Raw genomic sequence first — 1,153,433 nt, 5'->3', positions numbered from 1 at the left:
GAGTTATGTGACAGGAATACAAAGCAAGCAAATCAGCAATGCATTCAAGATCAAACATTTTCTTCAAAGCAGCCCTAGATAAGGATGAGCCGAAGGACAGCGCAGAGCAAAACCGCACTAATTTGTTCAACTGGAAAACACCTATACACCTTCTAGGTATATTTTCGATTGATAACAATGTTACCGGATGTTGACATGAAGCCCCATCCCAGATTTGCAGTCATGAGTGATCACAAATTTAATGTACTGCTCCATTTTTCCATTCTGCAGAGATTGTATCCCGTCTGACACACAGAACGAGAAAATATGATACACACCACAAAAAGCAGCACTCTACTCTAATTTTATACGTTTATAACGGAACCCGAAGGATATTTCCTGAGGGATATTACTGTTTCGTTTTGGCATGTCTTTGATGCCCATGGTGATCTGTCACACATTATGTCTTGAATATCGTGATTCATCCGCAAGGGCAAATACTAGTAAGTGAGAGATAGTGGAGCAGCCATTGTGTGAAGGGATCAATTGTAGACTTTGGCTCAACAGTCTTTGGAGAAGTAAGTTTCTGGTAATGTTAAACTTCTTCACTCTTCAGATGTTAATGCAGTGAAAATGGCTCCAGCGCTGTATTGTCTTGTTTGTGTGAGATGTAGGATCTCTGGGAGACCTCCAGCCTCCAGGATAACCAGATTTGCATCCTGTGCACCGAACGTCAGATCTTCAAATAAAGTGCTAAGTAAATGGAACTTCAGCTTGATGATTGTCGGCTCATTCGGGAATCTGAGAAGATTATCGATAGAAACTACAAGGAGGTAGCTACCTGAGTGATTGTCAGGAATGGAAAATAAAATGGTGATCAGTGCAGAGCACTCCTTCGGTAGTTCTACTCAATAATCAATATACGGCTATGGATAATGCTGTAATGTTCTGAGGGACGATCTACCAAGGGGGTGCCACAGCGAGCGGGTCTCTGGCACTGAATCTGCAACTGTTGGCCAGAAGGTCATGGACAGAAAAGGAGTGCAGTAGTGAAAGGTGACTCCATATTTAAAGGGTAAACACAGGACTTTGCGGATGTCGAAGAGATAGTATGTTGCATCCCAGCTGCCAGGGTCTGGGAAGTCTCAGATCAGGTCCACGACACTCGAAAGGGTAAGAACCCGCATAGAGAAATTCTGATACATATAGGAACCAATTACATACGTGGGAAAACTGGGAGGCTATGAAGAGAAAAATTAGGGAATAACGTAGAAAGCTGAAAAGCGGGACCTCGAGCGCAGTTTACTGTGGACTGCTGCCTCTGTCACTTGTCAGTCAGGGCAAGATTAGGATGATTTGACCGATGAATGTGCTGAAGAAATGGTGCACGGTGCAAGTGTTCATATTTGTGGATCATCGGAATCCATTCTTGGAAAGGTATTATCTATACGAAAGGGATATATCTATATCTATCTATACGTAAACTCAAGGGATATCAATATCTTTCCGGGCAGATCTGCTAGAGCTGCTGGTGAGTGTTTAAACTAATTTGGCAGTGGGGCGGGAACCATAGAGATAGGGCTGAGGATGGAGCAGTGTGCATACGACTAGATTCAGTGTGCAGTGAGATTTCCAGAAAAACAGGCAGATGACAGGGGGAGATTGCATTTAGCTGTATGAGTTGCAGTGTAAGATGAGGTCAAATTCGAAAGGGTTATGAATGCTGGACTGAAGGTATTATATGTGATGTGTTTGGAGCTTAGCGTGTATGATGCTGTGACCATGTCAGTCGTGGATGAAAGCAGTTCACAGTTTTCAACGTAATATCCAAGTATATACAATGTGACGAAACGATGGGCAGGTGGGCAGACAGGATGCCATAACTCTGTGGGAAAAAACTGAAATCAAAACATCAGAAGGATATAACATACGATCAGAAGATGTAGAATCCTTGCGCCTAGATTTAAAAAACTGCAAGTATAAAAAGACTCATATGTGAGTTATATACAACCATCGGAACAGTAGCCAAGATATGGCTACAAATTACCACGGAAGTTAAAAACTCATGTCAAATGGGTAATGTTATATTAGTCATGGGGGATTTCATTGTGCAAGTAGATTTTAGATTTGCATTAGATTAGCTACATACCAAAACCTTAAGCAAGGCTGCCTAAAAGATAACAGATGCATTTGTCATGATCTTTCAAGACTCGCTTGATTGTGGCATGATTAAGGTGGACTAGAAATTTGCAAATGTCACTACAATCCTTAAGAAGGGAGGAAGTCAAAGAAAGGAGATTATAGGCCTGTTATCCTAACCTCATTATTTGGGAGAGTGTTGGAGCCTATTGGTAAAGATGAGGTTTCAGGGTATTTGAAGACTAATGATAAAATAAGCCTAAATCAACAAGGTTTCAGTGATTACCTGACAAAGCTGTCAGAGTTCTTCGAAGTAACAAGCAGGGTGGCAAAGGAAAGGCAGTGGATGTCATTTAGATTTTCAGAAAGCGTTTGATAAGGTGCCGCACATGAGTCTGCTTAACAAGATAAAATTATATGACATTACAGCAAAGATAATGGCATGGATAGCGCAGTAGCTGACACACAGCAAACAGCGTGTTGAAATAAAAGAGGCCTGCTCTTGTTGGCTGCCAGTTACTTCTGGTGTTCTGGAGTGGTCAGACTTGATACTGCTAGTTTTCACATTGTTTGTCAACAACGTGAATTTTATAAAACCATATAACAATTACAGCACGGAAACAGGCCATCTCGGCCCTTCTATTCCGTGCCGAACGCTTACTCCTACCTAGTCCCTCTTACCTGTACTCAGCCCATAACACACCATTCCTTTCCTGTCAATATACCTATCCATTTTTTAAATGACAATATCGAACCTGCCTCTATCACTTCTACTGGAAGCTCGTTCCAGACAGCTACCACTCTCTAAGTAAAGAAGTTAGCCCTCGTGTTACCCCTAAACTTTTGCCCCTTAATTCTCAACTCATGTCCTCTTGTTTGAATCTTCTCTACTTTCAATGGAAAAAGCCAATCCACGTTAACTCTATCTATCCCCCCATAATTTTAAATACCTCTATCAAGTCCCCCCTCAACTTTCTGCGCTCCAAAGAATAAAGACCTAACTTGTTCTACTTTTCTCTGTGTTAGGTGCTGAAACCCAGGTAACATTCTGGTAAATCTCTTCGATACTCTCTCTATTTTGTTGACACCTTTCCTATAATTCGGTGACCAGAACTGTACACAATACTCCAAATTTGGCCTCACCAATGCCTTGTACAATTTTATCTAAAGGTCACGAATGTTCTATGGTTTTGTGGAAAAGTTTGCGGATGATACAAAGAAAGGGAAGGTTATTTATGATATATTCGTGATAAACTTTATTTTTTTCAATCTCTGTTTCAGCTAATGTTCCGATATGTCTGTAAAACTAAGAATGATGACAAATAAGTGAAAGCTAATCGGAGAACCTGATGGCAAGTTTTGTCCTACTGACAGAAACAACATTCAATTAACAACCGTTCCCTCATCTGTTGTTTCAGTTTTCCATGACTAATGTTTAACGTTCGGCAATCTAATTGGCTCTCTGGAGATATCCCTCTGATATAAAAATAAGATTGTATTGAAATGTTTTTACCTACATATGAATGTGACCCTCAGCCTCCACTAGAACTGTGTCACTCAGAGATGGATGGAACAACACTGAGCTACATTAAAGCGGTTTACTATCCTATTCTTGCCACGTTTGGGATTCCTGGTGAGTTATTATGATGGCTACTTTCAGTTTCTCCGCTACAGTTCATTCACTGTCTATTTTGATAGAGTTGTTAACAGTCACCGATATTATTTGCATTAATTAGTCATTCTGTTCTAATTTAATGAGCGAATTGCTGAGATAAATACTATTAGCTCTACGACATTGTACGACACTAATAACTTCAACGTCTTTGATTAACGTTTGCTGCATTGGAGTGAAATGTTTGTCGACCTTTGGCATGCAACCGACTCATGGAGAGATGGTCCTCGACTCGTAGATTTTCTAATGTTGTTTACAGCAACAATAAAGCGAGTAGACCATCGCGATTCACAGATTCTATTTTATTGCACTCTGTTCCTGTTTGTAGCATAAGATCATAAGATTTAGCAGCAGAACTAGATCTTTTGAGGTATCGAATCTCCTCCTTGGTTGATCAAATTTTTCCTCTCTGCCTCAATCTACTGCCTTCTACGTGTAGTACTTCATGACCTCAATTATACATACAGAGTTGGTCTCCACAGCTAACTGTGTCAGAGATTCCACAGATTCTTCACTCTACTTTGAGACTGTGTCCTATGTTCTTAGACCTTCCCACGAGACGAAACATCCTCTCCACATCCATTCTACCAAAGCCTTCTACCATTCGATAGGTAGTACTAGTGAATAGCCAACGAACGTTCTTCATATAACATCTGCAATCCTGGAATCCTTTTAGGAAGCTCCTTTGAAACCTCTAGACTTTCAGCAAATCATTTCAAAGATAGGGGGCCCAATACTGCTCACAATACATCAGGTGAGGTATCACCAGTGTTATATAAAGTCTTACTTTTATATTCTAGTCCTCTTGCAACGAACGCTAATATTCCATTTGTCATCTTGTAAAACAAACCCATCCTGCAAATCACCTTTAGAATCCCAAGTCCCCTTATCCATCAATTTTTAAAAAAAATCTTCTCTCCATTTAGAAAATAGTTAACCAATTCAGTTCTTCTATCAGACGTCATAACCATACACTTCCCAACACTGTATTCCATCCGCCGGTACTTTGTCAATTTTCCTGATCTGTAGCTTTTATTTCTCTAAAAGACCTGGCCCTCCGTCTGTCAGTACATAGTCTGCAACCCTTACAGCAAAGGCATCAATTTCTTCACCGAAATCGTTGACATATGATGTAAAAGAATCGGTTTCAACACAAACCCTTACCGGCTTCAATCCAGAAAAGGTTCTTTTATTCCCACTCTTTGCCTTCTGCCAAGCAGACACTGCTTTGTCCATGCTAGAACCTTTCATGTAATACAGTAGTTTCGAGGCTTGTTAACCATCCTCGTGTGTGGCACCTTGTTAAATGCCTTCTGAAAATCCAAGAATACAAAATCAACTTGTTCGCCTTTGTCTATCCTGCTTGTTATTTACTCGAAGAATTCCGGCAGAATTTCCCTTGATGAAACCATTCCGTCAACGGCCTATTGTATCACGTGCCTTCAAGAACCCTGAGACCACATCCTTAATAATCGACACCAAAATCGTTACAACCACCGAGGTCAGACTAACTAGCCAATAATTTCATTCCTTCTGCCTCTCTCCCTTCTTGAAGAGTCGAATGATATTTGCAATAATCTAATCGTCCGGAAACATTCCAGAACGCAGTGATTCTTTAAAGAACATTAGTTATGCCATCACAATCTCTTCAGCCACCTCCTTCAGAACACTGATGTGTACACCATCTGGTCCAGGTCACTTATCCACCTTATTTCAATCTTTCAGTTTCCCAAGAAACCCCTGTCAAGTTTTGGTAACTTTACAGACTCAATGTATCACTAATCTGAGGGACAAATGGTGATAGATACTGAGAGAAATGTTGAGACCAGCTGAAAACGGCACAATAGGTTAATGATGGCTTTAATCTAAGTGGCTGGAGTGCCTATGAAGAAGTGAGTCATGGACCGACTGATCGCACAAGTGAAGGCCGGAGAATCATGTTTTTTCAACAGAGTAGACGGGCTTCCATTGCATTAAATATTTATTTATTCTTACACGTGATGTGGTTTTGACGTTACTTACCTCTAAAAGCTAACTGCTGGCTAACTATATCAAAGCCAAACAGCTCAAAACACACACAGACAATGCAAATAACGTCACAACCCCGCAAAAAAAAAGGACCAAAACTAGTGTCATCAATCCACAGTCACCACAATAGAGGCCATATCCCGCCGAACTGACATCGGGCAGGCAGCACTCCAGCTTGGACGCCGGACCACAAAACCCCGGGAGGAGCACAGTGGCACCGCACTCCCCCAGGCAACACCGCCGCTTAAATTTCAGTCTTCGCACATGCAAGACAACAAACCCATATAGAATAGCAGGAAAAAAACAACCACACAAATATACATAGTGACTATAACATGTATTCACTCCCATTGGGTGTTTGCATGATATATTGCTTAAAACAGTGAATCACAGTGGCATTTTTGACACTGCTCAACAGAAAAATACACTTCCATGTCAACATGAAAACAGGTTTCAACAATGTGATCTAAATTACTTGCACATACTAACACAAAACAGTTGATTCCATAAATATTCAGCTGTTTCAAGTCAGTATTTAGTGGATGCACCTTTGGCAGCAACTACAGTCTTGAGTCAGCGTGGATACGTCTGTGTCAGCGTTACACAAAAGGACACTGCACTTTTACGCAATTCTTCTTTACAGAACTGTTCAAGCTCTATCAGATTACCTATGGAAATGCGTGAACAGCCGTTTGCAAGTCCAGACACAAACATACAATTTGACTGAGTTTTGGCGTCTGATATGGACACTCCAGGGCATTAATCCGTTGTTTTTAAGAAATTCCTGCGTAGCTTTGGCTTTATGCTTGGTGTCATTGTCTAAATGGAAAATAAATCTTCTCGCAAATCGCAGTTCTCTTGCAAATTGCATTAGGATTTCCTTCTAGATTTCCCTGTATTTCGCTCCATTCATTTTACCGTGTACTTTCACAAGCCTCCCAGGGCCTGCTGCAGTTACACATCTTTACCGCATGATGCCGTCACCATCATGCTGCCAGTACGGCGTTACTGGCCCCACTAACGTGGAATCATTTTCCGATTTTCTATTTCTTCCTTCCAGCTAATTTACTGACAATCGTGACTCTGACACGGGGAAAGTGCGGTCTCTCAAAGTGTATCGCCCGCTACCTGTTGGCCATGGCAATCGCCGATCTCATGGTCCTGATCGCTATCATCATTTTCACTGAGATAAAGGATATGTATTTCCCAGTTCCATTCCTGGATTACACTCCAGTCTGCAGCTTCATTTTCGTCCTGAGCGTTGACGCCATTGACTGTTCTGTGTGGTTAACTGTCGCCTTCACCGTTGATCGGTTTATCGCTATTTGTTTGCAGAAGCTGGGTGCTAAGTATTGCACCGAGAAAACAGCGATGGCGGTGATAATGTTTGTGTATATTTTCTCCTTTACTCTGAACACTGGGTTTTATTTTATATTTGAACCCGCAGAAACAATTGATGATATACAATTGTCCTGTATTATAAAATCCACCTTCTATACATCGCCAGCTTGGATGGCTTACGATTGGCTTCGGACGATATTAACACCGATTTTACCATTTGTGCTGATTTCGCTGCTCAACACGTTGACCATCAGGCACATCGCCCGGGCGACGAGAATCAGGAGGCAACTTCTCGGGAGCAGAAAGTGCGGGTGTCCTTGTGACCCAGAGACGAAGAAACGACGGAAGTCTATCATTTTACTGTTCACCATCTCGGGCAGTTTTATCCTGTTGTGGGTGGTAAATTTGCTCTATAAGGTGTTTGTCATATTTACCGATGGCATGTTGTTTCAGGGAGACTACTCCAATCCTTTAACCATCCTGGGCGAATCCGGATTCATGCTTCAGTGCTTGAGTTCCTGCACGAACACCGTGATTTACGCAGTGGCGCAGAATAAGTTCAGAGCTGAGATAGCGATTCTACTTAAGTCTCCATTTGTTCTGGCAAGTGCCTTCATCAAAATTTGTTTTAAAAGCGTTTGAAATTTAACTGTGCCTCTCTACCACCATTTCAGGAAGTTAAGGGAGGGAGCTGAATCATTAAACCTGGTCCTGTCCCTCCTGGCAGCAACATTACTGCTTCTGCGGAGTTGCTGACACGTTTGTAGAGGAGAAGCACCCCCTGCATGTAGAAGATAATATCCAGCCCTCCCCTCATAAAGGGCTCACCTAGCAGCGTTCCAAATACAGCTGTTTTTATCTGTACTCGCCATCTTAACCCTCTTGCCAAGCCTCCCCCCACTGCACCCCATGATGACAAAGATGTTTTTCTTATTTTGTTGCAATTTCGTCCTGAATCTCACCCTTCCACACATTGCGGGCTCTACAAACCACTCACCAGCGCAACAATGAGTTCCTCCTCAACTGCTTTACTGACGCATTACATTGATGTCGACATCACAGTTCAGTACACAGGAGCCAAAAGTACTCTGATAAAAGGCCACTTCCGGAGCTCTCTTCTGTGAGGTTTGTTTTCTGCATGTTACAAGCAAACTCATCAACATCTCATTGAAAGGAACATCATGACTCATATTACCTCATGTAACCCTGAACACTCAGCACGCTTAAAAATTCCCAGGCTCGCTCATCGTCATGTTTTGTTTTTGCTCTTCTCCCATTCTTCGTTACCTTTCTGCAATGTTTTGCCTCGCTCTTTCATTGCTCAAGTTATTTAATTACCCCTCTAAAACGCGTTGCTAGCTACTGTTCCTTACTTCCTCTGACATAAAACACTGCTTAGATATCACTCTCTGTTTCTATCAGATCGTATTTCGTCTTAATTATTGACACACCCACCTCAACGGTCCGCTTTCTATCAACAGAGAAATAATTTGCAATACTTTTCGTTGTATTTGCATTTCAACATTTATAGCACCTGCAGTATTTTGATATTTTATATTTCATAAGGTCATTTCTGTCACGGTGCCTGATCCCAGCGGTCTGCACCATGACCATAGCCGTCCATTCTCCGGCCATCCGCTTCCCGATTTTTAAAAAAGAATCTCCTAATAGTTTAAATCAAGCCCTCATTTTCCACTTCCAGTTCGGTCACATTTTCACTAGCCTGTCAGTGAAGAGATTTATCTTTATGTTTCCCTTCAACTTTCGTATCACATGACATTTATTTCTGGTCCTACTCAACCTCAATATAAATAAAAATTGTTTGCATTTATGCATCAGTATGCCACATAATTCTGCCTACCTTCATTAAATCTCCCGTCATCCTCCTATGCTCCAGGAAACAAAGCCTCAGCTTGTTCAAGCTTTCCATGTAATTTACGACCTGAAGATCCGGCAACATCCTTTACACATTTCTTTCTGCAGTTTGTCCATCTTAAGTCGTTGAAGCAAAGTCTTAGCAGCATCTTGAACAGATTTTCACCACAGCATCCTAACTCTTGTATTCAATATATTTTATCGATGAAGGCCAGTATGCCAATAACTCTCCTTACCACCCATTCTACCTCTGACGCCACTTTCAAGGATTTATATATCTGCATTCCCAAATCCCGCTGTTCTAACGAACATCTTGGGTCCCACTGTACGCCGTGTAAGTCCTGCCATCTTCTGTCCTCCCAAACTGCAACACTTCACATCGTGTGCATTCAATTTCATCTGCGATTATCAGTCAATTTTCTAGTTGATCTGGATCCCTCTGGACACTTTGATAGCCTACCTCGCCGACTACTAGACCTCCAATCTTAGTGTCATCACACATTTTCGAATCCAGTGGTAGCATTACCATCCGGATTGTTGAAAGGGGTGACAAACAACAATGCACATATCACACACAAAGGCCTCCCATCAGGAAAAAAACCATCTGCTACCATTTTTGGGTTTCTGCCTCGAAGTCAAGATCTAATCGATTTTGCTACACATCCCGAATGCTAATCAACTGTAACTTCTTGTCGAAATCCCCAAGATGGACCTTGTCAAAGGCATGGCTAACCTCCATGTAGGCGATATCCACTGTCTTGCTTTCATCAACATTGCTGGTAATCTCCACGAATTAAACTGTAGGACTGTTTAGACACGACAGATCAGCCACAAAGCCATCTTGACTACACCTAATCAGTCCCTGCCTATCCAAATATTTATATATCCAATACACTTAACTTCCCATAAACTACCCAGAGAATTATGTCAGGTTATGTCATCTAAAATTTCCCGTATTACTTTTCAGAGCCTCTGTTACCAAAGGAACACTATTTGCCGGCCTCCAATCCTTCGCCACATGACACGTGGTTAAGGACGTTTTACGTATTGCTGCTTAAGGCCCCTGCAATCTCTGCAGTAGCCTTCTGCAAAGTCCGAGTGAACAACTTATCAAGTCCTGAGGAATAATCCAGTTGAATATGCCTCCCGACGGCGAATATCTCCTCCAAAATAGGTATAACGTTCATGACCTCATTGCTGTTATTGTTTTTTCAGAACTATATATTCCCCATTTCAAGTCTATTCAAAACTGCAATCTCGTCTGGCCCCATGTATAGATGACCTCTCTGACCATCAGTACAACCAATTTTGTTGCCTTACTATCGCTTTGCTCTTGGTACTGCATATATGAAGACCTTAGGAATCTGATCTAGCTTCTCTGCTTTCATAACATCATCCCTTCTTCTAGCCATCGTGATTTCTTTCCAAAGTGTTTTTTTTTTTGCATTTGTTATACTTCCCAGGTACATCGGGTGTTCCTGCCTGTGACTGCTATTCACCTCCTTCATCTTAGTCAGGGCCTCTCTATCTGTAGACAAGAATAGATAAACTATGTGCTGTCAAATGTTCACCGATGAAGTCCTCCCACTGACTAGCATATCTTTGCCACGGCATAACCAGCGCTAATACTCTTTACCACACCCTTTCTGATACTATCAAAATTGCCCTTGCTCCAATATATGATTTCAACTCGAGTACCAACACTATTTTTCTCTATGGTTATCTTGAAAACAATAGCATTTCCATGACTAGATTCAAAGTGTTCCCCAAACATACAGCTATCATCTGTCCTGTCTCATTCCATAATAGGGGATTCATCAGCGCGAGCTGCTCTGTACTTATTAAGGAAGCTTTCCGAAACACATTTAACAAACTCTTCGATCCATCCCTTTATCAGGAACGGGGACAGGATTGGACCCAAATGCAGGACGCAGACACTGAATTACTAGCAGAAGGACAGGATATCGATGCCATGGCATGCAAGGCGTAATGCAGGTCGGGCAGGATCCCGGAGGTCAGGCGAGGCAGGAGGATCCCAGAGTTCAGACGAGGCTGGAGGATCCCAGAGTTCAGATGAGGCGGGAGAATCCCAGAGTTCAGATGAGGCGAGAGGATCCCAGAGTTCGTGGCAGACAGGAGGATCCCAGTGTTCAGGTAGGGCAGGAATATTCCTCTTGGCGGGCCGCATGGATCCCGGACAGGGCCGCCTCACAGGCGGAAAACACGGCCTGGGCAAGGCTCGGACACCTGGACAGGTGCGGGGCACAACCCTTAGGGAGCAATGGGTGGAAAGGGCAGAACCCCCGCCGGGCAGCGGCAGTCTGGCCAGAACCGCCCGACGTACTCAACGGGTAGGAAGGAGAAGAACCCCCGCCAGGCAGCGGCAGTCCGGCCGGTTCTGCCCGACGGAGGCAAGGGATCAGAAGGAAGCTGGGTCCAGGGTGAGCCGCAGGACTACCGTGATACACCAGTAATTTGGGAAAGGCAACCGACAGCGTGACAGCGCGGGCAAGGCGAATAAGGCGGAACAGCGGGACCAGCGCATATGAGAGAAGCAGGGGAACAAGACCAACCGGACAGAACAGGCCAGCATCCAGGGCAGAACAGGATTCCGAGGAGGCCGGCAACCAAGGCAGAACAAGATACAGAGCAGGCCAGCAACCAGAGCCGGATACGGAGCAGGCTGGCAACCAGGGCAGAACCGGATCCGGAACGGATGAAACAGGTACAGAACAGGATTCAGAGCCGGCGGTCCAGGTACAGAGCGGATTAAACTGGTTTCGGAGCAGGACGACCCCACAACTTGGCTCAGTCCCCGAGCCCCTTATAAACACCTGCCCCTACTGTAAAAGGTTGTTAGGGTCCGGTCCGTAGACTGCCTTCCGGGTCTTGCTCCGGTCCGCGGACTACAGACTCCGGGCCTTGCAGCCAGCCCTCCTGTCACCTGGAGACATTGGATGATCTTGGTTTAAGGGGATACACCTGTCGCCTATTAGTGATACACGTTAGAATATTGAACTTGAAGATGGAGTACAAGTTTTTTGTCAAGATTGTTAGCAATGAGCAGAAACATAGAAACTATGATGTCCAAGTCAAAGTTGCAGTACAATTGTACTGGGTGATGAAGAGGGCTCATGCTGTGCGAGCCGTCATTACTCAAGGAATTAAGTTCAAAATCCATGACATAATGTTGACGCTGTATAGAATGCAGTGGCTAATACTAGAGGGCACGTGGTTATGGTGAGAAAATGGAGAAAATTGATTATTTCGTTTTAGACTACAGCACGGTAACTGGTCCTTCCCACTGACCTTCTGTTATCTAGAAGTAACCCACAGAGTCAACAGGAGAACATACAGTACAAAGTCATTGCACACAGTTCCAGAAATTGAACCTGTGTCATTGGTGCTGTAAATCACTGAACTAACAGATACACTGTTGTGCTATTCTCTGTTGGAGTTATTATCCCTGGAGCAAAGAAGAATTCAGGACTGATTGAATTAAGGTGACTTAAGTGAAGACAGGGCTGGATAGAACAACCATTAAGTATTTGTATTCTTCATTACAGGGATCAATAACAGGAGGGCATCGGGTGAGGTTAGTTGGCAGATGTACCTGGGAAATTTGAGAAGGCATATTATTTTGCTTATTGAGTGGTAGGAGTCTAGAGAAAGTTACTTACAAGTGGAATAGAAGCTGAAAGTGCTAGAAGATCTCTGGGAAGGTGAGTGGTCCAGGATGAAATTTTAACTTTTTCTCTCTACAGATTCTGCATGAACTGCTGAGCCTTTCAAGTATTTTCTGCAGCTAGTTCATATTATCAGGCTACTAGAGGCTTTCTGAAAATGTGACTAACCTAATTAACTTGTGGGAGGCGTAGCCTGCAAAACCATGGTCAATGAGGAAGGAAATTAGTTTAACCTGAGGTCCATTCCTTATGGAAGAGATGCACACAATGGACCAAATAGAGTTTTGGCTTAGATTTTCAATTATTTTCCGATCCTTAAATCAATAAATAATTAATATTTCACTCCCCCTCCCACTGTTAACAGATCTCTCACTATTATTCATTCCTCCGGATCAGTGCATAGCTTTAGCCAACCTCCTTAATGCAAGAATTATACGTTTTTCTCCAAGGCGCTAAATAATATACATTGATACAATCCCCTTTTAAGAGCTTTGAAACTAAGTGTTCTTGCTCGCCATCTTGTGGACAGATGTATTGCTATGCAGTGCGCTGCCAAACGAAAGCAAATGAAATGTGAATTAGATTAGAACAATTGATTATTATGTATACCAGAGTGCAATACAATGTCAGGATGCGGGGTGATTTTATGTCATTAAATGGCTGAAGTACGGCTTTTTGTTATCTGGAAAAACGCATCTCAGAGTTGCTTACTGTCCACATACTTTGCTAATAATTGTACTTTGAACGAGTTTTATAAGGAGGTGACAAAACAAATTGATGAACGTAGAGCCGTTGGTATGCCTATATGGATTTTGGTAAAGTTACCCACGTTAGACTCATCAACAGAGTCATGACGTATCGGATCCATGGAAATTAGGTTGCATGAATTCAGAATTGGCTTGCCCGTGGAAAGCACAGCATATTAGTAAATGGTGCATATTATGCCTGGAGATTTTCGCCAGTGTTGCTTTACAAGAACCAATTTTGGGATCGCTACTCGTTATGCTTTTAATAAAAATGAGGAATTGGTGGGTAGGTTAATAAGACTGCAGGTGACACAGAGATTGTTTGATTTGTAGATAGTGTAAAAAGATGCTGTATGTTTTGATGGCGGAAGTAGCAGATGGAAGACAATCAGGAAAAATTTGAAGTGATACACGTTGGAATATTGAACTTGAAGATGGAGTACAAGTTTTTTTTATCAGGATTGTTAGCAATGAGCAGAAACATAGAAACTATGACGTCCAAGTCAAAGTTGCAGTACAATTGTATTGGGTGATGAAGAAGACTCATGCTGTGCGAGCCTTCATTACTCAAGGAATTAAGTTCAAAATCCATGACGTAATGTTGACGATCTATAAATTAAAACTCTACTTAAACCACATTTAGAGTATTGCGTTCATTAGAGGAAGGATGTGGAAGTTTTAGAGATGGTACAGAGATTTACAAGAAATTTGCTTAGATCATAGAACATTTTGAAAGGTGGTATGAGCTAGCGCTCTTCATTTTTGAGTGAAGAAGCATGACTGATGACTTCCTAGAGATGTACTAGGTGATAAAAGACATGAGTGGACAGCCAACATATTCTTCTCAATGCAGCAATGGGCAATCCATTTGACTGTTCAGAGGCGATGTCAGGGGTAGTATTTTTCTTAGTTTGTTTTTATTTTATTACACAGAGAGGGCTGGGTGTGTGCAGCGGACTGTTGGGGTCGAGGAAGAGTCCAGTACAATAGGGATATCTTCAAAAAAGCATAGGAACGTAAGAGAAATGGAGGGCTATGGACAGGAAGGAAGTATTGGAGTCATTGTCGAGTAGGATTATATGCTGCTGCACAATACAGACTATATCCAGCTGTACCGTTCAGTGATCCATGTTCTATTTTCAGGAAGGGGACGTGCACTTTACTCCAGTCTACATCAGCCGCGCTGAGATTCGGAAATTCAAATTCATATGCGTGTACGTGAACAAGTTTGCACTGGTCCAAACATTTGAGCACCATGCCAAAAAAGGACTGCAGCACGGCTACTTCTCAGGATTTTAAAAAAATCTGACATGACCTTTTGACATATCCCCACTATTTTTATTGATGCGTTATAGAAAGCAAAGGGTAGCAGTGAATGGGTGTTTCTCGGACTGGTTGGAGGTGACTAGTGGGGTCCACAGGGCTCTGTATTGGGACCACAGTCCTTTACGATTTATGTCAACGATTTAGATGAGGGCATTGAAAACTATATCAGCAAGTTTGCTGACGATACTAAACTGGGTGGCAGTGTGACATGCGAAGAGGATGTTAGGAGAATACAGGGAGACTTGGATAGGCTGGGTGAGTAGGCAGATACTTGGCAGATGTCATTCAATGTGAATAAATGTGACGTTATCCACTTCGGAAGCAGGAACAAGAGGGCAGAGTATTGTCTGAACGGTGTAGAGATAGGTAAGGGAGAAATGCAAAGAGACCTAGGAGTCCTAGTTCATCAGTCAATGAAGGTGAATGAGCAAGTGCAACAGGCAGGGAAGAGGGAAAATGGAATGTTGGCCTTTATTACAAGGGGAATTGAGTACAAGAGCAAGGATGTCCTTTTGCATTTGTACAGGGCCCTGGTGAGACCACACCTGGAATATTGTGTACAGTTTTGGTCTCCAGGTTTAAGGAAGGACATTCTGGCAATTGAGGAAGTGCAGCGTAGATTCACTAGGTTGATTCCTGGGATGGCAGGGCTGTCTTACGCAGAGAGATTGGAGAGATTGGGCTTGTACGTGCTGGAATTGAGGAGATTGAGAGGGGATCTGATTGAAACGTTTAAGATAATTAAAGGATTTGATAGGATTGAGGCAGAAAATATGTTCCAGATGTTGGGAGAGTCCAGTACCAGAGGGCATGGATTGAGAATAAGAGGTCAGTTATTTAAAACAGAGTTGAGGAAGAGCTTCTTCTCCCAGAGAGTTGTGGAGGTGTGGAATGCACTGCCTCGGAAGACGGTGGAGGCCAATTCTCTGGATGCTTTCAAGAAGGAGCTAGATAGATATCTGATGGATAGGGGAATCAAGGGATATGGGGTCAAGGCAGGGACTGGGTATTGATAGTGAATGATCAGCCATGATCTCAGAATGGCGGTGCAGACTCGCGGGGCCGAATGGTCTACTTCTGCACCTATTGTCTATTGTCTATATAGTATGACAGGTGTTCTGCCAAAAGCACATAAACTAAGGAGTTGTGAATTCTCTGCCCTGGTAGTTAATTGAGGCTGGCTGGGAGAGGGTTCGCTGAAGATTCATGAGAATGATTCCAGGAATGAAAGGTTACCGTATGAGGAACGTCTGGCACCACTTGGGCTGTATTCCCTGGAGTTCAGGAGATTGAGGGTAGAAACATTCAAAATGTTAAAAGGCCTGAAGAGATTAGATATGGCAAAGTTACTTCCCACGGTAGGGGATTCTAAGGCAAGAGGGCAGGACTTCAACGTTGAAGGGGGTCCTTTTAAAACAGATGCGGAGAAATTACTTTAGTCAGAGAGTTTTAAATCTGCGGAATTTGTTGCCACGAGTGGGTGTTGAGATCAAGTCTTTGGGTGTATTTAAGGCAGAGATAGATAGTTTCCGGCCTAGTTTCGGGCATCAAAGGGTATGGGGTGAAAGCAGGGAAGTAGGAATGACTGGATGAATTGGATCAGCCCACGTTTAAATCGCGGAGCAGACTCGATGGGCCGAATGTCCTATTTCTGCTCCTATATCTTATGGTCTTATGGCCTCACCATCACACTCAGACAACTTCATCTCAGACACAGCCCTCCTGGATATCATGGGCATCTTCAAATCCAGCAAAGATAATGAATACATAATAGTGGCAAATATTTTATTGTGGATTGATTGAATCTCAGGATTGTATCTGGTGACATAAATGTATTTTGATAATAAATTTACTTTGGACTTTGAGCTTTTAGAAATAGTGGAGCCTCAAGAAGGTAGGATCTGTCTTACATGACCTCTTTTGACTGCTACCTTCGGGGACGAGGTGCAAGATTCGTAGGGTGCACACTCAACGCCTTAAGAAGAGATTTTCTCCCTCCCTGATCAGATTTCTGACCAGTCCATGAACTCATGAAGACTACCTTTATATTCTTATTTCTTACAATGTATTTATTTTTGTAGCTTATAGGAATTCTTCTTCATGCATTGCACTGCTGCCATGAAAGCAACACATTTCGCTATGCAAGTGTGTGATAATAAAACTGGTTCTGATTCTGATTCTGAGCGTTGGAAATATTTCAAGTGACCAGGATAAAGATTTGCTGGATTGAGGAACAAAGTGTTTGTTGTGGAACGGGCAGAGAAGAGGATTTGAAGCCAATGAAGATCAGCTATGAGACCAAGGCAGTTTTAAGAGCCGAGTAGCTGACTCATGTTGATTTTCTTGTGTTTTTCTGTGATTACTCTTTATTGGGTGTTTTCATATCCCCTTTTAAAGCTTCTATACATCACACATATCCCTCACTGACAACCGGATTTGAATAACATGCAAACTTGGAATTTTTATCCATGATCCACTGTCTAGTTCCCGAGATTTTCTAATCCCATGGACACCCTACCATTAGCCGAGGGATCTATGGACCTCATGATGGGAAAGCCTGATATAGATTGTGAAGCAGTTGAGGACCCACACCATGACTGCGGAACCCCATGATGTACACCTGAAATGACCCATTTAATGCTCCACTGTTCTTTCGCTACTCACTGATGCACAAACCATACTGGAAAGTTACTCCCAGCACTGCACGCCCTTCCTTCTCGAGTGCCATTATTGAAAGGCTTTGTAAAGTATAAACAGACCACAACCCTTATTTGCTCTCATCTATTCTGCAGGCTGTATTTCCATCAAGAACGTGATATATCCTTCACTATTCAAGACCGCAGGAACAGGCTCTCTGGGCCAACTCATCCATACCGACTAAGACGCAGATCTCATAGCTTATCCCATTTCTGCCCCGCCTGATGTTGACTGGAGGATAAGTGTAGACTCGCAGTGCAGAAATATATAAATACGAAAACTGGATGGTCATTATGTAAGAAGTGGCTTGAACCCTCAATTGTGTTTTCAAGAGCATCACTCCAGACCAGAGGTTATACAGGCAAGATGCATGCAATTTGATCCTTCCCAATATCGCACGTCTCCAACTATAGAACCACAAAAAGCAGAGAACCACTTCCTTGAGCCCACAGTAACAGCTTTATTTTTGCACTAATCGAGACCCAGGAAAATGCAGATGCGGATGGAACTCGGTGCGTCCGCAGAGTTGATGGACAGTAACGGACAATCGACGTTTCAGGGTAAGGCAAGAAAGCCTGGGCTTTAATCTCACACTAATCTTGTCCTAACACAATTTGCTCTCCATATTTCCGTCAGTCCTCACTTTCTCAAGTTCTGCCACTCACTCACACAGGAGGAGCAATTAATCCACGGACACGTATTCTAAGGCAGCGGGAGGGCCCATGCAAGGGGACCGTGAAAATATCAAATAGACAATGTCGTGGATCGGAATGAGCGCAGGTTTATAACCGCTGTGAAGCAATGAGACTAACACGCTTTTGCCTGCGCCATCCTAAACAATTCAACGTAAGGCGGCTGCTATTGCGTTATTGTAGACAAGGCGATTAAAAAAAGGTTGCAAGTGGGTGTGATTTTCCAACAAAGATATTTGAATATTGAGAGGGATTTATATGAAATAAAACATGACGCCGTGGTAAAAACGTAATTCTGTAGAAACATTAGTTTAGAAACCAAAATAAGGAAGTAACTATTAAAACCGTATTAAACCATCGACTACTATTGTGGTTCTTAACGAGTGTATACTCAGTGTTCTTGGGAGAGATCCAACCAAGGCATCCTCCGATCACGTCTATCACCGTGTGCCTACTTGTTCTGAAGAAAGACCCGTTACGTCTGAAGTAAGGTAGTCCATTGATGGTAGGAACAGTAGAAAATGAAAATGGCTGCAGAAATGCAAAACCTAAATTAAACTGGAGACACGAGACTGCAGAGAGTTTCCACTCCTCCACAGAAGCTGCCAGACCCATTGAGATCCCAGCTCATTTGTTTGGAAATAAATTATTATATTGTATTATTTTTTAACCAAGAAAGAGATGTCGGAATATTCATGTGAGGCAGAGACAACGAAAATAAACAGGATGCAAACTGAAAAAAAATTAGCAATTTTGATGATTCTTACAGCGAAAAGATGGTGAGTCCGAAATTGTAATATTAAGCTGAGTTGTGTTGACACTGTTATTGGAACGATGCCATTAAACTGCAAAAAGAGCAAATGGGATTTACAATGGTGATAACAGGGATAGACGGTCTGCATTGTAGAAAGGGATTAAGCAGCCTTGGCCTTAATACATTGAAGCATAGAAAATTGAGGTGTGACCTTACAGTGGTGTATAAAATTATGGGAAGTACAGACCCCGTGAATGTGCACAGTCCTTCCCCAGAATGAGATTTAATATTTAAGGTAAGAGGGGAGGAACCTAGGGGACAAACATGAAACCAGTGTAACCAATCCCATTGTGGGTGCACATGGCCCATGTGTCTCCGTTATCTGCCTGTCCCAATGCCTCATCAACGTTGTATCATATTAACTGTGCCGTCTTCAAAGTCAAAGTAAATTTACTATCAAAGTATATATATATGCGATACACTATCTTGAAATTCATGTTCTTGCAGGAGTTCGAAGTAACCTATTGGACAAGTTACAGAAAAAGACGCTGAACAACCAATGCGCCAAAAGACAACAAATTATACATGTACAAAAAGAAAAAGAAGATATTCATTTCTGCCCATAAAAAAGTAATAAACAGTTGATCGCTATACATATCATAATGCAATAGTCTTTGCGTTATTATTTTGTACATTATTACTGCACGTTATTGCATATTGATACATATTATTGTGTATATTACTGTTCTCTATGTTATTATTAGATAAGTCTGCACAATGCTAAGTATTTTTTTAAATGATGCTGGTGTTACGAACGAGTTTCCCACTCGGGAGCAATAAAGATATTATTATTAGTAGTAGTAGTAGTAGTAGTAGTAGTAGTAGTAGTAGTAGTAGTAGTAGTAGTAGCAGTAGTAGTAGTAGTAGCAGTAGTAGTAGTATTAAATAATATTGAGATCATGAATCATAAATTGTAACTCTTTGAAAGTGAGGCTATAGTTTGTGAAATTAAACCCAGTGCTGTGGGAGTTCAGGAGCCGGCTGGCTTATAGGTACTAACTGTTCCTAGACGGCTGTTGTGGGATGTAAGTCTCCTGTACCTTCGGCCTGAATGGCAGCGGTGAGAACACTGGACAGTGGATGTCCTTGGTACACATATTGGTTTCATGTAACAATGGTCCTAATAGATGCATTAAATGGTCAAGCGTGCTTTACCTGTGATGGACTGGGCTGTGCCTACTGCCTGTTGTAAGGTTTTCCGTTCACGATTATTGGTGATTCCATATCAGAACATCGCATAATCAGTCAGTATGCTCCATATCACGCAACTATTTTAAAAAATGGCGAAGTTGTAGATTTCATGCCAAAACTGCGCAAACTTCTAAGAAATTCCTGGCGTTGCTGTGACTTAGTTGTAATGGCATGTACCTTCTACACCAAGCACAGATCCTCAGAAATGATTTTAAAAGATTCAAATGTTCATTTTATTATCAGACTATGCATGCATTATACAACTCTAAAATGTATATTCGAAGCATAGTGGAATTTGAAGTTAATGGCCCTCCCCACCTTTGATCCCCGGATGGGTACTGACATGGACATGGACCTCGGTTTTCATCCTTCCATAATCAATATCACTTCTCTGACTTTGCTGACGTTTAGTGACAGGTAATTTGTTCTGACACCATTCAGTTAGATTTTCGATCTACCTCCTGTATGCTGATTCGGCACCAGTTTTGATTCAGCCAAAATAATGATGTCGTCAGCAAACGTAAATATGGTATTAGAGCTGTGCTTAGCCTCACAGACATTAGGAATAAAAAGGGTAGAGTAGAGCTATAATCACATAGCTTTGTGGCGCACCTGTGCAGATGTTGATTGTTGACGAGATGTTAATACCAGTCCTTAATGAATGGGTTCCGTAAATAAAAACATCGAGTACCTATTTGCACAAATAGGCTCTGAGGCATAGATCTTGGAGTTTGTTAATTGATATTGAGAAGATGATAGTGTTAGTGTTCCGAGATTTATTCAATAAGAGCATCCTGATGTATCCATCTTCACCGCCCAAATGTTCCAGGGACGATCAAGTTCTTCTTTAAAATGCTGGTGTATCATTTCTGCACAATCTACAATGCCTCCACATACTTTTTGTGGTGTGGCCTGACCAGAACTAGAGACATTTCAACGAAAACTTCACACAATACATTACTGTGCATCTCATCGTTCACGTGCATAAAACTTTAAAACGTGACTGCGAGAGTGCAAAAGGAGAGAAGGAGTCACACTGGTGAGCATATTTAAAGAGGATGTGCTAAACGACCAATAATTCTCTATGTATTTAATTTAGGAAAAAGTTAGGGGAGATCACTATGCTGCTATTCTACTATAGGGCACCCAATAATCAATAGTAATTCTTAGAAGATCTTTGTAAGCAATTCTTAACAAAGTATAAGGGGGGTTATATTTGTGGGGATTTTCGAAATTTGAAGAATTTAGTGAGATTTTCTTAGTGAAAGCAACTAGTTTTAGCGAAGTTTGCTGGGCATCCGAGGTAGCTTCGAGACATCATGTCGATAGTTCCACGAGAGAGTGGGTGAAATTAATGTCGCCATTGGAAATGAAATATGAGGTGATGGAAATATCGGCTGGAATACACTTCGACACCAATTATCATAAAATTGAAGGGCTAAAGATGTTTGTCGAAAGGGATGTTGTTGGTTTTCTTATCCAGCTCCTAAGGTAGGGGAAAGCTAATTTCAATTGACAAAGTAGAGATCCAGTGAATGGAGGTTGAGACCAAAGCTTGTTCTCAATAATGTTAACGGGTGAAACTCCTTTGGCAGAGCGACTAGAACGAGTATGACAGAGTTCAGGATGAGCCAGCAGGTTTACAAATAGATTACGGCTCTAACATGAATGTAAGGAAAGGCAAGTCAATGATTTGGTTTGATCGAGGGACGTCAGAGAGTTAGACCAGTGCAAAGAGTTGAAAGGGAGAAAACCTTATAGAGCGGCTGATAGAGGAGCGGGCGATGAAGTAGAGGGAGTCAGAGTTGGAAGGCTTTGGTTCAGCAGGGCTTCGGCAACAACAGGTCGATGTGAAGTAGGTTACCTGTGAATAATAGAAACAGGAAGTATGTGAGGCCGGTGTTCTGTACTGGATGTCAGATGTGGGAAGTCTGGGAGACTACCAGCCTCACGTAAGACGACACCTACGCCAGGTGCGTCGAGCTGCAGCTCCTTAGAGACCAAGGTAGAGAAATAAAGCTGCAGCTTGATGAATTTCGTCAGATCAGGGCAAGTGAGGAAATGATAGAAAGGAGCTATAGGTAAGTCGTCACATCGGGGGCTCGAGAGACAGATAACTGGGTAACAGTCAGGAGAGGGAAGGGCAAGAGACAGATTCTAGAGTGTACCACTGTGGCTGCCCCCGTTAACAATAAGTACTCCTGTTTGAGTACAGTTGGGGGCGATAGCTTACCCGGGGGAAGTAACAGTGGCCGTGCTTCTGGCACAGAATCTGGCCCTGTGGCTCAGCAGGGTATGGAAAAGAAGAAGGCAGCAGTAATAGGAGACTATCTAGTTAAGGGAGCAGGCAGGCGAATCTGTGGACGCAGGAAAGAAACGCGGATATTAGATTCCCTTCCAGATGTCAGGGTCCAGGATGTTTCTAATCGCGTCCAAGGTATCCTGAAGTGGGGAAGAGAACAGACGGAAGTCGTGGTACATATTGGTCACAACGACATAAGTAGGAAAAGAGAGGAGGTTCTGAAAACAGACTACAGTGAGTTAGGAAGGAAGTTAAGAAGCAGGACTTCAAAGGTAGTAATCTCGGGATTACTGCCTGTGCCACGCGACGGGAAGTATAGGAATAGAGTGAGGTGGGCGATAAAAGCGTGGCTGAGGGATTGGAGCAGGTGGCAGCGATACAGATTTCTGGATCATTGGGACCTCTTTTGGGGCAGGCGTGGCCTGTACAAAAAGAATGGGTTGCACTTGAATCCGAGCGGGATTAATATCCTGGGAGGGAGTTTTGCTGAAGCCATTGAGGAGAGTTTAAGGTAGAATTGTTGGGGAGTGGGAACCGAACTGAAGAGACGGAGGAAGAGTCGGTTGTCTCACAAATACAGAAAGCTTGGAGACAGTGTCAGAGAAAGTGTGACAGAAAAGGGATACACTCATACTCATGATTTGAGATGTGTCTATTTTAATCCAAGAAGCATCATGAACAAATCGAATGAGCTTAGTATTTGGAGCTATGATGTTATGGTCATTGCCGAGACATGGATGGATCAGGGGCAGAAATGGTTACTCAGAGTACCAGCTTTAGACGTATCGGAAAGGACAGGGATGGAGACAAAAGAGGTGGGGAGTGGCACTACTGATCCAGAGATTCCGTCACGGCTGCACAAAAGGAGGAATTCATGGAGGGATTGTTTACTGAGATTCTGTAGTTGGAGGTTAGGAATAGAAAGCTGTCAATAACTCTACTGGGTGTTTTTATAGACCTCCCAATAGAATCAGGGACATCAAAGAGCAGAAAGGGGGACAGATTATCGAAAGGTATAATAATAACAAGGTTGTCGTGGTGAGAGATTTTAAATTTCCAAATATTGATTGGCATCTCCCTAGAACAAGGAGTTCAGATGGGGATGAGTTTCTTAGGTGTGTTCAGGAAGGTTGCCTGACACAATATGTCGATAAGCCTACAAGAGGAGAGGCTGTACTTCATCTGGTATTGGGAAATGAACCTGGTCAGTTGTCAGATCTCTCAGTGGGAGAGCGTTTTGGAGATAGTGATAACAATTCTATCTATTTTACAATAGCATTGAAGAGGGAAAGGAACAGACAAGCGTTTAATTGGACTAAGCAGAAATATGAACCTATCAGGCAGAAACTTGGAAAGATAAATTGAGAACAGATGTTCTCAGGGAAACATATGACAGAAATGTGCCAAACGTTCGTGGGATATTTGCGTGGGGTTCTGCATAGCTACGTTCCAATGAGACAGGAAAAGATACGGCCGGGTACAGGAACAGCGGTGTGCAACGGCTATTGTAAATCTAATCAAGAAGAAAAGAAAAGCTTACGAAATGTTCAAATAAACAAGTAATGATAGAGATCTAGAAGGTTCTAGATCTGCTCGGGAATGTAACAATGTGGAGGCTGAGGGTGATCAGTCTTTTGGGATCATTTAGTTGGTTGGAAAACTTATGATTTTGGAGACAAATGTAAAACATGTGTAGGGAGGAGGGTAGTTGAGGCGGTGGGATATTCCTCTTGTAACATGCGAGATTGCAGTTTATCTGACGGTCTCTCTAATGACTACATCCGCAGGAAGTGCAACCAATATCAAGGATCACAAGTTCAAGGTACTGAAGCTAAAGCTGGAGCTGAATATATTCAGGACCATCCCAGATGCTACAAACCACATAGTTTAATTGTTCACAGTCAGAGTACAGGCTTCAGATTGTAGATGCGTATCTAGCAGGAAAACTACCGGGAGTAAGCAATCGATGCACTGGATACTGCTGTGGTAATGGTGGTGCAACGGACGCAGGGGCTTCTACTGGGCAAACTAAAGTTGCTCTTGTCTATTTAAACGGATATCTTACGCACACCCTGCTGGACATTAAGAATTTAAAGTACTGCAGATATATCCTATCAACGAGTTACTACTTAGGGAAGAAGCTGAAGTTCGTGTGGATCGTGGTGCTGCCTGCATCAGAGAGGCGTTGGCGGAGTCGGAGCGCCAAAACTGTTTAGTCTAACATTCGGTGATCGTCTCAGTCGCTTAACATGTGACTGCAAGACGTTGTTGGAACTTGTTAATGTGGAATGCTGAAAGTGCGATACACTGAATTATTAGCAGATGTCTGGGAGGACGGCTGGGGAGCTGTGTGGTTTCGGTGGTAACGAAGGCGAGGCTTCAAGCCGCGTTGTCACCTGTTTACAGCCGGTCAGAAGAGAGCTGTTGGAGTCAGTGCGCTCCTGAGTCGGTGCTCTCAGCGTACAAACTTGAGTAAATGCTGCCCCTAGTGTTCGCTCAACAGAAGACAAGCCTTTTCGTGTTTGACTGGATTCTGCTACAATGGTCATAGTCTCATAGCCGTTGGAGTATATGTTTTGCATGATCTTCATTTCAATGATATTTTATATGTGCTTGCTATCTTATATCTGCGTAGTGTCTGTTGGTACGGTGCTTTGCACTTTGGCCCCGCAGCGACGCTGTTTATTTTGGATGTGCTCCTGGGTGTTCAGGCATTGCTGAATGATAATTGATCTTGAATTTGAACTATCAGCCCACTGAACGGCAGCCTTGTTAGTGGCAAGTGTGGCCGGCTCTAGGGCTCGCCAGGGAAGGGTAAATCAGTGATAGTCATGTGAGTCTCGCTAGTTAGGGGTACGGACAGGAGATTCTATGGACACGAAAGGCACGCCAGGATAATGTGTGGTCTCCCGTGTGCTAGGGCCGAGGATGTCTCAGAGCGGCTGCACAATATTATCGATAGGAAAAGTGAGCATCCAGAGGTCATGGTACACCTTGGCAAAAAGGTAGAAATCGTTAAGAAGTACTGCCCTTTAAGTTATTTAAGACTCTGAAGAGCAGAGCCTCCAAGGTCGCAATCTCTGGACTATTGTCATGTACGAATCGTGGCAGAGATATAACGCATGTGCAGCTGAATAAGTGATTGAGTAATTGTTGCAGGAAGTGGGGCTTCGGATTCTTGGATGATTGGATCTTATTCTGGGGCAGGGTTGATTTATAGAAGAGGAACAGTTTGCACCTGAAATGGAGGGGATCCTATATCCTGGTGGGTGGTTTGCTAGTTCTACTTCGGAGTTTTAAACCAGTTTGGCAAGAGGCGATCAGCTTTTATGCTAACCCCACCAGCTCCCAATACTTGGGCACTGAGGAACAGATTTTCAGGCATAGTCAGGACAGGTGTATGACGATGGAGCTGTTGACATGGGGGACTTTAACTTCCTAATGTAAACTGAGAACTTCTGATTGTCAGAGATTTAGATGGGACGGAATTTCTTATGTGCATCGAGGAGTGTTTCTTAAATCAATATATAGATAATCCAACAAAATCAGGAACTGTATTTCACCTGACGTTGGATCACGAGCTTGGCCAGGTGACCGACGTTTCAGTGCGTGGCCAGTTTGGGAACAGTAACCATAACTCCTACAGATAAGGATTCTTATGGACCCTATGGGAGAATATTAAATTGGAGAGAGGCAAAGTATGGTAGCATTATGCAGAAAATAGTGAGTATTAATAGGAACAACTGTATTTTAATTAAAGTCCATATCCGACATGTTCAAGATGAATAAAGACGAATTGCACAGAGTGCAGGACAAATATGTATGTTCTAGTCATAAGGAAAATAAGAGAACCTTGATCAATTTAGTGAGGAAGAAAATAAAATGTGTATAAAGCTAATGAAGCTAAGAAACTGAGCAAACATTGTTCTATTATTCAGGAAGGGAACCACAGATAATCCTGGGAACGATAGAAAATTTACTGGACAGAATTCTTAGAGACAGGATCTATAAGCATTTGGAAAACTATGGCCTAATTAGAGAGAGCCAGAATGGTTTTGAGCGAGGTAAGTCGTGTTTTACTAATCTGACTGTATGTTTCTTTTTTCTGACGGAAGCAATTGGTGGATGTAGAACTTTGGATGTTGACTGCATGCATTTTAGTAAGATTTTTGACAAGATTCCTCATGTAAGGCTCATCTAAAAGATGTACATGCATGATGTCCATGGTGAATTGGACGTTTAGATTTAGAACTGGCTTTCTCGTAGAAGACAAGGTGTAGCTGTCGAAGGGAAATTCTACATGGCCGTCTATGAGTAGTAGTGTTCCGAGGGAATCTGTACTGGAAACTGTAGTGTTTGTGATGTATAACTTGGAAATGGACTGGATGAAAACTTAGATGGATAAGTTTGGACATGTGTGGATTATTCAAAAATTGCGAAGATTGGTGAAGTTATTGATTGCTAGAGGACAGACAAAGTATACAGCAGGGTTAAGATCAGCCGCAGGAGAAATAGCAGATAGAGTATAACCCGTCCAAATGAGCGTTTTGCATTTGAGAAGTTTGATTGCATTTAATGAATTGGTAAGTCAAATGTACATTGCCAAGGGAAGGGGCCGTAACAGTTCTGATGAACAAAGGGATCTTGGGCGTCAATTCACTGAAAGTGGCTACACTGGTTGACAGAAAATTTTAGAATGTATATGACATACTTGCCCTTATTAGTACAGGCACTGGATTCGAAAGCCAGGAAAGTATGTTCCAACTTGATAAAGCTCTACATAAGCCCAAATGGAGTGTTGCACACAGATCTCGTCTAAAGTCTGAAGAAATTTGGTTTGCTTTCGTTTTCTCTGGAGAGATCTGATACAGGTTCATAAGAGACATACATAAAGTAAATAAAGTACACCGACACTTTTCCCAAGTGTTGAAATACCTAATGCCAGAGGTCATGCAGCTGTGTGGAGATAATTTCTATGCAGATTTGATGGATGGCAGATTTTTTCTTAAAGAAAGCGCTGTCTGGGTTGTGGGAGAGACAGTACCATTCGAGACTTTTGTCAGGCGTATGAATGTGGGGAACATGGAAAGATTTGGGCATAGTGTAGACAGAGGAAGTTAGCTTAGTTAATGTAATTTCTATGGCACATCTTTATAGGACAAAATGTCTCTTCCAGTGCTGTATTGTTCCGTGCTGCATGTTTTAGATAGCCATGCACATCAAGGCCATGGACGTAACAGCAAATAATTTTTCTTGGCGGAGATTAAGGAATTCGACAGTGGATTGTTGCTTTGAAAGCACGAGGAGGGAACGTTATGCAGACTAAAGCAATTCGACAAATTCAATGCACAATTTGTGTTTCCTCTGTTGCGTTCTCTTGAGCCAGGGAGTCATCTTTTGACTGGAGGGTAATATCCGAGACGGAGTTTGAACACAAATAACTGCACAGAATCGCCTTTACTCTGATGGGCACTGTGGTCACATTACAGTTTTCCTTCGTGGAAACCAGAAGATCACAACCTCAGCAGAAATGCTTTCGACGGAGCTTGGAAGTCGTTTCCTTATCCACGGACACGATTATCTGAGTGCATATTCAATGAAAGAGTGAACCGCGGGAAACTTCCGACAATAACAGCTATCCTTTTCAGCAATAGAGGTGAAGGCCGAAAATTCTCCAAGGTAACAGCAGCCCTGCATCCACATCCCTGTAACGTGTGATCCGATACTCCAATCTCATGTTTGGATGAAAAGCGCAACTTCTTCTTGACTGTTGTCGCAGGCACGCCGAGACACCTGTCAATATCTTCACCAATGCTCCTGTTTATCGCGCGGGGTGCATTAATAAAACCATAACTCCAGCGACCGTAGTGATCCCGACCTCTGGTGTTGTCCTTGTGGAGATTTCACATTCTGCCCAAGACCGTCTGAGCTTTCCCCATATGCCTTGATCTTTCTGGGCGACGGAAATTGTCGCTTGTGCAGGCAAGCGGTGAATTTACGATTACCCTATAGGCCATACCTGGGTAATGAGTGCGAGTATAAAAAGAGCAGACTCAGGTGTAGCCAGTTTTCTTTCGGCGTCTCAAGCGAAGCGTGATCGGATTAGATCCCTACAGAAACCTACAGAAAGGATAAAAGGAGCACATTATGGCGATCCCGGTCTTTTTGGAATGCGCAGACGCAGAAAGTGTCGGAGTCAGAGGGCGAATTACAGCTGCAAATAAAAGGAGTGTCGGATCAAGTGGAGACGCCGCGGCTCGAGTGTGCCAGTGACAGAGTTTGCAGACTTTGCCGTAATTGGCTTTGGCGTGAATAGGCGACAGCACAGTTAAGTAGAGGCAGCTCTTTTTTCCCCTTTTTGGTGTAGCATAGTTATGTTGGAATTCTCCTCCTGCCAGATATGGGAATTCGGGATACCTAACGGTTTCCCTGACGAATACACCTGCGGGAAGTTTACCCAATTTCAACGTCCGACTGGCCGGTTCAAGGATTTGGAGGTTGAGTTGGAGGTGCTTATGATCATTCGGAAGGCCAAAGATATTACACACGAAACTTTGAAGAGCAAGTCACAAGCTACAGCCTAGGGACAGGTGGGTGACTACCAAGGAGATGTAAAGGGATTAAGAAGTCATTGCAGGTTCACGCTGTTCGCATCAGCATCAGGTGTAGGCCTGTGGATACTGCTGGGGTAGGGGAATGACCCATCTGATCACGGCAGCAGCAGCCAGACTGCCGGCACTCTGCCCGTTTCTGAGTGTTGACAGGGAAGGAGAAAGTTAGAGAATGGATTATTTATAGTTAGGAGGCAGGAAAGAGATGCTTCTGACCTCAGAGGTGAAACCACGTTGGAGTGTTGCCTCCCGAGTGCGCCGGAGTCCATGATGTAAAGTAACATCTGCAGGATATATCACAAGGAGGAGGGGGGAGAAGTACACACCGTGGGGTCGTGGTGCATATCAGAACAAATGACATGGGCAAAAAGAGCGAGAGGTCCTATGCAGTGAGTACATAGAGGGTTAGGAAAGAGGCTGAAGAGAAGAAAATTCCAAGGTTGTAATGTTTGGATTATTCCCTGTGCCACGGGCAAGCACCGGTTGTAATGGGGCGACAGCACGCACGAATGAGTGGTTGCGGAGATTGAACTATTGGCAGGTCAGGGTCTATTGAAGTGCAGGAGAACTATAAGGAAGCCATAAAAGAACTAAAAGAAGGAATGAGGAAAGCCGAAAGCACATGAAACTCCTTGACAAGTACGATTCGTGTCAACCCCAAGGGATTCCATAGATATATCAAGAGCTAGAGGATGCCTAGGAAGAGAATGGGCCACACAGGGATGAAGAGGAGAGCATTTCCTTGAATGTAGAGAATGTGAGTGACCTATGTAATGGGCACTTTGATTCAGTATTTACCAAGGGGAAGTATATGGAGGTCCGGAAGACCAGTGCTGAGTATATAACTCCGTTGGGGTGTTTAGTGGTCAAGGAGGAGGAAGTGCTGGGCATCGGAAAGAGTGTTCATACCAGAAGACCGTGACAACATAAGGCATAGGAGCAGAATAAGGCTATTTGGTCCATCGAATCTGCTCCGCCAATCGATCATGCCTGATCCTTTTCCCCCTCCTCATCCCTATTCCTCTGCCTTTGCACCATAACCATTAATACCGTGTCCAGTCAAGAACTTAACAATCTTTGCCTGAAATACACCCAACCACCTGGCCTCCACAGCTTCCTTTGGTAACAGATTCTACAAAATCACCACCCTCTTTTGTATTCACCACAAATATACATGAACGAACGGGCCCAGAACCATCAAACTGTCATCATATGATAACTTTTTCATTCCAAGAATCATCCTTCTGAACCGCCTCGCGAACTCTAGCACATACTTATTAGATGAAGAGCACAGAAGAGTTCACAAAGTTCAAGGCAGGCATCACAGGTGCCTTAGAAAGCCTCAACATCACATCCCTACTCTTATATTCCGTACCTCTTGAAATGATTGAGAACATTGCTTTTGCATTCTTCACCACCGACTCAACCTCCAAGTTAATCCTTAGGGTGTTCTGCACAAGGACTTCCCAGCCCCTTTGCATCTCACATATTTGGATTTTCTGCCTCTTTATTTATTTCTACTATCAAAGTGCATCACCATGCCTTTTCCAACATTGTATTTCGTTTGCTATTTTCTTGACCATTCTCCTAATCTCAGTCCGTCTGCAGCCTACTTGTTCGCTCATCACCACCATCGCATCCGCCAATCCTCGCATCATCTGCAAACGTGGCAACAAAGACATCTGTTCCATCATCCAAATCATTAATATACAGCATCAAAAGATGCAGTCCCAACATGGGGCACCAGTAGTCACTGGCAGTCAACAATACAAGGTTCCCCTTATTCCTAGTTTCTACCTCCTAACAATTACCCAATGTTGTAACCATTTTAGCCCTTATTTTGGTAAGCAGCCTCATGTGTGGCTCCTTTTCAAAGGCCTTCTGAAAGTTCAAATATACAGCACCCTCTGCATTCTCTTTAACTCCCTTACTTGTAAACAGCCCAAAGAATTCCAACAGGCTCATCAGGCAAGATTTTCCTTTCCGAAAACCATGCTGTCTTATCTTACCCTGTGTCATCGGGTACTCCATAGCCTCAGCATTAAAAAATGACTCCAACATCTCCAACTGAAGTCGGGTTAATTGGTCTAAAATTTCATTCCAGCTGCATTCTTCTTTTCTCTGAAGTAGAGTAATATTTTCAGTTCCCCATTCCTGCGGCACCATGCCAGAGTCCAATGATTTTATGAAACATTGCTGCTAATGACTCCACCATCTCTACCGCTAACTCTTAGGCTGCAGTTTATCGGATGGCCTATGAGCCCTTAGATCTTTCAGCTTTTTGAGCACCTGTTCGCTGATAATAGTAACATCACTCACTTCCCTTCCTTCACATACTACAATATTTGGCACAGTTTATTCCACAGTGAAGACCGATGCAAAACATTCATTTAGTTCATCTGCCATCTCCTTGCCATCCGATATTATTTCTCTGGCCTTATGTTCCAACGGTCCTATATCCAATCTAATATCTCTTTTGTTATTTACATGCTTGAAATAAAGCTTTTATTTGATACTGTTTGCAAGCTTACTTCCATATTTCATATTTTCCCTTTTAATGACTCTTTTAGTTGCTCTCTGTAGGTCTTTAAAAGATTCCCAATGAGATATCTTCCCCCAAATGTTTCCTTTGTTTTATGCCCTCTCTTTGTTTTTAGCTTTTCAACCACGGTTGTTCTATTTTGCCATTTGAATATATCTTCGTTTTTGGAATGCATCTGTCCTGTACCTTCCTCAGTTTTCCTGGAAGCTCAAGCCATTGCTGTTCTGCTGTCATCCTTGCCAGCAGCTTCGTCTGATTTACTTCGGCTAGCTCCTCCCTCATACGACTGTAATTTCCTTTATTTCACTGCTACATCAAACTTTACTTTCTCCCTATCAAATTTCAAGTTGAACACAATCACCTTAAGCTTCCTAATTGCCTCTCGTTCGTTACATAATACTGTTACGTATTCAAGCAACAATATATATATATATGAGTTAGGCAGGGGTTAGTATAACAAATAACACGTTTATTAAACACTGAAAACAAGCCCCCCAAAAGTAAACAAACCACTCACGTAACCGGAAATCAGCTGCTGTGTGGCAGCGTAAACAGTTCTTGAAGCAAAGAAGCTTAAACAGTTCTTAAGGCGATGTTGCAAAAACAGTTCTTCAAAGTAGTATTGCAAAAGTTCAAAATACTCACAGTCCATTTAAGGGAGAGACTTTTTAAGACGATTTAAATTCTCTTTCACGTCGTGTTGTTGCAATTCTCACTCGAACTACTTTTCCCACAAAGAATTTTACGAAGATGATATGTAGCAGCTTAAAGGCACTGACCTTTCCTTTACAAAACTGTTCCCAACCCTCCTTTTATACCCTATAAAAAAAACCTGTCACATGACCTCTACTGGCGGGGAAAACGACGTCACTCCACTATCACAAGACCATTACCTCAAGTCCAGTATAGCTTCAACACCTGTCACGTGACAAGCACACCACTGTCACATCACGGGTACGTAACACCTCCCTCCAAAAAAATCATTTCTGGTCTGACAAGAACAAGAATTTTAACAATTATTTAGAAGAAAAATAACTGTATAAATTTTATAACATACACAATATACAATACAGTATCATCATATAACATCTTACAATACAGTAGGAGTGTTACAATTATAAAAAAAACCACTCCATAAAAAATTACATTGTACATTCAACATCGAGATAGACAATCAGCAACCACATTATCTTTACCTTTAATATGAGTTATCACAATATTGTACTCTTGTAACATCAAACTCCAATTTAATAATCTTCTGTTTTTGTTTATCATCTTACTCAGAAAAACCAGCGGATTATGATCAGTGTAAACAATAAGTGGTTTTTGAGTTGTACCAACATATACCTCAAAATATTCTAAAGCTAAAACAAGAGATAACAATTCCTTCTCTATTGTCGAATAGTTTCTTTGATGCTTATTAAATTTCTTAGAAAAGTAAGCTACTGGGTGATCAACCTCATCACACTTATTCCTTTGCATTGATACTGCTCCTGCACCCTCATCACTCGCATCTACAGCTAATAAAAAAGGTTTTTCAAAGTCAGGTGACTTGAGCACAGGTTGTTGACATATCATTGTTTTCAATTTTTCAAATACTTCTTGACAAGGCACTGTCCATACAAACTTCACATTCTTCTGCAAAAAGTTAGTTAATGGAAGGGCAACCTTAGCAAAATTCTTATAAACTTGTCGATAATATCCTACCATTCCCAAGAATCTTCTGAGAGTTTTTTTCCCCGTTGGAGTGGGAATCTCTAAAATTAGACAATAGACAATAGGTGCAGAAGTAGAGCATTCGCCCTTCGAGCCTGCACCGCCATTTTGAGATCATGGCTGATCAATTACTATCAATATCCAGTTCCTGCCTTGTCCCCATATCCCTTGATTCCCCTATCCATAAGATACCTATCTAGCTCCTGCTTGAAAGCATCCAGAGAATTGGCCTCCACTACCTTCCGAGGCAGTGCATTCCAGACCCCCACAACTCTCTGGGAGAAGAGGTTTTCCTTAACTCTGTCCTAAATGACCTACCCCTTATTCTCAAACCATGTCCTCTGATACTGGACGCTCCCAGCATCTGGAACATATTCCTGCCTCTATCTTTTCCAATCCCTTAATAATCTTATATGTTTCAATCAGATCCCCTCTCAATCTCCTTAATTCCAGCGTGTACAAGCCCAGTCTCTCTAACCTCTCTGCGTAAGACAGTCCAGACATCCCAGGAATTAACCTCGTGAATCTACGCTGTACTTCCTCTACAGCCAGGATGTCCTTCCTTAACCCTGGAGACCAAAACTGTACACAATACTCCAAGTGTGGTCTCACCAGGGTTCTGTACAGATGCAATAGGATTTCCTTGCTCTTGTACTCAATTCCCTTTTTTAATAAAGGCCAACATTCCATTAGCCTTCTTCACTGGCTGCTGCACTTGCTTATTCACCTTCAGTGTCTGATGAACAAGGACTCCGAGATCTCTTTGTATTTCTCCCTTACCCAACTCTACACCGTTCAGGTAATAATCTGCCTTCCTGTTCTTACTCCCAAAGTGGATAAACTCACACTTATTCACATTAAACGCCATCTGCCAAGTATCTGCCCACTCACCCAGCCTATCCAAGTCACCCTGAATTCTCCTAACATCCTCATCACATGTCACACTGCCACCCAGCTTAGTATCAACAGCAAATTTGCTGATGTTATTTCCTATGCCTTCATCCAAATCGTTAACGTATATGGTAAACAGCTGTGGTCCCAATACCGAGCCCTGTGGGACCCCACTAGTCACCACCTGCCATTCCGAGAAACACCCATTCACCGATACCCTTTGCTTTCTATTTGCCAACCAGCTTTCTATCCATGTCAATGCCTTCCCCCCGATGCCCTGAGCTTTGATTTTACCCACCAATCTTCTATGTGGGATCTCATCAAATGCCTTCTGAAAATCGAGGTACACTGCATCCACTGGATCTCCCCCGTCTAACTTCCTGGTTACATCCTCGGAAAACTCCAACAGGTTAGTCAAGCATGATTTACCCTTGGTAATTCCATGCTGGCTCAGCCCAATCCTATCACTGCTATCTAGATATGCCACTATTTCATCCTTAATAATGGACTCTAGCATCTTTCCCACCACCGATGTCAGGCTGACAGGTCGATAGTTCTCTGTTTTCTCCCTCCCTCCGTTCTTAAAATGTGGGATAACATTAGCCATTCTCCAATCCTCAGGAACTGATCCTGAATCTAAGGAACATTGGAAAATGATTACCAATGCATCCGCAATTTCCAGGGCCACCTCCTTTAGTACCCTAGGGTGCAGACCATCTGGACCTGGGGATTTGTCAGCCTTCAGTCCCATCAGTCTTCTCATCACCGTTTCCTTCCGAATGTCAATCTGTTTCATTTCCTCTGTTACCCTATGTCCTTGGCCCATCCATACATCTGGGAGTTTGCTTGTATCTTCCTTAGTGAAAACAGATCCAAAGTACTCATTAAATTCTTCTACCATTTCTCTGTTTCCCATAACAATTCCACCGAATTCTTTCTTCAAGGGACCAACATTGTTCTTAACTATCTTCTTTCTCTTCACATATCTAAAAAAGCTTTTGCTATCTTCCTTTATATTCCTGGCTAGCTTCCGTTCGTACCTCATTTTTTGTCTCCGTATTGTCTTTTTAGTTATGTTTTGTTGTTCCCAAAAAACTTCCCAGTCATTTGTCCTCCCACTCACCTTAGCTCTGTCATATTTCCTTTTTTTAATGCTATGCTATCTCTGACTTCCTTTGTCAACCACTGTGGCCCCTTTCCCCCCTTTGAATCCTTACTTCTCTGGGGTTGAACTGATTTTGGACCTAACTCTCTGAACTCCCTACGGAGGACTCCCTCACTCATCCGACCCACGTTGTTAGTCCCTACATGGACCACAATATCTGGATTCCTGCCCTCCCTCTCGAGAATAACTCGAAAATTGCCCGAACTTTTGGCTGTACAGGAGCTGCCTTACCTTCACCCAGAACATAACAAAGCTGTCACAGTGGCATGTCCAAATTCACTCTTAGCTAAATTAATAGTTAAGTTAGCTTTTGAAAGCCTTTCAAACAATTTCTCCACCGCAATAATGTGTGCTTCCCAGGTATCATTTCCTGTCACTAAATCATCAATATAAGCATCAGTATCTTTCAATCCATGAATCACAGAGTTAATCATCCTCTGGAAAGTACCTGGGGCATTCTTCATCCCAAATGGAAGAGCATTATATTCATATAACCCAGATGGAGTTACAAATGCAGAAATCTCTCTACCTCTGTCTGTTAATGGAACACACCAATACCCTTTCAATAAATCAATCTTTGTAAGGACCTTTGCTTTTCCAACTTTATCTGCACAATCAACTACTCTAGGAATTGGATATGCATCTGTTTTCGTTACAGCATTCACCTTCCTATAGTCCGTACAAAACCTAATACTACCATCTGGTTTTGGCACTATAACACAGGGTGAACACCAATTCGAGTTAGAATGTCTAATAATATTATTTTCTAATATTTTCTAAAGAAATTTAATTTCTTTCTTAGCAAGTTCACATTTTTCTATGTTCATCCTATATGGGTGTTGTTTTATAGGTTTGGCATCTCCAACATCTACATCATGTGAAGCTATAGTAGTCCTTCTCAGTACATCTGGAAACAAATCCTTATATTTAAAAATTAATTCCTTCATCTGCTGTTTCTGCTCTAGCTGTAAATGTGCTAGTTTCTCATCAATATTTTCCAGAATGGTTGAATTTGTTAACCTGACAGAAAAAATGTTGGATTTAGAATGAAATTCAGATGAATCATCTATCATGTTTCTCGTTAAATCAAACTCATTCTCACTAACCACAAAGTCACAGTATCAGATTGTTTCCCAAAATATGGTTTTATCATATTTATATGGCAAAGTTGCGTTGACCTTCTACGATCTGGAGTTTTTTATCACGTAATCCACAACATTGATTTTAGACACAATTTCATAAGGACCATGAAATCTAGCTTGCAAAGGATTCGTTTGCACTGGGAAAAGAACCAACACCTTATCTCCAGGCTTAAACATCCTCATCCTAGCTTCTTTATCATAGCAAGTTTTCATTTTCTCCTGAGCCACTTTTAAATTTTCCTTGGCTAAGCTACAAGCTTTATGTAAACTGTCTTTAAATTTCAAAACATAGTCCAACAAATTAGTGTTTATTTCCTCACTAATCCACTGTCCTTTTAATAAAGCTAAAGGTCCTCTAACACTATGCCCAAACACAAGTTCAAATGGACTAAAACCTAACGATTATTGTACCGATTCCGTTACTGCAAATAAAAGTAAGATTATACCCTCATCCCAATCACTTTCATTTTCCACACAATATGTCCTAATCATATTCTTGAGGCTAGAATGAAACCTCTCCAAGGCACCTTGACTCGCTGGATGGTATGCAGACGAAGTGATTTGCTTAGCTCCCAATTTATAAACTATCTGTTGAAACAATCCAGACATAAAATTACTGCCTTGATCAGTTTGTATTTCCTTAGGTAATCCAAAATAGGTAAAGAATTTTATAAGGGCCTTTGTCACAGTTTTAGCTGTTATATTCCTAAGTGGTACTGCCTCTGGAAACCCAGACGAAGTACACATGATAGTCAACTAGTACTCATAATGAATTTTTGTCTTTGGTACTGGACCAACACAATCTATAATACCTTTAGAAAACGGTTCACCAAATGCTGGAATAGGTTGTAATGGAGCCACTGGTGTAACTTGATTTGGTTTACCCACAACTTGATAAGTATGGCACGTTTTACAAAACATCGCCACATCTTTTCTTAGACCAGGCCATTAAAAATGTTTTAAAATCTTGTCCACAGTTTTCCTTACCGCTTGATGTCCACCTAAAGGCACACTATGAGTTAAAGTCAAAATCTCATTTCGATAAACTTTAGGGACAACTACCTGGTCAACAATATTCTATTCCTCACTTTCAGGAATTACAGGTGATCTCCACTTCCTCATCAACACTCCTTTTTCCAAGTAATATCCTACTGGCACCTTCTCAATTTCACTATCTAGTAGAGCTTGTTCTTTTAATTTTATAATCTCAGGCTCTCTATTCTGTTCTGCTACCATCTCCTTCCGAGACAGAGATAAATCTTCATAGTCAGACTTACTCCAAGAATCTTGTTCAAACAACGAAGGTAAGAAAGTCTCTGACTCGTCCTCAAAACTCGAATCCTGAGTTGAACAGTCATGAGTAACAACCTCATTCTGCGCATCAATCTTTTTAGCCATAGCTCTAGTCACAACACAGGAAGAATCTGTGTTAGAATTCATCTCTGGTTCCTCAGACTCCATTGTCAAATGCACTTCAGGAAAAACTTTTCCACCTGCCAAGTCATTACCTAACAATAAAGAAATACCCTTCACAGGTAAGCTATGCTGTAACCCTACTTTAACAAATCCTGTAACTAACCCTGACTTTAAATTTACATTATGCAAATACACAGGCATAAAATCACTCCCAACACCTCTTATATAATTTACCTCACCAGAATCAGACTCTTCATTAAACTTCAATACACTGTCTAACATCAGTGATTGAGAAGTTCCAGTATCCCTAAGGATTTTTATTGGCACCAGAATAGATCCTTCTTTCAAGGATACAAACCCTTCAGTTATAAAATCATCATATTCCTTTCTAACTTGGTCAGACTCTAACAACACCTCATTTGTGTTTATCGAACCCTGTAATTTTACAGGTGCTTCAGGTTGTTGCACACAAGCATCTGGAACTGCTTCCTTCTCTTTCTTTTTCAATCTAAAACAGTTAGCTATTACATGGCCAGATTTCTTACAATAGTTACAAATAATACCAAACTGTCTTTCCTTCACAGGTTTTCCTTCCTCCTTACCTTTCTCATTAAATTCTGATTTAATTTCTGATTTACCTTGAGTCTCCGTGTTATTTTTCCTCTTAAAAATTCTGCCCTGAGGAAATTTATCCTTATGGATTAAAACATACTCATCTAGCGGAGTCCTGCAATCTATCAGTATCCCTCATTTAAGTAGGTCTTTACTTCAACAGGGATGCTTATTTTAAATTCCTCCATTAAAATCAGCTCTTTCAATGTATCATAGTCCTCATTTACATTTTTAGAAGAAACCCATCTCTCAAAACACACAGCTTTATCATAGGCAAATTCCATAAAAGTTTTTTCCACAGACATCTTCAAACTTCTGAATCTTTCTCTTTCTGAATCTTCTGGGACTAATTCGTATGCTTTTAAAATATACTTATTCACAATATCATAATCAGGTGCTTGCACAGTAGTTAAAGCTGTATAAACTTGTTGTGCTCTGCCTGTAATTACACTCTGTAACAACACTGACCATTTATCTTTTGGCCACTCTGAAATCTGAGCAATCGTTTCAAAATGTTGGAAATATCTTTCCACTTCTGTTTCACTAAATGGTGGGACCAATTTAATTTCTTGACTACCAACAAACGGTTTTCTAGAACCAGAAGACTGATTCCCAGACCTTAATTCTGTCATCGCATATTCAAATTCCCTTTGTTTCTGATCAGATTCTAAACCTACAAAGCTCCAACTTCTTTTATTCGATTTGCAGCTGCATCTCCAGATTACTTATTGGAAACGACTCGAAAGTCAATTCATCAAAATCACCCGAATCCACATAGTGTGGTGCAACTTTTCTCTTTATTACAGCCTTTGATGTAGTCTTCAAAATACCTTTAAGTTGCAATGTACTAACTATCTCAGACACCTCAGTTTTGTTTCACCTTCGCTAACAACTCCGTGTCTGGAGAAGCCAGAAACTCATCAATATTCATTGTTGCCGAATACCACTCACAATCCAATCAAACAAAAGAATCAAGTATTCCCCGTTTCCAAAACACCGATTCAATATTTAACAAGCATGTAAACCCAAATGATGCAATCCGGACGAGCCCCCATATGTATGTTACGGATTCAAGCAACAATAAATATATGAGTTAGGCAGGGGTTTGTATAACAAATAAAACGTTTATTAGACACTGAAAACAAACACCCTAAAAGTAAACAAACCACTCGCGTAACCGGAAATCAGCTGCTGTGTGGCAGCTTAAACAGTTCTTAAAGCAAGGAAGCTTAAACAGTTCTTAAGGCAATGGCACAAAAACAGTTCTTCAAAGTAGTATTGCAAAAGTTCAAAATGCTCACAGTCCATTTAAGGGAGAGACTTTTTAAGACGATTTAAATTCTCTTTCACGTCGTGTTGTTGCAATTCCCAGTCGAACTACTTTTCCCACGAAGAATTTTAAGAAGATGATATGTAGCGGCTTAAAGGGACTGACCTTTCCTTTACGAAACTGTTCCCAATCCTTTCTGCTATTATTCACAGGGATTAATACGAGAACAGTCAACGAAATCCTTCCGAATGAGGATCAAACATGGTCGAACCTGTTTCACCGTCGAAATCGAGTCTCTTCGATCTTCTAATTCCCGAACTCCGATCTTCACTCTCCACTGATTCTCAACTAGCAGTGTTATAAAGAAATTGCTGGCAAATACCTTTTAAACTTTAGGCATTAAATAGAACTTCATCTTTCAACTAAACTGCGTCATAACATTAAATCACGCAGTGGCATGAAGTCAACATGGCAAATCCAGCCACGAACTGTCCCTCCTCACAGGGAGGGGTCCTCCTTTTATACTCTGTAAAAAAAAACCTGTCACATGACCTCTACTGGCGGGGAAAATGACGTCACTCCACCATCACAAGACCATTACCTCAATTCCAGTATAGCTTCAACACCTGTCACGTGACAAGTAAACCACTGTCACGTCACGGGTACGTAACAATAACCAATCCGGTATAGCTGATCCCCTAGTTAGCTCAAAGACAAACTGCTCTTAAAATCCATCTCGTACACCTTCAATGAACTCACTCTCTTGAAATGCATTACCAACCTGACTTTCCTTATCGGCGTGCATGTTAACATCTCCCAGGACAATCATAACCCTGAACTTTTGGCATACCTTTTCAATTTCCTGGTGTAATCTGTGGTTCACATCACAGTTAGTTTTGGTAGGCGGGTATATAACCGCTATCAGTGTCCTTCTAATTTGCAGTTTCTTAACTCAACCCACAAGGATTCAACTTCTTCCGATCCTGTCACATATTCCTACTGAGTTGATGTCAACAGAGCCACGCTGCCTATCTTCCTATCCCCCCGATGCACCGTGCAACCATTGACATTGAGCTCCCAACTATAACTATCCTTCAGCCATGATTCAGTGATAGCCACAACATCATAATGACAATCTGTCATATTGCAAAAAGATCATCCACGTTTATTCTTATTAAGGTGGATCAGGCCACAGGACATGATCAAGTCAAGTCAAGTCGCTTTTTATTGTCATTTTGAGCATAAACTGCTGGTAGAGTACACAACGAAAACGAAACAACTCAAGTTTGCACTGGACTATGTAAAACAACACAAAACCTACACGAGACTACAGACCTACACCGGACTACATAAAGTGCTCAAAACTGTGCAGGGCAGTATAATATTCAATTAATAAATAATTAATTACTAAGCAGGACAATAGGCACAGTATAGGACAAATTTCAATATAATAATAAGCTATATAAATGTCAGTCTAGACTCTGAGTATTGAGGAGTCTGATGGCTTGGGGGAAGAAACTCTTGCACAGTCTGGTCGTGAGAGCCTGAATGCTTCGGTACCTTTTGCCAGATGGCAGGAGGGAGAACAGTTTGCATGAGGGGTGCGTGTGGTCCTTCACAATGCTGTTACTTTTGTGGTTGCAGCGTGCGATGTAAATGGGATTTGCCCCAGTTTATTGAAGAAGGCAAGAGATGATTGCGGGACTCTTCATCAGTATCGTTGTGTCCTCTCACGGCAGACTCGTGGTACCTGAGGTGGTGTGGCTACTGCTGTATCTCTACTAAGAACAAAACACAGAAAAATCATAGGAACTACAGGCCGATGAGTCTCAGGTCAGTTGTAGTACAATTGCAAGAGGAAATTCTTAGGGATAGGATATGTGAGCATTCGGAAATCTAGTCATAATTAAGGAGAGCCAGCATGACTTTGTGTCCAGCGGATCATACCTAATTAACTTGAGTGAGTTTTTTGATAAGCTGACGAGAGTGCTTCATGACGGGAGGGCGATGGATGTTCTCTACGTGGAATTTAGTCAATGTACTTCATAGAAGGCTAATCCAGAAGGTTAAGATGCTTCGGACCAGCAATGAACTGGCTATGTGGATTCAGTACTGACTTGTGCAGACGACAACAGGTAATGCTTAACGGGATGCATTCGAACTGGAGATCTGTAATTAGTTCCGCATGGATCCGTGTTTGTAATGGATATAAATGACTAGGATGAAAATGTGATAGGTTAGTCAATAAATTCGCGATGATACCAAGATTATGGATAGTGTAAAAAACGTGCAAAGAATACACACGATACAGATCAGTTGCCGAAATAGGCTGAAAAATGGTTTAACCCAAGTAAATGTGAGGTGGTTCACCTCGTAAATGCAATGAGACAATACACTGTTCAGAGAAAGGTCCTTAGCAGTGCTGATGGACAGAAAGGTCTTACGATCAAAGTTCATTGCTCTTTGAGAGACCGTTGTTAAGTTGTTAATGTGGTTAAGAATGCTTATGGCATGCTTGATATTATTAGTTTGAACACTGACCTCAAAAATCAGGAGGTTATTTTGCAACTTTATAAACCTCTGTTTAGGCCATGTCTGGAGTACTGCGTACTGTTCTATCCGCCCCACTGTTGGAAAGATGTTGAACATTTACAGAGTGCGCAGGGGACGTTCACCAGGACGCTGCTGGGTTTAGAGTGTACGCGTTATCACAACAGGCTGGATTTGGGCTACTCTGTCTGGAACACCGGAGATTGAATGGGATATGATAGAGGATTATGAAATTCACAGATATAGTGGACAGTGATTAGAGGTTTCCCGACGCTGATATCTCTAAAACCAGAGGGCATGCATTGGAGATGAGAGAGTGTAGGTTTAAGGGGGAAATGAAGGGTGTTTTTTTGATGCAGAGAGATGTGGATGTCTAAAATGCAATGCCTGGTATGATGGTAGAGGCGTATGCATTAGAGGATTTTAACAGACTATGGGTAGGCAGATTGATATAAGGTCAATGGAGGGATATGGGCGTGGTTGTTTTTAACTGGTTCGGCATAACATTGTGGGCCGAATGACCTCTTCTGTGCTCTTCTATATTTAATCTTCTATGTTCTATGATAATAGAAAAACACGTCTGAGCAAAGGTACAAGACCATCTCAAAGGCATTGAACATAACGTACCACAATGGTCAGTGCAGTCTATCGTGAAAAAGTCGAAAATAATGAAACCACAGTCACATTGCATCTGTAAGACCACCGCTCTAAACTAAGTCGCCAGGGAAGAATAGCTTTATCAAAGAGGCGGCTCGGACGCCAATAGTTCTTCGGGTGAGCAACAGAAGTCCGTGGCTGAAACTGGAGATGAATTTCATTGCTCCACTATCTTTATGGTCTTGCAAAAAAAGGGGTATTAATGGAAGAGTGGGCAGTAAGTAGTCCTGGTTGAAGAAAAGACATGTGATTTCCCATAAAGGCTTTGAAAAGCCTCGCTTATAATATGCTGTAAAGATGCAAAAGGAGGTCTTGTGGTTGGATTGAGACTAGGTGAAACGTTTTTCACATCAGGTCTATGCAGTACCTGTGACATTATCCTAATAATGCGCAACGGCCAGTTAGCTCCATCCCTACTGTAAAGTAATGTGGAGGTTACATCATGCTATCAGCAGCAGACACTGGAATCGGGCCAGCATTGATGGGAAGATTGATGTTGCTAATTGCTGGGAGATTCTTAACACTGCTAGATCGCTTGAACTAGAAAGAATGTCCGTCTTTCAGCAGCTCAACGACCTGACGCACACTGCCATACAAATCATGGAGTAGCTTGAAATGAAGTAAATTGATTACCTTGAGTGGCCAAGTTAGAGTTCTACCCTGAACCCGATGTAACATCTCTGACAAGAACTCAAGATTGCTGTCCATCGCCACTTCCCAAATAACGTGGCACAGGTTAAAATATTGCAAGGAGAAATGGGCAAGAACAGAGTATTCCAATAAATCCCAGTTGAAAAATAAGACCTGCAAACATCCAATGTGCAGCAAAAACAATAAATCTTGCAAACAATAAAAGAAAGCAAATGGCACTCAGAATTGAGAATCGCGACAGGCAGTCCACAGGATCGAAACTCGTCATAGTCAATCCAGGAGCCTGTCAGTTGCAGGCCACAGCCTCAGTTCAGCGCGGGGAAGTGAGCTGAACATCAGCCCATCATTCCACTGGGGTCCCGACATCTCCAGCCCGTCACTCAACTCCGGCGAGTGTTTAACTCATCCAAACCTTGTTTCGCTCCTCGCTGTCCTTCCCCTTCGATGAGCACTCGGGCCGGTCCCAGCCGCCTTGATTCGGCCTATACCCGAGCTTTCTAATCTGGCCGGCTGCTTCGCTCGGCGAAACAGAGGGTCGCTCCTCGCTCTCGTGCCCCGATCCCGCAGCATTGACTCTACCTAGCCTCCGATCTGCCGCTTCGAATCGCCTCCAGGTTCGCTCCAGCAATGATGAGAGTTTGTCTTGTTCCCGCTCTCGAGCCTGAGACCCGCGGCCTCGATTCGGTCCATATACATTTCGCCTCCAAGTCATCCAGGTCCTCCAAGTCATTGTTGTAATCGTGTGTCATTAGTAAAAATTTGGTACTAATCATTAGTACCAGATTTCGTTAACGCCACAATTTTGCAAATTACTACGTTAAAAATATGTAATGGCAAGTACAAACTATCCCCATCTTCTCGCCGTAGCACTCTCTTGTTTTTCCTACAGCCTACAGAAGGGAATACGGAGTTATGGAGCACTTGGTGGGGGGTGAACGAGCGAAAGTAGGATGTGGTTGGACTGGAGGTTTTCTTTGATCTATAAATCTCAAGTACTTTTGCCAATCCTGAGAAATAAGGACAAAAATTATCAACCGCAAGACCTGTTTGTTTCTAATAAGTGCAATGCGAATATATTTTATTATATATTTGCGGTGAACTCACTTTAACATCTCTGTTTGAGACAAAGAACTAACTGCCTTCAAACTTACTTGAAAAAAGAACTCACAGGTTAACAATAATCTGAAAGTCTTAGATGATGATTTCCACCCTCCTTTTCCATTGGGTTAATAAAATGCCTCATCTGTTTGTTTAAAATTCCCAATTAAAGTTGCAGATCAGGAAAGTAAATCATTCACTGGGGATTTCCGTCAGGTATAAACAATGAATTGGATTAAAGTTGCTTGATCTGTTTGTGAACAGCCTCAGCCTCCAACAGAACCTAAGCAGTCAGTGAGATGGATGAAACAATCCTGGCCCAAGTTAACGCTGTTTACTATCCTATTCTCGTGGCAGTTGGGATTCCTGGTGAGTTGTTATGAACTCTTGTCAACAGCACTCGGTATATTTAAGTTCCCCGCTATTGCTCATTCACGGTCTGTTTGATTTGATAGAGATCGTAACAAAGCCTGTAATATTGGCATGATTTTCTATTCTGTTCAAACTTTATGAGTGAAATTCCAAGTCATTTAGTTTTATTTCTCTATAAATAGCACTCGCAACTATAGATTCTTTAATGGCCGTTTAGCTGCATGGTATCTAATCTATTGCTGCCTTTAGCGAGTAACCACATCACGTCACAGTAACTCACAGTACGTTCACACCGGTTTGAATTGTATGTGCATCTACAAATTTAAGAAGCTTGACAGGAATCTCAGCTTCAAATTTCCTGCTTTTCGTTGGGGGTCCGACCATAGAACTCTGTTGTCACATAAAAAACGTTCTATACTAGAAGGAAAGACTGGGGTTCAAGTGAGAAACATTCTTTAAGTTCAGGAAGGGTGTGAGTTTAGTAATCTAAAGAAGCCAGGGATCGAAAACTAACTCTGATCAAGTGTTTGTACTCGGTCACCCTGGCTGTCCTCCTGTCTCGTGGGCACTAGGCTTCCAGATAAGGTGGTAAGGTGTTGTTCCTCCAACCTGAGTCTGGTCTAATCACGACAACAGAGAAGGTCATGGATTGATGGAATGGGAATGGGAAGTGGAATTAAAATGGATGGCCACTGGGAGATCCCGTTTCTTCCAGCATAAGTGCTCGGCGAAACGCTTTCTCAACCTTGGTCGGCACTTACTGATGTACAGGAGACACCGGACACAGTATCTGACCCCAGCAGACTCAAAGATGAACTGTCGCCTCACCTGGAAGGACTGTTTGGGTCCGTGAATGGCAGTGAAGGAGCAGGTGTAGGGATAGGTGTAGTACGGAGTCATAAGGAGCGATCCCTGTGGAAAGCAGAAAATGCGGGTGGAGGACGGAAAGATGTGTTTAGTGGTGGGATCCAGTTGGAGGAGGCAGAAGTTTCGGGGAATTATATGCTGGCCACGGAAGCTGGCAAGATGGTAGATGAGGACAAGAGGAACCCTTTCCCTGGCGAGAGGATGGGATAAGGCAGACGTGTGTGGCTGAGGGCAACGTTGGTGACAGAGGAAGGGAAGCCTTTTTCTTTGAAAAAGGAGAACATCTTCGTTCTACAGTAAAGAAGCCTCATCCTGAGAACAGATGCGTTGGAGACGGAGGAATTGAGAGAAAGGATGGTGTTTTTACAAGTAGCAGGGTGGGTCAAGGTATTGTTTTGGACGGGCTATAGTCCAGGTGGCTGTGACAGTCCGTGGATTTATCATAGACATCAGAAGATAAGCCAACTCCAAAGATAGAGACAGGGAAATCGGGAAAGTGGGGGGGGGGGGGGGGTTCTGGGTCGGAAATGGACCAGACCAGGTGAATTTGAAGGTAGGGAGGAAGTTGAAGGCAAAGTTCATGAATTTGACGAGCTCCGCACGGATACAGGAAGCAGCAAAAACCGCAGTCGTCGAGGTAGCGAGGGAAACGTTGTTGGGGTAGGGACTCCATTGTCGTCCTGGGACATGGACTGTTCCACGTAGCCGACAAAAAGGCAGGCATAGCTGGCCAAAGATGCTAAACGCTGGGAAATGGGAACATTGAATAACAATTATTTAGGAAACATACCATTCATCCCAAAATCTCCTTTGGCACAGTACCGTTAGAAAGGAGATACATAACTATCTGGACTGCGACTGCAAGACTAGGGAACAGATTCTTCGCACAGGCTGTAAGACTAATGACGATACTGTCCCACCACTACTGGGACAGCGAAATATTCACTGCTGAATATTCACTTTTAACGCTTTACCTGTGTTGCATATTATATGCACGCTGAAGTATATTTTTCTTTTGCCTTCTTTGTGGTAACATTTTATTTTATGCGTTGTGTGTGTTCAATTTTATGGGCTTACCATGCTCCACAGGAATTTGTTTCATTTCTTTGTATATAAGACCAACAGTTGATAATAATAAACTGGACTTGAACTTGAAAGAGATGACGGAAAACATAAGCTCAATGACTGGGATGGTCATGAATCAGAGTGGTGCGGCAAGGGAGGGAAGGGGACAGCGAACTTAGAACTGTAACTTTAGTTTCATTTATTCCATCTAAAAGCGTGCAGATTCCCGGCAAAGTAGCTGTGTCATGAACCTTTTAAACCGAACGACTGGCAGCGCTATCTGCGGAGACAATTAAGTCCAACATAGAGTCACGTGCATCGCAGACAGGGCTCGAATAAGAAGTTTCAGCCGATTAAATATATCAGTGAGTCAGAGGAGATCTGGTGACCGTTAGGTGCTTCCATGTTCAAAGTCACTTGCACCGACTTCTGACATTAAACAGTCAGTTTTTTTTTAAACACTACTGCCTTAGTGGGTCTTACACATATCGATCTTGATGGATTTTTTAGCCTTCTAGGTGCTATTCCGGCGTTGGCAGAAATACATTATTATATGTTTTTTCCCTCTCCTGTCGCCCGGAGGAAAATGGTTTTAACATTTCTATTTTTCTTCTTACAGCTAATTTGCTCACAATCGTGACTCTGACCCGGGGAAGGTGTGGTCTCTCTAAGTGTATCTCCCGCTACCTGTTGGCCATGGCAGTCGCCGATCTCATGGTCCTGATCGTTAACATTATATTCTCTCAGATCAAGGACATGTATTTTCCAGTTTCACCCCTGGACTACACTCCAGTCTGCAGTCTCATTTTCTACCTGAGCGTGGTCGCTATTGACTGTTCTGTGTGGTTAACTGTCGTCTTCACTTGTGATCGGTTTATCGCCATTTGCTTCGAGAAACTGAGAGCTAAATATTGCACCGAGAGAACGGCAGCGGTTGTTATAACATTAGTCTGTGTGTTCAGTTTTTTCCTCAACATTGGGTTTTATTTTATGTTTGAACCCGCAAAAACAATTGATAATATACCATTATTCTGCTTTGTAAAATCCACCTTCTACACATCGCCAATGTGGGTGGCTTACTATTGGCTTCGGACGATATTAACGCCGTTTATTCCATTTCTGCTGATTGCGCTTTTCAACGCCGTGACCATCAGACACATCACCCGAGCCACTACCGTGAGGAGGGAGCTCCTGGCGAGCAAGAAGGGCGGGAATCAAAGTGACCCGGAAACGGAGAACCGACGGAAATCCATCGTTTTACTGCTCACCATATCGGGCAGTTTTATCCTGCTGTGGATGGTAAATTTGCTACATAAAATCCTTGTCACTTTTACCGATGCTATTTTGCTTCAGACCGACTACAGCTCTCATTTTACCATCCTACGTGTAGTCGGATTGATGCTCCAGTCTTTCAGCTCCTGCACCAATACGGTAATTTATGCAGTGGCGCAGAATAAGTTCAGAGCTGAGATGGTGATTCTGATTAAGTCTCCCTTTGTTGTGATAAATACTCAGGTCCAGCTCTGCTTAAAGAAATAAATTATAAATATAAATATATCGCTTTCATGGCGCATCATTGGAAAAGGCTGCAGCTCCTAATTCTGGCATTGGTGGGTACTGGGGAACAGGATTCCGGCTTTTTACGTAATTGTTACTAACTTCCGGGGTAGAGGTTCGGCACGGCATTTGGAAGTCCAGACTGCACACCAACTTCGGACATGCCTCACCTAGTCGCATTCCAAATGCACCGTTCATGTGTGAAATCTATTAAACATAAAATGTAGGAACAAAATTAGGCTATTTGACCCAACGAGTCCGCTCTGTACAGTAATAAACCACGTGCCTTGGTTGGTCACCTCATCCCATCCCAAAATTAAACCAATGACTACTTTTTCAATCATGATGTAATTTGATTTTTAACCTCTTCGCAAATTCCTGGTTTTTATAAAAGACTTTACAGCAAGATAGTGCGTACCGCATCTGCTTCTCCTGATGTGCCGCGTTAATGTCAATGAATTCGTTCAGCGCCCAACAGGGGTCCCGAGCACTCCAGCTATGGCTCCTACCTGCACTGACCCTGTCCTCTCCTCTGTATGGACGTTTTCAATCTCTCATGCAAGAGGGAGATCGAAAACTTGGTAGAGTGGAGTTATAACCGCAACCTCTCACTCGATGTCAAGAAGACCAACGAACTGATTGTTCACTTTCAGAGAGACAATTCAGAGGTCCATGATCCAGTAATCGTCGGCGGATCAGAGATGCGGAGCGTCACCAAGGCCATGCTATTTTCTCGCTGCTGCCATCAGGTAGAAGGTACACGTGCCTCAGGACTCGCACCACCAGTTTCAAGGACATTTATTACCCCTTAACCATCAAGCACGTCAACAAAAAGAGACAGTTACACAATTTAAGGACTTATTTAAATACCCTGTTATATTGTTATTTCATGCTCGCCAGTTACTGCCGTGGATCTATATCTGCGTTTGCTCAGATTGTTTGCAGTTAACAGCTCCTGATGGTCAGTTACTGGTTGCCAGTTACTAGTTATAGATTTGCTAGGTTGGGACGCAGAAAAAGAATTTCATGGTTGTATGTGATGGCATGTATGTACTCTGATAACAAAATGAACTTTGAACTTTGAAACTTGATTCCTGAACTGCTCCAGCCAAACTCAATAGCTTCTCAAAGAACGGCATAATCATTCATACAAGCGCATGCAGATTTGCACACTCAACGATCAGTCGAACAATGCTCAATTTTTCTCGTTATCGTTTGTTCTTCCTCTTCTCCAACAATGGCTACTTTATGGATTCATTTTGTTTTGCGCAGCCAGTCTTTATTTAATTCCTAATCTGTCATTCCCGATGCAAGCTGCTGCTCCTTCTTTCCTCCCTACCGAAAACTCTGATTTACTCTCAGTTCAGTTCATTTTACTGTCCTTTTATGTGTTGATAGTGCAGATCAACACATGGCTCAACATGGTGCAGGAGGGAGGGCTTCAGATTTATAGAAAATTAGGCAGTTTTCCAGGGAAAGTGGGACCTGTTCCAGCGGGACGGTTTACATCTGAACTGGAGGAGGACAAATATTCTTGCAGATAAGTTTGCTAGAAATGCTCCAGTGGATTAAACTAGATACAAGGGGGGAGAGGATCTAGAGTGTAGGAAAAGATGTATGGGAGAAGGAAGAAAAAGAAGATAGTAAAGTTGTTTGCACCGTTAGTAATAACCAGAGAATAAGAGAAGGAGAATTTCTTAAATCCATTTAATTTAATGCTAGGAGCATTGACAGAAAGGTGGATGAGCTTAGAGCATGTATTGATAACTGGAAATAAGATGTTGTAGCTGTTAGTGAAACATGGTTGCAGGAGGGCTGTGATTGGCAACTAAATTTTCCTGGATTTCGTTGCTTCAGAGTGATAGAATCAGAGGGACAAGAGGGGGAGATGTTGCATTGCTTGTCAGAGAAAATATTACAGCGCTGCTCTGGCACAATAGATTAGAGGGCTGCTCTAGGGAGACTATTTGGGTGGAATTGAGGAATGGGAAATGTGTAGTAATATTTATAGGGGTGTATTATAGACCACCTAATGGGGAGCGCGAATTGGTGGAGCAAATTTGTAAGGAGATAGCTGATATTTGTAGTAAGCACAGGATTATGATTGTGGGAGATTTTAATTTTCTAAAAGGGCTGGATGGTTTGGAGTTTGTAAAATGTGTGCAGGATAATTTTTTGCAGCAATACATAGAGGTACCGACTTAAGAAGGGGCAGTGTTGGATCTCCTGTTAGGGAATGAGATAGGCCAGATGACGGAGGTATGTGTTGGGGACCACTTCGGGTCCAGTGATCACAATGCCATTAGTTTCAGTATAATTATGGAGAAGGATAGGACTGGACCCAGGGTTGAGATGTTTTATTGGAGAAAGTCTAACGTTGAGGAGATGCGAAAGGATTTAAAAGGAGTGAATTGGGACAATTTGTTTTATTGGAAGAATGTAATAGAGAAATAGAGGTGATTTAATGGTGAAATTTTGAGGGTACACAATCTTTATGTTCCTGTTAAGGTGAAAGGAAACGTTAAATGTTTAAGAGAGCCAAAGTTTTCGAGGGATATTGGAAACTTGGTTTGGAAAAAGAGAGATATATACAATAAATATAGGCAGCGTGGAGTAAATGAGAAATATAAAGAATGTAAAAAGAATCTTAAGGAAGAAATTAGAAAAGCTAAAAGAAGATAAGAGGTTGCTTTGAGGTAAAAATAAATCCGAAGGGTTTCTACAGTTATATTAATAGCAAAAGGATAGTGAGGGATAAAATTTGTCCCTTAGAAGATCAGAGTGGACAACAATGTGTGGAGCCAAAAGAGATGGGGGAGATTTTTAACAATTTATTTTCAACGGTATGCACTAAGGAGAAGGATATTGAATTGTGTAAGGTAAGGGAAACAGGTAGGGTAGCTATGGAAACTATGATGATTTAAGAAATGTAAGTCCTGGCGCTTTTAAGGAATATAAATTGGGTAAGTCTCAGGGTGCGGACAGGATATTCTCTAGGACCTTGAGGGAAGTTAGTGGAGAAATAGCAGGGGCTCAGACAGAAATATTTCACATGTCATTAGAAACGGGGATGGTGCTGGAGGATTGGCATATTGCTCATGTGGTTCCATTGTTTAAAAAGGGTTCTAAGAGTACACATAGCAATTATAGGCCTGTACGTTTGACGGCAGTGGTGGGTAAATTAATGGAAAGTGTTTTTAGAGATGATACATATAATTATCTGGATAGACAGGGTCTGGTTAGGAACAGTCAACATGGATTTGTGCGCGGAAGCCCATATTTGATTAATCTTATTGAAGTTTTAGAAGAGGTTATTAGGAAAGTTGACGGGGGTAAAGCAGTGGATGTTGTCTATATGGACTTCAGTAAGGCTGTTGACAAGGTCCCACATGGAAGGTTAGTTAGGAAGGTTCAATCGTCAGGTATGAATATTGAAGTAGTAAAATGGATTCAACAGTGGCTGGATGGAAGATGCCAGAGAGTAGTGGTGGATAACTGTTTGTCAGGTTGAAGGCCGGTGACTAGTGGTGTGCCTCAGGGATCTGTACTGGGCCCAGTGTTGCTTGTCATATGCATAATAATCTGGATGATGGCGTGTTAAATTGGGTTAGTATGTATGCAGATTATACTAAGATAGGTGGAGTTGTGGATAATGAAGTAGGTTTTCAAAGCTTGCACAGAGATTTAGGCCAGTTAGAAGAGTGAGATGAAAGATGGCAGATGGAGTATAATGCCGATAAGTGTGAGGTGCTACATTTTGGTAGGACTACTCAAAATAGGACATTCATGGTAAATGGTAGGGCATTGAAGAATGAAGTAGAACAGAGTGATCTAGGAATAACGGTGCATAGTTCCCTGAAGGGGGAATCTCATGTGGATAGGGTGGTGAGGAAAGCTTTTGGTATGCTGACCTTTATAAATCAGAGCATTGAGTATCGGAGTTGGGATGTAATGATAAAATTGTTCAAGACATTAATAAAGCCAAATTTGGTGTATTGTGTACAGTTCTTGTCACCGAATTATAGAAAAGATGTCAACAGATTAGAGAGAGTACAGAGAAGATTTACTAGAATGTTACGTGGGTTTCAGAGAAAGGTTGAACAAGTTGGCTCTTTATTCTTTGGAGCGTAGAAGGTTGAGGGAGGATTTGATAGAGGTATTTAAAATTATGAGGGGGAATAGATCGAGTTGACATGGATAGGCATTTTCCATTGAGAGTAGGGGACATTCAAACAAGAGGACATGAGTTGAGAGTTAGGGGGCAAAAGTTTACGGGTAACACGAGTGGGAGCTTCTTTACTCAGAGAGTGGTAGCAGTGTGAAACGAGCTTCCAGCAGAAATGGTAGAGGCAGGTTTGCTATTGTAATTTTTAAAAATGGATATGTATATGGACAGGAAAGGATATGGGCTGAATGCAGGTCGGTGGGACTAGATGAGAGTAAGCTTTCGGCTCAGACTAGAAGGGCCGAGATGACCTGTTTCGGTGCTGTAATTGTTATATGGTTATAAGCCTTCTTAACCACCTTATCGAACCGTGTAGCCACTTTCGATGAGCTATGAATTTCCATTCCAAGATCTCTCTACACAGCAACATTGTTAAGGATTTTGCTCTTAAAAGTGTATCGTCTCCTTAAATTTTCTGTACCGAGGCGCAGCCTGGGTTCAGCATCATCTGCCATTTCTCAGCCCATATCTGTGACTGGTCGATATCGTGCTGCGTTCTCTGCCATTCTTCTACAGTATCTACCACTGTAGAAGACTGGCAGAGAACACAGGAGGAGGCGGAGCGGAGTAACGATGGTACTAAACGGCAACTCCTTTGCTTGCGTCTTTATTTTCATCTTTAATATCTTTATTTTTCCCTTTCAGGGTTCTTTGGAAGACCCTGTCTGGAGTTACACGCTGTCTTCGGTTCTTTGTGGGAATGGGACTCGTTTTGGGGGGTTCATAAATGGCCGTTGTTCGGCACGCCAAGGGCTCGGCCTAAGGCTATGTCCACACTGGACCGGATAATTTTGAAAAAGCCGGTTTCGCATAAAAGCGATAGGCGTCCACACTAAGCGTCTTTGAAAATACTTCTGTCCACATTAAAACGGTTATTTCCGGAAACTGCTCCTACTGTGCATGCGCAGGGTACATCTGCAGAAAACAAGCGACATGTTTGGTGTGGAATCTCGCCGTGAAAGACTTGGTGCACGTTTGTTCAGTTACAGACTAGAAAAAATTAAATGACGGACAGCTGCTGGCTCTCGTGCAGGAGGACTTAAAACTAAAAAAAAAGCAAATAGTGGAGTGTATGGAGGCAATTGACAAGGAGGTCATGGACAGTATGACCCGGCTGATGACAAACTTTGAAAACTGTCTAACTTGGTTGCACTAATAAAGCCCCTTGTTAAATGTATAAAACATGTCTGCATCGGTATTACCTTGTATTTCCATGCAATGTTACATTAGGCTTTTACACATCTATTGTCAGAGAAGTTCCAGCATAATTAGGTAAACCACCTTCATACGAGCAAGAGCAGAAAACAGGGCAAAGTGAGTATACTTATTTATTCAGTAAGTTATGGGTCAAAGTATTTGGCGAGTACATTTCTAATTCTTCTGGCTTCAGTCTCGTTGCTGTCTGTTCTGAAATTGTCAGCTTGCGTTCAAGAAAAAAATTGAAATAGAGCGCTGCCGTCACCATGTGATCCGGCACGACATGACAGCATTTTTAGATTTCTCCGGTTACCCTGTTCACACTGCTCCGGCCAATCCGGCGTTTTCAGATTTACACACTCTGGAGGGCGTTTTAGAACAGTTCCGTTTTCTTAAGAGGAAAACGCCGTTTTAGTGTGGACGGAGGGTGAAAATGAAGAGAAAAAGCTTCGGTTATGGATTTATCCGGTCTAGTGTGGACGTAGCCTAAGAGTCCCGCTCGGATTTAGAAGCATAGGATCTCGGGGCTCTAGATACGGGTGGATTGTGGCTCGGTGTCACGGCAGGAGACCCGTGAGTCGTAGGGGTATGCGAAATATCTACGGCTATGTGCCCAGAGACCCGAGATCTTTGACGTCTTCAGGCAAAGTGCTCATTAAAAAGCGACGTAACGGACTTTTAACATCGTAAACCACCGAGTTGATTGTTATGCCTCCCCGCTCGCTGGGAAAACGGAGACAACTTCTTTTCCTTTATTAGGGAGAGAGAGAACCTGCAGAATGTCATATACCGGGTAAAAGGCGAAGTCTTTGGGGTGACTGCAAGTCTGTGTCTTTGCTGATGCTTTCCTCACGCCTGAGTGCTCGGTGACGGTTGCCTATGCTTACTTTTTGGTCGGTGGGGAGAGGGAGGGATTTTGCTTGCTGCCATTTACACGTGTGAGGGAGAAGGGCTGGGAGGACTTGGGGGTTCTAACCATTAACTGTCGTTCATTCTTTGGGGCACTCCTCTGTTGTCATGGATGGTTGAGAAGAAAAAGCATTTCAGGATGTATATTGTATTCATTTCTCTGACCTTTGAAATTGGACCATTGAACTCCACCAATCTTGGTATCAGCCGTAAATACTAACCTATCATTCTACATTTTCATCCAGGTCATTTCTGTACCGTACATTGCAAACAGAAAAGGTCCCAGTACAGATCCCTGCGGAAATCTATTAATTACAGGTCTCCAGCTCGAATAAGAGCCTTCAACCACTACCCCCTGTCTTCTATGTGCAAGCGTGGTCTGAATCCAAACATCCAATTCTCCGTGGAGTCCGTGCATCTTAATTTTCTGGATTAGCTTCCCATGCGGGAGTTTGTCAATGGCTTAGTAAAATACAAGTAGAGAATATTCACTACCACCCTCAACAATCTTTCTCGTCACCTTGTCAAAAAACTGAATCCAGTTACTAAACCATGACCTGCCATGTAGAAAGCCGAACTGCCTTTGTCTGATTAGGCAGTGGGTTTCCAAAACTCATATGTATTCTATCCTATAGAATTCTCTCCAGTAATTTACCTAAAACTGACCTTAGCCAAGCTGATCTATGGTTCCCAGAATTTTCCCTTGATCCCTTCTAAAATAGAGGTACAACTCGCCAGTCCTCCAGGACCGCACAATTACCTATTGTTGGCAGGATTTCAGATAGCGACGAGAAAGGCGTAGTGGAGCGAGACGTATCAGACATTTGAATGGTGTAGCAACCACCTTGCACACAACGTCAGTTATACTGAAGATTTGATTGTGGACTTCAGAAAGCGATGGACGAGAACATACACACACGCCCTCTTGGAGGGATCAGAAGTGGTAAGCGTGAGTAATTTAAACTTCCTGATGTCAACGTCTCTGAAGATCTCTTCTGAGCAGGGAATATCGATGCAATGACAAAGAAAACATGACAGCAGCTAAATTTCATTAGGAGTATGATTTTATCTGTCACCAAAGACACCAGCAAACCTCTATAGATGTACCGTGAAGGGTATTCTAACTGACTGCATTAACGTCTGCTATGGGGTGTGGCACTGCAGGGGGTCGAAATAAAGTTGTGAACTCAGTTAGTTCGATGATGATGCTTCGAAGAAGCGCCATTCATCATTAAAGGCATACACTCTTCTTAATGCTACCATCAGAGAGGAGATACAGGAGACATAAGGCACACACTCAATGTTTCAGGAATATCTTCTTTCTTTCTGTCATTACAAGTCTGAATGGACATTAAACCCATGAATGCTAACTCCCTACCCTTTCTCCCCTCTCTTTGAACTATTTATCAGATTTAAAATATATGTGTATACATATTGCAGCTTATAGCATTTTATTATTATATATTCCAACATACCGCTGCCGCAAAACCACAAAATTTACGATTTTTAACAGTGATATTAAACATAATTCTAATACTAATTCCGATAGCGATGTTGCCTCTGGGTGTGTTCTGTTCCCCATTCTCCGCAGCCCTCCCACTATTGTTGTTTATAGATATAATTATCTCTCGCCCCTGCCTGTTTCCTGCTTGCACCATCCCCAAAATGTCTTTCCTCCTTGAATTATTCCTCTTTCTTTCGGTTCTTGCTCCTTCTCCCTCTCGACCAGTCTCCATTTGCGACCCGCTTCATTTAGATCGTCGCTCACTACTTTCACTTCAATATTATATTGTTCTAGTCCTAATCCCATAGTCGAATTCTCCACTCTCCATATCTTTCTTCCACCGGTCCCTTCTTCAGTTATTGCACTGTACCGCTCGTCGTTTACCACTTTAATCGATAATTCCTTACTCTCACATTATTCTTACCCCTTGTACCTGTCCCTCCTGGAGGACGTCCATATTTGGGGGGGACTCGACCTCAATGAACACGTCAGATCTTGTCTTTGCTTCTTCGCTTTTTCAAACTGCAATCAGGCGTGTTTCCCTGTATTCTCCAGTTCCCTCCCATATGTAAAGTTGAGCCGGTTAGCAGATAAAGTAGTGATTGCAATTTACCCGACTGCAGAAATATGTTCTTCTGGGTGGGAGGAAGTCATCGTATATCAGTCATATTCTGACTTTCTCCTTATTTCCCCGTTCTGAGCCACCGCATTTTCCCTCTGCTGAACAACCCATAATTTTGTTTCGCTTAAAGCTGTCTGGGTAAATGGACATCCCTCTACCCTGAGACTGCGCATTATTTTCCTAGACAGGAATTACTAGACCTATGCGCACTATTTTCCTAGACCTTCAGGAATTGGGCCTTTCGCTTTAGGGAGTTCCTTGGAACATTGCTGGGAACGTGTTACCCCAGAGACACCAGGCCATTCCCTCACTGTATGCTCTATGTTTTCCCAACGACTCTCTCAGCTTAGGTACCCGGGGGCTCACTCTCCTTCTGGCGTAAAACTTATTTCTAGCAGCCCTCCGCTTTGTCCGTCCCCTTAGGGGGTCCGCCCACCTCCCAACCACCATACTCAGTTCCATCATCTAGGCTAGGGGGTCACCCCGCAGATAAAAGTTGAATCATCTCCTTTCTCAACTCTGCTACAATCTCCTCTACCGCTCCCTGGGGTAGGCTATTTGTGGTCACTTCACTACAGGGGACCACTAGCGAGTAATGTACCCTGCTGACGGAGTCCTCCCGCGCCGCCGACGCGTTTTTCTCTTCCCGTACCTCTCTGATCAGCACAACAAAAGATAGAGGGAGCGTGTCTTACGAGCCTCTCGGTGACCCCAAGCAATCAGGTCATGCGCCCAGCCCCTGACTATCTGATCCACCTCAGTCGCCTGAATGATCCCTCTGCACTTGAAGCATTTTAACTGCCCGTCTAGCCGGAAAATACAAGAAGAAAGCTTCACCCCCTACTCCTAATGCAGATTCTACAACCCCACCATGAGCTCCATTGCGCTTCCTATCGGGCCAAAAGCATTGTCCAGAGCTTGTAGCTACGGGATACTTTAACCTGATAGCTCTGACAATATCAGCGGTCTGCCTATTCAAATTTTCAACCAATCTCTGTCGCCTTACATCATCAGAGCACTGCCACTCATGTAACAACTGAGAACGCCGCTCCGCCCAAGTCTCATACTCCTCCTCCCCTTTAGGAGTGGGCATTATTCCAGAGAAAAGGCGAAGCCTACCATGGCTGTGACTTTGAATCTGATTTTTCAATTTATTCGCCAGAGGCGTAAGGGCGGATACTAAATCAGAATTTTCACTCTTCATTGGAGGACATGAAGTAATTAGACATTCCAACTCCGACCACTCCTTCCCCTCACTCCTCAGAAACGATAGAACCCTGTCCTTGAAATCTCCGCCCCCAGCTACCATTTGAATAGGGAGCAAGTTACAGCTTGTGATTCAGCTGGGAGCTCAGAGAATCCGACCGTGTAGATAGGATTTAAGCCTACCTGGTCAATACCTGTGGAGGAGGGGGAACTGCGCAGGCGCGAGTGACGACAGCGTAGAGCGCGCACTTTAAAAGGCAGGACTTCTTTTCAGAGTGGTCATTTGAATCGGGAGCAAGTTACAGCTTGTGATTCAGCTGGGAGCTCAGAGAATTCGACCGTGGAGGTAGGATTTAAGCCTACCTGGTCAATACCTGTGGAGGAAGGGGAACTGCGCAGGCGCGAGTGACGACAGCGTCGAGCGCGCACTTTAAAAGGCAGGACTTCTTTTCAGAGCGGGCAGCGGAGTCCGTGGAAGCAGAGTCCTGGGCTTTGGCTAAGTGGATGGAAGCAGAGTCCTGGGCTTTGGCTAAATGGGCTTCGGCGTAAGGGGACTTCGGTAAGCCTGTGTGATTGCTCGCTGAGGGGTAGAAGGTAAGGTCGCTAGGTGCTTTTTAGACTTATTCTATTAATCCAGTTCAGGTATGGGGGAGACAGTCAGAGCAGTGGTGTGCTCCGTATGCAGTATGTGGGAAGTCAGGGTCAACACAGTTGTCCCTGATGACCACACCTGCAAGAGGTGCGTCCAGCTGCAGCTCCTATCAGCCCGAGGGAGTTGGAGCTGGAGCTGGATGAACTACGGATCATTCGGGAGGCAGAGGCAGAGATAGATAGGAGTTATCAGGAGGTAGTCACACATAGATAGATGGGTGACGGTCCAGAGAGGCAGGGGGAGCAGGCAGAGAGAGCGGAGCACCCCTACAGCCATTCCCATTAACAATAAGTATACCGTACTGGATACTGTTGATGGGGATGACCTACCAGGAATGAGTTGTAGTGGTCCTGCCTCTGGCACAGAGCTTGAACCCTCAACTAGAAAGGGGAGGAGGGAAGAGAAGAGAGCGATAGTTTTAGGGGATTCTATAGTCAGGGGGGCAGATAGGAGATATTGTGGGGCAGATCGGGAGTCTCGGATGGTATGTTGCCTCCCTGGTGCCAGGGTCCGGGACATCTCAGATCGGGTGCAGGCTATTCTTGAGAACGAGGGCGTGAACCCAGATGTAGCGGTCCATGTAGGGACCAACGATGTAGGTAAGGTGAGTGAGGGGGTCCTGCTTAGAGAGTTCAGGGAGTTAGGAGTGAAGCTGAAAGGCAGGACCTCCAGGGTGACAATCTCGGGTTTGCTACCTGTGCCACGTGCGAGTGAGGCGAAGAATAGAATGATTATGCACACTAATACGAGGCTGAGAGCATGGTGCAGGAAGGAAGGGTTCAGGTTTTTGGATAATTGGTCTTTGTTCCAGGGACATTGGGATCTGTTTCGAAGGGACGGTCCACATCTGAACCGGAGGGATACTAACATTCTTGCAGGTGTGTTTGCCAGTGCTGCTCGGGGGGGGGGGGGGGTTAAACTAGATGTGCAGGGGGCAGGGATCCAGATCCAGAGGGTTGGTCAGAAGGAGCATGGGGTTAAATGTGTAGAAGGTTTGGTTGATCTTGAGAAGGTCATCAAAATTCAGGGTGCAATTAGCCCGATGGAAGTTCAAGGAGCTGGGTTAGGTACAGTAGACAGTGTTTTAAGCAAAGAGAGGAGGAATGGGCTAAGAATTCTATACTTGAATGCGCGTAGTGTCAGAAATAAGACAGATGAGCTTGAAGCTCAGATGAAAATGGGGAACTACGATATTGTTGGGATAACGGAGACATGGCTGCAAGGGGATCAGGCCTGGGAATTGAGTGTACCAGGGTATACGTGCTATCGTAGAGACAGAAATATGGGAAGAGGGGGTGGGGTGGCCCTGTTGGTGAGGAATGAGATTCAGTCCTTAGCAAGAGGTGACTTGGGAACAGGGGAAGTAGAGACTGTGTGGATTGAGCTGAGGAACAGTAAGGGTAAAAAGACCCTAATGGGTGTTGAGTACAGGCCCCCAAACAGTAGCGTGGATATTGGGTACAAGTTGATTAGGGAGTTAACATTGGCATGTGCTAAAGGTAATGCAGTCGTTATGGGAGATTTCAACATGCAGGTGAACTGGGAGAGTCAGGTAGGTACTGGACCCCAGGAGAGGGAGTTTGTGGAGTGTCTAAGGCGGGGGTCGGCAACCCGCGGCTCCGGAGCCACATGCGCCTCTTTTACGACTGTGCTGCGGCTCCCTGTTGCTTTGGGAAATAATTGGTTAGTATTTAATTAAAATGTATTTTATGTTAGTTTGTTAGTTTTTGAAATGTAATTCTAAATTTGAAGATTATGGTGATCTTGTACAATCTAAATAAGACGTTGTGGCGACCCATTTCCTGGCACATTGGAACCGGCTCACAATTAGCCAGCGTTCAGGCTAAGGGAGATAGCCTACGGGGGTATGGGACTACGAGTCTTTTGCAGCATCCGCGCCCATGGGGGGCGGGTTGAGGGAGGCTTAAAAGCAAGGCTGTTTAGTTCGAATAAAGCTATCTTTGACTGCAGTATACTGACTGCGTGTAGCACACCGCTACAACGTGTTTTTATCGGTGGCTGTCCAGAGGGGAGATGCTGAAACGCTTTGTCGCGTGTCTGGAAGAAGTGAAAACTTTCCTGGGCAGCAAAGGGCTCACCTTTCCTGAGCTGGAACAGCCCGAGTGGCTGGAAAAGCTACACTTCATGGTAGACATGACAGCGCACCTGAACACGCTGAACACAGCTCTTCAGGGGTAAGGACGTACAGCCCTGCACATGTTGGAGGACGTTTTGGCATTCGAGCGCAAGTTGACAGTGCTTGCCAGAGGTTTACAGAAAGGCACATTGTCTCACTTCCCCAATTTGAGAGAGTTCAAACAAGGTCACGACATGATAAATTCGGAGTATTTACATTCTGCAATCATCGCAATGCAAACATCGTTTGGGAAACGCTTCTGTGAGTTCAGAGAGGAAAAAAACACATTATCCTTCCCGGTCACTCCCCTAAGCATCGATCCATCCCTACTGAATACGACTGCATTGTCAGGTGTGAGTCAACCTGACCAAGTATGATAAATATTTTAATTGCCTATTATTTTACGTATATTCATATGTTTTCATTGTTCAGTGAAATAGTACTTTTATTTTTCAGCTTGACAGCTGGCTGACGTTATTTTTGGTTTGCTGCTGGCGGCAAATTTAAGTTCGGCGTTTTTCATAAATACAAGAAGGACTCGAATAGACATTGAGTATTTTACTTAAAAGTAACCTTCAACCCAACGTCTTTTTTTCGGAGTTCAAAATGTTTTTCTTGCATGCAGAAAAGTAATTTCGTTTTCTCTGCAGGAGTTCATCAATTTCATAAATGCAACACAATATAGTTTGTTTATACATAGCATAAAGGCAAAAAAAACGTTGTATGCAGTGTTATTTCATTTTTAAGGTCAAACGGGTTTTGCGGCTCACAGTGTTTTCTTTTCTGTGGGAAACGGGTCTATATTGGCTCTTTCAGTGGTAAAGGAACAGCTTGTGGTTGAGCCAACCAGGAACGAGGCTATTTTGGACTTGGTGATGTGTAATGAACAGGAATTGATAAGTGATCTTGAAGTAAAGGAGCCATTAGGAAGTAGTGATCATAACATGATAAGTTTTCATCTACAATTTGAGAGGGATAAGGGCAGATCAGAGGTGTCAATGTTGCAATTAAATAAAGGAGACTCCGGAGCCATGAGGGAAGAGCTGGCCAAAGTTAAATGGGCGGATGCCCTGGCAGGAAAGACAGTGGATCAGCAGTGGCAGATATTCTTGGGGATAATACAAAAGATGCAAAAGCAGTTCATTCCAATGAGAAGGAAAGATTCAAAGAGGGGGAAGGGGCCACAGTGGTTGACAAAAGAAGTCAGAGATTGTATAGCATTAAAGAACAAGAAGTATGACAGGGCTAAGATGAGTGGGAATACAGATGATTGGGAAAGTTTTAAGGAACAGCAGATCTTAACTAAAAAAGCAATACAGAGAGAAAAAAATCAGGTATGAGCTCAGACTAGCCAGGAATATAAAAGGGGATAGCAAAAGCTCTTTTAGCTATGTGAAGAGAAAGAAGATAGTTAAGAACAATGTTGGCCCCTTGAAGAATGAATTGGGAGAAATTGTTATGGGAAACAGGGAAATGGCAACAGAATTTAATGCGTACTTTAGATCTGTCTTCACCAGGGAGGACACAAGCAATCTCCCAGATATATGGATGGGCCAGGATCATACGATATCAGAGGAATTGAGACAGATTGACATTAGGAAAGAAAATGTGATTAGTAGACTGGTAGGACTGAAGGCTAATAAATCCCCGGGTCCAGATGGCCTGCATCCGAGGGTTCTAAAAGAGGTGGCTCAGGAAATTGCGGATGCATTGGTAATCATTTTCCAATGTTCCTTAGATTCAGGATCAGTTCCTGAAGATTGGAGAGTGGCTAATGCTATCGCACTTTTCAAGAAGGGAGGGAAGGAGAAAACGGAGAACTATCGCCCTCTTAGCCTAACGTCAGTTGTGGGGAAGATGCTTGAGTCCATTATTAAGGACGAAATAGTGGCACATCTTGATGGCAGAAATAGGATTAGGCCGAGCCAGCATGGATTTACCAAGGGCAAATCATGCTTGACTAATCTGTTGGAGTTTTTTGAAGGTGTAACAAGGATGTTAGACGAGGGTAAGCCAGTGGATGTTGTGTACCTAGATTTTCAGAAGGCATTCGATAAGGTGCCACATAGGAGATTGGTGAGTAAAATCAGAGCTCATGACATTGGGGGCAGGGTTTCAACATGGATAGAAAACTGGTTGGCAGATAGAAAGCAAAGGGTAGCAGTGAATGGGTGTTTCTCGGACTGGCTGGAGGTGACTAGTGGGGTACCACAGGGCTCTGTATTGGGACCACAGCTCTTTTCGATTTATGTGAACGATTTAGATGAGGGCATTGAAAACTATATCAGCAAGTTTGCTGACGATACTAAACTGGGAGGCAGTGTGACATGCGAAGAGGACGTTAGGAGAATACAGGGAGACTTGGATAGGCTGGGTGAGTGGGCAGATACTTGGCAGATGTCATTCAATGTGAATAAATGTGAAGTTATCCACTTTGGAAGCAGGAACAAGAGGGCAGAGTATTGTCTGAACGGTGTAGAGTTAGGTAAGGGAGAAATGCAAAGAGACCTAGGAGTCCTAGTTCACCAGTCAATGAAGGTGAATGAGCAAGTGCAACAGGCAGTGAAGAGGGCAAATGGAATGTTGGCCTTTGTTACAAGGGGAATTAAGTACAAGAGCAAGGATGTCCTTTTGCATTTGTACAGGGCCCTGGTGAGACCACACCTGGAATATTGTGTACAGTTTTGGTCTCCAGGTTTAAGGAAGGACATTCTGGCAATTGAGGAAGTGCAGCGTAGATTCACTAGGTTGATTCCTGGGATGGCAGGGCTGTCTTACGCAGAGAGATTGGAGAGATTGGGCATGTACACGCTGGAATTGAGGAGATTGAGAGGGGATCTGATTGAAACGTTTAAGATAATTAAAGGATTTGATAGGATTGAGGCAGGAAATATGTTCCAGATGTTGGGAGAGTCCAGTACCAGAGGGCATGGATTGAGAATAAGAGGTCAGTTATTTAAAACAGAGTTGAGGAAAAACTTCTTCTCACAGAGAGTTGCGGAGGTGTGGAATGCACTGCCTTGGAAGACGGTGGAGGCCAATTCTCTGGATGCTTTCAAGAAGGAGCTGGATAGATATCTGATGGATAGGGGAATCAAGGGATATGGGGACAAGGCAGGGACTGGGTATTGATAGTGAATGATCAGCCATGATCTCAGAATGGCGGTGCAGACTGGAGGGGCCGAATGGTCTACTTCTGCACCTATTGTCTATTGTCTAATGTCTATTGTCTATTATGTCAGCGCTGGTCTGCATTAAAACGAGAGCAGCGCCAGCTATTTTATCAAACCCCGCCCCGCAATCTCAACATTAACAGTACTTTACAGGAGAATTATAAATTCACCCCGAGTAAGAATATGTACCCCACTGGTTCAATGCTCAGGGTAATCACACAGTATCCAACGGAATCAGTCCCGTAGACCCTGCAATTATAATCCACGCTTCGGCTAGTGGCTTAATATAGGATATGATTGCCCCCGGTCCAGCTAGACTTAAGAAATCTCATTTGGGAGAATGCTGCGAGATGTGGCCCCTGTTACAAATCAATACCACGGAATAGCAAACAGTACACAATATGCGATTAAACGATTGAGCTTTATAATTCTTAATTTGACTATATGGTTTGTAAAGAAACAGAAAAAAGAAATGGACCAGTTCTCATGAAACAGTCTAATGCGCACCGTTGGAACTCACTGATAAGGCCGTTCGTCCACCATCGACCTCCTCTGATCGTCGCTGCCCTTCAGACCTTCGCTCCAAGCCCTCGTTCTCCCACGGTCTACCAACTCGCTCCATTCGCGTATTCTCTCCTCATCTCTCCCCGGCAAAAGACCACGAATTCCCGGCTCCCAGACACACAAGAAAGAACAACATCCCGCTCATTGGCTAGCATGCCCCGTTAGATCTAGTCAAAACCCAAACATTGCTGCTACAGAGAAACCATTACCTTAGCAGTGGAACATTACAGAGAAGCCATTACATTAGCACTGAAATCTCACAGCGTGTTCCACTCAGTCATATTGTAATCATTGCCTCCCCGGGGTTATTTTACTTTTAGCTCCCTCATCACCTTCCGTTCATGGCATAGCACCCAATCCATTATAGCCGACCCTCTAGAAGGTTCAACAACAAACTGTTCTGAAAAGCCGTCTCGTCGGTTTCATCACTCTCACTCTCATGGGATCCATTTCCAACCTAATTTTCCCAATCGCCCTGCGTGTTGAACTCTCCCATGGCTATCATAACATTGCACTTTTGGTGCGCCTTTTCTATTTCCTCTTGCAATCTGCGGTCCACATCCCAGCTACTGTTGGGAGGTGTGTATATAACTACTATCAGGGCCATTTTGCTCTGACAGCTTCTTAACTCAAACCACAAAGACTTAAGGTCTTCTGATCCTATGCCATATATTTCTACTGATTTAATGCCATTCTTTACCAACAGAGCCACGCCACTCTCTATGCTTACGTTCCTATCCCTCTGAAACAACGTGTAACCTTGGACATACAGCTCCCAACTACAACCATCATTCGGCCTTGAATCGGTGATAGCCGCAACTTCATAACCAATTATCTGTAAATGTGCAAGAAGATCATCCACCTTATTCCATGCATTGAAATGCAACACTTTGAGTACGGTGTTTGCTGCCCGTTTTGATTCTGCATCCTTAATTCACTGATACTCACCCTGCTGGCTGCAATTTCGTCCTGTAATCTGTCTGCTCTTCCTGACAGTCCGATTGTTCCCTATATTTGATTTTTTACCATCCGTCCTGCCCGGAGTTCCTTCACTTCTGTCCCCACCATCCTGCCAAGTTAATACTGTGATCTATGATAATTTCCCGCGTTCACAAGTGAGGAATTCAAACTATCTTACACAACAGCTGAGTTCGATTTCGACATACCACCTTATTACCAGTCATTTAATGGTATGGCTGAAAGAGATATTCGGACTATCAAGCAGGAGTTACAAAAGCTGAATGGAGGACATACACAGCAGGAGAAACCGGGTGAGATTTCCATCACTGCTACCATGTGCCTGGGCAGCAAGACTAGAAATGTTCCTGCACTGATACCTGTTTATTATACTTGGCTATGTTGAGAAGTGGAGGAGAGTGGTGTGACTGAATGCTGCATTCCTGCTATTTCTTGTGTGCCTACGGAGGAGATACGGCCTGGGCACCTATCTGTCAAAAGAGATTCGCCAAAAGTGTAAAGAGAAGAAAGGAGTCACATTATATGAGCATCGAAAATCCATGTGGAAATAGCAATTTATCTTCGTTTACCCAGCTCTCATCGACAAATGCGGTGTTCTGGAGGGAGATGGACGGTATGAAAGTGAGAGATGTGTCGAAAGACACTTCATGATAATTTTGGTACATTCTGATCATTTTACTCCCTCCCTGGACAAGAATAATATCAATCTGTAGTACGTCTTTCGGTCTTTCGAGCCATTTTGGAAATAATTATAGGATCTTCGCGGTAAACTTACATTGTCATCTCTGATTGTGTTAATGTGTCACGTTTGCTTCAGTATTCACTAGTGAAAAGGATCTCAGTGATTGGAGTGATGACTTGCAACAGACTGAAAACCTTGAGCATGTAGATATTAAGGAAGTGGATGTGCTGGAGCTTTTGGAAAGCATCAAGTTGGATAAGTCACTGAGACTAGACGAAATGTACTCCAGGATACGGTGGGAAGCGAGTGAGGAAATTGCTGAGCGTCTGGCGATGATATTTGCATTATCAATGAGGACAGGAGAGGTTCCAGAAGATTGGAGTGTTGCAGATTTTGTTCCATTATTCCAGAAAGGGAGTAGGGATAGCCCTGGAAATTATAGACCAGTGATTCTTCCTTCAGTGGTTGGTAAGTTGATGGAGAAGATCCTGAGAGACAAGCTTTATGAACATTTGGAGAGGTATAAGCTGATTAGGAATAGTAAGCATTTCTTTGTCAAAGGCAGGTCGTGTCTTACGAGCCTGATTGAACTTTTTTGCGGATGTGACTAAACACATTGGTGAAGCTAGAGCCGTAGATGTAGTATAACAGCAAGGCATTTGATAAGGTACCCTATTCAAGGCTTACTGAGCAATTAAGGAGGCATGGGATCCAAGGAGACATTGCTTTGTGGATCCAGAACTGGCATGCTCATAGAAAGCGAAGATTGGCTCTGGATAGGTCATATTCTGCGTGGAGGTCGGTGCCTCATGGATCTGTTCTCAGACAGATACTCTTCGTGATTTTTATAAATGACCTGGATGAGCAGGTGGAGGGTTGGGTTAGTAAATTTGCTGATTATACAAAGGTTGGGCGTGTTGTGTATAGTCTGGAGGGGTGTCAGAGGTTACAGCGGGACATTGACAGGATACAAACTGGGCTGAGAAGTGGCAAATGGAGTTCACCCCAGATAAGTATGAGGTGGTTCATCAGATTTGATGGCGGAATATAGCATTAATGGTAAGACTTTTGGCGGTGTGAAGGATCAGAGGGATCTTAGGGTCCGAGTCCATAGGACTCTCAAAGGTGCTAAGCTGGTAGACTATGTGGTTAAGAAGGAATAGGGTGGGATTGAATTTAAGAGCCGAGAGGTAATGTTGCAGCTACATAGGACCCTGGTCAGACCCCAATTGGAGTACTGTGCAAAGTTCTGGTCGTCTCTCTACAGGAAGGACGTGGAAACGATAGACGGGTGCAGAGCAGATTTACAAGGATATTGACTGGATTACAGAGCATGCCTTATGAGAATAGGTAGAGTAAACCCGACCTTTTCTCATTGGAGCGACGGAGAATGAGAGGTGACCTGATGGAGGTGTACAAGATAATGAGAGGCATTGATTCGTGTGGGTATTCAGATGCTTTAGCCTATGGCTGAAATGGCTAGCACGTGAGGGCATAGTTTTAAGGTGCGTGGAAGTAGGTACAGATGAGATGTCAGGGGCATGATTTTTTACGCTGAGAGAGTTAGGTGCGTGGAATGGGCTGCTGGCGGCGGTGGTGGAGGCGGAAACGATAGGGTATTTTAAGAGACTTCTGCACGGGTACATGGAGATTAGAAAAATAGAGGACTATTGGTAAGCCTACGTAGTTCTAAGGTAAGGACATGTTCGGCACCGCTTTGTGGGACAAAGGACCTGTATTGTGCTGTAGGTTTTCTATGTTTCTATCTGTCTGTATGCTAAGCATATTCAGAAGAAAGTGAAAGTTAATCAGAGTCTCACTGAAGGGACGATCCACGCTCCTGACCGAAAAAGCTTCATTTGATTAACAAGGCTCGAGTCATCTGTTTGTTTAAAGTTCCATAATTAATGTTAAATGTTGGGCAACCTAATCATCTCACTGGAGAGTTCCATCAGGTATAAATATGAGATTGAATTCAAGTGTCGTTATCTACTTATGAATGTGTGCCTCATTCTCTCTTAGAACCTTCACTAAGAGATGGACAGAACAATCCTGGGGTATATTAAAACGGTTTACTACCCTATTCTTGCTGCATGCGGGATTCCAGGTGAGTTATTATCATCTCTTGTTAACGGCAGTCTCAACTTTAGCTTTCTCTGCTATTATTCATTAGCGGACTTCACAGTGTTTTTAACAGTTACTCTAATTATTGGCATCAATCTCCCTTGCCATTATGCTTTAATGAACGAATTCCCAAAATAACTGCTATTACCTCTCTTCTTACAGCACTAACATCTGCAGAGTCCTAAACAATCGTACAGCTGTAGAGTCTTTAATTACAATTTCGCTGCATTGGGCTGATGAGTACGGCAACCTTTATCGTGTAACCGACTTAAGTTGAAGTTCTCCTCGACGGTTTTCCATGCTGTTTACCGCTGCAGTGAGGAGAGCTAATTGACACGAATCACGTTCAGAATTACTGCATCTTGTTAATGTTTTTACCGCAGCATCACTGATGTGAGGAAAACCAAATAGGGACAGATACCAGGAAGAACGTGTAGGTCCAACAGTGAAAAATTCCGTGAATTAAAGAGGGGCGTAAGAGTGTCTGGAGCGACCATGAAGGATTGAGTCATGAGCCAAGCGTGGGACGGGGATCAACTAGTTTTGTAAGGATTAAGATGAGCTGCTATCTTAGTATATATTTATTTTTTCAATCACAGGATGTGGTCGCTGTTGGTTTTATCCTCCAGTAGCGAACGGCTAGCTAAATATGACTGAGGGCAGTAAGTCTATAATAGAGTTACTTGTAGCGAAGACAAGATATGAAAGAGGCATTTCATCCCCTGGAACAGGGCAGTGTGTCTGGAGTATTTATTACCATTCAGTAATTTTGTCCTATTGTTGCTAATAACAACTGCTGATGATTCGTTGCCTTTAAGTCTGCCACTGTAGAAGTTCGATTTAAACGAATATATCTGGATCAGTTGGGTTCCCTTTCAAGTGCTATTCCTGTGATAGAACCATACCATACATAGAACATAGAATTGTACAGCACATTACAGGCCCTTCGGCCCACAATGTTGTGCCAACCCTCAAACCATGACTCCCATATAACCCCCCAATTTAAATTCCTCCATATACCTGTCTAGTAGTCTCTTAATCTTCACTAGTGCCTCCACCACTGACTCAGGCAGTGCATTCCACACACCAACCACTCTCTGAGTAAAAAGCCTTCCTCTAATATCCCCCGTGAACTTCCCTCCCCTTACCTAAAAGCCACGTCCTCTTGTACTGAGCAGTGGTGCCCTGGGGAAGAGGCGCTGGCTGTCCACTTTGTCTATTCCTCTTAATATCTTGTACTCCTCTATCAAGTCTTCTCTCATTCTCCTTCTCCCCAAAGAGTAAAGCCCTAGCTCCCTTCACATCTGACCATAATGCATGCTCGCTAAACCAGGCAGCATCCTGATAAATCTCCTCTGTGCCCTTTCCAATGCTTCCACATCCTTCCTATACTGAGGCGACCAGAACTGGACACAGTACGTCAGGTGTGGCCTAACTAGAGTTTTATAGAGCTGCATCATTACATCGCGTCTCGTAAACACTATCCCTCGACTTATGAAAGCTAACACCCCATAAGCTTTCTTAACTACCCTAACTACCTGTGAGGCAACTTTCAGGGATCTGTGGACATGTACCCCCAGATTCTTCTGCTCCTCTGCACTACCAAGTATCCTGCTATTTACTTTGTACTCTACCTTGGAGCTTGTCCTTTCAAAGTGTACCACCTCACACTTCTCCGGGTTGAACTCTATCTGCCACTTCTCAGCCCACTTCTGCATCCTATCAATGTCTCTCTGCAATCTTTGACAATCCGCTACACTATCTACAACACCACCAATCTTTGTGTTGTCTGCAAACTTGTCAACCTACCCTTCTACCCCAACATCCGGGGTGTTAATAAAAATCACAAAAATTAGATATCCCAGAACAGATCCTTGTGGGACACCACTAGTCACAACCCTCCAGTCGGAATGTACTCCCTCCACCTCGACCCTCTGCCTTCTGCAGGCAAGCTAATTCTGAATCCACCTGGCCAAACTTCACTGCCTTCGGACTTTCTGAATAAGCCTACCATGTGGAACCTTGTCAAATGCTTTACTAAAATCCATGTAGATCACATCCACTACACTACCCTCATCTATATGTCTGGTCACCTCCTCAAAGAACTCTATCAGGCTTGTTAGGTTCGATCTGCCATTCAAAAAGCCATGTTGACTGTCCCTGATCAGACCATTATTCTCTAAGTGCCCATAGATCCTATCTCTAAGAATCTTTTCCAACAGCTTTCCCACCACAGACGTAAGGCTCACTGGTCTATAATTACCTGGAGTATCCCTACTACCTTTATTGAACAAGGGGACAACAATTACCTCCCTCCAATCCCCGGTACCATTCCCGTGGACAACGAGGACATAAAGATCCTAGCCAGAGGTTCAGCAATCTCTTCCCTTGCCTCGTGGAGCAGCCTGGGGAATTTTCCGTCAGGCCCCGGGGACTTATCTGTCCTAATGTATTTTAACAACTCCAACACCTCCTCTCCCTTAATATCAACATGCTCCAGAACATCAACCTCACTCATATTGTCCTCACCGTCATCAAGTTCCCTCTCAGTGGTGAATACCAAAGAGAAGTATTCATTGAGGACCTCGCTCACTTCCACAGCCTCCAGGCACATCTTCCCACTTTTATCTCTAATCGTTCCTACCTTCACTCCTGTCATCCTTTTGTTCTTCACATAATTGAAGAATGCCTTGGGGTTTTCCTTTACCCTTTTCGCCAAGGCCTTCTCATGCTCCCTTCTTGCTCTTCTCAGCCCCTTCTTAAGCTCCTTTTTTGCTACCCTGTATTCCTCAATAGACCCATCTGATCCTTGCTTCCTAAACCTCATGAATGCTGCCTTCTTCCACCTGACTAGATTTTCCACTTCATTTGTCACCCATGGTTCCTTCACCCTTCCATTCTTTATCTTCCTCACCGGGACAAATTTATCCCTAACATCCTGCAAGAGATCCTTAAACATCGACCACATGTCCATAGTACATTTCCCCGCAAAAACATCATCCCAATTCACACTCGCAAGTTCTAGCCTTATAGCCTCATAATTTCCCCTCCCCAATTAAAAATTTTCCTGTCTTGTCTCATTCTATCCTCTTCCATGACAATGCTAAAGGTCAGGGAGTGGTGATCACTTTCCCGCAGATGCTCACACACTGACAGATCTGTGACCTGACCCGGTTCGTTACCTAATACTAGGTCTAGTATGGCATTCCCCCTAATCGGCCTGTCAACATACTGTCAACATATGTGTGTCAACATACGTTTTCTTCGTCACTCGCCCCGCCAATCTGAAATGTTTTTCACGTTTCCACTTCATCTTTGCAGCGAATACACTGACGATCGTGGTTCTGACCCGCGGAAGATGCGGTCTCTCCAAGTGTATCTCCCGATACCTGCTGGCCATGGCTGTCGCCGATCTAATAGTCTTGATCGTGAACATTATTCTCACTCAGATCAAGGACATGCATTTCCCCGCTTCAATCCTGGACTACACACCAGTCTGCAGCCTCATTTTCCTGCTGAGCGTGGACGCCATTGACTGTTCTGTGTGGTTAACTGTCGCCTTCACCATCGATCGGTTCGTCGCCATTTGTTTGCGGAAACTGAGAGATAAGTATTGTAAAGAGAGTATTGCGGCGATGGTTGTAACGTTAGTGTGTGTGCTTACGTTTTTGCTGAACATTGGGTTTTACTTTATATTTGAACCCGCAGAAACAATAGATAACCAACAAATGTTTTGTATTATAAAATCTGCTTTCTACACATCGCCACTTTGGGTGGCTTACTATTGGCTTCGGACAATATTAACGCCGTTTACCCCATTTGTGCTGATTTCGCTGCTCAACACTTTGACCATCAGACACATCATCCGGGCCACAAGAGTCAGGAGGGAGCTCCTGGGGAGCGGAAATGGCGGGAGTCTGAAAGATCAGGAGACAGCGAATCGACGGAAATCTATCGTTTTATTGCTCACCATCTCGGGCAGTTTTATCCTGCTCTGGGTGGTAAATTTGTTCTATAAGATTTTTGTTATTTTAACGGATGGGAGGTTGTTTCCCGGAGACTACACCAACCCTTTAACTATCCTAGGTGAAGCCGGATTCATGCTTCAGTCTTTGAATTCGTGCACGAACACCGTGATTTATGCAGTGGCGCAGAAAAAATTCAGAGCTGAGATAGCGATGCTAGTTAAATCTCCCTTTATTCTTACGAAGATTATAATTAATCAAAAAGTATTAAAAAGATCATTGGAAATTTAAGTGTTTCTCTCCATCAGTATTTTCTGGATGGTAACGGATAGGGCTGAATCACAAGTCTGTCCTTCGATAAGTCCAGGTACAAAATTCCTGCTTCTGTGGAGTTGCAGACGTGTTTGTGGAACAGATGATCCACATTGCTAGTAGACGATCCTTGCACACTCCACCCTCATACAAGTCTAACTTGCAACATTCCAGGTACACCGGTTCTACCTGTACACCTCAGATTATCTCCCGCACTATGCCATCCCATGATGATAATGATCTCTTGCTCAATGTTGGTAACATTTGACCTTTAATCTCCTCCCTTCGCAAAGTATGGGGCTCTTTCAAACACTTTCCAGGGGATCCATGAGTTTCTCATTAGCTTTTAACGACGCATTGCATTGATGTCGAAAACTCAGCTCAGCCCACAGCAGGGCTCGAGAGCACTCGAACAAAAGGCCATGATGCTGCATATCACCTCCTGCAACCCTTAACACTCAACAAGTCCAAGACCGTTTCGACATAGAAAAGTACAGAACAGAAACAGGCCCATCGGCTTATTTAAACTGGCTATTCCCAAGAGCTGCACCAGGATCATTGCCCTCCATAATACGACCATCCAAGCACTTATCCAAAAATCCTTTAGAAGTTGAAATCGCCTTCGCATGGACGACTTCTGCTGGCAGCTCGTTTCACACTCTGACGACCCTCTGAGTGAAGAAGATTCCCCTCATTTTCTCGTTAAACTTTCACATTTGCTCTCAACCCATGACCTCCTTCCCAGTCTTAGTTACCTTACTACAATATTTCTCTCACTGTCGCTTCCCCTCCATCACACTCGTTGCAAGCTGTTGTTTCTATCTTCCTACTGACATAAAACACTGCCGAACATGTTATGTTTCTCTCAATTGGGTCTTCATCTCAAATTCTGAAACAAGGCCTTTCCGGTATTTTACTATTTTACTTTTCACAAGTTCACTGCTGATAATGTGTATATTTCCAAACGTTTCTTTCAATAAAGCGACAGCTGCAAATACATAAGAGTCTCCTTTTCGGCTTGACCTAACTATTTTTAGTTCCGTAGTGTCAGTGACTTGCGATCATTGCCGAATGTTATTGACTAAAAGTAGAAATATTTTCTTTTTGAACTTGACACGTTAAAATTTTACTGGGCCTAAACAACATGTGCCATAATATGGCAAAAGTGAGTTCGGAAAACAGGGAGAAGATTGGTCGGAGTCGGTGATATAGCCTTGAAAACCCAGAGAAGGTGGTGCAGGACCAGGAAGGCAAGGCAGTACATGTCATCTAATCTAACCTAAGTCTTCCATTCTTGCAGCTTCTCCAGTATATCTCCGCTGGAACTGCCCTACCCATTGGCTTGAGCGCAGTGTTCCGGAGGATCACCACAGGGAGGCACATGCGAGACTGCAACTTCCCAACAAAATCAAATCGTTATCTGGTCATCGAAGATGCTCCCACTACACACTGCATCAGTTAGGAACAATGGAAATTACAACAGCCTTCTTACGGACTAAATCAATGAATTAAATAAATTGACTTAAATCGCAGGAAGAGGCGGAGAGGGAAGAGGTAAAAGAAGCTCGAAGGGTATCCGTTATTTTTTAACTGATCGGGGCAAAGAGGCTAGTCTGCGCAGTCGCGTAACGTAGCGCCCCAAAGATTTAAAAAGAAAGGCAGGCATATACAGCGGCCATCGTCGTAGCGGCCAGTGTCGGAGTAGACTGAGGCAGAGTTGGTCGGCTTTGGCTCAATCAGGCTTCGGAGAGAACAGGCAGAGGCGAGCTCTAAACGGGACACAACTGCGCAAGCGCCTGGAAGTCGGCCTCCAAGATAACCGGGGGAATTTAAAAAGCCAGCAGAGGCTGAGTACGAGCTTCACTCCAAGTGAGAAAAGGCTGGGTAAGCTTCTTTAATTAATTTAATTACCTTGGGAGTAGGTAATGGAGGCAGCTGGGTTAGTTGAGTGCTACGTTTGCAGATGTGGGAAGTCAAGGCGAGCACAGCTGTCCTTAATGACTACACCTGGAAAAGGTGCATCCAGCTGCAGATCCTGACAAACCGGGTTAGGGAACTGGAGCTGGAGCTGGTTGAACTTCGGATCATTCGGGAGGCAAAGGCAGAAGTAGACAGGTGTTTCAGGGAGATAGTCACCCCTAGGAGTTAGCAGACAAGTAGTTGGGTGACTGTCAGGAGACGGAATGGGAAAAGTCTGGAAGAGCAGAGCACCCCTGGGGCCGTTCCCATCAACAATAAATACACCGTTTTGGAGACTGTTGGTGGGGACGACCTACCAGGGACAAGTTGCGGTGGTTGTGTCTCTGGCACCGAGACTGGACCCTCAGCTCAGAAGGGAAGGAGGGAAAAGAGAAGAGCAGTAGTGATAGGGAATTCGATAGTTGGGGGACAGATAGGAGGTTCTGTGGAAGAGATCAAGAATCCCGGATGGCCTGTTGCCTCTCTGGTGCCAGGGTCTGCGATATCTCGGATCGAGTTCTCAGTATTCTCAAGAGGGAGGGTGAGCAGGCGGATGTCGTGGTCCATGTAGCAACCAATGACGTGGGTAGCAAGAGTGAGGAGGTCCTGAATGGGGAGGTTAGGGGGCTAGGTGCCAAGTTAAAGGACAGGATCTCCAGGATAGCAATCTCAGGATTGCTACCAGTGCCACGGTGCAGGTGGGTTTAGAAAGAGTAAGATAGCGCAGATCAACACGTAGCAGAAGACATGGTGCAGGAGGGAGGGCTTCAGATTTATAGATAATTGGGCAGTTTTCCAGGGAAGGTGGGATCTGTTCCGGCAGGACAGTTTACATCTGAACTGGAGGGGGACAAGTATTCTTGCAGGTAGGTTTGCTAGAGAGGCTCCAGTGGATTTAAACTAGATACGAGTAGGAGGGAAACCAGAGTGTAGGAACAGATGTATAGGAGAAGGAAGAAAAAGAAGACAGTAAAGTTCTTTGTACTGTGACAGAAAAACAGAGAGGAAGAGGTGGAGAATTTCTTAAATGCATTTATTTTAATGCTAGGAGCATTGTAAGAAAGATGGACGAGCTTAGAGAATAGATTGATACCTGGAAATATGATGTTGTAGCTATTAGTGAAACATGGTTGCTGGAGGAGTGTGATTGGCAACTAAATATTCCTGGATTTTGTTGCTTCAGTTGTGATAGAATTGGAGGGACAAGAGGGGGAGATGTTGCATTGCTTGTCAAAGGAAATATTACTGCAGTGCTCTGGCAGGATAGATTAGAGGGCTCGTCTTGGGAGGCTATTTGGTGGAATTGAGGTATGGGAAAGGTGTAGTAACACTTATAGGGTGTATTATAGACCACCTAATGGGGAGCGAGAATTGGAGGAGAAAATTTGCATGGATATAGCAGTTATTTGTAGTAAGCACAGGGTTGTGATTGTGGGAGATTTTAATTTTCCACACATAGATTGGGAAGCCCATACTGTAAAAGGGATGGATGGGTTGGAGTTTGTAAAATGTGTGCAGGATAGTTTTTTGCAATACATAGAGGAACCGACTAGAGAAGGGGCAGTGTTGGATCTTCTGCTAGGGAATAAAATAGGTCAAGTGACGGAGGTATGTGTTTGGGAGCACTTCGGGTCCAGTGATCACAATGCCATTAGTTTCGATATAATTATGGAGAAGGATACGACTGGACCCAGGTTTTGATTGGAGAAAGGCAAACTTTGAGGAGAGGCGAAAGGATTTAGAAGGAGTGGATTGGGACAATTTGTTTTATGGGAACGATGTAATAGAGAAATGGAAGTCATTTAAAGGTGAACTTTTGAGGGTACAGAATATTTATGTTCCTGTTTGGTTGAAAGGAAAGGTTAAAAGTTAGAGAGAGCCATGCTTTTCAAGGAATATTGGAAACTTGGTTAGGAAAAAGAGAGATATCTACAATAAATATAGACAGCATGGGGTAAATGAGGTGCTCGAGGAATATAAAGAATATAAGAAGAACCTTAAGAAAAACATTAGGAAAGCTTAAAGAAGCTACGAGGTTGCTTTGGCAAGTAAGGTGAAAATAAATCCGAAGGGTTTCTACAATTATATTAATAGCAAAAGGATAGTGAGGGATAAAATTGGTCCCTTAGAGAATCAGAGTGGACAGCTATGTGTGGAGCCAAAAGAGATTGGAGGAGATTTTGAACAATTTCTTTTCTTCGGTATTCACTAAGGAGAAGGATATTGAATTGTGCAAGGTAAGGGAAACAAGTAGGGAAGTTATGGAAACTACGACGATTAAAGTGGAGGAAGTACTGGAGCTTTTAAGGAATACAAAAGTGGATAAGTCTCCAGGTCCTGACAGGATATTCCCTAGGACTTTGAGGGAAGTCACTAGAAATAGCAGGGGCTCTGACCGAAATATTTCAAATATTATTAGAAACGGGGATGGTGCAGGAGGAATGGCGTATTGCTCATGTGGTTCCATTGTTTAAAAAGGGTTCTAAGAGTAAACCTAGCAATTATACGTCAGTGCTGGGTAAATTAATGGAAAGTATTCTTAGAGATGGTATACTTAACTATCTGGATAGACAGGGTCTGATTAGGAACAGTCAACATAGATTTGTGCATGGAAGGTCATGTTTGACAAATCTTCTTGAATTCTTTGAAGGGATTACGAGGAAAGATGACGAAGGTAAAGCAGTGGATGTTGTCTGTATGGACTTCAGTAAGGTCTTTGACAAGGTTCCACACGGAAGGTTAGTTAGGAAGGTTCAATCGTCAGGTATTAATATTGAAGTAGTAAAATGGATTCAACAGTGGCCGGATGGAAGATGCCAGAGAGTGATGGTGAGTAACTGTTTGTCAGGTTGGAGGTCGGTGACTAGTGGTATGCCTCAGGGGTCTGTACTACGTCCAATGTTGTTTGTCATATACATTAATCATCTGGATGATGGGGTGGTAAATTGGATTATTAAGTATGCAGATGATACCAGGGTGGGGGGCGTTGTCGATAGTGACGTAGGTTTTCAAAGCTTGCAGAGAGATTTAGGCCAGTTAGAAGAATGGGCTGAACGATGGCAGATGGAGTTTAATGCCGATAAGTGTGAGGTGCTATACTTTGGTAGGAATAATCTAAATAGGACATACATGGTAAATGGTAGGGCATTGAAGAATGCAGTAGAACAGAGTGATCTAGGAATAATGGTGCATAGTTCCTAAAAGGTGGAATCTCATGTGGATAGCGTTGGGAAGAAAGCTTTTGGTATGTTGGCCTTTATAAATCAGAGCATTGAGTATAGGAGTTGGGATTTAATGTTAAAATTGTACAAGGCATTGGTAAGGCCGAATTTGGAGTATTGTGTACAATTCTTGTCACCGAATTATAGGAAAGATGTCTACAAAATAGATAGAATACAGAGAAGATTTACTAGAATGTTACCTGTGTTTCAGTACCTGAGTTACAGGGAAATTTTGTACAAGTTAGGTCTTTATTATTTGGAGCATAGAAGGTTGAGGGGGGACTTCATAGTGGTATTTAAAATTATGAGGGGGATAGATAGAGTTGACGTGGACAGGCTGTTTCCATTGAGAGTAAGGGAGATTCAAACAAGAGGACATCAGTTGAGAGTTGGGGGCAAAAGTTTAAGGGTAACATGTGGGGAATAATTATTGCAAAGTACTTCCTGCATTTTTCATAGAAACATAGAAAACCTACAGCACAATACAGGCCCTTCGGCCCACAGTTGTGCCGAACATGTCCGTAACTCAGAAGTTACTAGGCTTACCTACAGCCCTCTATTTCTCTAAGCCCCATGTACCTATCTCAAACTCTCTTAGAAGATACTATGGTATCCACCTCCGCCAACGTTGCCGGCAGCCCATTCCATGCACTCACCACTCTCTGAGTAAAAAACTTCCCCCCCCCCCCGACATCTCCTCTGAAAATACTCCCAAGCGCCTTAAACTTGCCCCCTCTTGTGGCAGCCATTTCGGCCCTGGGAAATAGCCTCTGACTATCCACACAATCAACGCCTCTCATCATTTTATACACCTCTATCAGGTCAGCTCTCATCCTCCGTCGCCTCAAGGAAAAAAAGGTCGAGTTCACTCAACCGGTTTTCATAAGGCATGCACCCCAATCCAGGCAAAATCCTTGTAAATCTCCTCTGCACCTTTTCTATGGTTTCCACATCCTTTCTGTAGTGAGGCGAACAGAACTGAGCACAGTACTCCAAGTGGGGTCTGAACAGAGTCCTATATAGCTGCAACGTTACCTCCCTGGCCTAGATTCAATTCCACAATTGATGAAGGCCAATATACCAATATCTTCTTAACCACAGAGTCAACCTTTGGCAGCTGCTTTGAGCGTCCCCCAAGACTCGGACCCCAAGATCCCTCTGATCTTCCACACTGCCAAGTGTCTTACCATTAATACTATATTCTGCCATCATATTTAACCAACCAAAATGAACCACTTCACACTTAAGTGAGTTGAACTCATCTGCCACTTCTCAGCCAGGTTTTGCGCTCTGACAGCTCTCCACACTATCCACAACACCTCCAACCTTTGTGTCATCAGCAAACTTACTAACCCATCCCTCTACTTCCTCATCCAGGTCATTTACAAAAATCACGAAGATTAAGGGTCCTAGAACAGATCCCTGAGGCACTCCACTGGTGACCAACCTCCATGCAGAATATGACCCTTCTACAACCACTCTTTGCCTTCTGTGGGCAAACCAGTTCTGGATCACAATGCATTGTCCCCTCGAATCTCATGCCTTCTTACTTTCTCAATAAACCTTGCATGGGGTACCTTATCAAATGCCTTGCTGAAATCCGTATACACTACATCTACTGCTCTTCCTTCATCAATGTGTTTAGTCACATCCTCAGAAAATTCAATCAGGCTCGTAAGGCACGATCTGCCCTTGACAGAGCCATGCTGACTATTCCTAATCATATTATACCAATCTTTCCAAATGTTCATAAAGCCTGCCATTCAGCATCTTCTCCATCAACTTACCAACCACTGAAGTAAGACTCACTGAGCTATAATTTCCTGGGCTATCTCCGTTCACTTTCTTGAATAAGGGAACAACATTGCATTCCTCCAGAACCTCTCCCGTCCCGATTGATGATGCAAAGATCATCGCCACCGACTTAGCAATCTCCTCCTTCACCTCCCACAGTAGCCTGGGGTACACCTCATCTGGTCCTGGCGACTTATCCAACTTGATGCTTTCCAAAACCTCCAGAAAATCCTATTTCTTAATATATACATGCTCAAGCATTTCAGTCGCTGCAAGTCATCACTACAATCACCAATATCCTTTTCCATAGTGAATTCTAAATTATTCATTAAGTACCGCTGCTGATTCCTCCGGTTCCATACACACTTCCCCACTGTCACACTTGATAGGTCCTATTCTTTCATGTCTTATCCTTTTGCTCTTCACATAGTTTTAGAACGCCTTGGGGTTTTCCTTAATCCTGCCTGCCAAGGCCTTCTCATGGCCCCTTCTTGCTCTCCTAATTTCCTTCTTAAGCTCCTTCCTGTTAGCCTTATAATCTTCCGGATCTCTGACATCTCCTAGCTTTCTGAACCTTTTGTAAGTTTTTCTTTTCTTCTTGACTAGATTTACTACAGCCTTTGTACAGCTCGGTTCCTGTACCCTACCATAACTTCCCTGTCTCATTGGAACGTACCAATGCAGAAATACACACAAGTATCCCCTGAACATTTGCCACATTTCTTCCGTACCTTTCCCTGAGAACATCTGTTCCCAATTGAAGCTTCCAGGTTCCTGCATGATAGCCTCATAATCACCTTACTCCAATTAAGCGCTTTTCTAACTTGTTTTTTCCTATCTCTCTCCAATGCTATTGTAAAGCAGATAGAATTATGATCAATATCTCCAAAATGCTCTCCCACTGAGAGATCTGACTCCTGATCAGGTTCATTTCCCAATACCAAATCAAGTACAGCTTATCTACATATCTTGGAGGCTTATCTACATATCTTGGCTTATCTACATATTGCGTCAAGAAACCTTCCTGAGCACACTTAACAAACTCCACCCCATCTGACCCCTTTTCTCTAAGGAGATACCAATCAATATTTGGGAAATTAAAATCTCCTACCTCAACTCTGTTATTATTACACCTTTCGAGGATCTGTTTCACTGTCTGCTCCTCGATATCCTTGTTACTATTGGGCGGCCTATAAAAAACACCCTGTAGAGTTATTGACCCCTTCCTGTTCTTAACCTCCACCCATTTGACTTTGAGCATGGATTAATACATGGAAATACGATGCTGTAGCCATTAATGGAACCATGTTTAGAGAGGGGCAGGAATGGATGATTAACGTACCTGGTTTTTGAAGTGTTAGAAAAGATATTGGAGGAATTAAAATGGCGGGTGAAGTTGCAATATTAATCAGGAACAATAGTACATCTGCATTCAGAGGAGACATAATGTAGGGGTCAGACATTGAGTCGATTTAGGTGGAACTCGGGAATAGGAAGGTTGCATTCACAATGATGGGATTGTACTACAGACTACCGGAACATTGCGAAACAGATACGCAAATCAGATTCAGGAAGAATGTAAAAATAATAGGGTTATTGTCACAGGGAATTTCAAATTAAACTGGCACCTTCTTATTGTGAGGATTTTGAACGGAACTGAATTTGTTAAATGTATTGGGGAAGGTTTCTTGAATCAGTATGTGGACGGTCCAGCGAGAGGAGGAGGTCATTCTGGAGTTGGTGTTCGGTCGTGAGCTTGGCCAGATGACTGACCTTTCACCGGATGAACAGTTAAGGGACAGTGACAACTCTGGATCGGGTGTTGTGTAATGAAACATATTCGATCAGGGAGCTTACGGCAAAGGGATGTTTCGGGGTCACTGATTATAATATGATAGACATAAGGTTTTATGGACTTCATGCAATTTGAGATGTGAGAAGCTAAAGTCAGTTGTATCAGTATTACATTAGAGGAAATGGAATTATAGAAGCATGAGAGAGGAGCTGGCTAATGTTGACTGGAAGGGGGCACTAGCAGGAGTGACGTTAATGGCTATATTCTAAGAGGCATTCTAAAGACGGGCTGGCGGCGCTGTGGCTGACAGGGGAATTCGAAGACAGCATAAAAGCAAAAGAGACGGCAGTTAATGGACCAAAAATAGTGAGACTGCAGACTATTCTTGCAGAGGAAGCCTTTAAAGCCCAACAGAACGCAAATAAAAAAGGCCAGAAGAGGGAAAGATTAAATATGAAGGCAAGCCATCCAATAATATCAAAGAGGACACCAAACTATTTTTTTTTCAGATATACGAAGAGTAAAAGAGAGGCGATTATAGACATCAGGCCTTTTGGAAACGATGCTATAAGGGAAGTAAAAGAGAAAGGTAAAATAGAGGGCGAATTAAATAAGTATTTTGCTTCTGTCTTCACTGTGGAAGACACCGATGGTGTGCCAGAAGTTCAAGAATGCCAGGGGCAGCAGTGAGTGCAACTTGTACTGAGGAGAAGATGCTTGGGCAGCTGAAAACTCTGGAGTTATATAAGTTACCTGGTCCAGATGAAGTACACTGCAGGTTTCTGAACGAGGTAGCTGAAGAGATTGTGAAGGCATCAGTAATGACCTTTGAAGATTCCTAGATTATGGCATGGTCTCTGACACTGGAAAATTTCAAATGCCACTCACTGTTGAAAAAGGGAGAAAGGCCGAAGAAAGGAAATTACAGGTCAGTCAGCCTGATCTCAATTGTTGCAAAGACGTTGGAGGTGATGTTTAAGGATGACTTTTCAGGGTATATGAAGTTTCATGATAAAACAGGCCAAGTTCAGCATGGTTCCCTTATGAGAAAATCTTGTCTTACAAAGTTGTTGGAGTTGTTTGAAGATCTAACATGCAGGATAGTAAAAGGAGAAACGGTCGATTTTGTGGGCTTGTATTTTCAGGTTTTTACAACGTTGCGCATAGGAGGCTGCTGAACAGCATAAGAACACGTGGTGTGCAGAAAAGATACTCGCATATACAGAGGATGGGTTTATTGGCTGGAGTCCGTTGGAAAAACTTGAAATCGAAGACTGCGCCTGTCTATGAATGGAGTTAAAGCAGCTTCTGTGCTGCTCTTAGTTTTATTCATTTCTTGCTAGTTTAAACTTCGAATTTAAAATCTTTATTTGCTGAACCTTGAAGGGGAACAATATGACTTTGAGGAGTGGGAAGAACTTGTCTGAACCTAGTGATAAAGGCAATGGGAAAGGAAAGATCTGATGAAATGCCACCCTGAGCTGAAGATATGGTTCGAACAATGAATTCAATTAAATATCAGAATGGTTCAATTAAAAACCAACTGGAAAAGAATAGTAATCAAATGATGTCATTTCTGAGAAAATTTAAAGACCTGGAAGCTCAAGTTATTGCACACGAAGAGGAATGAAGACAACTAAGCAAAAACTTGCTTGAAACTACAACTCGTTCGGAAAGATATCGAAATAAGAGTATAGACCTTGAAACTAGGTCTTGCTGAAAGAATATACGGATTGTGGGGCTGCAAGAAGGAGCTGAAAATGCAGATTTACTGCTTACTTTGGCAAGCTTTTTCATTCTTTATTTCCTATTATATTATCACAGCCGCCTACTATAGAACGAGCGCACAGAGCTTTCACTTCGAGATCTCAAGAGCCAAATAAACCAAGGTCTGTTCTGGTTTGTTTTCATCGTTTTAAGATTAAAGATCAAATAATGCGACAGGCAAGAAAACGGAGAGTTTTTAGATTTGAGGAATCTGAGCTCCGTTTTTATGAAGATTATCCGACGGAAGTAATGGGATCAAAATTTGCTCTGGTCACGAAACAGGCATATGATGAGCTGTTTCCTTCCTTTCGTCACCCAACAAGAATTAAAGTTTTTCCTCCTGATTCTCCTCCTCGTACGTTTCTTGATCCTAAAGTTGCACCAGCGTTCGTTCAAACTATACCTGCTGCAAGAGCCGATTGAACTGTCTGGAAGTTTGCTTGGTTATCTGCATATTTGCATTTCGGAAAGAAGATTTATGAAGGCTACTTCGACATTTCATTCAGAGACTATTAAAAGAAGATTAGGGGACGTTCATTATTGCATATTATTAGCTTTTTTTGGAAGGAAGATTTATGGGTCAAGTATAACTGTTTAAATGATTATTCGGACATTAGAACTGAGTAAAAGAAGATAAAGGGACTTCTTCCTTTAACTTAATATCTAGTTTGGAGTTTTCTTTTTGTTTCTTTCTTAATTAACTAACTCTACTAATGGGATTATTATATATATATATATATACACACACACACTTAGGGAAAGGTTTCAATTACATATATAATATTACTAGCTGGTACTTTTGAAAATTTAGTTGGGTTAACACTGCTTGGTTTTTCTAGGTAATATATTTTAGATCTTAATAACTTTATATTTTAATTTCTTTTCAATATATGTCTTATATAATAGAATATTATAGCGTCTTGTAACTGAATTTAAAGCTTTTTTTAGGTATTTAATGTTAAATTTAAGATGGCCCTGATTTTTCTTTTTAAGAGATAATAATTTTTCTGTTCTCTCTTTCTTTAAAGAAAGATTAAATATAAACACGGGATAGTTTGTAGATGCTGGAATGTAAACACTTCCCTTTGTTGAGACTTTGCCGTACCTCCCACAAGGTCAGTAGGTTTCCTTTTTTTAACTGGGGGAGGGATAGAGAAACTTTTTAAACTTTTTTTTTGTACAAACAGAGAAGTCTTTGGCTTCGTATTCTATCGTAGGGTGCCTGTTTTTTTCTGGGCTATGGGGAGGGGGTGGGGTTAGAGTTAGGGGTGTTTTCCCATTGGGTAGTTCCGGAGCATGCATGATTTGTATATGGTTGTATTCTTCATCACCGCCAGTTTTGATCATCCCGTATTGGTATTTGCTCTGCGCATGTGTAAAGTAGAATAAAATTATAGTATGGTATTTAAACGGATTAATGTAGTAAGTTGGAATGCACGTGGTTGTAATCACCCTATCAAACGAAAAAAGACTTTTAAAATCATTAACCGATTCTAACTGATATAATTTTTGCCCAAGAGACACATATCAAGGCGGGAGATCAAACTCGACTGTTTGGATGGTGAAAGGGTTTGCAATTTCACTCCACTTCTCAAAGTAAAACTAAGAGAGCTTTTCTTAAATCCAACATTTCATTCATTCAAGAGGATATTAAGTCAGATTTTAATGGTAGATTTTTAATTGTTAAAGGAGCAATGTGTAAGAGAAAAGTTGTTTTGCTCAATTTGTATGGTCCTAAATTAAATGATCATTCTTTTTTAAAAAATGCATTTGCATTTCAAAAATGAATATATGTTAAGAATGGGCGAGGATTTTAATTGTTGCTTAAATCCTTTGATTGACAAGAGCTCAACCAACCAACGACTTCCAAACTGCTCAGTTTCACTTCTTAATTCCTTTTTGACCGATTTTGGATTGATTGAACTATGGAGATATTTACACCACCATGATAGAGAATATTCTTTTTTCACATGTTTGTAGAAAATATTCGAGGATCGATTATATTATAGTCGACCCTCGCCTCTTGCCTAGTGTTAAGAATTGTGAATATGACGCTATTGCTGTATCTGATCATGTGCCTTTGAGTTTGTCTTTCGAGTACGATTATGGCATTCTTGCCGCCCACCTTGGCCTCTGTCTCAGACATTATTGCAGAATTTTGACTATGTTAGCTTCAGTGAAAACCAGATTTTAAAAAATTTCTTTTCAATGACATAGGGGGTACGTCTAAATTAATCATATGGGATGCATTTAAAGCATTTTTACGTGGTCAGATTTCTTATTTAGCTAAGCTTAAAAACAGATTAAATTAGTTAGATAAGATTTCAAAACAAATTAAAGATTTAGATAATATTTATGCAATCTCCCCTAATACTGATTTATTTCAACAAAAGGTAGAACTTCAATCACAATATAATTTATTATTAACTCATCCTATTGAAGGCTACTTGCTTAAGCTAAAGAGACAATTTTATATGTTTGGAGATAAAAATAATGAACTTATCTCAATTTTAAATGGCCAGAGCTAAAATGCAAATTTTGAAAATCCGTACGAAAGATGGTATCCTGGTTTGGGACTATGAAGAAATTAATAAGATTTTTCAAGATTTTTGTGCAGAACTTTCTAAAGCTCAATTTCCAGTATATTCTTCTAAAATGCATGCTTTTTTTATGAAAGATTGCTTTTCCACAAATCTCTGTTGAGGATCAAAAAACTATTGATGCCCAAATTACTGAAGCCGAAATTCATAAACCTTTTTTTTTCAATGCAACTTCGTAAGGCCACTGGACTTGATGGCTAACCTGTAGAATTGTATATAAAATTTGGAAAATTGCTCTCTCCGTACATGTTGGAAATGTTTAAGGACTCTTTTCTGAAAGGTGATTTACCCTCTACCTTTTATGAGGTTTCTATTTATTCAATTCTTAAAAAGGATAAAGATCCTACTGATTGTGCCTCACATAGACCTATTTCATTACCGAATGTTGATGCTAAGATCCTGTCAAAGATAATAGCCAATCGGTTGTGAAAGTTTTTTGGGTAAAATTATTTTTAAAGATCAAATAGGCTTTATAAACGGTCGTCATTCTTTTTCAAATGTTTGGAGAATATTTAACATATATATTCGTCTTCTTTTAAAACTCCTCAATGTGTCGTCTCTTTGGATTGATTCAAATAGAAATATTTATTTAATGTTTTAGATAAATTTGGATTTGGTGTTAATTTTAATAGTTGTATTAGAATGATATATAAAACTATTGTTACTGTTATTACTAATAACTGTAGATCCCCTTTTTTCAGCTATCTCGGGGGACAAGACAAAGTTGTCCATTAAGTCCTTTGTTATTTAACTTAATATTAGCACCCCTCGCATTGAAATAGACACATCTCAGAAGGTCATTACCACCACACAGAACCCTTCAATTTGTGACTTTGCATGAAACATTAACATCAGTTATTTTCACCCCCGCTCGACTATATATAATATCTACTCTGTCACTTTGGCTCCAATTACCCTGCAAATCTAGTTCAACCGCCCCCCGCCCCGGGCATAGTACTAACAAACTCTACCCCGTACACCAGTTCTTCAGCCACGTGTTCATCCTCCAGAGCATCCTATTCTTACCCTCACTGGCACATGGCACAGGTAGCAATCCTGAGATAACTACCCTCGAGGTGCTGCTTTTTAACTTCCTACCAAGCTCTCTATGCTCACTTTTCAGGACCTCCTCACTATTTCTTCCTATGTCATTGGTACCAATGAGTACCATGAGATCTGGCTGATCACCCTCCCATTTTAGAATGCTGTGTACGCGATCAGAGACATCCCTGACGCTGACACCCGGGAGTCAATAAACCATCCGGGACTCTCTGACACGACAACAGAACGTTCTGTCTGTACCTCTAACTATCGAGTCCCCTATCACCACTGCTCTCCTCTTCTTCCCCCTCTCTTGTGCACTGCAGAACTGGACTCAGTGCCAGAGATCTAGCTTCCGCAGGTTATCCAAGGTAAGTCATCCACCCCCCCCCCCAACAGTATTGATGGGAATGGCCACAGGGGAGCCCTGCTCAGTCTGCCCTTTCCCCTTACGTCGCCTGATGGTAAACGAAATACCTGTGCACTGCTCCTTTGGCGTAACTGCCTCCCTCTAGCTACTATCTATAAACTTCTCAGTCTCCCGAATGTTCCGGAGGTCATCCAGCTCCTGTTCCAGTTCCCTAACGCGGTCTGTTAGGAGCTGCAGCTGGATGCACTTCTTGCAGGTGTCGTTGTCAGGGACACTGAAGGTCTCCCTGACTTCCCACATCCTGCAAGAGGAGCATTCCAACATCCTGCCTGGCATTCTCTCTGTTCTAAACAAACAAAACAAAACTTACCAGAACCTACCCTCGCCTCTGCCTGTTCACGCCGAAGCCTGTTGAGCCAAAGCCGTCTCACTCTGATTCAGTCCACTCTGACAATGGCCGCTATGACAATGGCCGTTCAGTGGTGCAATTTTTTTACTTTAGAAAAAGAAAGGTATTAATTCCTTTTTGGATCTATTTAAAGAAGATAGACTGATGTCTTTTGAACAATTAGTTGGTAAGTATTTTCTTTTATACTCACACTTTTTTACAATACCTTCAAGTTAGACATTTCTTATATCAATATTTAAGTAATTTTCCTTACATATTGGATGCCGATCGGTTAGATACTGTTACGAGTATGAACCCTTTGTTGAAAGGATCCATTGGAAGAATTTATAATGTACTACTAAGTGTCCTTTATTTAAGATTAAACAACAGTGGAAAAAGGAACTTAATTTGACTTTTACAACGGAGGACTGGACATGGATTTTGAAGTTGGTTAACTCTTCGTCAATTTGTGCTAGTCATTCACTGATTCAATTTAAAATTGTACATCGTTTTTATTTGATAAAGGAGAGATTGGCTAAAATGTTTCCTAATGTTGATAGTTATTGTGATAGATGTAAAACTGAGACCGCTACACTGACACACATGTTTTCGACATAGAATAGAACACAGACATAAAACAATACAGCACAGTACAGGCCTTTCGACCCACAATGTTGTGCCGACCCTTAAACAGTGCCGCCCATATAACTCCCCACCTTAAATTCCTTCAGATACCTGTCTAGTAGTTTCTTAAATTTTACTAGTCTGCCTGCCTCCACCACTGATTCAGGCAGTGCATTCCATGCACCAACCACTCTGTGAGTGAAAAACCTTCCTCTAATATCCGCTTTCAAATTTCCACTCCTTACCTTAAAGCCATGTCCTCTTGTATTGAACAGTGATGCCCTGGGGAAGAGGCGCTGGCTGTCCACTCTATCTATTCCTCCTAATATCTTGTATATCTCGATCATGTCTCCTCTCATCCTCCTTCTCTCCAGAGAGTAAAGCCCTAGCTCCCTTAATCTCTGATCATAATCCATACTCTCTTAACCAGGCAGCATCCTGGTAAATCTCCTCTGTACCCTTTCCAATGTTTCCACATTCTTCCAACACTCTGGTACCATACCCGTGGACAACGAGGACATAAAGATCCTAGCCAGAGGCTCAGAAATCTCTTCCCTCGCCTCGTGGAGCAGCCTGGGGAATATTCCGTCAGGCCCCGGGCACTTATCCGTCCTAATGTATTTTAACAACTCCAACACCTCCTCTCCCTTAATATCAACATGCTCCAGAACATCAACCTTACTCATATTGTTCTCACCGTCATCAAGTTCCCTCTCAATTGTGAATACCGAAGGGAAATATGCATTGAGGACCTCGCTCACTTCCACAGCTTCCAGGCATATCTTTCCACCTTTATCTCTAATCGGTCCTGTCTCAACTCCCGTTAACTCTTTGTTCTTCGCATAATTGATGAATGCTTTGGGGTTTTCCTTTACCCTACATGCCAAGGCCTCCTCATTCCCCCTTTTTGCTCTCCTCAGCCCCTTCTTAAGCTCCTTTCTTGCTATCCTATATTCCTCAATAGACCCATCTGATCCTTGCTTCCTAAACCTCATGTATGCTGCCTTCTTCTGCCTGACAAGATTCTCTACCTCACTTGTCACTCATGGTTCCTTCACCCTACCATTCTTTACCTTCCTCACCGGAACAAAATTTATTCCTAACATCCTGCAAGATATCCCTAAACATCAACCACATGTCTATAGTACATGCAAGAAGATCATCCCAATTCATACCCGCAAGTTCTAGCGTTATAGCCTCATAATTTGCCCTTCGCCAATTAAAATTTTTCCTGTCCTCTCTGATTCTACCCTTTTCCATGATAATGTTAAAGGCCAGGGTGTGGTGGTCACTGTCACCCAGATGCTCACCCACTGAGAGATCTGTGACCTGACCCGGTTCGTTACCTAATACTAGATCTAGTATGGCATTCCTTCTAGTCGGCCTGTCAACATACTGTGACAGGAATTCGCCCTGGACACACATAAGAAACTCTGCCACGTCTAAACCATTGGTAGTAATCAGGTGCCAATCAATATTCGGGAAGTTAAAGTCAGCCATGATAACAAAAAAATTATTTTTTCACCTTTCCAAAATCTGCCTCCTAATCTGCTCCTCGGCATCTCTGCTGCTACCAGGGGGACTATAGAATACACACAATAGAGTAACTGCTCCCTTCCTGTTCCTGACTTCTACCCATACTGACTCAAAAAAGGATCCTGCTACATTACCCACCCTTTTTGCAGCTGTAATGGTACCCCTAATCAGTTCCATTCCTTCCCTGGTGTCAGCCAAGTCTCTGTAATGGCCACTGCATCATAATTCCATGTATGTATCCAAGCTCTCAGTTCATCTCCTTTGTTCCTGATGCTTCTTGCTTTTGAAGTACACGCACGTTAGCCCTTCTACCTTACCACCTTTACACCCTTTATTCTGTTTCTCTTTCCTCCAAGCCTCTTTGTATGTTAGATCTGGCTCTACTCCATGCACTATACTTGCAGCTCTCGCATGACCTTTATCCTCCTCCACCTCACTATCTGCTGTAATACTCTGGTTCCCCTCCCTCTGCAAATCTAGTTTAAATCCCCCGGAGCGGCACTAGCAAACCTTCCCGCAAGGATGTTAGTTCCTCCTCCAGTTCAATTGCAACCTGTCCCGCCGGAACAAGTCCCACCTTCCCTGGAACAAGGCCCAATGGTCCAGAAACTGCATTATCTTCCTATTTGTAGCCTCACTAGCACGTGGCACGGGTAGTAATCCTGAGATTACAACCCTGGAGGTCCTTTCCTTTAATTTTGCGCCTAACTCCCTAAATTCTCTTTGCAGGACCTCCTCCTTTTTACTATCCACGTCATTGGTCCCTACATGGACAACGACATCCGGCTGCTCACCCTCCCTCCTGAGAATACTGAGAACTCGATCCGCGATATCGCGGACCCTGGCACCAGGGAGGCAACAGAGCATCCGGGATTCTCGATCTCTCCACAGAACCTCCTATCTGTCCACCTAGCTATCGAATCCCCTATCACAACTGCTCTCCTCTTTTCCCTCCTTCCCTTCTGAGCTGAGGGTCCAGTCTCGGTGCCAGAGACGCAACCGCTGCAACTTGTCCCTGGTAGTTCGTCCCCACTAACAGTATCCAAAACGGTATACTTATTATTGATAGGAACGGCCACAGGGGTGCTCTGCTCATTCTGTCTACTCCCCATCCCTTTCATGACAGTCACCCAGCTACCTGTCTCCTGACTCATAGGGATGACTATCTCCCCGTAACCCCTGTTTATTTCTGCCTCTGCCTCCCGAATGATCCGAAGTTCATCCAGCTTCAGCTCCAGTTCCCTAACTCGGTTTGTCAGGAGCTGCAGCTGGATGCACCTTTTTCAGGTGTAGTCATCAGAGACAATTGTGCTCGCCCTGACTTCCCACATACTGCAAACGGAGCACTCGACTGCCCTAACTGCTGCCTCCATTACCTACTCCTAAGTTATTTAAATTAATTGAAGGAACTTACCCAGCCTTACCTGACTGGGAGCAAGCTCGTCCTCAATCTCTGGTCGCCGAAGCCTCTGGAGCCAAAGCCTTCCTACTCTGTCTCCCTCTACTCCGTCGCCCGCTCCGTTAATCTGCTTGCTTTTTAAAATCCCCCGCTGCCTCACGGGCCGGGTTTCACGCGCTTGCGCAATCGTGCCCCATTCAAACTGCCGAAAAAAAATATTTTGGTCTTGTCCTTTTCTGGAACAATGTTGGAAGTCAGTTTTTTCTACAATTTCTAAAGCACTTAAAATTAATTTACAACCTAACAAATTAACTGTGTTTTTTGGAAAAAAATCCTCATAATATTCGCGGTTTTGCTTTGTCTGACCAACATGTTATTGCGTTTGTTACATTGATAGCTAGGAGGGCCATTTTGTTGAAGTGGAAGGACACGTTGGCTCCCACTCTATCACAATGGTTCTCTCAAGTGATGTTATGTCTTAGCTTGGAGAAAATTAGAAGTCGAACCTCTGAACCTATGTTTGTTTTTGTGAAAAGGTAGGGTTCATTTGATCTTTACTATCATTTGAGTTAATTGATAAACTTCCTCTACAATCTAATTGTAAATATTGGTACATTTTTTTTCTTGCTGGCGGCTTGATGTTTATCTTTAGAAGCTGTTTTGTATGACGCATGGCTCCAGGGTTGGACACCTAATGGGTATTTTTTCTCACATTTCTTTGCTTTAGTAGGGTTTTTTCCCTTTTTTGTCACCAAATTGTTTAATCTTTAAAACAATGTTTTTTCTCCCCTTGAGACATTATAAGTGTTACCTACTTCGACGTACTCTTGTTAATTTTGTATAATAATAATAAAACGATTTGAAAATAGAGCAAATAGAGAAAGAAAGAAAACTTGAAGTCAAATCATTAGAAAGAGCTGATATAGGGTCGGAAGGTGTTGAATCATTCTGCATAAAACTAAGGAACTGCAAGGGTAAAAATGCTTTGAAGGGAGTTGTATACAGTTGTAAGGATTTGATCTACAAATTGCAAAGGGATTAGATTAGATTAGATCATGAGGACACTCAGTCCTCGTTTATTGTCATTTAGAAATGATACAATGTTCCTCCAGAGTAATATCACAAAAAAACAGGACAAACCAAAGACTCACACTGACAAAGCCACATAATCCTAGCATATAGCTAAAGCAGTGCAAAGCAATAACATAATTTGATGAAAACAGACCATGGGAACGGTTTTAAACAAGTCTCAAGTCCCGATCGCCTCCAATAGTCCCGATATCAGGCAGCAAAAGGCAGGAACTCTCCTTGCCATAAACTTCCAGGCCCTGACAACTAATGCCTTGGAAGCACCCGACGACAGCAGACTGAGTCCGTCCGAAAACTGCAAGCCTCTGTCCAGCCCCTCCGATACAGCCTCCCGAGGGCCATCCTCTACCGAGAGCCTTCGACCTCGCCCCGGCCGCCGAAAAGAAGCAAAGCCGAGGTGTCGGAGGTCTTCTCCTCCGGAGATTCCGGGCCACACAGTAACAGCGGCAGCGAAGCGGGCATTTCAGAAGTTTCTCCAGATGTTCCTCCACGCTCTCACGTCTATCTCCATCAAATCAGGATTTTTCACGGATCCCTACTCCAGAGAGGCCGCGCGCGCTGCGTCGCGCCGCCATTTTCTCCTCCTCATCATATAAATATGATAACATATTCATATTAAAAGGATAATGTTACAACAGCAATGGGGGACTTCAGTATGTATGTTGATTTGGGAAAAACTTGCTGATGGTGGATTGAAAGAAGGGGAATTTCTAGAATGCCTACGACATTGCTTTTTTAGAGCAGTTTGTGGTTCAGCGTACCAGTAGATCAGCTATTTTAGATTGAGTGTTGTGCAATGATTGGAATTGATTCGAGAGCTTAAGGTAACTGAGTCCTATTTGGGGGGGGAGGAGTAATCGTAATATGACAGAATTCACCACGAAATTGAGAAGGTGTAGCTAAATTCAGATCTATCAGTATTACAGTGTAGTAAAGGGAATTAAAGAGACATGAGAAACAAGTGTGCCACAAGTAATTGGTAAAGAATGCTTTCAAGAATACCGGCAGAGCATCAATGGTTGGAATTTCTAGAAGCAATCCCGAAGAATAGAATATATGCATTCCAAAGAGGAAGAAGTATTCTACAGTAAGGATGTCACACCGTGACTATCAAGAGAAGTCAAAGCCCTCATAAAAGCAAAAGAGAGGGCATATAATAGAGCACAAATTAGTGCGAAGTTTAAGAATTAGAAAGCTTTTAAAAACCAGCGGAATGCAACCAGCAGCCATTCAGAACGTAGAGATGGAATATGAAAGTACACTCGCCAATAATATTTAAGGGCATACAAACAGTTTCTTCAGATACACAAAATGTAAAGAAGAGACGAGAATGAATATCGGACCACAGGATAAGTATGCTAGAGAGGGAGTAATAGGGGACAACGAAATGTCAGATGAAGTGAATGAGTATTTTACATCAGTCCTCACTATGGAAGACACTAAGAGTATGGTGGAAGTTCCAGTTGTCAGCGGTCATCGAGTGTGTGGAGTTACCAATACTGGAGGAAAGGCTCTTGGGGAACAGAATGGCATAAGGGTAGATTGATCATCTGGACCAGATGGTATACACCCCATGGTTCTGAAAGAGCTGGCTGAAGAGGTTGTGGACCCAATAATAATGATCTTTCAAGAATCACTAGAATTGTTCCGGAAGACCAGAAAATTGCAAATAGCAGTCCACTCTGCAAGAAGAGAGAAAGGCAGAAGAAAGCAAACTATCGGCCAGTCACTCTGACCTCAGTGGTTGGGAAGATGTTGCAGTCGATTATTAAGGATCAGGTCTCAGGGTACTTAGAGACACATGATAAATTACACAGAAGTTAGCATGATTTCGTCAAGGGAAAATCTCGCCTAACAAATCTGTTGGAATCCTTTGAAGAAATAACAAGCAGGATAGACAAAAGAGAATCAATTGATGTTGTGTACTTGCAATTGCAGAGGTCCTTTGACAAGGTGCCACACATGAGCCTTCTTAACAAATTACGAGTCCATGGTATAACAGGAAAGATTCCCGCATGGATAATGCAGGGGCCGATTGGAAGGAGGCAAATAGTGGGGAAAAGGAGCCCTTCCTGGTTGCCTGCCTGGGACTAGAAGTGTTCCACTGGGGTCTGTATTGGGACCATGTCATAGCGGGGGGGGGCGTTGGGAACAGACCCAAATGCAAGACACGGACACTGAAGTACTAGGGAGAGGACTAGGTGTCAAGAAAGCAAGATAAGTGGGGAAGAAACGACGCAGGACAAGACACAGGCCCTGGACAAGACTAGGAGACAGGGCATGTGCTAGGACTAGAGTAGGAAAGTGGGACCTGGACGAGGAACTAGGAACTGGGAACTAGGAACTAGGAACCTGGACAAGGACTCCGAGCCAGAGACTGGACAGGGACCCGGAACCTGGGTCTTGACTCGGGCTCGGACTCCGGATCCAGGCGACGACTGGACGTGGGGGCAGGGTGCGGGACTCCAGGGCTGGACGAGGACATGAAGCTCAGACTTGGTCTTGATCGAGTGAGAGCATGAACGCAGAGCCTAGGTCGAAGGAGAACAGGATTACAGAGCCCAGGTCGAGGGAGAGCAAAGCAGAAGCGGCGAGAGGCGTAGCTGGACATGGACACTAGCCATGGACGAGACCAGGACTCAGGGCCAAGGCTACGACTTGGACACGGACTGGAACCTCCTCGACGAAATCTGCAGATGCTGGAAATTCAGGCAACACACACAAAATGCTGGTGGAACGCAGCAGCCAGCCGGTATCTATAGGGAGAAGCACTGTCGACGTTTCGGGCCGAGACCCTTCGTCAGGACTAACTGAAAGGAAAGATAGTAAGAGATTTGAAAGTAGGAGGGGGAGGGAGGGGGAAACAAAAATTGATAGGAGAAGACCGGAGGGTTGGGGTGAAGCTGAGAGGCGGAAAGGTGATTAGCAAAAGGGATACAGAGCTGGAGAAGGGAAAGGATTACAGGACGGGAGGACTAGGGAGAAAGAAAGGAGGAGAGGAGCACCAGAGGGAGATGAAGAACAGGCAGAGAAAGAGAAAGAGAGAATAAAAGAGGGGGGGCTAATTATATCAGGGATGGGGTAAGAAGGGGAGGAGGGGCATTAACAAAAGTTAGAGAAGTCAATGCTCATGCCATCAGGTTGGAGGCTACCCAGCTGGTACATAATGTGTTGTTCCTCCAACCTGAGTGTGGCTTCACCTTGTCAGTAGAGAAGGCCATGGATAGACATATCAGAATGGGAATGGGACGTGGAATTAAAACGTGTGGTCACTGGGAGATCCTGCTTTCTCTGGCAGACAGAGCATAGGTGTTCACCGAAACGGTTTCCAGACCGCGTCGGATCTCACCAATATATAAAAGGCCACACCGGGAGCATCCGACGCAGTATACCACACCAGCTGACTCACGGGTGAAGTGTCTCCTCACCTGGAAGGACTGTCTGGGGCCGTGAATGGTGGAGGGGGAGAAAGCGTAAGGGCAGGTGTAGCTTACAAGGGTAAGTGCCAGGAGGGAGATTGGTAGGAAGGGATGGGGGGACAAATGGACAAGTGAGTCACGTAGGGAGCAATCCCTGTGGAAAGCAAAAGGGGCAAAGGGAAAGATGAGCTTGGTAGTGGGATCCCGTTGGAAGTGGCAGAAGTTACGGAGAATAATACGTTGAACCCGGAAGCTGGTAGGGTGGTAGGTGGTTTGCGTTTCCCCCTCCCCCTCCTACTTTCAAATCTCTTACTAGCTTTCCTTTCATTTAGTCCTGACAAAGGGTCTCGGCCAGAAACGTCGACAGTGCTTCTCCCTATAGATGCTGCCTGGCCTGCTGCATTCCACCAGCATTTTGAGCATGGAACCTCCATGGAGTCTTGGACTTGAGCACAGGAACACAGAACACTGTGCCAGGACCCCTCCTTGGGGACAGGACATAGGGCCGGAGCTTTACACAGAGTAAGGACCCCTCCTTGGGGACAGGACATAGGGCCGGAGCTTTACACAGAGTCAGGACTCCTCTTTGGGGACAGGACATAGGGCCGGGGCTTTACAAAGAGTCAGGACTCCTCTTTGGGGACAGGACATAGGGCCGGGGCTTTACACAGAGTCAGGACTCCTCTTTGGGGACAGGACATAGGGCCGGGACTCATACATGGACACTAAACATGGGGACACAAAGAGCCAGTTCCAAGCTCAACGATAGAGGGCTCCTTCTGTTGGCGTGGCAAGGCTCCGGTCTCACTCCAGTGGCTGAACTTGACGGCAATACAGGCAGGGACACAGGCAAGGTTGCCAGCAAGGCTTCAAGCATGAGTAGCTGGGAGGGCTTCAGGCGTGGGTAGCCAGCAGGGCTTCAGAGGAGAGGACGGGATACCGACAAGACAAACTAGCAATTGCACCCAAACCCAGGGCCACTTATATTCCAGCCCCAGTATGAGACTCAGGTGCCTGTGATTAAGCCCAACTGAAACAAGGGACAGGCAGAGGACCTAGAGTCTGGAGGCCATAGACCGGACTGTGAACCAGAATGCGGATGTCATGGACCGGACTATACCAGACCAATTATTTTTAAGTAAAAATTTGGACGATGAAGTTGGTGGTTTTATTTCAAGGTTTGCAGATGATATGAAGATTGGTGGAGAAGCAGATAATCTGGAGAATGTAGTGAGGCTGCATAAGGACTTAGACAGATTAGAAGAATGGGCAAAGCAATGGAGGTTGGGAAGCGTATCGTCATGCACTTCTGAAAAAGAACTGAAAGGGTTCACTATTTTCTAAATGGAGAGAAAATACAGAAACTGGGGCAAAAAGAGCCTTGGGAGTCCTTATGTATGATTCCCTGAAGGTTCATTTGCAGGTTAACTTTTTGGTAAGGAAGGCAAATGTAAGGTTAGCATTGATTTTATGAGGTCAAGAATATAAAAGCAGATGTAAGGTTCAGACTTTATAATGCACTGGTGAGGCCCCATGGAGTATTGTGAGAAGTTTTGGAACCCCCATCTTAGAAGATATGTGCTGAAACTGGAGAGGGTTTAGCTGTGTTTCACAAAAATTATTCCAGGTTTGACTGGCTTGTCATATAAAGAGTGTTTGATGGCTCTGGGCCTGTATTCAGTGGAATTCAGAAAAATGAGTAGTGACCTCGTTGAAGTGTATCGACTGGTGAAAGGCCTTAATAGAGTGGATGTGGAGAGGATGGTTCCTATGCTGGGAGAGTCTAAGACGAAATGACACAGCCTCAGAATATAGGGGGAGCCTTTTAGAAAGGAGATACAGAGGAATTTCTTTAGCCAGAGAGCGGTGCATCAGTGAAATTCATTACTATAGGCAGCTATGCCGGCGATGCCTTTATGTATATTTAAGGCAGAGGTTGATAGATTATTGACTGGTCAGGGCATGAAGGGATATGAAGAGAAGCCAGAAGATTGAAGCAGAGAGGAAAATTGGATCAGCCATGATGAAATGTCGGAGCAGACTCGATGGACCAAATAGTTGAATTCTGCTTCTATAACTTATGGTCTTAAAAATACATAAAGCTGAGGCACCCACACTGCTCATGAACTGCTTGTTCCATTCTCATCAGGGAGGAGGCTTTGTAGTTTCCATACCAGAACCACCCCACTCTAAAACAGTTATTTTCCCCAAGCAGTAATAATGATAAACCCCTCCACCCACTACCCACCGCCTGTACTTCATCACTTCCTATCAGTCGCTTTATGTACAGACTTTCCTGAATCTGGCTTCAATTTATATACATGTAATGGATGTAGATCAGGTATGTTATGCATTTATATTTATTGTATTTTTGTGCTCCATCAGATGTAGACAATTATTTCGTTCTGAATATTGAATCAAATTGGCTGCCCATATCTGGCAGAAACATTGCTGGAGCCTCAATTGTTTACGATCTCCATTGGCGTGCAGCTTAGGACAGCGCCAGAGGGCAACTTCTCCCAGTTCAGCAGCAAAATGGTTAAATTCGTCCTAATCTAAAGCCTCTATTAAATATTTCAGGGTGGCTAGGGTCCTGTGAGAATTTTGATCTACAGCGGAACTCAAACTGCAGGTTTGCACGTGTCAGGAACTCGAAGTAAAAGACAATTTTCAGACTGACTGTAAATCGAAACAGTGACTGTTATCTGTCCTCTCACAGTGGCAGGAGCGATAGCTGTCTCTCCCTTGTTAGTTGGAGGGATTGCCTGTGGGATATTGAATGTTGGAGTGAATAGTTTTCGATTATCATTGTCTCCCGTTGGAAGTTTGTTGTTGCTTATATGGTGGGTAGTCGGAATGCTGGTACTTATGCTTGAATCAGAGGGGCAGTTTGGAACATTGACGATCCTTAGTGCTGTTTTTGCGTCGGAGTGTACGGGGTCTTTGGGGATCTGATGTTTTTTTTTCTGTCATTCATTCTCTGGGGTTTGATTCTATTTCCAGGATGTCTGCAGAGAATAAAAAATTCAGATTGCATATTTTTTACATTCTCTGATTAAATGGTACTATTGAATGGAACTACTGATTGATGAATTGGATTGATCGTAGAGTAAGCCAAAAGTCGACACAACATCGTGGGCCGAAGAGCCTGTACTGGCCCATAACGTTCTATGTTCCAGTTCAATGTTCAACGCTGAACAGTGAAGGGCATCAGGATTTACATTTAAACTTGTATTTCTTTAAATGTAGTTTAACTAAGTTAATCATCAGAACAAAGGGGGATTTAATCAGAATTACCATCTCAACTCTGAAATTTGCTTGCGCCACCCCATAAATCACCGTGTTCATGCAGGCGCTTAAACACTGCAGCATGTACCCGGTTCTTTCCAAAATGGTGAAAGAGTCGGAGTAATCTACCTGAAGCAGAGAGGTGCCCGTGATTTTGACGAGCATTTCATACAAAAAGTTCACCATCCACAGCAGCAGAAAACAGCCCGATATTGTGAGCAGTAAAACGATAGATTTCCGACGGTTCTCCATCTCTGGGTCTCTCTGACTCTCGCCGTTCCCACTTCCCAGTAGTTCCCTCCTGACTCTTGTGGACCGGATGATGTGTCTGATGGTCAACACGTTGAAACCCACTATCAACAGAAACGGTGCGAACGGCGTTAATATCGACCGAAACCAATAATAGGCCACCCAAAGTGCTGACGTGTAGAAGGTGGACTTCACAATGCAGAACAATGGGGTATTATTAATTACTTCCGCAGGTTCAAATATAAAGTAATATCCAATATTCAATGAACAACTCAGTACACACACTAGCATTATAACCATCGATGCTATTCTCTCGGTGCAATATTTAACTCTCAGTTTCGGGAAACAAATGGCGATAAACCGATCGAAAGTAAAAGCGACAGTTAACCAGACAGAACAGTCAATGGCGTCCGTACTTAGAAGCATAATAAGACTGCAGACTGGAGTGTAGTCCAGGAATGAACCCGAGAAATACAGATCCTTGATCTGAGAGAGAATGATGTTAACGATCAGGACCATGAGATCGGCGACTGCCATGGCCAACATGTAGCGACGGATACACTTGGAGAGACCGCACCTTCCCCGGGTCAGAGTCACGATTGTCAGTAGGTTCGCTGCAAAGAACAAACGGACTCATGAGAACCATTACCTTCAGGTTGGGCAGGTGAGCAAGACAAGGTGCGGCCGTATGATGGCGCTATTTCCTCAATACTAGTCAAGAAGCTGACAGATTCGTCCAGCTAGACGTGCTCACATCCCACTATGACAACTGGGGGTTAAATACAACTGATAATAAATAAATAATGTTCATATCAGTAGCGGTAGGCACGGTATTACTGAATCTCTAACACATCCTCGGAGACTAACTGGAATCTTTCAGGGGCGGTAAATCTCATTCTTTTCTGGCCGCACTGGAGACTGAACCACTCTGAGATAACATCATCAGGGTACTACTTCAGCAAGAATACGTGTAAGCGAAAATATTTGGAACACCCACATACTACGGTGGAATAAATAAGACAAATTGGAACATCTCATTTACACCTGTTAAAAAAACTCCTCGTCGACCATCGCCGATTTTTTATCGATGCACTGTAGAAAGTTCCTATCTCGACACATAACGGCTTGTTATGGCAAACGCTCTGCATATGACCGCAGGGAATTGCAGAAAATTGAGGACTCCACTAATCCAACCTAGTATCCTCTCTGTGGATTCTGTCTATACATCCTGATGTCTCAGTAAAGCAGCCAACGTTATGAAAGACTCACCCATCCAGGACGTTTTAAGTCTCCTCTCTCTTTCATTTGGGAAGAAGGTCCAAAAGTCTGACATAACTTATCACCAGGGTAACACACCAGTGGAACTCGGCATGTCGGGTAGCCACTATGGAGAAGAATAAAGAGCTGACGTTGCGGACTGTGGCCCTTCATCAGAACTCCTTATTCCTCTTCAGATGGTAGCTGACCTGCTAAGTTTCTCCAGCATTTTGTGTGTGTGTGCTATTTTAGATTTCTGGCAAATGCAGAATCCCGTGTTTAAGACTTAACGCCAGACTCACGGACAGCTTTATCCCGCTGTTACCAGACTCTTGAACGGACCTCTTGTACGATAGGATGGAATCTTCATCTCACAATCTGTTTTGTAACAATCTATCCCCTTACGTTTTTACCTGCATTACACGTCCTCTGCAGCTTTATTCAGCATTATTATCGTCTTATCTTGTTCTACATCAGTACGCTTCTCAGTTACTTGATCTGTGTCAACAGTATGCCAGCAAGCTTCTCACGGTATCGCGACAATGTGACAATAATAACCCAATACCAATGCTTAGATGATTCCTAAAGTTGTCATAGCCAGTGTGGTAGTGGGGGTGAGCTCCCACTACCCATACACTGCTCCAAATGGCATGCATTCCAAACAGCTTCTGGCAACCAAGTCCAACTCTTGGTCTTCACGTGTAACTTAACTAACTACCGGACACGGCGGAGCTGACAAGAGACGGGGCCAAGACGGACCACTGACGCCTCAAAACTCGGGTAGGTGGGGCTCGTTAGCTTTGGACGGCAGTCCGCCTAGGAGAAGGAAAACTCTGATTTCAAGCCTCTTCTGCCTTGCGGCTATACCCACCCACGGTAAAGGCTTGGGAGTGAACCCCGAGGAATAAATCCGGAGTCTGGGTCCATGAGGGAGTTTCACGTTGTTTATAACTTCACTCAGGCAACCTCTGCAACCACTGGTGCCAAACAGTATCGGCGCTTGCCCTTCCCTTAGACTACAATGACGTGGAGAGGGGGATCCTGCTGCATGGGCAACAGCGGGTGCTACAAATCCTCCCGCCCAGGCTTGCGCCCTGGGGAGGACACCGTCCCACCAGAGCCGCAAACCCATGATCCCTTGGGCCGACGGCTGCCTACTACTACCAATACCAACACCACCCTGCGTGCACTTCTCTCTACTTCACGGGCTGTCCTGTCACTTCGTTTTTGTTTCCAGTCTCCGATTCCAGATCGATTTTTGTTTTAACCTAAAATTTTTGGTTTCAGGTTCACTATGGCGTTGCATATTATTTTGGCTGTCGGGCTTAGAAAGAAGGTGGAGTAAGCGAGGCTGGTCACGAAATGTCATGAGACCACATGGCTATTTGTGAAAATATACTTACTTCGTGTTGTTAACTTTGTGTGTCCTCTTCGCTTAGAATACTTTATCAGCCACTTGCTGGCGGGATAGAAAATAGACATCGAGAAAAATCCCTTCAGACGACAATAACAAATGTTGCTGTTGTGCTTGAATCAGTTTTGGGTCCTCTGTTGCTGAGTTATATACCAATTTCGATGAAAGTTTAAGTGATAATTTCGCGGATGGTGCGAAAAAAGGCGGAGTTACGGATGGCAAAGTAGGACATGGCAAATCTTATAGCAGGATATAGACCAATAGGAAATTTAGGCGGAGAAATGCCGGATGCAATTTAGTCATGACAAGCGTGAAGTGTTGCATTTTGAGAGACCGTTTTCAAGGGGAACTATATAGTAAATGACAGGATCTTTAGCAGCACTGTTGTACAGAGGTATCATGTGCATAGTTTCCGGAAAGTGGCAAAACACGTGGATAGTTTTGTAAGGAGGCTCGCTTTCGTATGTCTGGATATCGAAAATAAAAAATGGAAGGAACCCCTACAACTGTAAGAAACTTTGGTTAAGTCACTTTCGAAGTATTTTGTCCATTTTTGGATGCCACACTAATGACATGATGTAGAGGCTTTTGAGACGGTACAGAAGAAGAACGCCAGTATGTTCCCCTAGATTAGAGCACGAATTATAAAGACAGCTGGACAAACATAAATTGCAGCGTTGGAGAACAAGATGTCGATCTGATTATGAGAGTGATAGATAAAGTGCATAGTCAGATTTGATTTCGCATGGTGGAAATAGCATAGCTCTAACGTGAAAGGTTTCCATGCGATTTTTGATACACGCAGAGAACGGTGCAGGTTTCCTGCAAGGTTCTGCCAGGGGGGATAATAGAAGTAGATAAGATTAAGAAGCATTTGGATAAACGTGTGAATGGAGGAATATAGACCTGCGTGCAAAAGGCATTAGATTAGTTCGACAATATACTCGACCATTCCCAGACAGTAGTATTCTATGGTATATGCTCTAGTATTAAGAAGAAATAGTATCGGACCTTAGTGAAAATTCTGGTAAAATTCTCTACCTTAGAGAAACTGGAAACATTTTCAAAGGTACAAGAGCTCAATTTCGGTTAAACGCCACAACAAATAGTACTAGAGTTCTCACTATGTCTTCCAACCTGATTCTATTGTCAGACCACCAATGAAGGGGTTGAGGTCCCGGCTCCTTATCCAATTTAAGTCAAGTCGATGCTTTGAGCAGCATCACAGGCACGGAGATGCAGGGAATAAGCAGAATACAATTTAGACATAAAATATACATACACTATTATAAGAAAAGAAGAAGAAAAGACGGTGTGGAAACAGGACATCATTAACCTATCTGTTTTATCAAAGTACTCCAATGCCCGACTTTCATCTCGTGCAGGGAAACGACTGCGGTAAAATCCCGAGCACAGGTTACACCATAAGATGTAAGAGCAGAAAGTGGCCATTCGACCCATCGAGTCTGCTCCACCATTCAATCGTGGGCTGATCCAATTCTTTCAATGCTTTCACCCCATACCGTTTGATGCCCAGGCTAATCAAGAACCTATCTATCTCTGCCTTAAATACACCCAATGACTTGGTCTCCACAGCCGCTTGTGACAACAAATTCCACAGATTTACCGCTCTCTGACTAAAGACTGAGGCTTCACTTGGAGTATCTTAGAAAGGATTTGCTGAAACTGGAGAGGCTTCAAAGGAGGATCATAAAATTGATTTTAGGCTTGAATGGCTTGTCATGTGAAGAGCGTTTGATGGCTCTGGGCCTGTATTCAATAGAAATCAGAAAAATGAGGGGTGAGCACATTGAAACCTATCGAATGGTGAAAGGACTTGGTAGAGTGGATTTGGAGAGGATGTTTCCAATGGGAGGAGAGACTAAAACCAGATGACACAGCGGCAGAGTGGGGTATCCTTTTAGACCGGAGATGGGGAGGTATTTCTTCAGCCCGAGAGTGATGAATCTGTGGAACTCCTCGCCGCAGACAGCTGTAGAGGCCGAGTCTTCATGTAAATTTAAGGCAGAGGTTGATAGATTCTTGACAGGTCAGGGCACGAAGGAATACAGAGAGAAGACAGGAGACTGGGCCTGAGAGGAGAAATGGATCAGCCATGCTGAAATGACGGAGCAGACGCGATGGGCCAGATGGCCTAATTCTGCTCCTATATCGTATGGTCTTATGGTCTTCTGGTCCTCTATCGACAGTTGCTGGTTTTCGCAGTTGGACTTGGGAGGAGGTGCACCACAACCGACGAAAACTAATGTTTCCTTTACTGTTTCTTTTCTACTGCCTCGTTGCTCAATTGTCATGAACGGGTCTACATAGATGTAATGCAAAGAATGTTTGTCACTCTGCAATGATTTATCTGACAGCCATCAGTAATATTTCTAATTAACCAATGAATTAACCGCCGTTTCTACTTGCACAGCCAGTCTGTGGGCATATCTCGGTGCGAAAATTCAGCTCCAGTTTCTTCTCTTTGTTTATCGGGACCGAAAGTGTGGGATCGGGAGCCGCAGTCCCTCTCCTCCCCTGAACTATTTCCTTTACTGATTCGGTAACTGCAAAGCGGAGTGCACTGCCTGTCAGGCAGGCAGAGAGCGGGCGACCGCCGGGCAATGCGCACCTTTTCAGAGTTAACATGTAATTCAGGATCTCTCTTGGTTACTAACCTCAGAACCCTCCTTAACTCACTGAATGCTTCTCAGTAGGATCCTAACTTTTGTGCCGGTGTCACTCTTTCTCAGACACCAGGAATTCTCTAATAAAGAACCAAATGCAAACCGCTGTTCCTGGTATTTTCATCACCTTAACGATGGTATTAATAATATTGAGAACGGAGTTAGTCGAGCATCTTTCATCTCCGATATAGCACGTCGCTGATTAGAGACTTTGATGCTATCAGGAGAAAGGGAACTAAAATTGCCATGGGCATTTTTGCACTGATTCCACAGAATGATAAAACAGATTGCCAATAGTTACGAATGTGTTAACAAAGCTGACAAAATAAGCAAACGGCGAGTAAACGAGAGCCGTGAAATCTCAAAGCTCCGCCCGATGACAAGCGCTGTTACTGACTCACCGGGAACTCCGAAAGCAGCCAGAATAGAATAAAAAGCCTGTTCAATTCGGGCAAAGATCGGTTTGTCCATCTCTTTGAGCTACTCGATGCTGCAGGTAACAGAGTTTCAGCTTCACAGTGAAATAAAGACAGTTCAACCCAGTCCCTTATTTATACATGAGCGAATTTTCCTATGAGACAATTTGATTGCCTGACAATGTCTGGCATTAGTTAGACAACTTCAGAAAACAGATGAGGTAATGGGTGTTGTTCTTATGAAATCTTTCTGTTGGGAAGGTGGAACTCGTTGTCAGTGAGACTCTCCAACTAACTTCAACCAGTGTGATCCCTATATCACACCCATTCGTTAAGCAACCACTAAGTCTCGCTAAGCATACCATGAACGTTTGATTAAACAGTTTCATTAAATTATCAAATGCAAAGGGATTCCGACAGGTTGATATTGCCGTTCTCCATTTTCTCAACTATTATTTTCCATCTTCAACTTACACACCATCTCAGCCCCTTCCCCACCCCATTCGCTATTAGAGGATGGGGAAAGAAAGTTAGCTTTAGATCTCGGGTACTCCTTTATCGGCAAAGTATTTCAAGTATTATAAGTAGTGAATCCGTCCTGCTCTTAACTTTTATTATTTAAATCTTTCTTCAAACATGTCTGCTTCACAATCTAAATTTTATTAATCTTTTACCTTCATGTTTAACTGTACTGCACCTTCTCTCTACTTGTAACATTTTATTCTGCATTCAGTCATCGTTCATAGGTTATTTTACCTTGTTCTTACTCAATGCACTGTGCATGATTTGATCAGTCTCACCCTTAAGCAACAAGCTTTTCGCTGTATCTCAGTACATGTGAATATCAATCAGGTCCTTATTCCATGGTGACCTTCCTTCCTATGAACATTAAGAAATAGCAGGTGTTTATTCTTTTCCATAGATGTTGCGTGACATACTTAGTTCATCCAGCATTTTGTATGTGTTATTCTGTGCATTCGTCAGCACGTGGAACTACATAGACTTGGCTCTCACAAAAGCAGGAATAGGGTTTAGATTCCAAACTGGACACAAAGCGGCGTAAAACAGATGGAACAATGGGATTGTTAAAGAGGGATGCGATTGTAGCTGCAGAAAGGAAAGACACAGCGGATGGGCTTGTCTACTGAGTCATTTTGGATGGAAGTCAGTAACAGGAAAGCAGCAATCACAGTATTGGGAGCATATTTATAGAATCCCAACAGCAACAGACACATCGAAGTGCAGATCGTGGAGCAAGGCTTGGAAAGGAGCAGGAATAACAAGGCTGTTTTCAAGGGTGACTTCAACTTTCCTAATATCGATTTATTTGCTGTTGCGAAAGTTTTAGCGAGGGCATTTGTTGGATGTGACCTTGTTGAAAGATTCCTGACACAATTGGTAGACAGACCGAATAAAGGAGAGGCTACTCTGAAATTGATACTGAGCAAGGAACCTGGTCAGATATAATCTCTGTGGGTGGGTGACCATTTCGCAGACAGTAACTGCACCTTCCTAGCCGTTACTATAGCGTTCGATAAGGATAAGAACGATGGTAAGGGAAGGTATTTAATTGGGAGAGGAGGACAATGATGCTGTTAGGCAGGAACCTTGGAGAGTAAATCGGGAACTGATGTGCTCAGAGTAATGCTCCACAGAAATGTGCTGATTGTTTAAGATATATGTACATTTGAGTTCTGGATAGATTTGCCCAATGAAGCAAGGAAAAGATGGTAGAGTGACTTTCTGAGGGACAGGTCATGCCTATGATCCTGATTGAATACACTCTCAATATTACCATAGGAAAGCAAGATATAGGAGCTGAATTAAGCCTTCTAGCCCAGGGAGTCTGCTTCGCCATTCAAACATGGCTGATCCTTTTTTTTCTCCTCTTCACCCAGTTCCCAGCTTTCTCACCATAACCTTTGATGCCATGTCCAATCAAGAACTTATCAATCTCTGCCTTAAATGCATCTAACGACCTGACCTCCACAGCTGCATGTGGCAACAAATTCCACAAATTCACCGCCCTTTAGCTAAAGAAATTTCTCCGCATCTCTGTTTTGAAAGGGCACCCCTCTATCCTGTGGCTGTGTCCTAGACCCTCCCACTATGGGAAACATCTTTTCCACATCTACTCTATCTAATCCTTTCACCATTTGAAAGGTCTCAATGAGATCCCCCCCACCTCCCCACCATTCCTTCTGAATTCCAGCCACTACAGAACCAGAGCCATCAACCGTTCCTCGTGTGATAACACTTTCAAACCTGGAATCACCCTTGTCGACCTCCTCTGAACCCTCTCCAATGCCAGCACACCTGTTCTAAGATGAAGGACCTAAACTGTTCACAGTACTCAGGGGAGGCCTCACCAGTGCCTTATAAAACCTCACCATCACATCCCTGCTCTTGTATTGTAGACCTCTTGAAATGAATGCTAACATAGCATTTCCCTTCCACACCACCGACTCAACCTGCAAGTTAACCTTCAGGGTGTTCTGCACAAGGACTTCCACGTCACTCTGCAGATTTCAGGATTTTCTCGTCGCTTAGAAAATAGTCTGCACATATATCTCTACTACCAAAGTGCATGACCATGTATTTTCCAACATTGTATTTCATTTGTCACTATCTTGCCCATTCTTCTAATCTCAGTCCTTCTGCATCCTACCTGTTTCCTCAACACTACCTGCCCCTCCAGCAATTTTCATATCATCCGCAAGTTTGGCAACAAAGCCATCTATTCCATTATCTAAATCATTTATATACAGAATAAGAAAAAGTGGTCCCAATAACGACCCCTGCAGAACATCACTAGTCGCTGACAGCCAACCGGAGTCGCTGCTTCCTATCAATCAGCGAATGCTCTAACTGTATTAGTAACTTTCCTGTAATACCATGACCTCTTAACTTGGTAAACAGACTATTGTGTGACACTTTGTCAAAGGCCTGCTGAAAGTCCAAATATACAACATCCACTGCATCCCTTTTGCCTATCCTACAGTTTAGTTGGGCAAGATTTTCCATGAAGGAAAGCATGCTGAATTTGGACTATCTTGTCCTGTGTCACGAAGTACTCCATTGCCTCATCCTTAACAATTGACACGAACATCTTCCCAGTCACTGAGATCCAGCTAACTGGTCTATAATTTCCTTCCTGCTGCCTTCCTCCTTTCTTAAAGAGTGGAGTGACATTTGCAATTTTCCAGTCTTCTAGCACCATGCCAGATTCCAATCATTTTTGAAAGATCATTTCTAAAGCTACCACAATCTCTAACGCTACCTCTTTCAGAACCCTAGGGTGCAGTTCGTCCAGTACGGGTGACTTACGTACCTTTAGGTCTTTCAACTTTTTGATCACCTTCTATCTTGTAACAGACACTGGACCCACTTCTCTTCCTTCACACACTACAACATCAAGCATACTGCTAGTGTCTTCCACAGTGAAGAATGACGCAAAATACTCATTTAGTTCATCTGCTATCTCCTTGTCCCCAGTTATTATTTCTCTTGCCTCATTTACTAGCGGTCCTATATCCACTCTCATTTCTCTTTTATTTTTAACATACTTTAAAAAAACTTTTACTACCCACTTTGATATTATTTGCTAGCTTGCTTTCATATTTCATCTTTTCCCTTCTAATGATTTTCAGTTGTTCTCTGTAATTTTTTAAAAGCTTACCAATCCTCAATCTTTCCACTATTTTTTGCTTTATTGTATGATCTTTCTTTTGTTTGTACAATAGCTTGTCAGCCACGGTTGTACTATTTTACCATTTGGCATTTCTTCATTTTTGGAATAAACATGCTTTGTCCCTTCCTCATTTTTCCCAGAAACGCACACTATTGCTGCTCTTCTGCCAGGAGCTCCTTCCGATTTACTTTGGCCAACTCCTCTCTCATACCACTGTAATTTCCCTTACTCTACTGAAATACTGCTACGTCAAATTCGCCCTATCAAATTTCAAGTTGAACACAATCATATTGTTATCACTGGTTCCTAAGGGTTCTTTTACCTTAAACTCCCTAATCGCCTCTGATTCATTACATAACACCCAATCCAGTATAGCTGATCCCCTAGTAGGCTCAACGACAAACTTCTCTAAAAACCTATTTTTAGGCATTCTTAAGCACCTTGAGATCCATTACCAGTCTGATTTTCCCAATCAGCCTGCATGTTAAAATCTCCCACGACTACACTTTTAACTCTCTTTTTCTATTTCCTGTTGTAATATGTGGTCCACCTCCTAGCCACTGTTGGGAGGCCTGAATATAACTGCTATCAACGTCCTTTTAACCTTGCAGTTTCTTAACTCAACCCACAAGGATTCAACATCTTCTGATCCTATGTCACATCTTTCTACCGATTTGATGTCATTCTTTACCAGTACAACCTCACCATTCCCTCTACCTACCTTCCTATTCCTCCGAAATAACGTGTAACTTTGAACATTCAAATCCCAACTACAACTATCATTCAGCCTCGAATCAGTGATGGCCACAACATACCAATCAATCTGTAATATTGCAACAGGATCATCCACCTTATTTCTTATACTGTGTGCATTTAGATACAACACCTTGAGTACTTTATTTGCTGTCCTTTTTGACTCTGCATCCCTAAAGATTTGATACTCAGCCTGTTGGCTGCAACTAGGTCCCATCACCTGCCTGCCCTTCCTGACAATCTGTCTGCACGCTGTCTTTACATTTTTACCATCCGTCCTTTGCTCAGTCCCTCCATTCAGGTTCCCACCCCCTGCCAAGTCAGTTAAACCCTCCCAACAGCTCAAACAAAACTGCCCGCCAGAACATTTGGCCCCCTTGGGTTTAGGTGAAACCCGTCACTTTTGAACAGGTCGTATCTCCCCTAGATGAGATCCCACTTATCCAAGAACTTGAAGCCCTGCCGCCTACACCAGCTTCTCAGCCACGCATTTATCAGTCAAATCATCCTGTTTCTACCCTCACTGGCACGTGGCACGGGTAGTAATCCAGATATTACCCCCATCAGCCTTCTGAATTCCAGCGAATACAGACCCAGAGCCACCAAACTTTCCTCGTATGATAACCCTTTCATTCCCGAAATAAAAAATTAAATGTAAGTTTTTTCCCCCTTTTTGTACTGGTAAAGCTGTTAACCGTAGGTAACGGTGGGGCATTCAGAGCATTAGACAATCAAGTTAAGTCAACTTAGTTGCGGAGGGCTAATATCATGGTCCCATATAACATCCTACACAATCATATAAAGCTCAAAAACGCCTCTACTTTCTAAGGAGACTGAAGAGATCTGGACTCTGTAGATCAATACTTATGGCCCTGTACAATACACAGTAGGAACGTATTCTCACACGTTGCATCTCTACAGGGCATTGAAACAGCACTGGGCGGACAGGAAGTTTGTACCATGTGTAGTCATATCTGCCCAACGCATCACCGACACTAACTCACCCACCATCAAAAGCGTAAGTACAGAAAAGTTCCGGAAAAATTTCCGACCCACCCTGCTCATGGACTGTTCGTTCCACTCCCATCAAAGAGAAGAGTGCGGAGTGTCGATAACTGAAACACCAGACTCAAAGAAGTTACTTTCCACAAGCAGTAACGCTGATCAACACCTCCAAGCCACTAATCTAACCACACACCCACCCAGACCCGGCCCACCACTACTTTATCGTTAATCCTGGATCCTAAATTCTAAAAAATCTTGAATCAGATTGGCAGTCGGTAACAGGCAGGAACCTTGCTGATATTTCGCTTGTTTACAGTCTACGTTAATGACTTGTGGGTTGAAGAGCCTGTACTGCGCCGTAATGTTCCACGCACTCATGCAATATTCTATGAATTCGACGCTTGGCGTAGATGAGCATTGGAATTTGCTTTTAAATGTATTTATTTACATATGGTTGAATTAAATTGAACATGAGAACAAAGGGAGATTTAATTAGAATCGCCATCTGAACTCTGAATTTAGCTTGCGCCACTGCATAAATCATCGTGTTCGTGCAGGTGCTTAAACACTGGAGCATGTATCCGGTCTTTTCAGTACTGGCGAAAGGGTCTGAGTAATCGGTCTGAAGCAGAGGGGCGTCAGTGATTCTGACAAGGATTTCATACACAACGTTCACCATACAGAGTAACAGAAAACTGCCGGAGATGGTTAGCAGTAAAACGATGGATTTCCGTCTGTTCTCCGACTCTGGGTCTCTCTGACGCCCGACTTTTCCGTTCCTGAGGTGTTCCCTCCTGATTTTCGTGGCCCGGGAGATTTGGCTTATGGTCTGAGCGTTGAAAAGTACTATCAGCAGAAACGGAGCGAAAGGCGTTAATATCGACCGAAACCAATAATAAGCCACCCAAGGTGGCGACGTGTAGAAGGTGGATTTTACAATGCAGAACAATGGTATATTATCAATTATTTCTGCAGGTTGAAATATAAAATAATATCCAATGTTCAGTGAACAACTTAGAACACACACTAACATTATAATCATTGACGCTATTCTCTCGGTACAAAATCTGTCAGTCAGATTCGGGAAACAAATGGCGATAAACCGATCAAAAGTAAAGGCGACAGTTAACTAGACAGAACAGTCAATGGCGACCACCCTCAGGAGTAATGTCAGTCTGCAGACTGGAGTGTAGTCCAAGAACGAAAACGAGAAATACGTGTTCTTGACCAGAGTGAGAACGACGTTAAAGGTCAAAACCATCAGATCAGCGACTGCCATGGCCAACAGGTGCGGGAGATACATTTGGAGAGTCCGCACCTTCTCCGTGTCAGAATCACAATCGTCAGTAGATTCGCTGCAAGGGAAAAAACGGAAACTTGAGAACCATTGTCCTCGGTTTGAGCAGGTGAGCAAGAAACCCCGCGGTAGTGTGGTAGCGCTATCCCCAGAATACTACCCAGGATGATGAAGAATCCGTCCAGATAAACGCAATCAAATCCTATCATGACAACTGAGGGATTTAAAGACAACTGATAAATAAATAAATAAATAAATAAATAAATAGATAGATAGATAGATAGATAGATAGATAGATAGATAGATAGATAGATAGATAGATAGATAGATAGATAGATAGATAGATAGATAGATAGATAGATAGATAACTATTCATTTCCATGAAGGTAGGCACTGATTTGTCTCACCCAGTTCTCAGAAACTAAGTTGTATTCTTCAGGAGTGGTATGTCTCATTCTTTTCGGGTCCGTACTACAGGTGACTCTGGTTGTTTGGAGAAATATGTATACCTAGCGGTGTTAACTTTGTATGGCCTCTTCCCTTAGAACACGCTCCCTGACACTTGCTGACGGAATACAAATTAGCAATCGAGAGAGCCCCTTCAGAGGACAATGACGCTGTTGCTGTTGCATCTGGATCAGTGTTGGGATCCCCGTTGTTTGTGATATATACGGATTTTGATGAAGGTTTAAGTGGTAAGGGCGCAGATGGTAGGGATAGAAGTGGAGTTAGAAACATAGAAACATAGAAAACCTACAGCACAATACAGGCCCTTCGGCCCACAAAGCTGTGCCGAACATGTCCCTATCTTAGAACTACCTGGGCCTTACACATAGCCCTCCATTTTTCTAAGCTCCATGTAGACATCCAGGAGTCTCTTAATAGACCCTATCGTTTCCACCTCCAACACCGCAGCCCATTCCACGCACCCACCACTCTCTGTGCAAAAAGATTACCCCTGACATCTCCTCTGTATCTAATTCCAAGCACCTTAAAACTATGCACTCTCGTGCTAGCCATTTCAGCCCTAGGAAAAACCTCTGGCTATTCACACGATCAATGCCTCTCAATATTTTATACATCTCGATCAGGTCACCTCTCATCCTCCGTCCTTCTAAGGAGAAAAGGCCGAGTTCGCTCAACTTATTCCCATAAAGCATGCTCCCCAATCCAGGCAACATCCTTGCAAATCTCTTTTGCACCATTTCTATGGTTTCCACAGCCTTCCTGTAGTGTGGCGGCCAGAAATGAGCATAGTACTCCAAGTGGGCTCTAACCGGGGTCCTATACATCTGCAACATTACCTCTCAGCTCTTAAACTTAATCCCACGATTGATGAAAACCAAAGCACCGTATGCCTTCTTAACCACAGAGTGAACCTGTGTAGCAGCTTTGAGTGTCCTATGGACTCGAACCCCACAATCCCTCTGATCGTCCACACTGCTAAGAGTCATGCTACAGTCTGCCATCATATATGACCTGCCAAAGTGAACCACCTCACACTTAACTGGGTTGAAATCAATCTGCCAATTCTCAGCTCAGTTTTGCATCTTATCAATGTCCCGTTGTAACCTCTGACAGCCCTCCACACTATCCACAATACCCCCAGCCTTTGTATTATCAGCAAATTTACTAATCCATCCCTCCACTTCCTCATCCAGGTCATTTATAAAAATCACAAAGAGTAGGGGCCCCAGAACAGATCCCTGAGGCACACCACTGGTTACCGGCCTAGATGTAGAATATGACCCGTCTACAACCACACTTTCCGTTCTGTGGGCAAGCCACTTCTGGATCCACAAAGCAATGTCCCCTTGGATCCCATGCCTCCTTACTTTCTCAATAAGCCTGGCATGAGGTACCATATCAAATGCCTTGCTAAAATCTATACACACTAGAGGCACGACCAGAGTTCTCGATGCCGGGGCAGGATACAACAAATATTACAGCAGGATACAGGCCAATTGAAAGTGTGGGCGGGGAAATGCCGTACTTATTCAGGACAAGTGTGAGGAGCTGCATTTTGAGCAAGGAGGGTGTATATAGTAGATGACAGGACCCGTTGCAGATATGTAAGGAGGAAACATGGGGTTAATGTCCTTCGTTTCCTGGAAGTGACAATACACGTGGATAGTCTGATAAAGACGTCCTACAGCGTGGTCGATTTCAATGGTCAGACCATCAATCCTATAATTGTAGAAAGCTTTGGTTCAGCCAATTTCGAGATAATGTGTGCTTTTCTGGATGCCAGACAAAATAATGCAGAGGATTTTGAGAATATACAGGAGAAGACCGCCAGGATGTTGCTTGGATTAGAGTGTATCAGTTACAAACAGAGGCTGGACAAACGTGAATTAATTTCTATGCAGCGTCGGAGGATGAGGTACCGACCTAATTATGAGAGGCATAGATAAAGCTCATAATCAGATTCAATTCTGCATGGTGAATATGCCCAGTACTAGTACAAGTACAAGTACTGGCACAGCTGTAACATAAGGGGCTTCAATGAAAGTAACGAGTCAGCTTGTCACGCAGAAAGCAGTGGGTACCTGGTACATTCTGCCGGGATGGGAGGTTGCTGAAGCAGATAAGATAGCAACATTTAAGAAGCATTCGGGTAAACAGGTAAATGGAGGGATACAGACGTGTGCGTCAGTTGGGATACGCTTAGTTCGGCAATATTCTCGACATTGACATGTTGGCCATTTCCGGGCAGTAGTGTCTATGGCATATGTTTTAATAGTAACAAGTACTAGTATCGGATCTCAGGTTCGCCTTTCGAAAATTTCAACATGATTCTATTCTTCAGAGAATCCGGAAACATTTTCAACAGTGCAACATCCATTCTGGGTTAAATGCCACACCAAATGGTACTAGAACTCTCATTATGCTCGCCAACGGGATTCTAGTTTTCAGGCCATCGATGAAGGGTTTGAGGTCCCGACTCGTAATCTATTAATCCAGTCCAGTCGAGTTCAAGTCAATTCAAGTCGAGTCGATATTACTAAAATGCATGCTACTATATTAACACGAAAGTACAATGAAAATCGCGTTTGCAAAAGCATCATAGGCACGTAAATTCAGACAATATCCAGAATGCAAATTATACATAAATTATTTTAAAAACTGTATTACAAAGAAAAGAAGATTTATAAAAAGACTGTGTGATAACAGGACATTATTCGCCTAGTTGTTTAATCATAGTTCCTTCACTGTCCTCCCGCCATCATCTACAGGGAACCAACCGCGGTAAAATCACGACCACGGATTTCTCGGGGTCTTCCTTTCATCAAAATTTGCCGATTGTCACAGTAGGACATGGGAGGAGGTACAACACTTACGAAGTAAACCGATTTTTTTATCTGCGAAGTAAACTCACGAAGTAAACAATGCCTTCACCATTCCCCATTCCCAATTCCCTCTCTCACCTTATCTCCTTACCTGCCCATTTGCTCTCTTTTGTGTTCCTCGCCCTTTCTTTCTCCCATGGCCCTCTCGTCTTTCCTATCAGATCCCCGCTTCTCCAGTCCTGTATCTCTTCCACCAAGGAACTTCCCAGCTCTTTACTTCACCCCTTCCCCCGTCCCCCTTTCACCTATCACCTTGTGGTTCTTCCTCACACCCGCTGCTTTCTTAGTCTGACTCCTCGTTTTTTTTCCAGTCTTGATGAAGGATCTCGGCCAGAAACGTCGGTAAATGCTACCTAGCCTGCTGAACTCCTCCAGCATTTTGTGCGTTGCTTGGATTTCCAGCATCTGCAGATTGTCTCTTGTCTGTGTTTCTTACAGATGCAATGCAAAACAATGTTTTTTTAATTGTACCCCTGCTGGATTTTACCTATTTTCCTAATTTATCAATGAATTAATTGCCGTTTGTACCTGCACAGTCAGTCTGTGGAGTCTACTATCTCGGTGAGAAAATCCAGCTCCTGTTGTTCCTTTTTGTTTACGCGGCCTGTCGGCGGGGTTGGCGGGTTGGGGGGGGGTGGTGGTCGGAAGTCATAGAAACATAGAAAGCCCACAGCACAATACAGGCCCTTACTTTAGAAGTTACCTAGGGTTACCCATAGCCCTCTATTTTTCTAAGTTCCATGTACCTATCCAGGAGTATCTTAAAAGACTCTACCGTATCTATTTCTTTGCCGGCAGCGAATTCCACGCACTTACTACTCACTGCGTAAAAACTACTTACCCTGACATCTCCTCTGTACCTACTTCCAAGCAGCTTAAAACTGTGCCCTCTCGTGTTAGCCATAAATCGCAGCCCCTCCCTTGCTCTGAACTGTTTCCTTACTGATCACTTAATTGCAAAGCGGAGCGCAATGCCTGTCAGCCAAGCCGAGAGCGGGCGAGCAACGGGCTACGCGCATTTGTTTAGAGGGGCTGGTGAAGACACGGCAGGGATCACAGAGGGGAAGAGAAGTGAGGTGTCAGAGGAACGGACGGTTAGGGTGTTCAGGGTGTTTATCCCTCTCTCTTGCTTACTGACCTCAAACCCATCCTTAACTCACTGAATGCTTCTCAGATCGACCCCAACTTACTGTGCTGGTGTCACTCTTTCTCTCACATCTGTGATCCTTCAGTAAATACCAGTAGAACAGTGGAAATTTCAAGCTGCGGTAGGCGGTTCCTGATCTTTTCTTCACTTCATTGCATGTATAAATGACTTGAAAACGGAGTGAATCGGGCAAATTACAACCCCGATACCGCAAGTCGGATATTAGAGACTTACCGCTATTGATGCTATGAGGAGAAAGGGAATTCCTATTGTAATGGGCATTTCTGCACTGGTTCCACAAAAAGACAAACTGATGCTAATAGTTACGGTTGAGTTAACAAAGCTGACAAAGTAAGGAGACGGCTAGTGAACGAGAGCGCTGAAATTTGAAAACACCATCCTATGACATGTGAAGATAATGACTCACCGGGAACCCCAAAAGCAGCCAGAATAGAATAGAAAGCCTGCTCAATCTGGGCAAAGATTGGTTGGTCCATGCATTCGGGTTGCTGATCACAGTCAAATGAAGTTCAATCCAATCGCTTATTTATGCGAGGGAAATGACCTCTGAGACAACTAGATTGACTAACAACAACTGGCAATAGTTATGGAACTTTAAAGAAACAGATGAGGTAATGGTTGTTATTCTTATGAAATATTTCTGTCCGGAGGGTGTAACTTCTCGTCAGCGAGAGTCGCTAACTAACCTAAGCTAACTCCCGTTGGTTATGCTAACCTGTTCACGCATTGACTCTCATGTCAGAGTGAGTTTACCAAGAAAGTTTAATTGAACTGTTTCATTAAGTTTATCACGGCAACGGGATTCCGACGGGTTGATATTGCTGTTGTCCATTTCTCCCATGTCCATTTTCACACTTTCCCGCCCCAACCCGCAACACCGCGTTTCCTTCTGCAGGATGTGGAGAGGAAGTAGTCTTTACGTCTCAGCACTCCTTCCTCGGATGGTATTCCAAGAATAATATTTAGTAATTCTGACTTGCTCTTAAGGTTTTTTAAATATCTTTCTAAACATGTCTGCCTCAAAATCTAATCTTTTATCATTTTGGTCCTTATTGTTAATGTGCATTGCACGATATTCTGCATTTTGTTATTGGTCACGAGTTGTTTTAACTTGTTTAATCGCAATCCAATGATTTGATCAGTATGAACAGCATGCAAGACAAGCTTTTCGCTCTATCTCAGTACATCCCGATTTTCCTTCATAAGGATATTAAGGAATAGCAGATGTTGCCCAGATAGGCACTCGCTCTTGCTCCGCCGATATTCTATGTCACGGCGGATATTCCATGGCAGCTCAACTTTCATGAATCATGAATTCCTTAATATTGAAAACACCAGTTTCTGTCTTTTTATTTATTTTAATAATCGTTTTTGTATTCTCTTTTCCGTTATATTCTGATTCCGACCTCCAACGGAACAGGGTTGCCGCTGAGCCTCCGGGCTCTCCCTCCCGCACCGCTACTTACCACCAACCCGGGACTCTCAAACTTCCCCGTCATCCTCTTCATTCCTCGGAGCTTCCATCTTCCTCACACTCTGAACACCCTAACCGTCCATTCCGCTGACGCCTCACCTCTCTTCCCCTCTCTGATCCCTGCTGTGTCTTAACCATCCCCTCCGACATTCCGCTTTCAGAGGCGGAAAATTCTGCCCTTGCCCTTGTTCTCCTTCACCCGCTCTTCAGTGAGTTCCGTGATGACGCAAACCTCTTCCTTCGTCACCTCTATTTCTCCCGCACTAATGACCCCTTCTCTCGTCTCCAACCCTCCTCCTCTTCTTTGACGTCCAGCTCTGGCCTTCTGTTTGCGCTGGGTCGTTTCATCTAATTTGCAGACGAGACATCGACTGTCTCGACTTAAGCATTCCTCTCTCCTTTTCAGATATTACCCCTCTGAACTCAATGCCCTCCACGTTCTCCGCACAAATTCCTAACCTCCCCATCAAACCTGCAGACAAAGGGACTATTTTGTCGTCCAGCGGACTGACCTCTACCTTGCCAATGCCAGTCGGCATCTCTTGGACACAAGCTCTTATTTATCCTTTGAAAAGGGACCCATTCAGGACTATCAGCCCATTGTCTCGTGCACATCACCCAGCTTATCAACTCTGGAGATCTTTTATTCATAGACAGCAGAGAGGAAACCAACTACTGCTACTCTCTGGCTTCTCGCGCAAAGTCAATGCGTAATCCAATGTACTACCTCATTGCGAATGCCAAGCGACTGAACATTCTTGACCAATCACTCGTGCGGGACTATGTCCAAAGCCCCGCTAAATTCGATGAAAACACAACCTACTGCTTTGCTCTCGTTATCTTTCCTGGTAAGTTCATCAAAAAACTGTAAGATTGGTTAGGCATGACTTCTATACACAAAGCCATTTTGGCTATCCCTAATAAGTCCCCGTCTAACCAAATACTTATATATCCAGTCCCTTATAATTTCTTCTACTTACTCACAACTGATGCCAATCTCAACGGCCTATATTTCTTATTCTCAGAGCCAATGGAACAAAATTATCTAGCCTCCAATTCTCTGGTACCTCACTCGTGGCGAAGGGCCCACACAACTTCTGCATTAACCTTATACAGGGTCGGACAGAACACCTTCTCAGGCCCTGCCCTAAGACAGCAAATAACTCCTTCCCTGTAATCAGAATACGGCCTATGATCGCACTGCTTCTTTGCCTCACTTCTCTAAATCCACTCTACTAAATTCAGTTACAAACAAAAACTCCAATTAAGAATTCCCCATCTCTTTCGGTTCCATGCATAGATGAACACTCTCATCTTCCAGAAGACAAATTTTATCCCTGCTTTCCTTTTACTCTTAATAAACAGTATCTGAAGAAGTGTTTTGGGATTCTCATTCGCCCTGTCTGCTATAGCGATGCCGTGCCCTCTTTTAACTCTCCTGATTTTCTTTTTAAGTGTTCTCTTGCATTTCTTATACACCTCAAGTAGCTCACTTGCTCTTCACTGTTATGTACCTCCCTCTTGTTCTTAACCAGGTCCTCAATGTCTCTTGAAACTCTAAGTTCCCTAAACCTTATATCGTTGTTTATTCCGACAAAAACATACAATGTCGATAATTTAAAATTTAACTTTTGAATGCCTGCCACTTAGGAAGTACACCTTTGCTAGCGCACACTTGTCATATCATTTCTGATTATTCAAAGTTGGCCTTTCTCCAATTTAGAATCTCAGTCGGTGACCAAACCTAACCTACTACATAAATATCTTCAAACTAATGGTATTGTGATCACCAGAGGCAGTGGTTTCCCTACACAAACGTCCGTTACGGTGGTCTGTGTCAATCACTAATAGGATATCTAGTATCACACTTTCCCTAGTTGTGACCTCTCTGAACTGTTTAAAGAATTTTTTTTCTGAACATATTTGACAAACTCTATCCCATTCAGCACTTTTACAGTGCAGGAGTCCCAATCAATGCGTAAAGTTAAAATCGCCTATTATCACAACCTTATGTTTCTTGCAACAGTCTACGATCGCTCTACAAATTTGCTCCTCAAAATCCTGCGGACATTTGGGTGGTCCATGAATATAATCCCATTAACGTGATCGTCTCTTTCTTGGTGCTCAGTTCTATCTATAAAGCCTCAATAGACCAGCTCTCTAATCTGACCCGTCTGAGCACAGCCGTTACAGTTTCGCTGACAAGTAATGGCAACCCTCGCTCGCTCTTTAATTCCTCCCGCTCTATCAGATCTAAAACAATGAAAGCCTGGAACACTGAGCTGACAGTCCTTTCTCTCCTGCAATCAAATCTCACTACTGTCACCACTTGCTGATCTAAGCCCTAAACTCAACTGCCTTCACTACAATAATTGCACTGAAATATACAGAACTCGGAACATTAGTCTCATCATGCTCGACCATTTCGATTTCTGGCTTTGTACGTAGGCTTTACAACATCCTTCCCCACAACCACTCCACTACATTATCTGGCACTTTGGATCCCATCCCCTGCAGTCTGCATCTCCAATTTAAATCCCACCCGTGCAGCACTAGCAAATTTTCCCTTAACGATATTAGTACCCCTCCAGTTCAGTTGTAAACCGTCCCTTCTGTGCAAATCCCAGCTTCCCTGCAAAAGACGCCAATAATCCGAAAATATGTGCACTGCGCACTGCATTATCTCCTTAGCCACATTTTAAACTTCCTATTTCTGCCTACACTAGCACGTGGCACGGGTAGCAATCCTGAGATCACAACACTGGTGTTCCCTTCCTTTACCTTAGCGTCTAACTCCCTGAACTCACTTTGCAAGAGCTCTTCACCCTTCATCCCTCTGTTACTAGTACCAACCTAGAGCACGACCTCTGTCTGCCCATTCTCCCTCTTAAGAACTGTAACCTCGATCCGATATGTCCATGACCCTGGCAGCTGGGAGGCAACATGCCCCCCGGTATCTGGTTCTCTTCCACAGAACCTCCCATCTGCTCCCCCACCTAATGAATCTCCTATCTACTACTAGAGTTGTGTAAGCGGCGAAGCAGTTTCACGATACTGACGGGGTTGTGAACTGCTTTCAGTAGCTGCGGGGTCTCGGCGGTTATGTGAAATGGGCGGAACTGTAGCAAGACACCAAGGACCCTCTTGGAGTCTTGCAGAAACACGGACTGCCTCACTCAAGACAGCACACTAATGCACACAAATACACATAAACGTGGCAACTCCACCCTCTCTCTCCAGCTTCTGTGTTGTTCTCGCGCGCGCACACAGACGAATAGACACACAATCACTGCAGCCTTATAACGCGATGCGCCATGGCGATCCTGTACTTTACAGCTGCTACCCCACAGCGCTAGAGGTGAGGTGCAGTCAGTATGGAGTTTGAACGCTCATTTTTCAACCTCCTCTTCTTCCCCACTCCCTGCTGCTACAGTTCCTTCCCGCATCCCAAAGGTGTCCAGGTTGTAGGACAACTGGCGTCTGTATATTGCCCTTGTGTACAGACGAGAGCTTGCATCTGATCGTGGCAGTGGTGGTAAGGGAAGGGGTTAGTTAATGAGAATGTGGGGAGAGTTAAGTGTAAGATGAGTGCAGATGTGTGCTTGATGGTTGGAAAAATGTAGTGGGCCGAATGACCTGTTTCCTTTCTCTGGTGCCATATATTACTTTATCTATGACTTGCCTTGCTCAACGGGCAATGAAGCATAAAAAGACATATAATCTCTTCATTTTCGGTATAATTAACATTGAACACAATATTACCTGAACTACTTCTCTTTTAGAGCCCAGTACTCACTGGTATTAAGGGTTAAATTCAATCCCAGTCACACCAAAGCATGATCAAAGTCTTTAAAATACTAGCCACTTAAACAGTCCCTTTTGAATTTCTGCATTAAGGTCAGAAATCATGGTAAATTGATAGCAGTAATTACGGACTGTGTAAACAGCCCTATCATAACAAACAGACAGATGAACAGTCAGCAGTGAAACCTCCAAGCACCGAGTGCTGTTGATAAGCGATGACAAAGGCTCATGGGGAACACCAAGCCCAGTGAGAATAGGGTAGGGACGATTAGTTGGTTCATTTCTCTGTGTGACTCCGTCCTACTAGAGAAAGAGGCTCAGGTTTACAATTAGATAAAGAAACTTCAATCCAATCCCAGATCGCACTCTCTCTACCTGAGGAAAATCTCTAGTGAGATCATTAAATTTCACAATGACTGACATTAGTTACGATCTTTTATAGAAACAGATGAAGCAGGAGTTTGTAACATCATTAATCTATTCTAACAAGAGGGAATAGGGTAATAAACGGTAAAATTATCCAACGAATTTAATTTATATCTCCATCATTTCGGTCGCCCCGTGTTTTAGCAGGCTGTTGACAATTTCACCCAAACGGGATGTCAATGTTAAAGTGTCGGGTCTTCCTCGTGCAGCCACTTGAACATAGGTCGGGTAGGTAGGATTGTTTCTGACTAGCCTCATCTCGCAGATGAAAATCGCTCTGGGATAGAGATGTCAATAGTACCTTTGTCTTATGACTCAAGCAACATCTCAGGCAATCCTGCCCAACAAAATCAAAAATCTCAGCTCCTTTGGGGAGTGACATTCGGATTGTATCTCTGTGCATACCATCATCTGGTGTGGAAATCCAGAAGTTTAGATTTTATGATTTTATATAACAAGGATTCTATTTACATAAGTAAATGAGAAATAAGAACAAGAGTAGTCATCTGCCCCGTCGAGCCTGCTCCGGCATTCAATAAGATCGTGGCTGATCTGGCCATGGACTCATCTCCACCTACTTGCCTTTTCCCCATAACTCCTAAATCCCCTACTACGTGAAAACTGTCCAATCTTGTCTTAAATATATTTACAGAGGTAGTCTCCACTGCTTCTTTGAGCAGAGAATTCTACAGATTCACCATTCACTGGGAAAGACAGTTCCTCCGCAATTCCGTTCTGAATCTACTCCGCTGAATCTTGAGGCTAAGCCCCCTAGCTCTATCCTCACCTATCAATGGAAACAACTTTTCTGCCTCTACCTTTTCTAACCCTTTCATAATTTTGAATGTCTCCATTCTATTTTTTCCATTCTAATGTTTCCTCTAATTCTTCTGAATCTCAACGAGTACACTCCCAGTTGACTCAATCTCTCCTCATAGTCTAACACGCTCATCTCTGGAATCAACCTGGTGAACCTCCTCTGCAACATCTCCAAAGCCAGTATATCATTCCCAAAGTAAGGAGAACAGAACTGCACGCAGTACTGCTGGTGTGGCCTCACCAGTACTCTGAACAGTTGCAAAATAATCTCCCTGCTCTTAAGACAGACAGACAGATCCCGAGGGAAACTGAGTTTCGTTACAGTCGCACCAACCAAGAATAGTGCAGAAATACAGCAATATAAAACCATAAATAATTAAATAATAATAAGTAAATTCAATCATAATAATAATAAATTCAATCACTCTAGCAATGGAGGCTATCATCCCGTTTGACTTTTTGATAGCTTGCTGTACTTGCAAACCAACCTTTTGTGATTCATGCACAAGAACTCCTATGTCCCTCTGTCCTGCAGCGTACTGCAATTTTTTACCATTTAAATAATAATAATCTGCTCTTCCATTTTGCCTTCAAAAGTGATTGACCGCACTTACCAACATTAGAATTACAAAGGGTTCCATTTGCGAAACCTTTGCCCATTCACTTAACCTATCTCTCTCTCCGCATCTTCTGCATGGTTTGTTTTTCCACTCAATTTAGTACTATCAGCAAACTTAGATCCACTACATTCGGTTCCCTCTTCCAGATTGTGAATGTATACTGTGAAAAATTGTTTGTTCTACACCAACGACTGAGGCATACCACTCTCCACTGATTGCCAACCAAAGTAACACCAATGTGTCCCAACTCTCTGCTTTCTATTAGTTAACCAATCTTCTATCAATGCTAATACATTACCCAAACTCTATGCAACCTTATCTTATGGATAAGTGTTTTATGTGGCACCTTATCAAATACCTTCTGGAAATCCAATACATAACGTCCATCTGTTTCCCTTCCATCCACTGCACTCGTTATATCGTCAAAGGAACATAAGTAAGTTTTTCAAACAGGGCCTACCTTTGCTGCATCCATGCTGCGTCTGGTTACTAGATCCATTTCTTTCCAGATACCTCACTATTTATTCATTAATGATAGCTTCAAGCATTTTCTCAACTATAGATGTTAAACTAACTAGCCTATAGTTACCTACCTATTGCCTACATCCCGTTTTGAATGTCTTCCACTGTTCCTCAACCATTCCACCATAAAGCCTGGGTTCCCAGTCTATAATAACCATAACCTCCCTCATCCCATTGACGTTTCCATTGTTTTGGCACTGGTTTCCAATTGAACTATTGCACCCTCTATTTGTATGGGAAACTCAATCGTGCTGTGATCACACTTTCCAGGAGGATCCCTAACTGCCATTTCTGACATTATAAATAGTATACCTTTCGTTCAACCTACAACCTCGGAATGTAACCATCGTAATCATGGAGTCCTCCCACTGTAGCTATTCTCTCATCTACACACTTCCATTGGGCAGAAGATACAAAAGCCTGAAAGGGCATACCACAAGGTCAGCTTCTACTGCATTGTTATAAAGTTATTGACTGACCTCTCATGCACGAAAAACGAACTCAATTTCCCAATCTACCTCGTCATGGCACTTACTCCTTATTGTCCACTTGCAATATACTCTCTTTGCAACGGTTATTCTTTATTTTGCATTCTGCTTTTTTTTTGCCTTTTTGCTACCTCGATGTACTAATTAGTAAATAGTACTAATATGGATGGGCAAGTAAAGCATAGCTTTTCATTCCATATACGTACAAGTGACAACAATAAACCAATTATCAATTAAATAAGCCCTTTTTAACTGTTTCTATGTGGGGTTTTTTGCCTATTGATTGTCATAAGAGCAAATGAAATGGTAAGAGTGACCAATCAGCCACTCTGGTCTGTTCCATTGTCCAATCTGATTGTGGCTGAAATGTCTTATCTCCATTGCTTTACTTCAGTCATTGATAATCAAGTATTGAAGATTCTGAGCTTTTGGTAGATTTTTCTCTGCATTTAGAACCTTTCTATTTCCTTTGGATATTTTGACCCAAATTCCCAGTGGAAATAGAATTCACCGTCTCGGGATCATTCCAAACACATACAGTCACAGACGGATTGAGATTGACACAGAAAAACACATAAAGATTGAGACCTGACATTGTGATATTGCTTATGGGAGATCTGCCATGCTTCGATCTGATCAGCAGGGGGTGCGAGAGTCCCCCACTCCCCGAGGTTCTTCCTCTGCTGATTATTAGTTGATTGTTTTCACTGTCTAGTTTCAGTCAACAATGCACCGGAGCCTTGTTTTGGTTATCGTTGATCAGTTTTGAGATTTACCTACCCTGGGTGTAGAGATTCCCGAGTATTTTTTACAAATCTATTCACAAGATGTTTCCTCCCACAGTGCAATGGTGTATCATTTGCTAGGATTATTGGTCTCTGTAAATTGTCCCGTGATCAAGCTAGGGTTAAACCTGAGGTTGCACATCGGCATATCGCGCTGTATCTCCTTAAATAAATATTCTTTATTCAATCCCATCCTCTTCTCTGGTGTTCTCTGCATTTGGTTCCACCTGGGCTGTGTCTCTGCTGGGAGATCAAGGGTTAAAGAAATACAATTTCGCCATAATAACCTTGGTTTAACCCAGCCTGGCAACACCATCGTTACAGGGTCGATGAGAGTCAGGAGATACACAGCAAAACTCCGAAGGTGTGCAGAAGAGTTGGTGAACTAGCTGGAGAGCCTATCTACCGAAATGGAGTAAAAGTCCAACCCAATCCTCAGCACTGATGTAGGAGGTACAGAATCAGGACCTTAGAGATTTGAATAAAACATTAAAGTCTCACTCTTTTTTTCCTCTTTATCATGGCCTCCCTCCATGTTCCCTCACTCATCTAAGTTTTCATATCTCCACCACTTTCTCACATACTGATTTCGAAGTTTCAACATAAAATCTACTGTAACCTTGGTACTCCTGCACTTTTAATAAATGTTCTTTGGTCTTACACATTTCAGTTCTTGTGGAAAGTTTCCTATCATCGTGTATGTTGTGCATTCATACTCACAAATGTCTCCTGCATTCTACTGAAAACCATCCTCAGGCTTTCAAACCTCTCCTTATAGCTGAAGCATTCTATACTAGGTAAAATCTTGTTGAATCTCCACTGCACCCTTTCCATTACATTCACGACTTTCCTATTGTGTTTGGACAGAACATTACACTATAGCTGTGGTCAATCCAATGCTTTTACATACATGTTTCACACCCTTGCATTCTTAAAGTTAGTGGGGTCTGGTAGAACTGACCCAACATTAGATATATCATTCTCTGGCACAGTGGATCTATGCTGAGATACTTGTGAAGAAGATTACACCTAAAACAAGGACTTGTTGGTCATGCACTGGAGACATCTTCAGGTGGACGCTGTAGGGAAGTGAAGACAGCTTCCACAGGAAGCAATGGGACTTCAGCACAATGAACCTTTAAAAGTCTCTTTGAATCTGGAATCTGGTTAAAACTGTCTCAAGTGAATAAACTATTGTTAAATTATGAGCAAACATGAGGAAATCTGCAGATGCTGGAAATTCAAACAACACACACAAAATGCTGGTGGAACACAGGAGGCCAGGCAGCATCTATAAGGAGAAGCACTGTCGACGTTTCGTGAGCATATATTTTATTCCTGAAGATCTACTCTCATTTAATTACATCAGCTATGCATAATATCATAACTCCAGTGTAGTCTCTAACAGTGGTGTTTATTTCATTTCTCTATATGTGAGGGAAAATCAGTGCTCAACCTTTAATAGTTTATAATGATATTCAGAATAGAAAGAAGTTGAAGAGCACATCTATCTTAATGGAATATCACATCGACTCTTCTTACTGGACGCAATAGGCATTTCTGGCACCTCATGGCATCAGCAAACTAGATTAAATTCTATCTATCTGGCGTTTGCATATTCTCCCTGTGATGGTGCAGATTTTCCCTCGGGTCCTCTAGATTACCACCATAGATAACATCTACACGAGGCACTGGCAAAGATCCCTGGAATCAGGGTTATTTTATTCGACAGGACCCACACATGCCTGAAGACCCACACCACCAGATTCCCTTCTTCCCTACTACCCTACTTTCCTTCAATGAGCCTGACGTCAGTCGCGGGTATTGTAGTCGCGTCTGTAGGTATTGTAATGGTGAAGATACAGATGAGTATTTTGATCGACAGGGCCAAATTAGGCATTGTCAACACAGTTTGTGCATAGCAGTTTGTGTGTGACTAATCTTAGAGATTTTTGAGGAGGTTACAGAAATTAAATGAAGAAAATACCGGATTCAACATTAACTTACTGGTAGTAGATGGTTGGCTGTCTGACTGGAAGACTGAGATTAATAGTGTGCCCCGGGGATAGATGCTGGGCCTATTGTTGTTATCACTATTAATGACCAAGATGTCAGCAAATTTGCGGATGATACCAAGACTGGAGGCAGAGTGGGGAGTAAAGAAATCAGTCCAGTGTGATCTGGAACGGCTGGGACAATGGGCTGAAAATGGTAGATGAGATTTAATGCAGACGGGTTTGAGGTCTTGCACTTTGGCAGGAGAACACAGGGAAGGATTCAGAATAAAGGATAAGGAATTGAAGTATGTGGTAGAACAGAAGTATCTGGAACACAGTTCCATAATTCCTTGCAACTATTGATGCTGGTAAAAAGAGTTGCAATAAAAGCATTTGGCACATTGGTCTTCAAAAATCAGAATACTAAGTACAAGAGTTGGGATGTCCTGTTGAAAATTTTATAAGACATTGGTGAGGTGGAGTATTGTATATAGTTCTCGTCATCTACCTACAGGAAAGGTATCAATAAGCTTGATAAACAGAAAAAAATTGCGGGGATGTTGCAGCAACTTGATTACCTCAGTTATAGGGAAAGGTGGAATAGGTCAGGATGTTATTCCCTGGAGAATGAAAGTAGATTTTATCGAGGTATACAAAATTCTGAGGGGTATTGCTAGAGTAAATTCATACAGGCATGATTTGTTTTTTTTTTACCCTGAGGTTCGGTAAGGCTATAACTAGAAGTCGTTGGTTAAGAGTGAAATGTGAAATGTTTAAGGAGAACATAAAGGGGAAATTCTCCACCAAGAGGGTGATGCGAATGTGGAACCAGCTGCTAGCTCATATAGTGAACTCGGATTTAGTTGTAACATGTAGTAGAAGTTTGAATATGTACAGTACATAGATATGGAGGTCCTCTTGCGAGTAGATGGGGCTACACAGTAGAAATCAGGCTGGCACGAACGAGATGGGATAAAGAGATTGTTTAGCTTCTGTGTTGCGTGCTCTATAATTCTGACTCCAACCATTCCGTATTTGAAGCAACCTACACAACTTCATTCACAGCAATTTAACAACACTATGATCATTTTGTATTAAAATCGACTTTGTTTTTATGTTCTAATTGTTTCTTCGCTTATAAAAAAATACCTATAATTTATGTTTAATTTGTTTCTTGTGGCCGTTGTGTCACTGACACCATGTGTTTGCGATGATTCTGCAGATTTTTCGTTGTCCTTCACCAGGCATTTACCTGTCCATATGACAACAAGAAAGACTTCCTCCCTCATCCTAAAAGATGTCCTGGTAGGTTAATTGTCCAGATTTATTCCCTAATGCCAGCCTGTGACAAAAATAGAATAAAAGGCAAGTTGGACGGCAAACAAAAGAGGGCATGTTATAGGAGCTGATGAACTTCTCTTCTGGGAACTAGCATGGAGTCCAATAGCCACCGTCAACATCATAATGAACCAATAAAGAATATATTCCTTTTATATGATCCATGGAGATATAGAGTATTCGGTACATTTTCACGCACAAATTACAGAAAATGGTGCAAAAGAAAAACAAAAACAAACATCGGGAGAGCAGTCGTACGACTTGTTTAATGAGAGAGATGGGAAGAAAATGGACATACTGGTTCAAGCTGACGGGAAGGCGAGGGTAACTCAAATAACCAAGCTTTGCAACAGCGACGTGAGGAGCACGTCGAAGCCTGAAGTGGATGGTCTACACCACGAACATATATTCAGTGGCCTGTTAAAGTGGCCTTGAGTGAATAACAAGTCATTGGGGAGTAGCGTCAGGATTGTTTGCTTTTTAATGGAATGGGAAGTGTGTTGACATTGACCGAATCTTCTTATTTCGACAGGGCCAATCTAAAAAGACTAGATCTGTTTTTTCTTTGGGAGAGGGGTGGTTGAAAAAGAATTGTTATGAAAGTTATTGTGACCCGCCTCCAGCGGTCAGACGAAGAAAACGAAAGCAAGAAGAAGGAAGTGCCGTTGTGTGCTCGCCCCAATGGCGTCGGTGAACCCTTTCTTAAATCTAACCAAAGATCTTTCGTGTTCTATTTGCCTCGAGTTTTACGAAGATCCCGTGTTTCTGGAATGTGGCCACAACTTCTGCGAAGCCTGTATCTCATCCTTTTGGGAAAACGGGGAATGTTCGTGTCCAGAATGCCGACGGTTCCTTCCACAGAAAGTGCTCAAACCTAACAGACAGCTAGCAAGTATCGTTGAGAACGTCCGGACCCTCGTAGCCGGTTCCGAGGACAGGGATTGGGGAGGAACACTGCGTAGGTTTCGTGGCACGGGACAGAACCAGCTTGCCGGTGCCCAACGCCTCCCTCCCAGCGCTGCAGATCTCAAGGTGCGGGATATGTCCTTCTTACCCCCCTCGGTTACTAAACACCTACCTGCTCCCGCTTCAGTTTCGATAAGTGTTTAATAACTGCGCAGTCCGGCTGTGGTGGATCCCTTACTCTACACCTTAAAAATTCTTTTCCTCCTTCAGTAGCCCAGTTCATTATTTTTAGGCCGATCCCGAGTCCCAGTCACTCTCTGCACGCTGTTTCCTCCAGTTATGTTACTATTGTGACCTCGCGCCTTCGACCCATCCTCAAAGAGAACATTCGTCCATTATCCGCTCACCATTCTATAACCTTCTAATAAATCTCACTTCTTTAAAAGAAAACAGCCGCAGCCTCTCTAACGTCACTCCCAATTCTATTGATAAGAATCTTTAGTTAATGGTGGAAATAATACTCCAAAAGAGACTAGATAGGTCTTTTATAAAGGTTCGGTGTAACCTCCCTTCTTTTATATCTTGTGCCCCCACTGAAGGAGCCGCGAGCTGTGCATTCTTTACTAACTGCTTACTCAACACACCCTGATACTTTCAATAACTTCCCTCCATACCAAGGTACCTCTGTCCCTGCAAAACTTTTACATAACTATAAATAATCAGAGGGGTCTTGGTCCTCAGTTTAATCACCTCTGGAGGGGTAAAGATGGTCCAAGACCAAAAGGCATAAGAGAGGAATTGGACTATGAGGCCCATTGTGTCTACTCTGCCTTGCAATCATGGCTGATTTATTATTCCTTTCAAACTCATCCTCTTGCCTTCGCCCGCAACCTTTGATATCATCACTAATCAAGAACCAATCAGTCTGTGCTTTAAATATACCTAATGACTTGCCCTCCACAGCTGTCTCTGGCAATGAATTCATTACCCTCTGGCTAAAGAAATTTCTCCTGATCTTTGAAGGGACATCCCTCTATTCTGAGGTTGTATATGGCATGCTTGCGATCAAAGGTCCCGGCATAATTAAGTTGGTTCATTATGCTGCAACTACAGAACAGAGCTTATTCCACATGAGGATTATTGTACATATTTCTGGTCTTCACACTGTAGGAAGGATGTGATTGCACTGGAGAGAGTACAGAGGATATTTATCAGAAAATTGTGGGTTTGGAAAACTTTAGTTATGAGGAGAGATCGGACTTGTAGGAAGTTAAGGGTTGACCTTATGAGAATTTAAGACATAAGACCACAAACTGGCCGTTCTTCACAATGAATGTGCTTCACTATTCAATCATGGCTGCTTTAGTTCCCCTCTCAAACCCATTCTCCTGTTTCCGCCTATAGCCTTTGATGCCGTTATTAATCAAGAACCTGTCAACCTCTGCTTTAGCTTTTTTCAATGGCTTGGCCTCCACAGCCATCTATGGAAATGGATTCCACACAATTATAAAGGAATTTAAAATTGTAAGAGACACATAGCTGAAGCATGTAGCTGATTTCCTTCTCTTGTGGAAATGGTATGAAAACTAAGAGAAAGTTTAAGGTTAGTTATGTCTTTTTTTTTACTGTCTCACTGTAGGAAGGATGTGATTGTGCTGAAGAGAGTGCAAAAGATATTACCATAAGACTAAGATATAGGTGCAGAGTCGGCCATTTGGCCCATCATGTCTGCTCTGCCAATCAATCATGGGCTGATCCAATTCTTCCAGTCATCCCCACACTTCTTGATGCCCGGTCTTATCAAGAACCTATCTACCTGCCTTAAACCAATGAATTGGTCTCCAGACTTACCACCCTCTGACTAAAGTAATTTCTCTGCATTTCTGTTCTAAATGGACATCCTTCAATCCTGAGGTCATGCCCCCTTGTCCTAGACTCTCCTACCATGGGAAATAACTTTATCATATCTAATCTGTTCAGGCCTTTTAAATTTAATGTTTCTATGAAATCGCCCCTCGCTCTCCTGAACTCCAGGGAATACAGTCCAAATGCTGCCAGATGTTCCTCATATGGTAACCCTTTCATTCCTGGAATCATTCTCGTGAATCTTCTCTGAACCCTCTCCAATGTCAGTATATCCTTTCTAAAATGAACCCAAAACTGCACACAACACTCCAAGTGTGTACTCACAAGTGCCTTATAGTGCCTCAACATCACATCTCTGAAGGGTCTCGGCCCGAAACGTTGACTGCTCGTTTCCACGGATGCTACCCAACCTGCTGAGTTCCTCCGGCTTGTTGTACGTGTTGCTTTGACCTCAGCATCTGCAGTGTACTTTGTGTTTTATATTCTATACCTCTAGAAATGAATGCCAACGTTGCATTCGTCTTCTTCACCACCGACTCAACATGGAGGGTAACCATTAGGGTATCCAAAGTCCCTTTGAATCTCTACATTTTGAATTCTCTCCCTATCTAAATAATATTCTGCCTGTTTATTTCTTCCAATAAAGTGCATGACCAGACACTTTCTAACATTGTATTTCATTTGACACTTCTTTGCCCATTCCCCTAAACCATCTAAGTCTCTTTGCAGGCTCTCTATTTCCTAAACACTACACGCTCTCCACCTGTCTTTGTATCATTGGCAAATTTAGCCACAAATCCATTAATCTCATAGTCCAAATCATTGACATGCATCATAAAAAGCAGCAGTCCCAATACTGACCCCTGGTAGCTGACACCCAGACGGAATAGGATCCCTTTATTCCCACTCTGTTTTCTGTCGATCAGCCAATGCTCTGCCCATGCTCATAACTTACCTGTAATTCCATGGGCTCTTATCTTGCTAAGCAGCCTCGTGTGCGGCACCTTGTCAATGACCTTCCGAAAATCCAAGTACACCACATATATGACATCTCCTTTGTCTACCCTGCTTGTAATTTCCTCAAAAAATTGCAGGAGGTTGGTCAGCAGCATTTTCCTTTCAGGAAACTATGCTGGCTTTAGCCTATCTTGTCATGTACCTCCAGATACTCTGGAATCTCATCCCTAACAATCGATTCCAACAACTACCCAACCACCGATGTCAGTCTAACTGGTCTCTAGTTTCTGCTGCCTGCCACCTTTCTTAAATAGTGGAGTAACATTTGCAATTTTCCTGTCATCCGGTACAAAGCCAAAATCTATCAATTCTTGAAAGATCATTGTTAATGCCTCAGCAGTCTTTCCAGCTACTTCCTTCAGAACCCGAGGGTGTATTCCATCAGGTCCAGGAGATTTATCCACCCTCAAACCATTAAGCTTCCTGAACACCTTCTCAGTCGTAATTTTCACTGTACATACTTCATTTCTCTGGCACTCTTGAATGTCCACTATAATGCAGATGTATTCCACTGTGAAGACTGCTGCAAAATAAGCATTCATTTCCTCTGCAATCTGTGTCTCTTATTACAATATCTCCAGCATAATTTTCTATTCATTGTATATCTACTCTCAACCCTTTTTCCCTCTATATACTTAAAAAAAAAGCTTTTAGCATCTTCTTTGATAGTAGTCGCCAGCTTCCTTTCATAATTCTTCTTTTCCTTCCTAATGACTTCTTAGTTTCCTTGTGCAAGTTTTTAAAAGCTTCCCAATCCTCTATCTTCCCACTCACTTTGGATTTCTTGTATGGTCTCTCTTTTGCTTTTACTTCGGCTCTGACTTCACTTGTCAGCCACGGTACTGTCCTTCTTCCATTCAAAAATTTCTTCTTACTTGGAATATATCTGTCTTGCGCTTCCCTCATTTTTCACAGAAACTCCAGCCATCGCTGTTCTGCTGTCCTTCATGCTAGTGTCCCTTTCCAGTCAACCTTAGCTAGTTCCCCCTCATACCATTATAATTTCCTTTATTTCACCGAAATACCAACACATTGTAATTTAGTTTCTCCTTCTCAAATTTCAAAGTGAGCTTGATCATATTGAGATCACTGTTCCCTCAGAGTTCCTTAACATTCAACTCTCTTATCACTTCTGGATCACTACACAACACCCAATCCAGCACAGCCAATTCCCTAGTGGTTTTAACAAAAAGCTGTTCCATAAAGCTATCCCTTAGACATTCTACAAATTCTCTGTCTTGAGGTCCAATACTGGCCTGGTTTTCCCAACCCCCAATGATTATCGTGACATTGCCCTTCTGACCCACCTTTTCTATCTCCTGCTGTAAACTGCAATCCACATCCTGGCTGCTGTTTGGAGGCCTGTATACAACTCACATTAGGGCCCTTTTACCCTTGCCATTTCTTAACTCAACCCATAGAGACTCTATACCTTCCCTTTCTAATAACTTAATATTATTTCTTATACACAGGGCCACACCACCCTCTCTGCCCACTAACCTATTTTTCCAAAGCATATATCCTTGGACATACAACTCCCAATGGTAGCAATCCTTTACAAGTTTCATAGATGGCTACAACATTATACTTGCCAATCTGTACCTTAATTTCAAGATCGTCATCTTATGCTGTATGCATTCAAATACAACACTTTAGGACCAGTATTTGTTGCTTTTCAAAGTATTTGTTTCAACGTACCACACCTCTATTACACTTTAACTCATCCCACTGGCTGTGATTATGCTTCAGCTCCTACCTGTCCTTTCTATCATCTCTTGCTCGCTATCTTTGACTTATTTTTGTTTTCCCTTTTCTCAGCCCTATCACTCCAGTTCCCATCCCCCTGCCAAATTAGTTTAAACCCTCCCTAACAGCTCTATTGAACCTGCCTGCTAGTATATTGGACCCCTTTGGGTTCAGGTGTAATGCATCCTTTTTGTACAGGTCGTACCTCCCCCAGACGATGCCACAATGATTCAGAAACTTACCCTGCCCCTAACACCAATCTCTCAGCCATGCATAAATATACCTGATAATGCTATTCTTGCGCTCATTAGTACGTGGCACAGGCAGCAATCCTGAGATTACTACTCTGGAGGTCCTGCTTTTCAGCTTCCTACCTAACTCCCTGAATTCTCAGTTCAGGACCTCTTCTCTTTTTCTATCTATGTCATAGATACCAACATGTACCAAGACTTCTAGCTGTTCACCCTCTCCCTTCTGAATACTCTACACCCGATCTGAGACATTCCATACCCTGGCACCTGGAAGGCAACACAGCATGCAGTTATCTCTATCCGACTGACAGAACCCCCTATCTGTTCCCATCCCCATGACTACCGCATTCCTCATCATCTTCTCTCCCTTCTGCACCATGGAACCAGGCTCAGTGCCAGAGACCCAATCACCATGGTCGTCCTCTGTCAGGTCATCCCCCTCAACAGCATCCAAAACGAGATAATGATTACTGAGGGTGGATGGCCACAGGAATGATCTCTACTATCTGGGCTCTTGCCATTCCTTCCCCAATAGTCACCCACTGATCTAACTCCTGCAGCCTTGGGGTGACTAACTCCTTGTAGCTTGTATCTATCTCCTGCTCACTTTCCCTAATAAGCTGTAGGTCATCAAGCCACAGATTTAGATCCCTAACACGATCTCTCAGAAGCTGCATCTCGGTGCACCTGGCACAGATGTGGCCATCTGTGAGACTGGAAGATACCCAGGATTCCAACATGTAACACTCAGAGCTAAGTACTAACCCTATAGATGTGCTCTTTATTCCTCTTGAAAAAAAGGAAACAAAAAAAATTGAAGTCCGCTTCCCCACTTACCTCATTAAAGCCCAAATGAGTCAAAGCCCTACCACTTTGCCTCAGATCACTCTGTCAATGACCACTCCTTTACGTAGGATTAACTTAGATAAACTAGAATGTTACCTGGATTGAAGGACCATAATTATAAAGAGGAATTGGACAGGGTGGGCTTTGACCACTGTCTAATAAAATGAATTGTTTTTTTTTTAATTTTTTGTTCTGACTTTTTTTATTTTCTTCTAAAATTGTGTACAACTTGTTTTTCTTGTTAATGTTGCTTAATTGATGTGGTGTCTGCAACACTCTAGCGTGCAAGTGTTTTTTTTTCATTTTACCTGTGCATACATGTACTTGACTATATCAGAATCAGAATCAGACTTTAATCACCAAGTACCTGTGCACATACAAGGAATTTACTTCCGGCAGATGTTGTCTCTCTGCTCATAACAGATGATAAATATAAATGAAAATATAGATTATACATACAAGTAGTGCAATCCAAGTAATAGTTAGCCGACAGTTATCCGGCAGTTAACTGTTCAGCAAAGTGACCGCAGTAGGGAGAAAAACTTCTCCAGTGCCTATTAGTCTTAGCCTGGAGGGATCTGAAGCACCTACCAGACAGAAGCAGTTCAAACAGTCCGTGAGAAGGCTGGGAGGAGTCCTTTATGATGTTCCCCGCCCTCTTCTTCAACCTGGAAGAGAACAGGTCCACAATAGAGGGCAGGGAGGCTCCAATGATGCGCTCGGCAGTCCTCACTGTGCGCTGTAGTCTGGTTCTATCCTGCTTGGTGGCGGCTCCAAACCACACAGTGATTGAGGTGCACAGGACAGACTCCATGACTGCAGTATAGAACTGCAGCAGCAATTTGGCAGACCATATTTCCTCAAGAGCCGCAGGAAGTACATCCGCTGCTGGGCCTTCCTCAGGACAATAAACCTGACACGGACTTTATTTTCCTAAAATGAAGGAAGATGAGGAGTAATTTGATAGAAACATAAAACTATGAGTGGATTGAAGAGAGTAAATCTTGTTTCCTGTAGTAAGTATTTAAGATGAGATGAAGGAATTTTAATGAAGTAAGTTTTGTTTTTAAAACAGAGTGATCAAGACAGGCTGCCAGATAGAATGATGTGGGAAAATGGGATTAGTTACTCACAGTAGGTATGAGACTCCTGTATCTACTGCCTTGATACTACCGTCAGGAAGTAGGTACAGGCACCTTATGTCCCATGCTATCAGGTTCAGGACAGTCATCACTTACAACCATCAGGCTCCTGAAATGGCATGGATAACTTCATTCACCTCAACTTTGAACAACTTCACAACTCACTGCCAAGGACTCTGTAACTCATGTTCTTGGTATTCATTTTTTTTTTATTTCCACAATTTGTCCTTTGCACATTGTTTAGTTATCAGTCTTTGTTTATGTATAGTTTTTCCCATGAATTCTAGTGTATTTCTTTATTTTCCTGAAATGTCTGCAACAAAATGAATCTCATTTTAGTATATGGTAACATACACATACTATAACTATTGTTGGCAGAATTTCAGATGTTAATGGGGAGGCATACAGGAGTGTGATAGACCAGCTAGTTGAGTGGCGTCACAACAACAGCCTTGCGCTCAATGTCAGTAAGACCAAGGAATTGACTTCAGGAAAGGAAACTCGGGGGAACACACACCAGTCCACATCGAGAGATCAGCAGTTGAAAAAGTAAGCAGTTTCAAGTTCCTGGGTGTTAACATCTCTGAAGTCTGACCTGAGTCCAGCATACAGATGCAAGTACAAAGCAGACACAACATGATATGTCACCAAAGATACTTCCAAATTTCTACTGTTGTATCATGGAGATCAATCTAACTGGTTATATCAATGTCTAGTCCAGAGGGGCCACTACACAGGATCAGAAAAAACTGCAGAAGGTTGTAAACTCAGCCAGCTCCATCATGTACACTAGCCTTTCCAGCTTCAAAGACACTTTTAAAAGACAATACATCAAGAAGACAGCAACCATCACCTAGGACAAACACAATGTTTCAGGAACAGCTTCTTCCCCTCTGCCATCAGAGTTCTGAATGAACAATGAATCCATGATCACTACCTTACTATTTTTCCTCTCTTTTCGCACTACTTATTTAATATATTTTATATACTTATTGCAATTTATAATATTTTTTATTATGTATTGTAGTGTACTGGTGCCCCAAATTATAAATTTCATGACAAAGTATGATTAAGGTAAAACTGGTGTTTGATGATCAGCACAGACTCAGTAAGCTGAGAGGCCTGTTTCTCTGCAGTACTTCTTTGGGACTGAACAACAAAAATACTTGTTGACAATCCTCAGAATATCTCATCAGAAAGACATGCATCAACTGAAGGTCTTTGCATTTCTTATTATGAATACTGTATGTCATTATGTTTACAGAGAAAGGTAGATGAGCTCATGTCCCAGTTTGAAGGGGAGTTCGCTGAACTGCACCGGATTCTTGACAGGGAAGAACAGGAAATGAAACAAAGACTCAGCCAGAAAGGAAAGGAGTTGCAGCGCAGGCTGGTGAACAGCAGCAGGCAAAACAATGATAATGATCCTTCTCTCCTGCAAATGATCTGGAGTTTACTGAAGGTACTCACTTAACTATTGCTGTTACTGTTTAACCCGCAACAAAACTAGGCAGTGGAAAATCTTCGCCCTTATAAAGGAAACAATCCACATGTTCAAGTTCATGATTTTTTTTAATTTATGTATGCTAAGCAACACACTCAAAATGTTGGAGGAACTTAGGCCAGGCAGCACCTATGGAAAAAAGTATAGTCGACGTTACGAATCACATTTCTATATTTCAATCTAAGGCCTCCTCTCCTCATGGTGATGAGGTCACATACAGGTTGGAGGATCGCCTTATATTCTGTCTGGGTAGCCTTCAATCTTCAATTTTGCAAACTTCCTGTAATGCCTTCCCCCTCACCATTCTCCATCCCCTATCCCTCTCTCACCTTATCTCCTTGCCTCCCCATCGCCTCCCTCCTCCCACCTTTTCTTTCTTCCATGGTCTTTCTTCTCAGACTCCTCCTTCTCCATCCTCCTTCTCAGACTCCTCCTTCTCCATCCCTATATCTCTTACACCAACTTCCCAGCTCTTTACTCATCCTTCCCCCTCCCCCTCCCATTTTCACCCATCACCTTGTGTTTCTCTCTCCCCTCCTCTACCGTTTAATTCTACCTCTCATCCTTTTTTCTCCAGGCGGCATGAAGTGTCTCTGCCTCTAACATTTGTTCTTCCATCATTTTGTGTTTGCTCCTTGAATTTTCATCATCCACAGATTTTCTCTTCTTTGGGTTATGTATGATAGTTTAAGTTTACATTAATTAATGTTTGACTGTGCAATGCACTTTTCTACCTCTGTAAAAAACTAGTTTCAAGGCATTTATACCCTGCGTTGCCTATGGCAACACAGAACTCGTTTCCCTTTTTTAGACCAATTTCACTTGGGTGTTGGATTAGGCTCAGGAGTAGACTAGTTTGCTCATTAAACCTGTTCCACTGTTCAAAAAGATCACAGCTAACTTGATCATAACTTCAGAGCTACAGTCTCACCTACCCCCGGTAACTTTTCATCCCCTTGCTTATCAAGAATCTGTCTACCACATTGTCAGAAGCATTCAAGGACTCTGCTTCCATCACCATTTCAGAAAGAGAGTTCCAAAGTTCATGGCCCTTCAAAAGAAAAAAAATGTTTCATTTGTCTTACAGGGGAAACATATTGTAATTTTTTTTTAAATTTAGAGATACAGCACAAACAGGCCCTGCCAGCCAAATAAACTGTGCCACCATTCAATCCATCTATATAACACAAGCTTCATCACAGGTCAATTTACAATGACCAATTAGCCTAACTGGTAAATCCTTGGACTGTTGGAGAAAACCAGAGCACCCAGAATTAGTCCACATGGTCACGAGGAGAATGTACAGATGGCACCAGAATTGAACTCTGAACCTCAACACCCCAAACTATAACAGCACCGCACTAACCATTACACTATCATGATGTCCTATTTTAAGTAGGCACCCTTGGTTCCAGATTATCCTACAAGAGGGAACACCCTCTCCACATTCACCCTGCCAACACTTGAGTGTGGAAAGTACACAGTCAGAAATATTGCTGGTCAACATTTGACATCAAAGTAGTTATTTAGAATATTTAACTGGGGTGGCTTTTTATGCATCCGGTGATTGGCAATGACATGTGGCTTGTTTCTGAACTACAGCAAAGAGTGGTCAAACAGATAAGATGAAGGAAAGGAGGACTGGGCGCCTGGGCTTTACAATGACTTCTTGCTTTTCAGTTATATGCAATAACTGAAGTTATATTACATTACTGTAAAACAACTGCCTTCATCACTTAGAAACATCCACCATAGGTGCATAGTTGTCGTCGCTTCAATCAGGACCCAGCAGAGGTTGAAAGACAACTTGATCTCAGAGATGCTGTAGCCCATCCACTTCAAGGTTCAATGTGCTGTGAGTTAAGAGATGTTTTTCTGCACACCACTGTTGAAATACTTGGCTGGTTGAGTTACTGTCACTTGCCTGTCAGCTTGAACCAGTCTGGCCATTTCTCCTCTGATCTCCATCATTAACAAGGCCTCTTTTCCCACATAACTGTCAGTCACTGGATATTTTTCTTTGTTTTTCACTATCTGTAAACTCTAGAGACGGTTTTGCATGAAAATCCCAGGAGATCAATTTCTGAAATACTCAACAACCCCATTTGACACCAACAATCATTTCATGGTCAAACTCACTTAAATCACATTTCTTCCCCATTCTGATATTTGTTCTGAACAACAGCTAAATCAGTTCACCATGTCTACAAGCTTACTTACATTAAGTTGCTGCCATGTGATTGGCTGATTAGATATTTTCAAAAAGTTAGGGGACACAGTCCAATATATCACGAGTGAAACCCTCCCAAGCATTGAGCACATCTGCACGGAACATTGCCATAGAAAAGCAGCATCCATCATGAAAGATCCTGAACAGCCAGACCATGCACTTCTCTCACTGCTGCCATCAGGTAGAAGATACAGGTGCCTCAGGACTCACACAACCAGGTTCAAGAACGGTACTGCCCCTCAACCATCAGGCACTTGAACAGGGGGGGGATAGAATCACTACACTCATTTAAGAAGTCATTTTAGGACTCTGTTATATAGTTAAATTGTGCTCGGCATCTGTTGCTATTTACTTACATGTGCATTGCACTATTTGTTTAGTTTATACCTCCTGCTGTTTACATTTTGTAGTTACTGCTCTACAGACTTGTTAAGTATGCCCACAGAACAGGAGTCTCATGGTTATATGTGATGACATGTATATACTCTGATAATAAATTTTACTTGGTGCTTAACAAGCAGGTGTACTTAATAAAGTGGCCACTGAGTGTAGATTGCCTTGACAGTGATTGGGAGAAAAACAATTTAAACTCTAGAATACCAAAACATTTATTAGACTGAAGGCAGCCTCAGATGATTAAATATTAAGAAATAAGTCATTACAGATTAAATGAAGTATAGATTTTCTTAAAATTATCAAGTAAAATATTATGTACTGAACCAGAGGCGATTAGGGAGCTCAAGGTAAAAGAAACCTTATGAAACAGTGATCACAATATAATTCGGTTCCACTCAAAATTTGGTAGGGAGAAAGTAAAGTCTGATGTAGCAGTATATCAGTGGAGTAAGTTAAATTACAGTAGTATGAAAGAGGAGTTGGCCAAAGTAAACTGGAAGGAGCTGCTGGCAGGGTTGTCAGCAGAGCAGCAATGATGTGCATTTATGGGAAAAATGAGGAAGTTGTAGGACATATGGTATTCCAAAAAATGAAGAAATACTCAAATGGTAAAATAGTACAATCATTGCTGAGAAGTCAAAGCTATTGTAAAAGCAAAAGAGGGCATACAACAAAACAAAAATTTTGGGGAAAATAAAGGATTAGGAAGTTTTTAAAAACCTATAGAGACCAACTAAAATTAAGAAATGACAGTGGATATAAGACCGCCAGAAAATGAGGCAGGGGAAATAATAATGGTGGATGAGAAGATGGTGATGAACTAAATGAGTATTTTGCATCAGTCTTCACTGTGTAAGACACTAGCAATATGCCTAATGTTGTAGTGTGTGAAGGAAGAGAAGTGGGTGCAGTTGCTATACAAGAGAAAAGGTGCTCAAAGCTGAAAAACCTAAAGATACATAAGTCACCCAGACCAGATGAACTGCATGCTGGGGTTCTGAAAAAGGTATCAATAGAGATTGTGGTGGCATTAGAAAAGATCTTTCAGAAGTCATTGGACTCTGGCATGGTGCCAGAGGACAGGAAAATTGCAAATGTCACTCCACTCTTTAAGAAAGGAGGTCAGCAGAGAGGAAATTATAGACCAGTTAGCCTGACCTCAGTGGTTGGGAAGATGTTAGAGTCAATTGTTAAGGATGGGGTGATGGAGTACTTGGTGACACAGGACAAGATAGTACAAAGTCAGCATGGTTTCCTTCAGGGAAAACCCTGCCCGACTCACCTGTTGGAATTCTTTGAAGAGATTATAAGTAGTATAGATAATGGGGATGCAATGGATGTTGTGTATTTGGACTTCCAGAAGGCCTTTGACAAGGTGCCGCACGAGGATGCTTAACAACCTAAGAGCCCATGGTATTACAGGAAAGTTACTAACATGGTTAAAATATTGGCTGATTGATAGGAAGTAGCGAGTGGGAATAAAAGGATCCTTTTCTGGTTGCTGCCAACAACTAGTGGTGTTCCACAGAGGTCGGTGTTGGAACCACTTCTTTTTATGCTGTATATAAATGATTTAGATAATGGAATCAAGTTTGCAGATGATACAAAGATTGGTGGAGGGGCAGATATTTTGAGGAAACAGGTAGAATGCAGAAGGACTTGGATAGATTAGGAGAATCAGCAAGAAAGTGGCAAATGAAATACAATGTTGGAAATAGAAATAAATGTGCGGACTATTTTCTAAAGGGTGAGAAAAAACAAAAATCTGAGATGCAAAGGGATTTGTGAGTCCTTGTGCAGAACACCCTAAAGGTTAACTTGCAGGTCGAGTCAGTGGTGAGGAAGGCAAATGCCATGTTAGCATTCATTTCAAGAGATCTACAATACAAGAGCAGGGATGTGATGCTGAGGCTTTATAAGGCACTGGTGAGGCCTCCCCTGAGTATTGTGAACAGTTTTGAGTCCCTCATCTTCAAAAAGATGAGCTGGCATTGGAGAGGGTCCAGAGGAGGTTCACAAGGATGATTCCAGGAAAGAAAGGGTGGTCATACAAGGACATTTGATGGTTCTGCGTCTGTACCCACTGGAATTCAGAAGGATGGGGGGGTGGTAATCACAATGAAACCTTTTGAAGGTTGAAAGGCCTAGACAGTAGATGTTAAAAGGATGTTTCCCAAGGAGGGAGAGTCTGGGACAAGAGGGAGCAGTCTCAGGATAGATGGTTGCCCTTTCTAAACAGAGATGTGGAGAAAATTCTTTAGCCAGAGGGTGGTGAATTTGTGGAACCTTTTGCCATATGCAGCTGTGGAGGCAAGGTCGTTGGCAGTAAGGCTGAGATTGATAGGCTCTTGATTGGACATGGAATCAAAGGTTACAGGAAGAAGGCCAGGAAATGGGGTTGAGGAGGAGAAAAAATAAGCTCAGCCATGATTGAATGGCAGAGCAGACTCCATGGGCCAGATGGCTCCTATGTCTTATAGTCTTATTAAATTTGTATTTTTTTCTTATTTTAGGAGATCACAACACCACCAGCTGCGTAAGTACTTATATTTTCTTTCTTGGTTACTTTTATGCTGCTCTCTGAGACCTGTGCAAAGTATCAAAATGGCTAATAACAAGATTTTCCAATTCTTCTGAAAATGCAGTGGTGAAACCAGGAAAGAAAACAAAGTTTTTAATGACATATTGATTGGTGAGTTTGGGGGACCTCTACAGCACATGGTGTGGAGACAGATGAGAAAATTGATAAAACCAGGTAAGCAGCTCTGTTTTTGAGATGAACAAAATTAATTGTTGTATTAACAACATTGACTTTCCAGTCATTTCTAGTTGCTCAGCTATTGAGAAGTTGGACTGGACATCAAAATCTTTATTGCCTAATTATTGGTTTCTTTTATCACATGAGAGTTCTTTCAGCACTGTCTATACAACTATCAAAGATATCTTCAAGGAGTAGTACCTCAAGAAGGCAGAATTAGCATTAAGCACCAACCAGACCATGCCTTCCTCCCATAATTACTATTAGGGATAAGTACAGGAACTTGAAGACCCCATTCAATGATTCAGACAGTTTCCTCCAGTCCACTGTCAGATTTCTGCATGGTCCATGAACATTTCCTCATTATTCCGTTTCTTTCACTATTATGTAATATATAGTTATTTTGCCAAACACACACAAGTATTTTGTAGTGGAAAATTAACCTACTCATATTTGGGATGTGGAAGATGTCTAGAGCATCCAGAGAAGACCCATCATTCAAAGGCAGAGGTTAGGTTCTAAGTTAGGTCCCTGGAGCTGTGTGACCAGGGCTCCATCAGCTGCCCTCACTTGGATTAATTATAACCAATATCACCTGGAAAGGAGCAAAATAAAGAACTTTCCTCAGTAATAGTTATACAATCAAAGTTGCCGCCAGCCATCACCAGAGATCTGGGTTTGATCCCAACCCAAGGTGGTGTCTGAGTGGAATTTGCACACTTGTCCACGTTTCCTCATACACTTTAAAGATTTGCAGGCTGGTAGGTTAACTGGTTGCTGCTATTTACTCAATTGTTCATTTATTATCAAAGTATACAAGTCTGAAATAATTCTTCTCCAGATAGCCATGAAACCAAGAAAGAAAAGAATGACAGTACAAACATTCAACCCCAAATCTTTTCTTCCTGCACAAGAACAACAAAAACTGAACAGGTATATTGACCCCCAAGTTTCCCATCCGATCACACAAAATACTGAGAAATATCACACAAAATACAGAATCCAAAAATCAATGAGACTGAAAAAAAATTATAGTCCAAGGCCATATTAAAAATGCAGAAACCTGGGCAATATTTTCCAGGCACTGCAACAGGTCTTTCCTCTCCAGCAGCAAACGATCATCCTAGTGATAAAAAGGCAGTCTTCCTTCTCCGTAGAAATACAATCTCACCAGCGATCAAAAGGCAGTATTCACTCTCTGGCAGCAGAGTGATCTAACCAGCGATAAAAATGTAGGCAGTCTGCACTCACCTTCTGCATTTGTCTCAATGTTTTAATCTCCCTTGTCACTTTAACTGGTGAACAATGGAAGTTTTATTCAGTGAAATGGAGTCAAACATCAGGTCACACCCCATCCCACAGACTTCTCACCACAAAATTCCCACATGCTGCCTCTGCGAATCCTTTCCAGGACTACAGAGCATTGAAACACCCAAACAATCTCCAAACTGCAAATCATAGTCTCCAACAATTCAAGAATGACATACAAGATGAATATCAAATGTAAAAGACATTAAAGGAATGAAATGTGTGTTTTCATGATGTGTCCAGAAGATTTGACTGAAGGGGCATTGTATGCAGGCACCATCTCAACTGGACCAGAATACTTCTAGTGTAGGTGCCAGTTATGAGAATTGAAGGACACACTGATAAGACAAGTGAGGGAGAACAGGCAACAGAGAAGTAAGTGCATGAATAAGGATAATAGAAATAGTCAGGGGGCAGTGTGACTCAATGGGCTGAATGGCCTCTAAATTACAAAATGAGAAATATAATTAATGGTAATTTTTAGGATATCTTTGCATGCAAATCATTTAATTTTAGTGTGTAAATAATTAACAAAAACAATTCAATTCTCGCCAGGGAAAGCATTAACAAAAGCTCCAATGTTGCACCTCGCCTGAATTTAAGTAAACACTAAAAGCAGCTGAGCCCTCATGGTTCAAATGTCCCCCCCCCCCCCCCACCCCCACAGTATAGGAGGCGGTCAGATAGCAAGGTGGTTTCCCTTTTTCTGGGCACAGTTGCAGGAGCATCTGATCGATATGCTGCACTGTTACATATTAACTAAGAAACCTAATCTCTATAAGTTTAGTCATGCTTACATCTTACAATCAGTGGCAACTTTACTAGATACCTCCTGTACCTAATAATGTAGGTACTGCATGTATGTTTGTGTTTTCTGCTGTAGCCCAACCACTTCAACGTTCGAGGTGTTGAGTTTTTAAGAGTAATCTTCGGAACACCATTGCTGTAACACCAGATTATTTAAGTTATGTTGCCTTCCTGTCATTTTGAACCAGTCTTGCCATTCTCCTTTGACCTATAACCTATCATTAATAAGGCATTTTTGCCAGAACTGCTGCTCACTAGATTTTGTTTTTTTTGTTTATATTTTGCACCATTTTTCAAACTCTGAAGACTGTTGTGCATGATAATCCACTCACCATCCAGCACCAACAGCCACTCCACAGTCAGTCAATTAGATCATATTCTGATATTTGGGCTGAAAAAAAGCTGAACCTCTTGACCACGCCTGAACGTTTTTATACATTGAGTTGCTGCCCCATGATTGGCTGTTTAGATACTTGCATTAACAAGGTTTACAAACGTACCTAATTAAGTGGCTACCAAGCATATAACGAACTGTTCTCCTCTAAAACACATTCAAATTAACATTCAGGAATTTGTATATTCAAATCACTTGAGATTTTCTAGGTAATCTAGTAACAGAGAATTTATTACCTGTAAGTTTACTTATGTATTCCTATCAATGCAGTTTAAGACTGAATCACATTATTGATAGTAATGTGATAATCTCTGACTTACAGCATTCGCTCGATTGGCCCTAGCTCCGAATTCAGCTCACCCAAGGCTCATTTTATGTCCAAGTATGACCACGGCATTAGTTGGATACCTGCCACAGCAGTTACCGGAGAATCCAAAACGATTTCGGAAACTTATCTGTGTGTTGGGATCAAAACAATTTACATCAGGGAAACACTACTGGGAGGTCACAGTTGACCAGGGGGCGAAGTGGATGGTTGGAGTTGTGAAGGAGTCTGTAAGCAGATACGAACTTGAAGAAATGACTGTACAGAACGGTTACTGGGTAATAAGTCCTTATGTAACCAATTGGATCCAATCACTCTGCGATTTCTTTGCACAGACATACAGAAATCCAAAACACACCGAGCATCTTAAGCTCCAAATTAATCCAACAAAGGTTGGTGTTTATCTGGACTACGAGGGAGGGCAGGTGTCATTTTACAATGCTGGTAACATGTCTCACCTCTACACACATAGTGGGCCAATGTCTGGTGCAGTCTTACCTTTCTTTGGACCTGGAAATTCAGCAAATGATCGAATCAGGCTGGTTCAGCCCTGGTGGTAAATTTGATGTATCTTGTCAGTTACATGAAAATGTTGTAAGAATGAATTATTAAATAAGCAGTTAGATCAAGACCTGTTTACAATTTAAGTTTGCTGTAATAACTAGAAAGAAGGCAAACTTTGATGTAATAACTTATTTCCCTGCAGCTTAACCTATTCTAAAGGATATGGTGGAAGTTTGCCGTAGTCATCAGCTCCCTTCCCCCTTCTACCACTCACACATATACAACGGGTAACTTAGTGATGATTAACATACCTGCACATCTTTGTGTGGAAAAAGGGTGTACTCAGAAAATTCACACTTATTCCTCAATCATACTTTATTTACCTGTGTGCAAAGAAAACAGCATGGCCCCTGTCACCACACTGTTCTGAAGTTTGACATGTTTAGAAAGAGTTGACTAGCAGTTAAGGATATAGACCATTTGATAAACTGTGCATATTCAATGTCAGGTGTTTAAAATCACCAGAAACTACAAGCTAACAATCAATGATATTTTGTAGTAAAGTAATTATTCCCTAGTTGGTGTGTCCTTTGAATCCTTCTGTTACATACTTGTCTCAGTATCCCAAATGGCTCCACTACCTTGCTGTGCATAAGGAAAACATGTTTCAAAGGTCTCTCTTCAAATGCTTCCCTTGCCTGGGTTGTCCTCACACTATGGGTAACCTACTCTTGCCCGGACATTACTTTAACCCTTAATTTGCTGCAACTACCACATGGGATATATTGGGGAAATGCATGTTCGCAGACAGAACATGCAGGCTGCACACAGACATCACAGTTCATGACACTTCATAGGTGATTAGTCCCCTAGAGACGTTGTATTTCTTCAAGTACCCCAGTAAATCTATAGGCAAGATGGCACCAGCAATATTTTGAAAACAGCTCACAAAATTACTGGATGCTCTGGTAATTATACTTCTTCTGAACTGCGATCGTTGCAGTCTGCAGCCTGTAATTTCCCCTTCAAAGGTGTACTTTCAAACTGACAAAATGATCTGGCACATTTGCAATCTCCTGGGAGATTCAGCAAACTAGACTCCCAAGAGTGCAGGTAGAACCAGGGCGACTATCACCAGGGTCAGACACTGCAGCGAGGTCTGACAGTAGGAGACAAACCTGTGATCAGCTCCATTACATCATGACAATAACAAACAAGAAGAGCCAAAAAGGAATAGGTGCTTGGTGATGTCTGCCTGTGTTTGACCAGTCTCCCTTTTAAAGAGAATCGCTATTGCCATCAGACAGGAGGTGCAGAAGTCTTGGGTCCCATGCCACCAGGTTCAGAAGTTGATGCAATGGAGCCTTCGGGCTCCTGAGCCTCAGCACTGAACGGGGTCCACGGTTGTTGGGAACTCCGCAGTTCATGTAGCATGTGTTTTTATTGTCTGTCATTTACTATTTGCGTGATTTGTTCTCTTTTTGCAAATTGGATATGTGGTCGTTGTGTTTTATTTAGTGAATTCAGTTGCATTTCTTTGTTTTGTGACTACTGTACCTGCAAGAAGATGAATCTCAATGCTGTATATAATAAATTTCGATAATAAATTTGAACTTTGGTGAAGTTCCCACAGTGGCACTGGACTTCAGTCAGTGATCCAAACCAATTATGCACCACTTGGAGGGAATCTGCTAATGTCACAGATCCCCACATCCTGAGGCCTTTGCCATTGGTGGTGGTTGAGGTCTTCGATTTGAGAAGTCCTGCCGAATTTGTAGAGATGGAGGTGTGGAGAGAACAAAGGTTTGCAGATGATACACACTGCAGCCATTATGCAAAGGCAATGGAGGGAATGAATGGCAGCAGTGGTGAATAGGAGTAAAATAGGAGTTTATAGAAATCCATTTGATTGTATCCTCAGTTTCTCTTGGTCTTCACCCTATCACAAATCATTCCCTTTGTTTTCTTCACGTCACTCCCTTCTCTGCTTCTGAAAACACACCTGATTTTTTACTTACTAATTTTGATACAAGATCAGAATTTTTTTTTATTCTCCACAGATGCTACTTCAGTAAAATGGACTAATTCTGCCCCATGTCTTGTTGCCACTGACATTTAGAGCCGCAATGAAAGTCCTCTATCTTCAGGGCTTCCTTCATCATGTCAGTAGCTTCTTCTTGGTTTTCACTACTGTCAGTCATGCAAGTCCTAGGTGGGGATTCAGGAATACCATTGCACTCAAATGTAGAAAGAATTCTGTTTTGCCAGTCAGAGTTCTCAGCTGGGAACCCCCAAAACTGGAGGACCAGTGGACTACTCTTATTTTAGCCTCTACCCTTTTGGCATGGGTGACCCTACCAAGAGCCAAAGCATAAAGCCCTGACTCCAGTCAACATAGCTCTCTAGAACATTGAAGCATGCAAGTCTCCAAACAACGACAAGGTTGTGGTCCTCTTGGTGGGCTGTGCCTTATGACCCTAATAATTGCCTGGTACACCCATCAATCTATAGTTGTGTTTTCTGTAGTAATAAAGAGCAGACCAATCCACATTCAAACTTTTCTTGAACCTGTTGCGTGATTCACACACATTCACCCTCTGTCTACATAAGCAGAGTACTGCAAACACTGAAAATTCTTTGCTGGTTATAATTAAGACGTATTGGTGTGAGATACTACACTTTATCAACAACATGATGTATAATGATGAACCACCTTCACAGAAACATTGAACTTCACAAGGCAATTTCACTGGTAATTTGGGTTTAATTAAGAACTTGGATTCAACACTACACATCACAATTGCAGTTTAGCTGTCCAAATAAGCTACTTCTCCCAAGACACAAATTCACAAAAGCAAAAATGCAAAATGTAAACACGAGTTAAGCTTTGTGTAGCCTCAGGTGACTATCCAGACCACTTAAAGCAGGGAACATCAGAGCTATGAGTGACAGCTCAACTTAGCAGCTAAATCTTATCACAGTGTTTCAAGCCCCCAACCAATCCACACTCCAGAGATTTCCTAGTTTGTTTCACTTTGAAGACCATCTTACAATTTCCCACCAAAGTCTATAAACATTGTGGAATGAACAGAGATTTTGTGCAAAGCAACTTCATAGTGGTTATAACCCCAAGAGTACAGTAACATCTTTTCTAAATACATACTGATCCAAAAAAAGGTGAACTCTTCCTGTATTCAGGAACTATTTCTTAAATAAGACAGTTATAACAAAGAGGGAGTTTGTGCAAATGTTCACCAGCCCTAAGTGAATAACTTACTCATTGCTTTGCCCAGTTTTTCATTTTGGGCTCTGATTTGTTGGGTAACAATTCGCAGTTGTTGCACAGCGGCAGTGTTCCCTGGCTCCAGTTTCAGCACCCTCTGCAAGTCTCTTCGGGCTTTGTCAACCTCGTTAATGGAAGTATAGGCCTGACTCCGACGGTACAGGCACTTCACAGAGTCGGGCTCGAGCTCCAGTGCCTTTGAGCAGTTCTGGATGACGTTCCTATATTGACCTCGCTTCAGCTGGCAGGCAGCCAGGTTTGAGTACAACGCACACCTGACTTTAGCGTACTCCTCACCTTTCTCAGGAGGGACTTCATATTTCACTGACACCAGCAGCCTCAGCGATTTTGCGTAACGTCGTGTGGCACCAAAGAGATTCCCGTTTTTAAAATGCTCGGTACCTTTAGTTTTGTGGCACATCGCCGCCAGCCATTTTTCTTCAAAGGACATCTCCCAGGAGTCTTTATAGATGGTGAACTTCTCCAATTTCACAGTGAACCTCAGCCTGTCTGCAAGGTCTTCACCTGCCTCACTCAAACCTGGAGCCAGAAGGACTTCACACTGCTCTCCCAGGAGCATCGTCTCAACACATTTATCAATTACTTCCCCGAACCACATATCACTTTCACCAAGAATCACTTCCACGGACTCATTGATCCCAACTGGAAAATGCTTCCTTGAATCAAAACTGCTTGTGGGGTCCACCCCAATGTATATACGACACCAGGACCCTTCTTTGGGTTTATCTAGTCCACTGCCAACCTGTAAAGTCTTCTTCACAAAGGAACCATCTGGGCACATCCACGTGAAAGGTTCCAGAAGAATCTCATGATCTGACAGATTTCTTGTCTTTTCCTGCCCATTGCTGTTGTTGGTGGCCTCTGATGTCTTACTCAACAGGCTGGATGCCATTATCCTTCAGACTGCAGGACCAAAGCCATCATATCTCAAGGTACTTGGTGCCATGAATGTGGCAGTGATGATTATCCAAGTAACGATGGCTCTGTCATTCAGTACAGCTTCTGCAAAGTATTTTTTATATCAAGAGGTTAAAATGTGAGCATTCTAAAATAAAAACATTACCTCAATCTCTCTGGTGACGCCAAATCCCACTGACATTTGCTTTCTAATTTACTAACTTGCACAATGCATTCTGAACACATGTGCATTTGCAAACACGCAGGGACAACCCAAAATGCAAAGCACCACACACAAAAAAGCAGCCTGTAACAAGCATTCTGTAATTATAACCCGACCTCCTCTCTGCTCACCCATCCAGGTCACCTCACATCATACGCAGCACTTCGTAGTCACAAACACTCAAGAAAGGCCAATATACCACCTTGATGCCCTCTTTCTGATGACCCCATTAACACTCTGCCTCTCAAAGTCCAAACCCTTCTTCCCCATCATGAGAGATGGAAAAGGGCAAGGCTAGCCAAGAAGGCTCTGGTGAAGCTGTATAGGCCAACCTTCTGTACAGTAGATGCAATGGACTGCAGAAGCATAGATGAACTCAACTATATCATCAACCTCATAGGACGATGGAGGCAAAAAGTATTTGATGGCATATGCTTCACTTAGGAGCTGAAGTCCCAAGTATTAACAGACCCTCACCCACTCTATCTTCCTTCAACTCCCGTTCGAGCTCATCATTCACCCTCAACCTCCCACACAATTCCCCAACACCAACCAACATTTCCTTATCTACACCACCCCCATCTGTCGTCTTCCATTGCCGCCTACAGCCTATGCCCCCACCATTCTTGCCCTGCAAAAAACTCTGCACCTTCATACGACCCGATAAACTGCACTCACCCCGCACTCCCTCTCTATGCTGCCGCACCTGCAACAACCACTCACCCACCCACCCTTCCTCCTGAGGTCCCCTCAACCCCCTCCCACCCTACTTCCCCTCACCCTTCCCTCTCTTTTGACATCCCCTCCCTCCCTCTTGACACCCTTCATCCCCTCCCTCCCTCTTGACCTCCCCTCGCCCCCTCTCCCCTATGATGTCCCATCAACCCCTCCCTCCCATGACGTCCCCCGGCCCTCCCCGCTGTCCCCTCACCGTCTCTCTCCCCTCCGACGACCCTCACCCACTCTCCAGAGTTCCCTCATCCCCCACTTTTTCCACCGTACCCTAACCCTCTCTCCAACGTTCGCTCATAATCATCCCGTGCCTACACCCCTTACCCCACCTATCGTCCCCCAACGACACCGCACCAGCAATTGCCTTGCCCCACACCCGGTCCTTTCAAACCCCATCCTGAACCGTCCACTCCTTCCCCGTCCCTCCTCCCTGTCTTCCACTCCTCCGTAGTCTGGCGCGGTGCTGCACTCACAGAATGCGGGAGACGACAGGCCCCGATGCCTCCCCGTCCCTCGCTCGGTCTCCCTGCCAATCAATAGCTCCTCTTCCACCACCGCCAGCCATGCATTGCTGCTCTCCCCGCCCCTCATCCGTCTGCCGAGCCAGCCTTCCGGCGTGGTCACGTCACTTCCTTGACAACCACTCGCCCGGAGCTGTAATGTTGTAACTGCAACCGTAAATGAGGGAAGGAGCCGATTTTTTTTCCTTTCATGTTGTTGTAAAGTGTAATGGCGGTTGGCTGATCAACATAAGACGCATTAGGCAGACAAACCAAATGTTTTTGTTTCAGTACTGCGGAAGGGTCTCGGCCCGAAACGTCGACCGTTCCCCTTTTCCGAGATACTGCTTGGCTTGCAGAGTTCCTCCAGCATATTGTGTGTGGTGTTTGAATTTCCAGCATCTGCAGATTTTTTTTTAGTTTGTCTTTGTTTGCCCCCATTTTGTTATTCTGAGCTGATTCTTGCTCTAGGATAATCTGATCAGAGCAATTGAATGTGGACTCAAGAAGCTTCAGGAGATGACCTGCTAAAGCCGAGACCATTCGCAGACGAGTAGATATTTATTATGTAAAGTGCCAGACCACCCAAAGAAGCAAACTGTAGTCTCGATAAACTCAAGTGTCTGGATCCCCTACTTTTGCTGGTCTGGACCAGTCAGAATTGAGAGACACAAATACCGGGGGGGGGGGGGGGGTCAGAGCCATGAAACAACCTTGGTTGTAACCCTGGCCTAGAACATGTAACAAGGTGACCCAGACACTTCCAATGGGATGGAGATCCACTGATGAGGAAAACTGTAAGGGTCAGGAGCTCCACATACATAGCGGCGATAATTCTCAACAATCAGAGACCATCGCAGATGAAGAGCACCCCACGGACACCTGGAGATCGAGACATGAGGAACACCTGTCCAGTGGAGACTACTTTCTTGGGTGATACCTATTCTCTTCATTAACTGTTCATGGAGCGTCAGGGAATTCTAGTCGGTGTACACACAAGTTTGTGAACCCACATGCCTTTTAGTTGAGACAATAAAGGTAAATTGTCGGTAACTACAGATTCTCTCTGATAATTATTAGAACGGATGATTCCTATAACAAGTGGTGTTCAAGGGTGGGAGAAATATTTGTGTAAAGCGAGTAAAAACTATCTCTACATTTGCTGATGACATAATGTACCAAGGAAGTAGACATGAGTGTCAAAGTATGATAGCAAATGGACCCAAAGGACAACTTGTATCAAAACAAAAAGTAAGTGGGTTGGAAGCAGATTAAATAGAGTAATGCCTGAGAACAAAGACACAAAGGGAAAAGAAAAACCCTATTTAAATTTTTTTGTAAGTGGCTCCTCATCAGTACAGGATGGTGAGAGGACAACTGGTTGTGGCCTATATGTAGAGGATGAACATGGCCAGAAATTATATAACCATATAACAATCACAGCACGGAAACAGGCCATCTCGGCCCTCCTAGTCCGTGCCGAACTCTTAATCTCACCTAGTCCCACATACCCGCACTCAGCCCATAACCCTCCACTCCTTTCCTGTCCATATACCTATCCAATTTTACTTTAAATGACACAACTGAACTGACCTCTACTACTTCTACAGGAAGCTCATTCCACACAGCTATCACTCTGAGTAAAGAAATACCCCCTCGTGTTTCCCTTAAACTTCTGCCCCCTAATTCTCAAATCATGTCCTCTCGTTTGAATTTCCCCTACTCTTAATGGAAACAGCCTATTCACGTCAACTCTATCTATCCCTCTCAAAATTTTAAATACCTTGATCAAATCCCCCCTCAGCCTTCTACGCTCCAATGAATAGAGACCTAACTTGTTCAACCTTTCTCTGTAACTTAAGTGCTGAAACCCAGGTAACATCCTAGTAAATCGTCTCTGCACTCTCTCTAATTTATTGATATCTTTCCTATAATTCTGTGACCAGAACTGTACACAATATTCCAAATTTGGCCTTACCAATGCCTTGTACAATTTTAACATTACATTAGTATAGCTTTAAAGTTATCCAAGACCATGCGTGTACAGGCAACAAAATTGGCAGCTATAGTGTATGTGGTTTGCCACTGAGAACGTTTATCACCCGGGTTAGTCATACACTCAGATAGTATGTACATTTGTAACAGCCTTACAGAACATTTGTCTCCATGGGATGCCAGAGGATTTGTTTCAGCTGACGGGAAGCCCCTCAAGTGTATATTTGAGGAAGCAAAGAGAAAAAAACATGGAGCCATAAAGGTGAAAGCCCACTCTAGATTATCTCCTGAGGGAAATAGAAAGGCTAACAAATTGGCGAAGAAAGTGTGGCAACCACAGATTGGGGAGATTGAGAAGCAGAAGGAAAAATAGATTACGTTTCTGGATTTAACAGAGGAGCAGAAAAAAGATAAAGAATTTTTTAAAAATTAATAGAAGAAGCAGGATCTGAAATATACAAAGAGCTTAAGGCAGTGTTTGTAAAAGATGGAGTTGTCCTTTATGAAGGAAAGCTTGTTGTTCCGCACAGAGGAAGAAACCAGATGATCCATTGGTACCATATGGGGACACCAAAGGGCCGAAAACACCCTGGAAAAGATAAAGGCAGTGTGCTGGTGGCCTAAGATGAAAGACAACATGGAGTTTATGTCGCTTGATACATGAAATAAATGTTAGTAGGGAAGTGGTGTTAGGTAAATTGAAGGGATTAAAGGCAGATAAATCCCCAGGGCCTGGTGGTCTGCATCCCAGAGTGCTTAAGGAAGTAGCCCAAGAAGTAGTGGATGCATTAGTGATAATTTTTCAGAACTCCTTAGATTCTGGATTAGTTCCTGAGGATTGGAGGGTGGCTAATGTAACCCCACTTTTTAAAAAAGGAGGGAGAGAAAAACCGGGGAATTATAGACCGGTTAGTCTGACATCGGTGGTGGGGAAAATACTAGAGTCGGTTATCAAAGATGTGATAACAGCACATTTGGAAAGAGGTGAAATCATTGGACAAAGTCAGCATGGATTTGTGACAGGAAAATCATGTCTGACGAATCTTATAGAATTTTTTGAAGATGTAACTGGTAGAGTGGATAGGGGAGAGCCAGTGGATGTGGTATATTTAGATTTTCAAAAGGCTTTTGACAAGGTCCCACACAGATTAGTGTACAAACTTAAAGCACACAGTATTGGGGGTATGGTATTGATGTGGATAGAGAATTGGTTGGCAGGCAGGAAACAAATAGTGGGAGTAAACGGGACCTTTTCAGAATGGCAGGCAGTGACTAGTGGGGTACCGCAAGGCTCAGTGCTGGGACCCCAGTTGTTTACAGTATAAATGATTTAGACAAGGGAATTAAATGCAGCAACTCCAAGTTTGCGGATGACACAAAGCTGGGCGGTGGTGTTAGCTGTGAGGAGGATGCTCAGAGGATGCAGGGTGACTTGGATAGGTTAGGTGAGTGGGCAAATTCATGGCAGATGCAGTTTAATGTGGATAAGTGTGAGGTTATCCACTTTGGTTGCAAGAACAGAAAACAGATTATTATCTGAATGGTGGCCGATTAGGAAAAGGGGAGGTGCAATGAGATCAGGGAGTATGGAGAGAAAGTAGGTACAGAGTTCTGAGTTGGATGATCAGCTATGATCATACTGAATGGCGGTGCAGGCTTGAAGGACCGAATGGCCTACCCCTGCACCTATTTTCTATGTTTCTATGTTTGGTCTCTGCACAGTATAATCCTGACAGAAATGTAAAGAAAGGAGCCCTTCAACATGCCAAACCAACGGAAGGGCCTTGGACTAATTTGCGGATACATTATGTTGGTCCCTTACCACCCAACCCATGAGTGGACAAATATATTCTGGTAGTAATAGATAACTTTACAGAGTGGAATCTTTCCTGGCTAAGACAAACGAAGCAAAGGCCACTGCAAAAATCTTACTGGAATGAATGTTCCCTTGCTGGGGACTATCCTGGAGTATCAAATCGGATCAAGCCATAAATTTCACAACCCAGATAATGCAAGATGTTCTGGTACATTAGAGATCAGGCAGAGATTTCATATACCCTATAGACCACAGTCTTGTGGAATTGTGGAAAGGATGAATCAAACACTAAAATGTATGATTGCGAACAATGTGCAACAATATGGCAAGTAGTTTTGCGTTATGCCCTGATGATAATAAGGAATACAGTGGCATCTTCACTAGGTTACACTCCTTATAAATTCATGACAGGAAGGGACAAGAGAGAATTAGAGGAGTTGGTCAGATTAGATATGTCAGAACAGGAAATTGATGGGGACAACAACACGTAGAGACCCTGAAAAAGGCCAATTATGCGGCAGTCCACCAAATAAGAAAGAAGAAACAACAGCATAAAGCCTACTTTGGCCCAGAGCAAAGAGTGGGTATGATGGGAATACATTTTTGCAGGACCCTATGAAATTATAGACAAAGCAGGTCCTCCAGATAAAAGCGGATCGTACCATATGAACCAGCTGAAATTTGGAAAGTTGTGAAGATTTGGAATAATGGAAAGTTATCACCATTGACACATAACAATTGTCGTACATGATGGTCCTGATTTGGGAGACTTGAGGATGGAACAACTGTTCCAAAAGGATAGGGACAGGTCCTATCAAGGGGGTGCTTTTCAGTTCCCTCATCCTGAGAACCTGGGGAGTTTTGTCAAAATATCAAAGGAGAAAGTAATTATGCCAATGCTTCTCTCTCCTAGCCTGAAATGAAATTGGGTAAAGGAAAATGGACACCTTGAGTCCAAAGAAAATTGGGAGGTGACCCCCAAGTCTCGTTCACTTCACAGAGAAAACCCCAGCCGATCCAATCTCTTCTTAAACGTAAAGCTGTCTGTTCCAGGCCACATTTTTTGTTCTAATTGTTCATTTTGTGAATATTTTTCTTGAGAATGCTGTGTATCTAATGCCATGTACCTTTGATACTGCTGCAAATAAATTTTTTCATAGCACTTATGCATACATACACATGCATATCTCAATAGACTTTGACGTTCTGCTGAATCTCTTCTGCACTCTCTCTATTACTGTCTTTCTTGTAGTGCAGCAACCAGAACAATACACAAAGTATGGTCTGACCAATGTTTTGTACAGGTACAAGGTGATATCCCAATTCTTTTATTTCAGCCAATGAAGGCAAGCATGCCAAAGGCCTTAGGCTATTAAAAATGTCGCCATTTTTAGGGACCTGTCAACTGTACCCCTGCGTCCTTCTGCACATCAACAATCCGTACCAAATACTGTTTATGTCCTGTTAGTATTTGACATGTGATAATGCATTACCTCACAGTGGTCCTAGCCTGATTCAGAGCTCCATCGCAACTGATTCTCCCCAAAATTATTAAAAACCTCATTCTCTTATTTTTCTCAGATCCTAACAACATCAGAAACTAGTTGCAATTTTATTGTGGCACGAAGACAACGTGATCTGTATATATTAGACCATAAGACGTAAGAGTAAAATTAGGCCATTCACCCATTGAGGTTGCTCCGCCATTCAATGATGCCTGATCGGGATCCCATTCTACCCCATACACCTGCCTTCTCGCAATATCTTTTGATGCTCTGAATTACAGTAGACTTCCGCCTCGACTATATGCACAGGCTTGGCCTCCTCCACTGTCTGTGACAGAGCATTCCACAAATTCACTACTGCCTGGCTTAAAAAAAAATCCTCCTTATCTCTGTTCTGAAGGGTCATCCCTCAGTTTTAAGGTTCTGTCCTTTAGTTCTGGATACCCTGACTTTAGGAAACATTCTTCCCATATCCATCTTTTCTAGTCCTTTCAACATTCAGTAGGTTTCAATGAGATTCCCCTATATCCTTCTAAATTCCAGTGAGTATAAGCCCAAAGCTGCCAAATACTCCTCATATGTCAACCCCTTTATTCCAGGAATCATCTTCGTGAACCTCCTCTGGACTCACTCCAGTGACAACACATCCTTTCTGAGATAAGGGGCCCAAAACTGTTGACAATATTCCAAGTGCGGTCTAATTCGTGTCTTATGAAGGCTCATCATTATCTCCTTGCTTTTATATTCTATTCCCCTTAAAATAAATGCCAACATTGCAATTGCCTTCTTTACCAGATTAAACCTGGAAATTAACCTTCTGCAAGCCTTGGAGGAGGACTCTGAAGTCCCTCTGCATTTCAGATGTTTAAACCTTCTCCCCATTTAGATAATAGCCCACACTATTGTTTTTACCAAAATACATTATCATACATTTCCCAACACTGTATTCCATCTTCCATTTTTTGCCCAATCATCCAATTTTTCAAAAAATGAAATAACATGTGTGCAGTTTTGGGATTCTTATTTTAGAAAAGATATACTTATATTGGAGAGGGTTCAGAGAAGATTCACAAGAATGATTCCAGGAATGAAAGTGTTACCATATGAAAAATGTCTGGCAGCTCTTGAGCTGTATTCCCTTGAGGTCAGGAGAATGAGGGGGGATCTTATAGGAACATTCTGAATGTTAAAAAGTCTAAACAGATTAGATACGGTGAAGTTATTTCCCATGGTAAAGGAGTTTCGGATAAGAGGGTACAACTTCAGGATTGAAGGGCGTCCATTTAGAACAGAAATGCTGAGAAATTACTTTCATCAGGGGGTGGTAAATCTGCAGAATTTGTTGCCATGAGAGGCTGTGGAGACCAAGTCAATGGGTGTATTTAAGGCAGAGATCAATAGTTTTTGATTAGCCAGACCATCAAAGGATATGGGGAGATGTGGGGATGACTGGAAGAATTGGGTCAGCCCATGATTCAATGGCAAAGCAGACACGATGGGTGAATGGCCTACTGCTCCTATATTTTATGGTCTTCGTCAGCACTACTTATCCCCTCCACCTACCTTCATGTCATCCGCAAACTTTGCCACAAAGCCATGAATTCCATTTAACTCACTGGCAAATAGTGTGATAAGCAGAGGTCCCAATACTGACACCCCCCTGCACTGCCCATTTTTTAAAGACAATTGAAGTAAATATCAGGCATGCACATAACAGGGAACTGATCTGATAGCACATGACTAGTGCCAGAGCAAGGGGTGGAGATTGTGAAGCAGGACAATTAGGATCTTCAACACCCCTCTACTCAGAATGACAAGGGAGCTCTTCTGTTAAGGGTTGTTTCAGGGTCCCACTTGAGAGAGTTACCTCATTTACAATATGTTAAACTCATAGACTCATAAAGCATGGAAAAAAAGCCTTTTAACCAAACACTTCCATACTGATCATCAGGCAACCATTTACATGTTTTTCCTCTCCAATCCCAACAACTCCTTCCAATTGTACATTTATGGAGGGAAATAGGTGCCAATGTTTTGGGGTCAAAGTCCAAATGAAGGGTCTTGACCCAAAAAATATCAGCAGTCAATTTCCCCCATAGATGTTGCCTGACCCACTGAGTTCCACTGGCATCTTGTTTGTGGTTCCAGATTCCAGCATCTGCAGTCTGCATCTCGTCTTCAAGGTCATTTCTGCTCCCTCTACTGTGCCTGTGCAGTACTGCAGCTGGAACGGCTTTAACCAGTTTAAAATCTAAAGATTTTACAGAATAATTCAAACTCTTGTGTATGCACAAGCACGTCGGGTAGTTGGGGCGGGGAGAGGATGGGGTGCTGACAGGCTCAGATACTCCCCCAAAGGAAGCATTTGTGCAAGCCTTTGTTATTCTATTATTCAATTAGGGATAATCCTGGAAACTATAGACTTGTGAATCTCACGTCAGTGATAGGGTGCCTGGAGTGGTGATCGAGGCAGACACATTAAGAACTTTTAAGAGACATTTAGATAGGCACATGAATGTGAAGAAAATGGAAGGATATGAATATTGTGTGTAACCCCCTGGGTCGCCTCAGGCTCGCTCAGCTCGTTTCGTCTAGGGGGAGCAGCCTTCGGCCCCGCCAAACTGGGTAATCAGCTGGTGTGGATGCTGTGTGATGTCCCCGCCTCGCCCAAAAACAGACAGTACACCATATGCGATTAAATGAGTACAATTTATAAAGGTTACTATAACTAAGTGATTAATAACGATACAGTATATATGAAGAGAAAATTAAAGAAAAGGCGCCAAACTTATCAAAGTCCAAACCACTTCGCGCACAACCGTTGGAGCTCAATTTCTGAAGTCTTCTGGCCACCATTCGATCCCCTCCGAACTCCTCGACTCGCAGCTCAGGACCCTCCAAACTCCTCGACTCGCAGCTCAGGACCCTCCAAACTCCTCGACTCTCCAAACAGCTTAGGACCCTCCGAGTGGTCAACCAAGCACATCTAGCTTCTTCCCCCCCCCCCTCCTCGGAGAATCTCCCGGCCTCGGACCCCCCTTTGGGGTCCGATCCTCGCCCAGCTTAGAGCATTGCGTCCTCTCTCTCGACCCCCTCGCGCCGATCGGCCCAAAAGCCCGTCAACAAAAGCTTACAGACTCAGAAGAAAGAACATTAATCCCCATTTGGTTTACAAAGGAATACCATTCTCGGTATCAGTAAATTAGCATTCCTGCTAGTTAACAAAAAGAAACCCTTTCCCAACAGTAACAAAGAAAAAAGAAGAAACCCCCTTTACATGTGTAAAGAGAAATTAATTTTATTGGCTATTTGATTACTAATATTCAGTAATTGTTCTTCACAACATTGTGTGCCAAAGGGCCTGTTCCTGTACCTCACTTTTTTTTTAATATATAGTATTTCTGTTTTTGCATGTTTTTTAATCTATTCAATATATGTAATTACTTACTTGTTTATTTATTATTATTTTTTTCTCTGCTAGATTATGTATTATATTGAACCACTGCCACTAAGTTAACAAATTTCACATCACATTCTGGTGATAATAAACCTGATTCTGATTCTGTTCTATATTCTAGGTTCTAAATACCTCATGCTTAATTAACTCTTCATCCCATTGCAGCTTTCAAAACGTTGCTTGCAGGGACAAGAGCCACATCGGGGCTTAACTGCAATGAAACTGAACCCCACTGTGAGGGAAGCTTCACTGGTCTCTGCAGGGACACCTGTTCTATTTGCATACCATCATTTAAGTCATTTGATCTATTTTGTTTTCTTCCCCTCCCCACCCACTCTCCAGCCCATCACAGATATTCACTTTGTTTTCTCCAGCCCCCCTCTTGCCTACAGCAAACTTGTTGTTTGCTAGTTGCAGAATTTGTGTAAAGAAAGATTGATGAGAGTGTTTTGTGATCACATAGTTTTGCTTTACACCATTCTGCACTTAGTTGTAGATGTTTTGCTTAGGCTAGAATATAAAAGCAAGGATGTAATGTTGAGACTGTCTAAAGCACTCGTGAGGCCTCACTTGGAGTATTGTACACAGTCTTGGGCCCATTATCAAAAAAGGATGTGCTGACATTGAAGAGGGTTCAAAGGAGGTTCACAAAGATGATTCCAGGATTGAAAGGATTGTCTCATGAAGAGCACTGATGGCTCCCGCCCTCTCCTCACTGGAATTCGAAAGAATGGTGTGACCTCATTGAAACCTATTGAATTTGAAAGGCTTCGATAGAGTGCAGAGGATGTTTCCCATGCTGGGGGAAGTCTAAGACCAAAGGACACAGCCTCAGAGTAGAGGGCCATCCTTTTAGAATGAAGATGAGGAGGGATTTCTTTTGCCAGAATGGTGATCTGGAAAATTCTTCGCCACAAGCTACTGTGGAGGCGAAGTCATTAGGTATATTTAAGGCAGAGGTTGATAAGAGTCTTGATTGGTCAGGGCATGAAGGGTCACGGGGAGAAGGCAGGAGATTGGGGCTGACAAGGAAAATGGATCAGCCATGATGAAATGGCAGAGCTGACTCAATGGGCTAAATGGCATGCTTCTGCTCCTATATCTTATGCTGTGCCTCAAGAAAGATGGAATGGAGAGCAACACACAAAATGCTGGAGGAACTCAGCAAGTCATGCAGAAGAGTAAACAGTTAGCTTTTCTGGCCAAGACCCTTCATCAGGACATAAAGTGGTTGCTAGTTTCTGTGGACAGTCACTTCTGAGGCAGCATCACCATCTTTCTTTATCGAGAGTAAAAGGTTTTTGGTGGAGTTAAAAAAGCCAAGAGTGGTTGATACTGCTCCCTGCATTCCTCATGTGGGCATTTAGTTAGGATTAATTATTAGCTTTACTTGTCACATGTACATCAAACATTACACTTTTGCATCAATGACCAACACAGTCCAAGACCGAGGAGTGCTCGGGGCAGCCTGCAAGTGCTGCCATGCTGCAGGTGCCAATATAGCATGCCCCAACTTATTAACCTTAATTTTAACCATATGTCTTTGAACAAGGATGGAAACTAAAGCACTCAGAGGAAACCCAGATGGTCACACAGAGAACGTAGAAACTCCTTACAGTGATGGGAATTGTACCTCGATCTTCTGATCACCGGTTCTGTAAGGCATTAATGCTAGCATCTATATTGCCGTGACACCCTAATGTCCATCACACCTATAGATGGAGAGCATCCTCACTGCCATTCAGAATGTAACTCCTCTAAAATTGGCCAGAGGTAGCTGAGGTCCTTGACAATATTTCTCTACCCCAGACCACAAATAAGCCTCACAACAGTTACAGTAATTGGATTTTTGTCCTCCTCTCGAAGTTGCATGTGATTAGAAGATCGTCATGTTTTCCTGTAACTCTCTGACTAGGTTTAGAATTTCAGCAGCTGAGGAAGAATAAGTGAAGATCAGGACATAAAGCTCATGGTCTACTCAGCCCACCTTGCTACACACATCTATACACAGTCTACACCTCAATGAGGGATACCACCATGGATTTTCGTAAAATTCTCCCAAACCAAATTGAAGATCCTAATTACACGGTTGGATCAAATGAGTAGCCCCCAACGTACAGATACTTATATAATTACAAAACAGATGCATTATTCTGTCATTGTGTAAGGTCATTTTGGAATGGGAATGCTTGATTCTTGACCACTTAAAATTCAGCATTTGAGATGGCATTTAGAACATCTTGTACTTTCATTGGGAACATACAGAGACCCAATGCAGGTGGAAGGCCATTGTGGAACTTGTGACAAGGGTTAAGATAATGTCAATTCTGTGCAATCCACCAGGGTAAGGAAGAGCAGACCTTCCCTTAGTATAGCAGAAGTCTGCAACTATTTGACGTAGTGAGACAAGATAACGATGCAAACAAAGGATTCCAGGGTAACATTTATCGGACTGCTACTTTGCCAGTACTTTAGTATCATTGTCTTTAATGTGTAAATTCTATTGGCTAGTAATACCTGTATTATTGTAGAGTGATTGGTGATCAATTATACACATGAGAAAATTTGTTTTCGACTTTCAGTTGATTTGAGATTATTGAGACTATAGCTCCTGTATATTGTATTCCATCTCACCTCATTTGGCCTATCTGTTGCTGAGTGTGTGAATAACAAATTTGGCATGTCCCCATCAACCCTTACCAACTTTTATTGATGCACCACAGCAGGCATCCCATCCAGATAAATCACAGCTCAATAAGGCAACTGCTCTGCCCATGAGCACAAGAAACTGCAGTTTCATAAAGCTGTCCACACTTTACACATTGGAGTTCCTTTTAATTCTGTCCATTAGCTTGTGCCAGGAAACTGGAGCAAGCCACAGTTGCAGGAAAAATTTGCAAATTCAAACATACAGCAGAGGCCAGCACCAAACCCAAGTCTCTGAATTTGTGACGTACCACAAAGTGCTGCGGTTCTGTGCTTCCCACGTTTATGACCTGAAGCCCTCATTTGGTTGGGCTTGATCATGGCTGCTACACCCCAGCTGATATGTAACCCAGGACAGTACAAGATGGAGAGCAAGCTGTTGACCATCTAGCAGGTTCCCCCTCTCCTCACAACTGATGAATCCAAATGAGTGGCAATTTGGACCAGTGGCATTGCAGAAGTTGCCAGTAGCATTGAATTCAACATACGACTGTCTTATGGACTCCAGCTCCAGATTATTCCTTAGGATTTACTCCTATAGTCTTCAGTGGGTATAGATGCAAGGCAGCGCAGGTTTGAGGTCAGTTTTCCTTTACCCAAATGAGCTGACAGCCACGGTTGATGAGCCCCATCTGCCCAAAAGAAACTGATTTTAAGGCGTTAGTAACCCGCCTTTGCCCTTTCTCCTACCAGTAGAAACGGTTCTACTGGGTTTAATAGCTCAGCCACACATGAAGGCCAGGAGCTGAATTTGGTTGTCAGAGGGTATTTGAGACATGCCATTGGGAGCCCATTATTCCCCCCCCCCCCCCCCACCAGGCTATAACCTTAAGGATCAACATTTATGACTACCCCATACAAATAATAGAATACCTGTTAAATAGAAACTTAATCACTTTTCACTGCAGATTTATAACTGATCTACAAACTAAGTAGATTTTGTTTAAGTAGAGTAACAATTTCAGAACAAATTCCTGATTGCCCATTGTGTCCAAAGCTATCCATCCATAAGTAAAAATAAACAAATAGATCCGAGTCGTTTGTGTTGAAAGATTCATCTCACATTCCATCGTCTTGGTTTGTAGGAGGGAGCAGCTGCCCCCTGTGCTTAGTAATCTGTTCCTATTGCTCATCAGCACAGCTCAAAGATCCAGTAACTCCGGCTCGCTCATGAGCTCCTGCTCCCCCTGTGACCACGTCGGTGCTAAATGTGTACACTGTAAATTATCCTTGTTTACAGTAACTGACACCAAAATCTCAAAAGGCAGCTAATGTGCATATGAAAGAATAATATGCAGCAAATTAGGGAAATGAGAGGGGCAATGGGATTAGCAAACAAGTTGCTGGAGAAACTCAGCATTTCAGGCACCATCTGAAGAGGGAAATGGCCAGTCACCGCTTCAGGTAGAAACCCTTCATTTTCTGAGAGGTGGGAAATGGAGCCAGATGAGGTCTGGAACCCGGACTATTCCACATAACTAGAGAAAAGAAAAAGAATTGGGAATGGATCGAACCTGCCTCTTTAGGTCATTATAAGTAAATTTATACTGAAGATGGCAGAAAAATTCCTGTTAAATAGTGCCCCAAAAGCAGTTACTGAACTGCCACCTGACATACAGTAGAACCCCAGTAATTCAGCACCCTAAGGACACTGATTCTTCAGACTATTAGATGTTACTGCTGTTAATAACCAGATATACTATTATTTCATTGTATTTACATTGCACAATGGGACAATAAGTTCTCCAATGCAGCTGGAAAGTTCAAAAGGGAGCTGGAAATAGATAAGCAGTCTGTACTCTGGACCAAATTCAGCCATGCTCCTGACCACAACACCAGCCCTACAGCCCAGACTCTGAACCCCTCACCCGTGTTCTGGACCTCCAGCATTATATTCCCGACCACGAGGTGAACCCTGCCGGATTATCGACATGTCACTGTCGCTGAACAGTTACAGACCAACTTTGCAAGAGATAGGGCAAACAGACTGAGACTACAGAGGGCATATAACAACTTACATTTTTAATCAGAAATCAGCAGCGACAACTACAGAAGGGTGCGTTAGTGAGGCTCTTGTGCTCAATGACAAGGGAGCATCACCATTTAGGCAAAAGTGTAATGCTGCTCAATCACTATCAAGCTCCAAACACCTCACTGTCTGCAGCTCAGCAGCTGAAAATTCAACAATGATTAGAAGACAGGTGTTCCTTCATGGCCAAGGACATAATTGCGGCTTTGCATGCTGAAAAAACACTTGAAGCATGAATCTTTCTGAAACAGGAAGAATTGTAAGGCAGCCTTCGGGGGAAAGTGAGGAAGAGACTGTCCCCTACACAACATGGGCATTAGCAATGATGCTTTGCTTGGCCGACAATCTTCACCCATTGGGGAACCTATTCCGGGACCACCTCGCCAAGCCACTTCATATAAGGTGGGTTTCCCTGGTCGATTGGCAAGCTGATAACCTCTGCCACGTCATACGGATGAACTGACCTAACAGGATGGAAACAAAGGAGAGAATCATCATTGTCATTGCAAACTATGACCAACTTGCTCTAAGATGGACACCTTATTTTGTTCAAATAATGTTCTTTCTTGTAAGAATTGTGTATAATTTACATTTATGTTTTTCTTGTGAATGCTGCTTATATGATGCTGTATGGGTCTGTGATGCTGCTGCAACTAAGTTTTTCACTGTATCTGTAAGGCTGTAAGACATAGGAGCAGAATTCTGTCCTCTGGCCCATTTCATCTGCTCTGCCACTTCAGCGTAGTGGATTTATTATCTCTCTCATCCGAATCACCTGCCTTCACCACATAGCCTTTGACACACTTGTTAATCATGAACCTATCAGCCTCCAGTTTACATATCCCCAATGACTTGGCCATCACAGCCATCTGTGGCAATGAATTCCACAGATTCACCATCCTCTGGCTAAAAATCTTCCTCATCTCTGTTCTTAAGGGACGTCCTAGTATTCTGAGGCTGCGCCCTCTGGTCCGAGACTCCCCCACTGCAGGATACATCCTCTCCACATCAATTTTGTCCAGGCCTTTCAATATTCAATAGGTTTCAATGAGATTCCCCTCATTGCATGTAATTTTGACAATAGACTTCACTTTACCAAGTACAGACACACACAAACCTCCCTCCATTCCCTGCAAAGGAATCTAAAACGCTTCCTCACTCACCGTACATATGCTGCCAAATCATTGACTTTAGCGGTTCGTGTTTTAATCATCTGTTTAAAAAAACAAAAAAGCTAATTATGCAGAAGAAATACATGCACACTTTATCGAATGTCATTCAGAGTTTTGCTGACTTTGCGTCAAGTAATGAAATGCAGGTAGGGAGAGACCATTGATGCAGCAAACAACTTATTTAGAAAAGAGTCTACTTAGGAGCAGATTTGACAGATCTGAGGTGCCAAGTCAGAAAGCTACAGGTTCAAGTTCCACACTGGAAATTTCAACAGATATTGCTCACGGACCCACCTCCCTGTTTAATTGGGCAGGGTCAACTCAGAACAAAGTTGGAAGGTCTAGTAATACAGCCACTGCAGCTGAATTCCAAAAATCAGGCACTTGCAGGACTTTGGTAGTACCAAGGTAGCATATTTAGTCCAGACAATTAGATGGTATTCTTATCAATATCTCAATGCTCCTTTAATTCTTTGTCTTTTATATCTGTTAGGAACTGGGTCTCTGGTGAGTGGGAAGGGAGTGTGGGAACTGGGACAGGTGAGTGGGAAGGGAGTGTGGGAACTGGGACTCTAGGGAGTGGGAAGGGAATGTAAGAACTTGGATCCTGGTGAGTGGGAAAGGAGTGTGGGAACTGGGACCCTAATGAATGGGGAATTGTTTGAAATGGGTCACTGGGGGGTGGGAATAGTGTGTGGAAACTGGGTCCCTGGTGAGTGGGAAGGGAGTGTGGGAACTGGGTCTCTGGTGAGTGGGAAGGGAGTGTGGGAACTGGGTCTCTGGTGAGTGGGAAGGGAGTGTGGGAACTGGGTCTCTGGTGAGTGGTGAAGGAGTTTGGGATCTGGGGCCCTGGTGTATGGGAAGCAATTGTGTGAACTGTGGCTGAGATGAGTGGGAAGGGAGGGTGGGGACTGGGGCTCTGGTGTGTGGAAAGAGAATGGGAACTGGGCCTGAGGCAAGAGGGAAGGGATTGTGTGAACTATGGCTGAGGTATGTTGGAAGAGAGTGAGTGGACTGGGGACCTGGTGCATGGGGAGGATGGAAACAGGATTTCCAAAACATTGAAAGGCAGATTATTGGAGTTTTACTGCATCTGCATCTCACCAAATTTCAAACTCCCATGCCTCAGAAAATTCTGGATACGAGTTATTTGGTGCTGCTGGATTAGCATATTTTCCAGAATATTGGATCCACACACAAAAAAGGCGAGAGGAACTTAGCAGGTCAGGCAGCATGTAGAAGAATAAACAGATGACATTTTGGACCAAGACTCTTCATCAGGTCTGGAAAGGGAAAGATGCCGAAATAAGTAGCCGGGGGAGGAGGAGGAGGATGACAAACTAGGATTCCCATGATTCCCTTGTCCTTTCGTCCCTCCCCACTTATCTCCCTCATGGCACACTCCTGAAAGCATCAGAAGTGCTATACCTGCCCATTCACCTCGTCCCTCACCTCCATTCCAGACCCTAAACAGCCCTTCCAGTTGAGGCAACACTTCACATACGAATCTGCTGGGGTTGTCTACTGTATCTTGTACTCCCAATGTGACCTTCTCTACCATTGATGGGACCTGTCATAGATAGGGAGAACCACTTTGTCGAGCACCTCCACTCACTCCTTAAAATACTGGATTTCTCAGTGGCCAAGCATTTTAATTCCTAGTCCCATTCCCATCCTGACACGTCAATCCATGGCCTTCCTTTCTGCCACAATGAGGCCACTCTCAAGGTGGAGGAAAAACCCCTCATCTTCTGTCTAGGAAAGAACATCAATGGCTCCAGCTTCAGATAATTTTCCCCCTCCTCCTTCCCTCTACTTCTATTCCCCATTCTGGCCTCTTACCTCTTCTCTTCACCTGCCTATCACATCTTGTTGATTCACCTGATCCTTCAGTTCCTCCCACATGCCACACTGCTCTCCTATCAGATTCTTTCTTCTCTAGCCCTTTAACTTTTTCGCCTGTCAGCTTCAAATTTCTTACTTCTCCACCCCATCCCCCACCCACCTGGCTTCACCTATCACCTTCTAGCTTGTCCTCCTTCCCCTCTGCACACACCGTCTTCTGACATCCTCCCCCTTTCTGACAAGGCCTGATGAAGGGTTTCAGCTCAAAACGCCAACTGTTTGCTCATTTCCATAGATGCTGCCTGACCTGCTGAGTTCCTCCAGCATTTTGTACGTGTGTGTTGCTCTGGATTTCCAGCATCTGCAGAATCTCTTATGTTCCAGAATATTGGATGTTGTTTATTTAACAATACCTTTCAATCACAGTTTTAAATAATACACTTGGACCACACTTTATGCTGAGGATCCGATCCTTGAAGGTGGAGCACTACGTAAATCAGCGCTATGAGGGATCATAATAATACTTAAATGGATGTGTGCCTAATAAAAATAAATCAAACCTGAGATATATGATGTATTACTTTATGTATGCACAGTAATTCATGGAGTAACAAACACGTAAATAGGCCCAATCTACACATCAGTGGGGCAGCAACACATCGCAGAAGCAGAGGAGGGAACCAGGTGGTAGTTACATCTCAGAGGAGGGACTAGGCTATGGGTCCTCCTCTAACTTTGGCTTTTCTTCAAGCAGGCATCAAGATTTAACTGCCTTTTAAGTTTGCTCTCATGAAGCAGTTCTTGGTAGCAGGAGATCATGTTGCGAACACCGCTCTTTGCCTTATTGCTTCACTCCCAGTCAGGGTCATTATCAATGAACTGGTCCATGATTTGTGTGATCATGGTAATAGCAGTGCTGAGGAATTTTGTGGTGAGGGTTTCTTGCTGGTGTTTCCTCTTCTCCATCCATGTCCTCAGATCCACCCAGAGGATGCATTTCTCTTGTCAATTCTCAAAGCTCTTCGTTATTAAGGCTCTCACCATGAGATTGCAGTAACTCTTCCACATCACCATCATTAACATCCTCTAATCCCGCTTCAATAGCCAGTTCAACGATATTTTGGATGACCAGTTCTGCCTAAAATCCTAGGATGTTACTGCATGCTTCTGGCCATAACTTCTTCAACACTCTTTTCATGCAGTTTGACTTACTTCATCCCAGGCTCCTCTGATATTGGCTGTGGATTTCATGTCATTGTAGTTTTTCCAAAATTGCCTGATGGGTTGTCTTGTATCCTCTACAAGTTGCTTGAATATGCAACAAATGTCGTAGGCTTAAAAATCCGATATTACTTCTTGATTCATTGGTTGGAGTAATGAAGTGGTGTTGGATGGAAGGTCAAACCACTTCTACAGGAACACAGGTCCGAAGCATGTCAAGATTCTCAGGGTGGCCTGGGGCATTACCAAGCACCAACAATGCTTTATGTTCAAGGCCATGCTCCTCACAATACCGCGTCACTACTGAACAAAAATGTGAAACAAACCAATTTTGGAAAACATCAATCATCACCCAGGCTTTCGTGTTTGATTTATAAATCACTGGCAGATTTGGCTTTAAAATGCCTTTCATTAGTCGTGGTGTTTCAGAGTGATACAGAATCATAGGCTTTAACTTAAAGTCCCCTTTAACATTGCCTCCTAACAAGAGAGTTAACTGGTCCTTTGCAGCCTTGAATCCACATGCATGTTTCTCTTCTCTGGAGATGAAAGTACAAGAAGGCATTCTTTTCCAAAATAGGCCCATTTCAGCCACAGTGAAGACAAACTCGGAAGAATAATCGCCCTTGTTGATTATGGCCTTCAGTGTTGCAGGAAAATCCTGGGTTGCCTTGCTGTCTGCACTAGCCACTTCACCACAGATAGAAATACTACAGAGGTTACTGTGCTGTTTAAATCTATCCAACCAACCTCTGCTGGCTATGAATGTGACAGAATATGCTTCTTGCTTTTTCCATTATTATCAGCAGAATTAGGGACTTGTTTCATTGTGTTTTGTCATCCACCGATATATTTAGTCTGTTTTCCATTTTATCAAGCAAATAGCTCCTTGAACGAGTCACCTTTGTTGATGATAATTTAAGGACATCACTGCAGAAGCTCTCATCTTGTCTGCAATTTTTATAATTGTTCTGATAGTCAATGTAGCCAGTTTAAAAGACGTGCCAACATCAACCTGATGCTCACCAGCTTCTAAACGCCATATCACTTGCAGTTTCACATCCATGCTAATACTTTCCCTAAACATCTTAGATGTACTACCCTCACTGGAGGTTGTAGGCTGTTTTCGAGACATTATGGGTGAAAAAAAATTGAATAAATTGCCAAGGGAACAAGAATATTTACACATGCAGGGGAGGCACAGTGTGAGCTAATACGTGATTGGCTGCGAGTGGCTCAGAGCATATGGAAAGTGCTCTCATTGGCTGCTTGAATGTTTACTATAATGGCAGCTGCTCGAGAAGTTTTAAGTGTTGTTTAGAATGAATTTTTGTCGTTTAAAAAGATTTCAATAAAGAATTGAATAACCACGTTGCAAAGAATCAGTGCTATGCGCATTATGCAGGGTCCAAGTGTAATGAATTGTCCAGTGAACTAGGTATCTTCAGGGAAGGCAGAATAGTTTGGGTGACCTTGTGAGCCAGATTTCCAAATTAGCCACACTCACGTTGTAGAAATTTTACTCTAAAAATGGGGTAACCTGCTTATAGTGATGACACAAGAGACCATAATTAATGGAATCCAGAGCAAAAATCTGCTGGAGGAAATCAGTGGAGTGGGGGGAGGGGATAGATAGAGCAAACAGAAATTATTCCAATAGTGGGAGGGTCTAGGACCAGAGGACATTGTCTCCAAATAGAAGGATGTTCCTTTAGAACTGAGATGAGAAAGAATTTCTTTGTTCATTGGGCGGCAGATCTGTGGAATCCATTGACTCAGATGGCTGTGGAGGCCAAGTCCCTGGATATATTTAAAGCAGAACTTGTTAGGTACTTAAGTTGTAAGGGCATCACAGGTTATGGGGAAAAGGCAGGAAAATGGGTTTATGACAGAAAATAAGTCAGTCATGACTGAATAGTGGAGCAGACTCTATGGGCCAAATTGTCTAATTCTGCTCCTATGTCTTATGGAATTGCTGAAGTTTCAAGTTCAAATCCTGTATCAGGACTGAGAGCAGAGAGGGAAGATGGCCAGAAGAGAGAGAGGTGGAGTGGTGAGTGGAGGTTTGTGGACCAAGGAGGGGTGAAAGATGATGGATCTCCTTCCTCTACTATTTCCCTTAAATCTTTGCTCTACCATCCTCTCCTACTAGATTCCTTCTTCTTCAGAGCTTTGCCCTTCAGCTATCACTCCCAGCTTCTCACATCGTTCCCTCTCCCCCATCCACGCAATTTCCCCCTCATCTGGTTTCACATATCACCTGCTAGCTTGTAATCCCACGTCATTTAATGCCCACACTATTAATCTGCTTGCTAACTGATCTCTGTCCATCCAACTCACTGTTGAGCCCACCCTCCATTTCCAAACTCCACTGATCCATTCCAGTCCAACACACCCAGCTTTTCCCATTCTCCCTTCCAGCAGCTCAGACTGCAGCATGGTACACAAAGCAGCAGCTCAGAGTAGAATGGATTTTGGTGATCCAGGGCAAATTCCTTTAATGATTTTCCAATTATTATTCCCACGATATCTTAAAACGCACATGTGGCTTCACAAGACACCTGCACGCAGTAATCATATCAGGAACCCTTCTCTACCAGTGGGCGACAACTGTGCGATCTGTTAGAGCAGGGATTCCCAACCCTTTTTATGCCATGGACCCCTACAACTAACTGAGGGGTCCATGAACCCCAGTTTGGGAACCTGAGGGTCGTACCATCTAAGGCAATAAGACCACTCACCTATCTCATAGTATTCCACCAGATCTCATCACTGTATTCCATCCTTCAAAGTCTCCCTTAGAACTAACTCTTCATTTCCCCTTCACCATTTCCCAGATGCAGCTGAGGATGGTTTACTCCAGACATTATACGTAAATATAAACATAAAAAGAAATACACTGAATGCTGTCATCTGAAAACTCACAAGTAAAACTTCACTGTCCTCTTCAATGTTTCCTTTCCATTCGTATCTAGAGGGTAAAAACAAGGAAATTTATAAAATACATCTACACATACACCATCATACATCATTCTGAAACTAAGGGCCCAGATCATGTGTTTGTATTGTCCTTGAGTCCATCGAAACATCCATTTCCTCTCAACTACTTAAGAGAGCCAACCCATGAAGCCTTTCAGGTAAGCAGTGACCCCTGAGGAACCCACTCTAAAGAATACACTGGTCGCCGCAGAGATCACAACTTTCAGGACAGGCATTCAATGGAGACATGTCTATCTGCCTGTGAGATGAAATTCCTAAACTCACCACCCAGATAGACAAGGACTGTAAGAACTTGCCCCTGCATATTATACCACCCTATTGGTCACCCATTCGTCAGTGGTTGGAGCCCACATACCCTGCAGCAGTTTAATAAGGGAGCTCCATAGACAGTTAAGGATGAGCACAAACTGGCCTTGCTAGTAACACATACATACAATGGAACTATCCCACAACAGTAACTCCTGGAGATGTGATCAAAAACTATCTGTAAACTAAAACTGTGATATCTGATTCGCTCAACATTTTTCTTCTTTCAGATCAATAAGTCATATCGTAGGGAAACAAGCCTTTCAGCCCAACTCATCCACACTGGTTGCGTTGCCCAGCAAGTTAGTCCCATGCGTTTGGCCCAGTCCTCCAAACCTCTCCACTCCACGCGCTCATCTTGATGGCTTTTAAATGCAGTAATGCGCCTGCCTCAAGCACAACTTCAGACAGCTCATTCCAAATACACACCACCCTCTGTATGAAGGGGCTACAGTCACAAAAACTCCTTTAGTTGCATTAAAAAAAAAGATTTATCAGGTAAGTCCAAAGAAATTGATGAAAAACTGTATTTATCTACCTGCCTCTTTATCTATATATCTGTCTATCATAATATACATCTGCATTTCTATCAGTCTAACTATGCACAGATCTGTTTGCTATACTGCAAGAAGAAAAGGTTAAGAAGGATATGGGCCAAACGCAGAGGAGGGCTAGCTCTTCATTGGCATGGACCCACTGGGTTGAAGAGCCATTAAGCAGATATCTACCAATCCATCATTAAGGACCCTGGTCATTCAGCTCATACCTTCTTATCGTTTCTACCAACAAGCAGGAGGTACAGGAGCCTGAAGACCCACACTCAATGATTTAGGAAAAGTTTCTTCCCCCTTGTCATTAGATTTAGATTGGTTCATAAACCCACGAGCATTACCTCTTTATTTTCTCTTTGCATTAAATTCAGTTATTTTGTAATTTATCTCTACTCTATACTGCTGCCACAAAGCAACAAATTTTACGTCATATGTCTGATAATACACCTGTGCTGTATGACTTAAGATGGTGTCCTATGTATCTGTTAGCATAATCAGTGCAAAGACTCACGTACACGGATGTTATCTGTGGCACAATGTTCACACAGGCAGCCAGCTTCTTCTCAACAGCACCTCTGGAGGGTTTAAACACAGCAGGAAACTCAATGTCAAAACACACATCACAATGCAGGAACTATTCATTTCACTTGCCTGACGCTCAATTCGAGCTGGGGCCTAGCTGCTATACTTGGCAGGCTATCTGTGATTGAAACAACTGTTCTTGATGTGCACTTGTTCAGGAAAGTAGCACATTCAAGTTCAAGTGAACCACCCACACAAAGTGATGGAGCAACTCAGCAGGCCAGGTAGCATCTATGATAGGAAACGAGCCAAGACCCTTCATCGGGACAGGAAAGAAAGAGATCAGAAGCCAAATTAAAAGGGTTGGGTAGGGGCAAACAGGGGAAAGTAAGTAGATGGGGGTGGGCTGATAGGTGGAAGAAGCAGAGGTGAAGAAGATGGAATATGCTAGGAGACAAAAGATAACCATGGAATAAAGGAAAGGAGACAGGTAATAAGGAAGGGAGAGGTATAAGTGATTAACAGGTGATGGAAAAGGAAAGGGGTAATGGGACCGAAGGATAAGAAAAAGAAATAGGAGTTAACAGAAGGGATTGGTTATTGGAACATAGAGAAATCGATGTTGACATCGTCAGGCCATGCACTACTAAGTAGAAATGTCGGTGCTCTAAATCTGTGTTTAGCATCAGCTTGGCAGTCAAAGAGACCATAGACAGAAGTAGTAGAAGTGTTGATGCTCCAATCTGTGTTGGCCTCCACTTGGCAGTTGAGGAGACCATAGGCAGATATGTCAGTGTGGAAATGGGAAGTGGAATTAAAATGGCTGGCCAGAAGGAGATCTGGTCTGCTAAGGTGGACAGGGAGAGAAGGTGCAGACAAAGTGAGACCCCAATCCACATTGGCCTCAGCGATGCAAAGGAGGCTGCACCAGGAGTACCGGATCCAGTAAGTGAGACCTGTACCTCTCCCTCTGTTACTGTGTAAGCTTCCATTACATCTAAGAAGGAAGGAAGGAATCTATTGCACCTATTGTCTATCTAACCAGAAGGATATCTGCCCACTATAAATAGCCTCTACTGAATGGGTAAGTGATAGAATCTCATGGATTTGATGGGGATGTGGAAGAATAAAGCAGGATCAGAGTAAATGGTTAGCAGAGACAGGGTGGGCCAAAGGGCCCATTTCTGTGTTGTATTATTCTGTGATTCTATGAATGGGTTTCAATGATATGTCATATGAAATGCCTAAGTTATGTAAAGGTAACACTGTTACAGTGTGTGTGGCCACACTGAGGAAGGACTGATGGACCAGCGTGGTGGGGCAACAGATTTCCCAGAACACTGACTGGGTGAGAAAACAAGACAGAAAACTTGCAGCTTCAGGTTCTTAAAGCTGCTTCCCTGATTGAAAAGATCTGGAACAATCCTTGCAGATCTAAGGTGAATTTAGTCATAAAGATTGGCCCTTCGATGCCACAGTCCTTGCCAACCATCAACTACCCACTTACAAAAATCCTGTTGTTTACTCCCCACATTCCCATTAACTCACACCCCTGCTACACCCCAGGGGCAATTTAGAGCAGCCAATTGCTCTGCTGTCCTGCACAAAGCTGGCGTGTGGAAGAAAAACAGAGCACTTAGGGGAAACCCACTCGGTCAATCTCCACACATACACACAGACATTAGAACTTCCGAAAGAACACACACACACAGTGCTAGTGGAACTTAGCAAGGTCAGGCAGCATCAACAGAGAGAAATGAACCCATAATGGTTCAGGAAGAGTCTCAGCCCAAAATGTCGACTGTTTCTTCCCCTCCACTGATGCCGCCTCAGCTGCTTCGTCCAGGATCATGTGTGTTTATTGCTCAAGATTTCTGGCATCTGCAGAACCTCTTGTGTCTCTGTGAAGGTATGGCAGGGTACTCAAATGAGCAGTACTTTTAAAATGGCTGTGTACACTGACGATATACACCAATTTAAGTATAAAGGGGGTTTCTTTTTTTCTTTGTTACTGTTGGGAAAGGGTTTCCTTTTGTTAACTAGCAGGAATGCTAATTTACGGATAACGAGAATGGTATTCCTTTGTAAATCAAATGGGGATTAATGTTCTTTCTTCTGAGTCTGTAAGCTTTTGTTGACGGGCTTTTGGGCAGATCGGCGCGAGGGGGTCGAGAGAGAGGACGCAATGCTCTAAGCTGGGCGAGGATCGGACCCCAAAGGGGGGGCCGAGGCCGGGAGATTCTCCTAGGAGGGGAGGGGGATGAAGCTAGATGTGCTTGGTTGACCACTCGGAGGGTCCTGAGCTGTTTGGAGAGTCGAGGAGTTCGGGGGGTCCTGAGCTGCGAGTCGAGGAGTTCGGAGGGGATCGAATGGTGGCCAGAAGACTTCAGTAATTGAGCTCCAACGGCTGTGCACGAAGTGGTTTGGACTTTGATAAGTTTGGCGCCTTTTCTTTAATTTTCTCTTCATATATACTGTATCGTTATTAATCACTTAGTTATAGTAACCTTTATAAATTGCACTCATTTAATCGCATATGGTGTACTGTCTGGTTTTGTGCGAGGCGGGGACATCACACAGCATCCACACCAGCTGATTACCCAGTTTGGCGGGGCCGAAGGCTGCTCCCCCTAGACAAGAACGAGCTGAGCGAGCCTGAGGCGACCCAGGGGGTTACATAAGTAAGTAGATAGGAGTCTTGTTTTAAGGCTTTATAAACATATCACCAATTACTCCTGGAAGCTTGGTGTAATTTCTGTGCTACACCTGCCACTAATAATTTGAATCCAAAACAAAGATGCCACTAAAATTAAACATGTTTATCTGGTATTTTCCATAATGAACAAAGTTAGAATTTCAACAGTTAGCTAAAGCCCAAGGTACAATATGAAGAACTGCAGAGACAATGAAGAGAATGGGATTGCTTTCCTTTGAGCAGGGAAGATTAGGACAGATTAATAATCAGCAATGAGGATTCCTCTTCAGATTAAGATCCATTTACTTATCACATTTACATCGAAACACACAGTAAAGTGTGTTGGTTGCATTGACAATGAACAGAACCTAGTAGTGTGCCGGGGCAGCCTGCAAGTGTCGACACACTTTCTGGAGTCAACACAGCAAACCCACAAAGATCATCAGAACGTGACAAAACAGAACACATCAAGTACAAAACAACAGCAAATCAGCCCTGACCTTGCCTACAAACACACACGACACCCACCCAGAGTCCTCCAACACCAAGACAGGCTGTCAGTATACCCATGGATTCGCAGACATCGGGCTTCGACTTCCCCAGTGGATTGCAGACTCAGAGTCATGGTCTACAAGTCTTAAAAACAGGTACTACTAATTCTACAGGAAGGATGTTCAATGACAAACACTAATTAACAAATGGAAAAACATAATTCTTTGCACATCCACATTAGTCTGTTAAGGGCAGTTCAACTTTAACTCTCAAGAGGGAATGGGATTAATCTTTGATCTGTAGGACCCTGGGGAAATGGGATTATTTGGTTAGCTTGACTAAAGAGCTGGCACTAGCATGGGTGGTCAGACAGCCTCCTTTCCTAATGAACTGGATCCAGTGTGTTGGAGGCAATGACGTAGCACTGCCTCATCCGCTCACACCCAACGAACAAACACACAGAGAAAGAGCGCCTGAGTCACCTGGCGATGGTTTTGGCCACCTCCAAACTGGGGCAGGTTACGAAGGCAGCAGAGTGTGTGCCGGATACGTAGGAAGCCGCTTCCATGGAAAAGAGTCTTAATCCCACACTTCTCAGGCCAGAAAACATCAACAACGTGAAAAGCAGAGCCTGTGAATAAAGAAGAGATACAGTGTATGAGGAGAGCCAGCAGGCGATTTTCATGAGTAAAACTGTGAGAGAGACTGGTTACAGGGATTTACAAGCTGTTCCTGTGGACTATTTCACACTGGAGACACAGGAGGAGGAGTTGCTGGAACCTGAAGCAAGAAACACAAGAGCACTGTAGATCAATTAGCAACTGTGGAAGGAAAAACCGTCGATGTTCTGCATCCCACCAGGACTGAGGGTGCAGAGAGGAGAAATCCAGGAGGTGAGAGAGAGGAGCAGGACACAGGCCTGGTAGGTGGCAGGTGGAACTGGATCAGGCGAAGGATGGTGGACAGATGGGTGTACTCTGGAACCCTCTGTCCCTTGAGAGAGTGGAATGTCAGATCATTAAAACCTACACTTACTGGGTCTGTATTCCCTGCCCTATTTCCACTCACCGGAACCCCACTTTCAGTGCACCATTTAAATGTCCCTGGCTGCGTGGTATTTTGTTTAAGACTATGTGACATCCAAATAAAAGTCAATTTAAAGTGCATTAGGGTTTTATTTTAAATTATATCCAATTATCCACAAAATCTACCAACCTGTCACTGAAATCCTAAGCCCGTTGGATTATTATTTTATTGCACTTGTAAAACCATGAGTGCAAATTGGCTGCACTTCAAAGGTACTTTATAGATTACAAACACTTTGCATAACACTGTGATCACAAAAGGATATGTATAATTACAAGGTTCTGTTTCTACTGTGTTCCTTTGCAACATCAGGCTCTCCCGGTCAAACTCCCTCCTGTATACTACCCGCCTCTCTTCAAAAACACAGTAAAAGGTCTTCAAAATGTATCCACCCAACCTCGATTCCAAGCTCGCCCCCGTCGGGCGCATACTCATTTCTGCTCGAGACAGGCAGAAAATGCTACGTGATTCAGGGACAATATCTCGTATTCCCTGATGGTCTCGGCCCGAAACGTCGACAGTGCTTCTCCTTACAAATGCTGCCTGGCCTGCTGTGTTCCACTAGCATTTTGTGTGTGTTGTTTGAATTTCCAGCATCTGCAGATTTCCTCATGTTTACTCTCGTATTCCCTTACCACTTGGTACCAGGCTGGTTGGCCCATCAACTCTATACAGATTCTTGGGGTAATCCCTATTCCCCGATCATTTCTCTCTAGCTTATTATCGCTGACATGCCCACTAACATAACCTTCAAAACCTCCTCCTACTCACCTACAGTACTGTTAGGTTTCTATATATATATATGTATGTGTGTGTGTGTGTGTGTGTGTGTGCATGCGTGCGTGCGTGTGTGTATGTATATATGTGTATATATATGTGTATAGAGCTAAGGTACCTAACATCTTTGCACAGTACTGTATTTGTCAACATGGACAACAGAGTGAGTTTGCAAATCTGGTGGGGCAAAGTCTGTTAGCAATTGTGAGGGTGGGGCAGCAGGGGATAGGTATGGAACTGTTGGCAAAGAAGGAGTGCCAGGAGTGGGGGAGTTTGGCGCAGGGACACACATGCCCAGTCCTGACACAGTAGGCAAAGTCATTTGATTTCAAACAATTGGGTTTATTGATCATTACAGAATGCCTCTCTGGTGCTTTCTGCCCCTCCGCTCTCCATTCCCCTTTTCCCAGCCATGATTCCCCTCTCCCTGCCCCCTTCCCACTCTCAGTCCACAATAGAATCCCATATCAGAATAATCCCTCACATATGTCATGAAAATTGCTTTTTTTGTGGTAGCATTACAGTGCAATAGATAAAATTACTACAGTACTGGGAAAAAGTATTAGGCACCGGAGCTAGATGTGACTACTTTATCTCAGCAGAGAGAGAACAGGGATGAATGACATACCAACAAGGTGGTAGGAAGAGCTGGTGGAATGAATACACACTAGAGCTTAGCAACTGGAACAGTAAGGTTAGTCTCTCTAAGCAGAAAAATGCAAAGTTTACAGAATGAGATCATGCAGCTGAGTTGGTCAATTCTGGCACTCTCACCCCAGTAAGACTCCCTCTACTCCAGTTCATCGAACTCCAATCATCCCACCCACAGGTTTATCCAACTTTCAGTTAAAACATCTATCCTATTCACCTCCTTCCACTGCCTCACTTCCATTATTCTGCATTGAGCATCTGCTCCAAAATTCCTCACTGGTCATCGCCTTGCATTGATCTAATGGGACACAGGCCAGTGCCTCTACTGAACATGACGCCAAATTAAACCAAATCTTCTCTGCCTACAATTAACAATCAAGCAGCAGGCCTTCGGGATATGGGTGTGGCCTATTACTCTATTTCCTGCAAATTCAAGTGTTTAAAAGCCCTTAAACTACACTATCATCTCTGCTTACACTACCATCCCTGGCACCCATAACTCTCTATGTGAGAATAACTAGCCCCATACATTTCCTTTGAACTTTTTCTCCCTCACCTTAAATCGGGGGTTCCCAAGTCGGTTAATGGTCGGGGTCCACAGCATAAAAAATGAACATCCCCTAATATTTGACATTTCTACCCTGAGAAAATGTTTCTTTTCATATGAGTTAATTTGACCTCTCCCGGACCTTTTCTCTTTTTATCCTTGTTCTGGTATGGAGTTCCGGAGTTCTTGACACTATCATGTACACATAAACTATTATTATTGCCCATGTTAGTCTAGGTTTATTTTTTTTCCAATATATATTTTTTGTTGTATTTTTTAATTTTTTTTCTTTTCTCTCTTTTAGTGATTATCCTTTTTCATGTATAGGTTTGACTGATTATTGTATGATGTTTTTTTTGCTGATATTTTAATAAGATATTGATATCTTATTACTAATTTAACTTCAAGCCTAGTGTATTTACAACCTATTCAATATTATATTATGTTATTTTTTTTATATATGAAACTCAATAAAAAGATTGAAAAAGAAAGAAAGAAAATGTTTCTGACTGCTTACCCTATCTGTGCCTCTCTTAACATTGTGAGTCTCTACCAGGCAGGTCTCCTCCACTAGTATAAGCAAATAAAGCACCTTCCTTCCATCATTCTCTGTCAGACAGGCTGCCTGCTCCTCTCGAGATCAGAGACATCATTAGATACTGCTTCTTCAATTTAACACAGCACGTAAGGAACAAGAACATGGACTTACAAAGATGGTTGCTTTGCAGGGGCTGTTTGTGAGGGCTAGCATCAGGCTGCTCAGAGCCTGCCTGAGGACTTGCATTCCCCTGTGCGGGACACCATAGAAAAGTTAATGGAAACAGGTTTGTACATTCAAGACTAAATACTACTAAAAGTAACACTCCCTGTCCATGGTGGGAGATATTAATCTGAGCTGTACAGACATACAGTATGGAAGTGGGCTCTTTGGCCTTCTGAGACCATGATCCACTCATTTACACCAATCCTACTTTCCTTAGTCACATTGACTGCTTCCCCACCCACAAGATTCTACTACTCACCAACCATTTCAACCGTCACTTAACCTGCCAATACACACACACACACACACACACACACATACACACATCTTTGGCACGTGTGTGAGTGGGTGCTGAACTCACATCACAGGAGCCGTGGGGCAGCAGCTCTTCTGTCTCACTGGTGAGAGTAGACAAGGACAAAGGGCAAACTGATCTCCCCCACACTTCAATTTTCTTCTCTTCAATTGCAAACATAAGTGTTGAGCAGAGCCAGGCGAATTGGTGGTGGTGGGGGGGGGGGGGGGGGGCGGGGGGCGGAGAAGCTGAATAGTGAACACAGCAAGGAGGGTTTGCAACAATCTCTATGACCGGTTAATCAGTTGGATGTGAGCGAGGGGGCTAATATTTTTGGATGATTGACCAGGAGATCCAAACATCCATCACTGAAATCTTTTACAAGTACCCACAACCTCAGTTTCAAAGTTCAAAGAAAATTTATTATCAAACTACATATATGTCACCTCATACAACCCTGAGATTCATTTTCTCATGGGGATATACAGTATTTTTTTAAATTTTCAGGCAGGTGGAGCTCATCAGCCTGCCTAGGGGAAGGAAAACTGATTTTAAACCTCCGCTGCCTTGCAGCCTTACCCACCCATGGGAAAGGCTTCAGGAGTAAACTCCGAAGAAGAAATCCAGAGCTGGGGTTCCTAAGGCAGTTTGATGTCGTTTACAACTTCACTCTGGCAATCTCTGTGACAACACTGGTGCCAAGCTGTATCAGCGCTTGCCCTTCCCTTGGATACATCAGTGACGTGGAGAGGGGAACCCACTGCATGGGCAACAGCTGGTTCTTCAAATCATACCGCCCAGACTTGTGCCCTGGAGAGGACACAGCCCACCACAGGCGCAAACTCGTGAACCCCTGGGATCGACAGCTGCCTACTACTACTCAGTAAATTCAAGAATACGATCATTGAAAGACCACACCAACAGGACAGACAAGGAACTAATGTGCAATATAAGAACACAGAACCTCAGGCATCGCAGGACAATGGGCTATTTGCTGGTTTGCCATTAACCCCAGTCTGCAGCTCCAGGAAACCAATTGTTCTGAGCTGCATCCTTAAATTCAATCTACAGTCTACATTCCATTCCATTCCGAAAACACACACAAAATGCTGGTGTAATTCGTCAGGTCTCGGCCTGAAATGTCAACAGAACTTCTCCTATAGATGCTGCCTCGCCTGCTGTGTTCCACCAGCATTTTGTGTGTGCTGTTGTTTGAATTTCCAGCATCTGCAGATTTCCTCAGGATTGCTCTTTAAATTCCATTCTGAAGACTGGTTTCAATTGGTTAATATATGGAGTTCAATCCAGATAAGTGTGAAGTGGTTCATTTTGGTAGGTCAAATATGATGGCAGAATATAGTATTAATGGTAAGACTCTAGGCAGTGTGGAGGATCAAAGAGATCCTGGGGTCCGAGTCCAGAGGACGCTCAAAGCAGCTGCGCAGGTTGACTCTGTGGTTAAGAAGGCATACGGTGTATTGGCCTTCATCAATCATGGAATTGAACTGAGGAGCCGAGGTAATGTTGCAGCTATATAGGACCCTGCTCAGACCCCACTTGGAGTACTGTGCTCGTTTCTGGTTGCCTCACTACAGGAAGAATGTGGAAGCCATAGAAAGGGTGCAGAGGAGATTTACAAGGATGTTGCCTGGATTGGGGAGCATGCCTTATGAGAATAGGTTGAGTGAACTCGGCCTTTTCTCTTTGGAGTGACGGAGGGTGAGAAGTGACCTAATACAGGTGTATAAGATGATGAGAAGGATTGATCGTGTGGATAGTCAGAGCCTTTTCCCAGGGCTGAAATGGTACAGAGGAGATGTCAGGGGTAAGTATTTTACACAGAGAGTGGAGAGCGCACGAAATAGGCTGCCAGCAGATACGATTGGGTCTTTTAAGAAATTTTTAGATAGGTACATGGAGCTTAGTAAAATAGAGGGCTATAGGTAAGCCTAGTATTTTCTAAGGTAGGGGCATGTTCCGCACAACTTTGTGGGCCAAAGGGCCTGTATTGTGCTGTAGGTTTTCTGTGTTTCTATGTTTATGCCATATTCTATATCTTCAGAATATGCCCTAATACATGCTTTCAGGCTTTTTTTAATCTCCTGCCCGATGTGAGTGGAGAGTCCAGAGTAGGTGGGGTCTTTGATTATGTTGGCTGCTTTACTAAGGCAACAAGAAGTGCAGACAGAGTCCGTGGAGGGGAAGCTGGTTCCTGTGATATTCTGAGTTGGGTACACAATTTCTCTGCAGCTTCTGGTTGTAGTGGGCAGATCGCAATACTGTACTTGGTGTGTGATTTCTGATCCTATGTGCCTGTGACACTGCTGCAAATCAACTTTTCACTGCACACACTTGCACGTGTGCCAATAAACTGGGCTTTGACCAGCACTGCCAGGAATTCACACTACTGCTCCTCACTTCCCTAGCTCTCAGGCAAGGTTGGCTCTGGCCTGCTCTTGATTTCACTTTTTTATTGGTAAACTCCTGAAAAGTAACTGTTGACACAAAACAAGGAGGTTTAGTCAGACTGTGTGGGGGCCCCCATGCTATTTTCAGCTGGGTAAAAGGCACCCTCCCTAGTTAGATCTGCCCCTCTGATTACAATCTTCTCTGGCTTAATTACAGTATCATCTCCTTCATTCGATATGACAGACGTTTGTTGGTCAATTGCTCCTTCAGGTACATTGGTTCAGCTGTGCAGCATCCGATGTAATGCATTTGATAAATTCAGACAACTTTCTTTCTATGTCTGTACCACAACCGGCTAGTTCCTCCAAGAGCTTATCTTACTGCAGTACTTCCTCCGTGTGTCCTGTCTCCACAGAAACTGATGCACTGGAATTTCCAACAAACCCATTTTGCTTTCATGAACTTTTAGTTGTACTTTACAGCTTGCATGTGCTATGTCCTCCTTTTCCCTCTCTCCGAGTATTGACTTAACAACCAACAAACCTCACTAGATCAGATATTCTCTTCATCCCCATCCTCTGTGCGATTTAAAACTTCCTCTCAACTCTGAGCCAGATCTTCAATCAGTTCTGCTGCTCCCTCCCAGAGTGTTTACAGCATTTAGATTGAAAAATCTCCTATTCCTCTCCGCAGATGCCAAATGATCCATTACAGTGTTTTTATTCCAGATTTCCAGCTAGGAGATCACGGCGGACACAGAGGAAGAAAACTTTAACAGTACTTTGGATTGTATTTTCTCTGTCTCAAAATCTTTCGCTAGTGCCAATGTTTGACATGTAAGTTATGTAAAGTTTACGTAACCTGTCTGTCCTCGTCTTGTAATATACTGCGCTGCGGCATATATGTATGAAACGCGATCACAACCTTAAACATGAACGCCAGTATCAGACCCAAGGAAGCACATGCAAGCACGTCCTCTATTTCCGGTTGTCGCTCTCTACCTCTCGGGGTGTAAACCGTGCCAACCCGCCCAGGGCCTGTTACACTCACGCCCGCCCTGGTTTGTACGAGCACCTGCCTCCCCTTGCAGGTCTGATCTGCCCACCTCTCTCCCCAGCAGCAATGTGGACACCTGCCCTCCCTCCGGTTCCAGGGCGGAGTCCCTCCCCGGGGCCACCCTCCCTCCCTCCCGTTCCCCGGTTCCAGGGCGGTCCCTCCCCGGGGCCACCCTCCCTCCCGCCCGCTCCCCGGGTCCAGCCTCCCTCCCTCCCTCCGGCCCGTTCCCCGGGGCCAGCCTCCCTCCCTCCCTCCCGCCCGTTCCTCGGTTCCAGGCCGGTCCCGCCCCGGGTCCAGCCTCCCTCCCTCCCTCCGGCCCGTTCCCCGGGGCCAGCCTCCCTCCCTCCCTCCGGCCCGTTCCCCGGGGCCAGCCTCCCTCCCTCCCTCCCGCCCGTTCCTCGGTTCCAGGCCGGTCCCGCCCCGGGTCCAGCCTCCCTCCCTCCCTCCGGCCCGTTCCCCGGGGCCAGCCTCCCTCCCTCCCTCCCGCCCGTTCCTCGGTTCCAGGCCGGTCCCGCCCCGGGTCCAGCCTCCCTCCCTCTCTCCCGCCCGTTCCCCGGGTCCAGCCTCCCTCCCCGGGGCCACCCTCCCTCCCGCCCGCCCGCTCCTCGGTTCCAGTGCGGTCCCTCCCCGGGGCCACCCACCCTCCCTCCCGCCCGTTCCCCGGGTCCAGCCTCCCTCCCGCCCGCTCCTCGGTTCCAGTGCGGTCCCTCCCCGGGGCCACCCTCCCTCCGGCCCGTTCCCCGGTTCCCCGGTTCCCGGAAGGATTCCTCCCGCAGCCCCAGCCAGGACCTCACTCACCTTGCGCCGCCTTCGCAGTTCTTACGTGATTGCGTCACCACGCAGAGCGCACGTACGGGGCAGGACTGACTGTAATATCATTTCCAGTTTACAGGAAAACGAAATTCTTGTTACTCGGAATCCGATACAGCATAAAAGAACACAATAAAAAAACACATTAAATATAAATACTAAGATAGCTTGATAGACTGTATGCCCATAAAGTTACACTATTCTCTCAGGAAGTGATAAAGTGGTGGTCTGGGCTGGAAGTTGTCAGTTGTGGAGGTGTTGATCAGCCTCATTGGGGAAAGTAACAGTTTTTCAGTCTAGTAGTCCTGTTGTGGATGGTACACGCCCATCTCTTCCCGGATGGGAGTGGTCCTTCATGACGTTCTTTTTGTGTGCCAAACTCTGCCAGAGCCTCAGTGACCACTTTTACACTCAACTGGGCACGGACAGAAAGCATGTCCGGGAGTGGCCTGACTGGATTCGAACTCGGGAACCTTCACTCCGGAGTCCGGCACTGATGTCACTGTGCCACCAGCCGGGCTTTTTGAAGTCACTGCCCCTTTTCCAACACATTTCTGTATATATGATGGCAGATAGGCTAATGCCAAAGACACATTTGGCAGTTCTGACTACCCGTTGCACTGCAGTGCAGTTTCCATATAAAGCAGTTAAGCAGCGTGTTCTGATGCTCTGCACTGTGCTTCTGTAGAATGGCATGAACGTAGATGTGCATCATCCTGCTCTCAAAAGCATCGTCAGAAAGTTGAGGTATTGGTAAGCTCTGAGACCCTGAGAGGCTGTGTGTGAAGTGCACCCTCATGAGATTAAAACTATTTGCAGCTTCTGCTGCTGTGCCACTGATGGTGTGTGTTCTCCTGACGTGGATAACCATCTCCTTTGCAAAATACACTGAATGTTGGGGGAACAGCAGGCCAGGCAGCACCTATGGAAACAAGTAAACAGTCGACATTTCAGGCCGAGGCCTTTCATCAGGACTGGACTGAAAAGAAGTCTCTCCTTCTCCACTTCATTTCCAGAGGGGAAGGGGAGAGGGGGATGCAGGGAAGGTAGATGGAGAGGGGGAGTTAAGCAGGAGGGAAGTGGAGGGGGGATACAGAGAGAAAGCAGGGGGAGACAAGAGGACATGGAGAGGGGAATTGGGAGGGTGACACAGGTTTGGTGCACAATGGGATGAAGGGACATGGGGAGCAGTGGGGGAGAGGGGGAGCAGTGGGGGAAGAGGGGGACACAGTGAGAGGAGTGGGAAATGAGGATGCAGGGAAGAGAAAGTGGAGAATGGAATGCAAGCAGAGGGGAGAAGGAAACAGGGGGAGACTAGGGTTGGGAGACGGGACATAGGGAGGGGAGAAAAGGAGGGAGCGAAGGGGAACGGGATGTGTGGTGGTGCAAGAAAAATAGGAGAGTGCAGAGAGGAGAGGATGGAGTCAGGGGAATAGGGGAGGGGGAGATGGGACATGGGGAGGGGAAGGCAAGGTGGTCACAGAGAGTGGGAGAAAGGGGGAAATATTGAGGAGAGGCGGGGATGACAGAGGGGTAGGGGAAGGAGAGGGGTTTGGGGAGGTGGAGGGGAAGGGAAGAGGGTCATGAAGAGCAGAAGGGGAGTGGGAGACGTGGGGAGGGGAGGGGCAGGGGGATGTGGTAAGGGAAGGGAAAGAGATAGACACATGGAGATGAGAGGAAGAGGGGTACGCAGGGAAGGGAGGGCAAGAGAGAGGACAATGGGAGGGAAGGGGGAGGGGTGGGTAGAGCAGGAAAGGAAAGTGAAGTGTGGAACACTGTGATAAACTATGTATACCCAACTGGACACGCCCCTCTGCTGACTGCTCCTGTGGCTCCTCCCACAGACCCCTGTATAAAGGCGATTGGAGGCACTGCTCCTCCCTCAGTCTCCGAGATGCTGTGCTCCATTTGCTGCTAATAAAAGCCTTTCGTTCACCTCCCATCTCCGAGAGTTATTATGATGCATCAAACACAAAGAGGGGAGGGGGATGCAGAGAGGGGAGGAAGGAGAGGGGATGGCAGAGGGGGACATGGAGCGGGGAGGAAGGCAGGGTTAGCAGAGAGGGTACACAGGGAGTGGTGGGGGAAGAAGGGAAGAGGGAGACGGTGGAGAATGCCAGGAAGGGAGGGAGGAAAGAGGAACAAGGGGACCGATGTTCGGAGAGGGCAGTTGAGGAGGGGTGAAGGGAACACAGGGTGGGGAGAGGTCTGGGTGATTTGCAGAGGGGAAGGGTAGATGGTGAGATGGGAAAAGGAAGGGGAGGGGTGACAGGAGGAGAGAGGGGTACACATGGAGGGAAGGATATGGGGAGAAGGGAAGACGGAGGCAGAATATTAGGGAAGGACAGTGGGAAAATGAACAGGGAAGGCAAGGGGAAGAGGGGGACATGGGGTGGGCAGGGAGAGAGGTGCGATTCAGGGAGAGGAGGCACAGGGAAGGGAGAGGGTGACACCAGAAGGGGAGGGGAGAGGGGGTACACAGAGAGTGGAGGAGCAGAGGGGGATACATGGAGGGGAGGAGAGGAGGGCCATGGAGTGGGGATGAGAGGGACAAGAAAGGCGAGAGGGGGACAGGGCGAGAGATAGGAGGGGGGTTACAGGTAGGGGAGTGAGAGAGGAGGATGGGCGGAGATTCAGACACAGGTAGGGGGAGTGGGGGATATGGGGAGGGAAGAGTGATAGAGCACCCAGAAGAGAGGGGGAGGGGGACACAGGGAGGGGAGTTGATATGGGGAGAGGAAGAAGGAGAACGGGGTAGGGAGGAGAGAGAAGGGGATACTGGAAGGGGATGGGGAGACATAGGGAGGAGGAATGAATGGGGAGGGGAGAGGGACAGCGGTGACACTGGGAGGGGATGGGGAGTCAGGGGACACAGTGGGGAAGGGGAGGGAGACACAGAGATGGGCAAAGGGAGGAAAGAGGGGACATGGGGGGAGGTGGAGAAGGGTGACATGGGGAGGGGAGGGGGAAATGGGGATGCAGGGAGTGGAGGGGAGAGGTTCGACACAGGGAGGAGGAAAGAAGAGACATGGGGATGGGAAGGGAGAGGGGTGACGGTGGGGAAGGGAGAGGTGAACAGGGAGGAGAGGGGAGAGGCGGGACACGGGGAAGGGTGGGGAGGTGGGGAGAAGATGGACAACGATAGGAGGGGGAGTGAAGGAACACAGGGAGGAGAATGAGAGATGGGGGAAATGAGACATGGGAGAGGGGTGACACGGGGAAAGGAGAGAGTGGTCTTTGGGATGGGAGGGGACAAAGCATGACACAGGGAGTGGAAGTGGAGAGGGGGACACGGAGTGAGTGTGAGAGGGGGCAGGGATGGGTACGTGGAGGAGGAACTCAGTGGGTTGCAAAGCGTTTATTGTTTGGAGAGGAATAAACAGTTAACACTTTGGGCCGATGATGATTCTGGATCAGAAACATCAGCTGCTTATTCGTGGGTAGATGCTGCGCAACCTGCTGTGTTCCATCAGCATTTTGTGTTTGACATTGTTTGAAGTCATGATTGGCACTGAGCTTCAGAGAGAATGAAAGTTCATGTTCCAGAAGAGGAGCTATGGGATCATTGGGAGAAGACGGGATCACTGTTCCCTGGACTCGATGAGGGGTTCAGGAACTGAAGTTACATCTGGAGACGATAAGGCACGGCCAAGGCTCCTGAATGTGACATCTCGCTGACACATGTCCTGCCAGTTCAGTTAAATCACCACTGCAATGATAGTTGTCAGAGGATTCTGCCGCTCTTAATGATGATCATAGACAGTTTCTATTTTTCACTTTTGTGTGACAGGCTGCAGAGCTTTTCATTGACGGCCATTGTTACTGTTACAGGGCTCAACTGACATTAACAGCTGCCCTAAACAGGCTTCCCACAGGCTGGGCAAATGTGCTCAATTCAAGGCCCTGGGATATGAATTGGTACCCTGACTATGGATGATATAATTGCCTTCCAAATAGAACCTCCCGCAGATGCAGTATTCACTAATTTGACTAGCTTCACTCAGCTCTGGATATATTTGCCTGACAATTTACATCTTGGGTGCGTTCAAATGAAACGGCGTCACATTGTGGTGACAGGTGTGAGCCTCTGAGAAAGTGCTTTGTATCTGTCTTGTCGCTGTCCAGGGAGCATGTGATGGGACAATGTGGAGGGAGCTTTACTCTCTCTGACCCAGTATGGCAGCAATCGTAATCAAAGACCTCGGACATTCTCAGAATCAGAAACAGATTTATTATCACTGACATCTACTGTGAAAGGTGCTGTTTTGCAGCAGCAGTACAGTGCAATGCATAAAATACACTTAAATTACAAAAACTAATTTTAAAATATATATTAAAATAACAAATTAAGCATGTGGTGCAATACGGCAGCAAAAGTAGTGAGGTAGTATTCATGGGTTCATTGTTTGTTCAGATATCTGATGGCAGAGGAGAAGAACATAAGGACATAAGAAATAGCAGCCGGAATAGGCCATCCGGCCCATCGAGCCTATTCCATCATTCAATAAGATCATGGTTGATCCGGCCATGGACTCAGCTCCATGCACCTGCTTTTCTCCCATAACCTTTAATTCTCCCACCACTCTTTTGGAAAAATTCTTCCTCCTCATCTCTGTCCTAAATCTACTCCCCCCAATCTTGAGGCTGTGTCCCCTAGTTCTAGTCTCACCTATCAATGGAAACAACTTTCCTGCCTCTATCTTCTCTATACCTTTCATAATTTTATGTTTCCATAACATCTCCTTTCATTCTTTGAATTCCAGCATGTGCAGTCACAGGCGATTCAATCTCTCCTTATCATCTGTTCTCCTCATCTCTGGAATCAGTCTGGTGAACCTCCTCTGCACTGCCTCCAAAGCCAGTATATCCCTCCTCAAGTAAGGAAACCAGAACTGCACACAGTACTCGAGGTGCGGCCTGAGCTGTACCCAGCACAGTTGCAGCATAACCTCCCTGCTCTTAAATTCAATCCCTCCAGCAATGAAGGCCAACATCCTGTTTGCCTTCTTGATAACCTGCTGCACCTGCAAACCAACCTTTGTGATTCGTGCACAAGCACTCGCAAGTCCCTCTGCACAGCAGCAGGCTGCATTTTTTACTATTTAAATAATAATCTGCTTTTCCATTTTTCCTTCCAAGGTGGATGGCCTTGCATTTACCAACATTGCATTCCATGGGTCAGACCCTTGCCGACTCACTTAACCTATCAATATTTCTCTGCAGACTCTCTGTACGTTCTGCACAATCTGCTTTTCCACTCAATTTAGTATCATCAGCAAACTTAGATACACTACACCCGGTAAAATGTTTCTAAAATGTTGACTGTGTGTCTTCATGCTCCTGTACCTCCTTCTCCAATGGTAGCAGTCCCCTCTGTGCACGGACATACCCTGGGAAAATTGCCAGGCAGTCAGCCTGGGCAAAGCCCCTCACAGCTTACCTCCAGGACCCACAGAGGGCTAACTGCACCAGCACTAAGGGCAAGTATACTTCCTTCTTACCCGCTTGCTGACCCTACCTTGAGTCTGTGTATGGGTCAAGGTAGAGAGAGCTTTGCTCACTATAAAATATATATAATTTATGTGTCTGATAGTTAAGGGTTATGCAGAAAATGTAGGGAGATGGAGCTGAGTCCATGGGCAGAACAGCCATGATCATATTCAATGGTGGTGCAGCCCCAATGGGTGACTCCTGCTCTATGTTTTATGTTCTTAAATAGTTCTCAATTTAAAATATTATCATCTATGTTCTGTCCTGCAGTGACCTCTAACCCCAGGAGGCCAGTAGAAAGCCAGTGGACAACATGTACTCCCCTTCCAGAGGTACCTGAGTGTGAATCTTCCCTTGGAAGTGAAACTAGCAACTGGGACAGATTCTCGGGAAACGTCACTTGCTGAGAGAATGTATCATATACGGTAACTGCAGAGTCGAAACGAGCAATCATCTCACCCGACCTAATCTGGCTGCATGTCTTTCTTGCTGGCTTTGTGATTACAGCAACCAACCACTAAGTGTCCACTGTGACCCAGCGCTATCACCACCAATTTTATCATTTTCACTAAGTGCCATGTTGTATGACGTGGGCGATTATGGTCTGCTTGACCCTGATTTTACTTGGCAAATTTTTATACAGAAGTGGTTTGCCATTGCCTTCTTCTGAGCAGAGTCTTTATGAGACAGGTGACCCCAGCTGCTATCAGTATTCTTCAGAATTGTCTGCATGGCATCAGTGGTCACATAACCAGGACTTGCGATATGCACCAGCTGCTGATACGACCATTGACCACTACTCCCCATGGCTTCACTTGAGCCTGGTGGGGTGGGGTAAACAGGTGCTACACCTTGCCCAAGGATGACCTGCAGACTAGAGAGAGTGCCTTATATCTCCTTTGGTAGAGACGCATCTCCACCCTGCCACCCGGAATATAAACAAAACTAAAACTTCACACCATCTTAAAAGTTTCTTCCCCCAGTCACTTCATCTGATCAACCATTCTAGTTATCCCACCCGCAATCCCCAAACCCTGCCCCCAATACACTCTATCTATTACCTCTGTCACTGCTCTGCAGTGTAAACTCTCCAGATCACTTTTTACATTGTAATACTTGCTGGTATTTATGCACTATGCACATTTTATTCCATAACCACATTTCTAACATGAGTTTTAAGTAATTCCTTATTCTGTACAGTTGTTGCATGTTGTCTCCAAATATATGTGAACGTATATGGTGAATTAAGTTGATCCTCGATCCCTGACCCGTGGTTGGAATATTGAGGAGACTTCACAGAAGGGGCCGGGGGTGGAAAGTGCTGAACTGTGCAGTCCCATGAAGTGGGTCTTCAGCCTAGTTTACCAAGTCCCCAGCCGACTACGATCTGGAATATCGAGTATGTATGCAGTGTGAGAAACAGCAGCCCCTGACGGGTTGTTTCATGGATCATGTGATACTGAACGTTGGGGACCCAGTGTGGGGCGAGCAGGGATTTGGGCGGGGGATGTCTCGGTGTATCTGCTTCCTGATGTGCGTTCACAGGTCCGGGTGTCATTACTGGATCATGGTCAGCTGAGTGCCAAGGTCACTTCTGTGCCCAGGTGTCCCTGGAGGAGCATGTGCAGCCCACAGCCCTCCGGAGCTTTCCCAGGACTGCGGGGCTCGGGAGTATATCCTGAACATGGAGCAGGTTGTTTTATAGAGTCATGTAGCACTACAGATCAAAAACAAACCCTTTGGCCCATCCAGACTGTGCTGACCAATCTACCTGCACCCAGACCAGAGCCCTCTCTACCTCTCTCGTCCATGCACCCATGCAAACGAGCCTTAAATGCTACAAATGAGCCCACACCCGCCCCCCACTTCCACTGGCAGCTCTTTCCACACCCACTGCACCTTCTGAGTGACGTTTTCCACTCAAATTCTCCATAAATATTTCACCTTTCACCCTAAACCTATGACCTCTGATCTAACCTCTCCTAATCATAGGAGCAAAAGCCTGCAGGGTTCACCCAATCTATAGCCTCATAATTTTCTACACCCAATGTCTAATTTAATTTTTGTTGCTGTAAATTTATCTTAAAAGTAAACAAGTAAGTAAATAAGTAAGTAAGTAAGGCATGCAGCACACACAAAATGCTGGAGGAACTCAGCAGGACAGGTAGCATCTATGGAAAAGAGTACAGTCGACATTTCAGGCCGAGACCCTTCAGCAGGACTACTCGGAGTCTCCCCAGCAGTTTGTGTCTGTTGCTTGGATTTCCAGCATCTGTAGATTTTCTCATGTTGTAAGGCATGGTCAAGGTGAACAATGGCCAATTTTAAGAGAGCATCTAGTGACCCCTCACAGCCCCAGAGACTGGGGTTCGATCTTGACCCCTGACACTATCTGTAGGGGAGCTTGTCCATTCTCCCTGTGACTGCATTTGTCCTTGTGACATTTGTCCTTGCTTCTATTTCCTCATATATCCCAAAGGCATGCCAGCTGGTTAATAAATCGGCCATGATGGAATGGCATTGCAGCCTTGATGGGCTGAATGGCCTAATTCTTCTCCTATATCTTATGGTGTTATGGCAGGTTAATTGGCTACTGTATATTTGTGTGTGTGTGTGTAAGTGTGTGTGTGTGTGTGTGGGGGGTTGAGCGTGGGGTAAACAAGATAGGATTAGTGTGAATGAGTTCTTGGTGGCTGGCATGGACTGAGTGGGCTGAAAGGCCTGTTTCACGCTGTATCTGTGACCTTTTTGCCTCTCTGCAAGGCTGAATATTCCAGGTCCGCAGGCTGTTCTTATTCAAATGCTGCCAAATTGTGTTTGTTGGCTCTGCTGTCAAAGTGACAGGAAAAGTTAATGCTAATGTATGGAAATATTTGCAAATATGTGCAGAAATGTGGCCCTTATTGTGTTTTTTTCTCATTCTCTATTCAGGCCTGCATTTGCTTTGAAATCATTCAGCATTGTGAGAGCAACTCAGGCAGCTCCATCAGGCTGTGCGGCTCAGCCTAGCTGCAGAAGCAGCAGGAAGAATGGGCGTGGTATGTTTATTCAGCTTGGTTTTGAAAGTGCAGCTCCAAGTATTATAGTGAGAGGGATTTCAAGGGTAAGAGAGAGTCTGAGGACAGATGGCTTATTAAGCCGCAACCTTGCTGTGTCAGCTGCTGTTACAAGCCCGTTCTGCACTGGGTTATCCCTGTGCCCCTGGGGCTCGACAATCACAAACTATTGTGTGGAATTTACAGCACAAAATCAAACCATTTGGTCCACGTTGGGGTTCCTGCTTACCTGGCGCTTTTTCCCAGCTGCCTTCCTCCTTCCCCTGCCCTCGCGCTCCTTGTCAGTTATCAGCTCGTTCCTGAGTTTGCTTTTGCCTGCACCATTTGCTGAGGAGTTACAAATGGGATTGGAGTGTCAAAGTCACGTTTAATGTCATCTGCGCAAATACGTCTACGTGCAGGTGCAATGAGAAACTTACTGCTGCAGCATCACAGGCACAGAGCATCAAACAAACCGCATTCACAAGGAAAATATTAATTAAACGTAAGCACTATTTTTCACAATCAGGTTTATTATCACTGGCGTAGCTGGAGTATAGCAGAATGAGGAGGATTTCACTGAAACCTATGAAATATTGAAAGGCCTTAATAGAGTAGATATGCATTAGAGAAGATATTTCCGAGAGTATAAGAGTCTAGGACCAGAGGGCACAGCCTCAGAATAGAATAACATCCCTTTGGAAGAGGCACGGAGGAATTTCTTTAGCTAGAGTGTGCTGAGTTTGTGGGGTTCGTTGCCACGATGCCTGTGGAAGCCAAGCCCTTGGGCAGTAATACATAAGAAATATTATGCAACCAAAGTAATATAAAAATATAAATTAGTGCAGTAATACATAAGAAATATTATGCAACCAAAGCAATATAAAAAATATAAATTAGTGCAGAAACAGAGCAAAAGGTGATGTAATGTTCATGAGTTCACAGAACATTCAGTGATCTGATGGTGGAGGGGAAGAAGCTGTTCCTAGCACATTGAGGGATATGAATGGACAATAAACTGGACTGATCAAAGAACACTGAGGCCATCTACAAGAAGGGTCAGAGCCGTCTCTTCGTCTCTATTTCCTGAGGAGACTGAGGTCCTTTAACATCTGCTGGACAATGCTGAGGATGTTCTATGAGTCTGTGGTGGCCAATGCTATCATGTTTGCTGTTGTGTGCTGGGGCAGCAGGCTGAGGGTAGCAGACACCAACAGAATCAACAAACTCATTCGTAAGGCCAGTGACGTTGTTGGGGGGTGGAACTAGATTCTCAGACGGTGGTGTCTGAAAAGAGGATGCTGTCCAAGTTGCATGCCATCTTGGACAACAACTCCATCCACTCCACAATGTACTGGTTAGGCACAGGAGTACATTCAGCCAGAGACTCATTCCACCGAGATTTAACACTGAGCGTCATAGAAAGTCATTCCTACCTGTGGCCATCAAACTTTACAACTCCTCCCTCGGAGTGTCAGACACCCTGAGCCAATAGGCTGGTCCTGGACTTATTTCCACTTAGCATGATTAACTTTTTATTTAATTATTTATGGTTTTATATTGCTATATTTCTTCACTATTCTTGGTTGGTGTACCAGTAACAAAACCCAATTTCCCTGGAAATCAATAAAGTATGTCTGTCTGTCTGTCTGGCTGGCTGAGTGTGGGTACTCCGACTCCTGTACCTCCTCTCTGATCATAGTCATGAGAAGAGGGCATGTCCTGGGCGATGAGGGCCCTTTATGATGGATGCTGTCTTCAGGAGCCATCGCCAGTTGAAGATGTCCTCAGTGATGGGGAGGCTAGTGCCCATGATGGAGCTGGCTGAGTTTATAACCCTCAGCAGATCTTCTCCAATTCTGTGCGGGAGGAGGGGTACGCTTTACAGTCAACAATGCTTGGTGCAACCCACAGAATGTGCATGCCCTCAAATCCTTGCATTCCCCCACCTGGAATACCTGGTGCCGCTGTGCAGACCCTGCTGGCTGCCCAGAGAGTTTACGGCTGTTATCATCAGAGCAGTGTACATTCCTCCGCAGTCTGATACTGTCCTGGCTCTCAAGGAACTGTACGAGACCATCAACACGCTGGAAACTACACACCCAGAGGCTGTCTTCATCATCGATGCCGCTAACTCTGAGCCTCTGAGGAAAGCCACCGCTACAACCTGCAACCTGGTCTCTGAGGCTGAGGTGTGCAAATGCTTCCAATGAGTGGACAGTCGCAAGGCTGCGGGACCAGGCGGCATCCCAGGATGAGTACTCAGGATGTGCACAGCACAACTGGCAGGTGTTTACAGACTTTTTTAATCTCTCCCTCTCTCAGTGTAGAGTGCCCTCCTGCTTCAAATTATCCACCATTGTCCCTGTACCAAAAAAGACAAGGTAACATGTCTGAACGACTGGCACTCACCTCAATAATAAGCAAATGCCTTCAGAGGCCAATCGAGGATTACATCCGCAGCTTGCTACCACTCAAACTGGACCCCCTACAATTCGCCTACTGACATAACTGATCGCCAGACAGCACAATAGCCTCTGCTCTATATACCATCCTTACACATCTGGAGAAGAAGGATACCTATGTGAGAATGCTGTTTTTGGATTACAGTTCTGCATTCAACACCATAATTCCATCCAGGCTTGACAAGAAGCTCAGAGACCTCGGCCTTCATCCTGCCTTGTGCAGCTGGACTTCCTGTCAGGTGGTAAGAGTGGGCTCCCTATCCTCCACCCCTCTGCCTCTCAACACAGGAGTCAGTCAGGGCTGTGTACTAAGTCGCCTCCTTTACTCCCTGTATACCCATGACTGTGTCGTCAACCACGGTTCTAATCTGCTAACTAAATTTGCCAATAATACCATACTGAATGGCCTGATCTCAAACAATAAAGAGGTGGCCTACAGGGAAGAAGTCATCTCTCTGACACTGTGGTGTCAAGAAAACAACCTCTCCCTCAATGTCGCAAAAACAAAGGAGCTGGTTGTGGATTACAGGCGGAATGGAGACAGCCTAACCCCGATTGACATCAATGGATCTGGGGTTGAGAGGGTGAACAGCTTTAAGTTCCTCAGCATAAACACATCACTGAGGATCTCACGTGGTCTGTACACACCAGCTGTGTGGTGAAAAAGGCACAGCAATGCCTATTTCACCTCAGGTGGTTGAAGAAGTTTGGTGTGGGTCCCCAAAGCCTCAGAACTTTCTACAGGGGCACAACTGAGAACATCCTGACTGGCTGCATCACTGCCTGGTATGGGAACTGTACCTCCCAGCACAGCCCAGCTCATCTGTAGTTGTGAACTTCCCACTCTCCAGGACATCTACAAAGACAGGTGTGAGAAAGTGATCACTGGGGACTTGAGTCACCCAACCACAATCTATTCCAGCTGCTACTATGCAGGAAGCGGTAGCACAGCATAAAAGCCAGAACCAACAGGCTCCGGGTCAGCTTCTTCCACCAGGCCAGCAGACTGATGAACTTAAGCTGATTTGAGTGTACTCTGTATTACATTGACTGTTCGATTTATTATAGATTATTAAATTACTATGATTGCACATTGCACATTTAGATGAGGATGTAACATAAAGATTTTTACTCTTCATGTATGTGATGGATGTAAGTAATAAAGTCAATTCATTGACAACTCCATACCAGACCCTGGTACAATGAGTCAGAATGCTCTCCATGGAACATCTGTAGAAATTTGCAGGAATCTTTGTGATGTAGCAAATTTCCTCAAACTCCTAATGAAAATTAGCTGCTGGTGTGCCTTCTTCAGACTTGATTCAATATGTTGGCCTCAGAATAGATCTTCAGAGATGTTGACACACAGGAACTTGAAACTGCTGACCCCTCGATGAGTACTAGTATGCGTTGTCCCAACCTCCCCCTCCTGATGTCCACAATCAGTTCCTTGGTCATACTGGCATTGTTGCTACACTACTCAACCAGCAGATCTATCTCATTTCATAAGGCCATAAGATCTTAAGGCCTAGGAGCAGAATTAGGCCATTCCATCCATTGAGTCTGCTCTGCCATTCCATCATGGCTAATATATTATCCCTCTCAACCGCATTTTCCTGCCTTCTTCCTGTGACTTTTTACACCCTTACTAATTAAGAACATATCATCCTGGTCTTTAAGAACACTCAATGACGGCTTCCACAGCCATCTATGGCAATGAATTCCACAGATTCACCACCATCTGGCTAAAGAAATTGATCCTCATCTCCGTTCTAAATGAACATCCCTCTATTCTGATGCTGCCCACTCTGCTCTCTCACAATAAGAAACATCCTCACCATGTCCACTCTTTCTGGGCCTTTCAGTATCCAATTGGATTCAATGAGATCCCCCTCTCAATTTTTCTAAACTCCATCCAGTATATGATGAGAGCCCTCAAATGCTCCTCATGCATTAACCTTTTCACTCCCGGAATCATTCTCATGATCTTCCTGAAGACCTTCTCAAATAACAGATAAAGTGTCCAAAGCTGTTCACAATATTTCAAGTGCATCTCTGCCTAATATAAAGCCTCAGCATTACATCCTTGTTTTTATATTCTCATCCTCTCAAAATGGATGCTAAATTGCATTTGCCTTCCTTACCACCAACTCAACCTGAAAGTTAACCTTTCAGGAATCCTGCACACAGTCTCCAAGGTCCATTTGCACCACTGCCTTCTAACTTTTCTCCCTGTTTAGTAAGTAGTCTCTGCCTTTATTTTTTCTACCAATGTTCATGACCATACACCTCCCTATACTATATTCCATCTGTCGCTACTTTGCCCAATCTCCTAATCTTTTGAAGTCTTTCTACCTCCCTGCTTCTTCAACAGAACTTGCTTTTCCACCTATTGTATTTCCACAAACTTAGCACAAAGGCGTCAATAACATCATTGTGACATATAACGTAAAAGAAGTGATTCCCTACACTGTCCCACGTGGTACCCAACCAGAAATGGTCCCCTTTATTCCCAATCGCTTGCTTTGCCAGTTTTCCAATCCTCTGTCCATGCTGGTATCTTTCCTGCAATACCATGGGCTCTAATTTTGTTTCGTAGTATCACGTTCAGCACCTTGTCTGAAAATCCAGGTAAACAACATCCACTGACTCTCCTTTGCCAATCCTGCCTTCCCCTTAAAGTAGCCATATTGACTTTGGCCGACTTTATCATGTGCCTCCTGTATTTCAGATTCTGCCAACAACAGTTGGGCCATTGTGTGATTAGGGTTATGCAGGCTGGTGGAAGAGAAGCAGATGTTCTTGAACCCGGTTGTATGAGACTTCAGGATCCTATACCTCCCTCCTCATGGTAGCTGCGATAAGATGGCAAGAACAAGGTAATGGGGATCTTTGATGATGGATGTTGCCATCTTGAGGCTGTGCCTCATATGGACATGACTGATGGTGGAGATGGACATGCCTGTGATGGACTATACAATACAGGGCATATCTTTCATATTTCTTTACCACATAGAAACCTGCCATGTGACCTATTTGGTCCATATGAACTCCCTGTGCAAATCCACTCCTCATATATTTCTATTTCACGACATATGCCGGTGATGTTAGAGCTGATTCTGATTCTATTTTCTCTCCCATACCCCAATCAACTCACCCTAGAGTTTATATCAAAATACACATGGAATAATTTACATTCAGAAGTGAACCAACGTACTTGTCATGCCTTTGTCTTTGGGACGTCGGAGAAAGTGGGCGCACTAAGGGAAACCATGGGGGTCACAGGGAAAGCATGCAAGATCGTCACACACAGAGCACGCGGTCAGTCAGGATTAAAGGATTGTGGGGAACTGGGGAAAAAAATCACTCTCCATGTGACAGTCCTTTGGAAACATTACACTGGGTTCTTGGACTATGCTAGAACAAAAATGAGGAAATGTTTCTTTAGCCAGAGGAGGCTGAATCTGTGGAATTTATTGCCACAGATGGTTATAAAGGCCAATTCATGGGATGTATTTAAAGCAGATTGATAGATTCTTGATTAAGAGTATCAAAGGTTATGGGGAGAAGAATGCAGGAAAACAGGGTTAAGAGAGATAATAAATCAGCCATGACGAAACAGTGAGTAGACTTAATGGGCCAAATAGCCTAATTCTGTTCCGATGTCCTATAGTTAGTTTTATGGTCTTCTGATGTGGCGATTGTCAGCAGTCCCAGTCTCAGTCACCAGGTGGCAATCTTTACTTCATTTTTCCCCAGATTTCTTGGCTACAGCTTTCTTCCACTTCCTGCTGCCCTTGGCAAGCATGTGATGAGATGACACCTGGTATAGTCAAAGTCCAGCGCCAGATTTGGAGATCCCACAGTCAAGAGATGGAGTCCAGAAGTAAATGAGATTTACCTGGTGCACAGTTGGACTTGAGAAGTGAGGGGCAGCTCAGCCAATAAGCTGGAGAAAGGGGAAGCAGCAGAAGTCAGCAATGGCAGATCAGGGCATCGTACTGGGACAGCGAGGACAGGGAGGAGAGGGGGAAGAATTAAAAGGGACCAGAGGGGCAACTTTTCACACAGAGAGTGATGGGTATATGAAAGGAGCTGCCAGAAGAAGTGGTTGAGGTGCCTAAAGGTACAATAGTATCATTTTGGAAACACTTGTATGGATGGGACTGAGAGGGATGAGGGCAGGAAATGTGTACCAGCTGGATGGGCACTGTGACTCGCTGGGTCAAAGGACCTGCATCTGGAATGTATTACTTTATGATGGCTCACCTTGCCCTGACGATAGTGGGTGTGGGGACAATGTCTTCTCTTGTAGAAGAACTTCATAACTGAGGCCACCATTTTTTTAAAATGAGACCTCCCACTTTAAAGAGACTGTAGTTGCTGGAATCTGGAGCAACTCACAAAGTGTGTCCCAAATAACTGCAGTCCTCTGTGGTGACATAGCAGTACTTTGAAAATAAATTTACTTTGAACTCTGGTCTCCTATCTAGTTAAGGAGTAAGGTGAATACTTCTCTCTGAGGGTTTTCAATCCTTGGAGATCTTTTACCCAGAGGACTGTCGAAGTGGAATCTGATTTTTTTTCAAAGCAGAAAGAAGTATATCCCTCCAACAGCAAGCAGGTGTAATGAAAGGTAAATGAATGCAAAAGAATAGGCTGCTGGAAGAACTTAGCGGGTCAGGCAGCATCTGTGGAAGCAGAGAAATGGCTGACCTTTTGGACAGAAATCCAAAGAGATTGCGTTCCAGATGAGAACCAGTTTGGCTGGAAGAAAGTTGATAGGGAAGAGCTGGTTGGATCTATGTTCCTGAAAGAAACAGATCCTTAATAAAGGGGAATGGAGGTGTGTGGAGAGCAGGCTCAATGTACACACAGTGGCCACTTTACTAGATATTACTGCTTGGTTATGCAGACATCTAATCAGCCAATCATGTGGCAGCAACTTATGCAGGTATGGTCAAGAAGTACAGTTGTCATTTGGACCAAACGGCAGAATGGGGAAGAAATGTGATCAAATTGACTTCAATTGTGGAACAATTTTTGGTGCCAGACAGGGTGATTTGAGTATCTCAGAAACTGCTGATCTTCTCTGATTTTCCTGAGCCTGTAGAGTTTACAGAAAATGATCCATAAAAATTAAATCAAGTGAGTGGCAGTTCTGTGGTGAAAATGCCTTGTTAATGAAAGAGATGAGAGGAGAATGGCCAGACTGGCTCATGTTGTCAGGAAGGAACTGTAATTCAGATAACCACATGTTTCAATGGTGTTGTGCGGAAGAACATTTCTGAATGTGCACTCATCGAATCTTGAAGTGGATGGGCTACAGTAACAGGAAGTATCTAATAAAGTGGCCGCTGAGTATGTTCCTGAAAGAAACCGAGCTTTCACGATGGGGAAAGGAGGTGTGTAGCAACAGAGCTCAATGTAGGTTTGTTTATTTGATGTTATAATCAGTCGTGACTTAATGGAGCAGGATTGATGGTCTGGGAGCTCTATGGTCTGTCTAGTCCTGCTCCTCACTCACACGTTCCCACCAGAAGAAGCCTTCTCAAATGAGAACTAAGGACATTGCTTGACTGGCGGTGAGCTGGGCCTTCCTTCTCAGATCCTGCATACACAGCATGCCTCCTTCCTAACATATGCTTCCTTCGAGGTGGATGTGGTGCAGATGAGTCAATCAGCCACCTCTTTTGTGATTGCCAAGGAGGTGTGGAATGGAACGCAAAGGTCCTCGTCAAGTTTCTCCTTGCATCTGAGATCTATGGGCTATTGCCAGGAAGACAGGTTGATGGAGGTTTTGCTGCTGGAGGGCAATCAGCATGGTGAAAGTTGTACTTTAATCGGCCTGTACAAGTTAAGTACACAGTCTTTTTCTTAAGGATAGGGCTACTAAAAACAAGAGGGCATAAGTTTACAATCAACAGTGAAATATTTAACAGGGACATCAGGAGCAGCTTCTTCATGCAAAGGGTGGTGTGTATCTGGAATGAGGAGCCAGAACCGGAAACATTAGTTCATCTAAAAGCCATCTAGAGAACTACATAGACAGGAGAGCTTTAGTGAGCTAGGGGCCAAATATGGGCGGATGGGACTCACTCACTGGGCAACAGAGTTGGGCTGAAGGGCCTGTGGCTGTACTGTATGGCTTTGAGAACCACAAGTGAATGCTGCTGGTGAACAGCTTCATTGTGCTGCAGTATGTTTGCACATTTCCAAGCTGAGCACCAATGAATCGTCAACTGTAATGGGTCCAGCTAAATGCATAGCCGTATACACCTGTATCGCTGAATGACAACTAAAGGAGTCATGAGGAACAAAATTCCTCAGATGACGCCAGATTAGTGAGAAAGGGGATGATTTCATAGGGACATACTGAACCTCAGTGCAGCCAGAGCCAAGAACCTTGAACCAATCTTAGTGAACATCAGTGTCAAACACGATTGCCTCATTCCTCTGACACATGCCTCAAATGTTCTTGCTACAGTGATCTTTAACAAACTTCCTGTGGGTCCAGAGTTGACCTTCAGAGCTAATGGGAAACTGTTAAACCGACGGTGACTGCACTCCAGAAACATAAGAAGTAGGAGCAGGAGTAGGTGTCATAAGGGAGGTGATGGGAACGGACCCAAATGCAAGACACAGACACTGAAGTACCAGGAACAGGACTAGGCATGAGAAGGAAGCAAGGAAAGTGGGGAAGAAAGGACACTGGACGTGATACAGGCCCTGGACGAGACAAGGATTCCAGGCCTGGGGTAGGACCTGACTAGGATAGGGAACCAGGACATGGAACTGGGAACCAGGAGCCTGGGCTTGGGCTCCGAGCCAGACACTGGACAAGGACCCAGAACCTGGGTCTTGACTCAGGCTCGGACTCCAGAACCAGGCGAGGACAAGACTAGGCTACAGGACAAGGAGAGGCACATGGACATGACGAAAACTCAGAGCCTTGGTCGAGGGAGGGACAGCAGGACTGGATGTGAGACTCCTGGACAAGGAACCCCAGCACAGGACGAGGGAGTCCCAGCACCAAGCTGGGCAAGGTACTCCTGTGCTGGGCGAGGCACAAGGTCATGACAAGGACACAGAGCCTACGGAGAGACAGGGGCATGGAACACCAAGCCAGGACCCCTCCTTGGGTACAGGAAGTAGGGCGGGGACTCATTACACAGAAAACCAAACACGACAAGACAGTTCCCAATGCTAGGTAGTGGCAAGATGGCCGGACCTTCCTAGCGAAGGCGTGGAGACACAGTTCCAACAGGGCAGGGCCTCCAGACACAGGCAAGGCAAGTTGAGGCGAGGCGAGGCAAGGCAAGGCTCCGGGTAGAGGCAAGGCGAGGCGAGGCACCAAGAGGAAGGTGAAGGGAAGGAATACAGACAGGGGGTTTGGACAAGAATGATCCAGCAGCCCAAGGCTGAATCCTGAAGCTATTTATGAGGCCAGCCCAAACAAGAATCAAACACAAAGTACGCTGCAGATGCTGTGGTCAAATCAAGATGTACAAAAAGGCTGGATGAACTCAGCAGGTTGGGCAGCATCCATTGAAAGGAGCAGTCAACATTTCGGGCCTTTGTCAGCTGCCTCAACAGAGACTGGGGAAACCTGGAAAACCTGGAATAAGGAGCATAGATCGGACCGCAAACCGGAATGCAGATTTCATGGACCGGACCATGACAGCAGGCCATCCAGCCCATCGAGCCTGCCCTGCCATTCAGTAAGATCATGGCTGATCTGTCCGTAAACTCAGCTCCATCTATCTGCCTTTTCCCCATAACCCTTAATATGTAAAAATCTATCTAACTGTATCTTAAATATATTTAGTTTAGTGGTCAGCACACATCTAGAGCCAAAATACAATGTGCAGACAATCTGCTTTTGCATGCCTCAGAAATTGAACACCAATGTATCTTGAAAAAGCAAGAAAAGGTTAGAGACGGCAACTTGCAAAGGCCAAGAAGAGTGGACTTTGTCAATCGAATCCTGATGATAGGGTAGAGAGATGGGCAGAGTAATGGCAGATGGATCCTGAAAAATGAAAGGTAATGTACTTTTGAAGGACTAATCGAAGATGCACAATTAATTGTTCAAAGTGAAAGGTTGCCTGTTTAATGCAGGAATTAAATGAACTTCTTTTTTATTTGAGCCTTTGAAACTCTCTCCCTCAAAGAGCATGGAAAACAGAGTCTTCAATTTTTTTTCTGAAGGTGAGGTAGAAGGATTCTTGCTAACTAAGGGGTGAGAGTTTACCAGGAGATAGGCAGGAACCCAAAATTGAGAGTCATGTTCAGTTTTGATTCTAATGAATAATGTGGCAGGTTCAGTGGGTTGAGTGGCCTGGTCCGGCCTCAAACTCGTATGTACTTTTTTAAATTGTATTTCAAGTAGTTACAAAATAAAAGTATGGAAAAAAATGTATATTACCCATCCCCCTCCCTTAACCCCTCCCCCCTAGCATCCCTATAGAAAAAAAAAGAGAAAGAAAGAAAGAAAAAAAAGAAAGAAAGAATGCCTGGATATTGGAAGATCCCCACATGCTCCATGGAGTTCATAATAACTTTAGTATATATATTTATTTCTTTCCCCAAATAACCAATTATTTCATCTTCAGAGCACCTATATGTTTAATTCTGTCTTTTGTAAAATAAGGGTGCCAAATTTTCAAAAATGTTTTATATTTATCTCTTAAATTATAAGTAATTTTTTCAAGTGGAATACAGCTATAAATTTCTTTCTTCCAACGATCTATACTTGAATCTGTATCCGATTTCCAAGTAACTGCAATAGCCTTTTTGGCTACTGTCAATGCAATTTTTATAAATTCTTTCTGATATTTATTCAATTTGGGTATCGGTTTTATCCCTTCAATATCACCTAGTAAAAATAATATCGGATTATGTGGAAGTTGTATTCCAATAATTTGTTGCAATAAAACTCTTAAATTTGTCCAAAAAGGTTGAATTTTAGAACAAGACCAAGTAGAATGTAAAAAAGTACCAATTTCTTGGTTACATCGGAAACATTGATCGGATAAATTTGGGTTTAATTTATTTACTTTTTGTGGTGTAATATATAATTGATGTAAAAAATTATATTGCACTAATCTTAACCATACATTTATTGTATTTGTCATTCTCTCAAGACATAGTCTTGACCAATTTTTTTCTTCAATTTTAATATTCAAGTCACTTTCCCATTTTTGTCTTGACTTATGGACTCCTTGTTTAATTGCCTGTTTTTGAATCAAATTATACATACAAGAAATGAATTTTTTAATCTTTCCTTTATGAATTAAAATTTCTATTTCATTAGATTTCAGCAATAACATTGTTTGACCTAATTTTTCTCTTAAATAAGCCCTTAGTTGAAAGTAACAAAAAAGTGTTGTTTGATACTTTATATTTATTCTTTAATTGATCAAATGACATTAATATACCTCCTTCAAAACAATCACCTATATGTCTAATCCCTTTTTGAAACCAATTATATAAAAGTTGATTACCATTGTAAAAGGAATAAGTCTATTTTGAATTAAAGATCTCTTTGCTAATAAGGATTTCTTTATCTCATCGTCAACATTTATCTTATTCCATAAGTCAATCAAATGTTTTAATATAGGAGATTCTTTCTTTTCCCGTATCCATTTAGGTTCCCATTTATATATAAAATCTTCTGGTATATTTTCTCCTATTTTATCTAGTTCTATTCTAATCCATGCCAGTTTGTCTTTCTCAAAAAAAGATGCAATAAATCTAAGTTGATTTGCTTTATAATAATTCTTAAAATTTGGAAGTTGTAACCCTCCTAGATCAAATTTCCATGTCAATTTTTCCAACGATATTCTTGACATCTTACCTTTCCAAAGAATCTTCCTCACATATTTATTTAACTCTTGAAAAAACTTCTGGGGTATTTGTATTGGTAATGATTGAAATAAGTATTGTAATCTAGGAAATATATTCATTTTTATAATATTTACTCTACCTACTAATGTTATTGGTAATACCATCCATTTATCAAGATCTTCTTGAATTTTTTTCAATAGTGGTAAGTAATTTAATTTATATAAATTCTTTATATCATTATCAACTCTTATATCTAAATATTTTATACCATTTGCCGGCCATCTAAATTGGGTTATTAATCGACATTGACTATAATCTCCTTTAGTAAGAGGTAAAATTTCACTTTTATCCCAATTTATTTTATAACCTGATATTTTCCCACATTCTTCTAATCTATAGGATAATTTACGCAGCAAGTGTAATGGGTTTTTTAGATAAAGCAGAACATCATCAGCAAATAAGTTAATCTTGTATTCTTCCTGATTAACTCTAAAACCCTTAATATCTGGGTCCATTCTAATTAATTCAGCTAATGGCTCTATCGCCAACACAGATAAAACAGGTGATAATGGACAACCTTGCCTAGTTGACCTTGTTAACTGAAATGGTGTTGAAATTTGACCATTTGTCACTACTTTAGCTTTGGGATTAGTATTTAAGGTTTTAATCCATTTTATAAAAGATACTCCTAATCCATATTTTTCCAATACCTTAAATAAAAAATCCCATTCCAATCTATCAAATGCTTTTTCTGCATCTAAAGCAACTGCCACGCTCATTTCTTCCCTCTTTTGCGCTAAATGAATTATACTAAATAACCGAGTTACATTATCTGCCGATTGTCTGTTTTTAATAAATCCTGTTTGATCCATATGTACAAATTTTGGTAAGTATTTAGATAATCTGTTAGATAAGATTTTTGCTATTATTTTATAATCAGTGTTTAATAAAGAAATAGGTCTATATGATGCTGGCTTTAAAAGATCTCTATCTTTTTTTGGCAATACTATTAGAATAGCTGTCGAAAAAGATTCTGGAAGTTTATGCGTTCTTTCCGCTTGATGTATTAACTCCATAAAAGGAGGAATTAATAAATTTTTAAACTTTTTATAAAATTCAGGCGGAAAACCATCTTCTCCTGGAGATTTATTACTTTGAAGTGATCCTAGGGTTTCTTCGACCTCTTTCAATGTAAACGGCATATCTAATCCCTTCTGTTCTTCTGTATTCTCGTATGTACTTTTGAAGTAATGAAGTTATCTCCTTTCTTTCTAATCTGGCATTATCTAAGGGCTATTGTTGGTCATGACTCCAAGTTCAAGTTTAATTGTCATTCAACTATACAGATGTATATGGATATGCATTTATGCAGACCCATTGCAAAGCTTTTCACTTCAAAATTATCATTTTGACTATGAGCAAGTAGGTATGAAACAGTCAACTAAGTTCTTGGTCAAGAAGGAGGTGGTAAGATATCTTCTAAAGTTTAACGTACAGTGTGGGATCCAGTAATCCCCTACAGTGGTGCAGTGTGCAATGCAGTGATCCCTCACAGTAATTCAATATGTGATGTAGTGGTCCCTCATAGTGATTCAATAAAAAATCCAGTGATTCCTTGCAGTGATGCAATATGCAATTCAGTGATCTCTCGCAGTATATAGTATGCAATCCAGTGATGCTTCACAGTGATATAGTATGCAGTCCAGTGATTCTTCACAGTAATTCAGTGATTTCTTGTAGTGATGCATTTTGTAATCCTGTGATTCTCTGAAGTGATAGCCTCTGTAATTCAACAATCTCTCCACTGATTCTCCACAGCAGTTCTCTGCAGTGATGCAGTCTGCAATCCAGAGATTCTCCACAGTGATACAGCCACAATCTAAATGCTCCTGAGTGTTCACGGTAGGCGGTTCCTACAGTGCATTTGAGCACAGCAATGAGTGGACTTGAACGGACAGAGTTGTGTTCCAGATCAAGGAAGGAAACAGAGGGTTAACAGGTCGAGATACATCTTGTGCTGAGAGAACGGTTGCCAAGGCAATGAGATTCAGGAGTTAAATGGTGGAAAACAACACCAGATGGAGAAAAACTGTGGTGAGACTGGAAAAGTAAAATAGGAAATAACAGAGTGATTGGCTGCACGAGTGACAAGTTATGAGTGTCGGCTGGGGAATGACCAGGGCTTGTTTGATATCCTCCCCAGTCTGATGTAGTGTGGGCTCCACTGTACCGCAGCTTCCTTATCAAAGGGAAAGTGAAATGGCTGTAACCTGTTGTGAAGAACGCTGCTGAAAGCGTAACAAAAATATATCACCGGAAGTGCTGGAAAGACTCAGCAAGTCGGGAGGCACCTGTGTGAAGGAGCATTTTCTGCTTTTGGAACTTCGAACAGTATAGCTCCTGACAGAACATTCAGTCCAGAATGTTCTAACAATTTATACTAAATATCCTCCTGCTATGTATCATCCTCATCCCTCCAATCCCCTCATGTCTATCTAAACTCCTCAAACTCCACCAAACTATCTGCTTTCACCACTTCCCCTGAAAACCCATTTCAGGCAATCGCAACTCTCTGAGAGAAAGAACTTGCCCACATAAAGTTTTAAACTTGTGGTCCCCACCCTTAGTCCCCACCTCCTTAAAAGCCTGCACTCTGGGTTTTGACATTTCTACCCTGGAGAAAATATTTTGACTGTCTACACTATGCATTCCTCCAACCATGTTAAAAACCTTTATCAGGTATTCCCTCAGCCTCTGTGCATGCTCCTGTTTATCCAACCTTTCCATATAGCTTATCTCTAATCCAGGGAAACATTTCCTGCATCCTTTCCAAAGTCTGCACATCCTTCCTTTAATAGGACAACTAGACTTGCACGCAATACCCTCTGTAGTGTGACTAAAGTTTTATATAGCCTCAGTATGACTTCCTTACTTTTATACCTCTTGTACTCCACCATCCAATCAATGTAGGCAAGCTAGGCATGTGTCTTCTTTCCCACCTGATCCACATACATGGCCATTTTCAGTGAACTATGGACCTGGACCCCATGATCCCTCTGTAACTCAATGTATTTAAGGGCCCTTTAGCTGTACATTTAACTGTGTACTTTCTGCTTTCATCTGACCTCCCAAAGTGCAGCACCTGATACTTGCCTGTATTAAATGTTATCTGCCACTTCTCTGCCCATATTTGTAAACTCGTCTTTATACCGCTGTATTGTTTGATAGTCCTTACACAGACCACAGATCTACCAATCTTAGATTCTCCTGCAAACCTGTTAATCCACCCATCTACATTTTCATCCAAACGATCGATGTCCACTCCATGATCTCACTATTAGGAACACCCGCACACTGGCCTGTTAATGCAAATATCTAATCAGTCAGTATGTTGCAGCAACAATGCACAAAAAGCATGCAGCCACGGTCAAGTTGTTCAGAGTAAACATCAGAATGGGGAAGAAATGTGATCTAAGTGACTTTGACTGAGGAACGATTGTTGGTGGCAGATGGGGTAACTTGAGTATCTCAGTAACTGCTGATATCCTGGGTTTTCATGCACAACAGTCGCAGGGGAACAGAAGGTCAAAATCGAGCCCCAGTTGTGGAGTATTGAGCTGTAATGATGAACAATAATACACACAGTCAGTGTCCACTTTATTGGGGACATATGCTCGTTAATGCAAATTTCCAATTGACCATGGAATGATTGTTGGTGCCAGACAGGGTGATCTGAGTATCTCAGAAACTTATGATATCCTGAGATTTTCATGCACAACAGTCTTTAGAGTTTGCAGAGAATGGTGCAAAGAAACAAAAAAATACACAGTGAGCGGCAGTTCAGTGGGCAAAAATGAAAACACCTTGTGAATGAGGAAGATCAGAGGAGAATGGCCGGAATGATTCAATAAGGCAACAGTAACTCAAATAGTCATGTGTCACAACAGTGGTATGCTGAACAGAATCTTGCACAACATGTTGAACCTTAAAGTGGATGGACCAGATCTGCAGAAGACCACAAACAAACACTCAGTGGCTACTTTATTAGCTACAGAAGTTAGCCAATAAAGTGGATACTGAGTGTACATCACAAATAACAGAGGTCCCAGCACCAATCCTCGCAGAACACGACGGGTCAAGGACCTCCCCAGTCAGAGTAATAACGTTCCACCCTTACTCTCTGTCTTCTATGGGTAATCCAGTTCCCAAACCAAACTTTCAATTCGCCTTGGATCTCATGCATCTTTATCTTCTGAATTAACCTTTGCATGATGGAAAGCCAGTGGGCATTACCTACATGGACTTTAGTAAAGCATTTGCTAATTTGTCTTTCCATCTTGAATTGCTTTTGTCACCTCCTCAAAAATCTTAATCAAGATTATGAGGCATGACCTATCCTACACAAGGCCACGCTGACTGCCATGTCTATATCTTCTGCAGCAGCTTCCCTGTTATTCTGTGAGGCTCACTGGGTTACTCCTATGTCCCTCCCTTCTTGAACAAAGACACAACTATAGCAACTCTCCAGTTCTCTGCGACCTTGCCTGCTGCTAGTGAGGACACAAAGTTTCTCATCAAAGCCACTGCAATCTTCTCACTCGCTACTTTCAATATTCCGGAATATATTCCATCAGACCCTAGGGATATATCTACCTTAAAGCCACTCAGAACAACCAGTGCTACTTCCTCTTTAATCTCAAATTGTTCCATCACATGAAAAATCCCCACTCTGTTTTCACTAGTATTCAAATATTTCTTCTTCGTAAATATTGGTGTAAATTCATTGCTCCTTTAGTACCTCAGCTACTTGATTCCAAAGACAAATTCCTTCCTGGAGTGGACCCACCCTCTCCTTACATATGGTATTTCCTTATAATGCATGAAATGCTTTGGAATTCTTCTTGATCCTGCTCGCCCTGTTTGATCTTTCTAATCATCTGCTTGAGCATCTTCCTGCTACCTTTATATTCCACAAGTACCCAGTCTGATTTTAGTTTCCTAAACTTGAAGTGACACTCACAGATAACAGACAACCCCTAGACAGAGACACCCAAGCGCACAGGCACCAAGAGCCACCCAAGTATATATTCAGGACACTCCTAGACAGATGCACCAACCAACACCCACAGCATAGAAATCTGCTGAGATTTGAAGAACATGGTTACGTTTTCATTCCTCTCTAGTTTCATCCACCAGTTATTTTACAGCTTGAGGGTTACATGAAGTTAACGGGAGAGATTGTCAGTGATGCCAGTGACATTTTTTCTTACTGCATTGCATTGGTTTGTGCAATCTGCCCTTTTGATTTTGGGCACTCATGAGCTCATTCCCATGTGGACTGTATTTAGTCGATGTGACTGAACCCAGAGTTTGATGCAAGGGGAAAGATATAGCAGTACCTCGCCTTTGAAGCATGTAACCCTGGCCTTGCATGTAGACAAGTCCGAGAGGCGAGATGTATTCATGGATGTGCTATATGCCGATGTTACAGCATATAACCTGTTGCAGCAGAGGTCCAACACACCAGACCACCTTTATACTAAGGTAAGGAATGCCAACCTTCCATGCCCAGACCGCATTTCAGTAAATCGGGTCACTTGCCTGTCCTTCTCCTAGCAGAGGCTAAACAGCAAAGCTCCAGAGGTGGCCACGGAAGGCAGAAGAGCGGCTACAGGATTGCTTTGTGTCAATGCACTGGGCCATGTTCAAAGACTAATCTGTGGATCTGAATTGAATGGAATTGACTTTATTTCTTACATCCTTCACATACATGAGGAGTAAAAATCTTTATGTTATGTCTCCATCTCAATGTGCAACGAGCGGTCATAGTAATTTATAATAATTTTTAATAAATAGAACAGTAAATGTAATATAGAGTGCTCTGAAGTCAGCATGAGTTCATCAGTCTGATGGTCTGGTGCAAGAAGCTGTCCCGGAGCCTACTGGTCCTGGCTTTTATGCTGTGGTACCACTTCCCAGATGGTAGCAGCTGGAATAGATCGTGGTTGGGATGGCTTGGGTCCCCAATGATCCTACGGGCTATTTTTACACACCTATTCCTGTAAATGTACTGAATCATGGGAAGTTCACAACTACAGATGTGCTGGGTTGCGCACCATGTTTATAATGGAGTTTATTAAAACAGTTGTAGAGTGTCCCCAAAAAATCATTCAACATCTTCCCTGATCAGAAGCCCTGGATGAACCATGAGATCAGCAATCTGCTGAGAGCCAGATTAGAGACATTCGTGTCTGGTGACCAAGAACGTTATAAGAAGTCCAGGTGCGATCTCCAGGAAACTATTTCACATGCAAAGTGGGAATTCCAGACTAAATTTGACTCAACAAAGAATGCTCGACAGCTGTGGCAGGGTTTAATAGTGTCACCTCTTATAAAGTGAAATCAAGCAACATTGGTGACAGCAGGGCTTCGCTTCCAGGTGGGTTCAATGCCTTCTGTGCTCATTTTGACCAGTAAAGCATGGAGAGACCTTCACGGGCTCCCACTGCCCATGATGATCCTGTGATTTCAGTCACAGACGTGGCAGACGTGTGAGCAGCCTTCAGGAGGGTGAATCCAGAAAAAGCATTTGGCTCAGACAGGGCACCTGGCCAAGTATTAATGACCTCTGCTGATCAGCTGTCTGGAGTGTTCACTCTGATCTTGAAACTCTGGCTTCGGCAGTCTGAGGTACCCACCTGCTTCAAGCAGGCTTCAATTTTACCAAGAAGAACCTCAATGACTATCATCCAGGAGCATTTACATCCACAGTGATGAAGTGTTTTGAGATGATGGTGATGAAACATATCAAATCCTGCCTGAGGAGCAACTTGGATCCTCTCCAGTTTACCCACCCGAGGCACAGGTTGACAACAGATGCCACCTCATTGGCTCTTCACTCAACCTTGGAACATTTGAACAGTAAAAATGCCCCCATCAAGCTGCTCTTATCAACTTCAGCTCACCATCATCCCCTCAAAACTAATCAATAAGCTCTTAGACCTTGGCCTCAATACCTCCTTATGCAATTGGATCCTAAATTTCCTCACTTGCAGACATCAGTCAGTTTGGATTGGAAACAACATCTCCTCCATGATCTCCATCAGCACAAGTGTGTGCTCAGCCTTCCCACTCTATTCGCCATACACTAATGACTGTGTGGCTAAGCGCAGCTCCAAAGCAATATTTGCTGAAGACACCACTGTCAAAGGCCAAATCAAAGGTGGTGATGAATTAGCATATAGGAGAGAGATTGAAAATCTAGCTGAGAGGACCACAACAATAACCTCTCATTCAATGTCATCAAGACCAAAGAGCTGATGATTGACTTCAGAAGCAAATGGCCCATGAACCAGTCATCATTGGAAGATCAGAGATGGAAAGGGTCAGCATCTTAAAATTCCTTGAGGATTATCAACATGTAAGTGCAATTATGAAGAAAACATGGCTGTGCCTTCCTTCCTTGGGAGTTTGTGAAGATTCGGCATGACATCTAAAACTCTGACAAACCTCTATAGATGTGTAGTGGAGAGTATATGGACTAGCTGCATCACAGCCTGGCATTGAAATCTCAATGCCCTTGAATGGAAAGTCCTACAAAAAAATTGTAGATACAGTCCAGTCCATCATGGTGAAGCCCGTCCCAACACTGAGTACATCTACGTGAAACGTTGTCGCAGGAAGGCATCATCAGGGACCCCACCACTCAGTACATGCTCTCTTCTCACTTCCGCCATCAGCAAGAAGGTACAGCAGCCTCACGACTCACAGCACCAGGTCCAGGAACAGATATTACCCCTCAACCATCAGGTTCCTGAACAACTTCACTTTGCATCGTCATTGAAATATTTCCATTACCAATGGACTCACTTTCAAGAACTCTTCATCTCATATTCTCAATATTTACTGCTTATTTATTTCTTCTTATTATCACTTCTTCGTGTGCTTGCACAGTTGGTTGTCTTTTGCACACTAGTTGAACCCCTAAGATGGTGCAATCTTTCATTGATTCTGTTATACTTAATATTCTATACATTTATTATGCCTGCAAAAAAATGAAGCTCATATGTGGTGACATACTTGTATTTTGATATGTTCCTTCAAATTAATTTGAACTTTGAACTCTTCTGTAACTTATTCTATAACTCTTCTACCCCTGTGGCTGTACCCCTTGACAATAAGTACTCTTGTTTGAGTACTGCTGGGGGAGACAGCCTACCTGGGGGGAGTGACAGTGGCCATGCCTCTGGCACAGAGTCTGACCCTGTGGCTCAGAAGGGTAGGGAAAGGAAGAGGAAGGCAGTAGTGATAGGGGACTCTATAGTCAGGGGTTCAGACAGGCGGATCTGTGGATGCAAGAAAGAAACTCAGATGGTATTTTGCCTCCCAGGTGCCAGGATGTTTCTGATCACGTCCAAGATATCCTGCAGTGGGAGGGAGAACAGCCAGAGGTCGCGGTACATATTGGTACCAATGATATAGGTAGGAAAAGGGAAGAGGTCCTGAAAGAAGACTACAGGGAGTTAGGAAGGAAGTTGAAAAGCAGGACCTCAACGATAGTAATCTCAGGATTACCACGCGACAGTGAGAATAGGAATAGAATGAGGTGGAGGATAAATGCATGGCTGAGGAATTGGAGCAGGGGGCAGGGATTCAGATTTCTGGATCATTGGGACCTCTTTTGGGGTGGGTGTGACCTGTAGAAAAAGGACGGGTTGCACTTGAATTCCAGGGGGACCAATATCCTGGCAGGCAGTTTTGATAGAGCTGTTGGGGAGGGTTTAAACAGTTTGGCAGGGTGGTGGGAATCAGAATGTGAGTGCAGGGATTAAGGTAGAAGGACAAGGGCAAGATGCTAAGAGTTCGGAGTTGATGAGGAAGGACAGACAGGGGACAGAACATGATTGTAGCCAGTTAGAGGGGTTAAAATGTGTTTATTTCAATGCTAGGAGTATTAGGAACAAGGAGGATGAACTTAGAGCATGGATTAATACGTGGAACTACGATGTTGTGGCCATTACTGAAACTTGGGTGGAGGAAGGGCAGGATTGGATGATGCAGGTCCCGGGATTCAGGTGTTTTAAAAGGAATAGGATGGGAGGTAGAAAAGGGGGGGGCAGTGGCATTGCTGGACAGGGATAGTATCACGGCTAAAGAAAGGGAGGACGCTGCAGAAGGAGTGTCCACGGAGTCAGTCTGTGTGGAAGTCAGAAATAGGAAGGGATCAATCACTGTGCTGGGAGTAATCTATAGGCCCCCAAATAGCCCTCGGGACACCGAGGAGCAGATAAGCAGGCAGATTTTAGAATGGTGCAGGAAATACAGGGTAGTAGTTATGGGTGATTTCAACTTCCCTCAAATTGACTGGCACCTCCTGAGTGTGAGGGGGATAGATGGGGCTGAATTTGGCAGGTGTGTTCAAGAAGGATTCCTGACACAGTATGTGGACCGGCTGACAAGAGGAGAGGATCTAGTTCTGGGTGATGAACCTGGTCAGGTGACAGACCTCTTGGTTGGGGAGCATTTTGGTGAGAGTGACCACAACTCCCTTTGCTTCAGCATAGCTATGGAAAGGGATAAAATCAGACAAAATGTTAAAGTGCTTAACTGGGGAAGGGCTAACTTTGAAGGGATGAGGCAGGAACTAGCGAGAGTAAATTGAAAACAGATGTTCAAAGGGGAAAGCACAGAAGTAATGTGGGAGAAGTTTAGGGACCACTTGAGCTGGGTTCAGGATAGGTTTGTCCCACTGAGGCAAGGAAAAAATGGTAGGAAAAGGGAACCGTGGCTGATGAAACATGTGAGGCAACTCGTCAAGAGGAAAAAGGAAGCATATGTTAGATATAAGAAGCAGGAAGTAGGAGGGGCTTATGAGAAATATAAGGTAGTCAGGAAGGAGCTAAAGAAAGGACTTAGGAGAGCTTGAAGGGGGCATGAGAAGGCCTTGGCATGTAGGATTAAGGAGAAATCCAAGGCGTTCTATGCATATGTGAAGAATAGGAGGATGGCAAGAATGAAGGTGGGACCGCTAAAGGATAAAAAGGGCAACATGTGCATGGAGGCGGAGGAGGTTGGGGAGGTCCTAAATTAATACTTTGCTTCAGTATTCACAATTGAATAGGATCTTGATCAGGGTGAGGTCGAAGTAGAGCGGGCCTGTGTGCTGGACAATGTGGAGATTAAGAAAGAAGAAGTGCTGGATCTTCTTAAAAACATTAAGATTGATAAATCCCCAGGGCTGGATATGATACACCTCAGGTTGTTGTGGGAATTGAGAGAAGAGATTGCAGGAGCATTAGCTATGATCTCTGAATCCTCTTTGGCTGCAGGGGAACTGCTAGAGGACTGGAGAATGGCAAATGTAGTTCCCTTGTTTAAAAAAGGTAATAGGCAGAAACCTGGGAACTATAGACCGATGAGTCTTACATCAGTGGTATGCAAACTACTGGAAAGGATTCTTAAGGATAGGATCTACGAGCATTTGGAGAAGTACAGTCAACATGGATGGTCAACATGGCTTTGTGAAGGGAAGATCGTCCCTCATGAGCCTGATTGAGTTTTCTGAAGAGGTAACAAAAGAAGTTGATGAGGGTAGGGCAGTGGATGTGGTCTACTTGGACCTTAGCAAAGCATCTGACAAGGTCCCTCATGAGAGACTCATCCAGAAAGTCATGAGGCATGCGTTAAGTGGAACCTTGGCTGTTTGGATAAAACATTGGCTTAAAGGAAGAAAGCAGAAGGTAGTTGTGGAAGGAAAGTATTCTGCTTGGAGATCGGTGACTAATGGAGTGCCACAGGGATCTGTCCTGAGACCCCTGCTATTTGTGATTTTTATAAACGACCTGGATGTAGAGGTGGAAGGATGGGTGAGTAAGTTTGCGGATGACACAAAGATTGGAGGAGTTGTGGATGGAGCTGTATGTTGTCGAAGGTTATAAGAGGAGATAGGCAGGCTACAGATTTGGGCAGAAAAATAGCAGATGGAGTTCAATCCATACAAGTGTGAGGTGATGCATTTTGGAAGGACAAACCAGAAGACTGAGTACAGGATTAATGCTCAGTTACTTAAGAGTGTGGATGAACAAAGGGACATTGGGGTTCAAATCCATACATCCCTCAAGGTCGCTGCACAGATTGATAGGGTAGTTAAGAAGGCCTATGGGATGCTAGGCTTTATTAACAGGGGGATTGAGTTCAAGAGTAGAGAGGTCATGTTGCAACTCTACAAATCTCTGGTGAGACCACACTTAGAGTATTTTGTTCAATTCTGGTCACCTCATTATAGGAAGGATGTGGAAGCTATAGAGAGGGTGCAGAGGAGATTTACCAGGATGTTGTCTGGTTTGGAGAACAAGTGATATGAAGCAAGGTTAGCAGAGCTGGGACTTTTCTCTTTGGAGTGTAGAAGAATGAGAGGGGACTTGATAGAGGTCTACAAGATTATGAGAGGCATAGATAGGGTGGATAGTCAGTACTTGTCTCCCAGGGCACCAATAGCAAACACCAGAGGGCATATGTACAAAATTAAGGGAGGGAAGTTTAAGGGAGACATCAGGGGTAAGTTTTTTTACACAGAGGGTTGTGAGTGCCTGGAATGACTTGCCAGGGATGGTGGTGGAGGCTAAAACATTAGGGGTATTTAAGAGCCTCTTGGACAGGATGAAAGAAAAATGGAGGGTTATGGGGTAGTGTGGGTTTAGTACTTTTTTTTAAGGATTATATGGGTCGGCACAACATGGAGGGCTGAAGGGCCTGTACTGTGCTGTAGTGTTCTATGGTTCTATAAAGAACATTGATGTATTGACAGTCAATCCCAAAGTGCAGTTTAACACAGAGAGAGGGAAATTGGAAGTGCTCCTCCCTTAGGCAGCATTCCCCCACTGGCTCTCCCGATTGTTGTCCAAAATTTCCCACTTGTACCAATTTCAAAAGTCAAAGTTAAAGTAAATCTATTATTTTGACCTACGTGGCTCCATATATTAGCTTGAGATTCATTTTCTTGCAGGCAGTTACAGAGACAATAAAGAAATGCAGTGGAATTTATAAAAAAAAAACTCTACAGCAGCAAAGACTAACAAGAAGCTAAAGTGCAAAAGAAGACAAATAGTGAAAATTTAAAAAATAATAATAATACTGAGAATCACACACACACACAAAATGCTGCCTATTGGCAGTGTCGTTGTGACTGAAGGGAGTGCAGGCAATGGGATCTGGGGCTACAAACAAACTTTTGGAGTATCAGGCAGCATCTGTGGAAGGAGAGGAATGGCCAATGCTTTAGTTCAACCCCTTGTATCAGAATGGAGGGGGAAGATAGCTAGTATAACCTGGAGAGAGGGAGGACTGTTGTCAAGGCCAGATGGGAGACTGATAGACTGAAGAGGGGTGAAGAATGAAAGGCAGATTGAGCCGGGGGAGGGGGAGGAGTGGAGTTGTGAACCTGAGGACAGCCCTCAGGTTTCTCAATGTGTTACACAAGGTACAAAATGGGCAGGTGGAGTGAGGTGGGTAAAGGTGCCTTCCATCATGCTGTTCTAAGACTATTCAATGGTCCCTACCATGATAAGTTAGACTCTTGCCATCACAGACTACTTCAATATAGTCTTGTACATTATTGTCTGCCTTCAATGCATGTTCTCGGTGGCTGTTAAACTTTGTTCACCAGTCAGTTATTGCTTTACCTTTCTCTACCTCAATGCACTGTGTAATGAATTGATCTGTTCACTGTATCTTAGTACATGGAGCAAAAATAGATTAATTCCTATTCCGATATTCCAATTTCATTTCTGGTGGTGGGGGATAAGAGAAACACAGAAAATCTACAGCACAATACAGGCCCTTTGGCCCACAAAGCTGTGCTGAACATGTCCTTGCCTTAGAAAGGTTGGTGCTGGCTGCTGGAAGCTGATAAGCAGGAACAAGGACTACCATTGCTGGAACCTGATAGGTAAAGGAGGTGAGAATGGGAAACATTAAAAAAGGGAATCTAAGGGCAGATGGAAGAAGATGAGGTGTGGTCAATCCATGGGTGAGATGTGAGGATGGAATCAGAAGGGAGGAGGACATGGAGAGAGTGGGAAAGGGAGAGGCAAAGGGGAATGAGAAGGAGAGGTGGAGGGGAAGGGCAAGGGTGGGAGAGGAGAGAGACAGGGAGAGTGAAGGATGGAAAGGGTAACAGGAAGAGAGAGAGAGAGAGAGAGAGATGAACCACAAGGTGCATAAGATAATGAGAGGCAATGAATGTCTGGCGTTTTCCCAGGGCTGAAATGGCTACCACGAGAGGGCACAGTTTTAAGGTGCTTGGAAGTAGATACAGAGGGGATGTCAGGGGCAGAGAGTGGTGAGTGCATGGAATGGGCTGCCGGCAACGGTGGTGGAGGCAGATACAATAGGGTCTTTTAAGAGACTCCTAGATAGGTGCATGGAGCTTAGAAAAATAGAGGGCTATGGGTAACCCTAGGTAATTTCTAAAATAAGTACATGTTCGGCACAGCTTTGTGGGCCGAAGGGCCTGTATTGTGCTGTAGGCTTTCTATGTTTCTACATGGCTGCAGGTTTATCCCCCTGCTCTATTTGCTTTATACTTATGACTGTGAAGCTAAACACAGCTCGAATACCATACTTAAGTTTGTTGATGACGCCACTGTCATTAGCCAGATCAAGGGAGGTGATGAGTCAGCATATTGGAGGGAGATTGAAATTCTGGTTGAGTGATGCTACAACAACATTCTCTCACTCAATATCTCCAATTCCAAGGATCTGATTATTGACTTCAGGAAGAGGCAAATGGAGATTCATGATCCAGTCCACATCGGGGGATCAGAGGTGCAGAGAGTCAGTAACTTTAAATGCCTTGGTGTTATAATTTCAGATAATTCCTCCTGGGCCCAGCACTTAAGTGCCATTATAAGAAAGCATGGCAGAGCCTTTACTTACTTAGACATTTGCAAAGATTTGGCATGACATCTAAAACTTTGACAAACTTTCATAACTGTGAGGTGGGGTGTATAACTGACTGGTCGCATCATGGCCTGGTATGGAAACGCCAATGTAATCTGGCAAAGAGTAGTGGATATGGTCCACTCCATCATAACTAAAGCTTTCCACACCATGGAGCATATCTACACCGAGTACTTTCAGGAAAGCAGCAGACATTATCGAGGACCCCCACCAGCCAGGTCATGGTCTCTACTCATTGCTGCCATCAGGAAGAAGGTCTGGGAGCCTCAGATCCCACGCCAACAGGTTCAAGAACAGTTACTGCCCCTCTTTGGACTGTGGGAGATACCAGAGCACCCAGAGGAAACTCACGCAGTCACAGGGACAATGTACAAGCTCCTTCCAGGCAGCGGCGGATATTGAACCCAGTTTGCTGGTACTGTAAAGCATTGCGCTAACCCCTACACTACTGTGTTGCCCCAAATTCTATTATGTTTCTTAGATATACTGAGTAAGCCCGCCTGTAAGAAAATGAATCTCAAGGTTGTATATAGTGACATATATGTACTTTGATAATTAATTTACTTTGGACTTTGAGGGAGAGGTAATTGTAAGAGAGAGGGAGAGAAGAGAGGAGAGGGGGAGATCGGGGAGTTGGGGAAGTGAAGGACAGTGAGGAAGAGAGATAGAGGGGAGAGGGAGACAGATAGGAAGAGGAAGAGGGAAAGGGATAGGTACACAGTAATCGAAAGAGATAGAGAGTGAAAGATATTTTATCAAATCACTTTGCCAATTGAAGAAGATTGTCTTCTGACCTTTCCGACAGGGTAACAGTTTCAGAGATAATTGTCTGCAAAGTGCGTCAAGGATGTACTTTCCTTGTGAAAGTGTTGCTGAACAAAGGAACCTTTGTTTTTTTTCTTTAACAACTCAAGAGGCGAAGTCCAGTTTCTCTGCACCTGCAGGCATCTCATAGACACAGGATCTTACTTACCAAAGCGAAATACTAAAGACAGTGGAAGTGTGATGTGAATACGCAAACTGCTGTTGCCACGAGTCAGATAGGCTGCACCTGCAAAGAGGGTAAAACGGTCAATGAGCTGCAACTGGAAGGGAAAAGTGGAGCTCGGTTTGGCCAGTGAACAGGTGGAATGAGCTGCCACAGAATGGCAGAAGTGGGTCCTTCATAGCATTTGATAAAAGTGTTTGGACAGGTGCATGGATAGGAAAGCTTTCGAGGTATATGGCAAAACACAGGTAAACAAGACCTGCTCAGGTGGGCATCTTGATCAGCATGACTGACTTGGGCCGAAAGGCCCGTTTCTGTCTTGGATGTATTACTGTACGAATATTGGAACCTAGTGGGAAGAGGATAAAGATGAACACGTGCACTGGACTGCTCTGGAATTCCTGTTCAGGGAGATCTTTCGTCCTGACTTTCCTTGCAGTTCTCAAGTTAAAAATAAGGCTCAAATTGAGACCCACAATAAACTCATTCATTGCAGGGCAGCTCCCTGACATCACCCAGATTTTCCACTTCCCCTCATTTAAACAGAAGAAGATATTGAAGGTAGCAATTTAGAAGTCTGAGGGAGACCATTCAGCCCATCACCCCCTGTTCTGGCTCTATTGTATTTCCTTGTTTTCAAGATCTGAATGTCATTCCTTAGGGCTTGCAAACTCGCAACTGCTCCCAGCTAGATCAAAGGCAGCAAAAGCATAGGAGACACAGCCACCCAGAGGCAAAACCGCTAATCAGACTCTCTTCTGCTAATAATACCTCTCAACTCAAATCTATTACTTACAAAAGAACTTAAGAAAACAGGAAATGGAGTAGGCTACTCGGCCTCTCAAGCTTGCCCTGCCTCTTATCATAATCATGGCTAACCACATAGTCACAGAAGGAATGTGCAAACTCCACACAGACAGTATCCAAGGTCAAGATTAGAATCAGAATCTGGTTTATTGTTACTGACATATATCGTGAAATATGTTGTGATGTGGCATCAGTACAGTGCAAGATAAGAAAAAGTTGTTATTAGTTGGAATAGAAAAGTAAATAAATAGTGTAAAAGTCGAATTGCGAGGTGGGTTTATGAGTTCAGTGTCCATTCAGGAATCTGATGGCAAAGGGGAAGAATCTGTTCCTAAAGTATTGAATGTGGATCTTCAGGCCCCTGTACCTCCTTGCCAATGGTAGTAGTGCAAAGAGGGTATGTCCCAGGTGATGAGAGTCCTTAATGATGCCTGCCACCTTGCTGAGGCTCCACCTTTTGAAGATTACCTCAGTGGTGGGGGAGGCCTGTGCCCATGATGGAGCTCAGTTGAGTCTACAGCCCTCGGCTGTGATCGGGTCAGGACTGAACCATTTCACTGGCGCTGTGAGAAGGTGACCAGAGTACCTGTGCCAGTGTGACAATGAGGCAAAGAGCTGAGCTTCAGGTATTTTACACTGCTTTGATTTTTATTGAGTTGGGAGGTGTGGTAGTGAGAAGCAGAAGGTCATCGAATTACTAAAGCAGAATGTTTCTCAAGGGAGTTGATGGCCTCCACTGATTGAAGGATTAGATGTATGTTCAGTACTGGGTTTTATAGAATCAAGTAGTATGGAAACAGGCCCTTCAGCCCACCGACCATGCTGGAAATCTAGTATACATCTCAACCAATCTCATTTCTAGCACTTAGGGTATAGCCTTCGATGCAATGGTATTTCTCGTATTCACCTAAATTAATTGCTTGGAGGATATTCCTGGATTTTCTCCAGTCGGTATGGATACTTGAAATACCCTTAATCCATAGCCTTAACCATTCAGCCCCTCCACACCAGCAGCACACAGAGTCTGCAGTGTGCTCTGTCCAAAAAATACCCAGGCTCCTGCTTCAGCACCTGCCAAACCTGCAACCTCCACAAAGCCAGCAGAGGGGAACAGCAGGCCGCACACTTCCCCTCCTAGTCATTCGCCACCCTGGCATGGAAATCCACAGCCGTTCCTTCATCCTCATCAGGTCCCAGAAATCCAGCCCCAGTAGCACCATGGAGGCACGTTCACCTGAAGGGCAGCTGTCGCTCAGGTCATCAGCTCGCTCCCCACCTTCTTGAGGGCAACAAGGAGTGGGCAATAGATGCTGGCCCTTTCATTCATTCAAGGGATGTGGGCTTCACAGGCTGAGCCAGCATTTAATTGCCCCTCCCTAGCTGCCCTTATGTAGGTGGCAGTGTGGTGCTCTTTGAAGCAACGCAGTCCTCGAGGTGTGGGTCCACCCAAAGTATTGAGAGGGAAGGAGTTCCAGGGACCCGGTGAGCGTGAAGGAGCACCGACATATTTCCAGGCCAACCTGGCCCGTGGCTAGGAGGACAACTCATGGGTTGCTGTGTCCGCTCTGCTTTCACTGTCCTTGATCTAGCTGGTAATCGGTCGTGGGTTTGGAAACCCTTACCAGTGACATTCAGATCTCGAAAACGAGGAACTACAATAGTGCCAGAACAGCGGATGATGGGCTGAAGGGCCTCCCTCAGAGTTCTAAATTTCTGTCTCCAATGTCCTCGTCTGTTTAAATGAGGGGAAATGGAAGATCTGGGCGATGTCGGGTAACGGCCCTACAATGAATGAGTCAATTGTTGAAGGTTTTGATTTGAGCTTTATTTTTAACTTGAGAACCGCAAGGAAAGCAAGTGGGGTCAGGACTAAAGGTCTCCCTGAACAGGAAGCCCGGAGCGGACCCGCGCATCTGTTTATCTGTATCTAGGAGCAGCTGCCGCCCGTGTCTCTCACATAGAATCTCGGGCCAGTCACCAGCCACAGGCAGCCCTGCTAACACACAGATATATATAGATCTCTTGCAGGGGATGAGAACGCTCAGTGCTGGGCTGAATTGAAAAGCAAACCTTTTACTCCAATGTGTTCTCATCTCATCTCAGCTTAGAAACAAAGGCAAGACTTATTTCCTGGAGAAAGACACTGGCACTTGACGAGACTGGAGTATATCCAACGTCCTACACTCCACTGAGGCTGTGGGCTGAGTTTTAGCTCCCCTATTCCCAGCAGCCAGGGTGGGGGGAGCTCATCGGACAGGATCTCCCCTTCCCCTGGGACTGGTTTCCTCTGGGAATTTTCTGCAGTGGGACAAATCACTCCATCCTTTACGGACATGGAACACGTGGAGAGCAGAGAGGCCAAGGAGGTCGGATCGCCGGGGTGTCTGGTCACCTGCCTGAACAAGGGCTGGAGGCGAGTCTGTGGTGAGTGAATGTTGCACCAAAATGTGAGCCCATAACCACCCCCCCCGACCCCCACTCCATCCTACAACCCTTCCTCACTTACCCAACCCTGTCTCGAGTTGAAGAATTTAGAAGCAAGTTGTGCTGGTGATGGCTCAGTGTGACACAGTGACATAATTTTAGCTCTTATCAGCTCCCTCTGGTGCCTCTCCTCTTTCCCTTTCTTCCATGGACCACTGTCCTCTCCTATCAGATTCCTTCTTCTTCAGTTTACCTCATCCACCTATCACCTCCCAACTCCCTATTGCTCCCACCCACCTACATGTGCCTACCTTCCCCTCACGTGGCCTCACCTATCACCTACCTGCTTGTACTCCTTCCACGTCCCAGAGATGCAGAGATGGTGGGGAATTGGCCGCCGTATCTTGCTACTGATGTGCAGGTGAGGGATAGAATCTGCAGGGAGAATTGTTGGGAATGTCTGGAGAATAAAATGGGATTAGGGTTAGAGGTGAGTGCATGGGTACTTTGTGGAGCGGGCGCGGTGGTTTGGACAGACAGGCTAGGCCAAAGGGCTGTGACCATGCTGTAGACCCTCCCAAATGCTGCCAGTGAGCTTTCTCATTGGCAAGATTCCAGGATAATGGTGATGATAAGGAATTCACTCTGCATTGGAGTGGTGGAGAGGAAATTAAAGCTTGCAAGAGGGACGAAGAGCACGGGCAGTGGGGCTGATTGAGGGGGGGCAGGTATGATGGACTGAGTGGCCTCATTCTGAGCCCTACCGAGTGCCTGTTTGAACCCCAAGCTTCATCCTGAGGACGCAAGGGATTGGCTGGTCCTGTTTGTGGGATTGAGCTGTCAAAGGGTTACACAGCACACACCCAGGGGGAGTCAACACTGCCATTCAACACAGGCTGTGGTGGAAGGAGATGGCTCCCCCCCTCCCATTCCACCTGCCAGCACTATCACCGCTCCCACAATTAACCACTGGGGTATGTGATCGGGTGAGATAGGTAGTGCAGCATCCCACCCTATCCCACCTCAGTATTAGTTTGATTTGCACAGTTTGTATCCTTTAGCACATTGGATGCTTCTCAGTCTTTGTTTATGCACACTTTTTCATTAAATTCTATTGTATTTAGTTTTTTCCTGTAAATGCCTGCAAGAAAGAGGAAATTTAAGAGAAATTTGGATGTCCAAGAATGGGAGGAGTATGGAGGGCAATGGTCCAGGTGTGGGTTGATGGGACCAGGAATAACAACAGTTCAACATGGTCTAGATGGGCCGAAGGGACTGTTTCTGTTCTGTGGTGCTCTATGTCTAAAATAATTCTCAAGGTAGTAAAAGTTAACATATAACGTATGTATTGTAGTTTGACAATAAATTTACTTTTAGCTTTGAACTTTGATGTACGTGAGCGAGGAACAGATCCCTGGGGATGGGACACTCCTGATCAGCGCCCCTGCACCGGCTTTCCTTGGTGTGATTTACAATGGAGACACATTGCAGAGATGAAGATCAAACACACTGAAGTATACTAATATATTGTTCAGCTAAGAAGCTGATCATTGACTCCTGTGATATATGGAGAACCCTGACTCACTGTTCATCTTTGAATGGAATTGCTCCACTCAGCTACTCTCCTCCCTGCCGTCTCCCCTCAATCACCCCAACATCAGACCAGTTTTGCCTGCTGGCTCCTCCTGTTGCCTAGGTGTTGCTGAGCAGTGGAGACCATGGAGACAGTCTTTGAGGAACAGGAGGAAGATGGTGAGGCTGGAGCCAAGCTCTACCTTGAAATCAGAGACAGAGTCAGACTTGTTCCTCAGTTGGAAAGAGGGGAAGTTTTTTCTAGTTGATGAAAATATCAAGGTTTCACAGAATCCCAGGACAGAGACTGACACAATGTGGGCCTCCCTCTACATTTTCCCATCACACACACCCCATGGCAAGGACAGTACAAGTTAGATACAAAGTGAAGCTCCCTCTAGACACTTCACTCACCCATCACACACTGCCAGAGCAGGGACTGTACAGATTAGACAGAGTAAAACTCCTTCAACACTGTCCTGACATCCAGTCCCAGGATGGGGCAGCACCATAACACATCCAGTAAAACTCCCTCTACACTGTCCCGTCACACACTCCCAGAGCAGGTTAGACACGATTAGCAGGCTTGCTAGTCCATACCTTGCTGGTGTTTCAACTGTATGTTGAAATTACATCCCATAGCCTGTGGCTCAGGAGCTAATTCTGGAAATGAGCTCCACAACTCTGTGTGGGGAATTCTCTCTCACTGTTCCAGATCCCTGAACCAAGGTGACCGTGCAATCGGTAGAACTGATTCTCACCTGATGAATTCTGTTCCTTGATAGAGGTAACCTTCCCTGCCAGAAATAATGTTTCTTCTGGGAAATTAGATGAGAAAAAAAGGTCTGTCATTACCTCTCTTCCTTCCTGGTGGAGTTGTTGGCTGGAATCGAGACCTAAGGTCAATACAAGATGAGGTTCACAAGAACAATCCAATGAAAGAAAGGCTTCATGTATGAGAAGTATTTCATACCCTGCCTCTCTACTCAATGGAGCTCAAAAAGATGGGGTGAGTGGAGAGTTCTCATTGAAAACTATGGATACTGAAAGGCATGGATAGAGTGGATGTGAAATAGATTTTTCCATTAGTGGGAGTGTCTAGGATCTGAGGTCACAGACTCAGAACAAATGGACACCCTTATAGAGATGAGATGAGGAGGAATGTAGTTAGCCAAAGGGCAGTGGATTTGTGGAATTTGATGACAGAGGGGGATGGAGGCAAAATCATTGGGTGTACTTAAGGCAGAGATCAATAGGTTTTTCATTGGTAAGAGAGTTAATGGTTACAGGGAGAAAAGGTGGAGCGATGAGGTAGGAAAAGATCAACCAGGAATGAATGGCAGAACAGATCAGATGGGCTGAATGGCCTGATTCTGCTCTTACATTTTACAATTACAGTTGTAAGATCTCCATATATCTTGAGATTTACCAAACCCAAAGGATTAGAAGAATGAGAGTAGTTGGAGTCTGGATACAGTTTAAACAACTGTCTCTTACAAAGGCCAGCAGCTTGGGACTTGTGCGCTAAGAAAGCAACAGTGAACATCCAAATTGCTTTCCTGGGCACCAAGATTCTTTGCTTTTCATAAGACCATAAGATATTGAAATACAATTTGACCATTAAACCTAGCAAGTCTGCTCTGCTATTTTATCATGGCTGATTTACTATCCCTCTCAACTCCATCTCCCTGCCTTCTCCCCATAACCTTTGACATCCTTACTAATTAAGAACCTGTCAGCTTCTGTTTCAAACATATCAAATGAAGTGGTCTCCACAGTAATCTGTGGCAATGATCGCCACTGCTGGCTAATGAAATTCCTCTCCATCTCTGTTCTGAAGCATTGACTTTCTATCCAGAAATTGTGCCATCTATCCCCGGACTCTCCACTATAGGAACCATCCTCTCCATGTCCACTCTATCTAGGCCTTTCAATATTTGATAGGTCTCAATGAGATCACCCCTCATTCTTTAGAACTCCAGTAACTATAGGCCTAGAGCTACTAAACACTCCTCATTCATTAACTTTCTGTTCCCAGGATCATTCTCGTGAACCACCTCTGGAGCCTTTCCAAAGCCAGCACATCCTTTCTTAGGTCAGGAGCCAAAAACTGTTCATAATTCTCCAAGTGTGGTCTCAGTAAAACGTGATAAAGAATTTGTCTTCCTTCAACTGGATGGGGTGTGTGTGTGTTATCTGGCAGAGGAAACTGAATCTGAACTGGCCTTTAATATCACTGGCATGTCATGAAATTTGTTATTTTGCAGCAGCGATACATAATAATAAACTATATATTACAACAAGAAATATATATTAAAAATTAAATTAAATTAATAGTGTAAAAGAAGAGGAAAAAAGAAAGAACAAAATAGTAAGGTAGTGTACATGGTTCCATTGTCTATTCAGAAACGTCACGGCGGAGGGAAGAGGCTGTTCATAAAACATTGAGTGTGTGTCTTCAGGCTCCTGTACCTCCTTCTTGATGGCAGCATTGAAAAGAGTGCATTTCCTGGGTAATTGGAGTCCATAATGATGGATTCCACCTTCTTGAGGCATCGCCTTTTGAAAAGGTCCCCGATGCTGAGGAGGTTAGAGCCCATAGTGGAGCTGGCTGAGTTTACAACTTTCTGCAGCTTTTCCTGACCCTGTGCAGAGGCCCCACCATACCAGATGGTGATCCAACCAGTTAGAATGCTTGCCACGGTACATCTGTGGAAATTTGAGTGAGACTTTGGTGACGCACTAGGTATACTCAAGCGCTTATACAGCCACTGTTGTGCCTTCTTTGTAATTGCATCAATATGTTGGATCCAGGATGCAGACGGTCTTCAGGGATGTTGACATCTAGGAACGTGAAGTTGCTCACCCTTTCCATGGGCTGTTGTTGAGTTGTAGGCTCTGTGGAGGGGGATGCACTAGTGACAGATCCTTCCTGTTGCAGCAATGATTCTTCCCGGCTGCATGAAAATAAAACAGCAGAGGTGGAACTGGCTAATTGGAATGCACTGCCCGAGGGCATTGTTGAAGCAGACATTCTCACAGCTGCCCCCAGGCGCTATGCGGTAAATTAATTGCCCCCCCCCCCCCCCAAATCAATCCTAACATTTAAGTGAGTGGTAGAATCCAGCAAGGATACAATTGTATAGAAGACTGCAGACCCAGCACTGGTAGAAAGGGTTGAGCCCTGTGCCTGAGGAAGGATTGCTGGCCCTGGAGAGGGTCCAGGGGAAGTCAGCAAGAAAGATTCCAGCAATGACAGGCTTAACATCTGAGGAGCATTTGATGTCTCTGGGCTTGTACTCGATGGAGTTCAGGATGGGATCTCATTGAAACCTATATGATACTGAGAGGCCTGGATTCAGCAGACGTGGAGAGGATGTTTCTATCAGCAGGAGAGTCAAGGATCCAAGGGCACAGCCTCAAAATAAAGAGACATCCCTTTAGAACTGAGATGAGGAGAGATTTCTTTAATTAGGGGGTGGTGAATCTGTGGAATTCATTGTTTCAGAGGGCCATGGAGGCCAAGTCACTCGGTGTATTTAAGACAGAGAATAATTAGTTCTTGATTGGTGGGGGTTTGATGGGAGAAAGAGAAAGGATAGAGTTAAAATCACCTATGATGGGATGGTGAAACAGTCTTAATGGCCTGAAATGCCTGATTCTGCTCCTATATCAAGCTACAACACTACACTTGGGTGAATACCCACAGCAACTGGCAACTATGATCTCAACGATGTTGAAACATTATCAAGAATGTGAATCCCTGTAAGGCATCAGGCCCTGACAATGTACCTAGCAGGGTCTGGAAAACCTGTGCCAGGCAGCTGGTGGGAGTGCTAAAGGACATCTTCAATCTCTCACTGCTGTAGGCAGAGGTTCCCTTCTACTTCAAAAGGGCATCAGTCATACTGATGCCCAAGAAGAGCAGGGTGAGCTGCCTCAATGACGATCACCCAGTAGCAGTGAAGTGCTTTGAGAGTTTGTTCATGGATAAACTAAGCAAGGACCTGGAACCACTGCAGTTGGCTTGTGACCTCAACAGGCCTACAATAGATGTAATCTCACTAGCTCTTCTCCACTCAGCCTTGGACCACCAGGGCAACGACAAAATGTACGTCAGGCTGCTGTTTATCAATTAGAGCTCGATATTTAATGCTGTCATCCTCTCAATACTAATCGACATGCTCCAGAACCTGGGCCTTCTCTCTCCCCCGTTACTGGATCTTTAACTTCCTCATTCAGTGATAACTTCTCAACCTCAGTGGCAATCAACACTGGCATGCCTCTCGGGTGTGTGTTTAGCCGACTGTTCTGCTCTCTCTGCACTCTGGCACAGGCTCAAATGCCATCTATAAATTCACAGGTAACACTGTAGTTGTTGGCAGAATCTCAGGTAGTGACTGGGTAGTGTACAGAAGTGAGATAGATTAGCTGGTTGAATGTGTCACAGCAACATCATTCTCAACATCAGCAAGATTGTGGACTTGAGGAAGGAGAGGTTGAGTGAACACACGCCATTCCTAATTAAGGGGACAGCGGTGGAATTGGTGTGCACCTTCAAGTTCCTGGGCGTCAATATCCAAGAGGATCTGTCCTGGGCCCAACACATTGATGCAATCTCAAAGAAGGCATGCTGGTGGCTCTACTTCGTTCCGGTTTCGAGGAGATTTGATACATCACCAATGTCTGTAGATGTACGGTGGAGAGTATTCTGACTGGTTACATCAAAGTCTGGAATTGAGGCTCCAGTGCTCAAGATCATGAGAAGATACAGAGGTTTATAACCAGCTCTATCATGGGTACAAGCCTCTTCACCATTGAGGACATCTTCAGGGAGTGACGCTTTAAGACGTCAACTCTCATTAAGAATTTAGAAGAATTTATTTGAATGTTACACCCACCCCACAATGTGAAGGAGTAAAAACCTTTTTGTTCACCCTCCCTGCTTGGGACATGTCTTCTTGTTATTAACATCTGGGAGGAGCTACAAGACACTGAAGACCCCACTCAATGATACAGAAGCAGCTCTTTGCTCTCCCTGTCAGATGTCAGGAACCCATGAACTCTGCCTTGTGATTCCTCTTTTTGCACTATTTATTCACAATTTCACAACTTTTAGTAATTTCATGCTTTCGAATTCCATTTCCATTTCCAATGCCACAAAGCAATAAATGCCACACCATGTAAGACAACGTTAATGCACCTGATTCTGGTTCTTATGGATTAGTGTAAATGGTTGCTTGATGGCCAGGATGAGGATGGTGGGCCAAAGGGCCTGTTTCTGTGCTGGATATCTCCACAACTCTAAATATGTCACGTTGAAGTGCAAGGTTAAGGCCTCATGGTTTAGATGTGGAAGTGCACAGAGACTGCATCCTTAACTACACAGTGGAGGGGGTTGCTGGTGCAATTGCCCATACTGCGAAACTTCCCGGGCTACTTTTGCTCCATCTTGGAATTTATTGTTTCCTTTCCTACGGTTGCCATGGCAGAATGTAAACAATCAACAAAACTGAGGCTGCTCATTTGGTGAAGGTCTGGCAGATAAATAAAGTAACTGCTGAGTTTTTCAGAGGGATCTATCCCTGGAAAACAGACTGCTCAGCAAAATTTAATAAGTTTAAAAGGCTGGATGAAATGTGTTCTTGGAATTTTAAGTGCATTTCATTTGGGTCAAATGATGTGGAAACAGGCCTTTCGGCCCACCAATAACAACTTTTTATACTGAGCCCATAATGTTAATCCCACGCACCCATCAACTCCCCCCCCCCCACCCCCAACACTCTGGGGACAAGTTATAGAAGCCAATTAATCCACCAACCAACATGTCATTGGAATCTGGGAGGAAACTGGAGTACATGAGGGATCTCCTTGCAGTTACAGGGAGAACGTGCAAAGTAAAAGACAGAGTCAGAGTTTGGGATCGAACCAGGGTCTCTGGAGTGTGAGACAGTGGCTCTACCCACTATGTAACTAGCCTAGGGTAGAGAGTGACTGAGTATTACTGACACCCAAAAGGTAGCTTTGTGAGTCAAAGGCATATATCCCAATGGTGCTTTGTGAAAACTCATAAAGATGTTTGGAAGTTAAGGAATATAGAAGCTGGCTACTGGTTTTGGAAAACCTTTAAGCTGATGTATGTGTTTGAGAGTGTGTTTATGTTCGATTATGCATATATACATGTATGACATGTGCATGTGTGTGTCTATGTGTGCGTGCATGCCTGCCTGTGCGTCCATGAGTGCAAATGTACATTATGTGTGTATGTGTATGTGCACATTTGTGCATGCCTGCACCCACGCATATGTGTCTGTGAGTTTGTGTGTCTCTATTCAACCAAGTCAGATCTCCAGTCCTTGTGGATTCCATTTCCATTGGACCAACACCTCACTCTGGATGGTAGCTGTCAGTGTGAGAAAAATCACATTCAAAAGATTCCCACTCTATCAACCCCCGATCCTCAAAATCGGACACATCTATTACCAAAGGACCACTTGAGAAGAGAAGGGCTGCCGTACACTGGTGCTCTGTCCGGATATGTAAGATCCTGAGGGACCTTGACAGGGTCGATGTGGAGGTGGTGTTTCCATGTATGGGAGTATCTAGAAGTAGGGTGTCTCTGTTTAAAAATAAGCAGTTGTCCATTTTACAGAGCAGGAGCAATTTTTTTCTCAGAAGGAGATGAGTCATTGGAAATCTCTTCCTCCATGGAAGCAGACTTGTTGAAAATGGAAGTATATTGGTTGTTGATGAGCAAGTAGATGGAGGTTGTTAATGGTGGGGGAGCACAGAGTTGTAGTTACAGTCATTATCTTCACCACCAACACACAGTAGCTTCAGTGGTCACCAACCACAAAATGGGCTACTTCGACAGCACTTCCGAGACCCACTATCTCTACCATCTAGTGCAACAAGGACAGCAGGCAAATGGAGGCTGCACACCTCTGCACAATGCCCTCCAAGTCGTACACATCTACCTGAGAAATCTATCCTCATACCACCAACATCACTGGGTCCAAATCCTGGAACTCCTGTCCCACCACACTCACCCCACAGAAGGCATCTCAACACCCCCATGCTGTCTTCTCAGGGAAAATTAGGGTTGAGCAATAAATGCTGGTCTTGCTGTTGATGCCCAGATCACAAACTTGAATTAAAACACATCCATCAGATCAGCTGTCTTCACTAAACAGCAAACAAGCTTAAGGGTTGAGTGGCCTTCGACTGCTCTTAATTTAGAGTCACAGAGTTGTAGAAAACTACAGCACAGAACCGGGCCCTTTGGCCTATCTTGCCTGTGTCAAACTATTTAAACAGTCTACTCATATCAACTTGAACCTGGACCATACCACTTCGTACCCTCCTATCCAGGTGCCTATCCAAACTCATTGTTCTAACTTCCAGTGAGCCCAGTTCAAGACAACCATCAAAGAAGTTGTGGTCATCTTACTCTAAAAGCTATCTCAAACTAGAAAGATAACAAGACATCCCAGTGATAACAATAATCTCTGGAATAGCCAGATTCAACTAGTGTGACACCGGCTGCAGAAAAACTTAAGCTTCTAGAAAAATACAGAATCAGCTATACTACAAATACCAGAACATTCACTGAAAAGTTACACCTATATGTGTGATTATATAAAAATACAGGAATTAAAATTACAGAAGTTAAACTTCAAGAAAAATAACAATTTTACACTCTAATCCATCAGTAGTGAGGAACTGGTCTTTCCTAATCTCATATTGAAAGGGTTAATGCAGTGACTGTAGTCTGTGCTTGGCACTATGGACCTGGAATATTCTGATCTTCTACTGAAAGGGTTAATGCAGTGTCTAGGGCCTGTGCCCGGCACCAAAGAACTAGCATAATATGTTCTTGTACTAATAGGGTTAATGCTTCACCTTCAGTTTGTGTCTCTGAGGAGCTGGTGCCTTCTGATTGGGTTTTGAAGTGTTTAATCTTGTCTGAGGTCTGTGTCTAGCACTGAAGAATTGGTGTTTTCTAATCTGATGCTGAATGGGTTAATCTTATAAGCACAAGCAATTATACAGACGTTGCAAATCTTGAGCAACACACACACACAATACTGGAGAAACTCAGCAAGTCAGGCAGCATCTATGGAGGAATAAATCAGTCCTGGTGAAGGGTCTCAGCTCAAAATATTAAGGGTTAATATTGTACTGGGGTCTATGCCTGGCTCTGAAGAACTGGTACTTTCTAAACTGATGCTAAAAGGGTTAATCTTGTACTGGGAACTGCCTGGCACCAAGGAACAGGAACTTTCTAATTTTGTGCCGAAGGGGTTAATCTTGTACTGGGGTCTTAGTTTGATCCTGAGTGCTTCTCCTCTGATCCTGACTGGCTGTTTGTGAAAGATCGTGATTTTTGTGACGAGAGAGTTAACCTACCAACCCACTGCTCATTGCCTTGCACTCATTACAATATGAGGCGCACTGACTCAGTGAATGCAGCCGCATCAGAAATAGCTATGCCAATCTATATATAGGCACACACAATCCTATAGGCACTTAGCTCAGCTCTAAGTATAGAGCAGTGCCAATTACTCGATGTTGTGTCCATGATGTTCAGGCAATTTCACACTGGAACCTCACACCAGGAGCTAAGTGGTTCTGGGGTTCAAGGGCAAAAATGTTGATTTGAATCCCCTACGCTCAATGGCAATGTACTTGCCAGGATCCCAGTGCCCTTCGTTCAGATTATGTGTGGGTGCCCTCTGCATCGCCAACCTCATCAGCCACTCTAGTCAACACCCGGTTCACCGAAGTGCAGACCGCTGACCGCTGTCATCATTTCCAAACTGAAAATGGAGGCATGGGTAGGTGCAGAGGCTGGGTGAGGTTGCTGGAAGAGCAGGGAATGATCTCACAGTGAGGCAGAGGATACAGGAAGCAAAGGGAGAAATAGAAGGAGGCTGGAGGGAATAGTAGACAGAGATGGAGGGGCAGGAAAAGAGGAAGACTGAAGGCCTCAAGACCCAAACACTCCGAGTGGATTGGTTGACAGTTCACCAGAACATAAAATCAGAAACAACAAAAAAAAAACAGAAAATGCTAGAAATACTCGGCAGGTCAGGTAGCCTGAGAGAGAAACAGTGATAATGTATCAGGTCAAAGATGAAAGAACTCAGTGGGTCAGACAGAGGCAGCATCTGTGGAGTGAGGAAGCGTTAATGTGTCAGGTCAAAGATGAATAACTTCAATGGGTTAATAGCATCTGCAAAGAGAGAAAAGTTATGCTATTAGGTCAGGTCAAAGATAGAAAAACTCAATGCATCAGGCAGCATCTGTTGAAAGTAACAGTGTTAATGTTGGAAATTCTCAGCAGGCCAGGCAGCATTTGTGAAGACAGAAACAAAGTTCACATTTTAGGTGAAGACCATAGAAAGAAATTGGAAAGCTAGTGGGTTGTAGAGAGGGTGGGAGAAGGGTGAAAGGACATTGGCCTGAAACATTACCTCTGTTTCTCTCTCCACAGTTGCTGTCAGATTTGCTGAACTTTTCCTCAGGATTAGGTTTCTGTTGTAGATTTATGCAGGTTTCTTTGATTTTCAGTTCCTGATAACTTGGATGTACTTGAGTCAGTTTTATTTTCTTCAGATGATGATAAATGTTTTAGCTTCTATCCCAACCTCAACCTTGCTGTTTTATGAATAATCCAGTCCTATTGGCTTCATGTTATTTGAATTGCCAGTGATTGACATATAGTGCTGCAGCTAATGGAGCCACTGCTATGTAGTATAAGTGACCTGGGCTCCATCAGGTGCTATTTTTGTGGAGTCTGCATGCTCTCCCTGTGACTGTGAGGATTTCCCCTGGGTGTCCCAGTTCCCCCACATCTCTGAGGGATGCAGGTTGATGGGTGAATTGTCCAATACAACTTGCATCTGGTGTGCCAGAGAGTGGTAGAGTCCGAGATAAGCTGATGGGAATGTGGGGAGAGTGGATCGCAAGGAAATTTAGTCAGGAATTGTGTTTGTTCAGAGAGTGGCATAGACCTGATGGGCTGAATGGTCTCCTCCTGTGTTGTAAGGAAATGTGGTAATATCCCAGGCATACTTGCTGTCAAAGGAGATGTTTCTTGGAGTTTCATCCAGTTCTTTGATGGGTGTTTTCTTGGGAAATAGCTCAACCCTCAGAGCTCTTCTGATGTTGCTGTCGAGCTGGCTCTGGCAGAGCTGGTCACACACCCTGCAAGAGTGGCTGTTCCAGGTCCACCCAATTCCCTAGCATGTTTCCCTCCTAAACAAATCCTCCCACACCCCATCTCACACCAGGTTCAACCATCACTAGCTTCCCTTTCTCTTACTTTCGCTATTTTGGTATTCCCATCTCTTCCCTCATCCTTGTCTCCGTGACGTCCCATTCTGAAACCTGCCAAACTTCCAACATGCTTCAGTTCTGGGCACCAGCATGTTCAGTGGGTGAACCGCTCCAAAACCCACCTTTCCGTCCTCTGCTTCCTGGCTCGGATTAGTTTATTGTCACACGTGAAATCAAATTCCTTGCTCGGGTGAGGCTCACAGAGCAGACAGTTAATATACACTCGGTGGCAACTTCATTACATACCTCCTGTACCTAATAAAGTGGCCACTGAGAGTGGGTTTATTGTCTTCTGCTTCTCTGGTACATCCACTCTAAAGTTCGATGTGTGCATTCAGAGATGCTCTTCTGAACACTACCTTATCTGATTTATTGTCATCCTGAGCCAGTCTGGCTGTTCTCCACTGATCTCTCTCATTCACAAGCTGTTTCTGTCCACACAAGTGTCACTCACTGGATTTAGTTTCACACCATTCCCTGTGAAATCTAGAGAATATTGAATGTGAAAATTCCAGGAGATCAGCAGTTTCTGAAATACTCAAACTACCCCATCCGGCAGCAACAATAAACCTACGGTAAAGTTACTTAGATCACATTTCTCCCCTATTCTGATGTTTGATCTGAACAACAACTGAACTTCCCGAGCAGGTCTGCATACTTTTATGCATTGAGTTGCTGCCACATGATTAGAATTTTGCATTAAAAAGCAGGTGTACAGTTGTTCCTAATAAAGTGGCCAGTCAGTGTAAGTACAACAATAAAGACAGTGACAAGTGCAAAACCGCAGGACAGTCCACAGTGTAGTAGTGCACTCTGCAGCAGTGATAAAAGAAATGCTGAAATGACAGTAATAGAAGAAATAGAATTAACAGTCTGAGAACGTGGCAGCACCACTGAGAAGAGGATGGGGAAGGTGTTGTTGGTTCAAGACTGTTCTCAAGTTGTAGCATTGCGGTTAACATAACACTTCATAGTGGCAGCATCCTGGATTCAATTCCCATCACTGCCTGTAAGGAGTTCAGCACAACGCTATTGGAATCTCCATGCTTGGCTCGGTACTAAATTTAGTGTGATAACTGCTCCAAGATACGCAACGGGACATTAACGCAACGTATGAGTCTGGTGCATGGGCCACAGTGGTTAACCAGAGTCCTGTACTGATGCTGAGACACAAATTCACATCCGTCCTGGCAGCTGTGGAACTTAAATCTACTGAATCATCTGGAAGCGTGCACCTTGCACTTTATATCAACCCATCAACCTTCAGGCCAGGCCACTCAGGGACTGGTACTAACATTATTTTGTGACTGTATGCAATGGATCATAACTAAATGTGCTGTGTGTAACTATATGTATTGTGTTTTGCACCTTTGACCCAGGGAGAACGGCTTTGTTTAGGAGTATAGATATGTATGGTTTAATAACAATGAAGTTGAACTTGAATTTGAAGTTAAAAAGCAACATTGGAAGTGGAAGCTGTTGCCCTGAAGTAAGAACCCATGAGGTTCAGGAGAATAAGTCTGCCATCCTGCACCAGTTTTGACTGGAGTCATACAGAGACGCAGCATGGAACCAGGCCCTTCGCCAATCAGGTCCATAGTGGTTGGTAACCACCTACTTCCATTAATTAATTAATTATTTGGTGATACGATGTGGAACCAATGAGCCTCGCTGCCTAGCAGCCTGCCTAGTTTGCCCTAGCCCAACCACAGGACAATTTATAATGACCGATGAACCTACTAATTGGTGCATCTTTCGATTGTGGGAGGAAACCAGAGCACCTGAAGGAAACGGTCAAGCTCACAGACGGTGCTGGAATTGAACTCTGACTTCAACTCCCCGAGATGTAATAACTTCACACTAACCATTATGTTACCATGGGTTAATCTTACAGTAATCACAGTTATTATCCTCTCCGCACTTCCATGAACTTTCCCCAGGTTCCATCACTCACTTACACACGGGACAACCTACAGTGAAAAATTAACTGCTAGCCAGAAAGCCTTTGGAATATGGGAGGAAACCAAAGCACTTGTGGAATATCTAGGTGTTTAGAGGAAGATCATGCAGATTCCACATAGACAGAGCTGAGGATCATCAGGCCGACAAGCTCGTATTAAGAGCCATGGGACGTCATGGTAGCGTAGTGATTAGTGCAATACTATTGAAGCTTCTGGCATCAGATGTTAGAGTTCAATCCTGGCGTCCTCTGTAGGAACTGTGGAATGCATGGGTTTTCTCCAGATGCTCTGGTTTCCTCCCACAGTCCAAAGACCTACTGGTTAGTAGGTTCATTGGTCATTGTAACTTGTTGTGTAATTAGGCTAGGGTTAAATCGCTGGAGGTTGCTGGAGACACACTCAAAGTGGCAGAAGGGCCTATTCTGTACTGTTTACAAATAAATAAATAAATGCACTGATCACTGATGCAATCATACCAGATCACAAGGGAACCTGCGTGAACCTGGATTCAAATTTATTGATCACACGTACATCGAAACATTCAGTGAAGTGCGCTGCTTGCATTAACAACCAATTAAGGATGTGATGGGTGCTGCCTGCAAGTATCGCTCCACATTCCAGCATAGACATAGCATACCCACAATGCTTGGCAGAACAACACTGAACTCAACAAAACAACAACAAGCAAATCAAGCCCACTTATTCCCTCGCAGCCACACTAACGAACAGTCCGCCAACTCCAGAGGAGTTCTCCAGGCCTCCAGTCTCCAGCCATCTCATGCTACATCATTTATAAATAAGACAAAACATTTTTGATGGATTTCCTTCATAATTTTCCAAACCACTGGACAAAAAAGTAAACTAAACGAGAGAGATGACAGGACACAGGAGGGTCAGTAAAGTTAAGGGAACACCTGGAGAATGGGACAATGACAATAACCTACTCTCCAACTTTTTGAAAAACTGACAACTCAGTATCTGATTCACCAGGTGATGGTTTCCATGCTCCCTTCGAACTCACTGGAGCCACACATGTTGCAATCCCTGCAAAGTCCACAGCTCTCCTTTCCCTTGTTCCCTTATAATTCACCAAAACCATTTTCCCCACCCTCTCTTTAAACTGACTGGCTCACTGGAAAATTTATTTCACTACTCCTTGACATCTAAACAAGTCAATTATACAGTGCCTATAAAAAGTATTCACCCCACCCCTCCCACCATTCCCTTGGAAGATTTCATTTTTTATTGTTTGACAACATTGAATCACAGTGGATTTAATTTGACTTTTTTTGAATCAACAGAAAAAGATTATTTTGTGTCAAAGTGAAAATTGATCTCTACTAAGTGGTTTAAATTAATTGCAAATATAAAACACAAAATATTTCATTGTTTCAGTATTCACCCCATTTAACATGAAACAACAAATCATCACAGGTGCAGCCAATTGGTTTTTGAAGTCACATAATTAGTTAAATGAGGATCACCTGTGTAGTCAAAGTGTTTCAATTGATTGTAGTGAAAATACACCTGTATGTGGAAGGCTGGTGAGTCAGTATCCTGGCAAAAACTATCCCAAAGGCTATTGAAGTCTGGAGATGGATACAAGAAATTTATAAGTCACTAAATATCTCTTGGAGTGCAGTTAAGTCAATCATCAAGAAATGGAAAGAATGTGATACACTTGTAAATCTGCCTGGAGCAGACTGCCCCTAAAACCTGAGTGACCGTGCAAGAATAGGCCTAGTGAGGGAGGCCACCAAGAGATCTATGACAACTCCAGAGGAGTTACAAGCTTTAAGTAGCTGAGATGGAAGAGTCTGCATGTATAACAACTGTTGACCAGGTGCTTTACCAGTCACAGTTTTATGGGAGAGGGGCAAAGAGAAAGCCACTGCTGGGGAAAAAACCTTCATGTAATCTCAGCTAGAGTTTGCTAGAAGACATGCAGGAGACTCTGAAGACAGCTGGAAGAATGTTCTATGGTCTGATGAAACCAAAATTGAGCTTTTTGGCCATAAGCCAAACACTGCACATCATCAAAAGCACACCATCCCTACCATGAAGCATGGTGGTGTCTGCATCATGCTGTGGGGTTGCTTCACTGCAGCAAAATACAAGGAAATCCTGATACAGTCTAATAGAGAACTGCAACTTGGGAAAAGATTTATTTTCCAGTGAGACGATGACTCCGAGCATTAAGCCAAAGCTACACAGGAATGGCTTAAAAACAACAACGTTAATGTCCCAGATTGGCCAGGTCAGATCCCTGACCTCAATCCAATTGAGAGTTGGTAGCTGGATTGTAAAAGGGCTGTTCACTCATGATCCCCATGCAATCTGACAGAGCTTGAACAGTTTTATTAAGAAGAATGGGGAAAAATTGCAGTGTCCAGATGTGCAAAGCTGTCGGAGATCCGGCCAAACTCAATGCAGACTCAAGGCTGTAATTACAGCCAGAGGTACATCTACTAAATACAGACTTGAAGGAGGTGAGTAATTATGCAATCAGTTATGTTGTGCTTAATAACTGCAATAAATTTAGACCAATTTGTAGAAATTTGTTTTCACTTTGACATGAGTATTTTCTGTTGATCAGTGTCAAAAAAGCCAAATTAAATCCACTGTGATTCAATGTTGTAAAACAATAAAACACAGACTTCCAAGGTGGGTGAATACATTTTACAGGCACTGCATGTGTTGTTGGAGTATTATGGTTTCTTAAGTTTGCTCTAGCTGGGAGGGGTTAGTAGGAGTAACCTCCCACTATGTATTAAATGCTTCCATTGGTGTGTATCTCAAATAGCCTCTGATGACCAAGTCTAGCTCATAGCCTTCACATATGCCTTGCCGACTAAGACAATGGAACTGTTTCTACTGCTAAGAGAAGGACCAAAGGTAGGTTACTGGTGCCTTAAAACCATTTGCTTAGGGCAGAAGTGGCTCATCAGCCGTAGTAGGCAGCTCATCAAGGAGAAGGAAATCTCTGATCTGCTCTGCTGTTCCTAAAATGTTAAGTGTGGGTCTTCAGACTCCTGTATGGCCAATCTGTTATAAGCAAGAATAATAAATAAACTAGATAAGAATACAGATTTACCAGGATGTTTCCTGGACTTGTGTGTTGGGGGGTGGGGGTATCTGAGTTACATTATTTAGACTGGGCTTTATTCCTGGAACATGGGGGATGAAGGGGTTACCTGAAGTATATAAGATCATGAGAGACATGAAAGCACATAATGCTTTTCCTAGGGAGGGTTGCATAAGACAACATGACACAGGTTTAAGATCAGGTGTGCGAGATTTAAAAGGAACATAATTGGCAGCTTCTTCAGGCAAAGTGTGATATGTATTTGGAATGAGTTTCCAGAAATACTGGGTGAGGAGGGCACTTTGACAGCATTTTAAAACCCATCTAGATAAGTACATAGAATGGAGTAGTTTACAGGGTTGAGGGCCAAAGGTGGAAAGATAGGACTAGTTTGCTGGACAACACTCAGTATGGATGAGTTGGATCAAAGGGCCTGCTTCTGTGACTAAAATCTGCAGTTCAGCACCATTAATATCCCAGGAGGATCAGAATGTTGGAGTTTTATTTCAGTGGATTCCAGAGCTTGCGGGATAAGGGGTACAACAGGAAATGGAGGTGAAGCATCCTGATGCATGCGGCCCCAGTTTAGAGCTACAGACAGAACCTTGGTCCAATGGAAGAGACAAAGGAGGTGACAAAGTCCCAGACACTGGGGTGTCGGCAAAGTCTGCCAGGCAGATGGTGGGAACATAGCGGGTGGACTCATTGCTCCAGTCAAGCCTGGAGTGTGTTCTCGGCAGGGGGAGGGTGAAATTAAACCTGCCCCGTGAAGTCGCACAGTGGATGGAGCCGCTGTCTCACGTCTGCAGAGACCTGGGTTTGATCCTGACCTCCACTGTTGTGGGTGGCACTACACCAAAGGCTATGAGTGGTGTGTAGTGGGAGTGGTAGAATCTGGGAGGAAATGGATGTGCGTGTGGGAAAGAATTGGTGTAAATATGTGGTTGATGGTTAGCGTGGACTTGGTGAGCCAACGGGCCTGTTTCCCTGCTGATTCCTTCTTTGTCTCCAAAAGGCTCTAACACTACATTGCAGGAGGACCTGAAGAGGCTCCAAAGCCCATTGTTTCAGTCATGATGCTGGCAGTGACTGGAGTGGTTGTATCTGAGAGGAGCTGGGAGGGCTTCCTGGGCTTTGTCAGCCAGGGTTGTCATCCCACCTTTGGAATGTGTCTCCATCTTTGGGATGTATCTATCCTCCACCTTCAAAATCGCTCACAGGGATGCTGGACTTTGCTGTTCCTCAATAATTCCTGTTAGTGTCCCCTTCCAATCAACTTTGACCAGCTCCTCTTTCATGCCTCTATAATTCTCTTTACTCTGATGTAATACTGGTAGATCTGACTTCAGCTTTTCTCTGTCAAACTGGAGGGTAAAATCTATCATGTTATGATCACTGCTTCCTAACGGTTCCTTTCCATTAAGCTCCTTAATCAAATCTGGTTCATTACACAACACCCAATCCAGAATACCCTGTCTTTTTCTGGGCTCAAACACACAAGCTGCTCTAAAAAGCCACTTTGTTGGCATTCTACCAATTTGCACTCAAGGGATCCAGCACAAACCTGATTTTTCCCAATCTTGCCCGCATATTGAAATCTCCCATGACTATCATAATGTTGCCCTTTTGACATGCCTTTTCTATCTCCCATTGTAATTTGTAGTCCATATCTTGTCTGCTGTTTCGAGGCCTGTATATAACTCCCATCAACGTCTCCTTACCCTGGCAGATTCTTAACTCTATCTACAAGGACTCTACATCTTCTGATTCTATATCACTTCTTGCTAAGGATTTGAGAAGATATTTCTTGGTATTTTTATGTATTTCATGACAACAGTAGAGTGAAAGCATCACAGTAGTGTAATGGTTAGCACAAACTTTACACTACGAGCAACTTGGTTCAATTCTCACCACTGTCTGTAAGAAGTTTGTATGTTCTCCCTTGCGACTTTGTGGGTTTCCTTTGAGTGCTCTGTTTTCATCCCGTAGTCCAAAGATGTGCCGGTTGGTACATTAATTGGTCATTGTAGATTGCCCCATGATTAGGTGAGGTTTGAAAGGGGGTTGTTGAGCTGCACAGCTCAGAGAGTTGGCAGGGCCTATTCCATGTTGTACCTCAACAAATAAACAAAAATGTCACAGCACATGCCAGAGTTATATAAATCTGATTCTATTGTAACTTCGAAAACCACTGGTCAGACTGCATCGGAATATGTGCAGTTCTAGTCCTTTTGCTGTTCAGATTTGTGTTCAGAATCATTTGTTTATCTCATGCTTTGAAGCACACAGAGGAATACGTCCTTTGCATTTATGTCTACAGAACCTAAGGAGGTGCTATGGGCACATTTAGTCGCCATGCTATTGGAAACATGTGGTTGCTCTAAAGAGAGTGCATAGGAGACAATGTCACTGGGATTGGAGGACTATAGTCAATGGAAAAGATTGAATACACTGGTTTTTCCTGAAGGAAAGGAGACTCGGGGTGATCTGAGGAATATATTAGATTAAGGGAGGCATAGTCAAAATCTTATCACCTTTTCCTGGACACTTTTTATTCCCCACAACCCATTTGAAGCGAGAGAGGAGGTTACACGGAAGCTGTGGTGAGAGATCTTAAAATGTAATAGAACAAGAATTAATGGGAAGTTGGATGATTGGGAAAGTTTTTAAAAAAACTAACGGAATGCAATTGGAGGAAAAAAGCCATATGGAGGGTGAAGATGAAATGTGAAGGTAAGCCATCCAATAATATCTGCTCTTGTATAATGACAAGGAAATGGCAGATGAGCTTGAGTACCTTGCATTTGTCTTCACTGTGAAAGACATTAGTATACCGAAATTTCGAGAGTGTCGGGGGTGGTGGGGGGGGAAGTGGGTGCAGTTTCTATTGGTAGGGAGAAGATGGTTGGGAAAGGTTTTAAGGTGGATAAATCACCTGGACCAGATGATCTACAAGATGGGGTTCTGAAAGAAGTGAGACCTAATGTAGATTGGGAGACTGCTTTGTTCAGCACCTGTGCTCCATCCACAAAAGGCAGTATTTCCTGGTAGCCAACCACTTTAATCCCAGTTCGCATTCCCATTTTGACACGTCAGTCCATGGCCGTCTCTATTACCATGATGAGGCAACTGTCAGAATGGAGGAGCAATGCCTCATTCCGTCTGGGTAGCCTCTAAGATTCTGGCATGAATATCGATTTCTCTAACTTCCGGTAATTGTTCCCTTCCCTTTTTCTATTCCCCACCCTGACTCCACTCTTCTCTTCACCTGCCTATCACCTCACCCTGTTCCCCCTCCTCTTTCCTTTTCTTCAATGGTTCATTCTCCTCTCGGATTCCTTCTTCTCCAGCTCTTTACCTTTTAGAGTCTATCATCTCCCAGCTGCTTACTTTGTCTACCCTCACCCAATGTCCTGACATTACTTATCACCTTCGACCTTGTACTCCTTTCCCTCTCCTGATCTTCTTACTCGGGCTTCATCCCTTTTCCTTTCCAGTCCCGATGAAGGGTCTTGGCTCAAAACATCAACTCTTTATTCACTTTCATAGATGCGCCCTGATCTGCTGAGTTCCTCCAGCATTTTGTATGTGGTACCATTATCAAAATCTTTATCACCAGGCCAGGGGATCAAAAACAAGAAGATGTAGGTTAATGAGTGAGAATAGTTCTCAAGCAGATGAGAGGGGCAAGTAAGTCAGCACCTGATAACTTGCACACACCAGGATGGAATCAGACACCATCACTACATTTAAGTGACATTTGGACACCCATATTAATAGAGGCGCAAAAGACCACAAATGCTGGAATCTGGAGCAACATGTCCTCTGCTGGAGGAACTCCACAGATGGAGAAGAGGAACTGTTGAAATTTCTGCATCAGGACGCATGTGGTCAAGGCCTGGAAGTGTACCATCCTAATGCGGGAAACTGGGATTAGTGTATGTGGGCAAACAGTCACAGATGTGATGGGCTGAAGGGCCTGTTTCTGTGCTGTACAACTCCAAGTATCTATTGAGTGGGCTGGCAGACAGAAAGGTGTGGCTCTTGTCATCAGAGACCTACCACCTCTTAGAGAAAGCAGGCATGTTGCCCCAACGGCTGCTGTGTCCCCAGTCTGAGACTGAAGGTCATTGTCTCTTCCCACTGGGTAACAAAGCCTGTCTGCAAGGCTCTGTTTCCCTCTGACAATGAGGGCAGCTTTGTCCTTCACACTGCTTGTGCTTCGTGTCTACTGCCCAGCTATCGGCAGCAGTGACGAGATTAGAGCATAGCACTGGCACTGTATCAAATCAGGACAAATAAAGTGTAAGTTACTGGTGTGGCTTGTTCCTTCTCATGCAGTGTGGGCTGGCAGGAATGGGTGGGTCGGAGGGTATGTGTGTTCAGGTCTGAAACTGATTACTGTGCTTGGTAGTGATTGTGCTTACTTAATTCAATTTTATATAACTACTTGTAACATAGAATTTTTTATATATTGCACTATGTACTGATGCTTTAAAACAACATGTTTTTTGATGTACATCAGTAATAATAAATCTGATTGATACCCATGGGCTATAGTCAATCACCTGCTCTCACCCCTGCTCACCTGTACACAAGCTGACACACACACACGGGGTCCTCAAGGTACAATGGAGGACTAAATCCTTCCCTTGTTCCCATTGTAAATACTCACCTCTCTCCCATGAATGATAAATCTCAAAGTAGCACATGGTGACATATACACACTCTAACAAACCTACTTTGAACTTTGTACAGGAGATGAGAGGCAGCAGGTGCCTGTCCCACTACACAGGAGTAAACATTTCCTTCTCGCCCTTTGTCGATATACATTCACTTCCAGAAATCATACGGCCTATGGTCATGAAATTTGTTATTCTGTGGCAGCAGTACAAGAGATACAAATCATAAATTGCAAAAATACACAAGTAGTGCAATAGTCAAATAATTTTCAAATCACAAACAAGAGAAAATCTGCAGATGCTGGAAATCCAAGCAACACACAGAATGCTGGAGGAACTCAGCAGGCCAGGAAGCATCTATGGAATTTTTTAAAGAAAGTATGGCAGATGTTTTGGCCTAAGACTCTTCAGCAGGGCTGGAAGGTGAAGGACAAACTACCCTTGTGGTCGGAGGAAAGCAAAACCTTGCAGGCAGGCCGCTGTTAGCAAGTGAGAAGAGACAGTGACCTTTGACCGCAGACTGGGGACGGAGTCCTGCTGAAGGGTCTCAACCTGAAATATCGACTGGACTTTCGTTCCATCGATGCTGCCTAGCCTGCTGAGTCCTCCAGCATTTTGTGTGTGTTAGGCAGATAGTGTCTAGATGGTGGAGGAAAATTGCTAATGGTTTTTTAACATTGCAGGTATTGTGGCCTGTCCTGGATGCTGTTCATACAGATCAAATTATTACGCAGTGCACCGAGGTAGAACAAGATCAAACAATAACAGTGCAGAATGAAGTGTAACCACTACAAAGAAAGTGCAGATAAACAATAAGGTGCAAGATCATAACAGGGTAGACTGTGAGGCCAAGAGTGTTTCTCATTGTAGAAGGAGACCATTCAAGAGTCTGCAAACAGTGGGATAGAAGTTGTCCTTGAGCATGATGCTACATACTTTCAGGTTTTCGTACCCTCTACCTGTTGGAAGGTGGTGGGGGAGGGAGGGAGTGTCTGGGCTGGGTGGGGTCTTTGATTATGCTGACTGCTTTACTGAGGCAACAAGAACTGCGGAGTACATGGAGGGGAGGCTGGTTTCTGTGGTGTGCTGAGCTGTGTCCACAGCCCGATGTGGTTTATTGTGGTCGCGTGCAGAGCAGTTGCTGTACTATCAATAGGGTGAACAGTCTTTTTCCCAGCAAAGAAATGAGACTGTATGGGTTTAATGTGAGAGGTGGAAGACAAAAGAGACCTGAAGAACAACTTCATGCACAGGTGTGTGTCCCCAAGATAGTGGTAAAATTTAAGACATTCAGAACAATATGTTCTGATATCAATAACAATATCAGATTTCTGAACGGACCATGAGCACCAACTTATTTTATTTAATACATTTTTTATTGTAACTTAGTTTTTTTTAAATGCCTTGCACTGTAGTGCTGCCATCAACAACAAATTCCATGACACGTTAGTGATAATAAACCTGATTCTGATTCCAAAATGCAGGCAAATGGACACTGCAGTCAGCATGGGCAAGCTGGACTGAAGGGCCTGTTTCTGTGTTGTATACCTCTTGTGAATCTCCTGATGCTGTGAGAGGGGTGCACAGTGAACAGTGGTGGATCAGGCACCCACTTCAGAATGAAGGAAGAAACCGAGGGTTCTGAGTTTGGCCACGGCTCAGTTGAATTGCTCAAAACTCCTGCAAAATGAAATGCCATACAGACCAGGCAAAGACCAATTGATTCCAGGGCTGTGGAGCATTCCTGGCACAGTGTGGCTGTCATATTTTGTGACAGAGCCCTAATCACTGGCCTTCAAAGCAATGCATTGTATGAAGCACTCAGAGAGATCTCAGTGTGAGCGAGCGCGATATAAATACACTCATCTTATTCACAGTTCACACAAACAAAAGGAAGCCTGGTGAGACTCTCAAAGTCAACAGAGGCTAGCTTTTTCTCACTGTGGTATTCCAACATTCGCGCCCACCCTTCAGAAGCTGCCAGTGTAACTCCTCATTACAGGGGCAACATGGGGCCGCAGTGGGTAGAGTTGCCGCCTCAGAGCACTGGAGACCCTGCTTCTGGTGCTGACGGTGTGTGCGGAGACGATGCATTCTCCCTGTGAGCCCTTTGGATCTCCTCCAAATGCTCCAGTTTCCACATGCAGGTCTGCAGATTAATTGACTATTGCAAATTGCCCCTCATGTAGGTGTGTGGTGGAACCTGGAGGTGGTGGGGGGTGTAGTTGACGGGAAATTTAGGAGAATAAAATGGGTCAGTTCATGACCACGAGCATCAACTGTCCATTTCCCTCCACAGCCGCTGCCTGACCCATTGAGTTCCACCAGGGCCTTTGCTGTGTGACTCTTAACCCTAATAATCTGGAAAGCTGAGTTCAAATCCCAGAAAGGCAGATGCAGGACTAAATCTAGAATTAGTCCAGGTATCTAAAGTAACGGTCTTGGTAATAATTTCCCATTTAAAACTATCCTATTCAATAATCCTCTTTAGAGGAGGAAATGTGCCATTCTTACCCAGTCTGTCCTGCACGTGAACCAGAATCAGCTTTATTATCATTGGCATGCATCGTGCAACTTTTTTTTGTGGCAGCAGTACTGTATAAGACACAACATTTGCTGCAAGTTCAAAAAAAGGTAAGAGGAATAGTGAGGTAGTGTTCATGGACCGTTCAGAAATCTGGTGGCAGAAGGGAAGAAGCTGTTCATGAAGCATTGAATGGGAGGCTCATGTAGCTCCTCCCTGGTTGTAACAATGAGAAGAGGGCATACAATGGATGGTGAGGGTCATTAATGATGGATTCTACTTCCCTGAGGCACCATCTCTTTGAAAATGTCTTTGATAGTGGGAAGAGTTTTTCTCGTGATGGAGCTGGCTGAGTCTACAACCTTAAATGAGGCTGCAGAAGGTTGTAGGTTGTAGGTTCCTGCACACCAGAGCCCCAGTACCAGGAGGTAATGCACCAGTCAGAATGTTCCCTATGGTACATCTGTAGAACCCTGTTGGAGTCTTTGGTGACATGCTAATCTCCTCAAACTCCTGATGAAGCAGTGTGACCCCAGATGCAAAATGACATTGAACCTGCCAAAGTATTCTGGTCAAGGGCAGTCAGGGTTTGTCTTGCCCAAGAAGTGAGTAAATCAAGAGAGGGATGTCCCTTTAGAATAGATGAGGGGGGAATTTTCTCTCTTTATTTTTTTGCCAGTGATGAATCTGTGGAATTTATTGGCACAAACGGTTAAACCTAAACTGTTCATGGGGAGGATGTACAAGCTTCTTACAGACAGCATTGGAATTGAACTCCAAACTCTGATGCCCGAGCTGTAATATCATCACTCTAGCCACTACACTAGCCATGCCTCTCCAGTTTTAATTAGAAAATAGTTTATTGTTGTCACATCTACTAAGAGACTGTGAAAAGAATTTGCTTGCCATTCAGTCAGATCTTTACATGCAGGTAGTACAAAAGGAAAACGATTACAGAATGCAGAATAGTCTTACCATCGCAGAGGAAGAACAGTGCAGGTAGATGAGGTCCAAGGACCATGATGATGTAAACTGAGAGATCAATAGATCGTATCTTTTGAACAAATGTCTGTTCAAGAGTCTTAAAAGTAGCAGATAGTCTCCAGTAAGATGGTGCCAATAAGTGGCAACTCTGTGTCCAGCTTTGAAGGGAATGATCAAATATTCCCATTTAGGACAACTATAATCACTGCAGTGAGAACTTCAGTAAGCAGTATTGCTTTATGACATTTAGAAAAAATCTATTGATACTCAAAATCAATTATCTTTAGACAGCAGACTCAGATCGCAAGTGTAGTTCCCCCTTAAGACAGAAAATGGGACAGCACAGCAGACTGCAGGTATGATTGAAGGCATTAGACTCCGATTCTCAACTATCCTACTGGCGAATGTACAGACCCTGGAAAATAAAACTGAAGACTTCAGAGTAAGATTGCTGTTCCAGATAGACATTCGGGACTGAGTTGAACTTTGCTTCATGGAAACATGGCTATTGTCCACCGTTTCAGATGCAGCACTGCAGCTGGATGGCTTTACCATTCTCCACAAAGCCAGATCAGCTGATCTTTTAAAGGGAGAGGAGGTGGAGTATGCTTTAGGATGAACTCATTGTGCTGCACAGAACTGGTGGTTCTGTTTCAGTGCTGCTCTGCCAATGTGGAACATTTAACAGTTAAATGCCATCCTTTTTATCTGCTGAGGGAGATTTCCATCATCCTGGTAGCAGTGTACATTTCACTTCAGACCATCATCTGGTAAGCATAGGAGAAGCTGAGCATTGCAATCAAAATGCGTGACATAATGCACCTTGAAGCCTTCCCAATTATTGAGGGATTTCAACTAGGCCAGCTTGAAATCTCTGAATAACAACCACCAACATATCACCTGGAACCAGAGATGCCATCAAACTTGACCACCATTATGCCACCATCAAGAACACATACCCTCCCATCCAAACTTTAGAAAATCTGATCACTGGCTGTACTTCTACTCCCAGTGTGTAGGTAGAGACTATAGACTGTAGAGCCAGTCATGAAGACCATAAAGGTATGGCCAAGGGATGCTGAGGAGCGCTGAAAAGACTGCCTTGAGTTGTTGGACTGGACAATATTTAAGGATTCGTGTTTGAATCAAACTGAATATACCACAGTTCTCACTAGAAGAGTGTGTGTATGTCTGGTACATTCTCAAAGGCCCAAAGACATACACATGGTGTACAAAGGCTGTTAGAAATCAGGTCAAGAAGAAAAGAAGAGTTTATGAAAGGTTCAAAAAACCAGGTAGTTGATAGAGAGCTAGAAAATTAGAAGGCTAGCAGGAAGGAGCTTAAAAATGAAATTAGGAGAGCCAGAAGGAGCCATGAGAAGGCCTTAGTGGACAGGATTAAAGAAAACCCCAAGATATTCTACAAGTATGTGAAGAGCAAGAGGAAAAGATGTGAGGAAATAGTACCAATCAAGTGTGACAGTGGAAAAGTGTGTATGGAACAGGACGAAATAGAAGAGGTACTTAATGAATACTTTGCTTCAGTATTCACTACAGAAAAGGATCTTGGCGATAGCTGGGATGACTTGCAGCAGACTGAAAAGCTTGAGCATGTAGATATTAAGAAAGAGGATGTGCTGGAGCTTTGGAAAGGATCAAGTTGGATAGATCACCGGGACCAGATGAGATGTACCCCAGGCTACTGTGGTAGGTGAGGGAGGAGATTGCTGAGCCTCTGGCAATGATCTTTGTATCATCAATGGGAACAGGAGAGGTTCCAGAGGGTTGGAGTGTTGCTGATGTTGTTCACTTATTCAAGAAAGGGAGTAGAGATAGCCCAGGAAATTCTAGACCAGTGAGTCTTACTTCAGTCATTGGTAAGTTGATGGAGAAGATCCTGAGAGGCAGGATTAATAATCATTTGGAGAGGCATAATATGATTAGAACAGTCAGCATAGCTTTGTTAAGGGCAGGTCGTCTCTTGTGAGCCTGATTGAATTTTGAGGATGTGACTAAACACATTGATGAAGGTAGAGCCGTGGATATAGTGCATATGGATTTCAGCAAGGCATTTGATGAGGTACCCCATGCAAGGCTTATTGAGAAAGTAAGGAGGCCTGGGATCCAAGGAGACCTTGCTTTGTGGATCCAGAACTGGCTTGCCCACAGAAGGCAAAGAGTGATTGTAGACGGGTCATATCCTGCATGGAGGTCGGTGACCAGTGGGGTGCCTCAGGGATCTGTTCTGGAACACTTACTCTTCATGATTTTTATAAATGACCTGGATGAGTAAGTGGAGAGATGGGTTGGTAAATTTGCTGATGACACAAAAGTTGAATGTGTTGTGGATTGTATGGAGGGCTGTCAGGGGTTACAGCGGGACATTGATAAGATGCAAAACTGGGCTGAGAAGTGGCAGATGGAGTTGAACTCAGATAACTCAGATTTTGGCAGGTCAAATATGATGGCAGAATATAGTACTAATGGTAAGATTCTTGGCAGTGTGGAGAATCAGTGGGATCTTGGGGTCCAAGTCCAGAGGACACTCAAAGCTGCTACACACGTTGACTGTATGGTTAAGAAGGCATACAGTGCATCGGCTTTCATCAATTGTGGGATTGAGTTTAAGAGCCGAGAGGTAATGTTGCAGCTATATTGGTCCCTGGTCAGACCCCACTTGGAGTACTGTGCTCAGTTCTGGTCACCTCACTACAGGAAGGATGTGGAATCCATGGAAAGGTGCAGAGATTTACAAGGATGTTGCCTGGATTGGGGAGCATGGCTTATGTAAATAGGTTGAGTGAACTCAGCCTTTTCTCTTTGAAGCGACAGAGGATGAAATGAGACCTGTTAGAGGTGTACAAGACAATGAGAGGCATTGATCATGTGGATAGTCAGAGGCTTTTTCCCAGGGTTGAAATGGCTAACATGAGAGGGCATAATTTTAAGGTGCTTGGAAATAGGTACAGAGGAGATGTCAGGATTAAGTTTTTTTTTAAGTAGGCAGTGGTGAGTGCATGGAATGTACTGCCAGCAGCAGTGGTGGAGGTGGAAACAATAGGGTCTTTTAGGAGACTCCTGAATGGATACATGGATCTTAGGAAAATAGAGGGATATGGGTAAGCCCAGGTAGGTCTAATGTAAGGACATGTTCAACACAGCTTTGTGGGCCGAAGGGCCTGTATTGTAGTGTAGGTTTTCTGTTTTCTATGTTTTTCTGTTTTTTAAACCAGAAGTCATAGATGAACCGGGAAATTCATAGTCTACTGAGGGCTAGACCTGTGGCGTTCAAGACCGATAAGATAGAACTATACAAGAAATCCAGTTATGACCTATGGAAGAATATAAACTAGAGGGAGATATTGCAATTCTCAAATGGTGTGCATATGACTTAGATTTTACACTGAATAAACTGGATGCTACATTTAAGGACTGGACAGCTAAAGGAATAACAGTTCTTTGCAATATAATGAAAGAAGGAATGATGTTTTGAAATGCTTAAAGAGAAACACTTATTAGAAAAACAGGACTTTTATTGGTACTTACAGATGCGACAATATGTTAAAAATGTAACCAAGGCAAGTACATGTTTGATAGAGCTATTTAGAAAAGCATATAATTCAGATAATGGTAGTAGAATAATTTCAAGCCTGTATAAGGGGTTGTCAAATCTTAAAACACATTCAACTTCATACATTAAAACAAAATCGGAGAAGGAAGGAGGGATAATTATATCTGAGAAAGAATGGACAATAATATGGAGGTTTCAATGGAAGTGTACCAGTTCACAGAAATAGAGGGAGTTCGGATGGAAAAACTTGATAAGATATTTTATTACACCCTCTCAGAAATGACATAATGATAGTTTGCTCCAGAAATTGTGGAATTGTGGAATTGTGGAAATCAAAATGAAAACCATTATCATATTTTCTGGGAATGCCCCGTTATCAAAGACTATTGGAATGAGATATACAATGTCCTACAAGACATCTTTAAATGCTAAATACCCTTAGAAAGTAAGACCGTATATTTTGGGTATCTACCTCAAGAATGGTCAAAAAGAGAAATATTTAATATTATCACTTAATGAATATACTGTTGGTGGCTGGTAAAAAGACTCTTACTAGGAAATGGTTATCACAGGAAAGCCCAACTTTAAATGCATGGATGGAAATTACAATGGACACTTACAAAATGGAGAAGATAACAGAGTCTGTTAATCATCAATTGGAACAATTTGATTCATACTGGGAAAAATGTTTTAACTACATAACACCTCATAGGCCTGATTTTATTCTCACTAATCAATGAATATGTTGTAAAAAAAAGATCACTCCCTACTTGTACATAGTTTTCTCCTCTCGCTTGCTCTTTCTTTCCTCTCTTTTCTATTAGTGTATACCTCAGATAAATATTTGGAGATTTGTGGTACCTATGACTATATGATATATCTGTACAATATCTGAAATACATCTTATGGAAATGTTTGTTTGATGAACTTCAATAAAAATAAATTACAAAAAAAAATTGAGTGAGAAAACAATTCTGATTGAGTTTAGAGAGAAAATCAGATGCACAAGGCCATTACTTCTCACAAGTAAAACCTAACATCATGAATGGCAGTGATACTTCACTCCTTGATGAACTCGAAACCTTTTAGACACAATTTGAAAGGGCGACTGTGTGAATCCCTGCAACATCCGGTGACCCTAAGATTTCTGTCTCGGAGGCTGATGTCAGAACACCCTCGCAAGGCATCAGGCCTGAATTGTGTAGCTGCTAGGGCTCAGGAAACCTGCACCATCCAACTGGCAGGAACATTCAAGGACATCTTCAATCTGTCACTGCTGCAGTCCAATGTTCCTGCCTGCTTCAAAAGGGTGACAATCATACCAGTGCCCAAGATGTGCAGAGTGAGCTGTCTGAACGACTATAGCCCTGTGTAACTCACATCAGTTATGATGAAATGCTTTGAGAAGTTGGTCATGGTTAAAATCAACTCCTTTCTTAGCAAGGACTTGGAGCCACTGCAATTTGTCTATTGCCACAATAGGTCTACAGAGGATGCAATCTCACTGGATCACCTGGACAATAGTAATACTGACTGTATGTCAGGCTGCTGGTTATCGATTTCAGCTCAGCATTCAAAGCAATTATTCCATCAGTTCTAATCAACAACCTCCAAAACCTAAGCCTCTGTTCCACCCTCTGCAACTAGATCTTTGACTTCCTCACTGGGAGTCTGTGCAAATCAGAAACAGCACCTCCTCTGCACTGACAATCAGCACTGGCACACCTCAGGATGTATGCTTAGCCCTTGCTCTACTCTCTCTCTACACAGAACTTTGTGGATAGGCACAGCTCAAACATCAGCTATAAATTTGTTAATGACACCACCATTGTAGGCAGAATTTGAGATGGTGATGAGGAGGCATACAGGAGAAAGATAGAACAGCTCGTTGAGTTGTGTCACAATAAAACCTGTACCCAATGTCATTGAGACCAAGGAATTGATTCAAGACTTCAGAAAAGGGAAGTCAAGGGAACACACACCAGTCCTCATTGAGAGGTGAGCAGTGGAAGAGGTGAGCAGTTTCAAGTATCAACGTTTCTGAGGATCTATTCTGGGCCCAACATATTAATGCAATTACAAAGAAGGCACATCAGCAGCGATACTCAATTTGGAGTTTGAGAAGACTTCACATGTCACCAAAGAAGCTTGAAATTTTCCACTTAAGGGGAGCAATCTTACTGATTGTATCACCGTCTGGTATGGATGGCTGACTGCACAGGATTGGAAAAAGTTGCAAAAAGCTGTAAGTGCAGCCAGCTCCATCATCATCACTAACCTCCCCAGCACTGAAGACACCTTCAAAACACAATGCCTCAAAAAGGCAGCATCCATCCTATCATACCACCCATGGCATGCCCTCTTCTCATTGCTTCGATCAACAGCCTGAAGATACTCATTTCAATGTTTCAAGAACAGTTACTTCCCCTAGGCCATCAGATTTCTGAATAGACAAGAAATCGATGAGCACTACCTCACTATTTTGTTTCTTTTTTTACATTACTTTCATTTTTTTATATGTATGTTTCTACTTGGTATAATTTATAGTTTTTTTGCTGTAATATGGCTGCTGCAAACCAACAAATTTCTTGAATTGTGCCAGTGATATGAAACCGGTTTCTGATTCTGAACTTTTCATTGAACCTGGTGGTAAATGTTCTCCAGCTTTTATATCTTACTTGAGCATTATTACCCTTGAATCATCAGGCTCCCAACTTAGTGTGGATCACTTCACTCACCTCAACCCTGAATTGATTCCACAACCTATGGACTCGATTTCAAGGACTTCACAGCTCAAATTCTCAGTGTTATATATTTATTTATCTGTCTAGTTATTTATTTATGTATCTATTTATTTATTCATTCAGTTGTCCATTTATGTATTTATTTATTTGTTATTTGCATAATTTGTCTTTTGACCTTGGTGGTTTGTTGTTCCTTGCAATTTATTCATTGCTTCTATTGTATGTCTTTGTTCCTCCATGAAGGCCTGCAAGAAAATGAATCTCATGGTGACATACAGTGTATGTACTCTGATATTAAATTTACTTTGAACTTGATGTGGGAGGGGTTAACAGAGCATAACTGGAGTGGGGTGGGGGGTTGTGGTCATAGTTTAAGCTGTCCTGAGGCAATGAGAAGTATAGACAGTAAGTGCAGGGCAGGCTAGTTTCCATGATGGACTGGGATGTGTTCACAATTCTCTGCAATATCTTGCAGTCCCGGGAAGAGCAGTTGCCATACCAAGATGTGATACGTCCATGTGCAATGCACTCTGTGGTGCATTTATAGAAACTGGTGAGGGTCCTGGGGGACATGTGGAATTTCTTTAGCCTTCTGAGGAAGAGCACAGCAGGCAGAGAGAATCAATGAAAGCTGGAAACTGGGAAGTTCTCGGGAAATCTGAAATGAAAACAGCGAATGCTAGTTCCCATAGCTACATCTTTGACTTGGAGGAAGTGAATGGAGGTGAAGGAGACGTTATTCACACTTCATGTAGCCATGGGAACCTGCTCATGCACTGGCTTATACCCGTCTCTTTCTGGGATGTGGTTGTCTCGCATCGCAACTCCAGTCCTCTCCCTCATTTCTGGAACAGGGAGGGCGATACCAGTCAAACATACAAAATGCTGGAGGAACTCGGCAGGCAGGCAACATCTACGGAAAAGAGTACAGCAGATGTTTTGAGTCAAGTCCCTTCATCAGGGCCGCTTTTCCATAGATGCTGTCGGGCCTGCTGAGTGTGAGTGAGTGTGTGTGTCTTGGATTTCCAGCATCTGCAGACTTTCTCTTTTTTTGTGATAGGACGGATACTAGTGCTGTCCCCTGCACTCCTTTTAGCCTTTACTTTCCACCCCGCTCTCACTTTCATTTCTCAAAAAAAATCAAAGTAACTTTATTATCAAAGTACACATGTCATCATATACTACCCTGGGTTTCATTTGCAGACATTGACTGAGAAGTTGTTATTATGGTATCATTCAACCGAACTGTCAATCTCCCTACCATGACCATCCCCACCCTCCAACCCAGGTAAAATGGCTGATGATCGACACCTGGTAGAAGCCCACAATCTCCCAGGCTCACTCTGGCAATTCGGCAGTCTTTTTTTTTGTTCTGATGATACACCCCAAGCCTTCCTTGCTCTTTAACCAGTTAAGATTTTCCCTCTGCCATCATCACCAGAACACTCATCTGTGCCTTTAAACCCAGCTCTCCCCATCTCTCCTCCCTCCCACAGCAAGGACAGTGTACCTTTCCAGTGCAGCAGCCTCCTCATTGCAAGGACGATTTTTCAGAATTACCTTTGTCCCCAACAAAGTTACACTCAGCAGTCATCTTCCTCTACAACTCCAATTCAATGTTCTGAGGATCCCATTCCCTCAACTCCCTGCCTACCTCTTCCATCTCCAACAAAAACTGCTCACTTTCCCGTGCAACCACTGCTCAGGAGTTTAGAGCAACACTGAACATTTTCGGTGATCACCAATCGGGGTTCAATTCCTGCCACTGTTTGGAAGGAGTTTGTACATTCTCCCCATGAACATGTGGATATCCTCCCACATTCGGCTTTCTCCCAAAGATGTACATGTTAGGGTTAGAGTTTTAGGCATCCAATATTGGTACTAGTAGCCGTTGCATCAACGGCAGACTTTGAGCTGAGTGGTCCTGGGTCCAGCTGGCTTCCCGTATGTTTTCCATCCATGCTGGGTTGAGCAAAATGCTAAAGAAATGACAAAGTTGCTGCCCAATGCACCACAAGGCATGGAGAGGAATAACATGTGTTGCTGCTGGAAGCCTGGCAACACAGTCCCAGTTTAATATATATTGTATATATTGTGTCAGCAATTGACACAAAATGATGCATTACAACTAAGTTCAATGTGACAAATAAAGCTAATCTTTATCTTCAAAATGACAGGGCCTGATTTAGCACCTGATTCTTTACTTCTTCCCACTTTCAGGCACCTGTGTCACCATTCCAGCTGAAGTTGTAATTCATTTGAACGTCTTTGAATATTCTTGGAGGGATGCGGGCTTCACAAGCTGAACCAGCATTTAGTTCCCCAGCTCTGGTTGCACTTGAGAAGGTGACAAGTGAGCTGCCTTGTTGAACCACTGCAGTCCTTGAAGTGTGGCTACACCTAAAGTATTAGGGAGGGAGATGCAGGAACACAGCCACAGTGAAGGAATGACAATATTTGTTCCAGGTTAGGGTGGTATGTGGATTGGAGGGCAACTTCTAACTCCAAAGTACGAAGCAAATTTATTACCAAAGTATCTACTGTGTATGTGAGTACATACTAGGTTGAGATTCATTTACTTCAGGCATTAATAGGAGAGAAGAAATACAATATAAGTTTACAAAACTGTGCATAAACAAAGACTAACAAACATCCAATGTGCAAAAGAAACTGCAAATAAACATCATACTGTGACCATGAGTTGTAAAGAATTCCTAAATGCGAATCTGTAGGTTGTAGATCGTTTCAGAGTAGTGATGAGTGAAGTTATTGACACCGGTTAAGGAGCCTGATGATTTTAAGGTAATAACTGTTCCTGACCCTGGTGGTGTGAAACTCAGTCGGTCAGGCAGAAACTATGGAGAGAGAAACAGTTAATGTTTCAGATTGAGGACCCATCATTCATTGTAATTTTGAATATCAAAGGAACTTGCTTTTCGAGTACTTTCAAAATTCATTTCTCATTGGGATAGCTGAAACACAGCCATCTCCTTCTCATTGTCTTGTTGTAATAGATCATCTAAATTGCCTGGCCTGCTGCATTCCACCAGCATTTTGTGTGTTACCTAAATAGTTAACTGAGATTTCATTTTGGTCTCGGATGCTGGGTATTGATCAAATTTCCTTATCAGGTGGAAAGAATCCATTCAGTCCATCCTTTCTGAGTGAGCCTTTGGAGCAATCCCATTTCTTGCTTACTTTTCCTGTCACCTCTATCACATGTCTCTTATCCAGATTCTACACTGGGGTTCATTTACATCAGACAATTTAACCCACCAGATGATAGCCTATTTAACCTGTTGATTGGTTAAGCCTACCAATTTAACCTGGGAAATGTCTTGAGGCTTGGCCCAAAACGTCGACTGTTTGTTCTTTCCCATGGATGCTGCCGGACCTTTTGAGTTCCTCCAGCATTTTGTGTGTGTGGGGCTTTGGATTCCCAGCATCCGCAGAATCTTTCAAATTTAACCTACCAACTTGACTGTCTTGGAGATTCAGAGCCCAACAAACTAGTGCGCCAATGAGGTCACAGGAAGAACATGCAAATTCCACATACAGTAATAAAAGATGGGAATTAAGTCAACTTGGTTTGGCTTAAGAAGGCAAATGCGATATTGGTCTTCATCACTAGAGAGATTAAATTCAAGAGCAGGGAGGTCATGCTGCAACTGTACGGGGTACTGGTGAGGCTGCACCTGGAGTACTGTGTGCTGTTCTGGTCTCCATACTTGAAGAGGCATATACTGGCTTTGGAAGCAATGTGGAGGAGGTTCACCAGGTTGATTTCAGAGATGAAGGGGTTAACCTATGAGGAGAGATTGAGTTGCCCGGGACTATACTCTCTGGAATGCAGAAAAATGAGAGGGGATTTTATAGAAACTTACAATATTTTGAAAGGGATAGATAAGATAGAAGGAGGAAAGTGGTTTCCATTGGTAGGTGAGACTAGAACTAGGGGACATTCCCTCAAGATTCAGGGGAGAAGATTTAGAATGGAGATGAGGAGAAACTGTTTTTCCCAGAGAGTGGTGAATCTGTGGAATTCTCTGCCCAGGGAAGTAGTTGAGGCTTCATCACTAAATATATTTAAGATACAGTTAGATAGATTTTTACATAGTAGGGGAATGAAGGATGATGGGGAAAAGGCAGGTAGGTGGAGCTGAGTTTACAGACAGATCAGCCATGATCCTATTGAATGGTGGGGCAGGCTCAATGGCCTACTCCTGCTCCTATTTCTTGCCATTATTGTGGGGTAACGCTGTATTAGCTACACACTTTTAGCTACCAGCTGAAGCCAGCGGCGTCCTAGATGAAACGGATATGGAGAGGGTGTGTCCATTATTACAAGAGTCTAATATCTGAGGCCACAAGCTCTGAATAAAGGGATACTCCTTTAAAACAGATGAGGAGAAAATCTGTTTCAGCCGGAGGATGGTGAATGTGTGGAATTCATCGCCAGAGAGGGCTGTGGAGGCCAAGTTATTCTGTTTATTTAAAACAGTTTCATGAGTTCTTGACTAGTAAGTGGGATTAAGGGCTATGGAGAGAAGGTGGAAGAGGCAGTAAAATGCATGGCTGAGGAACTGGTGCAGGGAGAAGGGATTCATTGGGATCCCTTCTGGGCAAGGTATGACCAATACAAATAGGATGGGTTACACTTGAACCGGAGAGGGACAAATATCCTTCTGGGCAGGTTTGCTAGAGCTGTCGGAGAGAGTCTAAACTAATTTGGCAGAGGGTTGGAACCAGAGTGATAGGACTGAGTATGGGGCAGTTGTTAAACAAATAAATGCAGTGTGCAGTGAGGTCATCAGGAAGGACAGGCAGATGGTGAGGCAGAATTGTAGTCAGTTCTGCAATTCAGAACAAAATCAATAAGGCTGAAGAACACGGGACTGAAGGTGTTGCATTTGAATGCACGCAGTATACAGAATAAGTAGATAAACTTGTAATGTAGTTAGAGATTGACAGGTATGATGTGGGGATCACTGAGCTGTGGCAGGAAGATTACAGTTTGGAGCTTGACATTTAGGGACACAGGCTGGTAGGCAAAGGAGGTGGCATGGCTCTGTTGGTTTAAAAACTAAAATCAAATCCTCAGAGGTGACATAAGATTGGAAAATGTAGAATCCTTGTGGATTGTGTTATGAAACTACAAGGGTAAAAAGAGCATGAAGAGAGTTGTATCAAGACTCAGAGCTGTAGTGAGAATGTGGGCTACAAATTACAATGGGAGATAGAAAAGTCATGTCAAAAGGGTAATGTTACAATAATCATGGGGGATTTCAATGTGCAGATTGGAGAAAATCAGGTTGGTGCTAGATCTCTTGGATCATAGATGAGATGGTATTTTAGAGAACCCTGCGGTGAGCCCAGTAGGGGGAAAGGATGTTCTGGATTGTGTGTTTTATAATAAGCAGGATTTGATTAGGGACCTTAAGGTAAAGGAACACAGAGGAGACTGTAATCATAACATGGTAGAATTTACCCTGCCATTTGAAAGGGAGAAACTAAAGTCAGATGTATCAATATTACAATGGAGTAAAGGGAATTATAGAAGCATGGGAGAGGGGCTGGCCAAAATAAATTGGAAGGGTACACTAGCAGGATCAATGGCAGATCAGCAGTGGCTGGATGTTCTGAAAGCAATTCAGAAGATGCAGGATAGATTCATCCCAAAGAAGAAAACGTATTCTGAAGGGAGCATAGCACAGCTGACAAGAGAAGTCAAAGACAGCAGAAAATTAAAGGAGGGCATATAATGGAACAAAAATTTGACTATTGAAAAGCCTTTTAAAAAAAAAACAACAGAAGGCAATTAAAAAGCCATAAGGAAGGAAAAGATGAAATATGAGGGTAAGCTAGCCAATAATATCAAAGAGGATACCAAAAGATTCCCCTATATATGAAGGTAGGTAGACTACTGGAAAATGATGGCCAAGGGGTAGTAATGGGAGGGTCAAGGAAATGGTGGATGAATGGAATAAATATTTTGCATCAGTCTTCTCTGTGGAAGATGCTAGCAGTTCAAAGGTGTCAGGGAGCAGAAGTGAGGGTAGTTGCTATTACAAGGAAGAAGATGCTTGGGAAGCTGAAAGTCCTAAAGCTCACTTGGATCAGATGGACTACACCCCAGGGTTCTGAAAGAGGTATGGTACAGTGCAAATCCTTGGGCACATACTGTATATATAGCTAAGGTGCTAAGACATTTGCACAGTACGGTATTTGTCAACATGGAGAAGAGCGCATGTTTGTAAATCTGGTGACAGCAACAGATGTTTGGAATGATGAGAGTGGAATGTCATGGGAGTGGTGTGGGACAGGTGGCAGAGAAGGAGTATGACAGGCAGGGGATCGCAGGTGTGCTGCCCTGAAGCACAAGGCAAGGTCATTTGATTCCAAACAATTGGTTTCTCTGCTGCTCACCACTCCTTCCCTCCTCCTGTCACAAACATGACTTCCCTCTTTCTGCACCTCTCCCAGTCTTAGTCTACAATAGGGACACACATCAGATTCAGGTTTATCATCACTTGTGTACATCATGAGATTTGTTTTATTTTGCTGCAGCAGTACAGTGCAATGCATAAAAATGACTACAGTACTATGCAAAAGTCTTTGGCACCCCATCTATGGAAATAAAACTACAGTAGACATTTCCGGCTGAAACCCTTCAGTAGTACTGTATATTGGTTAAAATTGGAAGGTCTTTGGGAGATGTAAGACTACTTAGCTCAGTGCTATTAAGTGCTATTTTGTTACTGGAAATACATAATATATAGTACTGTGCAAAATTCTTAGGCACTTGAGCTATATATATTTGCATAGTATTGTCTGTCGTGTGAAAGAAGTTGGCCGTGATAGAATGCAAGACAGATTCAATGGGCTGAATGCTCTGCTCCTATGTGATGTGGTCTTCCACTATGCCACTCAGATTCTCTGGAGGAGGGAGTCAATCCCATGGGTTCAGGTGCTTTTCTGAGGTAGCCAATGAGCCCTCATTTTAATATCTCATTGAGCACCTCCAAAAATCCCTCAGCAAGACTTGTGGCATCAGTGGGTTCATGATCGGGAATTGTTAATGCTGGAAAGCTTCATTGGTAACCTGTAGCTTCAACACCAGAGTGTTGGAAATGTAGCTTACATGCTCCCAATGCAATAAGAAAAGTCAATAATCCTGCAAGGAGAGCGGTTTCTGGTGAATTTTTCATCCCAATTATATATGCAGCACATTCGGTTTGGATTCAGGATAAGTGACCTACTCTGCATTATCATTACATTAGACAAAGGGATATCACCATGGCTACATCAAAATACATGTCGAGTTGTAACTCCACTGTGTTGTCATGGTTATCCTGAATTGGTTCCTTTAGTTTTTTAGTTGCAGGATTCTGGTCTTCATCCATTCCATTTGTGTCTATATCAACGGCTCAGATCCTCCTGGCCACTTTAATGGTACCCTGTCTTCATCGATACCAAATAACTTCTGAAAATGGCGGCAAGGAAGTGATGCACCACATATGATGGGTTGCTATGAGACTAACTTTCATCTTCCAATCAATGTCGTTCTGATCCACACTGTTCTTGCCTTTAGTCCACAGGGTGCAGTGTTGACATTTTCTTCCAATATTCCTTTGAAAGAACCATTGTATGGGAATACAATTTCAAGTTTCTGACTCTGAGACAGGAGTAATATCCCTTCCATCACCCCCTGCCCCACATGTTACAGAAGGCTCTTTCCAATGAGAGCAGTGTGCCAGCCCTGAAAATCAGGGAGCAACAAACAATCTGCTGCAGTAACGCAGCGGGACGGGCAGCATCCGTGCAGAGAAAGACTCTACGTTAGGACTGCTTGACCCGCTGAGTTCCTCCAGGAGGTTGTTTGTTGCTCCAGGTTCCAGCATCTGCAGCCTCGTTATGTGTCTCTTTCTGGTCATCAGGGATGTATGGATTGATGCAGAAAATAATAGGTGATCATACACAAGGAAATCTGCAGATGCTGGAAATTCAGACAACAACACACTCAAAATGGTGGTGGAACACAGCAGGCCAGGCAGCATCTATAGGGAGAAGCGCTGTCGACGTTTTGGGCCGAGGCCTTTCGTCAGGACTAACTGAAAGGAAAGATAGTAAGAGATTTGAAAGTAGAGAGGGAGGGGGAAATGCGAAATGATAGGAGAAGACCGGAGGGGTGGGATAAAGCTAAGAGCTGGAAAGGTGATTGGCGAAAGTGATACAGAGCTGGAGAAGGGAAAGGATCGTGGGACGGGAGGCCTCAGGAGAAAGGAAGGAGGGGAAGGGGAACACCAGAGGGAGATGGAGAACAGGCAAACAACCAAATATGTCAGGGATGGGGTAAGAAGGGGAGAAGGGGCATTAACAGAAGTTAGAGAAGTCAATGTTCATGCCATCAGGTTGGAGGCTACCCAGCCGGTATAAAAGGTGTTGTTCCTCCAACCTGAGTTTGGATTCATTTTGACAATAGAGGAGGCCATGGATAGACATATCAGAATGGGAATGGGATGTGGAATTAAAATGTGTGGCCGCTGGGAGATCCTGCTTTTTCTGGCAGACCAAGTGTTTGTGTTCAGCGAAACGGTCTCCCAGTCTGCGTCGGGTCTCACCAATATATAAAAGGCCACACCGGGAGCACTGGATGCAGTATACCACACCAGCCGACTCACAGGTGAAGTGTCGTCTCACCTGGAAGGACTGTCTGGGGCTCTGAATGGTGGTGAGGGAGGAAGTGTAAGGGCAGGTGTAACACTTGTTCCGCTTACAAGGATGAGTGCCAGGAGGGAGATCGGTGGGAAGGGATGGGGGGACGAGTGGACAAGGGAGTCGCATAGGGAGCGAACCCTGCAAAAAGCAGAAAGAGGGGGGGAGGGAAAAATGTGTTTGGTAGTGGGATCCCGTTGGAGGTGGCGGAAGTTACGGAGAATTATACGTTGGACCTGAAGGCTGGTGGGGTGGTAGGTAAGGACAAGGGGAACCCTATCCCGAGTGGGGTGGTGGGTGGATGGGGTGAGGGCAGATGTGCGGGAAATGGGAGAGATGCATTTGAGAGCAGAGTTGATGGTGGATGAAGGGAAGCCCCTTTGTTTAAAAAAGGAAGACATCTCCTTTGTCCTGGAATGAAAAGCCTCATCCTGAGAGCAGATGCAGCGGAGACGGAGGAATTGTGAGAAGGGGATAGCATTTTTGCAAGAGACAGGCTGGGAAGAGGAATAGTCTGGGTAGCTGTGAGTCTGTAGGCTTAAAGTAGATATCAGTAGATAGGCCGTCTCCAGAGATGGAGACAGAAAGATCAAGAAAGGGGAGGGAGGTGTTGGAAATGGACCAGGTAAATTTGAGGGCAGGGTGAAAGTTGGAGACAAAGTTAATGAAGTCAACGAGCTCAGCATACGTGCGGGAGGCAGTGCCAATGCAGTCGTTGATGTAGTGAAGGAAAAGAGGGGGATGGATACCCGTATAGACTTGGAACATGGACTGTTCCACAAAGCCAACAAAAAGACAGGCAGAACTGGGACCCATACGGGTGCCCTTCGCTACACCCTTGGTTTGGAGGAAGATCATGTTGGACTAAATAGGAATGCCATCCACCACATTCAGCTTTCATTCCACCCCCATCTACAAAGTGCACTGTGATTACTCACCCAGGCTACTCCCTACTTCAAGCCCCAAACCACTGAAGAAGGAAGTTGCAGAAGTTTGGCAATCACAAACAAGAGAAAATCTGCAGATGCTGGAAGAGCACACACAAAGCTGGAGGAACTCAGCAGGCCAGTCAGTATCTATGGAAAAGATTGAAGTTGCTGACTCGGGCGGCATCTTTTCCATTAGCTGCTGGCTGCTCCCTGGCCTTCTGAGTTTCTCCAGCATTTTGTGCTTTTGTTACTTAAAGAAGTTTGGCACGTCCCCATTGACCCTTGCTTTGATGAAACTTGGAATGCATCTTGTCTGGATTCATAGTGGTTTGGTAGGCCAACAGCTCTGCATGTGACTGCAAGAAAGTTGTTGGTACATCTCAGCACATCATTGAAGTGAGCCTCCCTTCAATGGACTCAATCTATACTTCTGACTGGCTTGGTAAAAGAGCCAGTGTAATCCAAGACCCACCGACCCTCCCGCAACAGGCAGAAGATACAAAAGCCTGGAAGCATGTACCACCAGGCTCCAGGACGTCTTCAACCCCACAATATGCAGATTCTTAAATGGAACTATTTTACAATAAGACACCTGGCTTCACCATCTACCTCATTAAGATCTCGCACTTTGCCACTTATTTGCACTGCATTTTTTGGTAGGTTTTACACTTCATTTTGCACTTTTATTGTTTTACCTTATTCTAGGTCAATGTATGGTGTAATAATTTAATTTGTCTGAACAGTATACAAAACAAGCTTTTCACTGCATGTCAGACATAGAAGATATAACAGTACAGGTGGCCCACAATATTGATTCAACCTTTCAACCTAGTGCAAGATCAACCTAACCCTTCCCTCCCACAGAGCCCTCTATTTTCCCTTTATCCACGTGCCTCTGTAAGAATCTCTGATGTATCTGCCTCTGTCACCACTGCTGGCAGCACATTCCATGCACCTACCTCCCTCTGTTTTTAAATAAAAGCCTCTACTTTCCTCCAATCATCTTGAAATTGTGTCACCTTATATTAGGCATTTCTACCCTGGGGAAAAAAGGTGCTGGCTCTCCTCTATTTATGCCTCTTATCACCTTGTACACCTCTACCAAGTCCGATTCAGAATCAAGTTTAATATCACCAGCATATGTCATGGAAGATGTTGTTTTGCAGCAGCAGTACACTGCAATATATAATAATAAAAACCATAAATTACAATGAGAAAGTCACCTCTTGTCTTCCTTCGCTCCAAAGACAATGATATTATTAATAATAATGTCGATGATGAAGACATGTGAAAATAATAAATCAAAGCCAATTAATCAATACTTGGAAATCTGTCACTGTTCCTTCATCCCTGGTTCTAAATCCTGTAGCATCCTCCCAAGCACATCGGCTGCAGTTTATGGACCCGGCTCACTGTCCCCTATGCACCACCTTCCCCACCCCTCCCCCAAAAAAATCTTCTCAAGCAGAAATTGAGGGATTGGCAACAGAAGCCGCTCTCACGAGCAATACCCAGACCCTGCAAAAAAAAAAGTGAATAAAAAGGTTCTGGGAGTGGTGAGATACATGAAATGAATATAAATTCCACAGTAATGGATGCTGAGGAGCTTCGTATCTCTGCCTTTCAAACTGTGTCCACAGCAACGTTCTTCTACATCTGGGAAACTCTGAGATTTTGTTTTGTCTTTTGTTTGGGTGTGGGTGAGGCAAGCATGTATTACTGTCCCTAATTGTCCCTTGAGAAGCTGTCAGATACCACTGGGCTGCTGACAACTTGTAAAGCCAATGAAAGCATCTACTCCAACTCATGACTATTGGGGTCTGGAGTCATGTTAAGGCCCAATAAGGTACATTTGCTTACAGCGTAGGAGGCTATTCAGCCAGTTGAGTCTGTACCAGTTCATGGAGCAATCACGCTCCCACATTTTCCCCACTAACCTATTAAGAGTCTTAAAGTAATTAGCATGAGAACAGGTCCTTTAGCCCAACCTGTCCATTCCAGCTTTGGTGCTCATGCTTAGCCCATTTTCCTCTAAACCTTTCCTATCCATGTACTCATACAAATGAATTTTAATTATTGTTACTGTACCTGCCTCAACTACTCTGGAAGCTCACTCCATACATGCACCAACTTCTGTGTGAGGTTGCTCCTCATACCCCCTTTTAAATCCTTCTATTCTCCCCATATTCCAACTATCTTCTTCAAGAGGCATTGCCCGACACACAAGGGGACAATTTACACCAAATCACAAGACTTTAGGATATGAGAGGAAGCCAGTTCACTGGGGACAACCCGTAATGCCACGTAGGATGCTGGAGGTCAAGATCGAACCTGGGTCTCTGGAGCTGTGTGACAATGACTCCACCCATTGCACCACTATTCCACATTGGATAAGAACATCAGACTCTCCTTGAAGGACAACAGTTTAACCAGCTTCTGTAAAAATTGCTAAAGCTAGTTGTTGCTGATTTTCTAGATTATTAGCCTTATTGAAATTCCACTTTTAGAGCAACACACACAAAATGCCAGAGGAGCTCAACAGACCAGGCAGAATCTAGGAAAAGAGTGCTGTCAATTTCAGGCCGAAACCCTTCAGCAGGATGATTTCCAGCATCTGCAGATTTTCTCTTGTTTGAAATTCCACATTTGCCATCAGACCATAAGACGAAGAAGATTCTGAATTTGCCTTATCATTTCAGCATGACTGATTTAAACAATAGACAATAGGTGCAGAAGTAGACCACTCGGCCCTTCGAGCCTGCACCGCCATTTTGAGATCATGGCTGATCAACTACTATCAATACCCGGTTCCTGCCTTGTCCCCATATCCCTTGATTCCCCTATCCATAAGATACCTATCTAGCTCCTTCTTGAAAGCATCCAGAGAATTGTCCTCCACTACCTTCTGAGGCAGTGCATTCCAGACCACCACAACTCTCTGGGAGAAGTTTTTCCTTAACTCTGTCCTAAATGACCTACCCCTTATTCTCAAACCATGCCCTCTGGTACTGGCCTCTCCCAGCATCTGGAACATATTTCCTGCCTCTATCTTGTCCAATCCCTTAATAATCTTATATGCTTCAATCAGATCCCCTCTCAATCTCCTTAATTCCAGCATTGTTAAGCCCAGTCCCTCTAACCTCTCTGCATAAGACAGTCCAGACATCCCAGGAATTAACCTCGTGAACCTACGCTGCATTTCCTCTACAGCCAGGATGTCCTTCCTTAACCCTGGAGACCAAAACTGTACACAATACTCCAGGTGTGGTCTCACCAGGGCTCTGTACAAATGCAAGAGGATTTTCTTGCTCTTGTACTCAATTCCCTTTGTAATAAAGGCCAACATTCCATTAGCCTTCTTCACTGCCTGCTGCACTTGCTCATTCACCTTCAGTGACTGATGAACAGGGACTCCTAGATCTCATTGTATTTCTCCCTTACCTAACTCTACACTGTTCAGATAATAATCTGCCTTCCTGTTCTTACTCCCAAAGTGGATAACCTCACACTTATTCACATTAAATGTCATCTGCCAAGTATCTGCCCTCTCACCCAGCCTATCCAAGTCACCCTGAATTCTCCTAACATCCTCATCACATGTCACACTGCCACCCAGCTTAGTATCATCAGCAAATTTGCTGATGTTATTTTCAATGTCTTCATCCAAATCGTTGACATAAATTGTAAACAGCTGTGGTCCCAATACCGAGCCCTGTGGCACCCCACTAGTCACCACCTGCCATTCTGAGAAACACCCATTCACCGCTACCCTTTGCTTTCTATCTGCCAAGCAGTTTTCTATCAATGTCAATAACTTCCCCCCGATGCCCTGAGCTTTGATTTAACCCACCAATCTCCTATGTGGGACCTTATCAAATGCCTTCTGAAAATTTATTATCGCTATGAACCCCATTCTCTTGCATTCTCCCCATTACCTTTGATGCCCTTATCAATCAAGACCTTATCAACCTCCGCTTTAAATGCACCCAATGATTTGGGCTCCACAGCCATTCATGGCAATGAATTCCACCTGCTGGTTAAAGAAACTCCTCATCATCTCTGTCCTAAAGGGACATCCTTGTATTCCGATGCTGTGTGTCCTCTGAACTATACTAGACTCTCGTACTATAGGAAACACTCTCTCCACGTCTATATATAGGACTTTCCATGTTCAAAAGGTTTTAATGAACTGCCTCCTTCATTCTTCAGAACTTCAGTGAGTACAAGCCCAGAGACATCAAATGTTCCTCATTCATTTTTTCTTCCATTCTTGTGAATGTCCCTCTGGACCCTCTCCAATGTCAGCACATCCTTTCTTTAATAAGGGGCCCAAAACTGCTCAAAATGCTCAAAAAAAGCCTTTGCATCATTCATGCTGAGATTTGACCTCCATTCTCATAGATTATAAATTCATCTCTCTGGATTACTGTTCAGAGCCACTATCATTCTAAGCTCCTAAAGGACAAAATATACATCTCTCCTCTTAGCAGGAGTGCTCTGGAGTTCTCACCATTGATGCCATAGTGTGTAAGGTAGGATGCAGCCCAAAACATAAACTAAACCCTCCCACATCACTTTCCAAGGATAAAAACAGTCATTGAAACATAGCGTCAATGTTAATAAGCAGTGGATAGCAAGCCAGTGCTCATCCCACCCTCTCTCTCTCTCCCTGGCTTCCCAGTGGCTGTCTCCTGAGTACTCTTTATCCTAGCACAATAATCAGCTCTCAATGCAGAGATTTCCTGACAGCCTCCCATTGCTTCCTGGCCCTGTTCCTGGCCCAGAGGCCTGGGCCTTGATGCTAATGCGAGGGAAGGAGGCAGGGAGCCAAGATCAATTTTTCTCACATCCTGCAGAGTGAGTGGTTGACGCAGGTACAGGGACAATATTTAAAAAGTAATTGGACAGTCACATAGATAGGATTGGTTAAGAGGGCTCTTGCCCAAACACAGGCAAGAGGAACTAGATTAGATGGGAATCTTGGTCACTCAGGTGAAGAGCTTGTTTACATGTTTGATTCAGCAGGGAGGGTAGTGTGTGGGGGGGGATAGGACTCTCCCATCCTGTTAATGTTGACGGGCAACAGTTCGAAGATCCAGACGCAATGTAAGCATGTGATGTAAAGTGCAGGGACTGACCTCCTCTGCTGGATCATCCAAAGGTGCCATTTCCCGGCTCTGTCCCCATACCCATCAATCACAAAGGTTGGGGGTGTTGTGGATAGTCTGGAGAGTTGTCAGAGGTTACAGGGGGACATTGATAGGATGCAAAACTGGGCTGAGTAGTGGCAGATGGACTTCAACCTAGATTAGTGTGAAGTGGTTCATTTTTGTAGGTCAAATTTGAAGATCGAATATAATGTTAATTGTAAGACACTTGGCAGTGTGGCGGATCAGCGAGATGTCGGGGTACATGCCATAGGAGACTCAAAGCTGCTGCACAGGTTGACAGTGTTGTTAAGAAGGTGTATGGTGAGATGGCCTTCATCAATCATGAGATTAAGTTCAAAAGCTGTGAGGTAATGTTAAAGACCTTAGTCAGACCCCACCAGCCCAATTCCAAACTTCCCGCATTGGCACACTGACCCATTGCCACCGTTTTAGCAGCACCATTGGCAGAATCAGCTGCTAGCATGTTCTTTAAAAGAAGCAAGTTGTTCCTCTGTTATTCTGCATTTATTTTTATAATCTGTGCTTTTCTAGCCCCTGTCAGGCCTCCATTGACGAAGGAAGTGCTTCTCATGGTGTAAAGACACCTTACATTATCTATACAAGTTAAGTTGGAAATTCTGAAAAAACTTGATAGTGGTGTATCTGAGAAAAGGGTATGTGACTTGTATAACCTTGGCTCTTCCACAGTTAATGATATAAAGAAACAAAGAGAAAAGTTGTCCCAGTTCCTTGTTGACAGTGGTTAAAATTGGAGGTGTTCATTTATTTAATCCTAACCTAACCACTTGTGATTGAGCAAAATCACTAATCCGGCACTGCACAGGTCCCAATCATTCTGGACTGGTGGTGGTCAACCTGTGTAGCAGTTTCTGTCCTCTAGTACTTTCTTTGTCCATAAGCTTGAGATGCCAGGGCTGCATGAATCAAATCTGTCCTTGTTGTCTCACAAGCAGTTCCTAGAATTCCCTTATCTACCCAGCTGGAACTCGTTTTCGGTATCAGAATCAACCACAAGGCAGGTTCTTGGTCACAGTAGAGTGTGTTGGTTACAGCTGGAGTTAGTTTTTGCTGCTGCAATTCACCGTTATTTCTATATTATGAATATCTAGTAAGAGTTGTAACTCACACAAAATGCTGGTGGAACGCAGCAGGCCAGGCATCATCTATAGGAAGCAGCACAGTCTGTCCTGACGAAGGGTCTCGGCCCGAAACGTCAACAGTGCTTCTCCCTATAGATGTTGCCTGGCCTGCTGCGTTCCACCAGCATTTTGTGTGTGTTGCTTGAATTTCCAGCATCTGCAGATTTTTTTGTGTAGGAGTTGTAACTGCGTGTTTTGTCTCATTCTTAACTTCCAAAGAACTTCCTGCACCACCTTACCTTCCGACCTAACAACGTAAGTGGGTGTTTTTACAGTCAGCACGACTCAATGGGCAGAATGGCCTTTTTCCATGCTGTGTGATGCTATGACATGTCCAGGGGGCTAGCAGCCTTTGTTTCAAATGCAACACACACAAATTGCTGAATGAATATACAGTCAATATTTCAGGCTGAGAGCCTTCACCAGGACTGGAAAGGAAAGGGGAAGTACCCTAATAAAGGACCCTGTAAGGGAGAGAGGCAATATAACTGATAGAAGATAGCATGGACCTGACTGACTGGCAGGGAATGGAACCTGCCATCTGTCCTACTCTGGCTAGTATGTGACCCCAGACACGATGATTTCAGGGGTAAAGGAGGTAGGCAATAGAGGCTGATTGTGTTATGACACCCACATTTTATGAATAAAGCTCTCATTATACTCCCAGTGGAAGAAAGTATGGGTCAGACAGAATGAAGTTCTCTCTACAATGGAAATGTACCTCCTATAGCTAATAAAGTAGCCACAGAGTTCATATTTGTTCATATTTTCTGCAGCAATAGTGCATCCATTTTAACTCTACTTATTTCCATTCCAACACGTCAGTTCACGGCCTCCTCTGCAGCCATGATGAGACCATTCTCGGGTTGGAGGACTGATGTCTCTTAATCCCCCTGAGCAGCAGATGGCAAAAACATGGAGTTCTCTAACTTCACTGATTTCTCCTCCTTCACATTCTTTCTTTTTCCATTCTCCATTCTGCATCCCCTTTTCCTTCTCTTCACTTGCCCATCACTTCCCTCTGTTGCCATTCCTCCTTCCCACTCTTCTCTCCTATCAGGTTCCTCCTTCAGCCCATTACATCTTCCAAGTATCACCTCCCAGCATCTCATTTCATCCCCCTCCCCTACCCACATACCTTTCACCTCACCTGGATTCACCTATCTCCTACCAGCCTGTACTCCCCACCACCCCCCCCCCCCCCATTCAGACTCCTTCCCCCTGCCTTTCCGGTCCTGATGAAGAGTCTCAGACTGAAACGTCGACTGTTTATCCCTTTCCATAGATGCTGCCTGAGTTCCCCAGCATTGCTTCTGTTGTTCTGGATTTTGAGCATCTGCAGAATTTCTAGTGTTCGCTACTGAACCAGATGGTTTTTATAACAACTCATTGGTTTTATGGTTACTATCAATGATACCAGCTGCTTTATCTGGATTGAGAAACAGGATGGTAACAGGCCTTTCTGGACCAAAATGCTCATGCCATATGACCAAATACACCCATGTGACCAATTGACCTACAAACCCAGAATGTGGGGGAAACCAGAGCAGCCGGAGGAAAGCCACACTCGCACGAGGAGAAGGTACAAACTCCTTACAGGCAGTGCTGGAATTGAACTTGGGTTATTGATGCTGAAATAACGTTAAGCTAACTGTATTTCTACCGTTGCACCCCAAAGTTTAAACGCCTTCAATTAAATCCTCTGCCACTACAGTGGGATTCACTTCTAGGGGAGCTGGCCACGATGCCAGGCCTGTTAAAATACTTGCATTCTCTACCGTCCTTTTCCACTCTCCTACAGTAGTTCAAAATAAGTTTATAATTAAAGTACATACTGTACATGTCACCATATACAACTCTTGAGATTCATTTTCTAGTGGGCATACTCAGTGAATCCAATGACAAAAATAGAATTAATAAAAGACCACTCAACAGCACAGACAACTAGTGTGCAAAAGACAATAACCTCCAAGCATAAAAAGGAAGAGAAAAAAGGAAATAATAATCGTAACAGTTTTAGAGGCAGAGCCCTACAAATTATATTTTGACTGATCAGTTGTTACAGATATGACAATCTTTAATAACTGTGTGGATATAATAATACAGGATAAACAAGATCAACTTACTGAATAGATATCACCATTCTAAACACACATAACTTACAGAAATCAGTAAGTGAGAAACACCAGAAATATGCTGAATTAAAAGAGGAAATTGAAAGACTTTGGAACATGAACAGGATACACTTGAATTTTTTTTTCATTTCTAATATCTACAAATGGTGTCACCCCAAAGGCACTACGCAATAGCTTTAAACAGTTAGGGCTACACAGGAATATCTATGTAAATTTTCAGAAAGGAACAATACTAAATACCACATGAATAATCTGAAAGTTCCCAGAAATTGACAAATGAGTGTGCTTGGCTATGTCTGTAACTTAGGTCGAGCTGAGAAACAATGAATAATAATCGTCATCATAAGCAAGTAGGTATTGTGTATATTTGTCAAATAGTAATTCCAAGGTACTGTGTTATGGTCACAGTGATGAAAGATGAGATTAAAAGAAAGCGATAACTGAAAATATGCCTACTAATGTGTAAAACACAGAAGAAATTTGGTTATAAACACAAAAGATAGTGCAGATGCTGGAAATCCAGAGTAACACAGACCAAATGCTGGAGGGACTCCTCAAGTCAGGCAACATCTATGTAGAGGAATAAAGAAAAATTCAAAGTAAATGTTATTATCTGAATACATATTTATCACTACATACAACTCTGAGATTAATTTTCCTGTGGGAATACTCAGCAAATCTATAGAATAGTAACTATGCCAGGATCAATGAAAAATTGCAGAAGACAACAAACTGTGCAAATACAATTGTAAATCAATAGCAATAAATAATGAGAACATGAAATAACAAGACAAAGAGCTCTTCAGGTGAGATCATTGGTTGTGGGAACATCTCACTGGATGGACAAGTGAGTGTACTTATCCCCTTTTATTCAAGAACCTGATGGTTGAGGAGTTGTAACTGTTTTTGAACCTGGAGGTGCACGTCTTTGGGCCTTTGTACCTTCTACTTCATGGCAACAGTGAAACAAAGAACATGGCCAAGGTGGTGAGGATCTCTGATGATGGATGTTGCTTTCCTATGACAGCATTTCATGTAGTTGTGCTTTACCCATGATGTACTGGGCCAAATCCACTACCTTCTGTAGGATTTTCTGTTCAAAGGCATTGGTGTTTCCATTGCAGTCTATGATGCAGCCACTCAGTACACTCTCCACTACATATTCTGGGTCCCTGAAGAGTCGACATTTCGGGACAAGCCACTTCATCAGGATATGAGAAAATAGGTTTGATACAGAGTAAAGCTTTGGGATAGCAGGGGAGCTCTCTACACTGTCCCTTGACTAACTTACAGGGTATGACAGCAATGAGTTGGAGAGTTCAGATGCTGGAATCTGGAACAACGAGCAATCAGCTGGATGAACAGAGGGTCAAGTAGTATCTGTGGGAGAAAAGTAATTGTCAATGTGTTATGCCAAATCCATGCTTCATTAATTTTTCTCTACAATGTCCCAACACACACTCCCAAGCCACGGGCAGCGCAGGTTAGAGGGAGTGTGAAGTTCTCTCTTCACTCTCCTACCATGCACTCCCGGGGAGGGATAACATAGAAACAAAAACCTACAGTACAATACAAGCCCTTCGGCCCACAAAGCTATGCCAAACATGTCCTTACCTGAGAAATTACCTGGGGTTACCCATAGCCCTCTATTTTTCTGAGCTCCATCTATCTGTCCAGGAGTCTCTTAAAAGACCCTATCATATCCACCACCAACACCATTGTTGGCAGCCCAATCCACACACTCACCACTCTCTGCATAAAAAAACTTACCTCTGACATCTCCTCTGTACCTACTCCCCAGCACCTTAAAACTGTGCCCTCTCGTGGCAACCATTTCAGCCCTGGGAAATAGCCTCTGACTATGTACACAATCAATGTCTCTCATTATTTTATACACCTCTATCAGGTCACCTCTCATCCTCCGTCGCTCCAAGGAGAAAAGGCCGAGTTCACTCAACTTATTCTCATAAGGCATGCTCCCCAATCCAGGCAACATCCTTGTAAACCTCCTCTGCAGCCTTTCTATAGTTTCCACATCCTTCCTGTAGTGAGGCGACCAGAACTGAGCACAGTACTCCAAGTAGGGTCTGACCTTGGTCCTATACAGCTGCAGTATTACCTCTCGGCTCCTAAACTTAATCCCATGATTGATGAAGTGTGCCTTCTTAACAACAGAGTCAACCTGTGCAGCAGCCTTGAGTGTCCTATGGTTTCAGTTCCCAAGATCCATCTGATTCTCCACACGGCCAACAGTCTTATCATTAATACTATATTCTGCCATCATATTTGACCTACCAAAATGAACCACCTTACACTTATCTGGGTTGAACTCCACCTGCCGTTTCTCGGCCCAGTTTTGCATCCTATCAATATCCCACTGTAACCTCTGACAGCCCTCCACACGATCTACAACACCCCCAACCTTTGTGTCATCAGCAAATTTACTAACCCATCCCTCTACTTCTTCATCCAGGTCATTTATAAAAATCATGAAGAGTAGGGCTCCCAGGACAGATCCCTGAGACACCCCACTGGTGACCAACCTCCATGCAGAAAATGACCTGTCTAGAACTACTCTTTGTCTTCTGTGGACAAGCCAGTTCTGGGTTGACAAAGCACTTTCCCCTTGGATCCCATGCCTCCTTACTTTCTCAATAAGCCTTGCATGGGGAACCTTGTCAAGTGCCTTGCTGAAATTCATATACACTACATCTACTGCTCTACTGTCATCAATGTGTTTAGTCACATCCTCAAAAAACTCAATCAGGCTTGTAAGGCATGACCCACCTTTCACAATGCCATGCTGACTATTCCTAATCATTCAGTAAAGCTCCCTACACAATGTCCCACCACATACTCCCAGGGCAGAAATACAACTGGTTAGAGACAGTGTGAAACTCTTTCTATGCTGTCCCATGACTAACTACTGGGATTGGGACAACACAGAGTTAGAAACATAACTCCATCTAAACAGTGCCGTCAAGCCCTTATGTTCACTTATTGTTAAACTCTTCTATCCCTGCCATGGGAATGTGTGACAGGGCAATGGAGACCCAAGCTTGAACTTGACTTTTGTGATGAAGGTATCATTTTCTGAGTAATGGTTAAGCAGGTGGGGATATCTTTAACTTCAGAAGAAGCAGTGATCTCTTTAAAAAGCTGTAAAATACACAAAGAGGTCTTGACAAGGGTACATCCCAAGAGGATCATTCTCTTTCAGGGGATTTGTACATTTATCAAACAGGAGCAGGAATGATATAATGGTCTTGGATGGATGCTTTTGAGGAAGTTATAACCTGGATCTAAACCTGAATAACACAGCTCAGATGTCCAGAAATGCCATCCCTCACTGAAAGCAACACAAGAACGCAATAACATCCTAAAGTACAGGCTGTTTGAGTTTGTCATGAATTGTGGAAGACTTTATTGAATTGCCTGCAACTCAGCAGATAAAACTATATTTGAAAGATTGATTTTTAATGACAGCTATCTAACTAAGTAGGCCTGTACAGTAGAAACAGTGCTGAATGCTGTGTCTCCAGTCCAGAAGGAATCCATCATGAGTTAGCAGCTGGAGAAGGCCACTCAGCTCCTCCAGCCTGATCCACCAATCGGTAATTTCATAGATTAACTCATTACAACTACAGCTCAACATTCTTGCTGACCCTCTTGGAACATTTGATCCTGTATAGCTTTGCCCTGAGGTCTCTGCTTCCACTCACCTTTGCGGAAAAGTGATTCAGAGGCTCACCACTCTCTCTAAAAAAGCAAATTACCAAAACTGCATCTTCAACAGACAATCCCTTAGTCATAAACAGTGACTCCACGAGAACATTCTCTACAGCTGTCAGCTCTCATGAAGTAGAGTAAGTGGGGAATGAAATTTTCTGTTGCAAAGACTCAAGTTATTTGTTTATTTTCAGAAAGGAGCATTTTATCCACAATTGATTTCAAGTTACATGGTAAATCGCTTAAGCAGGAGTCGGTGGTAAAGTTTCTAGGTATGTAGATGGACACAAGACTAACATGGAAGGTGCATCTGAATAAAATTCTAGAGAACTGTAAAAAAGCCCTTTGTTATGTGCTCAGGTGCTTAGTTGGGTGTGATGGGAGTGTGAGTAGGTCACTTAAACAAATACATATTGTTTTAATCAGATCTGTCTTTGATTTTGGATGTATTGCTTATGGGTCAGCTTCACCAGTGGTCTCAAAGAGCCAAGATAAAGGACAAGCACGAGAATTGAGATTATATCGAGGTGCTATTAGATTATCCTCAATTTCAGCATTACTGGTGGTAATAAGTGAAGTAACTTTACATCTCTGCAGGTTTCAGTGAAACTGGGTTTATACAAGGGGACATAAAGTTGGCCATCCAATATTGGCAAGATTGGTACATTATTGGGAGCACTGCATTTGTAAGATCTTCAGTCTTGGGTGGATGGGAAATGAATGGGCACAAAATCTTGGGATGTTAAATGTGGAACATGTTCCCTTCCTCTCACTCCTTTGTGGTTTTTCCCTTTGCCTGTGATTGATTTAAACCTTCCAGAAAAGATCAAGCTGAAGAATGTTTGCATCAGTGGCACAGGTAGTTCAGCAATATATGGAAGGCAGATATTATGGCTTCTTACATAGATATATTGTAAATGGATTGTTCAAAGGATCCACGCTGACAGGTCATTCAGAAGCTCTGTCTATGTTCCAAAATTTCAGGTGATTATTAGGAAAAGATTATCAAACTAAGTATCTGTATTCACATCTGAGATAGTGGCTACCATTTTAACCTTGGAATGGGTTGAAGTGGTACACCCTGAATACAACTTTCTCTGCTCTGATTTGTTCTCAGTTTTGACATCTGTTAAAACAGTTATTTCAAATTGTAGGCCCGACATTGTTTTTGTGATTGGATAATATCGTTTGAGGCTCTAGGGTCCAGGATCCTGTATCCAGTTGTTACGTCGCTGCCCATGTTGAAATTAAAAGAAACGAGGTGGCAGGCATCCTTGCCAAGCAATCACTAAATCAAGAATGTAAGCATAGTGGTGCCTTTGCATAAAGGGGGTGAAAGTTATAATTAAAAAGTCTATTCAATCACTGTGGCAACAAAGTTGGAATAAGCAAAAGAGAGCATGACATTTATATAACATTCAGAGGACAGTGGGAACTCAGCTGGGAGATGAATATGAAAAGAGGGAAGGAGTCGTACTTGCAAAACAAATAGAATCCTGGAGGAACTCAGCAGGCCAGCCAGCATCTGCGGAAAAGAGTACAGTCAATATTTCGGGCTGAGACCCTTCGTTAGGACTGGAGAAAAAAGTTCCTCTTGTTGAAGGGTTTCAGCCTGAGACGCCGACTGTACTATTTTCCACAGATGCTGTCTGGCTGGCTGAATTCCTCCAGCATTGTGTGTACATTGCTTGGATTTCCAGCATCTGCAGATTTTTTTCTTGTTTGTGGAAGGAGTTGTATACATATTGGACATATTAGGCTGATTAGTTAATTGTTCAGAATTAATATAGGCATTTGTACAAATTGCACTTGTTAAGAAAAAGTGAAGTTTATATTTTTTGAATGCAGTTCCTTTGAGGTGCAAGGGAATTACTGCTAAATTGCTATAATCAGAACTTTGGGACAAAGACAGTTTAACACAAAAAGTTTGTTAGGACATCACTAGCATTGAAATGTATATAAGCATGTTTTTAACTTTCTGAAAAGCATTGGACTTTTTGATATTATTTGAGGTTTTATTGAATGGGAGAATTTAGTGGGTATACTTCCTGTCTCTTTGCTCCACACGCTAACTCAGTACAATTTATGTTGATTTGCTAACCCATTAAACTTTACCAGAGAAGACAATCCTTATTCACCCATTGAGCCAGTCATCCTCAACCAGTTGCTCCTGGCTTTCAGTTACCTTGTTACCTGTAAGCTTAGTATCTGTTCTGTCTTGCTTTGTGGCCCTTTGTTGCACATTATTTTGCAGTTTATTACTGAGGTCATCACTTATTGCTAAGTTGTCTCTGCTGCTCTGCTTTTGAGTCAACTCTCCTTGACATTTCCTGACAGGATGAGTGAACTATCAATTGACCCAGCAGAGTATGCTCGCCAAAAGGAAGTCGTCCGTTGACATGAGCATACAATCCAGAAGCAGCAGGAAAACATCGACCATCTGCTCACCACTCTCTTCCAACTTTCCGTTTCCATACAGCAACCCCACACCAATCAACCTCCTCCCTCGGAGCCCCGGATTCCAGTGTGCGAACACTTTGACAGATCCCCTACTCAATGCCATAATTTCCTGTCCCAGTGCATCCTACGTTTCAAGACCCAGCCATCTCTCTACACTTTGCAAACTGAGCCAGGATTGCCCTTGTCATCCCTCTCTGGTCACTGCTAACTGTAACACTAAAGCCGCCATTTGTAATGAGGATTTCGCTACTGGAAGGGAGGCTTCATATCAATTCCTCTCCATGTCAAGGTTTTGTGCTGATAACACTGTGGAATTCAGGAGCATCAGGGTGGCGTGCAGCTGGAATGCAGAAGCGCTAGTTGTCCATTATCACCGTAGCCTCTCCAAGTGCTTGAAAAATTAATTGTCTACCCGGCAGATGCCCACTGGCCCCAAAAGCCTCATCACTCTGGCCCTTCAAATAGCCAAGTGTCTTATAGAACACCCCTCCAGATCATCAGCAGGAATCATGGTTCCACTTCCAGAACAATTTCAGGCTTCAGGCATCATCAACGCCTCTAGAACCCATGCAGTTAGGAAGAGCTCCCAAGAGCGTGAGAGCTGGTGGAGAAACCACTTGTGTGCTTATTGTGGAACCACTGATCATCGACACTTCAAATATCCAGTGTGTCTGGGGAACAGCACGACCAGGTAGAGACAAGGGGCCTTCGATCTGATAAGCTCCCCCGGCCCCTTGTTCCAGCCTGACTCACTCTCTCTCTGCCCTCCTCCACACTCCAATGGCTTCATGCACACGGGAAGCTCTGGTGCGTTCCAGCAAAGCAGGCAACTTTATGTGTGTGCAGCTTGGTCTCCCTTCTGAGCCAGTCTCTAACCCCTTCTTCATTATGACCATTGATGGATATCCCTTTGGGTTCTGGGATGATCAGAGCACACATATGGCCTGTGCACATGAGCATCAGAGATCACCACAAGCCCATACAATTCATCTTAATCAACTCAGCCAACACTCCTTTCCTCTTGGGTTTTCCACTCACAACCCTCATTTTGCCTGGGCATCCGGTTTACTACTGAGTTGAAGACGCAGCTACTGAATCACCTGCTTGCAAGCTCAATTGAATTCACCCCATAAATCCACAGAGACAGAAGAAACCAACGATCTTACCAAACTCCCATCAGAACACCACTACCTAGCTATCAGTTTCAGTATAAGGAAATCCAGTATCCTGCCACCAAAGATCATAGGAGTTCATTATTGGCCTTCACCCAGGCATCACACCCCCACCCAACATCATCGGTTTTCCCACTCCACTCCTGAGGCCCGAGCCTTGAGTGACTACATCACCGGAGAACTATAGCATGGCTTCATTCAACCATTTCTGTCCCCTGCCAGTACAGGATTCATCATTGTCAAAAAGAAGGAAGGTGGTCTCAGTCCCTGCATTGACTGGTTTCCCTCTCCTGAAGTCTACAATCAGTTCCTTGGTATTATTGACATTGGGTGAGAGGTTATTGTTATTACACCATTCAACGAAATTTGCAATCTCCTTCCTGTAGGCTGATTTATCACCACCTTTGATACAGCCCACAACAGTGGTGTCATCAGCAAACGTGTACATGGTGTTTGAGCTGTACTTAGCCACACAGTCAAGGTGTAAAGCAAGTAGAGCAGGGGACTAAGTACACACCCCTGTGATGCTCCTCTGCTGATGGAGCCTGTAGAGGAGATGTTTTTGCCAATTCAAACTAGCAGGAGTCTACCAGTGAGGAAATCCAGGATCTATTTCTACAAAGGGGTATTGAGGCCCAGGTCAACAAGTTTACCAATTAGTTTTCAAGAATGATGGTGTTAGATCCTGATCTATAATCAATAAAGTTCATCCTGATATATGCATCTTTGCTGCCCAGATGTTCCAGAGTTGCATGAAGAGCCCACTTGACATTCACATTCTGAGGGGCCCAGATCTCCACCAAACTGAAATTATGGAGAATGTATAACCTGATCCACATCTGCCAGGGAAATGAGTGGAAGATGGTGTTTCTTAACTTCCACTGGTCACTGATCATTTACTTCCTTTCACACCAAGGCATAGCCCAGAGAAAATGTGCATCTTCATTGAATGGTCTTGACCATATTTTCTCAAACAGCCATAGTGATTCTTAGACTTCTCCAACTCCTTTCACAATTTCATTAGAAACTACAGCCAAATTGCCACTCTTCTCAACTCACTCACTGTCCCATACCTCTTGGATAACCTGGTCTGCCGCCACGGACTGGACTTTTGAGTGGTCAAGAGGCACTTCACTACTGCTCCCATTCACCTCTGTTTGAACCCCTTTGGACCTTTGGTGGTAGAGGTTGACATATCTGATGTGGCTGCCGCGACCATCCTCTCCCAGCAAGGACCAGAGGGGAAGGCACACTCTTGCCCTTTTATTCTTGCAAGGTTACTCTACACAACGCTGTTACATAGTAGAAGACAGAGAGCTACTCTCTATTAAATGGGCCTTGGATGAATGGAGGCTTTGGAAAATGGGAAACAGCAAGCTCTTTCTGATCTAAACTGACCACCAGAAACCTCATATCCTTGCAATAAACTCACCAACTCAACCCACATCAGGTTCGCTAGGCCCTCTTCTTTGTGCAATTCAACTTCATCATCTCCTGCTGACCCGGTTCCAAGAGCATGAAGGTGGACACCCTGTCATGACGTTTCAACCCAGCTGGAACAGAGACCGATCGTTCCAGCCTTTCACATCCTCACTCCGATCATCTGGGTCTTTGAGAACCAGATCTGCCAGATCCTGCAGAACGAGTTTAGTCTGGCTGACACACCTGACGACTGCACGTATGTGCCGGCAGCTGTACACTCTGAAGCATACCAGCGGGCTCACTCCTCACCCCTCACTGGCCACATGGGTTCACTGCAGACTCTGGATTTTCTGTGACACAGGTTCTGGTGACCCACTATGATCTCAGATATACGTCAGTTCATCATTCCTGCTCTCAAAATGCCCAGTCTGATTCCTCCAACCAGCATCCCTCTGGGCTCCAGTGGACTCCAATGGTCCCTTGACATCCATAGGTCCCACATCGCCATGGATTTCATTATGGGTTTGCCACTTTCTGTTGGGACAATGGCGTTCACGGCAGTAGTGGACTGGTTCTCCAAGGTGGCCCACTTCATTGCCCTTCCCAAGTCTCTATCTGCTGCTGAGGCACTGGACCTGGATCTCCAATATATAGCTCACCTCAGCAGCTTCCCTCAGGATGCTGTGTCAGACCAGTGCCCGCTAGCTGTCTCCCATTTCTGGTCACCTTTCTGCTCTCTCGTCTGCACAAGTGAGTTTGTCCTCTGGCTATCATCGGCAGACCAGTGGTCAGTTAGAAAGAGCCAATCAACAAGTGGACAAGAAAATGTGATGCTTTACCGCCTCTGCCCTTCCACATGGAAGAAGTATCTGCTCTGGATCAAGCAGTCCCACAATCTATATACCTCCCCTGCCAAAGATATGTTGTACTTCATGATTACCAACCCCCATTGTCCTCCACAGAGGAGCCAACAGTGGAGGTCATGTCTTCCAAAGCCCTGGTTCACTGATGCCAGAATGCTTGGAAGAGGGCACGGAGGGTTGCCTAGCTACCAACTGCACCTGCTTCTGCCAGGTTAACTCCTATTGGCACCCAGACAGACTACTTCAGCCTGAGGACCTGTGGACTTAGGTCTGTCTACCCAAGATCTGTCCTTGCACACCAACTCCCACAAGCTTTCACCCCATTTTATCGGTCCCTTCAAGATTACCCATCTTATCAGTCCAGTCACTTACCATCTCCAGCTACTACGGTCCCCACGATCACATCTTCTTTCGATGCGTCCACCCTCAAGCTTATTGTCCATGGACCACTCAACCCAACTCAGCCTGCACCTCCAGTACCTAGTATGGTCAGGGTGGTCCAGTGTACTCGTTTCCCTGGTTGATGGGTTCACGTTGTCGTGGATGGGATGTGCAATACCTAATCGACTGAGAAGGATACTTTGTGGAGGAGAGGTCTTGTGTGCCACCCAGTTACATCATGGATTCATCACTCAACAAGAAGTTCTACCGGACCTATCCAGATTGCCCTGGGCTGACAGAGACTGGTAGATACAATTGTGACACTTAAAGGACTTTTAGATACACAGATAAATATTCAGAAAGTGGAGGGATATGGATCAAGTGAAGCCAGAATATATTCATTTTAATTTGGCATCATGTTCAGCACTGGCATCATGTGCAGGGTGGGTCTGTTCCTGTGCGGTTCTATGGTCTATGGTCACAGAAAGTGGTAGATACAGCCCAGTCCATTACAAGCAAAGCCCTCCCCACCATTGAGTACATTTACATGGAGCACTGCCACAAGAAAGCAGCATCCAGTTTGAAGGACCATTCAGGCCATGCCCTCTTCTCACTACTACCACTGGGCAGGAGGGACCACACCTCCAGGTTCAGGTACAGATGGTGATGAAGGGGCATACAGGAGTGAAATATACCAGTTAGTTGAATGGTGTCATAGCAACAACCTTGCACTCAACATCAGCAAGACCAGAGCTTATTGTGGACTTCAGGAAGGGTAAGATGAGGGAACACAAACCAATCCTCATAGAGAGATCAAAAGTGGAGAGAATGAGAAATTTCAGGTTCCTCGGTGTCAATATCTCTGAAGACCTAACCCAAACACAACGTATTGATGCAGCTATAAGGAATGCAAGACAGTGGCTATATTTCATTCGGAGTTTAAAGAGGTTTGGTTTGTCAACTAAAGCACTCAAAAACTTCTACAAATGTATCATGGAGCATTCTGGCAGGCGGCATCACCATCTGGAATGGGGAGGGGGTTCTTCTGCACAAGATCAAGATAAGTTGCAGAAACCTGTAAAATTAGTCATCATCTATCATGGGTACCAGCCTCCACAGTACCCAAGACAGCAGTGTCCATCAGCAATGATCCCCACCACCTAGAAAATGCCGTCTTCATACTGTTTCTGTCAGGAAGAAGATACAGAAGCCTGAAGGCACACACACAGTGATTCAGGAACACCTTCTTACCCTCTGCCACCCGATTTCTAAATGGACTCACTACTTTTTTATTTCTATTATTTTTGCACTACTTATTTTAACTTAACTATTTAATAGTCATATTGTATATACCTTATACAACTCAGCTTTTCTCTCTATATTTATTTATCAAGTATTTCATTGTACTGCTGCCATAAAGTTAAAAAAAATTAACAATTATGCTGGTGATATTAAATACTCCACAACCATCAGGGTTCTGAACCAGTATGGACCACATCTCCTCATTGATTCTCCAACCTACAGACTCACTTAATTTTTTAGCGGTTCATTTTCTCAATATTATTTTATTTTATTTACACAACTTTGTTTTTTGCAGATTGTTTGACAGTAATTAATTTTGTATGTTTTTTCATGGATTCTATTGAATCTCTTTATTTTTCCTGTAAATACTTGCAAGAAAATAAATCTGAAGTTTGTATATGGTAACAATCCATACTTTAATAATAAATTTACTTTGATCTGTAGTTTCCTGTTCCAAATGACCTCTCTATGACTTATGTCCTTGCAGAATGAATTTTCCAAAGGCAGAGACTATATGAACTATAGTTTCTGCCGTGTGTCTTAAACCTTCATCTTTTAACACTGATACATTGGACTTAGTGCAGACTCGCATAACCTATCCATCTTTTCAATGAACACAAGCACAACTGTCCATACAACTATCCATTCAGTCACATCTCACAAGCAACTCTGCCAAATGGAATTTATTGTAAGAGGTAAAGTCACACAGATGCAACTGGGAATTACTGGATGAAATAATAACTAGGTTTCCAAATTTCTTTAACTAAAAATAACACAAAATTCCAAGCTTTTCAGTGCTCTGCATTGACTTGGCAAGTGGCCAAGGAAATAATTACCAACAGTTATATCATTGAGTTATCAAATGACACTGTACTGTACTTGAGGATGTTTTTAGACCATGATGTCTGCACCAACTCTCCATGTATATATCATGCTTGGTTTTTAATTGCTTTTCCTTTTCTTTTGTTCTTCACCCTTGAACATACTTCCAGATATCTTCCAGTACTAGCATTGTATGTTATCATTCTTTTCTTGCAACTTGGCATCATTCATTAATTAGCTTGAAACTACAACCACTCTATTTGACGTTTGCCATCGAAATCCCTTACAATTCTGAATGACTGAATAGGGGCATTTCAGATCATCTCCCTACCTTAATTGAAACCTTGTCCACTTGTCCCTCCCTACTGATCTCCCGCCTTGTACTTATCCTTGCAAGCAGAACAAGCACCATGCCTGTCTCTGCACCACCCCCCTCACTACTATTCAGGAATCCTAACACTCCTTCCAGGTGAGGTGACACTTCACCTAAAAGTCTTTTGGGGTCACCCACTGTATCTAGTGCTCCTGGTGTGGGGTATCGGTGAGACCTGACATAGTCTGGGAGAATGTTTCATTTGCCACAAAATGTGGGCTCTCCCAGTGGACACCCATTTCATTCGACATGTCAGTCCATGGCCTCCTCTACTGCCATGATGAGGCCACACTCAAGTTGGAAGGGCAACAGCTTGCTTTCCCCCCACCTTCTTACTCCGCCTCCTCCCTTTCCATACCTGATGAAGTGTTTCAGCCCGAAATGTTGACTCTTTACTTTTTTCCATAGATGCTGCCTGGCCTGCTGAGTTCATTCAGCATTTTGTGTGTGTTGTGTTGGATTTCCAGCATCTGCAGATGTTCTCGTGTTAAAGATCCTCTTAGATAGCATGAGAAACAGAGGGATATGAGCTGTGTAGGAGGAAAGGATTATATTAATCTTGGAGTTTGCTAAAAAGTTGGCACAATATTGTGTGCTGAAGGGCCTGTAATGTGCAGTACTGCTCTATGTTCTATGAATCTCCTTGGAACCTTCAAATCCTGGTCCCTGAGCCTCACGCTTCACCCTAGTTCAGTGTCTCCTTGTAAGTGAGCAACACATAATTCAGACAAGGGAGCCCCACATTGGCATTGAGGCAAGTGCATGCATCACTCCCCCAATGTTTTCTGCAAGTTTGACTAACATGCTTTCTCTACTTTTCAATTTTGATGAAAGGTCTTTGACCTAAACCACTAACTGCTATCCTTTCCACTGATGCTGCCTGACCTGTGGAGTTTTCCCAGTGGTTTCTAGTTTTTATTTCAACAGATTATTACATTTCAAACATCAGGCTCCTGAACCAGTGTGGATAACTTCACTAACCTCAACAGTGAATTTCAATGACTCTATAACTCATATTCTCAATATTACTGACTGCTTGATGTATGCATGTATTTATTTATTTGTTTCTTTTCTTTCCCTTTGTCTTTATTTGTTCCTTTCATTTTTATATTTGCACAATGTCTTTTGCATGTTGGCTGATAGTTCAGTCTCGTTTGAGTGTAATTTCTCCTTGATTCTATTGTATTTCAAAGCTCAAAGTTCAATGTATTATCAAAGTACATATGTCATCATATACAACCCTGAGATTCATTTTCCTACTCAATAAATCCACAGTAGGATAACAGACAGACAGGCATACTTTATTGATCCTGAGGGAAATTGGGTTTTGTTACAGTTGCACCAACCAATAATAGTGAAGAAATACAGCACTATAAAACCATAAATAATTAAATAATAATAAGTAAATTATGCCAAGTGGAAACAAGTCCAGGACCAGCCTATTGGCTCTGGGTGTCTGACACTCCGAGGGAGGAGTTGTAAAGTTTGATGGCCACAGGTAGGAATGACTTCCTAAGACGCTCAGTGTTGCATCTCGGTGGAATGAGTCTCTGGCTGAATGTACTCCTGTGTCTAACCAGTACATTATGGAGTGGATGGGAGAAATTATAACCATTATATAATAAATGAAAGACCACACCAACTCCGGCTTTCAACCACAGAGCAAAATACAACAGACTGTGCAAATACAAAAAGAAAGAAATAATAATAAATAATAAATAAATATGCAATAAATATTGAAAACATGAGTAGAAGATTCCTTGAAAGTGAGTCCATAGGTTGTGGGAATATTTCAGTGATGGGACAGGGGACGTTGAGTGATGTTATCCACTTTGGTTCAAGAAACTGATGGTTCAAGGATAATAAACATTCCTGAACTTCATGGTATGAGTCCTGGGGCTCCTGTACCAACATCCAGATGGTAACAGTGAGAAGAGAGCATGCTGTGGGTGGAGGAATCTTTGATGTTGGATGCTACTTTCCTGCGACAATGCTTGATGTAAATGTGCTCAGTGAAGGGGAGGGTTTTACCCATGATGTATTGGGCCATAACAATAATTTTTGTTAGATTTTCTAATCAAGGGCATTGATGTTTCTTTGTTCTAATGTGAACGCCTGAAAGAAAATTAATCTTGGGGTAGTATATGGAGACATATACAATGTTTGATAATAAATTTACTTTGAACTTTGAAAATGGCCCTTGGTGTGACTTGCCCTCTGATGGGGTAACATCAGAGATTGCTTCTCTCTCACGGAAGTGGTAAGGAAATAATCAAGCTACACTTTTCTTCTATCTACAAGTAATTAGCAGATGTGGCAAAAAAAAATTGCCTAGAGTATTCTTCAAGAAAATCTAGGAAAGTATTAATCAGATAATGAGAGACGGAGGAGCTGTGACTGGGGTGAACAACAAGTGAGCCTCAGTGGTGGAGCTGCTCAGCAGGTCAGGCAGCATCTATGAAGGTGGATAAGCAGATGACTTTCTGGGCTGAGACTCTTCATCAGGACTGGAAAGGAAGTGGATAGAAGCAAGAATAGATGTTGATAGGGATGGAAAGTATTACAAGCTAGAAGGTGATTGGTGAATCAAGGTGAAGGGTAAGATAAATGGGTGGAGAGGATAAATCAAGTGAGAAGCTGCGAGGTGATAGGTGGAAAAAGTAATGGGCTGAAGAAGGAGGAATTTGATAGGAGAGGAGAGTGGACCATAGGACAAAGGGAATGAGAACTGGCACCAGAGGGAGGTGATAAGCAGGTGAGGAGAAGGGAAGCAGTAGGAGAGGAATCATAATGGGCAATGAGAAAAAGAGAGAAGGGGGAGAGCAGAAACATTACCAGAAAATAGAGAAATTGATGCTCATATCACCAGGGTTGGATGCTACCCAGATAGAACATGAGGTGTTGCCCCTCCAGTCTGAGAGTGGCCTCATCGTGGCAGTTGAAGAGCCCATGGACAAACTTGTCAGAATAGGAATGAGCAATGGAATTAAAATGGCTGGCCGCTCAACTGGGGAGATCAGGACCTGCTCCTGTGTTGTCCTGTTCAATGATACAAACGTTCGGACTTTGTACCCGCCTTACTGAGCATGTACAACCAAACACAAGTTTACTCATTTCCCATTGAAGGACAGTTGGAAAATTATAGTTTCAAAGTCATCTGTCCCGTGCCATGTGCATCCCTCACCACATGTTATTTCAAATTATTCACACACTGTAACTAGGAATATAGCTTTCTGAAGTTATATTCCTTTCACTAAGATGATGCTGAGGGTTTTGGCTCTCTCTTTGAAGAGCCTGCTGCATGGATTACTCCATGGAGTATTTCTTCCTGCAGCTGCTATCAATTCCATCCCATTCCAGCTCAGACCAAAGTGAATCACTTTGTTACTGGAGAAACTCAGCAGGTCAGGCAGTGACTATGAACAAGAATAAAGAGGCAATGCTTCTGGCCAAGACCCTACAACTGCCCTGCATCTGCAGAATCTCTTGTGTTTATTGTTACATTTCATTATACTTTAAACTGGCAAGCATTTCACTACTCACTATTTCCTCTTCCAGTGAGAATACCAGCTAGTTTATTAATTTTCTTTTTATAATACATCAATTCAAATTTATTCCACTGTAACCATTTCAAAGCAGAACTGCATTAAAGTCATCTTGGAGTCTTGGACACTGCCACAGAGATGCGGTATAGAACTCATGGGCTGAAAGGACTGTTCCCATGCTCTTTTATGTTTGGTGCTTGAAATCACAATCTGGCAGAGTGGCACAGTGTCACTGTCACAAGCCACTGTCTTGCAGCTCCAGATAGCTGGGTTCAATCCCAACCTCTGGCACTGCCTGTGTGGAGTTTGTGCTACTCCTCCTCCACCCCCACCCCAATGACATGGAAGTCACTGTATTCAATTAATCAAACATCCCAGAGTGTCAGCTGTCAGGAAAAAGTGGGCAAAGTGGGAAGGTCAAAGTTGTTATGTGCACAGGTACATGTATCCACAGGTGCAACAACAAACTGACTTGCTCTGCATCAGTCAAGTAGCATCAGAAAAGCAGCATTCACAAGAAAATAGAATTACACTTAAATTCAACACAGTTTCTTACTAGAAAGGTCACAATTGGAACTTTAAAAAGTTAGTTTTAGTGCAAAGTGATCAAAGTGGTCATAGTATTGCTATATTGAAGTAGCTTTCAGGATTGTGCAGGTTGGTTCAAGAACCAAATGCCTGAGGAAAAGTAGTTGTTCTTGAATCTGATGGGACGAGGCTTCTCTAGCCCAATGGTAGCTGTGAGAAGATGGCATGGCACAGATGGTGGGGATCATTGCTGATAGACGGTGATGATACTAAAGTGTGGTGGCAAGGAATAACCTTGGTGCATGTGAAGCAAAGGTACAACCAACGAGGGTGGAGATAAGATCTAATGGTCCATATCCACGATGCTCTCCTGAACTACACGGGAGGCCCAGTAGAATGGCTGGCTTTGAAAAGCATTCACAACCAATCCTGAGTCTCCCACACCCAGCCAGACACTTCTGTCCCCACCCCTCCATTATTCTATTGCCACAAGTATCTCACCAAGCTAAAACTGAGCCCAAAGAATCTTATGATGAAGATGAGGGACAGAGGTCAGAAAGAAGGGAAGTGAAATGAGCATTGTGGAAGGAACACAGAGTGAAGGACCCAGGTCTGATCCTGACCTCCAGTGCTCTCTAAGTTGAGTCTTCACATTCTTTCTATGAACCAAACCTTTCCTGGGGTTGTACTGTCTAATACTAGAGGAAATTCAGGTGAGGGTGGAGGGGGATGCTGGATGGATGGATGGGCAGGATCTATAATAACACTAAGGGCCCTGTATATGCAGCACTCCTGATAAATATCCTGATGGATGGTAGGGAGATCCTATGGTCCTCTCAGCTGTTCTCATACTCCTTTGTTGGGACTTCTGGTCCAATGCTTAACTGTTCCCATACCAGATGTTTTGTCAGGATGCTTCTTAGGAGGTTCAGGCGTTGCTGTGCCTTCTTGTTCTGGGAGGTGATGTTAGGAGATCAATTGAGGTCAGAGGTGATGTGAACTCCCAGGAACTTGGTACACTTAACTCTCTCTACTGAGGAGCTATGTATTCACAGAGGGTGGTGTTTCATCCAAAATGATCTCCTTTGCCTTCTTCACATTCTGGCTAGTTTGTTCTTATCTCATTAATCAAACAGCCACTCCATTTCCTCTCTATACTCCATCTCTTTATCACTCTTGATGAGGTCAACTGCTGCTGTGTCATACGCAAACTTGATGATCTGGTTTGAGCGGAATCCTGCAACACAGTCGTGCATCAGTAGTGTGAACAGTCCTTTGTGGGGAACATGAGCACACAGCCTTGGCGAGTGCCGTGCTCAGCATAACGGGACAAGAGACAGTGCTGCCCACATGGTCTGACTGTGACCTTATTGTTAAGAAGTCTAGTATTCCTTTTCAGAAGGAGGTGTTGAGACACAGCGAGGACAGTTTCCCCTCCAGTGTCTGGAGTATGATGGTGTTGAATGCCACCATTCTGTTCTTGCAGAGGACCAATTTTGTCCCTTGCAATCCTTTTGTTCTAACATATCTGTGGAATCTCCAAGGATTCTCTTTCACCTTGTCAATCAACTTCCCAGCTCTTTACTTCACCCCTCCCCCCTTCTAATTTTACCAATCACCTACTACCTTGCACTTCTTCCTCGCCTTCCCCCACCTTCTTGCTCTAATTTCTCATCCTATTTTCCAGTCCTGATGAAGGGTTTCGACCTGAAACATTGACTGTTTACTCCTTTCCATAGATGCTGCCTGGCCTGCTGAGTTCCTCCAGCATTTTGTGTGTGTTGCTTGGATTTCCAGCATCTACAGATTGCCTTGTCTTAATAAATCAGCCATCATTGAATGGCGGAGCAGACTCAGTGCTCTGAATGGCCTAATTCTGTCCCTGTATCTTAGGGTCTTATGGAGGAATCAACCATCCAGAGACATAAGTCTGGCAGGTGTAACAGGGCAGATTCTCAGAATCAGAATCAGGCATATTATAAGCGGCAAAAGTCATGAAATTTGTTAACTTAGTAGTAGCAGTTCAATATAATACATAATATAGAAGAAAAATAACAATAATAAAAATAAATAAATCACAGTATACATATATTGAAAAGATTACAAATCGTGCAAACAACAGAAATAGTATATATTTTAAAAAGTGATGTTTAAGGGCTCAATGTCTATTTAGGAATCAGATGGCAGAGGGGAAGAAGCTGCTCCAGAATCACTGAGTGTGTGCCTTCAGGCTTCTGTACCTCCTACCTGATGGTAACAGTGAGAAAAGGGCATGCACTGGGTGCAGCATGCTTAATAATGGATGCTGTCTTTCTGAGACACCGCTCCTTGAAGATGTCCTGGGTAATTTGTAGGCTAGTACCCAAGATGGAGCCGACTAAATTTACAACCCTCTGCAGCTTCTTTTCGTCCTGGGCAGTAGACCTTCCCCATACCAGACAGTGATGCAGTTTGTCAGAATGCTCTCCATGGTACATCTATAGAAGTTTTTGAGTGTAATTATTGATGTACCAAGAACAGGATTCTTCCTGCAGAGTCATAGGTTCTTACAGGATGAAGTAGTCCTTTGGACCCAATTCAACATGGTGACCAACTTGCCTAAGCCTACCTTGTTTGCCAGTGTTTGACCCATATCCCTCTGAACCATTCCTTTCCATGTATCTAATGAAGTGTCTTTCAAATCAATTCCCTGCAGATTAGAATCTGCTTTGAGATTCCAGAGCCTCTGTAAGCCTGTGAGCCTTTCAAACAAAGTCCATTTGCTCCTTCAACAGAAGGTCATTCAGACACTCAGTTCCAATCTGTGAATTAACTGTTTCTGCTTACAATTGTGGTTGTTTGTCATCTCAGTCAATGAAATGGATGATAATGTGGTTAACTGGATCAGTAAATGTGCAGATAACACCAAGATTGGATGTGTAGTGGACAGCAAGAAAGACTATCGACGCTTGCAACAGGATCTGGACTAGCTGGAAAATGACAGATGGAATTTAATGTAGACAAGTATTGCAATTTGAAAGGACAAACCAAGGGAGGAGGACATACACAATGAGTGGTAGGGCACTGAAAAATGCAGTAGTACAAGGGATCTGGGAATACAGGTCCATAATTCATTCAAAGTGCCATCACAGGTAGATAGGGTTGCTAAAAATCTTTTGGCATGTTGGCCTTATCAGATCAAAGTGTTGAGTACACAAGATGGGATAGTGTGTTGAAGTTGCACAAGACATTGGTGAGGCCTAATTTGGATTAAGTATTGTGAACTGTTTTGGTCACCTACCTTCAGGAAAGATGTAAACAAGATTGAAAGAGTACAGAGAATATTTACAAGGACATTGCCGGGTCTGGAGGACCTGAGTTATAAGGAGAGATTGTATAGGTTAGGACTGTATTCTTTAGAGTGCAGAAAATTGAGAGGAGATTTGTTCGAGGTATACAAAATTAAGAGGGGTACAGACAGGGTAAATGCAGGCTCACATTTTGACTGTGGTTGGGTGAGACTACATCTGGAGGTCTTGGGTTAAAGATGAAAGGTGAAATATTTAAGGGGAACATAAGGGGAAACTTCTTCACTCAGAGTGTGGTGAGAGCGTGGAATGGCCTGTCAGCACAATTAGTGCATGTGGTTTTGATTTCAACATTTAAGAGAAGTTTGGATAGGTACATGGATGGGAGGAGTATGGAGGGTTGGTGCAGTGGACTAGATGGGCTAAAGGGTCAGTTTCTGTGCTGTAGTTTTCTGACTTGACTCCTTTAACCCTGAATTCCCTGATAACATCCCCAGCAAATAAAATCTGTTGACTGTGCTACTGAAACCTACCATAAACCCCATCTCCATGGTTCTATGAGATGAATTTCAGGTTGTGCAGATTCCCAATTACACCAGTTTCTTAATTCTAGAATACCAATTTCAGCAGAGGAAACATTGTCCCTGTATTTATTCTGTCAAATCTATTTACATTTATCAAGATATCAGATAATCCATCCCTGAGAAATAAATTACTGGGAATTTATACTGCTCAGAAACATATCTTCACCAAAATCATCTGTGCCAACTAAATTGACTAACTGGTCTGGTCCCAATGACCTGCATCTGTTCTATATCCCTATAAAACTTTATATCCATTTATCTGTCCAAATCTCTTTTAAATGTTATAATTGTACACACCTCTACCACTTCCTCTAGCAGCTTACTGCATCTTCCCACCAACCTGGGTGTGGAACAGTTGCCCTTCGGATCCCTTTTAAATTTTCCCCTTTCATTTTAAAATGATACACTTGAATTTTGGACTCCCTTACCCTAGGAAAAAAAGCTGTAGTTATTCACATTATCTATTATCTTCATGATTTTAAGAACCACTACACTGTCATCTCTTGGCCTCCTTTGTTGCAAGGAAAATGGTCCCAGTTGTTTTGGGCAGATGGGGTTCATCAGCTATGGCTGGCAGCACATCTAGGAGAAGGAAAACACTGATTTCAAACCTCCACCACCTTGCGGCTGTACCCACTCATGGGAGTACCCACTCATGTCCATACCCACTCATGAGCTTTGGGAGTAACCAGAAAGGGAAAAATCCAGAACTATAGTCTGTAAGGCAGCCCTACATTGGGCTCAATGCAGACTGACAACTCCTATGGCACTTCTGGTACCAAACTGTATTGGTCTTTCCCTTTTATTTGGGTTCATCAGATGCAGTAAACTACCCAGGCAACAGCTTGCTCTCCATGTCTTTCATCCTAGTGTTGCGTATTTAGGATGCAATAACTCTGACCGACAGAGACCTCAGCTCATACTACCCCCAGATTCATTTTCTTTCACGTATTCACAGTAGAACAAAGAAATACAATAGAATCAATGGAAAATGTCACACTATGACTAGCAAGCAACCAACACTCAGAAGAAACTGTGAAATTACATACATACATATGGGGACAGATGTGAAGATAGGAAGAGATAGAGGAAGATGAAATGGTAGATATGATGAGGAAAGTGGAGAGATACAGAAAAAGTGGCAGAGATGTTAACATGGAGAAAAAAGGAGAGGAGAGCAAAAGGAAGGGAGAAAGATGTGGGCCGATAGAAAGGTACAATGAGATCTGAAGGCTGATAGGAAGATGGAAAACGAGATGGAGATGGGGAAAGAGAGTCAGTGAAAAAAGTCATATTCAATTTACTCTCAAAGTACACATGCATATGTCACTTCGTATATACTACCTTGAATTGTAGGGGAAATGGGGTCAGAGTGTAAGTCATAGAGCTCTACAGTGCAAAAGGAGGCCCATTGTCCCATCTAGTCTATGCCAACCGGATATTCTGCTTAGTTCCAACTACAGCATGCACCAGAACCATAGCCCTCCCATCTATGAACCCATTTAAACTTCTCTTAACTGTTGAATTGGCATCTAGTACTTTCACTGGCACCTTGCTCCACTCTCCTACCACACTGAGTGACAATCTCTCCCTCATCTCTGCTTCCTGGTGATGAAATTAAACATTATCCAGCCACGCTGGTATAAACCACAGATGGAGTTGGCACCAGGGTCAAAAAGTGATGAAGTAGATACTAGTAGAGCAAATATTTTACTTCGTAGTTCTAATGTCGGTCATTAATCTCTGAAGTGATTTCAAGCCTGCGGACTTTAGTTTCGGGGGGGGGGGGGAGGGGAGGTTTCGGGGAAGTAGTACCTTCTGAATGGTTATGCGAAGCCATAGTACAGTTCAACAAACAGCCTACCATGATTTACTACAATGGACACAAAGCTGGGCAAAGAGCCAAGAACCCACGTGTGGCATTAGCTTTACAGCGGAGCCTTCACGTTAATCTAGGCGTCCTTGCCCCGATAACTTTTCAAGTCCTCCGGGAGGCGAAAGAACTTGGGCCTGAGTTAGAGGGCTGATGTTATTGAACCATATAACGTCCCGAGTGGTCTGGCAAGGGAGATATTGGAATGTCTCCACGTGGAAAATATTTGAAGGTGGGGCATAATTATGGGATAAGGGCACAATCCCACAATCTAACTCTCCCGTGTCACGCTGCATATCCTCGACCACTCTTGAAGTAAAGACGGATTGGAGTGTCTGTTATCTGGTGAGGACTCTCTGACCGTTTATCTCTGTCAAATCGAAATTATTGCCATTATTACAAATACGTGTATGCACGGGTGCAAAGAACAAAATTACGTATTGGACTTGCTGTATATAACAAAACATAGTGGCTGCATTACCCCACTTTGCAAAGGAAACCTCTGCTCCCCAGACAATTTCCCCTTGCTGACGTCCCAGGGAAAAAAGGCGCCATGCGAATACATTTTAAAATCACTGTGCCTGTGCAATCATCCCAAAATATATTCACGCCGGAATTAATTCAGTTGCATGAAAATGGATCGTCGCCTCCTTTAAAAAAAATGACGGGAGAGGAATTTGGGAGAAATGCGTCAAACGCTGTGGAAAGCGCCGCACGTTAGTAAGCCCTGAGCCTGGGAACTCGCTAAATTGGTCAGTGCCGAATGAGGCGGCGGCGCTGATGTGAGAGCGCACGGTGTTGGGGGAAAGTGGGGAGACCCAGGTAACGGTGCCCTCGGGCTGGTCAGGGGTCCTGAGCCTAGGCACTGCATCTTGGGCGTGGATTGTATTTCTATTTCGGCCCCTAATCCGCGATAAACCTTCAACCACATCCAATCCAGTGGGAATTGCACTAAAGTTACCCAGGTACGTTGGCCGCTCTCCATTCTTAAAGGGAAGGCGCCACATCTTCTACTTGTGTGTGTGTGGGGATGTTTTTATTTTACGTCGGCTGTTTTTTAAATCAAAAAAATATGGCTTGAACCTTTAAGGGCTGGATTTATCGCAGCTCTTCTGAGGAGAGAGGGTGAAGGCGGTCAGTGCCTCCAGGGAAGAGGGGAAGTTAAGGCGAGAGAGGAAGGTAGAGGCAAGTTGGAAGTACCACCGGACCGGTTGACGATGCGGTACTGGGTGAGTCACTCTTCGAGGTGGTTCGCTCTCTTCCCACAGCCGCGTCGCCTTTAATTGGTCCCAGTGGCAGCATCCATTTCCCCCCACCTCCCTCCTCCCCAACCCCCTCCCCTCACTCCGTCGCCTATGATCAAGATCCGGAATCAATTGCAACCCCCCAAAAAATCCTAACAGACGGGGCCAGAGGAAGAATGTCTTATGGCTCCTTCAGAGGTAATTGCTAATTTATTCCTGCAATGGTTGTATTATCTGTGTGTGCGTGCGAGAGAGAGAGAGAGAGCGAGAGAGCGAGCTGGGATTTTGCACTCAATCATTGCTTCATTTTAAGCTGCTTCTACTAACAGTTAGGGCCGATTATTTTTGTAACAAAAAAGGAAGATTATGCGTTTTCTTTTGTATGCTGTGACGCAGGAACTTAATTTATTAGAGATGCCTCGCTTTACGATTTCTCTTGTTATGAAGAGGCTGGTATTTGGAGTGGAGAGACTTGTCCTGAGAACCAGTCCGTCTATGTATATATAAATATTTTTATATAATTAACGCACAACAGTTTGACAGTCCGATACATTTACACTAGGATTGTTGCCAGGATCCGGATTGACCACGAGCCGCTGTGGGGGTAAACCCGAGAGACATTTTAATAAATGTGTTTCAGCACCGCGAACAGCTCCGAGCGCGGGGTGGGGGTGGTGTGCGGTGTGGGGGGGGGGGGTGGTGTTGGTTGTAGTGAAATAAGGTGCCTTAGCTTTTTTATTTGCCTTCACACACATCCTTCAACCCGCTCTCAAATGCTGCCTGCAGTCTTATTTGGGAGCATGTACTCCGCTGCTGTCGGAAGCAAGAGCGCTGTTGTAAAAGTCGCTCGGCGTTTCATATTATGTAACCTGCAAGGGGTAGCCATTAATGCTGCGGAAGGTAGCAGGGGGTGACGGGCCGGGTGGCCCACGGCAATGTTGCATCCTTCAACTGCAAAGAGCTAGAGGTCTCAGCTTTTGCATGGGGGTGGGAGTGAGATACGGAGAAAGAGAGATACGGAGAGTCGGTATCCAGGCAACTGCATGGTTTGGATCTTGGTGTCCTTTAGACGAAGTCCTCAAGTCCTTGGTTGCCGGTTCCCTCCATGTGGTAGCAGGTGGGAGGGCGGCTGCAACGAGAGAAATAAGGTGGAAGAGCTAGAGGTAGCCAGATTAAAACAAGTCACAGCAACGCTCCAGTGGCTGGAGATAGATTTGGAAGAGGCGGGGGTTGGGCAAGATCAGAGCCCAAGACGTTCAACCGCTGTACCGGAGAGGCCGGCGAACGAACAGCCCAAAGTCAGGGAGAGAGAGGGCGGTGTTGCCCCTCTCGGCACGAGAGCCGAAATCGCATAGGATCTTGCAGCGCCATTCCGAACAACTCCGCTACCCGGGCCGGGTTTCCAGTGCAAGTCTGCGATTAGAGGCACGCGGGCCCATTGTAAAACTGTCTGCCAGGAATGGAAGGAAGCAGTCCCGCGGCAAACGGAAGGCCGGGACTGGCGGCCCGCTGCCGTGCTGCATTCATTCGCTCGCACGTGAGTGCAGGTTGTTTGGATACTTGTTCTCCCTCAATGTCATCTCCGGTGCCCAGTGCTGATATTGGCAGGATATAGACCTCGTCCAACCGTATCGAACGGTTCTGATGATACTGGATCGTGGACAGCGGGCAGTGACTCTGGTTCAGGGTTGAAATATAGAATAATGCATGCCCAGGGAGTGAGTTACAGGATGAAATCTAATTGAGGCATTATGGAGTTGTATATGTAGATTAATAGATATTCGGGTGTGATTTTCATGCTAGAAGCTAATTGAGAGGTTGAAGCGTTTATATAAAGAACAATGCATACCGATAAGTGAGTTACAGACTGGAATCTAATGGGGGGGGGGATGGGTGGGGGGGGGGGTTGAATATAGATTCCTTACCGAGGTGTGAGTTACAAACTGGGACCTAATCACCTAATCAAGGAGGTCCAGGGGTTATATTTTTTGAATAAGTGGAATTCTTTACCACAGGTAGCTATCGAGGCGAAGTCTTTACGTATATTTAAGGCAGAAGTTAATAGATTCCTGATTAGTCGGGGCATGAAGGGATACGGAGAGAAGGCAGGAGCTTGGGGCTGAGAGGAAAATTGGATCAACCATGATGAAGTGGTGGAGTAGACTCGATGGGCCAAATGGCCTGTTCTGTTCCTACATCCTATGGTCTTGTAATGGAAGCCCAGGGAGTGAGTTACAGACTGAACTGTAATCGAGACATTCGGGAACTTTATATATAGAATAATAGATACCGTGAAGGGTACCTGCAGGGAGAAATCTATAGAGGGACCTCTATTGTTTGTGCTGTATATAAATAACCTGGCCGAAAAAGTAGATGGGTGGGTTAGTAAGTTTGCAGGTGATATGAAGATTAGTGGTGTTGTGGATAGCGTAGGTGACCGGCAAAGAATACAGTGGGATATAGATCTGTTGGTGATATGGGCAGAGAAATGGGAGGTGGAGTTTGACCTGGCCAAGTGTGAAAGTGTTGCAACTTGGTGGGTCAAATGTAAAGAGACAGAATACTATTAAGGGCAGGACCATTAAAGGTGGTGAGGATCTTGGATTCAAGTTCATAGCTCCCTGAAAGTGGCTACACAGGTTGATGGGGTGGTTAAAAAAACACATGGCATGCTTGCCTTTATTATTCAGGTCACTGAGTTCAAAAGTCAGACGTTTATGTTGCAGCATTATAAAACTTCAGTTAGGCTGCATATGGAGTATTGCATACAGTTCTGGCCACCCCATTAGAGAAACGATGTTGAGATTTTGGAGAGGGTGCTGAAGAGGTTTTCCAGGATGCTGCCTGGACTAGAGAACATGTGCTGTAACGAGAGTTGGAAAGACTTGGGCTGTATTCTCTAGAGAGGTGAAGGATGTGTGGAGGTTTGATAGAGGTTCATGAGATTATGAGAGGCATAGATAGAGTTGACAGACGGTATCTCTTTCCTGGGTTCAAATGTCTAAATCTAGAGGACATCCATTTAAGGTTAGAGGGGGTAATTTCAAAGGAGATGTGAGGGGCGTGTTTTACACTGGCAGTGGTGGGTGCCTGGAACGTGCTGCCTAGGGTGGTGTTAGAGGCAGAAACATAAAAGACTTTTCAGAGTCTCTTTTATAGTCACACAGATGTGAGCAAAATGAAAGGATAGGGACGTTGTGTAGGCACAAATTAGTTAGCTATTTGATTACTAGTTTATCTGATAGTACATTTTGGGCCAAAGGGCCTGTCCTGTGTAGTTATGCTCTAAAAGTTATAAGCTTGAAAACTAATTGAGGGGTTAAGGTGGTTTACATAAACCCAATGGATACATGGGTGTGAGTTACAGGCTAGGATTGACTCTGATTTCATGTTTAAATATAGAATAATGGATACCTGGAACAGACTTGAACTGTACTCTTGGAGTTAATGCGTTCTAAGATGAGATAATTTTCACACTGCAGTAAATTGTAGGCCTGAACCTAACTGAGGAGTTCGGAAGAACGAAGGGTATTTTTTTTATTGATGCTTAAGAACTGAAAGGAGTACGGGAGGATCAACGTTAAGACACAAGAGCCTGCAAATGTTGGAATGAAAAAAGTGAAGGATCTCAGCAGGTAGGCAGAGAAATAGACAGTCAACATGACATTCTTCATCAGGACTTGTAGGGTAAATACTGAGATGTTTCTACTAGAGGGGGAGTCACAATCGAATGAACACTGTTATAAAATAAAAAGAGCGAGTCAATGAAAACCATGGGATATGGAAATCCCTTCTCTCTGAGGTTCAGTGGCTTTTCTGAAATCCTCTGCCTCAGAAGGCAGTTCATAAGAAGGATTTAATGTGGATGCAGGTACTTTGTTAAAAGATCATGGGATTGATGAATCTGGGGAGTCTGCTGTAGAGGAGGAGTTGAGGCCTAGAGTATATCAGCGTAATGATATTGAATGCTAGGATAAGTTTGAAGGGTTGAGTGGCCTGCTTCTGCTCCCAGTTTCCTGTGTTCTGAGGTTTATCTGAACTAACATCTCATCGAGGCACTAGTATAAGAGTTAGGTTGTCATGTTACAACTGCTCAAATCATTGGGTCGGTCCCGACTAGAGGATTGTATTCAATACTGTTTGCTTCAGTACAGGAAGGATATCATTAAGCTGGAGAAGGTGCAGAGGAGATTCACGACAATGTTGCTGGAACTGAAGGACTTGACTTAGAAGGAGAGACCGGATGGACTGGATAGACTTTTCCCTGGATTGAAAGAGACTGTGGAATGACCGGAGAGAGGTTAATAAAATCATGAGGGGTATAGATAAGGTGGATGCCCGATGCCGGCCCCCTAGGCCTGAGTGGAAGTTGTAGTAGCCACAATCTTCTCCCCAAGGCTGGAGAGCCTAAAACCAGAAGGCATAGGTTTAGGGTGAGAGGGGAAAGATTCAAAGGGTACCTGAGGAGCAAATTTTGTATTCTTACTGTTTGAGATACAACACAGTAGCAGGACCTTGGAGCCCAGTGAGCCCGTGCCTCCAGTGACACCTATGTGACCAATTAACCTACTAGCTTGTTCACCTTTGGAATGTGGAAGAAAACCAGAGCACCTGGAGGAACCCCACAGTCACAGGGAGAATGTAGAAACTCCAAACTCCTTACAGGACAGCGGTATGAAATGAACCCAGGTTGCTGGTATTGTAAAGCCTTATGCTGACTGCTACACTAAAGTTCTACCCCAAGTTCTTCGCACAGAGGGCGGTAGGTATATGGGATGAGCTCTCAGAGGAAGTGGTGCAATTACAGTGTATGATGAAAGTTGAACATTTTAAAGACATTTGGACAGATACATGAATTGGAAAGCTTTAAAGGGAGTCGGGCTAAAAGGTGTATAAGATGATGAGAGACATTGGTCGTGTGGAAAGTCAGAGGCATTTTCCCAGGGCTGAAATGACTAACATGAGAGGGCAGTTTTAAGGTGCTTGGAAGTAGGTACAGAGGAGATGTCAGGAATAAATCTTTTATGCAGAGAGTGATGAGTGAGAGAAATAGGCTGCCAGTGATGGTGGTGGAGGTGGATACGATAGGGTTTTTAAGATACTCGTGGATAGATACATGGAGTTTAGATAAACAGAGGGCTATGGGTAACCCTAGGAAATTTCTAAAGTAAGTACATGTTCAGCACTGTACTGTGGGCCGAAAGGCCTGTGTTGTCTGTTGGTTTTCTATGTACTTTCAGGCAAATGGAACTAGCTTACTGTAAATGGGCATCTTGGTTGGCATGAACAGTTGTGCTGAAGGGTTTCTGTGCTGTATAACTCTACAAAACTTTTAAGGTCATGTGGTTTATATATGGGATTATAGATACCAAAGAATGTGTTACAGACTAGGATCTAATTTTTTTTCAGATATTTATACATAACTGGATCAAGTCTACAAATTGTGGAAAGATTACACAAGTGTATGGGTAATAGATCAACAGGAATGCTAAACTCAAAAGGTGATTATATGTGCAATAGACTTATCTGCTGGTGAATTGTAAGCATAAAACTCATGCATTAGATAGCTTAAATTAGGAGTTAAAACTGGCAATCCATTTAATATTTAATTGAGGATTACAGTCAATTATAACTCTAATAATGATTATGTATGAAAGAATTACAGACAGAAATTATTCAACCCCTCCTCCCCTCCCCAACCTTCACCAGAAGCTCATTATGTACAAGAAAGAATTGTCTTTGATCAGTACCTACATACAGGAGATTTTATTAAAGAGTACTGCTGATTTATTGGTAATGTATTGATTGAAGATGAAAGGTATATCCAATTCACACAAACTGCTGAAGGAATTCAGCAGGACAGGCTTTAGGGAACATAGAAGAGCAGAGGAATTGATAGTCAACATTTCACAATGTTGCCCATTTGTAAATTTCTAGAAATGAGCTCAAGACTAGAATTTTTGAGGGGTTCAGGAGCTCAAACCAGAATAGCAGCAGAGGCTATTTATCCCCTTAAATCTACCTCACCATCAAATGAATTCTCAGGTGTTCTATCCTTGTACTCCATTTAATCTCCTTGGTTTTATAGCTATGGTAACACCATATTGGTGTCCTCTAATTTAAATATAATTAACTGAACATTTAGTGTTAATATTATTAATAGAAAGCCTGTTGTTCTTCCTGCCTTTGTGTAGAAGCATTTTCTCCCTTTGTTAGTTTCCAATGTTTCTGGTTATGCTCGGTCAGCGTCTTTCCAAAATTCACTCGAGCTTATTGAGGGAATTTAGGGCTGTTGTGGTTCAGAATAAGGGCAAGACCATTTAGGACTGAGTTGAGAAGGAAGGTCTTCACTCCAAGTTTGATGGACCTTCAGAGAACTTTTCTGTCCTGGAGGCTTAGCAACTAGGTTCATTCAAAACAAAGGTCAATAGATTTCTGAATCAGAGTGTGGGTGTGAGTGTGTTCTTATATGCACCATTGATAAAAGTATAATATACTGTGACTTTAACATTGGAAACTAGTCAAAGAATTCATAATTAATATATACCGCTATGAATAGTATGGTGAATTATGTACAACATTTAACTGTGTATATTATATATTAAACAAGTAGTGCAAAAAGAGATTTCTGGACATCTGTTGACTGTGAAAGAAAATGCAAAAGTTCTTGTTGAATGATAGTACAGAGATGACGAGCCAAGAGATAAAACCTTGCCCCCATATTTCTTGATGTTTCCTTCTTGCCTTCATATTTCAGGGGTTTCAACTAAATTTTATCTTGCCATTTCTCAATATCCAACCACCGGCTCCCTGGTGAGCTCCTGTGGCTGGAAACAGGCCAAAAGGTTTAGGTGATTTTATGCTTACAGCCATGAATAGCAAGGTGAATGACATATGCCTAGGTGAAACCAAGCTTCACTACTTTGAAGAACTTGTACCCAGCACTATGCACAGTGCTCTAGACCAGGGAATGGAAAGGCTGAACACTTTCCCCACTCTTATCCTGGTTAGGAAAGGAAGTGCTCAACAACCCTCCCTAAATGCTTCTGTGATTGCTTACTACACTCTATTGTTCTGTGTATATGGATCTGTAAATGTCACTGCTTAAATATGCTGAGATCTAAGTAGTCCAGAGGTGATGATGTCATACTTCCCTATACCAATAATCTCAAACAGTGCAAGGCTTACTCATGATAATGCAATCTGTATTAAGATATTTGCTTTTAATATCTGGATTCTGGGTATTTTTGCATACTGTAATTTGTTTGATTTGGACAGTTCACAAAAGTATTATGATTTCCATTAGTGATAGGATACTTTCACATTATAAAATAAACTGCGTAACTTCTCAAACCAAATTTAGTAAAGGAAAGGACACTACTAATCTGTAATTGAACTCTATATGTATAACATACTGTGACTTAATGATTGGAAACAAGTGAAAGAATTTGTAATTTATATATAGAGCTATAAACAATGTGGTGAATTATGTACCTTTGTACAAAATTTAACTGTAGTTCTGGTCATTGTATACAAAGGTTTATAGATACCTGGTAGTGGATCACAGGCTGGAATATTGAGGACTCATAGGCTTGATACACAATAATGGATACCTGGGAGTTATAGGCTGATATCTAATCAGGTGATATTAAACAACAGATCCAGAGAATGGATCACAGGCTGGGATCTAAACAAGGGGTTCAAGGGGTTTACCTGTGAGCAAGGTACAGCTGATCAAAGGTGATTCGGGTAATGTGGCATTGGGTGAAGTAATGGTGCAAGTGCAATCAGTAATCAGGTTCATTTTCTCTGTTTAATGACGTAAAATGTTCTCTGGTAGCAGTACAGTGCAAAAATATAAAATTACAATAAATTACATAATAAATATGGAAAGGAAAAAAAAAATGACTTGGTGTTCAGAAATCTGAGAACAGAGGGGAAGAAGTTGTTCCTGATTGGGTACCTCCTCTCTGATGGTATCAATGAGAATAGGGCATGTGCCGGTTGGTGAATGTCCGAAGTGATGGATGCAGACTTCAGGTCTGCTTTTTGAAGATGTCCTTCAATGGTGGGGAGTGTTGTGCCTGTCATCCAGCTGGCTGAATCAAGGATTGTTTTGTTTGCTCCAGACTTACCCTTGCTGAAGTCTGCCAATAAATTCTTTGGTCTTACTGATGCTGAGCATGAGGTTGTTGCAACACCACTCAACCAGCTGATCCATCTCACTCCTATGTGCCTCCTCACAGCTATCAGAGATATCACCAACAACAGCAGTGTCATCAGAGATGCCACTTGAGCTGTGCTTAGCTGCACAATCATAAGTGTAGAGAGAGTAGACAGTGGGTTAAGCACACGTCCTTGAGGTGCACCTGGGTTGACTGTCAATGAGGAGTGAATAGCCCTCTACAGATATTGCAGCAGTTTTTGAATATCTGTTTTTGCTGCCCTTCCAATGATTTGCTGGTTGGTGACAAAGCTGGGTCAGCCTTGTGTCAGTAGAAGCCTGGTGCAGAACTGACAGGTAACATTTCATGTGCATCTGTTGCAGGACCACCAACAGTCCTTAAGTCCATAAGACAGGAGTAGAATTAGGCCATTCAGCCCATTGAGTCTGCTCCACCATTCCATCAAGGCCGATCCCAGTCAACCCCACACACCTGCCTTCTCGCCATATCCTTTGATGCCCTCACCGATCAGGAAACAATCAACATCCACCTTAAATATACCCACGGACTTGGCCTCCACCACAGTCTGTGGCAGAGCATTCCACATAGTCACTGCTCACTGGCTAAACAAAAATCCTCCTTATCTGAGTTCTAAAAAGTCACCCCTCAGTTTTGAGGCTATGCACTCTAGTTCTGGATAACCCCACCACAGAAAACATCCTCTCCACATCCACCTTATCTAGTCCTTTCAACATTCGGTATCCAGGACTATGGTGGTTCAGAATAAGCAAGGCCATTTAGGACTGAGATGAAAATGAGACGCCCCCCCCCCACCCCCCGCATTCTTCTAACTTCCAGTGAGCACAGGCCAAAAGCTGCCAAACCTTCTTCATTTTTAAACCCCTTCATTCCTAGAGTCATCCTCCTGAACTTCCTCTGGACCCTCTCCAATGAGATATGGGGCTCAAACCTGTTGACAATACACCAAATGCAGCCTGACCAGTGCCACATATAAAGCCTCTGTATTACCTCCTTACTTTTATATTCTATTCCACTTGAAATAAATGCCAACATTACATTTGCCTTCTTTACGACAGACTCATCTGATGTTTTAAACTTCCCCAATTTAGATAATAGAGTGGATTATTATTCATCATACCAAAATGCATTATCATACATTTCCCAACACTGTATTCCATCTGCCACTTTTTTCCCATTCTTCCAATTAGTCTAAATCCTGTTGCAATCACATTGCTTCCTCAGCATTACCTACCCCTCCACCATTCTTCATATCATCCACAAACTTTGCCACAAAGCCATCAGTTCTATTATCCAAATATTAACAAACAGTGTGAAAAGTAACGGTCCCAATACTGACCCTGAGGAACACCACTAGTCACTGGCAGCCATCCAGAAAAGACCGCTTTTATTCCCACTCACTGCCTCCTGCTTGTCACCCATTCCAGTATCCATGCCAGTATCTTTCCTGTAACGCCACAGGATTTTATTTTGTTAAGCAGCCTCATGTGTAACACTTGATCAAACGCCTTCTGAAGATCGAAGTTAATGACATCCACTGCCTCCCTTTTGTCCACCCTGCTTGTAACTTCCTCGAAGAACTCTAATAGATCTGTCAGGAAAGATTTCTCTTCACAGAAACCATGCTGATTTTGACTTATTTTATCATTAGTCTCCAACTACCCTGAAACCTCATCCTTAATAAGAGAATCTAACACCTTCGCAACCATTGAGGTTAGGCTAACTGGCCTATAATTTCCTTTGTTTTGTCTTCCTCCCTTCTGTAAGAGTGGAGTGACATTTGCAATCTTCCAGTCCTCTGGGACCATGCCAGAATCAAGTGATTCTTGAAAGCTCATGACCAATGCATTCATGATCTCTTCAGCAACCTCTCTCAGGACTCTAGAATGTAGTCCATCTGGTCCAGGTGTCCACCTGAAGAACTATGAGTTTGCCTAGCACTGTTTCACTAATAATAGCAATGGCACTCACTCCTGCTTCCTGACACTCACGGACCTCTAACACACTGCTGGTATCTTCCACAGTGAAGACAATGCAAAGTACCCATTCAGTACATTTACAGTTTCCTTGTCTCCCGATACTACCTCACCAGCATCATTTTCTAATGGTCCAATATCAACTGTCACCTCCCTTTTACTCTTTATATAACTGAAAAAACTTTCTATTCTGCTTTATATTATTGGCTAGTCTGCACTCATATTTAATCTTTTCCCTGCTTTCAGCTTTTTTAGTTGCCTTTTGTTGGATTTTAAAAGCATCCCAATCAACCAACTTCCACTCACTTTTGCTACCTTATATTCTCTTTCCTTGGCTTTTATGCAGTACTTAACTTCCCTTTTCAGCTATGGTTGCCTACCTCTGCCACATGAGAATCTTTTCTGTGGGATATATCTATCCTGTGCATTGTGAACTATTCCCACGAACTTCAGCCATCCCTGCTTTACCATCATCCCCACCAGTATCCTCTCCCAACCCACTGGGGCAAGCTCCTCTCTTATGTCTCTGTAATTGCCTCTATTCCATTGTGATACTGATACCTGTGAGTTATGCTTCTCCCTCTCGAATTGCAGTATGAATTCAATCATATTAGGATCACTGCCTCCTCAGTGTTCCTTTATGTTCAGCTGCCTAATAAGACCTGGGTTATTACACAACACCCAATCTAAGACAGCTTTTCCCCGAGTAGGCTGAAGTACAAGCTGCTCTTAAAAGCCATTCCATGGGCATTCAACAGATTTCCTCTCTTGCATTCTGACACTAAACCAATTTTCCCAATCCCCTTGCATACTGAAGTCCCCCACTACAATTGCATCATTACCCTTATTACATGTTTTTTCCAGCTCCCTTTGTATTCTCAGCTCCACATCTTGGATACTATTTGGAGGCCTATATATGATTCCCACAATGGTTTTTTTCACCCTTGCCTTTTCCTAACTCCACCCACAAAACTTCAACATTCCCTGATCCTATGTCACCTCTTTCTGAAGATGTAATTCCATCTTTTATCAACAGATGTAATTCCACCTCTTGAACCAGAGGGGATAAGTTCATTCAAATTCACTAACCCCATCACCAAACTGATCCTGCAGCTTATGGATTTGCTCTCAAAGACTCTATCTCATGTTCTCGTTTGACCCTGATCTATCAGTGAATCTTTATACAGAAATCCTACTTCTTACATTTAATAGAACAGGTGGAACTTGTTATACAAAATGAAGATTTTCAGATGTTTTGTCCATGTGAGTATGTATTTTGATTTTATTTTTTCTCTATTTTTCTCTTCAGACTACTGATTCCAATCTATATTTCAGCCTTTCCTTAACATTAACATTTTAACATTAAATTTGCATCTTTGTCTATGTTGCTAAGGTTTGATCCAAAGGTCTTGAATTATCTACTTAACCACACCCCTCCTCCCCCGCCATTTCTGCTAACTTAAGTTAGATGACTGTAGGTATGACAGTACCACAAGAGATTCTGCAGATGCTGGAACTGCAGAGCAACACACAAAATGCTGCAGGAACTCAGCAGGTAAGGCAGCATCTACAGAGGGAAATCCTTTCGAGCCCTGATGAAACGTCGCAACTGAAACATCAACTGTTTATTTCCATTCGTAATGCTGCTTCAACTGCTGAGTTCCTCTAGTATTCTGGGTGTTGCTTGATTCATAACAGTTCAAACATTTGCAATATTGCGGTACAACAGACTGACACATGTTTTGACCCACAAATTTGTGCTACACTAATTAAATTGGTTATCAAATGCCCAACTAATCTCTTTGGCCTACAAAATATCCACTTCCTTTCTTACACATCCACCTGCCTATCTAAGGACATCCTGAATACCTTTATGCTTTTTCTGCTTCCACCACCATCCCAGGCAGTGCATCCTACACACTAACTCTGTGTAACACAAAACTTGTCCCACAGATATCTTTTGAATTTACTCCCCCTCACCTTGAATACTTGCTCGTGAGTAACTGACATTTCATCTCTGGTGAAAATAATTCAGATTGCCTACTCACTCTATGCTTCATAAACTTATAACCACTATCAGATTTCCCTCAGCCTCAGCCTCACTGAGTAAAATGACCAACCTCTTCTTTGTGGCATCTATTCTCTAATCCTGGTAGGATCCTGGTAAATCTCTTCTGCACCCTTCCCATGGTGTCCATGTTGTATCTGTAATGGCACAACCACAACTGAATGCAATACTGTACACTGGCTGTGGTCTAACAAGAGTTTTATAAAACAGCAACATAACTTCCCAACTCTTGAACTCACTTCCCTCACCAATAAAAACAACTCTGCTACATGGTTTCTTTACTACTCTATCTACTGTGAACCGCTTACAGGAAGCCATGGACTTGGACCCAAAGATCCCTCTGTACATCAACACTTTTAAGGTTCTTGCCATTAACAGTGTACTTTCCCTTTACATTTGATCGTCCAAAGTGCAACACTTCACTTGGCCAGGTTAAGCTCCATCTGCCATTTCTCTCTATCTGCAATTGATCTATATCACACTGCATGCTTTGCCAGTGTTCTGTGCTATCCACAAAGCCACCAATCTCTGTAACGTCTGCAAACTTACTAACTCACCCTTCTATGGTTTTATCCACGTTTTATATATATATATATCCAAGTACAGACCCATGCAGAACACCACTAGTCTCAGACCTCCTGCCAGAATAAGTCCCATCCACTACTACCCTGTCTTCTATGAATCAAGTTCGTCAATCCACCATGGATCCCATTCATCTCAATCTTCTGTATGAACCACCCTTGAGCGACATTGTCAAATGCCTTACTAAACTCCACAGGGACAACTTATCAATCCACTTCTCCACTCATCAATCATCTTTGTCACTTGCTCAGGTTAGAAAGACATGACTTGCTCCACACAAAGCCATGCTGACAGTCCTAATTAGGTCATGTTTTTTTTTTCCAATTTCTCATGAATTGTCTGGAGAGACCAAAACCTTGGTCAAGGCACCAGCAATCTCATCTCTTGCCTCTTTCAATAAACTGGGGTAAATCAATCAAGTATTGGAGACATGTTTTTGCATTTACATTTCACATTTTTGCACACACATTCTTGTCTATTATTTTGCATGGAGTCTCTTTCACACTCAAAATCAGAATCAAGTTTATTATTACTGACATAGGTAGTTGAATTTGGTTTTTTTTTGGAGGCCGCAGTAGAGTACAATACATTAAAAAACTATAGGTTACAATAAGAAATCTCTTTTACTCTCTTTTGCAATATTTTAAAGAAGTAGTTCCTCCTCCTTTATGGTAGTAATGAGAAGAGGACATGTCCCAGACGGTGAGGGGTCCTTAAATATCGATGCTACCACCTTAAGCATCTCCTGTTGAAGTTGTCTTAATGGTGGGGAGGCTAGTGCCCCTGATGGAGTTGGTTGAGTCTACAGCGCTCTGCAGCTTTTTTTTGATCCTCTGCATGGGTGACTCCATACCAGGCAGCGATGGAATGCTCGCCATTGTACACCTGTAGAAGATATTTTTTTTGCATGTCACACCAAATCTCATTCGTTTGTAAGCATTTGCACACTTCCTCTCCCATTTGGCAATGCCTTTCTCGTCTCTGCTTTCAGCTACGCCAGCCATTTCTAACAAGCGCCAGTTTTGTTCTTCCGACCAGCTCGCCTGCTCTTCCTCCATTTTTTTCCTTCTCGCAAGCACCCTCAACAACTGCACACGCTTGAGTGACCTTGCCCGCCATTCCTGTAACCTTGCCCACACTGCCTCCTACAGGTAAACCCACTCGGGGCCGTTCACCCACGCCCTCAGAATTCACTTTTGCCTTCGTGCGGCTAATTTCGTCATCGTACTGATGCATGTACAGAATAAATCGTGAGCGAATGCACTGTTATTAATAACTGTACTGCTGATGACTTAAGTGTTCAGGGAAAACTCAGTTCAACGCTATGAAGCAGTTGCTTTATTTGCTTATTCTGAATGATTGGACGGATGGAGCCACTGTATTGCCGTGGGAGTATTGGTGCGCGCTCGCTTTTCCTCTCTCTCTCTCTCTCCCTCTCTCCCTCACTGTTTCAGCTGTACGGCGAGCTGCCGTGATCCTGTATGGTGGAATGCGTCACTTGTAAATGAGCAGAGCTTGTTAGACCCCTTACAGCACGCTTTCGGAAGGATATTCTCATTAGCACAGCGATGCGGTGCTTGCGAGCCTTCCAGCTGGCTGCAGCAACGCTGACAGGCTTCGTTTTTACCGCGAGAGCCGGAGGGACCTGCGTGGAGGCTGGGACATCAAAGGCAGCCTGCTGCTTCCCCAGATATAGGGGTTCAATTCCAACCTCTGGCAGAGTTTGTGTGTGTGTGTGATAATGTATTCGACAATTGATGTGTGTATTGTTTTGTGTGCGGTTTAACACGTTGACATAATGTTCACAGTTGATGCATGTTGTGGGGAGGTGAGTGGAGAGAGCTCTGTTACTATTCTGGTTTCTGCATTAAGGAAAGATGTTCAAAGGTACTTGAACAGCTACATGAAGAGTAAAGGTCATGAAAGATATTGTCCAAACACAGACAATTGGGGCTAGCTTTAAAGTGGGAATCTTGGTTGGCCTACTAAACCAGGCAGGCGGAAGGGCTCTGTGACACTGACTGAGACAGCCCAACATCAAAAGCTCCAGCAAATTTCTGCAGATGTATCCTGGTGAGCATTCTGACTGGTTCAATCACCATTTGATGTGGAGGTGCTAGTGCATTATATCAGAAAAAGCTGCAGAGGTTTGTAACAGCGACCAGCTCCATCATGGGCCCGAGCCTCCCCACCATTGAGTACCTCTGCAAAAGGCGATGCCTCAAGAAGTCGGCATCCATCATTAAGGACCCTCATCACCCAGGAGGTGATACAAAAGCTCGAAGACTCATACTCAATGTTTTAGGAACAGCTTCTTCCCCTCAGCCTTCAAAGCTCTGAACAGATCATGAACCTATGAACACTATCTCAGTATTTCATTGCTCTTTGCACTATTTATTTATTTCTCTTATTGTAACTTATAACAATGCTTTCATGATTTTCCCTGTACTGCTGTTGCAGAACAGCAATGTTCACGACGTGTCGGTGATTATAAACCTGATTCTGACTCATGCAATGCAGAGAGATCAAGAGGGACATGGGAGATGGGCCTGATTATTCACTCTCCAATTTAGCTTTGCGTGTTTGCCAGGGAAACCAAAGGGAGCTTTGTGGTACCCACCAGAAGTGTGACATTGCCACTTGAGGTCTCCAGCAGTCAGGCTGGGACCTTTGCCTTCCCCTTGCTCTGTTCTGCTCCAGAAGTCAGTGACCTATCTTGCAGCTACTGGGCCAGAGTGTCCAAGCAGCATAGATTGCTTTCCCTGATCCAGATTATTTAGTAAATCAGGTGGGTTTACAACAATCAGAGAAGTACTTTCCCATCACTGCTGATAGTAGATAAAAATCCCAATGATTTAATTAACCAACTTCCTCAGGAGCTGTGATGAGGGATGAACTAATTTCTTCAGAGCAACACACAGACACACAATGCTGGAGAAACTCAGCAAGTCAGGCAGCATCTATGGAAATGAATAAACAGTGGATGTTTCGGGTCGCAACCCTTCATCAGGATCTCATTGAGTTTCAAAGTTGCAAGCAGCTCCTGAGAAGCGGGTGGATACACCAGGTCGTGGGGGAGTTAGAAGTAACATCCTGCCGCATCACAAGTACAACACTTCATTGTAGCACGCTGCCTGGGTAATGCAGGCTTTGCAATTGTTCTAGTCTGAAGATCTAATTTGTAAGACCCTTCACAACTTTTCAATAAACTGCTCTTGCCAGTTAACATATTTTAAACAGTGGAACTTACTTTTTTTTAAACTTCCTTTACTAAAACTGCAAGGAAGGAATATGAAAGAGGAAACCTATTGAATATTAAAAGGTCTGTATAGAGTGGACATTGAGAGGATGTTTCCTGTAGTGGGGAGTCTAGGATCAGAGGGCATAGCCTCAGAATACTGGGACATCTCTTTAGAACAGAGGTGCAGAACTTCTTTAGCCAAATGGTAGTGAATCTGTAGAATTCATTGCCACTGATGGCTGTATAGGCTAAGTCATTGGGTATATTTAAAGCAGAGATTGAAGTTCTTGATTAGACAGGGTGTCAAAGGTTACGAGAAGAAGGCAGGAGAATAGGGTTGAGATAAATAATAAATCGGCCATGATGGAATTAGAGAGGAGACTCATTGGGGCCCAATGGGCTAATTCTACTCTATGTCTTATGCTGTTATGGAATGTCCCCTAAAAGCCAGAGATTGACCCATAAGCAATGTTACTTACACTTCTGAAAGTCACCAGGTATGGTGTGATACAGGGCTAGCATGTACTCACAGGACTGAATGGCCTACATCTGCATTGTATTGTATGGAAGTGACTGGCAGCCCATGGGCAAAGGTAGGGGGACACTGAGCTGTCAAAGGTGGCCCTGGTGTGGTAGGGAATCTGAAGACCACTGGTAGGTGACCATCTCCCGATGAACTGAGGTCTTTCCAGTGCTGCTAGGCTACCCCTGGGTGGGGTTCTTCACGCCTTGGTAGCACTCCCACATCTCCCCTCCCATGTTTCAGAGCTCCTGCAGCAATCCCTGCCTCTCCACACCTAGACATTGAGGTCAGAGAGGAAGCTGTGAAGAGAATCTGCAGGGAGAGGGGCGGAATATGGAAAGGTCTAGTGAGCAGTCTAAGTCCTGGAAAGAGGAGTATAAAATGAGCAAATGTGAAATAGTGACCTTTGGCTGGAAATATTGAAAAGGTGGGAGACTGCCCACCTCGTCCCTTTGTCTAATTCACAGAGCACTAGTGTACAGTACAGCAAGTAACTAGGAATGTCATTTTCAATCACAAAGTAAAGCAGAGTAGTTCTACCTAAAATCAAAGTCAAGTTCAATTTCAAGTACACAGGTAGAGTACACTGAAAAACTTGCAGCATCACAGGACATAGCATCATATAAGCAGCATTCACATTTTATTTAAAAAAATGCTATTTGTATCAGAAAGTACACAGAAAATAAGTAAGTCCCTTAAATGTAAAGTTGTCATTGTGGTGCCATATTGATGTGGTGATGACAGTTGTGCAGATTGGTTCAAGAATCAAAAGAATGAAGGGAAGTAACTGTTCTTTAACCTGGTGGCATGGGACTACAGACCTCTTTACCTCCTGTACAATAAGGTGGAATGGCCCAGAAGGGACTTCTGCTGATAGATGCTGCCTTCTTGATGCAGTGCCTCCTGTAGGTACTTCCAGTGGTGGGTAGGGATGTGTCAGTGATGTGTTTGGTCCATGCTCTCTGCTGTTTTTTGCATGTGAGTTGGTGTATCAGATGCAATGGGCAGGGTTGAGATTACATGTGGAGCACTGTGAACACTGGAAGCACTTCAGAGACTTCCTCCAGCATCTTGTGTGTTGCTCCAGATTCCAGAAACTGCAGTCTCTTGTGACTCCATTGAAGGACTCTATTATATTCTCATTTCATGCTTGTTATTTATTGTTATTTATTTATATCTGCATTTACACAGTTTGATTACAGTTCCTGATGTTTACAGTTACTGTTCTATAGATTTGCTAAGTATGCCTGCAGAAAAGGAATCTCAAGACTAAATGTGGTGACATGTATGTACTCTGATAATAAATTTTACTTTGAACTTTAAATCTGTGGAATTCATTGCCACAGAAGACTGTGGAGGTGTCTTTAAAGTGGGGTGTATTGAAAGTGCAGATTTATAGGTACTTGATTGCTGCTGGCATCAAAGGTTACAGGCTGAAGGCAGGAGAATGGAGTTGAGAGGGAAACTAAATCAGCCATGACTGAGAGCAGGACAGACGCGATGGGCTGAGTGGCCTAATTCTGCTCCTTCGTCTTATGGCCTTGACTGAAATATATGTTTCTCTTTTAGATGTGGGGAGGATGTTTCTCCTCATGGGAGAAACTAGAACCAGTGGTCTTTACTTTCAAAACAAAAAAACGACCACCCATTTAATGCTGAGATGAGACAAATATTTCATCCTGGGGGCTGTAAGTGAGAATCTTCAAATTTTTTTTTCAGGCAGCGATGGATAGATTCCGATAAACAAGGGGGTGGTGGATTACTGGGCGTTGTTAAAGAATTGAGGAGGTTGGTTAACAGCAGGATATGGAGTGGGTGTCAGAGAGGCAGAGGTGTGACCCACTTTAAGAAGGATGCAGGCATTCCTTGATCTGTGCCTCCCAGCTATGAACACCCTTGACTCTTTGAGTGTCTTCAATTTATGGAGTTGTATTGCCTCACTTCATCACGGTGTGTCGGTTTCTACCAAGGGATCATGCTATATCAGAAAGCCCAGAATATATTTTGTGTGTCTGTCTTAGCAAAATATTTTCTGGAAGGATCTACCTCCTGCTAATTGGTTTGTCATTGTCACATCATACATGAGATACAATGTAAATCTTTTGTTTTGCATATTTTTCATACAGATCATTCCATACATAGGTACATGGAGTTGGTGCAAAGGAAGATCAATAACAGAATGCAGAATATATGTCACCGATACAGAGGAAGTGCAGTGCAGGCTGACAATAAGGTGCAAGGGAGGGGCAGGTGGAGACCTCAAGAGTTTGTCTTTATTGTACAAGAGGAATAGAGGCATTGTGAGAGAATCTGCCTCCACCACTGCCTCAGCGACTGCATTTAAGGTTATCCCATTTCACCTTGTAGCCCTTTATTCATAGAGCATAGAGAGGTAGTTTCTCCCAAGAGAGATGCACCAGGTCTCCTCTCAGACCAGATGACAGACACTTGTTGGTAAACTCACACCCCACGCACTGTTCTAGAAGGTGGCATAAGGCTTTTTGAGAAGCAAACACGAGGAAATCTGCAGATGCTGGAAATTCAAGCAACACACACAAAATGCTGGTGGAACGCAGCAGGCCAGGCAGCATCTATAGGGAGAAGCGCTGTTGACATTTCAGGCCGAGACCCTTCGTCAGGACTAACTGAAAGGAAAGATAGTAAGAGATTTGAAAGTAGGAGGGGGAGGGGAAAATGTGAAATGATAGAAGACCGGAGGGGGTGGGATGGAGCTGAGAGCCAGAAAGGTGATTGGCAAAAGGGATACAGAGCTGGAGAAGGGAAAGGATCATGGGACTGGAGGCCTAGGGAGAAAGAAAGAGGGAGGGGAGCACCAAAAGGAGATGGAGAGCAGGCAGAGTGATGGGCAGAGAGAAAAAAAAGGGTGAAAAATAACTAAATATATCAGGGATGGGGTAAGAAGGGGAGGAGGGGCATTAACAGAAGTTAGAGAAGTCAATGTTCATGCCATCAGGTTGTAGGCTACCCAGATGGTATATAAGGTATTGTTCCTCCAACCTGAGTGTGGCTTCATCTTGACATTAGAGGAGACCATGGATAGACATGGATAGGCTTTATTGGTTTATTAATGTTGTCCATGTATCGAGGTACAGTGGAAAATTTTGTTACGCTTGCTATCCATACAGATCATTTTGTTACAACAGTGCATCGAGGTTATACAAGGTCAGAGTGAGAGCCACACAGTCAGGGAAGAGCAGGCAGATAAAAAGGTGCAAGGACCATGGTAAGGTAAACTGTGAAATCAAGACTCTGTGGCGACCCTTTTCCTGGCACATCCGAACCGACTAACAATTAGATAGCCTACGGGGGTTTGCGAGCACAGAGCTTTGGAGCCTCTGTGCCATGGGGGGCAGGTTGAGGGAGGCTTAAAAGTGAGGCTGAAGATTTCGAATAAAATTTTTTCCTTCGACTGCAGTTACCGACTCCGTGTCGTAATTTTAGCGCTGCGTGTAGCACACCGCTACAACTCCATCTTTTTGTGCCATGGGGCCATTTAAGACTCTTATCCATGGGCTAGAACTGTCCTCGTGATTAATGGTACATGTTTTCAGGCTTTTGGATCTTCTGCCCAATGGGAGGGGAGAGAATAGAGAATATCTGAGGTAGAAAAGGTCTTTGATTAAATTGCTACCTTTACCATGGCAGTGAGGTGTGTAGACAGAATTACAGGCACAGGCACTTGGTCTGTAAATTTTTACACCTTAGTAATTCAAGTGCTCAGCTAGGTACTTATTAAATGCTGAGAGAGTCTCTTGCCTCCATTATGTCTTTAGGTAGCGCAATTCAGATTTTAGCCACCCCCGACAGGGAGAAAATATTCTTCCTCCAATCTCCTCTTAACTTCTTAGTCCTTGCTGTTAACCTGTGCCCTCTGGTTTTAGATCCTTTTGCCATGGGGGATGGATTTTGCACTGTTTACCCAACCTAACCCCATGTCATTTTGTCTTCCCCTCAGTTTTCTCTGCTCTGAAGAAGGCAAGCCCAGTGTTGCAACTCCTCTTAATGCTGAGATGACTGTGGAGGAGGTGGGAGGGTGGGTGGGCTGAAGGGCTTGGGAAGAAGTTAGTTTGACCTTGGAGGGACTGGAAGCCAGGAAGCAGGTTGATGAGGGGAGTAGGGAGAGATCCATGTTAACATTGGTGTTCTGGGTGGAGTGAACTGCCTCTCCTGACGTCACAAATGGCACAAGGGTTAGAGTCGCTACCTTGCGGCTACAGAGGCCTAAGTTTGATCCTGACCTTGGATGCTCTCTGTGTAGAGTCTCAAGCTCTCCTTTTGACCTAATGGCTTTTACCTTGGGCGCTACAGTTTCCTCCCACATCCCAGCGGCATGTAGACAGATTAATTGGTCGCTGGTATAGTTTAGTAGCAAAAGGAATTCTAAAATTTTTAAAAAACAGTGTGAAAGAGATTAAACCAGAGGTTTAGAATAGAGAGGAGAGAATGAGGATTGGCCCTTCTGGCAACTGGCATGAAGTTGATGAGCTGAGTGGTCTTCTGTAACAGGTACATGAAACTAAAGGAAGATTAAGGGCTCATGGCAGACATTGCAGCCAAACCAGATCCCTGTCTATGAGTTAAGGCCAGCTTCAGTGCTCAAGGTTATTACCATGTACAGCAGTTTTTTGCATAAGTCACATCAATTAACTATTAACTATACATGTTCTGCAACCTTTGTCAAGTATATAGAGCATCAGATCTGGCAGCATTCTGTCTGCATGCAAGATAGTCAACTGCATATGATAAAGGAGCAGAATGAAGCCATTCAGCCCATTTAGTCAGCTCTACCTTTCAATCATGGATAATTGTTTTTTTGTCTCTCAGCCTCCATCTCCTGCCTTCTCTACATAACCCTTAACCTTAACCAATCAAGAACTTATTGAACTCTGTTTTAAATATTCCCAATGATGCCCTCCACAGCTCTCTGTGGCAAAGAATTCCACAAATTCACTGCCGACAGTTGTACAGAGATCTCCCCATATTTTGAGGCTCTGCATTTGAATCCTAGACTTCCCTACCAGCATCCTCTCCATATCCTCTGTGTCCAAGACTTTCAGTATGTGATGTGGTACCAATGAGATACACCCCTCATCCTTCTGAACTTCATGAGTATCAACAAAGCCCAGAGACATCAAACACTGCTTATCCATCAACCTCTTCATTTCTGGGATCAACCTTGTAACTTCCTGCCATCTCCAGGTCACTTAACATCCCAGTTTTGGATGAATTTCTCTTGGTAAATGCATAAAAGATCACGCTATTTAAAAATGTTACATCCTGGAGTCAAAGATTTTTAATGATAGCTTAGTGGTTAGCAAACACTTTACAGTTCAATTCTTATCACTGCCTGTAAGCAGTTTGTACATTCTCCCTGTGACTGCAGGGGTCCAGGGGCTCCGGTTTTCTCCCGCAATCCAAAGATCTACTGGTTGGCGGGTTAATTGGTCATTGGAAATTGCCCTGTGATCAGGCCAAGGTTGATTCGGCCAATTGCTGTGCGGTGCAGCTTGAAGGACCTGTTCTGCACTGTTGCTCAATAAATAATAACTAACCAAATAAATAAACTGTTATCTTTTATGATAGTATGATCATGTGTGGAGGCTGTGCCATACACACCCAAGAATTTTTAAGATAATGATAAGCATTATTTGTCACATGCGTGTCGAAACATACAGTGAATGAAATGCGTTGTTGGCATTAAATCAGAGCAGTGAGGACTGTGTTGGGCAGACGACAAGGGCCACCATGCTTCCAGTGCCAACATGGCATGCACACAACTCACTAACTGTAACTGTAGGACACTGGAATGTGGGAGGTCACGGAGCACCGGGAGGAAAGCCGCAAGAGAACGTGGTCATGGGATTTAGTTTCCATTTGCACAAAGCCTGAAGTCGGAGATTTGACTGGTGCATTCAGGTCAGTACAGAGTGGAGGGGGAGAGGAAATGTTTCATCATGTGGTGAGTCGGGGACTCAGACTAGAGTCCATAGCTTTGTACTGGGGTGGAATAAGATCATATTAACACAAAAGAGGAGTGCAATGGTTACAGTCTTCTGCAAGTGAGAGTAGTCAGTTTTACATCTTAACCTGGCTATCTTCCGCCAGCCCAGGGTGTTGAGTGAGGCTGGGGCTAAATCTACCTGATTCAAGGAATCAAGACACATTCACATGGGACATAGAAAAACATCACACAGGAACAGGCCCTTTGACTCACAATGGTGTGCCAAACAAATTAAGTTAATGATGCCTTATTAAACTAATCCCTTCTGCCTGCCTACACCAATTACAAGACAACATCACCTGACTGTGCAGGTGATGCCTCCCTCCCAAATGCGCTGAATAACTTCTACGCCTGGTTTGAGGCGGAAAATGATGTGGCAGTGAGGAAGTCCACCCCTCCTACAAATGACCAGGTGCTGTGTCTCTCTGTAGCCGATGTGAGAAGAACCCTGTGCAGGGTCAACCCAGAAGGCTGCTGGACGAGACAACATCCCTGGTAGAGAGCTCAGAGGATGTGCAGACCAGCTAGCAGATGTTCTCCCTGACATCTTCAACATCTCCAAGAGCAGCGCCACTGTTCCAACATGCTTCAAGGCTGCCACCATCGTCCCTGTGCCGAAGAAGTCTTCAGAGTCCTGCCTAAATGACTACTGTCCCGTTGCACTTATATCCATCATCATGAAGTGTTTCGAGAGGCTCGTCATGAGGCATATCAAGACCCTGCTGCCCCCCTCACTGGACCCCCTGCAGTTTGCCTACCGTCCCAACCGCTCAACAGGTGATGCCATTGCTATCACCCTCCACCTGGCCCTAACCCACCTGGACAAAAAAGACACATACATTCAGATGCTGTTCATAGACTTTAGTTCAGCATTCAACACAATCATCCCTCAGAAACTGATTGGAAAGCTGAGCTGACTGGGCCTGAACACCTCCCTCTGCAACTGGATCCTAGACTTCCTGACTGGGAGACCTCAGTCAGTCTGGATCGGGAGCAGCATCTCCAACAACATCACACTGAGCACGGGGGCTCCCCAGGGTTGCGTGCTCAGTTCACTGCAGTTCACTCTGCTGACCCACGACTGTGCAGCAACACACAGCTCGAACCATATCATCAAGTTCGCTGATGACAGGACCGTGGTGGGTCTCATCAGCAAAAACGACGAGTCAGCTTACAGAGAGGAGGTGCAGCGGCTAACGGACTGGTGCAGAGCCAACAACCTGTCTCTTAATGTGAACAAAAGAAAAGAGATGGTTCTTGACTTCAGAAGGGCACAGAGTGACCACTCCCCACTGAACATCAACGGCTCCTCGGTAGAGATCGTAAAGAGCACCAAAATTCTTGGTGTCACCTGGCAGAGAATCTCACCTGGTCCCTCAACACCAGCTCCATAGCAAAGAAAGCCCAGCAGCATCTCTACTTTTTGGGAAGGCTGAGGGAAGTCCATCTTCCACCCCCCATCCTCATCACATTCTACTGGGGTTGTATTGAGAGCATCCTGAGCAGCTGCGTCACTGCCTGGTTCGGAAATTGCACCTTCTCGGATCGCAAGACCCTGCAGCGGATAGTGAGATCAGCTGAGAAGATCATCGGGGTCTCTCTTCCTGCCATCACAGATGTTTACACTACACGTTGCATCCACAAAGGAAACAGCATAATGAAGGACCCCATGCACCCCTCACACAATTACTTCTCCCTCCTGCCATCTGGGAAAAGGCTCTGAAGCATTTGGGCTCTCACGACCAGACTATGTAACAGTTTCTTCCCCCAAGCTATCAGCCTCCTCAATACCCAGAGCCTGGACTGACAACTCACTGCCCTATTGTCCTGTTTATTATTTATTTTAATGCCTGCACTGTTTTTGTGCACTTTATGCAGTCCAGTGTAGGTCTGTTGTCTAATGTAGCTTTCTCTGTGTTTTTTTTTATTACGTAGTTCAGTCTCATTTTTTGTACTGTGTCATGTAAGCCATGGTCCTGAAAAACGTTGTCTCATTTTTACTATGCACTGTACCAGCAGTTATGGTTGAAATTACAATAAAAGTTGACTTGACTTGACTAGTGTTAGACATTTCAACCCAGGAAAAAGGTTATTGGCTGTGTCCTTTGTATAGGCCTCTCATAGTCTTGTTAAGTTCAAAATAAAATTTATTATCAAAGTACATATGTTACCTCGAGATTCATTTGCTTGTAGGCATTTACAGGAAAGTCTATAAATACAATATAATTTATGAAAAACTATGCTGAAACAAAGACTGACAACTATCATAGAAAAGTACAGCATAGAAATAGGCCCAGCTAGTCTGTGCTGAACCATTTAAACTGCCTACTACCACTGACCTGTTGGGGTTATGGAGGACCATAGCCCACCATACCCCTACCATCCATGTACCTATCCGGATTACTCTTACGTTAAGTGTCCTTAATAATGGACACTGCCTTTCTGAGACATTGCTCCTTGAAGATGTCCTGGGTACTTCGTAGGCTAGCGCCCAAGATGGAGCCGACTACATTTACGACCCTCTGCAGCTTCTTCTGTGCAGTAGCACCCCCACCCATACCAGACAATGATGCAGACTATCAGAATGCTCAGCATGGTACATCTATAAGGTTTTTGACTGTATTTGTTGACATGTCAAATCTCTTCAAACTCCTGATGAAGTGTAGTCGCAGTCTTACCTTCTTTGTAGCTGCATATATATGTTGGGACCAGGTTTGGTCCTCTGAGATCTTGACACCCAGGAACTTGAAACTGCTCACTCTCTCCGCTTCTGATCCCTCTATGAGGATTGGTATGTGTTCCTTCATCTTACCCTTCCTGAACTCCACTATCGGTTGTTTCGCCTTACTGACGTTGAATGCAAGGTTGTTGCTGTGACACCACCCCACTGGTTGGTATATCTTGTTCCTGTACACCCTCTTGTCTCTATCTGGATTCTACCAACAATGGTTGTGTCATAAGCAAATTTATAGATGGTATTTGATCTATGCCTAGCCACACAGTCATGGGTATAGAGAGTAGAGCAGTGGGCTAAGCACACACCCCTGAGGTGCACCAGTGTTGATCATCAGCGAGGCAGAGATATTATCACCAATCCACACAGATTGTGGTCTGGTTAGGAAGTCGAGGATCCAATTGCAGATACAGAGGCCCAGATTCTGTAACTTATCAATCAGGATTGTGGGAGTGATGGTGTTAAAATGCTGAGCTATAGTTGATGAACAGCATCCTGACATAGGTGTTTGTGTTGTCCAGGTGGTCTAAGGCCATGTAAAGAGCCATTGAGATTGCATCTGCCATTTGCCTTTCACCTATTGTGACACTAAGTCTATTGCAGTGGGTCCAGGTCCTTGCTAAGGCAGGCATTCAGTCTAGTCATGACAAACCTCTCAAAATATTCTGAGAAGCATTCTCTGATTCTGATGTACCAAAAGCTTTCTTTATGATCCTATTTACCTGTGATGCCACTTTCAATAAATTATGGACCTGTATTCCCAGATCCCTTTGTTCTACTGCACTCCTCAGTGCCCTACCATTTACTTGGTTGGTCCTTGCATTTGTCTGCATTAAATTCCATCTGCCATTTTCAGCCATTTTTTACACCGATCCTCTTGCAAGCCATGATAGTCTTCCTCGATGTACACTACACCTCAAATCTCGGTGTCATCCACAAATTTACTGATCCAGTTAACTACATTATCATACAGATCGTTGATCTAGATGGCAAACAATAATGGCACTCCACTAGTCATTGGCCTCCAGTCAGAGGGGTAACCATCTACTACCACTCTCTGGCTTCTTCCACAAATCCAATGTCTAATCCAATTTACTACCTCATCTTCGATGTTGAGTAGCTGAACCTTCTTGACCAACCTCCCATGTGGAACCTTGTCAAATGCCTTGCTAACATCCAGGTAGACAACATCCACTGCCTTGCCTGCATCAACATACCCGATAACTTCCTCAAAAAGCTCTGTACGATTAATTAGACATGACCTACCACACAGGAAGTCCATGTCTGTCGAAGTATGTATATTACCATTCTGCTGGAATACTTTCCAGTAACCTTCCCACAACTGATGTTAGAATCACTGGCCTATCATTTCCTCTTTATTTTAAGAGCCTTTCTTAAACATCAGCTATCCTCCAGTCCACTGGTAACTCACCTGTTGCTAAGGATGGTTTAAGTATCTCTGCTGGGGCTCTGGCAACTCCAGCACTTGCCTCCCACAGGATGATGGAAGACCTTGTCAAACCCTGGGGACTTATCCACCCTAATTTCCCTCAAGACAACATTCTCCCCATTCTCTGTAATCTGTATAGGGTCCATGAAGTCAATGCCATTTTTCCTCAGTACTATAGACCCTGTCTGTCTCATGAGTAAATACAGATGCAAAACACTCATTTCTTCTGTCACCATGCATGGATTGCCATTCTAAACCAATGTGCACATGAAAAAATAACACTGTGAACATGAGTTGTAAAGTGTCCTTAAAATGTGGTTGCAGAGCATAGAATCAGTTCTGAGATGTAGAGACTGTAGTTATCCTCACATGTTCAGGAGCCGATAGTTGTTGTTTAATAACTGTTCCTGAACCTGGTGGTGAGGGATCCTGTATCTCCTTCTACATGTTACTCGCAAGAAGATAGCACGGCCTGGATGATGGTGGTCCTTGAAGATGGATGCTGCTTTATTGTGGCAGCGCTCCTTGTAGATGTGCTCAGTGGCAGGGATGGCCTTGCCTGTGATGGACTGGGCTGTATCCACTGCTTTCTGTTTTATTTTCTGTACCTGAACATTGGTGTTTGCATACCCGGCCATGATGCAACCAGTTAGGATACTCACCACTGTGCATCTAACTTCTAGCAGATCTCCAATCGGCCTCAAATTCTCCAGAGAAAAAAAATCCCTAGTGAAGGGAAGCTTAACCAGTCCCAGCTCTTGTCTATCTCTTGCAACTCATCCTATCAGGTATTGAGCAGTTAAGTCCCTCTTTAATAACTAGACTATGGTGGCAGCAGAGTGGCTGGGTTACCTGTCTGGTAATCTAGAGGAGTAACTTCAAATCCTACTGCTGCACCTGTGCACCTTTAATCTGATTAATAATCTGGAAAAACAACAACCAGTTTTAGTAATGATAACAAATACTACTGGGCTGCTCTACAATCCACAGGAAGCACTGCCATGGCAAAGTGGATAGAGCCGCCACCTGATGCTGCCAGAGACTTGGGTTTGATCCTAAACTTCAGCACTGACCGGGTGTGGAGTTTGCATGTTCTCCTTGGCCGCGACAGATTGTCCCTAGTGTGTGGGTGAAGGGTGGAACTTGGGGAGAGCAGATGGCAATGTGGGGAGAATAGCCAAAAGATGGATCTGTGGAATCAAAAGAGGTAATTGTCACAAATGGCTGTGGAAAAACAAGTCATTGGGTATTATTTAATGTCGAAGTTGGTAGGTTCTTGTTTAGTAAGGGTGTCAAAAGTTATAGGAGAAGGCAGGAGAATGAAGTTGAAAGGGATAATAAATCAGCCATGATGGAGTGGCAGAGGAGACTCAATGGACCAAATTGCTCTTTTGTTTTATGGTCTAATAGAATTGGATTGGTATCTATGAATGGTTAATGTTGGCAATGACTTGATGCGCGAGGACCAGATTCTGTGCTGGATGACTATGACTGACCTAATACCCTCCAAGTAAAGAAATCTGTTGTCCACTCTATACAGTTAACTCTTTAATCCCCTCACCACCACATTCTTATAACCCAAAGTGTGACACGGATCCTACATCCTCTAAAGTTAGGTTGGACAGGTTGGGTTTATATCTGTAAAATATACAAGATCTTGACAAGGTGGATGTGAAGAGGATATTCCTTCTCATGGAAGAATCAAACTGAGGGTCGCAGGTTAAAAATATAGAGTTGTATATTTAAGATGCAAATGGGGAGAATTATTTTTGTTTTGCCTTCAAGGTGAAGAGTCTATGGAACTCTCTTCCTGTGAAGGCAGAGACTTTTAATATTTGAGGTGGGTTGATTCTTGATCAGCAAGGGGATGAAATGTCACTGGGGGTAAGTGGGTACAGAACTGGGGGTACAATCATGTTATGATCATAGAGAGTGGTCGAACTGGCATGAGTGTCTGTTCATATTGATTTTGTAATGGTCTGGTGATAATACAATGGCTATGTGGCCAGGCTAATAATGAAGGGATTTGGACCTACAGTGCATGAAGACCCAAGTTCAGTGCATCAGTGAAATTTAAATCAGTCAACAATTCGAAGCAACACAGAAGCCCACATAACAACCACTCTGAGTGACTAACGTTCTTCAGGAATGGATATTTGCTGTCTGGCCCATGGGTGACTCCAAACTTACCAGTCTGGTTGACCCTTCCATATCCCAACAAGCGGGTGGGGTGGGGGCATTAAATACTATTCATGCCGGCTGCACTTGCATGCTACAAATCAATGGTGCCTGAGTAATGAGGTTAACAAGCAGTTGGCCTGAACTGGTTATCTTGGCAACCAGCATTAAAGATGACCATGAATAGGAATTTCCCAGGATATTTGAATCAGAGAATCACACAGAATGAATCACACAGGCCATTGTGTACCAACATTATCCACTGGGCATCCCACCTGCTGTAGAGCTGTTGCTAACCCACTGTTGAAGAGTCCTTTATTGGGACCTTGCACTTTACTGTCTACCTGCACTGCACTTTCTCTTTAACTGTAACACTTTAGTCTGCATTCTGATACTGCTTTTCCCTCGTACTACATCAGTGCCTTGTAATGAAGTGATCTGTATGGCATGCAAAACAAAGCTTTTCACTGTACCTTGGGCATGTGAAAATACTGAACCAACTTATTAATTTTAAATTTACCGATTTACCATCTTCCAGCACTTAGTCGGCAACCTTCTATACCTGGGTGATAAAAATGCACATCTGGAGCGATCCTCAGTGCTGTCAATGCTGTGTTTTCACCACTCTGTCTGGCAGTGTGTTCCAGGTACTTGCTGCTCTCTGGGTGAGAAGGGTCCCCTTCAGATCACCACTAAAACTCTTCCTCCTTCCACTAAATCTAGCTCCTCTGGTTTCATCCTCCCCTGATAAGGGCAGAGGTTTCTGGCAGCCTATACTGACGTGTTCCTGGGGGTGAGGCGGGAGGGACTGAGAACCAGAACCAAAGTGGGGCTGATTGGAAGTGTCAGCGGTGCACTTCTACAGATGCATCTTAGCAGGAAGCTCACAAACAGGATCAGCGAAGCAGTAAGAGACCAAAGACCTCTTATATTGAGCAAGTCGGGGGATAAACGTGGGTGAATTAGGTGGGAGGTTCAATGATGTAACTGCAACGGGGAATGAAAACAGTGAAAGAGAAAAGGAGGGTGACAAACCTATCAAGTTCACAGCACAGGAACAACCACTGATACTCATCTCATTTACCAGCACCTTCTCTGCCTTGGTGAATCATGTGCTTGCTTAGATACTTAAATAGAACATAGAACAGTACAGCACAAGAACAGACCCTCTGGCCCACAATGCTGAACCAAATAAATTAGTAATCAAACCACCAACTAATCCCACCTGCCGACACAATGTCCATGTCCTCCCATTTTCATACTCATGTGCCTATCTAAACATCTCTTAAAAGTCTCTAGTGTATCTACCTCTATCACCACCACCAGACAGCGAATTCCAGACACCCACCACTCTCTGTGTAACACAGTTGCCCCTCACATCTCTTGTGAAATTACTCTGTTTCACCTTAAATTCATGCCATTTGGTTTTAGACATTTCAACCCCGGGAAAATTATACTATCAGTCAACTCTATCGATGCCTCTTACAATCTTATAAACTTCGATCAGTTCTCATTTCAGCCTCTGCCGCTCTAGAGAAAACAATTTAAGTTTCCCCAACCTCTTGTAATAGCACATGCCCTCTAATCCAGGCCACATCCTGGAAAACAAGAAATTCTGCAGATGCTGGAAATCTAAAGCAACACACATTAAACTGCTGGAGGAACCCAGCAGATCAGGAGACCTCTATGGAAATCAATAAATTGTCTTCTGCACTCTCTGCAAAACTTCATCATCCTTCATATAATGGGGCAACCAGAATTTTATGCAATACCACATATGTGGCCTAATAGGATTTTATAAAACTGCAACATACCTTCCTGACTTTTGAACTCAGTGACCTGAATACTAAAGGCAAGCATTCCATATGCCTTTTTAACCACCCCATCAACCTGTGTAGCCACCGTCAGGGAGCTATGAACTTAGATTCAAGGTCCCTTTGCTCTTCACCACTTTTAAGGGCCCTGCCCTTAACAGTGTTCTGTCTCTTTACATTTGACCTATCAAGGTACAAAACTTCACATTTGACCAGGTTAAACTCCATCTGGCATTTCCTCACCCATATCTGCAACTGATGTATATCCCACTGTATTCTTTACCAGTCACCTACGCTACCACAACACCACTAACCTTCATATCATCTGCAAACTTACTAACCCACCCATCTACATTTTCATCCTGGTCACATTGCAAACAGCAGAAGTCCTAGTACAGATCCCTGTTGAACACCAATAATTACAGATCTCCAGCCAGAATAGGTCCCGACCACTACCCTATGTCTTCCAGATGGATAATTTACCATTGATCTCATGCATCTCAATCTTATGGATGAGCTTCTCATAAAGGACATTGTCAAAAGCCTTACTAAAATCCATGTAGACAACATCCACAGCCCTACTTTAATTAATCACCATAGTCACCTCATCAAAAAATTCAGCCAAGTTAGTAAGACACGATTTGCCCCACACAGTGCCATGCTGGTTCTCCGTAATTAGGCCATGGTTTTCCAAATGCTTATAAATGCTACCCCTGCTAATTCTCTCAGTAACTTCCCCACCACTGACATGTGACTCACCGGTCTATAGCTTCCAGGATTATCCCTGTCTCCCTTCTTGAGTAACAGAACAACATTAGCTACTCACCAGTTCTCTGGAACTTCTCCTGAGGCTAGAGAGGACACAAAGATATTGGTCAATTCCTTCACTTACCTCTGAATAAACTGGGATATATCCCATCAGATCTTGGGGGCTTATCCACTTTAATGCTCTAGGAGACCCAACACTAGCCCCTGCTTTACTCCAAAATGCCCCATCACATTAATATTCATGGCTCTCCTTCTCCTTGGTAAATACTGATGCAAAGTACTCATTAAGGACCTCACCCACATTCACTGCATCCAAGCAAATGTTCCCCACTTTATCTTTGCGTGGTCCTACCCTCTCCCTAGTGATTCTCTTACTCTCAATGTATGTATAGAATGCCTTGGGATTCTCATTAATCCTACTTGTCAAGGAATTCTCATGACCCCTCCTAGCTTTCCTAATTCCCTTCCTGGGTTCTTTTCTAGCTTCTTGATTATCTTCAAGGGCTCTGTTTGATCCTAACTTCCTAAGATTTACATACTTTTCCTTCTTATATAACCATATAACAACTACAGTACGGAAACAGGCCATCTCGGCCCTTCTAGTCTGTGCCGACCGCTTACTCTCACCTAGTCCCATTGGCCCGCACACAGCCCATAATCCTCCATTCCTTTCCAGTCCATATACCTATCCAATTTTCACTTTAAATGACAAAAAATGACAATGACTAAATTCATCACCTCACTTAACATCCAAGGTTCTCTTAACTTGCCATCCTTGTCCTGACTGGAACATACCTGTCCTGAATTCTGTGCAGTTAGTTTTTAAACACCCTCCACATGTTGGATGTGGACTTGCCCAAAAACAGCTCTTTCCATTTAAGTTTCGCTAGATCCTGTTTAATTCCCTTGTAATTTACCCTGCTGGAATTTAATTCTCTCACAAGACCCGTACTTATCCTTATCTAAAGCTACCTTGGAAATTAAGGAGTTGCTGTCACTGTTCCCTAACTGTTCACCCTCTGAAAGACTGGTCACCTGGCCAGACTTACTCCCCAACATCAGATCCAGTTCAGCCCCTCCTGTTGTTGGACTATCTACATAATAATTTAAGAAACCCTCTTGGGCGTACCTAACAAATTCTGCCCCATCTAAACCTCTTGCACTAGGAATGTCCCAGTTTATATTAGGGAAGTTGAAGTCACCAAAGACAACAATCTTATTGTTTTAACACTTCTCCTTAATCTGTCTGTATATCTGTTCCACAATATCCTAGTGGCTATTGTGGGGGTCAATAGTACATTCCCATCAGAGTGATTGTTGTGCAAGTCTCTGGCTCCACAGCCCCCACAGTGGGGGGGAATCTTCCTCCGATTCCCCCCCCCCCTTCCCAAACCTCCTATTTGTCACCTTAAACCTCTTCCCTTTAGGTCTGGGCTCCTCTGCTCTTGGGGAAAGTTTACAGCTGCATGCACTCAGTGCCACTTTGTTAATGAGTGCAACTCTTTCATTAACAACCCACAGAACTGCTGCTCACTAGATTTTCTTATTGTCATTGTTGTTTTGTTCATCATTGTAAGTTTTAGAAACTGTTGTGTGTGAAAATCTCAGAAGATCAACAGCTTCGGAGATATTCAAACCACCCTGTCTGGTCTGAACAACTGAACCTCTTGACCGTGTCTACATGCTTTGATTTGCTGTCACAAGATTGGCTGATTAGATACAGTGGCATGCAAAAGTTCAGGCACCCCGGTCAAAGATAGAAGATGAACTGATTTCCAAAAATCATAAAGTTAAAGATGAAACATTCTTTTCAACATTTTAAGCGAGATTAGTGTATTATTTTTGCTTTGTACAATTCTCGACTGGAAAAAAAGGAAAGGAGCACCATGCAAAAGTTTGAGCACTGCGAGAGATTTGAGCTCTCAGTTAACATTTACCAAGGTCTCAGACCTCAGTTAGCTGGTTAGGGCTATGGCTTGTTCACAGTCATCGTTAGGAGAGGCCAGGTGATGCAAATTTCAAAGCTTTATAAATACCCTGACTCCTCAAACCTTGTTCCAACAATCAGCAGCCATGGGCTCCTCTAAGCAGCTGCCTAGCATTCTGAAAATTAAAATAGATGATGCCCACACAAACAGGAGAAGGCTATAAGCAGATGGCAAAGCATTTTCAGGTAGCCGTTTCCTCAGTTCAGAATGTAATTAAGAAATGGCAGTTAACAGGAAAGGTGGAGGTCAAGTTGCAGTCTGGAAGACCAAAAAACCTTTCCGAGACAAATGCTCGTAGGATTGCTAGAAAGGCAAATCAAAACACCATTTGACTGCAAAAGACCTTCAGGAAGATTTAGCAGACTCTGGAGTGGTGGTGCACTGTTCTATTGTGTAGCGACACCTGCACAAATATGATCTTTATGGAAGAGTCATCAGAAGAAAACCTTTCCTGTGACCTCACCACAAAATTCAGTTTCAAAAGTTTGCAAAGGAACATCTGAACAAGCCTGATGCACTTTGGAAACAAGTCCTGTGGACTGATGAAATTGAAATAGAACTTTTTGGCTGCAATCAGCAAAAGTATGTTTGGAGAAAAAAGGGTGCAGAATTTCATATAAAGAACACCTCTCCAACTGTTAAGCACGGGGGTGCATTGATCATGCTTTGTGCTTGTGTTGCAGCCAGTGGTGCAGGGAAGAATGAATTAAGTTAAATACCAGCAAATTCCGGAAGCAAACAACACACCATCTGTAAAAAAGCTGAAGATGAAAAGAGAATGCCTTCTACAACAGGATAATGATCCCAAACACACCTCAAAATCCACAATGTACTACCTCAAGAGGTGCAAGCTGAAGGTTTTGCCATGGCCCTCACAGTCCCCCGACCTAAACATAATCGAAAACTTGTGGATAGACCTCAAAAGAGCAGTGCATGCAAGACGGCCCAAGAATCTCACAGAACTAGAAGCGTTTTGCAAGAAAGAATGGGCGAAAATCCCACATACAAGAATTGAAAGACTCTTAGCTGGCTGCAGAAAGCATTTACAAGCTGTGATACTTGCCAAAGGGGATCTTACTAAGTACTGACTATGCAGGTGCCCAAACTTTTGCTTTTCCTTTTTTATTATGTTGAAACTGTAAAAGTTGGAAATAAAAAAAGTAGTCTTGCTTAAAATATTAAAGAAATTTTCCATCTTTAACTTTATGCCTTTTGGAAATCTGGTCACCTTTAACTCGCTTAGCTATTCACAGTAACAGAAATTTTGACCAGGGGTTCCCAAACTTTTGCATTCCACTGTATTTGCATTAACAAGCAGGTGTACAGGTGTACCTAATGTAGTGACTGAATAAAGTCACCAGAAAGACACTGAAGTTGGTGATACAGAAGTCTTTATTCATTACAATGAGCAGGCATCATTCTTTAGACACCCTCGGTAGAGGCTCACAAACTCAAAAGTACATCACATTTTTATACCTGTAAGATCAATGGAAACAGTAGGTGAGACAACATAATTTCAATAGTTCAATGACATAACTTCAATACCTTGGTTTGACAATGCTTCCTTTGAATTTTACATCTAAGGTGGGAGACAACTCTGAATGCTCAAATACCTTGGCTGGGTCACTTGCTTGAACTGACACAATGGTGCAAATTCCTTAAACCCATAGTTGATGCAGGGAAATTAACACAACCCCATTGTTTTAATATATGGCTGACATAAATGCAATTTCTTACTTTGAGGAGTAGTCTGTGCTTGTAACTTCAATTTACAGAAAAAAAACTGAAAGCTAATTGTGAGTTTCCTGATCTTATTTACATCTACAATAAGAACTGAAGCTTGGTTCTTATGTGAATAAAACAGATATGAACTCAAGAATACTCCCTAATGTACCTCCTCATAGCCTCTGGATAGAAATCTGTCCCAGAAAGACCAACCTTTAAGGAGGATCTGATTAAGTAGGGCTGCAAAAATGCTCTTCACTTTAGATCCTTTCCCTAATTACTAACCTGTCATGTCCCCATGACTATCTAGCATCTCTAACTGGCTATCTACAATACTGTCACAGAGATGACAATATAGTGTTACATATATTTGATCACATTCTCTTCACCTTTTCAATCTGTTAGTTAAAACTATCAGAAATGGTTGTCAGCAGTTATTCTATGTAGCTTTGTTCTAGTTTCATGGGTATCCCATACCATGACAGAAAATTATCAGCATGCTTTTTGATCAACTTACAGGGGGTTTGGGGTGTTCTCTATTTGGATAGCTGTAAGAACCACGTACTGTTGGCACCCCTTCCCATCCTGTCCTTTTACTCACCCAACCACTGGAAGAACTCAGCTTATTTGTGTTCACTCTTCATTCAGCTAGTAAGTCAAGTCACTTTTATTGTCATTTCGAATATAACTGCTGGTACAGTACACAGTAAAAATGAGAACGTTTTTCAGGACCACGGTGCTACATGAAACAGTACAAAAACTAGACTGAACTACGTATTAAAAAAAAACAACACAGAAAGCTACACTAGACTATAGACCTACACAGGACTGCATAAAGTGCACAAAAACAGTGCAGGCATTACAATAAATAACAAACAGGACAACAGGGCAAGGTGTCAGTCCAGGCTTCGGGTATTGAGGAGTCTGATAGCGTGGGGGAAGAAACTGTTACGTAGTCTGGTCGTGAGAGCCCGAATGCTTCGGAGCCCTTTCCCAGACGCAGGAGGGAGAAGAGATTGTATGGGGGTGCATGGGGCTGCTTTCCGATGCTGTGTGCAATTTCTTCTGTCTCTCTCAGTCTGGTTTGCCATAGAGTTTGTGGAATTAACTCTGATCCCTTCCCCAATATCTTTCTATTCTGATCTGCACAACTAATCATTTACCTCCAAGACCTTATTACAAAGTCCTGTTGAGTCTTACTTTAAAATGCATTCATGATTTGCTAACATGCTCTCTCTGCCTTCTGCACTTGTGTTTCCATTCTGTTTCATCTCTGTGTCTACTTTGATCAGCTGTGGTCAGATGTGATGCAGCAGGTTAGTATTTATCTCTTAGATAATCTGTAAAGACACTGTTAATGGATAGACTTGATCCATTGTTCTGTCTGCTTGGGCAACAAGAAGGTGAGTCATCCTGTTCAACCTGAGTTCACTGTGTCCACTGGCTGCCTCACCAGGTCTGCAGAGGAGTCATTTGTCAGAAGCGACACCTGTGGTCCTATCCACCTGGGAGCAAACCCTGCCTTTTCATGCAGTTCCCTCACCATGACTTGCTCATCCAGCTGTGGGAGAACGATCTGGATCTGTCTCTCCAATCAGCAGTTATGTTGCTGCTGTTTTGCACTGTCCCTCATCGTGTTAACTCACCTGGTAATAATGGTCCTTCACACTCCTGCATAATCTTACTAAACTGGCTCTAGTAGTTTCTTCCTGTACACTTTCAACTTCTGTTGCATCATGTTTTTCTGTTGCTGTCTTTGTCCTGTGATCAGCACACTCCTTCCCTTTCTGCAACCTGCTCTCCCCTTTCTGTTGTGTCTTTAATTGCTGCTATCTCTGCAGGCAGTTGCACTACATTTAGTGCTTCTAACCTTCTAACTGTGTTTGGCCGCTGGTAGGCTGAGCTCAGGCCTTCCTTCAGCATTCTCAGGAAGACTGGATTATCCCTCTCTCCTCCCCCCCCCCCCAACCCCCCGGACTGTCTAACCCTGAGTATTCCTCATATACTCAGTATTTACACTCAGCATAATCTATGGCAAATGCATCAGCTCTCTGAACCACTGATGTTAACATTCCCCAGTGACACTGACCTCCCCCAGTGCACTACCTCACTTCCCCCTTAAAGAAGCGATACCTCTCTGCATTCCTAGTGGTTGCCTATGTACTGGTCTGCTCTCCCTGGGCCATACTATCACACGTATTCCTTGGGCATTTCACTTTTTCCAACACATGGGTATCTTTGAGGTGTGCTGGTGAATTTCAATCATTTCCTTGAGCTTGCAGCAGAATTCTGAATTCCCACAAGCAACCTTAAGTGAGGGCAGCCGAGACAAAATGATCTGCTTCTCCCCAGGGGTGAAGGGTCTGTGAATGGTAGTAATCAGAGTCAAGGACTGGCTTGGCTCATCAGGATCCTTGACCCGATGTTGCCTGATCTCAATTGGTATCATCCCAACAGTTACACCTGGGTATAACCTCTCCCTCAAATATCTCCAAACTAGATCCTTTTTCATCTTCACACCAATCCCCATATTAAGCAAATGTGTATAAGGGATGGATAAAAATGACATAAAAATTAAATACTTAAAACCACAAAGTACATACCCTGCAATCTTTTATTTACTCCACTGAACTTATAATGCCTGTTGCCTTCCTTTCCATGTAAAAGTCTGTTACCCAAAGTATCAAACTTTTACCTGTTAACACACAAGCACACTCACAAACAGGGATGCTACTATAGAGTCCCCTGAACTAATATATATGGTATCCCATACGGTCAGTAACCACCTTTCACATCACGTGGTCCTGTTACACCAAGCTACCCAAAACTGGCTGAGATCTGGTCCCTTATGCAAACACACAAGCACACACACACCACACTTTTATATCTATCAGTTCAGCTCTCTGGCGTGTTCATTGATGCTTTGTAATCCCATGGTCGGTCATTGACCTGAACAAATTTAAGCATAGGTGCTACTCTTGAAACTACTCACCATCTTAGACTGCTAAGGTGGCTGGCCACGCAGTGTGTCACAAACAAATCCCAGACAAGCCCCCAAATACTGTGACTGTGAACAAAGTCAGTGAAGCTGGTGATTTAGTAGTTCATCACAATGAGCAGTCATCATTCTGGCTACCTTCTCAGTAGAGGCTCACAAATTCAAAATACATTACATATCATATGTCCTTAAGATCAATGGTAACAGTAGGTGATTCAATATAGTTTCAGTAATCATAATGACATAGGTTACTTCAAAACTATATGAAGACAATGCTTCCTTTGAACTTCACATTTCTACAGTAGAAGACACTTCAGAATGTTCAAATACCTCGGCTTGCACACCAGCATGATGGTGTGAACTCCTTAAACCCATAGTTGATGCAGGGCAATTAATACAATCCCATTGTTTTAACATAAGGCTAATGCAGGTGCAATTTCTTATTCTGAGGAGAAGCCTGTGCTTCTGACTTCAATTTACTGTTTGCAATTTACAAAAGAAAATAGAAGGTTAATTGTAAGTTTCCTGAATTTTTCTTGCATTTACAATAAGAACTGAAACCTGGTTTTTATTTGAATTAATATCTGCTATATTTACATAACTCCAGAATGTTGCCTAACACAGATATACAGTGGCATGCAAAAGTTTGGACACCCTTGGTCAAAATTTCTGTTAACGTGAATAGTTAAGTGAGTCGAAGATGAACTGATCTCCAAAAGTCATAAAGTTAAAGACAAAATATTTTGTTCAACATTTTAAGCAAGATCAGTGTATTAATTTTGTTTTGTACAACTTTAGAGAGGAAAAAACTGGAAAGGAGCACCATGCAAAAGTTTGGGCACCCCAAGAGATTTGAGCTCTCAGATAACTTTAACCAAGGTCTCAGACCTCAGTTAGCTGGTTAGGGCTATGACTTGTTCGCAGTCATTGTTAGGAGAGGCCAGGTGATGCAACATTCAAAGCTTTATAAATACCCTGAATCCTCAAACCTTGTCCCAACAATCAGCAGCCATGGGCTCCTCTAAGCAGCTGCCTAGCACTCTGAAAATTAAGATAAATGATGCCCATAAACAGATAGCAAAGCGTTTTCAGGTAGCTGTTTCCTCAGTTCGCAATGTAGTTAAGAAATGGCAGTTAACAGGAAAGGTGGAGGTCAAGTTGAGGTCTGGAAGACCAAGAAAATTTTCCGAGACAACTAATCGTAGGATTGCTAGAAAAGCAAATCAAAACCCCCGTTTGACTGCAAAAGACCTTCAGTAAGATTTAGCAGACTCTGGAGTGGCGGTGCACTGTTCTACTGTGCAGCGACACCTGCACAAATATGACCTTCATGGAAGTCATGAGAAGAAAACCTTTCCTGCATCCTCACCACAAAATTCAGCATCTTGCTAAGGAACATCTAAACAAGCCCAATGCATTTTGGAAACAAGTCCTGTGGACTGATGAAGTTAAAATAGAACTTTTTGGCTACAATGAGCAAAGATATGTTTGGAGAAAAAAGGGTGCAAAATTTAATGAAAAGAACACCTCTCCAACTGTTAAGCATGGGGGTGGATTGATCATGCTTTGGGCTTGTGTTGAGGCCAGTGGCACAGAGAACATTTCACTGGTAGAGGGAAGAATGAATTCAATTAAGTACCAGCAAATTCTGGAAGCAAACATCACACCATCTGTAAAAAAGCTGAAAATCAAAAGAGGCTGGTTTCTACAATAGGATAATAATCCTAAACACACCTCAAAATCCACAATGGACTACCTCAAAAGCTGAAGGTTTTACCATGGCCCTCACAGTCCCCCGACCTAAACATGATCGAAAATCTGTGGATAGACCTCAAAAGAGCAGTGCATGCAAGATGGCCCAAGGATCTCACAGAACTAGAAGTGATTTGCAAGGAAGAATGGGTGAAAATCCCACATACAAGAATTGAAAGACACTTAGCTGGCTACAGAAAGCATTTACAAGCTGTGATACTTGCCAAAGGGGATTTTACTAAGTACTGACCATGCAGGGTGCCCAAACTTTTGCCTTGGGCCCTTTTCCTTTTTTGTTATTTTGAAAATGTAAAAGATGGAATTAAAAAAGTAATCTTGCCTGAGATCTTAAAGAAATGTGTCATCTTTAACTTTATGCCTTTTGGAAATCAGGTCATCTTTTACTCACTTAGCTGTTCACAGAAACAGAAATTTTAACCGGGGAGCCCAAACTATTGCATGCCACTGTACCTAACAAAGCAGCCACTGAGTGTGTGTTGACACTTTGGCAGATCAAAGGGTCTGTACAGTGGTGTGATGTTCTGTGTTTTATATGCGGCCATCATAAAATTGTCCTGGGATAGAAGACTGATGGGGATTGCAGACAGAATAGAATACAAGTGGCAGAAGGGCTTGAGTTCTTCACTCTGCAGACTAAAGGGTTTCCTGACAATAGAAACAGACAACAATACACCTCTCCAGCACAGAGTGGGCAACTAACACCTTTTTATTATGGATAAAGTTTATTTTGTTTAATGAAAAATGTATTCCACCAGTTGGAAGATGGGGGCTGCAGAGGAACTGACCCAGAGCCTGAACAAGCCTGGGTAACCCAATACACAATGGGACAACCACCGACACCAGTATCTACCACTTTGGACATTCTCTCTTCTTTTCTCTCCGATGGGGCAGAAAATACAAAACCTGAAAGTACATAGAACCAAGCTCAAAGACAACTTCTATTTTACCATTGTCAGACTCTTGAATGGCTAAAGAATTTGGACAATTTCCCCATTGACCCTTACCAACCTTTATTGATATGATGTAGAAAGTATCCCATCTGAATGCCAAACAGCTTGGTATGGCAACTACTCTGCCAGTAACTGCAGAGAGTTGTGGATACAGCTCAGCACATCACAGAAACCACTCTCACCGCCCCGGACTTCTTGCTGTCTCAGTAAAGTGACCAGCCTAACCAAAAACCCTGTCCACCCTGCATGTTCTCAGGCAGAAGGTACAAAAGCCAGAAAACACATCTTACCAGGCTCAAGGACAGCTGTATCTCGCTGTTATCAAACTCTTGAATGGACTTCTTGTATGATAAAATGGACTCTAGTGCTCGCATTCTACCTCTTGCAATGTTCACCTGCATTTCACTTTCTCTGTGGCTGTTACACTTTATTCTGTATTTGGCCAGTCTTTCACTTGATTGCACTGTGTAATGATTGAGTCTGTATGAACAGAGTGCAAGATAGGCTTTTCACTGTATCTTGGTACATCTGACGATAATAAAGTAATAACAGTTCCAATATACTATCATTTTGAGAAATAAGCGTCCATAACATGAGGACTCCAACTGTGTCTGATGACCCTAACTAAGTTTAGTGATAAAAGAACCAATATGGCAAACATGGATGTTCAGAAACCACTTGGCCCAGGGCTGTGAAATGGGAGTTTGAAGGGCTGGAGGTGGTGTGAGTGTGTGACTATGTAAGGATGAGAGCAGGTGTAGGGATGGCATTGAGTGGATGTGTTTCTACCTGCTCAGTGAGGTCTCAGGGGAGCTGGAGTAGGGAAGGCACCTCTCTCTGTTATATATAAATGACCCAGATCTGGGAATGTGAAATTTTTAGCCATTACGTTGTCAGCAGCGGGAGGAGGGGTGAGATACACACCCAGTGCATTTCTCAGACTGGAGGAGTATGGAACAGCCCTCCTTGGGAGGAATGCAGCAATATCTCTAGCAACTCCCCCCCCCCCCACCCCCTTAAGGAGGGAAGTGCAAGAATGGTGGACCTGGAAAGCACCACTCACAGATCGCTCTGGGGACAGGTAGGAGGGAGTTTGTTCATGGTAGGGTGGTTTGCATGGGGAGAGAGAGTGAGCAGAGAGAGGAGGGGGTGGGGGAAGTGAGAGGTTGCAGAGCAGGAGGGAGGGAAGCAGAGAAGGAGTGGCTAGAGATAGGGTAGAGAGGATATGCCAAGTGGATGAGAGGGAGTGGTGGGAGGTAAAATCAGCAGGCGCTGAGGAGAGCAGAAAGGGAGGGAACAAGGAGAGGGGGAGCAAAGAGGGTTGGGCAGAGAGTTTGGGGCAAAGGAGGAGAGGAGTGATTAGGTGTCAGTGACAATGCAAGTTGTCCTGGAGAAGAAGTTGAAGAGTGTTGAGAGATGTTTAACAGGTGTAAGCAGGAAGGGGAGCTTGATAAAGAGATGATGGTACACATGGCGACTGAATGGTTGTCATTGATACTGTGCACAGAGATGCCTTCCCTGTCTCTGGACAGCACAGAAGAGGGGGCATGAAGAATCTCAGGGGCACAGAATCAAATTTGATCATCAGAGGTCAGAGGAGCAGCTGGTGTCTCCACCTAACATGATACCCACATCCCTCATCACTTCTCCCCTTATTGAGACACATCCTCTATGTCCGATCAGCCTGTAATGTGGGTGTCAGATATTGAGCTGCATAAGTCTATTCTGCCAATCCATTAGATTACTGCTCACCCTTGGCCCATCTTCATCTCAGTTACATTTGTCCATTTCCCTTTCTACCTTTGATTAACAACAGAATACCGGCCTTGGACTTGAATTCACCTTTGGCATCCTGAGCATTGTTGTTGAGTTCCACACTCAAACACTACATGTCAGGGTGAGGGGGTGGTATCCAGCTCAAGTAGAAACACCTCAGATGTATATCCAGTGCATGAAAACAGGCCCTTCAGCCCATCAAGTCCATGCAGATCATCAACCACCAATCCTACCATAATTCATTTTATTTTCCCCACACTCCCATCAACTCCCCCTCCAAGATTTTACCCCTCACCCACACACTAGGGACAATTTACAGTAACCATTAAACCCACTGACCTACATGTTGTTGGGCTCCCCACACTGTAACGGGGAGAGTGTGCAAACTCCACACACAGCGCTTGAGGATGGGGTCTCTGGACCAGAGAGGAAGCTGTTCCATCAGTGAATCACCATTCTCAGTGGTCCCGGTTCCAGTTCAAGCCCAGGAACCTGCTCCACAATGGCTAAACTTCAGTCCAACTGTCCATTACATAAATCCCAGGGATCGATTAACTGAATTCATTGAATCCAAGTACTGTTCTGCGAATTTTTCTCTATTTGACTGGAAGTTACGGTGACTGGACTTGTAACCCAGAGGCTCAAGCCAGCACTCAGGAGTCATGGACACAGGGTACACATAAAAATAGGAGCAGGTAGGCCATTCAGCCCCTCAAGCTGCACAAAATGATGAAGGAGCTCCGTGGGTCAGGGAGCATCTGTGGAGGAATATGGAAAATCGAGATATCAGTCCAAGACCCTTCATCAGTGGGACCTTTGTTGGCACCAGAACGCATGGAAACCCCCAGCAAGCCCTTGGGTGTGTTGATTGTTAACACTAGTGACTCAATTCACATTTCAATGTGCATATCACAAAAAATCTTGGATCTGGTCGTTAAGGGTGTCATCTGATCTGCTGAGTTGCACCAGCATTTTTGTGTGCGTGGCTCAAAATTTCCAACCTCTGCAGAATCGCTTGAGCTTCAAATATTTATCCACTTCCATTTTAAATACTTTTAGTGATCCTGATTCCACCACCCTGAGGGTGGGGGGACAGGGAATTCTCCAGATTCACCACGCTGAGAGTAGAAATTTCTGTGTATCTCGGTTTTAAATGACTAGCCCTTTGCTTGTAACTCTGTCTTCTTGTTCAAGACTCTCCCACAAGTAAAACATCTCACTATATCTGGGATCCTGTATGCTTGAATAAGATCACCCCTCCTTTTTCTAAACTCAAAGAAATACACCCCCAAACTCTTTAACTTCTCTTGATAGGGCAACTCTCTCATCCTAACAATTCGCCCGGTGAAGAAATAGATCATACCAGAATAAATACATGAAGGCTTCTGACCTCTTTCTTTCCAGTTGCGTTGAAGGGTCTTGGCCCAAACATCAACTGTTTATTTGCCTGACCCAGTGTTTTGTATGGCTGGGCTTTGTGGATGGACTGCCTCCAGTGTTACTATATGTAAGGGGACAAATAGTATGTGCAATCCTCAATGTGCAGCCTCACCAGTACCCCGCAGAAATTCAACCAAGCCACCCTATTTTTACAATTCAACCCCATTGCAATGAAGGCCAAATGGCCATCTGCCTTCTTACCTACGCGTTGACCCTGCGCATCCAAGTTTTGAAGCACCAGAGGCAATCATGAGAGCAGGTCACACAACTCCTTAAAGAATGTCGCTTTGGTGGAAGTTAGGGTTTTGAGTGGGAAGGATGCCTTAAAAAAGAAGGGAAGGTTCTATTACTTAAGCTCACAATGTTTCTGTTAACCTTGATGCCGTATCAAACTAGAAATATCTGCCTGGTCATGATCCATGTCCCTCCATTTTCAGCATTTTCATGTACTTGTCTAAAAACCTGTTAATTGCCATTATCATATCTGCTTCTACCGCTACCCGCCACCATTCTCTGTTCCATACACCTCCTTTAAACTTTCTCTATCTTCTAGCATTTGACATAATCCTCCTGTAAATCCACCTTAAACTGACGTGCTCTCAGCATTCCAAAGGTTCCAGCATCACCATTTAGTAGTATTTTTGTTATTAAGCCACAAGAAATACTAATTTGCTTATTTACTGGTAATTGCGCCATTGGTGTTTAGGGCAGCAATGAAGGTTCTCCATCTCTCAGTGTGATCAGGGCTTCCTTCATCGTGTCTGTAGCTTTCTCTCAGTGTTCACTACTGTCAGTCACACGAGTCCCAGTTCGAGACACAGGAATACCATCACACTCAGTTGTAGAAGGATTCTTCATTGCTGTTTCCGTAACAATTCTGCTTTAGCAGTCAGGGTTGTCAGCACTGAGCTGAATCCCTGAACCTGGAGGGCCAGTAGACCATTCTTAGTCTGGCCTCTACCCTTTGACCTATTTGGTATGGATGACCCTACAAAGATCCAGCATAAGGCTCTCTGGGTCAATGAGGCACACAAGCCTTCAAATGCAATGACAAGGTTGTGGTCCTCTTGGAGATGTCATATATCCACCATAGGTATTCCCCTCTATAACAGAACCTTCCGTTCTTCCTCATATTTGTCCAACCCACTGAGATCTTGTTGATGCAGATTGGAGTGTCTGCAGCCTCTTGTGGTGTTCCCTGTACCTGCTGCCCTCAGCATTCCTGGCTGTAGAGGTGGTCGGTTTGGGAGGTGCTGTCAGGATGCTCATGTGAATCACGTTGGTGCATTTTGTAGACAGTGCACACTGTGGTCACAATATGTCAACGGCGGAAGGGAAGAGGTGGTGGACAGGCTGCTTTTGTCCTGGGCAATTTGAAAATTGCCATCACACTGGGACATAGCATTATTCATCTCAAGCAGTCTCTTGGTATTGGTTTATTGAAAGTCTCAGACAGAGTGAACATAGAGATGATGTTTCCAAATGTGGTAGAGTCTAGAACCAGAAGGCATAGTCTCAGAATAGAAGGAAATGCTTTTATGCTGTGAGGAGGAAGTTTTTTACCAAATGGTGGGGAATCTGTGGAATTCATTGCCACAGATTTCTGTGAAGGTAAAGCCATTGTGTGTATTTACATAGAACATAGAATAGTACAGCACATACAGGCCCTTCAGCCCACAATGTTGTGCCGACCCTCAAACCCTGCCTCCCAGGTAGCCTCCCACCTTAAATTCCTCCATATACCTGTCTAGTAGTCTCTTAAATTTCTCTAGTGTATCTGCCTCCAGCACTGACTCAGGCACTGTATTCCACACACCAACCACTCTCTGAGTGAAAAACCTTCCTCTAATATCCCCCTTGAACTTCCCTTCCCTTACCTTAAAGCCATGTCCTCTTGTACTGAGCAGTGGAGCCCTGGGGAAGAGGCGCTGGCTGTCCACTCTATCCATTCCTCTTAATATCTTGTACACCTCTATCATATAATCATATAAACCATATAACAATCACAGCAAGGAAACAGGCCATCTCGGCCCTCCTAGTCCATGCCGAACTCTTAATCTCACCTAGTCCCACCGACCCGCACTCAGCCCATAACCCTCCACTCCTTTCCTGTCCATATACCTATCCAATTTTACCTTAAATGACACAACTGAACTGGCCTCTACTACTTCTACAGGAAGCTCATTCCACGCAGCTATTGCTCTCTGAGTAAAGAAATACCCCCTCGTGTTTCCCTTAAACTTCTGCCCCCTAACTCTCAAATCATGTCCTCTCGTTTGAATCTCCCCTACTCTCAATGGAAACAGCCTATTCACGTCAACTCTATCTATCCCTCTCAAAATTTTAAATACCTCGATCAAATCCCCCTTCAACCTTCTACGCTCCAATAAATAGAGACCTAACTTGTTCAACCTTTCTCTGTAACTTAAGTGCTGAAACCCAGGTAACATCCTAGTAAATAGCCTCTGCACTCTCTCTCTCATCATGTCTCCTCTCATCCTCCTTCTCTCCAAAGAGTAAAGCCCTAGCTCCCTTAATCTCTGATCATAATCCATACTCTCTCAACAGTCAGCATCCTGGTAAATCTCCTCTGTACTCTTTCCAATGCTTCCACATCCTTCCAATACTGAGGCGACCAGAACTGGACACAGCACTCCAAGTGTGGCCTAACTAGAGTTTTGTAGAGCAGCATCATTACATCGCGTCTCTTAAACTCTATCCCTCAACTTATGAAAGCTAACACCCCATAACTTCTCTAGGTTGAACTCGATCTGTCACTTCTCAGCCCACTTCTGCATCCTATCAATGTCTCTCTGCAATCTTCGACAATCCTCTACACTATCTACAACCTATCACCAACCTTTATGTCGTCTGCAAACTTGCCAACCCACCCTTCTACCCCTACATTCAGGTCGTTAATAAAAATCACAAGAAGTAGAGGTCCCAGAACAGATCCTTGTGGGACACCTCTAGTCACAACCCTCCAATCTGAATGTACTCCCTCCACCACGACCCTCTGCCTTCTGCAGGCAAGCCAATTCTGAATCCACCTGGCCAAACTTCCCTGGATCCCATGTCTTCTGACTTTCTGAATAAGCCTACTGTGTGGAACTTTGTCAGATGCCTTACTAAAATCCATGTAGAACACATCCTCTGCACTACCCTTAAAGTGGAGGTTAATAGCTTCTTGACTAGTAAAGGTGTCATGGGTTGCGGGGAGAAGGCAGGGAGAGTGGGGTTGAGCAGAAAAATAAATCAGGCAAAGCAGATTCAGTGGGCCAGATGGTCTAAATCTGCTCTATCTTATGGTCTTATTAGAGTGCAGGTACTGAGGCGGCACAATAGCTAGTGGCCAACACAACATTTTACAGTACCAGTGACCCAGGTTCAATTCCAGCCACAGTCTGAAAGGAGTCTGTACGTTCTCCCCATGAATGCTTAGGCTTACTCTTCCCATTACCACCATTAGGGGGAAGGCACAGGAGCCGAAAGACCTACACTCAACAGTTTAGGAACATTTCTTCCCCTCTGCAATCGGGTTTCTGAGCAGTCTGCGAACCCATGGACACAATCTCACTAATCTTCTTTTACAATACTTATTTGTTGTAACTTTCAGTATTTTTTTTGTCTCGCAATGTACTGCTGCCACAAAGCAACTCATTCCACAACAGTGACGATGAACATGATTCTGATTCTGGACAGACAGAACCTATTGAGGGAAATGAACTGTCAATGCTTCAGACAGGTCTGCAGATCAGTCCTGATATAGGGTGTCGCCCCAGAATGTCAACTGTTTGTTTCCTTCCATAGATACCACCTGACCTGCTGAGTTTGTCCAGCATTTTGCATGTGTTACTGAACTGAGTTTAGACCTTCTGAGGCCGGGACACATCTCAGCAACACTTCGGCTCACTGTATCATTGCCAATTTTGTAACTACGCACTGGAACGTCTCTACCGAGGCATGGCTAATTCTAAAGCACATCTTTTAAAGCATTAATGCATCATTTACATTTAATGTTTATTGCTTTAAGGCAAAGAAATCCACTGAGACAAGTGGTCCAGCCTTGGCTATCAAGGGATATTAAAGATAGGATCTCAGATCAAAGGAAAAGGCTCGTAATGCGGTTGAATAAATGTGCCTGGGGATTGGGAACATCTTAGGGTTCAGTAAAGCATTGATAAATAAGCAGAAATAAACCAGGAACAGACATGAAGGGAACAGAAAAGTAAGCACTTCTTACAATATGTAAAGAGCAGAAGATAAGCTGAAGTAAATAAAGACATACAGCATAAAAACAAGTCCCTTGGCTACATATATCACAGCAGATATCAGCCACCCACTTGCATACAAGCCATTTTATTCTCAACTCCTCCTAGATTCTCCTGACCTGTGTACTCAGATCAGTTAACCCACCAATCAGTAGGATGTGGGAAAGAAAATGGGTGGGGGGTGCAGGAGGAATGCAGAGGGAGAACGTGCAAACTCCACACACAACGCTAGAGATCGAACCGAGGACTCTGGAGCTGTGAAAGAACAACTCTACCCACTGTGGACCCTTTACACACTGGGCAGGAGAAATTATACTGGGAAGTAATAAAATGGCAGATAAATTAATATCATCTACTTTGTGTCTGTGTTCACAGAAGATAACATGGGAAACTTCCAGTTAGGATCATAAGATCTGGGGGCAGAATTAGGTCTGCTCCATCATTCAATCCTGGATTTTTTAAAATATCCTATTCTCCTGTCTTCTCCCTTTAACTTTTGACCCCTTTACAAATCAAGAGCCAATCAACCTCTCCTTTAAATATGCCCAATAATTTGGTCTGTGGCAATGAATTCCATAGATTTACCACCCTCTGACTGAAGATATTCCTCCTCACCTCAGTTTTAAAGGGGTGTCCCTTTATTCTGAGGCTGTGCTCTCAAATCATAGGTTCTCCTGCTAATAGGAGGATCTCCAAGTCCACACTATCCAGGCCTTTCAGTAACAAGTGGGACTCAATGGGAACATCCATCCTTTTGAACTCCATCAAGTACAGATGCAGAGACATGAAACACTCCTCATACATTAAGCCTTTCATTCCTGGGATCATTCTTGTAAATATCCCCTGGACCCCCTCCAACAGCCGCACATCCTTCCTTTAAAACAGGGCTCAAAATTGCTCGCAATATTCCAAATGCTGTATGACCACTACCACATGAAGGGGTATCGTGGTTATGGGCAGAGACTGGTTACTGAGAGTCTGTCTTTGTTTTTCTTGGGGGAGAGAAAATGGAAAGAGAAACTTGAAAGGGAGATACAAAATTATGAGAGGCATTGGCAAAGTTGGCACTTTTAAACTCTTTCCAAAAGCAGAGATATCAATAAGCAGAAGACTTGGGTAGGGAGTTAAAGAGGGGTCACAAGGAGGAATCTTTTCAGCATCAGGTTTATTATCACTGTATGCATTTGTTAAGTATTCCTCAGAGGAATCTGGAAGGACTATCTGAGGGGTTGCTGGAGGCAGAAACTCTCGTAACATTTAAGAAGTATTTAGACCATAGTTGATTCACCAAAGCAGAGAAGGCTACAGGCCAATTGCTGGTAAATGGTGATGATGTGGAAGGGTCTTTGATGGTTGGCATGCATAGGATGGGCCGAATGGTTTACGTGTGTGCAGTGTGAGTTGATAGCTATAGGTGCATTGTAGGTATATTCATCAACATCCTGCTGAATCTCCTCTGTTACCTGCTGGGTTCAAATGATCAATGTCCTTTTCAAATTGCATTCAGAATGTTATCTACCCGTAATCCCCACATCCAATCAGTTAGATTAAATTATTTATCGCTTGATTAAAAACAGCAGGCACTTGAAGAAATATTTTATAACAGGAGTCATATTTAATGAGAATAGAAACAAAATCTCCATGTGCCAAGTGGCTCACCAAGGAGATTAAGGAGAATGCAAGAGACTTGGGAAGTTTCCAAAGAGAGTAATAAGACTGAAGGTAGGGAGAATTTCAAGAGATGGCAAGAACTGACCACATCACTAGAAAATAGATTATTAGTAAACTTGCAAACACTCAACAAAAATTATAGTGGCAGCTTATGTAAATAAGGATAGCAACATTAAATGTGGGTCCCCAAGAGACACTGACAGGATAAATTATAATGGTTGTTATAAAATGGCTGAGAAATGAAGCCATCGTGTATTTGCCTCCATTACAGAAGACTTCATAGCTCAGAGCACAAAATGTTAGAGTTTCATTGTTACCTTACAATCTTACAAAGCACTGGTTAGACCACACTTGGAATATTGTGTGCAGTTCATGTCACCCTGCTAAAGGAAGTTTGTGACTGTGCTGGGGACAGTGCAGAGGAGATTCACCAGGATGTGGTCAGAATTGGAGGATTTTATTTATGAGGGAAAAATGAATAGATTGGATTTTATTTTTCTGGAGAGAATGAAAATGCAGGATGATATAAGTTTATGTGAGGCACAGACAGGATAGATAGTTAAAATCATTTTCCCATGGTAAAGTTATCAAAACAAGCCATAGGTTTGTGGTGAGAGGAGGGAGTTTTAAGGAGGATCTGTTAAGAGATTTTTTTTAAACGAAGAGAGTGGTTGATATAAGACCATAAGACATAGCAGCAGAATTAGGTCATTCAGCCCATCAAGACTGCTCTGCCGTTCCATCATGGCTGATTCTGGATCCCACTCAACCCCATAAACACCTCCTTTCTTGTCATAACCTTTGCTGCCTGACCAATCAGGAAACTAAATTTTCACTTTAAATACAGCCACGTACTTGGTCTTCACCACAGTCTGTGGCAGAGCATTCCAGATTCACTACTCTCTGGTTAAAAAAAATCCTCCTTATGTCTGTTCTAAAGGTTCAGTTCTCAATTTTGAGGCTACGTCCTCTAGTTCTGGATACCCCCACCAGAGGAAATATCCTCTCCACCTCCACCCTATCTAGTCCTTTCAACATTTGGTAGATTTCACTGAGATCTCCCGCATTCTTCTAAATTCCTATGAGTACAGGCCAAAAGCTGCCAAATGCTCCTCATATGTTAACCCCTTCATTCTTGGAAACATCCTCATGAACCTCACCTATAACTGGCCTATAATTTCCCCTCTTTTGCTTACAAAGTGACATTTGCAATTTTCCAGTTCTCCAGAACCATGCCAAAATGAATTGATTCTTGAAGCCAATGCATCTACAATCTCTTCAGCAACCTCATTCAACTCTGGGATGTAGTCCATCTGGTGTAGGTGATCTATCCACTTAAGACATTTCAGTGTGCCCAGCACTTTTTCCTTTGTAATAGCAATGGCACTCACTCCTGCTCCCTGACACTCATGGTCCTCTGGCACACTGCTAGTGTCTTCCATAGTGAAGGCTAATGCAAAGTTCATCATGTTCATGTTTGGAACATGAAGCCAGAGGTGGTGATGTGATAAGATACTAGTACTACACTTAAGAGACCTCAAGACATAGGAACAGAATTAGGTCCATTAAATTTGCTCTGCCATTCCGTCATGGCTGATTTATTATCTGTTTAAACCCGATTCTTCTGCCTTTTCCTCATAACTTTTAATGTCCTTACTAATCAAGAAATTGTCCACCTCTACTTTAAATATATGTAATGGTTTGGCCTCCACAATTGCCTGTGGCAATGAATTCCACAGATTCACCTGCCTTTGGCTAAAGAAATTCCTCCTCATCTCTGTTTGAAAGGGATGACCTCGTATTCTCAGGCTGTTCCCTCTGGTCCTAGTCTCCCCAGCTACAGGAAATTTCCGTGTCCACTCTATCAAGGTCTTTCAATAGGTTCAATGAGATCATCTCTCATTCTTCTGAACTCCGGTGAGTGCAGCTCAAAGCTATCAAACGCTCGTCCTACATTAATATTTCATTCCTGGGATCATTCTTGTGAACCTCCTCTGAATCCTCTCCAATGGCAGCACATCCTTTTTAGGATAAGGTGCCCGAAACTGCTCGCTATGTTCCAAGTGCAGTCTGACCAATGCCTTACAAGGCCTCAGCGTTACATCCGTGCTTTCATATTCTAGTCCTCTTGAAATGAATGCAAACGTTGATCTTCCTTCCTCACCACTGACCCAACCTGCATGAAACATTTAGACTGACACTTAAATAGGCTGAACATAGAAGAATGTGTACCTGGAGTGCATGAATGGGTTTAATGTAGACGGGCAAAATTGGCAGTATGGATGTGATAGGGTGTATGACTCTAGGACACAATAAACAGAGGCGAATTAAATGTTTAACAACAGTGTGGAGCAAAATTATTAACGTTACTAACAACCTAGAACATTTATGGAGCCATAACTGGATTAATCCCCTGTTTCTGGCACTGTACAGCTTGAGATTGAAAAGGATGGTGCCACAAAGACAGCAGACACATTGGTGACTATCTTACAAAAAAAGCCCCTGCTTTCTGGCTGATTAGAAGGTGGCAAAAGTGACACAGCTATTTAGAGGGAGAACAAAAATAGGAACCTATCTATAGACCTGTCAGTCTTATACCTGTTCTTAGCTAAATGCTGATAGGATGTGATAACATGGGAAATCATAACACAGTTAGTCAGGGGCAAGTTGTTTATAAGAACAGATGGGGTTTGCCCAATATTTAGAGGGTTTTGTTGAAGGTATACTAGCAAGGGTGGTTAGGGTGATCCAGTGGGTGGAATATATCTAGATTTTCAAAAGACAATTAATGGGTCATAGGTTGATACGCAAAGAGGCTCACAGGGCTGTGACATTGGGAGTACAATATTGGCCTAAGTGAAGCAGTGGCTCAAGAACATAAAGCCAAGTGGGATTAACAGGTCTTTCTTGGGCTTTTACCAGTGGATTACCAGTGTGTTGGTATTAGTCACTAACCACCACCATGGCCTTCGGTGATGTTAAGTCAAGGTTTTGTAGTGAAAAAAGACAAAAGAACTTTTTTTTAATATCAGCTGAATGGACAAGGAAGTAGCAGGTGGAATTTTATGGAGAGAAATGTTTTGTTATCTACTTCATTCAGAAGAATTGAAAGCAGAATATAGTTCAAACAGCATAAATTGTTGGGGACAAAGATACCTCTTAAAATGCTGGGGGAAAATCTGATTCCACGGATGGTCTATCCTGAGAAAAGCAAATGGGTCAAAAGATGGAGGGAAATAGGGAGATGTTTTTAAAGGAAAAGGAAGGGTGGCCCAGTGGCACAGTGGGTAGAACTGCTTCCTCACACCTCCAAAGACATGGATTTGATCCCAACCTCCAGCACTGTCTGTGAGTGGAATTTGCATGTTCTCCTTGTGACCATGTGGGTTTCACCTGGGTGCCCTGGTTTCCTCCTACTTCCAACTAGAGAGCAGCCCATTCTAGATTGGGTATTGAGCAATGAGGAAGGGTTAGTTAGCAATCTTGTCATCCGAGGCCCCTTGGGTAAGTGTGGCCATAATACGGTGGAATTCTTCATTAAGATGGAGAGTGACATAGTTAATTCAGAAACAAAGGTTCTGAACTTCAAGAAGGGTAACTTTGAAGGTATGAGACATGAATTAGCTAAACTAGACTGGCAAATGATACTTATAAAGGGTTGACGGCAAGCATTTAAAGATCGCATGGATGAACTAGAACAATTGTTCATCCCAGTTTAGCAAAAGAATAAACCAGGGAAGGTAGTGCACCCGTGGCTGACAAGGGAAATTAGGGATAGTATCAAGCCCAAAGAAGAAACATATAAGTTAGCAAAAAAAGCAGCACACCTGAGGACTGGGAGAAATTCAGAGACCAGCAGAGGAGGACAAAGGGCTTAATTAGGAAAGGGAAGAAAGATTATGAGAGAAAGCTGGCAGGGAACATAAAAACTGACTGTAAAAGCTTGTATAGATACGTGAAAAGAAAAAGATTGGTCAAGACAAATGTAGGTCCTTTACAGTCAGAAACAGGTGAATTGATCATAGGGAACAAAGACATGGCAGACCAATTGAATAACTACTTTGGTTCTGTCTTCACTAAGGAGGACATAAATAATCTTCTGGAAATAGTAAAGGACCGAGGGTCTAGTGAGATGGAGGAACTGAAGGAAATACATGTTAGTGGGGAAGTGGTGTTAGGTAAATTGAAGGGATTAAAGGCAGATAAATCCACAGGGCCAGATGGTCTGCATCCCAGAGTGCTTAAGGAAGTAGCCCAAGAAATAGTGGATGCATTGGTGATAATTTTTCAAAACTCCTTAGATTCTGGATTAGTTCCTGAGGATTGGAGGGTGGCTAATGTAACCCCACTTTTTAAAAAAGGAGGGAGAGAGAAACCAGGGAATTATAGACCAGTTAGTCTGACATCGGTGGTGGGGAAAATGCTAGAGTCGGTTATCAAAGATGTGATAACAACACATTTGGAAAGAGGTGAAATTATCGGACAAAGTCAGCATGGATTTGTGAAAGGAAAATCATGTCTGATGAATCTTACAGAATTTTTTGAAGATGTAACTAGTAGAGTGGATAGGGGAGAGCCAGTGGATGTGGTATATTTAGATTTTCAAAAGGATTTTGACAAGGTCCCACACTGGAGATTAGTGTGCAAACTTAAAGCACACGGTATTGGGGGTATGGTATTGATGTGGATAGAGAATTGGCTGGCAGACAGGAAGCAAAGAGTGGGAGTAGACGGGACCTTTTCAGAATGGCAGCCAGTGACTAGTGGGGTACCGCAAGGCTCAGTGCTGGGACCCCAGTTGTTTTCAATATATATGAATGATTTAGACAAGGGAATTAAATGCAGCTTCTCCAAGTTTATGGATGACACGAAGCTGGGCGGCGGTGTTAGCTGTGAGGAGGATGCTAAGAGGATGCAGGGTGACTTGGATAGGTTAGGTGAGTGGGCAAATTCATGGCAGATGCAATTTAATGTTGATAAATGTGAAGTTATCCACTTTGGTTGCAAGAACAGGAAAACAGATTATTATCTGAACAGTGGCTGATTAGGAAAAGGGGAGATGCAACGAGACCTGGGTGTCATTGTACACCAGTCATTGAAGGTGGGCATGCAGGTACAGCAGGCGGTGAAAAAGGCAAATGGTATGTAAGCATTCATAGCAAAATGATTTGAGTACAGGAGCAGGGAGGTTCTGCTGCAGTTGTACAAGGCCTCGGTGAGACCGCACCTAGAATATTATGTGCAGTTTTGGTCCCCTAATCTGAGGAAAGACATTCTTGCCATAGAGGGAGTACAGAGAAGGTTCACCAGATTGATTCCTGGGATGGCAGGACTTTCATATGAAGAAAGACTGGATTGACTAGGCTTATACTCACTGGAATTTAGAAGACTGAGGGGGGATCTTATTGAAACATATAAAATTCTAAAGGGATTGGATAGGCTAGATGCAGGAAGATTGTTTCCGATGTTGGGGAAGTCCAGAACGAGGGGTCACAGTTTAAGTATAAGGTGGAAGCCTTTTAGGACCGAGATAAGGAAAAACTTCTTCACACAGAGAGTGGTGAATCTGTGGAATTCTCTGCCACAAGAAACAGTTGAGGCCGGTTCATTGGCTATATTTAAGAGTAAGTTGGATATGGCCCTTGTGGCTGAAGGGATCAGGGGGTATGGAGAGAAAGCAAGTACAGGGTTCTGAGTTGGATGATCAGCCATGATCATACTCAATGGTGGTGCAGGCTCGAAGGGCTGAATGGCCTACTCCTGCACCTATTTTCTATGTTTCTATGTTTCCCAGTGACTAGGGAAATTCCCAACCATGGTAAATTGCCCTTGTGTGTGTGCAAGTTGGAATTTTGAACTTAATGGGAATTTGGGGAGACTAAAGTTGGATTAATTTAGGAATGGTGTCAGTGGTCAGCATGGAATGGTCTTGATTCCATGCTGTAACTCTCAAAGGCGCTCTGACCACATTTCTACAATGTCCCAATGTCCTCCGGAGGGCTATATTGGAAGCTGCCTCTCCCACATCTGTAGGCAGAATCCAGCCACGTACTGCATAAAACAAATTCTCCTCAATGTCACTTTTAATGTTCCTCCTACTTTGTACTATCTGTAACCTCTGGTCCTTGAACAATCCACTATTATGAAAAGCCTCCAATTGTCCACTCTGTCCTGGTCCTCTTCATTGCATATTATCAATATTCCTCTCCACCTTCTCTAATGTGAGTCTCATCCTCTCCAATCAATCACTGTAAATGGACACTGAATTCTTGTTAATCTTTTCTGGACATTCGAACAACCTCCAGTCCTATTTATGAGAGAAAAGTGACATGATGAAACAATATAGGTTGGTGTGATAGCAACATTTAAAAGCCAAGTCAGTAAGTACACAGATAGAAGGGGTTTAGAGGGATATGGCCCAGATATAGGCAAATAGAACTGTTGTTAACCACGAAAGTCAACATGGACAAGTTGGGCTGAAGGGCCTGTTTCTGTAATGTATTACGCTATGACTCAATAAGAGAAGGATGGTTGAATTAGGTAAAAAAAGGTGATTGGTCCCACTGTTTGGGTAAGAAAGGGTAAAAGAAGACCTGTGATTGGTCCCTCTGTTTGGGTAAGAAAGGGTAAGAGAGGACCTGTGATTGGTCCCACTATTGGGTAAATATTGGTAAGAGAAGACTTGTGATTGGTCCCACTGTTTGGGTAAGAAAGGGTAAGCGAAGACCTGTGATTGGTCCCACTGTTTAGGTAAGAAAGGGTAAGAGAATATCTGTGATTGGTCCCTCTGTTTGGGTTACTGTTGGTAGTCATGCCTATGCTTGTTTACCCTGAGTATTTTCTAACTTCCTGAATAGCTCCCATTAAGTGTCACCTAAGATGATAACCGCAAAGTACACTGCAGATGCTGTGGTCAAAGCAACACGTACAACACACTGGAGGAACTCAGCAGGTTAGGCAGCATCGGTGGAAACGAGCAGTCAATGTTCCGGCCCGAATCCATTTCCACGGATGTTGCCTGACCTGCTGAGTTTCTCCAGCGTGTTGTCCGTGTCACTTAAGACGATGTTTTGCTCATGCCCCTAAACATTCTCTTACTTGGATTGGTGTCAATTTTGTTTCAATCCTCTCCTTTATAGTCTCCAGCAAATGTGCTCCGCTAATCCAAACTGTTCCTGATGCCTTGAACCTTGCATCTGTCTGTTTAATAGAGTCAGGGAGTCACACAGCATGGAAACAGACCCATCAGCCCGATGAGTCGGTACTGACCATCAGGCACCACCTATTCCAATCCCAGTTCATTTTTATTTTCACATTCGCTCATCTCTTGTGCTGTAAGGCATTGACTCCATCAGCAGCAGCGGTACAGCATGCTATGGGCCTTTCGGCCCACAGTGTTGTACTGACCTATTAAAACCTAGTCTAGGATCAGTCTAACCTTTCCCTTCTACAGAGCCCATAACCCTCCATTTTTCTTACACCCATATGCTTACATATGGGTTTTTCATATGTTCCTCTTGCATCAGCCTCTACCACCACCCTGGCAGTGGATTTCATCCACTTAACACACTCTGTGCAAAAAAACTCTGACATCTCCCATAAACTTTCCTCCATTCACCTTAAACTAATGTCCTATGACATTGGCCATTACCACTTTAGGGAAAAGGCATTGTCTGCCCACTCCGTCTATGCCCCTTATAATCACATACACCTCAATCAAGTAACTTTCTTCTCTTCAAAAAGAAAAGCCCTAGTTTGCTGAACCTCTCTAGTCCAGACAGCATCCTGGTAAATCACCTCTGCATCTTTACTAGAGAGTCCACATCCTTCCTATACTGAGATGATGAGATGAATACAGTATTCCAAGTGTGGTCTAACCAGGGACCAGGGTTTTATAGAATGGTCACAAAACTTGAACTCAATCCCCTGACTAGTAAAGGCCAATATATCATACACCATCTTAACAAACCTGTCAACTTACGTTGCACTTGAGGAGAATAAAAAGTGCAAAAAAAAATTTAAGAAAGAAATCAGGAGGGCTAAAAGAGGACATGAGGTTGCTTTGCCAGTCAAGGTGAAGGATAATCCAAAGAGCTTCTACAGGTATATTAAGAGCAAAAGGACAGTAAGGGATAAAATTGGTCCTCTTGAAGATCAGAGTGGTCGGCTATGTATGGAGCCAGAAGAAATGGGGGGGGTCTTAAATGGGTTTTTTTTGCATCAGTATTTACTAAGGAAACTGGCATGGAGTCAATGGAAATAAGGCAAACAGGTAGTGAGGTCATGGAACCTATACAGATTGAAGAGGAGGAGATGCTTGCTATCAGGAGACAAATCAGAGTACATAAATCCCCAGGACCTGACAGGATATTCCCTCGGACCTTGAAGGAGACTAGTGTTGAAATTGCAGGGGCCCTGGCAGATATATTTAAAATGTTGGTATCTACGGGTGAGGAGCCGGAGGAGTGGAGGATAGCTCATGTTGTTTCGTTGTTTAAAAAAGGCTCTAAAAGTAATCCGGGAAATTATAGGCCAGTAAATTTGACATTGGTAGTAGGTAAATTATTGGAGATACTAAGAGATAGGATCGACAAGTATTTGGATAGACAGGGACTCATTAGGGAGAGTCAACATGGCTTTGTGCGTGGTAGATCATGCTTAACAAATCTATTAGAGTTTTTCAAGGAGGTTACAAAGAAAGTGGATGAAGGGAAGGCAGTGGATGTTGTCTACATGGACTTCAGTAAGGCCTTTGACAAGGTCCTGCTGAGAGGTTAGATGAGAGGTGTATGGAGGGATATGGTCCAGGTGCAGGTCAGTGGGACTAGGCAGAAAATGGTTTGGCACAGTCAAGAAGGGCCAAAAGAACTGTTTCTGTGCTGTAATGTTCTGTGTCTTTGGTTCTATGGCAACTTTGTCGGATTTACAGACATGGTCTCCAAGATCCATCTGTTCGTCTGATCACAAAGGAGAAGGGGCCCTTGAACAGATCCCTGCAGAACAGCACTAGTCACCGACCTTTATACTACCAGCACCTTCTGCCTTCTCTGGGCATGCGATTTCTGCATTCACAGAGTTAGGTTTCCCTGGATCCAATGGCTCCTGACTTTCTAAATGAGCTACCATGGGGATCCTTATTATAGATCTTACTAAAATCCATAGACAGCACATCCACTGCTCTACCTTCATCAGTGTGCTATCTCATGTATTTTAATCAGGCTCATGAGGCATGCCCTCCTTCACAAAGACATGCTGACTGTTGCTAGTCCAACTCCAAGAAAGGCTGAAACAGCTATGAATGAAACTCCTTCTACCCTATATGGGGAACAAGATTGAGGGCCAAAGGGTAAGATGATCCTGTGATTTAATTCTCTGAGGCCAACATGAAAGCATCCTTCAGGAAGGTGAACCCATGGGAACTATCCAGCCCAGATGGGGTACCTGGTCAAGTACTAAGGACTTGTGCTGCTCAACTGGCTAGATCATTCACCAATATCTTTAACCTCTTACTTCAGCAGTCTGAGGTACCCACCTGCTTCAAGCAGGCTTCAATTATTCCTGGAGCCTAAGAAGAACATGGTGATCTGCCTCAGTGTCTATCATCCAGTAGCACTTATATCCACTGTGATGAAGAGCTTTGAGTTGTTGGTGATGAAACATATCAGCTTTTGCCTGAGAAGGGGTATGGATCTGTTTCAATTTGCCTACCGGCACAACAGACACACCAGGGCCACAGCTCCTCTCAACCCTAGAACATCTGACAGCAAAGATGCAGACTATAGATCAGCATTCGATACCATTATTCCCTCAAAACCACATCAATAAGCTTCAAGACTTAGGCCTCAATATCTCCTTGTACAATTGGATCTTCGACTTCCTAAATTGAATGTCCCATTCAGCTTAGATTGGCAAAAACATCTCCTCCACAATCTTTATCAGCACAGGTGAATGACAAGGCGGTGTGCTTTGCCCCCTGCTCTACTTGTTTTACACTTGTGACAGAGTATAACCTTAGCTCCAATGCCACATTTCAGTTTGCTGATGACACCATGGTTGTTGGCCAGATCAGAGGTTGTGATGAATCAGCATATAGGAGAGAGACTGAAAATCTGGCTGAGTGGTGTTACAGCAACAATCTCTCACTCAATATCAGCAAGATGAAGGAGCTGAGTATCGACTTCAGCAGGAAGAAACTGGAGGTCAACAGCAAATCAGAGGTAGAGAGGCACAGCAGCTTTAAATACCTTGATGTTAACATTTCAGAGAATCTGTTCCAGGCCACAACATAACTGCTATTATGAAGAAAGCACTGCACTGCCTCTACTTCCTTAGAAGTTTGCAAAGATTCAGCATGACATCTAAAATACTGATAAACTTGTATAGATGTGTTGTAGAGATTATATTGACTGGCTTCAACACAGCCTGGTATGGAATAATGGATATGGCCCAGTCCATCACGGGTAAATCCCTCCCCACCATTGAGCACATCTACACGAAGCATTGTCACGGGAAAACAGCATCAATCATCAAGGACCCCACCATCCAGGCCATATTCTCTTCTCACTGCTGCAATCAGGAAGAAGATATAGGAACCAGGTTCAGGAACAGACATTATCCCTCAACCATGAGGCTCTTGAACCATTGGGAATAACTGTATTCATGCCATCACTGAACTCTTCCCACAAACTAGGGACTCACTTTCAAGGACTTTTCATCTCATGTTCTCCATTCTTATTGCTTATTTATTCTTATTTTTTTCTCTATCATGTATGTACTTTTATAATAAAATTTACTTTGCACATCACAATCTCCCAAGGATCCTGAAATTACCTCTGTATTCAGCCATCAAATTTGATCTTCCAAAATGAATCACTTTGCACTTTTCCAGGTTGATCTCTGCCATTTCTTAGCCCAGTTCTGCATCCTGTCAGTGTCCCACTGCAACCTACAACAACCCTTCACATTATCCACAACTCCAGCAGCCTTCATGTTATCTGCAAACTTTCTAAGCAATCCTTCCACTTCCTCATAAGGTATGCATTCTAATCCAGGCAGCATCCTGGTAAATCTCCTCTGCTCCCTCTCTAAAGCTTCTACATCCTTTCTATAATGAGGTGACCAAAACTGAACAGAGTACTCCAAGTGTGGTCGGACCAGTGTGTCTTATAGAGCTGGAAGATATCCTCATGTCTCTGGAACTCATTCCCAAACTAATGAAGGTTAACACACCATATGCTTTCTTGACCACCTTTTCAAGTTGTGAGGCAACTTTGAGGAATCTATGTATGTGGGCTCCCAAGAACCTCTGTACCTCCACAATACTAAGAATCCTGTCATTAACCTTGTACTCAGCCTTCAGGTTCAATCTTTCGAACTTACAAATATAAGCATTTTGCTTTTACGTGGATCAGTGAAGGGACCTGTAGTGTTGAGAAAGCAGAGAATCTCAGTAAAGAAAGACAGATCAGGAGAGGGGGCAAAGAAGTACCAGATGGAATATTGTGTGGTCATGCACTTTGGTAGAAGGAATGGAGAGATGGATCATTTTCTAAATGGAATACAAAATTCAGAAGTGCAAAGGAACTTGGAAGACCTCGTGCAGCAGTCCCAAAGGATTAACTTGCAGGTTGAGGCGGTGATAAGGAAGGCAAATGCAATGCTGGCATTTATTTCGAGAGGGCTAGAATATAAAATTGAGGACGTAAAACTGAAGCTTTATTAGCTATTAGCCAGACCATACTTGGAATACTGTCCTGGCGAAGGATCTTGGCCCGAAACATTGACAGTGCTTCTCCTTATAGATGCTGCCTGGCCTGCTGTGTTCCACCAGCATTTTGTGTGTGTTCTTGGAATACTGTGAGCAGTTTTGGGCCCCTTATCTAATAAAGGATGTGCTGGCATTGAAGAGTATCCAGAGAGGTTCAGGAGAATGATCCTGGGAATGAAAGGGTTAACATATGAGACGTGTTTGATGACTCTGGGCCTATACTCATTGGAGTTTAGAAGAATGTGTGGGGATCTCATTCAATCCTGCCAAAGATTGAAAGGCCTAGATAAAGTGGATGTGGAGAGGATGTTTCCTATAATGTTGGAGTCCAAGACCAGAAGGCACATCCTCAGAATGGAGGGGATATCCCTTTGGAATAGCGATGGGGAGGAATTTACGTAGCCAGAAGGTGAACCTGTGTAATTCATTGCCATAGACAGCTGTGGCAGTGAGGTCATTGGGTATATTTTAAGTGAAGGTTGATAAGTTTTTGATTAGAAATGGTGTCAAATGTTACAGAGAGAAGGCAGGGGAATGGAGCTGAGAGGGATATTAAATCACCTGTGATGGAATGGCCTGCTGATGGATCAAGTGACCGAATGGCCTATTACCGCTACAATGGTCTTATGGTCTGTGGTCTAATCTTATTGCTCGTAATGACCCAAGTGTTTACCATATGTCAAAGAGATTAGAAGGTTGGATGAGTTTCGATCTCAAGTGGACAACATGAAGCCAGTCATCCACTACAGGCCATCCCAAGATCATGAACTTATGGACATCCCTACCTACGAGCAGGCTGTCTTTATATAACTGAATTCAAAAGTCTGATGAGAAACATAGTTGCACTAGTTTCCTCTCTCACAATTTTTAGTGATTGTTCTTTCAGGTGCCATGGTGGGATAGCAGTTAGTGCAATGCTATTACAGGTCAGGGCATCGGAGTTCAGAGTTCACTCCCAGCATTCTCTGTAAGGAGTTTGTATGTTCTCTCCATGAATGTGTGGGTTTCCTCCAGGTACTTCGGTCTCCTCTCACATTCCAAAGATGAACTGGTTAGCAGGGTAATTGGGAATTGTAGGCTGTCCTATGATTAGGCTAAGGTTAAATCGGAGGGACGACGGGTGGTGCGACTCAGTGGGCTGGATGGGCCAGTTCTACGTTGGATCTTGAAATTTTAAAAAATCAAATTATCGGCCTGTGTGCTTTTGTTGCCAATTATGAAAACACTGTGGAGGTGTGGTTACCTTGCGAGTGTATACATTTTCTGACATGAACAAATCAACTGAATTGAATCTGTATTACGAAGGGATTTGGAGAATGCAGCATTGGTGTCAGTAGGGTGAACAGCTTCCCGGGGGTTGTCATTAACTTGTATCTTAACTGGACCAATGACATAAATACTGTGGCTACAGGAGCCAGTCAGAGACTGAGTAATCTTTTAGTGAATTACTCACCCACTGACACCCCAACGCCTATCTACCACACACAAGTTTGGAATGCGATAGATTACTCACCTCTTGCCCAGTTGAGTGCTGCTCCGTGAACTCTGGTAGAATCAGAATCAGGTTTATTATCATTGAAATTTGCCATGAAATTTGTTGTTTTGTGTCAGCATTTCATTGCAAGACATAAAGGTTACTCTAAATTATGAAGTAAATAAACAGTGCAAATGATCATTAATGAAGTAGTGTTCATGGGTCCATGGACCATTTATAAACTTCTGGTGGAAGAGAAGAAGCTGTTCTCGAAATGTTGAATTTGAGTCTTCAGCGTTCTGTACATCTTCCCCATTGATAGTGATGTGAAGAGGGAATGTCTCAGATGGGTATGGTCCTTCATGTTGGATGCCATCTTTTGAAGGATCACCTACTGAAGATGTCCTTGATGGGGAGAGGGCCGTGCCCATGATGCCTACAACCCTCTGCTGCCTCTTGCAATCTTGTACATTGAAGGCTCTGTATCAGCTGGACACCATCCAGGACAAAGCTGCTTGCTCACTCTTCTGGGACAGTAGCTTTTCACTGGATTGGATTGGAATTAGAATTGGTTTATTATTGACACATGTACTGAGATACAACAAAATGCCTGTTTCTCACATAGTTCACATTGTTACGTAATGCACTGAGGCAGAACAAGGGAAAGCAAAAACAGTGTGGAATGTATTGTAAAAGCCACAGAGAAAGTGCAGTGCCGGTTAACAATAATGTGCAAGATCGCCATGAGTTTGATAGTGAGGTCAAGAGTTCATCTTATTGTATTAGGGAACTTTTCAATACTTTTATAATGAGGGTAGAAGTTGTCCTTGAGACTGGTGGGATGCACTTTTAGGCTTTTGTGTCTTCTAATGGGAGGAGGAAGAAGAGAACTGAACTGAGCAACACATAAAATGCTGAAGCATCTGAGCAGGTCAGGTTGTGTCTATGGAAAAGAGTACAGTTAACATTTCAGGCCAAGACCCTCCTGCTGAAGGGTCTCGGCCCAAAACATCAACTGTACTCTTTACCATAGATGCTGCCTGGCCTGCTGATTTCCTCCAGCATTTTGTGTGTGTTGCTTGGATTTCCAGCATCTGCAGATTTTCTCTTGTTTATGACTGGACTGAGTAGGGTTTTTGATTACACAATGGTGGTCACAGTGTGCACTGTCTACAGTTACTACCTAGGCTACTCTGACAGCACCTGCTGTCCTCACACCTCATTTATCTCCAACGTCGAGGACAGCAGGTACATCAGAACACCATCACCACCAGTTTTCCATCAATGTTGCAGACTGTTCTGACTCAGAAATCTATAACCCATTGTTCATCGTTGCTGGCTTACACCAGAAGGACTGTAGCAGTTCAAGGAGGTAGCCCACACCCACCTTCTTAGGGGCAATAAATGTTCACCTTACTAAGCACACTCAGATCTCCAGAAATGAAATTGAGTAAAGGGAAGACTTTTCGTTTGGACACCAGTGATGGTGTGACTTCTGAACACATACAGAGGATCGGCTGGGATTGTGCACCAACTCTAGAAAACTTCTGCAGTCAGAGGAGCCCTTAGCAGAGGAAGAAGTTGGAGGTGCTGAAGACATACAGCACAAAAACAAGCGTCTCAGCTCCATAAGTCCTTGACCAACCATCAATCACCATTGAAACTAATCTCGTTTTGTTAGGGACATGAACAGAACAGTACAACACAGGAACATGCCCTTCATTCCATGATATTGTGCCAATCTAATTAAATTAGCAATTAAATGGCAAACTAAACTAATTCCTTCTGCTTACATGAGATCCACATCCTTCCATTCCCCACATATTCATGTACCTATCTAAGAGCCTCTTAAATGCCACTGTCATATTTTCTTCCAACTCAACCCCTGGCAGCACATTCCTGGCACCGACCACGCTCTGGATAATAAAAAACTTTCCCTACACTAAAATCTTCTACATTTACTCCCTCTCACCCAAATGTATGCCCTTTAGTATTAAACATTACGACCCTGGGGAGAAAGATACTGGCTGTCTGCTCCGTCTATGATTTACTGTCCATACATTCTCATCATCTCAGTTCTCCAGATTCCACCATTTATCCACAACTAGGACAATTTATAGCGGCCAATTAACTCACCAACCTGTAAGTCTTTGAGATGTGGGGAGGACACCGGATACGCGAGGAAAACCTACGCAGTCACAGGGAGAATGCACAAACTCCACACACAAACAGCGCCAGAGGGCGGAATCGAACCCAGGTCTCCGAAGCTGTGACAGTGGATCTACCTGCTGCACCACTCTGTCATCTTGTGCTCATCGACAATTCAATGACAGGGATACTTGCTACCCTAAAATTCCACAGGCCATGAGAGTTATGTCTCTTTCTCCATCAAAGTTGACATAAGGAAGGTAAATTAACTTGTTTTTATTTGAACCACTGAAGCAATCCCAGAAAGAAATGTTTCTCAAGTAACTTGAGGAGTGACAGAGAAAGAAAACTGGTAGAACAACTGGAGTGTATCACTCACATTTTGTGGCTGTGCTCGATGTTTGATAGGTTCTGATGGCTTACATTTAGAATAATGAAAATACAGGCAGGAATTTGGGTTACAGGCTGTGATTTAATTGAGGCATTCAGGAGTGTGTGTGTATGTATAATATATATATATATATATATATATATATATATATACACACATACACACACACACACACACACACACATATATATATATATATATATATATATATATATATACATACACACACACACACATATACACACAGTGGCATGCAAAGGTTTGGCATCGCTGGTCAAAATTTCTGTTACTGTGAATAGTTAAGTGAGTAAAAGATTACCTAATTTCCAAAAATGCTTAAAGTTAAAGATGACATATTTCTTTAATATTTTAAGCAAGATTACACTTTTATTTCCATCTTTTACAGTTTCAAAATAACAAAAAAGGAAAAGGGCCCAAGGCAAAAGTTTGGGTATCCTGCATGGTCAGTATTTAGTAACACCCCCTTAGGCAAGTATCACAGCTTGTAAACACTTTCTGTAGCCAGCTAAGTGTCTTTTAATTATTGTTTGGGGGATTTTCACCCATTCTTCCTTGCAAAAGGCTTCTACTTCTGTGAGATTCTTGGGCCGTCTTGCATGCACTGCTCTTTTGAGGTCTATCCACAGATTTTCGATGATGTTTAGGTCAGGGGACTGTGAGGTCCATGGCAAAACCTTCAGCTTCTGCCTCTTGAGGTAATCCATTATGGATTTTGACATGTGTTTAGGATCATTGTCTTGTTGTAGAAGCCATCCTCTTTTCATCTTCAGGTTTTTTTTTACAGACGGTGTGACGTTTGCTTCCTGAATTTGCTGGTTTTTAATTGAATTCATTCTTCCCTCTACCAGTGAAACGTTCCCCGTACCACAGGCTGCAACACAAGCCCAAACACAACCGATCCACCCCCCGTGCTTAACAGTTGGAGAGGTGTTCTTTTCATGAAATTCTGCACCCTTTTTCTCCAAGCATACCATAGCTCATTGCAGCCAAAAAGTTCTATTTTAACTTCATCAGTCCACAGGACTTGTTTCCAAAATGCATCAGGCTTGTTTAGATATTCCTTTGCAAACTTCTGACACTAAATTTTGTGGTGAGGATGCAGGAAAGGTTTTCTTCTGATGACTGGAACCGTGCACCACCAGTCCAGAGTCTGCTAAATCTTCCTGAAGGTCTTTTATAGTAAAATGGGGGTTTTGATTTGCTTTTTTAGCAATCCTACAAGCAGTTCTCTCGGAAAGTTTTCTCAGTCTTCCAGACCTCAGCTTGACCTCCACCATTCTTGTTAACTGCCCTTTCTTAACTACATTGCGAACTGAGGAAACAGCTACCTGAAAATGCTTTGCTATCTGTTTATGGGCATCATTTATCTTAATTTTCGGAGTGCTAGGCAGCTGCTTAGAGGAGCCCATGGCTGCTGATTGTTGGGACAAGGTTTGAGGAGTCAGGGTATTTATAAAGCTTTGAAATTTGCATCACCTGGCTTTTCCTAGCGACGACTGTGAACAAGCTTTTGCCCTAACAAGCTAATTAAAGTATGAGACCTTGGTATAAGTTAACTGAGAGCTCAAGTCTCTTGAGATGCCCAAACTTTTGCATGGTGCTCCTTTCCTTTTTTTCATTCTAAAATTGTACAAAACAAAAATAATACACTATTCCTGTTTAAAATGTTGAAAAGAACGTTTCCTCTTTAACTTTATGACTTCTGGAGATCAGTTCATCTTCTACTCACAGTAACAGAAATTTATTTTGACTGGGGTGCCCAAACTTTTGCATGCCACTGTATATCTACACGAGGGGTAATTGATAAGTTCATGGCCTAAGGTAGAAGGAGTCAATTTTAGAAAACCTAGCACATTTATCTTTCAACATAGCCCCCTCCTATATTTACACACTTAGTCCAGCGGTCGTGGAGCATATGGATCCCTTCTTTGTAGAAGTCGGCGTCTCGGACCTCCAGAAAGTGGTCCGCAGCAGGGGTGATTGATAAGTTTGTGGCCTAAGGTCAAAGGAGATGAGCAATTAACTTCAAACTTTCTCCATAATCTCTCAAAAAGTTGAACTGCACATGCATGTAACAGGTGCTGTATGTATTTAGAATAAAGGATCCCAAAGTGTGAGTTACGGAGTTTCAGGCTGTTGTCTATTTGAAGAGTTCAGTGGATTTACAGTATATAAATAATAATGAATACTTAGGGTAAATTACAGACTAGGATTGAACGTTCAAAGTTATAACCATATAACCATATAACAATCACAGCACGGAAACAGGCCATCTCGGCCCTCCTAGTCCGTGCCGAACTCTTAATCTCACCTAGTCCCACCTACCCGCACTCAGCCTATAACCCTCCACTCCTTTCCTGTCCATATACCTATCCAATTTTACCTTAAATGGCACAACTGAACTGGCCTCTACTACTTCTACAGGAAGCTCATTCCACGCAGCTAGTGCTCTCTGAGTAAAGAAATATCCCCTCGTGTTTCCCTTAAACTTCTGCCCCCTAACTCTCAAATCATGTCCTCTCATTTGAATCTCCCCTTCTCTCAATGGAAACAGCCTATTCACGTCAACTCTATCTATCCCTCTCAAAATTTTAAATACCTCGACCAAATCCCCCCTCAACCTTCTACGCTCCAATGAATAGAGACCTAACTTGTTCAACCTTTCTCTGTAAGTGCTGAAACCCAGGTAACATCCTAGTAAATCGTCTCTGCATTCTCTCTAATTTATTGATATCTTTCCTATAATTCGGTGACCAGAACTGCACACAATATTCTAAATTTGGCCTTACCAATGCCTTGTACAATTTTAACATTACATCCCAACTTCTGTACTCAATGCTTTGATTTATAAAGGCCAGCGTTCCAAAAGCCTTCTTCACCACCCTATCTACATGAGACTCCACCTTCAGGGAACTATGCACTGTTATTCCTAGATCTCTCTGTTCCTCTGCATTCCTCAATGCCCTACCATTTACCCTGTATGTTCTATTGTTGAAGTAAATTTACTATCAAAGTTCATATATGTCACTATATACAACCCTGAAATTCATTTTCTTGTGGGCACACACAAGAAATCCATAATAGAATCAAAGATTGACCACACCAACTTGGGCATTCAACCAGTGTGCAAAAGACAACCAACTGTGCAAATACAAAAAGAAAGAAATATTAATAACAAATAAATGAAGAATATGAGATGAAAAGTTCTTGAAAGTGAGTCCATAGGTTGTGGGAGAATTTCAATGATGAGTGAAGTTGAGTGAAATTATCCCCTTTGGTTCAAGAGCCTTAAGTGTAGTGCCTGGTCCTGAACCTGGTGGTGTGAGTCCTGAGGTTCCTGTACCTTCTTCTGGATTGTGTAGTAGGCCTCCGTTAGTCTCAATATAGTCTCCATGGATTTGTGCCTTGGAAATTTTCCAGGGCACAAGCCTGGGCAAGACTGGCTTATATGGAAGACTGGCAGTTGTCCAAGCTGCAAGTCTCCCCTCTCCACACTACCGATTTTGTCCAAGGGAAGGACAAGCTTGTTGTCCAAGATTGGCACCGGTGTCATCACAGAGCAATGTGTGGTTAAGTGCCTTGCTCAAGGACACACACGCAGCCTCGAACTAGCGACCTTCGATCACTAGACGAACGCCTTAACCACGTGCCAATCTTCTGGATAGCAACAGCGAGAATAGAGTATAAACTGGGTGGTGGATATCCTTGTTGTTAGATTCTACTTTCCTGTGACAACACTTCCGTGTAGATGTGCCTATTCGTAGGGAGGTCTTTACTCATGATGGACTAAGCCAGATCCATTACTGTTTGTAGGAGTTTCCATTCAAGGGTATTGGTGTTTCCATGCAAACAGACAAGGTACTCTCCACCACACATCCGTCGAGGTTTGTCAAAGTTTTATATGACATGCTGAATCTTCGTAAACTCCTAAGGAAGTAGAAGCTCTGCTGTGCTTTTTTCATAATTGCATCTCTGTGCTGGACTCAGGAAAGATCCTTAGAATTGATAACAGTTAGGAATTTAAAGTTGCTGATCCTCTCCACCTCTGACCCTCAGATGAGGACTGGCTCATAGATTTCTTCCTCCTGAGATCAATAATAAGCTCCTTGATGTTGCTGATATTGAGTAAGAGATTGTTGCTGTGGCAACAATCAGGGTGTTCACGTGTCTTATATATATTATAGGAGATACCCAGGCAGCAAGTTCCAGTCGGGATCTAATCGAGGCATTCAGGGATTTATTTATGTATAGAATAATGAATTATAAAGGGGAAGTTATAGGGTGGGGTCTAATTGAGGCATTCACGGGCTTGTATATAGAATAATCCATATTCAGGGAATGAGTTAAAGGCTGAGATCTAATCAAAGAGTTTAGGGGGGTTTATGTATAGAATAATAGCTACCTAAGGTGTGAGTTGTAGACTGCGATCGAATCAAGGTGTTCAAGAGGATTTATATAGAATAGTGGATATATAAGGTGTATATAAGGAAGAGTGACTGTGAATCTAACTGGGTGTTGCTGAATGTCCCTTTGTGAGCACAGTACCTGCCTCAGCTAACCAAGCACGACGCTCACAGTATCTGTCCTTTCTGAGGTTCAAAATGGTTGCTTTGTTTGTTGCCACGGCAACTGTTTCTGCACCAAACATAATGATTGCATGTTCTCAACGAGCTGAATGCAAGCGTGTGTTATTGTTCTCTTCAACAAAGAAAACACCAGTGTGGCCTGAGCGTGAATTCGAAAGGGATTGTCAGAGAGGCTGGTGTACCTGATGGTGCTGGACTTTGTATCCAACAGGACCGGGCACTGGGCACAACGTCTCTGGCGAGCTGATGTTCATTGGCTGGACTCTCCCAGTTGTATGCCCCACTCCTCCGTCTGAGGCCTGGAGCCACAATCACTGACTGCTGATGGAAGGGTTGGCCTGCCTGCTAGAGGAACCACACTCAGGATGATGCTCAGACTATCACCATGATGGCTGACGGTCACACTGACCCCTGAGCTGGTGTTTGACATGTCCCTGTGTAACACCCACTCTCTCCAGTTCACTCCCTCCCTCCCCTGCTATCTTCCTCACTCTCTCTCTCTCCCCTTCTCTTCACCTCCCTCTCCCACTTATTTTTTCTCCCTTCCTCTTTTCTCTCTCCCGTATTTTTCAGTTCTTTCCCTCTTCTCTCTCTCTCTCTCTCTCTTTTTTCTCCCTCTCTCTTTTACTCTCTCTTACTCTCACTCTTGCTCTCACCTCCCTTTCTCTCTTTCTGTCTTCCCTTTTTCTCTCCCACTTCTCTCCACCTCCCTCTCCACTTACTTTTGCTCCCTCCTCTTTTCTCTTTCCCCTTTTTCTGTTTTTCTCTCTTCTCTCCCCTCTCGCTTTCTGCTCTTTCTTTTCTCTCCCTCTCTCTTTTTATTCTACGTGTCACTCTCTCACTCTCTCTCTCTCTCACACACACACACACACACACACACACATCCTCCCCTCCCTCTCCTCTCTCTCACTCTCCCCTCTCTCTCATCTCACCCCTCCCACTCTATCTCCCTGGTGTTTGTGGGTGACAGGAACACTCACCAGATGGTCCTGCCCCTTCCTGACATTAATCGATGAGTGGAGGCTGTGGCCTTTAACCCCACCCCCTACACAAGCACTCCAGGCTTGCTTCCTTTAAGTCATTGGTGCATTCCTGGAAAAACTTTGTCAAAGTAAGTCAGAAATTAAGGTGTATATCAGTTGTGGGCACAGATCATGTGTCAGAGTAACAATTCCCCTGCTTGGTGCATATGCTTGTAACTACATACACATGTAACATGCATCATGTCCACATGTGCTGATCAAATGTCTCTACAGATGGACATATGCACAAAAAATGGTGCACAATAGTAGATTTCACAAATTATAAAAGATGAAATAACTGCACATTTTGATAGCAGCAACAGGATCGGTCCAAGTCAGCAAGGATTTATGAAGGGGAAATCATGCTTAACTGATCTTCTGGAATTTTTTGAGGATATAACTATGAAAATGGAACAGGGAGAGCCAGTGGCTGTAGTGTACCTGGACTTTCAGAAAGCCTTTGATAAAGTCCCACATAGGAGATTAGTGGGCAAAATTAGAGCACATGGTATTGGGGGTAGGGTACTCACATGGATAGAAAATTGGTTGGCATACAGGAAACAAAGAGTAGGGATTAACGAGTCCTTTTCAGAGTGGCAGGCTAGTGGGGTACTAGAAGGCTTGGTGCTGGGACCGCAACTATTTACAATATACATTAATGATTTAGATGAAGGGATTAAAAGTAACATTAGCAAATTTGCAGATGACACAAAGCTGGGTAGTAGTGTGAAATATGAGGAGGATGTTAGGAGAATGCAGGGTGCTTTGGGAAGGTTGGGTGAGTGGGCAGATGCATGGTAGATGCAGTTTAATGTGGATAAATGTGAGGTTATCCACTTTGGTGGCAAGAACAGTAAGGCAGATTACTATCTGAATGGTGTCAAGTTAGGAAAAGGGGAAGTACAGCGAGATCTAGGTGTCCTTGTTCATCAGTCACTGAAAGTAAGCATGCAGTGAAGAAAGCTAATGGCATGTTGGCCTTCTTAACAAGGGGAGTTGAGTAGAGGAACAAAGAGGTCCTTTTGCAGTTGTACAGGGCCCTGGTGAGACCACACCTGGAGTACTGTGTTCAGTTTTGGTCTCCAAATTTGAGGAAGGACATTCTTGCTATTGCGGGAGTGCAGCGTAGGTTCACGAGGTTAATTTCCGGAATGGCAGGACTGTCATATGTTGAAAGATTGGAGCGACTGGGCTTGTATCCACTGGAATTTAGAAGGATGAGAGGGGATCTGATTGAAATATATAAGATTATTAAGGGATTGGACATACTAGAGGCAGGGAAAATGTTCCCGATGTTGGGGGAGTCCAGAACCAGAGGTCACAATTTAAGTGTAAGGGGTAGGCCATTTAGGTCAGAGTTCAGGAAAATCTTTTTCACCTAGAGAGTTGTGCATCTATGGAATGCTCTGCCTCAGAAGGCAGTGGAGGCCAATTCTCTGGATGCTTTCAAGAAAGAGTTAGATAGAGCTCTTAAAGATAGTGGAGTCAAGGGATATTGGGAGAAGGCAGGAACAGGGTACTAATTGTGGATGATCAGTCATGATCACATTGAATGGCAGTGCTGGCTCGAAGGGCCGAATGGCCTACTCCTGCACCTATTGTCTATTGTTTAAATGTAGAATAGACAAGTGTTGAAATGAATTTTGTAATTAATACATTACATGTATTACAGGTAAGTATTGATGGCTATGCATCTAATTAATAATTCTGTTTGATACACACGGTGTGTTATATCCATGTGTGCAGACATGTCAAAATTCTGTGCTTGTGCACACATCTGTAAATTGTAGATCTTCAGCCCTTTACTTTTCCACCTATCACATCCCAGTGTCTCACTTCAGCCCCCCCCCCCCCCCCCACCTGGCTTCACATCTCCTTCTAGCTTGTACTCCTTTCCTTCACCCACCATCTCATTTTGGCTTCTTCCCCCTTCCTCTCCAGTCCTGACGAAGGGTCTCAGCCCCAAAATATTAACTGTTAATTCCCCTCCATAGATGCTGCCTGACCTACTGAGTTCCTCCAGTATTCAGTTTTGCTCTGGAATTTCAGCATCTGCAGAATCCCTTGTGTCTCTGTTGATTAAATGTCAAGATAATAAATTTGTACTTTAATCCTATGTTGATTAATCATGTCTTTAAGGACATGTATCTAGAGACAAGCAGATGACCTTGTGGCAAGATGCATGTACATCAGTCTAAAAATATGTTTGTGTTAGTGTATACTTGTTTGTAATATCAGGCATACTGTTTTAGATACTATGCGTACGAAAGGGAGGTGTGTGTGTGTGTGTGTGTGTGTGTGTACAATATCACTGAGTTAAACCACACACAAGGCTCTGGAAGAACGCAGCAGTTCAGGCAGCATCTACGGAAGGAGATCGACAGTTGACATTCGGGCTCTTTAAAAAATTGGAAGTGAAAGGTGATGGGGTTCAGGAGAACATGGAATTGTCGTCATGCATGTATCAGCAAAAGTTAACAGACAGGTCCAACAAGCAGTGACGAAGGCAAACAGTGGCAGACACAGGTCAGGGGAGCAATACGTCATATTCTATCTTGGTAGTCAATCAGCATCAGTTTCTCTATTTTCTGATAATCACCCCCCTCTGTTCTAAACCCCCATGGTTTTCCCTTATCCCTCTGGCCCCATTACCCTTTGTCTTTCCCCTCTGCTCTCCTCATGAACTGCACAGCACCTCCCTCTGGCCCTCCACTCCCTTCCCTTTATTCTTCAGCCCTTTACCTGTGCCACCTATCTCCTCCCAGCTTCTCATTTCATACCCCCCCCCCACACCCACATTTCACCTCACCTGGAAATCCTATCAGCTGCCAACTTGTACTCGTTCCCTTCCCCTCTCCTTCCTATTCTAGCTTCTGCCCCCTTCCTTTCCTATCCTAATGAAGGGTCTTGGCCTGAAACCTGGACTGATTGCTTCCCTCTGAGGATGCTGCCTGACTTGTTGAGCTCTTCCAGAATTTTGTGAATGAGTGTGGTAGGTGGGTGCCAGCTTGCTAGGGGAGGGTTTGTTAACGGAGCTGTGAAAGAGCGATAAAGAAATAGTAAGCTGTTACAAAAACGTAAGGTAAGAAAAACTGCAAGAAGTATAGAGTCCATGGAGGGGAAACCAGTTTCTGGGATGTGCTGTGCTCTGTTCACAACTCCCTGCAGTTTCTCGTGGAGACTCATGTGGCCTTCCCTTAGCGCTGGCTCAGGGTACTCGTAGCCCACAGTCTGCAATGTTGGCTCGGATATCCCACGTTTTTCACTGCTTATTCAAATTTATTTTTTAATTTGTACTTATTGTAATTTATAGTTTACATATGCCGGTGATATTAAACCTGATTCTGATTCTTCCTATTCCTCCTTTGCACTGTTTTTTTGTGGATTGTAGTAAGCTTTATGAGCCACACTGTACAGCTGCCAATAACGAATTGCACAACGTATGTAATGTAATTCACATACATTACACAGGTAATGTAGGTAAGTTGCACCGTGCACGTAGTGACCTGTATGCTGACTCTGAGTCTGATTGCGATGGGGTAACTGTAACTGGGTGGTTGAAGGTTGGCGCAGACCCTGCGGGCTGAGTGGCCTCTATGACCACGAGTACCCTGGACCTGTCTGGGCCAGCTATAAGGGAAGGCCACACAAGTGACCGCAAGAAACGGCAGGGAGTTGAGAACATCACAGAAACTGACATCCCCTCCACAGACTGCGTACCTCTTGCTGCCTCAGTAAAGCAGCCAGCATAACCAGAGACCCGGCCACTCCAGACATTCTCTCTGCTCCTCACTCCCAGCAGGCAGGAAGTACAAAAGCCTGTGCCGTGGGCTCAAGGACAGTTCCTACACTGTTACATGACTCCCCAGTACACTAAGATCAAAGTTCAAAGTAAATTTATTATCACAATACACATATGTTACTTCATACTACCTTGGGATTCATTTTCTACCAGACATTTATAGGATAAAAAGTGATACAAAAGAATTTTGTAAAAAATTATACATAAACAAAGACTGACAAACACCAACGTGCAGAAGGAGACAAACTGCAAGTAAAATTAATACTGAGAACATTAGTTCTCAGGAGATGGACTCTTGCCCTCTCTATCTATCTTGTTATGATCTTGTTCCTTTTCGTTTACCTGCGCTGCACACTCTCTGGAGCTGTTACACTTTATCCTGCATTATTATTGTTTTTCTACCTCAGTGCACTGTGTAATGATCTGAGGGAATTGACTTTATTTCTTACATCCTTCATAAACATGAGGAGTAAAAATCGTTATGTTATGTCTCTGTCTAAATGTGCAATCATCATTACTTATAATAAGTTTTAATAAATAGAGCAGTCAATGTAATATAGATTACACTCAGATCAGCGTGAGTTAATCAGTTTCACGGCCTGGTGGAAGAGGCTGTCCCAGAGCCTGTCGGTCCTGGCTTTTATGCTGCGATACCATTTCCTGGATCCTTCAGGCCCATTTTACACACCTGTCTTTGTAAACATCCTGAATCATGGGAAGTTCACAACTACAGACGTGCTAGGCTGTCCGCACCACTCTCTGCAGAGGTACAGTTCCTGTACCAGGCAGTGATACAGCCAGTCAGGATGCTCTCAATTGTGCCCCTGTAGAAAGTTCTTAGGATTTTGGTGGCCCATACCAAACTTCTTCAACCATCTGAGGTGAAGAAGGCGTTGTTGTGCCTTTTTCACCGCACAGCTGGTGTGTACAGACCACGTGAGGTCCTTGGTGATGTGGATGCCAAGGAGCTTAAAGCTGTTTACCCTCTCAACCCCAGATCCATTGATGTCAATAGGGATTAGCCCATCTCCATTCCTCCTGTAATCCACAACCAGCTCCTTTGTTTGTGAGACATTGAGGGAGAGGTTGTTTTCTTGACACCACTGTGTCAGAGAGATGACTTCTTCCCTGTAGGCCACCTCATTATTGTTTGAAATTAGGCCGAACAATGTAGTGTCGTTGGCAAATTTAACTGGCAGATTAGAGCTGATTGTGGCGACACTGTCATGGGTATACAGAGAGTAAAGGAGGGGCTTGGTACACAGCCCCGAGGGGCTCCTGTATTGACAGACATGGGGTGGAGGTGAGGGAGCCCACTCTTACCACTTGTCGGCAATCTGACAGGAAGTTAGGATCCAGCTGCACAAGGAAGGGTCAGGGCCGAGGTCTCTGAGCTTCCTGTCAAGCCTGGATGGAATTATGGTGTTGAATGCTGAAATGTAGTTCAAGAACAGAGTTTTTCACCCAGTGGTGGATATGTGGAATGCTCTGCCCCAGAAGGCAGTGGAGGCCAAGTCTCTGGATGTATTCAAGAGAGAGTTAGATAGAGCTCTTATAGATAGCGGGGTCAAGGGATATGGGGAGAGGGCAGGAACGGGGTACTGATTGTGTATGATCAGCCATGATCACAGTGAATGGCGGTGCTGGCTAGAAGGGCTGAATGGCCTACTCCTGCACCTACTGTCTGTTGTCTATTGTCTGTTGTCTAACAGCATTCTCACATAAGCATCCGTCCTCTCCAGATGTGTAAGGACGATATGTAGAGCAGTGGCTATTGCGTTGTCTGTTGATCTGTTGTGTGGGTAGTTGAATTGTAGGGGGTCCAATTTGGGTGGTAGCAAGCTGCAGCTGTAATCCTTGACCAGCATTTGCTTATTATTGAGGTGAGTGCCAGTCGTTCAGACATGTTACCTTGGTCTTTTTTGGTACAGGGACAATGGTGGATAATTTGGAGCAAGAGGGCATTCTACGCTGGGAAAGGGAGAGATTAAAAATATCTGTAAACACACCTGCCAGTTGTGCTGCGCATATCCCGAATACTTGCCCTGGGATGCCGTTCAGTCCCACGGCCTCGCGACTGTCCACACGTTGGATACATCTGCATACCTCAACCTCAGAGGTTGCAGGTTGTAGCGGTGGCTTTCCTCTGAGGCGCAGAGTTAGCGACATCGAACTGAGTGCAAAATCGATTGAGCTCATCTGGGAGGGGGCCGCGATGTTGGTGGCACTACTACATTTGGCTTTGAAGTCTGTGATGATCTGCAACCCTCGCTGCAAGTCACGTGTGTTACTCGTATGTATGTAGTATGATCTGTATACAGTAGAGTAGTAGTGAGATCACTCGAGTTGAGTAAGATGTTCTCCTAAGGGGTTGCCTATTGGGTCCTCAGGTGGCTGTTGATCTGAACCAGGATCCACATATTCTGTGGGCGAGAGTAAATGGTGGCTGTGGTGAGAGGTTGGGTCTTTAGGTTGTTCAGTGTCTCCTCTCACAGCAGAGGTTGTTCTCCCAAAACACTGCTCCTCTTGAACAGATCTCATCTGGGTGTATCTATTGGATGCAATGTATTACCAGTTTTTAGATGTAATGTTGAATTTCTTCAGGCTGATTTGGATGTTATCTTTGAAGTGATTCCTTTGCCCACCTTGGCTAACCTTCTATCAAAACTGAGAGTAAGGGAATCTGTTTGGAGTGACATGAGTCAGGCATCTGGTTGAGATGGACTATCCATCAGCATTGGCATTGCTTTATCATGGTTTGATCTGCATGAACAGCAAGCAACACAAGCTTTTCACCATATCGGTAGCACTACCAATTCTAAACTATTCTGTTGCAAGTGCTGGTTTTAGGTGACATGTCGGTACCTGGTGCTGGGAGAGGGTGTACTCACTCAGCAACCTTGTACTGGAGGTTGGTTAGGATGGAGTGCCGTGGTTGCTCACGGCAACCCCACTCCGTCACTGGGAGGTTTCTGTGGGACTGTGACCTGGAAACCTAGTTTCTCTGGTGACACTCTGAAGTTATTTCAGTGCCCAAGCTGCGATTCAAGTCCCACTAAACCTAATTGGAGTAATTTGCTCTGGTGTGCGATCACTGCTGGTGAGTTACAGCGTGGGGCTTTGTCACTACAGCTTCAGACAATAAGCTGGGCAGGGTGCAGACAGATCCACAAAGATACTGCCTGGACTAGAGGGCCTGAGTTACAAGGACAGGTTGGTCATTCCTCCGGTCACAGGAGAATCAGGGGTGAACTCACAGAAGTTTATAAAATTATCAGAGGCATGGATAAGGTGGACAGTCATAGTCTTTTTCCCACAGTTGAGTATTTCCAAAGTAGAGGGCACAGATACAAAATAAAAGGTGAGAGATTGAAAAGGAAGCAGAAAGGTAACTTCTTTAACAGGCCCTCTGATGTGTATCTGGAATGAGCTGCCAGAGAAAGTGGTCAAGGTCATAGACTCATAGAGCACTACAGCACAGAAACAAGCCCTTCAGCCCATCAAGTCTATAACCAACTATTAACCTGCCCTGTCCCATCGACCCGCACCTGGAACACAGACCTCCATACCACTCCCACCCATGTACTTATCCAATGTACCCTTAAATTTTGAAATCAAACCCATATCCGCCACTTCCACATTCTCATCACCCTCTGAATGAAGAAGGTTCCTCCTCAGGTCCCCCTTAAAAATTTCACCTTTCACCCTTAACTGATCACCTTTAGTTCTAGGCTCACCCAACATCAGTGTAAAAAGCTAGTTTACATTAAAACATATTTCATATAACTATCAAATCTCCCCTCTTTCTCCTATGTTCCAGGGGAATCCTATTTAACCTTTCCCTATATCTCAGGTCATCAAGTCCTGGCAACATCCTTATAAATTTTCTCTGCACTCTTTCAATCTTATTGATTTTTTTCCCCTGTAAATAGGTGATCAGAACTGCACATAGTCCTCCAAATTTGGCCTCATTAATGTTTTATACAACTTCAACTTAACAACCCAGCTCCAGTACTCAATACTCTGATTTGTGAAGGCCAACATGCCAAAAGCTCTCCTTATGACCCTATCTAGCTGTGATGCCACTTTCAAGCAATTATGGATCTGTATTCCCAGATTCCTCTGTTCTACCACAATACTCAGTGCCCTACTGCTCACAGTGTAAGCCCTACTCTGGGTTTTCTTCCCAACGTGCAACACCTCACACTTGTCTGCGTAAGTTCCATCTGCCATTTTTCAGACCATTTTTCTAGCTGTTCCATATTCAGCTGCAAGCCACGATGGCCTTCATCACTGTCGTCTATGCCCTCAATCTTGGTCTCGTCCACAAACTTGCTGATCCAGTTTACCACATTATCACTCGGATCAATATAGGTGATAAACAACAATGGACCCAGCATCAATCCCTGCAGTACACTTCTAGTCACAGCACCCCATTCAGAGATACAACCATCTACTGTCACTCTCTGGCTTCTCCTGCAAAACCAATGTCAAATGTCAATTTACTACCTCATCCTAAATGCGAAGCAACAGAACTTTCTTGATTGGCCTTTCATGCGGGACCTCTTGCGAAATCCATGTCAACACCATATCCATCAACTTTTCTGGTAACCTCCTTGAAAAACACTATAGGATTGGTTAGATAGAACCAACCATGCACAAAGCCCTATGAGTACAAATACAAAATTGAAGATTCCCATCCAAGCCAATTTGCTTTGCCTGTGTTTGGTTCATATTGCTCAGAACCATCTCTAAACCATTCCTATCCATGTCCCTCTCCAAATGCCTTTTAGAAGTTGTTATTGTCACTTAGCCTGTGGAATTTAGGGTAGCAAATACCCCTGTCATTGAGGTGTAGAAAAGCAAAAGATGACAGAGTGGTTCAGCAGGTAGTTACTCAGTTAAATGGTGGTTTGTCTTTTTAAAACTTTTTAACTATTTCCATGAAATGTTGGCTAATTGGGGAAATCGTTTAATTGGGCCACAATGTACTGGTTCCAAAGTGTCCCAGTTAACTGGAATCCACTGTATATCTTAACAAGATCGCCGCTCAGTCTCTTACACTTCAAAGAATGATGTTCTGGTCTGTTGATCCTCGCCCTATAATTCAACCCCTCTAATCTTCACATCTTTGTAAACCTGCATTCTTACCAATTTAATAACAACTCTCTTTTAGGATAGTGACCAATAGTCCCCACCAAGTGCATCCTCACCAATATCTTATATAATTGCAACTTGACCTAAATTTTATATTCATTGCCCTGACTGATGAAGACTAGCAAGCCAAAAGCCTTGTTCACCACCATGTCTACCTGTGATTCTACTTTCAGGGATCAATGTATCTGAACTCTAAGGTCCCTCCATTCTACAACACTCCTCAGTGCACCACTATTCTCCATGAAAGTCCTACCTTGATTTGACCTTGAAGTTAATGAAGACATCAAAGGAACACTAGCTCTTTCTTCACGTTGACATTTGACCTTGGATTAGATACCCAGCTGAATATTTAGGGGAAGAGATGGTGGTGGGACAGATGTAGGCAGCAGAGGAAGAGATAATAGGGGTGGTAAAGAAGAGTATGGCATACTTGCCTTCATCAGTCAGAGCAATGAGTTTAAAGGCAGGAAATCATGTTACAGTTCTATTGAACGTTTAGAACTGCATTTAAATCGTTATGTGCAGTTCTGGTTCCCCTATTTCAGGGAGGATGTGGAAGCTTTGGAGAGGGTGTAGAAAGGGTTCACCGGGATAGTGCTTGGATTAGAGAGTATTAACTATAAGGAAAGGTTTGGAAAACAAGGATTTTTTTCTCTTGTGTGTCAGGGGCTGAGGAAGATCTGTTGGAGATTTATAGGAGAGGCATTGGTAGGGTAGATAGTGAGAGTCCTTTTCCCAGGGCTGAAATGTGAAATATCAGAGTACAGAACTTTAAGGTGAGGGGGCAAGGTTTAAAGATGATTTGCGGGGTACAATTTGTACAGAAAGAGTTGTGGGTGCAAGGCAAGCACTGGCAGGAGTGGTGGTGGAAACAGAAATGATAATTGTGTTTAACAGGCTTTTAGATCTGCAGATGAATACGCAGAGAATGCTGGTATATGGATCACGTGCAGGCAGATATGTTTAGTTTAATTCAGCATCAATGTTAACATGGAGATAATTTGCCAAAGGACCTATTCCTGTGCTGTACTATCCAATGTTCTATGTTCACTGGAAAGCTGGGTAAGAAAGAGTGAGAGAAAAGAAATCCATCCAGCTATCAAGGGAGAAAGGAGAGAGAGTATCTGGGTTAGATACAGTTATAGAGAGCACATACAATAATCATGTTTAACAGCTATTTAGATAGTATATGCATATGCAGGGAATAGAAAACTATAGATCATGTGCAGGCAAATAGCTTTAGTTTAATTTGGCATTGTGGTTAGTGAGGATATGGTGGTCTGAAAATCCTGATACTGTGCTGTACTGTCGAAAGTTCTGCATTCAATTGACAGGTCTGGAAGATTGGATAAAATGAGAGGGAGAAGAGGAGAGAGAGAGAAAGAGGGCCATGCAAGAGAGAGATGGGGAGAGAGAAAGAGGGAGAAACAACAGGAGGAGAGAGAAAGAGAGAAAGAGAAATGCAATTAAAGAGAGGGAAAGAGATCAAGCATCCGGGTTGGATGGATTTACAAGGCCATCACATCTGGTATGAATGCCATTTGAGAGAGATTGCACCAAATGTGGTTACAGTGACACACAGAGAGAGAACAGAATCTGCATCAGATTTTTTTTTACCGAAACAGCCATCAGACCTGGATACAGTTACGGAGAAGAATGAACCACATGTAGCTACTGGTAGAGAGAAAAGCGGAGATTGCATCAGATTTACATGCAACTACAGTGGGAGGCAGAGGGAGGAATGTGCATCACACCTAGATATAACCACAGAGAGAGATACTGAGTGTGCCCTGATGAAGGCACAATTGTTGTGGGAGGATGCTTTGGGTGTAACAATAGCCAGCGAGAGAATGTACATCAGGAGAATCAGAGGGTGCATTAGATTGGGCTGCAGGAATGGTCCTCAGATCTGGAGGCAGCAAAGGAGTGAGTGAACCACTTGTAGATCTCATCACAGAGATTGAGAGAGAATGAGTATATTAGACATAAACTGAGGAGGGTTTAGAAGAGAGATTCCTGGACAAGGACATATTAGTGTTAAGGAGAGCTTAATTGTTCAATTGTTCTCTCTGGTTTCAGAGGCTGGGGAAGGGGGGAAGACATGTTAGATGTAAATTGGTTTATTATTGTCATATGTAGTGTGGTGCAGTGAGAAGCATGCAGACAATTCATTACAACAATGAACTGAGGTAATACAAGGTAAAACAATAACTGAGTGCAGAAAGAAGTATTACAGATACAGGGACAGCAGGCAGACAATTAGATACAAGGTAATAGTGAAGCAGATTAACATCAAGAATCCTTACCTTTCTAGCAAACTGTTCAATAGTCTTATAATTGTGGAACAGAAACTGTCCTTGGTGGTGCAAGCTTTCAGGCTTCTTTATCTATCTAATGGGGGGGGGGGGAGAAGAGAGAATGACAGGAGTGGGTAGAATCTTTGATTATGTTGGCAACTCTGCCAAAATAGAGAGAAGTGTAGAGAGAATCTGTAGAAGGGAGGCTGGTTTCCATGGTGTGCTGAGCTGTGTTTATAACTCTGCTGTTTCTTACGGTTTCGAGTAGAGCAACTGCAATACCAAGCCATGATGCATCCAGCAACAATGCTTTCTATGGTGCATCAATAAAAATTGGTGAGGGTTGATGGGGATAGACCAAATTTCTTTAGCTTCCTGAGAAATAGAGGCATTACCAAGCTGTCTTGACCATGGAGTTAATATGGTTGGACCAGGAAAGGGTATTGGTGATGTTCATTTCCAGGAATTTGAGTGTCTCTATCATCTCAACCTCAGCACCACTGATGTAAACAGAAGTATGTGCTCAACCCCTCCCTCCCAAAGTCAATGACCAGCTCTTTTGTTTTGCTGACACCAAGGGGAAGGTTGTTGTCATGACACCATGCCACTGGGCTCTCTGTCTCCTTCCTGTACCCTGACTCCTTGTGATTTGAGATTCAGCTCACTACAGTGATATTATCTGCAACCCTGTAGATGGAGTTAGAGTAGAATCTGGCCACACTCTCATGAGTGTACCAGGAGTAGAGCACAGGGTAAGGACACAAGCTTGAGGAGTACCAGTGTTTAACAGTGGCAGAGGTGTTGCTGTGTATCTTTAGTGATTGCAGTCCATTGGTTAGGAAGCCAAGGATCATACTGATGAGTCACTGGCTTAGGAGTTTGAAGATCAGTTGCCATGGAATTATTGTATTAAATATCGAGCTATAGTCAAAAAAGCAGTCTAATTTGCAGTATGTGTCTTTACTGTCCAGATGCTGGTGCCTTCCACAGTGAAGACCAGTGAAACATACTTATTCACTTTCTGTGCTATTTCTTTGTTGCTCTTTACTACCTCTCCACCATCGTTGTCCAACAGTCTAATGTCCACTCTTGCCTCTCTTTTACTGTTTATATATCTGAAAATATTTTGGCATTTTATATTATTGACTAGCTAAACTTCAGGTTTGATCTTTTATCTCCTTATTGCTTTTGTATTTGCCTTCTGCTGGTTTTCAAAAGCTTCCCAATCAACCAGCTTTCCACTAAATGTTGTTAAATTGTATACCCTCTCTTTTGCTTTTCTGCTATCTTTGGCTTTCCTTGTCAGTTATGGTTACCTCATCCTCTCTTCAGAATGCTTCTTTTACTTCTTTGAGATGAACTGATCCTGTGTCTTCCAAGTTACTCCCAGAAAGTCCAGCCATTGCTGTTCTGCCATCATCCCTGCTAGTGTCCCCTTCCAATCATCTTTGACCAGCTCCTCTCTCATGCCTTTGTAGCTACTTTTATTAACTGCAATACTGATTACGCATGATTTTAACTTCTCCCTCTCAAACTGCAGGGTGAATTCTATCATATTATGATCGCTTTCTCCTAAGGGTTCTTTTACCGTAAACTCACTAATCAAATGGTTCATTAAACAGCCAATCCAGAATTAGATGAAATTAGGTGAACTGAGAGTGAGAGTGAGAGAAAAAGAGAATCAGTTCTAGCTGCGCTGGAGTTACAGATATAGATGTACAGTTAGAGAGCGAAAGCATAACATAATGTATTTACAGAGACCACAAGAAGGCACTGGGTGTAGATGCAATTATAGAGAGAGAGTGTATCTGATCCAGATGCTGTTACAGAGGGGGGCATGGATAGTTAGGATATAACTGCAGTGCATTTTGCATAAAACACAATGCAGCTGCTGTGAATCTGTGTGCATCACATGGACATGCAGTCGCAGAAGAGAGAATCTGCAGCTAACAAGGGATATTGCATCAGATATAATTGCTGTTCAAGAGAGTGACTCAGAGGTAATCCAGTTGCAGAGAAACTGCTTCAGATGTACACAAGCTGTTATAGTGAGGGAATGGATCAAACATACATACAGTGATAGAAAATCAAATGTAGTCCAGTTGGAGAGAGCGAGGGAGTGTATCAACTGACATTAGACAGGGAGAGCAAGAGGCAGGGTATGTTTAGATAGAGAGTGCACCAGGTAAAAATAGAGAAAAGGAGTTAGGTGTAGTGCAGGGAGAATGCATCAGGCAAAGATAGATAGATAAAGAGAGAATGCATCAGGTGTAGTCAGAGAGAGAGAGTTAGCTGTCGTGAGGAAGAAAGGGTATGTCAGGTGTATTTATAGAGAGAGACAAGAAGAGAGGGCATCAGCTGTAGCTAGAGATAGAGGCAGAGAGAGCAGATCATGTGTAGCTTGAGAGAGGGAGAGTGCATTCCATGTAGACAGAGAGAGTCAGGAGTGGGTAGAGTGAGGGTACATCTGGTGTAGATCGAAAGCAAGGGAGTGCTTCAGGTATAGTTCAAAGTAAATTTATTATCAAATCATATACAGTATATGTCACAATTTACAAACCTGAGATTCGTTTTCTTGTGGGCATTTACAGTAAATCCAGGAAACATAAGAGAATCATTGGAAGACCGTGCCCAACAAGACAGAGAAACAATCCATGTACAAAAAGCAACAAACAGCAAAAGACAAAAGAAAAAAAGTAATCATAATAAAAAATAAATATCAAGAATATGAGATGGAGAGTCCTTGAAAGTAAGTTCATAGGTTGTAGGTACAGTTTAGTGCTGGCAACACACACTGAGGAACTCAGCAGGCCAGGCAGCATCTATGGAAAAGAGTGCAGTCGACATTTTGAGACAAAATCCTTCAGCAGGACTGGAGAAAAAAAAAAGATGATGAGTAGATTACAAGGTGGGGGGGAGGGAGAAACACAAGCTGATAGGTGAAATGGGAGGCGGAGGGACGAAGTAAAGGGCAAGGAAGTTGATTGGTAAAAGATACCAGGCTGGAGAAAGGGGATCCAGCCTGATGGCATAAACATTGATTTCTCAAACTTCCGGTAATGCCCTCCCTCTCCTTCACCACTTCCATCCCCTTTTCCCTCTCTTACCTTATCTCCATGTCTGTTCATTGCCTCCCTCTGGTGCTGCTCTCCACTTTTCTTTCTTCCATGGCAACCAGTCAGTATACTCTCTTAATTAGAATCTCCCTTCTCCAGCCCTGTATCTCTTTCACCAATCAACTTCCCAGCTCTTTACTTCAGCCCTGCCCCTCCTGGTTTCATCTACAACCTTGTGTTTCTCTTTTCCCTCCCCTACCTTTTAAATCTACTCATCATCTCTTTTTCTCCAGTCCTGCTGAAGGCTTTCGGCCCGAAACATCAAATGTACTCTTTTCCATAGATGCTGCCTGGCCTGCTGAGTTCCTACAGCATTTTGTGTGTGTTGCTTGGATTTCCAGCATCTGCATATTTTGTCTTGCTTGAGTGCAGTGTTGGGGTGAGTGAAGTTATCCTCTCTGGTTCAAGATCCTGATGGTTGAGGCGTAAAAACCCTTCCTGAACCTGGTGGTGTGGATCCTGAGCTCCTGTACTTTCTTCCTGGCAGCAGCAGTGAGAAGAGAACATAAACTAAGTGGTGGTGTCTCTGATGATGGATGCTAATTTCCTGCAACAGCACTCCACGTGGATGTGCTCAATGGTGGGGAGGGCTTTATCCATGATGGACTGGGGGCCATCAACTAATTTTTGTAGGAGTTTTTTCTGTTCAAGGGCATTGGTGTTTCCATGCCAGATCATGATACAACCAGTCAGTATACTGTCCACCACATAACTATAGAAGTTTGTCAAAGTTTTAGATGCCATGCCAAATCTTTGCAAGCTTCTGAGGAAGTAGAGTCACTATCATACTTTCTTCATAATGGCACTTACGTGCTGAGCCCAGGACAGATCCTCTGAAATGCTAACACCAAGTAAGTTAAGGTTGCTGACCCTCTCCACCTCGGATCATGATGAGGACTGGCTCAAGGACCTCAGGGTTCCTCCTCCTGAAGTCTGTAATCAGCTGGTTGGTCTTGTTGACACTGAGTGAGTAGAGGGAGAGAGAGTGTGTCAGGTACAGTTAGAGAGAAAACAGAGAGAGTGCATCAGGTGTCATTAGAGAGAGTGTGTCAGGGGCAGTGGAAGCAAGAGTGCATCAGGTGAAGTTAATAAACAGAGAGAGTGGGAGAGAATATGTATTGGGTGCTTTTAGAGAGAGTGCATCAGGTGAAGTTAATAAACAGAGAGAGAGTGGGAGAGAATGTATTGGGTGCTTTTAGAGAGAGGGAATCAGGTGGAGTTGAGAGAGAGAGAGTGGGAGAGAATGTATTGGGTGCGGTTAGAGAGAGGGAGTGTGTCAACTGCAGTGAAAGTGTGAGAGAATGTCAATGCCTTTACAGATAATCTGTGATGCAGAGTGCAGTTGTGAGAGAGTATATCACTTCTATGCTGTACCGGGGAGATAACACATCAGGAGTGATGTAGCTAGAGAGTGGGATAGTGTCAGGGCTGACGGTAGAGGTGATTCCACAGAGCAGCAGTGGACTGCCAAACTGTGCAGTGAAACAGCAAGGTGTGAGGAGAGAGAGGCGAGTCTGAGGTTGAGTGAGCAGCGGAGATTGAAGGAGGGAGACCTGTAGGAGGAGGACACAGGAGGAAGGAGGGTGTGCAGGAGGAGAGGGAGGGAAGAGGAGGTGGGCACGAGAAGGAGCTAGTAAGGGGCAACAGAGGAGGAGGTAAGTTACAGAAGGAGGAGCTGATGGGCAGAAGGAGGAGGTGCGAAGGAGGAGGCAGTGAGTTCAGGAGGAGGGGGAGTGAGGGGAGGAGGATAAGGGTAGGGTGAGGAGTAAATGCTAGTGAATACACACCAGCCTCTGCTGCACCCCAGTCTCCCGTTGCCTCTGCACTGTCACATCCCCATGGTAACCGTTGGCAGGTGCTGGGCGCCCTGGAGCTGCATTGCTATGGCAAATTCCTGCTCCTTCAAATGACATTGAACTGCCTACAGGGACTAGCAATGGTGTCGTTCCATCGGGAACTGTCGTAGGAATGTGGTTGGAGTGGAATCCCGATCCTGACCATTGGAGTGGGGGGGGAGGGGTCAGGGATGAGAGGGAGGGAGGGATCCCCTTCTCTGTTGGCATGGTTCCTCTCTCTCTCCGATTCCTCCCTTCCTCCCTCTCTCTCTTGCTCACTCAATATCGTTCTTTCCTCTCTCACACGACCTCTTCTCTCTCTCTCCCCTTCTCTCTATTTCTCTCTTTTTCCTCTTTCTATCAAATCTTGTTCTCCCTCCCTTACATTCTCTCCCTCATGCAGTCTGATGCACCTCTCACTCTTTTTCTGTCTATCTCTTTACCCTTTCTAAATTTATCCTTCTAATTCTCTCTTTCTCCTAATCCCTCCATTCCTCTCCCTCCTGGTCCCTCCATTCCTCTCCCTATTCTTCTTTTGCAGTCAGTTTGTTCTTCCAGCTTCTCTCACTTTCCCCACTTCTTATTTTTCTCTGTAGGCCTAATTAGAGTGACAGAGAGAGTTTAGTGAGGGATGGAGAGTATCAGGTGTAGTGTGTGTGAGAGAGGGAGAGGGCATAAACAGACGAGAGAGAGAGAGAGAGAGGCCAGGGAGAAAGAGAGGGAGCATCAGTTGTAGGGAGAGTAAAAAACCATCAAGATGAGAGAGGGAGGGAGGCAGGAGAGAATGAATTTGTGTACTCAGAGTCTTTGGCTGACACCTTCCATCAAGACTGGAAAGAAGGAGGCAGAAACCAGAATGAAAGGTGGTGGGAGGGGTTGTGGAGTACATGCTGGCAGGTTGACAGGTGAGACCAGGTGGGGGGAAGGCGGGTGGATTGGAGAGGGGAGAATAACATGAGACTCTGGGAGGTGATAGATAGTGGAGGTAAAGAGCTGAAGAAGGAGAAATACCATGGGAGAGGACAGTGGACCATGGGAGAAAGAAAAGGAGGAGGGAACCAGAGGGAAGTGATGGGTAGGTGTTAAGGGCAAAGTAGGAAAAGAGAAGGGATGAGAGGGTAACCAGAGAGGGGAATGGAAAAAGAGAGAAAGAGGGCATAATTACCAGAAGTTAGAGAAATCAATGTTCGTGCTAAGAGGTGCTGCTCCTCCAGCCTGAGTTTAACCTCATTGTGGCAGTAGTGGAGACCGTGGAGAGACATGGCAGAATGGGAATAGGAAGTCTAATTGGAGTGGGTGGATACTTGTGGCAGGCAGAACGAAGGTGTTTGATGAGGCATTCCTCCAATCTGCATCAGTTCCCTCCGATGTAGTGGAGGCCACACTGTAAGCACCCAATGCAGACCCACAGGTGAAGTGTCGTCTCACCTAGAAGGACTGTTTGGGGTTCTGGAAGGTGATGAGGGAGGGTGTGTAGGTGCTGGTGTGGCATCCACTGCATCTTTCTTGGTGGATTCTTGATTAGAAAGGGTATCAAAGGTTACAGGGAAAAGGCAGGAGAGTGGGGTTGAGGGAGATAATAAATCAGCCATGCTGGAATGGTGGAGCAGACTCAATGGGCTGAATGGCCTAAATTTGCTTCTATGTCTTATGGTCTGATTGTCTTGTTCTCCATAGTTTTGCCATCTTCAATGGTACCCAACACTAAGCACAGTGGTACTAGGGAGAGAGTGTGAGAGAGAGATAAAGAGAGAGAGAGGGGGAAATGTGAAAGAGATTGGGAAAGAGAGAGAGAATGAGAGGAGAGAGAGAGAGAGAAAGAGAGAAGAGAGGGAGAGAGCATCAAGTGTAGTGAGAGAGGGGAGAGGGAACATCAGGTGTGAGAGGGGGAGTATATCGGGTGCAGTTGGCGTGCATCAGGAGTGGGTAGAGTCACTAAGAAGGAGGTGAGGGTGGAGGGAGGTGACCCAGGGGAGCTGCTGCACTCTGCTGCACCCCAGTCTCTCGTTCCTCTGCACTGTCACATCCCCATGGTAACTGTTGGCAGGTGCTGGGCGCCCTGGAGCTGCATTGCTATGGCAAATCCCTGCTCCTTCAAATGACATAGTACTGCCTACAGGGACAAGCAGTGGTGTCGTTCCATCGGGAATTATCCTAGAATGTGCATGGTGTGGGATCACAGCTCTGACCATTTGTAGGAGGAGAGAGGGAGGGAGCCCCTTGTCTGTTCCCATGTTCCTCTCTCTCCAATCTCTCCTTCCCCCCCCCAACTGTCTCTCTGTCTTTCTCTCTCTCCCTCCTCTCCCTTTCTGCATCCCTCTCTCCCTCCATCTTCTCTCTTTCCCTCACTCTCCACCTCACAATATAGATCTCCCTCTCTTACTTTCCTTCACTCATGCATTGTTCCTGATCCCTCTCACTCACTATCCTTCTCCCGATCCCTCTCTGCTCCCTTTCTCTCTTCCTCCTTTATAATCAATTCTCTTTATGCACTTACTTACTCATATCTGCCCTATCCCCTTGTTTCCATCTCTCTTTATTGCTCTTTCTCTCTCCAACTCTCCCTCAGTTCCTCGCCTGCCACTTTCCTCACTCTTCCCCTGTCTTCCCCACTCTGTCCCCCTGTCCCCTCCTACCACCACCCCCTTCCTTCCTCACTCTCTCTCTCTATTTCTCTCTATCCCTATCTCTCTCTACCTCTCTTCTCCTCCCCCACCTCCATTTTCAACTGTGGCTATCCTCCGAGACTGAACCATAGTCTTTGGGGGGGGGGGGTTGTTTTGGTCTGATATCCTAGCTACCTGCTCCCAAACAGTGCGCCTTAGCATTCTCTTCTTCAGAAATGTAATAATTTTATTTACTAAATAACCGAACTGAGAAATGTTTCAAAATTGGGCAGTTCTGTTTAATACAGCACCCTCCCAAAAGAGGAACAGCCCAAGTTAGACACAGAGAAAATCTCCAAAAGACTGTCCCATCACAAATTCCCAGGGTTAGACACAGAGTAAAGCTCCAACACACTGTTGCATCACAGATTCCCAGGGTTAGATACTCTCTGAAGCTCCGTCACACTGTCCCATCACAGACTCTCAGAACATGGCCATCATACTGAAGCTCCCTACCTGGGGTCCGCGTACCCATTGCTTAATGGTAATGGTCCATGGTTGGGAACCCCTGCTCTACACCTGCCCCACCACATACTCCCAGGACAGGGAGAGGGTAGGTTAGACACAGAGTGAAACTGCAAGAATGCTTAAACGTGGAGATCAGTTGACATGGACTGTCCATCCCACATGTTCCAAGAGGAGATGCCAGGTTGGAAGGCGGAAACAGGAGGCCATTCAGTCCTTTGGACCTATCCCACAATCAGGTTAAATCTTAGCTGGTGAACTGCCTTTCATTACTTGCTTATCAAGTAATACTGAGTGGACCAGCTCTTTTGGCTCCACACTGACTCTATGCATTGAAGAGAGGTTTGGACAGGTACATGGATGGGAGGGGTATAGAGGGCCACGGTCTGGGTGCAGGTTAATAGAATGAAACAGAAGATCAGGTTGGCATGAACTGGACTGAGGTACTTAGTGTTTCTATGATCAACCTTCAAGCCCCAGTCTATGTGAATCTCGTTTGATTCTCCCCATGTTCCACTAATTCTGTGCTGAAATCCAGGAACTCCTGTTTCCAGGATCAGAGGTTGAACCGAGCCCAGGTCTTCATTGACTCTATGATACTGCTGAGCTCAGTGTGATGTCCTCGGTGACAGTCCCAGAATCAAAGGCTGGTGGTACAGGGTCGTGAACATAGAACACCAAGCAATACAGTACAGTACCCAGCCCTTCAGCCCACGATGTTGGGCGACCTTTCAGTCTACTCTGAGATCAATATAACCCTTTGCTCCTACATTACCCTCCATTTTTCTATCATCCATGTGCCTATCTAAGAGTTTCTTAAATGCCCCTAATGTATCTGCCTCTACAACCACCCCTGGCAGGGCATTCCACACACCCACCGATCTCTATGTGAAGAACCTACCTCTGACCTCCCCCAATACTTTCCTCCAATCACCTTAAAGTTATGGCCCTTCATGTTAGCCATTGCAGCCCTGGGAAAGAGTCTCTGGCTCGCCACTCGATATGCGCCTCTTATCATCTTGTACACCTCAATCAAATCATCCTTCATCCTCCTTTTCTCCAAAGAGAAAAGCCCTTGCTCACTCAGTCTATCTTCAGAAGGCATGCCCTTGAGACCACTGAGGTTTTCAAAGGCATGGGGAGATCAATTCTTGCACTGGGGAGGGCAGATTACAGATTTGAGGTAATCATCATCTTACCGAATAGGAGAGCACTCTGAATCTTGGAGATATCCAGCACAGAAAGAGGCTGTTCAGCCCATTGAGTCCCTGCCGCCTGTCAATCATGGGGAAGACTGTTGTCGGGGGGGGGGGGTGGAGACAGGGTGGACCCTGAAGGAAGTATCTGAGATTATAACAAGGTAGATGGTAGGAAACATGTTTCCATGGCAGAGGCATGCACAACTGAGGTTTGAGGGAATTTGTAGGAGGGTTAGAGGGGATCTGAGAATGAATATTTTACCCAGAGAGTGTTTGGAATCTGGAACACACTGCCTGAGGGGGTGGTGGAGGCAGAGCCTCTCACAGCATGTAAGAAATATCTCAACAAGCGCTTGAATCACTAAAGTGTAGAAGAATACTGATTAATTGGCTGTTTCTGGACTGTTTTAACAAAATACATTGGAAAAGAGGCTACGTCCCATCCACACTGGGGTCACCAGATTCAAAGTGTTACTTTCCGCAAGCAATAAGGATGATCAAAACCTCCATCCACTAACTAACCCATCCCACCACACCCAAACCCCACCACCACAATTTTATCATTTCCTGGCAGATTCACCTTCTGTACAACACTCCTGGACCCAGTATTAACTCATGTATATATATTCAACCTATGTAAATAAGCTGTCTTATGTATTTATGTTTATTGTGTTTTTTTTCTATTTTGTATTTATCTTAGTGTGCTTTTTATATGTTGTTTCAGATCTGGAAAAACATTTATTTCATTCTCATAGAACATATACCTGTCTAGTAGACTCTTAAATTTCACTAATGTATCTGCCTCCACCACTGACTCAGGCAGTGCATTCCATGAACCAACCATTTTCTGAGTAAAAAACCTTCCTCTAATACCCCCTTTGGACTTCCCTCCCCTTACCTTAAAGCCATGTCCTCTTGTACTGAGCAGTGGTGCCCTGGGGAAGAGGTGCTGGCTGTCCACTCTGTCTATTCCCCTTAATATCTTGTACACCTCTATCATGTCTCCTCTCATCCTCCTTCTCTCCAAAGAGTAAAGCCCTAGCTCCCTTAATCTCTGATCATAATCCATACTCTCTAAACCAGGCAGCATCCTGGTAAATCTCCTCTGTACCCTTTCCAATGCTTCCACATCCTTCCTATACTGAGGCGACCAGAACTGGACACAGTACTCCAAGTGTGGCCTAACTGGAGTTTTATAGAGCTGCATAATTACATCACGCCTCTTAAACTCTATCCCTCAACTTATGAAAGCTAACTTTCAGGGATCTGTGGACGTGTACCTCCAGATCCTCTGCTCCTCCACACTACCAAGTATCCTGCCATTTACTTTGTACTCTGCCTTGGAATTTGTCCTTCCAAAGTGTACCACCTCACACTTCTCCGGGTTGAACTCCATCTGCCACTTCTCAGCGCACTTCTGCATCCTATCAATGTCTCTCTGCAATCTTCGACAATCCTCTACATTATCTACAACACCACCAACCTTCGTGCTGTCTGCAAACTTGCCAACCCACCCTTCTACCCCCACATCCAGGTTGTTAATAAAAATCGCAAAGAGTAGAGGTCCCAGAACAGATCCTTGTGGGACACTAGTCACAACCCTCCAATCTGAATGTACTCCCTCCACCATGACCCTCTGCCTTCCACAGGCAAGCCAATTCTGAATCCACCTGGCCAAACTTCCCTGGATCTGATGCATTCTGACTTTCTGAATAAGCCTACCATGTGTAACCTTGTCAAATGCCTTATTAAAATCCATGTAGATCACACCCACCGCACTACCCTCATCTATAAGCCTGGTCACCTTGTTAAAGGACTCTATCAGGCTTGATAGGCATGATCTGCCCTTCACAAAGCCATGCTGACTGTCCCTGATCAGACCATGATTCTCTAAATGCCCATAGATCCTATCTCTAAGAATCTTTTCCAACAGCTTTCCCACCACAGACGTAAGGCTCACTGGTCTATAATTACCTGGACTATCCCTACTACCTTTTTTGAACAAAGGGACAACATTTGCCTCCCTCCAATCTTCCGGTACCATTCCCGTGGACAACGAGGACATAAAGATCCTAGCCAGAGGTTCAGCAATCTCTTCCCTTGTCTCGTGGAGCAGCCTGGGGAATATTCCGTCAGGCCCCAGGGACTTATCCGTCCTAATGTATTTTAACAACTCCAACACCTCCTCTCCCTTAGTATCAACATGCTTAACATCAACCTCACTCATATTGTCCACACCATCATCAAGTTCCCTCTCAGTGGTGAATACCGAAGAGAAGTATTCATTGAGGACCTCGCTCACTTCCACAGCCTCCAGGCACATCTTCCCATTTTTATCTCTAATCGGTCCTACCTTCACTCCTGTCATCCTTTTGTTCTTCACATAGTTGAAGAATGCCTTGGGGTTTTCCTTTACCCTACTCGTCAAGGCCTTCTCACACCCCCTTCTTGCTCTCCTCAGCCTCTACTTAAGCTCCTTTCTTGATACCCTACATCAATGAGAGTCATTGATCGTGTGCATAATCAGAGGCTTTTTACCAGGGCAGAAATGGCTAGTACGAGAGGGCATAGTTTTAAGGTGCTTGGAAGTAGGAACAGAGGAGATGTCAGGGGGAAGTTTTTTTTACGCAGAGAGTGGTGAGTGCGTGGAATAGGCTGCCCGTGGCGGTGGTGGAGGCGGAAATGATAGGGTCTTTTAAGATGGCTGGATGGCTGGATGGAGCTTAGAAAAATAGAGGACTATGGGTAAAGCCTAGGTAGTTCTAAGATAGGGACATGTTTAGCACAGCTTCGTGGGTTGAAAGGCCTATATTGTGCTGTAGGTTTTCTATGTTTCCATGTTTTTAATACAGGATTGTTTAATGTAATTTCCACTACACAAGTATAAGGAGAATGGATTCTCAATATTCCTGGATTTCAGTGCTTTATAAGGGATAGAGAGGGGGGAAAGGGGAGGAGTGGTGGAATTACTGGTCAGGGATACTATTACAGCTGCAGAAAGGGTGGGTAATGTAGCAGGATCCTCTTTTGAGTCAGTATGGGTGGAAGTCAGGAACAGGAAGGGCGCAGTTACTCTACTGGGGGTATTCTATAGGCCCCCTGGTAGCAGCAGAGATACCGAGCTGATTGGGAGGCAGATTTTGGAAAGGTACAAAAATAACAGAGTTGTTATCATGGGTGACTTTAACTTCCCTAATATTGATTGGCACTTGATTAGTTCCAAGGGTTTAGATGGGGCAGAGTTTGTTTCTGCCCTGGTAAAAAGCCTCTGATTATGCACACGATCAATGACTCTCATCATCTTATACACCTCTATCAGGTCACCTCTCATCCTCCGTCACTCCAAGGAGAAAAGGCTGAGTTCACTCAACCTATTCTCATAAAGCATGCTTCCCAATCCAGGCAACATCCTTGTAAATCTCCTCTGCACCCTTTCTGTAGTTTCCACATCCTTCCTGTAGTGAGGCGACCAGAACTGAGCACAGTACTCTAAGTGGGGTCTGACCAGGGCCCTATATAGCTGCAACATTACCTCTTGGCTCTTAAACTCAATCCCACGATTGATGAAGGCCAGTACGCCTTCTCAACCACAGAGTCAACCTGCGCAGTTGCTTTGAGTGTCTTATGGACTCGGATCCCAAGATCCCTCTGATCCTCCACTCTGCCAAGAGTCTTACCATCAATGCTATATTCTGCTATCATATCTTGAATCTTGAAGATACAGTGAAAAGATTGTCTTGCAAACTATTCATACAGACCAAATCATGACATAGTGAATTCAAGTAGTACAAGGTAACCGAATGCAGAATAAAGTGTAACAGCTACAGAGAAGGTACAGTGTAGGTAGATAATAAGGTGCAAGGTCACATCAAGTGAGGTCAAGATTCCACCTTACGGTATTTACAGTAACTGTAATATGTCTTCATATGAAGGTGGCTATAAACATTAACTCAGAAATGCTTCAAAATTAGGGTAGTTCTGTTTTTGTCCGGCACTATCCCTGGACAGGGACAACATGGGTTAGATACAGAGTATTATGTGCTTTCATTACCACCTCATCTCCCTGTGCTGCCACCTTCATTGATCCTTAGAGGTGTACATTAAAATCCTCTGCTGCTCAGAACTCCCTAGGACCCTACCATTCATGAGTATGTCTTATCCTTTCAAGGTCCTGTATAAATTTAGCAAAGCATCAATAAAGTGTTGAATTCCACCGCAGGACATAAATATCACATTTAACTGCTTTGACAAACTGCGTTGCAGTTTTCGATGATATCTAGAGTACTAAACACAAAAACAAGCCTTTCAATGCATCAGCTCTGAAGTAATCATCTGGTGTCCATTTACACAAATTCCATTTTATTCACCTTGATCTCTCATTAATACCTTGATTATATGACACATGCATGTTTTCCTAAGGCACTCCAGTTCCCTGCTACATCCCAAAGGTGGTTAATTGGCTGCTGTAAATTGCCCCTAGTGTCTGGGTGATGGGTAGAATCCGGGTGGAATCGATGGGAATGTAGGCAGGAAAAAATGGGTTAGGATAGGATCAGTATGGCCGTCAGCATTGACATGGATTTGTGATCAACTTTTGTGCAATATCTTGCAATGATTCACCGAAGTGGTAAGTTATCCTTCAAGACTGCTGCCACCCAAGGTATGCCAGGAGATGCAGAAGCCTGAAGGTTCAAGACCACGAGGTTCAAGAGCAGTTACTTCCCTTCAACCATTCAGTTCTTGAACCAACCAGCACAACCTTAATCATCACTTCATTACAGCAAAATATGAAAAATGAGGTAGCCTTCATGGGTTTATGAACCATTCAGAAATCTGCTGGTGATGGTGTGGTGGGGGGGGGGGGGGACGTCGATGAAGCTCTTCTTAAAACATTGAGTGTGGGACATAGATGTATATATATTTCCCTCCCTCCCTCTTTCTCTCTCTCTCCCCCCCCCCCCATCTAAGAATGGATCCTCACCGTGTGTAGATCAGCTCGCACGTTTATTGCGGCTCGAGATGCTTTGAAAGGGAAGTGAGCGGTGCCAGGAAAACGCAAGTCTGTCTTTGCGAAGACATTAATGTAACAAAGAGACACTGGCGCCACCGAGGGGAAAAGGCTGTAACTGCAGCACACCGCAAACCTTTCACCAAACACGTCAGCTCTGCAATTTAAAAACCGAAGATTAAATTTTATTCCCCTTTTCAGTGTCCCATGAAAGCTTTGCTTTGCTTTTCTTCAAATCCACCACTTCATTTAATTTCAGTTCTGTTTTTTTTTTCAACAGTGGAATCAATTTATTTAATTACATATTTGATCGTGTTGGAATCTTAAGTAATGATGATTGAGGAAAACGTATTTGACTATTAATTTGGAATCACAGTAATAGATACTTAAATGTAGTTTGAGAGGGATTGTTTATAGTAATGTAATCTGCAAAAGATTTCAACTAATTTGTGATAGATTGATGATTGTTTATTTAACAACCAATTAGTTCAGATTTTATTGATTCACGTGAGTGCTGTGAAACAGAATCAGGTTTAACATCATAAGTCATGAAATTTGTGGTTTCACATCAGTAGTACAGTGGAATACATCAATACATTATAAATTACAATAACAATACGTGTGTGTGTGTTTATATATAAACAGTTATTGCTCTTCAACCATCAGGTTCTTGAACCGGAGGGGATAACTTTATTTAATTTTATTTTCCCCCATCACTGAACTGCTCCCATAGTCTATGGTCTCATTTTTAAAGACTCAGCAACATATGTTCTCAATATTCATTGCTTACTTATTTATTATTGTCATTATTTTCTTTACTTTATATCTCCCGCTGGATTTACAAACTTGCTCTCTGCTCCACGGTGTATTTTACAGGTTGCTGTCATTTGCACATTGGTTGTTTTGGCTTTGTTTTGTTCAGTTTTTCATTGACTTTATTCTGATTCTTTGCATTTACTTTGAATGCCTGCAAGTAAATGAATCTCGGGGGTAGGATACGGTGAGATATATTCACATTGATAATAAATTTACTTTGAATGTTGATATGTAGTATATATATGTAAATATATAAACACACACAAGACCATAAGATATAGGAGCAGAAGTAGACCATTCAGCCCATCGAGTTTGCTCTCCCATTCAATCATGGGCTCATCCAATTATTCCAGACATCCCCACTCCTCTGCCTTCACCCCACACCCTTTGGTGCCCTTGCTAATCAAGAACCTATCTATCTCAGCCTTAAATGCACCCGGTGACTTGACCTCCACAGCAATAAATTCCACAGATTTACCACCCTCTGGCTAAAGTAATTTCTCCACATCTCAGTTCTAAAAGGACATCCTTCAATCCTGAAGTCGTGCTCTGTTGTCCTAGAATCCCCTTCCATGGGAAATAACTTTGCCATATCTAATCTGTTTGGACCTTTTAACATTCGGAAAGTTTCTGTGAGATCCCCCCTCCCCCCATTCTCCTGAACTCCAGGGAATACAGCCCAAGAGCTGCCAGATGCTCCTCATGCAGTAACCCTTTCATTCCTGGAATCATTCTTGTATATATATAAAAACCTGATTCTGATACGAGTCTCTATTGTGGACTGAGAGTGGGAAGGGGGAAGGGAGAGAGAAACCATGGTTGGGTAAATGGGGAAAGGAGAGGGGAGGGAGCAGAAAGAACCAGAGAGACATTATGTAATGATAAATAAAGCAATGACCTTGCCAGGGGTCTCTGGACTGGGTGTGTCTATGTCCGTGCCCCCCCCACCCCTAGCATTCATTCTCTGCCACATGTCCTACACCCCTCCCACCGCACTCCACCCTCGCCATTCCCAACGCCCTATACTTCTGCCGGATATACAAACTTGCTCTCCACTTCATCTTGGCAAATACAGTAGATATTTTGTGAGTGTCTACAAGCTCCTCTGCCTCCTCCCTGATGGTAAGGAGAAGAGGCCATGTCCTGTGTGGTGGGAATCCTTAATGATGGATGCCACCTGATTTGGATTTCAGTGACAAGACCAGCATTTATCACCCATCCTTAATTACCCATGAGAAGGGGGCAATGGGCAACTTTCTTCAACTGCTGCAGTCACTGGGGAAGGTGCTCCCCTTTGGCATTTTGGGAAGGAGTTCAAGGATTTAGGATGACGAAGGTCTGGAAATAGATTTCCATCTAAGGATGGTGAACCGTGTGGAAAGCTGGCAGAGAGAGATCCAGTGAGGGGAGACCTGTTGGAAGTTCAATAGGTTAAAAAAATTATGAGGAGTATAGAAAGGGAAAATGCAAGCAACACCCACAAAATGCTGGAGGAATTCAGCAGGCCTGGCAGCATCTATGGAAATGAGTAAACAGTCAATGTTTCAGAATGAAACCCTTCTTCAGGACCTGAGGAATGGTCTCAGCCAGGAAAGTCGACTTTTTCTCATTTAATGAACAGTCTGATAAGTTCCTCCAGCTTTTGTGTGTGTTGCTTTGGATTTCCAGCATCTGCAGACTTTATTGTGTTTATAAACACAAGCAAGCTTTTTCTACTGAGGTTAGGTGAGAATAGAACTAGAGGTCATGGGTTAAGGGTGAATTATGAACTGCTCAATGGTAGCAGGAGGGGGGGACTTGTTCACTTACAGAGTGCTGAGACTGTATTGAGCTGCAAGAGAATGTGGTAGATGCATAGAAACATAGAAAACCTACAGCACAATACACATCCTTTGGTCCACAAAGCTGTGCCGAACATGTCCTTACCTTAGAAATTACCTAGGGTTACCTTAGCTCTCTAATTTTCTAAGCTCCATGTACTTGTCCAGGAGTCTCTTAAAAGACCCTATCATATCCACCTCCACCACCATTGCCGGTAGCTCATTCTACACACTCACCACTCTCTGTGTAAAAACTTACCCCTGATGTCTTCTCTGTACATACTTCCAAGCACCTTAAAACTATGCCCTCTCATGCTAGCCATTTCAGCCCTGGGAAAAAGCCTCTATCTGCACAATCAATGCCTCTCATCACCTCTATCAGGTCACCTCTCATCCTCCGTCACTATAATCTGTTAAGTTAGAAAGCCTCCAATCCTCCACTCTCACTCTTGACAAGGTGGATGAGGAGAGACAAAAGTGGCAGCCATCAGTGGAATCTGGAGGACCTCAGCAGGTGAGGCAAATGTACAGTCAACATTTCAGATTGGGATCCTTCTTCTGGATCTTCATAGAGTCCAATAAAGACATTGACCTGAAATGTCAACTATCCTTCTCCCACAGACTCCGACTGACCTGCTGAGTTCCTCCAGCATTGGATGTGGAAAGAGTGTTCTCCTTATCTAGGGGGAATCTAAACCTAAAGCTCACTGTTTTAATTGGCCCTAACATACGGGCGAGTAAATTGTCGAGGGTTGTGGAGAAAGGCAATGTGTGAGAGAATAAATTATAGGAGTTAAGTGGATTAAAGGGTGTGATGGGAAAGATTTTAAAGATTAGCTTTATTTGTCACATGTGTATCAAAGAATACAGTGAAATGCATCACTTCCTTCAACACTGTCTAAGGAAGTGCTGGGACAGCCAACAAATGTTACCATGGTTCAGGAGCCAATATAGCATGCCCACAACTTACCCTGACCTACGTGTCTTTGAACTGTGGAAGGAAACTGGAGCACATAGAGGAAGCCCATGAGCTTATGGGGAGAAGGTATAAAATCCTTACAGATAACAGCACACACAAGATGCTGGAGGGACAGCATCTATGGAAATTAATAAACAGCCGATGTTTCGAGCCATCTCTTCATCAGGACTGGAAGAGGAAAGATACCAGAGTAAGAAGGTGGGGGGAGGGAAAGAAGGACAAACTAGAAGGTAAGTGAAGCCGGGGTGGGGGTGGGGGTAGCGAGTGAACTTAGAAGCTGGGAGGTGATAGGTGGAAAAGTAGGAATCTGATAGGAGAGGAGAATGAGTCATGGGAGAAAGGGAAGGTGCGGGGGCACCAGGGGGAGGTGATAGGTGGGTGAGGAAAAGCGCTAAGAGGCCAGAGTGGAGAATTGAAGAAAAGGGAAAGGAAAGGAAGGGAAGAGGTGGTGGTGGGGGGGTGGAATTAGCAGCAGTTGGAGAAATCAATGTTTACCAGAAGTTCTGGTACAGTTAACAGCAGGAATTGAATTGTGATTATGATCGCAGGCACTGTAGTAATGTCACGCTCACTGCTGAACTACAGTGACACTCCACAGTAGGAAAAGACTCCTCCAAGCTGGCACAGGCTTGGTGCACAGAATGACCTTCCCCTGCTGTTGTCAACGTAAAATAAGTCTCTGCTTTCAGAGGGAATAGGTTTAGGATTCGCAGATTACAGAGGGAATGGAAGTCAAGTTTATCATCACTGATGTATGTCATGAAGTTTGTACAGTGTAAGACATAAAAATAATGTTCTCCCTGTGACTACTGGGTGCTCCGGTTTCCTCCCACAGTCCAAAGACAGTTAGAAGGTTAATTGATTATTGTAAATTGTCCTGTGATTAGGCTAGGGTTAAAGTTGTGGGTTGATGGTTGGTGCAGCTCAATGGGCCGGAAAGGCTTATCCAAAAAAAAATTGTAACTTCCAAAACTGGTAAATGGTGCAAAAGACAAATAACAAGGTAGTGTTTGTGGGTTCATTGACCTTTTGGAAATCTGATGGTGGAGGGGAAGAAGCTGTTACTAAAATGTTAAATGTAGGTCTTCAGGCACTTGTACTTCCTTACTGATGGTAGTAATGAGAAATAGATGTGTCATGGATGGAGAGGGTCTTTAATGATAGACGCTGTCTTCTTGAGGCTCTGCTTCCCGAAGCTGCTCCTAATGGTGGAGAGGCTCGTGCCTCTGATGGAGCTGACTGAGTTTAGAACCCTCTGCAGCCTCTTCTGAAATTCTGCATTGGAGTCTTCAGACCAGACTGTGATGCAACAGTCAGAATGCTCTCCACCATACACCTATAGAAATTTGCAAGATTTTAATATGTTGACATATCTAATCTTCTTAAACTCCTGTTGAAGTGTAGCTGCTGGTTTGCCTTTGTTGTGATTGCATTAATTGTGTTGCGCTGAGGATAGATCCTCTGTGATCCTCAGGAACTAGAATCTACTCTCCCTTTCCACCACTGTCCCCTTGCTGAGGACTGATGCATGTTTTGACTTTCCCTTCCTGGAGTCCAGAATGAGTTCCTTGGTCTGGCTAATGCTGAGAATAGGATTGATGTAATTTCCCTAAGGGCTGGAGACACAGCTCCAGAGACCCAGCTGTGATCTTAGCTTCTTGCGCTCTGTGTGTGTGGAGTTCGCAGGTTCTCCCTCTGGCTATATGGGTTTCCTCCCAGGTGCCCAGTTTCCTCCCACATCCCAAAGATGTGTGGGTCAGAGGGTTAATCGGCCACCTTAAATTGCCCCCAGTATTTCAATTGGTAATGGCAGAGTAATCTGCAAGGAAGTTCTCTCCCTACTGTAATAAAGCCAACAGCGTCCTTCCTTGGCATTTTACAGCCTTCATGCAGATTCAATTTAAAATTTAATCTGGTTCCATATGTTTGCACCTCCTCCAGCACAGGGCATATGGCAGGCTGGAGAAGGGAGACTCACAATGTAACTTGAGGGCATGGAGTAGGATGAAGATCCCACCACTGAGACCGTGCAGGCCTCCATCAGGCACCATTCACACCCCTGAGTTCAGCACCGTTAAGTTTCTCAGACCAATTGATCTGCATTACATTATCCCCTGCGTCTTGCTGTTCCCTAAGCTTGCATCCCTCAGTGACCATCTGGGCTTTCTCTGCTGATCACTTCAGTCGCTGCAGACTCCGCTATTCTAAGTTCCAATAGTACATGTAATTACCACAAGAGATTCTGCAGATGCTGGAAATCCACATTAACACACACAAAATGCAAGAGGAACACAACAGGTCAGGTAGCATCTATAGAAATGAATAAAGAGTTAAGGCTTTGGGTTAGGACCCTCCTACAGGACTGGAAAAGAAGGTAGACTTCAGAATAAAAAGATCACAAAAGGAGATGGAAGACTAGCTGGAAGATGATAGGTGAAGCCAGGTGGGTGGGAAAGGTAAAGGGTTGGAGAGAAAGGAATCTGATTGGAGAGGAGACTGGAACAGGAATGGGGGTAGAAATCAAAATGGTGGACCACTGGGAAATTCCACTTCTGGCGGATGGGGCAGAGGTGCTTGACAAAGCAGTTCCCAGCATCAGAGGAGGCCACATCGGGAGCACCAGATACAATAAATGACCCCAGCAGATTCACAGGTGAAATGCTATCTCACCTGGAAGGACAGTTTGTGGCCCTGAATGGAGATGAGAGAGGAAATGAATGGGCAGGTGAAGCATTTCTATCACAGGAAGGGATATGTCCAGGGAGGGAAATTATTGGGATGGATGAATGGAAAAGGGAATGACAGAGGGAGCAATCTCTCCAGAAAGCTGAGAGTAGTGGTTGGGGTAATGATGTGTTTGGTGGTAGGATCCCACTGAAGATAGTGGAAGTTGTGGAAAATGATATGTTGGATGCAGAGGCTCATCAGGTGGTAGGTGAGGACAAGAGGAACTCTATCCCTGTTAAGGTGGCAGGAAGATGGGGTGAGCACGAATGTTCCGGAAGCGGAGGAGGTGCGGTTGAGGGTAGCAACAACGGTAGAGGAAAGGAAACTTCATTCTTTGAATAAGGAGGACATCTGTGGTGTTCTGAAAAGGAAAGCCTCATTCTGTGAACAGATGCAGCAGAGGTGATGGAACTGAGAAAAGGGAATAGAATTTTTACAGGCTACTGGGTGGGAAGAGGTATAGTCAAGATAGCTGTGAGAATCGGTAGATTTATAAAAGATGCCAAAAACAATTTGTCTCCAGAGACGGAGATAGAGGTCGAGAAAGGGGAAGGATCAACCAAGTGAATTTAAGGGCAGGGTGGAAGTTGGAGACGAAGTTGATTAAATTAACGAGCTCAGCGTGGATGCATGACGTGGCACCAATGCAGTTGGCAATGTAGGGCAGGGAGCATTATCAGGGAAGGCTTGGAATATGGACTCCTCTGCATAGTCAACGAAAAGGCAGGCTTAGCTGGGGGCCCATGTGGGTGCCGATGGCTACCCCTTGAATCAGGAGAAAGTGCAAGGAGCCAAGAGAGAAATTGTTGAGGACCAGTTCTGTCAGACAGAGGAGGGTAGTGGTGGAGGGGAATTGGTTGGATTTTGAGAAAGAAGTGGACCACTTTAAGGCTTTCTTGATAGAATTCTATAGGGACTGGACGTTCATGGTGAAAGTGAGACAGCGAGGGTCATCTGATTCACATCTTTATTCCCTCCATCCTTGTCCTTGAGAGAAAGCTATTACACAGCCTGAGACTGCAGAGAGCTTTATGGTGCAGTGGATATGTTCACACCAATATATAGAAGTATAATTAAGTATATAGAATAATGAGACAGAAACATAGAACATTAGAGCACAGTACAGGCCCATCAGACCACGATGTTGTACCAACCTTTTAACCTACTCCAAGAACAATCTAACTCTTCCCTCCTATATAGTTCAAGCAACACACACAAAGAACCTCTCCTCAGCATTTTTTCTCTGGTCCTGCCAAAAGGTTTTGGCTTGAAAAGTCGACTGTACTTTTTTCTATAGGTGTTGCCTGGCCTGCTGAGTTCCTCCAGCATTTTGTGTGTGTTGCTTGGATTTCCAGCATCCACAGATTTTCTCTACTCTGTGACCGCCTATATACTCCTTCATTTTTCAATCATCCATGTGCCTAAGAGATACCTGAATACCCCTAATATATCTACCTCTACCACCTCCCCCAGCAGTGTGTTCCCCAAACACACAGCTCTCTTTGTAAAGGACTTACCTCTGACATGCACCCTATGCATTCCTCCAATCAACTTACAATTATGCCCACTTGCATTTGCCAATTTCATCCTGGGAAAAAGCCACTGGCTGTCCACTCAATCTATGCCTCTTATGTTTGGTAAATCTCCTCTGGCCCCTCTCTAAAGCATCCACATCCTTCCTGTAGTGAGGTGACCAGAACTGAACACAATACTCCAAATGTGGTCTAATCAGGGTTCTATAGAAATGCCAAACACGAGAGGGTAGAGCTCTAAGGGGAGGTTTAAAAGAAACACAGGAGATCACAGAATCTGGGGCAACAATCTGATGGTCCAGCAGCATCAGTGAGTAAAGGAACTGTGGATGTCTCAAGTTGAAACCCTACGTCAGGATTAAGAATGCAGAGAGAAGATCAGTATATTTACACTGGGAATGGTGAGTGCCTGGGAAGTGGTGGAGGCAGGTATGATAGTAAGAGGCGTTTAGAGAGGTAGGGAATTAGAGGGATAGAGTACATACCACATGCAGGGAGGTGGTGACCATCTCTGCAGGCATCGTAGCCCGAATGGCCTGTCCCTGTGCTGTTCAGTGTAGAGGCATGGAATAACAGCCAAAAGACAAGGGATTCAAAACTCAGAAGGTAATTTAATTTATAAAATGAGTAAAAATTCTGATGGACATCATAGAACAGTACAACACAGTACATGCCCTTTGGCCCACAATGTTGTGCTGACCTTTTAACTCGCTCCAACATCAATCTAACCCTTCCTTCCTCCACAGCCTACAACTCTCCAATTCCCTTACATCCACATGCCTATCTACAAGTTTCTTTGTGTCCCCATTCTAGCAGTCTCCACCACCATCCCTGGCAGTGTGTTCTAGGCACCCAACACTCGCTGTGGGAAAAAAAAAAATTACCTCTGTCATCTGCCCTAAACTTTCCTCCACTCAGTTTAAACAAATGTCCTCTGGTATTGGCCATTTTAACCCTGGGAAAAAGGTGCTGGCTCTCCACTCAGTCTATGTCCCTCATAATCTTCTAAACCTCTATCAAGTTGACTCTCCCTCACATTCACTCGAAGTCATTGGTATCAGTTTAGGGGTCACCAGAAAGCTGTGTTTGTCATAAAGTTTGCCACATCTTTGGGCTCTGTACTGAGGGAGTGGCAGTTGGACAATGGCAGCAGAGACGCATGGCAATGAAACAGATCCTTCAGCCTGTCTAGGCTGTACTGACCATTAGCTGTCCCATTCCCACCAATCCGACAGTAGACCCTTCTATTCACTTTACACTCTCAGTGATACCTCCCAGATCCTACTATTCACCTACTAAGCAGGAGCAATGTATAGCAACCAATCACCCAACCAACTAGCCCCTTGGGTAGTGTGAAGGAGCAGCTGTGCCACTTTGCCAGTCAGTGCCAACGTAAGCCTGGTGGTGCACAGCCCGCACTCGATCCCTTTTGGCCCACCAGGCTCTGCTGTCCCTCATCCACTCACCTACACTCATCCATTCTGTTCTCTACCCCTCACTCACACACTGCCAGCAACTTATAGTGGCTGACCACCCACTGACCTGCATGTCAACAGGAATGGGAGGAAACTGGAGCAACTGGTGGAAATCCACATGTTCACAGGGAAAATGTGCAGTCTCTACTCACAGACAGTGCTGAAGGATGGGCAGGACAACAAAGTGCACAAGGGTTTCTTGTGTGACACGATCACATAATACCGCATTGTTCCCAGGAGACTTTGGACTTGGGCCCAGTAAATGAGCTGGGAGGCTGTGGGGTCCAGAAGATTGGACTGCTGGGTTGGTTTTTGGCCCATGTGAGTGTCTGGGGAGTAGTAGATTCTGGGGTGGGGTGTGTGTGTGTGTGTGTATGTGTAAGAAAGACTGAGTTGCATGTATCTACATGGGCCCAGTAGACCGTGTTGTGTGTGTTTGGAGCCCAGTAGATTCTGCTGTACGTATTTGGGGCTCAATAGATTGTGCCGGATATGTGGAGGAACCCACAAACTTTTCTGGGAGTGTTTGGAGCCCAGTAGACTGTGCTGGGAAGATCTGGGACCCAGTAGATTATGCTAAATGTGTGCAGAAGCCAGCTGACTGTGCTAGTGTGTCTGTAGCTCTGTAGGTTGAACAGAGAACCCTTTGAGGCCCAGTGAATTGGGCAACAAACCCCCTTGTATCCCATAAATTTTGCTGAAAGAACCCTGGGGCCAGGAGGTAATGCAAGGAGCTCCCTTGGTCCTAATAGATTGTGTGGCAAAGTCATGGGGACCAGAAACTTTGCTGGGGCTTCCTGGAATACAGTAGATTGTGCTGCGATCACCTTTGGGTCGAATAGATATTCTTGGAATACCATTAGACCCTATGGAAGTGCTGGCAACATATTTAGGCTCAATAGATTCTTCGAGGAACATCTTTGGGGCCAGTAGGTTATGGGGGAAACATCCCCGTGCACAGTGGGAGTGCTGCAATCCATAAGGTAGTGTGGGGTGTTCCATAACATCCAGTAAGTTTACTGGCACTCCTTTCAACCCAGTAGATGATGCCTCTGGGTCTCTGGATTTCTTTGGCTTTGCCCTCAGGTTGGGCAAGTGATTGGTTGGTCCCTCCCACACTCCCCACCCTCCTTCACCTTCCTTCCGCATCTAGATAGGTGGCACCTGGAGTGTTGTATTGACTTTAGGTCACCCCATTGCAGGAAGGATGTGCGGGCTTTAGAGAGGGCGCAGAAAGTGCTGCCTGGATTAAAAGGAATGAGCAATAAGAAGCTGGATAAACTTGAGTTGTTTTCTCTGGAGCAGCGGGGGCTGAGAGGAGACCTGTTGGAGGTAAATTAGTTTATTATTGTCACATGTGCCAAGGTAGAGTGAAAACCTGTCCTTGCATACTGTTCATACAGGTCAGATCATTACACTGTGCTTTGAGGTAGTACAAGGCAAATCCATAACAGAGTGCAGAATAAAATGTATCTGTACAGAGTAAGTGCAGTGCAGGTAGACAATAAAGAACAAAGTCATAGTGAGGTCAACTGAGGTCCGCTTTATCCTACTAGGGAACCGTTCAGTAGTCGTATAACAGCAGAGTAGAAGCTGTCCCTGAGCCTGGTGGTACATGCTTTTAAGCTTTTGATTCTTCTTCCCAGTAGGAGGGAGGAGAAGGGATAATATCTGGGAGGGGTGGAGTCTTTGATTATGCTGCTGCTTCAGTCTGTGGAGGGGGCAGCTGGTTTCCCTCTTGTGCCATTTCCACAACTCTCTGAAGTTTCCGATGGTCCCACGCACAGCTCATGATGCACCCAGATAAGATGTTTGATGAAAATTGGTGGTAGTTGATGGAGTCTTGCTGAGTTTTTGTAACCTCTTGAGGAAATAGAGGGGTAGGTGAGCTTTCCTGGCTGCGGCGTACAAGTGGTTGAACTAGAATGGGCTATTGTCGATGTTGACTCCCTCTATCTTCCTCTCACCCTACACAGGCCGCTCTCCACCACGTGTCCTCCAGCCTGGAGGGTGGGAAGGTCTGGGACGAGGAGCCCTTCACCCACGACACCAGCGCTGCTCCATGATTGGTCAACCAGAGGCACAGTACAAGTGGGGTGAGTCATTCCCCATCCACCTCCCATTCCTTCCTGAAAACCCAATACTGCCCGCCCCTCCTATCACTCTCCTCACCTCTTCCTCTGTGTCGGCTGAAACTACCATCGCTTGCCCACTCCCAACCGTACACACCCCTGGTACCACTGGGTGACGAAGACCAGCTGGTCCGTGTCCACTGTGTCACCGGGTACAATGCGGTGGAAGGTCTTGTTACTGCTCAATATCTCAAAATAAAAATAAATCTGCCTGTTATCTGCTGTGATCTTTGAGAAGGTGATGGTGGGATGGAGGGGCAGGTGGCCTACTCCAGCTCTTGGTTTACGTTTTCAGGGTCAATGGCAGTGGCTGCTCGATCGCTAACCTCCTCCCTACACCCCCTCCCAAAATCCCAAGAATGCAAGGACAGACTGCACTGGCCTCCATTGACCCTGAACACATAAGCCAGGAGCTGGAGTAAGCCACTCGCCCCTCCACCCAGCGCTGACCACAGCACAGCAAAGGTCACAGCAGATAACAGGAGCCGGCAGATTTACTTTTCTTTAGAGATGCAGCAAAGTAACAAGACCTTCTGGTGCAATGAGCTCACACTGCCTTATTACACCCATGTGATCAATTAATCTACCAACCAGTACATCTTTGGAATGTGGGTACCCGGAGGAAACCCTCGCAACGCTTACAAGCAGCAGTGGGAATCGTCCCTGGGTCACTGACACTACACTACCATGCAGTCCCTCTTCTCTCGAGGTGCTAGAACAGGCCCGCTGGAGGAACTTCAGGGTGGAGAGACAGATTAAACTGTTAATGTTTCGGGCCAGTCAGGTGAAGAGTCCTCACCAGAACCTTTGATATTCCAAGTTTCTGCATGATCCCACTGTCAGCACCTCCCCATCTGCCCCCAACCTCTCAACCCCCACCCCCAACTCACCCAGAATCTGTTCACCTCACCCTTAAAGACATTCACAGACACTGCTTCCGGGTGCTTGAGAAGGTGAGTTCCAAACACTTACCACCATCTGGGTGGAAAAGAAAATCCCACGTGTCTCTGTGCTGGTCGGCTGACCACTTATTCTTAACCAGTGACTCTGGCATCAAGAATACTTGGAAACCTCCTCTCCACATCCACCCCTCACATCTTATATGTCTCTGTGAAGAGCCCTCCCACATCATATATACATATAAAGGATATATATATAAATAGTACTTTCCTATCTCTCCTGGTACTTTTTAGTAACCACACTTTCATTCAAGTCGAAGAACACCCAGCCTAGGAACAGGCCCTTCAGCCCAGAATGCCTGTGCTGATCACAATGCCAAAATAAACTAAATCTTTTCTGTCTGTACACAATCCCTACGCCTATATTTCCTGCATATTTGTGTGTCTATCTAAAAAAAATGCCACTGTCATATCTTGTTTCACCCATCGCAGCCCATTCCAGAAAACAAAACCTGCCTCTCCATTAAACATTACCATTCTCACATTAAAGCATGTCCTCTAGTTTTAGATATTTCTTCCCTGGGAAATAAAGGGATTCCAAGTGTCTATCCTTATCTATACCTCTAATAATTTTATAAACTTCCCTCATCCTCAGACACTTCAGAGAAAACAACCCAAGTTTGTCCAACCTCTCACAGAACATAGCACATTACAGCACAGTACAGGCCCATCAGTCCACTGTGTTGTGCCAACCTTTCAACCTACTCTAAGTTCATTCTAACCCTTCTGTTGTACTTGCCTCATAACTCTTCATTTCTCAAGCCCTTTAATCCCAGCAGCATCATGTTGAACTTCTTCTGCACTCTCTCCAAAGCCTCCGCATCTTCCTGTAATGAGCCAGACAATGCTGCAAGTGTGGCCAACCCAAAGCTGTAATATGACTTCCCAGCTTTTATACAGAGTGCCCCTAGCACTGAAGGTATACATACCCATACACCTTCTTCACTACCCTATCCACTTAAGACATAGGAGCAGAATTAAGACATTTGGCCCATTGAGAATGCTCCACTATTCAATCGTGACTGATTTATTTTCTCAACCCATTTTCCCCATAACCTTTGATTCTCTTACTAATCAGTAACCTATCAACCTCCATTTTAAATATACCACTGATTTGGCCTTGACAGCCATCTTTGCCAATATATTCTACAGACTCACCATCCTCTGACTAAAGATATTCCTTAGGAAGATATGGATTTAGACTGCAAGACCCATCTGTGCAACAATGTAACCTCCTGCCATTATCTGTAAACTTTTTCTTTATATTTGTCCTCCCATGTGCAACACCCCACACTTGCCTGGAGTAAGTGCCATTTACCATTTCTCTGCCCATATCTGTAATTGGTCTATATTCTTCTGTATTAACCTTCACTGTCCACAACTCCACCAATCAGTTCATTGTCTGCAGAATTACTAGCGCACCCATCCACATTTTCATCCCTGTAGAACACCACTGGTCTCGGACCTCCAGAACAGAACTGGAACACTGGCCTCCTTATACATTTTCGTGGTCACACCCAGAAAGAACACCTACAGATTGTCAAACATGACTTCCCTCTCCCAAGTCTAGGTTGACTCTACTCACCTCAGGATTAGTTATCTCAATCCTTATTACATATTCTTGAAAATTCTCCACTAACTCTGGATATTTCCACATCTGGATGGGATGCACTGGTTACGGACACAGCTGGAGGGGGTACATCGAATGCACTCACACCTTGATGAACGAAGCTATAGCACATGCCTGTGATGCTGTTACAAGCAAGTTTTTTTTTGTACCTGTATCTTGTGCACATTACAATGACTTGACTTGTCTATACTTGGTATATGCAAGGTTGTGTGATATAGCCTAGGTATCTGCGCAACTGGAGGAGATGCAGTGGATATACATACACACACGTTGATGGAGTACACATATCTAGATAGTTGTAGAATGGATCTATGCAAATCTGTATGCTGGGTGCAGAGATACCCGGAGTGGGGTAGATAGGTGTGCACACTGCACAACATTTGGATGAAGTATAGATAGAACCAGTCCTTCAGTCTGTGATGTTGTCCCAACCTATATAAACCTACTCCATGATCAATTTAACCATTCCTCCTACATAGCCCATAACCCCCTATCTTTCTTTCATTCGTAGACCTATCTAGGATTCTCTTAAATATCTGTATTGTATCAACCTCTAAGACCACCCCAGACAGCGCATTCAAGGCTCTTACAGCCATCTGTGATCTTCCTTTGGTATGCAAGGTGTAAGACGTAGGAGCAGAATAAGGCTATTTCATCATGCCTGATTCATGATCCCTCTCAACCCCATCCTCGTGCCTTCTCCATGTAACCTTTGACGCCCTTATGAATCAAGAACCAATCAACCTCCACTTTAAATATACCCAATGACTTGGCCTGCACAGCCATCTATGGCAATGAATTCCACAGATTCATCACCCACCAACTAAAGAAATCCTACCTAATCTTGTTCTAAAGGGACATCCTTGTATTCTGAGGCTGTGCCCTCGAGTCCTAGATTCCCCCACTATAGGAAACATCCTCTCCACATCCACTCTGACTAGGTTTTGCAATATTCAATAGGTTTGAATGAGATGCCCCCTGCCACACTCCCTTAATTCTTCTAAACTCCAGTGAGTACAAGCCCAGAACCATCAAATGCTCCTTGTACTTCAACCTTTTCATTCCTGGGATCATTTTTGTGAACATTCTGGACTCTCTCCAATGCCAGTACATCCTTTGTTAGATAAGGGACCGAAAACTGCTCACAATATTCCAAGTGCAGTCTAACAAATGCCTTATAAAGCCACAACATCACATCCTTGCTTTAATATTGTAGACCTCTCAAAATGGATGCTAACATTGCTTTTACCTTCATTTATTCACACACTTTACCTCCTGCCAAACTTCTATCCATGCTAGTATCTTTCCTGTAATATCATGGGCTCTTAACTTGTTTAGCAGCCTCAAAGGCCTTCTGAAAATCCAAGTAGAAAACATCCACCAACTTACCTTCATCTAATCTGCCTGTTATTTACTCAGAATTTCAAGATTTCCCCTTGAGGAAACCATGCTGACTTTTTATCATGTGCCTCCAAGTACCCCAAAACCTCACTTTAACAGAGGATCCCAACATCTTCCCAACCATTAAAATCAGGCTAACAATTCTTAAATTTCCTTTTTTCTCTCTCCCTCTCTTGTTAAAGAGTGGATATATGCCTATCTGAATGAAATAGAGGGAATGGGATGTGCAGGTAGCACACACACAACCTGGACAGGATATATTGGGCCAATGCACATCTGGATAGGATACCTGGTGTTGTATGCTCATGGTCAGGGTTCAGAGACAGGGGGACTTTTAACCCCTTAAGACAGCTGGATCGGTTGACGAGGAAGGTAAAACATGAAGATTTTGAAATGCAAGCTTGCATTCACTCCCAGACAGCCCTGGTGGGATGTCAGGCAAAGCCCCACTCCGGGGAAACAGCTCAGCCGGGTGAGCCACCATCAGGATGCGAGTTGCCTCCACGTTATCCATTGCCAGGGAGGACATGGTCAGAGAGGCTGATAGGAGGTTACGGTGCCCATCCAGGTACCCAGAAAGCATCCCCCATGCCCCCTCATAGTCATAGAGTTATATAGCACTATATGGCCTTTCAGCCCATCATGTACATGCTACATCCCTGAGTTGTCCAAAACTACCATGTCATAAATGGGCCAAACCATTCTAACCTAATCTAATTTAGTCAAATCCACACCTTTCCTACCCATGTATCTATCTAGACGTATATAAAACATTATAATTGTAGCCACATCTATGACTTCCTTTGACAGCTCACTACCACCCTCTGGGTGAATATGTTTCCCTCCAGGTCCCTTTTAAATAAATTTCCTCTCATTTTAGACCGACCACCTCTGGTTTTGGACCCCATCTGCTACCCTGGGGAAACTGATGTGACTATCCTCCTTATCTCTCATGATTCTATAAACTTCTGTATGTCACTTTCTTCACTCTAAGTAAAAACAATATCTGCCGATCCATTCTTCCTTCCTGCCTTGGCAACATGCTTGTGAATCTTTCAGATTCCGATTCATTAATTTATCACAAGCACATCGAAGCATACAGTGAAAAGCGTTATTTGCATTAGCAACTAACACAACCTAAGGATGTGCTGGGGTAGCCCAAAGGAGTTGCCACACATTCTGTTGCTAACGTAGCACGTCCACAATGTTCAGCAGAACAATACAGAACCAAACGAGCAACAACATCACAACAAAATAAGCTCCTTCCCTCTCACCTACCCACACAGATAGCCCTCCAACTCAGGGAGAGGCCTCTGGGGCTCCAGTGGTCTCAAGGATATCAACTTTGACTTCCCAGTTAACTTAAAACTCATAGGTTCAGGGCTTTGATCATAGGGTTTCAGCCTCTGATCTTTGGTATTGACCATAAGACTAGCTAATGACAAGACCCCAAACTTCAGGCCTTGGACTCGCCAACTCGAATACCTCAGGGATCACTGGCTCTCATGCCCTCTGCTCGATTGGATGTTTGACCTGGTGGGATTTGTTTACCTGGGGTGGGGCAACCAATCCTTGTCCCTGTTGGTCCTTGTCCACAACAGTTGCCAGCCCACCACCCACAGATGTGAACATCCATGTCGCTGGCCCTTTCCTGCACCTTCTCTAATGTAATCATTGTGTGGCGACCAGACCTACACACATGCGATGTTACCTCCTCTATAGTCATCACACAGGACATCTCAGGAAAGGAAGAGCCAGGATCAATGAACACTCCTTATCTTCTGACCAGCAACCAACACAGATGGGATAACTGAGGCACAGTATTCTCAGGCAGCGTAATAGGTAGAGCTGTAGCTTCCCAACCCCAGAGACCCCGGGTTCTATCCCAACCTTCAGCACTGTCTGTGTGCGGAGACTGCATTCTCCCGTGACTGCTCTGAATTCCTCCCACATCCCAAAGTCATGTGGGTCAGTGGGTTAATTGGCCTCTGTAGATTGTCCCTGATATGTAGGGAGAAGGATAGAATCCTGAAGGTTTGGATGGGAATAGGTGAGGGAAATGGGACATCCGTGTGAGTCAACATGGATTCAATGGGCCAAATGGCTTGTCCCATACCCAATGGGAAGAGTTTTGCAACTGAGAAGCCTTTGAGTGTCATCCCTGTGGTCCAGTCAGTAGCAATGAGACAAAATAAGGACAAGAATGAGCAAATTAACAGAGAAGGTCCTGTATTATGAATGAGAGCTTGACATTCCTGTATCAGTGATGCCAATTTGGTAATACCATATTTTATCAAGATGGTGCTGAAGAAACATATCAACATTTTGTGGGCAGCTGACAAAACTTCTAAATATACTTCTTTTGAATTACTTTAAGTGCAACTTGCAGCCTGTAATTTCCATTTAAGTAACAAACTTTCAAACTGTCTTCACGAGTGAGCGATTTCACGATGTTCTGAAGGACTCAGTGGACTTAACTCTCAGGAATGCAGGTACAGTACCTTTAAGCAGACAAAGGTTTGTTGCCATGGCCAGAGGAGAAAGAGAAGGGGTGGAGTACAAGTCAGACTAAAACAGCAGGGTGTAAATCTTTCTCCACCCAGTACCTTGTTAGCAAATATACAGTCACTGAAGACAAGATTGAGGGGCCAATTGCTGCATCAGAGGGAGCTGAGGTATTGTTGCATTCTGTGCTTCACGGGGACATTGCTCACCTCAGACATGCAAAATCATTGGGAAAACTGGAGGATTTCTCGATACACTGGTGGACCGAACTACTGATTCTGAAAGGGCAAAATGTGAGGGGTCTGTGTTTCATGATAAAGTCTTCATGGTGCTCAGACGCAGCAGTCTTGTTGCATTCCTGTAGCCCAGCCTGGCATAGCTAATGATTAAGTGCCAACCATTCTACATACTGAGTGATTTTCCTTCCACTATCCATATCTAATGATTAAGTGCCCACCATTCTACTTACCGAGTGAGTTCTCTTCCACTATTCTGATCAGTTTACAAACTTCCAATGGCTGATATTAAGCCAGCACTTGAAGTATTGAGTACAGTGATAAGCAAACAAGAAACAGCCTACCCTGATGCCTTGCAAATCATTATCAGAGACTTTAGTCATTCTTGTTTGAAGAAATCCTGGCTCAATTATCATCAATATATCATCTGCAGCATAAGGGGTCCCAACACACTCAACAACTATTACTCCACAATTAGGAACGTTCACTGCTCCATCCCTGGACTGCATTTCTAGTAGTCGTCTGGCTATCCTCCTACCTGCAGACCAGCAGATACTAAAGAGCAAAACTCCAGAGATAAAGACAATGAAGAGATGATTGCAGGAGGCAGAGGAGGAGATAGTTTTGAATCGTGGACTGGGATGTGATCAAGGGCTCATCAGAGGATCTGAATGAATATGCTACAGTAGTCACAGTCTTTATAAAAACTGTTGTAGACAAGTGTGTCCCCACAACATCATTCAGGGTCTTCAGCATCAGAAGCCCTGGATGAACCATGAGATCGTCAAACTACAGAGAGCCAGACTGGTGGTGTTCAGATCCAGTGACCAAGTAAAATACAAGATGTCCAGTAGGACCTTCAGGAAAATTATCTCACGTGCAAAGTGGCAAATCCAGACCAAAACTGAATTACTGAAGGATGCTTGGCAGCTGTGGCAGGGCTTGAATGCTATCACCTCTTACAAAGTGAAACCAAGCGACATTGGTGACTACAGGGTTTCAGTCCCAGATGAGCTCAAAGCCTTTATGCTCATTTTGACCATCAAAACATGAAGGTACCTTCACAAACCCCACAGCCCCAAATGACTCCGTGATTTCAGTCTCTCTGGCCGACATGAGAGCACCTTTCAAGGGGGTGAACCCATGGAAAGCATCTGACACAGATGGGGTACTTGGCCAACTACTGAAGGCCTGTGCTGATCAACTGACCGAAGTGTTAACTGGTAATTTTAACCTTTCACTTCGGCAGTCTTACATACCCACCTGTTTCAAGCAGGCATCACGTACTGGGGCTAAGAAGAACATGGCAATTTGCCTCAATGATTATCACCCAGTAGCACTTGCATCCACAGTGTTCAGTGCTTTGAAAGGTCAGTATTGAAACATAAAAACTCCTGCCTGACGTTTGACTTGGATACCCTCCAATTTGCCTAAAATCATTACTAGTCAACTGTAAATGTCATTTAATTGGCTCTTCACTCAACCCTGGAACATCTGGATGCTCATTATCAACTACAACTCGGCATTCAATACTGTCATTCCCTCAAAACTAATCAGTAAGCTCCCAGATCTGGCCTCAATACCTTCTTGTGCAACTCGATCCTCAATTTTCTGTCAGCTCAGATTGGCGATAACACCTCCTTCACAATCACCATCAACACAGGTCCACCACAAGGCTGTGTGCTTGGTCCCCTGCCCTCCACACTTTATAACTATGACTGTAATTATGACCGCTCCAATCCATATTTAAGTTTGCTGACAACACCACTGTCGTTGGCAGAATCAAAGGTGGTTATGAATCAGCATATAAGAGGGAGATTGAAAATCTGGCTGAGTGGTGCCACAAAACTTCTATAGATGTGCTGTGGAAAGTATATTGACAATTGGTATTATTGTCTGGTATGGAAATACCAAAACCCTTGAATGGAAAAGCCTACAGAAAGTACTGGATTACAGCTGAGTCCATCATTGAGCACATCTATATGGACCCCTGTCATAGGAAAGCAGCATCCATGATCAAGGACCCCACTATCTACGCTATGCTCTCTTTTCACTGCTCTCATCCGGAAGGAGGTAAGGAACCTCAAAATCCACACCATCAGGTTTAGGAACAGTTATTACCCATCAACCATTAGGAACTTGAACCAGAGGGGATAACTTCACTCAACTTCACTCACCCTAACACTGAATTGTTCCCACATCCTTACTTTCAAGGATTCTTCATCTCGTGTTCTCGATATTTATTGCTTATTTATTTACATTATTTTGTTAATTTTTTTTTGTTTCTTTGTATGTACAGTGAATGTCCTCAAGAAAATGAAGCTTGGGATTGTGTATGGTGATATATGTATACTTTTAAAATAAATTTATTTTGATCTTTGAATAATGATGAACTGGAACTCTGGAAGAGCCACCCCAACCTCTTCCCAAACTTCCCCTTCCTGGGGAATCCCTGGTTGTGATCCAGTCTGGGAGCAGTCACACTAAGGCATTTTGGCAGCCATACACACTACTTCAGGAAATTGCCTCCAGTCATTTTAAAGTCCAGGGTTCACAGTTGTGGAAAGCACTTCAGAAGATTATCACAGTTGTGGGCTTCAAAACAGAGAGCAGAGGATACAAAAGCCATTCTGAGCATTTGTAAAACTCTGCTTGGTCTCAAATGGAGCATGGAGGCTCCTAGTGGGCGCCTCACCCCAGGAACAAAACTAGGGCATTGGATAAAATCCAGAGATATTCCTGACAGTAGGCACAAGAGATTCTGCAGATGCTGTTACTCTTGAGCAACACACACAGAATGCTGAAGGAACTCAGCAGGTTAAGCAGCATTGATGGAGGGAAGTAAACAGTAGATGTTTCAGGCCGAGACACTTCATCAGGACTGGAAAGGAAGGGGGCAGATGCCTGAATAAGAAGGTGGAGGGAGAAGCACAAGCTGGCAGGTGATGGGTGAGACCAGGTAAAGGGGAAGGTATATAGGTGGGGAGAGAGGGCAGGGCAGTACAATAAACCCAATAATAGTTCATGAGATGTCACTTACCCAGAGACGGGAATCTGGAGCTACAAACAGACTGTTGGAAGAGCTCGGTAGGAGAGGATGTTTTTGCTTTCCTCCAGCAGTTGTTTGTGTGAGAGGGTCAAGAACTGTTTTCTTCAGAGAGAAATGTGGTAAGTGTTGGTAAATTGAACAGATAGTGGAAGGCTTTTCCCATTGGGAGAGGGGTCAAGTATTAGTGATTAGTGCATAAAATCAGGAGGAGTTGGGAAGAGGATTGAATGAACTGCTAGAAGATGTGGTTGAGGCAAGTATAATGCATTTGGGTCAAAATGTCTAACACTAGAGGGCACACACTTAAGGTAAGAGGAGGAAGTAGAAAGCAGATGTGTTGAACAAGATTTTTCACACAGAGTGGCTGGTGCCTAAAATGCACTGCCTGGGGGCAAATCCAACAGAGGTGTCTTTGGTAGGCACATGAATGTGCAGGAAATTAAAGAAGATGGATTTTGTGTAGGCAAAAAGGATTAGTTTATTTTAGCATTTAATTACTAGTTTAATTAGTTTAGCACACCACTGTGAACAAAGGGCCTGTTTTAGTACTATACTATTCCATATTCTAAACCAGTACAAGATAATGCACAGTCCAGCATTAAACAAATGCTTTCAGATAGGTGCGTTGCCAGGAAGGTTTTCAGTGACATGGGTCAAATGCACACAATGCGATCACATCAAATAGGTTGCTTGGTCATCACGAAGACCCTGTTTCTACTGTGTTTAGCTCTATGACTCTACAATTACTTGAAAAAAAAAACATGAGTGGAACATTGTTCCTGCTGTGTGGTTAGAATCACAGTCAACAGGTAGTGGACGATGGGACCATCATGGAATTAGATCATTGGTGGATGAAGTAGCTGGGGTTTGGATCAACAATACTGAAAATATTCAACAGGTCAGGCAGCATCGAAGGGAAGAGAAACAGACTCATCTTTTCAAAGACTCGTCATCAGAATTATAATTAGCTGGTTGCTTTGACAGAGAACCAGCAAGGAGAAGATGGCCAACTGGTGTGAAGATCTGAAACTGGTCGAGAGGGAAATGATAGCCAGAATACTGGGAGTGGGGAACAAGTGAGGGAACTCTTCAGTGGATGAGAAGGGGGAGGGAAGAGAAGGGGAGCAAGCAATGGCTGGTGCCTGCAGAGGGTGCCAGTTAACACGCATCTAATTTGCCTTCCAGATGTGCGAGGGACTCCAGGCCACCGAATCTCCTACAACCAGTCACCCTACGAGCGTCCTATCTGGAACCCCAAATTCTGCGTCATCTCCGGAAATCAGCTTCTTATGTTAGACGAGGAAGAGGTAAGACCGGGCAGGAGTGAGGAGCAGCTCGTGGGAGGGGTGGGCACCAGCTAAGAGCAGGGAGCAAAGGAGAGAGAGTTGCCTTCTGATCCTGGAACAACCCTCTTCCCACGTGGCTAACTCCTGGGATGAGGCGATAATCCTATTGCCAGAAGCTAAAGGTTGGCATGAAGAGAAGTTTGGATGAGTAGACAGATGAAGGATGTATGGAGCACTATGACCTGGGCACTGGTAGATGGGACTAGGTTGGCATGGACTAGGTGGACAAAGGGCTGCTTCTGTGCTTTAATGCTCTATCACACTGGGCACCCCACAACTCCAGAGAGCCATGTCTGATCCTGACCTCTGGTCCTTTCTGGATGTTGAGTTTACACCTTCTCCCAGCAACTGTGTGCACCCCCCCACCCCCAGTTACTCTGATTTCCTCCCACACTCCAGAGACACACAGCTAACCCACTAACTGTGGGCTGAAAAATCAGTCCTCATGTGTGGGTGAGGGTAGAATCTGGGAGGCAGCCGATGGCAATGTGGGGAGAATAAAATGGGATTTGTGGAAATGGGGGATTGTTGGTCAGTACAATTTATGTTGTTTGGTGTTCAGCTGAATTAGGAATTTAAACACTTAGGAGCTGAGGATTCAGCACACACAAAATGCTGGAGGAACTCAGCAGGTCAGGCAAGATCTATTGGTGGGAAATAAACAGTCAATGTCTTGAGTCAAGATCCTTCTTAAGAACTGATGGTCTTGGCCCGAAATAGCAAATGTTCATAGGTGCTACCTGGCCTGCTGAGTTCCTTCAGCAATTTGTGGTTGCTGATCCAGTATCTCCAGTCCCACTAGCATCTTACGATCCTGAGGGAGCTTGACTCAATGGTTTTCTTTAGTGGGAGTTTCACAAACAATTGGATGCAGTTACAGCAGCAGTCACTTAAAACCTGAGGTGTGTAAGACCTTCTTCCAGGGGATGGTGACTCTCTGGAATTCCCTGCCCTGGAAGGTTGTGGAGAATGGAGTCAGGAGTGAGTGATGGGATAGTGTAGTGGGAAATTCACTCCTCTGTCTAAGGCCCTGTCTCATCCCATTTCAGGCCTTGTGCAGCTTGAGCCCACAGTGCGGGTGCTGACACTGCATTTGATTCACAGGTCCACCCCTTGTTGCTTCGGGAACGAAGGCACGAGCCTTCCTCGAGGACCAAACTGCTTCGGCGAACTGTCAGTGTCCCAGTGGAAGGGAGACACGCTGACCACGGTAGGAGCATGGTAGTATCTATATCTGTCCACTCTCTCCAGTATTCCCACCTTCTCCCTCTTCCCTTCCTTCACTATCCCCTCCTTCCCCCCAGTATCCACTCTGCCCCCTCCCATCTGTCCAGTGTCTCCTCCACCCTGCCCTCCCCTTTGCAGCTACTCCCTCTCCCACCCTCTCCTCTCACATAACTTGTCCCCTCCTTCCTGATATCCCCTCATCCTCCACTCTCCTCTAGTTGGTGGTGATGATGCAGCTGTTGGATATGCGCTCGAGGTTGGTCCTCAGTTGGGACTTTTGATGTGTCCAATGGACCTCCCTCCTCTATACAGGGATATGGGGGCTGAGCCCCCTCCTAGATGGAAGAGCAGTGCCCACATGTGGCCAGTGAGGGGAGACTGGAATCTATATCCCTGATTCCCGTTCCCACTCACCTTCTCAGTCTGGTCTCATTGATTGTGGTCTGTTGGTGAAACAGTTATCAGGTGACTGTGTTTCATACCCACATTCTGGCATGGATACAGCATGGTTAATACTATATCCCCCAACACACCTCTGCCTGAGGGGAACACCGATGACTTTCAGCCTTGCCTCTCTGCGTGTGCATGTGCCTGTTGCTCTTGGCCCCACCACTGCTGTTTGGACGGGACCTCACGAACAGCAGTGTGAGAGTGATCTTGGAATTGGACTCCATACTCCCAGGAGATTTGTAGTGGAATTATCAGTGTGGATGCGAGCAGACTTGGAATTGGGAAGCAGGATTTAACCCGCTGTGACTCTCTCCATCCTCCTGAGTTATCAGGAGAATGGTCCTTTTTTGGGCTGCATTCTCTGCTGAGGGTTTCTGCTCACTTGGGTTGCAATGAGATTAATTGTCTGTTTGGTGTTGGCTTTTTAGTTTTGGTTGATTTTTGCTACATGCACTGAGATAAAATGAAAAGTTTGCCTTACATACTGTTCATGGAGATCAAATCATTACACAGTACATTGAACTAGAACAAGGTAAAACAGTAACAACGCAGAGTAACAGCTACAGAGAAATTTCAGTGCAGGATCAAGAGGAAGATTGTGAGATCGATAGTCCATCTTATCACACTAGGGAAAGATGTAATAGACTTTTAAGCACGGGGTAGAAGCTGTCCTTGACCCTGGTGGTACATGCTTTCAGGCTTCTCCTGATAGGAGGGGGGAGAGTAGAGAAAGCCCAGGGTGGGAGAAGTCTAGCTGCCTTACTGAGAAGTACAGAAGAGACCATGGGGACGAGGTTGGTGTTCTTGATGTGCTGAGTTGCATCCACAACTCTCTGCAGTTTCTTGTAGTCATGGGGAGATAGTTACAAGACCAAGCTCTGATGCACCTGGATAGGATGCAGTCTGTGGTGTATCCATAAAAATTGTTATGCATCAACAGATCATGCCCTATTTCTCCTTTAAAGCTCTTTCCCTCACTTGCCTTAAGCCTGTGCCCTCTTGGTTTTGATACCCTTGCCAGAGGAAAAAGGTTATGACTATCTAAAACAAAAAACAATGTTGGAAATACTCAGCAGGTCAGGATGCATCTGTGGGTAGAGAGACAGAACTGGGAAGGAGACAAAAGATGCCCAATAAACTGCAGGAAGGATGAAAGAATGGGGGGAGAGGCAGTGCTGAGAGGTATGTCTGATGGGGTAAAACCAGGTAGACCAAGGGGAGAAGTGGTCTATGGTCAATGTGTGAATTGGAGCAGTTCAAGTGTGAGAATATGGACAAAAAATGCAGGAGTTGTGGAATACAGAGCAGGAGATATATCTGATAGGTCAGGTTGGAGACTTCCTCCACTTCCACAGGGAAAACAAGCAAGATGAGCCAATATCACAAATGGACGACTAACACAGACTGAGACTGAGTTACCTAAAGATATAGAACTCAATCTTGAGACCAGAAGATTGCAAAGTGCTCATGTGGAAGATGGGTATTTCAGCTTGTGTTGGATCTCACTGTGGAAGAACAGGGGGCCACAGACCAATATGATAGAGAATTAAAGTGGCAGGAATCTGTAGATTGAATGCAGGTTTTCCACATAACTATCACCCAATGTATGTTTAGTTTCTCCACTGTAGAAGAGGCCACATTTTGAACACCGAGTGCAGTATTAGAAGAAATGCATAGAACAGTACAGTTCATTATGGGCCCTTCAGTCCACCTTTTAACCCACAATATCCTTGCACCTGCCTGAGTCTCTTCTGCGTCCCTAATATATCTGCCTCTTCCATGCACCCACCTCTCTGTGCATAAAAAATACCTCAGACAGCTACTTTCCTCCATTCACCTTAAACTAATGTCCTGTCATGCTGACCATCTCCACCCTTGATGGTCCAAAGCGAGGTATGAGGAGATGATCTGTATCCTGCTGTATCCCTTGACAACCATCAATACTATCCCCAACTTCATCAATCTTTGACTCACTGGCAAACTTCCTAATTAGATGACCTACATTTTAGTCTAAGTTTGGAGAGCGGGTAAAAAGTAGGACTAGATGACTTGGTTGAGGGGAAATTTGTGCGATGCATTGGAGTTTCCAGAAATACCTCTGAAAGTGGCTGCACGGGTTGATAGGATAGGAAAGAAGTTGTACTGTATGACATACTTGCACTGATTCAAGAGTTGGGAAGTTATATTGCAGCTACAGCTGGAGTATTGTATTCAGTTCTGGTTGCCTCAAATAAAGGATGTAATGGTTTTAGAGAGGGTACATGAGTGGTTTGCCAGGATGCTGTCTAGATTAGAGGGTATGTACTATAAGAAGAGGTTGGATAAACATGGGTTGTTTTCTCTTAAACAGAGGCAGACAGGAGACCTGATAGAAGGTAATAAGATGAGAGGCCTAGATAGGGTGTGCAGCAGTCTCGTTTTTCCAAAGCCAAAATGCCAAACACTAGAGAGCGTGTGTTTAAAGTGAGGGAGGCAAGTTAAAGGAGATATATGGGACTGATCTTTTACACAGAGAGAGGTGAATGCCTTGAATGCTGTGCTGGGGATGGTGGAGGATGGAGGTGTTAGATAGGAAGGTGAATGTGCAGACAATGGAGAGAGATGGGCATTGTGCAGGCAGAAGGGATGAGTTTAGTTGGGCATTTAAATTCTATAATTATTTCAGTGTAACATTGTGAGCAGAACGGCCTGCTCCTGCTTCATTCTATGTTCAATTAAATATGAATGTACAATGCAGTAAAAAAACAGGGACTGCTGGAAATACTCAGCTGGTAAGTCAGGACAATTTACAGTGACCAGGTAACCTGTCAACTTGCATATCATTGCAATGTGGGAGGAAAATAGAATATGGGGGTGGGGGTGAAAAACCATTTGGTCACAGGGAGAATGCAAAACTCCACACAGACACCAGCAGAGGACTGAATCTGGGTCTCCGGAGCTGTAGACCTGCTGCCCCACTCTACAAGCCTCATCCGTTCTTTCATTTTTTTAAACACACATTTCTGCCGGACTTTTGAAGCATTAGAGGTCTTCATTGATCCCATTGGCGCCTAACAATCTTTGAACCAGACCTCAAGTTTAAAAAGTCATTGTCCCTTTGAGACAGTGAAGAGGTGAAACATTTTCTCTTGAGGGGGTGCACAGAACTTCCTCATAGGGTGGTACATGCAGAGTCTGTAAATATCTTTAAGGTGGGGGTGAATAGAACCTTGATGAGTGAGGATGGAGGGATGTGAAACGTTCCAGGCAGCAGACAGGATCTTCAGGAATGGTGGGATAGGTTTGAGGGGCTGAGTGGCCCGTCTTCCTCCAGTGATCCCCAGGTCATGGCCTTAGGGTCTTTGCGATGTCGTTGTAAACAAGCATCCTGCATTGCTTCCCACATGGCAGCTGGACCCTTCTCAACTGGATTCTATTGGTACCTAGGCAGGCAGTTAGTCTAGAAAGGGTCGTCTCTCTTTGTACAGGCCCACCCACCTCACCGTCCTCTATCACCCCTCTTGTGAGGGGTGTGACTTACCCTCACAAAAAGAGTCCAGGGAACCCTACTCAGGCCTCCTTCCCTGGAGCCAATTGTAAACCACTGGAAGCCTGAGTGTGGTGAATCTGTGAAATGCACAGACGGCTGTGGTGGCCAAGTCATTGGGAATTATTTATAATGGAGATTGATAGACTCTTGATTAGTAATGGCGTCAAAGATTACAGGGAGAAGGCAGGAGAATGAAATTGAGAGGGATAATAAATCAATCAGGATGGAATGGCAGTGAAGACCCGATGGGCCGAATCGCCTAATTCTGCTCTTAAGTTTTATGTTCTTATGGGAGCGAGGCGAATCTCCCACCCTGTCCGAGGAGCCTCGGCTCTCGCCCATTGTGTCTGTGTGAGAACGGGTCACCAAGTGGGATCGCGGCCCTGCCCACGCATCGTTCCGAACAGGTTCAGTCCCGGGCCACAGCCTTCCATGAGACACCGCTCCAAAGGATACTGGGAGCAGAATCAGGCCATTCAGTCCATCGTGGTTGCCCCGCCATTTGTCAGGGTCGATTTTTTAACCGCGTTCCCCCTTGAACTCTTACCACCGTCCCCCCCCCCACTCTCCTTACCTGTCAAACTTTACCTTAAATATACCCAGTAATTTTGGCCTCCACAGCTCTCCTTAGGAACGTGTTCATCACCACATCCCTCATCATCTCAGTGCTTTTATTCTGAAGCAGTTTATACCGAAGCATATACACACACACAGACTGCATTCCCTTCCAGTCCCCACCAGGCTCTGTACACGCTGCTCCTGATCTGTAATTAAAACGCAAGCATCGTTCCAGCCTGTTTTTTTCTTCCCTCCTCTCCTCTCTCTGTGAAATGATTGGAAACCATGGCAACCGGCCTACAGTTTTGACGCGGGGAGTGAGCAGAGAAGGGCCGGGAACTGTTGCTCCTCTCTCTCTCCGCTCCGGATTCCGGCGGAGGAAGCTGGCTTCTCCTCGCTGCCTGCAAGCTCATCCCGAAGCACGGACCCGGTGGTGCAGTGGATGGCTTTTCCCGCCCGGTGACAACGCCGGATCAACCTTCTGATTTCCCGGGGAGATTAAGGAAGGAGCCTCTTGCTTTTGACCCGAAGGCGGACGGAGGTTGGGGTGCAAGGCGAGCGAGAGGAGCGATGCTGAAGACTTCGATGGCCCTCCCCAATGGAGGGCGGTGGCTGACAGAAGGCGTGCCCTCCTGCCCTTACTGAACCTCCCGCAGAGAAGGGCGGGGTGGGAGGGGGAACTTGGGGTGCGGGACGGGGAGGCGTTCCGGGGAACGACGGAGAGGAGGGAGGGGTCGTTCCAAGACGCCAACTGCCCCGCTTCCCTCCTGTTCCCAACTCATACAACCTCTCCCCCCCCCCCAACCCCAGCCTCCCCTCCCCCTTCGCTGCTCCCCATCTCCGCGAGAGTGTCCCGGGATCGTCCGAGGATTGGACCAATCTTGAGGTAAGGCCATGTGAAATGTTCCGGCAGGTGGGTGCCATGGCAACTTTTGGTCACCCCCCCCCCCCCCGGGCATGTCGGGGTTGTGGGGTGGGGAGGGGAGATAGTGTTCCCACTTTCCGGCGGGGCACCAGGTTCAAAGGAGGTCGATCCACTGGGTCCAACCTGAGGTCCCCGCGCCTCGTCGTTCCGCTGTTGGGTGGTGCTCCCATCTCTAACATTACCGAGCCACGTTCGCTTCACGTCTCCCGGCGCCCGAAATGATCAGGGAAATGGTTCAGTTTCAGTGTCTAGAATTCCCAAAGGCGTCGTCGCGCCAGACCTGTCCTCGTCCCCACTACTGCTCCTCCATTCCCCCAACCTTATTTCACAGTTCCCTCATTCATTCCCCAACTCAGCAACCCACACCCTGCCCAGCTTCCCTCATCCATTCCCCAGTTCACCATCCCACACTCTCCCCCACTTCCCGCAACTATTCCCCTCTTTATCTTCTCCCCAACTATTCCCCTCTCCCCTTACCTTCTTACCCCAACTATTGCCCTTTCCTCTCACCTTCTTCCCCTCTCCTCACTCTTTCACTCCCCTCTCTTACTCTCACCCAACTATTCCTCAATGCCCTCACCCTCTCCCCCAGCTAATCTCTGATTCAACATCCTCACTCCCTCTCATAACTCACTCACTCTCTCCCTCCCTACCTTCCTCTCCATCAAAACTCACTTGTAAGATGTGCCTTGGAGTCAAGAGAGAAAAGAGGATGGGGGGGGGGGAGATGGTTGAAGAAGATTGAGGAAGGTGGATTTGGGGGGGGGGAGATGGTTGAAGAAGATTGAGGAAGGTGGATTTGGGGGGGGGGAATAGAGGAGGAAATGTGTGGGTCAGTGGGAATTTGTGGGGGAGTGCCTGTGGGTGTGTTTGAGTGTAAGCATGGTGATGTGTGCTTGTGTATGGGGAGGGAACTAGTACATGAGTGTGTGTATTATGGGCACATGGAGTGTGTGTGTGTGTGAATGTGAGTGTCCATGTATGTGTGTGTGGCTGAATCTGTGAGTGTATGCATGTTTGTGTGTGTACATGTGTGAGTGTGTCTATTATGCACATGGACTGTGCAGTGTAAGGCAGCATGTGAGTTTGCTATCAACTCTTCCGGGATAGACAAGGAGGCCCTTTGGCCCATTGAGTCCATGCTGACTAGCAACCATCCAATTATTGCAGATTTACACCAGAATACTATTTTTTGCTACCTGAATTCCTATCAATCGTGCCCTTCACCTACACACTAGGAACAATTTACAGTAGCCAATTAACCAACCCACATGCCTTTGCCTCCAAAATTGTGTGTGTGAATTCAAGGGAGTGTCAGTGTGGGACTGTGTGCTTGTGTGCGTGGGTGTGTGGTGTGTGTGCTTGAGTGTTTGTGTGTGGGTGGGACTGAAAAGAACTGTACTGAATAATGCAACACAGGAATGGGTCCTTCAACCCATGATGTAAACACCAACCACAACACAAAATTAAGCAAATCCCATCTGTCTGTCCGTGGTCCACATCCGTTCACTCCCTGCACATTCACGTGTCTAACAGCCTCTTAGACACCTCTATTATATGTGCTTCCACCACCTCCCCGGCAGCCTCTTCCAAGCACTCACCACTCTCTGTGTAAAAATAATATCCCGTGCATCTCCTTTGAACTTTCCCCTCTTTAAATACATGCCCCCCACTTCATCTGTGATGTATTAGTCTACAGTGCACAGTATCTCTATTTTAGGTCTCTATTCATTGGAGCGTAGAAGGTTGAGGGGGGATTTGATCGAGGTATTTAAAATTTTGAGAGGGATAGATAGAGTTGACATGAATAGGCTGTTTCCATTTAAAGTAGGGGAGATTCAAACGAGAGGACATGATTTGAGAGTTGGGGGCAGAAGTTTAAGGGAAACACGAGGGGGTATTTCTTTACACAAAGAGTGATAGCTGTGTGGAATGAGCTTCCTGTAGAAGTAGTAGAGGCCAGTTCAGTTGTGTCATTTAAGGTAAAATTGGATAGGTATATGGACAGGAAGGGAGTGGAGGGTTATGGGCTGAGTGCGGGTAGGTGGGACTAGGTGAGATTAAGAGTTCGGCACGGACTAGGAGGGCCGAGATGGCCTGTTTCCGTGCTGTGATTGTTATATGGTTATTGTTGGCACTGAATCAACCCTTCCTCTGCTCGGTAAGGAGCTTGAGGGGAGCTATAGGATGGGTGAGTGCAGATGTAATGTTACCTGCAGCTGATAATCCCTCCCTACTCCCCGCTTCTCCCCAACCAAGGTCAAACTGTCTATAATGGGATCTCTGATAAATGAATGGCCCCAGGGGCCGATCTCCGGCTCAGTTCGGACTCGTCTCCCTGAGCGTTCCCCCGCCCCTGCGAGCTGAAATGCGACAGCCCATGCAGTGGGCCTTCATTCTCTCCCTGCAAGTGCAACCTGCCCCTCAGGAGCGGATGCAGTGGCTCGGTCCCCTGAGCGAACTCCTCACACAGCTGATCTGTGACCTCAACCCCCATGATCTTACTGATGTTGCTGCATGGTCACATTTAACATTCTCACTCTCTGCTTATCAGAAATCAATCACCCATCCATACTTCCTGGCCCACAGCCTGTTCCTTTTGCCTCTTTGCTTGTAGTTCCAGATGCACTTCCTGTGTCTCTGTTTCATTGCCTGTGGTTCCTGTCTGCTTGTTATTTGATTCTTCATCATGCATTTTCCCTGGCTCCCCACTGCTTGGTATTCCTGACTCACAGGTACAACTACTAACCCCACTCCACATAATGTTCCTGGCTCTTCTCTGCCTGTAGTTCCTGCATCCTCACTGTACATGCTTGTTGACACCCTGTTATGTGAGGGTTCCTGTGTCCTCACTGTATTTGGTTCCTGTCACTCTGTGAGTGACTAACATTCATTATAAGCCAGTGAGTGCTATTGCTGAGGGATAGCAAAATACAGTTCCCTTCTGTCCTTCCACCGAAAGATTGGCCTTCACGCTGTCACGGCCAGCATAGTGGCAGAATTAGGCCATTCAGCCCATCAAGTCTACTCTGCCATTCCATCATGGCTGATCCCAGATCCCACTCAACCCGATACACCTGCCTTCTCACCATATCCTTTGACACCCTGGCCAATCAGGAAGCTATCAACTTACACCTTAAATATACGCATGGACTTGGCCTCCACCGCAGTCAGTGACAGAGCTTTCCACAGATTCACTGCTGTCTGGCTGACAAAAAAATCCTCCTTACCTCTGTTCCAAAGGATCAATTCTCAATTTTGAGGCTGTGCCCATTAGTTCTGGGTACACAGAAAGATCCTCTGCATACTCACCGTATCTAGTCCTTTCAACATTTGGTAGGTTTCAGTGAAATCCCCAGCGTTGTCCTAAATTCCAGTGAGTACAGGCCCAAGGCTGCCAAACGCTCATCAAATGTCAACCCGTTCATTCCTAGGAACATCTTCATGAACCTCCTCTGGACTCTCTCCAAAGTCAACACATCCTTTGTGAGATATGGAGCCCAAAACTGTTGACAATACTCCAAGTGCAGGCCTGACAGTGTCTTATAAAGTTTCAACATTTTCTCCTCGCTTTTGAATTCTACACCCTTTGAAATAAATGCCAACATTGCATTTGACTTCTTTACCACTGACTCAACCTATAAATTAACCTTCTGGGAGTCTTGAACGAACATTCCCAAGTCCCACTGATGTTTGAACCTTCTTTCCATTTAGTTAATAGTCTGCATTATTGTTCCTCTACCTCCATCTCCCACCCCTTACCTCCTCTACCTCCAAACGGGCATGTCCTGGGTGCTGGAGGTCCTTGATAATGGATGCTGCCCTTCTGAGACACCACTCCTGGGTACTTTGTAGGCTGATAGCCAAGATGGATCCAATTAAATTTATAACCCTCTGCAGCTTCTTTCGGTCCTGTGCAGTAGCCTCCCCCCCCCCCCCCCCCCCATACCAGCCAGTGATGCAGCCTGTCAGAATGCTCTCCACGGTACATCTAGACGTTTTTGGGTGTATTTGTTGACATACCAAATCTCTTCAAATGGCGCTGGCCAAGTGGTTAAGGCATTGGACTAGCAATCCTGAATTCAAGCCCCAACCGAGGCAGCATGTTGTGTCCTTGAGCAAGGCACTTAACCACACACTGCTCCAGTCCACCTGGCTGAAAATGGGTTCCGGCAAAATGCTGGAGGTTAACCTTACGATCGACTGGCATCCTATCGGAGGGGGGAGTCTTGTGCTCTCAGTCGCTTCACGCCATGGAAACTGGCATAAGCACTGGCCTGGTGAGCCCATAAGGCTCCGGACAGACTTCAACTAATAGACATTGTCTTGCTTTCTTTATAACTGCATCGATAGGCTGAAGTGCAAAGTGGTCATAGTGTTCACATATGAAGGTAGTGATTACCGAATGGTTCACGAATGAAATGGATGAAGAGAAGTAGCTGTTCCTGAACCTCATGTTGTAGGACTTCAGGCTTCTGTACCTCCTACTCGATGGTAGCTGCAAAAAGATATCATGGCCTGAATGGTGGGGATTCTTAATGATGGATGTGGCTTTCTTGTGGCAGTCTCTTGTAGATACTACTGATTGTGGGAACGGATATGCTTGTGGGCTGAGTCCACTTTTCTCTCTACAGCCCCTTACATTTATATATCCTCTGCTTTCGCTCACAAATAATGCAAGAAAAACATTGATCATGACAGTATGCCAGCATAGAATTTGGAGCTAGAGTAGGCTACTCTGTCCCTCAAGCCTGCCCTTCCCCTTCCAATTATGTCTTGATTGAACTAGCTATGTGCTTGGCCCCATCTTCCCCTCTCTTATCAATCATCCAGCCATCTCCATAGAATATTCACAGCCAATCAGCCTCCATTTTTCCTACATCCATGCGCCTATATACGAGTACCTTAAATGTGCCTCATGTATTTGTCTCTACTGCCATCCCTGACAATGCATTCCAGGCACTTAACACTATCTGTGTTAAATAATAAATGATCTCTGACACCTCCTCTAAACTTTTCCCCACTCACCTTAAACAGATGTCATCTGGCCACCTTGCCGCTTTGGGAGAAAGATGCTGCTCTGCACTCTGTGCCTCTCACAAACTTATACACCTCTATCAAGTCACCACTCATCATCATTTAGAGCATAATATTGGCATGCATGCTCGTTTAGGTGTGGATGGGGCTTAATATTCAAAGACCATCTTTGAAGAAGAGATTCACCACTTCTAAAGAGGAAAAAAAAAACCTCCTTGTCTCTGTCTTTAATGGGCAACAGTTTGTTTTTTTTAACCAGTGACTCCTAATTGTCGATTCTACCCCTAGAGGAAACATCCTGTCTGCATCCAACCAGTAGGACTTTAATCCACTGTGGTCAAGTCCTTTCTCACCTGCTCTCTCTCACTCCAGGAGATACAGGACTTGACAACCTTTTTTCACAGGATCACTGACCCATTCCAGGTATCAGTCCAGTAAAACCCCCTCAGAAGGAGACACAAGAGACTGCAGATGCTTGAATCTCAAGCAACAAGTAACCCGCTGGAGGAAAATATCGGCTCAAACAGCATAAGACACAAGAACAAAATTAGGACATCTGTCGGTGGCAATCATTTCCAAAGAGTCACCATCCTTTGACTTAAGAAATTCCTCCTCATCTCTCTTCTAAACAAAGGTCCTTCTATTCTGAGGTTGTGCCCTCTTGTTCTAGACTCACCCACTACTATAGGAAACATCCTCTCTGCATCCATTCTATCTAGGTCTTTCAATATTTGATAGGTTTTAATGTGGACTTGTCATTCTTCTAAACTCCAGTAAGTACAGACACAGTGGCATCAAGCACTCCTCATAAGTTGGAATCATTCCCATGATCCTCCTGGGACCCTCTCCAATATCAGCACATCTTTTCTTCGATAGGGGGCCCAAACTGCTCACAATACTCCAAGCAGTCTGACCAATGCCTTATAAAGCCTCAGCATTACATGCTTGTTCTTATATTTTAGTCCTCTCAAAATGAATGCCAACATTACATTTGCTTTCCTTACCACCAACTCAACCTACAAGTTAGGGAATCTTACACAATGACTCCCAAGCTCCTTTGCATCTCTGATTTTTGAATTTTCTCTTCATTTAGAAAATTACTTATGCTTATATTCCTTTCACCACTGTGTTTGACCAAAGACTTCCTGACACTATATTCCATCTGCAACTTCTTTGCCCATTCTCCTAAATGGCTGCTTCTGCAGTCTCTCTGCTTCCTCAATATTACCTGCCTCTCCACCTATTTTTGTATTGTCTGCAAACTTGGCCACAAAGCCATCCATTCCATCATCCAAATCACTGGCAAAAAGAAGTGGTCCCAATTCCAACCCTTGCAGAATGCCACTAATCACTGGCAGCCAACCAGAATAGGCCCCTTAATTCCCAATCTTTGCCTCCTTCCAGTCAGCCAATCTTTGTTCATTTTATTTATTTATTGAGCTACAGCACAGAGCAAGCCCTTATGGCCCTTTGAGTCGTGCCACCTAGCAATCCCCTGATTTAATCCTGGCCTAATCATGGGAAAATGTACAATGACCAATTAACCTACTAACCGGTATGTCTTTGAACTGTGGGAGGAAACCGGAGCACCAGAGGAAACCCATGAGATCACAGACAGAACGTAAAAGCTCCTTGCAGGCAGTGGTTGGAATTGAACCCACATCGCGTTGTGCTAACCACTACGCTACTGTGTCACCCAGTTTTCTATCCATGCTAGTATCTTTCCTGTAATACCACGAGCTCCTGTCTTGTAAAGCAGCCTCATGTGCGGCACCTTGTAAAAGGCCTTCTGAAAATCCAAATAAATAACATCCATTGACTTGCCTTTGTCTATCCTGCCTATTATTTCTATAAAGAAGTTCAACAGATTTGTCAGGCAAGATTTTCCCTGAGAAAGCCATGCTGACTTTGGCCTACTTTATCATGTGCCTCCAGTTACCCTGAAACTTCATCCTAAATAATGGACTCCAACGTCTTCCTAATCACTGGAGTCAGACTAACAAGCCAAAATTTCTTTACTTCTGCCTCCCTCCCTTCTTAAAGAGTGGAGTGACATTTGCAATTTTCCAATCTTCTAGAACAGGTACAGAATCTAGTGATTCTCCTTAGTAAGAGCAACTACACTCTTTTCTGCCCCATGATATTCTCGAATTTCTGGTATACATATCTTCCCCAGGGAAGACTGATGCAAAATACAAACGTGTACTTATTAAGTTCATCTGCCATTTCTTTGTCCCTCATTACCACCTATCCAGCACCATTTTCCAGTGGTCTGATACCTATTCTAACCTTACTTTTACTTAATATGTCTGAAAAAACTCCCGTCTCCTAAACTTGGCTTTTTCTTTAATACTGATCAACAGAAAAAGATTCATATCAAAGTGGAAAAAAATCTCCTCAAAGTCAACTAAATTATTTACAAAGATAAATTACAAAATAATTGCATAATTTTTCAACCCCTTCAAGTCAGTATTTAGTAAATGCACCTTTAGCAGCAATCACAGCCTTGAGTCTGTGTGGATTGGTCTCTATCAGCTTTGCACATCTGGACACTGCAATTTTTCTCCATTCTTCTTTACAAAACTGCTCAAACTTTGTCAGATTGCATGGGGATAGTGAGTGAACAGCCCTTTTCAAGTCCTGCCACAAATTCTCAGTTGGACTGAGGTCTGACTCTGACTTGGCCACTCCTGGAAATTAACTTTGTTGTTTTAAGCCATTCCTGTGTAGATTTGGCTTTATCCTTGTGGTCATTGTCTGATTGAAAAGCAAATCTTCTCCCAAGTTACAGTTTTCTTGCAGATTGCATCAGGTTTTTCCTGCAGGATTTCCCTGTATTTTTCTGCATTCATTTTACCCTCTACCTTCATAAGCCTTTTAGGGCCTACTGCAGTGAAGCATCCCCACAGCATGATGCAGCCACACCATGGTGTGTTGTTGATGATGTGCAGCATTTGGGTTATGCCAAACATAGTGTTTAGCCTGATAATCAAAAAGCTCAATTTTGGTTTAATTTTCTTCCAGCTGACTTCAGAATCTCCTACTTGCCATCTGGCAAACTTTAGCCGAGATTTCATGTGAGTTTTTTCACTAGTGGTTTGTCTTCTCCTACGAAGCTGTGACTGGTGAAGCACCTGGGCTGCCTCTCCCATCTCAGCCACTAAAACTTGTAACTCCTCCAGAGTTGTCATAAGTCTCTTGGTGGCCTCCCTCACTAGTCCTCTTCTGTTTTTGAGGACAGGCAGATTTACAGCTGTGCCATATTCCTTCCATTTCTTGATGATTGGCTTAACTGTTCTCCAAGGGACATTCTGTGACTTGAAAATTTTCTTGTATCCATCTCTGCCTGTGCTTCTTCAGTAACATTTTTGTGGAGTTGCTTGGCGTGCTCTTTTCTCTTCATGGTGAAGTTTTACTGGGATACTGACATGCCAGCAATAGGACGTTCCAGATACAAATGTATTTTTACTGCAATCAATTTAAGTACCTTGAGGGCACATATACAGTCAAATTGAGTGATCTCCATTTAACTGATTGTGTGTCTTCTAAAACCAATTGGCTGCACTAGTGATGATTTGGTGTGTCATATTAAACATTTAATAGTTAAGCAATCAATTATTTTGAGTTTCATATTTGTAATTAATTTAAATCACTTTGTAAAGATCTGTTTTCGCTTTGACAAGAAAGTGTCTTTTTCTGTTGATCAGTGTCAAAACAAGCCAAATTAAATCAAGTGTGATTCAATGTTGTGAAACAATAAAATGTGAAAACTTTCAAGGGGGATGAATACTTTTTATCGGTACTGTATATCCCACATCCTGGCTTCTGTTAGGAGGTTTGTATATAACTCCTAAGAGCATCTGTGAGGGAAAAGAAATTGATAATGTTAGCAACTCCTTTTCCTCCACAGATACATCCCTCCTTCAACAGATCGATTGTGGCTCCAAAACCACCTCAGTGCACACACACCCTTTATTACAGAGCTTACTCTGTGTGTGACCTCACACGTGTCCTGTATAACTGGAGAATAATGTCACAAATTTCCTATTCAGTGACTTGGATTCCCCTCGTGATTGTCATTTTGTTTTATTTAGTGATCCAGCACAATAATAGGCCCTCCTGGCCCAACAAGCCTGTGCTGCCCAATTATACCCATGTGACCAATTAACTTGCTAACCCATACGGCTTTGGAATGTGAGAGGAAACCAGAGAACCCAGAGGAAACCCAAGCAGTCATGAGGAGTATGTTGAATCTCCTTATAGACAGTGGCAGAATTGAACCTGGGTCTCTGGTGCTGTGGTAGCATTACATTAACCCCTACACTACCATGCCTACTCATGTGATAAACACTAATATTCTGTGAAAAAGGACCTAGTGCTTTCCTGGCATATATGATGAATAAACTCTTCTCAGAATATTCACTGATATTCTGTCATTCTTGTAAGATTCCACAAACTATGAAAGGAACTAGTTAAGATGTTGATTTTTGGGAATAGGGTTTTACCATTTCTCAGAAGGGCTAGCTGGAAGGTCATAGTGATGTTGAAGGGTTAACAGGGAAAGGAAAAGTTACTTTCCTCTAACCATCAGTACTTGAACTAAATTTCTCTATTCTAGATTAATTTTGAACCTTTAACCTACAGACAACCTCTTGCACTACCATGGACTTGTCTCTGAATGTGTCTTTTACTTGCACTAAGGATTTGCCTTGGCAGAATCTGTTTTCCCTCTCAATGTTCACTGTTGTGTAATGAATATATAATTTATATTCTGGATGTTATCTGAATGTATGTACCTGTGATGCTGCTGCTGGCAAGTTTGTCATTGTACCTGAACCTCGCCATACAGTACACATGACAACAAACGTGGCTGGCATGGAAAGGCAAAGAGCTATAATATGGAGTGTAAGAAACCAAGCTTCTTGTCATTGTCATCAGAGAGAGCTTCTCCATGACTTGGGCTGTCCGGAGTAGTTGTTGGCCATGTGTATTCACTCCTTTTGAAGCCCTTTATCTTTTTATACATTTCCATAAGGTCACCCTCCACTCCAAGGAATAAATTCCAAACTTGTTCCACCTCTCCTCATAACTCAAGACTTCAACACCAGGCATTGTTCTTGTAAATCTTTGCTCTCTGGCAGAATCAGAGATCGCATTTTCTCCCTTTGACCACAAAAGTTTTCCTGGGTGCCCCCACTGTAAATTGCCCCCTAGAGTAGATGTGAGTTGTGTGATCTGGGGGAATAAATGGGATTTTGGGGAGAATATGTTACAGGAAAAATCATGGAGAATGGGATTCACTTGTGAGCCTGCATGGACTTGATGGGCCACATGACCTCCTTGTATGTGGCAAGGAAATATGGAAAATCTAGCTGTGTTTCCAGCTGGTCTCATCACCATTACTGTGTGGAGTTTAGATGTCTAGTGTTTAGATGTCTAGATGTTTAGATGTCTAGATGTTTAGATGTCTAGTGAATTAAGTGGGTTCAAGAGGGTAGGTGCAATGTAAGCTCCAACCAAAAGTAGGCAACAGCAGTGGGTTAATGCCCTCAAATAATATTGGCTGATGGGCATTGAGGTGATCTCTGCTCATCTTCCCTGAGGCAGCAGGGTGTCTGACCCCTCTCCTGGGGGAGAGCTCTTAGTCTCAGTGCCACATCCTTCCAACAGTGTAGCGCTCCCTCAGCACAGCACTGCAAACACTTTACATCTCTAGAATCCACAACCTTTACCTCCACTCAGTATCCCTCCTTCCTTGTCAGTCTGCTTGTTGGGCCGGAAGGGCTGTTATCATTCTGGCAGGAAGTAACTTCACCCTGGTATTATCTCTCCTATTATTGTTTAATCCTCACTGGGACAACATAACAGGCAGCAGGACTGGAACAACACTGGCTAACATATGGATTGGGATAACCTGCCCAGGGATGGAGATTGCAAAGCTGTGTACGAAAGCCACTACATTAAATAGGATTTATGTACAGAAGTTATTTTTCTTAATGGGGTTTGTACATGGAGATTGTCTTGGGGAACAATCTTCCATGTGACATTTTGCATGACACGGTTCCCGAGGAGACATTGGATTGCATAGAGGGAGAGCGAATTTAAAAAAAAACAAGTGGGGTCAGCTTGTACATTTTGCGTACCACTCTTCCTGAGATGACATTGGATTGTGCATAATGAGGTACTTGGCATGGTCCAATGGAAAGAAGTTAGGTTTAAATGGAGTGAGTGAGTGGGTGAGTGGGCCAGTGTTAGTGTGGGAGTTGAGGCTTTGACTCATTGAACCTTTGGCGAGGAGAGGCATAGGCCATAGGTAGATTTTTTTTGGTATTTATTCTTATATACAGCTTAAATATACACGCAACTTTGGAGATGGTGCAGGAGGGAGTGCTTCAGACCTTTGGATCATTGATCTCTCTCGCAGGGAAGGCAGGATCTGTACAGAAGAGTCAGTTTGCATCCAGTGACTTATATCCTTGTGGGAAGGTTTGCTAGTGCACATGGGGGAAGGGGTCAGGGGGATTATACTAGAGCTGCAGGGGGTGGGGCCAGAGCACCAGGACAGAGAGTGGAGTAGTTGTGGAGAAGACGCCTGCCTACAAAGTCAGGAATCAAAAGGTTGAGTGTGGTGGGTCTCATGTTCTGAGCTGCATATATTTCAATGCAAGGAGCACTGTAGGAAAGGTGGTGGAGCTTAGGGCATTGATCAGCATGTGGAATTTTGACATTGTAGCCATTGGTGATACTTGGTTGCAGGAGAGGCAGGACTGGGAGTTCAGTGTTCCGGAGTTCCATTGTTATAGACAGGATAGAGCAGGAGGAATTAAAGGAGGAAGGGTGGCATTACTAGTCAGGAAAAATATCATGGCAGTACTCAGTCAGGACAAAGAGTTCATCTGCTCAGTTTTATCTATGGATAAAACTGACCATGTAAATGGGATTATTTTATATACAACCCAACAGTCCACCAATTGAGAGGAATAAATTTCTGGAGAGATTGCAGACTGTTGCAAGAAACAGAAGGTTGTGATAGTAGGTGATTTTAAATTTCCACATATTGACTGGGATTCCCATATTGTAAAAGGGCTGACAAGAAAGTGTTTGTCAAATGTGTTCAGGAAAGTTTTCTTAATCAGTGCTTAGGAGTCACTAGCAGGAAGAGTGCAATACTAGTTCTCTCATTAGGGAATGACACAGGGCAGGTAACAGAAGTTTGTGTAGGGGAACACGTTGTATTTAGGATTGATTAATGTCATTAGTTTCAAGGTAATTATGGAATTGGATAGGTCTGGATCTTGGTTGAGATTCTAAGTTGGACAAAGGCCAATTTTGATGATATGAGAAAGGATCAGGACAAGTTGATCATTGGTAAAGGTGTACTTAGTAAATGGGAGGCCTTCAAAAGTGAAATTTTGATAGTACAGAGTTTGCATGTTCCTGTTAGACTAAAAGTCAAGGATATCTGGACAGCCAAGGGCTGATTAAGGATAGTCAGCATGGCTTTGTGAGCAGTAGATTGTGTTTAATGAACCTTGTAGAGATTTTTGAGGATGTTACCAAGAAAGAAGATGAAGGAAAGGCTGTGGATGTTGTTTATGTGGACTTTAATAAGGCCTTTGATCAGGTCCCACATGGGAAGTTAGTTCAGAAGGTTCAGACACTAGGTATCCATGGAGAGGTTGTAAACTAGATTCAAAATTGATTGTGTGGGAGAGGACAGAAAGTGTTAGTGGATGATTGCTTCTCAGACTGGAGGCCTGTGAGTAGTGTGGCTCAGGGATCTGTGCTGGGACCATTGTTGTTAGTTGTCTATATCAGTGATCTAGATGATAATATGGTAAATTGGATCAGCAAGTTTTCTGATGACACTAAAATTGGAGGCATTCTGGACAGCAAGGAGGGCTTTCAAAGCTTGCAGAGGGATCTGAACCAACTGGAAAATTGGGCCAGAAAATGGCAGATAGAATTTAATGCAGACAATTATGAAGTGTTGTGTTTTGGAAGGATAACTCAAGGTAGGACATGCACAGTAAATGGTAGGGCACTGAGGAGTATGGAGGAACAAAGGGACCTGGGAGTTCAGATACATAATTCCCTGAAAGTGGCGTCACAGGTAGACAGGGTTCTAAAGCAGGTTTTTGGCATCCTGGCATTCATAAATCAAAGTATTGAGTATAGGGGTTGGGATGCTATGATGAGGTTATATAAGATATTGGTGAGGCCAAATTTGGAGTATTGTGTACAGTTCTGGTCACCTAACTATAGGAAGGATATCAGTAAGATTGAAAGAGTGCAGAGAAGATTTACTAGGATGTTACTGGATCTTCAGGAGTTGAGGTACAGGGAAAGATTGAACAGGTTAGGACTTTATTCCTTGGAGCGTAGAAGAATGATGGGAGATTTGATCAACACACACAAAATGTTGGTGGAACACAGCAGGCCAGGCAGCATCTATAAGGAGAAGCACTGTCGACGTTTCGGGCCGAGACCCTTTGTCAGGTCTGAGAAGTCGACAGAGCTTCTACTTATAGATGCTGCCTGGCCTGCTGTGCTCCACCAGCATTTTGTGTGTGTTGTTTGAATTTCCAGCATCTGCAGATTTCCTCGTGTTTGGGAGATTTGATAGAGGTTTACAAAATTATGTGGGGTATAGACAGAGTAAATGCGAGTAGGCTCTTTCCACTTAAATTAGGAGAGGTAAATATGAGAGACCATGGCTTTAGGGTGAACTTCTTCACTCAGAGAGTGGTGGGAGTGTGGAACAAGCTGCCATCTGATGTGTTAAATGTGAGCTCACTCTTAAGTTTTAAGAATAAGTTGGATAGATACATGGATGGGAGAAGTCTGGAGGGTTATGGACTGGATGCAGGTCAATGGGACTAGTGGAATAAAGTTTCAGCACAGACTAGAAGGGCTGAATGGCCTGTTTTCTGTGCTGTGGTGTTCTATGTTTCTATAACAGTTTTAGGGAATGTTAGTTTTTGAAGCCCTGGTTGAGAAATAGGAGGTACAAAGCAGCTATAGGCAGGTGGGAACCAATGAGGTTCTTGAATATAAGAAATGCAAAGAACACTTAAGGAAATCAGGAGGGCGAAAAGAAGGCAAGAGGTTGCTCTATCATGCAAGATGAAGGAGAATCTTAAGGGTTTCGGCAGATATGTTAAGAGGAAAAGGATAACGAGGGACTTCCGTAAGATCAGAATGGTAATTTGTGGAACCAAATGAGATGAGGGGAGATCTTAAATAGTTTATCGTGTCTGAATTTACTCGTGAAATGGACACAGAATCTATAGAAGTGAGGCAAAGTAGCAACAAGTTCACAGACTGTATACAGATTACAGAGGAGGAGGTGTTTGCTATCTTGAGGCAAATTAGAGTGGATAAATCCCCAGGACCTGACAAGGCTTTCCCTCAGATTCTGTGGGAGGCAAATGCAGAAATTATAAGAGCATCTGACATCAATCGTGGGAAAGTTATCGGAAGGCATACTAAGGGGCTGGATAAATAAGTATTTGGGTAGACGGACATATTTGGGATAGTCAACATTGCTTTGTGCATGATAGGTCATGTTCAGCCAATCTTAAAGAGTATCTTAAGGAAGTTACCAGGAAAGTTGATGAATGCAAGGCAGGGTTGTTGTCTACGTGGACTTTAGCAAGGCTTTTGACAAGATCCCACGTGGGAGGTTGGTTAATAAGATTCAGTCGCTTGGCATTTCAGATGAGGTAGCAAATTGAATTAGACATTGTCTTCGTGAAAGAGGCCAGAGAGTGGTTCTGGTTGGTTGCCTCTCTGACTGGAAGCCTGTGACTAGTGGTGTGTTGCAGGGATTGGTGCTGGGTCCGTTGTTGCTTGTCATCCACATCAATGATCTGGATGGCAATGTGGTAAACTGGATCAGCAGATCTGTGGATGACTCCAAGATTGGGGGGGGTGTAGCGGACAGTGAGGAAGACTATCAAAGTTGGCAGCAGGATCTGGATCAGCTGGAAAAATGGGCTGAAAAATAGCAGATGGAATTTAATGCAGACCAGTGTGAGGTGTTGCAACTTGGGACGACCAACCAGAAGGACTGACATGGTGAGTGGTAGGGCACTGAGGAGTGTAGTAGAACAGAGGGATCTGGGCAAGCTGATCCTTGAGTGTCCAGATTGGTAGGGTCATAAAAAAAACCTTTTGGGACTTCAGCCTTCATAAATCAATATACTGTATTGAGTACAGGAGTTGGTATGGTATATTGTAATTGTGTAATACATTGGTGAGACCTAATTTGGAATACTGTCTGCAGTTTTGGTCACCTACCTACAGGAACCATGTAAATAAGATTGAAAGAGTGTAAAGAAAATATACAAGGATGTTGCTGGGACTTGAAAACCTGAGTTATAGGGAAAGGTTGAATAGGTTAGGACTTTATTCTGACTAGCATAGAGGAATAAGGGCAGATTTTATGGCGGTATATAAAATTATGAGGAGTATAGATAGGGTAAATACAAGTCAGCTTTTTTCCACTGACAGATACATGGATGGGAGGGGTATGGGGAGCCCAGGTGCAGGTCGGTGGCACTGGGTAAATTAATGGTTCGTCTGATGGGTCTGTTATTATGCTGTTGTGTTCTCTGGTTCTAAGTGAGATTTCCATGTGTAAGTAGCACTTTCAATATGATTTATGCATGAAGCCAAATCTTTAAGTGGTGTTTCTATGAGAAGACCATTGTTTCATTGAGGTCCATATGTGAAAGTTATTCGTCAAATGCTTTTCCCATGTGGAGATCATTGTTTCCATGGAATTCGTGTGTCGAAACATTTTCTTAAATGGTGTTTATTTAAAGATCCTGCTCTAAATGGGGTTTGAATAATCAACCAAACTAATGGGGGTTTCCTTGAATGAATCTCATAAATGTGTACAAGACCCACATCTCGTCTGTGCATTTGACTTGCCTTTTATATCCCGTAGGGAGATCCTAATATCTCCCCATTGTCCTCATGGTACTGACTGCCAGCATTATCAAAGTCCCCCAACCCAGACATTCACTCTTCTCGCTCTCCCATTGGGCAGAAGATACATAAGCCTGGAATAACATACCACAAGGCTCAAGGACAGTTCTCCCCTATTGTTATGAGATAATTGAATTGTCCCTAGTATGATAAGGTGTACTGTTGACCTCAATCAAACTTGTTCTGATTTTACACATTATGGTCTACCTGCACTGCCCTTTCTCTGAATTTTATTTTGCATCTGTTACTGCTTTTTACATCTGTTTGCATCTGTTACATCTATTACTATCTCAATGTACTGTTGTAATGAATTAATCTATATGAATGATATGCATGGCAAGGTTATCACTGTACCTTGGTATAAACCAATTCCAAATCCAATTTCCCATACCATCTTTTCCATATCGTCAAATTTGGGGAGAACTGAAGGGCATGTGCAAAGTCTGGATTATCTGGAAAATTAGTGGGAAATTAGTTAGGGAATTCAGTGGCTTAATGGGCCAAATGGTCTACTCCTGGAAAATGTAGGACATCTGAAGAGCTTTTGTGCTACTTTAACACCGTCCTTCTTGGGCTAAGGCAGTCTTGAGCCAGAGAGAAGAGTCTGCGAGGATTCTCTGAGAAGAAAGATGTCCTGATGAAGGGTCTCGGCCCGAAACATTGACATCACTTCTCCCTATAGATGTTGTGTTCCACCAGCATTTTGTGTGTGTCGTAGTGGTAGTCAGTGTTTTGGATTGACGCCCTTCATCTGAACTGGAAAGAAAGAGGAGAGAAAGCTGGTATAAAATGGTTGGGAAAAGTGTGGAAGTAGAGATGATAGATTCCACCATCTTTAGTCTTTTGTCTCCTCCACCTATCACCTTCCATCCTCTCACTACTTCCACTCTCCCCTCCTCCATCTACCTATCACCTGCCAGCTCTTTGTCCCTCTCTTCTTTCCACCCTTTTATACTGCTACCTCCCCTCTTTCTTACCACTCCAGATGAGGGATCCAATTTAAAATGTCGACTGCTTATTTCCCTCCATAAATGCAGCCTGACCAACTGAGTTCAATCAGAATGTTGTGTATGTGGCCATCAAACGCTCTTCATACATTAAGTTTTTCATCCTTTGGATTGCCCTTGTACACCTCACACTAACCATCTAGGACTCCTTCCCCATTACCAGCACTTGATCCATCGCCTGTTTCCTCTGGGCTGGGTTAGCAGTGCAGCTGTGGTTACCCGTAGCAACCTGAGGCAATGCCAACAACCAGCGTCATGCCCTCAGTCTGAGAGCAGCGTCACAGCAAACTTCTGCCACACTGGAGATGCAGGTCAAAAGTCGACCATTTTATCTGCAGTTCAATCCCCAGCAGCTCCCTTTCATGTTATCAACCCACCTCATCTTCCCAGTGTATAATTACCTTGGAAACGCGCTGAAACCTTTTTTTACTTGGGTTTCTTTTTCTGTGTTGGCATGGTAACAGAATTCATTCCTTCTCCCCCCACCTCACTCTTGCCCTATTCGGTCCTTTATCCTGCAATGACAAAGCAGCCATTCAGTGAGCTAATTAATATTAAGAGCCTAATCCACAGAAACGAGTTCTAATTTTCTTCAAAGCTAAATCACAGAAGAAAGCATTGTAAAATTATTTAAATGGAAACCTTGCCAATTCCATTCAAGTAACCCCTTCCTGCAGTTGCTGTACAAGGTGGGAGAAAAGATAGAGATCTTTCACCAAAGAGGAAGCAAAACAATCTCAGTTTTAAACCAAAGATCGGTAGGGGTTCCGGCCAGTGTATGAGGGAGTGCTCAAAGGGACAGAAACGAGTGATTCCGCAACAAAGGCAGGACCCCTTGGGTGGCACAGTGGTATTGGGATCGAGCCGCAGCTCCACAGTGCCAGAGACCCTGGTTCGATCCCAACCTCTGGCACTGCTTGGGTGTGTTGAACTTGCATGTTCTCTCTGTGATTACATGCTCCCCCTCCCATCCCGCAGGTGCTCTGGTTTTGCCCACATCCCAAAGACACAAGAGTCAGTGGGTTAATTGGCCACAAAATATTGCCCCCCATGTGTAACTGGGTGGTATAATTTTGGGGAGAGTCAAAGAGTGTGGGAAGAGTAAAATGGGATTCATTTAAATGGATAATTGATGTAAACCATAGAGTTCTCAAGAAAGGTCTTTGATCTGAAATATTACCTTTTTTTGTATGGATTCTAAGTATTTCTAGTATTTACTGTTTTAAAAATTTTTAGCATGACAGTTCTGTACACATGGTGTAATGTACAGTGCAATACTCAGCTTATTGCAGGGGTATTCTTATGTGCATATGGTATCTAACAAAGTACTTTGCAGGGATGCAGCAGTCTACATTGTGTAGTACAAGTTTGTTACAGGGGACAATAGTCATGAGCTGTGTGAAATGGGTACAACTGTTTTGAAATGTGTAACAAGTTTAGTAACTGGCATATAACACAGAACAGAGAACATTGAGTGTTTCTGCGTAGAATCAGGCCATTTGGCCCATCGTGGCTATGCTAACCCTCTTGGCAATTTAATCCCATCTACCTGCATTCCCTGCCTGATCACGTGCCTGTCTGAAAGCTTCTTATATGTTCTATTGCATCAGCTTCCACCCCCACCCATGGCAGGTTGTTCCTGGCATCTACCACTCTCTGTAAAATGCTTGCCCTGCATATCTCTTTCAAACTCCACCTCTCGCCCCCCACCATCTTCAACTTATGCCTTCTAGTGTTTCCAACCCAGGAAACTACTCTATCTACCTTACCTATACCTCGAATAATTTTATAAATTCCATTGGTCTTCCCTCAGACCTTAGCACTCCAGAGAAAACAATCCAAGTTTCTCCAACCTTTCTCTTGTAGCTAATACTCTCTAATCCAGGCAATATCCTGGAGAATTTCTCCAAAGCCTCCATATTCTTCCTGTAGCCTGGTGACCAGAAATGCACATAATATTCCAAATGTGGCCAAAACAAAGTTCTATGCAGCTGCACTTTAACCATTAAATATATATTGTGTAAAGCATTATGCTACAGGGGATAATAGTCCTCCAAATACACTGTACTACAGAGGCATAACAGTTCTGTATCTTGTCTAATGTACAAAATATTACAAGAGTACATTGCTACAATGTACTTTAACATATTCAAAGTAAATTTAATGTCAAAATACATGCATGTTCCTATTCACTTGCAAGTTTTACATTTTGATTGGAGGCTATGCAGACTCCTCACACTTATTACTTCAAGAATGCCAAATGCTATGACCTGCCCTAACACCAGCTCCTTCACCATCATTCAGGGCCTCAAGAGGTCCTTCTTGGAGAAGCAACACTTCACCTGCAAATCTGGTGTATTGGAGGATAGCTAATGTTATTCTGTTATTCAAGGAAATCTCTATGAATAAGCCAGACTTTATAGGCCAGTGAATTGGCATCAGTAGTAGGTAAATTACTGGAAGATATTCTAAAGTGCAGGATGTGTAAGTATTTGGATAGACCCTGCCTGATTAGAGATAATCAGTGGCTCGGGTAAGTGATAAGGATGTCCCCATGTCGGCTACACTGCAGAGTGTCCTACGGCCAGCTACATCATGGTCGACGCTCAGCTGGAGGGCTGAAGAAGCGCTATAAGGATCAGATGAAGAATGCTTTAAGGAAGTGCAAGATCAGACCTGAGGCCCTGGAGGATGTTGCTGCTGACCGTAACACTTGGTGACAGCTGTGTAGGGATCGGGGTTCATATTCTGGAGATGGAAAGAACAACCAGAAGACAGCAGAAGAGAGCCAGGAGAAATGCAGCCATGGTTGCCATCACGACCACATATACATATCCCACCTGCAATAGAACTTGTGGGTCCAGGATAGGACTGTATAGTCATCAAAGATCTCACCATTAAAGGAGTGGACGTTGTCATCGGATTCTGATGGACAACTGAAGAAGAAGAAGAGATCGTCAACAAGGCTTTGCGTGTGGCAGGTTGTGTCTCACCAATCTTGTAGAGTTTTTCAAGGTTACCAGGAAATTTGTTGAAAGAAGGTCAGTGGGTTGTCTACATGAACTTTAGCAAGGCCTTTGACAAGATTCCATATAGTCCAGAAGGTAAAAGTTGCTTGGGCATTCAGGAGTTAAAGGAGAGAAGCGAGAGAGTGGTAGTAGATGGTTGCCTCTCTGACTGGAAGCCTGTGACTAATGGTGTGCCATGGGGATCAAGGCTGGGTGCATTGTTGTTTATCATGAGACTTCTGGTTAAGATGGCACAACCGAATGTGTGAGACAGCTCTCTGGTGGTCAAAAGGCATAGAAATCTGAATAAAACATGACTAAAAATACCTTTCCCGTGGTAAATTGTGTTTAAATATCGCCACAAGTGATGGCGAGGCAAGTTCAGAGAATGAGCGAGATGGTGTGTTACACAATTGTTGTAGATTGCATTTCAATGCTCAAGGAGTGAGGTTGGATCAGTCTGGCACTGAAAGGAGTAGTCAGGGCCTGGCAAGAGAAGTTCCGATACTTATTCAACTGACCTAGGTGTGAGGCTGGATCACTCTTGTCGCCGAGCTGATCCTAAGCTTGAGAGCAGCTTCGGGCTGGGCGATGAAATCTGGGCCCAGAGCAAGTTGCTGTGTGGCGTGGTCTAGGCCTGGAGCCTTTTGCAGTAGCAGGGCCTTCATACGAGGTACCTTACACTGTTTAGACAATTCAAAAACCAGCCCAGACTGGAGGCGAGAGCCGACTTTGCTTGCTCTCCATAAACTTCAGTTCTCTCTCCAGGGTGCAGAGCCTTTTGCTGTTCCGTTTCTTGGTAAATTTAAACGCCAGCCCAGATAGACTGTAAAGACTGAGTGTCAGTCTGGATGAGAGCCAATTTTGCTCGCTCTCTGCATTGGCCATCTCCATGGCACTGAGGCTATGAAGAAAGTCCCGGCTGCTGTGCTTCATCTCCACTAATATGATGAACTCGTCTGGGCTGCTCCGGGCTTTGAACCTGAGGACTCATTTTTAGTTCAGAATGCTGTTGCTTACTTCAATTGTTTGCATGATTTGTATTTTTTTTCTTTCTCTTGTGCATCAAGTGTTGATCTTGATTTTGACTTTTATTCTTTTTCTCTCTTTAATTGGGTTCTTTCGGGTTTTTTGGTTTGTGACTACCTGTGAGCCAGCTGATCTCAAGGTTGAATAATTTATACATCTTTCATAATAAATTAATCTTGAATGTATATTAATCATTTAGATGATAATGTGGTAAACTGGATAAGCAAATTTGCAGATGAGCTCAAGTTTGGGATACAATGGACAGTGGGAACACTGTCAAAGCTTGCAAAATGATCTGAACCAGCTGGGAAAATGAGCTGAAAAATGGCAAATAGAATTTACTATGGATAAGCATGAGGTGTTGCACTTTGGAAGGACAAACCAAGGTAAAACATACACAGTGAATGGTAGGACACTGAGATATGTGGTAGAACCAAAGAACCCGGGAATACAAATCCACAGTTCCTTGAAAGTGATGGCACGGGTAGATAGGTCGCAAAGAGAGCTTTTGGTCTACATAAATCAAAGTATTGAGTACTGGAGTTGGGATGTTACATTGACAGACTACAAAAAATCATTTCAGAGAGGTAGCACCAACACCCCCGAAAGCTGCAACCCTATATCACCCCGTCCCCGGTCAACCTCCAAGGGTGTTTGTATACAGGACATTTGATTATGAAAGAACACAACAATTCAATCACATATTGAAACTATTTATATATTCCTTGTTGAGTATTCCTTGTAGAGTAGCTCCTTACCAGCTAGTTTAAATAATGTTAACTATGCTAATGAATGAATAACACCTGTTAAATTCACTTCCACATGTCTTTTACAGTCATTTAACCCACCATGGGCATTAAAAAAGTCACTGTTGCAAACAGTGCAGCGAGCAACACTGTCATTATTTTTGACCCCTATTAGGCAGTGGAATGAAGTAAGTTTTATATTTTCATTTTTTTGGCACTGCAAGACACTAAACTGAACTGATGGACAATGAAAGAGAGAGAGAGAGGTCGACTATAAAGCCCGGCCACAGAGAAAACTGATAGGTCTACTTAGCACAAAGAAAGACCAATCAGGATGCTCTGTCTGTCACTCTCTCTCCTCTCTCTCCCCCTCCACCCACCCCCCAACCCAGCTCGCTCGCTCTCAAAAAAAAATCGATTTCTGGTTTATTGTATATAATTTGCAGGCGTCAGGGAGCCGCTGTCAATATGCGGGAGCCTCCCGGAACTTCTGGGAGAGGTGGATGCCTACAATGATGAGGCCTAATTTGGAGTATTGTGCAGAGCTCCAGTCACCTACTACAGCAAAGGTATCAATAAGCTTGAAAAAATTTACATGGATGTTGCTGGGACTTGAGAACCTGATTTACAGGAAAAGGTGAAAAGATTAGAACTATCTTCTTAAAGATTAAAGATTCGAATTAGAGGTCATGTTTAGGGTGAAAAGTGAAATATTTAAGGACAGGCTGAGGGGGAAATCTCTTTACTCAGAGGGTGGGGCAAGGGTGGAGCAAGCTACCAACAGAAGTGGTAGATGTGGGTTCAGTTATAACATATAAGAAAAGTTTGGATAGTTACATGAATGAGAAGAGTCTGGAGGACTGTGATCCAGTTGCAGGTAGATAGGACTAGGCAGAAACCGGGCCAGCATGGCCTAGATAGACTGAAGGGCCTGTTTCTGTGCTGAGTGCTCTACAATTCTATGACTCTAAATTTCTTCTCCCAGAGGGTGGTGAATCTTTCAAATTCTGTGCCTCTGAGTGTAGTGGATGCTGGATCGTTGGGTTTATATAAGATGGAGATAGATATTTGAAAAGTCAAGGAGTTGTGGCTTCTTGGACACTGGCAAGGGCGAGAAGTTGAGACTGAATAGATCAGCCATTGGGTGGTGTGTCGGTTTGAGGGGCTGAATGCTGAGTACAGGGATATAACAGTCCTGTATATACCATATGATCCACTGTGGGTTACTGGGGTATTGTGTTTCCATGTGTAGTACATGACTCCATTGTATATTTTACAACAGTACTACAGTGGCCTAATGACTGTTTGAATATATGACACCCTGTAGGTTCCATCGTGCTCTGTCTCATCTAATTTGTGTAGTGCAAGCAGATAACAGTCCTCTACATTTTGTGTAACACTGCGATGCGAGGAATAACAGTTCAATATATACACTGTTACTCAGTGTGCATTACAGGCACAACTGTTCTACATGCTGTGTAATGGAGTTTTACAGAAGTGCAATGCTTTCTTGCAGAGTTTACAACAGTGGTGCAATATCATTTTCAATCTGCATCAACCACATTGTATCCTAGGAGTGTAACATTCCTGCCTACATTAGGTCTCGCTGCGTGTCACCAACGTAACCCTGATGCCCTCGTTACAACAGCAGTACAGAGCAGAGAGGATGGAGTTCGGTGCCACATACACACACATTGTGTTGTGGGGAAGGTGTGGCTCGGTGAGTAGCAGCCAGAGGGAATTATCCTCATCACTGAAAGTAGAACGAAGATGCCGCTGATCATCAGTTCCCTGAGCTTCCAGTATTGGAATACAGATTCCCCATGGTGGCCAAGACCCTCTGTAGAAACGTCGCTGAGATGAGTGAGCGAAGCAAACAAACAGCAGACGATAAGCATGCACGTCCACGTACACTGCTTCTGATCATAGCCACTCGTCCAGATCCATCCAGCTGTTTGTCTCACCAGGCTTACATACTGATTGAGAGAGGGATGAGGCGATGCCCTCTCACTTTTAAAAAGGACAAGCCCAGAAGAAATATATGGAACATACAAGATGGAAAGGCACGGCTCAGGAACAGGCTGCTTGACCCACGATGTTGTGTTGAACTAATTAAACTAATGGTGCCTAATTAAACTGATCTTCCTGCCTGCGTATGATCCACATCCTTCAATTCCCTGCACATTCAAGTGTCTCCTAAAAATCCCGATTGTATTTGCCCACACCCCTGCTCCTGGTTGCCCATTCCCTGCACCCACCTCTCTCTGTGCATTTCGCCTTTGAACTTGTCCCCTCTCACTCTAAATGCATGTACTCCAGCATTAGACCCTGAATAAATATACTGGCTGTCTACTCTGTCTCTGCCTCTCATAATTTTATAAACATTTACCAGGCATTTGAGGAATTGTTTTCTTTCCAGTCAGAAGAGAGTGATTCTTTGTAATTATCTTCCTCAAGGGAGGTGAAGCCAGAGTCTTTGAATATTTTTAAGGCAGAGGGAAGTTGATTGTTGATAAGCACGGATGCAAGGCTATTGGGTTCAGTGGGGATGTGTTAGGATTATACTTAAGTCAGTCGTGACTTTATGGAAGCAAGTCTGAGGGGCCACATGGCTTATTCCTGCTCCTAAATTGTGTGGTCATATATTTGCACTCACAGATATATCCTGGTATGTGATTGTGAACAAGATGAACATAAACTCCTCTGATCAATTGCTTTGTTGTTGTTACACATACTGAGTTACAGTGAAAAACTGTTTTGTAGAGCCGTCTAAGCAGATTGCTCCCAAGCATAAGTACTGTGCATTTGAGGTAATGATTATAATAGAGGTAGTAAATGATGCGGTCTTCTCATTATTACCATCAGAGGAAGAGTTACAGGAGGCTGAAAACTGATACTCAATTTTTTAAGAACAGCTTCTTCCCCTCTGTCATGAAATTACTCAATGATCCATGAACACTACCTCACTTTTGCTCCTGTCAGTCTGTCTATATCTACCTATCATAATTTATAGTAATTTTTATGTCTTGCACTGTACTGCTGCTGCAAAATAGCAAACTTCACAACATTTATTAGTGATAATAAACTAGATTCTGATTCTGAACTCATTAGCTGAGAGCAGCCTGCAAAGAGTCACCATTCAAATCCTCAAATATTGAGGACAGTACACTCTACTCTCCATTCTGTCTCAAAACTTTCACTTCAGATTCCAACTTCTTCAACCTGCTCTCACCTCCACCTATCACTTCCCAGCCTCTGTCACTAATCCCGCACTCCCCTCCTCCATCTGCCTATCATCCCTCCTCACATGGACACACCTATCATTTGACCCACCTCTTCTTCTCACCTCCTTATACAGGCTACTTGGAATCTGACACTTCCAGTCCAGATCAAGGTTCTTGATCCAAAATCTCGACTGACAATTTCCCTCTATAGTTGCTGCTATAGAAGTTGGGTTCCTCCAGTTCCTCGTGTTTGATATCATTTTCCTTGTCAGGAATCTACCTACCCATCATACACTCCCAGGGCAGAGACAGCTTGGGTTAGACACATTGTGAAACTCCCTCTGTTCCATCCCATCATACACTCCCAGGGCAGGGGCAGCTTGGGTTAGGCACAGTGTTAAGCTCCCTCTAGTCCATTCCATCCTACACTCCCAGGGCAGAGACAGCTTGGGTTAGACATGGTGTGAAGCTCCCTCTACTCCATTCAATCATACACTCCTGGGGCAGGGGCAGCTTGGGTTAGGCACAGTGTTAAGCTCCCTCTACTCCATTCAATCATACACTCCTGGGGCAGGGGCAGCTTGGGTTAGGCACAGTGTTAAGCTCCCTCTACTCCATTCAATCATACACTCCTGGGGCAGGGGCAGCTTGGGTTAGGCACAGTGTTAAGCTCCCTCTAGTCCATCCCATCCTACACTCCCAGGGCAGAGACAGCTTGAGATAGACATGGTGTGAAACTCCCTCTACTCCATTCAATCATACACTCCCAGGACAGGATCATCTTGGGTTAGACGCAGTGTGAAGCTCCCTCCAGATCATCTCATCGCACACCGATAGGACATCGATAGGATGCAAAACTGGGCTGAGAAGTGGCAGATGAGTTCAACACAGATAAGCGTGAGGTAGTTCATTTTGGTAGGTCAATTATAATGGCAGAATATAGCATTAATGGTAAGACTCTTGGCAGTCTGGAGGATCTGAGGGATCTTGGGGTCCGAGTCCATAGGACACTCAAAGCTGCTATGCAGTTTGACTCTGTGGTTAAGAAGGCATATGGTCTTCATCAATTGGCCTTCATCAATTGTGGGATTGAGTTTAAGAACTGAGAGGTAACATTGCAGCTAGAAAGGACCCTTGTCAGACCCCACTTGGAGTACTGTGCTCAGTTCTGGTTGCCTCACTACAGGAAGGACGTGGGAACCATAGAAAGGGTGCAGAGGAGATTTGCAAGGATGTTGCCTAGATTGGGGAGCATGCCTTATGAGAATAGGTTGAGTGAACTCAGCCTTTTCTCCTTGGAGCGACGGAGAATGAGAGGTGACCTGATGGAGGTGTACAAGATGATGAGAGGCATTGATCATGTGGATAGTCAGAGGCTTTTCCCCAGGGCTAAAATGGTTAGCATGAGAGGCATAGTTTTAAGGTGCTTGGGAGTAGATGTACAGAGGAGATGTCAGGGGTAAGTTTTTTATGCAGAGAGTGGTGAGTGCATGGAATGGGCTGCTGGCAGGGGTAGTGGAGGCGGAAATGATAGGGTCTTTTAAGAGACTTCTGGATGACTACATGGAGCTTGGAAAATAGAGGGCTATGGGTAAAGCCTGGGTAGTTCTAAGCATGTTCGGTACAGCTTTGTGGGCTGAAGGGTCTGTATTGTGCTGTATGTTTTCTATGTTTCATCACACATTCACAGGGCAGGGGCAGCTTGGGTTAGACACAGTGTGAAGCTCCCTCCACTTTGAACCACCACACGCTCCCAGGGTCAGGTACACAGTGAAGCTTCCTCTGCACTGTTTCATCACGGAATCCCAGGGTTTGACACAGAGTGAATCTCCTTTGACCTGTCCCATCACACTCTCCCAAGGCAGGAAAAGCACAGGTTGGACAAGGGTAAATCCACAGCAGTGCCCTAGCAAGGTCAGACCATGCTTGAGGCAGAAATTGTAACTGTGGCCTTGAACATGCAATCCATTGATGGGACCAGTGTTTCCCTTGCTCCCAGTAACATTCTTGTCCTGGAGCCAAGCCTGCCTTGTTCTCTCAGCCTCCACTTCTCACTCCATCAATTGGTGGTTTTGTCTGGGGTTAGCAGAGCACAAACAGCCTCATTCATCCAAGGGTCATCTTTTCATGCTTCTCCAGAGGTCGGTGACCACATCCCACAGTGCGAGAAAGCTGACATTGTGAGCATTGTTACTGGGGAGTCAGCAGCCTCTGACATTTCAAACACCATTGGGCACCTTCTCAGCCCTAGTGTATCAGAATTGGATAATTGGCTTGCATTGTGTCACACAGCACAGGGACAGGCCCTTTGGCCCACTGAATCTGTGTTGGCCATCAACCACCCATTTATACCAAGTCCCACTTTATTCTTCCCCACACTCCCATCAAGTCTGGGTTCCACAGAGTCAGTCACAGGTCCTTCAGCCCTTCTAGTCCATACTGATGTGATCTTCCTCACCCCAATTACCTGCACCTGGACCTCCATACCCTCCTCCTCCCTCTACCTACAATATCCAAACTTATCTTAAATATTACATCTTCCTATATCAGAGGGGATAAGGTTATTCAGCCCAATATGGCAGCTCACAGAAAAGCATTCATTTTGTGAGGACTAGAATATAGAAGCAAGTATGTACTGCTGACACCTTATAGAACATTGGTCTGATACACATTGTGAGCAGTTTCTGGGTTCCATACCTAAGAAAGGATGTGCTGGTTTGGAGAAGTTGCAGAGGGGGTTTATGATAATTCAGGAATGAAATGATTAACCTCTGAGGGGCATTTAATGGCTCTGGGCAGGTACTCACTGCTGTTTAGAAAAATGAGGGGGTATCTCATAAATTCTACTGAACATTGAAAAGCTGAGATAGAGTGGACATGGAGAGGATGGTTCCCGTAGTGGAGGAGTCTTGGACCAGAAAGCCTAGCCTCAGAATAGAAGGATGTCTCTTTAGAACAGAGATGAAGAGGAATTTCTTTAGCTGAAGCATGATGAATCTGTGAAATTCATTTCCACAGATGGTCGTGGAGGCCAAGTCAGTAGTTATATTTAAAGCAGAGTCTGATCAGTTCTTGATTAGTAAAGGCATCAAAAGCAGGAAAATGAGTTTGAAAGGGAAAATAAATCAGCTATAATTGAATGGTAGAACAAATCCTGGGCTGTATAGCCTAATTCTGCTCCTGTATAATATGGTTTTGGGTCACATCCTCCTCATCTATTCTCCCACCAGCATCCCCCAGATTCTACCTCTCATCCACATACTAAGGGCGATTTCCAGCAGCCAATTAACCCACCGACCCATGCATCTTTGGAATGTGGGACGAAACAGGAGCATATGGGGGGGGGGGGAGTGCACACAGTCGCAAGGAGAACAAGCATGCTCCACATAATTGAGCTGCTGTGTTGGTGGTGGCTCAAGGTGAGAGGCTTTTAATTCTGTCTCTCTCTGCCGATCACAGGGAACGCCAATCATGCGTCTTTTCCGTTTGTCTTAGATTTAGATAGGAACTCATAAAACTTGAGCAGGAGAGAGTATTTGGCCCTTCCAGAATCCAAGTTGCATCCCTGTTCCAGCTCACACCCATATCGTCGATTTTGACCCTCCTCCCCCCTGCCCTCCACCAGCCCCAACAACAGCACCTAACTCCTTTAATATTATTTACTGACTTGGCTTCAACTGCTTTTTGTGAACGGGAATTCCACGGATTATCCAAAAGATATTTCTCCTCATCTCAATCTTTAATGGCTTATCCCTTATCCTAGGAATGTGGTTCCAGGCCAACTCTGCATCTCATCTATCTAGTCCTGTAAGCTCCTCTATGATCCTCTCTCATTCCTGTAAACTCCAGTGAATCGTGGCCAAGCTGACCCAAACACCCTTCCAGTAAGAGTCCTGCCATGTCTGGAATATACACAGAATTTAATTCCACTTCTCTCCCACATTCTCTGTTGGAGACAACACAGACAGCAGATGCTGGAACCTGGAGCAACAGTTGATCCACTTGAGGAAATCTTTGGGTTGAGTAACATCTGTGGGACGAAGGAATTAATTGAATCCTGATGTAACATTGACAGCTTTCTCCCCACCCCCCACCTACAGATGCCTGACCCTTTGCATTTCTCCAGCAGATGGGTGTGTACTCAAGGCAAATGCGTTGAGAAGCTGGCCACTAACATCCACATTTCTGTATCTGCGCAGTGCTCTCCCTGTGATCATGTGGGTTTGTCCTGGCGCTCCACTTTCCTCCCACATACCAACGACGTGCGCGGGGGGGTTAATTGCCCACTGTTAATTACCCCCTGGTGTAGGTGAGGGATAGAATCTGGAATCGGGGAGTGGGGAGTTCATGGGAATGAAGGGAGAATGACATGAGGTTAGTGTGTGTAAGTAGACTCAGGCTGCCTCTCTGGAAGGGGTAATCTGAATCAGAATCAGGTTTAGTACCTCCAGCATAAATAAGTAGTGAGGTAGTGTTCAATGGGTTCAATGTCTATTCAGAAATCAGATGGAAGAGGGGTAGAAGCTGTTCCTGAATTGCTGTGTGTGTGCCTTCAGGCTTCTGTACCTCCTCCTTGATGGTAGCAATGATAACAAGGCATGAGCAAATGATAGGGGTCCTTAATGATGGAATGTTGCCCTTCTGAAACATCCCTTGTCAAAAACAGGGTTAATGTTTCAAGTGGAAACCCTCAGCAGGTCAGGCAGCATTTATGGAGAGAGGAACAGATCAATGCTTCAACTCGAGGATGGAAGTACTCAGAAGGTCAGGCAGAATGTGTGGAGAGAGGAACAGAGTCAATGTTTCACAGATCCTTTGCCTGAGGCAGCTGTGCCTGTTGCCACAGATGCTGCCTGAATCACTGGGCATCACAGGGGAAGTTCACTGGGTCAAAGAGTCAATTTTCCATGCAAACCAGTACCGTATTTCATTATGAATGGAAATTTAAAGACGCTAAGCTTCTCTGGTACCTTGTTCAATAGCTCTCAGTGCAACGGTGCTGTTTACACCCACAGAATATCAGGACAGAACTGATGTTCCTTGGATTGACAATAGACAGTAGGTGCAGGAGTAGGCCATTTGGCCCTGCATGCCAGCACCACCATTCACTGTGATCATGGCTGATCATACACAATCAGTACCCCGTTCCTGCCCTCTCCCCATATCCCTTGACTCCGCTATCTTTAAGAGCTCTATCTAACTCTCTCTTGAAAGCATCCAGAGATTGGTTTGTTTGTTAGGCATATGTGTGCTAGTCAATGCAATGGACTGAAAAGATACCAAAACGTAGGAATATGTTCAAATTTAAGGCTTCAGTTTATTGTAATAGGTATATATAACAAGGATAGAAATGCCATGAAGGTTAGCTTTTTTCAGCAATAGCAACTCAATATCAAAATCAGTTTTATTATCACTGACATATGTAGTGAAATTTGTTGTGTTGTGGCAGTACGGTGCAAGAATTGCTATCAATTATAATAACAATCTGACACAATATGTAGATAAGCCTCCAAGAGGAGAGACAGTACTGGATTTGGTATTCAGAAATGAACCTGCTCAGGTGTCAGATCTCTCAATGGGAGAGCATTTTGGAGATAGTGATCATAATTCTACCTCCTTTACAATAGCATTGGAGAGAGATAGGAACAGACAATTTAGAAAAGTATTTAATTGGAGTAAGGGGAATTATGAAGCTGTCAGGGAGGAAATTGGGAGCAGATGTTCTCAGGGAAAAGTATGGAAAAAATGTGGCAAATTGTCGGGATATTTGTATAGAGTTCTGTATAGATATGTTCCAATGAGACAGGGAAGTTATGGTAGGGTGCAGGAACCGTGGTGTACAAAGGCTGTATTAAATCTAGTCAAGAAGAAAAGAAAAGCATGCAAAAGGTTCAGAGAACTAGGTAATGTTAGAGATCTAGAAGATTATAAGGCTAATAGAAAGGAGCTGAAGAAGGAAATTAGGAGAGCCGGAAGGGGCTATGAGAAGGCTGTGGTGGGCAGGATTACAGAAAACCCCAAGGTATTCTACAAGTATGTGAAGAGCAGGAGGATAAAACATGAAAGAATAGGACCTATCAAGTGTGACAGTAGGGGAAGTGTGTATGGAACCAGAGGAAATAGCAGAGGTACTTAATGAATACTTTACTTCAGTATTCACTATGGAAAAGGATCTTGGTGATTATAGTGATGACTTTCAGTGGACTGAAAAGCTTGAGCATGTAGATATTAAGGAAGGCGATGTGCTGGAGTTTTTGGAAAGCATCAAGTTAGGTAAGTTGCCGGGACCGGATAAGATGTACCCCAGCCTACAGTGGAAAGCGGGAGAGGAGATTGCTGAGCCTCTGGCGATGATCTTTGCATCATCAATGGGGACAGGAGACGTTCCGGAGGATTAGGGGGTTGCGGATGTTGTTCCTTTATTCAAGACAGGGAGTTGAGATAGCCCAGGAAGTCATAGACCAGTGAGTGTTACTTCAGTGGTTGGTAAGTTGATGAAGAAGATGATGAGAGGCAGGATTTATGAACATTTGGAGAAGTAGGATATGATTAGGAATAGTCAGCATAAGGGCAGGTCATGCCTTATGAGCCCAATTGAAATTTTTGAGGATGTGGTTAAACACATTGATGAAGAAAGAGCAGTAGATGTAGTGTATATGGATTTCAGCAAGGCATTTGATAAGGTACCTCATGCAAGGTTTATTGAGAAAGTAAGGAGGCATGGTATCCAAGGGGACATTGCTTTGTGGATCCAGAACTGGCTTGCCCACAGAAGGCAAAGAGTGGTTATAGATGTGTCATATTCTGCATGGAGGACAGTGACCAGTGGTGTACCTCAGCGATCTGTTCTGGGACCCTTACTCTTTGTGATTTTTATAAATGACCTGGATGAGGAAGTGGTGGGATGGTTTAGTAAGTTTGCTGATGACACAAAAGTTGGATGTGTTGTGGATAGTGTGGAGGGCTGTCAGAGGTTACAGCGGGACATTGATAGGATGCAAAACTGGGCTGAGAAGTGGCAGATGGATTTCAACTCAGATAAGTGTGAGGTGGTTCATTTTGGTAGGTCAAATATGATAGTAGAATATAGTATTAATGCTAACACTCTTGGCACTGTGGAGGATCAGAGGGATTTAAGGGTCTGAGTCCATAGGGTACTCAAAGCTACTGCACAGGTTGACTCTGTGGTTAAGAAGGCGTATGGTGCATTGGCCTTCATCAGTTGTGGGATTGAGTTTAAGAGCTGAGAGGTAATGTTGCAGCTATATAGGACCCTGGTCAGACCCCACTTGGAGTACTGTGCTCAGTTCTGGTCGCCTCACTACAGGAAGAATGTGGAAGCCATAGAAAGGGTGCAGCAGAGATTTACAAGGATGTTGCCTGGATTGGGGAGCATACCTAGTGGAATCAGGTTGAGTGACCTCGGCCTTTTCTCCTTGGAGTGACGGAGGATTAACTGTGACCTGATAGAGCTGTATAAGATGATGCGAGGCATTGATCATGTGGATAGTCAGAGGCTTTTTCCCAGGGTTGAAATGGTTGCCACAAGAGGACACAGGTTTAAGTAGCTGGGGAGTAGGTACAGAGGAGATGTCAGGGGTAAGTTTTTTACGCAGAGAGTGGTGAGTGTGTGGAATGGGCTGCCAGCAACGGTGGTGGAGCTGGATACAATTGGGTCTTTTAAGAGACTTTTGGATAGGTACATGGAGCATAGAAAAATAGAGGGCTATGGGTAAGCCTCGTAATTTCTAAGGTAGGGTCATGTTCGGTGCAACTTTGTGGGCTGAAGGGCCTGTATTGTACTGTAGTTTTTCTATGTTTCTTACATTGGATAGGCCCTTTGGTTCACAATACCTGTGCTGACAATGATCCAAATTTAATTGCGCATAAGACAAGGGAGTAGAATTAGGCCATTTTATCATGGCCAATTTATTATCCCCATCAGCTCCATTCTCCTGCTTTTTCCCCATAAACCTTTGAATTGAATTGACTTTATTTCTTACATCCTTCACGTACATGAGGAGTAAAAATCTTTACGTTATGTCTCCATCTAAATGTGCAATGTGCAATCATAGTAATTTGTAATAATTTATAATAAGTCGAACAGTCAATGTAATATAGAGTACACTCAAGTCAGCGTGAGTTCATCAATCTGATGGCCTGGTGGAAGAAGCTGTCTCGCAGCCTGTTATTCCTGGCTTTTATGCAGCAGTACTGCTTCCCGGATGGTAGCAGCTGGAATAGATTGTGGTTGCGGTGGCTTGGGTCCCCAATGATCCTACGGGCCCTTTTTACACACCTTGTAAATGTACTGAATCATGGGAAGTTTACAACTACAGATGTGCTGGGCTGTCTGCACCATTCTCTGCAGGGTCCTGCGATTAAGGGAGGTACAGTTCCTATACCAGACAGTGATACAGCCAGTCAGGATGCTCTCAATTGTGCCCCTGTAAAAAGTTCTTAGGATTTGTGGGCCCATACCAAACTTCCTCAACCGTCTGAGGTAAAAGAGGCGCTGTTGTTCCTTTTTCATCACACAGATGGTATGTACAGATCTCATGAGATCCTCAGTGATGTGGATGCTAAGAAACTTAAACCTGTTTACTCCCTCAACTTCAGATCCACTGATGTCAACGGGGGTTAGCCCATCTCCATTCCTCCTGTAATCCACAACCAGCTCCTTTGTTTGTGAGACATTGAGGGAGAGGTTGTTTTCTTGACACCACTGTGTCAGAGAGATGACTTCTTCCCTGTAGGCCACCTCTTTATTGTTTGAGATAAGGCCAGTCAATGTAGTGTCATCCGCAAATTTAATTAGCAGATTGGAGCTGTGGGTGGCAATACAGTCATGGGTATACAGGGAGTAATGCCCTGAGGGGCTCCTGTATGGAGAGTCAGAGGATTGGAGGTGAGGTAGCCCACTCTTACAACCTGCTGGCAATCTGACAGGAAGTCCAGGATCCAGATGCATAAGGCAGGTTCCTCTGACACACTTAGTAATCATGAACAATAGGTGTATAAGATGATGAGAGGCATTGATCATGTGGATAGCCAGAGGCTTTTCCCAGGGCTGGAGTGGTTAACATGAGGGGGTTTAGTTTTAATGTGCTTAGAAGTAGGTACAGAGGGGAGATCGGGGGTAAGTTTTTCACACACAGAGTGGTGGGTATGTGAAATGCACTGCTGGTGGTGGATACAATAGGGTCTTTTAAGAGACTCTTAGATAGGTATAAGGAGCTTAGAAAAACAGAGGACTATGCAGTAGAGTAATTCTAGGCAATTTCTATTGTAGGTTACATAGTTGGCACAACATTGTGGGCCGAAGGGCCTGTAATGTGCAGTAAATTTCTATGTACTATGGTAACAAAATCAACCTCCGCTTTAAATGTACCGGATGACTTTCCCTTCACAGCCGTCCTTGACAATGAATTCCACAGATTCACTATGCTCTGGTTCAGAAAATTCCTCTTTGTTTCTTTTTGAAATGGATGCCCTTGCATTCTAGCATTCTGCACCCTGGTCCTAGTCTTCCCCACTATAGGAAACATTCTCTCCATGTCCACTCTATTTCGGCCTCTCAGTATTTGGTAGGTCTCAGTGAGATCGCCCTCATTCTTTTAAACTCTTGCAAAATACACGCCTAGAACATGAAATGCTCCTCGTATGTTAAACCTTTCATTCCCATGACGGACTGTACTTGTCCCGACCCTCTGCCTGTTTGTGCTCCTGGTAAATGCTTCTTAAACTTTACAATTTGACTTGGACAGGTTGGGTGAGTAGGCAAATGTATGGCAGATGCAGTTTAATGTGGATAAATGTGAGGTTATCCACTTTGGTGGCAAGAACAGGAAGGCAGATTACTATCTAAATGGAGTCAAGTTCAGAAAAGGGAAAGTACAACGAGATCTAGGTGTTCTTGTACATCAGTCAATGAAAGCAAGCATGCAGGTACAGCAGGCAGTGAAGAAAGCTAATGGCATGCTGGCCTTTATAACAAGGGGAATTGAGTATAGGTCCTTCTGCAGCTGTACAGGGCCCTGGTGAGACCCCACCTGGAGTATTGTGTGCAGTTTTGGTCTCCAAATTTGAGGAAGGACATTCTTGCCATTGAGTGAGTGCAGCGTAGGTTCACAAGGTTAATTCCCGGAATGGCGGGACTGTCATATGTTGAAAGATTGGAGCGACTGGGCTTGTATACACTGGAATTTAGAAGGATGAGAGGGGATCTGATTGAAACATATAAGATTATTAAGGGATTGGACACACTGGAGGCAGGAAGCATGTTCCTGCTGATGGGTGAGTGCAGAACAAGAGGCCACAGTTTAAGAATAAGTGTTAGGCTATTGAGAACAGAGATGCGGAAAAACTTTCTCACCCAGAGAGTGGTGGATATGTGGAATGCTCTGCCCCAGAAGGCAGTGGAGGCCATGCCTCTGGATGCATTCAAGAGAGAGTTAGATAGAGCTCTTATAGATAGCGGGGTCAAGGGGTATGGGGAGAGGGGAGGAACGGGGTACTGATTGTGTATGATCAGCCATGATCACAGTGAATGGCGGTGCTGGCTAGAAGGGCCGAATGGCCTACTCCTGCACCTATTGTCTATTAATTGTATCTGCTTACACCACTTCACCAGCCAGTGCACTCCAAGCATCCACCACTGTCTGTGTATAAAAACTTGACTTGTAAGTATCTTAAGCTTTCCCCCTCATACCTTAAACTTATGTGTTATTCTGGGAAGAACACTCTCTCTCGGCCTTATGTACCTCTCATAATATATAAACCCAGATCAAGTCACTCCCCCCCCCCCCAACCCCACCGCCACCACACTCCTCCTTAAAGTCTCTCGTTCTAATGAATGTTCTCTAATTCACAATTGTTATTGCCTGGACAAGGGTAACTTTTATGGTTTTTAAATCTCCTCATGGAAATGGCCAATGGTGTTCGGTTGCTAACTTGAAGCATCAACCTGTGGCTGCAATGGTTGGGTGAATTCTGGAGTTAGCTGATAACTATTTTGTGGTATGCAATTACTCTGAATCTATATAATTATTGTGGTGATTATATGAATGTTTAGGAATGTATAATTACTCTTGGGTTATGTAATTACTCTGTTAAATTCTACAATTACTCTGGAGATAGACATTTCCTATGGTCTGGTCAGAATTGTCTCTGATTACTATAACGTAAAGGTTGCCCCAGAATGTACGTATTAAATTAAGGAGATATTTTCTTACTGCAGGTGTGTCTGGAGAATGTAATTACATTACACAGGAAGTTCATTGATTTATTGAGTTTATGACAATTCTTAGGAGACCATTCAGTGGCCTCTTTAGTAGGTACAGGAGTGTACCTAATACAGTGGCCACAGGAGTGGAACCTAAGGTGCTCTTCTGCTGCTGTAGCCCATCCACTTCAAGTTTCAACATGTTGTGCATTCAGAGATGCTCTTCTGAACACCATTGTTGTTCAGGTGGTTACTTGAGTTACTGTCACCTTCCTGTTAGCTTGAACCAGTCTGGCCATTCTCCTCTGAGCTTTATCGTTAGCAGGACATTTTCACCCACAGAACTGCTTTCAACTGGATGCTTGTTTTTCTTTTGCATCATTCTCTGTAAACTCTGGAGATTGTGGTGCACGAAAATCCCCGGAGATCAGCAGTATTCTGAGATACCTCATCTGGCACCAACAATCATTCCATAGTCAAAGTCACTTAGATCACACTTCTTCCCCATTCTGATATTTGGTCTGAATAACAACTGGGCCTCTTGCCTGAATGCTTTTCTGCATTGAGTTGATGCCACATGATTGGCTGATTAGATATTTGCATTAACGAACCGGTGTAATAAAGTGGCTACTGAGTCTGCATCTGAGGTGTTTGATTATCCTGTTGAAATATGATCACTGTCATTGTAACTCCAGTGTAAGTGTACAGCAGGAATATTTAGTGAAAACTTGGTTTATGATTAGTTTGTGGAGGTCATTCTTTGTGGGTGTCATTACTCTTGCTGTATGATTAGTCTATGAAGCTCATTATTCTACGGGTGTGTGATTAATGCTCTGTATGGAAGGATACTTGATGGTTATCTGATTTTGCTGGAGGTTACCCTGTAAAATGGGGTTATTCTGCAGAATATTGTGATGTAATATTTTGTGGACAATCTAATTATATTGTGCTGATCCCAATGGATAATTTCTTGTTTAAGAGTTTGATGGGAACTAATTACTGTGGAAGAAAAATGAACCTGGGCTGCTTACTCTCACTTGTTAGGAATTTCTTTTTGAGTTTCTGACTACCCTATGGAATAGGTGTTAGGCTGGGATGAGTAGACTGTCAAATTTGACAGCAGTTGGTGGAGATATGTGACTGGCCTTGTGGAATATATGGTTGCTTGCAGCCACTGGGATATAAATTGGTGTATAAGGTTAGCCTGTTTGTAGTGGTGTGGTAATAATCCCTTCCTAGGCTTACTGGTGGAAAACATGGTTACATTGAGGGGATAGGTTGCTGCTTGCTGGGGGAGCATCTGATTCCAGGTCATGGTACATCTGGTAGTACTCCGGCGTTACGCTTGCAGGATCAAGTTTTAAAATGGCTTGATATTGCCTTGTAGAGGTAAAGGTGAGCTCCTCCTTTTGTTCTGACTAAGAACAAACAACATTATCTAAAGCGGATATAATCTGCTCACTGCATTTGTGGGAGCTTTTTGTGAACCATTCACACTAGCTTGATTCGTGAGTTCGGTAGCAACAATCAACCTGCAGAAGGAACACTGTGTCTGGCAGCATCTGTGGGAGGAAAGGAGCTTTCGATATTTCGTGTCGTAACCCTGCATCAGGAACATTTCAACAGTAGAACTCAGCAGGTCAAGCAGCATCTATGGAGGGAAATAAGCAGCTGATGTTTCAGGCCAGGACCCTACATTAGGACTCTCCATAAATTTAGTCCTCTCCATAGATGCTGCCTGACCTGCTGAGTTCCACTAGCATTTTGTGCATGTTGCTCAGATTTCCAGCATCTGCAGAATTTCTTGTGTCAGGACACTTGCAGTTCTTTCAGTGATTGGCAGAGAATCGTCCAATTTTGAAACAGACCCACTGAAACGAATACCATCTATTTAATCCCTTCAACCCTGCCCACCCCACCGGATTCTACCGCTCACCCACAAACTATGTGCATTAATCTTTTGTTATGTGCCGTGTTATATGACATGGGAAATCATGGTCTTTCCATGACCATCATTATTCGTTGCAAATTTTTTGACAGAAGTGATTTGCCATTGCCTTCCTCTGGGTAGTGAATTTACAAAACGGGTGGTCCCAGCCATTACCAATACTCTTCAGAACGTCTGCCTGACACCGGTGGTTGCATAACCAGAGCTTGTGATGTGTACTAGCTGCTCATATGACCATCCACCACCTGCTTCCACGGCTTCATGTGATGTTGATCGGGGGGCTAGGCAGGTACTACACCTTGCCCAAGGGTGGCCTGCAGGCTAGCAGAGGGAGAAGATACCTTGCACCCCCTTAGTAGAGCTGCATCTCCACCCCTCCACCCAGGTGCAGGTTGCAGCAGGCGAACTAACCAATTAACCCCTTCACCACTTTGGTGAGTTGCAGGTGCATCCCGCATCTCTTTGGGGTTCAGGAGGAAACCCACAGGACGAATGTGCAACTTCCATACACAGGCAGTGCTGGAGGTCGGGATCAAAACTCGTTCTCTGGAGATGTGTGGTAGCATCTCTTCTCGCTATACCACCTCATTGGACGTCCTCACAACACTGGCAGTTCATGTAAATGAGCTCAAGGATATGTGGTTTCCTTCTGGAACAAAATCAAAGGTAAATAATAGTAAGGTTGTGGAATTGACTGTGCCATGTGTAACATGTTGGTGTGAGATTCCCTGTGGCTCTGGGATACATGCGACTAATCTGAGATATGATTACGGTGTAAATTCCTCTTCGATGATCTGATTACCCTGGTAATCAGATGTGTAGTACAAGTGTTCTATACAGACCTTTAATGGACTAAGATATTGATTACACTGATATTGTGTGTGATTAATAAGTGACCCCTCATAACCTATGTGATTCCCTGGAGGGATATAATTAACTGGGTTCATGTGATTACTCTGCTGTGATGCATATTTGATTGGGTACTTGATTCTCCCAAATAGGAATCCAATAACATGTTAATTTACCATCGTGCTGATTTTGACAACTGTTCATTTGTTGTGGTGATTCCTTTGGGAGCATGTGATGACTCCAGGGAATGCGTATGTTTGTGGAATGTGATTACTCTGGGAATGTGATTATTCCGTGGTCATGCAATTATACTGGGAATGTGATTAACCTGGAAAATGTGTAACCGTTATGGGGAATGTGATTACTTTTTCGATGTGTGTGTGTGTACTCTGTGGAAAGTCGTTACTCAGGCGGATGTGATTACTCTGTGATTATTCTCAGGCGTTGTGCTTACTCTGTGGAATGTGCTTCCACCAGGAATATGGTTACTTTGCAGAATTATGATCCATGCTTGACTGGGGCCAGGTACTTACTGTTGGAATGTAAATCCTTTGGAATCTGGGCCCATATGTTTACTGTGGGAATTGTGATTATTTTGTACATTGTGAGTACTTTTGATATGTGATGAATTTGTGGATGTGAGGTTACAGAGGAATGTTATTACTCTAGAGCAGTTTGATTACTCTGCATTCTTGAGTTGACTGAAGAGTGCAGTTGTTCTAGGGAATGTGATTACTATGGGAGTGTTATTACTGTGAACAGTATGATCACTCTGGGAAATGTGGTTACTCATTAGATGTGTGACTGACCCTGGGGATGTATAATTACTCTTGTCCTTGGTGTTGATCTGGTGATGTATGAATTCTCTGGTCGATATAATTACTCTGTAGAATGTGTGATGACTCAGCAATTTAATCATTTTGTGTGAATGTGATTTTTCATGGATGTGTATGATTACTCTGGTGGGGTGTGATAACCTGGGGTATGTGTGAAAACTCTGGAGAATGTGATTACTTTAGACTTGTATGATTACCTCAGAAAATGTGATAATTCTGCAGATTTAAGACCGGACTTTGGATGTGTAATCACTCTGGGGCATTACAACTGCTGCTGGAAGCGAGGTGACTACTCTGTGCACGTGGCATTACTCTTGCATCACGTGATTACTCTGGAGAATATTATTAGTGTTGGGAATATGATTATTTTGTTGATGATGGAGACTTTCAATGTTTGGTTACCTTGTGAATGAATGATTACTCTGGGAAGTGTGCCTACTCTGCATAATGTGATTCCTCTGAGCAATGTGATTATGCTGTGGGTTTGAGATTACTCTGGGGCTGTATTTATCCTATGGAATGTGAATACTCCGAGAAATGTTAAATGGGGAATATGCTAACTCTGGTGACAATGATTACACAAGAGGAATATTGATGACCTGTCAAATGCGATTCCACTGGCAAATGTAACTGTTCTGTGGTTTGTAACCATTCTAGCGGTGTGATTGCTTTGTGGATGTATTACTCTGAGAATGTTACTTTCTCTGTGGCATGTGATCATCCTGGAAGCGAGACTTGTGGTGATGTGATTATTCTGAGGAATAGGTTTATGCTTTGGATTATTATTGGAAGATTGATAACTGTGGGGAATTATTACATTCCTCAGGAATATGCACTTGGGATGAGTGATTACTATGGGGAATGTATTTATTCTCTGAAGATTATTTTATTTTTATTTTTCCTGTGGAATGATTACTTTGGCAAATCAGATATGATTACACTGCAGTAATTTTTCTGGAGAATGTATTTACTCTGGGGAATGGTAATGATCTGAAGAATGTTACACCTCCGGAGAATGTGATTAATTAGGGAAATGAGATTACTCTGTAAATATGATTACACAGTGGACATTTTATTACTCTGGAGAGTGTGAATACTCGGCCGTGTGATTATTCTGTGGATGAGAGACAATTCTGCTGATGTATAATTCCTTGGGGGCAATGTGATTGTCTGGATAATGCAATTATACTCTGCTGAGCGTGATTACTCAGGGCAATGCAGTTTCTTTATGGAATATGATTACACAGAGTGATGTGATTACTCTGTGGACGTGTGAGTATGTCTGGAATTTGATTACTCTGAACCTTGTGATTACTCAAAGGAATATGATCAGTCCAGAATATTCTACTTAATTTGAGTGTCATCAGATATGATTATTGTGTGGAATGGGGATATTCTGGTGGAAGAGCGATAACTCGGGGATCTCTGGGGAATGCTGATGATCTGGTAATGTGGTAACTCTGGGGGCTGTGATTCCTCTGGCCACTGAAATAGTCTAGGGAATAGAAGTACTCTAGTAATTTGTGGAAGTATGATTACTCAAGGAGCTGGAATTACACTGAGAATGGAACATAGTTATGTTGGGGGGGGGGGTCTAATTACACAAATCAGGGTGATGGGATTATTCTAGGGATAATTATCCTTTGAAATGTAAGTACTCAGAAGAGTTTGCCTCCCAGTTGCCAGGGTCTGGGTTGTTTCAGATCGTGTCTAAGATATCGTGCAGTGGGACAGAGAACACCCAGAGGTTGTGGTACATATTGGTACCAATGACATAAGTAGAAAAAGGAAAGAGGTCCTGAAAAAAGACTACAGTGAATTAGGAAGGAAGCTGAGAAGCAGGAATGCAAAGGTAGTAATCTCGGGATTACTGCCCGTGCCACACGACAGTGAGAATAGGAATAGAGTGAGATGCAGGATAAATGCATATCTGAGGGATTGGAGTAGAGGGCAGGGATTCAGATTTCTGGATCATTGGGACCTCTTTTGGGGCAGGTGTGACCTGTACAAAAGGATGGGTTGCACTTGAATCCTGGGGGACCAATACCCTGACGGGGAGGTTTGCTAAGGCTACTGGGGAGAGTTTAAACTAGAATTGTTGGGGGGTGGGAACCGAACTGAAGAGACTGGGGAAGAGGAGGTTGAGGTTGTAGATAGTGTGAGAGGCTAGTGATAGAGAAGAGACACGCTCAGAACAAAGTTTTGAGGTGCGTCTATTTTAATGCAAGCTGTTTTGTGAACAAAGCGGATAAGTTTAGAACATGGATCAGTACTTGGAGATATGACGTGGAGGCCATTACAGAGACTTGGATGGCTCAGGGACTGGAATGGTTACTTCAAGTGCTGGGTTTTAGATGTTTCATAAAGGACAGGGAAGGAGGCAAAAGAGGTGGGGGTATGGTTGAGGTTAGGAACAGGAAGGGGTCAATAACTTTACTGGGTGTTTTTTATAGACCGCCCAATAATAACAGGGATATCGAGGAGCAGATAGGGAAACAGATCCTGGAAAGGTATATTAATAACAGTTGTCGTCATGGGAGATTTCAATTTCCCAAATATCGATTGGCATCTCCCTAGAGTAAGGGGTTTAGATGGGGTGGAGTTTGTTAGGTGCCAAGAGGAAAGGCTGCACTTGATTTGGTATTGGGAAATGAGCCTGGTCAGGTGTCAGATCTCTCAGTGGGAGAGCATTTTAGAGATTGTGATCATAATTCCACTATACAATAGCATTGGAGAGAGAGAGGAACAGACAAGTTAGAACAGTGTTTAATTGGAGTGAGGGGATTTATGAGGCTATCAGGTAGGAAATTGGAAGCTTAAATTGGAAACAGATGTTCTCAGGGAAAAGTACAGAAGAAATGTGACAAATTTCAGGGGATATTTGTGTGGAGTTCTGCATAGGTACGTTGCAATGAGACAGGGAAGTTATGGTAGGGTACAGGAACTGTGGTGTACAAAGGCTGTGATAAATCTAGTCAAGAAGAAAAGAAAAGCTTACAAAAGGTTCAGAGAGCTAGGTAATGTCAGAGATCTAAAAGATTATAAGGCTAACAGGAAGGAGCTTAAGAAAGAAGTTAGACGAGACAGAAGGGGCCGTGAGAAGGCCTTGGCGGGCAGGATTAAGGAAAACCCCAAGGCATTTTACAAGTATGTGAGGAGCAAGTGGATAAGACATGAAACAGTGCTTCTCCTTATAGATGCTGCCTGGCCTGCTGTGTTCTACCAGCATTTTGTGTGTGTTATTTGAATTTTCAGCATCTCTAGATTTCCTCGTGGTTACACAAATGGATGTATTTTTCTGTGAAATGTGATTATTCAGTGGATTTATGATTACTCTGACACAGTGTGATTGTTCAGTGGATTTTTGATTACTCTGGCAGAGTGTGATTGTTCAGTGGATTTTTGATTACTCTGGCAGAGTGAGATTATTCAGTGGATTCAGGATTACTCAGAGAGTGCGTTTATTCTGTGGATATGTGATCACTGACAGAGTGTGATTATTCTGTGGATTTGTGATTACAGTGTGTGATTAGTCTGTGGTTACAGGATTACTCTGCCAGAGTGTGATTACTCCAGGGGAATTTGATCACTCTGTGATCTGTTACTATTGTGGTAAATTTGCTAACTCTGGGCAATGTGATTGCACAGCATAATGTGATTACTCGGCATTTATGGCATTACTTGAAAGAATGTGATTACTTGCTGTGTGATTACTTAGGGGATGGTATGACACTGATGCAGTATACTAGCTGTAGGAGCCATGCATCTGTTCTCCATCTCTATTGCATTCTGTGTTGGCATTTATTGTGGTAACTAGTTGCATGAGTGGGGTCCTGGTAAAAGCGAAGGGAATAAGTCAAGTATTTGTGTTTTTTTTTAATAGTAGCTGGGGACTGGTGGATGTTGTATCTTTTGCTGATTGCTTACTTGGGTATGCTTAAGTTTTATCACTTCAAGATTATATATTAGCTAACTGCTAACAAAGAATCAAATATATATCCTCAACCTTTGGAGCAACCGTTATTGGAGTGAAGGCACATATGCAAGTATATCAAATCCATAGGGTCACTGGTCAGCAGCAATTGATTTGGTTTGGTTTGGTCACTACCTTCTGTCTGCAAAAGTTTTTGACAGCAATATGAAACGAACATCAGTATTCAGACACAATAGACAATAGTAGGCCAAAGCAGGAGTAGGCCATTCAGCCCTTCGAGCCAGCACCGCCATTCAATGTGATCACAGCTGATCATACACAATCAGTGCCCCGTTCCTGCCTTCTCCCCATATCCCTTGACTCTGCTATCTATAAGAGCTCTATCTAATTCTTTCTTGAAAGCATCCAGAGAATTGGCCTCCACTGCCTTCTGAGGCAGAGCATTCCACAGATCCACAACTCTCTGGGTGAAAAAGTTTTTCCTCAACTCTGTTCTAAATGGCCTACCCCTTATTCTTAAACTGTGGCCTCTAGTTCTGCACTCACCCATCAGCGGGAACATGCTTCTTGCCTCCAGGGTGTCCAATCCCTTAATAATCTTATATGTTTCAATCAGATCCCTTCTCATCCTTCTAAATTCCAGTGTATACAAGACCAGTCGCTCCAATCTTTCAACATATGACAGTCCCGCCATTCCAGGAATTAACCTTGTGAACCTATGCTGCACTCCCTCAATGGCAAGAATGTCTTTCCTTAAATTTGGAGACCAAAACTGCACACAATACTCCAGGTGTGGTCTCACCAAGGCCCTGTACAACTACAGAAGGACCTCTTTGCTCCTATACTCAATTCCCCTTGTTATGAAGGCCAACATGCCATTAGCTTTCTTCACTGCCAGCTGTACCTGCATGCTTACTTTCAGTGACTGATGAACAAGGACACCTAGATCTCATTGTCCTTCGCCTTTTCCTAACTTGACACCATTTTCAGATAGGAATCTGCCTTCCTGTTCTTGCCACCAAAGTGGATAACCTCCAATTTATCCACATTAAACTGCATCTGCCCACTCACCCATCCTGTCCAAGTCACCCTGCATTATCATAACATCCTCCTCACATTTCACACAGCCATCCAGCTTTGTGTCATCTGCAAATGATGTAACAATTTGCTAATGTTACTTTTAATCCCTTCATCTAAATCATTAATGTATATTGTAATTAGCTGCGGTCAACCTTGCGGTACCCCCACTAGTCACTGTCTGACATTCTGAAAAGGACCCGTTATTCCCTACTCTTTGTTTCCTGTCTGCCAACCAATTTTCTATCCATGTCAGTACCCTACCCCCAATACCATGTGCTCTAATTTTGCCCACTAATCTCCTATGTGGGGCCTTATCAAAGGCTTTCTGAATGTCTAGGTACTCTAACTCCACTGGCTCACCCTTGTCCATTTTCATAGTCACACCCTCAAAAAATTCCAGAAGATTAGTCAAGCATTATTTTTCCTTTATAAATCCACGCTGACTCGGATCGATCGTGTTACTACCATCTGAATGTGCCACTGTTTCATCTTTTATAATTGACTCCAGCATCTTCCCCACCACTGATGTCGGGCTAACTAGTCTATAATTCCCTGTTTTCTCTCTCTCTCCTTTCTTAAAAAGTGGGTTAACATTAGCCACCCTCCAGTCCTCAGGAACTGATCCTGAATCTATAGAACATTGGAAAATGTTTACCAATGCGTCCACAATTTCTAGAGCCACCTCCTTAAGTACCCTGGGATGCAGACCATCAGGCCCTGGGGATTTATCAGCCTTCAGTCCCATCAGTCTACCCAACACCATTTTCTGCCTAATGTGAAATGTGACACGGCCATGAAATATGAAGCACAGCAGCCTCCAGTAGCTTGCAGCAAGTAATGGCCTTCGGTTGGTTCATGCTGAGTTTGAAACACAATTTTGAATGGTCAACATTGCCTGTGAAATTGGGGACTGAAAGCTGTATAGTGATGTTTGCCTGAGTAGTTCAGACCTTGATTCTATTGAAGTGCTGAATTGAAATACTTACACTGACTATAGCTGAATTGAATTTGCCATTGCTTTGTCTGGTTAATGCACTTGGAAAACAACATGAGTCAAGCTGGAAGCAGTGACCTTGGAGTCAAGACCATGAGAGAAATTAAACAAGCATGCAATATTGAAGGTTAAATTGCTGGAGCAAATGAAAATATTCTTAAAGCCACTGAACAGGCTGTGACTTTGTATAAAGCTGAAGACAGCGCGCCCATTGTGTGTGTATTCTATTGCTTGCAGACTGCACCCTGCACCTGCTAGCTCATCAGCATGCATTAGAGTGGAGGTGGGTTGAGCTGAGTTATATACAAGACAACAAATATTGAGGGATAAATGCTTTGGAAGAACAGGCAGAAGAGCTTCGTAGAAACCAGGAACAGATGGAAGAGCAACTTCAGAGACAGGTGAAGCAGATTAAGTTGCAGGAAAAAATTGCAGCCAAGATGGCCAGAGTTAAAGTGCTAAGGGCTTCAAGTGCTGAACGTACACCAGCAGGACAGTTCTCTGGTGAGAATTTTCATATTGATGTGGAACAGAGGAAATCCAGCATTCTCAATATCAATGTGGATACGTTTGAGGAACAAATGTCAATGAACCACAAGTTTGACCCCCAAGGAGTAGTTCAGGGTGTTCACCCTCAGCTTGCATCAAGGAAGCACTCTGAACCTATGCAATATCCAATAATGCAAGGTGTTTCTGAGAACATTGATTTACAGTTTGATGACACCCGTGTTTCAGATGATAAAAGTCTAAATGCTGCATTGGAGGCCATTAGGACATGAATGGAAATAACAAGCTTGGTGATGCAACACAACACATTGAATCTCTGCCTAACAGAGAGATTCAGATCTGCAATGCTGATCCACTGCAGTATCATTCATATTTGAGGGCTTTCAAGAATAGTATTAAAGGCAAGACTGATAATTCTGGTCACTGTCTCTATTTCCTCTAACAGTTCACTGGAGGTTACCCTAGAGAGCTTGTCAAAAGTTGCTAGCGGATCAGCCTGAAGCAAGGGTATCTAAAGGTCCAAACTTTACTGCAGGAATATTTTGGTGATGAGCACAAAATTGCTGTGGCCTCCATTGAAAAGCACTTTTTTGGCCACATATCAAATCAGAAGACATGAAAGTTCTTTAAGATTATGGTCCTTTTCTTAGAGGCTGTTGCAAAGTCATGGAAGACGTACGTGATTTGGACATGCCTGCTAATATGAGGATTGTTGTAAATAAATTGCCTGCTAGACTTTGGGAAAAATGGAAGTTAGCAGTCCACAACCTGCAAGAAAGGCACTACCATAAGGTTACTTTCACTGACATTAATTTTACTGAAGGGCAAGTAAAGATTACTACACACCCAACACAATGCTATATCGCTGGCAGTAAGGGAAAAAGGTGTACAAAACTGGATCACAAATTCATTCTCAAGCTAAAGGAAGCAACTTTGCAACTACTATGGAAGATGAAGCTAAAGCTGAGCTCGGAACTGATGAATGGGGTGCAGATTCAAAACAAGCTGTGAATGAAGTGTGCACAACAGCAAGTATCGCCTTAGTGTCCAGGTGTCTAATGGCCTTTTGGGGGCCTGGTGATTGTAAACTTCCTATAATTCCCAGTTCAGGTGAAGTCAAAGAAGAGTAACAAGACAGTGGTTTCCAAGATCAAGGATCTACAGCAGTCTTCTGCACAGTGAGCCTCATGAACAAGCTGAACCAGACAGGAGAAGGAGCATACATTCTCTTCCATAAATCATGGGTGATGGTCATTGGAGATTGTGAGTCACTGCATCATTTCAGGATTGGATAGATAGTAAAAGCTATTGTCAACTGCCTGACATCTATACTCAGGAATGTATGCCTATCCACAGGCGAAACATTCCTCTTCAGAGAGATCTACAGGAATGGTCTCACCTGAAGCATATTGATGTGGCCGAAATTGATCATTTGATAGGGGTGAATGTGCCTAAGGCATTGGAGCCGTTGCAAGTGATTCACAGTGTTAATGATGGACACTATGCAATCAGAAAAGTGCTGGGTTGGAATGCTAATGGACCATTAAAAGGAGACTGTGCTGGCAGAAGAGGCTATGCTTGGCTGGAACTGACAGTTAATGGGACTTCAGTTTTACGCTTTGATAAGCTTTTCAGATTTTCCTGAATGCAGTCAAGAAGAACAACTTGGCTTGTCAGCAGAACATCACAATCCAAGCTAGACTGCTTATCAGATGAAGACATTTGCGTAAATGTTGAGATTTCATGTCTCCTATATCTAGGTAACATGCACATAGTTGTAATTTTCTAGCATAATAATTAAAGGGCTGGAATATCTGAGCTATGAATCTGTTCTCTATCCACATTTATTATGATTATTATGGTAACTAGTCACATGAGTATGGGGGTGTGGTAAAAGCAAAAGGAATAAGTCACGTATTCGTGCTTTGTTCATTGCAGTTTGTAGTAACCAGGGACTAGCCGATGTATCTTTTGCTGATTAGTCAATAATGTTTAGCTTACACTTGGGGACAGTTAAGTTGCATTGCTTCAGGATTGTTTGTTTGCCAACTGCTAATAAAGGATCAAATACATATTCTCAACTTTTGGAGCAATCATTATTGGAATGAGGGTGCATCATGCAAATATATCAAATCCATCGGGTCACCGGTCAGTGACAATTGTTTTAGTTTGGTTTGGCCACTGCACTTTCTTTATGAAATTTCAGTATCCTGGGGCCTGAGATTACTCAGGAGAATGAAATTACTCTGCAGAGTATTATTACTAAGTGGGGAATGTGATGTTTCTTTGGAATACGATTACACCGTGAACATGCAAAAACTGGAGAATGTGTGTTTGATCAGTGGCTCTGCAATTCCACTGTGAATGTGATTACTCTGAGAATGTGACACTGTTGTGCAGACTTTATTTACTCTGGAAAATCTAATTTCTGTAGGGAATATGATTACAAAGTGGAATTTCTTTATACTACGGATGTGCAATTACTCTGGGGATATATAACTGCTCTACAGAATGTGATAACTGGGGAACACACTTACTTTGTTCATGCTGAATAATCTGGAGAACATGAATACTCCAGGTAAGGTGATTACTGTGGGAATGTAATTACTCTGGGAAGGGTGATTACCTTGTCAAATTTACCACAGATCTGTAGTAACTATAATTACCCTGGTGAATGCAATATTCTGCAAAATGTAATTAACCTGGCTATGTGATTACTTTGTGGATGTACAATTGCTCAAGGGAATAGAGTTGTACTGAGGAGGTGCAATTACTGAAAGTTTTAGAGGTCTGATTACTCTTGGGACATGTTAACTCTGTGGAAAGTGGGTTCTCTAAGAACTCTGATTACTCCAGAAATGTGATTACTCTGGAGACACATAATTACTGGAAGGTATGTGTTTACTCTGCAGAATATGATTCCTCTGGGGAGAAGTAATTAATCTGGAGGTGGTTAATTACACCAGTGTGACCACTCCAGGAAAGTGATCACTCTGATAAATATAATTATGGCAGGAAATTTGCAAAATGTGATAGTTGTGGGACCTATGTTTGTTTTAGACATGTGGCAACTGTGGAATGTCAGGGATGTTTGATAACTCTGGGAACATGATAATCCTGGGGAATGTAGTATTTCAGCAGAATTTGATTACTCTGGGTAATTAGTACCTAGAATGTGTTTACTGTGGAGAATGTGGTTATTCAGTGGATCTGAGATTACTTTGACAAAATATTATTTTACTCTGCGGATCTGTGGTTATGCTAAGGATGTGCAATTACTTGAGGGAATGACTGATCACAAAATGTGACCACCACACTGAGGTGTGCTAACACGGGGGAATGCCCTGTGGGTGTGTGATTACTCCAGGGAAAGTGATTCTTCTGGATAATTTGGATATTGTGTGAACATGCGCCCACTCTGGATAAGGGGACTATTGTAGAAATTGTGTTTATTCTGTGTAAGCCTATTACTCTCTGGGCACGTGAGTACTTTGGGTAATGTTGTTCCATGGAGTGTGATTACTTCAGGGATGTGGTTACAATGAGGCCATGTTATTACTCTATGGAATGTGATTGCTCTATGGATAGGTAATTACTCGGGTATGTTAATTGCTGTAGGAATGTTATTTCATTGTGGATGTGTGATTACGCTGTGCAATGTGACTCTAGTGAGTAATGTGATTACTCAGGAATGCTAATAGTTTGGAAAGTGATTATTCTGAAAGTGTACGATTACTCTGGGTAAAGTTATTGCACTGTGGAATGTGATTATCCCAGGAAATATTCTGTGGAGTTGAGGATACTCCTGGGGATATGGTTTTCCTGGGAAATATAATTACTCTGGGCATGTTTTTAATCTTGGGATTGCAAAAACTAGGGAATTTGGTGTGTGTGTGTGTGTGTGTGTGTGTGTGTGTGTGTGTGTGTGTGTGTGTGTGTGTGTGCACGCGCACACGCTCTGTAGAATGTTAATACTCTGGAGTTACTCAGTTGAATGAGAGGTCTAGAAGGATATTAATGCTCTGGGGAATGTAGTTAGTCTGTGATTACAGTGGGATGCATGGTAGCTCTGTAAAATTTGAGAACCCTGTGCCATTACTCTGAGAATGTGTGAATACTCTGGGGAAGGTGAGTATACTAGCAATGTGTTTGTTCTGTGGACACGCTATATAATTGTTCTGTGAAGCAGCATTACTCTGTCGACAAATGGATACTCTAAGAAATACGATTACTACGTATATGTGTATATGTCTATGCACTGAAATGCAGTTACTTGGATAATGTGATTATTCTGGTGAATATAATTATTCCTGTGACATGTTATTATTTTGGGAAATATGATTACTTGGTTTTGTGTGTTTCCTCGATGGTATGTGATTAATCTGTGGAATGTGATTAACCTAGGGATGTGTGCTTACATCTGGAAGTGTGATTTCTCTGGGAAATATGAATATTCTGCAGAATGTGATTACAGTGGGGTTGTGATTAGTTTGGGCAATGTGATAATGCAGTGGGTGTGTAATTTCTTTGGGCAATGTGATGGTTCTTTTTCTGCAGAACAGAGTGATGTGGTTAATCTGTGGAATGTGAATACTCTGGGGATGTTATTACACTAGAGAACGTGATTAAACGTGATAACTCTAGGAACATGGTTAATCTGAGAAATGGGTTCCTCTGCATGATAATAGTTATGTTTTTACTCTGGTGAATGTGATTACCAGAGTACCATTACTGCCGGGAATATGATCATTGTGATTGTCCTTTCTTGCTGATGTTTTGGTGATTTCTTGGTGATGTCTGATTCCTCTGGGGAATGCCATTAATCTGTGGAGGTGATAACTAGTTGAATGTGAACGTACAAAGTGTTTGATTACTCCGGCAATGTAATTCCTCTGGGGGATGGATATGAATGGTCTGGGTCACGTGTTTATTCTGGGGAATGTGATTACTCCACAGAATGTCGTAGGCTGTGATTGCTGTGGGGAATGAGAATTTTCTGTAGAATATAATTGCTCTGGGCATGAGATAACTCAAGAATGTGTTTAATCTGGGGGATGTGATTTTTTTCCATCTCTGAGGAATGTTATTTTTCTGTGGAACGTGAATGTTAAAACTTTGGAATTCTGGGGCTACTCAGTCATATGACTCTCGAGGAATATGTGAATGCTTTGGGAAATGTAGTTACTCAGTGGTTCCTGAGGGATGTGTGTTAACTCTGAAACATGTGTGCCCTAGGGATTCACTCTGGGAATTTGTGATTCCTCTGGGGAACGTGAGTACACTGGTGGTGGGATTGCTGTGTGGCAATTTCTCTGGGCAGTATAATAATTCTGCAGAACTTTGTTACTCTGTTGACAAGTTCTGAAAAATGTGATGCTTTGGGAATGTGTCTACATACTAGAAATGTGCAGATGGAACCGGAAGTATATTGTTACGTATCCCGTAACTGGATAACTTACCAGCAAAGATAGAGAGGTCAGTTGAAGTCTGATGTCACTATTTTCAAACGTTTTTATTTATAAAGGGGCACAAAAGTAAGGTTAATGCAAACATTCAGATAATGCACATCACCAATACTCAATCTAAAGCGCGGGTATAGTAATAATCATCATTAAGAAGTAATCTCGGCTGTTGTCAAGGGGATAATATTTTTTGTCCATTGGAAATATAAAAAGTCATTCAGAAGTCTGCAGACTTTAGCCTTTCGGGGAATCGTTGGGTTTCACGCGTTTTAGAGGGATCGGTGAAAACGAAAAGAAAACTTGCCCGTGTCTTTATGAAGCCACTCTGTTAAAATCAGGGGAGCGTTGTTTTCCCCATTGTTAGTTCGAAGTCCTTCTCGGTATTATCAGCCACCCGATCCCCAGGCAAAGGAGTTAGGAGCACAGGTGGTGTAGAGTGGCTTCCAGCTCTCACGGGAGCGTTAAGCGAGCATGTTCTTCTGGTGCGTCGCTAGGGTACTGCCTCCTGCAGTCCGGTTTTATCTTTACTTGCAGAGTTGTAGATGTCCATCAAAGTAGGGTGATGCAATCTCCACCCCCACCTTGCCAGAGGGTGTCCATGTCCATGGTAGCTGTCACGTAGCAGGGACATGCACGTGACACAGGTGTCTCGAAGAACAATGGCCAGAACCGTTGCATTGTCTCTCACTTCCGAGACCCGAATTAATAGCGATCTTGCGATTCTCCGAAGGAGGGGGCTGCTCCCGCTCCTTCGGCCCCTCAGAGTTGTGGTACCTTCATAACAATATTCAGTGGAGGAGGTTGTTTTTCATGATGGGCTGAACCATGTCCACAATTCTCTACCGTTGTTATGATCCCTTGTGGAACTGTTGCCATGCCAAGCTGTGCTGCATTTGGATAGGATGTGTTGTATAGCGCATCTATAAAAAGTAGTGAGTGTCAATAGGGACGTTTGAATTTCCTTAACCTTCTAAGGAAGTAGAGGCAATGTTGTACATTCTTGGCCATTGCAATTCCATGATTGGACCACCACAGACTAATGATGAAACTTTGTAACGTGAAGCTCTCAGCCATCTCTACCTCAACACTATTGATACATATAAGGGTGTGTACACTATCCCTCTTCCAGAAGTCATTCAAATGTACATTCAAATGCATCACAGCTTATGACAACTGCTCTTCCCAGGACTGTGAGATATGAACACAGCTCAGTCTAGCACGAAAACCTCCTCCCCTTCATTGACTGTGTTGACATTTTCTGCTGTCTCGAAATGGGATTAAACCTATGGATGGATGATTACACTACAGGCAGTTATTACTCTGGGCATGTGTGCTTACTCTTTGAACTTTTGATTGCTCTGTAAGCATAAGTATTGTGTCAATTTTGTGAAGTGATTACTCGGTGGATGCGTAATAAATCCATCAATGTGTCATCATTTTGGGGAATGGAATTGGCCAACAGAATCTGATTACTTTTCAGAACATGATTACTTTATGGACAAGTGATTACCGAAGGAATGTGTGTAATTTTACTGGAAAAGGTGATCATTCTGGGTATAATGCTTATTCTGGGGACATTAATATGCTTCAGAATATCAGAGGACTCTGGTTCCACTCTGTGGACTGTACAATTTGCTCTACGTTAGTCAGGAGATGTGATTAATCTGGGGTACTGGATTACACAGGGGGAAGTGATTAATTAGGGAACATGCAATTATTCTATGGGAACTGATTAGTTTGGGGTCTGGCTGTTTGGTAGGCAATGTGATTAATCTGGGTATTTGCAGTATTCTTAAAAATATGTGATTATTCAGGGATGCATTATTGCTTTGGGAAATGCAAGAAGTACCATGCAGAAGGTTATTATTCATGTTGTGTATTTATTCTGGGTGAGTAATTATTCTTGGGAATGTAATTCATCCAGGGAAGTGTCATTCTAGGAATTTGGATTGCTCTGTAGGCACGTGATTACTCCAGAGATTGTGATTACTTTGAAGATGTGTGATTACTCTGGGTGTGTGTTAACTTTGGGCAATGTTGTAATTCTGAAAATGTGATTACTCCGAGGAATGTATTACTCCTGGGGTAGTGGTTATTCTGGAGAACGTGGTTAATCCAGGGAATATGATTACTCTGCTGGCATGATTACTCAGGGGATGTATAACTGGGTTGTGTGCTTACTCCAGAGGTAGGATCGCTCTAGATAATTGCTTTAATCTGAAGGTGTTTGAATTTTCTGTTGAGTGGGAGTTTTCAGAGCAATACAATTACTCTTGGGAATGTCACAAACAAGAGAAAATCTGCAGATGCTGGTAATCTGAGCCCAAAATGTTGACTGTACGTTTCTCCATAGATGGTGCCTGTCCTGCTGAGTTCCTCCTCTGTGTTACTCTTGGACATATGATTCCTCTGCTGATGTGAGCTCACCCTGTTGTGCTTGTGTTCATACTGGGGACTACAGTTTATTTAGATACTTTTCTTTGGATGTTTGGTTGCTCAGTGGATTGTAAATTTTCTTGTGGATATTATGCCATGTGATGAATTGGTGGACAGGAAATGTAATTACACTGGAGAATGGACAACTCTGTGGATGAGTGATTAGCTGTGATCACTGTGATGTATGTGCCTATTCTGGAGATGTGTTAATGTGTCTGGGAACACTGAAGACTAGTTACTCTGGTTAATGTGTGATCATTTTGCAGAACATGTGATCACACGGATGTTTTCTTGCACTACAGAATATGATCACCGTGGTGGGAAATGCGATCACTCGGGGAAAGTGATTGCTCAGGGAATGACTGATTTCTTTGTGGCAGTGTGATTATTCTGGCACGTGTGGTTACTCCGTGGATGTGTAATTACTCCGTGACTACGCAATCACTCTGGGGAATTGATTACGGGCGAGTGATGTGTGAATGCTCTGGTGAATCCATGGACGTATGATTAATGGGGAGATATAGTGTGATTCCTGTGGGGAACTTATTACATTCGATGCACTTAATTACCCTGGAAAATGTGACCAAGGTGGAGAATGTGATAGCCCTGCTGTTGTGTGATTACAATGACTAACGTTATGACTCAGCACGTGTGTGATTCCGCATCTGTGATGTGCAATGCATCTGTGGACTGTTAGTACTCTGGTGAATGGGATGAGTCTGTGGAAGTGATTACTCTTATGATAGCAATGTTAGACAGGCACATAAATGGACATGGCACAGCGGGATTAGACCACGTGCAGGGTGATGTGCAGTTTACATTGGCATCCTGGCTAGCACAGCTATGGTGGGCTGAAGGGCCCAAGTGAACTGCTATATGCTGTGCAGATGTGTGATCACTGTGAGTATATATGACCATTTTATTCAAATTATATTGGTTTTGCATGCTGAGCCAGTATTTAATTGCCCATCTCTTGTTGCCCTTGAGAAGGTGGTATTGAGCTGCCTTTTTGAACCGTTGCTGTCCTTGAGGTTTGAGAACACCCACAATGTTGTCAGGGAGGGAGTTCCAGGACTTTTACGAGATGATGGTTAAGGAACGGCAATATATGGTGAATGGTGCTCCTTTGTCAAATGGTGCAAGCTGAATCTTCTGCAGCTCAGCATCAGTAAGATAGGGGAGATGGTGATGGACTTTAGGAAGACTAAGCCTGCACTGCTCCTGTTACTATTGATGGTGAGGATCTACAGGTAACGGGGGGGGGGGGGGGGGGCATCTGGATGACAGACTTGAGTGGAGCACTAACACAGAGGCTGTACCAGATGGGCCAGATTTGCCTCAACTTCCTGAGGAGACTGATGTCCTTTGGAGTAAGCAGGCCCCTCCTTCACATGTTCTACCAGTCTTTGTCGCCAGTACAGTCTTCTATGCAATGTTGTGCAGGGGCAATGGCATCAATGCGGGTGATGCCAATAGGCTCAATAAACTGATTAGAAAGGCTGGCTCTGTTATAGGAATCAAACTAGAGACACTGGGGGCTGTGGTAGAACAAAGGAGCTGATGGAAAATCCTGGCAATTCTGGACAATGTTTCAGCCTCTACATGCCACCTTGGCTGAACAGAGGAGCACTTTTAGTAACAGACTAAGACAACTGCGCTGCTTCAAAGAGTGTGATATGAGGTTATTCTTACCCTCAGCCATTAGGCTCTGTAATGAGTCAACCTAATGCCAGGGAAGTGATGAGCCCCCTCCTGTTAGACAGTTTGTGGTAACTTATTTTTTATTCTTTCTATCGATATCTGCGAGTCAGGCTGGGTGTGCGGTTAGGAGCACTACTCTCCTCAGGTAGTGTCGGTTCCATACGCTTCTGCTGCCGTGTCCTTCTTGCTGGTAGAGGTGGTGGGTGAAGGTCCTGTCTATGGAGTCTTGGCGAGTTTCTACAGTGTATCCTGATGATGGTACAAATTGCTGCATTTGTACATTGGTGGTGGAATGACTGAATGATTGTGGATGGGCTGCCCACCAGGCAGGCTGCTGTGTCCTGTGTGGTGACGAATGTCGAGAGTGTTACTGAAGCTTTATTCACCCAGGCAAGGGGAGAGTGCTCCATCCCACTCCGGACTTGGAGAGGTTTTGGGGAGTCAGGAGTTGATTTTCTTGCCATTCAATTCCCAACCTCTGACATGATCTTGCAGCCACATTGAGTATGTGACAATTCCAGTTTTGTTCCCGGTCAATGTTAACCCCCAGGATATTGATAGCGGAATTCAGAGATGTAATGCCATTTGATATCAGAGGGAGATGGCTGGATTTTCTTTTGTTGAATATCATCATTACTTGCCAATTGTGTGGAGAAATGTTCCTTGCCACTTGTCAGCCAGGCTTGGCTATTGTCCAGGTCTGCTGTGGTCTAAGCATGGACTGCTTCATTATCTGAGTCATAATTGTATGGTGCTGAACACTTTGCAACTCTCAGCCAACATCCCCATGTCTGACCTTGTGATCAATGAAGTAGCTGGGGACAGCCCAGCCCAGGACACTACCCTGAGGAAATCCTGCAGTGATGTTCTGCCGCTGAGATGATTGACACCTAACCTGCTGAAGTATCTTATGCTGGGAATGATTCCCACCAGCAAATAGGTTTTCCCCAGATTCCTGTTGACTCTGGTTTAACCAGGCCTCCTTGATGGTGAACTTGATATGGACATATGCTCCAGAAATTCCCGTCTTTTCATTGACTACATGGAACAATCCATGTTCCAAGCCGACACTTCCCAGCTCTTTCTCTACTACACTGACGACTGCATTGATACTTCTTCCTGCACCCATCCTGAGCTCATCGGTGCCATCAATCTTTCTTCCAACTTGGTCCATCTTGATCCATCACACTCATCATCATTCTTGATCTCACAATCTCCATCACTGGTGACAAACCAACTGCTGACATTTTTTACAACTGTCACAGCTAACTTGGCTATACCTTTCCTACCCAGTCTCTTGTGAAAACACTATTCCCTTTCCTCAGATCCTCTGTCTCCACCACATCTGTTCTCAGGATGAGTCTTTTATTTATTTGCATTACTTGGAGGTACAGCACAGGTCAGGCCTTCAGCTGAATGAGCTTGTGCTGCCTTATTACACCCACATGACTGATTAACCTACTAACCCATATGTCTTTGGAATGTGGGAGGAAACCCACTCGGTCACAGACAGAACGTACAAGCTCCTTACAGACAGTGGTGGAAATTGGATCTGGGTCACTAGTGTTATGCCGAATACTATGCTACCATGCACCATTTCATTCTAGGACATCTAAAATGTTAACATTTTTAATTGTAAAAAAACAGGGTTTCCCTTCCACCACCATCTCCCTTCACCCTATCCTGTCGCCATTGTAATTGGGGTACGGCTCCCCTTGTCCTTACCTACCACTCTCTGAGCCTCTGTACTCAGCCAATCATTCTCTGTAACTTCTACCATCTCCAACAGGATCCTACCACTAAATGCATCTTACCCTCTCCTCCCCTCAGTGTTCCACAGGGATTGCTGTCTATGTGATCTCCTTGTCCACTTGACCCTCCACACTGATTTCCTTCCTGGCACTTAACCCTGTAAGAGTGTCAAGCACTACATCTGTCCATTCACCTTTTCCCTCACTACCATTCAGTCAGAGTCAGAATTAGAATCACATTTATTAATATCAGCATGTGTTGTGAAATTTAACTTAGCAGCAGCAGTTCAATGAACTGTATAATATAGAAGAAGAAAAAACAATAAAAAATAAAAAGTAAGAAAAGAAATAATAACAATAAATAAATATATCAATTATAGTATAAGTATATTGGATAGATTAAAAATCGTGCAAAAAAACAAATAATATATTTAAAAAGTGAGCTAGTGTTCATGGGTTCAATGACCATTTAGGAATCAGATGGCAGAGAGGAAGAAGCTGTTCCTGAATTGCTGAGTGTGTGCCTTCAAGTTTCTGTGCCTACTATCTGATGGTAACAGTGAGAAAAGGACATGCCCTGGGAGCTGGAGGTCCATAACAAAGGACAATGCCATTCTGAGACACCACTCCTTGAAGATGTCCTGGGTACTCCGTAGCCTAGTACCCAACATGGAGCTGATTAAATCTGCAACCCTCTGCAGCTTCTTTCAGTCCTGTTCAGTAGCACCCCCCCCCCCATACCAGACAGCCTGTCTGAATGCTTTCCATGGAACATCTATAGAAGTTTTTGCGTGTATTTGTTGACATACCAAATCTCTTCAGACTCCTAATGAAGTATAGTCACTGTCTTGCCTTCTTTATAACTGCATTGATATGTTGGGACCAGGTTGGGTCCTCAGAGATCTTGACACCCAGGAACTTGAAACTGCTCAATCTCTCTACTTCTGATCCCTCTATGAGAATATGTGTTTTCCTTCGTCTTACCCTTCCTGAAGTCCACAATCAGCTCTTTTGTCTTACTGACATTGAGACAATGAGTGCAAGGCTGTTGTTGTGACAGCACTCCACTAGTTGGCATATCTCACTCCTGTCTGCTCTCTCATCTCCATCTGAGATTCTACCACCAATGGTTGTACCATCAGCAAATTTATAGATGATATTTGAGCTACATCTAGCCACACAGTCATCAGTATAGAGAGAGTAGAGCTGTGGGCTAAGCACACACCTGGAGGTGCACCAGTGCTGATCGTCAGCGAGGAGGAGATGTTATCACCAATCTACACAGATTGTGGTCTTCCAGTTAGGAAGCCGAGGATCCAATTGCAGAAGGAGGTACAGAGGCCCAAGCTCTGTACCTTCTCCTAACAGTACGTCCAGGTGAGGTGACATTTCGCCTGCAGGTCTCTCAAGGTCAATTATTTCATCCGATTCCCTTGGTGAGGCCTGTTCTGCATCGGTGAGGCATGAAGCAGGTTGGGAGACCACTTCATCAAGCACCTTTGCTCTGTCTGCTGCAAAAGGCAGATGAAATGGTGGCCACCATTTCAATTTGACTTCCCATTCCCATTCTGACATGTCTGTCCATGGCCTCCTCTACTGCCACGATGAGGCCAAACTCAGTTTGGAGGAGCAACACCACATATTCTGTCTTGGTCCCCTCCAACTTGATGGCATGAACATCAATTTCTCTAACTTTTTGGTAATTACTTTCCCTTCCGCTCCTCTCTTCTATTCACCATACCACTTACCCTCCCACCCCTTCTCTTCTCCTCATTTTCCACCACCTCCCTATAGTTCTCTGTATTATTTTATTCCATGTCCACTGCCCACTCTTATGAAATTCCTTTTTCTTCAGCACTTTACTTCCACCTATCACCTCCCAGCTTTTTACATTATCCCCCTCCCCATCTCCCTTATCACTTACTGGTTTCCACTCCTCCCCATTCCCAACTTCTTTTCCTCATTTCTGCCCCCTTTTTTCCAGTCCTGTGAAGGGTCTCAGCTTGAAATGTCGACTGTTCATACCACCCCCTCATAGATGCTGCCTGACCTGCTGAGTTCCTCCAGCATTTTGCTTGTGTCTATAGTAAGTGTGTGATACTGATAAGATGTCTTATTAGTCTGTGGAATGCGAGGTAAGTTTTGAATGTACAGTGCCTATATATTCACTCCCCCTCGTAAGAGTTCATGTTTAATTGACTTACAACACTGAATTATAATTGATTTAATTTGGCCTTTTTTTTTTGACACTATCAACTGAAAAGTCTCTTTCCTGTCAAAGTGAAAATAGATTTCTACAAAGTGATCTAAATTAATTGCAAATATAAAACACAAAATAATTGATTGCATAGGTATTCAGCCCCTTCAAGTCAGTATTTCATAGATGCACTTTTGGCAGCAATTATAGCCTTGAGTCTGTGTGGTCAATCAGCATTGCACATCTGGACACAGCAACTTTTCCCCATTTTTCTTTACAAAACTGCTCAAGCTCTGTTAGATTGCATGGGGATCGTGAGTGAACAGCCCTTTTGAAGTCTAGGCAAGAGTTTTCAATTGGATTGGATTCTGACTGGCCACACCAGGACATTAATTCTGTTGTTTTTAAGCCATTCCTGTGTAGCTTTGGCTTTATGCTTGGGGTCATCTTCTCCCAAGTTGCAGTTCTCTTGCAGACATGCATTAGGTTTATCCCCAGGGTTTCCTTGTATCTCGCTGCATTCACTTTACCCTCTACCTTCACAAGTGTTCCAGGCCTGCTGCAGTGAAGCATCCCCACAGCATGATGCAGCCTCCACCATACTTCACAGTAGGAATGGTGTGTTTTTGATGTGCGGTATTTGGCTTATGCCAAACATAACATTTAATCTGTTGGCCAAAAAGCTTAATTTTGGTTTCATCAGATCATGGAGCCTTCTTCCAGCTGACTTGAAAATTTCCCACATGCCCTCTGATAAATTCTAGCTGAGATTTCATGTGAATTTTTTTCAACAGTGGATTTCTCTTTGCCACTCACCCACAAAGCTGAAACTGCTGAAGCACATGGGCAATAATTGTTGTATGCGCAGTCTCTCCCATCTCAACCACTGAAGCTTGTAACTCCTCAGGGTTGTTATAGGTCTCTGGTGATCCCTTCATGCTACAGTCACTCAGTTTTTGAGGACAGACAAACTTATATCTGTGCCATATTTTTTCCATTTCTTGATGATTGACTCAACTGTACTCCAAGGGATATTCAGTGACTTGGAAATTTTCTTGTATCCATCTTCAGACTTGTGCTGTTCAATAACCTTTTCGTGGAGTTGCTTGGAGTGTTCTTTTGTTTTCATGTTGTAGTTTTTGCCAGGATACTGACTCACCAGCAGTGAGACCTTTCAGATACAGGTGTATTTTTACAACAATCACTTGAAACATCTTGATTACAGCACAGGTCTCGAGAAACAGATTTCTATTCAACTAATTAAGTGACTTCTAAGATCAGTTGGCTGCACCAGTGATGACTTGGTGCCATATTTAAAGGGGGTGAGTACTTGTGCAATCGATTTTTTTTTTGTGTTTTGCATTTGTAATTAATTTAGAAAACATAGAAACATAGAAAACCTACAGCACAATACAAGCCCTTTGGCCCACAAAGTTGTGCCAAATATGTCCCTACCTTAGAAATTACTAGGCTTACCTATAGCCCTCTATTTTACTCAGCATAATGTACCTATCCAAAAGTCTCTTAAAAGACCCTATCGTATCCACCTCCACCACTGTTGCTGGCAGCCCATTCACCACTCTCTGAGTAAAATACTTACCCCCTGACATCTCCTCTGTACCTACTCCCCAGCACCTTAAACCTGTGTCCTCTTGTGGCAACTATTTCAGCCCTAGGAAGAAGCCTCTGACTATCCACACAATCAATGCCTGTCATCATCTTGGTCACCTCTCATCCTCCATCACTCCAAAGAGAAAAGGCCGAGTTCGCTCAACCTATTCTCATATGGCATACTCCCCAATCTCCTCTGCACCCTTTCTATGGTTTCCACATCCTGCCTGTAGTGAGGCAACCAGAACTGAGCATAGTACTCCAAGTGGGGTCTGACCAGGCTGCAACATTACCTTTTAGCTCCTAAATTCAATTCCACGATTGATGAAGGCCAATACACAGTACGCCTTCTTTACCACAAAGTCAACCTGCGCAGCTGCTTTGAGCGTCCTATGGACTCGGACCCCAAGATCCCTCTGATCCTCTACACTACCAAGAGTCTTACCATTAATACTATATTCTGCTATCATATTTGACCTACCAAAATGAACCACTTCACACTTACCTGGGTTGAACTCCATCTGCCACTTCTCAGCCCAGTTTTTCATCCTATCAATGGCCCTTTGTAACCTCTTTCAGTCCTCCACACTATCCACAACACCTCCAACCTTTGTGTCATCAGCAACCTTACTAACCCATCCCTCCACTTCCTCATCCAGGTCATTTATAAAAATCACGAAGAGTAAGGGTCCCAGAGCAAATCCCTGAGGGGATTGGCCTCCATGCAGAATATGACCCACCTACAACCACTCTTTGCCTTCTGTGGGCAAGCCAGTTTGGGATCTACAAAGCAATGTCCCCTTGGATCCATTGCCTCTTTACTTTTTCAATAAGCCTTGCATGAGGTACCTTATCAAATGCCTTGCTAAAATCCATATACACTGTATCTACTGCTCTTCCTTCATCAATGTGTTTAGTCACATCCTCAAAGAATTCAATCAGGCTTGTAAGGCACGACCTGCCCTTGAGAAAGCCACGCTGACTACTCCTAATTATAATATACCTCTCCAAATGTTCATAAATCCTGCCTCTCAGGATCTTCTCCATCATCTTACCAACCACTGAGGTAAGGCTCACAGGTCTATAATTTCCTGGGCTATCTCTACTCCCTTTCTTAAATGAAGGAACAATATCTGCAACCCTCCAATCCTCCGGAACCTCTCCCGTCCCCATTGATGGTGCAAAAATCATCACCAGAGACTCAGATATCTCCTCCCTCACCTACCACAGTAGCCTGAGGTACATCTCATCTGGTCCCAGTGACTTATCCAGCTTGATGCATTCCGAAAGCTCCAGCACATCCTCTTTCTTAATATCTACTTGCTCAACCTTTTCAGTCTGCTGAAAGTCATCACTGCAATCACAAAGATCCTTTTCCACTGTGAATACATTAAGTACCTTTGCTATTTCCTCCGGTTCCATACATAATTTCCCACTGTCACACTTGATATTTCCTATCCTTTCACATCTTATCCTCTTTCTCTTCACATACTTGCAGAATGCCTTGGGGTTTTCCTTAATCCTGCCTACCAAGACCTTCTCACGGCCCCTTCTGGCTCTCCTAATTTCTTTCTTAAGCTTCTTCCTATTAGCCTTATAATCTTCCAGATCTCTAACATTACCTAGCTCTCTGAACCTTTTGTAAGCTTTTCTGCTTGACTAGATTTATTACAGCCTTTGTACACCACGGTTTCTGTACCCTACCATAACTTCCCTGTTTTATTGGACCGTACCTATACAGATCTCCACACAAATATTCCCTGAATATTTGCCACATTTCTTCCGTACTTTTCGCAGAGAACATCTCTTTCCAATTTAAGCCTCCAATTTCCTGCCTGCTAGCCTCATAATTCCCCTTACTCCAATAAAAAGCTTTTCTAACTTGTCTGTTCCTATCTCTCTCCAATGCTAGTGTAAAGGAGACAGAATTATGATCACTATCTTCAAATTGCTCTCCTACTGAGAGATCTGACACCTGACCAGGTTCATTTCCCAATACCAAATCAAGTACAGCCTCTCCTCTTGTAGGCTTATCTACATATTGTGTCAAGAAACCTTCTTGAACACACCTAACAAACTCCACCACATCTAAACCCTTTTCTCTAGGGAGATGCCAATCGATATTTGAGAAGTTAAAATCTCCTATCACGACAACTCTGTTATTATTACACTTTTCCAGGATCTGTTTCCCTACCTGCTCCTCAATATCCCTGTTACTATTGGGCAGCCAATAAAAAACACCCAGTAAAGTTATTGACCCTCCATGGAGGGATAGACAATGGCATCCACCTTTTCTGCAGCCGTGACACTATCTCTGATCAATAATGCCACGCCCCCACCCCTTTTGCCTCCCTCCCTGTCCTTTCTAAAACATCTAAGACCCGGCATTTAAAGTAACCCTTCCTGTCCCTGAGCCATCCAAGTCTCTGTAATGTTCACCACATCATATCTCCAAATACTGATCCATACTAAGCTCATGTGCTTTGTTCACAACATTCCTTGCGTTAAAATAGACATATCTCAAACCTTTGGTCTGAGCACATCCCTTCTCTGTCACCTGCCTATCCTCCCTCACACACTGTCTAGAAGCTTTCTCTATTTGTGAACCAACCTCCTCTTCCCCAGTCTCTTCAGTTCAGTACCCAACCCCCAACAATTCTAGTTTAAACTCTCCCCAGTAGCCTTAGCAAACCTCCCCATCAGGATATTGGTCCCCCTGGGATTCAAGTGTAACCTGTTTTTTTTGTACAAGTCACACCTGCCCCAAAAGAGGTCCCAATGATCCAGAAATCTGAATCCCTGCCCCCCTACCCCAATTCCTTAGCCACGCATTTATCCTCCACCTCATCCTATTCCTATTCTCTCTGTCGCGTGGCACAGGCAGTAATCCTGAGATTACTACCTTTGCGTTCCTGCTTCTTAACTTCCTTTCTAACTAATTTAGATCACTTTGTAGAGGAAAGAGTCTTCTTCTGTTGATCAGTGTCAAAATAAAGTCAAATTAAATCCACTGTGATCCAATGTAGTAAAACAATAAAATGTGAAAACTTCCAAGGGCGGTGAATACTTTTTATAGGCATTGTAAATATTCTGGGGCGTATGATTGTTCTGGAGTATGTGACTCCTCTTGGAAGACTGGGCGTGACAGTTCTGTGGGGATTGTGATTGGGTAATCTGAGGACGTGTGATTTCTCTGGGAACGTATTTACTCTGATGAGATACAGATACTCTGGAGAATGTGGATTATACAGGGGATTGTGAATGTTCTGGTTACATAATGATTACATAGTGAACTGTGATATTGTTACCTTCAGATGATGTGATTACTCAGAGGGATGTGTGTTTACTGTGAAATGTATCACTGCTCTGAGAAATGCTTATTATGGGTAACACACACAGTGTTTTAGGAACATTGTAGGTCCGGCAGCATTTATGGAGGGGATTTGTCAACATTTGGGGTAAGGATTTGTTTCCTGTTTATTCCCTCCATAGATGCTGCCTAACCTGCTGAGTTCCTCCAGCATTTTGAGTGTGTTGTTCAAGGTTTCCAGCATCTATGGAATCACTTGTGTCTGTGGGTATTGTGTGCAATGTGATTACTCTAGCAATTGTGATTAGTTGGGGTTGTGTCACTACTCTGGGCATTGTGATTATTAAGGAGGTGTATCATTATGGATGGGACATTTGATTAGGCTGGGAATTACCCTGAACATGTAAATATTACTCAGGGAATGCGATTGCACTAGGAATGTTTGATTGATTTAAGGAATACAACTACTCTGGAGGCTGTGATTACACAGGAGCATGTTGTTACTCTGGGGATGTGTCATTACTCTGGGGCTAGTATTTCTCTGTGGGAGGTCTGAATGGGACTATATTTACACTGGGTAGTGTTGTTCCTCAGGAAATGCGATTAATCCGGGGATGTGTGATCCCCAGTTTACTCTGGGGGATTTAATTAGCCTAGGATCATGCTTACTTTGAGGACACTAAGTAATGAGTAAACAGGGAATGTAATTAACCTTGGGAATATAGTCCTTTATGGTCTGTGGAATATGGTTACTCTGGAAATGCTATTACTCTGGGAATATAATTACTCTAAGAATAGACGATGCTCTGCGTAATGAGAGTATTCTGGGGAAGGAGATTGATCTCTATAAGTTTCAGTTGGCCTGGGGGTGATAACACTCTGAAGATGCTTGATTCTTCAGAAGAATATATTTCCTCTGTGGGTGTGGTCGTACTGAGAATGCAATTCTCTGCGGGATGTGTGAATATCTGGGAAATTTGATTATTCTGGTTACTGCGGGAGTGTTTGAATACTCTGAGGAATTACATTGCTTTTTGGGGATGTGATTGAACCAGGTAACGTGATTACTCAGAGAAATAAGATTAATTTGGGTAATGTAATCACTATGGGACCTTGGATCACATTGGAGATGTCTGTTTACTCTGGCGGGGCAGGGATTGGAATATGTTACGGTGGTCAAAGTGATTACTCTGGGTAATATGATTACTCTGATGATCTGACTTTATTGAAGTAAGTTATTACTTGAGGAGCTCTGAATATCTGAGGGATAAGTGAGTCTCTGGTGATGTGTGAATATTATGTGGATGTATGACCACTCCAGCAGAGTGTGATTATTCCATGAATGTGATTACTCTTGGGGAAGAAAAAGATTGTTATCTAAATTGTGGTTACTCTGCATACATGACTTGCATTGAAAATTGGATTACTCTGGCAAATATGATTACGCTGGGTAATGCAGTTACACAAGGAAATGTGATTACTCTGGGCAATGTGATTACCTGGGGGATTTAATTACTCTATGGACTGTGAGTATTCTGGGAAACATGATTACTGTGCTGAACATAATTACTCTAGAGAATGTGATCTCACTGAGAAAGTGATTACTCTGTAATTATTCTGGGCAATCTGAATATAATGTGCAATATGATTTCTTCAGGGATAGCTATTTACTCTGGTATGATTACTCTGAGGAATGTGATTACTCCAGGAAGGGTAAATATTCTTTGGACCTGTGATTAATCTGAGGAACAGAGTTCTCCAGAGTATTCACCAGAGAGTATTCACACATCGCCAGAGTGTCCCTAAAGTATTCACAATTCCTAGACTGTGAAGTGTGGTTACTCCAGGGTCTGTGATTATGTGATTATTCTGAAGAATGTGGTTGGCCTGAGGGCTGTGATTTCTTTGCAGAATATTGGAATACTGGGAGAGGGTGACACAGTAGCTTGGCATTTAGCATTATGCTTTACAGCCCCAGCGACACGAGCTCAATTCCTGCCATTGTCTATAATAGGTTTTACATTCTCTCCATGAACGTGTGTGTCTCCTCCAGCTACTCTGGTTTCCTTCCACTTTCCAGAATATGCATGGGTTAGGGTTAGTAAGTTGTGGGAATGCTAATTTGACACCAGAAGCATGGCACATCCTCAGGCTGTGTTGATCACTGGTGCAAAATGATGCATTTCTCTATACGTTTATGTGTTTTGATGTACATGTGACAAATACAGTTAATCCTTTTTGCCTTTGAATATGATTATATTCGATAATGTGATTCCTGGGCTCGTGTGATTACTCTGTGACATTTGATTAATCTGTGCAGTTGTATTATTTTGGGGACTTTGATTTCTTTGGAATGATTGAGTACTCTGGATAATGTAATTGCTTCGGGGCTAATTAATCGTGCTGGGAATATGTGATTACTCTGGGGAAAGTTGAAGGTTCAAAGTAAATTTTATTATCAGAGTAGTCATCAAATACAACCCTGAGATTTTTTTTCCTGTGGGCATACTCAGCAATCTATAGAATAACAACAATAACAGGATCAATGAAAGATCAAGTAGAGCACAGAAGGCAACAAACTGTGCAAATGCAAATATAAATAAATAGCAATAAATAACAAGAACATGAAATAACAAGTCCTTAAAGTGAGATTATTGGTTGTGGGAACATCTCAGTAGATAAGTGTAGGTATCTTATTTTGCTCAAGTGACTGATGGTTGAGGGGTAGTAACTGTTCTTGAACCTGGTGGTGCAAGTCCTAAGGCTCTTGTCCCTTCTACCTGATGGCTGCAGTGAGGAAGGAGCTTTGATGATGTATGCTACTTTTCTACAACAGTATTTCATGTAGATATGCTCAATGGTTGGGGGGTGGGGACTTTACCCATGATGTACTGGTCTGAATCCACTAACTTCTGTAGGATTTTCTAGAAAGGCATTCGGGATGTGTGTTTACTCTGTTAAAATATTATTACTTTGGGATGGATGATAGGATTTTTCAGATGTCTGATTACTCTGTGGGCCAGTGGCTACTTTGGAAATATAATTATTCTGCAGAAGATAATTACTCTGGAGAATGCATTTACTCTGGGCAGCCTTATTACTCTGTGATGTACGATGACTCTGTAAAATGTGATCTCTGTAGAGTAGCAATATTCTGTAGTTGTCTGACACTGATCTTTCTGGGGAACGTGCAGTGGTTATGGAGAATATGTTTAAATTGGGGATGTGAATACACTGGTGGTGTGGTTACCCTGGGGCATATCACTGTTGCAGAATGATTACTCCTGGGAATATGGTTATGCCTGGGACATGTGATTACTCCTGGGACATGTGATTACTCCTGGGACATGTGATTACTTTTTGGATTGTGATTACCCTGGGTTTAGTTTAGGTAGGTGTTCTAATTAGTGTTTCAATTAGTTTGGCAGAACATGGTGGGCCAAAATGCCTGTTCCTGTTCTGTTCTAATAATTGCATAATTCCAGCAATCCGTTGGATTCATGTGGACCTTGATTACTGTGGGGGGTGTGATTTCACTGTAGCATGAGGCTGCTCTGGGGAATGTGATCATTTTGTGATGTGTGATTATGATTAGAATAGGGGATCTGATAACTCTATAATCAACGATTAGTCTGGGGAATGTGTGTGTTCTATGGACTGTGATTAGTTTAGGTAATGTGATTACTGTGGAGTTACAGATTGTTGGAATTATGCAATTATTAGAACATAGAACAGGAACAGATCCTTTGGCCCACAATGTTGTCCTGAACTAATTAACATAGTAATTAAACACCTAACTAAACTAAACCTATCTGCCTACACTATTTCCATCACCTTCCATTCCCTACACATTCAGGAGCCCATCTAAGAGCCTCTTACATAGATCTTATATTTGTCTCCATCACTATCCCTGGCAGTATATTCCAGGTGTTCTTTATTTCAAAAAAATACCTGTCCTGCACATCTATTTTGAACTTTGCCCTGCTCACAGTAAATGCATGTCCTCCCGTATTTGAAATTATTACAAGTATTTCACCTTTCACTCTAAGCCAGTGACCTTCAGTTCTTGTCTCGCCCAACCTGAGGGGAAAAGGCTGCATGTGTTTACCCTATCTATACCCCTTCCTGATTTTGTATACCCCTGTAATGTCCCCCCTCCCCTCACCAATATATTGTGCTCTAGGAAATAACATCCTAACCTATTCAACAATTCCCTATAACTCAGATCCTCAAGTCTCAGCAATATCCTTGTAAATTTTCTCGGCATTCTTTCAAGCCTGTTGACAGCTGTCCTGTAGGTAGATGGCCAGAACTACACACAATGCTCCAAACTCAACCTTGTGTACAGTTTCAACAGGGCATCACAACTTCTGTATTCAATGCATTGATTACCAAAGCCAATATGACAAAAGCTCACTTTACTATCCTATCTACAGTGATGCTAATTTCAGGGAATTATGGATCTGTATTCCTAAGTCCTTTGGTCTACCAATGTATGTTATTATACCAGTACTGGAACTGATTATTTTTCAGGGTCTGTTATTTCTGCTGTTGTATGGTGTATGATTATCTTGGTATGGGTATTTTGTGAGGTGTGCGATCTCCCTGATGGTAATGGATGACTGTGAATACACTATCCAGTGTAACACTGGGTGTCGGCTAACATGTGCCTTCTGTAAGCTACCGCTGTGCTTTAAGGGTCCATGTAATTACTCTGGAGGAATGATTATTATGTTTTGATGTATCACTTGTGAGGTGAGTGATTTCTCTCTAGCCCCTTTTACTCCCAGGAAAATATGACTGCTTTAATTCCCTTGGAGATCTAACTCTAATTTGTCACCGGAATGCAGTGGGGTGCAGCTATATCTTACTCATTCTTGTTACTATATTTGTAGGAGAGGTAGTGGTGAACACTTCCTCACTCTTCCACTCAGACATTATCTCCCTCGGGGGGGGGGGATCCTGAGATCCTGAGCACTTCTTTTTCTCCCCATCCTGTACTGTCAGCGACCCACCTCCTCTCTTGAGCTTTGATCAGAGGTTCACAGTTGACCATTTGCAGGGGAGTTGTCTGTACATCACGAAGAGTTGCAACAGTCTCTTCAACCCACCGAGTGCATGCCGACCATCAATCACACTGTTCCCGCGCAACCAATACAATTTATGTGTGACCCACGTCTCTGCAATGTGGGAGGAAACCGGAGCAGCAGGGGGGAGAATCCCACCATGGTTTCAGGGAGAACGTGCAAACTCCACACCCAGGCAGCGCCAAACCCAGGCCTCTCGCACTGTGAGGGCACGGCCCTACCAGATGTACAATGCTGCCAGCTTAACCAGGACATCCCAAGCCATTCCTTTGCAGGACATCCAGTGCCTCACCACCCCAAGCCCTACTCTCACCCCGTCCTCCAGAGAAATACCCCCACTCACTGTCCTGCATCCCAGGGAAGAAGGAAAGGAGGGGATGGAAGGATGGAGGCCTGGAGGAAGTACCAGTATTAGTTATCCCAGATCACCAGTTGCCCAGTCGAGGCTCTCGAACCAAACTCAACCCAAAACACCGACTGTCTCTCTCTGCCTCCACAGCTGCTGCTTGAACTGCTTGAGTTCCTCCAGCAGATTGTTGGTTGCTCCAGACTCCAGACTCTGCATCTCTTGAATCTCCTGCAAGGAACCTGACAGGTATCCTTGGTGAAAGCTGCTTCCTGTCAGCTCCAGAGATCCGGAATCGATCCCAACCTCCGGCGGTGTCTTTGGAGTTTTCCAATTCTCCCTGTGATCGTGTGAGTTTTCCCCAGAGTGCTATGGTTTCCTTCTGCTTCCCAGCGATGTGTGGGGTCAGTGGGTGAGTTGGCTGTAACTTGACCCTAACGTGTGTGAGTGGTAGAATCAGGGAAAATAATAGGATGAGTGTAGATGAATGTTCACTGTCAGTGTGGGTTGGATGGGCTGGACAGACTGCAATCATTTGTCTGACTGTACCTACAGCCGCAGATGTTGTTACTCCGGGAGATGGTGTCAGGATGGTTACCCATCACTGGATGTGAAAGGTCACCAACACCATCATTGGGTCACTTGGTTAGTCACAGTTGATTGGTTCCACCTCCTCCCACCCCATCTCCATACCCCTACCCCAGGGCCCCTGCAGCAACTCCTTGCCCATCTCCACATACCCGTGCCCCGTCCCAACCTCCATCGCCACTGCCCCAGCTAAGAGCCCTCCTCAGTGAGGTCAAAGACAGGGCTGAGGGGCAATAACAAGAGGTGACCTCATCATCACAGGTTATCTGGTTGCCAAGAGAGTGAGGGGGGAGGATGAGGAGGGAGACAACAGAGATGACAGCCCAAAGGATTTGAGTGACTTCAGTCTGTGAATTAATTGATCTGTACACACATGAATATGTGATATGTGAGTGTGTGTATCTGTGTGTGAGAGAGAGAGAGAGAGAGCGAGATTGACATAGTTTTCTGTGGGGAGAGGCAAGAGAAGAACAATGGGAAATGGAGGTAGGGAGGGGAATGGGTAGTTAGGGAGGAAGAGGATGAGAAGAGAGAGTACAGAGGGGAGAATCTGGGGGAAGTTTGGCATCTGTTCACAGATACTGCCCAACCCTCCAACACAGTCTCTGCAGCACGTTGTGTGTTGTTCAGAGACAGGCATTCACGAGGAGAATCTGGGGCAAAGAGTCTGTTGGTGAATGGTGGAGACTGGTAGGAGTTACGGACAACCTGCTGGAGGAAGGTAGGTTCGGAACACAGGGTCTTGACCTGAAAAGTTGATATTTCCTTTACATCCCATAGTTGCTGTTCCACTTGCTGAGTTCCTCCAGCAGATTCCGTGCTGTTCCAGATCCCAGCACTGCAGTCTATCGTATTTCCATCTGGGAGGAGTTCATGGAAACTGGGGTGAGAGAGGGGCAGGGAGAATAGAGTGCAGGGAATGCAATCATTCTGTGAGCCAGTATCAACTCTGTGGGCCAAATGAACGCTTCCCAGGTCATCAGGCAATGTGGAGACTTGACCAGAAGACAACTGGAATCTGGCCTCTCCGTCCAAGTCTTGGCCACCTGTTGTGAATCAGAATCAGGTTTACTATTACTAATATTTGTCATAAAATATATTGTTTTGTGGCAGAAGTACAGTGCAGGATATTAAAATCCCATTATTATTAAATGCAATACTATTATATTACAATAAGTATTAACTAATAAGAAAGAGGAATAGTGAGCTACTGTTCATTGCTTCACGGACCGTTCAGAAATCCGATGGCAGAGGGGAAGAAGCTAATCCTAAAATGTTTAGTGCGAGTCTTCAATAGACAATAGACAGTTGGTGCAGGAGTAGGCCATTCGGCCCTTCTAGCCAGCACTGCCATTCACTGTGATCATGGCTGATCATACACAATCAGTACCCCGTTCCTGCCCTCTCCCCATATCCCTTGACCCCGCTATCTATAAGAGCTCTATCTAACTCTCTCTTGAATGCATCCAGAGACTTGGTCTCCACTGCCTTCTGGGGCAGAACATTCCACATATCCACCACTCTCTGGGTGAAAAAGTTTTTCCGCATCTCTGTTCTAAATGGCCTACTCCTTATTCTTAAACTGTGGCCTCTAGTTCTGGACTCAACCATCAGCAGGAACATGCTTCCTGCCTCCAGCATGTCCAATCCCTTAATAATCTTATATATTTCAATCAGATCCCCTCTCATCCTTCTAAATTCCAGTGTATACAAACCCAGTCGCTCCAATCTTTCAACATATGACAGTCCCGCCATTCCGGGAATTAACCTTGTGAACCTACGCTGCACTCCCTCAATGGCAAGAATGTCCTTCCTCAAATTTGGAGACCAAAACTGCACACAATACTCCAGGTGGGGTCTCACCAGGGCCCTGTACAGCTGCAGAAGGACCTTTTTACTCCTATACTCAATTCCTCTTGTTATAAAGGCCAGCATGCCATTAGCTTTCTTCACTGCCTGCTGTACCTATATGCTTGCTTTCATTGACTGATGTACAAGAACACCTAGATCTCGTTGTACTTCCCCTTTTCCTAGTTTGACTCCATTTAGATAGTAATCTGCCTTCCTGTTCTTGCCACCAAACTGGATAACCTCACCTTTATCCACATTAAACTGCATCTGCCATGCATTTGCCCACTCACCCAACCTGTCCAAGTCACCCTGCGTTCTCATAACATCCTCCTGACTTTTCACACTGCCACCCAGCTTTGTGTCATTGGCAAATTTGCTAATGTTACTTTTAATCCCTTCATCTAAATCATTAATGTATATTGTAAACAGCTGCGGTCCCAGCACCGAACCTTGCGGTACCCCACTGGTCACAGCCTGCCATTTCCCATTAATTGCTACTCTTTGTTTCCTGTCAGCCAGCCAATTTTCAATCCATGTCAGCACTCTGCCCCCAATACCATGTGCCCTAATTTTGCCCACTAATCTCCTATGTGGGACTTTATCAAAAGCTTTCTGGAAGTCCAAGTACACTACATCCACTGGCTCTCCCTTGTCCATTTTCATGGTTACATCCTCAAAAAACTCCAGAAGATTAGTCGAGCATGATTTTCCCTTCATAAATCCATGCTGACTTGGACTGATCCTTCTACTGCTATCCAAATGTGTCATAATTCCATCTTTTATAATTGACTCCAGCATCTTTCCCACCACTGACGTCAGGCTAACCGGTCTATAATTCCCTGTTTTCTCTCTCCCTCCTTTCTTGAAAAGTGGGACAACATTAGCAATCCCTCCAATCAGCAGGAACTGTTCCTGAATCTATAGAGCATTGGAAAATGATTACCAATGCGTCCACGATTTCTAAAGCCACCTCTTTAAGTACCCTGGGATGCAGATCATCAGGTCCCAGGGACTTATCAGTCTTCAGGCTCAACAGTCTATCCAACATCGTTTCTTGCCTATTATAAATTTCCTTCAGTTCATCCTTTACCCTAGTTCCTTTGGCTACTATTACATCTGGGAGATTGTTTGTGCCTTCCCTAGTGAAGACAGATCCAAAGTACCTGTTCAACTTGTCTGCCATTTCCTTGTTCCCCATAATAAATTCACCCGTTTCTGTCTTCAGTGGCCCAATTTTGGTCTTAACTATGTTTTTGCTATTCACATACCTAAAGAAGCTTTTACTATCCTCCTTTATATTCTTGGCTAGTTTACCTTCGTACCTCATTTTTTCTTGGCATATTGCCTTTTTTGTTATCTTCTGTTGCTCTTTAAAAGCTTCCCAGTCCTCCGGTTTACCGCTCATCTTTGCTATGTTATACTTCTCTTTTATTTTTATACTGCCCTTTACTTCCCTCGTCAGCCACAGCCGCCCCTTACTCCCCTTAGGATCTTTCTTCCTCTTTGGAATGAACCGATCCTGCACCTTCTGCATTATTCCCAGAAATACCTGCCATTGTTGTTCCACTGTCTTCCCTGCTAGGATATTGTTCCATTGAACTTTGGCCAGCTCCTCCCTCATAGCTCCATAGTTCCCTTTGTTCAACTGTAATACTGACACATCCGATTTTCCATTCTCCTTCTCAAATTGTAGGTTAAAACATATCATATTATGGTCACTACCTCCTAATGGTTCCTTTACCTCGAGGTCCCTGATCAAATCCGGTTCATTACACAACACTAAATCGAGAATTGCCTTCTCCCTGGTAGGCAGTACAATCTGTTCTAAGAATCCATCTCGGAGGCACTCCACAAACTCCCTTTCTTGGAGTCCAGTACTATTCTGATTCTTCCAGTCTACCTGCATGTTGAAATCCCCCATGACAACTGTATCATTACCTTTGCAACATGCCAATTTTAACTCTTCATTCAACTTACACCCTACATCCAGACTGCTGTTTGGGGGCCTGTAGATAACTCCCATTAGGGTCTTTCTACCCTTAGAATTTCTCAGTTCTATCCATACTGACTCTACATCCCCTGATTCTATGTCCCCCCTCGCAAGGGTCTGAATATCATTCCTCACCAACAGAGCCACACCACCCCCTCTGCCAGTCAGTCTGTTCTTTCGATAAGATGTATATCCTTGAATATTCATTTCCCAGGCCCTGTCCGCTTGAAGCCATGTCTCTGTTATTCCCACAACATCGTGCTTGCCAATTTCCAACTGAGCCTCAAGCTTATCTACTTTATTCCTTATACTTCGTGCATTCATATATAATACTTTTAATTCATTACTGCCCTATCCTTTCATATCAATTCCTATTTCACTTGGCCATACTGTATGATCTCTTCTTGAGCTTTCTACTCCATTGATTCTGTTGTCCTTTTTAACTTTTCTTATTTTCACTTTCCCTTTAACTCCATCCTTATATTTCCAGTTCATCCCCTCCCCCCCACTACTTAGTTTAAACACATCCATGTTGCAGTGGCAAACCTGTCTGCCAGAATGCTGGTCCCCCACCTATTAAGGTGCAACCCGTCCCTTTAGTACAATTCATCCCTACCCCAAAACAGATCCCAGTGGTCCAAGAATGCATATTCCTTGCTTCCTGCACCAGTTCCTCAGCCACACATTCAGATCCATTATTTCCCTGTTCCTGTCTTCTCCAGCACGAGAGGCACCTGTACCCTCTTCCCTGGAGGTAGCTATGAGAAGAGGACAATGATTACTCAGCACCTGGTTGCTGTTGTGTTTTGTTGGTGATCGATCCTGTGGGGCTGCTGCATGACTTGAAACCTGTGGTGCAGAGAACTCTCCTAGCTTCGTGCCCTCTGCCTGCTGCTGTGGTGCCTTGTACCTCCTGAAGCTGACATCATGCGCGTTGTAACTACATCTCCCGTCTCCAGTCTGGCTCATTCAGTTTTGCACGGGCTGTCTAATTTGGTGGTTATCAATGCGGAAGATAATTCATCTCTTCCAACTTTCCTTCATTTTGATTGGCTGGAATCTAATACTACTTCCTTTGCTCTTTGTAATTCTGCATCTTTCCTATTCTAATAGTACTGAGAGGGCAGTGTTATACTGTACCAGGTCCTGCTTTTTTCACACACAGTTGCTGTACATTACGTTCGTGTTTTATTTCCTTAGTGGCACAACACGGCCCCGCTGGCCGACGAGCCCACACTGCCCAAGCAGCCCATGTGACCAATTAACCCACTCACCTCCAGATTCTACCTCTCACCGAATGGGCTGTGGGAGGAAACCGGAGCATCCAGCGGGAACGCACACAGTCACAGAGAAAGCATTCAGAGAGTGGCAGGAATTAAATCCGGCTTGTTGGCGCTGTAACTGCTTTACGCTGAGTATTATGGTGCCGCGCTGTCGTTGTTGGGAAGTAACCTTCCGTGAGATGATTCAGCAAAGGTGCTATGTTCACTTTTTGAGGAAGTAGTTCAGTGAAAAGCAGAGGACACAAGGCTTCGCCATCATTCCCAGGGACAACAGACCCTGTATTACAGTTCATCCCCAACAGAGGACTCTCTGATCTACTGTCTGTTCTCAGGGATACACACAGGATGGATATCAACTGCTGCTGGAAGGTCAACTTGATGAAAGACACCTGTTGGTCTACCCAAAGCTTGTTGGTCTGCCAGCACATGGAGATGACTGTAAGGGAATGCTGCCGACTGGCACCTTCCAGGCTTCAGGAGTTCATGCTGAGGGACACACTGAAACATGGTGCAGCCACCACAAGGGCTCAGTGGGGAAGGGCCACGGTATAGAGTTCTTACACTACTACACAGGGTTGGATGAGGAAATCAGTCAGTTATTCTAGTAGGGTATCACCCTAACAGGCTACATGAGCAGCAACGGTCCTATTGGTCATGGAGTCATAGAACAGTATGGCACAGCAGCAGACCTTTTGGCCCATCCAGTCTGTGCTAAACCATAAATATGCCAAGTCCCATTGACCTGCACCTGACCCATTGCCCTCCATATCCCTCTCATGCATGTACCTATCCAAATTTCTCTTAAATGCTGAAATTGACCCTGTAACCACCACTTGCACAGGCAGCTCATTCCACACTCCTACCACCCTCTAAGTGAAGAGGTTCTCCTAAACCAAAACTCCACATCCACATGATACTCCAAATTAGGCCACGCTAACGTTTTCTACAATTCCACCTCAACGTCCCAACTCCTGTACGCAATATATTGATTTATGAATGTCAGTGTGCCATAAGTTTTCTTTGCTACCCAATCTAACATTGATGCCAATTTCAAGGAATTATGGATCTGTATTCCCAGGTCTCTCTGTTCTTCCACATTCCTCAGTGCCCTACCACTCACCGTATAAGACCTACCCTGGTTGGTCCTCCCAAAGGGCAACACCTCACATGCCTGCATTAAATTCCATCTGCCGTTTCTCAGCCCATTTTTTGCAGCAGGTCCAGTTCCCACCGCAAGCCATGATAGTCTTCCCGCTGTTCACTACACCCCCCAATCTTGGTGTCATCTACAAATTTGCTGATCCCATTTACAACATTATCATCCACATCAATAGTATAGATGAGAAATAACAATAGACAGCACCGATTCCTGTGGCGTTCCACTAGTCGCAGGTCTCCCAGTTAGAGAGGCAACCATCTACAACCACTCTTTGGCTTCTTCCTCAAAGCCAATATTTAATACATTTTACTACCTTATCTTGAATGCCAAAGACCTTCTTGACCAACCTCTTGTGTGGGGCCTTGCCAAAAGTCTTGTTAAAGTCCATGTAGACAACATCCACTGCCTTCCCTTCATCAACTTTCCTGGTAACATCCTCAAAAAACTCTGTAAGATTGGTTAGACACGGCTTGCTTTGCACTGAGCCATGTTGAATATCCCTATTGAGTCCCTGTCTATCCAAATACTTATATTTCCAGTCCCATGGAATGCCTTCTAATAATTTTCCTACCACTGTGATCAGGCTTACTGGCCTGTTCTGGCTTACTCTTAGAGTCTTTCTTAAACAAAGGAAAAATTAGCTATCCTCCACTCTTTGGCTTCTTCCTCAAAGCCAATATTTAATACATTTTACTCCAAGCCCCTGGCACCTCACTTATGACTGAGGATATTTTAAATATCTCTGCTAGTCCCCTGCATTTTCTGCACTAGCTTCTCATGGGGTCCGAGGAGACACCCTAATATACCTCAAGACAGCAAACAGCTCCTCCTATACAATCTGTATAAGGTCCACGATCACACTGCTGTATTGTCTCACATCTACAGACATCTCCCAAGTAAATACAGGTGCAAAACATCCATTAAAGGTCGTCCCCATGTCTTTTGACTCCGTGTATCGATTACCACTGTGATTATCCAGAGAACCCATTCTGTACCTTGCTACCCTTGTGCTGTAGAAGTCCTGGGGATATTCCTTGTCTGCTGGAGCAACCTCCTGCCTTCTTTTAGATTTCCTTCTTAAGTGTTCGCTTGCATTTCTTACACTCCTCAAGTACAGAGCCTGCCTGTACCTTCTATACACCACCTTCTTTTACTTTACCAGGGCCTTAGTATATCTCAAAAACCAAGGTTCCATAAGCCTGTTATCCTTGCCTTCTATTCAGTCAGGAATATACAAACTCTGTATTCTTAAAATTCCACTTTTGAAGGCCTCCCGATTACCAAGTACACCTTTCCCAGGAAACAACCTATCCCAATCCACACTTGACAGATCTTTTCTGATGCCATCAAAATTGACCTTTGTCCAATTTAGAATCACTAACTGAGGACCAGACCCATCCTTTTCCGTAGTTACCTTGAAACTAATGACATTATGATCACTAGATGCAAAGTGTGCACTTGCTCAGTCTTCTATCACCTGGCCCGTCTCATTCCTGAACAGGAGTTCTGGCCTCACATTCTCTCCAGCTGGGACTTCTCTGTACTGATTAAGGAAACTTTCCTGAACACATTTGACTCTTTCCCATCCAGCTCTTTTACCATACAGGGGTCCCAGTCAATATGTGGAAAGTTTAAAATCACCAACTGTCACAACAAAAAGTTTATTGCAGCAGTCTGCAATCTCTCTACAAACTTGTGTCTCTAAATCCCATGGACTGTTGGGTGGTGTGTAATATAGCCCCGTTAACGTGGTCACATTCCTCAGTTCTACCCATGAATCCTCACTAGATGAGCTGTCCAGTCTGTCCCTACTGAGCACCACTGTGTTGTTTTCCCTGACTAGCATTGCCATCTTTCCCCCTTTGGAACATAGAACATAGAAATCTACAGCACATTACAGGCCCTTTGGCCCACAATGCAACCTACACTAGAAACTGCCTAGAATTGCCCTACCACATCGCCCTATATTTTTCTAAGCTCCATGAACTGATCTAAAAGTCTCTTAGAAGATCCTTTTGTATCTGCCTCCACCACCAACACCAGCTGAGTACATTCCAGGCACCCACCAACCTCTGTATGGAAAAAATTACCCCTGACATCCCCTCTGTACCTAATTCCAAGCACCTTAAAACTATACCTCCGCATGTTAGCCATTTCAGTCCTAGGGAAAAGCCTCTGGCTATCCAGAAGATCAATACCTCTCAACATCTTACACTCCTCTATCTGGTCACCTCTCATCCTTCATCATTTCAAGGAGAAAAGGCCAAGCTCACTCAACCTATTCTCATAAGGCATGCTCTCCTTGTAAAGGAGAGGCAACATCAAGGCAACATCCTTGTAAATCTCCTCTGCACCTTATCTATCATATCCACATCCTTCATGTAGTGAGGTGAGCAGAGATGAACACAGTACTCCAAGTGGTGTCTAACTAAGGTCTTATATATCAGTAACATTACTTCAGGGCTCTTAAATTTAATCCCTCGGTTGATGAGTGCCAACATACTATACACCTTCTTAACAACACTGTCAACCTATGCTGCAGCTTTGAGTCTCCTATGAACACAGACTCCAAGATCTCTCTGATCCTCCACACTGCCAAGAGTCTTACCATTAATTCTAGATTCTGTCTTCAATTTTGACCTACCAAAATGAACCACTTCACACTCATCTGAGTTGAACTCCATTTGCCACTTCTCTGCCCAGTTCTGCAACCTATTGATTCTCACTGTAACTTTTGAGAACCCTCCAGACTATACACAACACACCCAATCTTCATGTAGTCAGAAACTTACTAACCCACCCTTCTACTTTTTCATCCAGGTCATTTATAAAAATCACAAAGAGAACAGGTCCCAGAACAGATCTGTCAGAGCACCACTGGTCACAGACTTCCATGTAGAACACAAACCGTCCACAGCCACTCTTTGCCTTCTGTGGGCAAACCAATCCTGGATCCGGAAAGCAAGGTCTCTATGGATCCCATGCCTCCTCACTTTCTGATTGAGCCTTACATGGAGAATCTTATCAAATGCCTTACTGAAATCCATATACACTACATCCACTGGTCTATCTTCATCAATGTGTCTTGTTACATTCTCAAAGAATTCAAACAGGCTGGTAAGGCAAGACCTGCCCTTAAACTCTGAACCACTGAGCTATCAGTCCTGCCCCTTCTGCAAAGAAGTCTCACTAATGTTACAATGTCACAATTCTGTGTGCTGATCCATATCCTATGATCATCTGCCTTTCTTATTATACTCATTGCATTAAATATATGCAGCTCAGAATATTAGTCCCACCATTGATTTTTCTCCACAACCACTCCACTGTCTACTCTGGTGTTCTGATTCCCATCCCCTACGACTCTAGTTAACCACCCCCCGAGCAGCACTTCCAGACCTCCCGGCTAGGATATTAGTCCCACTTCAGGTGCAAGCTGACCCTTCTGCACAGATCCCACCTTACCTGGAAGAGAGCCCAGTGATCCAAAATTCTGAAGTCCTCGCACCTACACCAACTCCTTAGCCACATGTTAAACTGTTTGAACTTTCTCTGTCTGGCCTCACTCCCACATGGTATGGGCAATGCTGCTGAGATCCTGTCCTTTAAATTAGCACCTAACCCCCTGAACTCACTTTGCAAAACCTTGTCACCCCTCCTACCCCTCCCTGTCCTTGGTACCAGTGGGGACTATGACCCCTGGCTGTTCATCTTCCCACTGAAGATTACTGAGGACTTGATCTGAGATGTCAGTGACCCTGGCACCTAGGAGACATCAAACCATTTTGGAATCTCGCCCTCATTACAGAACCTCTTTTCTGTTTCCCTATTCAATGAATCCCCTATTGCTGCTGTTCATCTCTTCTCTGCCTTCTGGACTCGGTGCCTATGACCTGATGCTGTGACACAGGGGTACTCTGCACTGCCTTCCTATCCCATTTTCCCCTCTTGACGGTAACCAGTTATCTGTTTCCTTCGCCTTGGGTGTAATTACCTCCCTGTACGTTCTGTCTATCAACCCCTCAGCCTCCTGAATGATCCAGAGTTCATCCAGTTCCACCTCCAACTCCTTCACACAGTCTATTAGAAGTTGCAGCTGGATGCACTTCTTGCAGGTTTAGTTCTCAGGGACACTGGATGTCTCCCTGCCTTCCCACATCCTGCAAGAGGAGCATTCCACTATCCTGTCTGGCATCCCTACAGCTCTAAATATGCAATAAAAGACAAAGGAAGAGTTAATAACAAAAAAAATCTACATACTGCCTCTTCTCTTCTTGCCAAAGCCTCAGCTACCCACATGAACACTGGCCAGTCCCACAACGGTCACTTCACTTAAAACCCTACTTTTATTTCTATTGGACCTTTCCAGTTGCCTAATTATGCACAATCCAATGTCTCATCAGGAACTGACTGCCCCTGCTGGTTCATTTAAACTCTCCTCTATGTAACCTGTTGTCTCCCCATAAGATTTAAAGAATGCAATAGAACACTGCCTAACACATTGACTATGAATGAAAGAGTGAAAAGGTATTGCTTGGTTTATTCTTGTAAATGATTTTTTAAAATTAGGAATAAAGTTTATTTTGTTATACTACATATTATACCGTAGGGACATCACAGTTGGAGTGGAAAGCAGTGGTGCAGCAGGTAGAGCTGCTGAGTCACAGCTCCCGGGACCCAGGTTCGATTCTGACCTCCGACGTGCGTGGAATTTGCATGGTCTTCCTTTGACCGTGTGGGTTTCCCCCAAGGGCTTTGGTTTTCCCACACATCTCAAAGACATGCAGGCCAGTACATTGACTAGACTCTGAGTAGTTGTGGCTGTCCAGTATTTCTCTGCTAACTCTCACAAACACAGAGCCAACATTCAGTATCTCTCCATTACCTTCTTGTTCACGTGTCTGTCTCAGTGCTGTTTCTCCTTCTACCACACCCTTCCTTGGCCACATGTTCCAGGCACCCTCCACTGTCCTTGTGAACAATCTTGCCTTGTAAACGTTCTCTAGTATTTGACGTTTCTACCCTGGGAAGCAGATTCTGACTGTTCATCCGATGATCCCTCTCAGAACCTCATAAACTTCTCTCACAGAAGCTTGTCCACAAGTCGTTCTGTGGCTGCTGGAAATCCTGACACAAGATGCTGGAGGAACTCAGCAGGTCAACTATTTATTTCCTTCCACAGTTGCTGCCTGATCTGCTGCGTTCTTCCAGCAATTTTGTGTGTGTGCTGCCTAAATATGCCCAACTTTCCCTTGTAGCTCATACCCTGTAATCCTGGCAGCATCCTGGTGGACTGCTTTTGCACCCTCTCCAAAGCCTCCACATTGGCATGGACTTGATGGGCCAAAGGGCCTGTTCTAATGCTTTCTATGACTCGGAGGTGACCTGAACTGCACATAATGCTGCAAAGTTTTGTGTAGCTGCAACATGATACATTTACTATTATAATGAACGCCCCAGCAAATGAAGGGAAATATGCTATAGCCATGGGTCTTGTTTACCACCCTATCTACCTGTCTGGTTGCTTTTAGTGAGCTATGGACTTGCATTCTAAGATCCTTCTGCACATAAGTCTGTTAAGACCTGCCATTTACTGCACAGGTATATTTTCCCCTGATATTTGACCTCCCAATGGGCAAGAACACCTTACATACCTTTTTTTTGCTACCTCTCAGTCCATATCCTTTTAAACCTTGCCACTTCACTACAGTCTGGACAATCTCTGCCTCCACCATCTCCTCAGGAACTGAGTTCCAGATTCCAGTCACTCTCTGGGAGAAAAGAGAACTGCCCTCTCAAACTCTACTCTGCCCCTTGCAACTCTGGTTTTGGGACCAAGGTGAGGAGTGGGAGGAGGGAAGAGGATGGATGGAAGCAAGGGGAATTGGGGCAGGCTGTGTTTAATTCCGGGAATAACAATGCAGCATGTCATCGATGGGACAAGCCGGATCACAGCCGTGGGCTGATAATAACAGGGTGTCACCAGCTAATGACGAGGCCACTCCTCCCAGCCTGCCACACTGCTCCCAGCTCTCAGCCACCAGCCAGTGTTGTTCAAGGAAGGCAACATCTTGCTTGGCAGATGGAGTGAGGCTGCGCTCGTGGGGTCCCACTGAGACTGGGGCCGGAGAAGCTGGCAGTGCAGGTAGATAAGGTGGCAGGGGAGGCTTATGGGTTATTTGCATCGGTTTGTCGGGGCACAGAGTACGAGAGCAGGGTGTGATAACACATGGTTGAGTCCACAGATAGAGTTCGGACTGCTGCACTGTAGGAAGCTCCACCAAAGGGTTCATCAACTTCATCAGGGAGAGCTAAACCTGAACTTGGAGTTGTGGAGAAACCCCTGGATCAGCTAAGACCATGTCCTGGCTGTCTGATGGAACTGTAGACTATGTGGGCCCCTGTGTTTAACCCTACCTCCCCTCCCCCCACTACGTCGTGTCTCAAGCTGCTGCAGCTTACCGCCTCACCTCCTTGGTGTATCCCCGGTGACTCCGTTTCAGTGTCAGACTGTAAGCCTGTCTCAGTGACATTACAGCCGTCAGGTTGCCTGTTGCTTGTGTGCTCTGGTATTCACTTAGTGCCATCTTCCGACCCCAAGACATGGGCACCACGTAGAAACGGAAGTGTTTAAAATAAAAATTTCACGTCTGTGCTCAAGGGGAGAAAGAAAAGAAGGGAATGGGACAGGAGAAGGTGCAGAGGAGATTCACCAGGACGATGTCTGAGTTGGAGCATTTCATTTCAGAGGAGAGAGGAGGGGAGGGGCTGACACTTACCCTTCACACAGCAAGCTGCATTTTCAGATGGGTCCAGTGTTAGTTACCTGATGAAGAGCGGAGCAGGGGCTGGACTCCGAGGGACATGGGCTGCACAATGTTTTTATCCTCGATCATCGAGCCCTCTGCTCAGTCACCCTCTATCAGTTTAAAATCCAGCTCAGCTCTTCTCTTCAGTTTCTCTGTGACAGGGCACTTAATCCAGAGCCTTATCTAAAATGTATTGGGTGTCACATTCAGCTGAATCTCCACACAATGTTTCTCCATCAGATTAAACTATAGACGTGTCTGTGTGTAGTTATTGAAGTAAAATGGACTCCGGCAAATTGTCTGTCTTTTCAATTGAAAGTTTCTTTGATTTGCACTGAACTGTGGATAAAGTGACTTTCTGTATTACACAGAACTGAGCATTAGAACCATGTATATTAGATGAAACTGATGTTTGAGAAAGTCTGCATTGGAAAGAACTGGATATTGGTCCAGTGTGTATTAGGTGTCACTCACTGGATGTTTGATTGTTTCTCACACCATTCTCTGTAAACTCTAGAGTCCGTTGTGCATGGAAATCCCCGAAGATCAGCAGTTTCTGAGATACTCAAACCATCCCAATCGGCACTAATAACTACATGGTCAGTGTCAGTTAGGTGACATTTCTTCTCCATTCTGATACTTGGCCTGAACAACAACTGAACCTCTTGACCATGATAGTTTAGTGTTAGTGCAACACCGTTACAGCTTGGGACATTGGAGATCGGGGTTCAGTGCTGTAGGAAGTTTGTACATCCTTCTTGTGAGTGCGTGGGTTTCCTCCGGGTGCTCCGGTTTCCAGTCAGCAGGTAAACCTGTGAAAAGTGGATTGCTGTGCATTTGGGACGGAAGGGCCTGTTCCCCACACTATATCGCAAAATAAATTAAATAATACTGACACAGGGGCAGTGTGTACTGCGTCACCAAACAGGGAATGGTCCATACTGATGCATTTCATATCATAGTCAGGTATTTCAATCAGGCTTGTTTGAAGAAATCTCTGCCCAATTACCATCGGCATATAACCTGTAACACCAGAGGTCCCAACACACTAGACCACTGCTATACGAAGTTAAGGTATGCCTACTGTTCTATGCCCAGACTGCAGTTTGGTAAATCAGTTTACCTCACTGTCCTTCTCTTACCTGCTTGCAGGCAGAGGCTAAACTGCATTGCTCCAGAGATTTGGACATCAATGAGGTGTTTGGGGAAGGCAGAGGAATGGCAGTGGGTTTTCTTTGAGTCAGTGGACTGGGCCGTGTTCAAGGACTCATCTGTGCATCTGAATGAATACACCAAGGTTATCATGGATTTCACAAAAACAGTTGTAGACAATTGTGGCCCCACAAAAGAGCCTTCCCTACCCTGAAGCTGTGGATGAACCATGAGATCCACATCTGCTTAGTGGCAGACCAGAGGCGTTCAAGTCTGGTGACCAAGAACTTTACAAGAGGTCCAGGTCCGATCTCCACAAAGCCATCTTACAGGGAAAGTGGGAATTCCAGACTAAAATGATGCTCAACAGCTTTGTCATAGCTTGAATGCTATCACTGCTTATAAAGTGAAATCAACAAATATAGGTTTCCTTCTACAAAGCAAGCGTAGCCTTCCACGCTTGCTTTGACCTACAAAACACAGAGGAACCATCACAAGCTCCCACAGCCATCAATGACCCTGTGATTTCAATCTCTGAGGCCAACATGAGAGCATCCTCCAGGAGGGTGAACCCACGGAAAACAGTTGGCCCAGATGGGGTACCTGGCCAATTATTAAACACCTGTGCTAATCAGGCAAACATGAGGAAATCTGCAGATGCTGGAAGTTCAAGCAACACACACAAAATGCTGGTGGAACGCAGCAGGCCAGGCAGCTTCTATAGGAAGAAGTACAGTCGACGTTTCGGGCCGAGACTCTTCTTGCTGCGATCCACCAGCATTTTGTGTGTGTTACCTGTGCTAATCAACAGACTAGAGTGCTTACTGAGAACCTTAACCTCTCACTTCAATAGTCTGAGGTACCCATCTACTTTGAGCACATTTCAAATACACTGGTGCTTAAGAGGAATGTAGTAACCTGCCTCAATTACTATCAAATCGTAGCACTTACAATCCACAGAAATGAAGTCTTTTGAGAAGTTGATGCTGAAACATATCTACTTCTGCCTGAGAAGCAACTTGGAACCACTCCAGTTTGCCTGCCAGCTCAATGGGTCCACAGCAGATGCCTTTTCATTGGGCTTTCACTCAACCCTAGAACATCTGGGCAGCAAAAATGTGTGCATCAGTAAGCTCTTTATTGACTACAGCTCGGCATTCAATACTATCATCCCCTCAAAAGTAATCAATAAGCTTTAAGATCTCCTTGTGTCTCACTACCCCCTTGTACAATTGGATCCTCGATTTCCTCACCTGCAGACCCCAGCTCAGATTAGCAACAACATCTCCTCCACAGCCTCCACAAGGCCGTGCACAGCCATGCACAGGTGACCACAATCCTGTGTACTTAACCCCTTGCTCTACTGACTTACACTTTTGACTGTGTGGCTAAACATAGCTCCAATGCCATATTTAAGTCTGCTGATGACACCATGGTTGTGACAGAGGAGAGAAACTGAAAATCTGGCTGAGTGGTGCAACAACAACAACCTTTTACTCAATGTCAGAAAGACCAAGGAGCTAGCTGCTTATTGACTTCAGGAGGTGGAAACTGGAGGTCCATGAGCCAGACCTCATCAGACATGGAGAGGGTCAGCAACTTTAAATTCCTCATTGTTAGCATTTCAGAGGATCTGTTCTGGGCCCAACACATTAGTGCAATTTGAAGAAAGCACAGTGGTACCTCTTCTTCCTTATAGGCTTGCAGAGACTCGGAATGACATCTAAAACTTTGACAACCTTCGATAGATGTGTGGAGGAAAGTATATTGACTGGCTGTATCACAGCATGGTGTGGAAGCACCAGTGTCTTTGAATGCAAACTCTTTCAAAAGTAGTTGATATGTACCAGTCCATCACAAGTAAAGCCCTCCCCACCACTGAGCATATCTGAACAAAGCATTTATTGCAGGAAAGCAGAATCCATCATCAGGAACCTCCACCACCTGACTTATGCTCTCTTTTCACTGATGCCACCAGGAAGAAGGTACATGAGCCTCAGGACTCACCACCAGATTCAGGAACAGTTGTTGCCTCTCAACCATCACACTCTTGAACCAGAGGAGATAACTTTCCTTGCCCCATCACTGAGCTGTTCCCACAACCTATGGACTCACTTTCAAAGACTCTTTATCTCATTTTCTTGATATTTATTGCTTAGTTAGTATTATTATTATTATTATTATTGTAAGATATTTTCTTTCTTTTTGAATTTGCGCAGTTTGTTTTCGTTGCATACTGGTTGTCTGCTCCGTTGGTGCGGTCTTTCTCAGGGTGTATATGATGACATGTATGTACCTTGATGATAAATATTCTTTGAACTTCAACAGAACTGGCATTTGTAACCGTATTAGATAGAGCTGGACATTGGAACAGGGTGCATGGGAGTGCGTTGTGTCTGTGTATTACACAGAACTGGAGATTGTGACATTGTGTATTGGACAGAACTGGACATTGTGACAGTGTGTATTGGATAGAACTGGACATTGTGACAGTGTGTATTGGACAGATATGGACAATGTGACACTGTATTAGGTAGAACTGGAGAAAAGGCAGTACTGGACAATGTGACATTCTGTATTACACAGAACTGGACATTGTGACACTGTGTATTGGATAGAACTGGACATTGTGACACTGTGTATTGGACAGAACTGGAGATTGTGACAGTGTGTATTGGACAGAACTGGACATTGTGACAGTGTGTATTGGATAGAACTGGACATTGTGACAGTGTGTATTGGACAGAACTGGAGATTGTGACATTGTGTATTAGACAGAACTGGACATTGTGACACTGTGTATTGGACAGAACTGGACATTGTGACACTGTGTATTGGACAGAACTGGACATTGTGACAGTGTACATTACACAGAACTGGAGATTGTGACACTGTGTATTGGACAGAACTGGAGATTGTGACAGTGTGTATTAGACAGAACTGAAGAATGGACAGTGTATATTAGACCATACTGGAGCTTGGAAGTTTCTATATTAGATAGAACTGGTATTTGAGACAGTGTACATTTGAACTGGTGTTATGGACACCCTGTATTAAACAGAATTGGATAATAGAGCAGTAGTTGTAGACAGAATTTGGCATGCAGCCAAAATTTGGGATTGGTTGTAATATTCAGAACTGGACATTGGGATCAGGTGTCTTACACGGAGCTGGAGTATAGTTCACTATGTTTCAGACAAAAGTGTAGACAGAACTAGAGTTTGGGACTGAGTGAGTTAGACAGAGCTTATATTAGACTGAACTGGAGTTTGGCACATTGAGCCAGTTGTGTGTTAAACAGAAATGGATATTATGGAAAGTGTACAAAACTGAACTGGACATTGAGTACTGTGTGTTAGACAGAAATGGATGATGTTGGGATAGCATATATTAGACAGAACTAAAGTTTGGGTCAGTGACTCTTAGACTGAGCTGCATTGGAACTGTGTGTATTGAACAGTGTTGGAAATGAGGACAGTACATGTTAGACAGAACTGGGGATTGGGCACTATTTATTTGACAGAAGTATACATTGGGACTGGGTGGTTGGATGGAAATGCATCTCTACTAACTGAGATATAAGGCACTTCTTCCCTCTACTCGCCTGCAGGACATCCTTGTGCAAAGTGTAGCACTTGCTTAGCCATCCCCACCACCCTCCCATCAGGGTCATGTGAAGCAATGGGAACAGCTGATGCAAATCACAAATTCTGGATATACGACCACTGACGCAAGGCCAACGGTTTTTTTGAGAAGACATTGCCCCAGAAGAAGACAATGGCAAGCCACTTTCATAGAAAAATTTGGCAAGAACAATCATGGTCATGGAAAGACCATGATAGTCCACACCGTACGACACAGCACATAATGAACAAACAATACATTGTGACAGTGTGTGTTTAAACTGGGTTTGAGACACTCTCTGTTAGAGAGAACAGTACATTCAACAGAACTGAGACAGTGCGCATTGGACAAAACTGGACTTCCAGTCAGTGTGTGTTAGATGGGACTCGAGATTGGGTCAGTATGTTATTGGGCAGAACTGAATATTGGGACAGGATGAACCAGACAGTACTGGAGTTTGGGACTGTGTTTCATTGACTGAACTGTAATTTGTGTCAGTGTGTATTAGACAATGCTCGACATTGGGACAGTGCATATTAGAATGGGACATTGTGCTGTGTGTGAACTTGAGTTTGAAACAGTGCGTATTCGACAGAACTAAACGTTGTGCTGTGTATGAACTTGAGTTTGGGATAGTGCGTATTAGAACTAGACATTGAGACAGTGTTTGTGCCTTAACCTGAGCTGCTATTTGTGGTGTTCCTTATGTTGTAAAGTGAACTGGAAATTGTGCTTTACTTTTGTATTGTGTGGACATGCATAGTGACACTGCGGCACAGTGTACAGAGTCTCTTCCTCACAGCCCCAGAAACTCGATTTTCATCCTCCGGTTGCTGCCTGTGTGTTGGGTCTGCACGCTGTCTCTGTAACTGTGTGGGTTTGCCCCTAGGTGCTCCAGTTTCCTCTCACTTCCCAAAGACGTGCAGGTTGGTGCAATATCTGCCCTGTGTGTGGATGAGGAAGTACATCTTGGGGCGATTTTATGGGAAATGTTATCTGGTTAAGTGGGTACTTGGATGCAGGCACAACTTAGTGGCAAATGGTCTATTTGTCATCTGTTTGACTTAATGAGTAACTAAGGGTTTGTGTATGGGATAAATCTCAAGAGAATGACATTCTGTATTAAACAAATCCAGATCTGGATTAAATAGAACTTGACCACAAAACAATACACATGCTTTAACTCAAACCTGTGCACTGGGCTATGTTTACTTAAAACAATACTGAAGATTATAGGTATTGTAAAGGACTGATTCATCTATTAACTTAAATTAATTAATTAGCACTTAGTTTACAATAAGTATATTTCACTCTCACAAAAGCCCAACAGTCTTAGCTGAGGAAAGTTTATTAGATCAAAAGAAACAATATATTAATACAATATAATAAAATATTATGTTATATTGATAGAACAGTAATCCTGAAGATTGAGCACATTTCAGCAGAACATGATCAAAACATGGGAGAAATATATGCATGTGTGCAAAGGTGAATGCGGGTCCCTTACAGGCTGACCTTGGAGAATATAAGAAAATGCAAACAGCGGAAGGCCATTCAGCCCATCTAACCTGGGACAACATTTGATGTAATTATGGCTGTTCTGCCCAGGTCTCACCTTCTCCTCTGTGCAGTTTCAATACTCCAATCTTGCAAAAAAAAATTTGTGTTCTCTTTAAGTATCCCCAGTGATCCTTCCTCCTTTGTGCATTGCAGCTTTTAAATGACTGTCCCCTAATTGTGTAAATATTGTACGTCCTCTCATTCGATACTCTCCCATGACAGGAAACATCTCAACACCTCCCCTGTCAAACCCCCTCAGAATCATGTATGATTCAATGAGATCACTCATCATTCTTCTAAACTCCAAAGAGTGTAGAGCTCATTTCTTCATCTGAGGAAGACATAACAATGCTTTTATCCCTGGAATTATTCCAGAGAATCCCTTTTGGATTTCCTCAATGTCCTTTTGTAAATGAAGGGACCAAAACCTTAGACGTATCAGTACACTGTACAATTACAACAATATTAGTGACCACAGAACATCACAGCACAGAAACAGGTTCTATCACCCACAGTGCTGTGCCAAACAAATTGTGCTAATGGGACCTAAGTCCTTTCTGCTTGCTCGTGGTCCGCTCTTTGTTTTAACTTATTTAGAGATACAGCACGGAAAGGCACTTCCAGCCCAGCGAGCTGCACTGCCCACCTGGCCGAATCACAGGACAATTTATAGTCACCAATTAATCTACTGACTGGTATGAATGTGGGAGGAAACTGCGGCACCTGGAGGAAACCCACACGTTCACAGGGAGGACATACAAACTGCTTAGGGACAATGCAGAATTGAACTCCAATGCCCCAAGCTGTAATAATGTCACACTACCATGGTGCCCAGTTCTCTGCATATTCAAGTGCCTGTCTAAGAGCCTCATAGACAATTTTGTTGTATCCGTATCCGCCACCACATCTGGCAACACATTCCAGGCATCGACCACTCTGTGTAAAAACAAACTTGTCCTGCGCATCTTCTTTGAGTATTCCCCCCTCCATTTAAATGTATGGCCTTTATTGTTTGACATTTTGATGCCGGTAAAACAATCCTGACTGTCTGATCCATTTATGTAGCTCATAATCTTATAAACATCAATTAGGTCTCCACTCAGACCCCACTGGTGAAAAAACCCAAATTTGTCCTACCTCTCATCATAGCACATAGCTTTTAATCCAGGCAACATTCCGGTAAGATCCTTCTGTACCCTGTCCAATGATGGGCAACCAGAAATGAATACCATACTCCAGATGTGGCTAAGCAGAGCTTCATAAAACTGTAACGTAACATCCTGACTCATGAACTCAATGCCTTGATTAATAAAGGTAAGCACAGCCTTCTTCACCACCCTATTGAACTTTACACCTATTTTCAGGGAACTTTGGACCTGGAACTGAAAATCTCTCTGTAGCTCAACAGTATTAAGCGTCCTACCATTAATGTTTTCATTGAGTGGAGCAATCCATGTTTTCCTAGTAATGCTCACCTACTCTTTCTCTGCTACATTGACAACTGCATTGGTGCTGCTTCATGCACCCATGGTGAGCTTGTCAATTTTGTCAACTTTGCCTTCAACTTCCACCCTGCCCTTAAATTCACATGGTCCACTTTTGACACTTCTCTGCTCTTTCTCGATCTCTCTGCCTCCATCTCTGGAGACAAACTGTTTACCGACACTTTTATAAGCCTACTGATTCCCATGACTATCTTGACTATACCTCTTTGCACACTGTCCCCTGTAAAAATGCTATTCCCTTTTCTCAGTTCCGTCATCTGTCCTGGACATCTGCATTCACCCCATCTTCCTGCCCCCTTAATAGGTATAGAGTTCCTTTTGTCCTCACCTACCACCCCATTGGCCTTTGCATCCAGTTCATTATTCTCAGCATCTTCTGCTAGCTTCAAAGAGGCCATACCATCAAACACATGTTACCTCCCCACCCCCACAGCACTTTCAGCTTTTCTCAGGGCTTTCTCCCTACATGATTCCGATCTCCACTTGTCCCTCCCCACTAATCTCTGTCCCAGCACTTGTCCCTGCAAGTTGCAGAAGAACTACACCTACCCATTCACCTCCTCCCTCGTGCCCATTCAGGGCCCCAAACAGACCTTCCAGGTGAGGCAACACTTCACCTGTACATCTGTTGTGGCTGTCGACTGTTTTCATTGACTGTATCCTGATGAAGCCTCCTCTGCACTGGTGAGACCCAACATAGATTCGGAGACTGCCTTGTTGAGCACCTGCACTCCATCTGCAAAAATGGGACTGCTCAGTGGCCAGCCGTTTTAATTCCTACTCCCATTCCCATTCTGACATGTTGGTCCATGGCCTTCTTTTCCGTCACGATGAGACCACTCAAGTTGGAGAAGCAACACTTAGTATTCCATCTGGGTAGCCTCCAATTTGATGATGTAAACATTGATTTCTCCATCTTCTGGAATGTTTCCCCTTGCCCCTCCCCTCTTCTTCAATTCCTTGCTCCAGCCTCTTATCTCTTCTCACCTGCCTATCAGCTCCCCAGGTTCCCCCCGTCCTTTCCCTTCTTCCATGGTCTACTCTCCTATGCTAGCAGATACCCTCTTCTCCAGCCATTACCTTTTCCACCTATCATCTCTCAGTTTTTTACTTCATCTCCTCTCCCCCACCCTCCCGGTTTCACCTACCACCTTCCAGCTGGTCCTCCTGACCCTCTCCTGCCTTCTATTCCGACATACACCTTGTGCCTTTTCAGCCCTGATGAAGGGTGTCAGCGTGAAGTGTCGACTGGTTATCGCTTACATAGATGCTGCCTGACCTGCTGAGTCCCTCCAGCATTCTTGTCTGTGTTGCTTTGGGTTTTCAGCATTTGCAGAATCTCCTCTGTTTAGGGAAACTAATCAAAAGTTTTACATCAGAAGTCTTGGGAGAATAAAACATTCTCCAGGTCTTGAAGTGAACAACAGCTGTGGAATGAATGAGAGTTAGAAGAAGTTAGTAATAGTTTAAAAAATCCTTTGAAAATAGTATTCAAGAAATCAAAGTGTCTGTTAGGTGATAAAGCCTCAGCACCTGATGTGATGATTGGAATAAATGGATCTTTTTCATTTGTGGGCCTGGAAGGCTGTGTCTTGAGGAGCTGAAGAGATTAGTCTGGCCACCAGCTGTTCTCAAACAATATTCACAGTGACACAGCAGGTAGAGCCACTACTTCATAGCTCTGCAGACTCAGGTCCAGTCCCAACCTCTGGCACTGTTTGTGGAGTTTACATGTTCTCTTCATGACCGTGTGGGTTTCCCTCCGGTGCTCCGGTTTCCTGCCACATTCCAAAGAATGAGGGTCAGTAGGGAATTGGCTGCTGTTAATGTGCCCCCCTTGCCTGTAAGTGAATAATAGAATCTGGTGGGAGGAGAGGTGGGAGGGGACATGAATTTAGGAAGAATAAAAAAAAATTGGGATTAATGTAGGAATGGTGAGAATGGGTGGTTGATGGGCAAAATAGACTCAATGGGTTGAGTGGCCTCTTTAGTGCTCTTTTTCTTTCCATGATTCTGCTATGACTCCATGATTGGGAAGGGTGGAGGGGAGTCAAGTGTATTATATCCAAGTTTGCTGAAAACTCAAAGGTGTTTGGCAATATGGGTTTTTGGAAGGGTCAAGGGAGTTTTCATGGAGTACAGACCATAACAGATAGAATGTACTGTGGGATATTATGTGGTCATCTGCTCTGGCAGATTAAACAGACAAGTATAGAATTCTTTAAACAGAAAGAATTTGAAAGGTGTAGACAGAAAGGATGCTGGAATCCTGACAAACTAGCTGTGGGAGGAAGGAACTCAGTGGGTCAGGCAACATTGTCTAGAGGGAAATGGGACGTTAATATTTCAGGCTGAGGCCCTTCCACATCTATGGAGAGGGAGCAGTGAGAAAGAGTCTCACAGAGCACCTATTGCTGCGAGGAGGAAAACCTCTTCAAAGCTGTTGTACCTTGATAACTTTGCTGTGGAAAATGCAGTGAGAAAAAGAGCCTGCAAATGCCAATGTTGGAAGTAACAAACAAACTGGCTCCCTCCCACTGCCCTTATCCCAGGACCCTGATATCCATTTCCCCTCTGCCCATCACCTTCCTCCAGCTCCTCACCTCCTTCCCTTTATTCCATGACCTTTTCATCCAGATTCCTCCTTCAGCTCTTTGCCTCTTCCTCCTAACATCTCCCGGCTTTATTTCCCCACTCCCCCACCCACCTTCCCCCCTCACGTAGACTCACCCATCACCCACCAGCTGATGCTCCACCCGCTCCCCCTACATTCCCCCTTCCTTTTCAGTCCTGAAGAAGGCTCGAAATGTCGACTGTCCATTTCCCCTCTACCCGCCTGCCTTTTCCCCATAACCCTTAATTCCCCTGTACTTGCATTGGTGTGAGGATTAACTGGGTTCACTCCTAAGCTTGCCTGCTGGGGTAAGATGAAGAAGTCTCAAGCCGTATCTTTAAGTTTCAAAGAATAAGAAGTGATTTCACTGAGACTTGAAACATCCTCACAACCACATGCCAGGGTGATGTTTCGCCTGGCTGTGGTGTCTAGAAGTATGGTCCACAGCCTCAAAAATAAATAGATGGGAAGGAGTCTCATCCAGAGGGTGTTGGATCCTTGGGATTCACTCCACAAGAGCCCAACAGGGCAGTGCTCGGGTGTTAATCACTACCGAGATAAGCATGTTGTTTAGTGACAGTAAACCAAGCTGGAGATTGGAACAATATTTTCAGGTGAAACAGAGCTGTAGATTTTGTTCTGTTTGTACATCAAACCACAGGTTGGTACAATGATACTCAAACAGCAGAGGAGATTCAGAGAGTGTTTGTGTATTAAACAGAGCTGCAGATTGCACTGCCTGGGTAAGAAGGAAACAAAACGGTGAGATCAGATCAATGTCTGTGTTTAAAGGGAGATCCAGAGTTGAGGGTGCTGTGTGTGTAACAAACAACAGTACATCATTTTATAAAGCAGAATTGGAATAAAACAGACTTAATGTGAGAGCCGATTTTGCTCATTCTCCACAATAGTCACTCCCCTCTCCATGGCGCTGAGACTACGATGACTGCCCCTGCTCCATGCCTACTAATATGATGGACTGATATATTGGGCCTACAGGCTGCTCCAGGGTTCAGATCTGAGGACTCAGTTTTGGTTCCGAATGCTTTTATTGGTCCCTTCAATTGTTTGCATGATTTGTGTTTCTTCCCGCCACTTTCTCTTGTGCATAAGGTGATGCTCTTTAATTTTTTTTCTTCAGTTGGATCCTTTCAGGTTTCTTGCTTTGTGGCTACCTGTGAGCAACCAAATCTCAAGGTCGTATAATTTATACATTCTTTGACAATTGATGTATTTTGAATCTCAAAGGGAGCTGGCAAAACAGTGCAGCTGGCAGAGACACAGCACCATTGGTCCAGGTTCCATCCCGAACCCTGGGGTTGTCTGTGTGGACTATGTGCATTCTCCCTGTGACCGCATGTGTTCAGAATCAGAAACAGGTTTATTATCCCCGGCATGTGACGTGAAATTTGTTAACTTAGCAGCACTTTCCCCTAATCCTTCAGTTTCCTCCCACAATCCACCTGATTGTACCTGATGTTAAGTTAATTAGCCACTATAAATTGCCCCAATGTGTAGATGAAGGGGGCAGTTGGTGGGAGTGTGTGGAGAGTAAATGGAATCATTTTTGAACTTAGTGTAAATGAGAAGTCGATGGTTAGGTTGATCTCAATGGGCTGAAGGGCCTGTTTCTGTGCTGTCTTATCGCCATGACAATGCTTTTGCATAAATCCAAATGAGAACTTGGTTCACCCGTGTGTGTTCCCAACAGAACTGGTGACTGGGTCAATTTTGCAGATGAATCAGAATGTGAGATGGAGACAAGGTTGGTACATTTAACAAATAGGGTGTTCGGCTCTTTAGTCTTCATTTTGAGCAGAAGTGGGGATCGATGTTGTGCCTGTGCAAGCAAAGTAACTGGAAGCTGGGAGACGAGCCTGCTGACCAGACACTGAAGTAAGGGTTTTCGTGTATTAAACCAAACTGAAATTTGAGGCAGTGTTTTAATGTTAAACAAAACTGGTGATCATTTAGTGTTTACATAATATGCAGGACTGTATTAAATAGAGCTGTAATTGTGGTGTGTTTTTTGTATTTAGCAGAAATGTGATCAGTGCTGGTGTATTCGATGAATTGAGAGATGAAGGGCTTTATCTACTTTAAGCCAAAAGAGAGATAATTGATTGAAGGTGGTACAGTGGGTAGAGATGCTGCCTTGCAGCCCCATATTCCTGGGTTCGATCCCAGCCTCTGGCACTCTCTGGGTATATGGAGTTTGCACATTCTACCATCTCCATCTCTTTTCTGGTGTCCTGTGGGTCAGTTGGTTAATTGACTGCTGTAAGGTGAGGGGTAAGTGGGAGTGTGGGGGGTATAAAATGGGCTGAGTGTCAATGGGTAGTTGATGTTCAGCATGGACCTCTCCCGTCTCTGCTCTACATAACTGTATGAGAACTGGCATTAGTAAACGCTGTTTTGTATTGAAAAGAACCCATGCTCAAGGCTTATGTGTGAATCCAAACGGGGGTTCAGCTCTCTGTTTTGTGGCGATGAAAAAGCTGCAGGACTGTGGCTGGGACAGTATTGTATATTAACTAAAAAAGGGAGATCACAGCAGTGGTGGTTATAGGAAGTTTAGGACAGTGTGTTGAGAACAAAATGGAACTGGGGATCAAACACCTGAGAAATTCTGCAGTGCTGGAAATCAGAGCAGCAGACTCAAAATGCTGGAGGAACTCAGCAGGCCAGGCAGTATCTATGGACATGAATTAACAGCTGATGTTTCAGTCCTATACCGTACTTGGGGACCCAGATCAAAGTCTGAAACCAGCAAAGGATATGAACAGAAAATACCGGGGTGGGTCTGCATGGGGGAGGGGGTCCACAGGTGGACGTGTGTGGGCATTTCTGTGTGTAGGAGGATGTAGAACAAGGGATCACTGTTTAGAGATGAAGACAGGGTCACGTCAGGCAAAGGAAAAAGTTATTTTCTCCCTGTCAGAGAGTCTCAAAGTGCAATGGGAGCAGATTCTTTAAAAATTTTGAAGACAGGATCAAACATATTTGTGATATGTTTGGGGAGGAGTGAGAGATCACGAGTGGAGTGGAGGAAATTCAGAGCCGAGGGGAGCATCAGGTCAGCAGCAATCTTCTTGAATGGCAGAATATGCTGAGGGACCAAATGGCCTGTTCCGAACTCACATATCACAAATCTACCTTAATTCATGCAGCTTGCATCAACCCTGTTAAACTGGTTGGAAATTCTGACAGTCTCTTTCAAGCTATAATCATTACTCAAAATAACTGGAGTCAGCTCCACTGTGGCGGGTTGGTGTAACCTCTGAGATCTGGTGTCATCCCTTATGAAGCCTTGATTCAGCTGCATCAAAATAAAACAGCTCAGATTTATTATATGTTCCTCTACACTGTAAATTATTGTTTCTCAATACAGCAGCACAATATAATAACATCGAGCAATAATGATATGGTTAAATCCCAAGGGTTTAGCTTCAGACTCACAGGCAATATTGCCCTACATACTTTAAACTCCCCGGGACACCTCTTCCCACCATCCCTTCAGGCTCACTAAGCTCCCATTTCCCACACTCTCTGTAAGCTCACCAGAACCCTATATAAGATCAAAAGATATAGGAGCAGAATTGGGGCATTTAGCCCATTGATTCTGCTTCACTATTTCATCATGGCTGATCCAATTTTCCTCTTAGCCCCAATCTCCTGCCTTCTCCCCGTATCCTTCATGCCCTGACCAGTCAAGACTCTTATGTATCTTTCGTTTAAATATACATAAAAGACTTGGCCTCCACAGCTGCCTGTGGCAAACAATTCCACAGATTCACCAACCTCTGGTTAAATAAATTCCTCTTCATCTCCATTGTAAAACAAAGCCTCTATTTGGAGTCTGTGTCCTCTGAGCCTAGACTCTCCCACCAAAGGAATCATTCCCTCCACATCCACCCTATCAAAGCCTTTCACCATTCGATAGGTTTCAATTAGATCACCCCTCATTCTTCGGAAGTCTAGTGAATATAGACCCAGAGCTATCAGATGCTCTTCATATGACAAGCCATTCAATCCTGGAATCATTTTTGTGCACCTCCTTTGAACCCTCTCCAGTTTCAGTGCATCCTTCCTAAGCTAAGGGGCCTAAACCTGCGCACAGTACTCAAAGTGAGGCCTCACCAGTGTTTAGTAAACTTTCAACATTACATCCTTGCTTTTATATACTAGTCCTCTTGAAGTGAATTCTAACATTGCATTTACCTTCCTCACCACAGACTCAATCTGCAAATTAACCTTCAGGGAATCCTACAAGAACTCCCAAATCCCTTTGCATCTCAGTAGTTTTCTCAGTTGTATTTTCTCTCCATTTAGAAAATAGTCAATACTTTCATTCCTTCTACCAAATTGCATGACCATACACTTCCTGGCACTGTATTCCATATGCCATTTCTTTGCCCATTCTCCTAACCGGTCTCAGTCCTTCTGTAACCTTTCTACTTCCGCAAAGCTATCTACCCTTCCACCTATCTTCATATCATCTGCAAACTTTGCAACAAAGACAACAGTTCTATCATTCAAATCACTGACATATAATGCAAACATAATCGTCCCAACACCTGTGGAACACCACTAGTCACCGGCAGCCAACCAGAAAAGGCTCCTTTTATTCCCACTCTTTGCCTCCTTCCAATCAGCAACTGCTTTATCCATGCTAGAATCTTTCCTGTAATACTACGGGCTTGTAGCTTGTTAAGCAGCCTCATGTTTGACACTTTGTCAAAGGCCTTCTGAAAATCCAAGTACACATCAGCTGATTCTCCTTTGTCTATCCTGCTTGTTACTTCTTCAGAGAATTCCAACATATTTGCAGGAAACCATGCTGACTACGGCCTATTTTATCTTGTGCCTCCAAGTACGCTGAAACCTCATCCTTCATAATCAACTCCAACATCTTTCCAACAACATGTCAGACTAACTGCCCTGAAGATTCCTTTCTTCTGCTCACTCTCTTCTCCTCTGATGACTCCACAATCTCTTCAGCCACTCCTTTCAGGATTCTGGGGTGTACACCATCTGGTCCAGGTGATTTATCTACCTTCAGGCCTTTCAGTTTTCAATAGACAATAGGTGCAGGAGTAGGCCATTCAGCCCTTCGAGCCAGCACCACCATTCACTGTGATCACAGCTGATCATACACAATCAGTACCCCGTTCCTGCCTTCTTCCCATATCTCTTGACCCCGCTATCTATAAGAGCTCTATCTAACTCCACAGATTCACAACTCTCTGGGTGAAAAAGTTTTTCCACATCTCTGTTCTAAATGGCCTACCCCTTATTCTTAAACTGTGGCCTCTGGTTCTGGACTCTCCAACATTGGGAACATGTTTCCTGCCTCCAGCGTGTCCAATCCCTTAATGATCTTATATGGTTCAATCAGATCCCCTCTCATCCTTCTAAATTCCAGTGTATACAAGCCCAGTTGTTCCAATCTTTCAACATATGACAGTCCTGTTATCCAGGTAATTAACCTCATGAACCTATGCTGCACTCCCTCAATATCAGGAATGTCCTTCCTCAAATTTGGAGACCAAAACTGAACACAATACTGCAGGTGTGGACTCACCAGGGCCCTGTGCAACTGCAGAAGGACCTCTTTGCTCCTATACTCAACTCCCCTTGTTATGAAGGCCAACATGTCATTAGCTTTTGTCACTGCCTGCTGTATCTACATGCTTACTTTCAGTGACTGATGAACAAGGACACCTAGATCTCATTGTCCTTCCCCTTTTCCTAACTTGACACCATTCAGATAGTAACCTGCCTTCCTGTTCTTGCCACCAAAGTGGATAACCTCACAGTTATCCACATTAAACTACAACTGCCCACTCACCCACCCTGTCCAAGTCACCCTGCATTCTCCTAACATCTTCCTAATATTTCACACTGCTACCCAGCTTTGTGTCATCCGCAAATTTGCTAATGTTACTTTTAATCCCTTCATCTAAATCATTAATGAAAATTGTAAGTAGCTGTGGTCCCAGCACCAAGCCTTGCGGTACCCCATAGGTCACTGCCTGCCATTCTGAAAAGTCAAGTCAAGTCAACTTTTATTGTCATTTCGACCATAACTGCTGGTACAGTACATAGTAAAAATGAGACAACGTTTTTCAGGACCATGACACAGTACAAAAAAATTACTAGACTGAACTACGTAATAAAAAAAACACACAGAGGAAGCTACACTAGACTCCAGACCTACACAGGATTGCATAAAGTGCACAAAAACAGTGCAGGCATTACAATAAATAATTAGCAAGACAATAGGGCAGTAAGGTGTCAGTCCAGGCTCTGGGTATTGAGTCTGATAGCTTGGAGGAAGAAACTGTTACATAGTCTGGTGGTGAGAGCCCAAATGCTTTGGAGCCTTTTCCCAGACGGCAGGAAAGAGAAGAGATTGTATGAGGGGTGCATGGGGTCCTTCATAAATCTGTTTCCTTTGCGGATGCAGCGTGTAGTGTAAATGTCCGTGATGGCGGGAAGAGAGACTCCGATGATCTTCTCAGCTGACCTCATTATCCGCTGCAGGGTCTTGCGATCCGAGATGGTGCAATTTCCGAACCAGGCAGTGATGCAGCTGCTCAGGATGCTCTCAATACAACCCCTATAGAATGTGATGAGGATGGGGGGTGGCAGATTAACTTTCCTCAGCCTTCGCAAAAAGTAGAGACGCTGCTGGGCTTTCTTTGCTATGGAGCTGGTGTTGAGGGACCAGGTGAGATTCTTCATCATGTGAACAAGAAATTTGGTGCTCTTTACAATCTCTACCGAGGAGCCGTCAATGTTCAACGGGGAGTGGTCGCTCCGTGCCCTCCTGAAGTCAACAACCATCTCTTTTGTTTTGTTCACATTAAGAGACAGGTTGTTGGCTCTGCACCAGTCCGTTAGCCGCTGCACCTCCTCTCTGTAAGCTGACTCGTCGTTTTTGCTGATGAGACCCACCACGGTCCTGTCATCAGCGAACTTGATGATATGGTTCGAGCTGTGTGTTGCAGCACAATCGTGGGTCAGCAGAGTGAACAGCAGTGGACTGAGCACGCAACCCTGGGGAGCCCCCGAGCTCAGTGTGATGGTGTTGGAGATGCTGCTCCCGATCCAGACTGACTGAGGTCTCTCAGTCGGGAAGTCTAGGATTCAGTTGCAGAGGGAGGTGTTCAGGCCCAGTAGGTTCAGCTTTCCAATCAGTTTCTGAGGGATGATTGTGTTGAATGCTGAACTGAAGTCTATGAACAGCATCCAAACGTATGTGTCTTTTTTGTCCAGGTGGGTCAGGGCCAGGTGGAGGGTGGCGGCAATGGTGTCATCTGTTGAGCGGTTTGGACGGTAGGCAAACTGCAGTGAGGGGGGCAGCAGGGTCTTGATATGCTTCATGACGAGCCTCTCAAAACACTTCATGATGATGGAGTTAAGTGCAACAGGACGGTAGTCATTTAGGCAGGACACTGAAGACTTCTTCGGCACGGGGACGATGGTGGCGGCCTTGAAGCACGTTGGAACGGTGGCACTGCTCAGGGAGATGTTGAAGTTGTCAGTGAGAACATCTGCTAGCTGGTTTGCACATCCTCTGAGCACTCTACCAGGGATGATGTCTCGTCCAGCAGCCTTCTGGGGGTTGACCCTGCACAGGGTTCTTCTCACGTCGGCCACGGAGAGACACAGCACCTGGTCTGTAGGAGGGGTGAACTTCCTCACCGCCACATCATTTTCCGCCTCAAACCAGGCTTTAAATCCCTACTCTGTTTGCCAACCAATTTTCTATCCATGTCAGTTTTTTTTATTAAACAAAATATACTTTATTCAAAAATAAAATTATATACAATAACCATTCAAAGACTTTCAATTCGTTACAGCTGGTACCATTACTGTCTTTACATTTTCAAAGTTCAAAAGTTTTGCCACCCACATGACACTTTGTTCTTTCATATTTACATTCAGGGGGTATACCCCCAACCCCCCACTCCTCAACTCCCATGGGAGAAGGACCCTAAACTGTGGTCCTTGCACACCGGGCCCTTGCGGTGACTGCACCGAGTTTGAGTGCGTCCCTCAGCACGTACTCCTGCAGCCGAGAATGTGCCAGTCGGCAGCATTCCCCACGGACATCTCCGTGTGCTGGTAGACCATCAAGTTTCGGGCCGACCAAAGAGCGTCTTTGACCGAGTTGATGATCTGCCAGCAGCACCGGATGTTGGTCTCGGTGTGCGTCCCTGGGAACAGCCCGTAGATCAGAGAGTCCTCTGTTACGCAGCTGCTGGGGGTGAACCTCGACACTGTCCCTTCCATCCTCCTCCACACCTTCTCCGCGAACCCACAGTGTGCAAAGAGGTGGGTCACCGACTCCTCTTCACTGCAGTCCTCCCGTGGGCAGACGGGTGTGAAGGCGATGTTCGGGGCGTACAGGAGGGATCAGACTGGGGGGGGCCCCTCTGACTGCCAGCCAGGCGAGGTCTTGGCGCCTGTTGGTGAGGTCTGGCGATGAGGCATTTTGCCATTTGAACTGGACAGTCTGCTCAGGGAACCACCCCACTGTGTCCATCTCGTCCTTCTCCTGCAGTGTCTGCAGGACCTCATGTGCTGACCACTGCCTGATGACCCTGTGGTCAAAGGCATTGACCTGAAAGAACTTCTCTACGAAGGACATACAGCCATTCAGTATGATCATGGCTGATCATCCAACTCAGAACCCTGTACCTGCTTTCTCTCCATACCCCCTGATCCAAGGGCCATATCTAACTTCCTCTTAAATATAGCCAATGAACCGGCCTCAACTGTTTCCTGTGGCAGAGAATTCCACAGATTCACCACTCTCTGTGTGAAGAAGTTTTTCCTCATCTCCATCCTAAAAGGCTTCCCCTTTATCCTTAAACTGTGACCCCTCGTTCTGGACTTTCCCAACATCAGAAACAATCTTCCTGCATCTAGTCTGTCCAATCCCTTTAGAATTTTATACGTTTCAATAAGATGCCCCCTCAATCTTCTAAATTCCAGTGAGTATGAGCCACTGTCTTATATAATCCAAGTATAATCCAGTCTTTCTTCATATGAAAGTCCTGCCATCCCAGAAATCAATCTGGTGAACCTTTTCTGTACTCCCTCTATGGCAAGAATGTCTTTCCTCAGATTAGGGGACCAAAACTGCACACAATATTCTAGATGCTGTCTCACCAAGGCCTTGTACAACTGCAGTAGAACCTCCCTGCTCCTATACTCAAATCCTTTTGCTATGAATACCAACATACCATTTGCCTTTTTCACCGCCTGCTGTACCTGCATGCCCACCTTCAATGACTGGTGTACAATGACACCCAGGTCTAGTTGAATCTCCCCTTTTCCTAATCGGCCACCGTTCAGATAATAATCTGTTTTCCTGTTCTTGCAACCAAAGTGGATAACCTCACATTCATCCACATTAACTTGCATCTGCCATGAATTTGCCCACTCACCTAACCTATCCAAGTCACCCTGCATCCTCTTAGCATCCTCCTCACCGCCGCCCAGCTTCGTGACATCCACAAACTTGGAGATGCTGCCTTTAATTCCCTCATCTAAATCATTAATATATATTGTAAACAATTGGGGTCCCAGCACTGAGCCTTGTGGTACCCCACTAGTCACTGCCTGCCATTCTGAAAAGGTCCCTTTTACTCTCAGTCTTTGCTTCCTGTCTGCCAACCAATTCTCTATCCAAATCAATACCATACCCCCAATACTGTGTGCTTTAAGTTTGCACACTAATCTCCTGTGTGGGACCTTGTCAAAAGCCTTTTGAAAATCTAAATATACCACATCCACTGGGTCTCCCATATCCACTTTACTAGTTACATCTTCAAAACATTCTATAAGATTCATCAGACATGATTTTCCTTTCACAAATCCATGCTGACTTTGTCCGATGATTTCACCTCTTTCCAAATGTGCTGTTATCACATCTTTGATAACTGACTCTAGCATTTTCCCCACCACCGATGTCAGACTAATCGGTCTATAATTCCCCGGTTTCTCTCTCCCTTCTTTTTTAAAAACTGGGGTTACATTAACCACCCTCCAATCCTCAGGAACTAATCCAGAATCTAAGGAGTTTTGAAAAATTATCACCAATGCATCCACTATTTCTTGGGCTACTTCCTTAAGCACTCTGGGATGCAGACCATCTGGCCCTGGGGATTTATCTGCCTTTAATTCCTTCAATTTACCTAACACCACTTCCCTCCTAACATGTATTTCCTTCAGTTCCTCCATCTCACTAGACCCTCGGTCCTTTACTATGTCCAAAAAATTATTTATGTCCTCCTTAGTGAAGACAGAACCAAAGTAGTTATTCAATTGGTCTGCCATGTCTTTGTTCCCTATGATCAATTCACCTGTTTCTGACTGTAAAGGACCTACATTTGTCTTGACCAATCTTTTTCTTTTCACGTATCTATGAAAGCTTTTACAGTCAGTTTATATGTTCCCTGCCAGCTTTCTCTCATAATCTTTTTTCCCTTTCCTAATTAAATCCTTTGTTCTCCTCTGCTGGTCTCTGAATTTCTCCCAGTCCTCAGGTGTGCCGCTTTTTTTTTGCTAGTTTATGTTTCTTCTTTGGACTTGATACTATCCCTAATTTCCCTTGTCAGCCACGGGTGCACTACCTTCCCTGGTTTATTCTTTTGCCAAACTGGGATAAACGATTGTAATTCATCCATGCAATCTTTAAATGCTTGCCATTGCATATCCACCGTCAACCCTTTATAAGTATCATTTACCAGTATAGTGTAGCTCATTCACGTCTCATACCTTCAAAGTTACCCTTCTTTAAGTTCAGAACCTTTGTTTCTGAATTAACTATGTCAGTCTCCATCTTAATGAAGAATTTCATCATATTATGGTCACTCTTACCCAAGGGGCCTCGCACGACAGGATTGCTAACTAACCCTTCCTCTTTGCTCAATACCCAATCTAGAATGGTCTGCTCTCTAGTTGGTTCCTCGACATGTTGGCTCAGAAAACCATCCTGCATACATTCAAGAAATCCTCTTCCTCAGCACCCTTACCAATTTGGTTCACCCAATCTATATGTAGATTGAAGTCACCCATTATAACTACTGTTCCTTTATTGCACGCATTTCTAATTTCCTGTTTAATACCATCCCCAACCTCACTACTGCTGTTAGTTGGCCTGTACATAACTCCCACCAGCTTTTTCTGCCCCTTAGTGTTATGCAGCTCTACCCATATCAATTCCACATCCTCCAGGCTAATATCCTTCCTTTCTATTGCGTTAATCTCCTCTCTAACCAGCAATGCTACCCCACCTCCTTTTCTTTCCTGTCTATCCCTCCTGAATATTGAATATCCCTGGATGTTGAGCTCCCATCCTTGGTCACCCTGGAGCCATGTCTCTGTGATCCCAACTATATCATATTCATTAATAACTATCTGCACATTCAATTCATCCACCTTGTTATGAATGCTCCGTGCATTGACACACAAAGCCTTCAGGCTTGTTTTTACAACACTCATAGCCCTTATACAATTATTTTGAAAAGTGGCTCTTTTTGCATTTTGCCTTGGATTTGCCTGCCTGCCACTTTTACTTTTCACCTTACTACTTTTTGCTTCTACCCTCATTTTACACCCCTCTGTCTCTCTGCAATTGTTCCCTTCCCCCTGCCACATTAGTTTAGAGCCTCCTGAACAGCAGTAGCAAACGCTCCCCCTAGGACATTGGTTCCAGTCCAGCCCAGGTGCAGACCGTCCTTTTTATACCAGTCCCACCTCCCCCAGAACTGGTTCCAATGCCCCAGAAATTTGAATCCCTTCCCCTTGTACCATTTTTCAAGCCATGTATTCATCTGAAATATCCTCCTATTTCTACTCTGACTAGCACGTGGCACTGGTAGTAATCCAGAGATTATTACCTTTGTGGTCCTACTTTTTAGTTTATCTCCTAACTCCCTAAATTCACCTTGTAGGACCTCATTCCGTTTTTTACCTGTATTGTTGGTAAAAAAACATGTCCGTACCCTACCCCCAATACCTTGTGTTCTAATTTTGCCCACTGATCTCCTATGTGGGACCTTATCAAAGGCTTTCCAGGAAACTTCTCTCTAGTTATGGTAACTTTACACACTTCATAACCCTTGACAGCTGGAACTTCCAAAATACTGCTTGCATATTCCACAGCGAAGACTGATGCAAAATACTTATTCATTTTGTCTGTTATTCCATTGTTCCCCATTACTACCTCTCCAGCATTGTTTTCCAGTTGTCCAATGTCCATTCTCACCTCTCTTTTACACTATAAGTATCTGAAGAAACTTTTGGTATCCTCTTTAATATTATTGGCTAGGTTACTTTCATATTCCATCTTTATCTTCTTAGTGACTTATTAATTGCCTTCTGTTGGTTTTTAAAAACTTCCCAATCCTCTAATTTCCCACTGCTCTTAGCTCTATTATATGCTCTCTCTTCAGCTTTTATGTTGGTTTTGACTTCTCTTGTTAGCCACAGTTGTGTCATCTTTTAGAATATGTCTTCCTCTTTGGGATGCATATATACTGTGTCTTCTGGATTGCTTCCAGAATTTCCAGCCATTGCTGCTCTGCCATCATCCCTGCCAGTGTTCTTTTCCAGTCAATTCTGGCCATCTCCTTGCTCATGCCTCTGTAATGCCCTTTACTCCACTGTTACACTGATACATCTGACTTTAGCTTCTCCTTCTCAAATTTCAGGGTGAATTTTATCATATGAGATTCAGATTCAGTTTGTTGTCATTTATAACCACAAATACAATGCAGTTAAAAAATGAGACAACTTTCTCCGGAATAATATCACGAAAAAAGCACAAAACAGACCACACAAGAAAAACCACGTAACGTTTGGTAATCCCCAATCCAGAGTCCGGAGAGGCTGCTGCGTATCGATATCGCGCTACCGTCTTAGCACATTCCCCGGAAAGGAACTACAAACCTATCAGACAAACCTCAAGCTACAAGACCTATAGAAAACCACATAGTTACATATAGTTATAGTTAACATATAGTTTCAACGGTGCAGGCAAAACCATAATTGATAAAAGACTAACTGACAAAGACCACATAATTATAACACATAGTTTCAAAGTGCAAAGCAATACCATAATCTGATGAAGAGCAGTCCATGGCACGGTTTAAAAGAAAGTCTCAAAGTCCTAACAGTCCATCATCTCACGCAGATGGTAGAAGGAAGAAAAATTCTTCCTGCCATGAACCTCCAGCGCCGCAGCTTGCCGATACAGCACTTTGGGAGCTCTGACCACAGCCAATTCCGAATCCGTCCGAAATCTTCGAGCCTCGACCAGCTGTCCAACACCAAGCACCGAGCACCATCTCTGCCGAGCACTTTGAACCCAGCACCATCCGCCAAGCAACAGGCAAAGCCAAGGATTCGAGGCCTTCCTCCCGGAGATTTTTCCGATCGCACAGCAGCAGCGGCAGCAAAACAGGCATTTCAAAAGTTTCACCAGATGTTCCTCCGTGCTTCACACGTCCGTCTCCATCAAATCAGGATTGTACATGGCCTCTACTTACAGATAACAGATACTTATTCCTGGAGTGGCCGCTGCGCGCTGCGTCGCGCCACCATCTTGTATTATGATCACTTTCCCCTCAGGGTTCTTTTATCTTAATCTCTCTAATCAATTCTGGTCCATTGCTCAACACCCAACCCAGAATAGCTGTTCATCTAGTGGGCTCAACCATGAACTGTTGTCCAGAGCTGCAGTCCAGAAATTCCCCCTCTTGGAATCAAGCACCAACCTGATTTGCTCAGTCTGCCTGCATATTGAAATCGCGCATGACTATTGTAACATTGCCCTTTTGGCATGTATTTTCTGTCTCCAGTTGCAATTTGTAGGTACTGCTTACTGCTGTTTGGGGGTTCGCTTACAACTCCCATCAGGGTCTTTTTACCGTTGCAGTTCCTTAGCTCTATTCACCATGTTTCAGACCTATGTCACCTATTTCTAATGATTTGATATTTTTCCAACAGATCAACACCACACCCTCTGTCTCCCTGCCTGTCCTTTCAAATCAATGTATACCCTTGGATATTAAGCTCCCAGCTATAATCTTTTAGCCACGATTCAGTGATGCCTACAACATTATAGCTGTCAATCTGCAACTGTGCTGCAAGTTCATCAACCTTATTCCGTATACTGCGCGCATTCGGATACAACATCTTCAGTCCTGTATTCACCATTTCTGATTCTGTCGCATCATGCTCAACCTTTTGATGGCTAACCTTGTCTGACTTCTTACCAACATCTGCCTTCACAACCTCTCCCCTAACTGTTCTGGCACCTGGTTCCCATCCCTCTGCAACTCTAGTTTAAACCTCACCATACTACATCAACAAACCTTCCCACTGGGTTAGTTGTCCCCCTCCAGTTCAGGTGCAAACCGTCCCTTCTGTACAGGTCTCACCTTCCCCAGAAGAGAGACCAATGGTTCAAAAATCTTATGCCTTTCCTCCTACACCAACTCCTTAGTCATGCATTAAACTGTATAATCTTCCTAGCTGTGCGTGGCACAGGTAGCAATCCTGAGATCACAATGCTAGGGGTCCAGCCCTTTAGCTTAGCACCTACCTCCCTGAACTCCCTGTGCAGAATCCCATCATTTACCCTATCTGTATCAGGGTGGTTTTCTCCCACATCCCAAAGGAGTGTGTGGAGGGGAGGGATGGGCAAAGAAACAGGGAGGACCGGCTGTGAGCTTGCAGTGATTTGGGGTGGTAGTAGTCCAGAAAATCTGCCTGCCTGGCAACAGCAGAGTCTCGATTGTGCCGGAGTATTGGAGTTTTGCTCTAGGTAGTTCCTGGTCTCTTCTGATCTCATAGTTAAAGACTGTTTATTTTGCCAATGTGTTTCGAGCACTTTCAGCAGCCTTGTTCCATTTCCCATCAAAATAACTAACGCTGCTCAGTGATGGTTGATAAAAGCACTTGACCCACCCAGATATATTTACGCAGTGGGTAGAGCCACTGCCAGACAGTTCGATTCTGACCACCAGCACAGTGTATGTGTGGAGATGGCATACAGTCTCCCTGTGACAGCAAGGGCTCCCTTCTCCACCCCCAGGTGTGCTGGTTTCCTCCCTCATCCAAAAGATGTGTGTGGAGGAAGAAACAGGAAGGAGCAGGTTTCCCTGCCAAAAGATGCACGTGCATACATTTGTATGAGTGTGTGTGTGGATGGGAAGTGCAATATGTCTGTGGATGTGTGTGTGAGGGAGACAGTCAGCGGAAGCAGATTTAATATTATCAGCATATATCATGAAATTTGTTAACTTTGCGGCAGCAGTACAAAGCCGTACCTAATGTTAGAGGAAAAATACTGAGTTACAGTAAGTATATTAAATAAATTAAATGAGTAGTGCAAACAATAGAAATTTAAAAAGTAGTGAGGTTGTGTTCATGGGTGCAATGTCCATTCAGAAATCGGATGGCAGAGGGGCAGGAAGGGCATTTCCTGAATCATTGAGTGTGCATTTCGGCTTCTGTACCTCCTTCCTGATGGTAACAAAGAGAAGAGGGCATGTCTGGGGTGATGGAGTTCCTTAATGATGGATGCTGCCTTTATGAAACATTGCTCCTTGAAAATGCCCTGGATACTGCGGAACCTTCTAAAAATGAACATTCGAAGTTCAAAGTAACATGGTGTGAGACAGGCCCGAGAGGGCAGAGTGAAAGGGCACCTGGGAGTGGGACCATGGTAGATCTCTTTGACAGCTCCCAGTCCAACCCACCAGAGGGCGCTAGTGGTACGTGAAGTTTGCTTAAGACTGGACCGAGGAAGGCACCTGATACCTGGGGAGAGGGACCTCAGAAGGCAGCCAGAGCCCTGAGTATCCTAGTGAGCCTTGAGGAACACCCTCTCACCAGTTCCTTGCAGTGTTTGCGTTTCAGAAATCCCTACGCAGGCTCTCCTGCCCGCCCCCTCCTCCCCCATCAGCCGAGATGGACGCATTTTGGATATTAAAAGATCAGGGATGTAGAGTGATGCTGAGGTAGATGATCAGCCAACGTCTCGATGAGTAACTGCAGGCATGAGGAGCTGGATGGCCTATTTCCACCTTTCCACCAAGAAGACACTGCAGTGTCTTAGAGGTGGAAACAGGCCGCCAGCGTTAAACCAAAGAGCAGAGGGAATTAGCTGGATGTTGGCCACTTCTCCAGGGGGGCTTGGATGGATGCACCGGATCCTGTGGATGGATGAGGAGGGGGTGAAGTAACCACATTCGCGCTGCTGCAGCCCTGAAGATGGAAAATGACAACTCCCCATGGGCCTCCTGTGACATTCTCTAATTCCATCTCCATCCCCCAAGTCTAGACAGGAGTGAAAATCAGAGAAAAGCTGTAGGTCTAAAGCGTAACCAGAAGAATCTGGAGTCACCTAGTCTATCAGGTAGCATCTGTGGTGAGAAAATACTAATGTTTTAGGTCAAAGATGGAAACGCTCAGCAGGTCAGACAGCATCTGTGAGGAGATAAACTAGATTAATACTTGAGGTAGAAGACCCTTGGTTGGAAAGAAAAGGCGGGAGACAGGTAATCATGGTTCTGTTTCCAGCATTCCTCGTGATCTTCTCTTCTTTCAGGTCCATTTTAAAGGGGTTGAGTGACAATTTTGCACCATTTTCCTTCATTTTATAAGTGCTCACTACGTCTCCATCCCTCAGAAGCATAGAGCAGCTTGGAAAAAGGCCTTTCAGCCCATGTAGTCCATACCAACCATCAACTACCATTGACACTAATCCAACACTACTACCATTTCTTCTTCAAACTGCTGTGTCTTTTGTCTGAGGTTGACATTTACTCACTCCTTCCCCTGACTCTCATTCTGCGAGAGATTTCCCACTCCAGATTCTCCTGTCTCTCAGCATTCTAGTGTGATTACAAAAGAAAATCAGCAGCAAGTCCCCTCAAGACATGTAGTGTAGCAGGTAGAGCTGCTGTCTGACAGCACCAGAGACCCCCAGGTCTGATCCTGGCCTCTGGTGCTGCCTGTGTGTGCAGTGTGTACATTTAGACTCTTCGATAGGCACATGGATTTAAGCAAAATGGAGTGTTGGAGGGAAGGGTTAGATTGATCCTGGAGTCAGCACGTTGTGGACCAAAGAATTGGCACTATGCACTATATAGTTCTGTGCTCTCTCTGTAACCCCATGGGGTTCCTCCCACATCCCAAATATGTGCAGGTTAGTGAGTCAAGTGTCCACTGTAAATTGCCCCTAGTACGTGGATGACTGATGGAATCTGGGAGAGTTGATGGGAATGTGCGGAGAATAGTTTGCAGGGAGGATCAGTGATGAATGGGATTGTTCTGTCATTCTGCACTGATTCAATGGATGGAGAAGTTGTAAGGAAATAATTGGATGAACTCGTTGACATCACTGTAAATTGCTAACTAATTTGTTAGAATTCCTCATGGGGAAAAATGCCAAGTGAAGTTAATCTCACAGTGTATTTCAAAGAGTTCTTAGGCATCCTAGCCATCCCATGGGAATGACAGCCCAACTATAAAGCAACACTTTGTCTGGTCTCACCATGGGATACGATTATAGGCCAGCGCTGAAGGAGGAGAGTTATCCCACCGTTCGTGGGAATGCAGGGAAAATTGGCAGGGACATAAAACGTTTTAGATGCCGAAATCTGAAGCAATGTGTAGGATGTTGGAGTGGGTTGGGAAGCATTGTGTAGTGAAATGGACAGTGAACATTTTGAGCTGAGTTTGGACTGAATTAGTAGAGGGGGGAATAGCCTGTATAAAGAGGTGGAGCAAGTGCTGGCAGGTGGACCCGGGTGAGGAGGAGTGATAGGCAGATTGAGGAGGGGAGAATGAGAATGGCTAAGAGGTGGAGGTGACAACGAGTCTACAGATTGTGGAACCTGACAGAAGATGGTGGAGCGTGGAACTGAGTGAGGGAAGTGAGTGGAGCGTGTGGGTGGTAAAGTAGGGAAAAGGAAAATAGTGATCAAGGGGATGGGGAAAGTGTAGGAGATCAATGGGATATTGGAATTGATGGGTTGCTGCAAAGGGCTGGCAGAGATTTGATGGGCTAAATTGCAGAAGGAAATGCAAGAAATGGCAAATTGTGCTGCAACTAACAAGAACTCTGGCTACAAGGGAATAAGTGCAACAGCCAATCAGCATGGTGCGAGGCTTCTCTGAATGGTAATGCAGTCACGATACTAGTAAGTCACAAGTCATGATGCCTAATGCGTAACCTTTGGTTGCCATGTCATAGTGCACGCACAATATTTCACCTGCAGGCAACACCACCAACAATGCAGCGTCCATCCGCTGCGGCACCAGCCTACACACTGCATGCAACCCTCCAGAGGGACGAATCTTCCAGGTCGGAGAATAGAAATCGCAAGCGAGTCACGTCCTGATCTCAGGTTACCGAGCAGAGGGATGAGTAAGGTTCAGTACTGCAGTCGCTGGCGTGGGAGAACTGTTGCTATGCAACCATATAGTCGTCGCATTGGTTGCAATTCCCTCCTCCTCCTCCTGTCAGATAACATTGCACCTTTGGATTGAATAATGCAAATCTGATGTACGTTTACCACGGAACAACCAGCGATGAATATTTAACTAGTGTTCTCTTGTTACAGACATCTGTTTGTTCATTACATCAAAGAGCACTGATCACAAACTCAACTAATTTCCTCTTTCCATCTCCACTCCCTCCCCTTCCTTTTATTCCTTAATCCTTCCCCCTTTTTCCTTGCATCACTGTGTTCCTCCTTCTCCCCCTCTTTCTCAAGGATCCTGATTCTGCCACGCTCTCTATAAAGAGGAGGCTGGTTTATTGACCACTGCTTCTCCACGTCCCCCCACCCCCGCCAGACCTCCATCACACAATTCCACCCTTCAAATTGTGCCATATTCCAATACTCGGGTCACCAGATGGAAACTGATGTTGTCGGGTACACTGAAATTAAAGCAGAATAATGCTGGGAATGCTTGGCAGCATCGATAGATAGAAGAGCAGTTAATGTTTCCGGACAAAGTTGAAAACACTCGGTTGGTCAGTCAGTATCTTCTCAGCCCAAAGCATCAACTTTTTTGTTCCTATCCATAGGTGCTGCCTGACCCTTTCACATGTGTTGCTGTGGATGTCCAGCATCTGTGTTTTTCCTAAATTTATATTTGTATTGGAGTTTTTCGTTTACGGTGCTCCCGCAATCTAAATGATGCAAATGTGAAGGAAATGAATTTTAAGAGTGCGTCTGACCATTCTCTGGTATACAGATTTGGCTTTAATAATAGTGACATTTGATCTGTCTCCCCAACCTGATGTTCAAATCATTAACCCCTCTGTACCAATGGAGAGTTTGGGGCAGATATTTTGTACATTCAAGTCCACAGTTAAGGTTATCACTGTCATGAACATTGTACACAGATATAAATGCCGTGAAAATCAGTTTTCAGTGCAACAGCACAGTATAAAACAAAGGCAAAAACAAGTTAATATGATCTAGATTAACATAGATTATACAAAAACGTGTGCAAAATAATCAAAACAAACAACACTAGTGCAAGCTTGAGTGGGAGACACATATAGGCCAAGGTAGTGTCAGGGAGTTGTTCAGATCAGTTCAAGAACCTGATGTCAGTGGAGAAGAAGCTGTTGTTGAACATTGAGGTATGGGTCTTCAGGCTCCTGTACCTCCTGCTCAATGACAGCAAAGAGAAGAAGGCACAATCCAGATGGTGGATGATGAATGTGGCCTTCCTGGGACATTGCCTCTTTCGTGTGTATCCCAGTGAGGGGAGCAGGGCAACCAGTTCATACACTGAAAGCTACAGAATCAACAATGTGAGAAGGACAAGTTCTAATGAAGGGTCACAGCCCGAAGCGTCAACTGTTTATTCCTTTCCACAGATGCTACCTGACCTGTTGAGTTCCTCTGGCATTCTGTATGTGTTCACTGCATTTCCAGCACCTGCAGAATCTCTTGTGTTTGTGATAAGTGCGAGCTGTGGGAGAGTAAAACTCATCCTCCATTAGTTGGACTAAACACAGATAAAACAGGACCAAATCTGCTTCTGAAATTGAATGCTATAACTTGACTAGAACCAAAAAGAGACATTGTTGGAATACCTTGTGTTATAGATATAGCCAGAGGCAGAGGAAAAGTTCTTTTGAGGTGGTGTTGATAATTAGTACATAATAATAAGATTGACTATGTAGCAACACGTGATTCATTGAGCTGAACTGATTACAGGTACAGTTGAAGTGCAAGGAATGTACTACGGAACATCTGACTTCAAACTAGAACAGCAAATGCACTCAACATCCAAAATAAAACCTGTAACTGCTGGAAATACACAGCAGGTCAGGCGGCATCTGTGGAGAGAGGAGTAGGTTCTTCAGCCTGAAATGTTCACTCTGATTCTCCCTCTACTGATGCTGCCTGGCCTGCTGAGTGTTTCCAGCATTTTGCAGGACTGTTCAAAAGTCTTAGGCACATATATAGCTAGGCTCCCTAAAGTTCTGCAGAGTACCATATTTGCAAACACTGAGCAACGGGCGAGTTTATATATCTGGCAGGAGCAAAGGATGTTGGGATTGGTAAGGATGGAGCGCCAAGAGGGGTGTGGAACAGGTGGTGGAGCAGGAGTGCCAAAGGTGGGGGTTTGTGCAGCAAGGTCATTTGATTCTAAACAATTGGTTTATTGATCATTACAGAATGTCTCACCAGTGCTTCCTGCTCTCCTCCCATTTTCCCAACCATGATTCTTTCCTCCCTACCCACTTCCCGTTTTCCCAGCCATGATTCCCCTCTCCCTGCCCCCTTCCACAATAGAGACTCAGCTTTATCATCACTCGCATATGTCATGAAGCTTCTTTTATTTTTGTGGCTGTGGTACATACAATGTGTTACTTAACATTACCACAGCACAGCAAAGTCTTAGCATCCTAGCTGTATAAATGTGTGCTTTTGGTCAGTATTGTACGTTCAAGTTTCAGATTTCTAGATCTACTGTTTACTGATCTACACACCAACCTGCAAATGTATGTTTGTTCTCTTGCATTTATTCATGAATTGGGTGTGGTTGACAAGGCCGGCGTTTATTACCCTCCCTAAAATGTGTTTTGAGCCACTGCAGTCCTTCTGGGGAAGGTCCTCCCACGTTTGGGTGCTTGGTGGATAAGGAGCGGTGACATATTTCCAGAGTTGTGTATGTCTCAGGACATTAAGCAACCTGGGCCAAGGTTGACACATGTCAGGTTGAAGGAAATGCCAGACCCTGTCCCAAATGCTGAGCAGACCAGTATTAACCCAAGCGTTTCAAAGGAAATACTGAGAGCTGCAAAATGAAAATAGATTTTAAAAATCTTACCACACTCAGACAACTAGTAGTGATTGTTGTTATTAATATGGAAAATAAGATGATGGCAAAGGGAGAGTCATACAGATGGAAACCGACTTTTCAGCCCACTAAATGCATGCTGACCATCAACCACCCATTTACACTGATCCCGTTTCTTTTCTCCCCACATTCCCCCAACTCCTACCAGAGTATACCACTCAACCATACACTAAGGGCAAATATAGAACCACCAATTAACTCACTGACCTGCACCATGGGAGGAAACCGGAGCACCTGGAGAAACCCAAGCAGTAATATGCAAACTCCACACGCAGACAGTGCCAGAGGTCGAGATCGAACCCAGGTCGTAAGCTATGAGGTAGCGGCCATACCAGTTTCACCAGTGTTCCACTCATTGAGGTGTGGGCCCACTTAAGTTAGGCAAGCTGTTCTGTAATAGACCAGGTAATAGCTAATTTAGGAAGTGTACTTGATCCTTAAGCTTACTGTGAAAATCAGACAATGCCAGTGGGTCCCTCCACTACTCTCACTACCTGCGTCCTAATGATACAACTCATCCATTCCATTTAAGGAGGCTGCTCATCGATTCTCCCATTCTCCTGGGACTCTCGCTTCTGTTTTCACTCCCTCCCAATGCTTCTATTTTCAGCCTGATTCTCACTTGTATAAGCAGCCTGACATCTGTCATATACTCCGCTTCTCTCTTTCAGTTTCCTTCTTCACGCTTTAGCTCCCTTGCTTACCCTCCTGGTACGAATGTACGTGCATTGATCCCAATCACCATTTCCTTTAAAAACATTTTATTGTGTCATCTGAGCCAAAACTGTCTGAATCCCCTAAAACTGACTTCCCACCAATTTTGTCTTTTTACTCAATTATCTCCAATTTTTTCTATTTTTTAGAGACTATGATCACTGTTCCCTGATTGCTCCCTCACTGACAGCCATTCCATGACCCTCATTATTCCTCGGAAGTAGATCCGCTGGAGGCTTCCTCAATGCTGGATCAGAAACACAGTGGGAAAAGAAAATTCTCCTGAATGGACGACATGGAACATGCACAACTCTTTGCAACAGACAGTTCCAGAGATTTACCACTCACTATTTATTTCAATATTAAATGGCCTCTTCTGAATTTGTACCATGTCCTTTCACTTGAGACTGTCCCAGTACTGGAAACATCTGAAAACCTACCCTGACAAGACCCCTTAAATATTTCTATCAGATCATTCCATTAAACCAGCTTACACTAGGGAAACGTTCGGGGCAGACATGGATCGTACTGTAGAACCAATTCAGGAGCAGGCCAGTCATGACAGAGAAGCAGGTGACGCATTAATGAAGCAAACAGTGGTGTCTGGCTGACCTTCTTAGACCTTCTGATGAAATGCATCAGGAAAGTCGTTGTTGTGGTAGTAAAGGGAGCTTGGCATACCGTTTATGCACAGAAAGTTCTAACGATGTGAGAAGAACTAGTTGTGAGAATGTTGAACCCATTCTCTGTTAGTTGGATTGAACACAGGAGGTGGAGAAAGTTGAAAACAGAATCTAGGAAGAATGAAACTGTAGAGATTTTGGACAGGAACAGTGTTTAATGTCTTTAATCTCAGAAGTGTTAGGATTTAGTGGGGTAGCTGGTAGAGCCACTGGGTCACAGCCCCAGAGACCTAGGTTCAATCCTAACCTCTGGCACTGTGTGTCTGTGTGTGTGTGTGTGTGTGTTTGTGTGCACGTGTGTGTGTGTGTGTGTGTGTGTGTGTGTGTGTGTGTGTGTGTGTGTGTGTGTGTGTGTGTGTGTGTGTGTGGTTTGCACATTCTCCCTGTGACCTCGAGGGTTTCTTCGAAGTCTCTGGTTTTCCTCTCAGAGATCTGCGGGTTGGTAAATCACCCCTGGTATGTAGGTGAGTGTGAGAAGCCACAGGGGAGTTAACGGGAACAAAAGAGGATGAGTGTAGGTGGGTCGCTGATGGCTGGTATGAACTCAGTGGCCAGTTTCTATGCTATGTTAGTCTGTGACTGTTACAGGTGATGCTTTAGTTGCTCAGATGCTGGGTCATTCTCAGCCCGAAATTCAGGTCCTCCACGGATGCTGCCCGATTCACTGAGTGTTTCTGGCAGTCCACTGTTTTCCTTACCTTGGCCCCCGGCGCTCCATTCCTCTGGACACCTGCAGAAGGGTTCCGAAGTCATCTGTGTTGAAGCAGTGCTTGAGAGGGTTAAGTGGTGAGAGCAGATTGCACACAGTTTCTGCGCATTGAGATGAGTAGTGGTTTGCCAAGGCATCGAGAATGTTGGAATGTTTTAGGGGTTAAACTGGGAGTGACTGATCATGTGGGCAGGAGAGACAAATATTAAAACTGAGCTTTTCAGCAGCTAAATCGGGAAGCAGTTCTCAAATGATGGGATAAAGCAGGAGGCTGCGAAACCCACTGATTTTTTTTAGGACTGACACACATTTTCCTTGCATTGTTAGTGGATAATTGACAAAGCGATTTTGGGGCTGAGGGATAGGCCAGGATTTAATTTGAACGGAGAAGCAGGCAGAGAGGGTGACAGCACCTCGGGGTCCTCTGTGGAGAGGACCGACAGTGCTCGAGAATCTTTCACTCCCACCGAAGATGCAGCGTCAGTTCGATGTTGAGTAAAGCTCCCTCTGTGTGTTCTCTCATCAAACACACTGGCTTCAGTTACTCTGTGTGAAGCCGAGTGCCTGTGTGCTTTGAAGCAGGTAAATGTAAGGTAAATGAGGGATTTCTCTTTGTATTTATTCTCTCTCAAGATGTGGGCATCGAAGGCAAGGCCAGCATTTATTGCCCATCCCTACTTGCCCTTGAGAAGGTGGAGGGGGGATGGGGGAGCCTCCTCCTTGAACTAATGCAGTCCTTATGGTAAAGGTGATCTCAGGATGCTGTCGGGGAGGAAACATAAGGATTGAGACCCAGAAATAATGCAGGACCGGAGACAGATTTCCAAGTTGGGATGGTGGGTGACTTGGAGGGGAAAGTTGCAGGTGAGTGTGCGCCTCTACCCTTGTCGTTCTTGGTGGTGGACCTGAGAGGTTCTGTTAGAATAGGCTGGATGAGCAACTGTGGTGCATTGTGTCGGACGCCACACACCGCAGCTACAGTGCGCTGGTGGCGGAGGGCAGGAGGGTTCTTACTGGTTGGGTTCCCAGTTCGTTGATATTAGAATTGGTTTATAATTGTTGCATGCACCAAGGTACAGTGAAAAGCTTGTCCTCCGTACTGTTCGTACAGATCACCTCATTAATCTCAAGCAGTGCTGAGCTTCCGGAAAGTCCATGCGTTATGCTGGAGAGTAATCCATCCTTGCAGAAGGCTTTTGGGCTATAAGGGGTGGTATCTACCAAGCCTCTCAACCTGCTGTCATCTGAAGTCTGATTTGTGTGGCTGATCCCATTAAGGTTCTGGCCAACTGTGGCCCGCCCAGGACTGCCTGTCTCTGAATGTCAAGGGTTGGCGGAGGGGATGAATATGAAGACAGTAGCTCAAGTCTCCCCTGCTTGGAGATGCTCATTATCAGGCATTTATGTGCTCAGAGTGCTCTTGCCACTTACCAGCACATGCCCAGATTTTACCTCGGTATTGCTGCATGCTGCAGCATTGGAGCATCACCAGCTCCTGAAATCCGGAATGTGATAACGCTGTATTAGTGGGTTATGTCTGTCAGGAGATAAGCATTGACCGTGCATCCACTCAAGAGAGCTGAGGCCTTACCCTTGATCTGACAGCGGGCACATTTGAGACTTCAGTGAAGCATAGGGAGTGTCTGCCTGGGATCAGCCTGGCATTCAGGGTCTGCAGTGGGGTTTGAACCAGCCACTGGCACTGAGTTCCTCTCTGCCTTTGTCTTTTTCAGAGTATCACCCAGGCAGGTCTTCACGGAGGAAGAGCATTCCTGGAGGGAAGCAGCTGAGTATGGATGCTGTGACATCGGCTCCCTTCAGACCCACAGTAAGTATGTCTCCCAAGAACACAGCGGAGGTAAAGCCTCCATCACTTCCTCAGAGCCATCCTTCGGCCCATTGTATCCATGCAGGTTCACGAGCATGATTCTGGGAATGAAGGGGTTAACATATGAGGAGTGTTTGGCAGCTTTGGGCCTGTACTCACTGGAATTTAGAAGAATGCGTGGGGAATCTCATTGAAACCTACTGAATGTTGAAAGGACGAGATAAGGTGGATGTGGAGAGGATGTTTCCAGAACAGCCTCAAAATTGAAGGGTGACCTTTTAGAACAGATGTAAGGAGGAATTTCTTTTAACCAGTCAGTAGTGAATCTGTGGAATACTCTGACACTGATTGCGGTGGAGACCAAGTCCGTGGGTACATTTAAGGTGGAAGGTGATAGTTTCCTGATTGGTCAGGGCATCAGAGGATATGGCAAGAAGGCAGGTGTTATGGGGTTGAGTGGGATCTGAGATCAGCCATGATGGAATAATTGAGCAGACTGGATGGGCAGAATGGCCTAATTCTGCTCCTACGTCATGATCTTATGGTCTTTGGAGAGAGACACCTCCACCAAACGATGCTAGTTTGGCAGTATTAACCTCTGAAGCTTGCTACCTCCACTGCTCAAAAGGACAAAGGTAGCAGCTACATATAGGAAAGCCATCACCTCCATGTTTCTCCCTAAATCACTCACACCATTCCCGGCCTGGGCTGCCAAATTATACAGTATTGACGCAGGCCGTGTCCACCGTGATGTACCCGTCTATATTAATCCCATTTAATCAGCACTTTCTATTTGTTGGCGATTCCTTTCCCAGCAGCTGTTCAAGGTCGTGGCTCACCCCCAACTTCTCATCAGTGGAATCCTTGGCCTTGGACGTGGCAAACACATCCTGGGAAATGAGTCATAGAAAAGATCCACTCAGCAGGAGTAGACCCTGTAGTAATAGCTGGTTATCTGCCTCAGCTCCATCTGCCAGCTGATCTCCTATCTCATTTCTGCCTGTCACCAGACCTGTGGTCTCTCAGTTCCATCTGCTACTGGAATTCCTGCTTCATTCCCTCCTTGCCAATGGATTTCCTACCTCATTTTCACCTTGCCAGATGGTGCCCAGATTGGTAATTCAAATCAGCGATGGGCTAAATGGCGTAATTCTGCTCCCACAGTTTGTGGTGTTATGGATTGAACATCACTTACCCCAAAGGACAGAGATTTTCTAACCCTTCTCCCCTGCCCCCCTCTCACATCCTCCCTCCCTCCTCCCTCTTCCCTCCTCTCCCCACACCCTCCCTCCTCCCTTTTTCCTCCTCCCTCCTCTCCCCTCCGCTCTCTTCCCTCCTCCCTCCTCTCTCCTCCCTCTCCCTCTCTCCTCTCCCCTCCCTCTCCCTCCCTCCTCTCCCCTCCCTCTCCCCTCTCACTCTAGCTCTCTCCTCTCCTGGTCTCTCACCTCTCTCTCTCTCTCTTCCCCCATCCCCCCATTCACACTCTGCCTGACCTGCTGAGTGTTCTACGTTTTCTGTTCTTATTTTCAGTACCTAGCTGTGGTTAGGAAGGGGTGCTGAGAGGGTGGTGTGTGTGCAGCCCATCTCAAAACTGCTCTGAACTACAGTGAACACTTTGAACCCAGGACGAGGCTAATCCAGAGCAACTCAGCAGGTCAGGTGGCAGCTATAGGAATGAATAAACAGTCGACGTTTCTGATGAGATTCCTGAAGAAAGGTCTCGACCCAAAACGTAGATGGTTTATTCATTTCCATACATCCGACCTGACCTGCTGAGTTCTTCCAGCATTTTCTGTGTGTGTTTTGTCCTGGATTTCCAGTTTCTGTGGAATCTCTTGTGTTTACCAGGCTAATCCAGCCGCCCAGTGTCTCCAATGTCACACATTGCACCATTGCTACAGCCTTCCCTGCCTTCCCCCCTCTCCTGTGCACCCAGCTTCTCTACAACACAGAGAATGAATGTCAGTGAGTTGCCCTGGTAACAACAGTGAAGTCTTCAATTGTTACGAATCCCACGCTCTGTAAATAATATCTACGATACATACAGTATTAGTTCTGTTCCCAAAGCTTGTCTTGTGGTGCTTCCTTCTGACCAAACCTCCTCGGCATTCCAACACAATGTCCATGGGTAGACGGCCTGCTTCAGCCCCATGAGCACCCGGCTGTTATTTTAATCTGCAGCTCGCCAACGAAATTATTTTTACTTCAAATCCATTTATTCCCATGCAGCAAATATGTGGTAGGTTTTGAATAGGAGACGGTGCAGGGAAGCCCAAATATTGTCCCAGAGATCTGCCTTGCTTGACTAACATAGTTGTATCATACAGGAAGTGGCCTTTCAGCCCATAAATTTCATCCTGACTGCCAACCCCCCATTTAAACTGATCCCTCCAGATTCCACCGTCTGCAGTCCTCTGTGCCCCAATTCATTCTGTCCATACTGTCACCCAAGTTATGAAGGGTATAGACAGGGTTAATGAAAGCCCAGGCTTCTCCCACTGAGTTTGGGTGTCACGAGAACTAGAGATCATAGGTTAAAGGTGAAAGGTGAAATGTTTAAGATGAACATGAGGGGCAACTTCTTCACTCAGAGAGTTGAGAGTGTGGAATGTTGCCAGTGGAAGTGGTGGATGTTGGTTTGATTTCATAATTTCAATAAGTACGTGACTGGGAAGGGGTTGTGGTCCAGATGCAGGCCGATGGGACTAGGCAGATTAATACTTCTGCATTGACTAGGTGGGCTGTTTCTGTGCTGTAGTGTTCTAGGACTTACTTTTGTGACTCCTCACACCACCACCCCCCCAAATTCTACTTCTCACTTACACAATTTCTAGTGGCCTGCGAGATTTTTTAAATTGGTCCAATGTAGAGGGAAAAAAAATCTCTCAATGTTGTTGCTTCAAGAACTCCTGAAAACGTATCTAACATGGGTTAGCTACAAACAATTCTTTCAAATACTTATGGATTGGGTTTAGCCACGGAATATGAAGCTGTTGGAAATACTCAGCAGGTCAGGAAGCATATGTGGAGAATGAATCAGATTTAATGCTGCACTACAAATCAATACCACCCGGGCCATGCCAGCACAGCAACAATCACTACCTCAGCATAGAAACACTGTGACCACTTTGCACTACAATGAACTATGTGTTTTTTATGTTCTGACCGTGTTCCTTATTGGTCCTGAAGAAGCATCTCAGCCTGAAATGTTGACTGTTTAATCTTTTTCATAGATGCTGCCTGGCCTGCTGAGTTCCTCCAGCTTTTTATGTGTGTCGCTTATTGTATATTTTTGAATAGTGAATGCTGTGAATATATGATATCTTTGTGAATGGTGTGTATCTGATGCTATGTGCAAATAAGTTTATTCTTTGCATCTATGCATGCATGTACTTCTAAACATGACAATAAACTTGACTTTCACTTTGAGGTTAAAGGCGAGAGCACTCAACAGCTCATGCAGAAATTGTGGATGGGCAAACAGAGTTAATGTTTTGTGTCAGGCACTATTTATTTTGGATTTCTAGGACCTGTCTTTTTTTTTAAATTTCATTTGGGTTCAGAAAAGTTTAAGTGACAGATGCCAGTGTACTTGATGTGGTCTGGGTCTAAACACAAAGTAAATTAGAGAGGATGAGACTCTGACGTTGTCTGAATGTAGGGAGACAAGGTTGGAAAGAGGGAGGGAGCCTGAGGGGGAGGGTGGAAGCAAAGTGATGGAGTTAGTGTCACTGGGAGTTTCATTCCAGTTTCTCCCTGCAACACACAAGTAAGAACACGACAGTGGAAGTCACGACCATTGGTGTGGTCCAGTGGGTGTTCCCACTTGCACAGTGATGAGTGGTCTCTTTCACTGAACGGTACTTCTGTCTGTCAGACTGTCTGAGGGTCAATCTACAGGCCAGCTCTTCGTCAAGGACCTTCAAGTCGTGATGATCGGTCTCAGCCTGAAACATTGTCTGTTTATTCCTGTCCGTAGATGATGCAGCATCTGTTCAGTTCCTCCAGCATTCAGTGAGTGTTGCACCTTTGGAGAATTCACCTCAGCAGGGAGCTGACCGCAACCATTTCCCAGCTCACCTTTCCATGTGTTTGCCCGTCTTCTTCGGTCTCTCGCCCATTTCCTTTCCCTCATCTCCCTCTTTCCCAAAATCTCCCTCCTTCCCCACTACCTCCTCCCCCACTCACTCCTCCCCGTCTCCCTCCTTCCCGGTCTCCCTCCTTCTTCACTCCCTCCACCCCGTCTCCCTCCTTCCCCGTCTCCCTCCTCCCCGTTTCTCTCCTTCCCCACTCCCTCCTCCCCATCTCCCTCCTTCCCCGTCTCCCTCCTCCCCCCACTCCCTCCTTCCCCACTCCCTCCTCCCCGTCTCCCTCCTTCCCCGTCTCCCTCCTCCGCTATCTCCCTCCTCCCCTGTCTCCCTCCTCCCCCACTCCCTCCTCCCCCCACTCCCTCCTTCCCCACTCCCTCCTCCCTGACTCCCTCCATCCCCGAATCCCTCCTTCCCCATCCCCCTCCTTCCCAGCCCCCTCCTACCCCATCCCCCTCCTTCCCCGTCCCCCTCCTTTCCTGTCTCCCTCCTTTCCTGTCTCCCTCCTTCCCCGTACCCCTCCTTCCCCGTACCCCTCCTTCCCCATCCCCCTCCTTCCCCGTCCCCCTCCTTTCCCGTCTCCCTCCTTCCCTGTCTCCCTCCTTCCCCTTCTCCCTCCTTTCCCGTCTCCCCGGTCTCCCTCCTTCCCCACTCCCTCCACCCCGTCTCCCTCCTTCCCCGTCTCCCTTCTTTCCCACTCCCTCCTTCCCCCACTCCCTCCATCCCCATTTGCCTCCTTCCCCATCTGCCTCCTTCCACCGTACCCCTCCTTCCCCCAGTCTCCCTCCTTCCACTGGTCCTCCCTCCTCCCCGTCTCCCTCCTCCCCCCACTCCCTCCTTCCCTGTCCCCCTCCTTCCCCATCTCCCTCCTTCCCCTTCTCCCTCCTTCCCCACTCCCTCCTCCCTGTCTCCCTCCTTCCCCACTCCCTCCTCCCTGACTCCCTCCATCCCCGAATCCCTCCTTCCCCATCCCCCTCCTTCCCCGTCCCCCTCCTTTCCCGTCCCCCTCCTTTCCCGACTCCCTCCTTCCCCCAGTCTCCCTCCTTCCCCGTCTCCCTCCTCCCCGTCTCCCTCCTTCCCCATCTCCCTCCACCCCGTCTCCCTCCTTCCCCGTCTCCCTCCTTCCCCGTCTCCCTCCTCCCCGTCTCCCTCCTCCCCCCACACCCTCCTTCCCTGTCCCCCTCCTTCCCCATCTCCCTCCTTCCCGGTCTCCCTCCTTCCCCACTCCCTCCTCCCTGTCTCCCTCCTTCCCCACTCCTTCCTCCCTGACTCCCTCCATCCCCGTCTCCCTCCTTCCCCATCCCCCTCCTTCCCCGTCCCCCTCCTTTCCCGACTCCCTCCTTCCCCGTTTCTCTCCTTCCCCACTCCCTCCTCCCTATCTCCCTCCTTCCCCATCTCCCTCCTTCCCCGTCTCCCTCCTTCCCCATCTCCCTCCTCCCCCTCCCTCCTCTTCAACTCCCTCCTCCCCGTTTCCCTCCTCCCCTATCTCCCTCCTCCCCATCTCCCTCCTCCCCCACTCCCTCCTCCCCCCACTCCCTCCTTCCCAGCCCCCTCCTTCCCCATCCCCCTCCTTTCCTGTCTCCCTCCTTTCCCGTCTCCCTCCTTCCCCAAATCTCCCTCCTTCCCCGTCTCCCTCCTTCCCTGTCTCCCTCCTTCCCCGTCTCCCTCCTTTCCCGTCTCCCCGGTCTCCCTCCTTCCTCACTCCCTCCTCCCTCTCCCTCCTTCCCCACTCCCTCCACCCCGTCTCTCTCCTTCCCCGTCTCCCTTCTTTCCCACTCCCTCCTTCCCCCACTCCCTCCATCCCCATTTGCCTCCTTCCCCATCTGCCTCCTTCCACCGTACCCCTCCTTCCCCGTCTCCCTCCTTCCCCGCCCCTCTCCTTTCCTGTCTCCCTCCTTCCCCAAGTCTCCCTCCTTCCCCGTCTCCCTCCTCCCCGTCTCCCTCCTTCCCCACTCCCTCCTCCCTGACTCCCTCCTTCCCCGTCTCCCTCCTCCCCGTCTCACTCCTCCCCGTCTCCCTCCTTCCCCATTCCCTCCATTCCCATCTCCCTCCTTTCCCGTCCCCCTCCTTTCCCGTCTCCCTCCTTCCCCGTCTCCCTCCTCCCCGTCTCCCTCCTTCCCCATCTCCCTCCACCCCGTCTCCCTCCTTCCCCTTCTCCCTCCTTCCCCGTCTCCCTCCTTCCCCGTCTCCCTCCTCCCCGTCTCCCTCCTCCCCCCACTCCCTCCTTCCCTGTCCCCCTCCTTCCCCATCTCCCTCCTTCCCCTTCTCCCTCCTTCCCCACTCCCTCCTCCCTGTCTCCCTACTTCCCCACTCCCTCCTCCCTGACTCCCTCCATCCCCGTCTCCCTCCTTCCCCATCCCCCTCCTTCCCCGTCCCCCTCCTTCCCCGTCCCCCTCCTTCCCCGTCCCCCTCCTTTCCCGTCCCCCTCCTTTCCTGACTCCCTCCTTCCCCCAGTCTCCCTCCTTCCCCGTCTACCTCCTCCCCCCACTCCCTCCTTCCCTGTCCCCCTCCTTTCCCATCTCCCTCCTTCCCGGTCTCCCTCCTTCCCCACTCCCTCCTCCCTGTCTCCCTCCTTCCCCACTCCCTCCTTCCCATCTCCCTCCTTCCCTGTCTCCCTCCACCCCATCTCCCTCCTTCCCCGTCTCCCACCTCCCAGTCTCCCTCCATCCCCGTCTCTCTCCTTCCCCGTCTCCCTCCTTTTCCCGGTCCCCCTCCTTCCACCGGTCCCCCCTCCTTCCCCCGTCTCCCTCCTTCCCCGTCCCTCCTCCCCCACTCCCTCCTCCCCCCACTCCCTCCCTCCCCGTCTCCCACCTTCCCCTGTCTCCCTCCTTACCCCAGTCTCTCTCTTTCAATCTATCTCCCTCCCTGTTCCTTCCCCTTTCCTCTCTCCTCCTTCCTCCACCTGCACTTCCTCTATTTTCACCTTTCTCTCATTTCATCAGATTTGTCTCCCTCACTTTCTCTGTCTCCCTCCCTCTGTCCGACTTCCTTCCTTCCTCTGCCTCACTCTTTTCCCTTTCCTCTGCCCCTATTTTCCATTCATTTGGTTACTGCTCCTTCCCTTCTACCCTCCCAAAGCTGCTCCTCTCCTGTCTTCCTCCCTCTGCCTCACTCAATGTCTTCCCACTCCCACTCCCTCATCTCATTTCTCTCTCCCTCCAACTCATGCCCTCTCCTTCACACTCCTAATCCCTCCCTCCATGCCTCTGTCTCCCTCCCTCTCATACTGTCTGTGGTTCCCTCCGAATCCCTCCCTCACTCTGCATCTTCCCACACACCGCTCCTTGACTCACTTCTCACTTCTTCAGCTTTTCTCTTCACCATCGTTCATTCCCCATACCACTTATCAGAAAGAATCCCTGTGAATAATCCCATTCCCACTCCATGTACCCAGTGTCCCTGTGAATATCCCCATTCCCGGTCCCTGTACCCAGTATCTCTGTGAATAATCCCATTTCCAGTCTCTGTACCCAGTGTCCCTGTGAATTATCCCATTCCCGGTCCCTGTACCCAGTATCCCTGTGAATAATCCCATTCCCGGTCCCTGTACCCAGTATCCCTGTGAATAATCCCATTCCTGCTCCCTGTCCCCAGTATCCCTGTGAATATCCCCATTCCCGGTCCCTGTACCCAGTATCTCTGTGAATAATCCCATTTCCGGTCCCTGTCCCCAGTGTCCCTGTGAATAATCCCATTCCCGGTCCCTGTACCCAGTGTCCCTGTGAATCAGCCAGTTCCTGGTCCCTGTACCCAGTGTCTCTGTGAATAATCCCATTCCTGGTCCCTGTACCCAGTGTCCCTGTGAATAATCCCATTCCCGGTCCCGGTACCCTGTGTCCCTGTGAATCAGCCAGTTCCTGGTCCCTGTACCCAGTGTCTCTGTGAATAATCCCATTCCTGGTCCCTGTACCCAGTGTCCCTGTGAATAATCCCATTCCCGGTCCCTGTACCCTGTGTCCCTGTGAATCAGCCAGTTCCTGGTCCCTGTACCCAGTGTCTCTGTGAATAATCCCATTCCTGGTCCCTGTACCCAGTGTCCCTGTGAATTATCCCATTCCTGGTCCCTGTACCCAGTGTCCCTGTGAATAATCCCATTCCCGGTCCCTGTCCCCAGTGTCCCTGTGAATTATCCCATTCCCGCTCCCTGCCCCCAGTGTCCCTGTGAATAATCCCATTCCCGGTCCCTGTACCCTGTGTCCCTGTGAATAATCCCATTCCCGGTCCCTCTACCCAGTGTCCCTGTGAATAATCCCATTCCCAGTCCCTCTACCCAGTGTCCCTGTGAATCAGCCAGTTCCTGGTCCCTGTACCCAGTGTCTCTGTGAATAATCCCATTCCTGGTCCCTGTACCCAGTGTCCCTGTGAATAATCCCATTCCCGGTCCCTGTACCCGGTGTCTCTGTGAATAATCCCATTCCCGGTCCCTGTACCCTGTGTCCCTGTGAATAATCCCATTCCCGGTCCCTGTCCCCAGTGTCCCTGTGAATTATCCCATTCCCGCTCCCTGCCCCCAGTGTCCCTGTGAATAATCCCATTCCCGGTCCCTGTACCCAGTGTCCCTGTGAATAATCCCATTCCCGGTCCCTCTACCCAGTGTCCCTGTGAATAATCCCATTCCCGGTCCCTCTACCCAGTGTCCCTGTGAATCAGCCAGTTCCTGGTCCCTGTACCCAGTGTCTCTGTGAATAATCCCATTCCTGGTCCCTGTACCCAGTGTCCCTGTGAATAATCCCATTCCCGGTCCCTGTACCCGGTGTCTCTGTGAATAATCCCATTCCCGGTCCCTGTACCCTGTGTCCCTGTGAATAATCCCATTCCCGGTCCCTGTCCCCAGTGTCCCTGTGAATTATCCCATTCCCGCTCCCTGCCCCCAGTGTCCCTGTGAATAATCCCATTCCCGGTCCCTCTACCCAGTGTCCCTGTGAATAATCCCATTCCCGGTCCCTCTACCCAGTGTCCCTGTGAATCAGCCAGTTCCTGGACCCTGTACCCAGTGTCTCTGTGAATAATCCCATTCCTGGTCCCTGTACCCAGTGTCCCTGTGAATAATCCCATTCCCGGTCCCTGTACCCTGTGTCCCTGTGAATCAGCCAGTTCCTGGTCCCTGTACTCAGTGTCTCTGTGAATAATCCCATTCCTGGTCCCTGTACCCAGTGTCCCTGTGAATAATCCCATTCCCGGTCCCTGTACCCGGTGTCCCTGTGAATAATCCCATTCCCGGTCCCTGTACCCGGTGTCTCTGTGAATAATCCCATTCCCGGTCCCTGTACCCAGTGTCCCTGTGAATAATCCCATTCCCGGTCCCTCTACCCAGTGTCCCTGTGAATAATCCCATTCCCGGTCCCTCTACCCAGTGTCCCTGTGAATCAGCCAGTTCCTGGTCCCTGTACCCAGTGTCCCTGTGAATTATCCCATTCCTGGTCCCTGTACCCAGTGTCCCTGTGAATCAGCCAGTTCCTGGTCCCTGTACCCAGTGTCTCTGTGAATAATCCCATTCCCGGTCCCTGTCCCCAGTGTCCCTGTGAATTATCCCATTCCCGCTCCCAGCCCCCAGTGTCCCTGTGAATAATCCCATTCCCGGTCCCTCTACCCAGTGTCCCTGTGAATCAGCCAGTTCCTGGTCCCTGTACCCAGTGTCTCTGTGAATAATCCCATTCCTGGTCCCTGTACCCAGTGTCCCTGTGAATAATCCCATTCCTGGTCCCTGTACCCGGTGTCTCTGTGAATAATCCCATTCCCGGTCCCTGTACCCAGTGTCCCTGTGAATAATCCCATTCCCGGTCCCTCTACCCAGTGTCCCTGTGAATAATCCCATTCCCGGTCCCTCTACCCAGTGTCCCTGTGAATCAGCCAGTTCCTGGTCCCTGTACCCAGTGTCTCTGTGAATAATCCCATTCCTGGTCCCTGTACCCAGTGTCCCTGTGAATAATCCCATTCCCGGTCCCTGTACCCGGTGTCTCTGTGAATAATCCCATTCCCGGTCCCTGTACCCTGTGTCCCTGTGAATAATCCCATTCCCGGTCCCTGTCCCCAGTGTCCCTGTGAATTATCCCATTCCCGCTCCCTGCCCCCAGTGTCCCTGTGAATAATCCCATTCCCGGTCCCTGTACCCAGTGTCCCTGTGAATAATCCCATTCCCGGTCCCTCTACCCAGTGTCCCTGTGAATAATCCCATTCCCGGTCCCTCTACCCAGTGTCCCTGTGAATCAGCCAGTTCTTGGTCCCTGTACCCAGTGTCTCTGTGAATAATCCCATTCCTGGTCCCTGTACCCAGTGTCCCTGTGAATAATCCCATTCCCGGTCCCTGTGCCCGGTGTCCCTGTGAATAATCCCATTCCCGGTCCCTGTACCCGGTGTCTCTGTGAATAATCCCATTCCCGGTCCCTGTACCCTGTGTCCCTGTGAATAATCCCATTCCCGGTCCCTGTACCCGGTGTCTCTGTGAATAATCCCATTCCCGGTCCCTGTACCCAGTGTCCCTGTGAATAATCCCATTCCCGGTCCCTCTACCCAGTGTCCCTGTGAATAATCCCATTCCCGGTCCCTCTACCCAGTGTCCCTGTGAATCAGCCAGTTCCTGGTCCCTGTACCCAGTGTCCCTGTGAATTATCCCATTCCTGGTCCCTGTACCCAGTGTCCCTGTGAATCAGCCAGTTCCTGGTCCCTGTACCCAGTGTCTCTGTGAATAATCCCATTCCCGGTCCCTGTCCCCAGTGTCCCTGTGAATTATCCCATTCCCGCTCCCTGCCCCCAGTGTCCCTGTGAATAATCCCATTCCCGGTCCCTCTACCCAGTGTCCCTGTGAATCAGCCAGTTCCTGGTCCCTGTACCCAGTGTCTCTGTGAATAATCCCATTCCTGGTCCCTGTACCCAGTGTCCCTGTGAATAATCCCATTCCTGGTCCCTGTACCCGGTGTCTCTGTGAATAATCCCATTCCCGGTCCCTGTACCCAGTGTCCCTGTGAATAATCCCATTCCCGGTCCCTCTACCCAGTGTCCCTGTGAATAATCCCATTCCCGGTCCCTCTACCCAGTGTCCCTGTGAATCAGCCAGTTCCTGGTCCCTGTACCCAGTGTCTCTGTGAATAATCCCATTCCTGGTCCCTGTACCCAGTGTCCCTGTGAATAATCCCATTCCCGGTCCCTGTACCCGGTGTCTCTGTGAATAATCCCATTCCCGGTCCCTGTACCCTGTGTCCCTGTGAATAATCCCATTCCCGGTCCCTGTCCCCAGTGTCCCTGTGAATTATCCCATTCCCGCTCCCTGCCCCCGGTGTCCCTGTGAATAATCCCATTCCCGGTCCCTGTACCCGGTGTCTCTGTGAATAATCCCATTCCCGGTCCCTGTACCCTGTGTCCCTGTGAATAATCCCATTCCCGGTCCCTGTACCCGGTGTCTCTGTGAATAATCCCATTCCCGGTCCCTGTACCCAGTGTCCCTGTGAATAATCCCATTCCCGGTCCCTCTACCCAGTGTCCCTGTGAATAATCCCATTCCCGGTCCCTCTACCCAGTGTCCCTGTGAATCAGCCAGTTCCTGGTCCCTGTACCCAGTGTCCCTGTGAATTATCCCATTCCTGGTCCCTGTACCCAGTGTCCCTGTGAATCAGCCAGTTCCTGGTCCCTGTACCCAGTGTCTCTGTGAATAATCCCATTCCCGGTCCCTGTCCCCAGTGTCCCTGTGAATTATCCCATTCCCGCTCCCTGCCCCCAGTGTCCCTGTGAATAATCCCATTCCCGGTCCCTCTACCCAGTGTCCCTGTGAATCAGCCAGTTCCTGGTCCCTGTACCCAGTGTCTCTGTGAATAATCCCATTCCTGGTCCCTGTACCCAGTGTCCCTGTGAATAATCCCATTCCTGGTCCCTGTACCCGGTGTCTCTGTGAATAATCCCATTCCCGGTCCCTGTACCCAGTGTCCCTGTGAATAATCCCATTCCCGGTCCCTCTACCCAGTGTCCCTGTGAATAATCCCATTCCCGGTCCCTCTACCCAGTGTCCCTGTGAATCAGCCAGTTCCTGGTCCCTGTACCCAGTGTCTCTGTGAATAATCCCATTCCTGGTCCCTGTACCCAGTGTCCCTGTGAATAATCCCATTCCCGGTCCCTGTACCCGGTGTCTCTGTGAATAATCCCATTCCCGGTCCCTGTACCCTGTGTCCCTGTGAATAATCCCATTCCCGGTCCCTGTCCCCAGTGTCCCTGTGAATTATCCCATTCCCGCTCCCTGCCCCCAGTGTCCCTGTGAATAATCCCATTCCCGGTCCCTGTACCCAGTGTCCCTGTGAATAATCCCATTCCCGGTCCCTCTACCCAGTGTCCCTGTGAATAATCCCATTCCCGGTCCCTCTACCCAGTGTCCCTGTGAATCAGCCAGTTCTTGGTCCCTGTACCCAGTGTCTCTGTGAATAATCCCATTCCTGGTCCCTGTACCCAGTGTCCCTGTGAATAATCCCATTCCCGGTCCCTGTGCCCGGTGTCCCTGTGAATAATCCCATTCCCGGTCCCTGTACCCGGTGTCTCTGTGAATAATCCCATTCCCGGTCCCTGTACCCTGTGTCCCTGTGAATAATCCCATTCCCGGTCCCTGTACCCGGTGTCTCTGTGAATAATCCCATTCCCGGTCCCTGTACCCGGTGTCCCTGTGTCACACCGCACTATCAGGTGAGAGTAAACATTCGCGATGAAAGAAAAGTAGACTCTATTCTGCAACAGCATGTTAGTGCAACATGTTTTATTTAATGCTAGGTGTAAAAATGCAAAAGCTCCCCAAGAGTTGTGGAGAAAATAAGTATTTACAAATAGGCAAATGAAAGCAAACATCTGTGTACAAAAATTTACAAATATACTGAAGGCTTCTCCATGTCACGCTTTTTCATTAACTTTCCAATGTAACTATTCACTAGCCATCACCTCTCTAGCAAAGCCAGACTAAGGGTTTAAATCTGCCTCTGCCTGGCCTAGAAGACCAGGAAATTGTACTGCTGGTCTCAGAGGAGGGGTAATCCTATGACCAGACCATAACAATTATTTCAGATGCAGAATTGGAACATTTTAAACAGGGATTCTAACATCCTACAATTTATTCCACAACAAGTGCCTCATATAAACCCATAGATCAATGTCCATGTGCTCAGATGAATATAAAAGGATCATGTCACCCCAGCAGCGGAGTTGCCTGAGTCGGTGTAGTGCACCTGCTCCCACTAAACCAGACATGATTTTAGGATGCTGTGAATTGTCCCTTGGGACTTTTAGGGCTGTTCTGATGTCTACAAACTGATGTAACAGTCTGAGTGAAAATAAATTAAACTGTTTGGAATGCATGTAACTAGAATCCTTATCTTTATGAGTTACATTGGGGCGTGGAAATGGTGAACTCCCAAGAACTGCAGAATGGGAGGGCAATGTGTGTGAAATACTTGGGAAACTAGACCAGAGACAGAACGAGGAGGAGTGACTAACCGGGCAAAGGGGCAAGGTTAGCGGGAGAATTAGCATTGCCACCCTGCTCTGTCACAAAGCCACCCCCCCCTTCTGGATTGCAGAAGGTGGGCATTCGGGAGAGATAGTCTGCCGTGACGTTGGTCTGACCTGCCTTTTGACGGATTTTGAAATGGAACTGTTGTAGAGCCAGGTGCCATCTCATGATATGTGCATTGTGGTTTTTCAGAGAGAGGATCCAGGTGAGTGCTTTGTGGTCAGTCTCCCAAATTAATTCTCTGCCTAGCAGGTAATACTGGAGGCTCTCCATGGCCCATTTTATGGCGACAGCTTCCTTGTCAATAGTGGGATACCTTGTCTCCCATGGTAGCGGTTTCCAACTAAGTTACCATACTGGCTGTTCTTTTCCCTCGTTCCCCTGGGCCATGACTGTTCCAATCCCCACTGCTGAGGCATCGAATTGGAAGGTGAATGGTTTGGGCTGCTGAGGACTGGTCAGGAGCACAAAGTCTCCTTCAGAGTCACAAGGACTTGCTCACATCCTTTAGTCCATCAGACTGGACTCTTTGCAGACCTCAGTATCATTTCTATTAGTGGGACTGCCATGGTGACAAACAGGGATAAAATGGCAATACCACCCCATTAACCCCAGGAAAGACCAGACCTGTTTCTTCATGTGGGGTCAGGGACTATTTCTGATGGCCTTGACCTTGTCGAACAGTGGCTGAACAAGTCCTCGCCCTAGCTGGTAGCCCAGGTACTGTATCTCAATGTGGGCCCATTCACACTTCTGAATACATATTCAGTGTCAAGCCAGTGTCTGCAGTCTTCTTCAGAACCTCCTCAAGGTGCTTTAGGTGGTCCTCCCAGATGACCACATCGTGCAGGGAGGCTGTACAATGCGTCTCGCATCACCTTAGTGCTGTCAGAGGGCCACTGGGGCTCCACGCAGCCCAAGTGGCATGACGTGCAATGAAAGGGGCGGAGGGGAGTGCTGAATGTGCTGTACTCACAGCGGGATCTGCCAATAACCCTGGCAGAGAGCAGGTTTGTTATAAATTTGGCATGGCCCAACCTTTTCAGTAGGTCAACAATCCATGACATGGGGTAGGCATGGAGTCAGCGCTGATTTTTCAGAAGTCAATACAAACCTCCAGGGACCCATCAGGCTTTGGCACACTCAACACCAGACTGCACTACTCAGTCTCAGAGGGCTTCACCACTCCCAGGCCCAACATGGTGCAGGCCTCAGCCTGGAGTGGTTCCACCAACCTCTCTGGGACTCGATCCTGTCGCTACCGGACAGGGGTGATGTCCTTCGAGTGTATGGTTTACACTGCCATTGTTGTTTGGCCAGTGGAGGACTGGAAGAGAGAGAGAGGTACTGCTAGAAGATTTGGTTCAGCCCCTCCTGTTGTTGAGGGGTCAGATGGCCCAGGTCTGGCTTTGGAGAAGCACACCAAGACTGCAGGTTTCAGTCATCTGTACCCCATCTTCCTCCGTCCGTTGGATAGGCAAGGAAAGCTTCGAGCCTTTCTTTCCTTCCACTCCCTCAGCAGGGTGACATGGCAAGCCTTTCCTTTCTGCGGACAGAGCAGAATGGGCTTGTTTCCTCAGGACTTCAAAAGGCCCCTGCCGCTTGGCCAAGAGTTTGTTCGTGGAAGTGGGAAGTGAAAGAATGACCTTCTGACCAGGGGTGAATTCATATTGCAGTGCCTTGTGATTATACCAACTCAAACTTGTTGCCTGCGTGGGGTGTAGTACACTTGCTGCCACTAAACCAGGCATTATTTCAGGATGACCCAAACTGTCCCTCGGATCTTTTGGGGCCGTTCTGATGTCTACAAACCGATGTAACAGTGTGTGCGAAAATAAATGAAACTGTTTGGAATGCCTGTGTAGAATCCTCATTTTCATGAGCTATAAATCAGTAGAGCACATTAACTGACGGGATTGATTTGATTGGCCAAGCTAGCAATTGTTTTACTGTTGGGGCATATAAACGGTGAACTCCCAAGAACCACAGAATGGGAAGGCAAAGAGTGTGAACGACTGGGGAAGCTAAACCAGGGACAGAATGACTAGGAGTCTCTAACAGGGCAAAGGGGCAAGGAAAGCATGAGAATTAGTATTGCCAACCTCTCTTATTAAACCCTGTGAATAATCACATTCCCCAGTCCCTGTATCTTGTGTCCTTGTGAATAATCTGATTCCCAATCCCTGTATTCAGTGTGTCCCTGTGAATAACCCTGTTCCTGGTCTCTATATCCCGTGTCAATTTGAATAACCCCATTCCCGGGCCCTTGTGAGTAATCCCATGTCTGATCCCTGTTCCCATTGTTTCTGTGAATATCCCCATTTTCAGTCCCTGTACCCTGTGTCCCTGTGAATAATCTATTCCTGCTCCCTGTACCCATTGCCCTTGGGAATAACCCCATTCCCAGTCCGTGTACCCATTGCCCTTGTGAATAACCCCATTCCCACTCCCTGTACCCAGTGTCCCTGGAAAGAAAAGGGAAAGAAGCCAGAATGAGTGGGGAGAAGGAGTGCAAATTGGGAGAAAGGGAGGATTTACCAGTGGCCAACAATTTTAATTCCATTCCCCATTCCCATTCCGACATGTTGGACAACGACCTCCTCTACTGGCATGGTTGGAGGTCAACACTTCATATCAGGTTGGAGGAGCAACACCTCATATTCTCATGGTCGCCTCCAACCTGAGGGCGTCAACAGCAATTTTTACCCCCCCCCCCCCCTTCATTTTCCATTCCCTATCTTGGCTTCCCTCTTAAGCTCATCTTCACCTCACCTGCCTGTCACCTCCCTCTGGTTCCCCTCCTTCCTCCCTTCCTCTCATATCCACCCTCCTTTCCTTGTAGATTCCTTCTTTATCCCTTTTCTTTTTCCACCTATCACCTCCCATTTTCTCACTTCATTCCCTCTCCCCCACCCTCCCACCGTTCCCCTCACCTGGTCCCCCCCATGACCTGCCTGCTTGAATTCTTTCCCCTCCCCAACCACCTTATTCTGGCTACTTACCCCTTTCCTCCCAGTCCTGTAGGAGGGTCCTAGCCCAAAACGCTGACTCTTTATTCCTCTCCATGGATGCTGCTGAGTTGCTTTAGCATTTTTGTGTGTGTTGCTTTGGATTTCTAGTATTTATAGAATCTCTTCTGGTTATGATTCTCTGCACATAATGTCACTTCAGTTGAGATACAGCACAGAAACAGACCCTTCCAGCCCAATGAGCCCACATTGCCCAATTACACCATGTGACCGGAACCACACAGTCATGGGGAGAATGTACGCATCCCTTACGGACAGAGTTGCAATTTAACCCGGCTCACTGGCGCTGTAAAACCATTACATTAACCACTACACTACCCTGCCGCTCCAATCCCTTTTCTGATTTGGTTACGTTGGCAGTGATGCCTTCCCATTTTAGTTTGGTTAAAGCTCTCTTATCAAGCATTTCTTAACTCTGAACAGCCATTCTCACTGAGACTCCTCTTCTCAGACCTGAAAGGGGCCGCTGTATGAATGGTTCGATAAATCAGCTGGATATGTCTGCCCAGTGCTTGTCTCTGCCTGGGACTGGGTGTACATTGGGATTGGATGGCCCCACTCCACACAAGCACAGCCGGTGTGTTTCTGGTTTCCTGCCAACAATTATATTCCGGAAACTGAGAGGCTATGGGCCAGCTCCGAGCAGCATATACACCGACATGTAGACAAAGAAGCCCCTAGTGCCACACTTACACACAAGGTACACAATGGGCACTCGAACAAACTTACAATGATAAGTATCATAACCGGCTGCAAGTCCTGATGAAGGGTCTCGGCCTGAAACATTGACTCTTTACCCTTTGAATAGATGTTGCCTGGTCTGCTGAGGTCCTCCAGCATTTTATGTGGGCTGGTTCGAGATCAGGAAATGGGACCTCAAATGTGCAGGGATATAAGAAGCTGCAGAAAGTAGTGGACTCTACCCTCAGGCACATCCCTCTCCTACATCTGGAATATCTACAGGAGGCACTGCCTCAAAAAGGCAGTATCCACCATCAAATATATCCACCACCCAGGTAATTCCATCTTCTGGCAGGCACCGTCGGACAGAAGTGTGAAGTCCCACACCACCAGGTTCAAGAACAGCTGCTTCTCTTCAATCCTTCATTTCATGAACCAACTTGGCCAGTGTTTTGCTCTGGGTGTCAGATGTGGGATTTCCTGAAGACCCCCAGCCTCCCCGATGGCCACATCTGCACCAGGTGCATTGAGATGCAGCTCCTTAGAGACCGTGTGAGGGAACTGGAGCTGCAGCTCGATGACCTTCGGCTTGTTAGGGAAAATGAGGAAATGATATACAGGAGCTACAAGGAGGTAGTCACCCACAAGGCAAACAAATGGGTGACTGTCAAGAGAGGGAAAGGAAAGCATTAGATAATGGAGAGTACCCCTGTGACCATCCCCCTCCATTTTGAGTACTGTTGGGGGGCAACCTACCGGGGGGAAACAACAGCAGCCATGCCTCTGGCACTGAGTCTGGCCCTGTGGCTCAGATGGGTAGAGAACTGAAGAAGGTGGCAGCAGTAATAGGAGACTCTATAGTCAAGGAGACAAATAGGCGAATCTGTCAATGCAAGAAAGAAACAGATGGTAGTTTGCCTCCCAAGTGCCAGAGTCCGAGATGTTTCTGATCACGTCCAGAATATCCTTAAAAGGGAGGGTGAGCAGCCAGAGGTCGTGGTACATATTGGTACCGACAACATAGGTAGAAAAAGTGAGGAGGTCCTGAAAACAGAATACAGGGAGTTAGGAAGGAAGCTGAGAAGCAGGACCTCAAGGGTAGTAATCTCAAGATTACTGCCTGTGCCAGGTGACAGTGAGGATAGGAATAGAATGAGCTGGTGGACAAATTGAAGAATTTGAAGAAGAGCTGCTGAAGAATTGGAGCAGGAGGTAGGGATTCCGATTTCTGGATAATTGGAACCTCTTCCGAGGCAGGTGTGACCTGTACAAAAGGGACAGGTTACACTTGAATCTGAGGGGGACCAATATCCTTGCTAAAGCTTTTGGGAGTGGTTTAAACTAAAATGGCAGGGGAATGGCAGCCAGTATGATACAGCCATGTGGACGAGCCAGGCAGCTTACAAGTAGATGATGTAGTATGTATTATGAATGTAAGGAAGGACAAGCCAATGATTGGGTACAAACGTAGACAGAGCAAAGAGTTAAATTGTACGACAAAGGCAAAATTAAGAAGGGCAAAGAACATAGGTGCTGTATTTAAATGCGCATAGTGTTTGGAATAAGGTGGACGAACTCATGGCTGCATGTCGGTAAGACATTGCAGGCATCACTGAGTCCTGCCTGAAAGAAGGTCATAGTTGGGAGCTTAACATCAAAGAATATACTTTGTACTGAAAGGACAGGCAGGAAGGCATAAGGTGATAGTGTGGTTCTGTTGGTAAGAGATGGAATTACATCTTTGGAAAGAGGTGAAAGGGTCAGAGAATGTTGAATCTTTGTAGGTGGAGTTAAGAAACTGTAAGGGTTAAAGAAAAAACATCATGGGAGTTATATATAGGCCTCCAAATAGTAGCCAGGATGTGCAGTTGAGATTGCAAAGGATGAATATTTTTAGACAGAATGCTCTGCCATAGACAACTGTAGAGACTAAGACCATGGGTATAGTTAAAGTAAAAACTGATAGTTTCCTGACCGGTCAGGGCATCAAAGGTTATGGTGAGAAAGCAGGTTTGCGGAGTTGAGTGGGATCTGGGATCTGCCGTGATGGAACGGCAGAGCAGACTCGATGGGCTGAATGGCCTTATTCTGCTTCTATGTCTTAGGTTTTATGGTCTCAGTATAACAGTGCTGTGAGCACTGGGACTTTATTACATTTTGTATTTTTTTGTTTTGTCTGTGTTCTTTCTTGTAGGATTGACCATAATTTATGTTGTGAATTTATGTTTTCCTTGTGAATGCAACTTATCCAATGCTGTGGCTCAGTGATGTTGTCACAAGTAAGTTTTTCATTGCAGCTGTGCAAACACGTACTTGGGCATATGGCAATAAACTTGACTTTGACTTTGACACATGCATGTACACACACATTTTTCCACGTGGGCAGAGGCAGGCACACACTTGCAGTCTCACAAATACACACACACGCACACGCGCACACACACTCACAAAACAATACACACATCAATTATCAATTACGTCATCACACACACACAAAACCCTGCCCATTCCACACTTACATAAAGATGGACACAGTTACACACACTGACTGTCAATTACACACACACACACACACACACATAAACACACACACACACACACACACACACACACACACACACACACACACTCCATACACATACGCTTATACCTTTTCTCCCTTTACCTCACACACCAATCCATACACCGCCACAGCATGCCACTAACACACACTCCCACACAGACTTCACATACACATTCTCCCACATAATTTCCATGTACACATACAGATACACGATCTCATGCTTTCGCGTTCTCTCACACACTTACTAAAGTAAACACATTTACCTAACTTCTACATTCTCCCATGCAGCCTCTCAAGCACAGAAATATTTTCCTCTAAATTTTTCGCTCTCTTGCTCTGCTTGCTCACTCCTCTTAACCTCCCCCTCCCTGCCCCTCTCTCCTCCTTCCTCCTCTCCCTCTCCTTCTAATCCCTCCTCCTACCTTTCCCTCATTCTCCTACTGTACCTCTCCCTGTCTCTCTCTCTCTCTCTCTCTCTCTCTCTCTCTCTCTCTCTCCCCCTCTCTCCCTCTCTCCCTCTCTCTCCCTCTCTCCCTCTCTCCCTCTCTCCCTCTCTCTCCCTCTCTCTCCCTCTCTCCCTCTCTCCCCCTTCTTGCCGGCTCTCACCCCCTACCCCCTCTCTACCCCGCCTACCCCGCTCTCCCCTTCACCCCTCTCCCTCCTCTCCCTTATCCCCTCTTTTCCACTCTTCTCCCGCTCTCTCACTCCTCACCCCTCTCACCCTTCTCCCCTCTCCTCTTCCTCTCGCTCTCTCCCCTCCTCCTTTCGCTCTCTCCCCCCTCTCTTTCCCCTCTCACTCTCTCTCCCCCTTCCTCTCTTACCGGCTCTCACCCCCTACCCGCTCTCTACCCAGCTCTCCCCTTCACCCCTCTCCCTCCTCTCCCTTCTCCCCTCTTCTCCACTCTTCTCCCCCCTCTCACCCTTCTCCCCCTCCCCTCCTCCTCAAGCCCTCTCTCTCCCCTCTCTCTCCCTCTCCCTCCCCCCTCTCTCCCTCCCTCCCTCTCTGCTTCTCTCTGACTTATTCACTTTCCAAGAAACACATACATACACTTGTCCATGGACACACCCTCAGTATATTTCCCTAAATAATTGCAAAAACATGCTCTGAGCCAGGCCCACTCACTGTTACTTCCTAACACACAATTACAACACTGTCCATTTATATAGCCTCTATAAAATTGGGGAACATCCAGGTGGTATTGGAGGTATGTGGAACAAGTTGCCAGAGGATGTGGTAGAGGCAGATACGATTATTGTTTGGAAGACTTTTAGACAGGTACATGAATCAGAAAGGTTCAGAGGGATAAAGGGCGAAACATAGGCGAATGGGACAAGCATCTCGGTTAGTGTGAAATTGTTGTGCCAAAACGCTGGTTTCCTTGCTGTGTAATTCCCTGTCTCTGTGACTCCCCATGGAACCATCAACCTGACCCAGCTTCAAACCTTTGCCCAGACAACTTAGAGCAGAAAATTACCCTACAATCCAGCCGCTGGTAGGAGGAAGCCAGAATGCCGGGGGGGAAACCACAGGCTCAGAAGGTGAACGTGCAGAGTCCACACAGGCAGGGTTGGGATCAAACCTGTTTTGTGGGAGCTGTGTGCTTGTGAACTGCATCAGTTAGTAGACTCACCTGTGCCCAGAAGGAATTGGAGCTGACGGGAGATTCCAGAGAAAAGCAGGGGCGGCTTGGAGCAGACTTGTAAGACCAGTGAGTTTAATTCTCGCCAAGTCGTCATACAGAGTTTGGCTGCCTCTCTGAACGGTGCTGAGTGATCCCGGGGCAGAGGTTGGTCTGAGGGGCTGTGTCGACAGAACCTTCTCTTCCCCTCCCCCCCCCACCCACCTGGTGCTAGTCTGGGAGTGTCCCAGCTCCGATCTCCAGCATGGAATCTGAGCCAGTGACCTTCAGACTCTGGACCCGGGACGGTCCCGCCCAGCATGGCACGTGTCCTAGGGTTTCAGCTCCCTGCAGCTAGGACAGAGGTGAAGGGAGGGTGATTGCCACCCAGCGGATGGGGGAAGGGGGAATTGAACCTTGCCGGTGACATCACAGCCGCAGAGCTGCTGTGCTGTGGAAACCAGAGGAGGGCTGTCGGTGGGGCTGAGGGTGAGGGTGAGCGTGCGCTGGGCAGCGAAGGAAGGAAGTTATGAGCCTGAGGCGTTTCCTGCGCGGACGGAGCATCTCGCTGAGACTGCGGCATGCCCGACCTAAGCCAGAACACCCCCTCTCCCGATCCCTGCGGATAAAGGTAACACCCCATCGGCCTCCCTGCTCCTGCCGCACCTGTCTAACCTGTTCGGAAAGCAGTTCAGCCTGGCGTAGCGAGCACTGAAACTGCCTGATCTGTGCAAAGGTGATCACCGTTCAGAGAGAGAGGACCTTCCCCAACCCACTGTCTGATCTGAGAGTACTACAACACTCGGCCAGAACTGACCGAATCCATGCGCTCCCTGTGCCTCTTTAATCCCTTGCAGGCCCATAGAAGGAAGTAATTCAGCCTGTCTTTCCATGCCAACCTGCAGAAACCCACGCTCCCCAGTAATTGTCATCCTCTTAAACACTCCAGCACATAAACAGGTCCTTTGGCCCAAGATGTCCGGACCAACCACGACAACAAAATCAACTAAAGTATCGATATCAGTCCATTGTATGCATATTCCAATGTCTGCCTGAAGGCCACTGTCGGATCTGCTTCCATTACCACCCCAGGCAGTCCTTCCTTTGTACCTGCACATCTCTGTTTAAAACATCCTGACTGGCACATCAGCTGTATACCTGCTAGCATTTGATAACACACCCTGGGAGAAAGAGTCTGATTATATACGCTGTCTGCTCCTCTCGTAATTCTATAAACCTCTATCAGGTCTCCACTCAGCCTTCGATATTCCAAAGAAAACAGTCCGAGAGTATTCAGCCTCCAACCGACCTTTCTCCCACCCCACCAAGATTCCACCCTTCACCCTACACACTGGGGACAACCTACAGCGGCCAATGAACCCAAAACCCGCACTTCCCACTTCTACTTCTCCCTGGCTCGGACTGCCTCCCCCACCCAGTCCCATTCTCACATCTCTCCCTTGCTTGCTTTCTCTTTCTCTCTTTCCCCATCCCCCACTCTACCCCTCTCCCTCTCTCCCTCTCTTCCCCTCCCTCCCCATCCCTCCCCTCTCCCTACTCTCCCCTCCTCACTCCTCTTCCCTCCCACTCTCTATCCCTACCCCTCTCCCTCTACCCCCTCCCCTACCTCTCCCAACTACCCTCTCCCTGACTCTTCCCCCTCCCCTTCCCCTTCCCTCCCCTTCCCCTTCATCCCTTCACTCCTCTTCGCCCCCTCCCCCCTCTGATACACTCACTCTCCAAGACACACATACACACACCTGTCCATGGACACACCTGCAGTATATTTCCCTAAATAAATGCAAAAACATGCTGTCAGCCAGGCCTGCTCACTGTTACAACCTAACACACAATTAAAACACTGTCGGTTTATATGGCCTCTGTAAAATCAGGAAAACATCCAGGTGTTATTGGAGGTGTGTGGAACAAGTTGCCAGAGGATGTGATTATTGTTTTGAAGCGTTTTGGACATGGATCAGAAAGGTTCAGAGGGATATGGGCCAAACATAGGCGAATGGGACTAGCATCTCGGTCAGCATGGACTTGTTGGGCCGAAAGGCCCGTTTCTTTGCTGTATAATTCCCCATGGACTCCCCATGGAACCATCAACCTGACCCAGATTCAAACCTTTGCCCAGACACTGGGGGACACTTACAGCAGAAAGTTACCCCACTGATTCAGCCGCCTTGTGGGAGGAATCTTTGGCACCCAGGGGAAACCCACATGTGCATGAGGCGAATGTGCACCTATCTTGTGCATTTGTGAACCTTGCTCTCCCTTCCGCCCCAACACCTTCCCCTCCTTCCCTCCCCCTCTCTCCTTCTTCCACACCCACAACACCCCTTCAGTCTGCTTCTCTCCCTCTCCCCCTCCTGTGGAAGGGAACGAGAGCACCCAGGGATCTCAGTTAGCACCGGGGGTTGGTACAGAAACTGAGTCTCCAGCATTGAGAGGTAACAGCTTTGTCCACTGCACCACCGTGGAAACCAACAGTTCTGTTGGTTTCTGCACCCAGGTACCAATCAGTTTCCCTTAGGGTCATTGCCGTTTGAAACTGCCTCAAACAGCATTACAGGTAACTATCACGTTAACCAGGGGCTAAACCCGCTGAGTTCCTCCAGCAGCTTGTTCCCTCCTTCGTGTTCCAGAGCCAGCAGTCTTCCTGCCTGCATGTGCACTGATCAGCTCACACATCTGAGCTCTTTCATGCAACAGAGGCCAGTGCAGAGGAAAGCCAGGCCAGGGTGGGGGTGGGGGTGGCCCATACCCCGGGACTCGCACCCGGTGGGACTCAACTGGGACCACTGCCACCAATCGGTTGTGGGGAACACGTCCTGTGACCTGACCCACTGTCTCTCTGTGTCTGGTAACAGACCTCTCCCTCCCTTCCGCTCCATCCCTCCCTCATCTCCTCCCATCCCTCTCCATCCAACACCTCCACCAACCACTGCCTCCCTCCCTCCTGTCCGAGACTTCCCCCTCGCTAGCCTCCCTCCCTCTTTCACACATCCCTCTCTGTACCTCCCTCCATCACCCTCTCTCACACCTCCTCCATCCACACCATCCCAGTGTGCCCACACTGCCCTCTACCTTCCTCCCTCTTCCCCTCCCCCACTCACTCTGCACTAGTTCCTCCCGTTCTCAGGCTTCCCTCTCTCTCCCATTCCATGTACACAGTGGCACTGAGAGTACCCCCACCCTGGTCCTCACAAAGCTCAAGCACTCCACAGGAGAGAATCAGCCACTTACTTGCTGCAGCCGTTTGACACCACTTGATTTGCCATCAGCCCACTGAGCAGTATAGAAAGCGTCACCCACACTTTGCCTCCTTGCATCCTCCCGACGATCCCAAAGTTGCTGCATTCTCTCATCCCTGCTGCTGGGCTCAGAGCTGAGAGGTGACTGGTCCACAAGGACGAGCCTACGAGTCATGGGGTTATGGATTGCCGAGGTTACTGGGTGATAGGGCAGTCCTGAGGGGTCAGATGGTGTAACCCCACCTCTTCGTGCACACTGTTTTTAGTGTTTTATTGTAACTCTGGTGCCCCAGAGACAGGGTTTGAGTGTTAACACGGGCCCATGTGGTAACATACTGGATGAGCCATTCCCATATGCCCTTACAGTCCAGCATGAGTAGGGAATGTCATGGGATCATCATAGTATTATGTCTGATGGTCAACATGGTGGGCTGAAGTGCCTGCCTCCATACTGTTAGTAAACGAGAGCTGGATGGTTAGCATGGACCTAGTGGCACCTGTGTCAGCCAGTGATTATTATGACCCACTTGTCAGTCTCCCATTGCCCATTGTGAAGAAAGTTTTGGGGGCAGAAGTGGGGACCTTGGAACCAGGAGCTCCATCCCATCCTCCGGTCTGTAGCTTGAAACTGGGGCTGACTAGGTAGCAAAGACTGAAGGTCAAGTCAAATCAAAGTCCTGCTCAGTCCAGGTGATGTATAGGTGCCATGAAAATCTGGCAGCAGCATCACAGACACGTTGGGTCGGATGCGTTCACAAGAAAAGCAGAAGTTAGCATAAATTATACATGGAAGAACACAACTAACACAAAGAGCAAAGTGGTCGCAGTGTTGTGATACTGAGGAATTGGTTCAGGCTGTGCAGGTTGGTTCAAGAACCGAATGGTTGAAGGGAGGTAGCTGTAGTTGAACCTGGTGGTGTGGGACTTCAGGCTTCTGGACCTCCAGCCAAACGTTAGCTGCGGGAAGATCAAGTCGTCACTTTTTATTGTCATTTTGACCATAACTGCTGGTACAGTACATAGTAAAAATGAGACAATGTTTTTTCAGGACCATGGTGTTACATGACACAGTACAAAAACTAGACTGAGCTACGTAAAAAACTACACTAGACTGCAGACCTGCCCAAGACTACATAAAGTGCATAAAATAGTGCAGGCATTACAATAAATAATTAACAAGCCAATAGAGCAGTAAGGTGTCAGTCCAGGCTCTGGGTATTGAGGAGTCTGATAGCTTGGAGGAAGAAACTGTTTTATAGTCTGGTCGTGAGAACCCGAATGCTTCGGTGCCTTTTCCCAGATGGTAGGAGGGAGAAGAATTTGTATGAGTGGTGCGTGGGGTCTTTCATAATGCTGTTTGCTTTGTGGATGTAGTGTGTAGTGTAAATGTCTGTAATGACAGGAAGAGAGACCCCGATGATCTTCTCAGCTGACCTCACTATCTACTGCAGGGTCTTGTGATCCGAGATGGTGCAATTTCCAAACCAGGCAGTGAAGCAGCTGCTCAGGATGCTCTCAATACAACCTCTGTAGAATGTGATGAGGATGGGGGGTGGGAGATGGACTTTCCTCAGCCTTCGCAGAAAGTAGAGACGCTGCTGGGCTTTCTTTGCTATGGGGCTGGTGTTGAGGAACCAGGTGAGATTCTCCGCCAGGTGAACACCAAGGAATTTGGTGCTCTTAACGATCTTTACTGAGGAGCCGTCGATGTTCAGCGGTCGCTCCGTGCCCTGCTGAAGTCAACAACCATCTCTTTTGTTCACATTCAGAGACAGGTTTTTGGCGCTACCCCAGTCTGTTAGCCGCTGTACCTCCTCTCTGTATGCTGACTCATCGTTCTTGCTGATGAGACCCACCACGGTCGTGTCATCGGCGAACTTGATGATGTGGTTCGAGCTGTGTGTTGCAGCACAGTCATGGGTCAGCAGAGTGAACAGCAGTTGACTGAGCACACAGCCCTTGGGGGCCCCCATGCTCAGTGTGATGGTGTTGGAGATGCTGCTCCCGATCCGGACTGACTGAGGTCTCCCAGTCAGGAAGTCTAGGATCCAGTTGCAGAGGGAGGTGTTCAGGCCCAGTAGGTTCAGCTTTCCAATCAGTTTCTGAGGGATGATTGTGTTGAATGCTGAACTGAAGTCTGTGAACAGCGTTGGAACGTATGTGTCTTTTTTGTCCAGGTGGGTTTTGTCCAACAACACACACAAAATGCTGGTGGAGCACAGCAGGCCAGGCAGCATCTATAGGGAGAAGCACTGTCGACGTTTAGATGGCTTGGCCCAGATGGTGGCCGTCATTGTTGATAGACATTGCCTTCTTGAGGTAGCGCCTCCTGTAGATGCTACCGATGGTGGGGAGGGATGCGTATTGGGCTGGGTCCACTAATCTCTGCAGCTTTCTACACTCCTGTATATTTGAATTGCCACATGAGACCATAATGTGACCAATTGGGACACCTACAGGACATCTGTAGAAGTTTGTCACAGTATGCGCCTTGTGCAAGTGTGTTATTAGGGGCTTGTCTGGCGATGTGTCCAGCCACAAGGAGAAAGATTAGTGGGGTTGTGAAAGAGAACTTTTTCCTGCTCCCAGGATGGTTGGAATCTGGAACGTAATGGTGAAGTATCGAGATAAGTACTTGAATCACCTCGGTGTAGGAGGTTACGGACTGATTGCTGGTAACTGGGATTAGTGTCGATGGACAGAAAGGAGATGGTGGGCCAAAGCGCCTGTTTCTGTGCTGTACACATTTGCAACTGAAAGATGCTAATACCACCGTTAAAGAACCATTGTTTGCAACTTAACTTATGTTATCTGTTAATGAACATTGGTTTCTCTAACTTCCATTAATGCCACTCCTCCTCTTCTTACCCCATCCCTTATTTACATCTATTTTACCCCCTTTCTCTCTCTCTGTCCCTCTCACAATCACTCCTTGCCTGCTCTCCATTTCCCTCTAGTGCTCCCCTCCCCCCTCTTTCTCCCTAGGCCTCCCATCCCATGATCCTTTCCCTTCTCCAGCTCTGTGTCCCTTTTGCCAATCAACTTTCCAACTCTTAGCTTCATCCCTCCCCCTCCTGTCTTCTACTATCATTTCCGATCTCCCCCTCCCCCTCCCACTTTCAAATCTCTTACTATCTCTTTTCTCAGTTAGTCCTGACGAAGGGTCTCGACCCAAAACGTCGACTGTACTTCTTCCTATAGATGCTGCCTGGCCTGCTGCATTCCACCAGCATTTTGTGTGCGTTGCTTCAGGTTTCCAGCATCTGCACAATCTCTAGTGTTCCAGAATTGTGTTTGCTTTCCATTTATATTATCCTCACACATTCCTATCAGCTGCCCCCAAATCCTACACCTCACTCTCACCAGGTCACTTACAGCAGCCAGTTGATCCACTGGCCCACAACATGCACTCTAGACCCCATAGAACTCATTCCTACTGGTTCCCTCTTCCCCCTCCCCTCACTGTTCCCATCTGCCCTCCCCACCTCACTCACTTAATTCAATGCTCCACCTTCCTCTCCCATTCGGCTCCACCATCTGCAGCCTGTTGGTACGTCTGCCTATTACCACACAGCCTCTTCCCCCTCACTTGGTCTCACTCATTCCCCTCTCTCCACCTTCCTGTTCTGCCCCCTTCCCCCCCCCCCACACTTCTTCCTCAGTTGTGGTGAAGGGTCTCGGCTAGAAATGTTTGTTCCTTTCCATAGATGCTGCCTGACTTGCTGAATTCATCCAGCATTTTGAGTGTGTGTACCTCTTGTCACTATTTCCACCTGCGTCCACTTAATACCCTCCAGTTCTTGGTCCCAACCCTCCCCCTTCACCACTTTATACTGGAAACCTCCCCTCAACATTTTCAGTCCACATGAAGGGTCTCGACTTGAAATTTGCTCTCCACCCCTTCCTCCCTCTGATGCTGCCCAACCTGCGGCGTTCCCCAGCAGTTTGTAACTGCAGATTCTGCACCCTTGCAAACAGGAGCACGAGAAATCCAAAGGAACACACACAAAATGCTGCAGGAACTGGTCAAGTAGGTATTTGGTGAAGATATTTTGTGACTTCACAAACTCTGGTTAAGTGTCTCAGCTCGAAGTACTGACTGCTTAAGACCATAAAACCGTAAGACATTGGAGCAAAATTCAGCCCACTGAGTCTGCACTGCCATTTCAACATGCTCAATTTATTTTCTGTCTCAATCCCATTCTCCTGACTCCTCCTGTGACTTCCTTACTATTCCAGGACCTCCGCTTTAAATACATCCAGTGACTTGGCCTCCACAGCCATACGTGGCAATGAATGCCAGATTCATCACCCTCTGGCTAAAGAAATTCCTCCTCGCCTCTGTTTTAAAGTGAACTTATTGTTTCTCCCCTCCATAGATGCTGCTTGACTTGCTGAGTCCCCCCGGCATTTTGTGCATGTGTTGCTTCAGGTTTCCAGCATCTGCAGAATCTCTAGTGTTTATGATTTGCGCCTTCACAAAATATCATCTGCCAGCAATGTCACCCCTCCCCCTAAAGTAAATTCCTATTATCACGATACACCCAGCTGTGTTTGAGGAACTCGGAGAGAAATCTCTGATTAGTTGTCATTGCCGCTACGCTCTCCTGGTGATAGATTGCCCCACTCTGTACATTTTTAACTCTTTCCTTCCCCCAAATAAACTAGGTCCAACAGTCGCTGGGTTTTTCAGCCAAATCACAGGCTGGACTGGGACAATTTTCTGAGGCGGTGTTCTCTGCCCAAAATATTTTCTCAGTGCAACTTGTGAACCATTCAACTGAAACTAAACCATAAACTAAGCCGGTTGTGCCCCAGAGAGCAGCGTGCAGGAAAGGACTCCACCCCACCTTTTCATTCATGAACCCCGCTGGACTGGTGAACCTGTGGCAGGTCAGAGACCAGAGATCACCTTCCGTGGCCCCTGTGTCAGCAGAGTTGAAGAGGAAATGGAGAATGGTGCAGCGGGCAGGCGCCCGGAGACCTGGCTTTGATCCTGACCTCCGGCATTTAGATCCGTTGCGCGACAAGGCCCAGAGACCTAGGTTTGATCCCGACCTCCAGCATTGTATGTATGTGAGTGGAATTTGCACATTCTCCCGGTGACCACATGGGCTTCCCCGGGGTACTCCCACACCCCCAATGACGTGTGGGTAGGGGCATTAATTGTCCACAATGTGTAGGCAAGTTATCAAGTCAGAAGGGATGGTGTAGCGTGGGAAATTAAGTTACCAGGAGAATTAATGGGGAAGCACAAGAGATTCAGCAGACGCTGGAACAGGTACACAAAATACTGGAGGAGCTCAGCAGGTCCTGCAGCATCTACGGAGAGAAATAAAGAGTCGACATTTTAGCCCAATACCCTTCATGGGAGCCTGGACCAGGTGGGATGAAGGGAGAGAGAGTTACCCCAGTTATTTTCCTGAATTGTTGGAGGTTGAATCAGGAGTCTTTGGGAAATAACTGAGCACATATCTCAACTCAGTGTCCATTGTCCATTCTGAAATTATTCTTCGACTGAACCTGGCCAACCTCTCCCTAAAACTCAGGCTCCCTCATCCTGTCAGAAAGTACAGACCTAAATACACAGGAGTGAAGCACCAAACAGAATCAGGGCAAGGGAAAGATGGTCAGAGATCAAAACATTGGTACCTTATCTGGATATATAACTGCACATGGAATAATTCAGGTGAACTGATGGCATCAAGCAGCAAGTGAGATCTTGGGGTCTGGAGAGAGGACCGCATGGGACATAGCTAAATAAATCAAAACTAGGTTCTCTGGTGTTTAATGTTAAAGATTCCTAAAACATCGAAACAGTCCCTTCAGCCCATCAAGTTTGTGCCAGCTATCGACAATGATCCCATTTTGTTCTGACCACATTCCCACCAACTGCCCCCACCCAACATTCTACCCCACGCCCATATACGAGGAGAACAATTTACCAATTAACCCACCGACCCACATGTGTCTGGGATGTGGGAGGGAACCAGAGCACCCGGAGGAAACCCACACAGAGACAGCGCCGGAGGTTGGGATTGATCCTGGTTCACGGAGCTGTGAGACAGCACCTCTCCCCGCTGTGCACTAGGCCGCCCCCACACGTATATAAAACAGAAAATAGAAGCTATGACGGATGTAAATTGTGCCACCTCCCCTAGTGCTGGAAGTGAATGAGCGAGCAGCTTCATTTACTCCGTTTTCCTTTGCAAAGAGCATGCATAAATCAACTGCCCCTGGGGAGAATTCTTCACAGCTTCCCACGCCGACAGGCTGAAATTTGTTTGGAGCTCATGTACTGACCTGACTACCCATCCTCTACTGTAGCAAAACTCCCAAACCTTCTGTTCCCAAGTATATATGCACACTGACACAGACACTCATGCACACACTCACACTTACACAGACACACACAAACAAACACACATACTCACACTTAATACACTGATGCTAACACACAGGCACACACATTCACACACACACACACTTACACTTACACACAGACACACACACACACACACTCTTACACTTACACACGGACACAAGCACACACAGGCAGGGGCACAGATGCATAAAACACACACGTGCAAATTAACACATGCTGTATACTCACACCCACTCATGAACAAGCACATGTACACGTAGAGGCATCCACATAGACACACACACGCCATACACGTGCACTCACAGATACATGCACGCGTAGTCACACAAACACACACACATGTTCATACACATACTCACACATGCACTCGCATGTGCACACACACTTGCCTATGCATTCACACGCACCACCCACACTCCAAAGATTATCTGGAGCTCCAGCTGGCTGTGAAATTGTGCCTTATTTTGCAGCGAGATTGAGCTCAGTGTAACCCTGGAGACCTGTTGCTGAGAGCTGTTCTCGTTAACTACTTAATCAGTGCTCCTGGGATTGGTGTGGTGGAGGTTTTAGCGATGATCAGAGGCTTGCTTAGTGGCAATGATGGCTCTCTGTCACTAATTAAACAACGTAACAGTAGGTTCAACTTTGAAACAGCGATGGCCATTTCTGGGGAGGCGGTGCCCATCGTTGCCAGGGTTTACAGCAGGCAGAGAGTCTTCACTTACCTGACCAGCCCCATTCCCAGATGCTGCTCACCTTCCAATATCCAAACCCGTTCTCCAGTCCCAGAGACCACCTCCCTTCCTGGACACACCCTCCCTCAGATTCCCCTCCACCCACACCCTCCTTGCTCTCCACTCATGCTCCTTCGAACACCTTACCTCCATCTTCTTCCCCTCCGCGCCCCTCTCTTCCCCTCCCCTTGCTTCCGATCTACCATCCACATCCCTGACTTTCAACCCCTCTCTCCATCACCCCCACTCTCCCTCTTTCCCTTCCCCTCCGCACTCCCCTTGCCCACCTTACCATTCACACTCCCCTTTTCTCTCCTCTCCCGTTCATTTTCACCAGCACCTTCTCTTCCACACTGCCCTTGCCCAATCTCCCCTCCTCTCTTACCTTTCCCATCTGCTCTCCCCACCCCTCGACATACCCCCCTACCCTCACCTACTTTTGTCCCCCGCTCCATTCTTGCCATCCCCTCCCCTCGCCCATCTACCCCCTCCAACCACTTCACAATATCCTCTCCACTCCTCACTCACAGTGGTGCCCTTCCTCTTCCCCCTTTCCCCATCGAAGAGCTTGCGCATATTGTTGCCCATCCATCCACAGCCCCTCTGCAGCCCTCACCCTGCACTCCTTGCCGTGATCGGCCTGTAGACGCTGCACCCCCGGCTGGATTTTTTTGCAGCTGCTGGTCCCATTGTCGTGCCTAGTCTTCAATGATCCTCCAGGCAATTCTACCCGTTTACTATGCGCTCTGCCAAAAGGCCAACCCAGTGATTCAGCAGGCTCTTCCTTCCATCACTCCCTCCGGCCCTTCTGGCCGTCTGTTTTCTGTCTCACAGCTCCGGTGACCTGGGTTCAATCCCAACCTCCAGCATTGTCGGTGTGTAGAGTTTGCATATTCTCCCTGTGACCACCTCGGTTTCCCCCAGGTGCTCTGGTTTCCTCCCACATCCCAGTGACCAGTGGGTAGATAAATCTCTAAGTTGTCCTTGGTGTGTGGTGGAAACTGGGGGGGGGGGGGGGAGGAGTGGATAGGAATGTGATGAGGGCAGTTGATGAGCAAAATTAGAGTGGAATGGGAATGGCATTGCCTTGAGAGCTGGCGTAGACTCAATGGGCCGAGCTGCCTCTGTCGTAATTAAGAGAGTGAGGGTCCTGTCCAGGGTCTCATCTTTGAGAGCTGTTTGTAACCCAGGCAGTCGCTGCATACACACTGTAGATCAGCCATCACAACATGTCAGGCATTCATAACCTGGGAGAGTCCTGTGCATCACTTGACAACTGTGGGGTTCGATCCTTCAGCAGTCTAAATAACACCTTTGTTAGGCCCCATTTGTGCAGTGCTGGTCACTCCATTACAGAAAGGATGAGAAGGCTTTGCACAGAGTGCAGAAGAGGTGTAGCAAGGTACTGCCTGGGTTAGAGAGCTGATGCTATACAGGAGAGGTTGGACAAACTGAGTTGTTTTCTCAGGAATGGCAGAGGCTGAAGGAAGACCTAATAGAAATACTGTATGTTTGTAAAGTTTTGAGCGACATAGATTGGGTAGATGATTTTTACCCAGGGTAGAAATTTCAGGGTAGAAAGGGCTCTGTGTTGATGTTCAGAAATCTCTGTGTTATTGGCTTGTTATTTTGCTGTTTGCACAATTTGTTCTTTTTTTTTTTAGCACTTCGGGTGCTCAATATTTTCTTTGAGTGGGTTCCATGGTGCTTCTTTGTTTCATGGCTGTCTGCAGCAAGACTAATCTCAGAGTTGTATAGTACATACTGTACATACTTTGATAATAAACGTACTTTGAATCATTGAAATCTCGAATACTGAAGGACTTGGGTTTAAGGTGAGAGAAGGAAAGACTGAAAGAGTTTTAGAAGGCAAAGTTTTTTTTTGGAACAGAAAATGCCAGGATTTTGAAATGTGATTCCGGGGGAGGTGGTAAAGGCAGATGGATTGGAAATGTTTGGAAGGTATTTAGACAAGTGGGAAATAGAGGGTTGTGGATCATGACCAGGCAAGTGGGATCGGGTTGGTTGGCATTGTGGCTCGTACAGATATGAAGGGCTGAATGGTCTGTTCCTGTGCTGTACTCTACTAATTGTAAATTGGTTCATTATTGTCACATATACCAATGTGCAGTGAGAAAACTTCTGTCCTACATGCCATCCATGCAGATCATTTCATCACATCGCTGCCTTAAGGCAGAATAAGGTATTGCTTACAGAGAAACTGTAGTGCAGGCAGACAATAAGCTGAAAGACCATGCTGAGCAGGTGAAATTTAAATTGGTAAATTGATTTACTGTTGTACCAATGTACTCTTGTGTTATACGTTTTGGGTGTGCATTGTGAAGTTGGCATTGCAATGGTTAAACGGACACCAGAGAGTCAATGATCCACCCAGTTGCACTCACTCAGGTTGTGTGATATCTATCTGGATAGCTCTGCAGTTATGTTGGGGACCTGCAGGTGGCAGCACAGCCCTGCCAATGACAAGCCAGTCTCAGGTTAGTTTAGTTTGGTATATTATTGCCATCACATAGACAGTAAAAACTTGTCTTGCATTCTGTTCATACAGATCACTTCATTATACGGTGCATTGAGGTAGTACAAGGTAAATCGATAACAGAATGCAGAATATAGAACAGAGACAGTGCAGGTAGAAAATAAAATGCAGGTGGATTGTGAGGTCAAGAGTCCATCTATTCATACTAAGGACCATTCAATAGTCTTACAACTGCAGGGGGTTTGGTAGAAGTAGTCCTTGATTGCGGTAGTACGTGCTGTCAGGATTTTGCACCTCCTGGGGAGAAGACAGAATGTTGGTGGGTTGGGTCATTAATTATACTAACTGAGCCGTGGGGAGGAGGCTGGTTTCAGTGATGTGTGGAGCTGTGTCCAGAACTCTTTGCAGTTCCTAGTGGTCATAGACCGAAGTGCTGCCATGCCAAGCCATGATAAATCCAGGTAGGATGTGCGGGTCAAAGATGACATGCCAAATATTTTTAGCCTCCTGGAGAAGCAGTGAGCTTCCTTTGCTTCTACGTGGTTGGACTAGGCTATTGGTGATGCTCACTCATTCCCAGGAACTTGAAGTTCTCAACCCTCCCCACCTCATATGAATGAGCATGTGCACTGCCCTTCCCCCCCCCCCACACACACACTTCCTGAAGTCAATGGCCAGCTCTTCTGTTTTGCTGACATTGAGGGAAAAGGCCATTACCGTGACACCATGTAGGCTCTCTATCTTTTTCCTGTACTTGGACTCATTGTTATTTGAGATACAGCCCACTGTGAAGGAGTCATCTGCAAGTTAGATGGAGTTAGAAGAGAAAGTATTCATTCAGTCCTGTGTGTACAGAGAATAGAGGAGGATGCAGCCTTGTGGTGGGGGTGTTGCTGCCTTTTGTTACTGATGGCAGTCTGCCATCAGGAAGGCGAGGATCCGGTTGCAGAGGCAGACCTGGAGTTTGGGGATGAGTTTGCTTGGAATTACAGTATTGAAAATGGAGTTGTAGTCAATAAGCAGCTTTCCAGTGTGGGTGTCTTTACTGTCGAGATGCTCCGCAGGCAAGTGTAGGGACAGGGAGATGGTGTTTACCGCAGACCTCACTCAGCTCGAGGCGAATTGCAGAGAGTCAAGGGTGTACGGCAGACTGGCCAGCGACATAAGGCTGAGCCTGATTTTTAACCTCCTCAGGAAGCCAGGAGGCCTGCTCTGGATGGGGCTGAGTGAAGTCTCAGCGGGTTGAACAGTGGAACGGTGGGATTTTCCATTTACAGTCATGAGGATTCACGCAGGAGGAGAAACTGGGTCAATTATAGCAGAATGTTCAGCGCAGGAAAGGATGTTTCAGCACAGACTTGCCTGTCGAAACGGATCCCATTCTGCCTGCACATGGTCTGAATCTTTCCACACCCTGCCTATTCATGTGTGTAAATGCTTCTTAAGCACCGCTTCATACCTGCTTCTACCAGCATCCCTGGCTGCACGTTCCAAACACCTAGCTCTCGCTGCTTAAAAATCTTGACTCATACGTTTCCTTTAAACTTTCCCCCTCATGCTTCTTCTCCTGGGAAAATGACTCCAACTATTAACTCCATCTCTGACTCTTAATTTTCTTATCTTCTGTCAGGACTCCTCTCAGCCTCTGACACTCCAGAGAAAATGACCCAAGTCTGTCCAACCTCCTTTTAGAGCTAATACAACATCCTATTCATCGGAGCGTAGAAGGTTGAGGGGGGATTTGACCAAGGTATTTAAAATTTTGAGAGGGATAGATAGAGTTGACGTGAATAGGCTGTTTCCATTGAGAGTAGGGGAGATTCAAACGAGAGGACATGATTTGAGAGTTAGGGGGCAGAAGTTTAAGGGAAACACGAGGGGGTATTTCTTTACACAAAGAGTGATAGCTGTGTGGAATGAGCTTCCTGTAGAAGTAGTAGAGGCCAGTTCAGTTGTGTCATTTAAGGTAAAATTGGATAGGTATATGGACAGGAAAGGAGTGGAGGGTTATGGGCTGACTGCGGGTAGGTGGGACTAGGTGAGATTAAGAGTTCGGCACGGACTAGGAGGGCCGAGATGGCCTGTTTCCGTGCTGTGATTGTTATATGGTTATATGGTTATATCCTGGTGAACAATTTCTTCACCCCCCTCCAAAGTTTCTACGTCCTTGGTGTATTGGGATGAGCAAACTGCACACAATTAGACCTCCTTTCACTGGAGATTAGATGAATGCAGTGGAATCCCAGGCACAGATAAGACAGGCAGGCTCAATGAACCAGATGCCCTACATCTGCTCCTATTTCTCATCAGAGAGGAAGGATGTTCCTCATGTCCAGGAGATCAGGACCAGGGTTCATTGTCTGAGGCCAAGGACTGAGCTAATTAAGACTGAGAGGTTTGCTCCCAGATTATGGGTGAACCTAAGGAATTCTTGCACAGAAAGTTGTTAAAGCCAGATCACTAAATATACTTCAGAAGGAGTTAGATATTGTTCTGGGAACTGGAAGAGTCAAGAGATATTGGGTGATGGGGGAGAGTTGGAACAGGGTCTGTATCTCAATTACCAGCCACATTGACCACCAGCGCTCAGTAACTGAGTTCCTGATTCCACCTACCTTCCAGATGGAAAATCCTTCCTCAGATTCCCTCTCAGTCACCCACCTGTTATCTCAAACATCAGCCATCTGGTTTGAGACCCCCCCCCCCCGCCCCTCTACAGGAAACCAGTCTTCACTCCCTGCCCTATCTGTGCCCTTTAACATTCGGTACACCTCGTATCAGGTTCACAAGCCCCCTCCCTCCCTCAGCATCCTGGATTCCAAGGAAAACAAGCCCAACCAGTTCAGAGATAAGAGAAGGCATTATAGAGATAGGGAGAGGTGTGGGAGCTGAAGGGGAGGACGGTTACAGAGTTAAGGAGGGATGTAGGAGCTGGAGGGGGGATTACAGAGATAAGGAGGGGTTTGGAAGCTGGAGTGGGGGGGGTTTACAGAGATAGGGAGGGTGTAGGAGCTGGTGGGGGTTAGAGAGATAGGGAGTGGTATGAGCTGATGGGGGTTACAGAGATAAGGAGGGGGTAGGAGCTGGTGGGAGTTACAGAGATAGGGAGGATGTAGGAGCTGGTGGGGGTTACAGAGATAGGGCGGGGTATGAGCTGGTGGGGGTTACAGAGATAGGGAGGGGGTAGGAGCTGGTGTGGATTAAAGAGATAGGGAGAGGTGTGGGAGCTGATGGGGGTTAGAGAGATAGGGAGGGTTTAGGAGCTGGTGGGGGTTATAGAGATAGGGAGGGGGTAAGAGCTGAAGGGCATAGCAGAGATAGGGAGCTGCTTAGGGGCTGAAGGGACAGGTGTAGGAGCTGGAAGGTTGGAGAGAAAGGGATGGGTGTAGTGTCTGGAGGGGGTAACTGAGAAAGGGAGAGGTGTAGTGGTTGGGGCATTAGAGAGAGGGGAGAAGTGTAGAAGCTGGAGGGGTTAACAGGGAATAGGAACAGGAGTAGTGGCTGGAGGGGCTTTGAGAGATGTTTAATTATTGGAGGTGAACACTCCCTGTACAGAAAGCCAGGGCAGAGGGGACAGGGAGCTGGAGGGGAGCAATTATATCGGTAATTGATTGGCACTTGCTAAACAGAGAGATTCCTGTAGGAAAGCAAAGCCAGACTGCTTTTCTATTACTGGGACTTAGCTCGTAAGCATCTAGTGCCAAGTAACTCATAGCAAGAAATAAATCAGTCTTTCATCCTGAAAGATTAGGTTGTTTATATAAGATAGTGCCCCTGGTAGTTTATTTGTGGAACCATTATTTAACTCCCTGCTCACTGCAACCAGAGATAATCTTATCCACAGGAAAAGCCTTTGTGGCAACAACAGCAGTGTGCATTTACAGTAGCATCTTGAGGTTGCAAAGACTTCCACAGGAGGGCTGTCAAAGTAAACATGATGATAGACTGGAGTAAAGAACCGTATGCTCGGGCAGGAGAGAGAGGTACAGACACCAGGGGATGTCCAGTAAGTGAAAAGTAGACATCAGAGGGTTGTAGGAGCTGCAGGGGTGGGAGGGTGGTATAGAAATAGGGAGGGCTGGAGGGAGTTACAGAGATAGAGAGGGGTGTCAGGGCTGAAGGGAGTTACAGAGAGAGGGGTGTCAGGGCTGGAGGGGGTTACAGATAGAGAGGGGTGTCAGGGCTGGAGGGGTTACAGATAGAGAGGGGTGTCAGGGCTGGAGGGGTTATAGAGATAGAGGGGTGTCAGGGCTGGAGGGGGTTACAGATAGAGAGGGGTGTCAGGGCTGGAGGGGGTTACAGAGATAGAGAGGGGTGTCAGGGCTGGAGGGGGTTACAGAGATAGAGAGGGGGGAGAGGACTGGAGGAAGTTACAGAGAGAGAGGGGTGTCAGGGCTGGAGGGGGTTACAGAGATAGAGAGGGGTGTCAGGGCTGGAGGGGGTTACAGAGATAGAGAGGGGTGTCAGGGCTGGAGGGGTTACAGAGATAGAGGGGTGTCAGGGCTGGAGGGGGTTACAGAGAGAGGGGTGTCAGGTCTTGAGGGGGTTACAGAGATAGAGAGGGGTGTCAGGGCTGGAGGGGGTTACAGAGATAGAGAGGGGGGTCAGTACTGGAGGAAGTTACAGAGAGAGAGGGGTGTCAGGGCTGGAAGGGGTTATAGAGATAGAGAGGGGTGTCAGGGCTGGAGGGGGTTACAGAGATAGAGAGGGGTGTCAGGGCTGGAGAGGGTTACAGAGGTAGAGAGGGGTGTCAGGACTGGAGGGGGTTACAGAGATAGAGAGGGGTGTCAGGGCTGGAGGGGGTTACAGAGATAGAGAGGGGTGTCAGGGCTGGAGGGGTTACAGAGATAGAGAGGGGTGTCAGGGCTGGAGGGGGTTACAGAGATAGAGAGGGGTGTCAGGGCTGGAGGGGGTTACAGAGATAGAGAGGGGTGTCAGGGCTGGAGGGGGTTACAGAGATAGAGAGGGGTGTCAGGGCTGGAAGAAGTTACAGAGATAGAGGGGTGTCAGGGCTGGAGGGGGTTACAGAGATAGAGAGGGGTGTCAGGGCTGGAGGGGGTTACAGAGGTAGAGAGGGGTGTCAGGGCTGGAGGGGGTTACAGAGACAGAGAGGGGTGTCAGGGCTGGAGGGGGTTACAGAGATAGAGAGGGGGGTCAGGACTGGAGGAAGTTACAGAGAGAGAGGGGTGTCAGGGCTGGAGGGGGTTACAGAGATAGAGAGGGGTGTCAGGGCTGGAGGGGGTTACAGAGATAGAGAGGGGTGTCAGGGCTGGAGGGGTTACAGAGATAGAGGGGTGTCAGGGCTGGAGGGGGTTACAGAGAGAGGGGTGTCAGGGCTGGAGGGGGTTACAGAGATAGAGAGGGGTGTCAGGGCTGGAGGGGGTTACAGAGATAGAGAGGGGGGTCAGTACTGGAGGAAGTTACAGAGAGAGAGGGGTGTCAGGGCTGGAGGGGGTTACAGAGATAGAGAGGGGTGTCAGGGCTGGAGGGGGTTACAGAGGTAGAGAGGGGTGTCAGGACTGGAGGGGGTTACAGAGATAGAGAGGGGTGTCAGGGCTGGAGGGGGTTACAGAGATAGAGAGGGGTGTCAGGGCTGGAGGGGTTACAGAGATAGAGAGGGGTGTCAGGGCTGGAGGGGGTTACAGAGATAGAGAGGGGTGTCAGGGCTGGAGGGGGTTACAGAGATAGAGAGGGGTGTCAGGGCTGGAAGGGGTTACAGAGATAGAGAGGGGTGTCAGGGCTGGAGGGGTTACAGAGATAGAGAGGGGTGTCAGGGCTGGAGGGGGTTACAGAGATAGAGAGGGGTGTCAGGGCTGGAGGGGGTTACAGAGATAGAGAGGGGTGTCAGGGCTGGAGGGGGTTACAGAGATAGAGAGGGGTGTCAGGGCTGGAGGGGGTTACAGAGATAGAGAGGGGTGTCAGGGCTGGAAGAAGACAGAGAGAGAGGGGTGTCAGGGCTGGAGGGGGTTACAGAGATAGAGAGGGGTGTCAGGACTGGAGGAAGTTACAGAGATAGAGAGGGGTGTCAGGGCTGGAGGGGGTTACAGAGATAGAGAGGGAGGGGTGTCAGGGCTGGAGGGGTTACAGAGATAGAGAGGGGTGTCAGGGCTGGAGGGGGTTACAGAGTTAGAGAGGGGTGTCAGGGCTGGGGGGGTTACAGAGATAGAGGGGGGTGTCAGGGCTGGAGGGGTTACAGAGATAGAGGGGTGTCAGGGCTGGAGGGGTTACAGAGATAGAGAGGGGTGTCAGGGCTGGAGGGGGTTACAGAGAGAGAGGGGTGTCAGGGCTGGAGGGGTTACAGAGATAGAGAGGGGTGTCAGGGCTGGAGGGGGTTACAGAGATAGAGAGGGGTGTCAGGGCTGGAGGGGTTACAGAGATAGAGAGGGGTGTCAGGGCTGGAGGGGTTACAGAGATAGAGAGGGGTGTCAGGGCTGGAGGGGGTTACAGAGATAGAGAGGGGTGTCAGGGCTGGAGGGGTTACAGAGATAGAGAGGGGTGTCAGGGCTGGAGGGGTTACAGAGATAGAGAGGGGTGTCAGGGCTGGTGGGGGTTACAGATAGAGAGGGGTGTCAGGACTGGAGGAAGTTACAGAGAGAGAGAGGGGGGTCAGTACTGGAGGAAGTTACAGAGAGAGAGGGGTGTCAGGGCTGGAGGGGGTTACAGAGATAGAGGGGTGTCAGGGCTGGAGGGGTTACAGATAGAGAGGGGTGTCAGGGCTGGAGGGGTTATAGATAGAGAGGGGTGTCAGGGCTGGAGGGGTTATAGAGATAGAGGGGTGTCAGGGCTGGAGGGGGTTACAGATAGAGAGGGGTGTCAGGGCTGGAGGGGGTTACAGAGATAGAGAGGGGTGTCAGGGCTGGAGGGGGTTACAGAGATAGAGAGGGGGGAGAGGACTGGAGGAAGTTACAGAGAGAGAGGGGTGTCAGGGCTGGAGGGGGTTACAGAGATAGAGAGGGGTGTCAGGGCTGGAGGGGGTTACAGAGATAGAGAGGGGTGTCAGGGCTGGAGGGGTTACAGAGATAGAGGGGTGTCAGGGCTGGAGGGGGTTACAGAGAGAGGGGTGTCAGGTCTTGAGGGGGTTACAGAGATAGAGAGGGGTGTCAGGGCTGGAGGGGGTTACAGAGATAGAGAGGGGGGTCAGTACTGGAGGAAGTTACAGAGAGAGAGGGGTGTCAGGGCTGGAAGGGGTTATAGAGATAGAGAGGGGTGTCAGGGCTGGAGGGGGTTACAGAGATAGAGAGGGGTGTCAGGGCTGGAGAGGGTTACAGAGGTAGAGAGGGGTGTCAGGACTGGAGGGGGTTACAGAGATAGAGAGGGGTGTCAGGGCTGGAGGGGGTTACAGAGATAGAGAGGGGTGTCAGGGCTGGAGGGGTTACAGAGATAGAGAGGGGTGTCAGGGCTGGAGGGGGTTACAGAGATAGAGAGGGGTGTCAGGGCTGGAGGGGGTTACAGAGATAGAGAGGGGTGTCAGGGCTGGAGGGGGTTACAGAGATAGAGAGGGGTGTCAGGGCTGGAAGAAGTTACAGAGATAGAGGGGTGTCAGGGCTGGAGGGGGTTACAGAGATAGAGAGGGGTGTCAGGGCTGGAGGGGGTTACAGAGGTAGAGAGGGGTGTCAGGGCTGGAGGGGGTTACAGAGACAGAGAGGGGTGTCAGGGCTGGAGGGGGTTACAGAGATAGAGAGGGGGGTCAGGACTGGAGGAAGTTACAGAGAGAGAGGGGTGTCAGGGCTGGAGGGGGTTACAGAGATAGAGAGGGGTGTCAGGGCTGGAGGGGGTTACAGAGATAGAGAGGGGTGTCAGGGCTGGAGGGGTTACAGAGATAGAGGGGTGTCAGGGCTGGAGGGGGTTACAGAGAGAGGGGTGTCAGGGCTGGAGGGGGTTACAGAGATAGAGAGGGGTGTCAGGGCTGGAGGGGGTTACAGAGATAGAGAGGGGGGTCAGTACTGGAGGAAGTTACAGAGAGAGAGGGGTGTCAGGGCTGGAGGGGGTTACAGAGATAGAGAGGGGTGTCAGGGCTGGAGGGGGTTACAGAGGTAGAGAGGGGTGTCAGGACTGGAGGGGGTTACAGAGATAGAGAGGGGTGTCAGGGCTGGAGGGGGTTACAGAGATAGAGAGGGGTGTCAGGGCTGGAGGGGTTACAGAGATAGAGAGGGGTGTCAGGGCTGGAGGGGGTTACAGAGATAGAGAGGGGTGTCAGGGCTGGAGGGGGTTACAGAGATAGAGAGGGGTGTCAGGGCTGGAAGGGGTTACAGAGATAGAGAGGGGTGTCAGGGCTGGAGGGGTTACAGAGATAGAGAGGGGTGTCAGGGCTGGAGGGGGTTACAGAGATAGAGAGGGGTGTCAGGGCTGGAGGGGGTTACAGAGATAGAGAGGGGTGTCAGGGCTGGAGGGGGTTACAGAGATAGAGAGGGGTGTCAGGGCTGGAGGGGGTTACAGAGATAGAGAGGGGTGTCAGGGCTGGAAGAAGACAGAGAGAGAGGGGTGTCAGGGCTGGAGGGGGTTACAGAGATAGAGAGGGGTGTCAGGACTGGAGGAAGTTACAGAGATAGAGAGGGGTGTCAGGGCTGGAGGGGGTTACAGAGATAGAGAGGGAGGGGTGTCAGGGCTGGAGGGGTTACAGAGATAGAGAGGGGTGTCAGGGCTGGAGGGGGTTACAGAGTTAGAGAGGGGTGTCAGGGCTGGGGGGGTTACAGAGATAGAGGGGGGTGTCAGGGCTGGAGGGGTTACAGAGATAGAGGGGTGTCAGGGCTGGAGGGGTTACAGAGATAGAGAGGGGTGTCAGGGCTGGAGGGGGTTACAGAGAGAGAGGGGTGTCAGGGCTGGAGGGGTTACAGAGATAGAGAGGGGTGTCAGGGCTGGAGGGGGTTACAGAGATAGAGAGGGGTGTCAGGGCTGGAGGGGTTACAGAGATAGAGAGGGGTGTCAGGGCTGGAGGGGTTACAGAGATAGAGAGGGGTGTCAGGGCTGGAGGGGGTTACAGAGATAGAGAGGGGTGTCAGGGCTGGAGGGGTTACAGAGATAGAGAGGGGTGTCAGGGCTGGAGGGGTTACAGAGATAGAGAGGGGTGTCAGGGCTGGTGGGGGTTACAGATAGAGAGGGGTGTCAGGACTGGAGGAAGTTACAGAGAGAGAGAGGGGGGTCAGTACTGGAGGAAGTTACAGAGAGAGAGGGGTGTCAGGGCTGGAGGGGGTTACAGAGATAGAGGGGTGTCAGGGCTGGAGGGGGTTACAGAGAGAGGGGTGTCAGGTCTGGAGGGGGTTACAGAGATAGAGAGGGGTGTCAGGGCTGGAGGGGGTTACAGAGATAGAGAGGGGGGTCAGTACTGGAGGAAGTTACAGAGAGAGAGGGGTGTCAGGGCTGGAGGGGGTTATAGAGATAGAGAGGGGTGTCAGGGCTGGAGGGGGTTACAGAGATAGAGAGGGGTGTCAGGGCTGGAGAGGGTTACAGTGGTAGAGAGGGGTGTCAGGACTGGAGGGGGTTACAGAGATAGAGAGGGGTGTCAGGGCTGGAGGGGGTTACAGAGATAGAGAGGGGTGTCAGGGCTGGAGGGGTTACAGAGATAGAGAGGGGTGTCAGGGCTGGAGGGGGTTACAGAGATAGAGAGGGGTGTCAGGGCTGGAGGGGGTTACAGAGATAGAGAGGGGTGTCAGGGCTGGAGGGGGTTACAGAGATAGAGAGGGGTGTCAGGGCTGGAAGAAGTTACAGAGATAGAGGGGTGTCAGGGCTGGAGGGGGTTACAGAGATAGAGAGGGGTGTCAGGGCTGGAGGGGGTTACAGAGGTAGAGAGGGGTGTCAGGGCTGGAGGGGGTTACAGAGACAGAGAGGGGTGTCAGGGCTGGAGGGGGTTACAGAGATAGAGAGGGGGGTCAGGACTGGAGGAAGTTACAGAGAGAGAGGGGTGTCAGGGCTGGAGGGGGTTACAGAGATAGAGAGGGGTGTCAGGGCTGGAGGGGGTTACAGAGATAGAGAGGGGTGTCAGGGCTGGAGGGGTTACAGAGATAGAGGGGTGTCAGGGCTGGAGGGGGTTACAGAGAGAGGGGTGTCAGGGCTGGAGGGGGTTACAGAGATAGAGAGGGGGGTCAGTACTGGAGGAAGTTACAGAGAGAGAGGGGTGTCAGGGCTGGAGGGGGTTACAGAGATAGAGAGGGGTGTCAGGGCTGGAGGGGGTTACAGAGGTAGAGAGGGGTGTCAGGACTGGAGGGGGTTACAGAGATAGAGAGGGGTGTCAGGGCTGGAGGGGGTTACAGAGATAGAGAGGGGTGTCAGGGCTGGAGGGGTTACAGAGATAGAGAGGGGTGTCAGGGCTGGAGGGGGTTACAGAGATAGAGAGGGGTGTCAGGGCTGGAGGGGGTTACAGAGATAGAGAGGGGTGTCAGGGCTGGAGGGGGTTACAGAGATAGAGAGGGGTGTCAGGGCTGGAGGGGTTACAGAGATAGAGAGGGGTGTCAGGGCTGGAGGGGGTTACAGAGATAGAGAGGGGTGTCAGGGCTGGAAGAAAGAGAGAGAGGGGTGTCAGGGCTGGAGGGGTTACAGAGATAGAGAGGGGTGTCAGGGCTGGAGGGGGTTACAGAGTTAGAGAGGGGTGTCAGGGCTGGAGGGGGTTACAGAGATAGGGGTGTCAGGGCTGGAGGGGTTACAGAGATAGAGAGGGGTGTCAGGGCTGGAGGGGTTACAGAGATAGAGAGGGGTGTCAGGGCTGGTGGGGGTTACAGATAGAGAGGGGTGTCAGGACTGGAGGAAGTTACAGAGAGAGAGGGGTGTCAGGGCTGGAAGAAGTTACAGAGACGCTGGTTTCTGTGATGCACTGAGCTGTGTCCATGACCCTCTGCAATTCCTCGTGGTCACATCCCAAGCCCCGATGCACCCAGATCAGATATTTTCCATGGGGTATTTGTAAAAGCAGTCATGGGTGAGGGCCATGCTAGATTTCTCTAATGTCCGTAGAGCAGAATTTTGGTTCTGAGCTGACAATTCTTTAAATTCGCCTCGAAGCCTGGCACCAAAGAGCAACTCAGTGGCGCAGGGGGTAGAGCTGAGTCTCTGTCTCACAGCAGAGATTGAGGTTTGACCCACACCTGTGTGTGTATGGAGTTCGCACATCTCTCTGTAGCCTCATGGTTTACCCCTGAGTACTCCTATTTACTCCCAAGCTGGTTAATTCTAAATGGCCTCTTAGTGTAGGGAAGTGGTCAAAAACAGAAACACTCAGCAGGTCAGGCAGCATCTGTAGAGAGAGGAAAAATAGGATTAAACAGTCAGTAGGTCAAGCAGCATCTGTGAAAAGAGGAAAAATGGGATTACACACTCAGGTTGCATTTGTGGAGAAAGGAAAAACAGGGTTAATGCTTCAGAACATGGGTCTTCTATGGAGGAAGGTTCTCTCCATCAGGAGAACAAAGGGGAAGTAGATGGCCTGTGTACAAGAGGATTAATTGTAGGCTCACGGTGAATAAGGGAGTTGGGTTAGGAGCTAGCATGGGCAACCCAAAGAAGTGCTGGAGCAACTCAGCAAGTCAAGCAGCTTTCAAGGAGGGGAATAAGCTTTCTTGGGCTGATACCTTTCATCAGAAGGGTGAGTAAGGAGCTAGTGTGGACTTGGTGGGTTGAAAAGCCTCCGTTGGCTACTGTAGGGCTTTGCTAAGCGGTCCCTATGGGCTTCTTGCACCCATGTTCTCTGAGACGGGTGTCTCAGGGTCCGTGTGTTGGAGGACAAGGGCTCTCCAATGATTGACCGGGTCTTTGGCCTCTTGCTTACCATCAACCTTGCCTCTGAACTTCTCTCTCCCTTTCTTCCAGCAGGGATTCCTGAGCCGGAGGCTGAAGGGCTCCATCAAGAGGACCAAGAGTCAGCCCAAACTGGACCGGACCAGCAGCTTCCGACACATCCTGCCCCGGTTCCGCAGTGCTGACCACGACAGGTTAGGCGAAGAGGTGTGGGCGGGGTTGGTGTAGTTTGCCTTCCTTTCCCTTTTGGTCTGCTTTAGCGTTTCATTCAACTATCGCACCCATCTGACAGTTGGCTTTGTGTGTTCATGCCCGTGTACGGTTGGTCTGTACTTATGAGCTGCTCCTGAGCAGGTTTGTGTGGATGTGTGTGTGCACACGCATCGGAGGACGCGTGTAAGCGCAGGTTCCAACCATTCGCATGTCCGTGCTTCAGACAGGATGAGCCATACAAGAGGAGTCTTCTGGACCGTATCGGGTCTGTCTTGGTCAGTTGAGAGATCTCTAGCACAGAAACAGGTCATTTGGCCCACCATCACAGTGCTGGACATCAGCCTTACTCAATCCCTTTACCAGCACTTGGCCTATTGTCTTTCTAGCCTTGGTGATTCAGATGCCTGCCTTGGTATTTCTTAGGCGATGTGAGGATCTGTGTCTCCACCTCTCCTTGGGCAGTTCTATTTCACGGTAGTTGATTATTATTAATTTCCCTCATATTCAGGAATTTGGCCATCTTTGACTCACTTACTCAGTCCCTGAGCACCTATGAGGATTTTTCTCTCTTTCTCACACACACTCTTTCTTGTGTCTTCTCTCTCTCTTGCTTTTTCCTCATTTTCTCTCTTGTCGTCTCGCACTTCCTCTCTCTAGCTCTCACACTGTCACTCTCCTGCTCACTCCTTGCTTTCTCACACACACACACACACACACACACACACACACACACACACACACACACACACACACACACTCTTATCTCCTAGTCTCTTTCTTACATCTGTCTTTCCCTCACTCTCCCTCTCTCTCTCCTCCTCTTAACCAGCAGTCTCTTTCTCTCTCATGTCTATCACTCACTGTCGCTCTATCTTCCTCACTCACTCATTCACTCTCTTTCTTTCTCACAGTCTATCTCTCATGTTTATTCGTCTCTCACTCTCTATCTCTGCCCATTCTCCATCTATCCATCTCTTTCATTCTCTCTGTCTGTTTTTTGTCTGATTTCCTCCTGTTACTCATTATGTGTTCCCTAACCATCACCCTCCCTTCCTCCTCCCCCTCTCCCTCCCTCCCTCGGCACCATTCTACACACGATGCTGTCTGAAAGCAGCAGATTCACTGTTGCTTGCTTCGCCGGCATGTTCATTTCAAGTATAAAGTCACATGACCTTCTAAGCCCTGACACAGTCGTAGACTTTAACAGCACGGAAGCAAGCCCTGTGGCCAAACTCGCCCATGCCGACCAGGGTGCCTTCCCTCTGTGGAAGGGTCCGCCGTTCCCACACAATCCACACCAGAGCCCACAAAAACAGGGAGGAAGCAAGTCTGCCTGATGCTGAGTGACTGCCCCAGTAGAAGTGGATCTTCCTGTCTATTTTAAATGATCTGCCCCATTTAGAGTCACGGGGTAAATACAGCACAGAAACCTCCCCTTCAGCCGAATTTGTCCGTGCTGACCAAGGAGCCCTTCCTGAGTGGATCCCACGAGCTGGCATGTGGTCCATGTCCCTCTGAACCTTTCTGTCCAAGTGTCTTCCAAATGTTCCAATTGCACCCACTTACTCTGGCAGCCGGTTACCGATACCCACCAACCCATGCTGTCACACCGCGCTGTTGTCTACTCTCCCTTCAATATGTATACAGAAGTTACATTTCGTACCTGTTCCTTCCACCTTCGATGTAGCTTGTAAACTGATCAGGATCTAACACTGAAGCTAGAGCCATTGCATCGTGGAACACCGGAACAGGCCCGATGGTGACCATCAGCCATGCTTTTACACTATTCCACCTCATCCTCTCCGCACTGCTATCAGCTATTCCCAGGTGCTGTGCCACACCCACACACTAGGACCAATTAACCTACCAACCCCTGCATCTTTGAGAATGAAACTGGAGCACCAGGAAATTTCTACAGGAAGAACATGGAAGCAGCACCGGAGGTTGGGATTGAACCAGTGTCTCTGGGGCTGTAAGCTAGGGCTCTACCCGCTGTGCTACTGACCCACTTAGTACCCACAACTAGTTATAACTGATAATCCTCATTGATGCTTATACAAGTCAAGTCAAGTCAGTTTTATTGTCATTTCGACCATAACTGCTGGTACAGTACATAGTAAAAATGAGACAACGTTTTTCAGGACCATGGTGTTACATGACACAGTACAAAAACTAGACTGAACTACGTAAAAAAAAACAGAGAAAGCTACACTAGACTACAGACCTACACAGGACTACATAAAGTGCACAAAAACAGTGCAGGCATTAAAATAAATAATAAACAGGACAATAGGGCAAGGTGTCAGTCCAGGCTTCGGGTATTGAGGATTCTGATAGCTCGGGGGAAGAAACTGTTACATACTCTGGCCGTGAGAGCCCGAATGCTTCGGAGCCTTTTCCCAGACAGCAGGAGGGAGAAGAGATTGTATGACGGGTGCATGGGGTCCTTCATAATGCTGCTTCCTTTGCGGATGCAGCGTGTAGTGTAAATGTCTGTAATGGCAGGAAGAGAGACCCCGATGATCTTCTCAGCTGACCTCACTATCCGCTGCAGGGTCTTGTGATCCAAGATGGTGCAATTTCCAAACCAGGCAGTGATGTAGCTGCTCAGGATGCTCTCAATACAACCCCTGTAGAATGTGATGAGGATGAAGAACATTACTCCAGTTCCACAAGGACAAATCTGGTGTACTTCTGTGGCAGCCGCTGTACAGGATAGATGTGGAAGCTTTAGACAGAGAGTGCAGAGAAGATTCACCAAGATGCTCCCTAGATTAGAGAACCTCTCTCATGAAAAAGATTGATCAAGCTGGGGCTTTTCTGTTTGGAGCAACAGAGGATGAGAGGCAACTTGATAGACGTGTATAAGGTTATGAGAGATACAGGTGGAGTGGACACCCACCACCTTATTCCCAGATCTGCAATAACCATATAACCATATAACAATCACAGCACGGAAACAGGCCATCTTGGCCCTCCTAGTCCGTGCCGAACCCTTAATCTCACCTAGTCCCACCTACCCGCACTCAGCCCATAACCCTCCACTCCTTTCCTGTCCATATACCTATCTAATTTTACCTTAAATGACACAACTGAACTGGCCTCTACTACTTCTACAGGAAGCTCATTCCACACAGCTATCACTCTTTGAGTAAAGAAATACCCCCTCGTGTTTCCCTTAAACTTCTGCCCCCTAACTCTCAAATCATGTCCTCTAGTTTGAATCTCCCCTACTCTCAATGGAAACAGCCTGTTCACGTCAACTCTATATATCCCTCTCAAAATTTTAAATACCTCGATCAAATCCCCCCTCAACCTTCTACGCTCCAATGAATAGAGACCTAACTTGTTCAACCTTTCTCTGTAACTTAATTGCTGAAACCCAGGTAACATCCTAGTAAATCGTCTCTGCACTCTCTCTAATTTATTGATATCTTTCCTATAATTCGGTGACCAGAACTGCACACAATATTCCAAATTTGGCCTTACCAATGCCTTGTACAACTTTAGCATTACATCCCAACTTCTGTACTCAATGCTTTGATTTATAAAGGCCAGCGTTCCAAAAGCCCTCTTCACCACCCTATCTACATGAGACTCCACTTTCAGGGAACAATGCACAGTTATTCCTAGATCTCTCTGTTCCTCTGCATTCCTCAATGCCCTACCATTTACTCTGTATGTTCTATTTGGATTATTCCTGCCAAAATGTAGAACCTCACACTTCTCAGCAATGTCCAACAGCACAGGACATCTACTTAAGTTGAGTGGAAGAAATTTAGTGGAGATGTCAAAGGTAGACTTTTTCACACAGAGAATAGTGGGTGCTTGGGAGGCCCTGCTGGGTGTGGTGGTAGAGGCTGATACAACAGGAACATTTAGAGAGACACATAAATGTAAGGCAAATGGAGAGCTATGGGCTGTGTGGGAGGGAAGGGTTAGATTGATCGTGGAGTTGGTTCATATAGGTTGGCACAACATCGTGAGCTGAAGGATCTGCACTCTGTTGTACTGTTCAATAACGAAAATCATTATCTCCCTGATCTACCTGCTAGTTACTTCCTCAACAAACCCTCACAGATTTGTTGAATCAGTCTTTTATGAATCAGTCTTGTTTGTGCCCAATGTTAATAGTTTTCTAACTGCTGTCTCCCTAATAATAGATTCTGACATTTCCTCTATTGATGTCAGAGTACGAACTTAACTAAAAAGGCAATACGGGGAGAAAAAGTGAGGTACGAATGCAAGCTAGCCAGGAATATAAAGGAGGATAGCAAAAGCTTTTTTAGTTATGTGAAGAGAAAGAAGATAGTTAAGAACAATGTTGGGCCCTTGAAGAGTGATTTGGGTGAAATTGTTATGGGAAACAGAGAAATGGCAGAAGAATTTAATGTACTTTAGATCTGTCTTCACTAGGGAAGACACAAGCAATCTCCCAGATGTATGGATGGGCCAAGGACATAGGGTAACAGAGGAAATGAAACAGATTGACATTAGGAAGGAAACGGTGATGAGTAGACTGATGGGACTGAAGGCTGACAATCCCCAGGTCCAGATGGTCTGCATCCTAGGGTACTAAAGGAGATGGCTCTGGAAATTGTAGATGCATTGGTAATCATTTTCCAATGTTCCTTAGATTCAGGATCAGTTCCTGAGGATTGGAGAATGGCTAATGTTATCCCACTTTTTAAGAAAAGAGGGAGGGAGAAAACATAGAACTATTGTCCTGTCAGCCTAACATCAGTAGTGGGGAAGATGCTAGAGTCCATTATTAAAGATGAAATAGTGGCATATCTAGATAGCAGTGATGGGATTGGGCCGAGCCAGCATGGATTTACCAAGGGCAAATCATGCTTGACTAATCTATTGGAGTTTTTCGAGGATGTAACCAGGAAGTTAGACAAGGAAGATCCAGTGGATGTACTGTACCTCGATTTTTCAGAACGCATTTGATAAGGTCCCACATAGGAAATTGGTGGGTAAAATCAAAGCTCATGGCATTGGGGGGAAGACATTGACATGGATAGAAAACATGGATAGAAAACTGGTTGGCAGATAGAAAGCAAAGGGTAACGGTGAATGGGTGTTTCTCGGAATGGCAGGTGGTGACTAGTGGGGTGCCACAGGGCTCGGTATTGGGACCACAGCTATTTAAGATTTACATCAACGATTTAGATGAAGGCATTGGGAATAACATCAGCAAGTTTGCTGATGATACTAAACTGGGTAGCAGTGTGACATGTGATGAGGATGTTAGGAGAATTCAGGGTGACTTGGATAGGCTGGGTGAGTGGGCAGATACTTGGCAGATGACGTTTAATGTGAATAAGTGTGAGGTTATCCACTTTGGGAGTAAGAACAGGAAGGCAGATTATTATCTGAATGATGTAGAGTTAGGTAAGGGAGTAATACAAAGAGATCTAGGAGTCCTTGTTCATCAGTCACTGAAGGTGAATGAGCAAGTGCAGCAGGCAGTGAAGAAGGCTAATGGAATGTTGGCCTTTATTACAAAGGAAATTGAGTACAACAGCAAGGAAATCCTTTTGCATTTGTACAGGGCCCTGGTGAGACCACACCTGGAGTATTGTGTACAGTTTTGGTCTCCAGGGTTAAGGAAGGACATCCTGACTGTAGAGGAAGTGCAGTGTAGATTCACAAGGTTAATTCTTGGCATGTCCGGACTGTCTTACGCAGAGAGGTTAGAGAGACTGGGCTTGTACACGCTGGAATTAAGGAGAATGAGAGGGGATCTGATTGCAACATATAAGATTATTAAGGGATTGGACAAGATAGAGGCAGGAAATATGTTCCAGATGCTGGGAGAGTCCAGTACCAGGGGGCATGGTTTGAGAATAAGGGGTAGGCCATTTAGGACAGAGTTAAGGAAAAACTTCTTCTCCCAGAGAGTTGTGAGGGTCTGGAATGCACTGCCTTGGAAGGCAGTGGAGGCCAATTCTCTGGATGCTTTCAAGAAGGAGCTAGATAGGTATCTTATGGATAGGGGAATCAAGGGATATGGGGACAAGGCAGGAACCGGGTATTGATAGTAGATGATCAGTCATGATCTCAGAATGGCGGTGCAGGCTCGAAGGGCTGAATGGTCTACTTCTGCACCTATTGTCTATTCTCTTTTCCTCTCTTGAATGTCAAGGATGAGTTTGTGTCCTTCCAGTCTGCAGGGACAATGAAGTCAGTCTAAAGAAGGACGATCAAGCCATTTTTGGGAATTCTCTACCCGAGAGTCTTGCAGAGGTCAGATAACGGGGGGCGGGGGGGGAGTATTTTGAAGAGGGCGGAGGTAAATTTCTGAAAGATCAGAGGAACTGAGGTATGTGGGGAGCTGGCACAGAAGAGGAATTAAGGTTTTGGTCAGACTGACCTGAGTGATGGGGCAAGTTTGGCAGGCCGAACAGCTTGCTCGTTGAACCTATTTTTTTGTAGACACAACAGATCACAGATGTTGGAAATCTGGGGCAAAGAAAAACAAATGCTAGAGGAATAGAGTGGATCACGCAGCATCTGCTGGTGGGTGGGGAGAAGGACCGTTGGTGTTTCAGCTGGACACAATCCAGATGAAGTGGCATGACCCACAATGATGAGGCCACTTCCCTCCTATGTTCTTGTATTCTTATCCACCCACTATCTCCATAACTATCAAAAGCTCAGGGAGAGAAACCATCAGGATCAGGCGATCTTTAGTCCCTTTAATTTTCCCCAATTACAAATTCTATACCAAGTCCAATTTGTTTAAGTTCTCAACAGAGAAGCTCAGCAGGTCAGGAAACATCCGGTATGGGAACACCAATGCCTTCAGATGGAAAATCCTACAAAAGGTAGCGGATTCAGCCCAGTACATCACGGGTAAAGCCCTCTGAGCACATCTACATGAAACGCTGTCATAGGAAAGCAGCGATCCTCCCTGCCCAGGCCATGTTCTTTTCTCACTGCGGTCATCAGGTAGAAGGTGCAAGAGCTTCAGGACTCGCACCATCAGGTTCAAGAAAAGTTACTGCCCCTCAACCATCAGGCTCTTGAGCAAAAGAGGATGTCTACACTCATCTATTGAGATGCTCTCACAACCAATGATCTCAATTTAAGGACTTTTTATCTTGTTGTTTGATTTCTTTGTTATTTATTGCTGTTTATTTATATGTCATTTGCACAGTGTGTTGTCTTCTATGCTCTAAATGATCTTTCATTGATCCTGTTATAGTTACTATTCTGTAGATTTGCTGAATATGCCCACAGTAAAAAGAATCTCAGTATGTGGTGACTCTGATAATAAAATTTACCTTGACTTTGACATCAGTGAAGTGGAATAAACAGTCAAGAGTTTGGGATGAGAACCTTCTTCAGGACTACTAACCTGCTGAGATTCCCCCTTGCTCCTTCCTGTGCGTTTTGTGTGTGTCTTTCCAGCATCTGCAAAGTATCTTCTGTCTCAGTAGAACTGTGGCTCCTGACCCTTTTCAGAATATTTTGATGACAGTTACAATGCATTTGTTTAAGACTGTTGTCTTCCCCTCGTGCATTTGACTGTGGGGAGTTGTTGTGTATGCTCAGTAACTTTCCCATTTTTTAGCACCTCCTCACTAAATTTTACAATTCATTTACATGTCCCTTGCTAATTTAATCTCATATGCTTTTTCTTCATTATCCTTTGCTGAATTCAAAAATCTTATTAGCTTTCAGGCTTACTACATTATAGTTTTTTCCCTTTGACAGTAAATTTAACTTATCATATTAAAGCATTTTTCCTGTGGAGTTTTTATTCCCTAAGGGAAGGGATAATTGTGAACTATGATATTGTTAAATGCAATTGTTTGGCTGCCATAATTCCTTTTAAGCTAATTTTTAGATCATAGCCAATTTGCATCATATACCTATATTGTTGCTCTGTTCAAATTTAAAATAGCATTTGATTTAAATGAATTGCTCTCATACTCAATATATATTTATATCAATATAAGTGATATAATTCACTTTTCTCCATTATTATGATTAACCGGAGCTTCGTTGTGATATATCCTATAATTATATTGAGAGATCGTATATCATGCTGCTAAATATCAACTTCTCTCCTTACTCATTTCTCAATAGGAAAATCTAAAAAACTATTTCAAATGTATTTTATGAACCTGCTCCTCATGTTAAATATTACAAAGTTTGTTTGTGAAATCTGTTGGTAGATAAGTCCATCCTGATCAAAGTCAAAGTCAAGTTTATTGTCACTTGCACAAGTTTGTGTGTGCACAAGTGTGAGAAGTACACTTGCAGCGGCTTCACAGGCATGTTGCATATTACAAGCAGCACCCACAAGGGAAACATAAATTATATAAAATTATTTAGGATAATTCCATTTCAAAGATAAAGTGCAAGTAGTCAAAGTGGTCGTTGTGTTGCTGTGCCGAGCTAGTGATGACGGTTGTGAAGTTTGGTTCAAGAGCTGAATGGTTGAAGGGAAGTAACTGTTCTTGAATCTGGTGGTGTGGGACTACAGGCGTCTGTACTTCCTGGACAGTGGTGGCTGTGGGAGGGTGGATGGTGGTGATCCAAGATGACGGATGTTGCCTTCTTAAGGCAGTGCCTCCTTTAGATACTACAAATAGTGGGGATGGATGTGCCCGTAGTTCACTTCTCTTTTCGAGCTTCTTACCTTTCTGTGCACATAAATGGCTGTACCAGACCATGATGCAACAGCGAGTACAATTTTATCAGTACATCTGTAGAGAAGGGTTTGGTGACGTGGTGCCCTGTTACACCACTGTTACATCCACCAATAATTTCCTGGTTGTATTTTCCAAAACTGCAATCATTCTTTGATAAATAACTCCTAATAGAGTTTTCTGTCCCAGTTTATCTTTGGGCAATGTTCAGTCTCCCTTCTGCCATCACCCATCCTTTCCTATCAGGGCTCCACTGCACCTCTCACTGTGACAATTTCAGTTTGTTAATCTCTCCCAAATATTCACCGTGGTCGAATGTGCAGGACATATCTGTGGTCATTTTGTAACTACCCCTGAATAACCTCAGTTAGATCATAATCACTTATCTCTGTCTCCATTGTTGATTTTCTCAAAGGGTGGCTGCATTCAGATAAACAAAGCTGGGAATGCGTACCTGTATAGTGGGCAGTAAAACTCGGATCATCTGCTGTCCCAGTGTTCATGGGCATCAGCATCTCAGAGGATGGCCCCAACACATTGACACCATCAGGAAGAAGTCATGCCAGTTGCTATAGTTCATTAGGAGCCTGAAGATATTTGGTATGCCACCAAAGACATGCGTACTTCCACAGGAGAACAGTGGAGAGTGTTCTAATTAGTTGCATCACCAACTGGTATGGAACAGGGTCAAAAGAGGGTTGGACACTCAACCAACAACATCACGGTACAAATCTCCCTACCATCGAGGACATCTTCAAAAGAGTGCCTTACGAAAGTGGCATCACCAATCCATGATCCACGCTCCTTTTAAACCCAGAAGGTTCACTGGAAATTTTTATGTGCTATTATACGTATACTTATTAATTGTACTTCAGTGCAAGTTCCTAAAAAGGGGAAATACAAACGTGTTTGAGTGCTAAGAGAAGTAACATGCAATGGTGTGGAAAATCTGCTGAAGGTCAGAGGGTGCCAGATTATCAGTAGTAGCATCTGTCCCTGGCCCATCAGCCGCTGTCTTCCATCTGCACCCTCCCTCCCCACTCCAACAACTCCATCTGCCCATCATACTCCTCCTGACTCAGTTGCACCAGCCCCTACCTCACTCCTTCTTTCACCTCTTTATAGCAGCTGCTTCCCCTCCTCACTCAACCCAAAACATCAGCCATTTCTCAGCCTCACAGATGCCGCTCGACCACTGAGGACCCCCCTGCAGGCTGGTTAAGACTCTTGGTTCCATCATCTGCAGCTTCTGTTGTCTCCATCTGTGCAGTACAGCCTTTGTTTTATTTGTTTCGCTTACTGCCTGTTATGCCACTGGACATTAATGAAGGTCCTCCGTCTCTGACTGTCCTTGGCCACCTTCTCTATTGTGCCCCCAGTGCAGTTCAGGGTCCTTAGTCACACGCAGATATAGAAAGATTCTTCATTGCTGATTCCGTAACAATATTTTTGTGACCATCTGAACCCCTGAACCTGGACAATCTGTGGACCACTCTTAGTCTGGCCTCTGCCCTTTGACCTGTTTGGCATGGGTGACCCCACCAAGAGTCAAAGCATAAAGCCCTGGCTCCAGCCAACATAGCTCTCCCGGTCTTTGAGGCACGCAAGCCTCCAAACCCAACGACAAGGTTGTGGTCTTCTTGGAGGATATTTGTTATATATTTATGTTATTGTTTCTCCAAGGCACACATTTGGCCCATCGAGTCTCAGAGCATTTTTGTCGTTCCCTTTTCATAGAATAGTATGAAAATATAATAGAGGGAATTTCCCCAAATTCCCTCTCACCAATTCTCCACATATTCCCAGAAACCCTCCACACCGGGGGCAATTTCCAGAGAGAGTAATCCTGAGCCACGGACAGGTTGAAGCTGCTCACTCTTTCCACCGCCGACCCCTCAATGAGGACTGTTGTGTTTTTTCTCAATTTCTGTTCAACCCTCATTTCCGTCAGCAACTTTACCCCAGATCCTACCCCTCTGGCAACAACTTACGGTGGCCACGTCATTGAGGTGTGGGGGTCACAGGGAGAATGTGCAAACTCCACACAGGCAGTGCCAGGGGTCAGGATTGAACCAGGTCTAGAGCTGTGGGGCAGCGCCACTCTGCCACTGCACAGGGAATGGAATGAAGCTCGAGGCAGTCTCTGCTCATGGCCATGGACCATAAGGCATGGGAGCAGACAGGCCATTCAGCCCATTGGCTGGAGGTGAGCCTGTTAGCCCATTTTATCCTTAATTTTCCCGGGATTATCTGAGTTACCAATGCCTCATTATCTTTGTTTCCTTCCTAAACCACCATATCTATTTTCACGAACAAAGTGCTGTTGTTCAAAAGCTTTGACACTGTTGTTGAATTTTCTCTTTCCTGGGTCTATTCCCAGCAGTGCCATACTCTGGTGTCCGATCGGGAGCTGGTTATCAAGGTAGTGTGTTTCATTCAGACTGACTGCCAAATCCACAACACGTTAATCCAGGGTATCCAGTCACTGTGTTGCTGCTGAGGTTTTTGTGTTTAAAGCCCAAGGTGGAGAGATGCTAATTAGCTGCTAAGTACCGTTACTGAGTGTGATCATTAGCTACATAATGCATCATCCAAGCTGTGCTTAGAGCAGCCTCTCTTCTTGTGCACTCGTTAAAACCCACGTGCACTGTACTTCATAGACCCATGCCCCACCAACTCTGACCTGGACAGTTCCAGCCAGCAGGCCAGCAATATTATCTGCAGCCAGCAACATCCCATAGGGCTGAATGGAGAGGGGGTAAGCAGCCATTGCTACTGGTGTACACCAGGAGTAGACCATGCTAAGAGGGGATCTCACAATATTTTGTGGGCCAGTGACTGGTGATGTGGTTTAAAGCTGGAGATGGCATCTTGAACTGCAGAAGGATCAGCTCGTAGAGTCATAGACCACAGAGATGGGACCATTCAGCCTATAGAGTCCATGTCGACCTTCAACCGCACATTGACACTCATTAGAATCAGGGTTCTGACCTACATCCTTAAATTTGATGTTTTGTGACAGCAGTGCAGAGCATGCATATAAATAACTGTTAAAAAAAGAAGGACCAAAGAGGAAAAGTGAGTTAGAGTTCTCGGTCTGCTCAGAAATCTGAAGGTAAAGGGGAAGAAGTTGTTCTTCCAACTTTGATTCTAGGTCTCCAAGTCCGGTGATAGAAATGAGAAGGGGGCACATCCTAGGTGGTGGGGGGACATCCTAGTTGCTGCAGTTTTGAGGCATCACCTCTTGAAGGTGTCCATGATGGTTGTGAGGATTATGTCCGTGATAGTTCTGGCTGAATCTACAACTTGGCAACTGTTTGGATCGTGTGTACTGGAGCTTCCATATCAGGCTGTGATGTAGCCTGTCAGAATGCGCTCCGTCGATGAGAGGCCAGCATCGGGCATTTTCATGCCTTACAAGGCAGGGATCCGAAGGCTATGTGGGAATTCTTCCATGAGATTGGCCAGCCTGAGGCCACTCTGTCCTTCGAGCATGCTGTACCAAATTTGCATTGCTGGTATATTCTTGTACCAGCCCTTTTCCTTCCCTGCCCCTCATCCACATCCAGCCCTTTCATTAACTGAAACCTCCTGCATTCTGGAGTTCACCCCAGGTATTGAAATCTGGAATACATTTATACACAAACAGTCGTTGGAATAAGATGCAGAGAACAAAGAGCTGCAGCCCTTTTAAGCCCAGTGTACGCAGTGACTCAAGTACTTCCGATGTGTTGTTGTGCTGCGTGGGAACACGGTCCGCAGGCAGATTCCTGGATCTGAATGCAGATCCAATATAAACAGCCTCAGCACGACTCTTAAAGGGGAAGGTGAACACAGACCTGCAGTGACACACTGAGCATGGAGCTGATAGCTCAAAGTTTAAAGTACATTTGTAATCAAACCACATTTACACTCAGTGGCCACTTGATTAGGTACACCCATATACCTGCACCTTAATGCAAATATCTAATCAGCCATCGTTTGGGAGCAATTCACTACACAAAAGCCTGCAGACAGGGTCAGAATGATCAGTTGTTGTTCAGAGCATACATCAGAATGGGGAAGAAATGTGATCTAAGTGACATTGACTGTGGAATAATTCTTGGTGCCAGACAGGGTGATTTGAGTATCTCAGAAACTGCTGATCTCCCGGGATTTTCACAAACAACAGTCTGTATGTGGAGTTAACAGGGAATGGTAGAACAAAAAGCATACAGTGAACATGAGTCCTATGGGTGAATAGGCATTGTTAATGAGAGAGGTCAGAGGCGATTGATCACGCGTTACAGCAGTGGTGGGCAGAAGAGCCTCTCTTAAACAATACATCAAAATTTGAAGTGGATGGGGCCGTAGCAGAAGACCGCATGGGTTCCACTCCTATGGCCATTTTATTAGGTACACCAGTGTCGCTGATTGTATGTCGCCATACTCAACAATGAGATTCATTTTCTCGCAGGCCTTTACAGGAAAATGAAGAAATACAACAGTGCTTCTGGAAAAAAACTATACATAAAAAGACTGACAAGCATCCAATGTGTAAAAGAAAACAAATCATGACAATAGGATATAAATAAATAATATTGTGATCTCGAGTTGTATAGCTCTTAAAAGTCAGTTTATAGATTGTGGCATCAGTTCAGTGCTGAGAGTGAAATTATTCACGGCAGTTCAGGAGCCTGATGGTTATCGAGTAATAACTGTTTCTGAACTTGGTGGTGTGCGACCTAAGGCTCCTGTACTTCCTGCCCGGTAGCAGAAGCCAAGGTTCATTGACAAGGTTTGTTTTATTTTGCCCAGCGCAAATGGTACAGCCATTTCCCGGCCGTGTCTCTGAAGGGATTGGGAGGCAACAGCGAGGCACCTGGAAGAGAGTCACCAGATTTGCTGGGTGATATCAGGCAGTTAACAAACTTACACACAGTCCACCATCTCAAAACTTGTGACAGATGGAGTTTGTACCCAGATATTCAGTTACATCTAAGGAGAAAATATACAGGAACACTTTCTCAGTACTGAGGGCACATTGCCTGGGTACAGGAATTTGCATTAGAACAGTCTGCATTCTTCCATCTGGTGGTCTGTTCAAATAGTAACCAGACTAATTTAACTTAAATACAAATATCTCTGGAACTACTCACTCAGTCAGACACCATCTGTAGAAAATAATGAGTTAACATTTCAGATCAAGGTCCTGAAACCTTCCAAACCCCCTTAGCTTCTGGAGAAGAGCCAGAGCTCTGGCAAACTGCCAACAGAGACCGCCTTATCCAAAATAGGAGGGATTCTGAGAGTGAGTAACCGTTGGCCAATTAGCCTGACTTGTATTGTTGTAGAAATGTTAGAATCAATCATTGAGGAAGTAATGAAAGCACATTCGGAAAATCCTAATCTTAATTCAGCAGAGAGTTTGCTCAGCTTCGTGAAGGGGGAGGTTGATTCTGACATATGTTTGAAGTATTTTATGGTGAAGGCTTAACCAGAATAGATAGATGAGAACAAGCAGATATATCTGGGCTTCTAGAAAATACAGTATGCGTGACTCAACAGGAACCCCTTGGGTTGAAGGTAATGTATTGTCCTGGATTGAGAGTCAGTCATGACACGTGAGACAGCAGATGCTGGAATCTGGAGCCACAAACTAATTGCTGGAGGAACTCAGCAGGTCAGGTGGCATCTGTAGAAAGGGGCAGTTCATGTTTCAGGTTGGGACCATTCATCTGGATTGAAAGACCATGTTGTGGGGTGGGGGGGGATGCAGTGTAAAGAGGTGGGGCAAGAGCTGGCACATGATAGGTGGATCCAGGAATGGAGGGGTAACAGGCAGATGGAGGAGGGCAATGTGGAGATCATAACAGAGGGTGGGAGATGATCGGTCAGTGAAATAAGGGGTACTTTTCAGACTGGTGATCTGAGGCCAGTTGGGTGTTGAAAGGAACAGCAGCAGTTTATAAATTATTAATGTCTAAGGTGAAGGAAGTGTATGGTAGCCAAATCAGCGGACTAGGAAATAATAATTGGGAAGTGGAATGACGAGGAGGATTAAAACAGTCTGCAGAGAGACCTTGGTAGAGTAGGTGAACATGGCACAAGCTGGCATATGGCGACTAGTCACCAGTTTGGAGGTGACGTGAAGGTGTTCACTTTGGGAAAGTGGAGAAAGTAGAAAAGAAATCTTAGCAGGAGGTTACTGGGAGCGGAGGGCTTGATTGTACCTGTACCTCACCGTACTTGTGCATAAAAACAGAAACTTGACATGACTTGACAAGGAGAGACTGGATAGATTCCCCAGAGCAAAGGAGGCTGATAGTGTGATCTTACAGATGTTTATACAATCACGAGGGGCGTGAAAAGTTTTAATAGTCACAGGCTTTTATTTTCCTCCCAAAGTAGGGGAATCTAAAAACAGAGGACACAAGTTTAAGGTGAGGGGGGATGGATTTAAAGGGCCTCTGAGGGACAAGTTTTTCACACAGAGGGCAGTGGGTATGTGGAATGAGCTGCCAGAGGAAGTGGTAGAGACAGGTATAACTACAGTGTTTGAGACATCCAGACTGAGACATGGATATGAGAGGTTTAGAGGGACATGGGCCAAATACATTTAAAAACAGCTACCTTAGGAAATCACTTTGGTCAGCACAGAATTATTGCTGCACTGTTTGACTCTAAGTCTGCAGCAAACTGTGGCAAAAAGGGATGGGGGGCGGGTGTAGCACTTGTGCATGAAACACAGAAATCAAGCACACATGTGCAATTATCAGAGGAATCCTAATGGAATCCAGGGCTTTGTTCTCCAGAGGTTTTGGAGTATAACAGCAGGGAAGTCTCCAAAAATATGCAGGGCGCTAGTGAAAGCGGCCACATCTGGGGTATTGCAAACAATTTTGGCAGCCCTGTGTAACAGGAGATAGTATCTCGTTGGGGATGGTTGAGAGAACGTTCAGTAGGATGATTCCAAATGGAGGGATTGAGTGGAACTAGAGTATAGAGAAGCGACATACTTATGCACCATTGCACAGAGGATATTTCCTGTTAAGGGAAAGCCCAGAGGCAGAGACACAAGGGGTTCAGCAAACGCTGGAAATCTCAAGCAACACACACTAAATGCTGGAGGAACTCAGCAGGTCAGGCAGCATCCATGGAGAGAAATAAGCAGTTGACACTTCAGGTCAAGACCCTTTGCGGAGTCTGCATGATTAAAATAAAATAAAATAAATTTTATTTATTTTAATTTATTGATTGAGATACAGTATGGAATAGGCCCTTCTGGCCCTTTGAGCCGAGCTGCCTAGCATTCCCCTGATTTAACCCTAGCCTAATCACGGAACAATTTACAATGACCAATTAACCTACCAACCAGAGCACCCGGAAGAAACCATAGCAGTCACGGGGAGGAACTCCTTACAGACAGCAGTGGGAATTGAACCCATGTCACTGGTACTGTAAAGTGTTGTGCTAACCACTATGTTACCGTGCTGCCCCAAAGGAAGGATGTGGAGGCTTTGGAGAGGGTGCAGAAGAGATGTTGCCTCCAAGGAAAATCTAAGCAAAATGGGATTGCTTTAGCTGGAACATCAGTGGATAAGAGAAGACATTATAGAATTATGGAGTCAATAAATCTGGTTTCCCAGGGTGGAAATGCTAATTACTAGAGGCAATAACTTTGAAAGGTGAGAAGGATAAAATTTTAAAGTGGATTTATGAGGCTTGTTTTATACACAGATAGTATTGGTGGCTGGAGGTTGATATGATTGCAATGTTTAAAGGACATTTTGACAGGTGGAAAATGGAGGGACATAAAGCAAGTGAGGGCATGTGTACAGTTTGAGTTGGTATCATGGCATGACTATTACAGGCCATCAGCCCTGTTCCTGAGCTGTGCAGCTCTATGCTTGAAAATAAGAGGATGCCCCTTCATGACAGAGACGATGAGTTTCTTCTCCCAGAGGGTTGCGAGTCAGGGGTTCTCCTTGCCATTCAGATCTGTGGGGACAGAGTTCTGGTATATTTAAGTTTGAGTCAGCATCTGATCAGGAAGGAAACAGTGATACTGAGAAATGGCAGGAAGGTGGGCCAAAGAATCCCCTTTGTCCCAACTTGGCCATGCCAACCAAAATGCCTATAGAGTTAGCCCGACTTGCTTGCATTTGGCCCATGACCTTCTGAGCCTCTCTTATCCTGTTAATCAGAGGGCTGAATACACTTCAAAGGTTCTGTACTCTTTGCAGTTTTAAAAACTCTTCATTCCAGCAGTTTGCATCGTTCCAGGAAATGTGCGGCATCTGCCATATCTTCGACCCAAAGGAAATTTGGGGATGACTTATAAATTCAGGCATTTATTCTTTTTTTGGGGGGTAGTTAGCAGTGAGAAAAAGAAATACGTCCCTCATTTGAATCCATACAACACAAAGCAGCCCCATGCTAAGCGTCGACATTCCCCTCAAACCGATCTCCGTCCGTTTGCGGTCATTATTCCGACTACATGCTCAGTGGCGATCGGGGGTGTACATACAGTAAGACAAGTTTGTTGTACTGCCGCCGGCGAGGGCGGTGTGCGCCCGCTGCCAATCAACGGAGCGACTGGCTTTGGATTGGTTCTGGCCTCCTGATTGACAACCGCCGGCAGCCAATGGTAGTCGGCGGGGCGGCAAGCAACCAGAGGGGTGCCTGCGCGGTGATGGACAGCTGGAGAGAGCGGAGTAACAATGTAACCGGGAAAGTGACAGGACCTCGGGGTGGGGAAGGCGAAAGGGCAGTGGCCAATGAGCGTCCTGCAAATGATCCTAAAATTCCCATTTCCTGGAAAACTGAGGCCCCGGACTCCTAATTGCATTGCTTGAGGAATAAACCCCACAGGAACACGGCGTGGTGAGTCCGATCGATTGCAACTCATTACTGAAGGCTGCCTAATTGTCGTCTCTGCTTTTAATGGTAAACCGCTGTCAAAGTAGTGGGTTTGGGTTAGTTTGCATCGTGCAATCATTCATTTATTGTTTCACTGCAATCAACTAAGTGCCGCCCGCCGCGGTAGGTGGGCGCATTAACGGGCGGCGTGTGTGGTTTGCAGGGGGCGGTTTCTTCCCTAATTTAACTCCGTGGAAGTGAAGTTTGATGAGGAGAGGCGGTAGTGAGGGTGAGTTTCGATCCCAGCACTGGTTTCGAGTGCTGGCACGGCGTGGAGTATGCGGGTATCGCCTTCAGCTGTTCGCCGTGCGCCGCTGTGTGCGTGGGATGGGTGAGGTGGGGTCTGGGGATGTGATGTGACAGATGAGGTCCCCGTGGAGGGGTTTTGCCCTCGGCATAAACCCCGCCTCCCTGGATTGTAGCCCCGCCTCCGCTCTTCTAAACCCCACCTCTTTAATCTCAGCCCCACCGCATTTCTCCTTTTTGCTTCTTTCCGCTCACCCACAGACCCTTCCCCATCTGCCTACCTAGCCCTCTTCTACTTCCCCTTATCTTGCCCTCGCCTGGATCCTTGCCCTTTCGCTCCTGCTCGCTCTCCAGGCATTCCCTTCTAACTGTCCTCTTCCCTCACTATCCCCTCTCCTCTCGCTAACTCTCCCATTATCTTGCTCCTTGCCCCTTCACTCTTCCCCTCTCCTCTCGCTAACTCTCCCATTATCTTGCTCCTTGCCCCTTCACTCTTCCCCTCCCCTCGCTACTTTTGTTCCCCTCACAGCCTCTCCAGCCCATCTTTGGCCTTCTCTGCTCCATCCCTCTCTCCCCATCACCTCGTCCCTGCCCCTCACACTTCACATACCGATTCCCTGCTTGCCCCTCCCCACCCTCAACTACTTTTTGAACACCATTGAAGATTCTCTGTGCCAGTGAGTGTGTAAATATACAAGGGTTGCTGCAGTCAGTGAGTGTGTAAATGCAGTGGTAAATCACCTGGTCAACAAGTGTGTAAGAGTAAGATGGTTTCCTCACTTGGTCATTGAGTGTGTAAACAAGGCAAGGGTTTCCCCAGTTGTTGAATGTGTAAAAATGTGGGCATTCACCAGGTCGGTGAGTATGAATATAGTTGGGTTTACCTGGTCAGTGAGTGTGTAAATGGGATGGGAGATTCTCTTACTGGGTGTGTAACCATAGTAGGATGGAGGAGAGTGTCCCTTGCTTTATAAGTGTGTAGAATTTGTTGGGAAACTCCCTTGGTCAGTGGTTGTGTCAAAGATTGGGGAGGCTCACCTTAGTCAGATAGTTTGCAAATGCAGTGCGGGAGAGTTCCCCCCTCCCAGTGAGTGTGTAAATGAAGAGGGGTTTCCCAATCAGCAAGCATGTAAATATGCTGGTGAGTGTGTAAATGTGGTCAGAGTGATTCACCTCAATCACTGAGTGTGTAAATGTAATGGAGGTTGGATTCCCTAACTGGTGAGTGTGTAAACATGGTAGGGCTGTTTCTCCATTCGGCAAGGTATGGAAGTACAGCTGAGAGGCAGTTCCCTCTGTACAAGGGCAGAGGAAGACTAACCCTACCCATGTTGCCCAGGTGAATTCCACTCTGACATCATAGGGGCATGCACCCCAGGCAGCGCTTGGAAATTGGGTACCCAGGAGCACACCAGTGGAGCGAGAGGGCAGGAGGTGCCACAGGCAGAGAGAGGAGCTGGACTGAGTTTCACAGTCATGTCTTTTCAGTAGAGCATTTGTTTCAGTACAGCAATATGGATGGACGTACCTGAGCTGGTGAGATTGATAGGGTTGTGTGGAAAGTACAATGTATCTATCCAGGAAAGCAGCCAACGTAATCAAAGACTCCACCCAGCCTGGACATTGTCTCCTCTTCACCCCCACTCCCTCCCCTGCCCTACTGGGGAGAAGATACAAAGGGCTGAAAGCATGCTCTACCCAGCTCAAGGGCAGCTTCGACCCTGCTGTCATAAGATTTTTGAACAGTCCCTTTGAGGGCTCGATGGCTCCTTGTCCTCACAGTCTGGCTTGTCACGGTCCTTGCATCTTATTGTCTGCCTGCACTGCACTTTCTCTGCAACTTCATCCTGCATTCTGTTACTGATTTCCCGATGCACTAATATTATCCATACAGATCGTTTCATTACGTGTGAAACAAGTTTTTCACTGTAGCTCAGTATATTTATAAACAGAACTGTGTGGACGATATATCTGGCCTCACCATGCAGGCCATGCCCGCTTCTTGCCCTACTGTCGGGCAGGAGCTACAGGAGTCTTAGGTCCCACCCCTCCAGGTTCAGGAACAGTCACTACCCTGCAACCATTAGGCTCCAGAACTGGTGTGGATAACTTCATTCACCACTTCTCTGAACTGATTCTGTGTCCTACAGCATCACTTTCAAAGACTGTTTACAACTCATAAGACACAGGAGCAGAATTGGGCCATTCAGCCCATCAAGTTTGCTCCACCATCTGATCATGGCTGATTTATTATCCCTCTCAACCCTTTGTCCTGCCTTTTCCCATAACCCTTGTCACCCTTACTAATCAAGAACCCATCAACCTCCGCTTTAAATATATCTATTGACTTAGTCTCCTTAGCTGCCTGTGGCAATAAATTCCACAGATTCACCACCTCTGACTAAAGAAATCTGTCCACATCTCTAAAGGAACGTACTATTCTGAGGCTGTACCCTCTGGTTCTGTATGCTCCTACGGCTGAAAACATCCTCTCTATGTCCCTCTATCCAGTCCTTTTGATATTTGGTAGGTTTCAATGAGATACCCACCCACCCCTCCGCCTTCCATCTAAACACCAGCAAGTACAGGCCTGGAGCCATCAAACAGTCCTCAGACATTAACCCTTTCATTCCCAGTATCATTCTCATGAACCTCCTCTGGACCCACTTGAGTGCCAGGACATATTCCTTCTTAGATAAGGGGCCCAAAACTGCTCACAATACTCCAAAATCATCTGCTCAATGACTTCTAAAGCCCCAGCATTGCAACTTTGCTTTCTATTCCTTTTCTCTCAGAATGTATGGATTTCCCTTCCTTATTGCTGACTCAACCTCAATTTCCCGGTATTATTTTTTTGTAAAAACTGTCTTTTTTACATTGGTTATTTATCAGTCTTTGTTTATGTGTAGTTTTTCATAAAAATTTGTATTTCTTTTTTTATCCTGTAAATACCAAGAAGAAAATGAATCTCAACGAACCTCAAATGAATCTGATGCTCAGTACATCATTTGCTAATCAATTAACTTTGAATTTTGAACCTGGCCTGGCAGTGTTTGATAGGACTGTGTGTAGGGTGCATTATATCTAACGTGCCCTGGCAGTGTTTGATAGGACTGTGTGTAGGGTGCATTATATCTAACATGCCCTGGCAGTGTTTGATAGGACTGTGTGTAGGGTGCATTATATCTAACATGCCCTGGCAGTGTTTGATAGGACTGTGTGTAGGGTGCATTATATCTAACATGCCCTGGCAGTGTTTGATAGGACTGTGTGTAGGGTGCATTATATCTAACATGCCCTGGCAGTGTTTGATAGGACTGTGTGTAGGGTGCATTATATCTAACATGCCCTGGCAGTGTTTGATAGGACGGTGTGTAGGGTGCATTATATCTAACATGCCCTGGCAGTGTTTGATAGGACTGTGTGTAGGGTGCATTATATCTAACATGCCCTGGCAGTGTTTGATAGGACTGTGTGTAGGGTGCATTATATCTAACATGCCCTGGCAGTGTTTGATAGGACTGTGTGTAGGGTGCATTATATCTAACGTGCCCTGGCAGTGTTCGAAAGGACTGTGTGTAGGGTGCGTTATATCTAACGTGACCTGGCAGTGTTCGAAAGGACTGTTTGTAGGGTGCGTTATATCTAACGTGACCTGGCAGTGTTCGAAAGGACTGTGTGTAGGGTGCGTTATATCTAACGTGACCTGGCAGTGTTCGAAAGGACTGTGTGTAGGGTGCGTTATATCTAACGTGCCCTGCCAGTGTTTGATAGGACTGTATAGAGAGGCAAGTAATTTACCCTCTTCCGTGAGTCTTAGCTGCCGCTGTACTGAGGACGCTTTATTCAGGACCTGGCCCATTTTGCGAGTGCTGGAAAGGCTTTGAGACGCACACGGTGAGCACATCGACCAGGAGCACTGCCACAAAAAAGCAGCATCCACCACCATTTTGGCCATGCTCTCTTCTCGCTGGTGCCATCAGGAAGTAGGTACAGGAGCATTAAGTCCCACACCACTAGGTTCAGGGACAGTTATTACTCTTGAACTATCAGGCTCCTGAACCAGTGTGGATAACCCCCCCCCCCCCACCTCAACACTGAACTGATTGCACAACCTATCAACTCCCTTTCACTGACTCTACATCTCATGTTCTCAATATTATTTATTTATTTATTTGTATGTGTCTGGTTCATATTTTGCACATTGGTTGTTTGCTAATCTTTGTGTGTAGTTTTTCCATTTATTCTGTTGTATTTCTTTGTTCTGCTGTGAATGCCTGCATAGAAATGAACATACATTGATGATAAATTTAATTTTGGACGTCACTCTTTCTGGGCGTTGAAGGAGAGCTCATTTCTTTATGTCCACACTGCCCAGCGAGTGTTTGATGGGACTCTGCAGCTGGCTCTTCACACTGCAGCTAATCTGACCTGTACCTACACGGGGAGCATTAATTGGTTATATAATAGGGAGTGTTCCACTACATTGCATCTGTGCTGTGTGTGACCAGGGAGTGCTTGATCGGATGTCATGGAGAGAGTCTGCTCTGTACACAGGCTGTGTGCCAGGAAGAGTTCACGAACCAGAGTCTTGGTTTAATGGGACTATTACTGATACGTTCCAGGGTGTGCCTGAACTATCAATTCTCAGCGGTGTTTTAGAACCAGATTCACAGGCATTCAGCCCATGCAGCTCATTTACGTCACTTCAGATCAATGGGTCCCTGATTATATTTGTTTCTGACCCACAGCCTGTGAGGCTGCAGTTAAGGAAAGGGGTTGGGTGTTAGTGTGCAAAGGGAGGACTGGTTGGTATGTGGATAGTAGGGTGTGACGAGTGTCAAGTGTGCAAGTGGTAGGTGGCCAGTGTGCAAGTAGAGAAGTGTTCATATGTGATGGGCAGTGCTAAGTGCAGAGGTTTCTGAGTGTGAGGTGTGCCTGGCAGCTAGGTAAGCGGGAGAGTGGTGTTAGTGCTGGAAGGGAGGCGAGTGTGCAGGGGAGGGGACTTGTGCAATTTGGGATGTACTTGACGTCGGAAAGGTGAAGCTTTCCAGATCCCCTCTCCCTTTGTGACTGGATGCCAGCACTCTGGTCACTGAAGGCTGAAATGCCACGTTAGCCTTGCTGTGTCCACAAACACGGTTACTCTTGTGTGCCCAGAGCATTATATTCAAACTCGGCCTTTTCTGAGACAAAGCTGGTGTTCTCCATTTTCCAAGAGACCCCTCTGCTTCAGCTCATTACCCCGTCTCGTCCTATCAACAGTCCACCTCAAATAGCACTGTGGCACTCTCTCACCTGTTCTTCCTCCTCTAACCCTCCCTCCCTCTCTAAACCCAGGCTCATATTTCTCAGCATTTCCAACAGCAGGAGTTAATAATTGAATGATTTTTTAATCATTTTCCGGAGCTGGGCATCAATGGCATCATTGTAACCAGTATCATAAGATGAATTCCTAGTGTGATGAAATGGGCTCTTGACTTCAACATGGAACATAAGAAGTCGTTGAAAGTAAATTTACTATCGGAGTATGTATATGTCACTGTATACTACCCTGAGATTCATTTTCTTGTGGGTATTTACAAAGAAACACGATAGAATCATGAAAAACTAAGCACAAAGACTGACAAACAACCAATAAACACTTTCCCTTTTCTATTTTCTAATTATGATTTATAATTTAAATTTTTATTCTATTTACTTTGTACTTCAGGCAGCGCGGAGCGCAGAACCAATTATCACTGTGATGATTGTACGCACTAGTATCAAATGTTTCGTGACAATAAAGTAAAGTAAGGCACTGTGCAAGTACAAAAGAAACCTAAATAATATTAAATAAACAATTAAATGAATAATATTGAGGCCATGAGTTGTGAAGTCCAACAACTGCGTCCTACATAGAGTAGATCCTTTGGTCCATGATGTTGTGCTGACCTATTAAACTTCTCCAAAAGTCTTGTGATTTGGCACCATTGAGCAAACTGGCAGTGCTTGGTGTGTCCAGGGGAGTTCAGTGAGGATGGGAGCAGAGTGTGTGTGCTGGAGGCAGGGCACGAGCCCATGATTGGCTCCACTGTTCTCTCTGATTGAGGAGTTGATCAAGGTTGAAGTCGACAAGGATGAGAGCGAAGGTCAGGTGGGTGTTTGTCGTCGTCTGCCTTTGTTCAACTGGTTTTCCTCTCCCTCTAGCTAGTTACTGTCAAGGAAAGCGCAAGAGTCTTGGGGGTCCATGTTGCAAGGATTGATTAGCGAGGCTTGTGGCTACAGACTGGCTTTGAGGGGCTCTGAGATTCGTGTTGCATGTGTTTTTGGATTTTGAGTATTTTCTTTGTAGTTTATGAGCAGTTTGATCGGGGAACTTCTGTGCGGATTGAGGTACATCTGCAAAGACTGGCTCTGTGGCCTGCACCCGACAAGTGGCAAAGTGCTGTACTGAACTATACTGAATACTCTTGAGCTCCTAACAATGCACGCAAAATCCTGAAGGAACTCAGCAGGCCAGGCATCATCTATGGAAAAGAGGATCCCGAAATTTGACTGTTTAATCATAGATGCTGCCTGGCTGGCAGAGTTCTTCCAGCAATTTGTATGTGTTGAATGGATTTCCAGCATCTGCAGATGTTCTCTTGTCTCTGATTTGACTCTTGGACTTCTGGCTTGATGTTCGTTGTTTGTCATTTGCGCAATTTTTTTTTGCACTTTGGGTATTTGAAGTTTTCTTTGAATGGGTTCCATTCTGTTTCTTTGTTTCATGGCTGCTTACGGGAGGACGAATCTCAGAGTGGTTTTCTGTATACATGCTTTGATAGAAAATGAACCTTGCATTTGAACTATCTACTTTGATCATGCACCTTAATGTCTCCCTGCACTGCACTTTCTCTTTAGCTGTGCTAATTTATTTTACATTCTATTACTGTTTTACCTTGTTCTACCCCAGTACACTATGTAATTATCTGATCTGTATGAACAGCTTCCAAGAAAAAGCTTTTCACTCTACCTTGGTACATGTGACATTAATAAAGTAAATGGACTATCTCCTGGAGCTGTTGCAGTCCTTCAGGTGAAGGTCCTTTCGGGGTGGGAGTTCAGGTTTCAGTGTTGCTGAATGACCAGGGACGTATTTGCAAGCCAGAATGGCTCACGGCTTGGAAGGGAACTTGCAAGTGGCGGCCTTCCCCACACCTGCTGGTCTTGTCCATGGTAGAGGTGGTGGGTTAGAAGGTGTTGTAGCAGGTGGTGCGTACCTTCTGGCCATTGTGTGGCAGTGGTGAAGGGCAGCAGTGCTTGGAGTGGTGTGTGGGAATGTGGGGCCTCAAGTAAGGGGCCGTTGTTGTGCTGGAGATTGCGTTGAGCTGCAAATGTCTTGTTGGAGCTGCGGTGATCCAGAGGAGTGCCGATTACTTCCATCACCCGAGGGACGGCAGGCGCTGGAATCAGGAGCTAGAAACAATTTGCTGGAGGAATTCTGTGGGTTGAGCAGCGGTTGCGAGGAGAGGAATCACTGTCGACATTATGGGTCGAATCCCTCCTCCACAGATGCTGCTCAGCCCACTGAGTTCCTCCCAGGGATTGTCTGTTCTTCCGTCACACTCCTGACGTGTGCCTTCCTGATGGGGGAAAGTTTCAGGTGGTGAGTCAGTCACTGAGTACTAGTCGTTGTGGCCACAGTTTTTATTGTGATTTTTTTTCCCAGGATGTTAGTACTTTGGTACGAAGTGATGAAGATATCTCCAAGTTAAAATGTTCCGTTCTGACCTACTGGAAGCCATTTGTCCCATTGAGTGTATGCTGGCCCCCGAAGGAATCCTATTCCCCACTGATTTTCCTCTGTAACCCACTCTTCCTACACTACCATCAGCTTGCCCCACTCACCCACACACTGAGAGAAATTTACAGTGACCATTTAACCCACCAACCCACATGCCTCTGGAATGTGGAAAGAAGCCCACACAGTCATGGAGAAGGTGCAAACTCCACACAGACAGCACTGCAGAGCAGCATCAAACCCAGGGTCTCTGGCAGTGAGACTGCAGAACCACCCACTGTGCAGTGATACCAGTGAAGGACTCTCTCTTGTTGGAGGTCGTCACCTGCCTGACACGTGTGGGTGATGAACATTACTCCCCCTCCAGTCTGTTTTTGCCAGTCTCTTAAATCAATGAGCATTTGGGGATGGCCCTGAATGTCGCACAGCCACTAGGGCACATCCTCACATTGTAACTTTGGGAGGGAAGGACATTGATCAAAAGTTTTGACTCGGATGCCAGTGGGAATTGGGCAACTTTGTTTTGGAGTTTGCGAAGATTTGGCATGACATCTAAAATTTTGACGAACTTCTGTAGATGTGTGATAGAGAGTATTTTGACCAGCTACATCACACCCTGGTATGCAAAGACCAATGCCCTTGAACAGAAAATCCTAAATAAAGTGGTGGATGTGGCCCACTCCATCATGTGTAAAGCCCTTTCCACTATTTACTGAGCACATCTGCATGGAGCATTGTCACAGGAAAGTTGCATCCATCATCAGGGACCTATTAGGAAGAAGGTACAGGAGCCTCAGGACTCATACCACCCGGTTCAGGAATAGTTATTATCCATCAACTATTGCGCTCTTGAATCAAAGGGGATAACTTCACTCAACTTCATTCGCCAATCCATCTTCACACAACCAATGGAGTCACTTTCATGTGCTCTTCATCTCATGTTCCCAGTATTTATTGCTTATTTATTTATCATTATTATTATTTATTTCTTTTAGTATTTGCACAGTTGTCTTTTGCACACTGTTTGAACAGCCAGTTGCTGCTGTCTTTTACTGACTCTATTAGGGTTATTATTCTGTTAAGGATTTATTGAGAATGCCCACAAGGAAATGAATCTCAGGGTTGTATATGGTGACATATATGTACTTTGATAATAAATTTTCTTTGAACTTTTGAAATTTGAAACTAAGGGAATGTTAGTTTCTGGGTGTATGTCACTGTTTAGTGCATCGTAGCTCCCTGCTTGGTCCATCCATCTCTAAGTCAAGTGTATTGCCATGTGTACAAGTACAGATGCAGTGAAAAACTTACTTGTTGCAGCATCACAGGCACATATCATTAGATACACAATATTAACCAAACAAAGAGCATTAAACAGATCACACAAACTCTTATAGAACATCTATGGATATTATAGTTTAGAGAGCATACCTACGCGGAAAGGTTAAGCAAGCTAGGGCTTTTCTCTTTGGAGCATAGGAGGATGAGAAGTGATTTGATAGAGGTGTATAAGATTATGAGAAGCAGGACTGAAGTGGACAGCAAGCAACTTATAACCAGGGCAGCAATGACTAGCACCAGAGTTTATCCTTTTAAGGTGACTGGAGGAAAATATAGGGGTGATGTCACTCTTATACACAGAGTGGTGTATAAGAACACACTGGTGGCATGGAACACACTGCTGGGAGTGGTGGTAGAGGCAGACACATTAGGGGCATTTAAGAGACTCATAGATGGGCACATGGGGACAGAAAAATGGAGTGCTATGTGGGAGGGAAGGGTTAGATTGATCTTGTTGATTAAAGGTCATCACAACGTGATGGGCCGAAGGGCCTAAACAGTTTTGTGCTGTTCAATGTTTACACAATAGCAGCATTTAAGAGACTCTCAGATAGGCACGAGGATGTAAGGGAAATGGAGGGTTATGGACTGTATGGGAGGGAAGTGTTAGATAGAGTGTGAGGAGGTCTATATTCTTCACAACATTGTGGACTGAAGGGTCCATACTATGCTGTACTTGTAACGTCAGCTGTTCAGTTCCATGGATGCTGCTGACCTGCTGAGTTCCTCCAGCGTGTGTGTGTGTGTGTGTGTGTGTGTGTGTGTGTTGCTTATTTGTGTTCAGTGTTCAATACAAGAAAGAACACATTTAGAATTTTTAAAAAAGCAGCCTATTGCAGTAGAAAGTGGTGAAACTGTTGTTCTCCTGAGGTAGTGATTTGGGATGTTCAGGTTGTTTCAAGAACTGAATTGAAGGGAAGAAGCTGTTCTTGAACCTGGCGGTGTGGGACTTCAGACTTCCATGCTTTCCGCCCAGTGGTAGCTGTGAGAAGGTAGCGTGGCTCAGATGGTGGGGATTTTTGATGACAGATGCTGCTTCTTTCAGTCAATACCTTCTGTAGATAAGACCAACGGTTGAGAAGGGTGTGTCCATAATACACTGGACAAAGTCCACTACTCTCTACAGTTTATTGTGCCTACTGTCCTTCTTGTGTTCCTGCATATTCAATAGACTGCAATACATCCAGCCCGGATGCTGTACTTCTTGCCCGAGAGGAGGCTGCCTTCGATGGCCTTTCTCCCAGCTGAGACGGGGCACCTGGCAGTTAATTGGGATCTGCTGTGTTGAGGTCTGTCTCGTGCTGATGGCTGCTTGCAGCACCATCTGCTCCTCATCAGCTTCTCCTTTCACCAGTCATCACCTGCCGTGACCCACTTGGCGCGGGCTTCGAATTACCTTGAAAGCTGGTTCCTTGCTCAGTGACCTGAGTGACTGTAGTTAAAAGGTTCAGTGGCAGGGAATCCGAACCACGCACGTGTCAGTGGTGAACACCTACACGCCTGGCTTCACATCACCTCTGATGGCGAGTTCGGGACCTGTGTCCATGGTATACACCAAGGGAGGCTTGTGACAATGGTTGGCAGAGTTCGGTCTGAGTGTTTAGAGGCCGGCAGTGTTGGTTGGAGGTGCCAAAGAAATGGCCCTTCGGTCCATCGTGCCTGTGCGGACTATCAACCACTCACTTCCCTGAAGCCAAGTCAAGTTGAGTTTATTGTCGTACACAGAACTACATGTCTGCGTGCGTGGAATGGGAAATTTAGCTGCAGCAGCCTATAACCATAACCATATAACAATCACAGCACGGAAACAGGCAATCTTGGCCCTCCTAGTCCGTGCCGAACCCTTAATCTCACCTAGTCCCACCTACCCGCACTCAGCCCATAACCCTCCACTCCTTTCCTGTCCATATACCTATCCAATTTTACCTTAAATGACACAACTGAACTGGCTTCTACTACTTCTACAGGAAGCTCATTCCACACAGCTATCACTCTTTGAGTAAAGAAATACCCCCTCGTGTTTCCCTTAAACTTCTGCCTCCTAACTTTCAAATCATGTCCTCTCGTTTGAATCTCCCCTACTCTCAGTGGAAACAGCCTGTTCACATCAACGCTATCTATCCCTCTCAAAATTTTAAATACCTCGATCAAATCCCCCCTCAACCTTCTACGCTCCAATGAATAGAGACCTAACTTGTTCAACCTTTCTCTGTAACTTAATTGCTGAAACCCAGGTAACGTAAATCGTCTCTGCACTCTCTCTAATTTATTGATATCTTTCCTATAATTCGGTGACCAGAACTGCACACAATATTCCAAATTTGGCCTTACCAATGCCTTGTACAACTTTAACATTACATCCCAACTTCTGTACTCAATGCTTTGATTTATAAAGGCCAGCGTTCCAAAAGCCCTCTTCACCACCCTATCTGCATGAGACTCCACTTTCAGGGAACTATGCACAGTTATTCCTAGATCTCTCTGTTCCTCTGCATTCCTCAATGCCCTACCATTTACTCTGTATGTTCTATTTGGATTATTCCTGCCAAAATGTAGAACCTCACACTTCTCAGCATTAAACTCCATCTGCCAACGTTCAGCCCATTCTTCTAACCGGCATAAATCTCCCTGCAAGCTTTGAAAATCCACCTCATTATCCACAACACCTCCTACCTTAGTATCATCGGCATACTTACTAATCCAATTTACCACCCCATCATCCAGATCATTTATGTATATTACAAACAACATTGGGCCCAAAACAGATCCCTGAGGCACCCCGCTAGTCACCGGCCTCCATTCAGGTAAACAATTATCCACCACTACTCTCTGGCATCTCCCATCTAGCCACTGTTGAATCCATTTTATTACTCCAGCATTAATACCTAACGACTGAACCTTCTTAACTAACCTTCCATGTGGAACTTTGTCAAAGGCTTTGCTGAAGTCCATATAGACTACATCCACTGCCTTACCCTCGTCAACATTCCTCGTAACTTCTTCAAAAAATTCAATAAGGTTTGTCAAACATGACCTTCCATGCACAAATCCATGCTGGCTACTTCTAATCAGATCCCGTCTATCCAGATAATTATAAATACTATCTCTAAGAATACTTTCCATTAATTTACCCACCACTGATGTCAAACTGACAGGTCTATAATTGCTAGGCTTCCTTCTAGAACCCTTTTTAAACAATGGAACCACATGAGCAATACGCCAATCCTCCGGCACAATCCCCGTTTCTAATGACATATTAAAGATCTCCGTCAGAGCTCCTGCTATTTCTACACAAACTTCCCTCAAGGTCCTGGGGAATTTCCTGTCAGGACCCGGAGATTTATCCACTTTTAAATTTCTTAAAAGCGCCAGTACCTCCACCTCTTTAATTGTCATAGGTTCCATAACTTCCTTACTTGTTTCCCATACCTTAGACAATTCAATATCCTTCTCCTTAGTGAATACCGAAGAGAAGAAATCATTCAAAATCTCTCCCATCTCCTTCGGTTCCACACATAGCTGACCACTCTGATTCTCTAAGGGGCCAATTTTATCCCTCACTATCCTCTTGCTTTTAACATAACTGTAGAAATCTTTCGGATTTACTTTACCTTATTTGCCAAACCAACCTCGTATCTTCTTTTAGCTTTTCTAATCTCTTTCTTAAGATTCCTTTTACATTCTTTATATTCCTCGAGCAATTCCTTTACTCCATGCTGCCTATATCTATTGTAGACATCCCTCTTTTTCTGAACCAAATTTCTAATATCCCTTGAAAACCATGGTGCTCTCAAACCTTTAACCTTTCCTTTCACCCTAACAGGAACATAAAGATTCTGTACCCTCATAATTTCACCCTTAAATGACCTCCATTTCTCTATTACATCCTTCCCATAAAACAACTTGACCCAATCCACTCTCTCTAAATCCCTTCGCATCCCCTCAAAGTTGGCCTTTCTCCAATCAAAAATCTCAACTCTAGGTCCAGTCCTGTCCTTCTCCATAATTATATTGAAGCTAATGCTATTGTGATCACTGGACCCGAAGTGCTCCCCAACACATACATCTGTCAGCTGACCTATCGCATTCCCTAACAGGAGATCCAACACTGCCCCATCTCTAGTCGGTACTTCTATGTATTGTTGCAAAAAACTACCCTGCATACATTTCACAAACTCTAAACCATCCAGCCCTTTTACAGAATGAGCTTCCCAGTCTACGTGTGGAAAATTAAAATCTCCCACAATCACCACCTTGTGTTTACTACAAATATCTGCTACCTCCTTACACATTTGCTCTTCCAACTCACGCGCCCCATTAGGTGGCCTATAATACACTCCTATCAGTGTTACTGCACCTTTCCCATTCTTTAATTCCACCCAAATGGCCTCCCTAGAGGAGCTCTCTAACCTATCCTTCCAAAGCACCGCCATAAGATTTTCTCGGACAAGCAATGCAACACCTCCTCCTCTGGCCCCTCTTACTCTATCACACCTGAAGCAACTAAATCCAGGAATATTTAGTTGCCAATCACACCCTTCCTGCAACCATGTTTCACTAATAGCTACAACATCATAATTCCAGGTATCAATCCACGCTTTAAGCTCACCCACCTTTCTTACAATGCTCCTAGCATTAAAATAGATACATTTAAGATACTCTCCATCTCCTCCTCTCTTTCCATCCCTAACAGTGCATTCAAATTTATTATCCTTTTCTTTCTTCTCCCCTACATCTTCGGGCTGAGCGCATTCCTTCTCCATCACCTGCCTTTCCTCCCTCACACACTGTCTATTTACTTGCTCCACTGGTGAACTAACCTCCTCTCCCATAGTCTCCTCAAATAGTCTCCCGCCCCCCTATCTTACTAGTTTAAAGTCCACCCTGTAGCCCTAGCAAACCTCCCCGCTAGGATATTGGTCCCCCCACGATTCAAGTGTAACCCGTCCTTCTTGAACAGGTCACTCCTGCCCCAGAAGAGGTCCCAATGATCCAGAAACTTGAATCCCTGCCCCCTGCTCCAATCCCACAGCCACACATTCATCCTCCACCTAATTCTATTCCTACTCTCACTGTCGCGTGGTACAGGCAGTAATCCCGAGATTACTTTGCGGTCCTTCTTCTTAACTGCCTTCCTAACTCCCTATACTCTCATTTCAGGACCTCTTCCCCTTTCCTTCCTATGTCATTGGTACCTACATGTACCACGACCTCTGGCTCTTCACCCTCCCACTTCAGGATATCTTGGACGTGATCTGAAACGTCCCGAACCCTGGCACCAGGGAGGCAAATTACCATCCGGGACTCCCAGTCACCTCCACAGAAACGCCTGTCTGAGCCCCTGACTATTGAGTCCCCGATTACTATGGACCTCTTTCTTTGAACCCTACCCTTCTGAGCTACAGGGCCGTCCTCTGTGCCGGAGGCTCGGCCACTGTCACTCCCACCAGGTAGGCTGTCTCCCCCAACAGTACTCAAACATGAGTACTTATTGTCAAGGGGTACAGCCACTGGGGTACTCTCTAGTACCTGCCTCTTCCCCTTCCTGACCGTGACCCACCTATCTGCCTCCCATGGTCCCGGAGTGACCACCTGCCTGTAACTCCTCTCTATCACCTCCTCACTCTCCCTGCCCAGGCGAAGGTCATTGAGCTGCAGCTCCAGTTCCCGAACTCGGTCCCTCAGGAGCTGCAGTTCGGCGCACCTGGCGCAGATGTGGATGTCCGGGAGGCTCGGAGACTCCAGGATCTCCCACATCTGACACCGAGAACAACAAGCTGCCCTCTCACTCATACCTCCCAAATAACTGAAAATACAAGAACTAAAAGATAAGCCTACTGTGCCCTCTTCCGCCTAAGCCCTCTGAGCCCAAGCCCTACACTCTGCGCCCGGCTCACTCCGCTGCCCGCAAACGAAGCTGCCCGCTTCTTAAGGCGGCATTCTTTATATATCTTCCCTCCTTCCCGGGCCTCCTTCACGCGCCTGCGCAGTCCCGCCTCTCAGAACTCCGATCTGAGAAGCAATTGGACAATTTGAAAATGGCCGCCGCCGCACTTCCTCTCAAGCCTCGCTGTCCTCTTCCAAAAGAGAACTACCTCACTCAGTATCTCCTTTATATATCTTCCCTCCTTCCCGGGCCTCCTTCACGCACCTGCGCATTCCCGCCTCTCAGAACTCTGATCTGAGAAGCAATTGGACAATTTGAAAATGGCCGCCACTGCACTTCCTCTCACGCCTCGCTGTCCTCTTCCAAAAGAGAACTACCTCACTCAGTATCTCCTTTATATATCTTCCCTCCTTCCCGGGCCTCCTTCACGCACCTGCGCAGTCCCTAGGTTAGCCTAACCCTCACTCAAGAGGTTCAAGAACGTGTAATAAGCAAGAGAAAGTCTGCAGATGCTGGTTCTTCTAGAACCAACCTGCACAGCATGAATTGCCACCTCAGTATACTAACACTCTGACCACTTGGCACTAAAATGGACTTTTTGTTCTTATTGTGTTTCTTGTATAATTTATGTTTTTCTTGTGAATGTTGTGCTCTGTGGCTGTGATGCTGCGGCAAGTAAGTTTTCTTTTGCTGTGCTTGTTCATTTACATGACAATAAATCTGACTTTGAGTGCGGGTTGGTTCAAGAACTGAATGACTGTCCTTGAACCTGCTGGTTTGGGTTTCAGGCTTCTGTACCTGGTAGCTGCAAGAAGATGGCATGGCCCTGATGGTGGGGATACTTGATAATAAATGTTACTTAAGTAAATAAATGTTGGTACTTTCAATGGTGGGCAGGGATGTGCCATGATGGCTGGCCTAGTCCAGTATTCTCTGCAGATTCTGTGCATTTGAAATACCATAACAGACCATAGTGTTAACGTGCATTCAGCAGTACATCTGTACATATAAATTTTATTTTATTCTGTCCATACTCCCATCAACTCCCTCCTGATTCTACCCTTTACCCATATACTAGGGGCAATTTACAGTGGATAATTAACCTTGTAGGAGAAAGCTGGAGCACCCAGGGGAAACTCACGTGGTCACTTTGAGAACATTGCAAACTCCTCACAGCTGGTATCGACCCGGGTCTCTGGTGCCATGAGGCAGCAGCTCTACCTGCTGCACCACTTTGCTGCTTGGCTCTCTTTGTCCCTCCCTTCTCCCGCCCCCACCCTCTTCAGGAGTATGAAGTACAGACGATGCTCAAAGGCTGTGAAACCAATTTTAATTTTGGATCAATGACCTTGAATCAGCAACCAATGACTGATTTTTGAGGAGCCAAAAATGAAAGCAAAGGAAGCAGCAAGCAAAGGAGAATTAAAATTCTGGTCTAAAGTTGGGTATTGGTTTATTATTGTCACATGTACCAGAATGCAGTGAAAAGCTTTTGTTAGCCTGCTCTCCAGATGGATCATTAAGTGCACTAAGGTCATAAAACAGAAATTGAAATGTAGAATACTGGGTTGCATACCACTCTGTCTGCAGCACCTTTATTTCTCAGACTCGGCTCAGTCCATCCCTCAGTACCCTTGTATCTCGGAGCCATGGAGCATGCTGGAAGTTGGAACGGGAGGAGATACCTGTCTCAACCAGCAGAGGCTCATAGGCCTGAACCTATCAGATGGCAGTTCTGTTATCCCAAGCCAAGAAGATGGGGAGCCAGTGTTTGGGAGTGTTTATGAGATAGCATCCAGGAACTGGAGGAGTTAGTATTCCATGTTTAATTCCCTAAGGGAAGCAGGCTTTTTAAGTTTTGTATTTCAAGGTCATATTACAAACATAAATGATTCTGACAATGGTTCCCAAAATTTTGTCTTACAAATTCCTGACAGTGACTTACAGAACAAGTCCTCTGCGCTGCGGACTTGCAAACATTGCAGACTCCCCAGCTGAAGATGAGGGCTTGCTATCCAGGTTAAAGACAGATACGTATCTCTCACTCACCCACTCAATCCTCTTCCAGCCAGTTGTTCAAAGGACCTGCCCTGCGCGTCATGTGAGACTTTGACTCCAGTCGGTGTTCTGGTTGGCCTGGTATAGGGAGAGTGTCATTTATTTGGAAAGTGCTTAAGAAGGTTTGTGAGGATGTTACCAGGACTGGAGTGTTAGAATTTTCAGAATAGGCTGGGAATTTTGTTCTCTGGAGAATAGGAGGCAGAGTGACCTTGTAGAGGTGTATAAATTCTTGAGGGATATAGATTAGGTGGATGTTCGCAGTCATTTCTCAGGATTGGAAAATCTAAAATTACAGAGTGTGGGTTTAAGGTGAGCAAGGGTAAGATATAAAAGCAACTTTTTCCACACAGAGGGTGCTGGGTATATGGAATGAGCTGCCAGAGGAAGTGGCTGTTCTAAGTTCAAAGTAAATTTATTATCAAAGTACGTATATGTCACTGTATGCAGCCCTGAGATTCATTTTGTGACGTGCATACTCAATAAATCCAATAACAATAATAGAATCAATGAAAGACCGCACCAGCAGAGTGGACAGCCAGTGTGCAAAAGACAGCAAACTGTCCAAATACAAGAAGAAAGGAAGGAAAAAATAATGTAAGCAATAAATATTTAGAGCGTGTTTGGAGAGTCCTTGAAAGTGAGTCCCTCGGTTGTGGGAACAGTTCAGTGATGGGGAAAGTGAAGTTGAGTGAGGTTATCCCCTCTGGTTCAGGATCCTGATGGTTGAGGGGTAATAACTGTTTCTGAATCAGGTGGTATAGGCCCTGAGGTTTCTGTACCACCTTCCTGAGGCGGGTTCAAAAATGAGATTTAAGAGACACTTGCACAGGTACAAGTACAGGAAAGTTTTAGAGAGGTAATGTGCCAAGCATTGGCAAATGGGGCTTGCTCAGCTGGGCTGCTTGGCTGAAGCTGTGCAGTTCTGTGACTGATCACCTCACTCACTGTAGACATCTGTCTTCCACCTCCAGAAAGCCTTTGGTTCTGTCAGTTGGACCATGGAACACCCTCCTCATATTTGTCTACCCATGAAAGTTCGTCTCCATCTCACATTTTCTTCATTTTGGTTTGCAAACCATAGCACAAAACAATGGGTCTACAAAAGAACCTGCCTCAGTGAGGACCTATGACAAGCTAGGATGTATCCTTAGCCTGCCACTTTGCCCTCTCCTTCTGACTGTAGCTCATCTCCAATGCACCTTCTGCAGAAGTGGAGGTGCTCTCCCCAGTGACCACAGAGACTCCATCCCAGAACTGAAGTGTTCTGAACCCAGTGCAATGCGACAATGGCACACAAGTTTTCCCTCAGCGAAAGAGTCCGCCATTCCCACTTTATCTGCCTCAGAACCCACAGTGAGGAAGCAAGTCTGCTTTGAGGTTGAGGGACTACCTTTTAATTTTCATTTACCATCTATAATCATACAGCAGGGAAACAGGCCTTTCAGCCCATCTCTTTCCTGCTGACTGAGTGTCCCATTTGTCTGTATTAAGCCCATATCCCTCTTAAACCTTTCCTATACATGGAGCTGTCAAGGTGACATTTAAACACTGTAATGGTACCCACCAACACCCCTTCCTTTGGCAGCTCATTCCATATACCCACCACCCTTTGCGTGTGGAAAAAGTGGCCCCTCAGGTCCCCTTTGTAATGTATCCCCTCTCTCCATAAACCTACGCCATCTAGTTTTACACTCCCCTCCCTGAGTAAAGACCATGACCATCCAGGTTGTTGATGCCTTTCGTGATTTAATGCATCTCTATCAGGTTCCTCCACCCACCCTCCCCCCTCCCCCAAACTCCTTCCTTGCAGGGAAAGCAATCCTGGCCTCTCCAGCTTCTCCGTACAACTCAATCTAGGTAACTAACATCCATGTTTCTCCTGCCTTGCCACCATCTTACTGCAACCCACCCTGGATGACCTGCCCCAATTTCTCCCCATTGTCTCTACCAGCCCCGTGCCCCCCACCCACCGGCAGGCTGTACCGTCGCAGCTAACAGCCTAGTGACTCAGTATACTAGAGCGTGCTGCTGTTATTTTCAGAAGCAGCTCTGCTGTCACTTGATTGTTGGTGGATTTTGCAATCCTCCTGCACTGACATTGTCACTGTCACCATTACTTTCACAGCCATCCCTGGCAATTAGACATCCTCCTTCACCAACAATGGCCGTAACCTCTCTTTAAATAATCTGTCTTCTTCTTGAGGCGGCTGCGAACTTCTGCTATTTACATTGCTGACCACAGTTTTTTCCCCTTGTATCACTCCCAGTCTCACTCACATTTCACCACCTGCTGCATTTTCTGCAACACTCAAAATCTTCATTATTTTTAACTCCCCCTTTATCATTGGCTTTCCTTTCAGTTTCAGTATTATGACTGATTTACGTTGTGAAATTTGTTGCAGCAGTACAATGCAATACATTAAAAACTATACAATAAGAATTATAAAAATAAATATTGCTACTAAAAAAGAGCAAAGTATGAAGTAGGGTATAGGCTTTATTCAGTTTTACCATATATTTCATACTTCCCTGCAACATACTAGGCCATTCAATCCATGGAATTGATGCTAGCTCATGCTGCAATCCCATTTCTCCACTAAGTCTCCACATTTTAATTTTCAAATTCTCCCCACATTCAGATCATCTCCCCCATAGATTCTACCCATCTTCCAAACGCTAGGGGCAGCTTAAATAACCAAATAACCCTCCAATCTGCACATTGTTGGGATATGGGGAGAGAACTGGAGTACCCGGGGGAAACTCACGCCATCACAGGTAGAATGGGCAAACACGACATGTAGATAGTGGTGGAGGTTGGGATTGAGCTGGGGGCTCAGGAACTATCAGATAAGGGTTTACCAGCCATTAATACCACATGGGTTTGCCCCTGGTGTGACATGGGATGATTTAAACTAAGTTAGCAGGGGTGTGGGACTATGGGCAAGTCCTGGGAGAAAGCTCGGAGTCCAGAGAAGAAATTGCAGAGGCTCCTCTGGAGATATCTGTTTCATCGGTAGCCACTGGTGAAGTTTCTGAAGACTGGAAGGCGGCTAATGTTGTTCTGTTGTTTCAGAAGGGTAGCAAGGTCAAGGCAGAGAACAACAGGAAAGTCAGCCTGACATGAGTAGTGGGGACATCAACTACTAGTATTTGAATAGATGATTAGAAGGAATCGGCATGGCTTTAAGTGTGGACAGATGCATTTGAGATATCTTTTGGAGATCTCTGAAGAAATAACCAAAAGGGTAGATAAGGGTAAGGCAGTACATGTTGCCTACTTAGTCTTTGCAACGGCCTTTGATGAGGTCCTGCATGGATTTGGTAGGTGAGGTCTCGATTCAGGGGCATCTAGTTGGGTGGATTTAAAGTTAGCTTGGAGGCAGGAAGCAGGGGTTGTGGTTGAAGGTTTTCTCTCATTATGGAGGGTTCAGTATTTGGACTCCTGTTATTTGTGCAATATATTTGGATGCAAATACACAAGGCTTGAATGATAAGCTTGCAGATTAATTCATAGTTTTAAGTAAATATATTATCAAGGTACATTTGTGTCACTAGATACAAGCCTGGAATTCATTTCCTTGCAGACACTCACAGTAAATACAAGAAACACAATAGAATCAATGGAAGACCACACTCAACAAGATGGACAGACAACAAACAGTGCAAATACAAAAGTAATAATTATAAATATATAACCAATAAATATAGAGAACATGAGATGAAGAATCTTTGAAAGTCAGTCCGTGGTTAAGGGAACAGTTCAGTGATGGAGTGGTTCAGGAGCCTGATGGATAAGGGGTAATAACTGTTCCTGAACCTGGCGCTGTAGGTCCTAAGGCCTCTGTACCTCCTTCCTGATGGCAGAAGCGAGAAGAGAACATGGCCCAAATGATGGGGATCCTTGATGATGAATGCAACAGCACTCCACGTAGATATGCTTGATGGTGCGGGGTGCTTTAACTGTGATGAACTTGGCTATATCCATTACTTTTTTCAGTCTTTTCCATTCAAGGGCATTGGGATTTTCTTACTAGGTTGTGATATAACCAGTCAGTATACTCTCCACCACACTTCTATAGCAGTTTGTTGAAGTTTTAGATGATGTGCAGAATCTTTACAAACTTCTAAGAAAGTAGAGGCATTGCCGTGCCTTCTTTGTAATGGCACTTGCGTGCTGGACCCAGGAATTTAAAGTTGCTGAACATGGAGCTCCAGTTTCCTCTTCACGAAGTCAACAACCTGCTTCTAGGTCTTGCTGACTGTGACTGAGAAATTGTTGTGTGACATCACTCAGCCAAATGGTGTTGCAGATTCGACCAACAGCAAACTGAAATACGGATGGCACTGGAGCTGTGCTTAGCCTCTCAGTGATGAGTATAAAGTGTGCTGTACCTATGCTGATGGTGATTGTAGAGGAGATGTTGTTGCCAATATGAACTGACTGGGGTCTACAAGTGAGGAAACTGAGAATCCAATTGCACAAGGAGGTATTGTGGCCTGGGTGTTGAAGCTTATTGATTAGTTTTGAGGAACGATAGTATTGAATGCTGAATTATAGTCAATGAAGAGCATCCTGATATATGCATCTTCACTGCCCAGATGTCCCAGGGTTGAGTGAAAGAGACAATGAAGTGGCATCTGCTGTTGACCTGTTGTTGACGGTAGGCTAGTTGGAGCAGATCCAAGTCTCCTCTCAGGCAGGAGCTAATATGTTTCATCACCAACTGCTCAAATCTCTTCATCACGGTGGATGTTAGTGGTACTGGAAGATAGACATCAAGGCAGGTCATCATGTTCTTCTTAGGCACTGGTAGAATTGAAGCCTGCCTGAAGTTGGGGTAGGCTCTTTCTTGTTTGCTGATGGCGGCACTCGGTGCCTCTGAGTGCCTGCTTAACATAGGATGACTTGAAATTGTTGATAATGGAGAAGGTTGTCATAGATTTCATGGTGATATTGATCAGTTATGGAAATAGGCTAAGGAGTGACAGACTGATTTCAATATAGATAAGTATGAAGTGATGTATTTTGGAAATTGAAACTAGAGTTGGATTACTCTGAATGGTAGGGCACTAGGAGTGTAGTGGAACAGAAGCATCTAAAAGTACAAGTGTATAGTTCATTAAAAGTGGTTTCACAGGTAGATAGCATGGTGAAAAAGGCATTCAGCACACTGGCCTTCATCAGTCAGAACACTGACTATAGGAGTTGTGACATTCTCCTGCAGTTGTGTACATCATTATGTGGAGTAAAGTGCACAGTTTTGGTCACCCTGTTAAAGGTTTTGGTTAAACTGGAAAAGGTGCAGAAAAGATGTCAGGATTAGAGGGCCTGAGTTATAGGGAGAGGTTGGCCAGGCTACTCGGTCTCGATTGTTTGGAACATAGCAGAATGAGGGGAACCTAATGGAAGTGGTTAAAATTATGAGAGACAAAGATAAGGAGAACGGTAAGGTCTTTTTTCCCAGGACATGGGAAATCGAAATATAGAGGGTATAAGTTTAGTGTAGGTTGAGAAAGATTTGAAAGGTACCTGAGAGGTCACCTTTCGCACAGAGGGTGGTGACTATATAAAATGAGCAGTCACTGGAAGTGGTTGAGGCAGGTACAATGGTATCATTTAACAAGCACTTGGGGAGGTGCTTGGACGGACTTGGGCAGGATGCAGGAAATTGGGACTGGATGGGTAGGCACTGTGTCTACCATGGATTTGTTGGGCCTCTGTGTGCTGTGTTGCTCTAGGACTTTCTGATCAGTAGGTTAAATGGTTTGCAGTGTGATGGATAAGCGATAGAATTTCTGGGGAATGACTGGGAGTGTAGAGGGAATAAATTACAGGGAAAATTAGCTGGGGAGGTTACTGGGATTGCTGTGTGAGCTGGCATGAACTCTGAGTCAGCCTCCTATATTTTAAAACAACATATTTGGTTATTGTCCCCTATTTATATCCTACACTTTCAACTAGAAATACAAATATATTTATATTAAACCACACCCAATCCAGGATATATATACTACTTGATCACCTGCTTTCACCGTTAACACTTCAGGTCAAAATGAAAGGACAGATGCTTGAAACTAAATGGAAGCATGCTGCTCAGTAACGGGGTGACTTTGAAACCAAAATCATCCAATCCATTCTCTTTAGAATGGGATAGAAACTGGAACTGGCATCAAATCAGAAAAAGCTGCAAATGTTCAGCAGATCAGGCAATATCTGCAGAGAGGAGAGTGAGAACTGATGTTTTGGTCAGAAACTTCCATAAGAACTGGGGAAAAAAAATTTCGATACTTTGAATTTCGTGCTTTTTTCTAGGGTGGCAAGGTAATGTAGCAGATAGAGCAACAGAGATGCAGGTTCAGCTCTGCTGCAACACACACAAGATGTTGGAGAAACTCAGCCAGGCCTGGCATCAGCTGTGGAAAAGAGTACAGTCGATGTTTTGTGCCTGGCCTGCCGAGTTCCTCCAGCATTTTGTGTGTGTTGTTTGGATTTCCAGCATCTGTAGATTTTCTCATGTTTGTGATTCAGTTCTGCTGCTGTCTGTAAGAAGTTTGCACATTCTCCCCGTGACCAAGTGGGTTTCCTCTGGGTACTCCAGTTTCCTCGAACATTCCAAGGTTGTGTGGGTTGGTAAGTTAATTGGTCACATTAGGCTGTATTGGTTATCATGCTGTATCTGTAAGTAAGTAGGTTGCAGAGTAGCTGGTAGGGTTACGGAACCAGGTCAGAAGGGTACATGAGCATTTAGAAGGGATTTTGGTTTTCACAATCATGTTGAATTGTGGAGCAGATTTTCATCTGCCCATGATTTGGATGATAGTGTACAAGGTGTGGTCAGTAAGCCTGCAGATATGGGAGGCTAGAGAAGAAATAGTGAGATCCTGGCTCAGGTATTTGGATCTGATTTCTTGCTCCCATTCCTTGTACTCATTTGGTTCTGATCTGACGAAATGTAGATAATTTCCAGTCCTGATGAAGGGTCTTGGTTTGAAATGTTGACTGTACATTTCTCTTCATAGCCGAAGCCTGACTTGCTGAGTTCCCCCAATATTTTGTGTGTGTTGCTGCTGATTGATAAAATTTTTCAGGCTGTGCTGAAGGTCTATGGCACCTCTTTACTACTCAATTAATTGAGCCCAGCTCTCTTCCAAACTTGATGTGCTTTGTGCTGTCTCCAGTCTAGAAACCCAAATCTTTGTTTTGCTTATCCTGTCATGAGCTTACATTATTTTGCTCCTCTCCTACTTCAACTCAAGTGCTCTCCTGGTTACAATTGGTGTGGCTTATAGAAATCCAATTTTTCACAATTTTTCCTATACAGCTTTAAAGCATTTTTTAAACTATCAATAATAATGTTTCATAGTATTTGTCAACAACTGAATACAGCAAACAATCCATTATTTATTGTCATGTTTGGATAATTGTTCACTTAAATTAAAGACTTGTCCTTAGAGGAGTACTCGTGGTTACCATAATGAACACATGCTTCTGACTGACAAAGAAATTGCTTACAGACTGTTGTCAGTTATATAACCCTGGGACTTTCTCAAATACTCCATCATTCAATTCCCAAGGGCCGACACAAACATTGCTGCTACCCTACTTGACCAGTGAGAGGCTATCTTGTTTTAACAGCTAATAAAAACTGATATCCAATTGTGAGAGAATTTGAATTTGTAGGGTTGTTCCTTCTGTTAGATGAGACTATAGGTGAGTAAACATCTGGAGGACCATTTGGATTATCCATCTCCTTATTAAAGGAGGATGTGAATGCTTTGGGAGAAGCTCAGAGAAGACTCACTTTCTGTCAACCCGTCAGTCTTCCATAACACTCAGGAACTTGTGCTAATATTTTTTAGTGACTGGATGTGTTGGATCATAAATATATGTGCTGTGTATGACTATATGTACTGAGCCTAGAGGAACAATGTTTTATTTAGCTGCTGAATAACTTGAACTTGAGTTTGCTAGAGGAAATCAGTGGGTCAGGCGGCATCTGTGAAGAGAAGTCAACATTTCAGGTCATCAGCTGTCCGTTTCCCTCAACAGCTGCTGTCTGAAGTTCTCCAGAACCCTCTGTGTTGCTCCAGATTCTAGTCTTGTGTGTCTCCTGAGAAGATCAATTTGACCACAGTGTAGACCAGGCTGGTTGACAACAGAGGAAAGGATGGATGGACTAGGCTTGTATGAGTTGTGTGGAATGACTGTGAACTTGATGGGACCATAAGATCTTAACCATATAACCATATAACAATCACAGCACGGAAACAGGCCATCTCAGCCCTCCTAGTCCATGCCGAACTCTTAATCTCACCTAGTCCCACCTACCTGCACTCAGCCCATAGCCCTCCACTCCTTTCCTGTCCATATACCTATCTAATTTTACCTTAAATGACACAACTGAACTGGCCTCTACTACTTCTACAGGAAGCTCATTCCACACAGCTATCACTCTCTGAGTAAAGAAATACCCCCTCGTGTTTCCCTTAAACTTCTGCCCTCTAACTCTCAAGTCATGTCCTCTCGTTTGAATCTCCCCTACTCTCAATGGAAACAGCCTATTCACGTCAACTCTATCTATCCCTCTCAAAATTTTAAATACCTCGATCAAATCCCCCCTCAACCTTCTACGCTCCAATGAATAGAGACCTAACTTGTTCAACCTTTCTCTGTAACTTAATTGCTGAAACCCAGGTAACATCCTAGTAAATCATCTCTGCACTCTCTCTAATTTATTGATATCTTTCCTATAATTCTTGAAGGGTCACACGAATCTGGAGGTGGAGAGGATGTGGGATAATTTGCAACCAGGGCTCACTGCAGAGGCAGCTCATTTAAGGCACTGATGAGGAAAAATATTTTTTTATCCAGGGAAGCTGGTGGGAACTGTCTTCCTCAAAAGGTGCTGGAAGCAAATTCTTTGAATACTTTTAAGGTGGAGAGAGATCAGTTCTCAATAAGCAAGGGGGGGGGGGGGTGAAAGGTTGCTGGAGGTCTGCAGGAATGCAGAGTTGAGATTTTGTTGGCAGCGTAGGCTCAAGTGCCCTACTCCTGATCCTAATTTGTATGTTTAATGAAGTAACAGACCTATATTCGTGAAGTGCCTCTCACAGGCTAAGAGCATCTCAATAACGTAATTTTTTTGGGGTATAATTATTGTTCTGATGTAAGGAAAATGAAGCTGATGCAGAACTACCTCCCACACACACTGGTTGACAGATGAATATTGGCTTGAACTCATCTCCTCTTGAAAATAATGAAATCTTTTATGTCTAACTTGGGTGGAAGCTCAGTCTCAGGTTAGCATGTCTATTGTATTTGCCATCCCAGTACTTTTTACTTACTGCCATTTCACCACTGCCATTTAGGGCAGCAATGAAGGCCCTCCATCTCTGGTAGTGTTCAGGGCTTCCTCCATCCTGTTAGTAGCTTCCTCTTGTTTTCACTGTGATCAGTTATGCAAGACCTGGGTGAAGACATAGGAATACCATCACACTCAGATATAGAGAAGCATTTGTCATTGCTGTTTCCGTAACAATTTTGTTTTACCAGTCGGGGTTTTTAGCCCTGAGTAAAACCCCCAAACCTGGAGGACCAGTCTTAGTCTGGCCTCTTAGTCTGGCCTCTACCCTTTGACCTCTTTGGCATGAGTGACCCTACCAAGAGCCAGAGCATAAACCCCTGACTCCAGCCAACATAGCTCTCCGGGTCATTGAGGCACGCAAGTCTCCAAACCCATGGTCTTCTTGGAGCCATCTCAGTACAGAGGGATATAAAGAGGTATCTTGGGGTCAATGTCCATTTCTCACTGAAAGTGCTGAACAGATTAATAACGTTCTAAAGAAGGTATAGTACGTGGCAAGACATTGAGTTTAAGGGTAAGGAAGCTTGTTGCAGGTTTATAAAGCTCTGGTTAGGCCACATTTGGAGCATTAAATTCAGTTCTGGTCATCCCATTAGAGGAAGGATGTGGAGGTGTTGGAGGGGATATCAAATAGGTTTACCAAGATGCTGCCTGGACCAGAGGGCATGTGCTATAAAAGAGAGCTTGAACAGGCTTGGTTTGTTTTTTCTGGAGAAGCAGAGTAGATGGCCAGTATCTTTCTTCTAGAATTGAAAGGTCAAATACTAGAGGGTATGCCTGTAAGGTGCAAGGGGAAAATTCAAGTGAGTTGCGCTGAGCAAGTATTTTTTAACACAGAGGTTCCTGGAACGTGCTGACAGGGGTTGTATTGACAGGGATACGACTTGAGACATTAAGAGACTCTTAGATAGGCACATGAATGTCTAGGAAATGGAGGGATATCGTGCAGGCAAAGAGAATTAATTTAATTAGGTGTTTAATTAGGGGGCCGAAGGGTGTGCTTCTGTACTGTATGTTCCATTTTTGGGAGGTATTCCTTGAGATACTTCAGGACTCTCCTAAGGACCATCCTGGGAATATTAACTATGGTGATGTGAGATACCTGATTCCTATATGCCGGGATGTCTGGAACATTAGCAGCTAATAGCTTGATATCCTGTTGCTCTCCTTATAGTCGGCAGTCTTCATCTGGCAGGAGGAGGTGTTAAAGATTTTGGAACATGTTAGGCTGGATAAATCTCCAGGGCCTGACAGGATCTCTCCAGGATGCTAAGGGAAGCCAGAGAAGATTGCTGAGGGTCTGAAGGAGATTTTTCAAAGTTCAAAAAGTTTTAAGTAAATTTATTTATATATATATGTATGTATGTATTACCATATACTACATCAAGATTCATTTTCTTGCCGGCGTTTACAGGGAAAAATGTATAAAAACTGATAAACAACCAATGTGCATTTGAAGGCAAACTGCAGATAAAATATAATTCTGACAACATGGCTTGTAAATAGTCCTTGAAAATGAGCCAGCGTATCTTGGAATTAGTTCAGAATGATTGTGACTGAAGTTTTCAATGCCGGTTCAGGAGCCTGACAGTTATAGGGTAATAATTGTTCCTAAACCTGCTGGTGTGGGACCTAAGGATTCTCTTCCTTCTTGCTAATGGTAGTAGCGTGAAGGGGGAACGACCTTGCTGATGGGTGTCTTTGATAATGTGTGCTACTTTTTTTTGTGTGGCATCACTCTTTGTTGACTATGGATTTCAGTAAGTCTTTTGACATGATAGACTGGCCCACAAAGTTAAGTCTCACACTACCCAAGCAGTGTTGGTGAAATACATCTAAATTGGGCTGGATAATAGGAGGCAGAGGGTGGTGGTGCATAAGGGTGGTTTCCTGACTGGACGTCTGCAGCAAGTGTAGGGGTCGTTGCTGGGACCTTTGTTGTTTGTAATGCTTGTGAAAAATCTGGGTGAGAATAACGTTTAGTAACGTTGCAGAAGGACCAACCATCAGTGGAGTCACAGAGAGCAAAGAAAGTTAAAGATGCAGTGGGACATTGAAGTTTAGTCTGGTGGCAGATGGAACTTCACTCAGACGAGTGTGAGCTCATGCATTTTAGGAGGTTACATTCCAGTTAGGCATACAATAAATGTCAGGGACATTGGTGTACAGGGAAACCTGTGGTGTAAGACCACAGCTTCATGGGTGTGGCAGTGTGGGTGGGATAGTGATTTAGCACGCTTGCCTCCATAGGCTGAAGCACTGAGTATCAGAGCTGGGACGTGTTAACAGCTGTACAAACATTGGTTCGACCGCACTTAGGGTTCACCACACCGCAGGAAGGATGTGGTGCCAGTAAAAAGGCAAGCAAGAGATTCACCAAGGTATTTCCTTGAGTAGACGGCCAGAGTTGAATGGAGGGTGTGGATAGACTGGATTTCAACTCATTGGAACGTAGCAGAGTGAGGGATGACCTCAGAGGTTTATGTAATTATGAAGGGAATAGAAAGAGTAGGTAGTCTTTTTTCCAAGGCGTGTTAGTGAGTGGTATGTTTGCACACAGGTATATGAACATGTGGGCAAAAGTGTGTACACATGTGTTGCTGCATGTATACCAGTTTATAGATGTGTGTGCATGTATGATACACGCATGTGTATGCCAGTGTATAGATTTGTATTTATGCATCTGTGCACTTAAGTATATACATGGGTGGGTCTGTATGTGTAAATATATGTGCACACGTGGGTACACGTGTCACTGTGCACACGTGTGCCTCTGCCCATGTGTGAGACACAGAACAAGCCATTATGCCTCAATCTGTCCTGCCAAACTGACCTCCCCTCGGAGAGTTTAATAACAACCTCCGCCGCCTGAAACCCCTTCATCAGGAAGAGCGAGTGTTCACGGGGGCCAGGGGAAAACATTCAGTGACATTGTTAATCTTTGAAGTCCCATTTAGCTTTCGGTTGTCAAGGCAACTGACTACGAATGCAGTGTGGGCGAACAGGCAGATTTCAGAGGGTTGTTTTTGGAGACGTTGTCAAAAAAAAGCCTGGATCCTGTTTGGACGGATCTGGAGGAAGATGATCTGCTTTTCAGACTGAACAGCTTTTCAGTCCTAAAATATACACTGACCTCTTTGAGTTACAATGCGGTGTGGCATTGTGGCCTGAATTTCCCCACACGCTCTCTATCTGAGCCTTAGCCACTCCCTGAAGTTTCATCACATCATTAGTTTACCCCTGTACTGGCCTTAATTGAAAAGGGAGTGGGGTTCAGGTTTGAGGAAGTTTTCTTCTGAATGTAGAGTCCAGAGTAACATGGCACAGAACCAGGCCATTCGGCCCAGCTGGTCCATGCTGGGCACAGCATCCTCCCTGCTGGAAGCAACAGAAGTCCCAGATTGGCGGGGCTTGGCAGACGAGATGGGTATGATAAGAGCATAAATTGAGTGGACAGCCAGTGTGTTTTTCACCGGGCAGAAGTGGCTAATGTGAGGGGCATGATTTTAAGGCGATTCGAGGAAAGTGGTGATTTACACAGAAAATAGTGAGTGCTTGGAACGCCTTGCCAGGAGTGGTGGTAGAATCAGGACATTTAAGGCACTCTTAGATGGATGATAGGAAAATGGGATGGAAGGGTTAGATTGATCACGGAGTAGGGTAAAGGACTGGCAACATGGTGAACTGAAGACCTGTCTTGTGCTGTGATGTTCCATATTCTATTCTGAGATGTTTCACTTGTGACAGATTCTTGAACAAGGGCGCATGGTGAAAATATAATGGGGCAGTTATTTAAAACTTGCAGAGTGTGTGTCACTTTGCCCCACAGAGTTGTTGAGCATTAGATGTATTTAAAGTGGGGATAGATAAATATTTGAATGACTAGTGTGTGGGTGTGGAGGGGAAGTGGTTGAGAGTTGTGGGGACAGATGAGGAACTGAGACCAGGAGTAGGTCAGGCATTGAATGCACTATTTCAGAGGACAGGTCCTGGGTCCAATATATGAATGCAATTACGAAGGAAGCACGGCAGTGCCTCTACTTTCTTAGGAGTTTGCGAAGATTCGGCATAACACCTAAAACTTCTGTAGCTGTGTGGTGGAGAGTATATTGACTGGCTACGTCACAGCCTGGTATGGAAACACCAAGCCCCAACAGAAATTCCTACAAAAAGTAGTCGATACAGCCCAGTGAATCATGAGTAAAGCCCTCCCAACCATTGACCACATCAACATGGAGCATTGTTGCAGGAAAGCAGCATCCCCAACACCCAGGTCATGCTCTATTCTCACTGCTGCCATCATGAAGAAGGTACAGGAGCTTCAGGATTGCACTGCTAGGTTCAGGAACAGTTATTATCCATCAACCATTAGGCCCTTGAACCAGAAGGGATAATTTCACTTACCCCATCCCGCAACTTATGGACTCACTTTCAAGAACTTTTCACCTCCTGTTCTTGATGGCTATTGATTATTTATTTATTACTAATTCTGTCTCCTGCACTTTCTGTGTATGGAGTTTGTATGTTCTCCCGTGACCATATGGGTTTCCACCCAGGTGTTCCAGTTTCCTTCCACATCCCAAAGATGGACAGGCTGGTGGTTAATTGGCTGATGTAAGTCGCCCATGGTGTGTCGAGTGACGGGTAGAATCTGGGGGGAGTTGATTGGAATGTGGGGAGAACAAAATGGAATGAGGAGGTAAATGATCGAAAGGGACTAGTGTCTCTCTCTCTCTCTCTCTCTTTTTCTCTGTGTCTGTGAATCTCTCTCTCTCTTTCTCTGCATGTCACTCCCACATTCCGACTGATTTCCCAATTTTCACTGCCTTTGGAGACTGGCACTCAGGAAGAGTCACAGTCTGACAGAGGATCAAAGGGTAGAACTGTGGGAAGGGGACAGAACTCCTCCCCACGCCCCATCCCTGGTTCCCGAGGTTGGAATCTGGAACAGACTCCCTGAGTGGTGGCTGGTGGAGGCAGAGACGTCCCCAACACTTAAGTTCTAACTGGATAAGCTCTCAAATTACCGAGGTTTAGGAAGATGCCCTTTAGTGTGGTTGATGGGCAGGCATGGGCACGATGGACTGAAGGGCCTGTTTCTGTATGATTCTTTGTTTCATTTCTTCTATGTCAGCTGTCTTCTGAACACTTTCTCTTCATGCACATCCCCCACCACAAGGCAGTTAATAGCTCTTCAAGAACCCCTCCTCAAAGCCACTGCAGCCCTCCTGTTTCCCAGGTAGTGAGGTAGTTTATGGGTCAGGTTGCTTGTCTTTGGGTGCGTGGTGAGAGAGAGCTGCCTGGCACGTCCTGGCATACAGGAGGCAAGTCCAGCTGGTGGAAGTCGACAGGAACCGCTGGGTTTTGCTTACAGGGACGTGAGCCCAGTGGGTGCATGGTGGCCAGTGAGAGGGAAAGTCAGCCGTCCGTGCTCTCTGTTACTGAGGTGGCAATGCAGAGACTGTCAGAAAAGAAGTTCACATCCCCGTTCAGTCAGAATGCACTTACAAACCAATTATGTTGACATTGAACGTAAGACGTTGAACGTAGACCCTTTGGGCCATGATGTTGTACTGACCTTCTGTCCAACTCCAAGATCAATCTAACCCCTCCCGCCCCACATTGTCCTCCATTTTTCTTGCATCCATGTGCCTATTGAAGAACCTCTAAAATGTCCCTAATGTACCTGCCTCTACGTCCACCCCAGGCAGTGATTTCCATCATTTACGCTCCCTGTGTAAACTACTTCTGGCATCTCCCTTTAGCTTTCCTCCACTCACCCGAAAAGTATGTCCTCTAATATTAGCCATTGCCACCCTGGGAAAAAGTCCACTCTAACTATGCCTTTTATCATCTTGTGCAATTCTATCAAGTCACCACTCATCCTCATCACTCCAAAGAGAGAAGCCCTAACTTGCTCGACCTATCCCTTATACGCCATGCTCCCTATCCAAGCAGTGTCCTGATAAATGTTTGCTGCATCTTCTCTAAAGCTTCCACTTCCGTCCAACAATGAAGTGATCACAACTGAACACAGTACTCCCAATTATCATCTAACTAAAGTTGAATTCTTCATTTTCAGGTAACCCTTACCTTCTCGCACACTCTCTCTGCCCTTCCTCTCCCCTTGTATGCCCTCTTTGTCCCTCCCTTCCCTTCACCTACACTCTCTGCCCCTCGTGCCTCACTCTCTTTCCAATCCACCACTGATCTTCCTATTTTGTTTGCCTTTCCCATAAGCTCCTTCAGCTGCCCTCCCCCATCACCCATTTTCTCTCTCCTTCTCCCTCCCAATTCTACCAGCCCACTGCCCATGTGTGACACCCAGATGTTGGAATCTAGAGCACAAACAATCTGCTGGAGCAATTCAGCAGGTTGAGTAGCATTTGCCAGGGGTGGGGGTGAAGTGGGGGGAGGATTTGTTGATGTCTAAGGCCGAAACTGTGCACTTCACTGAAGCTGCTTGAATTGCTCAGCTCCTCCAGTAGATTGATTGTTGTTCCAGCAGTTGCAGCCCCTTGCAGTCCTGCTTATCACCCACCACCCGGTGACTCCACTTTTGGAATCAGAATCAGGCTTATTATCACTTGCATATGTCGTGAAATGTGTTGTTTTGTGGCAGCAGAACTGTGCAAAAGAGGAATAGTGAGGTAGTGTTCTTGGATTAAGGCACCGTTTGGAAATCCGAAGGCAGAGCAGAAGAAACTGTTTTCTAAAACATTGAGTGTGCGTCCTTAGACTTCTGTACCTCCTCCACAATGGTGGTAATGAGAAGAGGGCAAGTCCCAGATTGTGAGGGTTCTCAGTGGTGGATGCCGCCTTTTGGAGATGTCCGTGATGGTGGTGGGGGCAGGGTTGTGCCGTGATTGAGCTGATGGTGGTGGGGGCAGGGTGGTGCCGTGATTGACCTGATGGTGGTGGGGGCAGGGTGGTGCCGTGATTGAGCTGATGGAGGTGAGGGTAGGGTTGTGCCGTGATTGAGCTGATGGTGGTGGGGGCAGGGTTGTGCCGTGATTGAGCCGATGGTGATGTGGGCAGGGTGGTGCTGTGATTGACCTGATGGTGGTGGGGGCAGGGTGGTGCCGTGATTGACCTGATGGTGATGGGGGCAGGGTTGTGCCGTGATTGAGCTGATGGTGGTGGGGGCAGGGTTGTGCCGTGATTGACCTGATGGTGATGTGGGCAGGGTTGTGCCGTGGTTGAGCTGATGGTGGTGGGGGCAGGGTTGTGCCGTGATTGAGCTGATGGTGGTGGGGGCAGGGTTGTGCCGTGATTGACCTGATGGTGATGGGGGCAGGGTTGTGCCGTGGTTGAGCTGATGGTGGTGGGGGCAGGGTTGTGCCGTGGTTGAGCTGATGGTGGTGGGGGCAGGGTGGTGCCGTGATTGACCTGATGGTGGTGTGGGCAGGGTTGTGCCGTGATTGAGCTGATGGTGGTGGGGGCAGGGTTGTGCTGTGATTGAGCTGATGGTGGTGGGGGCAGGGTTGTGCTGTGATTGAGCTGATGGTGGTGGGGGCAGGGTTGTGCCGTGATTGAGCTGATGGAGGTGAGGGCGGGGTGGTGCCGTGGTTGAGCTGATGGTGGTGTGGGCGGGGTGGTGCCGTGGTTGAGCTGATGGTGGTGTGGGCGGGGTGGTGCCGTGATTGAGCTGATGGAGGTGTGGGCGGGGTGGTGCCGTGGTTGAGCTGATGGTGGTGTGGGCGGGGTGGTGCCGTGATTGAGCTGATGGAGGTGTGGGCGGGGTTGTGCCGTGATTGAGCTGATGGTGATGGGGGCAGGGTTGTGCCGTGATTGAGCTGATGGTGATGTGGGCAGGGTTGTGCCGTGATTGACCTGATGGTGGTGGGGGTAGGGTTGTGCCGTGATTGAGCCGATGGTGGTGGGGGTAGGGTTGTGCCGTGGTTGAGCTGATGGTGGTGGGGGCAGGGTTGTGCCGTGATTGAGCTGATGGTGGTGGGGGCAGGGTTGTGCCGTGATTGACCTGATGGAGGTGGGGGCAGGGTTGTGCCGTGATTGAGCCGATGGTGGTGTGGGCAGGGTTGTGCCGTGATTGAGCCGATAGTGGTGTGGGCAGGGTTGTGCCGTGATTGAGCTGATGGAGGTTGGGGCAGGGTTGTGCCGTGATTGAGCCGATGGTGATGTGGGCAGGGTTGTGCCGTGATTGACCTGATGGTGGTGGGGGCAGGGTTGTGCCGTGATTGAGCCGATGGTGATGTGGGCGGGGTTGTGCCGTGATTGAGCCGATGGTGATGTGGGCAGGGTTGTGCCGTGATTGAGCTGATGGTGGTGGGGGTAGGGTTGTGCCGTGGTTGAGCTGATGGTGGTGGGGGCAGGGTTGTGCCGTGATTGACCTGATGGTGATGGGGGCAGGGTTGTGCCGTGATTGACCTGATGGTGATGGGGGCAGGGTTGTGCCGTGATTGAGCCGATAGTGATGGGGGCGGGGTTGTGCCGTGATTGACCTGATGGTGGTGAGGGCAGGGTTATGCCGTGATTGAGCTGATGGTGGTGGGGGCAGGGTGGTGCCGTGATTGAGCTGATGGTGGTGGGGGCAGGGTTGTGCCGTGGTTGAGCTGATGGTGGTGGGGGCAGGGTTGTGCCGTGATTGAGCTGATGGTGGTGGGGGCAGGGTTGTGCCGTGATTGACCTGATGGAGGTGGGGGCAGGGTTGTGCCGTGATTGAGCCGATGGTGGTGTGGGCAGGGTTGTGCCGTGATTGAGCCGATAGTGGTGTGGGCAGGGTTGTGCCGTGATTGAGCTGATGGAGGTTGGGGCAGGGTTGTGCCGTGATTGAGCCGATGGTGATGTGGGCAGGGTTGTGCCGTGATTGACCTGATGGTGGTGGGGGCAGGGTTGTGCCGTGATTGAGCCGATGGTGATGTGGGCGGGGTTGTGCCGTGATTGAGCCGATGGTGATGTGGGCAGGGTTGTGCCGTGATTGAGCTGATGGTGGTGGGGGTAGGGTTGTGCCGTGGTTGAGCTGATGGTGGTGGGGGCAGGGTTGTGCCGTGATTGACCTGATGGTGATGGGGGCAGGGTTGTGCCGTGATTGACCTGATGGTGATGGGGGCAGGGTTGTGCCGTGATTGAGCCGATAGTGATGGGGGCGGGGTTGTGCCGTGATTGACCTGATGGTGGTGAGGGCAGGGTTATGCCGTGATTGAGCTGATGGTGGTGGGGGCAGGGTGGTGCCGTGATTGAGCTGATGGTGGTGGGGGCAGGGTTGTGCCGTGGTTGAGCTGATGGTGATGGGGCCAGGGTTGTGCCGTGGTTGAGCTGATGGTGGTGGGGGCGGGGTGGTGCCGTGGTTGAGCTGATGGTGGTGGGGGCGGGGTGGTGCCGTGGTTGAGCTGATGGTGGTGGGGGCGGGGTTGTGCCGTGATTGACCTGATGGTGGTGTGGGCAGGGTGGTGCCGTGATTGAGCTGATGGTGGTGGGGGCGGGGTTGTGCCGTGGTTGAGCTGTCTGAGTTGACAACCCTCTGCAGCCTCTTTCCAACTTGTACATTGGAGCCTCTACACCAGGCAGTGAAGCAAGAAATCAGAGTGATCTCCACAGTACATTGATAAAGATCTTGTAAGTCTTTGGTGACCTACCACATCTCTCCAAATTCCCAATGATGGAGAGTACTACGAGCACACTCGCATCCCTCTACCTCACTCTATCTGTGGTCTTTTTGTATTCCTATATCTATCACCACCCCACCTTTGTCTTACAGCGACACTCCTCTCCTCTCCCCTCTACCCCCAACATCCTTCACCCCTCCTGGGTAGACCTGGGGCTCCTGTCTCACCATTGCCCTCACCTCTTTACAATGTCCATCTCCTCTCTCCACTCTCAGCCCTGATTCACCTCACTTGAAACGTCACCAGTTCTCCGCTCACTGATGCTGCTCAACTAGCTGAATTCCTCCAGGAGATTATTTCTTGCTCTAGCAATTTGATGCCTAGTCCATAAATTGAAAATCAAAAATAAAAGCTGCAGGTGCTGAGAATCTGAAATAAAAGCAGCAGGTTCTGGAGTTGCTCAGCAGGTCAGGCAGCGTCTGCAGAGAGAGAAGCAGTTGATGTTTTGGGAGAAACCAGGTTAGCTGTAAGTTGCAGAGAAGTTGAGGGAGGGAGAAAATAGTTGGAATATCCCTTGACAGACTGAAGCGAGGGGTTGCCACGACGATGTGCCGTTTGTGGATCCGCCTGTCGATGGATTAACGAGGAGAGCATGAAAGAAATGGAACACAGGACAATGGGAGCTGTCAAAGCTGTGAAATGTGGGTCACAGCTGCAGAAACCATAAAGAGATTGCTGGAAATACCCAGCAGGTCAGGCAGGGAGGTGAGTACGATCCCAATGGAATTTGAATATTTCTCCCTCTGACTGTCTGGGTTTCATCCCTGTTTGTTCCAGTTTCCTTCTCCATCCCAAAAGGGTGCAGGTCAGTGGGTTAATTGTCCACTATGTGTAGGTGAGGGTAGAATCTGGGGCTGTTGTTTGATGGGATGAGCATGAATGGCTGCCTGTTGGTCAGTGTAAACATGATGGGCCAAAAGGCCTGCCTGACTGCTGTACGACTCTGGTGGTGGGGATTGTCTCTCGGGGTCCAAGGAAGACTTGACATTATGCAGTCATCTGGGGATACGCATGTGGCTTTGGAGGCCGAAGCACACATGCGGTTTCAGGTTGGCCATGGAATGGCGGTTGTTGGAACAGGTGCGTGGCGTCGGTCTCGTGCCGCTGCAAGGCGCTGATTTCGGTCATCCTCAAAGTCAAAGCTTTTCTGATCAAGGCACGCCATGCATGACTCTACTTAATGGGAAAACCATCAGGCATCTGCACAAAATTTCCAAGCACCTGACATTAACGTCAGGAACAATAAAAATGGAGAGAGCAGAGTAGGATTGGAAAAGAGGCTCCTCAGTGGCCAGCACAGACCAAGTGGGTCGAAGGGCCTGTTTCTGCGCCGTGTGATATTAAGGAAGTGGAGTTGGCAGCAAGCTGGCACAAGCTGATCGGGGATAGAAGACGGGGAGCGAGGATGTGGTAAACAAGTTTTTGAGTTTGCATCTGTCAAGGCATGGAAGAAGGAAATTGTGGATGTTATATTTTAAGATTTCACAAAGAGCAATTAATCACGTCACACAAGAGGTTAATTAAGAAAATTAAGGTTGTTGAGAGAATGGGGTGTTAAACACTGATGGTTCATTGACACCAGAGGTAAGAGTAAAAAAAACAGAACATTTCTTGGTTACCATGCAGTAACTAAGCAGGGTGAATCTCCCCAGGGTGGTGTTCCGACATGGTAGGGAGCAGCTCCCCTTGGTGACATTCCGGCACAGGGTGAATCTCCTCAGGGTGGTGTTCTGACACAGTAGGGTGCATCTCCCAGGATGGCACTGGGATGGGTATGTCTTCCCAGCTTTCTCCTGAATGCTTTCCTGCATGATAAGCTGAGCTAAAAGTGGAATGTGCCAGAAACACCTCATCAGGTCGGACAGCACCTGTGGACAGAGGAACAGAATTAACATTCCAAGAGAAATACCCTTCGTCCGCTCTGTGAAAGCAAGAGTACCTGGGGAGCATCTATGCGGCCGTAAGGAGATCGGATGGTTGGAGTGTGAGGCTGTGACTAAAATGTTTGCATCATTTTAAAAGGACGAGGCCGGGGTTGCCAGACGGGGTTAACAATGGTTATCGGATTGACGGTGTCAATTTGAGCAGCATAATGGGGGTAATATCATATTATGAATGCAGAGCTGTGGGTCATGCCCAGCAGATCAGGGTATACTGATGGGGAAAGGAATGCTGAACCAGGCTGTATACGTGGGCATTTCGATTGCCACCCTTCATGACCACTTGAAGTAGTGATGTCTGTCTGTGTGATATTGGTCCTTTCAAGGACTGATGCCCCACCCCAGTTTCAACGGTGATTCCGTTCCGGAGAACTGTCTATAACCCCAGGAGTCTGCAAGTCTGCCTGGCAATATATTTAGATGGGGAAAAAATACAACTTATTCAGGGGCAACATGCAGTTAAACTTGGGCATTTAACTCACCCGTTCACATTCCTCTTTGTGTTGTAATGGTGTTTCTGTGAACAGAAGATGCAGTCAGCAAGTCTGTTCCCATCCTCCTAAATGCACATTCTTCTGTACTAGTTTTACATAAATCCAGCATTGGTAATCTGGGAGGAACTAGCTGGTGGACGCAGAGATCAATCAAAGATGGGGTTAATGTACACTGCCTCCATGTTAGGAACTGGTTGGCATAAAAATCTGGTGTTGGCATGAACACCATGGTTGGTACTTCACAACTGAGTTGGTGGTAAGGAAGGCAAATGTAGTGTTAGCATTCACTTTGAGAGAGCTAGAGAATGAAGCAATGATGAAATGCTGAGGCTTTATATGGCATTGGTCGGACTGCATTTGTGAGCATATATAAGAAAGGTTTGGAGAGGGTCCAGAGGAGGTTTAAGAGAATGATCCTGGGAATGAAAGAGTTAACATATGAGAAGCATTTGATGGCTCTGGGCCTGTTTTCGCTGGAGTTTAGAAGAATTGGGGGGCATTTCACTGAAACATATCAAATATTGAAAGGCCTAGATAAAGTGAATGTGCAGAGGATGCTTCAAATGGTGGAATTGTCTACGACCAGAGGGCAGGACCTCAGAATATAAGGATGCACCTTCAGAACAGAGACAAGGAGGATTAGGTAGCATGGCCAAGTGGTGGATAGTGTAGTGCTTTACACTGCCAGTAAATCAGGTTCAAACCACACTGCTTGTCTGTAAGGAGATATACATTTTCCCCGTGGCCATGTGAGTTTCCTCTGGGTGCTCTGGCGTCCTCTCACATTCCAGAGACGAATGGTTGAGGCCTAGTAAAATGAGGGCATGCTATGTTGGCACTGGAAGCATGGTGATGCTTGCAGGACAACCTCAGACTGCAACTGGTGTTGTCACAAGCAACGTATTTTACTTCATGTTTCAATGCAAGTGTGAAAAATAAAGCTAATTGTAATCTGAATTTCTTTAGCTAGAAAATGGTGAATCTGTGGAATTCAATCCCACAGGTGACTGCGGACACCAAGCCACTGGGTATACTCAAAGTGAGGGGTTGACAGATTCATGATCTGATCTTGAAGGGCATCAGTGGTTACATGGAGAAGGCAGTTGAGAAGGAAAATAAATCATCCCTAATCGAATGGCAGAATAGACTCAATGGACTGAATGGTCGTTTTGCTCTAAGTCTTATGAACTGGAGCATTCACAGTCTTTGCTAATCCAACTACTGTACTCTACCTGATTTGGGGAGGAGAGGGAGAAAAAAAGAAAGAAGTATGTCTGGTTTGCTTATCATGTTCTCATAGAGAACTTAAAAATGCAGGGAAACTTTCAATAATCTGGTACATTGGGTGGTAACAGATGAGCTGATTTTTTTCAGAGCTATTGGACAAGAACACAAATTTAATTGCTTTCTTAAAAATTAAGAAGTAGAATTGTAACTTTTCCAGTGAACCCAGCTAGCTTAGGAGGAGCTCAGGTGCGTTTCAAGGGAGTACGGGAACCAGGAACCTAGTGTGTGGGAAGGTTTGCTGTGAACTTACTGAATGACAGTTTAAAAAAAACAGGCTCACATATCTACTTGCTCAGCCTTGCCAACAATTACTCCCTCTCCCCTTTTGCAGAAATAGTCCCTTCAGCCTGTTTCATGTAGATGCTGACCAACCAAAGTCCATCTACACTCCCAGTACTGGCTCTGTAGTCTTCTACACCACAGTGACCCAGTGCCAGTCTAGACTCCTATTCCTTGTTATTGACCATCGCATCAGGCATTCAGTTCTAGATACCAATCACCCATGGGATGAAATTAATTTTCCCCCTAAACCGCCAGCCCTTCCCCTTAACCTCTGTGCTCTAGTTTCAGATGCCTCTTTAATGGGCAAGAGTTTTCCACTATCTAATACCAGAGGTCATGCATTTAAAGTGAGAGGGTTTAAATTCAAAGGAGATGTGAGGGGCAGGCTTTTCCACATGGACAATGGTGGATGCCTGGAATGCATTGCCAGGGGTGGTAGTAGTAGATATGACTGAGGTGGTTAAGATGCTCTTTGATAGGCACATTAATGTGCAGAGAACAGAGAGATATGGGCATTGTGTAGGCAGAAGGGATTAGTTCGGTGGGCATCTGATTACTAATTTAATTAGGTCAGCACAACATTGCAAGCTGAAGTACCTGACCCTATGCTGTCCTGATGAACTATGTTATATGTGCACCTGATCCCTGACCCTCAGAATTATTTGCACCTTCGTGAAGCTCCCTCCTCCCACCCCGGCCTCCTCTGCTCCACCGACCATAAGACATAGGAGCAGAATTAGGCCATTCAGCCCATCAACAAACAATGTGAAAAGCTGCGGTCCCAATATTGACCCATGAGGAACACCATTAGGCACCAACAGCCAGTCAGAAAAGGCCTCTTGTATTCCCATTTGCTGCCTCCTGCCTGTCATCCATTCCTCTGTTTATACCAGTAGCTTTTCTGTAACACCATACATCTTGTTAAGCAGCCTCAGGTGTGGCACCTTATCCAAACGCCTCCTGAAAATCCAAGTAAATGACATCCACTGCCTCTCCTTTGCCCACCCTGCTTGTTACTTCCTCCAAGAACACTAACAGGGTTGTCAGGCAAGATTTCCCTTTACAGAAACCATGCTGACATTGACTTCTTTTATCATTAGTCTCCAAGTACCGTGAAACTTCATCCTTAGTAATAGACTTCAGCACTTTCCCAACCACTGAGGTTAGGCTAACTGGTCTATAATTTCCTTTCTTTTGCCTTCCTCCATTCTTAAAGATTGGAGTGACATTTGCAATCTCCCAGTCCTCTGGGACCATGCCAGAATCAAGTGACTCTTGAAAGATCATGACCAATGCATCCATTATCTCAACAACCTCTCTCAGAACTCTGGGATGTAGTCCACCTGGTCCAGGTGACTTATCCACCTGAAGACCTTTGAGTTTGCGTGGCACTTCCTCCAGTATTGAATTATTAGATTGAGGCTCAGATCCTGAAGCAATCTGGGTGAATGTAACCCATATATCCCCTGCGATTGAGTGGGATGACGGGAGGAGAGACTGAAGGTCTGGTGGCCGTAACTCAGGAGCTTGATGGGGTTGACGTTGAGATGTTTCCAATAGTGGGAGAGTCTCAATTGAGGCAACATAGTTATAAAGTAAGGGGGGAGGAGGGGGAGATGATCATTTAAAATCAACCCTCTTCCCTCTGAGGGTTGTGAACCTCTGAAATTCTCCGCCCTGATGAAGGTAGAGGCTAGATGAGTTTAAGGTGGAGACAGATGAATATTTCAGAAGATTCAAGGGGATGAAGTGGATTTGAGGCCAGAGTGGATCAGACAGTAAATGGTGGAACAGGCTGAGTGGTTTACTCTGCTCCTATCATCTTGTTCCCTTATTTACTGAATTGCTTGAGGATCTAATCCTCAGCACCACCATTTCTTTTCAGAGCACTTTCCCAGTTGAGAAATGGGCTTGAGTTGGTGTAAGAGCAGAATTAGTCAATCTGGCCCATTGAGTCTTCCACCCCCCCCCCCCAAGCATGGCTGATTTCTAAAAATTATTTTCAATCCCATTCTCCCAACTTCTCTCTTTAACCCATGTCATATAATCCACTCCTTACCTATCAATCTCTACCTTAAATAACCCTCATGATTTGACCTTCACTGCTTTCTGTGGCAACAAATCACCAAACTCCATCGATTTGCCCTCTGGCTGGAGAAATTCCTCATCATCTCAGGTTAAAAGAGACATCTTATTCTCAATCCTAGTCTCTCCCACTAATGGAAACACCCTCCCCATACGCACACTATCCAGTCCTTTCAACATCTGGTATATTTTTATGAGATTCTCCCCCCACCAAAACACCGGAATTCCAGTGAGTATAGGCCCAGAGACATCAAATGCTCCTCATGTATTAACCCATTCATCTCTGTGCTCATCTTGGTGAACCTCCTCCAGACCCTCTCCATAGGGAGCACATCTGTTCCGAGACAGGAGGCTCAAAATCATACACCATATTCCAAATGCAGCCTGGCCATGACCTTGTAAAACCTCAGCACTACCCCCTTGCCAGAGTTTGCCAAAAAGAAGCCAGGCTGGGCCTGGTCGGTGCCAGAACAGTGCTGCTGGTAACCACCAGCTTGTTGCTACATTGAGACCAGCAGTGCCAGCATTTCCCTTTTAAATCCTTATTAAATCTCCCACATAGCAAGACAGCAGATGAGTAGCGCTTTCTTGGGCGAGTGCCTGTGACTATATAAGGAGATGTGTGCTATTTTCAGCCAGTGCCTTTGTATATATTTGCATTGGTGCTTGTCCTTGGTCACGATCAATAGCTCAAGAGCGTTTTTGCTGTTGCAGGACTGATGTAAAATGGGATATATTGAAAGGGAAAATCTGGGGCAATTTTGGAAGTTGCAGTATTTACAGAGAGTTGGGGGTGGGGTGGGGGAGGAGAATTTCTGCCTCATGTCATCTCGGTCTGTGTTATCCTCCCTGGCATTCCCACTGGCCTTGAGCCCGTTAGGGAACATCCCTCAATCATTCGGGCAACCGAGGAAAGATGGGGCAGCATCTGTGGAGGGAAATGGACTGTCGGCATTTTGGGTCAAGACCCTTCACTGGGAGGGCTGTGTAAGGATAAGAGGTTGGTACTTTTTAAAGGGGAGGGTAGAACAAGATGGAAGCCCTGGGATGAGGAAAGACTGGGTAATTCTTCATTTTTCTATACATCCCAAAGTTCAAAATGCCTCCCATTTTCCATAAGTCCTGAAGCAATGAAAATGCTCTTGTGCTATTGATGAGTCTATAGGGAGGGACCAGGAATAATTCTAAATTGTTTTGCATGACATGAAGGTTATTCTGCCCTTCCTAATCATGCCAGCTTGCAAATTAATCCCATTACCTCCCCCCATTAACGTTCCCTGGATCCTATTTCCCTCACACTCTTCCCACTCAGCCACATACCGCAGCTAACTAGCCCATCTTTGGGGTGTGGGAGGAATCCAGAGAGCTGTACAGCACAGAAAGAGAGCCTTGGACCCAATTTGTCCATGCCAGCCTGAGATGGTCCTTTCTGCCTGCATTTGACCCGTATCCTTAAGCCTTAACTATCGGTTTTATCTGTCAAAATATTTTCTGTGCAAAAATAACTTGCCCTCAGATCCCATTTATATCTTTCCCCTCTCACCATAAACCTCTGATGTCCCTTGTGAATTTATAAGCCTCTATAATGTCATCCCTCAGCCTCTTTTGGTCCGGCATAAAAGATTCTTAGTCTAGTCTATGCAGCCTCTCTGTATAACTCAAGCTTCCCAGTTTCTGGCAACATCCTTGTCAATCTTTCCTGCACCCATTCCAGCTTCATTGAATCCTTGGCAAGGAGAGCTTGCGAACTCCGCTCTGGCAGCAGCTGAAGGAGGGATTGAACCTGGCTCATTGAAGTGGCAAAGCAGAGGCTGTACCCTCTGCACCACTGTTCGTGTCCCAGGGGTTTGGGGTTATCAAACATTATGCTGTCTGATAGCCCTGTCAAGGATTCGGCTGAGAGAACAAGGCCATTAATACAGTCATGCAGAGCCAATGGTTATGTCAATGTTGAGTTTATTGTCATATGCATAAGTACATGAATGCTCAAGTGCAGTGAAAGGCTTACCTTGTTGCAGCTTCTCAGGCACGTAGCATCAGATTAGCAGCATTCACAAGAGAAACATAAACTCAACAAATAATACACAAGTTTTGCAAGGAAGAACACAATTAGAAAAACCAAAAACCAAACCAAGTCATTTCAGTGCAAAGTAGCCCCAGTGTTGCTATATTGAGGTAGTGATTAGGGTTGTGCTGTGGGTTCAAGAAGGGAAGTAGCTGTTCATGAACCTGGCAGCGTGGGATTTAAGGCTTCTGTACGTCCTGCCTGATGGTAGCTGTGAGAAGATGGCATGGCTCAGACAGTAGGGACCTTTGATGATGTTGCTTCTTTGAGGCAGCACCTCTCATAGATACCACTAAAAATGAGGAGGGATATGCCCATAAAGTACTGGCTATCTACTTGTCACAGGTGTTTCTATGTTCAAGTTGCCGTTCCTGACCGTGACCCAACCAGTTGGGAAATTTCCAACAATACATGCAGCAGTATAAGCTGGAATTGGCTGTGTAAAAAGGTGGAGACGGTTTCCTCTGAAAAGTGATTGCATTAATTTGATGTGCTTTAGAGACTGAGCTAAGAGTGGGAACTGAATAATAGAATCAAACGTCACAAGAGGTGGTCATTCAGCCCATCATTCTGGTGCAAGATGTTAGAAAAGGTATCCCATGAACATCAATAGTCTTCATTCCCCCCTCTGTTCTGGTTTCTCCCAGTCCCTGTTGCATGATGCCATCCATCCAGTTTCCATGATCTTGTAGACCTTGAGCCATAGTTCAACTGGGTGATCAGATAATGTATGTGAAATTTAGGAGTGATTCCTGGAAAGGCAGGGGCTGAACCTAAGTATATTGGGTAAAGAAATCAGACCTTGCACATTGACATGGGAGTGTAATGGTTAGAGCAACACTTTCAAGTGCCAGTGATCAGCGATCGTGGTTCAATTGTTGCTACAGCAAGTAAGGAGGTTGTATGTTCTCCCCATGACCGTGTGGGTTTCCTCCGGGTGCTCTGGATTCCTTCCACGTCCCAAAGCCGTATAGTGAGGGTTAGTGAGTTGTAGGCATGCTACGTTGTCACCTGAAATGTGATACTTGTGTAGGCTACCTAGCAAAAACTTCGCTGGTTCATTTTGGCGCAGACAACGTATTTCACTGTAAGTTTCAGTGCACATGGACAAATAAAGGTAATCTTTATCTGCCCGGGTTTGTTGTAGGTGTTCGTGTGTGACATAGTCCATGCAAAAGGACATTGTTATAAATGTACATTTCCTTGGTGGGGGTGGTTCACTGTCAACATTATGAGGAGGTGTCCAAGAGCTGCCTCTGCAAGTCCTGACGAAGGGTCGTGACCTAAACTGTCGACTGTTTCTGCCTCACAAACATCGTCTGACCCACTGAGCTCCTCCAGCAATTTATTACCTTTGCTCCAGATCCCAGCGTCTGTCTGCAGTCTCGTGAGTCTCGGAGCTAGGGACAGTGCCAACGCCATCCTGTGCTCACTCCAGTACTTAACGCCAACGTGTAGCAGGGAGCCAAGTTGACGGTTTCTTTTTTAAGGTCCCTCACATCCTGCTGTACATGTCCACCTACACCAAACACGTCACAGGAATGAATTCAAGTCTGCTCTAGTTATTCCAAGACTTTTAACAACATCTCTGTACCTCCTGACAGCCGACACCTCAATTAAGAACTCAGTCCCTCCACTTGAATGACACTGAGTGAGGCAATCTGCCCTCTGTAGCTCCAGATATTAGTGCATCAGGGTGCTTCACGGTCTTACAGTAGAGATACAGGCCTATCGGCCCACATGGTGTGTGTCAGCCTGCCTGTGTTTGGCTCATATCCTTCTCACCCGTTCCCACCCCTGGTGCGTGTCCAAGTTCCTTATCAGTGTTGTTATTGTATACGTCTTATCCACTTCCTCCGCCACCTCTCTGACCACCCTCTGTAGTGAATAAAGAGCTGCCTCTCAGATCTCGCTTTCTTGCCTTAAACTTGTGCCCTCTGATTCTTGATTTGCAAACTCTAGACCAGGGGTCGGCAACATTTACCACTGAAAGAGCCAATATGGACCCATTTCCCACAGAAAAGAAAACACTGGGAGCCACAAAACCCGTTTGACATTTAAAATGAAATAACACTGCATACAACGGTTTTTTTTGCCTTTATGCTATGTATAAACAAACTATAATGTGTTGCATTTATGAAATTGATGAACTCCTGCAGAGAAAACGAAATTACATTTCTGCATGCAACAAAAACATTTTGAACTCCGAAAAAAAGACGTTGGGTTGAAGGTTACTCCATAGTTAGCCTACCTTGGATCAAAGAATTAAAAGAAAGCGCGCACTGGCGGGTGTCAGGCATTGGCAGTTGTGATGTATATTAATAGCGATAAAAAACTCGTTGTAGCGGTGTGCTACACGCAGCGCTAAAATAAAGACACTGCAGTCAAAGGTAACTTTATTCGAACTAAACAGCCTTGATTTAAAGCCTCCCTCAACCAGTCCCCGTGGGCGCGGATGCTCCAAAAGACACGTACTCACAAACCCCCGTAGGCTATCTCCCTTAGCCGGAACGGTGGCTAATTGTGAGCCGGTTCAGATGTGCCAGGAAATGGGGTTTCCACAACGTTTTTAGATTGTACAAGATCACCATAATCTTCAAATTTCGAATTACATTTCAAAAACTAACAAACTACGGGGAGCCGCAGCACAGACATCAAAGAGCCGCGGGTTGCCAACCCTTGCTCTAGACAAACGGCATCAACCCCATCTGTGTCTCATGATTTTATATGCATCAAAGAAAACAGAAACGGGCCCTTCAGCCCATCTAGTCCATGCCGAACTATTTATTCTGCCTAGTCCCATCGATTTACACCCACATCATAGCTCTCCCACCCATGTACTCATCCAATTTCTCTTAAATGCTGAAACTGAACCCTTATCTATCAATTCTACTGGCAGCTCATTCCACTCCCTTACCACCCTCTGAGTGAAGAAGCTGCCTCTCATGTTCCCCTTCAACGTTACAATTTTCACCCTTAACATATGACCTCTACTTCTAGTCTCACCAAGCCTCAGTGGAAAAGGTCTTCTTGCATTTACCCTATATACCCCAGTTAATTTTGTCTACTCCTATTAACTCTCCCATCATTCTCCTCCACTCCAGGGAATAAAGCTTTAACCTTTTCAAGCTTACTCTATAGTTCGAGTCCTCAAGCCCCAGCATCATCCTTGTACGATTACTCTGCAATCCTTCAATCTTATTTACCCCTTTGCTGGAGATAGGTGACAGGAACTGCACATAGGTTAGGCCACACTAACATCTTATACAATTTCAACGTAATATCCCAACTCCTCTAGTTAATAACTTGATTTACGCAGGCCAGTGTGCCAAAAGCTCTTTTTATGACCCTGTCTACTTCCACCGCTGCTTTCAAGGAATTAGGTATCTGTATTCCCAGATCCCTCCATTCTACCACATTCCTCAGTGCCCCACCGTTCACCGTGTAAGTCTTGCCCTAGTTTGTTCTCCCAAAATGGCACACCCCACACTTGTCTCTATTAAATTCTATCTGCCATTTTTCCAGCTGGTCCAGATCCCACTACAGGCTTTGATAACCTTGCTGTCCATCAGGTCCATAATCTTGGTGATACCCCCATATGTGCTGATCCAGTTTATCACATTATCATCCAGATTGTTGATATCAATAAGAAACAACACTGGACCCGGCACCAATGGCTGAAACACTCCACATTGATAAGTGTGAGATCATTCACTTTGGAAGGAATAATAGAAGGGCAGAGTATTACTTAAATGTGAAAGATTGCAGCATGCTGCTGTGCAGAGGGACTTGGGAGTGTTCATGAATTGCAAAAAATTCACTTGCAGGTATAGCAGGTATAACAGGTATAAAGAAGGCAAACAGAATGTTGATCTTCATTGCGAGAGGGATTAAATTCAAGAGCAGGGAGGTCATGCTGCAACTATACAGGGCACTGATGAAGCCACACCTGGAGTACTGTGTGCAGTTCTGGTCTCCATACTTGAAGGATATACTGGCTTTGGAGGCAGTACAGGGGAGGTTCGCCAGGTTGATTCCAGAGATGAAGGGGTTAACCTGTGAGGAGAGATTGAGTCACCTGGGACTATACTCTCTGGAATTCAGAAGAGTGAGAGGGGATCTTATAGAAATATACAAAATTTTGAAAGGGATAGATAAGATAGAAGTAGGAAAGTTGTTTCCATTAGTAGGTGAGACTAGAACTAGGGAACATTGCCTTGAGATTCAGGGGAGAAGAAGGATGGAGATGAGGAGAAACTGTTTTTCCCAGAGAGTGGTGAATCCATGGAATTCTCTGCCCAGGGAAGCAGCTGAAGCTGCTTCACTAAATATATTTAAGATACAGTTAGATAGATTTTTACATAGTAGGGGAATTAAGGGTTATGGGGAAAAGACAGGTAGATGGAGCTGAGTTTACAGGCAGATCAGCCGTGATCTTATTGAATGGTGGTGCAGGCTCGATGGGCCGGTTGCTCCTATTTCTTGTGTTCTTATGTTCCACTAGTTGCAGGCCTCCAGTCGGAGAGGCAGTCATCTACTACAATTGTTCAGTTTCTCCCACAATGACAATGTAATTTTTTAAATTATGAATAAAGTTTATAATGATTTTTAAAAAATGATCTGATGTTACCCAGCAACATTCTCAGTCACTCTCTACACTGGTTAAACTTGAAACTGGATCATTTATTACCAAACATTAAGTGCTTTGGCTTCTTGCCTTTTAAGTCCTTGTGCAGTTCCTTAAATTATATAAGCCACAGGTTGGATATCAACTGTGGAGCAGCAGAGGCTGAGAGTTGACGTGATAAATGCTTATAAACTTTTGAGGGGCATGGATAGGGTCGATCGTTGGAGTCCTTTTCCATGGGTAGGGATGTCAAATTCTGGAGGGTATAGTTTTTAAGGTGAGAGGAGGGTGTGTGAGGCAAGTTCTGTACACATAGTGGTGGGTGCTCGGGCTGGGCTGCCAGGAGTGGTGATGAGGAGTTCGAGAAGTTTTCCGATTGGCACATGAATACATGGGATGGAGGGATATGGATGATGTACAGGCGGAAGGGATTAATTCAGTTTTCCATCATACTCAATGTAGACATTGCAGGCCGAGGAGCTTGTTCCTGTGCTATACTGGTCTGCGTTTATATCTATCAGGAATTGAAACCTGAGGCCTCTCTGACTTTTGGTTTGAGTACCCTAGGGCTGGATGTGGAGAAGATGTTTCCTTTTTTTGGGAGTTCTTAGAGCCATGTAGATCAGAGCCAGGGAGGGTTATTCTTCATCAGAGAGTTGTGAGTCTGTAGAACAGTCTTCCCAAAGGGTGGTGGAAGCAGAGCCTTTGAAAAAGGCAGAGGCAGATAAGTGACTTGGATGAGAACTTTAGGGGGTCATATTAGTCAGTCAGCAGACATGAAAATTAATGAAGTCGTAGGTAGCAACTGAGGTCATTTAAGGAGATAGATCAGATGGAAAGTGGGTTGGAGGAGTGACAGATGGAACTTAATCTAGAGTCATGCACTTCTGAAATTCAAATTCTTAAGATGTAGAATAATTAGCAGAAAGCTTGGGAGCGTGGATATACAAAAAGTATTTGAGGAGCAAGTTCATAACTCATTGAAACTCGTGATCCCGGTAGAGGGGGAATTGACAAAGGTATCTGGTATGTCTAAGAACTGGGACATCATGTTACAGATGTGCAAATCACTGGTTCAACTCCACTGAGGGTACTGTGTCGCTACACAGGAAGGACGTGGTAGTGATAGACAGAGTACAGAAGACATTCATCAGGGTGTTGACACAAGAGAGTACAGATGCTGGAATCTGAAGCAAAAAACAGCTGAAGGAACTCAGATGGTGGAGCATCAAATGTGGAGGGAAATGGGCAGTGAACGTTTTGGGTCGAGACCCTTTGTCCGGGCTGAAAGTCTTGAGGAGAAGTAGCAAGTACAGAGAGTTGAGGGGGAAGAGGTGAAATAAAAGCTGGCAAGCTGCCAGTCGCCCTCCCCACCAGGATGGCATGAAGTCCACAATTCCCACTGAAAATGTTAATCAGCGGTCAGCCTTCCAAGAAGATGTGGGTCCCTTGGAAGTCTCTGCTGACACTGGAATTTTACGTCAGTGAGGGAGAAACAAGGAAGAAATCGGTGAAAAGTGATAAAAGTAAAAATAAAGAGTCAGAAAAATTGCAGACATGTCCTTGCTATAGTACAGCCCTGCCTTCCCCAGAAAGGCGTACATATCACATTCCTCCACAACAGAAGTGCTTAAGGAAAGCTGACAACATTTTGTTGTTTCTTTCAAATTTTGAGCATGGAGCATCAAACATAGAACAGCACAGAACTAGCAGGCCATTCGGCCCACAGTGTGCTGCTGATCATGGTGCCAGTGTATTCCTGTGTCTCATCCTTATCCCTCCACTCTCCTCAAATTCATGTGTTAACTAAAAGCTTCTTCAGATCCACCAAACTGTCTGCTTCCACTTCTACCCCTGGCAACCCATTCCAGCCACCTACCACTCTGCATAAAACAAAAACTTGCCCCTCACATCTCTATTTTTGCACTATTTATTTTTTGCTATGTCTCATTGTAACTTGCATCTTTAATGTCTTGCACTGTACTGTTGCCACAAACAACTAACTTTACGAAATGATTCTGATTCTGATGTTCTCCAGTGCTCGATATTCTTTGCAGTGTCGAAGTGTTCCCATTCTACACAGAGCAAACATTCTGACTGCCTAACCTACCCACGCCTCTCAGCAGTTTTGAAAAATCCTCTATTGCGTCACCCCTCACCCTTTGACACGCTAGAGAGAACAACTCAAGTTTGTGTAACATCTCATTATTGCTGTACCCTCTAATCCACTCAGTTTCCTGGTAAATCTCTTCTGCAGCCTCTCCGTAATCTCCACATCCTTCTTATAATGGTGTGACCAGAACTGTACACAGTACTCAGTCAGACTAAAGTTTTATACATTTGTAATGTGATCTTTTTTCACTCTTATACTTCAAGTACCATTCGAGCACATTGGAGAGAAGCATGCCATATGCTTTCCTTACCACCTTATCCACTTGCGTAACAATTTTCTTTTTTTTTCTCACCTAAGTTTCCCAAGTGCAAATAGTTACTCTGCATCTCAAATTCGTTTGGGGATGATTTGTGAATTCTGTTAAGGGCAAATTTTCATGAGCTGAACTGCTCTAATAGGGAGTTACAATGTACTCGTGTGGAGGTCGGGCCCCTGTCTGCACCGATCAGAGTTGATTTGCATGCTTTAGATCTCTCTGTTGAATCAGAATGTTGTGGGTTCTGATCTTGCCGGGCAGGTTTTAACCTTGACGAGGAGAAGTGCTGAGAGGAAGTTGCACTGTTCGATGAGGTAGAAGCTGGAATCCAAGACCATCCACTCAGAGGTCAAGGATTGTGTGAATTATTCCCCGTGTCTAGGCCAGATTGGAACCACCTTCCGTCACTGTAAAGCAATTACTTGGTGGTTGGAGATTGCTGTGTTGGATCTCGCTGTGTACAGATAGCAGTTCTGCTTTACAATAGTTCCTGTAGTTTTTGCACTCTCAGGCAGAGCCAGCTGGCATACCATCTCTGCCTGGTATGGCAGCTCTCTAACCCAGACTGCAAGAGTTGTGGACAAATATCAACACATGATGGAAAACTGCAACCCCCCCTCCCCCCACCATTTCCATGGACTCTGTCTGTACTTGCTGCCTTGGTAAAGAAGCCAGCATAATCAAAGACCCCGCCCACCCCAGACATTCTCTCTTCTCACCCTGCCCCCTCCCCATCAGGCAGAAGAGAAGATCACGGACTGCTTCTACTCTGCCGTGGCCCCCTAGTACGATAAAATGGTCTCTCAGTTCTCAGTATGGCCCTTGCCCCTTATTGTCTGCGTGTGCTGCACTTTGTAACTGTAACGCTTTGTTCTGCTTTCTGCACATTGCAGTGAAGTGATTTGTACAGGTGGCATACAAAACAAAGTTTTTCCGCTGCACCCCAAAACACGTGACCATAATGAGCCAGCCCCTGCCTTTCATCCCAAACTGAAACCCCTCGCCTCTGAGTGGCCCGCGTTAATATTTAACGCACAGCTGCTAAGGAAATCGATAAAGTCAACTTACCAAGATTTGTCATTTGTTGTCTCAGCTCGAAAATTTGGAGTGTGACTTTAAAAACAGGTCCCCGGGATTTACCCTGTGACTCGACTTGGGCGCAGATTCACAGCTAAGGTTGAAGTTCTCAGGAACAGCAGCCAACAGGTGTTGTGAGAAACCCTGCCCGCCGTCCTTTGCTCCTTCTCTTCTGACCGTCTCTGCCCCCTGCCCTTCCAGTGTCTCCGAGTGATCCCGATTCCTCCCATCTGTTGGTGTTGTGACCACTCCCTTGCCCACTCGCTTTCCCACACCTCTGGCCTCTGATTACCATATTTTCTGTGCTTTATCCTCGTGAGGCTTTCCCCGCAGCACGGTGGCGCAGCAGGTAGGGCCGCTGTTTCCCAACTGTGGAGGCACCCCACCTCTGGCACTGCCTGTCTCTGGAGTCTGCACTCTCTCCCCCGGTTGCGTGGGTTTCCAGAGGTGCTATGGTTTCTTTTTGTACCCCAGTGACATGTGGGTGGGTAGGGTTAATCGTCGGTTGTAAATTGCCTCTCAAATCTGGGGAGAAGTTGATGGGAGTGTGTGGTAATTAAAATGAGATCAGTGCCAATGGGTGCTTGATAGTCAGCACAGGCTAATTGGCCCAAAAGTCTTGTTTCCATTCTCTGTCCAGAACCACCAGCTCACTTCAACCTCCCCCCTGCTTCTCATGGCCTTGTCTGCCCTCTTCACCATCTCTGTGTACCTTCCCCACATTACCTTCCTCCCCCACCACCAGCCCCTCTATTACTAACTCCTGCCCCCACTCTCCATCTCCGGGTGGCCCTCCATCTGCCCAACTTTCAACCCTGTGCAAACCCGCACCTCTCCAGTGCACGGCTCACCAGCTCCACAGAGTTTTGTGTCCTCCGACCCACTCCCCAGCCCACCTCTGCCCCTCCCCTACTGCCAGTGAGCCTGGACAGGTCGGGGGAGAAGGAAGTGATGCATAATGCTCCAGCAGGTGAGCTGTTGGCAGGATGATCACCCCCCACTGGATTCTCAGCAGCACTATGATTGCCAGTGTTTTCAGACACAGGTAGGAGAGCGGGGAAGGGGAAGGCAGTTGCATGTTCCATTGCAGGATCTAATATCCCAGCAGGTTCCTTTATTTACGGTGTGAGATGCAGTGTGATAACAGGCCCATCCAGCCTAATGAGCCCATGCCACCAACTGCACCAATCTGACCAGATAACCTACCAGCCTCCACGTCATTAGAACGTGGGAGGAAACTGGAGCACCCAGAGGAATCCCACACAGTCACGGGAGGAACGTATGCTCTTCTTCCAGACAGCGGCGGGAATTGAACCCTGATGTTGTCCTGGCATAATGTTACCGTGCTGCCTCTTTTGAGATCAAGAAGAAGGAATTGGGGCTTCAGTTAAACAGAGTCTCATTCTTGCTCCTGGAGCACCCTGATCAGTTCAGTGCACTGTTATCTTACTTTGCAGAATTTACATTGCAGGCGAGCAGAGGAACCCTTGGGATATGGAGCTGAGATCAGGCAGTAAGGAGTTTCGATTTCCTTTTGGTCTGAGCGGTGAGATGTCTGTTTGAGGCAATACGTTAGTGAAAGGTTTCGGAAAGTGAGGGAGCGAGTGCTTCAATTATGAAGACAAGTCAAAAGTAGGTAGTATTGTTGAGAGGGAAGAAGGTTGTTGAAAATTATTAGGGAATTGATCAACTGAGTTAATGAAATGTGTTTAGGAAAATTTCCTTAATCAGCAAGCACATAGACATCCCCACTAGAGCTGCTATTAGGGAATAAGACAGGGCAGACGTCTGAGGTTTATGTAGGGGAACAGTCTGCATCTAGCAATCATAATGCCATCAGCTAAAAGGCAATTATGGAAAAGGGTAGGTCTGGTCCTCAGGTTGAGATTCTGAATTGGATAATGGCCAATCTTTAAGGTATCAGAAATGATCTGGCTAGTGTCGATTGGGATAGGTTATTTTCTGGCAAAGGTGTACTTGGTAAGTAGGAGGTCTTCATAAGTGAAAGTTTAAGGGTATAAAGTTTGTCAGAATAAAAAGCAAGGATAAAAGGTTTCGGGAACCTTAGTTTTCAAGAGATATTGAAGCCCTGGTTAAGACAATGAAGAAGAGACATCACAGACAGGAACAAATGAGGTACTTGAGAAGGTGTTTCCTCGGAGGCAAGTGCAGAAGTTGAAGGGAAATATTTAAAACATTTTAAACATATTTAGAACATACTTAGCCACGGATGAGCTGCTAGAGGATTGGAGGAAAGCTAATGGTATTCTTTTGTAATTACAGGCTGGTGAGCCTGACGTAAGTAGTAAGAATATTATTGGAAGGTATTCTAAGGGACTGGATATCTGAGTATTTGGATAGGCAGGGACTGATTATGGATAGTCAACATGGCTTTGCATGGAAGATCAGGTCTAACCAATCTTGTAGTTTTTCGAGTGCATTACCATGAAAATTAATGAAAACAAGACAGTGGATGTTGTCTACATAGACTTTTGCAAGACCTTTGACAGGGTACCACATGGGAGGTTGATCAAGAGCTTCAGTTGCTTGGCAATCAAGATGAAGTAGATTAGATGTTGTCTTTGCAGGAGAAGCCTAGTAGATGGTAGTAGATAACACACACACAAAATGCTGGTGGAACACAGCAGGCCAGGCAGCATCTACAAGGAGAAGCACTGTCGATGTTTCGGGCTGAGACCCTTCGTCAGATGGTAGTAGATGGTTGCTTCCCTGACTGGAGGCCTGTGACAATTAGAGTGCCACACGGATTAGTGTTGGGTCCTTTGTGGTTTGTCATCAACATCAATGATCTAGCTGATAATGTGCAAATCAGGTAAAAGAAACTGAGAACATGAGTTGAAAGTTAGTTTATAGGTTGTGGAATCACTTCAGAATTGAGGTGAATGAAGTTATCCAGGCTGGTTCAGGAGCCTAATGGTGGTGGAGTAATAACTGCTCCTGAAGCTGTTGGTGTGGGACTATAGGCTCCTGTCCCTCCTACTTAGTATTTTTCTGAGGAAGCTCCCTCAAATGTCCTCCCTACTGCCTTAGAATCTCTCCTTCAGAATAGTGCACAGTGCCCCAACTATACGGCATTCCTGTGCCAGGGTTGGAAGGCGTTGGGTTCCGTGGTCGCCAGGTATAGTGCTTGAGGAATGATACACACCTCAAGGTGTAGCCTGTCAGACACCATAACACTGATGTCACTCGGGTTGACATCAAAGACCCTTCTGCTGGGAAGAGGCCTTTAGACCTTCCCCCCCCCCCCCGCCCGATAATATTAATCTCTTGAACTGGTTATTTATTTCATTGTTGTTGCTGAGATCCGTGCTGCTTTGTAACCCTGACAGCACTGAAAGCAAGACTGCCATTGTCTAATGTCTTGGGGTTTGATGCTGCCCAAAAGATTTACCAGGACTTGCTACAAGAGCCATTCAGGGGCAGGGCTTCTGAGGTGAGTGACACCTAGGCCAGGGCAATTATCCTGGATGTCTGTCACTGTGTTGCAAAGTATGACTTCTCTGACATCCATGTCCTCAACCCCTGGGGTTTGAGAGAAATTCTCCAACTGCAACTCCTCCCACTTAATATCTGGGAAATAAATTGAATCCAAGTATTTTTGGAGAATTGCTTCAAATAAATTTTTTTGTCACATGTACCGAGATACAGCAATGAGTTTTAGTGTGCGTGCCATCTAGCCGGATCACTCCAAACATAATGCAGCAAGGTCGTAAACAGAGAACAGAGTGCAGGATATAGCGTTACAGTTACAGAGAAGTGCAGTTAGGCACAAGGGCCACGACTTGGGAAACCAAGAGTTTCACTTTCTGCAAGTAAGAAATCTATTTGCAGAAGAGTAGAAGCCATCCTTGAGCCAGAAGGTACATATTCTCAAGCTTTAGTACCTTCGGCCTGATGGAAGAGGGGAGAAGAGAGAATGACCTGAGTTAGAGGGATCCTCGATAGTGCTGTCTCCTTTCCTGAGGGAAACGGAATCACTTGAGATGAGCCTGGTTTTCATGGTGCTCTGAGCTGTGTTCACAAGTCTCTGCAATTTCTTGCAGTCCTGGGCACAGCAATTGCCTTACCAGCCCACGATGCACCTGGAATTTATGCTTTCTGAGGTGCTTCTGGAAAGGGTGAAGAGGGTCATTCAGGACATGCTGAATTTCCTTATCTTCTGAGGGTGTAGTCGCTGATGTGCTTTCCTCACTGTAGTGTCTATGTGGTTGGACCAGGACAAATTATTGGTGGCATTTACACCTTGGAGCGTGAAGCTGAATAACTAACTTTAAACTCATAGTTATCACAATTGCATCTCCTGTGGTCTTTTGGGGTGGAGCTACCTTGAACAATGCTGCCGTAGTTGCTGCAGAGTTAACCAATCCCTGGTATCAAATGGGTCTCTGCTAGGTCTCCAGAGATCCCATCCCTGGACACTGCTGACTCAACCTTTGAATTATTTTTTAAAATGCCTTAATAATCATTTTAAAACAGTAAAGATAAATGTAAATAATTTCTTTAAAATTAAAAGCAAAATGTACTATTTAGAATTTCAGAAGTTGCATGACCATCTATAATCTTATATTAACAGTTAATCTTAGGCATGGTGGGCTGAAGGTCTTGCTTGTGTGTTAGAACATTAAATAGTACAGCACAGTGCAATCCTTTAAGCCCTCAATATTGTGCCAGCCTTGTAATTATCTCTATGAACAATGAAATCCTTTCCATCGTCATGGCCCTCCATTTACCTTTCATTCATAACCCTACCAGATGTTCCTAAAATACCTCCCTCCAGCACCAGCCCTGGCAGTGTGTTCCTTGCACTTGCAGCTCTTTGTGTATGAAACAACTTCTGACATCCCTTCTATACTTCCCTCCAATCACCTTAAAATGATGCCCTCTTGTATTAGCCGTTTCTACCCTGGGGTAAAAGATGCTGGCTGTCCACTCTGTCTATGCCCCCTATCATCTTTATACACCCCTGCCTGCTTTGGGAGCAATAGGCCCCTTGGTCCCTCATTTCCCCACTTGATGAGACAACAGCTGATTGGACAATAACCTTAAAAATACTCTGTTTTTTCCCAATTCAGGAAAGGTGTGGTGTTTTTGGAAGCGTGCAGAAATTTACCAGGATGATGCCTGGTTTAGTAGGTTGGAGCAATAAGGAGAGCTTGGAGAAGCCCGAGCTGTTTTCTCCTGAGTGGCAGACACTGAGAGGAGACGTAACAAAAGTTTTTTTAAGTTTATAAATTTCTGACAGGTGCGGGTAGATAGTCAGTGTCTTTTACCTGGGATAGAAATGCCAAATACTACAGGGCATTGATTTAAGGTGGGAGGAGGGAAGTTTTAAAGACAATGTGTGGGGCAAGTTGTTTTTATGTAGAGTGTGGTGGGTGTCTGGAACAGGCTGTCAGGAGCGATGGTGGAAAAGGGAAATGTGATGGAGGTGTTTAAGAGGCTGTGAGACACATGTATATGCAGGGAGTGGAGAGATATGGATCATGTGCATACTTTATTTTATTTCAGCATCACGTTTGGAGCAGGGCCAGTTCCTCTGCTGCACTGTTCTAGGTTCTGCATATAGAGAGAGCTGTGTGAGACTGTTAGGTAGGCATATGAATGTGCAGTGAGCAGAGGAGTATAGACCATGTACACACAGAAGAGATCAGAATCAAAATTATTAACATACACTGTGGTCACTTCATCAGGTGCATCTCGTACCTAATAAAGCGGCCACTGAGTGTATGGTTGTGGTCTTCTGATGCTGATTGCCCATCCACTTCAAGGATGGACATGTTGTACATTCAGTGATGTTCTTCTGCACGCCACTGTTGTAACACGTGGAATGTTACAACACCAAATAGAGTCTCTGCCACCTTCCTGTCAGCTGGAACCAGTCTGGCGTTCTCCTCTGACCTCTCTCATTAACAAGACATTTTCACCCATTGAAGTGGTGCTCACCGGGTGTTTATTGTTTCTCTTACTGTTCCCCGTAAACTCTGGAGAGACTGTGGTGCATGAGTGCCCAGGAAAACACCAGTTTCTGAGGTACTCAAACCACCCCATCTAGCACCAACAATTATTCCACAGTCAAAGTCACTTAGATCAGGTTTCTTCGCCATTCTGATATGTGGTCTGAACAACAACCGAACCTCTTGACCATGTCTGCATGCTTTAATGCATGGAATTGCTGCCACATGATTGGCTGAGCAGGTGTGCAATTTTATGTAATGAAGTGGCCACTGAGTTTGAGACCATACGACATAGGAGCAGAATGAGGCCATTTGGCCCATTGAGTCTGCTCTTCCATTCCATCATGGCTGATTAATTATACTTCTCACCCCATTCTCCGGCTTTCTCCCTGGAACCTTTGACGCTCTTACTAATCGACCTCCGCCTTAAATATACCCAATGATGTCATGACATCTGTTGTTTTGTAGCAGCAGTGTAATACATAATGTGTACTATAAATTTTAATAAGAAATAAGAAAAATATATTTAAAAAGTCAAATTAAACAGGTAGTGCAAAAAGAGAGCAAAACTGAGGTGATGCTCGTGAGCCAATCAGAAATCTGATGGCATAGGGGAAGAAGCTGTACATGAAATATTGAGCTTGTGTTTTCGGGCTCGTGTGTCGGCTCTCTGATGCTAACAATGAGAACAGGACATGTCCTGGGTAGTGGGTGTCCTTAACAATGGGAGCCATCTTTTTGAGGCATAATCTTTTTGAATATGCTCTCATTGGTGGGGAGGTTGGTGTCCATGATGGATCTGCCTGAGTTTATGACCCTCTGCAGGTTTTCCCATCTTGTGCAGTGGTCTCCTCGTACCAGATACTGATGCAACCAGTTAGAATTCTCTCCGTGGTACAGAGAGAAAACACCTAACACCTAATGAAGTACAGCCACTGGCAAGCTGCCTTCATAATTGCATCAGTCTGTTAGGCCCAGGATTGATCTGTAGAGATGTTGACACCCAGGAACTTGAAACTACTCGCCCTTTCCACTACAGTCCCCTCAATAGGGGCTGGTGCGTGTTTCCTCAACTTCCTCTTCCTGAAGTCCACAATCAGTTCCTTTATTTTAATTCAGCATCGTATTAGGAGCAGACATCATGGGCTAGTGGGCCTGTTCTGGCCCTGTACTGTTATATGTTCCACCCCCCTCTTTTGAGGAAGAGAGCTCCATTGACACGGGACACTCTGTAATTCTGAATTACAGCTAATGGGGACTATATAGGACCTTTAGAATGGTACACATGTTCCACTCCTGGGACCACACACCAGCCTTTGACCTCTGTGTTGCTGGTAAGGGATGGGCCAACTCTTGAGAAGAACATGGTTTGCATCTCCATATAGATGGCACACCCTCAGTCCTTGCTTGCAACTGGAACTCCTTTTCACAGCATCTGCTCATGGCCACTACATGCTGGATTTGTCCCTGTCCCTCCAATGAAATAAACTTCATCAGCTTGCTAGGACTCACAGAAACAAGTTCTTCAGCCCAGATGGCCCATGCCAACCAAGATGCCTATCTGAGCTCGTCTTAGTTAACTGTGCTTGGTTCCTATCCCTCTATGGCTGGGAAAATTGCTTTCAGAATCATGGCAGAGATTGTGATTGTGAGATTTAATGGAAGCTTTCAAGTTTATGAAGTATTTAAAAGCGAGATTGGGGTCAAAAGGTTTCCACCAACGGTTGGTTTGGTAACCGAATGACAAACTAATAGTATGTAAATAGAATACTCAGCAGCTGAGAGAGAGAGAGAAAAACTGTCTCGTTGAGAGAGAAACTGTCAACATTTCAGATCTGACACCAGAACAAAGAAAAATACAGGTTAGTCCAGGCAGAAGCAAAGGTGGAGAAGGGTAATGGGTGGACCAAAGGTGATGTGTCTGACACGGGAAGTAATGTGGGTGTTGGGGTGTAGTTAATCTTCTTTGTCTGGAAGATGTGATGTCTGTGTCATATTGTGTGGTGTGATCTGGTGAGACTCCTGATGCCTGTCTCATGTTGTGTGATCTGGTCTAGTGAGACATCTGATTTCTGTGTGATGTTGTCTAGTCTGGTCTAGTGGCACATGCCCACAGGTCAGAATATAGAAACAAAAGTACAAGAGGCACAGTGGCCGCTCTTGATACTGACAGGAAGAAAAAGGGAATTACCTCAAGTTGGAGAATTGGGCATTGAGTCAAGATGTTCCACCGGAAGATGAGATGTTGCTCATCAAGTCTATGTTGGGCCTCAGTTTAACAATCAGGAGGTCACTGACAGAGATGTCGGAGTGGGTTGGGAAATTAAAGAAAACGCTGCAGATTTTTCCACTGCAGGCAGACACCAGATTATGAAAACCCGACTTAAGGACACCTGTACTATGAGCAAGCTCCGTAATATTAAATTCAAAATTCTGACGTGTGTGCATAAATTCATTCCTACACGCGGTAAAACTGTTTCTCCCCCTCTCCCCCCTCCCCTCTCTCTCTCTCTTCCTTTCTCTCTTCTGTCGCCTTTTTGTAACTGCTTATCAGTCTTATGACTTTTGGTGCTGTGCTGCCATTACAACACTGTGGAGCTTTGTTACCAAAGCGAGTGATCTTTGTGTAATTTCTGACTTGGACAAAATCAACTTGGCATAAACAGAGCCTGTTCATTACCCAGGAACAGCCTGTTTGTATCCTTCTGTTTACATTTCAGGATTCCAGCCTCCATAGTTATTTTGATCTTCATTAACTGACAGAAACCCCTGTGATGACCAGAAGGGAAGAGTGGCTGATGTGTTCTTGTGCAGTGCTTTGTGACATGGTGTCTGTTTTCCCCAGGAGGCGGGAGGAAGCAGAATTAGTGGAAGATTACAAAGAGTAAATGGGTTAATGACTTGTAATTGAGACAGTTGTGGGAACAGGAGGGAGTGACGCTGAGATGGGACTGACAGATGGTAAATTATTTGCAATTTCTTTCAATGGCCTCTCTTTTACTTCAATGTGATATTACAAATATTACTGATTCTGCACCGGACCTTGACTTTTATAATCTTTATTCCCTGTCATAAAACCCTCTGCTGTGTTAGCTCAATCAATATGCCCTAGCTGTTGGTTTCATTATCCTAAAAGTCGGGTGGGGGGGTGGAGGTAAGGGGATACTGCTCAGCAGGTCAGGCAGTATCTGGGCAGAGAGAAACAGGGCATGTTTCTAGTTCAGTACTGAAACACTCAGTGGGTCAGACGTGAAAGGGTTAACACTTCAGGTTAATATACTGTAAATCTGAAAGCACTAATTTCTTTTATGACAATGATGGAAACAGCAAGCAGTTAGAATCATTAAAAAAATTCTTCGAGGGGTAAACATGCTTTGTTTCCAAAAAACAAAGCTGCAAACACTGTGTGTGGTAGCCCAGACAGCTGTAAAAACACTTTCTCTGATTAATTGCATGAAGCCGGTTCTACCAGAAGATAGTTCGACTGCTGAGAAGCCCTTTTATAAGAGTGATCCAGGCCCCTTGTGTTGTGCTGCACTTAGTTGCCTTGTTAGGTGTCGTAAATCATCTCGGCACCTTATACAGTAAAACAGATCGTGCTAAACATGAGATTCTGCAGAGTGACCAAAATGTTGGAAAGGGAACGTTCCTCCTCCCTCACCTCCATTCAGGGACTCAAACAGTCCTTCCAGTTGAGGTTACACTTCACCTGCAAGTCTGTCGCAGGCATCTGCTGTCTGTAGTCCTTCCGGTGCAGCCTTCTGTGACGTAGATTGGAGAAACGCTTTGTTGAGTACCTTTGCTGATGTCCTGGTGACAAATCATTTTAAGTCCATTCTCCATTCCTATTCCGACATGTCGCTCCATTGCCTCCTCTGCTGCCAAGATGAGGGTACTCTCAAGTTGGAGGAGCAGCACCACCTATTCCATCTGGAGAGCCCCCAACATGACGGAATGAACATCAGTTTCTCTAACATCTGGTAATTTCTCCCTCCCCTCTCCCTTGTCTCTTCCATTCATGTTCTGGCTCCCCCCTCACTTCTTTTCTGCTTACTCGTCTATCACCTCCCTCTGGTGCCCTCCTCCCCTTTCTCCCATGGTCTGCTCTCCTCTCCTATTGGATTCCTTCTTTGTCAGCCCTTTACCTTTTCCACCTATCACCTGCCAGCTTCTGACTTCCAACTCCCCTCCTTCCACCACCCATCCACCTTCCTCCTCACCTGGCTTAATCTATCACCTCCTAACTTGTCCTCCTTCTCTTCCCCTCACCTTATTCTGGCTTTTTGCCTCTTTCATTCTAGTCCAGATGAAGTGTCTTAGCCCGAAAGATTAGCTCTGTATTCCTTTCCATAGATGCTGCCTGAGCAAGGATGTGATGCTGAGGCTTTATAAGGCACTGGTGAGGCCTCACCTTGAGTATTGTGAACAGTTTTGGACTCCTCATCTTAGAAAAGATGTGCTCGCATTGGAGAGGGTCCAGAGGAGGTTCACAAGGATGATTCCAGGAATTAAAGTGTTATCATATGAGGAACATTTGATGGCTCTGGGTCTGTACTCACTGGAATTCAGAAGGATGAGGGGGAATCTCATTGAAACCTTTGAATGTTGAAAGGCCTAGATGAGTAGATGTGGAAAGGATGTTTAGGAGAAGAGGGCAAAACCTCAGGATAAAGGGGTGCCCTTTCTAAATAGAGATGCAGAGGAATTTCTTTAGCCAAAGGATGGTGAATTTGTGGAACTTGTTGCCACGTGCATCTGTGGAGGCCAGGTCGTGGGGTGTATTTAAGGCAAAGATTGATAGGTTCTTGATTGGACGTGGCGTCAAAGGTTACGGGGAGAAGGCCGGGAACTGGGGTTGAAGAGGAAATAGAAAAAATGATCAGCCATGATTGAATGGTGGAGCAGACTCGATGGGCCAGATGGCCGAATTCTGCTCCTATGTCTTATGGACCTGCTGAGTTCCTCCAGCAACTTGCATGTGTGACTCTGAAACAGATCATTTTCTGTCGGACTAATCAGATGAATTGGCGTGTGGCCCACCAGATGTTAGGTGCCACACTCCTTCTCTACTCACTAAGGCCCAAATTCTTCAGCTCCCTGGAAAGTTTGTTATAATACTAACTTACTATCCAGAAGAATAAAATGAATTAAAAGTGTGTTTGGGTGTTCATAGTAGAAGTCCGCCAGCCTCTACCACCAAAGTTCTAAGAGAGCTGGACTATCAGAGTTTTACAGTAAGAGGCTGTCTTTAACAAGAATCTTCTTATATGAAGTTTGAATAGTTCCTGAGGGAGGAAGTGTGGCACAGACAAAGCAAATTGATTTGGGTTTGTTCTCTGAGGAACGACAAACCTGAATTTGGAAGGAGAGGTGATCTCATATGTACGCTACAAATTTCTTCAACAGCCTGACAAGGTGGTGTGGGCCGTTGATGGTTCCAGGGGCTGAGTCAGAAACATAGGCCGCAGTCTTGACCCTTCAGGGCAGAGATGAGAGAAGTTTCTTCACCCAGAGGATGATGAATCTTTGGAAATCTCTCCCCATGCCAGCTTTATATTGAGAATCTTCATTGAAATGAATTAGAGTATCAAGTTCAAGTTTAATTATCATTCAACTGTACATGAATATTATCAAACAAAACAGCATTCTTCCAGGGCCAAGATGCAAAGCACATTACTGGCAGCACACTGCACATAGCGCATAGCTCAGATAACACATATGGTTATGATTTCAGATAAAACATACAGTCACAAAGAGAAAAAAAGTAATCATGTAGCCAAAGTCCCTGATTGATGGTAAGTTGTCCTGGTCCAGCTTGTTCTTCCACTGAGTGAACACCAGAGGGCAGCACTGACAGGAGAGGCCAGAACCTAGCCAGTACGGATCCTAACACATCTCACAGAGGCCCTCCCACACCACCCTGAAATCGCCTCCCCTGGTTGTTTGCAACAGGCGGCCCCGCAGCATAATCCTAGTTCTCACCATAATTGAGACAACGCAGCTCCTTCATCGTTGGTCTCAGCAAAGAACCAGTGAACCAAATTTGCAGTATTCTACGTTACCAGTGCCCAGCAGGGTTATGCAAACACAATAAAAACATCCAAGATAATCACTCAGACTACACGCCATCCAACGGTACACCACTAGTCCAGGAGACAACTCAACAGTGCTCAGTAACTTCAGCTTTATCACTATCAAGCGACCAACACACTTGGCAAAGAGCTTTGACCAGCAGTCAGTCCGGACATCAGAAGTTTGGAGACAAGGGGACTTCAATCAAGTCCACTGACCGAGGATTAGAAAGGCAGCGGCGGGTGGCAGCAGCGAAGACAAGCTTTGACTAGTGACTAATTGACATTTGGGATTGATCAGTAAGTGCAAATTAAAGGAAGGCAGGGGCAAGTGCAGCAGTCATCATCGGAGTGGACAGAGTCCGAGTGGTGATCTCCAGGCTTTAGTTCATCGAAACTTCATCAAGTAGAAGCTTTGCTAAGAGAGAGCAAAGGAAAGAAAAGTTAAAGTTTTTTTTTTCTGCTCTACTTTAAATTTGCTCAGCCAGGACAGTGGGGATGCTCCTCTTGTAGGATGTGGGAAGGCGGTGAGACTTCCAGTGTCCCTGACAACTACAAATGTGGGAAGTACATCCAGCAGCAACTGCTAACAATCTGCGTTAAGGAGTTGCAGCTGGAACTGCTTGAACTCCGGATCATTCAGTAGACTGGAGGAGTGATGGATAGGACATATAAAGAGGTAGTTACACCCAAGGTGCAGAACACAGGAAACTGGGTGACAGTTAGGAAGGAGAAAGGGGTTAAGAGGCCAGTGCAGAGAACCCCTGTAGCAATCCCCCTCAACAAAGGGTATACTGTTGGGGGTGGGTTTTGGTTGAGGAAAGTTGCAGTGGTTGTGTCCCTAGCACTGAGTCTAGCTCTGACTCAAAAGAGAAGGGAGGAGAAGAGGTATGCTTGGTAAAGGGGGTTCATTAGAAGAACGGACAGGAGGTTCTGTGGATGAGAATGAGGTTCCTGGAAGTTATGTTGCCTTGTGGGTGTCTGGTCACAAAATATCTCAAATCGAGTCCTCAGCATTCTTACTGGGTGAGAGAACAGCCAGTAGTTGTGATCCATGTAGGTACCAACGACATGGTTCGGATGAGTGATAAAGTTCTGCATAGGGAGTTAGGTTCTAAGGGCAGGGCCTCCATGATTGCTACCAATGCCAAGTGCTAGTGAGGCCAGAACTAGGAAGATTATACAGTTTAAGATGTGGCTAAGGTGGTTAAGGAGTTGGTGTAGGAGGGAGGGTATAACATTTTGCATCATTGGGTTTTCTTCCAGAGAAGGTGGGATCTGTACAGAAGAAACAGTTTGCACTTGAACTGGAGGGGATTAATAACCTAGAGCAAAGGTCTGTTAATGCTGCACAGTGGAGTTTAGAGTTACAAGGGGGTGGGTGCCAGAACAGTTAGGGGAGAGGTTGTGGAAGCAGATGTTGGTAGAACCTCAACATTAGGAATCAAAAGGTTGAGCATGCTGCTGCCTGTATTTCAATGCAAGAAGTATCGTAGGAAAGTCGAATAATAATGTTGAAGATGAAGTTTACAAACAGAGGCACTGTGTAGTGAGTTGGTAAGGAAAAACTGCAGTCAACAGGATGAGTTGCAAAGTAAAAGGCGGGAAAAAATCGAAAAACAGGACTGAGGGTGTTGTATCTGAATGAGCACATTATACAGAATAAGGCAGCGCAGTTGCAGATTGGCAGGTATGATGTTGTAGGCATCACTGAATCATGGCGGAAAGATTATAGCTGGCAGCTTAGTATCCAAGGATACACATTGTGTCAAAAGGACAAGCAGGAAGGCTGATGGTAAAAAAATACAATCAAATCATTAGAAAGAGGTAATGAAGGGTCAGAAGGTGTTGAATCTTTGTGGATAGAGCTACGGAATTGCAAAATAGAAGTTGTATACATACCCTCAAACAGTAGTAAGGATGTGGTCTACAAATTCCAATAGAAAATAGAAAATGCATGCCAAAAGGGCAATATTATAATAGTCATGGAGGACTTCAGTCTACAGGTAGATTGGGAAAATCTGGTTGATGCAAGATTCCAGGAGGGGGAAATTTCTAGGATTCCTACGAGATGGCTTTTTAGAGCGGCTCATGGTTGAGCCCGCTAGATGGGGGGTTATTCTGGACTGGGTATCGTGCAGAGAACCAGAATGGATTAGAGACCTTAATGCAAGTGATATAATATGATGGAATTCACCCCGAAATCTGAGGAGAAGAAGCTGAAGTCAGGTGTATCAGCATGACAGTGCAGTAAAGGGAATTAGAGGCATGAGGGAGGGGTTGGTGAGAATCGATTGGAAAAGAACACCGGCAGAGATGATGGGAGAGCAGCAATGGCTGGAACTTGTGGAAGCACTTGGGTAGGCACAGAGCATATATATCCCAAAGGAAAGATAGCACAACTGTGGCTAACAAGCGAAGTCAAAGCCAACAAAAAACCCAAAGTGAGGGGATATAATAGAGCAAAACTTAGTGTGAAGTTAAAGGACTGGGAAACTTTTAAAAACCAACAGAAGGCAACTTTAAAAAAAAAAGTCATTAAGAAAGTAAAGATGGAATATGAATATAAGCTAGTCAATAATATTAAAGAAGATTTCAAAATTTTCTTCAGATACATAAGGTGTGAAGGAGAGGGCAGAGTGGATATTGGACCAGTGGAAAACAATGCTGGAGAAGTAGTAATGAGGAACAATGAAATGGCAGATTTCAGAACTGAGAAGTATTTTGCATCAGTCTTCACTGTGGAAGACACTAGCAGTGTGGTGCAAGTTCCAGATGTCAGGGGTCATGAAGTCTGTGAAGTTTTCGTTACTTGGGAGAAGACGAGTAGATAAGTCACCTGGACCAGATGGTGTTCTCAAAGAGGCAGCTGAAGAGATCATGGAGGCATTAGTGATGACCTTTTAAGAATCACTAGATTCTGCAATGGCTCTGGAAGACTGGAAAATTACAAATGTCACTCCACTCTTCAAGAAGGACGAGAGGCAGAAGAAAGAAAACTTTACACCAGTTAGTCTGACCTCAGAGGTTGGGAAGATGTTGGAGTTGATGATTAAGGATGAGGTCTCAGGGTATTTGGAGGCACATGATAAAATAGGCCGTAATCGGCATGGTTTCTTCAAGGGAAAATCTTGCCTGACACATCTGTTGGAACCTTTGACGAAGTAACAAGCAGGATAGACAAAGGTTGATGTTGTGTACTTTGACAAAGTGCCACGCGTGAGGCTGCTTAACAAGCTGCTAGGCCATAGTATTAAAGGAAAGCTGTGGAGGCCAAGTGTATAGTTAAGACTGAGGTTGATAGGTTCTTGGTTAATCAGGGCATGAAGGGATACGGGGAGAAAGCAGGAGATTGGAACAGAGAGGAAAAATGGATCAGACGTGATGAAATGGTGGAGTAGGCTCGATGGGCCAAATGGCCTAATTCTTATGGTCTTGTATAGGGTTCTGGTGTATGTGGGTAAAGGGATCCTGGAAAGTTTGTAGAGTTTAAATTCTACAATCACCAGGCTCTTGACCCAGCAGGATTAACTTCATTCACCAGCAGTCTGCATCCTCTGCATCTTAATCGACTTGTTCCTACCTCAGGTGACCAGAACTGCACTCCATACTCCAAGTGCAGGTTTAAGATTAAAGTTCAAGGTACACTTATTATCAAAGCATGAGTAGGAAAAGCAACCCCAAGATTCGTCCTGCTGCAGGCGAAACAAAGACCTGCTCCAAAAAAAACGCCAAACACTCAATGTGCAACAAATAAGAACGAATTGCGCAAATGACAAAAAGTGAGCGAACAACACAGAGAATATCAAACATCAAACCGGGTGTCCAAGAGTATTCAGTTTAGTGCCAAGAGCCGACTGCAGTCCACCAAGCCAGTTTACCAAAGTGCCCCAGTTTTCACCGATTGCCCTGGTCAAGCTGCTCAAAAGCAGCAAAAAATAGAGGGCCAGAATCAAGTTAAAAAATGCAACATGAACCTCAAATTCACCTAAAACGAGTCCACGGCCACAAAGCAACGGGGAACCCAAGACCAAACATGAGGAAATCTGCAAATGCTGGAAATTCAAGCAACACACACAAAATGCTGGTGGAACACAGCAAGCCAGGCAGCAGCTATAGGGAGAAGTCCTGACGAAGGGTCTTGACCCGAAACATTGACAGTGCTTCTCCCTATAGATGCTGCCTGGCCTGCTGTGTTCCACCAGCATTTTGCTTGTATTGTGGTACGCAAGACTCCTGCTCTTTCCACTGACAGCAAGCAGCTGGCAAGAGGGAGAGGAAGACTTGTCAAACACAGGCAGGCAAGCGCAGAACACACACCCATCCTCCAATCTCGGCTTCAACCCTGCTCGACACCTCAGTCACAGAGAAGGAAAGTGGATGATGGGCTCGCGCACTGTCTCCCTGCACCCTCTTACAGAAGAAGAAGTCAAAGGAGTAGCTTCGTGAACTGTCTGAAGGACATCGCGTTGCTCGCTGCTGCCATCTTGAAGCTGCTTTACTTGTCACATGTACCTAAAATAAGAAGAGTGGAATTTGTAGTTTGTGTGAAATCAAATCAGCGAAGATTGTGCTGGGGTTAGCCCGCACATGTCGCCACACTTCTGGCAGCAACGTAGCGCACTAACAACTCACTGACCTTAACCCGTACATCAGAATGTGGGAGGAAGCTCGTGCAGCCAGGGGAAGAACGTACAAACTCCTGAGATAGCGGTGGGAGTCAAACCCCGATCTTACTGCTGGCACCGTCACACTTCTGTGCCACGCCAACGTGACGTCCCAACCCCTGTACTCGACATCCTGACTGACCAAAAGCAAGTGCACCAAATGCCTCCTTCACCATCCTGTCCACCCCTGTTGGCACTCGCACCTGAGAGACTTTTCCATGTTAAGGGGAGGACGGGACCGCTGAGGTAGAAGTTCTTGGTGAACGGTGGGGCAAGCACATGGGGCTCAGTAGCTTGTTCCTGCCAATTTCCTTGTGCTTGGAACGTTTCTCTCCCCACAGTGAGCTACAAAATCCTGTAACCAGTTGGAACCTTTGTTTGTTTAAAAGATATAGCAATTATTTCAGAAACTGAAATGAAGCTCATCAACCAACTGTTCTCTTTATTACCGGGGCGGCTGTTGTTTTGATATCATGTTTCCAGGGGAACCTGAGCAATCAGCACACTGTGCATAACCATCCATCCCCTTTCCCTCGTAAACTGGGACAAAGCCGGCAGGGACACAGGACTGTGAAGATTGCTTGACTTGTTAAGCAATTCTGCATATATGGTTAAATGATCAGAAAGCCCATCTGTGCATTTGAAGTTGTGCCTTCGATTAAGAGCGATGTACATTTCACATCAAAGAATAGGTAAAATATAACGTGTTGCTGCATTTTAGTTTTTTAACTTGTTAAATGTTAAACTGCAATTATTAAACGCTGTTGCAATGTAGTTGCGGCAGAGGGTTTGTGCTAGACCCTGGGTGGAGCACTGTCTCTGTCTGACGCTTCCTGCCTCTGTTCCAGAACCCGTCTGATGCAGAGCTTCAAGGAGTCGCACTCACACGAGTCACTGCTGAGCCCCAGCAGTGCAGCCGAGGCACTGGAGCTGAGCATCGACGAGGATGCCATTATTAAACCAGTCCACAGCAGCATCCTGGGCCAGGAGTTCTGCTTCGAGGTAAGGCAGCCCTTGCACACTCCTCTCCAGTGGGACACTCTCTGCCACCACCAGATGGAAACATATCACCGTAATATGGAAGTGCCAGGGGTGGGAGTGTAGTCTGATACATTGGGGACATTTAAGAGACACTTAAATAGGCAATACAGACAAAAGAAAAATGGAGTGTTATGGGCTGCGTAGGAGGGAAGAGTTAGATCGCTCGTGGGGTACAGTAAAAGGTTGGCACAAGAACCTGGGCCAAAGGGCCTGTGCTGTGCTAGAATGTTCCATGTTCCAAAGATTAAAGGTTAGCTTTATTTGTCACATGTGTATCGCAAGATTGTAACATAAGTGAAATGTGTGGTTTTTGCATCCATGACCAACACAGGATGAGGACATTGCTGTGGGAAGGCAGGGTTGTGTTGCCATGTGTCCAGCACCAACATAGCTTGCCCACAACTCATTAACTCTAACCCCTGTGCCCTCTCACTGGGTCACTGACACTCCCTGTGCCCTCTCACTGGGTCACTGACACTCCCTGTGCCCTCTCACTGGGTCACTGACACTCTCTGTGCCCTCTCACTGGGTCACAGACACTCCGTGTGCCCTCTCACTGGGTCACTGACACTCTCTGTGCCCTCTCACTGGGTCACACACACTCCCTGTGCCCTCTCACTGGGTCACTGACACTCACTGTACCCTCTCACTGGGTCACAGACACTCCCTGTGCCCTCTCACTGGGTCACTGACACTCTCTGTGCCCTCTCACTGGGTCACAGACACTCCCTGTGCCCTCTCACTGGGTCACAGACACTCCCTGTGCCCTCTCACTGGGTCACTGACACTCCCTGTGCCCTCTCACTGGGACACTGACAATCTCTGTGCCCTTTCACTGGGTCACTGACACTCCCTGTGCCCTCTCACTGGGTCACTGACACTCCCTGTGCCCTCTCACTGGGTCACTGACACTCCCTGTGCCCTCTCACTGGGTCACTGACACTCCCTGTGCCCTCTCACTGGGTCACTGACACTCTCTGTGCCCTCTCACTGGGTCACTGACATTCCCTGTGCCCTCTCACTGGGTCACAGACACTCCCTGTGCCCTCTCACTGGGTCACTGACACTCTCTGTGCCCTCTCACGGGGTCACTGACACTCCCTGTGCCCTCTCACTGGGACACTGACACTCTCTGTGCCCTTTCACTGGGTCACTGACACTCCCTGTGCCCTCTCACTGGGTCACTGACACTCCCTGTGCCCTCTCACTGGGTCACTGACACTCTCTGTGCCCTCTCACTGGGTCACTGACACTCCCTGTGCCCTCTCACTGGGTCACAGACACTCCCTGTGCCCTCTCACTGGGTCACAGACACTCCCTGTGCCCTCTCACTAGGTCACAGACACTCCCTGTGCCCTCTCACTGGGACACTGACACTCTCTGTGCCCTCTCACGGGGTCACTGACACTCCCGGTACCCTCTCACTGGGTCACAGACACGCTCTGTGCCCTCTCACTGGGTCACAGACATTCCCTGTACCATCTCACTGGGTCACAGACACTCCCTGTGCCCTCTCACTGGGTCACTGACACTCTCTGTGCCCTCTCAGTGGGTCACTGACACTCCCTGTGCCCTTTCACTGGGTCACTGACACTCCCTGTACCCTCTCGCTGGGTCACAGACACCCTCTGTGCCCTCTCACTGGGTCACTGACACTCCCTGTGCCCTCTCACTGGGTCACTGACACTCCCTGTACCCTCTCACTGGGTCACAGACACTCCCTGTACCATCTCACTGGGTCACAGACACTCTCTGTGCCCTCTCACTGGGTCACAGACACTCCCTGTACCATCTCACTGGGTCACAGACACTCCCTGTGCCCTCTCACTGGGTCACTGACTCTCCCTGTACCCTCTCACTGGGTCACTGACACTCTCTGTGCCCTCTCACTGGGTCACTGACTCTCCCTGTACCCTCTCGCTGGGTCACTGACACTCCCTGTACCCTCTCGCTGGGTCACTGACACTCCCTGTGCCCTCTCACTGGGTCACTGACACTCCCTGTGCCCTCTCACTGGGTCACTGACACTCCCTGTGCCCTCTCACTGGGTCACTGACACTCCCTGTGCCCTCTCACTGGGTCACTGACACTCCCTGTACCCTCTCACTGGGTCACTGGCACTCCCTGTACCCTCTCACTGGGTCACTGACACTCTCTGTGCCCTCTCGCTGGGTCACTGACACTCCCTGTACCCTCTCGCTGGGTCACTGACACTCCCTGTGCCCTCTCACTGGGTCACTGACACTCTCTGTGCCCTCTCACTGGGTCACTGACACTCCCTGTGCCCTCTCACTGGGTCACTGACACTCCCTGTGCCCTCTCACTGGGTCACTGACACTCCCTGTGCCCTCTCACTGGGTCACTGACACTCCCTGTGCCCTCTCACTGGGTCACTGACACTCCCTGTGCCCTCTCACTGGGTCACTGACACTCCCTGTACCCTCTCACTGGGTCACTGACACTCTCTGTGCCCTCTCACTGGATCACTGACACTCTCTGTGCCCTCTCACTGGGTCACTGACACTCTCTGTGCCCTCTCACTGGGTCACTGACACTCCCTGTACCCTCTCACTGGGTCACTGACACTCTCTGTGCCCTCCCACTGGGTCACAGACACTCCCTGTGCCCTCTCACTGGGTCACTGACACTCTCCGTGCCCTCTCAGTGGGTCACTGACACTCCCTGTGCCCTCTCACTGGGTCACTGACACTCTCTGTGCCCTCTCACGGGGTCACTGACACTCCCTGTGCCCTCTCACTGGGTCACTGACACTCCCTGTACCCTCTCACTGGGTCACTGACACTCTCTGTGCCCTCTCTCTGGGTCACTGACACTCCCTGTGCCCTCTCACTGGGTCACTGACACTCCCTGTACCCTCTCGCTGGGTCACAGACACCCTCTGTGCCCTCTCACTGGGTCACTGACACTCCCTGTGCCCTCTCACTGGGTCACTGACACACCCTGTACCCTCTCACTGGGTCACTGACACACTCTGTGCCCTCTCACTGGGTCACTGACACTCCCTGTGCCCTCTCACTGGGTCACTGACACTCCCTGTACCCTCTCGCTGGGTCACAGACACCCTCTGTGCCCTCTCACTGGGTCACTGACACTCTCTGTGCCCTCTCACTGGGTCACAGACACTCTCTGTACCATCTCACTGGGTCACAGACACTCCCTGTGCCCTCTCACTGGGTCACTGACTCTCCCTGTGCCCTCTCACTGGGTCACAGACACTCCCTGTGCCCTCTCATTGGGTCACTGACACTCCCTGTGCCCTCTCACTGGGTCACTGACACTCCCTGTGCCCTCTCACTGGGACACAGACACTCCCTGTGCCCTCTCACTGGGTCACTGACACTCCCTGTGCCCTCTCACTGGGTCACAGACACTCCCTCTGCCCTCTCACTGGGACACTGACACTCTCTGTGCCCCTTCACTGGGTCACTGACACTCCCTGTGCCCCCTCATTGGGTCACTGACGCTCTCTGTGCCCTCTCACTGGGTCACTGACACTCCCTGTGCCCTCTCACTGGGTCACAGACACTCCCTGTGCCCTCTCACTGGGTCACTGACACTCCCTGTACCATCTCACTGGGTCACAGACACTCTCTGTGCCCTCTCACTGGGTCACAGACACTCCCTGTACCATCTCACTGGGTCACAGACACTCCCTGTACCCTCTCGCTGGGTCACTGACACTCCCTGTACCCTCTCGCTGGGTCACTGACACTCCCTGTGCCCTCTCACTGGGTCACTGACACTCCCTGTGCCCTCTCACTGGGTCACTGACACTCCCTGTGCCCTCTCACTGGGTCACTGACACTCCCTGTACCCTCTCACTGGGTCACTGGCACTCCCTGTACCCTCTCACTGGGTCACTGACACTCTCTGTGCCCTCTCGCTGGGTCACTGACACTCCCTGTACCCTCTCGCTGGGTCACTGACACTCCCTGTGCCCTCTCACTGGGTCACTGACACTCCCTGTGCCCTCTCACTGGGTCACTGACACTCCCTGTGCCCTCTCACTGGGTCACTGACACTCCCTGTGCCCTCTCACTGGGTCACTGACACTCCCTGTGCCCTCTCACTGGGTCACTGGCACTCCCTGTGCCCTCTCACTGGGTCACTGACACTCCCTGTACCCTCTCACTGGGTCACTGACACTCCCTGTACCCTCTCACTGGGTCACAGACACTCTCTGTGCCCTCTCACTGGGTCACAGACACTCCCTGTACCATCTCACTGGGTCACAGACACTCCCTGTGCCCTCTCACTGGGTCACTGACTCTCCCTGTACCCTCTCACTGGGTCACTGACACTCTCTGTGCCCTCTCACTGGGTCACTGACTCTCCCTGTACCCTCTCGCTGGGTCACTGACACTCCCTGTACCCTCTCGCTGGGTCACTGACACTCCCTGTGCCCTCTCACTGGGTCACTGACACTCCCTGTGCCCTCTCACTGGGTCACTGACACTCCCTGTGCCCTCTCACTGGGTCACTGACACTCCCTGTGCCCTCTCACTGGGTCACTGACACTCCCTGTACCCTCTCACTGGGTCACTGGCACTCCCTGTACCCTCTCACTGGGTCACTGACACTCTCTGTGCCCTCTCGCTGGGTCACTGACACTCCCTGTACCCTCTCGCTGGGTCACTGACACTCCCTGTGCCCTCTCACTGGGTCACTGACACTCTCTGTGCCCTCTCACTGGGTCACTGACACTCCCTGTGCCCTCTCACTGGGTCACTGACACTCCCTGTGCCCTCTCACTGGGTCACTGACACTCCCTGTGCCCTCTCACTGGGTCACTGACACTCCCTGTGCCCTCTCACTGGGTCACTGACACTCCCTGTGCCCTCTCACTGGGTCACTGACACTCCCTGTACTCTCTCACTGGGTCACTGACACTCTCTGTGCCCTCTCACTGGATCACTGACACTCTCTGTGCCCTCTCACTGGGTCACTGACACTCTCTGTGCCCTCTCACTGGGTCACTGACACTCCCTGTACCCTCTCACTGGGTCACTGACACTCTCTGTGCCCTCCCACTGGGTCACAGACACTCCCTGTGCCCTCTCACTGGGTCACTGACACTCTCCGTGCCCTCTCAGTGGGTCACTGACACTCCCTGTGCCCTCTCACTGGGTCACTGACACTCTCTGTGCCCTCTCACGGGGTCACTGACACTCCCTGTGCCCTCTCACTGGGTCACTGACACTCCCTGTACCCTCTCACTGGGTCACTGACACTCTCTGTGCCCTCTCTCTGGGTCACTGACACTCCCTGTGCCCTCTCACTGGGTCACTGACACTCCCTGTACCCTCTCGCTGGGTCACAGACACCCTCTGTGCCCTCTCACTGGGTCACTGACACTCCCTGTGCCCTCTCACTGGGTCACTGACACACCCTGTACCCTCTCACTGGGTCACTGACACACTCTGTGCCCTCTCACTGGGTCACTGACACTCCCTGTGCCCTCTCACTGGGTCACTGACACTCCCTGTACCCTCTCGCTGGGTCACAGACACCCTCTGTGCCCTCTCACTGGGTCACTGACACTCTCTGTGCCCTCTCACTGGGTCACAGACACTCTCTGTACCATCTCACTGGGTCACAGACACTCCCTGTGCCCTCTCACTGGGTCACTGACTCTCCCTGTGCCCTCTCACTGGGTCACAGACACTCCCTGTGCCCTCTCATTGGGTCACTGACACTCCCTGTGCCCTCTCACTGGGTCACTGACACTCCCTGTGCCCTCTCACTGGGTCACAGACACTCCCTGTGCCCTCTCACTGGGTCACTGACACTCCCTGTGCCCTCTCACTGGGTCACAGACACTCCCTCTGCCCTCTCACTGGGACACTGACACTCTCTGTGCCCCTTCACTGGGTCACTGACACTCCCTGTGCCCCCTCATTGGGTCACTGACGCTCTCTGTGCCCTCTCACTGGGTCACTGACACTCCCTGTGCCCTCTCACTGGGTCACAGACACTCCCTGTGCCCTCTCACTGGGTCACTGACACTCCCTGTACCATCTCACTGGGTCACAGACACTCTCTGTGCCCTCTCACTGGGTCACAGACACTCCCTGTACCATCTCACTGGGTCACAGACACTCCCTGTACCCTCTCGCTGGGTCACTGACACTCCCTGTACCCTCTCGCTGGGTCACTGACACTCCCTGTGCCCTCTCACTGGGTCACTGACACTCCCTGTGCCCTCTCACTGGGTCACTGACACTCCCTGTGCCCTCTCACTGGGTCACTGACACTCCCTGTACCCTCTCACTGGGTCACTGGCACTCCCTGTACCCTCTCACTGGGTCACTGACACTCTCTGTGCCCTCTCGCTGGGTCACTGACACTCCCTGTACCCTCTCGCTGGGTCACTGACACTCCCTGTGCCCTCTCACTGGGTCACTGACACTCCCTGTGCCCTCTCACTGGGTCACTGACACTCCCTGTGCCCTCTCACTGGGTCACTGACACTCCCTGTGCCCTCTCACTGGGTCACTGACACTCCCTGTGCCCTCTCACTGGGTCACTGACACTCCCTGTGCCCTCTCACTGGGTCACTGACACTCCCTGTACCCTCTCACTGGGTCACTGACACTCCCTGTGCCCTCTCACTGGGTCACTGACACTCCCTGTGCCCTCTCACTGGGTCACTGACACTCTCTGTGCCCTCTCACGGGGTCACTGACACTCCCTGTGCCCTCTCACTGGGTCACTGACACTCCCTGTGCCCTCTCACTGGGTCACTGACACTCCCTGTACCCTCTCGCTGGGTCACAGACACCCCCTGTACCCTCTCGCTGGGTCACTGACACTCCCTGTGCCCTCTCACTGGGTCACTGACACTCCCTGTACCCTCTCACTGGGTCACAGACACTCCCTGTACCATCTCACTGGGTCACAGACACTCTCTGTGCCCTCTCACTGGGTCACAGACACTCCCTGTACCATCTCACTGGGTCACAGACACTCCCTGTGCCCTCTCACTGGGTCACTGACTCTCCCTGTACCCTCTGACTGGGTTACTGACACTCTCTGTGCCCTCTCACTGGGTCACTGACACTCCCTGTGCCCTCTCACTGGGTCACTGACACTCTCTGTGCCCTCTCACTGGGTCACTGACACTCCCTGTACCCTCTCACTGGGTCACTGACACTCCCTGTACCCTCTCGCTGGGTCACAGACACTCTCTGTGCCCTCTCACTGGATCACTGACACTCTCTGTGCCCTCTCACTGGGTCACTGACACTCTCTGTGCCCTCTCACTGGGTCACTGACACTCTCTGTGCCCTCTCACTGGGTCACTGACACTCCCTGTGCCCTCTCACTGGGTCACTGACACTCCCTGTACCCTCTCGCTGGGTCACAGACACCCTCTGTGCCCTCTCACTGGGTCACTGACACTCTCTGTGCCCTCTCACTGGGTCACAGACACTCTCTGTACCATCTCACTGGGTCACAGACACTCCCTGTGCCCTCTCACTGGGTCACTGACTCTCCCTGTGCCCTCTCACTGGGTCACTGACACTCCCTGTGCCCTCTCACTGGGTCACTGACACTCCCTGTGCCCTCTCACTGGGTCACAGACACTCCCTGTGCCCTCTCACTGGGTCACTGACACTCCCTGTGCCCTCTCACTGGGTCACAGACACTCCCTGTGCCCTCTCACTGGGACACTGACACTCTCTGTGCCCTTTCACTGGGTCACTGACACTCCCTGTGCCCCCTCATTGGGTCACTGACACTCTCTGTGCCCTCTCACTGGGTCACTGACACTCCCTGTGCCCTCTCAGTGGGTCACTGACACTCCCTGTGCCCTCTCACTGGGTCACTGACACTCCCTGTACCCTCTCACTGGGTCACAGACACTCCCTGTACCATCTCACTGGGTCACAGACACTCTCTGTGCCCTCTCACTGGGTCACAGACACTCCCTGTACCATCTCACTGGGTCACAGACACTCCCTGTGCCCTCTCACTGGGTCACTGACTCTCCCTGTACCCTCTGACTGGGTCACTGACACTCTCTGTGCCCTCTCACTGGGTCACTGACACTCCCTGTGCCCTCTCACTGGGTCACTGACACTCTCTGTGCCCTCTCACTGGGTCACTGACACTCCCTGTACCCTCTCACTGGGTCACTGACACTCCCTGTACCCTCTCGCTGGGTCACAGACACTCTCTGTGCCCTCTCACTGGATCACTGACACTCTCTGTGCCCTCTCACTGGGTCACTGACACTCTCTGTGCCCTCTCACTGGGTCACTGACACTCTCTGTGCCCTCTCACTGGGTCACTGACACTCCCTGTGCCCTCTCACTGGGTCACTGACACTCCCTGTACCCTCTCGCTGGGTCACAGACACCCTCTGTGCCCTCTCACTGGGTCACTGACACTCTCTGTGCCCTCTCACTGGGTCACAGACACTCTCTGTACCATCTCACTGGGTCACAGACACTCCCTGTGCCCTCTCACTGGGTCACTGACTCTCCCTGTGCCCTCTCACTGGGTCACAGACACTCCCTGTGCCCTCTCATTGGGTCACTGACACTCCCTGTGCCCTCTCACTGGGTCACTGACACTCCCTGTGCCCTCTCACTGTGTCACAGACACTCCCTGTGCCCTCTCACTGGGTCACTGACACTCCCTGTGCCCTCTCACTGGGTCACAGACACTCCCTGTGCCCTCTCACTGGGACACTGACACTCTCTGTGCCCTTTCACTGGGTCACTGACACTCCCTGTGCCCCCTCATTGGGTCACTGACACTCTCTGTGCCCTCTCACTGGGTCACTGACACTCCCTGTGCCCTCTCACTGGGTCACAGACACTCCCTGTGCCCTCTCACTGGGTCACTGACACTCTCTGTGCCTTTTCTCGGGGTCACTGACACTCCCTGTGCCCTCTCACTGGGTCACTGACACTCCCTGTGCCCTCTCACTGGGACACTGACACTCTCTGTGCCCTTTCACTGGGTCACTGACACTCCCTGTGCCCTCTCACTGGGACACTGACAATCTCTGTGCCCTTTCACTGGGTCACTGACACTCCCTGTGCCCTCTCACTGGGTCACTGACACTCCCTGTGCCCTCTCACTGGGTCACTGACACTCCCTGTGCCCTCTCACTGGGTCACTGACACTCCCTGTGCCCTCTCACTGGGTCACTGACACTCCCTGTGCCCTCTCACTGGGTCACTGACACTCCCTGTGCCCTCTCACTGGGTCACAGACACTCCCTGTGCCCTCTCACTGGGACACTGACACTCTCTGTGCCCTCTCACGGGGTCACTGACACTCCCTGTGCCCTCTCACTGGGACACTGACACTCTCTGTGCCCTTTCACTGGGTCACTGACACTCCCTGTCCCCTCTCACTGGGTCACTGACACTCCCTGTGCCCTCTCACTGGGTCACTGACACTCTCTGTGCCCTCTCACTGGGTCACTGACACTCCCTGTGCCCTCTCACTGGGTCACAGACACTCCCTGTGCCCTCTCACTGGGTCACTGACACTCTCTGTGCCCTCTCACGGGGTCACTGACACTCCCTGTGCCCTCTCACTGGGTCACAGACACTCCCTGTGCCCTCTCACTAGGTCACAGACACTCCCTGTGCCCTCTCACTGGGACACTGACACTCTCTGTGCCCTCTCACGGGGTCACTGACACTCCCGGTACCCTCTCACTGGGTCACTGGCACTCTCTGTGCCCTCTCACTGGGTCACTGACACTCTCTGTGCCCTCTCACTGGGTCACTGACACTCCCTGTGCCCTCTCACTGGGTCACTGACACTCCCTGTGCCCTCTCACTGGGTCACTGACACTCCCTGTGCCCTCTCACTGGGTCACTGACACTCCCTGTGCCCTCTCACTGGGTCACTGACACTCCCTGTGCCCTCTCACTGGGTCACTGACACTCCCTGTACCCTCTCACTGGGTCACTGACACTCTCTGTGCCCTCTCACTGGGTCACTGACACTCTCTGTGCCCTCTCACTGGGTCACTGACACTCCCTGTACCCTCTCACTGGGTCACTGACACTCTTCTGTGCCCTCTCACTGGGTCACTGACACTGTCTGTGCCCTCTTACTGGGACACTGACACTCTCTGTGCCCTCTCACTGGGTCACAGACACTCCGTGTACCATCTCACTGGGTCACAGACACTCCCTGTGCCCTCTCACTGGGTCACTGACACTCTCTGTGTCCTCTCAGTGGGTCACTGACACTCCCTGTGCCCTCTCACTGGGTCACTGACACTCTCCGTGCCCTCTCACTGGGTCACTGACACTCCCTGTGCCCTCTCACTGGGTCACTGACACTCCCTGTGCCCTCTCACTGGGTCACTGACACTCCCTGTGCCCTCTCACTGGGTCACTGACACTCCCTGTGCCCTCTCACTGGGTCACTGACACTCTCTGTGCCCTCTCACTGGGTCACTGACACTCCCTGTGCCCTCTCACTGGGTCACTGACACTCCCTGTGCCCTCTCACTGGGTCACTGACACTCTCTGTGCCCTCTCACTGGATCACTGACACTCTCTGTGCCCTCTCACTGGGTCACTGACACTCTCTGTGCCCTCTCACTGGGTCACTGACACTCCCTGTACCCTCTCACTGGGTCACTGACACTCTTCTGTGCCCTCTCACTGGGTCACTGACACTCTCTGTGCCCTCTTACTGGGACACTGACACTCTCTGTGCCCTCTCACTGGGTCACAGACACTCCCTGTACCATCTCACTGGGTCACAGACACTCCCTGTGCCCTCTCACTGGGTCACTGACACTCTCTGTGCCCTCTCAGTGGGTCACTGACACTCCCTGTGCCCTCTCACTGGGTCACTGACACTCTCTGTGCCCTCTCACGGGGTCACTGACACTCCCTGTGCCCTCTCACTGGGTCACTGACACTCCCTGTGCCCTCTCACTGGGTCACTGACACTCTCTGTGCCCTCTCACTGGGTCACAGACACTCCCTGTGCCCTCTCACTGTGTCACTGACACTCTCCGTGCCCTCTCAGTGGGTCACTGACACTCCCTGTGCCCTCTCACTGGGTCACTGACACTCTCTGTGCCCTCTCACGGGGTCACTGACACTCCCTGTGCCCTCTCACTGGGTCACTGACACTCCCTGTACCCTCTCACTGGGTCACTGACACTCTCTGTGCCCTCTCACTGGGTCACTGACACTCCCTGTGCCCTCTCACTGGGTCACTGACACTCCCTGTACCCTCTCGCTGGGTCACAGACACCCTCTGTGCCCTCTCACTGGGTCACTGACACTCCCTGTGCCCTCTCACTGGGTCACTGACACTCCCTGTACCCTCTCACTGGGTCACTGACACTCTCTGTGCCCTCTCACTGGGTCACTGACACTCCCTGTGCCCCCTCATTGGGTCACTGACACTCTCTGTGCCCTCTCACTGGGTCACTGACACTCCCTGTACCCTCTCACTGGGTCACTGGCACTCCCTGTACCCTCTCACTGGGTCACTGACACTCTCTGTGCCCTCTCGCTGGGTCACTGACACTCCCTGTACCCTCTCGCTGGGTCACTGACACTCCCTGTGCCCTCTCACTGGGTCACTGACACTCCCTGTGCCCTCTCACTGGGTCACTGACACTCCCTGTGCCCTCTCACTGGGTCACTGACACTCCCTGTGCCCTCTCACTGGGTCACTGACACTCCCTGTGCCCTCTCACTGGGTCACTGACACTCCCTGTGCCCTCTCACTGGGTCACTGACACTCCCTGTACCCTCTCACTGGGTCACTGACACTCCCTGTGCCCTCTCACTGGGTCACTGACACTCCCTGTGCCCTCTCACTGGGTCACTGACACTCTCTGTGCCCTCTCACGGGGTCACTGACACTCCCTGTGCCCTCTCACTGGGTCACTGACACTCCCTGTGCCCTCTCACTGGGTCACTGACACTCCCTGTACCCTCTCGCTGGGTCACAGACACCCCCTGTACCCTCTCGCTGGGTCACTGACACTCCCTGTGCCCTCTCACTGGGTCACTGACACTCCCTGTACCCTCTCACTGGGTCACAGACACTCCCTGTACCATCTCACTGGGTCACAGACACTCTCTGTGCCCTCTCACTGGGTCACAGACACTCCCTGTACCATCTCACTGGGTCACAGACACTCCCTGTGCCCTCTCACTGGGTCACTGACTCTCCCTGTACCCTCTGACTGGGTTACTGACACTCTCTGTGCCCTCTCACTGGGTCACTGACACTCCCTGTGCCCTCTCACTGGGTCACTGACACTCTCTGTGCCCTCTCACTGGGTCACTGACACTCCCTGTACCCTCTCACTGGGTCACTGACACTCCCTGTACCCTCTCGCTGGGTCACAGACACTCTCTGTGCCCTCTCACTGGATCACTGACACTCTCTGTGCCCTCTCACTGGGTCACTGACACTCTCTGTGCCCTCTCACTGGGTCACTGACACTCTCTGTGCCCTCTCACTGGGTCACTGACACTCCCTGTGCCCTCTCACTGGGTCACTGACACTCCCTGTACCCTCTCGCTGGGTCACAGACACCCTCTGTGCCCTCTCACTGGGTCACTGACACTCTCTGTGCCCTCTCACTGGGTCACAGACACTCTCTGTACCATCTCACTGGGTCACAGACACTCCCTGTGCCCTCTCACTGGGTCACTGACTCTGCCTGTGCCCTCTCACTGGGTCACTGACACTCCCTGTGCCCTCTCACTGGGTCACTGACACTCCCTGTGCCCTCTCACTGGGTCACAGACACTCCCTGTGCCCTCTCACTGGGTCACTGACACTCCCTGTGCCCTCTCACTGGGTCACAGACACTCCCTGTGCCCTCTCACTGGGACACTGACACTCTCTGTGCCCTTTCACTGGGTCACTGACACTCCCTGTGCCCCCTCATTGGGTCACTGACACTCTCTGTGCCCTCTCACTGGGTCACTGACACTCCCTGTGCCCTCTCAGTGGGTCACTGACACTCCCTGTGCCCTCTCACTGGGTCACTGACACTCCCTGTACCCTCTCACTGGGTCACAGACACTCCCTGTACCATCTCACTGGGTCACAGACACTCTCTGTGCCCTCTCACTGGGTCACAGACACTCCCTGTACCATCTCACTGGGTCACAGACACTCCCTGTGCCCTCTCACTGGGTCACTGACTCTCCCTGTACCCTCTGACTGGGTCACTGACACTCTCTGTGCCCTCTCACTGGGTCACTGACACTCCCTGTGCCCTCTCACTGGGTCACTGACACTCTCTGTGCCCTCTCACTGGGTCACTGACACTCCCTGTACCCTCTCACTGGGTCACTGACACTCCCTGTACCCTCTCGCTGGGTCACAGACACTCTCTGTGCCCTCTCACTGGATCACTGACACTCTCTGTGCCCTCTCACTGGGTCACTGACACTCTCTGTGCCCTCTCACTGGGTCACTGACACTCTCTGTGCCCTCTCACTGGGTCACTGACACTCCCTGTGCCCTCTCACTGGGTCACTGACACTCCCTGTACCCTCTCGCTGGGTCACAGACACCCTCTGTGCCCTCTCACTGGGTCACTGACACTCTCTGTGCCCTCTCACTGGGTCACAGACACTCTCTGTACCATCTCACTGGGTCACAGACACTCCCTGTGCCCTCTCACTGGGTCACTGACTCTCCCTGTGCCCTCTCACTGGGTCACAGACACTCCCTGTGCCCTCTCATTGGGTCACTGACACTCCCTGTGCCCTCTCACTGGGTCACTGACACTCCCTGTGCCCTCTCACTGTGTCACAGACACTCCCTGTGCCCTCTCACTGGGTCACTGACACTCCCTGTGCCCTCTCACTGGGTCACAGACACTCCCTGTGCCCTCTCACTGGGACACTGACACTCTCTGTGCCCTTTCACTGGGTCACTGACACTCCCTGTGCCCCCTCATTGGGTCACTGACACTCTCTGTGCCCTCTCACTGGGTCACTGACACTCCCTGTGCCCTCTCACTGGGTCACAGACACTCCCTGTGCCCTCTCACTGGGTCACTGACACTCTCTGTGCCTTTTCTCGGGGTCACTGACACTCCCTGTGCCCTCTCACTGGGTCACTGACACTCCCTGTGCCCTCTCACTGGGACACTGACACTCTCTGTGCCCTTTCACTGGGTCACTGACACTCCCTGTGCCCTCTCACTGGGACACTGACAATCTCTGTGCCCTTTCACTGGGTCACTGACACTCCCTGTGCCCTCTCACTGGGTCACTGACACTCCCTGTGCCCTCTCACTGGGTCACTGACACTCCCTGTGCCCTCTCACTGGGTCACTGACACTCCCTGTGCCCTCTCACTGGGTCACTGACACTCCCTGTGCCCTCTCACTGGGTCACAGACACTCCCTGTGCCCTCTCACTGGGACACTGACACTCTCTGTGCCCTCTCACGGGGTCACTGACACTCCCTGTGCCCTCTCACTGGGACACTGACACTCTCTGTGCCCTTTCACTGGGTCACTGACACTCCCTGTCCCCTCTCACTGGGTCACTGACACTCCCTGTGCCCTCTCACTGGGTCACTGACACTCTCTGTGCCCTCTCACTGGGTCACTGACACTCCCTGTGCCCTCTCACTGGGTCACAGACACTCCCTGTGCCCTCTCACTGGGTCACTGACACTCTCTGTGCCCTCTCACGGGGTCACTGACACTCCCTGTGCCCTCTCACTGGGTCACAGACACTCCCTGTGCCCTCTCACTAGGTCACAGACACTCCCTGTGCCCTCTCACTGGGACACTGACACTCTTCTGTGCCCTCTCACTGAGTCACAGACACCCTCTGTGCCCTCTCACTGGGTCACTGACACTCTCTGTGCCCTCTCACTGGGTCACAGACACTCTCTGTACCATCTCACTGGGTCACAGACACTCCCTGTGCCCTCTCACTGGGTCACTGACTCTCCCTGTGCCCTCTCACTGGGACACTGACAATCTCTGTGCCCTTTCACTGGGTCACTGACACTCCCTGTGCCCTCTCACTGGGTCACTGACACTCCCTGTGCCCTCTCACTGGGTCACTGACACTCCCTGTGCCCTCTCACTGGGTCACTGACACTCCCTGTACCCTCTCACTGGGTCACAGACACTCCCTGTACCATCTCACTGGGTCACAGACACTCTCTGTGCCCTCTCACTGGGTCACAGACACTCCCTGTACCATCTCACTGGGTCACAGACACTCCCTGTGCCCTCTCACTGGGTCACTGACTCTCCCTGTACCCTCTGACTGGGTCACTGACACTCTCTGTGCCCTCTCACTGGGTCACTGACACTCCCTGTGCCTTCTCACTGGGTCACTGACACTCTCTGTGCCCTCTCACTGGGTCACTGACACTCCCTGTACCCTCTCACTGGGTCACTGACACTCCCTGTACCCTCTCGCTGGGTCACTGACACTCTCTGTGCCCTCTCACTGGATCACTGACACTCTCTGTGCCCTCTCACTGGGTCACTGACACTCTCTGTGCCCTCTCACTGGGTCACTGACACTCTCTGTGCCCTCTCACTGGGTCACTGACACTCCCTGTGCCCTCTCACTGGGTCACTGACACTCCCTGTACCCTCTCGCCGGGTCACAGACACCCTCTGTGCCCTCTCACTGGGTCACTGACACTCTCTGTGCCCTCTCACTGGGTCACAGACACTCTCTGTACCATCTCACTGGGTCACAGACACTCCCTGTGCCCTCTCACTGGGTCACTGACTCTCCCTGTGCCCTCTCACTGGGTCACTGACACTCCCTGTGCCCTCTCACTGGGTCACTGACACTCCCTGTGCCCTCTCACTGGGTCACAGACACTCCCTGTGCCCTCTCACTGGGTCACTGACACTCCCTGTGCCCTCTCACTGGGTCACAGACACTCCCTGTGCCCTCTCACTGGGACACTGACACTCTCTGTGCCCTTTCACTGGGTCACTGACACTCCCTGTGCCCCCTCATTGGGTCACTGACACTCTCTGTGCCCTCTCACTGGGTCACTGACACTCCCTGTGCCCTCTCAGTGGGTCACTGACACTCCCTGTGCCCTCTCACTGGGTCACTGACACTCCCTGTACCCTCTCACTGGGTCACAGACACTCCCTGTACCATCTCACTGGGTCACAGACACTCTCTGTGCCCTCTCACTGGGTCACAGACACTCCCTGTACCATCTCACTGGGTCACAGACACTCCCTGTGCCCTCTCACTGGGTCACTGACTCTCCCTGTACCCTCTGACTGGGTCACTGACACTCTCTGTGCCCTCTCACTGGGTCACTGACACTCCCTGTGCCCTCTCACTGGGTCACTGACACTCCCTGTACCCTCTCGCTGGGTCACAGACACTCTCTGTGCCCTCTCACTGGATCACTGACACTCTCTGTGCCCTCTCACTGGGTCACTGACACTCTCTGTGCCCTCTCACTGGGTCACTGACACTCTCTGTGCCCTCTCACTGGGTCACTGACACTCCCTGTGCCCTCTCACTGGGTCACTGACACTCCCTGTACCCTCTCGCTGGGTCACAGACACCCTCTGTGCCCTCTCACTGGGTCACTGACACTCTCTGTGCCCTCTCACTGGGTCACAGACACTCTCTGTACCATCTCACTGGGTCACAGACACTCCCTGTGCCCTCTCACTGGGTCACTGACTCTCCCTGTGCCCTCTCACTGGGTCACAGACACTCCCTGTGCCCTCTCATTGGGTCACTGACACTCCCTGTGCCCTCTCACTGGGTCACTGACACTCCCTGTGCCCTCTCACTGTGTCACAGACACTCCCTGTGCCCTCTCACTGGGTCACTGACACTCCCTGTGCCCTCTCACTGGGTCACAGACACTCCCTGTGCCCTCTCACTGGGACACTGACACTCTCTGTGCCCTTTCACTGGGTCACTGACACTCCCTGTGCCCTCTCACTGGGACACTGACACTCTCTGTGCCCTTTCACTGGGTCACTGACACTCCCTGTGCCCCCTCATTGGGTCACTGACACTCTCTGTGCCCTCTCACTGGGTCACTGACACTCCCTGTGCCCTCTCACTGGGTCACAGACACTCCCTGTGCCCTCTCACTGGGTCACTGACACTCTCTGTGCCTTTTCTCGGGGTCACTGACACTCCCTGTGCCCTCTCACTGGGTCACTGACACTCCCTGTGCCCTCTCACTGGGACACTGACAATCTCTGTGCCCTTTCACTGGGTCACTGACACTCCCTGTGCCCTCTCACTGGGTCACTGACACTCCCTGTGCCCTCTCACTGGGTCACTGACACTCCCTGTGCCCTCTCACTGGGTCACTGACACTCCCTGTGCCCTCTCACTGGGTCACTGACACTTCCTGTGCCCTCTCACTGGGTCACTGACACTCCCTGTGCCCTCTCACTGGGTCACAGACACTCCCTGTGCCCTCTCACTGGGACACTGACACTCTCTGTGCCCTCTCACGGGGTCACTGACACTCCCTGTGCCCTCTCACTGGGACACTGACACTCTCTGTGCCCTTTCACTGGGTCACTGACACTCCCTGTCCCCTCTCACTGGGTCACTGACACTCCCTGTGCCCTCTCACTGGGTCACTGACACTCTCTGTGCCCTCTCACTGGGTCACTGACACTCCCTGTGCCCTCTCACTGGGTCACAGACACTCCCTGTGCCCTCTCACTGGGTCACTGACACTCTCTGTGCCCTCTCACGGGGTCACTGACACTCCCTGTGCCCTCTCACTGGGTCACAGACACTCCCTGTGCCCTCTCACTAGGTCACAGACACTCCCTGTGCCCTCTCACTGGGACACTGACACTCTCTGTGCCCTCTCACGGGGTCACTGACACTCCCGGTACCCTCTCACTGGGTCACTGGCACTCTCTGTGCCCTCTCACTGGGTCACTGACACTCCCTGTGCCCTCTCACTGGGTCACTGACACTCCCTGTGCCCTCTCACTGGGTCACTGACACTCCCTGTGCCCTCTCACTGGGTCACTGACACTCCCTGTGCCCTCTCACTGGGTCACTGACACTCCCTGTGCCCTCTCACTGGGTCACTGACACTCCCTGTGCCCTCTCACTGGGTCACTGACACTCCCTGTACCCTCTCACTGGGTCACTGACACTCTCTGTGCCCTCTCACTGGGTCACTGACACTCTCTGTGCCCTCTCACTGGGTCACTGACACTCCCTGTACCCTCTCACTGGGTCACTGACACTCTTCTGTGCCCTCTCACTGGGTCACTGACACTGTCTGTGCCCTCTTACTGGGACACTGACACTCTCTGTGCCCTCTCACTGGGTCACAGACACTCCGTGTACCATCTCACTGGGTCACAGACACTCCCTGTGCCCTCTCACTGGGTCACTGACACTCTCTGTGTCCTCTCAGTGGGTCACTGACACTCCCTGTGCCCTCTCACTGGGTCACTGACACTCTCCGTGCCCTCTCACTGGGTCACTGACACTCCCTGTGCCCTCTCACTGGGTCACTGACACTCCCTGTGCCCTCTCACTGGGTCACTGACACTCCCTGTGCCCTCTCACTGGGTCACTGACACTCCCTGTGCCCTCTCACTGGGTCACTGACACTCTCTGTGCCCTCTCACTGGGTCACTGACACTCCCTGTGCCCTCTCACTGGGTCACTGACACTCCCTGTGCCCTCTCACTGGGTCACTGACACTCTCTGTGCCCTCTCACTGGATCACTGACACTCTCTGTGCCCTCTCACTGGGTCACTGACACTCTCTGTGCCCTCTCACTGGGTCACTGACACTCCCTGTACCCTCTCACTGGGTCACTGACACTCTTCTGTGCCCTCTCACTGGGTCACTGACACTCTCTGTGCCCTCTTACTGGGACACTGACACTCTCTGTGCCCTCTCACTGGGTCACAGACACTCCCTGTACCATCTCACTGGGTCACAGACACTCCCTGTGCCCTCTCACTGGGTCACTGACACTCTCTGTGCCCTCTCAGTGGGTCACTGACACTCCCTGTGCCCTCTCACTGGGTCACTGACACTCTCTGTGCCCTCTCACGGGGTCACTGACACTCCCTGTGCCCTCTCACTGGGTCACTGACACTCCCTGTGCCCTCTCACTGGGTCACTGACACTCTCTGTGCCCTCTCACTGGGTCACAGACACTCCCTGTGCCCTCTCACTGTGTCACTGACACTCTCCGTGCCCTCTCAGTGGGTCACTGACACTCCCTGTGCCCTCTCACTGGGTCACTGACACTCTCTGTGCCCTCTCACGGGGTCACTGACACTCCCTGTGCCCTCTCACTGGGTCACTGACACTCCCTGTACCCTCTCACTGGGTCACTGACACTCTCTGTGCCCTCTCACTGGGTCACTGACACTCCCTGTGCCCTCTCACTGGGTCACTGACACTCCCTGTACCCTCTCGCTGGGTCACAGACACCCTCTGTGCCCTCTCACTGGGTCACTGACACTCCCTGTGCCCTCTCACTGGGTCACTGACACTCCCTGTACCCTCTCACTGGGTCACTGACACTCTCTGTGCCCTCTCACTGGGTCACTGACACTCCCTGTGCCCCCTCATTGGGTCACTGACACTCTCTGTGCCCTCTCACTGGGTCACTGACACTCCCTGTACCCTCTCACTGGGTCACTGGCACTCCCTGTACCCTCTCACTGGGTCACTGACACTCTCTGTGCCCTCTCGCTGGGTCACTGACACTCCCTGTACCCTCTCGCTGGGTCACTGACACTCCCTGTGCCCTCTCACTGGGTCACTGACACTCCCTGTGCCCTCTCACTGGGTCACTGACACTCCCTGTGCCCTCTCACTGGGTCACTGACACTCCCTGTGCCCTCTCACTGGGTCACTGACACTCCCTGTGCCCTCTCACTGGGTCACTGACACTCCCTGTGCCCTCTCACTGGGTCACTGACACTCCCTGTACCCTCTCACTGGGTCACTGACACTCCCTGTGCCCTCTCACTGGGTCACTGACACTCCCTGTGCCCTCTCACTGGGTCACTGACACTCTCTGTGCCCTCTCACGGGGTCACTGACACTCCCTGTGCCCTCTCACTGGGTCACTGACACTCCCTGTGCCCTCTCACTGGGTCACTGACACTCCCTGTACCCTCTCGCTGGGTCACAGACACTCCCTGTACCCTCTCGCTGGGTCACTGACACTCCCTGCGCCCTCTCACTGGGTCACTGACACACCCTGTACCCTCTCACTGGGTCACAGACACTCCCTGTACCATCTCACTGGGTCACAGACACTCTCTGTGCCCTCTCACTGGGTCACAGACACTCCCTGTACCATCTCACTGGGTCACAGACACTCCCTGTGCCCTCTCACTGGGTCACTGACTCTCCCTGTACCCTCTGACTGGGTTACTGACACTCTCTGTGCCCTCTCACTGGGTCACTGACACTCCCTGTGCCCTCTCACTGGGTCACTGACACTCTCTGTGCCCTCTCACTGGGTCACTGACACTCCCTGTACCCTCTCACTGGGTCACTGACACTCCCTGTACCCTCTCGCTGGGTCACAGACACTCTCTGTGCCCTCTCACTGGATCACTGACACTCTCTGTGCCCTCTCACTGGGTCACTGACACTCTCTGTGCCCTCTCACTGGGTCACTGACACTCTCTGTGCCCTCTCACTGGGTCACTGACACTCCCTGTGCCCTCTCACTGGGTCACTGACACTCCCTGTACCCTCTCGCTGGGTCACAGACACCCTCTGTGCCCTCTCACTGGGTCACTGACACTCTCTGTGCCCTCTCACTGGGTCACAGACACTCTCTGTACCATCTCACTGGGTCACAGACACTCCCTGTGCCCTCTCACTGGGTCACTGACTCTCCCTGTGCCCTCTCACTGGGTCACTGACACTCCCTGTGCCCTCTCACTGGGTCACTGACACTCCCTGTGCCCTCTCACTGGGTCACAGACACTCCCTGTGCCCTCTCACTGGGTCACTGACACTCCCTGTGCCCTCTCACTGGGTCACAGACACTCCCTGTGCCCTCTCACTGGGACACTGACACTCTCTGTGCCCTTTCACTGGGTCACTGACACTCCCTGTGCCCCCTCATTGGGTCACTGACACTCTCTGTGCCCTCTCACTGGGTCACTGACACTCCCTGTGCCCTCTCAGTGGGTCACTGACACTCCCTGTGCCCTCTCACTGGGTCACTGACACTCCCTGTACCCTCTCACTGGGTCACAGACACTCCCTGTACCATCTCACTGGGTCACAGACACTCTCTGTGCCCTCTCACTGGGTCACAGACACTCCCTGTACCATCTCACTGGGTCACAGACACTCCCTGTGCCCTCTCACTGGGTCACTGACTCTCCCTGTACCCTCTGACTGGGTCACTGACACTCTCTGTGCCCTCTCACTGGGTCACTGACACTCCCTGTGCCCTCTCACTGGGTCACTGACACTCTCTGTGCCCTCTCACTGGGTCACTGACACTCCCTGTACCCTCTCACTGGGTCACTGACACTCCCTGTACCCTCTCGCTGGGTCACAGACACTCTCTGTGCCCTCTCACTGGATCACTGACACTCTCTGTGCCCTCTCACTGGGTCACTGACACTCTCTGTGCCCTCTCACTGGGTCACTGACACTCTCTGTGCCCTCTCACTGGGTCACTGACACTCCCTGTGCCCTCTCACTGGGTCACTGACACTCCCTGTACCCTCTCGCTGGGTCACAGACACCCTCTGTGCCCTCTCACTGGGTCACTGACACTCTCTGTGCCCTCTCACTGGGTCACAGACACTCTCTGTACCATCTCACTGGGTCACAGACACTCCCTGTGCCCTCTCACTGGGTCACTGACTCTCCCTGTGCCCTCTCACTGGGTCACAGACACTCCCTGTGCCCTCTCATTGGGTCACTGACACTCCCTGTGCCCTCTCACTGGGTCACTGACACTCCCTGTGCCCTCTCACTGTGTCACAGACACTCCCTGTGCCCTCTCACTGGGTCACTGACACTCCCTGTGCCCTCTCACTGGGTCACAGACACTCCCTGTGCCCTCTCACTGGGACACTGACACTCTCTGTGCCCTTTCACTGGGTCACTGACACTCCCTGTGCCCCCTCATTGGGTCACTGACACTCTCTGTGCCCTCTCACTGGGTCACTGACACTCCCTGTGCCCTCTCACTGGGTCACAGACACTCCCTGTGCCCTCTCACTGGGTCACTGACACTCTCTGTGCCTTTTCTCGGGGTCACTGACACTCCCTGTGCCCTCTCACTGGGTCACTGACACTCCCTGTGCCCTCTCACTGGGACACTGACACTCTCTGTGCCCTTTCACTGGGTCACTGACACTCCCTGTGCCCTCTCACTGGGACACTGACAATCTCTGTGCCCTTTCACTGGGTCACTGACACTCCCTGTGCCCTCTCACTGGGTCACTGACACTCCCTGTGCCCTCTCACTGGGTCACTGACACTCCCTGTGCCCTCTCACTGGGTCACTGACACTCCCTGTGCCCTCTCACTGGGTCACTGACACTCCCTGTGCCCTCTCACTGGGTCACTGACACTCCCTGTGCCCTCTCACTGGGTCACAGACACTCCCTGTGCCCTCTCACTGGGACACTGACACTCTCTGTGCCCTCTCACGGGGTCACTGACACTCCCTGTGCCCTCTCACTGGGACACTGACACTCTCTGTGCCCTTTCACTGGGTCACTGACACTCCCTGTCCCCTCTCACTGGGTCACTGACACTCCCTGTGCCCTCTCACTGGGTCACTGACACTCTCTGTGCCCTCTCACTGGGTCACTGACACTCCCTGTGCCCTCTCACTGGGTCACAGACACTCCCTGTGCCCTCTCACTGGGTCACTGACACTCTCTGTGCCCTCTCACGGGGTCACTGACACTCCCTGTGCCCTCTCACTGGGTCACAGACACTCCCTGTGCCCTCTCACTAGGTCACAGACACTCCCTGTGCCCTCTCACTGGGACACTGACACTCTCTGTGCCCTCTCACGGGGTCACTGACACTCCCGGTACCCTCTCACTGGGTCACTGGCACTCTCTGTGCCCTCTCACTGGGTCACTGACACTCTCTGTGCCCTCTCACTGGGTCACTGACACTCCCTGTGCCCTCTCACTGGGTCACTGACACTCCCTGTGCCCTCTCACTGGGTCACTGACACTCCCTGTGCCCTCTCACTGGGTCACTGACACTCCCTGTGCCCTCTCACTGGGTCACTGACACTCCCTGTGCCCTCTCACTGGGTCACTGACACTCCCTGTACCCTCTCACTGGGTCACTGACACTCTCTGTGCCCTCTCACTGGGTCACTGACACTCTCTGTGCCCTCTCACTGGGTCACTGACACTCCCTGTACCCTCTCACTGGGTCACTGACACTCTTCTGTGCCCTCTCACTGGGTCACTGACACTGTCTGTGCCCTCTTACTGGGACACTGACACTCTCTGTGCCCTCTCACTGGGTCACAGACACTCCGTGTACCATCTCACTGGGTCACAGACACTCCCTGTGCCCTCTCACTGGGTCACTGACACTCTCTGTGTCCTCTCAGTGGGTCACTGACACTCCCTGTGCCCTCTCACTGGGTCACTGACACTCTCCGTGCCCTCTCACTGGGTCACTGACACTCCCTGTGCCCTCTCACTGGGTCACTGACACTCCCTGTGCCCTCTCACTGGGTCACTGACACTCCCTGTGCCCTCTCACTGGGTCACTGACACTCCCTGTGCCCTCTCACTGGGTCACTGACACTCTCTGTGCCCTCTCACTGGGTCACTGACACTCCCTGTGCCCTCTCACTGGGTCACTGACACTCCCTGTGCCCTCTCACTGGGTCACTGACACTCTCTGTGCCCTCTCACTGGATCACTGACACTCTCTGTGCCCTCTCACTGGGTCACTGACACTCTCTGTGCCCTCTCACTGGGTCACTGACACTCCCTGTACCCTCTCACTGGGTCACTGACACTCTTCTGTGCCCTCTCACTGGGTCACTGACACTCTCTGTGCCCTCTTACTGGGACACTGACACTCTCTGTGCCCTCTCACTGGGTCACAGACACTCCCTGTACCATCTCACTGGGTCACAGACACTCCCTGTGCCCTCTCACTGGGTCACTGACACTCTCTGTGCCCTCTCAGTGGGTCACTGACACTCCCTGTGCCCTCTCACTGGGTCACTGACACTCTCTGTGCCCTCTCACGGGGTCACTGACACTCCCTGTGCCCTCTCACTGGGTCACTGACACTCCCTGTGCCCTCTCACTGGGTCACTGACACTCTCTGTGCCCTCTCACTGGGTCACAGACACTCCCTGTGCCCTCTCACTGTGTCACTGACACTCTCCGTGCCCTCTCAGTGGGTCACTGACACTCCCTGTGCCCTCTCACTGGGTCACTGACACTCTCTGTGCCCTCTCACGGGGTCACTGACACTCCCTGTGCCCTCTCACTGGGTCACTGACACTCCCTGTACCCTCTCACTGGGTCACTGACACTCTCTGTGCCCTCTCACTGGGTCACTGACACTCCCTGTGCCCTCTCACTGGGTCACTGACACTCCCTGTACCCTCTCGCTGGGTCACAGACACCCTCTGTGCCCTCTCACTGGGTCACTGACACTCCCTGTGCCCTCTCACTGGGTCACTGACACTCCCTGTACCCTCTCACTGGGTCACTGACACTCTCTGTGCCCTCTCACTGGGTCACTGACACTCCCTGTGCCCTCTCACTGGGTCACTGACACTCCCTGTACCCTCTCGCTGGGTCACAGACACCCTCTGTGCCCTCTCACTGGGTCACTGACACTCTCTGTGCCCTCTTACTGGGTCACAGACACTCTCTGTACCATCTCACTGGGTCACAGACACTCCCTGTGCCCTCTCACTGGGTCACTGACTCTCCCTGTGCCCTCTCACTGGGTCACAGACACTCCCTGTGCCCTCTCATTGGGTCACTGACACTCCCTGTGCCCTCTCACTGGGTCACTGACACTCCCTGTGCCCTCTCACTGGGTCACAGACACTCCCTGTGCCCTCTCACTGGGTCACTGACACTCCCTGTGCCCTCTCACTGGGTCACAGACACTCCCTGTGCCCTCTCACTGGGACACTGACACTCTCTGTGCCCTTTCGCTGGGTCACTGACACTCCCTGTGCCCCCTCACTGGGTCACAGACACTCCCTGTGCCCTCTCACTGGGTCACTGACACTCCCTGTGCCCTCTCACTGGGTCACTGACACTCCCTGTGCCCTCTCACTGGGTCACTGACACTCCCTGTGCCCTCTCACTGGGTCACAGACACTCCCTGTGCCCTCTCACTGGGACACTGACACTCTCTGTGCCCTTTCACTGGGTCACTGACACTCCCTGTGCCCTCTCACTGGGTCACTGACACTCCCTGTGCCCTCTTACTGGGTCACTGACACTCTCTGTGCCCTCTCACTGGGTCACTGACACTCCCTGTGCCCTCTCACTGGGTCACAGACACTCCCTGTGCCCTCTCACTGGGTCACTGACACTCTCTGTGCCCTCTCACGGGGTCACTGACACTCCCTGTGCCCTCTCACTGGGTCACAGACACTCCCTGTGCTCTTTCACTGGGTCACTGACACTCCCTGTACCCTCTCACTGGGTCACTGACACTCTCTGTGCCCTCTCACTGGGTCACTGACACTCTCTGTGCCCTCTCACTGGGTCACTGACACTCCCTGTACCCTCTCACTGGGTCACTGACACTCTTCTGTGCCCTCTCACTGGGTCACTGACACTGTCTGTGCCCTCTTACTGGGACACTGACACTCTCTGTGCCCTCTCACTGGGTCACAGACACTCCCTGTACCATCTCACTGGGTCACAGACACTCCCTGTGCCCTCTCACTGGGTCACTGACACTCTCTGTGTCCTCTCAGTGGGTCACTGACACTCCCTGTGCCCTCTCACTGGGTCACTGACACTCTCCGTGCCCTCTCACTGGGTCACTGACACTCCCTGTGCCCTCTCACTGGGTCACTGACACTCCCTGTGCCCTCTCACTGGGTCACTGACACTCCCTGTGCCCTTTCACTGGGTCACTGACACTCCCTGTGCCCTCTCACTGGGTCACTGACACTCTCTGTGCCCTCTCACTGGGTCACTGACACTCCCTGTGCCCTCTCACTGGGTCACTGACACTCCCTGTGCCCTCTCACTGGGTCACTGACACTCTCTGTGCCCTCTCACTGGATCACTGACACTCTCTGTGCCCTCTCACTGGGTCACTGACACTCTCTGTGCCCTCTCACTGGGTCACTGACACTCCCTGTACCCTCTCACTGGGTCACTGACACTCTTCTGTGCCCTCTCACTGGGTCACTGACACTCTCTGTGCCCTCTTACTGGGACACTGACACTCTCTGTGCCCTCTCACTGGGTCACTGACACTCTCTGTGCCCTCTCACGGCGTCACTGACACTCCCTGTGCCCTCTCACTGGGTCACTGACACTCCCTGTACCCTCTCACTGGGTCACTGACACTCTCTGTGCCCTCTCACTGGGTCACTGACACTCCCTGTGCCCTCTCACTGGGTCACTGACACTCCCTGTACCCTCTCGCTGGGTCACAGACACCCTCTGTGCCCTCTCACTGGGTCACTGACACTCCCTGTGCCCTCTCACTGGGTCACTGACACTCCCTGTACCCTCTCACTGGGTCACTGACACTCTCTGTGCCCTCTCACTGGGTCACTGACACTCCCTGTGCCCTCTCACTGGGTCACTGACACTCCCTGTACCCTCTCGCTGGGTCACAGACACCCTCTGTGCCCTCTCACTGGGTCACTGACACTCTCTGTGCCCTCTTACTGGGTCACAGACACTCTCTGTACCATCTCAATGGGTCACAGACACTCCCTGTGCCCTCTCACTGGGTCACTGACTCTCCCTGTGCCCTCTCACTGGGTCACAGACACTCCCTGTGCCCTCTCATTGGGTCACTGACACTCCCTGTGCCCTCTCACTGGGTCACTGACACTCCCTGTGCCCTCTCACTGGGTCACAGACACTCCCTGTGCCCTCTCACTGGGTCACTGACACTCCCTGTGCCCTCTCACTGGGTCACAGACACTCCCTGTGCCCTCTCACTGGGACACTGACACTCTCTGTGCCCTTTCGCTGGGTCACTGACACTCCCTGTGCCCCCTCACTGGGTCACAGACACTCCCTGTGCCCTCTCACTGGGTCACTGACACTCTCTGTGCCTTTTCACGGGGTCACTGACACTCCCTGTGCCCTCTCACTGGGACACTGACACTCTCTGTGCCCTTTCACTGGGTCACTGACACTCCCTGTGCCCTCTCACTGGGTCACTGACACTCCCTGTGCCCTCTCACTGGGTCACTGACACTCCCTGTGCCCTCTCACTGGGTCACAGACACTCCCTGTGCCCTCTCACTGGGACACTGACACTCTCTGTGCCCTTTCACTGGGTCACTGACACTCCCTGTGCCCTCTCACTGGGTCACTGACACTCCCTGTGCCCTCTTACTGGGTCACTGACACTCTCTGTGCCCTCTCACTGGGTCACTGACACTCCCTGTGCCCTCTCACTGGGTCACAGACACTCCCTGTGCCCTCTCACTGGGTCACTGACACTCTCTGTGCCCTCTCACGGGGTCACTGACACTCCCTGTGCCCTCTCACTGGGTCACAGACACTCCCTGTGCTCTTTCACTGGGTCACAGACACTCCCTGTACCATCTCACTGGGTCACAGACACTCCCTGTGCCCTCTCACTGGGTCACTGACATTCTCTGTGCCCTCTCAGTGGGTCACTGACACTCCCTGTGCCCTCTCACTGGGTCACTGACACTCCCTGTACCCTCTCGCTGGGTCACAGACACCCTCTGTGCCCTCTCACTGGGTCACTGACACTCCCTGTGCCCTCTCACTGGGTCACTGACACTCCCTGTACCCTCTCACTGGGTCACAGACACTCCCTGTACCATCTCACTGGGTCACAGGCACTCTCTGTGCCCTCTCACTGGGTCACAGACACTCCCTGTACCATCTCACTGGGTCACAGACACTCCCTGTGCCCTCTCACTGGGTCACTGACTCTCCCTGTACCCTCTGACTGGGTCACTGACACTCTCTGTGCCCTCTCACTGGGTCACTGACACTCCCTGTGCCCTCTCACTGGGTCACTGACACTCTCTGTGCCCTCTCACTGGGTCACTGACACTCCCTGTACCCTCTCACTGGGTCACTGACACTCTCTGTGCCCTCTCACTGGGTCACTGACACTCCCTGTATCCTCTCACTGGGTCACTGACACTCTTCTGTGCCCTCTCACTGGGTCACTGACACTCTCTGTGCCCTCTCACTGGGTCACTGACACTCTCTGTGCCCTCTCACTGGGTCACTGACACTCCCTGTACCCTCTCACTGGGTCACAGACACTCCCTGTGCCCTCTCATTGGGTCACTGACACTCCCTGTGCCCTCTCACTGGGTCACTGACACTCCCTGTGCCCTCTCACTGGGTCACAGACACTCCCTGTGCCCTCTCACTGGGTCACTGACACTCCCTGTGCCCTCTCACTGGGTCACAGACACTCCCTGTGCCCTCTCACTGGGACACTGACACTCTCTGTGCCCTTTCGCTGGGTCACTGACACTCCCTGTGCCCCCTCACTGGGTCACAGACACTCCCTGTGCCCTCTCACTGGGTCACTGACACTCCCTGTGCCCTCTCACTGGGTCACTGACACTCCCTGTGCCCTCTCACTGGGTCACTGACACTCCCTGTGCCCTCTCACTGGGTCACAGACACTCCCTGTGCCCTCTCACTGGGACACTGACACTCTCTGTGCCCTTTCACTGGGTCACTGACACTCCCTGTGCCCTCTCACTGGGTCACTGACACTCCCTGTGCCCTCTTACTGGGTCACTGACACTCTCTGTGCCCTCTCACTGGGTCACTGACACTCCCTGTGCCCTCTCACTGGGTCACAGACACTCCCTGTGCCCTCTCACTGGGTCACTGACACTCTCTGTGCCCTCTCACGGGGTCACTGACACTCCCTGTGCCCTCTCACTGGGTCACAGACACTCCCTGTGCTCTTTCACTGGGTCACTGACACTCCCTGTACCCTCTCACTGGGTCACTGACACTCTCTGTGCCCTCTCACTGGGTCACTGACACTCTCTGTGCCCTCTCACTGGGTCACTGACACTCCCTGTACCCTCTCACTGGGTCACTGACACTCTTCTGTGCCCTCTCACTGGGTCACTGACACTGTCTGTGCCCTCTTACTGGGACACTGACACTCTCTGTGCCCTCTCACTGGGTCACAGACACTCCCTGTACCATCTCACTGGGTCACAGACACTCCCTGTGCCCTCTCACTGGGTCACTGACACTCTCTGTGTCCTCTCAGTGGGTCACTGACACTCCCTGTGCCCTCTCACTGGGTCACTGACACTCTCCGTGCCCTCTCACTGGGTCACTGACACTCCCTGTGCCCTCTCACTGGGTCACTGACACTCCCTGTGCCCTCTCACTGGGTCACTGACACTCCCTGTGCCCTTTCACTGGGTCACTGACACTCTCTGTGCCCTCTCACTGGGTCACTGACACTCCCTGTGCCCTCTCACTGGGTCACTGACACTCCCTGTGCCCTCTCACTGGGTCACTGACACTCTCTGTGCCCTCTCACTGGGTCACTGACACTCCCTGTGCCCTCTCACTGGGTCACTGACACTCCCTGTGCCCTCTCACTGGGTCACTGACACTCTCTGTGCCCTCTCACTGGATCACTGACACTCTCTGTGCCCTCTCACTGGGTCACTGACACTCTCTGTGCCCTCTCACTGGGTCACTGACACTCCCTGTACCCTCTCACTGGGTCACTGACACTCTTCTGTGCCCTCTCACTGGGTCACTGACACTCTCTGTGCCCTCTTACTGGGACACTGACACTCTCTGTGCCCTCTCACTGGGTCACTGACACTCTCTGTGCCCTCTCACGGCGTCACTGACACTCCCTGTGCCCTCTCACTGGGTCACTGACACTCCCTGTACCCTCTCACTGGGTCACTGACACTCTCTGGGTCACTGACACTCCCTGTGCCCTCTCACTGGGTCACTGACACTCCCTGTACCCTCTCGCTGGGTCACAGACACCCTCTGTGCCCTCTCACTGGGTCACTGACACTCCCTGTGCCCTCTCACTGGGTCACTGACACTCCCTGTACCCTCTCACTGGGTCACTGACACTCTCTGTGCCCTCTCACTGGGTCACTGACACTCCCTGTGCCCTCTCACTGGGTCACTGACACTCCCTGTACCCTCTCGCTGGGTCACAGACACCCTCTGTGCCCTCTCACTGGGTCACTGACACTCTCTGTGCCCTCTTACTGGGTCACAGACACTCTCTGTACCATCTCAATGGGTCACAGACACTCCCTGTGCCCTCTCACTGGGTCACTGACTCTCCCTGTGCCCTCTCACTGGGTCACAGACACTCCCTGTGCCCTCTCATTGGGTCACTGACACTCCCTGTGCCCTCTCACTGGGTCACTGACACTCCCTGTGCCCTCTCACTGGGTCACAGACACTCCCTGTGCCCTCTCACTGGGTCACTGACACTCCCTGTGCCCTCTCACTGGGTCACAGACACTCCCTGTGCCCTCTCACTGGGACACTGACACTCTCTGTGCCCTTTCGCTGGGTCACTGACACTCCCTGTGCCCCCTCACTGGGTCACAGACACTCCCTGTGCCCTCTCACTGGGTCACTGACACTCTCTGTGCCTTTTCACGGGGTCACTGACACTCCCTGTGCCCTCTCACTGGGACACTGACACTCTCTGTGCCCTTTCACTGGGTCACTGACACTCCCTGTGCCCTCTCACTGGGTCACTGACACTCCCTGTGCCCTCTCACTGGGTCACTGACACTCCCTGTGCCCTCTCACTGGGTCACAGACACTCCCTGTGCCCTCTCACTGGGACACTGACACTCTCTGTGCCCTTTCACTGGGTCACTGACACTCCCTGTGCCCTCTCACTGGGTCACTGACACTCCCTGTGCCCTCTTACTGGGTCACTGACACTCTCTGTGCCCTCTCACTGGGTCACTGACACTCCCTGTGCCCTCTCACTGGGTCACAGACACTCCCTGTGCCCTCTCACTGGGTCACTGACACTCTCTGTGCCCTCTCACGGGGTCACTGACACTCCCTGTGCCCTCTCACTGGGTCACAGACACTCCCTGTGCTCTTTCACTGGGTCACAGACACTCCCTGTACCATCTCACTGGGTCACAGACACTCCCTGTGCCCTCTCACTGGGTCACTGACATTCTCTGTGCCCTCTCAGTGGGTCACTGACACTCCCTGTGCCCTCTCACTGGGTCACTGACACTCCCTGTACCCTCTCGCTGGGTCACAGACACCCTCTGTGCCCTCTCACTGGGTCACTGACACTCCCTGTGCCCTCTCACTGGGTCACTGACACTCCCTGTACCCTCTCACTGGGTCACAGACACTCCCTGTACCATCTCACTGGGTCACAGGCACTCTCTGTGCCCTCTCACTGGGTCACAGACACTCCCTGTACCATCTCACTGGGTCACAGACACTCCCTGTGCCCTCTCACTGGGTCACTGACTCTCCCTGTACCCTCTGACTGGGTCACTGACACTCTCTGTGCCCTCTCACTGGGTCACTGACACTCCCTGTGCCCTCTCACTGGGTCACTGACACTCTCTGTGCCCTCTCACTGGGTCACTGACACTCCCTGTACCCTCTCACTGGGTCACTGACACTCTCTGTGCCCTCTCACTGGGTCACTGACACTCCCTGTATCCTCTCACTGGGTCACTGACACTCTTCTGTGCCCTCTCACTGGGTCACTGACACTCTCTGTGCCCTCTCACTGGGTCACTGACACTCTCTGTGCCCTCTCACTGGGTCACTGACACTCCCTGTACCCTCTCACTGGGTCACTGACACTCTCTGTGCCCTCTCACTGGGTCACTGACACTCTCTGTGCCCTCTCACTGGGTCACTGACACTCCCTGTGCCCTCTCACTGGGTCACTGACACTCCCTGTGCCCTCTCACTGGGTCACTGACACTCTCTGTGCCCTCTCACTGGGTCACAGACCATAAGATGGACACTGTGATCTCTGGCCAGCCACCTGACCAGAGTGTTTTGAATTCTTGAACATGTTGCCAGTGGGGTGATATAATCAGTTATTACATTTAAGAAGCATTTATTTATAAGACATATGGCACAAAATTTGGTTTATTATCACTGAGGTATGTCATGAAATTTGTTGATTTGTAGCAGCAAGACAATGCAGGTCCATAGATTTACGAATCTTATTTCAAAAGAGTAACAGCGAGATAGTGTTCGTAAGTTTCTTATCAAAGTACAGATATGCTGCAAGTATTGAGATTTATTTTTGCAGAGACATTTCTTGTATAAAAAGTAATACATAATTTTGGGGAAAAACTGAAATCAACAGGCAAAGACTGACACAGTAATATGGAGATGTTTGGAGCAGAAGATTAGGAGGTTACAGTCCTTATGCAGGAAAATGGATTAGTGTAGGCAGACAAAATGATGGGCCTGATTCTGCACGATACCACTAGATAACCTTGCTTACAGTATCAGTGATGAACATAACCTCAATGAATTCTGCACTGAAGTACTGTCAGGTTCCCCTCCCTCTCAGAGGTCAGCAGTGTTGTACAATTTACCCCAACATTCTTCATGGGGGCAGGATCTTCCTCCCTGGATTGCTCCATTGTTGGGTAATTCCCAGAGGGATGTGAACCAGCTGAGGGATTGGTAGAGAGTGGAGATTATCCGTTCTTGTGGAGCGAACAGAAAGCCCACACCTGGTGTACTCTGTCCCAGTGGTACAGTATGGTATACTAGTCTAGTGTCGTTTTTGTGTTGGTTTATTTAGTTCAGTATAGTTTTTGTATTGTTCATGTTGCACCATGGTCCTGAAAAAAGTTGTCTTGTTTTTACTGTGTACTGTACCAGCAGTTATGGTCGAAACGACAATAAAAGTGACTTGACTTGACAGTGTACAGGTGAGACCACACCTAGAGTGCTGAATTTAGTTTCCCATATTTAAACACTAGAGGCAAATTCTTGTTGTAAGGGATTGTTCTGTAATCAGCAGCTAAAATATTGGGTCTGTATTCTTTGGATTTTAAAGACTGAGGTGCAAACCTATTGAGGGATGTGAGATTGTTCCACTGCTGGGAGGATCTCGAATAAGGGGACGTGGTTACAAGGTTATTTGTTTATTATTTATTTATTTATCAAAATGCAGTGGGAATAGGACCTTCCGGACCTTCAAGCCTCACCTTATTTAACCTGAGCCTAATCACTGGACAATTTACAATTACCTCCCCACCCCCTCTACCCCACCATCACCCCTACACCCTCCTCTAATCCCCTTCTACCTCCTCTACCCCGTCAACCCTCTACTTCCATCCCCCTCTACCCCACCAACCCCCTATAGATCCCTCTAAACCCTTCTATGTCCTCCACCCCCCCACCCCCTCTAACACTCCACTCCCATGCTCTCCCCTCCACCTCTCTCTCCCTCCCTTCCTGATGCCCACCTCTGAAGCTCTTTCCTCCTATTGTGTTCTCCCTCTCCCTCTCCCGAGCATGAATCAACGGTGGGTTGAACTAAGGTGCGCATAGGAATCTGGGGGCTGGGACGTGCCTCAGCTTTGCCGTTCATCTGTTCACACGCCGTGTGCCGTGCAGCTTGAAGCAGTAATTGTGAATTAATTATGAGCTGAGCTTGTCCCAGCCGCCAAGGGAATTCTGATTTTAATTTAAAGTTGACGGGATAATTTGGAGCCCATGTATTATTTAAGGAATGTAATGTGAGATTCTACAATATTTTGAGGAGAGGGAATCCTGGAAGGAAATCAGTTTTGCACTTGCAGCGTCTTTGGTTTATGGGCATTGCAAGTAAAGTGACCTTGCTGTATTTTTGGCAGACTTTGACGTTGGCACGGGGATCTAGTGCAGGCATTTCGCCCTGGGTCTCTCCAGGGATTGGTCAGGAAGGGAAACGCTTCTGAATAGGTTGTAACTGAATGAATAATTGGTCTCAGTCTTGAGCTCCTCCTGAGAAAAGTTAGGAGCACGTTGCGAGCAGTATTTCTGGTCAGTGGGCTGTGTTGTCGGGTGTGAGCTGTCTCCTCGAACTGCAGGCATTCATTGGAAGCAATCAAAGTGAGATAGCTTTTTTTTTGGCTTGAAGCTGAACCTGGTGTGGGTGTGCATCTGGGTGGTGCGTGGGTGGGCGCGGGGTGTTGGTGGGTGAGAGTGGTGAGGAGATAACGATCTGTTGCAGCAACAGGCTGGAAGGAATCTTCTGTCTGGAGTTACTAGGCAGTGATTTGTCTTGTATCTACAGACTGTATTCGGGGATTTATCTGTGGACTGTAGTCAGTGGTTTAATCCTCTATCTGAGAGCTGTAGTCCGTGATTTACCCCACATCTGGATACAGTAGTTGGTGATTTATCCCATTTCTGGGACCTATATTCATGATTTATAGCATATCTGGGGATGTTGGCTGTAATTTATCCAGTACCTGTGATTTGTGTGCAGTATCCCATATCTGGGGACAGTAGTCCGTGATCTATCCCGTCTCTGGGGACAGTAGTCCGTGATCTATCCCGTATCTGGGGACTGTAGTCCGTGATCTATCCCGTCTCTGGGGACAGTAGTCCGTGATCTATCCCGTATCTGGGGACTGTAGTTCGTGATCTATCCTGTATCTGGGGACAGTAATCTGTGATCTATCCTGTATCTGCGGACAGTAGTCTGTGATCTATCCCGTATCTGGGGACAGTAGTCCGTGATCTATCCTGTATCTGGGGACAGTAGTCCGTGATCTATCCCGTATCTGGGGACTGTAGTTCGTGATCTATCCTGTATCTGGGGACAGTAATCTGTGATCTATCCTGTATCTGCGGACAGTAGTCTGTGATCTATCCCGTATCTGGGGACAGTAGTCCGTGATCTATCCTGTATCTGGGGACAGTAGTCCGTGATCTATCCTGTATCTGGGGACAGTAGTCCGTGATCTATCCTGTATCTGGGGACAGTAGACTGAGATTTATCCTGTATCTGGGGACAGTAGACTGTGATCTATCCCACAACTGGCAACTCTAGTCTGTAATTTATCCCGTATCTGGGGACTGTAGTTCGTGAGCTATCCTGTATCTGGGGACAGTAATCTGTGATCTATCCTGTATCTGGGGACAGTAGTCCGTGATCTATCCTGTATCTGGGGACAGTAGTCCGTGATCTATCCTGTATCTGGGGACAGTAATCTGTGATCTATCCTGTATCTGGGGACAGTAATCTGTGATCTATCCTGTATCTGGGGACAGTAGACTGTGATCTATCCCACAACTGGCAACTCTAGTCTGTAATTTATCCCGTATCTGGGGACTGTAGTTCGTGATCTATCCTGTATCTGGGGACAGTAATCTGTGATCTATCCTGTATCTGGGGACAGTAGTCTGTGATCTATCCTTTATCTGGGGACTGTAGACTGTGATCTAACCAGTATCTGGGGACAGTAGTCTGTGATCTATCCCGTATCTGGGGACAGTAGACTGTGATCTATCCCACAACTGGCAACTCTAGTCTGTAATTTATCCTGTATCTGGGGACTGTAGTCTGTGATTTGTCCTGTATATGGTCTGTGTACAGCAGGGGTAATTTAATCTATATCTGGTGACTATAGTCTGGGATTTACCTCGTAACTGGGGACCATTTTCAGCAATTGATACCTTATCTGAGGAAAGTAGTTAGTGATTTCTTCTGAATCTACTCTGGGAACAGTAGGCAGTGATGTAACCTATATCTGTGATCTGTAGTCAGTGATTTCTCCCATTCCTGGCGACTGTAGTCTGTGATTTATCTGGGGACCGTATTATGTGATTTATACTATTACGGGGACAATATTCTGCGATTTATCCCATAGCTGTGGACTGTAGTCTATGATTTAGCCTGTATTTGTTGTCTGGTGTCAATAAGTGATTTATCCCATCTCTGAGGGGTGTAGTCTGTGATTTATCGCATATCTGGGGACTGCAGTCTGATATTTCTCCCATATCTGGTCTAGGGACTGTAGTCAGTGTTTTCTTCCATAACTGCTCTGGGGAGAGTAGTCAGGGATGTAATCCGTCTCTGAAGACTGTAGCCTGTGATTTATCCCATATTTTGGGACTGTAGTCAGAATTTATCGTGTATCTGTGATCAGTGGTCGGTGGTTTATCCCCATCTCTGGGGACTGTAGTCAGTGATCTATTCAGTATCAAACTATTATAGTCTGTGATTTATCCAGTATTTGGCCACCGTAGGAGGGGATTTATCCTGATTCTGCAGACTGTAGTCAGTGATTTATCCTGTATCTGGAGACTGTGGTTGGTGATTATTTATTCCCATTCCTGGGGTCTGCAGTCTGAGATTTATCCTGTATTTTGAGACCGTGGTCAGTGATCATTTATTCCATTTCTGTGGTCTGTGTTCTGGGATTTATCCCGTATTAGGAGACTGTCTGTGGTCTGGGATTTATCCTGTATCAGGTGACTGCAGTCTGGTATTTATCCCATATCGCAAGACCGTGGTCAGTGATTTATCCAGTTCCTGGGGACTGTGGTCGAAGATTTATCCCCTATCTGGAATATGTAGTCAGTGATTTATCCTCTCTCTGGAATATGTAGTCAGTGATTTATCCCCTCTCTGAAATAAGTAGTCAGTGATTTATCCCCTCTCTGGAATATGTAGTCGGTGATTTATCCCCTATCTGGAATATGTAGTCGGTGATTTATCCCCTATCTGGAATATGTAGTCGGTGATTTATCCCCTCTCTGGAATATGTAGTCGGTGATTTATCCCCTCTCTGAAATAAGTAGTCAGTGATTTATCCCCTCTCTGGAATATGTAGTCGGTGATTTATCCCCTATCTGGAATATGTAGTCGGTGATTTATCCCCTCTCTGGAATATGTAGTCAGTGATTTATCCCCTCTCTGGAATATGTAGTCGGTGATTTATCCCCTCTCTGGAATATGTAGTCCGTGATTTATCCCCTCTCTGGAATATGTAGTCAGTGATTTATCCCCTCTCTGGAATATGTAGTCAGTGATTTATCCCCTCTCTGGAATACGTAGTCGGTGATTTATCCCCTCTCTGGAATGTGTAGTCAGTGATTTATCCCCTCTCTGGAATATGTAGTCAGTGATTTATCCCCTCTCTGGAATATGTAGTCAGTGATTTATCCCCTCTCTGGAATACGTAGTCGGTGATTTATCCCCTCTCTGGAATACGTAGTCGGTGATTTATCCCCTCTCTGGAATACGTAGTCAGTGATTTATCCCCTCTCTGGAATACGTAGTCGGTGATTTATCCCCTCTCTGGAATACGTAGTCCGTGATTTATCCCCTCTCTGGAATACGTAGTCGGTGATTTATCCCCTCTCTGGAATATGTAGTCAGTGATTTATCCCCTCTCTGGAATATGTAGTCGGTGATTTATCCCCTCTCTGAAATAAGTAGTCCGTGATTTATCCCCTCTCTGGAATATGTAGTCAGTGATTTATCCCCTCTCTGGAATATGTAGTCCGTGATTTATCCCCTCTCTGGAATATGTAGTCGGTGATTTATCCCCTCTCTGGAATACGTAGTCGGTGATTTATCCCCTCTCTGGAATATGTAGTCCGTGATTTATCCCCTCTCTGGAATATGTAGTCGGTGATTTATCCCCTCTCTGGAATACGTAGTCGGTGATTTATCCCCTCTCTGGAATATGTAGTCGGTGATTTATCCCCTCTCTGGAATATGTAGTTAGTCATTTATCCCCTCTCTGGAATATGTAGTCGGTGATTTATCCCCTCTCTGGAATATGTAGTCCGTGATTTATCCCCTCTCTGGAATACGTAGTCGGTGATTTATCCCCTCTCTGGAACACGTAGTCGGTGATTTATCCCCTCTCTGGAATATGTAGTCGGTGATTTATCCCCTCTCTGGAATATGTAGTTAGTGATTTATCCCCTCTCTGGAATATGTAGTCGGTGATTTATCCCCTATCTGGAACACGTAGTCGGTGATTTATCCCCTCTCTGGAACACGTAGTCGGTGATTTATCCCCTCTCTGGAATATGTAGTCGGTGATTTATCCCCTCTCTGGAATATGTAGTCGGTGATTTATCCCCTCTCTGGAACACGTAGTCCGTGATTTATCCCCTCTCTGGAATATGTAGTCGGTGATTTATCCCCTCTCTGGAATATGTAGTCGGTGATTTATCCCCTCTCTGGAATACGTAGTCAGTGATTTATCCCCTCTCTGGAATATGTAGTCGGTGATTTATCCCCTCTCTGAAATATGTAGTCCGTGATTTATCCCCTCTCTGGAATATGTAGTCAGTGATTTATCCCCTCTCTGGAATATGTAGTTAGTGATTTATCCCCTCTCTGGAATACGTAGTCGGTGATTTATCCCCTCTCTGGAATATGTAGTCGGTGATTTATCCCCTCTCTGGAACACGTAGTCGGTGATTTATCCCCTCTCTGGAATATGTAGTCAGTGATTTATCCCCTCTCTGGAATATGTAGTCAGTGATTTATCCCCTCTCTGGAATATGTAGTCAGTGATTTATCCCCTATCTGGAATATGTAGTCAGTGATTTATCCCCTATCTGGAATATGTAGTCAGTGATTTATCCCCTCTCTGGAATATGTAGTCAGTGATTTATCCCCTCTCTGGAATATGTAGTCAGTGATTTATCCCCTCTCTGGAATATGTAGTCAGTGATTTATCCCCTCTCTGGAATATGTAGTCAGTGATTTATCCCCTCTCTGGAATATGTAGTCAGTGATTTATCCCCTCTCTGGAATATGTAGTCGGTGATTTATCCCCTCTCTGGAATATGTAGTCGGTGATTTATCCCCTCTCTGGAATATGTAGTCCGTGATTTATCCCCTCTCTGGAATATGTCGTCGGTGATTTTTCCTGTAGCTGTGGACTGCACTCAGCAATTTTTCCTGTATCTGGCGACTGTTGTAGGTGATTCGTCCCACATCTGGGGACTGAGGTTAGCAATTTATCCTGTATCTGGTGACTGTTGTCTGGGATTTATCCCTTATCTGGGGACTGTGGTCAGTGACTTATCCTGTATCTGGGACCTGCAGTTGGTGATTTATCCTGTATCTTGGAACAGTAGTCCGTGATTTAGCCTCTATCTGGTGTCTGGAGTCATTGATTTCTCCCGTGTTGGGTGGAGGCAAGGAAAGTAGATAAGTTCATTCCTTATTTCTTACTTAAATCTTGAGAGAATAGTGGGTATGTCTACAGAGCCAGTGTTTGTTCTGGGTGTCAGATGTGGGATGTCCAGGAGACCCCCAGCCTCCCTGTTGGCCACATCTCCACCAGGTGCATCGAGTTGCAGCTCCTTAGAGACCGTGTGTGGAAACTGGAGCTGCAGCTCGATGACCTTCGGCTTGTTAGGGAAAGTGAAGAGGTGGTAGACAGGAGCTACAGGAGGTAGTCAAACCAAGGCTACAGGACACAGATAAATGGTGACTGTCAGGAGAGGGAAGAGAGAACATCAGATGATGGAGAGCACCCCAGTGGCTGCCCCCCCCTCTATATGAAGTAGTCCATTTTGAGTACTGTTGGTGGGGAGGAGTGATCTAACTGGGGGAAGTAACAGTGACTGTGCCTCTGGCCCTGTGGCTCAGAAAGGTAGGGAACTGAAGAGGATGGCAGCGGTGATAGGGGACTCTGTAATCGGGGACAGGTAGGTGATTCTGTGGATGCAAACATGGATGGTAGTTTGCCTCCCAGGTGCCAGGGTCCCTGATGTTTCTGAACGCATCCACAATATCCTGAAAAGGGAAGGTGAGCAGCCAGTGGTCGTGGTACATATTGGTAACAATGACATAGGAAGAAAAAGGGAGGAGGCATTAAATAAAACTATACAGGGAGTTAGGAAGGAAACAGAGAAGCAGGACCTCAAGGGTCATAATCTCGGGACTGCTGCCTGGGCCTGATGCACCATCAATAACTCTCGGAGACGTGAGGTGAGATATAGGCTTTTATTGGCTGGAAGAAAGAACAAGCAGCAAGTGACCACCACACAACATCCTGGAGACTGAGGCCGGGGCTGTGCCTCCAATTGCCTTTATACCGGGGTCCATGGGAGGAGCCACGGTCAGTGGGAGGAGCCACAGGAGCAGTCAGCAGGGGGGTTGTGTCCAGACAGGTATATGTAGTTCACCACAGGGCCATGCAACAGGAGGATAGGAATAGAATGAGATGGCAGATAAATGTATGGCTGAAGAATTGGAGTAGGGGCAGGAATTTAGATTTCTGGATAATTGGAACCTCTTCTGGGGCAGGTATGGCCTGTACCAAAGGGATGGGTTACACTTGAATCCCGAGGGGGACGAATATTCTTGCCGGTAGATTTACTAGAGCTGTTGGGAGTACTTTGAACTAATATAGCAGGGGGATAGGAGCTACTATGACAGAGCTGAGGATGAGCCAGCAGGTTTACAAGTAGATGATGGATGGAACATGAATGGAAGGAAAAATAAGCCAATGGTTGGGTGTAAGTGCAGACAGAGCAAAGAGTTCATTTCTTTCACAGAGGCAAATTTCAAAAAGGGGAAGCGTGCAGGACTGAAGTTGCTGTATTTAAATAAGGTGGATAAACTCTTGGCACAATCAGAGATTGGTTGGTATGATATTGTGATGATGTGGGGCTGAGATTGCAAAGGGAGCTGGAAAAGGCATGTATAAGGAAAATGACACAGTTGTAATGGGGGACCTCAATATACAAGGGGATTGGGAAAATCAGGTTGGTGTTGGATTGCAAGAGAGGGAATTTGTTGAATGCTTATGAGATGGCTTTTTAGAGCAGCTTGTGCCTACTGAGGGAAAGGCTGTTTTAGATTGGGTATTGTGTAATAACCAGTTCTTATTAGGGAACTTAACATAAAGGAACCCTTAGGAGGCAGTGATCATATGATTCAATTCACACTGCAACTTGAGAGGGAGAAGCACAAGTCACATGTAACAGTATCGCAATGGAATAAAGGGAATTACAGAGTCCTGAGAGAGGAGTTTGCCCAGGTGGATTGGAGGAGGATATTGACGGGATTACAGCAGAACAGAGATGGCTGAAGTTCCTGGGAATATTTCACAAGGCGCAGGATAGATATGTCCTACAGCGGAAGTAGTTCTCAAATGGCAGGGATAGGCAACCAAGCCTGACAAAGGAAATTAGGGATTACATAAAGGCCAAGGACAGGGCATATAAGGTTGCAAAAGTTGGATGATTGGGAAGCTTTTAAAATCCACAAAAGACTGCTAAAACAAATATAACAAGGGAAAAGATGAAATATGAGAGTAAACTAGCCAATAACATAAAGCAGGATATCAAAAGATTTTTCAGTCATATAAAGAGTAAAAGAGAGGTGCAAGTTGATATTGGACCACTGGAAAATGATGCTAGTGAGGTAATAATGGGGGCAAAGAAATGGTGCATGAACTTTGCACCTGTCTTCATTGTGGAAGACACTAGCAATGTGCCAGAGGTCCGTGAGTGTCAGGTGCAGGAGTGAGTGCCATTGCTACAATAAAGGAAAAAGTCCCAAGGAAACTGGAAGGTCTAAAGGTGGAGAAGTCACCTGGACCAGATGGACTATATTCCAGGGTTCTGAAAGAGTTTGCTGAAGAGATAACAGATACATTGGTTATGATATTTCAAGAATCACTTGATTCAGGAATGGTTCTGGAGGACTGGAAAATTGCAAATATCACTCCATTCTTCAAGAAGTGGGGAGGAAGACAAAAGAAAAGAAATTAAAGGCCAGTTCGTGTAACCTCAGTGGCTGGGAAAGTGTTCGAGACCATTATTAAGGATGAAGTTTCAGGGTACGAGGACACTAGTGATAAGTCAAAGTCAGCATGGTTTCTGTCAAGAGAAATCTTGCTTGACAAATCAGAGTTCTTCGAGGAAGTAACAAGCAATGTGAACAAGGAGAGGCAGTGGACGTCATTTAACTTATATCTGCCATCTGTAGACCATGATTGATCCCATATATGGGGATTGTAGTTTGTGATTGCCCCATCTCTGGGGCCTATGGTCCATGAGTTGTCCTGCATCTGGAGACTGCAGTCGATGGTTTATTCTGTATGTGGGGACTGCAGTCAGTGAGTTAGCTCATATCTGAGGACTGTAGTCAGCTTATCCTGTTCTGCGGTCTGTAGTCAGTGATCTATCCATGTCAAGGACCCATAGTCAGTGATTTATCCTATGGTCGATGATTTATCCGGTGTCCCGGACCCATGGTCGGTGATTTATCCGGTGTCCCGGACCCGTAGTCGGTGATTTATCCGGTGTCCCGGACCCGTGGTCGGTGATTTATCCCACGTCCTGGACCGGTGGTCGGTGATTTATCCCGTGTCCACGACCCGTGGTCGGTGATTTATCCCGTGTCCTGGACCCATGGTCGGTGATTTATCCCATGTCCCAGATCAGTGGTCGGTGATTTATCCCGTGTCCACGACCCGTGGTCGGTGATTTATTCCATGTCCTGGACCCGTGGTCAGTGATTTATCCCATATCTGGGGACAGTGACCCATGATATATCCCTTATCCGGGGGACGGTAGTCGGTGATTTATCCCGTATCTGGGGACAGTGGTCCATAATTTATCCCGTATCTGGGGACAGTGACCCATGATATATCCCTTATCTGGGGGATGGCGGTTGATGATTTACCACATATTTGGGGACTACAATCAGTTTATGCTGTATGTGGGCACTGTAGGTGGTAGCTTATCCCATATCCAGGGACTGTAGTCCGTGATTTTTGCCGTATCTGCAGACTGTATTCACTGATTAATCCTGTATCTCAGGACTGAAGTTGGTGATCTATCCCGTATCTGTGCAAGACAGTAGTCGGTAACTTTTCCCATATCTGGGGACAGTAGTCAGTGAATTATTCCATATCTGGTCTACAGACAGCAGTTGGCATTTATGCCATATCTGGTGATCGTCACTGGTGATTTATCCTGTATTTGGTGACTGTAGTCAGGGACTTATCCTGTCTCTGGGGATTTATCAGTATCTGGGGACCGTAGTTGGTAAGTTATCCTGTATCTCTGCTCTGTGGTCAATGAGTTAACCTGTATCCGGGGACAGTGGTCACTGAGTTAAACTGTATCCAGGGATGATGGTCAGTGATTTAACCTGTATCAGGGATAATGTTAGTGATTTAACCTGCATCTGGGCATGGTTTATCCCGTGTTTCTGAGCTGTGGTTGGGTATTTATCCTGTGTTTGGGGATTGTGGTCGGTGATTTATCCCATGTTTGGGGACTGCGGTCGGGGATTTATCCCGTATTTGGGGAGTGTGGTCGGGGATTTATCCTGTGTTTGGGGGCTGTGGTCGGGGATTTAATCTGTACGTGGTCGGGGGACAGTAAGTGGTAATTTATTCCATATCTGGCCTGTGGACAATGGTCAGCGATTTAATCCATGTCTGGGGACTGTAGTCTGTGATTTATCCAGTATCTGGGGACTGTAGTCTGTGATTTAACCCGTATCTGTGGGCTTTTGTCCGTGATTTATCCCATAACTGGGGACTGTAGTCGGTGATTTATCCCATCTCTGGGGGTCTGTGTCTGTGATTTATTCCCAATCTGGGGACTGTAGTCGGTGATTTATCCCATGTCCTGGACCTGTGGTCGGTAATTTTTATCATAACTGGCGACTGTATTCAGCGATTTATTCCATATCTGGGGACTGTAGTCGGTAATTTATCCGGTATCTATGACCTGTGGTCGGTGATTGACTCATGACCCGGACCTGTGGGCAGTAATTTTTATCATAACTGGGGACTGTAGTCGGCGATTTATCTTGTATCTGTGCTTTGAGGTCGGTGATTTATCCCGTATCTGGTCTGGGGTCAGTAGTGGGTAATTTATTTTGTGTCTGGCCGTGGGATTGTAGTCAGTGATTTATCCCATATCCGGTCTGGAGTAAGTAGTTGGTGATTTATTCTGTATCTGGTCTGGGGTCAGTATTGGGTGATTTATTTCGAGTCTGGCCATGGGACTGTAGTCGGTGATTTATCCCGTATCTGGTCCGGGGTCAGTAGTGGGTGTTTTATTTCGAGTCTGTCCGTGGGACTGCAGTCGGTGATTTATCCCGTATCTGGTCTGGGGTCAGTAGTGGGTGTTTTATTTCGTGTCTGCCCGTGGGACTGTAGTCGGTGATTTATTCTGTATCTGGTCTGGGGCCAGTAGTGGGTGATTTATTTCGTGTCCGGCCGTGGGACTGTAGTTGGTGATTTATTCTGTATCTGGTCTGGGGTCAGTAGTGGGTGTTTTATTTCGAGTCTGGCCATGGGACTGTAGTTGGTGATTTATTCTGTATCTGGTCTGGGGTCAGTAGTGGGTGATTTATTTTGTGTCTGACCATGGGACTGTAGTTGGTGATTTATCCCATATCCGGTCTGGAGTAAGTAGTGGGTGATTTATTTTGTGTCTGGCCGTGGGACTGTAGTTGGTGATTTATTCTGTATCTGGTCTGGGGTCAGTAGTGGGTGATTTATTCTGTACAAAAGGACATAGGGCAGGGTTTTTATTTTAGTGTCTGGCATTGTGGTTGGTGATTTATCTTGTATCTCTGATCAGTGGTTTGGGGTTTATTTTTTAATCTCTGGTCAGTGATTTATCCCGTATCTGAGCACTGTAATCAGTGGTTTATCTTGCCTCTGGCGACTGTAAAAAAACCATAGAAAAACCAAAGAAAACCTACAGCACAATACAGGCCTTTCGGCTCACAAAGTTGTGCCGAACATGTCCCTACTTTAGAAATTACGAGGGTTACCCATAGCCCTCTATTTTACTAAGCTCCATGTACCTAACCAAAAGTCTCTTAAACTACCCTATTGTATCCGCCTCCACCACTGTTGCCAGCAGCCCTTTCCACACACTCACCACTCGCTGAGTAAAAAACTTACCCCTGACATCTCCTCTGTACCTACTCCCAAATACCTTAAACCTGTGTCCTCTTGTGGCAACCATTTCAGCCCCGGGAAAAAGCCTCTGACTATCCACACGATCAATACCTCTCATCATCTTATACACCTCTATCAGGTCACCTTTCACCCTCCGTCCCTCCAAGGAGAAAAGGCCAAGTTCACTCAACCTGTTTTCATAAGGCATGCTTCCCAATCCAGGCAACATCCTTGTAAATCTCCTCTGCACCCTTTCTATGGTTTTCACATCCTTCCTTTGGTGAGGCGACCCGAACTGAGCACAGTTTTCCAAGTGGGGTCTGACCAGGGTTCTATATAGCTGCAACATTACATCTGAGTTCCTCAATTCAATTCTATGATTGATGAAGGCCAATACACTGTATCCCTTCTTAACCACAGAGTCAACCTGCACAGCTGCTTTGAACGTCCTATGGACTCGGACCCCCAAATCTCTCTGATCCTCTACACTGCCAAGAGTCTTACCATTAATAGTATATTCTGCTATCATATTTGACCTATCAAAATAAACCACTTCACACTTATCTGGGTTGAACTCCATCTGCAGCTTCTCAGCCCAGTTTTGCATCCTATCAACGTCCCGCTGTAATCTCTGACAGCCCTCCACACTATCCACAACACCTCCAACCTTTGTGTCATCAGCAAACTTACTAACCCATCCCTCCACTCCCTCATCCAGGTCATTTATAAAAATCACAAAGAGAAGGGGTCCCAGAACACCACTGGTCATCAACCTCCATGCAGAATCTGACCCGTCTACAACCACTCTTTGCCTTCTGTGGGCAAGCCAATTCTGGATCCACAAAGCAATGTCCCCTTGGATCTCATGCCTCCTTACTTTCTCAATAAGCCTTGCATGGGATACATTATCAAATGCCTTGCTGAAATCCATATACAGTACTATATTATTTATTCAAAATCTGGGGACTGCAGTCTGTGATTTATTCTGTATCTTGGGACTGTGGTCGAGATTTAATCCGTATCTGGGGATTGTACGTAGTTGGTGGTTTATCCGTATCTGAGGACTGTGTTCAGTGGCGTTATCTGTATCTGGTCTGGGGGCTGTGGTTGGTGATTTATTCCACATCTGGGGTCAGTAGTCCAATCACAAACAATAGAAAACCTGCAGATGCTGGAAATCCATGCAACACACACACAATGCTGGAGGAACTCAGCAGGCTAGCCAGCATTTATGGAAAGGAGTACAGTTGATGTTTCGGGCCGAGACCCTTCATCAGGACTGGAAAAACGAACAGGAGTCTGAGTGAGAAGGTGGGGGAAGGGAGCAAGAAATACAAGGTGATAGATGAAACAGGGAGGGGGCAGGGGTGAAGTCAAGAGCTGGGATAATTGGTGAAAGGAGATACAGGACTGGAATCTGACAGGAAAGGGCAGAAGGCCATGGAAGAAAGAAAAGGGGGGAGGGGAACACCAGAGGGAAGCGATGGGATGGCAAGGAGATAATGTGAGAGAGGGAAAAAGGGATGGGGAATGGTGAAGGAAGGGAGGGAGCCATCATGACATCAGGTTGGGGGCTACCCAGACGGTATATAAGATGTTCCTGCAACCTGAGTGTGGCCTCATTGTGACAGTAGATGAGGCCATGGATGGACATATTGGAATGGAATGGGAAGTGGAATTAAAATGGGTAGCCTCTGGAAGAATCCACGTTTTCTGGTAGATAGAGTGTAGGCACTCAGCGAAGCAGTCTCCCAATCCACGTCGGGTCTCACTGAAATACAGGAGGCCACACCGGGAGCACCGAACACAGTGTATGACCCCTACAGACTCATAGGTGAAGTGTGCCAAAGTCTTCAACATCAGATAAACCATGGACTACAGTTCCCAGGTACAGGTTAAATCACCAACTACTGTCCCCAACACACTCAAAATGCCGGAGGAACTCAGCAGCATTTGTGGAAAAGAGAGCAGTGATGTTTTGGGCCGAGACCCTTCAGCAGGACGGGAGGAGAAACAATGAGGAGTCGAGTTAAAAGGTGTGGGGGGTGGGGGGAGGAAGGAGAAACAAAAGGGATTCCGTATGTGGGGACTGTAGTTGGGGATTTATCGTATCACGTTTCTGGAACTGTGTCTGGGGACCTTGTTGGTGACTTATCCCATATCTGGGATCTGTTGTCCACATCCGGGGATCGTGGTTGGGGATTTATCCTGCCTCTGGGAACAGTAGTTGGTGATTTATCCCGAAGCTATGGACCATAGTCAGTGATGTATCCGGTATACGTGGAATGTAGTTGGAGATTTATCCCGTACCTGGGGACTGTTGTCAGTGTTTATGTGATAACTGGGGACTGTAGCTAGTCATGTACCCCATCCCTGGGGAATGTAGTCCGTGATTTATCCTGTATCTAGTTACTGTAATACTGTTGGTGATTTCTCCCTTTTCTCAGGACTGTAGTCCGTGATTTATTCTATTTTACTGTAGTCGGTCATTTATCCTAAATCGTGGGACTGTAGTCAGTGCGTTATTCTTTATCTTGTGACCTGTAGTCGGAGATCCTGTATCCTGTATCTGCAGACTGTTTTCAGTGCATTATCCCATATCTGGGAACTGTGGTCGGTGATTATCCCGTCTCTGGGGATTGTAATCGATGATGTAACCCCATATCTGGGGAGTGTAGTTGGGAATTTATTCCACGTCTAGGGGATTTTAGTCCTTCATTTGTCCCATATCTGTGATCTGTAGTCCTTGATATATCCGGTATCTGTGTACTGTAGTCCATGATTTGTTGTTGGTGATTTATATCAAATCTGGGGACCATTATTGGTGATTTATCCTGTATCTGGGGTCTGTTATCAGCGATTTATCCCATACCTGGGGACTGTAGTCTGGGATTTATCCCATATTGGGGGACTGCTGTTGGTGATTTATATCAAATCTGGGGACCATTATTAATGATTTATCCCATATCTGGGGTCTGTTATCAGTGATTTATCCCATACCTGGGGACTATAGTCTGAGATTTATCCCATATCGGGGGGACTGTAGTCTGGGATTTATCCCGTATCTGGGGACTGTAGTCTGGGATTTATCCCATATCGAGGGACTGTTGTCAGTGATTTATATCAAATCTGGGGACCATTATTGGTGATTTATCCTGTATCTGGGGTCTGTTATCAGCGATTTATCCCGTACCTGGGGACTGTAGTCTGGGATTTATCACATATCTGGGGTCTGTTATCAGCGATTTATCCCATTCCTGGGGACTGTAGTATGGGATTTGTCCAATATCTGGGGACAGTAGTCTGGGATTTATCCCATGTCTGGGAACTGTAATCTGGGATTTATCCCGCATTCATGAACTGTAGTCTGGGATTTATCCCACATCCACGGACTGTAGTCTGGGATTTATCCCACATCCATGAACTGTAGTCTGGGACTTATCCCGTATCCATGGACTGTAGTCTGGGACTTACCCTGCATCCATGAACTGTAGTCGACAATTTTTCCTGTATCTGGGGACTGTGGTTGCTGATTAATTCCATATCTAGGGACCATCGTCTGTGATTTATCTCGTGTTTGGGGACTGTAATCATGATTTATTTCATATCTCAGGACTGTAGTTGGCAATGTAGCCAATGTCTTTGGACTGTAGTTGCGATTTCTCTTGTATCTAGGGACTGTATATGGGGGTCTGTAGTCTGTGATTTGTCCCATATCTGATGACTGTCGACAGTGATTTCTCCCATGTCTGGGCACTGTAGTCAGTGATTTATCCTGAACTGGGGGCTCTAGTTGGTGATTTATCAAGGATGGTGAGGAACAGGGGTACTAAATATCTTTAGACCTGAAGACATGCAACAGAGGCTGGAAATCTGAAATAAATCCAGAAAATGCTGGGACCACTCGGCTGGTCAGGTGACATCTGTGGGAGGAGAAACAGACTTCATGTTTTGGGTTGAGGAGGATCTGCTGAACTGCTGGGTGTCTGCTGAGCTCTCTGTCATTATAGCCAGTTATAAAGTATATGTCTGCATACATGAATGATTTCTGCTGACCAGCTACGTCCTGAGCCCAGCTTCTAGCATGGCCAGAGCTTGTTTCTCTGCTGTTTTCCCACTTACCTTGTGTTCCTTCAAATGGCAGGTGACCACTCCCTCGGGTACTAAGTGCTTTGCCTGTCGGTCAGGGGCCGAGCGAGACAAGTGGATTGAGAACCTGCAGCGAGCGGTAAAGCCAAACAAGGTACGACCTTTCAGCTGAATTCTTGCCGTTGCAACTGGTGTGGGAGTGGAAGTCGTGCTTGTTCCGCCACCCACGCTAGCTGCCCTTTTGGGTCACCATTAAGTTGCAAATTTGGGCTGTCCCTGCACTGGGGGAGGGTGACTTTTGCAAAATGCTGGAGGAACTCAGCAGAGCTGGTGGCAGATATGCAAGTGAATAAACAGTCAACCTTTCGGGCCGTGACCCTTCATCAGGACTGGAAAGGAAGGGGGAAGAGGCCAGAACAAGGTGGTGGGAGCAGGGGAGGGAGTACAAGCTGGAAGGTAATAGGTGAGCCTAGGAGTGTGGGGAGGGGAGACGAAGAGAGAAGCTGGGAGGAGATTAGTGGAAAAGATAAAGAACTCTGATAGGAGAGGAGAGTGGATCATGGGAGAAAGGGAAGGAGGAGGGGCACCAGGGGTAGGTGATTGGCAGGTGTTGTAGAGAAGAGAAGAGGGAGGAGTGGTCCATAGTGGGGAATGGAATAAAAGAAAAGGGGGAGTGTGAAAAATTACCAGAAGTTGAAAAAATTGATGTTCATGCCATCAGGTTTGGAAGCTACCCAGGTGGAATATGAGGTGTTGCTCCTCCAACCTGAGAGTACCCTCATCATAGGAGTAGAGGAGGCTTCCATACCAACCTATGGAGATGGAGATTGGAATTAAAATGATTGGCCAGCTAGAAATCCTGCTTTCTGCAAATGGAGTAGTTGTGCTCGGCAGAGCAGTCCTCCAGTCTACACTGGGTCTCACCAGAGTACAGCAGGTCACGGGAACATTCAGTGCAGTCGTGGACTCCAGCAGATTTGCAGGAGAAGCGTTGCCTCTCTTGAAGAACTCTTTGGGGTCCTCAATGGAGGTGAGGGTGGAGGTGAATGGGCAGTTGTTGCAGTGTTTCTGCTTGCTGGGGCAACTGCCAGGAGGGAGATTAATGGGGAGAGACAAAGAAAACGGGAATCACGGAGAAAGTTATCCCTATGGAAAGTGGAGAGTTGAGGTGGGAGGTGAAGATGTATTTGGGTGAGCAGGATACTGTTGAAGATGGCAGAATGATGTGCCAGATGCAGAGGCTCATGGAGTGGTAGGTGAGGACAAGAAAGAGGAGGTAGGTTTGTGTTCCTAGTACGCTGTCCTCATCGTGAATTTCCATGAAGCAAGTCCGTATGATCAGTGCAAACACAAAGAAGAGTGAGCTGAAAAATAAACTGGCACCTCAGTTCTGCAAAAGCAGAATTTGATTCCAAATTGCAGGGTTCTCTGAGAAGACAAGGTGCTGGAGCGTAGAAGAATGAGAGGTGTGATGCTGTGGAGGTGCATAAAATCATGAGGAGCACAAATAGGGGTGAATGTGTTCAATCTTGTTCTCAGGGTTGGAGAATCTAGAAGTAGAGGGCCTAGGTTCCTGATCCAATGACCTATGACCTTGACCTGGCCACCCTGGACCCAGATCCTGATCCAGTGACCTCTGACCTTGACCTCGCCATACCTATACTTCGGCCTCTTCCTGACCCAGTTGCATCTGAACTTGATCTGGCCTCCTGTGGCCCTAACTTGAATAATCTGCCTGGCCCAATGCCATGAAATCTTGTCCATACTCCCTCTTCCTGTCGTAATGATCTCTGACCATCCCTGACCTGCCTGACTCAACGATGTCTGACCTTGATCCGACCCCCAGCGTACCCCTGGGTCCGATCGAGCTTCTCACAACTCTCCCCATCATCACCCTCTCTCCTGCAGGACAACAGCCGACGGGTGGACAATGTCCTGAAACTGTGGATCATCGAGGGCAAGGACCTGCCGCCCAAGAAGCGCTACTACTGTGAGCTGTGCCTGGACGAGATGCTGTACGCCCGCACCACCAGCAAGGTGAAGACGGACAACGTCTTCTGGGGTGAGCACTTTGAGTTCAACAACCTGCCGTCTGTGCGTAACATCCGCATCCACCTGTACAAGGACACGGACAAGAAGAAGAAGAAGGACAAGAGCAACTATGTGGGGCTGGTCAACATCCCCATCAGCAGCGTGGCCAGCCGCCAGTTCGTGGAGCAGTGGTACCCCGTCAGCCAGCCCAGCTCCAGCCGCGGCAAGGCAGGTGGCCCCACCATCCGCATCAAGTCCCGCTACCAGACAATGAACATCCTGCCCATGGAGCTGTACAAAGAGTTTGCCGAGTACGTCACCAACAACTACAAGATGCTCTGCGCCGTGCTGGAGCCCGTGCTCAGTGTCAAGAACAAGGAGGAGGTGGCGTGCGCCCTGGTGCACATCCTGCAGAGCACGGGCAAGGCCAAGGTAAGGCTTGCGGCTGCGCGCAGAGGGTAGGAAAATGGAGGTGGTCAGGCGGCCCAACTAGCTGCACAGCCCGGGTGTAAAGCCTCAGCAGCCTCTCCTGGGCAATGGCCCTCCAGCAGAATGCAGTGAGTGGAGGATAGAATCAGAATCAGGCTTATTATCACTGACACGTTGTGAAATTTGTCCCATATTTATTTATTTTGTGATACAGTGCAGAGTCAGTCCTTCTGAGTCTTTAAACAGCGCTGCCCGACAGCTCCGATCCATTGCTAACCTAACCATGGGGCAATTAAATGTCTGTCTTTGGACTGTGGGAGGAAACCAGAGCACCCGGGAAAAACCACATACATCCCATGGAGTGGACGTACAGACCCCTTACAGAGGCATTGAACTCTGACACCTTGAGTTGTAATAGCGTCGTGCTACCCGCCACACTACTATGGTGCCCATAAATATGCTGTTATGCAGCAGAGGTACAATCGCTGTATGTTATAATAACACAATAAATGTATAAACTCTTCATGGACTTCCAGCCAGGTGCAGGTATCGATTTTACCTGAAGTTTCGATGACAGACTCTGCCACCTTCATCAAGGGCAATGCGTGGGCATGTCTAGTCCGGTGGAATTTCTGCTGTCCCATCATGTTTACAAAAAAGTTCTGCATCAAGGAGCCCAGGAGGTGTATCCATTTGGGTTACCAGGAGAAGTCGGTGGTGGCAGAACATTGCGTTCGCAATAGCAATGGGATTAACTTCGATGACACCAAACTACTGTGTCACGCCAGTGGCTTTTGGGACCGTCTCATGAAGGAAGCCATTGAGATAAAACCAGTGGAAAAGAATTTTAACAAAGTCAAAGGTCTCACTCTAAGTCAGAACCCAAATTTGAATGTAAACATGGTGGGACAGCAGACACCTGATTGGATGAGGACTAGCCAGTCGGGAGGAATGGATGATGGGTGTATAAATACCACTGGACTAGACATGCCTAGGTATCATGCTTGATGAAGCCAATCAAGTCTGTCATGAAAACGTCGGTTAAAATCGATACCTGTAACCAGCTGGAAGCCTGAGAAGAGTTTATTTGTCATATACGCTAGGAAAGCACTAAAACAAGAAATAATACAAAAACAGAATAGTGTGATAGTGTTCATAAATCCACAAACCTTTCAGAGAACTGATGGTAGAGATGAAGCAACTGTTCCCAAAACATTGAATGTGGATCTTCATGCCCCTGTACCTCCTTCCTGATGGTAGTGATGAGAAGAGGATATGGCCCAAATGGTGAGGGTTCTTAATAAGGGGGGGTGCCTTTTTGAAAATGTCCTCGATGGCAGAGTAGGCTGTGCCTGTGCAGGATCTAGCTGAGACTACAACCCACTTCAGCTCCCTGCAATATTGTACATCGGTGCCTCCATACCAGATGGAGATGCAACCAGTGAAACTGCTCTCCACCATATAGCTGTGGAAATTTCCTAGAGACTTTTGTGACAAACCATATCTCCTCAAGCTCTTCATGAAGTAGAGCCACTGGCTTGCCTTCTTCATGACTGCATCAAGGTGTTGTGCCCAGGATAGATCCTCTGAGATGTTGACATCCAAGAACTTGACGCTGCATGTCCTTCCCACCACTGGCCACTCGATGAGGACTGGTGTGTGTTGCAACACCCTTCCTGAAGTCCACAGTCAATTCCTTTGTCTTGCTCACATGGAGTGCTGCGACACCACAAAACCAGCCAATCTGTCTCACTCCTGTACGCCTCCTCATCACCATCTGAGATTCTGCCAGCAACTCTGGTGTCATCAGCAAATTTGTAAATGGTGTTTGAGCTGTGCGTAGCCACAAGGTGTGGGTGCAAAAAGAGTGAAATACTAGGCTAAGCACACATCCTTGGGGTGTGCTTGTGTTGATTTTCAGTGAGGAGGATATAGACACACAAGGCAAATGATTCAGCTTATTGTATTATGATATAGAGCAGGGTGCAATGAAATTCCCTGTTCACATGAAGCTCATAGAGTGAACAGTTACACAGTGATAATAAATGCAACAGTCACAGAGCTGTAGAATGCTGTATAGATTGCAGTGAAGTATTGCAGAAGGAAATGCTAAAGTGATCCTAACAGTTACTGATTTCAACGAGAATGAAAGAGCACAGAGAAAATTTACAAGGACATTGTCGAGACTCGAGGACCAGAGTGTTCGTCAAAGGTTGAATAGGCCAGGAATTTCAGACGGAGGAGGATGAGGGGAGATCTTATTGAGAGATACAAAAATTATGAAGGATTCAGATTGGTTGAATCCGTACAGGTTTTTTTTTGCCCCTGAGGTGGGATGAGACCAGAATTAGATGTTATAGGTTTAGGGCGAAGAGTGAAATATTTTCAGGGGGAAACATTCACTCAGACGGTGGTGTGCATGTGGAATGAGCTGCCAGTTGAAGCGGTAGTTCTGGGTTTGATGGAAACATTTAAAAGAAGTTTGGATAGCTACATGGGTGAGAGAGGTATCGAGGGTAGTGCTCTGGGCGCAGGGTGATGGGATTAAGTGGAAGATCAGATCAGCATGGCCTGAAGGTCTTGTTTCTGTGCTGCAGTACTCTATGGCAACTGCTCAAAATGACAATGAGTTCCTTTGTGAGGAACACAAGGAGGCCCAGGGTAGACAGTGGGAGCAGAGCCTCACCTTCCAAGCTGCCTACCCACCTATCCTGTCGAGCAGCCTGTGCCCCAAAGCCCACACTGGGAACATAGTCACCTGGGAACCTACAGACCTCGAGTAGAAGGGAGTGTCCCTCAGTCCTGAGGATCAGCCTCAAATCAGGCAATAAGACTTTAACCCATGACAATATCACTCTGAAAGAAAGAATTTGCACCAATAGTGAACATTTCTGTGCCTATAGCACATTCCAAATTGTCTCTCAGACAATCTGAAAGTATGGTTGCTGTAGCAGTGACAACAGGACTCACACACAGCACAATGTGGTAATGATTAGTTAATCTATATTTAGTGCTGTTCTTTCACTGATAAATGTGATCAGGCTAGAATGTATAACAGAATCAATGTTTCCCGTAGTTTACAATCATTACGGAAGATTTCTTCAAACACAGCTAACTATCAGCAACAACTGCCACGTAGGTAGTGCCAGTGATGCACCGTTCTCTCCACACAATCCTCATTGCTGACAGGTTGTACCAAACCTCCAGTGAGACTCCTGCAAGTGTGGGTGATGATCAGGAAACCATTCAACTTCTGTGTCAACAGAGGATGAAGACCTCGGAGACAGAGTCCCCTGTCAATGAACAGCTGTACACTGAAGGCGTTCACTTGTGCAGATTTAACAGCCAAGCAGTTGGATGTTATTTTTTTCTCTTTCTTTCTGTCTCTCGATCTCACATTCACATTCTCTCTCCCTCACACACTCACACATTCCCACTCTCTCTACCTATCTGTCCCCCTCACTCTCTCATTCGCTCCCTTGTTCTCTTTCATTCTCTGACATGCTCTATATAAATGACTGTTACTTGCTCTCACTCTCACACTGTCACATTCATTCTCCCTCTCACACCCGCTCTCCCTCTCGCACCCGCTCTCCCTCTCACACCCGCTCTCCCTCTCCCACCCGCTCTCCCTCTCACACCCGCTCTCCCTCTCACACCCTCTCTCCCTCTCCCACCCGCTCTCCCTCTCCCACCCGCTCTCCCTCTCACACCCGCTCTCCCTCTCGCACCCGCTCTCCCTCTCGCACCCGCTCTCCCTCTCGCACCCGCTCTCCCTCTCGCACCCGCTCTCCCTCTCGCACCCGCTCTCCCTCTCGCACCCGCTCTCCCTCTCGCACCCGCTCTCCCTCTCGCACCCGCTGTCCCTCTCGCACCCGCTCTCCCTCTCACACCCGCTCTCCCTCGCACCCGCTCTCCCTCTCATACCCGCTCTCCCTCTCGCACCCGCTCTCCCTCACACCCTCTCTCCCTCTCGCACCCGCTCTCCCTCTCACACCCGCTCTCCCTCTCGCACCCTCTCTCCCTCTCGCTCCCGCTCTCCCTCTCACACCCGCTCTCCCTCTCGCACCCTCTCTCCCTCTCGCACCCGCTGTCCCTCTCACACCCGCTCTCCCTCTCGCACCCGCTCTCCCTCTCGCACCCGCTCTCCCTCTCACACCCGCTCTCCCTCTCACACCCGCTCTCCCTCTCGCACCCGCTCTCCCTCTCACACCCGCTCTCCCTCTCACACCCGCTCTCCCTCTCGCACCCGCTCTCCCTCTCACACCCGCTCTCCCTCTCGCACACGCTCTCCCTCTCACACCCGCTCTCCCTCTCACACCCTCTCTCCCTCACACCCGCTCTCTCTCTCACACCCGCTCTCCCTCTTGCACACGCTCTCCCTCTCACACCCGCTCTCCCTCTCACACCCTCTCTCCCTCACACCCGCTCTCTCTCTCATACACGCTCTCCCTCCCACACACACGCAGTCCCTCCCACACACCCGCTCTCCCTCCCACACACCCGCTCTCCCTCCCACACACCCGCTCTCCCTCCCACACACACGCAGTCCCTCCCACACACCCGCTCTCCCTCCCACACACCCGCACCCCCCTCACCCACCCATCTCTCCCCCACCCATGCTCTCCCCGTCGCCCTCCGCACAACCCCTCACCCTCCCCACACCCCCTTGCCCTCTTCCCCTCTCCCCCTCACCTTCTCTCCTTCTCTCTCACCCTCTCTCCTCTCGCCTTCTACCCCTCTCTCGCACTCTCCCCCCTTCCTTTGTCCCCTCTCACCATCCATCTATCTTTCACAGTCTTCTCTCAATCTTACAACAAATATCTGATGATAAAGCTCCTCTATGATTCAGCCCCTACGTGGAGCACTTTCCTGTATCTCATGGCCACCCCTCAGTGAGGGCAGGTACTGGCAGTGATGGTCAGGACCGACCCACTGTGTTTGGCTTTCTGAGGGGAGGGCTATTTGAGGACCAAGACCTCAAATCTGGTTGGCTCCTGGGATGCAGTGGCCCATCTCTTCTGAATGTTTCGGAGACCTGGACTGCCTCTTGCAGGCTCTAGAGGGGTAACACCAAAACTCTCCTAAATCCACAGATGGAATAAAGAATCAAGCCTCGCCCCCTCCCCTGCCCTACCCCCATCAATGTTCAGAGCGTCAAGACCTTGACTGCATTCAGTCCACTCCATTGGGCAGAATTAATGTTACTGTTAAAAAAGCAGAAAGTGCTGAAAACACTCAGCAAATCATGTTGCATCTCTGAGGAGGGAATGGGAATTCTCAGCTATTCAGTCAGCATCTGTGAAGAGTAGAACAGTTCTTGTTTCAGACCAGAGACCTTTCATCTGGTTCACGAGAATAATCCCACAAGTGAAAGGCTTAATTTATGAGGAGTATTTGATGATTCTGGGCCTGTTAGCTTTGAAGAATGAAAATTATCGACTGCTGAAAGGCCTAGATAAAGTGGATGTGGAGAGGATGTTTCCCATAGTGGGGGAGTCTAGAACCAGAGGCCACACCCTCAAAATAGAGGGACATCCATTTAGAACAGAGATGAGGTACAATTTCTTTAGCCAGAGGGTGGTGAATCTGTGGAATTCCATGCCACAGGGAGCTGTGCAGGCCAAGTCATCAGGTATATTTAAGGTAGAGGTTGATAGGTTCTTGATTAATCAGGGTGTCAGAGGTAATGGAGAGAAGGCAGGAGAATGGGGGTTGAGAGCATAATAAATCAGCCATGATGGAATGGCCTAATTCTGCACCTACATCTTATCTACATCATCTACATCAAAGCTACTATTTCAGATTTTTAGCTTCGACAGTTTTTTATCTTTTTATTGTTTGCACATCTGACAAAACCCTGCTCCAAGTTCTGTCACTGCCTGAAATTACCCCATGGACAGAAGAAAAGATTCACTGATGTTTTCCAAGCTTCCTTGTAGCATTCCCATGGACAGCAGGGAAGCCCTGGCCCACAAATTCTCAAAATGGCATTGGATCCTTGAAACCCTTTATAAACACAAGGGACTCTGTAGATGCTGGAAATCCAGAAAAACCCAGCAGGTGAGGCAGTATCTGTGGAGGGGAATAAACAGCCAATGTTTCAGTCTCAGCCCAAAACATTATCTGTTTATTCCCCTCCATAGATTCTGCCTCACCTGCTGAATTGCTCCTGAATTTTATGTGTGTTATCCTTAAGTCTGTTTGACAGGAGCACGTGGTTAGATGATGAAAGGAAGCCTCACGCCCCAAGTTGCCTGCCTGCCCTCCCATCCCATCAAACTGCCCCTTCACCACATTGGGAACATCAATCACCTGGGAACCCTCAGAGTGGAGTCGCCCTCGATCCACAGGGACTGTTTCAGGTCAGGCATAAGATTTTAAACCACAACAAGGCAACTCATAGGGAAAGAATTTGCAATTATATTGAACCTTCTGTTTTGGTAGTACATTCCAAATGGCCTCACAGACAATATTACATTTGGAAGTGTGGTTACTATAGTACTCTCGCACAGCATACTGTGGTAATAGCTTGTTAATCTATATTTAGTGCTGTTCTCTCACTGATAATCATGGTCAGGCCAGAATATGTGACAGAATCATATTTCTTGTATTTTGCAATCATTATGGAAGAGTTCTTCAAGGCTGCTAAATATCAGAAATCACTTCCATTTAAACAATGGCATTGATGTAGTCAAACACGTCAGCACTTAAGTGTGAGTGACGATTAAACAAATTGACACCATGTGAGGAGATCTGTGGAACAACCAAAAGCTTGGCAAAGTGGGAGGTTTTAATGAAATAATGTCTCAAAGGAGCAGAGATGGAAAGCCAGAGGGATTTGAGGAGATGAATTCTGGATGTGAGGACCATGTAGCCTCAGGTGCCGGTGAACCATCTAAAACTGCGGATGGGCGGGAGGCCAGAATTGGGCTGCTCAGTGATGCAGTGACTAAAACCGCTACCTCGCATGTCAGAGACACAGGTTCGATCCCGACCTGTGGCGCTGCCGGAGTGGAGCTTATATGTATTCCCTTGTGCAGGTTTCCCTGGATGCTAGGGTTCCCCCCTCATTCCAAAGACATACAGGTGGGAGGCTAGCGTGTAGGAATATGCTGAAATATGGGGAGAGTTGGGAGGGATGTGAGAACAAAAATAAGATTTGTGTAAGAGAGTCTACCAGGGGGTGTAGGCTTAGGTAAGAGGGAAGCGGTTTGGAGGGAAACTGAGGAAGAATTCTTACAGCTTGAAGGTGTTTCTCACTACCCAAGAAGGTGGTGGGACCAGGTGCTCTTGTGATGTTTACAAACCTAGATACAAAATAGGATGGCTAACTGACGATGGTGGTGATGTGCCCATTGATGCCAACAGACTACTGAAGAACATGGGGGGCAGCAAGTACGAGTGTAACCTTCAAAATGCATTTGGACGGGTGCACAGACAGGCAAGGATGAGAGGGGTATCAAAATCACAAGAGATTCTGCAAGTACGAGTGTAACCTTCAAAAAGCATTTGGACAGGTGCACAGACAGGCAAGGATGAGAGGGGTATCAAAATCACAAGAGATTCTGCAAGTACGAGTGTAACCTTCAAAAAGCATTTGGACAGGTGCACAGGCAGGCAAGGATGAGAGGGGTATCAAAATCACAAGAGATTCTGCAAGTACGAGTGTAACCTTCAAAAAGCATTTGGACAGGTGCACAGGCAGGCAAGGATGAGAGGGGTATCAAAATCACAAGAGATTCTGCAAGTACGAGTGTAACCTTCAAAAACCATTTGGACAGGTGCACAGGCAGGCAAGGATGAGAGGGGTATCAAAATCACAAGAGATTCTGCAAGTACGAGTGTAACCTTCAAAAAGTATTTGGACAGGTGCACAGGCAGGAGGAGCTCAGGAGGTCAAACAGCATCTATGGAGAGGAATATAACGAATATTTCAAGACAAGGTCCTTTTCTTATCAAAGTACAGATTAGCATGTTATCATATACTGTCCTGATATTCATTTTCTTGCAGGCCTTTACAGGAGAACAAAATACAATTGAATTTTACGAGAAACTATATGTAAGCAAAGATTGATGAACAACCAGTGCACAAAAGAAGAGGCAAATAAAAGTAACACTGAGGACGTGAGTTGTAAAGGGTCCTTGAAAATGAGTCAGTAAGTTGTAGAATCAGTTCAGAGTAGTGGTGAATATAGTTCCCTGTGCCATTTGAGGAAAGTAACTCTTACTGAACCTGGTGGTGTGGGAACGAAGGTCTCTGTGCCTCCTGCCCAATGGTAGTTGCGAGAAGAATTTGTGCAGATAAATGGAATTAGCTTAGATAGGCATTTTGGTCAGCATAGGTAGGCTGGGCTGAATGACCTCTTCTGGGCGTATGAAGATGAATGATGAGCAAGGTCAGGGATGGCTGGGGACAGGCGTGTGGGTGTTGTGAATTCCAGAAGTCACTGTGCAAGATGAGCAGGATGGGTAACAGAAGTCACAGCGAGCAGTTGGATGTAATAACACAAATGTGAATGGAACGCGGGGTAAATCAAATCTCAGTTAGTGTAGGAATTGTCACACTAACCCTCCAGAAGTGCAACGTGGGGCTGAATCCACCTTTATCCTTATGCTCTGGTGACCTTGAAGAATGAAGCAGGAAGAATGCAAGGTTCATGGTGAAATTAGATTGTTGTTCAGCACCAGTTAAACCATCAGTGCCTTCATTAGTGGAGCTTGGAACTGGCTGAGAGATGTTTGATTTGCTTACTCAGAACCGCTCTCCTCTCCAGAAGCTCAGTAGCTTCTTGAAGATGAAATATTTATGAGGCAATGAAGATACCTCCTTAGAGAGTGAATGCCCAGTGTTAATGGGAAGGGCTTGTCAGCTTTAAGCAGAAAGAATGTACAGAGCTTTTAACAAGCTGTCAAAGAGATTTTGCTCAGCTTCCATTACATTTCCTCTGGCTGTTAACACTCTTGAGTTCCTTCCACGGCTATCCCATCTCCTTTCCTGACAAGTCCTGGCCTGCATTGTGTTTGTGTTTTTAATTCGTCTCACATTACAGGCAGACGGGCCGATTACAGAAATCAGACTCAAAGGAATCTTTCTGGAAACCATTAATCAGCACGGCACCGGTTAAAGAACAGTACTATACCAGTTTTGAAACTCAAAGCCAGATATCAGGACTGAAGAGGATAAACCAGCATTGCAATGCACTGCTTCAAAGATCTGAATCCAGTTTTTTTTTAATTGTAGGATAAAAACAAAATGATGTTTGCAATAATGTAAGCATGAATCTGCCAGAATAACATAAAATTCCACTACCTCATAGCTTCAAGGGGCCCAGGTTCGATCCCAACCTTCAGCGCTGTTTGTGTGTGAATTTCACACTCTCCTCTCCTGATTGCCAGGAGTGTGGAGAATCACCTGATCTGTGCCTTGGAGAGGGTCGTGGGAAGGGTCACAGGACGCCACTCAATCTGCCTCTGCATCCATAGTTCGTGAGTTTCTATTGAACGGATTGTTAATAATGAGCATCAAGGGTATTCATTGCCATAGAATACTTTGAAGGCCATGTCATTGGGTATATTTATAGAGGAGGCTGATAGGCTCTTGATTAGTAAGGGAATGAAAGGTTACAGGGAAAAGGCAGGAGAATTGGGTAGAGAGGGATAATAGCTCGGCCATAATGGGATGGCAGAGAACTTGATGGACCAACTGGCCTAGTTCTGCTCCTATGTCTTATCACCTTCTGGGTAAGTGAACTCCCTCTTGAAGAAGATCACCATTGCCTGACCTACATTACTTGCCACCCATTGGCGTGTGCCGAGCTGGCTACATCATATCGCGTGCAGGTGAGGTCTGCTTCATTTACTGAGCAGCAGTAAAATGGAACTGGAAGTGTTCATCATCCATGAACACTTAAACCTGAGGGAAGATCTTTGCTGAAGCATCTGACGGTGACTGGGCTTGAGAAACTCCAGCAATTGACATACTGTAATGATTTACCTCCTGCAACTAAAACCATCTCCTCTATGAGAAAGATGACTCCAGACTTTGGAATGTTTTCCTCAAGATGGCCACTGACTTGAGCTTTACCAGATTTCCCTGATGTGAGTATCAGTCAACTGCTGCTTGGACATCAGGGGCAGCCACCCTCATCATAGCTCTGGGGTTCTGTTCTGATGACTGTGCTTGGTCCAAAGTAGCAGCAAGATTTGGGGTTTTCTCCTGGTGAAGCCCAAACCAGGGACTAATGAGCAGGTTGGTTTGTAAGCAGCACCAATGGACATTACTCATCATCTCAGTAGACTGAGAACTGGTTGAGTTGATGGTAATTAACATGGTTTGATTTGGCCTGCTGGTTCTGTGGAAAATAGGTGGCGTGGTAGTACGACAGGTAGAGCCAGTGCCTCACACTGCCACAGACCCAGCTTCAACCCTGTGTGTGTGGAGTTTGCACGGTCGCTCTGTGACCGCATGGGTTCCCACCAGTTGCTCTGACTTCCAGCCACATCCTGAAGACCTGCAGTTTGATGTTAGTTGGCTACTGTGAGTTACTTCTAGTGTGAGTGAATGGGAATGTGATGAGAGAGTGTCTTTATTAGTAACTGAGATGAGGACTTGGTTCACCTGCTGATTCTCAGTACTGGATTATTCCCTTCATATTAATGGACAATGCAGTTAAGAAGCTCAAAGTCATAGATTGGCATGTTCCAGTAGGTGCTGGATAATTGACCCAAAAAGCCAGTGGGAAGATACAATATTTGTCTGCACTACCAAACTGAAATATTAATGGACATGGGTCGAGAATTAGAATTAGGTTTATTATCACTGACATATGTCATGAAATTTGTACAGCAGTACAGCATAAGACAAAAAAACTATGTAACAGAAATAAACAAATAGTGCAATAGATGAATAATGAGGTTCATCAACTGTTGAGAAATCTGATGGCAGAGGGGAAGAAGCTGTTCCTAAATACTCAAGTTTTATCTCCTCCCTGATGGTAGTTACAAAAAGAGGGCATGTCCTGGATGGTGAGGGTGCTCAATGAGGGATACTGCCTTCTTGAGGCACGCCCTCGTGAGGATGTCCTTGATGGCAGGGAGGTTGTGCCGGTGATGGAGTTGGCTTAGTCTAAACCCTCTGCAGCCTCTTTAAATCCCGTGCATTGGAGTTTTTGTGCCAGACAGTGATACAACCGGTCAGAAAACCCATCGTGGTACATCTGCAGGAACTTGCTATAGTCTTTGGTGACATACCAAATCTCTTCAAGCTCCTAATGAAGTAGAGTCGTTGGTGTATCTTCTTGTGATACTATAGGGTGTGGGCCTCTGAGAAGTTCATACCTAGGAGCTCAAAACTGCCAAACCCTTTCAAAATAGGAATACTTGGGGAGAGTAAAACCTAGTAAAGAATAGAGATTTTGGGATAATCAAAGAGCTCTTTTAGTGAGATAGTATGTGCAAAAAGGGACAAATGGCCTCCTCTTGTGATATAAGATTGCCTACAAATGGATTTGACCTCTGCCACCATTCTGTCTCTGCTAGGACTTCCTCTCTGACATGGCGATGACGGAGGTTGACCGCTTCGTCGACCGTGAGCATTTAATATTCCGTGAGAATACCCTGGCAACCAAGGCGATCGAAGAGTACTTAAAGTTGATTGGTCAGAAATACCTCAAGGACGCAATTGGTAGGTTGGTGTACGTGACTGCTACACTCACTGCTACCGACACTCCATTAACACAGGGTTTGTATCTGACGTTGGTGTGTTACACTTATAACCATTGAAATGCAGCGGAGTCTATCGGTCATCGCACCTGGCCAGGGATGCAGTAAATGTGCCAGCCTGGAATCTAAATGGGAAGGCAGGGTGGGAGACCTCAGCTGAGAAAAATGTTGCATGACAATGGCTTTCCTCCAAACTCATAGGTTTTGAGAAGAGGTGGGTTGGATAGTGATTGTGGGTCTGGCCTCAGGAAAGTAACTGGATGGTCACCAAAGCTTTCATTTGATGAGGACTAACTCCTCTAGTCCTTGGTCTTTATTTCTGGGCACCACACAGCAATGAGTGCTTTTGACGGTAGTCCATGCTGACCAATGTTCCCCATCTAAGTTAGTCTCACTGCCCACACTGGGCTGTTATCTCTCTAAACCTTTCCTATCCATGTACCTGTCCAAGAATCTTTCAAATATTGTTAAGGTACCTACCCCAGCCATTTCCTCCAGCTGCTCATTCCATATATAGACCACTGTCAGGGTAGAGTATGTTGCCGCTCAGGTTCCCTCACTTCTCACCTTAAGCCCTTGCCCTCTTATTCTTCATTCCCCAACCCTGGGGAAAAGGACTGTGTTCATTGCCCCTGTCGATACCCTTGATGATTTCATACACCACAATAAAATCATCTGTCGTTCTTATACACCATTGAAAAATAGCTCAACCAGCTTAATCCCTCTGCCTAAACTTAGCTCCTTGAGTCGTGGCAACATACTTGTAAATCTCCTTTACACTCTATCCAATTTAATGAAATCTTTTCTGCAGCAGGGTATCCAAAACTGAGAAAAACTTCCTTTGGTAACATATCGAATTGGGTTGTTTATGGACCAGAAAATGCCCTTCTAAGGCAGCTCCTTGACATCTTGTAGAATCTTTGGACAAAGAGAAAAACTCAGTTCCTCAAGCCTGCGTTGGCTCCTCAAGAGAGCTGAGTCCGAGCCCCACTCTCCTTCTGCTTGCTGAAGTCTTCTCATGTTCTACTTTCCTTTGGCAATTTCCTGCAAGGTTTTACTCACAAGCTTCGGCAGCACAGGGTTCTGCCACACTTCACCCTGCACCTGCAGCTCACCTGCCAGGCAGTAAGAAGGAGTGAGGATTCTGGTGAACTTTTCCGCCCTCAATAAATTAACCAAGGGGAGAATTTATGCCATTTGGCACTGTTCCCTCAGCCTTGGTCCTCTGAGCTAACTTACGCCCAGTTCACCTGTTCCACAAAGTTCTGAAGGAGGTCGAGACCCTAAACCATGAGTGGCAGAGACACCAGCTGTCAGCAGAATGAACAGGGAGGGAGTTGGGGGAATGGGTCAAGGGCACTGAGGTAAGGGAGTAGGTATTTAGGAGATGGATTGGAGTATTGGAAGAAGGAGGCAGGGGCTTGAGATTGGATCGGAAACATTTTGGATTGGATGGGGGCATTGTGGTGAATGGAGCAGAGCTCAAGAGGAATGTAACTCCAAATACATAGAAGGTGTTGAATTTGAGGAACATAGAGGAAGAGGGAATTTCTGTGGGAACAGATGGGCTTGCAGGTTTCATTTTTATCCCAAGTTTATCTGACATTGAAAGGTCCGATTACAAACCAGGCTCCGCTGTAGTTTGTTTTAACTTTTAGATTTAAAAAAAAATCAGTGATAGAACCATTTCACCTCCATCACAATTTAAATGTGCTTTACTCAAAAGTGACCAGCCTGTGGCTGCAGGGAATGCTGACATTGGAGGACAATGGTGCTGGAGACATGGTGGTGGTCGATGGGAGGAGGAGGAGGAGGATTGAACCACTGTTAGGCCTCCAGGGATAGCTCAGTTATGTCATGAGCTAAGTTTTTTACCCTGCGGTGGGAAGGCTTGAGGGAAATCGTTATTTATTACTTGCCCATGTTATCCACTCTTGGATATGTTTGAAGCATTTATTCTCATTCACTTTCTCTCTCTGTTACCTTGTGTTATCCTTTTCCTTTCTGACAATGAAGGCCTTTGTTTACTTCTCTGCCTCCATACAAAGGCACACGCACACACATACTCCCCCTCCCCCTATCCCACTTTCCTATCTCATCCCCCTCCCCCATTCCCCCTCCTCCACACCCCTCCTCTACCCCCATTCCTCTATTCCTCTCTGTCACCCTCTCCATCTCTCTCTCTCTGTCTCATCTCTGTCATTCTTTCTCTCTTCCTCTCTGTGTCTTTCCCCTGCTCTCCCACTCAGCTCCAAGGACCCCATTTTCAGTGGAGTCACACACAAGACAGATCAGGGATTCTCAGGCTCTCTTTGTTGCCCTGCACTCCAATCTTGCTTCTGGCCCTTCCAAGTAAGATTTCAACTGGAAATGGCCCTGGCCTTCTGCAGCATAGTGGGGGTATCCTATCAAGTAATTGGCATTGGAAGAGCACCCCCATCCATATCTACCTTCGGAGGCACCCACATTCTTCCTTGTCCTTGACCCATCAAGTTTACAACTTATTGCCTCTTTGGGTACATGAGCCCAGATAACTGAAGAATCCTTTGTATTCTCATTGGCAAAATGCATGAGGCATTTATATAATGGCGCGCATTATTCAGATGAATGCCATTGATTTTTATGGGTTTGGTTTCCCATCTTATGGTGGGATGGGTTGGTTGGGATCACTAGGGGGAATATCAAGATCCTCATGGATGTACCTCTGTGTGTACAATGAAACAGTTGGCCTTTCTCATCTCTCATACAAGCATTCCACCTCCTACTATTGTCCCACCACCCAGTCTGGGACCAAACCAAAAAAAAGAATTAATTGCCGGACTTACTCTTCAGTAAAACACTTTTAATGTCATGCGTGCGTTTATATATTTTTACTGTTAACCCTTTGAGGACTTTGGACCTGTTGCGGTTTTTCGACTTGCCATGTTTTCAGGAGCTGTAGGAGAGTTGGGTCGGACAGGTGAATATCAGTGTAACAAGGTCTAGCTGATTCATGTTCTCAGTGCAAAGTGTTGGAGTTTCTGTGGACCTCAGACTTTCAGAGTTGCTCCATTCCATTGGACTTCACTGTCCTAGGAAAACAGCACAGGAACAGGCCCTTCAGCCCATGCTGACCTTTTTGCCCACCTGCACTGTATCCCATTTACCAGCATCATCCATAGACTTCTAAACCTTGCCCGTTTCAATGTCCATCTAAATATCCCCCAAATACTGTAACTCTAGCTGATTACACCACCTCCTCTGGCAGTGTTTTCAAGATATCAATCACTTTATAAAAATCTTTCCCATCAGCTCCTCTTTAAATCTCCTTCCTTTCACCTTAAACCTATGCCATCTTGTTTTTATTTTATGCCCTTGCCATAGGGAAAAGATTCTATTTACTCTTTCTTTGCCTCTTATAGTTTGCTATTCTTCACCCCCGCCCCCCCCCCCCCCCACACACATCCTCCACTCCAGGGAAAGCAAGTTCAGCCTATCCAATCTCTCCCCTAAACTTCAGTCCTCCAGTGCAGACAATATGCTGAGGGGCATCTGATTTTGCCCGGGCTAGTTCCTGGACATACTGATGGGATGGCTGCAATCCTGTTTGTGTAGCCTGTCCTGCTGGTGACGATCTTGCTCTCTATTTGAGTTGAGATTTTTGCAGAGCAAATTGGGATCAACTACCCTCAACTTCTTTCCAACATAGAACATCAAATGCAGAACAGCAGAGAACTCGGCCCTGCAGAAATGTGCCGAACATGATGCCGAGTTAAACTCTCCCTTTATCCCTGTATGTGGTCCATCTTCCTTCACCTCCTGCCTGTTGAACACCATTATCAAATCTGCTTCCACTGCCCCGAAGTCCACCATTCTCTGTGTAAACACCTGCCTCTCACATCTACTTTAAACAACCCCCCCCCCACCTTAAAGCTATGCACCGCTACCCTATATTTGACCTTCCTACGCTGGGAAAAGATTCTGACTCTATCTGATCTATCTCTTTCATGATCTCATAAACTCTGTCAGGTATCCCATGGCCTCTGTCGCTCCAGAGGAAACCACCCAAGTTTGTTCAACCTTTCCTTCTGGTACATGCCCTCTCATCCAGGCAGCATCCTGGTAAATCCCTTCTGCACCCTCTCCAAAGCCTCCACAGCCTTCCTGTCAGGAGGCAACCAGAATTAGTTGCTCTCCAATTTCAGTCTAATCAGATCTTTATTCAACTGCAACTTCCCTCCAGTCTTGACGTTGCAGCCTCCGTTGTGAGTCCATTACTTTTCTTCATTGCTCAATGGTTACTCACTTTCATTTGATGAAAATTTAACTGTCTTACATATTTTTTGGGGGACTTAAATTGAAAATTACTTTTTTTTCATCTGAGCAATTATCCAACTGTTGTTTTGCTTTACTTTTGAAAATTCAGTGCTTCCTGCTGAGAGTTACCATGGTGACCCTGGCATGTGGTCTCAGTCAGAGATGCATGGGATGTTGCAGGATAATTTGGCCCATATTCCCCTGGAGGTTTCAACTGTTGGGGCCACGGATCTTCAGACAGCAGCACTGAACTAAGCAGGCTGTCAGCATCTACCGTTCTTGGGCCTCCGCCCCTCTACCTTCTATGCCCCAGCATCCCACTGATCTACTGATGGCCACATGTTCTGACCCTCTTAAAGCTGGGTGTTTGATTGTGGTCCTGACACTCCCTACAGATATGATGAACTCCATCCCTCCAAAAACAGTCCCAGCCCAACCTTCCCAATGCAGCTTGTGGTCACCCTGATCCTAACAAGTGTTTCTTCAGTCTCGAACCTCCTCCATTTCCCTTGTTCTTGTGGGTGCTCTCTTGACTGCCCATTTGCTTCTCTGCCTCTTTCATGACCCTCCACAAGCTATCTCCTGGCCTCTGCACTTCCACCCCCTTCTTCCTCAATGAAAGATCTCCCAGTCACTAGCACCCCTGATGTGGGAGGTCGTCTAACCCTAACACCACCAGTGTGGGAGATCTCTCACCCTCTGACATAACATTTGCATAATGGATAATCTCCCAACTTTTGACATCCCTCAATATGGGACATCCTAGAACCTGACACCTGACATAGGAGATTGCCTAGCCTCTCTCTCTGTCTCTACTCCATACGTGACTTCTTGTTTCTGAGTGCTCCGTAATTAATCTCCCAACTGCTGATTCCACCTCCTTCCACTTCACTCATCCCGACATCCCCAAGAACAATGAACTTTGTGATCTAATTTGATCCCTCCCCTCCCAACAATGGTCATTTCAATGTTTTGCTCTCAAAACCTCAAAGATCTGATCAACAAGTACCTCCAATTCCAATTTACCACCTCCCCCCTTCAAATATAATGATTCATCAACTCTATCGCCCCCCCCCCTCAAATTCTTGCCAACCTGTCCTTGCTCATGGCAACCTATTTGCCTGTAGTCTGAAAATGAACAGACACTTTTCCCTGAATGGAATAATTATCTGAATATCAATTAAGGATCAGGAAGTCCAGAAAATATTTTTAATGCCCCTGTGGTCTTTGCACAAATTTCGGTCCTAGCGTTATGGATGCCAACCTGATCTGGATTTCACTTTCACCCGGCAGGAGTGGCCATGTTCTTGTTCCTGGTCTGTTGAGAGAGCACTTCCCAGGGCACTGCATCGTTGCAACATTACTCTGATAAGTCAGACAAACTGGGGAGTTGAAACTGAAGCTGACTGCCTTTCTAAGAGCTGCAGGCTAGACCCTGAGCTGGCTGGAAGCCTACAGGGGTCTCAGATGGCTCAGTCTCTGCCACCGGAGGCCCTCACTGAGTTGAGCAAACACTGAATGCATTTCACTCTATTTCCATGAGTCCACTCTGGACATCGAACCACAAACTGAGTTAATCTCGTCAACTCTGTGAGATTTGTCCAGGAATTTAAGGAAGGTCAGAAGAGGACTAGAAAATATATCTTGATTATTTTTGGGTTTTTTTTTCTCAGTTCTAGAGATGTTGAGAGTTGAGGGAAGACAGAGTCAGGATCGCTGTTAACCCATTGGGTAATGATAATGTCCATTCACTTTCTAAGCGGCTATCTCTCATTGATATCAGACAAGGCAAGTTAAGGGAGAGCATTGGCTGGTCATGGGATCAAACCTGCAGTGATGTGTCAAACTAGAATGAACAAGTAGAGACAGATAACAAAATGGCTGCTGTTTTCATAAGGATGCTATACGAATTTGGACCTGAAATTACTTACCCTGGCCCACCACTGTATGGCCAGCATTTGCCTGTCTATGATTTGGTAAATGTCCAACGTCTCACAGAAATCTCATTGCAGAATATTGAAAGGCCTCAAAGGGTTAATTACTTTCCATTTCTCATAAGGATTGCTGAGGATTATTGTCTTGTAATGATAGCTTGTGCTGAATGGTAGTATGTCAATGAGACCAGAGCAGGTTGAAAGGTTATTGTTCATGTTTGACCACTTTTGCCAAATTCACCCAACCATTTTCTTCAAACTTTATCTGATCTCTCTGAGGTGAAAGGTAAGATTAACTCCCTTTTTTCCCAATTTTGGAACATTTCAAGTCACTAAATGGGTCTATCTTATACCTTCTGCCTCTCCCCTCGCCAAGCACTTTATTGTCAATCAGACTGTGAACATCAAGCCCCTCCTTCACTTATTCCCAATTAGGGAACTCGTTGCTCTTTCGAACGTCTCACTGAAGTGGCTGAACAGTCTCCTTCATTTGCTTTAATATAACGGGTCACTTTTTTGAAGTAAATGATAAGGACAGTGTATGTGTTACTGTTTTATTTCTCCCTTCCCCATGAATACCTATTACAAACCTAATCTAGAGACTTGAGCACAAAGTCTAGGCTGACACCCATGTATCAGACCTGAGGGGTTGCTACCTTGGTGGAAACAGTCTTCTGGGTGAGACATTAAACTGAGTGTCTGAATATCCTTTTTTGGTAAATGCAAAAACAAAGAACTCTATGCCACTATTGCACGAGCTTCTGGAGGTCTCCTTTGGTGGCCCCGTGGCACAGCTGGCAAAGCTGCAAAAACCTTGGCTGAACCCTTATCTCTGCTGCATGGTTTGCACGTTCTCCCTTGGACCATGTGGGATTCCTCCCAGTGCTCCAGTTTCCTCCCACATCCCAAGGACCCTGTGAGTTGGTAGGCTAATTGGCTACTGTAAATGAACTCTAGTGCAGAGGAGAGTCAGAAAGGAGTTGATGGCAGTAGGGGGAGTAAAAAGTGCTTAATGGTCGGTGTGGCCATATTGGGCAGAAGGGCCTGTTCCCATGCTCTGTCACTCCATGAGATTATGAAAACCAACATTGTTGGGAGAGAAAAGGTCAAGTGGCCATGACTGCCTCACTGCATGTGAGACCATGCAGCCAATATGAGTGTGGGCTCATCAGACAGAAGATGAGCAAAAGGATGGAGAGAAGGAAAAAAAAATCTGATTGGACTGGGTCATTGCGGGTCCTGTTGCTCCTTCACTGTTGCCAGTTTGCGAGTTCCTCACCGTTTCTAGTGGGGTCTGCTGAAACTGCTCTGCTCTCCAGATAATGTAGCGAATATATTTTTCTCAATAGTTCCTGTATTGACCTGCCTGGTGTAATGCAATGTCACTGCTTGTGTTTCCTGGTGTTGTGCATGCTTGCATGTATTATGGCGCCTTACGGGTGATGCCCTTGTGCTTTGCAAACTCCCCCCACCCTCTCCCTTTGTAACTGTGCATTGCCTGTCAATGTACGTGAGCGTTGGAGCAATGTTGTCGGTGGAACCCACTGCAGATGTGTTGGATGTCTGGAAGCCATTCTCTCAATTGCAGAGCCAAGTATTCCTCAGAGGAAGTTCATGGACTTGGGGAAAAATTGTCTTTTTCTCAGCTCAGTTTGTGACCTATATGCCATTTCTAAACAGAAACAAATTGCCACATGGAGTCTGCTTCTCAATGAGTACAAAACTAGATAAAGCAAGATCTAGTCAATGCTTTAGTTAAATTAATCGTCCGTTGCTTCCTTTGGGTTATTAGACACATCAATGTTTCTTTTGCAGTTTCTTAACAACTTGGCCTTGACAACCTTTGGGTTGACTTATGAAAATTCTTGTGCCAGAACCTCAATTTTTATATATATCTTCTGGCATTTTGAGTCTTCTGAAAAGTATATGTGAGGTCATTTATTATTGTATCTCTTGGAAAGGCCACACAGCTATCAGAAGTTCCAATTATGCCCCGTTCTGATCACTGCACCCCAGGAATGTGAAGCCTGTTCCCTTTTCGGTTCACTCATTGATGTGATTTGAAAATGTGCATCCAGTTTAAAATTGTTTCCATTATTTTTCATCCACCTTGGTGCGTTTTTTAATCTGTTCAGCACGTCATTTTGGAACTGAACCATCCATGTGGCATCGGCACTAGGAGCAAGCCTTCCCTAAAACTGCGTGGCCTTCTCGAATACAAAATAGGAAGTGTGTGCAGTGAGAACCATGTTTCAAGAGTGCTCTGCCAGGTTTATGAGCTAATTATTGCCTTTAAATATATTGAAGGAGAGAAACCTTCACCTTCTTTTCCATCAGTTCATTGGGATTTGGCAGCATTATAAGTCTTCCAAAAGTGCAGTCATTCACTCGTGCTTATTATTCTGTGACAAACACCTGTGCGCTGGTAGTCCTTGGTGCTGTCGCTAGATCCTTGAACTAAAAACGTGTCCCTCAGCCACATCTTTTCACCAGCCTGTCAGGATCCCTTGAACTTCCAGGGAGCACTCTACCTTCGTGTCTTCACAGAAGCATCTGTCCTTTATCCCACAGCAGACCTCTTGAAGCCACTTGCTTGTCCCTTCAACCGGTGTAGGGAAACACAACAGAGCTATACTGAGTCCCTCACAATTGATGATATTGATCATTGTAGGACTTCTGTGGGGCAGCACCATGATTAGAGTGCGCTGTCTTACTGCACCGGGGACCCAGGTTCAATACTGACCTCGGGATCTATCTGTGCGGAGTTTCAAGTTTGTTTAATTTCAACCAAACATAAATACCCATGAATACAGACAAACAAATCCATGTTCCTCTGGGGTCAAAGTGCAAAGCACAGTACCAATGCTTGTACACAGCCTAAGGTGCATATAGCACATATAATTTCAACAGCAGTAGGCATACAGTCAGAAAACGTATATAGCCCAGCTCCCTGAGTGTCATATCCTGTAGACTGATGGCGCATGTTGTTGGCAAAAGCAAAGCTGCTGCAGTCCGATCATAACATGGTAGTGCAGCCACAGATTAACACAATCTAGTTCGTCTTCCACCGAGCGAATACTGGAGAGCAGCACCATTGGGAGGGGCCAGTGTGGAGTCTCACCGTGCCACTCTGACTTCAGCGTCTACTCCACTGGATGGACAGCACTGCAGTGTCCCTCCATCCTTGGCCACTCTAAATTGCACACGGTGTATAGGTGAGTGGTAGAGCATGAGGGAAGTTGAGACATGAAGAAATGATATATCAAATGAAAAAAGTTTAAAATGCTGGATAATTGGCAAAGATAAAGTGGGCTGAAGTACTATTTCTGTGCTGTATGATTCAATGACTTCTACAGACAATATTACAAATGCTCTTTCTACTACCTCTTTTAAAAGGTAGTAGAGCTGTTGTTGATTATTAGAGCAGTGAAGTTGAATGTCATGCTGGAGATTACATTTTGCCCATTGCACTGTTATTGATGTCATTGTCAGAGTATTAAAGTCAGAGAGCAGATTCTGGTGCAAATGAAAAACCTACAGAAAAGTCAACTTTCCTGCCAATCATTAAAAAAGCCAGAGAAAAGTGAAATATACATGGGTTAAACCAATTTTCAACTTCATGACAACTTTCTTTTCCCACTGAGCAATCAAAGCACACTCAAGGTGTGTTCCAACACCAACAACTTCCTTTTACACAACGTTTACATTGCAGCAAAATATCCTTTGGAAAATTATCAAACTAAACCAAACCTTGCATCATAGAATTTAAAAAATCTTAAACTACAGAAGGAGGACATTTGGGCTAACCTGTTTGTATCAATGAAAAGAATCTATCCAGCTGTATCCCTCTTTTCAATGCAATATTTCTGCCTCAAGCAACCTTTTGGACAACTGTGTTAACCTCCCACATGTTCTATACTAGCACCAACTCCCCTGTCTTGTCTTGCCATGTAGAAATCCAGTTAGACATGTTAGGCAAATGGTAGGAAGTCTCTCATTCAAGACGGATAGGTTGTGTGGAGTAATTCCAGAGCTTGAGCTACCGTATCACTGCTAAAGTGTGAATGTGGAGAATAGCAATGAAATTTTAATTTTGTTTTCATACGGAAATAATATGAAGGCAGCTCCAATATGGTGTTTCAAAGATTGAAAGTACTCTTGTTATCAAAGAATGTATAAATATACAACCTTGAGAATTGTCTGCTTACAGGCATCCGCAAAGCAAGAAACCTGAAAGAGCTCAATTTTTAAAAAAGACCAACATCCAATGCACAGAGAAAGATAAGAACACAAATCATGCAAATAATAGAAGCAAGCAACAGCAGCAGCATTCCAAGCCAAATTAGGTCCTTAGATCTGAATCCCCAGAGCAGCTGGAGTAGGCCCCAGACTCTTGGTCAGATTAACATGTTAGTGGAATGAATCAATGTGAAGCTCGCAACAACAATTAATGAATGCTTAAATAATAAAACCTACCAGTCAATTGTGCAGATGATCCCAAGGAATATCATTTAGAACCTGAATGCCAGGAAGGGAAAAAAAAACACCAGTCACTATCTTCCTCTCCTAGATACTTTGGAAGAGTGTAGACATAGTTTATTTTGATCTGAATGTAAGATTAAGCAGTGACCTAATTGAGGTACACAAGAACAAGAAAATGAGAGCAGGAGTAAACTTGCTTCTATTCCTCAAGCCTGGAATAGGAGAAGGCCACTTGGCCCTTTAGACATGCCCATATCATATTTGATGTGCTCCAGGTCTCATCTCCTATACTATACCAGTTCCACATAAACCTTATTTGCGTGCACTTTAAATACCCCTAAAGATCGAGCCATCACAACCTTCTTGAGATAGCAAATCCAAGAAATTCACCATCCTTTGTGAGAAGAAGCACTTAATCTCATTCGAGCTTGTCCCACCAGTGAAAACATCTCAACAGTTTCCTTGTTAAGTTTTAATTTGACCATCTTTCCATCTTCTAAACTCCAAAGTATACAGAACTGGTTTCCTTATTCAAATGAGGTAATTAAAATGATTTGTGGGCTTTGAAAGGAGCGAGTAAACTTTTTATTAGTGGCAAGAAGGATTGGAATTCAAAGCGATGATGTCAGGAAGCACTTTTGCACCTTCATTGCCACCCAGGGGCGGGGGGGTGGGGGGGTGTCAACCTAAAATGTCACATCTGAAATCAGAAGGTTTAATATCAGAAGGTGATGGTTATGACGGTATAAAGGGAAAGTTTGCAGGTAAGCCATGATGCAACTGAATAATAGACCTGACTTCTCCCTTGGCTACAAAATTTTGAAAGGGAGGTGAGTTGTTCCAAAGACATACAGCACAGACACGGGCCTTTAGGCTCTCTGAGTTGGCACCAAACTCTACAATACACATCCACATTAATTGCATTTTATTCTCTTTATACTTCTCTTAACTCCCTCTGGATTCTACCGCTCATCTACATTCTAAGTTCTTGAATATCTACAGCCTTAGTTCTGGGTGGAGACAACAAATGCCAGAATTGGAAGAGTCAATTGGAATTAGTTAACATTTGCTGTGCATCCTGTCTGTGCCATTCCTGACCCAGGACTGCATGATGGAACAGTGGAAAGTGAGCTTTGCGTCTAATCTGTCCTCAAGCAGGGCTGGGAGAGTTTAATGAGAAAGAAATTAAAGTTAGGAAACTTGAATCACTGACTCCAAGAATAGGCCTGATTACTTACCAAGTCTGTACTCTCCACAGACCATTTGCTGTCTGCTCTCTGTTGGACTCAACCCAATTCAATTCTTTTCCTCTGAGGAAAAGATCTACAATGTTTTACTCTTCATGTTCCCAAAGGTAAATAAAGTCAACCTTAAGAGCTCCACTCCACATCTATGGCTGGTTTCCTTCCTTGGTGGGACATTCCATGGTTGCAGTAGCTCATGGTCCACACAGCATTCCATCATCGCTATCTGCACTTATTCTCCTAACACTCAGCCCCATCCCTAATCAGATGGGGTGTGGCATGTTTGGCCTAAGCATGTGTAATGAACTGGGAGGGGGTGTGAATGATGCTGTAGTGGGATAGTTAAGGTCTGTGTGTCCATGCGTGTGATACTATGTATGTATAGGTGTGATGGATGCTATGAGAGTGAGTAGGAGTGCTGGAACGTTTGGAAGGCAAGTGATGTGATGTGTGAGAGGGATGGGAGTGTTTGAGTTGCATGTAATTGGTGTGGTGTTAATGGGGTGTCCAGGAAGTATGTGATGGGTCTTTAGGGATGATTAGTTACTTAGTATGTGAGTGAGTGTATGATTGGGTTGCATGCGTCAGGTGAGTGGTGGGATCATGGGCAGGACTGTTGGAATGTTTGGACTCTAGTAACGGGGTTTGTGGAGTAGTTGGGGGCTCTAGGTGTGACTGATCAGATGCTTGTGGGTACAACTGTCTCGCTGTTTGGGCAGCATGTGCTAGAGTATTCAGAGTGCTTTAGGGTTGCATGTGATGTGTCTGTGAATGTTGTTTGTGTGATGGGATGCAATGCAACAAGATGGTATATGGGTAATGAGGATCAGTGCCAGGGTGTAAGTAATAACAACGAGTAACTGTGTCTTTTTCACAGGGGAGTTTATCCGAGCACTTTACGAATCTGAGGAGAACTGCGAGGTAGACCCAGCCAAGTGTTCCTTTTCCACCTTGGCCGATCATCAGGCCAACCTGAGGATGTGCTGCGAGCTGGCTCTTTGCAAGATCGTCAACTCCCATTGGTCAGTGCTGGCATAGCATGATAGTTGAATAACCAGTAGAAGTTGACCAACAGTGGTGGGGCAACAGTCACGGTCAAAATTGGAATCAGGTTTATCATCACTAAAATTTGTTGTCTTGTGGCAGCCGTAGAGTGCAGGACAAAACAATTACCACATGTTACAAAAGTAACTAAATAGTGCAACAGTAGAATAATGAGGTAATGTTCATGAATGATGAGGAGCCTTGTCCTGATAGTTGTGGGCGCTTGTGTCCAATTGAACAGGAGGGATTTCAATGTACATCTATAGAATGTGTCCCCATGGGGTCCACATCAGGATCCAGCCATGGAGAGGGGATGGTCCTTCTGTGATGAGGTTCAATGTTTCCTTTCAAATTCAGCATGGATTAAACGGATGAACTGATCATCTCTGGGAGATAAAGCAGTGCAGTAGCTGATGTAACTATCTGCTGATTGCTCTGAGAACCAGATACTTGTATATCTGACCAGACAAGAAGTAGAGGAGTGAGGAGAATGGGTGGTGCAGTGGTAGCCAGGAACTAGAAGTTCAATCTCAGTTTAGCCAGGCACTTCATTTGAACTCCAGACTCTAGAAGAGAAACATAAAGAGCCAGAGGTGAAACATCCTGCAAGTATTCAGAAGCCCTAATGTGAAGATATTTTTGCTGACAGTGAGCCCAACCATAGTGGGCATGGACTTATATATAACAGAAAATGAGGATTAGTGACAATGTGGAACTTGCTACCATAATGCATATTATAATGGGAAGAGATAGGCAGGTACAGGAATACGTGGATAGACTGAAGTGAACATGGTATAAGCGTGAGTAATGACCTCAAGTGAATGCATTCTTTTATACTATATTAAATCCTCATGCACTGAAACAGCAAGATGATGATCTACTTCTTGTTCTAAGAAATCAAATCTATGGATTGAGTGGACACATCTGTTCTTGTCCTTTGTAAAGGGGAATTGCACCACTGAGTTCTCACTGTTTCATGTCGTCTGGTCATGGACCAAATCAGCTTAGAATATGCTCTGCAAACAGGAGTTTACTGTTTCCCGAGCCAGTGCATGTGTTGAGGTAGCAGTTGCAGTTTTGCATATTCCAATGTTATTTCTTATTTTCCCTCCCAACCCCATTCTCCTGCCTTAATCAAGAACCTATTAACTTCCACTTTGAATATACCCAATGACCTGGCCTCCATAGTTGTTTGTGGCAAAGAATTCCACGGATTCAGTACCCTCTAGCTAAAGAAATTCCTCCTCATCTCTGTTCTGAAGGGACTTCCTTCTATTTTGAAGCTGGCCCCTCTCTCCCTGGACTCTCCCACTTTTGGATACATCTCTCCACATCCACTCTATCTAGGCCTTTCAATCTTTGTTATATTTTAGTAAGACTACCCCCTTCATCCTTCTAAACAACAGCTTTCACTCCTGGTTTAGTCCTGCAGCTGCACCCCAGATCTGCACCAAAAGACCTCATCTTTTAAAGTGGAGTGTTGAGTCTTGGCAATCTATTTGACTTCCCCTTAGACAATTCTGTTGTCTACTGTGCTATCCGGCTCAGTAAATCGCTTGCACAGGAAGGGGACTCAAGCTTAGTTGCCAACAAACACACTTCTAACAACAATGTCATTTCTCCCACACCATGATCACTCCAGTTGAGGTCCATTAACTTGACACAGCGTGGGAATGGAGTCCTGCACACTATGGGTCAGGGCAGGATTACAGCCAAGCTCAGGATCCCACAACCTTTAAAGTGACCAGGATTACTGGAAAATTTACTACACTACAGTGTAACAATGAAATAGAATTGGGTTTGGGTATTAGCAGGAGCAGCATCCAATAATCCAGATAATTTGGCAGCAGTACAGAATCAGAAGATTCAGAATCAAATTATGTTTACAAAACTGTGCTCAAAGGAACTATACAAAAAGAAAAATATCCAATTGATTTGATTAATTGTATTTTTCGCATCGCCCAAGTGCTCTTCTTGTTCTGTTTTGAAAGTTCCCATTGCATCTCTTCACTACCCTGACAGTTACACATTCCATATCATAACAGTGAGCAATCAATGCCCCACCAAATCAAAGTGAGAGCTCCTACTATGCAGTAACTGAAGATCTGTGAGTGTTTTCTGTATTTAACCCTGCTGTTATTGAAGTTGAAGTTATTTAATATCATGTTGCATTGTGGGGGTGCCACTTTGTCAATTAAGACATCTAGCATCTGTAACATCTTTGCCTTGCCCTCTCTCCTTTAAACAGCGTCTTTCCTCGTGAGCTGAAAGAAGTGTTTGCCTCCTGGAGACACCGCTGTGCGGAACGTGGCAGAGAAGATATCGCTGACCGCCTCATCAGTGCCTCCTTGTTCCTCCGCTTCCTATGTCCCGCTATTATGTCTCCCAGCCTCTTCAACCTGATGCAAGAGTATCCGGATGACCGAACCTCCAGGACCTTGACCCTGATAGCAAAGGTCATTCAAAATTTGGCCAACTTTACCAAGTGAGTCCTTCCGGAGAGAGTCCATGTCTCCACATGGGGTAAGGTAGCTTCTGGGATGGTGTGAGAATATATTGGAAGAAAATTAGTAGTGACCCTGTACTGGAAGTCTTGCTGCGTAGAATAAGTAGCAGCAGTTTTGGTGTTGATGTATGATAAGTTCTACATTTCCTGGAAAGATTAATCAAAAGGCGACACAGTAACGTAGTGGTTTACAGCACCAGATGTAAGATTGGGGACTAATTCCTGACATGGTCCATGGGGAATTTGTACATTCTTCCCATTACCACGTGAGTATCCTCAGGGTGCCTCGGTTTCCACCCTCATTCTAAAGACATACAGGTTGGGGTTAGTACACCATGGGCATGCTATGGTGGTTCCAAAAGCAGGGCAACAGTTGTGGGCTGCCTCCAGCACACCTCAGACTGTGTTGGTTGTTGTCGCAAATGACGCATTTCACTGTATGTTTTGATGTACATGTGACAAATAAAGCTAATCTTTCTACGTTGTTTCTACACTGGCATCATGATGCCTAAGCTTGTTCTTTGAAGGCCTCAGCTTATTACCATATAACAATTACAGCACAGAAACAGGCCATCTCGGCCCTTCTAGTCCATGCCGAACGCTTACTCTCACCTAGTCCCACTGGCCCGCACTCAGCCCATAACCCTCCATTCCTTTCCTGTCCGTACACCTATCCAATTTTACTTTAAATGACAATACTGATCCTGCCTCTACCACTTCTACTGGAAGCTCGTTCCACACAGCTACCACTCTCTGAGTAAAGAAAATCCCCCTCGTGTTACCCCTAAACTTTTGCCCCCAAACTCTCAACTCATGTCCTCTTGTTTCAATCCCCCCCTACTCTCAATGGAAAAAGCCTATCCACGTCAACTCTATCTATCCCCCTCATAATTTTAAATACTTCTATTGTCCCCCCTCAACCTTCTACGCTCCAAAGAATAAAGACATAACTTGTTCAACCTTTCCCTGTAACTCAGGTGCTGAAACCCAGGTAACATTCTAGTAAATCTTCTCTGTGCTCTCTCTATTTCGTTGTTACCGTTCCTATAACTCAGTGACCAGAACTGTACACAATACTCCAAATTCGGCCTTACCAATGCCTTGTACAATTTTAACATTACATCCCAACTCCTGTACTTAATGCTCTGATTTATAAAGGCCAGCATACCAAAAGCATTCTTCACCACCCTATCCACATGAGATTCCACCTTCAGGGAACTATGCACCATTATTCCTAGATCACTCTGTTCTACTGCATTCTTCAATGCCCTATGAGTGCAAGCAAACCAAACGTTTTCTTCACTACCTCATCCAACTGTCACCATTTTCAGTGAGTTGTGGACTTGCACATAGTGGTCCCTGTGTGTATCAATGCTTCTCAGATCCCTGCCATTTGTTCCACATGTGACCTCAGACCTAGAGCAAATTTCCAGCGATAGCAGATTCAGGCATACATTGTGAAACTTTGCAGCAGCATTACAATGCAATACATAATAACAGGGAGAGAAAAATGTGAATTACAGAAAGTATTTATTCATATATTAAATAGTTAAATTAAATAAGTAGTGTAAAAAATAGGAATAAAGAAGTAAGGAAGAGAGGAAGAAGCTGCTCTTGAATCGTTGAGTGTGCCTTCAGGCTTCTGTCCCTCCTGCCTGGTGGTATAGCAATGAAAAGAGGACGTGTCCTGGGTGATGGGGATCCTTAATGATCGATGCCGCCTTTTTGAGGCACGGCCCCTTGAAGATGTCTTGCCATCTTTATAGCTGCATTAGGTCAGATTAGGTCCTCAGAGGTATTGACAGCCAGGAATTTGAAATTGCTCACTCTCTCCACCTTTGATCCTTCTATAAGGACTGGCGTGTGTTCACTCACCTTGCTCTTTCTGAAGTCCATAATAAGCTCCTTAGTCTTACTGACGTCATTTGCAAGGTTGTTGCTGCAACACCACTCGACTAGATGGTATATCTCACTCCTGTACGCCCTCTTGTCACCATTTCAGATTCTGCCAACAATGGTTGTATCATCAGCAAATTTATAGATGTCTTTGAGCTGTGTCTAGCCACACAGTCATGAATTTAGAGAGAGTAGAGCATTAATATGTAAATATTTGTTATAAAAGCAAAATTGTGTTTATTCTACCTGTGTTATTTGACACCATTTGTCACGGATGTTGGTTTTATTCAATTCAAAAAAATAACGTGTTTTCTGCTGTTGTACCTTTTCATCTCCTTGCCTGCAGGTTTGGCAGCAAAGAGGACTACATGTCATTCATGAATGAATTTCTGGAGCTTGAGTGGGGCAGCATGCAGCAGTTCCTGATGGAGATTTCCAATCCGGACACAGTCACCAATGCAGCCAGCTTTGAAGGCTACATAGACCTAGGCCGTGAACTCTCCACACTTCACTCCCTTCTGTGGGAGGTGCTGCCTCAGCTGAGCAAGGTGAAGAGTTAAAACATACCACGGAGCAGTTGAAAACTTTGGAGAATGGGAATGAAGAAGTTTGATGGGAATCCTGTTGCTCTTAGGGTTAGAGAAAAGTTGACTGGACTGATTGAACACTGAATGTGTAATATGACTTTAGGCTGGGTCAGTTTAAATCCATTTTACAGAGGGTGAGCTGGATGCATTTTGGATTCTATTAGGTCAAGTTGAGTTAATTGTCATATGCAGAATTACCCCGAGGTACAGAGATGATGAAAAGCTTATTTGCAGCAGCAATGCAGAGACAGATTCAGACAAGACACAGCCCATAAATTATCTCAGACAGTGAAAAAGACTATGATGGAAGTTTGATCTACTGGAAAATATATAAATAGCTGGAGTATAGGTGTGGATAGATCATTTGATTTTCCATCTTAACAACTGAATGGGGCATAGATGGGTTTGCTATATGCAAAATGAATAGGAGGCTTTTAGTAAATTGGAATTCAACAAGTATGTGGGGTGATTTTGGATCAAGTGGGACTCAATCAGCTGAAGAATGCAGTTGTTAATTGCAGTTCTGCAGAATAAGAAATTTTGTGTTTGTCCAGTGACCAGAAACTGGTCATGATCCATTTGGATTTAACTTAGATGCTGTGAATGGAGAGTGGTTCATTGGTGACTGCATTAGGTAGCGATGGTAGTTCCCATCACTAGACTAATCATGTCAATGCATGTTAGTCCACCCTTGCTGAAATCATCTTTCCTTTACCTTTCAGGAAGCTGTGATGAAACTAGGTCCCCTTCCTCGCCTCCTCAATGACATAAGTGGTGCTCTGAGAAACCCCTCACATGTACAAAGGCAGTCCAGCCACATCGCGGAACGCTACACCTCTGGGCCCAACATCAACCGCGGCGTGTCATCTGACCTTCAGAAGTACACAGTTAAGGATCTGAATAGGTGAGGACAAGATGTGATGTACAGTTTCGCACTAATTCTCCCATGCACAATGCATAAACTTATTCATACCTTATAATATTCCACGCTGCTCCCAGGTCAGGTACAGCATGCTTTAGGTAATGTGTACACTGACCCAGAAATATTGCTTCTGATCCTAGCACTGCATTCTGAGAGATCTTTGCAGCGTACACTTTGGAAAGCATGCATTGCTGGAAAACATTTTAGAAGTGGGGAAAAGAGGTTCAGCAATAGAAGTGTTGGTACTCTATACTCTGACACACAGAGAGTGAGGTGCTGTTTATCACGTTGAAAAACAGGTCTGAACACAGGTCTAAGACACGCATCAAGTTGGGGAAGATGTCAAAGTAAAGTGAGTTCAACCACCTGAAAGGCAGCACGATTGGACGTTTTGCACAATACGGAGGAAGCAATGGTGACAGCAGCAACAACAAATTCTATTTTGCAGCTCGTCACATAAGAAATAGAAGCAGGAGTAGGTTTTTTCTCCTCTCTCGCCCCCCCCCCCCCCCCCCCCGATTCCTACTCCACTAAGCAAGATCATGGCTATTGTTTTACCTCAGAACCTGGGCTCCTATCCCACGATTCTCTTAACATTCAACTTCACAGATCCTTGCCGTGAATACACACAAATGCAATCTCACCAAGGCATTACTGCGTACTTCAGTGCAGTCAAACATCCCAAGGCACTTCAAAGGGGCACGCTTGATAAAATACAGCACTGAACCATCAAAGCAGACCTTGCGGTGGGTTTAATCAAATATCTAGATTGTAAGGAGTGTGTAATAGTGAGCGAGATATAAGGAATTTCAGAGCTGGCTGATCGCATGGATGCTCACAGGGAAGTGAAGTAAATAAGGGCTGCACATAATTCGGAGGGTTTCAAAGGTCATGGAGAGAGAAACGAATGAGTATATTTAAAATGAAACACTGCTAGAGTATATTAGGCTAGCAAGTAGAAAGGAATCGTGGGTGTCTATTAGGATTTAGGCAGTAGGATGGCATCCATTGGACTCGCGAGACCGTGGATCTGCACCTGGAAAGTCTTTCTTCAGTCTCTCCGGGGCACAGGCCCGGGCAAGGTTGTGTGGGGGACCGGCAGTTTCCCAACCAGTAAGTCTCCCCTCTCCATGCCACCGATGTCCAAGGGAAGGGCAAGGGCCAATACAGCTTGGCACCAGTAGATGACTGGATGAATTTATGTTCTTAGAGGTTAGAAAGTACAGTGATGGTCCTCCAAGTTTTTGTGATCCTGAAAGGAAAATAGCTGGGTAGAACCAAAGTGGTGATGGTAGGAGATATCAGATGGGTCAGCATTCAGCTCCATTATCCATATTCAATGACCATGGGCAGCCCACCATCCACATCTCACTACCACCAACATTTTTTTTACCCCAGTGAAACTGTCACTCAGTTTAGACATGTCACTTTCTGTCTATCAACAGCTCAATTGATATGACCAGGCTGCCTTCTCCAACCAAGGAAAAGGGAAAGGATGTCTTTTACGTGACACGGCCTCCACTTGCACGCTCCTCCCCGGCATATTGCACGAGCAGCTCGGACATCACTGAACCTGACCCCAAGATGATGACTACAAACAAGAGCATCTCCATGATGGACCTCCAGGACAGCAGGAGTATGAATAGCATAAGCAACCTCCAAACGGTTGGCGACATGTTAAATAGCAGCCAGGCCTCCATCGGAACCACAGTGGGCCTCAGACCAAGCCGGCTGTCTCAGGGCAGCGGGTCAAGTGTGTCAGGAGGTCTGCGACTGGGTCAGATGGGCATCACCACAGATGGATTGCACGGGCAACTGAGGGTCCCCTTGTCCTTTCAGAACCCCCTGTTCAACATGACCTCAGACGGGCCCGCCTCACTACGGACTCCCGCTGAGCCTGGCGTCGGGCTCTTGGGTTACCATGGCTACAGCAAGAGTGAAGACCTGTCGGCCAACAAGCAGATCTTCCACAGCCACAGCTACAGCGACGAGTTTGCCCGCCAGAACAGCGAGTTCAGTCGCCGGCAGCTCTCGCTCACCGACAACCTGCAGCACATGCTCTCAACGCCCCCGACCAACATTGGCCCCCAGAGGAGGATAGACCAGCCGCCACCTCCCCCTCCGCCTCTCGTACGGGGGAAGACGCAGCAGCTGACGGTCAGCGCGGCCCAGAGACCCCGGCCACCGAGTGCCAACTTACTGCAGTCACCTGCTGAGCCTGCCCACGCTCCCAAAGTGCGGCAGCAATCGATCATGGCCAAAACTGATGCCCCAGCTCCAAAACCCGCTATTACCAAACAGGTGAGTTCACTGGAGGTCAGAGAATCGCAGGAGCTGGAAATCTGACCTGAAAACTGTGAGGTGTGGAACCTCTCGGCAGGTCAGGCAGCATCTGTAGATAAAGAGATGAAGGTAATGTTTCAGGTGGAAGTTCTTTAACCTCTTTTTATAGAGAGCCTTCTATCTGAAGTATTAACCCCTTCTTTCTCCACATGCAGTGTGGAGGAAATGATACCAACATGCATAACAGGTGCAACCATCCCTCAATTTATGAAAGGAACTCATTCTTGGATAACTCTTTGTTAAGCAAGGTTTTGTAAATCTAAAAGGCTTAAGGAAATGCATCATGGTGGAGAGTGCCATGTAATTCGTTAGAGTAAGAGATCGCGTTGTGCATAGCAGGCACAAGCACTGAATGGCACTGCTTTATTGCATAAACCAAATGTTTACAAGTCAAAGTTATTCAGAAAAAAAGTAAGCTGTCTTCTGCTCTGGCTCCCTCTCATCTCAGCCCCTCCCAGATGCTGGAGGTGAATCCAGGGAACCTCAAAGACTGTGGCTTTCTCTGCTGATCTGTGATTCTGACCCAGATGAGATCTCTGGTCCAGCTCCCTTTTAAAGGGCTTTGACAAATCGAGCTTTGACCAAGCTCTGACTCACAGATAAGTACGGCTCAGAAACGTTATCCCACTGAGTCTGTTCCCACCACCAAGCATATCCTTATTGACTATAATTGTAGCCTTTCCCATTTTATTCTTCTCACCTTTGCAATAACTCTACCAACCACCAAATTCTACCACGCACCCACTCATTGCGGGCAATGTTTAATCTACTAGTCTGCATGGCTTGGGATCTGGGTGGAAACCAGAGAACCCAAGGGAAGCCTAGCCAGCCAAAGGAGAAAGTCCAGACTCCATCCAGACAATGCTGAAGGCCAGGACTGAACTCGGATTGCTGGATCCATGAAGTTGCAGCTCTTACCTCTAGTGGTTTGATGGAAATCATGGAATTTTAACTCCAGCCTCCCTGCACAGGTTAAAGTCCAGGAAGAATCTCACCTACTGTGCTTGTCAGAAGTCAGTCATCTAAGTCTGCGATGTCCCACATGTATACGATGAACTATTTGATCTCAACAAAGGAATTGTGGCATTATAAAATGTCTGACCTTCAGAATTTTATTCAGATTCAGGTTCATGTTGAATATCACTGGTGTATGTCCTGAAATTTATTGTTTTACAGCAGCAGTATAGTGTAATACATACTTAAAAAATTCTACAACTTACAATAAGTATATATGTATATATTAAATAAGTAGTGCAAAAGAGGGGAAAGCATAGCGGGGTAGTGTTCATGCTTCATTGTCCATTCAGAAATCTGATGGCAGAGGGGAAGAAACTGTTCCTGATACACTGACTAGGTGTCTTCAGGCTTCTGTAACTCCTTTACCTCCTCCTCGATGGCAGCAATGAGAAGAGGGCATGTCCTGGCTGACAGGGGTCCGTAATGATGTCTTTTTGAGACCGTCGCCTTTTGAAGGTGTCCTGGATGCTGGAGAGGCTGATGCCCATGATGGAGCTGGCTGATTCTACAGTTGTCTACAGCTTTTTCCGTTCCCCTGCAGTGGCTCTCCGTACCAGGCAGTGATGCAAACAGTTAGAATGCTCTCCACGGCACATCTGTAGAAACTTGTGAATGTATTTGGTTACGTACCAACTCTCCTCAAACTCCTAATGAAATGTAGCTGCTGTCGTGCCTTCTTTGTAAGTGCTTCAATATGTAGGGCCGAGGACCGATTTTCCGTGATGTTAACACCGAGGCACTTCAGATTGCTCGCTTTTCGATTGCTGATCTCTCAGTGAGGACTTCCCCTACCTGAAGTCCACAATCAGTTCCTTGGTCTTTGTTGTGACACCACTCTAACCAGCTGATCTATCTTGCTCCAGTACACCACCTCATCACCGTCTGAAATGTTGCCAGCAATAGTTGGTTTGTCGACAAATTCATTGATGATAAATGTATTTTAGCCGCGTCTAACCACACAGTCATAGGTGTAGAGAGAGTAGAGCAGAGGGCTAAGCACACATCCTTGAGCTGTTCTGATTGTTAACGAGGAGTAGATGTTATGTCCGCTCCGCACAGACCATGGTCTCCCAGTGAGGAAGTCAAGCATCCAGATGCTGAGGGAAGTGCAGAGCCCGGGGTTTTGGAACTTGGTGCTTAGAACTGAGGGTACGATTGTTTTGAACTCTGAGCTGTAATCAATAAACAGCAGCTTGAGAAAGGATTACTGTCCAGGTAATCCAAGGCTGAGTGGAGAAAGAGTGAGACTGTATCCACTATAGACCTATTGTGGCAATTGGCAAATTGCATTTGGTCCAGACCCTTGCAAAAGCAGGAGTTGATTCTAGCCGTGACCAACCTCTCAATGCACTAGTATGTGACTGCCACTGGATAAAGTCATTGAGACAGCTCACACAGCTCTTTTTGATGAAGGTAGGAATCTCCAACTGCAGCAGCGAAAAATTGAAGATGTTCTTGAACACTCCCTCCAGTTCGTTGGCACAGGTTTTCAGAACCCTGCCAGTTACACCATCAGGGCCTGACACCTTGCAAAGGTTCACCCTCTTGATAGATATTCTGGCATTGGCCTCTTGAGACAGGGATCACCGAGTTACCAGGTGTTTCAGGGATTTGTGCAGGTGTAATTTTATTCTCCCTTTCAAAGTGTGTATAACTGGTGTTGAGCTCATCTGGGAGTGAAGCATCACAGCCATTCATGATGTTAGGTTTTGCTTTGTTAGAAGTAATGGCCTGCAAACCCTGCCAGAGCAGATGTGCATCCGATTCCAACTCTAACCTGAATTGGAATTGTTTTTCGCCCTTAAAATAGCCTTCTATAAGTCGTATTTGGTCTTCTGGTGTACTTCTGGATCACAAGTCTTGAATACCACAGATCTAGCCCTCAGCAAACTACAGATCTTCTGGTTCATCCACAGCTTTTGATTTGGGGTTTGGGATTGGATCTCAAAGGCACACACTCATCCACACAGGTCTTGATGAAGTTGGTGACAGCTGTGGCATCTTCATTCAGATTCGAAAATGATTCTCTGTATATTGTCCAGTCCACAGATTTGAAGCACTCCTGTAGGTGCTCTTGAGATTCTGCATCTTGAGAGAGTAAAACACAGAAATTCAAGGGCTTCTCTTCCGCACCAGAAACTTCTGCTATATGTGGTTATTCATCCCGTTCCTGCCCACGTGGATACAAGATGTGCATGTGTTTCCATTTTGAAATTCTTTCAAGGCAATCACCATCCCACTGCCCATCCAATCTCCTTCCCTCTGTAATCCAGATTTTTGTACCCCTGTCTTAACTCCAAATACCAGGACAACTGGCTTTCAAATGCTGGGCAGCAAAACTGATACATCCGAGGGGCACTGAATGTCTCTTGTGTAGAAATGCAGGAGGGGACCGTGCTAGCAGTCACTAAACCACCAAGAAGATTATCACAGCCAGATGTTCCATGGACTTTACCGACTGAGCATACCAAAGAAAAATTAGTAAATTTTATTTTAATGTCATCATGTTTGCACCTATTGCCCTGAGGATTTCTCTATTTATTTTGGTGCTCTTGATTCCTCCAGGATCTAATGTCTACGTTTGTGGATGTGCTTGAAGTGATAGGAAAGGCTTCTGACTGGATAAATACATCTGACGAGCCCAAATTTTACAGTGAAATCAGCATGGAAGGAAGAAAAAGCACCAATCTCCCTTTAAGTGAAATTGCTCCACAGCAGGAAGATGGGCTGGTACAAAATGTGGTTCAATCAAACTTGATTTTTTCTCCCTCCAACCCCAGCCCCGCACCCCCATACCCTTTTGTCATGAACTGCTTAAGTCACTGAATTAGAAACTTAGACATCTAGAAATTAGAAATCTAGAGATACAGAATTTGAATCCCAGATTATAAATTTGAAGATTTAAATTAAAGTAGATCTGGAATTGAGCATAAAGCTTGCCTCAGTAATTATAAGACTAGTCTACACATATCTTTTCAAGAGAGGAAATCTGCCAGCCTTACTGCTGGTAGATGAGTGATCATGGGCCTCCAAGCATGATTGACTCTTCATTGCTCTCTCAGTCCAGGAGAAACTAGTGATGGACCATAAATGGCATCTGTTGCTAGTGATGTCCATCTCTACTGAATGAAGCAAGTTCTTGGACAAGAGCTTTATAGCCCTATACTTCGGCGCCGCATTTGATTACACTGGAAAACAGCTTTGAAACTTATACAGGCGGGGAAATAAGACAGGCAGAAAGTGGGAATGTGATGCTATGGTGTTGATACCTGTTTTTTCTTTTACGTCAGGTTACTGTTATTTATGACCACCATCTCTTCTCTGTCTGTCAGGCCTCGCATTCACCCTCGACGCTTCACCCCGTCACCCCCTCTGAACGCACCGTTGCCTGGGTGACCAACATGACTCACTTGTCTGCAGATATCGAGAGCTCACATCTGGAGCGGGAAGAGTACAAACTGAGGGAATATTCCAAATCGATGGATGAGAGCAGGCTCGACAAGGTGAAAATGGAACTGGGTGGGCAGGGAACGTTGGCATTTCGGGGACTAGGATGGATCTGGTGGTCTGATGTTGTGAGCCTGGATATATATTATTAATCTGTCATTATTATTTGAGGCCTGTCGCATATTGGACTATTAGCCTTTTCCCAACAGAAATGTAGACAGCCGCAAACTATCTGAAACAAGTCACCATTTACATTTAAGAGAATTGAAAGGGATCTGGAGAAGGCCAACAGAAAGATGGGTGATAAAGAAAAGGAGGTGATTGGTAAGGGAGAATGGAGAGGGAGGAAGGGCTGGGAAGATTGTTAGATAAAATGTAGACTTCAAAGAAAGGGCAGCAATCAAAGTCAAATTGAGTGGAAACAGTAAAATTTAGTGAGTGGGAGGTAGAGTAACTGATAAAAATCGAAAGAGATGGGATTGCAGTTAATCAAGAGGGGATCAGTTAAAACTAAAAGGGAAATGAGCGAGCCATGGCTTTGATACGGAGGAGACTCTTTATTCAACAAATCATATTCGGAATAATAGATTTTTAACGATGATTTAAGTATCGGCAAAGATGCTTTTAACCTTGTCAATGAGACATACAGCAGGCCTACAGAAATACATAGCAAATAGCAATATTATCAGGCATAGCATTCTCAGAATGAAAGTATTCAGTTAATTGTAGCAGGACATTTTCATACTGAAAAGACAAAGTGTGTTAATAGGACACAAGCAGAGTTGTGTGGGAAGACATAATATTGCACCTGCTAGCGGCCGTGGGCATCCATTTTCAGAGGTGGATCAGCCGACAGATCCATGCTTTTGGCATGTTTGACAGATGGTATTTCTGCCACTTGCCAACTGAAGATGTTCAAGACTGCCCATATCAGGATGTCAGGTTCCATGGCGTGCATTGGAAGAACACATTAGTGCAGTGTGAGAAATCTGTCAAAGCAAGTGTCAGAGTCACACAGCAGGACGGGCAGCATCCCTGGAGTGAGAAACTGCCTCCATGGTCTTGTCAGCAGGGGCACTGCAATCTCTTTCCAGCCTTTCCACGTTCTGCTTTAACTCCATGTCTATGTGTGGGGTGGATAGTCAGAATCTTTTTCCCAGGGCAGAATTGCCAAATCCTGAAGTGAGAGGGGGAAAGTTTAAAGGAGGTGTGCAGAGTGTGTTAGATGCTTAGAACAAATTGCCAGGGGTGGTGGTGATGGTTATGTAAGCAGAATCAACAGTGTTGTTTAAGGGGCTTTTAAATAGACACATGAATTTGCAGGGAGTAAAGAGATCATGCATGCAAAAGGCATTTATATTACTCTGGTGTTGTAATCGGTACAGATATGATGGACTGAATGGCCCGTTCTTGCACTTTTCTGTTCTTTGCTGTGATCAGTTGCGTGTAATCGATTTCCCCTGTAATCCATTTCTTCAGGGGCAACAGACCCAGTATGAGGAGGAGATTCTTTCCCTGAAGGAAAGGCTGCAGATGTCAAACCGCAAGCTGGAGGAGTACGAGCGGCGGCTGATGTCACAGGAGGAGCAGACGGGGAAGATCCTGCGAGAGTACCAGTCACGCCTGGATGAGAGTGAGAACCGTCTACGCCGACAGCAGGAGGAGAAGGACAGCCAGATCAAAGGCATCATTAATAGGTAATCAGCAGAGCACTGGCCCAGTGATCGGCTGAGCCAGAAAACCTGCAGAGCCATTGGTATCGAATGGCATTATTCATCCATGCTGACAAAATGGTCGTTTAAATTAAACCCCTTTGTCCACTTTTGGCCCAAAAAGCTTTCCTTTCCAGGTGCTTGTCCCAAAGTCTTTTATGTCCAAAGATCCAAACTCTACAACAAACCAGAGGGCCACATAGTGGTGCAGCTAGTAGTGTAGCTACCTCACGGTAACTCAGTCAATCCTGATCTCCAGTGTAGTCTGTGTGGAATTTGCATGTGCTTCCTGTAACCAACTACGTCAACCCCCTGGGTAATCCGGTTTCTGCCGGCATCCCAGACAAGTAGTTAAATAGCTGCCAGAGTTGGAGGGAATTAATACAGTACATGGGGAGAAGAGAAATAAATTGGATTTGTGTAAATGGCTGTTTGATCGTCCGTCAGAGCCTGTTTCTGTGTTACGTGAAACTGTTGCAAGATTAATAATCCTTGAGTCACCACGGACCAGAAACTGAGCTTCAGCAGCTGGATAAATCCAGTGGCTACAAACCAGTTCAGTTCACGATGTGACTCCAGAACACCTTCCCTCACCTATATTCCATCAGGAACGGTACTGAATGCCTCAACCTACCAAGGGGACCAGTTGCATCTTTCCATTTATGCTGGATGGATGTGGTAGTGTGAGCACAATGCTACTGGATGAGTAATCCAGAGAAGACAAATTACAATCCCCACTGAATAAAGTGGGCTTCGAAATCTGAAAATAAAAAAGAGAGCGTTATGTAGATCAGAAGGCTGCGGATGCTGGACATCTGAAATATGAACAGAGGATGCCAGAAACACACAGCAAGTCAGGCAGCATCTGTGGAAAGTAAAGCAGAGTAGACTGCCTTCAGTTTGAAGACTCTCCATCAGATGAAGAGTTATTCTGAGAATGGCTTTGACCTGACATGTTAACCCTGTGTAATATGTCAGGATGTAAGCAAGGATGCAACATTGAGGCTTTTTAAAGCACTGGTGAGGCCTCACTTGGAGTACTGTGAGCAGTTTTGGGCCCCTTATCTTAGAAAGGATGTGCTGAACTGGAGAGAGTTCAAAGGAGATTCATGAAAAAGATCCCAGAATTAAACGGCTTGTCATAGGAAGAGTGTCTGATGACTCTGGGCCTGTATTCACTAGAATTCAGAAAGATAAGGGATGACCTAATTGAAACCTATCGAATGGTGAAAGGTCTTGATAGAGTGGATGTGGAGAGGATGTTTCCGACGGTGGGAGAGTCTAAGACCCAAGGACACAACCTCAGAGTCGAGCGGCATCCTTTCAGAACAGAAAAGGGGGAATTTCTTTAGCCAGAGGGGTAAATCTGTGGAATTCATTGCCACAAACAGCTGTGGAGGTTGATAGATTCTTGATTGGTCAAAGCGTGAAGGTAGTAGACTGGGTCTGAGAGGAATAATGGATCAGCCATGATAAAATGCTGGAGCAGACACAATGGGCCAAACGGCCTAATTCTGCTCCTATATCTGGTTCAATAATAGAGCTATAGTGACATAGCATGGAAACAGATCCTTTGGTAAACTACACATCCTCCCACGTTACTTCAACACTAATCTTATTTTATTCTCCCCACATTCCCGGCGACTCTCCTCAGTAGGAGTAATTTGCATCTGCCAGTTAACCTACCTACTCACAAAGCCACAGGGAGAACGTGCAGACTCCATGAATAGACCAAGGTCCCTGGTGCTCTGAGACAGCGGTCCTACAAACTCCATCGCTGTGCAGCTCCTCTCCTTTAACTCATAATTTGTAACAATTCTGGCCAACGTCAACATGACTGGCTATGTTAGAAGCTATGTAGTCAATCAAAATGAGGTAAATTGGAAATTTCATAAAAACCAAAGCAACTCACCAGGCATCTCAAGAGCAGGCATGGAGATCAACAGCAGCTTCCCTAGTGACCCCGTGTATAGAGAATGCAAATAATTTGGTTTTATGGCCAGAGTAGCTCCAGAGGATGCCACGTAGAGTTCCAGCTCACCCAAGGTTCAGTGCAAAATTACATCTAATATACTGGACAGAAAATCTACCGCCCTCCAAATAAACCTCCTGTCAATCTTCCTCATTTATTAGTGGAATTCTTGATTCCTTTCTTCTGAACATGTTTATTAAATTTCTTAAATGCTGCAACATATTGAAATAGTTCCAAATGCTCACAGCCTGAGCCGTATCATGGTACGGCATCTGCACCACTTCTGGATCCCAGTCAAGCATGGCAAGGACTGGTTGAAAAACATGCAGTGCATTTACGTTTTTTGTCAAAGCTAGGTCTGTAGGAGAAACCTGTTTTCAACACTGAAGTGGAATAAGCAAGGACCTTACACTGGGTTCTGATGACAGATTCAGCGTTCATTTACATCGTTGGCACAAGCACAGCTATGCTTTTCAATATAGGTTGATGACACACTTAAGTAGGAGCTTTACCCTGTTATGGAGTCACACAGCAAAGAAACCGACCCAGCTTGTCTCAGATGTTTATCTGAGCTAGTCCCATTTGCTTGCATTTTAAGTTCAAGTTCACACTTACTGTCATTTAACCATACACATGTATACCACCAAACGAGACAATGTTCTCAACACAGGCACTCAACACAGCACGTATAACTCTCACACAACACATAAAGTAATATTGAAGCAAATAAGCTAACAAGTAATAATGTGCATATACATTAGAAACTGAAAAGCAAACAGTATACTTCATGCGTGGCGAGACCTGGGTGGAGGGAGTTCAGTCATCTTGCAGCCTGGGGAAAGAAGCTGTTTCTATTCTAACAGTCCTTGGAGGGATGTGGGTTAGGTCCATAATCCCTCTAAACTTTTCCTATCCATGTATCTGTCTGTATGTCTTTAAAGCTGAGTAATTGTATCTGTGTCTATAGGTTTCTCTGGCAGCTTGCTTCATATACCAGGTGCCTTCTGCGTGCAAAAACAGTGCTCCTCAGGTCCCTTTTAAATCTCTCCTCTCAGGTTAAATCTAAACTCTCCTATCCTGGAAAAGAGACTGTGATCATCACCCTTCTGTATTTCCCTCATATATGCCACTATAAGGTCATCTCAGAACTTAACACAAAGGTTATCCACAGGAAGAAGCCCCCAGCCTATCCAGCCTCTCCGACTAACTTAATCAGTCAAGTCCCAGTAGCTTTCTTGTGAATCTTCTCTGCATCCTTTCCTGGCTTAATAACATTCTGTGGCGGCTCATTTCCTAGCGTATGCGAACCGACTCACAATTAGATAGCCTACGGGGGTTTGCGAGCACAGAGCTTTGGAGCCTCTTCGCCATGGGGGGCCGGTTGACAGAGGCTTAAAAGTGAGGCTGAAGTTTTCGAATAAAGTTTTTCCTTCAACTGCAGTTACCGACTCCGTGTCGTAATTTTAGCGCTGCTTGTAGCACACCGCTACAATTCTTCCTTTGGCTGGGCAACCAGAATTGGACCAAATATTTCAAGTGTGGTCTCACTAACAATTTGTACATTTATAGCATATGTTCCAGTTTCTGCCAAATGCCTTCTTTGCTACCCTATCTACCTACGTTGTCATGTTCAGGGAAATTCAGATAAATTCCATCTGCCAGATATGTACTGTATATAATGACTGTAACCAATCTGAGTGAGGGACTTCAACTCTGCACCTCAGTGCTGTTCCTGAATCTGACTACTTTATAAATGCTGATGATTTGTCAGAATTGTGCAATCTTGCATTGAAATGTAAGGGAGTATGTAATCTGACAATCATCATTCATTTGTTTCTCTGGCTTGGCTTTTCCAACAGATGTCAGAAACTTTCGTAATTAACAATTCCCACAGAACAAGTCTTATTTTTTTTTACTCTATATGCCAAAAATCTAACAGCAATTTCTTAATGAAACTGGCTGCAAAGATGAAGACTTCATTGGTTCTCCTGCTAGGTCCAGGACCAAGGGAAGACTTCCAGACAGTCACCCTCATGCCCATTAAGTAAAAAAAACAGACCCCACTCTGGCATCTGAGCTTCTCATTCAGGAAGTGCAATGCTCACGGTGTTTTATCTGCTGCTTGAACGTTATTATAGAACATAAATCATAGAACAATACAGGAGCAGAATTAGGGTATTCCACCCATTAACTCTGTTTCACCATTCAATCATGGCGTATTTATTATCCCTTTCAACATCATTCTCCATCCTTTTCCCCTGATCAATCGAGAAACTTTCAAGCTCCACTTTAATTATACCTAACGCCAACTAAACTAAACCTTTCTGCCAAACAAAGTCCATATCCTTCCATTTTATGTACATCCATCTGTCTCTTATAAGAACCTCATGAAAGCTCCTATTGAGATATTACACTCACAAAAGGATGTAGGAATACAGCCATTTAAATAAAAATCTCCAAAAATGCCAGTCATATATTCCGATCCCTGTACATTTGGCCTTGCTCTAAGTAATTTTATTCTCCTGCATCCTTTTGGTCAAGTTCTTCCTATGTTTCTCTTTTAAATGTGACTTGCACCAATTTAGGTTTTTTCCCCCTCTTGGACAGTAAGTTTTAGGACTTTGACTCCATTAAATCATTTATTTAGCATCACTGTGCCATTCCAGACAAATTTTGTAATCCATCTATAAGAAAACCTAGAGAGCTCATTCTGGGAGACAAGCCTGTAGTATATAATGGTTAGCACAACACTTTACAGTACCAGTGACCCGGGTTCAAATCCCACCGCTGTCTGTCAACAGTTTGTATGTTCTCCCTGTCAGTCCATGGGTTTCCTCCGTGTATTCTGGTTTCCTTCCACAGTCCAAAGGTGTACCAGTTGGTAGATTAATTAATCATTGTAAATTGTCCCATGATTAGGTTAGGGTTAAATTGGGGTATTGCTGGGCAGTTCAAAGGGCCAGAGGGGCCTTTCTGTTCCGCTCCATTCCATTTTCCAAATCAATCAATAAGGCACTGAATCTTACCAATAGGATAAAGGTTAAAGGTTAGCTTTATTTGTCACATATACATAAAAACATACAGTGAAATATGCAATTTGTGATAAATACCGAAACAGTCTGAGATGTGCTGGGAGCAGCCCACAGATGTCAGCACATAATGCCAATATAGTTTGCCCACAATTTACTAACCCTAACTCGTACACCTTTGGAATGTGGGAGGAATGAAACCCACACGTTCACAGGAAGACCCTAATGAACTCCGTATAGATAGTGGTAGGAATTGAACCACAATCTTACAGCTGGTGCTATAAAGCATTAGCCTAACCACTATGCTACTCTGCCACCCATGATTGAAAGATAGGACACACCATTTAGATAGAAACCATAGATCATGCCAACCTATATTGTGGAAAGCTCACAGACACAAGAACTTATATGTCCTTTAAATGCTCTCTGTTCCTTTTTCAAAGAAGTCATGCATGTCCTTAAACTATTGATGCCAGATGTCACTGTTAAACCCATGATTGTATTTCCAAATTGTGATCTACGTCATCTCACTGAGTGTCAGCATTACTGGGTCAGTAGAACCATAATATAGAAGGCCATGGGTTGAAATCCTGCTCCAGGAATCGCACATTTTAATGGACTGGCGCTAGTGATAGATTGTGATGCTTTATTGGAGATGCTGACTTTCAGAAAGGTAATATCCCTGATTCAAGAGGATCAGAATGACACAGATGGCTGAGGGTGGTGTATTGTTATTTACAATGGATGTGTCTGGAGCAGATGAATGACAATAGAGAGAGAAGTTTAGAAATCTGAAATAAAGCAGATTGCTGGAAAAACACCTGGTTGCACCTGTGGAGAGAGAAAAGAAATTGAATTAACAGTCTGTGTAACTGATCAGGCCAGTACTAATACAGACCAGAAAGGTTGTTATCTAAATTGCTCAGTTCAGTACAACACACACCAAGTGCTGGAGGAACTCAGCAGGTCAAACGGCATCTATGGAAGGGAATTAACTGTCGCTATTTTGGGCTGACATCGTACATCAGTTCTGAATCTTCAGCACAGATTTGTGCTGGATTTCCAGCATCTTGCAGAACCTCTTGTGTTGTTGAGTTTAGTATTAACTCCCAGAGACATTCACTTGGCTAGACGGAAGATAATATGCTGTTCCTGATAAGATAAGATGTTGGGTTTTATTGGAAATGTCTGAGAGGTCATATCCATAGAGGTCAGAGTGGGTGGGGAATGAAGAATTCAAGGGATAGGCAACTGGAAGCTCAGGATCAGACTGAACAAAGGTATTCTGCATAGTGGACACGCAATCTGCACAAGTCTCTCTACTGTAGTGGAGATCACATTGTGAGGACCAAATGCAATGTACCAAATTGAAAGAACCACAAGTACATTGTTGGTTCACCTGGAAGGTGTGTCTGGGTCCCTGGATAGTAAAGGGACAAGAATTGCATAGCAAGGAATTGTTAGAAGAAGTGTCAGCAGTGGTGAAGATGAACTGGTGCTGAAGGGAATCACAGAGACATTGGCCCCACATAATGCTGAAAATTTGAATTGAATTTATTTCTTACATGCTTCACATACATGCAGAGTAAAAATCTTTATGTTACGTCTCCATCTAAATGTGCAATGTGCTATCATTGTAATTTATAATAAATAGAACAGTCAATGTAATATAGAGTACACTCAAGTCAGCATGAATTAATCTGTCTGATAGCCTGGTGGAAGAAGCTGTCCCTGCCGGTCCTGGCTTTTATGCTGTGGTACCGCTTTCCGGATGGTAGCAGCGGAATAGATTGTGGTTGGGATGGTTTGGGTCCCCAGTGATCTTTCAGGCCCTTTTTACACACCTTGTAAATGTCCTGAATCATGGGAAATTCAGAACTGCAGATGTGCTGGACTATCTGCACCACTCTCTGCAGAGTCCTGCGATTAAGGGAGGTACAGTTCCCATACCAGGCGTTGATACAGCCAGTCAGGATGCTCTCAAATGTGCCCCGATAGAAATGTACCTGATTAGTAAGATCGACCAATGAAAATTACAGAACTGGCAGATTCAAATGAAGTGCCATTTTAGGACATTTACGAACAAATGTACATACAATTTTCATTAATTCTCAGGATTGGATATCATATGCAAGACTGTATTAACTTTCAATGTTCTGATTATGTTTGAAGTAATACTCTGTCTTCTTGGACCACTAAATTAATGTCTTTAAACATTGGCCACAGAGACTAGTTAACCAGATTGATATGGATTGGAACTACAAATGGGTCAAACCAATAAGCAGGCTTAGTTCTTTAAAAAGAATATTGAACCAGTGGGAGTATGGACAGCTCCAAAGGCTCTAAACTAACATCACACCTTTCATAACTTCAGACTGCCCCAAAGTAGGTGAAAACCATGATGCTGTAATTTAGCAGAAATACTGTGGTTGCTTGAGAATTAAATCTGGAATATAGAACATAGAAACTTGCAGCACATCACAGACCTTTCAGCCCACGATGTTGTATCGACCATGTAACCGATGCTAGAACCTGCCTAGAATTTCCGTTGCACATAACCCTCTATTGTTCTAAGCTCCATGTACCTATCTAAGAGGCTCTTAAAAGATCCTATTGTATCCACTTCCACCACTGCCACCGGCAGTGCATTCCAGACACCCACCACTCTGTGCGAAAAACTGAACCCTGACATTCCCTCAGTACCTGTTTCCAAGCACCTTAAAACTATGCCCCCTCGCGTTAGCCATTTCAACCCTGGGAAAAAGCCTCTGACTATCCACACAATCAGTGCTTCTCATCATCTTATGAACCTCTATCAGGTCACCTCTCATCCTCCATCACTCCAAGGTTAAAAGGGCGAGTTCACTCAGCCTATTCTCATAAGGTATGCTCTCCGATCCAGGCAACATCCTTGTAAATCTCCTCTGCACTTTCTATAGCATCCACATCCTTCCTGTAGTGATGTGACCAGCAATGAACACATTGCCTTACATTACCATAACATTACCTCACAGCTCTTTAACTCAATCCCACAGTTGATGAATGCCAACACACCATATACCTTCTTAACTCTCAACCTGCGCAGCAGCTTTGAGTGTCCTGTCGACACGGACCTCAAGGTCTCTCAGATCCTCTACACTGTCTAAAGTCTTACCATTTATATTATATTCTGTATTCAAATTGGACCTACCAAAATGAACCACTTCACACTTACCTGGGTTGAAGTCCATCTGCCACTTCTCAGCCGAGTTCTGCATCCTATCGATGTCCCACTGTAAACTCTGATACAATACGTATTGTATCAAAAGAACAGGTAGGTGAGCAGAAGGGTATGGGTGGATCTGTTGGTATAAAATGAAATCAAATCCTTAAAGGTTACAGGATCGGAAGATCAACAATCCTTGTGAGTAGAGTTAAGAAACTGCAAGGATAAAAGGACCCTGATGGCAGTTATATATAGGCCTCCAAACAGTAGCCAGGATCTGGTATATAAATTAGAAAGGGAGATGGAAAGGGCATGTAAAAAGGGCAATATTATGATTGCCTTGATGAGCTTGAAGCTCAGATGAAAATGGGGAACTACGATATTGTTGGGATAACGGAGACATGGCTGCAAGGGGATCAGGCCTGGGAATTGAGTGTACCAGGGTTTACGTGCTATCGTAGAGACAGAAATATGGGAAGAGGGGGTGGGGTGGCCCTGTTGGTGAGGAATGAGATTCAGTCCTTAGCAAGAGGTGACTTGGGAACAGGGGAAGTAGAGTCTGTGTGGATTGAGCTGAGGAACAGTAAGGGTAAAAAGACCCTAATGGGTGTTGTGTACAGGCCCCCAAACAGTAGCGTGGATATTGGGTACAAGTTGATTAGGGAGTTAACATTGGCATGTGCTAAAGGTAATGCAGTCGTTATGGGAGATTTCAACATGCAGGTGAACTGGGAGAATCAGGTAGGTGCTGGACCCCAGGATAGGGAGTTTGTGGAGTGTCTAAGGCAGGGGTCAGCAACCTTTACCACTGAAAGAGCCATATGGACCCATTTCCCACAGAAAAGAAAACACTGGGAGTCGCAAGACCCGTTTGACATTTAAAATGAAATAACACTGCATACAACGTTTTGTTTTGCCTTTATGCTATGTATAAACAAACTATAATGTGTTGCATTTATGAAATTGATGAACTCCTGCAGAGAAAACGAAATTACATTTCTGCATGCAACAAAAACATTTTGAACTCCGAAAAAAAGACGTTGGGTTGAAGGTTACTTTTAAGTAAAATACTCAACGTCTATTTGAGTCCTTCTTGTATTTATGAAAAACGCCAAACTTAAATTTGCCGCCAGCAGCAAACCAAAAATAACGTCAGCCAGCTGTCAACCTGAAAAATAAAAGGACTATTTCACTGAACAATGAAAACATATGAATATACGTAAAATAATAGGCAATTTAAATATTTATCATACTTGGTCAGGTTGACTCACACCTGCCAATGCAGTCGTATTCAGTAGGGATGGATCGATGCTTAGGGGAGTGACCGGGAAGGATAATGTGTTTTTTTCCTCTCTGAACTCACAGAAGCGTTTCCCTAACGATGTTTGCATTGTGATGATTGCAGAATGTAAATACTCTGAATTTATCATGTCGTGACCTTGTTTGAACTCTCTCAAATTGGGGAAGTGAGACAATGTGCCTTTCTGTAAATCTCTGGCAAGCACTGTCAACTTGCGCTCGAATGCCAAAACATCCTCCAACATGTGCAGGGCTGTACGTCCTTACCCCTGAAGAGCTGTGTTCAGCGTGTTCAGGTGCGCTGTCATGTCTACCATGAAGTGTAGCTTTTCCAGCCACTCTGGCTGTTCCAGCTCAGGAAAGGTGGGCCCTTTGCTGCCCAGGAAAGTTTTCACTTCTTCCAGACACGCGACAAAGCGTTTCAGCACCTTCTGGACAGCCAGCGATAAAAACACGTTGTAGCGGTGTGCTACACGCAGTCAGTAAACTGCAGTCAAAGATAGCTTTATTCGAACTAAACAGCCTTGTTTTTAAGCCTCCCTCAACCCGCCCCCCATGGGCGCGGATGCTGCAAAAGACACGTACTCACAAACCCCCGTAGGCTATCTCCCTTAGCCTGAACGCTGGCTAATTGTGTCAGGAAATGGGTCGCCACAACGTCTTAATTAGATTGTACAAGATCACCATAATCTTCAAATTTAGAATTACATTTCAAAAACTAACAAACTAACATAAAATTCATTTTAATTAAATACTGACCAATTATTTCCCAAAGCAACAGGGAGCCGCAGCACAGACGTAAAAGAGCCACATGTGGCTCCGGAGCCGCGGGTTGCCGACCCCCGGTCTAAGGGATGTATTTTTGGATCAGCTTGTGCTTGAGCCAACCAGGAACGAGGCTATTTTGGACTTGGTAATGTGTAATGAACAGGAATTGATAAGTGATCTTGAAGTAAAGGAGCCATTAGGAAGTAGTGATCATAACATGATAAGTTTTTATCTACAATTTGAGAGGGATAAGGGCAGATCAGAGGTGTCAATGTTGCAATTAAATAAAGGAGACTCCGGAGCCATGAGGGAAGAGCTGGCCAAAGTTAAATGGGCGGATGCCCTGGCAGGAAAGACAGTGGATCAGCAGTGGCAGATATTCTTGGGGATAATACAAAAGATGCAAAAGCAGTTCATTCCAATGAGAAGGAAAGATTCAAAGAGGGGGAAGGGGCCACAGTGGTTGACAAAGGAAGTCAGAGATTGTATAGCATTAAAGAACAAGAAGTATGACAGGGCTAAGATGAGTGGGAATACAGATGATTGGGAAAGTTTTAAGGAACAGCAGATCTTAACTAAAAAAGCAATACAGAGAGAAAAAATCAGGTATGAGCTCAGACTAGCCAGGAATATAAAAGGGGATAGCAAAAGCTTTTTTAGCTATGTGAAGAGAAAGAAGATAGTTAAGAACAATGTTGGCCCCTTGAAGAATGAATTGGGAGAAATTGTTATGGGAAACAGGGAAATGGCAACAGAATTTAATGCGTACTTTAGATCTGTCTTCACCAGGGAGGACACAAGCAATCTCCCAGATATATGGATGGGCCAGGATCATACGATATCAGAGGAATTGAGACAGATTGACATTAGGAAAGAAAATGTGATGAGTAGACTGGTAGGACTGAAGGCTAATAAATCCCCGGGTCCAGATGGCCTGCATCCGAGGGTTCTAAAAGAGGTGGCTCAGGAAATTGCGGATGCATTGGTAATCATTTTCCAATGTTCCTTAGATTCAGGATCAGTTCCTGAAGATTGGAGAGTGGCTAATGTTATCCCACTTTTCAAGAAGGGAGGGAAGGAGAAAACGGAGAACTTATTGCCCTCTTAGCCTAACGTCAGTTGTGGGGAAGATGCTTGAGTCCATTATTAAGGACGAAATAGTGGCACATCTTGATGGCAGAAATAGGATTAGGCCGAGCCAGCTTGGATTTACCAAGGGCAAATCATGCTTGACTAATCTGTTGGAGTTTTTTGAAGGTGTAACAAGGATGTTAGACGAGGGTAAGCCAGTGGATGTTGTGTACCTAGATTTTCAGAAGGCATTCGATAAGGTGACACATAGGAGATTGGTGAGTAAAATCAGAGCTCATGGCATTGGGGGCAGGGTTTCAACATGGATAGAAAACTGGTTGGCAGATAGAAAGCAAAGGGTAGCAGTGAATGGGTGTTTCTCGGACTGGCTGGAGGTGACTAGTGGGGTACCACAGGGCTCTGTATTGGGACCACAGCTCTTTACGATTTATGTCAACGATTTAGATGAGGGCATTGAAAACTATATCAGCAAGTTTGCTGACGATACTAAACTGGGTGGCAGTGTGACATGCGAAGAGGACGTTAGGAGAATACAGGGAGACTTGGATAGGCTGGGTGAGTGGGCAGATACTTGGCAGATGTCATTCAATGTGAATAAATGTGAAGTTATCCACTTTGGAAGCAGGAACAAGAGGGCAGAGTATTGTCTGAACGGTGTAGAGTTAGGTAAGGGAGAAATGCAAAGAGACCTAGGAGTCCTAGTTCACCAGTCAATGAAGGTGAATGAGCAAGTGCAACAGGCAGTGAAGAGGGCAAATGGAATGTTGGCCTTTGTTACAAGGGGAATTGAGTACAAGAGCAAGGATGTCCTTTTGTATTTGTACAGGGCCCTGGTGAGACTACACCTGGAATATTGTGTACAGTTTTGGTCTCCAGGTTTAAGGAAGGACATTCTGGCAATTGAGGAAGTGCAGCGTAGATTCACTAGGTTGATTCCTGGGATGGCAGGGCTGTCTTACGCAGAGAGATTGGTGAGATTGGGCTTGTACATGCTGGAATTGAGGGGATTGAGAGGGGATCTGATTGAAACGTTTAAGATAATTAAAGGATTTGATAGGATTAAGGCAGGAAATATGTTCCAGATGTTGGGAGAGTCCAGTACCAGAGGGCATGGATTGAGAATAAGAGGTCAGTTAATTAAAACAGAGTTGAGGAAGAGCTTCTTCTCCCAGAGAGTTGTGGAGGTGTGGAATGCACTGCCTCGGAAGACGGTGGAGGCCAATTCTCTGGATGCTTTCAAGAAGGAGCTAGATAGATATCTGATGGATAGGGGAATCAAGGGATATGGGGACAAGGCAGGGACTGGGTATTGATAGTGAGTGATCAGCCATGATCTCAGAATGGCGGTGCAGACTCGAGGGGCCGAATGGTCTACTTCTGCACCTATTGTCTATTGTCAATTGTCATAGGGCATTTCAATATGCAGGTAGATTGGGAAAATCAAGTTGGTGCTGGTTCCCAAGAGAGGGAGTTTGTAGAATGCCTACGAGGTGGCTTTTTAAAGCATCCTGTGGTTGAGCCCACTAGGGGAAAGTCAGTTCCGGACTAAGTGTGTGTAATAAACCAGATTACATCAGGAAGTTTATTGTGAAGGAGGCGGTGATCATAATATGATAGAATTCCTGTGCAATTTGAGATGGAGAAGCTAAAGTGGGAAGTATCAATATTACCGTGGAGTAAGGGAAATTACAGAGCCATAGGGGAGGAGTAAGAAACAGTGGACAAACTTACTAAATATTTTGCATCAATCTTCACTGTGGATGAGACGTGCAGTATGCCAGAAATTCGAGAGCTTCAGGGGGCGGAAGTGAATGTAGTTGTTATTACAAAGGAGAAGGTGCTTGGGAAACTGAAAGGTCTGAAGTTATGTTAATCCAGACCAGATGGACTATACCCCAGGGTTCTGAAAGAGATAGCTGAAGAGATTGTGGAGACATTAATAATGATCTTTCAAGAATCACCAGATTCTGGAATGGTTCCAGTAGACTGGAAAATTGTAAATGTCACTCCACTCTTTAAAAAGGGAAGGAGGTATTAAAAAGAAAAGTATAGGCCAAATATCCTGACATCAGTGGTTGGGAAGATGTTGGAGTCCATGAGGTTTCAGGGTACTTGGAGACACATGATAAAGTAAGCATGGCTTACTTAAGGGGAAATATTGCCTGGCAATCTGTTGGAATTCTTCGAGGAAATAACAGGCACGATAGACAAAGGAGAGTCAGTGGACGTTGTTTACCTGGATTTTCAGAAGACCTTTGTCAAGGTGCCACACATGAGGTCGCTAAACAAGATAAGAGCCCGTGGTATTGCAGGAAAGATTCTAGCATGGTTGGAAGATTGGTAGGAGGCAAAGAGTGGGGATAAAGGGGTTTATTCTGGTTGCTGCCAATGACTAGTGCTGTTCCAAAGGGATCGGTGTTAAGACCGTTCGTTTCATGTTTTATGTCAATGGTTGGGGTAGCAGAAATGATGGGTTTGTGGCCAAGTTTGCAGATGATACGAAGATGGGTAGAGGAGAAGGTAGTGTTGAGAAAGCAGGGAACATGCAGAAGAGCTTAGAATGGGAGAATGGACAAAGAAGTGTCAGATGGAATACTATGTAGGAAAGTGTTTGGTCATGCACTTTGGTAGAACGACTAAAGATGTAAACTATTTTCTAAACAAGGAGAAAATTTTAAAATCAGAGTGCAGAGGGACTTTGGGAGTCCTGATGCACCATTTCCAACAGGTTAACTTGCAGATTGAGTTGAGGAAGGCAAATGCAATGTTAACATTTATTTGGAGAGGACTAGAATATAAAAGAAAGGATGTAATGCTGAGGCTTCATAAGGCATTGGTCAGACCATTCTTGGAATATTGTGAGCAGTTTTTGGCCCCTTATCTAAGAAGAGATGTGCTGGCATTGGAGAGGTCTAGAGGAGGTTTGTGAGAGTGATTCCTAGAATGACAGGGTTAACAAATGAGGAGTGTTCGATGGCTCTTGGCCTGTACTTGTTGGAGTTTAGAAGAATGATGGAGGATCTCATTGAAACCTATCGAATATTGAAAGGTACAGATAGACTAGATGTGGAGAGGAATTTTCCAATAGTGGGGGAGTCTAGAACCTGAGGGCCTAGCCTCCGAATAGAGGTACGTCCATTTAAAACAGATGGCGAGGAATTTCTGTAGCCCCAGTATAGTGAATCTGTGGAAGTCATTGCCACTGATGGCTATGAGGCCAAGTCATTGGGTATATTTAAAGTGGAGGTTGATAGATTCTTGATTAGTCGGTGTGTCAAAGGTTACAGGGAGAATGCGGGAAAATGGGGTTGAGAGGTATATTAAGTCAACCATGATGGAATGGTGGAGGAAACTCAATGGGCAAATGGCCAAATTCAGCTCCCAAGTCTTATAATCTTAGGTTCAGCTGCTCCCTGGTGATTTTATACACATCAGTTTAGTCTCATATCAACCTCCTTTGTTTTAAATGAAACAGTCTGTATTTATCTAATCTATTTTTCGTGACTGTAATCCACCTATCAAAACAGAGCTTTAATATTTCTCTCTGCACCATCCCCAGCACAAAATCACATCCTACCAGAAATGGTTACTCAAGCTGCAGCTTAACTTGTGTTCTGGTATCTCCTTCCTGTACTTATATTCAAGCCTCAGCTAATAAAGGAGGTAATCGTATGTGCCAATTTAACAAACATATGACCTCTCCTGCTGTCTTTAAGAATTTGTGCACGTAGACTCTGTAGCCACCCACCCCCCCCCCCTTCTCCATACCACTCAGTATTCTCCTATTCTATATTCTGTTGCTTTGTTGCACCTTAGCTCATGGATTACCTCAAGCAATTCGAATGTTGGATGATCTCAGCAAGCCAAGCAGTATCTCTGGAAGGAAATTGACAGTCAGTGTTTCAGGCTGAGACCTTTCATCAGGACTGGAAAGAAAGAGGGTAGATAGCCTATATAAAATGGTAGGGGAGAAGGGGTAGTTCAAGAGCAGATGAGGGAGGGGGAGAGTGGGAAGGATGTAGGAAACTAGGACGTAGTAGTTGAAGGTAACAAAAAAGATAGAATCTTATCGGAGAGAGTAATGGACCATGAATAGAAGGAAAGGAGGTAAGGAGGGGATACAGAGCAAGGAATATGTGGATTACCTCATATCTTTCTGCATTAACGTCTATCCTCTGCCTAATTGACTAGATCATCTGTTTTCTTGCAAGTTCTTTTCCTCATTAGACAACTTGTGTAGATATCAAGGTTTCACCCTCAACTAGTAAAACTTCTCTACAAAATGGAGTTGTGCTGAATCACAGTACTATGGTTTTCACCTACTTTGAGCTGTTCTGAATTTATGAAAGGGATTATGTAAATGCAAGTTCTTCTTTATCATTCTCCCCACCCCCCCGCCCCCCGGAAGCTTGCGCAAAGAAACAATGATTTGACTTTAAAATGTGCTATTTATCTTTTGTGCCAATGATACAAAAATTAGCTGGATTCCACAGCAACCAGGCATCTTGGGTATTTTAAAACTACTTCTTGAAGGTGTTCCATCACATAAGATAGACATATGTTACGAGGTGGTGCCAAACTGCGTAGGAAAACAGGATATTGCAAGCAAAGGCAAGCATTCAATGAGGCCTACGTATACTTAGCAACTTGGCAGCTGAATGGCAGATGGCATTTATCACTTTGAGGTGTGAGGTGCTGCAATCGGATTCTAAAAATAAGTTTGCGCTGATTAAAGTAAGATTACAAAAAATAAAAAAGCCACATTTGTAGATCAAGCAATACCAGAAATGAAATCATTACAGAAATTTTTTGAATAGGGTCACCATTGTACTAGCAGTAGCTATTTTCTGCCCAATAAGCCCTACAAATAGCGATACTACCTGGGTTAACCTGCAAAAATAATTCCACAAAGTTCTTCATTTTTCTCAGTCCTCCCTTTTAAAGTCAACTTTTCCCTGAGCGAAACACAGTGTTGATCATTTCTCATCAGCTGGGAATTTGTCTGTGAGGAGGGCCATCTGTAGAATGTTAACCTGAAACATTAACTCTGTTTTCTCTCTCTATAGATGCTACTTGACTTGCTAAGTATTTCCAGCATACTCTGTTTCTGTTTTAAGTCTATGTCTCTGATCCGTCATCAAAATCAATCATACTTCTAGGTGTCCTTCTATTAAATTTAATCTTCACCCTTTAATGTTCTTCTTTAAGCATGATCTCCACAATATGTCAGCTGAGTATCTTACATGCATATGCTCACAGTTTGATACTAAGTTCTAACAATGAAAAGACAGTGATCCTGAACTAATAGTGGGATGTTTGAGTACATCCCTTATTCTGCCTGCCACCTATCTCTCCCATCACTAACATTCTGTGGCTTTTTGCCTCTTTCCACAGGTTAATGGTAGTGGAAGACGAGTTGAGAAAAGATCACGCCAACATGCAGGAGGCCATCGATGCCAAGCAGCGGATAATCGACGTTCAGGTACAGAAAATCATCACCTCAAAGATCAACAAATGACACTGAGGGAGAAGCGCCAGCAATTCATTCTTGTCGGGATAGTATTGTCCCAGTTCAAACCTCATCGAAGCAAACTGCTGCTAATTTCCTCCTCTTGCCCCACTCTGCTGCAGCCAAATTAGTGTTCCTGCCCTTGATTGCTGACGCAGCAAATGTTTCTTGGTGAGAACACAGTCCATGCCATGCACTATTCTGTTTGCTTTTTCAGAATCAGTCTTTAATTCATCCTTAAAAACTGGCAGGGACAACTGTACTGGTGTTGCTGTGGGGGAATTGACCAGCAGTTTTGTGTGAAAAAATAAGTGTCATGCATATCCGAGTGGTGATGGGGGAATGGGGTAAAATCAGGAAGGGGCCCAGATTTTTAAACTCTCCTCCCTGGTTTAAAAAACTCAGCTCAGTTTGGGCCAACACCTGGCAAGTTTGCAGTGATGAGGTTTGATCAGGGAAATAGTCTGCTATGTAGTAAACAGCCAGGGTTTTTCCCTGGTTATGTACAAGTGGGAAAACCAGGAGGCCAATGGTAACCTCATGTATGTTTTTTTTTGTTTGTTTTTAACTCTTCTACGTGATCGCCCATCTCAGAGGAAGTGAATCGGGTGGGTTAGGAGGATGGGCGATTTGAGTGGGAGCATTAGCTTGGAATGAGGGAACAAAGAGTTTGCACTCTTCAGTGGTCATAAGGCTGCTCACAGGTTGTGCAGCCATTTTTGCCAACATACACTCAGGTTTGTCGCACTGTTTACAACATAATGACCTCTTTGAAGTTGGCTGAATTTTGGTGCCGCAGCCATTAATATTGCAGCCGGTCCCACTCCCACTTTAATCTATCCCCCTCAGCCACTCTTGTTTTCTGAATTTGATGCACCTGAGAGAGTCTTTGGTGCTCAGTCATATCTGGTAGCTCTCTTGAGTGTGATAGTCACTGCCAGATGCTCGCTGTGCCATGCAGGGTAAAGAAGTACCTGTGTGTGCAGAAACTTTAAAAAGTGCCAACAAATTCAGTGTTGGCTGATTGCCTCCGTGAGCGGGCGCCACAAATAACCATCTAGAAAACACGTCACCATGACAGCATCCGGCAATGTCTACTTACACGGAATTGGTCTGAGCCATTTTGTGATGCGGTTGAGAAATAGAAATGAAATGGCTCCTGAGGGGGAACAGAATTTGGGAGGTCTGGATGGCAGTGCTCACTGCAATGGAGTTGTGATACATTTCATGAATCAGATAGGAAAGTTGCTTGGAGCAGCTGGTGGTGAATGTTGGGAGGAAAGTGGGGGGGAGGGGAGGAAGATTTCTACCCCAGTACCCATCAACAATGCAACAGACAATCCTAGATCTGTTAGTGTGAAGGTTGGAACTGCCAGAGAGTACCTTCTGAAGAAATCTGGGAAGCACAAAGTTCTTTCTTGGGAATGATATTTTAGAGCAATTACCAGAATCTGGTAAGGAGAAGGTGAGAGTAATAGCACAATATTTGGATTTCTTTTTAATATAGTCGTCTGCAGTTCAATTCTTAGATCTTGCTAAAAATCTTTAATCTGCTGAGTGATACAGAAGCTCAGTCTCATTAGAGTGTTGTGTTTACCCCAGAATGAATCTGTGTGTAAGTACTGTATCAACCAGCTCCCATCAGCTGCAGACTGAACTTCCAAGGTACTTCAGTATGCCTGTCAGTGCAATCGGTAACAATCCTGTTACCTACCACATATTTTACTGTCACTCACTAATTTCAGAAAACAACAGCTTGCAATTCCCATCTCCTCAGAGCAGGAAGGAATCCCAAGGTATAATCGGGCGAGAGGCAGCACCAAACCAGTAAGACTAGGATGAAAGACTGGCAGTTTGTCGAAGGAGATGGTTTCAAGGAGACTGTTCGGGGGAAGAGGTGGAAAGGCAGAGAGAGCTCGGTCAGGAAATCCAGATCTTGGTTCCTGAATGGCTTATGATAAGTCCAGCAGAAGTGGGAGAAAATAGACTTTGTGTCAGAAGCCAATGTTGAAAGAACAGAGTTGAAAGGCCAGATGGCTTATAGTGATTACAGACCTGTAAAGGGGGAAGGCATGGAAGAACTTGAACATGAGAATGAAAAGTTTACTTGATTGCATGAAGATCAGGATGATTCCAGATCTAACCTCTGGTCTGCAGTAAGTTTTGTGAATTTAGCTGCAAGCAGTATTTGGAGTGCTATATTTCAGGCCTGAAGCAAAGGAAGGACCAGGTTTAATTGTGCAGTTTACCAACCCCTCTTCCATTTCTCCTCTCATCTATTAATTGGCCCTTTAACATTTTCTGAGGGTGGTGGTGGGGGAAATATGCAAGCATGGCAGCCTTTAGAGAGGAGCAGTGCCTTGAAACCACACATCAAAATGTCAAACATCAGCAGCATAGGATGGGATGAAATTGAAGGATACCTGGGCTGTTAAAGTCAATGACAGGATATCTGCCAAGTTCAACGGGGGGTAAAGATCTGACAGAACCTGAACCACCTTAAAAATATCTTATACTTGCCACCGATCTCACTTCCTCACCCTTCAGATTCCATCACAAATCACAAAATCACTCTTTCAGTTCATGGTCACTTTTGAATTCACAATTATCTTTTCTTCACTTGCTCACTATCTCAGCTTGTCAACCAACTCACAGCTAACTTAAAAGGACTTTTAGAGGCACAAGTTTGAACCACTACAGGTTCATTAATTGCCTTGACCTATTGACAAAGGCTATTTTTCTTAATATATAGGTAAGTTTGCCATTTCTTTGGTTGTGAAAAACCAGTTTTGCATTTTACAACTATATAAGTAAGTGGGCAATGGTGAATCGCTTTTACCTTCAGTAATGTAGATGTTAGTTGCTGTATTTGCTGCACTTTGGTGTGCAAGGTGAAAAATAGTGTTTTCATGCAGTGATTTTATAGATAATTGATTGGCTATTGATTTTGTTGGTGTTTAGGTAAGTGCAGGTGTTAAGAAGGTGCCCAGTCAACACTTCACATTCACACCATGGCTGGTCCAAAATCATTTGCTGGTGTTTAGGTGAGTGTAGATGTTGAGAATGTATCTAGTTCATTCAGTGGCTTCATTCAACATTTCAAGCTGTAGTTTGCATTGCTTTCAGTGAAAAATCTAACCCTGGACTTTTAAAATTTGTTAATAATGTTGCCCGTGAGCTCAACATGAAAGTGTGGTTGGAGGGTTGATTGCATGCAAATCGGTTCTGATCCCTGGCCTGTGATAAGTTTCAAAAATTCAGCTGCGAAAAGCATTTGGAGTGCTATATTTAGCCTTGGCAAGACCTAAGCCAAGATTAAAAAAAAAGTTTTTGTCAGGTTATTTGTGAGTGTGTGGGGGAGATGTGCTATCTTTTGTTTGATGCTCCCATTAAAGTTGAATTTTACCTCTCATCTGTACCACTTCACATTTTGGCATGGGGTAAAGATATTATTAATGAGGGAGCCATCGCTACCTAGTGGCATTTGACACATGTTTATTAATATCTGGTGGATTGAAATTGCTTCTCAGTGACATTTGTTGTGGAAGTGTGATTGTATTTGTATGTGCTGCATAGGATAGGTGTGTGCCTTGTTACATTTTCCTAAAATTCTGCTTTAGAAACAAGGGTGTAGTAAGTTAATATGTTCCCTGAGTTCCCAAGAAACTCAGTTATGTAACTTGCCCTGGCAAATGAGCTTGGACTGATCCCTTGCCAGGTTCAATTAGGCATTGGTACCACTGGCAAAACTTTTCACATCATACCTAATTACCAATAGTTTTATTGAATCAGAGAACAAGAGATTCAAACAATCCTGGCACATTAAGGATGTGCAGGCAATGTTGCAGCCAAGCTTTACTCTGTATCTAACTGGATCTTTACATGCCCTAGACAATGTTGAGAGAGCTCTGTATCTAACCTTTTTGATACATGGTCAAGAATGTTTCCTGGAGCAGTATTGAGGGAATTTTACTCTTTGCCTAACCTTTGATATACTTGGACCAGTTATGTTTAATGGCACTGTACGAAGGAGTTTTTCTACATTCAACCAGAGTTGTACCCTGGGAGGGTAGATAGAACTTTAATTACCCAAGCTGTAGGTTTTTGTGACATATTCCATTAGGTGTTGAAAGACCCTGTTTGAAGATTGTCCTATTTAGCAGGTAATTAATGGGTATGAAGAGACATGTGTACAAAAGCAACAATTGGCAGCTTGTGTAGCATAGGTCATTAATAGAGACCTCCCATTCTGTACAATGCTGCTGACTTGCTAACAAGTTCCCAATTATTTTTATAGAGGAGCTGACAAGATGCTTTCAGGAGTCCTTCTGTGTGGACATTCTGGGATCTTAACTCATCACAGCTCCACCATTCACTTACTTTGACAAATCTGATACAAACATGTCAGATGAACACAATGCACCAACATCTTGGAACACCAACAAATATAACATGCCCATGGGTACATGAAGGCCCAAGACATTCCTGGTCAATGACTCAAACCCACACTGATCTTGAACCCAATGAATAAACCAGGTTTAGCTGAGAAATGCACAATTCAGACCTATTGGCATAATATCTTCTCCCATTACTTAAGAGTGGCACAGTTGTGTAATTCGCCGAGCTGCTGCCTCAGAGCTTCAATGACCTGTGTTCAATCCTGACCTCTTGTGCTGTCCTTGTGGAGTTCGCCTGTTCTGCCAGAAACCAAATGAGTTTCCTCCCACGGTCCAAAGATGCATGCCCACATAAACTGCATTGATTGTGTAAGTGAGAGGGGGAAAGTTAATGAGAATGTAGGTAGAATGAAAAAAAAAAGGTCAATGTGAATGGATACTTAATGGTCTGTGTGGACTCGTTGGGTCAAAAAGCCTGTTTCTGTGTTGTATAACAATGACTCATCAGGTCTACTTATCAGAACACCTTTTCCCTCCTGTATTAAACAAGAATCCCCCTAAATGCATCTGTATATTTCAAATGGAATAAAACAAAAACCTTGTTTCTTTTGGAGATGCAATGTCATTGTACTCCACCCTGACAGGTAAATTTATTCTCTGATCTGATTTCTGCCATCAGTTTAGTTAGATTCTGCCTCTTCCCATCCTGGATCCTCCTCATTTGTTTAATTCTCGATTACTGTAACTGCAAGAGGCTCTCCACATCATTCCTGACACATTTTCAATGCAGACAGATCAAGACCAGATTTAGGACCATATTCATAAGTAACACAACAATGCCATCGGTTGGTTAGATAGGAGTACTGCAAGCAAAGGTGCCCACAAAAGATGAGGTTATGATAAATCTATTTGAGATAAATTCTAATTCTTTTTTTATTCAGATGTCTCTTCTATCTGATATCCGAGTGTAGATTGTTCTTTGCATGAAGCAAGCTGTATGGGCATACAATTCTAAGCCTCGTGGCAAGGATTTCACTTTTACATGTTCATTAAACCCATACCAAGAATAGGAAGTGTAGATCAACTAAGAATGAACATGTACATCACTACTTCCTCTGAGTTTGTTAGCATGTCTGTACACTAGATGAAATTAGAATTTATATAATCTGAATGATCTGAAATAATAAGTATTTTGTATCAGTCTTCACTGTGGAATACACTAGCAATACTCCAAACATTTGAGAGTGTCAAGGAGCAGCAGTGAGTGCAGCTGCTATTACTAAGGATAAGGTGCTTGGAAAGCTGAAAGACCTGAAGGTATACAGGTCACCTGGACCAGATGAACTATACCCCAAGGTTCTGAAGGAGGTAACTGGAGAGATTGTGGAGGCTATAGTAAGGATCTTTCAAGAATCACTAGATTCTGGAATGGTTCCAGAGGACTGGAAAATTGCAAATTAAAGATTCTCTGAGAAGGTAGAGAGGCAAAAGAAAGGAAATTATAAGCCAATTAGCCTGACTTCAGTATCTGGACAGATGTTGGAGTAGATTATTAAGAATGGGGTTCTAGGGCACTTGGAGGCATATGATAAAATAGGCCAAAGTCAGCATAGTTACCTTACGGGAGAATATTGTCTAACAAATCTGCTTGAATTCTTTGAGGAAATAACATGCAGGATAGACAAAGGAAAGCTAATGGATGTTGTTTACTTGGATGTAACAAGGTGCTGCACATGAAACTGCTTAAAAAATAAGAGTCCATGTTATTACAGGAAAGTTGCTAACATGCATTGAAGTTTGGCTGATTGGAAGGAGCAAAAGAGTTGGAATAAATGGGGCCTATTCTGATTGACTGCCAGTGACAAGTGGTGTTCCACGGAGGTGGGGGGTGGGGGTTGGTATAGGGACCATTTCTTTTCACATTATATGAGAATGACTTGGATGACAGAATTGATGGCCTTGTGACCAAATATGTAGATAACAGCAAGAAAGGTCGTGTTGAGGAAGCAAGAAGTCAACGGAAAGACTCAGACAGTTTGGGAGAATAGACAACAAGGTGGCAGATGCAGTATAGTGCAGTGATGTGTATGATCATGAACTTTAGTAGAAGGATTAAAGGCATAAACTGTTTTCTAAATGGGGAGAAAGTTCAAAAGTCAGAAGTTCAAAGCAACCTGGGATTCTTGTGTAGGATTGCCTAAATATTATCTTGCAGGTTGAATCTGTGGTAAGGAAGACAAATGAATTAGTATTCAATTTGAGAGGACTAGAATATAAGAGCAAGGGTATGATGTTGAGGCTTTATAGGGCATTGGTCAGACCGGACTGCGAGCAGTACTGTGAGCAAATTTGGGCCCCATTATCTAAGAAGAGATGTGCTGGCATTGGCAAGAGTCCAGAGGAGATTCATGAGAATGATTCCAGGAATGAAAGGGTTAACATATGAGGAGCATTTGATGGCTCTGGGCCTGAACCCACTGGAGCTTAGAAGAATGAGAGGGGATCTTATTGAAAGCTGTCGAGTATTGAACGGCCTAGACAGAGTGGATAGGGAAAGGATGTTTCCTATAGTGTGAGGGTCTAGGGCTAGAGGACACAGCTTCAGAATAGAGGGGCATCCATTTAGAACAGGGATGAGGAAAAATTTCTTTAGCCAGAGGGTAGTAAATCTGTGTAATTCATTGCCATGAAATGAATTGTGGAGGCATTGAGTATATTTAAAGCAGAAGTTGAGAGGTTCTTGGTTTGGTCAGGGCATTAAAGGTTAAGAGGAGAAGGCAAGAAGAATAGGTTTGAGAAGGATAAATAGTCACCGATGGTGGAATGGCAGACCAGACTTGATGGGCCAAGTGGCTGAATTCTGCACCTATGTTTTATGGTCTTATATCCATGCTGTGACTGCAGGGTTGAACTGAAGAGACATTAACTTATACTGTTGGTTCTGTAATACTGCAAATCATCCAGAGATGTTTCTGCATGGTCACTTCCCAATTCACAGCTGAAAAATCTCCAGTATTCTCTATTAGAAGTTCTAAGTCTGACATATGCCAGAACAGCACAGACTATCAGAAGTATCAGAGTTGTTATTCAACCAGCAATCTGGAAATTGCAAATTCATATAGGTAGCTCTTCAACAAAAAAAAAATACAAGTAAAAACCTGGCTTCAATAAAAATGGCTATCAGGCACATCTGGTTCACTTTTGAGGAAAAGACCAGTAGTGCTTCACTGACCAGACCTTACATTTCCAATAGACTGACCCAGTTGTATCCACACCTCAAGCAGTGGGAAATGAATGCAATGAAAATCCTGAAAATGAGAGTTGAACAAGACAGTCTTGATTGCACCATGTACAGCCTGAAGCTTGTCATCCTGACATCAGTATTTTTTCTGCTACTTCACCATAGTTTCACTAATTCAGTGGTCGTTTGCACTGACTCACATAGATTATTGAATCTGATGGGATCGAGTGGGAGCAGCTCAACAATAATTACCACTACCAAAGTTATATTATCTTTAATTGCTGAAGGAACTTAACAATTTCTAAGTTCACCTTCATACTCAAACTGACATTTTGGATTATGGTCCCTTTTGTAATCCCTAAAGCAGGAGTTCCCAGTCTGGGGTCCATGGACCTCTTGCTTAATGGCTTTGGTCCTTGGCATAAAAAACATGGGGAATCCCTACCCTTGAGTTTTACAACAAGATCCCAGAATGACTAGGTGATATGTCAGTATAGTATACATGACCAGGTAACACATACATATTGTCCAAGGCACTGAGGAGAACCACTTTATTACATCATCAGATTCTTCCGTTTAAAAATAATTAACACCCAATTGCAAGGATAGGTGCCAGCACCACCAGCAATACAACATACCTCAGTCCTGCACCCAAGCACCTGCCTAACTTTAGTTCTCCAAGTGTTATTGTGGGAATTGAACCCTTAATCTTCCAGCTGAAGAACTGAAAGGATAGACCCTAACAGGAAGTGAAATAACATTTTCCAACTTGGACTTTTGATAACTGATACAAATATGATGAAAATTCTCTGCAGTCTGCTTAAAGTCTCTTGAGAGGCTGCAGACTTTTGGATCACAAGTTCACTTTATCTTAGCACTAGCAAGCATGCATGCTTATCCCAATTGCAAGCTCTCTGCATTCTGCTTCAAACTCTGCTTCACCCTGGGAAGATCTCTTCTGGTCCAGTTTGCAGTATATTATGATGAGTCTTCTCAAATGAGTTTGATTCACAGAGTTCATTGTATTTCTGAGGCCAGACCTCCTTCAGTCTTTATATTCTTTCAGTTTGCTTGCATTTGCCATGATATTTTACAGGCTGATGCATTCTCTGAATATAAGTGGAATGCAAGCGTTTGGGCACTGCTGGTCAAAACTTCTGTTACTGTGAATAGCTAAGCGAGTAAAAGATGACCTGATTTCCAAAAGGCATAAAGTTAAAGATGACACATTGCTTTAATATTTTAAGCAAGATTACTTTTTTATTTCCATCTTTTACAGTTTCAAGATAACAAAAAAGGAAAAGGGCCCAAAGCAAAAGTTTGGGCACCCTGCAAGGTCAATACTTAGTAACACCCCCATTAGCAAGTACCAGAGCTTGTAAACGCTCTCTGTAGCCAGCTAAGAGTCTTTCAATTCTTGTTTGGGGGATTTTCACCCATTCTTCCTTGCAAAAAGCTTCTAGTTCTGTGAGATTCTTGGGCCACCTTGCATGCACTGCTCTTTTGAGGTCTATCCGCAGATTTTCAAAGATGTTCAGGTCAGGGGACTGTGAGGGCCAAGGCAAAACCTTCAGGTTGCGCCTCTTGAGGTAGTCCATTGTGGATTTTGAGGTGTGCTTAGGATCATTATCCTGTTGTAGAAGCCATCTTCTTTTCATCTTCAGCTTTTTTATAGATGGTGTGATGTTTGCTTCCAGAATTTGCTGATATTTAATTGAATTCATTCTTCCCTCTACCAGTGAAATGTTCCCTGTGCCACTGGCTGCAACACGAGCCCAAAGCATGATCAATCCACCCCCGTGCTTAACAGTTGGAGAGGTCTTCTTTTCAGTAAATTCTGCACCATTTTTACTACAAACATACCTTTGCTCATTGAAGCCAAAAAGTTCTATTTTAACTTCATCAGTCCACAGGACTTGTTTCCAAAATGTGTCAGGCTTGTTTAGATGCTCCTTTGCAAATCTTTGACACTGAATTTTGTGGTGAGGACGCAGGAAATGTTTTCTTCTCATGACTCTTCCATGAAGGTCATATTTGTGCAGATGTTGCTACACAGTCGAACAGTGCCCCACCATTCCAGAGTCTGCTAAATCTTCCTGAAGGTCTTGTGCAATCAAACGGGGGTTTTGATTTGCCTTTCTATCAATCCTACGAGCAGTTCTCTTGGAAAGTTTTCTTGGTCTTCCAGACCTCAACTTGACCTCCACCGTTCCTGTTAACTACCATTTCTTAATTACATTACGAACTGAGGAAACAGCTACCTGTAGACACTTCGCTAAATTCTTATAGCCTTCTCTTGCTTTGTGGGCATCATTTATTTTAATTTTCAGAGTGCTAGGCAGCTGCTTAGAGGAGCCCATGGCTCCTGATTTTTGGGACAAGGTTTGAGGAGTCAGGGTATTTATAAAGCTTTGGAGTTTGCATCACCTGTCCTTTCCTAACGATGACTGTGAACAAGCCGTAGCCCTAACAAGCTAATTAAGGTCTGAGACCTTGGTAAAGTTATCTGAGAGCTCAAATCTCTTGGGGTGCCCAAACTTTTGCATGGTGCTCCTTTCCTTTTCTTCACTCTAAAATTGTACAAAACAAAAATAATACACTAATCTTGCTTAAAATCTTGAAAAGAATGTTTCATCTTTGACTTTATGACTTCTGGAGATCAGTTCATCTTCTACTCACTTAACTATTCACAGTAACTGAACTTTTGCATGCCACTGTAGATTCGTCTTTAGTTTTACTTTGAAGGAAACTAAAGAGCTAGGCCTTTGTAACAAATGGGTAAACTAGTTTAGTTGATACACTGGATCCAGTAACTCCTTTATATCCTGGAAACTATGTGTTGGTCTATTGTATGTTTACCAAGGACACATTTTTGACATTGGAACTTTGTAGGAAGTAAGGGGTGGATAGCGTGGTTATCACTTTCTGTAAGAACTCAGCAAATAGAACTCTTCTGATTGCTTCAATCTTTCTGACTGAAATTGCAGTAATTTCTCAAGATAAGAAAGATCACTCAGCGAGAAAATGTTCTTTTAAGCAAGATATTGTAAATGGAAAAAAGTTACACGAAATGAACTTTGGCACAACTCAAAGGTTCCATGGTATTTTAACCAATGGATCGCTGATGAAAGCAGCAATCTCACTGCTAAGTTAGAAAGATTCATACTTCCACTCCAGAAACAGGCTCATCCACAGCTTGAGAGGTTTATCTTCTGTACCCATTCCTGTGTGTACACTCACAGTGTGGCAAGCCAGAACGTGCAATTCAGGAGAAGGCAGTCATCTTAGATACTGACACCAATTGGACATACTCATCTCTCATTGATCCTCTGCCCACCCTTATCACACAGCTAAGAACTCAAAATAGGTAGAGCATAAACATTGCATTTTTTACAATGTTATTCATTTTTCATTATGCTCCAAAATATCCATTTGCAAACAAAAACGGGTAAAACGAGAGGTTTGCCGTTGGTAAGGTAAAGTGATGACAAATCAAACCACGGGCTGGGGAGAAAGGGATTTCAAGGAATTGGTAATAATTTAACCATGAGTTATGCATGCTATCTCTTAGAAAATTGTTTAAGATACAGCTGTATTCCTTGACAATTTGTGAAGTGAAACATTGCAGCTACACAGCCTCCTACAGGGCAAAGAGGAAGGGGAGGGTACCATCACAGCTGGACGTAAAATCTCAGGATGCCACTGATTTTTGCCCAAAGGAAATAAAATGCTGGAAACAGTCAGAATGTCAGGCAGCACATATGGAGAGAGAAAGACAGTTCAGGTTTTAGGTTAAAGAGGGAAAAGCTTAGTGTTTCAGATATCATCTGTAGAGAGGAAAAAATAAATTAACGCTTCTTAGTTAGAAGTGAGAAAAAGTTAGAAGGGAGTTTCAGAGAAGGTTGGTGAGGAATGATTAAGACACAGATATATTTTTCACAAAGTCCAGGTTGGCGAAGCTCATTTGTTTGATTAACCTCCCTTGATCTGAGAGGAAGGTGGATTTTATTTGGTCATTTAAATATCGGGGCCGAGTTTGTTTGCCAGCAGACCAACCTGTGGGTACCACCATGAAAGGGGTATTAATTGCTGCCTGTTTGCCATGCAACCTTCTGAATGGAAACTCATCCAAGTTCACAAGGGATGGTGGGGGGAGGCGCTGTGTGATCTCCTATCCATTTAAACCTATCAGCACCGCGCCTACGACTGACATCATCAGTTACCATGTGTAGGGGGTCAGTCTGTGATTGGATGTTCGGATATTCCGTATGTGCACCTGTGTGAGGTGGGAATGGGTCGGCAGTGGAGGGGTGGCGCTACTGCAGATAGGGAAGATTTTCCACAGCTTCCTAGTGGCTATGGTGAAATCCTCGAGGGTCTAAAAATAATAATAGTGGGCAGAGGGTGGCAAGTGATCTGAAATGCAGAGGAAAATAGGCACGGGGGAGAAGCTTCCGGAAAATTGCATGGCATGTGAAAAATGAGCAAACATGCTGGAAACGATCATCATCAGGTTAGGACATTGGGAATATGTTAGGTTTATTACATCGGGCTTAATCTGTGCCCTTGGATGCTTTCTTATCTGCTGAGTATTTCCAATACATTCAAATCGAAAATGCTGAGTTGCAGGGCTTAATCACACCTTGGAAAAGTTGTGCCATTACTATAAAGACAGCAGGCAAAATGATTTTAACTTAGTCTGTAATGACATCAGTCAATTAGTCAAATCAGCCCCTCCCCGACTTTTGCCGTGCTCTGGAGTTGTAGTTTGCATATTAATTCCACACCATGGTTTGCCTGTCCTTTTTTGCAATGCATCACGGTGCTGTGGGTTGTAAATCCCGTACAAAGGGATGCCTGCTCTGCTCCGTTGCCGTGTTGCAGCAGCTAGCAGATTGTAAACATTAGCTTTCTTTGTCACTTGCTCATCGAAACATATATTGAAATGCACTGTTTGCCTCTAATCAAATCCATGAGTATTGTGCTGGACATCCTGGCGCCAGCGTAGCATGCCCACAAGTTGCTAACCCTGACCTGTACGGCTTTGGGAGATGGGAGGAAACTGGAGCACTGGGAAGAAACCCACATGATCACAGAGAGAGCGTACAAACTCCTTATGGGGAGCAGCAACAATTGAACCCTGCTGGCATTTGTTGGTGCTGTAATAGCACCACACTACTGTGCCACCCTTAGTGAAGGATTCTAGCCCCGTGGCATATTTTAAAATCTCTCAGGCTCTCAGGTAGGGTCAAGCCCCTGAGCTTCTGGCTGTTCTAGTTGCTGTGGTTCTGCTGTTGCTTTTTAACTCCTGCTGTCAAAACTGTTAAACAATGCTTCAAAAGGCACTTTGGTGATATAGAATCTAATTACTAACATTGGTGCTGTCATTACTACAGCAATATATTTACGTGTGTGTGTGTGTGTGTGTGTGTGTGTGTGTGTGTGTGTGTGTACGCACGCACGCGGACTCTGCATTTATATGGGTATGCATGCCTCTTGCACAGTATCCCTTGTGATATGGAAATTATGCCAAGCTGAATAGTGGCTGATCTTATTGGAACTACATGTGTAAATTTCTTTTTCTCTTCCTTCTTTCCTGTTTTCTCCTTTTCATTCTTTCACACCCTCCTCCCCTCACCCATTTTATTTTTTCTAATCTGCCTCCCTCACACATTTCAAAATCCCCCCTCTGGAAGTCAATGGAGCATTCCTTCAAAAAAAGCCAAAATGGCTTCCCGGCCCCTTCTGTTGCCCAGCCACCTCGGTCTCACCGTGCCAAGTACTTCGCCTCGAGCCGAATCGAGGCAAAGCTTCGTGGAGACCCCCGCCACATGCGTCGCCATGGCCGCCACTTCGAGTTCAGCGTGGAAGGGGGAGGGGGTCAGCAGCTGGTCTGAAGTTACAATGCCTTTGGCTTAAATTGGCACAGGACCTATGAAGGTGGTGCTTAGTCTACCACTTCCATTCTGGTTTAGATAACCTGTGCTGCTGTGTAAAGAATTCTCAAATTGGCTTGATGGGTTAGGGAGGGAAGAGGAATGGGTGGTGGGAATGGGAGGGCAAACAGGGTATTATGCTGAACAATTGCATTTTTATAAATATATATATATTTATATATAAATTGAATCAGGATCTGTGTTCAAAATTCACCCCCACACCCTCCCCATAGAACCTGGTAAGTGGGTTAATATCATGGTGGTTTAAATTACACACTAGCCGGGTGAAGAAAGGAATGCTCCGTTCACATACAGAAGGGGGCAGGGGAGATGGTCGCACCATGAGGGCCTTGTTGACTGACTCGGAGGCGACTAGCGAACCTTGGCTGGAACAATGTCTTACCTCCGACAATTGAGGCCAGCGAATCATAAGGTACGAGAAAAAGGGGAAAATCCTTCAAGCTGCAGTATCCCTGGCTTTCAGAAAGTCTGAAGGTTGTGGAGATGTGTGAAAAGTTCCAATTTCCATTGAGTTTCTGTGCAAGGGCCAGTGGAGGTGCTTTACACACTTTCTTGGTATTCTTGTCAAAGATGGAATAACACAAAATGAAAGAGGCCATTATTCAGTGTGGTTCAGTGTCAAATTGGTGGTGACCGTTCGTGTATACTGAGAAGAAAAAGGCAGAAATTGGACCTTGTTGCACATCTCCAGCAAGCCAGCAATTTCAGTGCTATCAGAAATCAAATCTACACAACATCTTCATGTGTGACTGTTCTCATGGACCTCTTGCAATTTTGCCTTTTCCTGCCATTTAAACAAGGAATGGAGAAGGTTCTTTTATTAAGAAGCTAGAAGCAACTCTTTGAAGAAGGAATAAATCTGTTTATTTTGTGGAATTCTATTTGAATTTGGGGTTTAGTGGGTGGGTGAGGAGAAAGTTAGGGAAATCTTCCCCGAAGAGCTCGTAATACTGAGGTCGCCATTTTACTTGGTGCAGCCACTACATCGAGATCACCTGTGGTCCCTGGACTGATTGTCCATCAGAGAGTCTTAAGCTAAGACACGAAAGGTTTGTCTACGCAAAAAAAAAATCTTTTCGAATTTGTCTGAAAAGTCATTGTGAGATTGTGTGGCTTTTTTTTTGTGTTTGCCTCTGTTCGTGTGTGGGTTTCTGTGCTTGTGTCCATTTGTCTCAACCAGTATTTCCCAGATAACCTGCATCTTGCCATTTTTAAAAACTTATAGACATCCGATGATGTGTTGCTAGTTTTCAGTTTAATATGAAGAAAGTTACAGGTCCCTAAAAATTAGTCCTGGTATTAGGAGTTGTCAATGTGTGCCAGTCAGAGTCATAACTGCAAAGACCAACTCCCTTAATGAGTCCAAATTTATGTGAGCCTCACGTGTCACGTGTCCTACTTTGGATTGCTATAATGAAATCTATTACTTCTAGGGATCCCAGAGGTCTGCAATTTTGGGTTACCGCTGCCTAACAATGCAACTTCCTGATCAGGCACATCACTAAATATTGTTATATCGTCCCAAGTCGCAACAAAGGAACCAACTTTATTTTAGAGCAGCCAGGATTAAACTTATGAATGGATTTCCAAATTTGGTTTCTAGATATTTTCTTTGTTCATATCTTCAAACCAGAAACATTAGATTCAGAACCTTTCAAAAACTAGGTTTTACAGCTGTTATGTTTTGCCTCTTTCGGAAAACCCTTTCACCAGGGCAGATGAATTCTCACATAGTCTCTGAATAGGGACATTTATATTGTACCTTTGTTTTTTGGGCTTAACCTAAAAGAAAATAATCTCAGTTGATCACCTGGTCTGACCAAGTACATGGCGACCTCTCAGGAGCAGGTCCCATGGAGTTCTGTTGGGGAAAACAGATGTTCGGCAATGTGAACTTAACCTTTATAATCAGGCCTCCAACTCATCCTTATCAGCTGATAGAGTCACAAGCATTTCCGTCTTCCTGCCCTTTGCTCCTGAGTATTCAGGATCTAGAGAGGCAAGAGGTCTCATTGAGAGTTGAGGGTGGGGACTGGGGCCGTGACTTACTGCAAAAAATAAATGCAATTCAATCCAACTAATCATTAACATCATTGGGTTGAAAGTTTCTCAAAAAGTGTGTCCAAGATGTTGTGTTGAAGCTGGATTTCTGTCTGTATCGCATGTGTGTCGGCTTTCAGTCTGTTGCCCACTAGTTTACTGCCTGGCTTGTGTTTTCTTTTGCCTACAACAGTCAGTAGATTGTATTGTGCTCTGCTATCTATGAAGTCTTACTGTATGACCAATGATAGATTTGCGACTTGCCAATTTAGCATTCTCTGTTGGAAATCATTGGGCATGAGTACATTCAGTTCTTAGCCAGTCCAGTGAGTTAATGTAACTCAAAGAAAATATTAACTGTTCTCATTTATCAAAGTTGGGCTGTCATGCTGCTGACCATCCCCAAAATCTCACTCTACTCTTTTGCGGAACTTATGGTTAAATAAGTGGCACACTAGCAGCAGTTAAGAGATACATCAAAGGGGTCACACAATTTATTGTATGCCCTTTAAGAAACAATTTGCCAACTACTGTAGTGTGCCTCCTATTTGTTCTAATATTGAAGGATAGGGATGGGAAAATACTTGAGAGGACTTTGTGGCCCCAGTTCCTTCAAATTCAGAAGCTAGCAGGAGTGGATGAATAGAACATTTTAGACAATTTAGTTGCAACCCAGCCCAAAATGTATTGAACTGGCCTGCCAGTAGAGTGGAGCAGGGAAAGTTTGTGAAAGGGTAACTTGCAGCTCAACTCTAGACAAATAGATGACATCAGATAAGTTAAATGGTTTAATCTTTCAACCTTCTGATCGCAACCTTCAAGGGTCCTTAATGACAGCCTGGCTGAGAGCTGATGTATTGGCCCCTCTGGTTAATGTGTTGGCCATTGTAAGTGAATATTGCAAAGCTCTGCAGTGTCTTAGTTGTGACTCCACTTTCACTTTGCAATCATATGTGCAATTTTTTTTTGTTTTACTTTCATTACTACTTCATTGAAGTTCACCATGTCTTTATTGGGTTTGAGTGTTCCATCATCTGCTCAGTATCTTTTCAAACAAGGGGCGAACAGTGGTGGAACACGGGTGCTTTCAAGCCAGTTTGAGGATGGTGCAAGAGATCAAAAGCAAGACCTAGATCATCAAGTCTTCTCCTCATATTGGCAAGATATTAAGTTCAATCCATTGTTGCTTTGTTATACCTTTAAAAAAATCAGTATTCATAGTTTCAGTTGATTATCATGTAATGTTGTCCTTTTTCTTTTCATCACATGGCATCCAGTGTCTTTTGTTGGCATCTGAAGATACCCCTCAAGCAAAGATCATGCTCTGTTGTGACTTGTAAAAGAATGTACTTTGTATATCATTGTGGAAGTGCTGTTTCAGTAAAATTGTTTTATGCATCTCCATCTTTTATAATGGCAAAATTTATAAAATATTTTTAAGGACCCCTTTGCTTCCATTCTTCCTGGTTTTCTGCACTGGTTTTGGCTCATCAGTACTTTGTGACTAGACACTGTAGAACTCACCAAGTGCCTGTTTGGTGAGTTGAAAGCCCACTGTAAGGTCATGCTGCCAACAGTTATCACTGCTTCTCTACAGCTTGACCTTTCATCACCAAGACAGAAAGCCAGCTTCAGCATCTGGGGAGTTGTGAAATCCTCACTGACAGAAGGATATGGGATTGGGATAGTGTTTTGCTGCATTGCATTAGCCATCATGCACATACAGTATGTACAAGCATGCATTTATAAACAGATATTGTAGAATTACATAAGTAACATGCACTGTGCATAAACAATACTTTGCCTATTGTGAAACATTCCTGGTAACCTCACTGTCAGTGCATCAATATCCAACCAAAACACAATGATCACCACCAAGTGAACAGAGAAGAGGATATGAAATTTAACTGTGAACTGATTTTGTTCATCACATGCCTTCAGCTTAATTCAATCTGGCAATCCATTTTGCAGCTAACTGAGAATGTAATAATAATTTAGTGGCAATGGGACTGACTTGACTTTGACTTGAAACTTTCAACTGTGTGACTTGCAGTCAACCAGCTCAGACTATGAATCCCGTTTTTCAGGTGACACAACTTCACAAAACTAGCTGCAATATGTACATCTGAAGGCTTACAATTGGCTCGGTAGGATGTGAAAGCAGACCAGTCTAAGGGTGTTCAGCCTGATGTACAGTACCTTGCAGTCCCCAGCTAATTACATTCAAAAAGCCAAACCAAGTAAGGAAAGACAGAAAGGAGAGTGTGAGCTTTGGGGCATTGGGGAAATGCAGGGTAACAAGACCCAGAAACCAAAAGGAGACTGTGCTGTTACCTTGCATTGTAATATGCTTTGCACCTGCTATGTTTGCATGATTATCATTTTGTCACAAGTTGAAGCCTTTCATTCTCTGTGCTGTGTCTTCTTGTTTGTTTGGTCCAAGCTACGGTACCCCCACTGTTACGACCAAGGGCACCTATATTTGGTGTATCCCATAAGGAGAGCCAGGTGCTTCAGAGGTCTAATTTAATTCTGCATGACTTGCCAGATAGGAAATCACCCAGGTTAAGATGAACAGAGCTTTTGGATCCTGGCCAGCATTACACTGATTTGATTATGAGTGGAGTTTAAAATCAACTATTGATCAGCCATGACCCTTTCATTTTGCTTAAGAGGTCATTAAGCATCCACCATGTCTTGTTGATTTAATCAGCAGCCCAGGCTGTGTGGGATTTCATCCCGCACCGAGAAGGGGTCCGGTAACTAGAATTGGGCATCTTCTAGCAGATTGATCATCTTAATCATGGCGAGGAATGGTTAAAGGGTTTAGCAGCTGGAGTTTTAAAAATTGTAGGATGTTGAGGGGACTGCAGAAATCAGCTGCTGAGAAGCTGAGTACATTATTGGGTGAGCAGGAAGAGGCTATTAATGAAGATGGCCAACGTTATTCCTAAGTCTCTGCTCTGTTCCAGAGTGGCATTGCTGGGGTAGGAAAATTACTGGTCATCTGTGGTGATGCCCAATAGCCAAGATGATGGCAGATTGGGGGAAAAAATCCCTCATTCTGGCGGGGGGAGAGTGGTAGGCAGTTTCCAGCTTCCAGATAGTAGAAGGAAAAGGGATGAATCCCGCCAGAAAGCATTTCTACCTGCCATTCGATGACAAACCAGGTGTTATGAAACCTGCATTAGGACAGGCCACTGGGCCTTTAATCCCATGCCAACAAAGTACATTATATCCAAAAAGGCAACTAAAGGGGTGAATCTAGGGAGGACAGAAAACAACCAAGTGTTGTTATAGGTCTCCAACAATTCTATTTTGATGTAAACTAACACCTTTGATTTTAAATATTTGGCATGGAGATGATGAGCTTGCATTTGATTTTAATCCCACTGCCATATCAGGCACTTATCGATCTAATGCAGCAGTAGGTCAAAGTAGCCTGCAGTGGGTACAGCAAATTCCACTTTTGTAGAGAGGACAGAGTACAGGTTTACTTCATTTGCATGTTTCAAGCCGATACTTGGATAGAATCAGTCTGCTGGTTATGCGAGGAGATGGTGCTGTGAGATTGGCTCCAGAGCTCTCATACAAGAAGCAAGGAGCAAGACCAGACATTTTGTTCAATTGGAGTCAGGGGGCCCTGCCCATTTCATAATTCTTCAAGTGCTTTATTAAGACTAACTGCCCCGAAGCTCAGGCCACCATGAAGGAGCACACTGCACTGGGATGTGAAGGCAAAGATGTTGTAAATTGTTGGTAGATTTGATTCTTGATGGCATGAAATGTCCTCGTTCCCTTGAATCATCCAGCCAAAATCCTGCATCAAGCGCACTGCTCATTCTGTTCGGGTTTATTAAAGACCAGCCTTCCAGTCAGGGTATCTATATTTTAAAACACCCCTGTTCTTTTTCATTCACTGTTAGTTATTTTAAATTTTTATTCATTTCCTGCTGTTAAAATGGCAACAGATTCCTCATGATTCCATTTGCTAAATCCCGTCCCACACTGCCCCTTTTTCATATAGAAGAGATTTGTCATCTTTGACCTTGCTTTCTCCCACTACTTGATATTCCATCTGCCCAGCCACATCCCAACCTTCAAGTATGTGTTCCTCATCTATGGCTCAAAGCTTATTTGCATAGAGCCTGAGTCATGGAATGGTTTTAATTGTCAAGAATGTCCTTGAATCCTGTTCAAAATATGTCACTTGCCTTAAAGCTATGAATATTCTATTTTTCTAGTCAAACAATTTGAAGTATTTAAAAAATGCAATGCGTTTGTATGTACAATTAAATTGGCATTCTTTATTAACAAATATATTCATTACCTTTTGTGCCCTCATGCGCTGTTTCAAGGAGTTGGCTTGGTTGCTTCAAGGTACAGAGGGGTTCGCCCTCCTTGGCGATGGATGCTGTGGCTTTAACATGGATTTCTTCCCTTTTTATATTTTATTTGTCTTGTTTAGGAGAGGCAGCTCTCAACGATGGGGGCCACCAACTCCCGGCTGATGAGTACCCTAACTCACATGAAAGACCGGTGCAGCGAGACCCAGCTGAATGGCGTGATGTCATCGCACCCTCCGCCGCGCCTCCAGATCACTGAAAATGGCGAATTCCGTAATGCCAGCAACCACTGATGCAAAGGGGAAGGGGGCTGGAGCAGGGGACAGTGGTGGGGGGGAGTGGAAGCAAAGTCAGGTGCAAAACATCTCTCCTACCCCCTACTTAACTTCATTTCTCCTCTCCCTTTCCTCCACTTTCCCCTGCTCAAGCGTGCCCGCAATGGGATGAAGCTGGCAAAACGGCAGAAATGAGAACCAATTTTAACTATTAATAATTGTTTTATATCCTATCGTCATCCATGCACGAACACTCCTGAGTTCATTGGCTGTGGACAATGCCTGGATCTCGATGCACTTAACGAGTGGTATATTTTTCATTGCACTTTTTTACTTGTGCCGTGTTTAAATGGCCTACTGTGTGAGAAAGAAAAGGAAAATGTTTGAGATATAAATATAAATAATATATATAAATAAATATAACAAAATTGTACAGTTCATAAAAAATCTCTAGTTATGTGGAGAGTGGGTTTGATTGAAATCTTCACTTACAAGGCTACTAATTTCGTGCTTGGCTAATGCTCATCCTTGGTGCAATTGGATAGCATTTGGTCCCACCAGTTCTGGTTACTCTGATTCACCAGGAAGGCAGTGTGCATTTCTCCATTGACACATACTCTCCTCCGGGAGAACTTGAGCCAAATTCAGCAGTGCTAGTGAGACTCTTGAAGTCATCTGCCTTTTGTAATGCACATCATCTCAAATCTCTGATGGAAAGAAACAGACCAGACAGATTTTGGAAGTGCCCCTCTATATTGTCCTGACAACCAGAAATTATACAGTCCTGCTATAATACACTGGTACAAAACAAATAAGCTTTGTTTGATTCATTCACTTTAAAAGAGGGATTTGCATTTCTTTGCCTCAGGTCATTCCCAAATAGCTTGTTGCTAACTCGATAGCTATAATGATCAGGTAACCTCTAATTGTGATATTGGCTGGGGATAATTTGGCCTAGACATCAGGTAAATTAATCACTTTGGAATTTTGCGAAGTAGTCTTTTACATCTACAGTAGAGGCTGGCTGGTGCCTTAGTTTCATGTCCTATCTGAAAAAAAACTAGCAGCCATAGTGCAACACTCCCTCAGTATTTTCTTGTGGTGTTCTTGGAGTGGGATCTGAACGTACAGCTTAAAGATGTCTTACTTCCAGTTCTTTATCTTATTGGGCACCCTACCTCCTGCTAACCACATGAGTTTAGGATCCCAAACTCCTGCAGGTCATTTTAACAAGGCCATCAACTTTGATGGTCTCCCCGTCTAAAATTCCAATGCTACAGGTTCTCAAAATACTTTAAAAATCTTGCTAGTTTCAAGCTCAAATGCCAGATCACTATTTGTTTAAAGTTGAGAGCCCAATTCCAGGTGATTACTCAAACTAGAATTCAATTCCTGGTTTCACATTATCACACCTGGTTTCTCCAACTACAAAACTAACCTGGATATTCTAACAGGAAGTTAAATTTATGTGGTTCTGCAAAACGTGCATAGACTTCTGATTGGCACTTCAGCTAGAATTCCAATTTTGCCTAATGTTTCAATGAACTTTGACTCTTGTCATCTGAAAACCCAGTGCTTGGTGTCTGCATATACAAGAGCATATCATGTTGTTTTCTCCAGCTAGATATTCTGATTCTGACAATTAGAAGTGCATGTCTTTCTAATTCCCCAAAAAGAAGATTAACCTATAGTCTTTGAGAATGCAGTTTTTCTCCTTTTTATTTCTTGGATGGAAAGCCATGAATCCTGTTGGATTCCCAAGCTCTAACGCCTTCACTTCTGTTGATACTGAGGACCCATATCTCTGAAGCTCCGACAACCATTTGGATTTTTGACTTCTGACTTTTGTAAACCCAAAGTATGGACTACTGTTGGATTCCTGGATCATAAGACTCAATTTCTCTTGCACTTAAAGTATAAATTCGGTTGGTGTCCTGGAACTGAAGTGTCCCTTTCTGCAGGTCTAATGGATTTCTGGTGAATTATCAGAACTGCTTGATATTAGGTTGCCGTCCTCATTAACTAAAGCTCCAGATGATCTTTCAGAACCTTAGGGAAGTGAATTAAATGTTGCCTCGACAACTATTATTGATTTTTGTTAAAATTAATCCAACAGTTTTCGAAAACACATATATTTTCCAACAATATGGTGCTGATTATTGGTCAGTTGATCAGGTTGGATGCAAGTTATCAACATGAGGTTAGCATGAAGTTAACTCGGAAGTGAATAGATGGTATTGCAGTAGAAAAGTTTACTGGGACGAGTGTGGGCTCATTAGAGATATTCTATGGGAATGAAGTTGATAATAGGGCTATGTGATGTGCTGAGGTAGACATTTGGTGGTTGCTGTAGATCATTGTTAGGTGAGAAACAGTTAAGTTATTGAGAAGAGATAATTCTCGTAACTTGATGAAGAAAGAATTGATTAATTTTAACATATCATCTATGACCTCAGAACATCATCCAATAAAATATTCATTTAAATTGTAGTCAGTTTTTCGATCTGAGAAATCTGTGGGCCAAATTCCGTATAAATTCAGAGAATAATTACCATGATGTTCTTCAATAGGACCTAATAAAAACCCTGAACCATCCCCAAAAGGACATGCTCAATTCATGGCCAACTTTATACTGTGCATGCCTTAAGACTAGTAAAATATCCCAAAATGCTTCACAAAACGTATCCAACCAAAATCTGATACCATGCTAATGAAGGAAGGAGGAGCAGAAAACTTAAATGAAGTGGTTCCAGGCTGAAAGTACAACAGTACAATGATGGGTTGAAGGAAATTTGCTATATACAAGAGCCCAGATGTGAAAGCATGTAAAGATACTGACGGGTTTACAGACGTAAGAGTGATGCCGTGAAGTGGAACCAGGGATCAGTATAGGTCTCAATATCAGCATGAGGAGAAGAGGATGATTGGGGATAGTGGTTCTTCAAGATGCAGACAGCAGTAACATGGTTTTGACCTAAAACTACACCCATCCTTTTGCCTTTACGGATGCCGTTTGACCTGCTGAGTTCCTTCAACAACTTGTTTCTGTGCTGCAGACAACAGTGCACTACCAGTTTTTGGTATTTTGGAGAAAGTGGATTATGGATATATATCAGGGACGTACATAGAATTCTTGTCCCATTTGCCCACCTCCGGGTTTCTGATTGCACTGTAAAATGAAAAAGCAATAGATAGTCATCCCAGGATACAAATGTCGAATGTTCAAGGACATTGCCTTAAGGTGATAATAGGGAAAAGTTTAAGGGAGAACTGCAAGGCAAGTTTTTACATAGAGTGATAAGCGCCTGGAGCACTGTACTAGAGATGGTGGTAGAAATAGATACAATGGTGGAATTTAACAGACATTTCAACAGACACATGAACATGAGGGGACTAAGGGATATGGATCATACATAAACAGATGGACTTAGTTTCATTTGGCTTCATGGTCAGCACATGGGCCAAACTGGCTGTTCCTGTGCTGTACTGTTCTATGTTGAATATATTTATAAAGTCCATTTCAGTCTCAGGCAGTCCCAAGACAGTTTACTGCTAATTAAGTACTTCTGTGCCATTCTGTGCAAGGAATGTGACAGCCAATTACGCGTATTCATAGTTGTTGACCAGAGGTTACAGAATATTTGTCAAAAGACCAGTGGGAAGATGAATAAAAATGTTGTGAATTATTATGATCTGTAAAGAACTGCCTGAAAAGGATGTCAGAAATAGATTTAATATTGTTAGTCAAAAGGGAATTAGGATGTATATTTGGAAATATATATTTGCAGGGCTGCAAGGAAAGGATAAATGAGAGGAGCGATTTTTGAGCTCTTTCAGAACATTAGCACAAGAATGATGAGCCAAAGACATCCATCTTGTGCTACACAATTTCACAAGCCAATCTCTTACCTCTGGCAAATTCTTATGAATAGATTGTAAATTTGTGGGGGAATCTTAATTAAATAAAACCTCAGACTGAATAGGTACTTTAAATTTCTATCAATAATGACAAAAATTTGTGTTCTTTCAACACAAAGTTGTACAATATGATTCTTGAAAATGACACATGTATCTAACTAAATGCCAGTTTGAATGTGAATCACTTATTGTAAGTTTGGTGGGCATAGATAAAACTTATTTAAGATGAATGGTGGTATTGCTCCTGAAAGAAATTTGTTAGATTTGGATTGCTGCCAGTACAGCAGTTTACTGCTGCCAGAGAGTGAACTTAAGTATGGGAGGATATTCTTCTTTTCAGTTCTATAAAAATTATCGTCCCTCTCTTCTATCCACTGTGGTGCCATTTCTTTTCCTAATAGAGTGTCTATCAACTTAAAATATGAACCTGTTAGTTTTTTAAGGAGAAAATTCCAGTTGTCTACAAAGCTTTCTGTGAGCTACATCCTGAATTCTAGTGTTAGGGCTATGCCTTCATGTTCTGAACTGCCCATCAGCGGAAGTATTTCTCACGACCTAATCATACACTCTTCGGTATCTTAAATTAATCAAATAACCTTTGGTCTTCTGCATTCAGATAATACAAACCTCAACTTGACAATTTGTTCTCATGCTTGAACAGTCTTAACCCCAGGATAATTCTGAGCTATCTGCAGTGCAGCTCTTCAAGATCAATAACTAATCCTTTCCAAGAATCCAGATCAGAATGGATTTATTCTGTGTGTTTCACTTAAGATATTTTGAAGTGTTTCATAGTTAGTAAAGTATGTTTGAAGTAACCACTGAGAAGTTTATGTGTGCAGATGGCAATAGCAGGGATGAGAAGAGATAAAAGGACCATAGAGTCAAAGACTTCAGCAGCAAGCCCTTCAACCCAACTGGTCCATGCCTACCAAGCATCCAAGCATTGAAAAAGATCTTCCCAACTTACCTCCTAACATCATCTTTTTGAAGAAGGCAATAGAATTTGGGATGAAATAATGTTCAGGATTCCCACAATCTGCTCCAGTACAATGTGTTCACAAAAGCACTGTGCCACAATGTGTAGTTCTTTCGCAAAGCATTGTATTTAAACAACGTACATATTGAAAATGTTGTGATGCTACTGCCAAGTAATGTAGCAAATAGCTCTCCTGTCCAACCAGCATCACACATGGATATAAAGAGAATGTACCATTAAATATGCTTCACTGCTCCCTCTATACGTGTGACTCAATGTACACGTTGAACAACTATAAATCTAGTCTTGTGATCTTACATTTGATCTTACATTTTGCATATCAAATCAGTACTTCCATGGTTTTCTTATGGAAATGAACTTCAACAAGTTTCAGCTTTGTTAAGCTTGGATTTCCTCTTCCAAATTTTGCTTTGGATCCTTGATAGATTGATAGACCATCCAGATTTGGTTCATCTGGAGCAAAGACAATTTGATCTATTGTACACTTTAGATTTTGTACCCAATATGAGCCAAATACCTGTACTACAAACATCAGCTGTAATTGCTAACTTCCTAGCTTGGTGATGCCATAAGCCGTAAGAGCAGAATTAGGTCATTCAGCCCATCTAGTCTGCTCCGCTATTCCATCATGGCTGATTAATTATCCCTCTCTCAAACCCATTCTCTTACCTTTACTCATAACCTTTGACACCCTGACTAACCAAGAACCTATCAACCTCCGCTTAAAATATACCCAATGACTTGGCCTACATAGCCGTCTGTAGCAATTAATTCTATTGATTCACTGCCAGCTAGCGGAAAAAATACTTACCATCTTTCACCTCTGTTCTCAATGGCCTTCCCTCTATCCTGAGGCTGTGCCCTCTGGTCCTAGACTCCCCCACTAAAGGAAGCATCCTCTCCAGATAAATCCTATCTGCAGCTTTCAGTATTCAATAGGTTTCAATGAGATCCCACCTCATTCTGCTAAACTCTGAGTACAGGCCCAGAACAGTCAAACACTTTCACTCCTGAAATCATTCTGATGAAGCATCTCCTCTCTAATGCCAGCACATCTTTTCTTAGACAAGAGGCCAAAACCTGCTCAAAATATTCTGTGTGGTATGACCAATGCATTTTAAAGTCTCAGCATTACTTCTTTGCTATTCTTGAAATTAGTGCTTTCACTATATTTGCCTTCATTAACACTGACTCAAGCTGCAAGTTAAACTTTGGGGAATCCTGCAAGAGGACTCCAAAGTGCCTTTGCACCTCAGATTTTTGAATTTTCTCCCTGCTTAGAAAATAGTCTGTGCCTTTATTCTTTTTACCAAAGTGCATGATCATACTGTAGTCCATGTGTCATGTCATTGCTCATTCTCCCAATCTGTCTATGCCTTTCTACAGACTCCCTGCTTCCTCAACACTAACTGCCTCTCCACCTATATTCATATCATCCCCAACCCTGGCCACAAAGCCATCAATTCAGTCATCCAAATCATTCACATATAACATGAAAAGAAACTGTTCCAACATTGAACCCTGCAGAGCACCTCTAATCATCAACAGCCAATGAGAAAAGGCCCCATTTATTCCCATTCTTTGCCTCCTGCCAGTCAGCCAGACTTCTCCATGCTAGTTTTTCCTGTAATACCACAGGCTCTTATCTTGTTAAGCAGCCTCATATACGGCACCTTGTCAAGGGTCTTCTGAAAATCCAGGTAAACAACGTCCACTGACTCTCCTTTGTCTGTCTTGCTTCTGTTTTCTTAAAGCATTCCAACAGCTGATCCCCTTAAGGAAACCATGCTGACTTTGGCCTATTTCATCATGTGCTTCAATTACCCTGAAACCTCATCCTTAATAATGGACTCCAACATCTTCCCAACCACTAAAGTCAGGCTAACTGGCCTATGATGTCCTTTCTTCTGCTTTCCTCCTTTCTTAAAGAGTGAAGTAACATTTGCAATTTTCCAGTCAATCCAAAACCATTTCAGGATCTAGTGATTCCTGAAAGATAATTACAGGTGCCTTCACAATCTCTTAAGCTGCTTCTTTCAGAACACTGGTGTAGTCCATCTGGTCCAGGTGACTTCTCTACCTTCAGATCTTTCAGCTTCCCAAGCACCTTCTCCTTTAGTAATAGCAGCTGTACTCACTTCTGCCCTGACACCCTAAAATTTTTGGCATCCTGCTAGTGTCTTCCACAGTGAAGACTGACGCGAAATACAAGTTCATCTGCCATTTCTTTTTCCCGATTACTATCACTCCGGCATCATTTTCCAGTGGTCCGCTATCCACTCTTTTACTCGTTATATATTTGAAAAAAAATTTGCTATCCTCTTTGGTATTATTGGCTAGCTTACCCTCATATTTCATCATTTTCTCTCCTTATGGCTTTTTTTGTTGGCTTCTATTGGTTTTTGAAAGCTTCCCAATCTCTAGCATCTCACTAGTCTTTGACATATTATATGCCTTTTCTTTTGCTTTTATACTACCTGAATTGACTTCATTGACAGAATTATTATCTTTGATTTCTATCCTATGCCTTACAAATTCGTTCCAGAAGTTCCAGCAATTGCTATCCTGCTGTCATCTCTACCAGTGTTCCCTTCCAATCAACTTAGGCCAGCTCCCCTCTCATGCCTGTGTAATTATCTTTACTCCACTGTAATAATGATACATCTGACTTTAACTTCCCCCTCTCAAACTGTAGGATGAATTCTATCATATTATGATCACTGTCTCCTAAAAGGGTTCCTTTGCCTTTAGCTCCCTTATCAAATCTGGTTCATTACACAACACCCAATCTTGAATTGCCTTTCTCTTATTGTGCTCAAACATGAGTTGCTCTAAAAAGCTATCTTGTAGGTATTCTATAAATTTCCTCTCGTGGGATCCAGCACCAACCTGATTTACCCAATCTACCTGCATACTGAAATCATAACATTAACCTTTTTACATGCCTTTTCTATCTCCTGTTGTAACTTATATCCCACATCCTGGCTACCATTTGGAGATCTGTATATAACTCCCATCTGGGTCTTTTTATCCTTGCAATTTCTTAATTACCCACAAGGATTCTAATCTTCCAATTCTCTGTCACCTCTTTCTCAGGATTTGATTTCATTTTCTACCAGTCGAACCACCCCACCCCCTCTTCCTACCTGCCTGTGCTTTCAATGCAAGGTGTATCCTTGGATGCTAAGCCTCCAACTGTGATCCACTTTCAGCCACAACTCAGTGATGCCTATAATGTTATACCTGCTAACAGGTGTAACAACTACAAGATACTCTATCTTATTCCATATACTGCATGCATTAAAATATAGCACCTTCAGACCTGTATTCACTACCCTTTTCTATCTTGCCCTCTTGGTCTATTGCAACTTGCTCTATTATCGGGCTGTTTCTCCTCACAGCCTTGCTACATCTACTTGTATAACAGCTGCCCCATCCTCGGCCCTACCTCTCTGATTCCCATCCCCCTGCCAAATTAGATACATGTTCCTAAAGCACAAATGTGCTTTCAAATGATATAATGAAATTGTGATCTCTATGATTCTTATCAACTCAGGAAGCTAAATTTGCTTGAGCAAATCTTCATTAAGAAACCTGCATTTATGTATCCTTTGTTGGTGTGCAAGGCTGTACGGCAACAAGAATGGGCCCAGAACAGTCCAAAATTCTCTGAAATAAATTCCTTCATCACTTGTTTAGTAAGAGCTTCTTGAAACTCCTCTTGAGCCAGATGTGTGAAGAGATGAAAGAGTGTTTGATAATATTCCACTTTAGAAAATTTGGAAATTTTAGATCAAAGCGGAGCAGCATTGTCCAAATCAAAAGTTTCATGCTGATGCATGTTGCTTTCAGTTGTGGTTCATGAATGTTCCACTTCGAGGAAACTGTGGTTCAGTTTTGCATAATAGCTTGCATGCATTTCTGAAAAAGGTCAAGTAGGCTTGTTCTGAAACTTTGACAAAGCAGCTTTTGAGAGATAGTGATTCAAGCTGGCTGTTCAATGTGGCAATGAATTAGGCAATGTCTGCTGAGTTGCTTTCCTCCTGACTGTGCAGCTTGAAATCAGACAAAATATTTTAAAGTATCAATTATTGCCACTGTTCTCACCCCTGCTTCCACATGACATCTCAGAACAATTATAAAATGGTTTTACATAGAAAGTTACAGCACATTACAGGCCCTTCAGCCCACAATGTTGTGCCGGCCATGTAACCTTTTCTAGAGACTGCCTAGAATTTCCCTAGTGCACAGCCCTCTATTTTTCTAAGCTCCATGTACCTATCTAAGAGGCTCTTAAAAGACTCTATTGCATCCACTTCCTCCACCGCCACCGGCAGTGCATTCCACACACCCACCACTCTGTGTGAGAATCTTACCCCTGACTTCCCGTCGGGACCTGTTTCCAAGCACCTTAAAACTATGCCCCCTCATGTTTGCCATTTCAGCCCTGGAAAAAGCCCCTGGCTATCCACACGATCAATGGCCCTCATCATCTCATACACCTCTATCAGGTCACCTCTGATCCTCCGTCGCTTCAAAGAGTAAAGGCCCAGTAAACTCAACCTTTTCTCATAAGGTACATCCTCCAGTCCAGGGAACATACTCGTATATCTCCTCTGCACTCTCCCTATAGTATCCACATCCTTCCTGTAGTGAAATGACTAGAACTGAACACAGTTCTCCAAGTGGGGTCTGACCAAGGACTTATATAGCTGTAACATTACCTCACAGCTCTGGAACTCAATCCCACAGTTGATGAAGGCCAACACACCATTCGCCTTCTTTACAACACTGTCAACCTGCGCAGCAGCATTGTGTGTCCTATTGACACGGACCCCAAGATCTCTCAGATCCTCCACACTTCCAAGAGTCTTGCCATTTATATTGTATTCTGAGTTCACTGTTTTAGTTCCTTGTTTGTGCACTGTGCTATTTCTGCTTATACTTTGTGTCTGTAAGTCTGCAATTTGCGATACATTTGCTAATAAGTGTTTATCAACTGCATTTTACATCAATCCCATGGTCATTTGTTCTATCAGCTACTGCGGTGTTTTTCATGGAGTTTTCAGTCATATAGTCATATTGCAGTGGAACAGTTGCCCATTTTGATGCTGCTATCATAGGTTTCACTGATCTGGGATCTAAGTTTGTGGACCAAGTGCTGGTAATACAGATGGGTACTTGATGGACAGAATAGATACAGTAGCCAAAGACCTGCTTCCGTGCTCTGTGGCAAAAGCTGCCAGAACTGACTCAATCTGCTACTAAGATAAAGCAGCTGCCTTTTGAAAATATCGCTGGAAATTGGATTTCAAAGATTTTTCCAAGTGCTACCTTCTCATTTGCATGCAAAAGTGACAAGTCTTTCTCATTATCATCCATTACATGACTTTTTACTGTACTAACACTATTACATGCCAACTTGTGCAAAGTGCAATGAAGACAGGGAACTCCACTTGCAATCTTTGTTAAATGCACTGGTTGCAAAATGCCCCAACCAAATATTGGAAGGCTGACTTAGAGTGGACAGAGCGCAGAGAGAATGTTCCAATAGTGGGACAGTCTAGGACCAAAGGGCACAGCCTCAGAATAGAAGGACATCCCTTTAGAACAGGAATGAGGAGGAATTTCTTCAGCCAGAAGGTGGTGAATCTGTGAAATTCATTGCTGAGACAGGTGTGAAGGCCAAGACATTGAGTATATTTCAAATGAAAGTTGATAGGTTCTTGATTAGAAAGGGCGTCAAAGGTTACAGGAAGAAGACAGGCGAACAGGGTTCAGACAATAAATCAGCCTTGAAATAAATGTCAGGGCAGACTCAATGAGCCAAATGGCCTAATTTTGCTGCTATGTCTTTTGCCTCTAGCAGTCGGTTAAGATGCCTTACCACTTCACTGAAGTAGTTTTTATTATGACGCTTGGTGCTGGCTGTAAGGAATGTGTGAAGGTATGGGTTCCCTGCCCCCCGCACACACATATTTGGTTTCCTCCCTAAGGTCCCTAAGGTGTAAGGTAAGTTCGCAATGGGGTGTTAAAGAGTGGATTATAAGAGAGTAGTCTACAGGAAAATAACTGGAGGACGGGGTGGCTGCTGTCCAATCTCCTGGGAGAAGGATGATCACAGGAACTGTAGCCACTTGCTCCAGACTTGAGTTCTGCAGTGTAGGACCTTGCTGCAGCTCTCTGATGAAACGCTGCCATTGCATGCCATTTCTGTGAACCCAGCTCTTTTGCATTAAAGTTCAAAAGTGAAGCTTGCACACTCAATGGCTTTGACTACATTTGTTAATTTACCAGCCATAAACGACTCTATTGTATAAAGCACAATCTAAAAAGCTTCCAACGAGGCTAGTCCCATCGACCTGCACCCAGACCATAGCCCTCCATACCAGTCCCATCTATGTATCTATCCAAATTTCCCTTAAATATTGAAATCAACTTGCATTCACTACTTGCACTGGCAGCTCATACCACACTCTCACCACCCTCTGGGTGAAGAAGTTCCACTTCATGCTCCTTAATCATTTTATTTAAATGTTGTTAGCTATTCCTGATTGGGAGAAATATGAAAAATATTCCCATGTCCTTTGCTTGCATATTAAGGATTCCTTGAGAACTTTTCTCCTGACAATGTTTTCAATTCATTGAATCTACTTATTTATTTAGATACAGCACAGAATAGGCTCTTCCAGCCCTTCAAGCTGCACCACCAGCAACCCCCAGTATAACTCCAGCCTAATCACGGGGTAATTTACAATGACCAATTAACCTACTAACCAATATGTCTTTGGACTGTGGGCAGAAGAGGGAGCACACAGAGGAAACCCACGCAGTAACGGGGAGAAAGTACAAGCTCCTTCGAGAGGGCACCGGGGTTGAACTCTGAACTGTAATAGCGTCACACTAACCAATAAGCTTCAGTGGCACCCAAGCTTCATATCAGATCAATTCCCAAATTCTTAGCCACTATTTTTCTCATCTCGTAAGAGATGGGATATAGAAGCTAGGGCAAGCCTTCATGTCTTCTCTGCCTCTCAGCAAAGTCTTAAAATTTAGCGTAATATTCCTTAAACGTTTCAAAATCATCAATTATTCTCATTCTTGAATGTATTTAAGGACTAAAGCTCTCTGAGAAAAAGAATTCTCAAGATTTACAAACCTTTGATCAGGGAAACTCTCATTGATACTGAATCTCACACCCTCTCGTTCTCAACTCTTTAGTGAGGTGCCAACGTTCTCTTGGCACCTGCACTATCAATCTCAGAATCCTCTATGTTTATCTTGCAAACATTATTAAGTATGAGTCAGCTTTCCTCAATTTTTCTTCACAAGTAAATCCTCTCTTCCTGAGAATGAAGTGATTCTGTACTGAATCTTCTGCAAGACAAATACATTCAGTCTTTCATTTTGTGCCCTTCCAGTGCTGCTGATTTGGGGATAACACTAACTGAAGTTGCTGTGCAGAATTCTCACGGGATCAAGTCATGTGCCATTCTTATGACTCTGCAGAACTCCAGTATATGCTTGCAGGAATTGGAAATAAAAAAATTAAGAGCAGGACCTCTCAAGCCACCTCTGTCACTCTGTATGATCATGGCTGAACCTTGTTGGTTTCAACTCGCTTCTGTGTCATTCCCCTGCAGCCGTCAGTTCCTTGAACCTTTAAATATTTATCTCCACCTTAAAATGTGTCCAGTGATCTTGGAGCAGACAATTACCAGGCATCTATGCAAAGAAATTTCTATGCACATCAATTTTAAGTGCCCAGCCCCCTTACCTAGCAACTGTTTCTCTTTGTTACTCTGCCCGTAAACCAACCCAGGGGTCTCCCAACAGATGATTATGTTAACACTATCCCCTCTGAGTCCTGTTCTTGGATATGATCTTGTGTAATCGTTGGAGCCACTAATAAACACCGGAGTTCAGAGTTCAATTCCAACCTCATCTGTAGGGTGTCTGGACATCCTCCCCGTGGAACGCGTGTGTTTCTCTGGGCGCCGCAGTTTCCTCCCTCAGTCTGGGAAGGTATAGCAGTTCGGAGGTTAATTGGTTATTGTAAATAGTTGCATGATTAGGTTAGAGTTAAACTGGGGTTGGTGCTGGTGGTTGGGGGGGCCTATTCTGTGCTGTATGTATAAATAAATGAATGTGCAACATATATAATCCATGCATTAAAATATTAAAAGCTTGTGACAATTCTGCTTTGTTAACCTGTGCTATCATACAGTTAACAAAATCAGAAGTGGTTAACATAAATCTTGTTTGTATGGAACTTAATCTCATGAGAGAATATCACAGTTGCTTCCTGATCCACACCCCATCCCAGCCCTGTGTCAAATTAACTACTGATATTTTTAAAAGCTCTATAGCCCAAGAATGGATACGTGTTTTTTAATTGTGTGTAAACTCTCAAATATGTGAAACCACATTTCATTGTCTTTTTTTTTACAAGAAAAGTCTTTCAAGATTTGAGTGATTTCAGGAGTGGGCAAAACTTAATTGGAGTGGGCTAGAAGTATCCCTTTTGCACTGTGTGGTACTGATGCATTTTAGATGTAGCTCTTCAGTCGGAATTGATACAGAGCATTTTGCACAAATTGCTGAGCATCCATTGAATGAGGAACTTTGTTGCCAAGAATATTACTACACATCTGTGTTCGACTGCCTGGCTTCAGCCTAGTGTCCGAGCTGTTCACTTGATTAGATGTCAACCATGGGTTATTCATAGAGTGGTGCACCACAGTGGCGCAGGTAGTAGAGGAGCTGCTTCATAGTACAGAAACTGTAGGCTCAATCCTAACACTGGGTGCTATTCTGTATTCTTTCTTTAATATGTCTGTTTCCCCCAGGTACTCTGGTGTCCTCATGTCCACATCTCAAGGACATGCAAAGACATTGTAGATTAGTTTGCGACAGTAATTTGCTCCAAGTGTGTAGGTGAGTGTTAGAATGTGATGGGAGATGTTAAGAATGTGAGACGAATAAGAGAAGATATTTAATGTCGATTTGGTGTAAGTGGGTGATTGATGATTGACTCTGACAAGAGAAAATCTGTGGATGCTGAATGTTAAAGCACCACACACAAAATACTGGAGGAACTCAGCATTCCTTTGCCTTCAAATGGCAGAAAACATCGACTGCTTTATCTTTTCCTTGGATGCTGCCTGGCCTGCAGAGTTCCTCCAGTATTTGGTTGTGAGGATCGATACTGACTCAGTGGACTGAAGAATTTGTTTCCTTGTGGAATCTCTGTGACTCAAGTTTTTAGGTTTGAACCCCGCTTGAAAGGTGATCAGAACAGTAGTCAGGCACACCTGTCATCATTGTGAACGAGCAACCCTTGTGCAGAAACTTTACTTAACAGCTTCCAAAGGAGGTGCACAGCAGGTATAGGCAGGTTGGAACAAACGAGGTATTTATGGAGAATAAGAAATGTAAGAGAACATAAGAAAGATATCAGGAGGGCAAAAAGAGGGTTTGAGGTTGTCCTCGCAGACAAGGTGAAGAAGAATATTAAGGGATTCAACAGATATGTCAAAAGCAAAAGGATTGCAAGGGACAAAATTGGACCTCTGGAATATCAGAATGGTTATCAATGCGTGGAGCCAGAAGAGATGGGAGAGGTCTTAAATGGACTTTTTGCATCTGTATTTACTCAGGAGATGGACACCGAGTCTATCGAAGTGAAACAAAGCAGCAGCAAGATCATAGGCCCTATACAGATTACAGAGGAGGAGGTGTTTGCTCTCTTGAGGCAAATTAGGGTGCATAAATCCCCAGGGCTTAACAAGATGTTCCCTCAGACCCTGTGGGAGGTGAGTGCAGAAATTGCAGGGCCCCTAGCTGAGATATTTAAATCATCCTTGGCGACAGGTGAGGTACCAGAGGATTGGAGGATAGCTAATATTGTTCAATTATTTTAAAAGGCTATAAAGGGAAACTCAGAAATTATAGGCCAGTGAGCCTGACATCAGTGGTGGGAAAGTTATTGGAAGGTATTCTAAGGGACTGGATATTTAAATATTTGAATAAGACATGGACTGATTGATAGTTAGCATTGTGTAGTGTGTGCAGTTTTGGTCACCTACCTACAGGAAAGATGTAAGTAAGGTTGAAAGAGTACAAAGAAAGTTTATAAGGATGTTACTGGCACTGAAAGACTTGAGTAATAAAGAAAGATTGGGTAGGTTATTCCTTGGAATGTAGAAGATTGAAGGGAGATTTGACAGAGGTATACCAAATTATGAGGGGTAAAGTAGGATAAACACAAACAGGCTTTTTCCAATGAGGTTGTGTGGGATTACAACTAAAGCTCATGAATGAAAAGTTTAAGGGGAGCATGAGGAGAAACTTCTTCACTAAGAAGATCATGAGAGTGTGACACAAGCTGCCAATGCACATGGTGCATGCAAGCTTGATTTCAACATATAAGAGAAGTTTGGATGGATACACAGTTGGTAGGGGTATGGAGGGCATTGGGCCAGGTGCAGGTTGATGGAAATAGGCAATTTAAATGATTCAGCATGGACTAGGTGGGTTGGAGGACCTGTTTCCATGTTGTATTTTTCTAAGACTCTATGTCTGTGCATTTCTTCACTTGTTTCCTCATCCAGCATTGGTTCAGTAATTATTTTGAAGTAGCCTCAGAAGTAATGATCTTCCTCTCTTGTGGAGGTGGTGCGGTAAGGTTGCTCCTCCCTAATGTACTGCTTAGTATTATTTGCCAAATTAAGCTCAAGTGTATCATTCTACAAGACAGTGTTGAAATTGGTGAATAATTGTGTCATACGCTCTAGCAGTGTTTAGCCTTGTTTATTCAGACTCCAAAGAGGATTATCCATTATCTTCTGCTCTTGACACACAAATAAAGTCTATCACCTGCAAGTACAAATGTTTGTACAATCCAGCGCTCTCCCCTAACAGATGTAGTTACAACTCAAGACAATAACAATCTCAGCCTTCAGCATTTTGTGTGTGTTAAATTTGTATTTTAGTATCCTTTCTGTCAACATGCAAATAACTTTCCTCCTAAAACATTATCCGTCCTTTCATGCTGAGCCTCACTTATGTACATGTGAACGAATTTATTGAATGGTAATATAAACATCTTGCAATGCAACATTTAATCACGCTGGGGGGTCAGAAAGCCAAGATAATCACAAATAGGGAATTCAGGAGGACTTTTATCCAGAGAGTGGTGAGAACATTAAACTGTCTACCACAGCAAGCAGTCAGAATGAATATAGGCAGAGAAAGGAATGGAAGATTGTACTGAACAGGTGACTGGCGAAGGTGGAAAGAGGCTTATCTGAGCCATAAAATGCAAAAAGTAGTTGTATAGTAGTTACTTTTGCAATTTCACCCCCTGCAATTTTTTTGCTTGATCCACTTCAGACCATCTTTCATCTACTGTTTACTGTTGCCCAAATTAGACCATAAGATACAGGAGTAGAATTAGGCCATTCAGTCCATCAAATCTGCTCTGCTATTCATTGCTGATTTACCACCTTCTCAACTCATTTCTCCAAGATAAACTCTTATATCTCCGAGTTCCTTTCAAAAAGCTTACTTTCCTCTTTTTTGTCAGAGTTCTTTTGCTCTTGACACTCTAAAGATTTCTTAAATGCCAGGTAGACATCCCTCACATTTCCAGAGTGGAAATGAAGGTACCCAAATGATTACTTTCTCAGTGGCTCTGTTCAAATTCTATCTAATTTCCTTCCAAGTCACTATTATTAAGTCATTCATCTTAGATAAAATTCATTATGGTGATTGGTACTGTGACTATTTTGCTAATCTGTGGTTCTTTTGAAAGCAGTTACAGATATTAATTATATTAGTTCTTGTGAAGTAGGTCCTCGTGACAAGGCTGCTATTATGTCCTCTAAGATAGCTAAATACTTTATTGGCTATTTCAGAAATTGGCCATTTTGAGATGGGGCTGATTTGGAGTTATTTTTATATATTTTTTATTAAATTTTTAAGAGAATAACATAAAATGAATAGGATAATAGAGTAATGAAAATTAATATTAGCCTTCCCCCTCCCCTTAATCCTTCCCCCCTGAACATCCCTGTCTAAAAAAAAAAGAAAAAAAGAAAAAAGAAGAAGAAAGAAAGAAGGATTGCCTGGACATCGGAGGGTCCCCACATGCTCCATTGAGTTCAAAATATCTTTAGTATATATCTTTTTTTTCCCCAAATAACTAATAATTTTCTCTTAAAAGGACCTATATATTTAATCCCATCTTTTGTAGATAGGGGTGCCAAATTTTCAAAAAATATATCATATTCATTTCTTAAATTATAAGTAATTTTTTCAAGTGGAATGCAGCTATATATTTCATTATTCCAATGGTCCATAGTTAAGTATGAATCTGATTTCCAAGTAACTGCAATAGCTTTTTTGGCTACTGCCAATGCAATTTTTATAAATTTTTTCTGATATTTATTCAATTTAGGTTGAATGTTAAAACAAGACCAAGTAGAGTGTAAAAAAGTACCGATTTCTTGATTACATCGAAACATTGGTCAGATAAATTTGGGTTTAATCTATTTATTTTTTTGTGGTGTAGTATATAGTATATAGTAACAAATTTCATTGTACTAATCTAGGTCGGACATTTATTATATTTGTCATACTATCAAGACATAGTCTTGACGAATTTTTTTCATTAATTTTAATATTCAAATCAGTTTCCCATTTTTGTCTTGACTTATGAATTCCTGGTTTAATTGTCTGTTTTTGAATCAAATTATACATACAAGATGTAAATTTTTTAATTTTTCCTTTTTGAATTAAAGTTTCTATTTCATTAGGTTTTGGCATTAACATTGGTTGACCCAGTTTATCTCTTAAATAGGCCTTTAATTGAAAATAACAGAGTGTTATTTGATATTTTATATTTATTCTTTAATTGATCAAATGACATCAATATACTTACTTCAAAACAGTCACCTATATATCTGATCCCTTTTTGAAACCAGTTATATAGAAGTTGGTTATCCATTGTAAAAGGAATAAGTCTATTTTGAATTAGGGTTCTCTTTGCTAATAAAGATTTCTTTATCTCATCATCCACATTTACCTTATCTTTTCCCGTATCCATTTGGATTCCCATTTGTATATAAAATCTTCAGGTATATTTTCTCCTACCTTATCTAACTCCATTCTAATCCATGCCGGTTTTTCTTCATCAAAAAAAAATGCAATAAATCTAAGTTGATTTGCTTTATAATAATTCTTAAAATTTGGGAGTTGTAACTCTCCTAGGTCAAATTTACATGTCAATTTTTCCAACAATATTCTTGACATCTTACCTATCCAAAGAAACTTCCTCACACATTTATTCAACTCTTGAAAAAACTTCTGGGGTAGTTGTATTGGTAATGTTTGGAATAAATATTGTAATCTAGGAAATATATTTATTTAGGGGAAAAAAATGAGCTCCTTGAGGATCAGGCAGCATCTGTAGACAAAAATTCAAAGTCAATCTTTCAGGTCTAAATCCTTTTGATCTGGACCGGTAAAAGTTGAGATGAAAGGGCTTGATCTGACTGTCCATTTCCTTTCTCAGCTGCTGCCCGACCTGCCAGGTTCACCCAGCCTTTTCTTTAATGGTCCAGATTCCAGCCTCTGCAATTCCTTGTGTCTGTCTCTATAATGCTTGACTAGCTGAGTTCTTAGAGCATTTCCCCTTTTGGAAAATTACTGCAGATTAACTTTCCATAAGGACATTAATGAACCAATTGAATCTTTATAATGACTTGCCAGCTTCTTGGTCATTTTAAATAAAAGCTGAGCGTCAGTTAGCTTTTAAAATGCTGAAATGGAGATCTCAGATTCCTCTGCCTGTATTCATGTGCCTCTTTTGTTTTAGATTTCTGGATAACTAGACCATTAATTTAACCATGACATTCCTTTGCCTTCATTTCTGTGAGCTTTTTTTTGTTGCTTTTTTTTTGTATTGAGAACAACCATCTTGATGTATTGAAGCAGAGTGTGGTCTTTGGACAGCTAGGCAAGTATTGGTGGTTGTTGATCATGTCCCACAATGACAGGAAACCTGTGCACAAGAGTTTTTTAAGTGGAAAAGCCATTGTAGTGGGGCAGTTCAACTTTCTCGACCTGAGAAGTTTGGTCCATTGGTATGAAGAAGCATCATAAACTGGGATGCAGTGGTTGATCATGGCGACCCTTGGTTGCAGTGGATGACCATGACGAGGGCTGAAAGAAAGCATGGAGTTGCTCTAGCAGACGAAGGGATTCTACAGATATATTAAGAGCAAAGGGTTTGCAAGGGACAAAATTAGTTCCTCAGGTAGACCAGCATGGCAGTTCATGTATGGAGTCAAAACAGATAGGGGAATCTTAAAATGTTTGCATCTGTATTTACTCAGGAGATGAACACAGAGTGAGTAGAAGTGAGGCAAAATGGCATCAGCTTCATAAACCCTGTACAGATTACACAGGAGGAGGCGTTTGCTATCCTGAGGCAAATCAGGCTGGATAAAACCCAGGATATGGCAACGTGTTCCCTTGAACGCTAGAGGAGGCTAGTGCTATGCTGGAATAATGAGATGAAAAATGGTAAATGGAATTTAATGCAGAGAAGTGCGAGCTTTTGCACTTCAGTAGGACCAGCCAGGGTAGTTCTTATACAGTGAACAGTAGGGCAGTGTGGAGTGTGGTGGAACAAGGCGATCTGGGAATACAGGTCCATAATTTGTTGAAGGTGATGTCACGTGTAGATAGGGTTGTAAAGAAAGCTTTTGGCTTATTGGCCTTCATAAATCAATGTATTGAGTACAGGAGATGAGTTGTTATGTTGAAATTATGTAAGATGTTGGTGAGGCCTAAATTGGAACATTGTAGTTGGTAACCTGCCTACAGGATAGATGTACAAGATTGAAAGAGCACAGAGGAAATTTACAAGGATATTGCTGGGTCTGGAGGGCCTGAGTTAGAAGGATTGTGTGCGGTTCTGGTCACCTAACTATAGGAAGGATATCAGTAAGATTGAAAGAGTGCAGAGAAGATTTAGGATGTTGCCGGGTCTTCAGGAGTTGAGTTACAGGGAAAGATTGGATCAGTTAGGGTTTTATTCCTTGGAGCGTAGAAGAATGAGGGGAGATTTGTTAGAGGTTTACAAAATTATGAGGGGTATAGACAGAGTAAATGCGAGAAGGCTCTTTCCACTTAGGTTAGGAGAGATAAATATGAGAGGACGTGGCTTTCGGGTGAAAGGGGAAAGGTTTGGGGGAACATTAGGGGGAACTTCTTCACTCAGAGAGTGGTGGAAGTGTGGAACGAGCTGCCATCTGACGTAATAAATGTGGGCTCACTCTGAAGTTTTAAGAATAAATTGGATAGATACATGGATGGGAGAGGTCTGGAGGGTTATGGACTAGGTGCAGGTCGATGGGACTAGCGGAATAAAGTTTTGGCACAGACTAGAAGGGTCGAATAGCCTGTTTTCTGTGCTGTAGTGTCCTATGTTTCAATGGAAAGATTCGATAGGTTGGAACTGTATTCTTTAGAAGATTGAGTGGAGATTTCATAGAGGTATAAAAATTATGCAGGGTATAGATGAGGGAAATGCAAGCAGGATTTTTCCACTGAGGTTGGGTGGGACTACAACCAGAGGTTATGGGTTAAGAGTGAAAGGTGAAAAGTTTAAGGGGGACAGCAGATGAAACTTTTTCACTCAGTGGGTTGTGAAAGCGTGGAATGTGCTGTCAGCACAAGTGGTGCATACAAGCTCAATTTCACTGTTTAAGAGAAGTTTCGATAGGTACAGTACCTTAATGGCAAAGGTTTGGAGGGCTATGGTCCTTAGGTCGATGGGAGTAGGCAGTTTAGATAGTAGTGGGCAAAATTAGGGCACATGGTATTGGGGGCAAAGTACTGACATGGATTGAAAATTGGCTGGCTGACAGGAAACAAAGAGTAGCGATTAACGGGTCCCTTTCGGAATGGCAGACTGTGACCAGTGGGGTACCGCAAGGTTCGGTGCTGGGATCGCAGCTGTTTACAATATACATTAATGATTTAGATGAAGGGATTAAAAGTACATTAGCAAATTTGCTGATGAAACGAAGCTGGGTGGCAGTGTGAAATGTCAGGAAGATGTTATGAGAATGCAGGGTGACTTGGACAGTTTGGGTGAGTGGGCAAATGTATGGCAGATGCAGTTTAATGTGGATAAATGTGAGGTTATCCACTTTGGTGGCAAGAACAGGAAGGCAGATTACTATCTAAATGGAGTCAAGTTAGGAAAAGGGGAAGTACAACGAGATCTAGGTGTTCTCGTACATCAGTCAATGAAAGCAAGCATGCAGGTACAACAGGTAATGAAGAAAGCTAATGGTGTGCTGGCCTTTATAACAAGAGGAATTGAGTATAGGAGTAAAGAGGTCCTTCTGCAGCTGTACAGGGCCCTGGTGAAACCCCACCTGGAGTATTGTGTGCAGTTTAGGTCACCAAATTTGAGGAAGGACATTCTTGCTATTGAGGGAGTGCTGCGTAGGTTCACAAGGTTAATTCCCCGAATGGTGGGACTCATATGTTGAAAGATTGGAGCGATTGGGCTTGTATACACTGGAATTTAGAATGTTGAGAGGGGATCTGATTGAAACATATAAGATTATTAAGGGATTGGACACGCTGGAGGCAGGAAGCATGTTCCCGCTAATGAGAGAGTCCAGAACTAGAGGCCACAGTTTAAGAATAAGGGTTAGGCCATTTAGAACTGAGATGCGGAAAAACTTTTTCACCCAGAGAGTGGTGGATATGTGGAATGCCCTGCCCCAGAAGGCAGTGGAGGCCAAGTCTCTGGATGCATTCAAGAGAGAGTTAGATAGAGCTCTTATAGATAGCGCGGTCAAGGGATATGGGGAGAGGGCAGGAATGGGGTGCTGATTGTGTATGATCAGCAATGATATCAGTGAATGGTGGTGCTGGCTAGAAGGGCCGAATGGCCTACTCCTGCACCTATTGTCTATTGTCTAAATGGTTTCAGCATGGACTAGATGGCCCAACAGGCCTGTTTTTGTACCATACTTCTCTATGACTGTAGGACACCTTCTGCACCTTGTCGTTACATTACCACCTTACAGCCATTGGACCTCATTGGAGATCTCATCCGCCCAGTTTGCTGGAGCTGACTTTGCAAGCTAGGGCCCTGTCTCACCGGGTTATAAGGCCGCTAGCTACCCTCATCTGGTTTAGCCCAACTGTTGAAGTGGTGTACCAGAATGTGCCTGCTGTCACATGTACCATTCTGGAGCCACTGTTGAGAGCTGAGTGTCCAGTTGTGTGGGCTGCCCCAGAATGGACACAAGGCTCTTCACTAGAGCTGCTGCCTCTCCCTCGACATCCCATACACCCCAAGGCAAGTATTGAGTGCAATACCTCCAGGATAATGGCAAATATTTAATTTATATACAAGGGATATCACTTGCTGTTAGTTTCTTGGGAGCCTTTTGTTTGATATTGTGATTAGTTGTCAAGATTGTCATGAACAATAACAGAGTGGAAAGAAGAGAAAGAGAGAGATTCCTGTGTTGCATTTGTTCTTCTGTGGCCTTCAGGTGTGATGCAGAAACTTGCTGTATCCTTCCAAATTTTCTGCCATGAGTGTTTAATCCTCCATGCCTTTATTAAATTCATTTGGAGCATTAACTGGAGAGGACTTTGAAGTGGTAACTATTTATTTGTGTCACGTTTTACTCTCCCCAAAGCCATTTAGTATTAAAGTTTTACTCAATATGTGCTTCTAAACTCACTCTTCAACTATTACACTTACACCCGCCAATTTGTTTAGATCAATCCATACGGCATTTATTTCTGAAAGCAGCTTTAGCTTAATGGGGTCAACATTTAAAAACTCCATTCCCAGTTCCTTCCATGTGTTTATTCCCATGGCTCTCTGTATATACTCAGTGAGAACCTACAGGGCTGGAAAGTAGGGTTTGGTCCAGTGGTTCTAAAGTTATTGCAATTGTGATTGACCATATGACCTGAGTAGTAAATTCAAAGTTCAAAATAATCCTATTATCAAACTACATATATGTCACCAGATACAACCCTGAAGTTCTTTTTTTTGAATGTGCACTCAGTAAATCCATAATAGAATCAATGAAAGGCTGCACCAATTTGTGTGTTCAACCAATGTGCAAAGGACAACCATGTGCAAATATAAAAAGAAAGCAATAATTTTATATAAGTAAATAAGCAATAAATATCTAGAATATGAAGCTTGTCCAAAAGTTGAGGGAACGTTTCATTAATGGGGTAAATTGATCAACCACTTCAGGAACTATAGTCTTTCTGCCTATTATTTTGTATAACATGTCTGATCTCAGGAAAATAAGATCTTTCTTGGTGACATAGAAACAAGTTTACTGTTCCTTTGTCACTGGGGAGATTGGTGCTGCTGCTATATTTAATTGTTGCTTATTTTTTACTGTCCAATAGACAATAGTGCAAACATATTGAATGGAGTTATGAGGGTTAGTACCAGTAATCACTTGTTTGGAGTGGACAGAATGGGCATGGTGGCATTTAGCTACAGATTTATGATATTTGATATCATATGATTTGATTTATTATATTTTAGTGATGGATTCAGAGTGAGGAATCAGATCAGTATTCTACAGCAGAGTATAGTAGGGCCAGTGTTGCAATCTGATGTGCTGTGGCTGTTTCCAGGCCATTGCGGAAATCTCCTTGATCATGTTAACACTTGCTATTATTTTCTGAATAGGTTTAGTTTTTTTTTGTTGTCTGGGTATAATGCTGATATAACGGTTTCTTCTGGATTTGGCACACATGATGAGTGTCCTACTTGCTTGCTCCTGTGTGGTGCTGTTGAGAGCAGTGTCAACAGAATTTTTGGAATTTAGTGTGAGGTGTGTCCATCATGGAGAAATTGAATATGGTAGACCTAACTCCTCTTGATCAGGTTACCAGCAATTCCAAGAGTTTAGCTGCACTAGATTATCATTGAAGTTCCAGTGGAAAACTTTTGTGCCACAACCTAGGTCTTATACAATACCAGTTGTCACCTGCTCCTGAAACCCGACCTGGTCAGAGCAAATTCTTCCCTTGCTCAGGTCTACCTAATCATTTGGGAAGGCTTCTTCCAAGACCATGTTTATCTAGTTAGGGATGAGCTGTTAAAGCACCTTTTTGAGTTAAGTAGTTGACAGAAGAGTTACTGAAGGGAAGACTTCAGGATCATTGAGTGATTTTCCAGGTGTTGAGATGCCAATGACTTGGGCACCGGATTTCAGGGATTAATCCTTTTGATGGAGACTTGCAGATAAATTTGGTGAGCCACAATTTTCCTTGAAGGTGGGGACATGAAATTTTATTTAGAGATACAGCACAGTAACAGGCCCTTCCAGCCTAACAATCTTGCACCACCCAATCACACCCATGTGACCAATTGAGCAACTAACTCGTACTTCTTTGGAATTGGAGGAGATTGGAAATTGTGGTCACAGGGAGAAGGTAGAACCTCCTTACAGACAGAGACAAAACTGAACCAAGGCTGCTGGTGCTGTAAATGCATTGTGCTAATCACTAGACTATGGAGTCGCCCCCTTCTTGAGAAGTTTCTGAGTAAATACACTGACTCTAGCAAACTTTGCTGTGTTGTCCTCAAGGGGAGAGGAGCCTGTGGTAACTGTGATAACCGGAGCAATATTTTGGGGGACAAAGTTAAAATGGCTTTCTCTCAATACTTTTGGTGGCTGTTGTGGTGTTTAGATTAACATCATCATTGGCACTAATTTTTAGCACCCTCTCCCAAGCAGCTTTTTCACCATCTGTTTGCTTTTGGTGGCAGATGCTCTTGGATTAACTCTGGGATTGATTGCCTCAAAGTCCAACATGGGCTCTAATCTTTGATGCCTCCTGTTGGGGCTTGTAAGATCCAAGGTTTCCACTGAAGAACAAGAAGCCCAGATTTCATTGGTTTCTCACCATAGTTCTAATTTCTCTACACCTAGTGAATCCAGGAGTGCTGATACTGTGGCCGAGGCTCAGGTTGGTGTTGAACTCTGCCAAGGTTCTTTCAGTCTCTTCCAGTCTACTGTGCTCCCTTTACCACAGTAATCATAAGTTCCTCTATCCTTGAGGACAACATGGCACTCAAGCACAGCAAAGTCTGCCAGAGTCAGTGTATTTACCCAGAAACCTCTTAAGAAGGGGGCAGCACTGCCCAATTATACCCATGCCTATGCCCATTTTGGTCCCCTTCCAAATCTGTACCAGGCTTTTTCTGCCTTGTTGTTCAACACCTTCAGTATAAGCCACTGGACTGAAACATCTCTTATCAAAATCACAGATGTGTGACTGACCAGGTTAAGCTTTCCCTTCTCAATCTACATGATGCCTGCTTTCTTTGAAAAGATTGGATATTTTTTCCCCACCTGAGAACTACTCAAGATTCTGTTTGTAACCTCCACCTTCATAATTCGAGTAAAATAGTTACAATTCTTTATGCACAGTTGCATTTTCTGGATTGCTTGTTTGGAACTTTCCAGAAGTTCCATCTGGTTTTGAGCCAGTGTTAAGAGTTGAGACCTTCATTTTCTGATGTCTGAAGTTGGGCTGGTGTTGTGATGGAAGTCCGGAGCAGATGAGTGGTGTTTTTTTTCCTGTCACTGAACATGAAACAGGCATTCAGGTAGCATACCTCCCAGTTCACAAAGAAGAAGGTTCATGTAGCATCAAGATACATCAGAGACAATTTCACATCCTCTAGTTATGTATCCTCTCTTGCAACTTCTTGGTGTAAATGGCTAGGTAGTTAGCAGTTAGCTGATCATTTTCAAAGCTGTGGTTTATCACCATGGTTTATCACCATGATCAGAAACAGGAAACTGAGAGCCATCTTGAAAGCATGAAACCAGGCAATTACAAGCTAGTTAGTGTAGGAATCCATTATTAAAGAGAAGATAACTAATTAACTAATACTGAGCAAAGGCTAAACATGGCAGATGAGGCAGCAAAAGGAGAAGTAGCTAATGTTTCAGGTCAGAAACCCTTTATCAGAATTGCTTTCTATCCATAGTTGCTGCCTGATCTGCTGATCTTTTCCCCAGCATTTTCTGTTTTTTATATTTCCGATTTCCAGCATCTGCAGTTTTGATTTTTGTTATTTTCATTCATGTAGTAATACCATACACCGCATGGTTATGTAAAGTCGACATGGAATTAAAATTTTTTTAAAGTTAAAGGTGCTGATGAATGTCAAAGACAAGTGGCAGTTCATAAGTTTGGTGAGATTGACAAACCCTCAAATTATAATGGACTTCTTCCTTGGGTCTTAAAAGAAGCATCCGCAGAGATGTGTGGTTATAATTTTCCAAAATTCTCTAGATTCACTAATGTTTCCATTAGATTGGAACATATCAAAAGTAACTGCTTTTGACTTGTTTGTTGGAGTTTCTCGATGAAGTAACATGTGCTATGGATAAGTCAGAAACTGTACTATACATAGAATTCCAGAAGGCATTTGCTACCCTAGATATTTTTGGAGAAAATGAAAGCTTATAGTGTTAAAGATAACATTTTGGCATGCATGGAAGATTGGCTGATTTACAGAAAACAGAGTAGCTATAAATTGATTATTTTTCTGGTTGGCAATATGTTTGCCACAGGCATCAGTGTAGGAGCTTCAACATTTTTACAACTTATATAAATGATTTGCATGAAAACACAAGGTATGGTTTCAAAATATGCTGATGACAAAAGTAAGTTAGAAAAGTAAGTTGTGAAAAGGACAGAAGGAGGTGACAAGGAAATATAGGTAAGTGAAGGAAATAGGCAAAGATCTGGTAAAAGGAGTATAATGAAGGACAATGAGAAAGTTGTCCCTCTTGCAGTAAAAACTAGAAAACTCTTATCTAATTACTGAGATATTTTAGAAATCGAACATGTAGAGGGATCTAGATATCCTTGTGCATGATTTTCAAATGGTAAGCGTTACAGATACAACAAGCAATTAGGAAAACAAAGTATGCTATTCTTGATTGCTGAAAGAATTGAATGCAAAAATTGCTTCAGTTATATTGGGTGCTGTTGAGATCATAGAGTTATCCAGTATGGGCAAACCCTTTGGCCCAAATCATCCATGCCAAATAAAATGCCTACTTGAGTCGTCCCATTTGCCTATGTGTGGAGTATTGTGCATAGTATTGCTCTCCTATTTAAGTAAAATATAAGTGCATTGGAAGCATTTCAGAGTAGCTTTATTAGACTGAAACCTGAAGTGGGTAGATTTTCTTTTGCAGAAAGGCTGGACCAGATGAGATTGTTTCGACTGGAGTTTAGAAGCGTGAAAAATGACTTGATTGAAAGATATTGAGGTACCTTGACAGATTGGTTGTAGAGAGGATGTTTCCCATTGTGTAGAACTAAGAGGCACTATCTAAAAATAAGGAGTTATCCATTTAAGACAAAGATAAAGCAGTATTTTTTTCTTTCCATGTCTTTGGAATTCTCAGAATCAAAAGCCAGTGGGAGAAGTATCTCAGAATATTTTTTAAAAGAACTGTAGATAGTTTACTGTAGATAGTAAGCAGCAACATGGGGTTGAGGGTAGAACCACATCGGTCATATCCTCATTAAATGGTGGATCAGGCTCAGGGAGTTGAGTGATCATCTCCTGCTCCTGGCCTGAAAGTCTTCATGTAATAGACAAGGCAGCAAAGAATGACTAATAGAAAAAAATAATTGATATGGGATAAAGCTGGCTAACAATGTGTAAGAGTTTCCATAGATATTCAAATAAAGAATTCACAAAATTGAGTATGGTCTTTCAGAAAGCAGGTCTGGGGAATTAGTAATGGAAAACAAAGAAAATGTCAAATGAATTAAATGGGTATTTTACACCAGGTTTCATTACACAGCTATTTCCCCGAGATAGCTGTAGAACTGAGGAAAATTTCAATCACCGCAAAAGTGGTTCTGAGCAAATTGTTGGAGCTGCTAGCTCACAAGTTTCTAAACCTTGATGAACCTCTTCCAGGGTATTTAAAAGATCTAGTGAACAGGTCAGAAAGCAGGAAGCTCCAGGCTGGTTATCGGAACATCTGTCAGAAGGTTAGAATCTCAGAGTAATGAGGCAAAATCATTTGTGTTCATATGGAAGGGGTATCTAGTTTTTCATTTTTATTAGATTAACAAGTGAAATAGAAGGAAATGTGTTTGTATTTCAAAACATATTTGATAAGGATGTTGCATAAGAAGTTACTGCACAAAATTATGACTCTTAGAGGGTAATTGCATGGATTGCGTGATAAGAAGATAGAGAAAGGATAAATGTTAATTTTCAAGTTGACCAGCAGTAAGTTTTGATACATCTCAAGACTCCATTCAAGAGCCTCAGCTACTTCAAATTTAATATGTTTCATTTGACATATGCACTGTGTTTAATTATCTAAGCTATACCAACATCATCTCCAAACTCATAAACCCTCACCACCAAGATGGACAAAGACAACTGGCATAAAGTAGCACCACGTACTCCAAGTCGCACACCAGACTGGAAAATATTGTTGGCTCCAATTCTTGGAATTCACTACCCGACACCATTTTGGGAGCACCTTCACCAACAGGGTCTGCAGGAGCCTCACCACCATTCTGTCAAGAGTAATTAGGTTTAGGAAATAAAGACTAGTTTCACTAGCTTTAACTACTTCTGTAGGGGGAGTATTCCTTACATCTTAACCATGTAGTATACATCCTGTGTCGAATTAAGGACATAATAGAATGAAAGCTGTTTTTTGGCTCAAGTGAATTTTGAGCCCGACAGGAATGTTTGATAGGGTGGCAGAGAGTAACTTTAATCTAGAATCTAACACTTGCAGTATCTCTACTAGAAACTTTTGGTAGTTCTTGGCTGAGGGAACTTTATTCCTTCCCCTGCTATACATTACATAGTAATGCCTCATAGGAACCTGCAGATTAATTTAGACTTTGATGGGACAAGGTAAAGGATGCTGTACTTAATATCCTGCTGTGCCTTTTCCAAATTGAACATTTTGATTTGAAAAAAACTTAGCACGTACAACAGGAGTTAGGAACAATTCCTACACTCTCCCATCAAAGTTCAAAGTAAGTTTAATATCAAAGTAAATATACATCACCATGTACAACCATGAGATACATTTTCTTCTGGGTCTAATCAATCAATCCAATAACCATATTAAAATCAAGGACTGAACCAACTTGGGTGTTCAACCAGTGTGCAAAAGCAACAAACTGTGCAAATAAAAAGAGAAAGAAGGAAGAAGCAATAACGATTAAGATCATGAGATGAAGAGTCCTTGAAAGTGAGTCCATAGGTTGTGGGAACAGTTCAGTGATGGAGCAAGTGACATTGAATGAAGTCATCCCTACTGGTTCAAGAGCCTGTTGGCTGAGGGATAATTACTGCTCAGGTGGTGTGAGTCCTGAGACTCCTGTATCATCTTCCTGATGGCAGCAGTGAGAAGAGAGTATGGAATGGGTGGTAGGGACCCCTGGTTATGGATTTTGCTTTCCTGCGACAACGCACTAGGGAGCCCTAAGGTGTCCTCTCAGTTCAGGCTTACGTTGATCCTCTTTCTGGCCTGGAGGAATTTGAAAACCTTTATTTTGTATTTATCCTACAACGTCATAACTGATCTAGGAAGCATTTGTGGTAAACAGTGTAGATGGAATTCCCTCTGTATTAACTTGTGCTGCATTTGATCTTTGAGAATTTGATTGGAAAATACATTTTTTTCTGTATCTGTCGTGAGCATTCTCTGACCTGTAAGTACTTGTTTACTCTCTTATTTCTGATGTGCAGTACTTTACCTGTAAGTGCTGGACGGGGAAGCATAGAGGTAGCATGTGCTATAACTGACCCTTGGGTGTTTGATTTTAACAGGTCAGACTCAATCTTACTGTGTTCCTCATGTTACAGAATCAGAATCAGGTTTATTATCACTGACATGTCATAAAATTTATTGTTTCCTTGCTACCTTGGGAAAGTTTGATTGAAGCTATATTGTGGGAATTTCATTTACTTAGAGATGCAGCATGGTAAAAGCCCCTTCTGGCTCGATCAGCCTGAGCTGCCCAATTACACCCATGTGACCAATGAACACACTTACCTATGTTTTTGGGATGTTGGAGGCAAGTGGATTATCTGGAGGAACACCAGGCAGTTAAGCCTTTTGTGCTTTATGTAACCAGAGCTGGGAATGGCTTAGAAGAACTTGTGTTGTTGCCAGTCTATAGTAATCTGATTGAACGGTGTATCAGGAATTTTCATTTAATATACGTGATTTGGGAGGGTTTAATAAGACAGAGTAGACAATGGATTATAGACACCTAGTTTTAGAGTCCACATCAGTGGAAATTCCTCCTCCTATTCTTTACCATCTTTTACCATCAACACAAGCTTTTATCCCCATATGTCTTTGTTAATCTGGCTTCTCTTTACTTGTACCTATGCTGTTTACTGTGTTAAATGTGTACTGTGTTGGATATGGGTATGCTAACTCGACAATGCAGAGAAAACTTGATTCTGTATTCAACTCATGTTGTACCAACCTGCGATACTTTGTTGGAATATTGTCAGTGGAGCTGACTGTGAATCCAAACCCTTCAATACCAAAACTGAGTTTTTTAATGTGTACATGAAGAGAGAGCTTTACTCTGTACATAACCCATATTCTGTCTAGTGTGTCAGAGAACATTATGAAGAGAGCGTTTCACTGTGTCATAAGTACTGTGAGTGTTTGGTGGAACACTATGGAGGGAATTACATTCTGTGTCTTTCTGTTTTTGTACTTGACCCAGAAATATCTGTCTGGAAGGAATGGATCTAGCTTCACTCTTTATTCTATTTCATTCTTTCACTTTTACTTTATATCTCATATGTACTGTACACACTCTGGGAATGTTTGATGGGACAGAATAGAAAATGCTTTATATCTAACATGTCTAAGACTGTTAGGGCAGTGTAACCTGGTTTTCTTTCTCTTTGAGAGTGTACAGAAAAGCCAACTCAGAAACTAGCCCATTCTGTCCCTGATCTTGAAATGTTTGATGAGGAAGCATGGATCAAAGTTCACGTTTTATTCTATTCAATGTTGTGCATGTACTGGAGATGTTCATGGGTCAGGCAGAGGGAAATTTATTCTGTGTCTAATATGTTGTATCTGTTCTGAATGCACTTAATGGAACATTTTAGAGTATCTATCCTTCTGTTTGTTATTTCTCTTCCTGTTGCTGTCATTCCCTACTCCGTCTTTTGCACTTCTTTGTGTTATTTCCTTTCAAGCAGTAAACGTCATCCATGGGAGTATTTGATGGGACAGTGTAGAGAAAGCTTTATTCTGTATCTATAAAAGCAATTTTATTTCCAAGTTTACATTATTCACAATTAAAATACAATCCACATTGTCTAGCCTCCAGTAAGTTCCCTCTCCAGGGATACCTGTCAACAAACAGTAGCTTGAATAAGTTTGATGAGAGAGCAGAGAGCAGACTTTACTTGATACTAACTCCATGTTGTACCATACCTGACAGTGCTTCATAGAAGAGCAAAATGGAATGTTTACTATCTATCCAGTCAGTGCTGAACCTGGCTGTGACCAGTTGAGAGAAAAGGTTCTTTAATCTATAACTATTACGTGAGATTATGGAATGCTTGATTGACATTTCTTTGTACCTGTTGTGTTCCCTGATCTCTTCGTGGTGCTGAGGGAGCTTTATTTTGAGGTACCTTACCTAGCCAATAGAATCAGAATGTGGTTTAACAGGGTAGCAGGAGCTCAGTGCTTATCTCATTCTGTACTTGGCTTGAGAGTGTTAATGTAGCACAGGAGAGAAGCTCTTTAAATTACACACTTGGGAATACTGTTGGTATAGAGTATAGAGACATGGGTGGAGTTAAAGTGTTAATGGAGGGCATAGTTTACCCTTCTTCCTAGCCTGGGAGAACTAAAGGGATCTATAGCAGTGGCTTACCCAGTGTTTAATGGTAAAATGTAATGGGAACTTTATTCTTGATGTTGTGTCTGCTCTGAGAAATATAGAGGACAAGCATAATTGTCTTGTGCAACACAAAAACATGCAATTGTAACACAGTTATTCTGGCTCATATCTTCTGTACTCAATCCTTTCAAATCTTTCTGTTAGTTTCTCCCTCATGTGTTTAGCTAGATTTACCGTAAATGCACTCATGCTGTAATTCTTAACGTCATCAGCATTTTTCTCTGTATCTAATTTGTGATATGCTTAACCTATTAGTTTTTGAAAAGATTGTAGAGATGGGTGACCTGTGTGTGTGTTTTTATGATACAGAGTAGAGGAGGGGTTCCCAACCTGGGGCCCACGGACCCCTGGCTTAATAGTATTGGTCCATGGCATCATAAAGGTTGGGAAGCCCTTGCGCAGAAGGATCTTTATTCAGCATTTAACTCACATATACATAATTTGGACTTTGTTGAAATGGTGAAGAAAGTATATTTACCCATTCTTTACCGAGACTGAGATCCATTGCTGTGCAGTGTAGGAAAAAAAGTCATTTCTTCCCAGGAATCACAGTGAATAACTTGGGGTGTCTGATGGGGCAGTGTGGAAGAAGCATTTGCTGTATGTTTATCTGATCTATGAACGATTCATGGACAGTAAAGAGAACTTTTATCTGGTATATTCCATTGATCCATGCTGTATATGACATTTGAAACAGAAGAAACAACACTATGAATTTAATATGCTATATCTGACGCAGATGCTTGATACATTGCCAGAGGAAATCTAATATTGGTCAAATTGTGCCGAGTCTGATCTGATACTCTTTGAAGGGCAGTGTATGGCATCTAACCTATGACATTCCTGACTGGGAAGGATCGGGTAAGACAGTGTCCACTCTCTAAACTTTTCCAGCTATACCTGACATCACAGGCAATGTAAAGGGAGCTTTATTTCCAAACAACCTCACGTTTGCCTGACCCTAATGTTTAAAGGGACTGTACTGAATGAACTTTATAGATAATCCTCTCTTCAAGGCATAATTTATTCCTCACAAAATCTAAGATATATAAATACAGAACATTCAAGTCAACATTTTCATAACAAGTAAAGTTTTTCTGTTAAACAATATCAACATATTAATGGTTATTTAGAAACTTAAAGCAAATACTTCATGGAGTCTTAACATAAATTTAAACTAACGGCAAGAGTATCCTTCCCCACAGAGATTCCACAGCTCTTTAAAAACAATTAATTTTTATTTACAACTTTACAATGATTACAACTACTTTAAATTAAAATGCATTCATCACTGTTCAGGATGTACTGCTACCCCTGTGGTCTGAAGGCCTCCAGCAAGCCAGTGGACATTCATGCTTCCTCTCTGTAGGCTCCTAGTAATGTAGCTTTTGATGTAAAGGAGAGCTTGCACTGAGGCTGAACAAGAAATACTTCAAGGGACAGTCCAAAGTGTTTTTTTTAAACTGTCTTGACCACATTGAAAGACCTTAGCTCTATATATGGAGTTCTACATCTGACCTAGGAGATTGATTGTGGAGGGAATCTAACAGTTTCTAAATCATTCTGCATCTTGCTTGGGAATGTCGTTGGGGCAGTTTAGAAAAAGCCTTGTTCTTCTGGTAACAATGCTGCACTTTAGTGAGTTTTCTGTACAGGAATCATCTGAGTCAGTTACAACCTGAATCCTTGGGTTATTTAGTTACATTTCTGATGTGATCTGTGATTATTGGGATATTGATGGATGTATGCAATTGGGAGTGTGTAGAGGAAGCTTTTCTCTGTACAATCTATGCTGTATTTGGGATGTGTCCATTTGATGAGACTGTCTTGAGAGAGCTTTAAATGATTAACGGGTTAAAGGAGAATGACCTTGACCTGGTGTCTAACTTAAGTTGTCTACGATTATGTTGAGTGCTCTGTAATTTGTCCATGATCCAGATTCCTGCATCTTCAGTCTCTTATGTCTCCAGGATTTGGCCTTGTGGTTTGGATGAGACATGCTAGATAGATCTTCCCTGTAAACCTTGCTCTGCATGATCTGGGAGAATTTAATTTTCAGCTTTATTTTGTAGCTGTTTGAAGTCTGACCTAGAGTAGTGGTGGGACGGTGTAGAGGAGTGTTGAAACCCATTTGAATAACTCCTGGCATTGTTAATGAGGACCATGATGCAGAAGCTGTAGTTTATGCCCAGGTACTGCTGTGCCTTGGGATTGTTTGACGTTATAATCATTTCAGCACTTTGCACCGACACCCATCACCACATAAGCACAGAGATCATTCATACTCAGTGGCATTGGCAGTATCCACCAGGGACATATTACATTCAAAGTCTGATACTGAAGGCTGGTAGGATTTAGATGAATGGATCTGCTTTGCATAACAAAACATAAATTATGCATTACATATTTTGAAGTTGGTCTGTGGTCACGTCCGCAGGTGCACCGAATCTAGCCAGACACTTCCCTGGCAGTGAGCTCTGATATGTTCTATACGTTCTCTGAACCCAGGTGGCTCAGTGAGCTTGTTACTAAGTTGAGCAGTGGCTGAGGTCTGGCACCTAGTCTGCCAGGCCAGGGTGAACTGTGGAAAACAGTGAATTGAGCATTAGTCCCCTAGAGGAGGTGCAGATAGCAAAACAATCACAGTTCTTGATCTTGTTATATTATGACACTTAAAGGAAATTTAAATAAAATCTGGATTTATACTGTATAGCACCTGTTAAAACCTCAGGACATCCCAAAGCACTCTACAGCTAATGAAGTACTTTTGAAGTGTAGTCAACCTTGTAAGAAAAATGACGACTAATTGGCATACAGCACACTCCCACGAATGACCCACTGAGAAATTTTATTTTATGATGCTGCTTAAGGAATAATTATTGGCCAGCAAATCAAGGAGGATGCCCCTGTTGAAAAATGGGATCTTGTACTTCTACCCAAGGGAGCAGTCACAGCCTGGTCTGAAGGCCTTATTTGAAAGATGTGACAGCGTAGAACTGCACAGCTTGGAAACCATTTGAGGATTTGGAGTTAGACTTGGACTCATCATGTACAGAGGTGAAATTATTTGAGAGTGTAGGAAGCTAAGCATAGTTACGTTTGCCTCTGTTGTGCATTATTTTTGAGCGGCTTGCAATGGCTTCATTTGGAAGAGGACTGGAATGCTCTCAATAGTTGATGACTTCAGGAGAGACGGTAGGACAGAGAGAGGGAGGAGAAAGGAAGACAGGAGGAGTGTGAGGCAGGGGCAGTTCCTCCAGGAATGAGACACCTTTCTGCATTGTTTAACCATGAATTAGTGGCCCCATCTTATGCCAGCATCCACTCAATTTTGACTGTAAATCAGCAGGTGATAGGAGCGGTGGGTGCTGGGGAGTGATGCTGAGAGCAGCCAGTTTGCTGCAATCTCCAAACCAATTGGAGCAATGTTCTTGAGGATCCCAATGCTGGGAATTTCTTGCCTGTTTCCCTGTCTCTTTTAACGTGACACTTAGTTCACGTAGAGGTTACCATTGGCTGCTGGTCACTGAAAATGTATTTAACTCACTATTTATTTTTTTTCTCAATCTTAAGCCATTTACCCCCTAGAGGTGGTTAAGTGTAGGATATCACAGCAACTTAAGCGTGCACAATCCTGTCATGGGGGATGTGGGGTGGGAGGGCGGGAGGATGGGGTGGGAGGCACCGTAAATTCGCGAGTTTCACCATAGCGACAGAGTTCACCGGTAAGGTAGGGTCATTCAGTCGCAATGTTTGATTTGTTCTGTGAGCATTGTTGTTTGGTGTTTTGTTCTTTTATAATTTAATTAAGAAAAAAAGTCAAACGAAGGAAAAATCTGGAGAAAAAAAAAATCTGAAAGAGCATTAAATTTTTATAAAGAAATGCATTCACCAGCTGGCTGGGTGGGGAAGGGGGTTGGTGTTGGTCGGGAAGGGGAAATGTTTGGGTGGTGCGGAAAGTGGCTGGCTTGTTGAATTGGACAAGTTGATGAAACAAATATAACCCTTACGCTGCGTGGTAAATTGCCAGGACATCAGTTGAAAAATATTTTTATCTCTCCCACCAACCACGCAATTCCTATAAATATCTTCAAAGAACAGATTTAAAAGGCCATTGTCATCACTGCGATATCTTTGCTTGCAAGTCAGCTGTTACTGGGATGTGAAAGGTCCCCGTTTTTCTGAAAGGATGGGTAGTTCCAGGATAGGCATGGGCCATTCAGCCCTCAAGCCTATCCTACATTTGGTTCATTGACCCAGTTTAGCTGCTTTTATTATATTGCTTTCAAATGCAGGTGCATAACACTGTGTTTCTTCAGTGTTATGCCATTGAAAATCATTCCCTCCAAGACTGAAATACGATAATGACCATCACTGAGTCATTTATCATCTTATTCCAGGAGCCTAACCAAACATTTCTCTAAGGGTGAGTTTCCCCTGCACCCATAACTTGATCTCCACGGCTGGGGTGCAATAGATGACTCCATTTCTCCCATGCAGTGCTCCATTTGAAGCACTCTGAGGGAACCTGGGCCATATAGTCAGAGGAAGGGTTCTAACATTTACCACTGCAGTTCAGGACCAAGGCAGCCAGCAGGTAAGTTAGCTAGTTCTCGCCATCATTCTGGAGACCCCATTCACACTGCACTGGCCAGCACGTCTGGTCGTACGGCTCTGTAATGCCCCGTCCTAGGTCCTAACCTGTCACCTGCATTAATGCTGCTATCTAATCACACCCCCCCCCCGCCCCATCTCCCTTCCCTCCCATATCCTCCGTTTGTCCCCTACTAAAATGTAGGGCTAAAATTTCTCCATCCTGCACCAGGTGCAGTAGTGATCCAGTAGCTACCAATACTCCCAAACAATGGAACAACATGGGGCATACTGTAGGTCTCAAATCAGTTAATGCCATCCCCTTGTTCTGTTCTTCTGATGATCCTCTTGAAATCTTCATCTACTGAAAGTTTATTGATCTTGGTTTTGAAAGTTACTGTCAACTTCTGGTCAGGGTTTCCAGCTCCTCCAAATAAGGAAATGCTTTCAGATATCACTGATTACTGCCTGGCTCTTATTTTAAAATTAAGCCCTTTTTATTCCTGCAGCACATCCACTCCCCCCCCCCCCGATGAGAGGAAATTGTTTCTTCTCATCTAACCTATTGTCTGCTTTAATCATCTTAAACCTGCTCCCATAGTTTAACCCTTGTTGCCTGCCTTATAATCTGGCCAAGTCAGAAAGCCTCAAGTGCTGGCAGCTGCCACTTGGGACAGCATTTTTATCGTGTTGAAATAAATGCTAAAATTCAGATGGGGAGGAATTCTGTCATGCCATTTAATGGATATAACATGTCTGTGAGCCATTCTCCCACTTCCATTCTCTTGATTACACTGTTCTCTCCTTCTACCTAAATATTCATCACTGCCATAGATACTATACCTCCAGAGAATTATTTAAGTGTTTACCAGCACACCATTGAAATTGGTTCTCCTGATTTTGTGCCACTCCTACTCCTTTCTTGAAGTGCCTCTAGCAGGGTCAAATATCAGATCACACAATACCTCCACCCTATACCATACCATTCTTGTCAATCATTGCTGTTAACCAATAATTCAACAAAGAAATTTGCTGAGAAGTTAGTCTCCATGTGACACCAGGATCTATGAGAATAGTTAACTCCACTTGATTCAACAACCTGGTAAAACCAGGAGACTCCACTGCACACGTAGCCTCTCGTGATCAGGGAAAGTATAGACATTGCACTTGAAAGTATCAAACTAAGCAACAGAGCTGAACACTTGTGCTGAGCACAAGTTCATACTTGTCATTAGCTCTGTACCAATCGCCATAACCATACTTCTTTCAGACTGTGCACCATCATATTTTCCTCGTTATTTTTACAGTTACAGTGTTTTCAGCACTATTTGGACAGGTTCATAACATGTTTTAATTCCTAGAGGGTTCATCAGACTCCTTCAATCTCACCATGCCAATTCAGTCATTTATTTCCACTTTCCACTACTTTTCAAATAGTGTTCAGATAAAACACACACATTTTCTTCCCCATTTTCTCATAGTTAACCTTTAACCCCTGGAGTTTCCAGACCCATTCTGGGGATTAGCTATACCTATCATACCCATTTGCATCTGCCACAAGTATGCAATCCTATATCCCTGCCTCCATCGTTCTAACATTCAGCGTGCCATCAGTCTTGAAAGCAATAAACAGATGGTCTTCACTGTCCATGCCCAAACTTTACGTGTGTAACAGTTCTGGTTTGCAAGCTTGGAAGCTCACAGTGATGGTTTTGTACCATCTAAAATTGACAAAACACCATAGTCTTGATCTCAGGGTGAGGGTGGGGGGTGGGGGAAGCTCATCATAACCTGTGAAACAACACCCAACTTCCTTTGCATTTTCAGTTCTTCCTGATGAGCTGCAAGGGGGGCTGGCATTAGACAGAACGAGGGGGTCTGATGTGTTTCTGGCCACTTGTTAAGATAAGAAGTGTGGAAGGATGGGGGAGCAATAAAACTATCTCAATAAGCTAAAGAGCAAAAAAAAAACACTCAGAAGGGGTTGGGGGTGAGAACAAGAAGCCTTTTACTTTAAAAGATCCACAACTGATAGTTCCCAACCTCATGTTAGTGTTCTGAGACCAACAGTGTCCTTCCCATCCTCCCCACCACCAGTACTCCATCCAACAAGAAGATCCCAGCTCTGATTCCTGCTCAGTGTTGTTAGCTGAGATGGATGGGATGGAAATTCAGGAGATACTTTGGATCTGTTTGCTCAATGTTGGTAAATCCAAAGAACCATACCTCCCAACCCAGTGGGCCCAGACATCCAGTAGTATCCCCAGTCCCCACAAGTCCATTGTCAAGTATTTCTCTTCAGAACACGGCACTAAGTTGCCTTGACAAAGAGTAACTAACTGCGAGTGACAATCAATGATCACCAAGTTGCTGGGCCGAGTCGTTAAGGTGAGGGATCTTTTCTTAAAGCAGAGGCTTAAATTAGCTGCTAGCAGGGCCCACCTTCTCCTTTCTCTTAGCACTGATATTTTTTTCCTTATTCCTTTGGTGAAAGTGTACGTACTGACTCATATACAGCAAATACAGCTGAAAGGAATGCTCAGTCACACCAGATGGGGGCAGTTCCCTTGAGATGAATCACCCAGGTTCCTTTATTCCATTTGACGTAAAGGATTTTCTGCAGCTTCAGGAGCCAGGGCTGAGTTGAGGGAACCTCCTCTGTTACCAAGCCTAGGTGCCTTTTTGGTGTAATAAAGGAGCACAGTGTCTTTGAACCAGGGGAAGATGTTTGGCTGAAATTTCACTAATAATTGAATGTGTATAAAGAATAATAAACTCTCCATTATGACTCTTGACTCCCTTTGGTTTTGATGTTTACTGGGGACAAAGTGATGGTAGTCAAGGGAACATCTGGGAATCACAGTTCTCCAGGTTTGTTCTCAGGTCTCCTGAAATCAACTCAGATTAGTTTAGGTTGACACTCAAGGGAGACACCATTTGGGGACTAATCTTTGGTCACAAGCCCAGAAGAATAGGGTGCCGAGGTGGATGGACAACCATCTTCTCCAATGGGAATTAGTGGGTAGGATAAAATCATTCAGAAGGGACATTTTACCCTGAACCACTCAGCAGGGATTTGCTGCATTTCCATTGGGCAGGTTGGAGAATAAGTATTCCATCCACTCACGTTGGGGTTTCTGACCAGAGAGATTAAAATAATTTTTTAAAAGTGGGGTCTGCAGCTCAGAACCGGGGTTCGATCAGACCACATCACGAAAAGGGTAGGATGCCCAATTCTAAGGATTCATGATCAGCTAGGAGTTAATAAGATGTTCATGGCGCTTAACCTTGGGTGTTGACACTGGGAGAGAATTAGGCTAAACTTGGAAGGGGATGTAAAACAGGCAGAGCTACTTTTACTGGCAATTGTATATTCAATGTTTAGTGCTGGTAAAATAAACAGAAAGGGAAGTAAATCTTGTACCCTGTTTCATGCCCTAGTTTTCTCCCCCTATTGCTAAAATTTAAATGCTGTGGAATATTCTGGCATTCATGGCACCTTTGTATGGTGTCCCTCAGGGTGATGAGGCACTTTAGGGAGAGAGGGAAGGTAGGACTGGGACTGTACATGATATAGTCAGCTTGCCTTCTGTATCTCCGCTGCACCCCCTGCCAGCCCCAACCCAACCCAAGAACACGTGTTAGGACCTGTCTAGTTATAATCTGTTTGGCACTAAAGTGGGGAGAGGGGTTGTATTTTCTGAATGCGACCGATTCACACTCGCCCGTCTTTCGATCCATAGCTTTCAGAAATGGGGCGCAGAGGTGGAAGGACAGCACGGAATCCTAGCCGCTTTCTCCCGTTGACATATGGGGCATTTCGATAGCCATAGACAAAAAAAAATTCAAAACGAAAAGAAAATAACTTCAAAATCGACGCAGTTCTGAGTCGACAATCAATAGCCATACATATATAAATAACGTTCTAAAATTTAAAACAAAAAAAAAACACAGGCATGGCTAAACATGATTTGACGTTTGTATCATGTGACTATAATCTCTGTTGCTATAGTAACCACTGCCAGAATAATGTTGGAGGAAGTGATTGTACCGGTTTATGTTGTTCTGTGTATATATTTAACAAGGAGAAAACAAAAGCGTTAATTTTTCAGGTCTTTGACTTATCCATTTTAAATGCCAACTTTGTAATTAATCCCCCTCCTCTAACCCCATAAAATCAAAATATTTATACGTATATAAATGTGTATATATGTTGAATTTTTTCTCCCCACACGTGTAATTAAGAGAATGTTGTTTGTATTGTAAATAACAACGATATGTACTGTACATAGTTTAACATATATTCCTGGTTGCCGTGACACCAGGGATGCTATCTGATGCTTCTATTGTTGTGTTGTATGGGGGTGTGGTGACAGAATGACCTTTAATAAAGCAAAAACTTAACCTTTTACTCTCTCTGTCTTGCAGTCGTGGTCTTTCTACCTGTAAGTCACTCCCAGGTATCCATTTTGCTATATTTAAACAATCCAAACCCCTTGATTAGACATTGGGCTGTCATTTACATCCATTATTCCATATACAACTCATCTGAACCCCCTCGATTATATTCCAATCTAATTTACTCCTGGATTTCCTTTACTCTATAAGCCACCCCAAATCACCCAGCCCTGTAAGACTGATGTTTATGACTTATTTTTGAGTCTGCTTGCTCTCCAGATAAACATCAAACTCATCAATGTGATTCCAGTCTGAAAACCCTCTCTCATTATAAACCATCTGAATCCCAAGATTAGATTGTAACTCACTCCAAGTATCAATTGCTCTAGTCACAGGATATCCAAACCACAGACTCAATTCCAACCTGTAACAGACTTCCAAGAATCCAATATTCGATGAATAACTGAATGAGCACCACAATTAAATTCCAACTTTCTTTAACAAATCAATTATTCCTTATAGGGATAGAAGGATGCCATTCAGAAGCCTATTCTGCTATTCTACGAAGTCAATGTTCAACTACAACTCCTTGGTTTTAATATCCTTGGTTAGCAAACCTCTACTGATCTTGTGTTTAAGTTATTAAATAATCTGACATCACAATCTTTTTGCTTGAGTAGTGCTTCTTCCTAAATGTTCTGACTCTGATTTTAAGAAAAAGTCCCCTCATTCCTAGTGTCAGAAATGGTTCCTCTTGATTGACTCTATCAATTCCTAACAAAATCATAAAACCCTAAGGCTTGGATGCCTGATAACATCGTGTGTTCCTTCCTGCCATGTGCTAAAGCATACATGGTATTCTGGGCATCGCCCAGTTGGGCTTTATTTGGCTATGGCAAAATTTCTTCTACTATTATACTGTATCTTCCTCAGTATAAAGTCCAAGGGACAGTTGTACATCAGTAGAACATATGAGTCATCTGTGTACATAACACAAAACTCCTTTGATCCAAAGTTGTTCCTAAACTTTTCACTGTTGAAGTAAAGCATCTTGTCCAAAATAGTTATTCTTATTCATATCTGATTTTTGAAATCCATCTCCCTTAGTTTTGCTCGCTTGCTCAGTAATTTCAATCTCCTAATTCACATCACTTACTGTGCCATCAATCTTTGTGTCACTGGCAAACATGGATATATGGCTCTCTATTGACTTATCTAAGTCAAGAATATAAATTGTAGTTCAGGCCCCAGCCTAATGAGGCAAAACCAGTCTCTTCTTTTCAACGCTAGAACATCCCTCCTGAGGATCTTCTGCAACCTAGCCATCGCCTACTTAAACAGTAACATTGCACGTGTCTGAATTTAAGTTTAAATCTTCTAAAGCAGAGCTTTAATGAATGCCACCTACTTTACGACACCAAAGAATGGATTTCTTGTGAGCAACCACAGCTAAATTTTAACACAACTAAATACGAACCAGTCGAAGGAGAAAGGATGCATCATTTTCTGGAGGGAACAGGACTGCAGTAGCATAGCAAGACTTAGAACAGGATCTGACACTACTAGTTGACTCATCTCTCTCAATCGCTTAAACAATGCAGCAAGGTGCTTTAACAAAAGAACACAAATAAACTTTTCTGATCTATGTCAAAATATGGAAGCACTAATTAATGGGTAAATGAATTTAAAATAGTGATGTCGGAAATGAGACTCATAGGAATCAGGAAGCTATACAAGCAGAGATTCTATATTCTAAATGGGTATAAGCTGAGAAAAGGTCCTTATGATACTGGTGTTTGCCAAGGTAGATGAATGAAGATATGTCAATGTGAGGAAGGTGGTACACAGGGCTAGGATGGTGGGAAGGAAGTGAGGAAGCGGAGTTGTGGAAACTAAAATCAGGGACCAGGATTGTAAACATAAAATTGTCATTGGTAAATGCAATAAGAAAATGACAACATCACTGGGGAACTAACAAGGAACCTGCTCAAAGGCTGATTGAAATGGTGTGCTCATAGTTTGGATGAATTGAAATGGGAAGATGTTTGCGGGGAGCAAGAGTAGTCAAGCAGAGATCATCAAAAGAGGGGCCTTCTGAATGGTAGAAAAGGTAGAAGCCAGTCATAAAGCATCTAGTTTTTAGAGTTAATATAATTTGTTTGAGACATGGTATCAGCTATGCTAAAGTGTGAACATTTCTCTGTTTGAAGCTTTAAAGACCAGGTTCTAACTCCTACCCCAGGATACCACTCCTGCTCCCCAAACTTGCGGAACACAGTTCTGTTCATCACTCCAGTGCCCTACTAATGGAGTGCCTTGTTGTTGTGGGGTGCTGTTTCTTGGGTGGCATGTTAAACCGAGGCTTTTCTTGACCCAAATATGCTTTGGGATATCCTGAGATCACAAAATGTGCTATACAAATCCAGGTCTATATTTGCTCACTAATTAAGTAACAGTGCAATTATGAAAAGATTAGAAGAAAATTGCATGAACCATATTGTGTTGAGTTTGTGGAACAGGACCGCAGAGACGGTCGCGTTCCAAAAGGCAATCTTTATAAGAGGCTGCCTTATGATGAAGTGACAGAATTGTAGAAGGAATTGAGCAGGGAGAGTGAATAGATTTTGAGTATATGAACTGTTCAGGTACACAACCATCTTACTTTCCAGCCCTGTACTTACAAAGATACACCGCACACTTACTTTACCCAACCTGCAACAGACTGCAAATTTGGTCAAGCAAATCCAGTTCAAACCTGCATCCACTGGATGCTAAATACTGTAGTGGTCATAGGACGCAAGGTGGCAACTTGTTCAGTGTACATGAGTATACTTGTTCTTTCTGTGCCTTTCAGGCTGGATTTCCACAGCCTTGTGTTTTCTAGGAAGATACTGTGTACTTGGAAGTGAGTGGACAAGGAAGTCAGTGGGCCACAGCTTGTCCTCAGATTGGATTGAGAGCAATTGGGATGAGAAGGAATCAGGGACTGTGGAGGGTGGAGCATTTCAGAGAAAAAGAAATGCTTCATGACAAAAGTTACTACTGTCTAGTAGTTCCAGTGGATACCAGTGCGTGCGTGTGTGTGTTTATATGTGTACAGAAAACAGAATTGATTTAGATAGTTTAGCACCTTTTCTCTTTTTTGATTTTTATTACACATTCATAGGAAAGCTTTCTCAGACTGTTCCACCATTCAGTTAGATTATGGATATTCTGTTCCCTGACACCATCTGTCTACCTTGGACCCGTTTACCAAACAAATTATCTTACACTCATAGTCAGCTTGTTTCCTCTTGGGTATGATCGCAATGGACACACTGCTGTGCTGTGTTAATTCCGAAGCTGTGGATGGAATTGTGATTTTTGCACATCTACACCCCATTCCTTCCTTAGTCTTGCCTTTAAAACTGAATCTAGTCCCGATAGGTTTGCAACCTATCTCGAGTGCTGTGCTGTGGCATAAACCTAGGCCAATGAGCCCAGTGGATAAGCAAGGTTCACCACAAAACGCTGGAGGGGGTTTACAAGTTCATTCCATTAGTCTCTTATCTGTCTAGTCTTATACTTCTGTCTGTCTGCTCTCCCGTTTATTGATGTTTTCTGTCTATCCCTTCTTTCCCAGGCAATTTGCCTCTCTTCCGCCACCACACTATCTGTCTCTATCCATCTATCTACTCTATTTATCTGTACCCACCTCTCCAAGTAGCCAGTGAGTTCACGACACCTGTTTCCATTGCAGCCTAACTCATTGCCTATGTCTCTGACTTTCTACTGCATTTATTTTTCACCATGTCCACCTCTATTTATCACTAGACCAATCCATCTATTTATTGCAGTCTACGCCTACATCTATCTGAACTGTTAGTCACTGCAGAATATAGAATTATTTATCCGTCTGTATACATCTATAAATAGAGGGTGTATTACTGCACTGAGGGTGGACCCATTGCGTCAGAAAGTTGTCAGATCAGTATTATATGAAATCTTCCAACTGAGAAGCTCAGACTCCATACTCTCCGTCAAGCCATTCAAAACAGACCTCCTGTTGCTAAAGACCAGGGGAAAAAGATCACTTGTCTGTTGTGTAAAAAGAAATACTTGGATCCCGATCATACTTTACAGGATAATCCTCCTGGGAGGAAAATTACTGGATTGGCCCAGCTCTCTATTCCACAGCACCCAATTTTGCATTCTATTGATCTCAGTGGTTGCGGGAAGAGTGGGAGAAGGGAATGTGATTGGCTGTGAGGTACAATGTCATTGGTATTTAATGAACAGAACTAGTCCAGCAATCTGCTACCTAACATCAGCCTGCATACTTTCCATCACTGCTTTGTAAATGGCTGTTGGCTCGGCCTCCATTGCCAAGGAGACAAAGATGAAGGTGGCTCCAATTCTGTGGTCTAGATGAAGTTCATAGGTAAAGAGGAGAGGGGAAACCCTGGCTAGGGGTTTTTAAATGAACCTCAAGATTGAGGTAAGGAAGATCTGCTCAAAGTTTCGCTCCTGTACAATAAACATCAACCCCTTTAGGACTGAACATAATTGAGACTGCATGAGAACAGTTATATTTGTTAATTGGTTTATTATAAAGCTGAGGATTATTAAGCGATTGGTCAGGCTGCATATGGAGTATTGTGAAAAGGGAAAATTGCAAATATCACTCCACTCTTCAACAATGGAGAGAGCCAAAGAAAATAAACTATCGGCCAGTTAGTCTGACCTCAGTGTTTGGGAAGATGTTGGAGTCGATTATTAAGTATGAGGTCTTGGGGTACTTGGAGACACATAATAAAATAAGCTGTAGTTTGCATGGTTTCCTCTTGCCTGACAAGTCTGTTGGAATTCTTTGAAGAAATAACAAGCAGATTAGACAAAGGAGAATTGGTTGATGTTGTGTATTGTATTTTCAGAAGGCCTTTGACAAGGTGTCACACAGGAAGATGCTTTACAAGCTACAAGCCCATGGTATTACAGGAAGGATTCTAGCATAGGTAAAGCAGTGGCTGATTGGCAGGAAGTATAGAGTGGAAATAAGGGGAGGCTTTTCATGCTGGCTGCCGGTGACTAGAGGTGTTCCACAGGGGTTTATGTTGAGACTAATCCTTTTTACATTATGTGTCAATAATTTGGATGAAGGCATTAATGGCTTTGTTGCAAATTTTGCAGATGATATGAAGAAAGGTGGAGGGGCAGGTAGTTTCGGGGAAGTAAAGAGGCTACAGAAAAACAGACAAATTAGGAGAATGGATAAGGAAATGGCAGATGGAATACAGTGTCAGGAATTGTATGGTCATGAACTTTGGTAGAAGAAATGAAAGGTTGACTATATTCCAAATGGAGGGAAAATACAAAAAAACTGAGGTGCAAAGGGACTTGGCAGTTTAAGGCTAATTTTCAGGTTGAGTCAGTGGCAGGGAAGACAAATGCATTATTAGCATTCATTTTAAGAGGATGAGAATATAAAAGCAGGGATATAATGTTGAAAATTTATAAAGCACTGGTTAGGCCCCACTTGGAGTATTGTGAGCAGGTTTGGGTCCCATATCTTAAAATGAATGTGCTGAAACTAGAGAGGGTTCAAAAGAGGTTCACAAAAATGATTCCAGGATTGAATGGCTTGTCATATGCAGAGCTCTGGGCCTATATTCACTAGAATTCAGAAAAATGAGGGGTGACCCAATTGAAAATGTTGAATGGTGAAAGGCCTTGATAGAGTGGAAGTGGAGAGAATGTTTCCTATGGTGGAGAGTCTAAGACCAAAGGACACAGCCTCAGGATAGAGGGGCGTCCTTTTAGAATGGAGATGAGGAGGGATTTCTTTAGACAGAGGGTGGTGAATCTGTGGCATTCTTTGCCTCACACAGCTGTGGATGCCAAGTCTTTATATATCTTTAAGGCAGAGGGTGATAGATTCTTGATTGGTCAGGGCATGAAGAGATACAGGGAGAAGGCAGGAGGTTGGGGCTGAGAGGAAAATTGGATCAGCCATAATGAAATAGTGGAGCAGACTCAATTGTCCAAATGGCCTAATTCTGCTCCTATATCTTATGGTCTTATGGCATCAAAGGTTATGGGTAAAATGTGGTTGAGAGGGATAATAAATCTGCCATGATGGAATGTGTAGTAGACTCGATGGGCCGAATGGCTCCTATGCCTTATGATGTATTATTGTCTCATGTACCGAGATGCAGTGAAAAACTTTGTTTTGCGTGCCAACTATACAGATCATTTCAAAGCATAAATATGTCTAGGTGGTACAAAGGGAAAATCAATAACAGAATGCAGATGATCAAAATATTGTTACAGAGAAGGGACATTGCAGGTGGGCAACATGGCAAGGTGGATTGTGAAATCAAGAGTTTACCTTTATCGTACTAGTGGTCCATTCAGTAGTCTTATAACAGTGAGATAGAAGCCTGATGCTTTCTTCTGTCCAGTGGGAGTGGTTGGGGAAAGGTGGAGGGGAAAGAAAGAATGTCTTCTGGTCTGATGGTCTCATGGATATGCAGCCTGGTGACTATTTCAGCAGCAACTTTGGCCAAAATAGCCAATCAGAAATTTAGACATGTACTGCCCAAATTTACTGACTATTCATTATTTCTAATCCAGTTGAATCAAAATTACTCACACCCTGGCGAGAAATCAAAGCAAAGTCCCTTAGTGATATTAGAGAAAGAGGCAGCTTTGCCATGAAAACTTTGTAGAGGGCTCAAAGATGGAAAAATCAGAGGTTTCCCAGCTGAAGGAATATTGAAAATGAGGAAGCCATTAACCAAAGAATGTCTTGCCCCAAACTATTTGTGCATGAAGTTACATGTCTAAAAGTTGATTCTGTTGGCTTGTGCTAAGTTGCAGCTGCCTAAACTGACTGTTGTATATTTTTGACATTCAAATTGAGCTGACCAATACCTTGCTCAGAGCCAGGTCAGAGTTGGAGGGTTTGGGGGACATTGAAACCTGGCAAATCTGAGATAGAGTGTCCAAGAGGTTGGAGGAGGAGAATCTGGACCCTGCCAATATTCTGATGATGCTGGACTGAGATGTGGATATCATGTGGATATATTGTAGAGTGTATCACCATCTGAGACTCGAACAATCTCAGAGTCAGGAGTGGCAAAGAGTAGGGGCTTCAAATTCATATCAAGGTGGAGGTAAACAGCAAATCAGAGTGGAAGGTTTGGAGTGGGCTTGTTGCTGTATCAGGGAGGGGAGAGACCAAGAATGGATTAACTTATCTGAAAGGATTATTTACGTCATTTCCAGTAGACAAGGATCTAAAGCATCACAAAAGAGACAATAAGATAAAGAATAAACATAATAAATTAAATAAATAAGATAGCTTATATACATAGATTGATTGTACGTCCATGAAGTGACTAGGCGCAAGAGTGTCTGGACATACGGTGACTGACAGGAAATTATAAAGTGGTTGTAGGGGCTAAGGATGGGTGGGTTGGAGTGTGAAGGTGTTGAATAGCCTTATTGCTTGGGGAAAGTAACCTTTTGATTCTGATGGAGTTCCATTCCAACATTACGCTGGGAACATAGGTGTCCCAGAATTGCCCAGTGATGCTCATTCCAGAGTGCAATTCAGTAGATTAATTGGCTGCTGTCAATTACCCTGTGTGTGAGTCAATCTGGGAGGAATTAATGGAAATCTGGGGAGAATAATGCTGTTCAAATGGATGCTTGATGATTAGATAGACCAAAGGATCTGATTCAGTTCTCTTTCTTTCTGTGACTCTTACGATCCATAATAGAAAAGCACAGAAGAGAAGAACAGGTTCGAACCTTCATACAATATAGTAGGAGTTTTGTGAAAAATGCTGGGTCCTTTGCTCTGGAAAAATTAGCAGGGTATTGGAAGCATCATTTGTATAAAATTTCGGTTATGTGACACTCAGAGTGTTGTATCCATTTCTGGCCACTGCATTACAGGATGTCTGTGAAGGGTTGTGGGAGGATGCAGACAAGATTCACCAGGATGTGACCTGGATTAGATAGTATTCACAACTTTTAGCAGAGAGTGGGCAAACTTGGATTGTTTCCTCTTTGATTGTTTCAGCTGAGGGGAGACCCTTTGTTAAAAAACGTAATTTTTTTGGAAGATTGGAAGTAATTCTGTCCACAACAAGGTGACTGGTAACTGAGGACACTGTCCTAAACATTAACAAAGAACCAAAGTCCTGATGTAAGGGAATAAATTTGTTCTGGAAAAGGGAGCAGGATAAAAATAGAACTGGATGTGAATTTGATTAAAAGGAAAAATTTGCAGGGGCATGGGGAATTAGTGGAAAACTAAGAATAACTCTTGCAACCAGCCAGTAGAGCCAGAGTGGAACAACTGGCCCCCGGCATTGCTGTAATATTTTATGAGAAGTCATTAGTTCGTCTTTTATCAACTTTTTCTTTAAAATTCATCAGTTATTCCTCTATCAGTTATTCCTCTATCCGTAAACTCTAACGGTGGTGGCATAACGTGAAGTACCTCATCTCTCTGTTGACTTGTAGTGTGAACGTTGCTCTTGTAATACATATCAGAAGCTTGAGAGCATAGGTTTAAGGTGAGAGGAGAAAGATTTAAAGGGGATCCAAGAGGCAACTTATTCACCTCGAGGTTGGTGCGTTTCTGGAATGTGTGGTCAGGTGCATGAGTAGGAGGAGTTCAGAAGGATATGGTGCAAATGGGACTAGCTTAGATAGGAATCTTGGTGGGCATGGATGAGGTTTGCAAAAGGGTCAGTGTCCATGCTGTATGACTGAGATTCCATATCCTCAGCACCTTGTCTGTTTCTACAATAACATCCCAAGTGACAAACTTCCAGTCAAACGTTTAGTTCAGTCTATCTAAACTCTGTTGTTTCTCTTGGTTTGAGTCATCGCACCCTGTCCTTTTCGATTGGATTAAAACAAAGTCATCCTGTGCTTTTGACCTTTTCATATACAGAATGTATTATTGCCATTTATCATCCCTTCCTAAATTTTTTTGAAAAGATGATGATCATTCTCTTTCTTGATGGATATAGGATAATCCAGGATTTTGACTGAGCAAGGATTTTTGTTTAAGTGGGTGTGATCCTTTGTGATGTTCCTGTGCATTTCCTATCCTGTCCTTCTAAGTTGCACATTTTTAGAGTTTTTGATGTTGAACCCTTGGCGAGATGCAGCAGTGCATTTTGCAGCTGGTTGCAATGCAGCAATGCTGTCCTGGTGAGGTGGATGGTTGTGAATCAAGTAAGCTGCTTAGTCCTGTGGGGGTGGGGGGTGGGTGTCGAGCTCTTTGAGTGCATAAGGAGCAGTACTCAATGCAGGCAAATGAAGAGTCTCCAACTTCAGTGCTGATTGAGTAGAGAGTCTTGGGAAACCAGAGTCTGAATCACTTGCCACAATATTTTTAGCCTTTGCTTGTTCTAAATTCCATGTATTTAAGAATTCGGGTCTGTCAAGTTTCTGGTCATTGGTAGCTTCCCCAGAGTGTTGTTGATGGAGGTTCTGTTGACACGAGTGCTGGTGAATGTCAAGGGGAGGCAGTTGGATTTGATCTTGTTGAAGAAGCTCTTGTAAATGTAACTTCCCCGTTCAGCCCCTGCCTAAATGTTGTCCAGGTCCTTCTGCCTAGACTGCTCCAGTGTCTTCCCTGGCTGGCAATGCTGTATATGCTACAGCTACCAGCTGCTATCCTTGCTTCTGACCTTATGATGAGTGCTTGATCACTGAGGAAACAAACGAACATTGCCCGGCCTTTTACCCTGTCCCAAAGCTGCCCTGAAGAAATGCCATGGGGCTCAAGAGATCAGACAACACCATCATTTTTCCCTTGATACTAATTGACTTCACTTTCACTGGGGTGAAATGCTGCTTTGATATCGAGGACTGCCTCTCTCAATTCATCTCTGGAATTCCGTACCTTTGTTTTTGTTCGGCTGCAATGGGATACGGAGTCAGATAAACCAGACAGGAGCCCAAATGAACATGGAAGAGCATGTTATTGGTAAGTGCCTCCTGATTGCATTGTCAATAACATCTTCTGTCATTTTGCTGATGAATGTTCATGGCTTGACGATTGGCCAGAATGGATTTATCTTGCTTGCTGTGGGCAGGAACAGACCCAAGTGATCTCAGGGTGTTTGAACGGCATCGATGCTCTTGACCTATGAGAACCTCCAGCAGATTGTTGGTCCAGCTTCCAGCATCTGCAGCCTCTTATGTTTGGGTGACTCTGTGCTCTGAAATTTTAACTGGAAATTGCTAGAGAAATGCCACAACAGGCACTTGAGAATTAATGAGCTTTGGTCTGTTGATCAAACAACACTTGGTTTCAAAATGTTATGAAATATGCAACCTCTTTGGAAGAAAGGAGAGGTGTGAAATTGGAAAATGCAAACTTAACTTTTAAGGCCTGGATTCAGTTCAGGTCCAGAGTGACAAGGGGAAGGATTAAAGCGGAGGAAAAGAACAGATAGCCCCTCAACAATGTCTCGTCATTCTGCAGAGATATGACAGATACGTAACTCCATGATACTTTGTTAACTAAAGAAGTCATGTCATGACTCTTAAAATTAACAATTAGCTGTGCACCAACTACAAATGTAAAGGTGTCACAGTTTTATTGGTCTTTCTATGTAGAAGCATCAGCCCATAAGACAAAGAGCATGGCTGACCCATTTCCCCTCTCAACCCTATCCTCCTGCCTTCTCCACATAATCTTTCCATAAGACCATAAGACAAAGGAGCAGAAATCGGCCATTCGGCCCATCGTGTCTGCTCTGCCATTTCATCATGAGTTGATCCAATCTCCCTTTTAGTCCCATTCCCCCGCCTTCTCACCATAGCCTTTGATGCCCTGACTACTCAGATACCTATCAATCTCTGTCTTAAATACACCCAAAGGCTTGGCCTCCACTGCCACCCGTGGCAACAAATTCCATAGATTCACCACCCTCTGACTAAAATTTTTTTTCACATCTCTGTTCTGAATGGGTGCCCTGCAATCCTCAAGTCATGTCCTCTCGTACTAGACTCCCCCACCATGGGAAACAGCTTTGCCACATCCACTCTGTCCATGCCTTTCAACGCTCAAAGTGTTTCTATGAGGTCCCCCCTTCATTCTTCTAAACTCCGAGTACAATCCAAAAGCAGTCAAAGGTTCCTCATATGTTAACCTTCTCATTTCCTGAATCATTCTAGTGAGTCTTCTCCGAACTCTCTCCAATGTCAGCACATCCTTTCTTAAAAAAAGAGCCCAAAACTGCACACAGTATTCCAAGTGAGGTCTTACCAGTGCCTTATAGAGCCTCAACATCACATCCCTGCTCCCATACTCTATTCCTCTAGAAATTCACTCAACTTTCAGCCTAGTGTGTTCCCTAAAGATCCAGTTTAAAGTTGTAGTCTGTGTTCTGAACTCTTAAAAGTCTGGAGTGAATTCAGGATTGCCCGTCTTCTAGTAAAGAAGATTAAGGGTGATTTGATAATGCTGAATTATGAAGAGTATGATTTATAAAGCACAGGGACTTGTATGATCTGGAACTTCGTGACTAGTAGAGTGGTGGAAATTGAGAAGCAAATTCTATAATAACTTTGAGAAAGGATTTGGATAAAAACTTTAAAGGGAAGCAATTATAGACCCATCAGGTAAGAACAGGAGCACAAAGCTAATTGGCACAGCCATCATAGCATACTTAGTAACATCTTCTGCGTTATTTGACTCAATGAATGAAGCTATCCTTTGTATTGTTCTTCTGTTATACCTTGTCTAATGACAGTCAATTGAAATGTATGAAGAAAATGTGCTATTCCCCTTGAGCAGTAAATAGCGTCTATTCTGATTTAAACAAAGCATCCGATCCTGTACTATTTAGGGAAAGATGAAAGCCTTTCTCATTCTGAAATTTACGTAATGGAAATGATTATGTTGATATCATAGACACTGGAAGTGGGAACATTCCAGCTGAGAGGTCTGCCATTAGTTCTGACCCCAACGTTGTGATTATTATGGATGAGCAACTGACAAATCAAAATGGCATGGAAACCCATTTCACCATCCCTTTGCTAGCAACCAATGCTGACTGAACCTATTCCACCTGAGAAAAACACACAAAAACCATGTACAGGATAATAGAGAGATAGAAGATGGAATCTGTGCTGACCAACATGTAGCCATTTACACCAATCCTTCCCTCTTCCCTTTTCTCTCTAGTACCTTCTGAGAGAAGTTAAGGGAGTTTGAAAAAAGAAATGTCTTCCCCACTGCTACCAGACTTCTAAACCATTTACCTCTTCCATATTCTGTGAGGCAGCCACATTCTCATACCTTTAACCCCACCTCCCTCGCTTGTTCCTTTCTTGCCACTTGAGCAGGTCACTTTGCTCTCCTTGACTTTGCAAAACGGTCTCTGCCCCCATTCTGTTGCTCTGTTTATTATCACCATGTACATGGTTTACTCTTTGCACTTCATATGAACAAGGAATTTCAGTGCTCCTGGTGTATATTACAATAGCCAAATCAATTATTAACCCACATTTTATTTCTCCCCACATTTACATCAACTCCCCACCAAAAAAAAACTCTACAACTCATCCATATGCTGTGAGTAATTTATAGTGGGCAATAAATACACCTACCCACCAACTTTGGGATGTGGGAGCAAACCAGAGAACCCAGGAAACCCATATGGTCTCAGAGAGGCGTGTACAAACTCCACAGCATCTGAGATGAGGACTGAACTCCAATCTCTACCCTGAGGAGGCAGCAGCTCCACTGACTGCTCAATATACTGTTTTCAGGATGTTTACTCAGTACCTTTATAGTGGTTCAGGAAAATTTACTTCATTATATTGTACCTTCCATGTTGAAATTCCACATTAGTCTTTCCTAGATACGATGCATATACTGAGCAGCTGTGCTAGTCTTTTGCTGAGCTACCCTACCCTTTGTTACCACGAGTCACCCCAGAGTACATTGCATACCAGCTAGTGAAACATAATTAGGAGAAATATAACAGCTGAATTGCAAACAAAATGCTCCTGCACAAACATAAACATATAGTGAAGATAAAAGGTAAGATTTATTTGTCACATGCACATTGAAACACTGAAGCATACGGTGAAATGTGACATTTGCATCAAATAAGCACTGGGTAGCCCGCAACTGTTGCCACACTCCAACAATTCATGAGCATGATTTGCCACTGTAACCATATGTCTTTGGAACATGGGAGGAAACTGGAGCACACGGTGGAAACCCACACAATCATGGGAAGAACATACCGACTCCTCAAAGACAGGGGTGGGAATGGAACCCTGATCAGTGGTTGCTGGTGCTGTGACACGATTGCACTGACAGCTACGCTATTGTGCAGCTCCTGTTTTGAGCTGTTGAAAAATAAATATTGGTCAAGATTTTGGAGATAATCTTCTTTAATGCTCATGCTTTGGGCAGCCTTTTATGTTCACCTGCTATAGACACACACAGACTTCCTCGCCTAAAGACAGCAAATCTAGTCGGAGTAGATCTTTCAAAGTGAGGGTCTCATTCAGAATGCAGACACTCCTCAAAGCTGGAGCTGCCTTAACCTCTGTTGTTACTGTTGAGGGCGGATGTGAATCTGAAGTGAAGAAATTGAAAGATCAAATAAAACTGAATAAGAGGCAGAAACAACGTGCAGATAATTGAGCCAGGTTCGATGCTGATCTCTGGTGCTGTCTGCGTGGAGCTTGCACGTTCTCCCTCTGACGGTGCTGCCTTCCCCTGGACGCTCCTGCAAAGATATTTCAGGTTAGTAGATTAATTGTCCACTATAAATTGCCCCTCACGTGTTCAAATTTCAAAGTAAATTTATTATCAAAGTAAGCATATGTCACCATATACTACCCTGAGATCCCATTCCTTGCAGGCATTCGCAGTAGGACAAAGACATACAATAGGATCAATGAAAAACTACACACAAAGACTGACAAACAAACAATGTGCAAAGGCAGACAAACTATGCAAATATTAAATAACACTGAGAACATGAGTTTCAGAGTCCTTGAAAGTGAGTCCATAGGTTGTGGAATCAGTTCACATGCATGATAGAATCTCTGGGGAGTTGAGGGGATGTGGGGAGAATAAAATGAGTTGTCTGTGAAGGTTCTCAGTCATCCAGTTCATTGTATATCAAGCAGTAGTAAATCAAGGCAACTGAACTTGCTGTGTTTCACCACTCATCCGAAGAGGCTTCTTCAGATTTCTCCTTTGATGATAACATTGTGCACACTTTGGACAGGGAGGACAAGTGGTTTGAAAAAGGGGTTAAAGAAGCCACCTTTGTCAAACTGGAAAACCCATCCCTGAACAGAGGGGGTGGGGTACACACCACCTATCAGCTACTTACAATGCAGTCCTAACATCGCCAACCTGGCGTCATCATAACAGTTCACACCTCCATCCATGCAAAGATAAGACTAATTGCCTCTATGACTCTTAACAACCCTTATGTGATTGCTGTACATTTAACAACTCACAGAGTTTTTAAGCCAGAAAACTATCCACCATGGATCAGAACTGAAGAAGTCTCTTGGATGAGTGTCGAAATGTCTTCCAGACAACTCTGTAAGTCCAGTTACCTTGATTTACAACTGCTTGAAATAAAATGAGTTTGGATAGGATTAATGCAAATTGGTGCTTGATGGTTGGCATGGACTTGATGGGCTGAAGGGCTTGTAAGCATGTTGTATCTCTCCATGACTCTAGTTCTCTTTCTGGAGGGAGAGGGAATGCATTGATTTCCCTTGAGAATTGATAATGGGTCCAGAACTTTTTGCTCTGAAGATGACAGGATGAATTCAAAAGGCCTCTTTTATGCAGGAGACGAGAAGCATAGTATACAGGAGCAAATCTTATAAAACTGTAAAGGATGAGAAGCTTTTGTTACATGGAGACCCTGAGCAATTGTGTTCTCAGAGTATAGAAGACAATAAGAAAACTCAATGAAGTATTCAAAATCATGAAGAGTAATGATGGAGTAAATAAGATAAATCCCCTGTCTTGAAATAATCAAGGATCTGGATTTAAAGTGTTTGGCAAGAGACAGATGCACATTGAGGAGACTTGTGAATGTGAACTTTCTGAAAGGAAATAAGGGCAGTTTCATCAATAAGTGCTAATGCAGTGGAGCAGCTCCCAGCTCCAATAACACGGGTTCAATCCTGATCCCAGGCTGCCGTGTGGAGACTGGACATTCTCCTGGTGACTGCATATGGGTTTCCTCCATGTGCTCTGGTTTCCTCTCACAGCCAGGAAGTGTGCATCCTGGCATGAGAACTGGCCACTGCAAATTACCCTGTGTGTGTAACTGTGGTAGAATGTAGGGATTAGGGAGTGGGGCAGGATTGATGAGAATATGGGGAGAATAACAGGAGCAAGGACAGGTTTAGTGCAAATAGGTGCTTGAAGGTTGGCAGAGACTCAGTGGGCAGAAGGGCCTGTTTTCATGTTCTGCATACCTCTCTGATTCCATGGCTTTCAGAAGGGAGTCTGAAGACCCATGGAGAATGGAAAGGATAAAGGAATAGTTGGTTAGCTCTTTGGAAATGTTGGGACAGGCTGAATAGGATTGCTTTCTTCTCCCCTGAAACAGGTGGGTAGGACCACATCCACATAAAGCCAGAGCATTGTCCATTGTGAGGAATGGAATCATTTACAATCTTATCGCATGTTCACTAAAAAGAGATGTTATTTTAGAATGAAAGTAATCTTGGTGAGTTATGAACAGCAGAGGAAAACAAATATGTTAAATCACTTAACGATGCATGGACTAGACTGAACATTCAAGAGATGTACTTTCATATTTTGAGTCAACTGGTGGACCTGAGAACCTGGAAACATTGCAGGAAAGTGAAGATGTTTTTGATAGATCCAAGTTACAGATTTCATTGCCCATCCCCGGTGTATGACACAGACCTACCAGAATGATGGTATTCATTTCTTTTGTCCCACGTAGGAAAACATCATACTCAGCTCAAGTGATCACACTTTTGCTACTATGAGTATTTTTAAGACTCATTTCTACAATAGTTTGGCATTAATTTGACAGGATGGAATAATATTTTATTGTTACTTCCGTTAAGTCTATATCATCTGATATTTCCATCTTCAATGACCTTCAATGACATCAAGTCAACCTGTAGTTGAATTTTAAAAAGATCAACTCCCTCTATTTCATCTTGTTGTCCTTATGACAACCTACCCCATAATCTAAGCCTACAGTCATGGAGTCAGTGGGTCCGTTGACCCACTGAGTCTGCACCAGCCACAACTATTCACTGATCCTACACTAACCCCATTTATATTCTCCTTCCCATTTCCATCAGCACTGTCCAGATTGTACCACACCCGCAGACAGTTACAAAGGCCAATTAACCTGCCAATGCACATGCCTTTATAACCGTATATAATTTTTGTGTATTTATGTTCTGTGTGTTGCTTGAACCCATCTCCTTGACATGCCGCTTCAAGCAAGTTTTCCATTGTATTTGTACCTCACCATACTTGTGCAAAAGTGAAAGGGCTGGATAGAGTGGACATGGGGAGGACACCTCCATCTGTAAGTAAGGCTAGGACCTGAGGGCACAGCCTCAGAATAAAAGGATTTCCCCTTAGAACAAAAATGAAGAGGAATTTCTTTGGGCATAAGACAGAAATCTGTGGAATTCTTTGCCAGAAATGGCTGGTGAGGCTAAGTCATTAAGCGTATTTAAAGGGCAGGTTGATAGGTTCTTGACTAGAGTGGGTATGAGGAGGAGGCAGGAGAATAGGGTTGAGAAGGAGTAATAAATCATTCATTAGTGAATAGTAGAGCAGACTCGATGGACTGAATGGCCTCATTCTGATCCTGTATCTCTTATATATCAATAAACTTGAATTGATTTGAGCAGAAACCTACACAAACACGGGCAGAACATGCAAGTTCTACACAGACAGCATTGGAGGTCAGGAGTGAATTTGGGTCACTAGAGCTGTGGCAGTCAATCTACCAACTGTGCCACTGAGCCAGTTCTTTAACTTTGTTCTCTTGTTCCTCTTCAGCTGTCAGCACTCTGCTGGTGAAAACATCTGAGCAAATACAAATAAGTTAATAGTAAAGAGTCAGGATTGATATAAATGATGTTAAAAACTTGTCTTAATTGTAGAAAAGAAAAGAACCTCTGGAGGAGCTCAGCATCCAGGCAGCATCTGTGGAAGGAAATGGACAGTCTGCATCTCAGGCCAATTCCCTTCACCCGGACTACTTGTAATACCTAAGCAGCACACACAAAGTTTTGGAGGAACTCAACAGGCCAGGCAGCATCTGTGGAAATGAATGAAGTGTTGACGTTGTGGGCCGAGAAACTTCTTCAGTTGTAATACCTATTCATCAAGAATTTGAAATCCATTTGGATTTCTATATAATCTTTGCTGTCATTTGGATTAATATGCCATTAGATTCCCATGTTGGACGGGCTTTTCAGTCCGAAGGTTATAAATTCAAGCCCCACTACAGAGGTAGAAATGTACAAACTCAGGCTGACAATACAGAGCTGTGCTATCAGGTCACACAGTAAAATGGGACTCTGCTGCTCAGTACACATTAAATGTTATATCAAAGAATAAAGAGTTCTTCTCTGTCCACGCCAGAATTTATCTCCTAATTAATATCGTTAAAACAAATCTCTGGTCTTTAACACATTGTGATTGGTGTGACTCGCTGGTTCCCTTTGCCCAGCCACTCATCCCCATCTCCAGGCACTTTCGCCTGCAAGCATAGGAGGTGTAACACCTGTGTCCCTCCACCTCCTCACATTTCACCATCCAGAAACCTAAACAGCCCTCCAGAGAAGGCAAAGATTCACATGCATCTCTTCCACCTGATTTTGGTATTCATGGTTTGGCCTCGTCTATGTCCACAAGACCAAGTGTAGACTCAGTAACTGATTTGCAGAGCACCTATGCTCTGTGCTTAAAGGCCATCTTGAGCTCCCAGTTACATGTTATTTCCACTCCCATTCCCATTCTCCTAATTCTGCATTGACCTGCTTGTCCTCAGCCTTCTCCACTGCCATAGTGAGGGCCAAGGCAAACTAGAATAACATATTTGCCTACAACCCAATGGTATGAATGGTAATTTTTCTTATTCAGCAAACCCACAACAGTGTGTTCCTTTCCCACTCTCACTGATTGACCCAGGTTCTCTCTCCGTTTGTCACTTCTCCCCTTAATACCTAACCCCCAACTGGTTCCATTAGCTTATCATCCACTCCCAATCTGGTTCTATCTATCACCTACCAACCTGTGTCTCACCCACCCTCTTACTTCAATATACTGGACCCTCCATGCTGATGCTGGGTCTCGGTCCTCAATGTTGACCATCCCTCTGCCTCTGCAGATGCTGTCTGACCCACCACGTTCTTCCAGTAGTTTGTTTGTGCTCCTGATTCTAGTTGTCTATGGCAATAAATTCCACAGATTCATCATACTCTGGCTAAAGAAAATCTTCCTCATTTCTGTTCTAAATGGACATTCCTCATTTCTGAGGCTGTGCACTCTAGTCCTAGACTCACCTGCTACAGATACATCCTCTTCTCATCTGCTTTATCCAGGGCTTTCAATATTCAATAGGTTACAATGAGATTCTATACCAGCCCCCCATTCTTCTAAACTCCAATGAGTACAAAGCCAGAGCTAACACTTTCTGTTAACCCTTTCATTCCTGGGATCATTTTCGTGAACCTCCTGGTAATGTTCTAGGAATAAGAGTCATATTCAGTTCTGAGCTGATATTGTTTTTCTAATCTTCTAAGTAAGAAAGCAGAAGGAAAACAAGTATTTTGTAAGATAATAGCTCAATCACTTTCCGTGAAACTCCTCAAAATCCATGCAGGCTGCACCTTACCATTCTAATGTCTTTTAAAGTTCCTTTAATCTTCCTTAGTGAAGATTGTGACCTCAAGCTTCGCTTAAGAGCTTGTGTAGTAAAGGGTTTGCTGCATTTGTCAAAAGCACTAGGGTTCATTTTGATGAGAAGAAGCACTAAATAGGTACAGTGCCAATAAGACAATATTGTTTCAGAATCATGACATTTTAACATGGGATCTTTGGTCATGGTGGCAGATTTGCAGACTTGCGATTCTGCAAAGAGCAGCCAGAACAGGAACATCTGCAGACTTTACACTCAAGCACAGATTAGACACAATTTTTGTGAAACAGTTCATATGGGCTCTTTGCATCCCCTTCCGCTAAAGGGATGGGATCTGCTGGTTGACACCTAAGTGGCACATGTCAGAACGGTTCAGGAACTCAGTGAGAGAACACATGGGTTCTCAAGTATGGCACGGCAGTTCCAGGTGGAGAAGGTTCAAGAGAGGAGAGTTGGTGTATACCCACCATGAGAAGCAGCTCACTGCAGTCACTTTCTCCTTTCCTTGCTTGGACTGTATGTGGAAAGTAGCAGGGTCAGGATGGTTCCTAGCCATCAAGAGCTATGGACGGGAGGACGAGAGGCATGGAGTTTACAGGAATGGGTGGAGAGATCTTGGTTCATTGGATCGATGGTTGGGCAGAGGTGCAATACATCAGGTGGAAGACCAGGAAGCCTTTGAGGCACCGTTCACCGTGGATGGCCAATGTCCTGAACACCTGGAGCGACAGTCTGGAGCAATTGCCAGAGGAAGTAAGATAACTTCAGAAGATGTGCCAAGGTAAGTGCCATAGCCTGTAGCTCGCACAGTCCTACCTTAGTCCCGTTAACTCAGAGACTCTGACCTCCGCACTCTGTACACATCGCTATCCCCACAAAACACACAGTGAAACACTTCCATTCTCCCATCTTCTAGTACACACACAGACACACACACACACACACACACACACACACACACACACACTCTTATCCTGATGCCCACTAGAACACACCACACTTACACTCATGATCACACCAGCTAAAACACACTACACACACACACACACACATACCAGACAGAGGGCTGGAACTCATGATAAAATTACTCTTTTCTTTGCCCATTTTAGATAAATGTCTGCACTGGAAGGAAGGAAGGCAGCAGGCTGGGAGGGTCTCTGTTGTGCTCACTGCTCACATGAGTGACAGAGGGAAACTTCCTCATGGGCAGGGCAAACGCTCAAAGGCAAATGGACTCCAGGCAGAGTCACTGAAGTCTACACAAATTCACCCCTGTTATGTGTAACCCTCATCAATCCATTCACTGTGGGTGCCTCTGATCAGTGCACCTCTCTGGTGTTTTATCATACCAGGGAATGAAGTGAGGCACACAATCTCCCTTGTGTTGCCACCTTAGCCACCAATAAGGGAGAACTAGGAGTTGGATCAGGTGAAGGGCCCAGGGAGGAAAGTGATGCAGAAGAGCAAGCTGCTTTTGCTCCTGACTCCTCGTAACACCTCTGCAGCCTTTAGCAGAGTGAGGGGAGAAGCCCCCGGGTGAGGTGGGTGCATGGCATGGGGACAAACACCAGGCACCCTGGTCATTCAGAAGGTGCAGAGAGTCTGGGGTAGCAGGCTCACCAGGGAAGGAGCTCATGCCGCAACACTGCCCCTGGTTAGATGTCGCAGGAGTGCCCAGACAGATAACAAGAAGCGTGGGTGAGCCCTGTACTCCCACCTGCAGAAAGTTGCACAGAGACAGAAAGGTGCCCCTTCCTCTCTGGAGTTGGCCCATCCTTCTCAGCAAGTGTTTGACAACAATCCCATGGAGATCACTTGACATTTAAGTCGCCCCATGTATTCACAACTGCGCCTCTGCTGTCTGACATCTGGGGCCAGATGCATGTCAGTAGAATCCTCCTGTCCATAGAGGCAAAGATATATACGTATAGCCTCAGTGTCTTATCCAGGGACTGAGGCGTGCCTCATTTCTCTGAAGATGCTGTCATCAATCCAATCCCAGCCCCCGCCTCATAGCCGCCAGACCCACACAACCCCAGAAGGACCGCACCTCTCAGGTGCTAGTTCATCATGGCTGCAGTGGTCCGAGACCCCAGCCTCATAGGGCAGAAGTCAATCTGAAATCTGCCTGTCAAGTCAAGTTGTTTATTGTCAGTTGTGTTGAAGAATGAGAACAATGAAACGCTTGCAGCAATATCACACGCTTAGATTCAGACAGCACACTGAACATAAGTTATATATAAATTATAAATAACTTATACTAGAGAGTGAAGAAACAACACTGTGCAAAACAATACATTACTACAATAGAACCATAAACAGAGACAAGTCCATGGAATGGCAAGAACTTCATTGATGAGCTAGGGTTAAAGTCTCTTCAGGGACATGATGGCTGTAGGAAAAGCTGTCGCTGAGCCTGGTGGTGGTGGTAGGAATTCCATCTTCTGTACCCCCACCTGATGGTAGCAGTGAGAAGAAGGCATGACACGGATGGTAGGGGTACTTGCTTATAGAAGCCACCTTCTTGAGGCAATACTGTTAATAGTGATGCATGCCCATGATGGACTGGATTGTGTCCACTGCTCTCTGCAGCTTCTTGCATCCTGTGTGTTGGAAATACTGTACCAGGCCAGGCTGCAGTCAGTCAGTATATTCAGCAAAGCATCAGAAGAAGACTGTTCGACTGATCTCCTTAAGAATGTACGGGCACTGGCAAGCCTTCTTTGTGATTGCATCTATATGTGAGATCAGAACAGATCATCAGAGATGTTAATACAAGAACTTTTACTAAAGCAGCCATATCAAAACAACCCAGAGAAAGGGAGCTGTCTGCAGTAGTCTGACAAACATCCCAGTGAAAGAACTCTCTCTACTGTAGTCTGACAAACATCCCAGTGAAATGGAACTGTCTATGGTAGTCTGACAAACATACCAGAGAAAGAAAACTCTCTACTGTAGTCTGACAAACATCCCAGTGAAAGAACTCTCTCTACTGTAGTCTGACAAACATCCCAGTGGAATGGAGCTGTCTATGGTAGTCTGACAAACATACCAGAGAAAGAAAACTCTCTACTGTAGTCTGACAAACATCCCAGTGGAATGGAGCTGTCTACTGTAGTCTGACAAACATCCCAGTGGAATGGAGCTGTCTATGGTAGTCTGACAAACATACCAGAGAAAGAAAACTCTCTACTGTAGTCTGACAAACATCCCAGTGGAATGGAGCTGTCTACTGTAGTCTGACAAACATCCCAGTGGAATGGAGCTGTCTACTGTAGTCTGACAAACATCCCAGAGAAATGGAGCTGTCTACTGTAGTCTGACAAACATCCCAGAGAAATGGAGCTGTCTATGGTAGTCTGACAAACATCCCAGTGAAATGGAGCTGTCTATGGTAGTCTGACAAACATCCCAGAGAAATGGAGCTGTCTATGGTAGTCTGACAGGCATCCCAGTGAAATGGAACTGTCTATGGTAGTCTGACAAACATCCCAGTGAAATGGAGTTGTCTACTGTAGTCTGACTGCAAGGAAATTATTGCTTCACTTTGCAAGGCCTTTGAAGCCTAGACATGAGTTACTCACAAGAGGTGTTACATGATTTTAAACATAAATCATTTAAGTAACTGGAACAAAAATAAATTAAAGATGCTGGAATCCAAAACAGAAACAGGAAATCTAGGAATCAGTATCCTTAGAACGCAAAGCAGGGTCAATGTTTCAAGTGAAGAACCCTTCTTCAAATGTGGAAAATGTTTCACTTCTACCATTTATTGTACACAAGATACAGGAACAGAAACAGGTCAATTGACCCCACAAGCCCTGCTCCTCCATTCAGTAATATTGTACATGAACTAATCTTGGCCTCAACACCACTTTCTGAAGACCTTCCTTTTAGTTTAGATGTCCATGGTGTCTGCCTTTTATACAATGGCTCTACTTCAGGGCTCTCTGGGATAGAGAATTCTAAGGATTCATAACATTTGAGAGAGAAAGTGCTTTATTTCCATCTGAAGCGATTACTTAAGCTATCACTACTGACATCCTCTAAACATCTAATCTTATAATGTTCCTCAAAATCTTGTGGACTTGGTATTGGTTTATTATTGTCACATTCACCAAGATACAATGATAAACTTTTGTTTTTCTGCAAACACCAGACAGGTAATGCAATACATAATTATATCAAGAGAGTAAAAAGAAAACAGAATGATTTATATATGACACGTGAAAGACTGGAGATGTGGGAAATCTAAAGCAACACACAGAAAATGATGGAGTAGTGCAACAGGTTTGGCAGCATTTAAATTTCAGACCAAGACCCTTCATGAGGAGTCCTGATGAGAAACAGAAATGCCCAGTTTCCTGACCTGCTGAGTTCCTCCAGCATTTGTGTGAGATACATAATATAGTGTTGCAGTTACAGAGAAATTATAGTGCAGATAGACAAAGTTCAAGGGCCATGGGAGATCCAGAGTTCATCATTTAGTGCAGGAGATGTCCATTCAGGAGTCTGGTAACAGTTGTCCTTGAGCCTGTTGGGTACATTCTTTCAAGCTTCTGTATCTTCTGCCCAGTGGAAGGGAAGAGAAAAGAGAGTGACACTGGGTGGGAATATCTCTTATTCTTCTGCATTCCAATTTGTGCAGTCTTTCTTCACAGGCCAATTTCTTTAATCCAGGGATTAACCTCGTGAACTTTCTCTGCATCAGCTACAATATAAGCACGATCTGCACTAAATACAGAGGGAAAGTTGTAAGCAGAAATCCTGGTGTGGTTTCACCAGCGGCCTGTAAAGTTGCATCAAATCTCATCCACCGTTATCCTCCAAACCCCTGGCAATTAACAACAACACTTCATTACCCACCTGACCGCTCTACCTGCATGCAAACCTTTTGGGAATCACAAACCAGGATCCCCTAGAATCCTTTACACAACAACATTTTATAGACTCACTCCATTTACAGGTTCTCCCAAGGTTTCAAACGCCCGGCCTGTGTAAAACCCACACGTACAGTTTGGGAGACTGGATTATGAATCTTCCAGCTGCCGCAGACATCTTCTATTGGATGGGAAGTGGATGGGGCATTTCTGCATGCTTCCTACCCCCGACACACCCCACTGAGCCATAATAATCAGGGGCTGGGCGAAGCCAAGCAGAGCTGAAGGTGATAAGCAGACTCATTCCCTGCGTCAGTGAGGCTGGGTGGTGACTGCGCTTCCCATACCTGCTCGCTGTCCCATCACAGCAGTTTCCGTGATGCTCTCCCACAGAATGCTGTTGACTTCAAGGCAGTTCAGGTCACGAGCAGTTTTCAGCAACAGAACCCTGTCCTAACCTGGAGTGGCTGTAGATATTAATTTGCTCTATCACCCTCCCTTCCTTAGTGCAAAACCTCTCATTTCCCACATTGGAGTTTTACAGCAGAGAAACCAGAGTTTCAGCCTACCATGTCCATCCCAATCTTTACCATCTTCACTAATCGTATTTGCCTGCATTAGGACTGTATGCTCCAATGCCTTGTCTATTTAACTGTCTGTCGAAACATAGCTCCTCTGACTGAATATTCCAGATCACCCACTCTCTGCGTAAGAAACTTGTCCCTCAGCTCCCCTTAAAATCCCTTCCCCTCACCTTAAACTTATCTCCTACCATGGGGAGAAAGATTTTGCCCACCCTATTTATGCCTCTCTATCTCTTACTTACCCTTCAACTTCCTTTGCCCCAGGGAAATCAAACCCAGTGTATTCAATCTCTCCCCATAATTAAAGGCCAACATTCCTGGTAACATCCTAGTGAACCACGCTCCAATATAGGGAGCCCTGAGCTGGCATCACCTGATAGAGTCCTTGAAGCGTGCAAACCTCCACATGGTGTCAACGTGTTGATCCAGGTCCTGGAGGAAAACATACAGTGCTAGAGGCAGCCCACAAGAGTTAACGTGCTTCCAGCCTCAACATAGCAGGCCCTCAACTTACTAACATTCACGTTATCTATACCACTCATAATTTTATAAGCCTCTATAAGGTCACCCCTCAGCCTCTTACGCTCCGGGAAAACAGTCTTAGTTGTGTGGTATTGGTGTCTTGGTGTGATTTCCTCCTCTGGCTGTGGCTCTTCCTCCTCAGTCTCCTCCAGTTCTCTCGTGGAGTGACTCCTTTCCTCAGCACATGCTGAGGTTGGCAAGAGTACTGTCACACACTTTGGTAGAAGGAACAAAAGTGTAGACTATTTTCCAAACAGGCAGAAAATTCAAAAATGCAAGGTGCAAAGGGACTTGGGAGTCCTCATGCAGTACTCCCTGACAGTTAACTTGCAGGTTGAGTTGGTGGTGAGGAAGAAAAGTGCAGCGTTAGCATTCTTTTCAAGAGGGCTAGAATATAAAAGCAAAGATGTAATGCAAAGGCTTTAGGAGGCACTGGTGAGGCCTCACTTGGAGTATTGTGAGCAGTTTGGAGCCCCTTATCTAAGAAAGACTGTCCTGAGATTGGAGAGGGCTCAGAGGAGTTTCCTGAGAATTATTTCAGGAATGAAAGCTGTTAATGTAAGGAGCATTTGATGGATCTAGGCCTGTATTCACTGGAATTTAGAAGAATGAGGGGGTGTCAGATTGAAACCTATCGAATGTTGAAAGATCAGGATAGCGAGGATGCAGAGAGGATGTTTGCAATAGTGGTGGAAGGCTAGGACCAGAGGGAACAGCTTCAGGTGGAGGGTCACCCATTTACTACAAAGTTGAAGAGGAATTTCTTTAGCCAGAGGGTGGTAAATCTATGCAGGTTGTTGTCACAGGTGGCTGTAGAGGCCAGGTCATTGGGTGTATTTAAGAGCGAGGTTGATTGGTTCTTGAATAGTCAGGATGTGAAAGGTCAAGGGTAGAAGGCAGAAGAATGGGGTTGAGAGGGAAAATGGATCAACCATGATGAAATAGCGGAGCAGATTCAATGGGCTGAATGGCCTATTTCTGCTCCTTTATCTTATGGTCATGGTCTATGGTCTCAGGTTCACCACATTGTGTTCCAAATGGAGTTTTGGCATCTACTTGAGTGTGCTTTAGTCCATTTCATAACCAGTGAAGACAGCAGAATTTTAACTTGAGCAAACCAATGGTTTTCTCCACCATGTGTACTGCATGACCTGTGCTTTTCATTGTGCCAAAGATTTTAAAGATTAGCTTTATTTGTCATATGTAAATTGTACCATACAGTGAAAAGTGTTTTTTGCCTCAAATCAAATCTGTCAGGATTGTGCTAAGGAATCTGCAATTGCCCTATGTTTCCAGAACCAATACAGCATTCCCTCAGCTCATTAACCCTAACCACATATCTTTGGAATGTGTGTGAGGGAACACACACAGTCACGGGGGAATGTGCAAACTCTTTGCAGACAATGGTGGAATTGAATCCTGACCTTACAGTGGGTACTAACCACTACACCACCATGCTGCCCTCACTCAACATCGGCATTGGGCATTTGCACAGTCATCAGAAGCCCTGAAACTGATCTTCCAAGGGCTAGCAATTCCTCAGGACTGTGCTGCCACAAAGGGCACCTAACAATAAAAGGAGTCAAGGGAGCTTCCAGACTGCTTGGCACCGAGCATGAGAACATTCTCTCATGATCAGCAACCATTAGAATCCCCTTCAGTGAATTAAACCACTGGATTCTTTTAGGAGCTCAGATCACCACACGAGTAACATCAAAGACACTGGGTATTTTTGGGAAGCCTCATTGCCAGAAAACTTAAGTATGCACTCATAGAGTTGTACTGTACAGAAGGCCCTTCAACCCACACTCTCCATGCTGACCTTACTGCCCATTTACAGTTTTCCACATTAGAAATGAGCCCTTCTTTGCCTTGCCTATTTAAGTGTCTGTCTGAAAGTCTCTTACTAGCTATATCTGAATTCACTCAGTGAAGAAACAGTACACAAAGAAGTGTCTTTGAGTGGTACCTCAGTGGGCTGTCCAGCTCTTTGAGATGTAGTGTAGGTCAGCAGCAGACGTCTGGAATAGTTAGGAAGTTAGGAATGATCATGTCCTTGATGGGTCTAAGTCAACTAGTCCAGCCATGCATGGGTGGTTGGAAAGTGCCACATAATCTGTAGGAATCAAAACATGCTGGAAAGTCTCAGCAGGTGATGCAGCATGCATGGAGAGAGAAGTGATTAATGTTTTGAGAAACTGGAGCATGAGGAGAAGGGTGATTTACTAGGCCAATCAGATAATCCAAGATAAGGGTATGTAGTGCTGAATGTTCATTGGGAATGGGACCTTCACATGAAGGCATCTACTTCCTGGGCCCCAAATCTCGAGGTGGCAAGGTAGCACAATTCTATACATTACCAGCGACCCGGGTTCAGTTCCTGACACTGCCTGTAAGGAGATTGTATGTTTTCTTTGTGATCACATGGGGTTCCTCCAGGTGCTCCAGTTTCCTCCTACAATCCAAAGATATACTCTCTGGTAGGTTAACTGGCCTCCTCTGCACCATATCTCAATAAATAATAAAAATCTGTAGCAGCTAACGGTGTCTGGCCCGAAACTCAACATTGCTGGCTTTATAACTATAGAGCCCCCAGGGTAAAAATTCATCCTGCTCCAATTGTAAAACTGTCAATGCTTTTGAAGCTGAAAACAGACTCCGGAGGAATCTGAAGCTGGCTGTTAAAACTGTTCATGGTTTGACTAGCCCAATGAAGTATATAAGGATTTCTGTTAATTGTCAAAATTGCTGGCCACATAATTCTCAAGTGATAATGACAATGCTGTAAAACATGAATAATTGTTAGCCCGGTGTCTGTAGCTGAAAGTATGTCACATGCAGTGGTGTGCATCCTAGTTAATAGTATGGAGGCACGGAGAGTCATAGAGTCTGGAGAATGGCCTTTCCCTCCACCAGGTTTGCTTCACACATTTACACCAGCCCTACACTCATCACATTTTAATCTCCCCACAGTCCCATCAACTCTCCTCGGATTCTATCCTAACCACACACCACAGGCAGTTGACAGCTGCCAGTTAACCTACCCATCTGCACAGTCTGTGGGATGTGAGCAGAAACCCAGGAAAAATCCACAGGGAAGAACATACAAACTCCACACAGAGAGGATTGAACCTGGGTTGCTGGAGTTGTGATGCAGCACCCCTGTGCTGCCCTAACCTCATGTAGCTGATTACGTTTCCCAGTCAGTTTGGTCACAGGGAGTTGATTCACATGGAACATACTTCATGTACAACTAACTTTTCACTGGCATGACACTAAATGACACTATGCAATCTAATTGTGTATAAATTTTAGAGAATTACTAATACTAAATATTGTGAAGTCTTGGTAATATACCTAGGTAAGCTTTCAATATGTTTTCAGTGTCCTCTTCCACACACCAACAGCAAGTAAATAATTAAGAGGCAACTTCTAGCTTATCACCAATCGATTAGTTGTTGTTTGTTCAGCAGAAGTTACCAAATTGTTGTGCAGACTACTCAATGAATATTAAAAGTGATCAGCTGCTTAATAGTAGTTGTTTTGTAACTACAGAAACTATTCAAAAGATAAATATGAGCCTACTTTGTTTCTTTTTCTTTTTTTTGTTAGTGAGGCACTCACATGTGACATGGTGGTGTGATTACGTATGCCATTTACTTACTTAATGCTTAAGTAAGATAGATTTACAACAGATTTACAAAATTACGGAAATATTAGGCTGCACTCATCCCTGCTTAGCCAAAAATTCCAACTCAATATAGAATGCATCTCAACTCATATATGTAATGTATGTAATGCATTGCTCTCTATTCATTATATACATGCTCAATTACTATATACAGATTCACAGCATAGTAAATTTATTAATTATTCTATTCAGGCCGAAAGATTTAATCGCAGTGGAGGATTTTTGATTCTTGCGGATAACGCCTTACCTGCTGACGGTAAGGGTGTAAGACTCGTGGCTGTGAAACAATCTCGGATTCTGGGACCTCCTCTGTGTTGGTTGTAGGAGTTGACTCTGGGATAGCAGGAAGTGGTTCTGACAGTTCTGGACACCTTTCTTCTCTGCCATCTGCTCTCCTCAACTGATCGATATGTCATCTCCAAATGACATCAGATGCAATCTCCAATGTGTAGGAGTATGGTCCAGTTCTGCCCTTAATCTTTCCAGGTACTTTTGGTCACCTGTTTAGTCCCTTACCAAGACAACTTGTCCAGGAGTGAAACATCAAACCTCCTTGTTTGAAGAACCCTCAGTTTGTCTCAGCTGTTTGTCCTGCGTATTCCTTCTGAGATTGGGTTTGTGGAGATCCAAGTCTGAGTGAAGGGGTTGAGCAGGAACAGCATAGCTGGTGAGTTGTTGCTTATGGAGTGTGCCATTGCGATATGCAAGGAGGAAATTGATGAGCTTCTGATTCAGTGTCAGTGTTGTGTGTTCTGCTGACATTGTTCTTTAGAATCTGGACAAACCTTTCCGCCAAGCCATTTGTAGTTGGATGGTACGGTGCAGATGTAATATGTCATATTCCATTCATTTTCAGGAATGATTGAAACTGTTCTGCAACAAACTGTGGTCCACTATCACTGACTAAGTGTTTTGGAACACCAGTCCATGAGAAGAGGCTGCTCAACACATCAACACTGTGTGAGGCTGAAGTGGAGGATATTGGGAACACTTCTGGCCACGTAGCTGTATACACTACTATCAAGAGATTTGTGCCCATAAATGGTCCAGCAAAATCCACATGAATCCTCTGCCAGTGTAATGCATGCGATTCCCAGCAATGGAGAGAGGCTGCTCTTGGCATCTTCTGAATGTGTTGGCATCCTGAACAGTGCTGCTCGATCTGCTGATCTATCACAGGCCAGCAAGACAAAGCTTCAAGCCAATTGCTTATTTTGACGATACCTAGATGACCAGCATGTAGCTCTTCCAACAATTTAGCTCTCAACTCGGATGATACAACAGCTCTCAATCCCCACGTAAGGCAACACCCATCAAGGGCAAGTTCATCTTGATGCTGGTATAACTGGGAAAACTGGAAATTCTGCTGCACATTTCTGTCATTTTTGTTTGCCATTTAGACTTGAGACAGTTTGGGGTCCTTTCTGCTTTCCCGTTGGATTGTCTTATGGAGAGACCTTCGATTTTCACTAGGGAGAATACATCAAGAGGGCTGTCCTCTTTTGAAAATTTTCAGGTACTTCCTTTCCCAAGGGTAATTGGAACAATCCATCAGCACTTCCATGATTAGCTGCCCTCTTGAAAACAATCTGGTAATTGTGCCCTCCAACAAACAGAGCCCATCTCTGTATTCATGCTGCTGCTGATCGTGAAACACCCTCTTGTTGATTCAAAACTAATACCAGGGGATGATGATACTGGTTGAAACATCTTACACCCCAAACCAGACTCAAGCCCTCTCTGTCAAATTGTGCATAATTTTTCTCTGCAGTGGTAAGGAAACAAAGGCTATGAGGCATTCACTTCTATCTCTCATAACATGTGGCTTGACTACGGTGAGGCATCACAGGCAAGCTTCACTGGATGATGTGGATCATAATGTGTGAGTACAGTGTCTGACGTCACCATATCCTTCGTCTATCAGAAAGCCACCTCACAGGGCTTTGTCCATTGCCATTTCTTCCCAATCTGTGGTAATGCGTTCAAGAGGTTCACAGAAGCTAGGTTTGGATGAAACCTCTTACGGTAATTGACAAATCCTAAAAAAGGGCATCAATTGTGACACATCATTTGATCTTAGGGCATCTCCACTGCTTGAATATTCTCAGCACACTTGTGTAAGCCTTGTACGTCAATGCTGTGATCACAGTAAGTGGTTCTTGGTTTAAAGAATTCACACTTGCCGTTTCATACTCTGAACTCATAAACTTCTAACCTTTTTCACACTGTCTTGAGATTTTGGAGATGTTCCTTGTCATCCTTACTGGTAACAATTATGTCAGCCAGGTAACACTGAGTGCCTGGGCAGCCTTGTAGCACCTGGTCCACAGCTTTCTGCTAGAATGCAGGTGCAGATGCTGCTCCCAAAATAAGCCAATTGTAGTGATAAAGGCCTTTGTGAGTGATTATGGTGAGAAACACCTTGGACTCTTCTTTCATCTCCATCTGCAGTTAGGCCACAGCTGAGACCACTTTGCTGAAGTGTTTCCCTCCAGGAAAGTTTGCAAAGGTAAACTTTATCCTGAGCAGAAGGTATTGATCTACTTTCAGTACCAGTTGTTGTTGACCTTAAAATCACCACAGATACGACAGACCCATCCTTCTAAGCTACTGGAAACACTGGTGTTGCCCATGGGCTCCATTCAACCATGGAAGGAATTCCTTCAGCCTCCATGCAATCTCACTCACTGGTTACTTTATCATGGATCTGGACAGGCTTTGTAAAACTTGGGTGCAGCATTTTCACTTAACACTATTTCACCCTTGATACATTTGAGTTTTCCAGTGCCATCCTTGAACACTGCTGAGGCATCATCCAGTACCTTTCTTAGTTCACTTTCAGCTGACTCTATTACGGGGATGTGGCATACAAATGATGGATGGATCTCCAATCAAATTGTAGTTGTCTCAGCCTATCACTTCCCTACAATGCTGGTCTTCCTTTTTTTTTATCACATACAAGCCCAGAGTGGCTTGTTGTATTTCACTGTTGCAAAGGTCACACCTACAGGAGTTATCTTTCTCCAGTATGAGTTCTTAGTTGGATATCTGTAGGATTTATTTTAAAATCTTTGAAATGTTGTTCAAACACTTTTTGGAGAATGACTGAGACAGCCAAGCCTGTGTCTAATTCCATTTTAATGAATGTACTATTTACATTTGGTATAAGTCATTTTACTCATTTCTTGTTAGTATTCACATTGTAAGTCTCAAGGTTACTCAGTCCTGTGTCATTCTCATCATTCTCAGATTTTTCATGAACAGCATGCAGATTAGAGCAATTTTTGAAACTACAAATTGGCCTTTTACCTTTATCTCTTCCCTGTGCCCAACATGCACTTTGTATGTGTCCTACTTTGTTGCATTTTCTGCGAGTTTTGTCTTTAAACCTACAAGGGTAATGTGAGCCTTTGCCACACTGGTAACATAATTTGTTTGGCCTACCAGGTTTCTGGTTAGACATTGCAATTTTGTTGAAGCTCACTTTTGTTCCTGACTGCAACTTAATTGCCTCTCTGGCTGCTGTTTCCATTGATACAACAATTTCAACTGCTCTTTTAAATGTGAGTGTGCCTCAGTTAGGAGCTGTTTCTGAATGCTTTCATGAAATTATCAGTCTCTCATTAAGTCCATTATGAAACTGACAATGCTCATACAATTTCTTCAGTTCAACCACGTTTACTGAACATCCTCCCCTTCCTTTTGATTCCACTTATGAAACCTCTCTGTTCTGCAAACAACAATGATTTCACTTCTATATCTTGTGGCATTACATGATATCAGTGAAGTTCATTCCAGCTGATTTGTTTGGAGCAATTAAACTCCGAAGTAAACAATATGTTTTTCCACCCGGACACTCTCATCAACACTAACATTTATTTCTTATTAGCAATGTCATTTACTTTAAACTGCTGTTCAACTTGTTCAGTATACATCATCTGGTTGTCTGTTGTACAATCAAATGTATATATCTTTCCAATGTAGCTAGTCATTTCTGCTTTTTATTTATTACTATTATCATCCAATGCTCACTGTTTTTGAACCAGAGAATTTTGTCAGTTTTTTTCTTTTTTAAAACTTGAATGTTTCTCTCCCCTTCTGAAGCATGCTGAACTTCCGCAAGTAGAGAGTCATTTCAGACTCATTTTAAAATTTCCACATATCAACTGTTATGTTCTGTAACAAGAGAAACAAATTGAAAGAAAAACACGAGAGGCAATGCTACTGATTTGCTTAGTTTCTTTTTCCTTTTTTTCATGAGGCACTCATATATGATGTGATGGCATAATGACATATACCATTCACTTACTTCTTGCATATAACCCATTATGTGAACAATCAAAGAATGCTTAATCAAACAATATATTTACAATATTTTTACAATATTGCTGAAATATTAAATACGCAACAATAGTCACTTCCAGCATACACATCAAGATGGAGTTGTGGAGGTAAGCCAAAATCTCAGCTTAAGATCCCAACTTGGCTAAAGTTGAATTATCTTAGCTTTGTCACATGTACATCAAAAAATTGATACAATAAAATGTGTTATTTTGCATTATCAACCAGCATAGTTTGAGAATATAGTTTGAGCCTGCAAGTGGCAGCAACATAGCATGCATAGAATACCCTAACCCTAACCTGCACATACATTTTGGAATCTGGGAGGAAACCAGAGCACCCAGAAGAACCCAGTGTGGCCACAGGGAGAACATACAAACTCCTTACAGAGTGCGGCAGGGACTGGATCCCATTTGGGGATCTCTGGCAGAGAAAGGAGATCTCCTCTCTGCCTGTAGGGAGAAGATACCATATTTGGTTCTTAACTGAGACATTAAACTTGACCCATGCCAGCTAAAGGTAACAAAGCATGAATGTGGAAAAAGAGGCATTTCCCTGCTTGCATGCCAACATTTCACCCTCAGCTAGCACAACTCACTATCAGTTGATTAGAAATCTCTGTTCCCTCTGTGGAACCTTTCTCTGGATGCTTTGCTTGACCTTATAGCAAAATTAACTACATTTTAATTTGAAGTTCTTAAAAACATAACACAATATCTATTCATGAAAGCATCAGCTAATATACACTCAGTGGCCACTTTATTAGGAATACCTGTACACCTCCTTATTAATGCAAATTATGTATTAATTAATGCAAATCAATCAATTATGTAGAAGCAACTCAATGCATCAAAGCATGCAGACTTGATCAGGAGTTTCAGTTGTTTGGCCCAAACATCAGAATGGGGAATAAATATGTTCTTATGTGACTTTGACCCTGGAAAGATTGTTGGTGCCATACGGCATGGTTTGAGTATCTCAGAAACTGCTGATCTCTGGAGATTCTCAAGCACAACAGTCTCTGGAATTTGCAGAGAATGGTGTGATAAAACAAATAAAAATACGCACTAAGTGGTAGTTCCCTGGTTGAAAATGCCTTCTTAGTGAGAGAGATCAAAGGAGAATGGTTCAAGGAAGGCAACAGAATCAGAATCAGGTTTATCATCACCGGCATGTGCCGTAAAATTTGTTAAGTCAGCAACAGCAGTTCAATGCAATACATAATACAGAAAAGAAGAAAAAAATAACAAATAAAAATAATAATACTAATAAATAAGTAAATCAATTACAGTATATGTTTATTAAATGGATTAAAAAACATGCAAAAATCAGAAATACTGTATGTTAAAAAAAGTGAGGTAGTGTCCAAGGGTTTAATGTCCATTTATGACAGAGGGGAAAAAGCTGATCCTGAATCGCTGAGTGTGTGCCTTCAGGCTTCTGTACCTCCTACCTGATGATAATAGTGAGAAAAGGGCATGGCTTAGGTACTGGAGGTCCTTAATAATGGACGCTGCCTTTCTGAGACACTATTCCCTATCGATGTCCTGGGTATTTTGTAGGCTAGTACCCAAGATGGAGCTGACTAGATTTACAACACAAATAACTACACATTACAATAGTGGTGTTCAGAAGAACATCTCTAAACACACAATACATTGAACCTTGAAGTGTGTGGGCTACAGCAGCAGAAGACCATGAACACTCTCTCAGTGGACATGTTATTTGGTAAGGAGGTGTTACTGATGGAAAATTTCACAATGAACACACTTTCCTCTGAAAGCGTTGAGGTTCTGTCTGACAGAGTTACTGTGCTTGATTTTGTGTGTTGCATATTTGGAGTAAATAGAGCATGTCTTAGTTAAGAAGCATAACTGTCCCTGATAAGCGATGAGCAGAGAGCATCTGTTCCTACAGAGATGATTAAATTCAGTTGGGAAGTCAGAGCCATTATTTAATTTAAGGTCAGGGGGTTAAAAAAAAGAGAACATTTACCTCTAATGTCACCAAGAATTGTGGTACATTCAATGAAGCGATGAGTGAGAACACAATCTATGATGACAAGCAGTTAATCGATGATCATACACAGACAGAGATTATGAACAGTTAATCATTGGTCACATACAATTAGTGATTATATACAATTAATTATTTAGAATTTGACAGTGATTTGATATATTGTCAGTCTATGATGAAATCCATTTTAGAGCAACGTTGATTAGTCATTGAATGCAATCAGTTATTACATATAATTAGTGTATAGACAAACCTAGTGATTATTGATAGTTGGTATTTTGTCCGTAACCAGATTTTAATTATATATAATTAGTGATGATATGCAGTGAGTGATTACATATACAGACAGAGTAATTATATCCAATGATCATATAGTCAGTAATTATATAGGGTGTTAGATGGTCTTAATCTCACATCAATTACTGGGCGAGTGGGATGTGAGAGCTCTTATCCTGGACAGTTGTAGTGGAACTTTTTCATATACTTTGGCCAGAGGGATCTTCTCGACAGCTGTTCCACAGGCTTCTCAGTCACTAGGTGATTTCCAGATAGCTGCTGGTGACCCGTTGGTGATGGTCTGCCTCTGTATCCATAGCAGCAGCACATCAGGGAAAAGGCTTTCTGAGCCGATGAGAAGCATTATCTTATTTATGTTAACTTCCCCTGCCAGTAGGAAGAGATAGTGGACTCCACACAGCTCATCAACAGTAATATCCTGTGTAACATATCTCTCCTGACCTCTGCAGGTTCTCTGGAGGAAGAGTTACAGTGAGATCATCCTGGTAGTATTGATACCTTTACTATGGTGTCTAGCTACAGGACTGTAGATCAGAATACCTGTGGGTCCCTTTGTAAGAGCTTACTGCTCTTCATTACTCTGCTTCTCTCAGGCCAGTCATTACTTACAGTCAATTGCATCGGCAATTGGACACAGTGATTATAATCAGATATGATCTGAGATTATAAGTGTTTTATCAATGATAACTGAGTAGACATTATACAGTTGATCGGTGATCACGCACAGGATCATTGATTATAAATAGCCAATGATCACACACAGTGAGGGTGGATTTTATCTGAGGTTAGCACAACTTGATGCATTTTGGGAAGTTAAACCCAACCTGGGCATACACAGTGGGTGGAAGGGCCCTGGGGAGTGTTGTAAAACAGAGAGGTCTTGGGGTCCAAGTCCATAGTTCCATGGGCAGAAAGGATGGTGGAAAAGGGGCATACCTTTGTAGTTTATCAGCTGTGGCAGAGAATATATGAATAAGGATGTCGTGTAACTGATCTACAAAACGTTGGTTGACCACACTTGAAGTATTGTGTGTAGCTTTGGTTGGCACACTAAAGGAAAAATGTGATAAAATGAAGAGAGTGCAGAAAAGTTTCAGTCGATTATTGCCTTGAGTTCTAGAGAGGTATTAGATAGGATAGAACTGTTTTCCCTGGAGTGTAGGAGGCTGAGGGATGAACTTAGTGCATGGATAGGGTAGGTAGTTACAGTTTCTTCCCCTCAGGTGTGGGAGTCTAAAACTAGAGGGCTTGGTTTTAAGGTGAAAGGTGAAAGTTTAAAGTGGACCTGAAGGTGCAGGTCTTTTCATACAGAGGGTGGCAAGTATACGGAACAAATTGCCTGAGGAACTGCTAGGTGCAGGAAGGATTATAGTGTGTAGCTGAAAATTCTCCTCGTTGACACAGATGTGCCTCTGGAATTCAGTACCCTAGACAGTTGTAGAGACTGGGTTATTAGATCTTCTTAAAGTGGAGCCAACTAAAGCTTCTAAAGATTGTAAGATTGAGGACTGGGATAACTGGCGCAGAGGCGAGCTGAGGCCTGGGGCAGAAAAAGAACCATGACCATACTGGATGGTGAGGGGCCAAGTATCCTATCGCTGCTCCAGTTTTCTTTGTGTTCGAGTCACTGGGTAACACAGCATGGTAATAGACCCTTTGCTCCAACTGGTCCATGCAGAGTACAGCATCCTCCTGCCTCTTTCCTCCAAGCCCCTTCCCTCCATCTATCTATCCAAGGCCTCTCAGAAGTTAGAATCGTATCTGTTTCAACTATTTCCTCTGGCATCTCATTCCAGATACTCATCACCCATTGTGTAAAGAAGTTAACCTTTCACATCTCTTTTAAATCTCTTTCATCCTGCCCTCTAGTTTTGGACTCCCTGACCCTGGGGCAAGTACTCAATTTAGGTACCAATAGTAGCCACAAAGGAATGTAGTCCAGATATATCATAACCTTCCCTTTTCACTTGTAGCATCTAGCAACACAAAACAAACTTTCTTTATTGCTTTATTTCTTGTTCTACCAGGCAGCACACACTAGATCACCAATCTCAATTTATGGCCTGCATTTTTAAATCATGGACTATGTACATTGCCTTAAATTATCTGACCTGTGTGTCATACTCAGCCTTGAGTCTGAAAGTCTCCTCCAACATTCACTCTTAATGTTCAATGGGAATCTTACAACATCTTTTGGAAACTCCTCCAAGTTTCTCCTTGCCTTCTGACTCTGCAGACTCCTGTAAATTCACTTGGCTCCCTTTTCTGTAGGTGAATTCCACCCATTTGTTGGATTCTGATATTTTTGATCCAAGGTTCTGTCAGAAGCAGGAAAGGGACACAGAATTTGTTGCTACATGATGGTTTTATAAAGCACTTATATTGAGCAAGAGAAACAGCAGAAGAAGCTAGTAGCGGAAAGCTTAAAGACGAAACTAAGAAGAAGAGAATTAAGATGATTAGAATGGCGCCTCTTTGTGTTTGCTATTTTATACCCATAGAGATAATGAAAATTCCATTCAAATTTGTAGATAAGAGTCACCAATAAGAAACCATTTATGTAATACCGCTGTACTAAGTTAACCAATGGCAAAGTACTTACAGAAATAATGCAGTACAAAGAAGCTTCCAGAATAATACTTTGTATAGCCATACTGTTATTGCATATAAGAACAATCTAAAATAAAAGCAGATAATTAATTGTTAAACTGCAAATAAAATAACTATTAAACAGTCTGAGCCAACACCTGCGATGAACTTAAAAGACACCTGCAATGAGTCCATGAGGTCACCAAGAGTCTGACTTAACGTCTGAACAAAAAAAATTCCTATATTCCATCATTTTTACCAAGTGCCCTACAGCTTCATTCTTGCAGTATTTAACACTGTAAAAATATGAATTACGTAACACATTTGTTCAGAGCAACTTTCAGAATAAGTTTATTATTACTGATATTGAGTCATGAAATCTGTTGTTTTGTACAATGCAAGACATAAAAATTCCTTAGAAGTAAGAATTAAGATACCTTTATCAGCACAAAACCAATATACCACAACACACAGAGTAATGGCTTTCACCTACTGGAGTATCTATCTGTTAGTACATCTGTGTTGCACTCGTAGTATTAACTTTTAACATTAGCATAATACATGGACTATCATGCCACCTCCCAGTTTTAAATTCTGGTGCCTTTTGGACAGTGTAGAGCTGCTGCCTCACAGCTTCAAGGGCCCAGGCCGATCCCAGCCTCTGGTGCTGTCTCTGTGGAGCTGCACGTTCTCCCACTGACTGTGTGGGTTTCCTCCAGGTGTTCCGGTTTCCTCCCTCATCTCAAAGATGTGCAGATTGGTGGGTTACCTCGATAATAAACTCACCTCTCATGTTAGTGGCTGGCAGGAGAATCGAGATAAATGATGGGGTTATGAAAGAGAAATATAAGTGGGAATAGTAGAATCAAAATCTCTCATGTAATATTCATTCTGCAGCAGCTCTTTGGTAGAATTACCCGCTTATTTCCAATCCTCTGCTAACGTTTCCATTTCAGCTATAAACTAAAGTCAGGCACTGACGTCCCATGATCTTAACTGCACAAAATGACTACAAGTGATTTTTGCTTCTATTTTCAATTCCTTCTTCACATTTACTGCTGAATTTCTTTCCACTGCTCTTATGCAAATCACACATCACTACGTAAAACTAAAAATTCTTGTTCACGAGCACAACTTGCATATATTTATATAACATGACTGAGCATTCCACAGTGCCACACTGGGGTGCTTCAAGGAAAACTTGACAAAAGGCCACACAGGGACCTTTCAGAGCAGGTGGCTAAGAGCTTGGTCATTGAGATAGGCTTCAAGGAGCATCTTAAAGGAGGAAAGAAAATGGGAAGGGCACGAGCTTTAGGGAAGAAGCTTCAGTCCTGAGGTTCTCGGAAGCTGAAGGCGTGGCATCCGATAGTGGGACGGATTTGAAGAGTGGAGGTGTCCTAGAGGGATAATGAGAGGCCAAAGACATAGTGGGATTGAAATCATGAGTAAAAGTTGTCAAATTGAACCATTGCTTAACAAGGAGCCAAGGAGCCCTGAACAAGGGTAAAAGATTGCATCTTTCCATAGTTAGTTTTATAATTATCCTAAAACTGTGACCTCTGGTCACTGTCCCTTAGAACCTATTCTTGTCATCTAGAAAGTCTGTCAAAAGCTTTAGATTTAACCTCACACATGACACACAGACGCACTGGGTGTTTGCTGTTATTTGTTCGTTTTGTTCTAAGCTAATTTTGATCTTAAATACCTGACTGCTTAGAAGAAGAAAATTTATCTTGGATCCAGGAATGAGAGATCATGTTTAACTAATTCTGTATGCTGGAGTTCTTTGAAGATAATTCTGGGAGTACAGCTGATGCTATATATTTGGATTTTCAGAGAGCTTTTGACAATCTTCCACATCGGCGATTGATAGCTAAGGTAAGCAATCACGGAATAGGAGGTAAAGTATGGCCTTGAATTGTTTTAACCATGTGGAATATGAGGCTAGCACTAACTGGGCATCTCACCTTGGAAGACAATTTACTAGTGGGATATTGCAGGGGCTGTATTATGACTCTTATAGCTTGATTATATATATTCTATGAATTGTTGAATGTCTCCACATTTGCAGAATCATAACCCATTCTAAATCAGAAGGATTTAGATTATCCATTGACATAGTCCATAGATGGCTAATGCAGCTGAATGTACACTTCATTTTGGTTCAGCGGGTGGTTTTCTTGAAGTTGCAAACTCAAGGAAATTCTAAGATGTGGAGCTCGTCATAAGAAATAGGAGCAGGAGTCGGCTTTCTGGCCTTTTGAGACTGCTCCACCGTTCAATGAGATCATGGGCTGATCTGACATAGACTCAGTTCCATCTATCGGTCTTTTCCCCACAACCCTTAATTTCCCTATTATTGTTCGTTCATTACGTGCCTTGTCTTTCATCCGAGACCATGATGTCGCTTGGCCTATTTTTTCTACAGAAGTGGTTTACCATTGCCTTCCTCTGGGCAGTGTCTTCACAAGACGGGTGACCCCAGCCTTTATCAATACCCTTCAGAGACACTCTGCCTGGCGTCAATGGTCGCATAACCGGGACTGGTGATATGCAGCAGTTGCTCGTACGAGCATCCACCACCTGCTCACATGGCTTCATGTGACCCTGATTGGGGGCTAAGCAGGTACAATACATTGCCCAAGGGTGACCTGCAGGCTAGTGGAAGGAACACCTTACACCTCCTTTGGTGGAGATGTATCTCCACCCAGCCACCCATTCCCTATTATACATAAATATATCTAACTACGTCTTAAATATATTTAATGTAGTGGCCTCTAATGCTTCCTTGACCACAGAATTCCACAGATTCACTACTCTCTGGGAAAAGAAGTCCCTCCTCATCTCTGTCTTAAATCAACTTCCCCAAATATTGAGCCTATGTTCCCTAGTTTCCTGCCTCTATCTTGTCCATCCCTTTCATAATTTCAAAAGATGTCCTCTCAATCTTCTGAACTTCAGCAAATATAGTCCTAGGCAGCTCAATCTGTTCCGCCGTCTCTGGAATCAGTCTGGTTAGCATCCTCTGCACCACCTCCGAGTAATCTTTTCTCAAGTGGTAAGGTGTCTTGCGAACAGTTGTGAGCCCTGAACCCACCCCTGCAGCACTCCATTCACTACAGATTGCTAACCAGAGTTTATCCCAACTCTCCCCCGTCTATTGGTTAAACAATCCTCAACCTATGCCAATAAATTACTCCCGATGCCATGCATCCTTACCTTATGGATAAGTTGTTTAGGAAAAGGTTCAGAAGTTCCAATATTCATTTATTGTCAAAGTATGTACGCAGTGTACAACGCTGAGATTCGTCTTCTCCAGATAGCCACAAAACAAAGAAAACCAAGGAAAAAGAACATCAAACACCCACCACGCACACAAAAAAACTTGTGCAAACAGCAACCTCAAACTCTACGCCATGCATAAAAACAAATAGTGCGAACAACAAGAACTTTAAATCCCAAACCACCTCCCCCGTGCGCAGAAGAAACTTACAAATCACACCAAATGGCAACAGGAAAGAATGGGTGAAAACACAGAATATAAAAAACATAAAACTGAAAGAGTCCACAACACAATACATAATTTGCAGAAGTTCAGTAACATTTTTCGAGAGCGTCGAGGGAGAGAGAGTGAGAACACTTGAAAGCAGAGGTCTTCCCTCAGGAGCAGCAAGCAATAAGCTGTCACACATAGACACCTTATCCAGAAGCAGCAGCAGCGAGAGTCCATCACTGCAGCAAGAGGCAGGTAGTCGGTGCTGAACACACACTCACCTTCCACATTTGCCTCGATGTTTCAATCTGCCCTGATTCTTTAATTGGCGAGAAATGGAGTCGATCATGAACTTGGCTTTGAGGCTGCTCACCTCCTGGTATTTTCTCGGAGACAGCAAGGCACTAGATCATCAAACTGTAAATCACAGGCTCAAACAGTTCCAATGAGGTGACACAAAAATACAACTACCGATGCTGTGGGTCAAATAATACATACACAACGCTGGAAGAACTCAGCAGGTCAGGCAGCATCCGTGAGAAAAGAGTAGCCAACGTTTCGGGCCATGACACTTCATCAGGAATGGGGGGGGAAGAGAGGGCTGAAGCCCAGTAACAGAGATGGGGGAGGGGGTAGGGCCTAGAGGCGCCAGGTAGTGAACCAATCAGAAGAAAGATAAAGGGGGGAGGGGATAAGCATGAGAGAACTGTAGAGATAAAGGAGCAGAAAGTTGAAAGGGGAGAGAGGCAGAGAGGGACCTGGGATCGGGGAAGGAGGAGGGAACTACTGGAAATTGGAGAATTCAATGTTCATACCACCAGGCTGGAGGCTACACAGATGGTAGATGAGGTGTTTCTCCTCCAACCTGAGTTTGGCCTCATCATGGCAGTAGAGGAGGCCATGTATGGACATATCTAGATGGGAATGAGAGGCAGAGTTGAAGTGGGTGGCAACCGGAAGGTCCTGTCTATTGTGATGGACGGAGCGGAGGTGCTCGACAAAGCGGTCCCCCAATTTCCCCCAGTGATGATCCATTCTCCCGGACATCTCTGAGCTTCTACGCTCCTCCTCCTCCTGGACACCCCCATCGGGCCTTCTACCTGCACTCGACCTTTTCATCTCTAACTGTCGCCGAGACATCAACCGTCTCAACTTCACCACCCCTCTCTCCTATTCTAATCTCACTACCCCTGAACGCACTGCCCTCCACTCTCTCCGCACTAACCCCAACTTCACCATCAAACCTGCAGACAAAAGTGGTGCTGTAGTTGTCTGGCGGAAGGACCTCTACCTCACTGAGGCCAAACGGCAGCTCTCCAACACCTCCTCGTACTTACCCCTGCCACCGGACCCCACCAAAAAACATCAATCCACTGTCTCCCGCACCATCTCCACCCTCATCAACTCCGGACACCTTCCTCCCTCAGCCAAAAAACTCATAATTCCCACACCCCGCACAGCTCAGTTTTACCTCCTCCCCAATATCCACAAGCCTGACTGTCCCATAGTTTCAGCCTGATCCTGTCCCACTGAACTTGTGTCTGCCTACTTGGACTCCATTTTATCCCCCATAGCTCAGACTCTCCCCACCTACATCCAAGATACATCCCATGCCCTTCACCTCTTTAATAACTTCCAATGCCCCGGCCCCGACCGCTTCATTTTTACCATGGATGTTCAATCCTTAAACATTTCCATCCACATCAAGAAGGCCTCAAAGCCCTCCGCTACTTTTTGGATAACAGACCCCACCAGTTCCCCAGCACCACCACACTCCTCCGGCTGGCGGAGTTTGTTCTAACTCTCAATAACTTCTCCTTTGGTTCTTCCCACTTTCTCCAGATCAAGGGCGTAGCCAAGGGCTCCAGCTATGCCTGCCTCTTTGTTGGTTATGTGGAACAGTCTATGCTCCAAATCTATACTGGCACCACTCCCCAACTTTTCCTCCGCTACATCGATGACTGCTTCCTGCACCCATGCTGAGCTCGTCAATTTCATCAACTTTGCTTCTAACTTTCACCCAGCCCTTAAATTCACTTGGTCCATCTTGGACACTTCTCTCCCCTTTCTTGATCTCTCAGTCTCCATCTCCGGAGACAGACTATCCACTGACATCTTCTACAAACCCACTGACTCCCATAACTATCTTGACTATACCTCTTCCCACCCTGCCCAATGCAAAAATGCCATTCCCTATTCCCAGTTCCTCCGTCTCTGCCGCATCTGCTCCCAGGATGAGGCTTTCCGTTCCAGGACTTCTCAAATGGCCTCCTTCTTTCAGGATCGTGGTTTCCCTTCTGGTGTCATCAAAGATGTGCCCTCAACCGCATCTCCTCCACCTCCCGCACTTCAGCCCTTAACCCATCCTCCCGTCACCACAACAGGGACAGGGTTCCCCTTGTCCTCACCTACCACCCCACCAGCCTCTGGATCCAACATATTATCCTTCGCATCTTCTGCCACCTTCAACAGGACCCCACCACCCAGCACATCTTTCCCTCCCTACCCCTCTCAGCTTTTCGCAGGGATCGTTCCCTCCGTGACTACCTGGTCCACATCCCTCCCCACAGAACTCCCACCCGGCACTTATCCCTGTATGCGCAAATACTACACCTATCCCTACACCTCCCCCCTTACCATCATTCCGGGCCCCAGACAGTCCTTTCAGGTGAGGCAACACTTCACCTGCGAGTCTGCTGGAGTTGTCTATTGCATCCGGTGCTCCCGGTATGGCCTCCTCTACATCGGCGAGCCCCGACACAAATTGGGGGACCGCTTCGTCGATCACCTATGCTCCATCCATCACCATAGACAGGATCTCCCAGTTGCCACCCACTTCAACTCTGCCTCTCATTCCCATCTAGATATGTCCATACATGGCCTCCCCTACTGCCATGATGAGGCCAAACTCAGGTTGGAGGAACAACCCCTCATGTACTGTCTGGGTAGCCTCCAGCCTGGTGGTATGAACATTGAATTCTCCAATTTATGGTAATTCCCTCCCCCTCCCCCTTCCCCTATCCCAGGTCCCTCTCTGCCTCTCTCCCCTTTCAACTTTCTGCTCCTTTATCTCTACAGTTCTTTCATGCTTATCCCCTCCCCCTTTATCTTTCCTCTGATTGGTTTTCTACCTGGCACCTCTAGCCCTTCCCCCTCCCCATCTCTATTACTGGGCTTCGGCCCTCTCTTCCACCCCCCATTCCTGATGAAGGGTCTCGGCCCGAAACATAGGCTACTCTTTCATCATGGATGCTGCCTGACCTGCTGAGTTCTTCCAGCTTTTTTTACGTATCCAATGGGGTGAGTCACCTTATTCAATGCCTTCTAGAAACCTAAGTGTACTAAGTTTGTCAATAAAACCTGCCCTTCCTGAATCCATGCTATGTCTGCCAGAGGGAGCCACTTCTATCCAGATGGCTCACTACGTCCTCCTTAATGATAGCTTCAAACATCTTCCCGACTATCAATGTGAAGCTAACTGACCTGTAGTTATCGGCCTTTTGCCTACACCCATTCTTAAACAGTGGCATAACATTCGTTATCTTCCAATCTGCCAAGGCCTGAATTCCAGAGAATTCTGGTTAAATTATCATAAATATATATTTGTAGTATCATGAATACTATAACTACTGCCATTTATTTCAGTACCCTGAGATGCATTCTGTCAGGACGAGGAAACTTGTCTAATTTTAGGCCCACTAGTTTGCTCAGCAATTTTAGTGAGTGCACACCTCCACACCTCCCACCCCATCCATAACATTTCTCTTTGGTATGTCAGATGCATCCTCCAATAAGAAAACTGACACAAAATAATCATTCAAAGACTCAGCCATTTCCACATACCCCAATATTAATTCCTTCTTTTCATCTTCAAAAACTGTAGCCACCCTTTTCCCTTTATAAAATTACAGAAAATGTTTACTACATGCTTTTATATTTTGTGCTAGTTTACTTCCAACCTTCTCTTTCCTTTGTGCTTTTTCCGTGGTTTTTCAATGTTTTTTGGCTGATCTCCCACCTTCCCACCACTCTATTACCATGATCTTTCAGTTTGAGGCCTTACTTTATTTCCTTATGTGGAGAAGGCAGGATAAAGGGGTTGAGAGGGATCGTAAATCAGCCAGGATTGAATGGTGGGAAGACTTCATCAGCTGAATGGCCCAATTAAACTCCTATGTCTTATAGTCTTACTGTCCTTGCTTTTAACTTGAATAGACACTGTGAAAAATCTCTTTGAAAGTCTTCCACTGTCTCTCAACTGTCCCACAGTATAGCCTGTGTCCCTAATCTATGTTAGCTAGCCCCTCCCTCATCCCACTGCAATCTCCGTAGTTTAGGCGAGTACACTATTGCACCCTCCGTTTGTGTGAGAAATTCAATCATATTCTTATCATCTAGGATTTTGAATTAATTATAAATACACAAAAGGAAATTAAGGTAACTTTAGGTGCTGGGATTTTAACCTGTGAGGAAGTTGATTCCATTTAGCAGGTAAGGAGTCAAAGGTGGCAGACTTAAAGTTTGATAAAAGAGAGAAGCAGAATATTGCTCCAGGAAAAAAGTACCATTTGGTTTATTTTGTTTATTTCGAGATACAACACAGAACAAGCACATCTGGTCCAACGAGCTGCACATTCCAACAACCCACCTACCTAGCCCTAGCCTAATCAATTTCCAATGACCAATTAACCTACTAATCAGTCCAGCTTTGGAATGTGGGAGGAAACTGGAGCACCAGGAGGAAGCCCATGTGTTCACAAAGGATGTACAAACTTCTAACAGATGGTGTTGGCGTTGAACTCTGATCTCTGACACCCTATAATAATGTGCTAATGGCTACCCACCATGGCGCTCCATGAGTTTGTCTTGTTTACGAGCAGTTCCTCGTTTCACTCCACAAGTTGCAAGTCCAATCTCCTTCCGAGGATTGGTGCTCACTGTGTAGCTGAAACGTTGGTAAAGTACTCACTGTTAAAATGCATTCATTCGGATGGGTGTAGAACCAGGTAGGTTATAAGATGGAGGTACGTCTCTACCAAGGGAAGTGTAAGGTGCTCCTTCGCTCCAGTAGCTTGCAGGTCACCATTGGGCAAGGTGTAGTACCTGCTTAGCTTCCCCCTCCCCACCCAAACCTCGGTCACATGAAACCATGGAGTCAGGTGGTGAATGGTCCTATGAGCAGCTGGTGCATATCACAGGTCCTGGTTATGCGACCACTAACATCAGTCTCTGAAGGGTATTGACAATGGCTGGGGTCGCCCATCTTGTAAAAGCAGTGGTAAACCACTTCTGTAGAAAAATTTGCCAAGAACTATCATGATTATGGGACCATGATTGTCAACATCATAGGACAGGGCACATAATGATGAGGATGATGTAGAACCAAGGAAGTACTGTTTTGTCAGAAGTGCTTGCCCATAGTTGCAAAGTAATAACTAAGGGGAGCTGTCTGGTCAGAGATACATTACTTTGAATGTGGTACATTACTGAGAGAGTGCTGATTACCAGACATGCTTTCACTTGGAACATGATACAGTACTGGAGAATTACCACTCAGCTTCCTGTGTAAAACTAGGACCAGTTCACTGATCATGCAGTTTGTAAAGAACCTATGGCACTGTTTGAGGAAGTGCAATGGTTATTCATTCTTCTTTTAACATTCCACTTTCAGCCAGTTCTGCTGGGAAAGTAAAGAAAAAAACAAGCAAGCGAATTGTTTAACTCATTTTGTAACTTTTTTTCAGTGCTGTGACATTTAATTATGAACAGCTACTTCACAAATATAATTGATTGTGTGTCAGTGATATTTTGCAAGGGTACTGCAAGGCATTTTCCAAATGCCATTTCCACTTCTCATAATGAGAATAATATTACAAGGTAGGAACAAAGACAGCATGTCTTGGGAAGAACTTTGAATAGAGTTTCAGTGTCATTTTAAGCATGAAGGAATGAGGGTGAGGTGTGAGGAAATAAGAAACGTGAAGTTGCTGATGGAACACAGTTTTATTTGGCTGTATTCATGTATGGTTGAATGCCAAATAAACTTGAATTTAAACTGGGAAGGAAGGATGTGGCAAACAGAAAACCAGAGTGTGATGGACAGAAGAACACAAGAGAACAGGAGTAGGAGGAGGCCACCTGGCTCCTCCGAGGATGATCTATGCTCTCCTCAACTTCTCATCCATGCCAATTCCCTATAACCCTCAATTCCCTCAATCTTTTAATAATGTATCTAACTCCACCTTTAATTCTTCTCATTATCCAGCCTCCACCACCCTCTGAGGTAGAGAATTTCACAGAAGCAATGCCTTATGAGGGAAGCACCCACACACATCTCAATGTTAAATGTCCAGTCCAGATACTTAAACTCTGCCCCCTCATTTGAGACTTTCCAACTATTGGAAACATCTAAACATCTACCCTGTCAATCCCCCTTAGGATCTTATATGTTTTGAATAATGGTGACCCCAAATATTTAAGAAAACATGAAACTACTAATCTTTTAAGAAGTCTCTGGACAATGCTTGATTCATCAGGACATAAAAAAACACCAGACCTAATGTGGGTAAAGGGGATTAGTATAGAAGGCTCTCTTCTTTCCTTTGGTTGTCCATCAGAATCTGATGACGATATCCACTCCTTTAATGGGAAGGTTACAGCAGTCAGCACAAGTCTGATGGGCCAAAGGGCCTGTTCCAGTGCTGTAGAACTCTATTTTCCCATGTCATTTGAGAGAGCTCAAATTACCTTGAAGAGGGTATTAGGATTACACAGAGTCAACATGGGTTTTTGAAAGAAAAAAAAAGAAATGCCTCCTCATCTCCATTCTTTCGACATCCCTCGAATCTAAGACTGTACCCTGTGGTCCTAGATTCTCTCACTATAGGAAACATCTTCTCCACATCCACTCTGTCTATGCCCTTCAATATTCGATAGATTTCAATCACACTTCCAGTGAGAACTGGCCCAGAGCCATCAAACTTTCTTCATGCAATAACCTTTTCATTCTTGGAATTATTCTTGTGAATCTCCTCTGAACCCTCTCCAATGTCAGTACATCTTTTCTACAATAAGGTCCCCAAAACTGCTCACAATATTCCAAGTGAGGCCTCACCAGCACCTTATAAAGCCTTAGCATTACGTCCTTGCTTTTATATTCTAGTCCTCTCAAAATGAACGATAACATTGTATTTGCTTTCCTCATCGCCAACTCAACCTGCAAGATAACCTTTATGAAATCCAGCACAATGACTCCCAAGTCCATTTGCACCTCAGATTTTTGAATTTTATGAAAATAGTCTATACTTTTATTCTTTTTACCAAAGTGCATGGCCATACACTTCCCAACACTGTATTCCATCTGCCATTTTGGCCAATCTTCTGATCTAAGTCCTTCTGCAGTCTCCCTGAGTCTTCAACACTACCTGTCCTCTACCTATCTGTAGCATCTGCAAACCTGCACACAAAGTAATCAATTCTGTCATCCAAAACATTGACATATAATGTAAATCGAAGCAGTCCCAATACCAGTCCCAGTAGAATACCATGTGTCTTTGGAATATATAAGGATACAGGAGCACCCTGAGAAACCACCTGCAGTCATGGGGAGAATATACATCTCTTTACAGCAGCAGTAGGACTTGAAACTGGGTTGCTGTTGCTTAATAGCTTTACATTTACTATGCTACCATTCCATTGGTTGATGTACTGGCATGGATAAGGAATTGATTATAGGGCAGAAGGCAAAGAGTGGAAATAGAGGATGGTTCTCAGGTTAGCTGCATGTGAGTCATGGGGAGCCATAGGGATTGGTGCATGGTGCTGCCCCAACTCATCACAGTCAATATCAATGATTTGGTTGAGGAGACCAAGTGTTTGTTAATGGAATAAAACTCGGTGGGAAAGGGCATTTATGACAACCTGAGTGAGTGGGTGAGAGCGTGGTAGTTGGAGTATAACGTGGGACGTCCACTTTGATGCACAAAAGGTAAATTAATTATTAAATGCAAGAGAATAATTCATGTTTACATTCAAGGAGAACTAGGTCTGTTTCTACTCAAGTCACCAAAGGTCAACATACGGGTATAGCACATGTTGAAGAGGGACTTAACACTGAGAAGGTTTGACTGTAGGAATAAGGAAGTCATATTGCAAATGCAAGGTGTGTTTCAAGTTTTGCGTCTAATTCCGGTTTCATCTAAGAAAGAAGATCCCATCAAAATGATAAAAATGGGAAGAAGATTCAAACATCAGATGTGCAGATGGACCTAGGAGTCCTCTTGCAACACTCCCAGAAGGTTATTTTACAGGTTGAGACTGTGGTAAAGAAGACAAAGACAATGTTGGCATTTATTTCAAGGGGAACAGAATATAAAAGCAAAGAGATAATGTTGAGCAAAGAGATAATAAGACATTAGTCAGGCCGCATTTTGAGTATTGTCAACAGTTTTGAGCTCCTTATCGCAGAAAGGATGTGTTGCCATTGTACAGAGTCCAGGGGAGGTGCATGAGGATGATTCCCGGAATGAAGGGGTTAACATATGACGAGTGTTTGGCAACTTTGGGCCTGTACTCAGTAGAATTTAGAAGAATGCGTGGGGATCTCATCAAAACCTACTGAATGTTGAAAGGACTAGATAAGGTGATGTGGAGAGAATGTTTCCTGAGGTGGGGGTAACCAGAACTAGAGGGCTCAAACCAAATTGAGAGGTGACCTTATAGAACAGAGGAATTTTTTTAGCCAGAGAGAAGGGAATCTGGGGAATGCTCTGCCACAGACTGCGGTGGAGGCCAAGTCCATGGGTACATTTAAGGTGGAAGTTGATCATTTCTTGATCGGTCATGGCATCAAAGGGTATGGTGCGAAGTCAGGCATGTGGGTTTGAGTGGGATCCAAGATCAGCCACAATGTAATGACAAAGCAGACTTGATGGGCTGAATGGCCCTAATTCTGCTCCTGTGTCTTATGGTCATAAAATTTCTGAGGCCTTGACAGTGTCGATATAGAGAGGATGCTTCCCCTCGCTGAGGATTCCGAATCCAAGGGGCATAATTTGAAAATGAGGACTAGCCACAGATGGTAACAATGAGGGGGAAAAAATGACTGAATCTTAGGAATTCTGTACCCTGCACTGCTATAGAACCTCAGCCATTGGATTAATTAAAAACAGATCTTGGTAAATTGGTCAATGCACAGAGAATCAAGGGCAATTGTGCTGGAAGACAGCTCTCAGGTGCAATGTTAGCCACAATGTGTAAAAGGCTGGTTGGTTTATTGTTGCTCCTGCACCTAATGTTCTTACAAATTCAGTCCAAAGAATGCAGTATTAAACGGGGGATGCTTTTTGAAAGCTAGCAGTGCATTATAAAACAGATAGGAGAATTTTATAGAAATAGTCATTTAATATGCATTGTGTACAAGTGTTGTATACTGAAGTATATGGCAAACATTTAATACATGCCATGGAGTTGTGGAGTTATAGAGAGCTATGGCATGAAAATACACCTTTGAGTCCATGTTGACCATTATCCACACATTGGCACCAATACTACATTAATCCCAATTTTTTTATTCTCCCCACATTCCCATCAATTCCCCCCATAGATTCTACCACTCACCTCTCTAGAGATGAACTGCAACTGCACGTCTCTGGGATGTGGGTGGAAACCAGATAACCTGGTGAAAGGTGGGGATCGGGGTGGTGGGAACCCATGTGATCACAGGAGGAATGCGCGAGCTCCACATAGACAGCATCAGAGATCAGGATTGAAACCAGTGTCTGGTGGTATGAGGCTGCAGATCTATCTAATGCACCACTGCACTGTCCACTGTATTAAATGTGCATAATAAAACTCGTGGTGTGTGTTGCAATTGGCTCTGTATACTATAGACTTGTAAATTTAGAACTTCAATAATTGTTTCCCTGCCATACCCACACCAACACAGTAACCACATGCTCTGCTCCCCATGTATCCACCCCCATCTTTGCCTATTGGCTAAGAATTCATGGGACAAGAGAAAGTACAAACATCAGGAAATCAATTCAGAATCTAATGAGATTGTACTATCGTCAATGTGTCTTTTATGAGACATCGTAACATGATATCTTGCAAGTACAGGTTCATATGTAATTGCTGAATGAAATATATGCTTTTGCAAGAAATTTCACATTTCTGCAACACTTGGGATGTCCTCCAACACATTATATTCAATTAAGTATTTTTGAACTGTAATCTTGAATGTCCAAACATTCAGCATCCATTTGGGGCAAAGTGAGCTCCCTGTGATAATAGAACATAGAGGAGTAGAGCACAGGAAGAGATTCTTTGTGTTCAGTGCCAATCAAAACTAATCCCACCTGCCTGCACTAAGTCCCTACTCCTCCATTCCCTGCCTGTTCACATGGTCGTCTAACTGCCTCTTAAATGGTGCTGTTTTATCTTTTTCTGGCTCCCCTGGCAGCACATTCCAGGCACCCATCACTTTGTGTAATAAAAACTTTACCCTGTAAATCTCCTTTAAACTTCTTCCCCCATCTCCTATGCCCTCCATTTCTACCCTGGGGAGAGTGGTTTTGATACCATCTCTCCTAATTTTATAAGTTTATATCATTGAACTGCTTCCATAACCTATGGACTCATTTTCACTTGCTCTGCCATTCATGCTCTTTGATTGATTGACTGATTGCTTTATCTATCTAATTTATCTATCTACTTTTTTGTATTTGTATAGTTTGTCATCTTTTGCACATTGGTTGTTTGGGTATAGATTTTTTTATTGATTCTATTGTATTTCAGTGTTATACTGTGAATGCCTGCAAGAAAATTAATCTCAAGGTAGTATATGGTGACATATACATACTTTGATAATAAATTTACCTTGAAATTTAGCCTACAATGTTCCAGGGAACCCAATCCAAATTTGTTCAACTTCTCATTAATGTTAATGCCCATATATTCATCTTAAAGAATGATAGATGCCAGGAATGATTTCCCAGTGAAAAAAATAGTGAATTGCAACTCCAGCATCCACTTGAGACAGCAGGTGAGATCTCAGTTTACCTTCTTGTCTGCAGTACACCATACAGGGCTCCTATAGTGCTCCACAGGAATATCAGCCTGGATTTTTGTGTTCAAGACTCTGGTGTGAAATTTGAACCTGCAGTAAGGGTAGCATTTATAATCAAATGCAAGAATACTATAATGAGAATTTTTAAAATACTCAGCATAGTAATTAAATAATAAAACTCCAACATAAATTGTGGTTTTATTAATTTGTGTTCTAAAACATTATTTTTCAGTTAGAGATAATAACATTTTACTGGACAGGTTTTCTTAGTAGTTTTTTTGAGACCTCCACAGAATCACCAACAACTCCTTAAATCTTCTGTAAAATCAGGTGGAGGTGGAGAATCTGCAATGGAGGAAATGTCAGATTATTTGGGTGGCACAGTATGCAGAGCCACAGACTTGGTAGTGTAGTGGTTGGTCTAACACTTTACAGTGCCAGTGATCAGATCAGGATTCAATTCCTGCTGCTATCTGTAAGGAGTTTGTACACTCTCCACGTGACCACATGGGTTTCATCCAGGTGCTCCAGTTTCCTCCCACATTTCAAAGATGTACAGGTTAGGGCTGGAAAATTATGGGGATGCTATGTTGGCACTGAAAGCTTGGCAACACTTGTGGACTGCCCCCAGCACATCCTCAGACCGCGTGTTGGTCGATGACACAATTTTACTCTATTTCAATGAACATGTGACAGATGAAGCTCATCATCATCTCTCAGATCCAAAGACCTGAGGTGATGCCAACCTCCAGCACTGCCTGTGTGTTGAGTTTGTGCATTCTACTTGGATGCTCTGGTTTCCCACATCACAAATACATGCTGGTCAGTGGGTTGGGTGGACACATATTGTGTAGGTGAGAGGTTGAATCTGGGTAGTGGTGTGGGGGTGAAATTGATGTGGAAAGTGGAGAGAATAAAGGGGCATTATTGCAGGATTAGTGCAAGAGGGTGTTTTATGATCAGTACGGACTTGGTCACCTGCTTCTATGTTGAGCCTATGACTATGGAAATGAAAACTACAGTCAGGAATACAGAAGATTGTTGGAGATCAGCACACATAAAATGTAGGAGCTCAGCGATTCTGGCAGCATCCAAAATGGGGAATAAACAATCAATGTTTAAGGCCAAGAAACATTTCATCGGGACTTCAACTGATTCAAAAGCTATTTGTGTTTAAAGATGCCTGAACAGCCTCTGATACTCTGCAACACCATAAACAAAGTTTGATACAGACACAACATGAGTTGAATATGGGTGACCGACAGTTTCAAAGACTGTCGTTGAATGAATGACTGGCAGAAAGGTGTGAAGATTCAAAGGAAATTCAAAGCAAACCACACAAAGGATGACATGGATGCCATTGAGGAACATAGGGATGAGCAGCACTCTTAAATTCAAGGGACATAGCTGGAGGCTGGAAAAGGTTCAATGCAGGGTTTTAAAGACAAGGCTTTAAAAAAGAGTATTGTGAATAGCTTTAGAATACATATCTAAGGAAAGAAGTGATGGCATTGAAGAGGGTCCAGAGGAGTTTCACAAGAATGATCCCAGGAATGAAAAGGTTAATGTGCTCAATTCTGGTCGCCTCACTATAGAAAGGACGTGGAAACCATAGGAAGAGTGCAGAAGAGATTTACAAGGATGGTGCCTGGATTGGGGAGCATGCTTTATGAGAATACGTTGAGTGAACTCGGTCATTTCTCCTTGGAGCAATGGAGGATGAGAATTGACTTGATAGAGGTGTACAAGATAATGAGAGGCATTGATCATGTGGATAGTCAAAGGCCTTTTCCCAGGGCTGTGAATGGCTAACACGAAAGGGCATAGTTTTAAGGTGCTTGAAAATAGGTACTGAGGGGTCAGTTTTTCACACAGAGTGGTGTGTTTGTGGAATGCACTGCCGGTGGCAGTGGTGGAAGCAGATACAATAGGGTCTTTTAAGAGCCTCTTAGATAGGTACATTGAGCTTAGAAAAATAGAGGGCTATGGGTAAAGCCTAGGTAGTTCTAAAGTAGGGACATGTTCAGTACAGCTTTGTGGGCCGAAGAGCCTGATTATGCTGTATGTTTTATATGTTTCTATGATTTGATGGTTCTGGGTCTGTACTCACTGGACTTTAGAAGAATGAAGGGGGATCACATGGAAATCTGTTGAATATTGAGAGGTCTAGATGGAGTGGATGTAGAGAAGATGTTTCCTTTCATGGGGAGTCTAGGACCAGTAGGGAAAGCCTCAGAATACAAGGACATCCCTTTAGAACTGAAATGAGGATAAATTTCGTTAGCCAGGGTGGTGAATTTGTGGAATTACCGTAGTTGTCACAGACCGCTGTGGAGACTAAGTCACTGGGTATATTAAAAATGTAGGTTGATAGGTTCTTGACTTGTAAGAACAAAGGTTATGAGGGAGAGAATAGATTGAGAATGATAATAAATTGGTCAGGATGGAATGGCTGAGCAGACTCGATGGGTTAAATGGCTTAATTCTCCTCCTATATGCTACAATCTTATGAATAGAAAGAAGTTGGCAGGAGTACAAATAAGAAACATTTGGGTAGAAGTGCACGAAAAAAGAGAAAAACAAGTATCAATAGTAACTGATTTTGAAGAAAACACAGAGAAAACTCAACAAGGAAATCCATTGTGGAAATACTGAGAAACAGCAATAGGTCTGCTGTGTTTCCAGTTATTCTTAGCACTTGCTTCCCTATGACGTACTGTTAATAGAGTTGTGACAGGTCTTCCCACTTACAGCGTGCAAGTGAGTGGTGTGGTGCTGCCTGTCTCCAGCTCATTAAGTGACTGCCTATATTTATCACAGTATGAGTCAATGCCAGTCTGTATGCAGCACAGTGACAGATTTTTCACTTAAATTGGATTAAGTACAAAGAAATGTTATCATTTCGTTCCACAAAGCCATATTGAGGTTACATCTTGAAAACTGCAATTTGGTTTTGGCTTTGCACCTCAAAAGAAATATACTTCTATGACGAAGAAGCAATGCAAATTCACCATGATTTCAGTCAGTGTTAACCACTAAGTTCACTCCAAACATCAACAACCTATTTACACTCATACCATTCTATTCGCCCCATAATCCCATCAGCTACAACCCAACTTCTATCACTCACCTGCAACCTACCAACCTCCACCTTGGATGTGGGAGAAAACTGGAACATTTGAGGGAAAACCAACATGATCACATGGAGAACATGGAAACTACAGAGACAGGATTGAACACAGACCATTGGGACCAGTCAAAGAACACTGCATCACAGAAACAGGTCCTTCAGTCCATGCTGAACTATTAAACTGTGTAGTCCTACTGACCTGCAGCAGGCCAGAGCCCTCCATAACCCTCCCATCCATGTACCTATCCAAATTTCTCTTAAGTGTTGAAATCGAACCCATGTCCTCCGATTCTGCTGACAGCTTGTTCCATATTCTCATCCCCTCAGTGAAGGAGCTCCTCCTCATGTTCCTTACACAGTTCACTTCTCACCCGTAACCTATGACTTCTAGTTCTAGTCTTGCCCAATCTCATTGGAAAAAAGCCTACTTGTATTTACCCTATCTATACCCCTTATAATTTTATATATATCTTTCAAATTTCCCCTTATTCTTCTACACTCTAGGAAACAAAGTCCTAACCTTTTCAACCTTTTTCTGTAACTCAGGTCCTAAAGTTTTGGCAACATCCTTGTAAATTTTCTCTGCGTTCCTTCAATCTCATTGACACCTTTCCTGTGGTAGGTAACCAGAACTATACCGAACACTCTAGATTAGGCCTCACAAATGTCTTATACCACTTCAACATAACGTCCCGACTCCCATACTCAATACTTTTTATCAAGGCCAATGTGCTGTGAGGCAGGGACTATATTAGGCTGCACCACTGTACTGTCTATCTTACTCTCTTGGAACAAATTTGAATTTGTTAGTTACAGCAAAAATATTTTTTTCAGTGGCACCATCAAAGCATGAAATCTTAAATGATAGACATCCATGAACAAGATCAGCAGATTTAATTCCATGAAGTAAGGATTTCTCAGAATATGGATCCTGGGAGACAACTAGGGCTATCAAAGCAGAGCTGAATATTTTTGTTCTTGTTATGCAGTATAAACAGTATGAAACAATTGTAAGAAAATGTAATTCTGCACATTATTTGGGAACTAATTGAATAGCAGGGCAGATCTTGTACGGTAAATGGTCTTTGCCAGTTCTAGGTGTTGCTCTGTTTTGTATGCTTAGGTCAGTGAGAGTTGTCCATAATTTACACAGATGACAGGAAGCCGTCTGGGGTGAGAGTTCTGGAATTTGACATTCTGACGTTGCAGCAACAAATTATAAAATATATTTATAATGCTATCATATAACATGTACAGTGGGTGGGAAAATTTGCAGGAAATGGCACTTCAGGAGCCAGAGATTTTGAGGAAGTGACAAGCAAGGTGCTTCAACTCTTCTTGTGGATGATTTTGGCAAAATCCATTCTCATCTTTATATAATATATAAGAGGCATTTATTTGAATTACAATAGCTGTGTTGATTCAGAAGATGAATGCTCCCCTAGCATCTCTTGATGCATGCTTTCAAACTATTTGTCACTAGCATCTACAGTGCTTTTGAAACACACACACACACAAAAAATGCTTGAGGTACTCTGCAGGTCAGACACCATCCACGGAGAGGAATAAAGTGTCAACATTTCAGACTGAGACCCTTCATCAGCACTCTTTATTTCTCTCCATGCAGCCTGACCTGCTAAGTTCCTCTGGCATTTTGTGTGCTGCTCTGAATTCCCAACATCTGCAGAAATGTTTGTGTACAGAGCTTTTGTGGAAGGTACAGCTTGCCATGTTGTGAATTTTGTTGACATAGTGCATTGTCAATCTTGCTGTTACCCCTCATGCCTTGCTCATTGTAGTGGAACTGAATTCAAAACCATGATGAGAATGAAGCTCATCCACTAAACAGTTTGGGAAATTGGTATCTGAGCAAGCACTGGTTGCACCTAAACCTAGATTCCTTTGTTGGCTGGCCAGTAAATTCAATTTACTCATGCCCCTGTAGAACGCTCACTAGGTGAACTAGTTAAAATTAAGTCTCAAAATGTCTGATCAAGACTGCTAATTCTCCATTCAGTGCCCCTCCCTTCCTGAGATCCCCTCCAACCACTGACACTGTTGGATCACCAAGGCTGCTAAAGATCAAATCCACAATATCAAATCATCTGTAACAGCACCGGCTGAAATTAACTGCATAAAATATGTAAGTATATAGGCCCTTCAGCACAGGATGTTGTGCCAACCTTTTAACCCACTCCAAGATCAATCTAACTCTTCTCTACCACATAGACACATGGATGAAAAGGAATGAAGGGCTATCTAAAAATATCTTAAGTATTCCTAGTGTACCTACCTTTTGCATGTTCTATGCATTTAACATTCTGTGTAAAAAAAAAAACAACTACCTGACATCTCCCTCTATTTCCTCCAATGGCCTTAAAAATACATCCTCTCATATTAGCTAGTGCCACCCTGGGAATAAAACACTGGCTATTTACTATCTCTGCCTCTTATCATTTTCTGTACCTCCATCAAGCCATGTCTCATGCTCCTTCGTTCAGCACTACCTCACTCAAGCTCTCCTTCCTAAGCCAGGCTAATTTTCTCAGCACTCTATCGTTTCCACATCCTTCCTATCATGAGGCAACCAGAAATGAACACAATACTTGGAGTATGATCTAGCCAGGGTTTTAAAGAGCCTCACAGATCTTAATTTCAATATTCCAACTGACAAAGGTCATCACCTTCTTAACAACACTATCAATTTGCTGGGCAACTTGGACCCCAAGATCCCACTGTTCCTCTACAGTGCAATTAACTTTATTCTCTGACATCAATATCAACCTTCAATCACTTCACACTTTTCTGAGTTGAACTCATTTCCACTTCTCAGCCCAGTTCTGCATCCTGTCAATGTCACGTTCTACACTCTGCACACCACCGCTGACATTGAGAAGGATTACCCTAAGGCCACCCTGCTCTTTCTCACTGGTGCAGTGTAGAACCACTGCCTTACAGCTCCAGAGATTAATCCCAACCTTGGCTGCAGATTGCATGGAGTTTGCATATTCTCCTGTGACCCTGTAGCTGATAAGCCAGGTGCTGTGGCTTTCTCTGATATCCCAAAGACACATGGATTGGTGAGTAAATTGCCCACGGCCATAGAATCTGGAAGTGAGGAGAGTAAAGGTAATAAGATTCATGTAGGATTGGTGTAAATGGCCAATGCAGATTCTGTGCCATCAGCTCTGTTTCTGTGCTGTAACAAGCAGGGGCATTTTACCTGAGATTCTGCTTCAGAATTAGCATCTGCATGATCCCAGATAACTGGTGGCCAAAGACTGCACTGCAGCAGGTGATCTTGAACCCAGTCAGCTGAAATGTCTTTTATTCACAAGAAGAATTACATCTCAACAGAGGTTCACATAAATAGCTAAAAACACAACAAAATAAAAAGTTAAAATACTATCGATGCTGGAAAACCGAACAAGAGGGAAGGAAGATACCCACAGGTACAAAGGTTCTTGGTGAGCCTGGGAAGGGTAGGCTTGTCATTGAATCTTTCCTTGTTTAGAAAGAATTTGCAAAACTTCCTGAGCGTCATGACGTTCTGAAGCACCGACAATACTTTCTAATGTAGTTAGTCAGCACGGGCCTGCAGGAAGAACGGCAGCCGATTTACAGGCAGAAAGATCCCAGAAACGTCGCGTATGATAAACAGATCCATGAGTTGACGGATTAAATAAAACAGCCACAACGCCTATCAAAGGAGCGGCTGCAGTCTTCAACATCCACACCAACCCCCCCACCCCCAACCCTAGGGACAAAATCTAGACTGTGAGACAGTGCTTGTGGCAGTGCTGCACCCCCATGGCACTGGGAGAGTTACTTTCATGCTGAGCCATGGTCGACATGGTTCCTACAACAAATCAGTGATGTCCTCCTCCTCCTCTCACCCCAGACACTTGAGAATCCGCTGAGCCTCTCAGTCTGAGTTCCATAAATATCAAAAGCGAGGGTGACTGTAAAAAATACTTCAATGCACAGCACCAGAATTTACATATACAGTATATGCATATTTTATATAGTTAAATACTAAACTTCTGCTAAAATTGTCAGTATGATCCGATCCAATGCGTTGGGTTTAAACGCTTGACTTTGCTGGTTCCACCAGCTCTCATCAGTATTCCTGCCAGCTCTTCCAGACTGGAGACGGCACTCATTGCCCACCCGCCCCCCTCCCAAGCCCCAGCCCTTCCTCTTTGGTCAGAAGGGCAGGGAACCCCCACCTCCGACCCCACCCTTGGCCCGGGAAGCCAGGGTCAGAGATCGGCTGCACCACTGAGGTCGGAGGGGAGGTCGAGGTCAGGGAGGGGGGCAGCGGCTGCGTGGTACAGCTTGGCGCAGGCGTTGCGGTGGCGGGTGAAGCTGTCTCGCCACATGAACTTCTTGCCGCAGTAGTGGCACTCATAGGGCTTGTGGCCAGTGTGGATCTTCATGTGACCCATCAGGTGGTGCTTCATCTTGAACTTCTTGCTGCAGATGGGGCAGCCGAAGGGCCGCACGTTCAGGTGCATGCTCATGTGCCGGTCACGCTGGCTCTTGTGGGCGAAGCTCTTGCCACACTGGCAGGGGTAGAGCTTGTAGACGCCACCAGGGAAGTCGGAGGCAGCAGGCGGCTGGCAGGAGCTGGGTCCCGGCTCGCCCAGCACACCGTATGCCCCATTCTCCTGGATTTCACTGCCTGGCAACACAGCCCCGTTCGGGCTCCCTCCACCGCCGGCGCCTCCGCCCACTACCGCCCGCTCAAAGTGGAAGTCGTCCGATGAGCCATAGTAGTCAACGGGCTCATCATAGCCCGGGTCCTCGGCAAATTCGTCATACTCCTCGGCCAGTGAGTTGTGCTCCGGGAAGTGGCCGGTCTCATGATGCTCAGCCCCCAACCCTGTAACCTCTTGCTTCTTCCTCCTGCCCGGTGCCGGATGGAAGGGACGTTCCTCCTCACTGCCCTCCTCTGATTTGCCGGGCTTCACCATTGCCCAGCGTTTGTGGGGTGTCAAGCCCGGAGCGGGGTAAGGGCAGTCGGCACCGTCCCCTAAACCCCCGCTGCCACATCCCTCCACCCCAAACTTGTCCCGCTCAGCCGAGTTGCTGATGACATTGTCCTGCTCCGTCTCCCGGTTTGGAGAAGCTTTGTGACCCTCTTCCTCCTCCTCCTCCTCGTCCTCTTCTACCTCCTCATCCTCGTCCTCCTGGTGGTGGTGGTGGCGATGGTGATGGTGGTGGTCTTCCTGCTTGACGTCATCCTCCTCTGGCCTCTCGAACTTGGCTGGTACGTTGGCCCCAGCCTCGGGGCCATGCCAAGGGCTGAGATAGTTGCTGCTGCTGGGCGACTGGTTCTGGCTGACCGCCTGGTGGCTGGGCGCGGGCGGCGACTGGCTCTCCTGCAGCAGCTCCGTGCACTTGTCCACCACGTGCCACATCTGCAGGAAGCTGGCCACGGTCAGGTAGCTGACGATCTCTGGAGACAGGATGGTCAGCTTGCCGGTGTAGGAGGAGGCCAGCACACTCTCGAAGGCCTTGGGGCTCATCACGCCGGGCAGGACGATCCGACTGGCGTTCTTGAGGAGCACCTGGTCGTGGAAGTAGGGCGAGGAGGCAGCCAGCACCGCCCGGTGAGCCTTGAACATCTGCCCCTGGAGGTGGATGGTGATGTCGCACAGCTTGCCCTCCATTCGCTGCTGGTTCAGCTTTCTCAGCAAGTTGTTGCCGAAGTTGGGGAACTCCACCTGAAACATCCCCGGCTCCATGGGCTTCCACCAGAGCCCGAGCTGCACCTGAGGGAGGCAGGAACAAAAACCAGTTCAACTACCCAATACTTGGCTCTGGCCCGATCTCAATCAACATTGACCTGCCCCCTCGCTGCCGCGCACCCACACCCCCCCCCCCCCCCCCCGCAGGGTTCTCACAGTCTCAGCCCTTCTTGCATATCCTAGGACCCAAGAACAGGAGGCCATTCAACCCCACTGACATCCGCGCCCTATCCACACAGGAGGCAAACAGCCCCTTCATCCCTCGCTGACCACCAACCACTAATCCCATTTCATTCTCTCCACATTAGCACCAACTTTCCTCTGTGACAAATTCTACTCAGCAACACACCAGGTGCATTTTACAGTTGCCAGTTAGCCTAATGACCCATTTGTCTTTGGGATTTAGGAGGAAAATAGAACATCCAGGAGAAACCCAGGGGGTGGGGGGGGGAATGCACAAGTTGCACACAGGCTGCACCGGAGGTCAGGATTGATTCTGGACTCTGGCACTGAGAGACAGTGGCTCCATGAGCTACACCAATGCAACACTACCTACCTTCGCTCTACCTAGTCTGGTTCCATATCCCCCAACACCCTAACCCAACAACAACCTACAAATCTTAAATGAATTGATGGCTTCTTTGCAAAGTTTGCCAACGATATGAAGATAGGTGGAGGGGCAGATAGTTTTGAAGATGTAGAGAGGCTACAGAAGAACTTAGACTGATTGTGAGAATAGGCAAAGAAATGGCAGATGGAATACAAGTGTCGGGAAGTGTATTGTCACGCACTTTGGTAGAAAAATTGAAAGGGGTGATTATTTTCTAAATGGAGAGAAAATATAGGATTCCCTAAAGGATAATTTGCAGGGTGAGTCTGTGGTGAGGAATCAAATGCAATGTTAGCATTCATTTCAAGAAGGTAATGTTGTGACCTATAAAGTATTGTGTGCAGTTTTGGGTCCCTTTCATCTTAGAAAGGATGTTCTGAAACTGGAGAGAGTTCAATGGAGGTTCACAAAAACTATTCCAGAATTAAATGGCTTGTCATATGCACAGCATTTGATAGCTCTGTGCCTGTATTAACTAGAATTCAGAAGACTGAGGGGTGATCTCATTGAAACCTATAGAATGGTGAAAGACCTTGATAGAGTGGATGTAGAGAGGATGTTTCCTTTAGTGGGAGAGTCTAAGACCAGAGGACACAGCCTCAGAATAGAGGGGTGTAATTTTAGAATGGAGATGAGGAGGAATTTCTTTGGCCAGAGAGTGCTGAATCGGTGGAATTCTTTGCCACAGACAGCTGTGGAGGACAAGCCTTTTTATATATTTGGGCAGAGGTTGATGGTCTCGATTGGTCAGGGCATGAAGGGATACAGGGAGAAGGCAGAGACTTAGGCTGAGAGGAACTCTGGATTAGCCACGATGAAATAAAATGGCAGAGCAGACTCGATGGGCCAAATGGCCTAATTCTGCTCCAATATCTTATGGTCTTAAATCTTAAATTTGCATTCTAACCCCAATTTCAGCAGCATTTTGGGACACAAGGATTCGCGCCATTTTCAGTGGCTGACAAAAGTCTCTGCGATTACAAGAGTCATTGACAGATAGTCAAGATATTTTTCCCTTTGTAGGGGCATAAAAAGCAAGAGGGTGTAGATTTAAGATGAAAAGTATTAAAAGGGATTCCTTACACAGAGAGTGGTGATATCTGGAACACACTGTATATGGGTGATGGGATCAGATACTATCACTATAGTTAGGAGACACCTAGACAAACAGTTAAACAGGCTGGCACTGGAGAATGTGGTATTAATGTGGGAAATTGGGGTTCACGTAGCTGTCCGAGAAGGTCAGCTGGGATACAGTGGGTCAAATGGCCTGTTTCTGTGCTGTATGAGGTGCTTCCTGGTATGAATTGTTGGGTTAAACTGTAGTATTATGTCCTCTGCTGAAGCCTTTCTCTCTACAGAGAGAAAAAAAATCATCTCCACCTACACTATCAAATTTTGTAAATTATCTTAAATATCTTAACTTTACAGGAATCTCAAGTCTGAGATTTGTACCTGCCATTATAGTGAAGTGTTTTAACCCTTGCATCCTTCTTTCGCACCTCTACTAATCCTTTCCTGAGACGTGATGCCCAGGGGTGTTGTACGCCTTACACTGAAAAGAGGCCTCTTTTTAAAAAACGGGCCTCTGTTAACATTTAGACCGATGAGAGATGTCAGCTTCCCCACAGCCTTTCAGCCTGTCAAGTCCGACACTTCAATCTTGCTCAACTTCAGCTTTATGCCATTGATCGATCAGTCTACTGAGAGACCAAATCAAACTATTCCGACCACCCTGACAACTCGATGTGGGAGGTAACCTGAACACCTGGGGAAACCCAAGGGAAGAATGCACAAAGTCCATGCAGATAGCCCCAGAGGTTGGGACGAACTCAGGATGTGTACAGACCACAACAATTAAAGAGTATGCTGCATTTCTATAGCAGCTTTCACTGTCAAAATTGATTTTCAGCCAATGAAAGACTTTTTGAAATTTATTTGCTGTTGTACGGTAACACAAATGCTAATTAGTACGTAGCAAAATTGAGTCAAGGACAAAAGACACTCTCTACTTTGACAGAGTGTCACAGGATCTTTTAACATTTACCAAACTTGTGGACTTACATGTCATCAGGATAACAGTATGTGACTAACACACACAAAATGCTGAAGGAACTCAGCAGGCGAGACAGCATCTATGGGAAAACACTGACCGTAACGCCGACTGCACTTTTTTCCATAGATACTGCCTGGCCTACTGAGTTCCTCCAGCATTTTGTGTGTGTTGCTCGGATTTCAAGCATCTGCAGATTTTCTCTTGTTCACGTTATGTGACTATCCCTGCTCCTTCAGTACTCCGGTGGGAAGGTCTGCTAAGAACGTGTGCTGACTTCTTTGGAAAGAGTTCTGGGGTAACAGTGGAGCTGAAGACTAACTGAAAACCAGTAGCTTTTTTAGCAGCAGGTTCTTCAGTTGACAACTATCTGAAGTACATGATTGAAGTCAACTCCACATGTGGGAAGTTGGGAAATTCCATGAGTCAACATGCTGTGTGGGCTGTGAGCAGCAGACATATTGAACTCCATGCAGGAAAAGATAATTTCTGTTCACAGTGATACAACTCCCTGTTCTATCCCTTCCGCTTTTCACTTTTTATTCCAGACATTTTCTGCTTTTTTTAAGAACAGAAGAAATAGGAGCAGGAGTAGGCCATCTGGCCCATCGAGCCTGTTCCACCACTTAATAAGATCATGACTGATCTGGCCATGGACTCATCTCCACCTACCTGCCTTTTCCCCATAACCTTTAGTTCCCTACTATGCAAAAATCTACCCAACAAATGTCTTTACTCAAAGGTCTTGTTGGTGATAGAAATTCACCGTCCTTTGGGGTAAGTGATGTTCAGTCCATAACACCACAAAATGTGGGAGCAGAATTACGCCATTCAGCCCATCGCTGATTTGAATTACCAACCTGGGCACCATCTGGCAAGGTGAAAATGAGGTAGGAAATCCATTGGCAAGGAGGGAATGAAGCAGGAATTCCAGTAGCAGATGGAACTGAGAGACCTCAGGTCTGGTGACAGGCAGAAATGAGATAGGAGATCAGCTGGCAGATGGAGCTGAGGCAGATAACCAGCCATTACTACAGGGTCTACTCCTGCTGAGTGGATCTTTTCTATGACTCATTTCCCAGGATGTGTTTGCCACGTCCAAGGCCAAGGATTTCACTGATGAGAAGTTGGGGGTGAGCCACGACCTTGAACAGCTGCTGGGAAAGGAATTGCCAACAAATAGAAAGTGCTGATTAAATGGGATTAATATAGACGGGTATATCACGGTGGACACGGCCTGTGTCATTACAGTATAATTTGGCAGCCCAGGCCGGGAACGGTGTGAGTGATTTAGAGAGAAACATGGAGATGATGGCTTTCCTATATGTAGCTGCTACCTTTGTCCTTTTGAACAGCAAGCTTCAGAGGTTAATACTGCCAAGCCCATAAGACAGAGGAGCACAATTAAGCCATTCAGCCCATCGAGTCTGCTGTTAATCTATCATGGCTGATCCCAGATCCCACTCAACCCCATACACCCTTCCTTCTCGCCATAACTTTTGGTGCCCTGACCCGGGCAGGAAACGATCAACTTCCGCCTTAAATATACCCACGTACTTGGCCTCCACCGCAGCCTGTGGCAGAACATTCCACAGATTTGCACTCTCTGGCTAAACAAATTCCTGTTCGCCTCTGCTCCAAAAGGTTGCCCCTCTATTTTGAGGCTGTGCCCTCTAGTTCTGAAACCCCTACCAATGGAAACATCCTCTCCACATCCACTTGATCTTGTTCTTTCAACATTTGCTGGGTTTCAATGAGATTACCCACACATTCTTCTAAATTCCAGTGAGCAAAGGCCCAAAGCTGCCAAACGATCCTTATATTAACCCCTTCATTCCTCGAATTATCCTTGTGAACCTCCTCTGGACTCTCTCCAAAGACAACACATCCTTTCTGAGATGTGGGGCCAAAACTGTTGACAATACTCCAAGTGTGGCCTAACTAGTGTCTTATACAGCCTCAGCATTATCTCCTTGCTTTTATATTCTATTTGCTTTGAAATAAATGCCAACATTGCAACTAACTTCTTTACCACAGACTCAACCTGTAAATTAACCTTCTGGGAGTCTTGCACAAGGACACCTAAGTCCCTGTGCACCTCTGATGTTTGAGCTTTCTCCGCATTTAAACAATAGTCCGCACTATTGTTCCTTTTACCAAAACATTTCCCAACACTTTATTCCATTCTGCCACTTTTTTACCCCTTCTCCCAATTAGTCTAAGTCCTGCTGCAATCTCATTGCTTCCTCAGCACTACCTACCCCTCCACCTATCTTTGTATCATCCCTCATTTACACAACTACAGAATACTGAAATGGAAAATGGTGGAAAAATGAGAGAATTCATTATGACACTCACCACGGAATAGTCATTCTTTGACCTGCTCCAATAACCAATGTATTTTGGGACTTTTCAGTGGGCTGAAATCATTGCGAGAGCTCATTTGCTGGTGATACAATGCACTGTTTAAAAAAGAGCTCGAGTGCTTTGGGGACCTCTTGCCAGGTTGCAATCAGCACAAGAGGTCACTCACTGGTGATGCAGTCTGAGGTTTAAAAAAGAACTCAGGGCCCTTCGTGAATTTTCAGCAGGCTGTGATCATCGCAAGAGTTCCTTCATTGGTGATGCAGCGCGAGCTTTAAAAAGAGCTTTTGGAACTTTTTGGTGAACTGCAATCATAACGATCCATAAGCCACTCAGTAGGAGCCAACTAAAAAGAAGCAAGGTATAAGCCGACCAGCCATTGTGAGAGTGGACAGTGTAGTCGGTCATTAGCTCAACAGGTTTAGGCAAAAGCAGGCTTGGAAAAACACAGGGAGAAGTTTCTACTAAGTTTTTTTCTGTTAGTACGGAACCAGTATACATAGAATGGGGCCAGTTAGAGGCACATTCCTTGTGTGAGACATGGGAACTTTGGGAGACCTCCCTGATAACTACATCTGTATGAAGTGCACCAAGCTGCAGCCTCTTACAGACCATGTAAAGGTACGGGAGCTGCAGCTTGATGATCTTCAGCTCATACAGAAAAATGAGGAAGTAGCAACCCCAAAATTGCTGGGTGACAGTCAGGAGAAGGAAAGGGAATAAGCAGCCAGTGCACCGTACTCCTGGTGCCATTCTCCTCAAAAATGTATATCTCTGGTGGAATGACCTACCGGGGGAAGTTGCAGCGACCTGATCTCTGGCACTGGCTCAGAAGAGAAGGTGGGGGGGGGGGGGGGAAATTACAGGAGTGATAGAGGATTACATAATTAGAGCAGATAGCAGATTATGTGGACAGAAAAGAGACACCCAGATGGTATATTGCCTCACAGGTGCCAGGGTCAACGATGTCTCAGATTAGCATGTTAAAGGGGGGAGGGTGAACAGCCAGAATTCGTGGTACATATTGCTACCAATGACATAGGTACTAGGCATCCGTTAGTCTCAAGAAACCATGGAAGTTTTGGAAGGTTTCCAGGACGCAGGCCTGGACAGGGTTGTATGGGAGACCGGCAGTTGCCCATGCAGCAAGTGTCCCCTCTCCACGCCACCGATGTTGTCCAAGGGAAGGGCAAGGGCCGATACAGCTTGGCACCGGTGTCATCGCACAGCAAGGTGTGGTTAGGTGCCTTGCTCAAGAACACAACAAGCTGCTTCAGCTGAGGCTCAAACTAGCGACCTTCAGATCATTAGACCAACATAGATAGGAAAAGGGACAAGGCCTTGAATAGAGAATATAGGGAGTTAAGAAGCAAGTAGAAAAGCAGGACTTCCTGGGTGGTAATCTCTGGATTGCTGCCTGTGCCATGTGCCAATGAGGTAAGAATAGGACAATTTGGCAGATGAATATGTGGCTAAAAAAATGTTGCACGGAGCAGGCTTTCACATTTCTGGGTTACTGGGATCTCTTTTGGGGAAGGTGTGATCTGTATATAAAGGACAGGTTACACCTGAAACCGAGGAGGACCAATATCTTCTGGGCAGGTTTCCAGAGCTTTGTGGAGGGTTTAAATTAATTTTGCAGGCCAATAGGAAGCAGGGTGATAGGGCTGAAGATGAAGTAATTGGTATACAAGTAGATGCAGTGTGAGGAAAAATTGCAGTCAGTGGGAGGAGCTAAAATGTGACAGGGGGCCAAAATCAAAAAGGGTGATGAATACAGCATTGACAGTACATGGAATAAGGTAGATGATCTTATAGTGCAGTTAGACTGGCAAGGTACATTGTTGTGAAAATTGCCAAGTTTGTGGCTAAAGAAAGATCATTGTTGGGAGCTCAACGTCTATGCACAAATACTGTATCGAAAAGATAGGCAGGTACACAGTGGAGTGGGGTGGCTCTTTGGTAAGAAATACTCAGGAAGAGGTGACAAGAGATCAAAAGATGAAGGAGCTATAGAGGAGTATTGTGAACAGTTTTGAGCTGGCAAAGAGAAGGTCGAAAGGAGGTTCGCGAAAACGATCGAAGGATGAAAAGGTTAATTTATGAGGAGCATTTAATGTCAGTGGGCCTGTGCTCGCTGAAGTTTAGAAGAACGGGGGGGGGGGGGGGTTTCATTGATACCTATTGATTATTTAAAGGCCTAGATGTGAAGAGGATGTGAAGAGGATGTTTCCTACAGTGGGGAATCTAAGACCAAGAGGGCACAATCTCAGATAGAGGGACATCTATTTAGAACAGAGATGAGAAAGTATTTCTTTAGCTGGAGGGTGATGAATCTGTGGAATTCATTGCCACGGATGGCTATACAGGCCAAATCATTTAGTATATTTAAGGCGGAGATTAATATAGGTTCTTGATGAAACAGGATGTCAAAGGTTACGGGTAGAACGCAGGCTAATGGGGTTCAGAGGGTCCAGCCATGATGGAATGGTGGAGCAAACACAATTGTCCAAATGACCTAATACCATTCCTATGTCTTATATATTGTAGTATTAATATTGGCTGGTACAGTTGAGTTTCTGTTGGTGGTGACCCACAGGATACAGACGGTAAGGTCAAGGAAAAGGCAACATAATTGTTGGACGTTAAGGGTAGGTGATTAGACAACATTTGCCTGCTTGCTGCCAGTTTTCAGCTTGCAACTGGATTTTGTCTGGATCGTGTTACCATTTTACGAGGTTAACTGGATTTGAACAAGGCAGTTAACAACAAATATCCCCACTTTTGATAATGATACAACAATTATTGATGAAAAATATGAGATAAATTGGCCCAGGGCAGTGCTGTCCAGAACATTTATCCAGTTAGACCCATTCATAAGTACTCTTTCCCCAAAATCCTAGAAAATATGGCTCTTTGCCATGGTATGCATCCATTGCCTTGTTGAAATCTCCGAGTTGGAAAGGGACAGAAGAAAGTGTGAACCACTGAAGGTCAAGCATTCATAAAGAGGCTTTCACAAGGATAAGGCATTTTGAAACGCTTCATAAACAATCCAAGCAAAGCTTTTTTTTTTCATTCTTGTAAAGGATACCAAATCAGCACACCACAGCTTCCTACACAGTAAGTGGTACTGTGCAGATAATCTGGTGCAGAAAAGATTGACATAAATGTGAACAGAACTGGAGGGCCCGAGTTATAAAGAGAGATAGGATAGGCTACCACTTTCACCCACCCACCCCACCACTCCCTTGGAACAAATACAACTGAGGGGTGACATTACAGAGGTTCTTAAAATCACAAGGGCCATGGGTCATTGGCTTTTTTTTCAAGGTGGGGGGGACATAGGTTTGAGGTGAGAGAAGGGTGATTTCAAGGGGAAGTTTTTCACACAAGCAATGGTGGGCAAAAGCTCTGCTAGAGGAAGTAGTAGGGGCAGGAACAATTACAAAGTGTAACAGTCATTTTGACAGGTACGTGGATAGAAGAGGTTTAGAGGGATATGGGCCAAACAAAGGCAATAGGGACTGGCTCAAGAAGGCGCCCTGGTTAGCATGGACAAGTTGAGCTGAAAGGCCTGTTTCCATGAGGTGGAACTCTCTGACTTCTGCCCCTCAATGCGATGATGCCTCCCAAAAAATCATGGCTCACTGAAACAGGCCCACTACTTCAATTGTGCTCATCTATATTAATTTCACTTGTCAGCACCACATCTGTATCATTCTATGCACTGCGTACTCATGTGTCTGCCTGAGCCCCTTAACCATAATAACTTTATCCAACTCCACCACCTATTCTGCCTGCACGTCCCAGATATCAACCAGTCTCCTTGCAAAACAAAACATACATCCTCAGATCTCTTTTAAACCCCTTAACTCATCTTAAACCCAAGATCTCTTGTTAGTGATACCTCATCGTGAGGAAAAGATCTTGCAAGGTGTTTAAATATTAGCTTTATTTGTCACATGTACATTGAAATGTCAAAACATACAGTGAAATGTGTCATTTGTGTGAAAGACTGACACATCCAAGGATAAGCTGCAGACAGCCCAGATGTGTCACAATGCTTCCAATGCCAACGTAACATGCCCACAACTTACTAACCTTAAGGTGTATGTCCTTGAAGGAAACTGGAACACCCAGAGTAAACGTACGCGTTTGCAGGGAGAACATGCAACAGCAGGAATTGAACTATGATCACCGGTGCCGTAAAGCATTTCACTAACTACCACAAAATAGGTTAGTTTATCCAGCAGTTTGCAATAACAAGCCCAGCCAATCTAAACTCCACCTATATCTGAAGTCATCTAATTCAGTCAACATCCTGGTGAATCTCTTCAACCTTTCTAGAACTTTATAAATTACAGCGCTATGTCTCGAACGTTTACATTCTGTGCTCTGAACAACAGAGGCAAAGATGCCTAATGCCTTCTTCACCGCCCTATCGACTTGTGTTTCTGCTTTCAAAGAAATATGGACTTGGACCCCGGGTATTTCTGTCCATCAACATCGGTCAATGCTTTCGATTTCACATAGACGCTCTAGCCCACTTGACTTCCCATATTGTACTTGTCACGATTAAATTCCTTTCGCCAACGCGCTGCCCAACTTTTATAACCATTCCCTCACCACCAGCATTCCCAGAGCGGCGCTCCCTCAGTACCGCCCCCCCTCTCCCATCACCACTGCACGGTGCTTCCTCAGCGCCGTCCCCATCTCCCACAGCGCGGCGCTCCCTCGGCAGTGTGCGGGCAAGCAGCCTCTCCAACACTGGGCAGGTCCCCAGCAGTTCCCGCTATGTCCTGTCAGTCGAGGCCCGGGCTGCAGGATGCCCGTTTGCTCAGTTGCCCTACAGCCCGGGGCTGGGCTTACACTTTGCAACAAGTACCGCCGCATTGTTACAGACCCGCCGGCCGGTCTGCTCGTTCTGGGACTACGCACCTACTCCAGGCCCAGGCTGTCAGTAGAGAGGCCGAGGCCTGCTTCCCGCGGCGCTCGGAGAGGGTCAACAGGAGAGGGGCGGCGGATATTTCCAGAGTGGTCGCACTGCGGCAGACAACGGATCCGGCGATGCTATCCCGGCTCTAAGGGCGGCTCAGGCCTTGCGGCACTATCACCACCACCTTCATCCAGACGAATGGCAGCCCGATGTTCGGCTCCTGTCGGCGGCCTCCGGCCCGGAACTCAAGCTTGCTCGGCAAATCCCGACCCGGCACTCGGCTCCCGTCGGCAGTCTCCGGCTCGGAGCTTTGCTCGACAAATCTCGGCCCGATACTCGGCTCCCGTCGGCAGTCTCCGGCTCGGAGCTTTGCTCGACAAATCTCGGCTCGATACTCGGCTCCCGTCGGCAGTCTCCGGCTCGGAGCTCTGCTCGGCAAATCCCGACCTGGCACTCGGCTCCTGTCGGCGGCCTCCGGCCCGGAACTCAAGCTTGCTCGGCAAATCCCGACCCGGCACTCGACTCCCGTCGGCAGTCTCCGGCTCGGAGCTTTGCTCGACAAATCTCGGCCCGATACTCGGCTCCCGTCGGCAGTCTCCGGCTTAGTGTCGGGACTCGATATTGCAATTCCTGCACCCACCCTGGTTCGAGGGTCGAGTAACTGCAATGAGACCCGTCCGGTTGCAATACTACTGGAACACGATCAGTTTAGGGAAAGTTTCCATTCGTCAGCGCATTAAATGAGCACACTAATCAAGTAATCTGAGGCAGGAGTTGGAGAGCACGTCGTCTTCACACACCAGCTGGGACACACAATGACCCCGCATGGTACCAGCTTGCAGTCGAAGTTGCAATTTCTCTTTGAAGTTAAGAGGATATCTTGATTGGTCTTTTCCGTGGGGAGGGAGGGGAGACCAGTGACTTTGGAGAATAAATTGGCTTGAACGAACCTCAGGTTGCCGGAGAATAAATTGGCTTGAACGAACCTCAGGTTGCCGGAGAACAATTGAGGGTAGAAATGTGGTGTTCTCCCCTCTATAAAGTCGTTGAGATAGCAAGCCATGTAAAACTCAAACCCATTAATTTTGTTAGCTAGTAAGCCTGGACAGGAGTTTGGCAAAATTAGATTTTTTAAAAACAATTTCAAAGGTAAATTTTTATTCTTGTTCTTATTTCTTGAATTCCACAATACTGGTGGGGGGGGGGGGGAATGAGGCAACAAAAAGCTACTGGAGGAAATCAGCATCTATGGAAGGAAATGTTTTGGATCGAGAACCTTCATCTGGACGAGGACATAGGACTGACATACAACACTAGAAGTTTTATATTGTTCCCAATCTAGAAGTAGAAACCAAATGTGCATAAATTAGCACACGGTGTTCATTTACGATTGAAGTTATATTTGTGAATTCCTATTTGCCGGGCCCAGTTCATGTATTACATAGTTGCTACTTAACTCTGCACAGCAACGGAATATTTTGTCAGTGTGAGGTGAAGTCGGCTCTGTTCATATTTCCTGCCACATCCTGCCGAGCCTCAAGGACGTTATTCAACCAGTCTGAGTATCTGAATATCTTCCTGATCCAATCTTCAACTGAACTGGCAGCTCTTCAGGAGATTAAATTCTTTCCTGGACTCTCGGCTAAGTTTAAATGTTTTACCTTAGTCTCTCTGCAACCCTTTGTTGCAATCAGGGCCACTTCGAGCCTGCTGATTTGAGAAGTGCATCGCGTGCAGATAGTCCATTTACCTTGTGATGTCATGTGTTCTGCTCCTGTGATATCATAAAGGGTTAAAATAGATTGGTAGCAACGTTTCCCAGCCGGCCTGTAGCTGGGTGATAACGCTGCACGGCATGACACATAGAAAATAGTTCAGCACAATACACCTTTTAACCTAATCAAGATCAAGATCAATTTCCTTTCATGCAGCCATTTTTCTTTCTTCCATTTGCCTAAGAGTCTCCTAAATGTCCCTATTTCTACCACGCACCACCCCAGGCAGTGTGCTCTACGTGTACTCTGACATCCCCCCCTCCCCCACTTAACTCCAATTACCTTAAAGTTACGCCCTCTTGTATCAGCCATTTCCACTCTGGGAAAAAGGTGCTGGCTGCTAATTGATATATCTTATAATTTTATAGACCTCTGTCAAGTCACCTCTCATCCTCCTTCAAAGAGAAAAGCTTCACCCCACTAAACCTGCTAGTGACTCTTTCCAGTCAACTTTGGCTTGCTCCTCTCTCAGGCCTCCGTAATTCCTTTCATTCCAATGTGCCTTAAGGTTGTTATAGTCGGGGGTGGTAATGGGGTAAAGCTCGCACTACCTATTAAATGCTCCCAATGGCGTGCGCCTCAAATATCCTCTGACAACCAAGTCCAGCTCCTGGCCTTCACGTGTGGCTTAGATACTAAGCCCAGCAGAATTGTTTCTATGGACAGGAGAAAGGGCAAAGGCAGGTCACTGGCACCTTAAAGCCAGTTGCTTTGGGTAAATGGAGCTCATCATTTGTGGTTGGCAACTCATCTAAGAGAATGAAACCTGGTCTCAAATCTCCACTGCCTTGCGGCTATACCCAGTCATGGGGAAGGCTTCAGGAGTAAACCCCGAGGGAAGAATCCGGAGCTGGACTCCCTAAGGTTGTATTCAACATTGTATTCAATGTTGACTGGCAACTACTGCGATGCCTCTGGTACCAAACTGTTTTGGTCTCTGCCGTTCCTTTGGGTTCATCAGATGCGTGGAGAGGGGGAGCCTATTACATGGGCAACAGCTTGCTCTCCATATTGTACTACCCTGGCTTGTGTATCTAGACAGCTATCGGTGGTTAACTCTGACCGACGGAGGCCCTCACCTCTCCAGTGAACCACTGCAGGGTGACTAAGGGGCCTTAAGTATGAAAATCAGTAATTTAGAGCTCAGACCATAAGACATAGGAGCAGAATTAGGCCATTCAGCCCATTGAGTCTGATCAGCCATTTCATCATGGCTGATCCCAGATCCCATTCAACCCCATACACCTGCCTTCTCACCATATCCCTTGATACCCCAATCAATCAGTAATCTATCAAGTTCCGCTTTGAATATACCCACAGACTTGGCCTCCACTGCAGTCTGTGGCAGAGCATTCCACAGATTCACCACTCTTTGGCATAAAAAAAATCCTGACTTCTGTTGTAAAAGGTTACCCATCAATTTTGAGGCTGTGCCCTCCAGTTCCGGATATCCCCACCATAGGAAGCATATCCACTATATCTGGTCCTTTCAACATTCAGTAAGTTTAAATGAGATCTCCACACATTCTTCTAAATTCCAGTGAGTACAGGCCAAAGCTGCCAAACGCTCTGCATATGTTAACCCCTTTGTTCCTGGAATCATCCTCGTGAACCTCCTCTGGAGTCTCCAATGACAACACATCCTTTCTGAGATAAGGGACCCAAAACTGTTGACAATGCTCCAAGTGCAGCCTGACTAGTGTCTTATAAAGCTTCAGCATTATCTCCTTGTTTTTATATTCTATTCCCCTTGAAATAAATGTCAACATTGCATTTGTCTTCTTTACCACAGACTCAGCTGGTGAATTAACCTTCTGGGAGTCTTGCACAAGGACTCCTAAGTCCCTATGCAACTCTGATGTTTGAATTTTCTCCCCATTTCGATAATAGTCTCCACTATTGTTCCTTTTACCAAAATACATTTCCCAACACTGTATTCCATCTGCCACTTTTTTGCCCATTCTTCCAATTTGTCTGTCCTGCTGCAATCACATTGCTTCCTCAGCACTATCTACCTCTCCAACTATCTTCAAATCATCCACAAAGCCACCTATTCCACTATCTAAATTACTGATAAACAATGTGAAAAGTAGCAGTCCCAGTGCTGAACCCTAAGGAACACAACTAGTTACTGGGAGCCAACCAGAAAAGGCCCCTTTTATTCCCACTCGCTGCCTCCTGCCTGTCAGCCATTCCTCTGTCCATGCCAGTATCTTTCTGGTAACGCCACAGGATTTTATCTTGTTAAGCAGCCTCGTGTGGAGCATGCTGCCAGGAGAAACAAGCAAAGTTGCTGAATTTGGAGGGGTTGCCAGGTACGCAGATACAGACAGCAGTGAGAGGATTTTCAAATAGGAGAAGGAATTCGAGGCAGCTTGCAAGGAGTAGAAGCAGCACAGGATAGGCAACTGCCTACGCAGGGATTCAGAGAGTAAATTTGGTGATGAAATCCAGCCTGGGGATTGACTGAGCATCAAACCATGAACTAAGAGGAAGTTATTTCACGGAAGTTGCTACAATTCTTTTTGGGAGTTTGAGAGTCAGGAAATCACATAATTAACAGGGGCCTTTCCACGCTCAAAAACAGCAGCAAGGAGCATGTCAGGAATTAAGAATAAAATGCACCCAACTGGAACTGTGGGCTGTGAGTGTTTCTCCAAAACTAATTGAACAGTTCAAGTGAGTCAAACTTATTTTTAAAGGCAGGAAGCCCAAGGCCACAGATTGACTCCAAATGGGAAGCATAATTAACTAGACTGTTACATTGAAGGATGTGAGCCCCATTAATGGGGCATAAAGCCATTTCAAAGCTCAAACAACAATATGAGCATTTACCTTTGCCAGACTTTATTCTAATTTAATTCAATCCCCAGGCATCACAATACACTATGCAAAATACACGTTAACTAGTTCCAGACTTGTTTGCAAGAACAGTGGAGACCAGGAGAGACTGCAGATACTGGAATTTGGAGCAACAAGCAATGTGCTGGAGGAACTGTAGGTCAAGCAGGCATCTGGGGGGTGGGGCAAGGAATTATCAACATTTCAGGATGAAACCCTTATTCAGAACCTCCTTTTCTTTAAAAAAAATTGTGGGACGTAAGCGGTTGAGGTACTGTCATGTTAGAGGCTGCGGAGGAGAGATCGCCTGATGTAATGAACCTGAAACATCAGTAATTCCTTCCTTTTCGTAGATGCTGTTGGACACACTGAGTTGCTCCAGTAGATTGTTTGTCGCTCCAGAGGCAATAATTTTCCATTGTCGATGCGAAGTTTGATAGGAGGTCTATTGGGTGAGGTCCATCCACCATGGATGTTGGGTCCCAGCAATCTACTGCCTGGCCTGCTGAGTTCATCCAGCATTTTGTGTGTGTTGCTCAGATTTCCAGCATCTGTGTTTGTACCTGACACCAGGACAGCCCAATGTGGAAAGTAAGCTGTTGCCCTTGCAGCAGGCTCCCCTTCTTCATGCAGTTAACGAACCCAAAGGACCAGCAGAGACTAATACAGTTTGGCACCACAAGAGTTGCCAGTCAACTCTAGTTCCAGATTTTTTCTTGGGGTTTACTCCTGAAGCCTTCCCCATGAGTGGGTATATCTGCAAGGAAGTGGAGGTTTGAGTTCAGAGTTATCTTTCTCCAAGATGAGCTGCCAACCACAGCCGATGAAACCCATCCGGCCTAAGTGACTGGTTTTAAGGTGCCAGTAACTCATACTTGCCCCTTCTCCTATCAGTAGATGCAGTTCTGCCAGGCTTAGTAGCTACGTCACATGTGAAGGCCAGGAGCAAGTCTTGGTTGTCAGAGGCTATTTGATGCACACACTATTTGGGAGTATTTAATAGGTAGTGGGATCTTATCCCCAGTAGTATTCCTGGCTTTAACAATGTTAAACAACCACAAAGTTTGACACAGGGATTGTTATTATGTAGAGTGGCAACATTCAGTGGAATTAGCTAACATCTTTCAATATTCAGTAGAATGGCATCATGCGGAGCTCAGGAGGATTTATACTCACACCTCTTCGTCATAAGGTCGGTTTCCAAATAGAGTTTCTCCTACACCTTGCCCACCCCATGGAATTTTGGAGCCACACTTTAACAGAGGCCAATTTAATTCATCTCACCAGAGGGTACCTGCTTCTGTGAATCAGCTGCTTCTAAATTTCAGAACAAAAAGCCAGATTACCAAGGTCAGAAAAAGAACACCATAAAGTCAGAGTGTCATACAGCGCAGAATCAGGCCCTTCAGCCCATCACATCTATGCTGACCATTGTACTTATTTATACTGATCCTATTTACACATCCATGTCTTGATGACTAACATATTTGTCTGGATCCTTCTTAAATGTTGAGGGACTCTCTGCCTCCACCAGCCCCTCGGTGCATTCCACATTCCAACCACGCTCTGGGTGGTAGTAGTTCCCTCTAAACCACCCACTTCTCACGCTAAATCCATGGCCTCTCGTTTTAGACAACCCCACCAAGGTCGAGATTCTTACTCTACCCCATCAATCCCCTTCATAATTTTGTATCCCACTATCAGGTCACCTCTCAACCTTCTTCATCCCTGGAAAAGCAAACCCAGTTTTCCCTTCAGGATCAACCGAAACACTGGCCAATTCTCATGTACGATGTATTTAGGCTAATTGTTTTCCTGAGGCTGGACTTATAATGAGGCCATTAGAACTTGTTGGTTTCACAAGTAGCAGTGGAGAGACAGGACTGTAAATTGTATGGTGGTAGAACTCAGCAGGTCAAACAGCATCTGTGTAAGAAAAGGAATTATTGAGGTTAAAACCCTGCTCTAGAAAAGATGCCATTAAGCTGGGAAGAGTGCAGAAGAGATTGACAAGGATATTGCCAGGGCATGAGAAACTGAGATACGGAGAGGGGTTGAGTGAGATGAAACCTTTATTCTTTGGAGCATAGGCAGATGGAGGTGATCTTTTAACAGAGTAAAAAATTATGAAGAGCATTGATTGGGTCAATGCACTCAGCCTTTTTCCAAAGGTTGGGGAATGAAAAACAAGAGTGCATAGGTTTAATGTGAGAGAGGAGAGATTCAACAGGAACTGGAGAGGCAACTTTTTCATCCAGAGTGTTGCGTGTGTGGAAAAAGCTGCCAGAGGAAGCGGCTAAGACTGGTGCATTAGTACCATTTAAGAGACACTTGGACAGGTAGGATAGGGAAGGTTTAAAGAGATATGGTCCAAACATGGGTTAAAGAGATGAGCACAGATGGGTATCTTCATTGCCATGGACAGGTTGGGCTGAAGGGCTTGAATCCATACAACTCTCTGACTCTATCTTCTGCCTGCAGTGAGAGGGCAAACATGGAAACCCGTTATGCTTGAGGTGGAGACTGTACCTCAGAACCCCAATATGATGTGTAACATGTGACAAGACTTGTGTTTATAAAACACCTCTCACAATCTCAGGACACCCCAGAATTCTAGCATCACCCGTCCGTGTATCTGTGGACAGCCACATCTTGCAAACAGGAAGATCATAATGATAGGGCTATTTGCTTTTAGTGCTGCTGGCTTGAGAGGAGAACTATTGGACAGGAAACCTGCTCATATCCTGCTGTGGGATCTTTCACAGCCATCTCAACTCACTGCCTGACCCTCAGAGTGTCTTTAACCACAGATACAGGGTGGTGAGGCCCAGATAACACTCCAGTAATAAGGCAGAAAGTGCCAAGAACACCCAGTGCCTGTGGAGAGAGACAGACAGGCACACACTCAACTTTTTTGGAACCAAACTTGGGCCATTGAAGACAGAAACAGGTGAATTTATTATGGGGAACAAGGAAATGACAGATGAGTTGAACAGGTACTTTGGATCTGTCTTCACTAGGGAAGACACAAACGATCTCCCAGATGTAATAGTGGCCAAAGGACCTAGGGTAAAGGATGAACTGAAGGAAATTTATATTAGGCAAGAAATGGTGTTGGATAGACTGTTGAGTCTGAAGGCTGATAAGTCCCCGGGACCTGATGGTCTGCATCCCAGGGTACTTACAGAGGTGGCTCTAGAAATCGTGGACGCATTGGTAATCATTTTCCAATGTTCTATAGATTCAGGAAGTTCCTGCTGATTGGAGGGTGGCTAATGTTGTCCCACTTTTCAAGAAAGGAGGGAGAGAGAAAACAGGGAATTATAGACTGGTCAGCCTGACGTCAGTGGTGGGAAAGATGCTGGAGTCAATTATAAAAGAGGAAATTATGACACATTTGGATAGCAGTAGAAGGATCAGTCCGAGTCAGCATGGATTTATGAAGGGAAAGTCATGCTTGACTGATCTTCTGGAGTTTTTTGAGGATGTAACTATGAAAATGGACAAGGGAGAGCCAGTGGATGTAGTGTACCTGGACTTCCAGAAAGCTTTTGATAAAGTCCCACATAGGAGAATAGTGATCAAAATTAGGGCACATGGTATTGAGGGCAAGAGTACTGACATGGATTGAAAATTGGTTGGCTGACAGGAAACAAAGAGTAGTGATTAACGGGTCCCTTTCAGAATGGCAGGCTGTGACCAGTGGGGTACCACAAGGTTCGTTGCTGGGACCGCAGCTGTTTACAATATACATTAATGATTTAGATGAAGGGATTAAAAGTAACATTAGCAAATTTGCTGATGACACAAAGCTGGGTGGCAGTGTGAAATGTCAGGAGGATGTTATGAGAATGCAGGGTGACTTGGACAGGTTGGGTGAGTGGGCAAATGTATGGCAGATGCAGTTTAATGTGGATAAATGTGAGGTTATCCACTTTGGTGGCAAGAACAGGAAGGCAGATTACTATCTAAATGGAGTCAAATTAGGAAAAGGGGAAGTACAACGAGATCTAGGTGTTCTTGTACATCAGTCAATGAAAGCAAGCATGCAGGTACAGCAGGCAGTGAAGAAAGCTAATGGCATGCTGGCTTTTATAACAAGAGGAATTGAGTATAGGAGTAAAGAGATCCTTCTGCAGTTGTACAGGGCCCTGGTGAGATCCCACCTGGGGTATTGTGTGCAGTTTAGGTCTCCGAATTTGAGGAAGGACATTTTTGCTATTGAGGGAGTGCAGCATAGGTTCACAAAGTTAATTCCCGGAATGGCGGGACTGTCATATGTTGAAAGATTGGAGCGACTGGCCTTGTATACACTGGAATTTAGAAGGATGACAAGGGATCTGATTGAAACATACAAGATTATTAAGGGATTGGACTCGCTGGAGGCAGGAAGCATGTTCCCGCTGATGGGTGAGTCCAGAACTAGAGGCCACAGTTTAAGAATAAGGGGTAGGCCATTTAGAACAGAGATGCGGAAAAACTTTTTCATCCAGAGAGTGGTGAATATGTGGAATGCCCTGCCCCAGAAGGCAGTGGAGGCCAAGTCTCTGGATGCATTCAAGAGAGAGTTAGATAGCTCTTATAAATAGTGGGGTCAAGGGATACGGGGAGAGGGCAGGAACAGGGTACCGATTGTGTATGATCAGCCATGATCACAGTGAATGGCGGTGCTGGCTAGAAGGGCTGAATGGCCTTCTCCTGTACCTACTGTCTATTGTCTTCCAATTCCCAGGATTTGTTTCCCTCCCTGCAGATGTTGCCTGACCTGCTGAGTTTTTTCATCATTTTTTCTAGTTTTGTTTCAGACTTTCAACACTAAGATTTTACAATACAGGTGTTCCCCACTTTACACCACTTCACTTTTACAAAAGACCTACATTAGTAACCTGTTTTCACATTACAACGAGGATTTTTGCCTTTACAAAAATTTTTCCCATATAAATTAATGGTTATTCGCTTTACGCCATTTTGGCTTAAGAAAGGTTTCATGGGAACGCTCTACCGTTATAAAGGGGGGGGGGGGACACCTGCATTCAGGGCCAGGGTCTGACCCAGGTTTTACAAAAGTCTGGGTATAATGTTTGACATCATGCTAAGCCATCCCATCTGAAAAGATAGAGAAAATTTGCACAATCCACTATTTTAAAATGTTTATTAGGAGGCTCTCCATGGACAGGGAGAAAAGAATTACAAGTACTTTTATCAAAATGCGGGGCTGATTATCTTTCAATCTGATGAATGGAAGCTAAGTGACAGAAGCTGCTTCCTTACTGAGGTCTCCCCAGGGTCCCCTCAGTTTTGTCAGCCTCTGTCACCTTGCCAACTCTGTAAGGGCACCTGAGCTGCCATGGCCTCACATCCCTTCAGGTAAAGTCAAGCCCAGCATCACAAGGGGCTCAGAGGCAGACAACAAGGACTGGGCCTACCCAAAGTGGTGTGATCTAGAGGCACGCAGGCTTGGTAGTGAAGCCTGGCCACATCCAGAGGGGCAGGGGTCACAACCCAGAACCCGACCTCAGGTAGGACAAGGTAGGATTTGGAAGCACAAGAGTAAAGCAGCAGTCACACAGGATCAGGCACCTGAGTGGATAAGTCTGGTTCAGGGCTCTGTTGGGTCCCAGACTGGTTTAGGGGTCAGGCAGGGCTAAGAATGCAACAGGGATTCAGCACCACAAGGCATAGGTCAAAGATGCAGGCCAGGTTCTTGAAGATCCCATCACTAAATTGCCCAGCTGTGAGGGAAAAAAGGAGGGACAAATTAATCAAGCACTGCTAACGTTTACAACATTGCTAAAGAAAACCCCACAAATTTTAAAACAGGCTGCTCACATTTTTATTTAATATTTCCATCACAAGCAATATAACCATATTTCAATTTATTTTAAAAACTTTGTACAAATCCAGTTTGAGTACTAAGATATTACAACAAAGCTAATAATTAATTTATACGCAGGCAATTACACCGCTAACTAAAAAGGTCCATTTCTAGTTGTCTTACAACCTTACTTATTTTTGGGTTCCAAATAGGCACTAAGTAATCAACAATAATGTCACTTGTTGGAAACATGTCTCCCTCCACCCACAGCTGACAATACCTATTATGTTACAACACAATACTGTAGCTCGTCATGGTGGACTACAGGATGTTACTAGGACACACTCACACACTGACATGGCTGGGATTAGAACAATGATTACTAACAGTGGTATGTCAAAGGGTCATCAGTAACCAGCACAGGGTCAGGGCACAGTTAGATCACAATATGGCCTCATCTCACACTGTGACTAAAATGGCAAATGGTGGTGGTCATCAGCAAGTATTCACACTTTGACTACAGTGTCACACAGACACTACTTACTGTGACTGGTGTCACACGGTGATAGTGCAGACACTACTCACTGTGGCTGGTGTCACACGGTGATAGTGTAGACACTCTTCACTGTGACTATGGTGATGGTGCACAGACACTACTCACTGTGACCATAGTGATAGTGCACAGACACTACTCACTGTAACCATGGTGATACTGCAGACAGTACTCAATGTAACCATAGTGATAGTGCACAGACACTACTCAATGTGACTGCAGTATCACACAGTGGTAATCCACAAACAGTACTCACAACGGATCCTGAATAGATGCTAGTGTTGGGATAAGCCTTGCTGGGGCATTTCAAAGGGCAGATACAAGTCAATCACCTGTGCCAATCGGACATAGAGAACATGAGTGAGTCAGTTTGAGGCAGTCATGCAGCATAGAAACAGGCTGTTTGGCCCATCAAGTCCCTTCCACTAAATACCCATTCACACAGATCCCATTTTATTCTCCCTACATTCCCATCGACTTCCACAGACCAGAAATTCTACTCATCACCTTACACGTGAGTAGACAATTCCCAGCAGCCACTTAACCCACCAAAGCACATGGGGATGGGATGTGGGAGGAAACTGGAGCACCAGGGAGAAGGTGCAAACTCCACACAGATAATGTTGGTCAGGATTGAATCTGAGACTCTAGAGCTTGTGAGGCAGCGGTTCTACCCGCTGAGCCACTGCACCTCCATGCTTAATGCACTTTACATTCTAGATAAAGAGCAGTGAATTAATTGAAATTTCCCAGCCAGTCTAATGGGTCGACAATGTGGAGAACCTGACCCATTGCGATTTGGGGTTACCTTCATCCCGTATCCCAGTCCCACTGTCATGAAGTAGTCACACTATGACAAGTTCCCCACTGTGCCTGGTGTGTCGCACACATACAAACAATGGTGAGACACAGAGTGCGTTCACCACCACTAAACTCTCAGGTTAAATCAAGATCAGCAGTGCACAAGATCCACGTTCAGTTGTGCTACAACGGGTAGTGGATACCATGAATGCCTGATTCCAGAGACCATGAGTTGCTCCCCTCTTCTGTAAACACGAAGCCTTTCCAATCCTGCTTAATAAGGATGCCAGAACTTCAGTTCCCATCCATCCTGTGACACTGGAGGTCCCCCAGGATGTCCCCCCCCCCTCACCCCTACTGAATCAAGCCACAATTTTCCACTGTCATTACTTACTGACCTCACCATAGAGACCAGCTCTAAGCATCACAGGGTGGCCTTCCAAGGATTCAGACAACACAAAGACCAAGTACTCTAGTCACTTCATAACACGAGCCCAGAGTAATGGGGGTGTGGAATGGGTGGGCTTCCTCACCTTGAGAGTTGCCACAGAGGGGTTAGACGTGAAATGCCCCTAATATCTCCACACCAGCACCTATCAGTAGGAACCCCTGATAGTGACCGCATGTGGAAAGCGCGACCAACATATATAGCCCCAGAGGACCCTGCCTGATTATGGCAACTGACCCTGCCCTAGCCAAGCCACACCGATCAGAGATCAGAGCTCAGATTTCTTGGCTTACTATCAGAGTAAAAATAGTCCAAATAACTTCTCCGATACAATCTCTTCTGGCCATTTAGTGTTTGGCTTCACAAATACACAACATTTTAGTTTGCACATTATGCATATTTACACCTTTATCCACAAACGCACAATATATATGTACACTTCTATTGATATCTACATAAACACACATACAAATGTAGACATTTACCCTGTTTTACATTCTGCAATTCAATGCGCACAACACACGCAGAAAACCTGGATACCAGCGATGAAGAAAATAAACATTTAAATATGAGGATGTGAACTTTGGAAGAGAAAACATCACCGTCTCTGTAGAAAATAAAACTGAGCAGGGCAGAAGAACAGAGAGGATACAACAGGACCAGCTATTAAAAACTACGCCAAAGTCAGCCAAACAATTAAACGTGCAAACCAAGGAAATTCAGAAGTTATGTTAAACTTGTAAAGGATCATGGTAGTCTTCACTTCAGAAAGGACAGCAAAACAGCAAGAACATATTTTCAAAAACATGCAACAATAATGCTGAAAATTTTAGAGTGATGAGAAATGGCTGGTACTTTACTCTTTAGAAAAAGAGAGAGAGCAGTGACCAGATCAGTGTCTTCCAAATTCTGACTGAGTTGCAACAGACGTGGTACGTTCCCACCAGTGACTGAATCCCAAACTGGTGGCTGGTGATATCCAACCCAAAATTAAGGGAAAGTGGTCAGGATATGGAATTCACCGTTACTGGAAGTGGATGTGACAGAGATTAGATGCTTTCAAAAGAACAGAACATGAAGGGATAGAAACTTGATAGGCGTTTTTAAAGGCCAGATAGCCTATTTCTTTGCTGTATAACAATATAAATATAGACATACATAAACACACAGTCTCTCACACACACCTAAGTACACAAAACTGCATAATAGGTTTAAACAATTTTTCTAGAGCAAATTCTAAAGTCAAACTATCACTCCGGTAAGAACTGCAAAAACCAAACCTCGCATTTGAAATCCTGTCAATCCATTCCACAATTCAAAAGCGTAGGGAGGCCATAAAACTAAGTTGGCCCAGTAGTCTTTTAGAAAGAACTGTCTAATCCTTCTGCCAGAACCTTGAAAGTGTTTCCTTCTCAAACGTACATTTTGAAGTTATACTCATGTGCAGGTCATAGGCAGTGGAGGCTTCAGTGCTTTCTGTAATGTGTGTACAGCAGTTAATCGTCCTGTAAGGCCTTAATTCCCGTTCATTCTCTCTGCCAAGTGATGTAGATCACAGTTCCTCTGTTTCTCCATGATCCAGGGTGCTAGTGTGGATATTGGCAAATGCGCATGTGTCAAAGCACACAAAGACGGTCTCTAAGTTCCCTGAAGGTTGACGGTGCCCTAACAGAAGCACAAATACAAGTCATTTGGTGTGAACTGCCATTAACTTTCCGGTGCAAGAAACAGAATGGCAGAGGAACAACTCTGCGGGTCGGGCAACATCTGTAGAGAAAAACCGACAATTGTGCTTTGGATCGAGACCCTTCATCGGGATAGGACACTGACTATCCATTTTCCTCCCTGACCCATGGGGCTCTACCAGAGGCTTGTTTCTTGCTCCGAATTCTACAACAGGTGGCTTAGTTCCCAGATATCCGACTAACTCAGAAGTCAGGAATCCCAACGCTTCCTCTGAGGATGGGAATTGCAATCTGTGAGAGTATGACTGAGGGGAATAAAAATAGGTATTTTCAATTACTGATTAATATAACCAGCAATATTTTACATTCCTTCAACATGTAATGCCACGCCTGTCAGTCTGATCATGTTGGTGAACACGTCTGACCAAACAATGGTTCAGCAAACATCTGGAAAATGGCCCCCACAGAGAAAGGCAGCAATGGGTAACACTGACAGATGGAGCACCAGAAGCTGCAGTTTCAGGCCCTCAGTCAGTCACCTCATGAAAGCAGAGCATCTATAAATGACAGTACCTTTACAAAGTAGATAGGAAAGCTGTTGTTTTTGCAGACAGATTAATTTATCTACTGTGTTAAAGCTATGGGAAGAGTTGGTGGAAGAAGAAACCAAAGACACAATGAAAGCAATAATAACCCATCCACCTCCGGAGAACGAGACAATGCCAGCCTGACCTGACAGTAAACATTGTTGGATATAAAACTGCATTCCAAACACAAGATGTTCTGCAGATACTGGAAATCCAGGGTAACACACACACACACACAAAATGTTTGAGGGACACAGCAAAGCAGGCAGCATCTGTGGAGGGAATAAAAAGTTGGTGTGTTGGGCCGAGACCCTTCGTCAGTACTGGAAAGGAAGGGCAGAACCCAGAATAAGAAGGGAAGGGGAGGAGTACAAGCTGGAATGTGATAAGTGAAGCCAAGTGAGAGGGAAATAGAGGAGCGAGGGAGGGGGATAATGCAAGAAGGTGGGAGGTGATAGGTAGAAAGGTAAACTGCCAAAAAAGGCACCTGAGAGAATGGACCGTGGCTTCAGCTATTACCTTCCAGTTTGTACTCCTTCCCCTCCCCCCACCTTATTCTGGTATCTTACCCCTTCCTTTCCAGTGCTCATAAAAGGGCTTGGCTCAAACTATTAACCCTTTACTCCTCTCCATAGATGCTGCCTGACCTACTAAGTTCCTCCAGCATTTTGTGTGTTAAAACACATGCCAAATCAGCTTTTCCATGAGTAGCTCAGGTAGAAAGCCTTCCAAAAGAATAACACAGCAGCCAGGGAGGCCATTTGGCCCATTCCAGCTGTGTCAGCTCCCTGAAAGAGCTGCCCAGTCAATCCCATAACGCTTTTAGCCCTGAAAGTGGTCTTTAATGGTAACGGGAGATAAAACTGTAAGAAACAATGGCAGGAGGAGCTTCCTTCACTCTCTCCAAATGCCTAACATTTTGGGGGAGCGACTAATGAAACCACGGCATTGACATCCTCTACACCGAATCCAAAATGTACTGTGGCAGTGATTGGATCGACAGCTACACCATCAACAAAAATAAGACAAGCTGCCAAGTCTCAGTGGGTCAGGCAGCATCTGTAAAGGCAGAGGGGCAGTTGTCATTTCCAGTGGAGGGTCATCACCATGTAGCTCGGCTACTACAGCCGCTGCCTGACCTGCTGAATCTTCACAGTTTGCTGTTTCTGTTCCCACTCTCTGTACACCAACCTCTCCTGTCCACAACCAGCCCCCGATTCAGGCAGGCTGGAGTGTCAGCAGATGCTGACCGTCACCAGGAAACCAAGGGAACTGGCCATCCAGGGGGCTGAGCCAGCTCAAACAACACCCAACTCGCCATCCCCTCCTCGCCACGCCCAGCGGACAAGGAGGGGAGCAGTGAGGTGAGGGGGTCTTCTTTACAATGACTGGGTGGAATGGGGCAGGGTGGGAGGAAATGGAAGACCCTCTCTCATGGTGGGAGGGAGGTGAGGGGAGGGACGGCCTCCCGCTTTTATGGGAGGGCGGTGGCCCGCTGTAGTTTCTCACAGGCGGCCCGGTGCCGCAGGAAACTGTCCCGCCACATGAACTTCTTGCCGCAGACGTGGCACTCAAAGGGCTTGAGGCCGGTGTGGATCTTCATGTGCTCCACCAGGTGGTGCTTCATCTTGAACTTCTTGCCGCAGATGGTGCAGCCGAAGGGCCGCAAGTTGAGGTGCATGTTGATGTGCCGGTCACGCTGGCTCCGGTGGGTGAACGCCTTGCCACAGTGACAGGCAAACATCTTGCCCCCGGACCCCGCTCCCCCTCCGCCCCCGGCCGCACCGTGCCGAGTGTCGCCCTGGGGCCAGCAGCCCCCAGGCGGGCCCCCGGCACCCGGCCGAGAGCAGCGGCCTCCGCCACCTCCTCCTCCACCGCCTCCGTCACCTCCTCCGCCCCGGGGGCTGCCCCCATCCGTTCCTTCGTAGGTGAACTCCTCGGAGGAGCCACAGAGGTCACCCGGCTCCTCGAAGGAAGGCTCCTCAGCGGCAGCCAGCAGCTCAGGTCCGGCCAGGGTGCAGACGTCGCTGATGCTGAGCGGCTGGGGCTCGGCCCGCCGGCAGCCCGCCGTCTTCACGAAATGGTGCTCATCCTCCTCGCAGGTCAGCACCAGGTCCTCCTCCGGCTTCTCCTTCTTGACCAGGACCCAGCGTGAGGGCGGCGGCTGTGCTGGGCCGGCCGGCGGCTGGAAGAGGCTGTCAGCCAGCCCTCCTTCCCCCGTCCCCTCTGCTCCCTGGTTGCTGGTGACCTTCTGCTCCAGCTCCTTGGCTTTGTCCACCTCGTCCTCCTCCTCCTCCTCATCCTCCACCTGCAGTGTAAGGAAGTCAAAGTCAAGTCAGGTCTGTACAGGTGCAGAGAGACTCAACTTGCAGCGGCATCTCAGGCCTATCACATTAGAGACAACTGTCACAGGAAAAACATAAACAGTACAAAATTATACAAGAAAGAGCACAAATAGCCTGAGAGCACAGTGGTTGGAGTGCTATGATCAGAAAATTTAAGCACAAGAGTTGAAAAGTTTGAGTGCAAGGATAGGAAGGTTGAGTGTAAAAATAACAAGCCTGTTATTCTGACTGGCGATCCGTGACTAGTCTTCTGTGGAGATCGGTGCTCTGTTGTTTGTGTCACGGGCAAAATGTAGACAGATTGACTAGCATGTTTGCAGATGACACAAAAATGAGAGGAGCTGTGGGCAGCGACAAAAGTCATGAAAGGATATAGAACTGTTACGTGTGGGGAAATAGCAGATGGGGTTTAATACAGGCAGCAGTGAACTGCTAAATGCTGGAAGGTCAAATATAAGGGGAAATTATACAGTGCTGAACAGCATTGTTGAACAGAGGAATCTTGCTGTCCAAATCCATATTTCCCTAAAAATGGTAACACAAATAGACAGAGTGGCAAAGAAGGCATATGGCATGCTTGCCTTCATCACTAGGGGCTTAAAGTACAAGAGTCAGGAAGTCATGTTGCGGATGTACAAAACCCTGGTTAGGCTGCACTTGGGATTCTTGTCTGTAATTCTGGTTTGCCCCGTTATAGGAATGATATGGAGTCTGCGGAGAAGGATTACCAAGATGCAGCCTCCACTGTGAGCCAGAAACAGGTTTTTTCCAGGATGCTGACTACATTGTGTTCTAAAGGTTTACCAGGATCCCGACTGCATTGTGAGCTGGAAAGGGAGGTCCAACAAACTGGATTGTTTTCTCTAAAGCATTACGGTCTGAGAGGAGATGTGATAGGAAGTTTATAAAATTGCAAGAGGCTGAGATGAGGGGCATGGTTTTTCTCCTACAGTATAGAGAGCATAGGATTAAGGTGGGGGAGGGAGAGGTTCAAAGGGGATGCCACAGAGGGAGGCGGGTACCTGGAATGCACTGCTCGAGGTGGCAGTGGAAGCAGATACGACAGAGGCATTTATTAAACAGACACGCAGGAATACACCGGGTGAGGAAGGATATGGAGCATATGCAGCTGGTTTACTTTGGAACAGACGGCGTGCCATAGGCCCCCTCTCTGTTCCCCGTTCCACCTACCTCCTCCTCGTCCTCATCTTCCTCCTCCTCCTCCCCTCCCTCCGCCCCGTCATCCACCTTAATGGTCACCTCCTCAGCCTCAGGCCTGGCCTCCGCCGCCTCGCGGGGGCTGAAGTAGTTGCTGCTGCTGGGCGACTGGCTGTCGGCGGGGCGGCAGGGGCGCTGGCAGCTGGGCGTGGGGGTGGGCGTCGGCGGCTGGCTCTCCCGCAGCAGCTCCGTGCACTTGTCCACCACGTGCCACATCTGCAGGAAGCTTCCCACCGTCAGGTAGCTGACGATGTCGGCCGGCAGCACCGCCAGCCGGCCGGCGTAGCAGGAGGCCAGGATGCTCTCAAAGGCCCGCGAGTCCATCACTCCTGGCAGCACCAGGCGGCTGGCATTGCGGAACAGCACCTGGTCGTGGAAGTAGGGCGAGGAGGCAGCCAGCACCGCCCGGTGAGCCTTGAACACCTTGCCTTGCACGTGGATGGAGATGTCGCAGAACTTGCCCTCCATCCGCTGCTGGTTCAGGCTCTCCAGCAGGTTGTTACCAAAGTTGGGGAACTCCACGTACAGCACATTGCTTCCTGCCTCCATGGCTCCTGGCTGCTGCAAGTCGGAATGGGGTGGTGGGAGTGTGGTAGAGGAGAAAAAAGACACAGGACACAATTTAGCACGAGGAAATGAAGAGGAGGGATCCCTACGCTGAGCTCCACACCAACCTCGTGTCAGGGGAGGCTGCAGACACCAGAATCTGGAGTCACAAGTAAAGCGTTGGAGAGACTCAGCAGGTCGAGCAGCACCTGCAGAGGGAAGAGGGCAGTCAGCATTTCCAGTCGAGACCTGAGCTGTTGAATCTCCATTCGGTCCGCTGAGCTCCAGCAGCACAGAAACAGGTCTTTCGGCCCATAGCATCCATGCTGGTCTCCTTCTCAGCTACACCGATCTCACTCACCCTCATGAGGTCCGCATCCTTCTGTGCCTAGCTGAAGAGTCTGTTTAAATACCTCTTAAGCATAGGAATGACGCTTGTCTGCACCACCCCAGGTACAGCTACACACATGCACGTTATGTACAAATTATGCTAGTTTACATTTCACCTCATCTAGCAACATATAGCACTGCTGCTGAAAAAAGTTAATTTTAGAAGTATTTATACTCTGCAGATCTACATCTATGACATCAATAAATTTAAGTAATTATCACTTGGACAGGTACAGAGACAGAAAGGGTTTAGAAGGATTACAGCCAAAAACAAACAAAGTGGACATACTCAGGTACTGAACTTTGTCGGTATGGACAAGATGGGCTGAAGGGCCTGCATTACTCCATGACCTCCTCTGGTAGTGCATGCCAGATATCAACCCTTTAAAACACCCTTCTCCTACATCCTCCTGTTCTTAATAATCCCACCACTTGAAAGAGATTCTATCCTACTGCATCTATACTTCTCATAATCTTATATGCTTTTATCAGGTCACCCATCAGCTCCGAAAACAAGCTTAGCCTATTCTCTCCTCACAGGACCGAAGTCCTCCAGTCCCAGCAACATCCTGCTGAATGTCCTCTCCAGTGCAACCACGCGCTAGTGAATGAAGTTTAAAGCCAGCATCACACTTGGGTTCCTAATGAGTGGATTCATTCCCTTTTCCCATCTCCAGTGGGAACAGGAGAGGACCTCACCCCACTGAAGCACAGTGGATTGTTTCCTCCCACCACTGCTCCTTATCCGCTGATCCCCTAAGCAACAAACATGAAGACATCCTGGTCTGCAGGCTTGATGACGAGGTTGGGATCAGCGTGAAAGGAGCAGAGAGCCGTCCGCTCCACCGACACTATCAAATGCCAATCAGTAGGCGGTACTGTAGCAGGGACCCCAGATCTGGATCCAGGCAGGAACATGACAGGATTCACCTGCTTTGTTGACAATGTGGAGGTTTATTGCGAATTAGGTGAGCCACTGCTGAGAATACCCAGCTTCGTATAGCAGCTCCTGTTGTTTGGGCAAGTACTTACAGTGCCCACACAATAGTAACCAATTTAGAATTAATGGACTGATGCCTTGAGCATCACATGCAAAATGCTGGAGAAACTCAGCCATTCAGATAGCATCAATAGAGGGGAATATGTAAAAGTGTGGAGCTCAGCACTGAAGGTACACAGGGAGTAACACAGACAACAGTATTTACAATGCATACTTGCACTGTTTCCTTTGAGACTGAGGTCCTGGACAAGATGTCCAGAATATAAGACAAGAAACAATATTTTACACTAATGAGTTGACAGCCTCGCTGAGGGGTAAAATACTGTTTCTGGTTTTATCTACTGTCGAGATTGTACATAAAGATTAAGTCTGGGCTTCATCTTTTACCTAAAGTATAAAGAACAATGCTTCTCCAGCATCTCCCTGGCCTCCCAAGTACCTCTGAAACGTATACACCTCTGGAAGTTAGCAAAGACACCATTTCTACGTACAGCAATCAGGCAACAACCCCGTCTGTGGTGCTGGTCAAGGGGATGAATATTGGGCAGGAAATCCTTCTGTGAAGGTACTTGGGTTTGCAAATGGTTTCCAGTCAAGGCGACCCCATCTCCACCAAAGAAGGCTCGGTTAGTCTTGTCCACAGAGCCACGCACTGAAAACGAGAGAGAGATAATTAACCCAACAATCTAGAGCTCACCTTCAACATAAGCCTAGAGCCCAAACTAAAACCTAGCTCCTTCCCCACACAATTTAAGGAAAAACACTAGCTGAAAGTGTTCAAGGTTCCCAGCTCTTTAGATATTGGATTAATTAAATAGTTGTATATTAAATATTGTATATTAATATGTATATTAAATATTCATTTCTCCAGATCCATTACACTTTAAGAACATCTGAACTTTTCAACTCAATTCCAGCCTGAACTCACTCCCAAGTAACTGTTATTCCATATTTAAACACACTGAACCTCCCCATTAAATTATAGCCAGGTGACTATTATTCCATATACAAACCAACCAAACCCATTGATTTGATTCTAGCCTGTAACTCACTCTCTGGCAACTGTTACTCTACATATAAACACCCTGCAACACTCAAATAAATTATACTCCTGGGACTGAGTCATGGGTTAGGTAAATCCACTAAATTTCTTGGTTAGTCCCAGGGTTACTCCCAGCTATCTAGTATTCATTTCATAACCAGAAGAACCATTTGATCAGATTCCAACCCATAATTCCCTCTTGAATTCTATCTTTCTGTATTTAAATGACCCAAGTTAGATTCCTGTCTATAAGGCAGCTGAGAATACGGTGCTGTGTCTAGAGAGGTCGGCACTTACTTAGGCAGACACTCATTTAGTACAGTGTATACACACGAATGTAGACATTAACATATACATTTGCACACATACACATTAACACGTGTAGCACATACCTGTTTATTTACATAGACAAACCTGAATATGCAGACACACTATATCCTTGCAAGCAAACATGTGTGTACACACACTCTTCCTTTACCATCCGCATTGTCCTTCACACCAACGTCTATGTTTCTACACATTACAAACACATAGATTCACCAATACATGCAGACCACACGCCCCCCCCCCCCCCACCACCACTGTGTAGCACACGCACACATCCGTGCACAGCAAGACTAAACCTAATCATCCCTCCATCCCTCTCCCGGCCTCTGTCATCCTCAGCCCCGAGACAGTCTGCTCTGGCCCACGGTAATTCCTTCCGGCTGTGCCTGGGCTAGGGGAGCGGAGGACCGGGCCTGTTAAGCCGCGACCAGTCGCCCGATCTCAGGCCCACACACGGTGCTACAACTCGGGCGCGGGCTGCTACCAGAGGCCGAGGCTTCAGTCCAGGCCTCGAGGAGACGGCGGTGGATGGAGGGACCGGGCGGGGTGGTACTCGCGGTAGGGGGCGGCGAGCCCTGAGATACTCACGGCAGGCGGAGGCTGCGCCTGGCGGCGGCCGAGGCTCCCGCTCCGGATTAGGGCAGCGGGAGGACAAGGCAGCGCCCCCAGCCGGCACCGAGCGGGAGAGCGGCAGTGGACCCCGGGCGGGCCGAGAGCCGAGAGGCGATCGGGTCCGGCCAGGCGAGCTGCGAGCCGGGTGGGGGCCCCGTCCGAGTGTCCGGCGAGGCGAGGGTCCCGTTCCGGAGGGCGAACTGCAGGAGTCACGGGAGGGGATCCGAGCGGACGCTGTGCGGGGCCAGGTATCGGGAGACCTGGTTACTAGGAGCCCCTGGAATCGGAGACCCAGACTGGGTACTGGGAACGTCGATGACAGGAGCCTCCAGAACTGGGAGTTTCGGAACAAGATTCCTGGACATGAAGAGCGGGAGGTCCAGGGACTGGGACTCCAGAGCGGCGGACACTGGGAGTCTACGCATCCAAGAATCCCAGGGCACTGGGAGGGACGGACAGAGATCTAGATTCGGGACCTAGACTGCTGGGCTCCAGAAGCAATAGATAACAGAAGCCCCAACACTGGGGCTCTCTTGAGAACCTGTCTGAGCTTTGGAATTCCTGCCCACCAGGACATTGGGAGGGGGAAGGAAAGCTCTCCGCTCTAGGGACTCCTGGACTCGGAGGAGGAGGCATTGAGATCCAAGAGAACCAGGCACTGGGAGCCCACATAACCACAAGTGACTGACACTGTGAATTGCCCTGGAGCCAATGTGCTGGGATGGGTGGACACCAGAAGTATAGGCAGTGGAAGTCTGGGTTAAGCTGTTCAGGATGTCTCAGGTGTCCCGAGTTGAGGACGCTGGGAATATTAGACATCAACAGTGGCAGACTGTGGAAGTGACGGACACCAGGAATGGCATTCTGTGGAAGTGATGGACACAAGGAGTGGTGGACTCTAGGAGCTCAAAGATTTGGGCACAGGACACCAAATTCCCAATCACCCAGATAGACAGACCTGGATGTGACCACTAGGAGTGTCAGACAGAGACAGAGCCCTGGGCAACACCAGAACTGGGTAGAAGATCAGCTGATACCGGCAGCTCCTGGAGCAGAGACACCAGGAGCACTGGCTAGTGGGATAACTCGGCATGTAGAGCCCCAAAAATTAATTTTTCAAATCAAGTTATCTGTAAATCATTGCACCAACCATTATGCTGGCAGCAAGCGCTAACAGTGGGTAGTATAATGCAAGCAAACCGGATTCAATTCCTGCCATTGTCTGTAAGGAGTTTTATGTTCTCCCCGTGACCATGTGGGTTTCTCAGGCTGCTCCAGTTTCTTCCCACATTTTAAGGATGTACAGATTAAGGTTTCTAAGTTGTGGGCATGCTATATTGGTGCCAGAAACGTAAAAACGCTTGTGGGTTGCCCCCAGCACATACTCGGACTGTTGGCCATTGACACAAACAACACATCTTACTGAGTGTTTCAATGTATGTGTGACGATAATGAAGCTCTGGTCACCAATGCTCTAGTTTCTGCCAGGGCCATTCTTTACAGTCTCAACTGGAGGATAAATTGAATTACAAAGGGCAGTGGGAATGACTGATGTTATTCAAATATATCACTAACTGTGGAACCAAGGAGCCCTCGTAGAACCCACCAGTGGGAATTATCTACCAGTCCTGATGCAAGGTTTTGTCCTTAAACATTGGCAGTTCCCTTTCCCCCTGAAGACAATGCTCATCCCACCAAGCTCCTTCAGAGCAAACAAGAGGAAATCTGCAGATGCTGGAAATTCAAACAACACACACAAAATGCTGGTGGAACACAGCAGGCCAGGCAGCATCTATAAGGAGAAGCACTGTCTTTTCTTTTTAAATCTTTTTATTAGTTTTAAACAAACATAAGTGAAACATGAATACAAAATGTTTGAGAGTACATAATTAATAGTTTAAATAGACATTCAGATATGTAATAATAAAAATATATAACCTCTCAAACTCAGAACATCAATGAACAAAGAAGTAAAAAGAGGAAAAAAAAGAAACCCCCCCCCAAAAAAAGAAAAAAAAAAACACTAACCAACATGGGCCATTGAATAATATTAAGTACATATACAGTAGTGCCAATAACTCTGAACCTCCATCCAATTAATTAAGGATAATATAAGTAAGGTTTAGGAAAAGATAATTCAACTCATGAAGAAGCACTGTCGACGTCTCAGCCCAAAACGTCGACAGCGCTTCTCCCTATAGATGCTGCCTGGCCTGCTGTGTTCCACCAGCATTTTGTGTGTGTTGTTGTTTGAAGCTCCTTCAGAGGATTGTTTGTTGCTCCAGTTTCCAGCAGCTGCAGCCTCCTCTGTCCCCTTAGCGGGTTAATTTTGTCCATCACTAGGAGATGTACTTTGTACAAAGGGTTGTTGAAGCCAGACATCAGAGATCTAGGACATGGCTGCGGAATCTGCTCGGTGCAGTGTGTCTGCCCAAATGCCTCACCAATGAGCCCCCCTCCATCATGCTTGCCTTCGTAGATCGAAGCATTGAGTACAAGAGTCAGGACATCATGCTGTATCTGTACAAAACAATGGTTAGGCACTACTTGAAACATGTAGTAATGTCAGAAAGAGAGCAGAAGAAATTCACCATGCTGTTGCCTAGAATTTAGTCGCAAAAGGAGTTTGGATAGACTGGGTTTAGGGGAGTTTTAAAACTAGAGGGCACAGGTTTCAGGTGCGAAGGGAGATGATCGAAGCGTATATCTTTCACACAGAATGTGCTAATTGTCAGGAATGAGCTGCCAGAGGGCATGGTACGTACAACATTTAAAAGGAATTTGGACAGGAAAAGATGAAGTGCATGTGAATGAGATAGGTGTAGATGATTAACATGGATGAGATTCTCTTTCGATGTTGGACAACACTATGAAGCGGAGACTTTCTTCATGATTCAGAGATTAAAGCACCTCTGTGAGAACTCCTTACACATTTTGGTTCTGGAAATGGAATTGGTTTATTACTGTCACAGGTACCAAGGTAGATTAACGAAATGTTTTATACGCTATCCGTACAGATCACTTAATTACAATATTGCATTGAAGTAGTACAAGGGTAAAGAATAACGGATTGCAGAATAAAGTGCTACAGAAAAAGTGTAGTGCAGGCAGACAATAAGGTGTAAGGCCATAACAAGATAGGTTGTGAGTTCAAGGGTTCATCTTTAACAAACAAACTATCTACTCAAATATCTTGGAACATAGGAACAGCACAGGAACAGGTCTTTTGGTCAACAGTGTAGTGCTAAACTAATTAAACTAGTAATTGTGCACCTAACTAAATATTTCAATACAGCCTACACAATCTTCGAATGTCTCCATTTACTGCCTACACATTGTCCATATCCGTCCATTCTCTGTTTACACATAGTCCATGTCCCTCCATTCTCTGCCTACACCATATCCATGTCCCTCCATTCTCTGCTTACACAATGTCTATATCCCTCCATTCTCTGCTTACACAATGTCCATGTCACTCCATTCCGCTTACAATGTCCATGTCCCCCCAATTCTCTGCTTACAAATTGTCCATGTCCCTCCATTTTCTGCTTACACAATGTCCATATCCCCCCATTCTCTGCTTACACAATGTCCCTGTCCCTCCATTCTCTTCCTACACAATGTCCATTTCACTTCAATTTCTGCTTACACAATGTCCATATCCCCCCATTCTCTGCTTACACAATGTCCATGTCCCCCCATTCTCTCTCTACACAATATCCCTGTCCCTCCATTCTCTGCTTACACAATGTCCAAATCATTACATTCTCTGCCTGCACATTGTCCATGTCACTCCATTCTCTGCTTACACAATGTCCATGTCCCCCCCATTCTCTGCTTACAGATTGTCCATGTCCCTCCATTCTTTGCTTACACAATGTCCCTGTGCCTCCATTCTCTTCCTACACAATGTCCATTTCACTTCGTTTTCTGCTTACACAATGTCCATGTCCTTCCATTCTCTCCCTACACAATGTCCCTGTCCCTCCATTCTCTGCCTACACAATGTCCATGTCCTTCCATTCTCTCCCGACACAATGTCCCTGTCCCCTCATTCTCTGCTTACACAATTTCCATGTCCCTCCATTCTCAGCCTACACCTTGTTCCTGTCCCTCCATTTCCTGCATACACATTGTCCATGTCCCCCCATTCTCTGTCCACACAATGTCCCGGTCTCTCCATTCCCTGCCTACACAATGTCCATGTTCCTCCATTCCCTGCTTACACAATGTCCATGTCCACCCATTTTCTGTCTACACAATGTCCCTGTCCACCCATTCTCTGTCTACACAATGTCCATGTCTCTCCATTCTCTGCTTACGCAATGTCCATGTCCCTCCATTTTATATAACCATATAACCATATAACAATCACAGCACGGAAACAGGCCATCTCGGCCCTCCTAGTCTGTGCCAAACTCTTAATCTCACCTAGTCCCACCTACCTGCACTCATCCCATAACCCTCCACTCCTTTCCTGTCCATATACCTATCCAATTTTACCTTAAATGACACAACTGAACTGGCCTCTGCTACTTCTACAGGAAGCTCATTCCACACAGCTATCACTCTCTGAGTAAAGAAATACCCCCTCATGTTTCCCTTAAACTTCTGCCCACTAACTCTCAAATCATGTCCTCTCGTTTGAATCTCCCCTACTCTCAATGGAAACAGCCTATTCACGTCAACTCTATCTATCCCTCTCAAAATTTTAAATACCTTGATCAAATCCCCCCTCAACCTTCTACGCTCCAATGAATAGAGTCCTAACTTGTCCAACCTTTCTCTGTAACTTACGTGCTGAAACCCAGGTAACATCCTAGTAAATCGTCTCTGCACTCTCTCTAATTTATTGATATTTTTCCTATAATTCGGTGATCAGAACTGTACACAATATTCCAAATTTGGCCTTACCAATGCCTTGTACAATTTTAACATTACATCCCAACTTCTGTACTCAATGCTTTGATTTATAAAGGCCAGTGTTCCAAAACCCTTCTTCACCACCCTATCTACATGAGACTCCACCTTCAGGGAACTATGCACTGTTATTCCTAGATCTCTCTATTCCACTGCATTCCTCAATGCCCTACCATTTACCCTGTGTGTTCTATTTGGATTATTCCTGCCAAAATGTAGAACCTCACACTTCTCAGCACTAAACTCCATCTGCCAACGTTCAACCCATTTTTCTAACCGGCATAAATCTCCCTACAAGCTTTGAAAACCCACCTCATTAGCCACAACACCTCCTACCTTAGTATCATCGGCATACTTACTAATCCAAATTACCACCCCATCATCCAGATCATTTATGTATATTACAAACAACATTGGGCCCAAAACAGATCCCTGAGGCACCCCGCTAGTCACTGGCCTCCATCCCAATAAACAATTATCCACCACTACTCTCTGGCATCTCCCATCTAGCCACTGTTGAATCCATTTTATTACTCCAGCATTAATACCTAACGATTGAACCTTCTTAACTAACCTTCCATGTGGAACTTTGTCAAAGGCTTTGCTGAAATCCATATAGACTACATCCACTGCCTTACCCTCGTCAACATTCCTCGTAACTTCTTCAAAAAATTCAATAAGGTTTGTCAAACATGACCTTCCACACACAAATCCATGCTGGCTACTCCTAATCAGATCCTGTCTATCCAGATAATTATTAATACTATCTCTAAGAATACTTTCCATTAATTTACCCACCACTGATGTCAAACTGACAGGTCTATAATTGCTAGGCTTACTTCTAGAACCCTTTTTAAACAATGGAACCACATGAGCAATACGCCAATCCTCCAGCACAATCCCCATTTCTAATGACATCTTAAAGATCGCCTTCAGAGCTCCTGCTATTTCTACACAAACTTCCCTCAAGATCCTGGGGAATATCCTGTCAGGACCCAGAGATTTATCCACTTTTAAATTTCTTAAAAGCGCCAGTACTTCCACCTCTTTAGTTGTCATAGGTTCCATAACTTCCTTACTTGTTTCCCACACCTTAGACAATTCAATATCCTTCTCCTTAGTGAATACCAAAGAGAAGAAATCGTTCAAAATCTCTCCCATCTCCCTCGGCTCCACACATAGCTGACCACTCTGATTCTCTAAGGGGACAATTTTATCCCTCACTATCCTCTTGCTTTTAATATAACTGTAGAAACCTTTCGGATTTACTTTCACCTTATTTGCCAAACCAACCTCGTATCTTCTTTTAGCTTTTCTAATCTCTTTCTTAAGATTCCTTTTACATTCTTTATATTCCTCGAGCAATTCCTTTACTCCATGCTGCCTATATCTATTGTAGACATCCCTCTTTTTCCGAACCAAATTTCTAATATCCCTTGAAAACCATGGTGCTTTCAAACCTTTAACCTTTCCTTTCAACCTAACAGGAACATAAAGATTCTGTACCCTCATAATTTCACCCTTAAATTACCTCCATTTCTCTATTACATCCTTCCCATAAAACAACTTGACCCAATCCACTCTCTCTAAATCCCTTCGCATCTCCTCAAAGTTAGCCTTTCTCCAATCAAAAATCTCAACTCTAGGTCCTGTCCTGTCCTTCTCCATAATTATATTGAAGCTAATGCTATTGTGATCACTGGACCCGAAGTACTCCCCAACACATACATCTGTCAGCTGACCTATCGCATTCCCTAACAGGAGATCCAACACTGCCCCATCTCTAGTCGGTACTTCTATGTATGTTGCAAAAAACTATCCTGCACACATTTCACAAACTCTAAATCATCCAGCCCTTTTACAGAATGAGCTTCCCAGTCTACGTGTGGAAAATTAAAATCTCCCACAATCACCACCTTGTGTTTACTACAAATATCTGCTATCTCCTTACACATTTGCTCTTCCAACTCATGCTCCCCATTAGGTGGCCTATAATACACTCCTATCAGTGTTACTACACCTTTCCCATTCCTCAATTCCACCCAAATAGACTCCCTAGAGCTCTCTAATCTATCCTTCCAAAGCACAGCCATAAGATTTTCTCGGACAAGCAATGCATCACCTCCTCCTCTGGCCCCTCCTACTCTATCACACCTGAAGCAACTAAATCCAGGAATATTTCATTGCCAATCACACCCTTCCTGCAACCATGTTTCACTAATAGCTACAACATCATAATTCCAGGTATCAATCCACGCTTTAAGCTCATCCACCTTTCTTACAATGCTCCTAGCATGAAAATAGATACATTTAAGATACTCTCCACCTCCTCCTCTCTTTTCATCCCTAACAATGCATTCAAATTTATTATCCTTTTCTTTCTTCTCCCCTACATCTTTGGGCTGAGCGCATCCCTTCTCCATCACCTGCCTTTCCTCCTCACACACTGTCTATTTACTTGCTCTACATGTGAACTAACCTCCTCTCCCATAATTTCCTCAAATTGATTCTCCCCCCCCCCCCCCCATCTTACTAGTTTAAAGTCTGCCCTGTAGCCCTAGCAAACCTCCCCGCTAGGATATTGGTCCCCCCAGGATTCAAGTGTAACCCATCCTTCTTGAACAGGTCACGCCTGCCCCAGAAGAGGTCCCAATGATCCAGAAACTTGAATCCCTGCCCCCTGCTCCAATTCCACAGCCACGCATTTATCCTCCACCTAATTCTATTCCTACTCTCACTGTCACGTGGCACAGGCAGTAATCCCGAGATTACTACCTTTGCGGTCCTTCTTCTTAACTGCCTTCCTAACTCCCTATACTCTCGTTTCAGGACCTCTTCCCCTTTCCTACCTATGCCATTGGTACCTACATGTACCACGACCTCTGGCTCCTCACCCTCCCACTTCAGGATATCTTGGACGCGATCAGAAACGTCCTGAACCCTGGCACCAGGGAGGCAAATTACGATCCGGGACTCCCGATCACCTCCACAGAACCGCCTGTCTGAACCCCTGACTATCAGTCCCCTATTACTATGGTCCTCTTTCTTCTATCCCTACCCTTCTGAGCTACAGGGCCGTCCTCTGTGCCGGAGGCCCGGCCACTGTCACTTCCACCAGGTAAGCTGTCCCCACCAACAGTACTCAAATGTGAGTACTTATTGTCAAGGGGTACAGCCACTGGAGTACTCTCTAGTACCTGCCTCTTCCCCATCCTGACCGTGACCCACCTATCTGCCTCCCGTGGCCCTGGAGTGACCACCTGCCTGTAACTCCTCTCTATCACCCTCACTCTCCCTGACCAGGCGAAGGTCATCGAGCTGCAGCTCCAGTTCCCTAACTCGGTCCCTCAGGAGCTGCAGTTCGGTGCACTTGCACAGATGTGGACGTCCGGGAGGCTCGGAGACTCCAGGACGTCCCACATCCGACACTGAGAACAACAATCTGCCCTCACACTCATACTTCCCGAATAACTGAAAATAACAAGGAGAAATAAAAGATAAGCCGACTGTGCACTCTTCCGCCTGAGCCCCCAGAGCCCAAGCCCTACACTCTGCTCCCGGCGCACTCCAGTGCCCGCTTCTTAAGGCTGCGTTCTTTTTATATCTTCCCTCCTTACCAGGACTCCTTCACTCACCTGCGCAGTCCCGCCTCTCAGAACGCCTATCTGAGAAGCAATTGGACAAGTTGAAAATGGCCGCGCCCTCACTTCCTCTCAAAGCCTCACTGTCTTCTTTCAAAAGAGAACTCACAATGTCCATGTCCCTCCATTCTCTGCTTACACAGTCCATGACCCTCCATTATCTGCCTACACATTGCCCATGTCCCTCCATTCTCTGCTTACACATTGTCCATGTCCCTCCATTCTCTGCCTACATAATGTCCATGTCCCTACATTCTCTGCTTACACAGTCCATGTCCCTCCATTCTCTGCCTACACATTGCCCATGTCCCTCCATTCTCTGCTTACACATTGTCCATGTCCCTCCATTCTCTGCCTACACCATGTCCATGTCCCTCCAATCTTTGCTTTCACAATGTCCCTGTCCCTCCATTCTCTGTCTACACAATGTCCGTGTCCCTCCATTCTCTGCTTAGGCAATGTCCATGTCCCCCCATTCTATGTCTGCACAATGTCCCTGTCCCCCCATTCTCTGTCAACACAATGTCCATGTCCCCCCATTCTCTGCCTACACAATGTCCAGGTCCCCCCATTCTCTGCCTACACAATGTCCATGTCCCTCCATTCTCTGCCTACACAATGTCCATATCGCTACATTCTCTGCCTTCACAATCTCCATGTCCCTCCATTCTCTGCTTACAGAATGTCCATGTCCCTCCATTCCTGCTTACACAATGTCCATGTCCCTCCATTCTCTGCCTACTCAATGTCCATGTCCCCCCATTCTCAGCCTACTCAATGTGCATGTCACCCAATTCTCTGCCAACACAATGTCCATGTCCCTACATTCTCTGCTTACTCATTGTCCATGTCCCTCCATTCTCTGCTTACTCAATATCCATGTCCCCCCATTCTCTGCTTACACATTGTCTATGTCCCTGCATTCTCTGTGTACACATTGTCATTGTCCATCCATTCTATGCTTACACAATGACCATATCACCCCATGCTCTGCTTACACAATGTCCATGTCCCCCCATTCTCTGGTTAAAGAATGTCCAGGTTCCTCCATTCTTTGTGTACACATTGTCCATGTCCCCCTTTCTCTGCTTACAGGATGTCCAGGTCCATCCATTCTCTGCTTACCCAATGTCCATGTCCCTCCATTCTCTGCTTATGTACTGTCCATGTCCCTCCATTCTCTGCTTACACAATGTCCATGTCCCTCCATTCTCTTCCTATTCAATGTTCATGTCCCCCCATTCTCCACCCACACAATGTCCATGTCTCCCCATTCTCTGCCTACACAATGTCCATGTCCCTCCATTCTCTGCACACACAATGTCCATGTGCCTCCATTGTCTTCCCTCACGATGACCCTGTCCCTCCAATCTCTGTCTACACAATGTCCATGTCTGTCCATTCTCTGTTTACGCGATGTCCATGTCCCCCCATTCTCTGTCTGCACAATGTCCCTGTCCCCCCATTCTCAGTCTACACATTGTCGATGTCCCTCCATTCACTGCTTACACAATGTCCGTCCCTCCATTCTCTGCTTACACAATGTCCATGTCCCCCAATTCTCCGATTACACATTGTCCATGTCCGTCCATTTTCTGCCTACACAATGTCCATGACCCCCCATTCTCTGCTTACACAATGTCTATGTTGCTCCACTCTCTGTGTACACATTGTGATTGTCCCTCCATTCTCTGCTTAGTCAATGTCCATATCACCCCATTCTCTGCTTACACATTGTCCATGTCCCTCCATTCTCTGCTTACACAATGCATATGTGCATGCATTCTCTGTGTACAATGTGTCCATATCCCTCTATTCTCTACCTACACAATGTCCATGTCCCCCCATTCTCTGGTTTCAGAATGTCCATGTCCCTCCATTCTCTGTGTACGCATTGTCCATGTCCCCCCATTCTCTTACATATTGTCCATGTCCCCCCATTCTCTTACATATTGTCCATGTCCCTCCATTTTCTGCCTACACAATGTCCATGACCCCCCCATTCTCTGCTTACACAATGTCTATGTCGCTCCACTCTCTGTGTACACATTGTGATTGTCCCTCCGATCTCTGATTACACAATGTCCATGTCCTCCCATTCTCTGCCTACACAACTTCCATGTCCCTCCATTCTTCTCTTACAGATTGTCCATATTGCTACATTCTCTGCCGACACAATCTCCATGTCCCTCCATTCTCTGCTTACAGAATGTCCATGACCCTCCATTCCTGCTTACACAATGTAAATGTCCCCCCATTCTCTGACTACACACTGTCCATTTCCCTCCATTCTCTGCTTACACACTGGCCATGTCACTCCTTTCTCTGCTTACACAATGTACATGCCCCTCCATTCCCTGCCTACTCAATGTCCATGTCGCCGCATTCTCCGCCTACACAATGTCCATGTCCCTCCATTCTCTGGTTAAAGAATGTCCAGGTTCCTCCATTCTTTGTGTACACATTGTCCATGTCCCCCTTTCTCTGCTTACAGGATGTCCAGGTCCATCCATTCTCTGCTTACCCAATGTCCTTGTCCCTCCATTCTCTGCTTACATACTGTCCACGTCCCTCCATTCTCTGCTTACACAATGTCCATGTCCCTCCATTCTCTTCCTATTCAATGTTCATGTCCCCCCATTCTCCGCCCACACGATGTCCATGTCCCTCCTTTCACTGTTTACACAATATCCATGTCCCTCCATTCTCTGCCTACACAATGTACATGTCCCTCCATTCTCTGCTTACACAATGTCCATGTCCCTCCATTCTCTGCTTACAAAATATACATGTACTCCCATTCTCTGCCTACACAACTCCCATGTCCCCCCATTCTCTGCCTACACAATGTCCATGTCCCTCCTTCCTCTGTTTACACAATGACCATGTCCCTCCATTCTCTGCCTACTCAATGTCCATGTCCCCTCTTTCTCCGCCTACACATGTCCATGTCGCACCTTTCTCTGCCCAATCAATGTCCATATCCCCCCATTCTCTGCTTACACAATGTCTATGTTGCTCCACTCTCTGTGCACACATTGTGATTGTCCCTCCATTCTCTGCTTAGTCAATGTCCATATCACCCCATTCTCTGCTTACACATTGTCCATGTCCCTCCATTCTCTGCTTACACAATGCATATGTGCATGCATTCTCTGTGTACAATGTGTCCATATCCCTCCATTCTCTCCCTACACAATGTCCATGTCCCCCCATTCTCTGTGTACGCATTGTCCATGTCCCCCCATTCTCTTACACAATGCCCATGTCCCTCCATTCTCTGCTTACACATTGTCCATGTCCCAATTTATCTTCTTACAGAATGTCCATGTCCATCCATTCTCTGCTTACCCAATGTCCATGTCCCTCCATTCTCTGCTTACACACTGTCCATGTTCCTCCATTCTCTGCTTACAGAATGTCCATGTCCATTCATTCTCTGCTTACACAGTGTCAATGTCCCTCCATTCTCTGCCTATTCAATGTCCAAGTCCCCCCATTCTCCGCCTACGCAATGTCCATGTCCCCCCATTCTCAGCCTACTCAATGTCCATGTCACCCAATTCTCTGCTTACTCAATATCCATGTCCCACCATTCTCTGCTTACACATTGTCTATGTCCCTCCAATCTCTGCTTAAACAATGCACAGGTGCATCCATTCTCTGTGTACAATATGTCCATTTCCCTCCATTCTCTGCCTACAAAATGTCCATGTCCCCCCCATTCTCTGGTTAAAGAATGTCCAGGTTCCTCCATTCTTTGTGTACACATTATCCATGTCCCCCTTTCTCTGCTTACAGGATGTCCAGGTCCATCCATTCTCTGTTTACGTACTGTCCATGTTCCTCCATTCTCTGCTTACACAATGTCCATGTCCCTTCATTCTCCGCTCACACAGTCCATGTCCCCCCATTCTCTGCTTAAACATTGCACAGGTGCATCCATTCTCTGTGTACACAATGTCCATGTCCCTCCATTCTCTGCTTACACAATGCATATGTGCATGCATTCTCTGTGTACAATGTGTCCATATCCCTCCATTCTCTCCCTACACAATGTCCATGTCCCCCCATTCTCTGGTTTCAGAATGTCCATGTCCCTCCATTCTCTGTGTACGCATTGTCCATGTCCCCCCATTCTCTTACACAATGCCCATGTCCCTCCATTTTCTGTGTACACATTGTCCATGTCCCAATTTATCTTCTTACAGAATGTCCATGTCCATCCATTCTCTGCTTACCCAATGTCAATGTCCCTCCATTCTCTGCTTACACATTGTCCATGTCCCTCCATTCTCTGCTTACACAATGCATATGTGCATGCATTCTCTGTGTACAATGTGTCCATATCCCTCTATTCTCTACCTACACAATGTCCATGTCCCCCCATTCTCTGGTTTCAGAATGTCCATGTCCCTCCATTTTCTGTGTACACATTGTCCATGTCCCCCCATTCTCTTACATATTGTCCATGTCCCCCCATTCTCTTACATATTGTCCATGTCCCTCCATTTTCTGCCTACACAATGTCCATGACCCCCCCATTCTCTGCTTACACAATGTCTATGTCGCTCCACTCTCTGTGTACTCATTGTGATTGTCCCTCCGATCTCTGCTTAGTCAATGTCCATGTCCCCCTCATTCTCTGGTTAAAGAATGTCCAGGTTCCTCCATTCTTTGTGTACACATTGTCCATGTCCCCCTTTCTCTGCTTACAGGATGTCCAGGTCCATCCATTCTCTGCTTACGTACTGTCCACGTCCCTCCATTTTCTGCTTACACAATGTCCATGTCCCTCCATTCTCTTCCTATTCAATGTTCATGTCCCCCCATTCTCCGCCCACACGATGTCCATGTCCCTCCTTTCACTGTTTACACAATGTCCATGTCCCTCCATTCTCTGCCTACACAATGTACATGTCCCTCCATTCTCTGCTTACACAATGTCCATGTCCCTCCATTCTCTGCTTACAAAATATACATGTACTCCCATTCTCTGCCTACACAACTCCCATGTCCCCCCATTCTCTGCCTACACAATGTCCATGTCCCTCCTTCCTCTGTTTACACAATGACCATGTCCCTCCATTCTCTGCCTATTCAATGTCCATGTCCCCTCTTTCTCCGCCTACACATGTCCATGTCGCACCTTTCTCTGCCCAATCAATGTCCATATCCCCCCATTCTCTGCTTACACAATGTCTATGTTGCTCCACTCTCTGTGCACACATTGTGATTGTCCCTCCATTCTCTGCTTAGTCAATGTCCATATCACCCCATTCTCTGCTTACACATTGTCCATGTCCCTCCATTCTCTGCTTACACAATGCATATGTGCATGCATTCTCTGTGTACAATGTGTCCATATCCCTCCATTCTCTCCCTACACAATGTCCATGTCCCCCCATTCTCTGGTTTCAGAATGTCCATGTCCCTCCATTCTCTGTGTACGCATTGTCCATGTCCCCCCATTCTCTTACACAATGCCCATGTCCCTCCATTTTCTGTGTACACATTGTCCATGTCCCAATTTATCTTCTTACAGAATGTCCATGTCCATCCATTCTCTGCTTACCCAATGTCCATGTCCCTCCATTCTCTGCTTACACACTGTCCATGTTCCTCCATTCTCTGCTTACAGAATGTCCATGTCCATTCATTCTCTGCTTACACAGTGTCAATGTCCCTCCATTCTCTGCCTATTCAATGTCCAAGTCCCCCCATTCTCCGCCTACGCAATGTCCATGTCCCCCCATTCTCAGCCTACTCAATGTCCATGTCACCCAATTCTCTGCTTACTCAATATCCATGTCCCACCATTCTCTGCTTACACATTGTCTATGTCCCTCCAATCTCTGCTTAAACAATGCACAGGTGCATCCATTCTCTGTGTACAATATGTCCATTTCCCTCCATTCTCTGCCTACAAAATGTCCATGTCCCCCCCATTCTCTGGTTAAAGAATGTCCAGGTTCCTCCATTCTTTGTGTACACATTATCCATGTCCCCCTTTCTCTGCTTACAGGATGTCCAGGTCCATCCATTCTCTGTTTACGTACTGTCCATGTTCCTCCATTCTCTGCTTACACAATGTCCATGTCCCTTCATTCTCCGCTCACACAGTCCATGTCCCCCCATTCTATGCTTACACAATGTCCATGTCCCCCCATTCTCTGCTTAAACAATGCACAGGTGCATCCATTCTCTGTGTACACAATGTCCATGTCCCTCCATTCTCTGTCTACACAATGTCCATGTCCCTCCATTCTCTGCTTACATGATGTCCATGTCCCCCCATTCTCTGCCATAACATGGTCCATGTCCCTCCCTTCTCCGATTACACCATGTCCATGTCCCCCCATTCTCTGCTTACCCATTGTCCATGTCCCTCCATTCTCTGCTTACTCAATATCCATGTCCCACCATTCTCTGCTTACACATTGTCTATGTCCCTCCATTCTCTGCTTAAACAATGCACAGGTGCATCCATTCTCTGTGTACAATATGTCCATTTCCCTCCATTCTCTGCCTACACAACTTCCATGTCCCTCCATTCTTCTCTTACAGATTGTCCATATTGCTACATTCTCTGCCTATACAATCTCCATGTCCCTCCATTCTCTGCTTACAGTACGTCCATGTCCCTCCATTCCTGCTTACACAATGTAAATGTCCCCCCATTCTCTGAATACACACTGTCCATTCCCCTCCTTTCTCTGCTTACACATTGTCCATGTCCCTCCATTCTCTGCTTAGACAATGCATATCTGCATGCATTCTCTGTGTACAATGTGTCCATATCCCTCCATTCTCTGCCTACAAAATGTCCATGTCCCCCGCCATTCTCTGGTTAAAGAATGTCCAGGTTCCTCCATTCTTTGTGTACACATTATCCATGTCCCCCTTTCTCTGCTTACAGGATGGCCATGGCCATGTCCCTCCATTCTCTGCCTACTCAATGTCGATGTCCCCGCATTCTCCGCCTACACAATGTCCATGTCCCCCCATTCTCTGCTTACACACTGGCCATGTCACTCCTTTCTCTGCCCACTCAATGTCCATGTCCATCCAATCTCTGCTTCCACATGTCCATGTCCTCACATTCTATGCTTAATTAGTCCATGTCCCCCCATTCTCTGCCATAACATTGTCCATGTCCCTCCATTCTCTGATTACACCATGTCCATGAACCCCATTCTCTGCTTACGCATTGTCCATGTCCCTCCATTCTCTGCTTACACAATGTCCATGACCTCCCCATTCTCTGCTTACACAATGTCTAAGTCGCTCCACTCTCTGTGTACACATTGTGATTGTCCCTCCGTTCTCTGCTTAGTCAATGTCCTTGTCCCTCCATTCTCTGCTTACGTACTGTCCATGTTCCTCCATTCTCTGCTTACACAATGTCCATGCCCCTCCATTCTCTTCCTATTCAATGTCCATGTCCCCCCATTCTCTGCCCACACAATGTCCATGTCCTCCCATTCTCTGCCTACACAACTTCCATGTCCCTCCATTCTTCTCTTACAGATTGTCCATATTGCTACATTCTCTGCCGACACAATCTCCATGTCCCTCCATTCTCTGCTTACAGAATGTCCATGACCCTCCATTCCTGCTTACACAATGTAAATGTCCCCCCATTCTCTGACTACACACTGTCCATTTCCCTCCATTCTCTGCTTACACACTGGCCATGTCACTCCTTTCTCTGCTTACACAATGTACATGCCCCTCCATTCCCTGCCTACTCAATGTCCATGTCCCCGCATTCTCCGCCTACACAATGTCCATGTCCCTCCATTCTCTGGTTAAAGAATGTCCAGGTTCCTCCATTCTTTGTGTACACATTGTCCATGTCCCCCTTTCTCTGCTTACAGGATGTCCAGGTCCATCCATTCTCTGCTTACCCAATGTCCTTGTCCCTCCATTCTCTGCTTACGTACTGTCCACGTCCCTCCATTCTCTGCTTACACAATGTCCATGTCCCTCCATTCTCTTCCTATTCAATGTTCATGTCCCCCCATTCTCCGCCCACACGATGTCCATGTCCCTCCTTTCACTGTTTACACAATGTCCATGTCCCTCCATTCTCTGCCTACACAATGTACATGTCCCTCCATTCTCTGCTTACACAATGTCCATGTCCCTCCATTCTCTGCTTACAAAATATACATGTACTCCCATTCTCTGCCTACACAACTCCCATGTCCCCCCATTCTCTGCCTACACAATGTCCATGTCCCTCCTTCCTCTGTTTACACAATGACCATGTCCCTCCATTCTCTGCCTATTCAATGTCCATGTCCCCTCTTTCTCCGCCTACACATGTCCATGTCGCACCTTTCTCTGCCCAATCAATGTCCATATCCCCCCATTCTCTGCTTACACAATGTCTATGTTGCTCCACTCTCTGCTTACACATTGTGATTGTCCCTCCATTCTCTGCTTAGTCAATGCATATGTGCATGCATTCTCTGTGTACAATGTGTCCATATCCCTCCATTCTCTCCCTACACAATGTCCATGTCCCCCCATTCTCTGGTTTCAGAATGTCCATGTCCCTCCATTCTCTGTGTACGCATTGTCCATGTCCCCCCATTCTCTTACACAATGCCCATGTCCCTCCATTTTCTGTGTACACATTGTCCATGTCCCAATTTATCTTCTTACAGAATGTCCAAGTCCATCCATTCTCTGCTTACCCAATGTCCATGTCCCTCCATTCTCTGCTTACACATTGTCCATGTCCCTCCATTCTCTGCTTACACAATGCATATGTGCATGCATTCTCTGTGTACAATGTGTCCATATCCCTCTATTCTCTACCTACACAATGTCCATGTCCCCCCATTCTCTGGTTTCAGAATGTCCATGTCCCTCCATTCTCTGTGTACGCATTGTCCATGTCCCCCCATTCTCTTACATATTGTCCATGTCCCCCCATTCTCTTACATATTGTCCATGTCCCTCCATTTTCTGCCTACACAATGTCCATGACCCCCCCATTCTCTGCTTACACAATGTCTATGTCGCTCCACTCTCTGTGTACACATTGTGATTGTCCCTCCGATCTCTGCTTAGTCAATGTCCATGTCCCCCTCATTCTCTGGTTAAAGAATGTCCAGGTTCCTCCATTCTTTGTGTACACATTGTCCATGTCCCCCTTTCTCTGCTTACAGGATGTCCAGGTCCATCCATTCTCTGCTTACCCAATGTCCTTGTCCCTCCATTCTCTGCTTACGTACTGTCCATGTTCCTCCATTCTCTGCTTACACAATGTCCATGCCCCTCCATTCTCTTCCTATTCAATGTCCATGTCCCCCCATTCTCTGCCCACACAATGTCCATGTCCTCCCATTCTCTGCCTACACAATGTCCATGTCCCCCCATTCTCTGCCTACACAATGTCCATGTCCCTCCATTCTCTGCGTACACAATGCATATGTGCATGCATTCTCTGTGTACAATGTGTCCATATCCCTCCATTCTCTACCTACACAATGTCCATGTCCCCCCATTCTCAGGTATCAGAATGTCCATGTCCCTCCATTCTCTGTGTACGCATTGTCCATGTCCCCCCATTCTCTTACACAAAGCCCATGTCCCTCCATTTTCTGTGTACACATTGTCCATGTCCCAATTTATCTTCTTACAGAATGTCCATGTCCATCCATTCTCTGCTTACTGAATGTCCATGTCCATTCATTCTCCGCTTACCCAATTTCCATGTCCCTCCATTCTCTGCTTACACACTGGCCATGTTTCTCCATTCTCTGGTTAAAGAATGTCCATGTCCCTCCATTCTCTTCCTATTCAATGTTCATGTCCCCCCATTCTTCGCCCACACGATGTCGACGTCTCTCCATTCTCTGCCTACACAATGTCCATGTCCCTCCAATCTCTGCTTAAACAATGCACAGGTGCATCCATTCTCTGTGTACAATATGTCCATTTCCCTCCATTCTCTGCCTACAAAATGTCCATGTCCCCCTCATTCTCTGGTTAAAGAATGTCCAGGTTCCTCCATTCTTTGTGTACACATTATCCATGTCCCCCTTTCTCTGCTTACAGGATGTCCAGGTCCATCCATTCTCTGTTTACGTACTGTCCATGTTCCTCCATTCTCTGCTTACACAATGTCCATGTCCCTTCATTCTCTTTCTATTCAATGTCCATGTCCCCCCATTCTCCGCTCACACAGTCCATGTCCCCCCATTCTATGCTCACACAATGTCCATGTCCCCCCATTCACTGCCTACACAATGTCCATGTCCCTCCATTCTCTGCGTACACAATGTCCATGTCCCTCCATTCTCTGCGTACACAATGTCCATGTCCCTCCATTCTCTGCTCACACAATGTCCATGTGCCTCCATTGTCTTCCTTCACGATGACCCTGCCCCTCCATTCGCTGTCTTCACAATGTCCATGTCCCTCCATTCTCTGCTTACACGATGTCCATGTCCCCCCATTCTCTGTCTGCACAATGTCCCTGTCCCCAAATTCTCAGTATACACATTGTCGATGTCCCTCCATTCTCTGCTTACAAAATATACATGTACTCCCATTCTCTGCCTACACAACTCCCATGTCCCCCCATTCTCTGCCTACACAATGTCCATGTCCCTCCATTCTCTGCGTACACAATGTCCATGTCCCTCCATTCTCTGCTCACACAATGTCCATGTGCCTCCATTGTCTTCCTTCATGATGACCCTGTCCCTCCATTCTCTGTCTACGCAATGTACATGTACCCCCATTCTCTGCCAACACAACTTCCATGTCCCTCCATTCTTCTCTTACAGATTGTCCATATTGCTACATTCTCTGCCGACACAATCTCCATGTCCCTCCATTCTCTGCTTACAGAATGTCCATGACCCTCCATTCCTGCTTACACAATGTAAATGTCCCCCCATTCTCTGACTACACACTGTCCATTTCCCTCCATTCTCTGCTTACACACTGGCCATGTCACTCCTTTCTCTGCCTACTCAATGTCCATGTCCCCGCATTCTCCGCCTACACAATGTCCATGTCCCTCCATTCTCTGGTTAAAGAATGTCCAGGTTCCTCCATTCTTTGTGTACACATTGTCCATGTCCCCCTTTCTCTGCTTACTGGATGTCCAGGTCCATCCATTCTCTGCTTACCCAATGTCCTTGTCCCTCCATTCTCTGCTTACGTACTGTCCACGTCCCTCCATTCTCTGCTTACACAATGTCCATGTCCCTCCATTCTCTTCCTATTCAATGTTCATGTCCCCCCATTCTCCGCCCACACGATGTCCATGTCCCTCCTTTCACTGTTTACACAATATCCATGTCCCTCCATTCTCTGCCTACACAATGTACATGTCCCTCCATTCTCTGCTTACACAATGTCCATGTCCCTCCATTCTCTGCTTACAAAATATACATGTACTCCCATTCTCTGCCTACACAACTCCCATGTCCCCCCATTCTCTGCCTACACAATGTCCATGTCCCTCCTTCCTCTGTTTACACAATGACCATGTCCCTCCATTCTCTGCCTATTCAATGTCCATGTCCCCTCTTTCTCCGCCTACACATGTCCATGTCGCACCTTTCTCTGCCCAATCAATGTCCATATCCCCCCATTCTCTGCTTACACAATGTCTATGTTGCTCCACTCTCTGTGCACACATTGTGATTGTCCCTCCATTCTCTGCTTAGTCAATGTCCATATCACCCCATTCTCTGCTTACACATTGTCCATGTCCCTCCATTCTCTGCTTACACAATGCATATGTGCATGCATTCTCTGTGTACAATGTGTCCATATCCCTCCATTCTCTCCCTACACAATGTCCATGTCCCCCCATTCTCTGGTTTCAGAATGTCCATGTCCCTCCATTCTCTGTGTACGCATTGTCCATGTCCCCCCATTCTCTTACACAATGCCCATGTCCCTCCATTTTCTGTGTACACATTGTCCATGTCCCAATTTATCTTCTTACAGAATGTCCATGTCCATCCATTCTCTGCTTACCCAATGTCCATGTCCCTCCATTCTCTGCTTACACACTGTCCATGTTCCTCCATTCTCTGCTTACAGAATGTCCATGTCCATTCATTCTCTGCTTACACAGTGTCAATGTCCCTCCATTCTCTGCCTATTCAATGTCCAAGTCCCCCCATTCTCCGCCTACGCAATGTCCATGTCCCCCCATTCTCAGCCTACTCAATGTCCATGTCACCCAATTCTCTGCTTACTCAATATCCATGTCCCACCATTCTCTGCTTACACATTGTCTATGTCCCTCCAATCTCTGCTTAAACAATGCACAGGTGCATCCATTCTCTGTGTACAATATGTCCATTTCCCTCCATTCTCTGCCTACAAAATGTCCATGTCCCCCCCATTCTCTGGTTAAAGAATGTCCAGGTTCCTCCATTCTTTGTGTACACATTATCCATGTCCCACTTTCTCTGCTTACAGGATGTCCAGGTCCATCCATTCTCTGTTTACGTACTGTCCATGTTCCTCCATTCTCTGCTTACACAATGTCCATGTCCCTTCATTCTCCGCTCACACAGTCCATGTCCCCCCATTCTATGCTTACACAATGTCCATGTCCCCCCATTCTCTGCTTAAACAATGCACAGGTGCATCCATTCTCTGTGTACACAATGTCCATGTCCCTCCATTCTCTGCTCACACAATGTCCATGTGCCTCCATTGTCTTCCTTCATGATGACCCTGCCCCTCCATTCTCTGTCTACACAATGTCCATGTCCCTCCATTCTCTGCTTACATGATGTCCATGTCCCCCCATTCTCTGCCATAACATTGTCCATGTCCCTCCCTTCTCCGATTACACCATGTCCATGTCCCCCCATTCTCTGCTTACCCATTGTCCATGTCCCTCCATTCTCTGCTTACAGTACGTCCATGTCCCTCCATTCCTGCTTACACAATGTAAATGTCCCCCCATTCTCTGAATACACACTGTCCATTCCCCTCCATTCTCTGCTTACACACTGGCCATGTCACTCCTTTCTCTGCTTACACATTGTCCATGTCCCTCCATTCTCTGCTTAGACAATGCATATCTGCATGCATTCTCTGTGTACAATGTGTCCATATCCCTCCATTCTCTGCCTACAAAATGTCCATGTCCCCCGCCATTCTCTGGTTAAAGAATGTCCAGGTTCCTCCATTCTTTGGGTACACATTATCCATGTCCCCCTTTCTCTGCTTACAGGATGGCCATGGCCATGTCCCTCCATTCTCTGCCTACTCAATGTCGATGTCCCCGCATTCTCCGCCTACACAATGTCCATGTCCCCCCATTCTCTGCTTACACACTGGCCATGTCACTCCTTTCTCTGCCCACTCAATGTCCATTTCCATCCAATCTCTGCTTCCACATGTCCATGTCCTCACATTCTATGCATAATTAGTCCATGTCCCCCCATTCTCTGCCATAACATTGTCCATGTCCCTCCATTCTCTGATTACACCATGTCCATGAACCCCATTCTCTGCTTACGCATTGTCCATGTCCCTCCATTCTCTGCTTACACAATGTCCATGACGCCCCCATTCTCTGCTTACACAATGTCTAAGTCGCTCCACTCTCTGTGTACACATTGTGATTGTCCCTCCGTTCTCTGCTTAGTCAATGTCCTTGTCCCTCCATTCTCTGCTTACGTACTGTCCATGTTCCTCCATTCTCTGCTTACACAATGTCCATGCCCCTCCATTCTCTTCCTATTCAATGTCCATGTCCCCCCATTCTCTGCCCACACAATGTCCATGTCCTCCCATTCTCTGCCTACACAACTTCCATGTCCCTCCATTCTTCTCTTACAGATTGTCCATATTGCTACATTCTCTGCCGACACAATCTCCATGTCCCTCCATTCTCTGCTTACAGAATGTCCATGACCCTCCATTCCTGCTTACACAATGTAAATGTCCCCCCATTCTCTGACTACACACTGTCCATTTCCCTCCATTCTCTGCTTACACACTGGCCATGTCACTCCTTTCTCTGCTTACACAATGTACATGCCCCTCCATTCCCTGCCTACTCAATGTCCATGTCCCCGCATTCTCCGCCTACACAATGTCCATGTCCCTCCATTCTCTGGTTAAAGAATGTCCAGGTTCCTCCATTCTTTGTGTACACATTGTCCATGTCCCCCTTTCTCTGCTTACAGGATGTCCAGGTCCATCCATTCTCTGCTTACCCAATGTCCTTGTCCCTCCATTCTCTGCTTACGTACTGTCCACGTCCCTCCATTCTCTGCTTACACAATGTCCATGTCCCTCCATTCTCTTCCTATTCAATGTTCATGTCCCCCCATTCTCCGCCCACACGATGTCCATGTCCCTCCTTTCACTGTTTACACAATATCCATGTCCCTCCATTCTCTGCCTACACAATGTACATGTCCCTCCATTCTCTGCTTACACAATGTCCATGTCCCTCCATTCTCTGCTTACAAAATATACATGTACTCCCATTCTCTGCCTACACAACTCCCATGTCCCCCCATTCTCTGCCTACACAATGTCCATGTCCCTCCTTCCTCTGTTTACACAATGACCATGTCCCTCCATTCTCTGCCTATTCAATGTCCATGTCCCCTCTTTCTCCGCCTACACATGTCCATGTCGCACCTTTCTCTGCCCAATCAATGTCCATATCCCCCCATTCTCTGCTTACACAATGTCTATGTTGCTCCACTCTCTGTGCACACATTGTGATTGTCCCTCCATTCTCTGCTTAGTCAATGCATATGTGCATGCATTCTCTGTGTACAATGTGTCCATATCCCTCCATTCTCTCCCTACACAATGTCCATGTCCCCCCATTCTCTGGTTTCAGAATGTCCATGTCCCTCCATTCTCTGTGTACGCATTGTCCATGTCCCCCCATTCTCTTACACAATGCCCATGTCCCTCCATTTTCTGTGTACACATTGTCCATGTCCCAATTTATCTTCTTACAGAATGTCCAAGTCCATCCATTCTCTGCTTACCCAATGTCCATGTCCCTCCATTCTCTGCTTACACATTGTCCATGTCCCTCCATTCTCTGCTTACACAATGCATATGTGCATGCATTCTCTGTGTACAATGTGTCCATATCCCTCTATTCTCTACCTACACAATGTCCATGTCCCCCCATTCTCTGGTTTCAGAATGTCCATGTCCCTCCATTCTCTGTGTACGCATTGTCCATGTCCCCCCATTCTCTTACATATTGTCCATGTCCCCCCATTCTCTTACATATTGTCCATGTCCCTCCATTTTCTGCCTACACAATGTCCATGACCCCCCCATTCTCTGCTTACACAATGTCTATGTCGCTCCACTCTCTGTGTACACATTGTGATTGTCCCTCCGATCTCTGCTTAGTCAATGTCCATGTCCCCCTCATTCTCTGGTTAAAGAATGTCCAGGTTCCTCCATTCTTTGTGTACACATTGTCCATGTCCCCCTTTCTCTGCTTACAGGATGTCCAGGTCCATCCATTCTCTGCTTACCCAATGTCCTTGTCCCTCCATTCTCTGCTTACGTACTGTCCATGTTCCTCCATTCTCTGCTTACACAATGTCCATGCCCCTCCATTCTCTTCCTATTCAATGTCCATGTCCCCCCATTCTCTGCCCACACAATGTCCATGTCCTCCCATTCTCTGCCTACACAATGTCCATGTCCCCCCATTCTCTGCCTACACAATGTCCATGTCCCTCCATTCTCTGCGTACACAATGCATATGTGCATGCATTCTCTGTGTACAATGTGTCCATATCCCTCCATTCTCTACCTACACAATGTCCATGTCCCCCCATTCTCAGGTATCAGAATGTCCATGTCCCTCCATTCTCTGTGTACGCATTGTCCATGTCCCCCCATTCTCTTACACAAAGCCCATGTCCCTCCATTTTCTGTGTACACATTGTCCATGTCCCAATTTATCTTCTTACAGAATGTCCATGTCCATCCATTCTCTGCTTACTGAATGTCCATGTCCATTCATTCTCCGCTTACCCAATTTCCATGTCCCTCCATTCTCTGCTTACACACTGGCCATGTTTCTCCATTCTCTGGTTAAAGAATGTCCATGTCCCTCCATTCTCTTCCTATTCAATGTTCATGTCCCCCCATTCTTCGCCCACACGATGTCGACGTCTCTCCATTCTCTGCCTACACAATGTCCATGTCCCTCCAATCTCTGCTTAAACAATGCACAGGTGCATCCATTCTCTGTGTACAATATGTCCATTTCCCTCCATTCTCTGCCTACAAAATGTCCATGTCCCCCTCATTCTCTGGTTAAAGAATGTCCAGGTTCCTCCATTCTTTGTGTACACATTATCCATGTCCCCCTTTCTCTGCTTACAGGATGTCCAGGTCCATCCATTCTCTGTTTACGTACTGTCCATGTTCCTCCATTCTCTGCTTACACAATGTCCATGTCCCTTCATTCTCTTTCTATTCAATGTCCATGTCCCCCCATTCTCCGCTCACACAGTCCATGTCCCCCCATTCTATGCTCACACAATGTCCATGTCCCCCCATTCACTGCCTACACAATGTCCATGTCCCTCCATTCTCTGCGTACACAATGTCCATGTCCCTCCATTCTCTGCGTACACAATGTCCATGTCCCTCCATTCTCTGCTCACACAATGTCCATGTGCCTCCATTGTCTTCCTTCACGATGACCCTGCCCCTCCATTCGCTGTCTTCACAATGTCCATGTCCCTCCATTCTCTGCTTACACGATGTCCATGTCCCCCCATTCTCTGTCTGCACAATGTCCCTGTCCCCAAATTCTCAGTATACACATTGTCGATGTCCCTCCATTCTCTGCTTACAAAATATACATGTACTCCCATTCTCTGCCTACACAACTCCCATGTCCCCCCATTCTCTGCCTACACAATGTCCATGTCCCTCCATTCTCTGCGTACACAATGTCCATGTCCCTCCATTCTCTGCTCACACAATGTCCATGTGCCTCCATTGTCTTCCTTCATGATGACCCTGTCCCTCCATTCTCTGTCTACGCAATGTACATGTACCCCCATTCTCTGCCAACACAACTTCCATGTCCCTCCATTCTTCTCTTACAGATTGTCCATATTGCTACATTCTCTGCCGACACAATCTCCATGTCCCTCCATTCTCTGCTTACAGAATGTCCATGACCCTCCATTCCTGCTTACACAATGTAAATGTCCCCCCATTCTCTGACTACACACTGTCCATTTCCCTCCATTCTCTGCTTACACACTGGCCATGTCACTCCTTTCTCTGCCTACTCAATGTCCATGTCCCCGCATTCTCCGCCTACACAATGTCCATGTCCCTCCATTCTCTGGTTAAAGAATGTCCAGGTTCCTCCATTCTTTGTGTACACATTGTCCATGTCCCCCTTTCTCTGCTTACTGGATGTCCAGGTCCATCCATTCTCTGCTTACCCAATGTCCTTGTCCCTCCATTCTCTGCTTACGTACTGTCCACGTCCCTCCATTCTCTGCTTACACAATGTCCATGTCCCTCCATTCTCTTCCTATTCAATGTTCATGTCCCCCCATTCTCCGCCCACACGATGTCCATGTCCCTCCTTTCACTGTTTACACAATATCCATGTCCCTCCATTCTCTGCCTACACAATGTACATGTCCCTCCATTCTCTGCTTACACAATGTCCATGTCCCTCCATTCTCTGCTTACAAAATATACATGTACTCCCATTCTCTGCCTACACAACTCCCATGTCCCCCCATTCTCTGCCTACACAATGTCCATGTCCCTCCTTCCTCTGTTTACACAATGACCATGTCCCTCCATTCTCTGCCTATTCAATGTCCATGTCCCCTCTTTCTCCGCCTACACATGTCCATGTCGCACCTTTCTCTGCCCAATCAATGTCCATATCCCCCCATTCTCTGCTTACACAATGTCTATGTTGCTCCACTCTCTGTGCACACATTGTGATTGTCCCTCCATTCTCTGCTTAGTCAATGTCCATATCACCCCATTCTCTGCTTACACATTGTCCATGTCCCTCCATTCTCTGCTTACACAATGCATATGTGCATGCATTCTCTGTGTACAATGTGTCCATATCCCTCCATTCTCTCCCTACACAATGTCCATGTCCCCCCATTCTCTGGTTTCAGAATGTCCATGTCCCTCCATTCTCTGTGTACGCATTGTCCATGTCCCCCCATTCTCTTACACAATGCCCATGTCCCTCCATTTTCTGTGTACACATTGTCCATGTCCCAATTTATCTTCTTACAGAATGTCCATGTCCATCCATTCTCTGCTTACCCAATGTCCATGTCCCTCCATTCTCTGCTTACACACTGTCCATGTTCCTCCATTCTCTGCTTACAGAATGTCCATGTCCATTCATTCTCTGCTTACACAGTGTCAATGTCCCTCCATTCTCTGCCTATTCAATGTCCAAGTCCCCCCATTCTCCGCCTACGCAATGTCCATGTCCCCCCATTCTCAGCCTACTCAATGTCCATGTCACCCAATTCTCTGCTTACTCAATATCCATGTCCCACCATTCTCTGCTTACACATTGTCTATGTCCCTCCAATCTCTGCTTAAACAATGCACAGGTGCATCCATTCTCTGTGTACAATATGTCCATTTCCCTCCATTCTCTGCCTACAAAATGTCCATGTCCCCCCCATTCTCTGGTTAAAGAATGTCCAGGTTCCTCCATTCTTTGTGTACACATTATCCATGTCCCCCTTTCTCTGCTTACAGGATGTCCAGGTCCATCCATTCTCTGTTTACGTACTGTCCATGTTCCTCCATTCTCTGCTTACACAATGTCCATGTCCCTTCATTCTCCGCTCACACAGTCCATGTCCCCCCATTCTATGCTTACACAATGTCCATGTCCCCCCATTCTCTGCTTAAACAATGCACAGGTGCATCCATTCTCTGTGTACACAATGTCCATGTCCCTCCATTCTCTGCTCACACAATGTCCATGTGCCTCCATTGTCTTCCTTCATGATGACCCTGCCCCTCCATTCTCTGTCTACACAATGTCCATGTCCCTCCATTCTCTGCTTACATGATGTCCATGTCCCCCCATTCTCTGCCATAACATTGTCCATGTCCCTCCCTTCTCCGATTACACCATGTCCATGTCCCCCCATTCTCTGCTTACCCATTGTCCATGTCCCTCCATTCTCTGCTTACAGTACGTCCATGTCCCTCCATTCCTGCTTACACAATGTAAATGTCCCCCCATTCTCTGAATACACACTGTCCATTCCCCTCCATTCTCTGCTTACACACTGGCCATGTCACTCCTTTCTCTGCTTACACATTGTCCATGTCCCTCCATTCTCTGCTTAGACAATGCATATCTGCATGCATTCTCTGTGTACAATGTGTCCATATCCCTCCATTCTCTGCCTACAAAATGTCCATGTCCCCCGCCATTCTCTGGTTAAAGAATGTCCAGGTTCCTCCATTCTTTGGGTACACATTATCCATGTCCCCCTTTCTCTGCTTACAGGATGGCCATGGCCATGTCCCTCCATTCTCTGCCTACTCAATGTCGATGTCCCCGCATTCTCCGCCTACACAATGTCCATGTCCCCCCATTCTCTGCTTACACACTGGCCATGTCACTCCTTTCTCTGCCCACTCAATGTCCATTTCCATCCAATCTCTGCTTCCACATGTCCATGTCCTCACATTCTATGCATAATTAGTCCATGTCCCCCCATTCTCTGCCATAACATTGTCCATGTCCCTCCATTCTCTGATTACACCATGTCCATGAACCCCATTCTCTGCTTACGCATTGTCCATGTCCCTCCATTCTCTGCTTACACAATGTCCATGACGCCCCCATTCTCTGCTTACACAATGTCTAAGTCGCTCCACTCTCTGTGTACACATTGTGATTGTCCCTCCGTTCTCTGCTTAGTCAATGTCCTTGTCCCTCCATTCTCTGCTTACGTACTGTCCATGTTCCTCCATTCTCTGCTTACACAATGTCCATGCCCCTCCATTCTCTTCCTATTCAATGTCCATGTCCCCCCATTCTCTGCCCACACAATGTCCATGTCCTCCCATTCTCTGCCTACACAACTTCCATGTCCCTCCATTCTTCTCTTACAGATTGTCCATATTGCTACATTCTCTGCCGACACAATCTCCATGTCCCTCCATTCTCTGCTTACAGAATGTCCATGACCCTCCATTCCTGCTTACACAATGTAAATGTCCCCCCATTCTCTGACTACACACTGTCCATTTCCCTCCATTCTCTGCTTACACACTGGCCATGTCACTCCTTTCTCTGCTTACACAATGTACATGCCCCTCCATTCCCTGCCTACTCAATGTCCATGTCCCCGCATTCTCCGCCTACACAATGTCCATGTCCCTCCATTCTCTGGTTAAAGAATGTCCAGGTTCCTCCATTCTTTGTGTACACATTGTCCATGTCCCCCTTTCTCTGCTTACAGGATGTCCAGGTCCATCCATTCTCTGCTTACCCAATGTCCTTGTCCCTCCATTCTCTGCTTACGTACTGTCCACGTCCCTCCATTCTCTGCTTACACAATGTCCATGTCCCTCCATTCTCTTCCTATTCAATGTTCATGTCCCCCCATTCTCCGCCCACACGATGTCCATGTCCCTCCTTTCACTGTTTACACAATATCCATGTCCCTCCATTCTCTGCCTACACAATGTACATGTCCCTCCATTCTCTGCTTACACAATGTCCATGTCCCTCCATTCTCTGCTTACAAAATATACATGTACTCCCATTCTCTGCCTACACAACTCCCATGTCCCCCCATTCTCTGCCTACACAATGTCCATGTCCCTCCTTCCTCTGTTTACACAATGACCATGTCCCTCCATTCTCTGCCTATTCAATGTCCATGTCCCCTCTTTCTCCGCCTACACATGTCCATGTCGCACCTTTCTCTGCCCAATCAATGTCCATATCCCCCCATTCTCTGCTTACACAATGTCTATGTTGCTCCACTCTCTGTGCACACATTGTGATTGTCCCTCCATTCTCTGCTTAGTCAATGTCCATATCACCCCATTCTCTGCTTACACATTGTCCATGTCCCTCCATTCTCTGCTTACACAATGCATATGTGCATGCATTCTCTGTGTACAATGTGTCCATATCCCTCCATTCTCTCCCTACACAATGTCCATGTCCCCCCATTCTCTGGTTTCAGAATGTCCATGTCCCTCCATTCTCTGTGTACGCATTGTCCATGTCCCCCCATTCTCTTACACAATGCCCATGTCCCTCCATTTTCTGTGTACACATTGTCCATGTCCCAATTTATCTTCTTACAGAATGTCCATGTCCATCCATTCTCTGCTTACCCAATGTCCATGTCCCTCCATTCTCTGCTTACACACTGTCCATGTTCCTCCATTCTCTGCTTACAGAATGTCCATGTCCATTCATTCTCTGCTTACACAGTGTCAATGTCCCTCCATTCTCTGCCTATTCAATGTCCAAGTCCCCCCATTCTCCGCCTACGCAATGTCCATGTCCCCCCATTCTCAGCCTACTCAATGTCCATGTCACCCAATTCTCTGCTTACTCAATATCCATGTCCCACCATTCTCTGCTTACACATTGTCTATGTCCCTCCAATCTCTGCTTAAACAATGCACAGGTGCATCCATTCTCTGTGTACAATATGTCCATTTCCCTCCATTCTCTGCCTACAAAATGTCCATGTCCCCCCCATTCTCTGGTTAAAGAATGTCCAGGTTCCTCCATTCTTTGTGTACACATTATCCATGTCCCCCTTTCTCTGCTTACAGGATGTCCAGGTCCATCCATTCTCTGTTTACGTACTGTCCATGTTCCTCCATTCTCTGCTTACACAATGTCCATGTCCCTTCATTCTCCGCTCACACAGTCCATGTCCCCCCATTCTATGCTTACACAATGTCCATGTCCCCCCATTCTCTGCTTAAACAATGCACAGGTGCATCCATTCTCTGTGTACACAATGTCCATGTCCCTCCATTCTCTGCTCACACAATGTCCATGTGCCTCCATTGTCTTCCTTCATGATGACCCTGCCCCTCCATTCTCTGTCTACACAATGTCCATGTCCCTCCATTCTCTGCTTACATGATGTCCATGTCCCCCCATTCTCTGCCATAACATTGTCCATGTCCCTCCCTTCTCCGATTACACCATGTCCATGTCCCCCCATTCTCTGCTTACCCATTGTCCATGTCCCTCCATTCTCTGCTTACAGTACATCCATGTCCCTCCATTCCTGCTTACACAATGTAAATGTCCCCCCATTCTCTGAATACACACTGTCCATTCCCCTCCATTCTCTGCTTACACACTGGCCATGTCACTACTTTCTCTGCTTACACATTGTCCATGTCCCTCCATTCTCTGCTTAGACAATGCATATCTGCATGCATTCTCTGTGTACAATGTGTCCATATCCCTCCATTCTCTGCCTACAAAATGTCCATGTCCCCCGCCATTCTCTGGTTAAAGAATGTCCAGGTTCCTCCATTCTTTGTGTACACATTATCCATGTCCCCCTTTCTCTGCTTACAGGATGGCCATGGCCATGTCCCTCCATTCTCTGCCTACTCAATGTCGATGTCCCCGCATTCTCCGCCTACACAATGTCCATGTCCCCCCATTCTCTGCTTACACACTGGCCATGTCACTCCTTTCTCTGCCCACTCAATGTCCATGTCCATCCAATCTCTGCTTCCACATGTCCATGTCCTCACATTCTATGCTTAATTAGTCCATGTCCCCCCATTCTCTGCCATAACATTGTCCATGTCCCTCCATTCTCTGATTACACCATGTCCATGAACCCCATTCTCTGCTTACGCATTGTCCATGTCCCTCCATTCTCTGCTTACACAATGTCCATGACGCCCCCATTCTCTGCTTACACAATGTCTAAGTCGCTCCACTCTCTGTGTACACATTGTGATTGTCCCTCCGTTCTCTGCTTAGTCAATGTCCTTGTCCCTCCATTCTCTGCTTACGTACTGTCCATGTTCCTCCATTCTCTGCTTACACAATGTCCATGCCCCTCCATTCTCTTCCTATTCAATGTCCATGTCCCCCCATTCTCTGCCCACACAATGTCCATGTCCTCCCATTCTCTGCCTACACAACTTCCATGTCCCTCCATTCTTCTCTTACAGATTGTCCATATTGCTACATTCTCTGCCGACACAATCTCCATGTCCCTCCATTCTCTGCTTACAGAATGTCCATGACCCTCCATTCCTGCTTACACAATGTAAATGTCCCCCCATTCTCTGACTACACACTGTCCATTTCCCTCCATTCTCTGCTTACACACTGGCCATGTCACTCCTTTCTCTGCTTACACAATGTACATGCCCCTCCATTCCCTGCCTACTCAATGTCCATGTCCCCGCATTCTCCGCCTACACAATGTCCATGTCCCTCCATTCTCTGGTTAAAGAATGTCCAGGTTCCTCCATTCTATGTTTACACATTGTCCATGTCCCCCTTTCTCTGCTTACAGGATGTCCAGGTCCATCCATTCTCTGCTTACCCAATGTCCTTGTCCCTCCATTCTCTGCTTATGTACTGTCCACGTCCCTCCATTCTCTGCTTACACAATGTCCATGTCCCTCCATTCTCTTCCTATTCAATGTTCATGTCCCCCCATTCTCCGCCCACTCGATGTCCATGTCCCTCCTTTCACTGTTTACACAATATCCATGTCCCTCCATTCTCTGCCTACACAATGTACATGTCCCTCCATTCTCTGCTTACACAATGTCCATGTCCCTCCATTCTCTGCCTACACAATGTACATGTCCCTCCATTCTCTGCTTACACAATGTCCATGTCCCTCCATTCTCTGCTTACAAAATATACATGTACTCCCATTCTCTGCCTACACAACTCCCATGTCCCCCCATTCTCTGCCTACACAATGTCCATGTCCCTCCTTCCTCTGTTTACACAATGACCATGTCCCTCCATTCTCTGCCTATTCAATGTCCATGTCCCCTCTTTCTCCGCCTACACATGTCCATGTCGCACCTTTCTCTGCCCAATCAATGTCCATATCCCCCCATTCTCTGCTTACACAATGTCTATGTTGCTCCACTCTCTGTGCACACATTGTGATTGTCCCTCCATTCTCTGCTTAGTCAATGTCCATATCACCCCATTCTCTGCTTACACATTGTCCATGTCCCTCCATTCTCTGCTTACACAATGCATATGTGCATGCATTCTCTGTGTACAATGTGTCCATATCCCTCCATTCTCTCCCTACACAATGTCCATGTCCCCCCATTCTCTGGTTTCAGAATGTCCATGTCCCTCCATTCTCTGTGTACGCATTGTCCATGTCCCCCCATTCTCTTACACAATGCCCATGTCCCTCCATTTTCTGTGTACACATTGTCCATGTCCCAATTTATCTTCTTACAGAATGTCCATGTCCATCCATTCTCTGCTTACCCAATGTCCATGTCCCTCCATTCTCTGCTTACACATTGTCCATGTCCCTCCATTCTCTGCTTACACAATGCATATGTGCATGCATTCTCTGTGTACAATGTGTCCATATCCCTCTATTCTCTACCTACACAATGTCCATGTCCTCCCATTCTCTGGTTTCAGAATGTCCATGTCCCTCCATTCTCTGTGTATTCATTGTCCATGTCCCCCCATTCTCTTACATATTGTCCATGTCCCCCCATTCTCTTACATATTGTCCATGTCCCTCCATTTTCTGCCTACACAATGTCCATGACCCCCCCATTCTCTGCTTACACAATGTCTATGTCGCTCCACTCTCTGTGTACACATTGTGATTGTCCCTCCGATCTCTGCTTAGTCAATGTCCATGTCCCCCTCATTCTCTGGTTAAAGAATGTCCAGGTTCCTCCATTCTTTGTGTACACATTGTCCATGTCCCCCTTTCTCTGCTTACAGGATGTCCAGGTCCATCCATTCTCTGCTTACCCAATGTCCTTGTCCCTCCATTCTCTGCTTACGTACTGTCCATGTTCCTCCATTCTCTGCTTACACAATGTCCATGCCCCTTCATTCTCTTCCTATTCAATGTCCATGTCCCCCCATTCTCTGCCCACACAATGTCCATGTCCTCCCATTCTCTGCCTACACAATGTCCATGTCCCCCCATTCTCTGCCTACACAATGTCCATGTCCCTCCATTCTCTGCGTACACAATGTCCATGTCCCTCCATTCTCTGCTGACACAATGCATATGTGCATGCATTCTCTGTGTAGAATGTGTCCATATCCCTCCATTCTCTACCTACACAATGTCCATGTCCCCCCATTCTCAGGTATCAGAATGTCCATGTCCCTCCATTCTCTGTGTACGCATTGTCCATGTCCCCCCATTCTCTTACACAAAGCCCATGTCCCTCCATTTTCTGTGTACACATTGTCCATGTCCCAATTTATCTTCTTACAGAATGTCCATGTCCATCCATTCTCTGCTTACTGAATGTCCATGTCCATTCATTCTCCGCTTACCCAATTTCCATGTCCCTCCATTCTCTGCTTACACACTGGCCATGTTTCTCCATTCTCTGGTTAAAGAATGTCCATGTCCCTCCATTCTCTTCCTATTCAATGTTCATGTCCCCCCATTCTTCGCCCACACGATGTCGACGTCTCTCCATTCTCTGCCTACACAATGTCCATGTCCCTCCAATCTCTGCTTAAACAATGCACAGGTGCATCCATTCTCTGTGTACAATATGTCCATTTCCCTCCATTCTCTGCCTACAAAATGTCCATGTCCCCCTCATTCTCTGGTTAAAGAATGTCCAGGTTCCTCCATTCTTTGTGTACACATTATCCATGTCCCCCTTTCTCTGCTTACAGGATGTCCAGGTCCATCCATTCTCTGTTTACGTACTGTCCATGTTCCTTCATTCTCTGCTTACACAATGTCCATGTCCCTTCATTCTCTTTCTATTCAATGTCCATGTCCCCCCATTCTCCGCTCACACAGTCCATGTCCCCCCATTCTATGCTCACACAATGTCCATGTCCCCCCATTCACTGCCTACACAATGTCCATGTCCCTCCATTCTCTGCGTACACAATGTCCATGTCCCTCCATTCTCTGCGTACACAATGTCCATGTCCCTCCATTCTCTGCTCACACAATGTCCATGTGCCTCCATTGTCTTCCTTCACGATGACCCTGCCCCTCCATTCGCTGTCTTCACAATGTCCATGTCCCTCCATTCTCTGCTTACACGATGTCCATGTCCCCCCATTCTCTGTCTGCACAATGTCCCTGTCCCCAAATTCTCAGTATACACATTGTCGATGTCCCTCCATTCTCTGCTTACAAAATATACATGTACTCCCATTCTCTGCCTACACAACTCCCATGTCCCCCCATTCTCTGCCTACACAATGTCCATGTCCCTCCATTCTCTGCGTACACAATGTCCATGTCCCTCCATTCTCTGCTCACACAATGTCCATGTGCCTCCATTGTCTTCCTTCATGATGACCCTGTCCCTCCATTCTCTGTCTACGCAATGTACATGTACCCCCATTCTCTGCCAACACAACTTCCATGTCCCTCCATTCTTCTCTTACAGATTGTCCATATTGCTACATTCTCTGCCGACACAATCTCCATGTCCCTCCATTCTCTGCTTACAGAATGTCCATGACCCTCCATTCCTGCTTACACAATGTAAATGTCCCCCCATTCTCTGACTACACACTGTCCATTTCCCTCCATTCTCTGCTTACACACTGGCCATGTCACTCCTTTCTCTGCTTACACAATGTACATGCCCCTCCATTCCCTGCCTACTCAATGTCCATGTCCCCGCATTCTCCGCCTACACAATGTCCATGTCCCTCCATTCTCTGGTTAAAGAATGTCCAGGTTCCTCCATTCTTTGTGTACACATTGTCCATGTCCCCCTTTCTCTGCTTACAGGATGTCCAGGTCCATCCATTCTCTGCTTACCCAATGTCCTTGTCCCTCCATTCTCTGCTTACGTACTGTCCACGTCCCTCCATTCTCTGCTTACACAATGTCCATGTCCCTCCATTCTCTTCCTATTCAATGTTCATGTCCCCCCATTCTCCGCCCACACGATGTCCATGTCCCTCCTTTCACTGTTTACACAATATCCATGTCCCTCCATTCTCTGCCTACACAATGTACATGTCCCTCCATTCTCTGCTTACACAATGTCCATGTCCCTCCATTCTCTGCTTACAAAATATACATGTACTCCCATTCTCTGCCTACACAACTCCAATGTCCCCCCATTCTCTGCCTACACAATGTCCATGTCCCTCCTTCCTCTGTTTACACAATGACCATGTCCCTCCATTCTCTGCCTATTCAATGTCCATGTCCCCTCTTTCTCCGCCTACACATGTCCATGTCGCACCTTTCTCTGCCCAATCAATGTCCATATCCCCCCATTCTCTGCTTACACAATGTCTATGTTGCTCCACTCTCTGTACACACATTGTGATTGTCCCTCCATTCTCTGCTTAGTCAATGTCCATATCACCCCATTCTCTGCTTACACATTGTCCATGTCCCTCCATTCTCTGCTTACACAATGCATATGTGCATGCATTCTCTGTGTACAATGTGTCCATATCCCTCCATTCTCTCCCTACACAATGTCCATGTCCCCCCATTCTCTGGTTTCAGAATGTCCATGTCCCTCCATTCTCTGTGTACGCATTGTCCATGTCCCCCCATTCTCTTACACAATGCCCATGTCCCTCCATTTTCTGTGTACACATTGTCCATGTCCCAATTTATCTTCTTACAGAATGTCCATGTCCATCCATTCTCTGCTTACCCAATGTCCATGTCCCTCCATTCTCTGCTTACACATTGTCCATGTCCCAATTTATCTTCTTACAGAATGTCCATGTCCATTCATTCTCTGCTTACACAGTGTCAATGTCCCTCCATTCTCTGCCTATTCAATGTCCAAGTCCCCCCATTCTCCGCCTACGCAATGTCCATGTCCCCCCATTCTCAGCCTACTCAATGTCCATGTCACCCAATTCTCTGCTTACTCAATATCCATGTCCCACCATTCTCTGCTTACACATTGTCTATGTCCCTCCAATCTCTGCTTAAACAATGCACAGGTGCATCCATTCTCTGTGTACAATATGTCCATTTCCCTCCATTCTCTGCCTACAAAATGTCCATGTCCCCCCCATTCTCTGGTTAAAGAATGTCCAGGTTCCTCCATTCTTTGTGTACACATTATCCATGTCCCCCTTTCTCTGCTTACAGGATGTCCAGGTCCATCCATTCTCTGTTTACGTACTGTCCATGTTCCTCCATTCTCTGCTTACACAATGTCCATGTCCCTTCATTCTCCGCTCACACAGTCCATGTCCCCCCATTCTATGCTTACACAATGTCCATGTCCCCCCATTCTCTGCTTAAACAATGCACAGGTGCATCCATTCTCTGTGTACACAATGTCCATGTCCCTCCATTCTCTGCTCACACAATGTCCATGTGCCTCCATTGTCTTCCTTCATGATGACCCTGCCCCTCCATTCTCTGTCTACACAATGTCCATGTCCCTCCATTCTCTGCTTACATGATGTCCATGTCCCCCCATTCTCTGCCATAACATTGTCCATGTCCCTCCCTTCTCCGATTACACCATGTCCATGTCCCCCCATTCTCTGCTTACCCATTGTCCATGTCCCTCCATTCTCTGCTTACTCAATATCCATGTCCCACCATTCTCTGCTTACACATTGTCTATGTCCCTCCATTCTCTGCTTAAACAATGCACAGGTGCATCCATTCTCTGTGTACAATATGTCCATTTCCCTCCATTCTCTGCTTACACAATGTACATGTACCCCCATTCTCTGCCTACACAACTTCCATGTCCCTCCATTCTTCTCTTACAGATTGTCCATATTGCTACATTCTCTGCCTACACAATCTCCATGTCCCTCCATTCTCTGCTTACAGTACGTCCATGTCCCTCCATTCCTGCTTACACAATGTAAATGTCCCCCCATTCTCTGAATACATACTGTCCATTCCCCTCCATTCTCTGCTTACACACTGGCCATGTCACTCCTTTCTCTGCTTACACATTGTCCATGTCGCTCCATTCTCTGCTTAGACAATGCATATCTGCATGCATTCTCTGTGTACAATGTGTCCATATCCCTCCATTCTCTGCCTACAAAATGTCCATGTCCCCCGCCATTCTCTGGTTAAAGAATGTCCAGGTTCCTCCATTCTTTGTGTACACATTATCCATGTCCCCCTTTCTCTGCTTACAGGATGGCCATGGCCATGTCCCTCCATTCTCTGCCTACTCAATGTCGATGTCCCCGCATTCTCCGCCTACACAATGTCCATGTCCCCCCATTCTCTGCTTACACACTGGCCATGTCACTCCTTTCTCTGCCCACTCAATGTCCATGTCCATCCAATCTCTGCTTCCACATGTCCATGTCCTCACATTCTATGCTTAATTAGTCCATGTCCCCCCATTCTCTGCCATAACATTGTCCATGTCCCTCCATTCTCTGATTACACCATGTCCATGAACCCCATTCTCTGCTTACGCATTGTCCATGTCCCTCCATTCTCTGCTTACACAATGTCCATGACCCCCCCATTCTCTGCTTACACAATGTCTAAGTCGCTCCACTCTCTGTGTACACATTGTGATTGTCCCTCCGTTCTCTGCTTAGTCAATGTCCTTGTTCCTCCATTCTCTGCTTACACAATGTCCATGCCCCTCCATTCTCTTCCTATTCAATGTCCATGTCCCCCCATTCTCTGCCCAAACAATGTCCATGTCCTCCCATTCTCTGCCTACACAATGTCCATGTCCCCCCATTCTCTGCCTACACAATGTCCATGTCCCTCCATTCTCTGCGTACACAATGTCCATGTCCCTCCATTCTCTGCTCACACAATGTCCATGTGCATCCATTGTCTTTCTTCACGATGACCCTGTCCCTCCATTCTCTGTCTACACAATGTCCATGTCCCTCCATTCTGTTCTTATGCGATGTCCATGTCCCCCCATTCTCTGTCTGCACAATGTCCCTGTCCCCCCATTCTCAGTCTATACGTTGTCGATGTCCCTCCATTCACTGCTTACACAATGTCCATGTCCCTCCATTCTCTGCTTACACAATGTACATGTAACCCCATTCTCTGCCTACACAACTTCCATGTCCCTCCATTCTTCTCTTACAGATTGTCCATATCGCTACATTCTCTGCCTACACAATCTCCATGCCCCTCCATTCTCTGCTTACAGTATGTCCATGTCCCTCCATTCCTGCTTACACAATGTAAATGTCTCCCCATTCTCTGAATACACACTGTCCATTCCCCTCCATTCTCTGCTTACACACTGGCCATGTCACTCCTTTCTCTGCTTACACATTGTCCATGTCCCTCCATTCTCTGCTTAGACAATGCATATGTGCATGCATTCTCTGTGTACAATGTGTCCATATCCCTCCATTCTCTACCTACACAATGTCCATGTCCCCCCATTCTCTGTGTACGCATTGTCCATGTCCCCCCATTCTCTTACATATTGTCCATGTCCCCCCATTCTCTTACGTATTGTCCATGTCCCTCCATTTTCTGCCTACACAATGTCCATGTCACCCAATTCTCTGCCTACACAATGTCCATGTCCCTCCATTCTCTGCTTACACATGTCCATGTCCTCACATACTATGCTTACTTACAGTCCATGTCCACCCATTCTCTGCCATAACATTGTCCATGTCCCTGCCTTCTCTGATTACACCATGTCCATGTACCCCCATTCTCTGCTTACCCATTGTCCATCTCCCTCTATTCTCTCCTTACTCAATATCCATGTCCCACCATTCTCTGCTTACATATTGTCTATGTCCCTCCATTCTCTGCTTAAACAATGCACAGTTGCATCCATTCTCTGTGTACAATATGTCCATTTCCCTCCATTCTCTGCCTACAAAATGTCCATGTCCCCCTCATTCTCTGGTTAAAGAATGTCCAGGTTCCTCCATTCTTTGTGTACACATTGTCCATGTCCCCCTTTCTCTACTTACAGGATGTCCAGGTCCATCCATTCTCTGCTTACCCAATGTCCTTGTCCCTCCATTCTCTGCTTACGTACTGTCCATGTTCCTCCATTCTCTGCTTACACAATGTCCATGTCCCTCCATTCTCTTCCTATTCAATGTCCATGTTCCCCCATTCTCCACCTAAACAATGTCCATGTCCCCCCATTCTCTGCTTACACACTGGCCATGTCACTCCTTTCTCTGCTTACTCAATGTCCATGTCCCTCCATTCTCTGCCTACTCAATGTCCATGTCCCCCCTTTCTCCGCCTACTCATGTCCATATCGCACCATTCTCTGCCCACTCAATGTCCATGTCTATCCAATCTCTGCTTCCACATGTCCATGTCCTCACATTCTATGCTTAATTAGTCCATGTCCCCCCATTCTCTGCCATAACATTGTCCATGTCCCTCCATTCTCTGATTACACCATGTCCATGAACCCCATTCTCTGCTTACGCATTGTCCATGTCCCTCCATTCTCTGCTTTCACAATGTCCATCTGCCCGCTTTCTCTGCTTACACAATGCATATGTGCATGCATTATCTGTGTACAATGTGTCCATATCCCTCCATTCTCTACCTACACAATGTCCATGTCCCCCCATTCTCTGACACAATGCCCATGCCCCTCCATTTTCTGTGTACACATTGTCCATGTCCCAATTTATCTGCTTACAGAATGTCCCTGTCCATCCATTCTCTGCTTACACAATGTCAATGTCCCTCCATTCTCTGCCTATTCAATGTCCATGTCCCCCCATTTTCAGCCTACTCAATGTCCATGTCACGAAATTCTCTGCCTACACAATGTCCATGTCCCTCCATTCTCTGCTTACACATGTCCATGTCCTCACATACTATGCTTACTTACAGTCCATGTCCACCCATTCTCTGCCATAACATTGTCCATGTCCCTGCCTTCTCTGATTACACCATGTCCATGTACCCCCATTCTCTGCTTACCCATTGTCCATCTCCCTCTATTCTCTCCTTACTCAATATCCATGTCCCACCATTCTCTGCTTACACATTGTCTATGTCCCTCCATTCTCTGCTTAAACAATGCACCGGTGCATCCATTCTCTGTGTACAATATGTCTATTTCCCTCCATTCTCTGCCTACACAATGTCCATGTCCCCCCATTCTCTGGTTAAAGAATGTCCAGGTACCTCCATTCTTTGTGTACACATTGCCCATGTCCCCCTTTCTCTGCTTACAGGATGTCCAGGTCCATCCATTCTCTGCTTACGTACTGTCCATGTTCCTCCATTCTCTGCTTACACAATGTCCATGTCCCTTCATTCTCTTCCTATTCAATGTCCATGTCCCCCCATTCTCCGCCCACACAATGTCCATGTCCCCCCATTCTCTGGTTTCAGAATGCCATGTCCCTCCATTCTCTGTGTACGCCTTGTCCATGTCCCTCCATTCTTTGCTTACGCGATATCCATGTCCCCCCATTCTCTGTCTGCACAATGTCCATGTCCCCCCATTCTCTGTCTGCACAATGTCCCTGTCCCCCCATTCTCAGTCTACACCTTGTCGATGTCCCTCCATTCACTGCTTACACAATGTCCATGTCCCTCCATTCTCTGCTCACACAATGTCTATGTGCCTCCAGTGTCTTCCTTCATGATGACCATGTCCCTCCATTCTCTGTTTACGCGATGTCCATGTCCCTCCATTCTCTGCGTACACAATGTCCATGTCCCTCCATTCTCTGCTCACACAATGTCTACGTGCCTCCAGTGTCTTCCTTCACGATGACCATGTCCCTCCATTCTCTGCTTACGCGATGTCCATGTCCCCCCATTCTCTGTCTGCACAATGTCCCTGTCCCCCCTTTCTCAGTCTACACATTGTCGATGTCCCTCCATTCACGGCTTACACAATGTCCATGTCCCTCCATTCTCAGCTTACACAATGTACCCCCATTCTCTGCCTACTCAATTTCCATGTCCCTCCATTCTTCTCTTACAGATTGTCCATATCGCTACATTCTCTGCCTACACAATCCCCATGTCCCTACATTCTCTGCTTAGCGAATGTCCATGTCCCTCCATTCCTGCTTACACAATGTAAATGTCCACCCATTCTCTGACTTCACACTGTCCATGTCCCTCCATTCCTGCTTACACAATGTACATGTCCCCCCATTTTCTGACTACACAATGTACATGTCCCTCCATCCTCGACCTACACAATGGTCATGTTCCACGATTCTCCACCTAGCCAATGTCCACGTCCCTCCAATCTCTGCCTACACATTGTCCATGTCCCTCCTTTCACTGCTTACACAATATCCATGTCCCTCCATTCTCTGCCTACACAATGTACATGTCCCTCCATTCTCTGCTTACACAATGTCCATGTCCCTCCATTCTCTGCTTACAAAATATACATGTACTCCCATTCTCTGCCTACACAACTCCCATGTCCCCCCATTCTCTGCCTACACAATGTCCATGTCCCTCCATTCTCTGCCTACACAATGTCCATGTCCCTCCATTCTCTGCGTACACAATGTCCATGTCCCTCCATTCTAGTCTTACAGAATGTCCATGTCCATTCATTCTCTGCTTACACACTGGCCATGTCTCTCCTTTCTCTGCTTACTCAATGTCCATGTCCCTCCATTCTCTGCCTACTCAATGTCCATGTCCCCCCTTTCTCCGCCTACACATGTCCATATTGCACCATTCTCTGCCCACTCCATGTCCATGTCCCTCCATTCTCTGATTACACCATGTCCATGAACCCCATTCTCTGCTTACGCATTGTCCATGTCCCTCCATTCTCTGATTACACAATGTCCATGTGCCCGCTTTCTCTGCTTACACATTATCATGTCCCTCCATTCACTGCTTACACAATGTCCATGTCCCTCCATTCTCTGGCTAGACATTGTCCATGTCCCCCAATTCTCTGATTACACATTGTCCATGTCCCTCCATTTTCTGCCTACACAATGTCCATGACCCCCCCATTCTCTGCTTACAGAATGTCTATGTCCCACCATTCTCTGCTTACACATTGTCCATGTCCCTCCATTCTCTGCTTACACAATGTCCATCTGCCCGCTTTCTCTGCTTACACAATGCATATGTGCATGCATTATCTGTGTACAATGTGTCCATATCCCTCCATTCTCTACCTACACAATGTCCATGTCCCCCCATTCTCTGACACAATGCCCATGTCCCTCCATTTTCTGTGTACACATTGTCCATGTCCCAATTTATCTGCTTACAGAATGTCCCTGTCCATCCATTCTCTGCTTACACACTGTCTATGGTCCTTCATTCTCTGCTTACAGAATGTCCATGTCCATTCGTTCTCTGCTTACACAATGTCAATGTCCCTCCATTCTCTGCCTATTCAATGTCCATGTCCCCCCATTCTCAGCCTACTCAATGTCCATGTCACCCAATTCTCTGCCTACACAATGTCCATGTCCCTCCATTCTCTGCTTACACATGTCCATGTCCTCACATACTATGCTTACTTGCAGTCCATGTCCCACCATTCTCTGCCATAACATTGTCCATGTCACTCCCTTCTCTGATTACACCATGTCCATGTCCCCCCATTCTCTGCTTACCCGTTGTCCATGTCCCTCCATTCTCTGCTTACTCAATATCCATGTCCCACCATTCTCTGCTTACACATTGTCTATGTCCCTCCATTCTCTGCTTAAACAATGCACAGTTGCATCCATTCTCTGTGTACAATATGTCCATTTCCCTCCATTCTCTGCCTACAAAATGTCCATGTCCCCCTCATTCTCTGGTTAAAGAATGTCCAGGTTCCTCCATTCTTTGTGTACACATTGTCCATGTCCCCCTTTCTCTGCTTACAGGATGTCCAGGTCCATCCATTCTCTGCTTACCCAATGTCCTTGTCCCTCCATTCTCTGCTTACGCACTGTCCATGTTCCTCCATTCTCTGCTTACACAATGTCCATGTCCCTCCATTCTCTTCCTATTCAATGTCCATATCCCCCCATTCTCCACCTACACAATGTCCATGTCCCCCCATTCTCTGCTTACACACTGGCCATGTCACTCCTTTCTCTGCTTACTCAATGTCCATGTCCCTCCATTCTCTGCCTACTCAATGTCCATGTCCCCCCTTTCACCGCCTACTCATGTCCATATCGCACCATTCTCTGCCCACTCAATGTCCATGTCTATCCAATCTCTGCTTCCACATGTCCATGTCCTCACATTCTATGCTTAATTAGTCCATGTCCCCCCATTCTCTGCCATAACATTGTCCATGTCCCTCCATTCTCTGATTACACCATGTCCATGAACCCCATTCTCTGCTTACGCATTGTCCATGTCCCTCCATTCTCTGCTTACACAATGTCCATCTGCCCGCTTTCTCTGCTTACACAATGCATATGTGCATGCATTCTCTGTGTACAATGCGTCCATATCCCTCCATTCTCTACCTACACAATGTCAATGTCCCCCCATTCTCAGGTATCAGAATGTCCATGTCCCTCCATTCTTTGTGTACGCATTGTCCATGTCCCCCCATTCTCTTACACAATGCCCATGTCCCTCCATTTTCTGTGTACACATTGTCCATGTCCCAATTTATCTTCTTACAGAATGTCCATGTCCATCCATTCTCTGCTTACTGAATGTCCATGTCCATTCATTCTCCGCTTACCCAATTTCCATGTCCCTCCATTCTCTGCTTACACACTGGCCATGTTTCTCCATTCTCTGGTTAAAGAATGTCCATGTCCCTCCATTCTCTTCCTATTCAATGTTCATGTCCCCCCATTCTTCGCCCACACGATGTCGACGTCTCCCCATTCTCTGCCTACACAATGTCCATGTCCCTCCATTCTCTGCTCACACAATGTCCATGTGCCTCCATTGTCTTCCTTCACGATGACCCTGTCCCTCCCTTCTCCGCCTACACAATGTCCATGTCCCCCCATTCTCTGTCTGCACAATGTCCCTGTCCCCACATTCTCAGTCTACACATTGTCGATGTCCCTCCATTCACTGCTTACACAATGTCCATGTCCCTCCATTTTCAGCTTACACAATGTACGTGTACCCCCATTCTCTGTCTACACAACTTCCATGTCCCTCCATTGTTCTCTTACAGATTGTCCATATCGCTACAATCTCTACCTATACAATCTCCATGTCCCTCCATTCTCAGCTTACAGAATGTCCATGTCCCTCCAGTCCTGCTTACACAATGTACATGTCCCCCCATTTTCTGTCTACACACTGTCCATTTCCCTCCATTCTCGACCTACACAATGGCCATGTCCCTCCATTCTCCACCTAGCCAATGTCCATGTCCCCCCATTCTCTGGTTTCAGAATGTCCATGTCCCTCCATTCTCTGTGTACGCATTGTCCATGTCCCCCCATTCTCTTACACAATGCCCATGTCCCTCCATTTTCTGTGTACACATTGTCCATGTCCCAATATATCTGCTTACAGAATGTCCATGTCCATCGATTCTCTGCTTACCCAATGTCCATGTCCCTCCATTCTCTGCTTACACACTGTCCATGGTCCTCCATTCTCTGCTTACAGAATGTCCATGTCCATTCATTCTCTGCTTACACAATGCAAATTCCCTCCATTCTCTGCCTTTTCAATGTCCAAGTCCCCCCATTCTCATCCTACGCAATGTCCATGTCCCCCCATTCTCAGCCTACTCAATGTCCATGTCACCCAATTCTCTGCCAACACAATGTCCATGTCCCTCCATTCTCTGCTTACACATGTCCATGTCCTCACATACTATGCTTACTTGCAGTCCATGTCCCACCATTCTCTGCCATAACATTGTCCATGTCACTCCCTTCTCTGATTACACCATGTCCATGTCCCCCCATTCTCTGCTTACCCGTTGTCCATGTCCCTCCATTCTCTGCTTACTCAATATCCATGTCCCACCATTCTCTGCTTACACATTGTCTATGTCCCTCCATTCTCTGCTTAAACAATGCACAGTTGCATCCATTCTCTGTGTACAATATGTCCATTTCCCTCCATTCTCTGCCTACAAAATGTCCATGTCCCCCTCATTCTCTGGTTAAAGAATGTCCAGGTTCCTCCATTCTTTGTGTACACATTGTCCATGTCCCCCTTTCTCTGCTTACAGGATGTCCAGGTCCATCCATTCTCTGCTTACCCAATGTCCTTGTCCCTCCATTCTCTGCTTACGCACTGTCCATGTTCCTCCATTCTCTGCTTACACAATGTCCATGTCCCTCCATTCTCTTCCTATTCAATGTCCATATCCCCCCATTCTCCACCTACACAATGTCCATGTCCCCCCATTCTCTGCTTACACACTGGCCATGTCACTCCTTTCTCTGCTTACTCAATGTCCATGTCCCTCCATTCTCTGCCTACTGAATGTCCATGTCCCCCCTTTCACCGCCTACTCATGTCCATATCGCACCATTCTCTGCCCACTCAATGTCCATGTCTATCCAATCTCTGCTTCCACATGTCCATGTCCTCACATTCTATGCTTAATTAGTCCATGTCCCCCCATTCTCTGCCATAACATTGTCCATGTCCCTCCATTCTCTGATTACACCATGTCCATGAACCCCATTCTCTGCTTACGCATTGTCCATGTCCCTCCATTCTCTGCTTACACAATGTCCATCTGCCCGCTTTCTCTGCTTACACAATGCATATGTGCATGCATTATCTGTGTACAATGTGTCCATATCCCTCCATTCTCTACCTACACAATGTCCATGTCCCCCCATTCTCTGACACAATGCCCATGCCCCTCCATTTTCTGTGTACACATTGTCCATGTCCCAATTTATCTGCTTACAGAATGTCCCTGTCCATCCATTCTCTGCTTACACACTGTCTATGGTCCTCCATTCTCTGCTTACAGAATGTCCATGTCCATTCATTCTCTGCTTACACAATGTCAATGTCCCTCCATTCTCTGCCTATTCAATGTCCATGTCCCCCCATTCTCAGCCTACTCAATGTCCATGTCACCCAATTCTCTGCCTACACAATGTCCATGTCCCTCCATTCTCTGCTTACACATGTCCATGTCCTCACATACTATGCTTACTTACAGTCCATGTCCACCCATTCTCTGCCATAACATTGTCCATGTCCCTGCCTTCTCTGATTACACCATGTCCATGTACCCCCATTCTCTGCTTACCCATTGTCCATCTCCCTCTATTCTCTCCTTACTCAATATCCATGTCCCACCATTCTCTGCTTACACATTGTCTATGTCCCTCCATTCTCTGCTTAAACAATGCACCGGTGCATCCATTCTCTGTGTACAATATGTCTATTTCCCTCCATTCTCTGCCTACACAATGTCCATGTCCCCCCATTCTCTGGTTAAAGAATGTCCAGGTACCTCCATTCTTTGTGTACACATTGCCCCTGTCCCCCTTTCTCTGCTTACAGGATGTCCAGGTCCATCCATTCTCTGCTTACCCAATGTCCATGTCCCCCCATTCTCTGCTTACTCAATGCATATGTGCATGCATTCTCTGTGTACAATGCGTCCATATCCCTCCATTCTCTACCTACACAATGTCCATGTCCCCCCATTCTCAGGTATCAGAATGTCCATGTCCCTCCATTCTTTGTGTACGCATTGTCCATGTCCCCCCATTCTCTTACACAATGCCCATGTCCCAACTCCATTTTCTGTGTACACATTGTCCATGTCCCAATTTATCTTCTTACAGAATGTCCATGTCCATCCATTCTCTGCTTACTGAATGTCCATGTCCATTCATTCTCCGCTTACCCAATTTCCATGTCCCTCCATTCTCTGCTTACACACTGGCCATGTTTCTCCATTCTCTGGTTAAAGAATGTCCATGTCCCTCCATTCTCTTCCTATTCAATGTTCATGTCCCCCCATTCTTCGCCCACACGATGTCGACGTCTCCCCATTCTCTGCCTACACAATGTCCATGTCCCTCCATTCTCTGCTCACACAATGTCCATGTGCCTCCATTGTCTTCCTTCACGATGACCCTGTCCCTCCCTTCTCCGCCTACACAATGTCCATGTCCCCCCATTCTCTGTCTGCACAATGTCCCTGTCCCCACATTCTCAGTCTACACATTGTCGATGTCCCTCCATTCACTGCTTACACAATGTCCATGTCCCTCCATTTTCAGCTTACACAATGTACGTGTACCCCCATTCTCTGTCTACACAACTTCCATGTCCCTCCATTGTTCTCTTACAGATTGTCCATATCGCTACAATCTCTACCTATACAATCTCCATGTCCCTCCATTCTCAGCTTACAGAATGTCCATGTCCCTCCAGTCCTGCTTACACAATGTACATGTCCCCCCATTTTCTGTCTACACACTGTCCATTTCCCTCCATTCTCGACCTACACAATGGCCATGTCCCTCCATTCTCCACCTAGCCAATGTCCATGTCCCCCCATTCTCTGGTTTCAGAATGTCCATGTCCCTCCATTCTCTGTGTACGCATTGTCCATGTCCCCCCATTCTCTTACACAATGCCCATGTCCCTCCATTTTCTGTGTACACATTGTCCATGTCCCAATATATCTGCTTACAGAATGTCCATGTCCATCGATTCTCTGCTTACCCAATGTCCATGTCCCTCCATTCTCTGCTTACACACTGTCCATGGTCCTCCATTCTCTGCTTACAGAATGTCCATGTCCATTCATTCTCTGCTTACACAATGCAAATTCCCTCCATTCTCTGCCTTTTCAATGTCCAAGTCCCCCCATTCTCGTCCTACGCAATGTCCATGTCCCCCCATTCTCAGCCTACTCAATGTCCATGTCACCCAATTCTCTGCCAACACAATGTCCATGTCCCTCCATTCTCTGCTTACACATGTCCATGTCCTCACATACTATGCTTACTTGCAGTCCATGTCCCACCATTCTCTGCCATAACATTGTCCATGTCACTCCCTTCTCTGATTACACCATGTCCATGTCCCCCCATTCTCTGCTTACCCGTTGTCCATGTCCCTCCATTCTCTGCTTACTCAATATCCATGTCCCACCATTCTCTGCTTACACATTGTCTATGTCCCTCCATTCTCTGCTTAAACAATGCACAGTTGCATCCATTCTCTGTGTACAATATGTCCATTTCCCTCCATTCTCTGCCTACAAAATGTCCATGTCCCCCTCATTCTCTGGTTAAAGAATGTCCAGGTTCCTCCATTCTTTGTGTACACATTGTCCATGTCCCCCTTTCTCTGCTTACAGGATGTCCAGGTCCATCCATTCTCTGCTTACCCAATGTCCTTGTCCCTCCATTCTCTGCTTACGCACTGTCCATGTTCCTCCATTCTCTGCTTACACAATGTCCATGTCCCTCCATTCTCTTCCTATTCAATGTCCATATCCCCCCATTCTCCACCTACACAATGTCCATGTCCCCCCATTCTCTGCTTACACACTGGCCATGTCACTCCTTTCTCTGCTTACTCAATGTCCATGTCCCTCCATTCTCTGCCTACTGAATGTCCATGTCCCCCCTTTCACCGCCTACTCATGTCCATATCGCACCATTCTCTGCCCACTCAATGTCCATGTCTATCCAATCTCTGCTTCCACATGTCCATGTCCTCACATTCTATGCTTAATTAGTCCATGTCCCCCCATTCTCTGCCATAACATTGTCCATGTCCCTCCATTCTCTGATTACACCATGTCCATGAACCCCATTCTCTGCTTACGCATTGTCCATGTCCCTCCATTCTCTGCTTACACAATGTCCATCTGCCCGCTTTCTCTGCTTACACAATGCATATGTGCATGCATTATCTGTGTACAATGTGTCCATATCCCTCCATTCTCTACCTACACAATGTCCATGTCCCCCCATTCTCTGACACAATGCCCATGCCCCTCCATTTTCTGTGTACACATTGTCCATGTCCCAATTTATCTGCTTACAGAATGTCCCTGTCCATCCATTCTCTGCTTACACACTGTCTATGGTCCTCCATTCTCTGCTTACAGAATGTCCATGTCCATTCATTCTCTGCTTACACAATGTCAATGTCCCTCCATTCTCTGCCTATTCAATGTCCATGTCCCCCCATTCTCAGCCTACTCAATGTCCATGTCACCCAATTCTCTGCCTACACAATGTCCATGTCCCTCCATTCTCTGCTTACACATGTCCATGTCCTCACATACTATGCTTACTTACAGTCCATGTCCACCCATTCTCTGCCATAACATTGTCCATGTCCCTGCCTTCTCTGATTACACCATGTCCATGTACCCCCATTCTCTGCTTACCCATTGTCCATCTCCCTCTATTCTCTCCTTACTCAATATCCATGTCCCACCATTCTCTGCTTACACATTGTCTATGTCCCTCCATTCTCTGCTTAAACAATGCACCGGTGCATCCATTCTCTGTGTACAATATGTCTATTTCCCTCCATTCTCTGCCTACACAATGTCCATGTCCCCCCATTCTCTGGTTAAAGAATGTCCAGGTACCTCCATTCTTTGTGTACACATTGCCCCTGTCCCCCTTTCTCTGCTTACAGGATGTCCAGGTCCATCCATTCTCTGCTTACCCAATGTCCATGTCCCCCCATTCTCTGCTTACTCAATGCATATGTGCATGCATTCTCTGTGTACAATGCGTCCATATCCCTCCATTCTCTACCTACACAATGTCCATGTCCCCCCATTCTCAGGTATCAGAATGTCCATGTCCCTCCATTCTTTGTGTACGCATTGTCCATGTCCCCCCATTCTCTTACACAATGCCCATGTCCCAACTCCATTTTCTGTGTACACATTGTCCATGTCCCAATTTATCTTCTTACAGAATGTCCATGTCCATCCATTCTCTGCTTACTGAATGTCCATGTCCATTCATTCTCCGCTTACCCAATTTCCATGTCCCTCCATTCTCTGCTTACACACTGGCCATGTTTCTCCATTCTCTGGTTAAAGAATGTCCATGTCCCTCCATTCTCTTCCTATTCAATGTTCATGTCCCCCCATTCTTCGCCCACACGATGTCGACGTCTCCCCATTCTCTGCCTACACAATGTCCATGTCCCTCCATTCTCTGCTCACACAATGTCCATGTGCCTCCATTGTCTTCCTTCACGATGACCCTGTCCCTCCCTTCTCCGCCTACACAATGTCCATGTCCCCCCATTCTCTGTCTGCACAATGTCCCTGTCCCCACATTCTCAGTCTACACATTGTCGATGTCCCTCCATTCACTGCTTACACAATGTCCATGTCCCTCCATTTTCAGCTTACACAATGTACGTGTACCCCCATTCTCTGTCTACACAACTTCCATGTCCCTCCATTGTTCTCTTACAGATTGTCCATATCGCTACAATCTCTACCTATACAATCTCCATGTCCCTCCATTCTCAGCTTACAGAATGTCCATGTCCCTCCAGTCCTGCTTACACAATGTACATGTCCCCCCATTTTCTGTCTACACACTGTCCATTTCCCTCCATTCTCGACCTACACAATGGCCATGTCCCTCCATTCTCCACCTAGCCAATGTCCATGTCCCCCCATTCTCTGGTTTCAGAATGTCCATGTCCCTCCATTCTCTGTGTACGCATTGTCCATGTCCCCCCATTCTCTTACACAATGCCCATGTCCCTCCATTTTCTGTGTACACATTGTCCATGTCCCAATATATCTGCTTACAGAATGTCCATGTCCATCGATTCTCTGCTTACCCAATGTCCATGTCCCTCCATTCTCTGCTTACACACTGTCCATGGTCCTCCATTCTCTGCTTACAGAATGTCCATGTCCATTCATTCTCTGCTTACACAATGCAAATTCCCTCCATTCTCTGCCTTTTCAATGTCCAAGTCCCCCCATTCTCGTCCTACGCAATGTCCATGTCCCCCCATTCTCAGCCTACTCAATGTCCATGTCACCCAATTCTCTGCCAACACAATGTCCATGTCCCTCCATTCTCTGCTTACACATGTCCATGTCCTCACATACTATGCTTACTTGCAGTCCATGTCCCACCATTCTCTGCCATAACATTGTCCATGTCACTCCCTTCTCTGATTACACCATGTCCATGTCCCCCCATTCTCTGCTTACCCGTTGTCCATGTCCCTCCATTCTCTGCTTACTCAATATCCATGTCCCACCATTCTCTGCTTACACATTGTCTATGTCCCTCCATTCTCTGCTTAAACAATGCACAGTTGCATCCATTCTCTGTGTACAATATGTCCATTTCCCTCCATTCTCTGCCTACAAAATGTCCATGTCCCCCTCATTCTCTGGTTAAAGAATGTCCAGGTTCCTCCATTCTTTGTGTACACATTGTCCATGTCCCCCTTTCTCTGCTTACAGGATGTCCAGGTCCATCCATTCTCTGCTTACCCAATGTCCTTGTCCCTCCATTCTCTGCTTACGCACTGTCCATGTTCCTCCATTCTCTGCTTACACAATGTCCATGTCCCTCCATTCTCTTCCTATTCAATGTCCATATCCCCCCATTCTCCACCTACACAATGTCCATGTCCCCCCATTCTCTGCTTACACACTGGCCATGTCACTCCTTTCTCTGCTTACTCAATGTCCATGTCCCTCCATTCTCTGCCTACTGAATGTCCATGTCCCCCCTTTCACCGCCTACTCATGTCCATATCGCACCATTCTCTGCCCACTCAATGTCCATGTCTATCCAATCTCTGCTTCCACATGTCCATGTCCTCACATTCTATGCTTAATTAGTCCATGTCCCCCCATTCTCTGCCATAACATTGTCCATGTCCCTCCATTCTCTGATTACACCATGTCCATGAACCCCATTCTCTGCTTACGCATTGTCCATGTCCCTCCATTCTCTGCTTACACAATGTCCATCTGCCCGCTTTCTCTGCTTACACAATGCATATGTGCATGCATTCTCTGTGTACAATGCGTCCATATCCCTCCATTCTCTACCTACACAATGTCCATGTCCCCCCATTCTCAGGTATCAGAATGTCCATGTCCCTCCATTCTTTGTGTACGCATTGTCCATGTCCCCCCATTCTCTTACACAATGCCCATGTCCCAACTCCATTTTCTGTGTACACATTGTCCATGTCCCAATTTATCTTCTTACAGAATGTCCATGTCCATCCATTCTCTGCTTACTGAATGTCCATGTCCATTCATTCTCCGCTTACCCAATTTCCATGTCCCTCCATTCTCTGCTTACACACTGGCCATGTTTCTCCATTCTCTGGTTAAAGAATGTCCATGTCCCTCCATTCTCTTCCTATTCAATGTTCATGTCCCCCCATTCTTCGCCCACACGATGTCGACGTCTCCCCATTCTCTGCCTACACAATGTCCATGTCCCTCCATTCTCTGCTCACACAATGTCCATGTGCCTCCATTGTCTTCCTTCACGATGACCCTGTCCCTCCCTTCTCCGCCTACACAATGTCCATGTCCCCCCATTCTCTGTCTGCACAATGTCCCTGTCCCCACATTCTCAGTCTACACATTGTCGATGTCCCTCCATTCACTGCTTACACAATGTCCATGTCCCTCCATTTTCAGCTTACACAATGTACGTGTACCCCCATTCTCTGTCTACACAACTTCCATGTCCCTCCATTGTTCTCTTACAGATTGTCCATATCGCTACAATCTCTACCTATACAATCTCCATGTCCCTCCATTCTCAGCTTACAGAATGTCCATGTCCCTCCAGTCCTGCTTACACAATGTACATGTCCCCCCATTTTCTGTCTACACACTGTCCATTTCCCTCCATTCTCGACCTACACAATGGCCATGTCCCTCCATTCTCCACCTAGCCAATGTCCATGTCCCCCCATTCTCTGGTTTCAGAATGTCCATGTCCCTCCATTCTCTGTGTACGCATTGTCCATGTCCCCCCATTCTCTTACACAATGCCCATGTCCCTCCATTTTCTGTGTACACATTGTCCATGTCCCAATATATCTGCTTACAGAATGTCCATGTCCATCGATTCTCTGCTTACCCAATGTCCATGTCCCTCCATTCTCTGCTTACACACTGTCCATGGTCCTCCATTCTCTGCTTACAGAATGTCCATGTCCATTCATTCTCTGCTTACACAATGCAAATTCCCTCCATTCTCTGCCTTTTCAATGTCCAAGTCCCCCCATTCTCGTCCTACGCAATGTCCATGTCCCCCCATTCTCAGCCTACTCAATGTCCATGTCACCCAATTCTCTGCCAACACAATGTCCATGTCCCTCCATTCTCTGCTTACACATGTCCATGTCCTCACATACTATGCTTACTTGCAGTCCATGTCCCACCATTCTCTGCCATAACATTGTCCATGTCACTCCCTTCTCTGATTACACCATGTCCATGTCCCCCCATTCTCTGCTTACCCGTTGTCCATGTCCCTCCATTCTCTGCTTACTCAATATCCATGTCCCACCATTCTCTGCTTACACATTGTCTATGTCCCTCCATTCTCTGCTTAAACAATGCACAGTTGCATCCATTCTCTGTGTACAATATGTCCATTTCCCTCCATTCTCTGCCTACAAAATGTCCATGTCCCCCTCATTCTCTGGTTAAAGAATGTCCAGGTTCCTCCATTCTTTGTGTACACATTGTCCATGTCCCCCTTTCTCTGCTTACAGGATGTCCAGGTCCATCCATTCTCTGCTTACCCAATGTCCTTGTCCCTCCATTCTCTGCTTACGCACTGTCCATGTTCCTCCATTCTCTGCTTACACAATGTCCATGTCCCTCCATTCTCTTCCTATTCAATGTCCATATCCCCCCATTCTCCACCTACACAATGTCCATGTCCCCCCATTCTCTGCTTACACACTGGCCATGTCACTCCTTTCTCTGCTTACTCAATGTCCATGTCCCTCCATTCTCTGCCTACTGAATGTCCATGTCCCCCCTTTCACCGCCTACTCATGTCCATATCGCACCATTCTCTGCCCACTCAATGTCCATGTCTATCCAATCTCTGCTTCCACATGTCCATGTCCTCACATTCTATGCTTAATTAGTCCATGTCCCCCCATTCTCTGCCATAACATTGTCCATGTCCCTCCATTCTCTGATTACACCATGTCCATGAACCCCATTCTCTGCTTACGCATTGTCCATGTCCCTCCATTCTCTGCTTACACAATGTCCATCTGCCCGCTTTCTCTGCTTACACAATGCATATGTGCATGCATTATCTGTGTACAATGTGTCCATATCCCTCCATTCTCTACCTACACAATGTCCATGTCCCCCCATTCTCTGACACAATGCCCATGCCCCTCCATTTTCTGTGTACACATTGTCCATGTCCCAATTTATCTGCTTACAGAATGTCCCTGTCCATCCATTCTCTGCTTACACACTGTCTATGGTCCTCCATTCTCTGCTTACAGAATGTCCATGTCCATTCATTCTCTGCTTACACAATGTCAATGTCCCTCCATTCTCTGCCTATTCAATGTCCATGTCCCCCCATTCTCAGCCTACTCAATGTCCATGTCACCCAATTCTCTGCCTACACAATGTCCATGTCCCTCCATTCTCTGCTTACACATGTCCATGTCCTCACATACTATGCTTACTTACAGTCCATGTCCACCCATTCTCTGCCATAACATTGTCCATGTCCCTGCCTTCTCTGATTACACCATGTCCATGTACCCCCATTCTCTGCTTACCCATTGTCCATCTCCCTCTATTCTCTCCTTACTCAATATCCATGTCCCACCATTCTCTGCTTACACATTGTCTATGTCCCTCCATTCTCTGCTTAAACAATGCACCGGTGCATCCATTCTCTGTGTACAATATGTCTATTTCCCTCCATTCTCTGCCTACACAATGTCCATGTCCCCCCATTCTCTGGTTAAAGAATGTCCAGGTACCTCCATTCTTTGTGTACACATTGCCCATGTCCCCCTTTCTCTGCTTACAGGATGTCCAGGTCCATCCATTCTCTGCTTACCCAATGTCCATGTCCCCCCATTCTCTGCTTACTCAATGCATATGTGCATGCATTCTCTGTGTACAATGCGTCCATATCCCTCCATTCTCTACCTACACAATGTCCATGTCCCCCCATTCTCAGGTATCAGAATGTCCATGTCCCTCCATTCTTTGTGTACGCATTGTCCATGTCCCCCCATTCTCTTACACAATGCCCATGTCCCAACTCCATTTTCTGTGTACACATTGTCCATGTCCCAATTTATCTTCTTACAGAATGTCCATGTCCATCCATTCTCTGCTTACTGAATGTCCATGTCCATTCATTCTCCGCTTACCCAATTTCCATGTCCCTCCATTCTCTGCTTACACACTGGCCATGTTTCTCCATTCTCTGGTTAAAGAATGTCCATGTCCCTCCATTCTCTTCCTATTCAATGTTCATGTCCCCCCATTCTTCGCCCACACGATGTCGACGTCTCCCCATTCTCTGCCTACACAATGTCCATGTCCCTCCATTCTCTGCTCACACAATGTCCATGTGCCTCCATTGTCTTCCTTCACGATGACCCTGTCCCTCCCTTCTCCGCCTACACAATGTCCATGTCCCCCCATTCTCTGTCTGCACAATGTCCCTGTCCCCACATTCTCAGTCTACACATTGTCGATGTCCCTCCATTCACTGCTTACACAATGTCCATGTCCCTCCATTTTCAGCTTACACAATGTACGTGTACCCCCATTCTCTGTCTACACAACTTCCATGTCCCTCCATTGTTCTCTTACAGATTGTCCATATCGCTACAATCTCTACCTATACAATCTCCATGTCCCTCCATTCTCAGCTTACAGAATGTCCATGTCCCTCCAGTCCTGCTTACACAATGTACATGTCCCCCCATTTTCTGTCTACACACTGTCCATTTCCCTCCATTCTCGACCTACACAATGGCCATGTCCCTCCATTCTCCACCTAGCCAATGTCCATGTCCCCCCATTCTCTGGTTTCAGAATGTCCATGTCCCTCCATTCTCTGTGTACGCATTGTCCATGTCCCCCCATTCTCTTACACAATGCCCATGTCCCTCCATTTTCTGTGTACACATTGTCCATGTCCCAATATATCTGCTTACAGAATGTCCATGTCCATCGATTCTCTGCTTACCCAATGTCCATGTCCCTCCATTCTCTGCTTACACACTGTCCATGGTCCTCCATTCTCTGCTTACAGAATGTCCATGTCCATTCATTCTCTGCTTACACAATGCAAATTCCCTCCATTCTCTGCCTTTTCAATGTCCAAGTCCCCCCATTCTCGTCCTACGCAATGTCCATGTCCCCCCATTCTCAGCCTACTCAATGTCCATGTCACCCAATTCTCTGCCAACACAATGTCCATGTCCCTCCATTCTCTGCTTACACATGTCCATGTCCTCACATACTATGCTTACTTGCAGTCCATGTCCCACCATTCTCTGCCATAACATTGTCCATGTCACTCCCTTCTCTGATTACACCATGTCCATGTCCCCCCATTCTCTGCTTACCCGTTGTCCATGTCCCTCCATTCTCTGCTTACTCAATATCCATGTCCCACCATTCTCTGCTTACACATTGTCTATGTCCCTCCATTCTCTGCTTAAACAATGCACAGTTGCATCCATTCTCTGTGTACAATATGTCCATTTCCCTCCATTCTCTGCCTACAAAATGTCCATGTCCCCCTCATTCTCTGGTTAAAGAATGTCCAGGTTCCTCCATTCTTTGTGTACACATTGTCCATGTCCCCCTTTCTCTGCTTACAGGATGTCCAGGTCCATCCATTCTCTGCTTACCCAATGTCCTTGTCCCTCCATTCTCTGCTTACGCACTGTCCATGTTCCTCCATTCTCTGCTTACACAATGTCCATGTCCCTCCATTCTCTTCCTATTCAATGTCCATATCCCCCCATTCTCCACCTACACAATGTCCATGTCCCCCCATTCTCTGCTTACACACTGGCCATGTCACTCCTTTCTCTGCTTACTCAATGTCCATGTCCCTCCATTCTCTGCCTACTGAATGTCCATGTCCCCCCTTTCACCGCCTACTCATGTCCATATCGCACCATTCTCTGCCCACTCAATGTCCATGTCTATCCAATCTCTGCTTCCACATGTCCATGTCCTCACATTCTATGCTTAATTAGTCCATGTCCCCCCATTCTCTGCCATAACATTGTCCATGTCCCTCCATTCTCTGATTACACCATGTCCATGAACCCCATTCTCTGCTTACGCATTGTCCATGTCCCTCCATTCTCTGCTTACACAATGTCCATCTGCCCGCTTTCTCTGCTTACACAATGCATATGTGCATGCATTATCTGTGTACAATGTGTCCATATCCCTCCATTCTCTACCTACACAATGTCCATGTCCCCCCATTCTCTGACACAATGCCCATGCCCCTCCATTTTCTGTGTACACATTGTCCATGTCCCAATTTATCTGCTTACAGAATGTCCCTGTCCATCCATTCTCTGCTTACACACTGTCTATGGTCCTCCATTCTCTGCTTACAGAATGTCCATGTCCATTCATTCTCTGCTTACACAATGTCAATGTCCCTCCATTCTCTGCCTATTCAATGTCCATGTCCCCCCATTCTCAGCCTACTCAATGTCCATGTCACCCAATTCTCTGCCTACACAATGTCCATGTCCCTCCATTCTCTGCTTACACATGTCCATGTCCTCACATACTATGCTTACTTACAGTCCATGTCCACCCATTCTCTGCCATAACATTGTCCATGTCCCTGCCTTCTCTGATTACACCATGTCCATGTACCCCCATTCTCTGCTTACCCATTGTCCATCTCCCTCTATTCTCTCCTTACTCAATATCCATGTCCCACCATTCTCTGCTTACACATTGTCTATGTCCCTCCATTCTCTGCTTAAACAATGCACCGGTGCATCCATTCTCTGTGTACAATATGTCTATTTCCCTCCATTCTCTGCCTACACAATGTCCATGTCCCCCCATTCTCTGGTTAAAGAATGTCCAGGTACCTCCATTCTTTGTGTACACATTGCCCATGTCCCCCTTTCTCTGCTTACAGGATGTCCAGGTCCATCCATTCTCTGCTTACCCAATGTCCATGTCCCCCCATTCTCTGCTTACTCAATGCATATGTGCATGCATTCTCTGTGTACAATGCGTCCATATCCCTCCATTCTCTACCTACACAATGTCCATGTCCCCCCATTCTCAGGTATCAGAATGTCCATGTCCCTCCATTCTTTGTGTACGCATTGTCCATGTCCCCCCATTCTCTTACACAATGCCCATGTCCCAACTCCATTTTCTGTGTACACATTGTCCATGTCCCAATTTATCTTCTTACAGAATGTCCATGTCCATCCATTCTCTGCTTACTGAATGTCCATGTCCATTCATTCTCCGCTTACCCAATTTCCATGTCCCTCCATTCTCTGCTTACACACTGGCCATGTTTCTCCATTCTCTGGTTAAAGAATGTCCATGTCCCTCCATTCTCTTCCTATTCAATGTTCATGTCCCCCCATTCTTCGCCCACACGATGTCGACGTCTCCCCATTCTCTGCCTACACAATGTCCATGTCCCTCCATTCTCTGCTCACACAATGTCCATGTGCCTCCATTGTCTTCCTTCACGATGACCCTGTCCCTCCCTTCTCCGCCTACACAATGTCCATGTCCCCCCATTCTCTGTCTGCACAATGTCCCTGTCCCCACATTCTCAGTCTACACATTGTCGATGTCCCTCCATTCACTGCTTACACAATGTCCATGTCCCTCCATTTTCAGCTTACACAATGTACGTGTACCCCCATTCTCTGTCTACACAACTTCCATGTCCCTCCATTGTTCTCTTACAGATTGTCCATATCGCTACAATCTCTACCTATACAATCTCCATGTCCCTCCATTCTCAGCTTACAGAATGTCCATGTCCCTCCAGTCCTGCTTACACAATGTACATGTCCCCCCATTTTCTGTCTACACACTGTCCATTTCCCTCCATTCTCGACCTACACAATGGCCATGTCCCTCCATTCTCCACCTAGCCAATGTCCATGTCCCCCCATTCTCTGGTTTCAGAATGTCCATGTCCCTCCATTCTCTGTGTACGCATTGTCCATGTCCCCCCATTCTCTTACACAATGCCCATGTCCCTCCATTTTCTGTGTACACATTGTCCATGTCCCAATATATCTGCTTACAGAATGTCCATGTCCATCGATTCTCTGCTTACCCAATGTCCATGTCCCTCCATTCTCTGCTTACACACTGTCCATGGTCCTCCATTCTCTGCTTACAGAATGTCCATGTCCATTCATTCTCTGCTTACACAATGCAAATTCCCTCCATTCTCTGCCTTTTCAATGTCCAAGTCCCCCCATTCTCGTCCTACGCAATGTCCATGTCCCCCCATTCTCAGCCTACTCAATGTCCATGTCACCCAATTCTCTGCCAACACAATGTCCATGTCCCTCCATTCTCTGCTTACACATGTCCATGTCCTCACATACTATGCTTACTTGCAGTCCATGTCCCACCATTCTCTGCCATAACATTGTCCATGTCACTCCCTTCTCTGATTACACCATGTCCATGTCCCCCCATTCTCTGCTTACCCGTTGTCCATGTCCCTCCATTCTCTGCTTACTCAATATCCATGTCCCACCATTCTCTGCTTACACATTGTCTATGTCCCTCCATTCTCTGCTTAAACAATGCACAGTTGCATCCATTCTCTGTGTACAATATGTCCATTTCCCTCCATTCTCTGCCTACAAAATGTCCATGTCCCCCTCATTCTCTGGTTAAAGAATGTCCAGGTTCCTCCATTCTTTGTGTACACATTGTCCATGTCCCCCTTTCTCTGCTTACAGGATGTCCAGGTCCATCCATTCTCTGCTTACCCAATGTCCTTGTCCCTCCATTCTCTGCTTACGCACTGTCCATGTTCCTCCATTCTCTGCTTACACAATGTCCATGTCCCTCCATTCTCTTCCTATTCAATGTCCATATCCCCCCATTCTCCACCTACACAATGTCCATGTCCCCCCATTCTCTGCTTACACACTGGCCATGTCACTCCTTTCTCTGCTTACTCAATGTCCATGTCCCTCCATTCTCTGCCTACTGAATGTCCATGTCCCCCCTTTCACCGCCTACTCATGTCCATATCGCACCATTCTCTGCCAACTCAATGTCCATGTCTATCCAATCTCTGCTTCCACATGTCCATGTCCTCACATTCTATGCTTAATTAGTCCATGTCCCCCCATTCTCTGCCATAACATTGTCCATGTCCCTCCATTCTCTGATTACACCATGTCCATGAACCCCATTCTCTGCTTACGCATTGTCCATGTCCCTCCATTCTCTGCTTACACAATGTCCATCTGCCCGCTTTCTCTGCTTACACAATGCATATGTGCATGCATTATCTGTGTACAATGTGTCCATATCCCTCCATTCTCTACCTACACAATGTCCATGTCCCCCCATTCTCTGACACAATGCCCATGCCCCTCCATTTTCTGTGTACACATTGTCCATGTCCCAATTTATCTGCTTACAGAATGTCCCTGTCCATCCATTCTCTGCTTACACACTGTCTATGGTCCTCCATTCTCTGCTTACAGAATGTCCATGTCCATTCATTCTCTGCTTACACAATGTCAATGTCCCTCCATTCTCTGCCTATTCAATGTCCATGTCCCCCCATTTTCAGCCTACTCAATGTCCATGTCACCCAATTCTCTGCCTACACAATGTCCATGTCCCTCCATTCTCTGCTTACACATGTCCATGTCCTCACATACTATGCTTACTTACAGTCCATGTCCACCCATTCTCTGCCATAACATTGTCCATGTCCCTGCCTTCTCTGATTACACCATGTCCATGTACCCCCATTCTCTGCTTACCCATTGTCCATCTCCCTCTATTCTCTCCTTACTCAATATCCATGTCCCACCATTCTCTGCTTACACATTGTCTATGTCCCTCCATTCTCTGCTTAAACAATGCACCGGTGCATCCATTCTCTGTGTACAATATGTCTATTTCCCTCCATTCTCTGCCTACACAATGTCCATGTCCCCCCATTCTCTGGTTAAAGAATGTCCAGGTACCTCCATTCTTTGTGTACACATTGCCCATGTCCCCCTTTCCCTGCTTACAGGATGTCCAGGTCCATCCATTCTCTGCTTACCCAATGTCCATGTCCCCCCATTCTCTGCTTACTCAATGCATATGTGCATGCATTCTCTGTGTACAATGCGTCCATATCCCTCCATTCTCTACCTACACAATGTCCATGTCCCCCCATTCTCAGGTATCAGAATGTCCATGTCCCTCCATTCTTTGTGTACGCATTGTCCATGTCCCCCCATTCTCTTACACAATGCCCATGTCCCAACTCCATTTTCTGTGTACACATTGTCCATGTCCCAATTTATCTTCTTACAGAATGTCCATGTCCATCCATTCTCTGCTTACTGAATGTCCATGTCCATTCATTCTCCGCTTACCCAATTTCCATGTCCCTCCATTCTCTGCTTACACACTGGCCATGTTTCTCCATTCTCTGGTTAAAGAATGTCCATGTCCCTCCATTCTCTTCCTATTCAATGTTCATGTCCCCCCATTCTTCGCCCACACGATGTCGACGTCTCCCCATTCTCTGCCTACACAATGTCCATGTCCCTCCATTCTCTGCTCACACAATGTCCATGTGCCTCCATTGTCTTCCTTCACGATGACCCTGTCCCTCCCTTCTCCGCCTACACAATGTCCATGTCCCCCCATTCTCTGTCTGCACAATGTCCCTGTCCCCACATTCTCAGTCTACACATTGTCGATGTCCCTCCATTCACTGCTTACACAATGTCCATGTCCCTCCATTTTCAGCTTACACAATGTACGTGTACCCCCATTCTCTGTCTACACAACTTCCATGTCCCTCCATTGTTCTCTTACAGATTGTCCATATCGCTACAATCTCTACCTATACAATCTCCATGTCCCTCCATTCTCAGCTTACAGAATGTCCATGTCCCTCCAGTCCTGCTTACACAATGTACATGTCCCCCCATTTTCTGTCTACACACTGTCCATTTCCCTCCATTCTCGACCTACACAATGGCCATGTCCCTCCATTCTCCACCTAGCCAATGTCCATGTCCCCCCATTCTCTGGTTTCAGAATGTCCATGTCCCTCCATTCTCTGTGTACGCATTGTCCATGTCCCCCCATTCTCTTACACAATGCCCATGTCCCTCCATTTTCTGTGTACACATTGTCCATGTCCCAATATATCTGCTTACAGAATGTCCATGTCCATCGATTCTCTGCTTACCCAATGTCCATGTCCCTCCATTCTCTGCTTACACACTGTCCATGGTCCTCCATTCTCTGCTTACAGAATGTCCATGTCCATTCATTCTCTGCTTACACAATGCAAATTCCCTCCATTCTCTGCCTTTTCAATGTCCAAGTCCCCCCATTCTCGTCCTACGCAATGTCCATGTCCCCCCATTCTCAGCCTACTCAATGTCCATGTCACCCAATTCTCTGCCAACACAATGTCCATGTCCCTCCATTCTCTGCTTACACATGTCCATGTCCTCACATACTATGCTTACTTGCAGTCCATGTCCCACCATTCTCTGCCATAACATTGTCCATGTCACTCCCTTCTCTGATTACACCATGTCCATGTCCCCCCATTCTCTGCTTACCCGTTGTCCATGTCCCTCCATTCTCTGCTTACTCAATATCCATGTCCCACCATTCTCTGCTTACACATTGTCTATGTCCCTCCATTCTCTGCTTAAACAATGCACAGTTGCATCCATTCTCTGTGTACAATATGTCCATTTCCCTCCATTCTCTGCCTACAAAATGTCCATGTCCCCCTCATTCTCTGGTTAAAGAATGTCCAGGTTCCTCCATTCTTTGTGTACACATTGTCCATGTCCCCCTTTCTCTGCTTACAGGATGTCCAGGTCCATCCATTCTCTGCTTACCCAATGTCCTTGTCCCTCCATTCTCTGCTTACGCACTGTCCATGTTCCTCCATTCTCTGCTTACACAATGTCCATGTCCCTCCATTCTCTTCCTATTCAATGTCCATATCCCCCCATTCTCCACCTACACAATGTCCATGTCCCCCCATTCTCTGCTTACACACTGGCCATGTCACTCCTTTCTCTGCTTACTCAATGTCCATGTCCCTCCATTCTCTGCCTACTGAATGTCCATGTCCCCCCTTTCACCGCCTACTCATGTCCATATCGCACCATTCTCTGCCCACTCAATGTCCATGTCTATCCAATCTCTGCTTCCACATGTCCATGTCCTCACATTCTATGCTTAATTAGTCCATGTCCCCCCATTCTCTGCCATAACATTGTCCATGTCCCTCCATTCTCTGATTACACCATGTCCATGAACCCCATTCTCTGCTTACGCATTGTCCATGTCCCTCCATTCTCTGCTTACACAATGTCCATCTGCCCGCTTTCTCTGCTTACACAATGCATATGTGCATGCATTCTCTGTGTACAATGCGTCCATATCCCTCCATTCTCTACCTACACAATGTCCATGTCCCCCCATTCTCAGGTATCAGAATGTCCATGTCCCTCCATTCTTTGTGTACGCATTGTCCATGTCCCCCCATTCTCTTACACAATGCCCATGTCCCTCCATTTTCTGTGTACACATTGTCCATGTCCCAATTTATCTTCTTACAGAATGTCCATGTCCATCCATTCTCTGCTTACTGAATGTCCATGTCCATTCATTCTCCGCTTACCCAATTTCCATGTCCCTCCATTCTCTGCTTACACACTGGCCATGTTTCTCCATTCTCTGGTTAAAGAATGTCCATGTCCCTCCATTCTCTTCCTATTCAATGTTCATGTCCCCCCATTCTTCGCCCACACGATGTCGACGTCTCCCCATTCTCTGCCTACACAATGTCCATGTCCCTCCATTCTCTGCTCACACAATGTCCATGTGCCTCCATTGTCTTCCTTCACGATGACCCTGTCCCTCCCTTCTCCGCCTACACAATGTCCATGTCCCCCCATTCTCTGTCTGCACAATGTCCCTGTCCCCACATTCTCAGTCTACACATTGTCGATGTCCCTCCATTCACTGCTTACACAATGTCCATGTCCCTCCATTTTCAGCTTACACAATGTACGTGTACCCCCATTCTCTGTCTACACAACTTCCATGTCCCTCCATTGTTCTCTTACAGATTGTCCATATCGCTACAATCTCTACCTATACAATCTCCATGTCCCTCCATTCTCAGCTTACAGAATGTCCATGTCCCTCCAGTCCTGCTTACACAATGTACATGTCCCCCCATTTTCTGTCTACACACTGTCCATTTCCCTCCATTCTCGACCTACACAATGGCCATGTCCCTCCATTCTCCACCTAGCCAATGTCCATGTCCCCCCATTCTCTGGTTTCAGAATGTCCATGTCCCTCCATTCTCTGTGTACGCATTGTCCATGTCCCCCCATTCTCTTACACAATGCCCATGTCCCTCCATTTTCTGTGTACACATTGTCCATGTCCCAATATATCTGCTTACAGAATGTCCATGTCCATCGATTCTCTGCTTACCCAATGTCCATGTCCCTCCATTCTCTGCTTACACACTGTCCATGGTCCTCCATTCTCTGCTTACAGAATGTCCATGTCCATTCATTCTCTGCTTACACAATGCAAATTCCCTCCATTCTCTGCCTTTTCAATGTCCAAGTCCCCCCATTCTCGTCCTACGCAATGTCCATGTCCCCCCATTCTCAGCCTACTCAATGTCCATGTCACCCAATTCTCTGCCAACACAATGTCCATGTCCCTCCATTCTCTGCTTACACATGTCCATGTCCTCACATACTATGCTTACTTGCAGTCCATGTCCCACCATTCTCTGCCATAACATTGTCCATGTCACTCCCTTCTCTGATTACACCATGTCCATGTCCCCCCATTCTCTGCTTACCCGTTGTACATGTCCCTCCATTCTCTGCTTACTCAATATCCATGTCCCACCATTCTCTGCTTACACATTGTCTATGTCCCTCCATTCTCTGCTTAAACAATGCACAGTTGCATCCATTCTCTGTGTACAATATGTCCATTTCCCTCCATTCTCTGCCTACAAAATGTCCATGTCCCCCTCATTCTCTGGTTAAAGAATGTCCAGGTTCCTCCATTCTTTGTGTACACATTGTCCATGTCCCCCTTTCTCTGCTTACAGGATGTCCAGGTCCATCCATTCTCTGCTTACCCAATGTCCTTGTCCCTCCATTCTCTGCTTACGCACTGTCCATGTTCCTCCATTCTCTGCTTACACAATGTCCATGTCCCTCCATTCTCTTCCTATTCAATGTCCATATCCCCCCATTCTCCACCTACACAATGTCCATGTCCCCCCATTCTCTGCTTACACACTGGCCATGTCACTCCTTTCTCTGCTTACTCAATGTCCATGTCCCTCCATTCTCTGCCTACTGAATGTCCATGTCCCCCCTTTCACCGCCTACTCATGTCCATATCGCACCATTCTCTGCCAACTCAATGTCCATGTCTATCCAATCTCTGCTTCCACATGTCCATGTCCTCACATTCTATGCTTAATTAGTCCATGTCCCCCCATTCTCTGCCATAACATTGTCCATGTCCCTCCATTCTCTGATTACACCATGTCCATGAACCCCATTCTCTGCTTACGCATTGTCCATGTCCCTCCATTCTCTGCTTACACAATGTCCATCTGCCCGCTTTCTCTGCTTACACAATGCATATGTGCATGCATTATCTGTGTACAATGTGTCCATATCCCTCCATTCTCTACCTACACAATGTCCATGTCCCCCCATTCTCTGACACTATGCCCATGCCCCTCCATTTTCTGTGTACACATTGTCCATGTCCCAATTTATCTGCTTACAGAATGTCCCTGTCCATCCATTCTCTGCTTACACACTGTCTATGGTCCTCCATTCTCTGCTTACAGAATGTCCATGTCCATTCATTCTCTGCTTACACAATGTCAATGTCCCTCCATTCTCTGCCTATTCAATGTCCATGTCCCCCCATTCTCAGCCTACTCAATGTCAATGTCACCCAATTCTCTGCCTACACAATGTACATGTCCCTCCATTCTCTGCTTACACATGTCCATGTCCTCACATACTATGCTTACTTACAGTCCATGTCCACCCATTCTCTGCCATAACATTGTCCATGTCCCTGCCTTCTCTGATTACACCATGTCCATGTACCCCCATTCTCTGCTTACCCATTGTCCATCTCCCTCTATTCTCTCCTTACTCAATATCCATGTCCCACCATTCTCTGCTTACACATTGTCTATGTCCCTCCATTCTCTGCTTAAACAATGCACCGGTGCATCCATTCTCTGTGTACAATATGTCCATTTCCCTCCATTCTCTGCCTACACAATGTCCATGTCCCCCCATTCTCTGGTTAAAGAATGTCCAGGTACCTCCATTCTTTGTGTACACATTGCCCATGTCCCCCTTTCTCTGCTTACAGGATGTCCAGGTCCATCCATTCTCTCCTTACGTACTGTCCATGTTCCTCCATTCTCTGCTTACACAATGTCCATGTCCCTCCATTCTCTTCCTATTCAATGTCCATGTCCCCCCATTCTCCGCCCACACAATGTCCATGTCTCCCCATTCTCTGGTTTCAGAATGTCCATGTCCCTCCATTCTCTGTGTACGCCTTGTCCATGTCCCTCCATTTTTTGTGTACACATTGTCCATGTCCCAATTTATCTGCTTACAGAAAGTCCATGTCCATCCATTCTCTGCTTACCCAATGTCCATATCCCTCCATTCTCTGCTTATACAATGTCCATGTCCCTTCATTCTCTGCTCACACAATGTCCATGTGCATCCATTGTCTTCCTTCACGATGACCCTGTCCCTCCATTCTCTGTCTACACAATATCCATGTCCCTCCATTCTTTGCTTACGCGATGTCCATGTCCCCCCATTCTCTGTCTGCACAATGTCCATGTCCCCCCATTCTCTGTCTGCACAATCTCCCTGTCCCCCCATTCTCAGTCTACACCTTGTCGATGTCCCTCCATTCACTGCTTACACAATGTCCATGTCCCTCCATTCTCTGCTCACACAATGTCTATGTGCCTCCAGTGTCTTCCTTCATGATGACCATGTCCCTCCATTCTCTGTTTACGCGATGTCCATGTCCCTCCATTCTCTGCGTACACAATGTCCATGTCCCTCCATTCTCTGCTCACACAATGTCTACGTGCCTCCAGTGTCTTCCTTCACGATGACCATGTCCCTCCATTCTCTGCTTACGCGATGTCCATGTCCCCCCATTCTCTGTCTGCACAATGTCCCTGTCCCCCCATTCTCAGTCTACACATTGTCGATGTCCCTCCATTCACGGCTTACACAATGTCCATGTCCCTCCATTCTCAGCTTACACAATGTACCCCCATTCTCTGCCTACTCAATTTCCATGTCCCTCCATTCTTCTCTTACAGATTGTCCATATCGCTACATTCTCTGCCTACACAATCCCCATGTCCCTACATTCTCTGCTTAGCGAATGTCCATGTCCCTCCATTCCTGCTTACACAATGTAAATGTCCACCCATTCTCTGACTACACACTGTCCATGTCCCTCCATTCCTGCTTACACAATGTACATGTCCCCCCATTTTCTGACTACACAATGTACATGTCCCTCCATCCTCGACCTACACAATGGCCATGTTCCACCATTCTCCACCTAGCCAATGTCCACATCCCTCCAATCTCTGCCTACACATTGTCCATGTCCCTCCTTTCACGGCTTACACAAAATCCATGTCCCTCCATTCTCTACCTACACAATGTACATGTCCCTCCATTCTCTGCTTACACAATGGTCCATGTCCCTCCATTCTCTGCTTAAAGAATGTCCATGTACCTCCATTCTCTGTGTACACATTGTCCATGTACCCCTTTCTCTGCTTACCTAATATCCATGTCTCACAATTCTCTCCTTACACACTGTCCATGTCCCTCCATTCTCGTCTTACAGAATGTCCATGTCCATTCATTCTCTGCTTACACAATGTCCATGTCCCTCCATTCTCTGCTTACACACTGGCCATGTCTCTCCTTTCTCTGCTTACTCAATGTCCATGTCCCTCCATTCTCTGCCTACTCAATGTCCATGTCCCCCCTTTCTCCGCCTACACATGTCCATATTGCACCATTCTCTGCCCACTCCATGTCCATGTCCCTCCATTCTCTGATTACACCATGTCCATGAACCCCATTCTCTGCTTACGCATTGTCCATGTCCCTCCATTCTCTGATTACACAATGTCCATGTCCCTCCATTCTCTGCCTAGACATTGTCCATGTCCCCCAATTCTCTGATTACACATTGTCCATGTCCCTCCATTTTCTGCCTACACAATGTCCATGACCCACCCATTCTCTGCTTACACAATGTCTATGTCCCACCATTCTCTGCTTACACATTGTCTATGTCCCTCCATTCTCTGCTTAAACAATGCACCGGTGCATCTATTCTCTGTGTACAATATGTCCATTTCCCTCCATTCTCTGCCTACACAATGTCCATGTCCCCCCATTCTCTGGTTAAAGAATGTCCAGGTACCTCCATTCTTTGTGTACACATTGTCCATGTCCCCCTTTCTCTGCTTATAGGATGACCAGGTCCATCTATTCTCTGCTTACGTACTGTCCATGTTCCTCCATTCTCTGCTTACACAATGTCCATGTCCCTCCATTATCTTCCTATTCAATGTCCATGTCCCCCCATTCTCCGCCCACACATTGTCCATGTCCCTCCATTCTCTTACACAATGCCCATGTCCCTCCATTTTCTGTGTACACATTGTCCATGTCCCAATTTATCTGCTTACAGAAAGTCCATGTCCATCCATTCTCTGCTTACCCAATGTCCATGTCCCTCCATTCTCTGCTGATACAATGTCCATGTCCCTTCATTCTCTGCTCACACAATGTCCATGTGCCTCCATTGTCTTCCTTCACGATGACCCTGTCCCTCCATTCTCTGTCTACACAATATCCATGTCCCTCCATTCTCTGCTTACGCGATGCCCATGTCCCCCCATTCTCTGTCTGCACAATGTCCCTGTCCCCCCATTCTCAGTCTACACCTTGTCGATGTCCCTCCATTCACTGCTTACACAATGTCCATGTCCCTCCATTCTCTGCGTACACAATGTCCATGTCCCTCCATTCTCTGCTCACACAATGTCTATGTGCCTCCAGTGTCTTCCTTCACGATGACCATGTCCCTCCATTCTGTGCTTACGCGATGTCCATGTCCCCCCATTCTCTGTCTGCACAATGTCCCTGTCCCCCCATTCTCAGTCTATACGTTGTCGATGTCCCTCCATTCACGGCTTACACAATGTCCATGTCCCTCCATTCTCAGCTTACACAATGTACATGTACCCCCATTCTCTGCCTACACAACTTCCATGTCCCTCCGTTCTTCTCTTACAGATTGTACATATCGCTACATTCTCTGCCTACACAATCTCCATGTCCCTCCATTCTCTGCTTACAGTATGTCCATGTCCCTCCATTCCTGCTTACACAATGTAAATGTCCCCCCATTCTCTGAATACACACTGTCCATTCCCCTCCATTCTCTCAGTCTACACCTTGTCCATGTCACTCCTTTCTCTGCTTACACATTGTCCATGTCCCTCCATTCTCTGCTTACACAATGCATATCTGCATGCATTCTCTGTGTACAATGTGTCCATATCCCTCCATTCCCTACCTACACAATGTCCATGTCCCCCCATTCTCTGGTTTCAGAATGTCCATGTCCCTCCATTCTCTGTGTACACATTGTCCATGTCCCCCCATTCTCTTACACAATGCCCATGTCCCTCCATTTTCTGTGTACACATTGTCCATGTCCCAATATATCTGCTTACAGAATGTCCATGTCCATCCATTCTCTGCTTACCCAATGTCCATGTCCCTCCATTCTCTGCTTACACACTGTCCATGGTCCTCCATTCTCTGCTTACAGAATGTCCATGTCCATTCATTCTCTGCTTACACAATGCAAATTCCCTCCATTCTCTGCCTTTTCAATGTCCAAGTCCCCCCATTCTCGTCCTACGCAATGTCCATGTCCCCCCATTCTCAGCCTACTCAATGTCCATGTCACCCAATTCTCTGACTACACAATGTCCATGTCCCTCCATTCTCTGCTTACACATGTCCATGTCCCTCCATTCTCTGCCTACTCAATGTCCATGTCCCCCCTTTCTCCGCCTACACATGTCCATATTGCACCATTCTCTGCCCACTCCATGTCCATGTCCCTCCATTCTCTGATTACACCATGTCCATGAACCCCATTCTCTGCTTACGCATTGTCCATGTCCCTCCATTCTCTGATTACACAATGTCCATGTCCCTCCATTCTCTGCCTAGACATTGTCCATGTCCCCCAATTCTCTGATTACACATTGTCCATGTCCCTCCATTTTCTGCCTACACAATGTCCATGACCCACCCATTCTCTGCTTACACAATGTCTATGTCCCACCATTCTCTGCTTACACATTGTCTATGTCCCTCCATTCTCTGCTTAAACAATGCACCGGTGCATCTATTCTCTGTGTACAATATGTCCATTTCCCTCCATTCTCTGCCTACACAATGTCCATGTCCCCCCATTCTCTGGTTAAAGAATGTCCAGGTACCTCCATTCTTTGTGTACACATTGTCCATGTCCCCCTTTCTCTGCTTATAGGATGACCAGGTCCATCTATTCTCTGCTTACGTACTGTCCATGTTCCTCCATTCTCTGCTTACACAATGTCCATGTCCCTCCATTATCTTCCTATTCAATGTCCATGTCCCCCCATTCTCCGCCCACACATTGTCCATGTCCCTCCATTCTCTTACACAATGCCCATGTCCCTCCATTTTCTGTGTACACATTGTCCATGTCCCAATTTATCTGCTTACAGAAAGTCCATGTCCATCCATTCTCTGCTTACCCAATGTCCATGTCCCTCCATTCTCTGCTGATACAATGTCCATGTCCCTTCATTCTCTGCTCACACAATGTCCATGTGCCTCCATTGTCTTCCTTCACCATGACCCTGTCCCTCCATTCTCTGTCTACACAATATCCATGTCCCTCCATTCTCTGCTTACGCGATGCCCATGTCCCCCCATTCTCTGTCTGCACAATGTCCCTGTCCCCCCATTCTCAGTCTACACCTTGTCGATGTCCCTCCATTCACTGCTTACACAATGTCCATGTCCCTCCATTCTCTGCGTACACAATGTCCATGTCCCTCCATTCTCTGCTCACACAATGTCTATGTGCCTCCAGTGTCTTCCTTCACGATGACCATGTCCCTCCATTCTGTGCTTACGCGATGTCCATGTCCCCCCATTCTCTGTCTGCACAATGTCCCTGTCCCCCCATTCTCAGTCTATACGTTGTCGATGTCCCTCCATTCACGGCTTACACAATGTCCATGTCCCTCCATTCTCAGCTTACACAATGTACATGTACCCCCATTCTCTGCCTACACAACTTCCATGTCCCTCCGTTCTTCTCTTACAGATTGTACATATCGCTACATTCTCTGCCTACACAATCTCCATGTCCCTCCTTTCTCTGCTTACAGTATGTCCATGTCCCTCCATTCCTGCTTACACAATGTAAATGTCCCCCCATTCTCTGAATACACACTGTCCATTCCCCTCCATTCTCTCAGTCTACACCTTGTCCATGTCACTCCTTTCTCTGCTTACACATTGTCCATGTCCCTCCATTCTCTGCTTACACAATGCATATCTGCATGCATTCTCTGTGTACAATGTGTCCATATCCCTCCATTCCCTACCTACACAATGTCCATGTCCCCCCATTCTCTGGTTTCAGAATGTCCATGTCCCTCCATTCTCTGTGTACACATTGTCCATGTCCCCCCATTCTCTTACACAATGCCCATGTCCCTCCATTTTCTGTGTACACATTGTCCATGTCCCAATATATCTGCTTACAGAATGTCCATGTCCATCCATTCTCTGCTTACCCAATGTCCATGTCCCTCCATTCTCTGCTTACACACTGTCCATGGTCCTCCATTCTCTGCTTACAGAATGTCCATGTCCATTCATTCTCTGCTTACACAATGCAAATTCCCTCCATTCTCTGCCTTTTCAATGTCCAAGTCCCCCCATTCTCGTCCTACGCAATGTCCATGTCCCCCCATTCTCAGCCTACTCAATGTCCATGTCACCCAATTCACTGACTACACAATGTCCATGTCCCTCCATTCTCTGCTTACACATGTCCATGTCCTCACATACTATGCTTACTTGCAGTCCATGTCCCACCATTCTCTGCCATAACATTGTCCATGTCCCTCCCTTCTCTGATTACTCCATGTCCATGTCCCCCCATTCTCTGCTTACCCATTGTACATGTCCCTCCATTCTCTGCTTACTCAATATCCATGTCCCACCATTCTCTGCTTACACATTGTCTATGTCCCTCCATTCTCTGCTTAAACAATGCACAGTTGCATCCATTCTCTGTGTACAATACGTCCATTTCCCTCCATTCTCTGCCTACAAAATGTCCATGTCCCCCTCATTCTCTGGTTAAAGAATGTCCAGGTTCCTCCATTCTTTGTGTACACATTGTCCATGTCCCCCTTTCTCTGCTTACAGGATGTCCAGGTCCATCCATTCTCTGCTTACCCAATGTCCTTGTCCCTCCATTCTCTGCTTACGTACTGTCCATGTTCCTCCATTCTCTGCTTACACAATGTCCATGTCCCTCCATTCTCTTCCTATTCAATGTCCATGTCCCCCCATTCTCCGCCTACACAATGTCCATGTCCCCCCATTCTCTGCTTACACACTGGCCATGTCACTCCTTTCTCTGCTTACTCAATGTCCATGTCCCTCCATTCTCTGCCTACTCAATGTCCATGTCCCCCCTTTCTCCGCCTACTCATGTCCATATCGCACCATTCTCTGCCCACTCAATGTCCATGTCTATCCAATCTCTGCTTCCACATGTCCATGTCCTCACATTCTATGCTTAATTAGTCCATGTCCCCACATTCTCTGCCATAACATTGTCCATGTCCCTCCATTCTCTGATTACACCATGTCCATGAACCCCATTCTCTGCTTACGCATTGTCCATGTCCCTCCATTCTCTGCTTACACAATGTCCATCTGCCCGCTTTCTCTGCTTACACAATGCATATGTGCATGCATTATCTGTGTACAATGTGTCCATATCCCTCCATTCTCTACCTACACAATGTCCATGTCCCCCCATTCTCTGACACAATGCCCATGTCCCTCCATTTTCTGTGTACACATTGTCCATGTCCCAATTTATCTGCTTACAGAATGCCCCTGTCCATCCATTCTCTGCTTACACACTGTCTATGGTCCTCCATTCTCTGCTTACAGAATGTCCATGTCCATTCATTCTCTGCTTACGCAATGTCAATGTCCCTCCATTCTCTGCCTATTCAATGTCCAAGTCCCCCCATTCTCCGCCTACGCAATGTCCATGTCCCCCCATTCTCAGCCTACTCAATGTCCATGTCACCCAATTCTCTGCCTACACAATGTCCATATCCCTCCATTTTCTGAGTACACACTGTCCATTTCCCCCCATTCTTGTCCTACACAATGGCCATGTCCCTCCATTCTCTGTCTAGCCAATGTCCACGTCCCTCCTATCTCTGCCTACACATTGTCCATGTCCCTCCTTTCACTGCTTACACAATATCTATGTCCCACCATTCTCTGCTTACACATTGTCTATGTCCCTCCATTCTCTGCTTACACAATGTCCTTGTCCCTCCATTTTCTGTGCACACATTGTCCATGTCCCAATTTATCTGCTTACAGAATGTCCATGTCCATCCATTCTCTGCTTACCCAATGTCAATGTCCCTCCATTCTCTGCTTACACACTGTCCATGGTCCTCCATTCTCTGCTTACAGAATGTCCATGTCCATTCATTCTCGGCTTACACAATGTCAATGTCCCTCCATTCTCTGCCTACTCAATGTCCATGTCCCCCCATTCTCCGCCTACGCAATGTCCATGTCCCCCCATTCTCAGCCTACTCAATGTCCATGTCACCCAATTCTCTGCCTACACAATGTCCATGTCCCTCCATTCTCTGCTTACACATGTCCATGTCCTCACATACTATGCTTACTTACAGTCCATGTCCACCCATTCTCTGCCATAACATTGTCCATGTCCCTGCCTTCTCTGATTACACCATGTCCATGTACCCCCATTCTCTGCTTACCCATTGTCCATCTCCCTCTATTCTCTCCTTACTCAATATCCATGTCCCACCATTCTCTGCTTATACATTGTCAATGTCCCTCCATTCTCTGCTTAAACAATGCACCGGTGCATCCATTCTCTGTGTACAATATGTCCATTTCCCTCCATTCTCTGCCTACACAATGTCCATGTCCCCCCATTCTCTGCTTACTCAATGCATATGTGCATGCATTCTCTGTGTACAATGCGTCCATATCCCTCCATTCTCTACCTACACAATGTCCATGTCCCCCCATTCTCAGGTATCAGAATGTCCATGTCCCTCCATTCTTTGTGTACGCATTGTCCATGTCCCCCCATTCTCTTACACAATGCCCATGTACCAACTCCATTTTCTGTGTACACATTGTCCATGTCCCAATATATCTGCTTACAGAATGTCCATGTCCATCCATTCTCTGCTTACCCAATGTCCATGTCCCTCCATTCTCTGCTTACACACTGTCCATGGTCCTCCATTCTCTGCTTACAGAATGTCCATGTCCATTCATTCTCTGCTTACACAATGCAAATTCCCTCCATTCTCTGCCTTTTCAATGTCCAAGTCCCCCCATTCTCGTCCTACGCAATGTCCATGTCCCCCCATTCTCAGCCTACTCAATGTCCATGTCACCCAATTCTCTGACTACACAATGTCCACGTCCCTCCATTCTCTGCTTACACATGTCCATGTCCTCACATACTATGCTTACTTGCAGTCCATGTCCCACCATTCTCTGCCATAACATTGTCCATGTCCCTCCCTTCTCTGATTACTCCATGTCCATGTCCCCCCATTCTCTGCTTACCCATTGTACATGTCCCTCCATTCTCTGCTTACTCAATATCCATGTCCCACCATTCTCTGCTTACACATTGTCTATGTCCCTCCATTCTCTGCTTAAACAATGCACAGTTGCATCCATTCTCTGTGTACAATATGTCCATTTCCCTCCATTCTCTGCCTACAAAATGTCCATGTCCCCCTCATTCTCTGGTTAAAGAATGTCCAGGTTCCTCCATTCTTTGTGTACACATTGTCCATGTCCCCCTTTCTCTGCTTACAGGATGTCCAGGTCCATCCATTCTCTGCTTACCCAATGTCCTTGTCCCTCCATTCTCTGCTTACGTACTGTCCATGTTCCTCCATTCTCTGCTTACACAATGTCCATGTCCCTCCATTCTCTTCCTATTCAATGTCCATGTCCCCCCATTCTCCGCCTACACAATGTCCATGTCCCCCCATTCTCTGCTTACACACTGGCCATGTCACTCCTTTCTCTGCTTACTCAATGTCCATGTCCCTCCATTCTCTGCCTACTCAATGTCCATGTCCCCCCTTTCTCCGCCTACTCATGTCCATATCGCACCATTCTCTGCCCACTCAATGTCCATGTCTATCCAATCTCTGCTTCCACATGTCCATGTCCTCACATTCTATGCTTAATTAGTCCATGTCCCCACATTCTCTGCCATAACATTGTCCATGTCCCTCCATTCTCTGATTACACCATGTCCATGAACCCCATTCTCTGCTTACGCATTGTCCATGTCCCTCCATTCTCTGCTTACACAATGTCCATCTGCCCGCTTTCTCTGCTTACACAATGCATATGTGCATGCATTATCTGTGTACAATGTGTCCATGTCCCCCCATTCTCTGACACAATGCCCATGTCCCTCCATTATCTGTGTACACATTGTCCATGTCCCAATTTATCTGCTTACAGAATGTCCATGTCCATTCATTCTCTGCTTACACAATGTCAATGTCCCTCCATTCTCTGCCTATTCAATGTCCAAGTCCCCCCATTCTCCGCCTACGCAATGTCCATGTTCCCCCATTCTCAGCCTACTCAATGTCCATGTCACCCAATTCTCTGCCTACACAATGTCCATATCCCTCCATTTTCTGAGTACACACTGTCCATTTCCCCCCATTCTTGTCCTACACAATGGCCATGTCCCTCCATTCTCTGTCTAGCCAATGTCCACGTCCCTCCTATCTCTGCCTACACATTGTCCATGTCCCTCCTTTCACTGCTTACACAATATCTATGTCCCACCATTCTCTGCTTGTACATTGTCTATGTCCCTCCATTCTCTGCTTACACAATGTCCTTGTCCCTCCATTCTCTGGTTTCAGAACGTCCATGTCCCTCCATTCTCTTAAACAATGTCCTTGTCCCTCCATTTTCTGTGCACACATTGTCCATGTCCCAATTTATCTGCTTACAGAATGTCCATGTCCATCCATTCTCTGCTTACCCAATGTCAATGTCCCTCCATTCTCTGCTTACACACTGTCCATGGTCCTCCATTCTCTGCTTACAGAATGTCCATGTCCATTCATTCTCGGCTTACAGAATGTCCATGTCCATCCATTCTCTGCTTACCCAATGTCAATGTCCCTCCATTCTCTGCTTACACACTGTCCATGGTCCTCCATTCTCTGCTTACAGAATGTCCATGTCCATTCATTCTCGGCTTACAGAATGTCAATGTCCCTCCATTCTCTGCCTACTCAATGTCCATGTCCCCCCATTCTCCGCCTACGCAATGTCCATGTCCCTCCATTCTCTGCTTACACATGTCCATGTCCTCACATACTATGCTTACTTACAGTCCATGTCCACCCATTCTCTGCCATAACTTTGTCCATGTCCCTGCCTTCTCTGATTAAACCATGTCCATGTACCCCCATTCTCTGCTTACCCATTGTCCATCTCCCTCTATTCTCTCCTTACTCAATATCCATGTCCCACCATTCTCTGCTTACACATTGTCTATGTCCCTCCATTCTCTGCTTAAACAATGCACCGGTGCCTCCATTCACTGTGTACAATATGTCCATTTCCCTCCATTCTCTGCCTACACAATGTCCATGTCCCCCCATTCTCTGGTTAAAGAATGTCCAGGTACCTCCATTCTTTGTGTACACATTGTCCATGTCCCCCTTTCTCTGCTTACAGGATGTCCAGGTCCATCCATTCTCTGCTTACGCACTGTCCATGTTCCTCCATTCTCTGCTTACACAATGTCCATGTCCCTCCATTCTCTTCCTATTCAATGTCCATGTCCCCCCATTCTCCGCCCACACAATGTCCATTTCCCTCCATTCTCTGCCTACACAATGTCCATGTCCCCCCATTCCCTGCTTACTCAATGCATATGTGCATGCATTCTCTGTGTACAATGCGTCCATATCCCTCCATTCTCTACCTACACAATGTCCATGTCCCCCCATTCTCAGGTATCAGAATGTCCATGTCCCTCCATTCTTTGTGTACGCATTGTCCATGTCCCCCCATTCTCTTACACAATGCCCATGTCCCAACTCCATTTTCTGTGTACACATTGTCCATGTCCCAATATATCTGCTTACAGAATGTCCATGTCCATCCATTCTCTGCTTACCCAATGTCCATGTCCCTCCATTCTCTGCTTACACACTGTCCATGGTCCTCCATTCTCTGCTTACAGAATGTCCATGTCCATTCATTCTCTGCTTACACAATGCAAATTCCCTCCATTCTCTGCCTTTTCAATGTCCAAGTCCCCCCATTCTCGTCCTACGCAATGTCCATGTCCCCCCATTCTCAGCCTACTCAATGTCCATGTCACCCAATTCTCTGACTACACAATGTCCATGTCCCTCCATTCTCTGCTTACACATGTCCATGTCCTCACATACTATGCTTACTTGCAGTCCATGTCCCACCATTCTCTGCCATAACATTGTCCATGTCCCTCCCTTCTCTGATTACTCCATGTCCATGTCCCCCCATTCTCTGCTTACCCATTGTACATGTCCCTCCATTCTCTGCTTACTCAATATCCATGTCCCACCATTCTCTGCTTACACATTGTCTATGTCCCTCCATTCTCTGCTTAAACAATGCACAGTTGCATCCATTCTCTGTGTACAATATGTCCATTTCCCTCCATTCTCTGCCTACAAAATGTCCATGTCCCCCTCATTCTCTGGTTAAAGAATGTCCAGGTTCCTCCATTCTTTGTGTACACATTGTCCATGTCCCCCTTTCTCTGCTTACAGGATGTCCAGGTCCATCCATTCTCTGCTTACCCAATGTCCTTGTCCCTCCATTCTCTGCTTACGTACTGTCCATGTTCCTCCATTCTCTGCTTACACAATGTCCATGTCCCTCCATTCTCTTCCTATTCAATGTCCATGTCCCCCCATTCTCCGCCTACACAATGTCCATGTCCCCCCATTCTCTGCTTACACACTGGCCATGTCACTCCTTTCTCTGCTTACTCAATGTCCATGTCCCTCCATTCTCTGCCTACTCAATGTCCATGTCCCCCCTTTCACCGCCTACTCATGTCCATATCGCACCATTCTCTGCCCACTCAATGTCCATGTCTATCCAATCTCTGCTTCCACATGTCCATGTCCTCACATTCTATGCTTAATTAGTCCATGTCCCCACATTCTCTGCCATAACATTGTCCATGTCCCTCCATTCTCTGATTACACCATGTCCATGAACCCCATTCTCTGCTTACACAATGTCCATCTGCCCGCTTTCTCTGCTTACACAATGCATATGTGCATGCATTATCTGTGTACAATGTGTCCATGTCCCCCCATTCTCTGACACAATGCCCATGTCCCTCCATTATCTGTGTACACATTGTCCATGTCCCAATTTATCTGCTTACAGAATGTCCATGTCCATTCATTCTCTGCTTACACAATGTCAATGTCCCTCCATTCTCTGCCTATTCAATGTCCAAGTCCCCCCATTCTCCGCCTACGCAATGTCCATGTCCCCCCATTCTCAGCCTACTCAATGTCCATGTCACCCAATTCTCTGCCTACACAATGTCCATATCCCTCCATTTTCTGAGTACACACTGTCCATTTCCCCCCATTCTTGTCCTACACAATGGCCATGTCCCTCCATTCTCTGTCTAGCCAATGTCCACGTCCCTCCTATCTCTGCCTACACATTGTCCATGTCCCTCCTTTCACTGCTTACACAATATCTATGTCCCACCATTCTCTGCTTGTACATTGTCTATGTCCCTCCATTCTCTGCTTACACAATGTCCTTGTCCCTCCATTCTCTGGTTTCAGAACGTCCATGTCCCTCCATTCTCTTAAACAATGTCCTTGTCCCTCCATTTTCTGTGCACACATTGTCCATGTCCCAATTTATCTGCTTACAGAATGTCCATGTCCATCCATTCTCTGCTTACCCAATGTCAATGTCCCTCCATTCTCTGCTTACACACTGTCCATGGTCCTCCATTCTCTGCTTACAGAATGTCCATGTCCATTCATTCTCGGCTTACAGAATGTCAATGTCCCTCCATTCTCTGCCTACTCAATGTCCATGTCCCCCCATTCTCCGCCTACGCAATGTCCATGTCCCTCCATTCTCTGCTTACACATGTCCATGTCCTCACATACTATGCTTACTTACAGTCCATGTCCACCCATTCTCTGCCATAACATTGTCCATGTCCCTGCCTTCTCTGATTAAACCATGTCCATGTACCCCCATTCTCTGCTTACCCATTGTCCATCTCCCTCTATTCTCTCCTTACTCAATATCCATGTCCCACCATTCTCTGCTTACACATTGTCTATGTCCCTCCATTCTCTGCTTAAACAATGCACCGGTGCATCCATTCACTGTGTACAATATGTCCATTTCCCTCCATTCTCTGCCTACACAATGTCCATGTCCCCCCATTCTCTGGTTAAAGAATGTCCAGGTACCTCCATTCTTTGTGTACACATTGTCCATGTCCCCCTTTCTCTGCTTACAGGATGTCCAGGTCCATCCATTCTCTGCTTACGCACTGTCCATGTTCCTCCATTCTCTGCTTACACAATGTCCATGTCCCTCCATTCTCTTCCTATTCAATGTCCATGTCCCCCCATTCTCCGCCCACACAATGTCCATGTCCCCCCATTCTCTGGTTTCAGAATGTCCATGTCCCTCCATTCTCTGTGTACGCCTTGTCCATGTCCCTCCATTTTCTGTGTACACATTGTCCATGTCCCAATTTATCTGCTTACAGAAAGTCCATGTCCATCCATTCTCTGCTGACCCAATGTCCATATCCCTTCATTCTCTGCTCACACAATGTCCATGTGCCTCCATTGTCTTCCTTCACGATGACCCTGTCCCTCCATTCTCTGTCTACACAATATCCATGTCCCTCCATTCTTTGCTTACGCGATGTCCATGTCCCCCCATTCTCTGTCTGCACAATGTCCATGTCCCCCCATTCTCTGTCTGCACAATGTCCCTGTCCCCCCATTCTCAGTCTACACCTTGTCGATGTCCCTCCATTCACTGCTTACACAATGTCCATGTCCCTCCATTCTCTGCTCACACAATGTCTATGTGCCTCCAGTGTCTTCCTTCATGATGACCATGTCCCTCCATTCTCTGTTTACGCGATGTCCATGTCCCTCCATTCTCTGCGTACACAATGTCCATGTCCCTCCATTCTCTGCTCACACAATGTCTATGTGCCTCCAGTGTCTTCCTTCACGATGACCATGTCCCTCCATTCTCTGCTTACGCGATGTCCATGTCCCCCCATTCTCTGTCTGCACAATGTCCCTGTCCCCCCATTCTCAGTCTACACATTGTCGATGTCCCTCCATTCACGGCTTACACAATGTTCATGTCACTCCATTCTCAGCTTACACAATGTACCCCCATTCTCTGCCTACTCAATTTCCATGTCCCTCCATTCTTCTCTTACAGATTGTCCATATCGCTACATTCTCTGCCTACACAATCCCCATGTCCCTACATTCTCTGCTTAGCGAATGTCCATGTCCCTCCATTCCTGCTTACACAATGTAAATGTCCACCCATTCTCTGACTACACACTGTCCATGTCCCTCCATTCCTGCTTACACAATGTACATGTCCCCCCATTTTCTGACTACACAATGTACATGTCCCTCCATCCTCGACCTACACAATGGTCATGTTCCACCATTCTCCACCTAGCCAATGTCCACGTCCCTCCAATCTCTGCCTACACATTGTCCATGTCCCTCCTTTCACTGCTTACACAATATCCATGTCCCTCTATTCTCTGCCTACACAATGTACATGTCCCTCCATTCTCTGCTTACACAATGGTCCATGTCCCTCCATTGTCTGCTTAAAGAATATCCATGTACCTCCATTCTCTGTGTACACATTGTCCATGTACCCCTTTCTCTGCTTACCTAATATCCATGTCTCTCAATTCTCTCCTTACACACTGTCCATGTCCCTCCATTCTCGTCTTACAGAATGTCCATGTCCATTCATTCTCTGCTTACACAATGTCCATGTCCCTCCATTCTCTGCTTACACACTGGCCATGTCTCTCCTTTCTCTGCTTACTCAATGTCCATGTCCCTCCATTCTCTGCCTACTCAATGTCCATGTCCCCCCTTTCTCCGCCTACACATGTCCATATTGCACCATTCTCTGCCCACTCCATGTCCATGTCCCTCCATTCTCTGATTACACCATGTCCATGAACCCCATTCTCTGCTTACGCATTGTCCATGTCCCTCCATTCTCTGATTACACAATGTCCATGTGCCCGCTTTCTCTGCTTACACATTATCATGTCCCTCCATTCACTGCTTACACAATGTCCATGTCCCTCCATTCTCTGCCTAGACATTGTCCATGTCCCCCAATTCTCTGATTACACATTGTCCATGTCCCTCCATTTTCTGCCTACACAATGTCCATGACCCACCCATTCTCTGCTTACACAATGTCTATGTCCCACCATTCTCTGCTTACACATTGTCTATGTCCCTCCATTCTCTGCTTAAACAATGCACCGGTGCATCTATTCTCTGTGTACAATATGTCCATTTCCCTCCATTCTCTGCCTACACAATGTCCATGTCCCCCCATTCTCTGGTTAAAGAATGTCCAGGTACCTCCATTCTTTGTGTACACATTGTCCATGTCCCCCTTTCTCTGCTTATAGGATGTCCAGGTCCATCTATTCTCTGCTTACGTACTGTCCATGTTCCTCCATTCTCTGCTTACACAATGTCCATGTCCCTCCATTATCTTCCTATTCAATGTCCATGTCCCCCCATTCTCTGGTTTCAGAATGTCCATGTCCCTCCATTCTCTGTGTACACTTTGTCCATGTCCCCCCATTCTCTTACACAATGCCCATGTCCCTCCATTTTCTGTGTACACATTGTCCATGTCCCAATATATCTGCTTACAGAATGTCCATGTCCATCCATTTTCTGCCTACCCAATGTCCATGTCCCTCCATTCTCTGCTTACACACTGTCCATGGTCCTCCATTCTCTGCTTACAGAATGTCCATGTCCATTCATTCTCTGCTTACACAATGCAAATTCCCTCCATTCTCTGCCTTTTCAATGTCCAAGTCTCCCCATTCTCGTCCTACGCAATGTCCATGTCCCCCCATTCTCAGCCTACTCAATGTCCATGTCACCCAATTCTCTGCCTACACAATGTCCATGTCCCTCCATTCTCTGCTTACACATGTCCATGTCCTCACATACTATGCTTACTTGCAGTCCATGTCCCACCATTCTCTGCCATAACATTGTCCATGTCCCTCCCTTCTCTGATTGCTCCATGTCCATGTCCCCCCATTCTCTGCTTACCCATTGTCCATGTCCCTCCATTCTCTGCTTACTCAATATCCATGTCCCACCATTCTCTGATACACATTGTCTATGTCCCTCCATTCTCTGCTTAAACAATGCACAGTTGCATCCATTCTCTGTGTACAATATGTCCATTTCCCTCCATTCTCTGCCTACAAAATGTCCATGTCCCCCTCATTCTCTGGTTAAAGAATGTCCTTGTCCCTCCATTTTCTGTGCACACATTGTCCATGTCCCAATTTATCTGCTTACAGAATGTCCATGTCCATCCATTCTCTGCTTACCCAATGTCAATGTCCCTCCATTCTCTGCTTACACACTGTCCATGGTCCTCCATTCTCTGCTTACAGAATGTCCATGTCCATTCATTCTCGGCTTACAGAATGTCAATGTCCCTCCATTCTCTGCCTACTCAATGTCCATGTCCCCCCATTCTCCGCCTACGCAATGTCCATGTCCCTCCATTCTCTGCTTACACATGTCCATGTCCTCACATACTATGCTTACTTACAGTCCATGTCCACCCATTCTCTGCCATAACATTGTCCATGTCCCTGCCTTCTCTGATTAAACCATGTCCATGTACCCCCATTCTCTGCTTACCCATTGTCCATCTCCCTCTATTCTCTCCTTACTCAATATCCATGTCCCACCATTCTCTGCTTACACATTGTCTATGTCCCTCCATTCTCTGCTTAAACAATGCACCGGTGCATCCATTCACTGTGTACAATATGTCCATTTCCCTCCATTCTCTGCCTACACAATGTCCATGTCCCCCCATTCTCTGGTTAAAGAATGTCCAGGTACCTCCATTCTTTGTGTACACATTGTCCATGTCCCCCTTTCTCTGCTTACAGGATGTCCAGGTCCATCCATTCTCTGCTTACGCACTGTCCATGTTCCTCCATTCTCTGCTTACACAATGTCCATGTCCCTCCATTCTCTTCCTATTCAATGTCCATGTCCCCCCATTCTCCGCCCACACAATGTCCATGTCCCCCCATTCTCTGGTTTCAGAATGTCCATGTCCCTCCATTCTCTGTGTACGCCTTGTCCATGTCCCTCCATTTTCTGTGTACACATTGTCCATGTCCCAATTTATCTGCTTACAGAAAGTCCATGTCCATCCATTCTCTGCTGACCCAATGTCCATATCCCTTCATTCTCTGCTCACACAATGTCCATGTGCCTCCATTGTCTTCCTTCACGATGACCCTGTCCCTCCATTCTCTGTCTACACAATATCCATGTCCCTCCATTCTTTGCTTACGCGATGTCCATGTCCCCCCATTCTCTGTCTGCACAATGTCCCTGTCCCCCCATTCTCAGTCTACACCTTGTCGATGTCCCTCCATTCACTGCTTACACAATGTCCATGTCCCTCCATTCTCTGCTCACACAATGTCTATGTGCCTCCAGTGTCTTCCTTCATGATGACCATGTCCCTCCATTCTCTGTTTACGCGATGTCCATGTCCCTCCATTCTCTGCGTACACAATGTCCATGTCCCTCCATTCTCTGCTCACACAATGTCTATGTGCCTCCAGTGTCTTCCTTCACGATGACCATGTCCCTCCATTCTCTGCTTACGCGATGTCCATGTCCCCCCATTCTCTGTCTGCACAATGTCCCTGTCCCCCCATTCTCAGTCTACACATTGTCGATGTCCCTCCATTCACGGCTTACACAATGTTCATGTCACTCCATTCTCAGCTTACACAATGTACCCCCATTCTCTGCCTACTCAATTTCCATGTCCCTCCATTCTTCTCTTACAGATTGTCCATATCGCTACATTCTCTGCCTACACAATCCCCATGTCCCTACATTCTCTGCTTAGCGAATGTCCATGTCCCTCCATTCCTGCTTACACAATGTAAATGTCCACCCATTCTCTGACTACACACTGTCCATGTCCCTCCATTCCTGCTTACACAATGTACATGTCCCCCCATTTTCTGACTACACAATGTACATGTCCCTCCATCCTCGACCTACACAATGGTCATGTTCCACCATTCTCCACCTAGCCAATGTCCACGTCCCTCCAATCTCTGCCTACACATTGTCCATGTCCCTCCTTTCACTGCTTACACAATATCCATGTCCCTCTATTCTCTGCCTACACAATGTACATGTCCCTCCATTCTCTGCTTACACAATGGTCCATGTCCCTCCATTGTCTGCTTAAAGAATATCCATGTACCTCCATTCTCTGTGTACACATTGTCCATGTACCCCTTTCTCTGCTTACCTAATATCCATGTCTCTCAATTCTCTCCTTACACACTGTCCATGTCCCTCCATTCTCGTCTTACAGAATGTCCATGTCCATTCATTCTCTGCTTACACAATGTCCATGTCCCTCCATTCTCTGCTTACACACTGGCCATGTCTCTCCTTTCTCTGCTTACTCAATGTCCATGTCCCTCCATTCTCTGCCTACTCAATGTCCATGTCCCCCCTTTCTCCGCCTACACATGTCCATATTGCACCATTCTCTGCCCACTCCATGTCCATGTCCCTCCATTCTCTGATTACACCATGTCCATGAACCCCATTCTCTGCTTACGCATTGTCCATGTCCCTCCATTCTCTGATTACACAATGTCCATGTGCCCGCTTTCTCTGCTTACACATTATCATGTCCCTCCATTCACTGCTTACACAATGTCCATGTCCCTCCATTCTCTGCCTAGACATTGTCCATGTCCCCCAATTCTCTGATTACACATTGTCCATGTCCCTCCATTTTCTGCCTACACAATGTCCATGACCCACCCATTCTCTGCTTACACAATGTCTATGTCCCACCATTCTCTGCTTACACATTGTCTATGTCCCTCCATTCTCTGCTTAAACAATGCACCGGTGCATCTATTCTCTGTGTACAATATGTCCATTTCCCTCCATTCTCTGCCTACACAATGTCCATGTCCCCCCATTCTCTGGTTAAAGAATGTCCAGGTACCTCCATTCTTTGTGTACACATTGTCCATGTCCCCCTTTCTCTGCTTATAGGATGTCCAGGTCCATCTATTCTCTGCTTACGTACTGTCCATGTTCCTCCATTCTCTGCTTACACAATGTCCATGTCCCTCCATTATCTTCCTATTCAATGTCCATGTCCCCCCATTCTCCGCCCACACATTGTCCATGTCCCTCCATTCTCTTACACAATGCCCATGTCCCTCCATTTTCTGTGTACACATTGTCCATGTCCCAATTTATCTGCTTACAGAAAGTCCATGTCCATCCATTCTCTGCTTACCCAATGTCCATGTCCCTCCATTCTCTGCTGATACAATGTCCATGTCCCTTCATTCTCTGCTCACACAATGTCCATGTGCCTCCATTGTCTTCCTTCACGATGACCCTGTCCCTCCATTCTCTGTCTACACAATATCCATGTCCCTCCATTCTCTGCTTACGCGATGCCCATGTCCCCCCATTCTCTGTCTGCACAATGTCCCTGTCCCCCCATTCTCAGTCTACACCTTGTCGATGTCCCTCCATTCACCTCTTACACAATGTCCATGTCCCTCTATTCTCTGCGTACACAATGTCCATGTCCCTCCATTCTCTGCTCACACAATGTCTATGTGCCTCCAGTGTCTTCCTTCACGATGACCATTTCCCTCCATTCTCTGCCTACACAATGTACATGTCCCCCCATTCTCTGGTTAAAGAATGTCCAGGTTTCTCCATTCTTTGTGTACACATTGTCCATGTCCCCCTTTCTCTGCTTACAGGATGTCCAGGTCCATCCATTCTCTGCTTACCCAATGTCCTTGTCCCTCCATTCTCTGCTTACGTACTGTCCATGTTCCTCCATTCTCTGCTTACACAATGTCCATGTCCCTCCATTCTCTTCCTATTCAATGTCCATGTCCCCCCATTCTCCGCCTACACAATGTCCATGTCCCCCCATTCTCTGCTTACAGACTGGCCATGTCACTCCTTTCTCTGCTTACTCAATGTCCATGTCCCTCCATTCTCTGCCTACTCAATGTCCATGTCCCCCCTTTCTCCGCCTACTCATGTCCATATCGCACCATTCTCTGCCCACTCAATGTCCATGTCTATCCAATCTCTGCTTCCACATGTCCATGTCCTCACATTCTATGCTTAATTAGTCCATGTCCCCACATTCTCTGCCATAACATTGTCCATGTCCCTCCATTCTCTGATTACACCATGTCCATGAACCCCATTCTCTGCTTACGCATTGTCCATGTCCCTCCATTCTCTGCTTTCACAATGTCCATCTGCCCGCTTTCTCTGCTTACACAATGCATATGTGCATGCATTATCTGTGTACAATGTGTCCATGTCCCCCCATTCTCTGACACAATGCCCATGTCCCTCCATTTTCTGTGTACACATTGTCCATGTCCCAATTTATCTGCTTACAGAATGTCCATGTCCATTCATTCTCTGCTTACACAATGTCAATGTCCCTCCATTCTCTGCCTATTCAATGTCCAAGTCCCCCCATTCTCCGCCTACGCAATGTCCATGTCCCCCCATTCTCAGCCTACTCAATGTCCATGTCACCCAATTCTCTGCCTACACAATGTCCATATCCCTCCATTTTCTGAGTACACACTGTCCATTTCCCCCCATTCTTGTCCTACACAATGGCCATGTCCCTCCATTCTCTGTCTAGCCAATGTCCACGTCCCTCCTATCTCTGCCTACACATTGTCCATGTCACTCCTTTCACTGCTTACACAATATCTATGTCCCACCATTCTCTGCTTGTACATTGTCTATGTCCCTCCATTCTCTGCTTACACAATGTCCTTGTCCCTCCATTCTCTGCTTACAGAATGTCCATGTCCATTCATTCTCGGCTTACAGAATGTCAATGTCCCTCCATTCTCTGCCTACTCAATGTCCATGTCCCCCCATTCTCCGCCTACGCAATGTCCATGTCCCTCCATTCTCTGCTTACACATGTCCATGTCCTCACATACTATGCTTACTTACAGTCCATGTCCACCCATTCTCTGCCATAACATTGTCCATGTCCCTGCCTTCTCTGATTAAACCATGTCCATGTACCCCCATTCTCTGCTTACCCATTGTCCATCTCCCTCTATTCTCTCCTTACTCAATATCCATGTCCCACCATTCTCTGCTTACACATTGTCTATGTCCCTCCATTCTCTGCTTAAACAATGCACCGGTGCATCCATTCACTGTGTACAATATGTCCATTTCCCTCCATTCTCTGCCTACACAATGTCCATGTCCCCCCATTCTCTGGTTAAAGAATGTCCAGGTACCTCCATTCTTTGTGTACACATTGTCCATGTCCCCCTTTCTCTGCTTACAGGATGTCCAGGTCCATCCATTCTCTGCTTACGCACTGTCCATGTTCCTCCATTCTCTGCTTACACAATGTCCATGTCCCTCCATTCTCTTCCTATTCAATGTCCATGTCCCCCCATTCTCCGCCCACACAATGTCCATGTCCCCCCATTCTCTGGTTTCAGAATGTCCATGTCCCTCCATTCTCTGTGTACGCCTTGTCCATGTCCCTCCATTTTCTGTGTACACATTGTCCATGTCCCAATTTATCTGCTTACAGAAAGTCCATGTCCATCCATTCTCTGCTGACCCAATGTCCATATCCCTTCATTCTCTGCTCACACAATGTCCATGTGCCTCCATTGTCTTCCTTCACGATGACCCTGTCCCTCCATTCTCTGTCTACACAATATCCATGTCCCTCCATTCTTTGCTTACGCGATGTCCATGTCCCCCCATTCTCTGTCTGCACAATGTCCATGTCCCCCCATTCTCTGTCTGCACAATGTCCCTGTCCCCCCATTCTCAGTCTACACCTTGTCGATGTCCCTCCATTCACTGCTTACACAATGTCCATGTCCCTCCATTCTCTGCTCACACAATGTCTATGTGCCTCCAGTGTCTTCCTTCATGATGACCATGTCCCTCCATTCTCTGTTTACGCGATGTCCATGTCCCTCCATTCTCTGCGTACACAATGTCCATGTCCCTCCATTCTCTGCTCACACAATGTCTATGTGCCTCCAGTGTCTTCCTTCACGATGACCATGTCCCTCCATTCTCTGCTTACGCGATGTCCATGTCCCCCCATTCTCTGTCTGCACAATGTCCCTGTCCCCCCATTCTCAGTCTACACATTGTCGATGTCCCTCCATTCACGGCTTACACAATGTTCATGTCACTCCATTCTCAGCTTACACAATGTACCCCCATTCTCTGCCTACTCAATTTCCATGTCCCTCCATTCTTCTCTTACAGATTGTCCATATCGCTACATTCTCTGCCTACACAATCCCCATGTCCCTACATTCTCTGCTTAGCGAATGTCCATGTCCCTCCATTCCTGCTTACACAATGTAAATGTCCACCCATTCTCTGACTACACACTGTCCATGTCCCTCCATTCCTGCTTACACAATGTACATGTCCCCCCATTTTCTGACTACACAATGTACATGTCCCTCCATCCTCGACCTACACAATGGTCATGTTCCACCATTCTCCACCTAGCCAATGTCCACGTCCCTCCAATCTCTGCCTACACATTGTCCATGTCCCTCCTTTCACTGCTTACACAATATCCATGTCCCTCTATTCTCTGCCTACACAATGTACATGTCCCTCCATTCTCTGCTTACACAATGGTCCATGTCCCTCCATTGTCTGCTTAAAGAATATCCATGTACCTCCATTCTCTGTGTACACATTGTCCATGTACCCCTTTCTCTGCTTACCTAATATCCATGTCTCTCAATTCTCTCCTTACACACTGTCCATGTCCCTCCATTCTCGTCTTACAGAATGTCCATGTCCATTCATTCTCTGCTTACACAATGTCCATGTCCCTCCATTCTCTGCTTACACACTGGCCATGTCTCTCCTTTCTCTGCTTACTCAATGTCCATGTCCCTCCATTCTCTGCCTACTCAATGTCCATGTCCCCCCTTTCTCCGCCTACACATGTCCATATTGCACCATTCTCTGCCCACTCCATGTCCATGTCCCTCCATTCTCTGATTACACCATGTCCATGAACCCCATTCTCTGCTTACGCATTGTCCATGTCCCTCCATTCTCTGATTACACAATGTCCATGTGCCCGCTTTCTCTGCTTACACATTATCATGTCCCTCCATTCACTGCTTACACAATGTCCATGTCCCTCCATTCTCTGCCTAGACATTGTCCATGTCCCCCAATTCTCTGATTACACATTGTCCATGTCCCTCCATTTTCTGCCTACACAATGTCCATGACCCACCCATTCTCTGCTTACACAATGTCTATGTCCCACCATTCTCTGCTTACACATTGTCTATGTCCCTCCATTCTCTGCTTAAACAATGCACCGGTGCATCTATTCTCTGTGTACAATATGTCCATTTCCCTCCATTCTCTGCCTACACAATGTCCATGTCCCCCCATTCTCTGGTTAAAGAATGTCCAGGTACCTCCATTCTTTGTGTACACATTGTCCATGTCCCCCTTTCTCTGCTTATAGCATGTCCAGGTCCATCTATTCTCTGCTTACGTACTGTCCATGTTCCTCCATTCTCTGCTTACACAATGTCCATGTCCCTCCATTATCTTCCTATTCAATGTCCATGTCCCCCCATTCTCCGCCCACACATTGTCCATGTCCCTCCATTCTCTTACACAATGCCCATGTCCCTCCATTTTCTGTGTACACATTGTCCATGTCCCAATTTATCTGCTTACAGAAAGTCCATGTCCATCCATTCTCTGCTTACCCAATGTCCATGTCCCTCCATTCTCTGCTGATACAATGTCCATGTCCCTTCATTCTCTGCTCACACAATGTCCATGTGCCTCCATTGTCTTCCTTCACGATGACCCTGTCCCTCCATTCTCTGTCTACACAATATCCATGTCCCTCCATTCTCTGCTTACGCGATGCCCATGTCCCCCCATTCTCTGTCTGCACAATGTCCCTGTCCCCCCATTCTCAGTCTACACCTTGTCGATGTCCCTCCATTCACCTCTTACACAATGTCCATGTCCCTCTATTCTCTGCGTACACAATGTCCATGTCCCTCCATTCTCTGCTCACACAATGTCTATGTGCCTCCAGTGTCTTCCTTCACGATGACCATTTCCCTCCATTCTCTGCCTACACAATGTACATGTCCCCCCATTCTCTGGTTAAAGAATGTCCAGGTTTCTCCATTCTTTGTGTACACATTGTCCATGTCCCCCTTTCTCTGCTTACAGGATGTCCAGGTCCATCCATTCTCTGCTTACCCAATGTCCTTGTCCCTCCATTCTCTGCTTACGTACTGTCCATGTTCCTCCATTCTCTGCTTACACAATGTCCATGTCCCTCCATTCTCTTCCTATTCAATGTTCATGTCCCCCCATTCTCCGCCTACACAATGTCCATGTCCCCCCATTCTCTGCTTACAGACTGGCCATGTCACTCCTTTCTCTGCTTACTCAATGTCCATGTCCCTCCATTCTCTGCCTACTCAATGTCCATGTCCCCCCTTTCTCCGCCTACTCATGTCCATATCGCACCATTCTCTGCCCACTCAATGTCCATGTCTATCCAATCTCTGCTTCCACATGTCCATGTCCTCACATTCTATGCTTAATTAGTCCATGTCCCCACATTCTCTGCCATAACATTGTCCATGTCCCTCCATTCTCTGATTACACCATGTCCATGAACCCCATTCTCTGCTTACGCATTGTCCATGTCCCTCCATTCTCTGCTTTCACAATGTCCATCTGCCCGCTTTCTCTGCTTACACAATGCATATGTGCATGCATTATCTGTGTACAATGTGTCCATGTCCCCCCATTCTCTGACACAATGCCCATGTCCCTCCATTTTCTGTGTACACATTGTCCATGTCCCAATTTATCTGCTTACAGAATGTCCATGTCCATTCATTCTCTGCTTACACAATGTCAATGTCCCTCCATTCTCTGCCTATTCAATGTCCAAGTCCCCCCATTCTCCGCCTACGCAATGTCCATGTCCCCCCATTCTCAGCCTACTCAATGTCCATGTCACCCAATTCTCTGCCTACACAATGTCCATATCCCTCCATTTTCTGAGTACACACTGTCCATTTCCCCCCATTCTTGTCCTACACAATGGCCATGTCCCTCCATTCTCTGTCTAGCCAATGTCCACGTCCCTCCTATCTCTGCCTACACATTGTCCATGTCACTCCTTTCACTGCTTACACAATATCTATGTCCCACCATTCTCTGCTTGTACATTGTCTATGTCCCTCCATTCTCTGCTTACACAATGTCCTTGTCCCTCCATTCTCTGGTTTCAGAACGTCCATGTCCCTCCATTCTCTTAAACAATGTCCTTGTCCCTCCATTTTCTGTGCACACATTGTCCATGTCCCAATTTATCTGCTTACAGAATGTCCATGTCCATCCATTCTCTGCTTACCCAATGTCAATGTCCCTCCATTCTCTGCTTACACACTGTCCATGGTCCTCCATTCTCTGCTTACAGAATGTCCATGTCCATTCATTCTCGGCTTACAGAATGTCAATGTCCCTCCATTCTCTGCCTACTCAATGTCCATGTCCCCCCATTCTCCGCCTACGCAATGTCCATGTCCCTCCATTCTCTGCTTACACATGTCCATGTCCTCACATACTATGCTTACTTACAGTCCATGTCCACCCATTCTCTGCCATAACATTGTCCATGTCCCTGCCTTCTTTGATTACACCATGTCCATGTACCCCCATTCTCTGCTTACCCATTGTCCATCTCCCTCTATTCTCTCCTTACTCAATATCCATGTCCCACCATTCTCTGCTTACACATTGTCTATGTCCCTCCATTCTCTGCTTAAACAATGCACCGGTGCATCCATTCACTGTGTACAATATGTCCATTTCCCTCCATTCTCTGCCTACACAATGTCCATGTCCCCCCATTCTCTGGTTAAAGAATGTCCAGGTTCCTCCATTCTTTGTGTACACATTGTCCATGTCCCCCTTTCTCTGCTTACAGGATGTCCAGGTCCATCCATTCTCTGCTTACGCACTGTCCATGTTCCTCCATTCTCTGCTTACACAATGTCCATGTCCCTCCATTCTCTTCCTATTCAATGTCCATGTCCCCCCATTCTCCGCCCACACAATGTCCATGTCCCCCCATTCTCTGGTTTCAGAATGTCCATGTCCCTCCATTCTCTGTGTACGCCTTGTCCATGTCCCTCCATTTTCTGTGTACACATTGTCCATGTCCCAATTTATCTGCTTACAGAAAGTCCATGTCCATCCATTCTCTGCTGACCCAATGTCCATATCCCTTCATTCTCTGCTCACACAATGTCCATGTGCCTCCATTGTCTTCCTTCACGATGACCCTGTCCCTCCATTCTCTGTCTACACAATATCCATGTCCCTCCATTCTTTGCTTACGCGATGTCCATGTCCCCCCATTCTCTGTCTGCACAATGTCCATGTCCCCCCATTCTCTGTCTGCACAATGTCCCTGTCCCCCCATTCTCAGTCTACACCTTGTCGATGTCCCTCCATTCACTGCTTACACAATGTCCATGTCCCTCCATTCTCTGCTCACACAATGTCTATGTGCCTCCAGTGTCTTCCTTCATGATGACCATGTCCCTCCATTCTCTGTTTACGCGATGTCCATGTCCCTCCATTCTCTGCGTACACAATGTCCATGTCCCTCCATTCTCTGCTCACACAATGTCTATGTGCCTCCAGTGTCTTCCTTCATGATGACCATGTCCCTCCATTCTCTGTTTACGCGATGTCCATGTCCCTCCATTCTCTTCCTATTCAATGTCCATGTCCCCCCATTCTCCGCCCACACAATGTCCATGTCCCCCCATTCTCTGGTTTCAGAATGTCCATGTCCCTCCATTCTCTGTGTACGCCTTGTCCATGTCCCTCCATTTTCTGTGTACACATTGTCCATGTCCCAATTTATCTGCTTACAGAAAGTCCATGTCCATCCATTCTCTGCTGACCCAATGTCCATATCCCTCAATTCTCTGCTTATACAATGTCCATGTCCCTTCATTCTCTGCTCACACAATGTCCATGTGCCTCCATTGTCTTCCTTCACGATGACCCTGTCCCTCCATTCTCTGTCTACACAATATCCATGTCCCTCCATTCTTTGCTTACGCGATGTCCATGTCCCCCCATTCTCTCTCTGCACAATGTCCATGTCCCCCCATTCTCTGTCTGCACAATGTCCCTGTCCCCCCCATTCTCAGTCTACACCTTGTCGATGTCCCTCCATTCACTGCTTACACAATGTCCATGTCCCTCCATTCTCTGCTCACACAATGTCTATGTGCCTCCAGTGTCTTCCTTCATGATGACCATGTCCCTCCATTCTCTGTTTACGCGATGTCCATGTCCCTCCATTCTCTGCGTACACAATGTCCATGTCCCTCCATTCTCTGCTCACACAATGTCTATGTGCCTCTAGTGTCTTCCTTCACGATGACCATGTCCCTCCATTCTCTGCTTACGCGATGTCCATGTCCCCCCATTCTCTGTCTGCACAATGTCCCTGTCCCCCCATTCTCAGTCTACACATTGTCGATGTCCCTCCATTCACGCTTACACAATGTCCATGTCACTCCATTCTCAGCTTACACAATGTACCCCCATTCTCTGCCTACTCAATTTCCATGTCCCTCCATTTTTCTCTTACAGATTGTCCATATCGCTACATTCTCTGCCTACACAATCCCCATGTCCCTACATTCTCTGCTTAGCGAATGTCCATGTCCCTCCATTCCTGCTTACACAATGTAAATGTCCACCCATTCTCTGACTACACACTGTCCATGTCCCTCCATTCCTGCTTACACAATGTACATGTCCCCCCATTTTCTGACTACACAATGTACATGTCCCTCCATCCTCGACCTACACAATGGTCATGTTCCACCATTCTCCACCTAGCCAATGTCCACGTCCCTCCAATCTCTGCCTACACATTGTCCATGTCCCTCCTTTCACTGCTTACACAATATCCATGTCCCTCCATTCTCTGCCTACACAATGTACATGTCCCTCCATTCTCTGCTTACACAATGGTCCATGTCCCTCCATTGTCTGCTTAAAGAATATCCATGTACCTCCATTCTCTGTGTACACATTGTCCATGTACCCCTTTCTCTCCTTACCTAATATCCATGTCTCTCAATTCTCTCCTTACACACTGTCCATGTCCCTCCATTCTCGTCTTACAGAATGTCCATGTCCATTCATTCTCTGCTTACACAATGTCCATGTCCCTCCATTCTCTGCTTACACACTGGCCATGTCTCTCCTTTCTCTGCTTACTCAATGTCCATGTCCCTCCATTCTCTGCCTACTCAATGTCCATGTCCCCCCTTTCTCCGCCTACACATGTCCATATTGCACCATTCTCTGCCCACTCCATGTCCATGTCCCTCCATTCTCTGATTACACCATGTCCATGAACCCCATTCTCTGCTTACGCATTGTCCATGTCCCTCCATTCTCTGATTACACAATGTCCATGTGCCCGCTTTCTCTGCTTACACATTATCATGTCCCTCCATTCACTGCTTACACAATGTCCATGTCCCTCCATTCTCTGCCTAGACATTGTCCATGTCCCCCAATTCTCTGATTACACATTGTCCATGTCCCTCCATTTTCTGCCTACACAATGTCCATGACCCACCCATTCTCTGCTTACACAATGTCTATGTCCCACCATTCTCTGCTTACACATTGTCTATGTCCCTCCATTCTCTGCTTAAACAATGCACCGGTGCATCTATTCTCTGTGTACAATATGTCCATTTCCCTCCATTCTCTGCCTACACAATGTCCATGTCCCCCCATTCTCTGGTTAAAGAATGTCCAGGTACCTCCATTCTTTGTGTACACATTGTCCATGTCCCCCTTTCTCTGCTTATAGCATGTCCAGGTCCATCTATTCTCTGCTTACGTACTGTCCATGTCCCTCCATTATCTTCCTATTCAATGTCCATGTCCCCCCATTCTCCGCCCACACATTGTCCATGTCCCTCCATTCTCTTACACAATGCCCATGTCCCTCCATTTTCTGTGTACACATTGTCCATGTCCCAATTTATCTGCTTACAGAAAGTCCATGTCCATCCATTCTCTGCTTACCCAATGTCCATGTCCCTCCATTCTCTGCTGATACAATGTCCATGTCCCTTCATTCTCTGCTCACACAATGTCCATGTGCCTCCATTGTCTTCCTTCACGATGACCCTGTCCCTCCATTCTCTGTCTACACAATATCCATGTCCCTCCATTCTCTGCTTACGCGATGCCCATGTCCCCCCATTCTCTGTCTGCACAATGTCCCTGTCCCCCCATTCTCAGTCTACACCTTGTCGATGTCCCTCCATTCACCTCTTACACAATGTCCATGTCCCTCTAGTCTCTGCGTACACAATGTCCATGTCCCTCCATTCTCTGCTCACACAATGTCTATGTGCCTCCAGTGTCTTCCTTCACGATGACCATGTCCCTCCATTCTGTGCTTACGCGATGTCCATGTCCCCCCATTCTCTGTCTGCACAATGTCCCTGTCCCCCCATTCTCAGTCTATACGTTGTCGATGTCCCTCCATTCACTGCTTACACAATGTCCATGTCCCTCCATTCTCAGCTTACACAATGTGCATGTACCCCCATTCTCTGCCTACACAACTTCCATGTCCCTCCGTTCTTCTCTTACAGATTGTACATATCGCTACATTCTCTGCCTACACAATCTCCATGTCCCTCCATTCTCTGCTTACAGTATGTCCATGTCCCTCCATTCCTGCTTACACTATGTAAATGTCCCCCCATTCTCTGAATACACACTGTCCATTCCCCTCCATTCTCTCAGTCTACACCTTGTCCATGTCACTCCTTTCTCTGCTTACACATTGTCCATGTCCCTCCATTCTCTGCTTAGACAATGCATATCTGCATGCATTCTCTGTGTACAATGTGTCCATATCCCTCCATTCTCTACCTACACATTGTCCATGTCCCAATTTATCTGCTTACAGAAAGTCCATGTCCATCCATTCTCTGCTTACCCAATGTCCATGTCCCTCCATTCTCTGCTTATACAATGTCCATGTCCCTTCATTCTCTGCTCACACAATGTCCATGTGCCTCCATTGTCTTCCTTCACGATGACCCTGTCCCTCCATTCTCTGTCTACACAATATCCATGTCCCTCCATTCTCTGCTTACGCGATGCCCATGTCCCCCCATTCTCTGTCTGCACAATGTCCATGTCCCCCCATTCTCAGTCTACACCTTGTCGATGTCCCTCCATTCACTGCTTACACAATGTCCATGTCCCTCCATTCTCTGCGTACACAATGTCCATGTCCCTCCATTCTCTGCTCACACAATGTCTATGTGCCTCCAGTGTCTTCCTTCACGATGACCATGTCCCTCCATTCTGTGCTTACGCGATGTCCATGTCCCCCCATTCTCTGTCTGCACAATGTCCCTGTCCCCCCATTCTCAGTCTACACATCGTCCATGTCCCTCCATTCTCGACCTACACAATGGTAATGTCCCTACATTCTCCGCCTAGCCAATGTCCACGTCCCTCCATTCTCTGCATACACAATGTACATGTCCCTCCATTCTCTGCTTACACAATGTTCATGTATCTCCATTCTCTGTGTACACATTGTCCATGTCCCCCTTTCTCTGCTTACCTAATGTCCATGTCCCTCCATTCTCGGCTTAGAGAATGTCCATGTCCATTCATTCTCTGCTTACACAATGTCCATGTCCCTCCATTCTCTGCTTACACACTGGCCATGTCACTCCTTTCTCTGCTTACACAATGTCCATGTCCCTCCATTCTCTGCCTGCTCAATGACCATGTCCCCTCATTCTCTGGTTTCAGAATGTCCATATCCCTCCATTCTCTGTGTACGCATTGTCCATGTCCCTCCATTCTCTGTGTACGCATTGTCCATGTCCCTCCTTTCACTGCTTACACAATATCCACGTGCCTCCATTCTCTGCGTACACAATGTACATCTCAGTCCATTCTCTGCTTACACAATGTCCATGTCCCTCCATTCTCTGCTTAAAAATGTGCATGTACCTCCATTCTCTGTGTACACATTGTCCATGTCCCCATTTCTCTGCTTACCTAATGTCCATGTCCATTCATTCTCTGCTTACACAATGTCCATGTCCTTCCATTCTCTGCTTACACACTGGCCATGTCACTCCTTTCTCTGCTTACACAATGTCCATGTCCCTCCATTCTCTGCCTACTGAATGTCCATGTCCCCCATTCTCCGCCTACACAATGTCCATGTACCTCCATTCTCTGTGCACACAGTGTCCATGTTCCTCCATTCTTGCTTACGCAATGTACATGTCCCCCCATTCTCTGACTACACACTGTCCATTTCCCTCCATTCTCTGCCTATATAATGTCTATGTCCCTCCATTTTCTGTCTACGCATCGTCCATGTCCCTCCATTCTTGACCAACACAATGGCCATGTCCCTCCATTTTCCGCCTAGCCAATGTCCACGCTCCTGCATTCTCTGCCTGCACATTGTCCATGTCCCTCCTTTCACTGCTTACACAATGTCCATGTCCCTCCATTCTCTGCCTACTCAATGTCCATGTCCCCCATTCTCCCCCTACACAATGTCCATGTCCCCCCTTTCTCTGTCTACTCAATGTCCCTGTGCCTCCATTCCCTGCTTACAAATGTCCATGTCCTCACATTCTATGCTTACTTAGTCCATGTCCCCCCATTCTCTGCCATAACATTGTCCATGTCACTCCATTCTCTGCTTACACAATGTCCATGTGCCCGTTTTCTCTGCTTACACATTGTCATGTCCGTCCATTCACGGCTTACACAATGTCCATGACCCTCCATTCTCTGCCTAGACATTGTCCATGTCCCCCCATTCTCTGATTACACAATGTCCATGTACCTCCATTCTCTGTGCACACAGTGTCCATGTCCCTCCATTCCTGCTTACACAATGTACATGTCCCACCATTCTCTGGTTTCAGAATGTCGATCTCCATCCATTCTCTGTGTACGCTTTGTCCCTGTCCCTACATTCTCTTACACAATGCACATGTCCCTCCATTCTCTGCTTACACAATGTCCATGTCCCCCCTTTTTCAGCTTACACAATGTCAATGTCCCCCTTTATCTGCTTACAGAATGTCCATGTCCATCCATTCTCTGCTTAACTAATGTCCATGTCCCTCCATTCTCTGTTTACACAATGTCCATGTCCCTCCATTCTCTGCTTACACATGTCCATGTCCTCACATACTATGCTTACTTGCAGTACATGTCCCCCCATTCTCTGCCATAACATTGTCCATGTCCCTCCATTCTCTGATTACACCATGTCCATGTCCCCCCATTCTCTGCCTACCCATTGTCCATTTCCCTCCATTCTCTGCTTACACAATGTCCATGAACCTCCATTCTCTGCCTAGACATTGTCCATGTCCCCCCATTCTCTGATTACACAATGTCCATGTACCTCCATTCTCTGACTACACACTGTCCATTTCCCTCCATTCTCTGCCTATATAATGTCTATGTCCCTCCATTTTCTGTCTACGCATCATCCATGTCCCTCCATTCTCGACCAACACAATGGCCATGTCCCTCCATTTTCCGCCTAGCCAATGTCCACGCTCCTGCATTCTCTGCCTGCACATTGTCCATGTCCCTCCTTTCACTGCTTACACAATGTCCATGTCCCTCCATTCTCTGCCTACTCAATGTCCATGTCCCCCATTCTCCGCCTACACAATGTCCATGTCCCCCCTTTCTCTGCCTACTCAATGTCCCTGTGCCTCCATTCCCTGCTTACAAATGTCCATGTCCTCACATTCTATGCTTACTTAGTCCATGTCCCCCCATTCTCGCCATAACATTGTCCATGTCACTCCATTCTCTGCTTTCACAATGTCCATGTGCCCGTTTTCTCTGCTTACACATTGTCATGTCCGTCCATTCACTGCTTACACAATGTCCATGACCCTCCATTCTCTGCCTAGACATTGTCCATGTCCCCCCATTCTCTGATTACACAATGTCCATGTACCTCCATTCTCTGTGCACACAGTGTCCATGTTCCTCCATTCTTGCTTACACAATGTACATGTCCCCCCATTCTCTGACTACACACTGTCCATTTCCCTCCATTCTCTGCCTATATAATGTCTATGTCCCTCCATTTTCTGTCTACGCATCGTCCATGTCCCTCCATTCTTGACCAACACAATGGCCATGTCCCTCCATTTTCCGCCTAGCCAATGTCCACGCTCCTGCATTCTCTGCCTGCACATTGTCCATGTCCCTCCTTTCACTGCTTACACAATGTCCATGTCCCTCCATTCTCTGCCTACTCAATGTCCATGTCCCCCATTCTCCCCCTACACAATGTCCATGTCCCCCCTTTCTCTGTCTACTCAATGTCCCTGTGCCTCCATTCCCTGCTTACAAATGTCCATGTCCTCACATTCTATGCTTACTTAGTCCATGTCCCCCCATTCTCTGCCATAACATTGTCCATGTCACTCCATTCTCTGCTTACACAATGTCCATGTGCCCGTTTTCACTGCTTACACATTGTCATGTCCGTCCATTCACGGCTTACACAATGTCCATGACCCTCCATTCTCTGCCTAGACATTGTCCATGTCCCCCCATTCTCTGATTACACAATGTCCATGTACCTCCATTCTCTGTGCACACAGTGTCCATGTCCCTCCATTCCTGCTTACACAATGTACATGTCCCACCATTCTCTGGTTTCAGAATGTCGATCTCCATCCATTCTCTGTGTACGCTTTGTCCCTGTCCCTACATTCTCTTACACAATGCACATGTCCCTCCATTCTCTGCTTACACAATGTCCATGTCCCCCCTTTTTCAGCTTACACAATGTCAATGTCCCCCTTTATCTGCTTACAGAATGTCCATGTCCATCCATTCTCTGCTTAACTAATGTCCATGTCCCTCCATTCTCTGTTTACACAATGTCCATGTCCCTCCATTCTCTGCTTACACATGTCCATGTCCTCACATACTATGCTTACTTGCAGTACATGTCCCCCCATTCTCTGCCATAACATTGTCCATGTCCCTCCATTCTCTGATTACACCATGTCCATGTCCCCCCATTCTCTGCCTACCCATTGTCCATTTCCCTCCATTCTCTGCTTACCTAATGTCCATGTGCCCCCCATTTTCAGCTTACACATTGGCCATGTCCCTCCATTTTCTGCCTACACAATGTCCATGCCCCCCATTCTCTGCTTACACAACGTCTATGTCCCTCCATTCTCTGCTTACACAATGTCCATGTACCCCCATTTTCAGCTTACACATTGTCCATGTCCCTCCATTATCTGCCTACACAATGTCCTGATCACCCCATGCTCTGCTTACACATTGTCCATGTCCCTCCATTCCCTGACTACGCAATGACCATGGCCCTCCATTCTCTGCTTAAACAATGTCCATGTCCCCCCATTTTCAGCTTACACATTGTCCATGTCCCTCCATTTTCTGCCTACACAATTGCCATGACCCCCCATTCTCTGCTTACACAATGTCTATGTCCCACCACTCTCTTTGTACACATTGTGATTGTCCCTCCATTCTCTGCTTAGTCAATGTCCATATCACCCCATTCTCTGCTTACACATTGTCCATGTCCCTCCATTCTCTGCTTACACAATGCATATGTGCATCCATTCTCTTTGTACAATGTGTCCATTTCCCTCCATTCTCTACCTACACAATGACCATGTCCCCCCATTCTCTGGTTTCAGAAACTCCATGTCCTTCCATACTCTGTGTACGCATTGTCCATGTCCCCCTTTATCTGCTTGCAGTTTGTCCATGTCCATCCTTTCTCTGCTTACCCAATGTCCATGTCCCTCCATTCTCTGCTTACACAATGTCCATGTCCCCCCATTTTCAGCTTACACATTGTCCATGTCCCCCCATTTTCAGCCTACAAAATGTCCATGTCCCCCTTTATCTGCTTACAGAATGTCCATGTACATCCATTCTCAGCTTACACAAGTCCATGTCCTCACATACTATGCTTACCTGCAGTCTATGTCCCCCCATTCTCTGTCATAACATTGTCCATGTCCCTCCATTCTCTTCCTACTCAATGTCCATGTCCCCCTTTTCTCCGCCCACACAATGTCCATGTCCCCCCAATCTCTGCCTACACAATGTCCATGTACCCCCATTCTCTGCCTACACAATGTCCATGTCCCTCCATTCTCTGCTTACTCAATGTCCATGTGCCCCCCATTTTCAGCTTACACATTGGCCATGTCCCTCCATTTTCTGCCTACACAATGTCCATGCCCCCCATTCTCTGCTGACACAATGTCTATGTCCCTCCATCCTCTTTGTACTCATTGTGATTGTCCATCCATTCTCTGCTTAGTCAATATCCCTATCACCCCATTCTCTGCTTACACATTCTACAAGTCCCTCCATTTTCTTCCTACTCAATGTCCGTTTCCCCCCATTCTCCGCCTACACAATGTCCATGTCCTGACATTCTATGCTTACTTAGTCCATGTCCCCCCGTTCTCTGCCATAACATTGTCCATGTCCCTCCATTCTCTGATTACACCATGTCATGACCCCCATTCTCTGCTTACCCATTGTCCATGTCCTTCCAATCAATGCTTACACAATGTCCATGTGCCCGCTTTCTCTGCTTATACATTGTCATGTCCCTGCATTCACTGCTTACACAATGTCCATGTCCCTCCATTCTCTGATTACACAATGTCCATGTCCCCCCATTCTCTGATTACACAATGTCCATGTCCCCCCATTTTCAGCTTACACATTGTCCATGTCCCTCCATTTTCTGCCTACACAATGTTCATGACCCCCCATTCTCTGCTTACACAATGTCTATGTCCCACCACTCTCTTTGTACACATTGTGATTGTCCATCCATTCTCTGCTAAGTGAATGTCCATATCACCCCATTCTCTGCTTACACATTGTCCATGCCCCTCCATTCTCTGCTTACACAATGCATATGTGCATCCATTCTCTTTGTACAATGTGTCCATTTCCCTCCATTCTCTACCTACACAATGTCCATGTCCCCCCATTCTCTAGTTTCAGAATGTCGATCTCCATCCATTCTCTGTGTACGCTTTGTCCATGTCCCTACATTCTCTTACACAATGCACATGTCCCTCCATTCTCGGCTTACACAATGTCCATGTCCACCCATTTTCAGCCTACAATATGTCCATGTCCCCCTTTATCTGCTTACAGAATGTCCATGTCCATCCATTCTCAGCTTACACAAGTCCATGTGCTCACATTCTATGCTTACCTGCAGTCTATGTCCCCCCATTCTCTGTCATAACATTGTCCATGTCCCTCCATTCTCTTCCTATTCAATGTCCATGTCCCCCTTTTCTCCGCCCACACAATGTCCATGTCCCCCCAATCTCTGCCTACACAATGTCCATTTCCCCTCATTCTCTGCCTACACAATGTCCATGTCCCTCCATTCTCTGCTTACTCAATGTCCATGTGCCCCCCATTTTCAGCTTACACATTGGCCATGTCCCTCCATTTTCTGCCTACACAATGTCCATGCCCCCCATTCTCTGCTTACACAATGTCTATGTCCCTCCATCCTCTTTGTACTCATTGTGATTGTCCCTCCATTCTCTGCTTAGTCAATGTCGCTATCACCCCATTCTCTGCTTACACATTCTACAAGTCACTCCATTTTCTGCGTACACAATGTCCATGTCCCTCCATTTTCTTCCTACTCAATGTCCGTGTCCCCCCATTCTCCGCCTACACAATGTCCATGTCCTGACATTCTATGCTTACTTAGTCCATGTCCCCCCGTTCTCTGCCATAACATTGTCCATGTCCCTCCATTCTCTGATTACACCACGTCATGACCCCCATTCTCTGCTTACCCATTGTCCATGTCCCTCCAATCAATGCTTACACAATGTCCATGTGCCCGCTTTCTCTGCTTATACATTGTCATGTCCCTGCATTCACTGCTTACACAATGTCGATGTCCCCCCATTCTCTGATTACACAATGTCCATGTCCCCCCATTTTCAGCTTACACATTGTCCATGTCCCTCCATTTTCTGCCTACACAATGTTCATGACCCCCCATTCTCTGCTTACACAATGTCTATGTCCCACCACTCTCTTTGTACACATTGTGGTTGTCCATCCATTCTCTGCTTAGTCAATGTCCATATCACCCCATTCTCTGCTTACACATTGTCCATGTCCCTCCATTCTCTGCTTACACAATGCATATGTGCATCCATTCTCTTTGTACAATGTGTCCATTTCCCTCCATTCTCTACCTACACAATGTCCATGTCCCCCCATTCTCTGGTTTCAGAATGTCGATCTCCATCCATTCTCTGTGTACGCTTTGTCCATGTCCCTACATTCTCTTACACAATGCACATTTCCCTCCATTCTCTGCTTACACAATGTCCATGTCCCCCCATTTTCAGCTTACACATTGTCCATGTCCCCACTTTTTCAGCTTACACAATGTCAATGTCCCCCTTTATCTGCTTACAGAATGTCCATGTCCATCCATTCTCTGCTTAACTAATGTCCATGTCCCTCCATTCTCTGTTTACACAATGTCCATGTCCCTCCATTCTCTGCTTACACATGTCCATGTCCTCACATACTATGCTTACTTGCAGTACATGTCCCCCCATTCTCTGCCATAACATTGTCCATGTCCCTCCATTCTCTGATTACACCATGTCCATGTCCCCCCATTCTCTGCCTACCCATTGTCCATTTCCCTCCATTCTCTGCTTACCTAATGTCCATGTGCCCCCCATTTTCAGCTTACACATTGGCCATGTCCCTCCATTTTCTGCCTACACAATGTCCATGCCCCCCATTCTCTGCTTACACAACGTCTATGTCCCTCCATCCTCATTGTGATTGTCCCTCCATTCTCTGCTTACACAATGTCCATGTACCCCCATTTTCAGCTTACACATTGTCCATGTCCCTCCATTATCTGCCTACACAATGTCCTGATCACCCCATGCTCTGCTTACACATTGTCCATGTCCCTCCATTCCCTGACTACGCAATGACCATGGCCCTCCATTCTCTGCTTAAACAATGTCCATGTCCCCCCATTTTCAGCTTACACATTGTCCATGTCCCTCCATTTTCTGCCTACACAATTGCCATGACCCCCCATTCTCTGCTTACACAATGTCTATGTCCCACCACTCTCTTTGTACACATTGTGATTGTCCCTCCATTCTCTGCTTAGTCAATGTCCATATCACCCCATTCTCTGCTTACACATTGTCCATGTCCCTCCATTCTCTGCTTACACAATGCATATGTGCATCCATTCTCTTTGTACAATGTGTCCATTTCCCTCCATTCTCTACCTACACAATGACCATGTCCCCCCATTCTCTGGTTTCAGAATCTCCATGTCCTTCCATACTCTGTGTACGCATTGTCCATGTCCCCCTTTATCTGCTTGCAGTTTGTCCATGTCCATCCTTTCTCTGCTTACCCAATGTCCATGTCCCTCCATTCTCTGCTTACACAATGTCCATGTCCCCCCATTTTCAGCTTACACATTGTCCATGTCCCCCTATTTTCAGCCTACAAAATGTCCATGTCCCCGTTTATCTGCTTACAGAATGTCCATGTACATCCATTCTCAGCTTACACAAGTCCATGTCCTCACATACTATGCTTACCTGCAGTCTATGTCCCCCCATTCTCTGTCATAACATTGTCCATGTCCCTCCATTCTCTTCCTACTCAATGTCCATGTCCCCCTTATCTCCGCCCACACAATGTCCATGTCCCCCCAATCTCTGCCTACACAATGTCCATGTACCCCCATTCTCTGCCTACACAATGTCCATGTCCCTCCATTCTCTGCTTACTCAATGTCCATGTGCCCCCCATTTTCAGCTTACACATTGGCCATGTCCCTCCATTTTCTGCCTACACAATGTCCATGCCCCCCATTCTCTGCTGACACAATGTCTATGTCCCTCCATCCTCTTTGTACTCATTGTGATTGTCCATCCATTCTCTGCTTAGTCAATGTCCATATCACCCCATTCTCTGCTTACACATTGTCCATGCCCCTCCATTCTCTGCTTACACAATGCATATGTGCATCCATTCTCTTTGTACAATGTGTCCATTTCCCTCCATTCTCTACCTACACAATGTCCATGTCCCCCCATTCTCTAGTTTCAGAATGTCGATCTCCATCCATTCTCTGTGTACGCTTTGTCCATGTCCCTACATTCTCTTACACAATGCACATGTCCCTCCATTCTCGGCTTACACAATGTCCATGTCCACCCATTTTCAGCCTACAATATGTCCATGTCCCCCTTTATCTGCTTACAGAATGTCCATGTCCATCCATTCTCAGCTTACACAAGTCCATGTGCTCACATTCTATGCTTACCTGCAGTCTATGTCCCCCCATTCTCTGTCATAACATTGTCCATGTCCCTCCATTCTCTTCCTATTCAATGTCCATGTCCCCCTTTTCTCCGCCCACACAATGTCCATGTCCCCCCAATCTCTGCCTACACAATGTCCATTTCCCCTCATTCTCTGCCTACACAATGTCCATGTCCCTCCATTCTCTGCTTACTCAATGTCCATGTGCCCCCCATTTTCAGCTTACACATTGGCCATGTCCCTCCATTTTCTGCCTACACAATGTCCATGCCCCCCATTCTCTGCTTACACAATGTCTATGTCCCTCCATCCTCTTTGTACTCATTGTGATTGTCCCTCCATTCTCTGCTTAGTCAATGTCCCTATCACCCCATTCTCTGCTTACACATTCTACAAGTCACTCCATTTTCTGCGTACACAATGTCCATGTCCCTCCATTTTCTTCCTACTCAATGTCCGTGTCCCCCCATTCTCCGCCTACACAATGTCCATGTCCTGACATTCTATGCTTACTTAGTCCATGTCCCCCCGTTCTCTGCCATAACATTGTCCATGTCCCTCCATTCTCTGATTACACCACGTCATGACCCCCATTCTCTGCTTACCCATTGTCCATGTCCCTCCAATCAATGCTTACACAATGTCCATGTGCCCGCTTTCTCTGCTTATACATTGTCATGTCCCTGCATTCACTGCTTACACAATGTCGATGTCCCCCCATTCTCTGATTACACAATGTCCATGTCCCCCCATTTTCAGCTTACACATTGTCCATGTCCCTCCATTTTCTGCCTACACAATGTTCATGACCCCCCATTCTCTGCTTACACAATGTCTATGTCCCACCACTCTCTTGTACACATTGTGGTTGTCCATCCATTCTCTGCTTAGTCAATGTCCATATCACCCCATTCTCTGCTTACACATTGTCCATGTCCCTCCATTCTCTGCTTACACAATGCATATGTGCATCCATTCTCTTTGTACAATGTGTCCATTTCCCTCCATTCTCTACCTACACAATGTCCATGTCCCCCCATTCTCTGGTTTCAGAATGTCGATCTCCATCCATTCTCTGTGTACGCTTTGTCCATGTCCCTACATTCTCTTACACAATGCACATTTCCCTCCATTCTCTGCTTACACAATGTCCATGTCCCCCCATTTTCAGCTTACACATTGTCCATGTCCCCACTTTTTCAGCTTACACAATGTCAATGTCCCCCTTTATCTGCTTACAGAATGTCCATGTCCCTCCATTCTCTGTTTACACAATGTCCCTCCATTCTCTGCTTACACATGTCCATGTCCTCACATACTATGCTTACTTGCAGTACATGTCCCCCCACTCTCTGCCATAACAATGTCCATGTCCCCCCATTCTCTGGTTTCAGAATCTCCATGTCCTTCCATACTCTGTGTACGCATTGTCCATGTCCCCCTTTATCTGCTTGCAGAATGTCCATGTCCATCCTTTCTCTGCTTACCCAATGTCCATTTCCCTCCATTCTCTGTGTACACATTGTCCATGTCCCTCCATTCTCTGCTTACACCATGTCCATGTCCCCCCATTTTCAGATTACACATTGTCCATGTCCCCCCATTCTCTGCTTGCACAATGTCTATGTCCCTCCATCCGCTTTGTACACATTGTGATTGTCCCTCCATTCTCTGCTTGGTTAATGTCCCTATCACCCCATTCTCTGCTTACACATTTTCGAAGTCCCTCCATTCTCTGCTTACACAATGTCCATGTCCCTCCATTCTCTTCCTATTCAATGTCCATGTCCCCCCTTTCTCCGCCCACACAATGTGCATGTCCCCCCAATCTCTGCCTACACAATGTCCATGTCCCCCCATTCTCTGTGTACACAATGTCCATGTCCCTCCATTCTCTGCCTACACAATGTGGGTAGGCCCCACTCCCTACCGGCCCCACCCCCTACAGGCCACACCCCCTACAGGCCACATCCCCTACCAGCCCCACCCCCTACCGGCCACACTCCCTACCCGCCACACTCCCTACCGGCCCCACCCCCTACTGGCCACACCCCCTACCGGCCCCACACCCTACCGGCCCCACTCCCTACCAGCCCCACTCCCTACCACTGACACAGTGTCCATGTGCCTCCATTGTCTTCCATCACGATGACCCTGTCCCTCCATTCTCTGTCTACACAATGTCCATGTCCCTCCAGTCTCTGCTTACGCGATGTCTATGTCCCCCCATTATCTGTCTGCACAATGTCCCTGTCCCCCCATTCTCATTCCACACAATGCCGATGTCCCCCCATTCACTGCTTACACAATGTCCATGTCCCTCCATTCTCTGCTTACACATTGTACATGATCCCCATTCTCTGCCTACCCAACGTCCATGTCCCTCCATTCTTCTCTTAGAGGTTGTCCATATCGCGACATTCTCTGCCTACACAATCTCCATGTCCCTCCATTCAATGCTTACAGAATGTCCATGTCCCTCCATTCCTGATTACGCAATGTCCATGTCCCTTCATTTTCTGCCTTCTCAATGTTCGTGTCCCCCCTTTCTCCGCCTACGCAATGTCCATGTCCCCCCATTTTCAGCTTACACAATGTCCATGTCCCCCCATTCTCTGGTTTCAGAATCTCCATGTCCCTCCATACTCTGTGTATGCATTGTCCATGTCCCCCTTTATCTGCTTGCAGGATGTCCATGTCCATCCTTTCTCTGCTTACCCAATGTCCATGTCCCTCCATTCTCTGCTTACACAATGTCCATGTCCCCCCATTTTCAGCTTACACATTGTCCATGTCCCCCCATTTTCAGCCTACAAAATGTCCATGTCCCCCTTTATCTGCTTACAGAATGTCCATGTCCATCCATTCTCAGCTTACACAAGTCCATGTCCTCACATACTATGCTTACCTGCAGTCTATGTCCCCCCATTCTCTGTCATAACATTGTCCATGTCCCTCCATTCTCTTCCTATTCAATGTCCATGTCCCCCTTTTCTCCGCCCACACAATGTCCATGTCCCCCCAATCTCTGCCTACACATTGGCCATGTCCCTCCATTTTCTGCCTACACAATGTCCATGCCCCCCATTCTCTGCTTACACAATGTCCATGTCCCCCCATTCTCTGGTTTCAGAATCTCCATGTCCCTCCATACTCTGTGTACGCATTGTCCATGTCCCCTTTATCTGCTTGCAGAATGTCCATGCCCCCCATTCTCTGCTTACACAATGTCTATGTCGCTCCATCCTCTTTGTACTCATTGTGATTGTCCCTCCATTCTCTGCATAGTCAATGTCCCTATCACCCCATTCTCTGCTTACACATTCTACAAGTCCCTCCATTTTCTGCGTACACAATGTCCATGTCCCACCATTTTCTTCCTACTCAATGTCCGTGTCCCCCCATTCTCCGCCTACAGAATGTCCATGTCCTGACATTCTGTGCTTACTTAGTCCATGTCCCCCCGTTCTCTGCCATAACATTGTCCATGTCCCTCCATTCTCTGATTACACCATGTCATGACCCCCATTCTCTGCTTACCCATTGTCCATGTTCCTCCAATCAATGCTTACAGAATGTCCATGTCCCCCCATTTTCAGCTTTCACATTGTCCATGTCCCTCCATTTTCTGCTTACACAATTGCCATGACCCCCCATTCTCTGCTTACACAATGTCTATGTCCCACCACTCTCTTTGTACACATTGTGATTGTCCATCCATTCTCTGCTTAGTCAATGTCCATATCTCCCCATTCTCTGCTTACACAATGTCCATGTCCCTCCATACTCTGCTTACTCAATGTCCATGTGCCCCCCATTTTCAGCTTACACATTGGCCATGTCCCTCCATTTTCTGCCTACACAATGTCCATGCCCCCCATTCTCTGCTTACACAATGTCTATGTCCCTCCATCCTCTTTGTACTCATTGTGATTGTCCCTCCATTCTCTGCTTAGTCAATGTCCCTATCACCCCATTCTCTGCTTACACATTCTACAAGTCACTCCATTTTCTGCGTACACAATGTCCATGTCCCTCCATTTTCTTCCTACTCAATGTCCGTGTCCCCCCATTCTCCGCCTACACAATGTCCATGTCCCCCCATTCTCTGCTTACACATTGACTATGTCCCTGCATTCTCTGTGTACACATGGTCATTGTCCCTCCATTCTATCCTTACGCATTGTCCAGATCACCACATGCTCTGCTTACACATTGTCCATGTCCCTCCATTCCCTGTCTACGCAATGACCATGGCCTTCCATTCTCTGCTTAAACAATGTCCTTGTGCCCCCCATTTTCAGCTTACACATTGTCCATGTCCCTCCATTCTCTGCCTACACAATGTCTATGACCCCCCATTCTCTGCTTACACAATGTCTATGTCCCACCACTCTCTTTGTACACATTGTGATTGTTCATCCATTCTCTGCTTAATCAATCTCCATATCTCCCCATTCTCTGCTTACACATTGTCCATGTCCCTCCATTCTCTGCTTACACAATGCATATGTGCAACCATTCTCTTTGTACAATGTGTCCATTTCCCTCCATTCTCTACCTACACAATGTCCATGTCCCCCCATTCTCTGGTTTCAGAATGTCGATCTCCATCCATTCTCTGTGTACGCTTTGTCCATGTCCCTACATTCTCTTACACAATGCACATGTCCCTCCATTCACTGCTTACACAATGTCCATGTCCCCCCATTTACAGCTTACACATTGTCCATGTCCCCCCTTTTTCAGCTTACACAATGTCAATGTCCCCCTTTATCTGCTTACAGAATGTCCATGTCCATCCATTCTCTGCTTACCTAATGTCCATGTCCCTCCATTCTCTGTTTACACAATGTCCCTCCATTCTCTGCTTACACATGTCCATGTCCTCACATACTGTGCTTACTTGCAGTACATGTCCCCCCACTCTCTGCCATAACATTGTCCATGTCCCTCCATTCTCTGATTACACCATGTCCATGTCCCCCCATTCTCTGCCTACCCATTGTCCATGTCCATCCATTCTCTGCCTACTCAATGTCCATGTGCCCCCCATTTTCAGCTTACACATTGGCCATGTCCCTCCATTTTCTGCCTACACAATGTCCATGCCCCCCATTCTCTGCTTACACAATGTCTATGTCCCTCCATCCTCTTTGTACTCATTGTGATTGTCCCTCCATTCTCTGCTTAGTCAATGTCCCTATCACCCCATTCTCTGCTTACACATTCTACAAGTCACTCCATTTTCTGCGTACACAATGTCCATGTCCCTCCATTTTCTTCCTACTCAATGTCCGTGTCCCCCCATTCTCCGCCTACACAATGTCCATGTCCCCCCATTCTCTGCTTATACATTGACTATGTCCCTGCATTCTCTGTGTACACATGGTCATTGTGCCTCCATTCTATGCTTACGCATTGTCCAGATCACCACATGCTCTGCTTACACATTGTCCATGTCCCTCCATTCCCTGTCTACGCAATGACCATGGCCCTCCATTCTCTGCTTAAACAATGTCCTTGTGCCCCCCATTTTCAGCTTACACATTATCCATGTCCCTCCATTCTCTGATACACAATGTCTATGACCCCCCATTCTCTGCTTACACATTGACTATGTCCCTGCATTCTCTGTGTACACATGGTCATTGACCCTCAATTCTATGCTTACGCATTGTACAGATCACCACATGCTCTGCTTACACATTGTCCATGTCCCTCCATTCCCTGTCTACGCAATGACCATGGCCCTCCATTCTCTGCTTCAACAATGTCCTTGTGCCCCCCATTTTCAGCTTACACATTGGCCATGTCCCTCCATTTTCTGCCTACACAATGTCCATGCCCCCCATTCTCTGCTTACACAATGTCCATGTCCCCCCATTCTCTGGTTTCAGAATCTCCATGTCCATCCATACTCTGTGTACGCATTGTCCATGTCCCCCTTTATCTGCTTGCAGAATGTCCATGTCCATCCTTTCTCTGCTTACCCTTTGTCCATGTCCCTCCAATCAATGCTTACACAATGTCCATGTGCCCGCTTTCTCTGCTTATACATTGTCATGTCCCTGCATTCACTGCTTACACAATGTCCATGTCCCTCCATTCTCTGATTACACAATGTCCATGTCCCCCCATTTTCAGTTTACACATTGTCCATGTCCCTCCATTTTCTGCCTACACAATGTTCATGACCCCCCATTCTCTGCTTACACAATGTCTATGTCCCACCACTCTCTTTGTACACATTGTGGTTGTCCATCCATTCTCTGCTTAGTCAATGTCCATATCACCCCATTCTCTGCTTACACATTGTCCATGTCCCTCCATTCTCTGCTTACACAATGCATATGTGCATCCATTCTCTTTGTACAATGTGTCCATTTCCCTCCATTCTCTACCTACACAATGTCCATGTCCCCCCATTCTCTGGTTTCAGAATGTCGATCTCCATCCATTCTCTGTGTACGCTTTGTCCATGTCCCTACATTCTCTTACACAATGCACATGTCCCTCCATTCTCTGCTTACACAATGTCCATGTCCCCCCATTTTCAGCTTACACATTGTCCATGTCCCCACTTTTTCAGCTTACACAATGTCAATGTCCCCCTTTATCTGCTTACAGAATGTCCATGTCCATCCATTCTCTGCTTACCTAATGTCCATGTCCCTCCATTCTCTGTTTACACAATGTCCCTCCATTCTCTGCTTACACATGTCCATGTCCTCACATACTATGCTTACTTGCAGTACATGTCCCCCCACTCTCTGCCATAACAATGTCCATGTCCCCCCATTCTCTGGTTTCAGAATCTCCATGTCCTTCCATACTCTGTGTACACATTGTCCATGTCCCTCCATTCTCTGCTTACACCATGTCCATGTCCCCCCATTTTCAGATTACACATTGTCCATGTCCCCCCATTCTCTGCTTGCACAATGTCTATGTCCCTCCATCCGCTTTGTACACATTGTGATTGTCCCTCCATTCTCTGCTTGGTCAATGACCCTATCACCCCATTCTCTGCTTACACATTTTCGAAGTCCCTCCATTCTCTGCTTACACAATGTCCATGTCCCTCCATTCTCTTCCTATTCAATGTCCATGTCCCCCCTTTCTCCGCCCACACAATGTGCATGTCCCCCCAATCTCTGCCTACACAATGCCCATGTCCCCCCATTCTCTGTGTACACAATGTCCATGTCCCTCCATTCTCTGCCTACACAATGTGGGGTGGGCCCCACTCCCTACCGGCCCCACCCCCTACAGGCCACACCCCCTACAGGCCACATCCCCTACCAGCCCCACCCCCTACCGGCCACACTCCCTACCCGCCACACTCCCTACCGGCCCCACCCCCTACTGGCCACACCCCCTACCGGCCCCACACCCTACCGGCCCCACTCCCTACCAGCCCCACTCCCTACCACTGACACAGTGTCCATGTGCCTCCATTGTCTTCCATCACGATGACCCTGTCCCTCCATTCTCTGTCTACACAATGTCCATGTCCCTCCAGTCTCTGCTTACGCGATGTCTATGTCCCCCCATTATCTGTCTGCACAATGTCCCTGTCCCCCCATTCTCATTCCACACAATGCCGATGTCCCCCCATTCACTGCTTACACAATGTCCATGTTCCTCCATTCTCTGCTTACACATTGTACATGATCCCCATTCTCTGCCTACCCAACGTCCATGTCCCTCCATTCTTCTCTTAGAGATTGTCCATATCGCGACATTCTCTGCCTACACAATCTCCATGTCCCTCCATTCAATGCTTACAGAATGTCCATGTCCCTCCATTCCTGATTACGCAATGTCCATGTCCCTTCATTTTCTGCCTTCTCAATGTTCGTGTCCCCCCTTTCTCCGCCTACGCAATGTCCATGTCCCCCCATATTCAGCTTACACAATGTCTATGTCCCCCCATTCTCTGGTTTCAGAATCTCCATGTCCCTCCATACTCTGTGTATGCATTGTCCATGTCCCCCTTTATCTGCTTGCAGAATGTCCATGTCCATCCTTTCTCTGCTTACCCAATGTCCATGTCCCTCCATTCTCTGCTTACGCACTGTCCATGGTCCTCCATTCTCTGCTTACACAATGTCCATGTCCCCCCATTTTCAGCTTACACATTGTCCATGTCCCCCCATTTTCAGCCTACAAAATGTCCATGTCCCCCTTTATCTGCTTACAGAATGTCCATGTCCATCCATTCTCAGCTTACACAAGTCCATGTCCTCACATACTATGCTTACCTGCAGTCTATGTCCCCCCATTCTCTGTCATAACATTGTCCATGTCCCTCCATTCTCTTCCTATTCAACGTCCATGTCCCCCTTTTCTCCGCCCACACAATGTCCATGTCCCCCCATTCTCTGCCTACACAATGTCCATGTCCCTCCATTCTCTGCTTACTCAATGTCCATGTGCCCCCCATTTTCAGCTTACACATTGGCCATGTCCCTCCATTTTCTGCCTACACAATGTCCATGCCCCCCATTCTCTGCTTACACAATGTCCATGTCCCCCCATTCTCTGGTTTCAGAATCTCCATGTCCCTCCATACTCTGTGTACGCATTGTCCATGTCCCCCTTTATCTGCTTGCAGAATGTCCATGCCCCCCATTCTCTGCTTACACAATGTCTATGTCGCTCCATCCTCTTTGTACTCATTGTGATTGTCCCTCCATTCTCTGCATAGTCAATGTCCCTATCACCCCATTCTCTGCTTACACATTCTACAAGTCCCTCCATTTTCTACGTACACAATGTCCATGTCCCACCATTTTCTTCCTACTCAATGTCCGTGTCCCCCCATTCTCCGCCTACAGAATGTCCATGTCCTGACATTCTATGCTAACTTAGTCCATGTCCCCCCGTTCTCTGCCATAACATTGTCCATGTCCCTCCATTCTCTGATTACACCATGTCATGACCCCCATTCTCTGCTTACCCATTGTCCATGTTCCTCCAATCAATGCTTACAGAATGTCCATGTCCCCCCATTTTCAGCTTTCACATTGTCCATGTCCCTCCATTTTCTGCTTACACAATTGCCATGACCCCCCATTCTCTGCTTACACAATGTCTATGTCCCACCACTCTCTTTGTTCACATTGTGATTGTCCATCCATTCTCTGCTTAGTCAATGTCCATATCTCCCCATTCTCTGCTTACACAATGTCCATGTCCCTCCATTCTCTGCTTACTCAATGTCCATGTGCCCCCCATTTTCAGCTTACACATTGGCCATGTCCCTCCATTTTCTGCCTACACAATGTTCATGACCCCCCATTCTCTGCTTACACAATGTCTATGTCCCACCACTCTCTTTGTACACATTGTGGTTGTCCATCCATTCTCTGCTTAGTCAATGTCCATATCACCCCATTCTCTGCTTACACATTGTCCATGTCCCTCCATTCTCTGCTTACACAATGCATATGTGCATCCATTCTCTTTGTACAATGTGTCCATTTCCCTCCATTCTCTACCTACACAATGTCCATGTCCCCCCATTCTCTGGTTTCAGAATGTCGATCTCCATCCATTCTCTGTGTACGCTTTGTCCATGTCCCTACATTCTCTTACACAATGCACATGTCCCTCCATTCTCTGCTTACACAATGTCCATGTCCCCCCATTTTCAGCTTACACATTGTCCATGTCCCCACTTTTTCAGCTTACACAATGTCAATGTCCCCCTTTATCTGCTTACAGAATGTCCATGTCCATCCATTCTCTGCTTACCTAATGTCCATGTCCCTCCATTCTCTGTTTACACAATGTCCCTCCATTCTCTGCTTACACATGTCCATGTCCTCACATACTATGCTTACTTGCAGTACATGTCCCCCCACTCTCTGCCATAACAATGTCCATGTCCCCCCATTCTCTGGTTTCAGAATCTCCATGTCCTTCCATACTCTGTGTACACATTGTCCATGTCCCTCCATTCTCTGCTTACACCATGTCCATGTCCCCCCATTTTCAGATTACACATTGTCCATGTCCCCCCATTCTCTGCTTGCACAATGTCTATGTCCCTCCATCCGCTTTGTACACATTGTGATTGTCCCTCCATTCTCTGCTTGGTCAATGACCCTATCACCCCATTCTCTGCTTACACATTTTCGAAGTCCCTCCATTCTCTGCTTACACAATGTCCATGTCCCTCCATTCTCTTCCTATTCAATGTCCATGTCCCCCCTTTCTCCGCCCACACAATGTGCATGTCCCCCCAATCTCTGCCTACACAATGTCCATGTCCCCCCATTCTCTGTGTACACAATGTCCATGTCCCTCCATTCTCTGCCTACACAATGTGGGGTAGGCCCCACTCCCTACCGGCCCCACCCCCTACAGGCCACACCCCCTACAGGCCACATCCCCTACCAGCCCCACCCCCTACCGGCCACACTCCCTACCCGCCACACTCCCTACCGGCCCCACCCCCTACTGGCCACACCCCCTACCGGCCCCACACCCTACCGGCCCCACTCCCTACCACTGACACAGTGTCCATGTGCCTCCATTGTCTTCCATCACGATGACCCTGTCCCTCCATTCTCTGTCTACACAATGTCCATGTCCCTCCAGTCTCTGCTTACGCGATGTCTATGTCCCCCCATTATCTGTCTGCACAATGTCCCTGTCCCCCCATTCTCATTCCACACAATGCCGATGTCCCCCCATTCACTGCTTACACAATGTCCATGTTCCTCCATTCTCTGCTTACACATTGTACATGATCCCCATTCTCTGCCTACCCAACGTCCATGTCCCTCCATTCTTCTCTTAGAGATTGTCCATATCGCGACATTCTCTGCCTACACAATCTCCATGTCCCTCCATTCAATGCTTACAGAATGTCCATGTCCCTCCATTCCTGATTACGCAATGTCCATGTCCCTTCATTTTCTGCCTTCTCAATGTTCGTGTCCCCCCTTTCTCCGCCTACGCAATGTCCATGTCCCCCCATATTCAGCTTACACAATGTCTATGTCCCCCCATTCTCTGGTTTCAGAATCTCCATGTCCCTCCATACTCTGTGTATGCATTGTCCATGTCCCCCTTTATCTGCTTGCAGAATGTCCATGTCCATCCTTTCTCTGCTTACCCAATGTCCATGTCCCTCCATTCTCTGCTTACTCACTGTCCATGGTCCTCCATTCTCTGCTTACACAATGTCCATGTCCCCCCATTTTCAGCTTACACATTGTCCATGTCCCCCCATTTTCAGCCTACAAAATGTCCATGTCCCCCTTTATCTGCTTACAGAATGTCCATGTCCATCCATTCTCAGCTTACACAAGTCCATGTCCTCACATACTATGCTTACCTGCAGTCTATGTCCCCCCATTCTCTGTCATAACATTGTCCATGTCCCTCCATTCTCTTCCTATTCAACGTCCATGTCCCCCTTTTCTCCGCCCACACAATGTCCATGTCCCCCCATTCTCTGCCTACACAATGTCCATGTCCCTCCATTCTCTGCTTACTCAATGTCCATGTGCCCCCCATTTTCAGCTTACACATTGGCCATGTCCCTCCATTTTCTGCCTACACAATGTCCATGCCCCCCATTCTCTGCTTACACAATGTCCATGTCCCCCCATTCTCTGGTTTCAGAATCTCCATGTCCCTCCATACTCTGTGTACGCATTGTCCATGTTCCCCTTTATCTGCTTGCAGAATGTCCATGCCCCCCATTCTCTGCTTACACAATGTCTATGTCGCTCCATCCTCTTTGTACTCATTGTGATTGTCCCTCCATTCTCTGCATAGTCAATGTCCCTATCACCCCATTCTCTGCTTACACATTCTACAAGTCCCTCCATTTTCTACGTACACAATGTCCATGTCCCACCATTTTCTTCCTACTCAATGTCCGTGTCCCCCCATTCTCCGCCTACAGAATGTCCATGTCCTGACATTCTATGCTAACTTAGTCCATGTCCCCCCGTTCTCTGCCATAACATTGTCCATGTCCCTCCATTCTCTGATTACACCATGTCATGACCCCCATTCTCTGCTTACCCATTGTCCATGTTCCTCCAATCAATGCTTACAGAATGTCCATGTCCCCCCATTTTCAGCTTTCACATTGTCCATGTCCCTCCATTTTCTGCTTACACAATTGCCATGACACCCCATTCTCTGCTTACACAATGTCTATGTCCCACCACTCTCTTTGTACACATTGTGATTGTCCATCCATTCTCTGCTTAGTCAATGTCCATATCTCCCCATTCTCTGCTTACACAATGTCCATGTCCCTCCATTCTCTGCTTACTCAATGTCCATGTGCCCCCCATTTTCAGCTTACACATTGGCCATGTCCCTCCATTTTCTGCCTACACAATGTCCATGCCCCCCATTCTCTGATTACACAATGTCTATGTCCCTCCATCCTCTTTGTACTCATTGTGATTGTCCCTCCATTCTCTGCTTAGTCAATGTCCCTATCACCCCATTCTCTGCTTACACATTCTACAAGTCACTCCATTTTCTGCGTACACAATGTCCATGTCCCTCCATTTTCTTCCTACACAATGTCCGTGTCCCCCCATTCTCCGCCTACACAATGTCCATGTCCCCCCATTCTCTGCTTACACATTGACTATGTCCCTGCATTCTCTGTGTACACATGGTCATTGTCCCTCCATTCTATCCTTACGCATTGTCCAGATCACCACATGCTCTGCTTACACATTGTCCATGTCCCTCCATTCCCTGGCTACGCAATGACCATGGCCTTCCATTCTCTGCTTAAACAATGTCCTTGTGCCCCCCATTTTCAGCTTACAAATTGTCCATGTCCCTCCATTCTCTGCCTACACAATGTCTATGACCCCCCATTCTCTGCTTACACAATGTCTATGTCCCACCACTCTCTTTGTACACATTGTGATTGTTCATCCATTCTCTGCTTAGTCAATCTCCATATCTCCCCATTCTCTGCTTACACATTGTCCATGTCCCTCCATTCTCTGCTTACACAATGCATATGTGCAACCATTCTCTTTGTACAATGTGTCCATTTCCCTCCATTCTCTACCTACACAATGTCCATGTCCCCCCATTCTCTGGTTTCAGAATGTCGATCTCCATCCATTCTCTGTGTACGCTTTGTCCATGTCCCTACATTCTCTTACACAATGCACATGTCCCTCCATTCTCTGCTTACACAATGTCCATGTCCCCCCATTTTCAGCTTACACATTGTCCATGTCCCCCCTTTTTCAGCTTACACAATGTCAATGTCCCCCTTTATCTGCTTACAGAATGTCCATGTCCATCCATTCTCTGCTTACCTAATGTCCATGTCCCTCCATTCTCTGTTTACACAATGTCCCTCCATTCTCTGCTTACACATGTCCATGTCTTCACATACTATGCTTACTTGCAGTACATGTCCCCCCACTCTCTGCCATAACATTGTCCATGTCCCTACATTCTCTGATTACACCATGTCCATGTCCCCCCATTCTCTGCCTACCCATTGTCCATGTCCATCCATTCTCTGCCTACTCAATGTCCATGTGCCCCCCATTTTCAGCTTACACATTGGCCATGTCCCTCCATTTTCTGCCTACACAATGTCCATGCCCCCCATTCTCTGCTTACACAATGTCTATGTCCCTCCATCCTCTTTGTACTCATTGTGATTGTCCCTCCATTCTCTTCTTAGTCAATGTCCCTATCACCCCATTCTCTGCTTACACATTCTACAAGTCACTCCATTTTCTGCGTACACAATGTCCATGTCCCTCCATTTTCTTCCTACTCAATGTACGTGTCCCCCCATTCTCCGCCTACTCAATGTCCATGTCCCCCCATTCTCTGCTTATACATTGACTATGTCCCTGCATTCTCTGTGTACACATGGTCATTGTGCCTCCATTCTATGCTGACGCATTGTCCAGATCACCACATGCTCTGCTTACACATTGTCCATGTCCCTCCATTCCCTGTCTACGCAATGACCATGGCCCTCCATTCTCTGCTTAAACAATGTCCTTGTGCCCCCCATTTTCAGCTTACACATTGTCCATGTCCCTCCATTCTCTGCCTACACAATGTCTATGACCCCCATTCTCTGCTTACACATTGACTATGTCCCTGCATTCTCTGTGTACACATGGTCATTGTCCCACAATTCTATGCTTACGCATTGTCCAGATCACCACATGCTCTGCTTACACATTGTCCATGTCCCTCCATTCCCTGTCTACGCAATGACCATGGCCCTCCATTCTCTGCTTCAACAATGTCCTTGTGCCCCCCATTTTCAGCTTACACATTGGCCATGTCCCTCCATTTTCTGCCTACACAATGTCCATGCCCCCCATTCTCTGCTTACACAATGTCCATGTCCCCCCATTCTCTGGTTTCAGAATCTCCATGTCCCTCCATACTCTGTGTACGCATTGTCCATGTCCCCCTTTATCTGCTTGCAGAATGTCCATGTCCATCCTTTCTCTGCTTACCCAATGTCCATGGTCCTCCATTCTCTGCTTACACAATGTCCATGTCCCCCCATTTTCAGCCTACAAAATATCCATGTCCCCCTTTATCTGCTTACCGAATGTCCATGTCCATCCATTCTCAGCTTACACAAGTCCATGTCCTCACATACTATGCTTACCTGCAGTCTATGTCCCCCCATTCTCTGTCATAACATTGTCCATGTCCCTCCATTCTCTTCCTATTCAATGTCCATGTCCCCCTTTTCTCCGCCCACACAATGTCCATGTCCCCCCAATCTCTGCCTACACATTGGCCATGTCCCTCCATTTCCTGCCTACACAATGTCCATGCCCCCCATTCTCTGCTTACACAATGTCTGTGTCCCTCCATCCTCTTTGTTCTCATTGTGATTGTCCCTCCATTCTCTGCTTAGTCAATGTCCCTATCACCCCATTCTCTGCTTACACATTCTACGTCCCTCCATTTTCTGCGTACACAATGTCCATGTCCCTCCATTTTCTTCCTACTCAATGTCCGTGTCCCCCCATTCTCCGCCTACACAATGTCCATGTCCTGACATTCTATGCTTACTTAGTCCATGTCCCCCCGTTCTCTGCCATAACATTGTCCATGTCCCTCCATTCTCTGATTACACCATGTCATGACCCCCATTCTCTGCTTACCCATTGTCCATGTCCCTCCAATCAATGCTTACACAATGTCCATGTGCCCGCTTTCTCTGCTTATACATTGTCATGTCCCTGCATTCACTGCTTACACAATGTCCATGTCTCTCCATTCTCTGATTACACAATGTCCATGTCCCCCCATTCTCTGATTACACAATGTCCATGTCCCCCCATTTTCAGCTTACACATTGTCCATGTCCCTCCATTTTCTGCCTACACAATGTTCATGACCCCCCATTCTCTGCTTACACAATGTCTATGTCCCACCACTCTCTTTGTACACATTGTGATTGTCCATCCATTCTCTGCTTAGTCAATGTCCATATCACCCCATTCTCTGCTTACACATTGTACATGTCCCTCCATTCTCTGCTTACACAATGCATATGTGCATCCATTCTCTTTGTACAATGTGTCCATTTCCCTCCATTCTCTACCTACACAATGTCCATGTCCCCCCATTCTCTGGTTTCAGAATGTCGATCTCCATCCATTCTCTGTGTACACTTTGTCCATGTCCCTACATTCTCTTACACAATGCACATGTCCCTCCATTCTCTGCTTACACAATGTCCATGTCCCCCCATTTTCAGCTTACACATTGTCCATGTCCCCCCTTTTTCAGCGTACACAATGTCAATGTCCCCCTTTATCTGCTTACAGAATGTCCATGTCCATCCATTCTCTGCTTACCTAATGTCCATGTCCCTCGATTCTCTGTTTACACAATGTCCCTCCATTCGCTGCTTACACATGTCCATGTCCTCACATACTATGCTTACTTGCAGTACATGTCCCCCCATTCTCTGCCATAACATTGTCCATGTCCCTCCATTCTCTGATTACACCAGGTCCATGTCCCCCCATTCTCTGCCTACCCATTGTCCATGTCCCTCCATTCTCTGCTTGGTCAATGTCCCTATCACCCCATTCACTGCTTACACATTGTCCATGTCCCTCCATTCTCTTCCTATTCAATGTCCATGTCCCCCCTTTCTCCGCCCACACAATGTCCATGTCCCCCCAATCTCTGCCTACACAATGTCCATGTCCCCCCATTCTCTGTGTACACAATGTCCATGTCCCTCCATTCTCTGCCTACACAATGTCCATGTACCTCCATTCTCTGCTGACACAGTGTCCATGTGCCTCCATTGTCTTCCATCACGATGACCCTGTCCCTCCATTCTCTGTCTACACAATGTCCATGTCCCTCCAGTCTCTGCTTACGCGATGTCTATGTCCCCCCATTCTCTGTCTGCACAATGTCCCTGTCCCCCCATTCTCATTCCACACAATGCCGATGTCCCTCCATTCACTGCTTACACATTGTACATGATCCCCATTCTCTGCCTACTCAACATCCATGTCCCTCCATTCTTCTCTTAGAGATTGTCCATATCGCGACATTCTCTGCCTACACAATCTCCATGTCCCTCCATTCAATGCTTACAGAATGTCCATGTCCCTCCATTCCTGATTACACAATGTCCATGTCCCTTCATTTTCTGCCTACTCGATGTCCGTTTCCCCCCTTTCTCCGCCTACACACTGTCCATGTCCCCTCATTTTCAGCTTACACAATGTCCATGTCCCCCCATTCTCTGGTTTCAGAATCTCCATGTCCCTCCATACTCTGTGTATGCATTGTCCATGTCCCCCTTTATCTGCTTTCAGAATGTCCATGTCCATCCTTTCTCTGCTTACCCAATGTCCATGTCCCTCCATTCTCTGCTTACGCACTGTCCATGGTCCTCCATTCTCTGCTTACACAATGTCCATGTCCCCCCCTTTTCAGCTTACACATTGTCCATGTCCCCCCATTTTCAGCCTACAAAATGTCCATGTCCCCCTTTATCTGCTTACAGAATGTCCATGTTCATCCATTCTCAGCTTACACAAGTCCATGTCCTCACATACTATGCTTACCTGCAGTCTATGTCCCCCCATTCTCTGTCATAACATTGTCCATGTCCCTCCATTCACTTCCTATTCAATGTCCATGTCCCCCCTTTCTCCGCCCACACAATGTCCATGTCCACCCAATCTCTGCCTACACAATGTCCGTGTCCCTCCATTCTCTGCTTACTCAATGTCCATGTGCCCCCCATTTTCAGCTTACACATTGGCCATGTCCCTCCATTTTCTGCCTACACAATGTCCATGCCCCCCATTCTCTGCTTACACAATGTTTATGTCCCTCTATCCTCTTTGTACTCATTGTGATTGTCCCTCCATTCTCTGCTTAGTCAATGTCCCTATCACCCCATTCTCTGCTTACACATTCTACGTCCCTCCATTTTCTGCGTACGCAATGTCTATGTCCCTCCATTTTCTTCCTACTCAATGTCCGTGTCCCCCCATTCTCCGCCTACACAATGTCCATGTCCTGACATTCTATGCTTACTTAGTCCATGTCCCCCCGTTCTATGCTTACTTAGTCCATGTCCCCCCGTTCTCTGCCATAACATTGTCCATGTCCCTCCATTCTCTGATTACACCATGTCATGACCCCCATTCTCTGCTTACCCATTGTCCATGTCCCTCCAATCAATGCTTACACAATGTCCATGTGCCCGCTTTCTCTGCTTATACATTGTCATGTCCCTGCATTCACTGCTTACACAATGTCCATGTCCCTCCATTCTCTGATTACACAATGTCCATGTCCCCCCATTCTCTGATTACACAATGTGCATGTCCCCCCATTTTCAGCTTACACATTGTCCATGTCCCTCCATTTTCTGCCTACACAATGTTCATGACCCCCCATTCTCTGCTTACACAACGTCTATGTCCCACCACTCTCTTTGTACACATTGTGATTGTCCATCCATTCTCTGCTTAGTTAATGTCCATATGACCCCATTCTCTGCTTACACATTGTCCATGTCCCTCCATTCTCTGCTTACACAATGTCCATGTCCCCCCATTCTCTGGCTTCAGAATCTCCATGTCCCTCCATACTCTGTGTATACATTGTCCATGTCCCCCTTTATCTGCTTGCAGAATGTCCATGTCCATCCTTTCTCTGCTTACCCAATGTCCATGTCCCTCCATTCTCTGTGTACACATTGTCCATGTCCCTCCATTCTCTGCTTACACCATGTCCATGTCCCCCCATTTTCAGCTTACACATTGTCCATGTCCCCCCATTCTCTGCTTACACAATGTCTATGTCCCTCCATCCGCTTTGTACACATTGTGATTGTCCCTCCATTCTCTGCTTGGTCAATGTCCCTATCACCCCATTCACTGCTTACACATTGTCCATGTCCCTCCATTCTCTTCCTATTCAATGTCCATGTCCCCCCTTTCTCCGCCCACACAATGTCCATGTCCCCCCAATCTCTGCCTACACAATGTCCATGTCCCCCCATTCTCTGTGTACACAATGTCCATGTCCCTCCATTCTCTGCCTACACAATGTCCATGTACCTCCATTCTCTGCTGACACAGTGTCCATGTGCCTCCATTGTCTTCCATCACGATGACCCTGTCCCTCCATTCTCTGTCTACACAATGTCCATGTCCCTCCAGTCTCTGCTTACGCGATGTCTATGTCCCCCCATTCTCTGTCTGCACAATGTCCCTGTCCCCCCATTCTCATTCCACACAATGCCGATGTCCCTCCATTCACTGCTTACACATTGTACATGATCCCCATTCTCTGCCTACTCAACATCCATGTCCCTCCATTCTTCTCTTAGAGATTGTCCATATCGCGACATTCTCTGCCTACACAATCTCCATGTCCCTCCATTCAATGCTTACAGAATGTCCATGTCCCTCCATTCCTGATTACACAATGTCCATGTCCCTTCATTTTCTGCCTACTCGATGTCCGTTTCCCCCCTTTCTCCGCCTACACACTGTCCATGTCCCCTCATTTTCAGCTTACACAATGTCCATGTCCCCCCATTCTCTGGTTTCAGAATCTCCATGTCCCTCCATACTCTGTGTATGCATTGTCCATGTCCCCCTTTATCTGCTTTCAGAATGTCCATGTCCATCCTTTCTCTGCTTACCCAATGTCCATGTCCCTCCATTCTCTGCTTACGCACTGTCCATGGTCCTCCATTCTCTGCTTACACAATGTCCATGTCCCCCCCTTTTCAGCTTACACATTGTCCATGTCCCCCCATTTTCAGCCTACAAAATGTCCATGTCCCCCTTTATCTGCTTACAGAATGTCCATGTTCATCCATTCTCAGCTTACACAAGTCCATGTCCTCACATACTATGCTTACCTGCAGTCTATGTCCCCCCATTCTCTGTCATAACATTGTCCATGTCCCTCCATTCACTTCCTATTCAATGTCCATGTCCCCCCTTTCTCCGCCCACACAATGTCCATGTCCACCCAATCTCTGCCTACACAATGTCCGTGTCCCTCCATTCTCTGCTTACTCAATGTCCATGTGCCCCCCATTTTCAGCTTACACATTGGCCATGTCCCTCCATTTTCTGCCTACACAATGTCCATGCCCCCCATTCTCTGCTTACACAATGTTTATGTCCCTCTATCCTCTTTGTACTCATTGTGATTGTCCCTCCATTCTCTGCTTAGTCAATGTCCCTATCACCCCATTCTCTGCTTACACATTCTACGTCCCTCCATTTTCTGCGTACGCAATGTCTATGTCCCTCCATTTTCTTCCTACTCAATGTCCGTGTCCCCCCATTCTCCGCCTACACAATGTCCATGTCCTGACATTCTATGCTTACTTAGTCCATGTCCCCCCGTTCTATGCTTACTTAGTCCATGTCCCCCCGTTCTCTGCCATAACATTGTCCATGTCCCTCCATTCTCTGATTACACCATGTCATGACCCCCATTCTCTGCTTACCCATTGTCCATGTCCCTCCAATCAATGCTTACACAATGTCCATGTGCCCGCTTTCTCTGCTTATACATTGTCATGTCCCTGCATTCACTGCTTACACAATGTCCATGTCCCTCCATTCTCTGATTACACAATGTCCATGTCCCCCCATTCTCTGATTACACAATGTGCATGTCCCCCCATTTTCAGCTTACACATTGTCCATGTCCCTCCATTTTCTGCCTACACAATGTTCATGACCCCCCATTCTCTGCTTACACAACGTCTATGTCCCACCACTCTCTTTGTACACATTGTGATTGTCCATCCATTCTCTGCTTAGTTAATGTCCATATGACCCCATTCTCTGCTTACACATTGTCCATGTCCCTCCATTCTCTGCTTACACAATGTCCATGTCCCCCCATTCTCTGGTTTCAGAATGTCGATCTCCATCCATTCTCTGTGTACGCTTTGTCCATGTCCCTACATTCTCTTACACAATGCACATGTCCCTCCATTCTCTGCTTACACAATGTCCATGTCCCCCCATTTTCAGCTTACACATTGTCCATGTCCCCCCTTTTTCAGCTTACATAATGTCAATGTCCCCCTTTATCTGCTTACAGAATGTCCATGTCCATCCATTCTCTGCTTAGTCAATGTCCCTATCACCCCATTCTCTGCTTACACATTCTACGTCCCTCCATTTTCTACGTACGCAATGTCTATGTCCCTCCATTTTCTTCCTACTCAATGTCCGTGTCCCCCCATTCTCCGCCTACACAATGTCCATGTCCTGACATTCTATGCTTACTTAGTCCATGTCCCCCCGTTCTATGCTTACTTAGTCCATGTCCCCCCGTTCTCTGCCATAACATTGTCCATGTCCCTCCATTCTCTGATTACACCATGTCATGACCCCCATTCTCTGCTTACCCATTGTCCATGTCCCTCCAATCAATGCTTACACAATGTCCATGTGCCCGCTTTCTCTGCTTATACATTGTCATGTCCCTGCATTCACTGCTTACACAATGTCCATGTCCCTCCATTCTCTGATTACACAATGTCCATGTCCCCCCATTCTCTGATTACACAATGTGCATGTCCCCCCATTTTCAGCTTACACATTGTCCATGTCCCTCCATTTTCTGCCTACACAATGTTCATGACCCCCCATTCTCTGCTTACACAACGTCTATGTCCCACCACTCTCTTTGTACACATTGTGATTGTCCATCCATTCTCTGCTTAGTTAATGTCCATATGACCCCATTCTCTGCTTACACATTGTCCATGTCCCTCCATTCTCTGCTTACACAATGTCCATGTCCCCCCATTCTCTGGTTTCAGAATGTCGATCTCCATCCATTCTCTGTGTACGCTTTGTCCATGTCCCTACATTCTCTTACACAATGCACATGTCCCTCCATTCTCTGCTTACACAATGTCCATGTCCCCCCATTTTCAGCTTACACATTGTCCATGTCCCCCCTTTTTCAGCTTACATAATGTCAATGTCCCCCTTTATCTGCTTACAGAATGTCCATGTCCATCCATTCTCTGCTTACCTAATGTCCATGTCCCTCCATTCTCTGTTTACACAATGTCCCTCCATTCTCTGCTTACGCATGTCCATGTCCCTCCATTCTCTGATTACACCATGTCCATGTCCCCCCATTCTCTGCCTACCCATTGTCCATGTCCCTCCATTCTCTGCCTACACAATGTCTATGTCCCCCCATTCTCTGCTTACACATTGTCTATGTCCCTGCATTCTCTGTGTACACATGGTCATTGTCCCTCCATTCTATGCTTACGCATTGTCCAGATCACCCCATGCTCTGCTTACACATTGTCCATGTCCCTCCATTTTCTGCCTACACAATTGCCATGACCCCCCATTCTCTGCTTACACAATGTCTATGTCCCACCGCTCTCTTTGTACACATTGTGATTGTCCCTCCATTCTCTGCTTAGTCAATGTCCATATCACCCCATTCTCTGCTTACACATTGTCCATGTCCCTCCATTCTCTGCTTACACAATGCATAGGTGCACGCATTCTCTGTGTACAATGTGTCCATTTCCCTCCATTCTCTACCTACACAATGTCCATGTCCCGCCATTCTCTGATTTCAGAATCTCCATGTCCCTCCATACTCTGTGTATGCATTGTCTTTGTCCCCCTTTATCTGCTTGCAGAATGTCCATGTCCATCCTTTCTCTGCTTACCCAATGTCCATTTCCCTCCATTCTCTGTGTACACATTGTCCATGTCCCTCCATTCTCTGCTTACACCATGTCCATGTCCCCCCATTTTCAGCTTACACATTGTCCATGTCCCCCCATTCTCTGCTTACACAATGTCTATGTCCCTCCATCCGCTTTGTACACATTGTGATTGTCCCTCCATTCTCTGCTTGGTCAATGTCCCATTCACCCCATTCTCTGCTTACACATTGTCCAAGTCCCTCCATTCTCTGCTTACACAATGTCCATGTCCCCCCTTTCTCCGCCCACACAATGTCCATGTCCCCCCAATCTCTGCCTACACAATGTCCATGTCCCCCCATTCTCTGTGTACACAATGTCCATGTCCCTCCATTCTCTGCCTACACATTGTCCATGTCCCCCCATTCTCTGCTTACACAATGTCTATGTCCCTCCATCCGCTTTGTACACATTGTGATTGTCCCTCCATTCTCTGCTTGGTCAATGTCCCTGTTACCCCATTCTCTGCTTACACATTGTCCATGTCCCTCCATTCCCTTCCTATTCAATGTCCATGTCCCCCCAATCTCTGCCTACACAATGTCCATGTCCCCCCATTCTCTGTGTACACAATGTCCATGTCCATCCATTCTCTGCCTACACAATGTCCATGTCCCTCCATTCTCTGCTGACGCAGTGTCCATGTGCCTCCATTGTCTTCCATCACGATGACCCTGTCCCTCCATTCTCTGTCTACACAATGTCCATGTCCCTCCAGTCTCTGCTTAAGCGATGTCTATGTCCCCCCATTCTCTGTCTGCACAATGTCCCTGTCCCCCCATTCTCATTCCACACAATGCCGATGTCCCTCCATTCACTGCTTACACAATGTCCATGTCCCTCCATTCTCTGCTTACACATTGTACATGATCCCCATTCTCTGCCTACACAACGTCCATGTCCCTCCATTCTTCTCTTAGAGATCGTCCATATCGCGACATTCTCTGCCTACACAATCTCCATGTCCCTCCATTCAATGCTTAGAGAATGTCCATGTCCCTCCATTCCTGATTACGCAATGTCCATGTCCCTTCATTTTCTGCCTACTCAATGTCCGTGTCCCCCCTTTCTCCACCTGCACAATGTCCATGTCCCCCCATTTTCAGCTTACACAATGTCCATGTCCCCCCATTCTCTGGTTTCAGAATCTCCATGTCCCTCCATACTCTGTGTACGCATTGTCCATGTCCCCCTTTATCTGCTTGCAGAATGTCCATGTCCATCCTTTCTCTGCTACCCAATGTCCATGTCCCTCCATTCTCTGCTTACGCACTGTCCATGGTCCTCCATTCTCTGCTTACACAATGTCCATGTCCCCCCATTTTCAGCCTACAAAATGTCCATGTCCCCCTTTATCTGCTTACAGAATGTCCATGTCCATCCATTCTCAGCTTACACAAGTCCATGTCCTCACATACTATGCTTACCTGCAGTCTATGTCCCCCCATTCTCTGTCATTACATTGCCCATGTCCCTCCATTCTCTTCCTATTCAATGTCCATGTCCCCCTTTTCTCCGCCCACACAATGTCCATGTCCCCCCAATCTCTGCCTACACAATGTCCATGTCCCCCCATTCTTTGCCTAGACAATGTCCATGTCCCTCCATTATCTGCTTACTCAATGTCCATGTGCCCCCCATTTTCAGCTTACACATTGGCCATGTCCCTGCAGTTTCTGCCTACACAATGTCCATGCCCCCCATTCTCTGCTTACACAATGTCTATGTCCCTCCATCCTCTTTGTACTCATTGTGATCGTCCCTCCATTCTCTGCTTAGTCAATGTCCCTATCACCCCATTCTCTGCTTACACATTCTACAAGTCCCTCCATTTTCTGCGTACACAATGTCTATGTCCCTCCATTTTCTTCCTACTCAATGTCCGTTTCCCCCCATTCTCCGCCTACACAATGTCCATGTCCTGACATTCTATGCTTACTTAGTCCATGTCCCCCCGTTCTCTGCCATAACATTGTCCATGTCCCTCCATTCTCTGATTACACCATGTCATGACCCCTATTCTCTGCTTACCCATTGTCCATGTCCCTCCAATCAATGCTTACACAATGTCCATGTGCCCGCTTTCTCTGCTTATACATTGTCATGTCCCTGCATTCACTGCTTACACAATGTCCATGTCCCTCCATTCTCTGATTACACAATGTCCATGTCCTCCCATTCTCTGATTACACAATGTCCATGTCCCCCCATTCTCTGCATACACAATGTCTATGTCCCACCACTCTCTTTGTACACATTGTGATTGTCCATCCATTCACTGCTTAGTCAACGTCCATATCACCCCATTCTCTGCTTACACATTGTCCATGTCCCTCCATTCTCTGCTTACACAATGCATATGTGCATCCATTCTCTTTGTACAATGTGTCCATTTCCCTCCATTCTCTACCTACACAATGTCCATGTCCCCCCATTCTCTGGTTTCAGAATGTCGATCTCCATCCATTCTCTGTGTACGCTTTGTCCATGTCCCTACATTCTCTTACACAATGCACATGTCCCTCCATTCTCTGCTTACACAATGTCCATGTCCCCCCATTTTCAGCTTACACATTGTCCATGTCCCCCCTTTTTCAGCTTACACAATGTCAATGTCCCCCTTTATCTGCTTACAGAATGTCCATGTCCATCCATTCTCTGCTTACCTAATGTCCATGTCCCTCCATTCTCTGATTACACAATGTCCCTCCATTCTCTGCTTACGCATGTCCATGCCCTCACATACTATGCTTACTTGAAGGACATGTCCCCCCACTCTCTGCCATAACATTGTCCATGTCCCTCCATTCTCTGATTACACCATGTCCATGTCTCCCCATTCTCTGCCTACCCATTGTCCATGTCCATCCATTCTCTGCTTACACAATGTCTATGTCCCTCCATCCTCTTTGTACTCATTGTGATTGTCCCTCCATTCTCTGCTTAGTCAATGTCCCTATCACCCCATTCTCTGCTTACACATTCTACAAGTCACTCCATTTTCTGCGTACACAATGTCCATGTCCCTCCATTTTCTTCCTCCTCAATGTCCGTGTCCCCCCATTCTCCGCCTACACAATGTCCATGTACTCCAATTTTCAGCTTACACATTGTCCATGTCCCCCCATTCTCTGCTTACACATTGACTATGTCCCTGCATTCTCTGTGTACACATGGTCATTGTCCCTCCATTCTATGCTTACGCATTGTCCAGATCACCCCATGCTCTGCTTACACATTGTCCATGTCCCTCCATTCCCTGTCTACGCAATGACCATGGCCGTCCATTCTCTGCTTAAACAATGTCCATGTCCCTGCATTTTCAGCTTACACATTGTCCATGTCCCTCCATTTTCTGCCTACACAATTGCCATGACCCCCCATTCTCTGCTTACACAATGTCTATGTCCCACCACTCTCTTTGTACACATTGTGATTGTCCCTCCATTCTCTGCTTAGTCAATGTCCATATCACCCCATTCTCTGCTTACACATTGTCCATGTCCCTCCATTCTCTGCTTGCACAATGCATATGTGCACGCATTCTCTGTGTACAGTGTGTCTATTTCCCTCCATTGTCTACCTACACAATGTCCATGTCCCCCCATTCTCTGGTTTCAGAATCTCCATGTCCCTCCATACTCTGTGTACGCATTGTCCATGTCCCCCTTTATCTGCTTGCAGAATGTCCATGTCCATCCTTTCTCTGCTTACCCAATGTCCATGTCCCTCCATTCTCTGTGTACACATTGTCCATGTCCCTCCATTCTCTGCTTACACCATGTCCATGTCCCCCTATTTTCAGCTTACACATTGTCCATGTACCCCCATTCTCTGCTTACACAATGTCTATGTCCCTCCATCCGCTTTGTATACATTGTGATTGTCCCTCCATTCTCTGCTTGGTCAATGTCCCTATCACCCCATTCTCTGCTTACACATTGTCCAAGTCCCTCCATTCTCTGCTTACACAATGTCCATGTCCCTCCATTCTCTTCCTATTCAATGTCCATGTCCCCCCTTTCTCCGCCCACACAATGTCCATGTCCACCCAATCTCTGCCTACACAATGTCCGTGTCCCTCCATTCTCTGCTTACTCAATGTCCATGTGCCCCCCATTTTCAGCTTACACATTGGCCATGTCCCTCCATTTTCTGCCTACACAATGTCCATGCCCCCCATTCTCTGCTTACACAATGTTTATGTCCCTCTATCCTCTTTGTACTCATTGTGATTGTCCCTCCATTCTCTGCTTAGTCAATGTCCCTATCACCCCATTCTCTGCTTACACATTCTACGTCCCTCCATTTTCTGCGTACGCAATGTCTATGTCCCTCCATTTTCTTCCTACTCAATGTCCGTGTCCCCCCATTCTCCGCCTACACAATGTCCATGTCCTGACATTCTATGCTTACTTAGTCCATGTCCCCCCGTTCTATGCTTACTTAGTCCATGTCCCCCCGTTCTCTGCCATAACATTGTCCATGTCCCTCCATTCTCTGATTACACCATGTCATGACCCCCATTCTCTGCTTACCCATTGTCCATGTCCCTCCAATCAATGCTTACACAATGTCCATGTGCCCGCTTTCTCTGCTTATACATTGTCATGTCCCTGCATTCACTGCTTACACAATGTCCATGTCCCTCCATTCTCTGATTACACAATGTCCATGTCCCCCCATTCTCTGATTACACAATGTGCATGTCCCCCCATTTTCAGCTTACACATTGTCCATGTCCCTCCATTTTCTGCCTACACAATGTTCATGACCCCCCATTCTCTGCTTACACAACGTCTATGTCCCACCACTCTCTTTGTACACATTGTGATTGTCCATCCATTCTCTGCTTAGTTAATGTCCATATGACCCCATTCTCTGCTTACACATTGTCCATGTCCCTCCATTCTCTGCTTACACAATGTCCATGTCCCCCCATTCTCTGGTTTCAGAATGTCGATCTCCATCCATTCTCTGTGTACGCTTTGTCCATGTCCCTACATTCTCTTACACAATGCACATGTCCCTCCGTTCTCTGCTTACACAATGTCCATGTCCCCCCATTTTCAGATTACACATTGTCCATGTCCCCCCTTTTTCAGCTTACATAATGTCAATGTCCCCCTTTATCTGCTTACAGAATGTCCATGTCCATCCATTCTCTGCTTAGTCAATGTCCCTATCACCCCATTCTCTGCTTACACATTCTACGTCCCTCCATTTTCTGCGTACGCAATGTCTATGTCCCTCCATTTTCTTCCTACTCAATGTCCGTGTCCCCCCATTCTCCGCCTACACAATGTCCATGTCCTGACATTCTATGCTTACTTAGTCCATGTCCCCCCGTTCTATGCTTACTTAGTCCATGTCCCCCCGTTCTCTGCCATAACATTGTCCATGTCCCTCCATTCTCTGATTACACCATGTCATGACCCCCATTCTCTGCTTACCCATTGTCCATGTCCCTCCAATCAATGCTTACACAATGTCCATGTGCCCGCTTTCTCTGCTTATACATTGTCATGTCCCTGCATTCACTGCTTACACAATGTCCATGTCCCTCCATTCTCTGATTACACAATGTCCATGTCCCCCCATTCTCTGATTACACAATGTGCATGTCCCCCCATTTTCAGCTTACACATTGTCCATGTCCCTCCATTTTCTGCCTACACAATGTTCATGACCCCCCATTCTCTGCTTACACAACGTCTATGTCCCACCACTCTCTTTGTACACATTGTGATTGTCCATCCATTCTCTGCTTAGTTAATGTCCATATGACCCCATTCTCTGCTTACACATTGTCCATGTCCCTCCATTCTCTGCTTACACAATGTCCATGTCCCCCCATTCTCTGGTTTCAGAATGTCGATCTCCATCCATTCTCTGTGTACGCTTTGTCCATGTCCCTACATTCTCTTACACAATGCACATGTCCCTCCATTCTCTGCTTACACAATGTCCATGTCCCCCCATTTTCAGCTTACACATTGTCCATGTCCCCCCTTTTTCAGCTTACATAATATCAATGTCCCCCTTTATCTGCTTACAGAATGTCCATGTCCATCCATTCTCTGCTTACCTAATGTCCATGTCCCTCCATTCTCTGTTTACACAATGTCCCTCCATTCTCTGCTTACGCATGTCCATGTCCCTCCATTCTCTGATTACACCATGTCCATGTCCCCCCATTCTCTGCCTACCCATTGTCCATGTCCCTCCATTCTCTGCCTACACAATGTCTATGTCCCCCCATTCTCTGCTTACACATTGTCTATGTCCCTGCATTCTCTGTGTACACATGGTCATTGTCCCTCCATTCTATGCTTACGCATTGTCCAGATCACCCCATGCTCTGCTTACACATTGTCCATGTCCCTCCATTTTCTGCCTACACAATTGCCATGACCCCCCATTCTCTGCTTACACAATGTCTATGTCCCACCGCTCTCTTTGTACACATTGTGATTGTCCCTCCATTCTCTGCTTAGTCAATGTCCATATCACCCCATTCTCTGCTTACACATTGTCCATGTCCCTCCATTCTCTGCTTACACAATGCATAGGTGCACGCATTCTCTGTGTACAATGTGTCCATTTCCCTCCATTCTCTACCTACACAATGTCCATGTCCCCCCATTCTCTGATTTCAGAATCTCCATGTCCCTCCATACTCTGTGTATGCATTGTCTTTGTCCCCCTTTATCTGCTTGCAGAATGTCCATGTCCATCCTTTCTCTGCTTACCCAATGTCCATTTCCCTCCATTCTCTGTGTACACATTGTCCATGTCCCTCCATTCTCTGCTTACACCATGTCCATGTCCCCCCATTTTCAGCTTACACATTGTCCATGTCCCCCCATTCTCTGCTTACACAATGTCTATGTCCCTCCATCCGCTTTGTACACATTGTGATTGTCCCTCCATTCTCTGCTTGGTCAATGTCCCATTCACCCCATTCTCTGCTTACACATTGTCCAAGTCCCTCCATTCTCTGCTTACACAATGTCCATGTCCCCCCTTTCTCCGCCCACACAATGTCCATGTCCCCCCAATCTCTGCCTACACAATGTCCATGTCCCCCCATTCTCTGTGTACACAATGTCCATGTCCCTCCATTCTCTGCCTACACATTGTCCATGTCCCCCCATTCTCTGCTTACACAATGTCTATGTCCCTCCATCCGCTTTGTACACATTGTGATTGTCCCTCCATTCTCTGCTTGGTCAATGTCCCTGTTACCCCATTCTCTGCTTACACATTGTCCATGTCCCTCCATTCCCTTCCTATTCAATGTCCATGTCCCCCCAATCTCTGCCTACACAATGTCCATGTCCCCCCATTCTCTGTGTACACAATGTCCATGTCCATCCATTCTCTGCCTACACAATGTCCATGTCCCTCCATTCTCTGCTGACGCAGTGTCCATGTGCCTCCATTGTCTTCCATCACGATGACCCTGTCCCTCCATTCTCTGTCTACACAATGTCCATGTCCCTCCAGTCTCTGCTTAAGCGATGTCTATGTCCCCCCATTCTCTGTCTGCACAATGTCCCTGTCCCCCCATTCTCATTCCACACAATGCCGATGTCCCTCCATTCACTGCTTACACAATGTCCATGTCCCTCCATTCTCTGCTTACACATTGTACATGATCCCCATTCTCTGCCTACACAACGTCCATGTCCCTCCATTCTTCTCTTAGAGATCGTCCATATCGCGACATTCTCTGCCTACACAATCTCCATGTCCCTCCATTCAATGCTTAGAGAATGTCCATGTCCCTCCATTCCTGATTACGCAATGTCCATGTCCCTTCATTTTCTGCCTACTCAATGTCCGTGTCCCCCCTTTCTCCACCTACACAATGTCCATGTCCCCCCATTTTCAGCTTACACAATGTCCATGTCCCCCCATTCTCTGGTTTCAGAATCTCCATGTCCCTCCATACTCTGTGTACGCATTGTCCATGTCCCCCTTTATCTGCTTGCAGAATGTCCATGTCCATCCTTTCTCTGCTACCCAATGTCCATGTCCCTCCATTCTCTGCTTACGCACTGTCCATGGTCCTCCATTCTCTGCTTACACAATGTCCATGTCCCCCCATTTTCAGCCTACAAAATGTCCATGTCCCCCTTTATCTGCTTACAGAATGTCCATGTCCATCCATTCTCAGCTTACACAAGTCCATGTCCTCACATACTATGCTTACCTGCAGTCTATGTCCCCCCATTCTCTGTCATTACATTGCCCATGTCCCTCCATTCTCTTCCTATTCAATGTCCATGTCCCCCTTTTCTCCGCCCACACAATGTCCATGTCCCCCCAATCTCTGCCTACACAATGTCCATGTCCCCCCATTCTTTGCCTAGACAATGTCCATGTCCCTCCATTATCTGCTTACTCAATGTCCATGTGCCCCCCATTTTCAGCTTACACATTGGCCATGTCCCTGCAGTTTCTGCCTACACAATGTCCATGCCCCCCATTCTCTGCTTACACAATGTCTATGTCCCTCCATCCTCTTTGTACTCATTGTGATCGTCCCTCCATTCTCTGCTTAGTCAATGTCCCTATCACCCCATTCTCTGCTTACACATTCTACAAGTCCCTCCATTTTCTGCGTACACAATGTCTATGTCCCTCCATTTTCTTCCTACTCAATGTCCGTTTCCCCCCATTCTCCGCCTACACAATGTCCATGTCCTGACATTCTATGCTTACTTAGTCCATGTCCCCCCGTTCTCTGCCATAACATTGTCCATGTCCCTCCATTCTCTGATTACACCATGTCATGACCCCTATTCTCTGCTTACCCATTGTCCATGTCCCTCCAATCAATGCTTACACAATGTCCATGTGCCCGCTTTCTCTGCTTATACATTGTCATGTCCCTGCATTCACTGCTTACACAATGTCCATGTCCCTCCATTCTCTGATTACACAATGTCCATGTCCTCCCATTCTCTGATTACACAATGTCCATGTCCCCCCATTCTCTGCATACACAATGTCTATGTCCCACCACTCTCTTTGTACACATTGTGATTGTCCATCCATTCACTGCTTAGTCAACGTCCATATCACCCCATTCTCTGCTTACACATTGTCCATGTCCCTCCATTCTCTGCTTACACAATGCATATGTGCATCCATTCTCTTTGTACAATGTGTCCATTTCCCTCCATTCTCTACCTACACAATGTCCATGTCCCCCCATTCTCTGGTTTCAGAATGTCGATCTCCATCCATTCTCTGTGTACGCTTTGTCCATGTCCCTACATTCTCTTACACAATGCACATGTCCCTCCATTCTCTGCTTACACAATGTCCATGTCCCCCCATTTTCAGCTTACACATTGTCCATGTCCCCCCTTTTTCAGCTTACACAATGTCAATGTCCCCCTTTATCTGCTTACAGAATGTCCATGTCCATCCATTCTCTGCTTACCTAATGTCCATGTCCCTCCATTCTCTGATTACACAATGTCCCTCCATTCTCTGCTTACGCATGTCCATGCCCTCACATACTATGCTTACTTGAAGGACATGTCCCCCCACTCTCTGCCATAACATTGTCCATGTCCCTCCATTCTCTGATTACACCATGTCCATGTCTCCCCATTCTCTGCCTACCCATTGTCCATGTCCATCCATTCTCTGCTTACACAATGTCTATGTCCCTCCATCCTCTTTGTACTCATTGTGATTGTCCCTCCATTCTCTGCTTAGTCAATGTCCCTATCACCCCATTCTCTGCTTACACATTCTACAAGTCACTCCATTTTCTGCGTACACAATGTCCATGTCCCTCCATTTTCTTCCTCCTCAATGTCCGTGTCCCCCCATTCTCCGCATACACAATGTCCATGTACTCCAATTTTCAGCTTACACATTGTCCATGTCCCCCCATTCTCTGCTTACACATTGACTATGTCCCTGCATTCTCTGTGTACACATGGTCATTGTCCCTCCATTCTATGCTTACGCATTGTCCAGATCACCCCATGCTCTGCTTACACATTGTCCATGTCCCTCCATTCCCTGTCTACGCAATGACCATGGCCGTCCATTCTCTGCTTAAACAATGTCCATGTCCCTGCATTTTCAGCTTACACATTGTCCATGTCCCTCCATTTTCTGCCTACACAATTGCCATGACCCCCCATTCTCTGCTTACACAATGTCTATGTCCCACCACTCTCTTTGTACACATTGTGATTGTCCCTCCATTCTCTGCTTAGTCAATGTCCATATCACCCCATTCTCTGCTTACACATTGTCCATGTCCCTCCATTCTCTGCTTGCACAATGCATATGTGCACGCATTCTCTGTGTACAGTGTGTCTATTTCCCTCCATTGTCTACCTACACAATGTCCATGTCCCCCCATTCTCTGGTTTCAGAATCTCCATGTCCCTCCATACTCTGTGTACGCATTGTCCATGTCCCCCTTTATCTGCTTGCAGAATGTCCATGTCCATCCTTTCTCTGCTTACCCAATGTCCATGTCCCTCCATTCTCTGTGTACACATTGTCCATGTCCCTCCATTCTCTGCTTACACCATGTCCATGTCCCCCTATTTTCAGCTTACACATTGTCCATGTACCCCCATTCTCTGCTTACACAATGTCTATGTCCCTCCATCCGCTTTGTATACATTGTGATTGTCCCTCCATTCTCTGCTTGGTCAATGTCCCTATCACCCCATTCTCTGCTTACACATTGTCCAAGTCCCTCCATTCTCTGCTTACACAATGTCCATGTCCCTCCATTCTCTTCCTATTCAATGTCCATGTCCCCCCTTTCTCTGCCCACACAATGTCCATGTCCCCCCAATCTCTGCCTACACAATGTCCATGTCCCCCCATTCTCTGTGTACACAATGTCCATGTCCTTCCATTCTCTGCCTACACAATGTCCATGTGCCTCCATTGTCTTCCATCACGATGACCCTGTCCCTCCAGTCTCTGCTTACGCGATGTCTATGTCCCCCCATTCTCTGTCTGCACAATGTCCCTGTCCCCCCATTCTCATTCCACACAATGCCGATGTCCCTCCATTCACTGCTTACACAATGTCCATGTCCCTCCATTCTCTGCTTACACATTGTACATGATCCCCATTCTCTGCCTACACAACGTCCATGTCCCTCCATTCTTCTCTTAGAGATTGTCCATATCGCGACAATCTCTGCCTACACAATCTCCATGTTCCTCCATTCAATGCTTACAGAATGTCCATGTCCCTCCATTCCTGATTACACAATGTCCATGTCCCTCCATTCTCTGCTCACACAATGTCCATGTGCCTCTATTGTCTTTCTTCACAATGACCCTGTCCCTCCATTCTCTGTCTACACAATGTCCATGTCCCTCCAGTCTCTGCGTACGCGATGTCCATGTCCCCCCATTCTCTGTCTGCACAATGTCCCTGTCCCCCCATTCTCAGTCTACACATCGCCAATGTCCCTCCATTCTTGACCAACACAATGGCCATGTCCCTCCATTTTCCGCCTAACCAATGTCCACGTTCCTCCATTCTCTGCTTACACACTGGCCATGTCACTCCTTTCTCTGCTTACACAATGTCCATGTCCCTCCATTGTCTGCCTACTCAATGTCCATTTCCCTCCATTCTCTGCCTATATAATGTCTATGTCCATCCATTTTCTGCCTACACAATGTACATGTCCCTCCATTCTCTGCTTACACAATGTCCATGTCCCTCCATTCTCTTCCTATTCAATGTCCATGTCCCCCCTTTCTCCACCCACACAATGTCCATGTCCCCCCAATCTCTGCCTACACAATGTCCATGTCCCCCCATTCTCTGTGTACACAATGTCCATGTCCTTCCATTCTCTGCCTACACAATGTCCATGTGCCTCCATTGTCTTCCATCACGATGACCCTGTCCCTCCAGTCTCTGCTTACGCGATGTCTATGTCCCCCCATTCTCTGTCTGCACAATGTCCCTGTCCCCCCATTCTCATTCCACACAATGCCGATGTCCCTCCATTCACTGCTTACACAATGTCCATGTCCCTCCATTCTCTGCTTACACATTGTACATCATCCCCATTCTCTGCCTACACAACGTCCATGTCCCTCCATTCTTCTCTTAGAGATTGTCCATATCGCGACAATCTCTGCCTACACAATCTCCATGTCCCTCCATTCAATGCTTACAGAATGTCCATGTCCCTCCATTCCTGATTACACAATGTCCATGTCCCTCCATTGTCTGCCTACTCAATGTCCATTTCCCTCAATTCTCTGCCTATATAATGTCTATGTCCATCCATTTTCTGCCCACACAATGTCCATGTCCCTTGATTCTCAGCCTACACAATGTACATGTCCCTCCATTGTGTGCTTACACAATGTCCATGTCCCTCCATTCTCTGATTAAACAATGCACAGGTGCATCCATTCTCTGTGTACGATGTGTCAATTTCCCTCCATTCTCTGCCTACACAATGTCCATGTCCCCCCATACTCTGCTTAAAGAATGTCCATGTACCTCCATTCTCTGCTTACACACTGTCCATGTCCCTCCAATCTCGGCCTACAGAATGTCCATGCCCATTCATTCTCTGCTTACCCAATGTCCATGTACCTCCATTCTCTGCTTACACACTGGCCATGTCCCTCCTTTCTCTGCTTAAACAATGTCCATGTCCCCCGATTTTCAGCTTACACTTTGTCTATGTCCCTCCATTTTCTGCCTACACAATTGCCATGACCCCCCATTCTCTGCTTCCACAATGTCTATGTCCCACCACTCTCTTTGTACACATTGTGATTGTCCCTCCATTCTCTGCTTAGTCAATGTCCATATCACCCCATTCTCTGCTTACACATTGTCCATGTCCCTCCATTCTCTGCTTACACAATGCATATGTGCATGCATTCTCTGTGTACAATGTGTCCATTTCCCTCCATTCTCTACCTACCCAATGTCCATGTCCCCCCATTCTCTGGTTTCAGAATCTCCATGTCCCTCCATACTCTGTGTACGCATTGTCCATGTCCCCCTTTATCTGCTTGCAGAATGTCCATGTCCATCCTTTCTCTGCTTACCCAATGTCCATGTCCCTCCATTCTCTGTGTACACATTGTCCATGTCCCTCCATTCTCTGCTTACACCATGTCCATGTCCCCCCATTTTAAGCTTACACATTGTCCATGTCCCCCCATTCTCTGCTTACACATTGTCTATGTCCCCCCATCCGCTTTGTACACATTGTGATTGTCCCTCCATTCTCTGCTTGGTCAATGTCCCTATCACCCCATTCTCTGCTTACACATTGTCCAAGTCCCTCCATTCTCTGCTTACAGAATGTCCATGTCCCTCCATTCCTGATTACGCAATGTCCATGTCCCTTCATTTTCTGCTTACTCAATGTCCGTGTCCCCCCCTTTCTCCGCCTTCACAATGTCCATGTCCTGACATTCTATGCTTACTTAGTCCATGTCCCCCCGTTCTCTGCCATAACATTGTCCATGTCCCTCCATTCTCTGATTACACCATGTCATGACCCCCATTCTCTGCTTACACATTGTCCATGTCCACCCATTCTCTGCTTACACAATGTCTATGTCCCTCCATCCGCTTTGTACACATTGTGATTGTCCCTCCATTCTCTGCTTGGTCAATGTCCCTATCACCCCATTCTCTGCTTACACATTGTCCAAGTCCCTCCATTCTCTGCTTAAACAATGTCCATGTCCCTCCATTCTCTTCCTATTCAATGTCCATGTCCCCCCTTTCTCCGCCCACACAATGTCCATGTCCCCCCAATCTCTGCCTACACAATGTCCATGTCCCCCCATTCTCTGTGTACACAATGTCCATGTCCCTCCATTCTCTGCCTACACAATGTCCATGTCCGTCCATTCTCTGCTGACACAGTGTCCATGTGCCTCCATTGTCTTCCATCACGATGACCCTGTCCCTCCATTCTCTGTCTACACAATGTCCATGTCCCTCCAGTCTCTGCTTACGCGATGTCTATGTCCCCCCATTCTCTGTATGCACAATGTCCCTGTCCCCCCATTCTCATTCCACACAATGCCGATGTCCCTCCATTCACTGCTTACACAATGTCCATGTCCCTCCATTCTCTGCTTACACATTGTACATGTCCCTCCATTCCCTGTCTACGCAATGACCATGGCCCTCCATTCTCTGCTTAAACAATGTCCATGTCCCCCCATTTTCAGCTTACACATTGTCCATGTCCCTCCATTTTCTGCCTACACAATTGCCATGACCCCCCCCATTCTCTGCTTACACAATGTCTATGTCCCATCACTCTCTTTGTACACATTGTGATTGTCCCTCCATTCTCTGCTTAGTCAATGTCGATATCGCCCCATTCTCTGCTTACACATTGTCCATGTCCCTCCATTCTCTGCTAACACAATGCATATGTGCATGCATTCTATGTGTACAATGTGTCCATTTCCCTCCATTCTCTACCTACACAATGTCCATGTCCCCCCATTCTCTGGTTTCAGAACCTCCATGTCCCTCCATACTCTGTGTACGCATTGTCCATGTCCCCCTTTATCTGCTTGCAGAATGTCCATGTCCATCCTTTCTCTGCTTACCCAATGTCCATTTCCCTCCATTCTCTGTGTACACATTGTCCATGTCCCTCCATTCTCTGCTTACACCATGTCCATGTCCCCCCATTTTCAGCTTACACATTGTCCATGTCCCCCCATTCTCTGCTTACACATTGTCTATGTCCCTCCATCCGCTTTGTACACATTGTGATTGTCCCTCCATTCTCTGCTTGGTCAATGTCCCTATCACCCCATTCTCTGCTTACACATTGTCCAAGTCCCTCCATTCTCTGCTTACACAATGTCCATGTCCCTCCATTCCTGATTACGCAATGTCCATGTCCCTTCATTTTCTGCCTACTCAATGTCCGTGTCCCCCCTTTCTCCGCCTACACAATGTCCATGTCCCCCCATTTTCAGCTTACACAATGTCCATGTCCCCCCATTCTCTGGTTTCAGAATCTCTATGTCCCTCCATACTCTGTGTACGCATTGTCCATGTTCCCCTTTATCTGCTTGCAGAATGTCCATGTCCATCCTTTCTCTGCTTACCCAATGTCCATGTCCCTCCATTCTCTGCTCACACAATGTCCATGTGCCTCTATTGTCTTTCTTCACAATGACCCTGTCCCTCCATTCTCTGTCTACACAATGTCCATGTCCCTCCAGTCTCTGCGTACGCGATGTCCATGTCCCCCCATTCTCTGTCTGCACAATGTCCCTGTCCCCCCATTCTCAGTCTACACATCGCCAATGTCCCTCCATTCTTGACCAACACAATGGCCATGTCCCTCCATTTTCCGCCTAACCAATGTCCACGTTCCTCCATTCTCTGCTTACACACTGGCCATGTCACTCCTTTCTCTGCTTACACAATGTCCATGTCCCTCCATTGTCTGCCTACTCAATGTCCATTTCCCTCCATTCTCTGCCTATATAATGTCTATGTCCATCCATTTTCTGCCTACACAATGTACATGTCCCTCCATTCTCTGCTTACACAATGTCCATGTCCCTCCATTCTCTTCCTATTCAATGTCCATGTCCCCCCTTTCTCCACCCACACAATGTCCATGTCCCCCCAATCTCTGCCTACACAATGTCCATGTCCCCCCATTCTCTGTGTACACAATGTCCATGTCCTTCCATTCTCTGCCTACACAATGTCCATGTGCCTCCATTGTCTTCCATCACGATGACCCTGTCCCTCCAGTCTCTGCTTACGCGATGTCTATGTCCCCCCATTCTCTGTCTGCACAATGTCCCTGTCCCCCCATTCTCATTCCACACAATGCCGATGTCCCTCCATTCACTGCTTACACAATGTCCATGTCCCTCCATTCTCTGCTTACACATTGTACATCATCCCCATTCTCTGCCTACACAACGTCCATGTCCCTCCATTCTTCTCTTAGAGATTGTCCATATCGCGACAATCTCTGCCTACACAATCTCCATGTCCCTCCATTCAATGCTTACAGAATGTCCATGTCCCTCCATTCCTGATTACACAATGTCCATGTCCCTCCATTGTCTGCCTACTCAATGTCCATTTCCCTCAATTCTCTGCCTATATAATGTCTATGTCCATCCATTTTCTGCCCACACAATGTCCATGTCCCTTGATTCTCAGCCTACACAATGTACATGTCCCTCCATTGTGTGCTTACACAATGTCCATGTCCCTCCATTCTCTGATTAAACAATGCACAGGTGCATCCATTCTCTGTGTACGATGTGTCAATTTCCCTCCATTCTCTGCCTACACAATGTCCATGTCCCCCCATACTCTGCTTAAAGAATGTCCATGTACCTCCATTCTCTGCTTACACACTGTCCATGTCCCTCCAATCTCGGCCTACAGAATGTCCATGCCCATTCATTCTCTGCTTACCCAATGTCCATGTACCTCCATTCTCTGCTTACACACTGGCCATGTCCCTCCTTTCTCTGCTTAAACAATGTCCATGTCCCCCGATTTTCAGCTTACACTTTGTCTATGTCCCTCCATTTTCTGCCTACACAATTGCCATGACCCCCCATTCTCTGCTTCCACAATGTCTATGTCCCACCACTCTCTTTGTACACATTGTGATTGTCCCTCCATTCTCTGCTTAGTCAATGTCCATATCACCCCATTCTCTGCTTACACATTGTCCATGTCCCTCCATTCTCTGCTTACACAATGCATATGTGCATGCATTCTCTGTGTACAATGTGTCCATTTCCCTCCATTCTCTACCTACCCAATGTCCATGTCCCCCCATTCTCTGGTTTCAGAATCTCCATGTCCCTCCATACTCTGTGTACGCATTGTCCATGTCCCCCTTTATCTGCTTGCAGAATGTCCATGTCCATCCTTTCTCTGCTTACCCAATGTCCATGTCCCTCCATTCTCTGTGTACACATTGTCCATGTCCCTCCATTCTCTGCTTACACCATGTCCATGTCCCCCCATTTTAAGCTTACACATTGTCCATGTCCCCCCATTCTCTGCTTACACATTGTCTATGTCCCCCCATCCGCTTTGTACACATTGTGATTGTCCCTCCATTCTCTGCTTGGTCAATGTCCCTATCACCCCATTCTCTGCTTACACATTGTCCAAGTCCCTCCATTCTCTGCTTACAGAATGTCCATGTCCCTCCATTCCTGATTACGCAATGTCCATGTCCCTTCATTTTCTGCTTACTCAATGTCCGTGTCCCCCCCTTTCTCCGCCTTCACAATGTCCATGTCCTGACATTCTATGCTTACTTAGTCCATGTCCCCCCGTTCTCTGCCATAACATTGTCCATGTCCCTCCATTCTCTGATTACACCATGTCATGACCCCCATTCTCTGCTTACACATTGTCCATGTCCACCCATTCTCTGCTTACACAATGTCTATGTCCCTCCATCCGCTTTGTACACATTGTGATTGTCCCTCCATTCTCTGCTTGGTCAATGTCCCTATCACCCCATTCTCTGCTTACACATTGTCCAAGTCCCTCCATTCTCTGCTTAAACAATGTCCATGTCCCTCCATTCTCTTCCTATTCAATGTCCATGTCCCCCCTTTCTCCGCCCACACAATGTCCATGTCCCCCCAATCTCTGCCTACACAATGTCCATGTCCCCCCATTCTCTGTGTACACAATGTCCATGTCCCTCCATTCTCTGCCTACACAATGTCCATGTCCGTCCATTCTCTGCTGACACAGTGTCCATGTGCCTCCATTGTCTTCCATCACGATGACCCTGTCCCTCCATTCTCTGTCTACACAATGTCCATGTCCCTCCAGTCTCTGCTTACGCGATGTCTATGTCCCCCCATTCTCTGTATGCACAATGTCCCTGTCCCCCCATTCTCATTCCACACAATGCCGATGTCCCTCCATTCACTGCTTACACAATGTCCATGTCCCTCCATTCTCTGCTTACACATTGTACATGTCCCTCCATTCCCTGTCTACGCAATGACCATGGCCCTCCATTCTCTGCTTAAACAATGTCCATGTCCCCCCATTTTCAGCTTACACATTGTCCATGTCCCTCCATTTTCTGCCTACACAATTGCCATGACCCCCCCCATTCTCTGCTTACACAATGTCTATGTCCCATCACTCTCTTTGTACACATTGTGATTGTCCCTCCATTCTCTGCTTAGTCAATGTCGATATCGCCCCATTCTCTGCTTACACATTGTCCATGTCCCTCCATTCTCTGCTAACACAATGCATATGTGCATGCATTCTATGTGTACAATGTGTCCATTTCCCTCCATTCTCTACCTACACAATGTCCATGTCCCCCCATTCTCTGGTTTCAGAACCTCCATGTCCCTCCATACTCTGTGTACGCATTGTCCATGTCCCCCTTTATCTGCTTGCAGAATGTCCATGTCCATCCTTTCTCTGCTTACCCAATGTCCATTTCCCTCCATTCTCTGTGTACACATTGTCCATGTCCCTCCATTCTCTGCTTACACCATGTCCATGTCCCCCCATTTTCAGCTTACACATTGTCCATGTCCCCCCATTCTCTGCTTACACATTGTCTATGTCCCTCCATCCGCTTTGTACACATTGTGATTGTCCCTCCATTCTCTGCTTGGTCAATGTCCCTATCACCCCATTCTCTGCTTACACATTGTCCAAGTCCCTCCATTCTCTGCTTACACAATGTCCATGTCCCTCCATTCCTGATTACGCAATGTCCATGTCCCTTCATTTTCTGCCTACTCAATGTCCGTGTCCCCCCTTTCTCCGCCTACACAATGTCCATGTCCCCCCATTTTCAGCTTACACAATGTCCATGTCCCCCCATTCTCTGGTTTCAGAATCTCTATGTCCCTCCATACTCTGTGTACGCATTGTCCATGTTCCCCTTTATCTGCTTGCAGAATGTCCATGTCCATCCTTTCTCTGCTTACCCAATGTCCATGTCCCTCCATTCTCTGCTTACGCACTGTCCATGGTCCTCCATTCTCTGCTTACACAATGCCCATGTCCCCCCATTTTCAGCTTACACATTGTCCATGTCCCCCCATTTTCAGCCTACAAAATGTCCATGTCCCCCTTTATCTGCTTACAGAATGTCCATGTCCATCCATTCTCAGCTTACACAAGTCCATGTCCTCACATACTATGCTTACCTGCAGTCTATGTCCCCCCATTCTCTTTCATAACATTGTCCATGTCCCTCCATTCTCTTCCTATTCAATGTCCATGTCCCCCTTTTCTCCGCCCACACAATGTCCATGTCCCCCCAATCTCTGCCTACACAATGTCCATGTCCCTCCATTCTCTGCTTACTCAATGTCCATGTGCCCCCCATTTTCAGCTTACTCATTGGCCATGTCCCTCCATTTTCTGCCTACACAATGTCCATGCCCCCCATTCTCTGCTTACACAATGTCTATGTCCCTCCATCCTCTTTGTACTCATTGTGATTGTCCCTCCATTCTCTGCTTAGTCAATGTCCCTATCACCCCATTCTCTGCTTACACATTCTGCAAATCCCTCCATTTTCTGCGTACACAATGTCAATGTCCCTCCATTTTCTTCCTACTCAATGTCCGTGTCCCCCCATTCTCCGCCTACACAATGTCCATGTCCTGACATTCTATGCTTACTTAGTCCATGTACCCCTATTCTCTGCTTACCCATTGTCCATGTCCCTCCAATCAATGCTTACACAATGTCCATGTGCCCGCTTTCTCTGCTTATACATTGTCATGTCCCTGCATTCATGCTTACACAATGTACATGTCCCTCCATTCTCTGATTACACAATGTCGATGTCCCCCCATTCTCTGATTACACAATGTCCATGTCCCCCCATTTTCAGCTTACACATTGTCCATGTCCCTCCATTTTCTGCCTTCACAATGTTCATGACCCCCCATTCTCTGCTTACACAATGTCTATGTCCCACCACTCTCTTTGTACACATTGTGGTTGTCCATCCATTCTCTGCGTAGTCAATGTCCATATCACCCCATTCTCTGCTTACACATTGTCCATGTCCCTCCATTCTCTGCTTACACAATGCATATGTGCATCCATTCTCTTTGTACAATGTGTCCATTTCCCTCCATTCTCTACCTACACAATGACCATGTCCCCCCATTCTCTGGTTTCAGAATGTCGATCTCCGTCCATTCTCTGTGTACGCTTTGTCCATGTCCCTACATTCTCTTACACAATGCACATGTCCCTCCATTCTCTGCTTACACAATGTCCATGCCCCCCCATTTTCAGCTTACACATTGTCCATGTCCCCCCTTTTTCAGCTTACACAATGTCAATGTCCCCCTTTATCTGCTTACAGAATGTCCATGTCCATCCATTCTCTGCTTACCTAATGTTCATGTCCCTCCATTCTCTGTTTACACAATGTCCCTCCATTCTCTGCTTACACATGTCCATGTCCTCCCATACTATGCTTACTTGCAGTACATGTCCCCCATTCTCTGCCATAACATTGTCCATGTCCCTCCATTCTCTGATTTCACCATGTCCATGTCCCCCCATTCTCTGCCTACCCATTGTCCATGTCCCTCCATTCTCTGCTTACTCAATGTCCATGTGCCCCCCATTTTCAGCTTACACATTGGCCATGTCCCACCATTTTCTGCCTACACTATGTCCATGCCCTCCATTCTCTGCTTACACAATGTCTATGTCCCTCCATCCTCTTTGCACTCATTGTGATTGTCCCTCCGTTCTCTGCTTAGTCAATGTCCCTATCACCCCATTCTCTGCTTACACATTCTACAAGTCACTCCATTTTCTGCGTACACAATGTCCATGTCCCTCCATTTTGTTCCTACTCAATGTCCGTGACCCCCATTCTCCGCCTACACAATGTCCATGTACCCCCATTTTCAGCTTACACATTGTCCATTTCCCTCCATTCTCTGCCTACACAATGTCTATATCCCCCCATTCTCTGCTTACAAATTGACTATGTCCCTGCATTCTCTGTGTACACATGGTCATTGTCCCTCATTTCTATGCTTATGCATTGTCCAGATCACCCCATGCTCTGCTTACACATTGTCCATGTCCCTCCATTCCCTGTCTACGCAATGACCATGGCCCTCCATTCTCTGCTTAAACAATGTCCATGTCCCCCCATTTTCAGCTTACACATTGTCCATGTCCCTCCATTTTCTGCCTACACAATGTCCATGTCCCTCCAGTCTCTGCATACGCGATGTCTATGTCCCCCCATTGTCTGTCTGCACAATGTCCATGTCCCTCCATTCTCGACCAACACAATGGCCATGTCCCTCCATTCTCCGCCTAGCCAATGTCCACGTCCCTGCATTCTCTGCCTACACAATGTACATGTCCCTCCATTGTGTGCTTAAACAATGTCCATGTCCCTCCATTCTCTGATTAAACAATGCACAGGTGCATCCATTCTCTGTATACGATGTGTCAATTTCCCTCCATTCTCTGCCTACACAATGTCCATGTCCCCCCATTCTCTGGTTAAAGGATGTCCATGTACTTCCATTCTCTATGTACACATTGTCCATGTCCCCCTTTCTCTGCATACAGAATGTCCATCTCCCTCCACTCGCTGCTTACACACTGTCCATGTCCATCCAATCTCGGCTTACACAATGTCTATGTCCATTCATTCTCTGCTTACCCAATGTCCATGTCCCCCCATTCTCAGATTACACAATGTCCATGTCCCTCCATTCTCTGCTTACACTCTGGCCATGTCTCTCCTTTCTCTGCAAACACAATGTCAATGTCCCTCCATTCTCTGCCTACTCAATGTCCATTTCCCGCCATTCTCAGCCTACTCAATGTCCATGTCACCCAATTCTCTGCCTACACAATGTCCACGTACCTCCATTCTCTGCCTACACAATGTACATGTCCCTCCATTGTGTGCTTACACAATGTCCATGTCCCTCCATTCTCTGCTTAAACAATGCACAGGTGCATCCATTCGCTGTGTACGATGTGTCCATTTCCATCCATTCTCCATCTACACTATGACCATGTCCCCCCATTCTCTGGTTTCAGAATGTCCATCTCTCTCCACTCTCTGTGTACACATTGTCCATGTCCCCCTTTCTCTGCATACAGAATGTCCATCTCCCTCCACTCTCTGCTTACACACTGTCCATGTCCTTCCAATCTCGGCTTACACAATGTCTATGTCCATTCATTCTCTGCATACCCAATGTCCATGTCCCCCACATTCTCTGCTACACAATGTCCATGTCCCTCCATTCTCTGCTTGCACTCTGGCCATGTCTCTCCTTTCTCTGCTTACACAATGTCCATGTCCCTCCATTCTCTGCCTACTCAATGTCCATTTCCCCTCATTCTCCGCCTACGCAATGTTCATGTCCCGCCATTCTCAGCCTACTCAATGTCCATGTCACCCAATTCTCTGCCTACACAATGTCCACGTACCTCCATTCTCTGCCTACACAATGTCCATGTCCCTCCATTCTCTGCTTACACAATGTACATGACCCCCATTCTCTGCCTACTCAACGTCCATGTCCCTCCATTGTGTGCTTACACAATGTCCATGTCCCTCGATTCTCTGCTTAAACAATGCACAGGTGCATCCATTCTCTCTGTACGATGTGTCCATTTCCCTCCATCTCTATCTACACAATGTCCATGTCCCCCCATTCTCTGGTTTCAGAATGTCCATCTCCCTCCATTCTCTGTGTACGCATAGTCCATGACCCTCCATTCTCTTACACAATGCCTATGTCCCTCCATTCTCTGCTTACACAATGTCCATTTCCCTCATTTTCAGCTTACACAATGTCCATGTTCCCCCATTCTCTGGTTAAAGAATGTCCATGTACCTCCATTCTCTGTGTACACATTGTCCATGCCCCCTTTCTCTGCTTACTGAATGTCCATCTCCATCCACTCTCTGCTTACACACTATCCATGTCCCTCCATTCTCTGCTCACACAATGTCCATGTGCCTCCATTGTCTTCCTTCACAATGACCCTGTCCCTCCATTCTCTGTCTACACAATGACCAGGTCCCTCCAGTCTCTGCTTTCGTGATGTCAATGTCCCCCCATTCTCTGTCTGCACAATGTCCCTGTCCCCCCATTCTCATTTTACACAATGTCGATGTCCCTCCATTCACTGCTTACACAATGTCCATGTCCCTCCATTCTCTGCATACACAATGTACATGACCCCCATTCTCTGCCTACACAACGTCCATGTCCCTCCATTCTTCTTTTACAGATTGTCCATATCGTTACATTCTCTGCCTACACACTCTCCATGTCCCTGCATTCTCTGCTTACAGAATGTCCATGTCCATTCATTCTCTGCTTACCCAATGTCCATGTCCCCCCATTCTCTGCCTACTCAATGTCCATGTCCCTCCATTCTCTGCATACACATGTCCATGTCCTCACACTCTATGCTTACTTAGTCCATGTCCCCCCATTCTCTGCCATAACATTGTCGATGTCCCACCATTGTCTGATTACACCATGTCCATGACCCCCATTCTATTCTTACCCATTGTCCATGTCCCTCCATTCTCTGCTTACACAATGTCTATGTGCCCGCTTTCTCAGCTTATACATTGTCATGTCCCTACGTTCACTGCTTACACAATGTCCATGTCCCTCAATTTCCGGCCTACGCATTGTCCGTGTCCCCCCATTCTCCGCCTACACAATGTCCATGTCCCCCCATTTTCAGCTTACACATTGTCCAAGTCCCTCCATTCTCTGCCTACACAATGTCTATGTCCCCCCATTCTCTGCTTACACATTTTCTATGTCCCTGCATTCTCTGTGTACACATTGTCATTGTCCCTCCATCCTGTGCTTGCACAATTTCCAGATCACCCCATGCTCTGCTTACACATTGTCCATTTCCCTCCATTCTCTGCTTAAACAATACACAGATGCATCCATTCTCTGTGTACAATATGTCCATTTCCCTCCATTCTCTGCCTAAACAATGTCCAGGTCCCCCCATTCTGTGCCTAGACTTTGTCCATGTCCCCCCATTTCTCTGATAACACAATGTCCATGTACCTCCATTCTCTGTGTACACATTGTCCATGTCCCTCCATTCCCTGTCTACATAATGACCATGTCCCTCCATTCTCTGCTTACACAATGTCCATGTCCCCCCATTTTCAGCTTACCCATTGTCAATGTCCCCCCATTTTCATCTTACACAATGTCCATTTCCCCCTTTATCTGCTTACAGAATGTCCAAGTCCATCCATTCTCTGCTTACCTAATGTCCATGTCCCTCCATTCTCTGTTTACACAATGTCCATGTCCCTCCATTCTCTGCTTACACATGTCCATGTCCTCACATACTATGCTTACTTGCAGTACTTGTCCCCCCATTCTCTGCCATAACATTGTCCATGTCAACTCCATTCTCTGATTACACCATGTCCATGTCCCCCCATTCTCTGCCTACCCATTATCCATGTCCCTCCATTCTCTGCTTACTCAATGTCCATGTGCCCCCCATTTTCAGCTTACATATTGGCCATGTCCCTCCATTTTCTGCCTACACAATGTCGATGTCCCTCCATTCACTGCCTACACAATGTCAATGTCCCTCCATTCTCTGCCTACACAATGTCCCTGTCCCTCCATTCTCTGCTCGCACAATGTCCATGTGCCTCCATTGTCTTCCTTCATGATGCCCCTGTCCGTCCATTCTCTGTCTACACAATGTCCATGTCCATCCAGTCTCTGCTTACGCGATGTCCATTTCCCCCCATTCTCTGTCTGCACAATGTCCCTGTCCCCCCCGTTCTCATTCTACACAATGCCGATGTCCCTCCATTCACTGCTTACACAATGTCCATGTCCCTCCATTCTCTGCTTACACATTGTACATGACCCCCATTCTCTGCCTATACAACGTCCATGTCCCTCCATTCTTCTCTTACAGATTGTCCATATCGCTACATTCTCTGCCTACACAATCTCCATGTTCCTCCATTCCCTGCTTACAGAATGTCCATGTCCCTCCATTCCAGATTACACAATGTCCATGTCCCTCCATTCTCTGCCTATATAATGTCTGAGTCCCTCCCTTTTCTGCCTACAGAATGTCCATGTCCCTTCATTCTCGACCTACACAATGGCCATGACACTCCATTCTCCACCTAGCCAATGTCCACGTCCCACCATTCTCTGCCTACACAATGTACATGTCCCTCCATTGTGTGCTTACACAATGTCCATGTCCCTAAATTCTCTGATTAAACAATGCACAGGTGCATCCATTCTCTGTATACGATGTGTCAACTTCCCTCCATTCTCTGCCTACACAATGTCCATGTCCCCCCATTCTCTGGTTAAAGAATGTCCATGCACCTCCATTCTCTGTGTACACATTGTCCATGTCCCCCTTTCTCTGCTTACAGAATGTCCATCTCCCTCCACTCTCTGCTTACACACTATCCATGTCCCTCCAATCTCGGCTTACAGAATGTCCATGTCCATTCATTCTCTGCTTACTCAATGTCCATGTCCCTCCATTCTCTGCTTACACACTGGCCATGTCCGTCCTTTCTCTGCTTACACAAAGTCCATGTCCCTCCATTCTCTGCCTACTCAATGTCCATGTCCCTCCATTCTCTGCTTACACATGTCCATGTCCTCACATTCTATGCTTACTTAGTCCAGTTCCCCCATTCTCTGCCATAACATTGTCCATGTCCCTCCTTTGTCTGATTACACCATGTCCATGACCCCAATTCTCTGCTTACCCGTTGTCCATGTCCCTCCATTCTCTGCTTACACAATGTCTATGTGCCCGCTTTCTCTGCTTATACATTGTCATGTCCCCGCATTCACTGCTTACTCAATGTACATGTCCCTCCATTCTGTGTCTAGACATTGTCCATGTCCCCCCATTCTCTGATTACACAATGTCCATGTACCTCCAATCTCTGTGTACACATTGTCCATGTCCCTCCATTCCCTGTCTACACAATCACCATTTCCCTCCATTCTCTGCTTACACAATGTCCGTGTCCCACCATTCTCCACCTACACAATGTCCATGTCCCCCCATTTTCAGCTTACACATTGTCGATGTCCCTCCATTCTCTGCCTACACAATGTCTATGTCCCCCCATTCTCTCCTTACACATTGTTCATGTACCTCCATTCTCTGTGTACACATTGTCCATGTCCCCCCATTTCTCTGATAACACAATGTCCATGTAACTCCATTCTCTGCTTACACAATGTACATGACCCCCATTCTCTGCCTACTCAACGTCCATGTCCCTCCATTGTGTGCTTACACATTGTCCATGTCCCTCCATTCCCTGTCTACACAATGACCATTTACCTCCATTCTGTGCTTACACAATGTCCATGTCCCCCCATTTTCAGCTTACACATTGTCCATGTCCCTCTGTTTTCTGCCTACACAATTGCCATGACCCCCCATTCTCTGCTTACACAATGCCTATGTCCCACCACTCTCTTTGTACACATTGTGATTGTCCCTCCATTCTCCGCTTAGTCAATGTCCCTATCACCCCATTTTCTGCTTACACATTCTCCAAGTCCCTCCATTTTCTGCGTACACAATGTCCATGTCCCTCGATTTTCTGCCTACTCAATGCCCGTGTCCCCACATTCTCCGCCTACACAATGTCCATGTCCCCCCATTTTCAGCTTACACATTGTCGATGTCCCTCCATTCTCTGCCTACACAATGTCTATGTCCCCCCATTCTCTCCTTACACATTGTTCATGTACCTCCATTCTCTGTGTACACATTGTCCATGTTCCCCCATTTCTCTGATAACACAATGTCCATGTAACTCCATGCTCTGCTTACACAATGTACATGACCCCCATTCTCTGCCTACTCAACGTCCATGTCCCTCCATTGTGTGCTTACACATTGTCCATGTCCCTCCATTCCCTGTCTACACAATGACCATTTACCTCCATTCTGTGCTTACACAATGTCCATGTCCCCCCATTTTCAGCTTACACATTGTCCATGTCCCTCTGTTTTCTGCCTACACAATTGCCATGACCCCCCATTCTCTGCTTACACAATGCCTATGTCCCACCACTCTCTTTGTACACATTGTGATTGTCCCTCCATTCTCCGCTTAGTCAATGTCCCTATCACCCCATTTTCTGCTTACACATTCTCCAAGTCCCTCCATTTTCTGCGTACACAATGTCCATGTCCCTCGATTTTCTGCCTACTCAATGCCCGTGTCCCCACATTCTCCGCCTACACAATGTCCATGTCCCTCCATTCTCTGCTTACACAAGTCCATGTCCTCACATACTATGCTTACTTGCAGTCCAGGTCCCCCCATTCTCTGCCATAACATTGTCCATGTCCCTCCATTCTCTGATTGCACATTGTTCATGTACCTCCATTCTCGGTGTACACATTGTCCATCTCCCTCCATTCTCTGCTGACACAATGTCCATGTCCCCCCATTTTCAGCTTACACAATGTCCATGTCCCCCCATTTTCAGCCTACACAATGTCCATGTCCCTCCATTTTCGGCCTACTCAATGTCCGTGTCCCCCCATTCTCCACCTACACAATGTCCATGTCCCCCCATTTTCAGCTTACACAATGTCCATGTCCCTCCATTCCTGCCTACACAATGTCTATGTCCCCCCATTCTCTCCTTACACATTGTTCATGTGCCTCCATTCTCTGTGTACACATTGTCCATGTCCCCCCATTTCTCTGATAACACAATGTCCATGTAACTCCATTCTCTGTGTACACAGTGTCCATGTCCCTCCATTCCCTGTCTACACAATGACCAGGTCCCTCCAGTCTCTGCTTTCGTGATGTCCATGTCCCCCCATTCTCTGTCTGCACAATGTCCCTGTCCCCCCATTCTCATTCTACACAATGTCCATGTCCCTCCACTTTCGGCCTACTCAATCTCCATGTCCCCCCATTCTCCGCCTACACAATGTCCATGTCCCCCCATTTTCAGCTTACACATTGTCCATGTCCCTCCATTCTCTGCCTACACAATGTCTATGTCCCCCCATTCTCTGCTTATTCATTGTCTATGTCCCTGCATTCTCTGTGTACACATTGTCATTGTCCCTCCATTCTGTGCTGACACAATGTGCAGATCACCCCATGCTCTGCTTACACATTGTCCATTTCCCTCCATTCTCTGCTTAAACAATACACAGATGCATCCATTCTCTGTGTACAATATGTCCATTTCCCTCCATTCTCTGCCTACACAATGTCCATGTCCCCCCATTCTGTGCCTAGACATTGTCCATGTCCCCCCATTTCTCTGATAACACAATGTCCATGTACCTCCATTCTCTGTGTACACAGTGTCCATGTCCCTCCATTACCTGTCTACACAATGACAATGTCCCTCCAGTCTCTGCTTTCGTGATGTCCATTTCCCCCCATTCTCTGTCAGCACAATGTCCCTGTCCCCCCATTCTCATTCTACACCATGCCCATGTCCCTCCATACTCAGCGTACACAATGTCCATGTCCCCCCATTTTCAGCTTACACATTGTCCATGTCCCTCCATTTTCTTCCTACACAATGTCAATGTACCCCCATTCTCTGCTTACACAATGTCCATGTCCCTCCATTCTCTGTGTACACATTGTCCATGTCCCCCTTTCTCTGCTTACTGAATGTCCATCTCCATCCACTCTCTGCTTACACACTATCCATGTCCCTCCAATCTCGGCTTACAGAATGTCCATGTGCATTCATTATCTGCTTACCCAATGTCCATGTCCCCCCATTCTCTGCCTACTCAACGTCCATGTCCCTCCATTCTCTGCTTACACATGTCCATGTCCTCACATTCTATGCTTACCTAGTCCATGTCCCCCCATTCTCTGCCATAACATTGTCCATGTCACTCCATTGTCTGATTACACCATGTCCATGACCCCCATTCTATTCTTACCCATTGTCCATGTCCCTGCATTCACTGCTTACACAATGTCCATGTCCCTCCATTCTCTGCTGACACAATGTCCATGTCCCCCCATTTTCAGCTTACACATTGTCCATGTCCCTCCATTTTCTGCCTACACAATGTCCATGTCCCTCCATTTTCGGCCTACTCAATGTCCGTGTCCCCCCATTCTCCACCTACACAATGTCCATGTCCCCCCATTTTCAGCTTACACATTGTCCATGTCCCTCCATTCTCTGCCTACACAATGTCTATGTCCCCCCATTCTCTGCTTACACATTGTCTATGTCCCTGCATTCTCTGTGTACACATTGTCATTGTCCCTCCATTCTGTGCTTACACAATGTGCAGATCACCCCATGCTCTGCTTACACATTGTCCATTTCCCTCCATTCTCTGCTTAAACAATACACAGATGCATCCATTCTCTGTGTACAATATGTCCATTTCCCTCCATTCTCTGCTTAAACAATACACAGATGCATCCATTCTCTGTGTACAATATGTCCATTTCCCTCCATTCTCTGCCTACACAATGTCCATGTCCCCCCATTCTGTGCCTAGACATTGTCCATGTCCCCCCATTTCTCTGATAACACAATGTCCATGTACCTCCATTCTCTGTGTACACAGTGTCCATGTCCCTCCATTACCTGTCTACACAATGACAATGTCCCTCCAGTCTCTGCTTTCGTGATGTCCATGTCCCCCCATTCTCTGTCAGCACAATGTCCCTGTCCCCCCATTCTCATTCTACACCATGCCCATGTCCCTCCATACTCAGCGTACACAATGTCCATGTCCCCCCATTTTCAGCTTACACATTGTCCATGTCCCTCCATTTTCTTCCTACACAATGTCAATGTACCCCCATTCTCTGCTTACACAATGTCCATGTCCCTCCATTCTCTGTGTACACATTGTCCATGTCCCCCTTTCTCTGCTTACTGAATGTCCATCTCCATCCACTCTCTGCTTACACACTATCCATGTCCCTCCAATCTCGGCTTACAGAATGTCCATGTGCATTCATTATCTGCTTACCCAATGTCCATGTCCCCCCATTCTCTGCCTACTCAACGTCCATGTCCCTCCATTCTCTGCTTACACATGTCCATGTCCTCACATTCTATGCTTACCTAGTCCATGTCCCCCCATTCTCTGCCATAACATTGTCCATGTCACTCCATTGTCTGATTACACCATGTCCATGACCCCCATTCTATTCTTACCCATTGTCCATGTCCCTGCATTCACTGCTTACACAATGTCCATGTCCCTCCATTCTCTGCTGACACAATGTCCATGTCCCCCCATTTTCAGCTTACACATTGTCCATGTCCCTCCATTTTCTGCCTACACAATGTCCATGTCCCTCCATTTTCGGCCTACTCAATGTCCGTGTCCCCCCATTCTCCGCCTACACAATGTCCATGTCCCCCCATTTTCAGCTTACACATTGTCCATGTCCCTCCATTCTCTGCCTACACAATGTCTATGTCCCCCCATTCTCTGCTTACACATTGTCTATGTCCCTGCATTCTCTGTGTACACATTGTCATTGTCCCTCCATTCTGTGCTTACACAATGTGCAGATCACCCCATGCTCTGCTTACACATTGTCCATTTCCCTCCATTCTCTGCTTAAAAAATACACAGATGCATCCATTCTCTGTGTACAATATGTCCATTTCCCTCCATTCTCTGCCTACACAATGTCCATGTCCCCCCATTCTGTGCCTAGACATTGTCCATGTCCCCCCATTCTGTGCCTAGACATTGTCCATGTCCCCCCATTTCTCTGATAACACAATGTCCATGTACCTCCATTTTCTGTGTACACAGTGTCCATGTCCCTCCATTACCTGTCTACACAATGACAATGTCCCTCCAGTCTCTGCTTTCGTGATGTCCATGTCCCCCCATTCTCTGTCTGCACAATGTCGCTGTCCCCCCATTCTCATTCTACACAATGTCGATGTCCCTCCATTCACTGCTTAAACAATGTCCATGTCCCTCCATTCTCTGCTGACACAATGTACGTGACCCCCATTCTCTGCCTACGCAACGTCCATGTCCCTCCATTCTTCTTTTACAGATTGTCCATATCGCTACATTCTCTGCCTACACAATCTCCATATCCCTCCATTCTCTGCTTACAGAATGTCCTTGTCCCTCCATTCCTGATTACACAATGTCCATGTCCCCCCATTCTCTGATCACACAATGTCCATGTCCCTCTATTCCCTGCCTATATAATGTCTGTGTCCCTCCACTCTCTGCTTACACACTGTCCATGTCCCTCCAATCTCGGCTTACACAATGTCTATGTCCATTCATTCTCTGCTTACCCAATGTCCATGTCCCCCCATTCTCTGATTACACAATGTCCATGTCCCTCCATTCTCTGATTACACTCTGGCAATGTCTCTCCTTTCTCTGCTTACACAATGTCCACGTCCCTCCATTCTCTGCCTACTCAATGTCCATTTCCCCTCATTCTCCGCCTACGCAATGTTCATGACCCGCCATTCTCAGCCAACTCATTGTCCATGTCACCCAATTCTCTGCCGAGACAATGTCCACGAACCTCCATTCTCTGCCTACACAATTTCCATGTCCCTCCATTCTCTGCTTACACAATGTACATGACCCCCATTCTCTGCCTACTCAACGTCCATGTCCCTCCATTGTGTGCTTACACATTGTCCATGTCCCTCCATTCCCTGTCTACACAATGACCATTTACCTCCATTCTGTGCTTACACAATGTCCATGTCCCCCCATTTTCAGCTTACACATTGTCCATGTCCCTCTGTTTTCTGCCTACACAATTGCCATGACCCCCCATTCTCTGCTTACACAATGCCTATGTCCCACCACTCTCTTTGTACACATTGTGATTGTCCCTCCATTCTCCGCTTAGTCAATGTCCCTATCACCCCATTTTCTGCTTACACATTCTCCAAGTCCCTCCATTTTCTGCGTACACAATGTCCATGTCCCTCGATTTTCTGCCTACTCAATGCCCGTGTACCCACATTCTCCGCCTACACAATGTCCATGTCCCTCCATTCTCTGCTTACACAAGTCCATGTCCTCACATACTATGCTTACTTGCAGTCCAGGTCCCCCCATTCTCTGCCAAAACATTGTCCATGTCCCTCCATTCTCTGCTGACACAATGTCAATGTCCCCCCATTTTCAGCTTACACAATGTCCATGTCCCTCCATTTTCAGCTTACACAATGTCCATGTCCCTCCATTTTCAGCCTACACAATGTCCATGTCCCTCCATTTTCGGCCTCCTCAATGTCCGTGTCCCACCATTCTCCACCTACACAATGTCCATGTCCCCCCATTTTCAGCTTACACATTGTCGATGTCCCTCCATTCTCTGCCTACACAATGTCTATGTTCCCCCATTCTCTCCTTACACATTGTTCATGTACCTCCATTCTCTGTGTACACATTGTCCATGTCCCCCCATTTCTCTGATAACACAATGTCCATGTAACTCCATTCTCTGTGTACACAGTGTCCATGTCCCTCCATTCCCTGTCTACACAATGACCAGGTCCCTCCAGTCTCTGCTTTCGTGATGTCCATGTCCCCCCATTCTCTGTCTGCACAATGTCCCTGTCCCCCCATTTTCATTCTACACAATGTCGATGTCCCTCCATTCACTGCTTACACAATGTCCGTGTCCCACCATTCTCCACCTACACAATGTCCATGTCCCCCCATTTTCAGCTTACACATTGTCGATGTCCCTCCATTCTCTGCCTACACAATGTCTATGTCCCCCCATTCTCTCCTTACACATTGTTCATGTACCTCCATTCTCTGTGTACACATTGTCCATGTCCCCCCATTTCTCTGATAACACAATGTCCATGTAACTCCATTCTCTGCTTACACAATGTACATGACCCCCATTCTCTGCCTACTCAACGTCCATGTCCTTCCATTGTGTGCTTACACATTGTCCATGTCCCTCCATTCCCTGTCTACACAATGACCATTTACCTCCATTCTGTGCTTACACAATGTCCATGTCCCCCCATTTTCAGCTTACACATTGTCCATGTCCCTCTGTTTTCTGCCTACACAATTGCCATGACCCCCCATTCTCTGCTTACACAATGCCTATGTCCCACCACTCTCTTTGTACACATTGTGATTGTCCCTCCATTCTCCGCTTAGTCAATGTCCCTATCACCCCATTTTCTGCTTACACATTCTCCAAGTCCCTCCATTTTCTGCGTACACAATGTCCATGTCCCTCGATTTTCTGCCTACTCAATGCCCGTGTCCCCACATTCTCCGCCTACACAATGTCCATGTCCCCCCATTTTCAGCTTACACATTGTCGATGTCCCTCCATTCTCTGCCTACACAATGTCTATGTCCCCCCATTCTCTCCTTACACATTGTTCATGTACCTCCATTCTCTGTGTACACATTGTCCATGTCCCCCCATTTCTCTGATAACACAATGTCCATGTAACTCCATGCTCTGCTTACACAATGTACATGACCCCCATTCTCTGCCTACTCAACGTCCATGTCCCTCCATTGTGTGCTTACACATTGTCCATGTCCCTCCATTCCCTGTCTACACAATGACCATTTACCTCCATTCTGTGCTTACACAATGTCCATGTCCCCCCATTTTCAGCTTACACATTGTCCATGTCCCTCTGTTTTCTGCCTACACAATTGCCATGACCCCCCATTCTCTGCTTACACAATGCCTATGTCCCAACACTCTCTTTGTACACATTGTGATTGTCCCTCCATTCTCCGCTTAGTCAATGTCCCTATCACCCCATTTTCTGCTTACACATTCTCCAAGTCCCTCCATTTTCTGCGTACACAATGTCCATGTCCCTCGATTTTCTGCCTACTCAATGCCCGTGTCCCCACATTCTCCGCCTACACAATGTCCATGTCCCTCCATTCTCTGCTTACACAAGTCCATGTCCTCACATACTATGCTTACTTGCAGTCCAGGTCCCCCCATTCTCTGCCATAACATTGTCCATGTCCCTCCATTCTCTGATTGCACATTGTTCATGTACCTCCATTCTCGGTGTACACATTGTCCATCTCCCTCCATTCTCTGCTGACACAATGTCCATGTCCCCCCATTTTCAGCTTACACAATGTCCATGTCCCCCCATTTTCAGCCTACACAATGTCCATGTCCCTCCATTTTCGGCCTACTCAATGTCCGTGTCCCCCCATTCTCCACCTACACAATGTCCATGTCCCCCCATTTTCAGCTTACACAATGTCCATGTCTCTCCATTCTCTGCCTACACAATGTCTATGTCCCCCCATTCTCTCCTTACACATTGTTCATGTGCCTCCATTCTCTGTGTACACATTGTCCATGTCCCCCCATTTCTCTGATAACACAATGTCCATGTAACTCCATTCTCTGTGTACACAGTGTCCATGTCCCTCCATTCCCTGTCTACACAATGACCAGGTCCCTCCAGTCTCTGCTTTCGTGATGTCCATGTCCCCCCATTCTCTGTCTGCACAATGTCCCTGTCCCCCCATTCTCATTCTACACAATGTCCATGTCCCTCCACTTTCGGCCTACTCAATCTCCATGTCCCCCCATTCTCCGCCTACACAATGTCCATGTCCCCCCATTTTCAGCTTACACATTGTCCATGTCCCTCCATTCTCTGCCTACACAATGTCTATGTCCCCCCATTCTCTGCTTATTCATTGTCTATGTCCCTGCATTCTCTGTGTACACATTGTCATTGTCCCTCCATTCTGTGCTGACACAATGTGCAGATCACCCCATGCTCTGCTTACACATTGTCCATTTCCCTCCATTCTCTGCTTAAACAATACACAGATGCATCCATTCTCTGTGTACAATATGTCCATTTCCCTCCATTCTCTGCCTACACAATGTCCATGTCCCCCCATTCTGTGCCTAGACATTGTCCATGTCCCCCCATTTCTCTGATAACACAATGTCCATGTACCTCCATTCTCTGTGTACACAGTGTCCATGTCCCTCCATTACCTGTCTACACAATGACAATGTCCCTCCAGTCTCTGCTTTCGTGATGTCCATGTCCCCCCATTCTCTGTCAGCACAATGTCCCTGTCCCCCCATTCTCATTCTACACCATGCCCATGTCCCTCCATACTCAGCGTACACAATGTCCATGTCCCCCCATTTTCAGCTTACACATTGTCCATGTCCCTCCATTTTCTTCCTACACAATGTCAATGTACCCCCATTCTCTGCTTACACAATGTCCATGTCCCTCCATTCTCTGTGTACACATTGTCCATGTCCCCCTTTCTCTGCTTACTGAATGTCCATCTCCATCCACTCTCTGCTTACACACTATCCATGTCCCTCCAATCTCGGCTTACAGAATGTCCATGTGCATTCATTATCTGCTTACCCAATGTCCATGTCCCCCCATTCTCTGCCTACTCAACGTCCATGTCCCTCCATTCTCTGCTTACACATGTCCATGTCCTCACATTCTATGCTTACCTAGTCCATGTCCCCCCATTCTCTGCCATAACATTGTCCATGTCACTCCATTGTCTGATTACACCATGTCCATGACCCCCATTCTATTCTTACCCATTGTCCATGTCCCTGCATTCACTGCTTACACAATGTCCATGTCCCTCCATTCTCTGCTGACACAATGTCCATGTCCCCCCATTTTCAGCTTACACATTGTCCATGTCCCTCCATTTTCTGCCTACACAATGTCCATGTCCCTCCATTTTCGGCCTACTCAATGTCCGTGTCCCCCCATTCTCCGCCTACACAATGTCCATGTCCCCCCATTTTCAGCTTACACATTGTCCATGTCCCTCCATTCTCTGCCTACACAATGTCTATGTCCCCCCATTCTCTGCTTACACATTGTCTATGTCCCTGCATTCTCTGTGTACACATTGTCATTGTCCCTCCATTCTGTGCTTACACAATGTGCAGATCACCCCATGCTCTGCTTACACATTGTCCATTTCCCTCCATTCTCTGCTTAAAAAATACACAGATGCATCCATTCTCTGTGTACAATATGTCCATTTCCCTCCATTCTCTGCCTACACAATGTCCATGTCCCCCCATTCTGTGCCTAGACATTGTCCATGTCCCCCCATTTCTCTGATAACACAATGTCCATGTACCTCCATTTTCTGTGTACACAGTGTCCATGTCCCTCCATTACCTGTCTACACAATGACAATGTCCCTCCAGTCTCTGCTTTCGTGATGTCCATGTCCCCCCATTCTCTGTCTGCACAATGTCCCTGTCCCCCCATTCTCATTCTACACAATGTCGATGTCCCTCCATTCACTGCTTAAACAATGTCCATGTCCCTCCATTCTCTGCTGACACAATGTACGTGACCCCCATTCTCTGCCTACGCAACGTCCATGTCCCTCCATTCTTCTTTTACAGATTGTCCATATCGCTACATTCTCTGCCTACACAATCTCCATATCCCTCCATTCTCTGCTTACAGAATGTCCTTGTCCCTCCATTCCTGATTACACAATGTCCATGTCCCCCCATTCTCTGATCACACAATGTCCATGTCCCTCTATTCCCTGCCTATATAATGTCTGTGTCCCTCCACTCTCTGCTTACACACTGTCCATGTCCCTCCAATCTCGGCTTACACAATGTCTATGTCCATTCATTCTCTGCTTACCCAATGTCCATGTCCCCCCATTCTCTGATTACACAATGTCCATGTCCCTCCATTCTCTGATTACACTCTGGCAATGTCTCTCCTTTCTCTGCTTACACAATGTCCACGTCCCTCCATTCTCTGCCTACTCAATGTCCATTTCCCCTCATTCTCCGCCTACGCAATGTTCATGACCCGCCATTCTCAGCCAACTCATTGTCCATGTCACCCAATTCTCTGCCGAGACAATGTCCACGAACCTCCATTCTCTGCCTACACAATGTCCATGTCCCTCCATTCTCTGCTTACACAATGTACATGACCCCCATTCTCTGCCTACTCAACGTCCATGTCCCTCCATTGTGTGCTTACACATTGTCCATGTCCCTCCATTCCCTGTCTACACAATGACCATTTACCTCCATTCTGTGCTTACACAATGTCCATGTCCCCCCATTTTCAGCTTACACATTGTCCATGTCCCTCTGTTTTCTGCCTACACAATTGCCATGACCCCCCATTCTCTGCTTACACAATGCCTATGTCCCACCACTCTCTTTGTACACATTGTGATTGTCCCTCCATTCTCCGCTTAGTCAATGTCCCTATCACCCCATTTTCTGCTTACACATTCTCCAAGTCCCTCCATTTTCTGCGTACACAATGTCCATGTCCCTCGATTTTCTGCCTACTCAATGCCCGTGTCCCCACATTCTCCGCCTACACAATGTCCATGTCCCTCCATTCTCTGCTTACACAAGTCCATGTCCTCACATACTATGCTTACTTGCAGTCCAGGTCCCCCCATTCTCTGCCATAACATTGTCCATGTCCCTCCATTCTCTGATTGCACATTGTTCATGTACCTCCATTCTCGGTGTACACATTGTCCATCTCCCCCCATTTCTCTGATAACACAATGTCCATGTAACTCCATTCTCTGTGTACACAGTGTCCATGTCCCTCCATTCCCTGCCTACACAATGTCCATGTCCCTCATTTTCAGCTTACACATTGTCCATGTCCCTCCATTTTCTGCCTACACAATGTCCATGTCCCTCCATTTTCGGCATACTCAATGTCCGTGTCCCCCCATTCTCCGCCTACACAATGTCCATGTCCCCCCATTTTCAGCTTACACATTGTCCATGTCCCTCCATTCTCTGCCTACACAATGTCCATGTCCCTCCATTCTCTGCCTACACAATGTCTATGTCCCCCCATTCTCTGCTTACACATTGTCTATGTCCCTGCATTCTCTGTGTATACATTGTCATTGTCCCTCCATTCTGTGCTTACACAATGTGCAGATCACCCCATGCTCTGCTTACACATTGTCCATTTCCCTCCATTCTCTGCTTAAAAAATACACAGATGCATCCATTCTCTGTGTACACTATGTCCATTTCCCTCCATTCTCTGCCTACACAATGTCCATGTCCCCCCATTCTGTGCCTAGACATTGTCCATGTCCCCCCATTTCTCTGATAACACAATGTCCATGTACCTCCATTTTCTGTGTACACAGTGTCCATGTCCCTCCATTACCTGTCTACACAATGACAATGTCCCTCCAGTCTCTGCTTTCGTGATGTCCATGTCCCCCCATTCTCTGTCTGCACAATGTCCCTGTCCCCCCATTCTCATTCTACACAATGTCGATGTCCCTCCATTCACTGCTTAAACAATGTCCATGTCCCTCCATTCTCTGCTGACACAATGTACGTGACCCCCATTCTCTGCCTACGCAACGTCCATGTCCCTCCATTCTTCTTTTACAGATTGTCCATATCGCTACATTCTCTGCCTACACAATCTCCATATCCCTCCATTCTCTGCTTACAGAATGTCCTTGTCCCTCCATACCTGATTACACAATGTCCATGTCCCTACATTCCCTGTCTACACAATGACCATTTACCTCCATTCTGTGCTTACACAATGTCCATGTCCCCCCATTTTCAGCTTACACATTGTCCATGTCCCTCTGTTTTCTGCCTACACAATTGCCATGACCCCCCATTCTCTGCTTACACAATTCCTATGTCCCACCACTCTCTTTGTACACATTGTGATTGTCCCTCCATTCTCCGCTTAGTCAATGTCCCTATCACCCCATTTTCTGCTTACACATTCTCCAAGTCCCTCCATTTTCTGCGTACACAATGTCCATGTCCCTCGATTTTCTGCCTACTCAATGCCCGTGTCCCCACATTCTCCGCCTACACAATGTCCATGTCCCTCCATTCTCTGCTTACACAAGTCCATGTCCTCACATACTATGCTTACTTGCAGTCCAGGTCCCCCCATTCTCTGCCATAACATTGTCCATGTCCCTCCATTCTCTGATTGCACATTGTTCATGTACCTCCATTCTCGGTGTACCCATTGTCCATCTCCCTCCATTCTCTGCTGACACAATGTCCATGTCCCCCCATTTTCAGCTTACACAATGTCCATGTCCCCCCATTTTCAGCCTACACAATGTCTATGTCCCTCCATTTTCGGCCTACTCAATGTCCGTGTCCCCCCATTCTCCACCTACACAATGTCCATGTCCCCCCATTTTCAGCTTACACATTGTCCATGTCCCTCCATTCTCTGCCTACACAATGTCTATGTCCCCCCATTCTCTCCTTACACATTGTTCATGTGCCTCCATTCTCTGTGTACACATTGTCCATGTCCCCCTATTTCTCTGATAACACAATGTCCATGTAACTCCATTCTCTGTGTACACAGTGTCCATGTCCCTCCATTCCCTGTCTACACAATGACCAGGTCCCTCCAGTCTCTGCTTTCGTGATGTCCATGTCCCCCCATTCTCTGTCTGCACAATGTCCCTGTCCCCCCATTCTCATTCTACACAATGTCCATGTCCCTCCACTTTCGGCCTACTCAATCTCCGTGTCCCCCCATTCTCCGCCTACACAATGTCCATGTCCCCCCATTTTCAGCTTACACATTGTCCATGTCCCTCCATTCTCTGCCTACACAATGTCTATGTCCCCCCATTCTCTGCTTATTCATTGTCTATGTCCCTGCATTCTCTGTGTACACATTGTCATTGTCCCTCCATTCTGTGCTTACACAATGTGCAGATCACCCCATGCTCTGCTTACACATTGTCCATTTCCCTCCGTTCTCTGCTTAAACAATACACAGATGCATCCATTCTCTGTGTACAATATGTCCATTTCCCTCCATTCTCTGCCTACACAATGTCCATGTCCCCCCATTCTGTGCCTAGACATTGTCCATGTCCCCCCATTTCTCTGATAACACAATGTCCATGTACCTCCATTCTCTGTGTACACAGTGTCCATGTCCCTCCATTACCTGTCTACACAATGACAATGTCCCTCCAGTCTCTGCTTTCGTGATGTCCATGTCCCCCCATTCTCATTCTACACCATGCCCATGTCCCTCCATACTCAGCGTACACAATGTCCATGTACCCCCATTTTCAGCTTACACATTGTCCATGTCCCTCCATTTTCTTCCTACACAATGTCAATGTACCCCCATTCTCTGCTTACGCAATGTCCATGTCCCTCCATTCTCTGTGTACACATTGTCCATGTCCCCCTTTCTCTGCTTACTGAATGTCCATCTCCATCCACTCTCTGCTTACACACTATCCATGTCCCTCCAATCTCGGCTTACAGAATGTCCATGTGCATTCATTCTCTGCTTACCCAATGTCCATGTCCCCCCATTCTCTGCCTACTCAATGTCCATGTCCCTCCATTCTCTGCTTACACATGTCCATGTCCTCACATTCTATGCTTACCTAGTCCATGTCCCCCCATTCTCTGCCATAACATTGTCCATGTCACTCCATTGTCTGATTACACCATATCCATGACCCCCATTCTATTCTTACCCATTGTCCATGTCCCTGCATTCACTGCTTACACAATGTCCATGTCCCTCCATTCTCTGCTGACACAATGTCCATGTCCCCCCATTTTCAGCTTACACATTGTCCATGTCCCTCCATTTTCTGCCTACACAATGTCCATGTCCCTCCATTTTCGGCCTACTCAATGTCCGTGTCCCCCCATTCTCCGCCTACACAATGTCCATGTCCCCCCATTTTCAGCTTACACATTGTCCATGTCCCTCCATTCTCTGCCTACACAATGTCTATGTCCCCCCATTCTCTGCTTACACATTGTCTAAGTCCCTGCATTCTCTGTGTACACATTGTCATTGTCCCTCCATTCTGTGCTTACACAATGTGCAGATCACCCCATGCTCTGCTTACACATTGTCCATTTCCCTCCATTCTCTGCTTAAAAAATACACAGATGCATCCATTCTCTGTGTACAATATGTCCATTTCCCTCCATTCTCTGCCTACACAATGTCCATGTCCCCCCACTCTGTGCCTAGACATTGTCCATGTCCCCCCATTTCTCTGATAACACAATGTCCATGTACCTCCATTTTCTGTGTACACAGTGTCCATGTCCCTCCATTACCTGTCTACACAATGACAATGTCCCTCCAGTCTCTGCTTTCGTGATGTCCATGTCCCCCCATTCTCTGTCTGCACAATGTCCCTGTCCCCCCATTCTCTGCTGACACAATGTACGTGACCCCCATTCTCTGCCTACGCAACGTCCATGTCCCTCCATTCTTCTTTTACAGATTGTCCATATCGCTACATTCTCTGCCTACACAATCTCCATATCCCTCCATTCTCTGCTTACAGAATGTCCTTGTCCCTCCATTCCTGATTACACAATGTCCATGTCCCCCCATTCTCTGATCACACAATGTCCATGTCCCTCTATTCCCTGCCTATATAATGTCTGTGTCCCTCCATGTTCTGCCTACTCAATGTCCATATCCCTCCATTCTCGACCTACAGAATGGCCATGTCCCTCCATTCTCCACCTAGCCAATGTCCACGTCCCTCCATTCTCTGCCTACACAATGTACATGTCCCTCCATTGTGTGCTTACACAATGTCCATTTTCCTCCATTCTCTGATTAAACAATGCACAGGTGCATCCATTCTCTGTATACGATGTGTCAATTTCCCTCCATTCTCTGCCTACACAATGTCCATGTCCCCCCATTCTCTGGATAAAGAATGTCCATGTACCTCCATTCTCTATGTACACATTGTCCATGTCCCCCTTTCTCTGCCTACAGAATGTCCATCTCCCTCCACTCTCTGCTTACACACTGTCCATGTCCCTCCAATCTCGGCTTACACAATGTCTATGTCCATTCATTCTCTGCTTACCCAATGTCCATGTCCCCCCATTCTCTGATTACACAATGTCCATGTCCCTCCATTCTCTGATTACACTCTGGCAATGTCTCTCCTTTCACTGCTTACACAATGTCCACGTCCCTCCATTCTCTGCCTACTCAATGTCCATTTCCCCTCATTCTCCGCCTACGCAATGTTCATGACCCGCCATTCTCAGCCAACTCATTGTCCATGTCACCCAATTCTCTGCCGAGACAATGTCCACGTACCTCCATTCTCTGCCTACACAATGTACATGTCCCTGCATTGTGTGCTTACACAATGTCCATGTCCCTCCATTCTCTGCTTAAACAATGCACAGGTGCATCCATTCTCTGTGTACGATATGTCCATTCCCCTCCATTCTCTATCTACACAATGTCCATGTCCCCACATTCTCTGGTTTCAGAATGTCCATCTCCCTCCATTCTCTGTGTATCCATTGTCCATATACCTCCATTCTCTTACACAATGCCCATGTCCCTCCATTCTCTGCTTACACAATGTCAATGTCCCCCCATTTTCAGCTTACCCAATGTCCATGTCCCCGCATTCTCTGGTTAAAGAATGTCCATGTACCTCCATTCTCTGTGTACACATTGTCCATGTCCCCCTTTATCTGCTTACAGAATGGCCATCTCCCTCCACTCTCTGCTTACACACTATCCATGTCTCTCCAATCTCGGCTTACAGAATGTCCATGTCCATTCATTCTCTGCTTACCCAATGTCCATGTCCATCCATTCTCTGCTTACACACTGGCCATGTCCGTTCTTTCTCTGCTTACACAAAGTCCATGTCCCTCCATTCTCTGCCTACTCAATGACCATGTCCCCACATTCTGCGCCTACACAATGTCCATGTCCCACCATTCTCTGCCTACTCAATGTCCATGTCCCTCCATTCTCTGCTTACACATGTCCATGTCCTCACATTCTATGCTTACTTAGTCCATGTCCCCCCATTCTCTGCCATAACATTTTCCATGTCCCTCCATTGTCTGATTACACCATGTCCATGACTCCCATTCTATTCTTACCCAATGTCCATGTCCCTCCATTCTCTGCTTACACTCTGGCAATGTCTCTCCTTTCTCTGCTTACACAATGTCCATGTCCCTCCATTCTCTGCCTACTCAATGTCCATTTCCCCTCATTCTCCGCCTACGCAATGTTCATGACCCGCCATTCTCAGCCAACTCATTGTCCATGTCACCCAATTCTCTGCCGAGACAATGTCCACGTACCTCCATTCTCTGCCTACACAATGTAAATGTCCCTGCATTGTGTGCTTACACAATGTCCATGTCCCTCCATTCTCTGCTTAAACAATGCACAGGTGCATCCATTCTCTGTGTACGATATGTCCATTCCCCTCCATTCTCTATCTACACAATGTCCATGTCCCCACATTCTCTGGTTTCAGAATGTCCATCTCCCTCCATTCTCTGTGTATCCATTGTCCATATACTTCCATTCTCTTACACAATGCCCATGTCCCTCCATTCTCTGCTTACACAATGTCAATGTCCCCCCATTTTCAGCTTACCCAATGTCCATGTCCCCGCATTCTCTGGTTAAAGAATGTCCATGTAGCTCCATTCTCTGTGTACACATTGTCCATGTCCCCCTTTATCTGCTTACAGAATGGCCATCTCCCTCCACTCTCTGCTTACACACTATCCATGTCTCTCCAATCTCGGCTTACAGAATGTCCATGTCCATTCATTCTCTGCTTACCCAATGTCCATGTCCCTCCATTCTCTGCTTACACACTGGCCATGTCCTTCCTTTCTCTGCTTACACAAAGTCCATGTCCCTCCATTCTCTGCCTACTCAATGATCATGTCCCCACATACTGCGCCTACACAATCTCCATGTCCCACCATTCTCGGCCTACTCAATGTCCATGTCCCTCCATTCTCTGCTTACACATGTCCATGTCCTCACATTCTATGCTTAATTAGTCTATGTCCCCCCATTCTCTGCCATAACATTGTCCCTGTCCCTCTATTGTCTGATTACACCATGTCCATGACCCCCATTCTCTGCTTACCCATTGTCCATGTCCCTTCATTCTCTGCTTACACAATGTCTATGTGCCCGCTATCTCTGCTTATACATTGTCATGTCCCTGCATTCACTGCTTACACAATGTCCATGTCCCTCCATTCTGTGCCTAGACATTATCCATGTCCCCCATTCTCTGATTACACAATGTCCATGTAACTCCATTCTCTGTGTACACATTGTCCATGTCCCTCCATTCCGTGTCTACACAATGACCATTTCCCTCCATTCTGTGCTTACACAATGTCCATGTCCCCCCATTTTCAGGTTACACATTGTCCATGTCCCTCCGTTTTCTGCCTACACAATTGCCTTGACCCCCCATTCTCTGCTTACACAATGTCTATGTCCCACCACTCACTTTGTATACATTGTGATTGTCCCTCCATTCTCTGCTTAGTCAATGTCCATATTACCCCATTCTCTGCTTACACATTCAGCATGTCCTTCCATTCTCTGCTTACACAATGCATATGTCCATCCATTCTCTGTGTACAATGTGTCCATTTCCCTCCATTCTCTACCTACACAATGTCCATGTCCCCCCATTCTCTGGTTTCAGAATGGTCATCTCCCTCCATTCTCTGTGTACGCATTGTCCATGTCCCTCCATTCTCTTACACAATGCCCATGTCCCTCCATTCTCTGCTTACACAATGTCCATGTCCCCCCATTTTCAGCTTGCACATTGTCCATGTCCCTCCATTCTCTGCTTACACAATGCATATGTCCATCCATTCTCTGTGTACAATGTGTCCATTTCGCTCCATTCTCTACCTACACAATGTCCATGTCCCCCCATTCTCTGGTTTCAGAATGGTCATCTCCCTCCATTCTCTGTGTACGCATTGTCCATGTCCCTCCATTCTCTGTGTACGCATTGTCCATGTCCCTCCATTCTCTTACACAATGCGCATGTCCCCCCATTCTCTACTTACACAATGTCTATGTCCCTCCATTCTCTGGTTTCAGAATGTCCATCTCCCTCCATTCTCTGTGTACGCATTGTCCATGACCCTCCATTCTCTTACACAATGTCCATGTCCCTCCATTCTCTGCTGACACAATGTCCATGTCCCCCCATTTTCAGCTTACACATTGTCCATGTCCCTCCATTTTCTGCCTACACAATGTCCATGTCCCTCCATTTTCGGCCTACTCAATGTCCGTGTCCCCCCATTCTCCGCCTACACAATGTCCATGTCCCCCCATTTTCAGCTTACACATTGTCCATGTCCCTCCATTCTCTGCCTACACAATGTCTATGTCCCCCCATTCTCTGCTTACACATTGTCTATGTCCCTGCATTCTCTGTGTACACATTGTCATTGTCCCTCCATTCTGTGCTTACACAATGTGCAGATCACCCCATGCTCTGCTTACACATTGTCCATTTCCCTCCATTCTCTGCTTAAAAAATACACAGATGCATCCATTCTCTGTGTACACTATGTCCATTTCCCTCCATTCTCTGCCTACACAATGTCCATGTCCCCCCATTCTGTGCCTAGACATTGTCCATGTCCCCCCATTTCTCTGATAACACAATGTCCATGTACCTCCATTGTCTGTGTACACAGTGTCCATGTCCCTCCATTACCTGTCTACACAATGACAATGTCCCTCCAGTCTCTGCTTTCGTGATGTCCATGTCCCCCCATTCTCTGTCTGCACAATGTCCCTGTCCCCCCATTCTCATTCTACACAATGTCGATGTCCCTCCATTCACTGCTTAAACAATGTCCATGTCCCTCCATTCTCTGCTGACACAATGTACGTGACCCCCATTCTCTGCCTACACAACGTCCATGTCCCTCCATTCTTCTTTTACAGATTGTCCATATCGCTACATTCTCTGCCTACACAATCTCCATATCCCTCCATTCTCTGCTTACAGAATGTCCTTGTCCCTCCATTCCTGATTACACAATGTCCATGTCCCTACATTCCCTGTCTACACAATGACCATTTACCTCCATTCTGTGCTTACACAATGTCCATGTCCCCCCATTTTCAGCTTACACATTGTCCATGTCCCTCTGTTTTCTGCCTACACAATTGACATGACCCCCCATTCTCTGCTTACACAATGCCTATGTCCCACCACTCTCTTTGTACACATTGTGATTGTCCCTCCATTCTCCGCTTAGTCAATGTCCCTATCACCCCATTTTCTGCTTACACATTCTCCAAGTCCCTCCATTTTCTGCGTACACAATGTCCATGTCCCTCGATTTTCTGCCTACTCAATGCCCGTGTCCCCACATTCTCCGCCTACACAATGTCCATGTCCCCCCATTTTCAGCTTACACATTGTCCATGTCCCTCTGTTTTCTGCCTATACAATTGACATGACCCCCCATTCTCTGCTTACCCAATGTCCATGTCCCCCCATTCTGTGCCTAGACATTGTCCATGTCCCCCCATTTCTCTGATAACACAATGTCCATGTACCTCCATTCTCTGTGTACACAGTGTCCATGTCCCTCCATTACCTGTCTACACAATGACAATGTCCCTCCAGTCTCTGCTTTCGTGATGTCCATGTCCCCCCATTCTCTGTCTGCACAATGTCCCTGTGCCCCCATTCTCATTCTACACCATGCCCATGTCCCTCCATACTCAGCGTACACAGTGTCCATGTCCCCCCATTTTCAGCTTACACATTGTCCATGTCCCTCCATTTTCTTCCTACACAATGTCAATGTACCCCCATTCTCTGCTTACGCAATGTCCATGTCCCTCCATTCTCTGTGTACACATTGTCCATGTCCCCCTTTCTCTGCTTACTGAATGTCCATCTCCATCCACTCTCTGCTTACACACTATCCATGTCCCTCCAATCTCGGCTTACAGAATGTCCATGTGCATTCATTCTCTGCTTACCCAATGTCCATGTCCCCCCATTCTCTGCCTACTCAATGTCCATGTCCCTCCATTCTCTGCTTACACATGTCCATGTCCTCACATTCTATGCTTACCTAGTCCATGTCCCCCCATTCTCTGCCATAACATTGTCCATGTCACTCCATTGTCTGATTACACCATGTCCATGACCCCCATTCTATTCTTACCCATTGTCCATCTCCCTGCATTCACTGCTTACACAATGTCCATGTCCCTCCATTCTCTGCTGACACAATGTCCATGTCCCCCCATTTTCAGCTTACACATTGTCCATGTCCCTCCATTTTCTGCCTACACAATGTCCATGTCCCTCCATTTTCGGCCTACTCAATGTCCGTGTCCCCCCATTCTCCGCCTACACAATGTCCATGTCCCCCCATTTTCAGCTTACACATTGTCCATGTCCCTCCATTCTCTGCCTACACAATGTCTATGTCCCCCCATTCTCTGCTTACACATTGTCTATGTCCCTGCATTCTCTGTGTACACATTGTCATTGTCCCTCCATTCTGTGCTTACACAATGTGCAGATCACCCCATGCTCTGCTTACACATTGTCCATTTCCCTCCATTCTCTGCTTAAAAAATACACAGATGCATCCATTCTCTGTGTACACTATGTCCATTTCCCTCCATTCTCTGCCTACACAATGTCCATGTCCCCCCATTCTGTTCCTAGACATTGTCCATGTCCCCCCATTTCTCTGATAACTCAATGTCCATGTACCTCCATTTTCTGTGTACACAGTGTCCATGTCCCTCCATTACCTGTCTACACAATGACAATGTCCCTCCAGTCTCTGCTTTCGTGATGTCCATGTCCCCCCATTCTCTGTCTGCACAATGTCCCTGTCCCCCCATTCTCATTCTACACAATGTCGATGTCCCTCCATTCACTGCTTAAACAATGTCCATGTCCCTCCATTCTCTGCTGACACAATGTACGTGACCCCCATTCTCTGCCTACGCAACGTCCATGTCCCTCCATTCTTCTTTTACAGATTGTCCATATCGCTACATTCTCTGCCTACACAATCTCCATATCCCTCCATTCTCTGCTTACAGAATGTCCTTGTCCCTCCATTCCTGATTACACAATGTCCATGTCCCCCCATTCTCTGATCACACAATGTCCATGTCCCTCTATTCCCTGCCTATATAATGTCTGTGTCCCTCCATGTTCTGCCTACTCAATGTCCATATCCCTCCATTCTCGACCTACAGAATGGCCATGTCCCTCCATTCTCCACCTAGCCAATGTCCACGTCCCTCCATTCTCTGCCTACACAATGTACATGTCCCTCCATTGTGTGCTTACACAATGTCCATTTTCCTCCATTCTCTGATTAAACAATGCACAGGTGCATCCATTCTCTGTATACGATGTGTCAATTTCCCTCCATTCTCTGCCTACACAATGTCCATGTCCCCCCATTCTCTGGATAAAGTATGTCCATGTACCTCCATTCTCTATGTACACATTGTCCATGTCCCCCTTTCTCTGCCTACAGAATGTCCATCTCCCTCCACTCTCTGCTTACACACTGTCCATGTCCCTCCAATCTCGGCTTACACAATGTCTATGTCCATTCATTCTCTGCTTACCCAATGTCCATGTCCCCCCATTCTCTGATTACACAATGTCCATGTCCCTCCATTCTCTGATTACACTCTGGCAATGTCTCTCCTTTCACTGCTTACACAATGTCCACGTCCCTCCATTCTCTGCCTACTCAATGTCCATTTCCCCTCATTCTCCGCCTACGCAATGTTCATGACCCGCCATTCTCAGCCAACTCATTGTCCATGTCACCCAATTCTCTGCCGAGACAATGTCCACGTACCTCCATTCTCTGCCTACACAATGTACATGTCCCTGCATTGTGTGCTTACACAATGTCCATGTCCCTCCGTTCTCTGCTTAAACAATGCACAGGTGCATCCATTCTCTGTGTACGATATGTCCATTCCCCTCCATTCTCTATCTACACAATGTCCATGTCCCCACATTCTCTGGTTTCAGAATGTCCATCTCCCTCCATTCTCTGTGTATCCATTGTCCATATACCTCCATTCTCTTACACAATGCCCATGTCCCTCCATTCTCTGCTTACACAATGTCAATGTCCCCCCATTTTCAGCTTACCCAATGTCCATGTCCCCGCATTCTCTGGTTAAAGAATGTCCATGTACCTCCATTCTCTGTGTACACATTGTCCATGTCCCCCTTTATCTGCTTACAGAATGGCCATCTCCCTCCACCCTCTGCTTACACACTATCCATGTCTCTCCAATCTCGGCTTACAGAATGTCCATGTCCATTCATTCTCTGCTTACCCAATGTCCATGTCCCTCCATTCTCTGCTTACACTCTGGCAATGTCTCTCCTTTCTCTGCTTACACAATGTCCATGTCCCTCCATTCTCTGCCTACTCAATGTCCATTTCCCCCCATTCTCCGCCTACGCAATGTTCATGACCCGCCATTCTCAGCCAACTCATTGTCCATGTCACCCAATCCTCTGCCGAGACAATGTCCACGTACCTCCATTCTCTGCCTACACAATGTACATGTCCCTGCATTGTGTGCTTACACAATGTCCATGTCCCTCCATTCTCTGCTTAAACAATGCACAGGTGCATCCATTCTCTGTGTACGATATGTCCATTCCCCTCCATTCTCTATCTACACAATGTCCATGTCCCCACATTCTCTGGTTTCAGAATGTCCATCTCCCTCCATTCTCTGTGTATCCATTGTCCATATACCTCCATTCTCTTACACAATGCCCATGTCCCTCCATTCTCTGCTTACACAATGTCAATGTCCCCCCATTTTTAGCTTACCCAATGTCCATGTCCCCGCATTCTCTGGTTAAAGAATGTCCATGTACCTCCATTCTCTGTGTACACATTGTCCATGTCCCCCTTTATCTGCTTACAGAATGGCCATCTCCCTCCACTCTCTGCTTACACACTATCCATGTCTCTCCAATCTCGGCTTACAGAATGTCCATGTCCATTCATTCTCTGCTTACCCAATGCCCATGTCCCTCCATTCTCTGCTTACACACTGGCCATGTCTGTTCTTTCTCTGCTTACACAAAGTCCATGTCCCTCCATTCTCTGCCTACTCAATGACCATGTCCCCACATTCTGCGCCTACACAATGTCCATGTCCCACCATTCTCTGCCTATTCAATGTCCATGTCCCTCCATTCTCTGCTTACACATGTCCATGTCCTCACATTCTATGCTTACTTAGTCCATGTCCCCCCATTCTCTGCCATAACATTGTCCATGTCCCTCCATTGTCTGATTACACCATGTCCATGACTCCCATTCTATTCTTACCCAATGTCCATGTCCCTCCATTCTCTGCTTACACTCTGGCAATGTCTCTCCTTTCTCTGCTTACACAATGTCCATGTCCCTCCATTCTCTGCCTACTCAATGTCCATTTCCCCTCATTCTCCGCCTACGCAATGTTCATGACCCGCCATTCTCAGCCAACTCATTGTCCATGTCACCCAATCCTCTGCCGAGACAATGTCCACGTACCTCCATTCTCTGCCTACACAATGTAAATGTCCCTGCATTGTGTGCTTACACAATGTCCATGTCCCTCCATTCTCTGCTTAAACAATGCACAGGTGCATCCATTCTCTGTGTACGATATGTCCATTCCCCTCCATTCTCTATCTACACAATGTCCATGTCCCCACATTCTCTGGTTTCAGAATGTCCATCTCCCTCCATTCTCTGTGTATCCATTGTCCATATACCTCCATTCTCTTACACAATGCCCATGTCCCTCCATTCTCTGCTTACACAATGTCAATGTCCCCCCATTTTTAGCTTACCCAATGTCCATGTCCCCGCATTCTCTGGTTAAAGAATGTCCATGTACCTCCATTCTCTGTGTACACATTGTCCATGTCCCCCTTTATCTGCTTACAGAATGGCCATCTCCCTCCACTCTCTGCTTACACACTATCCATGTCTCTCCAATCTCGGCTTACAGAATGTCCATGTCCATTCATTCTCTGCTTACCCAATGCCCATGTCCCTCCATTCTCTGCTTACACACTGGCCATGTCTGTTCTTTCTCTGCTTACACAAAGTCCATGTCCCTCCATTCTCTGCCTACTCAATGACCATGTCCCCACATTCTGCGCCTACACAATGTCCATGTCCCACCATTCTCTGCCTACTCAATGTCCATGTCCCTCCATTCTCTGCTTACACATGTCCATGTCCTCACATTCTATGCTTACTTAGTCCATGTCCCCCCATTCTCTGCCATAACATTGTCCATGTCCCTCCATTGTCTGATTACACCATGTCCATGACTCCCATTCTATTCTTACCCAATGTCCATGTCCCTCCATTCTCTGCTTACACTCTGGCAATGTCTCTCCTTTCTCTGCTTACACAATGTCCATGTCCCTCCATTCTCTGCCTACTCAATGTCCATTTCCCCTCATTCTCCGCCTACGCAATGTTCATGACCCGCCATTCTCAGCCAACTCATTGTCCATGTCACCCAATTCTCTGCCGAGACAATGTCCACGTACCTCCATTCTCTGCCTACACAATGTAAATGTCCCTGCTTTGTGTGCTTACACAATGTCCATGTCCCTCCATTCTCTGCTTAAACAATGCACAGGTGCATCCATTCTCTGTGTACGATATGTCCATTCCCCTCCATTCTCTATCTACACAATGTCCATGTCCCCACATTCTCTGGTTTCAGAATGTTCATCTCCCTCCATTCTCTGTGTATCCATTGTCCATATACCTCCATTCTCTTAAACAATGCCCATGTCCCTCCATTCTCTGCTTACACAATGTCAATGTCCCCCCATTTTCAGCTTACCCAATGTCCATGTCCCCGCATTCTCTGGTTAAAGAATGTCCATGTAGCTCCATTCTCTGTGTACACATTGTCCATGTCCCCCTTTATCTGCTTACAGAATGGTAATCTCCCTCCACTCTCTGCTTACACACTATCCATGTCTCTCCAATCTCGGCTTACAGAATGTCCATGTCCATTCATTCTCTGCTTAACCAATGTCCATGTCCCTCCATTCTCTGCTTACACACTGGCCATGTCCGTCCTTTCTCTGCTTACACAAAGTCCATGTCCCTCCATTCTCTGCCTACTCAATGATCATGTCCCCACATACTGCGCCTACACAATCTCCATGTCCCACCATTCTCGGCCTACTCAATGTCCATGTCCCTCCATTCTCTGCTTACACATGTCCATGTCCTCACATTCTATGCTTAATTAGTCTATGTCCCCCCATTCTCTGCCATAACATTGTCCCTGTCCCTCCATTGTCTGATTACACCATGTCCATGACCCCCATTCTCTGCTTACCCATTGTCCATGTCCCTTCATTCTCTGCTTACACAATGTCTATGTGCCCGCTATCACTGCTTATACATTGTCATGTCCCTGCATTCACTGCTTACACAATGTCCATGTCCCTCCATTCTGTGCCTAGACATTATCCATGTCCCCCCATTCTCTGATTACACAATGTCCATGTAACTCCATTCTCTGTGTACACATTGTCCATGTCCCTCCATTCCGTGTCTACACAATGACCATTTCCCTCCATTCTGTGCTTACACAATGTCCATGTCCCCCCATTTTCAGGTTACACATTGTCCATGTCCCTCCGTTTTCTGCCTACACAATTGCCTTGACCCCCCATTCTCTGCTTACACAATGTCTATGTCCCACCACTCACTTTGTACGCATTGTGATTGTCCCTCCATTCTCTGCTTAGTCAATGTCCATATTACCCCATTCTCTGCTTACACATTCTGCATGTCCTTCCATTCTCTGCTTACACAATGCATATGTCCATCCATTCTCTGTGTACAATGTGTCCATTTCCCTCCATTCTCTACCTACACAATGTCCATGTCCCCCCATTCTCTGGTTTCAGAATGGTCATCTCCCTCCATTCTCTGTGTACGCATTGTCCATGTCCCTCCATTCTCTTACACAATGCCCATGTCCCTCCATTCTCTGCTTACACAATGTCCATGTCCCCCCATTTTCAGCTTGCACATTGTCCATGTCCCTCCATTCTCTGCTTACACAATGCATATGTCCATCCATTCTCTGTGTACAATGTGTCCATTTCGCTCCATTCTCTACCTACACAATGTCCATGTCCCCCCATTCTCTGGTTTCAGAATGGTCATCTCCCTCCATTCTCTGTGTACGCATTGTCCATGTCCCTCCATTCTCTTACACAATGCGCATGTCCCCCCATTCTCTACTTACACAATGTCTATGTCCCTCCATTCTCTGGTTTCAGAATGTCCATCTCCCTCCATTCTCTGTGTACGCATTGTCCATGACCCTCCATTCTCTTACACAATGTCCATGTCCCTCCATTCTCTGCTTACACAATGTCAATGTCCCCCCATTCTCTGCTTACACAATGTCTATGTCCCTGCATTCTCTGGTTTCAGAATGTCCATCTCCCTCCATTCTCTGTGTACGCATTGTCCATGACCCTCCATTCTCTTACACAATGTCCATGTCCCTCCATTCTCTACTTACACAATGTCCATGTCCCCCATTTTCAGCTTACAGTATGTCCATGTCCCCCCATTCTCTGGTTAAAGTATGTCCATGTACCTCCATTCTCTGTGTACACATTGTCCATGGCCCCCTTTCTCTACTTACAGAATGTCCATCTCCCTCCACTCTCCGCTTACACACTATCCATGTCACTCCAATCTCGGCTTACACAATGTCCATGTCCATTCATTCTCTGCTTATCCAATGTCCATGTCCCCCCATTCTCCGATTACTCAATGTCCATGTCCCTCCATTCTCTGCTTAGACACTGGCCATGTCTCTCCTTTCTCTGCTTACACAATGTCCATGTCACTCTATTCTAAGCCTACTCAATGTCCATTTCCCCTCATTCTCCCACTACGCAATGTTCATGTCCCCCCATTCTCAGCCTACTCAATATCCATGTCACCCAATTCTCTGCCTACACAATGTCCACGTACCTCCATTCTCTGCCTACACAATGTACATGTCCCTCCATTGTGTGCTTACACAATGTCGATGTCCCTCCATTCTCTGCTTAAAGAATGCACAGTTGCATCCATTCTCTGTGTACGATATGTGCATTCCCCTCCATTCTCTATCTACACAATGTCCATGTCCCCCCATTCTCTGGTTTCAGAATGTCCATCTCCCTCCATTCTCTGTGTACGCATTGTCCATGTCCCCCTTTCTCTGCTTACAGAATGTCCATCTCCCTCCACTCTTTGCTTACACACTATCCATGTCCCTCCAATCTCGGCTTACAGAATGTCCATGTCCATTTATTCTCTGCTTAATCAATGACCATGTCCCCCCATTCTACACATACACAATGTCCATGTCCTCACATTATATGCTTACACAATGTCCATGTACCTCCATTCTCTGTGTACACATTGTCCATGTCCCTCCATTCCGTGTCTACACAATGACCATTTCCCTCCATTCTGTGCTTACACAATGTCCATGTCCCCCCATTTTCAGCTTACGCATTGTCCATGTCCCTCCGTTTTCTGCCTACACAATTGCCATGACCCCCCTTTCTCTGCTTACACAATGTCTATGTCCCACCACTCTCTTTGTACACATTGTGATTGTCCCTCCATACTCTGCTTAGTCAATGTCCATATTACCCCATTCTCTGCTTACACATTCTGCATGTCCTTCCATTCTCTGCTTACACAATGCATATGTCCATCCATTCTCTGTGTACAATGTGTCTATTTCCCTCCATTCTCTACCTACACAATGTCCATGTCCCTCCATTCTCTGCTTAAACAATGCACAGGTGCATCCATTCTCTGTGTACGATATGTCCATTCCCCTCCATTCTCTATCTACACAATGTCCATGTCCCCACATTTTCTGGTTTCAGAATGTCCATCTCCCTCCATTCTCTGTGTATCCATTGTCCATATACCTCCATTCTCTTACACAATGCCCATGTCCCTCCATTCTCTGCTTACACAATGTCAATGTCCCCCCATTTTCAGCTTACCCAATGTCCATGTCCCCGCATTCTCTGGTTAAAGAATGTCCATGTACCTCCATTCTCTGTGTACACATTGTCCATGTCCCCCTTTATCTGCTTACAGAATGGCCATCTCCCTCCACTCTCTGCTTACACACTATCCATGTCTCTCCAATCTCGGCTTACAGAATGTCCATGTCCATTCATTCTCTGCTTACCCAATGTCCATGTCCCTCCATTCTCTGCTTACACAACGTCCATGTCCCTCCATTCTCTGCCTACTCAATGACCATGTCCCCACATTCTGCGCCTACACAATGTCCATGTCCCACCATTCTCTGCCTACTCAATGTCCATGTCCCTCCAATCTCTGCTGACACAATGTCCATGTCCCCCCATTTTCAGCTTACACATTGTCCATGTCCCTCCATTTTCTGCCTACCCATTGTCCATGTCCCTCCATTTTCGACCTACTCAATGTCCGTGTCCCCCCATTCTCCGCCTACACAATGTCCATGTCCCCCCATTTTCAGCTTACACATTGTCCATGTCCCTCCATTCTCTGCCTACACAATGTCTATGTCCCCCCATTCTCTGCTTGCACATTGTCTATGTCCCTGCATTCTCTGTGTACACATTGTCATTGTCCCTCCATTCTGTGCTTACACAATGTGCAGATCACCCCATGCTCTGCTTACACATTGTCCATTTCCCTGCATTCTCTGTTTAAACAATACACAGATGCATCCATTCTCTGTGTACAATATGTCAATTTCCCTCCATTCTCTGCCTACACAATGTCCATGTCCCCCCATTCTGTGCCTAGACATTGTCCATGTCCCCCCATTTCTCTGATAACACAATGTCCATGTACCTCCATTTTCTGTGTACACAGTGTCCATGTCCCTCCATTACCTGTCTACACAATGACAATGTCCCTCCAGTCTCTGCTTTCGTGATGTCCATGTCCCCCCATTCTCTGTCTGCACAATGTCCCTGTCCCCCCATTCTCATTCTACACAATGTCGATGTCCCTCCATTCACTGCTTAAACAATGTCCATGTCCCTCCATTCTCTGCTGACACAATGTACATGACCCCCATTCTCTGCCTATGCAACGTCCATGTCCCTCCATTCTTCTTTTACAGATTGTCCATATCGCTACATTCTCTGCCTTCACAATCTCCATATCCCTCCATTCTCTGCTTACAGAATGTCCTTGTCCCTCCATTCCTGATTACACAATGTCCATGTCCCCCCATTCTCTGATCACACAATGTCCATGTCCCTCTATTCCCTGCCTATATAATGTCTGTGTCCCTCCATGTTCTGCCTACTCAATGTCCATGTCCCTCCATTCTCGACCTACAGAATGGCCATGTCCCTCCATTCTCCACCTAGCCAATGTCCACGTCCCTCCATTCTCTGCCTACACAATGTACATGTCCCTCCATTGTGTGCTTACACAATGTCCATTTTCCTCCATTCTCTGATTAAACAATGCACAGGTGCATCCATTCTCTGTATACGATGTGTCAATTTCCCTCCATTCTCTGCCTACACAATGTCCATGTCCCCCCATTCTCTGGATAAAGAATGTCCATGTACCTCCATTCTCTATGTACACATTGTCCATGTCCCCCTTTCTCTGCCTACAGAATGTCCATCTCCCTCCACTCTCCGCTTACACACTATCCATGTCACTCCAATCTCGGCTTACACAATGTCCATGTCCATTCATTCTCTGCTTATCCAATGTCCATGTCCCCCCATTCTCCGATTACTCAATGTCCATGTCCCTCCATTCTCTGCTTAGACACTGGCCATGTCTCTCCTTTCTCTGCTTACACAATGTCCATGTCACTCTATTCTAAGCCTACTCAATGTCCATTTCCCCTCATTCTCCCACTACGCAATGTTCATGTCCCCCCATTCTCAGCCTACTCAATATCCATGTCACCCAATTCTCTGCCTACACAATGTCCACGTACCTCCATTCTCTGCCTACACAATGTACATGTCCCTCCATTGTGTGCTTACACAATGTCGATGTCCCTCCATTCTCTGCTTAAAGAATGCACAGTTGCATCCATTCTCTGTGTACGATATGTGCATTCCCCTCCATTCTCTATCTACACAATGTCCATGTCCCCCCATTCTCTGGTTTCAGAATGTCCATCTCCCTCCATTCTCTGTGTACGCATTGTCCATGTCCCCCTTTCTCTGCTTACAGAATGTCCATCTCCCTCCACTCTTTGCTTACACACTATCCATGTCCCTCCAATCTCGGCTTACAGAATGTCCATGTCCATTTATTCTCTGCTTAATCAATGACCATGTCCCCCCATTCTACACATACACAATGTCCATGTCCTCACATTATATGCTTACACAATGTCCATGTACCTCCATTCTCTGTGTACACATTGTCCATGTCCCTCCATTCCGTGTCTACACAATGACCATTTCCCTCCATTCTGTGCTTACACAATGTCCATGTCCCCCCATTTTCAGCTTACGCATTGTCCATGTCCCTCCGTTTTCTGCCTACACAATTGCCATGACCCCCCTTTCTCTGCTTACACAATGTCTATGTCCCACCACTCTCTTTGTACACATTGTGATTGTCCCTCCATACTCTGCTTAGTCAATGTCCATATTACCCCATTCTCTGCTTACACATTCTGCATGTCCTTCCATTCTCTGCTTACACAATGCATATGTCCATCCATTCTCTGTGTACAATGTGTCTATTTCCCTCCATTCTCTACCTACACAATGTCCATGTCCCCCATTCTCTGGTTTCAGAATGTCCATCTCCCTCCATTCTCTGTGTACGCATTGTCCATGTCCCTCCATTCTCTTACACAATGCCCATGTCTCTCCATACTCTGCTTACACAATGTCTATGTCCCTCCATTCTCTGGTTTCAGAATTCCATCTCCCTCCATTCTCTGTGTACGCATTGTCCATGTCCCCCATTTTCATCTTACACATTGTCCATGTCCCTCCATTTTCTGCCTACACAATGTCAATGTCCCCCCATTCTCTGCTTACGCAATGTCTATGTCCCTCCATTCTCTGGTTTCAGAATGTCCATTTCCCTCCATTCTCTGTGTACGCATTGTCCATGACCCTTCAATCTCTTACACAATGTCAATGTCCCCCCATTTTCAGCTTACGCAATGTCCATGTCCCCCCATTGACTGGTTAAAGAATGTCCATATACCTCCATTCTCTGTGGACGCATTGTCCATGTCCCCCTTTCTCTGCTTACAGAATGTCCATCTCCCTCCACTCTCCGATTACACACTATCCATGTCCCTCCAATCTCGGCTTACAGAATGTCCATGTCCATTCATTCTCTGCTTGCCCAATGTCCATGTCCCACCTTTCTCTGCTTACACAAAGTCCATGTCCCTGCATTCTCTGCCTACTCAATGACCATGTCCCCACATTCTGCGCCTACACAGTGTCCATGTCCCCCCATTCTCTGCCTACTCAATGTCCATGTCCCTCCATTCCCCGCTTACACATGTCCATGTCCTCACATTCTATGCTTACTTAGTCCATGTCCCCCCATTCTCTGCCATAACATTGTCCATGTCACTCCATTGTCTGATTACACCATGTCCTTGACCCCCATTCTATTCTTACCCATTGTCCATGTCCCTCCATTCTCTGCTTACACAATGTCTATGTGCCCGCTTTCTCTGCTTATACATTGTCATGTCCCTGCATTCAATGTTTACACAATGTCCATGTCCCTCCATTCTTTGCCTAGACATTGTCCATGTCCCTCCATTCTCTGCTGACACAATGTCCATGTCCCCCCATTTTCAGCTTACACATTGTCCATGTCCCTCCATTTTCTGCCTACACAATGTCCATGTCCCTCCATTTTCGGCTTACACATTGTCCATGTCCCTCCATTCCCCGCTTACACATGTCCATGTCCTCACATTCTATGCTTACTTAGTCCATGTCCCCCCATTCTCTGCCATAACATTGTCCATGTCACTCCATTGTCTGATTACACCATGTCCTTGACCCCCATTCTATTCTTACCCATTGTCCATGTCCCTCCATTCTCTGCTTACACAATGTCTATGTGCCCGCTTTCTCTGCTTATACATTGTCATGTCCCTGCATTCAATGTTTACACAATGTCCATGTCCCTCCATTCTTTGCCTAGACATTGTCCATGTCCCTCCATTCTCTGCTGACACAATGTCCATGTCCCCCCATTTTCAGCTTACACATTGTCCATGTCCCTCCATTTTCTGCCTACACAATGTCCATGTCCCTCCATTTTCGGCCTACTCAATGTCCGTGTCCCCCCATTCTCCGCCTACACAATGTCAATTTCCCTCCATTCTCTGCCTACACAATGTCCATGTCCCCCCATTCTCTGGATAAAGAATGTCCATGTACCTCCATTCTCTATGTACACATAGTCCATGTCCCCCTTTCTCTGCCTACAGAATGTCCATCTCCCTCCACTCTCTGCTTACACACTGTCCATGTCCCTCCAATCTCGGCTTACACAATGTCTATGTCCATTCATTCTCTGCTTACCCAATGTCCATGTCCCCCCATTCTCTGATTACACAATGTCCATGTCCCTCCATTCTCTGATTACGCTCTGGCAATGTCTCTCCTTTCTCTGCTTACACAATGTCCATGTCCCTCCATTCTCTGCCTACTCAATGTCCATTTCCCCCCATTCTCCGCCTACGCAATGTTCATGACCCGCCATTCTCAGCCAACTCATTGTCCATGTCACCCAATTCTCTGCCGAGACAATGTCCACGTACCTCCATTCTTTGCCTACACAATGTACATGTCCCTGCATTGTGTGCTTACACAATGTCCATGTCCCTCCATTCTCTGCTTAAACAATGCACAGGTGCATCCATTCTCTGTGTACGATATGTCCATTCCCCTCCATTCTCTATCTACACAATGTCCATGTCCCCACATTTTCTGGTTTCAGAATGTCCATCTCCCTCCATTCTCTGTGTATCCATTGTCCATATACCTCCATTCTCTTACACAATGCCCATGTCCCTCCATTCTCTGCTTACACAATGTCAATGTCCCCCCATTTTCAGCTTACCCAATGTCCATGTCCCCGCATTCTCTGGTTAAAGAATGTCCATGTACCTCCATTCTCTGTGTACACATTGTCCATGTCCCCCTTTATCTGCTTACAGAATGGCCATCTCCCTCCACTCTCTGCTTACACACTATCCATGTCTCTCCAATCTCGGCTTACAGAATGTCCATGTCCATTCATTCTCTGCTTACCCAATGTCCATGTCCCTCCATTCTCTGCTTACACAACGTCCATGTCCCTCCATTCTCTGCCTACTCAATGACCATGTCCCCACATTCTGCGCCTACACAATGTCCATGTCCCACCATTCTCTGCCTACTCAATGTCCATGTCCCTCCAATCTCTGCTGACACAATGTCCATGTCCCCCCATTTTCAGCTTACACATTGTCCATGTCCCTCCATTTTCTGCCTACCCATTGTCCATGTCCCTCCATTTTCGACCTACTCAATGTCCGTGTCCCCCCATTCTCCGCCTACACAATGTCCATGTCCCCCCATTTTCAGCTTACACATTGTCCATGTCCCTCCATTCTCTGCCTACACAATGTCTATGTCCCCCCATTCTCTGCTTGCACATTGTCTATGTCCCTGCATTCTCTGTGTACACATTGTCATTGTCCCTCCATTCTGTGCTTACACAATGTGCAGATCACCCCATGCTCTGCTTACACATTGTCCATTTCCCTGCATTCTCTGTTTAAACAATACACAGATGCATCCATTCTCTGTGTACAATATGTCAATTTCCCTCCATTCTCTGCCTACACAATGTCCATGTCCCCCCATTCTGTGCCTAGACATTGTCCATGTCCCCCCATTTCTCTGATAACACAATGTCCATGTACCTCCATTTTCTGTGTACACAGTGTCCATGTCCCTCCATTACCTGTCTACACAATGACAATGTCCCTCCAGTCTCTGCTTTCGTGATGTCCATGTCCCCCCATTCTCTGTCTGCACAATGTCCCTGTCCCCCCATTCTCATTCTACACAATGTCGATGTCCCTCCATTCACTGCTTAAACAATGTCCATGTCCCTCCATTCTCTGCTGACACAATGTACATGACCCCCATTCTCTGCCTATGCAACGTCCATGTCCCTCCATTCTTCTTTTACAGATTGTCCATATCGCTACATTCTCTGCCTTCACAATCTCCATATCCCTCCATTCTCTGCTTACAGAATGTCCTTGTCCCTCCATTCCTGATTACACAATGTCCATGTCCCCCCATTCTCTGATCACACAATGTCCATGTCCCTCTATTCCCTGCCTATATAATGTCTGTGTCCCTCCATGTTCTGCCTACTCAATGTCCATGTCCCTCCATTCTCGACCTACAGAATGGCCATGTCCCTCCATTCTCCACCTAGCCAATGTCCACGTCCCTCCATTCTCTGCCTACACAATGTACATGTCCCTCCATTGTGTGCTTACACAATGTCCATTTTCCTCCATTCTCTGATTAAACAATGCACAGGTGCATCCATTCTCTGTATACGATGTGTCAATTTTCCTCCATTCTCTGCCTACACAATGTCCATGTCCCCCCATTCTCTGGATAAAGAATGTCCATGTACCTCCATTCTCTATGTACACATTGTCCATGTCCCCCTTTCTCTGCCTACAGAATGTCCATCTCCCTCCACTCTCTGCTTACACACTGTCCATGTCCCTCCAATATCGGCTTACACAATGTCTATGTCCATTCATTCTCTGCTTACCCAATGTCCATGTCCCCCCATTCTCTGATTACACAATGTCCATGTCCCTCCATTCTCTGATTACACTCTGGCAATGTCTCTCCTTTCTCTGCTTACACAATGTCCATGTCCCTCCATTCTCTGCCTACTCAATGTCCATTTCCCCTCATTCTCCGCCTACGCAATGTTCATGACCCGCCATTCTCAGCCAACTCATTGTCCATGTCACCCAATTCTCTGCCGAGACAATGTCCACGTACCTCCATTCTCTGCCTACACAATGTACATGTCCCTCCATTCTCTGCTTAAACAATGCACAGGTGCATCCATTCTCTGTGTACGATATGTCCATTCCCCTCCATTCTCTATCTACACAATGTCCATGTCCCCACATTTTCTGGTTTCAGAATGTCCATCTCCCTCCATTCTCTGTGTATCCATTGTCCATATACCTCCATTCTCTTACACAATGCCCATGTCCCTCCATTCTCTGCTTACACAATGTCAATGTCACCCCATTTTCAGCTTACCCAATGTCCATGTCCCCGCATTCGCTGGTTAAAGAATGTCCATGTACCTGATTCTCTGTGTACACATTGTCCATGTCCCCCTTTATCTGCTTACAGAATGGCCATCTCCCTCCACTCTCTGCTTACACACTATCCATGTCTCTCCAATCTCGGCTTACAGAATGTCCATGTCCATTCATTCTCTGCTTACCCAATGTCCATGTCCCTCCATTCTCTGCTTACACTCTGGCAATGTCTCTCCTTTCTCTGCTTACACAATGTCCATGTCCCTCCATTCTCTGCCTACTCAATGTCCATTTCCCCTCATTCTCCGCCTACGCAATGTTCATGACCCGCCATTCTCAGCCAACTCATTGTCCATGTCACCCAATTCTCTGCCGAGACAATGTCCACGTACCTCCATTCTCTGCCTACACAATGTACATGTCCCTGCATTGTGTGCTTACACAATGTCCATGTCCCTCCATTCTCTGCTTAAACAATGCACAGGTGCATCCATTCTCTGTGCACGATATGTCCATTCCCCTCCATTCTCTATCTACACAATGTCCATGTCCCCACATTCTCTGGTTTCAGAATGTCCATCTCCCTCCATTCTCTGTGTATCCATTGTCCATATACCTATATTCTCTTACACAATGCCCATGTCCCTCCATTCTCTGCTTACACAATGTCAATGTCCCCCCATTTTCAGCTTACCCAATGTCCATGTCCCCGCATTCTCTGGTTAACGAATGTCCATGTACCTCCATTCTCTGTGCACACATTGTCCATGTCCCCCTTTATCTGCTTACAGAATGGCCATCTCCCTCCACTCTCTGCTTACACACTATCCATGTCTCTCCAATCTCGGCTTACAGAATGTCCATGTCCATTCATTCTCTGCTTACCCAATGTCCATGTCCCTCCATTCTCTGCTTACACACTGGCCATGTCCGTCCTTTCTCTGCTTACACAAAGTCCATGTCCCTCCATTCTCTGCCTACTCAATGACCATGTCCCCACATTCTGCGCCTACACAATGTCCATGTCCCACCATTCTCTGCCTACTCAATGTCCATGTCCCTCCATTCTATGCTTACCTAGTCTATGTCCCCCCATTCTCTGCCATAACATTGTCCATGTCCCTCCATTGTCTGATTACACCATGTCCATGACCCCCATTCTCTGCTTACCCATTGTCCATGTCCCTTCATTCTCAGCTTACACAATGTCTATGTGCCCGCTATCTCTGCTTATACATTGTCATGTCCCTGCATTCACTGCTTACACAATGTCCATGTCCCTCCATTCTGTGCCTAGACATTATCCATGTCCCCCCATTCTCTGATTACACAATGTCCATGTAACTCCATTCTCTGTGTACACATTGTCCATGTCCCTCCATTCCCTATCTACACAATGAACATTTCCCTCCATTCTGAGCTTACACAATGTCCATGTCCCCCCATTTTCAGGTTACACATTGTCCATGTCCCTCCGTTTTCTGCCTACACAATTGCCTTGACCCCCCATTCTCTGCTTACACAATGTCTATGTCCCACCACTCACTTTGTACACTTTGTGATTGTCCCTCCATTCTCTGCTTAGTCAATGTCCATATTACCCCATTCTCTGCTTACACATTATGCATGTCCTTCCATTCTCTGCTTACACAATGCATATGTCCATCCATTCTCTGGGTACAATGTGTCCATTTCCCTCCATTCTCTACCTACACAATGTCCATGTCCCCCCATTCTCTGGTTTCAGAATGGTCATCTCCCTCCATTCTCTGTGTACGCATTCTCCATGTCCCTCCATTCTCTTACACAATGCGCATATCCCCCCCATTCTCTACTTACACAATGTCTATGTCCCTCCATTCTCTGGTTTCAGAATTCCATCTCCCTCCATTCTCTGTGTACGCATTGTCCATGACCCTCCATTCTCTTACACAATGTCCATGTCCCTCCATTCTCTGCTTACACAATGTCAATGTCCCCCCATTCTCTGCTTACACAATGTCTATGTCCCTGCATTCTCTGGTTTCAGAATGTCCATCTCCCTCCATTCTCTGTGTACGCATTGTCCATGACCCTCCATTCTCTTACACAATGTCCATGTCCCTCCATTCTCTACTTACACAATGTCCATGTCCCCCATTTTCAGCTTCCAGAATGTCCATGTCCCCCCATTCTCTGGTTAAAGAAAGTCCATGTACCTCCATTCTCTGTGTACACATTGTCCATGGCCCCCTTTCTCTGCTTACAGAATGTCCATCTCCCTCCACTCTCCGCTTACACACTATCCATGTCCCTCCAATCTCGGCTTACACAATGTCCATGTCCAATCATTCTCTGCTTATCCAATGTCCATGTTCCCCCATTCTCCGATTACTCAATGTCCATGTCCCTCCATTCTCTGCTTAGACACTGGCCATGTCTCTCCTTTCTCTGATTACACAATGTCCATGTCACTCTATTCTAAGCCTACTCAATGTCCATTTCCCCTCATTCTCCCACTACGCAATGTTCATGTCCCCCCATTCTCAGCCTACTCAATGTCCATGTCACCCAATTCTCTGCCTACACAATGTCCACGTACCTCCATTCTCTGCCTACACAATGTACATGTCCCTCCATTGTGTGCTTACACAATGTCGATGTCCCTCCATTCTCTGCTTAAAGAATGCACAGATGCATCCATTCTCTGTGTACGATATGTGCATTCCCCTCCATTCTCTATCTACACAATGTCCATGTCCCCCCATTCTCTGGTTTCAGAATGTCCATCTCCCTCCATTCTCTGTGTACGCATTGTCCATGTCCCCCTTTCTCTGCTTACAGAATGTCCATCTCCCTCCACTCTCTGCTTACACACTATCCATGTCCCTCCAATCTCGGCTTACAGAATGTCCATGTCCATTCATTCTCTGCTTAATCAATGACCATGTCCCCCCATTCTACACATACACAATGTCCATGTCCCCCCATTCTCTGCCTACTCAATGTCCATGTCCCTCCATTCTCCGCTTACACATGTCCATGTCCTCACATTCAATGCTTACTTAGTCCATGTCCCCCCATTCTCTGCCATAACATTGTCCATGTCCCTCCATTGTCTGATTACACCATGTCCATGACCCACATTCTCTGCTTACCCATTGTCCATGTCCCTCCATTCTCTGCTTACACAATGTCTATGTGCCCGCTATCTCTGCTTATACATTGTCATGTCCCTGCATTCACTGCTTATACAATGTCCATGTCCCTCCATTCTGTGCCTGGACATTGTCCATGTCCCCCCATTCTCTGATTACACAATGTCCATGTACCTCCATTCTCTGTGTACATATTGTCCATGTCCCTCCATTCCGTGTCTACACAATGATCATTTCCCTCCATTCTGTGCTTACACAATGTCCATGTCCCCCCATTTTCAGCTTACGCATTGTCCATGTCCCTCCGTTTTCTGCCTACACAATTGCCATGACCCCCATTCTCTGCTTACACAATGTCTATGTCCCACCACTCTCTTTGTACACATTGTGATTGTCCCTCCATACTCTGCTTAGTCAATGTCCATATTACCCCATTCTCTGCTTACACATTCTGCATGTCCTTCCATTCTCTGCTTACACAATGCATATGTCCATCCATTCTCTGTGTACAATGTGTCCATTTCCCTCCATTCTCTACCTACACAATGTCCATGTCCCCCATTCTCTGGTTTCAGAATGTCCATCTCCCTCCATTCTCTGTGTACGCATTGTCCATGTCCCTCCATTCTCTTACACAATGCCCATGTCTCTCCATACTCTGCTTACACAATGTCCATGTCCCCCATTTTCAGCTTAGACATTGTCCATGTCCCTCCATTTTCTGCCTACACAATGTCAATGTCCCCCCATTCTCTGCTTACACAATGTCTATGTCCCTCCATTCTCTGGTTTCAGAATGTCCATTTCCCTCCATTCTCTGTGTACGCATTTTCCATGACCCTTCAATCTCGGCTTACAGAATGTCCATGTCCATTCATTCTCTGCTTGCCCAATGTTCATGTCCCACCTTTCTCTGCATACACAAAGTCCATGTCCCTGCATTCTCTGCCTACTCAATGACCATGTCCCCCCATTCTGCGCCTACACAGTGTCCATGTCCCCCCATTCTCTGCCTACTCAATGTCCATGTCCCTCCATTCTCCGCTTACACATGTCCATGTCCTCACATTCTATGCTTACTTAGTCCATGTCCCCCCATTCTCTGCCATAACATTGTCCATGTCACTCCATTGTCTGATTACACCATGTCCTTGACCCCCATTCTATTCTTACCCATTGTCCATGTCCCTCCATTCTCTGCTTACACAATGTCTATGTGCCCGCTTTCTCTGCTTATACATTGTCATGTCCCTGCATTCAATGCTTACACAATGTCCATGTCCCTCCATTCTGTGCCTAGACATTGTCCATGTCCCTCCATTCTCTGCTGACACAATGTCCATGTCCCCCCATTTTCAGCTTACACATTGTCCATGTCCCTCCATTTTCTGCCTACACAATGTCCATGTCCCTCCATTTTCGGCCTACTCAATGTCCGTGTCCTCCCATTCTCCGCCTACACAATGTCCATGTCCCTCCATTCTCTGCCTACACAACGTCTATGTCTCCCCATTCTATTCTTACCCATTGTCCATGTCCCTCCATTCTCTGCTTACACAATGTCTATGTGCCCGCTTTCTCTGCTTATACATTGTCATGTCCCTGCATTCAATGCTTACACAATGTCCATGTCCCTCCATTCTGTGCCTAGACATTGTCCATGTCCCTCCATTCTCTGCTGACACAATGTCCATGTCCCCCCATTTTCAGCTTACACATTGTCCATGTCCCTCCATTTTCTGCCTACACAATGTCCATGTCCCTCCATTTTCGGCCTACTCAATGTCCGTGTCCTCCCATTCTCCACCTACACAATGTCCATGGTCCTCCATTCTCTGCTTACAGAATGTCCATGTCCATTTATTTTCTGCTTACCCAATGTTCATGTACCCCCATTCTCTGCATTCACACTGGCCATGTCTATCCTTTCTCTGCTTACACAATGTCCATGTCCCTCCATTCTCTGATTAAACAATGCACAGGTGCATCCATTCTCTGTATACGATGTGTCAATTTACCTCCATTCTCTGCCTACAGAATATCCATGTTCCCCCATTCTCTGGTTAAAGAATGTCCATGTACCTCCATTCTCTGTGTACAAATTCTCCATGTCCCCCTTTCTCTGCTTACAGAATGTCCAACTCTCTGCTTACACACTGCCATGTCCCTCCAATCTCGGCTTACACAATGTCCATGTCCATTCATTCTCTGCTTACCCAATGTCCATGTCCCCCCATTCTCCGATTACTCAATGTCCATGTCCCTCCATTCTCTGCTTACACACTGGCCATGTCTCTCCTTTCTGTGCTTACACAATGTCCATGTCCCTCTATTCTCTGCCTACACAATGTCCATTTCCCCTCATTCTCTGCCTACACAATGTCCACGTACCTCCATTCTCTGCCAACACAATGTACATGTCCCTCCATTTTGTGCTTACACAATGTCCATGTCCCTCTATTCTCTGCTTAAACAATGCACAGGTGCATCCATTCGCTGTGTACGATGTATCCATTTCCCTCCATTCTCTATCTACACTATGACCATGTCCCCCCATTCTCTGGTTTCAGAATGTCCATCTCCCTCCATTCTCTGTGGACGCATTGTCCATGTCCCCCTTTCTCTGCTTACAGAATGTCCATCTCTCTCCACTCTCTGATTACACACTGTCCATGTCCCTCCAATCTCGGCTTACATAATGTCCATGTCCATTCATTCTCTGCTTACCCAATGACCATGTCCCCCCATTCTCTGCTTACACAATGTCCATGTCACCCAATTCTCTGCCTACACAATGCCCACGTACCTCCATTCTCTGCCTACACAATGTACATGTTCCTCCATTGTGTGCTTACACAATGTCCATGTCCCTCCATTCTCTGCTTAAGCAATGCACAGGTGCTTCCATTCTCTGTGTACGATATGTCCATTCCCCGCCATTCTCTATCTACACAATGTCCATGTCCCCCCCATTCTCTGGTTTCAGAATGTCCATTTCCCTCCATTCTCTGCTTACACAATGTCCATGTCCCTCCGTTTTCTGCCTACACAATTTCCATGACTCCCCATTCTCTTCTTACACAGTGTCTACGTCGCACCACTCTCTTTGTACACATTGTGATTGTCCCTCCATTCTCTGCTTAGTCAATGTCCATATCACCCCATTCTCTGCTTACACATTGTGCATGTCTCTCCATTCTCTGCTTACACAATGCATTTGTCCATCCATTCTCTGTGTACAATGTGTCCATTTCCCTCCATTATCGATCTACACAATGTCCATATCCCCCCATTCTCTCGTTTCAGAATGCCCATCTCCCTCCATTCTCTGTGTACGCATTGTCCATGTAACTCCATTCTCTTACGGAATGCCCATGTCCCTCGATTCTCTGCTTATACAATGTCCATGTCCCCCCATTTTCAGCTTACACATTGTACATGTCCCTGCATTCTCTGCTTACACAATGTCTATGTCCCTCCATCCTCTTTGTACACATTGTGATTGTCCCTCCATTCTCTGCTTAGTCAATGTCCCTATTACCCCATTTTCTTCTTACACATTCTCCAAGTCCCTCCATTTTCTGCGTACACAATGTCCATGTCCCTCCATTCTCTGCTTACACATGTCCATGTCCTCACATACTATGCTTACTTGCAGTCCATGTCCCCCCATTCTCTGCCATAACATTGTCCATGTCCCTCCATTCTCTGATTACACAATGTTCATGTACCTCCATTCTCATTGTACACATTGTCCATGTCCCTCCATTCTCTGCTGACACAATGTCCATGTCCCCCCATTTTCAGCTTACACAATGTCTATGTTCCTCCATGCTCTGGTTTCAGAATGTCCATCTCCCTCCATTCTCTGTGTACGCATTGTCCATGCACCTCCATTCTCTTACACAATCACCATGTCTCTCCATACTCTGCTTACGCAATGTCCATGTCCCCCCATTTTCAGCTTACACAATGTCAATGTCCCCCCATTCTCTGCTTACACAATGTCTATGTCCCTCCATTCTCTGGTTTCAGAATGTCCATCTCCCTCCATTCTCTGTGTACGCATTGTCCATGTCCCTCCAATCTCTTACACAATGTCCATGCCCCTCCATTCTCTGCTTACAGAATGTCCATCTCCCTCCACTCTCCGATTACACACTATCCATGTCCCTCCAATCTCGGCTTACAGAATGTCCATGTCCATTCATTCTCTGCTTACACAATGTCCATGTCCCACCTTTCTCTGCTTACACAATGTCCATGTACCTCCATTCTCTGTGTACACAATGTCCATGTCCCCCCATTTTCAGCTTACACAATGTCTATGTTCCTCCATGCTCTGGTTTCAGAATGTCCATCTCCCTCCATTCTCTGTGTACGCATTGTCCATGCACCTCCATTCTCTTACACAATCACCATGTCTCTCCATACTCTGCTTACACAATGTCCATGTCCCCCCATTTTCAGCTTACACAATGTCAATGTCCCCCCATTCTCTGCTTACACAATGTCTATGTCCCTCCATTCTCTGGTTTCAGAATGTCCATCTCCCTCCATTCTCTGTGTACGCATTGTCCATGTCCCTCCAATCTCTTACACAATGTCCATGCCCCTCCATTCTCTGCTTACAGAATGTCCATCTCCCTCCACTCTCCGATTACACACTATCCATGTCCCTCCAATCTCGGCTTACAGAATGTCCATGTCCATTCATTCTCTGCTTACACAATGTCCATGTCCCACCTTTCTCTGCTTACACAATGTCCATGTACCTCCATTCTCTGTGTACACATTGTCCATGTCCCTCCATTCCGTGTCTACACAATGACCATTTCCCTCCATTCTCTGCTGACACAATGTCCATGTCCCCCCATTTTCAGCTTACACATTGTCCATGTCCCTCCATTTTCTGCCTACACAATGTCCATGTCCCTCCATTTTCGGCCTACTCAATGTCCGTGTCCTCCCATTCTCCGCCTACACAATGTCCATGTCCCTCCATTCTCTGCCTACACAACGTCTATGTCTCCCCAGTCTCTGCTTACACAATGCCCATGTCCCTACATTCACTTCTTACATGATGTCCATGTCCCCCCATTTTCTGCTTACACAATGTCTATGTCCCTCCATTCTCTGTGTACACATTGTCCATGTCCCCCTTTATCTGCTTACAGAATTTCCATGTACATCCATTCTGTGCTTATCCAATGTCCATGTCCCTCCATTCTCTGCTTACGCACTGTCCATGGTCCTCCATTCTCTGCTTACAGAATGTCCATGTCCATTCATTTTCTGCTTACCCAATGTTCATGTACCCCCATTCTCTGCTTTCACACTGGCCATGTCTATCCTTTCTCTGCTTACACAATGTCCATGTCCCTCCATTCTCTGATTAAACAATGCACAGGTGCATCCATTCTCTGTATACGATGTGTCAATTTACCTCCATTCTCTGCCTACAGAATATCCATGTTCCCCCATTCTCTGGTTAAAGAATGTCCATGTACCTCCATTCTCTGTGTACAAATTCTCCATGTCCCCCTTTCTCTGCTTACAGAATGTCCAACTCTCTGCTTACACACTGCCATGTCCCTCCAATCTCGGCTTACACAATGTCCATGTCCATTCATTCTCTGCTTACCCAATGTCCATGTCCCCCCATTCTCCGATTACTCAATGTCCATGTCCCTCCATTCTCTGCTTACACACTGGCCATGTCTCTCCTTTCTGTGCTTACACAATGTCCATGTCCCTCTATTCTCTGCCTACACAATGTCCATTTCCCCTCATTCTCTGCCTACACAATGTCCACGTACCTCCATTCTCTGCCAACACAATGTACATGTCCCTCCATTGTGTGCTTACACAATGTCCATGTCCCTCTATTCTCTGCTTAAACAATGCACAGGTGCATCCATTCGCTGTGTACGATGTGTCCATTTCCCTCCATTCTCTATCTACACTATGACCATGTCCCCCCATTCTCTGGTTTCAGAATGTCCATCTCCCTCCATTCTCTGTGGACGCATTGTCCATGTCCCCCTTTCTCTGCTTACAGAATGTCCATCTCTCTCCACTCTCTGATTACACACTGTCCATGTCCCTCCAATCTCGGCTTACATAATGTCCATGTCCATTCATTCTCTGCTTACCCAATGACCATGTCCCCCCATTCTCTGCTTACACAATGTCCATGTCACCCAATTCTCTGCCTACACAATGCCCACGTACCTCCATTCTCTGCCTACACAATGTACATGTCCCTCCATTGTGTGCTTACACAATGTCCATGTCCCCCCATTCTCTGCTTAAGCAATGCACAGGTGCTTCCATTCTCTGTGTACGATATGTCCATTCCCCGCCATTCTCTATCTACACAATGTCCATGTCCCCCCCATTCTCTGGTTTCAGAATGTCCATTTCCCTCCATTCTCTGCTTACACAATGTCCATGTCCCTCCGTTTTCTGCCTACACAATTTCCATGACTCCCCATTCTCTTCTTACACAGTGTCTACGTCGCACCACTCTCTTTGTACACATTGTGATTGTCCCTCCATTCTCTGCTTAGTCAATGTCCATATCACCCCATTCTCTGCTTACACATTGTGCATGTCTCTCCATTCTCTGCTTACACAATGCATTTGTCCATCCATTCTCTGTGTACAATGTGTCCATTTCCCTCCATTATCGATCTACACAATGTCCATATCCCCCCATTCTCTCGTTTCAGAATGCCCATCTCCCTCCATTCTCTGTGTACGCATTGTCCATGTAACTCCATTCTCTTACGGAATGCCCATGTCCCTCGATTCTCTGCTTATACAATGTCCATGTCCCCCCATTTTCAGCTTACACATTGTACATGTCCCTGCATTCTCTGCTTACACAATGTCTATGTCCCTCCATCCTCTTTGTACACATTGTGATTGTCCCTCCATTCTCTGCTTAGTCAATGTCCCTATTACCCCATTTTCTTCTTACACATTCTCCAAGTCCCTCCATTTTCTGCGTACACAATGTCCATGTCCCTCCATTCTCTGCTTACACATGTCCATGTCCTCACATACTATGCTTACTTGCAGTCCATGTCCCCCCATTCTCTGCCATAACATTGTCCATGTCCCTCCATTCTCTGATTACACAATGTTCATGTACCTCCATTCTCATTGTACACATTGTCCATGTCCCTCCATTCTCTGCTGACACAATGTCCATGTCCCCCCATTTTCAGCTTACACAATGTCTATGTTCCTCCATGCTCTGGTTTCAGAATGTCCATCTCCCTCCATTCTCTGTGTACGCATTGTCCATGTCCCTCCAATCTCTTACACAATGTCCATGCCCCTCCATTCTCTGCTTACAGAATGTCCATCTCCCTCCACTCTCCGATTACACACTATCCATGTCCCTCCAATCTCGGCTTACAGAATGTCCATGTCCATTCATTCTCTGCTTACACAATGTCCATGTCCCACCTTTCTCTGCTTACACAATGTCCATGTACCTCCATTCTCTGTGTACACATTGTCCATGTCCCTCCATTCCGTGTCTACACAATGACCATTTCCCTCCATTCTCTGCTGACACAATGTCCATGTCCCCCCATTTTCAGCTTACACATTGTCCATGTCCCTCCATTTTCTGCCTACACAATGTCCATGTCCCTCCATTTTCGGCCTACTCAATGTCCGTGTCCTCCCATTCTCCGCCTACACAATGTCCATGTCCCTCCATTCTCTGCCTACACAACGTCTATGTCTCCCCAGTCTCTGCTTACACAATGCCCATGTCCCTACATTCACTTCTTACATGATGTCCATGTCCCCCCATTTTCTGCTTACACAATGTCTATGTCCCTCCATTCTCTGTGTACACATTGTCCATGTCCCCCTTTATCTGCTTACAGAATTTCCATGTACATCCATTCTGTGCTTATCCAATGTCCATGTCCCTCCATTCTCTGCTTACGCACTGTCCATGGTCCTCCATTCTCTGCTTACAGAATGTCCATGTCCATTCATTTTCTGCTTACCCAATGTTCATGTACCCCCATTCTCTGCTTTCACACTGGCCATGTCTATCCTTTCTCTGCTTACACAATGTCCATGTCCCTCCATTCTCTGATTAAACAATGCACAGGTGCATCCATTCTCTGTATACGATGTGTCAATTTACCTCCATTCTCTGCCTACAGAATATCCATGTTCCCCCATTCTCTGGTTAAAGAATGTCCATGTACCTCCATTCTCTGTGTACAAATTCTCCATGTCCCCCTTTCTCTGCTTACAGAATGTCCAACTCTCTGCTTACACACTGCCATGTCCCTCCAATCTCGGCTTACACAATGTCCATGTCCATTCATTCTCTGCTTACCCAATGTCCATGTCCCCCCATTCTCCGATTACTCAATGTCCATGTCCCTCCATTCTCTGCTTACACACTGGCCATGTCTCTCCTTTCTGTGCTTACACAATGTCCATGTCCCTCTATTCTCTGCCTACACAATGTCCATTTCCCCTCATTCTCTGCCTACACAATGTCCACGTACCTCCATTCTCTGCCAACACAATGTACATGTCCCTCCATTGTGTGCTTACACAATGTCCATGTCCCTCTATTCTCTGCTTAAACAATGCACAGGTGCATCCATTCGCTGTGTACGATGTGTCCATTTCCCTCCATTCTCTATCTACACTATGACCATGTCCCCCCATTCTCTGGTTTCAGAATGTCCATCTCCCTCCATTCTCTGTGGACGCATTGTCCATGTCCCCCTTTCTCTGCTTACAGAATGTCCATCTCTCTCCACTCTCTGATTACACACTGTCCATGTCCCTCCAATCTCGGCTTACATAATGTCCATGTCCATTCATTCTCTGCTTACCCAATGACCATGTCCCCCCATTCTCTGCTTACACAATGTCCATGTCACCCAATTCTCTGCCTACACAATGCCCACGTACCTCCATTCTCTGCCTACACAATGTACATGTCCCTCCATTGTGTGCTTACACAATGTCCATGTCCCTCCATTCTCTGCTTAAGCAATGCACAGGTGCTTCCATTCTCTGTGTACGATATGTCCATTCCCCGCCATTCTCTATCTACACAATGTCCATGTCCCCCCCATTCTCTGGTTTCAGAATGTCCATTTCCCTCCATTCTCTGCTTACACAATGTCCATGTCCCTCCGTTTTCTGCCTACACAATTTCCATGACTCCCCATTCTCTTCTTACACAGTGTCTACGTCGCACCACTCTCTTTGTACACATTGTGATTGTCCCTCCATTCTCTGCTTAGTCAATGTCCATATCACCCCATTCTCTGCTTACACATTGTGCATGTCTCTCCATTCTCTGCTTACACAATGCATTTGTCCATCCATTCTCTGTGTACAATGTGTCCATTTCCCTCCATTATCGATCTACACAATGTCCATATCCCCCCATTCTCTCGTTTCAGAATGCCCATCTCCCTCCATTCTCTGTGTACGCATTGTCCATGTAACTCCATTCTCTTACGGAATGCCCATGTCCCTCGATTCTCTGCTTATACAATGTCCATGTCCCCCCATTTTCAGCTTACACATTGTACATGTCCCTGCATTCTCTGCTTACACAATGTCTATGTCCCTCCATCCTCTTTGTACACATTGTGATTGTCCCTCCATTCTCTGCTTAGTCAATGTCCCTATTACCCCATTTTCTTCTTACACATTCTCCAAGTCCCTCCATTTTCTGCGTACACAATGTCCATGTCCCTCCATTCTCTGCTTACACATGTCCATGTCCTCACATACTATGCTTACTTGCAGTCCATGTCCCCCCATTCTCTGCCATAACATTGTCCATGTCCCTCCATTCTCTGATTACACAATGTTCATGTACCTCCATTCTCATTGTACACATTGTCCATGTCCCTCCATTCTCTGCTGACACAATGTCCATGTCCCCCCATTTTCAGCTTACACAATGTCTATGTTCCTCCATGCTCTGGTTTCAGAATGTCCATCTCCCTCCATTCTCTGTGTACGCATTGTCCATGCACCTCCATTCTCTTACACAATCACCATGTCTCTCCATACTCTGCTTACGCAATGTCCATGTCCCCCCATTTTCAGCTTACACAATGTCAATGTCCCCCCATTCTCTGCTTACACAATGTCTATGTCCCTCCATTCTCTGGTTTCAGAATGTCCATCTCCCTCCATTCTCTGTGTACGCATTGTCCATGTCCCTCCAATCTCTTACACAATGTCCATGCCCCTCCATTCTCTGCTTACAGAATGTCCATCTCCCTCCACTCTCCGATTACACACTATCCATGTCCCTCCAATCTCGGCTTACAGAATGTCCATGTCCATTCATTCTCTGCTTACACAATGTCCATGTCCCACCTTTCTCTGCTTACACAATGTCCATGTACCTCCATTCTCTGTGTACACAATGTCCATGTCCCCCCATTTTCAGCTTACACAATGTCTATGTTCCTCCATGCTCTGGTTTCAGAATGTCCATCTCCCTCCATTCTCTGTGTACGCATTGTCCATGCACCTCCATTCTCTTACACAATCACCATGTCTCTCCATACTCTGCTTACACAATGTCCATGTCCCCCCATTTTCAGCTTACACAATGTCAATGTCCCCCCATTCTCTGCTTACACAATGTCTATGTCCCTCCATTCTCTGGTTTCAGAATGTCCATCTCCCTTCATTCTCTGTGTACGCATTGTCCATGTCCCTCCAATCTCTTACACAATGTCCATGCCCCTCCATTCTCTGCTTACAGAATGTCCATCTCCCTCCACTCTCCGATTACACACTATCCATGTCCCTCCAATCTCGGCTTACAGAATGTCCATGTCCATTCATTCTCTGCTTACACAATGTCCATGTCCCACCTTTCTCTGCTTACACAATGTCCATGTACCTCCATTCTCTGTGTACACATTGTCCATGTCCCTCCATTCCGTGTCTACACAATGACCATTTCCCTCCATTCTCTGCTTACACAATGTTCATGTACCTCCATTCTCATTGTACACATTGTCCATGTCCCTCCATTCTCTGCTGACACAATGTCCATGTCCCCCCATTTTCAGCTTACACATTGTCCATGTCCCTCCATTTTCTGCCTACACAATGTCCATGTCCCTCCATTTTCGGCCTACTCAATGTCCGTGTCCTCCCATTCTCCGCCTACACAATGTCCATGTCCCTCCATTCTCTGCCTACACAACGTCTATGTCTCCCCAGTCTCTGCTTACACAATGCCCATGTCCCTACATTCACTTCTTACATGATGTCCATGTCCCCCCATTTTCTGCTTACACAATGTCTATGTCCCTCCATTCTCTGTGTACACATTGTCCATGTCCCCCTTTATCTGCTTACAGAATTTCCATGTACATCCATTCTGTGCTTATCCAATGTCCATGTCCCTCCATTCTCTGCTTACGCACTGTCCATGGTCCTCCATTCTCTGCTTACAGAATGTCCATGTCCATTCATTTTCTGCTTACCCAATGTTCATGTACCCCCATTCTCTGCTTTCACACTGGCCATGTCTATCCTTTCTCTGCTTACACAATGTCCATGTCCCTCCATTCTCTGATTAAACAATGCACAGGTGCATCCATTCTCTGTATACGATGTGTCAATTTACCTCCATTCTCTGCCTACAGAATATCCATGTTCCCCCATTCTCTGGTTAAAGAATGTCCATGTACCTCCATTCTCTGTGTACAAATTCTCCATGTCCCCCTTTCTCTGCTTACAGAATGTCCATGTCCATTCATTCTCTGCTTACCCAATGTCCATGTCCCCCCATTCTCCGATTACTCAATGTCCATGTCCCTCCATTCTCTGCTTACACACTGGCCATGTCTCTCCTTTCTGTGCTTACACAATGTCCATGTCCCTCTATTCTCTGCCTACACAATGTCCATTTCCCCTCATTCTCTGCCTACACAATGTCCACGTACCTCCATTCTCTGCCAACACAATGTACATGTCCCTCCATTGTGTGCTTACACAATGTCCATGTCCCTCTATTCTCTGCTTAAACAATGCACAGGTGCATCCATTCGCTGTGTACGATGTGTCCATTTCCCTCCATTCTCTATCTACACTATGACCATGTCCCCCCATTCTCTGGTTTCAGAATGTCCATCTCCCTCCATTCTCTGTGGACGCATTGTCCATGTCCCCCTTTCTCTGCTTACAGAATGTCCATCTCTCTCCACTCTCTGCTTACACACTGCCATGTCCCTCCAATCTCGGCTTACACAATGTCCATGTCCATTCATTCTCTGCTTACCCAATGTCCATGTCCCCCCATTCTCCGATTACTCAATGTCCATGTCCCTCCATTCTCTGCTTACACACTGGCCATGTCTCTCCTTTCTGTGCTTACACAATGTCCATGTCCCTCTATTCTCTGCCTACACAATGTCCATTTCCCCTCATTCTCTGCCTACACAATGTCCACGTACCTCCATTCTCTGCCAACACAATGTACATGTCCCTCCATTGTGTGCTTACACAATGTCCATGTCCCTCTATTCTCTGCTTAAACAATGCACAGTTGCATCCATTCGCTGTGTACGATGTGTCCATTTCCCTCCATTCTCTATCTACACTATGACCATGTCCCCCCATTCTCTGGTTTCAGAATGTCCATCTCCCTCCATTCTCTGTGGACGCATTGTCCATGTCCCCCTTTCTCTGCTTACAGAATGTCCATCTCTCTCCACTCTCTGATTACACACTGTCCATGTCCCTCCAATCTCGGCTTACATAATGTCCATGTCCATTCATTCTCTGCTTACCCAATGACCATGTCCCCCCATTCTCTGCTTACACAATGTCCATGTCACCCAATTCTCTGCCTACACAATGCCCACGTACCTCCATTCTCTGCCTACACAATGTACATGTCCCTCCATTGTGTGCTTACACAATGTCCATGTCCCCCCATTCTCTGCTTAAGCAATGCACAGGTGCTTCCATTCTCTGTGTACGATATGTCCATTCCCCGCCATTCTCTATCTACACAATGTCCATGTCCCCCCCATTCTCTGGTTTCAGAATGTCCATTTCCCTCCATTCTCTGCTTACACAATGTCCATGTCCCTCCGTTTTCTGCCTACACAATTTCCATGACTCCCCATTCTCTTCTTACACAGTGTCTACGTCGCACCACTCTCTTTGTACACATTGTGATTGTCCCTCCATTCTCTGCTTAGTCAATGTCCATATCACCCCATTCTCTGCTTACACATTGTGCATGTCTCTCCATTCTCTGCTTACACAATGCATTTGTCCATCCATTCTCTGTGTACAATGTGTCCATTTCCCTCCATTATCGATCTACACAATGTCCATATCCCCCCATTCTCTCGTTTCAGAATGCCCATCTCCCTCCATTCTCTGTGTACGCATTGTCCATGTAACTCCATTCTCTTACGGAATGCCCATGTCCCTCGATTCTCTGCTTATACAATGTCCATGTCCCCCCATTTTCAGCTTACACATTGTACATGTCCCTGCATTCTCTGCTTACACAATGTCTATGTCCCTCCATCCTCTTTGTACACATTGTGATTGTCCCTCCATTCTCTGCTTAGTCAATGTCCCTATTACCCCATTTTCTTCTTACACATTCTCCAAGTCCCTCCATTTTCTGCGTACACAATGTCCATGTCCCTCCATTCTCTGCTTACACATGTCCATGTCCTCACATACTATGCTTACTTGCAGTCCATGTCCCCCCATTCTCTGCCATAACATTGTCCATGTCCCTCCATTCTCTGATTACACAATGTTCATGTACCTCCATTCTCATTGTACACATTGTCCATGTCCCTCCATTCTCTGCTGACACAATGTCCATGTCCCCCCATTTTCAGCTTACACAATGTCTATGTTCCTCCATGCTCTGGTTTCAGAATGTCCATCTCCCTCCATTCTCTGTGTACGCATTGTCCATGCACCTCCATTCTCTTACACAATCACCATGTCTCTCCATACTCTGCTTACGCAATGTCCATGTCCCCCCATTTTCAGCTTACACAATGTCAATGTCCCCCCATTCTCTGCTTACACAATGTCTATGTCCCTCCATTCTCTGGTTTCAGAATGTCCATCTCCCTCCATTCTCTGTGTACGCATTGTCCATGTCCCTCCAATCTCTTACACAATGTCCATGCCCCTCCATTCTCTGCTTACAGAATGTCCATCTCCCTCCACTCTCCGATTACACACTATCCATGTCCCTCCAATCTCGGCTTACAGAATGTCCATGTCCATTCATTCTCTGCTTACACAATGTCCATGTCCCACCTTTCTCTGCTTACACAATGTCCATGTACCTCCATTCTCTGTGTACACAATGTCCATGTCCCCCCATTTTCAGCTTACACAATGTCTATGTTCCTCCATGCTCTGGTTTCAGAATGTCCATCTCCCTCCATTCTCTGTGTACGCATTGTCCATGCACCTCCATTCTCTTACACAATCACCATGTCTCTCCATACTCTGCTTACACAATGTCCATGTCCCCCCATTTTCAGCTTACACAATGTCAATGTCCCCCCATTCTCTGCTTACACAATGTCTATGTCCCTCCATTCTCTGGTTTCAGAATGTCCATCTCCCTCCATTCTCTGTGTACGCATTGTCCATGTCCCTCCAATCTCTTACACAATGTCCATGCCCCTCCATTCTCTGCTTACAGAATGTCCATCTCCCTCCACTCTCCGATTACACACTATCCATGTCCCTCCAATCTCGGCTTACAGAATGTCCATGTCCATTCATTCTCTGCTTACACAATGTCCATGTCCCACCTTTCTCTGCTTACACAATGTCCATGTACCTCCATTCTCTGTGTACACATTGTCCATGTCCCTCCATTCCGTGTCTACACAATGACCATTTCCCTCCATTCTCTGCTGACACAATGTCCATGTCCCCCCATTTTCAGCTTACACATTGTCCATGTCCCTCCATTTTCTGCCTACACAATGTCCATGTCCCTCCATTTTCGGCCTACTCAATGTCCGTGTCCTCCCATTCTCCGCCTACACAATGTCCATGTCCCTCCATTCTCTGCCTACACAACGTCTATGTCTCCCCAGTCTCTGCTTACACAATGCCCATGTCCCTACATTCACTTCTTACATGATGTCCATGTCCCCCTTTATCTGCTTACAGAATTTCCATGTACATCCATTCTGTGCTTATCCAATGTCCATGTCCCTCCATTCTCTGCTTACGCACTGTCCATGGTCCTCCATTCTCTGCTTACAGAATGTCCATGTCCATTCATTTTCTGCTTACCCAATGTTCATGTACCCCCATTCTCTGCTTTCACACTGGCCATGTCTATCCTTTCTCTGCTTACACAATGTCCATGTCCCTCCATTCTCTGATTAAACAATGCACAGGTGCATCCATTCTCTGTATACGATGTGTCAATTTACCTCCATTCTCTGCCTACAGAATATCCATGTTCCCCCATTCTCTGGTTAAAGAATGTCCATGTACCTCCATTCTCTGTGTACAAATTCTCCATGTCCCCCTTTCTCTGCTTACAGAATGTCCAACTCTCTGCTTACACACTGCCATGTCCCTCCAATCTCGGCTTACACAATGTCCATGTCCATTCATTCTCTGCTTACCCAATGTCCATGTCCCCCCATTCTCCGATTACTCAATGTCCATGTCCCTCCATTCTCTGCTTACACACTGGCCATGTCTCTCCTTTCTGTGCTTACACAATGTCCATGTCCCTCTATTCTCTGCCTACACAATGTCCATTTCCCCTCATTCTCTGCCTACACAATGTCCACGTACCTCCATTCTCTGCCAACACAATGTACATGTCCCTCCATTGTGTGCTTACACAATGTCCATGTCCCTCTATTCTCTGCTTAAACAATGCACAGGTGCATCCATTCGCTGTGTACGATGTGTCCATTTCCCTCCATTCTCTATCTACACTATGACCATGTCCCCCCATTCTCTGGTTTCAGAATGTCCATCTCCCTCCATTCTCTGTGGACGCATTGTCCATGTCCCCCTTTCTCTGCTTACAGAATGTCCATCTCTCTCCACTCTCTGATTACACACTGTCCATGTCCCTCCAATCTCGGCTTACATAATGTCCATGTCCATTCATTCTCTGCTTACCCAATGACCATGTCCCCCCATTCTCTGCTTACACAATGTCCATGTCACCCAATTCTCTGCCTACACAATGCCCACGTACCTCCATTCTCTGCCTACACAATGTACATGTCCCTCCATTGTGTGCTTACACAATGTCCATGTCCCTCCATTCTCTGCTTAAGCAATGCACAGGTGCTTCCATTCTCTGTGTACGATATGTCCATTCCCCGCCATTCTCTATCTACACAATGTCCATGTCCCCCCCATTCTCTGGTTTCAGAATGTCCATTTCCCTCCATTCTCTGCTTACACAATGTCCATGTCCCTCCGTTTTCTGCCTACACAATTTCCATGACTCCCCATTCTCTTCTTACACAGTGTCTACGTCGCACCACTCTCTTTGTACACATTGTGATTGTCCCTCCATTCTCTGCTTAGTCAATGTCCATATCACCCCATTCTCTGCTTACACATTGTGCATGTCTCTCCATTCTCTGCTTACACAATGCATTTGTCCATCCATTCTCTGTGTACAATGTGTCCATTTCCCTCCATTATCGATCTACACAATGTCCATATCCCCCCATTCTCTGGTTTCAGAATGTCCATCTCCCTCCATTCTCTGTGTACGCATTGTCCATGTAACTCCATTCTCTTACGCAATGCCCATGTCCCTCGATTCTCTGCTTATACAATGTCCATGTCCCCCCATTTTCAGCTTACACATTGTACATGTCCCTGCATTCTCTGCTTACACAATGTCTATGTCCCTCCATCCTCTTTGTACACATTGTGATTGTCCCTCCATTCTCTGCTTAGTCAATGTCCCTATTACCCCATTTTCTTCTTACACATTCTCCAACTCCCTCCATTTTCTGCGTACACAATGTCCATGTCCCTCCATTCTCTGCTTACACATGTCCATGTCCTCACATACTATGCTTACTTGCAGTCCATGTCCCCCCATTCTCTGCCATAACATTGTCCATGTCCCTCCATTCTCTGATTACACAATGTTCATGTACCTCCATTCTCTTTGTACACATTGTCCATGTCCCTCCATTCTCTGCTGACACAATGTCCATGTCCCCCCATTTTCAGCTTACACAATGTTTATGTTCCTCCATGCTCTGGTTTCAGAATGTCCATCTCCCTCCATTCTCTGTGTA

The 1,153,433-nt window shown here is 45.2% G+C and overlaps 6 protein-coding genes across 26 annotated transcripts; 2 read left to right on the top strand and 4 right to left on the bottom strand.

The window, feature by feature from the left end:
* Positions 1-129,044: 129,044 nt before the first annotated feature.
* LOC132394497 (E3 ubiquitin-protein ligase TRIM69-like) lies at positions 129,045-148,395 on the top strand. Its single transcript, XM_059970733.1, has 5 exons — positions 129,045-129,802; positions 137,809-138,006; positions 143,188-143,210; positions 143,320-143,429; positions 146,264-148,395. The coding sequence occupies exons 1-5, from the start codon at positions 129,452-129,454 to the stop codon at positions 146,824-146,826; spliced, it is 1,245 nt and encodes a 414-aa protein (XP_059826716.1). The 5' UTR covers positions 129,045-129,451; the 3' UTR covers positions 146,827-148,395.
* Positions 134,068-152,538, bottom strand: LOC132394498 (FK506-binding protein-like). Of its 3 annotated transcripts, none has more exons than XM_059970736.1 (3): positions 152,400-152,538; positions 150,048-151,076; positions 134,068-136,335 (listed from the first exon to the last, which is right to left on the bottom strand). In XM_059970736.1, exons 2-3 carry the CDS (start codon positions 150,964-150,966, stop codon positions 136,328-136,330), a joined length of 927 nt encoding a protein of 308 aa, XP_059826719.1. In that variant the 5' UTR covers positions 150,967-151,076; positions 152,400-152,538; the 3' UTR covers positions 134,068-136,327. The 3 variants fall into 3 exon arrangements, with proteins under 3 accessions (XP_059826719.1, XP_059826717.1, XP_059826718.1); XM_059970734.1 differs by lacking the exon at positions 134,068-136,335 and adding an exon at positions 146,711-146,816; XM_059970735.1 differs by lacking the exon at positions 134,068-136,335 and having other exon boundaries at positions 148,987-151,076.
* A 13,374-nt stretch (positions 152,539-165,912) lies between these two features.
* LOC132394495 (protein CutA homolog) lies at positions 165,913-192,620 on the bottom strand. Of its 3 annotated transcripts, none has more exons than XM_059970731.1 (7): positions 186,121-192,620; positions 181,509-181,587; positions 178,221-178,369; positions 174,545-174,604; positions 173,098-173,143; positions 167,098-167,147; positions 165,913-166,398 (listed from the first exon to the last, which is right to left on the bottom strand). In XM_059970731.1, exons 2-7 carry the CDS (start codon positions 181,581-181,583, stop codon positions 166,299-166,301), a joined length of 480 nt encoding a protein of 159 aa, XP_059826714.1. In that variant the 5' UTR covers positions 181,584-181,587; positions 186,121-192,620; the 3' UTR covers positions 165,913-166,298. The 3 variants fall into 3 exon arrangements, with proteins under 3 accessions (XP_059826714.1, XP_059826713.1, XP_059826715.1); XM_059970730.1 differs by lacking the exon at positions 186,121-192,620 and adding an exon at positions 184,810-185,076; XM_059970732.1 differs by lacking the exons at positions 181,509-181,587; positions 186,121-192,620 and adding an exon at positions 185,128-185,416.
* Positions 192,621-224,807: 32,187 nt separating this feature from the next.
* syngap1a (synaptic Ras GTPase activating protein 1a) lies at positions 224,808-865,170 on the top strand. 13 transcript variants are annotated; one of them, XM_059970717.1, is made up of 19 exons: positions 224,808-225,149; positions 406,719-406,838; positions 417,840-417,961; positions 419,105-419,210; positions 544,406-544,500; positions 590,628-590,749; positions 678,474-678,627; positions 727,923-728,021; positions 729,776-730,330; positions 741,869-742,070; positions 754,885-755,029; positions 757,300-757,536; positions 759,800-760,001; positions 760,763-760,944; positions 762,408-763,263; positions 767,655-767,825; positions 769,249-769,466; positions 786,241-786,328; positions 799,690-799,905. In XM_059970717.1, exons 1-19 carry the CDS (start codon positions 225,059-225,061, stop codon positions 799,888-799,890), a joined length of 3,966 nt encoding a protein of 1,321 aa, XP_059826700.1. In that variant the 5' UTR covers positions 224,808-225,058; the 3' UTR covers positions 799,891-799,905. The 13 variants fall into 13 exon arrangements, with proteins under 13 accessions (XP_059826700.1, XP_059826705.1, XP_059826706.1 ...); XM_059970722.1 differs by lacking the exon at positions 799,690-799,905 and adding an exon at positions 864,741-865,170 and having other exon boundaries at positions 224,809-225,149; XM_059970723.1 differs by lacking the exon at positions 799,690-799,905 and adding an exon at positions 846,911-847,578 and having other exon boundaries at positions 224,809-225,149.
* A 41,258-nt stretch (positions 865,171-906,428) lies between these two features.
* LOC132394492 (zinc finger and BTB domain-containing protein 43-like) lies at positions 906,429-919,088 on the bottom strand. The gene is made up of 2 exons (XM_059970716.1): positions 918,839-919,088; positions 906,429-908,894 (listed from the first exon to the last, which is right to left on the bottom strand). The coding sequence occupies exon 2, from the start codon at positions 908,865-908,867 to the stop codon at positions 907,380-907,382; it is 1,488 nt and encodes a 495-aa protein (XP_059826699.1). The 5' UTR covers positions 908,868-908,894; positions 918,839-919,088; the 3' UTR covers positions 906,429-907,379.
* Positions 919,089-928,615: 9,527 nt separating this feature from the next.
* LOC132394491 (zinc finger and BTB domain-containing protein 22-like) lies at positions 928,616-940,981 on the bottom strand. 5 transcript variants are annotated; one of them, XR_009512338.1, is made up of 5 exons: positions 940,798-940,975; positions 939,332-939,492; positions 936,878-937,465; positions 932,350-935,649; positions 928,616-929,184 (listed from the first exon to the last, which is right to left on the bottom strand). XR_009512338.1 is itself a non-coding variant. In XM_059970715.1 (4 exons), exons 3-4 carry the CDS (start codon positions 937,451-937,453, stop codon positions 934,816-934,818), a joined length of 1,410 nt encoding a protein of 469 aa, XP_059826698.1. In that variant the 5' UTR covers positions 937,454-937,465; positions 939,228-939,492; positions 940,798-940,981; the 3' UTR covers positions 929,262-934,815. The 5 variants fall into 5 exon arrangements, 3 of the variants coding, with proteins under 3 accessions (XP_059826698.1, XP_059826696.1, XP_059826697.1); XR_009512339.1 differs by having other exon boundaries at positions 932,492-935,649; XM_059970715.1 differs by lacking the exon at positions 928,616-929,184 and having other exon boundaries at positions 929,262-935,649; positions 939,228-939,492; positions 940,798-940,981.
* Between the last annotated feature and the right edge of the window lie 212,452 nt (positions 940,982-1,153,433).

This window comes from Hypanus sabinus, chromosome 5, assembly GCF_030144855.1.
Source record: "Hypanus sabinus isolate sHypSab1 chromosome 5, sHypSab1.hap1, whole genome shotgun sequence".
Classification (NCBI taxonomy): domain Eukaryota; kingdom Metazoa; phylum Chordata; class Chondrichthyes; order Myliobatiformes; family Dasyatidae; genus Hypanus; species Hypanus sabinus.
Note: the sequence above shows the minus strand (reverse complement) of the source record. Positions and strands in the feature narration are given on the sequence as shown.

Bases quoted from the DNA above. Each gene is read 5' to 3' on its own strand.
- LOC132394498 (XM_059970734.1), bottom strand. From the start codon at position 150,966: ATGGCATCCAGCCTGTTGAGTAAGACATCAGAGGCCACCAACAACAGC. The intron at 146,817-150,047 runs GTAAGTTATTCA...ATTTACCACCAG, and splicing joins AAAACTGGGCAAAGCAATGA to GGCTGAACCAGCCTGATTCG.
- syngap1a (XM_059970717.1), top strand. From the start codon at position 225,059: ATGGAACACGTGGAGAGCAGAGAGGCCAAGGAGGTCGGATCGCCGGGG. The intron at 678,628-727,922 runs GTAAGGCAGCCC...TTCAAATGGCAG, and splicing joins GCCAGGAGTTCTGCTTCGAG to GTGACCACTCCCTCGGGTAC. The intron at 757,537-759,799 runs GTGAGTCCTTCC...CCTTGCCTGCAG, and splicing joins AATTTGGCCAACTTTACCAA to GTTTGGCAGCAAAGAGGACT.
- LOC132394495 (XM_059970730.1), bottom strand. From the start codon at position 184,841: ATGGGGATGAAGAGAATATCTGATCTAGTGAG. The intron at 178,370-181,508 runs GTAAGTCCATGT...CTTTATTCACAG, and splicing joins CCTGCAAAGCAACCATCTTT to GCTCTGCTTTTCACGTTGTT. The intron at 174,605-178,220 runs GTGACTCAGGCG...TAAACCCTCCAG, and splicing joins GTGGCCAAAACCATCGCCAG to AGGTGCTGTTGAGAAGAAGC.
- LOC132394491 (XM_059970715.1), bottom strand. From the start codon at position 937,453: ATGGAGGCAGGAAGCAATGTGCTGTACGTGGAGTTCCCCAACTTTGGT. The intron at 935,650-936,877 runs GTAGGTGGAACG...CTTACACTGCAG, and splicing joins AAGATGAGGACGAGGAGGAG to GTGGAGGATGAGGAGGAGGA.
- LOC132394497 (XM_059970733.1), top strand. From the start codon at position 129,452: ATGGCGTCGGTGAACCCTTTCTTAAATCTAACCAAAGATCTTTCGTGT. The intron at 129,803-137,808 runs GTGCGGGATATG...TTATGTTTACAG, and splicing joins CCAGCGCTGCAGATCTCAAG to AGAAAGGTAGATGAGCTCAT. The intron at 138,007-143,187 runs GTACTCACTTAA...TTCTTATTTTAG, and splicing joins TGATCTGGAGTTTACTGAAG to GAGATCACAACACCACCAGC.
- LOC132394492 (XM_059970716.1), bottom strand. From the start codon at position 908,867: ATGGAGCCGGGGATGTTTCAGGTGGAGTTCCCCAACTTCGGCAACAAC.